General features: G+C 43.6%; 1 protein-coding gene across 1 annotated transcript; it reads right to left on the reverse strand.

Moving 5' to 3' along the window:
- Positions 1-114,932: 114,932 nt before the first annotated feature.
- Positions 114,933-874,180, reverse strand: LOC126195763 (uncharacterized). The gene is made up of 6 exons (XM_049934390.1): positions 874,149-874,180; positions 873,684-873,972; positions 568,364-568,496; positions 291,498-291,673; positions 220,755-220,938; positions 114,933-115,431 (listed from the first exon to the last, which is right to left on the reverse strand). Exons 1-6 carry the CDS (start codon positions 874,178-874,180, stop codon positions 115,322-115,324), a joined length of 924 nt encoding a protein of 307 aa, XP_049790347.1. The 3' UTR covers positions 114,933-115,321.
- Positions 874,181-1,153,433: the final 279,253 nt, after the last annotated feature.

A 1,153,433-nucleotide genomic window follows, 5' to 3' on the forward strand; every position in this document is an offset into this window, starting at 1 on the left:
TCTTTAAAATATTTCTTCCTTATCGTGTGCACATTGTAAATGTAACTCTGAAAATTTTTGTATTATCACGCGATCTCTTTCTTCCTGTTCTCTATCCTGTTCCTTTTGTCTAATTTCTATTGCAATTAATCTATTATTGTGAGCATTCAAAATCTGTTGTACTTCTTCTCTAATTTCTTTCTTTAATTCATCTTTCATGTTTTTGAAACATGTCCCTATTCGTGAGTCTAACCGTGTTTCCATTGTTTCCATATCAGTTTCTAACCGTGTTGCCAAAGTTCCCATCTCTGTTTTTAATTCAGATCCTAACTGTGATCCCAGTGAGTCTAATCGTGTTTCCATTGTTCCCATCTCAGTTTTAATTGTTCCTATTTGTGAGTCTAACCGTGATCCCAAATTAAATATTGCACTCATCAACTGCTCCATATTAACTTGTTCGAAATTCTTTTCGCCCCTAATATTTCCCGTAAAACTAACTTCCTTCGTCATAGCAGTAAAGCTATCTGTGTTCCAGAATCTTCTGTCGTTAATCTCGTACTCTGAAAATTTTTAATTGTGAAAAATTTTGAACTGGTTCCGGACTATTTTCCCGACTTATTAAATTGTTTTCAACTTCTTTATTCATCACACTGTTCTCCTGTGTTGGCGTGTTCACCATGTTAACAATTTCGTCATTCTCACTATTCATCATTTTTGCCTTTTTCATTGATCGCGTGATCATTTACAAAACATACAAAACTCGTCACTATACGAAAATTACACACAATATAACACTTTATCACCAACAATACCATTCACACGAAATGCTTTCCGACAAACACGCCTAACGAACAATTAAAATCTTCATAATTGCACAAAATTGTCAAACCCATATACAAGACATCAAAAATTAAATTCTGCAAGAATACCATTAGAAGAATGACAAGACAACTACAAATGATCAATTAACAAATCTACACATGCAATATAGACTACAATTACTACAACAATCCTACTGTCTGCTATTTTTACTATCAAAAGAATTCCAAGGGACGATCGTGGCAGGGTCGCCACGTGCATGGGGGCTTAATTATATAATGAAAATAAAATTTTAGTTTTAGTAGCTGTATGTCCGGTTACGAAATCTCGTAACTGATTGGCCGTGACTAGTATTACTCCACAATCTCACTGCATAGAATAACAACAAAGAATGAAAGGAAATTTGCGTTAACACAGTTAATTAATTAAGTCCCCACCGACTATAAAAGCTACGAAACAAAAAATACGAAACAACAAAGCACAAGTGTATCTGTTCTGTGTGTGGAAGTGTGATTCTACGTACACATAAGACAAGGTATTTTAAGCATCATTTACACTGAAGGAATAAAAAAAAACAGAAATACTATAATTGCACATAGAAACTAGAATTACACTCTAATACATGAACACAAGCCAGATGCTTTGTTGACTGAACGTGTGACCAAGAGACACTGTTAGTTAGGAGATTTGAAATAAAAAAAAGTTTTTTTTTTACCTTCATATATATTGACGAAAAATACACTCTGATCATTACAACATCCCCAATCGAACAGCATCGGCTGTCTAGCCCATCAGAGCAACTGCACACGACATGCTCACAACTAGTCACGGCAACTTCAGAACTACTACTGCCCACGGCAACGTCTCAACTACTACTGCCAGTGGAGGCGGCTGAATTTCTCTTTGGAGTGTATCTCTGGCGCTGTGACTCAGTGTAGCCACCTTTCAACTTATAATAAAACTGTAAGATAATCGTGTCTTCTAGTGAGTTTGAACGCGTTTCTCCAAAATTCTGACGAATTTTCTTGGGGTTTTCCCAGGAACATGACCATAGCTTGGAGCATAGTATACGTGTTACTTAATCGAAATCGGATAACTAAAAAAAAAGAGAAACACATTATAAAAACGTAAGTATCTCTGTATTTACGTATGTTATGTTCCACATCTCCTGCTCAGCCGCTGCACCGATTTCAGACAAACTTGGTAGACGTGTCACTCCTGTCTGGTGAGAATGGCTGTGGTGGCAAGAACCATTTACCTATCAAAGGAATGGGAGATGGAGTGAAAACACAGCGCAGCGTAAGACGCGCGAGTACCCTCACTTTAGTCCTCCAGTATCTGAGAATTAGAGCACTTAATGAGCTGCAACTAACTTCACTAATAATATCAAACCTATATGATACTTTTTCTCGCTGACAACCCCCACAAAATTATGAAGGAAATGTTTTATCACTTACTACATTTCTGCTGTTTGTTTAGTAAAAGTGTCGCTTCAGATATGACGTTTCAACGTATTACTTCTTTACTACTAAGTGTACTCCCAATACATTTTCAGACAACATTAACATATAACACTGAATGTACGAGCAAAATTATGAGCTCGAACGACACTTAGTTCAGCAGATGTGACGATATAGGCACTGAGATGCGTGAAAAACTACCCCATCATGCACGGCGCATAAATTTGTTACTTCCTTACTGCTAACTATATTCCAAACACATTTTACGCGCAGTATCTGTAGTGTCTAGGAAGCCTGTATACTCGGCCCGCTAGACAAACAATCAAACAGGTCACATTTATGAGTTTTATTATAATAAGAAAATTACAGATGCTTAACTTTCGCAATTACACAGGTTTGTCGCAAGCAAAGGGCGACGTACGAAATAATCAGTCTTCGCAGTGACTGTTCATCTCTGACAAAGGTCCGTTCTGGACTGCTGTTGCAGCGCCTAACGTTGACGCTGCTTTCCAAGTGGCTAATCTTGAAGGTACTAGTCAACTGGGCCGTCGCCAGTCGGTCGCGGCGCTTATGTCCTCTTCACGTAGGGACCGCTGCTGTCGCGTTGTCGTCCTGGAGGGAGGTCCGGTCAGCGTGCGATTGGTTGACTTGTTCTCACAGCGTTCACTCTTCTGTCGCTCCCGACTGGCGTGCCGGCGCTGACTGTACAGTATGCACAGGTAACTCTCATGTTACCTAAGAAATATATGTCATCCTACGAGACATAGTTCAGGAGATAAACATTGACCTGCTTGATGAGGGATCTGCAGGGCGAAATTTGCTAGAGATAGAAGTGAAATACTGTATGCGTACCGATATCTGTTTCAATGAAATTTGACATGGAGATGGCTTGAACACTAAGGGAGAACATAGGCTAAGAGACTCACTGATTTGAAGAATATTATGCGAATGAGAGAAAAATATTTACTCTTTGAAACACCAGTTTGTTCTTCGGCTCGCAGTTTGTTCTTCGGCTCCTGAACTTCACCGTGTTTTTGAAAATGGTTTTATTGGTTGGTAATAATGCATTACGTGATACGATTAAAAGTAATGAATACTTTGCTTATACTATTCTTCAATCTATTTAATCCATACTTCCACACTAGTTGTTGTATTGTATTGTATGTATTTTATGTTAACTGTGGACCTAGAAACGACGGAGAGGCTCAGTCTGCACTGCAGCCGCAGTGCTCCACGGCGACTACCGCAGTCCACTTCACCCCTCCGCCGCCCCACACCGAACCCAGGGTTATTGTGCGGTTCGGCCCCCGGTTGACCCCACTCAGGGTATGTCTCACACCAGACGAGTGTAACCCCTATGTTTGCGTGGTAGAGTAATGGTGGTGTACGCGTACGTGGAGAACTTGTTGGCGCAACAATCGCCGACATAGTGTAGCTGAGGCGGAATAAGGGGAACCAGGCCGCATTCGCTGAGGCAGATGGAAAACCGCCTAAAAACCATCCACAGACTGGCCGGCTCACCGGACCTCGACACAAGTCCGCGGATTCGTGCCGGGGACCAGGCGCTCCTTCCCACTCCGGAAAGCCGTAAGTTAGACAGCTCGGCTAACCGGGAAGGCACTTGTATAGTGTACAGCTGCTTCAACTAGCGCGATGCCTACATGTGACATCCTCTCCGCGCCCCTTTGTACGCACGGCTCGGCAGCGACGCTGCATTGGCCGAGGCATCGTGCACACTTCTCGGATCAAAGAAGATCACAAGATTGTTTACTCCAAAAGATCCGACGAAATGTCCGTGCGGCGAACACTTACATGATCTGCATGTCACAAGAAAAGAAGACCGAGCCCACATATGCAAGTCTGATACCGACCTCTACACAAAATCTTTTTCTGCGTAATAGAAAGTACTGCATAGCTGAATTAATATTCCGTCCCTCCTAGTTACAAAAAGACCGGAACTTCTGAGAATGTCGTTAGTGTAATGGGAACGGATGCTCTGATAGGAACCGTGGTCACCAAAGCCAGAAAGGTTAACAGGAATCTTAGCAGGGTACGCCTGTTTGGACGAACTGATAGAGTCATTATTAATTAATGTAAAAGAAGAAATGAAAAAAAGAACTTGGTTCTGAACTGGAAAGTGCGTGACTATTGTTTTTGATCCACAATCATGGTATGTGCGTTACAAGTAATGTATAAGTAATAAAAAATTCAGACAAAAAGTGCTTCAATGGTACTATCTGTAGAACGTTGAGAAAACAGAGACTACTAAGGTCTCGCTACAAAAGTGATACCGTTAGAAAAGTGTCAATAAAAATTCGGGAAGTTTTAAGAAGGACCATGCGTGAAACTTACAACAATTTTCACGAAATCCGTGAAAATCGATCATATAATTCAAGGAAAAAAACAAACTCAAGAGACTATTACAAAATATTTGGCAGACAATTACAAAGATATGATCCTCCAACATTAATGTTAAAAGATAAAGATAATAACCTAGCCCATAGCAATAGTAAAAATACAGAAATTCTAGCAGAAACATTTAACAAGTTACTAAATTGTGAAGATCCCCCAGAACTTCTTTAGATAAACACAGAAACCCCAATTAAAACACCAGCAGAAAATATAAATCCACCTACAATTAATGAGGTCTACAGAGCTTTGAAAGAACTCAAAAACTACAAAGCAAGTGGAGAAGATCAAACGTTTGCTGAACTTTGGAAATATGCAGCAGAACCAGTAAAGATAGCATTACACCAATGCATAGTAAAAATCTGGAATGAAGAGAAATTACCAGCAAATTGGACTACTGCTATAATACATCCATTACATAAGAAAGGAGAAAAATCAAATCCAGACAACTATAGAGGAATTTCCCTTTCGGACTGCACGTGTAAGATCATGTCAAGAATACTATACAACCGCTGTAAAGATCAACTAGAACTGGAACTGGGAGAATATCAAGGAGGATTTAGACCCTGGAGAAGCTGCCCAGAACAGATAATCACCTTGAAGTTAGTTATGGATGTCTACAAAAGAAGGCAAAAACAACTAGTCATAACCTTTGTAGATTTCAAAAAGGCGTATGATTGCATCCATAGATCTTCAATGATGAAAATATTAAGGAATTTTGAACTTCATCCTAAATTAATAAAAATGATACAGTTAACCTTAACAAACACCAAATCCAAAGTAAAATTTAGAGGAGAAATATCTGAACCATTTACGATTAAAACAGGGTTGAGACAGGGAGGTTGTTTATCACCATTGCTATTCAATTGTGCTCTTGGATATGTAATGAGAGAATGGTACAAGGAAAATCCTATGAATATTAAAATTGGAACTAAGAAAGATAAAATAACCCTAAATTGCTTGGGATTTGCTGATGACCTAGCATTACTAGCTAATAATATTCAGAAAGCCACGAAACAAATAACAAGCTTACAAAATATAGCACAAAAATTAAGACTCCAGATATCATTTGAAAAGACTGAAATAATGGTAACGGATCCACTTGTAATAGATCACATCACAGTGAACAATAGGGAAATTAAAATAGTGAAACAATTTAAATACCTGGGTGAAATTATAACACATAAATTGGACGAGAAACCTGCATGGCGAGCAAGAACTAATAAAATGATAAAAGCTCAAAAACTAACATGGTCTACGTACAATAAAAAATGTCTATCAATTAAAACAAAATTAAAACATTACAAGACGGTGGTTCAACCAGAGGTTACATACGGAAGTGAAACTCTTTTTAAAGTCACCCAGAAAAACAGAATTGACAAAATTTTAAAAGTAGAGAGAAGAATTGCTAGAACATGCATAAATAAGAAATATCAAAAAGCTGGGCAATGGCGGATAGTTCCAAATGAAGTGGTATACAGAGAACTGGAGCCCATCACTGATACTATACGAAAGAAAAGGATCTCTTTTTGTGGTCACATTCTGAGGACACCAGAAACCAGATTATCAAGGAAAATTATTGAGAAACTCTGGAATTTGAAACAACAAGGAGGATGGCTTAAGGATATAAGAGAGGATGTGGAAGAACTGGAAATAACTCTGGATGATTTGCAGAACAAAACGCCAAATTTAAAGAAGTTGAGGGACACAGAAATAAGATTTAAACCAAAAATTGACAAACGACATACAATGAAAAGGGTATTTACAGATAAGGAACGACGAAAAGCATCGGAACGAATGAAGAGATACTGGGCCACTCGGAAGGGGAAAATACCAAAGAAGAGGACCAGAAATGATTGACTGAAGTGGTCCAATGAGGCCGTAAAAGCAGAAGAAGAAGAAGAATCCAAGGAAGTTCTGGTCGTATATAAAGTCAATGAACGCATCCAAACCTTACATTCAATCTCTAGTGGATGCGTCTGGTGTTGAAGCTGAAGACACTAGACAGAGGTCAGAATATTTAATTCGTGCGTTTAAAAATGCATTAACCAAAGATAATACTACTCTTTGACTGCTGCAGAGACTCACAAATGACTGATATCAATGTTGACATCCCCAGCTTTGAAAGGCAATGAACACTTTTTACATCGAAGAACGTACTAGACCCTGACGTTATCTACACATAATTTTTATATCTCACGTTTGTCAAAAGTCACATCTGTCCCGGAAAAAATAGCCAGTGATTTATGTTTACCAAAAAGGTTAAAAACTCAGATGCATAGATATATTGGCCACAATCTGTGTCCCCGCCATCTCCCGTGTATGTTTATATTCCTGTCTTCTATTAGTCCACCTCCTTCTTCGTTCTCACTTGATCCATCTCCTGCTTCACCCTCTGTTTGTCTCCTCCCACACATCTCTCTGATCCTCTGCTCCTCCCTCATCTCTCTGTCCATATTCCCTTCCCCTCCTCTGTCCATGAGCTTCTCCCCTCTTCTATCCATCTCCTCCTCTCTTTGACCGTCTCCTCCAGCGCTTAGCTGCGTCCATAATCTGCTCTCCCCTCTCTCTTACACCCGCCTCTTCCAGTCGATCTGATCCTTTTTCCTTCCTTTGTCCATCTGCTCTTGTCACTCCTCTCTGTCCATTTCCCTCCCCCCTTTTCTCTTCCTGTCTCTTCCTGCCCCCTTCTCTTTCCACGTTATCACCTTCAGTCCAGTAAGACGCTGGAGGTTCTTAGCCCGCACAGAATTTCTTTCTAGATCGTAAACAGTATGTGTGCCAAATTTGGTTGAAATCGTTCGAGTAAGCTTTAGGATGAGCTTCTTACCGTGGCTTTGCCCACGTAGGAAAAAGTGAGACATATGTCATATCCATTTAACATATTTCACGCATTTTTGTACGGATGTTTCACCTGAAGCTCTAGAGAATTTAGCGTTGTTATTTCATTCTCACGCATCTGAATGTTTATGACATCGTACTTCCCCAACTATGTCTCATACAGTAATACATTTTTGCCCGTACATCCAGTGGTATATATGGGCACGGTATGCGAAATGTTTTGTGAATAGAGTTCGTAGGAAATGTAATAAATTTAAGCATCATGGTTTCTATGGCAGTTTTTCACGCTTCTCAGTGTTTGTAACATCTAATTAATCATATGTTGTACAACGATATAATTTTTCTGATGTTGTCAGTAGATTTAGTAGTTAAGAAATAATGAATGAAAACCTCATGAATAATGCCGCATTTTTGATGCATGAACTGCGAAAATGTATTATGAAGTAAGCTTGAATCCTTTATTTTTTGGGGGCTGTCAGCGTGAAAAATTTCGTACAGATTTGAAATTATATGTGAAGTTTGCTGCAAGTATCTAAGTGCTTTCATTCTCATGTAATGGACAACTAAAGAGAAGGTATTCCGCGTCGTGGTATGCGCTGCTTTTTCACTTCCACCCCTTTTATATTACGTATGGATTACCTCTGACGTCCAGTTGACACAGGATCCGAGAGCATATCCTAAACCCAAATATTACGACGTTCCAGAACGGAGAGGTTTCTGTCAAAAACAGAGCATAGCTTCAATGAAGTAGGCAAGTGAGTGAACAGTAGCTTGATTTCTTCATTCATGTCACGTTGCAAACCGCAGACGCAGGTGTACATGAATGTATATCACGTCCTCCTGAATTTTTCGGAAGGCCTTCGGTGCGATACCACATCCTCGATTGCCTACCAGGTCACAATAATACCTTCGCAGATATGTGTCTGACTCTAGGAACAGTTTCCTGATAGAACCCAAAACGTTACAGCAGACTCCGAATGTGAGGTGGAACTAACATCAAGTGAGCCCTAAGAAAGCTCAATAGAAAACCTAATGTTTTCATTTTACCTAAACGATTTATGAGCTAACGTCAGCAGCAGTTTATAATTGTTCGCTTGCGATCACTTCTTAACTGTAAAAAGTATCATCGATGAATGACCACAAGGAGCACCAGAAATCCTTGGAAAACACGTCCACTTGATTTAATGAATGACAGCTTTCATTAAATGTGAACAAATTTGAGATTATGTCGTTAATCGTGAGAAATAACTATATCGTACGTTATTACAAGATTAGTGGTCAACATCTTGACACATCAAATCGAATATATATTTAGGGGTAATACCAGAGAGTGACATGAAATTGGAAGATCACTTAAGATCAGTGTAAGAGAAAGCAGGTGGTTGGAAGAGAATACACACAGAGAACCCGTCAGGTTTACCGTGACGTACGCACGTTATCGACACCTCCTTGTACACACGTGACTCCTGGGTTAGAAGAGGGCAACTGTGTGGAAACCATTGTGTTCATGTAAGATGGGACAACACTTCATGTCAGTCGCCCAGTGAAAAATCTGCTTAATGTAACCTGCCAGGAACGTGTTACCTTCCAGAGACACGGCTTGCAGGTTCACCTGATTTGAAGCTATGGCACTTTTGGCTCTGGGAATGTCTAAAGAACGCGTTTACCAGCGACACGTTCGGTCACTGCCTGATTTTAAGGCCTGTATGCAGGAACACGTTGCTCAGATCACACCGGAGCTGCTGCGAGTAACCGTTGGTCACGTCTTTTTACGCATGTAGCACCTCGTCGATGTCTCCGGTGCTCATATTGAACAAATTGTGTGATCGGCGATTAATAATAAAATCAACGTTTTCCTTTCGCACTTGTCTGACGTTTTCTGTCCATATCTCGCACCGATCGAGGTGGCGCACACTGGACTCGCATTCGGGAAGACGACGCTTCAAACCCGCGTCCGGCCATCTTGTTTTAGGTTTCTCTATGATTTCCCTAACCCGCTTCAAGCAAACGCCGGTATGGTTCCTTTGAAAGGGCACGGCCGAAATCCTTCCCCATCAGACGGGACCGACGACCTCGCTGTTTGTTCCTCTCCCCCACATCCACCAACCACATCTCGTTCCTATTCCATTGCATATGGAAACATTTCTAAACGTGTTTCTTGCACTAACAGCTCCAGATTTTCACCTGGTGGCTACAATTGGAACCAACTTTGTGGGAATCGGCTCCACATTAATGCATTAGCATATTTACGAAGTTTGCTGCCATACAATAATTACAGTCCACACTGGGCCTCTGTGAGTATCTGCACTTCAATTACACACACACGGTATATAAGTGGAGCGTAGATGAATGCGAAATCATTCTAGAGACGATATGGGCTGCAAATAAGGTTATCCAGTGACGTAAGAGCCGTTGACAGAGGAAAGACTGTTATAGCTTAGAGCGTGTGAACCAGCACCTCGTAACCGGCGAAACTGGTCGGCTCCTCCCGTTCTGTTATCACGGGCCACTATGGAAAGTGGCTGAAGGACGAAGAAACCAAGAGTTATCAGCGGGCTGTCGGCTGCCCACGCCTCATCAAAGAGAGTGGAGTTCAGGGACTCTGCGGCTTCGTAAAATGGGTTAGTAGCCAATGTGCCAAATGCGACAACATATTACAATTCTGGGGCTGGGGTAAGTATTTCGGAGGATATCGTTCAACACATATATATGAATGTGAGGCTTCCACACAAGCCTCCGGCCTGTAATTTAAAAGAACTGCGTGACCTGTTGTAACGTGGCAAATTATTACGAGTTGTCACCTTGTACTGAAAGCGTAGCTTGCCGTAGAGCTGGGAGGAGAGCGAATGGTTCTCACGATCGCACAACTGACGTTGGCTACTGGCCGGAGCGAGCCGTGTGCTTGCTTGACGCTGCGTGCAATACGTTAAACATACCCTTTACGAATCTGAAGAAGTGCTATTAAATATTAATAGATCTTTTTCATACTTAGTATAACAAATTCTGTGGCTAACACAACCATACAGTACAAATTTCAAATCAATAACTTCAGTACTATCGGAGACATAAATTTTTACCTAAAACGCTTAGTAACCGGGCTAGCATTGTGAAACTGACTTAGGGACTGTAATGTGTTCATTTACAGTATCAACTGAAACTACAACCAAGGGATAGGTTCATATAACATAGTTTCATTAACACAGATTTCTGGCGTAATTAAAAGTTCTTCGGAAAATTATTTTATCATATTTTGGTTGTGTGAGTGTTTTGGAGAGATTGAGAGAGTGAATGGAGGACATACGTAAAGTGAGAATGTGAAATTTTGTTAAAACTGTGTAGACGTATGGGTGAGAAATTTCTGTGATAGGGGAATTTGCGACGTATGTCCGAGTGAGGTTGATTTTGTAAAAGGCAGCCAGAAGAGGCATGTGTATTACATTCATTAGTAATTTATTTTGTGGAAAGGAATTAAATTTAGTTTCGAAATTCCGGGTTCTCTAGTCTAATTTACTTGTGGTAACCTGACTGACGGACATTAGAAGTAGCACGAGTATATAAGTGCTCGCGCATTTGAGTAGGGATTTGTGCCTCAGATCTATGAGTCGACATAGTGGCTTGGGAGACGTCTTCTGGTAAACACTTATGTTAAAATGTGATGATAAAATTTGTACCAAAATGAAGAAATTCGCGCGTTTGATCAGTTCTCATTTCGTCGACTAAAAATGACTACAGTACTGAGTATTTTCGTGAAGTTTGAGCTTCATGAGAGGTTTATTTTTAGAGATATTTCATGTCGTACATAAACTCCGTGTGGAAGGTTTCGTGCAGATTGCGAGACATTATGGCATGCATTTCTGTAGAAGATGCCTACTGAACGACTGAATGTGTTAAATCGTAAGCAGTCGTGAGTCATAGACTGTTTTGGATGTTCAAAATATCGGGTCTGTCTAAATAGCTTCTTGCTGCTTTCAGGTGTGAACCTGTAATAGAGAGTCAGTAACACTGCATAATTAATATCGGGATATTACATACGAACTTGACAGCCATTTTCCGTGTCCTAAATACAATAAAGCAACTTAAAGGAAATGGACATCTTTTCAAATGAGTCATGCAAGAATCCTGAACATTCGATAGTTTAACTAACTTTCAGCTACTGTCCATGCACTGGACTTACGTGGCGTTTCCGTGTTAAGTATTTAGTCGGATTTTCATCAACGCTGTTTTTATCGGCTAATCCGATATCTACCATCGCAAATGAAGGAGCAGACAACCTAAAACCTATCCAGGTAGGTGGAATAATTCTTTAACAGAGAGTGAGACACCAACCCGCACCGCTGCACTGTGCGTAGACTTCTAGCACCATATACATGTATAAATCTCCGAAGAACTGAAGTCATTTTATACCAAATCGTTGCTACATTGCATTCCAGAGATTCATCAAATTGCTATTAAGCAAGTATTCGTAATATTGATGTTGATGTTTTGGTGTTCTGTCCGAGGACATATTTGTTGCAGCTCTGTATACTAGTTTGTACTGAGTCATGCCTATATCCATTTGAACCTGATAATTATTGTCATGTCTAAGTCTCCTAAAGTTTTTACACTCTACAAAACTGCATCGCCTGCCCCTACACATTTTTCCGCAACCTAAACTGGTATTCATCCAGAATGGCTTCTACCAATGTTTGCATTCCTCTGTGGATAAGTCGTATAAATATTTTGCAACTATGAAATTAAATTTATGCTTAGATGATCCATCTTTCAGCATTTGCTTTCCTTGGTATCGGGATTATTATAGTCTTCTCAAAGTAAGAGGGTATTTACTTATCGCCGGCTGGAGTGGCTGAGCGGTTCTAGGCGCTACAGTCAGGAACCGCGCGACCGCTGTGGTCGCAGGTTCGAATCCTGCCTCGGGCATGGATGTGTGTGATGTCCTTAGTTAGGTTTAAGTAGTTCTAAGTTCTAGGGGACTGATGACCTCAGAAGTTGAGTCCCATAGTGCTCAGAGTCATTTGAACCATTTTTTTTATTTACTTATCTCACATACGCTTCGCACCAGGTGCTTAGATCATTCAGTGCTTTGTCAAAACCTTCTCGCTTCATTGTATCACCGACCTCATATTCGTTAGCTTCTTCTTCCATTTCAATAATACTGGTTCCAAGTTTATTTCTTTAAATAGGCGTTCTCTGCAAGGTGAATCCGAGTCCTACCAACAGCATTTTCGATATGAATCAGGGACATTTCCTGAGTATTTTGATGTAAGGAGCCACGGTCTCCGGTGGTTATCCAGAATAAGTACGTTTAGTTTCATTTGTTATCCTTTATCTGTTTGTATGTGAGTAACACTGAAAAATATATGCATAACACTGGAAATGTCGACGCCCTGTGGTTTGATTTTTGTTTAATACTTTTTCCATTAACACACAGTGTTTGCTGGTGACAACAGTAATGGCATTATCACTGTTCATCCTCTTGCACGCATTCAGTCTTGAACGATTCTCTCTCGGGTTGGTTTCTCCGCCAGGGTTACCTGTACGTTAATAGTAATTCAACGTAATACGGGTAGGTTTACTACTACAGACTTAGCTGATATGCATGCTGTGTATGGTTGTACTGTGTGCAACTCTGTAAGTGACGGCCACAACATCACACTTATTTTGCATGTGAATGTTATTGCATTATTCTTGTGTTGCACGTTGCCGCGATTGCATGTTACAAGATGTTTCGCTATTTTCAGAGTATTTCCACAGAAACAAAGATAATTAGAACAAAAAAAATCAATAAATCATAATTAATTTATTACTCACAGACAAACCACCTGGGACCATGAAATATTCCTGAACCACCTCCCAAATTTCACGAGGTGTTTTTGGATTCACCTTTTACGTTTTTGTCATCCTTCCGGCGTCTCTTCTTCGTTTAATACTGATTGCCCATTCCATCGCTTGACGTTCATATGAACGCATCTCTTTTCTCGAAATGTTACTGAAACTATTCTGAATGTGGTGACTATATTCTCCACACCAAAGCATGCTTCTACTGCTTTGCACTTGTGCTCTACCCATTTATTGCTATGAAAGCTACCCAGTCCACTTGCGTCCTAAATTTTATAAAGTTTTGGCCAGTGTTGTCAATGTTCCATTGTAAACTCTGAATGTCTCCTGACGATTTTAATTCATCTAGGTCGCATGCAATTAAATACGCATTTTCTACATTTCCGGTTCTGTTGTCATCTGCATTGCACAACTGCTGTGCACCGTACATAGTTGCTCCTGGGACTGTTCTGCAGTTGAAAATATTTTCTAAACATCTGTCTCACTGTAACACAGGATGTCAAAGCGGGTATTGTGAGTATTCATGGATGTGACAGGAACGATCGTTCGAAGCGGAAAAAGTCACTAAATATTGGCTGTAAAGTGGATATCTTAAGCATAATGAGTATCACTTCAACTTCGATACTGTGAAACAGATCTCTTCTACTACAACCTCTTTGCTTTCCATATTTTGGGAGGATGTAGTATACAGCACAATCAGACAAAACTGATCAGTAAGCATTGGCTCTAAAATGCATACCTCGTGAGTTATGAGCCTTTGTTCGTCATAAGAGATCTCTTTCACAGCATCAAAGATGAAGAAGCGCTCAGAGCTCTTCAGATACGCTCTGTAGATGTCATGTTGACTGGACACTTTTTCTTGTTTTGGTTCATGTTTCTACCTCTCAAAAATATAGAAAACAAAGAGAGAGTACTCGAAGAGATTTGTTTCACAGTATCCTAGATGAGGAGATCGTAGCTCTTAAGATATGCTTCTTGGAACACATGTTGACTAGACGATTTTGATTGGAATTATAGGCCTCATATCCGTGACAGCTGACTATTTGTCCTGGGACACTCTTTGCATCTGAAACCTTTTGATGTCTCCCGATCTCTTGTGCACATTCAATCTTATTTCATGCTTCTTTAAGCAACTGATAGCCATTAAAAAATTGTAATCTGTGAAGAGCTGTTGCAATTGGCTTTCCCTTTCATTTCTCTATCGATATAATCTCCTACGTTCCCTTATCTTTCTCTTTGCTACTATCGAATTCCACAGTTAAATTTCCATCTCCCTTAACTGCTAAATAATTCTTTCATTTCATTTTACATACGTTTCACCATGTTTTTATTTGGTCATTTTCTTGTCTGTTTGTCCCTTGGGCATAGATTTTGCAGTTGATTTGAAACTACCTTCCTCATCAGCTAGCGACTTGGAACTTGAAACATAACTCAGAACTAGATAACAATGCAATAGTAACTCGCTTTCATGACTGTCAGTTGGGCATAGGTGGTGGTGATAACACTTGACATCTATACTCCATTCACCGAAACAAGAGACGTGCTGAAAACATGGCAAGGCGCGTGACCATAGCGCTGCCGTCGAGGGGGGTACAAGACAGGGGCGTCAGAAATTAAAAAATGAAAGTCCTGTTTTTTATAATTTGGCACCTGAACATGATAAAGTGATCCGAGAACTACCTTCCGACACCTTTTTTTACATTACGTTAAAATTTATTGTCACTGAAAAAGAGAAATATTTAAGCTTTTAGGAAAAGTTTTTTAGCGTTACTCTATATTTACCACGCCATATCTCCCACACTGTGTGTCGCACAGCAAAATAATTTAAAAATTGCCTTCAGTACTATATGTTGATGACGTCTGCAAATTTTCTGCCCAATAGGGTCAGAAATAGTGAAGTATTAAATTAAAATTTCACGTCTGAAGCAGAACTTTTACCAAATCATCATCCGAAATATAGTAAGCGACAAACTTTTCCCCTTTAAATTTTTTTGTGGGGGTGTAAGCGATAAAAGTTTCAGAAAGGTTTGAATTTAATTTAGTAGTTCGTTCGAATGCGATGGGTGCAACCGTTTCTCCTTTATGAGCGATGCATTGTGCGGTTCGCAGGCGCGGCGCTCAGACAGTGCAGGTGTGAGCTCGTCAGTGGGTGTTGTACAGCGGCGATTTCAGGATATGTTAAGTTCATCTGTAAAGACGCTTGAAAGACTAGTTATTGATTATTAGAGTAAGTATATGTGTTTGTAGTCACGCTGAGCACTCACTGTTCATGTGCGCATCCAATACCATGGCATGGTTTCTTATTTTATATATTCACTTATATCATTAGCATCACATACGGCTGTCCTCGTCCACGGATTCAGCGAGCGACGTCGACGTGTCAGTTCTGAGTCCATCAAAGAAGCGAGCAAAGAAGAAATCATTAAGTTCTTCTGAGAAGCACATGGTGCTTAATGTGTATAAAACGGAACTGTTACATCCAGAGCAGTCGATGAGTGACATTGTTTCGAAAACAGCTATCGCTACAGGTGTTGGACGTTCTTCAGTGTATCGTGTGATAAGTGAGTACAAGGCCACACACTCTTTGAAGTCTCCCAAGAAAGGAAAATTATGACAGAAACTTTCTGAAAGTGTTGATGTCTTCGATAGAAATGCGATACGAAGGAAAGTACACGATTTTTTTTTCGTAACGAATTGCCAACAATTGACAAAGTGCTTACAGTCGTGAACGAAGATGCAGATCTGGACAATTTTCGGAGAACTACATTTTATAAGTTATTGAGAGGAATGAATTTCAAATATGTCCGGCGTGGGCGTGATAGCATCCTAATAGACAGGGATGACATCATTTTATGGAGACGGCGTTATCTTCGAACCATTAAACGGTTGAGAGATGAAGACAGACCCATTTACTATTTGGACGAGACGTGGGTGAACGCAGGACATACCCGAAGTTACGTCTGGATAGATGACACTATAAATTCCTCAAAACAAGCGTTTCTGTCCGGATTATCCACTGCAAGCAAGGGCCCATCAGGTAAAGTGAAACATCTGATTATCGCACACATTGGCAGCAAAGCAGAGTTCGTCGAAGGATGTTTGTGGACTTTCGAAACCTTCGAGAAGAGGTTTCAACATGTTCTTCCTCGGCTGCAGGAAAATGCAGTTATTGTTCTTGATAACGCGCCGTACCATTCTCGGAGAAAAGAAAAAGTTCCCAATGCGAATTCCAATAAGCAGGAAATATCAGAGTGGCTAAAGTCTAAAAACATTGATTTCGAAGACGCTATGTTGAAGAAAGGACTTTTAGATATAGATAAAATCACAGAACAGCACACAACGAATACGCAATAGATGAAATGGCGAAGAATGCAAGGAAAACTATTCTCAGAATTCCTCCGTAATAACGGCTACATCGAGTTAGTGTGGGCCAGAATCAAAGGCTATGATGCAGCAAAAAAAAAAAAAAAAAAAAAAAAAAAAAAAAAAAAAAAAAAACACCTTACAAAATGCCGGAAGTTAACGTACTGCTAGAAGAAGCAGTAAGAACAGTGACTGCAGAGGATTGGAACAAGTGCGTCGTCCATGTCGTAGAAAAAGTGGAAACTCAAGTGTGGAAATTAGACTGCATTGTAGGGGAGAGAGAGGAGCAGTTTGTTATAAATCTCAATGAAAACAGTTCAAGTTCGACAGAGTGAACCTTGTTTCGTCCATTATCATTATTATTACTGGTATTGTTATTAAAATGAACAATTAATGGTGTTTAAATGGAGCGTTTTGTTAGCAACCTGAATGAAAATAAATCTGCTTCGACAGAATGAACTCAGTTTCACATTATTTTAACATTATTGTTAAATTTATTTCGTACATCGTTGCCCACGTTTCTCACGGTCCGCTGTGACAGCTCGGCAGCCAGCCGAACGCGGCCAGCTGCAAAGCGTGCGCCAAGGATTTTCCACAGCCCTACGTATCACGTGAACACCGAATGCTTTCTCTGGAAACGAGCTTAATCGCTCACGTGACACTGTTTATGTTTCGTCACAGCTCTCGGTGAATAGACTTTAGCTCCCTTGTACAACTGCCATGTTGAGTGGGTAGTGTCAGAATGAATTTCTGGCGTATGTGAGTTGAAGAACATGGCTGAGCATAGGGGGAGTGGAGAGGATATAGATATTGCTTTCTTGCTTCTCTGCCTGTCTGTTCGGTACAAATTTTGCAATTTACTTTTAGTTTACCGGTAATTCCCAAATGAGTTAGAGAGCTGAAACTTAAACATAGTTCAGAAGTATATGACTATTTAGTACTAACGCTCTTTCTTGTCAGTTGTGTGATGTGGAGCATTTTGTATACCACTGCCATTTCACCCTTTTCCTGTTTCAGTCATGAATGGGTTTCAGGAGAATGACTGCTGGTGTGAACTTGTATCTCTATAATTCTTATCCTCACAGTCTTTTCGTGAGATATATGTAGAAGAAAGCAATATATTGGTTGCATCATGTGAAGATAAACTGAAATAAACCTGAAATTTAACACATATCTCTGTTGTAATCTTATCAAAATGTTTGAAATCAATTGAAAAATGCAACACACACAAAACTAGGAACCAGAAAATAATTATTTAAAGTGAAATTAATTTTAAATGTACCTTATTTCTAAATCAGACTAAAAAGTATAAAATAATTTATCCTACTCCTTTATAGATTCTTAATCCCATATAATAGTCCTGAAATTTTGTTATTATGAATTTTAGATGGCTGTGAAAATACTTCTAAGAATTAATACGAAAACCGTGGACAGCAAGAAATACATAATTGATCATAAATTGTTTACATTTATACTATTGTATGTTTTAAGGGCCCCAAATTTTTCGTTTTAAATGATTCAAGAATTTTCATAGCTATTAAAATTTCACAGTCACACAATTTCTTCACTACCTCCATGGAGTTAGGAATCTGTATGGGGCTAAGAGTACTTTCTAGCACAAACTAAAAACGTAGGATGTTAAAAATTCACTAGTATTTAAATAATTATTTCAATGACGTCTTTATGTATGCAAGTATTGAGTGTGTATACTTGTATTACAGTGTGGAGACGTTGCCTTGTCACTTTCTTTGCTATGATGTAGCTTACCTGTATTTGTACTTCTTTTTCCATTGTGGGATGTATTCCTGCATTGCTCCACTTTAATTTTACGTTAGTAGTCTTAAACTCGCCTGACCAGAAATGCTTTTCATCTTGTTACTGTTTCACTAAATCCTACATATCCTCCATCACCCTATGCATTTCTGTTTTCGAGTTCCATAATGTACTTAACCGATTAAGCGATCTAACATTCAATATTTGACTTGTAGAGTGCCAAATCGATTTTTTTATGGTAACAGTCTCTCGAGCAGCCAGACCTAAAGATTCGAATTGGGGGCTACTTTATCTAAAGCATATTCTAACCTGGGGCTTGACTCATCATCAAGCCAGACAGTGGAAATACCGGCCCCCCGTGATATATATAACGTCATGGATTTTTCTTCCTTTCACAAGATCACATTACAAAGACGGAAAAGCGATCACTCAGACTGTCACCTCTGCAGAAATTGAATGAGCTGCCTCATCTCTTCAAGAGACGTATCTATGTCTGGTCTCTCTGCAATATCGTTGAGGGAACCAAGTAGCGAACCGCTCCTAACAAAAACACACCCGGACGCCTTGGGGAGTCAGGGTAGCTATTAAGTTACCCGAACGGAAACCAGTTTCAGACAAGCTGCGCCACAGTTCTGAATAAACCGACGGAAAGAGCTAAGCTGAGTCTGGATACATCTCTGGCGCTACCTCTCTCCCTTGGTTGCTTCCTGTTCTATGACGGCTAGTGTAGTGCTTTAGAAATTTTGAATCGTTTAGAACGTTAGCCATACTGTTAATAACTCGTTTCGGATGGCTCGATTATTCATGAATCTCATATACTTCCTTCCTTGACAGGACTTGGCAAATTAAAACTTTATGTGCAACTATTTGCCTATCTGCTTACGATTGTTCATCTCTTGTGTTGATGAGTCCAGAGACTGGTTTGACGTATAGCATACACGCTAGTCTATTTGGTGAAAACCATTTCTGCAACACTACTGAAACCTACATCCATTTGAACCACCTTGCTGTAGTGGAGCTTTGGTCTCCCTCTGAAATTCACTTATTAATCCTTCCGTTGCCCACAATTATCTATACTAATAATAAAACTGTAAGCCGTCGTGTCTGTACACTATGAGAATTAAAAGAATGACACACCACGAAGGAATTATCCGAATAAGACGGAAATCAGAGATTTATTTAGAATCGGGAGTCATCAGTGAAGACAAATATACTGTAGTGAAGGAGATTCAGCCGGCCCGCGTGGCCGCGCGGTTCTAGGCGCTGCAGTCTGGAACCGAGCGACCGCTACGGTCGCAGATTCGAATCCTGCCTCGGGCATGGATGTGTATGATGTCCTTAGGTTAGTTTAATTAGTTCTAAGTTCTAGTCGACTGATGACCTCAGAAGTTAAGTCGCATAGTGCTCAGAGCCATTTTTGAGATTCCAGGCCACGATGATTAATGAAGACGGCGGTGAGGTGCCAGGATGCAGACCTGCCTGTCGCCATACGACCCAACAACCAAGAATGATGGTCTGTGGTGTCATTTCTTTTCATAGCAGGACGCCTTTGGTTGCCATCCGTGGCACCCTTGCAGAACAGAGGTACATCGACGATGTTGTGCCCCTGATTTGTTGCCGTTTATGGCAGGCCATCCTAGGCTTACACTTCATAATACCCACCCATACACGGTTAGAGTTTCTACTGCCTGTCTTCGTGCTTGCCACTTCCTATTTGGCCAGCAAGACGCCGGTTCTGTCTCCAATTGAGAATGTTCGGAGCATTATGGGCAGGACCCTCGAACGAGATCAGGATTTTGACGACGTAATGCGCCAACTGGACAGAATTTGGCACGATATCCCTCAGGAGGATATTCAACAACTCTTACCAATCAACGCCATGCCAAACTGTTGCTTGTAGAAGGGCAGAGGTGAACCAACATTTTCGATTTGTGAAGCTCTCCCTCTTGAATAAATCATCCAATTTTTCTGAAACTGTAATCACATCTTTGTCTGTACATGGAGACACACCTACCCATTTTCCTGCCGCATTGCGACAATTTCATGATGCATCTTTTTTTTTTTTAGCGTATTTTCTAAAAACAGATTGTGGGTGATGTATGGAAAACAGAATACAGTAAGACTAGTGTTAAAAACACTGTTTGTTTTAACACATTTATCTCCAAAACGACTCATTTTCATGGGGTTGCTTTGAGCAACGTATATGCTTTAGTTCGTCGGAATCGCATACCGTAAAAAAAAATTTATTAAATGTTCTGTGAGTATGCTCACTATAGTTGTTAATTCCCCGAATCGGGAACTCCCGGCTCACAACGTTGTACGTGATTTCCACTATAGTTGTTCAAATGTTTACCTCACTGACACTGTCATCTCGTCGTAGTACACCAAAGAACCAATAGATGGTTGTGTTAATTTCGTAGTACACCAAAGAACCAATAGATGCAGCTTTTAGTTTTTTAACTCAGTGCCAGAAGTATTTTCTAACAAGGGAACCTCCCCATCGCACCCCCCTCGGATTATAACTAAATCCGCACAGTGGCACAGTGGATAGGCCTTGAAAAACTGAAAACAGATCAATCGAGACAACAGGAAGAAGTTGTGTGGAACTATGAAAAGATAAGCAAAATATACAAACTGAGTAGTCCATTTCTAAGATATGCAACATCAAGGATAATCCGCTCAGGAGCGCCGTGGTCCTGTGGTAAGCATAAGCAGCTGCGGAACGAGAGGTCCTTGGCTCAAGTCTTCCCTCTATAGAAAATTTTAATTTTTTGTTTTCAGTTTTATGTTTTCATCACTTTTTTGGGAGTGATTGTCACATCCACAAGAAAACCTAAATCGGGCAAGGTAGAAGAATCTTTTCACCCATTCGCCAAGTGTACAAGTTAGGTAGGTCGACAACATATTCCTGTCATGTGACGCACATGCTGCCACCAGTGTCGTACAGAATATATCAGACGTGTTTTCCTGTGTAGGAATCGGTTGACCTATGACCATGCGATCAAATGTTTTCGGTTCCCATTGGAGAGGCACGTCCTTTAGTCTACTATTCGCACGGTTTTGCGGTGCGATCGCAAAACGCAGACACTAAACTTATTACAGTGAACAGAGACGTCCATGAACGAACGGACAGATCATAACTTTGCGAAAATAAAGGAAGTAAATTTTTCACTCGAGGGAAGATTTGAACCAAGGACTTCTCGTTGCGCAGCTGTTCACGCTAACCACGGTACCACGGCGCTCCTATGGTTACACTCTCCTTGATATTGCTTATCTTGCTCATGGACTACTCAGTTTGCATATTTTGCTTATTTTTTCATAGTTCCACACAACTTCTTCCTGTTTTCTCTATTGATCTGTGTTCAGTTTTTCAAGGCCTATCCACTATGCCAACTTATTACTAAATCTGAGGGGGGTGCGATGGGGAGGTTCCCTTGTAAGTGTACATTAGTGACAGAATTAAGCTCTGCAATCTTATTCATACAAATACAGACTAACATTGGCTAAGATATGCGGATTTACTGATTTCACTTTGTGCATTAAAATATTAAGAAATTGCTTTGCTTCTCTCGATAGATTTGACTTCCTGGATAGAAAAAACGGGTTCATTGAGTTTGCTTTGTGACTTGGATGCCTAGTTATTGAAGTTGTGGTGTCACTGCCAGACACCACACTTGCTAGGTGGTAGCTTAAATCGGCCGCGGTCCATTAGTACATGTCGGACCCGCGTGTCGCCACTGTGTGCTCGCACACCGAGCGCCACCACACGGCAGGTCTCAAGAGACGTACGAGAACTCGCCCCAGTTGTACGACGACGTTGCTAGCGACTATACTGACGAAGCCTTTGCTCTCATTTGCCGAGAGACAGTTAGAATAGCCTTCAGCTAAGTTAATGGCTACGACTTAGCAAGGCGCCAATTGTCACAGTGCATGTATCTTACGAGTCTCATTTGTATAGTCAAGAGAGATGTATCACAAGGATTGATTAAAAGTTAAGTATATTCCAAAGCTACGTATTTTCTTTATAGCAGTCATAACGTATCCTGTTCCAGACTTGACGCCAGTCGGCGTGTGTGTACGCGTGCCTTTCGGCTTCCTTCTCAGTGTGGCGTAGCGAGCTTGTTACGCCACAACAGAAGTTTTATCTCGTCTTGTTTACCAGTAACAACGCCTATAAAACAGTTTTAGTGCACTAGAACGGCTAAAAGACTGAGGAGAATCCGATGAATATCTTGATGCGAAACTGGCTGCGGTTTTAGAACATGACGCTTTAACTCGCTCTTTGAAAACTCTTGTGGCGTAACTCTAATCGAAAGCACCAGATCTTCTGGCCGTAGATACCGGGGTGGATCAGTAGATTAAGAACAAAAAGTAAACTCCGTACACAGGAGGCACTCCAATTGCTCCTGGTCGCAGTCTGCATCTATTTGAAGCACAGTGTAGGCCTATAGTGATAGTATGTGACACCTCCTATGGACGTACAGGTGACGACTGTCCGTCTGTGGTAAGAGGCTTCATATACTTTCTACGTCGAACTCTATACCATGTGTTGGGGATGTCACAGAGAAAAGTTATTTTGTTAATTTTTCGTAAAGAATTACTGCTAACTAGCAACCCACCCCAGTTTCCCCAAGCTACGCTCGAGTTACCTGTGAAACCTCTTGAAAATTTGTCTAGTCGTTTTGAAGAGGAGCGTGTTCAAACAGAGGGGCAAACGGACAGACAAATGACTTTAATAACAGTCTTATTGTACTTTGTTACAGGCCGTACATCACCCGCAAATAGCTTTTTGGCAAGTGTTTTTACTGTACGGAGAGGACGGTTTTTACCGTTTTATTACTAGTATAAATTTTTACTGTGATTTTTAATCGTAGGATGGTAGTGATGGTACTTGGTACAGAAAACGGTAGCCAGTGAGCAGAATAAAACTGCTATCGCAAACTGAAGAAAATAAGTCAATCTAATTGCGTTGTCACTGTGTCAACCGACAGTATGTTGGGAATATCTAATATTTAAAAGAAAAGTATTAATTTTCAGCTAATTCAGTAATTGGTGTTAGTAACTATATTTACTCACTAACTACTTTATTACTACTAGTTAGTGTCTGTATCCATTCTTTACTGCATTCACTTCCAAAGGAAAGACGCCATGAGCTTTCAGGTCTCCGGCACTAGAAACATGTTTTTGAAGCCCAAAAGACCGTCACGAGACTGAACAGATCGGTATTTTGTGCAGTTCTTTAAAAGTTTGGAGCTATACACGTACCAGTTCGTGTCGCTTTCAGCTCTGTAAGTCCTGTGGGTGGCGTCTTTGATTAGTAATCAAGACGTCCTCGGTTCCGTGTTCTAAACCGCCACCGCTTAAATAATCAGGATCGGCGACCAAAGACTTCCGGCGTAAGAAGTCACCTTCATTCCGCCAACGGCCTTGTCAAAGAGGGCGGAGGGGCGGACAGAAGTTCAGGGCACTCTCTTGTCCTTGTGGTGGGAAACTGCCCCTAATGGCGGTACAATCAGCAATGAACAACGGAATGAGGATGCAGAAATCAAGGGAAACCACCCCATTAAACATTTATAACGTGTATCCACAGGACATGTGGCCTGTACTTGAAAAAGTGTCATAATGATCTCTCCATTTGCAAAAGATTCCGGATATCTGGGAGGGGACCGCCAAGGGGAATGTGACCATGAGAAAAAGATTACATATCGTCCTACGAGTCGGGGCGTTGAATCTCAGAAGCCTGAATGTGGTGGGAAAGATGGAAAATCTGAAAAGGAAAATGCAAAGGCTCAGACTAGATATGGTAGGGGTCAGTTAACCGAAATGGACAGAAGACAAGGATTTCTAGGCAGACGAATATAGGGTAAAATCAACAGCAGCAGAAAATGGTGTAGGCCTAACTAGAGTAGGCATCATTATAAATCGAAAGATAGGGAAAAAAAGAGTGTTACTGTGAACAGCTGAGTGATAGGATTGCTCTTGTCAGAATCGACAGCAAACGAACACAGACAACGATAGTTCCGGTAAACATGCCAACATCGCAAGCTGTAGATGAAGAGATAGGGAATCTGTATCAAGATACTGAAAGGGTAATACACTACATAAAGGGAGTTGAAAATCTTATAGTCATGGGGAATTGGAACGCACTTGTAGGAGAAGGAGCATAACTAAAAGCTTAATGAAAATATGGGCTTGGAACAAGGAATAAGGGAGCAGAAAGACTAATTGAGTTCTGTAATAAATTTCAGCTAGTAATAGCGAATACTCTCTTCAAGAATCACAAGAGGAGGAGGTATACTTGGAAAACACCGAATGATACTGGAAAATTTCAAATAGATTACATCACGGTCAGATAGAGATTCCGAAATCAGACACTGGATTGTAAGGAGTACACAGCAGCAGATATAGACTCAGATCACCATGTAGTAGTGATGAAAAGTACGCTGAAGTGTAGTAAGAAAACGGCTACTCACGTTGGTGTGTACCCTTTGAACAATTATGCAAGACTGTCCTTAAACTGACACACAATATTTTTAGCGCAACGCAGTCTGACTATCAAAGATCCCTGCAAAAGAATGGCCCTGAGTAACATTAAACTATAACTTTCACAAATCACTTACCTCACAAAAATCTTCATTACTCAAACTACTGCAATACAGCGAGCGCCACTACTGCCAGCTAAATAAAAGATTCAAACTACGGAAGGCACTAACTACTGATAGGGATAGTTAGCAAATGAAAGATATTAATAGAGAACAAACAATGTATTTATCTTAATAGTCATAATATATATAGCAGTTCATGACAAATTACAAAACTCCGCCATCTCTCTCCCCACATCCACCACTGCTGGCGGCTCACCTCCAACTGTGCAACGCTACGCGCTGTTCGCAGCCAGCTGCCGCTGCCCAACACTACAATGGCAGATAACAATGCAAAGCAGCCACAGGCTGCACACAGCACAGCCAGTGATTTTTATACAGAGGTGGCGTTACCAATGAAAAAACCTAAACAGCCTACTTACATAGCCCACATGCTCCCCACAAAAAGTTTTACAAATTGTTTTGGTCAGTGGCCAATAATGATTTGATAAAATTTTTTATAATTACAATAACAAAGATATCAAATGCACACACTTATTGATACATTGTTGGTCAAAATCTAAACTTTCTCACAGTCCATAAAGACAGTCCTAATCGTTCATCACAGTTTTTCTCAAAGTCTGAGCAGTAAAAGAAAATGCACACGGAAGTAGTGGATTTCCATGCAGTCTTGAAGAAGTAGTGTTGTCCTTCCAACGAAAAGACAGTGCTGACTCTTGACATGCAGACAGGTAATGGTCCACAACAGAGCAAACCCACAGCAGAGTCAGGCGAAATTTTGAACAGTATTGGTAGGTAGGTCATCACAGAGCAGACCCCCTGTAGTCCTGGTAGAGATTACGGTATTGGTGGGCCACCAGAGGTGCAGACCCACTATAGTCCTTGTAGAGATAATGGTATTGGTGGGCCACCAGAGGTGCAGACCCACTGTAGTCCTGGTAGAAATAATGGTATTGGTGGGTCATCAAAGATGCAGATCCACTGTAGTCCTTGTAGAGATTACGGTATTGGTGGGCCACCAGAGGTGCAGACCCACTGCAGTCCTTGTAGAAATGGCCAGCAGCCATCTGTTGTGACTGTTCAGGTGCACAATCACCATTGAAGAGTCTTGCGGATAATATAGCAAGTCCATAACCACCACTTGTGCACTCACAAAGTTTTTGGAATTGTCCTTAGAACCAGCAATGCTGTTATCCAGTCCCTTGCTGAATTATTAACACACGTGCAAACACTATCAGTCCCTACTTCTCACATATTGTCCATATACTATGACCAACAGAAACGTGTGCAGTGAAAGGGAACTTACATGTTACTTAATTTGATGAACTGGTGTCAATTACAATATTATAACATAAGAATACAATTACAAAGGTACAAAATACATCATTAAAGAACATAGCGATACAGATAACATTTGTGGTACAGGCTTTACAAAAGAATCAAACTAACATATACATCAGTGTTACAGGAATTATGACATAAGTAAATACATAAAAGATCAGAATAACTTTTGGAACATCAACTTTACACATGAGCATTAAAACAAAACTGAATAAATAACGTCTAAGCATATTTACAAGGTAAATAACATATTATCAATGCCAATTATATTTGAGGATAACAGTATTGCTCATCATAGTGAATGTAGCTTAGTATTAGAAGAAGAAAAAATTCTATGAAACTACACAGAGACAGGAAGAAAACAAATACACAATGGTACACAAACACATAGTGGGATAACACAAAAGGAAAGGACAGGGTTCGTTTTCAGTGTAACATTTGGTACTGCAGTCCAACCCAAAACTTCATTCCATAGATCTTTCGTCTTATTTCGATATTTGCTCCAGCCAAAAAAATCCTATCCAAGCATGCTTTCTGTATTTTTCTCGTATAACCTCTCAGTGCATTTCTTCAAATTCATCGCAACTCATTCTCTTATAGGCTACCCCCTCTTAAGCTAACTTAACTCTACTGAGCTCAGATGCTAAACTAAGGGACGAGGCAATGCAGCAGCACAAAACAATTAACACGAACAGCACTGACAAAAAAATTCAAATTGGCAAATTAAGCAACAATATTACAACTAATAGAAGGCAATGAGCAGCAAACAAGAAAAATAAATCAGTAGTAAACTGACTTAGCACAGTAACACAAAGTCAAATTCAGTAACACTATGCCTGGCAAACAGCAGCAGCAAATGCTATAACTAATACCTAAGCAAGGCAAAGTTAAAGCAGAAAAAATATTACACTAAAGACAACAATGAAGAAAAAGGGAAATGTCTATTCACATCTTAATATCTATGTCATTAAAGTGATGCACCACAAAAACTAATTCTACAAAAAATTACCAAGTACTTGAAAAGAAAATTATATATGCAGTTATTGTTATCAGTCCCTTCTTATTGTTCTTTCCATTCCATGAGTTCCTTTTTCGAAGAATGTGGATCATAAAATAGTTATTTAATAGATCTGTTGACAGAAAGTGTTCACATTAGCAAATGCATCTAAGTTTATTTTATAAAACTAATGCTGCAACACAGCTGGAAACCAGATATCAAATGAAATAAGCAACTATGTACAAAGTAAAGCATAAGAACATCATTCAGTAGTCATGAGGCATTTCATAAGTTAGTAGAAAAATCTCTCAACTAGAGAGACAGTAGTCATAATCAGGTGTATAGACATAAAAATATTTCTTGTCATTTCATTAGGCATTTCAGTAAATATCCTAAATTAAGAGCTCCTCAGTGTAATCATATGTTTTCAAGTTCGAGCGTGTCGTATTTGCGATGCTTTCTACAAAGGAATGTCAATAGCGAGGATAATGGCATCCTTTTTTTTTTTTTTTTTTTTTGCACCTAATGGCTTTCTTTTGTCAGACGTCTACCTCTCAGCTGGGCGCCCAAAACGCATTACGCCAAGGTCACTTACCTTTCTTACTGAAATATTTACGACAGCAGTTTCCGCTACAGTGGCAGTCTCATATAAAAATTTCACAGGTCGAAAATTTGCGTTACAAATGTGTACAAACAAAACCTTATGAATATAACAGTGTCCAAAAAATTTTCGCTGGCATTGTGATACATTGACGCATTTACACACATTTCATAACTCTTAAAGTATGATTCTTTGTTTCCAACATCCTTTTTCACAAGTCAGAGTCCCTAACTAGTATTCATTACTCCTTACATTATTACACATAAACATATTCGTCGACACGTCAATCTTGCGACGACACTTCAATATTTCATCATAATAAATGCATAGCATAATCAAATTCCTCATATAGCATCAGCTTATTGATCATAAACATAACAGCATAATACACATTGTCATCGTAATAATAACATCATAACACCTCAGTCAAATCTCAAAAACGTCGTAGCTTCCTCCAATAATTTGAAAACCTAAAAAAATTCTCTGTTCATGTCAAAAGTGTCATCTGCCTCAAATGCACTTCAAAAATCATGATCCCATACCAAATATATCATTCAAAGCTCTCATAGTATCACAATGGTTCCGAAAAAATATGAACAGTTCACAAAGTACAGACAGAATACAGTTTCATAAGTGTGAAGTTATACAACTGTGTAATTGCGTAAACATCTGTCACTGACGTAGTAAAAAGAATGTTTGTTTCTCTGTCAAATAATCAGATAGCTGTGTAATTCTGTGTTAGAGAAACATGGTACCGAAGTGTAAAGTTGTATAAGCAAATACCATATTAGCTAGGGCTCCTTGTGCTTGCCAAACACATGGTACACAAAGTAAGCATGTACCCCCCTGAGGATTAATGTAATTATACCCTCAGGTGTTACTGATTATTGCAATGGAATGAAATGTATCACGGAAAAACTTCATATCATTGTACTTCAAATATCTTTAAAAATAAATGTTTTAAGTACAAAATTAATAACTCAAATACGTGTCCTGTAGCGCTAAATGTGCGTCTTGCTGTAAGATAATTCTGTGGAAGTGTCGTAATTATCGTCCTCTGTAAGCTAAGTTCTGCAGAAGCCAATGTATTTACCTCATGATACACCAAATTTCAAGTAAACCAAAATGCATTAAAATCTCATTAGCAGTACTGGTAAATGTTCTAAGTATGTGAGCCTGATAGTTGTTATGTAATCGTGCAACTAACAAGCAAGAATGTACAAATACAACACTGTGTCGTCTGTTCACTATAACAATGTATTCGTAATTTCTGTTTAAAAATGGCCGGCCGAAGTGACCGTGCGGTTAAAGGCGCTGCAGTCTGGAACCGCGAGACCGCTACGGTCGCAGGTTCGAATCCTGCCTCGGGCATGGATGTTTGTGATGTCCTTAGGTTAGTTAGGTTTAACTAGTTCTAAGTTCTAGGGGACTAATGACCTCAGCAGTTGAGTCCCATAGTGCTCAGAGCCATTTGAACCATTTTTTTTGTTTAAAAATGTTCCCTAGGTTCTAGACTGGATATTTAACTTCAAACATTGTTGCATGTTAACAGTTTCTCAGTGTGATAAATTGTACTAATGCGTGAAGTGAAAGTTTTATGGCAAAGACTAAGTAAAAAAACAGATTATCTTTCAGTAAACGGTTTTACGTGAGAAATGTGGTGGAAACCTTTACTCTTCCTAGTACGCAAAGTTTCAACATCAACGCAATTATCGTGCAGTATATGTCGGTAAAGAATACTGGAATTTTTCTCAAGGTTAGCGTCTATGTTAGTTTTCTCTGAGCCAGCCGGCGCAGGTGGCTGCCTGCGGTGCGAGTCATTGTCTGTTCCTTTATTGGCGCGCGTCGTTATTGGGATTAGGAGACCTAGCTTCTACAAATTCACGTTGTCGAAAGTGCCCTGCCCTGTTTGAAGCTCGCCAGTTCTGATGCAATTCAGGTCTGTCGTTACGAATATATCGTCTGTCGTCATGTCGGTAGGTTCCGTAGTTTCTTCCTTGTCCGTCACGTGGTGGAGAATTTCTCCCTGAATCGTAACTGTGCGCCGAACTGTTGCGTCTGAAGTTATTCTGTCTCCCTTGATAATAATTGTTATGGTTCCCATATTGTCTGTTTCTATGGTAATCTCTGTCATATTCGTTACTACGGAAATGCGATCTTTCTCTGTAACTACTATTCTGCCAACGGTTGGCATACGGGTGGTGTCTGTTTTGGTCACGATTTACGTTGTAAGAATAGCCTTGTCGTGCCCAGTTATTATTTCTTTCATCGCGGAGTTGCGACGTATGTGAACTGTAATTGTTGTGTTCCTGTTTTCGCGTTCCGCGATTGTCAGTGTCAATTTCTAATTCTTGTAAGAGTCCCTGAAAAGCTTCAATGTCGTCTTTGCAACGTCCTGCCAAAATAATGTGTCGTAAATGTTCAGGTAATTTGATTAAGCAAATGCGGATGAGTTCTGAGGGGCTGTATGGGTTTGACAGGTACTGATTCTTGTGCAACATGTCTTCAAAATATTTCACAAGACTGGAGAATTCAGATTGTTCGAAATGTTTCATCATTATGATGCTATGTTTTACTCGGTCTTGTGTAGCTTGAGACCAATATGCTGAGAGGAAGGCATGATAAAATTCTCCTTCACTGTGACAATCGTGAATGACGGATCGCATTCTTACAGCTGGTTCATTCTCTAAGTACCCACACATAAATTCTAATCTGTGTTCTAACGACCAGTTGGGAGGAAAACAATGAGAGAAATGATGGAGCCATGTTTGTGGATGAATGTCGTTGTCAGAATTCTTAAATGTTTTAAATTTGCGTGTAGTAGTGAACAGCTTATAGTCAAAATCATCGTGTCTGCGAGTCGCATGTCGGTCATTGTTACGTCGTTTCTGCGGTTCCATTTCAAAATTCGGTGCACCTTGCCAATTTCTTTCATAATTTCCGAAATGCCCTGTGTTATTATTTTGTGGCTGTTCCGTATTTCTAAGTCCCTCTTCCCGTGTTGGAGCGCGAGTGTTCTCTGAAATACGTAATTCTTGTATTACCTGTGTCAGCTGATCTTGTACTTCCCGGATTTCTCTTTGGTATTGCGTATTAATTTGATTCAGATTTTGTTTCAGTTTCCTAATTTGTTCGCACTCTTCTGTGTCATTAAAGAGTACCGGTTTTGTGTCATTCGGATTATCATCTACCTTCGTAGATAAATTAGTGAACTGATCCGAAAGTTCGGCTACTTTCTCCGATAGTGTACTTATTTCCTCAGTGCGTTTTTCTGAACCAAGTTTCAGAGTATCTACTGTGTCCTTTAAGTTTTCCTGAGTTTTTGCAAGTTGCGTAACCGGATCGGTAGATGCAACTGAGTCAAATTTAGCTTGCAAGGTCTCATGATTTTCATGAACAATAGTTTGCAGTTCTTTTATGGCTGCTTCGTGATTCTGTAATGCATTTTCATGCCGCGAAAAAATAGGTTGAAAATGCTCACAAATTTGTGTTTTTACGTCATTACAGATTTTTTGACATTTCGATTCAATGTTATGTAACTCAGTAGTTAAATCTTCACGTGTTTGTTCAAGCGTATGTTCCACTGAGTCTAACTTTTGAAGCTTTTCTTCCATTGCGTCTAACTGTTGCTGTGTTTGTCTCTGGTGTTTTTCCATTGTGTCTAACTTTTGAAGATTTTGTTCCATTGTGTCTAACTGTTGCTGTGTTTGTCTCTGGTGTTGTTCCATTGTGTCTAACTTTTGAAGCTTTTGTCCCATTTGTCTCTGATTTTGTTCCATTTGTTGCATTAATTGCAATAATAATGTATTAGTGTCTGGAATCTGTTTCTCTATGCTTTTTTGGCAGTGCATTGTCATCGGCAACATTCACATTTTGACAAGCAGAAAATGTGTCTTGACTCATTTGAGAAAACGGTGAGGACCCAAAACCTAAGTCTACAGTATTTGCAATATTGTCTTCTGGCATTTCGGATTCCTGAGGCGAGCTGTTGCCGACCGATCGATCGATAATGCTTCCCTGTTCACTAATTGTTTCACTGTCTACACCATTGTTTGCAGCCCGCTCCATTTCCCTATGCACAATTACCAAATTACTACTTTGAACATCAGTTAATTCATTACTCGGTGGCGCTAACACACTGCTTTCGTTTTCATTGTCATTTCTCAGATTACTTTGGAGCCTAGTATTACGTTTTTCACACGCCATTATTGTCACAATATTTCACACGATAACACAGAAAAGCACAATTTGAAGAGTAAAATAAGAAACACATTAACATAAGACTGAAAATAATATCTAGTTAATTGCAGCTGCGAAATACTTGGTGAAAATCTACATGCATGCCACAACTGTTTTACTGTACAACAATAAAATACTGCAACTACAAAGGAGACTTCTCTACAATTACGCGCTAGCAATAAACAAAAGCTATACTAATTACACAAACTACAAGAAAAAATCAGAAGATTCCAGTGAGGTATCCTCGGCTAAGGGTCGACATATGAAACGTCCCCTTTGAACAATTATGCAAGACTGTCCTTAAACTGACACACAATATTTTTAGCGCAACGCAATCTGACTATCAAAGATCCCTGCAAAAGAATGGCCCTGAGTAACATTAAACTATACCTTTCACAAATCACTTACCTCACAAAAATCTTCATTACTCCAACTACTGCAATACAGCGAGCGCCATTACTGCCAGCTAAATAAAAGATTCAAACTACGGAAGGCACTAACTACTGATAGGGATAGTTAGCAAATGAAAGATATTAATAGAGAACAAACAATGTATTTATCTTAATAGTCATAATATATAGAGCAGTTCATTACAAATTACAAAACTCCGCCATCTCTCTCCCCTCATCCACCACTGCTGGGGGCTCACCTCCAACTGCGCAACGCTACGCGCTGTTCACAGCCAGCTGCCAAACACTACAATGGCAGACAACAATGCAAACTAGACACAGACTGCACACAGCACAGCCAGTGATTTTTATACGGAGGTGGCGTTACCAATAAAAGAACCTAAACAGCCTACTTACAAAAGCTTGTTGAAAATATGGGCTTGGAACAAGGAATAAGGGAGCAGAAAGACTGATTGAGTTCTGTAATAAATTTCAGCTAGTAATAGCGAATACTCTCTTCAAGAATCACAAGAGGAGGAGGTATACTTGGAAAAGACCGAATGATACTGGAAAATTTCAAATAGATTACATCACGGTCAGATAGAGATTCCGAAATCAGACACTGGATTGTAAGGAGTACACAGCAGCAGATATAGACTCAGATCACCATGTAGTAGTGATGAAAAGTACGCTGATGTGTAGTAAGAAAACGGCTACTCACGTTGGTATGTAGAATATACGAGTCTGGATACATACCAAATGACTTTCGGAAAAATTTCATCCACACAATTGCGAAGACGGCGGGACCTGACACGTGCGAGACTTACCGCACAAACAGCGTAACACCTCATGCACCCAAATGGCTGACAAGAATAATTTACAGAAGAATGGGAAAAAATTGAGGATGTGTTAGGTGACGACGAGTTTGGCTTTGGGAAAGGTAAAAGAATCCAGAGAGACAATTCTGAGTTGAAAATGGAAGCTACGCTAAAGAAGAATCGAGACTCGTTCATAGGATTTGTCGACCTGGAAAAAGCGTTCGACAATATCAAATGGTGCAAGATGTTCGAAATTCTGAGAAAAATAGGGCCAAGCTATAGGGAGAGACGGATAATATACATATACAAGAGCAAAGAGGGAATGAGAGTGGACAGTCAAGAACAAAGTGCTCGGATTTAAAAGGGTGCACACAGGGATGTAGTCTTTCGCCCCTACTATTCAATCTGTACATCGAAGAAGCAATGATGGAAATAAAAAAAAAGATTCAGGAGTGAAATTAAAATATAAGGTGAAATGACATCAATGATAAGATTCACAGATGTCATTGCTATTCAGAGTGAAAGTGAAGAAGAATTACATAATCTATTGAGTGGAATGAACAGCCTAATGAGTAGAGAATGTGGACTGAGAGTAAATCGAAGAAAGGCGAAAGTAATCAGAAGTAGCACACATGAGAACAACGACAAACGTAACATCACGATTGATGTCCAGGAAGTAGATGAAGTTAGGGAACTCTCCTACCTAGACAGTAAAATAACCAATGACTGACGGAGCAAGGAGGACATCAAAATCAGACTGTTATTGTTGTTGTGGTCTTCAGTCCTGAGACAGGTTTGTTGCAGCTCTCCATGCTACTCTGTCCTGTGCAAGCTTCTTCATTTCCCAGTATTTACTGCAATCTACATCCTTCTGAATCTGCTTAGTGTATTCATCTCATGGTCTCCCTCTACGATTTTTACCCTCCACGCTGCCCACCATACTAAATCTGTGATCACATGATGCCTTAGAACATGTCCTACCAACCGGTCCCTTCTTCTTGTCAAGTTGTGCCACTAACTCCTCTTCTCCCCAATTCTATTCAACACCTCCCCATTAGTGTGTGATCTACCCAACTAATCTTCAGCATTCTTCTGTAGCACCAAAAAAGGGCATTTGTGGCCAAGAGAAATCTGAAATTATCAAACATAGCTTTTAATTGGAGGAAGAATTTTCTGAGAAAGTACATCTGGAGCACAGCATTGTACGGTAGTGAAACATGGACTATGGGAAAACCGGAACGGAAGAGAATCGAAGCATTCGAGGTGTGGTGTCACAAACGAACGTTGAAAATTAGGTGGACTCATAATATAAGGAGAAAGAATGTGAAAAACGCTGAAAAGGAGAAGGAACAGGATGATAGTACTTCAACGAATAACTTCTTTGCTACTAGAGGGAGCTGTAGAGGGCAAAAGCCGTAGAGGAAGACAGAGACTGAAATACATTCAGCAAATAATTGAGGACGTAGGTTGCAAGTGCTACTCTGAGATGAAGAGGTTGGATATTTAACATCTTTTGATCTTTCAGAAAACCTTTTCAGTCTAGTCAAGCAAAAATAACGGCCAGTGTTATGCTCCCCCTGTTCGCATCACACCAATGGAAACATACAACGCCCGAGCACACTGCAGCCCCTTACGCTAGTCCATTGCGCATGTACCATAACAATCATGCTCTGCAGACAGAATAAAGCTTGTGTGCCTTCTTAGCAACAGGCGTAAGATTATGTTTCTGGGTTTTGACTGTATATTGCCCACATAAGAAACAAAACTTATTGGAACTTCCTGGCAGATTAAAGCTGTGTGCCCGACCGAGACTCGAACTCGGCACCTTTGCCTTTCGCGGGCAAGTGCTCTACCATCTGAGCTACCGAAGCAGGACTCACGCCCGGTACTCACAGCTTTACTTCTGCCAGTATCTCGTCTCCTGAAAACTTATTGGGTTTATTTACACATCGTTTTTTTTTGGCATCTTTGACGATACTATTTTTTTTAATTTTATTATTTCTGTGTCATTACTTGTGATTTAAAATTAAAGTAATTACAGAATACTACAAGTTTTCTCATTTTCTAAAAAATTTATTCCTAGAAGAATTTCTTTGTTTATAATGTGTAAAAGGTGGTGGTTAGGAATTGCTAACTCAGTCTGTATATCTCGTTTTTATTTCAGGGGGAAAAATAATAATTATTATATGGTGATGTTTGGACTACAGATACATATACAGAAAATTTGCAATATGAATGTAAAATGACTCGTTCCACACCATGACAACTTATTATGCAAAATGATCCATGGAACATGAAAGTAACTAACTAACTAACCTTCAAAATAAACCAGGTGTTCCATGCGATACCAGAATTCACAAAGTGATCAGTCACAGGAATAATTTGAGAACCTCTGGTCTAGACACTTCGTACAGAAGTTTGGAGAGAATACACTCGTAGATCACAAGCTACACGTAAGCAAAACGCACTGGTGTCCAAAATTAAAGCAACAAATCGCTGTTTCCCCGTCCTGTGTCTAAGTCACGAAATAATCATACAGTCTGTCAACAGACGATCGTGTTCTGCACGGAAGATGGCATTCCGGTCAACGGACGACCACGCGAACGATGATGTCAGGACACCCTTCAAACATGGTATTTGTCGGGTAGTGGTACATCCACAGTAGCTGTGTACCCCTGCAATCGGTGCAGTGTGGCACAGAGAAGACGCCTACCAATCTCTCTACAGGGGAGTGATTGGTTCTCCGATGTGGTGACAGTTTGTAGAGACCGAAACTGTACCCCAAAGATCAGACAGGGCGACCACGTGGGACATCAGAAAGAGAGGACCGTTATTTGCCTGTAAGGGATCGACCGTACCTCCTCAGTACTGCACGGCAACTGGCACATGACCGCGCAGCATCAAATGTTCCAATGTGTGTGAATTACTAAGGGACCAAACTGCTTAGGTCATCGGTCCCTAGGCATACGCACAAACTAACTTATGCGAAGAACAACAACACACACTCCCATGACCGAGCGAGGACTCGAAACTCCGGCGGGAGGGGCCGTGGAGTCCGTGCCATGATGCCTCAAACGCGCGGCAACTCCGCGCGGCCCTCGCAGCATGCACTACACGTGTTGTATCGAGGTAAACGATGTACAGAACGATTCGGCAGAGTGGCCGTTATTATCGGAGACTTGCTGTGCGTGTACCTCTTACGTCTGTACACAGAAGGGAACGTCTAGTGTGGAGTCGTCAACATGCCATCTGGACGATCGAACGGCGGGTCAAGGTTCCACTCAAAGATGGTCTGCAGAGTAATTCTCGACGGATTCGCCACTGGAGGGAACGTGGAACACGATTTAGGGACTCAAACATTGTGAAAAGAAACCGATATCGAGCGGATCCCTAATGGTAGGGGCAGGGATCATGGTGATCACTCCAACAGGTCTTTATGAAGTTGTATGGGTGGACTGACAGGGTTTAACTGCTGTCAGGTATCGTGACGAGATCTAGAGACCTCACGTGCGGTTGTTGCGACGCGCTGTCGGCCCAGACTTCGTACTGATGGACAATAATGCTCGACCTCATAGAGTATGGGTGGGCGATGTTTTCCTGGAAACGGAAGGTATTGCATGCACAGCGTGGCCTCCTCGCTCTTCCGATTTGTATCCCACAGAACATGTCTGGGATGTACTAGGGAGACGCGTTCCATCACATGAACATCCACCAACCACTCCCCAAGACTTGCGAGCAGCTCTGCAGGAAGAATGAGCGTTCTTGCCTCAACATGAGACTAATGACAGAATTCGCTGCAAGCCCCATTGTCGTCAGGCCTGTGTTGTTGCCAGAGGTGGTCACACCCCATACTGAACACATTAACCATTTGTAGGGATGTGTGTGCACATTCATTAAGTTGACAAGAAACGCAGGTTCGAATCCTGCCTAGGGCATGGATGTGTGTGAAGTCCTTAGGTTAGTTAGGTTTAAGTAGTTCTAAGTTCTACGGGACTGATGACCTCAGCTGTTAAGTCCCATAGTGCTCACAAGGGAACCTCCCCATCGCACTCCCCTCAGATTTAGTTATAAGTTGGCATAGGGATAGGCCTTGAAAAACTGAACACAGATCAATCGAGAAAACAGGAAGAAGTTGTGTGGAACTATGAAAAAAATAAGCAAAATATACAAACTGAGTAGTCCATGCGCAAGGTAGGCAACATCGAGGAGACTGTTAGCTTACGAGCGCCGTGGTCCCGTGGTTAGCGTGAGCAGCTGTGGAACGACAGGTCCTTGAATCAAATCTTCTCTCGGGTGAAAATTTTAATTTTTTATTTTCTGATAATTATCAAAGTTCAGGCACTCCAAAATTCCAGGACATGTTCAGATTTGCTTGGACATATACAGAATTTGACGATCTACGCACGGAAACATTTGAAAACGTAAAAAACATATGTTTCGACAGAGCACAGGGAAAACTGTGCGACTCTGAAACTGTTGCTTTCATTTGATGCAGTTTGTGACAAACTCTTATGTTTTCATCACTTTTTTTGGAGTGATTATCACATCCACAAGAAAACCTAAATCGGGCAAGGTAGAAGAATCTTTTTACCCATTCGCCAAGTGTGCAAGTTAGGTGGGTCGACAACATATTCCTATCATGTGACGCACATGCCGTCACCAGTGTCGTAAAGAATATATCAGACGTGTTTTCCTGTGGAGAAATCGGTTGACCTATGACCTTGCGATCAAATGTTTTCTGTTCCTATTGGAGAGGCACGTCCTTTCGTCTACTAATCGCACGGTTTTGCGGTGCGGTCGCAAAACACAGACAGTAAACTTATTACAGTGAACAGAGACGTCAATGAATGAACAGACAGATCGTAACTTTGCGAAAATAAAGAAAGTAAAATTTTCACTCGAGGGAGGACTCGAACCAAGTACCTTTCGTTCCATCAGTTGCTCACTCTAACCACGAGACCACGGCGCTCATCAGCTGTTATTGTCCTTTATGTTGCTTATCTTGCACATGGACTACTCAGTGTATATTTTGATTATTTTTTCATAGTTCCACACAACTTCTTCCTGTTTTCTCGATTGATCTGTGATCAGTTTTTCAAGGCCTATCCACTGTGTCAATTTATAACTAAATCTGAGGGGGGTGCGATGGGGAGGTTCCCTTGTCAGAGCCATTTGAACCATCTGATTGTGCATATCGCAGTTGTTTACGTTCTGTATTGTTTACATTGTGTCTATTTACTATCAACTCTTTATACTGTTCTATGGCAAAATAAACGCAATCCTGCAAAATTTCCGTCTGTTGCCTTAGTTTTGGACACCAGTGTAGTAACTACGGGGTGTTCAAAAAGTCTCTCCGCTGTGCCGCCTGATTTTTAGCCGCGCGTGCCGTATGCCGCAGTCAGTATACCGAAATGCAACTCAGTGAAATAGAAGTTATTAATTTATGAATATTCATTTCTACTTATAAATTGTCACATAATGGATTGTTGGCAGAATCCACTTGAAGGGAAGTAACCCAGGCAGGCGAACAATCACACGGCACGCGCGGCTAACAATCATACGGCACTGCGGAGAGACTTTTCGTACACCCCGTACTATTGCATTGTAGCACCAATACTCACCAGGTGGCATCACAAGGCAGAACTGTGACTTCTCTTTATGATAGCTGACACTAGATGGAGACAAACACAGAGATCGAAAGACGCACAGAGAAGAAAGCTTCCATGTTGCAGCTGAACTGAAATTGGTTTCATATTTCCGCATATTTCCGTAACAGAGAAAAAATTTGTATCGAGAAGAAACTGTACGTCGTGGATAAAAAATAAAAGCAAATCGGAATTCAACATACGAGAATTAGTCATAATCACCCATTTTAATGCAGAGTGCCAAAAGTGTGTTGCGTAGTGTTATTGTTATGGATATCTACGTGGTCCATTCCGTTAAATTGCTCTTCGACGCCCTTTGCTGTCTCTGACAGACTTACAATGTCATCAGCAAACCTCAAAGTTTTTATGTATATTCAAGGCTCACCGGCCATTTGACCATCTTCTTCTGTGCGGATGGACGAACAGTGCCCGAACACTAACGGGAATCGGCAGTAGAGCCGCATGTAATGAGTATAATTGGCAGGGGCACTATGAATATAGTGCGGGACAATAAGTTGCGAATGTGGTTCTCATGGGGTGGCGTGTCAGAGATACGTCCCTGCAGTCGCACTATCCTCGGTGTCCTCGGTGGCTCAGCTGGATAGAGCGTCTGCCATGTAAGCAGGAGATCATATGTTCAAGTCCCATTCGGGGCACACATTTGAAACTGCCCCCGTTGAATTATAGGAACGCCTGTATGCAGCTAAGAGTCTTCATTTCATCGTAATTTCACTCAAAGTTTTTATTTCTTCTCACTGAACTGTAATTCCAACTCCAAATTTTTCTTTTGTTTCTTTTGCTGCTTGCTCATTATACAGACTGAATAACATCGAGTACAGGCTACAACCCTGTCTCACCCCTTCTCAACCACTGCTTCCGTTTCGTGCTCCTCGACTCTTAACTACCATCTGATTTCTGTACAAATCATAAACAGCCTTCGCTCCATGTATTTTATCCTTCCCATCTCCCGAATTTGAAACAGAGTATTCCAGTCAGCACTGTCAAAATGAATTGCATGTCTCTAAGTCTACAAAAGGTATAAATGTAGCCTCGTCTTCCCTTAACCTCTCTTCTAGGTAAGTCGTCGGGTCAGTATTGCCTCGCGTGTTCCTACATTTCTACTGAACCCAAACTGATCTTCCCCGAGTTCGTCTACTAACAGCTTTTCCATTCTTATTAAAAATGAAACTCCTCCAGCTGTACTTAAGATTTCATATTTCTTTGGCTACTTGTTTCGACGTTGCGTCAACGCTATCTTCAGGCCCTATATAACACACCATACATAAAACAAACAATGTGAGACATCAGTAGTCTATGAGCTATTGTACAAATTAAGTGTATTATAAACATGTTACGTAAAGGATGACTGGATTAAAAGTAGTTACATTTCGTTCATATTAATTAAAATGCAATTTACCTTGACATTAGCAAATTTTTATGGTACAAACAAGTACAAATGAGGTTATATATACACGGTTCTTTCCATTACAGACAAATACCAGACATTTGAATAAAGTGGGGCATATATAAGTCTAGGTGACAAACCGTTACTCTTAGAGATAATAATATAGGCATGAAACAGTTCTAAAATTGTGATAAAAGATAATAATGAAAACCTAAACCCTTCTTTGTGTGTACAATTTAATTAACAGGAAGGAAAATAGGCGTTGCTAATCTGACATATGTAAGGTATGATTCCATTGTTTATAAATAGTCAAATGTGGAAAGGTTTTACGTGTGCATAACACTGTATCATCATCAATATAAAGTAACGAAGTGAAATAGGTTACTTAAACATCATTCATAACGATACGAAACACAAGTGGGGAGGAACTGGAAGAATGGTATGGAACCCAGTTAATATATTAAAAGGTAGTCAGTGGTGTAAAATAAATGCACATGAGTCAGTTCAAAAACTTACTCATTCCAGCGAGAGAAATGTAAGCTAAAATGCCACCAAAATACACCATTTCAATGTCGGGGCCTCATTTATGGCCGTAAGCCAGGTCTAAAATAATCTAATAGACGCGCATTAATAAAAGAACGATCAGTTACATAACAGTGTTCCAAACAGATGTAAACAGGGTTTTGACAGTCAGAACAGTTCTCCATAGATGTAAAATACTTGTAGTTCCTCTAATAACTAATTACTAAAGATGAGTACACAGTAAGATATACAAAGTGTAACTGCCGGCCGCGGTGGCCGTGCGGTTCTGGCGCTGCAGTCCGGAACCGCGGGAATGCTTACCCGTAGTGTTACATGCTTCTACATCATTACATTTGTCCTCTAGCTATTCCTACTTAGCCATTTTGCACTTCCTGTCGATCTCATTTTTGAGACGTTATTCTCTTTTTTCAGGTGCTTCATTTACTGCATTTTTGTACGTTTTCCTTTTATCAATTAAATCCAATATCTTTTGTGTTACGCAAGGATTTCTACTATCCTTCGTCTTTTTAGCTGTCTACCCGATAATTAAATAAAAGCTCTTTATTTTTCATAAAATTAAATCTAACATTTTCCTTCGCAAAACACTGCAGCAAGTTGTATAGAGATTCTAATTACTTTGACCCACAAAGCTCTTCACGGTAATTCTTGTACAGATTTCAAAGTGCCAGTATGCAGCGATTGCCAAGAGAATCAGAGGACTGCATACAGCGACCGCTCCATGTGAAAGGCGCCCGCGAATAACGCGGAATCCTTTTATCGCCAGTGGCATGGCGACAATGCGCTGCCCCCCACCGTGCACTGCCAGCGGTCGTTCGTGGGAAATCTATTCACGGGGTAACTGAATATTTCGGACGCGAAGTTTTTCCCGTCGCGCCTTGCGTGCGCCCGCGCGGCGGCACGTGTCCTCCCTTTTCGTTTTGTCGCCGCGTCTCTTTTATATTTTCGCGCCCACAGCGCATATTTCGCGCAGTTCCGGCCGCGCAGTGCCGCCCTAGCCCCGTGGCTGGCTGCACATAGCGCGGGCCGCGCACACCCATAAAAATGCATGGAAACTGTCAGCGCGCAGCCGCGCCTCCGACGGCGCCGCCGATCCATCTCTGCCGCAGAATTAATACTGCAGGCCACTGTACAATACCGGTCAGATGTATGGTCGAGCGAACGTGGCAACTTCACTGCGTCTCCTCCTCGCCTGGGCTCTTTCCGCCGACTTCGCCGAAAAATAACATGCGGGGAAATATCGTTCAGCTGCTGCTGTGAACAAATACAATTTTCTCAGGTCTGTCTTGCAACTACACATATAATCCTGCCAGGTGCATGCCAGAGAGTACTTAGCATGGTCAAAATCTACAGGACTACGAGGGTCGTTCAATAAGTTCAAAAATGGTTCTAATGGCTCTGAGCACTATGGGACTTAACTGCTGAGGTCATCAGTCCCCTAGAACTTAGAACTACTTAAACCTAAGTAACCTCAGGACGTCACACACAGCCATGCCCGAGGCAGGGTTCGAACCTGCGACCGTAGCGGTCGCGCGGTTCCAGACTGTAGCGCCTAGAACCGCTCGGCCAACCCGGCCAGCCGTTCAATAAGTAATGCCCCACATTTCTTTCTCAGAATATATATACTTTTAAGAGTCAGAATTTGATGACAATATACATCAGCATGTCTTCTCAATGTCCTATTTTTCTAGGTAATCACGTTCTATGCCCGTACGCCAACGTTGTGGAACAGCATGTATTCGTTGCTAGTACAAGCTATTGTCCTGTAGCGTAGCCATTTTTTCGACTGACCCTCTCGTGATCTTCGAAGTGCGTTCCCTGTAGAGATGGTACCAGGACTGGACTGTATGGTGGATGAGGCAATGACGTCCAACACAATTTGGCGATGTTTTCTCGGGTCCTCAGACTTGTGTGTGGGAGGGCATTATTGTGTCAGAGCAAGATTTCTGTTGGCTTCTTGTTCGATTGAACACGTCGGAAACCGTCCTTGAGTTTATTCAGAGTCTTCACGTATGCCTCTGAATTGATGATTGACCCTTTTGGCGCCACATCCGCGAGAATGATGCCATCACAATCCGAGAAGACTTTTCCGGTAGAGGGGGTTGTCTTGAATTTCTTCTTCTGTGCTGAATGAGGATGATGCAACTCTATGTGTTGTGGATTGGCAAGACAGCCAATCCACTAGGAGGAAGCTTAAAGGCACGTGTTTAAGCTCACGCAGGCTGGCGTGAGGTCTGGAACAGGACACGGAAGTGAGAATATCCAAACACGTACGTAGCTGCTGGAATACTTAACTTTAATCCATAATTGGTGAACATCGCTCTTGACGCTACATGTTTTACAGAATCAATAGTAACTAGTAATGGCGCCTTGCTAGGTCGTAGCAAATGACGTAGCTGAAGGCTATGCTAACTATCGTCTCGGCAAATGAGAGCGTAATTTGTCAGTGAACCATCGCTAGCAAAGTCGGCTGTACCACTGGGGCGAGTGCTAGGAAGTCTCTCTAGACCTGCCGTGTGGCGGCGCTCGGTCTGCAATCACTGATAGTGGCGACACGCGGGTCCGACGTATACTAACGGACCGCGGCCGATTTAAAGGCTACCACCTAGCAAGTGTGGTGTCTGGCGGTGACACCACACTATGGACTGCCTTTATGTTTCTGGCGCAAAGTGGTGCAACCAGCTTTCGTGCCCCGAACGATCCGTGACGGGAAGGTCTCAAAACGCTCCAACAATTCAGTTGAAACGGCCTTTCTTTCTATCTTGTGGTCCGCTGTGAGCATTCGTGGAACGCATCATGAACACCTTTTTGAACATTCGAGGGCTTCGATCATTGCAGACGCGCTTCCAATGTTGACCGACAACTGAAGAGCCAGTTGTCGAGTTGTGATGCGCCGGTCGGCACGAATAATGGCATGTGCACGATTCAGCATGTCTGGAGTAGTGGCTGTGACAGGACGTCCCGAGCGTGACTGATCATGGAGCTCTGTTTCTGCATTTCCTGAGACTGTAACTTTCTTTACCCATCGCCCGACTGTACTCGTATCAACTGCAGCATCGCCGTACACTGCATGCAAAACTTTATCGATGTTCACCACCGTATTTTTTCTACTACAATAATTCAATAACAGAATACTGCTTGCAACGTGAGTCATACGTAGACGCCATTGTGACGCTGTACTGCGGCTCTGCCATCTACCAGAACGATTCGAAACTTCACCGGCGCACAGAGCAAACATCAAATGTGAAGCTCCGACAAGGACCTTTGTCAATCTATATTAATGGCTTTTTTTAAAAAAAAAAAAGAATGTGGGGTATTTCTTATTGAACGACCCTCATACTTTGCACTTTACACCTAACCATTTGCCTGAGCATTCAGAGACTCATTTGAGGTTTCTTCTCGACCATTTCAGTCCCGATCAGCACGCGAGGAAGGACATTACCACAAGGCATGCTAGCTCCCGCCGTACAAAGCTGCCTGGAAGGAAACTTCTCTTTTACATGGAAGCGAAAGCAAACGATCATTTCTGGTGTTGAAAGCGGTCTTTCTCACCGAGAAGTTTCTCACTTTTGCTTTCCTATGACAATCTTGCAATGTTTGACCCCTGAGCTGTGCTGCGCCTCACGTTGGTGCTGTTTGTAGGTTTCGGCCCTCTGTTGGACGCCAGACGGTATCGTTCAGTTGCCGTGGTTGCGGTTGTTTGTCTTCTTCTCGTGTTGACTGGGGCCACTCGGTTTCGCAAGCGCTGCATGTCCGCTAATGGCAGCAGCGCCTGTTACCGATATGTAGTAACTGTTGCCCTATCTTTGGGATGGCGTCGTGGTTTTGCCGGGCAGTGTGAGTGTCGAGTTCGGATGGGGACCCAGGAGAAGCCAGGTCCACGCAGAGCCAGAACATGCTGTGACCAGTGGCGGCACGCATTTACTGCCGGATCCAAGGGCTCTGGTCACAAGGGTGCACGACTTCGTCGTAAACCGGATCCAGCAAGCTTTAAGGTGAGTGCATTTCAATCCAAGTAGAGAAACCTCCACCATTGTGATATCCCGCGATTCTCCAGTGACTTAGGTTCGTGTTGCTGCTCGTAGTATCATGTACGCGAAGAGCAGCGAGTGGAGTGCTTTGGGAAGGCGAATCTGGTTATCTTTCGTCGACTTCTTATTACCATTTACTGCGTTCAACTTGTTACAATTTTTTAAGTTCAACCAGCGGTAATCTTTTTGTTTCCCTGGTGGCCGCTAACGCCCCGGCTACCTGCCCTGGAGGTTACTGTATGTAACGGCAGTGTACATTTCCTCGCCTTGCCACTGCTGTCCAGTAAGGCGTGTAGTTTTGACAGCTTTCTTGATTGTAGGCCGGTAGGTGATTTCTCTACTCTGGTGGTAATGACTCCTTTCTCTTTCCAGGGGCTCAGAACACTGCATTCTGGACGTAGTGCAGACCGCCGGTTCCGGCTTGGGCGTATGGTTCCATCGTTGCATTTAGTTTATTGGACGTCAGGTAGCTTCAGCAAGATTATCATTATTCATCCGTTACACTGCCACTAGTCTGAGTTACCATATTGTGAAGTGAATGCAACTCTTGGCTGCCTATCTCATCGCTCGCGAAAGTGTTTTTTGACGGACCTTTTCAGAGGTAGATTCCTGGAGCACCATCTGGATCAGTTGCTTGTTTTTAATTAACTTTTGCTACTATATTTGCTGTTTCTTACAGAAGGTTTGAAAATTTTGTTATATTAATGCCGTTCCTGGCGTGTAAGGCCTTCAGCCCTGATTGAGGTCATTTGCCTTCAAATTCTAATTTGGTATTTGTATTTTAGCAGTAAGGCTTAAAGCCTTATTTACTGCCATTCCTGGCGTCTGATGCCGTCTGCTGTGTTTGTGGTGGCTTACCTTAATATTTCAATACCTGTAATTTGTAAGTTGCAGAGAGTTTTAAACAATTTTTAATTTATTGCAGTTCCTGACGTGCAAGGCCTTCTGCCCAGATGACAGTGGCTTGCTTTTAAAACATTATCTGTTGTATCTGTATTAAATGGTGATTAGCTAAATTGTAACTCACTGAAAACACTATTATTTAGACTGTGGTTTATTCCTTCATTAATAACGTGTGGTATTTTTTATTTATTGTTGAGTCTGGAATTACTGGTTTAAAATAAATTTTGTGTAATTGTAAAAGGCAACCAATAGTAATTGTTACGGCCCCGCCCACAATCGTAACCGAATCCTGCCTTCCCTTAACTACCACCAGGTTTCAACCCCCTCACCCCCAATTGTGTTAACCACTGCGCCATCCGGACACAGTGTTTATAGCAAATGTGCGGACTGCCTCAGCACATTCCCCGGCCGTCCCACATTTCCACCTAGCGCCCCCTATCCGCTGTTCCCTCCATATCCTCCATGCTCACTAATTTTAGATTCCTACTGGAGGTCGAATACATAATTGCATCGGCAGTTAAGGCTGTGGATTCATTGTCCACCGATGCGGATCAATTACATGAATGCATGTCGCATTCATGTAATTAATTTTGTGCCTATTTTCTTCTTCTTCTTTCTTCAAATGTTAGGCATTTTTTTATTACGTCCCCTTATTCAGTGCTTCTTTTTCCTGTGATTAGTTACTATTTTATCTCACCATCTCTTTCTTGATATACATTTTTATCTTTTCTCTGGTGGTCAGTAATTCAGTACTATTTTAGGCTTTCTGTCTACACTCATTCTCGTGACATCATGTCTCCATTTATTTCTATACTTACTTGTTCATTTACGTCCCAGTTTATTTCTTCTCGCTGTACTCCTTACCGTATCAGACACTGCGTAGCCAGCCACGTTCCTTAAAATTCTTGTTCTACAGCTTCCGTTCCTCATTCATTTTTATCCGTTTTTGTCCAAGTCTCACCACCATTTTTGTCGACCTGTGAGGGTTTTCTTTCCACATCTTTTGTTACAGCTTACTGTGTATGGTTTCATTTAATACTACAGACTTTTCCAATTTTTTCGGTATTTTTCTTTTCGTTCGTCAAGGACATAGTATTTCCCCAAGAACTTCACTTCATTTGATCTCTCTACTTTCTGTTCATCACAATTCTGCTTAGAACCCTGTCTTGACCTTTAAAAGCAGTATATATCTTAAATCGTACAATTTACGAAGTACACTTCTAGAATAGCGGAACACAGTATCCAAAGAACCACGGATGCAGCAACAGCACATGAATTATCTTTCTTTTATTTCTCATTTAAACCAGTTTTCAATTTCGTGTACTTTCACTTTCACGCCAGGGGACAGCTCCAACTTTGACCTTGTGGATACTGTTTCGCTTTCCTATGTATCCGTTCGTGATATACGTCATTGTTATTATTAGTATTATTAATTTCATGTTTTATCCTTCAAACAGAACGTCGAGTCATTAGTTTTCTTCGACTTCTCGTTCTTCCCTGTCCAAATCTTCTTCATTCTCAAGCTGCGCCACTGTAGCCTTTCGGTTTCAACGAATTTTTGAATTACAAAATACTCTCCGTCCGTTGCTTTGACGTGAATGTATGGGAATAGATCTTCCATCTGTACGTAGTCTGGGACATCACAAGAGGATCAACAACAACATCCGAGAAACCTTTTGGTGGTCGTCTATCCGTTGTAGCTTTTCGGCTGCAGTTTTTGTGGACTACGAATATTTTGTCAATTTCCTGGCGCTGGCCATCTTAAAACCGACATGGGATACGAAGCCATTTACGAAAATTAATAGCATATTTGTGGTCTATAACACCATATGATTAAATTTAAAGTTTTTTTGTTGATAGTGAACCGTCTATTCGTTCAACATGTCCTTAAGATTTTAGACCTTATTTTCCGTGCAATCTAACTAAATGATTCAATCCGCGTTTACGGTTATTATGGACTTTGCAGCGCAATAGAGTCTTGGATCTTGCGTCCGAATATATTACTCACTGTTTCTCGTTCCGTTTTCTCTTAGTAAATGTCGTTCCTGGTTAATAATGATATGTCAAATACGTCGGGGAATTTGGGAGACCTGACAGTACAGAAATTGGCTTAGATCGAAAGTAATTTCTCGATATTACAGGCTATTTTGTAGGTTCTACGCAGTTCTCTTCAGGCGTTTTCTTCATCACGTTATTACTATGAGGGCTCCTGAAGTGTTTCAGATGTGTGACAGCATGATATCTCGTCGGAAGGTACCCCAGACATCATAAAGTAATAAACACTCGAAGAGAGAACATGAATCAATAACTACAAAAACCGATAAAATATCGTCTTCCTGCCGTCTGTTATCTCATAAAAGCAAGATATTTTCAAATCTGTTCCTTCACAATTACATTTAAGAAGCCAAAATATATGTCGTAACAGATATATAGTGAAAGATGTTGGTATGTATACATAACAAGTAAATGAGGACGCTTGGTGTAGGTACTATTCTGACATGAAGTTCACAAACCTACTGTGCTTGAAAAGGACCTCTAAGGCTGAAATTGGGCATTGGTACAACACTTTTGGAAAAGAGCCAAGGTGGAAAACTTGAAAATGTCCTTTAAAAGAGAGTAATTTGTGGTGTGTCTCATCAAACAAGTCAGAAAATTCACGATATAAAAAGAAAAAAAAAAACACGAAACAATCCTCCTTGGTTCTCTTGCTCCAGATTCCGTGAGTCGTATTTCTCTTCCCTATAGTCGAGATTTTCGTCGTGGGTCGAAGGATGATTAGCAACTGTACTGGCATTTAAAACTATTCTCCAATTTTCATCCATTCTTCAGTCTCAGTCGCACATTTTCAATTACATGACATGTTTCGATCGCTCTGAATCATCTTCACATCAAAGCAGTGGCGTCAGCAGCCCATGTTGTCTGTTTACAACCTCGTAAAGAGTATACTTTATTACAAATACATAATTAATATAAATATAAGACTCGACATAGACAAAACGACTAGAAACAGTTTTGCAGATGTAGCGATCTCTGCACAAGCGAAAATTAAATTGGTTCTAATGGCTTTGAGCACTATGGGACTTAACATCTGAGGTCATCAGTCCCCTAGAACTTAGAACTACTTAAACCTAACTAACCTAAGGACGTTACACATATCCATGCCGAGACAGGATTCGAAACTGCGACCGTAGCGGTCCCATGGTTTTAGACTGAAGCGCCTAGAACCGCTCGGCCACAATGGTCGACCGAAAATTAAATGGAAATGATAGTTTAACTCCAGTATGGCATTTAGCATCTGTGTACTGTCGACTGATGTATTCACTGGAATGTGTCATCTCAATGCAACATGACACGCAAAGTTTATGTTGCAAATTAAATGTTCTTATGAAGGCTCAGAAATCGTACAATATTTCATAAAACTGAGTCATCAAATGTACGCATGATAATGAACACAATTTGTTAAGTCAAGCCGATCTACAGGGGTCAAAGTTTTGTTTCATTGCGCAGTCTTCAGATGAGATGCCTTTTGGATTCATTTCTCAACATTTTAGTACAACTCTAATCTACATTTTGCCCGAGGATCACTCTCAATCTACGTCTTCTACTTGCTTGTGTGACTGAGCTGTATTCAAAAAGCCTCGTAAATTTGTTAATTTCATGTGTTGAGTTAATCCGATTCGAGCGGCTATTTCGCTGTTGTGATGATAAACACGTCTGAAAAATATCTGTTCAGTTTTAACCATATCGGATATTTAGTTTGGTGTCAGGTGTCAAATAGAATGCATAGGTTCTTTGGTAGTATCGGCGATTATTTATTTTGTACAAAAATGGATAAGACAATCTGTATTGTATTTCGGTACAATAACGGAATGAAGTGCAGCAAAGGTTTGTAAATATTAAACATTGCTTTCATTAAGTCTACAATGAGAATAATAACGGCATAAACCTTTCAATAAAGTCGTTGAAGACGGACGTGACTAGGGTCCTGGACGCCATCAACAGACGAAATGAAGGAGAAATGAGAAAGAAGTGATCTGTAAATGATCATCGAGTCACAGTCAGCGAAGTCATTGATGACGTTGGAATTTACATTGGCTCATGTCGCGAAATTTTTCCAGGTAGTTTGGTATATGATACCTGTGACAGCATTTTTTTCAGGGCTGAAGAATTTCAAACAAAATACAGGGCTTTTCAAATCAAGGAACAGATTTCTAATATTTATTGCTTGCAAACTACAAAAGATAAAAACAGGTTTCCAACGTTTCTGGAAAGGAAAAGTTCAAATTTTTATGCGCTTAATGTGAGCACTATGTATTATGCAACAAATATGAAAACCGTTGCTCATTCCCTGCCACACACGAAGCAGTTGGTCTCTCGTTATCGAATTCGTAGCTTCAACAACGCGATGTCGCAGACTTTCAGGACTGTTAGGCATAGAGGGGATAAAAACGCGATCTTTCACGCAACCCCACAGATAAAAGTAACTTCATGTGAAGTTAGGGACATTGGATTGTTAGAGGAGGAGCAGAGGATGAGCTTCATCGCCGGTGGTCTCCAGCCCTCACACTCGACTGCAAGAGCATAGTGCGCAGCGACTATCGGTCAATCAGAAGTACTATGTAACAGTGTAAAGTCATTTTTATCAAGAAATCCGTAATAGACGGTGGAGTTGTGGCGAAACAGTTCATGGGTTTTTGGCAGCGAACACGTACTTGTTCCCACTTCGATGCTTGTTCGTAAATTTTCAGCAAAAAGTCTACGGCAATGACGCCCCAGCCTCCAAACCGTTACAGTCCCGTCGTCTTAAGTATGTATGACACTGAAAACGCTGCTCTGAGACATGTCGAACATGTCCTACTGATCGAGTTCCAGAAGTGTTTCAGCGATTGCAAAATGCGCTGCCATAAGTATATGTTTCCTTACGGGGACTTCTTGGAAAAAGATAAGCTTGTCGTAAGATATATTAAATTTTCTACAAAAAATAAATTCGTGTTATTTTTTAACAGACCTCGTATGCTGCTACTGTTCTTATTTTGGACCTTCCCGTTGATGTCATGTAGGTGTCGTTATGCTGGGACAGACTGCAGCGGAAGGGGAGCTTTACAAAACGCGTATAAAACAAAGATGTGTCCCTGAATATCTCACGGTAGATAAAGTTAAGGTATTCGAGTTGCATCGACGCATGCTAATAATCTGTGGTGGTGACTCAGGAAACATGAGTAATGTGAAACGGTGGGTATTGCGTTTCTGTACTGATGAAACGATATGAACGACAGGCCACATACTGGTCGACCCTGCTCAGCTGCCATACCTCAGAGTATGAAAGCAGTGACCAAATCATCCATAATGAATGGAGGATTACGATCACCGTCATTACTGGAGATGAGACATAATTTTACCACTAGGACACAAAACAAAAGTTAAAAAAATCCACGGAGTAGCAAAATGCGAATCCCACAAAATATAAGTGATGCGCACCGTCTTCCGGGATATGCTGTGTGGTTCTTTTGGATGTTTCGGAGATAAACTAATGTCAGTTCACTGTGCTCGAAGATGACAATAACTTTGCTAAAAGCTCAAAATTCCAGATGCGGATCAGAGAAGGTGTAACAGTTTTCGGTAATTGGCCAACTGTAATATGGTTAAATTCCTACCATTGCCTGGCCTATTCCGGCGTGAACACGTGCTAAGGAGTGGCTACCCATGTGAAGACTGTTTCTAACCTATAATTTGTGGGCCTCTTATGGTACTGTTGCCTTTCATAGGCAGGCTCTAATTGGCCGGAAGTAGGAGACAGAGAGTCCACTGAAGCTTGACGACAGGTTCGGTAGTCTGGGAAGTAGACCTGCACATTCCTGTAAGATTCACAGAGCCAAGTTACCAACAGAACCCCGACCGAGCGAGATCTTCTCCGTGGAACACCACTTTCTAAGATGAAAGCAGACAGAACTTTGGTGATTCGTCCTTTATGGTTAGATGTTCAACTGCAACTTCCACATGACCTTGTTAAATTGTTACAACTACCCATTTAGTTATGTTTCCATGATCTCTCCCAAATGTGCAAGGGATTGACCTCATTTATAAATATACCATCACACCAACAGATTGTACTCTTGTCAGCTTAAACTGTGTGTACATCAACTAATGGTGGAAATTATACATCCTTCTGCATATTTTAAAGCATTAACCAAAGTATTACCCCAACATTTAGGCAATTATTACATGTAACAGATATAATCTTAGGAATCCTCTGCTTTGGAAAGTTTGCTCTCATCCAATCACTCCTTCCACGCTCTCACTGTCTCTTTCTCTTCCTCTCCCCCTGCCTGTAGCCTTTCATTCCTATCTGTCAATCCCAACCAAAATCGTTATTTATGTATCATTTTACCGCTATAGCCTACATAGTTATTGTAATTAGAGTTCGCATTATGTCACCGGATTATATAAATGAATATGAAGTTTAAGCTATATTAACTTGAAGAAATCGGATTAATACACTCCTGGAAATTGAAATAAGAACACCGTGAATTCATTGTCCCAGGAAGGGGAAACTTTATTGACACATTCCTGGGGTCAGATACATCACATGATCACACTGACAGAACCACAGGCACATAGACACAGGCAACAGAGCATGCACAATGTGGGCACTAGTACAGTGTATATCCACCTTTCGCAGCAATGCAGGCTGCTATTCTCCCATGGAGACGATCGTAGAGATGCTGGATGTAGTCCTGTGGAACGGCTTGCCATGCCATTTCCACCTGGCGCCTCAGTTGGACCAGCGTTCGTGCTGGACGTGCAGACCGCGTGAGACGACGCTTCATCCAGTGCCAAACATGCTCAATGGGGGACAGATCCGGAGATCTTGCTGGCCAGGGTAGTTGACTTACACCTTCTAGAGCACGTTGGGTGGCACGGGATACATGCGGACGTGCATTGTCCTGTTGGAACGGCAAGTTAGCTTGCCGGTCTAGGAATGGTAGAACGATGGGTTCGATGACGGTTTGGATGTACCGTGCACTATTCAGTGTCCCCTCGACGATCACCAGTGGTGTACGGCCAGTGTAGGAGATCGCTCCCCACACCATGATGCCGGGTGTTGGCCCTGTGTGCCTCTGTCGTATGCAGTCCTGATTGTGGCGCTCACCTGCACGGCGCCAAACACGCATACGACCATCATTGGCACCAAGGCAGAAGCGACTCTCATCGCTGAAGACGACACATTCGTCCCTCCAGTCACGCCTGTCGCGACACCACTGGAGGCGGGCTGCACGATGTTTGGGCGTGAGCGGAAGACGGCCTAACGGTGTGCGGGACCGTAGCCCAGCTTCATGGAGACGGTTGCGAATGGTCCTCGCCGATACCCCAGGAGCAACAGTGTCCCTAATTTGCTGGGAAGTGGCGGTGCGGTCCCCTACGGCACTGCGTAGGATCCTACGGTCTTGGCGTGCATCCGTGCGTCGCTGCGGTCCGGTCCCAGGTCGACGGGCACGTGCACCTTCCGCCGACCACTGGCGACAACATCGATGTACTGTGGAGACCTCACGCCCCACGTGTTGAGCAATTCGGCGGTACGTCCACCCGGCCTCCCGCATGCCCACTATACGCCCTCGCTCAAAGTCCGTCAACTGCACATACGGTTCACGTCCACGCTGTCGCGGCATGCTACCAGTGTTAAAGGCTGCGATGGAGCTCCGTATGCCACGGCAAACTGGCTGACACTGACGGCGGCGGTGCACAAATGCTGCGCAGCTAGCGCTATTCGACGGCCAACACCGCGGTTCCTGGTGTGTCCGCTGTGCCGTGCGTGTGATCATTGCTTGTACAGCCCTCTCGCAGTGTCCGGAGCAAGTATGGTGGGTCTGACACACCGGTGTCAATGTGTTCTTTTTTCCATTTCCAGGAGTGTATAACACCCGAAATATTTATTTCGACGCATGTGTTCAACACCTCAAAACAAAGATCACCAAAATATTTTAAAACTTATTCTGTAGTAATGTTCTTACGATCGGTACTGTTTGTACTCTGTTATAATGTTTCTCTTCTGCTATAAGATCCTTGCAGCTAATAGTTTCCAGACGTCATATTTGTTTACATAATATGACAGTATACATGTGATGTGTTACGACAGTGAAAGGAATCTGTGACCACTGGAAGTACTCTATTTTACTTATTCTACCTTTACTGTTAGATATACATTCAGTTTTTTGGCAGATAAACCCAAAACCATTTTCTGAATTACTGTTTTGTTTCTGCACTAGACAGTGCCGTAAGCTCGTCCAAAAATCGTAACACAACACACACACGCATGCTATACTATCAAATGTAAATGCGCGTGTTGATGGAAGTTGAAACCTTTGAGACGCGTCTTGGAGATAAATAAACAGTGACTGGTACAATGGTTCACATGGCTCTGAGCACTATGGGACTTAACAAAATGGTTCAAATGGCTCTGAGCACTATGGGACTCAACTGCTGTGGTCATAAGTCCCCTAGAACTTAGAACTACTTAAACCTAACTAACCTAAGGACATCACACACATCCATGCCCGAGGCAGGATTCGAACCTGCGACCGTAGCAGGGACTTAACATCTGAGGTCATCAGTCCCCTAGAACTTAGAACTACTTAAACCTAACTAACCTAAGGACATCACACACATACATGCCCGAGGCAGGATTCGAACCGTAGCGGTCGCGCGGTTCCCGACTGAAGCGCCTAGAACCGCTCGGCCACACCGGCCGCCAGTGACTGGTAACAGTAAACTTGCTGTTTAATTTAATGTCAATGACTGTCACGGTAAAGGCTAACCGAAAATGCTCGCATTAAAAGTAAAACAACTACCCATATCGTCACGTCACTGAGATGTTGCAGTGATAACGAACGCTCTCCTAACACGATAACGTTACGGCCCACAACTGTTTTGCGACAATGGGAACCCGTTGCCACATTTGGCTGGAGTTGTGTCACCACATCAACAGCATAGTTCCGATGTAACACACAGAGCCCTCACCCTCTTTGGCCGTTTGAAAGATGGGCTACGTAGCCAAACGTTTGCCAGACGTAGATACTGTCATCTAAGCTGTAAGACACTGGCTAGCATAAAGTTATTCGGATTCTTACGAGCGCGGCATTTGGACTCCGGTTTCTTATCGACAAAAGTGCCTACTGCATGATAGTGTCTACGAGGAAGAAATATCAGTAATTCGCTGAAATCTGGATCTATTGAACTGTGCCATTGAATTTTCTACATCAGTTGTAATTTCCATCAAAATAAATGGATGATCCTTGTATTGTTGTAATAGCATTTCTTTTATTAACCCGAAGGCCCAGACTACTTGACTGAAACACGATGCAGTTTGCCGCAATTCGGTTGTTGGTGGAGGGTGCCGCGTGCTTCGGGACGGGCTGAACAACGGAGAGGCAGCATTCCGGCCCCGTCTCTTGTGCCGTTTGGCTCCCCTGTTGAGTAAACCAGCCTCGGCGCACCGCAAATACCCGCCGAGTTTGTTGACAGTGCAGAGCCGGCGGGTCGGGTGGCCAGGATGCGGCGCGCCACCGAACGCAGCACGCAGCGCGCAGCACGCACTCGTGCCGCTGTTTACCACGCACAGCGGTGGGTGTGGCGCCGGACCCGCCCACCTCGAGTGACACGCCATCGCGTCGGCCTTCCTGTTGACTCTGGTGACGCACAGTGCGCCGGCACGAACTCACAGCGCTGGAGGAAACCCCAGAGTCACGACCAACTATGTACGTTTGGCACGACACTGTTACCTCTCACAAAGCAGTAGGGAAGCGTCTAAGCTTAATGCACTTTCGTTTAACAATACATTGACAGTGTATGCCTCACACAAGTGAATGCTTTAAGAGGGATTCTACAGGGTACGATTGCAGTTAGCCGTGAAACTTGACGTGGATGTATGTATTCAATAATAGAAGTAAAGCCGGCCGCGGTGGTCTCGCGGTTCTAGGCGCGCAGTCCGGAACCGTGCGACTGCTACGGTCGCAGGTTCGAATCCTGCCTCGGGCATGGCTGTGTGTGATGTCCTTAGGTTAGTTAGGTTTAAGTAGTTCTAAGTTCTAGGGGACTGATAACCACAGCAGTTGAGTCCCATAGTGCTCAGAGCCATTTGAACCATTTGAATAGAAGCAAAGATATTTGCGAGACAATTGCGAATGCGTAGTTATGAGACAGCATTGTCTTCACGATAATATGTTGTACTCGTTAGTACAAATGCCTTTCAAATGTAAACTTTTCGGACCATTCCTCATCTGTCTGAGAAAAAATTTGGCCAGTGGCCTACCTTAACAATAAATACAACACTGCTTCATCGCCTTACATAATAGTATTCACTGTCCACTCGCGGAGCTGTTAAAGGAGCCGTTCCATGGGTCCTCTCCGCGTTTGGATGGATTACTGTAATCGTATCTGCATCTTACACATCTTGGCAAAATTGTAGAATTCGCTGCTCAATTTCTTCAACTTTATCACGAAACTGTTGCACGCCTAACGTTTGACATGAACACAAACAGGTAGAAATCAAAGCGTTAATGTCAAGTGATCTTGGACGCCACGGTACCGGCCCTCTCTGCCTCTGCATCTGCATCTTGGATCGTATTGCCACGTTAGACGTCTTCGTACTTCAGCAGAGATATATGTGTTAGTGCCCCATCACGTATTCATATTTCGAACAGTGTGTCACCGACTTCGATAGAGGCCGGCCGAAGTGGCCGTGCGGTTAAAGGCGCTGCAGCCTGGAACCGCAAGACCGCTACGGTCGCAGGTTCGAATCCTGCCTCGGGCATGGATGTTTGTGATGTCCTTAGGTTAGTTAGGTTTAACTAGTTCTAAATTCTAGGGGACTAATGACCTCAGCAGTTGAGTCCCATAGTGCTCAGAGCCATTTGAACCATTTGAACCACTTCGATAGAGCCTTAGATGAAAGTCACAATAGGCATTCCTGTATTTATTTGTCAGATTATACCATCTGTTCTAATGTACCCAGACACCACTGTGTAATACGAAATTCACCACTAGATTTCACGATAGTAAGAAGGGGGATGTGTTTTTGCTAAAGAAGCAGTAACAGCACAAAGGTTTGGTAAGGATAGCTCAGTGATTTCGAACGTGGACTAGTCAGTGGAAGTCACGTGGCCAACAATTCCATATAAACGTGTTAGTCCTAAAGCTGCCCAGGTCCAGTGTAGATGTTGTGACTGTGAAGTGGAAAGGCAAAAGAGCAAGCACAGCTAAAGCTGTAGCCAAAGCAGTGAGGGACAGCGACCGTGCTTCTGAATAAGTCCAAGAAATCACAGCAAGGAATCACGTGAGGGATCCATGGTGTTACTAGCCGTTCAGATAGGACAATAACTGTGCGCTTTTTTTTTTAAATTTTTTGCCATTTCTTTCCTGTGCCAACCCTTTCATCTCACAGTAAAACTTGCAACCTACACCCTCAGTTATATGCTGGATGTATTCCAATCTCTGTCTTCGTCTTCAGTTTTTATCCCTTACAGCTCCCTCCAGTGTCATGAAGGTTGTATCCTCCTGTCTTAACATATGTGCTATCATCCTGTGCTTTCTTCTTGCTGTGTTTTCCATATATTCGTTTTCTCGCCGATTCTGCGGAGAAGCATCTCTTTCCTTACCTGTTCAGTCCATCTAATTTTCAACATCCTTCTCTAGCATCACATCTCAAATGCTTCGACTCTCTTCTGTTCCGGTTCTTCTACAGACCATGTTTCACTACCATGCAATGCTGTGCTCAAAATGTACGTTCTCAGTAGCGAGTTAAAAGGAATGGGATGCAATGGTTGAACAGCTTTTCTGTGGACAGTGCTAAGCGGCGCTTGAGGTGCTGTAAATAGCGATACCACTGGTCACTGGATGGCTAGATACGAATGATTTAGAGTGACAAATCACGCTCTACCGAGTGGCAGTACTATATAAAGATTTAGGATGCTTGGAGAATGTTACCTGCCATCGTGTGTAGTGCCAACAGCGAAGTACTCGGGAGCTGGTGTCACAGTAAGAGGGGTCTCTTCCGCGGTTAGCGTGTGCTCCACTTTATGCGCACAGCAAAACGCTAAATGCGGTATGATAGGAACACACTTTACAGCAATGTGAACTACGCGTAGTACAGGAACAGTCTGGAAACAATGACTGTGTCAGCATGTATAAAGCTTAAAATATGAAACGGTATTGTATGATATTACTATATGCGAGTGTAGAGTTTCGTATAATTATGTATTTTCAATGATCAATCGACTGAGTAGCTCGAGGTCTAGGTTATGCTTCAATATCTGTTATCTGAGTCATGGTATTACTATGTAACAAAAAATATAAAAAAAACTATGAGTGCAGTACATAAAAATCAAAATTAGGCTTACAGTACCAGATATCAGACACCATTAATATCAATAAAGATACCAACTTCATAGAGTATGCCAAGTAATAAAAGTTACAAAAGGTGTTACCATTTAACGAAATTTACTATCCTTACCTCATATGGTGGTAGCAATAAAGTAAGACATCGAATACAGCATAGCTCGATGACTGGGTGTAACATGAGACTCCGCCTGTGTGAGTGTGAAGGCTCTACTGTAGATGTAAGCACAGTAACTACTAATGGCTTAACTTGCTCTATGGAGACAACATTAGTATTACTACATGATATCATGTTATATTGTAGTCAGCACAAAGGTTAACTTGAAGTTTCCGTAATCACAAATGTTCATTAACAAATCTTTCTTAGTGAAGGAATATATTTTAAGAACATATGAACAGTGAAACCTCTTATGCAGCATATTAGTATTAATGTAGTATACTAAGACAATACGATACGAACCCTCTGGCCTAGGTTGTACATAGTGGCATACTAGGGAATTGCGATATATACCCCAAGGTCTAGGTTCGGGTGGAATGCGTAAAGTGCGTATTTCTGTAAATAATTAATAGCTCGAGATCTAGATTTGAACATAATACTACAAAACTCTAGAGGGGTAAGCATCCAAGATCCACTGGGACTATGTGTGAGAATACACAATACACATAATTAACGACAACCGTCTAATGGCCCTATGATACATGGGGTTTCTGATTAACGCGTATCATATAATTACAACATTTATTTATGATAATTCAGTTTGATACGGCCATAAAAATATGCTACCTGACTGTCTGGAGTGAAATTCTAAAAGCTCTTAGGTCACATCAGATTTTTAATCTTATTCCATGATGCTTCGCCCAAGCACTAGGCTGTAGTTCACTTTTCTTGTCCCACCAGGTCGATTCTTGTCCAGACATGCTATGATGCTCGAAACAAGCTCTGCGCAGGCCAGTGGAAGCAGCATTATGCTATGGGGGACATTCACCTGGGTCTCCATGGGACCTGTGGTAGTAATCAAAGGTACCTTGGCAGTTGTGGACTTTGTGAGAATTAGTGGGGACCTCCTGCATCTATTCATTTGATGTCTTCCTCGACAGCAATGGCAGTTTCCTGGAGGATAACTGTCCGTGTTAGAAGTCCAGAAACGTGCTACAGTGGTTTGAGAAACATGATACTGAACTGTCTTTGATATCTTGTCTACCATTTTCGCCTGATATGAATACGATGCAACGTATCACGAACGCTATCAGGCACCAGCTCCACACCTACAAGCAACCAGTCAGTGATTTACGAGAAGTGTTTGACCTGTGTGCAGAGATCGCGTGCCACATACTTCCGGGCACCAACAGCACAAGTGTAAAACCAGACACGTAAAATCGCTCTGGACTGCGGTTAAAAGGCACGACAATACTATGTTAATAAGGTTGTCCAATTGATTCGGATCATTAGTACTCTTCGAGAGTTTAATACATGCAGAACTTATATCAGTCTAACTTGAATGTGCAACTGTGCTGTATGACTGACAACCTGCAAAAGAAATTCAGACCTAGAAAACGAAAGAAATAATCCGCACATATACCCACTCTAGTGCTAGTAGAATTCATGCAGTTGCATGGCTGACTATTATTACAGAACTTACAATACATTTTAATGGTGAATATACATATGATTTTGTTGTAGTAGTACAAGACAGATTTGAATAAGAGCAACTCTCGCAGCAGGCAGCGAAATATGGGCTGCAGATCAATGAAGGAAGGAAGGAAAGAACATTAGATTTTAGCGTCCCATCGACATTGAGGTCTTTAAGGACAGAGAACAAGCTCGGACGCTTCTACGGATGGGTAAGTAAATCGGTGGTGATCTCTCAGTGGAATTATCTTGGAGTTTGCATGGAGTAATTTAAGAAAATCACGGGAAACCTATATCAGGATGGCCAGATGCGGATTTGAACTGTCGTCCTACTGAATGAGAGTCCAGAGAGATAACCACTGCGCAACCTCACTCGGTGCATATCAAGAAAATTAATTCTAATCTCATTCTGAGATCACGAATGAAGCAGCCCAACATTGCACTATTGAGATAAAGTCCAGTTCAGTGAAGAAAACCTCGTAATTTGGAAAGTGTTTCGGTAAACTCAATCCGTCAAATTTCTGTTTTAGGGAGAATATGCAAACGACCTGTCAAACATACCCAGAGCAATGAAAGGTGTCTTTTTACAAAACACTCCCATTATCCTCACAGTATATCTTGTTTTCTATGGATTACGATAATTATATTTTGTATACTCTTTGCCAGTCTGCTTAAATGACTTTCGATGAACTTCAGCAGCAACTTGTTTGCTTGTTATCGGTGATAGTTTTAAATCTTTGGGAGTCCATTTTACTTTTGACCAGTGGGATTTGCCAATGGGTTTTGGACCTCGTGATCCTGCTCATTTGAATGGAATGCGCGGAATGAACGGAATGGGTGGCGAAGTTGAAGAGGTTGTGTGCTGTGTTCTAATGTTTGGACGAAGGCTGTGTTTGTAGACAGAGATCCGTGTTGTTATGCAGATACTTCAGAGTGTCAGGAAAAGGGTGAAAGCACAATTAATTTTCTGTGATGAAAGTCAGTTTTCGTGGTGAGGTTGGTGTGACACTGTCAAGATCATTCCACGTGTAGGTATCATGCACGTGATTGTGCATAATCGATTAGCAGCACATAAGTTGCTAATACGTAACTGTTGGTAGCTGGTTATCGTATATCTGATCCATTATTTTGCTACGTGATATTGTAAATTCAAAGGCGTTTAACTCTACTGAGTTATAGAGATTAGTTTTTTATTGGTTAGAAATTTGTGTCATGAGGAAGACATTTCTTGTAGTTCGAATTTAAATGATGGCTGAAATACCTGTACTGGATGGTAATATTATCTTATAGTATTTATTAGTAATACACTGCGTTTCAGTTAATGTCTCATGGTTACGTTTTACTGTGAACCTGTTATTACTCTTTGCATTCAGTCACTTGTGTGTCCCATGTTGCATGAGCATCACCACGATATTTGTATGAGCTACCTACACGCCTGGCATGCGCTCTATTGGAGTTGCAATCACCTATTGAGATGCCTCTTGGTTACAATTTGGTCCATATGCTATTAGGTTTCAGGTGCCGATGAAGCTATATCGACGTGTGCTGCACTGCTGGCCGCTGTTTATGAAATATTACGCAATATCGCTCCTTAAAAGAACTACCAGATAAGAAAGCGGCAGGTGTTGATGATATACCTTCTGAACTAATTAAGAAATCAGGAGACAAAATGAAAGCTACATTACTGCAACTCATACAGAAAATATACAAAACAGGTGAAGTTCCTGAAGACTATCAGAAATGCATCATATTCCCCATACCTAAGAAAGCATCTACTATGGACTGTGAAAACCATCGAACACTCAGTCTTCTTTCACACGCATCAAAAATTCTAATAAGAATAATTTTGAAAAGAGTTGAAAACCAATTGAATAGCACTCTAAGTGAAGACCAATTCGGTTTTAGAAGCGGTGTAGGGACGAGGGAAGCAATCTTATCTTTAAGACTAATAATTGAGAAACAAATTTCCAAAAACAAACAAGTATTTATAGCCTTCGTAGACCTCGAAAAGGCATTTGACAATGTTGTATGGCCAGAAATGTTTAGAATTCTGAAGAAGGCTGGTCTGAAATATAATGATAGAAGGATAATCTTTAAAATATACCAAAATGAAACAGCCTTAGTTAAGAAGGAAAACAAAGAAGAAACAGCAAGAATAAGGAAAGGAGTGAGACAGGGATGCCCACTATCTCCAGTAATTTTCAACGCATATATCCAAGAAGCAATAGATAAAATAAGAGAGAATATTGAAGTAGGAATAAAACTTAACGGAATGAAAATAGATATGTTGCGATATGCAGATGATATCGCCATAATTACAGAAAGGAAAGAAGATTTAGAAGCCGCACTCAATGAAATGGAAAACACCTTAAAAGAACAGTATGGAATGAAAATAAATAAGAAAAAGACTAAAGTGATGGTGAGTGGCGCCCTGAACTACAATGAACCCATACGAATAACAATAAAGGGAGAGAAACTAGGGCAGGTTACAGAATTTAACTACTTAGGTAGCAAAATAACAGCAGATGGAAGGAGCAAAAGTGACATTAAAAACAGAATACAACTTGCCAAAATAGCATTCAATGGAAAAAGAAACTTACTGACGAGTAGAAATGTTAGTTTAGACGTAAGAAAGAGAGTCATGAAAACCTATGTGTGGAGTACAGCCCTTTACGGATGTGAAACTTGGACTAGTGGAAAAGAAGAAAAGAGAAGACTAGAGGCATTCGAAATGTGGTGCTACCGGAGAATGGAAAAAATCAGCTGGCGAGACAAGGCTACAAACGAAGATGTCCTCAGAAGAGTGAAAGAAAACAGATCTCTTTGGCGAAATATACAGAAAAGAAGAATAACCTTCATAGGTCACATTTTACGGCATAACAATTTCATTAAGAGAATATTAGAAGGAATCATTGAAGGAAGAACTCGCCGAGGACGACCTAGATTAAGCTACATTCAACAAGTAATAAATGACATCGGGTGCCAGACCTATGCAGATATGAAGAAGAAAGTTGACAAAAGAACGGAATGGCGTGCTGCTGCCAACCAACCTGTGGGTTGATAACCGAAGAAGAAGAAGAAGATCGCTCCTTATTGTGATGTTGTGTAGGAAGGCGAGCAAGGACTAAAGGGCTTATTCTGATGATAAGCTATTTTTTTCGTATACCAAACCTCACTTTCGCAAATGAGGAGACAGCCTCGGTGCACAGATTAACAACATAAGCAGAAAACTAACAGATGTCCATTAGAATCTATTGCCTCTACAAGCTAATGTACTTGATGTGCAATATACAAGTATTTGATATGCAGAACCCATTTCACTTTGGTGCGCTGAATTTATGAATATATGGTGTGTTGTGCTCAATTCACAAGTGAGATTGCTGTACCAAGTTGTTTTCGGGGGATTAGAATTATAAATTCTGAATATCTTGGAAAATTGATCGGGTTTGAATATCACTACTTACGGTAGTGGTCTATGTTTTTCTATATACACACCTCTCAATTTTTGGTGATCGTATGGGGATTTTTCTTTCCTATTAGTTTCCTAGTAATTTATTAGTCACAGTTTCTTGCAGTTAATTCTCCGTGTGAGATCCGCCAAAATCTTCCAGTTTTGACTTACACTGGCACGAGACTCTAATCACTAAATACCTACAATACATTCCACCTATTGTTTTTCTGATCAGTGTTACCGAGCGAGGTGGCGCTGTGGTTAGCACAGTGGAGTCGCATTCGGGAGGACTATGGTTCCCACCGCGTCCGAGCATACAGATTTAGGTTTACCGTCGTTTCCCTCAATAGCTCCAGGTAAATGCCAGGATGGTTCCTTTGAAAGGACACAGCCGATGTCCTTCACCATGATTTACACCATTCGACTTTGTACTCCGTCTCTCATGACCTCGATGTCGACGGGACGATAAACACAATCTTCCTTCCTTTAGATCAGTATTGTCTATTAAATTTTTTTGTGTTTTTCTAGAGTTTCTCTTTCTTATGGGTTTATGATTACTTCTGTAAAGACAAATTATTTAATTCAGTTTCGATGGTAATCAGCCATTCCCCTAAATTTTATGTTCGTACTACAAATGATGGAAATACGCTACTAACATCCTAATGAGTATTTATATCCTCTTCAGTAGTTAGATTTGTGCATATAATGTGTTTAGCTATGATGTGCTGCTGAGGTCCAGTGAGATGAATTTGGTTTTCATGTGTGATTTCTAAAGAGAATGCAGGCTATATATGATCATTTATTGAAATTATGTCAAAGGTTGGAAAGAAACAGTTGTCTTCCTTTGCACGCTGTGTGGTTCTTTACGGGAAACAGAAGCTAGGAATGGAAGCTGCTCAATAATGGACAATTGAGATATTCATTTATTCTATACCTAATATCAAATAGTAAAAATAATACCTAACTTAGTTGCTGTAGTGATATATATATATATATATATATATATATATATATATATATATATATATATATATATATATATATATTGTGAGGCATATGCTTCGCCAGCGATGGGCGAGGCATGACAGAATCTCTGACCAGAGAGTAGTTTATTGTTAGTTGTTGCTTGTCGCGAGTCTGCGCTAGTCTGCGCGAGTCGACAGTAGTAGTCAGTCGGATACAGTAGTAGTCGGTCGGCTTTAGTAGCGAGTGGACAGTAGTTGTCTGCGCAAGTCGGCAGTAGTAGTCAGTCGAATACAGTAGTAGTCGGTCGGCTTTAGTAGCGAGTGGACAGTAGTAGTCTGCGCGAGTCGACAGTAGTAGTCGGTCGGCTTTAGTAGCGAGTGGACAGTAGTAGTCTGCGGGAGTCGGCATGCATCAGCTGTGTGCTCTGGTCGCGACTCTGGTCAGGACTCTGGAGGATAAGTATTGTTGTAGAAGGTAAAGAAGCAGCCTTGCGCATAATTAATAATGTACATTAATTGTAATTTAATTTGTTAAAAGAAATGCCCCAACAATAATTTTTATAATATAAAGTAACTCTTTTAAAGAAAAGCATTCATTTCAATTTCCAATGCATCATCATTGCTTCCAAGAATAATATATATATATATATATATATATATATATATATATATATATATATATATATACTCCAGCATTGCACGAAACTGTGTCGAAGAATGTATAATTAAGAGCAGATATAATTGCAGTTTTATTGAGGTAAGAATTTTTTTTGTTTTTATATTCAGAAGACAGGGCCGAAGGTCAGCGTTGCTGTCCTTATAAAATTTACCAGATATTATTATTTCTGTTGGGAGGTTACGCTTCGTTCATGGTTCATTATTTAGTTGATATTATTGTGTGGTTTATGGTCAATTATCATTCATTAATTTTTGTGTGAGGAGGTTACACTTGGCTCCATTTCAAATTTTCCTTTTATTAATTTTTGCGGGGAGGTTACACTTGGCGACCCTGCCAGGATCGTATTTCTTTGTGAATCTTCTGATAAGTAGTCATATATCTGCTCTTATTTACTTAAATGTAATTAGCATTTAGCGCAACGCATTTACTAATTTGTTACTCTTTCTTCCACAGATCATCGGCAATTTGTTGCTGTTGTATTTGTGTTTGTTGCATTTTGCATTGTGTTTGTTTCATTAGTGAATAATTTTGATTTGTGTAAAAATGCCGCGAAAAACTGTTAACAGTACATCGTGATGTATAATGAGTGAAATAGCCGACTTAAATAACTTGACCGATAGTACTTGCAACACACAGTGTAATGATGACAATCCTTCGATTACAGACAATCAGTTTGTACCGACCACTAATGTTGATTTTGATCCTAGTGATGAACATACAAATTCAATCGTGTCCTCTGTTAATTTAATGACAATTGATGACGCGGGACGTTCTGTTACAACGAACGCTGCCCAGCTTGAAACACCCGGTTTGCGAAATTTACGTAATGAACAGACAACTTTTTCTAACGAAAATGAACAGTGTAATCAGAGTACGACAAATTTATTTAATTCCGAGGTAGTGACTAACAGTGCACATCCGATTAGCAAACATTTTCAAGAATCACAGAATGTCCTAATGGATACACAAAACGTAACAATTGCAGATACACCATCACACAGCACAGAGAATAGAGTTGTTAATTTTAGATTGGATCAAATTATGGCAATATTGCTACAACAGAATGAAAATTCCAAACAACTTAATGAAAAACAAGACAACCTTAGTGAAAAATTAGACAACAATTCCAGACAGCTTAGTGAACAGATTGCAGCTGTTGCCGTGCAGTGTCATGATACTAAAGAACAGTTACGTGAGGATATTGAGGCTTGTGCTAGGAAAAGTAGTGAAGAAATTAGATCTGTTGCTCAAGAATTAAGGGATATGCAAACAGCTACAACAGGAACACTTAGAGACGAAATTAGTGCAGTCGGTAAACAATGCTCTGAAAAAGCAACACAGTTACGCGACGAGTTTAAATTAATGACAGCAGAACTTTCGCGCACGCTGGATGCAAAAGTAGACGCGAAATTCGACCAACAGAACAGTCAAATTGACGAACTTTTTAATCACCACCTACAAAACAGTGAAACGCGTTACCGTAAGTTCATACAGGAACAAAATAAACTAAAACGACAAGTCATGGAAACAATTACCGCACAGAGACAGGAAGATAAACGTAAATTGTTTACGAAAGCAAAAACATACGTAGACAACAATATTGCTACTGTATCAGACGAAATTAATACAATCAAACAGTTAAACACCGAATTGCGTGATGAAATTTCCGATTAGACACACACACAGTTGACTTTCAGACAGTGACAGACAGACTCGAACAATTAGAACTAACACAGGATTCCGATGTCATCAAAGCTGACGTTAAAAAATTGAATGAAACCACACGTAAAATACAAAAACAAATTAATTCTTCTGACACTAAAAACAATGATCAGGTAAAAATACTGACTGAAAAATATGATGAATTGGCCAGTCGTATTGATGTTATCGAATGTAATAATGACAGCAAAACAGACGATACTTCTCCGATTTCGTTTAATCAAACACCTGAATTCCAAAATCTACAACAGACAATCAGTGAGATAGATTCATCTAATAATACATTACGTAGAAAATTGTCAACTTTACAGCAAGAAGTGACAGAGATAAAAAATATTTCAGTTAATAACACGTCACAGCATACGCCACATTCCGAATATTTGTCACACTCACACAGCCAGTGTAACTTGGATAATTTACAGAGAGTACGCGACTTAAAATCCGAAAAGACACAGACAAACAGATTCTTATGTAATCGTGAACATGTTCACATATTCAGTGATGAGAACGTTGATTATAAGCAATTTGTATCTGTAATAAAATCTAAGGTATTTGAAAATGACAGAGCACAGGTACACGCATTGAACTGGATACGACAATTTGTTTTAGTGTTTTCCATAGCATTGCCCGTAATGCAGAAACTAGCATTGGACTGGATACAGCAATTCGCTTCTGAATTTTTACCGCCATTGGCTGTAACGCAAAAGCTAAAATTTATTTGCAGCGCGTAATAGACCCCAGGGGATTCATTACGCTTTAATGAATATGTGCCGTAGCGTGCACAGGGCCCCGAGCCGTAGTAATGCTGTGTCATCTTTACTTTTCTGCACTGCTGCCTTCTCTTCGACTATCCATTATATCTATCAAAACAGCTCTTTAACTATTGCTCTACCTAGTATTAAGAAAAGTGTAAAGAAAACCCGATATGACAAGTTTTTACCGAAAGTGACAATTTTTCATTAGACACTCCAGAAATGACAACCATGAGAACTTGAATACCAGACAAAAATTTAATCATCAGTATGTGTAAAATTTTCAGCAGTCGCTAACGCATTTTAGTAACAATACAGGTTTTTCTCTGCAACAGCATCAGAGCCAACCGGTCAGCATACCTAACCAACAATGCGGTCTACAAGGTCAACCAAGCTTTAATGTTTTGCCGCGTACACGTATAGAGTCAGCTCCAACAAATAGTTATGCACAGCAACAAGGGAATCAGTATGTACAGAAAACACACTATTTCAATTCCTATCGCAATGCACCGCATAGCAATGACTATCACGACAGAAGTAAAAGTAATGAGCACAATTTTTAGCGTACATTTAATAACAGTCGATTTTATCAGCAGCAAAATCATCCGCAACAACATATTATAGAATGAACCAGACAGTAGATATCATCCAGAACGTAAGATGTCAGGAAGAAATAACAGAACAGTACAAATAGTGGAACTGCCACAGCATCCTCCCGGAAATAATGACACGTCAGATAGAATTTGACTAGATGCAGTACAGGTTGCATATTCCAGTAACGCAAGCAATACTTTTGACACGCAGAATCTTGTTCACGAGAATGTTATTTGAAACATGCTTTGTTGAATGCACCACTTTTATCGCACCCAGATCTTACCAGAAATTTTTCCATTGTCACCGACAGTCTAACACCGCTTTAGACGTACATATTTTTCAGGAAACTGAAGAAGATGATTGTACAGTAATTAAAAACATCGCTTTTGCAAGTCGCATTCTGTCACCTGCTGAACGTAATTATTCTGTTACAGAGCTTGAAACATTATGTGTTGTATTGGCTTTTACCAGATTTAGGCATTATCTTTATGGAAGACACACTACAGTTTACACAGATCATAGAGCGATACAATTTTTACTTTCGGCTAAATTTACACACGACAGATTAAGTAGATGGAAACTTTATTTGCAGGAATTTAATTTTACAATTGTTCACATTCCCGGCACACAAAATATTGAAGCAGACGCAGTATCCCGTTCTCTCAGCAACAATCAGCAAGACATCGCAACCAACTTCTGCAAAGCCAATTTCAGCGTCATGTACATTCAACAAGTTGCATTTTAAAATTTCATTTCGTCGTCATTACAACACATAGCACAAGAGCAGAATAAAGACAACGTATGGAAAGAGATTAAACACCTTTGGCAAGATAGGAATAATGTTACCATTAGAAACCATTACACTGTACGCAATGATATTCTGTTTCGCCGCTCTCATCCTGACAGCAACAATTGGTTATTATGCATTCCTGACGAACTTGTTAACAAATTAATCTGGTATACTCATTCAAGTTATGCACATTACGGAGCTAGAAAATCTTTTCTTATACTGAGACAGAACTGTTATTTTACCAACATGGAGAAACGTATTCGACGAGTTTTAGCGTCATGTAAAATCTGCCAGAAAGCTAAATCAGATACGACTTCACATATTCCTCCATTACATCCCACTGTACCTGTTAAATTAAGACTCATGGCCGCTGTAGACATTTTTGGTCCGATTCCCAGAAGTAATAGAGGTTTTTGCTACATCTTTGTCGCTGTTGAACTCACTTCAAAATTTGCTACCTTCACTCCGTTACGCAAAGCTACTGCTAAAACTGTTTCGAAAGCATTTGTAAAACATTTTCTATTTCATGTAGGGCATGTGTTGAAAGTAATTTCCGACAATGGATCACAGTCGATCTGCTATATGGACACGTATGTTACGAGCTAGAAACATTTCTCCGGTCTATATATCCTGGTACCATGCTTCTTCGAACCCTTGTGAACGATTAATGAAAGAAATTGGTAAACTGTGTAGAATTTACTGCCATAAAAAAAACATATTGATTGGGACACACACATACTCTCATTCCAAGATGTAATTAATTCCATACCGAATGAATCTACTATGCTATCTCCGTCTGTTATACTGAAAAATGTTGAACCACCTAACAAAATTAAAGAATTAGTAACATTTCCTACATCTCGTCGACAACGACACCATGAAATAATTGACATTGCGCTGAACAACATCAAACGTGCCGCAGAGCGCCGGTTAAGACAGCAAAAACAGTTTTGTATACGCCGTGACTTTCACATTGGACAGAAGATATTAGTACGTACACACTATTTATCCAATAGTGGAAAAGGTAGGTGCCGTAAATTTGAACTTCTATACGCAGGTCCATATCGGATTCGCAGCATTCCTCACCCCAATGTAGTACACGTTGAAACTTTGAGAACCAGACAAAACCAAAGGGAACCACCACATATCCAACATCAAACCTTTTATTGAATGAAGATACTTTATGATTTATCACACTGTGATGCTATTTCCTAAATTTTTTTTTATGACGGCTTATGCAATTGTATTCACATGAACACCTACTGATGATTATCGTAATTTTTTTCTTGGCAAGTGCCCGGCAAGGTAAGGTTAGCAGGTCGCTTTTCTTGTCGTTACACATCAAACCGTGCATATTTTTCCAGATGAACTTAAACATTTTATGACCACTTATGCAATTGTATTTATGTGACTACTTACTGATAATTGTCGTATTTTTTCTTGGCAACTGCCCGGCAAGGTAAGGTTAGCAAGTCGCTTTTCTTGTCGTTACACATCAGACAGTGCACATTTTCCAGATAAAATTACGTATCTTACGAATAATTATGCAATTCTATCTAGTGATATATTAATTTTGTCAAATTTTCTCTCCATTAAAGTCGCCAATTCTCGCCTCTATTAACTACACAACATACAAGCTGTACACAAAGAAGATCACATTTCTTGTCGTTATACACCCTAGACCGAGCATATTTTCCATTTTTTTGTGTATATATGATTGTTTTCCTGTTTTGTTCGTATGCACTATGAAATATTGAAGATATAACAAACACCAGTTGACTTTAACATTTTGCCTTATGATAGCTAAACATCGTGACTACTTTACTTTTTTTGCTGCTACATTGTGATACTCTGTGTACATTTTTGCTTCTGAACACTGTCAATGTTTTTGACATATTACGTTTTCTGTCATGCTATGCTGTATGCTCAATTATGTTACTATAAACCAGTTTTTATCTAATGGGTATATGAATTAAATGAAAGACATTAATCTTTGTTCATCATTTTCAGAAAGAAATAACGTGTAAACGAAATAAATTAAACAGAAATGGGAATTTCACCTTTGGAATGAACGAAAAAGGATGCAATACCTCGTGATGAAGAGTAAATGGATCAGAATTAACAAGCATTAACAAGAATATACTATACACATCGTATGATAGCAGTCTTAACTAATTTTTTCTTTCAGAATACGAGGCGATTGATGCAGGTTGTCAGACAGAATTACACATCTTAGTTTTAGTGATGAAATATGCTAGAAATAAGGAATAGTTGTATAATGAATAAAGAAGTGACTTTTTGCAGATGATAATGAATGGTGATGAATAATGATGAAGAATATGCTAATATGGATAATGAAGTTTTTCTTTACAGGTGATGATAATAATGGAGTTATGATGATATGGATATGAAGTTTTTCTTTGCAGATGAGGATAATGTTGAAGTTTATGTATTTATGCTATGTAGTTATTTAAGTATTTGTTGCATTTGGTTTTCACAGTATGTCTTATATCGCATGGTATGATGACTGAAGGTTTTGAAAAGGACGGCTAGAGAACATATATATTTTTTATACACATTTCACTACCTGTTAATTCGAAGTTCACTACTTTTCAGCATAATATGCGTTTCTTCTTTCCGTTTCATAATCCATTTTTGTATATTTTGCAGGAGAAATTATTCATGAAATTAATGTGGTATAAATAGTTGTTTATTAAACCTATGTCGTTTATGAATGTGATCACATATACTCTACTTGTTTCATAACCTTGCTACAGCTGACTCATGACGAATGACGTTACACATCTTCATTTGCAGCAATAACTCAAAAGCAAACAAAGGAATTACCAGTCCCAAATAATGCAACTATTTTAAGAGAGTTCTGAGTAATACTGATCAGCTCTGAATAGTATGCCACTTCAATAATGACTTCTGAATAATACATACAAAAAAAAATGCTTTGTAACTGGCCAATGAATGCCACTGTTTATTGTAATAAGATGACCTATGATGCCAATGATTACTATAATTAGATTAATTATGTATAAATGCTATGCCAATAATTAACTCATTTTGAGTAATGACTTCTGAAGAATACAAAAAAAGTGCTTTGTAGCTGGCCAATGAATGCCACTGATTATTGTAATAAGATGACCTATGATGCCAATGATTACTATAATTAGGTTAATTATGTATAAATGCTATGCCAATAATTAAATCATTTTGAATAATGACTTCTGAAAAATGCAAAAAAAATGCTTTGTAGTTGGCCAATGAATGCCACTGATTACTGTAATAAGATGACCTATGATGCCAATGATTACTATAATTAAGTGAATTATGTTTATACTGAGCCATTCATTAGCTTCTGTTTTGAATGATGACTTCTGATGGTTTGTAACTGGGCAATGAGTGCCAATAATTACTATATTCAGATAATTTATGAACATTATTCTGTAATACTACATACATGGTACAGAAATGTTCAGTAACTGGGCGATGAGTGCCACCAATTACTCAAATCAGTTGTTAGACTAGTGTAGTTCTCAATGAAGACTACTATGTGTCTTAATGTCCTTCACCTTCTGACCTAATTACCAGAAATTACTGCAATATCCATTTGTCCTGTCTATCCTCATGATCATGGAGCACTATATTTGGTTTTTGCATTAATTCTACGTTGGTCTACTTTACAAGAACATGGTGTTGACACGACATGCTGTCCACCACCTTGAGCGATGGAGATGTCATTATGGTCCCACTGTTTGGTGTACCTAGTGTACTACCAAAATGATAGCATGGAATATTTTTACGACATTTCAGTGTCTTGGCTACACTGATTAATACTTCAAGGAAAAGAGCTTCAGATTGTCTCACTTGGTGTTGTGCTTCTGTAGAAAGATATGGACTTTCAGTGCAGCTGCGTGCAATCTAAAGTGCTACAACCATGACGCAATCCCTCCCATTCCTTTCCTAATTCTTGTAAAATGATAAAGACATATACAGTGCGTGTGCACTTCATTTCATTTGTTAACAAGATCATTTGTCCTAAAAATACTAAAGACTTCTATAGTGTGTGTGCACTTTATTTCACTCCTTGATATGTTTATTTGTTGTAAAAATATGAGACAGTTTTACAGTGCGTGTGCACTTTATGCCATTTGTTAATATGATTTGTACTCATTACGTATACATTTTGTGATTCCCAGATATGTTCTGTATTACAGTGCATGTGCACTTCCGTCATTTTGTTAACATGATTTGTATTCATTGCATATACATTTTGTGATTTGCTGATATATTCTGAACTACAGTGCGTGTGCACCTTATGTCATTTCATTTGTACGCATTGTGTATACATTTTGTCTTTGCTTGATATGTTCTGTACTCAGTGCGTGTGCACTATATTTTATTTCATGTTCTGCACCTATATATATGTATATATTCTGTGATTGTGAAGTTAGTTAATTAAGAAAAATTTGTTGCTCATGGCAAGTCCAATTGACTCACCATCGCTGCCAAATTTTTGCCCCTCCAGTGGAGGGTTATGTAAGGCGTATGCTTCGCCGGCGATGGCCGAGGCATGACAGAATCTCTGACCCGAGAGTAGTTTATTGTTAGTTGTTGCTTGTCGCGAGTCTGCGCTAGTCTGCACGAGTCGACAGTAGTAGTCAGTCGGATACAGTAGTAGTCGGTCGGCTTTAGTAGCGAGTGGACAGAAGTAGTCTGCGGGAGTCGGCATGCGTCAGCTGTGTGCTCTGGTCGCGACTCTGGTCAGGACTCTGGAGGATGAGAATTGTTGTAGAAGGTAAAGAAGCAGCCTTGCGAATAATTAATAATGTACGTTAATTGTAATTTAATTTGTTAAAAAAATGCCCCAATAATAATTTTTATAATATAAAGCAACTCTTTTAAAGAAAAGCATTCATTTCAATTTCCAATGCATTATCATTGCTTCCAAGAATAAATAAATAAATATATATATATATATATATATATATATATATATATATATATATATATATACGCCAGCATTGCACGAAACTGTGTCGAAGAATGTATAATTAAGAGCAGATATAATTGCAGTTTTATTGAGGTAAGAATTTTTTTTGTTTTTTTATTCAGAATACACGGCCGAAGGTCAGCGTTGCTGTCCTTATAAAATTTACCAGATATTATTATTTCTGTTGGGAGGTTGCACTTCGTTCATGGTTCATTATTTAGTTGATATTATTGTGTGGTTTATGGTCAATTATCATTCATTAATTTTTGTGTGAGGAGGTTACACTTGGCTCCATTTCAAATTTTCATTTATTAATTTTTGCGGGGAGGTTACAATATATATATATATATATATATATATATATATATATATATATATATATATATATATATATATGTGTGTGTGTGTGTGTGTGTGTGTGTGTGTGTGTGTGCGTATTTCTACATCCAAATCTACTGTCGGAGGTCATCAGTCCCCTAGAACTTAGAACTACTTAAACCTAACTAACGTAAGGACATCACACACATACATGCCCAAGGCAGGATTCGAACCTGCGACAGTAGCAGTCGCGCGGTTCCGGACTGAAGTGCCTAGAACCGCTCGGCCACCGCGGTTGGCGAGTAGGAGATCATTGTTTGGGAATTATAGAGTGAATTTTGCTTTTCCTAGTGAATTTCTCATCCTGACGTTAGAATAATTCTGTAGTCTGGAGAAACCTTGGACGTAGGCTTTCTTTTTGAAGATTCATGTTCCATTTCGTTCATGTATATGTGACTATGGAACACTTATTTGCTCAAATGCCTGTCGTTGCCTTATAATTGTGTGTTATTAAATGACAAAAGCCTGGGAATTGCTCTGTATTTCATTAAGTTTCCAGAACAGGTACGAGTGTTAGTAAACGGAAATATGTGTGGTAGTTAGTAGGTTTATTATAGAATTTAATAGAGTTGTGGGTCAGTTTGGAGAGTAATCTTTATTAAAAAGCCAATTTTTGTTATCTGAAGCATAGGTTTGAGAAATTCTATCCCCCCACCGCCCCTGTTCACATGGATTTGCTGAAGGAGGAATTAAATTACAGAGTTTGTTGTTGAGTTACTTATGGGTGGTTAAAGGATCTTAAGAAGGTTGAGCATAATAAAATTTATTTCATTCATTCATTTAGTAGCCTAACTAAAAGGAAGATGCTTGGGACATGGTAAATTTTTCTGCATTAATAGAATCTGAGATAATTTTGAGCATACTGGGAGTATTCTAGTATTTGTGGATACACGGACAGTGGCTTCATGAATAATTTTCAACGTTATTTTAAAAATTTCAATTCTACTGTGGTACTCTGTCCAATTTTAAATAGCTTTCCTGTCAGGTTTCTCATTTTGATGCCACTCTGTGGCGAGGAGAGCAATTTTTACTCTTGGACATCTTCTCATGTAAGATACAATCATTTTCGAGAATAGGCAATTAATTTAGAGAGAATTATGTGACTGTCATCTCAGTTTCGATCTATTTCTATCACTGATATGTAAAGAATAGAGTATTCTTTATTGTAATTAGCATGGAATTGTTTTTCCATAAAAGCTACAGATTGGTCAGTGGAGCCAACTGAACATTTTCCAATACCTCGCAAAGATAACCAAGAAAACTGATAGATTCTTAATTTAACTAGAAAACTATGTCTGAGTCGTCATGGAGTTCTTCCTACCAATCTCTTTGGCACAACATCGGTCAGTTAATATTATATGATAGTCAAACTCCAGTCGACCGCGATGCTTGTTTGCCTGATTAGAAAATAAAGAAAGAAAACAATCAAATAAATTCAGAATACAATTAGGACCTAAGATAACAGAATATTAGTGACATTTAGTACTCGTGGGTGCATCAGTGGTGGTGGTATGAACGTAAACATCAACAGTATTGGACATTACGTAACACCCTCGCTAGCTGAGTAAGGTAGTCTGTTTCTTATAGTAACTATACTGATAACACATTGATCTAATAGCTTTTTGAAGACGAATGAATATCACCTGGTACTATCTCCTGACATATTAACACTTATTTACATTATGGTCAAAATTACTACCTCCATATCTGACTGATTATTATTTATTAATGGACACCTGAAAAGTAATTTTAAAATTTTGTATTTATAACTTTGTTTTCACAAACACAAAGAGTCAGTCTTGTATTTTATTATTCACACTGTGCATAGAAAAGGGGGGAATATGCTAAGGTGATGGGACATTCTGATTCAGGTGTTTATGCAGTGCTGATACTCGTAAAGATGTGGTTTATCTGATGGCAACTGAGTCAATATCTGTTATCCAGTTAGAGTTTGTTGGGACTAATGATATTAGTGCTGTGAATCAAGTGGTTAATGATGTTGTCATAAATGAGGACTCAGTTGTTTCTGATGTCTCATCCTCTGCGGGCAGCTGGTAATTATGATTTACCAGCAGAACGTTCCACACCTTGTTCTGTTCAGGCCGAACAGCAGAGTGGAAGGTCATTTCCAATATTTATTGTTCATCAAGCCTTTTTCAGTGGACTGGTGACATCTATAAAGTAGGATAATGGCGTCAATGCAAAGGAAATTAGTGAGAAGTTATAGATGAAATGGGCGTCTTGAGGAACTGGAAGCTAGTAATGAAGAGTTAGGTGTGAAGTTAGGTTAAGGAATTAAGGACAGTGACGTTAAGTCGACTGAGGGACTTGAAACTGACACATAGTTCAGCACAGAAATTTGAATCCATATGTACAGATGCCAAAATGGAATATGATACATTACATTCAGATTGCAATTGGAGAATTTTTGCGGTGGGAAGTAAACTTGTCAAAGACTCAAGTACAAATTTCAAGTCACACTACATGACTACAAGGCTTAGAGACGAATTTTGGGGAGGTGAAGGTTAGTTAAGAGAACGATATCTCTGAGAATAGGGAAGAGATGCGGCAGACAATTCAGAAGGCCTTGGCACATCTGCTGTTCTGTTGGTTGTAAATGCTGAACAAAGATACAGTGGTACAGCACCTACTGGTGTTGATGAGTCTGAAAACCTGAGGTCATTGCCAATGTTTCAGGGAGGGCGATGGAAACTAACAGGAAACAAGGTCAATGATCAAATGAGAGAGTATCCAAGACTGAGGAAACGTTAGGTGAAAGTGTTGCTGAAGGTCGTTGTGACAGCAGAGGTGAGGTGACTTACGATCATATGTGTCCCGGTCATGAACCATGAGAAACCATTATACACATAGGTTGTGCACATAGTACTAGTTTTACACATAGTCCTGTCATAAGAGTGTAAATTGTGGGGTACGTTTAATTTTGACTGCAGTTATATCTTATCCATTCAAAAGCCTGAAGTGTTCAGAAATACATCGAATTATATTCGTCCTCCACCCCTTTTCCTGCTGGTCACAGTATTAAATTTTTGCTTCGGATATTTGAAAAGGTAAGTCTGCTGTTCTGTTGGTGAGGAACTGGTAATCTTATGATCAGTTTAGAGCGTTTAGGCTATTTTTGTCGTCTGCATGTTGATCTGAGGTAGCACAAGGCAAAGGAAATACTTTCTTCTGGTGAGCAAAACTGTAATTATTCTGGTTTTAGCCATCCTGCTCCTTTCTTTGAACATTTCTAGTTGACAACTGAATTTACATACAATGCCTACCGTACTGTTGACTTAATTCCGCTTTGTCTCATGAAACGTCTTTAATGCATACATCAGATTCTTCATGATGGTCATGTCAAAGATGATTTAGAGGCTATACACAAAGTTTATTACAAGAGTTTGAGTGTGAGAGAAGTGATGAGAGCGATAGTGATAGCAATTGTAATCAGTTTGTTTACCCTGATCTCAGGCCTTAGAGAAATAGGAACTACGACTGTGGGCGATTTGAGCACCTGGTGATAAGTAGCGAAGTAGCAGGTGGAGACACCGGGATGCAGGACCCAATTGTAATAACAGTTACAATTTTAGAAGGAATAGATATGGTCGGAACGATCAGCGCTTGCTGACAATAGAGATAGCAGGTAGCAGGGGAAGGAAGACGTGGTCACTGGAAAGGCACAGATACTGGTCCACACACTGTGGATGTGCAATCGGTTGATCTGTGGCATAATGTGCATCTGCAGAGCCCGCAACCAAGTGACTGACAACTGCTGTCAGCATTCCATTCGGGTTTTGTGAACATAATCAATAGCTACGAGCAGGGGAAATGTTGAATTCGAAAGATATAAGGAAACTCTTGCTTGATTTGAGATAGGAAGAAGTAAATTCTTTGATGAGTCTAGTGCTTCAGTTAGCTATTAATGGAGTTATTTTGTCTTGTGTTTTGTGTATGGAGAGTCAACTGTCTGTGTCGAGTGAACTGGTATTTCAGAGATGTGAAGATGTAGGCTTATGGCCCATTCTTGCTTTACAGCAATCTAAGATGTAAAGGGCGATTATTGAAAGAAGTTTATATCTGAAAAGACAACTAGGTATTGAATTTCTGTACGTAGGTAGTATATTTTCTGCGAGTTTCATAAATTTACCGTGGTTGGTGAATGATACGAATTTTAAAAATGTGTGTGAAATCTTATGGCACTTAACTGCTAAGGTCATCAGTCCCTAAGCGTACACACTACTTAACCTAAATTATCCTAAGGACAAACACACACACCCATGCAATTATACTGTTACATTCAAAAGTAGTTGTTTACACATTACAAGAAATATAGATGTGGGGTTATTGTGTTGAGGATGCAGATGAGGCAGTGAAAGAAGTCTGCTGTATTGTAACGTTATTCTTCAGTGTTTCCTGAACATCCTGACACAGTTAAATATTTTTAGTATTAGTTTGAGGTTAAGAAGTGGAATAGATCCTTTGTAGGTCATATGCTATACAACTAGTTTATAATGAAAAATTTAAGGCTGAGACCGAGAAAATGTTGCAGGAAGGCGTCATTAAACCTTGTCAGTTCCTACAATAATCCTTTGTTGGCACTTGAAAGAGGAAATGGTATTAGGTTGGTGCTGCATTTAAGTCATACTAACACAATTATTACACCAGCAATTGATTGACAACTGAGAGTATACGAACTTCTCAAAAATTTCCTGTCTTCAACTGAACTTCGAGATGGTATTAGGTTGGTGCTGGATTCCAGCCAGGTTAATATAATTATTGTTCCACAAAATTATTAACCATTGAGCTCACCTGAAATTTAGTAAAAAATTTTTGGTTTTATTATTCTGTCAAAACTGGCATATAAAATGGTATTAGGTTAGTATTGTAGTCCAGCCAGATTAATAGAATTATTGCAACCGAAAGTGATAGGCAATTGAGATTAGATGAAGATTCGCAAAAATTACTTGTTGTTTAAGTCGTGTCTTCAGTTGACTTATAATTAAGCTACTGGCAATCTGCGCTGCACCTTTAGTGTCAAAAATTCACAATACTCTTATGTTATGGATTTTGCTTTGAAATTCGCCAGTTACACTAAGGGCTGAATGACAGTTTGTCTTCATTTATCAGAGGGATTTTGTAGCCTTCTTCCAGAAGATTTGATAAGGGGGCTAACCATTTGTGTTGAAGTATTGACTGAAGAGGAAAGTTGAGAATGGCTTAATGAGGGTTTTGGATAGACTGTTGGATGATTTCAGAGATACTGGTAGTGTGAATCCACAAAAATTAGAATTTTGTTGACGTCAGATGAAATGTCTTGAACATGTTGTGACTGTATCAGCAATTCTGCCTGACCCAGAGCTTTGATTTAGCAGTCTGAGACTTTAATATTCGCAAAACAAGAACACAGATACAAGGTTTTTTTTTATATTAATCAACATTTATAAAAAAATTATAAATGTGAATATTTCGTTCTTTCTATGATTGTGGGCACTGTCAGGTAATAAAACATCTCGTGATCAGTATGTCCACGCACAGGAATAATTGGAGGGTGTGAAATACATTCTTCTGGAGGCTCCTCTCCTGCCTCATCCAGATTTTAGTATAGGTTAATTCTGTGATAGGTATTGGCCTGAACTCTTTCAAGGATTAGAGGTAGATGGATTCAAAACGATTCAAATGGCTCTGAGCACTATGGGACTTAACATCTGAGGTCATCAGTCCCCTAGAACTTAGAACTACTTAAACGTAACTAACCTAAGGACATCACACACATCCATGACTGGATTCGAACCTGCGACCGTAGCGGTCGCGCGGTGCCAGACTGAAGAGCCTAGAACCGCTCGGCCACACCGGCCGGCGAGGTAGATGGAACAATGAAGCATCATACTAAGGCTTTTACAAGCCAGTGCGAATCGAATTATCTACTTGTGATTTTAAGCGTAGTTTTTATGTGGGATATTGTGATGTTTAGATATGATATGTTTTGCTGGATGACCAAGTTCTATACAGATCATCGAGCATTAGAGTTTTACATGAGTGAAAAGTTTGTCCATGGTAGCTTAGAGCCACATGGGCGTTGTATCCACAAGAGTTCAACTACATTATTACGTATATTCCTGGTAAAGATAATTTTGTTGCTGAGCCTCTTTCAAGATGTCTGAAACTGAATTACAGCACTGATGATAATCTCAAAAATTTCAGTGTCATGTACTTACGGAACATAGATTTGATCATTTTAATACAAGTCCACTTGAGAACGTTACTAGAGAGCAACATAAAGACCCATCACGCAAGAAGTTAAAACTAAAGCGGAGAAATCAAAACGGCATATCAGTTAGATGTTTAAAGACGGTATTCTGTTCAAGAGGAGAAAGGAGGTCCTTCCCATTCCACGTGAATACTAAAAATATTGATTTGAAATACTCATTTGTGCTACGCACACTCTGGTGGAAGGAAATGCTTTCAGTTGCTCTGTGAGACTTGTGATTTCCTGAATAAGGAGAACCACAATTTCAACATCTTGGTTTCAATAAATCCGTGTCACAGGGGTAAATCACTTACTGTGCACCATCAGGCACATTTATTTACGTTATTGCATTGATATTAAGAGAACTGGTTGCTGTCAATCTTGTTTGTCCTCTTCCAAGAATGAAACTGGGTTATTCCTATGGACTTGCTGCAGTTAAGATGAGTTTGCAGTTTAAACCTCTCTCTCCATGGAGGAGAGCTACTGGTCGGTGTGTTGTATGAGCCTTTTGGAATCATTTTCAGCAAAACATGGGTTATGTTCACAAAGTATTATTGGCCAATGATTCACAGTTCAGGTCAGTGTTTTGCAAAAGTGCATAATAAAATTATTAAGATGATTTATATTTTGTTATGTCATCCCACATCTACCCTCTCTACACGTTTCATGAGTGAGATTGGCAAACTGTGTAAGCATCATTGTCAATGATGTCAGAGAACTTGGGAATCATACATAGATTTATTTGAAGTAGCTACAAATGAACTCTCCACCAATTCAACACTTTTACTGCCAGGTTTGTTATTCATTAATCATTTTCCATCACAACAGATAGAGGAAAATATACCTTTCCCAGCTTCTGTTACGCTCCGTCATAGCAATGTAGCAATACGTTCATTAAAAAGTTCAGGATTGCCAAGGAACAGCATCAGGTAATTGAATTGTGGAAGTGGTCAACAAAATCATTTGTAGTCAGGAAGAATGTACTGGTGAAAATAGATAAATTCTCCCAGAGGTGAAACATGTTGACATCGATCTCATTTCTGCTGATGTTGAACGATATGCAGTTTTAGAGTATAATGTGAATTTATATGTTATGTATGACTAAATATTGGATGCAAGGAAGTAAGAATTTCGTTTTGAATGCCTTTCTTGTCGATTTTTATGGAAGAATCAAGAGCTAGCAAGGAAGTAATCTAGGTTACGTACTGTCTGTTGCAACGTTTGTCTTATTTAGACCATACAGGATTGATTCACTTAATTTCAAAATGTGTTCAGTGGCCATTGTAAAAATTTGATTTTCCTAGAGAACTGTTTTTCAAAATCGTTAACAGTTCGCATGTTTTACATCACTACTTTTAAACAGTATTGAATTACAATTGTTACACAAGATTTTTGCTTCCTATTTAATTTCCAAACGTTTTTCCAAAAATATTCGCTGGAGTTTTAAAATATCACTCTTCACAGGCACTGGATGTGTTTTTGTTTGCATGACGTGAAGGTGTACTTACGCTTTGTAGACTTTGTACTGATGTTGCAAGATATGATAGTCTTTGTTTTGACATCTGTGGCCCTGGAAGGGTCTGCTATTCCTATGTAGGGGTTCACAGTCATGTAAATTTTTAAAGGAGATCATATTCACTGTTTACTGTAGAAATTACTTATTTCAGAATTGCAGCTTCGGCCTGTGGGCCATTTTCGAGTGGCGCTGCAAATGACTTCAGCACATGTCACACTTTAAAATAACCGAGACTTCTGTTTTCATACTGGTTGGCTGGCGGTTTTCATGTCAGGGGTGTTCTGCAAATGTGGTGCTATACTTCAGTGTTTTTTTATGTTTTCTTTATTCTATTTCAAGTATTCTGCTGGGCTGTTGTACGTACAGAGCATCATAGCTGGTAAATGCCACTTTCTTTTAAATAACTCATTGACATCCTCCCTCTTTCAAACTTCCTCTATTGAATTATTACTTTGGTTATCTCTTTTTATTCCTTTTGTCTTAAAGACAGTGTCAGTTATGTGTGTCGCCTTGTTTCCATGTATGGGTGTGTGCCACATTCACTTTTGAGCCTTAATGCTGTGTCCTTGTTGTCTAGTAGTTTTCTTGTTAGTGTATGTGTTTTATGTGTTTGTGGTGAGTGTTGTGGGTCTCTGAATTTGGTGCAGTTTACTTGTTTAGCTTGTTTTATTTTTGTGTCTTTCTGGACTTCAATTTTTTAATTGTAGATTCTTTGGATCCATTGTTTTTTCTGTTGGAGCTACTGTTTCTAGTTAAGTACTGTTGTTATATTTGTATAATTGCACTATGTTTAGTCTGCGGAAAATGTATCTGAAAGCTGCTTGTTTTTGAGACCGTGGGTGGTTTGATGATTGGTTTATCACTGTGTCTGGTGTGGTGTTTTCCCAGAAAGTACTGAACGAGTGTAGGTTATTTTTGTTTCAGAATTTTCTGAGGTGGTAATTCAGGTTTCATTTTATTCAAATGTTGTACAGCATGTACATTTAATTCATATTGAATATTTACATTATTTATTAAATCTCTTCTTGTGCAACCATTTACTCTTGTGAAGAATCTTATCCCATCAGCCTGAATTTTGCTGCAATACAGTGTTTGAACGAAATATTGGAAACAAGAATGTTCTTTAGAGCGCGCCATACAACCTGTAAGATATGCTAGTAGTTAAGTGATGATATTGTCATAGTTTTTCTAAAATGTAATGTCTCTATCTTTTCAGGTTTTACAGTGAAGTGTTATTATTATCATTCCACATGTTCATTGAAATTTGTGTAATTTTTCATCTACATCATTGTTATAGTTACAACATATGTCTGAACTCAAGAGAAATTTGTGGCACAACTCGACTAGAAGAAGGGATCGCTTGGTAGGACATATTCTGAGGCATCAAGGAATTACCAATTTAGTATTGGAGGGTAGCGTGGAGGGTAAAAATCGTAGAGGGACACCAAGAGATGAATACACGAAACAGATTCAGAAGGATGTAGGTTACAGTAGGTACTGGGAGATGAAGAAGATTGCACAGCATAGAGTAGCATGGAGAGGTGCATCAAACCAGTCTCTGGACTGAAGACCACAACAACAACAACAACAACAACATTCTATAAGTACAAGAGGTAGTGTGCAGGAACTGTCATTCATTATTACCAATAATTTATCTCCATCTACTTGTTCGAAAGCTTACTCCAAACCTGTAGAAGTGATGTGGGCTTCAGTAGAATATTCGCTTTGTTTGCTGGAGCAGTTCTACTGTCAAAGGATTTTCACTGCATTAACATCCATTGCAGCAGAGAAGTTTGATATTAATGCTTTAATTGATGCTAATGTTAGAGTGGATAAATGTCAACATCATATACAAACTAAGGTTAGTTTATGTAGATGTTATTAGTGATACAAATTATTCATAGGTAAATTAGTTATAATTATTAACCAAACTTTTAAATTCTTTCTATTGTGTTCGATACATGAGCACAACAAATGTTATGCCTATTGCGAATGCTGTTATAATTGTATAGAGAAGTTTAGAAATATTAGCTGCTAGACACTGTGCTGTACGCTTTGTAACTCGTATCAGCAAACTCGTGCTCTGAAATCACATCGCAGTCTTTCCAAGATATTCACCACTCGCAGTAGAGAGATGGTGAAACGAGCAATGAACTTTACCAACACCTTTTGATGTGTCTCAATGGATTCCGTTGATGTACGGATCAGTGATACACGGTCGTCCAGGGTGGTGGGGTAGTTCTGTCAGACAGGGTCTTTGAATTCACGTACAAAAAGTACTCACAAGAAGTAACATAGACTTAATGTAGGGTCACTTTGTTTCTGGGATAATCCAGCTCAATTACTGTACTCCAGAAGTATTCTAGAAGAAAATGGAGCACATGCTTTGTGTGAGGTGCCTGGCCGATCCTTCAACAACCGACTTGTGATGAAAAATTGTTCCAAAATTCCAACGTAACGTTCACTAGTTATCTATTCCTGCTAGAAAGTGGTTCGATGACGTCTCTGACGCATCCTGCAGCCCAAACAGAAATTTTTGCAAAAGGCAGTGGTTTCACTTCATATAAAAGGTGGTTTTCGGAACCACATGATCGCCAGGTTTGTTTGTTCAGGAGTCCATTAAGCCGGGAATCTGCTTCAACTGGGGAATAAATGCAGTAAATATGAAATCCTGCGCCATCAATCACTGGAAGTATCTGGCTACCAAAATCAGCTCTTGGCCGCTCAGCAGGTACACGTTTGACAAAGTGAGTGTTTCCCACTATTATATGTGTGCTGGACTGCTGAAAACCACTTTCTGTTGCAATTCTTCGAACATATTTCCTCCGATGTTGCTGAATAACTTCAGAAACTGTGGTGACATTTTCAGGAGTAGTTACAGTTGAGTTTTGGCATATGTTCTCCACTAGAACGTATGAACGTAAGCCATAGTCTTTACGTCCGGATTTTTGCATAGATCTTGCAAACGATTTTGGCATTCGGTCCTGTTGGAATATCAAATCATGCCTGAAAACTGCATCTTGTGTCCGTAATACATCGTTCTAACGTCAAATATTCCAGTACCAGAAACATGCTTTGTTCAATGGAACACATGATTTGAACCTCTCCCATCGGTTCGCGAACATCTTTTCACGTTTCTACGATGGCATTGATTGCTCTTGAGTAATGAGTATTGTATGAATCGTTTATTTCTGAAACTTCTCCACTCACATCTTGCAGGAAATGAAAAGAAAGAAAAGATAAAAGCATTATGTTAGTGATACTGTAGAGGAGAGAGCTATAGATTTTGCTTAGTAGACAAAATGTACTAAATCGGTTTTAATATTCTGTAATGAATATATAAACTTTAATTCTTACTACAGAAAAGTTTTAAATTGATGACAAACTACAGGACCCATCGTTATTTAAAAAAAATAAAAAATGAGAATGGTCTTAGTTATGTCTCGCGAATTCCGACTCGAAACATTTTGTTAGAAACAGAAGGAAAATTATGTTACGTTGTGTTGGTTATGTCATAGAGCTCCAAAATTATTAGAAGTTTTTTAAAGAATAAGGGCATAAAAAATAACATAGCTATGTATGGAGGTTGGTGAGCATAATTTCTCCTCAGCTGTTGTGGAGGGTGCAGCCAGTTGTTCATTATGAAACTCACGCTATCCTGTTGGTATGTATGGCTAAAATTTCATTACATCAGCTAGTTTCTTCTCACTTAGTTCCACATATCCTAGTGGAATTCATTCCCATGTACGATCCCTTTCATGTTCAAAGTCCACTAATTCACTTACATGGAATTCTGCTTTTTTACCATTTTGCGGTCTTCTTTCCATAGATTACACTCAAAGTACTGAGTTTCTGAAGTATTTTGACCATCAGTTGCGAAAATCAAACGTGTGTGCTGTTTGTACTGTTTTATGAGTAAATCTGTTGTTCTTGTTGGAAGTTAATGTTAATTCTACTTCTTCACGCAGTGAATAGATTCTGTCAGATTTGTTTATCTTCGTGACACCAAAACCAAGATTACATGGCATGAAAGCATGCCCCTGTGCGGGAGAATAGTGACCTGCATTTTGTAACCTTCCAGTATCCTTGGAGAAATCCGACAATGGTATCAATTCTGTTTGGATCAGGACACCCATTAGAAAATACGTGTTAATACTTAACAGAACTTGGCAACTCACTATTAATGTAGTCTAAGTCTAAAGAGGATACTTCAGCCGGACTTTTCGTCGCAGTCCCCCCCACTCATGATACAGTATATGTAAAATTATGCAGTATTGTCCCACATGTTGTGAATATTAAATACGTTAATGGTGAGTTATCGGCAGTAGAGCGTTTCCTGTGCTGGTATCTTCATTGTCTTCTTTACAGATGTTATTCAAAAATTCCATTTTACTTGTGAAATTTTGTGATCTCCTCTTATGGACTATATACTCTCCTTCTGCTACACGCTTTGCGCACTCATTCAACGATCAAGTTTTCATCTTTCTTCATAAATCGTGACATGCACGGCAAATATCGATTTGAGGCCTCCTGAATAACAGACTGAGGCACTCTTTAAGAATACTGTAGTACAACAAATATGAAACCAGTTGTTCAGGATACATCTCTATGGACATGTCATGTTTTATTTTTATACTACGTTTCTTACCCAAATTTTCTACATCTTTTGGTGTGTAATGTCCCTTTTTTGCAGCTTATGAGCGCATATACTCCTCAACTAATTTAAACACTTTTTGTGGAGTGGCGTTTGCTGACGTATTTGTACTCTTCATGTCCTTTGGAAACTTTCCAGACAGTTAAAATGATATCAAAGGAGAACGAAAGAATCTTTCACACGATGGATGTTTTGAAATGCTATACCACAAATATGACGTTTCAGGAACTCGATGTACCATAATAAGTAACATCGCTTGCGCGTTGTTTTTTTGCTCATTCTCCCTGTGGAAGTGTCCTACTTAGTTGTATCACTTCAACCGGTTCTTGTAAATAAGAATCTTGTTCGCCTTCAGTTTGTTTGTAATAAAAGTTTGTGAATGTCTCTTCACGATGCCCGTCTAACACACCTCCATTACAATCGATTTTCCACCTATAAGAAATAATGGAACTGTTAATGTCACACTGAATTATTGTTTCCAACAGCAAACTTTTTCCACAATCAAAACTGATTTTTAAAATGCACCATACTCATTTTCAGCCGACTCCAATTTTCTTCTTTTTGAATATTTAGAAGCATAAGTGATGCATTCCAGACCCTTTACTCTTGCTTTCGTCAGATGTTCTGTTTTGTACTCGACATTTTTAACTCCACTTTTACATTTTTCACTTCGAACAATACTCTTTCCTCATTGTCAGATACCATGCTACTGTCAAACATTCAAAGGACGGTCTTAGCGCTTCACGTATCGAACAGGCGAAATAGTTCTGACACATTTAGAGAGGAAACAGCATCTCTGCAGGAGAAGTATCGTTTCTGCACTAAACTGAAACTTTACATCCTGTCTGTAGGCCCGGGATATATGGTAGACATGTCCTTTATGTATAAAACTGTAGGTCTCGCCGCCATAATCACGAAAATATGAATCATTCATACCAGATGTGTTAGAAAGAAAGGAGAATGCTTTGAGGAGGACAAAAAAAGGAAGTCATATGAACAGCATCCAGATCTTAACACTTTCCAAGGAAACTTGAAACTAATGGGGAACAGGACAAATGCAGGTGATAGTAAAAGAAACATTGTGATATAATGTTTTGTTTTATAGTGTACATTTCCTCACAAAACTTGTTTAAAAAGTCGACCCTCAGCTGCGGTGCCGTTTCCATCCCTTGTAGACAACTGCTGTGTTGCTGATCTGAGCTTATTCGTATGGTCGTTTACATGAGCGGATGCATGTACAGTAAAATGCGATCGAGAAGTTCCTCCTTCGTGGTCACTCCGCACTTACAGGCTTTGCTCATAAGCCAAATCAAAACAGTAATGTAATGGTGTAAGGCCGATTGACCTCGAAGCCCAAGAAATGGTTCACGGCGACCTATCCAACTCCCCTACATCTACATCTGTATCCATAAACCGCAAGCCACCTGACGGTGTGTGGCGGAGGGTACCTTGAGTACTTATACCGGTTCTCCCTTCTATTCCAGTCTCGTATTGTTCGTGGAAAAAAGATTGTCAGTATGCCTCTGTGTGGGCTCTAACCTCTCTGATTTTATCCTCGTGGTCTCTTCGCGAGATATACGTAGGAGGGAGTAATACACTGCTGGACCCCTCGGTGAAGGTATATTCTCGAAACTTCAACAAAAGCCCGTACCGAGCTGCTGATGTCTCTCTTACAGTCTTCCACTGGAGTTTATCTACCATCTCCGTAACGCTTTCGCGATTACTAAATGATCCTGTAACGAAGCGCGCTGCTCTCCGTTGGATCTTCTCTACCTCTTCTATCAACCCCATCTGGCACGGATACCACACCGGTGAGCAGCATTCAAGCAGTGGGTGAAAAAGTGTACTGTAACCTACTTCCCGTGTTTTCGGACTGCATTTCCTTAGGATTCTTCCAATGAATCTCAGTCTGACATCTGCTTTACAGACGATTAATCTTATATGGTCATTTCTTTTTAAATCACTCCTACTAATGCCTACTCCCAGATAATTTGTGGCATTAACAGCTTCCAGTTGCTGACCTGCTATATTGTAGCTAAATGATAAAGGATCTTTCTTTCTATGTATTCGCAGCACATTACACTTGTCTACATTGAGATTCAATTGCCATTTCCCGCACCATGCGTCAATTCGTTGCAGATCCACCTGCATTTCAATACAACTTTCCATTGTTACAACCTCTCGATATACTACAGCATCTTTGGCAAAAAGCCTCAGTGAATTTTCGATGTCATCCACAAGGTTATTTATATATACAGTGAATAGCAACGGTTCTACGACACACCCCTGCGGCACACCTGAAATCACTCTTACTTCGGAAGTAAGAGAGAAGTGGAGAGAACACTGAGAATGACATACTGCGTTCTGCTATCCAGGAACTCCTCAATCCAATCACACAATTGATCTGATAGTCCATATGCTCTTACTTTGTTCATTAAACGACTGTGGGGAACTGTATCAAATGCCTTGCGGAGGTCAAGAAACACGGCATCTATCTGGGAACCCGTGTCTACAGCCCTCCGAATCTCGTGGAATATAGCGCGAGCTGGGTTTCACACGATCGTCTTTTTCGAAAACCATGCTGATTACTACAGAGCAGATTTCTAGTCTCCATGAAAGACAGTATACTCGAACATAATACGTGTTCCAAAATTCTACAACTGATCGACGTTAGAGATATACGTCGATCAGTTGTAGAGATTTGGAACACGTATTATGTTCGAATATAATAACACTCTTCGGTGAGGTACTGTGTCTTGGCCGTACAGAATGTGCAGGAGCTCCGTCGTACTGAAAGTACATACGACGCCGTGTTACCAGAGGAATATCGCCCAAGAAATCAAGATACCGTACTGGATTCAAAAAATGGTTCAAATGGCTCTGAGCACTATGGGACTCAACAGCTTAGGTCATAAGTCCCCTAGAACTTAGAACTACTTAAACCTAACTAACCTAAGGACATCACACACACCCATGCCCGAGGCAGGATTCGAACCTGCGACCGTAGCAGTCCCGCGGTTCCGGACTGCAGCGCCAGAACCGCTAGACCACCGCGGCCGGCCCGTACTGGATTAAGACGCTTATCTAGAAGAACTGGACCCCTAAGTTGATCGTCAATAATACCGCACCACAAGTGAACTGCGCATTGAAATGGTCAGTAAAGACAACAATACGTAGCCTAATGTGGTTTTGGTTGTATGTGAGTTGCGGTGAAGAAGGAACTGCGACTGACGCCCGTGGTTTTCTAACAGCTGTGTCAGATGCGGTTAAGAGAAGGGCATATCGTCCTTTGAAGTTTTTCGTTCAGAACCACCAACATTATCATCCTTCAAAGAAGGAGGGTCACTCCAAAAGAAATGCTCACAACTTTTTTTTTTAAATCCTTCTTTTATTCTACATGTTTGAAAGTTTTGCAGTGTGTAGATACATCCTTTAGAAACAATATTTTCACTTCTCCACATAATTTCCCTCCCTGTCAACTGCCTTACGCCATCTTGGAACCAGCGATTGTATACCCGCACGATAAAATTCCTGACCAACCTGTTGGAGCCACTATTTGGCAGCGTGCTCAAGGGAGTCATCATCTTGAAACCTTGTTCCACGAGGAGAGTCTTTCAGTTTCCCAAAGAGATGATATTCATATGGAGCCAGGTCAGGACTGTAAGGCAGGTGTTTCTGTATTGTCCACCCGAGTTTTGTGATCCCTTCCATGGTTTTTTGACTGACATGTGGCCGTGCATTGTCGCGCAACAGCAAAACATCTTGCTTTTGCCGATGCGGTCGAACAAGACTCAGTGGAGCTTGAAGTTTCTTCAGTGTCATCACATATGCATCAGAATATGGAGGTTCCACTTGGCATGATTTCCCCGAGCAAGAGACCTTCGGAATCGAAAAACACCGTAGCCATAACTTTTCCAGCAGAATGTGTGGTTTTGAATTTTTTTTTCTTGGGTGAATTTGCATGATGCCACTCCACTGATTGCCTCTTCATCTCTGGTGAAAAATGATGGAGCCATGTCTCATCACCTGTCACAATTCTTCCAAGAATTTCATCTCCACCATTCTCGTACTGTTCCAAAAGTTCGCTGCATACCGTTTTTCTTGTTTCTTTGTCAGCCACTGTCAACTTCCTGGGAACCCACCTGGCACAAACCTTTTTTAACGCCAACACTTTCAGTATTCTGCAAACACTTCCTTCCCCTATCTCAACGTAGCGTGACAATTCGTTAACTGTGATGCGTCTGTCAGCAGTTACCAATTCGTTAACTCTCTGCACATTGTCTGGATTGTGCGCAGTACGAGGCCTGCCGCTGCGAGTACAATCCTCAATATTTCCGTGCCATCTTTCATGTCGTAACCTGCTTGCCCACTGACTAACTGTACTGAGATCGATAGCACCATCTCCATAAACCTTTTTCAAACTCTTGTGGATGGTTCCCAAAGTCTCGTTTTCACACCACAGGAATTCTATGACAGCACGTTGTTTCTGACGAACATCAAGTGTAGCAGCCACCTTGAAGACAAGCTGTGACGTCGCCACTCACGGAAATGGGTTGAACTAAGTCTGAAAACAAGCGGGAAGGATGTATCTACACACTGTAAAACTTTCACACATGCAGAATTAAAACTGTATTTTTCTAAAAATAGTGTGCATTTGTTTTAGAGTGACCCTCCTCCTGATTCACTCTGTATAGTGTCAGAAAATGCAGAAGTGCTGTTTCTGTTATGAACTGTTCGTTTATAAACACCACAGATTGCGACTGCAGCGCCATCTGTTAGAAACTTTTGTAATTACCGCGTCATAAGTTCTGCGAATATGCAGGCAGATTTTTCAGTACAGTACCGTGTGTTCTATTTTTTTCTATCGATCTTTGTTGTCGTATTATTTAATTCTAAAACTAGGGAGTCCTTTGTTGAACAACCAGTGTATCTTTGCAGTTACTGAGTATTTGTGAAATTCGTGTGCTCGTTAGTTAAAACAGACCGCATGACGTGGTCTGTTGTGTGACGGGAGTAACAGCAAGTCACCACACCGGTTGAAAACTGCAGACGCAGCAGCGTAGATCGGTCGCCATCGACGCAGCTGTACACCGACGACCGGCCTCGTCCGCGGCCGCAGGGGCCCTGGGGCTTTGCCGCCGCCAGAAATTTATTAATTTGCGTGCGTTTGACGCGGACGGCGTACGCTGGACCGCTGGCTCGTTAGCGGTTTGCGCGCCGCGTGCTAACCGTATAACTCTGCGCTCCGGGCCGGTCGCCCCTGCGAAGCGACGCGACGCAGCGACCCACACAGTGCTTTGAATACTGCGGGCGGGTCCCCGAAACGAACTACTTGGTGGGCGTGCGTGCCTGAACACGGACCACCAGTGTTGCATTTATGTCAGCCTGCTTGTAATGGATCACGACTGCACATATGAGGCGATGGGTCTAACATCTTCACCTCAAATAACTTTCTACTGATTAAGGGGCGACGTCTATGAAACTGACCTAAAATGTCAACCCTCCGGTTATTTCTCATTTTTGGTAGAACCCATGGACAATAGGTTCCCAAAGTTTCAATGACGAAATCGCATCCGAACTGCCTGAGAAATAATTACACTAAACAGCCAAAGAAACTGGTGAACCTGCCTAATATCTTGTAGGGCCTCCGCTAGCAAACAGAAATGCCGCAACACAACGTGGCATGGGCTCGACCAATGTCTGGAGGTAGTGATGGAGGGGACTGACGCCATGAATCCTGCAGGGCTGTTCATAAATCCGTAAGAGTACGAGGGGCTGGAGATCTCTTCTGAACAGCACGTTGCAAGTCATCCAAGATAAGATATCCTCGATAATGTCCGTGTCTGGGGAGTTTGGTGACCAGCAGAAGCGTTTAAACTCATAGGAGTGTTCCTAGGGCCACTCTGTAGCAATTCTGGACGTGTGGAGTATTGCATTGTCCTGCTGGAATTGCCCATGTCCGTCGGAGTGCTCAATGGACATGAATGGATGCAGGTGATCAGATAGGATGCATACGTACTTGTCACCTGTCAGGATCGTATCTACATGTACCGAGGGTCCCATATCACTCCAACAGCACACGACCCACACCATTACGGAGCCTCCACCAGCTTGAACAGTCCCCTGACGAAATGTAATGTCCATGGATTCATGGTCTCCGTTCCTGTACATGTTCGTCTGCTCGATGCAATCTGAAGCGAGAAACGTCCGACCAGGCAACATGTTTGTAGTGATCAACAGTCCTATGTCGATGTTAACGGGCCCAGGCGAAGCGTAAATCTTATTGTCGTGCATTCACCAAGGGTGCACGTATGGGCCTTCGGCTCCGAAAGCCCATATCGATGGTTCATTGAATGCATGCAACGCTGACACTTGTTGATGGCTCAGCATTGACATAAGCAAGAATTTGCGGAAGGGTTGCACATCTGTCACGCTGAACGATTCTCTTCAGTCGTCGATGGTCCTGTTTTTGTACGTTATTTTTCCCGCCACAGCGATATCGGAGATGCGAAGCTTTACCGGAATCCTGATATTCACAGCACACTCGTGAAATGGTCGTACGGGAAGATCCACCTCGGGATGCTGTGCCCCATCGCTCGTGCGCCGACTATAAAACCACGTGCAAACTCATTAAATCTTGATAAGCTGCCGTTGTATCAGCAGTAACCGATGTAACAAATGCACTTGTTGTCTTTTATGGGTGTTACCGACCGTAGCGTCGTATTCTGCCTGTTAACATATCTCCGTATTTGAATACGCATGCCTACACCAATTTGTTTGACGCTTCAGTGTAAATGTGTGATGCTTTCTGCTACGCCCACCTTTTGAAGCAAGACTCCAATAATAGCTCGTTAACAACAATTATGTGGATTACTTTCAAGCAAACCTACATAGGGTACATGTAGAGGGCTGTCTTATACATCATTTGCTTTTATAGATGATCTGTGACCCCTTAGGAAAAACAACAAACCACCTGTTTGTTTATGAAGAAGCAATTCTTGTTCTGCCTTGTGCTGCTGACGGGGATTTACACACGTGTTCGATTATGATGCAGTTCTTTTTTATTAAGTATCGGCATTTGGAGAAAAATAGATGTACAGCGTCTCTCTGCAAGTGAGAAGTCAGTTGAAGACCTGGTAAGGCAAAGAAGGTAGAAAACAGGAAAGCTGAGGAGAGGCCTTGAAGAGAGGAGCCGGAGTACGAACCTTGGGTCTTCTGAAGAGGTGACATTGGAAAAAAGTTTGGGTTGAACTTTAAATTGCATTTCCAGAAAATTATATTTTTTAAAGTTTAAATACATCTTTCTCAAAATCTTAGGAGGCTAGAATTATAAAATTTTCTGCACTTATTTATAGAAACCCAATAAATGTTGGTGTCTCAAGAGTATATTTTGAAATTCTGAATGTATGCTGAGATATGGGGCAAAGTGCTTCGAATATTGCTTGAATTTTAGATTGTTCTTGCAAAATTACAATTAAAATCTTATTAAAATTCTGGTGCTCGATATATTCAAAAACGTAATGAGAGAAGCTTACTATATGCAAATAGATTAAACAAAGGAAATGTTGTAGAAATGTCTTTAATATTTTTGCGAGTAAAAGTTATATATGTATTTTTTTAAACAAAATTTTTAAATTCCATTATATATATATATATATATATATATATATATATATATATATATATATATATATATATATATATATATACCAAGGAACTTAATAGTAAACGTTTTAATTTTATGTTGAGCTTTGTATAGAATTTCATTGCCACATCTTCCAAATTGTGGCTTTACTGCATCTTTTAAATATTGTGTTTTTCATGAGAGTTCTCCCTTAAAGGTGCAGTGGAGAATTTGGGGTTCGGACAGAGGGTCGTGCATGTTGGACTGGCGTGGGCTTACTTACACAAACAGTTTTACTAAAAACTAAAATAAAATAGTAACATAGAGACTGATTTTAATTTGGAACCTTTGCATAACCACAACACAATAAAAGGACTGAAATTTCTTCGGCAAAGTCACGATATAATTTAAGTAAAACACCGCCCAGTAATCCTAAAATCCGAGGCAACAACATCACATCAGTTCACAATAGAGGGTATTGCAGGAGGAATGTTCCAAATTCAGAGATACTACAGGAACGACCGTTAGGAGCAATAAAGCTCATAGACATACGATTTGCGATATGTAGCACTTTAATATGTAATATACGGTGTTATTTACTTCCTTCATTATTCAGTATATTGTAAGGTTTATGTATGTACACATGCACAACAGTTACTATTCATTACATGGCTCTGTGCACTATGGGACTTAACATCAATGGTCATCAGTCCCCTAGAACTTAGAACTACTTAAACCTAACTAACCTAAGGACAGCACACAACACCCAATCGTCACGAGGCGGAGAAAATCCCTGTCCCCGACGGGAATCGAACCCGGGACCCCGGGCGTGGGAAGCGAGAACGCTACCGCGCGATCACGAGCTGCGGACACTATTCATTACAGCATCGTTTTACAGTCAAGCGAAAAATTATATGTTTAACACATTCACCTCTATAATTAGGGATTCAAAGTGTCGGAAAGTGTCGACATCATTCTTAGATAGCAGCAGAAGCACTACCATCACAGAAACCATAAACATACGCCATATCTGCATATTCTTCATTAATGTAGATGTGTGGTATTTTAGCCAGGAGCGTGTACAAACGCAGTTAACCTATGATTCCGTCTGATGAAATGTCAGTTAGTTGCAGTACTTCAGCCACAATACACCTTGGACAGCTGCACTTTCAACAGGTTCGTTGGCTGGAAGAAAGACATCCGGAGTAAGGAGGCTGATAAGAACGAGGTAGGTCGGGTTAGAATAAAACGTCAGAAAAGTTGGGTGGGTATGACACTTACTCGCGCGCTACTAGCCTGTAAACAAATCTACATTAAATGTCTTCCATCTCGGAAAACATCCGAAATAGTGTGTATGTCCATAAGAAGGTTTTTCTTTGAGATGAATGTTCCTGTTATATCCCCGAATGTTGACAGTTCCTCCAGGAACATCATGTATACTGCCTCTTGGCCAACAATACAGTAATCACAAATGAAAAGAAGGTTCACACAGAGCCTCAGAGCTGTCGTTGGAACTTTCCACAATTAAGATAGATAGTGCCTTCCAACCATCTGGGGCTTTTGGCGATCTAACGCCCAATTTGACAGAATTTGCCAGGATATGTTTCAGGACGACACGCAACAACTCTATCAACGTCAAGTAGAATAACGACTTACGTATGGCCCAGGGGTGGAACAATGCGTTATTGACTTTCTCAAATTGTGCAGCACTTTCTCTTGAATAAATCATGCAATTTTTCCAAAATTGTACTAACTTATTTGTCTGCAGACGTACAGAACCTCTACCGATTTCCGTCCCACTCGGATTATTCCTTGTGGTGAAATGTATATTTTCTTTTCCTTTCTCTCTCTCTCTCTTTTTTTTTTTTTTTTTTTTTTTGATTGTGCATTGTTGTTTGCGGTCGATGAGTGATAGCGAAATATAGGAAAGAACGCACTCGTTTTAAGCAAGGAGGCTCCTGGTTGTGATACGCATAAGACTTCTCATGTTAGATAACCAGTGGGTGCACGCCATTGGTAAGGATGCTAAGTTTTAAGGTGATCTCCAAATACGCCCGGTTCTGTTAGTTTTTTTTTCTCGAATCAGAAACATACAAATTTGCAGTAGCCATACACATCAATAAATATGTACATATATATATACAAATTGTATTTATATTACATGTGCCCAGTACTTTGCAACCTGCAAGGCGCTTGGAGTGGCTTACAGGAGATCAATCTCCGTGCAGGATGTAGGTCACAAAAGGCACTGGAGCATGTGGCTTGTGGTTTGTTCTTGTCCACAATCACAGGACGTATCTTCTTTTATGAAGCCCCATCTCTTCAGGTTGTCTCTGGATCGTCCAACTGCTGATCGTAATCTGTTTAAAGATTTCCACACCAATCAGCTCTCGTTGTGTCCAGGTGGCTTCTGGCGTCTGCAGGTGAGGCGTCGACTTCTTCCATAACTCCAGCCTTGCCTTCTCTGGTGAAATGGTGAGCTTCTCGGATGTCCTCAGGAAGCTCTTCCGCGATCTGAGCCGTTGCTGTGGTGGATTATGTCCGTGCAGTGGATGGGCACTGTCCTGTTCCACTTTCAGCCTCTCCTTGTTGGCAGCCACTGTTCTGCGTATCCATGGTGGCGCTATTCCAGCCAGGCAGTAGAGCTTATCAGTTGGGGTAGGTGTTAAGCAACCTGTGATCAACCTGCAGGTTTCGTTGAGAGCAACGTCTACTTGTCTGGCATGAGATGACCTGTATCAGACTGGAGAAGCATATTCAGCAGTAGAAAAGCACAGTGGCATTGCAGAACAGCGAATAGTTTGTGGAGGTGATCCCCACTGTGTCCCCGCTAGTTTGCGAATTAGGTTGTTTCGAGCGGATATTTTCATTTTGGTGTTCTTGCAGTGAGGTTTGAATGTTAGAGTTCTATCGAGAGTGATTCCCAAGTATTTAGGTGCGTGATGATGCTGGAGTTCTGTCAATGTTCATACTAGTATGGTTGGGCGCCCAGTCGTTTCTTTTCCCTTCTGTATGTTTTAGTGCTGATTTTAAAACACAATATGCATGTATAATCGATATCGAACCAGGTGGCAATCGTGATAACCCAGTTTTCCCTATGTGCAAATTCCGGTCCTGATTGTAACCGACCTGTAGCCGTTAAGCATAGTCGTATTTACGAGATTCATTAAACTGCTATAGTCGGTTATTTCAGAAAATTTAGGAAGTAGGACGTATGGAAAGCAATGCAGATTGCACCAATCTAAATAAAATTGAATTAGCTGGATAATACAGCAGTCCATGCCTAATATTTCGACCACATGTTCCCTGAGGCTGCTAGTCGAGTGTAATGGGTCCAATATCGTTCGCATGGTCGATTCTAGGCTCTCCGTATGCGGTCCGTTCAAAATAGTACCGTCCTGAGGCGTTCCGATCTAGCATTCTGTCCTCGGTACGATGTTCCTGGTGCTCTGTCTGTGGTCCTTCCCATATCGTTACATTCGCAGTTCTTCTTTGTATTCAATTCTCCTGTTGCAACTATTGAGTTTTTAGCAACTCCAGTGCAGGATACTAGCCTCCACTGAGTGCAACCTAGTGACATGAATCATGAGATTTTCTGTCACCTTCTCTATAGACTCTCTTATAACACTGTGTGTGTGTGTGTGTGTGTGTGTGTGTGTGTGTGTGTGTGTGTGTGTGTGTGTGTGGGTGGGTCTTTTGGGAGGGAGCGGGGGGGGGGGGGGGGGGGTGGCTATGTATCAGAACCCTCGTTTCATGATAGATCGTAGCATAATTACGTCCCGAAACGTGCTCGGCAATAGCTGATTTATTAGCCTGTTCTCAGCATTTCAAATACGCTGCCCTAGTTGTATGGCCAATGTACGACTTGTCAAATTGGCAAGGTATGTTACAAGTTACTCATTTTAGCAAAACCATGGTCTTCTTCCTAATTTTGGTAGACTGACATATGACGGGTATCGTGACCTTGATATTCTTTGACTAGTTGGTAGTGGTTAGTTGTCGTTAATGTATTCTCTTTCTGATCTCAGGGACTGGCAATTCTTAATTTTCTTTGCGAGGAGAGGCGACAAATTAATGTCTCTTAAATTCGTCGTAAAAAAGGGTTCGTAGAACTGGATATTTCGTAGTATCTTTCCCTCTCTCTAACTTCCATGGATTAATCAATGAACAGAGACGATAAACTTCAAGCAGGCCCTGTCCAAAGTAATTTTACTCTCCTGCAAGAAAGTTAAATTCATGTGAAAAGTTATTTTTGTGAGTTATTATGTAGTCACTGTTCATTTTACTTAAAAAATTGACGATCGTTGTGCTGGGCAGCGTAGTGTAGCGATCGAAAATAGTTTAAATTCTTACAGTTGAGGCTTTGAATTAATTTCTGTACGCTGAAACTCCCTACGTCACTTCCCTGAACTCACTTAAAAAATTAATTATCATTTCTTTGTACTAATAAAACATTTTTGCCTCACAAAGATAATTATTTTCAGATAAAATAAAAGGTACTTCTGAAATTAAACCTCTGACTACTTTCAAACTGTACATTTTCAGAATAAGCGCTCACACGAGCTAACACAATACAGGCAATGTGAGAAAATATGAAGTGAGATAAAATGAACGTATGAGATCGAGACATTGTCGTCTCGACTATTTATAGACTTAAAGAAATATAAGTTGACGTAACTATAACTTCTTACGTCTAGACGTTGTTAGTACACCACTTATTCTTTTCAAGTGGTTATTTTTAAATAATTCACAATTATACAAAAATAGTAATGAAATTATTTCAAATTATGACTTATTACCGTATAAGGGTGGCTTCAGACAGAACATACACTTGATGTAACGCGTCTTGGGAAACCTGTTGATCATGGCTGCGTAGGGCAGGAAAGCCACAGTCTTTGCGTCATCTTCCTCGTCTTCTCTACCGTCTGGATGAGTGACTGGTTGAATTGCCTTCTGAATCTGTTTGACCGCGTACTTGTTCTTCCAACGTATATGCCCTATGGACCAATGTCTTTGGAACTCCATTCTCCTGCGCTAGTTGATGAACCATCCTAGCTTACAGGCATAAATCAGTGAGTGTTGGTTTGCAATACACGTTATAGCTACGACACATCTGCTCTCTTTTTCACCATCACAACCAGGAATACCAGCTAACCATCCTTATCCAGTTCTATGGTGTGCATTATATTTAGGTAGCATGAGTTAAAATGTTCCAAAAACACAATGAGCCTCTCCCTACCATGATAACAGATCACAAGTGTATCGTCTACATACCTGAATAGGTTTATAACTAGCCATCTCTAACGCTTGCTCCTTAGCATTATGCATGACCAGACTGGCAATCCATGGAGTCTGGGGGGGGGGGGGGGGGAGATCCACAGTAACTGAGGTCATATACTTTCATCCGTGTCAGTTATCATGTATGACTGTGATACTCTCTCCCCGTTACCGAGATATTTTCATGTGTGTTATAATAAGGTGCTATTATTATCCAGATCAATTTATGAAAAAATTGAAATAGGGCAAAAAGTGAGTATGAAAGAAAAAGAGGAGGCCTTAATATTTTCCTACGTGTTTGGCAGGATATTGTATATAAAAGTATTATTAAAAACAGAAAAAAGAAAAAAAGTACGTGGGTAGTCTGTTTGTACTTCTCGCAAAATGTGTCGCTGACGTCTGTTCTTTCTGACAAATTGTGCGTCTGAATCCTCACTCAGTTAAAAACGCTATACAGTGCTGCCTCTTGATATTACTTTACTACCTTCGGTGATGAGGAACAAATATCTACAATACATCTGAGGTATATGGGAATGGAAGTTTTATATTCCGACAACACGTTATAACGAAACTGCAAGTTTCAATAAAATATCAAAATAGCCTTTCATTTGCCTGTCACGCTACGAAGATTCATACAGAAGTCGACAGCTTCCTTCGTCATAGCAGTGCATTTCAGTCACTTATCAGTTTTGATTCTTTTATTGAGAGCTAGAAACAACCTTCCCGAACAAAGATTTTGAGGACAAATTAAAATTTATAACGAAAGCATTAACGGTTTCGAAGCAGCCTTCCGCTACTCACTTACGAGGGCATGATTTTCTGTATTATTTGTGTAACTACTGCAGAACCCTTTGTAATTTTCGTTTGTGTAAAGAAACGTTTGCTGTTCTTGTGTCTTACAACAATTCCGACGACTGTATTACTTAGTTGCCGATAAATATATACATCATGTCCTACTGATTTATGAACAATAATTCGACACCAAATGGATAATGGCTTTATGCGGAGATATTGCCATTTCACGTGAGTTATTTGAAAACAGCTACAGACACATTGCCTTTATATGGAACCTATCTTTCTGTTTGACTGTGAAATTTTCACATAGTACTCGAAGCAACAGACAGTGAATGTGGAATACTGCAGATGCGTATCTAATTATATCCTTTACATAACAGTTGCTGCGACAGGTTTTTATGTAACCAAATCTCTAAGCCATGTATAATGGCTGATACCAGTAATCACAAATTTTCTTTATATCGAAGCCATATTTTTGTCAGATTGTGAAATTTCTCATACCCCCAGAATCAATTGGTAGTGTATGTGAAATATTCCAGATGAATGTTTTATGATGTCCTTTACCTAACCGTAGCTGCGACGACTTATAAAGCCTTCTTTAAGCACATATGTTCTTTATTGCTGTATCCAAACAAGTCTCTTCAATACCGTCCAATCATCTGTGGGTATTTATTTTTTGTCTACAAGTAATTTATATTTTAACGATACCTCCAAGATACACAAAGGGATATGAAAAATGATTCGAGAAATCTTACCTTCAATGCTGTGATACATTTTTTTCTTACCTTAATTACTGACTGAGTTTGACTATAATCACTGTGATACTGCACACTGGTTGGTCTATTTTGTACAGCAACACTATTATTTGAGAAGCCAGATGACGTTTATAGCTCTTCAGTGGGGGTTGTCCACCTCCCCCCCCCCCCCCCCTTCCGAAAAAAATTCATTCCGTGAAAATTTGATGCAAAGATTTATGGATGTTGTTTTAAAGTTAGCTCTCAAATATGCTAAACTCTGCATAGCACAAGGTTTATAAAATATATTTGTACGTACAAACTTGTTGTATCTGGGATTCAAAGACATAACAAATTTTTTGAAGGACATCATCTTTAAGCCAGTGACTGTTATATGTTAAAAAAAAACTTATAACAGTCACTGGCATAAAGATGATGTCCTTCAAAAAATATTTCTACGTAGTTACATACTTCGTATCTTGTACTGAGGAGTCACATATTTTGACTTTAAAATATGTTAAAAATGGTGTGTTATCGAAACTGTGGAAGGAGTGTTCCCAGATTTTCAGTTCATGTAATCACAGAGCATTTCATAATATCCTCAACCTCATTTACAAGACACAACGTAAAATTTGTCGTCTAGTACCACGTCAGTTAAAATAAAGTGGCCAGAAAAATCAAAGAAAATAGACTGCGACCTTTCAAGAATCGTCTTTGCAAAATGGTTCAAATGGCTCTGAGCACTATGGGACTTAACATCTATGGTCATCAGTCCCCTAGAACTTAAAACTACTTAAACCTAACTAACCTAAGGACTTCACACACATCCAAGCCCGAGGCAGGATTCGAACCTGCGACCGTAGCAGTCGCGCGGCTCCGGACTGAGCGCCTAGAACCGCTAGACCACCGCGGCCGACCTTTGCAAAACGAAAGTAATCGCAACCTTAGTTCCCCAAATGTTCAACATGATAATGTTGCAAGACGTTTTTGAGACTGAGTTATAACTACTTATTTAATTTTTGACAAAATCGCTACAACATTACAATTCGAGTGCTGATTTCAAGCATCCATTCACAGTGAAAGTTACTGTATTCGACAGACACGTACTTCATAATGAGTCATTAAATTTGCATCGAACTGATCAGATGATTAGTGAAATTTACGGACCAGTTATGTAAGTGTTATCATGTTTGGAACTGAAAACAGAGTAAGAACTGATCAAGTAGAGTGGAATAAGCGACCATGCGGTCTTTCTAAATGAATATATTTCACATCAATATGTAACAGACACTACTAGAGAAACCCATCTTCACGAACGTACTGCAGAAGAAACAGACACAAACTACTTGGCGCACACTGATATGTTGCTCCAAAGTTTAGTCTTGCGTATTTTAGAGTGTGGTATTAAATATTTTTATAAAATGTCATCTTCATTAATTTACATTAATTCCAAAATGGAAAATGTATATGGAAGTAGAAGCACTAAAATCGTACTTGAATTAAATCTGACATATTCCTATTAAACATATTTTCTGTTTATATTAATAACAGTAAATATTGCATAAATATCGCACTTACGTGCAGCAGGTTAATTAATCTCATTGTAACACGCCACACTTCATTTCATTATTTGTAAATAACAAAAAAGTTTATTATAGCTTTCTTACCTGTACTAGCTTACCCAACCAAACACCTTACAATCTTTAACAGGAAGACTGGTTAATGTGCACATTTTTGCATATCCAGTAGTAGATGAAGGTGCGACATCTATATCAGAAAACTTTCCTCATGAAGAAAATGTGTAAAATTAACTGCGCGTGGGGGTCAACAAACTCTTTATTATGACTTACATCTGACTTTCTTGAGCTCTTTACATTGATCGCAGGAAACACAAGGACTGAAGCTACTTGATATCGCATTAGAATCTTTTAAAGGTGTAATTTTGAATGAGTTGTGACGACTGTATTGTCAAGGTTCTGAAGCCATAAACCTTATTCCTTGGAGACATGTGGCGTTCAGTCCGACGGCGAGCTGAAGCATGTATACACTCCAACGGAAGTTATTTCGTACACTTTGAACATTTAATAATGAGTTTGATTTTTTATGCTGGTACGTACTGTCCTAATGTTCATGTAGAGTGACATTCTTGTATGGAAACAGAGATTCCGACCCTCACCCCTCTCCTACCCCGCGCACGTGTGTGTGTGTGTGTACGGTATAAATGCAGAAATCTTCTATCTTCTGTGAAACAGGTAGATAAAGTAGAATGTTTAATTTGATGTATTTATTCCAGGATCTGTACAGTTCATTTTGTGTCCAACGGCATCGCTTGCATCGTGTTGCTTGAATTGTGTTGATCTGAAGTGCTTGTGTACTTTGTTGTCTGAGGGATATCGTTCAAGTGTTGTAACGTTCTTTTGTTTTTAGGGTGTTTTTGTATACTGTGTGTTCCCTTGTCAGAAAGTGTGAAGGTTTTTAAATTTAGCTTTGGAGAAACTATGGCAGAAGAGAGAAATGCATTAGCACTGTGTAGCTATTAGGTTTTGTAGGTTTTGCGGTTTTTTTTCTTTGTTTGGTATCTTTATTTTGACGTTTTATACAGGTAATTCTGTATGCAGGTACAAATCAAAACAAATAAAGTGTATTCTCACAACTGTTCAAAAAGCAGTTCAATAAGAACGAAATTAGATGTGTGAGATGAGCCAGTGCCAGTACAAACGCTAGTGAGAACGTTTCTAACGTCGACTCAGAGGCGGTAGAGAACATGTCACATGCTGTGACGTAAATACAGGACAGGGCGCAGCTCATTCTCCTGTCATACCAGAAACGGTGTTCAGGAATCTGCAGGCCGAATTCACCGGTGCACATACACAACTTAGGCCGTTCTCAAACTGCTCAACTTGCTATTGATAAAACTTCAAGTAATATGGCTGGTCTTATGAATCTAAATGCCACCACTGTAGAGATTAAAATGCGTAAACAGGACTTGCTGATTCATGCGTATGATGGCCATGGGTCTCTAATGGTGAAACTAAGCATTCTCAATGGCAGTTTAAATCGGGAGTTGTAGGTTTTTTTTGTCATCAGTCTTCTGACTGGTTTGATGCGGCCCGCCACGAATTCCTCTCCTGTGCTTACCTCTTCATCTCAGAGTAGCACTTACACCCTACGTCCTCAATTATTTGCTGGATGTATTCTAATCTCTGTCTTCCTCTACAGTTTTTGGCCTATACCGCTCACTCTAGCTCCATGGAAGTAATTCCCAGAGGTCTTAACAGATGTCCTATCATCCTCTCAGTTCTCCTTGTCAGTGTTTTCCACATACTCCTTTCCTCTCCGATTCTGCGTAGAACCTCCTCATTCCTTACCTTAGCAGTCCACCTAATTTTGAACATTCGTCTGTAGCACCACATCTTAAATTCTTCGATTCTCTTCTGTTCCGCTTTTCCCACAGTCCATGATTCACTCCAGACGTACATTCTCAGAAATTTCTTCCTCAAATTAAGGGCGATATTTGATACACTTCTCTTGGCCATGAATGCCTTTTGCTGCCATAACTAGTCAGCTTTTGATGTCCTCTTTGCTCCGTCCGTCATTGGTTATTTTGCTGCCTAGGTAACAGAATTCATTAACTTCGTGACCATCAATCCTGATGTTAAATTTCTCGCTGTTCTCATTTCTACTACTTCTCATTACCTTCATCTTTCTTCTATTTACTCTCAGTCCACATTCTCTACTCATTAGGCTGTTCATTCCACTCAACAGACCACGTAATGCTTCTTCATTTTCACTCAGAATAGCAACGCCATCAGTGAACCTTATCATTGATATCCTTTCACCTTAAATTTTAATTCCATTCCTGAATCCTTTTTTTATTTTCATCCTTCCTTCTTCGATGTACAGATTGAATAGTAGGGGCGAAAGACTACATCCCTATGTACACCCTTTTTAATCCGAACACTTTCTTCTTGGTCGTCCACTCTCATTATTCCCTCTTGGCTGTTGCACATATTGTATAGACCCCTACCGTTTTTCAGAATTACGAACATCTTGAATCATTTTACTTTGTCGAACGCTTTTTCAAGATCGATAAATCCTACGAACGTGTCATCCTTTTTCTTTAGTCTTGCTTCCGTTATTAACCGCAACGTCAGAATTTCCTCTCCCGTGCCTTTACTTTTCCTGAAGCCAAACTGGTCGTAATCTAGCGCATCCTAAATTTTCTTTTTCATTCTCCTGCATATTATTCTTGTAAGCAACTTGGATGCATGATCTGTTAAGCTGATTGTGCGATAATTTTCACACTTGTCTGCTCTTGCGGTCTTCGGAATTGTGTGGATGATGCTTTTCCGAAAGTCAGATGGTATGTCGCCAGACTCACACATTCTACACACCAACGTGGGTAATCGTTTGTTGCTACTTTCCCCGATGATTTTAGAAGCTCTGATGAAATGTTTTCTATACCTTCTGCCTTATTTGACGTTAAGTCCTCCAAAGCTCTTTTAAATTCTGATTCTAATACTGGATCCTCTATCTCTTCTTAATCGACTCCTGTTTCTTCTTCTATCACATCAGACAAATTTTCCCCCTCATAGAGGCTTTCAATGCATTCTTTCCACCTATCCACTCTCTCCTCTGCATTTAATAGTGGAATTCCCGTTGCACTTTTAATGTTACTACCCTAGCTTTTAGTGTCACCGACGGGTGTTTTGACTTTCCTGTATGCTGAGTCTGTGCTTCCGACAGTAATTTCTTTTTTGATGTCTTCACATTTTTCCTGCAGCCACTTTGTCTTAGCTCCTTGCACTTCCTATTTATTTCATTCCTTAGCCACTTGTATTTCTTTATTCCTGAGTTTCCCGAAAAGTTTTTGTACTTCCTCCTTTCATCAGCCAACTGAAGTATTTCTTCTGTTACCCATGGATTCTTCATAGTTACCTTCATTGTAATTACGTTATCCTTCCCAACTGCTGTGATGGCCCTTTTTACAGATGTCCATTCCTCTTCAGCTCTACTGCCTACTGAGCTATTCCTTATTGCTGCAACTATAGCCTTAGAGAACTTTAAGCGTATCTCGTCATCTCGTAAGCATATCTTGTCCGCACCCCACTTCTTTGCGTATTGATTCTTCATGACTAATGTCTTAAACTTCAGGCTACTCTTCGTCACCACTATATTGCTATCTGAATCTATATCTGCTCCTGGGTACGCCTTACAATCCAATATCTGATTTCGGAATCTCTATTTGACCATGATGTAATCTAACTGAAATCTTCCTATATCACCCGGCCTTTTCCAAGTGTACCTCCTCCTCTTGTGATTCTTGAACATGGTATTCACTATTACTAGCTGAAACGTGTTACCGAAGTCAGTTAGTTTATCTCCTCTCTCATTCCTTGTCCCAAGTCTTTATTCTCCTGTAACCTTTTCTTCTGCTCCTTCCCATACAACTGCATTCCAGGCCCCCATGAGTATTAGATTTTCATCTCCCTTTACATACTGTATTACCCTTTCAATATCGTCATACACTTTCTCTGTGGCCCCCATGAGTATTAGATTTTCATCTCCCTTTACATACTGTATTACCCTTTCAATATCGTCATACACTTTCTCTGTGGCCCCCATGAGTATTAGATTTTCATCTCCCTTTACATACTGTATTACCCTTTCAATATCGTCATACACTTCCTCTGTCTCTTCATCTTCAGCTTTCGACGCCGGCAGGTATACGAGAACTATCGTTGTCGGTGTTGGTTTTCTGTCGATTCTGATAAGAACAATCCTGTCACTGAACTGTTCACAGTAACATACTATGTGCCCCATCTTCCTATTCATAACGAAACCTGCTCCTGTTATACCATTTTCTGCTGCTGTTGACATTACCCTGCACTCGTCTGACCACAAATTCTTGTCTTTATATTTATTTATTTATTGTTCCGTGGGACCAAATTAAGGAGAAGTCTCCATGGTCATGGAACGAGTCAATTCATGAAATTATAACACGATAGTAGAAACAGATAAAATGAAATATAAGAAAGGTATCCAGGCGATAATTCGTAAGTTAAAATAAAGAAAATCAACAATGTAACACTGGAATTAGCTTAATTTTTCAGCTCTTCCAGGAGCTCCTCGACAGAATAGAAGGAGTGAGCCATGAGGAAACTCTTCAGTTTCGACTTGAAATTGTTTGGGATACTGCTAAGATTTTTGAGTTCTTGTGGTAGCTTATTGAAAATGGATGCAGCAGAATAGTGCACTCGTTTCTGCACAGGAGTCAAGGAAGGGCATTCCACATGCAGATTTGATTTCTGCCTAGTATTAACTGAGTTAAAGCTGCTAACTCTTGGGAATAAGCCAATGTTGCTAACAACAAACGACATTAAAGAAAATATATAGTATGAGGGCAATGACAGAATTCCCAGACTATTGAATAGGGGTCGACAAGAGGTTCTCGAACTTACACCACATATAGCTCGAACAGCCCGTTTTTGAGCCAAAAATACCCTCTTTGAATCAGAAGAATTACCCCAAAAAATAATACCATACGACATAAGCGTATGAAAATATGTGGTGACTTCAATATTAATTGTATAAGTGATTGTGTAAGGAAAAGGATGCTGGTAGACCTCCTTAATTCATATAATCTTTGTAAACCGTATTCTTTCCAATGAGAGTGCAAGGGAACAGTAGAACAACCATAGACAACATTTTTGTTCATTCCTCATTACTAGAAGGGCATTCTGTTAGCAAAAAGGTGAATGGCCTTTCAGATCATGATGCACAAGTTTTAACTCTAACAGATTTTTGTGCTGCAACACATGTTAAATACAGTTATCAACCTTTTAAGAAAGCTAAGTTCACAGAGAGTACGAAGAAATGTACTGAGACGGCCAGTGGTGTAGATTGGAAAACTCAGTCACCAGTCGCAGATACTGATGAGGTTAGATCACTACTTAAATTCTAGGAAGATAAATTTCAAACGACACTGGGCAAATGCGTGCAAGATCTGTGAGTATGTGTCCCGATTCGACCAACACCTAGAATAACCGGAGAGTGATGGAGCTTGTGTGAATAAAGATGGACGTAGAAGGTACGATGAAAACGACTCGGGACATGAGGAGATATGGAATGACAGACCAAATTGTGATAATTCGAAATATGTCCAAAATAATGGTGGGAAACCTTCGGCTATAAGCAGTTCCTATCAGTGCAAAAATCTGAAATCTTTGAAAACTCTTGTAATGGGATCCATCAAAGGGCTTTGTTAGAACAGTTTCAGTATTCAGTACCACCCAAAAGGCCAAATAGCTACAGAATGGGAGTCAAGGGTATTTATTTGGAAGGCGAACCAGCCTTGAGAATTGGAGAATGTAGTCTCCAGCCACTGAAAGTGAGACACACAAACGGTTTTGCCGATCTGTTCTACCAGCGTATTGGTTGGAAGCTGTGCAAAGTAAAGGTAAAGCGTGGGGTTAATATGCTTCAAAACTACAACCAGTCTGGCTTCTCCTATACTGTTTTTTGAGCATATGACCCAGTAGAATGAATTCTTGTGTGACCCTTTGTTGGCAGAATTGATAAGCATACACGTGACTGCTAGTGCAGCTTCAACACGTCATATTTGCTGAACAGTGTGAAGGTGATGTCAAAGTATTTAAGACACTGCTTCAAGAGCCAGAACATGACACGGGCGAGAGTATATCGCATAAAGGTCCATGGGAACAGAACGAATATGTTCCACTTCTGTAAGAGAGAAGTTGTGGGAGGAGTCATTTTGGTAATGGCCATCACCAATGCCAGACGTACAAACGGGGTAACAGCAACCAATACGTATGAGATAGGTAGATATGAATATAAGGAGTGAACAGGTGTGGATGGGACTGACAAGAGTATCGGAATCATGTGCGGTTTAGTCAAGAATGAGGGAATAATGAAAGGGTTACGGTTCCGTCGGCGGTTGTGACTAGGTTAACTGGCTCGTGAAACAGCCAAAGCAGAGGCGATCTCCACCACACTAATAGGTGACCACAATGAAAGGAGTAGTAATTAGGGAATGTACAGTATCGCACAAAAGTATTTTGTAATTGAAGTACTAGGTTGGTATGCATTCGGGAGGACGACAATTCAATCCCGCGTCCAGCCATCCTGATTTAGGTTTTCCGTGATATCCCTAAATTCCTCCAGGAAATGCCGGGATGGTTCCTTTGAAAGGGCGCGGCCTACTTCCTTCCCCGTCCTTCCCTAATCCAATGAAACCGATGACTTCGCTGTCTGGTCTCCTCCCCCAAAACAGCCCAACCCAACCACCTAGGTTGGTAGGCATATTTATCTATGCGTCGCATCAAAACAAACCTGTTTTCAGACAGAAGACTCACCCCGGTTACGTATATTGATTGGTAAGTCCAGGTAACCGTAGACTTTAGCCTTAAACAGTGTTTCCAAGGGTCTCATAAGCATTTTGTGGAACGGAAAGACTGCAGCGAACTTAACTACACAAAGCAAATCTAACTGTAATATTTTTATTTACTTGCAGCAATGCCTAAACCTAAATAATGTTCAAAAGATTTCAGACAAGTTGTAGTAGTGGCACTGAGTCAAGGCCAAGCTCAGTCCTTCGTTACGAAGGCGTTTGGCATCCCAAAACACCTTGTAAGTGTCTGGGACCGGCTTCAGAAAAAAGGGGGACGACGGAGAACAATGGGCGAGGTAGACGGCCCCAAAAAGCTACCTAAAATGAAGACAGGATCATCCGAAGACATTCGATGGATGATCTCAGCAAATCAGCCCGGGCAATACGTGGTGACCTACAGCTAAAACAAGGGGTCAAGGTCCATCCCTCGACAGTTCAACGTCGCTTAGAAGGTATTGATCTGAATGGCGAGCGATCTTCTCGAAAACCTAAGATAAGTGCGAAAAATAAGGTCAGACTACAGTTTCCTAAGAAGTACCCATCATGAACTACTGAAGACTGATCGAAAATTCCGTGGAGTGGTGAAAGCAGCTTAATCTCGTCCTCCCAAACGGGAAATAATATGTTTTAGAGCTGAAAAACGAGTGAAATAAAAGTACCAAGCACCCGCATCAAGTATGGGGGAGAAATTACCACGGTGTGGGGCTGTTTATCACGAAATGGTGTAGGTTGTCTCGTCGAAATTCATGGGGTAATGGCTGGTCTGAAGTATGGTGAAATATTAACAAACCTAAACTTAAGCATATGATCTTATTTCCTGTGACAAGTGTCAATACAATGTCGGACCTATCAAAAGTGTATGCTAATGTACTCCCATGCGTGGGCTGCGTACGGCTTGCGATACAATTTCACTGCGTTAGCTACACTCTGAGTTGGTACAACAACTGCATAACAACATCTTCATAGCACATACAATGTGACAGTGCACACCACCCGCCACCTGGACTTACGAATGGTACTCAGTACGCCACCTAATCACTGGTGCTGTTTCCTTGAAATTAACTGTCAATAACGGTGAAGTCGGGCGCAGTGAATCTATGGGATGCGGCTGCCCGCTACTCATGTTGCTCTCATCCGTCTCATGCTGGACTCTTCACGATGCTCCGATGATCTGGTCGCTTGTCTGCAATAGATTTCCACGAGATACGTCGCATAGGTGTTGTGGAGAAACGCGAGAGAGCCAGAAAACGTCATCATTGTTGCAGATGAACAGTCGATCAGGATGGAGAACTGCGGAAACAACTTGCACAAGCTGCCCTCTAAGTTTATTCAAGAAGATAAAGTCCAAGTTTTGAAAACTTGCCTCCATTTTCATGTGTGTGAACTGTGTCGAGTAAAGTATTATGATATATAAGACTAAGTGATCGTATGCATCTCTCCCAGCAATTTAATAAAAACTGACAATTACTGTCTACCACTTATTTTGTTGTTTTGACCAATAAGATTCAGTAACTTTGATATCTCAGGACGACTGAAAGAGCACTTGAGCGCTTTCTTTTTGTGAATAATTTTTCGCCAGCCGATGTGGCCGAGCGGTTCTAGGCGCTTCAGTCTAGAACCGCGCGACCGCTACGCTCGCAGGTTCGAATCCTGCCTCGGGCCTTAGGTTCGTTAGGTTTAAGTAGTTCTAAGTTATAGGGGACTGATGACCTCAGATGTTAAGTCCCATAGTGCTCAGAGCCATTTGAACCATTTTGAATAGTTTTTATGGCGAGCTAGACATGCTTATATTTGTGCTAGGATTAGTATATTTTGTGTCTTTCTGTTGTGGTTTTCAACATTGTTTCTTTGAGTGTAGAACACACCTGATTGGAGATATACATGAAATATTATACTAAATTAAGTAACTCCTCTAATTAATTTAATGAACTGCACAAGATAAGTAACTGTGACTCATGAAGTATTTTCACCAGCTACCATTGTTTAATTAAGGGTTCGATTGTATTTTTAACCTTTTCCTGTTACTAGTGATTTTTGAAGTCGGTAGTCTGATGTGCTGTATTTGTATTATTGACGATGTTCTTTTTTGCCTTTGTAGTGTGATTAAAATTTTTGTCTGTATCTTGCATTAAATAAATCCATAATGAAGCTGTGAGTGGGAAGTCTGTGATGCTAAATGTTTGCATGCGTTGATGAATGAGTTAATGTTACCACACTGTGCTGTCAAGGAATGAATGAGTTTCTTTGTTACTTCCTGTAAGAAAGTTGTACATTGTCAGATAATTATTGTAACTACAGAAGTATAAAATGTATGAGCCCATGCTTGAATGAGGTTGTAAAAATACAATCGACGTATTACTGAGTTTCAGATTCGGAAACAACTCCTTCATGTTTATAATATGATTTCATTCATCAGAACATGGCATAATTGAGTGACTGTATGAAATTATGGTTAAGTGCTAAGAAATAGGTAATATTGAGTGGCGTCAGGGCTGCATTCGTTACCTTTTATTTCAAACAGATAACGTGGGAATTCAGCTCGACAATGCCTGCCCACATAAAGTAAATGTAGTAAAGTACTTGGGTCTACCTCACTATTGGAGATTTTAGTGACAAATCCAACTGCATATTTTTCTTTACAAACGGTGGCAGGGACAAAACGTTTCCGTCTATCTTCTGGCTGACTCGTAAGATGTAGATCAATCGTTAGCTCCGTTTGAAACAAATTATCGCTAACGGTTTCAGGGTACGAACAATGAGATAACACAGCAGAAGTAACTGTAGTCCAAAGAGCAGCAAGCGGCTTTATCCCACCGTTTCAGTACAGCCAGATGCCCCACTTAACATAGCAAGGAAAGAGCAACTCAGATTTTATTAAAGTGATAGTGTGTCCATCTCGTGTGATTTCCGCCGGGTCAGTTTTCACTTGTGTCTTCCGGGCCATTATTCATCACAGTCTATGGTAGGCACGTTCCACACAATAAATGTGATGATAGCGGGTAGCTTCATGGCACCGTTTTTCCACTTGGCTGTCATGTGACGAGTCCAACAAGGTCATTTCCATTAGAAAGAACCGAACCGAGCAGCTTTCCAATGGAAGAGCAGTGCCCACCTAATAACGTGGCGACATCTCGACGCCAGACACGCTTGCTGCAGGTTTAAAGCTTACTGTACGTTCTTCTGGTGTTCGTTTGGTCTGGGCGGATATTTCAGAATTCTCAGAAGAGAAAGGGAAGAGGGTGTGGGAAATCGGAAAGCGATATCCTCTCGTTTCATAGGCTAATAACGAACCAAGCGCTCTGACTGGTCACTGATGATTTTGTCACACAGTTTTCCGGATTCAACAGAAGGCAGGATGATACAAAACGAAAATTACCTATTTCCTTCTATGCTAACAAACAGCCATGGGTTGCGATTGGCCAACGCTAGACCCACTTTTTTTCTTAGGGCACCATGAAGTAATGGATGCTAGGTTTTTCGTCTCCCGTTTCCTGGAAGCTGGTCTAGCTTTTCTGTCTGACTTTAACAGTCACTGGAGAGAGTGTGGTGATGAGACCTTGTGTGATTTCCCTCAAGACAGTGTTCATGATTTTCGTATTTAGTTATTTCATTTCTTTTGCGATTCATGAGTGGATTCTTGTTACAGTGGCTCTCGCAATGACTGGAAGTTTTTCATCTATATGAATAAGCACTTCAGGTACAAGTGTTCTACTACTGCTCTTTACCATGTCAAGTGCATGTATTAGTTACTGTGCATGTCTGAAGATGAACGCTCTTTATATGTAGCTAAAGTGGTTATTCCTGCTACGTCAGTTAATGTTGGTTCGGTAACACCTCGGTAGTCCTATCTACAGTATCTTGTGACCCACTAGTGTGTATAATGTGTGATTTAGATTAATGTTTCTTTTGTCTTTTGTCACATTCAAAAGTTGATGTTTGCTTTGTATGGTTCCCCCCACCCCCACCCCCACCCCCCTGTGTAGATATCTACGTACAAATAAACTGCATAGTAACAGAGCGTCTTCGTAGCCGGACAGTACAACTGGCGGGAGAATCAGTTACATTGGCATTTGGATCCCCTCTCACACGAATGCATTTCTCTGTCATTAACAGACTGACTTCATTTGATCACCCTTTTTCTTCAAGATACTTTTTTTATCAAACGTTAATCTCCATGCATCTGCTGACCCTTTTCCTAACGATGCAGTAGTAGAACACTTGTACCTGAAGTGCTTATTCATTTAGATGAAAAGTTCCAGTCATTGCGAGACCCATTGTGGGCTCATTACTTCGTAGAAAGCTACAGCACTGTCAGTCACCAGACGTGCAGTCGTTACTCCCAGATGACGTCAGACCTTTCCCCGTGTTGAGACAATTAGAACTGAAACACAGTAAGAACGATGATCTCATTTCTGCCTATCAACTTTTTCGGAAAAGATTATTTCTCCACGGGCGGAAATCAAATTAATGGCCACAGTCATGTATGAGTCACTGAGGGAACACGGTTAGAGTACTCAATATAGTTGACACAGATTTCAGAATACATATGAGAGTGCATAGGCAACAACTGGTTAATTGGTCCGAACTTGTTCGATCCGCATTTGACTGCGCCAGTGTATGCTCACCAAGTCGCTCTTCAACCACTTGTGTGATTCAAAGTTGACTGGGCCGCTCCACACTCCGTGCTTCTTACCTGTAAGAACCCTTCAGCGTCCCGTGAGTAGATGGAAAAGAAAGAAAAAAAGGTAGTCCTGTTTCAAAGCTGGCTAGATCGAATGATGTGATCTCAGTTTAAAAAGACTGATGTAGGTTTCAGTTTCGACCGGTTCATTTCTGAATTATTGTTCCCAAATTAAAGTTAATAAATGTATCTTATGCCATTGATAATGTAAGATTTTTTAAAAATCATCCCAGAAACTGTCTATTCTTCTTTAATAATTCAGGTAAATACCGTGTTAACGTATATTTCAATGTGAAATCATTTGCACCTATATGTTGAGTTCTGTTTTGAACTACCGTTATCTTGGAGCGTTTCGTGCCTTATAGTTCTTAAATTTAGCTTTCAGATTGGTTTCTCTGTGACTGCGTAATGAATGTTTATCTTTACTTACAACTTTCTCGAGAAAGTTTTCGAAATGTGTATGTGACTGTTGGGTGTATTTCACCTCAAAACATTTTCTGAGTGTCAAATAGTTGCTCATTACCTTTAAAAGAATTCAGTTGCTGCTAACAAAAGTAATAGACCAAAAAAATAAATTAATCAATACTGGTGCTACCCCTTAATTTCAATATTCATTTACTTGTACAAACATCAGTTTAAGGTTACGTTATAACTGAAGCTATAATTGTTTTATATCATACATCTTATAAACTTGGCATCACATTTTCGAACATCAAACTCTAAAGGTAATAACGCATAGCGAATTGCTTGTGTAACAACTAATTTACACAATGCCTATATCATAGATTTAAGGACTTACTGGGATCTACATTTATCAATGTTCTACATACATAATGACCTCTAAAACTAAAATAATTTTAAAGCACAGTATACAAGTTTCTTTTTCATCATACACATCGCTGATTCCAGAAAAAATTGTCCGTTTCATTAGGTACAAATTACTCCCTCCAATCTTTTCACATTTCAGTATTCTTCTCTGTGGCTCACGTGAAGCCCGTGCGGCTTCACTGCCTGCTGGGCGCCGGTGCTGCCGCCGGTGGCTACCTGAAGAACCCGATGTAGACTGTGGCAGCCACCACGAGTAGGGAAGCTGTGACGTCGGCACGGGAAGATGTCGCAGCAGCAGTAGCGGTGCGGTTCGAAGCCGTAACTGAAAGAAGACAAAATGCAGTGTGAACGCGGAGGGAACGATTAAAATCTCAAGATATGTCTGATCTGGTTCAGGTAACAACGGTTGATAGATGTCTAAATTGATTCGTATCATTCGTAATCTGTATTTATCAGATTAATGGTTATACAGATGACTGTACTGATATTGTATTAATATCCTAGGGGCCTGATCAGGGAACCATCAGAGCTCCAAAATCGAGCGTAGCCAACCAATGTCATCAAACACAATTATTTTGAACTGATTTCAAAATAAAGACAATAAATAGTTATTCCGCACAACAATAATATCTGGAACCAGTTACAAACTTCAGCGAGGGCAGAAATGATATTCTGTGATATTCTGGATGAACTTGGACACGTAAAATTTGCCGGCCCCTATGGCCGAGCGATTCTAGGTGCTTTAGTCCGGAACCGCGCTGCTGCTACGGCCGCAGGTTTGAACCCCGCCTCGGGCATGGATGTGTGTGGTGTACTTAGGTTAGTTAGGTTTAAGTAGTTCTATGTTCTAGGGGACTGATGACCTCAGATGTTACGTCCCATAGTGCTTAGAGCCATTTGAACCAAGTAAAGTTTTGTTTCCTGATCATAGAACTGTTCTCCTCGCAGATTTGAATTGAGAACTTATAATAACCGAAGCCGATAAATCTCTGAAGGATGCCCTCAGCTGGTCAAAATACATTAAATTACGAACACAGGGAACCAATGTGCAAAGACTGAAATATATTTAGATGTGAATCCTGACTGTTGCTTGACACAGCCTGAAGACACAAATATTACCGACGTCGTCAGCAGGATTCATAGGTAGCTGTCATTGGCGTATAGGATTCCCTTAAAAAAATTGCTTTTGTGACAGAACCAGAAACTTTATCACTGTCCATAGATTTAGAGCCAGACCTCCACATTAGTGTGTGATTTATACTTAATTGCTCGAGAATATAAAACAGATACTTGGAAAGAAACCTTAAAAAACAATAAACACACACCTCCTAGATAATGGCTATTATACAGGATTACTTACATAGTACTTCGTTTGAATATGTAATACTGAATTGGAACATTATTTTATCATATTCGACTCCTCAGAATCTTACATAAAAAAAATCAGCGATTCAGTACAGTATCAGTCGTGTGGGATCTTTCAGCCTCATTCGTTATCGAGGTATGATTTATTTTTATCACCGACAAATGTGAAACTGTGAGGTAGACAAGTACAGTATTTTATTAATTACAGTATTGCCATCGTGCCAGTGCCAGCGGAAAATCTGTCTCCCTCTTTCTATCTACCTGTGTGTGTGTGTGTGAGTCGGGGGGGTAAGCGTATGTGAAAAAGAGGGAGAAGGGGGGAGGAGAAAGAATATATGTGTTTATGTTGTAACCCGAGAGTTCAGTAGGTCAACTGGGCGAAGTGGTTGATGGTAAAATAAAGGCGTTGAGAGTACTGTTTTCACCGGATTTCCGCGGACTTGCTTTTGAAAGTGCACTGGTCTCTCTCTCTCTCGACGAGACTTGGACCCTACATAGAACGAACTGCTACAATACCGCACAAAAGGTAACAAAGAAATACGCAATGAGGCGAAAAACTACAGGGTGGTGCACGAAATGTGTTACCATTTTGTTTTCGAATATAAACTTTATTGTCAATACAATCTGAATGGAACATGTACTACAATGAAGAGCCGCCCATGGAGATTTGTTCTAACTCAGCACATGCTCAATATGTCCACCATTTCGTTTCCTGACTTCCTTCAAACGAACACTGGTGTAAAAACTCCAACACAGTGTTTGCAGTATGTGGCTTTGCTCCATCTTGCATGAACCACTGCGTGTTGAAGGGCAAGGCAGTACCAAGAAGCTGTGGAGTGAAGCTATTGCGAAGCACGCTCAAATAACGCTCGCTGTTCACAGTTTCTTCAAAGAAAAAGCGTCCAATAAGTCCGTGACTGGAAATTGCTGCCCAAGCTGTAATCCTCGGAGCATAATGTTGTCGTTCATGAAGCACTTGTGGGTTTTCAGTGGCCCAAAATAGATTTTGTTTGTTAACCACACCGTCTAAATGAAAATGTGCCTCGTCTGAAAACCAAACGTTGTCGAGAGTTTCTTCCCTATCATCCGCCCACTGAGCAAACAGTAGTCTCTGCTGCTTGTGTTCTTCTGTGAGCTTCTGTGCACAGGTCACCTTGTATGGGTAGATATGGAGGTCACTTTTAAGAATGCGTTGAACGGAGCGTCTGGATATTCCCAGTTGCACTGCTGCCTTTCTACACGATTTCCCGATACTTCTCTGTACAGCAAGTCGTATCGCTTCAATATTCTCCGGCGAACAAACAGGCTTAGGCCGAGGTCACTTCGTTTCCAATGCTGTTCCTTGCTGTACAAATTTATCGTACAACCTGTGGATGGTCTTCTTGCAAGGAACCCATCGTGTTTTAAACTTTTGTCGAAAACACCTCTGAGACACAACAAGGCTTTTCGTTTCATGAAAAAGTAACACAACTGCCGATCGTTGCTGTGTCGTCTGTCTTCCATTGTCAGCCATTGCTGCAGTAAGTCTCCTAGCGGCAGTATCGTGAATTACACGTCATTTGGTAACTCATTTGTTTTTCCAAGCTCTGCTGGTACTGCTGTAGAGATCCCAGGGGGATATCTAATGTGCGTCGTAAATTGTCAAAGAAACAATTGGTAACACATTTCGTGCGCCACCCTGTATATTTTTAATCCCGGACAATAATTACTTTGCAGTCACGCTATTTATGATGGTCCCCAGGACATCATAAAAAGCAATGCATGTTCTGCCCCAAGCTCCCATGCTGGCCACAGTGTCTGTGAAGAGGTCGTTTCTTTCCTCCACCAGTAAGTTGGGATTTAAGTTGTCGGAATGGGCAGGTCAGTCCGTTATCCGAACATAATGTAGGCGCTGTTCGACGAGGTCGCCCGTTCTTCTCCACGAAAATGAAATCATTGCGGAATGTATCCCTGAAAAGACGCACATCGGGAGCACAGTCTCACAATAACGTTGACTGTTAAATGTATCGCGCTCAAGGATTTGGAGGTCCGCGTATCATAACACGTGAATCACAGAAAAAATCGCATTCGTCACTGTTCCTGGATGCTTCAAGTACCCTCGTGCTGCGAGAGATGGGGACGCGTAATGCTCGTAGGAAAACGGCCGAACACGATCGTTTTGGTGGTCGAATTGTAGTGGTTTGGGACAGCAATTTAACTATTTTTTCTTTACTTTAGGTCGTGTTTCGCAGTGATATCACACAACTGAAAACCATTTTGCAGTCAAAATGATAAGAGTCTCTAGATATGTCGAGAATGTTGGTTTCCCAGAGGCAAGGCATCTGACAAAGGCACACATAGGGATTTTCTTTATACTTACAGGATTTCACCGACAGTGTGCGGACATTAATTTCCTGAAAGAGTACAATGCAATGTCCAAAACACTCTTAAAAATTGACTTTCAAAATTAGACGACTTCGAGTCATGCAGAGTACAAAAACTTCCAATACAGTTATTAGAAGCGCCAATAGGTGAGCGTATAACGTTTTAATGCTATAATGAAGAGGTAGATGGTTCCATTCCCACTGCATGCATATTTGAGTTTTATTTGAGTTTAGTATTTATTATCACATTGAAATGTTATTTAACCGACTTTGACCTGCACCGTAACTTTTTAATCGAAATTATATTTTCATTTTTAATTGCCAATTTCATAAAAAAGAGGATATTTACAGTAAACTAAATATTTTTGGAAATATCGTTTGCTTTTAATATGCTTCTTCTTCTTCTTATTCTTCTAATACTACCACTACTACTACTACTACTACTACTTGTTCTGCCAATCCAGCTTCTCGATCTAGGTTTTTTTCGTAATCTACAGAAGTGAAAAAGTGTTTAATTTTCTGTTAGCTGTTTAAGATTTTTGTACCTAATTGTAATTCATTCTGAATACCCATTTTTAGGTAAAATTAGTTATTAAAGATGGAACGAGTATTTCGATAACAAATTTATTTTTGACATGAGTGTTCCTTTGTTAAAAATGACATTTTTGTAATAAATGTTGATTCCAATGAAAATTAAAATGAAGTGCCCATATCGGGAGTCGAAGCAGCGCCTTAGTAAATACGATATTGTAACGTTACTTCCTTAATTATGGCCGTTTCGGTGTACCAGAGCGACATTTTTTGTTCCAGTGCTTAAGCATCTGCAAAATTTCAAACATGATTTTTTCGAATGTTTTGAGAAATTCTTCGTATTGACTTCGAAAACCTTATGTGCACAGGTTGTCCTTCAACTACAATATTTATGGTCAAGATAGAAGAGGGCTAGTCTGTAAAGATCAGTTTGAGAACTACCGATTGGAAGTGCCATCTTATGATCTTGAAAAGCCTCCAAAACGCTTCATAAAGAATTTCTTGTGACTAGTTACGTTGTGTTACTTATATTCTAAAGAAAAATTCACAGAAACAGCCTACTAAGCACGTGTAAGGAATCATGAAATCAGAGGAATCTGTTTGAAACAAGCTACTGACAATACGGGTTTGGAAAAATAAAACGTGCACCGAGAGTGTTTCATGTACTATAGGCAAACCTACTTACATCATCTGTCCTGTGTAAAGATTCTGTGAACAGGGTGCATGTCGCAGGGTGAGTGGAAAACGAGGGTAATCCCAAAAGTAAGGTCTCCTATATTTTTATAAGTACAGAACTCTGTTTGTGTGGCAATTGGTCACCCTGTTATGAAGAGTGCTTCATGCGCTGTGTGTAAATATGCGCACGTCGCGCTGAGGCGCTAAGTCTTGCCAGCCGCTGAGAATTGAACTTCCATTGGGTGTTACCGCCAAGTGCGAATTGCGCGGAGTTATTCGATTTTTGAACGCAAATGGCACTGCGCCGATCGAAATCCATCGCCAATTGAAGGAAGTATATGGTGAGTCGTGCATGATGTCAAAAATGTTCGGAAAGTGGTGTAGGTGGTCGGACCGAAATTCACGATAAACAAAGAAGCGGGAGACCGTCAATTTCTGAGGAGACAGTGTTGAAGGTGGAGCAAAGCATGCGTGAAGATCGGCGGATCACCCTGGATGATCTCTGCACGTTGGTTCCTGAGGTTTCCCGAAGCACCGCTCACAGAATTTTAACGGAAACATTGAACTACCGGAAGGTGTGCGCAAGATGGGTGCCACGCAAGCTGATTGAGGACCACATGCGGCAATGAGTTGATGCTTCCCGCGCATTTCTTCACCGCCTTACAACCGAACAGGACCACTTTCTGGACTCAGTTGTCTCAGGTAAGGAAACCTGGGCATACCACTTTCCACCTGAGACCAAGCTACAATCACGTCAGCATGACGGCGAGCTGGTATGACATGGGGATACATAAAATGCATCGACGAAATGATTATGTAGAAAAATAGCTAAATGTTCAATCTGTAAAGTGATGTAAACCATTGCAGAAATAAACAGGTCTATGTACTTATAAAAAAATAGGAGACCTTACATTTGGGGTTACCCTCGTATCTTCCATGCCTGTTTCGTTTTCACTCCCTGAACTTTTGGTTTCCGTTAGTGTGACTGGGCAGGATTTGAGCACACATTCACACAGAGGTGATCCTGCACGCTTGGCACCTTCCTCTCCCCCTCCCCCCAACTCCCCCAACTACCACCGACACCCCTCTATGCCATCCCATGAGGAGATTTTCTATACATAGAAGTTTCCTGATTCTGTAGGAAGCAACATTAATATATAAAAAAAACACTCCGTCTTCAGGTCACGAGTGGCCTACCGGGACCATCCGACTGCCATGTCATCCTCAGAGGAGGATGCGGATAGGAGGGGCGTGTGGTCAGCACACCGCTCTCCCGGTCGTTATGATGGTATTCTTGACCGGCGCCGCTACTATTCGGTCGAGTAGCTCCTCAACTGGCATCACGAGGCTGAGTGCACACCGAAAACTGGCAACAGCGCATGACGGCTGGATGGTCATGTTCAATATGTTGCCCTCCGTTTCTGTCAAAAGTGTCTCAGGGATCACATTGAAAATGTTTTGCGCAGTGCGTTCTTTCAACTTCAGGTATGTTCTCAATTAGAGCGCTGAACGCAACATCTTTAATGTAACCCCACAGCTAGAAGTCACACGCATTAATATCACCTGATATGGACGGCCAGGCTGTAGCGAAATGGTGGCTGATCTTGCATAAAAGTGATCCTACCAACTCATCGACGTTGTTGGAGGGTTGGAATCACTTTGGTGCTCAATACACCCTCATAGCATTGACCACTGATGAGCAGGATCCGCACTACTAAAGCCCTCGAAAAAATAAAGCCCCACGGTAGCCAGACCGTCAACCCGCAACCACACAATCGCTTTGGTAGAATGAAGTGGTACCCGTTGAGTGGGTGCAGATTTTTCGTTGCCCATATCCTGCAGCTCTGTGTATTATCATGTCCATGGGAACGGGCTCCGGCTGTTTATAGAACGTTACATGGACCTTCATTATTTCCTTCCATGCCAACATGAAATTCCAGAGCAAACATCCGTCTAGCTCGCAGATCATCAGGAAGCAACTCGTGAACATGGGTGAATTTGAGTGGATAGCAATTCGCTGTGCACTGCATGTTTCCACAATTTCACTCGGCACTCCTGCAATACTGGGGCCACATCTTCGGCAAAAGTCGGGTCAACTACTATCACGCCTCTGCCACATTGCAATCTCGAATTTTGTAATCATTTTCTCCAGACTCTGAGCAGGCATCGTTTCAGTGCCTTTTTTCATAGCTTTCAGTTTCCGGAACTTCTGCATGGATACTGGCACACAGTCAGCGTCCTGTAAAAGAGCTTTACCAGCGATCCTTTATAGAGACAGACATGTTTGGCGTCTCGCACGCAAACTGAGGAACAGCCGCGTACCGCGCATCTGTTTGTGTGCGTATTCTGACGCTTACAGTAGTATCTATTGGTCAAATGTTCGTTTCGGTTTATGGGTTGCATGACGTTTCCCCCGCGTCAGCAATATGCTGTTCAAATTAGACATCGTTCGGAACAGTAGTTCTCTTTCTACAACGTTTCGAAACCAGATATTTAATCATAGAGGCCCTGTATTAAATACATGAAATTTATGAAAAATATTACAAGATTTTAAATATACCAGTCCAGTAAATAAATGACAAACTGCATAAAGTTTCTAAACAAAAAGGAAGTTTAACGAAAGCTTCTGTATATCTTATTCTGTAGGTGACCTACTATACATTGCTTTTGAATGATGTATAACAAAACAAATATATTTTATTTGCCCCTGAAAAACTATTAATATTGCATAAAATGTTAATTAGAATTAAAACCAAAAAGAGCTATTGCTTTGAGTGAAACAAACAAATTATTATGGTCCAAAATGGTTCAAATGGCTCTGAGCACTATGGGACTCAACTGCTGAGGTCATTAGTCCCCTAGAACTTAGAACTAGTTAAACCTAACTAACCTAAGGACATCACAAACATCCATGCCCGAGGCAGGATTCGAACCTGCGACCGTAGCGGTCTCGCGGTTCCAGACTGCAGCGCCTTTAACCGCACGGCCACTTCGGCCGGCCAAAATTATTATGTCGTTGAAGTGTGCGAAGCAAATTGGTTTACTTGTCTCATTGAAGTAAAGATCAGCAAATGTGTATTATTCGGCAGGCAAGCTCGTCTTAACTCGCAAAATGTCCTAACGGGAAGTCATATCAATGATTTTCTCCAACTGTTTCTCCTGGCACATGAAAGCAGCTATTTCGTTAAACAGCTCCACAATGTCGATATGTTACCTATATTTGTCAAATGGCTGCTCAGTTTTCAAGATAAGATATAAAGGTTTCAGTTGAGACGTTTCGTGAAAGAAAGTTGTAGTCGGATGAAGTGTTGTCGTATATGCGAGATCTATGTGCCATTCTCGTTATTTTCGGTTATTGCACAATTGTTCGTGTTTAACGGTCATCACAAATGGAAATTAATTACCTGGCGTAAAACAAAAAGTGTTTTAAAAAGTATCCTTTGTTTTTGGATGTGGTAGTATTGGTCAGAACTAGAAGCAATTTCCCTATAATGACATGTCTGACAATCAGTACCTATTCAGACATGGAGCACTCTGTCGTCTCATTGCTATGTGCGTGCTATGTGGAACTAGGAGGCCGTGGTTCATGTGGTTACTTCGCTTGCTAACAAATTCTGCAGCCCTCCTTCCCAGTGAACGACGCACCCATTCAAATACACCTGGTTTTATACGGGTTGCCTCATACGCAATGGTCACAAACACCTATATCTTCTGCTCATTTATGATAGGTTTGGCACACAGTAATGCCTCTAATGTGACAGAAGCCAAAAATCGAATGGAATCTGATTTTACAAACAAGGACCGTAGGAGGACTTACGGCTTATTCTCGTAAGCACTACTTACGAAAACGAGAGATAGGAGAACTCACGTCTGAACCGGTTTTTTTTTTTTGGTCAGTTCTTGCGTAACTTTCGTTTCTGGCCCCTCCTTACGGCTCCAGTTGTACAAGGTGCTTCAGAAAGTGTGTGGTATTGGTCAAAACAAGAAGAAAAGTTCCCCTAATGATACGTATACCTCGTGATATTGGCTAATGTATCCTCTCATTCCGAGCTGTCTTTTACATAGAAGACACTATAGACGGAGCTGCATGCTGTTATTACAGATCACGTCTGAGCCGCGCACAGCTCGCTTTTATCCCATTTATCGTTTGTCATCTTCTATTACGGTACTGCCACCTCGTTTTCTTATTCCGCTTACTGCCGTCACTAACTTCCTGCCTTACTTGCCCGTGAGCGGCAGCAGCAGCGCGTATCGATAAGCGCACTGTCGTACCATCTCTGGAGCGACCGATAGTATTTCCGGGTCATCGTGTGTCTGGTAGTCAGTTCAGGACGGACCAGCAGTGCAATCGGGACGCAGCAGAAGTGAAATCGGGGGACGGAGCGCCGGTGAGGCGCCGGCAGCCAGTGCTCGCAGACTGCTGGGGACACACATGAACTGTCCGACGGAGGGAGATTGGAATGGGACGACTGTTGATTGGTCGTTCGGTTGGTCGTCTCATCGGCTGACGTATACTTGGTCCTTGCACTGTTTCCGGGCCTGTGCAGTTGGACGGTTGGCGTGGAGCATCGAGGAAATCTCTGCGGCGAGTAGTTTTGTTGGGCCCGCTAGCGGCCTCGATGTGGTGTCGGAGTGTGTGGTGCTGTTCCCATTGCTACGAGGTTCGTGGCTCACCGGTCCTGGACATGAAAGTTGAGTTTTGACTTAATCTACCAGCAAGTCGCGACTGTTCACATCGTCTCGTTTGGAGTTCGTTGTCAGCTGCTGGGATATTCGTGCTAGCAACATCATGTGTTTTCGAGTTGGTAAATTTTAGCCACCCTCCGGTGGAGTTTAACTGGACTTGCTTATTTGAATTGAAGTGCACCAGCGTAATCTTCTGCCTTGTGGACGTTGACGTTCCAGTTACCTGCCCTGGCCGTTGCCGTAAGTTCAGGCAGTGTCTTTTCCTCATCGCATTGTCACCGTCCAGCATGGTGTGTAGCTTCACAGCTCAATGTACAGGGTGATTCAAAAAGAATACCACAACTTTAGGAATTTAAAACTCTGCAACGACAAAAGGCAGAGCTAAGCACTATCTGTCGGCGAATTAAGGGAGCTATAAAGTTTCATTTAGTTGTACATTTGTTCGCTTGAGGCGCTGTTGACGACTAGGCGTCAGCGTCAGTTGATGCTAAGATGGCGACCGCTCAACAGAAAGCTTTTTGTGTTATTGAGTACGGCAGAAGTGAATCGACGACAGTTGTTCAGCGTGCATTTCGAACGAAGTATGGTGTTAAACCTCCTGATAGGTGGTGTATTAAACGTTGGTATAAACAGTTTACAGAGAATGGGTGTTTGTGCAAAGGGAAAAGTTCAGGACGGCCGAGAACGAGTGATGAAAATGTAGCACGCATCCAGCAAGCATTTGTTCGCAGCCCAGGAAAATCGACTCGCAGAGCTAGCAGAGAGCTGCAAATTCCACAATCAACTGTATGGAGAGTCCTACGAAAAAGGTTAGTTATGAAACCTGAACGTCAACCACCCGAGGCGATGGATCGGCCGCCAGGCAGCCCGTGACAGAGCACTTCATCACTGGCCTCCAAGAAGCCCTGATCTTACCCCCTGCGATTTTTTCTTATGGGGGTATGTTAAGGATATGGTGTTTCGGCCACCCCTCCCAGCCACCATTCATGATTTGAAACGAGAAATAACAGCAGCTATCCAAACTGTTACGCCTGACATGCTACAGAGAGTGTGGAACGAGTTGGAGTATCGGGTTGATATTGCTCGTGTGTCTGGAGGGGGCCATATTGAACATCTCTGAACTTGTTTTTGAGTGAAAAAAAACTTTTTAAATACTCTTTGTAATGATGTATAACAGAAGGTTATATTATGTTTCTTTCATTAAATACACATTTTTAAAGTTGTGGTATTCTTTTTGAATCACCATGTATAATTGGTTGTGGACGCCAATAACTTCTACATTGTTCCATTGAACTCCCTGTTGTGTGCTGGTTTGGTGAAGTGGAGGTTAGCCTGTCGGTGGGTCTGTTGACTGCCTGTCGGTTGGGTTGTCAAATTCAAATGGCTCTGAGCACTATGGGACTTAACATCTATGGTCTATCAGTCCCCTAGAACTTAGAACTACTTAAACCTAACTAACCTAAGGACAACACACACAACACCCAGCCATCACGAGGCAGAGAAAATCCCTGACCCCGCCGGGAATCGAACCCGGGAACCCGGGCGTGGGAAGCGAGAACGCTACCGCACGACCACGAGATGCGGGCGGTTGGGTTGTCGTTACGCCGACTGCGAAGGTCATCCGACCTTCGGAACTTCTGAGCATCCTTGGGTGTACTGCTTTTTCTCGTTTGTCCTTGTTGTTTGTACTTCTATGGCTTCTAGCCGTTTTTTGATTAAGGTTGTTTTGCCCTTAAGGTGTCAGGTGGTTTAGGCCTTCAGCGTAATTTAAGAACTGTTTTACGTAAAGCTTTAGTCATTTTTAAAATTAATGTTATTGAGTCTTAAGTGTTGGGCCTTTAGCCGATTTGCTATTTAAGTTGTTTGCTCTTAAAGTGTCAGATTCTTTGGTCCCCCCGCCTAATAAAGGAACTGTTTTAAGATAAGGCTTTGCCTTTTAAATTTCTGATTTTGGTTGAGCTTTAAGTTATTGGCTTTCAGACATTTTTCAATTAAAGTGGTCTTTCCCTTAAGGCATGAGATCGGTGGTGGGCGCCAATACCTTGTACATTCTTCCATTGAACTCCCTGTTGTGTGCGGGTCTGGTAAAGTGCTTGATGAGGGTTCACCTTCAAGCCATTTCTCTACCATTCCACTCTCAAACAACGCATTCAGCCGCTAATTAAGTTCCAAAACTAAATCTGTGTTTTTCATTTTTAAAAAGTAATTTTTCTCGGCTCTTGTAATGTTTGATAAAATAAAAGGTTCCATGTTCGAGTGTAACTGACAGCCGCTCCTTTTGGCCCCTTTCCACAACTTAAACTACCAGCCTGTCCTGCAGTATTAGCAGGGCGTCTCAGTGACACATCCTGCAAACATCTTGCAGTGAATCACGCACTCTTTCGAATACAATTGTCTTCATTCGCATAACGTCACATACACTTTTCACGGGTTTCTGTAACGTCTGAGTATTTTCGATGGAAGCGTACACGAATTTCCCCATAGCCAAAACCCCAACGGACTCGGATCCGGCGAACAAAAGTGGCCATGAAACCGGACCTCGTCGACCAATTCATTGCTCATGAAACACTGGAGTGAGCCACTATCGCACGACCTACTCTATTTTTCTCTACAACTCACAATTAAGTTCGTGACAGAGGGTTCACCTTCAAGCCATTTCTCTACCATTCCACTCTCAAACAGCGCGTGGGAAAACCGAACACTTCAATCTCTCCGAGAGAGGTCAGATTTCTGTAATTTTTTCGCAGTGATAATTGCCCCTCTTATCGATGAGCGCCAACAAATTACTTACGTTTCTGAAGGAGAAATTTGGTGACTCGAATTTCGTGAATAGGTCCTGAGACAACGAAAAGAACCAATGATTTAGTGATAGCCACACCAACTCCTGTATCATATTCGTGAAACTCTTTCCCCTAATTCCCAGTCATACAAAACGAGCTGTTCTCCTGTGAACGTCATTCCATGTCTTCGTCAGTCCTATCTGATACGGATCCCATATCGCGCAGTATTACTCCAGAAGAGGACGGAGAAGCATAGAGTAGGCAGTCTTTTTAGTAGACCTGCTGTTTTTTCTAAGTGTTCTCCCAATAAAACGCAGACATGAATTCGATTTCCCCACAACACAAGCTATGTGATAGTTCTAGTTTATGTTATTCGTAACTGTTACACCTAAATCTTTAGTCTGTTGGTGTTATGTCACGTCGCGCATAGATCACAGACGTTGTCTTTCTGCAAAGGTAACATTCTTTGGCAGCACTGGTAATTCATTGTACAGAAATCGGTGACACATGGCACACGTTGATGTGTTTGGTAAAGAGAAAGGAAATATTATTGGTCTGGTTGGTTGGTTGGTTTGGGGAAGGAGACCAGACAGCGTGGTCATCGGTCTCATCGGAATAGGGAAGGATGGGGAAGGAAGTCGGCATTTGCCTGGAGTGATTTAGGGAAATCACGTTATTGGTCTGGTGTTTCGGCAGATATTTGCAATTTCGTTTTGCAGCGTGTAGCTTGAGTCAGCCCAAACAAATGCTACTCATCAAGTCTTTCATGAGACGACCAGTGTCAAAATCACTTTTTAAGAGGCATTTTGCCTACACATTCAATATAGTGCTCCAAAATTACTGTAGTACGATATTCGTTTTGTCGATGTATATTAACAGGGACAGTAAAACATGAAGGACATGGAGGAATCCGGCAGTGACTCAGCAGCGTTGCATCTTTGGCGGCAGCTTCAGCAAGGGCCAGGGCAGTGCCGTCGCTAATGGTTTCCTGATTCCTGTTAGAGTTTTACTGTCCGTTTTAATACCAAGCGATAAAACAAATATCGCACTAGACTAACATGGGACCGCTCTACCCAGTGCGCAGTGCGCACGTAAACAAACTGACGCTTTTCGTCGGCATGAGAGACATGATGAGCACTATTTGTTTGAGTTGATTCCTGATATATACTGCACAAACGAAACTGAAAGTATGTTTCAGAAAACATATAAAGAAATGCGCCTCTCGACTTTTGGGAGAGACACCCTGATTATACAGGGTGGTCCATTCATCGTGACCGGGCCAAATATCTCACGAAATAAGCGTCAAAAGAATGAAACTTGTCTAGCTTGAAGGGGGAACCAGATGGCGCTATGGTTGGCCGCTAGATGGCGCTGTCATAGGTCAAACGGATATGAACTGCGTTGTTTTAAACAGGAACCCCCATTTTTATTACATATTCGTGTAGTACGTAGAGAAATATGAATGTTTTAGTTGGACCACTTTTTTCGCTTTGCCATAGATGGCGTTATAATATTCACAAACGTATGGCTCACAATTTTAGACGAACAGTTGGTAACAGGTAGGTATATTAAATTAAAATACAGAACGTAGGTACGTTTGAATATTTTATTTCGGTTGTTCCAATGTGATACATGTACCTTTGTGAACTCATCGTTTCTGAGAACGCATGCTGTTACAGCGTGATTATCTGTAAATACCACATTAATGCAATAAATGTTCAAAATGATGTCCGGCAATCTGAATGCATTTGGCAATACGTGTAACGACTCTCAACAGCGAGTAGTTAGTCTTCCGTAATGTTCGCACATGCATTGACAATGCGCTGACGCATGTTGTCAGGGTTGTCGGTGGATCACGATAGCAAATATCCTTCAACTTTCCCCACAGAAAGAAATCCGGGGACGTCAGATACGGTGAACGTGCGGGCCATGGTATGCTGCTTCGACGACCAATCCACCTGTCATGAAATATGCTATTCAATACTGCTTCAATCGCACCAGAGCTATGTGACGGACATCCATCATGTTGGGAGTACATCGCCATTGTGTCATGCAGTGAAACATCTTGTAGTAACATCGGTAGAACATTACGTAGGAAATCAGCATACATTGCTCCATTCAGATTGCCATCGATAAAATGGGTGCCAATTATCCTTCCTCCCATAATGCTGCACCGTACATTAACCCGCCAAAGTCGCTGATGTTCCACTTGTCGCAGCCCTCGTGGATTTTTCGTTTCCCAATAGTGCATACTGTGCCGGTTTACGTTACCGTTGGTGAATGACGCTTCGTCGCTAAATAGAACGCGTGCAAAAAATGTCATCGTCCCACAATTTCTCTTGTGCCTAGTGGCAGAACTGTACACGACGTTCAAAGTCGTCGCCATGCAAATCCTAGTGCATAGAAATATGGTACGGGTGCAATTGATGTTGATGTAGCATTCGAAACACTGATATTTTTGAGATTCCCGATTCTCGCGCAATTTTTCTGCTACTGATGTGCGAATTAGCCGCGACAGCAGATAAAACACCCACTTGGGCATCATCATTTGTTGCAGGTCGTGGTTGACTTATCACATGTGGCTGAACACTTCCTGTTTCCTTAAACAACGTAACTATCCGGCGAACGGTCCGGACACTTGGATGATGTCGTCCAGGATACCAAGCAGCATACATAGCACACGCCCGTTGGGCATTTTGATCACAATAGCCAAACATCAACACGGCATCTTCCTTCTCCGCAATTGGTAAACGGTCCATTTTAACACGGGTAATGTATCACGAAGCAAATACCGTCCGCACTGGCGGAATGTTACGAGATACCACGTACTTATACGTTTGTGACTATTACAGCGCTATCTGTCACAAAGAAAAAAAAAGTGATTCCACTAAAATGTTCGTATTCCTTTACGTACTACACGAATATGTGATAAAAATGGGAGTTCCTTTTTAACGGCCAGCCGGTGTGGCCGAGTGGTTCTAGGCGCTTCAGTGTGGAACCGCGCGACCGCTATGGTTGCAGTTTCGAATCCTGCTTCGGGCATGAATCTGTGTGATGTCCTTAGGCTAGTTAGGTTTAAGTAGTTCTAAGTTCTAGGGGACTGATGACCTCAGATGTTAAGTCCCATAGTGCTCAGAGCCATTTGAACCAGCCAAATATTTACAAAAAACGCAGTTGATACACGTTTGGTCTATGGCAGCGCAATCTACCGGGCCAACCATAACGCCATCTCGTTTCCCCCTTCAAGCTAGACGAGTCTCGTTCTTTGTAGATTTTTCGTCTGATGCTTATTTCGTCACATATTTGGCCCAGTCACTATTAATGGACCACCCCGTATACACCGACAGAAAAACATAGCAACACCAAATAATAATTAATGTAGAGTAATAAAATTTCGGTAATACATTTGTCTAGGAACCATGTTTATCTGATTAGCATTGCATGATCAAAAATTAATGTAGGTGCGAGATACACCTTTGCAAATGGGAATTGTTGGTACATTAACAACCAGTGTAACCACAACAGTCTTCAATGCAAGCAAGAAAACGTGCATTTGTTGTGTTGTACAGGCGCCGGACGTCAGTTTGTGGGATGGAGCTGTATGCCTGTTGCAGTCGTCGGTCAATACAGGGACAGTCGAACGTCTTTGTGGATGATGCTGCAGTGTTATCCGACGGTGTTCCATTCGTGCTCGAATAGAGACGGATCTGGTGACGCAACAGGTCAAGACAGCATGTACACACTCTGTACACCATGTTGGGTTACAATACCGTTATTTTGTTGGAAAATACCCCTGCAATGCTGCTCTTGAATGACAGAAAAAAGGGCGAATCACCAGACTGACGTACAATTTTGCAGCCAAGAATAAATCACGAGAGCGCTCCAGCTGTCATACTAATTCCTACCCCAGACCATAGCTCCAGGTTAGCATAGCTCCTCTGGTTAGAATAACTCAATTTCGGTTAGACTGTAAGTGAGAGAGTACGTCGAGTTCCTGCTGCCAATAAGGCGAGTACACCATTTGTTTGTTATATATTTTAAGGAGTTTCAAACAGGAGCGACTTATTTTTGGGTATCTGTTTGGTTACTAGTTTATTTTTGTAATTTCTTGTATGTTTGACTGCTTAATAAGCACAACCTTCTATTGTAATAACTGTGCAGCTTACAGTACCACCGTTGTTATCGACGTTTGTATCGAGTCTCATATCATACAAGCTTTTGTTTGTTTTGGTTAGTGTAGCTCAGCGACTGTTAGACCCTCAGTGACACAGCACCTCGAGTTCTTGCTGCTAACAAGCAGAGTACTCCGTTCGTTTGTTACATATTTTTACGAGCTTCAAACAGTAGAGACCAGTAATGGATAGGAACTGTGATTGCTGTGTACAGATGCGAGCTGAGTTGGTGATCCTTCGCTCACAGCTCCAGGTGGTGTTGACATCTGTCACACAGCTTGGGGCTGCTGCCAACGGGAATCACTGTGTGTGTGTGTGTGTGTGTGTGTGTGTATTGGGGGGGGGGGGCGGTTCGGACGCTAGGATGTGGGAGACTTCGAGCACGTCCCACGTGTCCCCCGATCGGTCCACTGCCGTGTCTGCCATGGGTACTGCCTGACTTTGATCCTTCGCCTGGGGTCAAATGGGAGATTATTCCAAAGTCTGGCAGGCGGTGAAACACTTTCCGAGGGGCCAATCGAAGGGCCTCCGTGGTTCGTTTGACGAACAGGTTTCAGGCATTGTCTGTGGCTGACGAAGACTCTGAGCCGGGTGCAGTCGTCCACCCTGTTCCAGAGGAAGCTTCTCGGCCAACAAGGTCTGGGCATTCATAAAGGGTGGGCTTGCTTTTAGTTTGGAGCTCCAACGTTAGGTGCGGAACGGGGCACCTTAGGAACATGGCTGCCAAGGAGGGGAAGGAAGCCATGTGCACTCCATGTGCGTACTGGGAGGAGTCATTCCAGATGTGGGAAGGGTGCTTGAGGATGCCATGAAAAGTACAGGTTGCAGCCAACTGCTCGTTATGGCTCATGTCGATATCAATGACGTGTGTCACTTTGGAATGGAGGAGATTCTCTCTGGTTTCGGGCGGCTAGAGGAAATGGTAAAGACTGTCTGTCTTGCTTGTAGATTCCTTGACTTGCGCCATCGGGTGGTGGGTTCCCGGGCTCCGTTTAACAGGTCAGGAGTCCACTACACACAGAAAGCGGCTACACGAGTAGCGGCGCTGTGTGGAAGGGACTGGGCAGTTTTGTAGGTTATAGGGTCTCAGGAAACCACAGAAAGGGCATTCCTCTAAAAGGGGGCAGGTAAAACACAGTGAGGTAGTTGTAGGAACAATCGGTATTGTAGTTGTAAATTGTCGTAGCTGTGCTGAGAAAGAACTAGAGGTCCAAGCCCTAATAGAAAGCACTGAAACTCAAATAGTTATAGGTACGGAAAGCTGGCTAAAGCCGGAAATAAGTTCAGAAGAAATTTTTTCATACGACCTAACAGTGTTCAGAAAGTATAAATTTAATACACTTGGTGGTAGAGTATTTATTACTGCCAGCAGTAGTTTACCTTATAGTGAAATTCAAGTAGGTAGTTCGTGCGAAATAGTATTGGTGGAGGTTATACTTGACAATCGGACTAAACAATTAACTGGATTGTTTTACCGACCCCCCGACTCAGAAGACATAGTTGCTTAACGGTTCAAAGAAAACTTGAGTCTCATTTCAAATAGGAATCCCACTCATAGAACTGTAGTCGATGGTGACTTCAATCTACCCTCAATATCCTGGAAAAATTATACGTTTAAAGCCGGCGGCAGGTAAAAAACGTGATCAGAAATTTACTGAATGCTCTTTCAGAAAACAATGTAAGATGCTTTTAATAATTCCCACAACGAAACTCTGTCTCGGAATCTGTTAATACATAAATCACACCAGTGGCAAGACGCAATCAATACCTTCACTTCGCGATAACAACGGTGAAGTCACTGATGACAGTGCTACGAAAGCAGATATATTAACACGGTTTTCCAAAACTTCTTTACCAAATAAGACGAAGTAAATATTCCCGAATTCCAATCAAGGACAACTGCCAAGATGAGAAACAGAGAAGGCGGAATCCTCGGTGTAGTAAGGCACCTTAAATCACTTACTACATGCAAGGCCTCCAGTCCAGATTGTATACCAGACAGGTTCTTTTCAGAGTATGCTGATACAATAGCTTCATATTTAGCAGTTATATGCAACCGCTCGCTCATAGAAAGCTCCGCACCTAAAGACTGGAAAATTTCTCACGTCACACCAATACCAAAAAAGGTAAATAGGAGTAATCCGCTGAAGTACAGGCCCATATCACTAACGACGATTTGCAGTAGAGTTTTGGAACGTATACTGTATTCGAGCATTATGCATTACCTCGAAGAAAACGATTTATTGACACGTACTCAGCACGGATTCAGAAAATATCGTACTTGTGAAACACAATTAGCTCTTTATACTCATGAAGTAATGAATGCTATCGACAGGGGTTGTCAAATTGATTCCATACTTTTAGATTTCCAGAAGGCTTTTGACTCCCTTCCTCACAAGCGTCTTTTAACCAAACTGCATGCCAACAGAAGTAATATCGGGCTTTCCCCAAGCAAGTGTTGTAGGCCCTCTATTGTTCCTGATCTATATTAACGACATAGGAGACAATCCGAGTAACTGTCTTAGGTTGTTTGCAGATAATGCTCTCATCTACCGTCTTGTGATGTCATCAGATGACGAAAACGCGTTGCAAAATGACTTAGATAAGATCAGAAAGTGTAACAGGTCTACTAAAGACACTGCTTACACCACGCTTGTCCGCCCTATCCTGGAGTATTGCTGTGAGGTGTGGAATCCGCATAGGTGAAACGGACGGATGACATCGAAAAAGTTCAAAGTAGGGCAGATCGTTTTGTGTTATCGCGAGATGGAGATGGGAAATTTGTAGTAAGTTCCTATGAGTCCAAGCTGCTGAGGTCATCGGTCCCTAGGCTTACACACTACTTAATCTCTCTTAAACCAACTTACGCTAAGGACTACACACACACCCATTCCCGAGGGAGGACTCGAGCCTCCGATGGGGAGAGCCGGTCGAGCCGTTCAAGGCGTACTGCTACCCCGGGCGGCTATGGGAGATAGTGCCAGAAACGTGATACGTGAACTGGAGTGGCAATCATTAAAACAAAGGCGTGTTTCGTTGCGACGGGATCTGCTCATGAAATTGCAATCACCAGTTTTCTCCTCCGATTGTAAGAGCATTCTATTGTCACCCACCTACATAGGGAGTAATGATCATCACGATAAAACGAGAGAAACCAAGTCTCGCAGAGAAAAAATTAAGTGCTCGCTTTTCCCGCGCTCCGTTCGAGAGTGGAGCGGCAGAGGGACAGCTTGAAGGTGGTTCATTGAACCCTCTGCCAGGCAGTTTATTGTGAATAGCTGTAGACGTAGATGTAGGACCAGTCTGTCTAGGACGTAGACTGATTGGTTGAAGGCACTAAATTGGCCACCTCCTAACCAATACACGGCCACCACTGGCACCGAGGCAGAACCAGCTTTCATTAGAAAACAGAACAGACCTCCACACTTCCCTCCCGTGAGTTCTCGCTTCACATCACTGACATCGGAAATGGCTGTGGCTTGTGGTGGAACGCACGCTACAGGGCGCCTGGCTCGGAGCTGTCTGTAACAGTTTGTTGTGCCACTGTGGTGCGAACTGCTGCTCCCATCAGTCACGTACAGTGGCTACATTTCTGCCAAGCATTTCTGCTCCTCATAGCCCTATTGCACGACTTCTTTTAACTCAGTGAGGGGTTGATAATGGTGTCTTTGACGCCTTAAGGGCATTCTTGACCAACAGCCACCTTACCACGTTCATTCACAAACGTAACTAACACTCACCACCGTTACAGTGTATATTTAAAGCAAGCCTGATTTGCGACCTCATAGTGTCACTACTATTGCTGCTCTTATGCGACAGGTACGAAATTTGTGTTGACCTCATCCTTCAGATGCAGAAACCCGCCTACCAACTTTCGTTTATGTCGCAAAACTCCTTCTTGGTCAGTTACAAAGGAATGTGTGGAACTTTCTCCTTTGCTCAGCAAGTAGCAGGTGGCTTGACGTTGCGAACAGCACGCCGCAGTGCCCGGGCGGCGGTCATCGCAGTCGGTGTTTTGCACGGGTAGCCAGAGCGCCACGCCCTGCCGCTATCTCTCGCAATCGCTCTGCACGCGCACACGCAACGCCGGCCAGAGCGACGCACACGCATGTGGCGACCCCACGCAGCGACCGCAGCGCCACGCCGCCTGCAAATAATTAGCAATTTTACAGGTTGTCGCACCGCGATCATACGTGCGTGTCGGGAGCGGCATCAATCAGGCGTGCGCGCTCTCTGCCCTCTGGGGACCCACTGTCCTCCATGTCCCTCTGCAGCGTCCATAAATCACGCACAGTACACGGACAGCTCGATAGGACCCTTAACGTGTCAGCGATATGAAATGCATAAGCTTCTCTCTAGATGAAAAATTTTTAATCCTGTTACACGTTACCGTACTTTTCCCTTGCAGACATAGTTGGGCCCTCTGGTATTGGAATAAAATTTTAGATGTTAATACAAAGTCTGGCCAGAAAGTCTGTTTACACGTGAACTACTCGTATATGGGTGTCATATGCTAAAATGGTAAGATTCTGAAGATACGAATACCCCACCGTGATACCACTGCTATGCCAACAGTGTTCACTTACATACGAGTAGCAACATGTTTACCGCCGAACGAGGAGGCATAGTGGGTAGCACACGGGACTCGCATTCGGGAGGACGACGGTTCAAGTCCGCGTCCGGCCATCGTGATTTAGGTTTTCCGTGATATCCCTAAATCACCCCAGCCAAATACCGGGGTGGTTCCTTTGTCAGGGCACGCCCGATTTCCTTCCCCATCGTCCCCAAATACGATGGGACCGATGACCTAGCTGTTTGGTCCCCTCCCCAAAATCAACCAACATGCTTACCGCGTAACTGCCACGAGACTGGACATGGGGAAGAAAAAAGTGCTTATACAAACCAAATGACATAGTTTCAGAGACTTTACTGGTCTCGTACAGATATGATTTCATGTATATAGATTGAAGGCGCCAGTGAAAATTTGTATCCAGACTGGGAATCGAACCCGAATCCCTGCTTATTACGCAGGAGCGTTAGCTACAAAGTCACTTTGGCACAGCGGTTCACGCATCTGCACGGATTACTCTGGCACGCCTCCCTCCGCGATCTGGGTTCGATTCCAGAAGTTGGTAAAAATTTTCACTCGCCGCTTCGATTCCCGCCTTGGTAAAAATTTTCAATCGCCGCTTCAGGCTATGTAGTACGTAAAATCATACCTGTATGAGACCAGTGCAGTTTCTCAAACTGTGTTATTTCATTTGTATAAGTTCCCGCACCTGGGATTCATGCTAGATCCTCCATTTTATGCTGAGGTGCTGCTCCAGAACATGGAAAGTCTCAGTAGGTCGGTTCGTGTCTAAGGGGAACTTACTGTAGACTGGGGTGATAGTGAAGATTTGAATATAGGAGGGAGACGTGTCAGGTGAACCGTGCGGTTGTGCGAACCGTGGTGCCAATGTGTCCTGGCGGCTGAAGCACCTGCCTAGCAAGGATCCCCGTCCTTAGTATAAATTTTCACTCGCCGACTGAATATTTATATACATACGAGGGCAGTTCAATAAGTAATGCAACACATTTTTTTTCTCGGCCAATTTTGGTTGAAAAAACCGAAAATTTCTTGTGGAATATTTTCAAACATTCCCGCTTCGTCTCGTATAGTTTCATTGACTTCCGACAGGTGGCAGCGCTGTACGGAGCTGTTAAAATGGCGTCTGTAACGGATGTGCGTTGCAAACAACGGGCAGTGATCGAGTTTCTTTTGGCGGAAAACCAGGGCATCTCAGATATTCATAGGCGCTTGCAGAATGTCTACGGTGATCTGGCAGTGGACAAAAGCACGGTGAGTCGTTGGGCAAAGCGTGTGTCATCATCGCCGCAAGGTCAAGCAAGACTGTCTGATCTCCCGCGTGCGGGCCGGCCGTGCACAGCTGTGACTCCTGCAATGGCGGAGCGTGCGAACACACTCGTTCGAGATGATCGACGGATCACCATCAAACAACTCAGTGCTCAACTTGACATCTCTGTTGGTAGTGCTGTCACAATTGTTCACCAGTTGGGATATTCAAAGGTTTGTTCCCGCTGGGTCCCTCGTTGTCTAACCGAACACCATAAAGAGCAAAGTAGAACCATCTGTGCGGAATTGCTTGCTCGTCATGTGGCTGAGGGTGACAATTTCTTGTCAAAGATTGTTACAGGCGATGAAACATGGGTTCATCACTTCGAACCTGAAACAAAACGGCAATCAATGGAGTGGCGCCACACCCACTCCCCTACCAAGAAAAAGTTTAAAGCCATACCCTCAGCCGGTAAAGTCATGGTTACAGTCTTCTGGGACGATGAAGGGGTTATTCTGTTCGATGTCCTTCCCCATGGTCAAACGATCAACTCTGAAGTGTATTGTGCTACTCTTCAGAAATTGAAGAAACGACTTCAGCGTGTTCGTAGGCACAAAAATCAGAACGAACTTCTCCTTCTTCATGACAACGCAAGACCTCACTCAAGTCTTCGCACCCGAGAGGAGCTCACAAAACTTCAGTGGACTGTTCTTCCTCATGCACCCTACAGCCCCGATCTCGCACCGTCGGATTTCCATATGTTTGGCCCAATGAAGGACGCAATCCGTGGGAGGCACTACGCGGATGATGAAGAAGTTATTGATGCAGTACGACGTTGGCTCCGACATCGACCAGTGGAATGGTACCGTGCAGGCATACAGGCCCTCAGTTCAAGGTGGCGTAAGGCCGTAGCATTGAATGGAAATTACGATGAAAAATAGTGTTGTGTAGCTAAAAGATTGGGGAATAACCTGGTGTATTTCAATGCTGAATAAAACAACCCCTGTTTCAGAAAAAAAAAGTGGTGCATTACTTATTGAACTGCCCTCGTACATACATTTATATACGTTAAATGTCCATTCAATGAACAGTGCATTGTTCGGCTTTCCGTTTTTGGCAAATAGCAATGGTACCTACGAGCGACTTCACTTTGGAATAACGCTTAGTGACATGTGTGTGGGTCCATGGTTAGAAACACAACAACAAAACTCTGACACAGGTGTTGAACAATGGCGTGAACGTTTCGGTCACATATTCATCACGCGAGACAAGAAAGCTTTTCGCTTTGGCAGTATTTTGAATGCCTCCCTCCCACCGCACTCCTCCGGTTGGCCATCAACCTCATGGTAAACGTATGCTCAAGTTAGAGGATCCATTATGTGTGTCCACGATGCAAGTCGACGGACAAGCATGCTACAGAACTTCAATTGAAATCGCACACAATGCTGCTCCACATTAAATGCAAATTGCAACTGCTACGGCTGTTAAGTAGGACATTAGGCGTAGCAATCTCTGTAGGGATAGTTTTGGAGCACATAAGCACGTTTTGGAAAATTTACTGTGTTATTAAAGTTATAATTAAATAACTGCACGGGTAAAAGAACTTTCTGGCCATCCATAACACTGCTGGCTGTTGAAATTGCGTCGCCAAGTGGGATAACAAATAACGGAAGTTTAACGGTGCACTCCTGCCTGTTAAGCTAACATGTCGTTTCCATTTGACTCACATTTCGTCGACGGACCCAGTCATCTACTTCAAGAGCTGTTCTGCTGTTTCTTGTGTATACCCGCTACCTGTAGTCCAACGTACTGTGGACTACTGTGAACTACCGTTGTTCCTGCCTCGCTATTGATAGACGAGTTAGACACCCGACTCACACCACGCCTTTTGGTTCTATTTTGTACGTCATCTCTTCCTTTTCTCTTATCATTTTCCAGCTCAGGTGGATGTGATGGCCAGCGAGTTATTAATAAATCGAGTTCCGGACATCGCCTCTTGTTTAAAATCTGTGGACAACTTTACTAAAAGAAGGGATCGGTTGGTAGGACACGTTCTGAGGCATCAAGGGATTACGCGCTTAGTACTGGAGGGAAGCGTGGGGGTTAAAAATCGAAGAACAGGTTAATACAGTAGTCAGATTCAGAAGGACGTGGGTTGCAGCAGTTACTCGGAGATGAATAGCCTTGCACATGATAGAGCAGCATGGAGAGCTGCATCATACCAGTCTTTCGACTGAGGACCGCAGCAACAACAACAACGAAAACAACAGAACGAATAAACTACTACACTTGTAGATGACTTGGGACTAGGCAGCCTGCTAAGTGTAGTACACAGAGCTGGCAGCAACAGAGGATCTAGCCCGCCAGAACATGCCGTCGACTTGAGCTTGGATACATTAGACGCAGTGTCAGCTCTATGTCAGTTAATCAGTCGGAGTAGCTGGTGAATAGTGGCGTGACAGTCCGTCCACAAGACACGACCAGGTGTTTACAGTGGGTGAGAGCGATTCGACATCCGCAGAAATTCTCTAAGAGGGGGCAAAATTTGGAAAACAACCTATTTCTTGTATAACTGTTTCCTTTAATTAGAAATTCTGATGTGTCACAGAATCTAAAATTTCACAAGAAGTATATGAAACTTATTATAGCTGAAACGACTGATATGAGGGGCGATCAAATAGCTTCCTTTTGTGGGAGCGGCTGCAGTGTATGTGCAACGTAGTGTGACTCCGTTGTGGGTACACGAGTGTGAGTATCGACACGTAATCACGGGGTTAGTGCAGCATTCTTGTCTTGCCGACGTGCGTGCGGTAAATGAGGAAACATGGACCACGGCGACGTTATTACCAAATGCGTCCTATATGGAACCAACATGCTGTTATTACTCTCTTGGCTGTCGAAGGACAAACACCGGTAGATATCCATCGAAGAATGAAAGATGTGAATCAGTGCGTGCAACTAAGGCAAAGCACCCGAGATAATTGCGACAGGGGGTGCTGCTGCTACATGATAACAGACTTCCCAATATCGCAAATGTCGTAACGCAGAAGTTACACCAATCTAAGTGGGAGACACTCGAGCACTCACCCTACAGTCCTTATCCCTCCCCACGCGACTGTCACGCCTTGGGTCCCTTAAAAAAGTCTTCGAAGGGCCGACGATTCCTGTCGGACGGTAATGATGTTTCCTTTGCGGTGCGTTCACCTGCGCGGTCGTCAGCAGTCGTACAAAGTCCCAATTTTTACACAGTCGAATTTAGTCAGTGTCACGAATGATGAGGATGACGAAATGAGGACAACATAAACACCCAGCCCCAGGCAGAGAAAAATCCCCAACCCGGCCGGGAATTGAACCCGGGACCGCGTGATTCAGAGGTAGCAACGCTAGCCTCCAGACCACGAGCTGTGAAACTGTGTAACAGGCAGTTGCGGACTTCTTCACACAGAACGGGATCTTCAGGCTAGTCTATCGGAGGGATGACAGCTTCAACGCTGACGTCGATATTGCAAGACTGGCTTACCAACTGCGTACTGTGCGACCTTCGAACGGAATCTTTTCGATCTACCCTTATAGCTACCTAGTTAGTGTTTCTAAGAGAGATTACTTTGATAGCTTTAAAGGTAAGCATATTCACTTGTATACGCACAGTACATCTATTATGTTAAAAGATGTACAACTCTGCTTTCGCCTTGTGCCGATAGGTGGCGACAACAGTAATTAGCGGTCGAAAGAAGCAGGCAGTTAGCTTGGACCTCGGTCAATAAAACCTCATTCAAAGATTAGTCGATTTGTGTCTCCATCATAAAGTCGTTCTTGATTGAAAATGTCAGTTTACGAGCCTAATTCTCGTCATTTGCCGGAGGTGTTACTGTTTTGTTTCAATATGAATAAAACAGCGACTGAGTCTCATCGAACGCTCTCAGGTAAGTACGGTAAGGGCGCTATTAGTGAAAGAACGTGTCGTGAGTGGTTTAAACACATCAAGAACTGTGATGTTAACGTCGTAGACCGGCATAGTGGTGGAAGACAGAATGTTTTCGAAGATGTAGGTTTGGAGACATTGCTGAGTGAAGACTCATGTCAAACTGAAGAAGAATTGGCACGACTAGTAGGAGTGAGACAGCAAGCCATTTCAAAACGTCTCAAGGCTGAAAGAAGGAACTTGGTAAAGGAACTTGGGTCCCGTGTGAGCTGAAACCAAGAAACGTTTAATGGCGTTTGTGTGTTTGTGAACTGTTGCTTCAGAGGCAAAAAATGAAGGGATTTCTGCATCGCATTGTGACCGGGGACAAAAAATGGGTCCATTACGATAATCCTAAAAGCAAAAAATCATGGAGTTATCCCGGCCATGCTTCCACGTCGACGGCCAAACCGAATATTCACGGCTCCGAGATCATGCTCTGCATTTTTTGCGACTAGCTCGGCGCCGTGTACTATAAGGTACTAAAACCAAGTGAAACAATCAAAAATAATCCGTTTGAGCAGAGCATTAAAAGACAAACGGCAGCTATACAGCGAGAGGCACGATAAAGTGATTTTGCAGCACGACAATGCTCGACCCAACGTTGCAAAGGAGGTCAAAACGTTCCTGGAAATGTCAAAATAGGAAGTCCTACCCCACCAGCCGTATTCTCCAGACATTGCTCCCTCTGACTATCACCTGTTTAGATCAATGGCGCACGGCCTGGCTGACGAAGCCTTCTGATCTCATGAGGAAGTCACAAATTGGATCGCTTCGAAAGATGAACAATTATTTCGACGCGGGATTCATACACTGCCCGAAAGATTGGAGAAAGTAGTGGCCAGCGAAGGAAAATACTCTAAATGATACATGTGTAACCAATTTGTTTCATTAAAGCCTCAAATGTTGGGGAAAAAAGCGGCAGAAGTAAAGTTTTACACTTTGTATTAATACACTCCTGGAAATTGAAATAAGAACACCGTGAATTCATTGTCCCAGGAAGGGGAAACTTTATTGACACATTCCTGGGGTTAGATACATCACATGATCACACTGACAGAACCACAGGCACATAGACACAGGCAACAGAGCATGCACAATGTCGTCACTAGTACAGTGTATATCCACCTTTCGCAGCAATGCAGGCTGCTATTCTCCCATGGAGACCATCGTAGAGATGCTGGATGTAGTCCTGTGGAACGGCTTGCCATGCCATTTCCACCTGGCGCCTCAGTTGGACCAGCGTTCGTGCTGGACGTGCAGACCGCGTGAGACGACGCTTCATCCAGTCCCAAACATGCTCAATGGGGGACAGATCCGGAGATCTTGCTGGCCAGGGTAGTTGACTTACACCTTCTAGAGCACGTTGGGTGGCACGGGATACATGCGGACGTGCATTGTCCTGTTGGAACAGCAAGTTCCCTTGCCGGTCTAGGAATGGTAGAACGATGGGTTCGATGACGGTTTGGATGTACCGTGCACTATTCAGTGTCCCCTCGACGATCACCAGTGGTGTACGGCCAGTGTAGGAGATCGCTCCCCACACCATGATGCCGGGTGTTGGCCCTGTGTGCCTCGGTCGTATGCAGTCTTGATTGTGGCGCTCACCTGCACGGCGCCAAACACGCATACGACCATCATTGGCACCAAGGCAGAAGCGACTCTCATCGTTGAAGACGACACGTCTCCATTCGTCCCTCCATTCACGCCTGTCGCGACACCACTGGAGGCGGGCTGCACGATGTTGGGGCGTGAGCGGAAGACGGCCTAACGGTGTGCGGGACCGTAGCCCAGCTTCATGGAGACGGTTGCGAATGGTCCTCGCCGATACCCCAGGAGCAACAGTGTCCCTAATTTGCTGGGAAGTGGCGGTGCGGTCCCCTACGGCACTGCGTAGGATCCTACGGTCTTGGCGTGCATCCGTGCGTCGCTGCGGTCCGGTCCCAGGTCGACGGGCACGTGCACCTTCCGCCGACCACTGGCGACAACATCGATGTACTGTGGAGACCTCACGCCCCACGTGTTGAGCAATTCGGCGGTACGTCCACCCGGCCTCCCGCATGCCCACTATACGCCCTCGCTCAAAGTCCGTCAACTGCACATACGGTTCACGTCCACGCTGTCGCGGCATGCTACCAGTGTTATAGACTGCGATGGAGCTCCGTATGCCACGGCAAACTGGCTGACACTGACGGCGGCGGTGCACAAATGCTGCGCAGCTAGCGCCATTCGACGGCCAACACCGCGGTTCCTGGTGTGTCCGCTGTGCCGTGCGTGTGACCATTACTTGTACAGCCCTCTCGCAGTGTCCGGAGCAAGTATGGTGGGTCTGACACACCGGTGTCAATGTGTTCTTTTTTCCATTTCCAGGAGTGTATAAACCTTTCCGAAGCAATGATCTAAAATTTCGTCCTCATATGACTAAATCCATCGTACTCAACGAGTTATGAAATAAAGCTCGAAAATGCTTACAAAAATGTATTCATAGGCCTATAATGTTGTACGAAATGAAAATTAAAACTATGAAACAGAAAAATCTCAGAAAGATTGTATTTTTGTTGATATTCAGTACAATTGTGTCTTATCATGTAGTTCCTGGAAGTGGAGTAACAGTACTTCGAAAAATGGCTTACTGACGTCTCCTACAGCACTTCGTTTCCTTCGAGCACGCTTCTGATCACGTTAACAGCTTTATTTAAAATGTTTTATACTTTCTATTTTTTGATACTAAGAGACATAACTAAACTGAATAAATTGTGTTTTGAGGGCTACATTTTTTTGGCTGCTGATGCCAAATATAGTCTAGGTCATGTAACCTACTAGACGAATGTGAGAAATTCTCCAAAATCACCCTGGCATTGACCAATAAAATCTACTTTATAAATCTAGAACTGAATCAACGCAGTCCTCGGCTTTCCAGGTTGTCACTATATTGTGCAAAAGAACTAAACTGAAGAATTCGCGGCTCTGCGACGTAATTTGGCTCTGTGTTACACAACATAGAGTCGAGAAGGTTACTGTTTCTTAGGAGGATATGTTTTCGACGTGGAAAATGTACATCCTTCCTTCTGTTGTAGCAGATTAATGAGATTCCTTGTGTCGACTGAACCATTTGGACTAATACACTATGTGATCAAAAGTATCCGGACACCCCCAAAAACACACGTCACGGACTTCGAACATGGTCAGGTGATTGGGTGTCACTTGTGTCATACGTCTGTACGCGAGATTTTCACACTCTTAAACATTCAAGGGTCACTGTTTCCGGTGTGATAGTGAAGTGCTAAACATCCAAGGGTCACTGTTTCTGGTGTGATAGTGAAGTGGGAACGTGAAGGGACACGTACACTACAAAAGCGTACAGGCCGACCTCGTCTGTTGACTGACAGAGACCGCCGACAGTTGAAGAAGGTCGTAATGTGTAATAGGTAGACATCTATCCAGACCATCACACAGCAATTACAAACTGCATCAGGATCCACTGCAAGTACTATGACAGGCGGGAGGTGAGAAAACTTGGATTTCATGGTCGAGCGGCTGCTCATCAACCACACATCACATGACGCCTCGCTTGGTGTAAGGTGCGTAAACATTAGACGACAGAATAGAGGGAAAACGTTGTGTGGGGTGACGAATCATGTGGCACAATGTGACCATCCAATGGGTGGGTATGGCGAATGCACGGTGAACGTCATCTGCCAGCGTGTGTAGTACCAAGAGTAAAATTCGGAAGCGGTGGTGTTACGGTGTGGTCGTGTTTTTCATGGAGGGGGATTGCACCCCTTGCTTTGCGTGGCACTATCACAGCACATTCCTACATTGATGTTTTAAACACCTTCTTGCTTCCCACTGCTGAAGAGCAGTTCGGAGATGGTGACTGCATCGTTCAACACGATCGATCACCAATTCATAATCCCCGGCATGTGGCGGAGTGGTTCAAGACAATAACATTCCTGTAATGGACTGGCCTGCACAGTCCTGACCTGAACCCTATGAAGAGACAGAGAAACGATTGTCGATATCGTTTCAGCACTGTTCTATAAACGTTCGGATTTACCTTGAATGCAGAATGGCTCACAAGCTGCCTAAACGACAATTTCTAATGAACGGCGTGAAAACCTAAGAAATTACAGAACAGTTGTTAAAGTCACAGTATTTCCCTTTCGGCCAAGTAATGTCGATCTGAATTTTAGTACCGTCGCAGAAAATCATTGCTAGAAATTCGAGAGGACTCTGTAACAAAGACCCTACTAACCCCCTCCCCCCCCTTCTTGTGGACTTCTATGGTGGGAGCTCTAGAGAAGGTGCTAGTCATGGCAGCAATCGAATGCCCTGTGTATCAAGGCAGGTCACGACAGCAAGTGCAACAAGTTGTCTTGTATTATTTTGATGGAAGATAATGTCACGTAGGCATTGAAGATTCACCGTCCTTAACACGTCAGATTATCACTTATCAAAACCAGATGTGATCGTGCTGCATACCCAATGGTACCCCAGAACATCACGCCTGGTGCTGGATGAAGATATCGAGGACGAAGGCAGTCTGGGATCGTCCGGCCACTTCCAAAATTTCACATACCAGTAAGCCTACCGTTATGTTGTACACAGATACATGGCTCGCCTGTTAAGACGAAGTAGGCTACTTCTGTATCCAGTGTTACTGTTGAGTGCACCAACGTCGGTGTGTCTCTCTTGCTTACCATGGCAATGAAAGCCGCAATAGTGGTTGCCACACAGACAGTGAGTCTTCATCTAGACGTCGTCGCACTGTCCATGCTGATAGTTGTCTACTTGCAAACAAAAGCATTTCCTGACTCAAGCTATCTCAAGTGGCTGTACAATGCTGCACAGCTGAGAGAACAACGTGTGTGCCCTCTCGGGCGCTAGTCAAATTTGGCCGTTGACATCTTGCGTGGCGGTAAGTATAGCCCTCCTGAAGCCAACGACTCCATATTGGCACGAAAGCCGTGGATCCGTGGATTCTGACGAATGAGTGAAGCAATATCGCGGAACAATAAACTGCAGCCTCCCTACGTCGCAATGCTGCTGCTGTAAATCTTAAGACACGTGCTAGGACACACGGTAATCTCAGACACAACCAAAATTCAATTGCGTTATAGAGGGTGTAACGAGTATAGATGCAGATATTTCTATTGGCGGCTGCGGAAGGTGTACTGAATAATGTTACATCAGTATTTACTTCATTTGCGGATTAAGAATTACATGTGGTACGATAGTACCTCCAAGTACATGTGCCAAGAGCAGGCCATTAACGACTGGTCTGCGCCGAGCAGCACGTCAGATGTCGAAGTGTGGACGTGTTGACGCAAAACGGTTAGAATACCGAGTGGCGTATTCCACATAGCGGTGCAGTTACGACCATGCAAAATACATCAGCTCGTAAAGTTTGTTGCGTGTTTGTGGTAAGATTGTTCGAGGCAGAAAAAACGAACAACACACTGATGTCTGTACATTTTAAGGTACCCCCTATGAAAATATCGGCACTTACACCCGTTACATCCCCTACGTATGTGAAATCTTTCCTTACATAGGGTGATTCCGTGATAACATCACATAATTTCATTGATGATCGAGAATGATAAATGTATTAGTTTGGGGTAGAGGAACCTGCTCTGGAACCCGTCGAGTCGAAACTTATAACCGAAATGGTTCAGATATCTCTGACAGTGGAATATACGCTAACCAGCGACAAAATTATGACCATCGACCTATTACCGATGTTAGCCCGTCCACGCTTGGGGATGGAGAATGACTGCTAGTCAGACAAACGCACGGTGCATGTAGTACCAGAGAGCGTGCTGTCTGTGTGTAGAATTGGGAAGGCGGTAGATGTATCTGAGTTGGACTGAGGGTAGACTGCCATGGCTTGGAGGCTCGGAGCGAGCACTTCGGATACTGCACGATTGGTCGGGTGCTCGAGGAGTGGTGTGGTGAGTGTTTCAACAAGTGGCGAAAACAAAGTAAAACCACGTTCACACATCGTGGGGATGGGCGGCCACCCCTCATTACAGATATCGGACGTCGTAACCTGGACAGACTGTTGAAACATGACAGGTGGCGAACTGTGGCGGGACTAACATCAGACTTTAATGTTAGGCAGAGTACAAGTGAGTCTGAACACACAGAGCATCGATCACTCCTGATGACGGGCCTCCGCAGCCGCCGACACATGCAGGTGCCAATGTTAGCACCACGACATCGACAACTACGTCTGAAATGGGCACGTGAACATCGGCACTGGACGTTTGCGCAATGACAGAGCGTCGCGTTGTCTGATGAATTCCGACACCTTCTTCATCATGCGGGTGGCAGGGCGCGTATCCGCCGTCTTCAAGGGAACAGCTCCTTGACACCTGTACTGTGGAGGGGATACAAGCCGGCGGCGGCTCCACTATGCTCTGGGGAACATTCGAGATGGAATCCATGCGTCCAGTGGAGCTCGTGCAAGGCAACGTGACGGCCAAGGACCTCGAACAACCCTTCATGACGATCGTTTCACGCGGAAGTGGCATTTTTCGGCAAGCTAATGCCCCATATCACAAGGCCAGGAGTGTGATGGAGTGATTCGAGGAACACTGTGACGAGTTCTAGTTGGTGTGCTGGCCCCATAACTCTCCAGCTCTCAATTCGATCGAACACATCTGGGATGTGGCGTCATACCTCATCGCCCCCTTCCCGGAATTTATGGGAATTAGCTGGCTTGGGTGTGCAGATGTGGCACCAGCTACCTCCAGCAACTTACCACGGCCTCACTTCTTGCACGCTGTGACGCTTCGCCTCTTTTATCCGTGCCAGAGGTGAACATTCCGCCTATTAAGAATGTGGTCATAATATTCTGGATCATCAGTACATGTACCGATACTGTTGCTAAAATTATAGGTTAGCGAACTTTCAGGGATGACAGTATGTACCAAAAGAAGAAAAAAATATCTATTAAAAAAATGGCTTTAAAATGCGTAGCTTAAGAGATATGAGTAGTTGTTCATCAGCGATACAGTGAAACACATCTCTTCTACCCCAAGCTATACGGTTTCCAAATTTTTGGAGGAGATAGTAAGCTGCAAGACAAGAACACAATTTCCAGTAAATATCGGCTTTGAAAACCATATATTAGCAGCTATTGGTACTTGTTCAACATGGATACCCTTCAGCCCCTTCTCTGAAAGCTTGTACCATCACCATCGGACTCACCATGTGTACAGAATTAGCTGTAAGTGGCCTTACATGCTATAGCATGTCGCTTGGCAAGCACTGAGCGACAGGAAAAGTTATGTGTTGAAATGTACAAATGCGACTTACTATCAATTTTACACTTATACTGTGTGCGTCTAGCGCCTACAGAATAATCAGTGGACACGTTGAAACAATAGAATAATGAAAGTAACAATTGATAGTAGAGATAGCCCAAATATGTTTTGGTTAAACACAGAGTAACCATTCAGTCCCCGGCACGAATCCGCCCGGCGGATTAGTGTCAAGATCTGGTGTGCCGGCCAGTCTGTGGATGGTTTTTAGGCGTTTTTCCATCTGCCTCGGCGAATGCGGGCTGGTTCTCCTTATTCCACTTCAGTTAGACTATGTCGGCGATTCCTGCACAAACACAGTCTCCACTTACTCGTACACCATAATTACTCTACCACGCAAACATTTGGGGTTATACTAGTCTGGTATAGGAAGTTCCTGGGGATATGGGGGGGGGGGGGGTCCGATGGGGGCCGTACCGCACTATAACCCTGGGTTCGGTGTGGGGCGGCAGTGGGGTGGGTGGACTGCTGTGGCCTGTTGTGGGGTTGTGAACCACTGTGGGCTACTCTGCTTCGTTTCTGGGTCCCCGGTTTAAATACACGCAATAAACACACAATCATTCAGTTGCAGAAGATGGAATTTCTCTTATCTACAACGTAAATATAATCGACATACCCGAACGAGATTTTCACTCTGCAGCGGAGTGTGCGCTGATATAAAACTTCTTCGCAGATTAAAACTTTGTTCCGGCTCGAGACTTGAACTTTGGACCTTTGCTTTCGCGGACAAGTGCTCTATCATCTGAGCTACCCAAGTACGACTAACAACCCGTTCTCACAGAAAGATCACTTGCCCGAGAAAGGCAAAGGTCCCGAGTTCGAGTCTCGGTCAGGCGCACAGTTTTAATCTGCCAGCAAGTTTCATAATCGACATAAACTGAAATTATCTGCCGCTGTCCACACTACCACTTACTGGGCTGACTGTCCCAATGCATCGAGAAAGACTAACGTACCGTCTTGGGAGAGACATAACATGCATCTAACGTGTTGGGTTTTGAAATACGTTTATTATTCCTAGCGCATATCACTAAACCTGAGAGCACAAGCTCCGTATCAAACAGGGTTTTACGTGAAACTTCAGAGGTCTTCGGCGTACCTCCTTCGTGTGAGAGCGCGGAGATTTATTCTCGCGTGAAATCACGTGTTTGTTGCAGAAGTCGCGCCCTTATTCCGCGCCCGCGCCTTCTAGAACGAGCAGAAGAACTTTGCGCCGAGGCGCCGCGCGGCGCTCGCTGTTCAGCACATCGCAGCGACCCGGGTGCTCCTTCGCCGGCCGCCAGATTCCGCGCTCGGGAGCGCCGGCGCGCCGTATCTGTGCTATTTATCCAGCGTTCGCAGCAGCCTCGTTGGGACCGGGGTCCCATGCATCATTCATGAACCTCTGTATTCAATGCGGTCGTTTGTAATTGTTTGCCGCGGCCGAGAGGCTGAAATATCGGCCCGTCTCCTGCGGGAGCCCTTCGACGGAGCGGTGGAAATCTTTCCCCGAACGTCGGGAAATATGTGTGAGGGGGCGGCTCTTACATAAATCGTGTCGGAAAATTACTTCCAAGAGGCGGAGTCGGTCTCTGGCGGATCGGAGGTTCTCTCGGCGTGCTGAGTGGCGTTTTCATGCCAAATGGACTTCTTTGCTTTCACACGAGGCGCCATTTCTAGCTTAGATGTAGGTTCGCCGCCATGGCTCATTTCATGATATCATGTTTACGAATTAATTTAACACTGAATCGAGACAAGTCGATTGCAAATGAAGAAGAAAATTCGACTTTGTAACCCATCGGCATTCATGTCCAAAATAACATTGTATCGTTCTTTTTAACAACAAACACACTACAATATCTCATCTATATGCCCATACTAGGAGTCAACTTTCAATTAAAATGTCTTTTCCTACACAGTAATTACATAATGAGTGTACGAGGAAAGGTTGTGACGCAGAAACGATGTCGTGTGGAAGTTTGGGGGTGACCGGTATTCGAGCACCGCGTTAAGGGAGAAAACGGAATTCCAGTTTTGGTAAGGGGCAAATTTACACTGTCGTCATTCCCTTAAACAGCTGATGGTTGCTCGTAATCGCAGCTGCGAATACATTTCATGTACTTCATAACGGCTGGAGACGTCACAGTTCGTCTTAACAACACAGGCACTTCAGTTGTTGTTGTTGTTGTTGTTGTTGTGGTCTTCAGTCCTGAGACTGGTTTGATGCAGCTCTCCATGCTACTCTATCCTGTGCAAGCTTCTTCATCTCTCAGTACTTACTGCAACCTACATCCTTCTGAATCTGCTTGGTGTATTCATCTCTTGGTCTCCCTTTACGATTTTTACCCTCCATGTTGCCCTCCAATACTAAATGGGTGATCCCTTGATGCCTCAGAACATGTCCTACCAACCGATCCCTTCTTCTAGTCAAGTTGTGCTTTCAGACGAAGTGTAGTTTTATTATTAAAAAACTTAGGCCCCAACCTAATAGGATTAAAATTGTGTGCCGGACCGAGACTCGAAATCGGGACCTTTGATTTTCGCGGGCAAGTGCCCTACCAACTGAGCTACCCAAGCACGACACACGACCCATCCTAAAAGCTTTATTTCCGCCAGTAAAACATGAAAGCTTTTGTGAAGTTTTGAAGGTAGGAGACGAGGTACTGGCGGAAACGAAGCTGTGAGGTGTCGTGAGTCTTGCTTGGGTAGCTCAGCTGGTACAGCACTTGCCCGCGAAAGGCAAAGGTTCCGAGTGCGAGTCTCGGTCAGTCACACAATTTTAATCCGCTAGGAAGTTTCGTATCAGCGCACACTCTGCTACAGGGTGAAAATTTCATTCCCAACCTAATAGTTTCCGAGGAAATGACGAATTTGAAAATTCAATCCGATCTCTGAAGCAAACACAATGAATGAAATACATTTTCATGTACTCATACTATCCGCTTAAATGTGGATGAAACCACGTCTGCGTTACGTTCAGGAAGATACTTTCCTTCGCGGCTACTTTTATAGCAGGCATACGATGACATCGTGTGAGTTATTCGTGCAGCGACTGGTAGCTGACTCCTAACGTCAATATATGTAATATAATGCGAATAAATAGGTGAAGAAAGTTACCAACGTGCGATTACATTATTCGTGACAAGTCACAGTAAACTGTAACGAGTGTAACATTCGTAGAAGTAGTAATCCAAGGCGACATAACATGGAATGACTACATGAGACAAACTGTCGGGAGAACAAGCGTCTGGCGGAGATTATTGGAAGAATCTTAAGGAAAAATGATTAATTCGCAAAAGAAAGGGATTCAAACACACTTTTACGGTTGATTTTTCAGTATTACTTACTTGTCTAGGACGCTTGCTAAGTTGGATAAATAGAAGAGATTGAGAACATCCAACCAGTGCGCTACAAACCACAAGCACTTGCTCGACCGACTACTGAGTATTCTTTATCGCTCTGGGGCCATTACCACGTTTCATTAGCAGGAGAGCTAGAATAAATCCGAAGAACAACGGTACATTTCGTCACACGATTGTTTAGTCGACGCGGGCGTTACGGAGATGCTCAATAAACACCGCTGGCAAATGCTACAAGAGGAACGTTCTATATCGCAAAGATGGTGAAGTGCCATACTCCGTGACAGAGCGTAGGGGAACGTTGCGGGAGACCCGCACCACCGTACTAGACAAGGACATAGTAGAGGTGGTTCGCCATTGCCTTTATCCGACCGTAATGGGGATGAATGATGATGATGAAGACGACACAACAAAACCCAGTCATCTAGCGGCAGGGAAAATCCCTGACCCCGCCGGTAATCGAACCCTGGACTCCGTGTTCGGGAAGCGAGAATTCTAACGCGAGACCACGAGCTACGGACTATATCACAAAGTTGTTTTTGTGGTCTTCAGTCCTGAGACTGGCTTGATGCAGCTCTCCATGCAACTCTATCCTGTGCAAGCTTCTTCATCTCTCAGTACCTGCTGCAGCCTACATCCTTCTGCATCTGCTTAGTGTATTCATCTCCTGGTCTCCCTCTACGATTTTTACCCTCCACGCTGCCCTCCAATGCTAAATTTGTGATCCCTTGATGCCTACCAACCGGTCCCTTCTTCTTATCAAGTTGTGCCACAAACTCCTCTTCTCCCCTATTTTATTCTATACCTCCTCATTAGTTACGTGATCTACCCATATAATCTTCATCATTCTTCTGTAGCACCACATTTCGAAAGCTTCTATTCTCTTCTTGTCTAAACTATATATCGTCCATGTTCCACTTTCATACATGGCTACGCTCCATACAAATACTTTCAGAAACGTCTTCCTGACACTTAAATCTATACTTGATGATGACAAATTCCTCTTCTTCAGAAACGCTTTCCTTGCCATTGCCAGTCTACATTTTATATCCTCTCTACTTCGACCATCATCAGTTATTTTGCTCCCCAAATAGCAAAACTCCTTTACTACTTTAAGTGTCTCATTTCCTAATCTAATTCCCTCAGCATCACCCGACTTAATTCGACTTCATTCCATTATCCTCGTTTTGATTTTGTTGATGTTCATCTTATATCCTCCTTTCAAGACACCGTCCATTCGGTTCAACTGCTCTTCCAAGTCCTTTGCTGTCTCTGACAGAATTACAATGTCATCGGCGAACCTCAAAGTTTTTATTTCTTCTCCAACCTGCTCCGAATTTTTCTTTTGTTTCATTTACCGCTTGCTCAATATACAGACGCGCCCGGTTTCCCGGGTTCGATTCCCGGCGGGGTGAGGGATTTTCTCTGCCTCGTGATGACTGGGTGTTGTGTGATGTCCTTAGGTTAGTTAGGTTTAAGTAGCTCTAAGTTCTAGGGGACTGATGACCATGGATGTTAAGTCCCATAGTGCTCAGATCACTCTTTCTCAGCAGAGTTATCGATACTGCTTTGTATTACTGTCAATGAACGACTAACACTGTCGGAAAAGAATAGTAATGCGGACATACATTACTGTCGTCAACAGTTCAGATACCGTGAGTGAATAGAAAAAATTTGTTTCCACATAACAGGCGCAGTGCATACCATCGATATTCGAAATGTCTTTTAGTTGTATTTAGTGCAACACAGATAGAAAGATAAATCTAATTATTCTGTCCGCAGTATCGAAAAACGTGGAAAATATCGGTGTACAGTGATGAACATTTAGCCGATGAAGTTAGGTTTCACTCTGTCTCTAGAAAAATCTGGAATTAAAAGACACACGTTTGGTACGAATTCCAGCACTGAATACTAATGGTGCGTAGCACGGCACAAGAAAAATAGTGGTAACTAATCTGGTAATACAGATATCGGCAATGCACATTAAATACAAGAGTTGATGATAAGCTAATGTTACAGTCCTACCCACCATCTGTAATAAACAGGCCTGGAAATATCTGCGGAGTAAGAGAAACTCAAGACTACTTTAAACACAACAATATGGAAGTATTTGCGTTGTGTACTTAATACTTGCGATCTCTAACATCTTCCTCGGTAATATGATGAAATAATACACAATGCGAATAAGAATCATTTCGGTTGCCATTGAGTGGACTAGCAGCTGCATTAAGTTTACACCTGAGGAAAAGCAAAACCCAAAACCGCCTTCTACAGAACATACGTATACTCTCACAGAGGCTGGGGCAAGCGTGCGTCCGTTCACACGTCCAGAAAGCGAGTTTTGTCTCCTATTGGCTCTCATGTCACCAACTCCACAACTTTAATTTTCAGCTGTTTAACTGGGCACAGTTTCTCACGTGTGATCCCACTGACCCCGAAAGTGATGAACTCTCAGTGTGTTAAACCCTAAAGAAGAAACAGTCTAAGAGACGGCACACAAGAAAACTATAGACTAGGAGTGGCCAAGAACTCGGCTCGCATGTGATGTTCATGCGTGGGTGCCCATCTCTCTCGCCCAAGTGCACACGTCCCCATCCACTACGCCACGCTGTCAGAGCAAGAAGAGTGGGAATAGCGGGCGGGTGGGGGGGGGGGGGCGAAGTGGGGAGGCTGAGGGGAGATAGCGAAAGTGCTGCATGCAGCTTCGTTTTGCATCTCTTAACAACGCAGATCATAAACAAAGCAACTTTTTAGCAATGTCTAATGATTTTTCGCGCATTGAAATAATATGATTTACATCTCTCACGAATTGTCGGCATACAGACGGATGAAGACAGTTTCACAAACGTCCGTGACTTAGAATGGCACTTAATTGTAACTTCCTTATGTTCACAACCAAAAACAGCTGTTCACGCACATATGTTGATTGAAACATTAATATCACCTTTGCAACCTAATTTTGGAGACTTGGAAACCCTGAGAAAAACAATGTGGACTTTTTAATGTAAAAGATCTCGTCTTTTAAAACCGATTTACTATGCAGATCCACCTGTTCCACCAACAGATGCACAGATATCAAAAACACACATGAGATTGGCAGTGTTGTGATACACAAGTCAGAGTGGTAACAGGAGCTCAGGTGGGCATCCGGGGTGTTTTTCCTACAAGTAAAATGAGAAATGCCAGGATTCAGGGAACAATGGGTTTCATTCCCAAGAACTACCACTAAGGAGTACAATATTCATGAAAACTGGCTACGTCCGCGGAGTGAACTGCACTTGGTCCGGAAAGAGCATTTCTCCCTCAATAGCAAGGACTGATGGACACGCCCAGAGGGTTGGAGGCCTTTTGGTACCTCACGTGATGGCACTCGGTCCCCCCATTGGTGGGTTTGTGGCAGAAAGTTGGTGTCTCTCACTCAGCAATAGCGTGGTGGCGTCCCTAGCTCAGCTTGGTGAAGTGGCAGCCGACGACAAATACTGCGGAGCAGTTTACGTAACTGCTCACGACACTGCCTGAGGCTAAGTTAAAATGACGGAAGCAGAATACAATTTTTTTTTACCATGATTCTTTCAACGCCACAATGCACTGTTCAGAATTCGCATTTTCTTTAACACCAATCAACATATGGAAAGGAACATTGTTCTCTGTTACAAGCAGTTCTTACCACGATAATGTTTTCGCTTTTAAATGTTTCCACTTTCGCCATGAAACCAGAAATTAATTACTTCTCACCTTACAACTCTTCCTCTGTTGCAGTCAATTCTGTTTGAAGCGCAGGTTCTGCAATCCATTCTGGATCTTCTAATTTTCATTGTTGCTTTCCTTTCTCCTTCAGAAATTCAAAAACAGTGAGGCTTTAAACTAAAACTCGTTTCAGGCGTATCCTCTGACTTAACCAACGTACATTGCAGTAGTATATAAGATGTCCATATTCTTCCTTCAGTTCCATAAAAAACTGTTATAACTCGTGATGTAATAATGACTGCAACTAGACAAAATTTTGCTGTTGGCAGCAGAAATTGAATCACGTATTCCATTCCTGCGTATTTTACACAAAGTGCTTCTTGACCTACAGAACAATGAATACTACACAAATCGTTTGTCGATAGCTATAATTTCTAGCTATTTCATAATCAACGAAATCTTTAAATCTTTTCTGCAGGGTGTTGTAATCCTGTCTCACAGTAACCGTCGATTATGGGACTACATCATACTTACTGATAGTTCTCAATCATCTCCTCTATGATTCCTACTAGTTTGTAATGGACTGCGACTACAAATCGCTGGATTGCCTCGTTTTGTGCAAACCACACTGGAGCTCTGAACTCCTCTTATACCATGACTAATAGTAAAGTATAAAAAGCGCTAGCTCCACAACTGTGCTGGATTGAATAAAGTAGTGCCAATAAAAATAAGCCGCACCAGCTCCTGAAGTAAAGTGTCGCATCACATTGCTGACTGAAACGCCGCGCTGAACGGAGGGGAACCGCGCAAAACCGAGAAGTACCGAGTTCTACCGAGACAAGCCAAGCCTCCGGCCGCACACACGCAGCACACTGCCCATGCGTGACTTTTTGCACGCCTTGGCCGCCCCTGTCGTACACCATACATAGGCAACCCACGAGAATACCACGCTCTCGGACACAGCGTTATATTAAAAATGCTAGAGGACAAGAAGAAGATATGGGAGGGGCTGTTCGTAGTAGGTGGACATACTTCATTTATTCTGTAACTGAAACACAGGCCGATAATCTTCAAACATTCTCACCATCGTCGTTCATACGTAGATTTACAGATATCGAGAAACTTCAGATATCGCGAAACTTTACTTTATTTCAGTATTTATTCGTTAAGGCCTGAGACAGTTTCATCTCCTGTAAGCTATTAAAATTACCGATCAAACCTCCTTAAATAGTTTTACTAAACATAAAGTACACTTCGACTGCACCTGTTCCATCGTAGGAGATCGCTCAGTTTCGCAGCTTTCAGTCTTTAGTGCAACCATCAATACTACCTCCTGCATTGTTACCCCAAGGCCAAAGAGTATCCAGCGATTTCACCTTCCTTCGAAATCCATCAACTGGCTCGGCATTGCATCGCAACATGGTTGTTTTAAGTAGTTGAAAAAAAAACCAGCTTCTTTTAAAACTATCATATATTACAAACCTTCCTAAAAAGAGCTAGTGTATACTTTGTGGTGCCTAAATACAGTTTTTATTACACCTCCATTATGAGCAAAAATGTCGCGAAACACAACGTCCACTTTTAGTAAAAATGTCGCGAAACACAACGTCTACAGCGTAAAGAAATGTGGATAATTCCCATAGCTATGAAGATATACCCAACCGACAAAGCCAGAAACACCGTTTGCATATATCTAAGGTGGACACAAAAGAATAATACAGTTGAGCCAGCACAAGACTGCAAGGCATGTGCATAAATTATTACGAAGGTGGATGCCGACACGTACCGTGATAAATGGTCCGCTGTGCGAATGGAAGTGTAATCCCCCTCTAAGCCCGAATAAGGATGCCATTAATTCTGCCCCAACTTCTGCTGCATAGCCCGGGCATATATGTGATTTATCACCTCGAGGAAGATTTTTTCAGCTTTACCGTGTTTCAGTGAGCTTGTTGCGAACATTTAATTCATGTGGCAACGACACATAACAGACATAACATACGCTGTGTTAGGCGTTTCTACATAGACAAATATTTCATGTGACGTCCATTAAAGGTAAATCATTATTAAGGAAGTGCAGGACGGCTTGAACAGCGTTTTCACTTTGTGTATTAAATGAAACTTTCCTTGAACTGTGAAAACCACGCCAGATATTGGCCATAGAAAGCTTCTAGATAAATTGAAGTACAATTTTGTTTAAATAGTTCTCAAATTATAACGTGTTCACAAACAGTTGTTTCATACGGTGAGTTGAAATAGCAATGTCAAATTATAAATTCTTATCTCTTACACAGAAGGTGATAATTCAATTTTTACGTCAGAAATGTATCTATGATGAAACTTTTTGCTTATATCTAAATGTCACTCTATTAACGCTTCGAGATGTGTTTATCTTCTGTCTCTTTCATTGTTATATTTCTCCAGCACAAAGGAACTGTTGTCCTCCTGTCGACTGTTCCTAATGTTCATTTTAGTGCACTGTAGTTTCAACACCTCGTCACACGTAAAACACAAGCAAAGCTTTACCGTGATCCAGAATGAGATTTTCACTCTGCAGCTGAGAGTGCGATGTTACGAAACTTCCTGGCAGATTAAAGCTGTGTGCCGGACCGAGACTCGAACTCGGGACCTTTGCCTTTGGCGGGCAAGTGCTCTACCATGTGAGCTACCCAAGCACGACTAACGAGTCATCCCCACAGCTTCACTTCCGCCAGTATCTCTTCGCCTACCTTCCAAACTTCACAGAAGCTCATCTGCGAACCTTGCAGAACTAGTACTCCTGGAAGAAGGGATAATGTACGTGTGAGATTGAGTTATGCGGATTTCCGTTTTCAAAAACTCCTCTACAGCTTTGAATTATTGAGCTAGTTGTCTAGTACCTTCTGGTTATGCATATCTTTCAGCCCGATGTACATGAGAAACTGACCTCTTATATGATATATGGTAGTCATTGCATAACAGGGTACCTCAACAATCAATTAACGCTTAACATACCAAGCGAGGTCCTTTACGGACCCCAGATAGTGATTTTTGGTAATACTCCCGCAACTGTAAGAACCAATTTTTTCTTGAATTTATATGTATTCTGCATCTGTTTAAGAGATATACACGGAAGCGCCAAAGAAAATGGTATAGGCATGCTTATTCAAATAAAGATATATGTAAACAGGTAGAATGCGGCTCTGCGGTCGGCAACGGTTATATAAGACAAAAAGTGTCTGGCGCAGTTGTTAGATCGGTTACTGCTGCTGCAGCGGCAGGTTATCAAGATTCAAGTGAGTTTGAACGTGGTAATATAGTCGGCGCACGAGCGATCGGACGAAGCATCTCCGAGGTAGCGATTAAGTGGGGATTTTCCCGTACGACCATTTCAGGAGTGTACCGTGAATGTCAGGAATCAGGTAAAACATCAAATCTCCGACGTCGCTGCGGCCGGAAAAAGATCCTGCAAGAACTGGACCATCGACGATTGAAGAGAATCGTTCAGCTTGACATAAGTGAATCCCTTTCGCAAAGTGCTGCAGATTTCAGTGATGGGCCATCAAAAAGCGTCAGCGTGCGAACAATTCAACGAAATATGATGGAAATGGGCTTTCAGAGCTCAGGACCCACTCGTATACCCCTGATGACTGCACGACACCACGCTTTACGCCTCGCCTGGGCGCGTCAACGCCGACATTGGACAGTTTTTGACTGGAAACATGTTGCCTGGTCGGACGAGTCTCGTTTCAGTTTTATCGAACGGATGGACGGGTATGAAGACATCCTCATGGATCCACGGACGCTACATGTTAGCAGGGGACTGTTCAAGCTGGTGGAGGCTCTTTAATGGAGTGGAGTATGTGCAGTTGGAGTTATATGGGACCCCTAATACGTCTAGATACGACTCTAACAGGTGGCACATACGCAAGCATCCTGCCTGATCATCTGCATCCATTCATGTCCATTGTGCATTCCAGCAGGACGATGAGACAGTCCACACGTCCAGAGTTGGTACAGAGTGTCCCCAAGCCCGAGTAGTCTAAGGCGCTGCAGTCATGGACCGTGCTGCTGTTACGGCGGAGGTTCGAATCCTCCCTCGGGCATGGGTGTGTGTGTGTTTGTCCTTAGGATAATTTAGGTTAAGCAGTGTGTAAGCTTAGGGACTGATAACCTTAGCAATTAAGTCCCATAAGATTTCACACACATTTGATCATTTTTGTCCCCAGGGACACTCTTCTGAGTTTAAACACTTCCGCTGGCCACCAAACACCCCAGACATGAACACAATCGAGTATATCTGGGATGCCTTACAACGTGCTATTCACAAGGGCTTTCCACCCCCTCGTACTCTTACTCATTTATGGACAGCCCTGCAGGGTTAATGGTGTAAGTTCCCTCCAGCACTACTTCAGATATGAGTCGAATCCATGTCATGTCGCGTTGTGGCGCTTCTGCGTGCTCCCGGGGGCCCTACACGATATTAGACAGGTTTATCAGTTTTTTTGACTCTATTGTATTACATAACTAGATCCGCGAAGCACTCGTTAAAAATATAAACACACTTTGGATCCTCTCAAGACCCTGCTTGGTATACTACGTTACATATTTTGATGGATTTATTGTTTAGTAAGCAGTTCTTCAATCTCCTCTTTCATCCCACCGCATAGCAGCACTTTTTATGCGTATACCTTCAGTAGTATACTTTTTACTTTGAGCCTCTTATATATACCTTCCAGATCTTTGTAAAAAATATTGGTAGGAACCTTAATATAGTACTACCCATTGCAGGATCACTTTTCTGTTGACAAATTTTTCCTCAAAAGGAAGATACATTTTGCACCAACCCATTCAATGGCAGAAATAAAACAAAAAATGCACCTTTTAATGATCTCACAGGTTACCAAATGAATTATGTAATTAAAAAAAAAAAAAAGAACACGAAAAGAAAACATGAGAGGATGCGTTTATTATACATACACCTTCTTATTAGGTTGCTTTCTTACCTGTCTGTATATTGGGTACAAGTTTTGCAACTCTTAAGTTAACTTCCCGATGAGCTAGAGACTTGACATTTTAAACATAGCTGAAAACTGAATGACAAAGTAATGTTAACTCCCTTTCTGGTCGATTTTTTCGGTAGGTTTGGGGGTGTGGGTGAAAACGTTTCGTAACAGTGACATTCCAGCTGCCTTGACTGACTGGCGTGTTGCGCAGTTAGTATTAGAATGAGTTGCAGGTGCAGGGAAGATAGCTGAGCAATGAGAGGGGTGAAAAAAAGGAGATGGAGATATGTACAGACAGAGGGGAGGAGGAAATTTTTGCAATTTATATGAAAGAGCTAAAGCTGTATATTGATTAGATTCTATTTCTTATTATACACTCCTGGAAATTGAAATAAGAACACCGTGAATTCATTGTCCCAGGAAGGGGAAACTTTATTGACACATTCCTGGGGTCAGATACATCACATGATCACACTGACAGAACCACAGGCACATAGACACAGGCAACAGAGCATGCACAATGTCGGCACTAGTACAGTGTATATCCACCTTTCGCAGCAATGCAGGCTGCTATTCTCCCATGGAGACGATCGTAGAGATGCTGGATATAGTCCTGTGGAACGGCTTGCCATGCCATTTCCACCTGGCGCCTCAGTTGGACCAGCGTTCGTGCTGGACGTGCAGACCGCGTGAGACGACGCTTCATCCAGTCCCAACATGCTCAATGGGGGACAGATCCGGAGATCTTGCTGGCCAGGGTAGTTGACTTACACCTTCTAGAGCACGTTGGGTGGCACGGGATACATGCGGACGTGCATTGTCCTGTTGGAACAGCAAGTTCCCTTGCCGGTCTAGGAATGGTAGAACGATGGGTTCGATGACGGTTTGTATGTACCGTGCACTATTCAGTGTCCCCTCGACGATCACCAGTGGTGTACGGCCAGTGTAGGAGATCGCTCCCCACACCATGATGCCGGGTGTTGGCCCTGTGTGCCTCGGTCGTATGCAGTCCTGATTGTGGCGCTCACCTGCACGGCGCCAAACACGCATACGACCATCATTGGCACCATGGCAGAAGCGACTCTCATCGCTGAAGACGACACGTCTCCATTCGTCCCTCCATTCACGCCTGTCGCGACACCACTGGAAGTGAGCTGCACGATGTTGGGGCGTGAGCGGAAGACGGCCTAACGGTGTGCGGGACCGTAGCCCAGCTTCATGGAGACGGTTGCGAATGGTCCTCGCCGATACCCCAGGAGCAACAGTGTCCCTAATTTGCTGGGAAGTGGCGGTGCGGTCCCCTACGGCACTGCGTAGGATCCTACGGTCTTGGCGTGCATCCGTGCGTCGCTGCGGTCCGGTCCCAGGTCGACGGGCACGTGCACCTTCCGCCGACCACTGGCGACAACATCGATGTACTGTGGAGACCTCACGCCCCACGTGTTGAGCAATTCGGCGGTACGTCCACCCGGCCTCCCGCATGCCCACTATACGCCCTCGCTCAAAGTCCGTCAACTGCACATACGGTTCACGTCCACGCTGTCGCGGCATGCTACCAGTGTTAAAGACTGCGATGGAGCTCCGTATGCCACGGCAAACTGGCTGACACTGACGGCGGCGGTGCATAAATGCTGCGCAGCTAGCGCCATTCGACGGCCAACACCGCGGTTCCTGGTGTGTCCGCTGTGCCGTGCGTGTGATCATTGCTTGTACAGCCCTCTCGCAGTGTCCGGAGCAAGTATGGTGGGTCTGACACACCGGTGTCAATGTGTTCTTTTTTCCATTTCCAGGAGTGTATATAAAATAGCCCCATATATATTACGAAGCGCATATAGATCGTCCTGAAAAATAATTCTTGTGTATTTCTAATAGCTATGGCACTAATTGTAAGATTTATAATGGAAAACGTGGGGTGCACTATTCATGCAGTAATTGTGTATTGCATGAGCCCATGTCTGTCGTTGTAAATCGTACTCATATTGACATATCTATTTAAATTCACAAGCAGTTATATTCAGGACTGTTTGTGCGGCGTTAGGAATCTGTATGTGGCTGGGAGAAATTACTTTATACTTTTTGTGCGATTTAAATACACATTACATTAAAATTTATTTTTATTTACATAATTATTTTGTGCAATCTACTGAACCCATACCACTGACATTTTTTAATTCGGTGGTGTGAAGGTAGAGCTCACTGGAGGCAGCATCGAGGTCTGATGTGTTTTCTAATAAAAGCTGGTTCTGCCTCGGTGCCGGCGGTGGCCGTGTGTTGGTTAGGAGGAGGCCAGTGAGGGCCTGCAACCAACGTGTCTGCACGCTAGACACTGGACCTACACCTGGAGTTCCAGTGTGCTGGAGTGTGATCTCGTATGACAGCAGACGCACTTTCGTAGTTACTCCACGCACTCTGATTGCCAATTTGTACGTCAGTCTGCAGATTTGACCCACTGTGCTGCCATTCAAGAACTGATTCTGGGAAGTGTTTTCCATCGCTCACCCACATAGCGCTCTTGTAGCCCAACATACTCTACAAAAATTGCTTAATGTTGCCTCGGCTTGCTTGATCACCAGATCTTCCTCGCGCAACTAGCACAATGGGACATTATCCGACGACAACTCCAGCATCATCCCAACCGGCATTTTCAGTCTGGAACCGAGCGATCGCTACGGTCGCAGGTTCGAATCCTGCCTCGGGCATGGATGTGTGTGATGTCCTCAGGTTAGTTAGGTTTAATTACTTCTAGGTTCTAGGGGACTGATGACCTTAAATGTTAAGTTCCATAGTGCTGAGAGCCATTTGAACCATTTGAATAACCGGCATTAAACTTCCCTGTACTGACAGACCAAGTGCAACAGGCACGGAATTTCATCCCACAGACTGATATACGACACGTGTAAATTTGCATACACGTCTGCAACCTTGGAATGAAATTTCTGGGGATTACACCTGTTATTAATGTACCAGCTTCTCACAGTTTGTGCGCTAACATTAACGAAATTTCATTACTTTGCATCAATTATTTTTTCCGTGTATATTACAGAACACTTAAATTCGTATAAATGGAAATATTTACAAATGCTGCACAGAAAACAACCTCACATCCAGCAACAGAAAAAAAGTGCAGGGAATGCCGGAGACTCCTTATGGCGGTTTCTAGTGCGCATTACTTCGTGTACCTCTAAAATCGATCACTAGACTAAAGTTTATATCAAAAAGCGTTGTATGTTCCTAAGGTACAACACTCTCCTATACATGTCAACCATCACTACAGTCCTGCAGCCTTCTCATAAATTCGCCATTCCAATTAAACGTTTGCATTTTTTACGCTGGGAAAATGTGGACCAGAACAGGAACCCCTATCGTAACAGATGATGTTTGCGTCCTCTAGCCGGCCGGGGTGGCCGAGCGGTTCTAGGCGCTACAGTCTGGAGCCGGGCGACCGCTACGGCCGCAGGTTCGAATACTGCCTCGGTCATGGATGTATGTGCTGTCCTTAGGTTATTTAGGTTTATGTAGTTCTAAGTTCTAGGGCACTGATGACCTTAGAAGTTAAGTCCCATAGTGCTCAGAGCCATTTTTTGCTTCCTGTATGAATAACTACTAACACAGTGCCTCACGAGTGAAAAGGACTAGTAGAGTCAGAAGCGTCCATCCAGTATGGAGTAGCGACCTTTTTCATCGTGATGACGACTACGAAGCATGATGACATGACTGGACGAGGCACCGGATGTGTTAGGGAACCAATTCTGCCTCCTGCTTCAATTCGAGTCACCTCGGGAGCTATGCTCTGGTGGATTATCTTGCAGAATTTGCAGATCACTTTGCAGGTCGTGGTTCTGTACATCTACTCCTATATCTGCACATATACGCCTCAGGCCACTGAACAGAGCGTCGCCGATGATAGATCGTAGCAAAACTGCCGATCACCTATGATGTTGCCTTTGCGAAATGGGCGACGGAAAACTTACTGTCTACTGTACGATGCGTGTTTTTTAAGTAAGTACCGTTTTGAAATTAAAAAAAGACGTGCTAAGATGAAAGCCTGTGCCTTAATCTACTTTTCTACATAATTTCAGTCAATATTGAGGCACTTGTCATAACGTTGTACCAGTCTTTGAAAACCCTCCTCCTAGAAGTATGCCGCCTGACTTGTTAACCACTGCATGACCACTGTTTTGACTTCGTCATGGTCTTGAAGACGCTGACTGCCCAGGTGTTTCTTCAAGTGCAGGAACAGATGGCAGTCATTGGGCGCAATATCGGGGCTGTACGGAGGATGATCTAGAGTTTCCCATCTAAAAGATGTGATGAGATCTTTGGTCTGATTCGCTACATGCGGACGGGCATTGTCTTGCAGCAAAATGATGGCCTTGCTCAACTTCCATGGACTGTTGCTTTGATTCTGGTGAGACGTAGGTCACCCATGTTTCATCGCCCGTGACAATTTGGCTTAAGAAATCTTTACCGTCGTTGTGGTACCGCTCAAGGAAAGTCAATGCACTGTCTAAACGTTTGGTTTTGTGCACATCCGTCAACATTTTCGGTACCCAACCTGCACCCAATTTTCGGTATTTCAAGTGCTCGGTCACAATGCCATACAAAACACTACGAGAAACATTAGGAAAGTCATCGCGCAAGGAGGAAATCGTAAAGCGTTTGTTTTCTCTCACCTTATTGTCCAATTCCTGCACCAAACTTTCATTAACGACCGAAGGACGTCCACTCAGTTATTCATCATGCACATTTGTGCGGCCTCTTTAAATGCTCTCACCCACTTTCTTACCATTCCGTAACGTTTTCTCCGTTAACTGCACAGATCTCACGATGAATATCGATCGCTTTTAGGACTTAAGCACTAAGAAATATTATAAGAGCCCGTACTTCACATTCGGCGGGACTCACAATTATCGGAGGCACCTTAAACACTCAGTACACAACGTACACAAGGAAGAATCAGACTGTAATGGCGTCAGTGCGTAGATTAAGGTACAGGATTTGATCTAAAAACAAAATTATTGAGATATTTTAGAAGGTCTTTTTTTTTATTTCAAAACGGTACTTACTTAAAGAACACGCCTCGTATATACCTCTGTATGAGTTCTAATGTCCATTACCTTGGTCTCATGATCCTGTGCGAAGTATACGTTTATGACAGCCCAGTGGGCGTACTTACTTTTTAGTACATTTACCCAGAGGGGTTTAGCGGGAACAAATACTGAATTGTTGTGTCATCAACGATGATATGTGGACAAGTAACTTTGTACCACTGTCACACAGCGTTAATAGACTGGGGTGCCAAACTTACGACAGAAAGTAGCTACTGCACGACGCGTGACTACCAAGTAACACAGCTATTTGAAACTTTGACTATAGACAGAAGGAACTGCTACAATACAGCACAGTAGCCCTACAGTATAGAACGTAACGAAAGAAATACGAAGATATGATACTTTTATGGAAGGGCAATAAGTACACTGAATACACCGCGGTCTATGATGGTACGCTGGACATTACAAAATGCAGGTCATGGTTCTTAACATGCCGTGTAATCACCAACGACAGCAATGAGTGCTCTGCGCCGTTCTTCCACGCAGGCCACAAGGTTCACAAGGAATTCTCGTGGAAATGTATTCCATTCCTCTACTAGTGCGGTTAACCACTGCTGGATGGTCGTTGGCCCATATGGTTATACGTCTCCCCAACGCTGTCCACACGACTCGATGGGTTTAAGTTGGGCTAATGAAGAGATCAGTTGATCCGTCGATTATCCTCTCGTTCAAAGAACTCCTGAACGTGCACTTTCAAAGCGGTCGCTCAGTGTCATCCATCAAAATGAAGAATGCACGCCTGAGCACGTGGGGAAGGAGTACAGTGTCCTATGTTCAGAGATCTGGAGGTCAACGCCTGTGCACCGTTATGCCTGCATACACTGTAACATCTGGACCACAACAACCATCGTGTTCGACAATGTTCATGCGTGTATTTACGTGTTCCTATCTCGCGTATCACGGCACATCCAGAATCATTACCGTACCTGCTCTCCTCTGGAATGAGCAAGCGACCCTCGTTGCTCCAATCTCTTCGCACCACGGCAAATGGTCAACGTAACACCCTTGCCTGCTGCACAGTGGAGCTGTCTTCTGCTGCTGTAGTTCTACACCTACATGAGTACTCTGCAGATCACATTTAAGTACCTGGCAGAGGGTTCATCGAACCATCTTCACAAATCTCTCTTGTTCCAATCTCGTATAGCTCGTGGAAAGACCGAACACCTATATCTTCCCGTGTGAACTCTGATTTCACTTATTTTATCATGGTGATCGTTTCTCCCCATGTGGATCGGCGTCAATAAAACATTTTCGCATTCAGAGGAGCCGACCGAAGTGGCCGAGCGGTTCTAGGGGCTACAGTTTGGAACCGCGCGACCGCTACGGTCCCAGGTTCGAATCCTGCCTCGGGCATGGATGTGTGTGATGTCCTTAGGTTAGTTCGGTTTAATTAGTTCTACGTTCTAGGGGACTGATGACCTCAGAAGTTGTCCCATAGTGCTCAGAGCTATTTGAACCATTTTGAACCATTCAGATGGAAAGGTTGGTGATTGGAATTTCGTGAGAATATTCCTCGGAACGAAAATTCCTTCGTTTTAAGGATGTACATCCCAAATACTGTAACATTTCAGAGACACTCTCTCCCCTATTTGGGGATAATACAAAATGTGCTTCCCTTCTTTGAACCTTTTCGATGTATTGCATCAGTCCTACCCGGTAAGGATCCGACACTGCGCAGCAGACCGACGGACAAGCGTAGCACTGGCAGTTTTCTTAGTAGATCTGTTACGTGTTCTTAATGTTCTGCCAATAAAACGCATTGTTTGGCTAGCCTTTCCCACAACATTTTCTATGCGTTCCTTCTAATTTAAGTTCTTCGTAATTCTTAGGAACTTAGTTGAATTTACGGCGTATAGATTTCACTGATTTATAGTGCAACAGAAATTTAGCGGATTCCTTTTAGCACTCACGTGGATGACCTCACACTTTTCGTTATTTAGGGTCAAATGCCAGTTTTCGCATCATACAGATACCTTTTCTAATTTTTTTTTTTTTTTTGCAATTTGTTTTGATCTTCTGATGATTTTACAAGAAGGTAAATGACAGCACCAACTGCAAACATTGTAAGAGGGCTACTCAGATTGTCTTCCACCATGCCGTTAATACAGATTAGGACCAATAGGAGCCTATAACACTACCTTGGGGAACGCCAGAAATCACTGCTATTGTACTCGATGTTACTACGAACTGTGACTTCTCTGACAGGAAATCACCAATCCAGTTACATACCTGAGTCGATATTACATAAGCACGCAATTTCCCTACAAGCCGCTTGTGTGGTACGGTGTCATAAGACTTCCGCAAATTCTGAAACAGGGAATCAATTTGAAATCCATTGTCAATAGCACTCAACACTTCGTGCGAGTTAAGAGGTAGTTGTGTTTCACATGAACGGTCTTTCCTAAATCCGTGTTGTCTGTGTTATAATGGATCGATTTCTTCGAGGTAATTATAATGTTCGAACACAATATACAGGGTGTTACAAAAAGGTACGGCCAAACTATCAGGAAGCATTCCTCACACACAAATAAAGAGAAGATGTTAAGTGGACATGTGTCCGGAAACGCTTAATTTCCATGTTAGAGCTCATTTTAGTTTCGTCAGTTCGTACTGTACTTCCTCGATTCACCGCCATCATTTCATACGGGATACTCTACCTGTGCTGCTAGAACATGTGCCTTTATAAGTACAACACAACATGTGGTTCATGTACGATGGAGCTCCTGCACATTCCAGTCGAAGTGTTCGTACGCTTCTCAGCAACAGATTCAGTGACCGATGGATTGGTAGAGGCGGACCAATTCCATGGCCTCCACGCTCTCCTGACCTCAGCCCTCTTTACTTCCATTTGAAAGCTCTTGTCTACGCAACCCCGATACCAAATGTAGAGACTCTTCGTGCTCGTATCGTGGACGGCTGTGATACAATACGCCATTCTCCAGGGCTGCATCAGCGCATCTGGGATTCCATGCGACAGGGGGTGGATCCATGTATCCTCGCTAACGGTGGACATTTTGAACATTTCCTGTAACAAAGTGTTTGAAGTCACGCTGGTACGTTCTGTTGCTGTGTGTTTCCATTCCATGATTAATGTGATTTGAAGAGAAGTAATAAAATGAGCTCTAACATGGAAAGTAAGAGTTTCCGGACACATGTCCACATAACATATTTTCTTTCTTTGTTGTGAGGAATGTTTCCTGAAAGTTAGGCCGTACCTTTTTGAAACACCCTGTATATTCCAAAATCCTGCTGCATATCGACCTTAATGATATGTGCCTGTAACTTAGTGGTTCACTCCTACGTATCTTTCTTCAATACTGGTGTGACCTTTACAATTTTCCAGTCGTCGTGTACGGATCTTTCGTCGAGTGAACGGTTGCATACGATTGTTAAGTATGGAGCTGTAGCAACAGCATACTCTGAAAGGAAACTAATCGGTGTACCGTCTGGACCGGAAGACTTGCTTCTTTTTTAAGCGATTTAAGTAGCTTCACTACTCCGAGTATATCTACTTCTACGTTACTCATGTTGGCAGCTGTTCTTCATTCGAATTCAGAAATATTTACTTCGTCTTCTTTGGTGAAGGAATTTCGGTAGGCTGTGCTTAGTAACCCTGCTTTGGCACGGGAAACAGTGCTGTGATCAATACCAAACTTCTGAACTAGACTCTTCACACGTCATCCTTCTCCCAGTTTCCCGATGATTCTTCCCAGTCTGAAGCCATCCAGATGTCAAACATTACGGGCAGATTAAAGCTGTTTGCCCGCCTGGGAATCTAACACTGGACCTTTGCCTTTCGTGTGCAAGTGTTCTACTGAATTAGCTACCGCTGTACAACTTACGATTCGTCCTCACTGAGCCGTGCGTGGCTCGTATTGGTGCAATTTCTTATTTTACATCTTGTTTCTAAGGTACTGCAACCTCGTTAGGTTAATTTTCAGTTACTGGTGTCACTGAGTTGCTGCCTTGCCTGCCCGTCAGAGGCAGCAGCAGCGCTTATACACTCCTGGAAATTGAAATAAGAACACCGTGAATTCATTGTCCCAGGAAGGGGAAACTTTATTGACACATTCCTGGGGTCAGATACATCACATGATCACACTGACAGAACCACAGGCACATAGACACAGGCAACAGAGCATGCACAATGTCGGCACTAGTACAGTGTATATCCACCTTTCGCAGCAATACAGGCTGCTATTCTCCCATGGAGACGATCGTAGAGATGCTGGATGTAGTCCTGTGGAACGGCTTGCCATGCCATTTCCACCTGGCGCCTCAGTTGGACCAGTGTTCGTGCTGGACGTGCAGACCGCGTGAGACGACGCTTCATCCAGTCCCAAACATGCTCAATGGGGGACAGATCCGGAGATCTTGCTGGCCAGGGTAGTTGACTTACACCTTCTAGAGCACGTTGGGTGGCACGGGATACATGCGGACGTGCATTGTCCTGTTGGAACAGCAAGTTCCCTTGCCGGTCTAGGAATGGTAGAACGATGGGTTCGATGACGGTTTGGATGTACCGTGCACTATTCAGTGTCCCCTCGACGATCACCAGTGGTGTACGGCCAGTGTAGGAGATCGCTCCCCACACCATGATGCCGGGTGTTGGCCCTGTGTGCCTCGGTCGTATGCAGTCCTGATTGTGGCGCTCACCTGCACGGCGCCAAACACGCATACGACCATCATTGGCACCAAGGCAGAAGCGACTCTCATCGCTGAAGACGAGACGTCTCCATTCGTCCCTCCATTCACGCCTGTCGCGACACCACTGGAGGCGGGCTGCACGATGTTGGGGCGTGAGCGGAAGACGGCCTAACGGTGTGCGGGACCGTAGCCCAGCTTCATGGAGACGGTTGCGAATGGTCCTCGCCGATACCCCAGGAGCAACAGTGTCCCTAATTTGCTGGGAAGTGGCGGTGCGGTCCCCTACGGCACTGCGTAGGATCCTACGGTCTTGGCGTGCATCCGTGCGTCGCTGCGGTCCGGTCCCAGGTCGACGGGCACGTGCACCTTCCGCCGACCACTGGCGACAACATCGATGTACTGTGGAGACCTCACGCCCCACGTGTTGAGCAATTCGGCGGTACGTCCACCCGGCCTCCCGCATGCCCACTATACGCCCTCGCTCAAAGTCCGTCAACTGCACATACGGTTCACGTCCACGCTGTCGCGGCATGCTACCAGTGTTAAAGACTGCGATGGAGCTCCGTATGCCACGGCAAACTGGCTGACACTGACGGCGGCGGTGCACAAATGCTGCGCAGCTAGCGCCATTCGACGGCCAACACCGCGGTTCCTGGTGTGTCCGCTGTTCCGTGCGTGTGATCATTGCTTGTACAGCCCTCTCGCAGTGTCCGGAGCAAGTATGGTGGGTCTGACACACCGGTGTCAATGTGTTCTTTTTTCCATTTCCAGGAGTGTAGATATAGATCCTGCCGTATTATGCTTGCTGGACTGCTATTACTTCCAGGTCGTCGTGTGTTGTGAGTTAGTTCGGACCTGGCAGTGTTCGAGTTGGCACGCGGCACAAGTTCAGTAGGGGTGCGGCAGCAGTGAAGTCCGGACCGCCGTGACTCGGCCGACACTTGCCGACACACGCGACTGGAGTGGCGACGACTTTGGTTGGTCGTCGGTCGGTCGTCTTGCCGGACGACGTGTATTTGGCCGGCGATCGCTTATGGGTTGGCTGTGTGTGCCGACTCGTGATTCGTCCCTGTTTTTGTATAGTCACTGCCGGTAGCATTGTCTAGTTCTTAGGGCAAGTGTTCGTGAAACTGTCTGTAGCTTGTGTGATTTTGACTGACAAGTTATTCTTAAATGTTGTCGGCGTACTGGCTCTGAGGAGTCGGTCTTTTGGTGTGGATCAGCAAGAAAATCTCCACGCTGCGCAGTGGGCCGGGCACGCTGGGGGTCTCTACGCAGAGTCGGAGTGTGTGGGAGCTGTTCCTATCGCTACGAGGTTCGTGGCTCACCGACACAGGACATCAAATTTGAGTGATGATTTAATTACCGAAGCCAGTCTGTTCACATTGTGCCGTTGGTTTTCATCGTTGGCTCTTGCGGGTATTCCCGTGAGCAACAGCGAGTGTTCGAGTTGGCGAAAGTTTGACCACCATCCGGTGGAGTTTAAATATATTTTGGTTATTTGAAGTCCCAGTGCACCATCGGAATTTTCTGCCTTGTGGCCGTTAGCGTTCCGGCTACCTGCCCTGTCCGCTGACGTAAAATTCAGGCAGTGTCCTTTGCTCACCGTGTTGTCGCTGTCCAACACGAGTGTGTAGTTTTGACAGCTTATGCATACTTGGTTGTGTGCGGCTACGCCTTTTGCGTTTTGGCACTGTAGTTCCTTGTGTACTGGTCGGCTGGAAAGCAAGTCGTCTTGTCGGTGGGTCCGTTGACTGTCTCTTGGTTGCCGGCGGATCGGATATAGTTGGGCCGACTGCCTGTCCCCCCTAAGTGAACATTAATATTTGAAGTGCAGACCGACCCCCAGAAACTTCTCAGCGCCGCTGTCTGTACTGCCTTTTCTTATTGGTGTATGATTGCGTATTCTAATGGCTCATAGCCGATGGTTTGAATTTGTATGCTTTTAGTTGGTTTTTAAGTAATGAGCCTTCAGCCGTTTTAAAACAGAAAGTTCCTTACTTGTCAAGTCTTGCATTGTTTGGGACTTCAGCCTCATTTAAAATATTTTTCTGGATAAAGCTTTGGGCTTTCTGCCTTTAAAAATTTACTGTAGTTGTGTTTTTAAATCATGGGCCGTGAGCCGTTTTAAAATTAAAATTCCTTACTTGTCAAGTCTTAGATTGTGTGGGAATTCAGCCTCATTTGAAATATTGTTTAAGGATAAAACTTTGCCGTTTCCTGCCTTTTGAATATTTATTGTAGTTGTGTTTTAAATCATGGGCCTTCAGCCGTTTTAAAAATTAAAGAGGTTGTGCCCTTAAGTGATAAGATTGTTGAGATATTCAGTCGATAGTTGAGCTCGGAAATTTGCGCTGTAATGTTTGGGCAACTAAATAAAGTTATATGTGTTCGAGTCTAATTGGCAGCCGCTCATTTGCAGCCCCTTTCCACAATTCCAACTACCTGTTCTGTCCTGCGGATTTAACCAGGCGTTTCAAAAATGGTTCAAATGGCTCTGAGCACTATGGGCCTTAACCTAACTAACCTAAGTACATCACACACATCCATGTCCAAGGCACGATTCGAACCTGCGACCATAGCGGTCACGCGGTTCCAGACTGAAGCGCCTAGAACCGCACGGCCACACCGGCCGGCTAACCAAGCGTTTCACTCACAACTTTATTTCTGCCAGTGCCTTATCTACTACTTTTTAGATAAGGTCCTGACTTCGAGCCACGTTGTGGTACGCTGTTCTAATCTGCCAGGATGTCAGGAAGATTCATATCAGCAGACGCTCTGCTGCAGAGTGAAAAGTCATTCTGTAACCATCCCGATGTTGTCTCCGGACCATGTGGGAATTTAGAACACTGGCGTCGTGTACTGTAACCGCTCACTCATTGACACAATCTGTCTTTTCGCTCACGCTGACCTCAAGCCTTATGACATCCAGGTTTTCCACTGCACGACTGAGAGACCTGTGGCTACATGCTCCCGAACTTTTATTGATTTCAACCGAGTAGTTAACATGTAGTGTTACGTTATCTAACTCGTCCTTAAGTTTTGAGAAGCACTGTACCCGCGCGCTAAGCGTGCAGCACAGTGCGTTGTCGTTCGCCAGCATCCTATCCCACGTCGCAGCACTATTTTTAAATTCCATCCCGGCGCCACTTGGCACGCCCCCCGCCCCCGGCGCTGTATAAATCCAGAGGACCCTGGCGCCGTTCGCCCCCTCTGTCATCGCTCCTTTCTTCGGCCTCCATTTGTGTGCCTATGCGTGTGTGTCTATCTCCCTCTCTTTCCACATACGCATCCTCAGCGCTGTTGAGAGCATATGTGGACTGCGCGGCCGGCTCGGCGTTTATATTGAGCCGCTAACAGCCGCACCATAAAGCTTCCATTAAGTGGTGGGGGGCCGCGGGGGCAGGAGAGAGGTGTGAGCGACCTCGTGTGTTTATCGCTGTGCTGCTTTTAAAAGCGCCGCATATTTCTGGTCTCGCAGCTTCTCGTCATCCCCGCCATAAATGGGGTTTAAATGTCACACACGAACAAATATTCCCTCCCCTAATTTCACTGTTACCTCTCAACGAAATACCCATTTACTTCGAACAAGTTGTGGAACGTATAAGCAGATAACGAAATCCTTTGCTTTCGTAATAGGTTTTCTGTATGCCACACTTAGAACATTACCGAAGCCATTTCATGTTCTACAACCAGCTGGAAGGAGAAGAATAGATTTAAAAATGAAATGTTGCAGAGTTATAAACCAGCTAATATTTCCTACACAACATTCAGAATCAATTTTGAAACGATTCGGTATAGGTTAACAAATTTAATCATTGCCGCAGATAAAACGTAAATTAGTTTCAAACTAGGGCGTGTACATACATCATTCATCATGTTAACGTCACTAGAGGTGTTCGGATCTAGGTTATGACATCTTCAATATATCTGGCATCATTGGCAATGATGTGATTCAGACGAATAGCGAAATACTGCATGAGCCGCTGAAGTGTCGGAACATCGATGCTGTAGACGATTTCCTGAATGGCTGTTTTCAGCTCGGCAATGGTTTTGGGGTTATTGCTGTACACACCTTTTCTTTAATATCGCCCCACAAAAAGGAGTCGCACCTGCTTAGATCCGGAGATTATGGCGGTCAATCGAGGCCCATGCCTCTGGGTATCCCAGAGCCAGAATGTGGTCCCTAAAGTGCTCCTCCATGACATCAGACACTCTCCTGCTTCGATGGAGTCGAGCTTCGTCTTGCATAAATCACATCTCGTCGAAATCACGGTCATTTTGGATAATGGGAATGAAATCATTTTACAAAACCTTCACGTACCCTTCGGTATTCACCGTGACATCAAGGAAAATCGCATCGATTATTCCGTGACTGGACACTGCACACCACACAGTCATCCGTTGAGGGTAAAGAGACTTCTCGATCGCGAAATGCGCATTCTCAGTCCCCCAAATGCGACAAATTTGCTTATTGATGAACTCATCCAAATGAAAGTGCGCTTCGTCGCTAAACCAAAACATACACACGCATACTAATTTACATCACGTCTCGCGGCCAACCGTGCAGTTTGAATGTCCTAACACAAACCGTTCAGAAGTTATGACCATTTTATTTCATATGGTTCAATAACTGTCACAATGTAGATAATAGATTAATTTTATCTGAAGAAACTGACAATGGAATTTCCACCTTCCCCAGACAATGGATAACTTATCCAAAAATATCACATTTACAACAGGGCACGAACAACGCAACAAAATAAACTTTCTATGTATCAAAACTACGAAAACTGGACAACTGCGCTCCTTCAGAAGCTTCTTTCAGAAGCAACCACAGATTGCATAATGTAGAATAGCTCTCCCATTCTAAGAGGCACAAAAAACATGTTCATAGAGAGCGTAATAAAATATCCACTAGCAAAAGCAAGCATGACATCTGATTTGGAAACAGTATGAAAAATTAACAAAAGACAATGGTTACGATCCCGCTTTAGTGGACAAAATTTGTACTAAAACATAACATGTTACTGAAAATAAAGTAAGACACCATTACCCCAGCAAAGGGACGTGATAGTAAACTAGGGGAAAATTTAAGATGAAATAAAACTTTCTCTCCGGAAATACTAACCCTAATATTCTTCCTAAAAGCTAGATTAAAGAAAGGCTAACCTACGTTTATATCATTTGCAGATTTAGACACAGCTTTTGAAAGTGTTGAATGGTACACATCTTTAAAATTCTGAAGGTAGCATTGGTAAAATACAGGTTACGCACCAGTATAACTTGTAACGAAACCTGACTGCAGCTATAAGAGTCAGAAGACATGAAAGGAAAGCAGCAGAGAAGGATGTTACACAGGTTTGTAGCCAATCACGGATGTTATTCAATTTTACATTGAGCAAGCAGTAAGACTAATCACAGAAATATTTGGAATGGGTATGAGAGTGCAGCATAATAGTGATGCAGTGTTGTTGCACAGCACCGCCATACCTATATTCATTCTCGAATAATTATCTTGATTTCTTCGTTATATTCGTCTACATGAAATAATTCCTTGTATTTGTGTCCTGCTACTTTTAAGCCAACTTCAGTTTGAGACTTCATGTCATACGGTACATTCAAAGTACTGAGACGGTCGTTTCTTCTTCGTGTGCTGGCTGTCACTTTCTTCGCATCTAGACTGACCAGTACGCCGGTTGCCAGAGTAACCGCAGCGCAGATATTTGAAGCATGCTCTCATTGTGCTACCCACAGTTCTACAGACCATCTCATTCAGTTAGCATGGGCAAATTGCCGGAATGGGTCATACAACTATCAACAAACCAACAATCCAGTATGAAGTTTATGACTTGCTCTAACTTCTTCCTGCACGTTCTGCTTGGAAGACATGAGAAGGATTATAACTTTATATTCCCTTACGGTGGTATACATATATTTCTGGTCTTGTTTTCAAGTTTCAGAGTTCCTGATTATAGCTGACATTATGTGTGTGTTTGTGTGTGTGTGTGTGTGTGTGTGTGTGTGTGTGTGTGTGTGTGCGTGTGTGTGTGTGTGTGTGCCTGTGTGCGTATGTTTTAGTGTGTGTGTGTGTGTGTGTGTGTGTGTGTGTGTGTGTGTGTGAATACACGTTAACAAGTTATTTACCTTCAAACCATTCTGACTTAACAGAGCTACCTCTTCTACTTTAGCAATTTCTTTTCATTAGAATTCCTGCAAATGATAGAGCCACTCAAAGTAACAGAATTCAGATTTGACACCGTGCTCGTGCGAAGCCGAGACGTCGGATTCCATTCGGGAGGACAGCGTTTAAAAGCCCCTTCACATTATTTTTATGTAGGTTTCCAGCAGTTTATCATAATCGCTTAAAGCGAATACCCAGACTGTTCCATTAACAGTATTGAATTCCCTTACCACTCCAAAGTGTGCTCCATCTCTAATGACACTGTCGTCGACGTGACTTTAAACCCTGACTTCCCTTCCTTCTTCAGAATTGATACATTTGGGTCTTCAGTTGGGTGAAGTATTTCAACATATTTGTCGATGATTTAAACGTACACTAAATATCGACCCAAATCTGTTTTATTTATCTTTTGAAGTTTTTACTGTTTTCTGAAACTGAGGCATCTACCACTCCCTGATCTCTTACTTCTTAGCTGGAAGTTCCACTCGTCCCCTTTCCACAGGTTCGTACCAATTCTTCCATTCCATTTTATTTTCGGTATCATCCTCCATGGCATAGACACCTCTCCCGTTGAGCATTTATCCATATTATAATATTTCCTGCAGTGGCTACGACGAAGCTTTACACTAATTCGGATACCTCGACGATGTTTGTAGAAGGAAATGTAGCTTTCTGGTTACGCTGCTCTGCTCAAACAAGTTCATTAAGCATAATGTCTACCTAAAAGAAGAAAATTGGATAATAAATCTAAATATAAAATCTATTCGCTGCTTCACTGTCACTAATAATACAAGGCACACCGCAGTACCTTAAATCCCTCATCATGCGGGACAATGAAATATTGCGAATGCATAAGAAAAACCTGCTTACGCTAAAAAGGCTGGCACTGAACACAAATCTCTTATGAAAACCATGTAGTGCGATATTTCAGAAAGGTTTCTTCATGCGAAGATACTGAAATTAAACAGTTTTTAGTGCTGTATGTAAGCAAAACCTCATCTTCACATCACAATTACACAGCCCTTTCATTCAGACACGTAAAGGGTGTTTCATTCAGCTAATGAAATGCATTATACCCTATGAAGACAGTGTTGCTTGAGTCCACAGTGAAGTAGGTGGAGCCAATATCCGTCGAAATCAATGTTTCGTAAAGAACTGCCTGAGATAAAAAATCTTAGTGTATGTCATTTAGCGTTTTTCGTAATCAGCGCATTCTGATTTTAGGAAAAAGAAGTATTTTCATTACGAACTGTTGCTTGATGTAAGCGTGTGTTCTCTCTGAGCCCCTCAGTAATGGAACATCTTTATATAATTTTCTGAGCTAAAGTGTAATTAAAAATGCTGGTATTTATTTAAGAGAAAATTTTAATTGTCGAATGCAGATGATGTAGTAACGAGCTGTTTAGTAATATATTACGTCACTGTAGGCTACTGTTCTATCAGGAGATTTCATGTAGAACTGTAACATTATAGCATACTAATAATGTAAAGGATAATTTGTTTGGAACCCCACAGTGATATTTAATAGCGTCATTGGCGCAGCCTGAGTTTCTTAGGTAATCCGAGGGGCGTTATGGCTCTGGAAATTTACTGGAGGCGCTGGAGGTATTAATTGTTAGACGTGGTTTTGAAACGATAGATAATAGTACGACCGATTCAGAAAACGAGAGCTTTCTACACTCATAAAGAACATCCATACAATTATGTAGCACATTTCACCCTGAAAGACAGGTGCATTAACATTTCTTTTACAAAAATAAAAGTATTACATATCACTGGAATCAGTGAGGGTGTAATAGACGCACTTAGCAGCTTCAGCTCTGCTCTTAAAGAATATAATTTGTAAATGGTACATCTGTCATTAAAGGGTGCGAACTTCCAAATTCATATATGAACAAGTCATTCCTTCGTTATTTGGAACTGTAACTGCTGAGTATTTAAGCGTGGAGTGGTAAAAGAAGAGAAAAGGAAGGGGATGTCATAACACACTATTGGCCCAGAAACCTCAAGAGGTTCTTCAGTTCTTTACTGAGTCAGACAGATAAATGAAAAACAGCCGCTCCATTGCAGATAGGGTGTGAATAGATATAGCGGCCACTTTTTTGTTTCTCTAGAACAGGGGGGTGTTTCGGGCGTCCAGATGCTATTAAGGTTCTTATTTCCAACACATCGACGTTGTAAAAAAAGTCGATTTTTTAAATGTTGGGTGATGCATTCAATCAAGCTAATTTTAAGACAATATCAAAGTCGTATGCCGAAATTATTCTACATATCTGGCGTCGTCGTTTAGTCCAATGCGGGAAGGCTTGCTATATTCGCTACTGGTACGGGTGAATGTTATTGCAAGAGGTGGCTATTGAGAGGGCGTAAATAGATTCCCGGTTCGCTCCTTGCAAGTTTTCCTCGGACGGATGGTAGGCGTAGCGAATGAAGATTCAGAATTAATCATTTCCACAAAAATACAGGTAACGTCTTGACTCGTGGTTGGCATCGCCTGTCAATGCCCGCTGAGGAACGGCGTCTTAACATTTTACCGTCCGCCCGTCTGGTACAAATTTATTCGCTTGGCGCCTGCAGCGCTAGGTCGGATTACTTGGCTTGTCGCCGGCCGCTTGTCACCTTTCCGTTGATGCCAGGCTTCAAACACAATGACTTTTGCGCGCTTTAATTTTTCCGGAAATCCTCTAGTTTGCCGTATCGTTCCACAAACTCGAATTTTCTTTTCAAGTAACTTCTCTGCAAGTTCTACACTGTTATAATAATTATCCATGTAGAGGTGATCCCACTTTCCATAAGAAGGTGTCAATAGTTCCGTCACTGTTTTTGCTAAAGGTTGTCCAGCGCTGGAATATATCTTGAATGAGGAAATGTATCCCGTACACGAATCACACAGCATCGGAATTAGTATGCCATATTTCGTAATTTTCGACGGATTGTAAACTTCAAAATTTAACTGTCCACGCACGGTATCATTCCTTAATCAATTGAGATGTTTTGACTTAGATTGAACGTTTATTTGAACTTTTTGGAAAAATAATCAATTAATAATTGCATTTTGAAAAGCCGGTCGGCATTATCCGATTTATTGTTGCTGTCGGAAAAATGTAAAAATAATAATTGAGATGTTTTGACTTACATTGAACGTTTCTTTAAACTTTTTGGAAAAATAATCAATTAAGAATTGCATTTTGAAAATCCGGTCGGCATTATCCGATTTATTGTTGCTGTCGGAAAAATGTAAAAATAATAATATTTATCTGAATCGTTTGCGGGACATCGTTTTGCGAAATATCGGTGTGTCTCTCAACGGATTCAGTATCATTTTTTTTTTTTTTTTTTTTTTTTTTTTTTACAATTCCCATAAGTAGGAAGTCCAAACCATTTTATGAGTTCGGGTCCCGCAACGTCACAAATTTGGCATTTTTGTATCCAGTTTCCTTCTATTGCAATTTTGACTGTAATACTTGTTGGTTTCATTGCCTAAATATATTCAAATAGATTGTTCCCAATATATAAGTCTACGGTATCCATGACGCTCTGTGTATCTTTGAGAAATATGTGTGGACCCCGAGATCCTTTAAATTTATTATTGGTCCTTAGTAAATCATAGTTTGTCTTCTTCGTGTGATTCATCCGAATCAGATGGCAACGTATTGCACTATCTTCCGACGATTCTGCTTCACTTTCATTTTTTTTTTTATATCCAGCGTCTTCTTCCCAATCGGCCAAGCCGTCCGGAACGTCAGATAAGACGTCCGCGCATTCTTCGTAAATAATCGTATAGTCTCTTTCTTCTCCCATGATGAATGTGCACAAGTACTTATAAAAACAAAAAACTTGTTGACGTGTGTAACTTATTGTTACATAAACAAAATACCAACAGAATGAAAAAGATATTAAAGTGCTGTCGCCGGCCACTGCGCGATACTATGGTCACTACACCACTGTGGTGTCGCCGGCTACTGCGCGATACTATGCACACGACACCACTGTGGCGTCGCCGGCCGTTGACCGCTATTTCGCGCACGACACCACTGCGCTGTCACAGGACGGCAAAGTGTTAAGCTTCCTTTAGCCCGCTCAAGGCAGCTGACACCGGACACTTCGTTCCAGCTTGCTGCACTTGGGGTTCACCGCTTGCGGTGACCCAGGCAGGTACCGGCTGTACCGCGACGCCGCGGCAGTGAGCGACCGCGGCGCGTGTACAGAAGTTACAAACGCCGACTAGGGAGGTGCTCTGTCCCCTCCGCTCACCACCCTTCTTCGTCATCATCTGTCGTACCGCGATGACGGTAGCCATGTACCCGTGAGTTCGACGAAATTGGCCTCCCGTCCAGGTATGCCCTATTCAGTCGGAATGTCAGGAATGCTGGTGTCCTGATACCGGTGAGAAGGAGAATCTCCAGGTTCTCCCATCCGCGTCAGAGGCAGGCTATGCCCGCGAAAGACAAAGGTCTCGAGTTCAAGTCTCCCTCCAGCACACAGTTTTAATTTGCCAGGAAGTTTCATATCAGCGCGCACTCCGCTGCGGAGTGAAAATTTCATTCTGGAAACATCCGCTACAGTTTGGCTAAGCCAGATCTCCACAATATCCTTTCTTCCAGGAGTGCTAGTTCTGCAAGGGCTGCAGGAGAGCTTCTGCAGGAAGTTTGAAGGCAGGAGACGAGGTACTGGCGGAATTAAAGCTGTGAGGACGGGTCGTGAGTCGTGCTTGGATAGCTCAGATGGTCGAGTACTTCTCCGTGAATGGCAAAGGTCCCGAATTCGAGTCCCGGTCCGGCACACAGTTTTAATTTGCCAGGAAATTTCATATCAGCGCGCACTCCGCTGCAGAGTGAAAATTTCATTCTGCAGACTATGGCGTTACACGCTGTGACTGGTGATTATGGCGAGGTAGTCATCTCTCCCCGTACTGGCTGCTGTTGTCCGTAGCGTGCAGGAAATCTGCAACAGACTTGTACCAGACGTCACTTCGCTGCAATCAGGATATCGAGTGCGGACGTCACGTACACCATCTATCCTTCTGACTGACTGCCTTACGATCTAAACTGCTGGAGTATTTATGGAGCGAAGCAGTGGCTAATGTTTACCGAACGTCATTCCTCATGACTGCATAGGGCTTGCTGTTAAGAAGGTATCAGCGGTTTTCCTTCTGCCGTGCTTCTTAACTGGTACCGTATGCGGTATCCATCTTAGCCTTTCTTTCGTCTCGTAGTGAAGATCACGGACACTGTTTGACAGCTCTGGCCGACTACATTCTGCTGACGTCTGCTGCCTGGCTCCCCAGAAAGTCATATGTTGGACTTCGCACTGACCCAGTCTCGCTGACGAAATTCTTTCACTGCGGCCGCCTCATGTCGACAATGCCGATGAGTAGCGACATAGCTTCGCTCTGGGACTTCGAAAATTTTACCCATGTTGCTGCCGTATACAGTTTGGAAATTTGTGGTAAGTTCCCATGCGACCAAACTGCTGAGGTCATCGGTCCCTAGGCTTACACACTAGTTAATCTAACTTAAACTGACTTAGGCTAAGGACAACACGCATACCCATGCCCGAGGGAGGACTCGAACCTCCAACGGGGTGAGCACCGCGAGCCGTGGCGCCTAAGACCGCGCGGCTGCCCTATAGAAGGCTGGTATTCCACAGTCATATTCACATCCCACTTTCTGGAACAGTTCTGTTAGGATCTCGATTTTAGCCGTCACTGTGTTTCTGTATTGGAGATGGAAAAGTATGCAGAAACCGCTGAGGTTGTGTAATGTACCACATCCGAACAGGTATAAATCTACTAGAGTGACCTGCAGAGTGTGAGCAACCTATAGCAGACACTAAGAAGCGCGACTGGAGTTGGCGGTCGTTCCCGAGTACAGATCCTACTTTCAACATACAGTGTCGCATGGATAAGACTTGAGAATTTCCTTTTTACTACCTTTAAATTCTGAAGAAATGACACTGCTTGTGTGGTGTCACCGCCAGACACCACACTTGCTAAGTGGTAGCTTTAAATCAGCCGCGGTCCATTAGTACATGTCGGACCCGCGTGTCGCCACTGTCAGTGATCGCAGACCGAGCGCCACCACACGGCAGGTCTCGAGAGACGGACTAGCACTCGCCCCAGTTGTACGGACGACGTAGCTAGCGATGCACACTGACGAAGCCTCGCTCATTTGCAGAGCAGATAGTTAGAATAGCCTTCAGCCAAGTCAATGGCTACGACCTAGCAAGGCGCCATTAGCATTACATAGCTTGTATCTAAAGAGTCTCACTTGTATCGTCAAGAGCGATGTACCACAAGGATGGATTAAAGTTAAGTATTCCAGGAGCTACGTACTTTTCTTTATAGCATTCATTACGTATCCTGTTTCAGACCTATCTACTAGCCTGCGTGAGTTAACGCGTACCTTTCGGCTACTTCCGAGTGGCGTGGCTGTCTTGTTACGCCACAACAGCTTGTCAGTTTAGTATCCTCGCCAGCAGACATCGGGACTGAGGCAGATGAGCTGGCGAGATTATCGCAGCGCATTACTGTACACACGGATGGCACGTGCGAAGCGTGGCATGGGCAGATCCACTGACCGAGCTGTTTACCAGCCGGGGGCAATCGGCCTGACTGGGCTATTCTACAGCTAATTTCAGTGCCCGCGGAGAAAGGCTTCACCTGATCCGCTCTGGTAGCTGCATGGTCAGGGCGGGGCATTGGTAAGCAATGGGGCGCGTGTTCGATTCCCGGCCGTGTCTGAAATTCTATCCTCTTGGGGACTCGGCTACGTTTGTGTCGTCATAATGTGTATTACACTTTCGACATGACTGTATAGACACGTTCCAAAAGCCAGCTAAAAAAACAACAGAAAGAAAGTCTTCACCTCACTCAGTGCACGGTTTCGTCTGCTTGGATATCATGAGCTCGCTCTCGTCGTGTATCGTTTTTGTCCACCGTGCTCGATCTCTGCGCGATGTTTCGGATTATATGGCACCCCATAAACTGATTCATACGCAGAATTTCGTTCGCTCTTCAGGGGTTCAACTCCTGACTTGTTGTCGAACCAACGTTGGATCGTATAGTTTACTTTCGCGTCGACAATGACGAGTCGCAACTTTGTCACGTCTTCTACGGATACTAATACCAATAAAGCAGCACCTGAGCTGCTGTCCACTTGTGGTAGAAAAGGAAAATAGTTACTTCAAAGACCTCACCTTATATTTCGAAAAGAAAACTAAGAAAAAAATTCTTTGTCAGTTAAAGATGAGTAATGGAAAAATTCTCCAAGGCAGATCCTGTTGTATCCATATCAGAGCTCTAATGAAGTGAACGTTCTGATCCCTCAACAGAGCCTTACTAAGTGCTGTAATCGGAATGATGCTAATGATATGCAGATCGATTTCTGAACTGATAACGGTTCTTATTTTTCAGGAGCTCCCATCGCAGTCTACGTCCTCTAGCCTTAAATGCTAGAGTTTTGTTTCCGATCAACGTCGGAAACACTGCAAGAACTCAGCTGGAGAAGAGGGAGATAAAAGGTATGCTATGGTAGAGCGAGGGACTTTCCGAAAGTAAGTTTCGTTATTATTTTTGAAAGATAACATGGTACATCAGGTGACACAAACGATCACCATATGAATCTACACTCGTTGGTGGATCAACGGAGAAAGGGGGGGTCAGCGCAGGAGGAATAATGTTTGCGCAGAGCGGCGAAGAAGAGAGAGCAAGGCCCGATGTTGTTCAAGTACACATCACAATGGAAGATGGACGTGTACAGACAATGCAGTAGCCAATGAAATTGCTTGCTCTAGTCCTGCATGAATGGGCACGTGTGACTAGCGCATCCGTCATACACCAACGCCTACAGACCCTGTATGGTGAAGAGGTTATGTATCGTCAAATGGTTGGACGCTCTTGTTACAGGTTCAGAGAACGAAGGTCGAGAAGAAGAAGGTGGAAGTGGGCGCCCCATTGCTTCTATGCAGATCATGATGTTGGCGGACAGACGCCTAATGGCGTCAGACTAGGCGTCCACAGAGCTTACTGGCCGTGCTCGGGCCACATGCTCAGTAATGTGCTGCGTTACCGAAAAGTGTCTGCAGAATCGGTGCCGAGAACGTAAACTCGGGTCACAAGAGGGCAGGGATGGCAATCATCGTGGAACACTTGCTGTGGTAGGAGTACCCCCCCAGAATCATCAGAGGCGATGAGGCATTGGTGCACCACTTTATCACAGAATCCAAGGCCGCCACAGTGACGTCTAAGCATCCCAGTTCACCAGTAAGAGTATAATTAAAGGGAAAGGTTAACGACAAAGCGTTCTGGGATGCGAAAGGTGTGGTTCTCCTTCATTTCCGCCAGCGAGGGACCATGAATGCGGTACGCTACTGCGTCCTCACCAAATGCTGGCCCGCCATTCGAGTAAAGAGAACAGAGTTCTTGAGTGTACGTGTTGTGCTCTTGGACGACGACGCAAAGCCACACACAGCTGGGCACACACATGATCAGATACGTCGTTTCGGCTGGGTCTGGATCACCAGCCCTACAGCCCGCATCTTGCTCCATTGAATTTTCACTTGTTCCTTGCACTGAAAGCCGCACTCTTGTGGTGTCACTTCCAAACCAGTGCTGAAGTAAAGCATGCTCTGCTACAATTCCTTGCACCGCGGGACACCGACATTTACCAGACTAGTTTCTTCAAACTGACTGCACGCTGCGACAAATATTTCAACATTGGTGGCGACTATGTCGCAAAGTAGTGCAACGTGCATAGTTCATGATGCCATGGTGTATTTGTTTTCAAAATAAAATTTCCATTTGAAAAAGAATGACGGATCTTACTTTCGGAGATTCTGTAAAATGAAGAAACACCACAACAGTTCTGCGGTTTCTTCATTTCCCAAAATAGACTTACACAGTTCCGGCTGCCCCATGAGATGAACTCTTACTTTCCGAACTTACTGTTGTATTAAACGAAGAAGATGGAGTATGTTTTAATGTCTCGTCGACAAAAAAAGGCATTAAAGACGAAGCACATATTCAGATTAGGGCAAGTCTGGAAAAGGTAATCGTCTGTTTCTTTTAGAAAACAACCATCTCACAATTGTCTTAGTCTACTTAACGTAAGAATTTAAAATCTGAAACTGAAGTGTAATGAGGTATCTGAATCTACATCCCCCAAATGTGACCAGCCTGACATCGAGTGTACAGAAAACACAGCGGTGAGGAGCAGCACAGACGAAGTTAAGCAATTCTGTTGCCTTGGAAACAAAACAGCATGTGCCACACGTAGCAGGAGACTAGTTTCTGGCCAGAAGAAGTGTACTAGTATCAATTACAAGACGGAAATTCTGACAATTTATGTTTGCGGCTCAGAATTGCATGGTAGCGAAAATCAAGGACTGAGAGAAAACTGGAAAAGAAATGAAGCGTTTAGGATGTGGTGCAACAGAAGGATACTGAAAATTAGGTTGGCTTGTAAGATAAGAAATGGGGAATTTCTCCACAGAATTGGTAACAGGAGCATACGGAAAACTGTGACAAGAAGAAGGCCATGGCACATGTGATAAGACATCGAGAAACAACCTCTGTGGTACGAGAGGAAGATGCAGCAGAGAGTAAAAACTGTAGGGGAAAACATATTAGAATACATCAAACAAATAAAAGAGTATCAAGGAATTAACTGACTCAGCATCTTAAATTTTTTACACCGCCAGTGGACGAGACACCTTGAAAGATTCGTGTAAGCAAAATGTCACTACTCTGCTTTATCTAGGAACATTTCATAGAGTAATTTGACTTTTATTATAGAAGAATCCTAGAGAAACGCATTGTCTACAGTTTATGTCATGGAGAAATTTTATTTCGAAAAAATTATTCGTCACGGTATTTTTAATGTATCGTTTTACTGTAATTTATGGCTCTAGTGAGACATAATTTTCCATAGTACGAGTTTGTCAGTCAATTTGTGTAACGTATCGATTGCAAAGACGTTAACTTCCACTGATACATTTGTAATGCTTGGCTACATGAAAGGATCTACATGTACATCTTCATCTACATTGTCTTTGAGTACCAAGAAAATCATTGTTGAGTAAAAGAGCATACGGTAGACATAACAGCAACAACAGGGAGGAAGAGTCGCAGTCGAGTCTTGGGCGAGATGTGACGTAGCAGAGCAGCTCTGGACACAGAAAGTGTTTGCCTTTTGAAGATGAGAAATTTTGAGAAGTGGAGAATATCTAAGAACTGAATTAGTGAGGCAAACATTGGTGGAAGTTTATTTTGGCGCAAAAACGACTCAGCAACCAAAAGGTTTATGTCACATTGCTTAGTGTGCGTATAGCAATTATTGCAGTGTGTTAATTTTCATTCTTCAGTGTTTAGAAGTAAAACTGATAGCAGTTTAATATTTCAGTAATGCTTAGGGTCTGTGATAGGGTTAAAAAAATTAGTAACTTTTTTAAAAGGGGTTTAGAAGTTAGATTTGCAATTCTGAGAAAATTAAATATATTATGATTTCATTTCATTTATCATTTATAATCATCCTCTCCCTTTCCGTAAATTAGATGCAACTGGAATACATTTCGAATGCAATATGTAATAAAAGCATTGTCAGGAAATGAACAGAACGAGTGGATAAAGTGTTTGTTGTCTTTCTTGACAAGCGATAAATTACACTACGCAGCACAGCGCTTTTCCCTTTCAGGTTTTTATGTCGCAACAGCATGGTCGTTGGCTGCTACGCCGATACAGAGCAGAACCGAGCGTCCGTCGCATGTGAGACATTGTCAGGGCTTAACTGCGAAATTCATTTGGAAGGAGATCTAGTTGTGGTGCAGTGAAATAAATTAGACGTGAACACAATCTCGACACGTAATGTATAGCTACTGCGAGTGAGCATTTACGAGACAAGGTCAGTTTCATTTAATATTATAATAATTCCTTTCATTATAAATTCCCAAATTAAATAATTTTCATTTTCTTAGATACTTACCACACTGTTTCATCATTAAATTTTCTGTTAGATACTGTGAACATCAGTATTTAACTTAAATGTCAGTTTGATACCTCTACTTCTACCTGAGAAAACGAGGTCTCAACATACGAATAGACAGGTGGACAACAAAGTATGGGTAATCTGGTAGAAACTACCGGCTGATCAAACAGTCAGTATAAATTTGAAAACTGAATAAATCACGGAATAATGTAGATAGAGAGGTATAAATTGACACACATGCTTGGAATGACATGGTGTTTTATTAGAAAGAAAAAAAATACAAAAGTTCAAAAATGTCCGACAGATGGCGCTTCATCTGATCAGAATAGCAATAATTAGCATAATAAGGTAAGACAAAGCAAAGATGATGTTCTTTACAGGAAATGCTCAATATGTCCGCCACCATTCCTCAACGATAGCTGTAGTCGAGGAATATTGTTGTTAACAGCACAGTAAAGCATGTCCGGAGTTATGGTGAGGCATTGACGTCGGATGTTGTCTTTCAGCATCCCTAGAGATGTCGGTCGATCACGATACACTTGCGATTTCAGGTGACCCCAAAGCCAATAATCGCACTGAGGTCTGGGGACCTGGGAGGCCAAGCATTACGAAAGTGGCGGCTAAGCACACGATCATCACCAAACGACGCGCGGAAGAGATCTTTCACGCGTCTAGCAATATGGGCTGGAGCGCCATCCTGCATAAACGTCGTACGTTCCAGCAGGTGTTCATCAGACAGGCTGGAGATGATGCGATTCTGTAACATATCGGCGTACCTCTCACCCGTCACGGTAGCAGCTGCAAAACGTTTTGCTGCCCAGCGCCATCTGTTAGACATTTTGTGAACTTTGTTTTTTTTTTTTTTGCTCTAATAAAACCCCATGTCATTCCAAGCATGTGTGTCAATTTTTACCTCTATATCTACATTATTCAGTGCTTTATTAAGTTTTCAAATTTATACTGACTTTTTGATCACCCGGTATATTGTCTTAGGCTGTTTAACAACTCACAGAGCGGGTAGGATAGGACACTTCAGCGAGACACCCCCAAACGGGAGTGTGAAATCCTTCTAAGAGGCAAAATATTTTCGAGATACTGTTCCTCGAAAGCAGACCGACCAGAGAATAGTATTGTTTACTGTAAATGACAAAACATGCAGTGACGGAGTGAATCAATGGGAAGAGAATTGTAAGGAAGCATAAGGGGAGCTGTGTGTAAACGAAAGTCTTGCCTTGAACTTCGAGTCGATACCCGATAAATGGCGCTGCCAGTACAGCTGCTACCGTGTTGGCTCTGCAGGAAATTGGCACGTCGCCCTGGAGAATTCGCGCCGATTCCCCCGTAACGCGGCGCCATCCGTCAGGCGCGGCCGGTGGGACAGAATGTAGGCATCCACTTGCCCGGAATCCGCGGCCTTCCTGTCTCGCCCCGGGACCGCTTTGTCTCCGGCGAAGAGAAAACAGGCCGGGCAGAGGAAAGCTTGTGGCGGCGGTGGCGGCGACGGGGTTATTGGTTTCGGCAAATCATTTATCGCGCCGAGCTAAACGCTGCTGCCTGCAGGTGACTCAAAACACTCTGGCGAAGCGTGGGCGGCTCCGAGCCACATATATATAGGCGCCGGCTGGCGACAGCAGGCGGCCGTCGTATTATAGTCCTCGTGCCACAGTCTGCCCACCAGGGGCGGTCCGCGTGGGGGAGCGGTGGGGCTTGGGGTGGGGACGGGAGGGGGAGGGGAAGGGGGAACGTGGGGGAGATGACGGCAGAGTTTCGCCGAGAAGAGGAGGAAGCAGACCCGCCGAACTTGGCGCTACTTCGGCGTCTCAAACGAGGCGTCCTCTGAAGACCTCAGTGCCGATGAACTAGGGGCTTCCAAAGCAACTACATGTAACGCAATACGTCCGATTACTCTCGTCCATCTCCTTCGTAAACTGCTTCTAGGCCTTTCCCAAGGAGCTATTTACAATCTTCATTATTTGCCGTACGGCAGCACTATTACGTAGATTCTCCTTTCAGTCGAGGAAAGTCATCCAATATACAGTAGACTTCTCTGCCAGTTTCAGGAGAAAAAAATGCAGAATTTGTTGTGGGACATGGTGGAGTAGTCTCGCTTCAGCCCGTTTAATTTTATGAAGCTCCGGTGGGTGGCGTCTGTAATGGAGGTGAGTTGAAAGCAGAGAACTATCACTGAGTTTCTTTTGGCGGAAGATCACACGATCACAGATATTCGCAGGTGCTTGCAGAATGTCCATAGACAAGTGGCAGCGAACAAAAGCACGAGGAATCGTTGGGCGAGGCGTCAGTCATGATCGCAATAAGGCCACACAAACCTGCCCCACCTCCCGCGTGCCGGCCAGACGCACACGGCGGCGACGGCCACAACGTGCGAACGTGCGGACACTCTCATTCGAGGTGATCGATCGACCACAGTCAAACACCTTGCTGCACAACTGGACGTCTCCGTTGGTACTTCTGACACACTCGTCCGACAGTTTCGGTACTGAAAGGTGTGTGCCCGCTGGGTTCGTCGCCACGTAACGCAAGACCATAAAGAGCAACGAAGGACCATTTGCGCGGAATTACTTGCGCGTTACGAGACTGGTCATGCCAATTTATGTGTAACATCGTGTAAGGCGATGAAACATGGGTTCATCACTTCGAACGGGAACAAAACGGCAATCCATGGAATGGTGCCGTATCACCTCCGAAGAAAACGTTCAAAGCCGCACACACAGCCCTCAAAGTCATGGCGACCGTCTTCTAGAGCTCTGAATGGGTTATTCTGTTTGACGTCCTTCTTTACGGTGCAACTCGGAAACATATTGTGCTACCTACAGGAAACTGAAGCAATGACTTCAACGTGTTCGTTGTCACAAAAATGCAAACGAAATTGTCCATAACAACGCATTACTTGTATAGCAAGACATTGGCTCCCACATACACCAGTGTAGTGGTACTACGAGGACATACAGTTGCTCCTAGTAGGGCGGCGTAAGGTCCTCAACGGAGATTAAGTGGAAAAATAGAGTCTTTATGCCAGAAGTTTGGGGAATAATATAGTGTATTGGAATCCTGAATAAAACCAACAAGCTATCAGGAAAAAAACGTATTGCATTACTTATTGGATCGCCCACTTCACCATCTTTCCACATCACATTATACTACGGCAAATGGACTTCGTAGAATGAACAGCTTGGTCTGTGTCATAGCACTACGGAGATGCTTAACAGACTCCAGCGATGACTACAATGAGTAAAATCGTGGAATTAGAGCTAATTAGGAGGTATATTGACAACTCTTGCCACGCGATATTCCCGAATGAAACAGGGAAGGAGGCATCATTTAGTGGTAACATAAATACCCTCCACCAGACATCGTCAAGTTGCTTGCGGAGTGTAATTGTGAAGTGTTTACGAAATGGCTTTAATTATTAATTCGAATAGCGATAGGTCGAATTCATTGATAAGTCGAACTTCTTGTCAATTCCCCTGAAGAAACGTCGATAAATCGAGGATATGCTATGGAATTTGGGCAACTCTAAAAATCGAAGCCATTTTCATAACAGACCGAACCTCAAACACATTGTGATTCCAAGTGAGCGACCATGTAACATTTCGTAATCAGAATTGTTTCGTCATTTAAATACATATTTGTTTCATCATACGTCTCTTCCGCATCACACCTTGAATTTTGCATAATTTTCTGTACAATAGTAAATAAATCAGCTGTAAAAGTCAAAGAGGAACAAGATTTTTACTTCCACGTAAAGAAGGGGTTTTTGACTTCTCCGAAGTGAAAAAAGAGGAATGTAACGAAAGCCTTCGCAATTCCACCATCCACGTTGTCGATAACCCTGAAAAAGAAAGGAAAGACTGCCGAAAAGTATCATAAGCAGAGAGAAAGCAGACTCAGCAAACTGAGTGTCCGCACCTTTAAGGATGTTCATCCAAACAGTCTTGCCAATGTAGAAGACAAAGCATAGACTTTTATCAGCTCAAAGGAAGGGCTATGTCACTTGCTGTTGGTCTAGACCCTGAAAGATTCGGCACAAATGACGAATGGCTCACAAATTTAAAAAAAAATGACATAATTTCCTTTTATATCAGATCTATGTAGGAAATGCTAACGTTGTTGATATAGTTGGTGCAGCATGAAAAAGGACTGAAATTTGCATATGAAATCTTATGTAAGTGAATAATTTCAATTACTTTGGAAGTGTAATAATGGATGATACGTATTGCTCAACAGAAATTAGGGAAAGAATTGCAATGGCAAAAGAAGGATTCAAGAGGAAACAGAAATTACTTTGTGGACCACTAAAGAAAGATCTAAGGAAAATACTTGCCAAATATTACATCTGGAGCGTTGCAATATATGGTGCGGAGACCTGAACATTGAGGAAGGAAAATGAAAGATGATTGGAGGCACTAGAGATGTGGATATGGAGAAGAATGGAAAAAATGAAATGGGAAGACCGAGTAAGGAATGAAGAAGTATTAAGAAGAGTTGGAGAAGAAAGGAACATGCTGAAAGCCATCAGAAAGAGAAAACGGAACTGGATTGGACATTGTTTGAGGAGGGACTGTTCATTGAAGGAAGGAATAGAAGGAATGATGGAGAGAAAAAGGGGAAGAGGATAAGGAAGATATGAAATGCTGGACAATATCAAAGGAGGCAAATATTCAGAAATGAAAAGACTGGCTATGGACAGACAAAAGTGGAGGAGACTTAACCCATGACAAAACCTGCCGTAAGGCAGAATACTACACTACTACTACTATGTATTTGCAAAGTTTTGTGTACGTCCTTCATTTGAAATATTAAAATAAGAAAAAGTTATAGTGATTAACAGATCTATGAGTATGTAGTTTGCGCCTGCACTGTAAATTTTTCGTGAAGATATCAGGATAAAATTATGACAAGTGTTTCGTATTAACCCTCACAATATCAAGCCATTTTCAGTAACGTGCATTACCAAGGGGTGGGGAGGGGGGGGGGATACTTTCTGCCCTCCATAAAAAATTAAAAAAACAAATAAAATTCATTAATAGATCTTGAATTACATTAATAAAATACATTTGAAAGATCTATTTATGCATAATCAGGATTCACAACCTGAATACTTCTTTTAAAAGTATTTTCAAAAATGCATTTTATATCCTTCACTTACTTCGCCATTTGAGTTTAGTAAGTCTAATTATCTTGAGAAAAAGTAATAGTAAAAGTCGTTATAGTACCAGTGAAGTACAGTCACCACTTTCTTCAGGAATGTACTTCCCGCTTGGAACACACAACAATGTTTTTGCTGTGTTTACCACAGTTGTATTTCTTACAGCTATTGCAGATTATTGCTATTTTGTTCACTTTGTTGTACTTTTCTGCTTTTGAGCGGCTTTCACTAACACACAAATGACATCTACCTTTACCTCCATGACATTCCTTTGCACCGATGTTCTGCTTGATTTTCCACCCCAGCATACCCTCACAGACTTTGGCAGTAATGCAATATTTGTAACCTTTTGTTCAATGTATAATTTGGTGAGCTGTAGTCCCAGTTCTTGAAGAAAAAGTCGTTACTTATTAGGTTTTTCTTATTCCACTCCGGGAAGTTTGACAAAAATAGTTTATAGCTATTTACCCCTGCTATATCCACAAGAGTATAGAAAACAGATAACGGTCATCTTTTGTAGCCCTCTTAGTTGAATGTTTTTTCATCATTTGATCTATCGTATCAACGCCATCTTTATTCTCGTTGTAATACAAATCTATAACTGTTCTCTTCTTAGTGTTAGTAGGTGAACCAATTGTAGCGTCATAATGTTGAGATGGCAGAAACAGCAGATTTATTTTGGGTTTTTCATGGGAGATATAAGACACAATTGCGATTGGAATATTTCCAATACTAGTATCACTGAAAACAAATTTACAAGAATATAGTTCTCGTCTTGAGATATCTTTCAGTTCTTGAGGTATATGTTTCCTATTAGCTTGTAATGTTCCCCCGAGAGTTAGCTAGTGATTCCTCCATAGACCTTCGGCCAAATCACTTCATGAGTCTGTGGTGACATTTCGCCCTGAATTATGCATAGGAACCAACAGGCGTTTGACCACAGCTACAGCGGAATTTGATTGTTGTGTACCATGATTTATTTTCCCAGCATAACGCTCCATGATGATAACAAATCTGGTTTTAATGTCTGCGAGAATGCATGTAAGTATACCGTATTTACCATATTTTTCCTTCATGAAGACCGTGAAGGGACAACTGCCACGAAACATTTCATCTGTAACAGTGTGCATCCAAACAGAATAATATTTTGGCAGTAATTCATTTATTTTATCAGAAACTTCTCATACTGCAACAAATTTATAACGTTTCCTGCGATCTCTTCGCGACTCTCTGTCAACAAATCTTACTATTTTATTAAGCTGCTAGAATCTGGTGTGGCTCATGGTAGCAGTATAAACAAACCTTCCTGAAGTGTAGGACCATAAATCTGTAACAGGTGACTTACTGTCGTTTTCCTTCCCCATAATGATAAGTAGCCCTACATATGCCACGAATTCAAGTCTGTCTGTCTTTGGTATTTTCTGCCTCAATGCCTCTTCATTGGTACGCTTTATTATGAAGTTGACAATTTCTGAAGACAAAAACTTTTCAAATGATTCTCTTATTGTTCCTACTTACCTTCGTCTCTTAAGACTTCTATGTTTTGTGCTATTCGTCTTCTAGTTTGAGGAGATTTGGAGCTATAAATTTCTCCAGTGCTTGTAATATACTTGTCACTAACCTCGCAAGCTGCGTCGTCATCAGCTTGAGGTGCCCAGAGTTCATCTTCAGCGTCTGTAAGTATCTATCACTGTCCACGTCCTCGCACACAACAACTTCCTCTTCATATTCACTCACTACATCGTCAGTTTCATCAAATTCAATTTGAGAATCTACAGATTCTTCCAAAATCTGTGATATTTCTCTGTTAGTAAGTGATTGTCGATACATTTTCAATTACAGTTGTATTTAACACTGAACAGCAAACAATAAAGAACCGCATCTACATCTAGATCTACATGGTTACTCCGCAGTTCACACGAGTGCCTGGCAGAGGGTTTATCGAACCATTTTCATACTACTTCTCGACCATTCCACTCTCGAATTTCGCGTGGGAAAAAGGAACACCTAAATCTTTCCGTTCGAGCTCCGATTTCTCTTATTTTATTATGATGATCATTTCTCCCTATGTAGGGAGAGAAAGTTGGTGATTGAAATTTCGTTAATAGATCTCGCCGCAAAGAAACCCGCCTTTGTTTCAGTGACTGCCACCCCAACTCGCGTACCATATCAGTGACATTCTCACCCCTATTGCACGATAAGAAACGAGCTGCCCTTCTTTGCACTTTTTCAATGCTTCCCTCAATCCTACCTGGTAGGGATCCCATACCGCGCAGCAATATTCCAGCAGACGACGGAGAAGTGTAATGTAGGCTGTCTCTTTAGTGGGTTTGTCGCATATTCTAAGCGTTCTGCCAACAAAGCGCTGTCTTTGTTTCCTTTCCCACAATATTATCTATTTGGTCTTTCCAATTTAAGTTGCTCATAATTGTAATTCCTAGGTATGTAGTCGAATTGACAGCCCTCAGATTTGTGCGATTTACCGTATACCGAAAATTTGTCGGATTTGTTTTAGTACCCATGTGGATGACTTCGCACTTTACTTTGTTTAGTGCCAATTGCCACTTTTCACACCGTACAGAAATTCCCTATAGACGATTTTATAATTGGAATTAAACGTCTAGATTTTACCAGACGGTAAATTACAGCGTCATCTGCAAACAGTCTAAGGGGGCTTCTCAGATTATTACCTAGATCATTTCTGTAAATCAGGAACAGCAGAGGGCCTATGACACTACCTTGCGGAACTCCAGATATCACTTCTGTTCTACTCGATGATTTACCGTCTATCACTACGAACTGTTACCTGTCTGAGAGGAAATCACGAATCCAATCACACAACTGAGACGATACTCCATACGCACGCAATTTGATTAATAGTCGCTTGTGAGGAACGGTATCAAAAGCCTTCTAGAAATCTAGGAATATGGAATAGATCTGAGATCCCATGTCGACAGCACTCATTACTTCATGGGAATAAAGAGCTAGCTGCGTTGCACAAGAACGATATTTTCTGATTCCGTGTTGGTTATGTTTCAATAAGTCATTTTCTTCAAGGTGATTCATAATGTTCGAGTACAGTATATGCTCCAAACTCATACTGCGAATTGAGGTCATTGATATGGGTCTGTAATTCAATGGGTTACTCCTTTCTTGAATATTGTTGTGACCTGTGCTGCTTTCCAGTCTTTAGGAACCGACCTTTCGTCAAGTGAGCGGTTGTATATGATTGCTAAGAAAGGCGCTATTGTGTCTGCATACTCTGAAAGGAACTTGATTGGTATACCATCTGGACCGGAAGACTTGTCTTTCTTAAGTGATTTTAGTTGTGTGTGTCCAAAGGGAAATGAATCATTCTTGTGACCATTGTTGCTGGCATCCATAGAAGTATAATGTCCTTGTGCTCTAAGGTCACGTAACGCTTTTATTTGTGGAATAAGATGACCGTTGTGGGAAGTCGCAAGGGGGAGAGACTTCATGACCAACTCTCTTAAGCTTAAATGAAAATTGTAAAACAATCATAGAATCTGGAAGGAGACTTCATTAAAGACAAAAATATTTTTTACAAAATTTTAAAAAATGAAGTACCTGCGTAGATTTCAATATTTTCAAAAGGTGGGCATAAGGTACTTCCCTACTTCCCCCTCCCCCCCCCCATCCCTGGTATTTCGAGGGTTAATATGTAATTTAATCATCAGTCGCTTTAACACAATGGTTACACAAAGTAGTGCAACTTTATAGAATAGATAATTCACAGGTCTGGGATGTCGTTGGCCACTGTATGCCCAGTGAGCATTAATTGTATCACTTATTCACGATGGAATACGGTAGTTGTCTAAGTCACGCACCTGAATGCGTCTTAATCAGACTTGACAAAACATGATTTAGAGCAGTTGTGCTGTTTTTCAGTGCATTTGAATAGTGGATACTCATATAGTTTTATGCGCCAAATCTAAGACTTGTCATATGAAACAGAAAACGGTGTATTTCTCTTTGTACATAATTTACTTGTATTAAAAACAGAGAAGATGTTCTGATAACGCCGAACCATGTTGCAAACTTAGCCAATGCAAAAAGGATTGAAAGAAACTAGAAAAAATAATATATTAGAACGTTCTAAGGGCCAATACGAAAGTTTTTGTTTCATGTGTCATTAATAAAGAAACGCTACGGTTTGTTAGTGATAATACGCGTACACAAACACAGCGAAAATACTTTAACTAGTAGAGCTGTGGTCAACAAAATCATTTCTCGTGTCTTTTGAATTTATTGAAGGACAATAACAAAATTCAATTCAAGAAAAAATCTCTGAGTACTGACCTCTGTTTCGTGAATACCACTGTTCTTGTGATCATATGTAGCAAAGTTTGGGGGAAAGCAACAACATCGTCAACAGGTCTTTTTGTTTTGCAATTGATAAACACAGCTGATCTTTCAGATGAAATACGGTGTGGCATGTATGATACGTTTTCTTTCTTCTTCTGAATACACTGAAGAGTTTCCGTTCTTCTGTTTCCGAGGAAAAATTTTTAATAGCTGGATGGATGAATATAAGACGGAGTAGTAGGAGATATTCTGATCTCACTGCTTTTGAAGATTTCACATGGCTGCATTGATAATAATGCAGTAGCACAGTTAATGGCAGGTACGTCAGTTGTACGCATTGTAATTATATGGAATGACTCAACAGTCTTGAATAAATCTTGCGGAACAATGACACTGTCCCTCCCTCCTCGTTTCTCTATAACTGTAAAATCTCTCTCGCAGCTTGGGACTCCAGAGGCGAACACCGCTTCACATATAGCCCATGCAGCATCCACTAATGCCAGTTTCAAACACTTCACCATGATTTGGTACGTAGATTGAGTCTAGGGACATGCAGCAATGAATCGAGAACTCAGTACCTATGTAAACGCGTTTTTTGAAGAAATAGCAATCAGTTCTTTGCCTCAGACTGCCATGCTCGTGAAAGCCAATTACGTGCCTCCTACCATCTGGCGGAAATTATAGGGTGGCCAATTTACCCGCCAGTGCTGTAGAGTTATTAGTCGTTAGAGAACTGCCATCTATTAGATCGGAAAGCAGATCAGCAACGGTCGTACCTCTGTTAGTACGTAGACGTCATGAGCTGTATTATTTTATGCCGCTTGTTTCACAGGGTTGTAGTCTTCCAGTTTTTCAGCACGGCTGTGAAGTTAGTTTTTAGGAACCTCAGTGCTGTTGCTTTATCTCTCATCCAACGAAAAACGTGTTTTTTTTTTTTTAACATTTATTCTCCGTAAACAGCATACTGGGTACCGCATTAGGATGAGGCAAGAACGTGCGTTTTATCGAAACATAACATAAACGGAAAGGATGATCCGTATTACCCGTAGGAAGTTTCCAATATAGCCGATGTCCATCACATCGTTTTTACGTGTAAAAGATTCAGAAATAGCACGAAGACGTGCAAAAGGAACTTCGAGTTCGCAGTCACCATTACAGTATGTCTTTCATCACATGAAAACAACTGTCACCAGTCAAGGACCCTAGATACTATTTGTCTCAGGCAAACATTGTTTTACACATTATTAAATGACATGTCACCATTAAAAAAGTAGCCCATCTAAGAATAGATGGATAAGCACTCCACTGATTTTTATTGCTATCAAAAGCCCATTTTTCCACACATATCTCTATTATTATATTTTAGTTAGGTAATTGCACCTCCTCTCTTAATTTGTATGTTTACGGTATCATTAAAACTCTACGAGTGGCTGAGGCCAATGCAGAAGTAAATGATAAATGTGATGGTGGTTACAGGCAATAGTGGACAAAATAATGGTTCATAATCGTATGCCACGGCTGACGTAGTAAAGCGCAGTTGCGTGAATATAAATTACTTAATGGATAGCATACTCAGCATAGATAGCATACTCCGTAGAGACGTACTCACGCAGCACCCTGGTCACTCACAACAATATATCACGCTCTGGAATAGATGTTCCACATAATAATCGCCCTAGCTGTTTAACTTACGTTCAGCAATTTAACCAGAGTTAAGATACGAAATACTTCGCGGCCATTGCAGCGTGGGTAGGGTCAGGGCAGTAACACAATTTGAGTTCGGAGGAAATAACAGTTAGGTGTTACTGTGTTCGGTGGGGTAAGATTTGCCTCCATTTTCTCTCTGGTACAGATATTAAAGAAGATACTCGTTTGATACCTTCGTACATTGTTCTCTTGTTTGCGGTATCGACGTAACTAAGCCAGTTCAGTGCTTTGTTCCTCATCACAACACAATCCGTCTGGTAGATCTACACCACTCCTTCAGCCTAGTAGACAAGGCTCTGTTTCTATTATTAAGCTCGTGCATAAGTTCATAGCGGTTTGATTTTGCATGGTTTTTTTTATGGTAGATATGAACTAATTTATCGATGGTCACTTTTTAGTTCACAGTTGCTGTTTGAGTTTACGTATTGTCATTATGTCATTTCGAGATAGTGCGTGCAGCTGTGGACGCTAGAAAAGTGTGAAGTGGAGAAATCGGAACATTCCCGACATATTTTTCTGTTTGAGTTCTGTAGAAGGGTGAGAGCAGCGAAGACAACCAGCAAAAGTTATATCGTGTATGGCGATTATGCCTTTGGACAGAGCACAGCAAGAAAATGGTTTTCATGTATTAAAGAGGATAGTTTTAATATTAGTAACACTTCACCTTCAGGAAGACCTTTCGGGTTTGACGAAAGTGGTTTAAATTTGGTAATTCACAACGATCCACGTCAGTATGCTCGAGAACTGGCAAATGTGACGAACTGTTATTATTCCACTGTCGTGCAACATTTGTATACAATGGGGAAGTTTCAAAAATCGGTTGTATGGGTACCGCATGCTCCAAGCCAAATCAGAAATATCGGTGGGAGGCCATTCGTGCATCTCTGCTTGTTCGTCATCAGGTGGCTCGTGAACACCGACCGTTCCTGTCCTGCATCGTTACTGGTGACGATAAATGGTGTCTTCACGCTAACGTAAGGAAAATAAAACAGAGGTTGAGCCCAAACGAAGCAGCAGCTTCCTGTATAGAGATCTGCGCGCATTCTCGACGGTACGGTGTACTACCAATTGTTTCCCCGAGGTGTAGGCACCACTGCTGACATACATTGTCAACAACTGAGACGTACTGAAGACGCAGTCCAAGAACAACGAGCAGGAAGGCTGCGCGAAGCGATGCTGTTCCACATTAACTCCCACCTGCATTTTGCTAGACTGACATAAACGCTACACAGGAGTTGATCTTGCGCTCTCACATTTTCACCTTTTCTCCTCTCTGTCGAACATCCTTCAACGAACATCCTTTCCAGATGAAAATGAGATATTTTCACCTTTTCTGCTCTCTATTGAACATCCTGTGGTGTCACTGCCAGACACCACACTTGCTAGGTGGTAGCTTAAATCGGCCGCGGTCCATTAGTACATGTCGGACCCGCGTGTCGCCACTGTGTGATCGTAGACCGAGCGCCACCACACGGCAGGTCTCGAGAGACGTACGAGAACTCGCCCCAGTTGTACGGCGACGTTGCTAGCGACTATACTGACGAAGCCTTTGCTCTCATTTGCCGAGAGACAGTTAGAATAGCCTTCAGCTAAGTTAATGGCTACGACTTAGCAAGGCGCCAATTGTCACAGTGCATGTATCTTACGAGTCTCATTTGTATAGTCCAGAGAGATGTACCAAAGGAAGCATTAAAAGTTAAGTATATACCAAAGCTACGTATTTTCTTTATAGCAGTCATAACTTATCCTGTTCCAGACTTGACGCCAGTCGGCGTGTGTGTACGCGTGCCTTTCGGCTTCCTCCTCAGTGTGGCGTGACTAGCTTGTTACGCCACAACACATCCTTTGAGGAATTTCCTTTCCGGATGAAAATGAGATCCGAAAGTGGCTCGAGAGTTCTTGGGCTCAAAACCACGTGATTTCTAAAGTCTTGGAATCAAAAAGTTACCCCATCGTTGGTAGACGTGAAAAGTGAATGAGAGTATATTATTGATGACTATAGTCTCTATACTTATGCAAAAGGCCTACGAAGTTACGCACCAACCCAATACATCTCTTGGCCTTCACTGCCTGCAGGTCCAATTAGTGCTGCATAAAAGGACCCATTCCCACCTACAGCCCTAAAAAAGTGTATCTGAATGTCAAGTGGTTACGAGACGGCACTGCTTGTTTCCATGGAAGCTGTACTGCTTGCCATTAACATTGCAAAATCAGGATGGCGAGAAAATAGCTAAATTTTACTTGTTGTGCATATACACTGTATAAGGAGCAATACAGGATTAAATTTGATTGTGACTTGGTGGTACAGAGGAGGTCCATTGTAGCGGACAGAGCTGCCACATCCTGCACCCGCCATGGCACTAAAATGACTGGGCATCGGGAGCAGTTCAGCCTGTTTGACAGGTAAGATTTAGTCATTCAGTGGTGATTCAGCTCTATGCCAATGAACCATAGTGGCTGGCGAGTGGTGACATGCCATTGTCCTGGCTATCATCACCAGATGTTTTCAAGGGATCAGAGATTTTGAGAAAGACTTCGACAGAGCAGCAGTCGAGAAAGCTCATTGTATCAAAGTAGACCAGATTTCTTATCGAGCAATCATCTGCATAATATTTCCTCACTAGACAGATGGATTTACTGCCGTGTACGTTGTACGACTGAGCTGCAATTACAGCAGCAAAACTAGTGCAGGCTACCGCAGAGTGTTGTAAGTAGGCGCAGAGTTCGATAGTTTTTCGTGTATCTTTGGCCAATTAAGATCATAACAGCGTTACCTGTACGTTAGATGTCATAGATACCTGTCGGTCATTACCTCATTTCGATTCTTTTGTTTGCGTATGCGACCATGTCTTACTAAATTCCCCAATAAATCGGAAGCGGTGAACCGTCTAGAAACGGAGTGTCGATATATAAAGGGTCACGTAACCTACCGAACATTTTTGTCCTACGTAGTTATCTTCCTCGTTGTTACTTAAAAATAAACAACATTTATAGCAAAATTGAAACTGTGATTGTTTACTTCAGCTTTTATTCGAAAATTATTGATCATTAATGTGAAGCAGACGAGTGTTGTAGCATAAAAAATACAGATTTGTCATACAGCGCTAAAATTCAGTTTCCTCAAAAGAGGTTAAAAAAAAGAAATGCAAAACAAAAGCATATCAAACATCTCTTCAATACTTCATCGAGCTTATTTAAAACATGTTTCTATTGCTGCTAAACAACTTCCGCCCTTATCAATTATAACAAGAAATCCTTGCCTATGTTCATGATAAAGGACGTTCTATTGCTTACAAAATAACAACAATAATTACACTGATATTTTTGTGTTTGTGCGTGTAAACTGAACTTTCATCAAAAATAATTCTACTGGTTAGATAAAAGCGCAGAAGTTACGTGAGCAAATATTTTTTTTTTAAATTACAAAATGTAGGTTATATTATATAAGGACATAAAATACACTATGACTAACACTGAACGATGTGCGGTTGTAATTAAGTGCAAAACAAACAAAAAAAAAGAGAATTCATCGGCTCCCAGTTCCTCTCTCATGTAGTGGTTTAGGTTTCCTTTCCTACCAGTGCTACCAATATTACCTATAATCCTACCACTAACTACTTAATTTATGTATCGTACTAAATTACCGAACCATAGTTTCGGATTTGCGCAACTCTAATTGCAACAATAATCATTTCCATTCCGAGTCATGAAGCAAATCTCATGTAAATATTATGTGCGATATATTCCGCCCTCGTTGTGTAGCAGTTTCAGTGAACAGCAGTGCGTATACCACTCAGATTTGAATCCTTTTTCCGACAAAAGAAGTCTCACTCGTCGAAATTTTATTGATAGTCAGAATAAGCGAGAAAGGAAGTCAAAGATGAGAAACAAACAGTGGTAAATAGCAAGTTGTGGTGACAGAAGCAATTGCAGTGAACAACTGCTTTTCTGGCAGGTTTATGAAATAATATCTCGTGTGCTATGCCATAAAACTTAGGTCACCGGTATTCGCAGAAGATCTAGGACAATAAGCCAACTGCCAAAGTTAATAAAATCAGATAAACTGGAATTTCAGACCGTTTAAAAGTTCTTTCTATCGATTAGCCTGTCCTGTTTCATATCGGTGACTGCAATTCACTGACGGAGCTCTACTTGTAAAGAAATCCAGGGACACAGAGCATATCTATAGAGTAATAAATTTAGTACTTACGGAATAAAATAACTCGAATCACTCAATAAAGTGAAATCCATTCTATTCAGGCTAGTACTTGAAATTTCCGAGTTAAAACTCAGTAGCGGAGATACGGTGAAGTGCCTGCAACCTAATGAAAGTCTATAATCGAGGCGTCGACCTTATCAAAAGAACTGAAAGAAAACGTAAGACAGGGTAACATAAACAGGTGTAGAGCCGCAACGCAAATATTTTTCCATATTTCTCAGCGATAAACTAACATTGATTGTAACGTGCTTCTTATGGAGCACACGTTCTTTAAAAATTCCATGCTTACAATTTTACTTTGTTCACTATTGTAATCGCTGAGATCCTACAGCGCAAGAAGAATTGTAAAGGCATAAGACTAGCACGTCTTCCTGACGATGACTTTGAAATCCTGTCGTGCCCGAGCGCGTACGCTGTTGTACTGAAGACTTTCGATCGTTGCACGATCATTAGGTAGAGGTTTGAACCGCGAGGCAGGTTCGATGAATGGCGGGCTGTCCTGGTGTGCGTTTGATAGTTAACAGCATGTGAGTTTTTCGGAAGGCTAACACCCTTGGGTTGCAGTGGGCAGAGAAGGCAACTTTGATAGCCGCGCGGGATTAGCCGAATTCAGTCAGAGAGCTGGTTGGCCTCTGTAATAAAAAACTGAGTGGAAGGATAAAAAAAAACGAACTTGACTGGATGTCATGTGACGTCCGCAACGACCAAACACAACGATCAGCAACGAAAAAAAAAACCGGTCTAAGGCGCTACAGTCATGGACTGAGCGGCTGGTTCCACCGGAGGTTCCAGTCCTCCCTCGGGCATGGGTGTGTGTGTGTGTGTGTGTTTGTCCTTAGGATAATTTAGGTTAAGTCGTGTGTAAGCTTAGGGACTGATGACCTTAGCAGTTAAGTCCCATAAGATTTCACACAGATTTCAACATTTTTGAACAACTTTGATAACAATTTATGCCACTGCACACTGTCTGCCTGTTTAGCTGAGTGGTAAGATGTATGCCTACCATGCAGCAGGTTCGGAGATTTTCTCCGTCCGTGGACTGGGTGTTGTGTTGTCCTCAACATCATTATCATCATCATCATCACAGACGCAGAAGTCGCCCAATGTGGCGTCGCCTGAAATAAGTCTTGCGAGACGGCGGTAGAACATCCTCGGATAGTGCCTCCTGGCCAACAATGCCACATGATCATTCCATATTTCTCTGCACAAAAGAAACTCAGTGACAGTTGTCCGCTTGGAACGCACCTCCACGACAGACCACCTGTCGGAACTCCTTGAAACTCTAGAGGCTTATGTAGGAATATTCGACGATGTCTTACAACAGATTCCGCTTTTCTTCAGTCGAAACTGTCCAAGAAAAAAATATGTTGCATTACTTATTGAACGCACCTCGTAAATATGAAGACCAATACAGCGGACAGAGATTTAGCCATAATTCAGCCCCAGTTACACTACTGAGCACCACATTGTCTGTTGCGGGACTTCGATAAACGCTGGACAAAAATGTGGGGGATGCAGGAGGCCAGACAGCAGAATTACAGGTATGTGTGTACTATGCCGTGCGTGGGAAGCAACTTGAGGCATGAATATGAAGGTTGCAGAAAGAGCTGTCAACAACTGTAGCGTTGATTATATTTCTGGATATGAAAGCCCTTCTACTATTCTAACTCGCGGCAAAGTTTGAAACCAACTGTGGACGGCTACATGTGCTGTGCCTGTTGCCAGTGCAATCATCTATGCCTTTTATGAGTGCAATACAATCCACTCACTCCTGGTAAGAAGGAAGGCTCTGAGGATAAACGTGTAAGTCAGAACAAGAGAGTGCTGCTTATTTCACTAGGAAGGAAAAACTGTGAACTAATGACGGTGCACCAGCTTCGCCGTTGCCAGTGACCCAGAATACCGTGGGAGCATGCGAGATACAATTATTCGTAGAGCAGATAGGAACAGGAGGACGCCCACGGTAATTCCTGGCACCGCAACACTATTTTTAGAGAACACGTGTACAATGGATATACTCTTTATGAGGCCCAGTAGTGGTTAGCGAAAACTGTTATGAGCAGGGACCGGCTAAGGGTACGGAATGTTTGCAGCCGGCCGAAGTGGCCGTGCGGTTAAAGGCGCTGCAGTCTGGAACCGCAAGACCGCTACGGTCGCAGGTTCGAATCCTGCCTCGGGCATGGATGTTTGTGATGTCCTTAGGTTAGTTAGGTTTAACTAGTTCTAAGTCCTAGGGGACTAATAACCTCAGCAGTTGAGTCCCATAGTGCTCAGAGCCATTTTGAATGTTTGCAGTGGCGAGGCAGCAGCATACTAATGAACGGCTCGACTTGTGATATGTCGTCACCAAGTTTTCATCTTCATCTTCCAGCTACCACAATGGGATCTACAATATGAAACATAATACATTTGCCAGACGAACCTATAGATATACAACCTGCCCATAGCCTGACGTATCTCGACAGTACCTTATAATCCAGCATCCTTAACTCTCTCGACGAGACGGCAGCAGCACAGAAAGGGCGTTTAAATGCGGATCAAATCCGCGAGCAGGTGCTGTTGTGACCGACTTGCCACGGAGTTCGCCGCCGCTGCTTGTTGGCCCTCGTGCCTGGGCCTGACACGGCGCTGTATTCGCCCGGGTGCTGACAACGTTACTTCGTCAGCACTGACGCTTTCCTCGCATACTAACTGTTTGCGCTGACCAACTCCCAAGGCCCGCGTCCCTTAGTGCTGTCCGCAGCAGGACAATAATGCGAATACCATACTGTACGTAATGGATAAATAATGTTCTTTTCTATATAAGAATATACAGCCTACAGTTGCAGGTTAACTTTATCGTTTATCTAGGTTTCAACGTTAGTAATAACGTCTTCTTCAGAACCTTCAACAAGTTAATATTATAATGCGCTAGTAAATTATATTAGGTATGGTCATCCTATGTAATATAATTTACTAGTGCATTATAATATTAACTTGTTGCAGGTTCTGAAGATGACATTATTACTAACGTTGAAACCTATGTAAACGATAAAGTTAACCTGCAACTGTCGGCTGTATATTCTTAAATAAACAATATCAGTTGCTGTCGCTGCATAAAAATGTTAAAAATGTTCTTTTCACTGTATCTATGACTTAATGATGACCACTCACGCCGGCCGCGGTGGTCTAGCGGTTCTAGGCGCTCAGTTCGGAACCGCGCGACTGCTACGGTCACAGGTTCGAATCCTGCCTCGGGCATGGATGTGTGTGATGTCCTTAGGTTAGTTACGTTTAAGTAGTTCTAAGTTCTAGGGGACTGATGACCACAGATGTTTAGTCCCATAGTGCTCAGAGCCATTTGAACCATTTTTTTGACCACTCACCTAGCTCTTTTTACCTGCTGCACCACCCAATATACTGCATCGCTGTCGTGGCGTGCAACGAGGTTATCTGATACGCAGGTATGTGGGAAAAGTAATGAGACTGATTTTTATCCACCGAAGTTTTCACACTGAAATGTAGTCCCTTTCAAATCAGTTGCCCTCGGCAGCTGTGCACAAGCGGAGTTTTTGTTGCCAGACTTGGTAGCTGTGCTGAAGGGCTTCAACTGATAGAGCCTTTATGTCGCTCAAATTCTTTTGAATGTTCTCCAGAGACCCAAAATGACATCAACGCATTTTCGAATTTTGGGAAAAGTAAAAAGGCGCACGGAATCAAATCAAGTGAAAAAGGAGGTCAAAAATACTGTGCTGGAAGTAGCCGTGTGTCATGGGACGTTGTCATGCTGTAGCATGCAATTGTCGGCAATATCTGCTCTCGCGGGATTCACCCTTTTCCTTTTCCTAAGCCTGTCAATGACATCTTTGTAAAATCCTTCGTTGGCAGTTTGTCCTAGAGGAATAAATTCTCTATGCACAATACCAGTACCGTCAAAAAAGCAAATCAGTGTTCTTTTCATCTCTGATTTGCTCATTCACACTTTTTTCGGTCAAAGAGATGTCTCATGGTGCCACTCCTCACTTTGCTGCTTTGTCTCAGGATCGTACTCAAAAATCCAGCATTCAACACATGTGACCACAAGACTGAACCATTCATGGCCATTGGCAATCCGCTCAAGACGATCAACGCTAACATTTCTTCCAGCTGCCCTTCTGCTCGCTTATGAGGTTTTACAGCACCATTTTGTCACAAACCTTTCGCATATGCTAAACTTTGGTCAAAATTGACGTACAGTTAAAGTGTTTCACAGGTCAGCCATCGTCCTTATTATTCATCGTCGGTCTGCTCTCAACGGAACAGGCACACGTTCGTCGTTCTCGTCGGTTTTTCGAGTTGAAGGTCTCCCTGAGTGAGCTTCATCTTCAACGTATTCTCGGCCTTCCACAAATGATTTGTGGGAGCGAGAAGCGAAAAACTCGTGCTCCCGCTAAGGAATGTTCACCATTGCCCTGTTTCAGTTTTTCGAAGGTCACACACGCGGATTTCCCAAGGTTAACACAAAACTTGATGACACAACGTTATTCTAAATTCCGCTGTTCCGTTTTCGTAACACGCAACAAAAACACAACTTCACTCATGGCGCTCTCAAAACCGACGTGATGACTGTACGGAGCTAAAACTCGGATTGAGCGTCTGGTAGGGATGAACACACCAGTCTACGCAAACAGTACAACACAGAGTTGCCACGTCGCTCGCAGTGCTGTCAGTCTCATTACGTTCCTCACATACCTCGTAACTTTATCGTCCCCCTTATTTCTGCCGCTATTCACTATTCTCGTCCTTTTTCGTTTACTCTCAATACATAGTGGGTCCTCACTAACCTGTTCATTCCATTTAACGGGTACCCATTTTCATTTTCACTGTCCCAAGCCGTTCTTTACACAGTGAATAGTTGGTAGCTCGTCTTTTGTGAGGGAGCGTTGTGTTGGCACTACTGAGTGGCTATACGAAAAGTACCCTCCGTGCGGGACGGCACGTTGCTCTGCACCCTGCAGAAGGACCGTAAATGGCGAGTCCACGTTATTGGAGATTGCGCCCAGGTGTGCCGCGGCCATTCATGTCAGATGTCTCAAAAAGAACTAGCGGAAGAGGCAAGCGAAGGAAATCTGACGCCTTTGTTGTCTCGCTTTTGAGTTTTCGTAAGGTTTCTGCAGCAGGTGGTGCAATACTCATCTCTTTAAGTGGGAGGATAAATTTATGATACATTTTATGTGTATTTACTCTACGGTAGCTGGTTGGCGAGACGAGGAATTTGTATTAGAATGTATACTGCATTTTCTGGGAAATACGGGTGTCCCATTCGTCATCTTGGATTTTAAATGTTTACATAATGAGACTAGTTCAGAGAAAGGAAGCAGCAAGCACGATCGAGCTTGAATACTGGTAATAGTGTTTGTATTAATGCTATTAATGCCCCATAAGTGATACTAAAGATGCTCTCCAGTGGCTGCTGTGCACGTTGTCACGAATCCAATACCTAAACCTTAGAGATACAAGTAACTGGATTTCAGAATCATAGTGCAGAATAAAAAGTGTGAAAAACTGCCATCTCCATCCCCTTTGGTTGTGACGCCTGCTATTACTAAACGAGATGTACACAAACGCCATCAATTAAAAAAAAGCAAAGGTGGGAAAATTACATATTCAATAAACTGATAATCATATCAACACTGACATGCGGAAGTGCGACTTGAGGGATCAAAGAAATGAAGTAATGTAAAGCCAATTCCATACAACGTCAGTTGATGTAATAATAATGAATTACAGAGAAAAATTGTTGTTGCATGTCAAATGGTCAAAAACGTTCGTCTTTAAGTGTTGGGATACACATCAGCAGGAACATATGCTGGCAAAACCGACAACACGGCGTCTGTAGTTCGCGTAGAGCCTAATCCAATACTGTAGCTGCCATATAATGTGATAACAAGACTCAGTAGTGTATAAGGCATTGGATTCGTATTTAGGACGTCTCAAAGCCTCCACATTCAGATTTATGTGGTTGTACTGAACCACTCCAGGCCACTGACACATTCCTTCCCCAACACGATTGAGCCTCATTATTGAAAAAGCTTGAAAAAGAGAGGAGTTAGGAAAGTACAGTGTACATGCGATGTATGGAGATGGCAAGAAGCTGAACCAGTGGCGTCTTGCCAACATTGATATCTGTTCGTTATAGTTTTCTCCGAAGGCACTCTTAGGGAGAGACATATACCTCAGACCACTCGATTGGCAAACATAAGACTTTCGTAGAGCTTTGATCCATGAAACAGTCTTTCCATGGGTATGAATGTTAGTAGGAGAGAGTGTTATACCTCTCAATACTCTTCAAACTTTCACATGTAGCCAGGCCTGTAATATAAGTTTCATATATTTTCTTACTTCATTTTTAAATAATAGTATTCACTTTTTTTGTGATACAGTCTTCTTCTTAAATTGCAAAATTTACTCCAGAAAAGTAGGGATTTTTCAAATGTGAAAATAATAATAATAATGGCGTGTGACGAGGGCCTCCCGTCGGGTAGACCGTTCGCCTGGTACAAGTCTTTCGATTTGACGCCACTTCGGCGACTTGCGCGTCGATGGGGATGAAATGATGATGATTAGGACAACACAACACCCAGTCCCTGAGCGGAGAAAATCTCCGACCCAGCCGGGAATCGAAACCGGGCCCTTTGGATTGACAGTCCGTCGCGCTGACCACTCAGCTACCGGGGGAAATGTGAAAAAATGTTTTTTGGTACAACATGGTCCTGTACCTAGGAACAAATATTCTGTTGGAATTTAACAGCACTGCATTGGGGAAAGTCATATCATTGCCGTATTTAAGTGTTTATCTGCTACATTTTTACTCCACTGCACAACAACTATCAGGATTGGTAGCAAATTAAGACAAAATGTCTTCAAAAACGATTTTGAAATATAAGTTATTTTCATTTTCAAGACAGGTAAAACTGTTAAGATATTAAACAAACTCACATTGTATTATATGGGTTCCGCCTTTTTGCAAACACAGTTTTTTTTCTTTTTACCCAAACATGTCTCTGCATCTCTGTGTCATCATCATTGGGTTTTTGTTTCTTGAAGACTGTAAGATGTGAACATATTTTCGGTTAAAATCGATTCCTTGATTTTTAAAAACGTGATTTTGGGGTGTCAGTATGTTATTCGTATCATATTACTGTACTTTGTGGAGTTTAGTTTTTTATAAATGGCTTTTTACTTCGCAAAACAGGGTGACGAAACAGACTGTTTCTGAGGAAATAGGCCTTAACAGCTCAACAGACAGACGGACCACAAAGTGATCCTGTAAGGGTTTCGTTTTTACCGACTGAGATACGTAATTCTAAAAATGAAGTCAAGGCCAAATGAACGCTTGAAAAGTCCAGTTAACCGGTGGGTGTACAGCGTTCAAAGTTTTGGCGGTCGTTACGCCACTGTAGCATTATGCGTTCCCAGACCACAGTGCCTGGACCACCAAAACGATCCCGCTCGACAATGCTGGGCGTACAATAATAGGGCGAACATTGCCGTCCATGGTGATCATGTATCCTTTTAAGATCCATGTCCCGCCTTTCATAATGTCCAGGAGGTCATCATGAAGCCCGTTGACTTCAGCGTAATTACGTCTTAAAAATCTAGCAGTATGTCTTTAAAACAGTAGCATCATTTCTCAACCTGTCATTGAATATTTCTTATAGTTACCTTCTGTACTAGACTGTAGCAGTTCTTTCTGCGTATAGTCCTAGTCCCATCTATTCATTTTATTTAACAGTAACTCATCGTGCGAAAGCTATTTTCATCCCTAAGTTTTGTGCACTGATGCGTTTATTGATTTTATATAGAGAATACTGCAGTTGTATTTCATCTAGATTTATGAGAAAACAGGCACGTGATAAATGGCCGTTCATCTTTGGCGGTCCTCAGTGTTTTGTAGGAGAATTATTGTCTTAATTTTTCTTCAGATATTAGTCATGGGGCACTGGATGCGGTTGTAGGGAAAGGAGTAGAAGCAAATGTCACGGGAGAATATGGGCTTGATAGTAGGACGAGAGAGGAAAAGACTAATTGCATCCTGCAATTAATATCAGTAATTAACAGCGAATACTCTGTTAAAGAATCACAAGTGGATGAGGTATACTTGGAGAAGGCTGGGAGATATTGGAAGATTTCAGTTAGCTTACATCATCTTCAGGCAGAGATTCCGAAATAAGACATTAATTATAAAACGTACCAAAGAGCAAGTATAGGCTCAGATCACAATGTAGTAGTGACGAAGAGTAGGCTGGAGTTCAAGAGATTAGTCAGGAAGAATCAATACGCAAATAATTGGGATACGGAAGTACTAAGAAATGAAGAGATACGCTTGAAGTTCTCTGAGGCTATAGATATTGCGACAGTGAATACTAAGTCAGCAGTTCAGTTGAAGAGTAATGGACATCTCCAAAAAGGACATTCACAGGAGTTGGAAAGCAAACAGTAGATACAAGGAAGGCAACTGCGAAGAAGCCGTGGGTAACAGAAGAAATACTTCAGCTGTTCGACGAAAGAAAGAAGTGCAAAAATGTTCAGGGAAATTCAGGAATACAGAAAAACAAGTCACTTACGAATGAAATAAATAGGAAGCACAGGCAAGGTAGCATGAGGTGGCTGCCTGAAAAATGTGAAGAAATCAGAAAAGAAATGATCTTCGGAAGTACGGACTCAGCATTCAGAAAAGTCAAAACAACGTTCGCTATAATTAAATTCAAGGGCAAAAACATTAAGAGTGCAATGGAAATACCAGTGTTACTTGCAGAGGAGAGGGCTTATAGATGGAGAGAATACATTGAAGGCTTCTAAGGGAGGCAAAATTTGTCTGATGAATTGTCGGAAGAAGAAATAGGAGTCAACAGATAAGAGGTTTAGAAGAGCTTCGGGAGACTTAAGATTATATAAGGCGGATGGGATTGATAACATTCCATCGGAATTTCTAAATTTGTTAGGAGAATGGCAACAAAACGACTGTTCACGTTGGTGTGAACAATGATGCGACTGATGATTTACCATCAGACTTCCAGAGAAACATCATCCGCACAATTCAGAAGATAGCAAGTGTTAACTTGTGCGAGAATTATCGCACAATCAGCTTAACAGTTCATGTAAGCACGCTGCTCACAAGAATAATATAAAGAAGAAAGGAAAAGAAAATTGAGGATCAGTTTGGCTTTAGGAAAAGTAAAGGCAGCCAGAGAAGAAGCTCAGACGTTGCGGTTGATAACGGAAGCAAATCTGAAGAAAAATCGAGACATTCATTGCATTTGTTGACCTGGAAAAAGCGTCCCAAAATGTAAAATAGTGCAAGATGTTCGATGTGCTGAGAAAAATGGTGGTAACCTGCAGGGAAAGACGGGTTGTATACAATATGTACAAGAACTAATAGAGGACAAGAACGAAGTGCTCGGATTCAAAAGAATGTAAGGCAAGAATGTATTTTTTCGACCCTGCTATTCAATCTAAACATCGAAAAGCAATGAGATGTATAAATGGTTCAAATGGCTCTGAGCACTATGGGACTTAACATCTGAGGTCATCAGTCCCCTAGACTTAGAACTACTTAAACCTAACTAACCTAAGGACATCACACACATCCATGCCAGAGGCAGGATTCGAACCTAGGACCGTAGCGGTCACGCGGTTCCAAACTGAACCGCCTAGAACCGCTCTGGCCACAACGGCCGGCAATGAGGTGCATAAAACAGAGGTTCTAGGATAAAATCAAAATTCAAGATGAAAGGATTCATTCAAAGTGATGAAGGATTACAGGATCTGCTGAATGGAATGTGGGGTATTATGAGTACAGAATATGGACTGAGAGTAAATCGAAGAAAGACGAAAGTAATGAGAAGTAGCAGAGATGAGGACAGCGTGGAACTTAACGACAGAAATGTGGATGACAAAGGAGCCAATGTTGAGGAACTCTGCTACCTGGAAAATAAAATAACCCATTGGCATGACGGACCCAGCAAGGCGGACATAGAAAAGAAGACCTGCACTGGCAAAAAGGACATTCCTTCACAAAGGATGTCTGCTGGTATCAAAGACAGGCCTCAATCTGAGGTAAAAATTTCTGTGAATGTACGTTTGGAGCACAGAACTGAACTGTAGTGAGACTGTGGGAACAAGCAGAACAGAAGAGAATCGAGGCCTTCGAAGTGTGGTGCTACAGAAGAATGAGGAGGTTCTCTGCAGAATTGGTGGGGAAAGGAGCACATGGAAAGCACTGACAGGATGACAGTACACGTGTTATTAGATTAGGGAATAACTGGTAAAAGTGTAGAGGGAGACAGAGATTGGAACACAATCAACAAATAATCGAGGACTAGGTTTCAAACGCTACTCTGAGATGAAAAGACTAGCACGGGGGAGGAGAAAAAAAAAAAAAGGAAAGCCGAGCGAAACCTACTGTACTTCGACGTGAACCAGGCTGCAATTGAAATCAGTAATCTACGTTCCGGGAGAAAGTTTTCACACAAACGAAAGTTCGGAAATTTTGTCCTCAATTAATATATTCTGAAACTTAGGTGAACAAGTATCACTGCCATATCCGTGCTAATCTTAACACAGTCACTCATAATCCCTTTCAGTGACGTTTGCAAGTTTATGGTGTTGCATTTCCCGAAAACGTAATAGCTACAAAAATACTGATTGAGAGTGGTCGCTAAATATTAAGTATACCGGTACCTAATGCAGTCACAGTTTTTAGCCACCGACCTGCTCAATACGCCACGCGGAATATATGTCTTTTCTCGTCACAAAATTCACTTAAAAATTCCGAAATTTCTACACGCCCATCGGAATAATTATGCCGTCACTTTACCACACATTTGATGTGTATAACAGTGCTAGATCCGGCAACTTATCATTTCCATCGGAACTACTACTACACACGTCCCAACTGTTTCATGGCTAGGCTTCGACTCCTTCTCTAGTCTATTCTCAGTCTTCTCTACCAGCAGGGAATGGCGCGCGAAGAATATTGCTTTACCATTGGTCAGTTTACTCAACAGCTAATAGAAAAACAACATTCTCCGGCGTCAGTCCGCGCTTTACATCAGTAACCAATCGCAAAATAGTAGACCTAACGACTGCACTTTTTACCGACGTAATTATTTAATATGCTGAAGTTTTGCTTATGCATAAAGTCATTTACTACTGTTATTTATACCTGGATTAACTTTCTCTTTAGCATAAACTTACTTTAGAAATATATTCTACAAAAATCCCCTTTGTTCATATTCATACTTCTTTCAAATGTTCCCACACTAAATCCTACTACACAACTCGTTAACCAATTATCTTCATATTAACCTTAAACCACACTCACGCATCATTCATACTGCTAAAACACATTTATAACATTTTACCTACACAAAAAGACATAACAAGACTTTATGAAAATACTAGAACAGTTTATGAAAAACATTCTATTACTTTAGTGCACTCTAGTGGGCACAATCTAAATTAAAATCACAGTCCCCCTATCCAATATTGTCCTCTATCGGCTGATACATAAACTACGTGCGCGTCCAGTCTCGCGTCACCATCTGTCACTCTCCAGCTCTGAGACACATCTCCCACTTAACCGCCTCCAATGCAGGATCGTTATACGGCGCTACGCCTCATTGGGTGTTAAATCTGTTTAGCAAGCATATCGTTTTCACTTCTACGAAAAGAGATAAAACCATCTCCAAATATTCTATTAAGTGTTGTAATTATCTGTGCTGTACAGGAGGAGGTCTGTTGTGTTGGTACCTCATGACATCTCATGTCGAATGGGACGTTTGACACAATAACGTCGCTTACATATATAAGCTTAATGTTGTAAAGTGACAAAGGCGCGTACGAATGTTTGCAGGCAGAAGGAATGCTGTTCCGTCACACTGCGCAAAACAACTAATGGGTCACTTTTTTGGAACACCGTCATTTCCCTCCGTTGCGACGAAGAAGTATCAAATTTGCCTCAAAGGTGCCGTACATCCTGCCCTTGTAATGGTGTAAAAGCGTGGCACCCTGCGATGTCACCCTCGGGCTCCACGAACACTTCAAACAGCTAAATTTCGGCACATGGGAAAGGCTTATCGTTGGGTAGTATCTACGCGAAATTGATGCCAATACGACGTCTTTTACCCACGTTGCGCCTTGTATAAATATCTGAGCTCTGACTTTTCTCTCGCATGCGTCGACAACTTGCAGTTGCCCGGCAATGAAGTCGCAGGCGCGATGCTTTTGATTTATAAAGAGAAAGATGGTAGTCACCTTTGAGACGAATTTAAAACTTCAGTGCTTGACGATCTTTCACAAACGGATCCTTAATTTTTTTGCGTTATCTATTAATAGGCGAAATTTCTACGCAAGTGTAGCTCACCTATAAAGTATACTGCGTTCAGAACACTTAAGTACTAGTATCCACACCATGTTGGGTTACAGGAAGACATCGAAGCAATTTAGAGCCGTACTGCTACATTTGTGAGCGGTAGGTTCGACTAATAAGCGAGTATGAGAGAAATGCTACAGGAAATCGAATGGGAATCCCTGGAGAGAAGAAGATGTTCCTCCACGACAACCTACTGAGAAAGGTAATGAAATGGAACCTACGACACCTCGCACAATGATCCTACTGCCACTGACACACATTGTCCGGTGTATTAATGAGACCACTGCATATGTTACACGTCAACTTGCAACAACGATTCAAAGGCGACAGGTGGCAAAACTAGCAGTGGATTCCTAAAATACGTGATATAAGTAAAACAAAAGCAGTAGGAATGAGAGTTCTCATGGAGGTTAGAGATGTTGTTGGGGAAGGCTGCACAAGAAATAGGGATACTAGGTATCAACTAGAGACTTATAATGCTAACGAAAAGATCGTAGAAGAGAAATCATTGCGAAAACATTTAGCCGCGCCGGCTCGCATCGATCAAACGATTGCAAAATCGGTAGCGAGGCACGATCTTTGATGGTTCTCCACGCGAGGCGCTTTGACCAGCATGGAGGTGGAAATAGTTGTCGGACCGAAATGGAATGAGCACTTGCCGGTTTACTTCCGCTGTCTGGAGCTGATAGTAAACGGGTTTTGCAGAACATGCACCTCATCCCGCGGAGACTATGTTTTTGGTTGGCTATGGCGGCGATGTGACTCTGGAAGTTTGCCTGTGCCGAGCGTGTAGTGATTTTGAGTGCCATTTCGCTACCGATTTATCAAATATTTTGGTGAGATTCTTTCTGTGGCTCCTGTGCCTTGTTTTGGTAAAGTCGTAGCGCTGCGACAAGTATCTCCTTCCCGGAAGATCTACTGCGTTTGCTGTTTATGGCTGTTCGTTCCAAAAGAACTGAAGTTTACCTTAGTAGAAGCAACTTTGTTTCATTACAGACGTTAGTCTCAACTGTTTGTGAAATGTGTGGAAGTTATGTGGTCTGTGTTACAGAGCTAGTGGAGGTACTTTACTCAGAACTGCCTGTTTAAATTGGTCATGTTTCGATTGGCTTACCGTGGAGCATTTGAGGGCTGAACTGCGTCTTGTTCTTCCTTTCAAATAAAGGGAAGTCCGACTTAATCAAACTGCCTTCCGCTGTAATCAGTTTAGTTAAGAATTAGCAAGACGTTTTAGTGGAGTTAGTCTAATTTAATCAGAGCTCCTTTTTCATTGTAATCATTTCTCTTATGTATTTGTAAAATATTTCATTGGGATGACTCTGTTTTAATCAGAGTGTTTTTTCACTGTAATCATTTCAGGTACGTATTTGTAAAAATTTTGGTGGGATTGTTAGTTGACACGCGCTGAGATTTTCTATGGTAAATTCTGCTAGAATAAAAATCCACCGTTCCACTGTATTTGTTACGGATAGCCTGGTAAAAAAAAAGTCATACATCTGAGATTAAGCTGCTTAGCTATTTGAAACAGTGGAGTTCACGTTAGTAAGAGCTGTCCCATTCGTTATTTATGGCTAGCATTTAATTGCGAAACATATTAATAGTCAGCGAGTTTGGATTTTCTTCTGTTCCAAAATAGTGTGTAATGGCAGTTCATACTGCACAATTAACAGAAGTAACTAAAAAATGGTTCAAATGGCTCTGAGCATTATGGGACTCAACATCTGAGGTCATCAGTCCACTACAACTTAGAACTACTTAAACCTAACTAACCTAACGACATTACACACATCCATGCCCGAGGCAGGATTCGAACCTGCGACCGTAGCGGTCGCGCGGTTCCAGACTGAAGCACCTAGAACCGCTCGGCCACTCCAGCCGGCAACAGAAGTAGCTGTTTGCCCATTAATTTTGAGGGCACGCCAGTCTCATTGGTTTTCTCATTCGTCTAATCAGAGTGCTACCCAGCTGTTAAGTGCTTTGTTGCTTATCACCATTTTCACTGATTGGGTAGATGTTTATTTATTTATGTTTGGGCCTTAAATGGTAATGTGCCGCCCTTTCTAAATCAGTGCACTGTTACTAAAGTTTATTTTACAGTCTGATGTATTTTTTTATTTGTTATTTTTTTTATTTGGCCTTTGAGTGTGTACTCAATTTAGCCATCGGCAACACATAGTGACAATGTACACATAATTGAATAAACAAATACAGAAATGCATATTTACAAGAATAAAAAACATAACAGTTTTGTACATAATGTTTTAAAAATTGAATTGAATTGAATTGGAAAATAATTAAAAGTGTCTTGGCTTACAATTCACACAAATTCTGAAATATCTTCATCAGAAAGACATATTTATAATTTATGTACACCATTAAAACCTACAGATCGTAACCAGTACTCTTGATGAAGTTAACTATCACTTTATATAGACGAACGTCTTTAGTACACAAAAGAGGAGAAGCTGATTGAGGAAGATGGTAGCCCATACTCAGCAATGTCTTCAGAAAGACCAACCGTTCACGGTCAAATTTGGGGCACATAAATAAGATGTGGTTGACATCAGCTTCCGACTCAGGATCACACTCACCTGCTGATGAACTGTAAATGTTGATCCCATGTAGATGTTGTGGGAACGAGGCATGATTGAAGCGGAGTCTTATGATGGTAGAAATCGTGGATCGGTCCGGATGTGTCCTCATGAACCACGGCTGTGAAGGAATCCGAGGTTGTAGCACTGCGTAATAACCGCCTTTTATCTGTTGAGAAACGTTCAACATTTCCTGCCATTATTGTCTTGCGTGATCGTTGACTTCACGTAAGTAGTCCGTATAAGGAAGGTGCAGATCCAGGACGGTGCCTAAGGTTGCCGCTTGTTTGGCTAATGCATCAACTTCATCATTATAGAGGATACCAGAGTGGGAAGGTACCCACAGCAAATGGATCGTCCGGCCCGTGCGTGTGCTGCGAATATATTCAGATATCACATCCAAGCTATAACTGTTGGTTGTTTTGTTCCATCGACTGTACTGAATGTTTTTAAGAACGCTTTGCGAGTCAGATACTATCTATATCTTGGGAAAGGAAGTGCTAGAGACAAACTTAAGTGCTTCCAAAACTGCCACTGTCTCCGCCGTAAAAATAGAAGTGCTCATAGGGAGTTTGAAGGTTTTGCGAATCTGGATCTGAGGGCAGAAAAAAGCGCATCCTGTACACTCTTCTTGCGGAATTCTGGAGCCATCGGTATATACACAGAGAAAACCCGGCCATTGTGCTTGAACGAGACGATTGAAGCCAACGTTGACATTAGTACTGTCCAGCCAGGTCGTACTTAAATAATGGACTGGGATCTGGGAGCAGAGCGTTTGAAGATCATATTCAAAAACAGGTAGATGCGCTGAACGCCGTATAGAATGTATGACAGGTGACCAAGTGTCAAAGCTGGCACAAACGGCTGGCACTTTATTCCTTCTGTGGGTTGCAATCCACAGTCGATAAATGCAGTCTCTACTTTGATAGACGGAACTGTCCATAATGGCTATGCCTTGAATGTAGAATTTGTCCGATAACATTTGGCGCCTAATGCTCAAGGGCATCTCCCCTGCTTCTATTAAAAGGGCATTGGTGGGCGTCGATCGCATGGCTCCAAGACAGGTACGAATGGCTCTATATTGAAGAGTATTTAATTTGGAGAGATGAATCTTTGACGCAGTGTGGTCGAATTGACAGCCATAGTCTAATCGATATCGAATTATCCCTCGGTACATGGTGAGTAAAACACTCTGGTGCGCTCCCCCCCAGACACGAGTGAGTGATCTGATTACATTTAAACCTTCTTCACACTTGGTAACGGTGGATCGGATGTGGGGCGCCCAGCTTAACCGAGAGTCAAAAATCATCCCCAGAAATCGAGCGTGATATTTTATTGGGAAGGTGTACTTGCCACAGGTAATGTGATCTTCAGTGCGAGGTGTCGTCGACTTGGAAAACGGAACGACTGCTGATTCCTCAGCCGAGATCTCCAGCCCATTGATAGAGAGCCACTCATCGATGTGTGCGATGGTTGTGGTTAATGCCGTTTTGGCCTGAAGATATGAAGCAGCAGTAGAATAAACACATATATCATCAGCATACTGTAGGATTTTTGTGGGGGGAGTAAGTATGCGTTCTAGGTCGTGCGTATATATACAGGGGAGGACTTAAAATTGCACCTTGCGGCAAGCACTGGGAGACATAAAAAGGTCCGATCATGGTGCCTTTGAAACGGACGTAGATCGTTCTTTGAGTAATCAGGGTACTGATACCGTAGATCATCCGTGAAGGAATTCCGAATCCTGCCAGCTTGTCCAAGAGTATCGGTATTTGTACGTGATCATATGCACCCTTAACGTCAAGAAAAGCTGCCACTACTCGTTGTGCAGGACCTCTCGCATGCACCGGCACTCCTGCGGGTGGCGATATCACACCGCCAATCCTGGTAGTCGGGTTATCCTGTCTATCGCTGGGCTGAATAATATCTGCATAACTTCTCCTGGTTCTATGTCACTAACGGACGTGACACATTGCTTATGTCACTATTGTACTACTGTTGTTAACAAATATGCTGTAATCGTTTAAGATATATTTAAAAGTCAGTTTAAAATGTTTGTAAATGTTAAGATTTTGATTATTAATATGCATCCTGGCTGACTTCAGATACCTCTTCGTATTTGACAAGCTGCCTAGCTTCTTAATTGTGTAAAAGCTCTTCTGCTGACGTCAATTGCTGATCTCACTCCCTCATTAATATTCGACTAGTTGTTGAATTTCTTACTTGTTTTTAAAAGCTATCTTACTGACGTCTTAAGTTGTTGACTTTTATTTAAAACATTATGCATGCTATGAACTGTGAACTCTGCTTTCTTGCCTCCTGGCCCATCCCTACCACTCAACAGCGAATTAAGCTACTTTAGGGTATCTACGCCCGTTTCAGATATCATCTGCAAAATATAAATGTAGAAAGAATCCCTCGTCAGGTCACGATATACCGGCCAAGAGTAAGAATGCAGGTACGAAGATCCGGAACAAAATGGCATGAAATGTGATGACACAACAGGCACAAGTGCCTAAACCTTCAAGAGTAGCAGCAGCAGAAGAAGAAGGAGAAGAAGAAGAGGAGGAGGATGAAGAGGAGGTGGAGGAGGAAGGGAATTGCTGTGGAGTACTGACCGCGCTGTGGGACGGGCTCCGGCCGGCTGCCCAGCTGGAGCTCGGCAGCCTGGAAGTAGATGTCGGCCACCTCGGCGGCGCACTTGAGCGACAGCCGCCCCTCCGCGAAGTCGGACGGCAGCAGGCGCGCGCGCAGCGACGCACCGCTGGAGCGTTGCTGGAACGGCGACTGGCTCTCGTCCTCCTGCAAAGTACGGCATCCGGTCAGTAAATACAGTCATCTGCTGGAGCGTTGCTGGAACGGCGACTGACTCTTGTCCTCCTACAAAGTACGGCAACCGGTCAGAAAGTACAGCCATCCGCTGGAGCGCTGCTGGAACGAAGACTGGCTCTCGTCCTCCTGCAAAGTACAGCAACCCGTCGGCAAGTACAGCCATCCGCTGGAGTGTTGCTGGAACGGCGACTGGCTCTCGTCTTCTTGCGAAGCACAGCAATCAATCCATTAAGTAGCCCGCCGCTCAATGATTTCCAGTGTCAGCTAATCATTGCATTACACGTGACTAACAGATCATTCAGGGGCATTTTAAGACTTCTAAAGCCATCCAAATCTTCTGCTGGTGAAGTGATGGTGCAGAGGAAACCTGAAATAACGAGCACAGCTAAACTTGTACTCTCATTAACTGACAAAGAGGGATCGTCGTGCATTACGAAGGGTCATTACAAGAAAGGGTATTAAATCAGTAGAAGAAATGTGTCTTACACAGTGCTACTAGCAATCTACCGAGCACAATGACTGAGCAATGGGTGCTGAACAGAATGGGGTGAAATAGCCGACTAGTTGGTCATGAACAATATATACTTGTAGTTAACGCTAAGGCTCAATGCACATGAGCGATTTCTTATCTCGAGCTGTCAGCGTAATTTTCCCGCGCCTTTCAGGGTTCAGGTGAAACAATGGAGCCTAGCACACTAGGGCGGTGACGCTGCGATCTCGCGTTGAGGACAAGGCGAGAGAATTGGCTACTTTCCTATATTAAAAATATGGCTCGGGTTGCTCTTATTTGGAGTTATTACACAATTCAAATCGCATTTACGGTCGACTTTCTCCCTAAATATTTCTTATTTGTATGTAACTTAGGCTTAAAAATCATTAAATATCAATCTTTGGTCACGTGATCAAAAAGGCTCTGTTACTGGCTGATGCTCTGAAGACGTCACAGACCACGAGTAAGACGAAGCTATACGTGTGTTATAGGAGAATTAGCTGTAGTTGTTACGTTTTTACGTACTTTTTCTGCAAATAACTTAGCTGTTTAGTGATGGAAAACACAGTTACAACTAACTTTTAACTAATAATAGGAAGGAATTTACGAACGCTGATAGTGGAAACCTTACGAAAGTTAATGCGTTTACTTTCTACTCACTCAGAGAGGTGATATGTGCAAGGACGAACATGCTTTTCCCCCAGTGACATCATTAAACCAGTTCAAAACTAAGAAATTGTGGAAGTTTTTTAAATGGGTACGTATCGTATAACTAGATTGTGGACTATCAGTCATGAAATACCTACATCTACATCTACATGGATACTCTGCAAATCACACTTAAGGGCCTGGCAGAGGGTTCATCGAACCACCTTCACAATTCTCTATTATTCCAATCTCGTATAGCACGCGGAAGGAGCGAACACCTATATCGTTCAGTACGAGCTCTGTTTCCCTTATTTTATCGTGGTGATCCTTTCTCCCTACGTAGGTCGGTGTCAAGAAAATATTTTCGCATTCGGAGGAGAAAGTTGGTGATTGTAATTTCGTGAGAAGATTCCGTCGCAACGAAAAACGCCTTTCTTTTAATGATGTCCAGCCCAAATCCTGTATCATTTCTGTGACATTCTCTCCCATATTTCGCGATAATACAAAATGTGCTGCCCTTCTTTAACAATCAACCTTTCATTATTTTTGTTCAGGGGAAGTTTGACGGTTGCCCGTTGTTAACTTTGACAATGTGGCTATAAAATTACAGTCATCACTTCCTCAAGGTGTCGGAGGTCTTTCCAGAAAGTTTATATTGTGTATACGAATTTATCTGAATCCATACTCTACTGGATCGGACTACGTGGATAATTTTCTTAATATTTTCCTTTCTTGATATTTTGCAACTGCAATTATTAATCTACAAATTTTCTCGCACGTCCAGGTTGTGTCAGAAGCAATGGCACCTGCTTTGAGGGGTGATAGTGATTCTGAACAAGAAACTTCATCTGCACATACATCTTGATCCGAATAGTTTCGAGACACTTTTAATGTCACTTCCGAGCGTTTTTCTTGGGTAACTCGAATACCGCACCCTGCAGCGAAAACGTGTCGCTGTGCAAAATTAAACTACACTGAATGTCCTACAAAAAAGATCCTTTCCTTTTGTTCTCTAGGGCAAAGACAGCACGAGAATACTGAAAATCCCGCGCGACTCACATACGCTGTGTCTCAGGTAGTTTTTGTACGCCAATTTGAGGTAGTTTCCCGACTTGATACATCATAAGTGCCAAGGACCAAATTGTTCATCTCAACTTCTTCCTGTACACTACTGTGGCATATTGTGAACAATGACGATGTTTGAATAACACAGAAAGTAAATTAAGTTTGTTCTATCTCGTAAACTATTCGGAGTGGGGGTATTTCCATACGAAGATTCTTCTTGAGCATCACTATCAGCCCTCAAAACATATACCTTTTCTCGTGAGTTACCCTGCATAGTGCTTCGGTCGTAATTACCGACTCGTAGCGACTGAGGATATTGAATTTTTATTTTATTTTTTGCAGGGACGAAGTGGGTAGTTTTACCTTCTTATTGTTAAGTAATTACTTCTAACTTTCAATATCTTTACTGCAGGTATTACACGCGAAGAAGATGGTAAAAGCAGGATTGAAATCAATATCCCACAGATGCCAATGATTCTGGAAAGCTGAAACTGTTAGTGGACAAAGTAGGGAAGAAAAAGCTAAGGTGTTCTTTGCGAAGAAACTACACGAGCATTAACTTTGAACAAGTTGGAGAGACCATGGAAAACTGGGACTAGATTCCCGCTGTTTCTAACAGCTAGAACTGTGTGTTAACCACGGTGGTGCTCTATTTCTCACAGACCTCTGTAAATATAAATGGCCGTAAAATGTTACTTACTAGTTATGACTAATTTTGCTGAAATCCACAATCTGATGGAACTAAATTAAGATGGAAATTGTTATTTGTATTTAGAGGAGCAACAGTCACCATCTGCTTTTAACCTTATTTAGACTGATCGTTCTGAAGCTACTATTGGCCAACGAACGTTACAGTTGAAGTATACCTTGGCTGGATGTATTATTTGCCGATATAAACAAAAGTATTACACTGTCTTAGTAGTTCGCAACAGCCATAGCCCAAAATATATAAGCAATTTCGTTAAAACTAAGTGATTTATGGTTTCGACATCTCGCTGTTGCGTTATAGCATAGGACTGTATGATCAGAACCAATGGCGATTCTGTATTTGTAAATAGCTGAGTTATATAATAGCCGGAATAACACATTGTATTTCGCAATGAAAGAGGCAATGACGAGACGTGAACAATCACGATGCATTCTGTAGTCGGAGGAACTATGAGGAGATTGGAAGGAGTCTGCAACGATGGAGATACAAAAAGAGAAACAGATGATAACCTAGCTGTATGACAAACGAGGATGCCTCGCAAGGGACTTAAGCTTCTCCCTGGTAAAGCAAGAACTCAGAGATTTCCGATTCCTGCTTCTCTAATTCACAAGATGAAACATGAATCGACTGCAACAAATAGAAAGTGCAGAGAGATTGATGGGGTGAGGAGAGGAAAACTGGTTGAGGATCGTCTACGGAGACATGAAACGATTTTCGCCAAGAGAATAATGCCTCAAACATTCGTGAACATCAAGACTAGAATCTCATACAGGAGTCAAGTAACAAGCTGTAACAACAAGGACCAAAGCTTACTGACTTAAATACAGTGCCACTGAAAGGCATATTCAATGTCAATTTTTACATTTAACATCACTTTTCTAATTCAGTTGATATGAGCTGCATAATAGTGAGCTATTTAGGATGATAACCAACCGAACATGAAAAAAGCTAACTTATTAATACTTGGTAACAGGTACAACTCAGTATTGTTGAACGTAGGCGTGAAATGCATATAAAACTACACTGAAGGGCCAAAGAAATGGTTACACCTGCCTAATTTTGTGTAGTGCCGCCGCGACCATGCAGAAGTACCGCAACACTACGTGTCACGAATTCGACTAACGTCTGAAATAGCGGTGGAGGGAACTGACACCAATAATGTCGCAGAGCTGTCCATAAATCCCTATAAATACAACGGGGGTGGAGATCTCTTCTGAACAGCACGTTGCAACGCATGTCAAATATGCTCAATAGCGTTCACGTCTGGGGAATTTGGTGGCCAGCGGAAGTGTTTAAACTCAGAGGAGTGTTCCTGGAGCCACAATGTAGAAATTTTGGACGTGTGAGATGTCGCATTGTCCAGCTGTAATTGTCCAAGTCCGTCGGAACGCACTAAGGATATGGAAAAATGGAAATGAGCGTTTGACGTCATTGGCCGGGAGGCCCCTTACGGGGCAGGTCCAGCCGCCTTGGTGCAGGTCTTATTATATTCGACGCCACATTGAGCGACCTGCGCGCCGCATCGGGATGAACTGATGACGAAGACAACACAACACCCAGTCCCTGAGCGGAGAAAATCCCCGACCCAGCTGGGAATAGAACCCGGGCCTGTTGGGCGGCAATCGTCACGCTGACCACTGAGCTATCGGGACGGACACAATGGATATGAATGGATGCAGGTGATCAGACACGATGCTTAAGTATGTGTCACCTGTCAGAGTCGTATCTAGACGTAACAGGGGTCCCATATCACTCCAACTGCAAACGCCCCACACCATGAAAGAGCCTCTACCACCCTGTACAGTCCCCTGTTGACACGCAGGGTCCATGGACTCATGGGATTGTCTCCATACCAGTACACGTCCGCCCGCTCGATACAATTTGGAAAGAGACTAGTCCGACCAGGAAACATGTTTCCAGTCCACTGTCAGTGTTGACGGGCCCAGGCGGGGCGTAAATCTTTTGTGTCGTGCAGTCATCAAGGGTAAACCATTGGGCCTTCGGCTCCAAAAGCAGATATCGATGATGGCTCGTACTCTGACACTTCTCGATGGCCTAGCACTGAAATCTGCAGCAACTTGCGGAAGGGTTACACTTCTGTCACGTTGCACGTTTCTCCTCAGTCGTTGTTGGTCCCATTCTTGCAGAATCTTTTTCCCGCTGCAGTGATGTCGGAGATTTGATGTTTTACCTGATTTCTGATATTCATGGTGCACTCGTTAAATGGTCGTACGAGAAAATCCACACTTCATCGCTACCTCAGAGATGCTGTGTCCCACCGCTCGTGGGCCGACTATAACACCACGTTCAAACTTACTTAAATCTTGATAACCTGCCACTGCAGTAACAGTAACCGATCTAACAATTGCGCCAGACACTTGCTCTTTCTTATAGGCGTTGCCGACCGCAGCGTTGTATTCTGCCTGTTTACATATCTCAGTATTTGAATACGCATGCGTATACCAGTTTCTTTGGCGCTTCATTGTAGATGAAACATTGTACGAAACAAATGATTTTGAAATGAAAATAGAAACCAAAGCTGAGATATTTCCCTCAAAAGAAATATGGCAATGGGAATCGGTACAACAAAGTGTTGCCAATTTTCTCTAGTCCATCACTGTAACAATTATTATTAATTCTTGTATTTTCAGAATATTAGAAACATCAAACACTTGAGAACTACTTAGGAATCATGAAGCTGAGAAACAAGAAGCGACACATTTGTTAAATTTAGTTTGTACTTGAGTGTACATATACAACAACATCACATGTAGTGAACGAGTGTTGTGGTCGCACAGAAAAATACGTAATCGAAGAAGAGAGACAGTTAGCCAAGTTTATCAGTTTCAAATAAGATGAACATAGATACTATATATATATGTGCTTCACCTACATCTGCTCCACAAGATACAGTAACACTCGTGTCAGCTGACAATACGTGTTGTGTACTATTTCGTACACAACAGTAAGGAGTGGTTGGCTATAGAGTGGTGCAGCAGTTGGCATCGTAGAGAAGTTGGAGAGGAGCAGAAATAAGTTGCGAACACGTTCACACAGTAAGCAGAAGATTTACTTGTATTGCTCCAAATTTACGAAGACTCATTATAAATAATGCAGCAAGAATCAAAGTGCATCTGATACAACAGCAGTAGGGATGAGGCTCTCTGAGATAAAGTACCCACAATGGTGTCGGAGCTTCGATTAGGCAACGTGTGCAGAGTGTCACGAAGTGCATGTCGACAGTGACACTGCCGCCGACACTGTTGTAAAGCGGCGGGAAAGGGCACTAATGTTATGGAACTGCTGGAGGCGTGGCTCAATGGGCGAGCTCCATTGGTACCGTGAGATGCCGCGCGACCGCTTTCGGCGTCTCACCGAAACTTGCTACTTTTTCCCCAACTATGATATGCCAGCTGGGTGGTATCGACACGTGATACTACAGCACGTGTTATGGATTTTTCTCACATATACCATACATGTGTGGAGAACAGGAAATAAGACATATAGTAAACCTCCTCACAGTAACTCTGGGGTAACAGTAGCCTTACTAAAAAGTTTTCCTGAAATGTTTTGTGAATTTAACCGCCTTTCTTCTCGTGTCTGATAGTTTAAATTATACACAACAGTTAGGTGAACAAATAAGTAGCTTGTCGCAGTACCTCTCACATTGCAAGTTTCATGTGCACTCCTGCTGCATGTGGGACAAAAGTAAAGTTACGTAATTAACTTCTGCTTTTGTTTGCGTGTACAAGTCTTCAGTTATGATGACTTTTGAAACTCATGTGCCACAGTACAACAGCACGCCGCTAGAGGAAACACAATAAAAAGTTGCAGCCCGTTGGTCAAGCACAGTACCGTGACGTAATTCTTTTTCGGCATCAGCGGAAATAGAGCTCTGAAGAAAATCCAGAGGTCTTCCTCAGCCGTCAGTATTGCCCTGAGGCAGCTGCAACATTTGCGCTAGGCCTACTGCCGCCAGTAAATTACCACACGTTGTTTCATTTGGTGTGTCAACTAGTTTTGACGCCTATAGCGGCGGGATACGGTATAACAGCGAAGAGATATCAATGTGTATCAGTACTTGAGACAACCGGATCTTCAGTGGGACGAACATTTGTCACACATCATGGACTTTTTCGTAGCGGCAGGTTTCCTATGAAACAAAACAGTGTCTGACTTCCCCTAAATGAAAAGCACAATGAAGCCACAGAAAAATAACTGAATTTATCCCTGCGTTTCATCACAAAGAAACCGTGCAAATGCGAGTTTAACCGCCGGATTTCACATCAACCTATCAGGGGATGAACTTCACTAAATTCTTTCTAGTATCTTTCTCTCACCGCGTAAATGAGGTTAATGACCACGGGAGAGGGAATGGCCTGCAGTTATGCACATTGGGGAAACTTAAACAAATTATGTTGATTACAAATTGACATTTATCCACAGAACGGAGCACACTATTCGACTACACGAAACATTAAACACATCCAACACTATGGTTCCTTAAGGGGATGATCTGTTCTTCATTACATCAATCATCGATATTGAGGAAGGATTAGTTTAACGAAGGAACGCAGTATGGACTCTCATATGCGCACACAAAAGGGTCCAGTATTCTAAGAACAAGCAAAGACAAATCTCAAAAACGCACGCAAGAGATAGATGGCTACTTACCGTAACTTGCAGACAGGCACAATTAAAAAAGACACCTACGCGTATAGCTTTCGGCCACAGCCTTCGTCAGATAAATAAAACGAAACATGCACTCATAAATTCACGCAAGCAAGTACATCTCACGCACACATGACCGTCTTTTCCAGCAGCTCGGACCAGACTGACACTCTCGTCCGAGCTACCGCAGAAGGCGGTCATGTGTATGTGAGGTTCAGATGGTTCAAATGGCTCTGAGCTCTATGAGACTTAACTGCTAAGGTCATCAGTCCCCTAGAACTTAGAACTACTTAAACCTAACTAACCTAAGGACATCACACACAGCCATGCCCGAGGCAGGATTCGAACCTGCGACCGTAGCGGAGGCGCTGTTCCAAACTGTAGCGCTTAGAGCCGCTCGGCCACCACGGGTGGCTGTATGTGAGGTGTGCTTGTTTGTGTGAATGAAAGAGTATGTTTCTTTTTATTTTTTGGACGAAGGCTGTGGCCGAAAGCTTTATGTGTAAGTGAAATGATAATTAAATCAAGACCCTACGCTGTCGACTGGCGTTGATGTTCATCAAGGGGGACAGTTGAAAATGTGTGCCCTTACCGGGACTGGAACCCGGGATCTCTTGCTTACATGGGAGACGCTCTATCAATCTGAGCCACAGAGGGCACAGAGGATAGTGCGACTGCACGGACTTATCCCTTGCACACTCCCCGTGAGACCCACATTCCCGACTTAATGTCCACACACTACATTCGTAGTGCCCCTGCCCATTACACTCATTACTCGCGTCACCATCTTCATATAGTTAAGGCTAACCGGCCATTGACCTTCTTCTTCTGTGCGGATGCACATGCATTGCCCGAACTCTTACGGGACTCGGTAAGATTGTCTGCCGCGAATAATGAGTGTAGTACGCAGGGGTACTACGAATGTAGTGTGTGGATGTTAATTTGGGAATGTGAGTCTCACGGGGAGCGTGCAAGAGATAAGTCGGTGCAGTCGCACTATGCTCTGTGCCCTCGGTGGCTCAGATGGATAGAGCGTCTGCCATGTAAGCAGGAGATCCAGGATTCGAGCCACCGATGGTATCTGTCCGTCGGACATGTCCGAAAGAACAGATACCATCTTCATATATTACGTGTAAGTGTCTTTTAATTGTGCCTGTACGCAATTTAACGTGTCAGCTTCACGGCAAACCACCATCTATCTCTTCCGTACATTGTTGATATTACAAACTGGAGTTTCCATCGTTCAAAGTCAAATCTCAACCTTTTAGAGTAAAGGCTGAAACCTCAAAACTGACTTGTGCTTGTGTGTTAGGAGTTTGGTGGAGGGCAATAATTTCGTGAATGCTTCGACAATTTACTGATAAAATTTTGATAGTCGAAGTGTCTTTGCTCTGAACTCTGTCTGAAGTCGGTACCTGTGTATCGACTGGTAAGTGTTCATCAGAGTACCCGAAACTACTCCCTAGCCTAAAAAAAACCATGTGCACTCCGTAGGTACCCTTCTAACTGAGATGCCGTTTCCTTGGTGTAGTGCACACCTGATATACCAACAGGAGTCCTACAATTCTCCACTCAATAACGCATGTCTAGAAATCTGTAGCCAAGACCGTCATAGAGTCGGCGAATGATTGAGACCCTCCACTCGGCTGCGAACCAAAAGATCCAGATGAACTCTGAGAACAATGCTGCAAGTTGCAGTCTCTGACTACACCCCACGCATCACCATTACCAGCCACATACACTCCTGGAAATGGAAAAAAGAACACATTGACACCGGTGTGTCAGACCCACCATACTTGCTCCGGACACTGCGAGAGGGCTGTACAAGCAATGATCACACGCACGGCACAGCGGACACACCAGGAACCGCGGTGTTGGCCGTCGAATGGCGCTAGCTGCGCAGCATTTGTGCACCGCCGCCGTCAGTGTCAGCCAGTTTGCCGTGGCATACGGAGCTCCATCGCAGTCTTTAACACTGGTAGCATGCCGCGACAGCGTGGACGTGAACCGTATGTGCAGTTGACGGACTTTGAGCGAGGGCGTATAGTGGGCATGCGGGAGGCCGGGTGGACGTACCGCCGAATTGCTCAACACGTGGGGCGTGAGGTCTCCACAGTACATCGATGTTGTCGCCAGTGGTCGGCGGAAGGTGCACGTGCCCGTCGACCTGGGACCGGACCGCAGCGACGCACGGATGCACGCCAAGACCGTAGGATCCTACGCAGTGCCGTAGGGGACCGCACCGCCACTTCCCAGCAAATTAGGGACACTGTTGCTCCTGGGGTATCGGCGAGGACCATTCGCAACCGTCTCCATGAAGCTGGGCTACGGTCCCGCACACCGTTAGGCCGTCTTCCGCTCACGCCCCAACATCGTGCAGCCCGCCTCCAGTGGTGTCGCGACAGGCGTGAATGGAGGGACGAATGGAGACGTGTCGTGTTCAGCGATGAGAGTCGCTTCTGCCTTGGTGCCAATGATGGTCGTATGCGTGTTTGGCGCCGTGCAGTTGAGCGCCACAATCAGGACTGCATACGACCGAGGCACACAGGGCCAACACCCGGCATCATGGTGTGGGGAGCGATCTCCTACATTGGCCGTACACCACTGGTGATCGTCGAGGGGACACTGAATAGTGCACGGTACATCCAAACCGTCATCGAACCCATCGTTCTACCATTCCTAGACCGGCAAGGGAACTTGCTGTTCCAACAGGACAATGCACGTCCGCATGTATTCCGTGCCACCCAACGTGCTCTAGAAGGTGTAAGTCAACTACCTTGGCCAGCAAGATCTCCGGATCTGTCCCCCATTGAGCATGTTTGGGACTGGATGAAGCGTCGTCTCACGCGGTCTGCACGTCCAGCACGAACGCTGGTCCAACTGAGGCGCCAGGTGGAAATGGCATGGCAAGCCGTTCCACAGGACTACATCCAGCATCTCTACGATCGTCTCCATGGGAGAATAGCAGCCTGCATTGCTGCGAAAGGTGGATATACACTGTACTAGTGCCGACATTGTGCATGCTCTGTTGCCTGTGTCTATGTGCCTGTGGTTCTGTCAGTGTGATCATGTCATGTATCTGACCCCAGGAATGTGTCAATAAAGTTTCCCCTTCCTGGGACAATGAATTCACGGTGTTCTTATTTCCATTTCCAGGAGTGTCTATGAACTGAGGATTGCCTCATAACCCATGAGGCAGGCATCATTGCTGCCGACGTGCGCTACAACTTGCAGACGACTGCAACCTGCATGCTTGATGGCCGCAGGCAGTGCAGCCTCCACATCTTGGTTGAGGCCTCCCAGCTGACATAACGAATGCACATCCGCTTTGTTTCGATCCCTGAACGCTACCTTTGTAAGGGGCCTCCAGATGGAGCTCCCAAGCACTAGCAAGACCCTGCCCAGGTGTGACCACTCGGACAACCACCAGTTCACTCACATCGAATAGGCGAGGCCAGACGCCCAGCCTCCACATTGGCCCTCTGCCTCGAGCAACGCGAACACATTACGTTCTGCCACTCGCCCTGCTGCGTGGCGAACTCATCGTGTTGGCTACACTAAGACGTGCTACGGGAGCAGAGCTCATGGGCGAAACAACCTACACATGGTGTTTCCCATGCAACACACCATATTCTCCGCCATAATTCCAGCCCGAGGCAGCAGCATTAAAAGGCGACTGGTCACAGCCAAATCCACATGCAACTGTTTCGCGAACTGCTGCCAGTTCCTCCTGCGTCCATACACAGCACACACACATTCTGTTCGCCGTAACAAGACCAACGGAAGAAGTAAACTATAAAATATGAAAGATACCTAAATACGGAACTTGTTATCCTTCTGAAGCGTCAGCAATGGACACTGATACCTTAATGAACTGTATTCTAGAAGAAATGACAACTTAGCTACAGACTGCTTGAATATACACGCGAGATTAAACGTCTTAAAAACAAAAACAGGTACTAAATTTAAGCAATATACAAGGTCTTCGGAAACTCCCTTTACGAACTTCTAGGACTTGTGGAGGGGAATGAGTATATTATATTCTGAATAGGAACTCATGCGGAAATGTACCGTTTCCGTTCTACGACGGATTCAGTTCATATGTTTAACTCATCTACTTCTGCCTGAGGAATTGAATTCAGCTTACAGTAACACAATTACTTGGTATCAACAAGAAAAGAAACACAACGAAACCCATTTATCACTGAAGCCCACTTATTTGAGTGCAGTCCTAAAGCGTCGACTGCACACCCACCAGCGCAGCGCCGTGAAACGGCACTAAGAAGGCGGTGACACGCGCGGAAAGAGCGGGCAGCGCCACACCACCAGGAAGGCAGAGCTCAGCTCCCCCTGTCAACGCTCACTTAACCCGCAGACCATCGCTGGTCGGGCCAGTTCGGTCGCAGAGTTCGAGAGCGTCAGTACTGAGTAATAGGAAGACGATACTTAGCCTGCGTTCTTCGAGTGGTCTTAGATTATCAGTGCACTTGGATGCAGGAAGCAGAGGAAGCACAGGAACGTAATTGTTTCTTCCCTTAATAGAAATAAAGTTTTCTATTAATTAGAAAGGGTTTTGTATAGATGATTTTGGTTTCCTGCCACAGGCCATCGCAACGTCTCTAGTTCCTTGTTGGAGTCGGTGCTGATTACCTGAGCAGCCGACACAACGATATGTATCAACATTTAAACACTGCATGTTTATACTGTTCGGAAAGCAGAAAGGTGGAGGGCCTATACAAGGGCAATGTACTTGAGGACAATTTAATGGAAATGGAAGAGGATGTAGATGAAGATGAAATGCGAGATACGATACTGCGTGAAGAGTTTGACACAGCACTGAAAGACGTGAGTCGGAACAAGGCCCCGGGAGTAGACAACATTCCATTAGATCTACTGACAGCCTTGGGAGAGCCAGCCCTGACAAAACTCTACCATCTGGTGAGCTATATATGTGAGACAGGCGAAATACCCTCAGACTTCAACAAGAATATAATAATTCCGATCGCAAAGAAAGCAGGTGCTGACAGATGTGAAAATTACCGAACTATCAGTTTAATAAGACACGGATGCAAAATACTAACACGTATTATCTATAGACGAACGGAAAAACTGGTAGAAGCTGACCTCGGGGAAGATCAGTTTGGATTCCGTAGAAATATTGGAACACGTGAGGCAATACTGACCCTACGACTTATCTTAGAAGCTAGATTCAGGAAAGGCAAACCTACGTTTCTAGCATTTGTAGACCTAGAGAAAGCTTTCGTCAATCTTGACTGGAATACTCTCTTTCAAATTCTGAAGGTGGCAGGGGTAAAATACAGGGAGCGAAAGGCTATTTACAATTTGTACAGAAACCAGATGGCAGTTAGAAGAGTCGAGGGACATGAAAGGGAAGCAGTGGTTGGGAAGGGAGTGAGACAGGGTTGTAACCTCTCCCCAATGTTATTCAATCTGTCTATTGAGCAAGGAGTAAAGGAAACAAAAGAAAAATTCGGAGTAGGTATTAAAACCCATGGAGAAGAAATAAAAACTTTGACGTTAGCCGATGACATTGTAATTCTGTCAGTGACAGCAAAGGACTTGGAAGAGCAGTTGAACGGAATGGACAGTGTCTTGAAAAGAGGATATATAATGAACATCAACAAAAGCAAAACGAGGATAATGGAATGCAGTCGAATTAAGTCGGTTGATGCTGAGGAAATTAGATTAGAAAATGAGACACTTAAAGTAGTTAAGGAGTTTTGTTATTTGGGGAGCAAAATAACTGATGATGGTCAAAGCAGAGAAGATATAAAATGTAGACTGGCAATGGCAAGGAAAGCGTTTCTGAAGAAGAGAAATTTGTTAACATCGAGTATAGATTTAAGTGTCAGGAAGTCGTTTCTGAAAGTATTTGTATGGAGCGTAGCCATGTATGGAAGTGAAACATGGACGATAACTAGTTTGGACAAGAAGAGAATAGAAGCTTTCGAAATGTGGTGCTACTGAAGAATGCTGAAGATTAGATGGGTAGATCATATAACTAATGAGGAGGTATTGAATAGGATTGGGGAGAAGAGAAGTTTGTGGCACAACTTGACTAGAAGAAGGGAGCTGTTGGTAGGACATGTTCTGAGGCATCAAGGGATCACCAATTTAGTACTGGAGGGCAGCGTGGAGGGTAAAAATCGTAGAGGGAGACTAAGAGATGAATACTCTAAGCAGATTCAGAAGGATGTAGGTTGCTGTAGGTACTGGGAGATGAAGAAGCTTGCACAGGATAGAGTAGCATGGAGAGCTGCATCAAACCAGTCTCAGGACTGAAGACCACAACAACAACAACACTGTTCCAAAACAAAAAAGAACTTAGCATATTGCACGTACAGAGCAGTACTGATGCATTACAGCAGCAGCTCCATGTGGTGACGACCAACGTTGTTACAGACATTGTACCTACAAAGTATGTTATGGTGCACACGCTCCATCACACTTGGTGTCTTTTCAGTTTCTAGTGTAGCAACCACAACTCATGCTAGCTGATCTTCCTTTGTCTCTACAGGAATCTCGTAAATTTAACTTTGCATACGAACCTGTAAGAAGTAGTCCGTAGGAGCTAAACCGGTCTAGTCGACAGCGCAGGTGGACCAGCTCGGCCTGTTCACCTTCCACCATATCACCTGTTTAGATGTCTCTGACCCGCAAGTGAGACGTGAGGTGATGCACAATCACGCTCAAAGCACATTTCCTGACGGAATTTCAGTGGGACAGCTTTCAAGAACGGATCCAACACATTTTATAGGAAGATCAAGTAAGTACGACCAGTTAGACTGAGATGAATTGAAACCGTCTTAGAACAGAAATGGTACGTTTCCGGACATAGGGTCCTAATCAATATACTATGTACTCGCTCCCCTCTACAAGTCCTAGAAGTCTGTGAACGGAATTTCTGAACACCGTGTATACAACTAAGAACACACAGTAAGGTCTAAATAAGTAGCTTGCTACTCTGGAAATGTCTCACAGGCGACGGTTGAGCTGGCCTATGTGGCTAACTACACTGAACGTGAGGCTGCTTCGTTCTGCTTCTTGCCATTGCTCTGGCGGTAGTTAATGCAGAAGGTTCCCAACTTGAAACACAAAACCAATTGAAATTTAAGAGTGGAATTATCTTCCTAGGGTCGAAATATTAAATGTACAATCTCGATCTCGTTTAAATGTAATGATAATGAAGATTACTTCATTAATATGGAAAGAGAATATTACGAGAATTTAGCAGGATCACTCAGCCCCAAGTCGGAAAATGAGTGAACCATCACTTGGTGGCAAACAACGTCAGCAATATTGCCAAGTCCCAGATGCACTAGCAATGTGAAGACCTCCGTGGACAGATCATAATGTCGTCAATGCTATGCACAGCACGGTCCACGCAGTCATCAGTGGGTCTGCGGTTCCAGACGCCGATCTAAAGAACATCTTCAAACTGACATTACACTACATCGTTTGAAAGCACAAATGATTTGCGCACTTACCCAATTCAGCTTGAGGGGAAAACTTATTTTTGCAAAACTGGAAATATGTGCAAAATGACCTTCTCGAAAATGTCAATAAGCAGTATGATACTACGGGCTGCTGACGTCAGATGGACTGGACCTACGTCAAATCTAGTGCTGTAACAAGTAGAATATCAGGAATACCTGCAAAATGTGGAGACGGTATGGATAACAGAGTAATACACTGACGCCAGAAAGTGATAAATGAAATTGTGAATTGAAAGGAAAGAACTGAACATACGCTACTGAAGCAGAAACAACTGAGACAAATGTGCAGTTGCGCACTTCCATGCTTTTTCACCTACAGATATATCATAGCTAATACAGACTAACAAGACAGTTATTTCTTTCCGTGTTTTATCGCGTCTTGACTGTGTTATCATTTCCTTGCACGCTGGGTGGTTCTTTAGTGGATACAAGAACGAGGAACAGCTGCTGTTCAAAAATGGCTCTGAGCACTATGGGACTTAACAGCTATGTTCATCAGTCCCCTAGAACTTAGAACTACTTAAACCTAACTAACCTAAGGACATCACACAACACCCAGCCATCACGAGGCAGAGAAAATCCCTGACCCCGCCGGGAATCGAACCCGGGAACCCGGGCGTGGGAAGCGAGAACGCTACCGCACGACCACGAGATGCGGGCATACTGCTGTTCATGAACAGAAAATACAGATATTAATTTATTCTTCTTCCAATATCAAATAGCAAAAATAATATATAAATTTGTTGCGAAGTTACAGCGTCAGTTGTTAACGCTAGATTTGAATGTAGAATTATACAGAGATAGAAAAATTTATAAATCTGTCACTCGTCGATACAATGGCTATTCAGAACATGTGGAGCCCTGACCACAGTGAAAGCCTGTAAATGTTATTCAGATGGCAAACACACGAAATGGGCTCTGTGTCTTAATGTTCGAACTTAACTGCACCCACTGCTGGAACGCAGGAGAGGGGATGCTTGCTTCTCATTGGCAGCGGCGTAACCGATCGTGGCAGCGCCCTCATGTCGCGGTGGCTGCTGTAGGAAACGCGCCGGCGTAACTGGCGGCGCAAAGTGCGACCGACTCCATTACGGCCGATACCTCAGACTAATCGTGAGATGATGAACAAAATAAATATTCATGTTACTGGCACTTACTGAATCTGTTCAGACGTTTTCTCCCCCCCCCCCTCCCCACCCCCTTCCGCTGCAGACTATCATGGCTACTCCTGCGAGGCTGTCAGGACACAGATGACGAAGAGTGTTAAGATTCGTCAATTAACGAGTGAGTGACAGTTAGTAGCTCAATTAAAGTAGTGGCGAAAGGAAGTGATTGTACAAAAATGGTTCAAATGGCTCTGAACACTATGGGACTTAACTGCTGAGGACATCAGTCCCCTAGAACTTAGAACAACTTAAACCTATCTAACCTAAGGACATCACACACATCCATGCCCGAGACAGGATTCAAACCTGCGACCGCAGCGGTCTCGCGGTTCCGGATTATAGCGCCTAGAACCGCTCGGCCACCCTGGCCGGCAATAAGATACAGCCTCTGCAGAAAAACAAACAAATGCGACCGCAAACCATTTATTTCGATGGCAACCGGTTAGGGTTAGTAATTGACCATCATCAGACCTTCATACCATGATGGTAGGCGGTGACAGTGAATAGAGCAGATGTTGTGACTCCAAGAGTAACTGTGGTTCACGGCACCCCCTCCATTCACAGCCACCGCCTCCCATCTAGGTACAAGAGTCGGACGATGGTCAAATACTGACGCAAACCAGTTACCACGGAAAGAAATGTTTTTGCGGTCGGCATTGTTTGTAACCCATTTTTAAAGAACTTTCACCCAGACTGCTGTTTCCCCACGAGAAATGTTCTCAAAAGGTTACTTTTGTAGAAAAACTGGAATTGGTTTGGAAAGCAGCTAACTTTTTATAAGTGGAGCACTTTACGACTAGGCGGCCAAGCCGTTGCTGCAGCCAGTATTCTCTCTTTGCCATACTCGTGGTTGAGGTGTACATCTCGCAACGTGAAAGATTAGAGTAGGGGTAGCTTACACACGGAAGGACCATTTCTGAATCAAAAAAGCTTACTTTAAAAAATTCCATGTGATGTCTTAAGCGGAAATCATTTATAAGAGTTCATAGAGATGACACGGAATAACCAAGCGTATTTAGCAACATCAGTCCGTCCCACACCTGCAGAACACTGTCAACACAACAGAGTTGCCAAACAATGCGTAAGGCACTGTAAAGTTTCGACTACGCTAGTGGTAGTAAGAATGTGTTTTCGTAGCTGAAACCTTGCAAGATGAGATCCGGTCTTCCTGTCTATCATGGATACATGTTTGACCTTCCTCAGACCCACATAACATGATGGCAGACGCTGGCGGTGAGTGGAGCAGGTGTTGTGACTCCATGAACGTCATCTGCATGACGATGGAGGCTATCGTCGAAAGCTTGAGATTTTATGCCGAACTGACGCGACAAGAAAACCGAGAATGTCTTACATAGTGATTGTAACCGATTTTCACCGAAATAAATGTTTAGCGGTCGGGATTCTTTGCAATGCGCTCTAAAGTTTTCTGCAAAAGCTGTATCGCATCACCTCCTTTCGCTACTACTATAATTGAGCTACTAACCGTCACATGTTAAGCGACGAATGTTAACCTTCTGTGTCATATGTCTCCTGGAAACCTCCCACGAGTAGCTCAGAGTCTGCATCAGAAATACGGCCTTACTTCACAGAAAAAAAAGAAAGCCTCTAAAAAGGCAAGACTCAAGCGACAGTGACACGAATGTGTAGTTTATCCATCATCTCGGAACCAGTGTGAGGTATCGGCCATTACCCGTTCGGTCGCTCTTCGAAAAACGCCCGCCTACAGTTAGGCCGCCGTGCTTCCTACATCCGCCACCGAGGACAAAGGCGCTGCCACGAACGATTACGCCGCTGCCAATGAGGTGCAGGCATCCCCTCTCCGGAGTTCCAGCAGTGGGTGTTCTTAGGTTCGAACATTCGTGGACTGACCTCATTCTGAGTGTTTGCCCGTTGAATAACATTTACAGACATTCATAATGGCCAGGGCTCTACATGTTAAGAATATTGTATTGAAGAGTGACAGATTTATAAATCTCTTGTATCTGTAAACATTTTTACAATCAAATATACTGTGAGCAAATATATTATGTATTACTTTAACTATTTGATATTAGATGTAGATAAATTAATATCTGAATTCTTCTTTCATGTAAATGTCGTGTGAGTAGGGCCTCCCGTCGGGCAGACCATTCGCCGGGTGCAAGTCTTTCGATTTGACGCCACCTCGGCGACTTGCGCGTCGATGGGGATGAAATAATGATGATTAGGACAACACAACACAACACCCAGCCCCTGAGCGTAGAAAATCTCCGACCCAGCCGGGAATCGAACCCGGGCCCTTAGGATTGACATTCTATCGCGCTGACCATTCAGCTACCGGGGACGGACAATTCTCTTTTCATGAACGGCATCTGTTCCTCGCTCGTGTACACACTAAAGCACCACAAAGCGTGCTAGAAAGTCACAACACGAATAAGACGGGCTATAACATGCAAGCAAAGAGCTAGCTTGTTAGTATGCATTATCTATGATAGGTCTGTAGGTGAACATGTATGAAAGAGTACAGCTACATATTTGCCTCTTCTTTTTCTTCTTTAGCATCCTATCTTCAGTTTTTCCCTATGAATTCACAACAAGGTTTCTTACTCTGTGCCGTGCTGGATTAGCCGTGCGGTCTTAGGCGCTGCAGTCATGGACTGTGCGGCTGGTTCCAGCGGAGGTTCGAGTCCTCCCTCGGGCATCGGTGTGTGTGTTTGTCTTTAGATTGAGTAGTGTGTAAGGTTAGGGACTGATGACCTTAGCAGTTAAGTCCCATAAGATTTCACAGACATTACTCTGTGGCATTGATTATTAGTCTGCTATGCGTCCTATCTCCACATTTTGGTGAAAATCCTCATATTCTATTTGTGAACAGCATTAGACTGGATAAGGCCATTTGGCACACATTTCCAGTCTTGTTAAAATTGGATTCCGCCGCAAACGAGAGAGGGTGAGTGTGCAAGTCATTTGAATTTTTCAAAGGCGTAATTTACTGCCAGTCTGACGCTGTTCCTTAGATCAGCGTCTGGTTGCACAACTCCACTGATAGCTGCCTGGAGCATGCTGTGGATAGCAGCGAGGACACTGTGAGCTGTCCATGGAGTTCTTCATATTGCTACTGCAGCTGAGACGTGTCAATATTGCTGACGATTTTGCCAATTCGTGATGGTTCACTCATTTTCGGGAGTGATCCTGCTAAATTCTCGCAATATTTTCATTTGATACTAATGAAGTAATTTGATTTATCATTACATTCATATGAAATCGAGATCGTAAACTTGAGAGGGTGGCTGTAAAAATTCGCCTGTAATCAGAGCAAGCCATCTCTTGTGAGTTTCGAAGTACAGCCAGCATCCCGGACAGCAAAATGGCGGGCGTAAGGCACTAAAAATGATAAGATATGATGGTAAAGCGTCTCCTCATAAGCTACAAAATTCAGTTGTCATAAAATGAAAGTCCCACAGCCGTCCTTATAATGTCATTCATTGTGGGGCTACCAGTTTCGGAGCTTCAGTGCACAATCTTCAGGTCTTAGCTGATGCTGAAGGAGTTAACACCATCCGAACACACGACGCATCAGTGGCCAACATAACTGGTTTACGCCGACTACCTGTAATCGCGATGTTGTCTCTTCAACCATCAACTGTAAACTGACGGGAGAAACATTTTGAATGTTTCACCTGTCAGTTGACAGTTGATGGTGGTTAAACCCCTTCAGCATCAGCTAAGACCTGAAGATGGTGCAATGAAGCGTCGAAACTGGTAGCTATACAGTAAGCGGCCTCATAAGGAGGGCTATAGGCACGTTCAACATCGCAGCGCGTTAGCACTCGTTGGTTATTATCTTAAGAAACTAAAAACCCGCCTCGATTGCGAAAAAAGCACCTAGTGTTAAGTGTTAACCCAGGTTTCAGCGTAGATAACTACACCTACTTCAGAACAACAATAAAACCCACAAGTGCCTAAGAAGAGCTTTGTCAATGATTAAAAGAACACCATAGCTACATAGCACGGCAGTTTATGGCGGGTCATGGCCCATCGAACATAGGCCGGTGTGAGGTGGAGCGTACACCATTAAGTTAAGTAGTGTTTTTGACTTTGTACATATGTACTGTTTGTGTTTTCCTTCTCTTTTTTCGTTTATAAATGTATAGTTATGGTGTACTTTTAATCACTGACAAAGTTCTTCTTAGGCACTTGTGGGTTTTGTTGTTGTTCTGAAGGTGGTGTAGTTATCTACGCCCAAACCTCGGTTAACACTTAACACAAGGTGCTTTTTTCGCAATCGAGGAGGGTTTTTAGTTTTTTAATACAACTACAGGCGTTTCATTTTCTTACAACCGTGAACGGACGTAGTCCCCCAGACCTCCAGTCACAATGATGGACACCGAGCGAGGTGGCGCAGTGGTTAGCACACTGGACTCGCTTTCGGGAGGACGACGGTTCGATCCCGTCTCCGGCCATCCTGATTTAGGTTTTCCGTGATTTCCCTAAATCCTTTCAGGCAAATGCCGGGATGGTTCCTTTGAAAGGGCACGGCCGATTTCCTTCCCAATCCTTCCCTAACCCGAGCTTGCGCTCCGTCTCTAATGACCTCGTTGTCGACGGGACGTTAAACACTAACCACCACCACCACCACCACAATGATGGACATACGAAAACCAATTTCTGTGTCTGTGCCATGTGATTCTGGAAGTACTGTCAAGAGCGAAGCCACTGGACTGTGCATGACTGGAAGCTCGTGATACAGAGTGATGAATCACGCTTCACCCTGTGGCAATTCAATGGAAGTGTTTGGATTTGCCGAGTGCCAAGGGATCGTTACGTGCCATCGTGTGCAGTCCAAAGAATGAAGTACAAAGGAGGTAGAGTTACAGTACTGCAGTTGCCTTTTTTCGTTAGCATGTGATCCTCCTACTGTTTTTGAGAAATCATTAAAATTCGAAGGATATCCAAACATTTTACGGTGTTGTGCACTGAGAGCTGTAGAAGAACAGTTCTAAAATAGTTATTGTATCGGCATGACAGTACATGAAGCAACGTAAGGGACAGAGTGGTTCGTGGAGAGTAACATTCTTGAAATGGAGTCCTCTACCCAAATCCCCGGCTCAACGCAACCTCCCGAATGAGTTAAAATGTCAAACAAAGAAAAAAAAAAATGGTTCAAATGGCTCTGAGCAACTTGGGACACCTGAGGTCATTAGTCCCGTAGAACTACTGAAACCTAACTAACCTAAGGACATCACACACATCCATACGCGAGGCACGATTCGAACCTGCGACCATAGCGGTCGCGCAGTTCCAGAATGAAGCACCTAGAACCGCTCGGCCACTGCGGCCGGCTGTTAAAATGTCGACTTCGCTCCAGATCCGTGTTTCCAACATTCCTACCCACTCTGTTTTCTGCTCTTGAGGAAGAATGGAGTGTCTTTACTCAACAGATACATCATTTAAAGTGTCCCCGGCACAGTTCAGCCCGTCATAAATGCTAAGGGTAGACAACCCCATATTGTCCAGCTCCTTAATTGAGTGGTCAGCTCCTCCGACTACTATGCAAGAGGCCCATGTTCGATTCTCAGTCAGGTGGGAGACTTTCTCCACTTGCGGCTTGGTGCAGTGTTGGCCTCACCATCATTTCATCATCATAGACACGAAAGTCGCCCAATGTAGCGTCAACTGAAAAAGATTGCGACTCGGCGGCCGAATTTCCCCAGTTGCGGAATCTCGACCATCAGTGTCATTCAATAATTTGCTTTCATTCCAACCGATATTTATGTCCACTGTAGGTGTCCGGATACTTCTGATGAGCCGGCCGCCGTGGCCGAGCTGTTCAATGCGCTTCAGTCCGGAACCGCGTGACTACTACGGTCACAGGTTCGAATCCTGCCTCGGGCATGGATGTGTGTGATGTCTATAGGCCAGTTAGGTTTTTAAAGTTCTAAGTTCTAGGGGACCGATGACCTCAGATGTTAAGTCCCATAGTGTTCAGAGCCATTTGAACCATTTGATTCTTCTTAGGAGACAGTGTATGTTCAACTGTCGGGTTCAATGGAGCAGACGAACTCGGAAGACGATGAGAGGGAGCGCAAACATTGGAGTGCCTGCGTCCCTCGCTTTGGACGGTGGGAGTATCGGCGCCGCTCTGTCAGACGGACAGCGGCCGCACGCGCCGGCTCCCCTGCCCGGCCTGTAAATTGATTGTCCGGCGGGCAGCTAATGGCAGCCGGCGAGCCATCAAAGCGCCGCTCCGCGCCGCCCACGCCAGACACCGGCGCCAAACGACCACCCGGCCGTAATGCGCGGGGTGGAGGGGTCCCTCCGGCGGCGGGGCGGGGCCAGCGCCGATGATTCAGGACCGCCGCGCCGCGCCGGCAGACAGTCGGCGCGCCTGTTTTCGGGACAGACAGATCGCGGCCGATCGTTAGCGGAGCGCCGCCCGCCGCCCGCCGACTGTAACGCGCGCTTTACTGGCCCACTTGCGGGCTCCGCGTGCGCGCTATAAAAGTTTACTGCTCTCGGAATGCTCGCAGCAGCCTCTGCGAAGAATAGAAAGCCAGCCCGCTGGCGACTGCCGAATGCCCGCCCGACCATTCGTGCGGGCTGCGCTCCACCTCACGTGCCGCCGGGAACTATCAGCGACAACCTCTAATTTCCTGTTCCTACTGAATATTCTCGGTATGTCAAACAGGAAATCCTCGCCGACATTTCCTCGGCTGATTCTTCGAGCTTGCTCTGCGTTTCCGCTCCGTGCATCTCCATCCTTTGTTCTCGACATGCTGACCGCTACAATATTCTTCCCTTTCCTCGATGGCTGCTTCTCCCTTCTGACGACACCTTGAGCAGTTTCTCCATTTTTATACTTGGGGGCAATATTACGGAAATTGAAGGGGACGCAGATGAAGATGACAAGGCTGCGTAAAAGATCGGACAAAGCACTGGAAGACTTAAGTCGAAACAAGGCCCCGGGAGTAGACAACTTTCCATTAGAACTACTGATAGTTTTGGGAGAGCCAGCCACGACAAAACTCTACCATTTGGTGAGCAAGATGTATGGGACAGGCGAAATACCCTCAGACTTCAACAAGAATATAATAAATTCAATCCCAAAGAAAGCATTTGTCGACAGGTGTGAAAATTACCGAACTACCAGTTCGAAAAGTTCATATGGTTCATATGGCTCTGAGCACTATGGGACTCAACTGCTGTGGTCATAAGTCCCCTAGAACTTAGAACTACTTAAACCTAACTAACCTAAGGACAGCACACAACACCCAGCCATCACGAGGCAGAGAAAATCCCTGACCCCGCCGGGAATCGAACCCGGGAACCCGGGCGTGGGAAGCGAGAACGCTACCGCACGACCACGAGATGCGGGCAGTTCGAAAAGTCATGGCTGTAAAATACTAACAAGAATTCTTTACAGACAAATGGAAAAACTGGTAGAAGCTGACCTCGCAGAACATCAGTTTGGATTCAGTACAAAGGTTCGAAGACGCGAGACAGTACTGACCCTACGACATATCTTAGAAGATAGATCAAAGAAAGGCAAACCTACGTTTCTAGAATTTGTAGACTTTGAGAAAGATTTTCACAGTGTTGATTGGAATACTCTCTTTCAAATTGTGAAGGTGGCAGGGCTAAAATACAGGGAGCGAAAGGCTGTTATCATTTGCACAGAAACCAGAAGGCAGTTGTAAGACTCGAGGGGCATGAAAAGGAACCAATGACTGAGAACGGACTAAGACAGGGTTGTAGCTCATGCCAGATATTACTCAATCTGTATATTCAGCAAACAGTAAAGGAAACAAAAGAAAAATTTGGAGTAGGAATTAAAATACATGGAGAAGAAATAAAAACTTTGAGGTTTACCGATGACATTGTAATTCTGTCGAAGACAGCAAAGGAACTGGAAGAGCTGCTGAACGGAAAGGACAGTGTCTTGAAAGGAGGATATAAGATGAACATCAACAAAAGCAAGACGCGGATAGTGGAATATAGTCGAATTGAATCAGGTAAAGCTGAGGGAACTACATTAGGAAATGACACAGTTAAAGTAGTGGATGAGTTTTGCTATTTGGGCAGCAAAATAAGTGATGATGGTCGAAGTAGAGAGGATATAAAATGTAGACTGGTTATGGCAAGGAAAGCGTTTCTGAAAAAGAGAAATTTGTTGACATCGAGTATAGATTTAACTGTCAGGAAGTCTTTTCTGAAAGTATTTGTGTGAAGTGCAGCCACGAATGAAACGCAGACGATAGATAGTGTAGACGAGAAGAGAACAGAAGCTTTCGAAATGTTATGCTACAGAAGAATGCTGAAGATCAGATGGGTAGATCACGTAACTAATGAGGAGGTACTGAATACAAATGAGGAGATGAGTAATTTGTGGGACAACTTAAAAAGAAGGGATCAGTTGGTAGGAGACGTTCTGAGCCATCAGGAATCGCCAATTTAGTATTGGAGGGAAGCGTGGAAAGTAGTAGAGGGGGACCAAGAGATTAATACATTAAGCAAATTGAGAATGAAAGAAGACTGCAATAGTTATTGGCTTGGACAGAATAGAGTAACACGGAGAGCTGCATCAAACCAGTCTCTGAACTGAAAACCACAACAACAACATTTTATTTATGATTTCCTAAGCTAGATTTTTCCTGCAGAGACAACCATGCACATGACAATTAGTCGGCCACACCCCTTCTCCATTAGCAATGCACTCCACAAGTGGAGTTATTATTATTAGTAAACTACTGGCCATTAAAATTGCTACACCAAGAAGAAATGCAGATGATAAACGGGTATTCATTGGAAAAATATATTATTCTAGAACCGACATGTGATTACATTTTCACGCAATTTGGGTGCATAGATCCAGAGAAATCAGTACCCAGAACAACCACCTCTGGTCGTAATAACGGCCTTGATACGCCTGGGCATTGAGTCAAACAGAGCGTGGATAGCGTGTACAGGTACAGCTGCCCATGCAGCTTCAACACGGTACCACAGTTCATCAGGAATAGTGACTAGCGTAATGTGACGAGCCAGTTGCTCCGCCACCATTGACCAGACGTTTTCCGTTGGTGAGAGATGTAGAGAATGTGCTGGCCAGGGCAGCAGTAGAAAATTTTCTGTATGCAGAAAGGTTCGTACAGCACCTGCAACATGCGGTCGTGAATAATCGTGCTGAAATGTAGGGTTTCGCAGGGACCGAATGAAGGGTAGAGTTACGGGTCGTAACACATCTCAAATGTAATGTCCACTGTTCAAATTGCCGTCAGTGCGAACAAGAGGTGACCGAGACATGTAACCAATGGCACCCCATACCATCACGCCGGGTGATACGCCAGTCTGCGATGATGAATACACGCTTCCAATGTGCGTTCACCGCGATGTCGCCAAACACGGATGCGATCATCATGATGCTGTAAACAGAACCTGGATTCATCCGAAAAAATGACGTTTTGCCATTCGTGCAACCAGGTTCGTTGTTGAGTACACCATCGCAGGCGCTCCTGTCTGTGATGCAGCGTCAAGGGTAACAACAGCCATGGTCTCCGAGCTGATAGTCCATGCTGCTGCAAACGTCGTCGAACTGTTCGTGCAGATGGTTGTTTTCTTGCAAAGGTCCCCATCTGTTGATTCAGGGATCGAGACGTGGCTGCACGATCCGTTACAGCCATGCGGATATGATGCCTGTCATCTCGACCGCTAGTGATACGAGGCCGTTGGGATCCAGCATGGCGTTCCGTATTACCCTCCTGAACCACCCGATTCCATATTTTGCTAACAGTCATTGGATCTCGACCAACGCGAGCAGCAATGTCACGATACGATAAACCGCAATCGCGATGGGCTACAATCCGACCTTTATCAAAGTGGGAAACGTGATGGTACGCATTTCTCCTCCTTACACGAGGCATCACAACAACGTTTCACCAGGCAACGCCGGTCAACTGTTGTTTGTGTATGAGAAATCGGTTGGAAACTTTGCTCATGTCAGCACGTTGTAGGTGTCGCCACAGGTGCCAACCTTGAGTGAATGCTCTGAAAAGCAGATCATTTGCATATCACAGCATCTTCTTCCTGTCGGTTAAATTTCACGCCTGTAGCACGTCATCTTCGTGGTGTAGCAATTTTAATGGCCAGTAGTGTATTATTATTTATTATTTTATTATTATTTTCCCACCTCCATTTACTGGAAGTATTCCAGGAGAATGACAACAGTGCGGGCAGGAGGTGTCGTACCATATATTGATAAGACCCGTCACTGGATAGCACGTTTTTAACAGACCCAGACAGCGGTTGCTTGGGGCCTGGTGGATCAATGGTGCGTGCCCACTGAGCCATCTGTTCGGCAACGGGCGTCCTCTGCTGCTGCTATATGGAGTGGCCGGTGGCATCTACACGTCGAGTTTGTCTCAGTCGCAGTCTCTACAGTCTAGAACGTCAGTCAGCGTTCGACAGTTCGTTTATGCTTTAGTGGCGGCAACCTCACGCTGCAACCCGCTCCTTCATTTGTTTCTTGTAATACCTGGACTTTACTGCTGTTTGTTATTTTGTAAAGTTTCTTCGCAACACTTGGAGGAAGCTGCACGTTGAGTTAAACTTCCGTTTACTGTATTTACATGATCGTTGACAGTTTCTGCCCCTGTCCAGTCTCCCTGTTACTACAGCTGTTGCACCACTCTATAGTCCACCTCTCCTTACCGCTGTGTACAACAGAATGTACCTGAAGTTCTGGTAGAAGTAGGTGTCAGGACACCTTTGATAAGAGTGTGGTTGTGACCTATTTCTGAATTCACTTTCCATCGTGTGATGTATCTGGAAAAACAATCACGTCTACATCGACTCAATTACACCAAAGTATGCTTAATCCACTAAGAACCGCATCCATTTAATTTGGCTGATACACTCCACAATCCACTTGGGTTTCGTATGAGTTGTAAAATAAACAAATAAAAGCTTTCGCTGAACTTTACGTGATTCTGCCTCGAGTTACAGTGATACGGTAGAACACTGGTGCCTGTCAGCTATCTACGCATGGTCGTATATCATAAAGACGATATAGATTTCATTTGTTTCCCAGGTATCCGATGACCGAACCTGTGTTCTGAAACTGATCATCGATGTTGTGTGAATAACGCCGGCCGGAGTGGCCGAGCGGTTGTAGGCGCTACAGTCTGGAACCGCGCGACCGCTGCGGTCGCAGGTTGGAATCCTGCCTCGGGCATGGATGTGTGAGATGCCCTTAGGTTAGTTAGGTTTAAGTAAAGTTGTAGGGGACTGATGACCACAGCAGGTAAGTCCCATAGTGCTCAGAGCCGTTTGAACCATTCTGTGTGAATAACTAACATCAATAAATTTCAGCCTGAGGAAGTCTGCAATGTTTCGAGTAATGAAATACTATACGGATATGTGCCACCGAGATACGACTATCAACAACAATGGAGGGATTAAATGCGCGCGGAGTGGCCGTGCGGTTTGAGGCTTCATGTCACGGAATGCGCGACCCCTCCCGCCTGAGGTTCGAGTCCTCCCTCTGTCATGGGTGTGAGTGTTGTTCTTAGCATAGGTTAGTTTAATCAGTAAGTCTAGGGACCACTGACCTAAGCAGTTTGGTCCCTTAGGAATTCACACACACATGGAGGGATTAAAAATCCTTAGGATTCCTCCGGAATGTCAGAGCCTGACTTCAGCCGTCGCAAAGGCTCGATGTAGGCCGTTGATAACTCCAGACCTTTGCTATTCGATACTCTAAAGTAGCAACATTTTCCGCTTAGTGGAATGGTATCTCTTCTGTGGCTCTATTCACTATCATTGCAATTACGTTATTTATTTCTTCATGTGCCCACAGCATTCGTAGATGCTGTATAATTATTTAACGTATTTCCAGTCCGTCTCCGTAATCGTGCACGTTTATTTTACAACGTGCGTTTCGGTGAATAACTTTTAAAAAAATTCAGCGGTAGTAAATGTTTGTAATTTCCGTTTACACCTGGAACTGTCATTTGAATGAACACTATCCAACCATTACAGTATTTGACACTCACGTGTTTCGTCTACTTTCACTTTAGCTGGTAGAGCTAGACAGTTCTTGACCCAAAAGACGATAAAACATTAAATCACTAACACGAAAAAATCATTGCCATGCGAGAGACGTGAATCACTCAGAGAACATGGTCGGATGTCGAAGTGCGAGCTTTGTGCACGTACACACCATTGGCGGGAATGTAAATGAGTTGCAGTTCTCTGTGACCGGTAGAATGGGCACCACAGTGCTCTAGGGAGGAGGAGGAGATTAGTGTTTAACGTCCCGTCGACAACGAGGTCATTAGAGACGGAGCGCAAGCTCGGGTGAGGGAAGGATGGAGAAGGAAATCGGCCGTGCCCTTTCAAAGGAACCATCCCGGCATTTGCCTGAAGCGATTTAGGGAAATCACGGAAAACCTAAATCAGGATGGCCGGAGACGGGATTGAACCGTCGTCCTCCCGAATGCGAGTCCAGTGTGCTAACCACTGCGCCACCTCGCTCGGTAGTGCTCTAGGGCCCTTTGTGTTCAGTTTTGTTACTAGGCTGAGCAGGGTATTGAGATCAGGTATATTCATCGTCAAGGGTCCAGTTGACCACATCTGACCATGCACCAAGCACCTGATAACCCATTCGCATCTGTGCCTGCCACCGAGAACAAGTAAAGGTCACCCGGCAACATTCTGTGTTATTCTGCACCATCCATTTGAAACATGTGGCAGTCGGATTAGGGAATTACCGCCCCATTGGTCGGCTGACGTCAACACCACAACGTGAACGGCTCAGCTGTGTCTCGGCGGTGCTTAGTATTTTCTATATAATATGTTCCATGAAAATAAATGCTGTGGCGACGAAGATGAGCCCATAGGAACGTTTAGTTTCATCAATAAACACTTCCGGGCTAAGTTGCCGTGGTCGATCTGTAAAACTTCTTCTCCCTGACGTTTCGTTCTCAATTACGGAGAACATCTTCGGAGGTGAGTCAACGACTGGCTGCTAGGAGCTGGGGCCGCCGCTTATATGCTCCTAGCAGCCAGTTGTTGACTCACCTCCGAAGATGTTCTCCGTAGTTGAGAACGAAACGTCAGGGAGAAGAAGTTTTACAGATCGACCACGGCAACTTAGCCCGGAAGTGTTTATTGATGAAGACGCCGGCCGTGAAAGCCTACATGGAATGGAACGTTTAGTTTGTTCGTAGAATTTCACTTTATATTTACAGCAGTGGACATCATTCAGCCAAGTCATATATCGGGGGCAATCCAGTCTCCAATCAACTTTATTCTATCTTCTGCTGGGATGAGGGCAAATAATAACTCTTTATCGACAAAATGGTTCAAATGGCTCTGAGCATTGTGGGACTTAACTACTGAGGTCATCAGTCGCCTAGAACTTAGAACTAATTAAACCTAACTAACCTAAGGACATCACACACATCCACGCCCGAGGCAGGATTCGAACCTGCGACCGTAGCGGTCGCTCGGTTCCAGATTGAAGCGCCTAGAACCGCACGCTCACCCCGGCCGGCCCTTTATCGACACTCACCACAGTATCTATGTTCCATCCTAAGTCAAACAGCAAAGCATAAACCATGGAGTTTATTTTTAAGGTTTAGACGAGGAAGGCAGATCCATTTACTACTTTTGATGGTGCTTTATAGATTTTAAGCAGAAGCTGGTGAACACGTAACGTCAGTCACAGTCGGTCCAGACGGCTGTAACAAGGACACACCTCCACCTCCTAACCGCCTTTTAAAGCCTCCATGAAGCTGCTATCATCACTAACGCCGTCAGTTACTTCGCCACCGGAGCTTTGGCTAGGAGCGGAGATGTGGTCAACAGCTGGGCTACCGCTCCACTGGGACGATGGATCTCGCGGGTTACCGAGTTCACGTTAGTCGCCACTAACAAAACCACTTTCGGCTGTGGTATATGAGGGTGCTCCGGCTACTGAACCACTGGCGTCAGTAGGTCAATTGTTGAATCCAACAGTTCTGAGAATTTTCAGGACACAGGGATATCTACTTGGACTGGACACTTCCACCGTCCACGCAGCCGGTTCCACCAGCAGATGAGAGTATTCAACGACACTTTTCCCAGAGATGAAACAAGAACACATGCCGCAGATTAATTTTGTTCTGACAATGGACGTGCCTTCCGAGGAGCTGACACAGCCATTGACCCTACGCTGGAATCCTATATGTGGATGAATGATACCTAGCGTCGAACTTAGCGGCGGGACCTGGAAGAGAGCATCCCACCTTCCATCACTGGCGTTGAGGCAGGCGACTGAGGCAGGAAACGAACTAGAGATCTACCATACGCACAAGTGTTACATAACGGAGGTGACCAATCCCAAAGACAGAAGAATGTGAAGAAACTATACGATACTGTCAGAGGCAACGCACTCAAGAATACCACTGAGACGAAATTTATGCCTTGCTGATGGAACATTACATAGAAAAATGTCTCAACACGGATCCTATCACCAGAAACCCCACAGCATGCGGTGCAAGGCTATAAACGGGACGATGCCAACAAGTGGATAACTGCCAGGCATACACCTGATCCAGACAGACGCCTGTGTCATGTGCAGTGAACTAGATACTCTGGGTGCTCAATATTTCGTGTCGAAAGGTCGCAGCCATTTGGCAGACTGGTGAATAAACAGCCCGCCCATTTTCACGCAACAACAATCACGGCGCAATGAACACCGAGGCACAGCGAACCTCAAGCAAAGGAAATATTTATCATTGTGACCAGACGAAACTGCTTTGTTCCGGTCATAGCTGTGGCTTCTTTGTTCAGGGAGAAGTATCATCAAACTACAACACCAGAAATATTAGTTCACTTTATTGCATTAATGAATAAAATATGTACTTAACGTTGACACAAATCTTTGCCACAGTAGTACAGGATAATTTACAACTGTCATCGACTAACAAAGCTTCACTTGGTGCACTAACTAACAAACTGTTCTCTTGAGGTACAAAGTTCAACATTTTGTAAAGTACAAGTTCATTAGAAACTTTTAACTGGAACTGCCCTACATAATGATACTGACTGCTGTAGCTGAGGTCTCGAGCTGGACAGAGCTCTTGCATGCTCTACACTGTACTGACCTCACCGCGAGGGCGCATTTATCTATACTGAGAGGGAGGATGTATCTTCTCGAGTGCCTCCCATTGATTGTTGCGGTTTCCAGCGAGGCCTCCCTAATGTCTGCGGTATCGATTCGCGTTGCCGCACCACAGCCTTTGGACGATAACACATTTATTTCCTTGTGAATTACTAATTTATTTGTTTATACTTGATATCACCTCCCCATGAACCATGGACCTTGCCGTTGGTGGGGAGGCTTGCGTGCCTCAGCGATACAGATAGCCGTACCGTAGGTACAACCACAACGGAGGGGTATCTGTTGAGAGGCCAGACAAACGTCTGGTTCCTGAAGAGGGGCAGCAGCCTTTTCAGTAGTTGCAAGGGCAACAGTCTGGATGATTGACTGATCTGGCCTTGTAACAATAACCAAAACGGCCTTGCTGTGCTGGTACTGCGAACGGCTGAAAGCAAGGGGAAACTACGGCCGTAATTTTTCCCGAGGGCATGCAGCTTTACTGTATGATTAAATGATGATGGCGTCCTCTTGGGTAAAATATTCCGGAGGTAAAATAGTCCCCCATTCGGATCTCCGGGCGGGGACTACCTAAGAGGATGTCGTTATCAGGAGAAAGAAAACTGGCGTTCTACGGATCGGAGCGTGGAATGTCAGGTCCCTTAATCGGGCAGGTAGGTTAGAAAATTTGAAAAGGGAAATGGATAGGTTAAAGTTAGATATAGTGGGAATTACGAAGTTCGGTGGCAGGAGGAACAAGAGTTCTGGTCAGGTGACTACAGGGTTATAAACACAAAGTCAAATAGGGGTAATGCAGGAGTAGGTTTAATAATGAATAGGAAAATAGGAACGCGGGTAAGCTACTACAAACAGCTTAGTGAACGCATTATTGTGGCCAAGATAGATACGAAGCCCACACCTACTACAGTAGTACAAGTTTATATGCCAACTAGCTCTGCAGATGACGAAGAAATTGAAGAAATGTATGATGAAATAAAAGAAATTATTCAGATAGTGAAGGGAGACGAAAATTTAATAGTCATGGGTGACTGGAATTCGTCAGTAGGAAAAGGGAGAGAAGGAAACGTAGTAGGTGAATATGGATTGGGGCTAAGAAATGAAAGAGGAAGCCGCCTGGTAGAATTTTGCACAGAGCACAACTTAATCATAGCTAACACCTGGTTTAAGAATCATGATAGAAGGTTGTATACATGGAAGAACCCTGGAGATACTAAAAGGTATCAGATAGATTATATAATGGTAAGACAGAGATTTAGGAACCAGGTTTTAAATTGTAAGACATTTCCAGGGGCAGATGTGGACTCTGACCACAATCTATTGATTATGACCTGTAGATTAAAACTGAAGAAACTGCAAAAAGGTGGGAATTTAAGGAGATGGGACCTGGATAAACTGAAAGAACCAGAGGTTGTACAGAGTTTCAAGGAGAGCATAAGGGAACAATTGACAGGAATGGGGGAAAGATATACAGTAGAAGAAGAATGGGTAGCTTTGAGGGATGAAGTAGTGAAGGCAGCAGAGGATCAAGTAGGTAAAAAGATGAGGGCTAGTAGAAATCCTTGGGTAACAGAAGAAATATTGAATTTAATTGATGAAAGGAGAAAATATAAAAATGCAGTAAATGAAGCAGGCAAAAAGGAATACAAACGTCTCAAAAATGAGATCGACAGGAAGTGCAAAATGGCTAAGCAGGGATGGCTAGAGGACAAATGTAAGGATGTAGAGGCTTATCTGACTAGGGGTAAGATAGATACTGCCTACAGGAAAATTAAAGAGACCTTTGGAGATAAGAGAACCACTTGTACGAACATCAAGAGCTCAGATGGAAACACAGTTTTAAGCAAAGAAGGGAAAACAGAAAGGTGGAAGGAGTATATAGAGGGTCTATACAAGGGCGATGTACTTGAGGACAATATTATGTAAATGGAAGAGGATGTAGATGAAGATGAAATGGGAGATACGATACTGCGTGAAGAGTTTGACAGAGCACTGAAAGACCTGAGTCGAAACAAGGCCCCCGGGAGTAGACAACATTCCATTGGAACTACTGACGGCCTTGGGAGAGCCAGTCCTGACAAAACTCTACCATATGGTGAGCAAGATGTATGAAACAGGCGAAATACCCTCAGATTTCAAGAAGAATATAATAATTCCAATTCCAAAGAAAGCAGGTGTTGACAGATGTGAGAATTACCGAACAATCAGTTTAATAAGCCACAGCTGCAAAATACTAACACGAATTCTTTACAGGCGAATGGAAAAACTAGTAGATGCCGACCTCGGGGAAGATCAGTTTGGATTCCGTAGAAATACTGGAACACGTGAGGCAATACTGACCTTACGACTTATCTTAGAAGAAAGATTAAGGAAAGGCAAACCTACGTTTCTAGCATTTGTAGACTTAGAGAAAGCTTTTGACAATGTTAACTGGAATACTCTCTTTCAAATTCTAAAGGTGGCAGGGGTAAAATACAGGGAGCGAAAGGCTATTTACAATTTGTACAGAAACCAGATGGCAGTTATAAGAGTCGAGGGACATGAAAGGGAAGCAGTGGTTGGGGAGGGAGTAAGATAGGGCTGTAGCCTGTCCCCGATGTTATTCAATCTGTATATTGAGCAAGCAGTAAAGGAAAGAAAAGAAAAAATTGGAGTAGGTATGTAAATCCATGGAGAAGAAATAAAAACTTTGAGGTTCGCCGATGACATTGTAATTCTGTCAGAGACAGCAAAGGACTTGGAAGAACAGTTGAACGGAATGGATGGTGTCTTGAAGGGAGGATATAAGATGAACATCAACAATAGCAAAACGAGGATAATGGAATGTAGTCGAATTAAGTCGGGTGATGTTGAGGGTATTAGATTAGGAAATGAGACACTTAAAGTAGTAAAGGAGTTTTGCTATTTGGGGAGCAAAATAACTGATGATGGTCGATGTAGAGAGGATATAAAATGTAGACTGGCAATGGCAAGGAAAGCGTTTCTGAAGAAGAGAAATTTGTTAACATCGAGTATAGATTTAAGTGTCAGGAAGTCTTTTCTGAAAGTATTTGTATGGAGTGTAGCCATGTATGGAAGTGAAACATGGACGATAAATATTTTGGACAAGAAGAGAATAGAAGCTTTCGAAATGTGGTGCTACAGAAGAATGCTGAAGATTAGATGGGTAGATCACATAACTAATGAGGAGTTACTGAATAGGATTGGGGAGAAGAGGAGTTTGTGGCACAACTTGACCAGAAGAAGGAATCGGTTGGTAGGACATGTTCTGAGGCATCAAGGGATCACCAATTTAGTATTGGAGGGCAGCGTGGAGGGTAAAAATCGTAGGGGGAGACCAAGAGATGCATACACTAAGCAGATTCAGAAGGATGTAGGTTGCAGTAGGTACTGGGAGATGAAGAAGCTTGCACAGGATAGAGTAGCATGGAGAGCTGCATCAAACCAGTCTCAGGACTGAAGACAACAACAACAACAACACTTGATATCACTTTTTATCGCAATAAAAAAACAGCGTGAATCCGAAAGTGAACATCGTTTTCAACGTTACCTCCACTGACGGCAGGTTAAATATTTTCAAAAAGATGAAACTTAATGACACTTCTTGTAATACTATGTGGTCCTCGTACATTTCGAATTCAAAGATGTTTTACTGTTCTATGATCTATGATCTATAAGAAAAAAAAAAGAGACCGATGTGGTGCAGTTCATTCTGTTTAAAGATTATAGGTCCACTAGAATCCGCTTGCGCGTTCATTAATAATTGAAGTATTGCATAGTAATTTGACTTAGGCTAGTTCACTGGAGTCCAGGGATGGATACAGTCTGGAGTTGCTAGATTTTGGTGTAACTCACAACTAGCATAATCTGGTCTTCGATTACTAATTTCACCATAGTGCTCACAATACGATTTCTGTAGAAATAAAATGCAACACACTGACTCGTAAAAAACGGCCTATCAGAGGGGCGAAAACATCGAATTAGCGCTGAAAACATTTTTCTCCGTATACTACAGTATGCACGCTTCTTTCTTCCTCGAAGTACTTCTCTCCTGTTCGGACATGAACAACGTTTCGTCCAGTGTTGTACTATTTTCTAGAGTGGACCATTTGTGATGCTTCGAAGTTTACTAGTTGATTCATCCTCGACTTCACGCATGTCCTGGAAACAAGATACGCGCAGTGCATCATTGTGCCCATTGGTGGTTTTGCTAAAGAGAGAAGTGTGCCTGGATCAGTTGAGACAATGATATGTGTGGAAACGACTGTTGTGCTATGATTTTCAGACAACTGTGTATCAAAAACTTAAAAAGGTTGGCAACAGAATTGCTTTGATGAAACGTCTAAAATTGTAATATATGCCTTACACATGAATCTGCGCCCTAAATGAAATATTAGAATGGAAAAATTGTAGCCGCTGTTTATAAATTTTCTCATTTATATACTGGCGAGTGAAAACATTTTAATCACTGACTGGAAGATTGACGAAGAACGGCGAAACAAACCGTAGACGACTGTGTTGAAAGTGCTCGAATGGATTTCAGCATATCAACATGACGTAACGAGAAACATGCTGCGAGATTTGAACGGAAGCCGGCTGGGGCACTACTATGTTACGGTGGAGGCTCACCAGCACTTCCATGGGGCCTACGGCACTATTAGAAGGCAACTGTGTCCATTCATAATTAAAGTCTTATTCGACGTCGAGAGCATATTCCAAGAGTATGACAGTTAGCGGCACGAGTACAGAATGGTGCTACAGTGGTTTGAGGAGCAACGCAGTGTCAGTTTGATGCCTCAGCGGAGACTGACGGACAATTTCTTGGACGCTATCGGACGCCATCTCCGTGCCCACTAACCACCGTACTGTAATTTACTTTGAGTTGCATGACCCATGCGTGAACATCTGGTGCCACACCCTCCGAAAACCTACTCATGATGTGTCAAATCCATACCACCCCGAATCACTCCGGTACTGTGTTCCAAAGTTGGACCAACCCATTACAGTGCAAGTGGTAATAATGTTCGTATTATCATACTCTTCTTTGTTCGTCTTTTCACAATCCGACACAAATTGGGATAATCAGTGCCTTCCACTCGAGGAAACTTGAATTTGAAGCCGTTCTTATTTCCGCGAAGGTTGCATTCAAGAGTGCAATCATTTTGTTTGACATGGCAGTGACTGTCCTAATGTCGAATGAAACAATAACTGTTCTGTAATTTACAGAACATCTTTCGGAGTACAATAACTCCGTCAGTAGATGTATTTTGTTGACGTTAGTGTAACTTATTTTCCGAGCCCATGTACCCGATTTTATTGGCAATTTGCGAATTATATTTGCATAGACATAGGCAAAATTTTAGAATACTATGGGCTCCGTACATGGAACGTTATTAATACGACATTCACACAGTATCGTTTCCACGTCTAGGATGAGACACTTTATTCTAATCCTAACACTATTTTTCTCAAAGATTTTTGCCACTTTTGATACTAAAAAGCATTCTCTCACTAACGGGGACACTCATCCCGTCCGTTGGTAACCAATAAAAAGTCGATTTTTTTGGTATTCACGTGGAAATCGTCTTCGTAATCGGACATGGCTCCCTCTTTACAATTATTCAGTCTCCTGTAACGATGTTTGTGGCTCGTGCTGACCGATTTGTACGCTTATTCGAATAATTAAAATGTCCATCACCCGAAGGTTACAGCTAATTTAGCACAAATTTATTGCTCTTCACTGTAAAATTGGACGAACAGTTTTTGAACGAGCTCATTTAGAGAGCTATTGCTATAAATCAACGAATCGCAGCGGAATGTGGCAAATTGAGAACAGCAGTAAAACGCATTGTAGCTTTAGCACTAAAATGCATAATGGTAGTGCATAATAACTTTTATCATTTTTTTATTCACCACACCGTGAACCAGTTTAGACACTGTACAGTTTTTTGGAATATACGTATAAAATGCATTCTGTTTCCTCCCTCCTACAGGTCTCTAGCTTTCACGTCCTTCAATAGCGTTGAATATTGTAAAATTAATATATTTATTTGACTGAACTCCCCCCCCCCCCCCCCCCCTCGGCCACAATATGTTTGGGTTACGCTGAGTGTTGCTTTATTCCTTATTCTCACGCAAATGAATAGCAGCAGTAAAAGGGTTACAATTACTATGTGAGTGCCGGTTCTAGGCGCTTCAGTCTGGAACAGCGCGACCACTACGGTCGCAGGTTCGAATCCTGCCTAGGGCATGGATGTGTGTGATGTCCTTATGTTAGTCAGATTTAAGTAGTTCTAAGTTCTAGGGGACTGATGACCACAGATGGTAAGTCCCATAATGCTCAGAGCCATTTGAACCCATAACTGTGTGTTTATACGTGTTATCTAAGGTTGGCCATTGTTATATTGGCACCGTTTATGACCTGATTTGCGTTGTTCTTTTTTCTGACATGTTGTGACACGATCGCTATCGGCACATCGAGGTCGGCTAGAGGGTGGAAATTCTATTCCATCTCGGAGGCTGTAGAATCTGCTGGAGGTCCGGAGCTCCCGTTTCTAGCCTGTCAGACAGGTGCCTAAAACGGTTCATGTTCAGTGAATGGGGTGGCCCATTCAAACGGATGATACCAAACTGAATCATGTTTATCACTCATACACCTTGAGGAAGGTCAGCTATGTTGTCAACAAAAATGAATTCAGCAGCAAATTCTTCCATAAGTGGAGTAAGGAAAAAGCGTCGATCAATTTTGTTACGCTTGATAGTTAATGCCCATTTAATTGGAGACAAAGGTTTGCGACGGTACAAAATGGTTCAAATGGCTCTGAGCACTATGCGACTTAACTTCTGAGGTCATCAGTCGCCTAGAAGTTAGAACTAATTAAACCTAACTAACCTAAGAACATCACACACATCCATGCCCGAGGCAGGATTCGAACCTGCGACCGTAGCGGTCGCTCGGTTCCAGAATGTAGCGCCTAGAACCGCACGGCCACTACGGCCGGCTTTGCGACGGTCATGCATAAGTTGAAGCCGTAAAAAATCCATTACCCTCTCCAAATGCATGCACCTTTTGGACGTGTTGGTATCTCCCCCAGACGTCAGTTACACGACCACATTCTTTGTAGCCGTATATATCGACTAACAAAGTGGCCGCGACTACAGCCTTGACCGATTTCTTCCAGATTTCATACCGAGCCTGACCAGAAATGAAAGCCGCAGAAGTGGGAGCTCTAGATGGCCTAACGTTTACAGAAAGCAGCATTTTCGCCATTCGTGGGAGGAGCGATATGAGAGCCATTTATGTTACCGCTGTTTCCGGGCACCTGTTGGCTTAGCGGAAGGAACACTGATTGGTAATACCGGCGTAGCGCGGTCGAGTCACAGTGTGGATAATTTTTGTTTTAGTTTGTCTTCAATTTTATGGTTTCGTAAATTAGTCGGTAGAAGTGGAACCTTTACGGGGCAACTTTGTCGTCCGTCAGTCTGTCTGTCTGTATAAACGAACGGATCGACGTATCAAGTTGAAATTTGCGTCACATAATGAGATCTATGATCCCTTGGCGGTGTAAAATATTGAAGCTTCTACGTCAACGCAATCAAACGTTACGGCCTTCAAGTTACATATATTAACACTCGTAAACTTACTCAACGAAGCCTATAGGGTACTTCCTGTTGAACTAGAATCATGAAATTTGGCAAAATCGAATTTTTCACCGTATATCCAAAGCAAAACATACGAAAACTTGAAAGATATATCACAGGGTAAATTAATTCAAATTTTAGAAGAAAATTTTGTGTTGAACCAGAGATGGTCAAATGTAGTATCGATTGTGTACTACCGTCGCTGCTCAAGAGCGATAGCAGATTCAAGGTGTTATGGATAATGTGTTAACTTTAGATCGATAGACGTATGGAGGACTCAAATGTACAGACGTGTTGTATCTGATGTGTACTGTACTTACTCGCTACGGGCAGTAACAATTTTTTATTTGCAAGACACTATGGTGTTTGCTAATTGTAAAAAGGAATCTCAACAAAAATTGGAAATAATTAAGGTAAACAAAGTGGTTTTGTTACTAATGCAACGTGCGTATTCGTAAGTGATGACTGAGACAATGTATAGCACGCACATCCAATGATTTTGTACAGCTATTTGTTAATGTATAATCATTTTATTGAATATGTTACTTCTGAGCCTTATTAATTTTCAAAGAGTCAAAATACAAGTTTTAAAGATAGTGCCATAGTGTTACTTACCCGAAGTCAATTGTGGTTCCTATATCCAAGTCATTTTTGATTAAGTATTTTTCTCAATAATTTATCGTCTCCGTCATATTCGATTTAATTAAAATGTATGCTAAACAACAGCTTGCACAGCAGCTGTTTGCTAACTATACAGTTTAAAGTACTAACAGAGAGCAGTGCAAATAGTGTTACCATTGCGAAAAGGTAAGAATTTTTTTTATTTCATGGGTAGCATTCATTAAGTACAGGGACCATCATTTTCAAATTGTTCAAGTTTCGTTTTATTACCAGGGCCAATTTCAAATCAATAGTGTTGCATCAGATTCAGTTTTTGTGTTACGTAAATTCATGGAGGTTTGATTTGGTTTAATGTTATTGACAGTTTACACTCTCGTAGTCAGAAAAGTTCAGTACAGGACAAAGTGCATATGAACGAGATGAAATAAATGTTCACATGCAGTTCCCATTCTAAAAGTTGTGTTTTACATTACTGTCAGTTTCGTAATTTCAATCTATTATAAACATACATGTTTCACACTGTAAATCTGTAATTATATCACATGAATCTCTTTTGTGCTTCTCCTTGTCTGACTGACTGTTCGTCCTCCTGTTAAGACCCTTGTATCTTACGAACTGGTAGACGTATCAAGCTGAAATTCATGTCACTTACTAATATCTACAGGTTCTTTCATAAATATAAGATCGTAAGTCAATGCGACGAAAAAATACAGTCACGTAGGTCACATATTTTGATACACGAAAACTTACTCATCAGCGCCTGTAGGGTACTTCCTGTTGGACTACAATCACAGAATTTGGCAACAAGCAAGGTCTCACTGAACATACAAAGGAAAAAACCGAAAACTGTAAATTTGCAATTATACCAGACGAAAAAAATTGGCATGGAGCACATAGTGTGTAGTGGGGCGATCACTCTGTTGTAAAAATAATTCAAAAGCCAAGGTCGCGTAAGTACTGTTTACTGGATAACTGGTTTCAACACACTAAAGGTGTCATCATCTGATCTGTGAAGATATAACATGACAGGTTTGAAGGAGGGCTTACATGAGTTACACTATGTACATTACTACTACTACAGTACCACATATATGAATGTAGATTAACATTTATAAACCATTTGGATAAAACGATACATGAGGCAGATCAGCTGATATAAAATCATTGGCACAAAAAATAAAAAACAACTGCTCTCATGGTCATTCTTTTCCATAAGGTTTCGTAAAACCGAAGTTACAAAATAAAACTATTTGGTACATGACCGCTGCTCGACTAACAACGGTCGCCATCACACTGCCCTATTCCGCGCAGGTGTTCTTTGCAAGGGTATTTGATTAGCAGTAGTAGTAATGAGTGGTTATACCGTGGGACTGTGTGTGCACTGCTTAGACAGCGCTATCTGGTGGCCGGTTGGAAACCACTAGAATCGCAGCAAGTACACCAATTTCACGTGGGAATAGTCACTGAGGACACTTCTGGTCGAGTCAATGAGATTCCTGGGCGGATGTCCCCTTAACCACTACAAACAGGACTGTTGGTGGTAAACATAGGTCAATGGTAGGCGTCGCAAGGTGAGCCGTGAGCTCAGCCTCCTTTCCGTGAGCCGCCTACTAATGGTCGATTGCTCTGTCCTCATGTTCTGTCGTTTCTCTAGGTCCACTGCTTCCTTTCTGACGCTGTGTTCGGCCATCGTCAACCATTCCTGCCATCATCGTCGAATAGTGACATCACAGCTGTTCAAATGTCGAGAGATTCACCGATTACTCAACCGGCTTCTTCGAGCCCAACTCCATATGCTCTCTCAAATACTGACATCTGCGTATATTGTTGAAGCGTCTGTCTGCGAGCCGTAGTTACTATCCAATTGAGTACACAGTACACTCTATGCCCTGGTATCGACATGTCTCCTGTTTACTGTCCTAGGCACCTCCGTCGTGAAATTGCGCTGCTGCGTCACAAAGTCATCCATCTGCAGCGAAAGTTCGCAGCTCTTCATTATTTCTGGATACCTCAATGAACAACAGTTTGTGACCAATTTGCGTATCTCCCTGGTGGTCCGCCCACCCACCCCCCCTCTTTTTTTGTCTTAGAGTGTATTTCATGAATTCGTGTGAAGCAGTATACTTAGATGACATAGCTATTTGTATGGTTGCTGGGGGACTAACCATGATATGCAGGGCTAACCAAGAAGCAAAGAAGTGGTCTCTGTTCTTTTGATCTTGGAGACATTTTTGCATTGTTAGTATACGATGAGTAGAGCTGTGGAGTCAGAGTGGAAGAATCTTCTTCATGCTGCTCGGAGTTCTTTACACTGCGCAGTCTTTTAGGCTCGGTTGTAAGCGCGAATATCGTAGACGTACCTGCCTAAAATGTTGTCCAGTTTCAGGAGCCGATAAACTATCAGCAGACAGCAGTGAGCGAATAACTTGGTCCGGCAGACCATTTTCTGGTCTTGATGTGAGCCATGTGTGAAGATTATCACAGATCTAGGAAAGGCTAACATGGCTTGACACAAGGTGTGATTTGTATACGTTTCAGTTTATCCATTTGTTTCAGGTAGATGCGTTTCACTGGAGGGGCTGCATCAAGATGCCTAATAACAAAATTTTCAAACTGGCCTGTTTTCTTGGTGAGGAATGACACGTCGAAGTACAATCTTCTAAGAAGATACGCGTGAAGCTACCTAAAACTGGTAGTAATTACGAAAGTACCAACTTAGTTAAGGAGCTCTGAAGCAAGGAGGATGTAAAAAGCAGACTCGTTCATGCGAAGAAAGTTTTCCAGCTAAAGAGAAGTCTACTAATGTTCATCATTGGTCTTATTGTGAGGAAGAAACTCCTACGAATGTACTTCTGGAACACACTGCTGTACGGAAGTGGACGACAGTCTAAGGGGAAACTGGGAAAGTAAAGAATCTAAGAGTCTGGGAAGTGGTGCTGTTAAATTCTGGAATGATAAGAAATGAGGACTTCCGCAGAATCTTCGAGGAAATAAAAAGACTATATGTGAAACGCTGACAAGGAGAAGAGAGATGATAATAGAAGATGTATTAAGAGTATGCATTTTCCGGTATCGTCCCCCATTAGATCTCCAGGAGGGGACTGCACAGGGGAGGTGACCATGAGGAATATAATGAATAACTAATGAAAGGATAACATTCTACTAGCCTGGGCTTGGAATGTCAGAAGGTTTAACGTGATAAGGAAGCTAGAAAATCTGAAAAGGGAAATGCAGAGGCTCTATTTAGATATAATGGGGGTCAATGGAATGAAATGGAAAGAAGACAAGGATTTCTTATCAGATGAATACAGAGTACTATCAACAGCAACAGGAATTGTGTAACGGGATTAGGATTCGTTATGAACAGGAACGTAGGGCAGAAAGTGTGTTAATGTGAATGTTCAGTTCTAGCGTTCTTCTTATCAGAATCAACAGCAACCAACACCCACATACACTGAGGCGTCGCAAGCTGAAGATCAAGAGATAGAATAAGTATACGAGATACTGAAAATGTAATATAGTACGTAAAGGGAGGTGAAAATCTAATATTCATGGGGGACTGGAATGCAGTTGGAGCGGAAGGAGTAGAAAAAACGGCTGCAGGAGAATATGGGCTTGGGACAAGGGAGGAGAGGAGAAAGACTAATTGAGTTCTGTAATAAATTTCAGCTAGTAATAGCGAATATTTTGTTGAATAATGACAACAGGAGGAGGTATACTTGGAAAAGGCCAGGTGATACGGGAAGATTTCAGTTAGATTTCATCATGGTCAGACAGAGATTCGGAAATGAGTTACTGGATTGTAAGGCGTACCCAGGAGCAGATATAGACTCAGATCACAATATAGTAGTGATGAAGAGTAGGCTGAAGTTTAAGACGTTAGTCAGGAAGAATCAATACGCAGAGAACTGGGATACGGAAGTACTAAGGAATGACGACATACGCTTCAGGCTACAGATACAGCAATAAAGAATAGCTCAGTGGGCAATACAGTTGAAGAGGAATGGACATCTCTAAAACACGCCATCACAGAAGTTGGAAAGATAACCGTAGGAACAAAGAACGTAACTGCGGATAAACCATGGGTAACAGAAGAAATACTTCTGTCGTTCGATGAAAGAAGAAAGTACAAAAATTTTCAGGCAAATTCAGGAATACAGAAATACAAGTCGCTGAGGAACGAAATAAATAGGAACTGAAGGGAAGCTAAGACGAAATGGCTATCTGAAAAATGTGAAAAAAATCGAAAAGGAACTGATTGTCGGAAGAACTCACTCAGCATATAGTGAAGTCAAAACAATCTTCGATGAAATTAAAAGCAAGTGTGACATCATTAAGAGTGCAACGGGATCTCCACTGTTAAATGCAGAGGACAGAGCACTTAGGTGGAAAGAGTACATTGAAGGCCTGTATGAGGGGGAAGACTTGTCTGATTTGATAGAAAAAGAGACAGGAGTCGATTTAGAAATAAAAGGAGATCCCGCATTGGAATCATAATTTAAGAGAGCTTTGGAGGACTTGAGATCAAATAAGGCAGAAGGGATAAATAACATTCCATCAGAATGTTTAAAATCATTGGGGGGGGGGGGGGGGTAGGGGGTAGGGAGGAAAGCAACGAAACGACTGCTCACGTTCATTTGTACAATGTGTGACTCTGGTGACATACCGTGTGACTTTCGGGGAAATATCATCGACACAGTTCCAAAGACTGCAAGAGATAACCAGTGCGCGAATTATCACAGAATGAGGTTGACAGCCCACGCATCAAAGTTACTTACAAGAATATTATACAGAAGAATGGAAAAGAAAATTCAGGATGTGTTAGATGGCGATCAGTTTGGCTTTAGGAAAAGTAAAGGCACCAGAGAGGAATTTCTGAAGTTGCGGTTGATAATGAAAGCAAGACTAAAGAAAAATGAAGACGCGTACATAGGATTAGTCGACCTGAAAAAAGCGTTCGACAATTTAAAATGGTGCAAGATGTTCAAAATTCTGAGAAAAATATGGATGAGCCATAGGGAGAGACAGGTAATATGCAATATGTAAAAGAGCCAGGAGGGAATAATAAGAGTGGACGATCAAGAACGAAGTGCTCGGGTTAAGAAGGGTGTAAGACAGGGGTTGTAGTCTTTCGCCCTTAATGTTCAATCTGTACATGGAAGAAGTGATGGAAATAAAAGAAAGGTTCAGAAGTCGAATTGAAATTCAAGGCTGAAGCGATATCAGTGATGCGATTCACTGATGCCATTGCTGTTCTGGGTGAAAGAGAATTATACGATCTGCTGAATAAAATGAACAGCGTAATGAGTACATAATACCGATTGAGAGTGAATCGGAGAAATACGAACGTAATGAACGTAGCAGAAATGAGAACAGCCAGAAACTTAACATCAGGATTGTTGGTCGCGAAGTAGATTAAATTAAGGAACTCTGCGACCTAGGCAGCAAAATAATCAATGATGGACGGAGGACATGAAAGGCATGCTAGCACTGGCAAACAAGGGAATTCGTGGCAAAGATAAATATATTGGTATCAAACACAGGCCTTAATTTGAGGAGTACATTTCTGAGAATGTTCGTGTGGAGCGTAGCATTGTATGGTAGTGAAACATGGTTTGTGAGGAAACCGGAACAGAAGAGAATCTTAGCATTTGAGACGTGGTGCTACAGACGAATGTTGAAAAACATTAGGTGGACTGATAAGGCAAGGAATGGGAAGGTTCTGCGTATAACTGGAGGGGAAATAAATATGTGAAAAACACTGACAAGGAGAAGCGACAGGGTAATAGGACATCTGTTAAGACATCAAGGAATGACTTCCATGGTACTAGAGGGAGCTGTAGAGGACAGAAACTGTAGAGGAACACAGAGATTTGAATACATCCAGCAAGTGGTTGAACAGGTTGGTTGCAAGTGCTACTCCAAGATGAAGAGGTATAGGGATTTATTATTACTTTCCGCACAGTAGCTTACATTATGGATGTTTCATGTAGCGTGAATACCAGTGACGGTCAATGAGCCTAGAAAAAAAGTAGCAGTACACGATAATTCGTCGGACGTTCGCCATTGTTTGTATGTTGCAAGTACTCTACATTTCTGTTACTTTTCCTCTTCTTCTGGGTTTCCCTTCTAGTTGCGAATGTACATTTAAATATTTAGTTACGTCGTAGACAGTTTCATCACAAGAAATGTCAAACCAGTAGGACGCGCAATGCAACAGGAGAAAGTACAATTTAATACGACTGCACAAAGCAACTGACGGTTTCGTTTTCCCAACGTAATTGCAACTCGTATCTCCTCCTCTTGATAATAGCAGAACTAGTAATACCTCATCTGTTGGACTGCTAACCGATCTAAATGAAAGAGGAGGTACTTGTAATGAACAGGAATGGAGAATTTAGTCACACTTTCCCTCGACAATGAGGCAGAGCGCAAGCTGATAAAATTGTCTAGCTGCGGCGTGACGAAGCTCAAGAAAAAAGTTATGTTGATGCGTGGATACAAGTAACTCGTAATTTCATAAGGTTCGATCCCACATTCTCTGAACACATTAAGTGCAATAGCAACTAACTGCTTTGAAGTAAATAGTAATCACAAGACGAAGACGTCATTAACTTGCCACAGTCCAGTTTTCTCAGTCGACGATATTGAAAGTGATTTTTGGAGTAGAGTTAACATGAATAACACAAGCATACATGGTGATTGTGAGACACATATTATCTGTGGAGTAGTCTGTAATAAATAAGAACCAAGAGCTGATGTTGGATGCACTGAGAATTATAACACATCAAGTAACGTACAAGACAATTATCTGACACACAGTGAACCGATGGCAGCTTGTTCAGGGCGTGAGATTTTAGTGAATCACCGTTTGAAGAGTGTGTAGTATCTGCATAATGTTGCTACTTAGAAGTATTAACCTAAACTAAATGTTTACCCATCTTGTCCCGCTGGTTAATTTTCCCTGCAGGTTAGACGAATTTTTCTGAGAATCATATTGCACAATTTTACGCTGTCGAACGGCTTCCCACGTGGAGAAATCCTTTGAATCTATCTTGATTATTCTGAAGTCTTGTCTTCGATATCGAGCACAACATCACAACGGCCTTTTTCGTGCCTTCACCTTTCCTTAAGCTAAACTGAGACAAGATATCCTTAATTCTCTACTCCAAACTTCTGTATACTGCTGTGTTCCCCGTTGTGCTCGTCAAATGCAATTGGCGTAAACAAACAAATGTCTCGTGAAGAGAACCATCTAAGGCCGAAAGTAGTTGCTATTGAGTTGGCTTATTTGTATAAGACGACTATAGAGCCTCGTCACAGGGACAAATTGGGTTAGACTACACCTTTGGGAAAACAGACTTCAGTAAAGATTAGTAACAATTTACAAAGATGTGTTAATAGAAGTTTATATAACCCTTAAGTGAAGCCGGCCGGAGTGGCCGTGCGGTTCTGGGCGCTACAATCTAGAACCGAGCGACCGCTACGGTCGCAGGTTCGAATCCTGAGTCGGGCATGGATGTGTGTGATGTCCTTAGGTTAGTTAGGTTTAATTAGTTCTAAGTTCTAGGTGACTCATGACCTCAGGACTTCAGTCGCACAGTGCTCAGAGCCATTTGAACCATTTTGAGCCTTAAGTGAATTACACACACGGTGCGTTGCTTTATATTCAAGGTTCACTTGTACTGCTCTGTCTTTAAAACGGGTATGTTTGTAGATCAAGTGAACAACGACTTATATCACTAGTGTGATGACGTGTTTGCTGCTGTTATAAATGAGGTACTAATTTGAGTTGCTAACTGTCCAGCTATCTGCTGAATGGAGCCAAAGGATACGTAATAACGGGGCGGTACAAATTTCAGAGATGATGGAGGAGGGTAACTGTATCATTGTTTAAGGTAAGGGACCCTGACCCGGAAACGAACGACGTGCGTGTCTGTACTGTAGTAGGCTTCAGTCTATGTTTGCATGTTGAAATAGTAACGCCAGTTACTCCTAACCAAATGGAGACGTACCCGGTAACGGAACGTGAAGAGATGAGTTTCGTTTATGGGCAAGCAAATGGAAGCAGCTGAGAAGCTGACGGGTCCCACACAAACAAATATCCACATAGAAGTCATGCTGATCAAACGATTAAGTGAAACAGGACAATTGGTACCACAGTGCAACGACCGAGGACGACGAAATGCACGGACTCCCAACCACGAAGACTCAGTACTTTGCTGGAGTGGATGAGACGCCCTTAGTCAGAAATCGATCAGTTGGAAGCGAAACGAATGTTTCGCGGAGTGCCGTGTGGCGAGTATTATGGCAAATGCAGCTCATCCCTACCATCCACAGAAAGTGCGTGATTTGCCTCCTGCTGACTTTGGACTTCATATTTTGTTTAGCCAATGGATCGTGCAGCGCCTTGCAATGGATCATCACTTTCCAAATGGTTCAAATGGCTCTGAACACTATGGGACTTAACATCTGAGGTCATCAGTCTCATAGACATTGAACTACTTAAACCTAACCTAAGGACACCGCACACATCCATGCCCGAGGCAGGATTCGAACCTGTGACCGTAGCTGCAGCACAGTTCCGGACTAAAGCCCGTAGAACCGCTCGGCCAAAAGAGCCTGCTCATCACTTTCCCACTTACGTACTTTTCATGGATGAAGTCTATATTTCCAGAGACGGAATACTAAAGAGCTGCAGTACTCATGGTTGTACCGACGAGAATCCCCATATTACAGTTGTGAAGAGTCAGCGGCACGGATTATCAGACAACGCGTGAGCAAGCATAGTCTGTGATTACGTAGTATGCCCTCTTCTCCTTCCCCTGAACTTGCGAGCAGTCGCAGAAATGGTGTTCCAGAAGTACTATGACAAACTCAGAGTGCTTCTAGAGAGTGTCTTGAGGAAATAAATCGAAGAATTGACGACAGGAACCCGTGTCCGAAAACGTCATCTAACGACGTTACACAGCGTCGAAGTTGCAGGCGCCCAAACAGGGCTTTGCATAATGACAGACCGTAAACGGAACGCCTCGCAATATTGTTTGTTCCACAGTGATCGTGACTGACTGCCACGATCGCCAGCGGAGAGGGTGGAGGTATCTGCTGAGTAAGACAGGGCTTGTCCCCTATGAATACGATGCTCCGTTGCCTCGATGGATGACAGTTTGGCACACAGATTTCCATCCGCTTTATTTTCCTCCCGGAGCCCTCTAAAACGTACAGTGTTTTTGATACGCAGGAGAAAAAGAAGTACAGATGGAAATCAGTGTCCGAAACCGTCATCCACCGATACAGCAGAGCATCGAATTCATAGAACACAAGGCCTATCTTCTCATCAGAGAGCTCCACCTTCTTCGCTGGCGATCGTGGCAATCAGTGGTGATCACTGGATATTAACAAATATTGCACGACGTTCGGCCTACAATCCGTCAGCGTAGAAATTCACGTTTGCTACCGAAGAGGTGACGTTCACCTGTTCTCAACACGCTGGATTTATTCTTGCAGGGCCATGTGGAAAGTACTGTGTGCGTGACGCCTCGCAAGAGTGAAGGGGATCTCCTGGAAAGAGCACTTCCTGTCTGGGTCGATGTTCTAAAGAGACCAGAATGGGCACGACAGAACTTTGCACGACGTTTTGAGCAGCTCTTGTACATGTAGCAGCTTGGAAAACTTTTGCAGGTAATGTAATTCATTATTACCTTAAATATATATATATATATATATATATATATATATATATATATATATATATATATATATATGGTCTTCGGTCTCTCTGATACCAAGTTGTATGCACTGTTACTAGTCCATCAACAGGTGAAATATCTGGGAGCATGATCAGGACTCGGAAGATGAGGCCCTTAGTTTGAGCGCTGCACGAGGATGAGGTGGTACATGCGTGGATTTTCACTTACACCTGAAGCTGTAAAACTACTGTTGGCTACTTTAGACCACCAGAAGTAAGCGGAGACTACGACAGTTTTGTCAGTAGCTTTGGTCAATTAAGGTCGTACCTGTATTACTTACATGTTGAGTGTGTTGCATACTTATCGAGCGCTACCTCATAACTATGGCTTTCTTTACGTATACGACCAGTGCCTTGAACTAGACTCTGGTAAAAACTGGAGGCAGTGAACCATCTGGATACTGAGTGAGATTATATAAAGAGCTGGGTAGCCTACAGACCATTTTTGTGCTACGAAGTTATCCTCCTATCAGTTACGTGAGAATAAACAGTATTTATAGCAAAACTAAAACTATCAATCTTTAATTTAGGATTCATTCGAAAATTGTTGCCGTGCAAGATGAACCAGAGGGATGTTGTAGTAAAAATAAAGAAAGTTATACAGATTTGTCATATAGTGCTCGAAAACGCAATTTCCACAACGAAAAGTTAAAAAGAACGCAAAACAAAAATATATCAATTATCGCTTCAGTACTTTGTCGAACTTACGTGAAACATGTTTCTTTTACTCATGAACTACTTCCGCATTTAACAGTAATAACAGGAAACACTTACCTGTGATCATGATGAAGATCATTCTATTTAGTACAAAACAACAGTAATTATATACTTTACTTATGTTTGTGCATGTAAACTGCACTCGCATCAAAAGTAATCGCTTTGGTTACATAAAAGCAGAGATGTTACGCTGTCTGCTAATTTTTGTTATGTAGAAAATGCATTTGTGTTCTGCAAGGATATAAAATACACACAATGGACTAACACTGAATGATACGTGGCTATAATTATGTGCAAAACAAACAAACAACCAAACAAACAAAAAACAACGACAAGTCGTCTGCTCCCTTTTTCTCTCTTACACATTCATTTATTTTTGTTTCCCTACCAATCCTATCGATGCTACTGGCAATCATACCATTTACTGCGACATTTACATAATGTACCAAAACGACCGAACCGTAGTTGTCGTAGAGCGTAACACTATACCTTTTGAGCCCGTTGTTGGTAGACTAGGGCCCCTTCATTCACAGTGATTCATTTACTGTTCCCAATCATTCCTGGAAGTTTGTAACATCATCAGAGAATCATCCTGTAGTTCGTACGGTGTACATATCTCTGGAGTGTAACATTAACTACGTTGCGCCTGAGTTTTAGTCTGGTTGGCGTTCTTCTTTGTGTCCCTAGTCTTGTGGAGGATACAGTATTCACTTTAATGGTTTTAATACAGTACTCACTTTAATGGTTTTAGAGTGAGCACGAAAGTGAATCCGAAAGGTGCGTCCCGGGACTCTAACTCTGGACCTCATCGACTGTGCAATTTCTCTCGCCCCAGACGTAGGCGAGCTTTTGGTGGAATCTACGTCTGCCCAGCGGTGCCAACCTCGCAACCAGCCGTCGGTTACAGCAAACAGGCGCGGAGCTACACCGCGGCTGCGAGTCCGGTCCCTCGGCCGTGATCCGCAAAGAGCAATTTACTGTGCGCGCGCGGAACATGGATTATGCACCGCGTTTATTGCCCCGCTGACAACTGCGCTCTTTGCCGGCCCTAATTGGCAATCCGCTTCACAGTGTCCGGCGGGCCGCTGTACTTCGTCCGCCCTCCCGTGGCACTAATTACGTCACAGCGAGAAAAGCAGTGTGCCACGCCCCTCGAGGCCACGGCGGGTTCCCCTAGCCGTCACACTTCGACCAGTATCCAAACCCTAACCCCCCCCCCCAACCCACCCCTCTCCACAAAATCCTCACTACCGTCCGACAGCCCCGCAGCGCAACTACACCGGCGGGCGGTGGGGCAGCTACAGCAGGACCAGGTAAGCACGGCCGGGGTGTTTCAGCAACGCCAGGAAAAAATAACAAATGAAAAAAACAGCAATGCAAAACACATGCGTATAGCGCGAAATCGTAAAACTTCTGGCTCAATTTATCTGGTTCCAATCCTGAGGGTGGCATAGTGTTTGCAGCGTCCAACGAAGTTGAAGTGTCGGCTTATTGAGAAAAGTATTTTTTTAAAAAATCGGGGTTCTGCGGAGTTTTCAGCATTTGCAGCAAAACTGAATATTGTCCCTTTTTTTTCTCGACCCCTAAACTCCTCGCGTGAATATGAGAAAAGCTCTTCCACAACCATTGGTATTTGTGTTCGTTAGTCCACGTGGAATCTGTTTCCTACGTCTGAGCTAAAAATGGTTACAAATTACCGTTCGGGAATACAGGACTATGAATTATCTCGTTACAAGAAAGAAAAACAGTCAGGTTTAGAGTCTCACAGATAATGAGGTTACTCCTGACGGAACACAATCTCGGACTGAACAAGGAACCACTCGGGAATTTCGTTTAATCACTTTAGAGAAGTCATTAAAATCCGACCTGTCGGATTGGGAATTAAGATAAACGTTGTCAAATACAGTTCTATTTTGTAATATAAGTTTTAGAATTTGGGAATGGAGAGCGCTCGAATCGGGACATGGAAGCTCCACGTGTACATAGATTACTGACGTCTGCGTCACCCACTATGTTGTCGCGATGCAAAATTTTCGGTCCGTATATACATGATAAATGAGTAAATGCGATGTCTTTTGATTGTGATGACGATACGACTTTTTATAAGCACTTGGTCTTTTGTTCTCTTAGATGGTAAATAACTGCTCACATCTGCTTTATCTGTATGTAGTTTTTGCAAACTGTTTGAATAACTGAATGGTAACTGTTTTCGCTTATCTAAATTATTTCTTTCACGCATTCATGGCGTCAATATGTAATTTCATATTTCACTTTATGGCTGAATTTGTATTTATTAGTTTGGACTCTCGCGTTTAGGATCACCACGTTTGCCTGTAACAGTTGCGATGTCCTACAGTCGATATAACATAGTCGATATGCACTAAGGAGCCAAAGGAACTGGTACACCTGCCTAAATCGTGCAGGGCCTCCGCGAGCACGCAGGAGTGTCGCAGCACGACTTGTCATTGGACTCGACTGATGTCTGGAGTAGTGCTGGAGAGAATTGACTCCACAAATCCTTCAAGACTGTCCATAAATCCGTAAGAGTACGAGGCTGTGGAGATCTCTTCTGAACAGCACGTTGCAAGGCATCCCATATATGCTCAATATGTTCAGTGTGAGGAGTTCGGTGGCCAGCAGAAGTGTTTAAACTCAGAAGAGTGCTCCTGGAGCCATTCTGTAGCAATTCTGGACGTGCGGAATGTCGCATTGCCCTGCTGGAATTGCCCAAGTCCGTCGGAATGCACAATGGAAATTGGAAATTTGTTGCAAAGACTATGGCACCAAACTGTTGAGGTCATCGGTCCCTAGGCTTACGCACTGCTTGATCTAGCTTAAATTGATTAGGCTAAGAACAACACACACACCTTTGCCCGAGGGAGGACTCGAACCTCCGACGGGAGGAGCCGAGCGAACCGTGACAATACGCCTATGACAGCACAGCTACCCCGAGTGGGAATGTACAATGGACATCAATGGATGGAGGTGATCAGACAGGAGGCTTACGTACGTGTCACTTGTCAAAGGCGTATCTAGACATATCAGGGGTCCCATATCACTCCAACTGCAGATGCCTCACACCATTACAGAGCCTCCACCAGCTTGAAGAGTCTCCTGCTGACATCCAGGGTCCATGGATCCATGAGGTTGTCTCCATTCCTGTACACGTCCGTCTGCTCGATAAAATTTGAAATGAAAATCGTCCGGCCAGGCAACATGTTTCCAGTTATTAACAGTCCAATGTCGGTGTTGATGAGCCCAGGCGCGGCTTAAAGTTTTGTATCTTTCAGTCATCAAGGGTAAACGAGTGGGCCTTCGGCTTCGAAAGCCTGTATTGATGATGTTTACTTGAACGTTTCGCACGCTGACACTTGTAGGTGGCTTACCATTGAAATCTACAGCAATTTGCGGATCGTTTCGCTTCAGTCACGTTGAGCGGGTCTCTTCAGTCATTGTTGGTCCCCTTCTTCCAGGAACTTTTTCCGGCCGCGTCTTGGAGCGTCTAAAGCATCACTGTACGTTGTTCCGTACCAAATCCGCACCGCGGGCTTAGCTTATACGAGGTAGTTAACTGCATCAGCGTTGCACGAGGTGGTCGTACAGTAAAGAGCGTTCCTGGCAGCTGAGAAGGGACGGATGGAAAGGGGAACTTTTCAGCACGGCTTCAACCTAATCTTCGGCTATCAACGATGTGAGGAGTGGTCTTCGTACTACATGTTACGCTGTAGGTCCCAGTTTCACGCTTGGATAGGTAGGGTAGGTTACGGACACAAAATTCTCAGAAGTGGCTTCCAACTGAAAGACTTACTGTCGGCCGCTAGCTAGCTCAAAACTAGTCTTCTTACTCGTCTTCTTCATCTTCTTTTCGGTTGGACCTACTTACGACCACGGTGCTCGTTTTGACTCTTCATGTGGGTCTTCTGTTTCTTCTTAGGCCAGAAAGCTTTCATTTTCTGGCTGTGGGGAATCTTCCTCTCCTATGCCTACTTTGGTTTGCTAGTTCCTTTGCTCTTTTTGCTGATAACAGACGCTGTGAATTGCCCTTGTGGGGTGAACTGTCCGAATTTGGACAGGACGTGTTTGGTTTGTACTGGAATTTCTGGTTTCTTCAAGTCTGGTTACACTGTGGTGATCCATTTGTTCTTGGAGGCTTTTGCTCTACCTGTTGTGTGCTGAAGACGCTGTTCATGAGCCTATGGGTCTTCTTGGAGATGTAAAGCTCACTGTTGTGTCTGATGCTGTAGGTGGCATCGCTTCTCTTATTATTCCTGATATACTCCTTAGGATTCTCTTTCCTTGAGCTCTAACTTCCTGAACATATACTTCCTTTCCATTAAGATGCATTCGGAGGCGTATAATGTGGAGTTCCTTACTACCGAGTTGTAATGTTCTAGTTTAAGTTTCTTGGGAAGGGACTTGGAGATGTAAATGTGCTTGCGATAGTCGTAGATCCTCTCCAACTTCGAGCATCTAGTACCTGTTACCAAGTTATCATTCTCATCTACTGAGATCCACCCTCCTAAATACTTGACTGTAGGGACATTACGAATGGTGATGCCTTCTAATTGAATACAGATGTGGCGTCCTTAATGTTAGTTATGGACTCAGATTTTTTTTTACTGGCCCTCAGCCTGGCCTTACGTACTATGATGCAAAGGTTCTGCAGCTGTTGCCTTCTCTATAATGTTGACTAATAAGACAAGATCATCTTCAAAGACTGTACATCGAGGTTACCTTTCTTGTATCCAATCTTCATTAAAAATGCCACTAGTAGTTCAAGTCTATTCATTGATAATCTTCTCCAGTATGCAATTAAAGAGGTCATTATCATGTTTATCTCCCGTTTGAGTGGAGAAACTCTCAGAAAATTCACCTTTAAATTTGATTTTACGTTCCACAGAGTGGTCTGAACTTGTCTGGTGGTCTTTTCATCTAGACCTAGATCTCGTAGAGTGCATATCAGAATCTGTCTACTGAATCATATACTTTTTGAAAGTGTGCTACGGTGACTATCCAGAGATGTACGCCGCAACTCCAGTATGTAAGGAATGGACTCGAGGATTTTTGTTTGCTCCGTGAGGGATCTATTAGCTCGAAATTCAGCCCGATATTCACCTACTTGGGAGTCAAGTTTGGTTGGTGACTCTGGGTAGCAGCGCTCTAGAGAAAATCTTGCAGATGACGGATGTCAGTGATAAGCTTCTTTAATTGTTCAAATCGGTCTACTTATCTTTGTTGTGGAGAGGATGGGTCATATGTGGGGTTCATCTTTCTGGTAAGGTATCTTCGTCCCAAAATTGCTTGAGAACGTAGATCCCTCATGACTGAAGGGATCAAAACGGTATCCAAGAAGTTGCTCCGAACTCATTAGGTCAAGGCCAGCCCCCTGTCACAGTATTATGTCAGCAACTCTGTACAGATTGTCGATCTGCACATTTCCACGTGTCTGCTGTTATTCCTTCTTCGTCTGAGGCCTTGTTGTTCTTGAAGTTCTTCATAATCTCCTCTATTTCTTCCCTGGTTGGTGTTACTGAGTCTGGATTCAATGAGTGGGTTTCATTGATGGTAAGTCTCTCTTTATGTTCCTGTGCACAAAGGAGCCTTAGCGAGTATCCTGCAAGGGGAGTGGTGCAGATACACAGGGAACTATTATTATTAACGCAGTCAATCATTAGAGTACTCCAAAATGTACCTTTAACATTTTACCTGGCAGTTAAGCATTTTAAATCATGCCACCGGCGCAGTTCTGCCACTTGGTGCTACCTACGAAGCCTGGTGCTCAATATTCGCTGTGACAGTTACATGTCATATACTATCTGCATATTTGAGCAGATTTTAACCTAATGGGTGTCGTATTGAACTGCAAGTTCAAATGGTTCAAATAGCGCTAAGCACTTTGGGACTTAACATCTGAGGTCATTAGTCCCCTAGAACGTAGAACTGCTTAAACCTAACTAACCTAAGGATATCACACACATCCCTACCCGAGACAGGATTCGAACCTGCGACCGTAGCAGCAGTGCGGTTCTGGACTGAAGCATCTAGAACCGCTCGGCCACAGTGGCCGGTGAACTGCGGGTCACCTGAGGATGTTCATATGGAATGAAATCGGTTGTGGCTTAAGAAATGCACGCAACATAACAGTTGCGGTTGTCTTATTGACGTTCTTATTGATTAATTCACTAGAATTTTGTAATCTGCTGTGTCATATCTGAAAAAAACATTATGAAGGTGTCTTTTTTGCTTCCGTCAACATACTGTACATATTACATGTGCTTAAAGATTTGCTAATATACGCAAACGGGCTAAATAATTTGGCGCCCGTAAGACACTTTTGACTGATAGCATGTGACACCGCATCTAGTCTTGATAATGGTCTCCATACGAGGAATGGTTCAAATGGTTCTGAGCACTATGGGACATAACTTCTGAGGTCATCAGTCCCCTATAACGTAGAACTACTTAAACCTAACTAACCTAAGGACATCACACACATCCATGTCTGAGGCAGGATTCGAACGTGCGACCGTAGAGGTCGCGCGGTTCCAGACTGTAGCGCCTAGAACCGTTCGGCCACTCCGGCACAAGAAGTTACACCCAAGTAATTGTATGATATGGTCATGGGCACACTGAAGGGCGATATCTCCCTTTTGTCATTACGTCACGTCTCTGGGTCGGCACGTATTTCTGCGCTGATAACTTGCAACAGGCAGTCAAACACTCTGCTCAGCGCTCCGAAAGAGTCTAGGGTTCTCTTATAAAGTGATAACTAAGATTGTAGAATGAAGGCTTTCACGACCGGGTGACATGGCTGTTGATATACTTTCCTGGATGTGAGGTCGTAGTCCAAGAACTTTTCTGCTCCTTACGTTTCGTCCAGAACTGCGCTGGACTTCCTCAAAGGCGCTGCTCCGCTGAGTCTTGCCGACAGTCGGCAAGACTCAGCGGAGCAGCGCAGTTCTGGACGAAACGTAAGGAGCAGAAAAGTTCTTGGACCACGACCTCACATCCCGGAAAGTATATCAACAGCCATAATAACTAAGACATTGACACCAAATTAATTGATGTCTACTGCTTTTTTAAAAACATATAAATATCATAAAGGCAAACACGCCGGCCGAAGTGGCCGTGCGGTTAAAGGCGCTGCAGTCTGGAACCGCAAGACCGCTACGGTCGCAGGTTCGAATCCTGCCTGGGGCATGGATGTTTGTGATGTCCTTAGGTTAGTTAGGTTTAACTAGTTCTAAGTTCTAGGGGACTAATGACCTCAGCAGTTGAGTCCCATAGTGCTCAGAGCCATTTTATCATAAAGGCAAACAACACGAAGGATATGCATCCAAACGGATGAAATCTGCTTCATTGCAGGTTCTGCTACGGGATTCCCTTTGTTCATTTGACAACTTTCGCGGCAGCGTTTTTTTATTTTCTATTTATATATTTTTCATTATTTTCTAGCTCATCAAGCACAAACACTTGAGGAGATTGATATTTTTCTACTTTAACAAATTACAAATAAAATTTGTTAAATGTACAAACGATTATCTGCCTTCCTGCGAGCACAGCGGTGCAAAGAGTCCAGACACGCACACAGGCACTGTCAGAACGACGTAATGACGACACACGCCGACCATTCACAAGCCATATTCGGGCTATAATTGGGCACTACGACAGTATCCGCGGCAACTCTTCTTACCGTAGACGCTGGGATACGTTCGCCGAAAGTTAGAAATTTTACCAGAATTTGACGTATTAAGCAAAGGTTAACATCGATGTCGTCTTAATGCTTTCTTTGTGTTTGTTAGTGAGTCTACACCTCAATACTTCCTTAGGAAAATATGTATAAACTGAGTTCCCCTCACTTACTTTTTGCTTCTAGTATGAACACACTAAATCTAAAGAAAGTTTTGAAAAAAATCAAATATTTGTGAAGCTTATAGCTCGTTTTTACTGAGTGCCATACGAGTTTTTGCAAAAGAATGTCATACGAAGACTACAGAAACGCGCTTTATCGCTCATTGTTATGAATGCCTATAGGTTGATTTAAAAGTTTATTGTTACAGATCAAAAACTTTTGAGCTATCAGTTACTACTTTTGTGCCTACCAACAGTGTGTCTTAGTAGGTTCACCAGGTTGCAATATGGACGTGTGGAGAAAACACCCGATATGCAGAGAGATTCATCTGCCCCTACCTATGGATATTATGCAACGTGAGACACCTACAAAAACTATGTCCGTGATTGCCATATTCTCTCATTCTCTATGTGCATGTGATTAGTCCTACAGAGAAAAATAAAAAGATTTTGTATGGCGACACTTTTTCAAAAGAGGCCACATTTTTCGAGCTATTCATCAAAAACGGGATTGAAGGTCACATTTTTCCGTTTTTTTGAATAGCTCGAAAACTACGGACTATAGCGAAAATGCATCGCCGTACAAATCTTAGCTACACAAAATTTATTAGAAAAGGTCCCGTTCTTTTTTTTCTGTAGGCGTGATAGCTTGCGCACAGCCATTGAAAGAATATGAAAATTTTGCATGTGGTATTTGAATGTGTTACAGTTTGCATTAAACACATACGTAGGTACAGCTGACCACACTGTGTATCTCATGACGACCGGCATTGGGATACTAGAAACATACCGAAAGGTTTATTTGTAGTGGAGAAATTAATCAAAATTAATATCGGCGTTTACTGAGTCCGCCAACGAGCAATTAAGTACTCTGGAAGCTTATTTAGTGTAAGTTTGTTTATAGTAAGTTGTAAATATCTCACTTAAATAACTTATAAATATTTCTGTCATTCAATTACAAATGTGCTTCTATCCCTGTAAGATTAATTTTATTCCATTTTGTTATCTCTTGCAGTGCAGTTGACTTCATTTGACCAGGTTCCAAAGTCCAGAAAAAAAGCTGCCTACAGTTTCATTACCTACTGAAAAAAAAAATTCGACATGGAGTATAGTCACTAACGTAAAGCTTACAATGTCAAGCGAACCCGGGAGAGTGTCGGCTGAATTCTCCATCCAGACACCCACTTTTCAGTTTCCCTTAATCTCCTATTGCAAACGCCTCTTTTGAAATGGTTACACCCCATTACTCCCCCTTCCTTGTCACAGTCCGAGTTTGTGTGCTATCGGCCGGCCGGTGTGGCCGAGCGGTTCTAGTCACTTCAGTCTGGGACCGCTAGACCGCTACGGGCGCAGGTTCGAATCCTGCCTCGGGCATGGATGTCTGTGATGCCCTTAGGTTAGCTAGGTTTCATTAGTTGTACGTTCTAGAGGACTAATGACCTCCGATGTTATTCCCATAGTGCTTAGAGCCATTCGAACCATTTTTTGTGTGCTGTCACTGTTGACCTCGTTGTCGACGGCGCGTCAGCCACCACTCTTCTTTCGCTTTTCGTTTTGAAAGTTAGCAAACCACAGACTGATTAACATATTCCGGCAATCTGGGGTCTCAACAGGCGTGTGATAGATCCGCGGTAAAAAGCGTAAACGTTCTTACCATCTCTAATCTCAGTGGACAGTTTCAATTGTCTGTGACTGACATCCCATAATATGTATTCATTTTTAATGTACACGTTTGTAATCTCAATGAGGCTTTCGATTGATGATATTCGTGTCACGAAATGAAAGCTGTGTGTGGGACTCATAAATATTGTGAGTAGACGAAAAAAATGGGCGAAAGAATATCATTACGTGGATCACACATATGCAGACGACATTACATTCCTGTTTAATAGCAAACGATATGGATGATCTTGCTAATAAGATACAAACAGAGGATACTTCATCGTTTAATAATCAGTACACAGAAGCGACAAAGAAACTGGTATAGGCATGCGTATTCAAATACAGACATATGTAAACAGGCAGAATTCGGGGCTGATCGGCAGCGTCTATATAAGCAACAAGTGTCTGGTTCATTTCTGAGACCGGTTACTGTTGCTACAATGGCAGGTTACCAAGATTTAACTGAGTTTGAACGTGGTTTTCTAGTCGGCGCACGACCGATGGGACACAGCATCTCCGAGATAGCGATGAAGGGGAGATTTTCCCGTACGACCATTTCACGAGTGTACTATGAATATCAGAGATCCGGTGAAATATTAAATCTTCGAGACCGCTGCTGCCGGAAAAAGATTCTACAAGAACTGGACCAACGACGACTAAAGAGAATCGATCGATGGGACAGAAGTGCAATCCTTCCACAAGTTGCTGCAGATTTCAATGCTAGACCAACAAAAAGTATCAACGTGCGAACCATTCAACGAAACATCATCGATATGGGCTTTCGGAGCCGAAGGCCCACTCGTGTACCCTTGATAACTCCACGACACAAAACTTTACGGCTCGCCTGGGGACGACAACACCTACAGTGGACTGTTGATGACTGAAAACATGATACCTGGTCGGACGAGACTCGTTTCAAATTGTATCGAGTAGATGGACGTGTACGGGTATGGAGACAGCCTAATGAATCCATGGACCCTGCATATCAGCAGGGGACTGTACAAGCTGGTGGAGGCTCTGTAATGATGTGGGGCGTGTGCAGTCGGAGTGATATGGGACCCCTGATACGTCTTGATACGCTCTGACAGGTGACAATTACGTAAGCATCCTGTCTGATCACCTGCATCCATTCGCGTCCATTGTGCGTTCCGGCGGACTTGGGGAGTTCCAGCAGGACAGTGCGACACCCCACACCTCCAGAATTGCTACAGAGTGGCTCCAGGAACACTATAGGGAGTTTGAACTCTTCCGCTGGCCATCAAACTCCACCGACATGCACATTATTGAGCATATCTGTGATGCACTGCAACGTACTGTTGAGAAGAGATTTTCGCCCCCTCGTACTCTTGCGGATTTATGGACGGGCGTGCAAGATTCATTGTGTCTGTTTCCTCCAGCACTGCTTCAGACATTAGTCGAGTCCACGCCAGGTCGTGCTGCGATACTTCTCCGTGCTCGCTGGGGCCGTACATGATATTAGGCAGGTGTACCACTTTCTTTGGCTCTTCAGTGTTCTTTTTAAAGTGGGCTCCTCATTTTATAATCCCGAATCACTCATCTTCAAACTTTCTTACTTTTGGAGGAAATTATTTCTCTTCACAGCTTAATTTTTCTTTACTTTTTTGTTTACTTGCGTGTTGGAAATTCCAACAATAAATTTGATGGTAAGACCAAAGCAATTTAACCAAGTCTGTGTTACTTAATCGTGAGAAATATCATAGATTTGTAACTGGTATTTGCGTACAGAAAGTAGGTACTTTTCTGCAAAATTATGAGGTGTAAATTGCTTCCTGTTACAAAGACAAAGGAAATGAAATAGTAAATATACAGATCAAAACAAAATTTCTGAAATTGTGTAAGACATTCCAGTACAGGACGCTAATAATCATAAACAAAGCCCTGACTGCTCAACGTCTTCTCCCAAATTAGATTGCAGCAATATTTGGCCGTGGTTTCCTTTTAACGTAATGACGTCTAAAATAGATTTTGTCGGAGCATTGAGAGCTCTTTAATGTAAAGAGTAGGGAGATTTAAATCCCTGTTCCGTTTGAGATGCTGTTGACCAAACACTTGCCCTCTTATTTACTTACCATAAAGAGGTGCAACTTTGTGACAGACTTTGCAACGGAACTTACAAAAATTTGTACTGCGATACTTATTTCAGCAAATATAAAATTTTATAACGTTTATTCTTTAATTCTGAAAGAAAGAAATTCTTTTGTGCAACGAGTATTGGGAACGTGAATTATTAATATCCACAAAGCTATCCCACCAGCTCAGGTGAACATAGTGACATAAAGTCTAAGACAGGGAAAGTACAGTCAAATTCATCTGTCTGAACGATGGGCTGACCGGTCAATTATACAACACGGTAGTAATTGTTGAGATTTATTTTTCTAATTTTCTTAAAATCCAAATAATTACAGGCCCATCCTCACTGAAATTAAGTAAGAGTGAAATAAAGTAGGTTACACAAAGCAAGGTAATAAAGAAAAACTTTTTCATACTTATTTACGCATCTATTCAGTGGAACCGTATGAGAAAAAAACAGGTCACAACACTTACAAAATTCTCTGTTACGTAACTTATTGTTAGTATTAGACACAAACCTACAGTTTAGAGCTATGAAAAAAGGTACTTTCAGTACACTGTTCTCAGTACGTGTTTGTTATATTTAGAGACAAAGTTTTATTAAGAAATAAAACTTAGACATTTTTACTAAATTATTGACAAATTTTCCTAATTTCATTAATGAGACTTGTTTTCTGCTTTTGAACTGCTATGCTTCTTTCTGAAGTTATGTGTCCTGGCACAAGGCCACCTCTATAATATACAGAAATAAGGTTTTTATAAAATTTGAGTGATCTGCACATACATCTTATTTAAATCAACTTACCGTTCGTTGGCCACAACTTCTGAGTTATAGGCAGTAGTAGGAAGTTTCCAAGAAGTGTACAACCACGTTTTTCCACATTACAATAATATGACTTTCTGACGGGCTTAGATGTAGTGCAGATACTTGTAGATTCCATTACTAATGGCAGTGGCATGCAAGAACAGACTAGAAAAGAGCAATACTTTGAATGTTGGCCCAAATTTACAGCATTTACCAACAAAATGATGGAATACACTGTTTCTGCGAAATACCTCAGTCACAAATTTGCTCCATTTTATTTGTTAATTTATTTTTTGTTGTAACACTACATACTTCTCACTTTACTTGGCTGGAAAATAAGAGTAAATGGAGATGTTTGATTAGTGATGTTTGTTGAAGTCTGCCTCCAAGTGCATGATACATATTTATTATTTATTATAGGCTATTGTGGGTTTTAATACATAACAAAGCCATACGACCACTACATGGCTCAGACAGGTCGAAAATTTGTTCATAAAATAAAAGGAGTTTCCAGAAGGGCTGCCTCAGCATATAGACATACAGGAACTCAGTTATTTGCAGTCCTTAGCCCTGGACTCTTGGCTAAGTAGCACAACATGCATGCCAGGTACGTTGGACGTAATTTTACAACAGAACTGGAAGTCATTAAATTCCACATGAAAGATGTGTCAGCGCGAGAGCGTACACATCAAATCATCATAAGAGCAGAAGAAAAGTATGTTTTTCAAAAACAATGAAACACATAGTAGCTCGATGGATGGTATCAGTAATATGGTCTGCAAATAAAACGGTATAACAATAACTATTCGCAGGGGAAATGTAATCTAGAACTCAAACAGACCCACGTTTTTCCAGAGAGACGAAGCGAAAGGCAAATGGTCCCCTCCACGAAGTATCCTCAGATACATCCCTGTGATGCCGAGCAATATTAAGAAAGAAAGTCAGACAAAATATGTGTTATTAATTGAGCAATGTAATACGAGACCAAGAATCTGATTAAATTTGGAAGTTCCGGCCGCTGTGGCCGAGTGGTTCTAGGCGCTTCAGTCCGGAACCGCGCTGCTGCTGCGGTTCTAGGTTCGAATCCTGCCTCGGGCATGCATGTGTGTGATGTCCTTAGGTTAATTAGGTTTAAGTAGTTACGAGTCTAGTGCTTAGAGCCATTTGAACCATTTGGAAGTAACATGAGGCACTAGAATTTTTAGATACACAGGTAACACTTTTCTTGCCGATACGTGTCAACTTGTGACGCAACAAAGACTCTTTCAGTTGACAGATGCAGTCCCGTACAGGGAACACAGCTGAATGTTGCTCGACCGCTTCAGCCTCACTCACCCACTGCCAATCGGCTATAGATCTGCTTTCGGCCATCAAAGATGTCAATAGCGATTTTTCACTATGTATCTCAGACTGAGAGAACAAACTTGTCATATTCATAACCAGATTGTGGAAGCAGTACAGGGCTGGTAGAAATAGGCAGGCTGTTTTCAAACCATCATAAAATTTCTCCCCAGAGCAGTCGATGTGAATGTGAAAATGGTTCATTTGATTAGACCATCATTGTGATTGGATTGAATATATTACCTGAAACAGGACTTATCACGTTTTTTTTTTTAGCGAAAGGAACGTGAAAGTAACTTTGAACGTACCCCAAGGGTAGCGTCTTTTAGTTTCATTTTTGCACACTAACGGTCTTCGTGTCACCCACTTCGCAGTATCCAGTATGTCTTTAATACTTTTATCTGTTTTATTAATTTTTGTTAGGACCTACTTATTTTTGCACATTGTAATGACTTTCCTTAAAAAGTCGCAATATATTTTTTGTAGAATACAGTCAATGTCGGAGCTTGAGAGATTGTGGCCTACGTGTAAATTTCCCGTTTTCTCGTACATGAACTTTAAATCCCTTTAGATATCCACTTTGACCTGATTATGGATGTGCTGGTGAATGATGTGAAGAAGGAATCACCGTGGAATATAATGTTTGCGAATGATGTGGTTCTTTGCGAGCAGGGCAGCGACAGACTTTAGGAAAAGCTGGAGGATTGGAGAAAGGGACTAGAAGAAAGAGGGATGAAAATTAGCAGGACAAAGTCAGAATATTTAGCACCGAAGGATGTGCAGATGAGGTCTTGCAAGATCCAGGATGATGAGCTGAAATCGGTGTGCGAATTTAAATACCTGGGGTCGTACATACAGAAGGATGGAGGACTGGAAAGCGAGATACAACACCGAATAAATTGCGGTTTGGAACAACTGGAGGAAAATGGGTGGAGTGTTGTGTGACAAGAAGATGAGCATTGGGTTGAAACGGAAAGTGTACAAGTCGGTGGTAAGGTCTGCTATGATATACGGGGCAGAGACATGGCCAATCACAGCAGCCCAGGAAAGGAAGATGGAAGTGGCAGAAATGAGGATGCTGAGGTGGATGTGTGGGGTAACAAGGATGGACGGGATTAGAAATGAATTTGTTGGAGGAGCTGTGAAAGTGGGACCCATGGGGAAAAAGATACAAGAGAGAAGACTAAGGTGGTACGGACACTTACAGAGAAAAGGGGAAGAGTATATCGGAAACAGAGTTGAAGATATAAAGATTGAAGGAGCGAGAAGGAGAGCAAGACCGAAGATGAGGTGGAAGGATAAGATATTCGGGGACCTAAGGGAGAAAGGATGGAAGAAGGAAGAGGCAATGGATAGAGAAGTATGGAGGAGAAGGATCCAGAAGAGCAACGCCGACCCTACGTGATGTGGGACAAGACGACGATAAAGAAGAAGAAGAAGAAGATATCCTCGGCTTACTTCATTTTTTATAAACATTAGAGGAAGTTACTTTTAAATATTGGCACAAAATTACTAAGTAATGTACTGAATTTCACATTAGCATCCCTTTCACTCGTATATATAGGGCCAGTCACGTAAAACGTAACACCCCTTTTATTTTGTGAATGGTTACACATATCGAAACGCTGTTTTGGCAAATGTTAGTGCGCCAAGGGGTACGTATGGTTTTGTGTGATTAATATTTTTAGCGCTAGTATCGACTGAGATATTGATGTAAATATGTTCTTTTAAATTGAACCGTATACATTTTACAACTGCATTCGGTAGCTCTTGAGAAGACAATTACAATGAAATAGCGTTGTTAATCTTGACGTTTAAACCTGTCGCAAAAACTTCGAGAAATATTCTAGAGATCACGGTGGTCACAAACGGCATTTGCGGTGCAAACACAGTCAATAAGGCATCTCGGACCACGTTGCGTAGTTATGTACCGTAAGGTAGGCCTGTGCTACGAGAATAAAGCTTTTTTTCCCTTGAACCAACTTTCGACCTAGACGCAGGTTATCCTACGAATGTTGTATATGGATATACGACATAGGCTAGAATCCAGCGTATCACAAAAGGCTTAGGGAAACTATTTCACATTTGTGTATCCTCCCAGGTTTACGTGAGGTGAAACAGGGAAATCACAGTTCTTTCCTCAAAAACAATGAGGTCTGATGCGCTGCGAAAAGCAATTACTGTATTAAGTGTGTAAGTGTTACAAGGAAGGTTTGACCGCGCTTTTCCTGTACGTGGCTGTGTGCTTGCCAGAGGTGAAATACATGTTGTCGGACAATTATATCTGTCTACACTGCTCTAAATTATATCATGTGGGATGCACTCGTTGAACTAAACACTTTAATAAAAATACTTTAGTGATCACGTGTACACCGCAAAATAAATACTCTCAACGAAACGTCGTTCCTTGCTGAATGTAAGCGCTTAATGACAGTGTTACCAGCTACTTGCAATAGACGCATTCGACATATGTGACACTGTAATGCACTTTCGTACACACATAAATGAAACAAACAATTCACTAACAACGATTTGGTAACGGTTCGGAAGAACAATGAACAGATGTAGTTACAGTAGATGATGTGGTAGAGCATATATTGGCGATTCGACGACACATATCGTCTGGCGTGGTTGGAGCTTCGTCGTAGACTGCATCTTGCAGCGTTCCCCAAATAAAGAAATCGAGAAGAGCCAAATCAGGGGACCTCGTGGCCAATTTGACAACAGAATTTCGTACTCCTCAATGTCCAGCAAAGTTCACGTTCAGCATTTGCCTTGCAACACAGGACGAGTGAACTGGACAACCGCCGCCTTGCAGCCTTCGGACACTGTCGAATATCCCGTGATATCTGTTCTAGAAGAATCGGTAGATCATTCGTCAGAAAATGTGCGTACGAATGTCCATATACACTGAAGAGCGAAAGAAACTGGTACACCTGCCTAATACCGTGTAGGGCGCCCGCGAATGCGCAGAAGTGATGCAACACAAAGTGGCATGGACGCGACAAATGTCTGAAGTAGAGCTGGAGAGAATTAGAACCATGAACCCTGCATGGCTGTAAGTGTAAGTGTAAGAGGAGGTGGATATCTCTTCTGAACAGCACGTTGCAAGGCATCTCAGATATGCTCAATAATGTTCATGTCTGGGAAATCTGGTGGCCAGCGGAAGTGTTTAAACTCAGAAGAGTGGTCCTCCTGCCACTCTGTAGCAATTATGGACGAGTGGGGTGTCGCATTGTCCTGTTGTGACTGCACAAGTCCATCGGAATGTACAAAGGACGTGAATGGAGACAGGTGATCAGACAGGATGCTTCTGTACGTGTCACCCGTCAGAGGCATATCTAGACGTATCAGGTTACCCATTTCCCAACAACGCCCCACATCGTTACAGAGCCTCCACCAGCTTGAAAAGTCCCTTGCTGACATGCAGGATCCATGGATTCATGAAGTTATCTCCATACCTGTAAACGTCCATCTGCTCGATACAATTTCAAACGAGCCTCGTCAGACTAGGCAACATATTTCAAGTCATCAACAGTCCAACGTCGGTGTTGACGGGCTCAGATGAGGCGTAAAGCTTCGTGTCGTGCAGTCATCAATGGCACACGAGTGGGCCTTCGGCTCCAAAAGCGCATATTGATGATTTTTTGTTGAATGATTCGCTCGCTGACAGTTGTTGATGGCCCAGCACTGAAATCTGCAGCAGCTTGCGAAAGGGATCCGCTTCTGTCTAGCTGAACGATTCTCTTCCGTCGTTGTTCGTCCCGTTCTTGCAGGATCTTTTTCCAGCCTAGACGATGTCGGAAATTTGACGTTTTGCTGGATTCCTGACATTCACGATTCAATCGTGAAATGGTCGTACGAGAAAATCCCCACTTCATCGCTACCTCGGACGTGCTGTGTCGACGACAATACCACTTTCCAACTCCGCTAAATCTTGATAACCTGCCATTGTAGGTACAGTAACTGATCTAACAAGTCTGTCAGACACTTGTTGTCATCTATAGGAGTTGCCGACCGCAGCGCTTTATTCTTCCTGTTGACATATCTCTGTATTTGAATACGCATGCCTATACCAGTTGCTTTGGCGCTTCGGTGTAGAACTCCTCAGACGAAGTAAGGTTCCCCGATGAAATTTCCTATGATGCCGCACCATACGTTTGCGCTCCACGGCCGTTGATGTTGCACCTGACGAAGCCAGTGCGGATTTTCGGCTACCCAGCTGTGCAAATTATGCAAATTTACATTGGCGGCGTTAGTAAACACAGCTTCATCGTAAAGAGCACACACTGGAAAACGCAGGATCGTCTCTGTGTTGCTGTAGGAAAAACCGACAATAATATGTACGACGCTCTAAATCTCGGTCGTCGAGTGCCTGATGCAATAACAGGTGAGAGGGATGGAAATTTCGCTGCAGATGCGAATGACACTAGTCTGGCTGATTCCACATTCCTTTGCAGTATTCCCCATAGCATTGCGCGGATTCATTAGCGTCGTAGCCAGAACAGCTTTTTCGTGTTGTCTGTCAGTTGCTGTCTTCTTTCATGTCCTCTTTTTGACGAACAAGCAGCGTGTCAGCACAAGCGTTTTAATAATTGGTGCAACTGCATGGCGCGTCGGACTTTGGCGATGCGGATGGATAGCCCTACACCGCTGTGCTGTTTTTACGGCGTTTCTTTTACATTCACCATTTAAAAGATGTATATATAACTTGTCCTCATTGGTGTACATGTCTGCACTCAACGAATGTTGAAGCAGAAATTAGCTTCCTGCAAAGCAGAGAAATAAACAGGCAAATATGTTGACATTCTGACACAGCGTAGCATGAGAGCTCTGCTTGGCGATGTTTACCCCTTGTTCTCATATTCTGGGACATCTCTCGAATTATTTACAAGTTGAAAACGTCAACATTAACAAACGCTGTATCACTGTAACTGTCTTCTCAACAGCTATCGATTGCAGTTATGAAAAATACATGGTTCCATTTTAAATAATGTGCGTGCTTCAGTATCTACGTGGATACCAGCGCTGAAAACATTCACAAAACAAGAAATTACGTGCCCCTCGACGTTCTAACATTTGCCGAAAACCGCGTTTTCGATATCCGTAACAGTTCACGAAATGAAGGATGTGTTAGGTCTTAGGGGCTCACCGTGTATACCTCATCCCATACTACCCCTTTACTTTATTGTTAGAACAGTATACCCCATTCTCATTAATAAGCCTCACTGCATTGTATTAACTTGCTCAGAGTTTTAAGTCACAAAAAATTATATTTCTGTACAAGTTGGATGTAAGGGATCGAGCTTGATGTCGAGATTGGCAGTCAACCTCAATAGACACCAGCATGACGCATTGCGCGTGTATCAGTGGAAAGATCATTTGTTGTTTGATTTCACGAGTGCCGAACAGTCGCTATAAACAGTCACATCCATGAAATATCTGAGAGATAATTAACGAGGAATGACCACACGAACATAATCAGTGTAGAGGCAAATACCGAACTGAAATTCACTTCAAGAATCCTCAGTAAATGCAGCCCATGAGAGGAGGAAGTATATCTTACAAAACTCTCAAATGGCTCAAATGGCTCTGAGGACTATGGGACTTAACATCTGTGGTCATGAGTCCCCTAGAACTTAGAACTACTTAAACCTAACTAACCTAAGGACATCACACACATCCATGCCCGAGGCAGGATTCGAACCTGCGACCGGAGCAGTCGCGCAGTTCCGGACTGAGCCCCTAGAACCGCGAGACCACCGCGGCCGGCACAAAACTCTCGTTCGATCGACATCTCAGTACTGCTGAGACTGCCACCCACCTCAGGTAGGACGGACACATGTTGTAAACACATGTTGTAAACAAATACCTCAATGTTCAAATGATTCAAATGGCTCTGAGCCCTAATGGACTTAACATCTGAGGTCATCAGTCCCCTAGAACTTAAAACTGCTTAAACCTAACCAACCTAAGAACATCACACAGAGCCATGCCCGAGGCAGGATTCGAACCTGCGATCGTAGCGGTCGCGCGGTTCCAGACTGAAGCGCCTAGAACCTGCTCGTCCACAGCGGCCGGCCCCATCTCAGTGTCCTTTTGCCTATATACATGTTGGAACATATGGTGACATGAACTGCCTCACGTCTGTTGAATTATAACGAAACTGCTCTGAAGATGTCTATTTTTAGCCGTAATATAGGTTTACAATCATACTAAAAACTAATGGGATTGCGAGTGATTGTGGTGTGCTTCTCCTTCCTCTCTGGCTCAACCACATAATGGTTCAACGATATTTGTTACAGCGTGCAGTGTTACAAGAATATATGCGATGAATATTGTACATCAGTGTAAAACTACAATAATGTTCCAGTACATTTTATTGTCAATACACCGTTAATAGGGTAAATGATGATTGTCTTTGTAAATGACTGTGAATAAATAAATGGTTGCAATGCGAATGAATTTAGTAGGCAGTACGCACTCAGATGTTGCAAAGAGGATACCAGATACTAAGCTGTGAAAGTAAACCACAATAATCGTACGTAACAAATACGCGAGAAAGCCAAGTTCGTAAATGAGGTGCTTATACAAACACGATCGCATTGCTTAAAGTGAGACCAATGTGGCGCGTGTGGAGGGAACACACTTACCGGCAGCTCCTTGATGCTGAGGTCGGGCCTTCGACTGCCGACGGGCTCGTCGTTGATGTAGAAGGAGAGCTGCGCCGCCGGCCTGGATGGGGGCGCCGTGCAGTTGGCCCTCAGCAGGTCCCCCGGGTAGTAGCGCTCGCGCTCCGCCACCAGCGTGGGCGGGCCCTCGGGCAGCGCTGCAACACGGGCAGCCAGCGTGCGTCACAACACTGTGTTGTACCTCCTAACAGTGCGTGGATGAGTAGTGTCGCAGACCAAAGGCACCGCCTGACAAAGTGTGGTAGCACCAGAAACCTCTGTACTTTGCTAAGAAGCGTCCCACAGGGCTTCATTCTGGGTCCTCTCACTTTTTATGCCACCTTAATTACTTGGTAATGTATGATCGTGTAAATTGTTAAACGAAATTTGTGCCAGAATTAGGTTCAGCACTGGAATTAAGCTTCAAGGGGAAAGGAGATCAATGATGCGGTTCGCGCATGACACTGCTATCCTCAGCGAACGTGAACAAGAATTACCTGATCCGATGGATAGAATGAACACTCTAATGAGTACAGAATATGGATTCAGAGTAAATCGAAGAAAGATAAAAGTAATGAGAAGTTTCAGATATGAGAACAGCGAGAAACGTAACATCAGGTTTGATGGTCACAAAGTAGTTAAGGAATTTTTATACCTAGGCAGCAAAGTAACCAATGACGAATGGAGCAAGGAGAACATCAAGAGCAGACTAGAACTCGCAAAAAGGGCATTCCTGGCCTAGAGAAGTCTACTAGTATCAAACATAGGCCTTAATATGACGAAGAAATTTCTGAGACTGTTCGTTTGGAGTACAGCATTGTATGGTAGTGAAACATGGGCTGTGGGTGTGGGTAAACCGGAACGGGAGAGAATCGAAGCATTTGAGATGTGGTGCTGAAGACGAATGTTGAAAATTAGATGTACTGAAAAGGTAAGCAATGAGGAGGTTCTGCCCAGAATCGGCGACGAAAGGAATATGTGGAAAACGCTGTCAGGGAGAAGGGAGAGGATGATAGGACATCTGTTAAGACCTCATGGAATGACTTCCACGGAACTAGAGTGAGCGGTATAGGCCAAAAACTGTAGAGATTGGAATACATCCAGCAAATAATTGAGGACGTAGGTTGCAAGTGCTACTCTGAGATGAAGAGGTCGGCACAGAAGAGAAATTCATGGCGAGCCGCATCAAACCTGTCAGAAGTCTTATGACCAATGAAAAAGAGATTTCAAGGTAGGGAAGATGCCGAGGATGGGCAGAGATCAAGCAACGTTCATATTCATGTTATATGTATTATCAGTAATCTCCGACTATTGTCAGATGCTGCAGTTCTTTGTAAAAAAGTACTGTCTGAGAACAACTGGGCAAATATTTCTTTCTGTCTTGATAAATTTTCGAAGAGTATTAAATACTGACAACTTGCTATAAATGGTCACGAATGTAATGTAAAAATGTGTGCTTCATCTCTTGTTAATACCTGGGTGCTGAAATTTGTGGAGACAGGAAACTGAACGAACGTATAGGCTTAATCGTAAGTAAAATAAGTGATAAACGTCCGCTCATTTATAGAATACTGAATAATATAAGCAGTGTGTATAGAAGGTATACAAAGATGGCTACTGCAAATGTGTTTGCCTCCGGAGTGCGTCGCGGAAGTGCTGAAAAATGTGTAGATACACGTCAGGTGTACGACTTAAGCCTAATTACAGTGTTTAAAGAACCAACATTAATTGAGAATTTAGGAACATTCTACAGACTTCAGTGTATATTTCCCGTACGAACAGTGAAGACAACATTAGAATAATTATAACGGGCACAGAGAGAATTAAGCAATAATTCTTTCCGTGATCGAAAGGCGAATGGAAACTGGAAGGAATCTTATTCTGTTGTGCAAAGGCAAGTAGCGTCCGCCATATAATTGACAGTAGTTTGCAGAGTATAGATGTAGATGTTCTCGTATTCCATGGATTGCTGGGAGAGATGTTTCTGACAGGTGAGAAGAACTCAAAGATGTTCAGAGCGACTTAAAGCTTATATTGTAACAGTACAGTGCAGTTATGAATAACAGTGTAAAATATATCATTTTTCAGAGTCCCCCTTTGAACGAAGTCGAATTACTCTTAAGCTGTCCGCCCCTGGCAGCTGAGTGGTCAGAGCGACGGAATGACATACCTAACGGCCCGGGTTCGCTTGCAATCTAGGCCGGAGATTTTCTCCGCTCAAGGACTGGGTGTTGTGTTGTCCTATTCATCATCATTTCATCCCCATCGACATGCAAGTCGCCGAATTTCGTCAACTCGAAAGACTTGCACCAGGCGACCGGTCTACCTGACGGGAGTCCCTAGCCACACGGCATTTACATTTTACTCTTAAGCTTACCTGCATTACGCACTACACGCTTACTGTATTCTGGGAGGCTGTCGTTTATGTAAAATCCATGCCTCAGGGTCAACACGAAGACTGTGAAGTATGGACAAAATCTTCTTCTCTGTGATACTATACATCTTCCTTCCTGTTTTGTTCCGGTCTGAAAATTCTTAGACTCGATTACAGTTCTGAGGCGAATATGTTAGTGTCATTCATTTGCTGCCTCCAAAAATCAACAAAGAGAAATCACAAACACAAAGGAATTAAAGACATTAGTTGCCAGCGGGAACTGATTTATTAATTTTTCCCTAGTTCAAGCTTGTGACCTAGGTAGATATACGAGGTGTGGCTAGAAAGAAACCGGACTAGTACTGGTGAAACAATAAAACGAATGCAATAAGGCTGAAAGTCGCGTGGCCTGTCACGTGACTCTCGCTCCGCCTACTGCTCGAGTTTCATCTGCCTCCTGCACTCAGTCTGCCCGTGGCGTCTGTTTTAAGTAGTTGACGTTTTGTCTGTGCGTCGGAAAATGTTGAGTGTACAGAAAGAACAGCGTGTTAACATCAAATTTTGTTACAAACTAGGAAAATCTGCAAGTGAAACGTTTGTAATGTTACAACAAGTGTACGGCGATGATTGTATACTTGAAACTGTGGACACATGTTCGAAACATGAGTACCAACATAAAAAGGATGGATAACCGAATGTACGTTTCCCCACGTAATTTGAAAAGTCACCTTACTTTTTGAACAGCCCTCGCATGGTTCCAAAAATACCAACGTTCAAGCAAAAATCAAGTAAGGTGAAGTGAAACAAGAAAATGTCGCGTTCAAATTAAGTGGAAATATTTTTCTGAAATGCAACATAGCATAAAATTTGACTGACGCTCAGCCTAAATAAGTGTCTCGACCATCACGTACGTGAAACCGTGTGGCGTAGATGGAGCCAACTGAAAGGGTTTCCGTGCGCTCGAGAATGGGCAGGACTGTTCGCAAGGCTCACAAAGGTCTGGCGACGAATAGGTGGAGGTGCGTGTTTTTTTTTCTGTATGGTAGCCGCGCGCGGCTGGTGTTTCTTTGACTGCATTCCCGTCGGAAGCACTCATTTCCTCGGCGGCAGCGATTAATCCGGCGCTCGGTTAAAAGCGCTCCGGCGCCCGTCGCTGGAGCTCAAACGCGGTTACCCTCCCAAAAGAACAATTGTTTTCTTTTGTTCCTGGGCAGTCCGTTTGCAGGAGTCGCCCGCCCCCCGTCCTGCCACTAACTCTGTGTTACTCTTGTCGGGGGACTCTCTCTTTCTCCCTGCAAGGCTTAAACGCTTCAGCCTGCATACGCTCCAGCTTGCTTTACAGTGTAAACTACATAAAATACTAGCTCGTGCCTTTGCTATGTTGGGTCCTTTCAGCTACATTTATTAATTTCACAACGACATTCATGAGTAAATGCTTCACTGGATTCTTGCCCCGTGAGATATACGAGTATACAATCCTAAACATTCGGCGGCTTCCACAGCCGTCATCGTCACGTGATTTCAATACGCCCTGTGGTACTGTCGCATTTAGTTTGCCGAATTATGTCATAGGTACTTTACGAAGCCACGTAACTTCCATGTGATACCAGAGATGTTGGATGCCTCAGTTTATTACTCTGCTGCCTTTCGGCATTAAACTTTTACGCACCACCAAAAGTGTATCTACGGTCCAGCTAAAGTTATTGCTACAAATTCTGATCCCAGCAGCTTCTTTGATCACAGAAACCTAGTAGATAGATACGTGGGATAATACTTCCATTTCAGCAGACGTACTCGTATGTCTTTGGATGAGAGTACGAAATTTTGTTTACCAGTAGCCAACACATACTGATGTGTGTCTTGGTGCACAAGGCCTACATACATTGGATAAGAAAGCAGTTTTATGCATGCCGGTACATAGAGCTTAAGATATTTATGGCAAGGGGCTCATGGATTTCGAGATCGGATACCGAAAAATATATTCCATAAGAACAGCTATAGCGATCGAGTTATTGAGTTAGTCATGGATATGAAACAAAGATACAATCATCACACGGTTATCAGCCTATAGAATACTTTTCATTCTTTTTTTTTCCTTTATTGAGTTTCGATTCCCCCCAAAGGGGGCGGGCTGGCAGCAGCTTAGTATGCCGCTCTTCAGCCTACAGGTTTTGTTTTAAAAAGAGGAAGATAATAAAGAATAAAAACAGGCGATAAAATCGGAGACTTAAATGGTAACATGGCGAAAAAGTAGTGGAACTTAAAACATAGAAAAAAGGGATGATGATGCTAATAAAATACATATGAAGCAGGTAAAATAATAAGCAGACAATTAAAGAAACACGGCGACAGTCTGGTTTCTTTTCGCAAAAGAGATAAAATTCACACCCAGCGACAGCATGGTTTCTGTTCGCAACACTTTGGAAAAACGAATAACACTGAACATTCACTTGAACACTGCACTAAAAAGTTGGCAAATATGACATACCACAGCCGAGAGCAGGTGGGGGGAAACTGGACAGATGATGGGAAAATAAAAATGGGGGACGGAGAGGAAAAACGAAGGGGGAGGGGGGAAAGGAGCCGATGGAGGATGAGGACCCATAAGAGGGGTGGGGGGTGTTGGACAGACGCGACAGGAGGTGGGAAGGCAGAGGAGGGGAATACAAAAGGACTCGGGGGGTGGGGGGTGGGGGGGGAGGCAGAAGGGAGGTTGGGAGAGGTCAGGTGGGGAGAAAACAGGATGGAAGGGGGGGGAAGAGGGAGCCCAAGGAAAGGATAGAGGAAAGGAGAGGGGGTGAGGATCAGAGTTGATAGGAGGGATAAATGGAGAGAGAGAGGGCACCATCCGGGAGGGGGAGTTGATGGAAGCCACCTTGGGAAAGGTGACGAAGGGTGTAGAGATGGAGGGTAGGGGGGACACAACGGTGAAGACGTGGTAGGGGGGTGGGATGGGAGAGCAGAGGAGTAACCAGGGGGTGAGGGGGATCAAGGCGGCGGGAGGTGTAGAGTATGCGGATATGTTCGAGGAAAAGGAGCAGATGGGGGAAAGGAATGAGATCATAGAGGATCTGTGCGTGTGACAGGAGGCGTATACGGAAGGCGAGGCGGAGTGCATGATGCTCAAGGATCTGGAGGAACTTAAAGAATTTGGGGGGGGGGGGGGCAGATATCCAGGCGGGACTGGCATAACAGAGGATGGGACAAATTAAGGATTTGTAGGTGTGGAGGATGGTAGAGGGGTGCAACGCGCATGTCCAGCCAGAGAGGAGTTTGAGGAGTAGCTACTACAAATAAAACAGGGAGAAGGTTGTGTAGGAACGGTATTCGGTCCATCTTCCGACCACCCAACAAACTTAAAGAGATTGTATGCTTAGTAAAAGACAGTTCTGGTAATGAACTTCCTGGAATTTATACGAGGAGCGTTCAATAAATAGTGTAACACTTTTTTTCTCGGCCAGTTTCTGTTGAATAAGTTGAGAACTTGTTGTGGGACATCGTGGAATATTCACGCTTCAACTCTTATAGTTTCACGACAGGTGGCAGCGCTATACGTAGGCTTCAAACTGGTGTGTTCCAAGCAGACGGCTGTCATTGAGTTTCTTTTCGCGGAAAATCGGAGCATCCCAGACCTTCGAAGACGCTGAACAAAGGCACGGTGTGTCGCGGCGTCCGTCATAATCGCACCAATGTCCCACAAACTTGTACGATCTCCCGCATACCGGTTGGCTGCAAACAGTTGTGATTCCTGCAATGTTGAAATTGAAGAAACGACTTCATTGTGTGCGTTGTCACAAAAATGCAAACAAACATCTTCTCGAAGACAACGCAAGGCCTCAGACAAGTCTGCGCACCCTAGAGGAGCTCACAGAAGTCTACTTCATTGTTCTTCCTCATCCGCCCTACAGCCCGGATCTCGTATCTTCCGACTTCGATCTATTTGGCCCAATGAAGGACGCACTGCACGGGAAGCAGCACGTGGATGACGGGGAGGTAGCCGATGCAGCAAGACGTTGGAACCGGCATCGACCAGTTAAGTGGTAAAATGTAAGTGTCGTGTGACTAGGGCCTCCTGTCGGGTAGACCGTTCGCTGGGTGCACGTCTTTCGATCTGACGCCACTTCGGCGACTCGCGCGTTGATGGGGAAGAAATGATGATGATTAGGACAACGCAACACCCAGTCCCTGAGCGGAGAAAATCTCCGACCCAGCCGGGAATCGAACCTGGGCCCTTAGGATTGACATTCTGTCACGCTGACCACTTTTTTCATTTTTTAAATATATATATTACAAAGAATAATTGTTGTACAAGGTCAGACATTTTGTACACTACCGCATAAATAATGTCTACAATGTCCAAATGTTGACAAACAGTGACTAATTAGAAAATTAATTAACCTGATCACCAACCGACGTTCGATAGAGCGATAGAGCCATCTATCGACACGTTCTCCAGATGCTGACGTAAGACAAGGTCGTCTTCTCGAAAATAGACCACTAAGCTATCGGGGACGGACATTTAAGTGGTGCCATGCGAGTATACGACCACGCAGTAAAGTGTCGTAAGGCTGTCGAGTTGAATGCAGATCATGCTGAAGAATGCGGTTTTGTAGCCAAAAGAGTGACAAATAATACGACGTATTGGAACCCTGGATGAAACCAGCTTTCTTTCAGAAAAAATGTGTTGCACTACATGTTGAACGCTCCTTGAAGAATAACTTCTGAACGCGGTAACAATTACATCGGTCAGTCAATACAAACGATACGAGAACGGTCCACAGAGCACCGATTCCAATTTAAGTACGGCGATGTCCACAAATCTGATATTGCGTAACGCAGTCTCATGCCCAGACATACAATTATGTGCAAAGGTATCGTCACTATTAATGGGTATCTTTACAACTGAATAAGGGGGATAAAGTGTGGCCTCAGTACAACTGTTGTGCGAACGGAATGCAGTAGGATGTGCCGTGCATTAGAGCTGGATGAAGCATGGAGTCAAATTTTAGCAGTGAGAGCGTAAACAAAAATTCTGGCAAAACAACAAATATTATACCGCTAAATTTTGTCACACACATGAACGTATATATAGTGAGTAACATGATGGTTGCTGTTGCGTGCAATTTATTACGTCACATACACTCTTGGAAATTGAAATAAGAACACCGTGAATTCATTGTCCCAGGAAGGGGAAACTTTATTGACACATTCCTGGGGTCAGGTACATCACATGATCACACTGACAGAACCACAGGCACATAGACACAGGCAACAGAGCATGCACAATGTCGGCACTAGTACAGTGTATATCCACCTTTCGCAGCAATGCAGGCTGCTATTCTCCCATGGAGACGATCGTAGAGATGCTGGATGTAGTCCTGTGGAACGGCTTGCCATGCCATTTCCACCTGGCGCCTCAGTTGGGCCAGCGTTCGTGCTGGACGTGCAGACCGCGTGAGACGACGCTTCATCCAGTCCCAAACATGCTCAATGGGGGACAGATCCGGAGATCTTGCTGGCCAGGGTAGTTGACTTACACCTTCTAGAGCACGTTGGGTGGCACGGGATACATGCGGACGTGCATTGTCCTGTTGGAACAGCAAGTTCCCTTGCCGGTCTAGGAATGGTAGAACGATGGGTTCGATGACCGTTTGGATGTACCGTGCACTATTCAGTGTCCCCTCGACGATCACCAGTGGTGTACGGCCAGTGTAGGAGATCGCTCCCCACACCATTGATGCCGGGTGTTGGCCCTGTGTGCCTCGGTCGTATGCAGTCCTGATTGTGGCGCTCACCTGCACGGCGCCAAACACGCATATGACCATCATTGGCACCAAGGCAGAAGCGACTCTCATCGCTGAAGACGACACGTCTCCATTCGTCCCTCCATTCACGCCTGTCGCGACACCACTGGAGGCGGGCTGCACGATGTTGGGGCGTGAGCGGAAGACGGCCTAACGGTGTGCGGGACCGAAGCCCAGCTTCATGGAGACGGTTGCGAATGGTCCTCGCCGATACCCCAGGAGCAACAGTGTCCCTAATTTGCTGGGAAGTGGCGGTGCGGTCCCCTACGGCACTGCGTAGGATCCTACGGTCTTGGCGTGCATCCGTGCGTCGCTGCGGTCCGGTCCCAGGTCGACGGGCACGTGCACCTTCCGCCGACCACTGGCGACAACATCGATGTACTGTGGAGACCTCACGCCCCACGTGTTGAGCAATTCGGCGGTACGTCCACCCGGCCTCCCGCATGCCCGCTATACGCCCTCGCTCAAAGTCCGTCAACTGCACATACGGTTCACGTCCACGCTGTCGCGGCATGCTACCAGTGTTAAAGACTGCGATGGAGCTCCGTATGCCACGGCAAACTGGCTGACACTGACGGCGGCGGTGCACAAATGCTGCGCAGCTAGCGCCATTCGACGGCCAACACCGCGGTTCCTGGTGTGTCCGCTGTGCCGTGCGTGTGATCATTGCTTGTACAGCCCTCTCGCAGTGTCCGTAGCAAGTATGGTGGGTCTGACACACCGGTGTCAATGTGTTCTTTTTTCCATTTCCAGGAGTGTATTAATTAACCCTAGAACTTTACTCCGGAGTCCCCTGCAAGGTCTATGATCTACGGAAGAGGAATGACCAAAGGATGGTTTAATCACGCACACTGACATTCACACGCACTTTAGAGACTAAGAAGAAGGAAAAGAACTAAAAACCACCACCTCAACACACGGGCGTAGCAAGATGGGCTGTTCCCTTGGTTTTAACATGCGGGATAAATGAATAAAATTTCTATTAAAGTAAATTGCTATAAAAGTGAAGAATAATTGAGAATCACAATTGACCAAATATTCTGCAGCGCAAGATCACTGTGACCTTGGCACTGTAGACTTTCTCATTAGATCACGACCACGCGTTCCTCACAAACAAAAGAGTGCACAAAGACAGTTATCAAACGAGACGAACTGCTAAAAATTCGGTCATAAAATCACGGAAATCATACGCCATATACATGCTCTCGTGAAAGGGATACTAAACAAAATGAACTGAATCATAAGAAACTCAACACAGCTCCACGTGTTTGATTAACAGTTTAAGTGAACAATAGCCTACACCGTCCCTGGATTTCAACGCGTTTAACACTCGCGAATTAGGAAGTAAAATTTGTCACATACCATAATAAACAATGAACGATGAAAGGAATCATTTACTATGACTAGCTTTGAAAAACTTACATTAAACACAACATTAAGTTCTCATCGAACAGACACACCTACCGCCAGTAGGTCTGACCCGTCTCGCGTCCCACGGAACACTTGGCAAGCATTCGCTCTCCAACCAAAACCGCCTCCGTACCTACGGAAGTGGCCAGAGGAACCCCTATTATGGTACCAATAGCCAGAGGAACCCCAATTGTGGTACCAACCTATACAAAAGGATCGTCCAAGGCAAACAGAAACCTCTCTGCTGCCTGGTACATGTTGATCTTCCGCTGGCTGGAAGCCAACAAGAGAAATCAGCTGAACCATCCGCTATCTAACGAAATCAGCATCGTTACTGATGTTCTTCATTCACAGACATTGACATGATCTCCGGCAGGATACGGAATTTCCGTGACTTTTTGATGTCTTGAGGACATAATTCGACCAATTACGTACGAAACGTACATAACGACCTACTGAAACCTCCTGACGATGGCGGCGGAGGAAGTAGCGAAAACTGGAGACCGCTTACAAGCCGGCCGCTGTGGCCGAGCGGTTCTAGGCGCTTCAGTCCGGAACTGCACTGCTGCTACGGTCGCAGGTTCGAATCCTGCCTCGGGCATGGATGTGTGTGATGTCGTTAGGTTTAAGTAGTTCTAAGTCTAGGGGACTGATGACCTCAGATGATACGTCCCATAGTGCTTGGAGCCATTTGAACTGCCTACAAATCTGACACGACAGGAACTCCGTAAAGCACTTATTCACATTAATTAATTGTTACACGAAGTAGCTAAGAATGTCACTACGAAAAGAGGCGGAGAGGGGATCCGAGAAACCTAATTACCATTCAATGGTCGTTACTTTAGGAGAAAGAAGAATTATTTTTAAATCTGCGGGCTTTCGTGGTCGATTTCACTGAAGATATATTCTCCGTTGTTGATCCGCGTCACTTTCCTCTACAAACTCCTTCGCTGATCGACGTTTCCATCCCTTTGCGGGAACCTCTTTAGGATTTCACTGGTGTTCCTGGATAGTTGACAACTGAAGTGAATGGCGCTGCAGTCTGGAACCGCACGACCGCTACGGTCGCAGGTTCGAATCCTGCCCCGGGCATGGGTGTTTGTGATGTCCTTAGGTTAGTTAGGTTTAACTAGTTCTAAGTTCTAGGGGACTAATGACCTCAGCAGTTGAGTCCCATAGTGCTCAGAGCCATTTGAACCATTTGAACTGAAGTGAATGACGTGATACAAAATTGTCAAGGCTTTCGTGGCCACTTGTTGACAAAGTGCCTGTTGGCTTCTGACTCGGGTTCTTCGGCCGACTTTCGTCTGATGCTCTTCGTCAGCCAGAGGTTACAATTTTGATTTTATTTCCAATTTTTCATATATATGACTACGTGCTATTACATTATATTGAATACTCCTAGTTTTCACAGTCCTTTTTAGTGAAAATAACAAAACTATATAATGGGAAATTCTTACAATATACATTACTCTAAAAAATCCAAAAGAAAGTAAGAAAACATTTAAGGCTAATATGAATGGATAAGGTAATTTTAATTATACTTAAAATTTGCTAATGAATGGTGTTGTGGTTAATGACTTGTAACTTACAACTAATCTTATAGGATCTCCTTCCCTGTTGCGTCAGTACTTGGAGCTGCTTGCTACAATGGTTATTAGATGTCTTATATCTAATTTTACATATTCTCCTTTCCTTTTATATCAGTACTTGGAACTGATTTCTACAATGTTTCCTTCACATCTATGATTGCCTTAATAATATTACGTTCAGTGTTTTGTTGTGAAGTGTGTTGCGTTTTGTGGGATGGACGCGAGGGGCCGTCGTGGCGCAATGGAACGTTCGTTCACGCGTTACCGTCTTTCGCCTACGTGGGGAGGGGTACTTTCTTCTAGTGTGTTGTGTCATCGTAGTGCAAGGTCGGGGAACTCGTCCGATGTGTTTTGCGCTACTGTATGTGCTGGGTGTATGTATTTGGCTTTCGAACGCCTCTTTGTGCGGCTTGGTCATCAGTATGTACTCCATTTGGGATCGTTTGTGTAAGATGTGTGAGCCATATCTTGCACTTAGCTTGACTAGTCTGCCGGCCGGAGTGGACGAGCGGTTCTAGGAGCTTCAGTCTGGAACCGCGCGACCGCTACGGTCGCAGGTTTCAATCCTGCCTCTGGCATGGATGTGTGTTTTGTCCTTAGGTTAGTTAGGTTTAAGTAGTTCTAAGTTCTAGGGGACTGATGAGCTCAGTCCCATAGTGCTCAGAGCCATTTGAACCATTGACTAGTCTGTAGTGGGGTTATGCCTGGTGGAGAAGCCATACGTTCGTCCTTGTACTTGTCGGATTAACTGCTGTCATTTCCTTGTTGTGTTGAGTAGGTATTGTTGGTGGGTTTGATACTTCACGTGTTTGTCGACGTGAACGCCAAGGTATCTCGCGGTGTCAGTCAGTCATCGGGGCTCTTTCCATAGTCGGAGTGTTATGTCCTCGTGTTTTCGCCGTCGTTTTCTGGTTAGGTTGCGGTGTTGGAACAGTATTGGTTGTGTTTTGGTCGTGTTGCGTCGTATCCTCCATTTCGTCATCCAGGTCTCTGGTTTGGTCAGGTATTTTGCGACACTTTTTTTTTTTGTATGACGTCGGTTCTGATCCCCGTGCACCAGTAGGCGGTGTCGTCAGTACGCAGAGCTATTTTTTCGTGTTGGTTTGTCTGCGAGGGTATGTCGTTGTGTGTATATCGCGTACAGTAGCGGGAATGATATCGCACCTTGCCGGACCCCCGCCTCAGGGGTCAGTGATTCTGAGGTAACGTCTTGGATGTGTACTTTACTGTGTCAGGCGTAAAAATTTTGGTGCTAGGCCTAGTTAGAGAATATAAGTCCATTACGCTGTAGCCAGTCGAAGGCGCGTTGGGTATCTAAGAATACGGCCAGCGTACAGTGCGATTTGTTGAAGTCTTTGGTTATGTCACATGTGTGTGAGTAGCGGGCCTGTGGTGGACAGATTGCAGCGGAAGCCGTCTTGGAGCAGGGGAAGTAACTGTTTGCTGTCGACGTATTTTCGTAATTTGTCGATGAGTATGCGTTCGTAGGTTTTGCTATGACGTCTAGTAGTGAGAATGGTCGGTATAAGAGTGGGTCGATCCATGGTTTGGGGATCATTGTGATTTTGCTTGTCTTCCACACACTATCGGTATTGTTTCTGTCGTTAGGCAGTAACTGAATATCAAGGATAGGATTGGTGTTATGGTGGGATGGAGGGCGTTCTGTAGGTGTATACTTTTTATGTTGTTCTGAGCCGAGCTCGCGGCCGCAGGCTATACGTACCTGGCACGCCAACCTCCAAGGGCTTATCCGCGGTCATTTCCGGTGCGGTTCTTCCATGGTACCTGCAATGATCATTCTCTGCAATGCTTGAAGCCAGGATCCGTTTGCCTTGAGAATTTCTTCTTTCTTGCTGAAGCTATTCTCGTGTTTGTGAACTTGTATAGCTCCTCTAAAGCCAGAGCTTCTGTATCGGCGCCGGCCGTGGTGGTCTAGTGGTTCTAGGCGCTCAGTCCGGAACCGCGCGACTGCTACGGTCGCAGGTTCGAATCCAGCCTCGGGGCATGGATGTGTGTGATGTCCTTAGGTTAGTTAGGTTAAAGTAGTTCTAAGTTCTAGGGGACTGATGACCACTGACGTTAAGTCCCATAGTGCTCAGAGCCATTTGAACCATTTTCTGTATCGGCGAAATTTACTATGTAGTCGATCTGACACAGTGCATGTTCTGCCATGGACGATTTCTCCACCTGCCACAACCTGCAGTGGTGCTTATGTTCCGTCATCCTGGTCTTGATTGATCGTCCAGTCATTGTAACATTAACTTTCTGCACGTGCACGGAATGTGGCATATTCCTCACATTGCAAGTGGTTCCTTTTTCTCCTTTACCGATCTGAGACACACTTTGATCTTCTTTATCGGTTTGTAAATAGTCTTTACGCCGTGTATGCGCAATATACGGCCGATTCTATCCGTCACTCTGGGAATGTATGGCAGAAATGCCGTACCCGACATTTCTTTTTCTGATTTGTCATTTCGCCGAGTGTTTGGCGCTGTTACACTTCTAATATAACTTGTGGAGTACCCACTGCTCCTTAGAACACTTTCCAGGTGTTGTATTTCGCGTCTGAGATGCTGAGGCTCACATATTCGTCCTGCTCGCTTTACGAGCGTATTAATCATGTCTCTTTTCTGGCTCGGGTGATGATTTGACAGTCTGTGTGTGTCGGTTTTCGATACACGTTGTGTCCCAAGTTTTCACCATCCCTTGTTACAAGAACATGTAGAAATGGTAGTTTTTTGTCCTTTTCTACTTCCATGGTAAATGTTATGTTGACATCGAGACTCCAGGTATCTTAGAAAGTCACCGAACTGTTCCTCACCATTGCTCCACACAACGAAGGTACCATCGACGTGCCTGTACCATACCTTGGTTTACAAGGTGCCAAGTCCAGTGACTGTGCTTCGAAATGTTCCATGACGAAGTTGGCCACAACTGGACTAAGAGGACTACCCATGGCAACACCTTCCAGCTTTTCGTAGAAGTAGCCATTCCACGTGAAATAGCTCATGGTCAGACATGCACGGAAGAGCTATGTGCTGTCTTGCGGGAAAATGGAACCGGTGTGCTCCAGAGTGGCACTTTCGAAAACAAAGAAGCAACATCAAAGCTGACCGGGATGTCGTTTGGCGCAAGTTTTTAGTTTCTGCTCCTACAACGTGGCCTAACGACTCAGACGATATCATCATCAAAACAATTGTACTTATGATTTTCAAGCGTTTCCAATGTGTAAATTTTTTGTCCTACGTTGGCAAAGATATGTGCAACTTCAAAAAGAAGAAGAAGCAGGAAGTGCGGTTTCAACGGAGCTCTTATTCGAACAAGGCGACGCTCTGGTATTGTAGCGCCCGGCAGGAGGTAAAACTGATGAGATGCAAGAACAACCGAGGAATGAGTTTGGAACTCAAGTCACCGACATGTCCACCAAATGTGTACACACGGGCTAAAATTGAAGCTAGCGGCAGTGCATAAGGAAAGTACGGGACATCACAAATATTGACATATCCAGCCGCCACTGCTACAGAGTAGCAACATTTTAAACAATCAAAGAAAAAGAGACACGCCGGCCGCGGTGGCCGTGCGGTTCTGGCGCTGCAGTCCGGAACCGTGGGACTGCTACGGTCGCAGGTTCGAATCCTGCCTCGGGCATGGGTGTGTGTGATGTCCTTAGGTTAGTTAGGTTTAAGTAGTTCTAAGTTCTAGGGGACTTATGACCTAAGATGTTGAGTCCCATAGTGCTCAGAGCCATTTTTTGAAAAAGAGACAGGAAGAGACACGTGCTATTGTTGCCTAGGAGAACCCGACGTGCAGGTCCAGCACTTGAATTAGAAAAGGTCTGCTTCCACCGCGCGCCATGAACGTAGTGTTTCAAATGTGTTTGTTGAGTGTGAGTGCTTGTAATAACTTTGTGTATGACGCCGCGCCATGTCTGTGCGGTATGATGACGGAAAGAAGGAAGATGGTGCGGACACACGGCTTACTGCCGTCGCTGACACCCAAACCTCCAGATGTCAGACATTTACATCTTGTATGTACATAGAGAATGTACCAACATACCGAATTAGTTTATGCTGTGTGCTGTCGTCTAGTAGAACATGTGCGAACGGTAATTAAGGTATCAGCAGAGCTACGGTGCACAGTAAAAGCGGATCTGTGAGGTATTGTTTATCTCGCGTGGGTTAGAAGGTAGAGCGTTCGATCGCCGAACCAAGGGTCGGCGTGCAAGCCCCCTTGATGACAATTTTTTAACCGTTTACTAGTGAAACTGTTACATGGGAGAACATTTTCCTGACATAAAAAGACTTTTCGTGGTTTGTAGCCATATTCTTTTGGCACTCTGCTTTCGATCAGTTAGTTGAACGTTATGTATTTATTATTGAACTTCTTGTTTGTTTATTAATAATTATTAGTGTGGTGTCACCGCCAGGCACCACACTTGCTAGGTGGTAGCCTTTAAATCGGCCGCGGTCCGTTAGTATACGTCGGACCCGCGTGTCGCCACTGTCAGTGATTGCAGACCGAGCGCCGCCACACGGCAGGTCTAGAGAGACTTTCTAGCACTCGCCCCAGTTGTACAGCCGACGTTGCTAGGAATGGTTCACTGACAATTACGCTCTCATTTGCCGAGACGATAGTTAGCATAGCCTTCAGCTACGTCATTTGCTACGACCTAGCAAGGCGCCATTACCAGTTAACATTGAAATTATAAAACATGTACCGTCAAGATCGATGTACACCAATTATGGATTAAAGTTAAGTATTCCAAGAACTACGTTCTTTTCTTATTAGACTCAACTCCTTTAATTGTTCCAGACCTCACGCCAGTCTGCGTGAGCTTAAACGCGTGTATTTCGGCCTCCTCTAGCAACAATGTGTTGGCTCTTCTGCCAACACTACAATTAGTATTCCTATTACTTCCTCACGTTTGATGCAAGTGTTTCTTTATTTTTCTGTTCTGATTGTATATTCTGTAAAACTACAAACGGACTGTATAGGTTTATTACTTATAAAGAAATGAAGCGAAAGCAGATTACGAAGAGAACATTGCTGTACCCCAAGCTCCAAACAGCACTTTTACGTATTGTCCCATATAACACTTTCACGCGTAGTACAGTAAAAAAATTTGTCATTGGGATTTGGACCCGGGGCCCTTGATACGAGCATCCTCGCTCTAGCAAGTAACCCCTGAACAAACTTGCGTTAGTTGCTCACAGTTACGCTTTTGATGTGCTCCGTAATTCTGGTGTTACTATTAATTAACGCCTACGCCATTTCTGCTGGGCGACAGCATAGAATACGAAATAAATCGGAGGTTTGGTTGATACCCTATCGACATACAACGTTTGGTACCGAACTGAGTGACTTCTGGAGGTTAGAGTATGAGCACAAAGGCTACTTCCGATCTCAATGTCAGCATCCGACTGATGGATCATCATCAACAGAATCAAATGCCCTCTCTCCACGAGACGTTATGAACAGGAGTACAATTTAATCCAAAACAACAGCGCACTGTCTCTCCTCGATTTTCCGCCACCAGGATTCATCGCAGCCTTCAGACTCCCCGTAAGCTCGTCTCTTGTGCGTCACTAACTCATCAACGATGAGGCATACAACAGTAGCCGGCCTCAAGACATCTGCCTAGCGAGACTACGAGTTTCAACTGCACCTGCACTAGACTCATTGGCACTCGACTGCTGTGTGTCGTTGTGCCATGACGACGAAGAACGGCCTTCTGCTAAGTAACAAAACGTTAATTTATCAGTGTACCCATACCTTCCAATTCCACTCGAAATTGATGCAAGTTTGTGCGAGGGATTCGTCATGAGGTAGGTACTCATTAGTGAAACGGCATATTACAATGTACTATGATGTCGCATAGGATGATGTCGTAACTCTTACTTACAAATAACGTATTACAGTATTGGAACACGGAAAAATAATATTTTATGTAGCATTCAAGCTATTTGATGCGGTTAATAACGTGAACAGAAAGGGTTCTCCAAATAAATTTCTCTATAGTGTAGAAGAAATTGGTCGGTTTAAATATTTTTATCTCGTCTGTCATTTTGCTTTCTTAAATTGGCAATCTAGCAACAGTGTAGTCACATGTACGGTACCTACCTCTGGCAGCAGACAGAGCAGTTGGTGCAATGGATAGAGTTTTCGGTTAGCGTGCAGGAGGTCCAGGATTCGATTCTGAATCGAGGCTTATTTGCTTTTATTTACTGCGTGGTACGGTATCCGGCATCTTAATGCTCATATACCAATTAGTGTGGGTCTTCTAAAAAAAAGACATAGCAGTTAAGTGCTACGACAACGCAAATGGAATTACAATCGTTTCATTTATCTCATTTTAAAGAAGTCTTTTGCTCGTCGTAGACGCGAATTGTTTCGGGCCATCTCATCTACTGAATTACAAACCTGTTTTCTGTGTATCCGAATGGTCCCAACGACATTATTTGTAAATCGCAAAGGACGTTGCTAGTCCTGCTGGTGACGTAAGGCCATAACGAAACGTAATGGACCTGAGTGTTGTAAGGGTAATAGTTGGTATTAATCAATGGGTCCATCGGGGGAGGGTACAAGCAAAAGACGTGGTGGGATACAATTCGTGTTCACGACGCGCAACGGTTTTCTTTAAAAGCTGACCAATGAAAACGATTGTATTTCCATTTCTGTGTTCACAGTACATAATTACAATTTTTTTGTTGAAGACCCGCTGTAATTTTCGTATCACGATTAAGACGCCAGATACTGTACCATCGGACTACTTTTAGCAAAAAAAAAGGAAGCCTCGACCTCCTGCATGCTAACCCAAAACGCCACCAGCTGCACAGCACTGCCCGATTTGTTAACAGATGTACATGCGATTACAGTGTTGCCAGATTGCCAATCATTAATGTCTATTTACTGTCAGAAATATGCGCACGATGAAATTTTGTGACAGACATTTTTGTATTGCTGGTGTGTGAGGAGTCGAGCTTCGATGCCCAAGTAAACGAATTTTTCTTCACCCTGTATATTAAAAGCGATCTACGCTATTTGTCAGAAGAAAAACTTCTGTTTAAGATGGATTTTTTTATATTACACAGCGACGAACTATATCTCATAACACAACATCGTGAACAACTTGACAGAGATATATTTATGCCATTTTTATACAGAAGGATATCGTACGTTGACATTAAATAAAACTGACGTAGTGTCAAATGTGTAACATTGTGAACGTCATACAGGAGGCATGCGTTAGTCAATAAGTTGTTTATTGCAACCATTAATTGGTATAGTAGAATGTAAACGTAAGACTGATATAAATCACAAAACAAAATTACCACAAACTAAAACTTTAGATGAGTATGACCAAATGTAGTCATTACATTAGTCAAACATATAATAAATGACACACAACAGAACCATGTACGTAAGCCTACATGGGCGGCAGCAACTTGAAATAAAGTAGGAGGTAACATTACAATTAATATTTACAAAAAAATGTAAAAGCGTAATAGTATATAATATTGGATCCTTGTAATAACCTAGTTTGAAGTAGATAAGTTAGGACACCAGAACACATCCACACACATCATGGTTGAGGATTCGTAGTCTCACAAACCTGACCAGTCGCAGCGCACTTGCTGACGCGTCAACATGAACTTGGACGAAAAGAGCAGGGCATTATTGGTGAAGCCCTGTTATCAAAACAACAGTAATTCTGCAGCTGCACTTCTAGAATATCGCCAGTTGAAAGGATAGCGCAAGCGTCCTCTTTCTCCAGCAGCTGTGCGGAGCATGATGAAGAAGTTCGAATCAAGTGGAGAACTGGGCGTCGCTCCGAGAAGAAGCCGACGACTGGTTGCACCACAGGTGGTTGATGAAATCGCTGTTGCTACGGCAGACAACGTCACGCGCAATTCCCGATCGTCAGGCCGTGCGCGTTCTGTGCCATGACAGTTGAACATCCCGTGATCCACTACACGAAGTTGCTTCGAACCATTCTCAAATGGTATCCGTACAAGATCCGTATCGTACAGCAGCTTGCACCACAGGACGCACAGCGACGTGATGACTTCGCTCTCCAATTTATCGCAAGGATTGAAGTTGGCAAGGGCTGGCCCTGGACCATCCTATGGAGAGACGAAGCTCATTTTTCCGTGACACGTGAGGATAACACACAGAATTGCCGAGTACGGGAATCTTCACCTCTAGACACTGCGCTTGAAGTTTCTCTGTATGATAAACATGTCACTGTTTGGTGTGGCTTCACGGCTACCTTCATCATTGGCCCGTTTTTTTCTTGAACTGGTTGGTGCTCAAGGATTAAAAATGTGCAGTGTGACTGGCCAGCGTTACTGCGATATGCTTCGCCAGTATGTCATACCTGATGTACAGGAGAGAGGGGCATTGAACTCAACAGCTTTCACACAAGATGGAGCCCCACCCCACATCACTCGTGAAGTTCACCTGTTTCTCCGAAACACATTTGCAAACGATCGAATTATCAGCCGGCCGTTTCCAAATGCTTGGCCGGCACGATCACCTGATCTCACTCCCTGTGATTTCTGGTTGTGGGGCTCCCTGATGGACAGGGTTTACCAGGGGAACATTCAGACATGTGCTGACCCGAAGCGCATCACATTAAGAGAGGTAGCAAGCATACCTCTGAACATGCTTCGTTCTGCTGCGCAGAATGCAATCCTGCACTTTCAGACTGTTCTGGACACTGATTGGCATCATATTGAGCCCTTTTTGCAGCAGTAATGGCACCGGTGTGGTACAGTATGATGCACCAAAGCAGCACATTAAAAGTGTTTCAGTTGAATTGAGTCTGCATTATATCTCTTCCCCATGTCCTTGACATCAATGCCACCAAATTTGGTCCTCTTACGGTAATCAGTTCCCGTGTTATAACGTGTTAAATATGGAAAGTTTAATTATAACTATCTGGTATATTTGCCATCGTTAATTTCCCTGTACACTTATCTCACAGTTTCTGTACGATATGAAGTTCTGAAACGCTTAATAAAGAACTGTGCAATCAAGAGTTGTCCATGTCTGCAAGTTGTGGCACATTATGCATCCACGTCAGAACATGAACTTTAGACTTCATGAAGCAATTCTGTAGCCCACAAGATACGCGCGAACTTACTGTCCTCTTGCTGGCTTGTTACACAACTTAGGAAATCCGATATTAGTACTAAATCGCGCGATCCCGCGTCTTTCACTTTTGACCAGTTCACAACTTAATAGTTTTTATGAACAATTTATCAAAGGGACAAATTTATAAAATCCACAAATATCAAAATAACTCCCTCTTAAAATATCAAAATTTCATAAAATGTATGTTGGTTTTTCAGTCCCATAAACTGGCAGTTGCACTTTACAATTTCCCCTGAGGATGATACACTCTCTCAGTACACTGTTCTGACGGTAACGTTTACTCACATAATGGGCATAACAATATTCATTCATTTAATACCTTCCATTAACACCATAATTCAAACTAACAGACAAATGTAATTAGCAATAGTTAACGATAGTTGTAACAGTCACAATAGGTCAGTTTTGTTTCCAAAATATGTTTCAACTACGTATTCCTTCGTAGTTCGTAATATGCTGACACCTTTCGGCCAAAGTCGTAACTAATTGCAGCCAGCTACTGGATAAGAATGCATCTGTCATGCGATAACCATGACTTATTGCATCCGTCTTCTGGCTTCCGGCTTCCGTCGTTAATTACCTACGCGCATTGGAAGACACTACGCCTCACTGAGTGATACTGACCCAGAATTAAGTTACAAATAGTCCCCTTACCACAGTTCTGAAAAGCGATGTCTGAGGATTTCCCTTCGTCGCAGCTAGAACACTGGAACTTATTCGCGCTTCACATTAAACTGGGACACCCTCTGTTATGCAGTACCTGTTCCTTGTATATACACTGACTTTGCCATAGCTCAGAATTAGAACAAACCATTGAATATAGAGAATGAAAAAATAAAAAAAATTATGCGAGAAGCAGTGACAAGTTTCAGCTGTATGTCTGTATCCTCTTATTTAAATGCAACCTTCGGTGGTTCCTTAAAACGTAATGAGGCCATTTATTGGCAAACAGTAGTCCTACAGCCAACTGGAGACATTGCCACAAAAGGGAATAAAAATCGGCTTCCACAAACTGCTAAAGCATGGTGTGACCAATACAGTCCATGAATTCGTTACTGGTAGAAAATACCCAGAAAGTACTTTGTACTAGTAATTTGTTGTGAAGTTGTACTCGCCACATCCCGCATGAGCAGGTCTGCAGCCGCTGGTTTTTATTTCCTTTTACGGAAATGTCTCCATTTGGCTGTAGGAGCACTATTTGCCAATAATAATGCAGTGGCCTGACTAAGGTGGAGAGAACGACATTTAAATAAACAGATACAGGCCTACCAGACACACAGCTGACGATGTTACTTCTCATATATTCATCAGGTGTTGTCCGGGTATCCGTCTGAGACTGAAGATTATTGTACGAAAATAAAAATACCCTTCTTCTTTCTCCGGAGATTGATCACAGTCTTCGCGACCGGACGCACTCTACACGATGTCTTCACCACATTCGGTAAACAGCGATGGTTCTCAGAGGGCGCCGCACACTATACAGTCAGAGTGTGGTCGCAGAGGTGGTACAGTTAGTCGCCTCCTGGATGGCGCACAAATCAGAAACCACTTCACGCTTCCCCTACAAAACACTCAAATAGTACATTCATTTGCCAATGGTTACGTCTGCCACCACGAAGAGCGCTGGAATCCCGGCCTATTTTTCTGCATTCGCCAAATAGACCGCAGTGGCACATTAATTCGTCAAACACCACATTCAAGCGGCCGCAGTTCCGTTTGCCTCCAGTTCCCTGCGGTGATAGGACAATTCTCATCTGCAGTCATTAGCCGCCGAACGGTTCCAGTCGTCGGACGGTTGACTGTGTATAAAAGATTAGTCAAGGTGTTTATCTATTAACAGAATCAACTTATGAACTCTCAAACGTCTGTCGAAACAGAACTGCAGTTAGATTGGTTAACAACCACTAAACCAAGGATTATTTGAAGAATCGAATTCCCACGTGTAAAACACTTCCAAACTTCTTATTACGTTACAAATGAGTTGTTGTGCTTTGCAATTGAAATGAAGCATGCAACCGGAAAAAATTTTGGAAGTTTTTGGTTTTATTTTTACAGTTTGTTGTAAGACGCTACGTATTCCCTCATCAAACACTTGATGAGCATATCTGCGTATTTTTCTGTCCGTTTTATGCGAAGCCTAGATTTTCACGCATCTCAATGTTTATGAACTCATATCTTTTGAACTATGTAAGTTGTACAACGACACAATTTTGCAGGTGCATTCAGTGATATATATACATGCTGTATCAAACGTACTTTGAGAATAGAATCAGTAGTAGTAGTAGTAGTAGTAGTAGTATTGGTATGGTATTCTGCCTTACGGCAGATCTTGTCATGCATTTAAGCCTCTTCCACTTTTGTCTATCCGTAGACAGTCTCTTCATATCTGAATAGTTGTCTCCTTTGACATTGTCCAGCTTTTGATATTTTCTTTTCCCTCTTCCCCTTTTTCCCTCCACCATTCCTTCTATTCCTTTCTTCAATAAACAGTCCCTCCTCAAACAATGTCCAATCCAGTTCCGTTTTCTCTTTCTGATGACTTTCGACAGGTTTCTTTCTTCTCCAACTCTTCTTAATACTTCTCCATTCCTTACTCGGTCTTCCCATTTCTCTTTTTCCATTTTTCTCCATATCCACATTTCTAGTGCCTCCAGTCTTCTTTCGTCTTCCTTCCTCAATATACAGGTCTCCGCACCATATAGTGCAACGCTCCAGATGTAACACTTGGTAAGTCTTATCCTCAGATCTTTGTTTAGTGGTCCACAAAGTAATTTCTGTTTCCTCTTGAATCCTTCTTTTGACATTGCAATTCTTTTCTTAATTTCTGTTGAGCAATACATATCATGCGTTATCACACTTCCCAAGTAATTGAAGTTATTCACTTGCTCTATTTCGTCTCCCCCTATTTTCATACTGCATTTTCTCCCCTTTCATCCAATTACCATGCTTTCGTTTTCTTCTTGTTAATCTTCATTTCATATTCTTCTAATTTTGTGTTTAGATCATCTAACGTTTGTTCTATCCCTCTTGCACTCTCTGCCATCACAACCATGCCGTCTGCAAATCTTATACAATCCCCTAGACAAACTCCTCTCCTTCCATAAAAATTTTCACTAATAATTTCCTCCAGATATATATTTAAGAGTGTTGGTGATAAACAACTACCTTGTCTTACACCTCTCCCCAGTTCAATTTCTTCACTCATCACACCTCCTAATCTTGGTTCAAATATAAATTTCTAATTAGCCGTCTATCCCCCCAGTCAACTCCAGGATTTCCATCAGTTTGTCCCATCTGACACAGTCAAAAGCCTTCTCAAGTTCAATGAACACAACATACACTTTCCTTTTCTTCTCCATGTACCTCTGCCCCATCACTCTCAGTACCCCAATGGCATCTCTAGTTCCCACTCCCCGCCTGAAACCGAATTGTCAGTAGTAAGGGAGTAATAAATAATAAGGGGCAATCAAATGAAAATGAGACAGATGGGAAAAAATAAGTAAACCATTAACTGCAAAAGTAATCACCATAACCATTAACACATTTAACCTACTCTGAAACTTCATGGGAAAAAATGTCGAATCAAAACACACTCAGCTGTCTAAATATCCAGTTTTCATTTTATTTGAGAGACCAGTTTCAGCGGTACATTACGCTGTCTCTGTACTCCTGACCGACCTGGATGAAGAATCCCATCTGAGGTTCAGTCAAAATACGAGTCAACATTCAGCAATATATCCGTAGTTTTTTGACACAGTGATCCCTCAGATCATAACTTGCCAGTCGAAGAGATCGCTGTGTCAAAAAACAGTGGATACCAGTCACTGAATGCTGGCCTCTGTTCTGACTGGACCAGAGGCGGGATTCTTCCTACACGTCGGTCACATGGCGTAATGTGGAGCTAAAATGGTTGCTCAAATAAAATAACTCGAATATTGATGGTGTTGAGACAGCAACCAGCCACAAATTTATTTTCAGTTCCTTTGCTGTCTCAATACCATCAACATTTGTCTTCAAATAACAGCCACGGCCTCCAACCATGTCATCATATGACAAAATTGCAAAAAATAATTGGAAACTTAGACGACTGAAGGTGTCTTGATTCGACATTTTGTACTAAAAAGCCGATGTTCCGCTACAATCTGTGTAAAGATGGACTTAAGGATACTCCATGGAAAATCGTTTGTGGATGTCGACGGATCCATCATTGTACGCCGGCGTGCACCTCTTCACCGAAGAAATTCGACACTAATGGGTGTCTTCGCTAAAAAACATGGAAATCACATGGGCAGAGAACGGTACCGTATGGAGGATGTTTAAGGTCTTCCCAGCCAAATTTCTGCACCGTAGTCGAAACAACCTTGGCAATATGTGGGCGGCCCATAGTGTATCGATCTCTTCCCATACGATTGTCATATTTTTGGACCCCTGGAGAAAAACAGTCATGGTTATCGGTTTGCTTCGAACAAGGAGGTGCAGGCCTGGATACAACAACTATACCACAGGCAACAGCAAACATTTTCCGCGAAAGCATTGACCGGATTTTCTAACAGTGGAAATTGGAAATTGGAAGTTTGTGGTAAGTTCCTGTGGGACCGAACTGCTAAGTTCATTGGTCCCTAGGCTTACACACTAATTAATCCAACTTAAACTAACTTACGCTAAGGACAACACACACACCCATGTCCGAGGGAGGACTCGAACCTCCGACGGGGGGAGCCGCGCGAACCATGGCAAGGCGCCGTAGAGCGCGCGGCTACCCCGTGCGGCAGGTGGGATAAATACATCAACAATTATGGCGATTACGTTGAAATTATAGACAGTTTCCTCACTTTTCCACATCCTCTCGTTCTCATTTGACTGCCTCTTGGAAAACGTCATGCATGATGCGGCAGTTTTACTGCATGAACAGCGAAAATGTAGTAAGCAATAAACTTGTTTCCTTTCATCGTTTTGTGTGGGATGTAAGCGAGAAAAGGTTCCGAAAATGTTTGGAATTACGAGTAAATTTAGTTGGAAGTCGCCAAGTGATCTGATTCTCGAGTAATGGGTAAATAAATGCCGGTTAACTTGCGCGCGCTGCGTTACGCTGCCTTCACACTGATGGTGTTAATCTTTAACATATGATGATAACTGTTAGTGTGTAGATAATGGCATCATTTTAATCTTTTAAATTCCGTCAGATACTGCATGAAATATTGAAAACATCATTGCTTCTTGCCCCTGGGATCCATCAGTTAGACAACCAGCAACTGAATATAGGTTTTCGTACCTCCGATTAGTAATACAGACCGTCTACTGTGTTAGGACAGATTAAGTCCGGAACTTTAGCCTCAGTGCCACGCTTCCTCAAATGGTTCAAATGGCTCTGACCACTATGGGACTCAACTTCTGAGATCATTAGTCCCCTATAACTTTTTTTTTAAAAAAATTTCTTTATTGACAAACAATAATAATTATACATGTGAGGCACACCTCCTTACATGATTAGTGGGCCATTAATTGTTACATAAGACTAAGTTTTTTGCAGCTTAGATTACAATTTTTGTTAGTGAGCTACTATTTAAGTTCCTAAGGTAGTGTTAGATTCCTACAACAACAATGGGCAGTTTAGTTTTTACCTACTTCTAACCTAGAAATGACTACTAACTGCAGCGTCACAGGTGTGCCAGTAAATACAAACCTACTTGGAGTGGCCAGGCTCCTCGAGCTAACCCCGGGGAGCATGCCCCTGGCACTGGGCCGGCCAAGGTTAGTAATCGCTGCAGTTTCCTATGTTAGTATTCTAAACTACGTCCTACTACTACTAGCTTAACCTACGTCATAGTTGGTGCTTGTCGTGATCGGTGTGATTGATCCCACTCCCCTAATCCCATACGTGGCGGTTTCCAACTGATGGAAGTCGGCCATTCCACGCACAGGCGGTATGGGATTGGGATCAGGTCGTAATCAGTTGGTTAAAGAGTTCGGTGTCTATTCTTGATCCCTCAAGTATTCTATTAAGACCTTTCGCGATACCTCTTCTGCCAGAGCATTCAGGGTATGGAAAGTGTCTTCTTGTCTTAGGAGATTGTATGTCTCGTTGTTTGGAAGTCTGTCTCTGAGTTTTGTCGCCACGTCGTTGAAGAGAGGGCACTCGAAAACCACATGATCAGGAGTTCCTTCCGCCGCGCCACAGTCACACTCGGGGGTTGCCCTTTTCCCAAACCGACATAAGTATGTCGGATAGGGTCCATGACCAGTGAGAAAGTGGATGAGTCCTCGTGTAGGTTCAAAATATTTCATGGTCCCGCGTTCTTTAACATCAGGTAAAAACTGGAATGTTCTTCTCCCCGTTTCATCTTCCTCCCAATTCCTCTGCCACAGTTCCTCCCCTCTGTTTCTTATTTCCCTCTTATCCTCCACTCTCACACCCATGATATCTGTTATTTTTTCCCCATTCCTTTTTTTTGCCCAATACCATGCCGCTTGTTCACGTATTTTGATGTCTAACGGACAGAGCCCCATTATGACTAACAGAGTTCCCCCTGTTGATGTCCTGTAGGCCCCCACTGATCTTAGAATCATATTTCTTTGGACTCTTCTCACTATCATGGCGGGCACGACCCGCGTGAGCCTGTGCAGCCAGACTCCCGAGCCGTAACCCACTACTGAGGTCAAGATGCTATTGTGATAGAGTTTGATGAGATGAGGGGGGAGATGAAATCGTTTATGTCCAATGGAAATGAGATTATTTAGTAACTGGAGGGCTCTCTGAGTTACGGTTTCTATGTGTTTTCCAAAGTTTCATCTCTCGTCAATTATGACTCCCAGGTATCGCGCCTCTCGTCGCCGAAGAACTGGTGAGTCATCAATTATGACAGTGGGATTCCTGATAATCTGACCTTTTAGCAGTAAATATGTGGATTTAGTAGGAGACATTTTCATCTTCGTGTTAAGGCACCATTGGTGCAGTTTTTCGATGGCCCTTTCGATCTTTGGCTCGATGTCCTCTCGGCTACGACCGCCGACCAGCAGGAGGAGGTCATCTGCGTAGGCTATCACCTCTAGCACCTCCTCACTTTGTTGCAGTTCGTCTAGTAATGGTTCCATGTGGATATCCCAGAACAGGGGCCCCAGAACAGAGCCTTGGGGACACCCCTTTGTGATTACTTTTCCAATTCTCCCGCTAGGGGATGATAGCCAAACCTCCCTGTCTTTACAATAGCTCCTCAGACACCCATAAAGCGGCCCTGGACACTCCTTCTCCCGTAAACAGGAGAAGAGCGAAGGCCACCACAGGTTGTCAAAGGCGCCACTGATATCCACCATGATGCCGACGACGTACTTATGCGGGGTCGAGCCACAGACCTCAGCCGCCAGAGCGATGGCATCAGATGCCGACCGACCCGGCGTGAAGCCGAACTGCCTGCTGCTCATCCCCCGCAGTACCCGGTGAGCCGTCAATCTGTCAGCCAGCAGTTTCTCTAGGAGCTTCCCGAATAGGTCCAATAGGCAGATTGGCCTGTAAGATTTAACTTCGGTTGGATCTTTCTCCGATCCTTTTTTAATTATTATCACGTTCGCGGTTTTCCACCTCTTGGGAAACCTTCTTTGTCTAAGACATTCGTTGAATAGGTGGGTCAGCAGCGCGACTAACTGGGATGCCAGAAATTGCACCACCTCAGCAACAATGCCGTCTGGTCCTGGAGCTTTCCCTCTTTTTAGGGATCTTATTTGTGCAGCCACCTCCTCTTCCGAGAATGGGTAGACTGCCGTGTTGTTGTTATAATCCACTAGATATGCGTCACGCAGTTGCTTCTGGATTTCAGTTTCTCCATCCGCATTGTCGTCAGGCAGCAGGGACTGGAGAAGGTCCTCAGCAGTTTCCTGCCAAGACTCAAGTCATCCCATCCCCTCGCCTGACTGTTGATAACTCCATGGGAGAGCGGATTTTTTCCCTTACTAATTTATAAGGGAGACCCCACGGATCTAAGGCCAACTCTTTCAGCACGTAGCTTTCCCAGCTACGCATTCTCACTTCGCGTAACTCCTTCTGGAATCTCTGCTTGGCCTCCCTGTATTGCAACTGCCATCTTTGTCTTTCCAGCCAGACGACACTGCGCTGGTAGTTTCTCCTTAGCCTTCTGACAGATTGACGTAAATCCTCTAATTCTGGCGACCATGGTGACGGCGAGGCCGCCACGGCCTTCCTCCTGGTTGGTACAGCGGCCCTCACCGCTCTATGTACTGCACCCACCAGTTCCTCAGCTCTTTCGTCTACGTCTAGGTCTTGATGTGCGTCACCCTCTGGTAAGGCAGGAATGTCGCACTCCCTTGCTAAAAGCTCCCAATTTGCTTTGTTGTAGTTAAATTGCACCTCCCACCCCATGGTCCAGCGGCACTCTCTTTCACTTAGAGTAAAGGTTATTAAGTTGTGGTCACTCGTGGTGGCATTGCTTACGACTATCCAATTCTTTATTAGGTTAGCTGCATTGTGTGATGTAAGGGTCACATCTATATTCGTGCCTTGTCCTCCACCTGCTGTGTATGTAGGAGGATTGCCCGGCCTGTTGGCCACCACGAGCTGCGAAGCCATAAGAAAATCTTCCACTTTATCACCGTTTGCGTCTCTGGTGCCGCTGTACCACAGGGGGGGGGGGGGGGATTTTGCATTGATGTCAGCTGTTATGATTATCTTTCGTCCCCGCAACGCCGCGGTAACTCTTGCCAGATGTTCTAGGTGTTGTTCTATCTCGTCTCCGTATTGAAAATACATATTTATGAGAATAATTACTCCCATCGGGTACTGAAAGCTCCCCTACAACTTAGAACTAGTTAAACCTAATTAACCTAAGGACAGCACACACATCCATGCCCGAGGCAGGATTCGAACCTGCGACCGTAGCGGTCTCGCGGTTCCAGATTGCAGCGCCTAGAACCGCACGGCCACTTCGGCCGGCCACGCTTCCTCACAAAGTAAATCCTGACTATATCTTTTGGTGTAGATTATTTTAATAAAGGATTATTCTTGTTTCTCGTCTGTTGCCGCAGTTATTTTGTGCCCAGTAACAGAACCACGGGAAGCGAACAACTACGCCACATTCTTAAAGCCACAGAACTCTGTAGCTGGTAATTAACTTCCTGCTACCTTTATATTAGGCACCTAACTTATTGCTGTCTACAACATAATTACTACAGCATGGCACTTGTAGAATCGGATAATTAGCAGAAGGACGGAAGCGACGTCTCTAATCCACAGAGTAGTCAGCGTGGCACTGGTTGAGTAATGAGTGTGCTTTCTCAGACGTTATAAAGCCTTTAGTCCTCACGAACCTCTCCGCCTAATTAGAAAAGTAGATGCTTCCTCGTCAGTTTCCAGGAGAAATGTACCGCGATAACGTGTGGTATCTTTGTCCACTACGCGACTCAGTTGGGTCCCAATGGCGAGCATACATATTTTTTATCGCCTTCTAAGAAAATTTAATTCCGGTGAAGAGGTTCTGATGTCAGTTTCCCCTCTAATGTGATTAGCGTTCACTAAATTAAAAGGCTACTCAAAGAAGCTGAAATCTGTCACTTTTTTACTTGCAGTGCCCAAACAAAGGACCTGTTACCTCTTTGCTCCGTTAAGCGATCTTGGAAGAGGGATTACAAAGATTTAAACTGAACCAAAACAAATGAAACTGAATGCCATTAGCCAGTGCTTTTCACCTCGAGGCGTCCTTTCTTCACGGAACGTCAAAATTTTTCACTATCCCCCCTGTATTATCGTGCAGATTTAATGATCGTCAGTCGGGGATAAGAAGCTCGTGTTCACCTCATGAAGTTGTTGACAGAATATAATGTCACACATACTAACGAGTAACCTTATGTTAATTCTCTTAAACCTGTGCTAAGACATTCCCGATGTAGTAACTGCTTCATTGGTTCACGGGCGTCGCGTCGGATAATCTTGTGGAAGCTACACAATGTTTCGACGAGACAGCTGCTCGTCATCTTCAGGCGCTGACTGACGTGTTGATGTTGTTTTCTATTCTTCATTGTAATTTCATGCCTCTGCCCCATATGGGCAGGAGAGGGCTGGCAGCAGCACAGCTCACCACCCTTTAACCAACTTCAGCCAAATGCATTTGCAAAATTACATGAAAGGGGAACTCTTGCATAAAAAGGGGGGATAAAACGGGGACAAAAAAAACACAGTAAATGGAGACGATGGGAGTTAAAATATAGACTAATAGAGGGACATGCAATGGGGGATAGTTAAAAAGTTGACATAAAGTTAAAAGAACACAGCTGGCAATTCGTTGCGCACCTAAAATCACTTGAGTCAAATACATGTTAAAAGTCGACCACAATATAAAAATCACACAAAGCGATGTGTTGCTGCAATGGCTCGCCGATATATACGATGATTCGCTAGAAAAACGCCGGCTCCAAGTGTTGAGGCTGTAACGTCATCGCAGGCAAATCATAGAGGGGCGGCGAAATTTCAGTGCCCCCTGCCGTACGAACGGCCCACGGGCTTCTCATTCGCGACGCGGGAAAAGCGCAGCCGCAAATAGCGGCCCAACGAGCGTTTGAGCAGAGTCTCTCAAATCTTTTCACTAAAGGATTATCTTTCTCTCTCTCTCTCTCTCTCTCTCTCTCTCTCTCTCCCCCCCCCCCCCTCTCTCTCTCTCTCTCTCTCTCTCTATCTCTCGTATTCTCTACATATATATTTCTCTGAGATACTAATTTTATTTAACGTAGGTTGAACATTTCTCATCTTTGTATTTTCATTTAATTGTGGCATTGATTTTCATTATGAACATCAAACGGCTGTTAACAGCGACTGAAATGGGATTAAGAATTGTAATTACGTTTTCTGAGTCTTGGACAAAACTAGGTTTAAACCTTCATTTGCTGTGGCATTTCAAAACATTCATGAGACATATATTGGGATTAAAATTTGCTTGATATCCCGAAAATGTTCGGTAACACCGTGTAAAATTTATGATACTAGTCATGCAGTTGAAATAGCCCGAGAGGAGAATACAAAAGAAACTGAAGTTTCAAAACAGGTACTTGTGAAACTACTCGACAACCTCTTGTCTTGTAATTTCTTCTGTCTGAATGCATTTACTGTGTGGCAGTGAACAAATGCCTAACGTCACTTTATTCAAAGTTTTCCCAGTTGTAGCATATGCAAATTCAGTTTTAACTTCCCAGAGTCGTGGCATAATTAATGCTTCTTGTACTCCTCAGCGGTACAATCCTAGATGAAGCAGTTGTCAGAAATATTACACCTACATTACGGCAAATGCTGTTCAGCATGAAATATAATTGTTACTCCTTCTGTCTCTGTGGATGTAGTAGTTTATAATGTACACAAAACACTCATTCATTTAAACATTCGTAGTCCTGAAAAACTATCTCACATTATGACAGGATTCCAATCTTATTTATGGGAGGTAAGCCGCTCGCTCTACCAAAACACGACATCATTCCGGCTAAGACGTAATAATTAGTCGGGATGTCTACAGTTATGCTCAGTGTAGTATCAATGTTGAACGCTATCCGTCAAACATTTATTTTTATCGACCTGTTGATATAATCAGTAATTATGAAGTCATTTTAAAGGTTGTTACAAAAGATACCAATGTCTTTGGACAGGAAGTGGAGGGTATCTTACTAAAGAAACTAAAGGTAGGATAGCACATTCGTAAACGTTATTCACCGACTATACAGACCGTCAAAGTTGCAGAGGTCAGCAGCAGCAGGTGGCACTGTGCAACCTCTCCAACAAGGAACATGGCTTTGCACGCTGACGGATAGCGAGCGGCTATTCCCGTAAACGATCTGACAGTATATACGACGTTTAGGTGTCGTCGAATGAGTCCACGCTTGCCACGATAACGGTGTAGATATCTTTAAGCGTAGTGGTTTCAGAGGGTATTAACTGAAAAGCGCGTGGTGTAACGGTAGGCATTAGCTCGCACTACATCAGAGCACTATAACGTCATTGAATGTCTCACCCGAAGAGGGATCTCATCCTCATTTTGACCCTCAAAACGGCCTTTACCACTCTATGAGGTCTTTCGGTAATATGTTGTTACACATAAGCATTCCGGACAAGAAGTTGGTCACCTGTGGGAGACGGCACATTAATACAGCTTAGCAACACCTCTAGTCTTCGCAGGTAATATTCACGATGAATAGACTGTGTAGAGTAACCAGATGTCTTTTCTACGTCTCATCTGCTGTTCCAAGATGTCTCAAATACTTCCTGTGCTATTAAGATAGGAAAATTTTATATTCAGTCGAGATGTGACACTGTGCCTGAGTATTTGTCGTTCATACTCAACGATCATGCACAACCGCTCGCGCGACGGAAGATCCTGAACCAAAGACTGGAAAGTTGCATAGATCAGGCCAATATTCAAGAAAGACAATAGAAGTAATCCATTAAATTACAGGCCTGTGTCGTTAACGTCGATGTGGAACATGATTTTGGAACATATGTTGTATTCGAACATTATGAATTACCTCGAAGAGAACAGTCCATTGATACACAGTCAACATGGATTTAGAAAACATCATTCTTGCTAAACAGAATTAGCTCTTCAGTCACACGAAGTGTTGAGTGCTATTGGCAAGGGATTTCGACTTGATTCGTATTCATAGATTTCTGGAAAACTTTTGACACTGTACCTCACAAGCGACTTGTAATCAGATTGCATGATTATGGAATATCGTCTCCGTTATATGACTGGATACGTGATTTCCTATCAAAGAGGTCACACTTCGTACTAACTGACGGAAAGTCATCAAGTAAAACAGAAGTGATTTCCGGCGTTCCCCATAGTACTGTTATAGGCCCTCTGCTGTTCCTTAGCAATATAAACGATATAGAAGACAATTTGAGCTGCCGTCTTAAGTTGTTTGCAGATGACGCTGTCGTTTATCGTCCAGTAAAGTCCTCAGAAGACAAAACGAAATTGCAAAAAGATTCAGAAAAGATATCTATATGGTGCGAAAATTAGCAATTGGCTCTAAATAATGAAACGTGTGAGGCCATCCTTATGAGTGCTAAGATCAGTCCGTTAGACTTCCTTTACACGATAAATCAATCAGATCCGAAGGCTGTTAATTCTACTAAATACCTAGGAATTACAAATACGAACAACTTAAAATGGAAACAAAAATGTTCAAATGTGTGTGAAATCTTATGGAAGTTAACTGCTAAGATCATCAGTCCCTAAGCTGACACACTACTTAACCTAAATTATCCTAAGGACAAACACACACACCCATGCTCGAGGGAGAACTCGAACCTCCGCCGGGACCGGCCGCACAGTCCATGACTGCAGCGCCCTAAACCGCTCGGTTAATCCCACGCGTCAAAATGGAAACAACACACATAAAATGATGTGGGGAAGGCGAACAAAGTCTACGATTCATTGGCAAAACGCTTAGTACATGCAACAGACTGCCTACACTATGCTTGTCCGTCCTCTTTAGGACTACTAGGGCGCGGTGTGGGATCCTTACCAGATAGGACTAATGGAGTACGTCGAGAAATTCAAAGAAGAGCAGCACATTTTGTATTATCATGAAATAAGGGGAGAGAATGTGACGGACGTGGCACAGGATTCGGGTTGGACATAATTAAACAAAGACATTTCTCGTTGCGGCGGGTCTTCTCAGGTAATTTCAATCACCAACTTTCTCCTTCGAATGCGAAAATATTTTGTTGACGTCGACCTACATACGTAGAAACAATCATCGTAATAAAATAAGGGAAATCAGAGCTGGCTCAAGAAGAAGAGGTTGCGATGAACCCTCTGTCAGGGGCTTAGGTGCCATTTAGGTGCCATTTGCAGAGTATCCAAGTGCATGTAAATGTAGATGTAGATGTAGAACTGAATGAGCGCAGCCGTGTGAACACCGGGCTGTTGTCTTGTGGGAAGAAAGGAATGCTCAGAAAATGTTCATCATAAAGATGTAGATGAAAGGGCAACGAGTGGCCAACTAAAATGTTGAATTACACATCCTGTTCCAAGGTCATGGCAACCTAGATGAGTGGGCGCTGGTCATGGTCCCAGTAACACCGTCCACACACAGTGGATTCATGATTACATTGGAAAGTCGGTGCAGTGAACTTGTCGCAACCACATTACGTACGCCTCCAGTTAGCTATTGCTCAGTTTCTGTTCAGTTTGGCCCATCGAAGACGGGTAGCTGTTGGCCTTAATGTCAGTGATCACTGTCGATTCTTCCTTCTTTTCCTGCCAGTTTTCCACCCAGTAGACAGCAGGTTGGCCTAAGCCCTGTATTCGCTCCGCACCAGGCTTTGAAAAGGTCGTTGGGAATGTGACTGCTTCATTTTGCAAAATATCGTCACATAATTCTAGTTCTTTTTTACTGTTTTCCCTTTTTTTTGTTTTTGAAGTAATAATGACATTCCTATACAGGGTGAACATTAATAATACCAACAAATGGCATGGACGGATTGCTAACTCTAAATAGAGGAAAAAAGCTCCTATGAACATGTGTCCGGAAATGCATCGTTGCCACGGTAGAGGGCGCTGACGAATTCCTCTGACCATGTGCCGTGTGTTCCTTGTGCGTTACAGGTTGTGTGAGTAACGCAGCGTACTGCAAGCACCAGAATGACCCGGGAACAGGCCGAGACAACGTTTGTGTATGGTCAAGCAGATCGGTCGAGAGGCAGTACGGCTAAACCAAACCACTCACAAACACCGACAACATCACACAACAATTGAAGCTCATTGTGGACGTTTGTGAGACGTTGAGTTCTCTCAGACTTACGGAGCTGCAGGGAGGCGGTGCACTATGCGTATGCCGATGTAGAGGATCGGGTTCTACAGGATGTTGAGTCGAACACTAACACAAGCTCCAGGCAAGTTGCCCGCCAACATGGTGTAAGCCAGAGTACGATTATGTGTATCGTGGATGACAACCGCTACTAACACCTGCAACGAGTCCAAGCGTTATCAACAGCGGATTTCCCTCTACGGAAGGATTTTGTCGGTGGTTCTTGCACCAGACTATCATAATTATGGGATGCTGTTATGAGTCCACTTTACCGATTTGTGCACTCGTACATTGCATGCCATGGAGGCCACTTTGAACCTCCACTGTGACGTGGATGTGATGCACCTCTGTATGTGTTCCGGGACGATTTGTTGTCGTTGCTCGCACGCCTTCCATTTCCGGACACATGTTCATAGGACCTATCTTCCTGTATTTCCAGTCAGGGATCCGTCCCAGCAATTTTTCGGTTTTTTTAATGTTCACTCTATGTTCTATCGCGTACTCACCCAACGTTTTTGTGACTCTTCTGACCTAAAGTGCCAGTACTATCTTGTATGCATACATACATTGTTGGTAACAATTTTCCGAAAAGTATTGTAGGTTCAATTGGCTCTAAGCACTGTGGGATTCAAACAGCTGAGGTCATCAGTCCCCTAAACTTAGAACTACTTAAACCTAACTAATCTAAGGACATCACACATATCCATGCCCGAGGCAGAATTCGAACCTGCGACCGTAGCAGCCGAGTGGTTGCGGACTGAAGCGCCTAGAACCGCTCGGCCACCGCGGCCAGCCTTTACAGTTTAGTATTAAAGATATTAACTACGTTGCGCTCCGAAAAATTTCGGCACTCGTATTGAAGATTTTTGAAGTTTAATTCCAAACCATCACAGGGAGTAGTGGCCCTCTCGTCAGTATTATTCACTTTATGCCACAACATTCCAGCCAGATGAGATTTGCTACACCAGTCAAGGCCGATTCGGGTAGAAGCGCGTAACCTAGACAAACCATGAGTGAAGTAATACTTTTTAGTTCAGAGCGCTTGTGTACTACTGAGAAAATCACACTCTTCAAAATTAACCGTGCCTAGCAAACCATTCTCGGTGCAGAAGGAGCTAGGATAAGCCTACAAGTAATATGGCAAACCGACTCATCCTCCTCGCCCTCCCCCCTGCCCCTCACGAGTAGGACTACGTCAGAAGCGTAGCTGTAGGGGTATAAATAATCAAGCTTACAGGCTCAAAGCATTCGGTCGTGCCGCCATTGTGTGCGTCTTCAACCAGATAGAGTTTCAGAGAAACCACTGCTATCACTGGGTGATAAAGATTGTCTGGCTGCATTCCCGCTGATTAACCTAACGAGGCGTACCACACCTGTGTGGCTTTTGCGGTATTTGGGAAAAATACTGGGTGAGTCACCTAACATTACCGCTGGATATATTTCGTGAACCACATCGAATACTGACGAATCGATTCCACAGACCGAACGTGAGGAGAGGGGCTAGCGTAATTGGTTAATACAAACCATAAAAAAATGCACGGAAGTATATTTTTCAACACAAACATACGTTTTTTTAAGTGGAACCACGTTAGTTTTGTTGGCACATCTGAACATATAAACAAATACGTAATCAGTGCCGTTTGTTGCATTGTAAAATGTTAATTACATCCGGAGATATTGTAACCTAAAGTTGACGCTTGAGTACCACTCCTCCGCTGTTCGATCGTGTGTATCGGAGAGCACCGAATTACGTAGGGATCCAAAGGGAACGGTGATGGACCTTAGGTACAGAAGAGACTGGAACAGCACATTACGTCCACATGTTAACACCTTTTTATTGGTCTTTTTCACTGACGAACATGTACATTACCATGAGGGGTGAGGTACACGTACACACGTGGTTTCCGTTTTCAATTACGGAGTGGAATAGAGTGTGTCCCGATATGTCACGCCAATAGATGTTCAATGTGGTGGCCAGCATTTGCTGCACACAATTGTAATCTCTGGCGTAATGAATGTCGTACACGCCGCAGTAGATCTGGTGTAATGTCGCCGCAGGCTGCCACAATACGTTGTTTCATATCCTCTGGGGTTGTAGGCACATCACTGTACACATTCTCCTTTAACGTACCCCACAGAAAGAAGTCCAGATGTGTAAGATCAGGAGAACGGGCTGGTCAATTTATGCGTTTCATAGGACGAGGAGGACGCATAAATTGGCCAGCCCGTTCTCCTGAGCTTACACCTCTGGACTTCTTTCTGTGGGGTACGTTAATGGATAATGTGTACCGTGATGTGCCTACAACCCCAGAATATGAAACAACGCATAGTGGCAGCCTGCGGCGACATTACACCAGATCTACTGCGGCGTGTACGACATTCATTACGCCAGAGATTGCAATTGTGTGCAGCAAATGATGGCCACCACATTGAACATCTATTGGCCTGACATGTCGGTACACGCTCTATTCCACTCCGTAATTGGAAACGGAAACCACGTGTGTACGTGTACCTCACCCCTCATGGTAATGTACATGTGCGTCAGTGAAAAAGACCAATAAAAAGGTGTTAGCATGTGGACGTAATGTGCTGTTCCAGGCTCTTCTGTACCTAAGGTCCATCACCGTTCCCTTTGGATCCCTATGTAATTTGGTGCTCTCCGATACACACGATCGAAAAGCGGAGGAGTGGTACTCCAGCGTCAACTTTAGGTTACAATATCTCCGGATGTAATTAACATTTTGCAATGCAACAAACGGCACTGATTACGTATTTGTTTATATGTTCAGATGTGCTAACAAAACTAACGTGGTTCCATTTTAAAAAATCGTAGGTTTGTGTTAAAAAACATATTTCCGTGCATTTTTGTATGGTTTGTATTAAACAATTACACTAGTCCCTCTCCTAACGTTCGGTCTGTGGAATCGGTTCGTCAGTATTTGATGTGGTTTACGAAATATATCCAGCGGTAACGTTAGGTGACTCACCCTGTATACCGACGCGGGGAGCTGGTATTTGACCAGCGTCCACCCTACGAGTAACTTAGGCCGACTGAATGAAATCTCTCTTCGATCCGGCTGGGAGAAGCGGCCTTCGCGGCGTTCTATCCACCTAGGCGCCATTGGCCACTGTCTTAGTCTGCCCGTGGCGGAGTTGACTGGGACAGTGCTTCTCGCCATCAGGACATCTGGTGTTTGCCACCACACCCAAGCTGTCGCGCGCGACCTAAGATGGTGAACATCAGTGGTGTGATCAGGGCGGCAGCGCATTCCACATTCAGATACGTTTGCATACACACAGTGTGGACCTGAGACCGCCTGGTGTGCTGTGCAAGGCTACTTCATTTAACACCTGTCAGTGCTAATACTGTTTAACTGCACCACCCTGCTTGAATCTGACTCTAACTCACCATTTCTCTTGGCTATCCTGACGCGTAGTGACCAGGGATAGATTTGGTCGGTGTAGTTCTGTGTTAGTTCTGCTACCCTTTGTAGATGGCTACGTTCTGTGCTTTCGTCCAACAACTAGGGAATCTTTTTTATGGAGGCATGTACTGCGTATTGAAGCCACTCTTCCGTAATTTAATAATTGAAATTTTTTTGTTTTTTTGTGTTATTTAGGTCGTTATTATGACAAATTTTGTTTGAAATTTATGAGTTTAATAATATAATAAAATAAATTAGATTTTTCAACGAAGCTAAAGGCTTCAGAATAACAAGTAAGTGTTAGATTGTTCAATGTTTTGTTTTTGGTAGTACAAATATATGTTTTAGACCGTAGCGATATCTTCTGTTAGCTCTCTCTCAGTTAGAATCTGGTTACAATTATGTTTGTTCCTGAAAAGTGTTATTTGTGAAAGTTTCGTTTCGTACGAGGTACGAATAAAACAGAATCAAAACTAATTTCCGGTTCAGCTTCGTGATTTATATGGATTTTAATATGTGCAATTATTGAAGTATTCTACATCTGAGGCTGATTGGTTTAAAAATACTACAATGCACTTACTATAATTTTGAATCCAGGTTCAATTCTACATCTACATCTACATTTATACTCCGCAAGCCACCCAACGGTATGTGGTGGAGGGCACTTTACGTGCCACTGTCATTACCTCCCTTTTCTGTTCCAGTCGCGTATGGTTCGCGGGAAGAACGACTGTCTGAAAGCCTCCGTGCGCGCTCGAATCTCTCTAATTTTACATTCGTGATCTCCTCGGGAGGTATAAGTAGGGGGAAGAAATATATTCGTTACCTCATCCAGAAACGCACCCTCTCGAAACCTGGCGAGCAAGCTACACCGCGATGCAGAGCGCATCTCTTGCAGAGTCTGCCACTTGAGTTTGCTAAACATCTCCGTAACGCTATCACGGTTACCAAATAACCCTGTAACGAAACGCGCCGCCCTTCTTTGGATCTTCTCTATCTCTTCCGTCAACCCGATCTGGTACGGATCCCACACTGATGAGCAATACTCAAGTATAGGTCGAACGAGTATTTTGTAAGCCACCTCCTTTGTTGATGGACTACATTTTCTAAGGACTCTCCCAATGAATCTCAACCTGGTATCCGCCTTACCAACAATTAATTTTATATGATCATTCCACTTCCACTTCAAACTTCCGTACGCATACTCCCAGGTATTTTACAGAAGTAACTGCTACCAGTGTTTGTTCCGCTATCATGTAATCATACAATAAAGGACCCTTCTTTCTATGTATTCGCAATACATTACATTTGTCTATGTTAAGGGTCAGTTGCCACTCCCTGCACCAAGTGCCTATCCGCTGCAGATCTTCCTGCATTTCGCTACAATTTTCTAATGCTGCAACTTCTCTGTATAGTACAGCATCATCCGCGAAAAGCCGCATGGAACTTCCGACACTATCTACTAGGTCATTTATATATATTGTGAAAATCAATGGTCCCATAACACTCCCCTGTGGCACGCCAGAGGTTACTTTAACGTCTGTAGATATCTCTCCATTGATAACAACATGCTGTGTTCTGTTTGCTAAAAACTCTTCAATCCAGCCACACAGCCGCTCTGATATTCCGTAGGCTCTTACTTTGTTTATCAGGCGACAGTGCGGAACAGTATCAAGAGAAGTTAAACAATTTTTCATGAAAAAGTTACCTTCCGACCGCAGCACGGAACGATCGGCTGACTGTAATTTATTTGAAGAATTTCACCGACTACACTGGAGCAACGTCTCTGACTTTCAGCGAGTAATCTGACGTGAAAACTTAATTACGGCGAATATAAGATGTCAAGACATTTATTTTCAGTTCTGAGTAAAAACAGATAGTGTTTGTTCACAGAATTAAACCGAACGTGTTTAATAACAGGGTTCATGAATATATTTACGACGACGTCAAGCTACGTTACGTCCACTATTACTGTTTCAAGAGATTTTAATGAAGTCTGTGAGTCGTCCTCGCAGTTTTAAATAAAAATAAACTGAACACGACCCTGGAGACCGTAGACATAGCCATTTTCACGACTTAATGAAACGAAATTTAGCACCCACCAAAGACTACAAAAAGGAGGAGGAGCAACAGTATCTTGGTTAGAAGGAAATCCTGTATAGAATCGGAGAGGGATCAGATTGTGGCCGGGACATTAATTGAATTTTGGTGATTTAGGTCTTACTTAACGCCAGTGACTCTGCATGCCTCACCTTTATAGTGGTTCAAAATAGTTCAAATGGCTCTGAGCACTATGGGACTTAACATCTGAGGTCATCAGTCCCCCAGAACTTAGAACTGCTTAAACGTAACTAACCTAAGGACATCACACACATCCATGCCCGAGGCAGGATTCGAACCTGCGACCGTAGGGGTCTCGCGGTTCCAGACTGCAGTGCCTACAACCGCTCGGCCACCCCGGCCGGCTTCATAGTGGTGTGCGAGTTAATCTGCTTCGGTATTCCTGAATTTTGCTTTAGAAATGAATATTTCAAAACAGAGTTCAGCATTTCTGCTTTTGCTTAGACAGCATCACGTACATGTAGCACCACCACTTGTTCATTGACCGCTATTATGATAATATTTATTATCGCTATTGGAGACTTCAACAGGAAACTGAACGACGCACGTTTGATGAACGGGCAACCTAGTGAACGAACAGAAAATACAGTTTAGGAATCCGAGACAGACGCGTCTCTTCTGAGACTGCACGAACCAGCCATTAGTTTATTATGCGGGGATCTGTTAATAAATAATAGGCCGAGGGACTGCTGGCAGTTCATTAAAGGTCTGACTGCCGGCGGTGCGGGGCACAGTGGCTGCAGACGCAAAGACGAGTAGCCGGCTGGCGGCTCGTGAGATGAGGCGGTGCGGCGAGCCGCGGCTCAGAGCACAGGCCGAGCCGAGCCGAGACGAGACGGCGGGCCCGCAGCGCTCGCCGGATGATTGCTAATTACCCCACAGCACAAGTAGGCGGCGCCCCGGAGCCCCCGTGGCCGCCGACGTCGTTAAACATAATTTACTGCAACATGGCGAATCCCGCAAACGACTCGCTACTCTCCTGCCCTAAACCGCCCTACCGTATCATCTCTCTCTCTCTCTCTCTCTCTACCTTTCTCTGCCTTCCCCTTTCTCTTTCCTCTGCTCGTGTCTGTCTGTTGCAGGAATGTGCTTCACAGCTACGAATTTTTCATTTAATGCACACGAGTCGAAAGCGTTTCCTAAATTGTGGCTCGTTTCGGCTAAAAACTTCCGCGTACAGACTCCTTCATTACCTCACTTTCTCACTGTATGAGTGAGAAAGGAGTGTCTTACAGCACGTATTGCGTCCAGACTTGTCGTCAAATGTGGGGTGTCTAGGTATCATTCGTACTCGGTTTGCTAGAAAAAATTCAAGCAAATCGCATTATTGTGTTTTACTACAAAAAGTAAATGACAAAAAAATGGTTCAAATGGCTCTGAGCACTATGGGACTTAACATCTATGGTCATCAGTCCCCTAGAAGTTAGAACTACTTAAACCTAACTAACCTAAGGACGTCACACACACCCATGCCCGAGGCAGGATTCGAACCTGCGACCGTAGCAGTCGCGCGGTGCCGGACTGAGCGCCTAGAACCGCGAGACCACCGCGGCCGGCAGCAAATGACAATACTTAACTTTGACAAATACTCGGATATGCCGCTAGCAAAGGGCGATTAGGTCTTCTTCAGTATAAACAGTTCCAAGTCTCAGCTACGTAGAGGGTACAAGCGAAGTAACGAACGTTGACGCTTCTAGCCAAATTGCTGCTATTCAACTGGGGCGTCCCCAGTCGGTTGCGGCGCTTATCTCCTCTTCGCATAGGGGCCGCTGCTGTCGCGTTGTCGTCCTGGAGAGCGGTCGGTCAGCGTGCGATTGGCTGATTTCACCGGTCGTTCTGACCGAGCGGTTCTAGGCGCTTCAGTCCGGAACCGCGCTGCTGCTACATTCGCAGGTTCGAATCCCGCCTCGGGCATGGATGCGTGTGCTGTCCTTAGGTTGGTTAGGTTTAAGTAGTTCTAAGTCTAGTGGACGGATGACCTCAGATGTTAAGTCCCACAGTGCTCAGAGACATTTGTCTGACGTCTTGTCCCAGCCATCTCTTCTCTATCGTTATCAACTGTAGTACCGGCGCTTGACTTTACGCCCTAATAGCACGACCGCTGTTAGATATTTTGCCGCCCTAGGCGAGAATTGAAAGATGACGGCTACCGTCGGTTTCCCATACATCCCGCGTTTCGTCCACCGCCACCAACATCCAGCTGCAACACAATGCAAATGGTTCAAATGCATCTAGGCCCTATGGGACTGAACCTCTGAGGTCACCAGTCCCCTACACTTAGTACTACTTAAACCTAACTAACCTCACACACATCCATGCCCGAGGCAGGATTCCAGACTGCGACCGCAGCAGCAGCGCGCTTCCGAACTGAAGCGCCTAGAACCGCTCGGCCACAATGGCCGGTCCAAAAGAATGCAAATCTCCTATTATACTTTTAATCATTAAACTAAGTTGACCAGACGTCGTCATCTTATGGACAAAATCCCCAATTTTCACGCTTTGTCCTCAATTCCTTTAAAATGTCCTTCGTTTCTTATTTTGTCTTCTGAATTTTTGAAATTTCCCAAAAGAACTTAAACAGGAAGATGTGGTGAACATTTTAAACTAGTACTCAAGTGAATATAGCAGTGGTATCAGGTTTCTTTGAGAAACGACAGTGTCGTACTTTTCTCATGCTGCGAGTCTCACACTCAGAGGCCAACAGCAGGACACTAACTCATTTTCATGTATGGGTACGATGAACTGCCGTTAGCTACTACTAATTTTATAAATTCGAAAAAGAAGTGCAAAACCTAGCTCCGGGATACTTGATCGATTACCCACAGGAAATAATAATACGTTAGAACTAAAAATATCAACAGAATCAGCCGGTGTAACTGACGCCTGAAAATTAATTTGCGGATTCAGAAAGAAAAAGAGGGACCGGCATCGGGACGATGCATGTGCCTCACTCCAGACCTCAACAGAGATGAATCGAGGTCGTTCTTGTTTCCGTTTGGCACTCAGTAGTGGCTGCTGTAGTTTCAAGTAGATAGAGTTAATGCGTTTACGTTCGTCAAAGTAAGTAAAGACTAATTAACTGCTCCGTACGCTTAACTTGTCATCTTTTTTTCATTTTTTTCTCCTGGTTTGCTCAATTTTTTAGCTTTTTGATTCGAAAAAATTTGTTCTGCCTATTGCTGCCCCTAAAGTTTTCCCGCCCTGGGCGGCCGCCAAGTCTTGCCTAATGGTAGAAACGGCCCTGCCTTACTGTCCACCAAGACCATGACACAATGTGCAATGGGAAGAGTGCGGATTCACCGTGGACTTAAATGGTGACGACGTACCGTGGCAGCGTCTGCCACAGGATGACCGTTATTGAACTATATAAGAAAAAAGACCTAAAGTAGTTACGAACTACTGCGTGCACACACTTGATGCATCATGTAAACGTCACCACAGATATTCAGATTTAGGTTATAATATGCTCGATATATTTTCCATCATTGGCGACGATGTGGCGCAGGCGAATAGCGAAATTCTGCACGACCCGCTGAAGTGTCGGAACATCGATGCTGTCGATGACCTCCCGAATGGCTGTTTTCAGCTCAGCAATGGTTTTGGGGCTTTTGCTGCACACCTGGTCTGTAATACAGCCGCACAAAATCAGTCACACGTGTCCAGATCCGGAAAATACGGCGCCCAATCGAGGCCCATGCCATTGGTCTCTGGGTACCTCAGAGACAGAATGTGGTACCCAGAGTGATCCTCCAGGACATCACACACTCTCCTACTTCGATGCGGTGGAGCTCCGTCTTACATGGACCACATCTTGTCGCATTCGGGGTCACTTTGGATAATGGAGATGAAATCATCTTCCAAAATCTTTCGGTAGTAACCGTGTCATCAAGTAATATCTTACAGATTATTTTGACTGGACATTGTAACCACGCAGCCACCCGTTGAGGTTAAAGGGACTTCTCGATCGTGAAATGCGGATTCACAGTCCCCCAAATGCGCCAATTTTGGTTATTGACGAACCCACCCAAATAAAGGGGGTTTCTTCGCTAAACCAAACCATACTAGAATGAGATTTTCACTCTGCAGCGGAGTGTACGCTGATATGAAACTGCCAGGAAGTTTCAAACCATACCGATTCCCATCATGCCCCGCGGTCAACCGTCAGTTTAACGTCCTAACGCAAACCGTTCAAACGTTATGACTATTTTATTTCATATAGTTCAATAGCTGTATTTAACTTGACTCTTTCTCAAGGCTGAGGTTCTGGTTTCGATTTCTGAGAACGAGCTAATTTTATTTCCTTTAATTTCGAGTAAAACCTAGTGCCGTTAAATTAGATGATTGAGCAACTAAGCATTGGAATGGAGTGTAGTCATAAACCTTCATCTCGTAAGGCTCTACGCGATATTATTTTTAATATTTTTACTAGTGTTTACGTAACACCTTCTCTTCCACGAATATTTATCTGATCAAATACTTAGTAATTATATTAACGGAATCTTCCGTGGGTTCTTGGTAGAACAACATTATAATAAATGAAAAGCACCAGTTTGCTTTTGTTCTACAATATTTCTTTTATTGCTAACCGGTTTTCGGCTTACAGGGCCATCTTCAGTAAATGTCTGAAGATGGCCTTGTAAGCCGAAAACCGGTTAGCAATAAAAGTAATATTGTAGAACAAAAGCAAACTGGTGCTTTTCATTTATTACTTAGTAATTAGTTATGCACTCTCCTATTTTGTATTCACTTCTTTCTGAGTCCCCTTAGACCATCATTCCTGCTTCTATTACTTCAGTCACATTTGCCGTGCCATGTCTTCTTACGTTATTCTCGCCCCTATCCTATCTTCCGTGCTCAGCGCCTCTTCCTTCACCTCCCGTCATCCTCTAGCGCCTGCTTTGTTGTTCATCGTATGATATATATAGGCTGATTGAGCAGTTCCTACATATGGGTATTATGCAATCCGTAACCACACTCAAACATCACCCGCGTGTTTTTGCAACCTGGAAACTAATAGTCGTACAGAAAAAATGAACAGAATCTTTTTGTAGGAAATTTAGTGTAGTTAAATTTCATACTGGGATACGTTTTCGTTCGAGATCAGTTAGTCAAGAGCAACGCGTTTCACCGTCGCTTTTGTGCGATTTTCTTGAACTATTCCAGAATTAATGCATCTAACGTAAACGTATCCCAGTACATACGGTGTCCGCAACACTGCCAAATTAGCGCGCCGCATTAACGCTGTACTATCTAAAAACCTCGGCTGTGTGAGCCTCTAACAGTAACGTGTAAGGTACCCATTATATGCAGATAAGAGCGGATTTTACTTTATTTCCAGTTTTGTTATTTCACGTACGTGAAGCGAATGTACCAGTGTTGCAGCACTTACGGATCAAGAGGCGAGAGGTAAGTTCCCACGCTGGCTAGCAGAGGCAGTTGCCCATCTGGCGCTTTCAAGGCCAGTGGGATGAGGTACCAAAGCAGAAATCGCTCTTGACGTTAGCAAAGAGATACGCAGGGAAAGTACATTTATTTCGTTGCGAATCAAGTAATTGTTATTAGTAAATATTTGCCAAGAAAAGTTGCCTTCTACTGTTCTGACGTTATGAGGAGTCTGTGGGTCATCATAACTAGGTTTCAGTAATTTTACAGTGCCAGGAAACAATTAAATAAATGAATAAATTAGGCATAACCGGAGATGTACGATCTTACACGAACCATATCGATTGTATTCTCATGTTACCGACTATGTGCTGTGGTGTGCAGTTGTCGATCGTTTCGATGTAGTCATGCGGTAGACCATGCTCTCGTACCATCAATAGATGGCTTATAATAAATGTGAAAAGGTTCACATTACGGTATTTCTTAAATAAACGCTTGATAAAGGCAACCATTGTATAAATTATTAGCACAAAAACCTTGTTCCAGATTCATTACGTAAAACATAGACAGTAATTGAGCCGTGGTAAAGTTTGCTGTTGTGAAGAGCGCGCCGCAGCGCGTAGTGCAAAGCAGCTGCCTTCCGTTTCTGGCGGTGGCGCCGCTGTGGGAATTCGCAGCTTTGGTGTCTCCCTCTGGTGGGAAAGAGAAAGTTTGCCTGTTCACGTGCATTTAAGGGGCGCTATCAGCTAGGCAGGACTCCTCCCCTCTTGGCAGGTCCCCGGACTCGCCCACGCTCTGTGAACATTCGCGCGCCGGAGATCATCGCCGTCAGTGTCTGTGTGTGTGCCTTCGTCTGCGGTTGGTGTTCTTTCGTCGTCACGACTCCACTGTTCACGTGTGCCGTCGCTGTTGTCCGTATTCTGTGCTCCGTGTCAACAAGTCTTAGTGTTTTTTTCGTCCAGCGTGAACGGCTTCATGTTTATTGTTTTTGTATCTACATTGTTTGCCCGCCGTTTTTATTGTATTGTATGTGTCACCTATGTGTCATATTATTGTACCCCTTAAGGCTGAAGAGCGGCGTAATATGTTGCTGACAGCCCGCCTTGTATGAGGTGCTTAAAATTACAATAAAGAAAAAAAAACTAGGCAGGAGTCAGTCAGAGTCGGTCAGTCTGTGAGTCTCGGCGAGTCTGGTCAGTTGGTCAGCCGGGTCAGTGTGGGGCGGTCAGTGTCTGTCTGTCGTCCGGAGTGCTAGTATGTGTTAGGCCGCCAGTCTGCTCCAGTTTGCTCAGGCAATGGTCTTTGGCGGTTGGATTGATCGGTTGGTCGGTCGCGCACTGGTACACAAGATGACTTGTCCGCCTTGAGCGTCGGCGCATGTGAGGTCGCCACGTCAGTCCAATGGCCCGCGCCGTATAGCGAGGGGTAGTGGCTTCGCGGCCTACACGAGAGCAACAGGAGTCAACCCACGACATCAGTCCAGCCGGCGCGAGCTGCGACGCCGTGAGACGGGAGATCGGCGCGCCTTCCTGCGTCCGTTGAAGCGAAAGGCAGGGACGGTTCGGAAGAGCGTTTTTTGCGTGCTGCGCCAGGTCTTCGCCAGACATCGCAGTTCATTAAAAGTTAAGTGATTCGTGATATGTTGTTTAATTTACTTGTTAAATTCTACTTGTGTTCTTGGTCAGTCTCTCGTCCCCAGCTTGCTCGTCTGTCTCCCGTCCACATTTGTTAGGCAGTTAGTGTATGTCTGTCTGCCTCTCAATCTGCCATACGTTAATAGCTGCCTCTGCCATGTTTGTCGGATTAGGTGTTAACGAATTTATTGTTTAAGGTGTAAAGGCCGAATTCCTGAAATATATTTATATCTTGTCTATCATTTTGAGAGGTGGTATGTGTGTAATGTAGAGCATGTGGGTACATTTTATGTAAAACCGCATTTCACGGATTTTATTTAAATGATCATTTTAGTATATAAAGTTCCCACCCTTCCACCGTAAGAGTTCTTTTAAAAACAAGTTGCACATTCGGTGGCAAATAATTTTAATGTGAGTGTTTTGTACCATTTCCAATCCTCTTACTGGTTGCATAGTTTATGCGTTTGTGTCAGTTGTTAAAATTTTTAGTTTAAAGTAATGTGGCGTGTTGCAGATTTGCACCAGTGTAGTCTTTCAGAGGTTGTTGTGAGCGGTCGTCACTACGGCCGAAAAAAAAATTCTGTCTCTGAATAAATTGTGATTATAATTTTAAATCTGTTTAAAACAAAAGGCTTTTAGGAATAAAATTTCCATTTATTAAAAAACAAAATTTTTATTTGCTTCTTCAGTTACCATTGGCAACTACTTCCACGCTCACATACTGTGATTAAATGTGTTAATGTTCTTGATGAATCGCTACTAAATAAAGTAAATTCTTAAAAAAAGGTTTTAAAAGTAAATTCACGGTTCAGTAATGTTGCACTTTCAGAATCCGACGGCCCTGCTGCAGCTCCGTAGGGGATAGTAAATGGCGAGAGCACGTCCACGTGATAGATAGCAAGAATTCCTATGCGACGGCGCTCTACGTCAGTTCAAGGGCGGAGTGGCTTAATTATCGCAAAACACGGGTGGAACGGGGCGGCCAGTTATACTGTAGGCGCCTTATAGCACCATCACTGGCTAAACTGAGGTATTTCTGGAGGTTTAGTACGAATGGAGGGTTCTTGCAAACTCTGTCCGCCGATACAGCGTCAGAATATTAAGTGAAGAATAAAATGCACTTGAATAACTGTACTAACTGGATGGAATAATACTTAAACATGTTTCCACGTTCATGGAGGAATAGAGTTTAATGATTGAATAAAAGACGTTGCACATGCCCACTGCTGATTTGTCTGCAGCTTTCCCACACGTCCCTGAATATGGACCATACCACATGCACAAGAATACACGAATCCATCCTGACAAGCAACAACTACTCAGGTTTGACTCAGATCTTCACCACAGCTACGGGACCGATGACCCTGTAGTTAGGTCCCTTCTCCCCTTTTTTAAACAAGCCAGCCAACCACCACAGCTACACCTCGTTCACTACAGTTCCAATTCTCTGGGAAAAGTGGTAAGCCCAACAAATTGCATTGTTCAAGTTTAGAGTTGTTACAATGCTTAGTGGGGTATATACTGGGCGAGAACTGTGAAAGGCATGGAGCTGCGCACGTGTGTGAGGCAGTACAATCAGCACCCGACATAGGTAAAATGAGCCTTGTTGTGACTGACAATTCGCAATTTTTCACAAACACAACTTTTATTTATGTACGTTTACAAGGTTGATGACTGAACAACAAAAGAATGGTATCAATAACGATGCCAGTAAAAGTCTCCTAATTGAGGCAAATAAAAAGTTCACTTCCAAATTTTCCACAGTGGTTCGTAGTAACACACACACACACACACACTAGTAAAAGTCCAATTCAGAGACGAAGACGTAATCTTCAGCAGTCGAAGTCCACGACGTCGGCATCTGGAGTGAACTGAACTTCGGGGCTGGTTCTAGCCCCTAAATAGCTGTCTCCAGCCAGTCAGGTTTTGGCGTAGTGATACTTCCTGCAGGCCGTGGCTCGAGCTCCCCCTGCAGGATGTAGTGCGCGAAATGTCTGTTTCCATGATCTTGTATGTAGGTAGCCGGTGTTTACCATGGTGCTTTTGGTACGCCTTGAACATAGACAACCCTGTCCTCTGTGATGTAATATGGGTTGCCGGCCTCAGGGGGCTACCTTGGCTCTGGCATAACAAGCCCAGTTGTGGACTTCCACTCGGTTGGGCGCTTAAATCGTGCTATATCCAGATTTCCAGGTGTAACCCCTCGTTACATATCTCGTCTTTTTCGAAACTAAAATTTAATCGAACTGGCAATGAACGATTCCTATATTTCATACAAAATCACGAATTCTCGTTTTAAAGTAGAGAAAGTTAAATAAAAGGCTAATAAGAGCCAATAGAATAGAGTGTTATTCGCAAAGTAGCAAGGTGCATCATCCAAAGACTTTCTAACGAACTTCCCTTTCGTTTCACAATGCACGTATTGTTAACGTCTTTAGGGTCTGGGAGCCTGTAGGGCCTGGGAGTCATTATCATCCGTGAGTCTTTGTGTTCGAGATTTTAGTGTCCGAGCTTTCAGCGCCAGAGTCCGGAGTATTCGCGTCTCTCAAGTTCGTGCGCCACTGCGTGAAATAGTGAGCTTCATTGGAAGCAGCACTGGTTAAAATTAAATTTCTGCTCGTAGAATTTGTCAAAATAATGAGACTTGACAGAACTGAAATAACGCTAACATCCAGCGAACATCCAAGTCGATAAAAGAGCGATATCATTCATTCTAAAACATCGCTTCACAACTTGACTATCGATTATCGACGCTCTTTTGGTATTTTTTATCGGGCCAAAGTTTGACCGATTATAGTAGTGAATCATATCAAAGAAACTGTGTTAATAAAAACCGAATTAAGGAAAAGATGTAGAGTTCTACGATTGCGAACAGATTATTACAAGTGAACTGTATACTGGTCATTCTGTGGATAAAGATGATGATAATAATAATAATAATAGTAATAATAATAATAATAGTTTATTGCACATTAATATTAAATGGAAGAATTTTCAAAGGACAAAAAATCGTGCTATGTTAAATGATCCCTGTGACTTTTGAAATAATTAATTTGGCGTACATGTGCTCGCAAATCAAAGATATCAACTCATTTTGAAACGTTCTAGTTTTACTAGACGCCGGCCGAGCTAAATCCCCCACTCCAGGCGCGTGACGTCAGCGATAAGGGCGCCTGAGCGCCTGTGGCTCCGTGGAGGGGGAAGCGATAAGCGCGTCACTTCCGGTCTGCCGGGAGTCAGCTGATCCGCAGCACGGTGCGTCATTCGCTCTGCGAACGTCGAGGAGTGCGGAAGCTTAGCTCTGGGCGTTCACTGGGTGTTGGCTTTCTACGTTCACTGTGTGTCAACGTGCCTCTGCGATGCCTTTGCGACGTGGATATTGTCGCCGTTGGAATTCAATAAGCAACAGCAAATTTTTGGCGGCAATTTGAATGTAAACTTATTAACGAAAGAGTCTGACTAAAATTAGATCGATCAGCAAATATTGACTGTAGCAACAGGTAGTGTTGTGTCGTCTCGCTTTCACATATCTCGGCGAGGTGAAGAATACTGGCTGGGGATAGGAAAAGGACATTACACCTTCGCTGATCGTAATGGGAGGCATCACACGTGTTATCCGGAGGTGACAGTGGGTGCATGGATATGTGAAGGCAGCCATACTCACTCTGATGATTCCGGTCGATCACTGACAACCACAAAGTAGGAGCGCCGTACTGAGCACCAATCACATCGTAACGTAGCACCTCCACATCTGCGCCTGCCACAATAATGGGCCGCCTGAAGCTGTCGGTGTCATCTCACACACATACTCGGAGTGTAGCAGCTGCCCAACTGGGGAATTATCGTTCCGTGCATAGACCGGCATTAACACCACGTCGCCAACGACCGCGACTGGATTGGTGCTGTGGTCGGGAAACATGGACTGCTGATGAACTGCGGTGCACTGTATTCGTCGATGAACCGTGGTTCTGCCTACAGCGGATGTCCATTTCTGTCGGTGAGTGTGATGGCGATCTGGGGAGAGGCCCGATTGTTCCAGTGTTTCGGAGCGGCACAGCAATGGCACACCTATCACCTTGGTAAAAGGAGTACGACTTCAAGGCAAAGTTGGTAATGACTCTTGTGGCATGGCAGCACAAGACATACAGATATAAAAGCAAACAAGCAGCTTCCGGACAGGCCTCGATGTACCAACGGTACCGAACGACCCCCAAGTCAGTCTAAGCCCTTAGGCGCTACTTGATGCAGTTACAGAAGGGCATGTGGTCAGCACACCAATCTCCCAGCCACTGTCAATTTTTGTGGCCGATGCTACCACTTATCAAGCAAGTAGACTTGACAACAGCACTCAGCAGACCCGGACGGTGACCCAGCCAAGTGCTAGCGAAGCCTGACAGCGCTTAACTTACATGACTGGACGGGAACCAGCCTTAATACTGAGGCAAGGCCGTTCGCTCTTACATATATACTGCTTCCTCATACATTACAACTCTTGAGACAGCGTCCTGTTGCCAGGTTTCAACAGGACACTGTTCATCCATACGTATCACGTGAGTTTATGAACAATCTGCGTGATATATACTCCTTTTGTGCGGCTGGTCCCGGCGCAGGTTCAAGTCCTCCGTCGGGCATTGGTGTGTGTGTTCGTCCTTAGGATAATTTAGGTTAAGCAGTGTGTAAGCTTATGGACTGATGACCTTAGCAGTTAATTCCCATAAGATTTCACACTTATACTCCCTTGCCAGCATGACCCCTCATATCGGTGCCTTTTAAAAAATGTACAGAACTAACTCATCTGTCAATACCATTCCAGGATCAGGGATATCATGCAGCAATTTCCATCTTGCATCAGGAAGGGGCACAAAGGCTATGCCAGACAGCTCCCAACCGAATTTGTGAATATAATCAGACCAGAGGGCGTTCACCCTTTTATTGATAAGTGGCATCAAACTGCCAAGTTCTTCGTACATTTGACTTGATTTAGCAGTAACTGAAATAACATTGTGAGGTTCCGGGGCTAGCAGTGTAACACTAAATTTTTCTAGAATCTTCGTATGGAAATGATGGTCTAAGCACCCCCTTTTCTAACTCCGACTTTTGCTGTTGCACATGGATTATGAAGAAACGCACCTGCAATAATTTAATTTGATAGAAATTAATTTTGATATAGGAAAGTTTCATTAACGTAGTGAGAAATGAAAGGGTTGGTTTACCGATCCGCAGAATGAAAGTTCTGTCCAAAATAACAATTTGATTTATTACGACTAAACTCAAAATAATAAACAGAACACATGAAACATTTACAATACGTCAAATTGGATACTCAAATAAATGCTGTGAAGATGAAGTTTTCCATAAACTAGATTGTGATATTTATGACCAAGTGGTATGTGGAGCCAGTTGCTTGCAACTCAAATCTTAGGAGAAACACCCAGGCAACCCAACATTAATTGCTGCTACAGTAGTGAGAACTCAGACAATGAACACCCAAGACAGAACCATGTTAGAAAAGACGAGAACAGACGCGCTCTGCTGAGCTCTGATTGTCACATAGCAAAATTCCCTGGTTTGCCGGTGCTGCAGACATACATTACCAAGCTGTCTTCTTAACTGGAAGGACACGATCTGGCGTACCGGAGGCGATGGCTGGTTGCTTCGACGTCCCATTGTGGTGATGATAATGTCGCGAGTATAGCCCGAAACAAATTATGCTGGTCTGGTTGTTCCAGACTAAAGACTTCCTAGAAACGCAAATGTGCCTCTGAGGGAGACGGAGAAGGCTCGCTATACAATCACTGATGGTACACTGATTGATTTTAACAAGCGAAGTCACACAGTAACTCTGATACAGTCAACTTTAGCCAAAACTGCTCAAGACAGACAACAGAGTCCGCTTGTACGCAGAACGCTCAATTGCCAACTGTACTCGCAAAGTTACGTTGAAGTCAAAACTTCAGCAACTTCGTCAAACAGTTATAATTAAATGAAAGTATATTAGACAGCCAACGGCAGGCAGGCTGTCCAGAGCAGTGAGAGCTCAGTTGTGTAACCTACTCCGTCCGAAAGGCGAGAGCAGACTCACTCAAAAGCACCTGTACAAGCCGAACTCAGAAAATTCCCGCCCCACGACAGTGGCCGTGGTTAAACGTTCCAATCAGCAACTCGAAAACTGGCGGAAAATTCCACTCTTTTACCGAAGCACTACTATTCCACCAATAGAGATACTTGGCGCCAATTCCTGCGCCGATTTTGCTACATCACGGAGCTATCCCCTGAGCAAGCCAATCACAGTTATGATTTTGCAGAAAACGCGGGAATTTGCCCGCCAAGACTGCCTGGGAACCCAAGTCATACCCACGCCTCGCTGGTAGCCCGTCAGAAAGTGTTTTCACTAAGTTTCTGCGAAGTAACGGAATCTCTAGCCCCAGCTGCTCCTTCAGAACCCTGTGGGCGTGTCGCCCCCGCTCTTATGACAATTTCGGCGTCTGGACAGCATCCCTCACACCCATCGGCATAACCCTTTTAAGATCAGCCGAACCTGGCTGTCACTGAACCACCTGGGTGACGAGAGACGCTGCGTGGGAAGTCCGTGTGTGAAGGAATAGCAACTTCTCACTGCATGCAATGAGAGAGGAAAATATTCATATCATATGAGTTCTCAATACTTGCCTAGCAATGACCATACTCGGCTATACTTCCTCAAATCGAATAGCTCAGAGTAAGATAGAAATATGAGAGGGGGCTCATGCCACCTCTCAACATGATACACCCTCTCAAACAGCGAAGTTTCGTTCCGTGTCTCCGCCACTTCTTCTACTTTCACCTTTCGTCGGGCTGTGTATAATGACTCAGGTTCTTGTTGTATAATTCTCCAGGTGTATATTACTTTCGTTGTATACCAATGTCGCAGGTAAATATGGTTCATATATTATAACTTATACATATTTTAATCTTTTCTGACATACGTAAGCACTGTATTCGTTAAATTTTTGAGCTATGTGGTACACGTACTTAGGCTCATTTACGAAGGTTGTGCTAATTCAAACCCTCTGTTCTAATAAATAAAACATATCAGAACCATTTAAAACATCTACTTACAATAGAAAATATGAACACCAATTTGCCTGTGTTCCAGAGTCAAGCAGGAGAAGCTTGGGCTAAGGAATATATTCAACGAGAGAAGGCACTAGTGTTATGAGCGAGAATCTCGCGGAAATTAAAGACTAAGACACATACTAGCGAAAACGAACAAAATGTTGTAGGAAATCGTAACCTTCTGTCGTCATGAATAAAAAACATAGCAGAATCATTTGAACCACATATACACATCGAAAACCGCGAACAACAATCATCAAAAATACGTCAAATCCAAACAAGACAGGAATGGAGCACCTCACCAGCATCAACAAACAAGAAAACTAGCTTCTAATCAGCCAGACTATATTACGATGGAGCAATAAGTGGTTTGAAACTATCCGAAAATTTCTAATTCCTCGAACAAGTCCAGTATGTAAACTTTACTCACTTAGTGTAGCAATTCTGCGTCATCCAGTTTGTGTGGCGTATGCTGTAAGAGCAATAGATGTTCAACAAACCTCGAATTGTAAACGTTTTCCCCATTTTTACCTAGCAAGTGTTCTTTACATCTTACTTGAATGGGTCTAGCTATATGTCCAACGTAATAGTTGGGGCAGTCAATGCAAGTAATTTTGTAAACTCCGACATATTCTTGTCATCCACAAACTCACAAAATTGCCTTCTTTCACTCTGCAGTTCATCGTGCCGTGAACACAGCTTTAAAACAGGATTTTTTAGAAAAAGAAATATCTTAAGTAGAATCCATAGTTATTAACAATGGATATGACTTATGTTAATTGACCAAATTGTCAGGAAAAAACAGCTGTAAAATGTTCAACCTTAGGAGATAATAAGGCGATAAAGAGTGAAGCTAATAACTCCATATCTATTCCATTTTTGGGGAACGTATCATACAAGATAAGGAGACTTCTACAGAAGCAATACGGTTACAGAGTTGCCTTTTCCTTAAACAATAGCTTAAAACAAAGAGTGATTCATACTATTGGGGCGTGGGAAGAACTTGGCATTAAATCCGGAGCTTACAATATTACTTGTAATGGTTGCCCAAACTATTACGTTGGACAGACAGGTAGACCCAATAAAGTAAGATATAAAGAACATATGCTAGGGAAAAATGGGGAAAACATGCACAACTCCACGTTTTCTGAACATCTATTGCTCTTACGGCACATGAAGTGAGTAAACTGGACTTCTACGAGGAATTAGAAATTTTCAAACATCTATCTCAAAAAGATGGATTTATTCTTAACGAACAGGTGAAGCTTAGAATCAAAAATTGAACAGTTCAAAGAAAACTTGAGTCTCTTTTCAAATAGATACCCCGCTCATACAATTATAGTCGGTGGCAACTTCAATCGGCCCTCGATATGCTGAAAAAAATTACACGTTTACAGTCAGCGGCAGGCATAAAACGTCATCCGAAATTGTACTGAATGCTTTCTCAGAAAATTATTTTGTGCAATTAGTTCATGAGCCTACTCGAAGCGTAAATGGTTGCGAAAGCATACTTGACCTCTTAGCAACAAATAATCCGAGGCAAATAGTGAGTGTCATGACAAATACAGAGAATAGCGACCATAAGGCAGTTGCTACTAGGCTGAATACCGTATCACCCACAACCATCAAAAAGAAACGCAAAGTACATCTATTTAGGAAAGCTGATAAATATGTTCTTAACTCCATTTTAAGAGGCAGTCACCACTCCTTCCGATCTGATCACGTAAGCGTATAAAAGGTGTGGAATGATTTCAAACAGATCGTATCGACGGCAATTGATATACAGGGTGGTCCACTGACAGTGACCGGGCCAAGTATCTCACGAAGTAAGCACCAAACGAAGAAACTACAAAGCACGAAACTCGTCTAGCTTGAAAGTGGAAACCAGATGGCGCTATGGTTGGCCCGCTAGAAGGCGCTGCCATAGCTCAAACGGATATCAACAGCTGTTTTTAAAAATAGGAACCCCCATTTTATTACATATTCGTGTAGTACGTAAAGAAATATGAATGTTTTAGTTGGACCACTTTTTCCACTTTGCCATAGATGGCGCTGTAATAGTTGCAAACGGATAAGTACGTGGTATCACGCAACATTCCGCTAGTGCGGACGGTCTTTGCTTCGTGATACATTACCCGTGTTAAAATGGACCGTTTACCAATTGCGTAAAAGGTCGATATCGTGTTTATGTATAGCTATTGTGATCAAAATGCCCAACGGGCGTGTGCTATATATGCTGCTCGGTATCCTGGACGGCATCATCCAAGTGTCCGGACCGTTCGCCGAATAGTTACGTTATTTAAGGAAACAGGAAGTGTTCAGCCACGTGTGAAACGTCAACCACGACCTGCAACAAATGATTATGAACAAGTAGGTGTTTTAGCTGCTGTCGCAGCTAATCCGCACATCAGTAGCAGACAAATACCGCGAGAATCTGGAATCTCAAAAACGTCGGTGTTGAGAATGCTACATCGACATCGATTACACCCGTACCATATTTCTATGCACCAGAAATTGCATAGCGACGACTTTGAACGTCGTGTACAGTTCTGCCACTGGGCACAAGAGAAATTACGGCACGATGACAAGATTTTTTTCACGCGTTCTATTTAGCGACGAAGCGCCATTCGCCAACAGCGGTAACGTAAACCGGCATAATATGCACGACTGGGCAACGGAAATTCCACTATGGCTGCGACAAGTGGGCGGGTTAATGTATGGTGCGGCATTATGGGAGGAAGTATAATTGGCCCCAATTTTATCGATGGCAATCTAAATGGTGTAATGTATGCTGATTTCCTACGTAATGTTCTACCGATGTTAGTACAAGATGTTTCACTGCGTGACAGAATTGCGATGTACTTCAATCATGATGGATGCCCGGCAGATAGCTCGCGTGCGTTTGAAGCAGTATTCAATATCATATTTCGTGACAGGTGGATTGGTAGTCGAAGCACCATACCATCGCCCGCAAGTTCACCGTATCTGACGTCCCCACTGTTCGTCTAAAATTGTGAGCCATATGTTTGTGACTTTTACAGCGCTATCTATCACAAAGCGAAGAAAGTGGTCCAACTAAAACATTCATATTTCCTTACATACTGCACGAATATGTAATAAAAGTTGGGGGTTCCTATTTTAAAAAACGCAGTTGATATCCGTTTGACCTATCGCAGCGCCATCTAGCGAGCCAACTATAGCGCCATCTGGTTTCCCCCTTCAAGCTAGACAAGTTTCGTTCTTTGTAGTTTTTTCGTTTTACCCTTATTTCGTGAGATATTTGGCCCGGTCACGATCAATGGTCCACCCTGTATACGACGTAAATTAATAAGTGATGATTCTGATACCCCATGGTACACAAAACGGGTCAGATCGCTGTTGCAGAAGCAACGGAAGAAGCGTGCCAAATTTAAAAGAACGCAATATCCGGAAGATTGGCAAAGTTTTGCAGAAGTTCGAAATATAGCGCGTGCTTCAATGCGAGATGCTTTTAATATTTTCCTCAACGAAACTCTGTCTCGGAATCGGGCAGAAAACCCAAAGAGATTTTGGTTGCACACCAGGGGATGACGCAATCAATACCTTCAAAGCAGAGTCATTAAACACGGTTTTCCGAAAGTCCTTCACCAAAGAAGATGAAGTAGATTTTCCCGAAGTCCAGTCAAGAACAACTGCGAAGATGAGAAACATAGAAGTAGACATCCTCGATGTAGCAAAGCAGCTTAAATCACTTAATAAAGGCAAGGCTTCCGGTCCAGGTGGTATATCAGTTAGGTTCCCTTTAGAGTATGTTGATACGATAGTTCCATATTTAGCAATTATATACAACCGCTCGCTCACAGAAAGTCCCGTACCTAAAGACTGCAAAGTTGCTCAAGTCACACCAATACCCAAAAAGGGAAATAGGAGTAATCCGCTGAATTACAGGCCCACATCACTAACGTCGATTTGCAGTAGGGTTTTGGAACATATACTATAGAAGGCTTTCGACATCGTTCCTCACAAGCGTCTTCTAACCAAACTGTGTGCCTATGGAATATCGCCTCAATTGTGCGACTGGATTCGTTATTTCCTATCAGAAAGGTCACAGTTCGTAGTAACAGACGGAAAGTCATCGAGTGAAACAGTAGTAATATCCGGCGTTCCCCACGGATGTGTTATACGCCCTCTATTGTTCCTGATCTGTATTAACGACATAGGAGACAGTCTGAGTAGCCGTCTTAAATTGTTTGCAGATGATTCTATCATTTAGTGTATTGTAATCAGATAGCAAAAATGAATTACAAAACAATTTAGATAAGTTATCTGCATGGAGCGAAAAGTGGCAATTGACCATGAATATACGATAGTGTGAAGTTATTCATATGAGTACTAAGAGAAATCCGCTAAATTTCGATTGCGCTATAAGTCATACAAATCTGAAGGCTGTAAATTCAACTAAATACTTAGGGATTACAATTACAAATAATCTAAATTGGAACGATCACATAGATAATGTTGTGGGTAGATCAAACCAAAGACTGCCATTCATTGGCAGAACACTTAGAAGGTGCCACAGATCTACTAAAGAGACTGCTTATACTACACTTTTCCGCCCTATTCTGGAGTACTTCTGTGCGGTGTGGGATCAGTATCAGGTGGGACTGACGGATAATACTGAGAAAGTTCAAAGAAGGGCGGCTCATATTGTATTGTCGCGAAATAGGGGAAATAGTGACACACACATGATAGGTGAATTGGAGAGGCAATCATTAAAACAAAGGCGGTTTTTAGAATGAAATTTTCACTCTACAGCGGAGTGTGCGCTGATATTAACTTCCTGGCAGATTAAAACCGTGTGTGTACCGAGACTCGAACTCGGGACCTTTGCCTTAGCAGGCAAGTGCTCTACCTTCTGAGCTACCCAATCACGACTCACGCCCCGTCCTCACAGCTTTAATTCCGCCTGTACCTCGTCTCATACCTTCCAGACTTTACAGAAGCTATCCTGCGAACCTTGCAGAACTAGCACTCCTGGAAGAAAGGATATTTCGGACTCATGGCTTAGCCACAGCCTGAGGGCTGTTTCTAGAATGAGGTACCGACGGAATGAAAGCTGTGAGGACAGGGCGTGAGTCGTGCTTGGGTAGCTCAGTCGGTAGAGCAATTGCCCGCGAAAGGCAAAGATCCCGAGTTCGAGTCTCGGTCCGGCATACAGTTTTAATCTGCCAGGAAGTTTCAAAGGCGGTTTTCGTTGCTAAGGGATCTTCTCATGAAATTTCAATCAACAGTTTTCTTCTTCGATTGCGAAAAAATTCTTTTGGCACCCACCTACTTAGGGAGGAATGTTCATCACGATAAAATAAGAGAAATCAGGGCGCGCACAGAAAAATTTAAGTGCTCGTTTTCCCCGTGCGCCGTTCTAGAGTGGAACGGTAGAGAGACAGCTTGAAGGTGGTTCATTGAACCCTCTGCCAGGCACTTTATTGTGAACAGCAGAGTAATCACGTAGATGTAGATGTAGATGTAACCACGATGTACCACGTAGGCCCTCCGCCGCTGACGTTAGTTAATCCCGGACACCATAGACACCGAAAGGTTTGCTCAAGCTAAACAGTGACGGTCAGTCCACACGAACAGAGAGGAGACTCTACTAAACGTAAGTCCAGCGCTTTAAAACAAACACTTTACAGTGAAAACAGGTCCTATAGCTCGTCGCTAGAAAATTTATTTGCTGTAGGAGGGGCACCGGGTTCGATTCCTAGACTTGAGAAAGGTGTCTGTGTAGAAGAATGATTTTCCCTGACAAAAGCGATATACACAAGGGGCAGAGCATATTAATTATCTGTTTAAAGGCATATAAACACATGACAGCTAATTTATCAACAACACATAATACACTAATTGGTGCTTCAGCACTGACAGTTTCACATAAATGTTATCACATCATTGAATATAATGAATATCATAAATGATGTTCCTTTAAACCTATGTTATAGACTGATACATGTTTATAATCATTATCGATGAGACAAATGTTCAAATTCATTTCCGCCTTGTTGGATCAGTGATGTAAAAGCCTCTCGGTATTAGCATGAACATTTCTTAACATTTCTGCAGATACTTGAAGCGCAAGCAAGACATAATCCTTCTTTTAACACATCTGAATTTCTCGGTACCGTTTCGTAAACCCTGCGTTTTATATGACCCCATACGAAAAAATTCAGTGGCGTTAAATCAGGAGATCTCGCTGGCCATCCATTGCAACCACCACGGCCTATCCTCCGTTCAGAGTACGCTTTGTTGAGATACTCAGTAACGCCCCTACAATAAAGGGGTGTTGCACCAACGTGCTGAAACCAGTGTCTCCCATCTAAATGAAGTGTAATATCTTCTAGGAGATGCCCAAGATTCAGCTCATTTTGTAGGAACTGCAAATACAGCCGACCAGTCAGTCTGGGAGCCACATAAGCTGGTCCAGTGACGTGGTGTACTATTATGTAGCACCATACGTTAAAACACGAGTGCGCTCGCACGCGATGTGGTCGTGACCAGTGAGGATTTGCAGGAGCCCAGTAACGTATACTGTCTATTGGCAGTGGCATCATTGGTGAAATAGTGTTCATCTCCCCATAAAATCTTCCTGACGAAACCCGGATTTATGGCTACTCTATTTACGAGAAGTCTGCAGAACAATACCAGATTTATGGAAATCGTTTCGATGAACCTGTTGGTGTAGTTGCAGCTTACAGGAATGTCATTTTAGTTCCTCCAGGATCCTCTGTACCGAAGACCTCGATATCCCCAACTCCGCTGCATTTCTTGTTTGTACTAATTACGATAAGCAATAGTTATTAATAGTCGAGACCTGATAAATTTCACAATATTAATAATAATGACCAGATTATTATTATTATTACTATTATTATTATTATTATTATTGTGAGAACAAGTAACACTGCAACCTAAATGCAACAGCACAATAACACATTCACTTATACTACATTCTACATAAGCATTATTTTCATTTAAGCTACGCGTAAAATGCGTGCGATGTGCTCCAAAATACAGAATGAAGTTCTCGGTAATAATGGGTGGTCTTTCCACGACACGACACACCTGTAAAACCCTCTCGGTTCTTAAAGGGATCTTTGTACGTCTGAAAACACGCGCAGAATGTAGATTTTGTGTTGGAGAACGTTGTGTATACAGCCTTCGGTGCATCGTGGTGCGTCTCCGCATAGATCAGTATCATACCGGTGTAGTCTTCCCTGGAGCACGTTGCAGCTGTTATCTGTGCGACTGCAAGACCTGACTCGAACTACGCGACCTTATCAAAGCGGCAGCAGGAGAAAAATGCCTGCAGATGGCAGCACAGTTCGGTGGAGGTTCGCTTTTACGTGCACTTCCCATTTGGACAGCAGTGGTGAGGCAACCCTTCTGGCACTAACGTATGTGGGAAACATAAGAGGACGGTTTGAGTGGGCCACCTGGTGTATCTTTCTTCATTACAATACTCGCCAGCACACTGCATGGGCAATGAAGACGCTCGTGCGCCGTTTTCAGAGGGGTACAGCCCAGACTAATCTCACTCTTTCAACCATTGTCACATGAACCGTTGGCTATGAATAAAACATTTTAGCTCAGACAACGAGCTGCGGACCAGTGTGGAGAATTAGTGAAAAGCACAGGCGGCTGCCTTCCATGACGAGGGTATCAGGAAGTTGGTACAACGCTCAAAAAATGGTTCAAATGCCTCTGAGCACTATGGGACTTACCATAGGAGGTCATCAGTCCCCTAGACTTAAACCTAACTAACCTAAGGAGAATACACACATCCATGCCCAAGGCAGGAATCGAACCTGCGACCGTAGCGGCAGCGCCGTTCCGGACTGAAGCGCCTAGAACCGCTCGGCCACGACGGCCGGCTGATACAACGCAATGACACACGTCTAAGTCAGAGCGGCGACAATGCAGAGCAGTAATGGAAGCTGTAACTCACTGTTGCAAATAAAAAAAATACATTTTTCTTTGCGGTTTCTGTTTGGCGACCGATCGGCCGTTAATAAACAAATAGCGCTCGTATTATGTAATTCATATACACTGAATCACTGAAGAACACCAGGAGGAGGTAATGGCATTCACGAGTAGGGAGGGGAGAGGGTGTTGATACTATTTCACAAAATACAAAAAGGAGTCAAATTTACAAAGAACTTGACAGTAAGAGCGGACATTACATCCCCTCCTGCCTGGATGCATTCACTGATTCGGTCGAGAAGGGTTATATTTCCTCTTGAGGAACTTGTTGTAATTCATCGCTGACCGGAGTGGCCGTGCGCTTCTAGGCGTTACCGTCTGCAACCGAGCGACCGCTACGGTCTCAGGTTCGAATCCTGCCTCGGGCATGGATGTGTGTGATGTCCTTAGGTTAGTTAGGTTTAAGTAGATCTAAGTTCTAGGCGACTAATGACCTCAGAAGTTAAGTCGCATAGTGCTTAGAGTTATTTGAACCATCTTTTGTAATTCATCGTTGATATTCTGTAATCTGCAACTGCAATGGAGTTGACGTCCTATCTGGTACGACACAAGTGCTATCAGGGACAGATCTGGCGCTCTTGCTGATCGTGAGAGTACGTCAGTAGCATGCAGACAGTTCAGAAAAAACATGTGCCATGTGAGGACGAGCATTGGCCAATTGAAAACTGGGACCATGATACCACTTCATGAGAGGTAACAGATGTCTATGAATACCATTGTGCCAGCAGAGTTTCTTAAGTCATTACAGGTCATGACCTGAAATGATACCACATGGATCCCCACACGACGACCATAAGAGCAGCGTGTCTCTCTGCCTTTCCGAAGAATTGGAACAATGAGTCCTGTAATACTCACCAATAATACTCATCTGGATTAGAGCAGAACCGCGATTCATCGCTGAACACAATGCAACGCCATTTATCAGCATTTCGTACCTACCGGTTACGCTCTACTCCAGCCGCAGGCGTTGTCGTGTTTACAATGAAATGAATACCCCTAGCTGCATACAGGCGTTGATATAAGTCAACGGAGACACTTGAAAATGTGTGCCGCGACCGAGATTCGAACCCGGGATCTCCTGCTTACATGGCAGACACTCTATCCGTGTGAGTCCCCGAGGGCACAGAGGATAGTGCGACTGCAGGGACTTACATCTGGCACGCCTCCCGTGAGACCCACATTCCCAACTTACTGTCCCGCACAATATTCATAGTGCCGCTGCCCATTATACTCATTTTTCGGACGTATCCGAAAGAACAGATACCATCTTCATATATATAAGGCTCACCGTCCATTTGACCGTCTTCGCCGGCCGTTGTGGCCGAGCGGTTCTAGGTGCTTCAGTCTGGAACCGCGCGACCGCTAATGTCGCAGGTTCGAATCCTGCTTCGGGCATGGATGTGTACGATGTCCTTAGGTTAGTTAGGTTTAAGCAGTTCTAAATGCTAGGGGACTGATGACCTCAGATATTAATTTCCATAGTGCTCAGAGCCATTTTTTTGACAATCTTCTTCTGTGCGGATGCACAAACACTGCCCGGACTCTTACGGAACTCGGCACAGAGCCGCGAGTAATGAGTATAATGGGCAGGGGCACTATGAACATAGTTTCGTACATTAAGTTGGGAATGTGGGTCTCACGGGAGGCGTGCCAGAGATAAGTCCCTGCAGTCGCACTATCCTCTGTGTCCTCCGTGGTTCAGACGGATAGAGCGTCTGCCATGTGAGCAGGAGTTCCCGGGTTCGAGTCCCGGTCGCGGCACACATTTTCAACTGTCCCAGTTGACTTACATCAACGGCTGTATGCAGCTACGGGTATTCATTTCATTGTAATTTCATTCTAACGAGTTACATGGTCACCGATATATATATATATATATATATATATATATATATATATATATATATATATATGCTGTGGTGTTTGTTGTGTGAATGGTAGGCCACCAGTGCGACGGTAATTCGCTAGCGTGGCTGAGATCTGAAAGGGTTGCGAATGCTTGGAGCACAGTACGGTGACCCTTCCATGTGGTGGTCCGAGGTGGTCCACGAGAACCTTGACGACGAATGTTCCCACCCTCAAATTCCCACGCAGCCTACTATGGGCCACTTCATATCCGAATACTCCACAAATCTGGATACTGCATGATCCTAGCGCGACAGCCAAATACAGCCCCCCCCCCCCCCCCCCCGCCCAATGAAGCACCATTCAAATTGTGTCAGGTGCTGATAACTCTGTCTCAGATGTAAATATATGGACTTTTGTGTATTATCTAATAGGTTGCACCCAATGACATGTAAGGAAAGGGCGAGATATTTTTTTAAACATAGGTAAGGAAAACGTAACCGCATGACCAGACCCTAAAAGAACACGCGATAGTCGACCTACCGCCGTGTCAACTTCAGGTCATTCATCAACGGATGTAGCGTAAGGGCATGGAGTCGGCGCAACACACTCCCGGCCGCTATCTCTCAATCAGGCAGCTGCCATTTGGCAGCAACAGACACAGTGCACTCCGCTCTAGGCCTCCAACTAAGGAAAAATTTCCGGTCCCCAGCATAAAGATCTGTCGCTTTGACCACTCGGCAACGTTGGCAAACTTCCACAGAGCTAACGTCAAATTTACGAAATTCAAGAACGATTAAAACTGTACATTTACTAAGGATACTGCCTTAGGGAGAAACCGTGACTGTCTTGTAAAATACAACTTTGTTTCCGCAACTAGGCCTTTTTAGAAAGGTTTTATGATTTCATGTACCCTCTTCCAGTCTTTTCCCTTTCCGTTTGCTGTGGTTCCTACTTTCGCCTGCCCGTACTTCTCTAAGAGTACTTTCATTTAACTAACAGTTTTGTGACCACATATACCGAAAGAATAACAGACTAACCAAGCAGATCTTCAACTTACTAAACAACTACAGGTCTAAACCACAAAGTTCAAATGGCTCTTAGCACTATGAGACTTAACTTCTGAGGTCATCAGTCCCCTAGAACTTAGAACTGCTTAAACCTAACTAGCCTAAGGACATCACACACATCCATGCCCGAGGTAGGATTCGAACCCGCGACCGTAGCGGTCGCGTTGTTCCAGACTGTAGCGCCTAGAACCGCACTGCCACCCCGGCCTGCTGAACCACAAGGATCCCCGATATTGATAAAGATATTAAAATCACAGGATATAGAATAGACGCAACAGATAACAGAATACTTTTTGGAGAAACAACATCAAATGGCGGGATATCAAGATAGGGAAAGGTCTGCAAAGGGAAGAGAAGACACTCTCGAAGGATGAAGTAAGTCTAGGAGCTACGAGAATTAGACACAAAGAAACAAACCCAAAGTTGATTTGTAAATATTTCAATTTCCGAACTAAGGAGGAAAGAAAACGTGGAAGCATTACTAAAGCCTGGGAAAGAGCTGACGGAGCCAAAATATATCCGTCCTATTTCCTTGACCAGCAACCTACATAAGCTATTTAAAAGAATAACTGTCAAGTGTCTAACCAAAATCATTGCAAAAATTATTTTTGTACAAGCTAGTTACAGACTAGCAAAATCACTTTGGAGTCAAATACTAAACCTCAGTAGGTGGAAAACGTTTTAGAAAGGAAATTAATAGCTGCCCCTCTCTTTGTTGACCTGTCTGCTGCGTACTATATAATAAACCACCAACGACGCCTCACGAAAGTGTACAAAAAAGAATATTCGACTGACTTACATAGTCAGAAAAATGCTGCAGAAATGAAATTTTACGTTATCCTACAACGGAAAAAAACTAGCTTGAGAAACAAAGTGGAAGGGTTACCATACGGAAGCGTTCTTTTCCCTGTTGTGTAAAATATGTGTGTAAATGACCAGCCGAGCAGACGGAAATGAAGAGGTTCATATACGTAGACGACACTGCCATTACTGGTCCAGGAAGAACATTCGAAGAGGTCGGAAGTGAGAGAAGCTTTCTAATCCGTGCAGAAATGCTAACAGGAAAATCATCTGCGCCATAAAATAATCACCTGCGCCCTAAAATTCGAGGACACAGAAGCCACGAGACAGCTGCCAATAGAATGTGGATGGGTTAGTCTAGACCACTGCAACGACCCAAAATACTTGGGAGTCAGCCTGGACCGTACACCTTCATTTAAGAAACTCTGCACTGACCTGAAAGGAGAAATGCGTGCTACAAACAATATTATTCGTAACGACTCGCAACGGACGACCGATGCTTACACTTTCCCAAAATGTACTTGTGGAAGTAGCACCACGTGAAATCAGAAGCAAAGTACCCTCTACAATACAGATAGCAGTTTATTATCACAACATCGCTCCAGCTCGTCTTGAGCCAAGGACGAAGATTGTCCTATGTATAGTATCGCCGGAAGGCAAGCCTGAATATTCGAAGCAAGCTGCCGTTCATCACAACTAGTAGAAGTTCCATCTCAGTCATCCTGTATCCTCCTGCAGTAACCCAACGATTACTCTACAGCGCCCTCGGCTAACAGTCGCATATTTCTGGCCATAGCAACCGTCAGATCTTTTAAGTACACGGAGGACAAGAACGGTCCTATCATATTTCCGTGGAGCACTGCTGATGATATCTTCGTCTATGCTGAATGTTCGCCGTCCATGAGGACGTGCTGGGTTATTTACGTAGGAGGTCTTCGAGCCGTTTACATATCTGAGAGCCAATTCCAAATGTTCGGACCTTCGTACATAGTGTGCAGCGTGCCGTTAGGTCAAACGCTTTAAAGAAATCTGGAGGAAGGCGGTTATAACTCGCGTCCTGTCCTTCAGATATAGGTTTTCCGTGACCCGTGACCCGTACCCGATAGGCTTAACAACGGACATTGGACGTATACAGATAAGGGAGCTAAGGACAGCATGAATAGTCACAGGTTTGTTTAATCGGTGGGACAGTGTCACAGAGATACCGAAGGAATTGAACAAGAAGTTCTTGAAGACAGGCGTAAACTGTCCCGAGAAGGTCAATTAACAAAATTTCAAGAACCACTTTAAATGATTACTCTAGGAATATACTACAAGCTCCTACGATAAGATTAGAATAATTACTGCGCGCACAGAGGCATTGGACAATCATACTTCCAGCGCTCCATTTATGAATGTAGCCGGACGGAACCCTAACAGCTGGTGCAATTGGACGTAACCTCTGCCGTGCATGTCACGGTGGTTTTCAGAGTAACTGGTACAATGGGACGTAACCTGTGCCATGCACCTCACGGTGGCCTGCAGAGTATAGACGTAGATGTAGCTTTCCCTAAATTGTTCCGGGCAAATTCTGAGATGGCTCCTTTGAAAGGGAACGGCCGATTTCCTTCCTCATCTTTGATGCAATCCTAGTTTCTGCTCCGTCTCTAACTACCTCGATGGGACAATAAACCCTATCTTCCACCCTTCCGGAAATCTGCATGTTGCTTTTCATCCATGGCTCGCTGTCCTGAAGTTTCCAAAATGAAAGTTTCACTCTGGGCGGAGTATGCGCTGATATGAAACTTCCTGGCAGATTAAAACTGTCTGCCGGACCGAGACTCGGATTCAAGTACTCTGCCGACTGAGATACCCAAGGACGACTCACAAGTCGCCCTGACAACTTCACTTCCGCTAGCCAGTGCCTCGTCTCCTATCTTCCTAACTTCATAGAAGCTCCCCTGCAAACCTTGCAGGACTAGCACTCCTGCACGAAAGGGTATTGCTGAGACATGGCTTATCCACAGCAAGCCTTGGAAATGTTTCCAGAATAAAATTTTCCCTCTGCAGCGGAGTGTGCGCTGATATGAAACTTCCTGGCAGATTAAAACTGTATGCAGGAAGCTTTTGTGAAGTTTGGATGGTAGGAGACGAGATACTGGGGGAAGTGAAGCTATGAGGGTAGGTCGTCAGTCGTGCTTGGGTAGCTCAGTTGGTTGAGCACTTGGCCGCGAAAGGCAAAAGACCCGAGTTCGAGTTTTAGTCTGGTACACAGTTTTAATCTGCCAGGATGTTTAAGTCTGACTTTACAAGGTGGGCACTTTTCAAATCTATGTTGATGTGTAGAGAGAAGCTTTTCTCCCTCAAGGGAATTTAGTATATTCGAATCTAAAACTTTCTCAAGAACTGTGCAGTAAACCGACGTTAAAGATAATAGTACCCAACTTGTTATATACGGAAGAAACTAGCGTTTTGTCCCACCCTGCTTTAGACTTTGGAGTTCTAAACTGCTTATGATACAACCAGAGTGACCTGGAGGTGGAGCAGATAATTTTAGAAACTTACAGCTTTACTGGCGACTTGATGAGAGTGTTACGTGACAGTGAAGGGCAGGATGGTAGAGATGGTGGACGTGTTCCAGGCAGACAGACACGGGGCTGCTTCTCGGAATGGAAGCGTAGCGGTCGCATAAAGGGGTGCGTCACACACATGGCTACGCAGGGGTGTCCGCGCCCAAACGCACGTGCGTCCGCCCGCACTCGCAAAGTGCGTGCGGAGAAGAGTGCGTTCCTGGGGCGGAGTGGAGTTGCGGGAGGCCGTTACGCGGTTTGCAGCAGGGTCGGTGGAGGCGGGTGGGGGTGGAGTGGGGGCGGCGTGTGGCTTCCCAGCCAGGGGGTGGCTCCGGACAGAGTCCTCCGCCGCTCCGCAGTCCGCTCGGCTGGAAACAATTTGTGCGGCGCGGGCTTCGCAGGCGCGGCTGGCGACGCACGCAACACCGGCTAGCCACAAGCAGGATACAGGGTACAGGACACAGGGTACAGGATACAGGACGGCGACTACAGGACACAGGGCGGCCTTGTTGGCTGGACACAGGCTGCGGTCTGTGGCGATACTTCCGCGCTGTACACTGGGCTGGAACGTAAGGCAACTCTGGCGAATGTTTCCTTTCCTGTACCTGCAGTTTGCGACTGTACTGGTTCCATGAGGCTTCTCGCGGATGATGCTGTTGTGTACAGAGAGGTCGCAAATGTAGGAAGACCTCCGAGGGCTCGACGCTTAGTGCAGGGTTCGGGAACTGAACCTCAACGCAAAAAACAATGTAACATGTTGCACACAAAAAGTAAGAATAAGCTGTTATAGGCTGACTAGCATAGGCTTTGTGGTTCCCCAGGTATGTACACTCCTGGCCATTAAAATTGCTACACCAAGAAGAAATGCAGATGATAAACGGGTATTTATTGGACAAATATATTATACTAGAACTGACATGTGATTACATTTTCACGCAATTTGGGTGCATAGCTCCTGAGAAATCAGTACCCAGAACAGCCACCTGTGGCCGTAGTAACGGCCTTGATACGTCTGGGCATTGAGTCAAACAGAGCTTGGATGGCATCTACGGGTACAACTGCCCATGGAGCTTCAACACCATACCACAGTTCATCAAGAGTAGTGATTGGACTATTGTAAGGAGCCAGTTGCTCGGCCACCATTGACCAGACGTTTTCAATTGGTGAGAGATCTGGAGAATGTGCTGGCCAGGGCAGCAGTAGAACATTTTCTTTATCTAGAAAGGCCCGAAGAGGACCTGCAACATGCGGTCGTGCATTATCCTGCTGAAATGTAGGGTTTCGCAGGGATCGAATGAAGGGTAGAGCCACGGGTCGTAACATATCTGAAATGTAACGTCCACTAATCAAAGTGCCATCAGTGCTAACAATAGGTGACAGAGACGTGTAACCAATGGGACCCCATACCATTACGCCGGGTGATACGCCAGTATGGCGATGACGAATGCACGCTTCCAATGTGCGTTCACCGCGATGTCGCCGAACACGGATGCGACCATCATGATGCTGTACACAGAACCTGGATACATCCGAAAAAATGACGTTTGGCCATTCGTCGTTGAGTACACCATCGCAGGTGCTCCTGCCTGTGATGCAGCGTCAAGGGTAACCGCAGCCATGGTCTTCTAGCTGATAGTCCATGCTGCTGCAAACGTCGTCGAACTGTTCGTGCAGATGTTTGTTGTCTTGCAAACGTCCCCATCTGTTGACTCAGGGATCGAGACGTGGCTGCATGATCCGTTACAGCCATGTGGATAAGATGCCTGTCATCTCGAATGCTAGTGATACGAGGCTGTTGGGATCCAGCACGGCGTTCCGTATTACCCTCCTCAACCCACCGATTCCATATTCTGCTAACAGTCATTGGATCTCGACCAACGCGAGCACCAATGCCACGATACGATATACCGCAATCGCGATAGGCTACAATCGGACCTTCATCAAAGTCGGAAACGTGATGGTACGCATTTCTCCTCCTTACACGAGGCATCACAACAACGTTTCACCAGGGAAAGCCGGTCAACTGTTGTTTGTGTATGAGAAATCGGTTGGAAACTTTCCTCACGTCAGCACGTTGTAGGTGTCGCCACCGGTGCCAACCTTGTGTGAATGCTCTGAAAAGCTAATAATTTGCATATCACAGCATCTTCTTCCTGTCGGTTAAATTTCGCGTCTGTAGCACGTCATCTTCGTGGTGTAGCAATTTTAATGGCCAGTAGTGTATTCATTGTAATCCTCTATCAGACCATCTCCTCCTATTCTGTCCCTCTTTCCTCTATCCATCTCCTCCGCCCCTTCTCTCTGCCTTCCTCTTCTTCATCTCCGTTCATTCCTTCCTTCCCCTATGTCTTTCCATCGTATACTTAATCTCTCCCCCTATTCATCTCCTGCAGCTCTCTCTCACTGTCCACTGTCTCCCCTCCTATTCTGTCCATCTCCTCCCTCCCACTTCTCTGTCCATTTGCTACTCCCCTTATCCATCTCCTCCTGCACCCTCTATCTCCTCCTGCCCGATCTATCACCTTCTCTTACCTCTCTCTCACCATCTCCTCTTCCCCCTCATTCTGCCCTCTCCTCCTCGCCACCTATCAGTGTCCAGCTCCTCATTCCCCCTCTCTGTCCCTCCATCTCTTCATCCCCACCCCCCTTCTCTGTCTATCACATCCACCACAACAGGAGGTTCGTGACTCTTATCCCTAGAGTATTCCTTTCCAGCTGATAGGGTACATGTGTATTAAGTTTGGATGAAATCAATAGAATGGTTTATGAGGAGCTTATTACCCACAGCTTCAACTGTGTATGTACATGTCACATATATTTCACACATATTTAACATATTTTACGCATATTTCACCTGAACCTCTTGCACACTACTCACTGCAATTTCGTTTTCACGCAACTCAATGTTTATGACATCGTACCTTCTGAGCAATGAGCCGTACCATGATATACTTTTGTCGTTACAAACGGCAGCCAACGGCCTTGTCAAAGAGGGCGGAGGGGTGGACGGACGTTCAGGGAAGTGTCTCGCCCTTTGGATAGGAGACTGCCCCAATAGGCGGCAGAATCAACAGTGATCAACGGCATGACAACGTTGTAACAATGGAAACCACCGCATTGAAGACACATAATGTGTATACACAGGACATGGGGCCTGTAATTGGAAAGTGTCATGATAATCTCTCCATTCACAAAATATTCAGGAGTAGCCCACAATTCGGATTTCCAGGGGCTGCCAAGGGGTGGTGGCTATTAGAAAAAGATTGAATAACCAACGAAACGATAACATTCTACGAGTATGGTTGTGGAATGTCATAAGTTTGGACGTGGTAGAGAAGCTGGAACATCTGAAAAGGGAAATGTTAATGCTCAGTTTAGATATAGGGGGGGGGGGGTTAAGTAAATGAGATGGAAAGGATTTCTGGACAGTATTGGTTAAAAACTGTCTTGGTTGCAAATTTTAGTTTTTTTTATTTTTATCAGGCCAACATCGCCTTCGTTAAACTCAGTCAGGCCCCCGCGGAATCGCCCGATGCGGCTGAAGCGGCCGGGGGGGGGGGGGGGGGGGGGATGCGTGCGGGGGCTTCGAGTCCCCGCGTCCGTCTCTGTCTGCTCCGTCCGCGGCCCTTGGTGGAACGGAACGTTCTTCTCTGATTTTCCTTATTGCAGGCTCCCAGGCTGTGCTGAGATGGTTGCCACTGTCGCGGTTGTTTTGTTATTCGATCAAATGTGGCCAATTTTCTTTCCAGTTCCATATGAGCTTCGCCACCATGATTCTAGAACTATGTGTTAAGGGCAAACATACTCTGATCTCTCTCATTCCTGATGTCGTCTTGTTTGGACCACTCGCATTTCGCTTTATGTAAAGCATCTTCGGTGGTCCCTGGAGAAAATGTGGCTACGTTTATAAGTAGGTTTAACCAAAATTATAAACAGTTCTCACGTTTAAAATATTTTTTTTTTACTTAAGTTTTTAGGCTTCGACATTATTTACATCCATTTCCCACAAACGGGCGTTCACTTTTTAACATGCTGCACTGTACTTACACAAGAGTTTCACTGTATGTGTGTATGTGTGCATGCGGGTGTGTTTGTGAGTGTGTGCGTGCGTGTGTGTGTATGTATGTGTGTCTCTCTGTGTGTGTGTATGTGTGTGCGCGCGCGCGTGTGTGTGGGCGTGTGTCTACTCGGGTGCGTGCGTGTTTGCGTGTGTATACAGGTGTCGTTTCTATTTTTCGATTCGGAAATGGTGGAACAGGGCGATATGTGCTAACTCTTGTGTGAAATTGAGTGTGTCTAATTTTCTTTTTCTTTTTCATGCACGCTCGTTTGCACTCACAAATTAACATGTATTACTCCGCTTGCCCCCTTTAAAATCCAAAACAGAATTACACACACACACACACACACACACACACACACACACACACACAACACACACACACAGTCCGTTAGCTAGAAAGACATAGCGAAATAGCAGATGTATCCATAAAAACGAAACAAAAGAGAGCAGATTCCGCGTGATCGACACAAACAAAGTACATGAGAGGAGTAGCAATATATGAAAACATGCAGACGAGAAAATATTGTACCAGTGCAGCTCAGCGTGTTGCAAATCAAGGGCCTGTGCATAGAAGAAAGCATGGATATAATGTAGGAGCCAAGGAACGTGAGTAAAGCACAACTAATTTTGAAGCCGAGATCTGTTCATGATCTCTTTAAACTGAGTTATAAAGAAAATCACGATTGAAACTTGCTAGCAGATTAAAACTGTGTGCCGAACTGGGCACGAACGCGGCGCTTTTGCCTTTCACGGGTAAGTGCTCAGTCAACTGAGCCACACTAGAACGACTCACAAGTATTACTTACGCCAGTATCCCACTGTGGAAAAACCCAGTTGCAACAGCGATTGCTGAAGATATTACACACTAACGTATCTGGTCTACTTAAGCCTTTCTTATAGTCTCAAAAGGCGGCACACCCGTATTCCCTGTAAATTTGCGATTGCGGTAGAGATGCCTCAAAAAACAAACCGAGCGAGGTGGCGCTGTGCTTAGCACACTTGACTTGCATTCGGGAGGACGTCGCTTCAAACCCACGTTCGGTCATCACCAATATTTATGCTTCACTAATCCGATGACCTCGCTGTTTGGTCCCCTCCTCTCGTATCACCCAACCCCTCCCCCCAACCCCCACAAAAGAACTACAACGTGCTGCTTCATACGAATCTTTATACGTACAGTATAATTCTTGTGAGAGCAGTTGGGATTATACAATGTTTGTCGTTTACGAAGGCACAAGTGTGAAGGCTATTGGGACGTCCAATGCACTGAAGCCAGGGTACTGGCTCCATAAAATTGCTCAAGAATCAAGAGCTTGCTGAGACACGCAGACAGCGCTAATCCAAAGAAGATGTGCTGACAGCTGCACTGTTTCCTCCTGAGTGTTTCTATATCATTGATTGTCCTCATTAGCACCTCAAATTGTCGGATGTACGTAAGGGTCCCCCCCCCCCCCTTAACCAGAATCTACGAAAATCACCTATTGCAGTCGCACATTATACTTGCGTCTTTGCTTGACGCAGCTATCCTTCTCCCAAATTTTGACTGTGCTTATGATGGCATTTATCTTCTCTGAGACTTCCCTGAAGTCATGGTATCGCGTAAGGCTTCATACTAGCTAGCACTTGCACGTCACTGCTTCTGGCACCCACTTACCCACTTCCATTCTCTTACCGCCTTTTAATTTCCATTGTCTTCGGACTCCCCAATACTTAAAAAGTTAATGTGGAATATAGATTACACTTTGTGTTTCTCGTTGTATCTGAGCCCCAAGTACAGAATCGTACTGACTATCACACATATGGTTCGTTCGATATTCAGCACAGAAGAAGGCAAGTGGAACTAATTGACATGGTGACTATACAACGCTACACCAAATATATCTTTTATGAACTTGCTGAACAAGTTTGCTTAGTTTCGCTGCGCAATAAAACATTGAGTTTTAAAATATTCAATGGAATGCTGTTGAAACTCACCTTTCGTAATGCACTGTCATATAGTGCACATGCTGCAAGGAGTCCTTTCTAAAACTAACAGCAAATTATCTTTACATATACGCCTTTTTTGAAAATTTTAATTAAGTTATATTATTACACGTTCCACGAGTTAGATGTAAAATACTCCATAATTATATTACGAGTCGTGTAAATATTTTTGTTTATATGAATACATCAATTTGAACATCAATTACAAATTCGTTTATTTACAGCAAACGTGTATTGTTTTACGTCATTCCCGTTACATAAACCACACGTTTCGAAATAGAAATTCATCCATAGAAACAAGATGCTCCTAAATGGCAATTTTGGTTTTAATTTTTGTATGTCAACCTTCATCAGACTAAAGCATTCGTGGCACTATTATTTATCTATTTCTGAGCTATAGTAATTTAAATTCCGAGTAATCTTTTGACAGTAGAACTGTGAGTACCGTCACTCACTGTTACTAAGAACATTTTTGGAAGATGACTACTAACAGTAATTAAGTAAAATATAAAATGCATGGTTGACTATTAGCTGCTCTGGTGACGCGTGTTATTACTATTTTCGCCTTTGAAAGCCTGTGTGGTATACTGGAATTCATGGCACGCTCTACATTTGAGACGTGACCATTATTTTAGTAATGATAGATGTGATATTGTGGCCTGAACTGTTTTATCCATGATCCGTGAAGATAGTCTGTGACTAAACCCGGTCGATATTTGGGATTTCAATAAAAAAAGCAGTCGATCGTCAACCATGCATTTTACACATTTTTATTAAGGTTTTACAATAAATTTCATAGAGAACAGTTTCCATAACATTAACCTGCTGTTAAAACGAGTGAACGCAAAATATTAACTTTACTTCATGTTTGTATATGATGAAAATTTCTGGCGTTAGAGGTCAGGAATTTTTCCTCGGTGGCAGGAGTTTTCTCGCCAACGTCACTCGACGGTTACCTAGTAGTAAAGAGCGTTTTTGGAAACCGAGAGCCCGTGATTTCTAACCCCAGTCGGACCAGGGAAAGTTTCAGTTTCTCTTTAGTCTAACTTTCATCTGTCAACGGTATGAGGAGTCAGCAGGAACGACATGTGGATCGGATTTCATGTTAAACTGTAAGTCATCTTTCCCTGGTTAGATAACTGGGGTGGGTTAGGGACACACAAGTCGTCAAAGTGGCTTCAATTGGAAGACTCGCAGTCGGTCAATGAGCTACATACATTCTCTTTATGACTGAACCCTTGTCTTATCATCCTGTGCCTTCTTGCAGTGTTTTCCACATATTGTCTTATTTATTGTATCTACAGAATATCTCCACATTTCTTATGAATCCACTTAATTTTCCTGGTCCATCTGTAATATTACATCTCAAACGTATCAATTTTCTAATTTTCCAGTTTTCCAATTCTCACGTCCTCACTAATGCATTATTCAATTTAAACAAGCAAACTACATTAACATACATATTTATTGCTCTTGGCGACGTTAGATTTGTTGGTATACGAAATTAGCCGGAAAGAGTTGTACCAAACTCAATGTACCTATTAAGCAATTTACTTTTCATGTCATTATGCGCAGAATATGACAGTATGTCATTACGTATTAGTTACAATAATGCACGTAACCTATTGTTTTGGATCATTACAGAAGTAAACACATGTCGATTTTTTTTTTTTTTTATATGATGAAGAGTACTCTGTATGCAAGAGAACTGTTAATAACTGCTACAAGCAGCAGTTGCAATGAACACACAGCAATAGAAAATATTCCAAATAACTTTTTAGGGGATTTATTGACTGATCCTGTGCAAATGAGATCTGTCTTAATTTTAAGAATCGTAGCATATTCCATTTTGAACATAAACAATACAACATCAGCTGTCAATTTGAAGCGTGGGCAGAAGTTAGTTACGAAGGCAGAATCTTCCAAATATTTGGCTGTTCATATTAAAGAGAACTGAAATGGGAAAAAACGCATCTTGAAGCCAATCAAACAATCCAGTTTCTGATATTCTTTACCGACTCCGTTTCAGAGCTTCTCAAACAAATTCACGTTAACGCTTTGTGTTATTGGAGACTTAGAGACGAGATAGTAAGATAACATACTTTTATAATTATTATACAGTAATATCATATTGAATTGCATTTAATGGTAACTCATATTTATGGAAGAAAAGTTTTCAGTGCAGAAAACCATTCCACAAGACTAATATGTGGTGCTCATCCTTGACCATTATCTAAACAACTATTTAAGGACGTAGATATTTGAACCATAGCTTTATAGTGCATATATTCTCTAGTGGGATTTGTTGTAAATAATCAATTGAGGTTCGTAAATAGTAAAAACATCCATAATTACAAAGTGGCTGAAAAAAATCTCCATTTTCTTCTTCTTCTTCTCCTATGTCCCTTCCCGTTGCTTATGGTTTCGGCAGTTTCATATGGCTCATGCTACAGTTATTGGTAGGGAGTGACCGGATGCACTTGCCGAAGCCAAAAGAAACAACCGGGACTGTATTCGTGTACCCCAGCTATCTGATTCTAGCGTTATTCGAGGTGGTAGTCTCAAAAGTTTCCCAAATGTTTGCGTATCGCTTGTTTGAGGGGGATGTGGATACCAGCCCAGCGTTCACCTAGCTGGATGTGAGAAAACTCCTAAACGCACATCTAGCGTGGCCGGCCCATCTGCCCTGACGTTAAACCTCTGGATTACGATAATATGGAAACATATAATTAATTTTTTTCAGAGGAGTAACGTTTATTATCATAGTAAGCAATGAACCTAAGAGAAATTGGCAAAAAGTAAACAATAGTTTTTTAAGGAGATGGCTTTACTTTTGAGCCACCAAGAGCTACAGTTTCAATGATCCATCATTTCATGTGTTACGTTCGAAAGCATATTCGCAATTCTCCTAGACACGGTGCCACATCCAGAAACTTCCATGAACTGATAATGCCTGAAACACATTACAGTAGTAAGTTACAATCCAAAATGTTAAAAAATTTAACAGATTTTTAATCACACTCACGTAATACAATTTCCTGTCCGACTGTTACACTGAACGCTGTGACTGCTACAAGGCGCTACATTCCTAGAAGCACCTCTGTGTCCCACTAGATGTCTCCGTCTTGCTGCAGCATAAGTGGTTTCATGCTAAAGACATTCCTATTTCAAAACAAAAGTAATGAAATGGTGGTTGCAGGCAAAAACTACCAGCACTCGGAGGGTTAAGCGGTGAGGCCGACTGATCCATCGCCGTCTCCACTCCCTGGATCACGGAAGCAGCTCGTTAATGTTCTCGGCTAACAGTGCGAGTAGAGAGTAGCCGCCATTATTCTTAATGAAAATGGACTGTAGCTCAGAACGTTGTTTATAATGCTTCTGCCGAAATCTTTCGTCACTTAGCCAATGGTAAGTGCTTGCCAGCGAAGCAAAATATTTGAAGTTAGCTGAAAAAATTCATTCTGGGCCACTTCTATTCGAAAACTGTTTATTTAGTAGTGTTCTCTTCTGCAAAACACTTGACATACTTATTTGTGCTAATTAAACAATTTTTCTTGCATATGAAATCATATACAAATGTTTAGAGTTACGCACAGTTAAATACCAATTAAGTTAATATTCTGTGATTCGTAGCCCGCCAGTGCAAAATGTGGTGCAAAGTGTCCCACAAAACATGTAACTAACAAAATTTTTATCTCAAACCTACACAGCCCTTATAAAATCGTTATTCCTACTCAATGACTCTTTTCCATACATTTTCCTACGGCTGTAGCAGAAGCAGAAGCGGTGCGGATATTATGTATGTATGTATGGACGTGTGCTAGCTGCCTCGCCTAGGCGCCAGAAACCTCTGCAGGCGCGCGTCTGACACCTGCGAACTCTCGGCGGTAATGTCTCCATTTGGAGACCCACATTTAATTACTGTACCCGCGTAACGAGCTCCCCCAACAGTCCTTGGATTCCAGTAATGAAGTCAGACGGAGACCGTAATATACCAAGTTTAAATTACGCGCTGGAGATTCATATCTCGCCCCGTGACTGAGATATGACTGGAGTAATTTCAGAAGCAATCAGGGAGGGCTTGCGATGCTGCGGTGGCCCTCCCTTAGTCTGGCTCCTCCTTACACCTATTGTCTGTTGCATGTCGCTCTCCGTCAACCTTTTGACAGCATATGGCCGCTGTTCCACGTATCATGAATTGACTTACGTCGCTAAGGAGGGTTGTTACTTCCTCCAACGTCCGTATCTTTCGTCTCATTATTTTTAAAATAGTTTACTCTTAGTGAACTGAATCTATTTTTTAACGTCGTTCTCACAAAGCACACGTTAAACATAAAATCAATACATTACAGCGCAAAATACATTCCTATAAGTAGATGTAAGTATAAAGCACCTAAAAGTAAATTATTCAAGATGCCAGAAACTATTTAGTGACATATAAGTGCCTTTAGCTTACCTAGTAATTATTCATTACATGTACCTGGATTGCTGAACCAGATTTTAAACTGCAAAACATTTCCACGAGTAGATGTAGTCCGAAACCAAATTTCGGTACTTATGAAATGAAGTTGATGAAATTGGAAAAATATCGAAGAGTAGGGAAATGGGACATGCATAATCTGCAATAACTAAGAATTGTTCAGAGTTTCAATGAGAGAATTAGGAACGACTGTCTGAAATAGGCTACAGAAATACAATACAAGAAAAGTGGATAGTTATGAGGGATGAAAAGGTCAGTGTAGCAACAACACAACTGTGGAAAAAGTCAAGACCTTGTACCACTCCTTGGTTTACACACGAGAAATGGCAATCTGTTAGATGAAAGGAGAAAAATAAAAGAAAGGACAAGTGGAGCAGAGAAGGGAAATACACACGTCTAAATACTGCCATTAATAGAAGGTGAAACGTGCCTCATGATCAATGGTTAAATGTGAAATTGAAAGTTACAGAAGCATGCATCAGTGAAGGAAAAATAGCTGAAAAATATGGGAAACAGAAAAAAGATTTATCGGGGAAAAGGAAGTAGCTGTAAAAGACTCTATAGTTCATACAGCAAAGACACGAAGGCTAGGAGGTGGAGTAAATACATCGAAGCGGTATATAAAGGGGAAGAATCTTGAAGACACTATAATGAAATGTTAAGAGGAAGCGATTGTTGACGAGACGTTGAATATGATAGTACGAGAAGATTTTGACAGAATAATACTGAAAGGCCTAAGTCAAAACTAGAATCCTTGAATAAATGCCACTGTCAGAATTATAAAAGGCCTTAGTAGAATCAAATATGGCAAAACAATTGCAGCTGGTTTGTGAGTGATATGAGAACGGTGAAATATCCACAAACTTTAAGAAATGTCTAATATTCTCAGTGTCAATGAAGACAGGAGCTGACAGGTAAGAGCATCATTGAACCATTAGTATCATATGTAAATCATGACTGCACAGTGCTAACGTGTGCAGCAATATGGAACCACTCGTTTTCGCAGAAGTGGATAGATTTGGTTTCCGGGAAAACGCAGCAACACCCGAGGAAAGTCTTTGACACTGACGACTTCACTATTTTACTTGCCAAATGTAGTAGGCGAAATTTCTTGCAAAGTGCAATACTCGTACCATGGTTTCGCTCATACCTGACGTCTCACCAGCAAAGCCTTCTGTCCGGTAGCATGAAGTTAAAGAGGAGGCAGGCTGTATAAGGAGTCCCCCAGGGTCCTATACACTTTTCAGTGTATGTCAATGATGTGTCAGCTGTTTTGTCCTATTGCAAATACCACGTTGACGATGATGTACTCCAGTAATATCTTTTCGCTGTATGTCAGTGATGTGTCATCGGTTTTGTCCTACTGAAAATACCACATGTGTGGTGCTGAACTCCAATTCTATCTTATGCCAAAACCTGCCGGCAGCTATAGAGAACCCCAATAGTGACCCTTGCGCACCATCAAAATGAATACAGAATGTAAGGCTGAATCTCAGCCCATCCAAAACCCAAACGGTACTAGTTGGACATCTAGGCTCGCTGGCCCGAAATATCGGGAATCGCTGCCACATTGAAATTGAGACAAGTATCAACTCCCCCTCAGTAATGATTCTACAAGTAGTAACAGTTGAAAATATAAATTGGACTTAACAAATAAAAACAAGGTGCAAGAAGGCAACAGCTTTTCTTCATGGCCTAGTAAAACAGAGAAAACGCTTCCTTCTTGACGCTAAAAGAAAAATAAGTTAGAGTAACACTTATACTTCCAATGATTGACTAAAACGATTGTTGTTCTGAAATATCTTTCTTAGGAAAGTTAACATTGGCAGTACTTCTACCACTGTTCCGGCTGCACTAATAATTATAGTAATAATAAAAATAATAGATCTACAAGAATAATAAATCGACAAGAATATAGAGAAAATATCTGAAGTAGTGGCCAAACGAAGATTAACCTTTCTCGGACATCTCTACCGAATGGATAGAAATAGACTAACAAAAGAAATACTCCTATACTTGTGGAAGAAGAAATCTACAGTAGCATGGATTACAGAAGTAAGAAAAGATCTAGAGAAAAACAACATCAAAGAATCAGAAATAGCAGAAAGAATTTGGAAGGCTTTCAAAGCTGAAGAAATAAAAAGTCGGAATCAACATGGACAGAAGAAAGGAAGAGACTTCATGGGAGAAAATGAGGGAATACTGGGAAAATAAGAAACAACAACAAAGGAAGAAGAGGGACTGACGTTGTTAACGTAATCCTAGTTGATAATACAATTGTAAAAAAAATAATGACAGTAATATCAACGGTAATACTGGCAGTTATAGAAAAATTTTATGGGTGCAAACAATGGATGTTGTGTGATGTATCGAGTTCTAGGGAGAAAACTCAAGAACTGCAGCTAAGATGTCTGGGCCCCTGGAACTGGTTATTAGTGACGTTCGACTCGTTGACCGTGGTTCACCATCACGTGCACAGTTATTCCGCAGCATGCAGACAAGCACAGAGTTTTCGAGACCCTCTGGTCTTCTCTACTGTCTTCCCAAGCACACTGTTCCTCACACACCTCCTCGATCTTAACGCTCTTGTCTGAACAGTATGGCAGAAACACTTGTTCCGATCAGAGTAAAATCACTTCTGTCCCCCTCCATCGTTCAAACACTTCCTCGAAGGCCTTCCTAGTATCGGGAACTGGACTAAGAAATAACCTCCTGCATTGTATTAGAGAACTAAGTAATATCTCCAGCTTCAGAAATAAGTTAATGACATACCTACTGAAGCGACAATAATGACTACCAGTGTCCCTGTATGCACTCGTTACCCGTGTACGTCCTTCTTTCCAACCAGATGTTCCTCGTTTCCCAGTAATCGCAGCTCAATTTCTCGAATTTTTTCCCTAGAACGCGCAAAACAACTATTTTGTGCACTTATAAACATTCTCGTTATTACTTTTATTGTTGTTTTATTGTTATTATTATCATTATTAATGCAGCAGGACCAGCGGTAGAAATACTGCCATTGTTAACTTCATTACTTCATAGCCAGTATTATTTACTCAAACTGCCTCTCTCAAACCATTTTAACACAATATTCATATTAAAATCGTTATTTCATTGGTAACTATGGTCTAAAAATGTAATGTGTTAAACCCTTGTCTGATGTACGAGAGGGCCTGATGGCTTTTGTATGATCATATTAAATAAATAAATATCGTCCCTATGAGTTATCTTGGAAATAAAGTCAGCTCACACATATTTAACACAATAAATATTTATTGGCTTTGTACATTTAGTAAACAATTACTCTCGAGATGAGTTGGGGGAATTAATAATGTCTTGAATAGATATTAAAGACGAACGTAAAAAATGAAAAATAAAAGAAAAAATAAAACTGAAATGATGAACTGGGACAGTATTAAATCAGGCGACGACGGATGAGTTAGATTAGGAAATGAGACACTAGAAGTAGCATGCTGGTAACAGCAATGGATTTGCTTCTAATAAATAGAATTTGTTAACATCAAATATAGTATAACCGTTAGAAAGTCTTCTCTAAAAGTATTTGTCTCAACTGTAGCCCCATTAGGAAATGAAACGTGGGAGACAAACATTAAAGGGGAGATGTGAGTAGAAACTTATACATGGGGTGCTAAAGAAAAATTATAAACATCAGATGGACTAGTAGAGAAACTACTGAAGAATTACTACGCCGAATTAGGCAAGCATCAACTTTACGCCCCAAAATAAAGGACAGGATGACTAGGGATTTCCTGAGGCTTCAACTAATTATCGTTCATTTGGTAACAGCTGGAAGTGTCTGGGCAAAAATTGTAGTGGGTAGTACTACCGTACTGTGAGCGGGATAAAGCAGGTAAAGAGTATTATAGTTATGCAATGGTTAAGGGGTTCTGAATTGGCAGGCTACGAAGGAGAGTTGCATCAAATAAGTCAACAGGATAAAGACAATATCAATAACAATTTCATAATCTTCTCCAGTGCTGATTATTTTCTAGGCAAATAAGTTTAAGAATCTTCGAAAAGTGATTACCAAATGGGACAACAGTATAATGCATGCAGATGGATGAAACTAACTGCATACCCTGAGAATTTCTTTGAGAAAGAAAATTACGGCAAGAATCTAACTAAGGGTCCCGGAATATAGTCAAGTCATAACCACAAAACAGAAGCATAGCAAATAACATTTTTATCTCCGTAAAGACCAACTAGGGCTAAATAACAACTTCAATTCCTATTCTTCATTTCCTGTTTCCTGTTTTTTCTATAACCATTCACCTTCTTCCAACGTGATCTTTTCATTTATTCTGTCCATGTTGTTGTAGATTTCTTATATCTTCTACCTTGAAAGCCTTCTAAATTTAGTGTTTTATTCTCAAATGGCGTCCGTCTTGTAATTCATCGGTATGCATTCATATACATATAAAAATTGTGGTGTTATCACTCTGGTATAGTATTTTAGTTTCGTTTTTCTAGATATGCATCTCTTATTGCAGATATTTTTGTCAAATAATTTGATACTTCCATTTTATTAACTCTTAGATCTATTAAAAAATTTTCTAGTCTATTCTGCTGTATACTTTCTCCACATCTAAATTTCCTTACTCAGTCTAATACACCTGTCCGCAGTTCGTGGTCGTGCGGTAGCGTTCTCGCTTCCCGTTCCCGGGTTCGATTCCCGGGGGGGGTCAGGGATTTTCTTTGCCTCGTGATGACTGGGTGTTGTGTGATGTCCTTAGGTTAGTTAGGTTTAAGTAGTTCTAAGTTCTAGGGGACTGATGACCATAGATGTTAAGTCCCATAGTGCTCAGAGCCATTTGAACAGCTACTTACGTGTCTATGTACTTTTGTAAATTTTTATTTTTGTTATGAGTATGTACTGTTGTTAATAACTATGAACGAAATCAAATATATAGCAAGCAGAGGATTATTCTGAAACCCAGATGTATAGTGGTGAAAGTAATTTCGTATCAAGTACTATCAACAGTAACTCTATGATATTATTTCTATTCGACCAAAACACGTTATGCAGACTTTCCTAACGTAAATTATTCTATAGGATCGTAAACTTTTGAAACCTATGTCCGTATGGAAATTACTGTAAAATACGTGGCTGGCCATATTCTTCATTTCACTACACAATGAGAGATGCTCTCGTTCCGTTAACGTGAGTAGCGTGGAAGGAATTTCCCTTGTTCACCTGTGTACCAGCTGCTACTGTCCCATAGGTTATCAGACTCCATGGAAGCTGTACACGGGGAGGGTGTGGGGCGGCAGCCCGAACTCTGTCGACAAACTTTACTTTAGGAAGTGATTTTGGGATATTCTCTGAGAAACTTGATATAAGTGACGCCTTCTGTCCTCTGTCTTGTTCAGTTTGTTATCTGGATTTAATTTATATAGTACTGAAAACATCTTTATGCAAATGTCGACGGCATGTCCGTTGTCTCTTGTCTATCAACAAACTTGTTCAATGCCCTCACGGCATTACTTATTTGGGTTTCGTTAACTAACGCCCACTGAGACAGGTAAACGGTAAATAGTTGGTATACAATACGAAACTTAAACGGATGGCATTGTATGATTGCAAACTAATACATGTTTAACAACAGACTTTAGAAGCCTGGTGTTGATTGACGTGCGGGTAAAATATAGAACAGCAGGTTTTGGTAATTCATAGGAAAAGCTGGAAGGACAATGTATCAACATTAACAATTAACGGTCTCATGACAAAAATATAGAAAAATACACATGTACATGTTTAACAATAGTGTTCGCCATACTGTGTAAAATTTCACAGGGTAATTTAACACTTTGGAGATCGTTCTCTTAGAAGAATATCGGGCCTAGAAAAAGGGCCATTTGTGCTGATATTTATAGCGCTGCTAGGAAATATGTAACTGATGTATTTTTAGTAATAAAACATATTAAAAGAGGACCAAGCTTCAAAAGTTTGTTTTTCTTGTTTACTTTTATTCTTTGATGGAGAGCAAATTTTAAAATAATGTTGACAAGAAGTATAAATATCCTGCCAAGTAGAAAGAGCAAGGTCAGTTACTGAGCAATTTCTTCCTCTTGAACTTCGAAAATATCTTACTCATTCATCAAAAGGGACTTATTTGAAGCAAATTTAAAGCAGCAGCTGTTGGGTTCGCAGCACCAGTCAAGCGACAGATAGCGACACGTCGCCACATTGTTTTCATGCGAAATGAGTGTGGTTTCCTAGCGATAGGTGGCTCACGTAGGTCCAACCTACACTTAGTTACGGGCTTTTTGACTTGAAGTTGTGGCCGGAGCTACAAGTAATGTGCAAAACGCCTGTACTTATTGCGGAAGGGTTTATTAATAAGTGATTGGACCCCCATTTGCCCGTAATACAGCAGCGATTCTTCTTGGAATACTGGCATATAATGATTGTATAGTCTCCAGTGGAATGTTATGCCACTCTTCGATCAGAACCTATTCTAACTCCTGTAGTGACTAGGGAGGCAGAAATCTGTTTCGGTGTCTGCGATCCAATACCGCCCACAATAGTTCGATAATGTTCAAGTCCGGGGACTGCGCTGGCCAGGGAAGTCGCTGCAGTTCAGTTGCATGCTCCTCATACAACAATTGCGCTGTCCTGGTTGTGTGAATAGGTGCGTTATTGTCCTGAAATACGACATCGTTGTTTGAGAATAACATTTGAATCATAGGGTGCACCTGATCACCTAAAGTGTTCACATAATCGTCTGCTGTAACACCGCTTTTGAGAGTAATGATGGGACGAACAGAATACCATGACATGGCTGCCCACACCATCACACTTCCACCTCCATGCTTAGCAGTTGGAATCAAGAAATCAGGGTTGTAGGCTTCTTTTGGCATTCTTCAGACCTAAGCCCGGCCCGATGTTGGAAATAACGAAAATGTTGCCTCCTTGGACTCTATGACGTGTTTCCACTGATCAGCCGTCCAGGATTCATGCTCCTGACACCATGGTTTATGCCTCTTTGCGTTGGTTGTCGTCACTAATGATTTCGGTATTACAGCTTGTCCATGAATATTCACTCTATGGATTTCTAGGCGGACAGTGTCGATGGATACGGGGTCTCGGAGATGGGTACTGAAATCAGAAGTCACTTTAGCATCCGCAGTCTTGTGTTGTTTTCACACATTTCGTGTTAGCGTGCGACGATCTCTGTTATTTATTTTTGATTTGCGCCCACTATAACGTTTACATGAAGATGGCTTTCCATGTTTTGTGTAGCCTGTCATGACTGCTTAAACAGTTGCTCTTGAAACATTCAATAAGTTGGCTGTCTTGGTTACTGATGCTACAGCTAATCGGGCCCCCACAATCTGCCTCTTTGGAACTCTGTTAGGCCATTCACTGCATGCTAAGCTCGGCTGCTGAATGCAATATGAAGTGTGCACTACTCACAAAAAACCTGCACTGATGCTTAGTCTGTACTGAACACGCACAGTCCAGCGCAACACCTCCCTTATCTGGGTTGTTGGCCTTCAAACACAACCATCCCATTACTACCACTGCTCACATTATTTCGCCTATCCCCTGTGTAGTCGGGCGTGGTCTCCAGTTAATTGCACAGACACCACAAACTTATGAAATAAAAAGAAAACAATAGATACGGAGATTTCGCCGGCTCGTCGAATCGAGCAATATCCAGATTTCTGGGGCATTCGGATGTGACAGTGTCCTCACACTGGGCTGCGTGGGTACGTGAGGGCAGGCGTACCTGTTGTCGAGGTCCCGGACGACCACGTATAACCACCACGAGGGAGGTACTCCGCAACAAGCACATGGAAAATCCTTCATACCTGCGCCTGCCATCAGGGAACAAGTGAAAGGCTTATTTCAAGTCCATTTTTGTTCATTCTGAGATACAGAGTCCTGAAGTTAAGTGAGCGCTGAAAAATCTGCAGTTGAGATACCAGAAATATTGAAGTATATATACTTGAATATTTCTGGTATCTCAACTGCACATTTTTCAGCGCTCACATAATTTCAGGACTCTGTATCTCAGAACGAACAAAAATGGACTTGTACCACAATTGAAATAAGCCCTTCAAGTAACGGACTGCCTGCAATATTTCGTGTCGCGCTGCATCGTTGGACAGAGTCCAGCAGTAGCCGGGCTACGCAATTGCCGTCCCAACGTCGGTAGCCGTTAAACTGAAACACAGAAGGCTGTGTTTAGAATGGTATCATGATCGGGAAGGACGGACTGCTGTTTAATGGCGTCACGCAACTTCGATTGATCACAGTTGCAGAATATGGCGGCGACCTAGGTAGAGCTCGAATTCTTCTTGTGGTGTCACCGCCAGACACCACACTTGCTAGGTGGTAGACTTTAAATCGGCCGCGGTCCGGTAGTATACGTCGGACCCGCGTGTCTCCACTATCAGTGATTGCAGACCGAGCGCCGCCACACGGCAGGTCTAGAGAGACTTCCTAGCACTCGCCCCAGTTGTACAGCCGGCTTTGCTAGCGATGGTTCACTGACAAATTGCGCTCTCATTTGCCGAGACGACACTTAGCATAGCCTTCAGCTACGTCATTTGCTACGACCTAGCAAGGCGCCAGTATCATTTGCTATTTATCTTGTGATGCATTTACCGTCAGACCGATGTTCACCTATTGCAGAAGCTACGTACCTTTTTTGCTAGTCTCAAGACCTTGTCCTGTTCCAGACCTCACGCCAGCCTGCGTGAGCTTAAACGCGTGCCTATCGGCTTCCTGTCATAGTGGATTGGCTGTCTTGTCAGTCCACAACACTTCTAGTGTTTTGAAGATGTACGGCGGTATTAGTCGTGATGTCGTGGCGTGGCATGCCATCACGTATGAGCTGAGATCACGGCTGATAGTGTTTGAGAGAACTCGTGACGACACAAAATAGTGTCAGCCACATTTTAAGTATCCGTGTATTACCCTTCACGCGACAGTGCTATTTTTCGACAGAACAATGCTATTTCACACGTGGCACGTGTCTCTGTGAATCATCTGCGTGATGGCGAGGCACTCCCGTGGCCTCAGATGTCTCCAAACAGGCAGGTGTTTGACCTACTCGGCCGTGAACTTCGTCCCAGCGTCAGTATCCTGGATATCTAGGACCATCTGCAACAGTTGTGGGTCAGCTTGCCTCAGGAAAGAAAACAACGACTATGCCACACTTCCCAACCGGATCACTGTATTAGTGTAGGCCAGGCAGGGTGGAACGTTATACTGATAAATAGACTCATACTGCCAAATTGTTTGTAAGTATGCGTCGGTTTAGTAATCTCTGCCATAACATTGCATACCCTCATAACGTGGACTGTGGGAAAACCGGAACAGAAGAGAATCGAAGTTTTTGAGATGTGGTGCTACAGACGGTTGTTGAAAGTTAGGTGGACCGGTAAGATGAGGAAAGAGGAGGTTTTGTGGAGAATCGGAGTAGAAAGGAATATGTGGAAAACACTGACTAGGAGAAGGGGCAGGATGATAGGACATCTGTTAAGACGTCAGGGAATGACTTCCACGGTATTAGAGGAAGCCGTAGAGGGCAAAAAATAGAGGAAATAAGAGATTGTAATACATCCACCAAGCGATTGAGAACGCAGGTAGCAAGTGCTACAAAAAGCAACCTCAGAACCTCACACTTTTTGTCAGGCTGAGTATATGCATATACAGAGGTTGCTAAACTGATGGTTTACATATCAGCAACCTACGGTCAGAAATGAATATTTCAGGTGGTACGGAATAGCGCATTGTCGGTGCTTATGTGGGACGTCTGTGGAATGTGTTTATTTTACATGCCTTCAGCATCGGCGCCAACGATTCCGCCTTGAAAACCCAACACCATCGTCTGTGTTGCGTTTTACTGTTGATACGTAGTTCACAAAGATTTAAGGGGATGAAACAGTAATCTGGAAAATAGGACTACTGATATTTTTAAAAACATCGGTAATCCGACCTATCAATATTAAAAAAAATATAAGTATCGGAGCTCGTTGTATCGAGAAGAGAGCGACTGAAAAAATATCGACGTACCTGCCTACAAAAATATCGGCTGAACAATGTAAATACACTATCGGTTTTAGACCTTTAAGTACTGATTTATTATTAGATATTCGGAAACATCAACAAGTGAATAGCCTGCCTATCCCCCTTACAGCGAGAATTGAAAGGAAAACGATGTATGTTCGCGCTTGGCGATAACCACTTTGCTAAAACACCGATCTTGTCATTTAGATGTTTGTCATTTCGAGCAATTGTTTCTCAAGACGTCGATGGGAAGAAAGAGCATACTATTAGCGCTACGCAACAAGTGTGCTCTAAGAAGGGCAATCAGGAAAGTTGGAAAGAAAAACATAGGTATGTAGAAGACAACTGCGAAGAAACTGAGTTCTGTAACAAGTTTCAGCTAGAATAGCGAATATCCCGTTCAATATTCACAAGAGGAGGAGGTATATTTGCAAAAGGCCGAGTGATATGGGAAGATTTCAGTTAGATTACGTCATGCCCAGGCAGAGGTTCCGAAATCAGATACTGGATTGCAATGCGTACCCAGGAGCAGATATAGACTCAGATCACAATATAGTAGTGATGAAGAGTAGGCTGCAATTGAAGATATTAGTCAGGAAGAATCAATACGCAAAGAAGTGGGATACACAAGTATTAAGGAATGACGATATACACTTGAAGTTCTCTAAGGCTATAGATACAGCAGTAACGAATAGCTCAGCAGGCAGTACAGTTGAAGAGGTATGGACATCTCTAAAACGGGCCATCACAGAAGTTGGGAAGGAACACAGGTACAAAGAAGGTAACTGCGAAGAAATCATGGGTAACAGAAGATTTGATTGATGAAAGGAGGAAGTACAAAAATGTTCCGTGAAACTCAGGAATACATAAATACAAGTCGCTGAGGAATGAAATAAATAGGAAGTGCAGGGAAGGTAAGACGAAATGGCTACAGAAAAAATGTGAAAAAATCTAAAAGAAATTATTGTCAGAAGAACTGACTCAGCAACAACCTTCGGTGACATTAAAAGCAAGGATGGTAACATTAAGAGTGCAACGGGAATTCCACTGTTAAATACAAAGGAGATAGGGTACAGGCGGAGAGAATACACTGAAAGCCTCTATGAGGGGAAGAAGATTTGTCTGATGTGATAGAAGAAAAAACAGTATTCGATTTTGAAGGGATAGGGGATCGAGTATTAGAATTTAAGAGAGCTTCGGGGGACCTAATATCAAATGAGGCGGAAGGGACAACAACATTCCATCAGAATTTTTAAAATCATTGGGAGAAGTGGCAACAAAACGACTGTTCAATTTGGTGTGTAGAATGTTCGAGTCTGGAGACATAACGTACGACTTTCGGAAAAGAAGTACCCACAATTCCGAAGACAATAAGAGTGACGAGTGCGAGAATTATCGCACAGTCAGCTTAACAGCCCATGCATCCAAGTTGCTGACAAGAATAATATACAGAAGAATGGAGAAGGAGGTGTTAGATGACGATCACTTTAGCGTTAGAAAAGGAAAAGGCGGCAGAGAAGCAATTCTGACGTTGCGATTGATAACGTAAGCAAGACTAAAGAAAAATCAAGACACGTTCATAGGATTTGTCTTCCTGGAAAATGCGTTCGACAATGTAAAATGGTGCAAGATGTTCGAAACTCTGAGTAAAGTAGGTGTACGCTATAGGGAGAGATGGTTCATATACAATACGTACAAGAGCGAAGAGGGAATAATAAGAGTGGACGACCAATAACGGGGGAAATGTCGCAGATGTATATGGATGGTTAGTGAAAAAATATTGATATATCGATATTTTATCAACAGTGCTACTAGAAACTATATTTCTGTCGAAAGAAGACTACACGATCACATTCTTCTTTAGAGAAATAAACTGTTTCGGTCTACATCGGCCCTCCTCAGATCATAAAATAGTGGCAGTGGTTCAGTCCAACCATTCCAGAAAATCACATCCCAACTCTATTTCAAGATGTGAGCATGGATGATGTTGGTAGGAACCGGTTATTTCGTTAGAAATAATTGTGAATGTTTTGGATAATTAAATTATTGGAGGAACAGTTTTTGCTAAAACAATTTACAAAAATGCATTTAATTTACGTCGCAGCAGAAAGAAGTCTTCGGTAAGCCGAACGGGTACACTAAGAAATGTTTCACAGCCCCGCTTCATCCTGACTGGGCGTAATTTATCGCCCTGGATGCCAAGTTACAAGAAACCAGGTCTTCCGAGAAACAGAGATGGCCGGTGTTCCTGAGAAAGAGTGGTTTGCACTGGTGCATTTGAGGAAATGGTGCTGAATTCACGGGGGTGATGATACAGCTTGAGTACACAACGCCTTAGAAGTCGGCCTCTTTTTTTTTTTTTCAACTTGTGAGTTAATAATAGATTATGACTATCTTTTATGCCCTGAAATGTTATTCATCTGTATTATATGTGCACCATACGTGAATAAATGCAATCTGAATTTATTTAACTTTTACTGTGGCAGAGACTTTTGCAATGCACAACGCAGTAATAAAAAAAGGGAGGTTTGCTGCAGTACATCAAGATGAGACTCTAATTAGAATTCTCCACCGGCCGTGTGGCCGAGCGGCTCTAGACGCTTCAGTCTAGAACCGCGCGACCGCTGCGGTCGCAGGTTCGAATCCTGCCTCGGGCATGGATGTGTGTGACGTTCTTAGGTTAGTTAGGTTTAAGTAGTTCTAAGTTCTAGGGAACTGATGACCTCAGATGTTAAGTCCCATAGTGCTCAGAGCCATTTCAACCATTTAGAATTCTCACAGTATACCTCATGTAGTCGCTAATTACGGAAGTGAAGCAATTAAATCTCACAGGTACATTTGGCGCAATGCAAATGTTGTTTCTAAAATATCCGCCCTATGTCACCTAATAATCTGAAAACCCTGAGCTAGTGTGTTAGCACAAATTTTCGCGATACTTCCATTTCTCGAAGTTCAGCAGCGGCACAAACTTACCTGCATAGCTGCAAAGTATACTTAATGAAACTGCAGTCTCTACTTATGACAGGATATTACCGCACACTTTTAAATACAATTAAAATGAACGTGTTACTTTTCGATAACATGGTTCAGAAACTAACACATCGCTAAGTATGGAATACGTGGAAGGTTAGCTTCCAGAAAAAGAAGGGAAAGTGTTAATAAAATCGTAAAAATCCCGGTTATTGTGACGAAACAAGCGCTGCATCGTTGAGAGAGATACAGGGGCGAACGAGTGTGACGGGACTCGCCCCGGTTCACTACTACTAGCACCGCGTCATCATAACGCACCTGCGCTTAGCATGCAAAGTATTGCACCATAATCTAAGAATGAAATTAAAAATTAAAGTAGCTGTTCCAAATTTTGTAACATATGCTTCAATGTATTAATGTTATTAATGTTAAAATCATCAAATCTCAGGGTAATCAGAAGAATATGTTTCCCTAAGTACACTCCTGGAAATTGAAATAAGAACACCGTGAATTCATCGTCCCAGGAAGGGGAAACTTTATTGACACATTCCTGGGGTCAGATACATCACATGATCACACTGACAGAACCACAGGCACATAGACACAGGCAACAGAGCATGCACAATGTCGGCACTAGTACAGTGTATATCCACCTTTCGCAGCAATGCAGGCTGCTATTCTCCCATGGAGACGATCGTAGAGATGCTGGATGTAGTCCTGTGGAACGGCTTGCCATGCCATTTCCACCTGGCGCCTCAGTTGGACCAGCGTTCGTGCTGGACGTGCAGACCGCGTGAGACGACGCTTCATCCAGTCCCAAACATGCTCAAAGGGGGACAGATCCGGAGACCTTGCTGGCCAGGGTAGTTGACTTACACCTTCTAGAGCACGTTGGGTGGCACGGGATACATGCGGACGTGCATTGTCCTGTTGGAACAGAAAGTTCCCTTGCCGGTCTAGGAATGGTAGAACGATGGGTTCGGTGACGGTTTGGATGTACCGTGCACTATTCAGTGTCCCCTCGACGATCACCAGTGGTGTACGGCCAGTGTAGGAGATCGCTCCCCACACCATGATGCCGGGTGTTGGCCCTGTGTGCCTCGGTCGTATGCAGTCCTGATTGTGGCGCTCAACTGCACGGCGCCAAACACGCATACGACCATCATTGGCACCAAGGCAGAAGCGACTCTCATCGCTGAAGACCACACGTCTCCATTCGTCCCTCCATTCACGCCTGTCGCGACACCACTGGAGGCGGGCTGCACGATGTTGGGGAGTGAGCGGAAGACGGCCTAACGGTGTGCGGGACCGTAGCCTAGCTTCATGGAGACGGTTGCGAATGGTCCTCGTCGATACCCCAGGAGCAACAGTGTCCCTAATTTGCTGGGAAGTGGCGGTGCGGTCCCCTACGGCACTGCGTAGGATCCTACGGTCTTGGCGTGCATCCGTGCGTCGCTGCGGTCCGGTCCCAGGTCGACGGGCACGTGCACCTTCCGCCGACCACTGGCGACAACATCGATGTACTGTGGAGACCTCACGCCCCACGTGTTGAGCAATTCGGCGGTACGTCCACCCGGCCTCCCGCATGCCCACTATACGCCCTCGCTCAAAGTCCGTCAACTGCACATACGGTTCACGTCCACGCTGTCGCGGCATGCTACCAGTGTTAAAGACTGCGATGGAGCTCCGTATGCCACGGCAAACTGGCTGACACTGACGGCGCGGTGCACAAATGCTGCGCAGCTAGCGCCATTCGACGGCCAACACCGCGTTTCCTGGTGTGTCCGCTGTGCCGTGCGTGTGATCATTGCTTGTACAGCCCTCTCGCAGTGTCCGGAGCAAGTATGGTGGGTCTGACACACCGGTGTCAATGTGTTCTTTTTTCCATTTCCAGGAGTGTACATCGTTTTAAATAAAAACAAGTTGCGCTAAATATTAATGCTAGAAAGCCAGAAATTGTTTAAAATGTGCACATGTATGTCGCAGTTAACTGTTACAAGTTTTAACTTGATTGGAGCAATATTTTGGTCAAAATCCGGCGTTTTTACGAAAAATTGACGCTCAAGAAGTTGATAATTGGTATGAAGCTTCAGATTGATACAAATACATTATTAGGTTAGCTTCCATTAGGAACGTGGGTGCACGCAGCGACTGTGATATGATTTACAAATGATAGAGCACAGCAATCAGTCGTCCTTCTTTGCAGGTCCTTCATTATACAGTAGTCTTGAAAGAACTGTGCCAGACACCCAAACAACAGGGAACTGACATGCATTGATGTTATGAAATAGTGCATTGATAAAGGCTAGGCACTAGGCGAAATCGAGATTTTCCAAATAAAACAAAAAAAAAGGACGACTGATTACTGTGATCTACCATTTGTAAAACAAAAACATTAACTATGTGACCCCGTTAACCTGCCTCCAACAGTTTTTGAGTAATTTACGAAAAACTAAATTTGAAACAAACACGCCCTTATTTTTAAAAGATTAAGTATCATTTATATTAATGAAGGTTCAAAAATGGTTCAAATGGCTCTGAGCAATATGGGACTTAACATCTATGGTCATCAGTCCCCTAGCACTTAGAACTACTTAAACCTAACTAACCTAAGGACATCACACAACACACAGTCATCACGAGGCAGAGAAAATCCCTGACCCTGCCGGGAATCGAACCCGGGAATCGAGAACGCTACCGCACGATATTAATGAAGGAAAGTTCTGGTTATAGCATTTGATTACATGCGTTAAGTAATAAAGCTATTACAAATTTCAAGACTTTGAAGTACATACCAATCAATACAAGTCTCTTAAATTTGTAGTTCAGAGCTCATGGTCTACTGTCAGATCCGTTCGATAAAATGGTTCAAATGGCTCTGAGCACTATGGGACACAACTGCTGTGGTCATCAGTCCCCTAGAACTTAGAACTACTTAAACCTAACTAACCTAAGGACATCACACACATTCATGCCCGAGGCAGGATTCGAACTTGCGACCGTAGCAGTCGCATGGTTCCGGACTGCGCGCCTAGACCCGCGAGACAACCGCGGCCGGCCCGTTCTATAAATTCTAGCCTGCAAAGTTTAAATGCAGCTGAACTAAAACTTTTTCTGTAATTAAAGCCAACTCAACCCCATTCACATAAAAATTACGAAGATGGTAAATTGATTCATGACCGTATTACAAAATGGTATGCGTCCGAGAAAGCGGCCATTTAGATTCTGTTAACAGGGGGTACGGCCGTTCGCTACGCCCATATTTAAATACGACCTGAGGCAGTGATACACACACTTCGCAACGAGCAATCAATTTGTCCGCCTGAGTCAAACACCGACTTAGGCGCTGCTTGGGATGACGTCACAGCCAATCTGAGGTTAATCACACGTTTTCGGTACAAATAGTAAGTGAACTCGCAAGGAATGGTACACCGTCCTGAATCGCTTAGATTTAAGGAAAGTGACAGTGTGTGTGCCTCCCATAATGTTAACAAAACTGCGTGGAAAGTGGTGAGATTTTCTTGCACTTTTCTGGCGCGTAATTAACTTTGATAAAACACTGTTTGATTGGAAATTAAAGTAGGAGTCGCCTGTGAGCTGCTCATTGTGCTGTTCTGTTTATGATAAATATATTATTATTGTCATCACGAATAATACTAAGTTTGTGCCTGTGTAATTTTACTGAATATATTAATCAGTTACAATTCAAAACTTTCGTTTATAATCATAGTTCCTGGTCCCGATGAGTAAATAGACAGTAGAAACATTTCTTACAGCGAGCACAAGAAGAACGTCGACTTACAGATAGGAAACTATGACCAGTATTTTCTGCATCAGTTTCTGGCTGACCGCAAAAATAGATTTTTGGTTCTAGTAAAAGGTGGCGAACAAATACAGTAGAGAAATTATTAACCCGCTGTCCCACAGTATGGTTAATGACCAGTAATTCAGTAAAGGTAACGTATTTCACGTGAAAATACAGCTCAGTGGATCACGTAACTTTGCATTGCCATCAGACGCAATAGACGAAAGGAAATGACCACATATTGGTACTAATGCCTGTACCATTATTTTACGAGTGTAAGAATTGTGGGAAAAGTCACTTGAAACCTTGGTTAATTGACGAGAAAGGTGGGTATTGATCACCACTTATTCTTAAAAAAAATTAAAGCGCATACAAAGACATATCCTTTCCTACGTTAAGTACGACTGCAAAAAGTATAGGTGAAAAAAAAACTCACACAAATTCTGAAAAGCCACGTAAATCACAAACGCATCGAAAATGTATAAAGCCAGCAACAAACTTTTCATAAACCGGAACGATGTCGCATCTATGTGCCCATTTCACTGTAGCAAGACAAAGTACCAAAAGTCGTGTTGTCACGGAAGCCAGAAGAACAGAGCGCTTTTGTGTGCTGGCCATGACGCCTCGTGAAAACGAATTCTGACGCCTAGCTTCGTGCTTGGTTGACTTGTGTCAAAGCTCGCACGACCCGTCGAGGCAGAACTTAGCGGTTTCCACCCCAAGACGTACTACCACAGCAGGTAGAAAGGTGACTACCGGTCACAAACAGATATCAAAGGTTACACAAAATGCAGCATGGAGTGTATTTCCCCTAAGTGCTGACGCCTTTCAACTTACGTCACAAAATGCACTTTCCGATACATACAGTGAGTGGAGTAGTGAGAGAGCAACGACTGAAAGCTATTGTGGTACAGGGATTGTAATGTGCATCTACACTCATGCTCATACATTAAGGATAACTGCAGAATGTGGAGCCACACAACGTGGCACTACACAAAACTGGTGCTAACAGCGTAAGTACATAGGGAACACTCACGACACAGACCTGTAAATCCATGGTATTGGTGATAAGTTGAGAAAACCGTCCCGAAACACATGTGCTTCAAAACACCACTGTTTCCTGCGCATGTACCCCGACATCGATATGGGATACGATCATCATGCACACGTACACAGGCCGCACAACAAGTTGGCATACTCTGGATCAGATGGCCGAGAAGATGCTGGGGTATGGCCTCCCATTCTTGCAGCAGTGCCTGTCGGAGCTCCTGAAGTGTCGTTGGGGTTTGAAGAGATGCAGCGATACGTTGACCGAGAGCATCCCAGACGTGCTCGATGGGGCTTAGGTCTGGAGAACAGGCAGGCCTCTCCATTCGCCTGATATCTTCTGTTTCAAGGCACTCCTCCACGATGGCAGCTGGGTGAGGCCGTGCGTTATCATCCATGAGGAGTAAGGTGGGACTCACTGCAACCCTGAGAAGGCAGACATACTGGTGCAAAATGACGTCCCGATACACCTGACCTGTTACAGCTCCTCTCTCAAAGATATGCAAGGGTGAACGTGCACAAATCATAATCCCACCCGACACCATCAAACCCCGACCTCCGTACTGGTCCCTTTCAAGAACAATAAGGGATTGGTATCTGGTTCCTGGTTCACGCCAGATGAAAACCTGGCGAGAATCACTGTACAGGTAGGCGTACCTGCAAAGAAAAATTAATTACGTAAACAAATTTGTTTCGAGGTGATAATTTTGAGCGTATAATTATAGTCAGCGTCGTATTACCCAACAACGGAAAAGCGACTCATTATTTACATGGTCTCCTCAAGCACTGACACTGCGCAACAAAATTAGAAGATCACTTTTTCGGAACCTCGTGACTGCCTCCTACTGCGACTTAAAACTTTGAAATTTCCTCTGTAATGGTGGACAATCGGGGCTCCCTGTGACATCGCCCCGGACAGAGGCGATGCTTCGAACTGCAAGGTGTCGACATACGCAAGAGAAAAGCTACATCTCGGAAGTTAATGTGAGCAGTACGGTGAATTAATGATGTCACATTGACACTAAATCCCACCAAAATTCTGCCCAACGCCACCGATAACGTGTCACACGATGGGAAGGCCATCACAGTCTTACGCACGTTTCACCCTTTCCGTTCCCGGCTCTGCGGTGTAGGTCAGAACCGCGACATCCAGTGTTGAAATCACGCAGTTGTCTTACAGGTGAATGAAATTTTCACTCTATAGCGAAGCGTGAGCTAATATGGAACATCATGGCAGACCAAAACTATGTGCCTGACCGAGACTGGAATTCAGAACATTTGCCTTCCACGGGCAAGTGCTCTACCTACTGATATACCGAAGGACGACTCGTCACAGTTTTACTTCCGCCGGTACCTTGTCAACTTCCAAACTTCACAGACGCTGGTCTGCGAAACTTGGAATATTAGCACTCCAACAATAAAGGATATAGCGGCGGCATGGCTTCGGCACAGCTTGGAGGACGTTTTTAGACTGAAATTTTCTCTCTGCATTGAGGTGTGCGATGATGTCAGATTTAATGGCAAATTAAAACTGTGTGCCGGACCGAGACTCGAATTCGGAACCTCTGCCTTTTGCAGGCAAGTGCTCCACCTACTTAGCTACTCAAGCACGACTCACGACCCGTCCTCACAGTTTTACTTCTACCAGAACCTTGTCTGCCACTTTCCAAACGTCACAGCTCTCCTGGGAATCTTCAGGACTAGCACTCATGGAACAACGGGTATCGCGGAGACATGGCTTAGGCACAGCCTGGGGGACTTATTAAAATAAACTTTCTACCCCCATTCTGTTTCGAACGCCACACCTGCCTGAAACAACAGTCGTAGTCCTCACTAAACACTCAGACTGTCAGCCTGGGGGACTATTTAAAGTAAACTTTCTACCTCGCATTCTGTTTCGAACGCCACACCTGCCTGAAGCAATAGTCGTAGTCCTCACTAAACACTCCGACTGTCAGACTGTTTGGTTCTGTTCATACCTCATAGATTCTATATCGGACGGGGAGCGACAGTTTACATCTACAGTACCGTAAGACAGGGGCTATCAAACTCCAGTACTTTGGCACGGCCTCTGACATGCTCATCGCAAAAGATATGCGGTTCTTCAATCGAATCAGTAAAATAACACAAGATTGACCACAAGAAAGCATTTTATTGTGGTCTTGAGTCGGAAGATCGGTTTGCCGCAGGTCTCCATGCTAGCCGATCCCTTCCATTAATCAAGTTGTGGTATGCATTTATTTTCTCCCCAGTTCGACGCAGTACGTCCTCAATAGTTACTCGATCTGCCCATCTAATCTACAGCAGTATTCTGCAGCCTTTCTGAAGCTTATATTCTCTTCTTATCTGAAGACATATAAATTATCAAGACATCCAGTGGAATAATATATATACTGAGAAAGCTCAGAAATGGAAATGCATTTGTTCAGTTTCACTTCACTTCATTCCGTGTTCAATTAGAAAATACATTTAATAAAGCTTTTGTTACGCTCACGAACGCCATCCCAGCACTGGAAACGTATTTAAGTGGTAGTGCGCCGGTCTTCGGTCTGCTGTCCAAAAATCAGTGTGTGTGCTGTTATGAAACTTCCTGACAGGTTATGGGTGTCCGCGGAAATCATTTCAGCCGCACAATGTCCTACGATAAGGGTTGAAACGCATGAGGGTGTGCCGCGCGGGGTAGCCGCGTTGTCTCAGGCGTCATGTCACGGTTCGCACTACTCCCCCAGCGGGGCTTTGAGTCCTCCCTTGGACGTGGGTGTGTGTATTGTCCTTAGCGTGAGTCTAAGTTAAATTAAGTAGTGTGTAAATCTAGGAACCGACGACCACAAAGGTTTAGTCCGATAGGAACTTACCACAAATTTCCTAATTTCTTCCTGAAGTGTCAGCAGTGTCAAAAGCTGTCAAGATCTTCCTATTGTTCATCGCACTGTGAACTGTCGTTTTCAAAACCGAAATTCGTGGGAATCAACGTCCCAGAGAAAGGGGTCGTTTCAATGACGCTCTTTATGCCACCCTCTGAGACGCTTAGCGGCCTGATTGGATAATGATGATGATGAGGTCCCATCCTCCGAGGAGCGTAGGGGACGATGCGGGAGACCCGCACCACCGTACTAGGCACGGTCCTCCAACCGTAATGGGGATAAATGATGATGATGATGATGAAAACGACACAACAACACCCAGTCATCTCGAGGCAGGAAAAATCGCTGACACCACCTGGAATCGAACCCGGGACCCCGTGCGCGGAAAACGAGAATACTACAGCAAGACCAAGAGCTGCGGACTTGATTGGATAAGGTTAGGGCTAATTGACTCGGAAAAGCACAACGTATCGAATGTTTTTCGTAACAATTATTTCACAGCTCCACTTACCCTGCAACACCTTTACAAACTTTTCAGACTGTTTGTGACAACCGTGTGTATATCTTGAGTTTGCGTAGCTCCCGGCGCGCAAAAATCTAGATTATATTCAGCCTGAGAGCACTAAGTGACTTGCAAAAGATTTGCAGGTAATTTCAGAACTTTACGGAACTTTTTTCTGTCTGAAACACCCACAAAATAATGAAAGGGAAAAATTAATCGCTTACTGCATTTTCACTCTTCATGCAGTACAACTGTTGCTTTATGCATGACGTTTTAATTTGTTACTCAACTTTTCATTTCTTTACCACTAATTCTGTTAGTAACAGCTTTTGTAGACTGTATCCACATTACCAGTGAATGTGCCTGCAAAATTGTATCATTGTAGGACACGTATTTTAGGAGACAGGACTTCATAAACACTGAAATACTTGAAAAACTACATTTGGCCTATAACGGAGCAAAATTATTGTCACTAGACGAAAATACTTTCGTGTGGCTGTAACTGTGGGTTCTCTGATTGCTCTGGAAGAAGGCTGATCAAACTGGAATACATGAAATATTAGTTCACTTTCTTACACGAATGAAAAAAGATTTACTTAACTTTGACACAGTTCATTGCGGCAGGATCGCTGGATACTTTACAACTGTCCCTGACTGTGGAAGTATCACTCTGCGCACTTATTAACAAACATTTGTCCTAAGGTAAAATGTTCATAGAAAACTTTAACAGCTGTCACTGTCCTGAATGATGAAGTATCTGACGTTACGAACTGGACTGAACTCTTGCATTCTCGACACTATATTGACGTCAGCGTGATGGCGCTGCTATGCTGAGAGGTATGTGTGGCCTTCTGGAGTGACTCCCATTCGATTTTGGGGTTTGCAGCAAGATCTTGGTAATGTCTGTGTTATCGATTGCCGATTTTGATGTGGCACCGCGATCTGTGGACGACGCCACATAAATTATCCAGCTTACATGATTACTGTCAAGTATTTATGTAATTAACTGCTTTGCAAAGTAGCCACGAGCATGAAGTAATGTCATAAATGGCAGTTCGATTATTTACAGAATCGGGATTTGCTACTTTCTCAATAAAGGAGGAAACTGTGTTGAAGGACTGCTATAAAATTTCAGCTATCGCAACTTACAATTATGATGAATAGATTTCTGCCGTGACTTAAGCATCTTGCATTTTAAACACGTTAGCATACTGAAGCGCCAAAGAACGCGGTGTTATAGTCGGCGCATGACCGATGGGGCACAGCTTCTACGAGTTAGCGATGAAGTGGTGGCTTTCCCGTACGGCCATTTCACGAGTGTACCGTGAATATCAGGAATCCGATAAAGCATCAAATTTCCGAAGTCGCTGAGGCCAGAAAAAACATTCTGCAGGAACGATACCAATGGCGACTGAAGACAATAATTCAACGTGACAGAAGTGCAACTCTTTTCGAAATTGGGACTGATTGCAATGCTAGGTCATCAGCTAGTGACAGCATGCGAACCATCCAATGAAACATCATCGATATTGGCTTTCAGAGCCGAAGGCCCACTCGTGTACCCTTGATCAATGCACGACACAAAGCTTTACTCCTCGCCTGGGACCGTCAACACTAATATGGGACTAGTGATGACTGGAAACATGTTGACTAGTTGGAGGAGTCTCGTTTCAAATTGTATCGAGCGGATGGACGTTTACGGTTATGGAGCCAACCTCATGAATCCATGGGCACTGCTTGTCAGCAGGGAAATGTTCAAGCTGGTGGAGGCTCTATAATGGTGTGGGTCCTGTGCAGATGGAGTAATGTGGGGCCCCTGATCCATCTAGATACGACACTGACTGGTGACGCGCACCTAAGCATCCTGTCTGACCCCCTGCATCCATTCATCTGCATTGGGCAATTCCAGTAGGTTAATGCGACACCCCACACAGCCAGAATTGCTACATAGTGTCTCCAGAACACTCTTCTGAGTTTAAACGCTTCCGCTGGCCACCAAACTCTCCAAACACGAACATAATTGAGCATATCTGAGATTACTTACAACGTGCTGTTCAGAAGAGATCTGCACCACATCTTATTCTTACGGATTTATGGACATCCCTGCGGGATTCATGGTGTCAGTTCCCTCCAGCCCTACTTCAGATATCAGTCGTGTTCATGTGTCGTGCTGCGGCACTTTTGCGTGCTCACGCGGGCCGTACAGGATATTAGGCAGCCGTTCCAGTTTCTTTGGCTCTTCAGTGTGTATCCGTGAATAACGTTGATCATTTTATAGGCTGTAGGAGTGTGTAACAATGGACATGCAATAGAAAGAGAAGAAATCAGTGCGGTTTCACAGCTGTGTTCCTTGCTTAAATATAGGGCGAGATGAATTCATTGACACGTAATGGTAGAGCTAATGTCAGTAAAGTGGCCGTGGGACATACAAGGCAGTCCTGCTCCGTTAGTGGCGCTGAGAGGAGGCAGAACAGAGGGGCGAGCAAGCTGCGAGCAGAGACTCAGGACTCGGCGGGGCGGCCCGTTTGAATTTCGCGCTACATTAGCCAGCCGGCAAGTAGCTGGCGCGTGATATCTGCCACGACGGGAGGAGCCAGCGGTGCGCTGCAGGTAGCAGAGACACTCCAGACACTCCAGCTGGGCGAGAGGTAGGCGGGGAATGGAGCAACACGGCAGGGAAGAGGAGACGAAGCAGATGAGGAGGCGAAGGAGCAGATAGCTGCTTTACAAGGTTCGCGATCCACGGACTGCGCGAAGACAAGACTATGAGAATGAGAGGCACACACAAAGAATCGGCCAGCAACATAGTAAGTATTTTATAAAAATGTATATATCTTTGATTTTCCACTCTCAGTTTGCGCTTTTTTTTTACTTAATGACTAGTTTCGATCTCTTTCGATCATCCTCATGTCCATGTTGTTATGTAAGCAACCTGAAGTGTCTGTCAGATTGTAAGGTTGCGGGGATTTGTTGTTTTTTCCTTATTCTTGAATTGAGAACACTGTGTGAGGTGATATGACAAGTTTAATGTCGCAACAATTCTCACCACATTACAGCTTTTCACACAGTTTTCAACTCGCCAACATAAAAACAGTGCAATGGATAACTCATCTAACCAGCATCACGAAGTGAAATACGTTTATACACAACAATGTTAAATATTAACTCTCTGAAACAACATTAATCTTAAGCACAATATTACGAAAGTTTAATTGGAAGTTTCTTTATACTAATCCTAAGCAGAATAATATGAAAGTTTATTTGGACGTTTCTTTACAAAATTGCTCCTACACATACGTTATGATGGTCAGTACTACGAAAATCGTCCGATTCCGGTTCAAAGTTCTTTACTATTTAGGGTGACAATCAAGTCTACGGTCGATGGTTAGTCAAGTGACAAATTTTGGCGCAAGATTACCCAAGGCCCCTCGAGTTTGCAGTGTACGCAAGCTGGTGAACCAACAAAGTTTACACTTTACGTAATATTTACCTTAAGCTGCGACGTGCTGATGTCTGCAAGGCCGCTCTCATCCACTGAAATTCCTACTAAACTAATCTGGCCTTTACTGAACTTTCCAGCAGAAACTTTCCCTATGTTTCTCGTTATGCGAGAGCCCTAGTCTTATTATGTGCCGATATACACGGGCATGGTTGGAGCAGCGTCCATATTATAGTGCCCTCTCAGTTCTCAAAAATGACTGTGAGCACTATGGGACTTAACTTCTGAGGTCATCAGTCCCATAGAGCTTAGAACTACTTACACCTGACTAACCTAAGGACATTACACACATCCATGCCCGAGGCAGGATTCGAACCTGCGACCGTAGCGGTCGCGCGGTTCCAGACTGTAGCAGCTAGAACCGCTCGTCTCAGTTCTCGCAAGAACAAGTAACTAATGTGGCTGGTTCGTTTCTCCACAGTTGGAGCTCAACGTTGCTACAGCTAATTTTAGCTGGAGTGCAGCCGCTGTGAACGCAGTGGCCACACCAATTTCTTCTCTGCATCGTACGGAGCGTTAAGCGCTCCATTCTGCACTTGACGCCAGTTCAGAGAAGAATCCATTTCCAAAATTTCCCTCGTGCCCTCTCATGGCAGACCTGCCTCCCTCCACTTGGGTTCCTTTTTCATGTCACGGCTTTTTTCGACCAATAGGACCGTTCCTCTCATTTTGTAGAAACACCCTCTACCAATTGCAATGTCCCCTCTATCAAACTGCGTCGAAACTTCAGTAGTTTTCTCCTTCCTAGTGGGTTTCCGCCAATCGGACGTTTTGTGCCCGTTACAGACGTCTAAAGTACATAGACCTTCCCATGTGTCGCACTCGCTGGACGAAAATACGACACTTGCTTTTGTTCGTATCCCATTGGAATTTCGAAATGTAGTTTTCTAAAGCTGCTTCTCTGCCCTTGTACCAATGCCCTCGCTACTGGCGGCCTTCCAGCTTGAATCACCTGGCACGGGGTCGCTGTCCTCTTTCCTGCCACCCATTTAAGAGGTCGCTGGCATAACTCCCACAGCGCGGTTTCGCTACGCCGTTGTGGAGCTGTCTTTTCAAAACTAAAAGCGACTCGACTCATGTTCCCTGTTCTACCTTCCGCTCAAAGACTTGCATTTTATAGGAACGATGTGTTAATTACCATTACTGACTGCCATCCCTTTTTGCATTACATATTGACAGGCAAATGTTCTCATAACTGTCGATTTACGTTAGGTGTCATATTCAATTTCTAATTGTGATTTGTAAAGGGCTCATGTAAGGTGGAAATCTGACCATTTATTCTGCCATCTTACAAGATCCACACATCACAATACTATATTCTGAATGAGAATGATCACCTTATTAAAATACGATGGGCGTACAATTAGTAATGCAACACACTTTTTCTCAGGTATTTTCGGTTAAACAAATGCTAAATTTGCTGTAGCACATTGTGTAATATTCCTGCTTCGGCTCTTATAGTTCCATGAAGTACTGATAGATGGCGGCGCTAAATGTAGCCTGCAAAGTAGCGCCTGTAACAGAGGTTTGTTCGTCACAGTAGCTGTCATGGAGAGTCTTTTGTCGGAAAACCAGAGTATCGACGACATTCAGAGGTGCTTGCACAATGTCTACTGAGACCTGGCAGTCAACAATAGCAAGCTGAGTCGTCGGGCGAGGCGTCTGTCATCGTAGCGCAAACCTGTCTGATCTCTAATTTGGAACGTGCAGACACTCTCATTGGAGATGATCGACGAATCACTATCAAACACCTTGCTGCTCAACTGGACGTCTCTGTTGGTGGTGCTGATAAGAGTTTGAATATTCCAGCGTGTGTGCCCCCTGGGTTCTTCGCGTCCTAACAGAAAGCCATAACCACCAATGAAGGACCATCTGTGCGAAATTTCTTGAGCGTTACAAGGCTGATCGTGACAACTTTTTGTTGGACGTCGTCACAGGCGATGAAACACGGGTACAGCGCTTCGAATCAGAATCCTAACAGCAATCCATGGAATGGCACCATACCACGTCTCCTCTGAAGAAGTAGTTCAAAGTCGCAACCTGGGCTGGTAAAGTCATGGCGACAGCCTTGTGGGACTCTTAAGTTGCTATTCAGGTTGATGTCCTCTCTCATGGTGGTGTGCTACGCTCAGAAAACTGAAAAAAACGACTTCAGCGTGTCTGCCGTCAAAAGACTATAAATGAACTTCTCCTTCTCCATGCCAACGCAAAGCATCTCACAAATCTGTGCATGCGAGACGAGCTCACAAAACTCCATTGAACTCTAGCTCCTCATCCATCCTACAACCCGGATCTCACATCTTCGGACTTTCACCTGTCTGGCCCAGTGAAGAATGCACTGCGAGGGAAGCAGTACGTGGGGTGATGAGGAGGTTACTGATGCAACAAGTTGGCTTCGACTCTGACCAGTAGAGTATACTGGCCCTACCAGTAAGGTGGCTAAGGCCGTTGAGTTGAATGGATGTTATGTGGAAAAATAGTTTGGTTCCAAAAGAATGAGAAATAGCTTGGTGTACTGGAATTATGAATAAAGCCAAACTGCTTTCAGAAAAAAAGAGTTGCATTACTTATTGAGCACTTATCACATATGTGAAATGATCACAATACTTCTTCTTCTGTTCTGTGTGAAGTGCAGTGTCACGTCTCTCAGATATAATTTTTTGCCTTATTGGATAGTACTGTCATAAGTATTGTTGGTCAAGGCAGGGAGTCTCATAGTAAAGGTGTCTTCTCATGTCTGGAAATATATCTAGCGAGTTCTGTAGCATGCACTCATACTTACATTTCCGTTAAAGGGCCACTTCTATGAAACCCCGTAATAGTCTCCCAATGCGACACAGAACTTTGAAATTTGGCTTTAAGGTTCTTATAAACTTCCTTTGTAATGGTGCAAAAGTGTGGCTCTCTGCAATGTCACCCTCAGGCACAGTAACGCTTACAGACATAAAGGTGTCGACACTTGTGGAAGAAAGGCCAGCGCTCATACTTCACGTGAGGTGAAAGTTGGATTAATGATGACACATTGGCATCAAACTTCACTACCTCCTTAGGTAAGTGGTCACCGCGTCTGACTGCCATGCAACACCACAGGTTCGATTCCCGGCCGGGTTGAAGATTTTCTCCGCTCGGTACTGGGTGATATTTTGTCCACATCAACAGAAACATGGAAGTCGCCAAATGTGGCATCAACTAAAAAAACTTTCAACTCGGCGACCGAACCTCCCCAGGTGGGGTCTGATGCCATTAGCGCCATACGATGATATCATTCTCATTTTTTTCCACCACATTTGGGCACCACCTCCCATGGACGTGCCAAGGTGGAAGTTCGTCACAGTGTCTGTTATCCACATTTCATCCCTTCTTTTGACGCCTCTGCGATGGAGACCAGCAAGGCGATGCTCAGCTTTTAAATCACGAGTTTGTGTGTGTGTGTGTGTGTGTGTGTGGGTGGGTAGCGAAGGGAAACATTTCGGACACAACGCAGCTCCGTATCGACACGAAAAGGCATTACGCGATGGCTTGGAGGACGTCACTGAAAACGCCCTTCCCTTGGGTCGTTGACACCTACACATTTCGTATTGCAAAAGGAAAGATGGCAGTGTAATGAGCAAAAAGATGACGTTGTTGCCAAGCTTTGACATGCTAACAAGGCCCAGACAATTCAGTCCTTCGCTAAGGACGTCGTAGGCATGCAAGACCACTGAACGTCATTGCACCCTTTTCGAGTGTAGCACGAGTGCAATTTTTGCTTTGGTATAACGGATGGAACCAGCAGGGACCACTCAAAACCATTCGACAAAATTTGAACGCAAACACAAACAGCAAAGAGTTTTTACACTTTTACAGCCACACTGTTTCATACCCTACTGCGTCGTTGCACTAGGGATTTTGACACTGCTGCATGTGTCAATAAGGTAGCAGAAAAAAATGGCTCTGAACACTATGGGACTTAACTTCTAAGGTCATGAGTCCCCTAGAACTTAGAACTACTAAAACCTAACTAACCTAAGGACATCACACACATCCATGTCCGAGGCAGGATTCGAAACTGCGACCGTAGTGGTCGCGCGGTTCCAAACTGTAGCGCCTGGAACCGCTCGGCCACCACGGCCGGCTAAGGTAGCAGAGGGCTCCTCTAAGATCCCCCAGTTCATCTACACTCTCGGCGCCACCAACGCACCCCTAAGCCCTTTAATAATGTACCGTTATAATAATGTGCCATTCACTCATTCCTAGACGTCCGCTTGACAGGCATCGCTTTCGTCACTCCTTAGATTTCAAATGCAGCCAGCTGGCTCTCGTCCGGCATCATGGCCCCGCTCAGGTTGCAGATGTCGAACTGGCTGCCTCTCACACAGGCGCCTAGTAATCACTGACAGGTTGGCTCCGTACAGGTACATTTCTAAAGTGCTCAACAAACGTGCGTGGGTGGCATCGAGGGCGTTATCAAACTAGAGGATCTCAGAGGGACCCTTTGCCATTTTATTCACGCATGTGTCAATGTCGCACCCCTTGGTGTCACGCCATTGGAGGGTGCAACACAGGACGTTTAAGAAGCCTAAACACTCTTTGCTGTTTCGGGTCACATTCAAATTTTGTTGAAAGATTTTGAACGGCCCCTAGCGGCTCTACCATGTGGAACAGAGGAAAAATGCAGTTGCTCTACACCCCACGACGTGATTGCATTCTCGCAATGTCCTTACAGAAGGATTCAATCGTTCAGGGGTGTCAGTAGTGTCTTTATCTGTCATAAACGTCGTCCTTTTGTTCATCAGTATGCGATGTATCGTTTTCGACAGCGACATTTGTGGCAATCAACGCCACGAGGGAATTCCTTTGTGCCACCCTCTCGGAGCTTCCCACCGTGTGACAAGAGTTCAGTGGCGTTGCGCGATATAGTGGCGAAATTTGATGCCAATGCGGCGTCATTCACCGACCTTTCACCTCACGTGAACTAAGTTGCAGCCTTGTTTTCTGCATGTACCAACACCTTCCTGTTTGAAGCGTCACATCATAGGGCGCCATACTTTTCTAACATTACAGAGAAGGTTTGTAGATACCTTTGAGTCAAATGTCAAACTTCTGCATCGCAGTGGGAGACAGTTAGCGGGTTTAGAAAATGTCACCCTTTAATGTACGCTGAATGCTTTAATTGGACAACTAGTGTATGTGTATAGAAATCAGTTTTAGTTACTTCATAATGCTTGATTTTTCTAAATTGCGACAACCTGTAAGATAGTTTCACTGGAGAAAAAAGGATCAAAAAACTTCACGTGGGCACATTATTTCTCCTTGAAGGTGGAGAAGAAAAGGTTTTAAGAGTTTAGGTTTAAATGATTGAAAGTACACATGAAAATACACGAGAAAAATGGGTTACTTTGAGTGTACTAGTGTTTTAGTTCGACACTCAGGAGGCTGTGAGGACCATTATGTAGTAGCCATATTACCCTTTATACCGCCATAGACACGTCGTCAATAAGGGAGACAAGCTCACCTGCATGAAGTACAGATATGCCCTGCCTATGAAGTGTTGCAGAAGGATGACTGGTCCAGAGGGGCAGTCGCCAATAAACCCTGCCCGCACAACGAGGCTAAGCCGGTGCTGATAATTCCACGGGTATTCTTCGCAGCCCAGAGGTGAGGGTTGTGAAGGCTGACAACACAGCCCTCCGGATAGTGAGCCTCATGTGTGAATAAGATAGATGGCAGAAATTCCAGAAACTTGATGTTCTGAGCGACGAACGAGGGACAGAACCGTCGCAGCGGAAGCCGCAGATAGTAGGCCCACCATGTGTTGTAAGTGGTATTATGGGTAATGGCAGGTGACTGTATGAAACAGTCGACTGGATTGTCCCACGCTGGTGAACCATCTGCGTGGTGCTGATACTGGGGTCGCTGTAATGGGTACCTTATCTCCACCATGAACTGGATCTGCCCTCCTTGGAACGGATTTCCATCCATGTATCCATATCAACTTGTTTGCTTGACAGTTTCCCATTTTCCTTGACGACAGAGGTCGACAGGAGGGGTGGTGGTTTAAAGCACCATACCAGCATTATTTGCACCGACAACCTGGATGAATTTCCAAACCTCTCCGCTGTGTCTCATGAAGCGAGGTCGCTACTGATGGTTATTCCTGTGTCAGATGGGGACTTTGAGCTCGGTGGCCCCTTTGGGGCTCTTCGACATAAGAAAGTTGTTGTCCAAAACAGGATTTCGCCCTCTCCCTTCTTTCAGCACCTCGAACACGGACACTACATTACAGACGTACCCCTTAGACACACTTACCAAAAACAAAAATGGTTGAAATGGCTCTGAGCACTACAGGACTTAACTTCTAAGGTCGTCAGTCCCATAGAACTTAGAACTACTTAAACCTAACTAACCTAAGGACATCACACACATCCATCCCCGAAGCAGCAGACACACCTACACTTGACAGGTAAACTTGTGCACACAGCTCTTGCACTTAGCAAAAGGAAAGTGCCTGCTGCTGTCTCCTATCGATTCATGCCATACGACTTCACTTTATTTTAGATACCACTGATTCTAGACGAAATAAATACTTCTGAATTGCTGCTCACGGTGGACAACATGTCCTTTATCAAATACGTGCAAGTTACGAAGCACCCAGCATATAAGATTTACGCACAATATTGATATTAACATAAGAACTGACATTGTATTTTTCAACATATTTTTCATGAGATAGATAAGTGATTCAGAAGTTAATGATTGCAACCTTATTAGGCTTCATTATATTATTCGAAAAGATGCAATTGTATAGAGGCAGTGTTGCTCAACAAGACTTTCGTATAACAAATATCAGATTTGGAACGTGTCTAGGTCTGTTAAAATCTGTTATGCTATTTGGTGACGATGCAGTTTCGTACAATGAACAAGCATCGTTAGGAAACTGATTCAAGAATTAGTTGTTAACTGTCAATGTAACCAGGCGTTACACGCCTAAAAAGGACAGAGAGATACATGACGTTTTGTGAATGTGAGATCCAGTTAGTCATATCAATTAAATATTTAATGGACCTGTATGGAACGATTGATGCTGGATCGATCTTGTAAATGTGATGATGGTAGATTCCAGGTTCCTAGAGAAGTGCAGTTAAAGCACCAGAGAGATCACTTGAGAAGCCTCATTCCACCAATGTACTGTTCACTGTTCTGAAGAACTTACCAAGCAGGACTAAAGAAAGAGACTGAAAAGACTCAAAGGACGTTGTTTACAAGTGTTTGGATGAGCACTGCCACGTCTTAGAGTTGTCTATCAGTCTCCACAGGAAGGCGCTGCAACAAACACTTTACACATTGCATCCTTAATGTACAAATTCCGAGTCACCAAACTGCAAAGGTAGGTAAGGACCATAATGCTTCCCTCAAAATGCATCCTACGTGATGGTAACAAATACAGACAGAAGTCGGGAAACTTTCTTCTTGAGCATTATACATGAATCGAGCGTTCAGGTTGGATAGTGATTATGATTCACTGCGTGTCCGTAGCCAATCAATAAGCGATGCCTCGCGGTCAACAAATATAGATGGTGTGGTGTCACCGCCAGACACCACATTTGCTAGGTGGTAGCCTTTAAATCGGCCGCGGTCCGTTATTATACGTCGGACCCGCGTCTCCCCACTATCAGTGATTGCAGACCGAGCGCCGCCAGACGGCTGGTCTAGTCTAGAGAGACTCCCTAGCACTCGCCCCAGTTGTACAGCTGACTTTGCTAGCGATGGTTCACTGACTACATACGCTCTCATTTGCAGAGACGACAGTTTAGCATAGCCTTCAGCTACGTCTGCTACGACCTAGCAAGGCACCATATTCGGTCACTATTCTGAACAGAAAATATTGTGAATCATGTACCGTCAAGGGCGACGTTCATCATTAATGGATTAAAGTTAAGTATCAAACCAATTACGCCCGCTTTTTGAATTGTAATTTCTTGTCATGTTCCACGTCAGTAGAGTCCTTCCCTCCTCACGCCAGCCTGCGTGAGCTAAAACGCGTGCATTTCGGCCTGCTCTAGTAACACGGTGTTGGCTCTTCTGCCAAAACAACAGATGGAGATGTAGAAAGGCAGGTCCTGGGATAGGATTTACTCTTCTCTTGTACACTCATTTGAAAATTAGTATGTTAATTAGGAAAATGCCAACGACCTTGCCGTAGTGGTAATAATGGTTCCCGTCTGACCACCAAAGTTAAGCGCTGTCGGGCTTGGCTACCACTCGGATGGGTCTGCCGAGCGTTGTTGGTAAGCGGCGTGCAATCAGCCCTTAGTAAATTACGGAGCTACTTGATTAAGAAGTAACTCCTCCGGTCACGAAAACCGACAACGGCCGACAGAGCGGTATGCTGACCGCACACCTCTCCATATCCGCATCCAGTGACGCCTGTGGGCTGTGGACAACACGGACGGAGTTTATTTAGGAAAATATCCTGAAAAGTTTTTTCTCGAGCTAAGTGAAGTGAAACTGACACCCTATAAAATACAATTTGGTGTTACAAAAGTTGTATAGTCAATTAGAGTGCGTAATGAACATTTGCTAGGGAGACCCTTCTTCACAGAAGAAAAAAGTGGTGAATGGGAAAAGTGTAAAATCATCCTGCGAAAGAAGTGGAAAAAATAGTAAAGGAGAAAACTTCCAAGCGCTCTCAAAGACTGCATGATTTACAGGACTCTTGTACATTTGTACGCTTTTAAGACTTTTTTCGTTTTTAGACAATTCCGTTCAATTTTAATATGCTGCAGATTTTACAAACGTTACTCCGTCAAATTAAGGTGTTTTAATATGTGAAAACATGTTCAGAGGTATAACATGGCCCTCTATTTCGGATCAAATATTTGATTGAAATTTAAAAGCGATGCAATTGAGAAAATCGTGTCATTACTGTATTTAATAGTCTGTGTGTAACAGTATTATTCCACCAGACACCAATAATCAGCAAGTGAAATCAGATTAAGCAGAAGTATTATAAAAACGAGTTACTAGTTAATTACATTTTGAAATATAAGCTATTGGCAGACAACTGAAATTTACATTTTGAAGACAAGTAAAATCGTTAAGACATAAAAGAAACTCAGTTCATTTGCAGGCATCACATGTGGCATGGTAAAAGACCTTCTTCTGTTTGAAGGAACAAGATGGAGCTAGACTGACGAAGTGTGGCTTAAATGTCCACAAATTATGCAGATAGTATTAAAAGAATGTAGCAATTTGCCCAGCATAAAATTTTATACCTGCAGAATTAAAAATATACTCCAAATAGCTTTAATACGTGGTGCGACAATAAAGTAGTGAGACTGATGTGAAAAAATAATGTTGGTTACCGTGTTAGTCAAGTTTAGTGTTATCTCCTTCAAAGTAGTTCCCTTCTAATTGCACACACATTTTCCAGCGCATCTGCCATCTATGGTAACATTTATGGATCTCATCTTCTGTAATATCCTCCAAGAACTTCGTCACAGCTTTTTGGACATCTTTTGTTGTTTGAATATGGTGTCCCTAGATTGCTGTTTTGACTCTTGAAATACAAAAAAGTCGCACGGATCGATATCTGGTGAATAAGGTGGCTTTGGTAGTAATGAAATTCGTTTTGAGGTTAAAAATTGCTGTACCGACAGAGCAGTATGGGATGGCGCATTATCGTGATGCAGAATCCAATATTCAGCAATGTTGGCACGGACACGAAGAACTATTTTACGAAGTCTTTCTAAAAAATTTTCTGTAGTGATATTGGTTAACTGTTTGTCCAGGGGACACCCATTCTTTATGAGCAATTACCTTTGAATCAACGAAGCATTTCACTTTTGACTTGCAAGCTTTTTTTGGTCTGGGTGATCCCTCTGAGCACAATTGCGAACTTTGGCGGTTTGCCTTTGGATCGCAATGAAAAAACCACCTTCCATCACCAGTGATAACACGGCTCAACAATTCTGGATTGATGTCCGTTTGCTCTAACAGATCGGCTGCCACATTTTTCCGTGTTTCTCGCTGCTGTGGTGTGAGATTTTTGGGGACCATTTTTGCAAAAATCTTTCTCATACCATGATCTTCAGTTATTATCAGACGAACCATTTCTCGATTGATGTTCAGTTCTTCTGCAATCATTTTCACGGATAATCTTCGATCAGATCGTACGAGTACACGGACCCTGGCCAAGTTAGCATCCGTCCGTGAGGTTGATAGTCGTCCACTGCGGTCTTCAACATTCGTTCTGCCTTCACTAAACATTTTTTGCCAACGAAAAACTTGAGCTCTTGACATAACCTCCTTTCTAAAAGCCATCTGAAGCTTACCGTAAGTTGTCATCTCGTTTTCACCCAATTTAACACAAAAAGAAATGGCATACCGTTGCGCAATATTATGCCGTTCCATTTCCGTGACGAGAGACCAAAACACATGTTAACTAGCCTCACGACTGAGTAGTTGCATCGATGTGCCGCTTGGAATAGGAGCAGCTTATAGACCAAGGTCAAAGATTTTGTGCCTACACAAGCCTCGAGAGTTGCCACATCTTGCAAAGAAAATCAGCCTCATTACTTTATTGTCACACCTCGTATATCGTACAACACTGGAATGTGTATAGAGCGAAATAGTTACAAATACTGCTCAAAACAGTCTCACTTCCAACAGTACAAACTGTATAAAATGTCGTAAACTCTTTACGGTGGTCACTAGTTAACCTTTTTCACGTGATACTAAACTCAGTGCCTAGACTCAAGTACAGACCAAAAATCATCATTTGTTCCTTGGTACACCTTCCTCTAGGTACAACACTCTTCTTTGTAGCTTGCTATTGAACATGTGATAGGTAATATCTGTGAAAATTTAGAAGATTCGCGGAAAAAAGCGTGAGATGCAAGACTATACTGAAACTAATAGACAGACAGGTGAATCATAATTTCTATTTACAGAGTTAGTAATCATGGTAACGTTGACAAGAAAATCGTGACTACTATAGCAATGTAAACTTGCTTTGTCAACTCAAATAAGAGAGTCAGACAGCCACTCTTACATTAATTACTGAAAATTTTTTGAGGCAGATTTTAATATAAAGATAAATTAGTGAAGGTCACCAACAGATATTCCAATTTTATCTATCCATATTTGTGACATTTACAGAGTACGGTTTACATTATCCGTGGCGAATTCACGTTTTCGTTTCAAAAATGTTGAACGTCAGCTCTTTTTCCCAGTCTTTTCTCAAATTAGTATTAGGGGTTTATTTTTCCCGACTCAGTCAGTTTCCTGGTTTAGTTGCTTTCATGTCACCGCCAGGCGAGGAACTTTAAGGGGACTGGGAGCAAATAGGTATTAACTCTGCAGTGGCTCGTAATTAACTCGGGTCCGTGCGTAACGACCTTACTGCCGCAGAGGTCGCACTCTCTTCTATTTTCGTACAGAAATGGTCGCGGGCTGTCAGCATTAGGTTTATAAAAGCTGAATAGCAAAGGTCGTTGAACTTGAAAGAGATAAATGTGTCACAGAAAAGCAGTGAAATAAGGTATTTCTAGAAAGCGCAAAACCGCCGATTTTCATTGGTAATCAGTTCCGAACGTAATTCTGGGTGGTTCTTTTATGGATATTGTTATGTTGTCAAAAACTGAAATATAAATTGTATTTTCCTGTTGAATGTCAGTGAAGTACGATCTGGTAATGATATGTCCGTTATTCGAGGAAACGGAAATTTAATGTAGGTACTCGTACGTCCCTCCGACAGCTACCATTCATTTAAAGATAGTAATGTAAACGCTTAATGTTGTGGCTGGTCGGATATCCTCGAAGATGGAGTCGCCCATTATTCCTCCACATGCACGCTTTGTATCAACCCAAAACATGTTTGAGATGATGTAGTTAATTTGTTACAAATAACGCGAATAGGACGGTTGTTGATGGGATGCAGGAGAGCTGCCTGTTTAACCGTAGTACAGTTCTTCTTAACCAGTTTGTAATGTTACCACTTATTTATTACCGAAGGATATATACTCACTCTTGTACCCTAATTTTGATACAGCAACAGAAGGAGATTTTAGACGCCGCCACTCTCAACTATTTATAGTTCGCTGAGGGAAACGAGCAGATGGAAACACCTTTAATAAGTAGTGACAAGTACACACACATTTCTTGACAAATACTCAACTTTGTACAAATTGGCTCTGGCAGCAGATCCGGAAGTACAACTACTGTTCCAGAAGCTAGGCTGGTAGAGAATACACTACTGGCCATTAAAAGTGCTACACCAAGAAGAAATGAGGATGATAAACGGGTATTCAATGGACAAATTTATTATACTAGAACTGACATGTGATTACATTTTCACGCAATTTGAGTGCATAGATCCTGAGAAATTAGAAGCCAGAACAACCAACTCTGACCGTAATAACGGCCTTGATACGCTTGGGCACTGAGTCAAACAGAGTTTGGATAACGTGTACAGGTACAGCTGCCCATGCAGCTTCAACACAATACTACAGTTCATCAAGAGTAGTGACTGGCGTATTGTGACGAGTCAGTTGCTCGGCCACCATTAACCAGACGTTTTCAATTGGTGAGAGATCTGGAGAATGTGCTGGCCAGGGCAGCAGTCGAACACATTCTGCATCCAGAAAGGCCCGTACAGGACCTGCAACAAGCAGTCGTGCATTATCCTGCTGCAGGGATCGAATGACGCGTAGAGCCACGGGTCGTAACACATCTGAAAGGTAACGTCTACTGTTCAAAGTTCCGTCAATGCGAACAAGAGGTGACCGAGACGTGTAACCAATGGCACCCCATACCATCACGAAGGGTGATACGCCAGTATGGCGATGACGAATACACGCTTCCAGTGTGCGTTCACCGCTACGTCACCAAACACGGATACGACCATCATGATACTGTAAACAGAACCTGGATACATCCGAAAAAATGACTTTTTGCCATTCGTGCACCCAGGATCGTCCTTGAGTACACCATCGCAGGCGCTCCTGTCTGTGATGCAGCGTCAAGAGTAACCGCAGCCATGGTCTCCGACCTGATAGTCCATGCTGCTGCAAACGTCGTCGAACTGTTCGTGCAGATGGTTGTTGTCTTGCAAACGTCCCCATCTGTTGTCGCAGGGATCGAGATGTGGCTGCACGATCCGTTACAGCCATGTGGATAAGATGCCCGTCATCTCGAATGCTAGTGATACGAGGCCGTTGGGATCCAGCACGGCGTTCCGTATTGCCCTCCTGAACACACCGATTCCATATTTGGTTATCAGTCATTGTATCTCGACCAACGCGAGCAGCAATGTCACGATACGATAAACCGAAATCGCGATGGGTTACAATCCGACCTTCATCAAAGTCGGAAACGTGATGGTACGCATTTCTCCTCCTTAAACGAGGCATCACAACAACGTTTCACCGGGCAACGCCGGTCAACTGCTGTTTGTGTATGAGAAATCGGTTTGGAACTTTCCTCATGTCAGCACGTTGTAGGTGTCTCCACCGACGCCAGCCTTGTGTGAATGCTCTGAAAAGCTAATCATTTGTATATCACAGCATCTTCTTCCTGTCGGTTAAATTTCGCGTCTGTAGCACGTCATCTTCCTGTTGTAGTAATTTTAATGGCCACTAGAACGTTCACTGAAGTCGGGCTGGTGTGGACTTTCTAGAACCAGAGAACGCGGTGCGAAGTGCAAAAGCAGAGGGCGGTCTTCTCGGGTGTCGAGCTGACTTGCAACTGGCCGCGCCAGTGGGTGTAACTTCGCCAGCGGCGACACAACTGCGAATGCTTGGTGCGGCAACCGCTGGCCTGTAGGCCGTCTGCTAGAGAGGCTTGCACACTTGTCGATGCCTTTGGTGCTGACTGGTGGTGCGTGCTGTGCTTACGACGCCACACTCACAACATAATTTCTGGGGAAAATAGGGAATAATATCTCGGTAATGTGGTTTACTTTGTCAGGTAATGTTGGAACTTGCTGACGATCATTATTTATTAACTATTCAAACCCGGAAACGAAACCGTGTCGTAATCGATTTTTTTATGTCATTTGAAATTAAGAATTCCTGGGAGATTAAAAGTGATGGGAGATCGAACTTGGCACCTTTGCCTTTCGGGGGCAAGTGCTCTACTTACCGAGCTATCCAAGCACGACCTACCCCCCTTCCCCTTGCGATGTAACTTTCGTTCTGATTATTTCATTCCGCAAACTTTCACTTGACGCCTCCTTGCATAGGGAAAACATGTCCGTTCTCTCTACTACCGCGGAAGTTAGAAAAAGTACACAAACTTGTTTCGAAGCGGTTCCCCACAAATGTTAAAGCTTAGATTTAGTCGCACCTGACTACTGTTTAGCATCTCACACCAAAAATGCGTTAAATATAGGGATATTTCGGCAAATAAACAAGGTAGCGCTACTGTAAACCTGCCTTCGAAAACAAATACGTATGTTGTCTGGTGGTGAAAAGTCATTCTGCATTAAAACATTAAACCCAGTAATGTTGATCTATAAACTTATTTTCGAATAGACGTTATTCCCTATAATATTAGTAAAATTATCGAACAACACTTAGATTATTTTGAAGCGTCTGGTAACCGATGAAGAAGGCATGTCAGTTTCGTTTTTTAAGATCTGGTAGGTAGAGAGCGTACTAGGCAACAAAATTCTCAACATACCAGAGTACATCAACAGTTGAAAATTCGTTGGTCACACAGTCTGTTCTGAATTGCATGTGATACTGATAACCTCCTATACATAACCAAGCATCACAACAATGAATGTAACATAACAATATCCTTTGTATAAGATGTACAGTAAGATTGTAACTGGACCCTAAAGGGCAGGCTTACATGTGAGGCAGCTTTACATTGAGCTCATAAGTCCATGTGATCAAAGAGCCCTGGTGCCGAGCACTGGGGAGAAGTCAGCATGGCTTCTGAGGCGCGCTTTCCTCTCACCCGTCACCCCTCGAAAGCAAGTATTTTCAAACAGATACACATAACCTTGCGAACAGTCTCTGGTGAGAAAATCGCGAGTTGGTAACTGAACAACATAATTTACTAAATAACAAGTAATAGGAGCAAATAGAGAAGCTTAATCCAGGGTGACGTATGTCTCATGTAATAGGTAACAGAACTGATACGTTTTCCGTAAAGGTCAAAGAAGTCTGGCTGGAAACTGTGTGCCGGACGGAGACTCGAACTGGGGACCTTTGCGTTTCGCAGGCAAGTGCTCTACGATCTGATCTACCCAAGCACGACGTACTGGCAGAATTGAAGTTGTGGGGACGGATCGTGAGTCGTGCTTGGGTAGCTCAGATGGTAGAGCACTTACCCGCGAAAGGCAAAGGTCCCGATTTCGAGTATCTGTCCAGCACAGAGATTTAATCTGCCAGGAAGTTTCATATCAGCGTACACTCCGCTGCAGAGTGAAAATCTCATTCTGGAAACATCCACCAGGATGTAGCTAAACCATGTCTCCGCAATATCCTTTCTTCCAGGAGTGCTAGTTCTGCAAGGTTCGCAGAAGAGTTTCTGTGAAGTTTATAAGGTAGGAGACGAGGTACTGGCAGAATTGAAGCTATGGAGAGTGGTCGTGGGTCGTGCTTGGGTAGCTCAGTTGGTAGAGCATTTGCCCGCGAAAGGCAAATGTCCCGATTTCGAGTCTCTGTCCGGCACACAGTTTTAATCTGCAAGGAAGTTTCATATCAGCGCATATTCCGCTGCAGGGTGAAATTCTCATTCCAGATCTGGCTTGTTGTGAATGATTTGGCGGTCGCCTAATGACTTATTTCGAAACAGACCAGAATGAGGCAGTAGGAATTCTAGCCTGCTAATAGCCACGAGCCTCGAGTTCAGTGCCAGAGGAATCTTCAGAGCCGTCGGACGTGCCAAAGGAGAGGCACTAATAGTACACTAACTCCGTCGACGTTGGTTGCATCTACCGGCGCATAAGTAGGGTTTTCTTATAACAGAGTCAAATGTTTTGGCACATTCATAAATAGTGAGGCAGTGTGTGAGGAAAGTTACAGAGTTTACAGAAAGCTTGTTAATAATAAACGTAAGGCAACTCAGAGCCATAAGCTACGCTTCAATGGTGATTGGGTTATGAGACAGCGAATTTAAGGAAAGTGAACTATAATTTATACGTGAGAAAGATAACAGTGCAGCATGTCATATTCCTTTCGTTTTGACAATCTCAGTTCACATTAGAAATCCAGTTGTTCTGATGACAAATCAGTAATATGCTGTGTGAAGATAAGTTACAGGATGAAGGTGTCCGCTACATTTTTCCATGCTCATCATTTACCAGCTGCACGCAGTTAATCACACCGGACAGAAAGATCGTCAAACCCAAGGAGGCATCACGCCTATATCGGGTAACACCGTCTCTAGCCTAATCTGGATAATGACTTCTTTTCCTCCAGACAGAGAGTTTACAAGCTCCTACATGTGTGCCATATACAGATTAAGCCAGTAATTCATGATTAGGTCCCATTTTCTTATGTTTTTACTTTTTTCGGCCGCAGTGTTCTGACTGGTTTGATGCGACCCGCAAAGAATTCCTCTCCTGCGCCAACCATTTCTTCTCATAGTACCACCTGTAAGATTTATTTATTATGTTTTCCAATCTCATCCTTCCTCTACAGTTTTTACCCTTGAAACACGTATGTTGTGCGGCAGCGATGCTGAGACATTGTAGAATCTCTGACCAGAGCAGTTGCGCTCGACTCGCAGTAGCGAGCAGTCAGTCAGTCTGCAGTAGTAGTCAGTCTGCAGTAGTCAGTCCTCAGTAGTGCTTGGAGTCGGTTGCTAGCAGTAGCGGAGAGCAGTCGGCGGGCGTCGGCATCGCAATGGTCGAGATTCAGGACGAGGTATAATTTATTTAAATAAATAATCATGCAGCTTTGCGCTCATCAGATAATGTAACGAACACTGATTGTAATTTAACTTTCAAAAATCGCCCCCAATAATAATTTTGATTTAAAAGCAATTTTAGAGACAATCATTCAAATTTCCTTCCATTTCCTTTTAACAAAGATTTTCAAAAGGTACTTCCAATGCTTTTCGTGCAAGCGCCAGAGAACAATAAGAGCAGAATTTTGACATGCAGTTTCACTAAGGTAAGAAATTTATTCTCGTTTCGCACAGGGCAAACACCGACTTTTCGGTTGAATTGAGTTTAGGTTATCATTACAGTTTCATTATCATGGGATTAGCGTTCATTATTTAATGGGAACTTGTACTTGAGTCAGATAGCGAGCTTTCATTTAATTGTCTTTGCCATTAATATTCTGTGGGGAGTTTACACTTAGCTGTGGCTCCATTACTAATAAATATAGTCTTTTTAAAATTTCTGTGGGGAGGTTACACTTGGCGACACCCAGTCCAGGATCGTATTTCGTTGTGAATCTTTTGAAAAACAGTCAGATATCTGCTCTTATTTGCTTAAATATAGTTGTAATTTGGCGCAACGCTTTTACTAATTTGTGACTTTCTTTCCTCAGATCATCGGCAATTCGTTGCTCTGTTGTATTTCTGTGTTGATTTTGCATTGTGCTTACTTTATTTTTTTAATAATTGTGACTATTGTGAAAATGCCGCGAAAGACTGTGAATAGTGCATCGCGAGGTATTTTGAATGAGATTTCCGACTTAAACATGACCGATAGCAATTGTGACGCGCAGAGTAGTGATGACAATGCTGCGTTCACTAACAGTCAATGCGTTCCAACCACTAATGATGACTTTTGTCTTAATGATGAACAAACGAACTCGGTTATGTCCTCTGTTGATTTGACGACAATCAATGACGCGGGGCGCTCTATTGTAATGAGCGCTGCCCAGCCTAACACAACCGGTTTACTAAACTCACGTGACGAACAGACAAATTTGTCTAACGAAAATGAGCAGAATACACAAAGTACGACGGATTTATTTAATTCCGAAATAGTGTCTGACAGTGTACATCCGACTGATGACCCTTTTTGTAAATTACAGAATGACCAAATGGTCACACAAAACGTGACAGTTGCATGTTCTCCATCACAGAGCACTGAGAATGCAACAGCTACTTTGGGTTTGGATCAATTTATGGCAATAATGCTACAGTTTAAGAACGACCTTACTGTAAATTCCAAACAACAGAATGAAAATCTCAGACAACAGTTAAATGAAAAATTAGACAATCAGAGTAAGGATTTCAAACAACTTAGTGAACAGAATAGACAGTTAAATGAAAAATTAGATAACAATTCCAGACAGTTAAATGAAAAATTGGATAACAATTCCAGACAGCTTAGCGAACAAATTAGAGCCGTTGCCGCGCAGTGTCATGACACTAAGGAACAGTTACGCGAAGAAATTGAGGCTGTTGCTCAGAAATTAAGGGAATTGCAAACAGCTGCAACAGAAACACTGAGAGACGAAATTAGCGGAGTCGCTAAACAATGCTCTGAAAAGGCTACACAATTACGCGACGAGTTTAAAGTTATGACAGCAGAACTTTCGCGCACAATGGATGAAAAGATTGATGCGAAATTCGACCAACAGAACACACAGATTAACGAACGTCTTAGTCTTCACATACAAAACAGTGATACGCGTTTCCGCAAATTTATTGATGATCAAAATAAAGTAAAACGTCAAGTAATGGAAACAATCACTGCTCAGAGACAGGAAGACAAACGTAAAATGTTTGCGAAGGCAAAAACGTATATAGACAACAATATTGCTACAGTGTCCGACGAAATTAATACCGTCAAACAGTTGAACGGGGAATTAGGTGATGAGATTTCTGACCTTAAATCGAAAACAGATACACACACAGCAGATATTCAATCAGTGACCGACAGACTCGAACAATTAGAACTAACACAGGATTCCGATGTCGTCAAAGCTGACGTTAGAAAACTGAACGAAACTACACGTAAATTGCAAAACCAGATTAATGCCAATGACACTAAAACCGATGATCAGGTAAAAATACTGACTGAAAAATGTGATGAATTGGCCAGTCGTATTGACGTCATCGAAACTACTAATGACAATAAATCAGACGATACTTCACCGGTTGCATTTAATCAAACACCGGAATTTCAAAATTTACAGCAGACAATTAATGAGATTGATTCATCTAATAACACTTTACGTAGAAAATTGTCTAGTTTACAACAGGAAGTAACAGAAATGAAAAGTATTTCAGTTAATAACGCATCACAGCAGACACCACTTTTCGAACATTTGCCAGACTCACGCAGCGCGTGTAATTTGGGTAATCAACAGAGAGTGCGGGACTTAGATTCAGAAATGACACAGAGAAACAGATTCTCACACAAACCTGAACGTATTCTTAAAATCAGTGACGAGAACGTACATTACGAGCAATTTGCATTTGTAAAAAAATCTAAGGAACATAATAATGACAGAGTACAGATACACGATTTGAACTGTATACGACAATTTATTTTTGTACTTTCACCAGCTTGGTCTGTAACAGTGAAACAAACTTTGAACCTGTTACGACAATTTGCTATTGTACCTTCATCAGTATTGCGTACAATGCAGAAATTAGAATTAGCAAGAATACAACAATTTGTTTTTGGAATTTTACCGCCATTGCCTGTGACGCAAAAGTTAAATTTTATTTGCAGTGCGTAATTGACCTCAGGGGATTCATTACGCTTTAATGAATATGTGCCGTAGCGAGCATAGGGCCCCGAGCTGTAGTAGTGCTGTTTTCATCTTTAGTTTTCTGCACTGCTGCCTTCTCTTCTACTATCCTTTATATCTATCAAAACAGCTCTTTAACTTTTGCTCTACCTAGAATTAAGAATATGTACTGAACACCGGATATGACAATTTTACCGAATGTGACAATTTTCAGTAGGCACTCCCGTAATGACAACTAACAACGTAATTTTAATAACAGATAAAATAGTAATCATCAGTATATGTAAAATTAGCAGTAACAGCAACCACATTTTGGTAACAATAGATGTTTTCCACCACAACAGCATGAAAGTCAGCCGCTTAGCGTACGTAACCAACAATGTAATGCACAAGGTCAACCCAACTACAATGTTTCGCCGCGTGCACGTATAGTCCCAGCTACAACAAATTGTAACTCACGGCAGCAAAGAAACAACTACGTATAAAAACACACTATTTCAATTCCTATCGCAAATGCACCGTATAGAAGTGACTATCATGACAAACGTAAAAATAATGAGCTCAATTTTCAGCGTACATTTAATAACAGTCGATCTTTTCAGCAGCAAGAATGTCAGCAACAACATATTATAACGAATGAAACAGACAATAGGTGTCATCCATAGCGTAAGACGTCAGGAAGAAATAATAGTACAGTTCAAATGGTCAAAATACCACAGCATCGTCCCGTAAATAACAGCACGTATGACAGAATTTGACGAGACACAGTACAGGTAGTCTATTCCAGTAACGTAAGCAATACTTATTGACACGCAGAATTTTGTTCACGAGAATGTTATTTGAAATATGCTTTGTTGAATGCTCCACTTTTATCGCACCCAGACCTTACTAGAAATTTTTCTATTGCCACCGACAGTTCCAACACAGCTTTAGGCGTACACATTTTTCAGGAAATTGAAGAACATGGCTCAATAGTAATTAAAAACATCGCATTTGCAAGCCGCATTTTGTCACCTGCTGAACGAAATTATTCCGTTACTGAACTAGAAACATTATGTGTTGTATGGGCTTTTACGAGATTTCGGCACTTTCTTTATGGCAGACATACCACCGTTTACACAGATCACAGAGCTATACAATTTTTACTTTCAGCTAAATTTACTCACGACAGATTAAGCAGATGGAAACTGTATTTACAAGAATTTAATTTTACGATTGTTCACATTCCCGGCACACAAAATGTTATAGCAGACGCACTTTCTCGTTCTCTCAGCAACAATCAGCAAGACGTAGCAACCAACTTCTGCAGAGCAAATTTCAGCGTCATGTACATTCAACAAGTTGCATTTGAAAATTTTATTTCATCGTCATTACAGGACATAGCAAAAGAGCAAAGTAAAGACAATGTGTGGAAAGAAATTAAACACCTTTGGCAAGATAAGAATAATGTTACGATTAGAAACCACTACACTGTACGCAATGACATTCTGTTTCGCCGCTCTCATCCAGACAGTAACAATTGGTTATTATGCATTCCTGACGAACTGGTTAACAAATTAATTTGGTACACGCATTTAAGCTACGCACATTATGGAGCAAGAAAATGTTTTCTTATATTGAGACAGAACTGTTATTTTTCAAACATGGAAAAACGTATACGACGAGTTTTAGCGTCATGTAAAATTTGCCAGAAAGCTAAATCAGACACCACTTCACACATTCCTCCATTATATCCCATTGTACCTGTTAAATTAAGACATATGGCCGCAGTAGACATTTTTGGTCCAATTCCGAGAACTAATAGAGGTTTTTGCTACATCTTTGTCGCTGTTGAACTCACTTCAAAATTTGTTACCTTCACTCCGTTACGCAAAGCTACTGCTAAAACTGTTTCGAAAGCATTTGTAAAGCATTTCTTATTTCATGTAGGGCATGTGATGAAAGTAATTTTTGACAATGGATCACAATTTCGTTCTGTCATATGGACACGCATGTTACGAGCTAGAAACATTTCTCCGATTTATATATCTAAGTACCACGCTTCTTCGAACCCTTGTGAACGACTAATGAAAGAAATTGGTAAACTGTGTAGAATATACTGCCACAAAAGACATGTTAATTGGGACACACACGTACACTCATTTCAAGATGTAATTAATTCCATTCCAAATGAATCCACTATGCTACCTCCGTCTGTTATACTGAAAAACGTTGAACCACCCAACAAAATCAAAGAGTTAGTAAATTTTCCTACATCTCGTCGATTACGACACCACGAAATAATTGACATTGCGCTGAACAACATCAAACGTGCCGCAGAGCGCCGGAGAAGACAGCAAAAACAGGTTTGTAGACACCGAGATTTTCACGTTGGACAGAAGATATTAGTACGTACACACTATTTATCCAGCAAATTAAAAGGTAAGTGCAGTAAATTTGAACTTCTATACGCAGGTCCATATCGGATTCGCAGCATTCCTCACCCCAATGTTGTACACGTCGAAACTCTGAGAACCAGAAAATCGAAAGGCAACCATCATGTGTCAAACATTAAACCCTTTATCGAATGAAACCACTTTACGATGTAACATGCTATGAGGCCGTTTACACATTTTATGACCACTTATGCAATTATATTGACATTACTAATTACTGATGATTATCGTATTTTTTCTTGGCAAGTGCCCGGCAAGGTAAGGTTAGCAGGTCGCTTTTCTTGTCGTTACACATCAGACCGTGCATATTTTCCAGATGAACTTACACATTTTGTGACCACTTATGCAATTACATTTATGTGACTACCTATTGATGATTATCGTATTTTTTCTTGGCAAGTGCCCGGCAAGGTAAGGTTAGCAGGTCGCTCTTCTTGTCGTTACACACTAGACCGTGCATTTTTTTTCAGATGAACTTACGCATTTTATGAATAATTATGCAATTCTCTATAATGACGCATTAATTTTATCAAATTCTCTCTCCATTGAAGTCTTTAATTATCGCATCTATTAACTACACTACATATAAGCTGAACACAACGAATGTCACATTTTGTCTTTCTTATGTATGTACGATTGTTTTCATGTTTTGTTTGTATGCACTGTGAACTAGTTAAGGTATAACACACACCATTTGACTTTGACATTTTGCCTTGTGATATCTCAACATCGTGACTGTTTTACATTTTCCTTTTTTGCTGCTGCATTACGATATTCTCTGTACACTTTTTGCCTTTGAATACTGTCTATGCTTTTGACATATTACGTTTTCTGTCATGTTATGTTGTATGCTTAATTGAGTCACCATTAACCAGTCACTATTTAATGGGTATATGATTTAAATGCAAGACATTAATCTTTGTTCATCAATTTCAGAAATAAATGATGCGTACAGGAAATGAATTAAACAGAAGTGGGAATTTCACCTATGGAATAAACGAAAGAAGATGCAATAAGCTAATGAGGACGAGTAAATGGATCAGAATTAACAAGCATTAACCAGAATATATTATACACATCGCAGAATAGCAGTCTTAACTAATTTTTTCTTTCAGAATACAAAGCGATTGATGCAAGCTGTCAGACAGAACTACACATTTTAGTTTTAAGTGATGAAATATGCTAGGGATTAGGAATAGTTGTGTGATGAATAATGAAATGATTTTTGCAGATGATAATGAATGCTGATAATGAACAATGATGAAGAATATGGTACTATGAATAATGAAGTTTTTGTTTACAGGTGATGATAATGATGGAGTTATGATGATATGAATAATGAAGTTTTTCTTTACAGATGAGGATAATGTTGAAGTTATGTATTTATGCTATGTAGTTATTTAAGTATTTGTTGCAGTTTACTTTGACAGCAGGTGTTATATTGCGTAGTAGGATGACTGAAGGTTTTGGAAAGGACAGCTATGGAACACATTTTTTATACACATTTCACTACCTGTTAATTCGAAGTTCACTACTTTTCAGCATAGTCTGCATTTCTTCTTTCAGCTCAATAATCCATTTTGTATTTTTCTTTCAGGAGAAGCTTTTTATGATACTTACTAAACTTGTTACTTATTATACCTGTTCTAGTACTTGCATTTTTCTTACCCACTTGTGTCTATCATTTATAAATGTGATAACCTTGCTACAGCTGACTCATGACGAATGACGTTACACAATCTTTTCATTTATAGGAACAACCTAGAAGCAATTTTTTCTCTTATTTCTTCTTGCTTTCCCTTATAATTACCCAAAGCAATGCATTGCTAGCAGAAAAAACAAAATGTATTAACAGTCCCAGATAATGTCACTAGTTTATGATAATTCTGAATAACACTGATCAGCTCTGAGTAGTATGTCACTTGAATAATGACTTCTTAATGATACCAAAACATAATTGCCACTATCTATTGTAATGAGAGTACTTATTATGCCCATGCTTGTTAATGCTACTAATGTTTTATACTATTCAATACTTGCTGGCCACTGAGTGCCCATAATTAATGTAATTACTTATTATGCCCATGATTATTAAGGCTATGACTGTAATTAACTGATTTTTAATAATGATTTCTTAATGATATGAAGAACACTGAATGATGAATAATGTTTTATACTATTCAATACTTGCTGGCCACTGAGTGCCAATAATTAATGTAACTTAACGTTTTGTTAGTGTTTTCAATGATGACTTCCCATATTAATACTGAATGATGATAAATATTTTGTACTAATCGAAAGTTGCTAGGCCACTGAATGTTAATAGTTACTTGTAAATATGTTATTTGAATGAGGAAAAATGTTTTGTAATACTCAATACTTGATGGCGATTGATTACCACTCTTGTCTTTAAATTAATTAATGAACATTTTTCTGTAATACTACATTCATGGTACAGAAATGTTCAATGACTAGAGTATGGATACCGCAAACTACTTATGTAATCACTAATCAAGACTTGTGTGTTAGTTAATGTCCTTCACCTTCTGACCTAACTACCTGAAATTATTGTAACATCCATTTGTCTTGTCCATCCTCATTATCATGGAGCACTATATTTGGTTTTTGCACTAATTCTACGTTGGTGTGCCGCCTCTTAAAAGCGTGGTGTTGACACGACATGCTGTCCACCACTGTAGGCGAAGAAACTACTTATGTAATCACTAATCAAGACTTTGTTATGGAGCACTGTGTGCCGCCTCTTAAGAGCGTGGTGTTGACACGACATGCTGTCCACACCGTAACCGATGAAGACGTTATTCTGGTCCCACTGTTTGGTGTACCTGGTATACTGCCAAATGATAGTATGGAATACTACTACGACGTTTCAATGTCTTGATAAGCTGATAAATACTTCTGGGAACGGAACTGCAGATTGTATCACTTAGTTGTGATTCTGTGGAAAGATATGGACTTTCAGTGCAGCTATGTGCAGACTAAAGTGCTACAACCATGATGCAATCCTTCCTTTCCTATCCTAATAGTGAAAATCATTTTTTACTAACACCATTTATGTTCATGGCATATACATTTTTTCTCGATTTGTTGAACTCTAGTGCGAGTACACTTGTGTCACTTGTCGACATGATTTTTGCCATTTGTTGTCAAAATACTAAAGACATTTTCGATTTGTTTTGAAGTGCAGTATGTGTGCACTCTTGTCATCTATATTGTATATACTTTTTGTGATTTGATGATTTTTTCTACTCTTGCGTTTATTTGTTATAAAAATGTTCAAAAGTTTTCAGTGCATGTGCACTTATGTGAATATGTTTTCAACTGAACTACAGTGCCTGTGCACTCTTCTCAATTTTCGATATGATTTGTGTTCATTCTGTATACCTTTTATGATTTATGTCATTTGTTACTCTTGTATATACATTTCGTCTTTTACTGATATGTTCTCCACTGCAATGCATGTGTACTCATGACACTTGTCAACATGATTTTTTTTTTTTTTTTTTTTTGCCTGTTATGAAACTGCTAAAGAATTTTTTAGTGTGTGTACACTTTGTTATCGGTCAAATAATTTGTATATACATCTTTCCTGATTTGTTTTGTACTTATATTTTGTCTTGTCTGTAATGTTTTGTAATCGGTGCATGCGCACAACATTTAATTCATGTGATACATCTAAATATTTTGTAAATGTTAATTAATTAAAAGAAAAATTTGTTACGATGGCAAGTCCAAATGACTCACCATCGCTGCCAAATTTTTGCCCCCCCAGTGGAGGGTTATGAAACACGTATGTTGTGCGGCAGCGATGCTGAGACATTGTAGAATCTCTGACCAGAGCAGTTGCGCTCGACTCGCAGTAGCGAGCAGTCAGTCAGTCTGCAGTAGTAGTCAGTCTGCAGTAGTCAGTCCTCAGTAGTGCTTGGAGTCGGTTGCTAGCAGTAGCGGAGAGCAGTCGGCGGGCGTCGGCATCGCAATGGTCGAGATTCAGGACGAGGTATAATTTATTTAAATAAATAATCATGCAGCTTTGCGCTCATCAGATAATGTAACGAACACTGATTGTAATTTAACTTTCAAAAATCGCCCCCAATAATAATTTTGATTTAAAAGCAATTTTAGAGACAATCATTCAAATTTCCTTCCATTTCCTTTTAACAAAGATTTTCAAAAGGTACTTCCAATGCTTTTCGTGCAAGCGCCAGAGAACAATAAGAGCAGAATTTTGACATGCAGTTTCACTAAGGTAAGAAATTTATTCTCGTTTCGCACAGGGCAAACACCGACTTTTCGGTTGAATTGAGTTTAGGTTATCATTACAGTTTCATTATCATGGGATTAGCGTTCATTATTTAATGGGAACTTGTACTTGAGTCAGATAGCGAGCTTTCATTTAATTGTCTTTGCCATTAATATTCTGTGGGGAGTTTACACTTAGCTGTGGCTCCATTACTAATAAATATAGTCTTTTTAAAATTTCTGTGGGGAGGTTACACCCTCCAGAGGTCCCTCTAGTACGATGTAAGTTATTACTCAACAAACATCTCCACAGATGTCCTCTCATTCTGTCCCTTCTACTAGTCAGTGTTTCCCATATATTTCTTTCTTCGACGGTTCTTTGGAAAACCTCCTCATTTCTTACCGCATCAGTCCACGTAATTTTCTATATTCTTCTGTAGTAGCGTGCCTTAAAGACTTCTATTCTCTTTTGTTCCGGTTTTCACACAGTCCATGTTTCAGTACCATACAACCCTGTGCTCCAAACGAACATCTTCAGAAATTTCTTCCTCAAACTAAGGAGTATGTTTGGTACTATCAGGCTTCTCTTTGCCAGGAATACTCTCTTCGTCAGTGCTAGTCTGTTTATCATGCCCTCCTTTCTCCGTCCATCAGGAGTTATTTTCCCGCTTGGGTGGCAGAATTTCTTACCTACGTCTTCATCGTGATCCCCAATTCTGAGGTTAAGTTTCTTCCTATTTTCATTTCTGCTACTTCTCCTTACTTTCGTCTTTTTTCGATTTATTCTCAGTCAATATACTGAACTCATTAGACCATTCCATTTACAACATCCTGTAATTCTTCTTCACTTGCACTGAGGACCGTAACGGCATGAGCGATTCTTTTCCGTCATATCGTTTCAGTTTGAATTTTAATCGCACTCCTGAAGGTTCCTTTTATTTCCGTCATTGCTTCTTCGATATATAGACTGAACAGTAGAGGCGAATGAGAGAGTCCCTATCTGAAAGGCTTTTTGATCTGAGCAATTCGTTTCTTGGTCGTCCACTCCTATTACTTCCCTGTTGGTTCGTGTATATATTGCATGTTGCCCGTCTTTTCCTATTGCTTGTCCTTATGTTTCACGGAATTTCGAGCATCGTGCAACATTTTACATTGTCGAACGATCTTTCCCGGTCGACAAGTGATATAAGCGTGCCTTGATTTCCCTTCAGCCTTGCTTCCGTTATCAACCACATCTTCAGAACAGACTCTCTGGTGCCTTTACCTTTCCTTAAGCCGAACTGATCGTCACCTGGCAGAACCTCAATTTTCTTCTTCGTTCTTCTGTATATTAATCTTGTCAGTAACTTGGATGCATCACTTGTGAATCTGATTGTGCATTAATACTCGCACTGGTCGGCTCTTACTCTCTTCGGAACTACGTGGACGATGTTTTTCCGAAAGTCTGATGGTGTTTCACCAGTCTCATACATTCTATATACATAACTGGATAGTCCTTTTGTTGCCACTTCCCCCAATAATTTTAGAAATGCCTATGGAATATAATCTGTCTCTACCGGATTTTTTTTTCATTAAGTCAACCAAACATCTCTTAAATTCTGACTCTAATACTGGATCCCCTATCTCTTCCCTGTTTTTTTCTTTCATGCTATTATCAGTTAAGTTGTCCCAATCACAGAGGCCTTCAGTGTAGGTGCCGTAGGGCTACAAAATTTCTTGGACGTTGATTGTTATGTTTCTCCTTGTCGTGTCAAACAGCGCAAGAAATTCTCTTCATCTTCTCCTTCTTCTTTCTGCATGGATTAGGCACTTGTGTGTTATGCCCTGACTGGTTCAAATTGTTGGGCTTACGACCTTTCTCTCAGTGCTCCTAAAGATCTACGCAATAATTCACCATTAATTTGATTATGCTGCCATCTATCATTCTTCTGACATGGTCCATCCACTTTTTTCTGTATTTATTATTCTGCTCATATAAGCTTTTCCCTCTCAGTGCTTCTCTGATGACAGCATTTCTCCTACGACAGTATTATTAGGAGCCCAGTCTACGTTTGATAAAGACCTTTAGCGTTTGTCAGACAGTAGAAGTATGCATATGTACGTTTCTGCGGACGCGGCTGTTACCACTTTGGAAGACCGGAAAATGCATGGTATATTCATATGGAGACGTGGAAGAAGGGTCGAAACATGGACACAGAGAATGCTGAGATAAAGATTTTTATTTTCCTTCCAACCTGAATGAGTGGGCCCACGTCATGGTACGAAGAAGCCTCACATAACCACCTTTGGCACGAAAAACATCCTTAACACACTGCGAATTAAACATTGTCGATGCATTCGATGCCTTGCACCATTCAAAATAAGGAAAAAAAGGCGACTCGTTGGACTATAATATACGCCTCCAGTGGGCTGCAATGCAGATTCTTTGTTTTGACACAATGAGGACGTCCAGATTTGAGTGCAGCAATGAGCAATGAGCTTTAGCGTGGTTCTCGGCTCCAAATGTCCACTGCATGCAGTTTCCTTTTCAACGTTCGCTTGTGAATTGGTTGGGATGAGCCTGCATTCACCGAGAAAGGCACCCCTATCGGTTTGGAGACCAATTGTTGTTGAGAAGGTGTTACGTGGCTACGATGGTACACAGTTCTTTTAACACATACTGCACCGTCCGTGTTGATGCACCACGAAATTTGGCAGCTTCATTCAGTGTGTGCTTATAGGCAGGTGCAAGCACGACCACTACGTTGTGCCGTTCTGGCACGTCTCCTTCTCGGCCCATCCCACCGCGGTTGTTCCATATAACCGGCTTGCACGTTTACACCACTTCTTCACAATAACTAAGGTCAGCAAGGGTGGCCCACATCGCCACCTGGCACAAGTTCTGCACCATTTATAGAAGTCCAATGTGAATGGTTCAAATGGTTCAAATGGCTCTGAGCACTATGGGACTTAACATCAGCCGGCCGCGGTGGTCTCGTGGTTCTAGGCGCGCAGTCCGGAACCGTGGGACTGCTACGGTCGTAGGTTCGAATCCAGCCTCGGGCATGGATGTGTGTGATGTCCTTAGGTTAGTTAGGTTTAAGTAGTTCTAAGTTCTAGGGGACATAACCACAGCAGTTGAGTCCCATAGTGCTCAGAGCCATTTGAACCATTTTTTTGGACTTAACATCTATGGTCATCAGTCCCCTAGACCTTAGAACTATTTAAACCTAACTAACCTAAGGACATCACACAACACCCAGTCATCACGAGGCAGAGAAAATCCCTGACCCCGCCGGGAATCGAACCCGGGAACCCGGGCGCGGGAAGCGAGAACGCTACCGCACGACCACGAGCTGCAGTCCAACGTGACCAGTGTGCTCTTTTAAAGACGTGATTAATATTCTAACCGGTGATTTTATTATGCTCTAACAGGCCTCCTAATTTCGTGTGCCCACCCTCCATTAAGTATTTTTTTTTAACTCTAGGGATCGATCGAAGAACTTCCATGAGCAACATACTGCTCATTCACCTAGTTACATGGCGACCCCAGCTCTGCTAAACTTTAGTTACTGTCATAATTACTTTTGTTCCATCGTGTTCCCAGATAAATAATATCTTTTTCCTGTCTCTATTAGTAATGTACAACATGCATGCATCTATAGTTCACTGAGAAACACTAACTTTTAAAAGATTTTTTTCTTATGATGCAAAGTGAATGTCTCACTACTACAACCGAAATCTGGGACTATTCATTCCCTGTGAGCTGTTTTTCTTCTGACACATATCATTGCTTTGAAAATCGAATTCTGGACTTCTTTTCCTATCCATCCAGTTAGTGTGTTCATACGATTTAAATTTGGAAACTCATTAACTGCTATCTTTGCACTTGTGTTAATTTGTATATTCTTATATTCCGTGAACATTACGGCACACATGTTACAATTGATTCCAGGTCATTGTACTGTTGCAATAGTTTCATCCAGAAAATCTTTATTTTACTGCAATAACAGCTAACCTGAGGATCACGGCCCTAACATTTTGTAATATTTAGTTTTTCTGCATGTGGCCTTCTCAAAATTCTCCAGTTCACTGAAATAACTCAGTCACTGGCTAGTTCGACCTACTCGTGCAACGTTAATTTGTTATGTATAGAGTGTGATTTTTTTCACCCTATGTAAACTCTAGGGATTGATCATTCACAGGATACAGAACAAAAAGGGATAATGAACACATGTTCGGAAATGCATGGTTTCCATACTAGAGACCATTTATTCAATCATACATCGTTACCGAGACTGCAGTCTAATGCGCGCTGTACCATGGAGCCACAGTTACAGTATGTGCTGAACCTGGTTTCCATGTACCTTAATGCATGCATTTACGCGCCGTAGCATGTTCTGTCTCACACGTGGACATCGGCCAGGCTGCATCCGAACAGTGTCAAAGGCACTGCTGCTCTATTGTCTCCACATGTGGAATGACCTCTGCATACACGTTATTTTTGAGATGGACTCATAACCAGAAATTGCACGGACTGAGATCCGGTGAAAGGGCAGACCATGCAACTGAACCAGCTTGTTCGATCCATTGACCAGGGAAGACTTGACCAGGGAAGACACGAATGAGATGTGTCCGGACGTTAGCCGGCCGCGGTGGTCTCGCGGTTCTAGGCGCGCAGTCCGGAACAGTGGGACTGCTACGGTCGCAGTTTCGAATCCTGCCTCGGGCATGGATGTGTGTGATGTCCTTAGGTTAGTTAGGTTTAAGTAGTTCTAAGTTCTAGGGGACTGATAACCACAGCAGTTGAGTCCCATAGTGCTCAGAGCCATTTTGTCCGGACGTCAACGGTGAAGTAGGCTACAGCACCATCGTGTAGAGCCACATAACCCTTCGAATCATCAACTGCACTTCTTCCAGCAGGGGAGGCAAAGTCACCCGGAAGAAACGCCGATAGTTCTGGGCTGTTAGGCAATGAAGTAAGACTGGTGGCAAACTAAGATCGCCAATTATACCGACCCACACATTCCGACTGCACCGATGCTGGTGATTCGCTGCCACCATACCATGGAGGTTCTGTATACTGTCCCACAGATGAATGTCACGAAAGTTGAAGATATCACTCTGCGTAAAGGTTGCCGCACCTGTGAATAGAATGGATGCCACATATCCCGTTGTTGTGGTTGCCTGGTGAAGGAACCAGTGACAGAATTGCTCCCGCTAGTAAGCCCTGCACACGTGTTAAGTGATAAGGGTAGCAACAAGTATCATGTAAAATGTTCCTCACGGTCGCCTGGCTTACTTTGTACTGGCGGGCCAACTGCCTGGTACTGACACGGCGCTCCCCTTCCACAGTGTTAATCACATTTGCCTCCGAGTCTGTATCCGAACATTTCTTGTACGTCTTTCTTGATTTCCTGCTTCCACAGACGAGGCTTTCACAGAAAAACGGCGAAATAATGTTGCAAATATTGAATGCTGTGGTTTTTGTCGGCGAGGATAGCTCTTCTGCTACAGCCTTGCTGCCCGCCGCCAGTTGGCATTTGCCGATCCGTAAGTAAACACTAAGTCGGCAAGCCATCTATTCAAATACGGAACCATTATGTACAACACTGTATCACATTCACTACAAGGTGAGTCAGGAAGAGAAGTGAATTGGACACAACATTACCAATTACTATGGCAGGAGAGGGCGCTAGGGCATGAACGTATGAGGAACAGACCGTTCTCTAGGAGGAAACCATACATGCATGGCTGCACGGTATAGCACGTATTAGACCGCAGTATCTGTAAGAAACATGATAGAATAAATGGTCTCTAGTATGGAAATCATGCATTTGCGGATATAAGTTTATTAGACCAATTTTTGTACCGTATCCTCTCATCGATCAATCCCTGGAGTTTGTACTCGGTGGAAAAAAATCACCCTACATACACTGAGAGGCCAGAACACTATGACCCCGACCACCGTGACTTAGCATGCTGCCTGACCGCGTCGCGGGCACGTGACGCGGTAGGAAAAGTACGTAAGCGGAGTAGACACGAATGGGGAATAAACCTGGCGAATATACGTGCTGCAAATGCGGAAATCCATTGAGAAAAGCGACGCTGACAAAAGGAAGATCATTATTACGCAGAGCCTGTGAACGAGTATCTCGAAAACGGAGAATCTGGTCGAATGTTCATGTAATACTGTCATGAGCATCTGTGGAAAGAAGTAGAAGGACAGCGAATGTACCATTAGGGCCTAAATGGTTGGACGACTATTTACAAAAAGAGTGGTTTGTTGTCTGCTCTGTAAAGTAGGATAGATGGTGATATGTGGCATCTCTGCCGAAACAGCACAGTGCTGGTGTACGCACAAGTGTTTCTGAGCACACCGTTAATCGTACACTATGGAATATGGAGCTCCTCCGCAGACCACCCTTTGGTGTTCATTGGTTGCCGCAACGACATCGTCACTTACGACTGCAGCGGGCACGAGATTATCGGAATTTAACCATCGATCAAAGGACTTGTGTCGGCTCTTCCGGTGAATCACATTTTTGCTGCACTTTGTGAACGGTCGTCTCCACGAACGCCGCCATCGAAGTGGACAGCGGCTCGAGACGTGCAGTGCGCCGAGGACGCAAGCTGCTGAGAGCAGTATTATGCTAACAAGGGAACCTCCGCATCGCACCCCCCTCAGATTTAGTTATAAGTTGCACAGTGGATAGGCCTTGAAAAACTGAACACAGATCAATCGAGAAAACAGGAAGAAGTTGTGTGGAACTATGAAAAAATAAGCATAATATGCAAACTGAGTAGTCCATGCGCTAGATAGGCAACATCAAGGGCAGACTTAACTCTGGAGCGCCGTGGTCCCGTGGTTAGCGTGAGCAGCTGCGGAACGAGAGGTCCTTGGTTCAAGTCTTTCTTCGAGCAAAAAGTTTAATTTTTATTTTCAGTCAATTATCAAATTTCAGGCACTCACACATAATCAACTTCGCTCTCCAAAATTCCAGGACATGTTCAGATTTGCTTGGACATATGGAAAAATTTGAAAACGTTAGAAACATATGTTTTGACAGAGCACAGGGAAAAGTGTGCGACTGTGAAACTGTTGGATTCATTTGTTGCAGTTTATGTGACAAACTCTTATGTTTTCATCTCTTTTTTGGGAGTAATTATCACATCCACAAGAAAACCTAAATTGGGCAAGGTAGAAGAATCTTTTTACCCATTCGCCAAGTGTACAAGTTAAGTGGGTCGACAACATATTCCTGTCATGTGACGCACATGCCGTCACCAGTGTCGTATAGAATATATCAGACGTGTTTTCCTGTGGAGGAATCGGTTGACCTATGACCTTGCGATCAAATGTTTTCGGTTCCCATTGGAGAGGCACGTCCTTTCGTCTACTAATCGCACGGTTTTGCGGTGCGGTCGCAAAACGCAGACACTAAACTTATTACAGTGAACAGAGACGTCAATGAACGAATGGACAGATCATAACTTTGCGAAAATAAAGAATTTTCACACGGGGGAGGACTTGAACCAAAGACCTCTCGCTCCGCAGCTGCTCACGCTAACCACGGGACCACGACGCTCCTGAGCTCAGAATACCCATGATGTTGCCTATCTTACGCATGGACTACTCAGTTTGCATATTTTGCTTATTTTTTCATAGTTCCACTCAACTTCTTCCTGTTTTCTCGATTGATCTGTGTTCAGTTTTTCAAGGCCTATCCACTGTGCCAACTTATAACTAAATCTGAGGGGGGTGCGATGGGGAGGTTCCCTTGTAAGGAGGTATTTTCCTGCGCTTGCATGGGACCTATGGTAATAATCGAAGACACGCTAGCAGCTGCAAACCACCTGCACCTCTTCATGCTTGAAGTCTTCCCCGACGGCGACGTCATCTTTGAGCAGCACAACTATCAGTTCGTAGGAGCCAGAACCGCCGTATAGTGATTTGAGGAGAAATGTAAAGAACTTGTTCCGGCGTAACAACAAGCGCCGGCACGAAGATCAAGAACGTAACCGCAGAATAGGCCAATAGCACGGTGACTAGGACCGCAACAAAACAGGTGCGGCCTGTATCCAAAGAGAATATAATAGCCGCTCCTGCCAGACTCGGGGAGAGTAGAAGACGTACATTAGTAGATCCGGACTAGAAGAGAGCACTAGAAGAGAAAAGTCGCACTAGCAGAGCGGTGACTTCTGATCCTTAGGAACTTGTGTGAATTACTTTTATGGACATTGTATATAGCAAAGGACAGTGATTATTTGCATGTCGCCAATCGCTTGCGGCCCAAAGTTAAGTATTTTAATAAAAACCATTAATGTGATTTACTTGAATTGTTGGTTGGTTGTTGGTTGGTTGGTTTGGGGAAGGAGGCCAGACAGCGTGGTCATCGGTCTCATCGGAGTAGGGAAGGATGGGGAAGGAAGTCGGCCGTGCCCTTTCAGAGGAACCATCCCGGCATTTGCCTGGAGTGATTTAGGGAAATCACGGAAAACCTAAATCAGGATGGCCGGACGCGGGATTGAACCGTCGACCTCCTCAATGCGAGTCCAGTGTCTTACCACTGCGCCACCTCGCTCGGTTTGAATTGTTGTATAGCTAGACGAGAAAGCAGCATACCTTAGGCACCCTATAAGACACGAGTGGTCATCACACCACAGAACTCATGTTGAATGTCTCGGCCACCAATTTAGTCTGAGGCAAATCCTATGGAACCCATCTGGGTCGCTATCGGGCGCCATCATCGCATACGCAAATCAGCTGCCCGTTACTTACGCGAATTATTTGACCTGTGCATAGACATCTAAAGTCACACACCTCCAAAAACCTAGCAACAAATTGTTGGATCACTGATACGCAGACTCAGTAATATATTTCGTTCCAAAGACGGGCAGAGAGGCTATTAAGCAGGTGGTCATAATGTTTTGGTTTATCGGTGTATACTCTTTGTACATAAGAGAAATATTTTTACCCCATCAAGACCTACTGCATCAGGTTTCACTTGTGAAGCGGGTAAAGACTACATACGATCAATAATCGTAAGAGTAAGCTCATCAGCAGAGTTACGTAGAACTTGGATACACCTTGGGAAATTTATATTTTTCTTCGCACGATTCTAACTCGTTCCACTGTCGTCAACTAAACTGTTAATGGATGTTTCAGGTAATGCACCAGTACCCCGTCTCTTTATATTCCCAAGTTATTACGTAGACCTCTTTTGTTGCAACTTCCTGATCATCATCATCATCATCATCATCATCATTTAAGAATGATTATGCCTTTCAGCGTTCAGTCTGGAGCATAGACCCCTTATAAAATTCCTCCATGATCACCTATTCAGTGCTAACATTGGTGCCTCTTCTGATGTTAAACATATTACTTCAAAATCATTCTTAACCGAATCCAGGTACCTTCTCCTTGGTCTGCCCCGACTCCTCCTACCCTCTACTGCTGAACCCATGAGTCTCTTGGGTAACCTTGCTTCTCCCATGCGTGTAACATGACCCCACACTCTAAGACTGTTCGCCCTGACTGCCACATCTATAGAGTTCATTCCCCAGTTTTTCTTTGATTTCCTCATTGTGGACACCCTCCTGCCATTGTTCCCATCTACTAGTACCTGCAGTCATCCTAGCTACTTTCATATCCGTAACCTCAACCTTGTTGATGAGGTAACCTGAATCCACCCAGCTTTCGCTCCCATACAACAAAGTTGGTCGAAAGATTGAACGGTGCACAGATAACTTAGTCTTGGTACTGACTTCCTTCTTGCAGAAGAGAGTAGATCGTAGCTGAGCGCTCACTGCATTAGCTTTGCTACACCTCGCTTACAGTTCTTTCACTAAGTTGCCATCCAGTGAGAATATGCATCCTAAGTACTTGAAACCGTCCACCCGTTCTAACTTTGTTCCTCCTATTTGGCACTCAATCCGTTTATATTTCTTTCCCACTGACATTACTTTCGTTTTGGAGATGCCAATCTTCATACCATAGTCCTTACATTTCTCATCTAGCTCTGAAATATTACTTTGCAAACTTTCAATCGAATCTGCCATCACAACTAAGTCACCCGGATATGCAAGACTGCTTATTTTGTGTTCACATATCTTAATCTCACCCAGCCAGTCTATTGTTTTCAACATATGATCCATAAGTAATATGAACAACAGTGGAGACAGGTTGCAGCCTTGTCTTGCCCCTGAAACTACTCTGAACCATGAACTCAATTTACCGTCAACTCTAACTGCTGCCTGACTATCCATGTAAAGACCTTTAATTGCTTGCAAAAGTATGCCTCCTATTCCATAATCTCGTAGAACAGACAATAACTTCCTCCTAGGAACCCGGTCATATGCCTTTTCTAGATCTATAAAGCATAGATACAATTCCCTGTTCCACTCATAACACTTCTCCAGTATTTGCAGTAAGCTAAAGATCTGGTCCTGACAACCTCTAAGAGTCCTAAACCCACACTGATTTTCATCCAATTTGTCCTGATTCATGGTGTGGGTTCCTGTAGTCATGTCCTAGTTCATGAACCACTGGCAACGTATGAGTGGCCAAGTAAGTGGTCCCGACAGTCAGTATACCAGCTACTTTGGAATAAGGCTGGGCATCTCGGACATATTCTGAGTCGTGGTCACCTTTGTACTCATACGGCAAAGACTACCAAATCCACCGGTTAGTCCCTCAACCGTTAGGGGTAAAACTCAATGGGACTCGGGGCAAGTAAGGCTAGCAACCTGCTTCCCTGGTACTTAAATATGATGCTGGCAACAATCAGAGCAAAATGCCTCGGGCCTTTGGAGGTGACGGAGTCCCACCTCTAACTGACAAACCAGGGACTCCTAAGAAACGACTTGGCAAACAAATGGTAATGAGATGGGGAGCTATTAATATCAATGGGAAGAAGCTAGAGCTGGCTATTAATATCAATGGGAAGAAGTTAGAGCTGGCAGAGGCTGCAAGTAAGATGGGGCTGGACGTTTTAGCTGTTAGTGACATTCGGGTTAGGGGTCAGAAAGAAGAGGAAGTGGGAGAATACAAGGTCTACCTGTCAAGAGTCAAAGCAGGAATAGCACAATGGGGTGTAGGGCTTTACATCAGGAAAGAAATAGAACCCAGCGTAGTCGCAGTAAGGTATGTAAACGAAAGACTGATGTGGATAGATTTGACAGTGTCTAGCAAGAAAATTAGGATTGTGTCAGTATATTCTCATTGTGAAGGGACAGATCAAGATAAGATGGATAGTTTTTATGAGGCACTCAGCGATGTAGTTGTTAGAGTAAAGGACAGGGACAGTTTTCTGCTCGTGGGTGATTTTAATGCCAGGATAGGAAATCGAACAGAAGGGTATGAAAGGGTTATGGGTAAATTTGGAGAGGATATGGAGGCCAACAGTAACGAGAAACAACTCTTGGATTTCTGTGCCAGTATGGGCTTAGTAATCACAAACTCTTTTTTAAACATAAGAACATTCACCGGTATACTTGGGAAGGCAGGGGGACCAAATCTGTCATTGACTATATAACAACAGATCAGGAATTCAGGAAGGCTGTGAGGGATACACGTGTATTCAGGGGATTCTTTGATGACACTGATCATTATTTAATCTGTAGTGAAATTGGGATTGTGAGGCCGAAAGTGCAGGAGGTCAGGTCCATATGTAGGAGGATAAGAGTGGAGGAACTTCAGGATAAGGAAATCAGGCACAAGTACATAACAGCGATCTCAGAAAGGTACCAGTTAGTTGAATGTAGTCAAACACAGTCTTTGGAAAAGGAATGGACAAGGCACAGGGACACAGTACTAGAAGTGGCTAAAGAATGTCTTGGAACAGTAGTGTGTAAAAGTAGGATGAAGCAAACAGCTTGGTGGAATGACATAGTCAAGGCAACCTGTAAAAGGAAAAAGAAGGCGTATCAAAAATGGCTACACACTAGAACTCAGGTAGACAGAAAAAGTTATGTTGAAGAAAGAAACAAAGCCAAACAGATAATTGCAGCATCCAAGAAGAAATCTTGGGAAGACTTTGGAAACAGGTTGTAGAAGATGGGTCAAGCTGCTGGAAAATCATTCTGGAGTGTAATTAGTAGTATTCGAAAGGGAGGTAAGAAGGAAATGACAAGTATTTTGGACAGGTCAGGAAAACTGCTGGTGAATCCTGTGAATGCCTTGGGCAGATGGAGGGAATATTTTGAAGAGTTGCTCAATGTAGGTGAAAATACGATCAGCAATGTTTCAGATTTCAAGGTAAAATGGGATAGGAATGATGATGGAAATAGGATCACATTTGAGGAAGTGGAAAAAATGGTCAATAGATCGCAGTGTAATAAAGCAACTGGGGTGGGTGAAATTAAGTCGGAACTCATCAAATACAGTGGAATGTCAGGTCTTAAATGGCTACACAGGATAATTGAAATGGCCTGGGAGTCGGGACAGGTTCCATCAGACTGGACAAAAGCAGTAATCACACCAATCTTTAAACATGGAAACAGAAAAGATTGTAACAACTACAGAGGTATCTCTTTAATCAGCGTTGTGGGTAAAATCTTCAGGTATTGTTGAAAGGAAAGTGCAACTTCCTGATACCAGCTATTTATTGCGTACTTTAAACTTCAAACTGAATTAAAAGGTACATCTCTAGCGCAATGTTTGAAATGCACTCGGTTAGTTCTAGTTCGATTTTAGCAAGGTCCACGTTTCACTGTCAAGGACTACTGTTTTCCAAATGATCTCTTTGGGTAAAATGTTCCCCCTGTTCACACTGACATTTTCTGTCAGCAGAGTTTTTCACGTAAGCGAACTCGCCACGAACGCCTCTATTTCATCGAAAAGGTTGTGTATTCTTGCTCACTACAAAGTCCTCTCACTTTGTCTGTGGTATCCTCCTAAAATGTTAGTGTCTAGTTTGTAACTGTTCCCCTTCTCATTACTTTTCGTGACTTTTGTATTCGTTTTGTTTATTGAGAACCCAATGTTTGCTTTAAGTTTACTGTAAAATGAACTTACTCCCTCTCATAAAACGGCCATATTTCAACTCAGGAAGAATATGCTATCTTCGAATTTTCTTATTTGTCGTCAGTTCATGACTGGTTTGATGCGACCAACGACTTCACCTCAGCGTAGCTCTTACATCCAAACTCGTCTATTATTTCTTGTATTTATTCCTATACAGCCTTTCTCTCTACAGTTGTCTCTGATATTAGCGAAGTTACTGTTTTCTGTCAACAAATGTCCCACTGTTCCGTTACTTCTTCACAAAATTAGTGAGGCTCGTGTTCTTAAATACCTGCTCCTAAACAGTCATTCATTTCGTTTACTACAAAAAAATAAAAAAATAAAAGAAAAACAAAGCGTGATGATTACCGGCATAATCTCTCTTAATAGGATAATGTCTCTCCTTCTTTAGGAGTTAGGTATCATTCACTGTATATGAGTAAAAGAAAAATGAGGAAAAAAACCACGAATTTGATGAAAAAAGGACAAGGTGAAAAAGGCTGTGAAAGACGAGAAAATAAAAGAATTGTCTGAAGGTGTAAAGGAGAACTGATGACGAGAGATAAAAACAGGAGTTGCTATAGGCATGCTAACCTACAGTTAATTTATGGTCACCTCAAAAGATTATGGTTATCGACTGAATAGTCTTAAGAGAGGAACAAATTTGTGCCTTGTTTGCCGTTGCGACGGTGCAAGCCAATAATCCTCTTAGCGTGTGATTACGGAGCTGCTCCATACAATGTAAAATCGCTTAGTGTCACTGTGGAGAACCAAGCGTGTATTTGAGCGTGGCAGTTCGGCCTAAATTAGCTCGTTTCCTTTGCCGACGGCAACCTTCCGGGACACCGGAAATATGTTTCAGGAAACAGCTGAAAATTTGCATGATCAGTTACACTAAATAATTTCCGAACCTAGCACCGACTACGGCGTTTCATTAAGGGAAAAAACGGGTGGGGAGGAGGTGAAAAAACAATAACGGGCAACTGTAGTTGTAAGAGTTGCTAAGGTAATGGCGTTTTATTTTTGGGGACGGCGTTCAAACTCCTTCGGCCCAGCCATATCTAGATTTTCCATCGTATCCATAAACTGCTTATGGCAAGTGCCGGAATGTTACCTTTGAACAGTACACGGTCAATTTGCTTCTCCAATACGAAGGAAGTTATATATTAATGTTCTTCCCTTTGTGTAAAAGTTGATTCAGTCCGTAATCTACTCCCCTGTTCCGTAAATAAATTCTCTCACCCTTATAAGTAGCGTTGTCATCAACCCGATGGCTGTTTTTAACGCCACAGTGCACTACTAGGCAGTGTCCAACACTTGCCTTTCTCCCTCCTCTGACTGACTTATCCAGCGAGTTGTAGAGAGGTCTGCACTATAAAGTACGCAGCAAGGAGAAACAGATATGTTAAAAGAAGGGAAATTGCTCGCTCTTCTACAGCAGGAAAAGTAGCAGTCATTTGCGAGGTATAACGGAGTTTGGCATCTGAGGAAATGAACAGACTGCCAATGCAGCCAATGTGGCCTTCAAGAGCAAAATATGACACAATATTGCGCTGGCCTGCAGCCTTTTAATTAGTTTGTTAGTTAATGTTGCATGAACAAGTTGTACTATTAATTGAAATTATTTTTGCATTCACATTACACATTCCTAAATAAATATGGCCACGTGCTCATTATTTACTAGTTTTTAAGTACTGGTATGCGTTAATAATTCTTACCCATCATCTTTTACATATTATTATATTAGAACTTCTACGGGATATGAGTTTTCACGGAGAAAATTTTCCAGTTGGTTTTCTAATTTCACTCAGCTATCCGTCAGACGATTTATCGTACTGAGTGGTGGCAGAATGAACGTAATTTCTTCGTCTGTTATTGTGGTTTTGTACATCATTGTTCCTTCTGAAACGCAGTGGATCATTTACAACCTACTTTGTGAGGGAATAAATATAATGTGATGCAATAGTTGAAAAGGCGAACTCCATAAGTAGATATTATTCTTGTAGCTCCTTTTTGAACAATGAAGACACTCTTTCTTAAAATTCTCTTTCTTAAAATTGTGTCACCCCAGAACATTATTCCACATGACATTACCGAATGAAAATACCCAATACACGTCAACTTACGGATTTGTCTCTTCCAAAGATATGAAATGATTTTGGGTAAATGCCAATTTGGATGAAGTAAATTGTTTGAAGAGTTTCGAATTGGAATTTCTGCTGTGTAAATTCCCACAAATAGGGACCAAAAACTTTGACGTTTCAATGCTTCTTACAGTCCTTACCAAGTGTTACACCCATCATTCGTGTATTGACTATAGATGTGCAGAACTGAATATGTTTTGTCCTTTCGAAATTAAGAGTGAGACGGTTCACGGAAACCGATCCAATAATATTTTTGAGAACATTATTTACCATTTCTTCTGTTGCTGTTCATATGTTTGGAGTTATTACAATACTAGTGGAACGAGTATTATCTGTCATTTAGCTGTTGGTTCAAATGGCTCTGAGCACTATGGGACTTAACTTCTGAGGTCATCAGTCCCCTAGAACTTAGAACTACTTAAACCTAACTAAGGACATCACACACATCCATGCCAGAGGCAGGGTTCGAGCCTGCGACCGTAGTGGTCACGCGGTTCCATACTGTAGCGCCTAGAACCGCTCGGCCACTTCGGCCGGCATTTGGCTGTTGACTCAGAGAGCCATCCACTGTGGGTGGAGGTTTAGCTAGCAGTGAGCGACAATTAAGATCCGGTCCGTCATGCTCCTCGTTCTGGTCATTCCGACGGGAAGAGGTGAACACTGTCGCTCCTGAGAAGAGGACACTCCCTCCCACCACCTGCCTTCGTACTCCGGCGAGAGGAGTGCACAGCATGTGATGCCTCTGACGTGCAAATCACTGTACGGCATATCTTAACAGACTATATTTTAAACATTTACGAAAGAGAAGACATACAATGATCTACAAAATTCTAACGTCCGTTCAGGAATCCAGAATTACTTCTCATTTTAGAACGAAATTAACAGGAAGTGCAGGGAAACCAAAGCGAAATGTTTCCTCGAAAAATGTGAAGAAATCTGAACGTAGATGGTCTTCGGAAAGACTGATCCGGTATACAGAAGAGTGAACACATCCTTCGATGGAATTAAAAGCAAAGGCCTCGTCATGAAGAGCGCAATAGGAACTCCTCTATTAAAAGCACGGCAGAGGACGGATAGATGCCAAGAGTGTAGTGGTGGTATCTACTTGGAGGGGGAGAGGAGCGAGAGGGAACTTGCTTGAGTATGTTGCTGAGTAAGACATGGAAGATGATATAGAAGGCATAGGCGGTCTAGTATTTGAATCAGACTTCCGTAGAGCTTTGGAAGACGTGTCCAAAGAAGGCAGGATAGACTACAGTCCCAGTGGGTAAGAAAAATCATTGAAAGAAGTGGCAATCAAACGACTACTCAAGTTGGTGTCTAGAGTCTGCAATTCTGGAGAGATAATATAGCACTTTTGGAAAAGAATCATCCACATATTACCCAAAATAGCAAGGGCGGATTAGTGTGAGAACTATCGCACAATCTGCTTAACAGTTCATGCCTACAAGCTGCATACAACACTATTACAGACATAAATCTAAAGCAGAATTGAGGATCTGCTACATGACGATCAGTTTGGCTATAGGAATGGTAACAGCAGCCGAGAGGCTATTCTGACGTTGCGATTGATAACAGAAGTAAGGCGTAAGAAGCATCAAACTACGTTCATAGCATTTGTCGACGTAGAAAAATCGCTTGACAATGTAAAATGGTAGAAGACGATCGATATTCTAACAAAAATAGGAATTATTCACATGGAAATGCGGGTAATATGTCATACGCAGAAGAACTAAATGTGAACAGTAAGACTGGAAGAACACGACAGAGGTGCTCTGATTAAAAAGGATGTAAGACAAGGCTGTTGTCTTCTACCACTCTGTTCAATCAACAGATCAAAGGAACGGTGAGGAAAAGAAAAGGAAGGTTCAAGAGCGGACTGAAATTCGGGGTGAAAAGCTATCAGTGATGAGAGTCACGGGTAACATCGCTATCCTCAGCGACAGGAAAGAAGGTCTGAAGGGCCTTTCACAAGGAATGAACAGTCTGAAGACGAAAGTAAGGAAGACTAGCAGAAATGAGGTTAGCGATAAATTTAATATAAAAACTGAGGACCACGAAGTACTCAAAGTTTAGGAATTTTGCTACCTTGCAAACAAAGTAAACCATGACGGACGAAGCAAGGAGAAATAAAATGCAGACCATCACAGGCAGAGAGGGTACTCCTGGCGAAAAGAAGTCGACTGGTAGCAAACACAAGCCTTAATTTGAGGACGAATTTTCTGAGGATGTGGGCTGGGATCATAGCAGTGTATGCTAGTGAATCATTGGCAGTGGGAAAACCGGAAGAGAAGAGAATCGAAGCGTCTGAGATGTGATGACACAGAAGAAGGTTGAAAATTAGGTGTAGTGATAAGATGGAAAAATTTACAAGAACAAGGGGCAGAATCATACGACAGTTGTTAAGACGTCAGGGAATAACTTTCATGGTACTATAGGGAGCTGTAGAGAGTAAAATCTGTAGCGGAAGACAGAGAGTGGAACGCATCCAACTGGTTATTTATTTAGCCTATGGCTAATACAGACATATCACAAAATTAAAATACATATACATACGTATATATTTACACACCAGAAACTTAAGTCTGGCTTTCCAACAGAATATCCAGTCCTTCAGTCCAGCGCACTGCATCTAGAGTTGTTAGCAGGAAGTCCTCTTCGGCACCGTGATGGGCTCGAATCCCGCATTCACTGTGGTGAACAGTCTCGTACTGAGCCCCACAGTCACAGGCTGGATTAGGCAGCTTCTTCCACTTAAAGAGATCTTCTGGCAATGACGTATCAACTAAATGGCAGAATCCAACTGGTAATTGAGGACATACGGTGCAAGTGCTACTCTGAGGTGAAGATTTTGGTGCAAGCGAGGAAGTCGCGGCAGGCCGCATCACAGTAGTCAAAAGACTGATGACTCGGGAAAAAAGAATTCTTTTACATTGTGATGAAAGAGCAGAAGCCAATTTAGGACGTTATCTATCTTAGCTGATGACGAGTGTGATAAGGATTTTAAAACTGTGGCGAGTCCTAAGCTTCTCGACTGTAGATACTGGTGTGTTGCGGAGTCGCCTGCTCACCGTTTTTATCATCCAGCCAAAGATATGTATAATGCTCTTTTAAATCCTTCTACTGGTTTTTATCATCCAGCCATAGATATGTGCAATGCTATTTGAAATCCTTCTACTGGACTCTCCTTTTCTGTAGCGTAAGGTTTAGATCTCACAACGTACGTGATTTTTGTATTTCTGCTTGAATGAGTGTATGTGTGTGTGTGTGTGTGTACATATACATCTACATGGTTACTCTGCAATTCACACTTAAGTGCCTGGCAGAGGGTTCATGGAACCATTTTCATACTACCTCTCTACCATTCCATTCTCGAATGGCGCGTGGGAAAAAGGAACACCTAAATCTTTCCGTTCGAGCTCTGATTTCTCTTATTTTTGGTTAAAAACAGTCTTGCTTGCAACAAAGACTGTTTTTAACCAATACTGTTAAGCACTGGTTTGCTGTATGCCACATATGGATTGGAAGAAATTCTCTTATTTTATTATGATGATCATTTCTCCGTACGCCGGTGAGCGTCAACAAAATATTTTCGCATTCGGAAGAGAAAGTTGGTGATTGAAATTTCGTAAATAGATCTCGCCGCAAAGAAAACCGCCTTTGTTTCAGTGACTGCCTCCCCAACTCGCGTATCATATCAGTGACACTCTCACCATACTACACGATAACGCTAAAGGAGCTGCCCTTCTTGCACTTTTTCGATGTCCTCCGTCAGTCCTACCCGGTAAGGATCCCACACCGCCCAGCAATATTCCAGCGGAAGACGGACAGGTGTGGTGTAGGCTGTCTCTTTAGTGGGTTTGTCGCATATTTTAATTGTTCTGCCAACAAAGCGAAGTCTTTGTTTCGCCTTCCCCACAATATAATCAATGTGGTCTTTCCAATTTAAGTTGCTCGTAGTTGTAATTCCTAGGTATTTGATCGAATTGACAGCCCTTAGATTTGTGCGATTTATCGTATACCCAAAATTTAACGGATTTCATTTACTGCCCATATGGATGACCTAGCACTTCTCTTTCTTTAGTGGCAATTGCCACTTTTCGCACCATATAGAAATTCTCTCTAGATCATTTTATAATTGGAATTGATCGTCTGATGATTTTACTAGACGGTAAATTACAGCGTCATCAGCAAAGAATCTAAGGGGGCTGCTCAGATTATCACCTAGATCATTTATGTAACAGAAACAGCAGAGGGCGTATGACACTACCTTGCGGAACCCCAGATAGCAGTTCTGTTCTACTCGATGATTTACCGTCTATCACTATTAACTGTGACCTCTCTGAGGGGAAATCACGAATCCAGTCACACAACTGAGACGGTACTCCATATGCACGCAACTTGATTAATAGTCGCTTGTGAGGAACGAAATCAAAATCCTTCTGGAAAAGTAGAAATATGGAACTGATCTGAGATCCCTTGTCGACAGCACTCATTACTTCATGGGAATAAAGAACTAGCTGTGTTGAGCAAGAACGATATTTTCTGAATCCGTGTTGGTTATGTATCAATAAGTCATTTTCTTGGTTCATAATGTTCGAGTACAGTGTGTGTGTGTACACCATTCTAAGGCGATTTACATTTCTCATATTTGTAACAGTAGTTGAAATATCAATATTCTACAACATTTATCTACACCCATATCATAAAATTTTAATACAGATGCTAAGGTATTGTTGTCGTGCACCCACGTGAAGACATTATCACAGCTGAATGTGATCTAAGAAACACGGTAAGTTTCAGCTCCTCTCCGATTAACAAAACCTGCAGACATCAAAGAAGCATCGGGAGACAGTGTGTATTTCGATGCTCTACATTTTTCCTAGATTCCTCCACCCCCTCCCACTGCTATGATGTCATCGATGATGTCACGCTTTGTTGCCTCTCTGCAAAAGGCTGATTGTCCTGTGTATAAAACGGCGTGAAATTCAAAAATTGGCACATAACTAAAAAATGACGAGAAACTGGAAACAGTCACTGTTTTTTCCCACTCCTACGACGTCAATGCGGAAGCAGGACTGTTTCTCTGAGTATAATTCAAAACTCTAGGATGCTACTTCAGAATCCAAGATGGTGACCTGGACTATTAGAACAACCTCTATGAGTTCAGAATGTAATATGCTGATCCAAGGTGTCGACTTTGGAACATTAGGACAAAGGTCGTTGTCTCCCAAGAACAGTCCGTATGTATGGCGATCGAAGATGGTTATCCCTGACATCACCAATGGTGTCAGAATCCAAGACAGCGATCCAAGTTGGTGGTCCACCACTGGCCGAGCTTGCATGCCTGTCAGGTTTTCCTAGCCCTGTGATGTCATAATCTAAGATGGCAGATTCGTGGGTACTGGTGTCATAGTCACTTGTGAGTCTGTAATCCGATGGTGGCGGAACTCTCAACCAACCCAGCCTAGTGTGAAATTAATTCCCGCGCCCGGGTTCCCCGGTTCGACTCCCGGCGGGGTCAGGGATTTTTCTCTGCCTCGTGATGACTGGGTGCTGTGTGATGTCCTTAGGTTAGTTAGGTTTAAGTAGTTCTAAGTTCTAGGGGACTGATGACCATAGATGTTAAGTCCCATAATGCCCAGAGCGATTTGAACCATTTTTTTGTGAAATTCAGAAATGACCAACAGCTCACTCCTAGGTCGTACAACACTGTGTTATTTGAAATTCTATTCATTTTCAATTCAGTTTAATTTAGTTAATTTAAATTGAAATTTAATCAACTGCTGCCCTCAAGTCTAAACAAATTATTCTCATTCCTCTGGCACCATATTTTAAACAGATTCCCCCAACTCCAAAACGTTAATGTATAAAACCAAAGTGCTTACTTCTCTTAAGTGAAAAAGACGTGAAAATTCACTAGCCCTACGTTTAAACTGGGACTCAGTTTACCCTAAGTTGAAAATGGTGCGAAACTCTCTGGTTGCCATAACTAAACCACTTGTGCTGACATTGAAACCGTCTAACTGACTGCTGCAGCATACGAGTATATGGTTGTCGAACACTGGTCACTGTATGTGCAGCACTTTTGATTGAAACGAGATTTATGATATTTTGCGATTATTTAACAGGGGAAGTACTTGCTGGAGCTGGGCAGGAATTCCAGGATCTGGTCTGGAACAAATCTTTCGCCCTGCACTTTCAAACTGAAACTTGCCTTTTGAAGCAACATTTACTGTACAAAATTTGGATTTAATTACGTTAATGACTGTATAATTTCTAATAACGTGTTTCCCTGATACTTGCATTAAAAATGTAAATGTCGTGTGACTAGGGCCTCCCGTCGGGCAGACCGTTCGCCGGGTGCAAGTCTTTCGATTTGACGCCACTTCTGCGACTTCCATGGGGATGAAATGATGATGATTAGGACAACACAACACCTAGTCCTTGAGAAGAGAAAAATCCCCGACCCAGCCGGGAATCGAACCTGGGCCCTTAGGACAGACATTCTGTCGCGCTGACCACTGAGCTACCAGGGGCGAACGATATTTGCATATTTGTATTATTTTGCATACATAGCGGTGTTGTCCAGTGCTCTTGCAGGTTTCATTTTACATAGTCGAACGACCGCATCGAAAAGAGCAAGTTACATTAAGTGAAAGGAGTTCGTGTCGTTCGGATAATTTTTAGCATAACAGTACATTCATTTATTTCACATACGAATTTCGTGTACAACAACTGACCTCCAGAGTGACTGAAACCATCTTACATTAAAAATGAAACTGCTATCACTGCTGCTACTGTTGATCATTATTATCTTTGATATGCTTTGCACAATAGTAATTGATATGCTTTGCACAATAGTAATTGATATGCTTTGCACAATAGTAATTGATATGCTTTGCATGATAGTAATAGATATGCTTTGCACTTTTGACACCGTAGCCAGCACTGCTGCTGCACATATGGATGAGCAAAAGCAAGCCGCCTCACCAGAATGACTGAATTTCCGGCGCTTCACACACGCCGCACCGCAGTGGCGAACGTCTGCCATGAACTACGTGGCGCGAAAGACAGATGCAGAAGAGCAAAGTAACTCCTGGCCGCCGGAACTCGACGGCGCCGCTCCTGTGAAACTCCAAACCCGATTTCCTCGCACGGCCCCAGGACTCACTCAAAATCCCGCAGGAGCGCCTGTAAGAATTCTGTGGAGTGTCTTTCATGTTCAGAACGCGTTCTTATATCTCACCCAAACGTGCTGCGGACCTTTATATTCCTTCTTCACATCTTGTAGCGCACACTGTTGCCACCTACAAGTTCTTTCTGTGAATAAATGCTGATACCTTCGGCGAAAGATCCATCAGTGTGTTAACTCGTAAAAATTATGACGGCGCTAAAGGTGCAATGAGATTTCGTGGTAGTTCGGCTTTGTTATGTACTAGGTAGGCATGATGAATTTCAAAATACCTTTCCTTCAGGTGCTTCCTGTAGTCTATCCTACTGTCCACAGACGAGAAGAATGTGCGTCACGGGAATGCGTCAAGAGGTCTCGTGCCTAAGGTGTGACTTGCTCTGGACACAATAGTAAGCCATATTCTAACAAGGGATGAGTAAAGGGGAAGGGGGACGGCGGAGGGGGGGATCGCCACCCGCCCCCCACCCCCAAAGCGGGAACAAAATTTAAATCAAATGGTAATCTATTTACACTCCTGGAAATGGAAAAAAGAACACATTGACACCGGTGTGTCAGACCCACCATACTTGCTCCGGACACTGCGAGAGGGCTGTACAAGCAATGATCACACGCACGGCACAGCGGACACACCAGGAACCGCGGTGTTGGCCGTCGAATGGCGCTAGCTGCGCAGCATTTGTGCACCGCCGCCGTCAGTGTCAGACAGTTTGCCGTGGCATACGGAGCTCCATCGCAGTCTTTAACACTGGTAGCATGCCGCGACAGCGTGGACGTGAACCGTATGTGCAGTTGACGGACTTTGAGCGAGGGCGTATAGTGGGCATGCGGGAGGCCGGGTCGACGTACCGCCGAATTGCTCAACACGTGGGGCGTGAGGTCTCCACAGTAGATCGATGTTGTCGCCAGTGGTCGGCGGAAGGTGCACGTGCCCGTCGACCTGGGACCGGACCGCAGCGACGCACGGATGCACGCCAAGACCGTAGGATCCTACGCTGTGCCGTAGGGGACCGCACCGCCACTTCCCAGCAAATTAGGGACACTGTTGCTCCTGGGGTATCGGCGAGGACCATTCGCAACCGTCTCCATGAAGCTGGGCTACGGTCCCGCACACCGTTAGGCCGTCTTCCGCTCACGCCCCAACATCGTGCAGCCCGCCTCCAGTGGTGCCGCGACAGGCGTGAATGGAGGGACGAATGGAGACGTGTCGTCTTCAGCGATGAGAGTCGCTTCTGCCTTGGTGCCAATGATGGTCGTATGCGTGTTTGGCGCCGTGCAGGTGAGCGCCACAATCAGGACTGCATACGACCGAGGCACACAGGGCCAACACCCGGCATCATGGTGTGGGGAGCGATCTCCTACACTGGCCGTACACCACTGGTGATCGTCGAGGGGACACTGAATAGTGCACGGTACATCCAAACCGTCATCGAACCCATCGTTCTACCATTCCTAGACCGGCAAGGGAACTTGCTGTTCCAACAGGACAATGCACGTCCGCATGTATCCCGTGCCACCCAACGTGCTCTAGAAGGTGTAAGTCAACTACCCTGGCCAGCAAGATCTCCGGATCTGTCCCCCATTGAGCATGTTTGGGACTGGATGAAGCGTCGTCTCACGCGGTCTGCACGTCCAGCACGAACGCTGGTCCAACTGAGGCGCCAGGTGGAAATGGCATGGCAAGCCGTTCCACAGGACTACATCCAGCATCTCTACGATCGTCTCCATGGGAGAATAGCAGCCTGCATTGCTGCGAAAGGTGGATATACACTGTACTAGTGCCGACATTGTGCATTCTCTGTTGCCTTTGTCTCTGTGCCTGTGGTTCTGTCAGTGTGATCATGTGATGTATCTGACCCCAGGAATGTGTCAATAAAGTTTCGCCTTCCTGTGACAATGAATTCACGGTGTTCTTATTTCAATTTCCAGGAGTGTATTTGCGCCAAAGTTAAGCACGCGAATTTAGTCATTTAATTCACTATTCCCGAAGCCACCTTACTTTGTGTGCCAGAGAGAATGAACTACCTGTTCCAGTAACTTGTGCTCCCCGATCTTCCACACTATCTGCTTTGTCCCCATTGCTGCCATCGCTACTGCTGTTAGACTGCTTGACCAGAATTCGACGAACGAGAGCCGTGGCCGTGGGCTGTTCTTAGATGAGAGTAGACTCAGTGTGAGTAGTGATTCTAGAGAGGTAGGTGCAAGTAATGTAGCCAGGAACAATGTTGAACGTGATCGGTTTGGTGGTCCAGGTCTTATAGAATGGGGACGCATAATGTTGCATGGCTGTTGCAGATCTCCAGATCTTTGACCACAGCACACTCACCAGTCAACCTTGCTCTAACACCGTACTCCTCCTCCATCTACGTCTTTTCGTAGGTTCATTCGGCCGGACTTCAGTACTGTAGACGACAATCCGCAACCATATCGAACCGTGTAGGTGAGAGAACTCTTGGAACTAGAGGGTATTTGCTGAATTGGCTGGCCTGCCCGTTGCCCCGACTTAAGTCCCATCGAGAACGAGTGAGACGTGGTGGGACGACGTACTGCGGCACGCCCACATGCACCAACGACCGTCCAGCAGTTGTCAACCCCACTGGAATGCCCTACCACCAGAATTTAACTAAACATGGCCAGAAAGTTACAGATCACTGTCGTCTCCGGCGAACACACATCCGAGGAGAAACCATGTCCCACATCTTCCAGTGTCCAGGGGACCGTCAAGGATCGCGGTGAATTCAGAATGTCTGTCATTTCTGACATAACTGCGTACGATTCGGCGGCCGGGTGTCATGATGATCAGAATTCTTCTGGGTGTTGTACCATGTCATTGTATAAAATAGTTTCATTATAGATTTAAAAGCTAGTACTTTATACAATGACGCGGTTCAACGCCCGGAAGTATTTTAGTCAACAGAGTTATTTCTGTTCGCCTCCTTGAGTATTTCTTTCAGTTACCCTCTGTGTTGTACTATAATGTACTGTAAAAGAACTTTCTGTGTATGGTCCAACTTTCATCGAGCTAAGTTATTTGGTAGTTCTGGAAAGCTATTATCTTTATTAATAAAATCGCAAGTAAGCTGACAATGAAGCCCGCTGGTGAAACTGTTTCTACGGGTCGGTAGCACAGACTCTGATCAGCCGCCAGTCTCAATTCAATACTCGAATTTCATATTTTGAATTACATTTCGCTCGTATAGATACACTAGTGGCCATTAAAATTATTACACCACGAAGTTGACGTGCTACAGACGCGAAATTTAACCGACAGAACGAAGATGCTGTGATATGCAAATGATCAGCTTTTCAGAGCATTCACATAAGGTTGTCACCGGTGGCGACACCTACAACGTGCTGACGTGAGGAAAGTTTCCAACCGATTTCTCATACACAAACAGCAGTTGACCGGCGTTGCCCGGTGAAACGTTGTTGTGATGCCTCGTGTAAGGAGGAGAAATGCGTACCATCACGTTTCCGACGTTGAGAAAGGTCGGACTGTAGCCTATCGCGACTGCGGTTAATCGTATCGCGACATTGCTGCTCGCGATGGTAGAGATCCAACGACTGTTTGCAGAATATGGAATCGCTGGGTTCAGGAGGGTAGTACGGAACGTCGTGCTGGAACCCAACGGCCTCGTATCACTAGCAGTCGAGATGACAGGCATGTTATCCGCATGGGTGTAACGGATCGTGCAGCCACGTCTCGATCACTGAGTCAACAGATGGAGACGTTTGCAAGACAACAACCATTTGCACGAACAGTTCGACGACGTTTGCAGCAGCATGGACTATCAGCTCGGAGACCATGGCTGCGGTTACCCTTGATGCTGCATCACAGACAGGAGCGCTTGCGATGGTGTACTCAACGATGAACCTGGGAGCACGAATGGCAAAACTTCATTTCTTCGGATGAATCGAGGTTCTGTTTACAGCATCGTGATGGTCGCATCCGTGTTTGGCGACATCGCGGTGAAAGCATATTGGAAGCGTGCATTCGTCATCGCCATACTGGCGTATCACCCGGCGTGATGGTATGGGGTGCCATTGGTTAGACGTCTCGGTTACCTCTTGTTCGCATTGACGGCACTTTGAACAGTGGACGTTACATTTCACATGTGTTACGACCCGTGGCGCTACCCTGCGAAACCCTACATTTCAGCAGGATAATGCACGACCGCATGTTGCAGGTCCTGTTCGGGCCTTTCTAGATACAGAAAATGTTCGACTGCTGCCCTGGCCACCACATTCTCCAAATCTCTCACCAATTGAAAATGTCTGGTCAATGGTGGCCGAGCAACTGACTCGTCACAATACGCCAGTCACTACTCTTGGTGAACTTTGGTGTGGTGTTGAAGCTGCGTGGGCAGCTGTACTTGTACACGCCACCCAAGCTCTGTTTTAGTCAATGCCCAGACGTATCAAGGCCGTTATTACGGCCAGAGTTGGTTGTTCTGGGTACTGATTTCTGAGGATCTATGCACCTAAATTGCGTGAAAATGTAATCACACGTCAGTTCTAGTATAATGCATTTGTCCAATGAATACCCGTTTATCATCTGCATTTCTTCTTGGTGTAGAAATTTTAATGGCCACTAGTGTATTAGGATACAGGGGCATTCATAGAAGCGATATAATAAAATTGTTACGTTAATTTTGCTGGAATGTACACAAAGGGCAAGTTAAAACTGGTAACTGTGTTTCACCTGAAGACGTCGGTTCTTGGGTCGAATAATTATTTTCGATAGGAGATTTTAGGCCCCTACTACGTGATCTATAGGACATAAGCTACAGCTTTTCCCTGTGCGATGACTCAGCTGCTTAGTAACGGACCTCCATTCGTTTCTTGAGTGGTTCAGTGGTTGACATGTAAAAGTAAGGGCAGGCATTTTTCTGCTGCTATAGGATCTTTTCGACAAAGGTAGCTGTTCACCCGCAAAATTTTAGAGTTACAAACGTGACTTTGGCATCAGATTTTATTTACGCTTCTGTGGATGATTTCTGTGGGTGTTAATTGATGTAAGGCGTTCAACAGAGAGGATATAAAAACCCACGCCAAACTAGTCCAGGACGAATGTAGTTAAGACAGGTTTAAAAAATACAAACGTAATATCACAAAAAACTGCAAGCACTCTATCGAGTTGTCACTTACATTCACCTTGCCATTCTTTCCTTCTCTTAAAGAACGTGAAAAGTTTTCTCTTCATTTTTTAAAAACTTATTCTTAAAATCTTAACACAACTATAAAGTAAAAGTTAAAAGAAGAACTGACTACAGTATAGCTGGCTGACAGTTTACGAAATAAGTAGATTTAACGGTGTATATCCTTCTGTCTAATAGGTTAGGTGATTTAGTGATAGTGCTTCCTTGATCATCCCACAACTATTTCGTAAAGAAAAATAGTGTACGTAAGTTAGCGCGACAAACCTGTACTATTATTAAGAATGAACTCATTCGTTAAACTGAAATTATTTACTACGGGGGTGTCCAGAACAGCCTCTTAATGCACTAACTTTTATTCATAGCATTTTCTTAACATATCGATCGTACATAAAAAGAAAGAAAATTGTAAGGGATCGCACATAATCACAACTAACACAAAATTTTGCACAAAAATATAGTCAGTGCCTGGATATTAAGACAGTACACATCTTCATTGTCACAAAGTGTATTTCACTACAGTGTTACTCAAATAGGGAACTGGTAACGTTTTTTTGAGGAGACTCTATTCCATACTATGCGAGCAGTATGGCATTCAGGACAAACCAGGAAACATTGTGTATTGAGGCCAGATGTTAATGGAGGGACGGGTCTGTTACCCAGATCAGCTCTGTTCAGCACATTCAGTATATGGTTTAAGCACAGCCACACAAAGTAGAGAGTAAGCAGAAACTCTTGTATTGCACATATGTCTCGGATCGTGAAGAATTTCTGAGGTGTGAAAATCACAAAAGCGTAGACTAATTCATCAACATTATTAGCAATGCGGCTTGGCAAGCAGAATTTTGTAAGATTTTATGATGCGAGTAATCTATAAAATCAGTGAACTCGAGCTCAGTCAGCTTTTGAGTTTTTCTTTTAACTTTTACGTTATAATTGTGGTTGGATTTTAAAAACAAGTTTTACAATCGATGAAGACAAAAAATTTCACGTTCTTCAAGAGAAGGTAAGGATAGGTAGGTGAATGTGAATGACAACTAGAGAGAGTGATTGTAATTCTTTGTGATATTATATTTTTAGTTCTTAAAACTTTTTTAACATCACTCGTCCCGGACTATTCTGTCATGGGCGTTCATAACCTCGCCGTTGAGCGCCTTAAATCAACAACATCCACATAAATCATTCACAGAGGGTCAAAAACGATCTGATGCGAAAGCTACCTTGACATCACACAGAATGTCGTAACAGGTTTAAAATGTATATATATATATACTGGGGACGAGCAGCTACCCTTCAGGAAAAAATACTATAGCTGCAGAGAAAATTCCTGCCCTTACTTTTCAGTGTGAACCACTGAACGACGCAAGAGACCAACGGAGGCCTGTTATCAAGCAGCTGCTTCATCCCACAGGGAAAATCTGTAGCTTATGTCCTACAGATCACGTAGTAGAGGCCTAAAATCTCCTCCATTTTTACTAAAGTAATTTCTCTGCCCAAGAACTGACGAATTCAGGTGAAACACTGTTAAATTTTTAATTTTTCAAGTGTACGCAGCACGGCAAAATGAACTTAGCTTTTATAGAAACACATGTAAATCAGCTGGAATTTTGATTTTGTTAGTAATGTGAGATTACTAGGTCTCTTTTTAGGAATATTGTCTACCACAGTCTATGACAGTCAAACATTCCACGACACAAAAAATAAGTTTGTACCAACGGAAATTGCTTTCTAGATATTGTGTGGTTCTTGTAACAGTGTAGCTGATTCTGGTGATTTAATTCCACAAAGCAAAATGTCCTGTTCTTGGCTGGATATAAGTTAATGGCTAACGGAAATTCACCACCATCACGTATTGGCTCGCATGGTGTGCCATAAGAAACAGCACTGTATATTTCACTCTCACTTAACCACCAAACTCGCATTTGTTCATAAATGGTTTCCAGAAGTGAAATGGGTTAGGGAATTCTTGCCGAACTATGACGCATGTGTACTGTATAGCCAAAGAAACTGGTACACCTGCCGAATATCGTGTATCGCCGACGCGATCATGCAGAATTGCGAAATTCGACGTGGCATGGACTCCACTAATGTGTAAACTAGTGCTGGAGGGAACTGACGCCATGAAACCTGCAGAGATATCCATAAATCCGTAAGAGTACGAAGGGGTCGAGATCTCTTCTGAACAGCACGTTACAAGATATCCAGGACATGCTCAATAATGTACCTGTCTGGGGAGTTTGGTGTTCAGAGGGATGTTTGAACTCAGAGGTGTGTTCATGGAGCCACTCTGTAGCAATTCTGAACGTGTGTAGTGTCGCACTGTCCTGCTGGAATTGTCCAAGTCGGTCAGAATGCACAATGGACATGATAGTATACTGGTGTCACACAGGATTCTTACGTACGTGTCACCTGTCAGAGTCGTATCAGGGGCTCCATATCGCTCCAACGAAACGCGCCCGATACCATCATGGAGTCACTACCTTGAACAGTCCCCTGCTGACCTGCATGTCCATAGACTCATTAGGTTGCCTCCAAACTCGTACACGTCCATCCGCTTGATACAGTCTCAAAACGAGAATCGTCCGACCAGGCAACATGCTTCCAGTGGTCAACAGTGGAATGTCAGTGTTGACGCGCCCAGGCGAGGAGTAAAACTTCGTGTCGCGCAGACATCAAGGGTACACAAAAGTGGGCCGCCGCCTCCGAAAGCGCCTATTGGTGATGTTTCGTTGAATGATTCGCATGCTGACACTTGTTGATGGCCCAGCACTGAAATCTGCAGCAATATGCGGAAGGGTTTCACTTGTGTCATGTGAACAATCCTCTTCAGTCGTCGTTGGTCCACCTGTTGCAGGATCTTTTTCCTGCCACCGCGATGTCGGAGATTTGATGTTTTACCGGATTCCTGATATTCGAGGTGCACTCGTGAAATGGTCGTACGGAAAAATACCCACTTCATCGCTACCTCGGAGATGCTGTATCCCATCGCTCGTGCGCCGACTATAACACCACGTTCAAACTCACTTAAGTCTTGATAACTTGCCATTGTAGCAGCAGTAACTGATGTAATAACTGTGCCAGACACTTGTAGTGTATAATGGTAGCCAACCGCCTGTTTACGTATCTCTGTATTTGAATACTCATGCCTATACCAGTGTCTTTGGCGCTTCGGTGTAAACAAATCTGAAGGATAGGAGCACGGAAGTTTTGCCACTGATCCTTCCAACGAACAATCTCATCTCATTGAAAAACTTTAACCAAGGGTGAAAATAATATGTGACCATTCGTGGTGCTCTTATTTGTGTACGTCCAATATCCCATTTCCTTTGTAAGCTTCTCACACAATTGACCAGTATTCTAGAATGTGTGTCACAACTGTTTCTTACGCAATCTCCTTCATATAGGGATTTAAGACATACCTTACCTATGACAGATTCAACGTAACAGCGTCATTTCATGTCCCTAGCAATTGTTATACTCAAGTATTTATACGAGATTACAGACTCCAAGTTTGACTCATCGATGTAGTAGTCAAATGACATTATATTTCTTGTATCCTGCTGTGCGAAGTGCACAGTGTCTGACATGTAAAGCATTTACCTATCTCTGCGTCTCTTTGAAATCCTGTAGGGGTCTCGCTGATTACTTGTACAGATTTTGTCAGATTGTACCTTACTGCAGACAACTGCATCGTCTGCGAAAAGTTAGAGGTTACTGTTAATATTGTTTACAAGGTCGTTAAAACACAAAGTAACAGGGAAAGTCCAAAAACACTTCTCTGGGGCACACCTGAACCACTTCTACATCTGTCGACGATTTTCTGTTCAAAGTAACGCTTTGCGCCCAACCCACACCCTCCCCAATCGGTACCAAGAATTTAGTAGCATCATACTCTCAATAATTACTTTTGTGTGATTAATCTCAAGTACGACAGAGGTGTGAGCAATACTTTGAAGTGAGAACAACAAAGCAGTATTTCATTTAGAATTAACAGATATTCTATCATTCTCAGAGTGTAGATAACAATCCGAAATTCTTGCTGAGCTGACGTATATATTCATTAAAGAGAAAGTTTTATGCTTCAGAGTTTCATCGCATACAACATTTAAAATATTGTATTAATTGTGATTTTTCTTTGAGTTTTGCCATTAAGGGCTTTTTAGTTGAAATATAAGCGTTTGAAACAGTGCACTAAATAACTGTTCTTGCAGGGCTGCAATTGCAAACATTCTGATTGCGGTAAGTCGATATAATGTCCTGTTGATTCGTAGGTAGACTGCACCGAGTCACGTATGTAAACTAAGCTGTCACCGAGAGGGTTTGCTCGCATACACTGCGCAAAGGCCACGAGACACTCCGGTGACCTGAGGACGCGGCAGTCTGCTCACGTAATCTCCCGGCGTGTAAATTAATACGGCGTCCGCACCGCGGCTGCAGACAATACGCACGCCAGCGGCCATTGTAGTCGCCCACGGCAGCGGCTGAGGCAATAGCGCCGCTGCGAACTGGGTGCTCCTCCCAGAGTAGCATCTCTCTCTCGCACATTTTCTCCGCACCTGCATAAGAAAAACTGAGAAAACACCGCCACTAAATGCCTCACTTGTTAACTACGTATTCAACGCCTAACTTCCAGCTTTCGTAGCGAAAACTTGTCATTGTGAACTTTGAGAGTGTTAACCGGTGAGAAACAGCATTCTAATGAGTCCATGAACCTGCAGGTCAGCACGGGACTGTTCAAGGTGCTGACTCCATAATGGTTTGGGGCGCGCGTAGTTGGAGCGATTTGGGACCCCCTCATACGTAAAGATACGACTCTGACAGGTGACAAGTAGGTAAGCATCCTGTCTGGTCACCTGCATCCGTTCATGCCTACTGTTCATTCCGACGGACTTGCGGAATTCCAGCAGGACAATGCGACACTCCATACGTCCTTAACTGCTACAGAGTAGCTCCAGGAACACTCTTCTGAGTTTAAACACTTCCGCTGGCCACCAAATTCCCCAGACATTAACATTATTGAACCTGGATGCCTTGTAACGTGCTGTTCAGAAGAGATCTCCACCCATACTTACTCTTACGGATTTATGGACAGTCCTGCAGGATTCATGCTGACAATTGCCTCCAGAACTGCTTCAGACATTAGTCGAGTTTTTGCCACGTCGTGTTGCGGCATTTCTGTCTGCTAGCGGAAGTCCTACACGATATTAAGCAGGTGTAGCAGTTTCTTTGGCTCTGCTGTGTAGAAGGGCAGACATATACTAGGAGGCCAAAATCATCAAGTTCAACTATTTCCAGACTCTTGAAAGAACAATTTGCACAAGTTATTCTGTGTGCCAATGTGAGCATTCATATTGGTGAGTCCTAAAATTATTACTACGTATTTGCCAAATAGACTCTTGGTTCATATTTGGAAAGGAATGCAGAAACGATTAAGAATTCGCAGCTGAAACATCGCTTGGTAGATTTATATAGGTATGTGATCCCTGACGTTTACGCACAGGCCATCCAATTTACGTGAGTTACTCTCCAGTGATTCGTGAGTGGTGAGTGGCACCTCATCGCATGGCGGATCAGTTCCACTGGGTTCAGACCAGACCAGTGTGGTCATCCGCACACCAACGTGTTCATTATCATGCTCGTCAAACCTCGGTATCACGAATCTGGTATTGTTATCCGAATAGTAATCGTGATGGAAGATGCTATCGCTGTCGGAGAAGGAATCAAGCATTGAGGGATATACGTGGTCCACCACAGCACAACAATGGCCCCACCGGCCATCATCTGCGGAGTGGCGCGTGTATCGAGTGTCCATTCAGCTGGATGAATGCGCATCCGGACACGAGCGTCGACGTGGAGTAACGAGAAACTGGATTCTTCCGAACACACACTACGTTCCCATTGATTCGCGGTCTACCTTCGATGATTTAGTGCAGTCGTAACTGACGATGCCGCTGGATCAATATGGGAACACGCAGATGGCGTCTGCAGCGGAGTATCTTTCCAACGATGTGCGCTGACCGGTGTGCTCCGGAACACTTGTTCCTGTACCAGCTTTGTACTCCGTCGCTAGATCTGCCACAGATCGACGTCTTTTCTGCTATACAGAGCGGGCAATGTTTCGCATTCAAGTTTGTGATGAGCAGCGTGTCGCCTACTCGTGGTTCACACCGTCTTTGAAGTGCTTTCGATAGAAGCTCACGACCTTCGCACGTTTCCGAGCCGATGTTTCCCAGACCCAGGCCGTAACAGTCTTCCCTTTGTCAAAGTGTATTGTATCAGTGGATTTGTGACAGATTCGACGCTAGGAAAAGTCATCATTCATCTTATAACTGGACAATGTTAGATCACATTTCTCGTAAGGTTTGATAAATATGTGATTTGATTGTTCTAAAAATATTTAATAACGCTCGTATATTGGGTTGTAATCAACACGTTGTAAAACTACACTCCTGGAAATGGAAAAAAGAACACATTGACACCGGTGTGTCAGACCCACCATACTTGCTCCGGACACTGCGAGAGGGCTGTACAAGCAATGATCACACGCACGGCACAGCGGACACACCAGGAACCGCAGTGTTGGCCGTCGAATGGCGCTAGCTGCGCAGCATTTGTGCACCGCCGCCGTCAGTGTCAGCCAGTTTGCCGTTGCATACGGAGCTCCATCGCAGTCTTTAACACTGGTAGCATGCCGCGACAGCGTGGACGTGAACCGTATGTGCAGTTGACGGACTTTGAGCGAGGGCGTATAGTGGGCATGCGGGAGGCCGGGTGGACGTACCGCCGAATTGCTCAACACGTGGGGCGTGAGGTCTCCACAGTACATCGATGTTGTCGCCAGTGGTCGGCGGAAGGTGCACGTGCCCGTCGACCTGGGACCGGACCGCAGCGACGCACAGATGCACGCCAAGACCGTAGGATCCTACGCAGTGCCGTAGGGGACCGCACCGCCACTTCCCAGCAAATTAGGGACACTGTTGCTCCTGGGGTATCGGCGAGGACCATTCGCAACCGTCTCCATGAAGCTGGGCTACGGTCCCGCACACCGTTAGGCCGTCTTCCGCTCACGCCCCAACATCGTGCTGCCCGCCTCCAGTGGTGTCGCGACAGGCGTGAATGGAGGGACGAATGGAGACGTGTCGTCTTCAGCGATGAGAGTCGCTTCTGCCTTGGTGCCAATGATGGTCGTATGCGTGTTTGGCGCCGTGCAGGTGAGCGCCACAATCAGGACTGCATACGACCGAGGCACACAGGGCCAACACCCGGCATCATGGTGTGGGGAGCGATCTCCTACACTGGCCGTACACCACTGGTGATCGTCGAGGGGACACTGAATAGTGCACGGTACATCCAAACCGTCATCGAACCCATCGTTCTACCATTCCTAGACCGGCAAGGGAACTTGCTGTTCCAACAGGACAATGCTCGTCCGTATGTATCCCGTGCCACCCAACGTGCTCTAGAAGGTGTAAGTCAACTACCCTGGCCAGCAAGATCTCCGGATCTGTCCCCCATTGAGCATGTTTGGGACTGGATGAAGCGTCGTCTCACGCGGTCTGCGCGTCCAGCACGAACGCTGGTCCAACTGAGGCGCCAGGTGGAAATGGCATGGCAAGCCGTTCCACAGGACTACATCCAGCATCTCTACGATCGTCTCCATGGGAGAATAGCAGCCTGCATTGCTGCGAAAGGTGGATATACACTGTACTAGTGCCGACATTGTGCATGCTCTGTTGCCTGTGTCTATGTGCCTGTGGTTCTGTCAGTGTGATCATGTGATGTATCTGACCCCAGGAATGTGTCAATAAAGTTTCCCCTTCCTGGGACAATGAATTCACGGTGTTCTTATTTCAATTTCCAGGAGTGTATAAAATGATGTTACATTGACTATTTATCTTTTGTTCTGGCATCAAATACATAAATGAACACGATATGTAAACTCCATGTGATCATCCTAAGGGTATTATAAATCATTATCACGCAGTACACAGTATTCTTCAAAAGAACTGTAGCACCTATTAGGCCTGAGAATGGACATGCCTTTATCCCGTCGTTCTATTTTATGAACACCTAACCTACAAGTGGAAACGCGCAGGAAGCTGACCCGGTGCACAGCCTCGAGGTGGGGTGACAGTTGTGTACGGTCGTTTCACGTTTGGGAAACGCCTTTTCTCTAGTAAGAGGCAGGCAGACCGGACTGTAGGGAGTAGCCTGCCATGCTGGCAGTGAATGTTGGATGTCGCGTTGTGGCGCGTTCTGTTAGACAATGGATATTTGTGCCAACATTTGGAACAGCTCATTCCAGTGGGTAATAACTAGCACTTTTGCAAATGAGAGCGGTCCCTATAATATAGCTGCCATTATGAGGTGCTGCAAATACACACATCAAAAAAAGTTTTGCATCACCTTGGTTCTGAGAGTTCCGGAACCTGTACAGATAATAGGAATAGAGATCAACATAAACATCATTTCCGCCCTTTTTATTACTCATGAAAACCATACATTGCATGTTGTACTACATGTAGCGAGACCTTCAGAGGTGGTCCAATAATACAATACCAATCGCCGTTATTTAGGTTTTATATTTAGGTTACCAGTTTCGACAATACATTATGTCTTCTTCAGGCCTGCTTAAATCGAGTAACCTTCGTGTTACAAAATGTAGCAACACTTTTAACTCGTCTCGTGAAGATTATTTCACACGGGCATGCGTGCTCCTTGGACAGCTGTCAGCAACTCAGCTGACCAAGGAGCACACTCCAGACAGCAGATGGAGTTACATTCATTCAGAGGTGGTGATCCAGATTGCTGTACACACCGGTACTTCTAATACCCATTAGCGCGTCCTCTTGCACTGATGCATGCCTGTATTCGTCGTCGCATACTATCCATAAGTTCATCAAGGCACTGTTAGTCCAGATTGTCCCACTCCTCAACGGCGATTCGGCGTAGATCCCTCTAAGTGGTTGGTGGGTCACGTCCATAAACAGCCCTTTTCAATCTATCCCAGGCATCTTCGATAGGGTTCATGTCTGGAGAACGCACTGGCCACTCTAGTCGAACGCTGACGTTATCCTGAAGGAAGACATTCACAAGATGTGCACGATGGGGGCGCGAATTGTCGTCCATGAAGACGAATGTCTCGCCAATATGCTGCCGATATTGTAACACTATTGGTCGGAGGATGGCATTCGCGTATCCTGCAGCCGTTATAGCGCCTTCAATGACCACCAGCGGCGTACGTCGGTCCCACACAATGCCATCCCAAAACAGCAAGTAACATCCATCTTGCTGCACTCGCTAGACAGTGTGTCTAAGGCGTTCAGCCTGACCGGGTTGCCTCCAAACACGTCTGACTGAAGGCACATGCGACACTCATCAGCGAAGAGATCGTGCTGCCAATTCTGAGCGGTCCATTCGGCTTGGTGTTGGGTCCATCTGTACCGCGCTGCATGTGTCATGGTAGCAAAGATGGACCTCGCCATGGACGTCGGGAGTAAAGTCGCGCATCATGCAGCCTATTGCGCACAGTTTGAGCCGTAACACGACGTCCTGTGGCTGCACGAAAAGCATTATTCAATATGGTGGCGTTGCTTTCAGGGTTTCTCCGAGCCATAATCCGTAGGTAGCGGTCGTCCACTGCAGTAGTAGGCCTTGGGTGGCCTGAGCGAGGCATGTCATCGACATTACCTGTCTCTCTCTGTGTCTCCTCCACGTCTGAACAACGTCGGTTTGGTTCACTCCGAGACGCCTGGACGCTTCCCTTGTTGAGAGCCCTTCCTGTCACAAAGTAACAATGCGGACGTTAACGAATCCCGGTATTGACCGTCTAGGCATAGTTGAACTACAGACAATACGAGCGGTGTACCTCCTGTCTGGTGGAATGAGTGGAACTGATCAGCTGTAAAATCCCCTCCATCTAATAGGCGTTGCTCCTGCATGGTTGTTTATATAATTGGGCTGGTTTTGTGACATCTCTGAACCGTCAAATGGACTGTGTCTGTGATACAGTATCCACACCAACGTCTACCTTCAGGAGTTCTGGGAACCGGGATGATGCAAAACTTTTTTTGATGTGTGTACAACACCACATCACTTAAAATATGCTGCTCAATGGTGGACATTATGGTACTTCCGTCTATCCAGCTTATTAGCGGAGTTTTTTATAGGAGTAACTCAGCACCACATCCTCATCTTCATCCGGTTCCCTTTGCACAGCATTCGGTCGCGCTGACCATTCAGCTATCGAGGCTGAGAATTGCCAGTAGTAAACTGTGTTTCAAGAGGACTTTACGCAAGCTACGTCGGCAATGTTCCTGCCCTATTGTTATATACTGTCACTGCGCTTAAGTGGAAAAAATCATCTATCAAAACAATAGATGAAGGTAAGAAGTGCTGTGGATAACTTTACTTCACAAAGAGCCCTTACTTTGTTTACTAAACGCTTCGGACGAAGTGAGATTTCTTAGTTAATTTTCAAAAAGATACAAACGTATTCAGAGCGTGCATGTAACGAAAGAGTAATGTTCAAAGTGTTTATATTGTTGGTTTATCTGCAAGCCGAAATTCTAGCCAATTTGGTGGTAAGGACATGCTGCTTTGCAGGTGCGATCAAAAACTCGTAACTTAATACGATAGTAGGACGCTATATTTTGCTAATATGGAATACAGTGATATGGTCTTTACAGTCTACGCTCCGCTTACTTTCTTTGTGCGTAACGCGCCAGTAGCACCACAAGGCGTTGCTCGTTCACTCCATGGGCAGTTGTCATAGTGAAGGTGAAATCTTGTTAGTGTGATGACTGCCTCCGTGAGGAAGATTGATGCTGACTGTTAAAATAGCAGCAATGAGTGTGTTTTGGGCATATTTTTGTGACTGACAACAGTAACGAATTCATGAATTTGATTGTCTGACGCCTCAGATTTAATTACCTAGTATGACGTAAATGTTTTTATGAACCTGGTGATGGTCTGTGTTTTATAGTAAGTCACTATTGGCGGTGAGTAATAACGTTTCTCTAATATTTACGAACTATGGGGCGCCATCATCTTAAAAAATAATGTTCTGGGTTGTCAGGCGGCGTCATGTTCCTCTTCAGTTTCTTCTTACACAATCAATCAATGCTTGGGATCTCCCTGGAACACTAGAATTCATGAAGATCTCTTCTGCAGGTTCGTCTGCTGTTTCCGAAAAATTTCAACAGTCGTTACGAACCATCGATTATTTAAGAAGAAGTTAAAGAGCAAAATGAGGCGACCTGGCAACCTAGAAGATTTCATCTTGTAACGTTCTTTTTATTGTACCGAAATACTTAAATGAATGCCAGAACTGGGAATGCATACAAAACTGGAGTTATCGTGTAGCGTGTTGTAACTGCAAGATGTGTGCTGACTCTGTGTTACTGTTAGCAAAATCTTTATACTAACTGACTGGGCAATGCAACTCCCAACATCGATAAAGAAATACAGTCACTGCAAAATACAGTCAGCCCCGTAGGTACTGAACCCTCTGGCCCTGTTCAAAACTGATAACTTTGGTCCCTGTGCACATAACAAACAAAATTGTTTTACCTCTAAAGCAGCAACGGTGGATCGCGTTATATTCTGCTCTCTCATGAGAAGAATAAAATACACTAGCTACCGAATGAGCGATGTGCAATGCTGGCCGTAATACTTCCAAATATATATGAAATTCTTTTGGCTGATAAATGAAAAAATTTACGAAAAATTTCATGTCTTTAAAAAACATACGACCTGGACAGGGAGGCGGTAGTGATTTGGGTGAATTTTTAACAGCGACTTTTTGATTAGTGAAGTTTTATTCGAAGTTAAGTTTGGATTTACAAAACATCTGACAGCTGAAATTACATTACTCAGAGAAATTACATCCTCTTTACTAAATGAAAACCTTCCTTTACTGACTTAGTCACAAGCAATGAGATTTGTGCAGCAAGTATTATCTAACATCACTAAAAAGCATAAAGATAAAATCTTGAAATTACGTATACCTGTGTTAACAAATCTTATAAACATTACAAAAGGGAAATACCTGCTGCTGCTGTGGTCTTCAGTCCTGAGACTGGTTTGATGCAGCTCTCCATGCTACTCTATCCAGTGCAAGCTTCTTCATCTCCCAGTACTTACTGCAACCTACATCCTTCTGAATCTGCTTAGTGTATTCATCTCTTGGTCTCCCTCTACGATTTTTACCCTCCACGCTGCCCTCCAATGCTAAATTTGTGATCCCTTGATGCCTCAAAACATGTCCTACCAACCGATCCCTTCTTCTAGTCAAGTTGTGCCACAAACTTCTCTTCTCCCCAATCCTATTCAATACCTCCTCATTAGTTACGTGATCTACCCACCTTATCTTCAGCATTCTTCTGTAGCACCACATTTCGAAAGCTTCTATTCTCTTCTTGTCCATACTAGTTATCGTCCATGTTTCACTTCCATACATGGCTACACTCCATACACATACTTTCAGAAACGACTTCCTGACACTTAAATCTATACTCGATGTTAACAAATTTCTCTTCTTCAGAAACGCTTTCCTTGCCATTGCCAGTCTACATTTTATATCATCTCTACTTCGACCATCATCACTTATTTTACTCCCTAAATAGCAAAACCCCTTTACTACTTTAAGTGTCTCATTTCCTAATCTAATCCCCTCAGCATCACCCGATTTAATTTGACTACATTCCATTATCCTCGTTTTGCTTTTGTTGATGTTCATCTTATATCCTCCTTTCAAGACACTGTCCATTCCGTTCAACTGCTCTTACAAGTCCTTTGCTGTCTCTGACAGAATTACGATGTCATCGGCGAACCTCAAAGTTTTTACTTCTTCTCCATGAATTTTAATACCTACTCCGAATTTTTCTTTTGTTTCCTTTACTGCTTGCTCAATATACAGATTGAATAACATCGGGGAGAGGATACAACCCTGTCTCACTCCTTTCCCAACCACTGCTTCCCTTTCATGCCCCACGACTCTTATAACTGCCATCTGGTTTCTGTACAAATTGTAAATAGCCTTTCGCTCCCGGTATTTTACTCTTGCCACCTTTGAATGTGGAAGAGAGTATTCCATTCAACATTGTCAAAAGCTTTCTCTAAGTCTACAAATGCTAGAAACGTAGGTTTGCCTTTTCTTAATCTTTCTTCTAAGATAAGTCGTAAGGTTAGTATTGCCTCACGTGTTCCAACATTTCTACGGAATCCAAACTGCTCTTCCCCGAGGTCCGCTTCTACCAGTTTTTCCATTCGTCTGTAAAGAATTCGCGTTAGTATTTTGCAGCTCTGACTTATTAAACTGATAGTTCGAAAATTTTCACATCTGTCATCACCTGCTTTCTTTGGGATTGTAATTACTATATTCTTCTCGAAGTCTGAGTATTTCACCTGTCTCATACATCTTGCTCACCAGATGGTAGAGTTTTTTCATGACTGGCTCTCCCAAGGCCATCAGTAGTTCTAATGGAATGTTGTCTACTCCCGGGGCCTTGTTTGGACTCAGGTCTTTCAGTGCTCTGTCAAACTCTTCACGCAGTATCGTATCTCCCATTTCATCTCCATCTACATCCTCTTCCATTTCCATAATATTGTCCTCAAGTACATCGCTCTTGTATAAACCCTCTATATACTCCTTCCACCTTTCTGCCTTCCCTTCTTTGCTTAGAACTGGGTAGCCATCTGAGCTCTTGATATTCATACAAGTGGTTCTCTGTTCTCCAAAGGTCTCTTTAATTTTCCTGTAGGCAGTATCTATCTTACCCCTAGTGCGACAAGCCTCTACATCCTCACATTTGTCCTCTAGCCATCCCTGCTTAGCCATTTTGCACTTCCTGTCGATCTCATTTTTGAGACGTTTGTATTCCTTTTTGCCTGCTTCATTTACTGCATTTTTATATTTTCTCCTTTCATCAATTAAATTCAATATTTCTTCTGTTACCCAAGAATTTCTATTAGCCCTCGTCTTTTTACCTACTTGATCGTCTGCTGCTTTCACTACTTCATCCCTCAGAGCTACCCATTCTTCTTCTACTGTATTTCTTTCCCCCATTCCTGTCAATTGTTCCCTTATGCTCTCCCTGAAACTCTCTACAACCTCTGGTTCTTTTAGTTTATCCAGGTCCCATCTCCTTGAATTACCACCTTTTTGCAGTTTCTTCAGTCTCAATCTGCAGTTCATAACCAAGAGATTGTGGTCAGAATCCATATCTGCCCCTGGAAATGTCTTACAATTTAAAACCTGGTTCCTAAATCTCTGTCTTACCATTATATGATCTATCTGATACCTTTTAGTATCTCCAGGATTCTTCCAGGTATACAACCTTCTTTTATGATTCTTGAACCAAGTGTTAGCTATGATTAAGTTATGCTCTGTGAAAAATTCTACAAGGCGGCTTCCTCTATCATTTCTTCCCCCCAATACATATTCACCTACTATGTTTCCTTCTCTCCCTTTTCCTACTGACGAATTCCAGTCACCCATGGCTATTAAATTTTCGTCTCCCGGGAAATACCTAACTAGCCTATATATCAGATCTGTTTACGTACGTTCTGGGGTTACTCAACGTAGAACTCACCGTTACCAGTTATCAGCCAACGCATGTTGACGCAAAAGGAAAGAAATAAAAAATTAACTTCCTTATCTTAACTTTACTGTATGATTAAATGATGATGGCGTCCTCTTGGGTAAAATATTCCGGAGGTAAAATAGTCCCCCATTCGGATCTCCGGGCGGGGACTACTCAAGAGGACGTCGTTATCAGGAGAAAGAAAACTGGCATTCTACGGATCGGAGCTTGGAATGTCAGATCCCTTAATTGGGCAGGTAGGTTAGAAAATTTAAAAAGGGAAATGGATAGGTTAAAGTTAGATATAGTGGGAATTAGTGAAGATCGGTGGCAGGAGGAACAAGACTTTTAGTCAGGTGATTACAGGGTTATAAATACAAAATCAGATAGGGGTAATGCAGGAGTAGGTTTAATAATGAATAAAAAAATAGGAGTGCGGGTTAGCTACTACAAACAGCATAGTGAACGCATTATTGTGGCCAAGATAGACACAAAGCCCATGCCTACTACAGTAGTACAAGTTTATATGCCAACTAGCTCTGCAGGTGATGAAGAAATTGATGAAATGTATGACGAGATAAAAGTAATTATTCAGGTAGTGAAGGGAGACGAAAATTTAATAGTCATGGGTGACTGGAATTCGTCAGTAGGAAAAGGGAGAGAAGGAAACATAGTAGGTGAATATGGATTGAGGGGAAGAAATGAAAGAGGAAGCCGCCTTGTAGAATTTTGCACAGAGCATAACTTAATCATAGCTAACACTTGGTTCAAGAATCATAAAAGAAGGTTGTATACCTGGAAGAATCCTGGAGATACTAATAGGTATCAGATAGATTATATAATGGTAAGACAGAGATTTAGGAACCAGGTTTTAAATTGTAAGACATTTCCAGGGGCAGATGTGCATTCTGACCACCATCTTTTGGTTATGAACTGCAGATTGAAACTGAAGAAACTGCAAAAAGGTGGGAATTTAGGGAGATGGGACCTGGATAAACCGAAAGAACCAGAGGTTGTAGAGAGTTTCAGGGAGAGCATAAGGGAACAATTGACAGGAATGGGGGAAAGAAATACAGTAGAAGAAGAATGGGTAGCTCTGAGGGATGAAGTAGTGAAGGCAGCAGAGGATCAAGTAGGTAAAAAGACGAGGGCTAATAGAAATTCTTGGGTAACAGAAGAAATATTGAATTTAATTGATGAAAGGAGAAAATATAAAAATGCAGTAAATGAAGCAAGCAAAAGGGAATACAAACGTCTCAAAAATGCGATCGACAGAAAGTGCAAAATGGCTACGCAGGGATGGCTAGAGGACAAATGGAAGGATGTAGAGGCTTGTCTCACTAGGGGTAAGATAGATACTGCCTACAGGAAAATTAAAGAGACCTTTGGAGAACAGAGAACCACTTGTATGAATATCAAGAGCTCAGATGGCAACCCAGTTCTAAGCAAAGAAGGGAAGGCAGAAAGGTGGAAGGAGTATATAGAGGGTTTATACAAGGGCGATGTACTTGAGGACAATATTATGGAAATGGAAGAGGATGTAGATGAAGATGAAATGGGAGATATGATACTGCGTGAAGAGTTTGACAGAGTTCTGAAAGACCTGAGTCCAAACAAGGCCCCGGGAGTAGACAACATTCCATTAGAACTACTGATGGCCTTGGGAGAGCCAGTCATGACAAAACTCTACCATCTGGTGAGCAAGATGTATGAGACAGGCGAAATACCCTCAGACTTCAAGAAGAATATAATAATTCCAATACCAAAGAAAGCAGGTGTTGACAGATGTGAAAATTACCGAACTATCAGTTTAATAAGTCACAGCTGCAAAATACTAACGCGAATTCTTTACAGACGAATGGAAAAACTGGTAGAAGTGGACCTCGGGGAAGAGCAGTTTGGATTCCGTAGAAATGATGGAACACGTGAGGCAATACTGACCTTACGACTTATCTTAGAAGAAAGATTAGGAAAAGGCAAACCTACGTTTCTAGCATTTGTAGACTTAGAGAAAGCTTTTGACAACGTTAACTGGAATACTATCTTTCAAATTCTGAAGGTGGCAGGGGTAAAATACAGGGAGCGAAAGGCTATTTACAATTTGTACAGAAACCAGATGGCAGTTATAAGAGTCGAGGGGCATGAAAGGGAAGCAGTGGTTGGGAAAGGAGTGAGACAGGGTTGTAGCCTCTCCCCGATGTTATTCAATCTGTATATTGAGCAAGCAGTAAAGGAAACAAAAGAAAAATTCGGAGTAGGTATTAAAATTCATGGAGAAGAAGTAAAAACTTTGAGGTTCGCCGATGACATTGTAATTCTGTCAGAGACAGCAAAGGACTTGTAAGAGCAGTTGAACGGAATGGACAGTGTCTTGAAAGGAGGATATAAGATGAACATCAACAAAAGCAAAACGAGGATAATGGAATGTAGTCAAATTAAATCGGGTGATGCTGAGGGGATTAGATTAGGAAATGAGACACTTAAAGTAGTAAAGGGGTTTTGCTATTTAGGGAGTAAAATAAGTGATGATGGTCGAAGTAGAGATGATATAAAATGTAGACTGGCAATGGCAAGGAAAGCGTTTCTGAAGAAGAGAAATTTGTTAACATCGAGTATAGATTTAAGTGTCAGGAAGTCGTTTCTGAAAGTATGTGTATGGAGTGTAGCCATGTATGGAAGTGAAACATGGACGATAACTAGTATGGACAAGAAGAGAATAGAAGCTTTCGAAATGTGGTGCTACAGAAGAATGCTGAAGATAAGGTGGGTAGATCACGTAACTAATGAGGAGGTATTGAATAGGATTGGGGAGAAGAGAAGTTTGTGGCACAACTTGACTAGAAGAAGGGATCGGTTGGTAGGACATGTTTTGAGGCATCAAGGGATCACAAATTTAGCATTGGAGGGCAGCGTGGAGGGTAAAAATCGTAGAGGGAGACCAAGAGATGAATACACTAAGCAGATTCAGAAGGATGTAGGTTGCAGTAGGTACTGGGAGATGAAGAAGCTTGCACAGGATAGAGTAGCATGGAGAGCTGCATCAAACCAGTCTCAGGACTGAAGACCACAACAACAACAACATCTTAACTGCGATAACACTTCTGCTGACACATTTATATTTCCAATAATACACATACTCGTTAAGCTTCTTTGTAATATCAATCCTGTAATCCTTGTTTGTCACAATTAAATTTACATTTTATCGTTTCACTTTACATTCCATTATAAAATCACCTATCACTTTTAATTTTACGTGCAGTGTAACACGAAATATTTATATAAGAAAATTCCTACATTTCACTCTGACACTTGGTGGCTTCACAGAGCGCACCACAAAATCTGCTTACTGCGTCCTCTTTCGCTCTCAGACTGATACACACTCACTGTTGTGCGCCAAGCGCTCTCTAATTCCAACACTACAATCTCAGACCAGAAGCAGTATGCGGTTGTGCAAAGTCGGCGATCCGCTTTATAGAGCCCGTCAGAGAGTATAATAGTTCCATTTTAGTTTACAATGGCTGGGTGTTGTGTGATGTCCTTAGGTTAGTTAGGTTTAAGTAGTTCTAAGTTCTAGGGGACTGATGACCATAGCTGTTTAGTCCCATAGTGCTCAGAGCCATTTTTTTTTAGTTTACATTAGTATCATTAGAATATTTTTGCTGCACATATAAATGCATCCCAATAGACTTCTTTCAACCTTCACTACGACAAAGGCCACGAAAGCATGCAGATGTGCATAGTCGTTATAATGTTTTAACTCAGCAATGCGATTGCGGTAAATGCCCGTAAAGTAATTTTTTTCCGAGTTATTGAAACGACTGAGGAATTTTAAATGAATGTACATTAAAAGTAACCTCTCGGCTATTATGTCATTAACAACGTATCGGAATTCCTTATTTGTACTTTTGACATGCTTTCTCCCTGGCATTTCAGGTAGATGATTCAGTCTAGGAACTGTGCGATCATCACGTGATATGCTACTGAGCTGCGCGTCGAAATCTTTATGGCAATCCGTAGTGCCTGCCGTTTCACGAGGAAGTTACGAAACAGTGGACGAAATTCTGATAACTAACTGCACTTTTGGGATTGTTACTGCTGAGGAACTGAGAAGCGAGCGGCGTCAAGTATTTGAGTCATCCGTGTATCGACGATATCATGAGTGCTACTATTATAGATATATGTATATACTATCCTGGATGGCTTTGGTGTGGTGTCCTCCGAAGAATGAGGTACCATGGCAGTGTTCTTACCCCATCATGGCACCACAAGTAACCACAGTCGCTGTCAGACACAGTGCCGAATGGGAGACGTCGGTGTGGTACACACGAAAATGTTTCCATACGTCACCGCTACTGAAGACTTTCTTACGTCAGAGTGGACTGGCGATCAGCCCACTGGGCAATCATCAGCAAAGACGACAGCATCTCACCCTACAGAGCCATCAGCGCGAGAGTTGTCTCAGACAGCACTGTGTAGCAAAAGCTGTAGTCAGTTGTACATAGCGTGAAGAGAATTGTTCTGTACTGTATCAAGTGATTCGTTAGTTTTGAGCGCAGTAACGCACGCACACACACACACCCACCCACCCACCCACCCCCCCACCCACCCACCCACCCACACACACACACACACACACACACACACACACACATATATATATATATATATATATATATATATATATATATATATATATATATATATATATATATATATTGTGTACATGGGCTGTTTCAGAGCATTTCACCTTGGTCAACTTACAGGATGATTCTTTCCACCATGTACAAACTCTAGGGATTGATCAATGAGAGGGTAAGGAATTTATCTCCGTAAATGCATGTTTTCCATGTTAGAGACCATTTATTCAATCATACTTCGTTACAGAGACTGCAGTCTAATACGCGCTGTACCATGCAGCTTCAATTACAGTATGCATGGTTTCCTCCTAGAGGGTGGAACTGTTCCTGACATGTCTTGCCCTCTCCTGCCATGGTGATTGGTAATGTTATGTGCGATTCACTTCTCTTGCTGACCCACTTTGTAGTTGGTGTGATACAGCGTTGTGCACAATAGTTCCGTGTTAGAATTGAGAGCTGGCCGACATAGTGTTTACTAACGGAAAGGCAAATGGCGACGGGCGGCGATCAGCGATGGTGTATTAGGAGACCTATCCCCGCCAACAACAACCACAGCATTCAATGTTTTCAACGGTGTTTCGCCGTTTGTCTGAGACAGGGTCGTTTCAGGAAACAGGAAATCTTGAAGAGGTACCCGAAATGTTCCGACACCAGAGGTGACCGCCGCGTCGGTACCAATCAGTTGGTCCGCCAGTACAGTGTAAGCTGGACGACCGTGTGGAACATTCTCATGACAACTCTTATTACCCTTATCAGTCACAGCGTGTATAGGGCTTAAGAGCGACAGACTTTCGCCATCGGGAGCAGCTTTGTCGCTGGTTTCTTCACCATGCAACCACGATTTCGGGATTTGTGTCGTCTATCCTATTCACAGATGAAGCCATCTTTACGTGGAATGGTATCTCCACAATTCATAATAGAGTCACTTATGGGATAGTATGTAGAGCCCCCATGGAGCGGTCTAAGTGAATCATCAGTATCGGCGCAGACGGAATGTGTGGGCCAGGATAATTGGCGATCGTATTTTGTGAGCAGTCTTCCTTCCATGTCGCTTAACAGGCCGGAAGTATAGGCGCTTCTGTGCCTCCCCTGCTACAAGAAGTTCCACTGATGATTCGAAGCAGTCCGCTGTGGCCGAGCGGTCCTAGGCGGCTCAGTCCGGAACCGTGCTGTTGCTACGGTGGCAGGTTCGGATCCTGCCTCGGGCATGGATGTGTGTGATGTCCTTAGTTTAGTTAGGTTTAAGTAGTTCTAAGTCTAGGGCACTGATGACCTCAGATGTTTAGTCCTTAGAGCCATTTGAACCATTTGATGATTCGAAGAGTTACGTGGCTGCTAAATGATGGTGCTCCAGTACACTTCGTCGATATCGTTAGGACGCATTTCCTCTGTGTCTTCCCTGGCCGCTGAATCGGACGAGGGGGGTCCAGTTACCTGGCTTGCTCGTTCACCACATCTCAACCCGTGCGATTTTTGGTTATGAGGCCATCTCAGAAGTATCGTGTATGCAGAGCCCATTCCAGATGTGGAGACACTGGAGCAGCCTGGCCGACGTGAACGTGTTAGACAAAACATGCTATGGTGCGTACACGCAAGCGTTGAGGCACAAGGAAGCCATTTTCAGCACATGCTGTAACTGTGGCTACATGGTACAGAGCGCGGTCTCTGTAACAATGTGTGACTGAATAAATGGTCCCTAGCGTCCATTTCCGGACGTAAGTTCATTTGACCTTTCTTGTTCCGTATCATCTCATCGATCAATCACTAGGGTTTATACACGGTGGAAAAAAATCGCACATTGTAACAAAGTGATGTAATAACTTGTGTGTTGTGGTACTCACTCGGCCTCCTCCAGAAGTAAATCTAAGAACCCACCGCAGTGCTGACGTATGCTTTTGCGTCCAGCACAACTACGGGCAGCTCCGAGAGACCATTCGCAGGCGATGCTATTGTCTAGAGGTCGACTATTTACAGAGATACTGACGGCTGTCACACAACGGAAGTGAATGTACCGTACTGCACACAAACAGATGGTGGGATCCAATTCTGTTCAATTACACCACTGCAGATAAGGCATTGGAGACACCAGTAACTTTAAACTAGCTAACATTAACCCTAACTGAGAGAAAGGAAGTGGTATGATCACATAAAACTACTTGTACGAAAAACAGATAAGGCTGGAGATAATTAGAAGACTCATAGGGAGGTCTAACTAACACACGGAAAAACGCTTACGGAACATCCGATAGATTTTCCAATAATTTTGGCAGTTTTAGATTCTTACCAGGTCGGATTAATAGAAGAGATAGAGATAATCAAACGAAGAGCGGGGAGCAGTGTCACGGGTCGTTTAGGTGGCGCGAAAGCGTTACGATGCTCAGTAAAGTCCAATGGCAGACACTGTAAGATACGCGTTGTGTGTTACGGAGAGGTTTATAGTTTAAATTCCACTGTGAGACGGCAAGGTACTGCTTGTTCCCTGATATGTATTGCACATCGACATCGACATGGCTAGAGAACGTACGGATGCCTACTGACAGACCATTTTTTCATGCACTACTCGTGAACGGAGACTGGCATGGGGAAAATATTAGTGGCATTAAAAGTAGCCTCAACCACACATTGTAAAGCGGCCTGGCGACTACCAACGTAGATGCAGAAGTTAAAAACTCAAGCAAAATATAAACTAATGAGTTCAAGAATTCGCTATAGCACGAACGAACGAAATAAATTCTTTGCCTACTTTGCTATTGTTGAACTACGGTCACTAATATTGATCCGACTGCAACGCCTCGTTCATCTTCACCCATTGCAACTGAGGCCTCCTAACGTCATCGGTATCGTGACAAAAGAAGCTTCTAGAGGAGCAAGTATAGCCAAAGGAGATCCTTGCTCATGATGGGGGCCAGTATCACAAACATCTATCGCTGATTCTCACTGTCCGGTAACCAAAGAACTTTATGTAATAAAGTCGATAGTGTTAGGCAGTGTAAGCACAGTTACGGGTTCAGGAAGCAGTTGTAGTCTCAAAGCAGTTCACCAGTGCGTCACAGTAGGAAAATTAATAATCACGTTGCAACCATGCAGAAAGTGGCAGCATGTAAGAGCACAATTCGGAAAAGTAAAGTCCGATTGGTCGCGAAGTGGAAACCACTATGAAAATCCGAAGACGTTATTCACAGATGTGGAGTGCAGTGTCTCCAGTACGCCCGTCGATCGCATGAAGTCGTTCTTCTCAGTTCTGAGTGCACAGTGAGCACGTAAAGGTGCCTAGAACGTCTCTCCCGCCATGTATCGGAACCTGGTGAGAAATTTCGCCTAAAGCTATGCAGCCCACATAACACAACTGCCATGCATTTCCATCTTCGTGACAGTTCTCTGCCGCACTCTGCAGGGTCAATGAAGACTCCCTTCCAGCGTTTCTGGAGGAAAGTGTTCGATCACCTACAACACAGCTTGTAACTGGCTCCCCATGACTTTCATCTCTATTCATATGACCTGCTGGCTATGAAGACATCTGTTTGACCAGATGAAGCGCTGCAAAACAGCGTAGAGAAATGGAGGAAAACACAGGTGGCTGCCTTCTGTGACGGGGGAATTGGAATGTTGGTACGACGCTATGTCAGATGTCTGCATCGGAACCGCAATTATGTAGTGAAGTAGCTGGAAGATATAGCTAACTGTTGAAAATAAAACTTTCTTTTTTTTTACTTTTACAGTGGTTTCTATGTCGTGACTGATCGAACCTTACTTTCCGAACAGCCCTCGTATATAGGTCGCGATATTCGTATTGTTGCTAAGCGTTCTTCTATCACAAGTGGGACATTAAACAAAATTTTGAATAACACAGCCCTCAGTCGCGAACACAATTAATTTGTGACCTATGTTTCGGTGTCACAAGGGACACCTTCTTCAGACCAAATTAAAACTAAATGTTACAGCATAGTCTGGAACCACGCGACTGCTACGGTCGCAGGTTCGAATCCTGCCTCGGGGATGGATGCGTGTGATGTCCTTAGGTTAGTTAGGTTTAAGTAGTTCTAAGTTCTAGGGGACTGATGACCTCAGACGTTAGATCCCATAGTTCTCACAGCCATTTGAACCATTTTGTTACAGCATAACGTACCTCTGTTTGCATTTTATTTTAATTCTGACTATCTGACGCTGTCAGTTATGACCGCATCTTTCGTATTTTCTGGTACGTTATGCTGTAACATTTAGTTTTAATTTTGTCCGAAGAAGGTGTCCATTGTGACACCGAAACCTAGGTCACAAATTAATTGTGTTCGCGAATGAGGGCTGTATTTTTCAAAATTTTGTATTATACAACAGTCGCTGATTGACAGCCATGTTAAAAACCTTGAGACATTAAACAACTGGAGCTTCATAAGTCGGCCAAGGCTAAAGAGTGCTTCGAGAACTGGCGAAAAATACAAATTGAACGAGAAGAGTTGGATCTCCGCACATCCGTATTCCGTTATGAAGAATACGCCCCGGATTAGAGTAAATCGAAACAGGTTCAGCCGGCACAATGCATAGACGCTTGGTACGCCGTGGAGGGTGACTTTGGTTATCGAACGAAAGCAAAGGCGTACACCTGAAGAGTCCAGAGAGGCGTGAGCGTGAGTTTAAGCCGTGGCGCGGTCTCCGCGCGCCAGCTGACATCACTCAGTCCAGCGGAGGGCCTGGGCTGCCACGAGCTGTCCAGCTCGCCTTCCCGCCTATGCACCACTGTGGCCGTCTAACAGGGGAAACTTCCCATCGCAATCCCCTCAGATTTGGTGGTAAGATGGCACAGTGGGTAGCGTGTCAAAAGCTGAACACAGATCAAGACTGAAAAGAGGAAGAAGTTGCACTGAACTGTGAAAACAGAAACAAAATAGAGACAATGAACGGTCCAAGTTCAAGATAGGCAATAACTAATTAATCTGAGTAACAATGTCCTCGTGGTTATGTGCACAAGGTGTTGGATAGCGAAAGTGGAGCTCTGGGTTCTTTCTCCACAAAATTATGAACTGTCCATCCGGTCATTGACGTGTCTGTTCGCTGTATGCAAATTTGTGTCTGTGTCGTGGTGTAACGTCCGTCTGCAACAGCGAGGTATAGGGAATGGACTTCCAGGTGCGCGTATCTCCTATTTGTTCTACACAAGTATCACATGTTATGAGTCTTGCGTTTGGCTTTGGAAGTTTTGACTCATGAATTCCTTCGTTGTAACATAACTGACACCCTTTTGTTTCTTGTTTTTATTTCTGTAACAGGTATATGCGGCATCTCGCGTGCTCTCACTTTTCATCACATTTACTTGCGATGGTAATATATTGTTACCACATGACTCATATTCTATCTGGTATGTATAGTACAACTGCCAAGACTACGAAAGGAGAACATACACGTCAATGTCCGGAAGGACAGTTTATAAGTTTGTGAAAAAAAAATTGTACAGGAGGGAGATCTGAAGACGGGTCTCTTGCTTGGCAGAAACACACAGTGACCACACAGCCACAATGTGCTCGCTCTAGCATTTCGCTCGATGTTAAATGTCTTGAGCTCGGACCGTTCACTGTTTCTATTTTGCTTCTTTTTCAAAGTTCATTACACTTTCTTCCTGTTTTCATGCTTGATCTGTGTTCAATTTTCGAAGGGCTATCCAGTCGGACATTTACCACTACATCTGAGGGGTGTGCGATGGAGAGTTTCCCTAGTAAGGAAGGCTCCAGACGCTGCTGTCGCACCTGTTTAAGCGGAACACCGTGCCAGAGCCGGCCGTAAGTGGATTTTTACTCCTGATCACGACGGCTAGCACATATTCCGAAAAGCCCAAGTATTTTATTCGAGGTGACGTGGTCTGAAAACCGAAAGGGTTTTATGCAGATTTCTTGGACTACAAAAAGGTATAAAAATTCGTACAGTAGGCAGGAATGGCGTCGAACCCTCGGTGGTGCGCTGTCGGATACAGTGGCTCGGAGCGGAGTAGTTGATGCTGACTGGGGCACTGAACGCGTGCACCCGACCAGCGTGTGGTGTGCGCTGTGCAAGAGTGTGGGCGAATATACTTCGCACCGATCGGTTGAAGTTGCCGAATAATATGCCGGCGCTTAAATGCGGACAAATTTCAGTTTGAACTTCCCACCGTACTGTAGTTCTGCCGGAGGTCGCCACTGAAATTCTTCAAAGCCATAGGTATCTACACTCATGCTCATAAATTACGGATAATGATGATACATGGAGAAACAACGCTCTGGTGGGCGGTTTTTCAGGTTTAAATCTCCTTGAAGTATGACGAATGCGGTGCATTTCACCTGCGGTCGTTGCACGGTGGCGCTGGCAGCTGTCCACATACGCAGAGGTGTGTTGGTGCAAGTCAGAGTATTGTGCAGCGAGTAAGTGTGCAGATGTTTTCAGATGTGCTGATGGTAACTGTGTGTTGAAAATGGCTCAAAGAACACAAATTGATGACGTTATGAGGGGTAGAATACTAGGGCGACTGGAGGCTGGTCAAACACAGCAGGTTGTAGCACGGGACCTCTGTGTGCCACAATGTGTGATCTCAAGATTATGGCAACGATTCCAGCAGACGGGAAACCTGTCCAGGCACTACAGTACGGGACGTCCACAGTGTACAACAGCACAAGAAGACCGACATCTCAGCATGGCCACAGACGGCCACGTAATACTGCAGGTAGCCTTGCTCAGGACCTTACCGCAGCCACTGAAACAGCTGTCTCCAGACACATAACCTACAGACGATTGAACGGACATGGTTTATTCACACGGAGATCTGCAAGGTGCATTCCACTGACCCCTGGTCACAGGAGAGCCCTTAAAGCCTGGTGTCAAGAACACAATACATGGTCCCAGGTTATGTTCACGGACGAGTGCGTGTATAGTCTGAACAGTGATTCTCGCCGTGTTTTCATCTGGCGTGAACCAGGAACCAGATACCAACCCTTAATGTCCTTGAAAGGGACTTGCATGGAGGTCGTGTTTTGATGGTGTGGGGTGGGATTATGATTGGTGCACGTACACCCTTGCATGTCTTTGACAGAGGAACTGTAACAGGTCAGATGTATCAGGTCGTCATTTTGCACCAGTACGTCCGCCTTTTCAGGGGTGCAGCGAGTCCCACCTTCCTCCTAATGGGTGATAACGCAAGGCCCCACCGAGCTGCCATTGTGGAGGAGTACCTTGAAACAGAAAATATCAGGCGAATGGAGTGCCCTGCCTGTTCTCCAGACCTAAACCCCATAGAGCACGTCTGGCATGCTCTCGATCGATGTATCGCTTCACGTTTTCAAACCGCCACGACACTTCAGGAGCTCCGACAGGCACTGGTGCAAGAATGGGAGCCTATACCCTAGCAGCTGCTAGGCCACCTGATCCAGAGCATGCCAGCCCGTTGTGCGGCCTTTATACGTGTGCAAGGTGATCATATCCCATATTGATGTCGGGATACATACGCAGGATGCAGTGGCGTTTTGTAGCACATGTGTTTCGGGACGGTTTTCTCAACTTATCACCAATTCCGTGGACTTAACAGATCTGTGTCGTGTGTGTCCCCTAAGTGCCTATGCTGTTAGTGTCAGTTTTGTGTAGTGCCACCTTGTGTGGCACCACATTCTGCAATTATCCTTAATTTATGAGCGTGAGTGTAGTAACCAGTCAGAGCTTCATAAAGGCCAAGATGTTACGGACAAATGCAGAGTACAACCAAAGAGCTGCAAATATTGAAAGTCTCAGCGGTGGCTGTTGATATACTTTCCGGGATGTGAGGTCGAGGTCCAACTTTTCTGCTCCTTACGTTTCGTTCCGAACTGCGCTGGACGTCCTCAGAGGCGCTGCTCCGCTGAGTGTTGCCGACTGACTCAGTCGGCAAGACTCAGCGGAGCAGCGCCTCTGAGGAAGTCCAGCGCAGTTCGGGACGAAACGTAAGGAGCAGAAAAGTTCTTGGACCACGACCTCACATCCCGGAAAGTATATCAACAGCCATGTCACCCGGTCGTGAACGCCTTCATTCTACTCTCAGCGGTGGGCTTTTGCCCACTGAAAGAGTTCCATTTTTCGGGTGCCCGAGATCAACTGCTTACGATATTGTGGTCAAGTATAAAGCTTTGGAGAAGTCTGGGGAAAGGATCAGCTAACCCGGCGAAGAAACTGCATTCGAGAAAACGCGTGCCACGAACTGCGGCCGTCATCGAAAAGGCTCAGGCTCTAACTTCGGAGGATCCGGAAACTGGTGTTAGCTGAGGAAAGTGGTGTCAACATTGAGTGTCAGAGAGCGAACAATGCGTCGAATGGCAGACGAGGTCCTCATACGAGCTCATTAGTCCAAAACTGTTCTGGTCAAAGGAGTTCTGGCCCCCGGATTTGAGACCGCTCGACTACCATGTCTGGAGCGTAGTCGAAAGCGTTACCAATACGACGAGGTACCATAATTCGTACCTCTACGCACCGCTATTCTTGAATATGGACAGCGCTGTTTTAAAGACTGCACGCGATCGCTTCAGGACAAGATTGGAGGCGGTCATTGCGGCTTAAGAGGATCATATCGAGTAACGTTACTTTTGAAAGATACTACTAATTGTATATAAAATAATTTTCATTTTCATTTGTGTTTTGTTTTTAATAAATTTTCTTTTTTAAAAAAGTTTCATTTTTTGACTGAAGTTCAGTCTTGATCACATCATGTCTGTTTTAATGATATAGGTAACCGGTTTCGGTTCTTTCTACAAAACCATCATCAGACCTGTGGATAAATTTTAAGAAATACTAGATACCAATCTTTAAATAAAATGAAAGGGTCTAATGATGTCAAAATTTAACAAGATAAAATAAGATTAATTATACCCATGGCTCCCTTAGGATGGTAGGCGGAGCTCTCCTCGCTGCTACGCAGTCAACTGATGGTTATGAGTGCTGAGCACGAGCTTAAATATGCAGAGGCTCCGCCTACTTCCTGTATAATCGATATATACCACAACGCCAAGGACTTGATGTAACTGGCACTGTAATAGTATTAAGGTTGCCCATAGAGGACACAACTATTACACATCGTAATTCACTGTTTTTATCCAAAATATAAATAAGCTGTAGACATACTATCTGTTAATCAGATATTTAAATGAATCAATTTTATGTTGTTAGTGTATTTCCTACTTTTGTACTTTGACGATGGCGTCATATTATGAACGCTGATTGGCAGTTGTGAAGTAGTGTGACAGGAAGTAGGCGGAGCCTCTGCATATTTAAGCTCGTGCTCAGCACTCATAACCATCAGTTGACTGCGTAGCAGCGAGGAGAGCTCCGCCTACCATTCTAAGGGAGCCATGGGTATAATTAATCTTATTTTATCTTGTTAAATTTTGACATCATTAGACTCTTTCATTTTATTTAAAGATTGGTATCTAGTATTTCTTAAAATTTATCCACAGGTCTGATGATGGTTTTGTAGAAAGAACCGAAACCGGTTACCTATATCATTAAAATAGACATGATGTGATCAAGACTGAACTTTAGTCAAAATATAACAATTAATTGATCACTGCATTCCAAAAATGTTTACCAAAATTGTGCAAAGTTTCATTTGCCCGGATGTAAGCGCCGCACCCTGTACTTGTGCGGTTTGCATAGGCACGCAGAGCGCACGGGGCGCATAGAGATCGTGAAGTTTCAGTGAGTGCACGCTCTGCGGTCTGCCTATTTACCTCGCACTCCGCTATGGTATACCTGACGGGCATCTTTCACAAGAGGGCACACAGCGGAAGGCTACACCCGGCGAGAGATCGCCCGCTGAAAGAGAGACAGACCGAACTGTGTGGATAACGAGCGATAGGACAGAGCGCCTCTTACTTGACAGCCGGCCGCTGTGGCCGAGAGGTTCTAGGCACTTCAGTCTGGAACCGCGCACCGCTACGGTCGCAGGTTCGAATCCTGCCTCCTGCATGGATGTGTGTGATGTCCTTAGGTTGGTTAGGTTTAAGTAGTTCTAAGTTCTAGGGGACTGATGACCTCAGATGTTAAGTCCCATAGTGCTCAGAGCCATTTTGAGCCTCTAGGTAACGTCTTGCAGCAAAGGCTGTGTCATCTAAGGAGGGAACTCTGGCCTCCAACGTGTGGATGACAGTGTGTGGCACCGAGCGAGGTGGCGCAGTGGTTAGCACTCTGGACTCGCATTCGGGAAGACGACGGTTCAAACCCGCGTCTGGCCATCCTGACTTAGGTTTTCCGTGATTTCCCTAAACCGCTTCAGGCAAATGCCGGGATTGTTCCTGCGAAAGGGCACGGCCGTTTCCTTACCCATCCTTCCCCAATCCGAGCTTGTGCTCCGACTCTAATGAGCTCGTTGTCGACGAGACGTTAAACACCAATCTCCTCGTCGCATTGCCTAATAATGTCCCAGTTTGATTCTCGGGTCCGTCAGATCTAGGTGCTACACCATATGGCAAACGTTTCCTTTTCGGATGTATGGTTCAAATGGCTCTGAGCACTATGGGACTTAACACATGAGGTCATTAGTCCCCTAGAACTTAGAACTACCGAAACCTAACTAAACTAAAGACATCACAAACATCCATACCCGAGGCAGGATTCGAACCTGCGACCGCATTGGTCGCGCTGTTCCAGACTGTAGCGCCTAGAACCGCTCGGTCTCACTGGCCGACTTTCGGATGTAGAGGGAGACAAGAGCGGTCAGTATATATGAACTAATGATAACACAGTAAAGAAAATTCTTCTGGATTTGGGATCGCATTCTCAACTATAAAATGCCGACGTTTTGGCGACTACTGCAAAACGCCTTTCTCAGGGTATATTACTAACCGCTGAGCGAGCGCTAGTTTAATTACTTATATACAATGGAGGAGTGCTGTCATTGGATATGAGGGTGACGAGGAATGGTATTAGGTGTTCTTGTATTGGTCTTTGCATTGCATTCGTCTTTGAATTTTCGCAGCGAAAAGAAAATAAAAGACGTTCTCTGCGCAACGAAAGATACAGTTGGCGACTTTAATTCCGCCTGAGTTTATGAAATCGTGTGCGAATGCGGACCGGTGTATGTAGGTGAGACTGGGCGTCCAATAAGCACAAGGTTATTTGAAAACGAGAGATATATCCGTCTCAAACAATGCAACAAGTCAACGGTGCAGAACCCCAGGAACAGTGCAGGATGAAGATCGAGTTTCGAGAGGCCCGCATGCTGGCGAAACAGCCGTTTAGCTTGAGGAGGAAGATAAGAGAGGCTACAGAAATAGCCAAGCGACCCGACAACATGGATAGAGACGACAAGTACCGACTCCCAGTGCCTTGGCTGCCAGCAATTTTGCGGAAGGACAGCTCTCACAAAGCAATAGGCGTGCGGTAGGCCACAGCAGCGGTGGGTACACAGAATGCTGACGCGCCGTAGTAGATACTAGGCTGTCAGTAAACAGCGCTACGCTCCAGTTGCCGCTCAGTTTCCTACTCGACGATTTCCATCTTAGGCAAGCAGTAAGGGAAACTCAATAGAGAACGCCTATTTCCGCCAATGACTACACGCAATGCAAAGATCAATAAAATAACACCTAATACCCTTCCCTCTCACCCACTCTTCCTTGGCAGACTTGCCAACACTACGCACACTAATTGAAAGAGGCGGCCAAGATGCACGCGCTAACTCACGAAGGATGGAGTGAGGTCTGAAACAGGATACGTAATGAATGCTATAAAGAAAAGTACGTAGCTTCTTGAATACTTAACTTTTAATCCATCCTTTGTATACATCGTTCTTGATGAGACATCTGGAGATTGTGGCGATACAAGTGAGACTCTTTAGATACAAGCTATCTAAGGCTAATGGCGCCTTGCTGGGTCGTAGACATGGACTTAGCTGAAGGCTATTCTAACTGTCTCTCGGCAAATGAGAGAAAATAAAATATGGCGTTTCAGTCTTCGATCGCTATTCTTTATTCTCAATAACCGGTTTCGGGCTAGCTGCCCATCTTCAGATCATATGTTGTAGTTACAGAGTAACTTGTCCGTACAGAACACACAGTTTACTTATGACAGTGAACTGTGTGTTCTGTACGGACACGTTACTCTGTAACTACAACATATGATCTGAAGATGGGCAGCTAGCCCGAAACCGGTTATTGAGAATAAAGAATAGCGATCGAAGACTGAAACGCCATATTTTACTTAATGAACGATCGCGGACCTCCCAGTGAGACAACCATGTCTTGTTTTGATAAATGAGAGAAAGGCTTCGTCAGTGTAGTCGCTAGCAACGTCGTCGTACAACTGGGGCGAGTGCTAGTAAGTCTCTCGAGACCTGCCGTGTGGTGGCGCTCGGTCTGCGATCACTGCAGTGGCGACACGCGGGTCCGACATGTACTAATGGACCGCGGCCGATTTAAGCTACCACCTAGCAAGTGTGGTGTCTAGCGGTGACACCACAGTATATAAGTAATCAAACTAGCGCCCATTCAGCTGTTAGGGATACACCCTGAGGAAGGCATCCTGCTATAGTCGCCGAAACGTCGGAATTTTATAGCTGACAACGCAGAAGAATTTTATGGACTGCGACAACGGCCGCGGCAGCCTGTGTTTACATTTAATGGTAACACCTCCAGCCGTGCGTTTAAATCTAGTTATTCAAACGCAGATGGTTTCAGTGGCACACTGTACCGTCATCAGGTCTGTCTATTGGCTAAAACTGGACCTATAACCAACTTTCCATACAGCCCTAACAGTAGGTAACAATCCAAATAGCAGTACACAGACCTGCACATACATGCACTTTACCAGTAAAGTTCTGTTTCTGTTTTTACTAGTCGTTCTCTAAAGTGTGGGCTGTCCGAGCGGTTCAGACGCTACAGTCTGAAACTGCGCGACCGCTACGGTAGCAGGTTCGAATCCTGCCTCGGGCATGGATGTGTGTGATGCCCTTAGGTTAGTTAGGTTTAAGTAGTTCTAAGTTCTAGGGAACTGATGACCTCAGAAGTTAAGTCCCAAAATGCTTAGAGCCATTTGAATCATCTAAAGTGTGTAGCGGGCACTTTGCGCATGAGCAGGTCTACGGACGCGCAATCCGTTTTTCATCCCCTGTTATGGCGACGTGGAAAGTTGGTTTTAGGTCCAGTTTTAGCCAGTAGAGAACCTGATGACGGTTCACTGTGCCGCCAAACTGGTAGCATTTGAATCAAGAGATTCAAAAACACGGCAGAATGTGTTTATAATAGTTCTTATATGGGAAGGGTTCTGACTGAATGATATTGAATGTCGCTGTTGGCTGCACCAGCAGGTGGTGATCGAGCGAAATTCTTCTCTGAACCACATAGTGGTAGTCTGTTGTACAGCGGTCGCTAACACGATCCATTTTTCCGGCCGGACGTGCGCTGTTTATATGCACCTTGACCCGGCGTGTTGTCACGTAGATACTTGAGGTGTCATGAAGCCACTCTGCTTTTGTCACAGAGGCGATGACGTTGAACGGCCTGAGCTACTATGGCTGCACTTTTGAACGACATGAATCGTTCAGATGGTAGCTACGGTCGCCCAACGTCATCGCTGTGGCAAAAGGAAACTTTTAGAAGGGAAAAAGGTGTCATTGGTCCTTTTCGACAACTTACCGGAAATCAGCTAAATGACATCTTCCATAGCCACCGATACTTCGACAGGTACACACCGTCATCTCCAAGGCACAAAGGAAGGAAGAGAGCTCCATGCATGGAAATTTAAAACCTTTGTATGCAGAGCACACACACACACACACACACACACACACACACACACACACACACACAGCTTAAGCACTAGTTGCAACACACAACGAAAAACGAAAAATGTCGGACATTGTAGACAGTAATATTAATTACCGTCGGGTACCGTAGCATTAACTCCGTCCTTTTGTTCTGCGACCAGGGAGAAAGCGGGACTCCACGCAAAATTTAAACAAATTCCTCCATCTCTACTTGCAAAGTAACATGCAAACTTCAACTCAACTGCTCCCTGGAACACACTAACCCAGCAGCTGGAAGTGCATGCTAGCATCTACGAGTTGTTATATTCCATAGAATCGCCACTGTTCTACAACAGCAGATATGCTCAGATGTTGCGAGCGTGTTTCACGATGATGCTCAGTACACCAGTCCACAGTCTTGATGGCTTGATCAATGTATGACATCCCACAGTGACAAGCGGTACGGTAGACACTAGTTTTAAGGAAACTGTGATTATTCGTCACATACCCCAAAAGAGCCCTAATCTTACAAGTAAATCGAAAAACACATTTCATATCATGGTTACAGCAAAATATGACCACCCCTTTTGGAAGTCTTGTCTGTGTAAGGCATAAAAGGCGAAAGACCTCGGTATTACCTCGTTATTTTCACCATTGACCTAACTGACAGTTGGTCGATAGGGCAACGTGCATCTGAACCATCTTTCAAATAATTCAAATGAAGCTAGATTTTTGAAAGCCAGTTTTCAATTTTATTGCAAGATTGTATTTTTTATTTATTTAATTCACTTTTAACCTTTTGCGCACGTTCAATTCACATACGGACGAATTTTACGTGCTAAATTTAGATTGACTTTAAAACCACCGTAATTCGACAAGGGATACAAATGGTGCCATTATTTGAGCGTTACTTTCAGCCCAATTAAAATATTTTATAAAAAAGTGGTCGATTCGCGCAGTTTTCCTGCGCTGCATTGGCTGTTCGATACTCAGACCTCGCTTAGTGTGCTGTAACGTAGCTATGGTAAGGAAAATGTTCGACTAGCTATACAAATGGCCTCTGGTTCCGACTAAAGCAAAAATGTTTACCTCGTGTGCCTAGCTAGACTAGGGACGGAGCACCACGACCTGCCCCCCGTCCCCAACACGCGATTCCCCTCGCGGCCTTTCCACACAAATTTATTGAAGGTTGCCTCTAGTGGATGATTGTACTTTGAGTCACGGAAATGCTTCATAATAAGAACTGGAGGATGGTTAAATAAGGGAGCAAATTATCCCGCTCCTACTTTGAAGTTCCAAGAACCAGATTAAATGTCAAATCTAGGAATATACTATAGGAACTCCCTACGTGTTGCTCCGACGGTATCAAGAAAAGAAATTACACTAATTACAGTTTGCGCAAAGGCAATTAAGCAGTCACTCTTCCCCGACCACACCAGCGAATGGAAATGGAAATAACTCTGATATGTGACACAACAGGAAATTCCCTCTGCTACAAATTTCACAACTCTTTGCTGAGAGCGGTTGTATATGTAAATGTGACCTATTACTTCAGTGCTGACTTGCATACCGATACCGTGCCTTTCACCAATGCTTCCCATAATGCTTCACCCAAAAGTTTATTCTCCGATCTCTTTCACACGAACAGAAGTCGCGTTAGAAATAACTGAACACCCTGTCTGGAAATACGTCTTGTTCGCAATATACCCCTTTTCTTCAGCTCTGGGAGGCGTATCTATCGCATAACGTACTTCCTGATTAGCTCATACTCTACTAATTAACTCGCCAAATATGTAAAAAAAAAACACAAACTGGTCATACTAACGAGTCTAAATCAACTCAAACGAAAATACTCAGTGTTTACCTCCTAATACTGTACTACCCTGCCAGCTCGGAAATGTGTTATTTTGTGCTTCAGTGCGGCATTTGTGGCGTTATTCTAGGGAAACCCTCATCCACCACTTGGAGCACTTTCAACACTCTAATTCCCAGAAAGACGTTTGGGCCGAATGAGAACTGAGATCACGAGTCAACAGCGCGGGCTATTTGCGCACATAACCGGATGTGCGCGCCACGGTACAGCATTTTTCTTCCTCAGTAACTCCTTTTCGCTGATATCCGATAAACTGAAAGCGGAATCTGTTTTCTACGAATGATCGCGCTTGCTACTTCGCAGAATTCGCCTTGCAGTGTGACACGCTCTAATTCACATCCGAAAAGTCCTATCGAAATCGGATCGTGACTTGGCAGAGGAAAATTCTATGGATCCACATATATTTATTGTACCATGATATATCATCTCTCCTCTGTCCTTTATGAAGGGAAATTTATGACGCTGAGTCATATTCTGTATTGAATACGCAGAAGGACTATTTCCTCTTCAATTTACAATTCATCGTAGTTCTTGCATGGTCGACAAAACGCTGAAAGCTATTTTTACATTCTGTAACTGAAAACAAAAAACAAATTTGTGAGTTTAAGTACATTCTCATATTAATGTACACTGTCTTCTAACAAATCAGTGTCGTACAGTATTCTTCAGAGAAAAAGACTAATAAAAATGTTAGCTTGTGGACGTAACGTGCTGTTCATGTGTCTTTTGTGCCTACGTTACACCACTCCTCTTTTTGTATCCCTAATTAATACGGTTCTCTTCGATACACATGATTGAGAAGTAATTAACATTGTACATTGTAAGAAACGGCACTGATTAAGAGTTTCTTTCTATTTTCAGTTATGCTAAAAATAGTAACAGGTTTCCATTTAGAAAAACATAAGTATGTGTTGAAAATCATTCTTCTGCGGATTTCTCAATGGTTTGTATTAACCAATTACACCAGCCCCCTCCTCACTTTCAGAGTGCAGAATTAGTTATTCAATGTTTGTTGTGGTTTAGGAGGTGTTTCCAGTGGTAATGTTAGGTAACTCACCCTATATCCATTAGAAGGAATAAAATTCTTGTTGTCATGCTGATGTGTATCAGCATGCTCTTAGGAAAACGTAGTGAAATATGGCTATTACAGAAAAACAGCATGCACATCAACGTCGTTTCGATGACTTTAATAAAGAGTTCCCAAAATAAATGACGTTAACAGCTCACTTGATTTAAGTAACAAAAGGTGACGTGATCTATGTTTATGACTGCAGTTATCTCTCTTTAATTTATATGTGACGAGAAATGCTTTCGGTTTAGTTGCTCAGTCAAGTTAGATCTCTAATTTCCATTGCTCTTCCTAGGAGTAGGTAGTTGCAGTTAACTACCGAGTTACGACTAATCCCTATCACCCGTAGCGGAAGAGAAGTGGCATGATTGTAATAGCGCTTAGCATGCAAATGGAGTCCCGGGACGCTCATAATAACCTCTTAAAGTGCTAACTTGACGGTAAATATAAGTTTTTAAAGCGAGCAGGGAGACTAATGAGCTATTATAATTGCAGCTTAAAGTAACAAAGAGTCTTGTTTCCTGTTTCTTAGGAGAAAAGACTATGTAAATTCTACATTTTTTAGTTCCAGCGCATATGTTATTCAAAATTTTTTGCAAATTATTTGCTAATAAAGACGGAAACATAAACGAAAGTTTTTTTTTTTTTTTTTTTTTTTTTTTTGTAAATTCTGAAATCAGTGTTATGTACGAGTACTTCTTTTCTTCTTCTGCCAGTCCAGCACCTGGGCTTCCAGCACCCCTTGTTCCAATAGGGTTGTTTCCACTACTTCTTGAGTGATACTCAGAGATGACATACGCAGTACATGCTCTTTCCAGTCCTTCCTTTGTTGGATTAGTTTTTCTGTTATTGGCTCTGCTTCCATTCTTCCCTTGTTTCTTATTCTGAGTTCTCTTGTGCATCTTTTCACAAATCTAAGGAACTTCGTTACCGATGTTTCAAGTTGTCTTAGGTGTTTTGATCTTAATCTTCAATTTTCTGCTCCATGTACTGTCATGAATTTATAAAATACGTTTGGGCTTCTCTTCTCGTTTTAACTTTCAACGTTCTTCGTATCGTGGCACATATGTGTCGATAGGTGTTAATTTTCTTATTTTTGTCTTTCTCTTTCTCAAACGTTACGTCACATCGTAGATGCTGGAAATAGGACACCTGTTCTAGTACTGCACTGCCGATTATCTTAGTCTTTATATGGTATTTTCCTGAAAAGGCCACTGATTTAGTTTTTGCTGTAGATATGTAAATTATCATTTCGGCTTATATTGTTTGCTCTATGCAACGCTACTTACAACTTGTCTTTGCTGACCTACATGATTACCTGGAAGTATTCTGCCCTTCATCCATTCCCTGAGCGGGTCGCGGATGTAAGTGTTGAACAGTGTTGGCGACGTCCGTCAGCCTTGCCTTACTTCCTGAATGGTTTTTTTTTTTTTGTCAGTTTTCAGTTGTCAGTTGAAGCATATATTCAAGTTCTTCTCTTGTACTGTTGTATAGCTGAATATACATCCAGTAATACGCTATACATGCGGTTAACATACTTTAATTCTCTTCAAAAGATGTGTGACATGCATTTTTGTCTGGATGCTTGATCCCTTTTTGTCAATGTCGTCTTTTTCCTGCTTTTTGTCTAAAAGAAAATAGTTACAAGAGAATGGTATACCTACGCTTGAGCTATTCCAGTGCACTCCTACAAAAGACTCTACAAAAATAAAACATAACAGACTTGCTTATGTTATCTCCATAAACATCCCTCCCTGGATTGCCTGAAAAGCAGTGTTTTGTTTTCCTTTTCATTCTCATCTTCGCTTTTATTCGAGAATTCCTACAGGCCTTTGTTGAATCGATGTACCAAAGTCTGTCACAAATCTGCGCAAAATGTGCCGAGAGTTTCGTCTACAGTCTATCATATCTTCCACTGAATTACTTTTGCATCGTTTTATTTTTAAAAAATCAGTGATAATGCTTCTCAGACCACCCATCTCGTACGTATTTAACAATTTTCGGAAACAGAAATGTTAACTAATTTGGTTCATACGACTATAATATTAACTACGTCGCATCCACAAATCCATCACATTATAATTTATTTCAGTGCATTACATCTTGAATTGTTTCTGACACTATGTCTCAACTGAGCATTTGAGGTGTAAATATTATTCTAGATTAATGAAGACCGAGTATGAATTTTCCAACGGCCTAGCCGCAGTTGTAACACCGGTTCCAGTCAGTTCACCGAAGTTATGCGCTGTCGGGCTGGGCTACCACTTGGATGGGTGAACATCCGATCTGTTGAGCGCTGTGGGCAAGGGGGGTGGTCTTAGGCAAAGTGAGGAGCTACTTGATTATGTAGCGGCTCCGGTCTCGGAAACTGACATACGGCCGGGAGAGCGGTTTTCTGACCACACGCCCCCCCCCCCCTCCCCATATCCGCATCCAGTGACGATGCGTATGAGCTGAGGATGATACGGCGGCCGGTCAGTCCCCTTGGGCCTTCATGGCCAATTCAGCGTGGAGTTTAGTTTTTAGTTTCAGTCAGTATGAATTTAGCCAACTTCAGCTGCAATTTTCACAGCTGTCGCATAATTTAAACTGAGATTTTTATTAATAGCTGAAGATCGTACATTCTCCTACGACCTACGCAGACCCTCACAACGCGCTTCACGTTTGCGAGAATAGAAATACACTGGTGCGCAAAATTTAAGCACGAAAGTAACTTTCGCATGATGTGTTACTAACACAGCTCGATGAAACAACAGCTACAATATAGCACACAAGGTAACAGAACGCAATGAGACGAACGCAAATGTCACTTTTATACAAAGACGGTAATTACAATGAAAGCGCTATTCATGATAGTCCATTACAAAAGGCGGCTCAGTGTTCTCAGTAGGATGCGTGCTCATCACGGACGGCAATGCGTGCTCTAAAGTGCGCTTCTATGCTGGCCACATGGTCGGTGAAGAGTTCATGCGGCAGAGCTTTCCTCTCCTTCACCAGCGCGCTTAGCAATTGCTGCATGGTCGTTGATGCATGTGGACGGGCTGCAATATGACTCCTCCACGCGCCTCATACGTGCTCTAGGCGATTATATCGGGGGTCCGAGCGAGGTGACACAGTGGACTCGCATTCGGCATGACGACTGTTGAAACCCGCGTCCAGCCATCCCGATTTAGGTTTTATGTGATTGCCCTAAATCGCTTCAGGCGAATGCTGGGATGTTCATTTGAAAGGACACAGCCGACTTCCTTTCCCATCCTTCCCTAATCCGACGGGACCGACGACCTCGCTGTTTGGTCCCTTCCCCCAAATCAACCAACCACCCAAGCAATGTCGAAGGAAAGACCAGGGCAATCAACCCGCTTAACGTCCTCTCATTCCAACAGCCCCTCCTCTTCGCTGTTAGATGGGGTCGCGCATTGTCACTCCTGAAAGAGAAGTCAGACCTGAATGCATACCGGAGCAGACTCACACTCAGAGGAGTACGGTGTCACAACAGCGCTGACCAGCGAGCGTACAGTGTTCAAATATTTGGAGGTCAGTACGCCTATGGAACATCAGGAACCCGCACCACAACCCTTGGGTCAATGTTCGACAACGTTCCTGGGTGCATTACGTAGTCCCATCCCTGTCCATCAGCGCTGATGAGCATGTTGGTTTGGTGGTCCTTGGTTTTTACTACCCTTATCCCTTACAGATTGTTCAGGGCTTAATAGCGACAGACTTTCCACTGTTTTCTTCACCAGGCAACCACGATTCCGGGATTTCTGTAATCCGTCCTGCTCACAGATGAGGTCTCTTTTACAATGTGTGCTATCTTCATCTCTTATAACAGTCATCTGTGGGATAGTGTGCAGAACCCGCATGGTATGGTGACAGCATATCATCAGCATCGGTGCAGCCGGAATGCTTGGGCTGTGATAACTGGCGACCGTATTGTGGGACCAGGCTTCCTTCCACGTCGCTGAACAGTCCGGAACTATAGGCGTTTCTTGCGGATTACTTTGCCTCCCCTGCTGGAAGAAGTGCCATTGATGTTTCGAAGGGTCAAGAGACTACTAAATGATGGTGTTCGAGCCCACTTCGCTGTTAAGATCCGGACGCACCTCAACGAAATTGTTGAAATGGATCTGACAAGGTAACCTCCCCATCTCACCCCCCCCCCCTCAGATTTAGATATAAGTTGGCACAGTGGATAGGCCTTGAAACACTGAACATAGATCAATCGAGAAAACAGGAGGAAGTTGTGTGGAACTATGAAAAAATAACCAAAATATACAAACTGAGTAATCCATGCGCAGGATATGCAACATCAAGGATAATGAGAGCGTAACAGCGTCGTGGTCCCGTGGTTAGCGTGAGCAGCTGCGGAACGAGAGGTCCTTGGTTCAAGTCTTCCCTCGAGTGAAAAGTTCAATTTTTTATTTTCAGACAATTATGAAAGTTCAGGCACTTACACATAATCAACTTCGCTCTCCCAAATTCCAGGACATGCTCAGATTTGCTTGGACATATGCAGGATTGGACGGTCTACACACGGAAAAATTTGAAAACGTTAAAAACATATGTTTTGACAGAACATTTGACTGTTGCATTCATTTGTTGCAGTTTATGTGACAAACTCTTATGTTTTCATCACTTTCTTGGGAGTGATTATCACATCCACAAGAAAACCTAAATCGGGCAAGGTAGAAGAATCATTTTACCCTGTGGAGGAATCGGTTGACGTATGACCTTGCGATCAAATGTTTTCGGTTCCCATTGGAGAGGCACGTCCTTTCGTCTACTAATCGCACGGTTTTGCGGTGCGGTCGCAAAACACAGACACTAAACTTATTTCAGTGAACAGAGACGTCAATGAACGAACGGACAGATCATAACTTTGCGAAAATAAGAAATTAAACTTTTCACTCCAGGGAAGACTTGAACCATGGACCTCTCGTTCCGCTGCTGCTCACGCTGACCACGGGACCACGGCGCTCCTGAGCTCACATTATCCTTGATGTTGTCTATCTTACACATGGACTACTCAGTTTGTATAGTTTACTTATTTTTTTCATAGTTCCACACAACTTCTTCCTGTTTTCTCGATTGATCTGTGTTCAGAGTTTCTAGGCCTATCCACTGTGCCAACTTATAACTAAATCTGAGAGGGGTGCGATGGGGAGGTTTCCTTGTGAGTACTATGGGACTTAACATCTGAGGTCATCAGTCCCCTAGAACTTAGAACCACTTAAACCGAACCATCCCAAGGACATCACACACATCCATGCCCGAGGCAGGATTCGAACCTGTGACCGTAGCAGTCGCGCGGTTCCGGACTGAGCACCTAGAACCGCTCAGCCACTACGGTCGGCGCACCTCAATCCTGTCTTCCTTGATCAATGGATCGAACGATGTAGTCCAATTGCATGGCCTGCCAGGTCACCTGATCTCAACCTGTGCGTATTCTGGTTATAGGGCCGTCTCAAAAGTATTCCAGACATGGAGACAATACAGCAGCGTATCTATGCTGTCTTTAACCCTCTTAGGATGCAGCCTGGCTGGTGTCAACGTGTGAGACAGGAGATGCGACGGCGCGTAAGCGCATGCGTTGAGGCACATGGAAACGATTTTCAAGACAGGCTGTAACTGTGGTTCCATGGTACAGTGCATATTAACCCGCAGTCTCTGTAACAATTAATGATTAAATAAGTGGTCTCTGACATGGAAACCATGCATTTCCGGACATTAGTTCATTATAAATTTTTTGTTTCGTATCCTCTCACTGATCAGTCCATGGAATTTGTACACTGTGGAAAAAATCACCCTGTGTATCTATAAGATTTCACGAATGAGTTTTCGAGTATCAAAATATTTTAAATGGGCGTCTCTTCGATTACATTGACTTACAAGCTTAAATTGTTTACACCGGCAAGAGACGATAGACCTCAGAATTTGACGTAAGTTTAACGTGATACCTCTGCCTGTTTGTGAGAAGAAGGGGTCTTAACAGACAGACATACCGACGAGCAACAATGGCAAAAAAATATTTTTTCATGTGATACAATTACTGCTTAACAATTTAAGGCTATTTTTTTACTTCCACTGCTAAATCTTTCTCCTTGACAATTTTCATGATTCAATGAGAAGTAGCCTATACCTTTCGATGAGTGACGTAAATGACTGTATCTTTTGCTCGAATGACTTTGAACCTTAAATTTTTTCCAATGCCAAGGAACCATAGGCCTTTTGACATATACGCCACCCGTTCCTGAGGAAAAGTACTCTAAGCAGACGAACAGACAGACGAAAAGAAAGTAAACCTTTTTTACCGACTGAGGTACGAAAGCGTAAAAAGGGAAAGTCTGTTAAAGTGTATACAGAGGAGAGTCGATAATATACTTGCCGTGCTAAAAGAAGCTGTTTTACCCAGTAACAAAACTCGACAGCGTGGAAAATGTGTCACGCCTAGCTAAAAGCTGCGTGGTCACTGGGAGGCCAGTAACATCATACGCATATGTCGTTCCTCGCACTTCAGTAAATGGTTGCGCAGTTGCATGTAGCAGTTTTGATGTACATACAGAGCGCCGACGCATGTTTGTCCGTGTATATGTGCGGTAGGAGCGGGGGGGAATGAGAAGTGAGGAAATTCTAAACTGGCCACCATTTAATTTGACGTGCGAAATTTAATCACCAAACATCCCAAGGGATTACCAGTATTAAAACGGCTTGCATTACCAATTCATAATTATAGAGAACAGGCAGCGAAATCGAGTTGGAATATCAAATCGCGCCGGTGACGCGTGATGGCACACAGCGTTTTGCGTTTAATTACCCGATCACTCGCAAATACAGGTGTTTATTCCTGCGGTATTCTGTAAAATTCTGTGCCCGCCGCCCACGTCGCGAAACTGGAAGCCGTGAAAGGGCACAGCTGGGCGTTTCCCATGCTTCACACGTCAGCCATCGCACTACATGATGCGACTCTTTTAATTACCATACATCAATGTGCTGTTGATCACATCATGATCAACAAAAGGAACAATAATTACAAAATGCTCTACGTGAATTTTAACGGATTGTGGTTCGTCACCAGAAGAATCATCTTACCTTCTTGCAGAGTCTATAATTCTTGGTGAACGATATGATGGAAGAAAGAAGGTAAGGGATACAAATCCTTGAATTGCACCGTGTATGGTGGAGAGTATTTCGTACCTGTATTATTGATTTTCCATTCTTTTCGATTCGGGAGTTGAAAGAAGGAAACTTGAGTGTCTCTATGCCACTGTATGCTGCCTAGCCTCATTGTTCTAGCCATCCCCGCGTGAGATATACTACGGTGACAAAAGGAATGTCGCGCAGTCTCCTTCCTATATGCCTAGAGAGGTGGCGCGGTGGTTACCACACTGGACTCGCATTTGGAAGGATATCGGTTCAACTCCGCGTCCGCCCATCCAGATTTAAGTTGCCTATGATTTCCCTAAACAGCTCTAGACAAATGCCGGGGTAATTCCTTTGAAAATATGACGACCGATTTCCTTTACCATGCTTGAACAATCCCGAGCTCGTGCTCTGTCTCTTATGACCACCGTGTCGACGGGACGCTAAGCCGTAACCTTAATTCCTTCTTCCAGTAGAGGTTCTCCACAATTACCGAACTCCGTTTGGCGATGGCAACATTCACTATCCTTCAACGTTTCAAATTTAAGCCTTCTAGTACCACTGATGTCAGTAGACCCCAGAAGCACATTGGAAACATGTATCTTCCTTGTTTTCGAAACTATTAATTTCAAAATATTTAAATTTGCCCCCTGAGTCATTTGTATCCAGCGATGTTCCGTTCACTTTTATATTTACAGCACGTTAAAAGTTTTGTTTGTTTCTTGAACGTAACATTTACCACAATAGAATGATGAATGTTATTTTGAGCAGCTGTTATATGGAGTTCGCCGGCTGCGGTGGTCTACCGGTTCTAGGCGCGCAGTCCGGAACCGCGCGACTGCTACGGTCGCAGGTTCGAATCCTGCCTCGGGCATGGATGTGTGTGATGTCCTTAGGTTAGTTAGGTTTAAGTAGTTCTAAGTTCTAGGGGGACTGATGACCTCAGAAGTTAAGTCCCATAGTGCTCAGAGCCATTTTTGTTATATGGAGTTCCTGCAGCAATGACAGTATTATTTTTGTACCCATTGTTAGGATTTCTCACAACAACTGTTCTTCCCAGTACCAGCACTAACCGATAAGCGCACTGGAGAACTATATCGCCCTTGTTTTCAAAGCTATTTTTTAAAATAAATGACCTTATCTCTCTGAGTCAGTTGTATCTAATGACGTTTAGTTCACTTTTATACTTGCAACACATTAAGATTTATTCATAATTATTTTGACTGAGTACCTCTGGTGTCAATATAACACCAATCAAAATTTCTTTTTGTTTCGTGAACGTAATATTTATGAAAACAAAATCATTACTCTTACACTCAATAACTGTAATGTATGTTTTTCTGTTAGTTCACTAAAACACTGCCAATATGAAGTGGAAATTACTTGGGGTCTATATGAGTCCAGTGGTACTCCATGAGACAAAAAATTGTGGTAATAGGGGGGTTAAGTACCCTTTGTATCTCTGTTGCATTTCGTATGGCTATTAGAATCTTAATAATTTTACCATTTTATAATAAAACACCATTCCGGTTTGTTGAGATTAATAATTTTTGCGGTAAGATGGCTGATCCTCAATGCCCATTGTCACGCCTGCATCTGCAAACGCTGCAGCAGTACTCTACAATTTGTCACACTGGTGAATTCCTTTCCAGGACTTTTCCAGCAATAACTGTCTCTTCCATCCCTAATACTTATTTTAGGCGATTGTCTCATTCTATATCGTTTCTTAGTATACCCCTTAAATAATTGTAGGATGTATCTCGCACAACATTTTCTCTTCTAATCTTTTAATCGTATGTTTTCCGCTTCTTTTCCTCATTTTCAAACAAACTACCTTTTTACTTATCCATTTTTAAACAGAACAGTCGTTCTCTACACCATTCCAATATTTTGTCGAAGTCTTTCTGGACTTCCCACCCATGCTTTCATGCAGACACCAGCATCCGTCGTCAGTGAAGTGTCTCATATTACTGCTGAACCTATTTCATGCAGACACCAGCATGCGTCGTCAGTGAAGTGTCTCATATTACTGCTGAACCTATTTGATAAATTCTTAATGAAAACTGAGAACACTAGAGGTCCTGTTATTCCTCTTTGTTGCACACCTGACGTTCCTTTCGTTACGTCAAAAAACCATATTTATGTGTATTTTTATATATCCCAGTAGCGTCTTTGGGTTTGACCAATCTTCAGTTGGCGTAATATATACTTAATATACAGTTAATATATCGTTAAAATCATAGACAGCAGTTTGGATGCTGAAACTGCCCCGTGCACATTAACAGTGTGTTTAACTAATGCACTTCGCGAGTTGTGTGTTTTGGGTATATTAATAGATGTACTTATTTCCTGTTTTGCTTGTTGTGGCTCCGGTTTTTCGGGTATACCGTCGTGGCACAAACACTTTGTCTTTGCGTATTGTGTGAAAACAGCGCATTATCGGCAATATAGCCGGCTAATATGTTTGTTTACATCAGAAAATTATTTCTATGGTCACAACTGCATTCTGTTTAAAGCTTCTGTATGAACAAAAAGTGGAATTTGCTTAATATGAATGTACTGAGCACATTGCACTGTTATCTACTAATTGCAGAAGTGAATGGTTATACACTGCATATTGCAAAAGAATAGTTCATTTGTGCAAATTAATATTACATATTTGACATTTTAGCTTGACATTTATGATTAACTGTTTTACCTTTATTTATCATATTAATAACATTGTTGTTAGGCCAACCCTTAGGCACCAAAGATGATTTTTTTCGGTGACGTACGGCAGGTGGAACGTCTTGCAATGTACCTCACAGTAATCTGGACTTCAGATGATGTCGAACGCCTCCAAGCTTGCCACAGCAAGTTCACAGTCTAACACAGCAGACGCGACACTTCGTCTGAGTTTTGTTATCCACTGGGATAGCAGAGCACCAAGCGGCCAGCGAGTAACACTTCTGAGTATGATGTCAGATGAATGCGAATGCTATCGTTTGTACTGAATTGGTACACAGCTTTTATAATAGAGAGCGTATGAGGTGCCTTAAAAATCGACAATAACTGAAAAGTGATACTGCATTTGTCATTCTATAGTTTCCTAAGCACCCTGAGAGTTATGAAGCTGTACATTGCAGGACTATTTGTTTATGATTCTCTCGTAAAGCACGGATACTTACTGAAGAATATCATTCTCCTTCAACAACTAGGAACTGCCAGAAAACACCGGAAGACACGACCTTTTACAGAGAGACGTCATAAATCTACCAAAAAATGCGAAGTTTTGTTCGCTACACTTCCCGCCAAATCTGTGAATGTGAAAAGTAGTAAACCGGCATGGGAGGAAATACCGACGTCATTTAATGTACAAAATAAGCCACCACACATGTAGCTAAAGGGAAAACCGCACGGACGTCATAATAAAACGTCATAGACCAATAAAACTGTTTCTCAGCAGGGAAGAAACCAATTCCACAATTGTTACTACATCTGAGCCACATACAGCAAGTACGTAGAACTTATTCGCGTTTGAAGCAAAAGTAATTACATTTTCAAAAATATTCGTGTACCAGTAAGTCGAATGAAGTGTAAGATTGGGCGAATCATTAGCTTCCTTAAAAAAATTTTGCGTCTCAAGGAAAGCACCTAACACAATAAGAACAGACAGCAGCAGAAATATATTCTTCTTGCTCATTAAATGTGCCTTTATATGCTCTTGTTGGTAGCGAAGTAAGCTGCAAATATTCACAAATTGTAAGGTATTTCTTCATGAACAAGATGAAGCTTACTTCATTAAATCAGTGAAATTCGGATGTGTTTACATCACATTTCATATCCTTTGTTAATGCACGAAATGCAAAAAGACTACAAATGTTTTGTTACTTAATGGGAAAAATAAATGAAAAACAATTTTTTATTTATTTTTCTGATTAAGTAACAAAATAATCGTTATATACAGGGTGTCAGTTATTGAAATATATTAAATCGTCATAACGTCTAAATGGTTTGCGTTACAACGTTCAAACTACACGATGCACGCGGGGCATTATGGGAATTAGTATGCGCATGTCCACCGGAGTTGTTGTTGTCTGCCATTTGCGAGTGAAAATGTCGTCAATAAATAAAACTGGCGCATTTGAGGCACTGAGAATCCGCTTTTCGCAATCGAGAAGTCTCTTCACCCTCAACGGGTGATTGGTTCAACGTCCAGTCACGGAATAATCGTGTGCGACATTCCTTCGTGGTCCGGTGACTACCGAACGGTGCATGAAAGTTTTGGAACATGATTTAATCCCCATTATCCAAAGTGACCCTGACTTCGACAAGATGTGGTTCATGCAAAACAGAGTTCGACCCCATAGAACCAGGAGAGTGATGTCCTGGAGGAGCACTTTCAGGACCGCATTCTGGCTATGAGGTACCCAGAGGCCACTGGCATGGGCCTCGATTGGCCGCCACATTCTTCGGATCTGAACAAACGCGACTCCTATTTTGGGGGCTATATTAAAGGCACGGTATACAGCAATAATCCCGAAACCATTGCTGAGTTGAAAACAGCCATTCAGGAGGTTGTCGACAGCATCAATGTTCCGACACTTCAGCACTTTATGCGCAATTTCGCTATGCTTCTGCGCCGTATCATCGCCAATGACGGCAGGGATATCTATCATATCATGACGTAAATTCGAATATCTGCAGTGACGTTTACAGGTTGAATAAAGTGTGTGCACGTCGTAGTTTGTAACTAATTTACGTTGTTTTTCTTATAGTTCAATAATTGCCACGCCGCACATAACAAATAAAATACACATTAACTCCGCTATCACCGGACCCAAGCCCAGGGCCAAGTCTATACAGTGACGGTGAAGGAGAAGGGGAAGGGGATGGAGTAACAACTTCGTTACAAATCCTGGGTCCATCTGGCTCCGGATGGCAGTACCCTGTAAGGGTCCCTGCGTAGGGTTACATGTGAAACCCGGCCAACGCTCTTGGAATCGGAAGAGGAAGTCTGATTTAATTCTTAACGGTGGAGAGAACGGAAGAGCGTAGTGGAGTGAACCACGAACAAAACATCTATTTTTGGACAAGCAATCTGATCTTATCTTGGAATTCAATTCCTTACTTAGAATGTAATACAATTTCAATTGCAGTATGGAAAGCCCGCAAAATGAAAGCACTATCCCAGGTGGTAACTCGAGAGAGAAATCCACCACTGCGTCATGCAGTGCATTAGGACCAAGGGTTCTGGCCAGTCCCAACAACTACAATCACGTTGAATCTGAGTAACCGTGGAATCCTTCTAAAAAAAATTAAAAAGAAAGTCTCTCTGGGCACTTTAAATACAAATTCTCTGATCAGGACTGGTAAACAAAAGGAACTAGAAATACATTTATAGAAAAGAGTACAAATTTTAGCAGTTCAAGAATCAAGGCTCCTACATGAAAATGTAGTAGATACTTGCACCTACAGAATCTTCAAAGGCAAAGCAGATACGGAAATTATGAATCAGATGCCATTACTAGGTATAGTTTTCTGTGTTCGTAAAAAAATCACGGGAAATGTTATAGGATTTAAATCCACCTCGGAGAGAAGCAATGGAACTTATCACTGTGAATGTAACTGTATCAAAAATTTCCTCTCAGGGGCAAATATCTAGACCACAAAAGTGAAAATTGTGACACGTTAACCTTACGACATGTGAATGTTATATTACTTTCGAACTATGAAGTAGATAACACGACCAATTGTTTGTGGATTCACAGGAGTATAAAATGCGTTTTAGTGTTCTAGGAACTTCAAGAAGGCACCAATGTGTCAAGGAAAGGTACAACACATGACAAGATCAATTGTCTGTTCACATTTCTCGTACTGAAAAGACCCGAAATGCTGGCTTTATTTTTATTAATTTTTTTTTTTTTGGTAAATCTGTATGAGTCACACCGGCGTCGCGGCTATCGATATTTGTCCAGAGACGCTGACATTTCGGCACTGATGAGTCGGTCGCGAGGTGCCGTGGCGGTGAAGGGATCGAAGGGCTAGCGGGAGTGAGTTGTTGTTTGGTGGAAAGAAGGCGGTGCGTTTGCCAGGGGTAACCCGGTAGGTTAAGAGGTGTTTTGAAAAGGACTGTACAGGCGACAGTTATAACGGCTGTGTCTTGAGTTGGTCTGCGCAGCCAAGCAGTTGGTGGCCGTTAACCGATTACATTTTATTGGGAAATTGTAGTGGTGACCTACTTCTCTGACGTTGCTGGACGATTATTTCGGTGGCCAGATAAGGTGGCATCATGCTATTTACGTCTTTCGCTGGCCATGCACTTTATGCCTTCCGTATTGCAAGTTTACCTCACCTGGTACAAAGTATTAGCGAGTGCTCAGTTATAAAAATCTGTTAGTAATCCATGTTGTGGTCGGACGTTACGCAATTTGTTGCACCATTTTGATCGAACTGTTGTTGCTTGGTGTCTAGTAGCGTCGGCATTTTGCCTTACCACCCAAGCCGTGCGGCTTATTGTGTGTAATGTTTTTGTGGTGTCACCGCCAGACACCACACTTGCTAGGTGGTAGCTTAAATCGGCCGCGGTCCATTAGTACATGTCGGACCCGCGTGTCGCCACTGTCAGGATCGCAGACCGAGCGCCACCACAAGGCAGGTCTCGAGAGACGTACTAGCACTCGCCCCAGTTGTACGACGACGTTGCTAGCGACTACACTGACGAAGCCTTTCTCTCATTTGCCGAGAGACAGTTAGAACAGCCTTCAGCTAAGTTAATGGCTACGACCTAGCAAGGCGCCATTTGTACCATTGCATGTATCTCAAGATAGTCTCACTTGTATCATCAAGAATGCTGTATACCAAAGGACGATATAAAAGTTAAGTGTTCTAGTAGCTACGTTCTTTTCTTTATCACATTCATTACGAATCCTGTTCCAGACTTCGCGCCAGTCGGCGTGTGTGTACGTGTGCCCTCTCGGCTACCCGTCACTGTGGACTGGCTGCCTTGTCAGTCCACTACAGTTTTAAAACTGAATGTTTAGTTTGTTCTAGACAATCTGGTGGATCTTGAACTGTATGACGTACCAAAGTACGCTAACTCCGTGAGACACTTGTGTAGAGGTTTGAGTGTCGACATCCACCAAGGGCTCGATTATCGTAAGGATAAAATATCATTTGGTGTTTTTTTGGGGCATCACGTGTGGAAGTGAACTCAGTCGGTTACTTAAAATATCTCAACCCTGAGTTCAATTATTTCTTGTAAGCTAAATTTAGCAGTCGCAATTTGTTTTAACTTTTGCGATGCTGCTGCTATGCCTTTTTATTTAAAGTTGTTTTAAGTGATTGATTTTGGTTTTATTAACATAGCACTGTTTGAGACAATTGTTTGTAGCGTTTTGCTGCTGCGTCAGCATACGCCATTTGTTGGACTATAATTGTTGAAAATTGGTTCTACATCTGTGCCTAGGTGGTGTGTCTGGGCTACACCTTCGGGTTCTCGCTTGTTCTTGAATCTGACGGAACTGAACGTTCCGTTAAGACCGAGGTGCACCCTATAACAGCCCTCTGAATTAACCGTTTGGGGGGAGGAGCACCCGGGAAGTGAAGTCGGACGCAACTACTGTACTCCGCGCCCTCGGTCGGGCCGATAAAGCGGGCCCCAGCGGCACAACCAGGTGTGGTCCGTGTTGGTTGCTCCACAGGACGTTCATGTGCGCACTTGGCCGATGCCGTGAGCTGGGAACTATTTGTAAGACAAGTGTCCGATGTAGATTATTGCCTGCCTAGTTGGGAGTTGGTATGTAAGGTTACCGGTACTCCTTCTTTCAAATGAATATATTTGGGCAAGGTTTTAAAACTTACACAGCCCTTAGGGCGTGCAGTGTTTTCTATTTTCTATAAAAAGGTATTACCTATCTCATTTGAAAAGTTGTTACAAATTCGTTAGTAACTAAAGCCAAATGACAGGCTTCATGTATAAATGTTCTCTGACTGAGAGTTTGTAATAATAAATGTTATTTCGTCACTATTTCTTAATACAAAATACAGTTATTCACACTTCATGTATAAAGTTACCCTTTTTTTAAAAAAAAAACGAATATATTAGGCAAGATTTTAAAGCTATCTCTAAGTGAACTTACTGTAGCCCTTTGGCGTTCAGTTTATTCTATTTTAAATAAAAAGGTATTGTCTTTCTCATTTGAAAAGTTGTTTACTTGCTTTGGTATCGAATGCCAGCTGACGGGCTTCATGCACAAATGTTCTCTCACTTGGACTTTATGACGATCGTTATTTCTGTTGATTGACTTCAATGAATAATGTGAACAATAAAAGGTGAATGCTCCCCTGCCGTAAAGTCCAGTCCTTCCGGTTAGTCCTTTAGGGGTTTTATGATACGCCGAGGTAATACCGGTTTCACTTTACATCCACTCTTCAGTGAGAGAACGTGAAGTATGTGCGTACTGAAATACGTACAAGGAAGTAGAGTTCATGTATTTTTAAGGGTAATAAACCAGTCTTCTTGCTTATTTATCCAATGACTCTCTCTTTGCCCGGACTGGACCACGGTACTAGGCGGGTTCTGTAAAATGGAGCTACCAAGAGGAATGAGTGAGGGAAGGGGATTACTTTCGCAGTTATAATCTTTACTTTTTATTAGTTTTATTAGCAGTGCGAGATTTTGTCTTCTTGGGCATCAGTTATCAGTCAAATGGTTCAAATGGCTCTGAGCACTATGGGACTCAACTGCTGTGGTCATCAGTCCCCTAGAACTTAGAACTACTTAAACCTAACTAACCTAAGGACATCACACACATCCATGCCCGAGGCAGGATTCGAACCTGCGACCGTAGCAGTCGCACGGTTCCGGACTGCGCGCCTAGAACCGCGAGACCACCGTGGCCGGCAGTTATCAGTCATTTTATTTGATGTCGCAAGGTAGTAATCGATCATTTCAATCGTATTCTAACGAGTTTCGAATTTTTTTTTTGCTATATGAAATTATAATGTTCCAAATAATTACTTTTTTCATTAATGTACATGTGATCACATAGTAATATGACACGGAAGTATAATTCGTAAATAAATTACTTAACGATTGACATTTATATTTGTGAATACCTGTGAATAATTTTCTAGGAGGTCTTATATCATGCAGACGACAAGGTTCAGGTGTTGAATTCTGCTAAGAATACTGTTGTAAACGAATCGAAATAGTGTTTACCTGACGTAATGGGATGAAAAGAAACAAAATATAACTAAAGGGGAACGAATTCAAGTTTTTAACGAAAGACGAAGAAGTTGCTTCACAAAACATAACCACGGTCAGCAGTTCTTGTCCCAGCATACAAAAACTGAAATGATACCAATAATACAAGAAATTTTCGTTGAGAACGACGACATAAAATGTAAGCAAAAATGTGTTGTGCTTCTCGTTCTCAAAAATATCTTAAAACGTTACAAAACTCCCGTTGTTTTGATGTGAAATGCAATGAGGCATTGAGTTCTGAATGAGAAATCCAAAAAGGTGGAAGAATCTTTACTAGTACCTGTATTTTGTTTTGCTAGGAGAGAGGGGGCTACGATCTTATAGGAAAGTTTCGAAGTGGATGTGTGCAGTACACGAGGAATCGATCAGTATCGGCAATCTCTATTTATTATCGTTAAATATCACGAAAATGAAGTACGGTGCGTCTGCTGTTAATGTTGTTAGTTAGCGAAAACTGCGTATTAGTTGGACCACTGAAAATTTTTTCTCTTAATGTAAAGAGTAATTGAAAAGAACAGGTAGATGTACCTTAGTAGGTAAATAAGAACATTTAAGAATACGTTTCCCCTGTTTTGAACTTGAATCGACTGTTACTGCAGCTTGAGATGATACCTTCAATGAGTTAATAAATTTATACGTGACTGATGAGAATCAGAAACCTAAATGTTTCAATGTCAACTACTGACTTTAACCGATGTACTGAGGCTACAGATGTCATGGGATAGTCATAAACGGCCGCACGGAAATCAAACGACTTTGAACGAGGAAAACTAGATGGAACTAGAGACATGGAACTTTATATCTCTGAAGTCGTTGGGGTAATTCAGTATTCCGAGATCCACAGTGGCAAGAGTGTACCGAGAATACCAAATTTCAGCAATACCTCTCATTACGGAGATCGTAGTGGCCGACGGCCTTCACTTAACGACCGAGAGCAGTGGCGTTTGTGTAGAGTTGTCAGTGATAACATCCCATAGTGCTCAGAGCCAAGTCAGTGATAACAGACAAGCAACACTACGTGAAATAAGCGTAGAAATCAACGTGGGGCGCACGACGAACGTATCCGTTAGGACAGGGCGGAGAAATGTGGCGTTAATGGGCCATCGCAGCAGACTACCGACTGGGTGTTTTGCTAACAGCACGACGTCGCCTGATGAACCTCTCCTGGCTCGTGTCATGTTAGTTGGACGCTAGACGACTGACAATTTGTGGCCAGGTCAGATGAGCCCCGATTTCACTTGGTAAGAGATGACGGAAGCGTCTGAGTGTGGCGCAGACCTCACGAAGTCATGGACCAAGTTATCCACAAGACACTGTGCAAGTTGGTGGTGGCTCCATAATGGTATGGGCTGTGTTTACATGGAATGGGCTGGGTCTCTGCTCCAACTGAACCGATCGCTGGCGGGAAATGGCTACGTTCTGCTACCTAGAGACCATTTGCAACCACTCACGGACTACATGCTCTCAAACAACGACTTCATGTCTCCTACCCACAACCGTTCGCGACTGGGTTGAAGATCGTTCTGATCAACTCGTTGAATCCTACCGAATATTTATTGGACTTAATCGTGAGGTCAGTTAGAGCACAACATCCTGCATCGACAAAACTTTCGCAATTATGGACGACTATAGCAGCATGGTCAGTATTTCAGCAGGGGACTTCTAACGACTTACTGTATCCATGCCGCGTCCAGTTGCTGCTCTAGGCCGGGCAGGAGTAGTTTCGAGACGGCATTGGAAGGGATCCCATGACTTTTGTCATTTCACTGTATAACTGAGCAGCTACTGTCGACTGTAAGTCTAAGAAGCCATGGCGCACCAAGGGACAAATAAGGCGTTTGTTTAAGTTTTAATTAATAATTCTTAGTGTCTTATTTTTTTTTATTTTCACTGCATATTAAGAGAATCAGCATAACACGTATGCACAGCAACACTTCCGAAAAACACTTGCTACTTGTTTAAGTCCGAAATCAGCCAGAACAGGCCAGATGCAGTGTTCGCTGTTCCGATTACAATTTAGACACAGTCACCGCTACGGTTTCGCGCCGATATACTTCGCGCGTCACAGTAATCCCGCCGGTACGTGGAAGGGCTGATGCGTTGCGCATGCGCTGCTCTGCGTCGAACGCCCTCCTACTGTGGTAGTCCACTATAATTGCAGCCTAATTAGACTGCACAGGTTCGGTTGCAGGGGCAGCTGTAACGGTGGTGCAGCTGACATCCACTGTGTCACCGAGACCATTACGACGAAATTGCTTCTAAGGTGACGCTGCTGGGGACTTTATGTCGCTCAGTTAATATTAAAACTGGATTCAAGTTTCATCATCATTCACGAAAGTGGCGAGATTGGACTGAGCAATGTTTGGGACTTTGTACGGGCGCTGATAACCGCGCAGTTCAGCGGCCTACTAACCAAACATCATCATCATCATCATCACCATCATCATCAACAGTCGGCGGTCTCTGTCAGTCAACACACGAGGTGGACCTGTACGCTTTTGTGTTGTATGTGTGTACCTTCACGTTCCCACTTCACTATGACTGCTTTGGTCCATACTGCCACACCTGAAAGTTCGTCAGTCATTAGACATCGGGAGACTTGTGCCATACGTCTGTAAGCGAGATATGGCGTACTTGGGAGTAAGTGGCAACACAATGCACCTAATATGAAAAACGTGTGTTTTTGGGTTGTCCGGATACTTTTGATCACATAGTGTATACCAAGATAATATAGTACAGACAGTGACAAGAAAAAAGTACAGTTACCGGTATACATACGCGGTACACTGATGGCGCCATGTCTCTAATTACGCAGAGAGCTTTGGTATAATTCTCTTTCCATACTTTTCAGTTACTTTTCTAGCGCTATTACAGTAGGTATTTTCCTAGAAAGGCTGTTAACCTCTTTCACAATGGACTGACTTCAGTCGCTGTGAATATGCTATTGTCCGAAGTTCTTTCTCAAGACTCACTGGCATGACTTCATCGCAGACTTGAAATTTATTAGATTTTAACTTATAACGCCTTGTATATCACGCGTACTGTCAAAGCATTATGTACATAACACGTAGAACTGTTTGCGCATTCTTTGTCCAGCTTCTACGTCAAAGGCTCGAAATACGGTTTTTATGTTGCCTGATGATGTGATAGATAAAAACAACCGTTAACGTAACCAGTGTTCTGAACATAGTTGTCTCATTGAAGACATCGACAAAGGAAACGATTTACCATCTTTATTCAGGGAAATGATCTGCGACTTTCCGGATAAGTGATGCACAATCAAGATGTTCTGTGATGGAAGTACGTCAACGTTAGACTCGTAATTCTGCTGTAAACAGAAGTGGAAACTCACATACTATTGAGGACTACGACGAAAGTTAATGGACTGATGAGGTAGGCTACTGTAAATACTAGTGTAAATGGCTGTAAAACTTCACGCATTATAGAGGACTGAGGCGAAAGATAATGACCCGTAGGGGCATGCTTATTGGCAACGTGATGTACGATAGATGTTAATAAAGTTCAACTGATGATTTCTTGCCGTCACAGTTATGAGAATTCGTAAATGAAGACTACCGGTTTCTACCGTTATAACTGCTCCGACGCACGTGGAAAAGAGCAAATAGAACCCGCACGAAGCATGGAATCTACACAGACTCTTTTTTTTTTAAGTGGTATAATGTACCCGACGGATTTTGGGGTTGCGGCGAGACATCAGAGACCTTCCCACACATCATGCAGGAGTGTACCTTAGCATCATATACCGATAATGCAATGGCCCTCTTGAAACTGTCCATTGAAACTGTTGACAGGATTTAGAAACTAAATTCAATGTTATCATCTGTTATACCATTATGTAAGATATTTCCACTCTGTGTTTTCTGTATTTTTCATTATTACCATCGTTTTATATCTGTATAACAATATCGTGTTTTGCCACATGCTAAGTAATTAATCTTTCTGATGCCAGCTCTTCACGCTTATCTGTTTTATGCAAGTCTCTTCATCTCTCCAAAACTCCAGCAACCTACATCTATTTGGTCCTCTTTAGTACAGTCAGGCCATGGCTCCCTCTTCAGTACCTTCCCCTTACACTTCCTGCTCTTACAAAATGCACGATTCCTCGACGCCTCATGGCGTGTTCTATTAAGTCCTTCTTTTAGTCAAACTGTGCCATAAATCTGTTTTCTCCCTGATTCGATTCAGTACCTTCTTACTAGTTATTTCATCCACTCACCTAATTGTCAGTATTATTTTCTTTTCTGGTCTGTAACGTTTATTGTCCACGTTCCACACTCGTACAAGTCCACACTCTGCACACGTAGCTCCACAAAAGATTTATTGACACTTAAATCTCTGCAGGGTAAAGCAGAACTCCACCGGCAGAGCTTCAGAGGTGGTAGTGCGGACTGAAACAAGAAAAGAAGTCAGGTAAACATCGGCTCTGAAATGCATACTTCAAGAGCCAAGAACACTTCATCTTAGTAACTGTGAAACAATTGTCTTCTAATGAAAATGTGCTTGTAGCTCTTGAAAGTATGAATTTTAGATTCAATATCTACTGGAAACTTTTTTCCATATACGGTCTCCACTCAAAATACTGAGAACAAAGAGCTTTCAATGTTTCCCATCAGCGAAGATAAAGAAGTGCACATAAAATGTAAGGTATGCGTTTTAGAGCCCTGGTTTACTAGAAATTGTTTTCTTGCTTTGGTCGATACTACCACACCTAAAAGTTCGTCAGTGGACTTTTGGTTCACTCTGAATTCGATGTAAAAAATTTTCTCTTCCAGAATTGTTTTCCTTGTTATCGTCGGCCTACATTTTCTATCGTCTCTGCTTCGGCCTTCGTCAGTTGTTTGTCTTCCCAGACTGCGAAACTCGCGGGTACTTTTAATGTCTCATTTCCTTTTTTTAAAAAGCCATCAGTCTTCTGACTAGTTTGATGCGGCCCGTCACTAATTCCTCTTCTGTGCCAATGTCTTCATCTACGTCCTTGTAATCTACGTCCTTAATTAGTTGCTGAATGTATTCCAATCTGTGCCTTCCTCTACAGTTTTTGCCCTCTACGGCTCCCTCTAGTACCACGGAAGTCCGTTCCTGATGTCTTAACAGATGTTCTATCATCCTGTCCCTTCTGCTTGTCACTGTTTTCCACGTATTCATTTACTCTCCGATTCTGCGCAGAACCTCCTCATTCCTTACCTTGTTAGTCCGCCTAATTTTCAACATTCGTCTGTAGCACCACATCCCATGTTCTTCGAATCACCTCTGTTCTGGTTTTCCCACAGTGCATGTTTCACTACCATACAATGCTCTGTGTTGGGTTGGGTTGTTGTGAGGGAGGAGACCAGACAGCGAGGTCATCGGTCTCATCGGTTTAGGGAACGACGGGGAAGAAAGTCGGCCGTGCCCTTTCAAAGGAACCATCCCGGTATCTGCCTGGAGCGATTTAGGGAAATCACGGGAAACCTAAATCAGGATGGCCGGACGCGGGATTGAACCGTCGTCGTCCCGAATGAGAGTCTAGTGTGCAAACCACTGCGCCACCTCGCTCGGTTACAATGCTCTGGTCCAAACGTATATTCCGAAACCTGATTGGTAGGTAGCCAGAGAGCGCACAGGATAAGGTTAAGGTTGTGGATGGGGCCGTAAACAGTTATTTTGAGTTGCACAATGAAACACAAAACTTTATTTTTTTTGAGAACCACTTATTAACACATTGGCTTAAAAGATCACAATTAAACAATACGGCTGAAGGCCTAGTTAAAGAAAACTTGTGATGCTTTCTGGGCTGAAGGCCCAAAACCATACAGCAAACACAAGAACGGCTGGATGCCTGGCTTAAAAATTAAAATCAATCAAAAACAGAAGGTAGAAAAGAAAACTTTTCTTAAAAAAAAAACCTTTTTTAAAAAAAACATGCAATGAAAACAATTAACGGTTGAAGGCGTACACTACACGTCTGGAGGACAATTACAATTAAGGCGCAATATTAAACATTTCTTTTTAAGCAAGAAAATATCTTTTTGAACTTACAAAAGAACTGCCGAAACCTGATTAACATATTGGACGGCTGAAGGCCACAAACAAATATGCTGCAACGGCTGAAGGCCTGAACAACAAGTCAGATAAATAATTTAGAATAAACCCCTTGCTTCTTATAAAAAAAATTACTTTAGAGAATACGCACGGCTGAAGGCCTTATTAAGGGGTTCACGCAAATCCTCGGCTGAAGGTCACACATAACACATGTAACAACTAACGGCTTAGGGCCTGGATTACAAACAATTTCAGATAGAACAATTTCTAAGAATAAATTTTTTTTATAAACATCACTGCTCTAAATTTTAATTTAACACGGCTAAAGGCCTTTACATAAAATTTAAAAAAACTAAATTAAGACACGGCCAAATCCTCACATAGTACTAAAAACGAAAATCACAATTTAAAACAAACAAGAACAAGTGGTGCTCAGAAGTGTTCCAAGGGTCGGCCTGGGAAGGTAGCTCAAACGTAAGATGAGATGAGACAGGCAGCCAAGAGTTGAATCGATGGCAACCCAAACTAGGGATGGCCCAAGGACTGACCAACGATTTAACGAATTCCCTTCCGTCCGACCAACGGCACAGCGATGGAAAACATCGGCCGAGGACGACAATACGAACAGAACTATGCCTCCAGAAATTGGCGTCTAAAACAGCCAGGGGAACAATAACCACTCCAAGCAAATATGAACCAAACAACTTAAAAGCTTGTCGAACCACACGCCGTGCTGGACAGCAACAAGACGACGAGGAAAAGGCACACTGCCTACAAACTATGCTAATGACCACGGCAGGTAACTGGAGCGTTAACGGCTACATGGCAGAGGATACCGCTGGTGCTCTTCACTGATAAGTAACAGTCAATTTAATAATTAGTCACAACGTAGGAAGACGGCTGCAAGCTTTCGCCGACTCCCAACACATCATACGATGCTGCTTGCCAGAACAGCCAAGGAGGCAACAACCCGCAAATGAACGAAGAGATGTCACAGTAGTTGAGGTCTCGTAACAGATTAACTGATCACTCAACTTCAGCGTCCAGGTTCGGTGGGCAACGAACTTGTTGCTCTCGCAGCTATAGTTCAATTCTTTTATCTTGGCGGTTCGCGCATGCCCGCCCAGACGCGGGAGATTGCTGCGTTGCCAGTTGTCCGCGCCAAGAGAAGCAGCACCATAGTATAATTCGCAAACTTAAGTTTAGGGGGGAGCGTGCAGTTTATGAAGTAAAGCCACCACGGCCGCATTAACCCTTTCGCTGCTACAGAGAAGTGCTTCCCGCATTCCGCGATGTGCGCGATTTTGTCATCATTGCACCGCTCGCCTGTGCAGACACACGGTGTTTCAACTGCTTTGACACACTTTATCATTCGATTTCACAAAAACTATTTGGCCCAAAAATTTGATTTTTACACATCTTCTTGACTGATACCTTCCCCCCAAAAATGACTTAATTTTGTTTCAATGTTCAACGCATTTATTGTGCAGCATTAGATGTAGTAAACCATTGCACGAAATTTTGAAGAGTTTGCAGAGGTAAAAGTCCATAGCGTATTACTTTCCGTGTGGTCGATTTTAGTTGCCACTAGAAATTTCAAAAAATAACATTCAAACGAATAAAATTCATGAAGTAAGACACTTCAATATTGTTTTTAAATAAAGAAAATATTAAGCACCTATCTAGGTTTGAACTCAGAACCTTTGACTTAGAAGCCATACACTTTAACCATTACACTAACGCAGCTCGTCATTTAATAGATCTCCCGGAGGACTTTAAAATGTCATGCAAAATACCGACAAACACTGTTGGTATGACTATGAATTACTCACGTTTCGTCGAAGTACAACAGGAAATAAACAAATTATCGCTGTTCTTCATTGCGAAAAAGCGGTTAGTGAGAATGATACAAACACCTATCCTTGCTATCGCCTAAATTAGAAGGCATATTGCTTGTTTGGTTTAATTAATTAATACAATATGAAGCAACTGGTATAAAGAATGCTTTTTCCAAACTTTCTATAAAAGAAAGTCTGCTATCAAGACATTGCTTTTGTTCAATTACTTTATTTATTACTGAACGTTTCTAAAACTGAATATACTCGTCCGTGCTCTGCACTGCAGTCGAGCTCTGGCAACGCCGTTCTCTGTTCATTGGTTGACTGCGTTTTGTGACGTCAGATGCGCAGAACGAACCTAAACTCGGCCGCCGTCATAAATGACGCGCACTTTAGCGCCTCACGATCCGACAGCGCGTGCGCACTGCCTGCGGCCCCGGCCTTGCCTCTCGCCGTGAGACTTGCTCGCTGCTCCGTCCCACCCGACCAACTAGCACACACACCACCCGGAAATACTAGCGGCCACACCAAGGATAGTACGACAGTACTAGTATCGATAAGGGCTGCTGCTGCCACACAAGGAGGCAAGCCAGCAACTTGGTTACGCCAGTAAGTGAGGAAGAAACAAGGCGCCACTCGATGTAAAAATGCCAAAGAACCAACAGCATGAACGCGAGCCGTACACAGCACTTATTCTCAGAAATTTCTTCCTCAAATTAAGGCTTACGTTTGACAGTAGTAAACGTCTCTTGGCCAAGAAAGGCCCTTCTCGCCAGAACTAGTGTGATTCTGATGTCCTGCTTGCTCCATCCGTCACTGGTTATTTTCCTGCATAGGTAACAGAATTCCTTAACTTCGTCTACTACGTGATCATCAATCGCGATATTAAGTTTCTCGCTCTATTCTGCTGATACTCATTACTTTCGTCTTTCTTTGATTTACTGACAATTCATATTCTGTATCCATTAGACTTTTCATTACATTCAGCATATCATGAAATTCTCCTTCACTTTCATTCACAATAGCAGTGTCATCAGCGAATCTTATCATTGATATCCTTTAACCTAGAATTTTAATTCCACTCCTGAACGTTTCTTTCATTTCCATCACTACTTCTTCAATGTACAGACTGAACAGTAGGGATGAAAGACTACATCACTGTCTTACACCCTTTTGAATTCGAGCATTTCCCCCTTGGTTCTTGTACATGTACATTATCCGTCTCTCCCTACTATACTCATTTCCTCATACATTAAAATTCTCTCAGCATCGTCGGATTTAATTTACCACATTTCATTATCCATGCTTTACTTTCTTGATGTTAATCTTATCAGCTATTTTTTAAGATGCTCTAACGGTACAAACTCGTCACCACGCAGGTGGCAAGATGAAATTTCCTGCGGCTGGTCGCTGTGTTTGAAGAGTGCGCGATTGTATCCTAACGCCTGTGCGCCCGTTAACTGCTGGTGGCGCTGTGGCGAGAGGTGCAGCAGCGTCGGTTGTGCAGCGACTAGATCCACGTCATCAGCAGTTGTGGGGGGCGTTTTAATATACCTCATGGGTCAGCTCTATGTTTGAAGAAGCGTTAAGACTTCTCATGAAGTCGACCGGGACTATCTAATAAAGAGCTGGGGTCTGTGGGAAGACAGGCAACGCCTACTGTCAAATTAAAACCCATGTGCGGCGGTCGTATGTCGTTCATATGTGACAGCCGTAGTCTCCGTTTCGTTCCTTCGAGTAACAGTAACTGGGTATGAATCCGAAACAGAGATCGTATTTGGATTGAAAATGTGAATCGGATCGTAGTAACCGAAGTTTCGCTGCGAAGACCAGTACGCACCATATGCCTAGAATCAAGTGGTTGTGACTGAAGCTGCAGTTCGACCAGCAGTTGTGTTTCGGAAAATTGGCAATTGCCTTGGTAACTGAATTCTTACGTCAACTATTTTGAGTAGGCACCTGCGGTGTCGATTTGAGGTTAATTGAAGCTGGGTGTTGAGCATCATTTTTTTAAATTAAATGTGGTACTTTTCTGTTCCCAGAATGAGATTTTCACTCTGCAGCGGAGTGTGCGCTGATATGAAACTTCCTGGCAGATTAAAACGGTGTGCCCGACCGAGAAAAAAAATGGTTCAAATGGCTCTGAGCACTATGGGACTTAACTTCTGTGGTCATCAGTCCCCTAGAACTTAGAACTACTTAAACCTAACTAACCTAAGGACATCACACACATCCATGCCCGAGGCAGGATTCGAACCTGCGACCGTAACAGTCGCGCGGTTCCGGACTGAGCGCCTTAACCGCGAGACCACCGCGGCCGGCCGCCCGACCGAGAATCGAACTCGGGACCTTTGCCTTTCGCGGGCAAGTGCTCTAACATCTGAGCTACCGAATCACGACTCACGCCCGGTACTCACACCTTTACTTCTGCCAGTACCTCGTCTCCTACCATCCAAACTTTACAGAAGCTCTCCTGCGAACCTTGCAGAACTAGCACTCCTGAAAGAAAGAATACTGCGGAGACATGGCTTAGCCACAGCCTGGGGGATGGTTTCCAGAATGAGATTTTCACTCTGCAGCGGAGTGTGCGCTGATATGAAACTTCTTGGCAGATTAAAACTGTGGGCCCGACCGGGACTCGAACTCGAAACCTTTGCCTTTCGCGGGCAAGTGCTCTACCATCTGAGCTACCGAAGCACGACTCACGCCCGGTACTCACAGCTTTACTTCTGCCGGTACCTCGTCTCCTACCTTCCAAACCTTATGTAAGGTAGGCTTCGGTAACTCAGATGGAACAGTCAGCCTTCGGCGGCGCAGCGGTTCGGACGGTGTTTACGTCCCTGCCGCACGTCTGCGCGAGAGGTGTTTACGTTAAGTGTGTAGCGGTGTGTCGCGGTATACATAGAACGAATCATGGCCTTGTCGTTCCGCAAATCGACACTGAAATTTAGTTTTGTTAACGAATATGCTCGACCGAAGGCTTACGAGATCGAACGTTATTTACGGGACGAGGTGAAAATCGAACCTGACGTTCTAGTTGGAATACACTTATCTATAGTCAGCAGCGTGGTTTACGTCAAGCTTGTAAATGAAGCGGCATGTGACGAACTACTACTTCGACACCGACAAGGACTTCGTTTCTGTCATTCGGACGGGAATGTTGGAGCGGTAACAGTTGAACACGCCGGCATGGGCCTCCGAACGATCCGCGTCTTTGAGCTTCCATTTGAAGTGCCAGAAGAAAAGGTGACAGACGCCCTGCGTCCTTACGGAACGGTCCTATCCCACGTGGCTGAAAAATGGGCGAGTTTCAAGACGTATCCTGTCCTCAATGGCGTCAGACAAATACGGATCGAACTCCGAAAACACGTCCTGTCATACTTGTACATCGCCGGTTGTAGGGCGATTGTCATTTACGACGGACAACCAAGGACGTGCTCTGGATGTGGGAAAGAGGGACACATACGTTCTGAGTGTGCTCAACGAAGGTTATTACAGCTGCCACGGGATGATCCACCCCTCACGCCGCATCCGACTGTGCTCCCCATGACTTACGTCGCCGCATTACGCGATGACGTGGGCCGCGAGACAGACGCGTACCAGAACACACAGACAGCGGCGGATCGTGGCGAGCCACAGAAAGACGACGTTGCGCTGGACCGCCTGCAGCAGTCACAGGACGCCCTCTCTTCGGTTCCGTTTGCCGCCCCTTCAGATAAGGCACTTGGAGACGTCGATAATACGACGGCGCACGATTCCGACGTCCCGGTGTAAGACCGGCAGAGTGCACGGAATAACGGCAGACCATATGAGGGGACGGCGGGTAACGTTAGTCCGACAGCAGCCTATGTACGGCAAAATTAGCGACCGTACGGTACCCTATCTACGTTGACCGCCATGCAACAAGCTTATCGGATAGGGTCGGTTAACATCAATAGCATTGGGACGCCGATAAAAATCAAGATGCTCAGTGACATGATAAAGGCTGCGGATTTAGACATCGCACTATTACAAGAAGTTCGGGTACTTCCCCCCTCGGACTTTTACGGTTACGACATTTACTGTTCCCCGTGTGACGAGTGAGGCGTTGGCACAGCTATATTATTAAAGGAAGGGATACGTGCAGACGAAGTAGAGTATTTGCCTTCAGCCCGTGGTACGGCCGTGACCATAGGAGGAATACGTTTGATCAACATATACGCACCGTCAGGCTCGGATAAGAGAAGGGACAGAGCAGATTTTTACGCCCATGGGGTTGCACCGTTGTTCCAGGAACGATACGATGGTTGCATACTCAGCGGAGATTGTAATTGTGTGCTCGACAGAAAGGACCAACAACCTAACTATACTACTATCCAAGAACTTAGGGGGCTGGTCAAAGAGATGGAATTAGTCGATACATGGGACCTGAAGTATCGCAACCAACCAGGATATACATTTTTTACTAGCCACTCCGCGGGCCGTTTGGACCGAATCTACGTTTCAAGGGCGTTAGCAATGTCGACGGTGGACGCAGAAATATGGCCGACAGCGTTTACAGACCACGAGGCATATAATTGTACTGTTTGTTGTGGCGTAACAAGACAGCCACGCCACTCGGAAGTAGCCGAAAGGCACGCGTTAACTCACGCAGGCTAGTAGATAGGTCTGAAACAGGATACGTAATGAATGCTATAAAGAAAAGTACGTAGCTCCTGGAATACTTAACTTTAATCCATCCTTGTGGTACATCGCTCTTGACGATACAAGTGAGACTCTTTAGATACAAGCTATGTAATGCTAATGGCGCCTTGCTAGGTCGTAGCCATTGACTTAGCTGAAGGCTATTCTAACGATCTGCTCTGCAAATGAGCGAGGCTTCGTCAGTGTGCATCGCTAGCTACGTCGTCCGTACAACTGGGGCGAGTGCTAGTAAGTCTCTCGAGACCTGCCGTGTGGTGGCGCTCGGTCTGCGATCACTGACAGTGGCGACCCGCGGGTCCGACATGTACTAATGGACCGCGGCCGATTTAAAGCTACCACCTAGCAAGTGTGGTGTCTGGCAAATCGGCGAACGGTCGTGTTACAAGGCTTCCGCCCGCCGTGGAGAGGACCCCATGTCGACGTATGCGATGAGGTGGGGAGCCTAACAACAGGCGAGGCTGTGCCACCCGCACCCTGCCATTCGGTTCGAGGGGAGCTAGGAAACGCCTGAAAACCTAGTCCAGGGTGCACGTCAACATGCGGTGTATGCGCCCTTAGACATACAGGAGGGGCCGAAGGGTCGACCTCCATGTGGTCGGGGCACACGACGGGCGAAGACGACATCTGGTCCAGAGCGGGCAAGAGTTCCATGGCGGAGGACATCTGGTCACGGGAAGCGATCGGCGGCGCGTGACCCAGGGAGGCGCCAGGCGGTTGCAGTGACGCGTCCACTGCGGGCGGCGCCAGCGGGAGAACAGGCGGCGGCGCGTCGCCATGAGGCAAAATGGAAGGCAGCGTCGGTAACACCTAGGGATGAGGCGAGCCAGTAGATGGGTCCCCAGGGCGCTGACCGGACGGCACCGTCGCTGAAAGCAGACGGGGAGCGGCAGAACCCAGGCGACGACCGAGGCGCAGCTGATTGAGATGCCGACGCACCTCACCAGAGGCCCCCAAAACCAAATACATCGCGCGGCCGAGGCAGCGAAGAATGCGCCCTGCGAGCCAAAGCTGTGAACCGCGATAGTTGCGATAGAATACAACGTCGCCTGGAGCAAAAGCAGGAGTCTGCCGCTGCACAGGAACCTGATGCAGCGGATGCAGCAAAGACATCAAGGTTCGATGAGGACGACCGTGGAGCAACTCAGCCGGCGAGCGACCATCTCGGGGCTGAGAGCGATACGAACACAAAAAGAGCAATAACGCTTCCTCCCGAGAATGCGACTCTTTCAACTTCAACATCTGTGACTTGAAAGTCCGGACCAATCGTTCAGCGGCACCATTCGACTGAGGCGAAAACGGCGCGGATGTCAGATGTTGAAATACCATTGGCCGTGCAGAATGACTGAAATTCCGCGGACATGCATTGAGGGCCATTGTCGGAAACAATAGTCTGTGGAAGACCTTCAATGCAAAATATAGCGGATAACGCTTGGATGGTGGCAGATGACGTCGTGGAAGACATCCGGACAACAAAAGGAAAATTACTGAAAGAATCGACCACAACCAACCATCGAGCATTCCAGAACGGACCAACAAAATCGATGTGCAAGCGTTGCCAAGGGGAAGTGGCTTTCGGCCATGCAAAGAATTTTCGCGGCGGTGCGGATTGTTGTTCGGCACACGCCATGCAAGAAGAGCACATATTCGTAATCGCAGCATCGATTCCGAACCAAGTACAGTGCTGACGAGCAAGTTGTTTCGTTCGCACTATACCCCAATGTCCTTGGTGAAGAAGCCGTAAGACAGAGGACTGTAACGAACGTGGGACCACGACTATGGACTGAATCGGAAACGATTCGACCACGTCATCGGTTTCCGCATCAATGAACATGCAAGCAAGTTCGGAAGAATCGAATGCTTTATCCTCAGCAACAGGCAAACGGGACAACGCATCGGCGTTTCCGTGCTTAGCAGTGGATCGATACAAGATATTGTAGTGGTACTGCGAGAGGAAAATAGACCAGCGAATAAATTTCTGCGCTGTACGTGGAGGTACAGGCTTGTTCGGATGAAAAAGCGATGTCAAAGGTTTGTGGTTGGTGATGATGGTAAAGTGACGACCATACGAGAAATCATGGAACTGAGTAACACCAAATACGAGAGCCAAAGCTTCTTTCTCGATCTGTGAATAATTTCTTTGCGCAGACGAGAGCAATTTCGACGCAAAGGCAATAGGGCGATCAAGCGAGCCATCTTTGTGCGCAAGCACAGCACCGATCCCGAAATCCGATGCATCTACCATCAGCAAAAGGGGTATCTGGGGATCGAATGGCGTAAGGCAAGTATTAGAAAGCAACGCCGATTTCAACTGGCGAAAGACACGTTCGCAGTCCGGCGTCCATACGAACGGAACACCTTTACGGCGTAAGCGATGAAGCGGAGCTGAAATGGAAGAGGCATTGCGCAGAAAGCGATGATAATAGTTGAGTTTTCCCAGGACACTCTGTAGCTGCTTCAAATTCTGTGGTGAAGGCAAGTCTTGTATGGCACGGAGGTGCTCGGGACTCGGATGTATGCCTTGGGCATTGATTACATGTCCCAAATAGGGTAAGTCACGAGCAAAAAACACATTTGTCCTTCCGCAAGCGAAGACCATTTTGTCGCAATACCTGAAATAATGTTCGTAGATTTGCTAAATGTTCGTCTGCCGTCTTTCCGGAGATCACAATATCGTCCAGATAGTTTGCAGCAGTAGGGACCGACGCACAAACAGTTTGCAGGTATTGCTGAAACAATGCAGGGGCGGACGCACACCCGAATGGCAGTCTTTCGAAGCGATACAAACCCAGATGCGTGTTAACCACCAATACGCGCTGGGATTCTTCGTCCACCGGTATTTGCAAGTACGCATCTGCTAGGTCCAACTTAGAAAAATATGTACCCGGGCACAGTTTGTCAAAAAGATCTTCCCGGCGGGGTAAAGGAAAAGTTGCAATCACTAGTTGTGGATTCGCTGTAGCTTTGAAGTCCACACAAAGTCTCAATTTTCCGGAAGGTTTTGGCAAAATTACTAAGGGTGATGCCCAGAGAGAAGCCTGCACACGTTCAATTACACCTTGTGATTCTAAATCATGTAATGTTCTTGCGACCTCAGCACGCAATGCGTGGGGAACATTGCGCGCTCTGAAAAATTTCGGTTGCGCGTTTACTTTAAGTTCCAAATGTGCTGTATAGTTCTTAGCGCAACCAAGGCCCGGTGCAAAAATGTCTGCAAATTCGTCAAGTAGACTAGAAACACTGGCTGAAGGCACAGTCTGGTTCACTGATAGGACCTGATTGACTATTGACAAGTTAAACAACTGAAATAAATCTAAACGAAACAAGTTCACTGCAGTAGAAGAACGAAGAACGTAAAATGGCACAGGTTTTGTTTGTCCCTTGTATGTTGCAAGAAGAGTGCACTGTCCTAACACAGGGAGATGCTGTCCTGAATAACTAGTGAGCTGAACATTTGCGGCACGCAATGGAGGTTTGCCCAGTTGTTTGTACGTGTCGTGATTGATCAAGGAAACTGCAGCTCCGGTATCGAGCTGGAATGGTATCACTTTTCCTTCAAGGTCCAAGTCTACAAAAAGTTTATTATCCTGGTGACGACAAGAGCGACTGTCTCGTGCAATTTGAACTGATACAGGTACAGAAGCACTTGCGACCTGACGAGATTTCCGGCGACGTCGACGCACACTTTTTGTGGGACGAACACAGTCACTGTTAGAGAAAGTGGCACTGGACGGAGTGGAACTGACTACATGAATGTCCATGGGCGAAGGTTCACGAGCCTGAGTATTCTTGGTTCGATTCCGGCGCAAAGCAAAGGGCCTGGAATGGTTGAGATTGTCTGATCTGAGCTTTTTCTGGCAAACACTTTGAACATGTCCTTTCTTATGACAGTAAAAGCAAATAGCTTGGCGTGACGGGCAATTGTCACGCGAATGTCTAGTTGCACACCGTGGGCATGATTTAAAACTGCATTGGCTTGCTTACGCGGCACACGTGGAGAGCCAGGCGGCAGCGGCGCGGACGAGCGCGAGGGCTGTTTATCGTTCCGTGCAGCGCGCCCGGCGGGCCGGTTAATGTAACACACGGCTGGCGAAGTTTCAAATGATTCCTGACCAAGTCAAGTGTGTCTTGCCTATCTAATAGGTCTATGACTTGTTGAAGGGAGGGATTAACTAGTTTCAAAATCTGTTCCCGTATACGAACATCAGAAACGTTCTGTGCAATTGCATCACGTACCATTGTATCTGAATAAGGGAGTCCACATTCACACTCAAAAGCACAATCCCTAGTAAGTCCTTGCAATGTTGCAACCCACTCCCTATTAGTCTGACCGGCCGTACGTTTTGTACGAAAGAACGTATACCTTTTTGCAACGACATTTACTGTTTCTTTGAAATAGGCATCTAAGGCCGACAAAATTTCTTCGGAGGACAGAGTCGCTACGCCGCGTTGGGGAAACAATTTCACTATCACTCGGTAGGTGGACACACCTACACAGGCCAATAAAAAAGGCTGCCACTCGTTACCTTGAATTCTGTAGGCGGCGAGATGGAATCCAAATTGGCGTGACCACTCCGTCCAGGATTCCATAGCCGGGTCAAATGGCCAGAACGGGGGTGCAACAGCATGTTGTGGCTGCGGTAGCGGTGAAGCGGCGGCTGCCGCATCGTTTTGCAGTGCACGTTGACCCTGAACGAGCTGTCCAAGGGCATCCAATAACGCCTGCATCTGCGGATTCTGCAAGCGATAAAACTCGGACAGTACACCTGGAGATTGTGGCGAAGCCATGACACAAGCAAATGTAAGCAAAGCAAGTATAAAGAAGAAGACCGCTTTTAATCCCATCCTCGTCGCCAACTGTTGTGGCGTAACAAGACAGCCACGCCACTCGGAAGTAGCCGAAAGGCACGCGTTAACTCACGCAGGCTAGTAGATAGGTCTGAAACAGGATACGTAATGAATGCTATAAAGAAAAGTACGTAGCTCCTGGAATACTTAACTTTAATCCATCCTTGTGGTACATCGCTCTTGACGATACAAGTGAGACTCTTTAGATACAAGCTATGTAATGCTAATGGCGCCTTGCTAGGTCGTAGCCATTGACTTAGCTGAAGGCTATTCTAACGATCTGCTCTGCAAATGAGCGAGGCTTCGTCAGTGTGCATCGCTAGCTACGTCGTCCGTACAACTGGGGCGAGTGCTAGTAAGTCTCTCGAGACCTGCCGTGTGGTGGCGCTCGGTCTGCGATCACTGACAGTGGCGACACGCGGGTCCGACATGTACTAATGGACCGCGGCCGATTTAAAGCTACCACCTAGCAAGTGTGGTGTCTGGCGGTGACACTACACTGTTAACTTTGATAGACAGCAGGTATGGAGACGGAGGGGTAATTGGAAGATGAACGTCTCCCACCTGCGAGATGAAGAATGCCGACGCATGGTGGAGGACTCGTGGCATGGCTGCCTCCGTCGACGAAATTCTTTCGGTTCTGTCATGCAGTGGTGGATCGAGTGCGCGAAGCCAGCTTTACGGAGGACGTTAATAGGTTACGGGAAGGAGGTTTCTCAATGGCAGCGCACGACCACTGAGTTTTACTTTACGGCTCTCCGGGAACTGTTAGCTCAACCACCTACACCAGAACGCCAGACGGCCGTCCACCGAGTTAAGGCGAAGCTGGTACAACTTGCGACGCAGAGGATGGCAGGTACGATGATACGCGCCAGGTCGCAGGATTTCCTGCCCAACGAGGTTCCCTCGATGCATTACGTGATAAAGGAAAGACGAAGAAGACGCAGGAATTTAGTACATGAGATCGATCTCGGCGATGGCCGTCGTTTTAGAACACAAAGGGGCTTCGCACAGGCGTTCACGGATCATTTTAGCAGATTCTATGCGAGCAACGGGGAGGGTCAGAGGGAGCTGGGGAACGTCCTGGAAGAGATCCTAGACGCGACGAGTGTGAACGGGGAAGCAGACGGGTTATCTGAAATTACATGTGAAGAGCTGGAGGAAACGATTACACGAGGTGCTTGCAACAAGTCCCCAGGTCCAGATGGATTCCCGTTGGAATTTTACCGTGCGTTTGTGACCATTATGACACCGATGTGGCTATGTATGTTTAATGAACTTCTGCGGCAAGAAGTACCGATTCACATTCAATTCACGGAAGGGCTCATGATACCGATACCGAAGCCCCGTGGTGGCAAACGGCCTTGTGATTATCGCCCCTTGACCCTCCTTAATAGTGACTACAAGATCTTCATGCGCATCCTGGGAACTCGTATCAAAAAGTCGCTGGAGAATCGAATACATGCCGATCAGACTTGTCTTGGCGGCATCAGTAATATCCACACCGCCTTGGGAGACTATCGTGACGTCGTCGCCCTCGCGGCTGCATGCCGCCTCCGGGGTGCGATGGTTGCAGTAGATTTCGATCCTGCTTTTGATCGCGTGGATCATGTGTAGCTCGCGGCGGTGATGAACAGGATGGGTGTCTCGCCATTATTGACCACTGCTGTGATGCGGCTGTTGCACGGCGCCAGATCAGCGATGGTGGTCAACGGAGGGAGAACTGAGTATTTTAAGATCAGTGAGACAGGATTGCTCCTTGTTGATCCTCCTTTATGCGATCGCCTTACAACCGTGCCTCGCAGGCCTTCGCCGCCGTCTTACCGGGATCTCCCTACGGCATTTATCATTAAAATGCAGAGCATACGCGGATGATATTGTGGTCCTCGTACGGAATGAGAGGGAGACCCAAACAGCACTGGATTGGCTACAGACGTATGGGATGGCAGCTGGAAGTGTGGTCAACTACCGAAAATCACAATTCATGCATGTGGGGCGTGGAGTAGAACCAGGAACGGAAGGACCCTTACCGGCGGTGGACACCCTCCGCTGTTTGGGTATCACCTTTCATAAAGAGACAGCGAGAACGGCTGCGGACAACTACCGAAGACTGTTACTCAGAGTCCGCACGGCAGTACGACTAAACACCCTACGGTCGATGGATATGCTGCAGCGAGTGTTACTCGTCAACCTTTATCTCGCGCCCATGATGTGCCACCTGACACACCTTCTCCCCTTGACGCGCACGATTGCTATGAGGATTCAGGTGGCTTTTGGGTACTATGTGTGCCTGGGACATCTCTTTAAGGTACAGTACAACACGCTTACCCTCCCAGCGCGAGAGGGGGGCGTTGGTTTAGTGAACGTGCACGAGAAGGCGCGTGGCATGTATATTAATACTATGCTCAAACGGTGGCGCAACAGGAATCACTCGCTTACGGGGACGATCATCGAAGAACTCGTTCCAACATCGCATCTTCCTCCAGTCAGTGTCGGCCATATATCGCCCCCCTTAACGTATGTGCGCACGTTCATCGTGGAACACAGTTACGTTCGAGAGCGTTTACCGACGACCCGACAGTCGACATCGAAGGACGTGTACCATCTGCTTCTTCGACAGATCGCCCGGAATAGGGTGGAACGGAAACATCTAGCTGTTAATTGGCACGTGGTGTGGCGCGCGGTCCACCACTCCCACCTACCTACATCGGTCAGATCAACATGGTGCATTATCGTCAACCGAAAACCCTACAAATGATAAAAAGTACATACATTTGGCGGATTCGCCCTTGTGTCAGCAATGCGGCGTGCTGGATACGGACGGACATCGGCTGGTCTGCGGCGAGGCATTGGCTGTCTGGACTCTCGCAAGAAAGATAATAGCGTTCATGCAGCGCACTATCTATACAGCAGTCTGTTCTGACATAGTATTTTTTCCAGAGGAAACGTATTTTCTGCGTCATAAGACGAACGCAGTGGCGTGGATCACAGGTATGACGGTCCATTACATCTATAGAGGCACACGTCAGAACGTACTGAACGTCCTGGATTACTGGCAATATTTGCAAGATGGACACACAACACTATTACGGCTACAAAAGTACAAGGATTGGTATGCCAATTTCCTAGTAACGGTTTTTGCGGACCCGCCATATATTTGGGGTGTGCCGGGTGCGCAAAGATGAGCGGCGGTGCTTTCGTTGTGTAACCGACCAAGTAAAGTGATCGACTAAGAACACTATGCGAGTATGCGACCTACAAAAAACTCACGCTTGAACAGTTAGCAAATGGATGTACTTCAATTTTGTTTTCATATCCAAAATACTTTTCTTTAGGGTGCCGGAGGTGGCCACACTTTGATTTTGTTGTTATTTCATGCTGCATGGTAGGACGGCAGCGGGGTTCCTTCCAGAACAGTTTTCATGTGTCAGGACGTACTATGTTTATTTTTTGAATAATAAAGGTTTCTGTTTCTCCTACCTTCCTTCATATAAAATAAATAAATAAAAACCCTCATTCAAAAAAAAATGGATAGAGCATCTGCCATGTAAGCAGCAGATAAAAAAAAAGAGATGGTAGAGCACTTGCCCGCGAAAGCAAAGGTCCCGAGTTCGAGTCTCGGTCGGGCACACAGTTTTAATCTGCCAGGAAGTTTCATATCAGCGCACACTCCGCCGCAGAGTGAAAATCTCATTCTGGAAACAATCCCCCAGGCTGTAGCTAAGCCATGTCTCCGCAGTATCCTTTCTTTCAGGAGCGCTAGTTTTGCAAAGTTCGCAGGAGAGCTTCTGTAAAGTTTGCAAGGTAGGAGACGAGGTACTGGCAGAAGTAAAGCTGTGAGTACCGGGCGTGAGTCGTGCTTCGGTAGCTCAGATGGTAGAGCACTTGCCCGCGAAAGGCAAAGGTTTCGAGTTCGAGTCTTGGTCGGGCACACACTTTTCTGTTGTTAGATAACTCAAACCTTACACGGTAAGTTTTCGGTAAGCACCTTCAGTGCCGTTTCATGTTAACTGAGGCTGGAGGTTGCTGTTTTAGACCGACTTGTATCTGTGCACGGAAGTTTTCTTGTTGCTACTGATTGTACAAGAAGGTGAATATACTGTGCGTATTTGTGAGTGGGGTTGGGTCTTTCTCTCTCTCTCTGGAAGTGGATTTTTTTCTTTTAATTCCTTTTGGAAAGAAAAGACTTTTTTTGAAAATGTATGCGCATCTCTCAACTCGGCACCATCTCTCCCGTAAGACTAGTTCCAGTCCAAATCGTCCATCCGTTTAATTGATCGTCCAACTAATGTCTTTGACAGAACTGGAATGTCACTGGGAAGTCTTAGGGCCTTCAATACCGCTCCCCAATTTCAATCCCCCATCCAAGATCCTGTTTAAGATAGGCAGCTAGTACGAAAAGTTTACGCAACAGACAAACAAATATGCTGATTTTGTGTGCAGAATCGGCAGTGGTGTTCATTGGGTAACTGCCGCCCTGCGCGAAACCACAGAACGACCGCTTTATAAAGTTACCACCAAATTACGAATCGTCCCCGGTATACGCCCCGCAGCTGCACAAGTTGCCTAATGTAAATGCCGTGGCCTGCTCAGGGCACAATGTCTGGCCATCACGCGACTCTCCCTCCTGGCAAGGCGGTGTGTTTTATAATTTACGGCCTCGAGGTAGCGGGCCAAGTGGATAAGTCAACTCTTTGCGGCAGAAGGAAAGGAAACGACTGGAGAAACGGCGGGCGCGCTTTTTCGGCGGAGTGTTTACTCTGTGAATAACTCGGGGCTGCGGGCTTAAGCAGCAGTGGCAGCGGCAGCGCCGGCAGCCAGCAGGCAGGCAGCGAGCCCTTTGTGAGCCGCCGGCGTCCCCCTCCGCCCGCGACGTAAAAGTGGACCGCCGCGCCACCGAGGCTGCGAGCCTGCTATTTTCTGCCACACGGGCGCGTCGCAGTGTGAAACTCACTTTCACCCTTTTTTTTCCCGAACACCGATGTCGGGACTCGCACACAGGGCAGAATTCCGTCGAAGTGGGAATCATACGCTTCCGATCAACGAGGAAGCTAAAACAGAAACAAAATGTAGGACTGTGTTCACAGCTACAGCTTGGATTTTAATGCGACGTATACACATCAATGCCATAGTGTATGGATTATTGGGACATTGTATCTGAAATTCGTTGAAATTTGGCATTTTCTGTTTTCTATTCCATAATGTACTTTGGACTTTCCTGAACATTTTGGTATATAATACGAGGCCTGTTATTTCAAAAAAGTATATTTATTTTCAGATAGTACATACTTCTCTCTATTTTTCGACATAGTTGCCAAGTTTGTTGAAACACGTATCATACCTCTCAACCAATTTTAAAGTACCCTCTTCATAAAAACTTGCCGCCTGCTCCGATACCCAAAAGTTCACTGCCGGCTTCACGTCGTCGTCATCATTGTAACGGTTGCCACAGAGGTGTTGTTTGAGGTGGTGGGACAGATACGTAGTAATCGCTCGGCGCAAGATCAGGACTGTAGGGTGGCTGGTCTAGGACTTCCCAGCCAAAACTGTCCAGTAAGTCGCTGGTCTGACCTAAGTGTGAGGTCTTGCATTTTCATGGAGAAGGACAATTCCCTTTGTCAGCATGTCGCATCTTTCGTTTTGAACCGCTCTGCGTAGCTCTCTCAGGGTTTGGCAGTATGCTTCTCCATTGATAGTGGTTCCTAGTTGTATCAAGTCGACCAACAAGACACCATGCCTATTCCAAAACACCTACGCCATAATTTTGCTCTGAGACAGTGTCTGTTTGGCCTTCATCTTTATAGGCGGGTGTGTGTGTCTCCATTCCATGCTCTGTTGCTTGGATTCGGGCGTGATATGCGAAACCCATCTTTCGTTTCCAGTTACGATCAAAAAAGTCGTCACCTTCTTCGTGATAACGAGTCAAGAACTTCGTTGCACACTCAAATCTTTGGTTTTTGTGGTCCTCTGCTAGGAGTTTCGGGACCCAACAGGAGCACAGTTTCCTAAAATTTAGGTGTTCAGAAACAATGTTGTAAAGCACTGATGTCGACACGTCAGGAAATTCGTTTGAGAGACCTGTTATTGTGAAGCGCCTGTTCTCACGAATCCTCGCTTCAACTGGAGCCACCAAATTCTCTGTAATGAAAGAAGGGCGACCTAAGCGGTCCTCATCATGGACGTTGTCACGGCTATCTTTGAATTGTAGTACCCACTTTGCTTAGTATCAACGTACACTTCGCGAATCTATCGAGGAACTTCCGCAGCAGACAGGTTCCTTGCTGACAAAAACCGTATCACCGAGCGAAACTCGCACGCGGCGGGCAAGCTGATAGACTTAAACATTTTGAAAGCACAGAACAGAACCGACAGGTTAGCTACAGAGCTGAAACTGAGCACAGTTGTTCCCAAGGCATGCCGGTACACGACGCACGCGCTCGTCGAAGTATGCGCGCTAACTACTAGTGTCTGCAACAAAACGGACCTTACTTAAAAACACGCCTCGTATATCAAAATCAGACAATTGTGAGACCTTGAAATAACATTTTGCATGTTGACGTGTGATTCAGATTTCACGTCTATGCATATACCGCCACAACTGAGCAGTCGTATCTTGAGAACTACACAGTCTAGAAGGCTGTGAACTGCATTGTTTTATGCCTACTGCTACGTCTCAGAAGTTGGCATTATGAAGAAACAAATCAGTCCTTTGCTTCTGATACTAGTTTTCGTTGAAACCTAAAAACCAAGCTGGCTAACACAAAACTATACACATAGTTGAGGCTCACCGGCCATTTAACCATCTTCTTCTGTACGGATGCACAAACAGTGCCCGAAATCTTACGGGAATCGGCAAAAAGCCGCGAGTAATGAGCATAATGGGCAGGGGCACTATGAATATAGTGGGGACAATAAGTTGCGGATGTGGGTCTCATGGGAGGCGTGCCAGAGGTAAGTCCCAGCAGTCGCACTATCCTGTGTGCCGTCGGTGGCTCAGATGGATGGAGCGTCTGCCATGTAAGCAGGAGATCCCAGGTTCGGGTCCCGGTCGGGGCACACATTTTTAACTGTCCCCGTTGACTTATATCAACGCCTGTATGCAGCCAGGGGTATTCATCTCATTGTAATAACACAAAACTGTCTGATGGCAGGACAATAAAATGTGCTGGAAGACTAACGAACAAAGTAATTGATGAATTACAGGGATATTATGGGAAGGCCATTAGAGAAAACTGTAAAAATTTAGAGAAGATGAAAAGAGCTGTGTGGAGCGATTTCTTGCATCGCATATCAACCGATGAAAAGCCGTGTCATGCTTTGTGTCCACCTCCACCAAACACTTGGTGTAAATATAGGCAAGCTGAATTTGCTGGCACCCTGTATGAATTTACACATAAACATTCTCTTCCTCTGGCCGTAATGGAGGCAATCAGACCAATTTACAGAGATTTGGTAAATTCTGAACTACTAAAGAAGTGTTTACATGGGAAAACCCAGAATGTGAATGAGTCCTTCAATAATGTTGTGTGGTGCCATGTGCCTAAAATGTATTTGTTGGCCTTATGACTCTAAACATAGCAGTGTCTGATGCAGTAATAACTCTTAACGGTGGGAACTATGAAAGACTTAAGGTTCTGGAGAAGTTAGGGGTATGATCTGGAAAGAACACAGCTAAAGGACTACGGAAACTGGATGAGCTTCGTGTACGTGAAGCAGAGTTAGCTGCTTAGCAAATGACAAAAGAAGCAAGAAAGATAAGGAGGGGGCAAGCACTGGGCTGTTGTGACACTGAAGAAGACACAGTCTGTGGACCAGGGCAGTTCTAGTGCATAAAAAATGGCTCAAATGGCTCTGAGCACTATGGGACTCAGCTGCTGTGGTCATCAGTCCCCTAGAACTTAGAACTACTTAAACCTAACTAACCTAAGGACATCACACACATCCATGCCCGAGGCAGGATTCGAACCTGCGACCGTAGCAGTCGCGCGGTTCCGGACTGCGCGCCTAGAACCGCTAGACCACCGCGGCCGGCTAGTGCATAAAAGTCGCAGAAATGTAAGTCTGTATAAGAATTTGTAATGAAGAAAGTTTTAAACTTCAATAACTCTGAACTATATTTTTTGCAATAAATGACCCGTTTTCTAAAAAAGTACAGATGGTAGAGACATGAAATTTTCACAGAATACCAAGTGTGGGATTGAACACATATGGAACTAGAATAATTAAAATATCCTGAGTTTTTTTTATTTTCATGTTCATTTATTTACAAAATTCGTCTAAAAATTTAGTGTTTGAAAAAAAAGATAACATGCCCCACAACACAATTTTAGTAATAATTCTAGTTCAGTGTCTCTAAAAAGGTGCATTCAGTAATTACGGAAAATTGTAAGTCGGTGTCTTAAAAAGATTCCAAGGCAATGGGTCACAAAATTCGATAATTTAGCATTGGCGGCATAGGACATACGATGTCCCCTTAAAGAGGCTACCATTTTTCATTTGGTTTCTCTTTTTCTTAAGATTTACACCGACTGACAAGAAAGCCAGAAAAGGAGGAAAATACAGGTTAATAGGATACGTGGTGTTATTTCTCTGATTACAAGCTGGCTAACAAGTGTTGTAACTGGTCCTTCATATCCTGGATACAACCACTGGGGATGAACAGACGTCCGAGCTGCTTCCGCACATGTTCTGTTGCGGACAGATATGGGAATGTTGCTGGTCACTGGAGCATATCAACGTCACACGAAGAGGAGAGACACTAGCCACGAGTGGGCGAGCGTTGTCCTGTTGAAAAACTGCACCACGCTACTCTCGCATTAGATGTAGTACGTGGCGACAAGGGATTTCCATGACGTATCGCTATATCGTGGGAGTTCCCTCAGTCACTACCAGCTGTGACTGGAAGTCATACCCGATGGTGCGTTAAGAGCAAAACAATGGAAGAAAGGGACATCTCCCGAGGTCACCATCATACTCGCTGACATTGGTCTTTCAGAACGCAAAACTGCGATTCATCGTTGAACACAATGTGACGTCATTCATTAACAGTCCGTGCTGCCCGGTCGTAGTAGCCCACAAAGAGTAGCCATTCGTACTTTGATGTTAAGGACAGTCTACGCGTGGAACGGTGTTTCCCCTTGTCCGGCTGCTGCTTCAGAGACACACACAATATTGCAGGCAGCCTGTTGATTGTACTCAGATGGCAGGTTTGGATGTGAACGGGCTACAATGCGCTTGCCGTGCAGTGCTGCGATCCTCTCTTCTAATCTTATAATTCTAGTGGCACGTGGTACCTTCACGACCATTGTGGCCCCTCTTGCGCTCCCATGCAGACCAATATCGGTGTACTGTCACATCTGCGTGTCACACAAAGATAGATGTAGCACGATTCGACAAGCTCGCCAAATCGAGACGCCACAGTGAGGACACTGTCAATTTCTGTCACGTTTTGAAAATTCTGTCTGACACGAGTGTGCGGCAGCTACGTGTTCTTCACAATGTTCTCTTAAAGTTTGACGCTGTTCGCGCCGCTTGTATGTTCTACAAAGCCTGGTAACTACGCTTAACACGAAAAGCACTAATGGAAATGAAATGAAGCGCCATGCTTCTTGACAGAGCGTAGGGGAACGAAGCGGGAGACACGCACCGCCATACCATACTAGGCCAGGTCCTAATGGAGGTGGTTTGCCGTTGCCTTCCTCCGACCATAATGGAGATGAATGGTGATGATGAAGACGACACAAGAACACCCGGTCATCTCGGGGCAGGTGAAAATCACTGACGGCGCGGGGAATCGAACGCGGGACCCGTGCTCGGGAAGCGAGAACGCTACCGCGAGACCACAAGCGGCGGACAACAACACTAATACACTTTGAAATTATAATGAAATCCAGACCATTAGCTGCTTAGAGGCATTGATAAATATCAACGGGGACAGTTGAAAATGTGTGCCCCCACTGGGACTTTTTTTTTAAATTCTTTGTTGATCTCGTTCTATATTGTTCGTTGTGTATGTTCAGACGGACCCGTTCAGGCTGTTCGTTGATGCGTTCACTCAGTTTTTATTATTATTATTATTACAGAGGGTAGCTAAGCCTCTGACCCAACACGCTGAGATACCGTGCCGGCGACTCGAACCCGGGATTCCTGCTTACATGGCAGAAGTTCTATCCGACTGAGCCATCGAGGACACAGAGGGTAGTGCGACTGCAGAGACTTATCTCTGGAGCGCTCTCCGTGAGACCCACATTTCCAATTTACTGTCCACACACTATGTTTGTAGTGCCCCTGCCCACTATACGCATTACTCGCGGCAGTCTATCTACCGATTCCGTAAGAGTTTGAGCAATATGAGTGCATCCTCACTGAAGAAGATCATAGGCCGGTAAGCCTTATCTATATGAAGATGGTATCTGTTCTTTCAGACATGTTCGAAAGAACAGATACTATTGGTGATCTCGCAGCTCTCGAAGAATCGAATTACAATGAAAACCAGACCATTAGATGCTTACAGGCGTTGATAAATATCAACGGGGACAGTTGAAAATGTGTGCCCCGATCGGTACTCGAACCCTGGACCTCCTGCTTACATGGCATTCTTCGAGAACTGCAAGATCACCAATGGTATCTTCATATACTAATACACTTGTTGACCATCCTACCTGTCAAACAAAATTCTAGTCATTTCCATATCCGTCCATGCCCTGTATGTGTACGAAGTTACACGCATCCGACCATGTCCTCTGACTGCTTCACTATTATGGTCAGGCCGCCTTTTTTTTAATATCCTGAATATTACATAGATAATTTAAAATTTTAGAAAATTTTCGATGGAATTACTGTGCTCTGTAATGCTCATGTGAAGTCCATTAAGTTTGTCAGTCACAATGCTTGCCACTGTGATACCTGCAGCCCCTTCCCAGGTCTTGAAGCAATGCAGAGCTCGTTCTTTATGTTTGTAATCCACTTGAGAGACGACAAATGTGCTGATTTCGAGGTAGATTATGTATATCACTTCCGTCGACACCGTTTTAAGGCACAGACCATACTTCAACGAACTTCGTGCTACACCCTCTTGGGAATTAAAGTATTTGCGGCAGTGAAAGAAAGGAGAATAAATATCTTCGTAGATGATGACACTGGATTAATAATTGTTTTTACTGTGGCTTGAGATACTGGAATAGAGAGACGTGTTGCCGGAGCAGATCTGACTATACTGTTGCACGGCAGCTATTACGGATTTATTTACAGAATTAATTTTATTTAAACGCTGGTGCTTAACATCTTGTGAATGTAAATACGTACGTAAGTGGTTGTTCAGGTAAAGAGAACTATCGTACAAATACACATTTATCCAAAGGTGAGAAATTTCACCCTTTTAACAAATTTGGAAATTTGTGCTTCATTTTACGAATAAGCACGATTAGTCATTCGTCTCTGCGGTATTAGTTCGAGCTGCGCTCGGTCTGGTTCCGTCGCAGTAACCACCTGGAAGTGAAATTTACTAATATTTTCTCCCCAAAAAACTGAAACTACTACATTCATACATCCCAGAGTATGTTAACAGTGTAGGTAGCCACGCATTCAGGTAGCATTCATTCCAACTTTAACATTTCATGGAAGTAAATATCTCTCCCTTTTTTTTCTTCATATAAAAGGGTGGCGATTATGACAGGACTCGAACCTGCGATCTTCAGATCTATTATCATTTATAAATTACATTTTCGATTTTGAAGGTTCGGAGGGATAACAATGTCACAAGTGTGGACTAATCCGTTTCCTTTTCAGGAACTGACTCACTGATTTTGTCTAACACATGTCAGTTGGTTTCATGTAGCCCACCCCACAAAATTCCGAGGTTAGCCCAGCTCCTGTTCCGTCCCACCTGCTTCTCCACCAAGAACGACTTCCCTTCTTCCGTCCCCCAAGACCCTCGTGGTCTTCACCTTCTCTTCCCAACCGCCGTGCATTTTCGCCGACGACGCTATCAAGTCCCACCGATGAGTTCAAGAAGCGCATTTCTAACATTCTTAATTACACCCAAATCTCACAATATATGTGAATAGACACTAACGAACCTATAAAATTATTTGATTACGCAAAAGACAATTACTGTAATGTAATAACCGATATGTTTGTAACTGTGATTTCGAAGTTAACTACTTTTGCAATTTAAAATCCGCATGGGTTATCAATCACTTAAATTTATCAACTGTCGCATGTTGGCGAATGAGGGTGTAATATTTATGTGGTCCATGGGCGCTGCCGATATCTCCGGTTTGTGTTTGTCGCTGGGTAATGATGGAGGAAGGGGGGGGGGGGAGGGAAGGAGGATGTGGTGTAACTGTGCTGCCCTCTTTAGACGCTAACCGTCATTGTTTCTTCCACTGCTTATGCCCTGTGCTATCACGTTTTCCTACACTGGGACCCTGAGTAATAGTTTTCCTGTCCTCGACATGATCTAGGCATCAGCTTTTAATTGCTATACTATCATGCATAGTTAACCGACATACTTTTGTTTAATCACAATTAAGAAAGAAATATAGGGCAAATGGAGAACACATCTGAAGTACAGTATGAGTCGTATTCAAATCCAAATAAACAGATATACTGAAATGTCCCATTACATGTAACAGTGCAACGAAACTACCTGAGTGAGGAAAGTAACCACGCGAAACAGGTAGCAAAGAGTGCTGAACAAGTTCAGCGTGAAGACTGAATAAATCAAGCGGACATTGCTTGATTAAAGCCAGGGTAAAAGTCTAAATAAGCAAAGAAACGCATTACATGACGATTCGAAAGAGAGAGATATCGTAATATAATGATACAACGTTAGAGCAACATTTATTTTTACCTAAGTGGTGGCGTGGAGGACATTGTGGCTCCGTCATGACCGGATTTTCGAGATGTCACATTTTTGCTGAACAGGTTGTGGCGACCAATAATTCTGATGTGTCAGCACTTAGGTCAACATGTGGCCAGAAAACTGCACGCAATATTTTCGTTGCTTCTGCGCTTACGTCAACAGCTGACCAGAAAACTGCACGAAATAATTCCGTTGCTTCAGCTGTCCCGATAACTGCTTAGCTATGTAGTAAAGGCTGACTGTATCGATTACAAGCTGCAGTCTCTGGGGACCCGGTAATAAATGAAAGGCGGAAGATTAATCTCCAACTGGGACCAATTCGTTGCTACCTAACTACCAGAGGGCGACTGAACGACCTTAAATTATCTTATGATTCATCTGTTCAAGAGCCACGCAATGTTTCTCTGAGCCCTTCTAGAGGTATCGATCTGTTATGAGACATATTAATATGCATACACAAAGAGCTTACTTAAATAAATACATTAATAAATGGATTTAAAATATTAAAGGAAGATCCATTATGAGTTGAGACCGTAGGATAATAATGTGGGCTATCACGGAAGGCTTAAACTTGACTGTTAATTTATTCATATCAACATACTTTTATTTCGAGAGATGGCCTTACACAGGTTGATATTAAAAATGATACAGGAAAAGAAATGAAATGGCTTTGCAGAGCAAGTAGAGCATTCACAGTAACGAATGAAAACGAAATGAATGGCATCGTGCATCAAATCGCTTAAACTGCATCAGAATCAAGAAGTTCATCAAATACACACAAGTCTTTTTACAATAATAAAATTCGCCTGACTGAAAAGCTGATTCACCGATAGCTCTATTATTAGTGTATACCCACCCTATTCAGAGTTCCAAAGTATTTCTAGGTCCCAAACTGGTACACACCAAAATATTTCGTTGAAGTCCCGAGGTGGGGGCACATAGAAATATTTCTGCCTCAAATTGGTACACATCAAAATATTTCGAAGCCACAAGAAACGCTTAAGCCAAATGGCTCTCTGGAAATGTTAATTTGCATAAAATCCATTAGTGGGCAACTGAAAATCTATGTTGACAGCGGCAAGCTGCACACCAAAAACTGTGGTCGGTGAATGTATGATGTGGGATTCTGGTGGACAGAATTATAGGCTCCTATTTCATCGAAGGAAATCTTAATGGTTGGAAGTACAGCACATTCCTGAAAGAAACATTAGGTCTGTTATTGGAAGAAATGTCTTTAGGAACAAGGAACAGAATGTGGTATCAACACGATGGATGTCCGGCACAATTTCGCCGATGGCTATAAATGATTTGCAGAGACAATTTCCAAATCGTTGGACTGGACGCGGAGGAGATCTGTCGTGGCCGGATCGTTGTGCAGACTTGACACTTCTCGATTTTTTCTTGTGGGGATTCGTAAAAGACATTGTTCATAAAAACGTTCCAACTACACCTGAAGATAAGCGAGAGAGAATTGTCAGAGCATGTGCTTGGCTAAGTGCCGAAGTGATAAGGAATACCACTCAATCCGTAGTAAGAAGATTGCAGCACTGCATTGATACCAAAGGTCTTCACTTCAAACACCTTCTGTAGATGGACGTTCATGCCACCTTTCTGACCTTCGTTGACCTGCAAATGCCGTGTGGCTAGGGCCTCACGTCGGATAGACAGTTCGCCTGGTGCAAATCTTTCGAGTTGACGCCACTTCGGCGACTTAGGTGTCGATGGGGATGAGACGACGATGATAAGGACAACACAACACCCAGTCCCTGAGCGGAGAAAATCTACGACCCAGCCGGGAATCGAACCCGGACCGTTAGGTTAGACATTCCGTCACGCTCACCACTCAGCTACCAGGGGCGAATTTCGTTACCTCCAGACACCTTACTATTATACATAATTGGATTCGTCTCGATAGCCGCTATCAGAAAATAAGTACCAAACCATAGCATCCCATTAAAAAAAATAGAGGTTGACCTTCATATCTTTGACGCGACCCCATCTAGTAACAAAAAACCAACGTCATATTTTGGCCCCCGTTATCCCATGCAACTTTTGTCCCACAAACTTTTCAGCTACTATCATACTTCCGGAGTAATTCTAGGTGGCAGTAGTTAGTGCATATTTAAAAGCTAGGTCATATGACCAAAAGCTTTACTCAATATGGCAACTTGAAACTTCATCACAATTCGTAAGACTGTGTATATTATAATGACTATCGATTTCAAATATATGTGACATATAATTTTAATTGATCTGCCGTCTGCCATTGTATTGGACAATTTTATTCACAGCTAAATGACTGGATTTGCTTAAATATTATGCACTACAAACGCAACAGCAGTAGACTAGCGAAATGAATAATTTTCTTTGGCATGGCGCTCATTCCAAAACTGTTCACATAACAGTCTCACAAACATTATCTGACAAAAAATACTTACTAAATAACACGAGGATAATGGAATAATGGGACAAATTACCCAAGCTGACGCTAGTAATAATGTGTGGAATATTTTGGTGTTATGCTATGAATTATTCAATAAACTGTTCATAATAATTTGTGTATCCGTTTAACATCAATTGAAACAAGGTCATTCTCGAGCTGACATCAGTCCCTATCAAATTGTGTGTTACAAATCTGTATTGTGTGTTTGTATCGTTTCATTTCTGGTTTTATAAACAATTTGTAATACGAATGATAAGAACGTGGTTAATAATTACGTTATACACTTGACAATAATCTGAATGAGCTCGTCTCACTAACGCGACTTCAGCACTCTCTTTACAGCTTTCATTGCATGGGTCTAGAAGTAGCTTTCGTGTTTACAGTGAATATTCCGTTTTAACATGGTCGGCTTCTGCCCATCTGCTCCAGTTCCTTCCGCATCTGCACCCTTTCACCTTGCGGTTCTCCACGTCGCTAGGACGCTGCGGCTGGACGTGCGGCTACCCCACCTCCACACACACCTCTCTTTTGTTAACTGTGATTCGCTCTCAGCGCCTGCGCACCTACCCGGCCCGGCCACCACACGGCAATTCGCCGGCCACATGTTGCTCAGCTAAATACCCTGGACTCGCCAGTCATAATATCACAAACTGCGAATGTTGTTCTTCGAAGATAAGCTAGAATGTCAGTAAGATTGCACTTGTTGGGGCTTCCTTATGGTCAACCTCTTACAGGAACCACTCTGGTAAATTTCTTGCCAAATCCTAGCGACGTTTTATCTCCAACTACGGCTTGCGGAATGATGTCATAGGGTGGTGCCAAGTCGATGTGTATCTTGGGACTTCGCTCACTCACCACAGTGAATTTTCTTGCAATTCTCCTGCCCTGAAGGAGTCTGTCAGGTATTTCAAACTGAAGAGGACAGGCTGTAGTAAAAATTTCAGTTGGGCGCACAAAACTATCTGTTTCCTGTTGCTAGAGGACCCTTTGCGTCAGGTGTTCAAAATGGCTCTGAGCACTATGGGACTCAACATCTTAGGTCATAAGTCCCCTAGAACTTAGAACTACTTAAACCTAACTAACCTAAGGACATCACACACACCCATGCCCGAGGCAGGATTCGAACCTGCGACCGTAGCAGTCCCGCGGTTCCGGACTGCAGCGCCAGAACCGCTAGACCACCGCGGCCGGCGCGTCAGGTGTGAATGAGGCTACTAAATGAAACAAATTCTTGTTTAAAATATCTGTGCTGTATTCTTATTTTAACGATACATGTGCAGCTGCAAATGATCGCTTAGCACACAGTTTTTTTTTTTTTTTTTTTGTTATCAGTTTTGCACGCTGACTCGGGTACTATAAAGTTTGCCACTCTTCAGTAATACGAAATTTCAGAACTACGACTGCGTAGCATGCCACTAAGAATTTCTTAGCCAATTGGAAGAATATCACAAGACTGTTAAAATCTGAAAGCTACTGAAAACGTTGTTTATCGCTGATCTCATCATTTTCTGAAGCACTCAGTTTCTCCGTGAAAGCTAATCACATCTTTAGACAATAAACGGAACAACGCAACATAGGGTTCAGTCCAGTAAGGCTGAGTTACGAGCCCTCGAAACGAGGGCTACCGAAAGTGCTTCCACATCAGCCTGAGAGACCGTTTTCCGTACTGATCCACACAGTCTCAACAATAAACGAGCACATATCTAAGCGAAATCGCCTTGAAACACCAGAGGAAAGGATCACCGGCATTCGGGACCTGTTAACCGCACAGTGCAAGACACGAATGGCTCCTTGAGGGGTCCTCGATAAGGAGCACGCTGCAGAACGCGCTGTCACGTCAGTGCACTCGAGACACAGTCTTTGCGGGCCCCGGAACAAAACCGGCCGGCCTCTTCTCCAAGCGTTCAGGACTTCCGTCGTCTGGCACCACCGCACTCGGTTCATCGCCAGGCTGCTCCCCTGCTGCCCGTCAGACTGACCTGCAGACACCACGGCCAGCAGCCTGTTGAGTACGGCTGGTGTTGGCGCAGGCACTGCTCTTGGTACCAGTGCCCTGCCGGTAAAGAAACTGCAAAGGAAACAGACATATGTGTAAATCAAAGCGGAAGGCTACATGTAGAGTGGTGCTGAATGAAACGCTTTTGACAGTAAAGAGAGCAATGCGCGATGCCCTCAGTGACTACCGTGGCAGAATATTGTCACGTGATTTTTTCACAGAACCCAAAGAATTTCTGGTGCCGTGTATAGTTTCGCCAAAGTTAGTGTCCAGTCCCCAGCGAATGAGACATGAACTGAAATTGACGCTAGCAAAGCAAATGTTGAAATGCTTAACTTCTGAAATGGCCTGCTTAACCCGCAAGACAGGAGAGATACAATGAATTGTGGAAAGGGGCCAAAATAAGGGGCTGTCAGTTACACTCAAACACACAACTTAATTATTTGATCAAACATTACTAGAGCTCACAAAAGTTTTTTAAACACACAGCTTTAATCTTTGCGACTTAATTACCGGCTGAAAACCACTCTAATTTAAAAACGGCTGAAGGCCAATAATTTAAAACGCAAGCATAATCAGAAATTTAAAAGGCAAGCCTTATCTTACAACATTTCTTTAGTTAGGCTGAAGAAAACAAGTTAAATTCAAATCTGCTGAAAGCCGAACCCTTAAAACTCCATAACATTAATTTTTTTAATACCAAAGTCCTTACGTGAAACAGTTCTTTAATTTAGGTTGAAGGCCTTAAGAACAAACAACTCAATGTCAAACCGGCTGAAGGCCGAAGACTTAAAAATTGAATTTTTTTTAATGCCAAAGGGCTCGCGTGAAACACTTTAAGCTAGTCTGAAGGCCTTAAGAGTAAAACAACTCTAATTTAAAACACAAAACCGGCTAGGAGCCACACAAGTACCAACAACAAGAAGAAATTAAAAAAAGAAATAAGGAAGTCCATAGAAGGGTGCGCAGATGTTGGAGGGTCGGCCTGGAATTCAGACACTAACGCTCGTTTAGGTGAGACAGGCAGTCGAATGGTTCAAATGGCTCTGAGCACTATGGGACTCAACTGCTGAGGTCATTAGTCCCCTAGAACTTAGAACTAGTTAAACCTAACTAACCTAAGGACATCACAAATATCCATGCCCGAGGCAGGATTCGAACCTGCGACCGTAGCGGTCTTGCGGATCCAGACTGCAGCGCCTTTAACCGCACGGCCACTTCGGCCGGCAGACAGGCAGTCGGGCCAACGATTCACGATCCGAGGACAACCCAACCGACCGACAGTCAGCGGACCCCTCGATAAGATAACTTCCACATCACCCGACCAGGGCACAACAGGGAGTTCAACGGAACAACGTAGAAATATTGGCGCCCACGACCAATCATACACGGAGCTGTCAAATTACACACGGTGCTGGACAGCAACAACACGATGCGGAAACTACACTGCCTTAAATTTCCGTCAACGCCCAGGGCAGGTAACCGGAACGTTAACCGCCACAAGGCAGAAGATTCCGCTGGTGCATTTCAATTCAAATTACCAAATACAGTGAAACTCCACCGGTGGAGGCCTAGAATGTTTCCAACTTGAAAACCACGTTGTTGCTCGTAGCAATATCACAACAGCCGACAACGAACTCCAAACTACACAACGTGAACAGTGTTGACTTGCTGGTACGTTAAACCAAACCTTAACTTTCGTGTCCAGGGTCGGTGAGCCACCGACCTGGCAGCCATGGGAACAGCGCACACACTCCGACACCGCGTAGAGACCGCCAGCGGGCCCCGGCCGAACTACGTCCCGCGAAGAACTCCTCACTGCTCCACGCCAACCGACCGACTCCTCAGAACCAGTACGCCGACAACATTTAAAATAACTCGTCAGTCAAAATCAAACAAACTACACACAGTTTCACGAACACTTGCACGAAGAACTAGACAGTGCTAACGGCAGTGACTGAGCAATATCTAGGACGAATCACGAATCGGCACACACAGCCAACCCATAAGCGATCGCCGGCCAAATACGCGTCGTCCGGCAAGACGACCGACCGACGACCAACCAAAGTCGTCCCCACTCCAATCATGTGTGTCGGCAACCGATGGGCGAGTCATGGCAGTCCGGACCTCACTGGTGCCACGCCCCGACTGAACTTGTGCCGCGTGCCAACTCAAAGACAGCCAGGTCCGAACTAACACAATACACGACGACAGGGAAGTAATAGGAGTCCAACAAAGATAATACGGCAGGTCCCATATCGATAAGCGCTGCTGCTGCCGATCACGGGTAGGCAAGGCAGCACTTCGGTGAGACCAGTAATTGAAATTTAACGTATCGAGGTGGTAGTACGGCAAAAATAAGATGTAAAATAAGAAATGGCACGAACCCGAGCCACTCACGGCTCAGCTCCGTTTTCAAACGTTCTTTTACAAAGGAAAACCAACAGCACTGCCCCAAATTACAACTCGTACCACTGAAAAGATGAATGAATAAGTATTAGTTTCAGTGAATGTTGTAAACAGCTGAAATCGACAAAATTGAACAATACTCCACGCTCCGATGGAATCCCTGTCAGATTCTCTACTGAATTTGCGGCTAATCTATCGTATATCCCTAGAACAAAAAACCGCGCCCAGTTAATGGAAAAAGGCCCAGATCAAACCAATCTGAAAGAAGGCTAGTAGAAGTAATTCACAAAACTACCGTCCAATACCCGTGACATCGATCTGTTGCAGTACCTTAGAACAGAATGACCTTCTCAATGCCAACCAGCATGGATTTCGAAAATATCGATCATGTGAAACCCAACTCGCACTTTTCTCTCTCGACATGCTGAAAGCTTTGCATCTAGGCAATCAGGTACATGCAGTATTTCTTGATTTCCGAAAAGCATTTGACTCAGTACCGCACCTACGCTTGTTGTCAAAAGTACGATCAAGTGAAATTTGTTACTGGATTGACGACTGTTTGGTAGGGAGGATGCAGCATGTTATCTTGGATGGAGAGTCATGGTCAGATGTAAAAGTAACTTCGAGTGTGCCCCAGGGAAGCGTGTTGGGACCCTTGATGTTCATATTGTTTATAATGAGATTTCAGACAATATCAATAATAGAATCCGGCTTTCAACAGATGATACAGTTATGTATAATGAAGTACTACCTGAAAGAAGCTGCATAAATATTCATTCAGATCATGATAAGAATTCAACGTGGTGCAAAGATTGGCAACTTTCTCTAAATGTTCAGAAATGTAAAATTTTGCACTTCACAAAACAAAACAGAAAACGTATGACTATAATATCAACGAGTAACTGTTGGAATCGGCCATCTCATACTAGTACCTAGGTGTAACACTTTGTAGGGAGATGTAATGGAATGATCACATACCTTCAGTCGTGGTTATAGCAGGTGGCAGATTTCGGTTTATTGGCAGAATACTGGAGAAGTGCAATTAGTCTACAAAGGAGATTGCTTACAAATCACAGATAGGAATGACAGGGGATATTGAACGTATACAGAAAAGGGCAGCACGAATAGCCACAGGTTTGTTTAACCCATGGGCGAATGTCGCAGAGATACTGAAGAAACTCAACTGAGAGACTCTTGAAGACAATCGTAAACTATCCCGAGAAAGTTTATTAAGAAAGTTTGAGGAACCGGCTTTAAATAATTACTCTAAAAATATATTCTTACTATAACCCCCTACGTATCGCTGATGTTCGGATCTTGAGGATAAGATTAGAATACTTACTGCACGTACTGAGGCATTCAAAGAATCATTTTCCCCGGATTCCACACGCGAATGGAACAGGAAGAAACCCTGATTGTTCGAGGAGGCAAGTTATCGTGCTGTCAGCGAAAAGCTATGAAGGCGATTTTCTACAATATGTTGCAACCAATGAGAACTGAGAATGACGCCGCATTCTGGATTCGGGAGAAATGGAGAAATCTGTTCTAGGCGCTACAGTCTGGAGCCGAGCTGCCGCTACGGTCGCAGGTTCAAATCCTGCCTCGGGCATGGATGTGTGTGATGTCTTTAGGTTAGTAACGTTTAATTAGTTCTAAAAAGGGAACCTCCCCATCGCACACCCCTCAGATTTAGTTATAAGTTGGCACAGTGGATAGGCCTTGAAAAACTGAACACAGATAAATTGAGAAAACAGGAAGAAGTTGTGTGGAACTGTGAAAAAATAAGCAAAATATACAAAATGAGTAGTGTGGTGTCACAGCCAGACACCACACTTGCTAGGTGGTAGCTTAAATCGGCCGCGGTCCATTAGTACATGTCGGACCCGCGTGTCGCCACTGGCAGTGATCGCAGACCGAGCACCACCACACGGCAGGTCTCGAGAGACGTAGTAGCACTCGCCCCAGTTGTACGGACGACATTGCTAGCGACTACACGTACGAAGCCTTTCTCTCATTTGCCGAGAGACAGTTAGAATAGCCTTCCGCTAAGTTAATGGCTACAACCTAGCAAGGCGCCATTTGTAACATTGCATGTATCTCAAGATAGTCTCACTTGTATCATCAAGAATGCTGTATACCAAAGGAGGAAGTAAAAGTAAAGTGTTCTAGTAGCTACGTTCTTTTCTTTATCGCATTCATTACGAATCCTGTTCCAGACTTAACGCCAGACGGCGTGAGTTGACGCGTGCCCTTTCGGCTACTTCACTGTGGACTGGCTGCCTTAACAGTCCACAACAAGTAGTTCGTGGCAAGATAGGCAATATCAAGGAAACTAGGACCGCAGGAGCGCCGTGGTCTTGTGGTAACGTGAGCAGCTGCGGAACGAAAGGTCCTTGGTTCAAATCTTCCATCGAGTGAAAACTTTAATTTTTTATTTTCAGTTTATGTGACAAAACTCTTATGTTTCCATCACTTTTTTGGGAGTGATTATCACATCCACAAGAAAACCTAAATCGGGCAAGGTAGAAGAATCCTTTTACCCATTCGCCAAGTGCCAAGTTAGGTGGGTCGACAACATATTCCTGTCATGTGACGCACATACCGTCACCAGTGTCGCATAGAATATATCAGATGTGTTTTCCTGTGGAGGAATAGGTTGACCTATGACCTTGCGATCAAATGTTTTCGGTTCCGATTGGAGAGGCACGTCCTTTCGCCTACTAATCGCACGGTTTTGCGATGCGGTCGCAAAACACAGACACTAAACTTATTACAGTGAACAGAGACGTCAATGAACGAACGTACAGATAATAACCATGCAAAAATAAAGTAAAATTTTCACTCGTGGGAAGACTTCAACCAAGGACCTCTCCTTCTGCAGCTGCTCACGCTACCACGGGACCACGGCGCTACTGAGCTCACGTTTTCCTTGATGTTGCGTATGTGGCCCATGGACTACTCAGTTTGTATATTTTGCTTATTTTTTCACAGTTCCACACAATTTCTTCCTGTTTTCTCAACTGATCTGTGTTCAGTTTATCAAGGCCTATCCACTGTGCCAAGTTATAACTAAATCTGAGGGGGGTGCGAAGGGGAGGTTCCCTTGTAAGTTCTAGGCGACTGATGACCTCAGAAGTTAAGTCGCATAGTGCTCAGAGCCATTTGAACCATTTGTTATTACTTCCCGCTCGTTATCTGTTTTAAGGGAGTAGGTCGCAGTCCGTATCGGGAGTTCGGATTGCGAGTTCGGGTCTGCCAGTTGGTTAGAACGCGTCTGGAGAGCAGTCAGGACCTGCCAGTCGGAGAGTTGCAATGCGGCACCAGTGCAGTCGGGTTGGAGCAGCAGTGAGCTCTGCATTGACATGGCTCGCCCGACCATTGCCGCCACGCATCATCTGAGGCGGGCCACGGTCTTGGTGGATCGTCGGTCGGTCGTCCTACTGGACGACGCGTTTGGGTTCGCCGATCGTTCGTGTGTCGGCTGTGTGTGTGTGTGTGTGTGTGTGTGTGTGTGTGTGTGTGTGTGTGTGTAACGCCTCCCGATTTGTCTTCGTGTGTGCTTAGTTACTGTTGGGTATCGTTCTGGTCGTCGTGCAAGTGTTTGTCAGGTTGTGTGTAGTTGCTGAGTTTTCCTTTGACAAGTTATTTAAATGTTGTCGGCATACCGGCTCTGGGAGGTCGTTCGTCTGATCGGGTGATGTGTAATTGGTTCTCTGAGCATTTCTGCCGCCTTCAATTATCATCTTGTGGAACTTGGGTCGGTCCTTTCCTGGTGCAGCGACGTCGTTTAGCCAATGGGCGTATTTCCTCTGCATGGTTAGGTCCAAGCCAGTATTTCCGCCGTCGTGTGTGTCTGCAAGTGACTCGGAGGCGCAAAGCAGTGCAGTCGCGACGGAGCAGCAGTCGCGGACGGACCAGCGGGCAGTCGGTCGGTTGGTGCGGACCAGCGAAGACATCTCCGTGCGGTGCACTCGCCTCGGTCCGCTGCCGGGCCACGCACAGTGTCGCAGCGCGTGTGGAGCTGTCCGATCGCTACGAGCTTCGTGGTTCTCCGACCCAGGACGTCAAGTTTGAGTAGTAGTTTCAACTACCCAAGCCACGTCCATTCATGTTGTGGTGGTTGGTTTCAGTGGCTCGCTGTTGGGGAGATTGGTGTTTGAATTCTCATGTACCGATTGCTGGCAAGCAAGTCGTGTCGTCGGTCCGTGGCTGTCTCACGGTTGGGTTCCGACGGGTCAAGTATAGTTGAGCTCACCACCTGTCTCGCCAAAGTAAGACCGACCTCCCTGGAGGCTTTCTGAGTGCCACCGGTGTTTTTTCATCTGTAGTCAGCTACTTTAAATTTCAGGCTTATGGGTATTTGTTTTGTTTTCTTAAAATTTTGCAAAATTAATTTTTAAATGTATCTTTCAAGCTTAAACCTTGCGGCCTTCTGCCTTTAAAAGATTATGGTAATATATTTTAAAATTTTGAAGTTTAATTGTGGCCCTCAGCCATTTGTATTGCTCTTTGTATATGTTTATTTGAATTATTTTATTGGTACCTCAATTGGGTTTTTATCTTGTAAAGATTTCTTGTTGGAAGCCTTTAGCCGTGAAAGAGTTGCATTCGGTAATTATAAAGGTTATTAAATTAAAATAAATGACAATTAGAAGCAGAAACTGACCTCAACCCCTCTCCCCTTTCCACAATCCTATTACCTGTTCTGCCCAGCGGGACTAGCGGGCGTTTCAGGCACTGCTGAAACATCGTTTCTTAAATTGCCAAGTTTCTGAGCTGCGCATTACATTACATTACCTTTCCTGATTATTGTTCAGTTGTGTCAATTTCTGGTTATGAGCTTACTACCTGGTGTTATTATGTTATGTTAGCTGACACGTGTGTGTGTGTGTGTGTGTGTGTGTGTGTGTGTGTGTGTGTGTGTGTGTGAAAAAAAGCAGGTTTTTCAGTTCTTGTAACAAATTGTCTGAAAGCAGGATGGCATGTGTGCCTTGTTTTTGCATCCTGCGTTTATTTTCGGTAATTTAAATTTTAATTATGATTCTATCTTTTTTGTCTAACAAGGGGACCCTCCATACTGTAATCTATATCTCCGAAAATATTCAATCTAGAAGGCTGTGGTTTTCAGCTACTTATTCCTTTATCTCATGTCAAAGTTCGAGTTAAGAGGCTGGACCCAGTGTGTAAACAAATAGCGGTATTGCACATTTTGTGGAGACTTTTTAGGAATGAAAACTCTATTCTCGGATATTTGTGACATTTTGATAACGTTTAGGAGCAGCTTGATACCACTCCAGGAGCCAACACAGTGCAAGCCCTCCTGCGAAGATTTACAGACTAAAACATTGATGAACTGCAGCACTACTATGGAATGGCAATAAGAAACAAGACACATGACTTACAAGGGATCAGAAGAGCAGTGTCGCTACATTCCTCCACAAATTATCCACTGATGATAACCCTACACGTGGCCTTTTCCCACCTGGTGCTGATCCATGGTGCAATTACCGCAAAGCTCAGGCAGGGTGCCCAGACGAACAATTTAGGCACGAAAATAGCATACCATCTGCAGCGATGGAAGCTATTAATCCAATATATAGAGAGTTAGCTCAGCCTAACCTTCTTTCCCTATGTCTCCCTGATCGAACACAAAACCGGAATGAATCTTTCAATAATGTCATTCGCACCCCAATACCGAAAAATGTCTTTGTAGGAATGAAAAATCTATGCTTGCATGTTTGTGACATTGTGATAACGTTTAATGATGGTAGTAAGGGAAGAATTAGGGTAGGAGAGCAGCTTGATATCACTCCACGACCCAACACAGTGCAAGCCCTCCTGCGAATGGATCGACTTAGGGTCAAGAAACCCAGCTTGTAGCAGAGGAAATGACTGAAGAAGCAAGAGGCAAGAAAAGAAAGAAGTTTTTAAGTCTGCAGGATGATCAAGAACAGGACCCGGGCCTGGCTGTTTGTTGGAGCTGGCACGCCTCCATGTGTGTGTTAATATCAAGTGAAACATTTAAACTTGATTTCCTGAAAATGTCCTTTTTTTAATATTTGACGCATTGCCTCAGGAGCTATTACAGATACGTGTATCTAATTCTACAATATGTTACCTGTTAACATACTGCTAATGATGAACCACCAAAACATTTCTACCTTTAATGATTTTTTACTTACAGAAGCAAAAGTAGGCTTAAAAATTGAACACAAATTTTAAGAAATCACAACTAACTGACTATTTGTCTGTATATTATTATTCCGTTTCAGTTATACTTCAAAAAAATTTCAGACCTCTATCAGTCAAAGGTTCTGAGATAATGGGTCATCAGTATTGCAGATTTAACCTTGTAAGTACAGGAAGTACGTACTCCGCTTAATAGTGACATGAGGAGACACAGTAAGTCGGCAGTCGTGTGTCATGAGTAGCAGTACGGTATAGGCCAAGTGGTACAGTTGTGGTTATGGTCTGAGGAAGGGGAAAATGTTGATTTACTAATTAATTGTTTGAGATGAGGAAAGAGATTGAAGCATTTTGAGAAGAATATTTTACTATGATTATTTTGATGAGCAATAGAAGAGAATTTAATGAAAGGCAGTTGATTTCAGATTTTGTACTTTATTGCGGCAGCTTGTTGTTACGAATTCTTCGTTCAGGCATCGAGAGACTTCAGTATAGGGACATATAAACAGCCGTGCATAATTTTCAGTTTGAATTTGGAGATAGGAATAACTTGAATATATAATGTAATTTTTACGAGTTGCGTTTTTGAAAATATCTCATTTGATGTTAAAGACTGCTTATGCTTGTCCACTCAAGAACTGTAATTTATTTTGTTTATTAATGTTTGTGATCAAAGAAAAAGAATTTTTCAATACAGAAATCTTTAATCAGAAAACTAATTACATTTTTTGTTGTAATTTATCCCAAAGTCATTGCCCGCATTGAAAGTCGGTGATAGAATATGAGTTATCATTTTTGCTTATTCAGATCTGTTATGAACCAAATATGCTCTACCTTTTTTTAAAAGAGAGCGCACTGCAGCAGACGCATATCAGTAAGTTAGTTGTACCATAGCAAATGCGACGCGCTTTAAAGACAACAGCAGTTTTACGGTGTCTCCATTCTATTGTGCAACGGGTAAGCCAAAATTAAATTATAGAAAAAAGGAACACTGACTTTTTCCATCGCCAGTTTATCAATTTAAAAGTTGAATGATTCACAGTGTTGAATTCAGTGTTCTTGCCATTACGAATCTTTAAACGGAGAGGTAACCAAATTGGCACTTTCAAGTTACTTTCTCGCAGTCAAATTTTACAACATATTCTCGCAGTTTAATTCCTATGTTCAGAGATTATGAATACCTATGGTACACAACGTTGTGTTGGTTGAGATTTTAACGTCGAATGAAATAATCTTTTGTATCGTGATGCACGGCATATCGATGTACGTAAGGCAACTTTCTATATAATGCTAGCAATGTTTCTGTATTGTCACGCTTTGGATTGACAAGGTATGGTCGTTTATGGTCAGAGTTTAACAATTCCTATGTTAGAAGTTTACGAAATGCATTGAAACCAGTTATTAACGGCAAAGAAATGGTTAAATAATTAAAATTATGTTGAGTGTTCTATGTGCTTAAGTATCTTTTAAAATGCCTGTAATATATAATCGTTCATAGCGTGATGTTGCTATAAATAGAAACCATTAGCAATAACAAAATATGATCAAATATTTGTATCGTCATGCACGGCAAAAAAATGTAAATAAGAGAGCAATGTGCCACTAAAATTAGTTTCTCTGTAACGCTAGCATATGATTCTGTATTGTCACGCTGTGGACTGGCAAGGCATGGTCGTTTGTAGGCCACAGTGTCGCCACGTTCGCGGCTGGGCGGCAGGTTGTGGTTCTGTCAGCACGGCATCTCGCACTGTTTGTGAATTGTCGCTTCCCGCGGCGGTCCCGAACGGAGTGGAGCGTGCCGCCAACCCCCGCCTCGCCGCGCCGTCCACACGGTCTCGCGGGAATGCGTGCGTGCGGCCAGCGCGGTATTGTTACACGCACAGCTAGATACGAGGTCTGTGTGTGTGTGTACGCAAGCGAGCCGGCGCGGCGAGAGGTGGAGGCGAGCGAAGCAAACGAGAACGGGGCCGCAGCGGCCGGCCTCCCGGGGTTGTTTGCACCCGTGCGTTCCAATTACACAAACCCGAGTCCCGTAATTGCAGTGACGTGCCGAGGGGGAAGCGACTGTGGGGCGGTAGTGGGAGAAGAGCGAGGTATCCGGCAGCCGGTTAGATAGCGCCGGCCGAATTTTACTGCGCAAATCCGGCGCTGAACCATCGCCGCGGCGTCGGCGTCCGCACGCCGTTGTGTGGCGCTAAATCATAGCGGCGGCAGTAAAGCAGCTCGCGTTTTAATTGGTCGGCCGGTGCTTACGTCTAAGCCGGCAGCGGCGCCCGCACTGCGGCTTACGGCTCTGGAAATGATGGAGCGGCACCGTACCGCGACGCGTACCCTCTCTCCTCCTGGCCGGTAAAAGGCCCTGGCCTGGCGTGTCTTCCGCCACGACGGATACACACGTCTGCAACTCGAGAAAGCGTAGGGAGGCGTAATGTTGCATAGGCGCACTGACCGTGAAATCTTTGGACAGGGTAGATTCACAGGTTAACGTTGTTGTGAGACTGTAGTCCTTTCTGTTATGCGTCTTTTCAGGGGTGAATTCCGCCCTGACTCAGTTTTTACGGATGACAATGCGCGACTGCACCTCAGGTCTCTTGGAATGAGGGAACTTTCAGCAAATGGTCAAACCTGCCTGTTCTCGCGACGTAAAATCCATCGAGAACGTGAGGAAGAGTGACGTATGGCACCACTTCCACTCGAACGAACGACTATCCCGCAGTTATTAACCGCACTGGTGCAGGAATGCAATGTTATTCCACGAGAACTCGTTAACGACATTGTGGCTATGATGGGAACACAATTCACAGCATGAATAACTGTAGGTGGTGACCATTGTAATATTTCTGGCTTGGTCAGCCATCATATTAGGCTCCAACAAGCTGTTCCCAGAGGAGCTGCAAGAAGTATATAGATGACGAAATGTGGTGTGAGGTACCTGTGACAGATGTTAGATTCGATACCATTCCCGTGAGAAAGACCGCCTCCATAATAGTACTGCTCTGTGATTGGCTGCTGTGTTCGGAGCAAGGGTGCCAAAACGTTAAAGTACAGTTATTATTATTAGTTAAACTACTCATTGGATTGACTTCACTTTTTAATATAAATATCTCTCAACAGCTATCAGTCAGCCATTTTAGAATTATTAAAAACAATAAATCAAAAACAAAAGACTGAAGAAATTGCAGACGAAGCACTTCGGAAGCGTTGGGGTCACGCCTTTTCTGGTATGACGCGCGAAGTGTTTCGGGCTGTTCGTCACTCTGGATTAGGCAGTCGAGATGTACAGTCATGTTGTCTGTGGCAGGATGTGTTTTCCAGTATTCAGTATTAAACGATTCACTCCGGTAGTCATGAGGCACAGACACGTGCCACAAATAGTGTAAAGATACATTTTCGTAAACATTGTGTTTGATCATGTACTTTGCTGTATCAGAAAGTGTTGTGTTAAGATCATGTAGTCTTCTCGTGTGGCTACATTAAAATACGCAAGTGGCATCCCAAAGAAGTGATACATTATTTCAGAACAGAACCTCGCTAAAAGTCAGTTTCAGCCTCAAGATACAGAACCTACGACCTGCATGCTGTTTTCTGCGCTGGGGACATCAACTTGAAGACAGCAGGTTAGTGAACTATAACAGAACCTTCGTATTCCACACAGTGCAGTGGAAACAACTAGGCGTCTGACGTGTGCTGCATGCACAGAACAAATGTCCTCAGTGACACGTCATCTGCAGTAATGCAGAGGAGGTAAACGAGGATGACCGTTATTAACACCAACAATCTATTCATTCTTCCTTTCTTGCCGTACTATACACCTGATTAAGAACTAAGTCTCGCTGTTTTTAATATCCAGAGATCATCATGAATAGCAGTGAGTTCTTTGTAATTTCATTGAAGAAAGTGGCGCTCCCCTTCGTCTCATTGCGCATTATTTCCGTTACTGTCTCTACTGTGCTGTAGCAGTTCTTTCTATGTATGGTCCAAGTTTCAACGAGCTGTGTTTACTTGGCGGAGGAGCACGATCCGTAACTTGCTTTCGTTCTTAAGTTTTGCGCAACAGTGTATTGAAACTGAGCACAGTAACTATAAAAAAAAACCGTACGCGTTATGATCGGGCCAGGCGGTTCATTCAAGACGAGCCGATTTCGAAACCTCCAGCTGACGACACATATGCCAAATCTTCAGAGTCGTTCCGTAAATAATGCCCCAATTCTTTTGTTACAGCCGTTAATCCACAATGGTCGGCACGAAAAACGTAACTTGTGATACAAGGAGTTAGCGATACAGGTACAGATATTGTGATCATTGGTTCATTAATATGTATCCACTTCAATGTCTTACTTGTTTTTCTCCGTGTCTAACAAATAGGCCACATAATTCATTACCTGATGCTTTCCACACGTTCGTAACTGCACCACGAAGTATACTATTCCAGGCAATGCAGATTTTCCGTTTTGCGTCCAGGCGTCCAACACTTCAATACCTGACCACCTGGTGAGGGGAAAACAAACATTAATAGCTTGCGCCTTGCGTATTTGGAGGTATTATCGATCCAAAAACGTACTACTCGTAGTAACTATAATTATTACTCTACAGATGTCATGATGTTCTGTACACTGTCATCAGTATTCACTAAAAAATCTGCACTTACACCTCAACCATTCTCTGTGTGATGCGTAATTCTCTCTTCAACGTGTACCAATTCGTTCTGTGTCTTTAGAGAGGATATGTTATGGGAGTGTTATTGACGTTTCTTTTCGAGCAAACAATTACTCGACGATTGTTTATAGCACTAGCTTTGTTGCCTCTCGCACATCAATGGATGTCAGATAGCGCTGATGTAGCGCTCTCGTAACACGTAAGTCCTGAAAGAGCTGCAGCAGCTGTTGCTTGGGTGGAAGATGGTCGCAGTATGTATTATACTGCAGAAATGTTGGGAAGTACATGTTTCTCGCTTTCCGCAACCGTAAGTAGGAACAGGGGTCTGGAAACTATGCAATGAAACCAGAAGGTCAGCACGAGCAACAGGTGATTACTTTTTTACGACTTCACACTAGCACCGTTGATGCACGAAATCGATTCCACCAGGCTCAAGAGATTAGTGCCAGTGAGAGAACAATACGCGAAGAAGAGAGCGAGAAGCCAATACTGAGCCAGACAGCCCGCTACGGGCCCAGAACTCACTAGAGAGAAACTTATAGACGAATACCGCAGCTGGAGAGTACAACAGTGGGAGCCAGAGCTGTTGACCGATGAGTCGATGTTTGGTCGTCGATCGCCTGGCAGTAGACACAGGGTATGAAGAAGTCCTCGGAAAAGGTATTCCCCGTACACTTTCTCATCCAGGACGTCTTTACATGTTCCTTAATGATGCGGGCAGGAAACAGATACTTAAAGGACGGTTATGGTTTGCGCGGAATATGTGAGCATTACAGCGCATGAGTATGTGGAGGAAATTTGTCTGGAGCATGTTCGCGTTTCGCTCCATCTGTTGACGTTCGTTTTACACTAATGCACTACACCGTAAGCTCATATCTCCCAGTGTTGGATGCAGCGGATATTCATACTATGGGTGGCCTGCTTGAACCGCTGATTTGAATCCCATTGAAACGTTTCGAACCAGAGAAAGCACCATCAGCTCTATTCGGAGACCCTCAAGGACCTATGGGAGGTCCTCATGACGGAATGTGAAATGTTTCCTCAAGAGGACATTGTTGCATTAGTAATGAGCATGCCTGAAAGTTGCATGCCGTTATTGGTACCAGATGAGGTAAATACACGCTTATGAAGATGAGATGTATATGAACTGAAGTCTGAAGTGTTGGAAACCAAAACAGAGCTTCATTACCATCATGAGATTTCTCAAAATTTGTTGGAAATGTGAATCCATTTGTATTATTTCAACGTATCTGGATTAATTTGTTTATACTCGTCTATTTTTAACCTTCATGCGCTCGCGCTAGAAATAGTCACGTGAGCGCTCGCGCGGGCGGTCGGCCGACCGCCCGAGAGTTTTCATCAATCTCTTGAGGTTTTCCGTTTTTAAAGGTCATATTTCCGTAAAATATCGACATAGGATATCTCACACAATATTGCAAACACATTTGTGATCAAAACTTTTATTTAAGAATAAAATATACAATGGAATACAAAAAGGGAACGAAATACCCAAATGAAATATAAGAACATTTTTTTAATTGCAATGTTTTGGGGCTCTATAATGTAATAATTAATACTAGAATTATTCACTGTCTTAACTCATCACAAGAAAAGCTAATTTTGCTTTGAAAAAAGAATTTTTGATTGAAAACCTGACATACATTTCTGTCAGATGAAAAATGCTGATCAGTCTGTCTGCATTTCATTTTCGTTTTGAGGCTGACAACAATTATTACACGTAACTGTCGTGGTTGAATGTCATAGACAGACGTTTCTTCCACGTTCACCGCATTCTCGCTTTGTTTTTATATTCTTTTTCGAGCCACACAAATAACATATTCCTCTCCTTGTAGGGTCTGATACAGCTGGATAAACTGTCACTCTCTCTGTAATTTTCCAAAAATACTAACAAATCTTTTGGTAAATACTTCAATTTAGCTCTTTCTTTCAGGTTTTCGCTCATCAGTTCCAAAGATAACGCATGTAAGAATTGTCTTCTCGTTTTTTCTTTCATATTACTTGTGTTGAATTGAAAAATGCATAACGAATTTATTCCTGCCAAGTCAAGTAAGCGGAAAAATATACATGCAGGCCACCTTTGTGTTCTTCTTGATGTTGAAATTCTGGAGTACATGCACATTCGCTAGAGAATTGGAAGAGTCTATAAAATTGAGGAATTACAGGGGAATTACAAAAAGAAATACTAACATTCCGAAGTAGACGAGTAGAACAAAGTCTCGTAAGCGCTCTCAAGGCGGTAAACTGACCGCCGAACATGTTCAGACCTATTTGAACTTGTCCTGAGACGCAGAGAGGTGCGACTTGGACGAACTTTGAACATCTGTCGGAAAAAGGTGCGACTAGAGAATACATGTCTCTCCCGCCGCCTCGTTACCTTTGTGGAGTAAGTACTGCGCGAAATTGCAAAAAGGCGGTCACCTCACCGAACGCGCGAGCGCGTGAAGGTTAATTGTTAGGCTAAATGTATGGGACTGTACCGAAATATTTAATGATCAAAATAGCATATTAGAGTCATAAGCTGCTGAAATTTAACTTAAAAAATGGAAATAAAATTTGAGAACTCGAAATGTTGCGTATTTTGAGTCGATCGATGTTCACAATAAAACATCATTTTAAATGACAAAATCTTCTCGGGTTGACTGCCGAGTCAGTGAGTTGTTCTCCGGCAACGTTTCAGCAAGTTTCTCACTTGCCATCTTCAGGCGAAGTGTCGGGTTCACATCTCGTCGGGTGTTCGTAGCCGCTGGACCACGGGCTTCTCTGCATCCTTGGCGCCGTACGGGCCAATTTGGAGCGAGAGGATCGGCGCGTTGGGCGTGGAGCGGGGGGGGGGGGGGGGAGGGGGTAGCCGTGTGCCCGGGTCCTGGCGTCTCGTGTCGGTGCGGCCTCTTTATTCCATCCGCCGCCATCGACCTGCCTCCATCGGTGCGCTCTCGTCTCATTCTTGATAATGTAGTGTTCCACGCTGTGCTGAGTTGGACGCCACTATCCCGGTTGACCAGGTTATCACTGACCCGTATCTCCACTGCTTCTTTGATAATAAGAGTCCCAGAAACCATTCGCTCTACACAGGTTCTTGGTTTCTTCAAACTGAAACGTGACTGTGCTCCGCTACCGTTTCCGAGGCGAACGCTTCTCACTAGTTCAAAGACGCATTCCGTGATGGAACGTAAATCCGTGCTCACTACCCTTGTCCGCAGAACACACAACATACGCACGGACTATCTTCGGACACTTCTCGGCCGATCCAAACTTCCACTAAGCGCCACGTATCAGCAGCTCCTGTCCATTTCCTCCATGCTCGCTACTCTGAGATTCCCGTAGGAGGTCGGGAGTACTTAAGCATCCGCATTGCCCATCAAGCGAATCAATTAACATGAATGCCTGTTGTCTGTTGTTTCGGACATGCCCAAATGAACAGACACCACGCAGTCATTTAATTCGTATTTTATTTTATTTATGTTAACTTTGGTGTCATAAATTCTGGGTTCTGTATTATAAACTGCTTTCCGTGATTGTGCTGCATGTCCTAGGAATTACCGCAAGAACAGAAGTGCTCCAGTTTCTCTTATTGCCTTCCTGGATCATCATCCAGTTGAAATCAGGCATTTTTCCGCGTTTTGTGTAGTGCTTTCTGCTGCAGCTGCGTCTCTAGGAGTCGCCCTTGAACTGTCTTATTTTACACACCAGTGTTAAAGGCGCTATAAAATGTTGTATCAAAATGAAGGAAATCTTGCATTTTGTCGGTTCTTGTTTCGTAAATATAAAGCGACTTCAATTTTGAACGATTGGTGAAAGTTTGGACATACTGAGTGAAGTAGTTAGTTAGTTATTTGCGTGTGAGCTTTCTTGTCGTACTTGAAACTCCGCATGACGTGATTCGTGAACATCACGAGGCATTATGACGAGCACTTGTTTTCAAGAAGCCCACTGAATGACTTGGTCAAGTAAATCGCGAATAGCAGTGGCTCAGTAACTGTTTGGAACGTTAAAGTCATTGGGATCGGATTAGTGTACTTCTGGCTGCTTTCGTATTAGTGTACTTCTGGATACTTGAAGTAATTCAGTCATTAACTTGCATCATTATTAGCTGGACAGTAAATACAGCCTTGATAGCCTTTTACAATATGTTCTGGACGCGATAAAACCTAATTAGATAAAATTTAAGAGAGTTTCAAGCACGTTCTTTAGAATCCAGTTCAACCGAAATTTTACAAACTTACAGGTGCTGTCCCCAAATTTGAGTTATGCGGCGTTTGTTTATTAGGTATTTAGTCGATTTTTCTTGAACGCTCGTTCTGTCGACTGAGCCTATCAAGGCAGACTGAAGGGGTAGACAACAAGACTTATGTCGGTGCACTAATTCTTTTAGGGGCGAGAAGCTACACTATGCCATCAAAAGTATCCGGACACCCCCAGAAACATACGTTTTTCATGTTAGGTGCATTGTGATGCCCTCTACTGCGAGGTACTCCATATTAGTGACCTCACTAGTCATTAGACATCGTTAGAGAGCAGAATGTGGTGCTCCACGGAACTCATGGACTTCGAACGTGGTCAGGTGATTGGGTATCACTTGTGTCGTACGTCTGTATGCGAGATTTCCGCACTCCTAAACATCGCTAGGTCCACTGTGATAGTGAAGTGTAAACGTGAAGAGATACGTACAGCAAAAAACGTACAGACCGACCTCATCTGTTGACTGACAGAAACCGCCGACAGTTGAAGAATGTCGTAAAGTGTAACAAGCACATCATCACACAGGATTTCCAAACTGCATCAGGATCCACTGCAAGTACTACGACAGTTATACGGGAGGTGAGAAAAATTGGATTTCATGGTCGAGCGGCTGCTCTTAAGCCACACCACACGCCTGTAAATGCCAAACAACGCCTTGCTTGGTGTGAGGAGCGTAAACATTGGACGGCTGAACAGTGGGAAAAGGTTGTGTGGAGAGACGAGTCACGGTACACAACGTGGCGATCCGATGGCAGGGTGTGGGTATGGCGAATGGCCGGTGAACTTCTGCCAGCGTGTGTAGCGCCAACAGTAAAAATGGTTCAAATGGCTCTGAGCACTATGGGACTTCACTTCTGAGGTCATCAGTCCCCTACAACGTAGAACTAATTAAACCTAACTAACCTAAGGACATCACACACATCCATGCCCGAGGCAGGATTCGGACCTGCGACCGTAGCGATCGCGCGGTTCCAGACTGTAGCGCCTAGAACCACTTGGCCACTGCGGCCGGCGCCAACAGTAAAATTCGGAGGCGGTGCTGTTTTGGTGTGGTGTTTTTCATGGAGGGGGCTTGCATCCCTTTTTGTTTTGCGAGGCACTGTTCAAAAAAATGTGCGTGAAATCTTATGGGACTTAAGTACTAAGGTCATTAGTTCCTAAACTTACACACTACTTAACCTAAATTATCCTAAGGACAGACACGGACACCCATCACCGAGGGAGGACTCGAACTTCCGCCGGGACCCGCCTTTGCGAGGGGCTATCACAGCACAGGCCTACATTGAAGTTTTAAGCACTTTCTTGCTTTCCACTGTTGAAGAACAATTCGGGGATGGCGATTCCAGCTTTCATTACGATCGATGACCTGTTCATAATGCACGGCCTGTGGCGGAGTGGTTACACTACAGTAACATCCCTGCAATGGACTGGCTTGCGCTGAGTCCTGACCTGAATCGTATAGAACACCTTTGGGATGTTTTGGAACGCCGACTTCGTTCCAGGCCTTCCCGACCGACATCGATACCTCTCTGCAGTGCAGCACTCGTTGAAGAATGGGCTGCCATCCCCCAAGAAACCTTCCTGCACCTTATTGATCGCATGCCTTTCATCAAGGCTAAGGGTGGGCCAACACAATATTGAATTTCAACAGTACCGATGTAGGGTGCAACGAGCTTGTAAGTAATTTTCACCCAGGTGTCCGGATACTTTTGATCACATAGTGTACAACAAGCCCCTTACAAATATACTTGAAAAAAGAGACAGCATTGGTCGTATATTTTTACTATTGCAGAATCGATTTTCTGTCACTGAGTGACCATCTTCAGTGCATCTGGCGTGGGAAGTCAAAAGTACAACGTTCGTAATTTAATTACGAACGTTGTACTTTTGACTTCCCACGCCAGATGCACTGAAGATGGTCACTCAGTGACAGAAAATCGATTCTGCAATAGTAAAAATATACGACCAATGCTGTCTCTTTTTTCAAGTATACCTGTTATCTGGTCGTTGTGCACAAGACAACATGGAGTCGCCCCTTACAAATGTTTCTGAAATGAGTGATTTGCATTTTGAACATACTTTCGCCTGATTGATAGCGTTAGAAGTTACACATTTCTCTTGTAAGAGCTCTTATACACTCCTGGAAATGGAAAAAAGAACACATTGACACCGGTGTGTCAGACCCACCATACTTGCTCCGGACACTGCGAGAGGGCTGTACAAGCAATGATCACACGCACGGCACAGCGGACACACCAGGAACCGCGGTGTTGGCCGTCGAATGGCGCTAGCTGCGCAGCATTTGTGCACCGTCACCGTCAGTGTCAGCCAGTTTGCCGTGGCATACGGAGCTCCATCGCAGTCTTTAACACTGGTAGCATGCCGCGACAGCGTGGACGTGAACCGTCTGTCCAGTTGACGGACTTTGAGCGAGGGCGTATAGTGGGCATGCGGGAGGCCAGGTGGACGTACCGCCGAATTGCTCAACACGTGGGGCGTGAGGTCTCCACAGTACATCGATGTTGTCGCCAGTGGTCGGCGGAAGGTGCACGTGCCCGTCGACCTGGGACCGGACCGCAGTGACGCACGGATGCACGCCAAGACCGTAGGATCCTACGCAGTGCCGTAGGGGACCGCACCGCCACTTCCCAGCAAATTAGGGACACTGTTGCTCCTGGGGTATCGGCGAGGACCATTCGCAACCGTCTGCATGAAGCTGGGCTACGGTCCCGCACACCGTTAGGCCGTCTTCCGCTCACGCCCCAACATCGTGCAGCCCGCCTCCAGTGGTGTCGCGACAGGCGTGAATGGAGGGACGAATGGAGACGTGTCGTCCTCAGCGATGAGAGTCGCTTCTGCCTTGGTGCCAATGATGGTCGTATGCGTGTTTGGCGCCGTGCAGGTGAGCGCCACAATCAGGACTGCATACGACCGAGGCACACAGGGCCAACACCCGGCATCATGGTGTGGGGAGCGATCTCCTACACTGGCCGTACACCACTGGTGATCGTCGAGGGGACACTGAATAGTGCACGGTACATCCAAACCGTCATAGAACCTATCGTTCTACCATTCCTAGACCGGCAAGGGAACTTGCTGTTCCAACAGGACAATGCACGTCCGCATGTATCCCGTGCCACCCAACGTGCTCTAGAACGTGTAAGTCAACTACCCTGGCCGGCAAGATCTCCGGATCTGTCCCCCTTTGAGCATGTTTGGGAGTGGATGAAGCGTCGTCTCACGCGGTCTGCACGTCCAGCACGAACGCTGGTCCAACTGAGGCGCCAGGTGGAAATGGCATGGCAAGCCGTTCCACAGGACTACATCCAGCATCTCTACGATCGTCTCCATGGGAGAATAGCAGCCTGCATTGCTGCGAAAGGTTGATATACACTGTACTAGTGCCGACATTGTGCATGCTCTGTTGCCTGTGTCTATGTGCCTGTGGTTCTGTCAGTGTGATCATGTGATGTATCTGACCCCAGGAATGTGTCAATAAAGTTTCCCCTTCCTGGGACAATGAATTCACGGTGTTCTTATTTCAATTTCCAGGAGTGTATAATTTTGGACGATCGGTCATATTCAATTGAGACCCTGTTGTGAGTGACAATAAGTAATCTTTAACAACTCTGTTTGAACTCGATTAACACAACGATGTCCTTCCGGATCGCTCTAGTAGTAGTAGTAGTAGTTACGTGAGAACAGTCCCGCAGTTCAGTTCAGTGTGTACACTCAGCTGGGTAGCCTACTAAGGCAGGAGCTGTCAGAGTGCGGCCTGCATAGACAGAGCGCCTCTCAGTCCTCCACAGCTGAGGAGAGCAGGAAGCGGTCTGGGGTTCAGACACGACCCGTGCCGAGGGCCAGACGGTGCGGGACGGAGCTCGTTACGTGCCACCAACAAATCTCACAGTCCCTAAAAAACAGAAGCAGAAAGAAAAAAAATCCGGCCACGCCTGATTAACAGCCCGAATAAATTCTCGGGATTGTGGGCCGCGGCGGCGGCGCCTGGCGCACTGCAGTGGCTGCCCTCTGTCTGCACTGTGCTGGTGCCATCCGGGGAGCCTGGGTAGCTGGCTAGGCGCAGCGAGTAGGCAACCAGGGGAGGCGAGGCGCACAGCAGCTGTGGTCGCTGCCGGTGGACTATCCAGCGCTGCACGTGGCGGTCTTCAACTGCGCGTTTCAACACTATGAGCCAGTAAAATAAAACATAAAAAATGCACTTTGTCTTCCGACTACCAGTTTCGGGACCAGTTCTATCTTTAGGCCAAGCTGCAATCAAAAAGGTCCCAAAACAGTTGAAATTTTCTTATGAACCATTTACGCTTGCGACGGGGCGGTTAATAATAGAGTTAAGTGCGGTTGCAGAGAGTTCACACGAGAATGTGCATATACAAATGTTGGTTAAAAATGTTATTGCAAATTTTGACTCTCACGTAAGTCTCAGGGGATGAGTTCCACACTTGGTGCATAAGTACACTTCCCCACCCGCGCATTTGTTACAGTTTTTTGAATTAATTATTCACTCAGACATAAGTACAGTTTATGCTAGGTAACAAGAATTAGGCGATTATTATACTAAAATCAGTTTTCACGACACAGTTCAATCACTATTTATTGGCGTTGTCCTTTCCTTTCACACAATGAAATTAGCACTCGAGACACAGTTCACAGTTTCACTTTAAAAATAATTTGACGCCGAGCCCCCAATAGCAGTAATGTAGGCTGCTATAAACGAAATTGATTCAAATAATACGAACAGAACCACAAGTCCCGCTGTCCTCTTTGTTCTAGCAATTTTGGCGCGAAATCACAGTTCGCCACATGTTCACTTACGACGATGTATACCTCTTAAATGGTACTCACACAAATAATCGTAGCACTTCCAGTTCACCAATTATATGCTTGCACACTTGCACTATTATACAATACTCTTCGTCGAAATAAATCGGCGCGAACAAGAATTCTCAAACGACCACATGGGCCACCCTCAAGTGGGGCTTGCTCGCCACCCACCCTCCAAAACGACTGACCGACGACTGACGCCTGGCCAAGATGGCCGCTCGCTTATATAGGCTCGGACGTCAACCCCCTGGTTATGCAAGTACCAGTCTCACCAGTTAAGGTTACAAACTTTTATACATACATCCCTCGACGGAAATAAGTATACCATCGGGACCACGCTAAAAATTACATCTTATTTACTACGTTACATCAATTTCTAGGATTATTCTATAGCCCGTAAATCAAATTTTAGTTTTTGCAAAGTTTCGCTACTTAGCACAGATTTGTTTGTTGACATCTGTGCTTCAAAGTATTAACAAAGAACTGCAGATAGCACCGTTTTTACACGTAATCTATACCGATCTACACATTGCGCTGCTCAAAATCTTCATATCTACAATAATTAATTAATTATGGGCGATAAATGTTAATAATAATTTGCAAACAATGAACATTTTTGCAAGTTAAATGTATAATATTAACTTAAACAATTTAAAATACGTGTGACGCCACCGAAAATATTATATAGTGCCGTTTTACGTCATCAATTTTCTATTGAATTTTATAAACAGTTTTCCATCAAACTTTGTTTATTGCTCTTTATGGGCTTAATTATTTATGAATCTTAACAGATGACTACGACACTCGATCCGCAATGACGTAACGTTTTTAATGAGTGCTCGCTCATCCCTGTAAGTTGTTATTTACTATTTTTATTTGTCTTTCAGTTTTCGTGATATTAACCGATTTTGAGAGTACTATAACTTTTGTGTCTCGTGACGAAATTAAGATCGATCTGTCAGAAGATGCACAATCCACTGCCGCATCGCTCTTCACCGTGAGTTACATGGTTTTCGCGTAATGCGCCAAAAACCAAACAATGCCCCAAGCTCCAGGCCACGTGGTCTCCGGAGACCACCCCTCCGACAGTTGCAAATCTCGCGCGGCCGCGCCACGCGCTTCCGCTAATCGCACGAGCAATCCTTGCACACTAGAAATATTCATCTAGTAACAGGGGTTTGTACCGTCACACGCTAACGGTCTTTCGCATCACTGAAGTAAAGCGCTGTCGGGCTTGGCTACCACTTGGATGGGTGATCGCTCGGATCTGCCCTGTTGGCAAGTGGGGTGCACTTGTGAGATCAGTTCAGGGGTGAGGAGCTATTTGACTGAGAGATAGCGGCCTCGATCATGAAATCTGAGAATGGTCGTTTTAGCGGTGTGCTGACTACATTCCCTTCCAGATCTGTATTCAATGACTCCTACCGGTTAAGGATGACACGCCGATCGCTCAGTACCGCTGGGCATTTCGAGGGCGTATGAACCATTTATAAAACAGTTTTCTCTAACCAACAATGGAATCTCACGGCTGGAAGATCAACAATGTAGTAAAAATAGATTGCTACTTACATGGTTCAAATGGTTCAAATGGCTCTGAGCACTATGGGACTCAACTGCTGAGGTCATTAGTCCCCTAGAACGTAGAACTAGTTAAACCTAACTAACCTAAGGACATCACAAACATCCATGCCCGAGGCAGGATTCGAACCTGCGACCGTAGCGGTCTTGCGGTTCCAGACTGCAGCGCCTTTAACCGCACGGCCACTTCGGCCGGCTGCTACTTACATGACGTGAACGCTACAGACAGGCAAAACTGAAAGACACTTAAAGATTAGCGATCAGTCACAGCCTTCGTCAGAAAAAAGAGGCAGGCACACACACACACACACACAAACACACACACACACACACACACACACACACACACACACACACACACAATATTTGTTCACACAAGCAAGTACATCTCATGCAGACATGACTGCCAACTCCGGCAGTACGGACCAGAACGGCATTCTGGTCCGTGCTGAACATTAACAGCTAACACCTCTTGTGCCCCATAAGCATCCTTAATTGCACTTGTGATTCACAAGATGTGTTAGCTGTCGTAGAGAAAATGTGGTAAGAATCTTAGACTTTTATTCTTGAGTCAAAAATCTCAACCACATGAAGATGCAGCAAGAGATGTTGCACAAAGATTCAAAATACAAGCTAGCTGTGTGTCTCAAGAGCATTTCTACGTCACTGAGTGTAGATTAGTCACGAAAATTGCTAAATCAGATGTAGAATGTGATGATTTCACAGACTAAACATCTAAGGTCATCAGTCTCTTACTCACCCCCTAAGACGGAATCAATGTACGCCATCTGTTTGCATCTAGAGTGTATCACGTGTGAGGGTATGACAAAGTTTTGCGTACCGCCTATCTGAGGCGCGAGTGGGGAACCAGCCCCTTATTTACCCAGTGGGAAATGGAAAAACGCCTGAAAACTGCATCCATGCCACCTGACTCTCCAGCTCCCTGAGCAAATCGGTGGGGTGGATTCTAACCGGGTCAGACTCGCTTCCCTGTGTCACGAAACAGCAGCGTTAAACTGGATAAATTAGAACAATACGAAACAATCTTCGTACATCCATATTTAAATTGGACGAAGGTGGACACAGCGGGTATAATTTTTTATTACAAATGTAATTCCTCCAGTTGTACTTAAGATTTTATATTGATTTGGCTACTAATTTCGACGTTGCGTCAACTTCTTCAGGCCCATACACTCTGATGAAATCAATTGTGTGTGGCTCAGTACCAGAAGTCCGCGATGAGAGCAACACGTGCTCCACATGGATAGCGGGCAGTAACTGCGCGCCGTCCATGTGGAGCACGTGTCCAAACAGAAAAATATTTGCACGCAAAAACAACCAAGTGCCACAATAGAAACAAACAAATTAGGTGGACTGACACAGAAATTAAGGCAAGATTAACATTGTTGTTGTTGTGGTCTTCAGTCCTGAGACTGGTTTGATGCAGCTCTCCATGCTACTCTATCCTGTGCAAGCTTCTTCATCTCCCAATACCTACTGCAACCTACATCCTTCTGAATCTGCTTAGTGTACTCATCTCTTGGTCTCCCTCTACGATTTTTACCCTCCACGCTGCCCTCCAGTGCTAAATTGGTGATCTCTTGATGCCTCAGAACATGTCCTACCAACCGATCCCTTCTTCTAGTCAAGTTGTGCCACAAACTCCTCCCCAATTCTATTCACTACCCCCTCATTAGTTATGTGATCTACCCATCTAATCTTCAGCATTCTTCTGTAGCACACATTTCGAAAGCTTCTATTCTCTTCTTGTCTAAACTATTTATCGTCCATGTTTCACTTCCATACATGGGTACACTCCATACAAATACTTCCAGAAACGACTTCCTGACACTTAAATCAATACTCGGTGTTAACAAATTTCCCTTCGATAGAAACGCTTTCCTTGCCATTGCCAGTCTACATTTTATATCCTCTCTACTTCGACTATCATCAGTTATTTTGCTCCCCAAATAGCAAAACTCCTTTACTACTTTAAGTGTCTCATTTCCTAACGTAATTCCCTCAGCATCACCCGACTTAATTCGACAGCATTCCATTATCCTCGTTTTGCTTTTGTTGATGTTCATCTTATACCCTCCTTTCAAGACACTGTCCATTCCGTTCAACTGCTCTTCCAAGTCTTTTGCTGTCTCTGACAGAATTACAATGTCATCGCCGAACCTCAAAGTTTTTATTTCTTCTCCATGGATTTTAATACCTACTCTGTTTTTACTAGACTATTGGTGCTTCGAATAATCGTTCCTGTCGTAGCCATGAACTCTGAGAATTCCGTCTGGGACATCCCATATGCAGAACCTAAATGGTGTTACATCTACCGAGATTAGCTGCGAAGTGCTTTGGCTCCTCTCACAATTGGGAAAACAGCAAATCAATATCTTGAATCGAGTATGGAGCCAGTGCGTCGTTAATCCATTTATGAAATTAGTAAGAGTAGCGAAAATTAAGAAACAAGTCAAGGACAGAAATAAGGTATAATCTTATAGACCTATGACACTGTTAACACGCACGCCCAAAACATTGGAATCGATAATTAGTATGGTTTGGAGCGGTGGCCGGAAAAGACAGCTTCCTGTTACCATAACAATTTCGGTTTCAATGTGGAGCAGGCACAAACGAGGTGGAAATAAATACTTACCGGCAAATTTAACGGAGTTAACAATGGACTGAGATCTGCCCAAACAAGTTGCTCAAAATCTACAACAGGTGTTGTCACATCATCAAATCATCATCACAAATGGGCTACAAACAGCTAGACCGCGGATGAGAATTTCTGGCTTAGGATCTATTTTGTCCCCATTGCTTTTCAATAACTCTAGTATGGATATGCATGATCTAGTGTGTGATAACACTTGTCTGCTAAATACGGTAACATACTAGAAATATCGTCTAGGAAGATCTCGATCAGCGTGTGCACTAGACATTGATGTGCAGGCTTCAGTCGAATAATTCCACGCTCATGCAAATTTGCAGGCAGGAAAACTTCACAGTATTTAGGGTTGTAAGTAGTCCACGTACTGTTGCGCAAGGTCACATGCTAGAAGAGTAACACAAAAATCCGAAACAGTGATAAATATCCTACGAGAAAGAGCAGACCCCAATGTGCCTCGAAGCATTTAAAAATAATTTATCAGTCCCTAGCTTAATTATATATGCACATTTAAACTGGACAAGGTATAGTGTAACTGAGTCAGCGTAATGAAATCGACACCAAAAAATTTAGAAGGAGCTCTACATCCCCAACGGTGTTACCCCGCATCATGCTGAAACATAGCCAGTAAAGTAAATGGTTTTAAGTAGAAGGTCGGGAAGGTGGCCATCGACAAGTTCACGGACACTGCTGGATCGATACATAGTCTCCGACATATGGATGACATTCAAATAGAAGGTCTCCAGCATGAATGGAAAAACAAAATTTCCGATGTGAAGAAATAGTATACCTGCTGTGTTAAAAAACAATTTTTATCGCAGCTGGTGTGCAATTTTTTCCCATCAGCATTCTTCAAAAACAGTTGTTGAAAATGATGAACAAAAATCTAAATGACAAGACTTGCCTTTGCCGTGAGCGGGGATATGTGAGGCGAAATGCTGACGTAATCGGCGCTCGGCGCTGCCAACAGACTCGCAATTTTGACACTACAACTCTTAGGTCACTGGCGTTGGCAGAAATGGAAAAACAGGGAAGTGGACGTGAAGTGTTCCGGACAAATCCGATATGTGGCGAAAATGGACGACGGCCCAACGGACACCTTTTATTGTGTCACCTGCGTGCAGGTGCCATTTTTAGCAAAGTGATTATCGCCAAGCTGGAACGAGCACCGTTTTCCTTTAGATTCTTGCTCTAACGAGGATAAGCAGGCTGTTAATCTGGTGACGTACAGAACATCTAACAATAAATCAAAACTCACATATACAGGCATGAAATGGGCAGTATATTTACAACGTGAGGCCCATATTTGTGTGAGCCGTTACGTATATACTTTTACTGTTGATATATGCACATATTGATACTTTTTCTCGATATATCAATAGGCGATAATGCACATCTTTACAACTTTTTATGGTAATTCATCGAAGAATGAGCGAGACCTGTTTCTTCAAGGGCTAATAGATTGACACCAATCAAGCAGAAGCGTTAAAAAATATGAACTACCTATGGTAGTACATTCTTTTAGCATCACTTATCACAAGAAGAGGTGTGTGTCAAAACTTTCCACGCAGTGTTTGACATCAGTGAAAATTGATTTCGAAGAATAAGGCAACTATAGCTTGCTGCTAAAACCCCAGAAGACAAGAGGGGTACAGGAGTTAGTCATAGTCGTCCCTCCTCTGTCCATGGTCAAGTGAGGGAAGGTATTCAGTCCCTGTCATTGCAGGAATCTTACTACTGTTCTAAAAAGGTGTTTAAACTTGTGCAGGTTCATATGTCAAAATGAAGTATAAGTTGTTCTTGGAGAGGTTTACTGATACAAAATATGTTTCTATTTCTACTGGAGTTATCTCAAGGAGAATTTCAACTACTGATTTGGGCGGTCTACTGTAGATGTGAAGAGTAGAAATTGAAGCTTAGATCACCACATTTCAATGATACAGCAAACCGCGCAGCTCCTGCCGAGCTTGCGATACACCGGCTACAAATTAAAAGAAACAAATTTATTCTGATATGAAACGTCCTGGCAGATTAAAACTGTGTTCCCGACCGAGGCTCGAACTCGGGACCTTTGCCTTTCATATCAGCGCACACTCCGCTGCAGAGTGAAAATCTCATTCTGCAAACATCCCCCAGGCTGTGGCTAAGCCATGTCTCCGCAGTATCCTTTCTTTCAGGAGTGCTAGTTCTGCAAGGTTCGCAGGAGAGCTTCTGTAAAGTTTGGAAGGTAGAAGACGAGATACTGGCAGAAGTAAAGCTGTGAGGACCGGGCGTGAGTCGTGCTTCGGTAGCTCAGATGGTAGAGCACTTGCTCGCGAAAGGCAAAGGTCCCGAGTTCGAGTCTCGGTTGGGCACACAGTTTTAATCTGCCAGGAAGTTTCATATCAGCGCACACTCCGCTGCAGAGTGAAAATCTCATTCTGGAAAATTATTCTGTTCTCACCTATGAAAATTCAGATGAAGCCAATAGAGAGCAGCATCTATTATCCCTCGCATTTGATTATATGGAAAATGTTAGCCGGCCAAAAGTACCAGTACAGGATGTACTTCATCTCACGAAAATCTCAGTCAGGGCTCTGCATTCAGGACATACAGAAGGGGTTAAGCACTTTGTATGTTTATTATGAAGGAACCGGTGGAAAGGGAGTCTTACTATCACTGACAGATTCTGAACGTTTCAGACTTATTCAACAGTGAGAGGATACAGCTTTTTTATCATTCGATCGAGACTCTGGTATCATTTCAAAGAAGCTTCGACGGAACGGTAGGACATCCACTGTTCATCAAACAACACTGCACATTCTACAATGTAGTACAAACCCTGGAAAATTTATGGTTAAGTAAGTTGACACATGTGATATTCTGGACTTTAAAGGCTGGTACACAAAATATTACAAGAAGACGACAGTTTCTGAGGAAACACGGAGCAAGCCAAAATGTGACAATAACTTCGCAATCAGCAGTTTCTTTCACTTTGTGCACTGGAGTGCCAGAGATGGGTTCATTAAAAGTTCGACATGTATCAACGGGTTAGTGAGTCACACATTCACTCCGTGTACCCAGCAGGACGGGTGGCAATTAAAGTGCAGAGAATTTAAGAGTTAGAAAAGGTGCAGCAGTACATTCCAAGTGAGCATATGCAGTTCTACGAGGAACTGTTGAGCTGACAGCTGTCTACTGACAGCACAACAGCATATGACGATGACTGAGAAAAAGTTCATTACAAGTGAAAAGACGTGGGTTCTGTGTACCATTCCCAAAACTGCTACATGTTTCTATTGCAAGTTTAAAACCATTATATTCATTTTCTGTGGCTTACAGTGGTTTTTGTAACATTTAATTCACTAATGCGATCAATCATCAACATTTTATTATGTGTCTTCTTCCTATGAGACCAAAATTTTTTTAAAGGGCGGATGTTTTCACATTTTAAACGTTCATAAAATTGTATGTATTTGTAGTCATCTAATAATTAAAAGTATACTACTAATTAATATGAGGAGGCATTCTTATTTCCTGGTATTTTAGTACTAAAACAGTTTTTTAATTCCCCGAAGTTGTTTTTCTTGACTGATACCCATTTAAAAAAGACCAATTCAAATGAAATACATGTAGCACATATGCAAGGAACAAATTAAGTTGTGTGTTCATACATATGGTGCATAAACAGAAGGAGAAATCACAAGTAGACTGGCAGGTACGCAAATCTACCGAATCCCTGTCATTTCTTTTGGGTTGCACCTAATATGCGATATTTTCCTGTAGTCGAAAAATCCAGACTGAAATAAGGCATTCATTTAGTTCCACTGAACTTATTTGTTACGATGAAAATACTCACAGCGTAACGACACAGGTCCAGACCGGAAAACGATCACCTACAATGAGCCACATAAAAAATTCCCCCTGCTCAATGCAGATAAACCTCTGAGTTCAAATTTTCTTTCTTTTCGTGTAGGTCAGTTGTTCTAATGTTGTGGTGTCAGTCTTCTCTCCATATAATTCTTACCAGAAAACAATCTTATCTGATATATATGTATCGCACCCAGTAAGTGGCTTCACATAATCTGTCTTTGCTTGCGCAGACGTCTCCCCAGTAGTACTATTTCTAGGACCACTATAAATACATTTTTCGATCTCATATTCCGGTATTCCAGATAAATAAATAAACACATAAACAAAGCAGCATACAAGTCGTATTCAAATTGTTCTGAGGTTGTCTGCCTCAGACTTCTGGACCTAATCAGATGGATCGAAACTTTAAAACTTAAGATGCATTATCAATTTTCTGATAGGATAATAGTGGTTATAAATTCTGTGCACACAAAGGGTGTTTTTACGTCAAAGTCTGTATTTAAACAGGAACGGTCGGTTCATCGCTGTATTTTCGTGCACCAGGAAGAAACCACGAGAGATGAAGAGAAACGCAAGTACTTGTCTTCGAAGTATCAAACTTCGTAACTTTTTCAGGCAGAGTATGTTATTACCATTAGACACGAAGGCACGAAATCCTCTTCAACAGAGCCATTGTACAAAAATAAGGTTAACGTTATCTACAATATTAAATGTGAATGCTCAGTTTGTTTCGAGCTAGCAAAATTTACACCATCCCATGTGGAAATCTTAAGTTTCGTTTTGAGATTTTTATTTGACCTTCTCGCCAAAGAATGTGTATTACAGTAAAATAATCGTTTAGTTTTCTTCCTCCAGGTCTTCTGTTTCACACACACACACACACACACACACACACACACACACAAAGCAACAGTTAATTTCAAAAATCTGCACATTTAAGCAACAGAGAGACTAATGCGTCTCAAAATCTATGTTTAAAAAAACATTTATGCAGCCACCCATTACTGGCCAACTACTGACACTCATCACAAATATTCGCGAATGTGGAGCTATGAGAGGGGTAGTTTTATTAGTGTGTCATAATATTTAACGGCGTTACACTATTCTGAAGCACCTGTTATAAAATTGCGCCCTGCTGTGTGACTGCGCCAAGTAGTAATGATGGTTTTGCACAACACTCCGCCGTTGTGCATATATTTTGCTTGGATCCTTCCGCTTTAATATAACTGGCGGGTAATTTTCTGAAAGCAGAGGGGATGGCTACTCACCAACCACGTGCATGGTGGCGGACACCGTCTTGGTGAGGAAGGAGGCGTCGGCTGTCACCTCGCAGCTGAAGTTGCCAGACAGGCTCAGCCCCACAGACTTCAGCACGACCTGCGTCGCGTTAGACGAGGACAGCTGAAACACAAAAGCCATTCCTTGCATTTAGTTACATGATAAGCAGCAATAAACCGTTTATATATATTCCAAATGATAAATTCATTATACTGTGTGGACGAAATAAAACTGGTCGACAACATATTTTTTTCAACTTCAGATAGCTAACCCACCTTACATTAGCTGCACTGATTGTCTATCTTAAGGTGCATGGAATACACTCTAACACACGCACAAAAAATGGTGTATCACGAAGGATACGAACGTCGTTAGATGTGATGCGCATGTATACACAAACAAATGATTACAGTTGCAGGAAAATTGGGATTTTTCTCTTTTTTTTTTTCAAAAGAAAGAGCTTCACAAATTGGGCAAGTCATTAATTTGTTGGGCCAGTTGTGTCAGTTATGCAAGCACTTGGTCGGGTAGGCGTTGACTGAAAGAGCTGTTGAATGTCGTCCTGAGTCATATCGTGCCAAATTCTGCCCAATTGGCGTTTTTGAAGCGCGAACAGGCTTCAGGCCTCTGTCCGAAATGCTCCAAACGTTCTCAGTTGATCCGGAGACCTTACTGGCCAAGGTAAGGTTTGGCAAGCTGCAGAAACTCTCGCCATGTGTGCTCAGGCATTATCTTGCTGAAATGTAAGATCACGATGGCTTGCCATGAAGGGCAACAGGACGAAGTGTACAAAACCATCATCATACAGCTCTGCTGTAACGGTGCTGCGGGTGACAACCAAATGGGCAAAGAAATGGTATACCAGGCCATCAGTCTTGGTTGTTGTGCTGTCTGGGGCATTCCAGACACGTCTTCGCTGGTAAATGGGGCTCAGTTGCAGCGAGACATATCACAGGAGGCAAGTCTACTCCGGTGTGTGAAATTTCTGGACGAAGACGTGTCTGGAGGCTCCCCGATCAGGGGAGGGATAACCAATGTGAGTGTCGCCCGCCATACTGCCCGACAACCAGGAGTGATGGTCTGGGATGCCAGTCACCCCCTGCTAGCCTTAAAGCACGTTGGTGCGTCGACGATATTCTACGCCGAATTTTGTTACCCTTGATGGCAAGCGATCCTGAATTACATTTCAGGAAGACAGTGGCCGCCCACACACGGCGATTTTGTACGGGATGTCTTCGTGCTCGGTAAACCATACGTTGGCTGGCAAGACCGCCGGATCTCTCCCCAGTTGAGAACGTTTGGAGTATTAGGGGCAGCGCCATGCAACCAGCTCGTGATTTTGACGATCTAATGCACCAACTAGATAGAATTTGACATTATCTTCTTCAGAAGGTCGACCATAAAATCTAACAATGACAGGCAGAATAGCTGCTTCCACATGGGCCAGAGGTGGACCAAGGCATTATTCACTTAATTCGTAAACCTACACTCCTGGAAATTGAAATAAGAACACCGTGAATTCATTGTCCCAGGAAGGGGAAACTTTATTGACACATTCCTGGGGTCAGATACATCACATGATCACACTGACAGAACCACAGGCACATATACACAGGCAACAGAGCATGCACAATGTCGGCACTAGTACAGTGTATATCCACCTTTCGCAGCAATGCAGGCTGCTATTCTCCCATGGAGACCATCGTAGAGATGCTGGATGTAGTCCTGTGGAACGGCTTGCCATGCCATTTCCACCTGGCGCCTCAGTTGGACCAGCGTTCGTGCTGCACGTGCAGACCGCGTGAGTCGACGCTTCATCCAGTCCCAAACATGCTCAATGGGGGACAGATCCGGAGATCTTGCTGGCCAGGGTAGTTGACTTACACATTCTAGAGCACGTTGGGTGGCACGGGATACATGCGGACGTGCATTGTCCTGTTGGAACAGCAAATTCCCTTGCCGGTCTAGGAATGGTAGAACGATGGGTTCGATGACGGTTTGGATGTACCGTGCACTATTCAGTGTCCCCTCGACGATCACCAGTGGTGTACGGCCAGTGTAGGAGATCGCTCCCCACACCATGATGCCGGGTGTTGGCCCTGTGTGCCTCGGTCGTATGCAGTCCTGATTGTGGCGCTCACCTGCACGGCGCCAAACACGCATACGACCATCATTGGCACCAAGGCAGAAGCGACTCTCATCGCTGAAGACGACACGTCTCCATTCGTCCCTCCATTCACGCCTGTCGCGACACCACTGGAGGCGGGCTGCACGATGTTGGGGCGTGAGCGGAAGACGGCCTAACGGTGTGCGGGACCGTAGCGCAGCTTCATGGAGACGGTTGCGAATGGTCCTCGCCGATACCCCAGGAGCAACAGTGTCCCTAATTTGCTGGGAAGTGGCGGTGCGGTCCCCTACGGCACTGCGTAGGATCCTACGGTCTTGGCGTGCATCCGTGCGTCGCTGCGGTCCGGTCCCAGGTCGACGGGCACGTGCACCTTCCGCCGACCACTGGCGACAACATCGATGTACTGTGGGGACCTCACGCCCCACGTGTTGAGCAATTCGGCGGTACGTCCACCCGGCCTCCCGCATGCCCACTATACGCCCTCGCTCAAAGTCCGTCAACTGCACATACGGTTCACGTCCACGCTGTCGCGGCATGCTACCAGTGTTAAAGACTGCGATGGAGCTCCGTATGCCACGGCAAACTGGCTGACACTGACGGCGGCGGTGCACAAATGCTGCGCAGCTAGCGCCATTCGACGGCCAACACCGCGGTTCCTGGTGTGTCCGCTGTGCCGTGCGTGTGATCATTGCTTGTACAGCCCTCTCGCAGTGTCCGGAGCAAGTATGGTGGGTCTGACACACCGGTGTCAATGTGTTCTTTTTTCCATTTCCAGGAGTGTATTTCCCTCGAATAAATTATTGAGTTTTTATAAAATCGTAATCATTTGTTTGATGGACATGGACCTCAAATCTACCCATTTCGTCCCATTTGAATGGTTCGTTCGTGGGGCGTCATTATTTTATGTTTTAGAGTGTATTATCTGGGGGAATCTTATTTCCCATGCACTATATTACCGCGTACTCGAAGATACTCCACCAGCATCTGCCAAGATCGTGTACAGCAAGGATACAGGTTCCATTCGATTGATTACACGAAGAAAAGTTAAGAAATGGGGGTGAGTGCTTCTGTGAAAGTAACTCATCTCACCTACATTATGCGGCCTAGGAAGAGGCCTTCAAATCATTATAAAGTATCAAGAAGTAAACGTATAACTAGATGTTATCTGAACAGCTTCCGATGAGCAGATGACATATTCTTGTTTGTTTCGGAACGAGAATCCTTGTGGAAAAAATGGAGTGACTCGAAAAAGGAGCCAGTGTAAGCCTGTAGACTAATATTACGATAACACCAAAATATATTCAGTCTGTTTGCCTACGGGAAAATAGCAAAAATTAACCATAAAGTTATATAAGAATATAGTGAATTTTACTTTGCGTTATTTTAAACGCAAACGTATGGATTCATTATTAAATAGACAAGAGAGCACAAACGTCTTTGTATTTCGGGAAACTGAATTCAGTATTCAGATGCAAAATCACAACATGCCTCAAACAGAAGCCCTATAAACTGTTCACACTGCCCGCACTTACTTACAAAAATGAAACATGTTAGTTAGGTACGCAAATACTCCTTAAGATGTTAACAGTGGAAACATGTATGAAATACGTAACACATAGTGACAAATAACAAACTGATTAGAGAAAATAAAGAAAGGATGACGTATCAGTGACCGTTAAGAAAATAATATAGAAATGAGTTAAGCATATATCAAGACGAAATGGCTATGGACTGGTTATGGAAATTGTGTTTTCGATTCCTCGTAATAAAAACAACATGTAATGAACAGACTAATGAAATGTGAGTTCACGATATAAAGAAACAAGAAAATGGATGCCGTAACTATTGGATCGTAAGGTGTAGAAGGGCTGGAGAGGGTTATATACAGCAATGCTTGAAAAGTGGCTAACGATGAAGAAAAACTCAATGAGTACAAAAATCCTAGCAGAAGAAATACGTACAGTGCTCTACCCGTCATAGAACGTGGAGGCGTTACAGCACACTAGTTTCCATTCTCCATTAGTACAAACGCCGTTGGTGCACTTCTGTCGGTATTTCGGCGTCAGTAAAATTCTGACGACATACTCAATTGTTTCATAATCAGTGAATCTCATTTCTCTCGGTTCTTTTTCATGGTCTTTTTCTAAAGTGTTTCGTCATTCTCTTTTGATAGTCTCTATATCGTTGGGATCGTAATGTAACGTCCGCGATTAATTTAGAAAAAGAAGATGAACTGCAAAATACTAGAAGTTATTTACGTCACATATATCTCTCGTCCTTTCCAGAATACACTGAAGTGCCTAAGAAACTAGTATAGGCGTGCGTATTCAAATACGGAGATACGTAAACAGCCAGAATACAACGCCGCGGTCGGTAACGCCTATATAAGTCAACAAGCGTCTGGCGCAGTTGTTAGATCGGTTACTGCTACTACAATGGCAGGTTATCAAGATTTGAGAGAGTTTTAACGTTGTGTTATAGTCGGCGCACGAGCGATGGGACACAGCATCACCGAGGTAATGATGAAGTGCGTGTTTTCCCCTACGACCATTTCACGAGCGTACCGTGAATATGAGGTATCCAGTGAAACATCAAATCTGCGACATCTCTGCGACAGGAAAAAGATCCTCTAAGAACTGGACAAAAGACGACTGACGGGAATCATTCAACGTGACAGAAGTGCAACACTTCCGCAAATTGCTGCAGATTTCAGTCCTGCGCCATCAACAAGTGTCAGCGTGCGAACCATTCAACGAAACGTCATCGATACTGTTCTGGCGTAACGTCAAGCGCCGGAACGAAGATGAAGAACGCAAGAGCAGAGTAGGCGGTGACACGACTTCTGCCAATGGTGCGCTGATTAGGACCGCACCACGACAGGCACGCCCTCCAGCCGAAGACAATATAACCGCCGCTCCCGCCAGCCTCGGCGGCGCAGTACCAAACCGGGACTCACAGACCACGACAGTTGTAGACCGACACTACGATAGCAGTTATTAGTGATCCAACTCCAGTGGTTACATCGACATAGTATATAGCAAAGCACTTTGATTATTTGCAAGTCGCCCATCGCTTGCAACACCGCTAGAAATTCAAAGTATTGTCAATCTTCTTTATTGTAATAAAAAGTATTAATGTTATTTGCTTGAATTGTTGTACAGAATTTCGAGAACGCAGCATCCTTTAAGCACCCTATAAGCGACGACTAGGCAGGACCCCACATATATGGGCTTTTGGAGCCTAAGATCCACTCGTATATTCTTTATGAGGCGCGACACAAAGCTTTATAACTAGCCTGGGTCCGTGAACTCCGATATTCGACTGTTGAAGACTGGAAACATGTTACCTAGTCGGACGAGTCTCGTTTTAAAGCGTCTCGAGCGGATGGACGTGTGGGGATATGGAGACATCGTCATGAATCCATAGACCCAGAATGTCAGCAGGGGACTGTTGAAGCTGGTGGTGGCTCTGTAATGGTGTGGGGCGTGTGCAGTTGGAGTGATACGGGACCGCTGATACGTCTACATACGACTCTGACAGGTGACACGTACGTAAGCATCCTGTCTGACCACCTGCATCCATTGATGTCAATTTAAAACCTCCCACTGGTCACCCAACTCCTCAGACATGATCTTGGATGCCTTGCAACGTGCTGCTCAGAAGAGATCTCCACTCCCTCGTATTCTTACGGATTTATGGACAGCCCTGCAGGATTCATGGTGTCAGTTCCCTTCAGCACTACTTTAGACATTACTCGAGTCCATGCCACGTCGTGTTGCGGCGCTTCTGTGTGCTCGCGGTGGCTCTACGCGATATTAGGCAAGTGTTCGAGTTTCTCTGGCTCTTCAGTGTATAAAGGATACTAACGCAAAAATGAGAGTACAATTGTTTTTGTTATTACACTTCTTAAAGACGTGAATTCGCTTTTAAACTTTACTCCGTTACCTTCCACGCTGTCCATTTTCGGCATTGCTTCCGTTTCCTTGTTTTATAGTAACTACGCCAAAGCGAGGAAAAAATTCGCCGCTCTTACTGAGTACAGTATGTTAGTTTGACATGCCCACATTGAAAAATTTTGTAGTTAGCTTTGTCCTACGACAGGTGATATACAGGGTGAAACTTCTTGGCAGATTAAAACTGTGTGCCGGACCGAGACTCGAACTCGGGACTCTCAGTCTGGCACACAGTTTTAATCTGGCAGGAAGTTTCATATCAGCGCACACTGCGCTGTAGAGTGAAAATTTCATTCTAGAAACATCCCCCAGGCTGTGACTAAGCTATGTCTCTGTAAAATCCATTCTTCCAGGAGTGCTAGTTCTGCTAGGTTCGCAGGAGAGCTTCTGTGAAGTTTGGAAGGTGGGAGACGAGGTACTGGCGGAATTATAGCTGTGAGGACGGGACGTGAGGCGTGCTTGGGTAGCTGAGTTGGTAGAGCATATTCACGCGAAAGGCAATGGTCCCGAGTTCGAGTCTCGGTCCGGCATACAGTTTTAATCTGCCAGGAAGTTTCATGCTCAATCATGTTCATATCTGAGGAGTATGGTGGCCAGCGGAGGTGTTTAAACTCAGACGAGTGTTCTGGGACCACCCTGTAGCTATTCTGGACGTGTGGGGTGTCGCATTTCCCTGCTGCAATTACCCGTGCCGTCGGAATGTACAATGGACATGAATGGATGCAGTTGATCAGACAGGATGCTTACATACGTGTCACCTGTCACAGACGTATCAGCCGTCCCGTATCACTCCTACTGCACACGCCCCACAGCGTTACAGAGCCTCCACCAGCTTAAACAGTCCACTGCTGACATGCAGGGTCCATGGATTCGTGAGGTTGTCTCCACACCCGTACACGTCCGTCTGCTAAAGACAATTTGAAACGAGACTCATCAGGCCAGGCAACACGTTTCCAGTCATCAACAGTCCAATGCCGGTGTTGACGGGCCCAGGCGAGGCCTAAAGCTTTTTGTCGTGCATTCATCAAGGGTACTCGAATGGACCTTCAACTCCAAAAGCCCATATCGATGATGTTTCGTTGAATGGTTCGCATGTTGACACATGTTGATGGCCCAACCCTGAAATCTGCAGCAGTCTGCCGAAGGCTTGCACTTCTCTAACGTTGAACGATTCTCTTCAGTCGTCGTTGCTCCCGTTGTTTCTGGAGCTTTTTCCGGCCGGACCGATGTCGAAGATTTGATGTTTTACAGGATTTCTGATGTTTACGATACAGTCGTGAAAGGGCCGTACGGGAAAATCCCTACTTGATCTCTGTCTCGGAGATTCTGTGACCCATCGTTGGTGTGCCAAATATAACACCATGTTCAATCTCACTTAAATCTTCATAACCTGCCAGTGGACCAGCAGTAACAAATCTAACAATTGCGCCAGATACTTGTTGTCTTACATAGGCGTTGCCGACTGCAGCGCCGTATTCCGCCTATCTACATGTCTCTGTATTTGAATACGAATGCCTATACCAGTTTATTTCGCGCTTCAGTGTATTTGTGACACGCTGATGTTCCACACCACGTTCTATTTTGCCCAACGTCAGTATGTGACTTTCAGTACTGTAAGGAACATGTACCACTTATTACGTTATAAGATCCGACGGTGACTGCCTAGATCTGTCAAATCCGGTGATAGTAATAAAAAGAATTGTTACTAATCTTGACTACCTTCATTCTCCAAGAATAATGTAAATCTAGGAATACTAAGTTCCTTTTCGCTTTTTATGTGTGTTACTTTAGATTTTAAGGTTGTGGGTTAATTACGGGCCCCTGTAGCAATCGTCGAACCCCTACAAACTCCCCTGCGTGGGGGAGAGAATTAGTATCAACGGTAAAGGTTACAGCTATCTACCGTACCCACCCGTTCATTTAAATGCATCGTAAGCACTGACATGAAAATGATGTGCATACGTGGACCACACGTTTTTTGCTCTGCAGGATGTTTCCAACTTTTCATTTTAAAAGAAAATGTATTGGAAGAAATTTTTTTCACACCAGAAACAGTGGATAAACAAGTAACTTGTAATTCCTGAACAGAATTATATGCAGAAGAGCGTGTAAATAACAGCTCAGAGTGTGGCCGTTCGGTTCTAGGCGCTTCAGTCTGGAACCGCGTGACCGCTACGGTCGCAGGTTCGTATCCTGCCTCGGGCATGGATGTGTGTGATGTCCTTACGTTAGTTAGGTTTAAGTAGTTCTACGTTCTAGGGGACTGTTGACCACAGATGTTAAGTCCCATAGTGCTCAGAGCCATTTGAACAACTCAGACAATCGCGTATGCAGACTATTCGCTGGTACATATTTTCCTATCTGCATTCAGTATACTGTCTACAGCACAGTGTGCGTTGTGCACCACCTCCTTATCGTTAGCGGTGACCATCAGACAACTGTTTGTGAAAAGCTTGGCGCCGTCTACAGGGCAGCTGAAATTAACAAGACACTGGGATTTAAGGTAATTTCCTCATTAGTATGCATCTGCTTCGTACACATCTGCAAGTGATCGTTGATTAACTAGATGGAAAAAGTTTATAACTGAAACAAAAAAAAAACAGGTTACAGATTAAGAATTTGCTATATTCCGATGACACAGTGATACAAAAATTAGGCGAGAGTAGCCTTCAGTGACATTACATCAACGGAGCAACTCAGAGAAAAATGACACCAAATTATTTAAACTAAGCCTTCACTTGTACTAGGAGTGGTAAATTAGACATGAACCGATTCTGTCTTTGTGGGGAGAGAGTACTGAGCCCATGAAATCGTGATACGGGTGAGACAGGGGGTTGCTGCAATGATTTCTTACCATATGGTTGGCGCTGGCCGTGTACAGTCATGACGTCACGCAGTCGCGCACACTGAGTAAAGATGGTGCTGCCTGTACTCGAATGGTGTTATGATGTCCTGCTGAAACAAGCGAGCAGCCGAACTGTGACTAGCTGCAAGGTGCCACGAGTGCCAAGAGCAAAGCACGTTCTCGCGTTTGACATCTGGCGGAATCCGTCAGTTCGGATTCCAGCTAGTAGAATAAGGAATGACCAGACGAGGCTGGTGGCGTCTGAGTTCCGTGTTTGTCTGGCCTCAGAACTGGTCCACTTGATTGAGTTTACGACACTAAAAAACTGGACCGTTGCCAACAGGGGAAGGAACAGACACCGAGGACTCCGTAGACGAGTCGTCAACGCGGCTGGTTGCCATTAGAAAACCTGGTCTCCACTGCCGGTTCTGCCTCCTCGGTGGGAGGGTTGGAAAGGAGTGCGCTCAGCCCCGTGATGCCAGCTGAGGAGCTACTGACCAAGCAGTAGCTGCTGAAGTTAACAAAACAATTGACAACGACCGGGAGAGCGATGTGCTGACCCCACGTCCCCCGATATTGCACTGGCAGAGGGCGACACGGCGGTAGGTCGGCGCCGCTGGACGCACCGGAGCCTGTGGATGGAGTTTATGGGAGGCCAGGGACTCTACCTATCCTGCCTACTGTGCCCCAGGAAACTGCCTTGTTATTAGTTGACAGAGGTCTTACATTCTGCCGTAGAAAGATAGTTCAAATGGCTCTAAGTACTATGGGATTTAACATCTCAGGTCATCAGTCCCCTAGAACGAGAACTACTTAAATCTAACTAACTTAAGGACATCACACACATCCATGCCCGTGGCAGGATTCGAACCTGCGACCGTAGCGGTCGCGCGGTTGCGGACTGAAGCGCCTAAAACCGCTCGGCTATATCCGCCGGCAAAGATAGTCTTACATCTATTGGTGAAATCGCATGGGGAGGAGAAGAAGCCGTTTGAAACTTTACGTAATTTTCAACCACAGTCGCCGTTTTGAGTAAGCTTTCAACTTTTCTCTGAATGACCGCTGAAGCGAATCTCTGTCTTGTGAAACTGGCGCCCGACTTTCAAGATATATATATATATATATATATATATATATATATATATATATATATATATATATATATATATATATATATATATATATATATATATGTGTGTGTGTGTGTGTGTGTGTGTGTGTGTGTGCTATATTTATAGAGTTTCCAATACAAAAAAAATTGTAAAAATACTTGCCTATTTCAGAGAAAGAAAATATGATCGCCGTTCTGAAAATTTTCTCACCACTTCTACAGAAAACCTTAATATTTCCTTGTGCAGATAATAGTTTAAGGGGTAACTTCAACAGTGAGAAACCCACTCTCATTACCTAAAAAAAAATTCGTAAAGGATGTGATCACAGTCTGTATAGCACCCTAAGAGTTCTACTGGTACTGGTCGGTTAAACCATTCCTCGAACTGGGAAAACTTTGTCCTTTAGTAACAGGAAGGTCCCAATGCCAACTGATCACCCATTTGCGCAAGACTACATAGCGTTTCGTTGTTCAATTCTATTTACCGATTTGCTGTACTGTAAAATAGATGTAGATTTTGCAACGTTCTTAATAATCGTGGTAACGTACATTTAATCTGCAGTGCGAAGCGTTCTGAAATTTGATGTACTTTGAAAATGCTGTATTAAGAATTCACGGTGGTCTTTTAAATTATTTACTGGACGCAGCGGAAACGTGTTTCAACGCTCGGCAGATCATCATAACCGCACACCATCTCCAGAATATTAATCAAACAGAAGAATATCATGTAATTATTTTTAAAAAAGACGAATATTTGGATGACAACAAAAAACGCTTTAATTAAGAAGGATGTAACGACTCTACGTGACGACAATACTCACGCTCCTTTGAACAATATGGCTATGCTCGTTCAATCTGTGCTCTTTTGCAGTTGTCCCTCTGGTGTCACTGATATCTATGAACCGTAACACCTATAAAAAAGCACAGTCTAGCAAAAAGTTGCGTCTTCTTTACATGGAAGAATTTAAAGTGATGGATACAGAGGCTTTACCTTCGATTAGTATCATCCTGCTTTCCTAACACTGTAGGATCCTATGGACGATACCGGACCGTAAATGTTATAGAAACATTTTTATACAACAGACGAATAATATCATCATGATCTTCTTACCTTAGCTACATCATGCTGGAATGTTTCCTTTAAGAAAAAGCAACGACAGCAAAGATGTTGGGGATCTATTCAGAATTGTTATCATATATTTTTTCGCGAAATTCCGAAGAGCTTTTCAAATGTTGTAAATATATTTCTAGAACTATAGCATATGTTACAGGAACTCTGAATATATGTATACATCTTTGAAGTTGGGTGTCAGCTTCACATGACTGCCGATCTCGAGTGTGTTGTTCTGTTATTTTACTGGTGAGTTGTTGCGGACGCCAGGGGGACCCATTTACGCACTTCAACGCAGATTTGCTGCATTTCTTTTATTGTCCTGTATTGTCTGGTCCGCGCTAAGATAACCTGTAAAACCAAATACTAACATATAGCAGCACTAGCGCTTCATCAGCAGCCTCTGTCTAGAAATACCAAACATTAAGAAGGTTGTATTAGTTGCTGTTATAAGTAGTGAAATGCTTACTTGTAACCAGTAGTATACTGTGCCGACCCAAGTGGCTGTTAATACACAATTCAACAAGAAAACAACAAAATAAATGACATATCTAAGCTTAGGAAATATTACTGAACTAGTTGTACGCATGCATATGGTCATCTACAGTTATTAAACTTCCCTGAACACACAAACCACATACTTTATACCTGTGTGAAGTTACATCTGCCTCCCAGCACGGTCTCCCACGAAGTGGTCTGTTTTCGGACGGTAAACACGGTCCTCTGACCCTGGGACAACGTGAAAATTCTCTGGACGATGTCTAACCTAGCTCCCCAGTGATCGTTGAAACTTATAAAATGCAGAATTCTGCTTCAGACGGAATTTTGCACACTTTGAGCGTTCGAGCGTCAAGCAGGGCCGAGTCCCGTTATGTTTGGTTAGGCTACCTCCTACTTTCTTTCGGACTGCTCTTGGAATGATAGGAGTACTACGCGCCAAATCAAGGGTGTTTCCTCTGTAGTGTAGTAAAAACTGAGAAAATTTCCGGGAAAAAGCTCTCCGGCCTCCAATAGCTCACTGAGAAAATTTCCGGAAAAAAGCTCTCCGGCCTCCAATAGCTCACTAGCCCTTTATGTGTACCTTCCTCGTCTCACAACCTGTTCGCGTGCCCTCTGCACGCATTACGTAGTCCTACGTTCAGTTAAACGGCATGTTCTCTCTCACAGCAACCAAACCCGAAGTCTGTATTTCAGGTCCTCAGTACTTCAGGAATCAGTTTCTTTTGATCTCCTTTCTTCTTACACTTTTACTAAAGAACTAATATGCAGATAAAACACGAGGAAGCTAGAAACTAAATTAATAACTCTGAAACGAATCCACCCGTTGGTTCGTAATAAAGAAACGTCCCACAATATATTTTATTATTTGTTATCTCATCTACATCTACGTCAAACTCCGTAAGCCCCCTGACGGTGTGTGGCGGAGGTACTTTTGGTACCATTAACTGATCCCCCGTTCCCTGTTCCACTTACGAATGGCGCATGAGAAGATGATTGTCAGTAAGCCGTATTAGCTCTAATTTCTCGAAATTTCTCTCATGGTCATTTCGTGAGATGTCTCTGGGAGGAATCACTACACACACATCAAAAAAAGTTTTGCATCATCTCGGTTCCGGGAGTTCAGGAACCTGTACAGAAAATTGGAATAGAGATCAACATTAACATCATTTCTCCCCTTTCTATTGCTCATGAAATCCGCTCATTGCATGTTGAACAACCCTACACCGAGACCTTCAGAAGTGGTGCTCCTGACTGCTATACACACCGCTTCTTGTAATACTCAGTAGTACGTCCTCTTGCATTGATGCATGCCTGTATTCGCTGTGGCGAGCTATCCACAAGTTCATCAAGGCACTGTTGGTCCAGACTGTCCCACTCCTCAACAGCGATCCGGCTTAGATCCCTCAGAGTGGTTGGTGGGTCACGTCGTCCATAAAAAGCCATTTTCAATCCATCCCAGGCATGTTCGTTAGGGTTCATGTCTGGAGACCATGCTGGCCACTCTAGTCGAGCGATGTCGTTATCCTGAAGGAAGTCATTCACAAGATGTGCACGATGGGGGCGCGAATTGTCGTCCATGAAGACGAATGTCTCGCTAATATGGTGCTGATATAGTTGCACTATTGGTCGGAGGATGGCATTCACACATCTTTCAGCCGTTATGGCGCCTTCCATGAAAACCAGCGGCGTACGTCGGCCCTACATTATGCCTCCCCAAAACAGTAGGGAACCTCCACCTTGCTGCACTCGCTGTACAGTGTGTCTAAGGCGTTCAGCCTGACTGGGTTGCCCCCAAACACGACGATTGTCTGGTTAAATGCATATGCGACACTCATCGGTGAAGAGTACTTGATGTCAATCCTGAGCGGTCCATTCGGCATGTCGTTGGGCCCATCTGTACCGCGCTGCATGGTGTTCTTGTTGCAAAAATGGACCTTGCCATGGACGTCGGGAGTGAAGTGGCGCATAATGCAGCCTATTGCGCACAGTTTGAGCCGTAACACGATGTGCAGTGGTTGCACGGAAAGCATTATTCAAAATGGTGGCGTTGCTGTTAGGGTTTCGCCGAGACACAATCTATAGGTAGCTGTCATCCACTGCAGTAGTAGCCCTTCGGCGGCCTAGCGAGGCACGTCATCGACAGATCCATAAGACGGTCCATAAGTAAAAATTATTAATATACCGTAATATGACACGCAACTGAGGAAGACAGGACTATAAAAGCTGAAGATGTCGACAGTTCCTGTCTCGCTGTATCTCCTCCATGTCCGAACAACATCGGTTTGGTTCACTCCGAGACGCGTGGACATTTCCCTTGTTGAGAGCCCTTCCTGGCGTAAAGTGACAATGCGGACGTGATCGGACTGCGGTATTGACCGTGTAGACGTGGTTGAACTACGAGACGCGTACCTCCTTCCTGGTGGAATGACTGGAACTGTTCGGCTGTCGGACTGCCTCCGTCTAATAGGCGCTGCTCATGCATGGTTGTTTAGATTTTTGGGCGGGTTTAGTGACATGTCTGAACAGTCAAGAGGACTGTGTCTGTGATACAATATACACAAAAAAAATGGTTCAAATGGCTCTGAGCACTATGGGACTTAACATCTATGGTCATCAGTCCCCTAGAACTTAGAACTACTTAAACCTAACTAACCTAAGGACATCACACAACACCCAGCCATCACGAGGCAGAGAAAATCCCTGACCCCGCCGGGAATCGAACCCGGGAACCCCCGGCGTGGGAAGCGAGAACGCTACCGCACGACCACGAGATGCGGGCCAATATCCACAGTCAACGTCTATCTTCAGGATTTCTGCGAACCGGGGTGATACAAAACTTTTTTTTTTTTGATCTGCGTATTTTCCGACTCCTCCCGGAAAGTCATCTCTCGTAATTTCGATAGTAGAGCTCTCTGTGATGGACAACGCGTCTCTTGCAACGTCTGCCCATGTAATTTGTTGAACATCTCTGTAACGCTCTCGCGCCGACTAAACAATCTCATGGCGAAAGGTGCAGCTCTTCGTTGGACCTTCACTAGCTCTCCTACCAGTAAGGATCCCAAACTGACGAACAAGCGCCTTGTAATCCACCTTTTCTGTGGATGAGTTACATTTCCTTAACGTTATTCCCAAAGATTTCAGTCTGGCATCTGATTTCCCTACTACTTGTTTTACGTGCTCATTCCACTTCCGATTTCAAATGCTTCCCTAAGTCAAGGAATACGGCATCAACCTGAGCGCCATTCCTTACAGCGCTATGGATACCATGAAGGAACAGTGCGACCTGAGATTTGCAAGATCTCTGCCTGCGGGAACCAAGTTGATTTTTTATAGAGGGCATATTCTTTCCCCAACACGTCATAATTCTTGAGCATAATACATATTCCACTATTCTACAGCATACTGATGTCCACAATATGGGCCTATAATTATGTGCATCTGTCTTACGACTTTTCTTGTAGACGGAAATGACCTGCGCTTTCTTCCAGTCGCTAGGTACCCTTCGTTACTCCAGCTGTTTCCGATAAACTGCTGCTAGAAAGGGAGCAAGTTCTTTCTCATTATCTTTGTAAAATCTGATTGGTATCTCATCTGGTACTGATGCACTTCCACTGCCAAGCGATTGTAGTTGCTTTTGCATTCCGCTATCGGTTATCTCGATGTATGACTTTTCGACATTCATGCGGCCTTTGTTGGCCGTAAATATATATTTTGTTAAGTAAGAGCATGGTCGGCATTACGCACATTTGGTAACAGCTATCGCCTTCGTTCTTTCAGCGCCTATTGGGCCGCAATCTCTGTAAGAACGTGTGATTGAATAAATAGTCTCTAGCAAGAATACCATGCATTTCCGGACATAAATTCGTAAGACGTTTTGTTCTGTATCCTCTCATCAATCAGTCCCTAGAGTTTGCACACGGAGGAAAAAATCACCCTGTCTGTGAGAGAGTAATTCGATCCACTATATTATCGACCCTCTGTCCTATCAAATATCAAACACATAGGCTGAAATATCACGTACGAATATGACTGAGACATCGAGACAAGACCTATAGTTTCTCACGAATACACTGTGCAACAAGAAAGACACTTTGTCTGTAACAGTATTCTGTGTTGCTGATCACGTCGGCTAATACTTTATGGAAACCAGCTCTGATCGCGAAAGTCTACAGATTTACAGGAAAAGGCTGTACAAAACCTGCTACACAGAGACCCAGATGAAATTCCACAAGGGGATGGCAGTTCCACCTCCGCTACAGGGCAGAAAAATACGGTCAAGCAAATGAAATGGGAGTACTCAAAGGTTAAAGCTGAATTCATCACATCAGCAATGGAGGCATCGGAGGGAATTTGAAGATGTTCTCTGGGTTTTCAAAGAAATTGTAGAAGGCAGTGAATAGAGGCTCAAGCAGGTCACTGGAAGGGGTAATGGTTCAAATGGCTCGAGCACTATGGGACTTAACTTCTGAGGTCATCAGTCCCCTATAACGTAGAACTACTTAAACCTAACTAACCTAAGGACACCACACACATCCATGCCCGAGGCAAGATTCGAATCTGCGACCGCAGCGGTCGCGCGGTTCCAGACTGTAGCGCGTAGAGCAGGTGGGCCACTCCGACCGGCAAGGGGAAATGAGCACTTATCAAATCAAGATACTGAACTGTGACCCACAGATAAAACAATGTGACACGAAGAGAAAATCACTCAGATAAAAAGGTCGTAAGGCAAGGGAACAGTCTTCCTTTCAACTTATGCATCAATAACGATGACTAGGGAAAGATTGAAGAGTGTAGTTAACATTCAGCGTGAAAAGGTATCTGTAGTAAGATACGCTAATTACGTGTTGACACTGCTATCCTCAATGGAAGTAAGGTGGAATTAAACAGCTTTTTGAATGCAGCGTTCAGTCTAATCAATGCCTAGTAAACAAAAAAGAAAAAAAAGAAAGAAAGAAAGAAACGGAAGCATTCAGCAGTAGCAGACATGAGATTAGAGATTAATGTCACTTTAAAATAGTGAACCATGCAGTAAGCGAGGTGAATGAAATTTGCTCTCCTGGAAGCAAAGTAATGAGTAACGAACGGAACAAGGAGGATATAAGAAGCCGACTAGTGCAGTAAATGAGGGTGCTAGTATGAAATTTTGAGAAAAGTATTTCTGGAAATGGTACGTCTGGTGCACAGGATTGTCAGGAAGTGCTTCGTTAACTATGGGAAAACCGTTAAAGGTGGCAACAGAAGATCTTTAAAATTTACGTATCCTTCGCAAAATCGTTAAGGAAATGTATTATGTGGAAAACACAGATAATAAGGACAGAATGTTTCAGCCTGTATTGCTAGATCATGACGTAATTAAAGAAACAATAAACGAAATTTTTAGTTATACTGGAAATTTTGCTCGCTGTATAATTAGTATTTTTTTATAATAGAAATTTTAAAACAATCTTTATTAATACAATACAATGATACTTATACAAATAACCCACCACCTAAAGTAATTAGTGGGCCTTAATTAATACAGTATCAAATGCAGCTTCTACTTAATTTGTTTCTGGCACCATTTCTGTGGACAAGTTTAATTAAATCTAATGACCTCGAATGCTAGTCTATTCTGCAGCATTGTAGGTGTGCCAATTGTACTACAAACGTACTCTTTGTGGCCTGCCCACCGAGCTAACCCCTGTGAGCGTGCCCATAGCACTGGGCTTGGCCAATTACTTAAAATCGCTGCAGTCCCTAATCTTGTTAGTATTGTTAGCTTATATCTACATTATAACTTATACTTCTAATACCTAGTATCTTATTGGAAGTGCTGTTACTGTTGGTGAGATTTGATACACCTGCCTGCCTGATCCTGGAGTGCGGCGGATCTCGGTGTACCGGCGACAGGCCATTCCGCGCCCGGCGGTATTGGGCGGGTGCACCTCAGTCTTTGTCGGTTTTTTGTTTATTGACCATTTTGGTCTCTAATAAATTCCATCATGACCTTACGTGATACCTCGTTTGCCAAACTATTTAGGATATGATAGGTGTCAGCACGTCGTATTAGGGAATAGGTGTCTCTGTTCGGTAGTTGATGTCTCAAACCATTCGCCACGTCGTCATTTATTGGACAGTCATAGATGTTGTGTTCTGGTGTGCCGTCCTGAGCGCCACGCCCGTTTACCAAATCGACATAAGTATGTCGGATATGGCCGATGCCCTGTAAGAAAGTGCAGTAGACCCCTACTTGGCTCTAAGTAACCCATTTCTAACCTTTCCTTAATACTAGGAAGCAGTTGAAATACTCTTCTCCCCGTATCTTCATTTTCCCATGATTCCTGCGATATCTCCTCCCATCTTCTTCTAATAGCATACTTGTCACCTACCTGTACCCTCATGATTTCTCCCTTTGGTTATCCAGGAACATGCTGCCTGCTCCCGCACCTTAATGTCTAATGGCCCCATTAACATTAACACCAACAATGCTCATCCCCCCCCCCCCCAGGAGTAGTTCGATTTGCCCCAACAGAGCGTAACAGCATATTCCGCTGTACTCTCCTCACAGTCGTGGCAGGCAGCACCCTCGTGAGCCTGTGTGCCCACACCCCACACCCGTATTCTACTATTGACGTTAAAATATTATTGTGATAGAGTTTAATGAGATTGGGTGGCAAATGGAATCATTTATGACCTATGTTGATGAGATTGTTTAAAACGTCTAGGGCTCGTTGAGAAATGGTGTCTATATGTGATGTGTAATTCCACTTTTCATCAATTATAACCCCTAGATATATGGCCTCGCGGCGCCGAAGAACTGGTGTTCCCTTGATTCTTACGGTTGGAATTCTAATCAGGGTACCTTTCAGATATAGATACGTGGATTTGTCTAGAGCAACCTTCATTTTCGCTTCGTGGCACCATTCAACAAGTGATGTTATTGTTTGTTCCACTTTGGGTTCTAGATCCTCACAGCTACGGCCGCCAACCAACAGGAGGAGGTCGTCTGCGTAGGCTATCACGTATAGCATGTCCTCGCTGAGTTGTAATTTTTCTAGTAGCGCTTCTATATTTACATCCCAAAAGAGTGGCCAGAGGACAGATCCCTGGGGGCACCCTTCGTATTGGTTTTACTTATTTTTCCACTAGGCGATGATAACCAGACCTCCCTGGCCTCACAATAGCTCCTCAGACAGCCACAGAGGGGCCGTTGGCACTCCTTCTCACGCAAGCGGGAGAAGAGTGAGGGCCACCACAGGTTGTCAGAGGCGCCACTGATATCCACCATGATGCCTACCACATACTTGTGTGGAGCTGAGCTGCAGACCTCGGCCGCCAAGGCAGTCGAATCAGACGCCGATCACCCCATCCGAAAGCCTAACTGCCTGTCGCTCATCCCGCGCAGTATCCTGTGTGCTGTCAGTCTGTCAGCCAATAGCTTCTCCAGTAAAGATATCTAGGGGATATATCGGCCTGTAGGACTTGGCTTCCATAGGGTCCTTGTCTTTCCCTTTCTTTATAATTACAACATTTGCCCTTTTCCAGATCTCGGAAATTTACCAAGCCTTAGGCACTTATCGAAGAACCCCGTGAGAGGTGCTATTAGCTGAGGGGCGAGGAACTGTACAGTCTCCGTCTGGCTCTGGAGCCTTCCCCCTTTTGAGAGATTTGATATGTACCGCCACGTCTTCCTGCGAAAAGGGGTACATTACCGTGACGTTGGTGCACTCTTCATGATCTTCTCTAAGGATCTGGCGTTGGATTTCGTTGTCCTCATTCTCCTCATCATCTGGTAACAGAGTCCGAAGGAGGACATCGGCGGTCTCTTGCCAGGACTCTGTCATTCGACCGCCGTCTCTGATCGTCGAAAGAAGCGCAGGAGATTTCATTTTTTCTATGACCAACTTATAGGGCACTCCCCATGGGTGGACAGTTGGTGCAGCACATATCTTACCCAGCTTTTAACCCTAACCTCCTTCAGTTCTTTTTTGGAAGACGTCTTTGGCTTCTCGGCATCGCTGCAGCCGGAATTGTTTTTCTTGCCAGACGACACTTCGCTGGTAATACTTCCTCGCCCGTCTCACAGACTGGCGCATATGTTCAAGGTCGGCAGTCCATGGTGATGGGGGGCCGCAGCGGCTCTCCTCCTGGTTAGTACATCAGCTTTCATAGTTCTAACTACTGACCCCACCAGTTCTTCAGCGTACCCATCCACGTCTACGTCACCCTCAGGCAAACGAGGAACGTCACAATCCCGACCTAGGCATTTCTAATCCGTCTTATTGAAGTTGTATTGGATCTTCCATCTCTGGTCCCAGCGGCACTCCTCGTCACTAAGGCTGTAAACAATCAGATTATGGTCACTTGTTGTGACTTGATCTAGGACTCACCAGTGCTTGATGTTGCTGATGGCATTGGGTGGTGACAGGCTGACATCTATGTTTGTTCCTAATGCGCCTCCATCTCTATAGATGGGGGGATTCCCTGGTCTATTTGCCACAACTAGTTGGGGGGCCATGATTAGCTCTTCAGCGTTCTCATCTCTAGTGCCACTGTACCATAGGGGGGATTTGGCATCCATATCAGCGATTATGATAACCTTTCGTCCTCGCAACGCCGTGGTGACTCGAGTGAGATGACCCGAGAAATCTTTGAAATTATCTCCATATTGGAAGTACGTGTTGATGATGTAAACGCGTCGTACAGGTGATAGTAATTCCACGACGTTGCAGTGGCAATTTGATAATTGTGTAATGGTGGTGACTCGTAAGGCCTTCTTTTGCTACAATTAGAGAGGCTGTTGGCTCCTATCCAGTATAAATTACCTGCCAAGTGGCAGCCATAAAGGAAATTTGCCCAGCTTGTGAGTATGGCTCCTTCAGGCAGATTATATCCAGTTTCCACTCCTCCACTACCCTAAGCCCACTGCCACTGGTCGCTCAACATACCTTTCCGCTTGGTGCCCCGGATGAGGGAGGAGGAGACACCCAGAGGAGCCACAAGCTCAGTCTGAATACATACATCAATCACAGTTTTTCTTCGTTCTGATAAAGACTTCAGAAAGTCTTTGAATTTGCATGCCCTCTTACTCAGGGATTTTCTTTTCTATTCTTGTCTCAGCGACAGAACCAGCCATAGTCTCTTCGAGATATTAGACGCTGTTCCAACATTTTATATCTTGGGCAATTTTGCAGTTGCACCGCAGGTCTGTTTTGCCTCTGCGTGTGCATGGTATACAGACGCCTGGTTTATTACAGGTTTCCGTTAAGTGGTCCTCAGCTCCACACTTGGAGCATGCCGGCTTCCTGCTGCAGTATTTGTGCATATGATCTGTGTCCTCGCAGTTGTGGCAACGAGGTACCACAAGGTAGTCTTTAACGTTTATGGCATGCAACCCTATGTAGACCATGCCCATAGCTGTCAGTTTCTTCCACAGGGCTCCCGAGACCGCCGCGACATGATGCACTACATCTCGGTCCCTAGGTCCTGTCCTGAACCTTAGCTTAAAATCTTTATGTCCATATCATCTAAATTTTTGGTCGGCCGTTGTGGCAGAGTGGTTCTAGGCCCTTCAGCCTGGAAGCACGCGACCGCTACGGTCGCAGGTTCGAATCCTGCCTCAGACATGGATGTGTTAGGTTAAGTTTAAGTAGTTCTAAGTTCTAGGGGACTGATGACGTCTGATGTTAAGTCCCACAGTGCTCAGAGCCATTTGAACCATCTACATTTTGTTGGTGCAGGGATTCAAATAAATCTTCATTCGTTAGTGTTGTAGGAGAGCCACCCTTTCGAGGGTGGCTCTCATTTAACTGCCTTGCACAATTTTTGATTAGCTGATAACTTATTTTTATCATCCTCCCTGGCAACATCAACTATGACAACGTTTTTAGTTGCCTTAACTCTATTAATTTAAATTTTTTCTCTGTCTGGGTTTGCTGCAGTGGCGAATATCTCCTGAACGTTCTTGACGTCTTGGCTGGCTATGGGTCTTAAGAAGGCCGCAGTATCCGGCCGTTTGGAGAAGTTGGCTATAGTATCCTTCGTTGACTGGGCCTTTGCTGCTGCTTGTTCAGCCACGCCAGCCCATGTTTTGACAGGTTGTTTTCTTAGCCTTTCATTTTCCTTCTCTAGACCCTCACCTCTACCTTCTAACTTGGCATTGGCAATTGCCCATGCCGCCATGGCCTGGACTGCACCCTGACTAATTTTCCCATTTTTAATACTTTGGTCAAGGAACTGAGTTATCCTCGTAAGCCTGTTCACGACGCTATCCTCTGTCGCCTGACCAAGGCCATCTTGTGGCGAGGTATCGGCTAGCATTTAAGCCCTTATGGGCGCACCAGAATCGCTTGTCTCTTCTGTAGGCATCATTTATTGACAAGTGGATAAATATTGGGAGCCATTTCTCTTACCCTAGACTGGGTCATCTGGCATGGGGGCGGGGGGGGGGGGGGACTAACTGCAGCTCGCCCACCGGCCTCGCCCCTAGACCAAGGACCCCTCAGAGCTGCCGGGTTCAACGCGCCATTACTAGCGCACTGGTCCCCATCAGTACTTGGTCACCGCCGATTTCACTCGTCGCAAATCGGTAATTGTACCCCGCACTCTGGTGGATGCACCCCTCGCCCTTCGCCCCCTACTAGCCCGAGCTTCCACCTTGTGGCCAAGGACCCACTACTACTCAGGTGGTGGGCTGGTCTCCCACTCGTTTGGGGCGTCTGGACCAATGTAACCTAACCTGGGCTGTGTTACCACCTCCTGGGCGTGGCGGAACACGCCTCGGAAGATCAAGAGGCGTGGCGAGGCACACTTGCCGCCTTGGAACAAGATCTCACGACGGCAAACCAGGCCACCGGCAGCAGAGACACAAATGATGGCGTGTCCCTCCGTTCTGGGGAGCAGCAGCGCCACTGGGCAGGTGCAGCACGTCGCAGCCGAGGCCAGCAACGTCCCCCACCCTCCCCCCTGCACCACCGCTCAAACCCAGAAAAGACAGATGTTGTGTCCCTTTTGCGCAGCTCCCCTACGCCACGCACCCTTTGCTTTCGCCTTGGGTTGGGGGCGTTTAACGTCGTACCGTAACGGGAGTTTTACGTCCTTCCTTGACACGACAACCCTCACAGTTCCACGCAGCCGGAGATACGAATGTTGACCAGGGTCTTAAGTTGTGGAGTTTGATATCAACGAAACGGTGCGGGACTCAAACCCTAGTTACGTTTCCCGGAGGGCCTCCACACGTACCGGGGGATCACGACCGACCATTTCTCACCCACCGCTTTTGATAATTCACGTTGGGCCAGTGCGGACCAGTGAGGATTGCACCCAGTTAAGGGCTAGCCTTTTAACGTCATCCATGGACGGCCCTTCCCGTGTTAGTTTCACCTCATCCAAGGGGGATACTGAGACCGAGGAACAATTCAAGGCCACGGGACACGACGTTGCAGTCGCCGCCCAACTCAGGATCCTCTGAGCCACAAGAGCACTTCGGCACAAATCCGAAGATTTCCGGGAATCAGAGGGTCTCCTGGTGAAGTGAGTTACGGAAGGCAACACACCTCGCCCCGGTGGCGCCACGCAGACAGCTTTCCCGTGATTACTACACTCCTGGAAATTGAAATACGAACACCGTGAATTCATTGTCCCAGGAAGGGGAAACTTTATTGACACATTCCTGGGGTCAGATACATCACATGATCACACTGACAGAACCACAGGCACATAGACACAGGCAACAGAGCATGCACAATGTCGGCACTAGTACAGTGTATATCCACCTTTCGCAGCAATGCAGGCTGCTATTCTCCCATGGAGACCATCGTAGAGATGCTGGATGTAGTCCTGTGGAACGGCTTGCCATGCCATTTCCACCTGGCGCCTCAGTTGGACCAGCGTTCGTGCTGGACGTGCAGACCGCGTGAGACAACGCTTCATCCAGTCGCAAACATGCTCAATGGGGGACAGATCCGGAGATCTTGCTGGCCAGGGTAGTTGACTTACACCTTCTAGAGCACGTTGGGTGGCACGGGATACATGCGGACGTGCATTGTCCTGTTGGAACAGCAAGTTCCCTTGCCGGTCTAGGAATGGTAGAACGATGGGTTCGATGACGGTTTGGATGTACCGTGCACTATTCAGTGTCCCCTCGACGATCACCAGTGGTGTACGGCCAGTGTCGGAGATCGCTCCCCACACCATGATGCCGGGTGTTGGCCCTGTGTGCCTCGGTCGTATGCAGTCCTGATTGTGGCGCTCACCTGCACGGCGCCAAACACGCATACGACCATCATTGGCATCAAGGCAGAAGCGACTCTCATCGCTGAAGACGACACGTCTCCATTCGTCCCTCCATTCACGCCTGTCACGACACCACTGGAGGCGGGCTGCACGATGTTGGGGCGTGAGCGGAAGACGGCCTAACGGTGTGCGGGACCGTAGCCCAGCTTCATGGAGACGGTTGCGAATGGTCCTCGCCGATACCCCAGGAGCAACAGTGTCCCTAATTTTCTGGGAAGTGGCGGTGCGGTCCCCTACGGCACTGCGTAGGATCCTACGGTCTTGGCGTGCATCCGTGCGTCGCTGCGGTCCGGTCCCAGGTCGACGGGCACGTGCACCTTCCGCCGACCACTGGCGACAACATCGATGTACTGTGGAGACCTCACGCCCCACGTGTTGAGCAATTCGGCGGTACGTCCACCCGGCCTCCCGCGATTTTTTGTAAAAAATGTAATTACTTACGATTTGCTGTTTTGCGTTTCCTCACACAGATGGTATAAACAACATAAACAGAAGTTCGTAACGAACATATAGTTCGTTAGGTTGGCGACACATAGGTAAACATACCAAAGACGATGATACACGTAATGGAGTCGCAATATTTACGCTGTGAAGAGAAGTGTACGACGAAATAGTTGTATCGAGTGACAGAAGAACGGTAGTCCACCAAAAAAAAGAGTGAAAACATGCTGAACAGTGTGTGCATGGCGAAAACACGAAGAGGTGAATATAGAACAGTGATAACAGTGGTAGTGCGACCTCCAGACCAGATGTGAGCAAACGCAAATCAGCAAATCGTAAGCAATTACATTTTTTACAAAAAATTGCGAAGTGAACTGTTTGATAGTCTATAACTAACAAAACTGTATCATTATAGATCCTTAAAACAGTAGAAGACGAAACGCGTTTGGATTAAATAAAATAAATAGCAGCAGGAAAAGGCAGTTTGATATGCAAAACAAGTATTTATATGCTTGCTGCGGAAGATGGCCACACAAACAAACGTGTTATCAACTAACAAATCTGTACAGTACTGAACGGATTACAAGTAGAGGAAGCACCTAATAGGTAACTGAATTCACTAAAACAATCAAAGCTCTTTTTTGTCTTTATTCAGAAGGATTAATGGTGCAAATTGTGATCCGGTGATCAAGCTTCTTAGCTCTCTGGGTTGGGTCTTTAATCGCACCCCATATTGTCTGTAGGAAATAGGAAGGTAAGTAAGGTAAAAGAATCGATATATTTGAGTTGTGGTATTAGAGAAGGATGTTAAAAACGAAGTCAACTGATGAGATAAGAAATATTCTCCGCAGAATCGACGTGGAGTAAAGTATGTGAAGACACTAGCTAGGTACGGGGCAGAATGATAGAGAACTTCTTAAAGCATTAGAGGTTCGACCGATGTTTCTGTTCCCTTCATTTGAGAAAAATCACTGGCTGCAAGTTCAGGAGAGTTTGAAAGTTCGGTGCACAACCTAAACGTCTGATTGGCTGCACTTAGCGAAGAAGGAACACTTTGAAATACTGCAAGTCTGTAAAAAAGAACCCTAATCCTCTATGAGAAATCCAGTCACAGTGAAAGATTAAGCACAGGCCAAGCTCGCAGCGTAGGCATTCAGCAAGAGAACAGTCGGTTTGCATGATGTGTGCGTATAGAGTCAATGCGACACTGGCTCGTTTTCGGGGAGTGGGCAGCTCTGTCACGCCGCAGAGAGCACGGGATCGCTTCATGTGACGTGGAATTCTGGATACGTCTCCGGCCCGTTTGCGATGTGCTGTCTGCCTACTGCAGTTACGTGTCGCCGCGTGTTACGGGAAACGCCGTCGATGGCAACATCGCCAGGGTAGGAGGTAGAATGGAACATTTCGAACGAGTAGTCAAGGATGTCGTGTGTATGTGCTCCTCTGTGATAAAGAGATTGTGACAACAGTGAAAATTGTAGCGGGCTGCATCAAGCCAGTCAGAAGACTGAGGGAAAAAGATAACAAATAAAATAATATGCAAAAGATGTCTGAGAAGACCATCGCAGAAGTAGATTGATGGACTGTAACACGTCCGTAATCCTAACCCGTGAAGTAAATCGTGACGAAAATGATGCTATTAGTTACGCGGCACGTTGAACCCAGGTACACTGTGCGGTAAGAGCATTAGCCGCGGAAGACTTCTTACAAATTTCCCTCAGTGTTAACACGTCGTAAGTCACGCACGCGCCCTCTGGATTATTTCCCAGCCGCTTTGCAAAGTCACGCATTTTTTCCTGTCCGACCCTTCACGTCCCACGGTCCCCGCCGCCGCCTCCTCCGCCCCCAGCCTCCGCGGCATCCGGCGCCGCCTCCAGCGCCGGCGCCTCTGCGTTTTCAATTACCGGACGCCGCCGACAATGCCCGCGGACCGCCTCGCAAACCCACCGCCAAGGGCTTTCAGCGCGCGCTCACCGTTTATTTCCGGAGCACGGCAGGAAGGGCCGTTTTTTGTGGCACGTTCCAGTGTATTCATCATCCTGCCGGCGTGCAAAAATAATGACTGCCGAGTTAGAGGGCCGCCTAGGACCGACTCGGTGCTCATCTTCCGCGCTCATTGTGCCCTCCGGCGGCGGAAGGCCCCTACCAATCTCCAGGAGGCAGCCCGGTGGGCGAGACACCGCAAACGCCGTTCAGGTGCCTGTGTTCCACGGAGACGGAAAATACTTGCCCAATTCTCCGTGGCCCGCTGTTCTCTTTCCTCTGGCGCTGACACCGCCCCCCGCTTTGTCCCGTGACGCATCTGGGTCCTGTAATCTTCCTCCCTTCCACCGCAACCTTCGCCTTTTCCGCGCCAGTTGCAAAGGAAATGCCGCGAAAGGCACACAGGCGGCGGCAATTCTGAACCCCGTGGGCGTCCGCGCCTTTTGTTCTGCTGGGAAGGACTCGCGTTGCCGCGGGAGAATACCGCACTGGCCCAATCCATTGTCAGCCTCGCGCCTTGTCATGACATAGGCACTGTCTAAATTTCCACATGACAAATCTCTACTATCTGGTGAGCAAGATATATGAGACAGGCGAAATACCCCCAGACTTCAAGAAGAATATAATAATTCCAATCCCAATGAAAGCAGGTGTTGACAGATGCGAAAATTACCGAACTATCAGTTTCGTAAGTCACGGCTGCAAAATACTAAGGCGGATTCTTTACAGACGAATGGAAAAACTGGTAGAAGCCGACCTCGGGGAAGATCAGTTTGGATTCCGTACAAATATTGGAACACGTGAGGTAATACTGACCCCTACGACTTATCTTAGAAGCTAGATTAAGGAAAGGCAAACATACATTTCTAGCATTTGTAGACTTAGAGAAAGCTTTGACAATGTTGACTGGAAGACTCTCTTTCAAATTCTGAAGGTGGCAGGGGTAAAATACACGGAGCGAAAGGCTATTTACAATTTGTACAGAAACCAGATGGCAGTTATAAGAGTCGAGGGGCATGAAAGGGAAGCAGTGGTTATGAAGGGAGTGAGATAGGGTTGTAGCCTCTCCCCGATGTTATTCAATCTGTATATTGAGTAAGCAGTGAAGGAAACAAAAGAAAAATTTTGAGTAGGTATTAAAATCCATGGATAGGAAATAAAAACTGAATTATTCAGTACTCCTTCTTTGTAAGGGCTGGACGAAACTAAAGAGTTCTCCATGTGTGTGGGAAACAACTAAGAAGAGGCTCTGATTTAGAAACAGAGTTTACCAGACTTGGCAAGTGCTAGTGAGCATTAGGCCTCCGTTACGCAATTATCAAATCGGTCCTATTATCATTTCAAGTAGCTACGCACACCACGATACCAGGAATTTCAGAGGTATGCTGATCAATAATTGCTGCCTCCTGTCACCTACCCGTTACGGACGCATTGGCATCGATCTCACCACCACAAACAGTACTGAACGCCATTTAATCCCCAGTCGGTTCCGGCTGGACACGATGCAAGTTTCGATTCTCTTCAATATACTGTCGGAGGTAAACAACGCATAACAACCGCCGATCTCAAGCCACCTTTCAAAAACGTCTTCCAGACGACTCATAAAGACGATCTACCTGTAACCTTCGCATGAGTGTAGCTGTTCTCATCTGTCTATACGTCAGAGGTAATCGAACCCTCCTACGATTTTGTCAGTGTATAGTTCGTCTCGTCACAACAATTTTTGCACTCACTGCTCTACAACCAACTTTCGGCGCGACACGTCGGTATAATGCTCACATGTCCCCCATGCCAAAGATTTATCCTTCCTCAAAGTCCAAAAGGTAAGCACCACGTACAGGTCGTGGTAGCAGGACTGGAATGTTCCATTAATGTTAGATATACCCAGTAACCAATCGCCATCGGTAACAAGGACATTTCTTGGGACTGAAAATATGCTTGAATAAAGATGAAACTTTATCGCACGTATCTTTTAGGCGTGCAAATACTGTGGTATCAGTTTGATAGCGTTCGATAAAGGGCACCAGAATTGATGCCGCGTTCCTTGATTTCCGAAAGGAATTCGACGCAGTTCCACAGCGTCGTTTCGTGAACAAAATAAGAGCTTACCGAGCATCAGACGAGATCTGTAGAATTCAGGACTTCCTAGCAGCCTGAGCAGCAACTAACAGCTCTTTGCGAAATCAACATGTGTGAACGGTATTTCAATGAGCACACATAAGTAGTACAGGGCTGTTTATGTTAACAATATACATAAATGATCTAGAGGAAGACACCGGGCACTGTGTCTAATCGTATAGATAGGCGTAGAGAAACACAAACGTTCGGTTAAAATGTAGCCAAAAATCCCTGGAAAAGACACTGCCGTAAAATACCTAGGACATACTCACCAAACTCCAGCGGCAGACGAAATGGACGAGTCGTGTTTCACGGAAAAGTTTTCTTTTGTGCATCTTCGTGTTTTCGCAGAGCAGTAACTGCCCCATTAAATTTCGGGTGTGCAGCCCCATAAACGCTAACCATTCTAATATTTCGGCACCATACCTTTCGGTCATCTTCAGCGTGAGCCAATAGCCTGAAGCTACAGCACTCGCTCATTCTTTTAAACATGCGGAACCCGCAATTGCGCATGCGGCCACAGGTATGAGTGTACTTTAGACCAATGGTCGTCAAACTGAGGCCCTAATCAAGTATTCGTTTGGCCAGCGGTTCTCGGCCGTATTTTATAGTGATTTACATCTAGCAATTAAAAGTGGTATACGAAGACGTCAACTAACGTTAAGAGCTTCTTAAGACTATAGTTTTCATGCTCACATGTACAGAAAGAAACAAAAGTAGTTACAGGGACAACAATATTTTAAGATGAACTTAATTTTAATTGACGTTGTATAATTCGGCCATCAGCTGAGTAAGTTTATCCCCTTACTTCAGGGGCAGATGTTAAGTACCACTGCAACCTTTTTTTGTTATTTTCTTTCCTTTATTTCAAGTCACCACCCTTCTAACTGGTTTGATGCGGCACGCCACAAATTCCTCTCCTGTGCCAACGTCTTCATCTCAGAATAGTACCTGCAACCTACGTCCTCCGTTATCTGGTGGATGTTTTCTAATCTCTGTCATCCTCTATAGTTTCTACCCTCTACAGTTTTCTCTAGTACCATGGAAATTATACCCTGATGTCATAACAGATGTCCCATCATCCTATGCTTTTATCTTGTCACTGTGTCACATATACTCCTTTCTACCCGATTCTGCGAAGAACCTCCTCCTTCCTTACCTTATCGGTCTGTAGCACCACATCTCAAATGCTTCGATTCTCGTCTGTTCCCGTTTTCCCAGTACGGTAACACTACCATACAAACTTTCTGTCAAGGTTCTTCCTCAAGGCCTATGTTTCATACTAGTAGACTTCTCTTGGCCAGGAATGCCCATTATGACAGTGCTGATGTCCTCTTTGCTCCTTCTGTCATGGGGTATATTGCTGTATAGATAGCAGAATTCCTTAACTTCATCCGATTCGTGGTCATCAATCATGATGTTATATTTCTCTGTAATCTAATTTCTGCTACTTCTCATTACTTCGCCTTTCTTCTATTTACACTTTATCCATATTCTTTACTCATCAGAATGTTCATTCCCTTCATCTCATCGTGTAATTCTTCTTCATATCCACTGAGAATAGCATTGTTATCAGCGAATCACTGGTATCCTTTCACCTTGAATTTTAATTTCACTGCTGAAGCTTTCTTTTATGTCCACTATTGCTTCTTCTATGGACAGATTGAACAGCAGGGGCGAGAGACTACTTCCCTGTCTTGCACTTTTTTTAACCGGAGCATTTCTTTCTTCGTCTTCTACTTATTGTACTCTCTTAGCTCTTGTACCTATCGTATGTCACCCATCTTTCTCCATAGCTTACCCCTACTCTTCACAGAATTTCGAAAATCTTGCTGCATTTAACTCTGTCGAACGCTTTTTCCAGGTCGACAAATCCAATGAAACTGTCTTGATTTTTCTTCAGTCTTGCTATCATTTTCAACTCCAACGTCAGAATTGCATCTCTGATGCCTTTCAAATCTTCTGGATGTGAAAGGGGGGGGGGTTGTTTTATTGTTTGCGTTACTTGGGGGTGCGCGAAAGTACCAAGCAGATGCTGGGAAAGAAATTTTGACACAGAAGTAACACGGATTCGTGAATGCCTATTATAGAGACATCCTCTTAAAACGAATAACATACTCCTAGCAAGGAATGTGAAATTGTATTAAGACTGTTGTAAGACAATGCATTGAATTAGGAAACATTTGTTATCCTGTCTCTTATTGCCTAATGAATTTAAATATGGCCATTACAATTGCTGCACCAAGATGATATGCAGATGATAAACGGGTATATTATGGTAAAACTGACATGTGATTACATTTTCACACAATTTGGGTACATAGATCATGAGATATCAGTACCCAGAACAACCATCTCCGGCCGTAATAACGGCCTGATTACGCCTGGGAATTGAGTCAAACAGAGTTTGAATGGCTTGTACAGGTACAGCTGCCCATGCAGCTTCAACACGATACCACAGTTCCCCAAGAGTAGTGACTGGCGTATTGTGACGAGCCAGTTGCTCGGCCACCATTGACCAGACGTTTCCAATTGGTGAGAGATCTGGAGAATGTGCTGGCCAGGCCAGCAGTCGAACATTTTCTTTACCCAGAAAGGCGCGTACAGGACCTGCAACATGCGGTCGTGCATTATCCTGCTGAAATGTAGGGTTTCACAGGGATCGAACGAAGGGTAGACCCACGGGTCGTAACACATCTGAAATATAACGTCCACTGTTCAAAGTGCCGTCAATGCGAACAAGAGGTGACCGAGACGTGTAACCAATGGCACTCCATACCGTCACGCCTGGTGATACGCCAGTATGGTGATGACGAATAAACGCTTCCAATGTGAGATCACCGTGATGTCGCCAAACATGGATACTACCATCATGATGCTGTAAACAGAACCTAGATTCATCCGAAAAATGACGTTTTGCCATTCGTGCACCCAGGTTCGTCGTTGAGTACACCACCGCAGGCGCTCCTGTCTGTGATGCAGCGTCAAGTGTAACCACAGCCATGGTCTCCGAGCAGATAGTCCATGCTGCTGGAAATGTCGTGAAACTGTTCGTGCAGATGGTTGTTGTCTTGGAAACGTCCCCATCTGTTGACTCAGGGATGTAGACGTGTCTCCACGATCCGTTACAGCCATACGGATAAGATGCCTGTCATCTCGACTGCTAGTGATACGAGGCCGTTGGGATCCAGCGCAGCGTTCCGTATTACCCTCCTGAAGCCATCGATTCCATATTCTGGTAACAGTCATTGGATCTAGACCAACGAGGGCAGCAATGTCGCGATCCGACAAACTCCAATCGCGATAGGCTACAATCCGACTTTATCAAAGTTGGAAACGTGATGGTACGCATTTCTCATCCTCACACGAGGCGTCACAACAACGTTTCACCAGGCAACGCCGCTAAACTGCTGTTTGTGTATGAGAAATCGGTTGGAAACTTTCCTCATGTCAGCACGTTGTAGTTGTCGCCACCGGCGCCAATCTTGTGTGAATGTTCTGAAAACCTAATCATTTGCATATCACAGCATCTTCTTCCTGTCGGTTAAATTTCGCGTCTGTAGCACGTCATCTTCGTGGTATAGCAATTTTAATGGCCAGTAGTGTAGCTAATCATCTGCACCCACGCCAGCACAACAACTATTCGTCAGTCGATTACAGTGTCACTGCTTTGGGATCGCTAAGAGCTGCAGCAGTCTGCATGAGAAAACAGTCGACACAAAGTGTTCCGAATGGTGCCGACTTTCAGCGATCACTACTTGTAGGTCAGCCGTGAGCTTATTTCGCCCTTACTGCAGCTAGTCTATTCGTTGCTTGTTGCACACCAGTTAATAAGAAGTTGGGGTACATATGCGTTCCAAGGTGCCGACCCACATTGTCAGTATTGACTCTTGAGGAAAACATATGACGACGACTGCTCTATGCAGTTTGAAAATGCCTAAATTCTTGCGTGGGACTCAGTAGTTAAAGAATAAGCTGAAATTCGTTTGGCGAAGAATTTAACTAATATAGGTAACAGTTTCAGCTTGGAAAAATCGTAGACTCCAGCGCTTTCTTCGAAAGACTTACGAAGACGCCGCTATAGTGCAGCTCGTAATGATTCTCCAATATCCCAGCATTGGTCGATCGCGTAATCACAGATGCAATTTATACAAAGTTCGTTGCCACTGATTAACGTCTGCTGCATTTTTGTATCTTTGGCTGCACGCGCAGTGTTGCGGTCCGATGCTTTAGAAGAATGGGACTGTTCTGTTGTCGCATTCTGAGGATTGACAAGTATTAGTACAAGAAACAGGATTTACGCGGAAGCATACCAGAAATTTTATGGACAAGTTTCTGTTGACATTCCGCAACGGTTTGCTCCTAGAAGAAAACGCAATACCCTCAAGGTCAAGGTAACATTATTGACGGGGACATGAAAGACAGTTCATCATTGTAGGAGTATATGACAACAAAGTTAGACCAAATCTAAGACACATGTTACAGTATAAAGTGCCGAAACGGTTGCACTAATACGCAGTTCATCCCCTATGGCGGTTACGCAGGCGTCTTTTCTCGCATGCAAACGATCATAAAGGTGCCGAATAACATCCTACAATAGACTTGCCAATTTTTTTTGCTACTCGACAATTGTTTTCACAGCACCTGGAGAACGAGTAATTTCCGACTTCATCACGTTACATTCGTGTTTAATTGGCGAGAGTTCTAGTGATCTCGGTGAGCAGGACAGTCTTACACCACGAGGAGGTCCCTGCGTCGCAGCAGCTGTGGATGAACGTGCATTGTCCTGCTGGAATATCACATCATCTACCTGTCGAAGAAATGGTAGCAGCACGGGGAAAACAGCCTATGCTATTTAGCGGGACAGTCTTACACCACGAGGAGGACCCTGCGTCGCAGCAGCTGTGGATGAACGTGCATTGTCCTGCTGGAATATCGCATCACCTACCTGTCGAAGAAATGGTAGCAGCACGGGGAAAAGAGCCTATGCTACTTAGCGGGCACTGGTTAGTTTACCGTACAGAAACACCAAATGTGACCGTGAGATCTAACGGATGGCTCTCCAACCCATGAGGCCGGCTACGGGACCTGTGTGTCGTGGGCGAATGTGCTCTGGAATAGGCAGCTCACCAGGTCTACACCATCATCATTGGCATACGGACAGATGTTACTCTCATCGTCGAGTACGACAGAGTGCCATTCTACCCTTCATTCGACGCTTTCATGACACCAGAGTAGCCACTCACGGCAGTGTTATGGCGTGAGTGGTAGCCTATCCAGACGTACACGTTAGGTCAATCCTGCTGCAAGCAGGCGGTTTCCAATGGTTCCTGATGACACAGCAGGTGGAATATATACCCGGATTTAGCCCCTGTATGATATCTGGTCGATCAACGGCTTTCTCACAGTGCGTCGATCTTAACTTACATTGGTACTACGAGGACGTGCAGAACCTGCTATACATGTGTGGCAACGTTCCACAGACCACTGTTGTAAGCAGCGAAAAACTACCGATAAACTGTGTCCATCAAGTTCAGCAGTCCGTCGATACGTAAATCCAGCTACTTGCAGGCCTACAATGCGACCCTGTTCAAGTAGCTGAAGCTGTTCTGCAGGAGTACGTACTCGTCGGTGGGGTGTCGTTCAAGTCTAGTACGAATGTTGCGATCATTGTTTACCCCTAAGCTCGGCACAGCTACCGCCTGCAGCTTCAAAACTGAGGGCCTACAGCCAGGCCTCCTGACTGCCATCTGATCGCTGATGACAGTGGCAAATGAATGACTAACACTTCAGCTCGTGAGTATGCACATATATTACACTGGAGCGACTGAACGCAGTCCTCTAGGGCACCACATTTTCTTCGATAGTTTATAACTTCTTCCCACCGAAGTCTTGCGAAATGGCCACGATGAAAAAACCAGGGATACTGCAACTCACACGGAAGCATTCAGACGACACTTCTTCCCATTGGCGAATGGCACAGGGTTGAGATGAAATGATAATGGTACCGGAAGCACCATCAATCGCATAGTTTAAGGTGGCTTGCAGAGTAGATGATCCATATCAAGACACTACCTATTCACTATTTCCGTACATCTCTTATTCTGCATTGTACCTCTCCCCAATGTTCTCTTGGATGTGTAATATGCTGCTTTAATGGTCGTTGCGATCATGGGTCCGGAGACTGGTTTGATACAGCTCTCTACCTTGGTCTACAATTTGGAAGCCTCTTCGTCTCAACATAACTACTGCTATCTACGTCCTCCTGACCTTGATGGCTGTGTTCATTTTACTTTTGTTGATGCTGATTTTATGACCTTCTTTGAAGAGACATCCCTTCCCACTTCACTGCCCCTCTCAGAGAATTAAAATGTCATCGAACAACGTCAATGTTTCTGTCTCTTCTCCCTGAACATTGACTGTCTTTCCAATTGTCTCCTAGATTTCCTTTAATGCTTGCTCAGTGCACAGATAGAATAATATCGGGGACACGTACATTCCTGTCTCAGTCCTTTCTCAACAGCAGCTCTGCACAGATTGAATAACACTTTGGATAGGCTACATCCATATATCACTCTCTTCTCAACCACTGCTTCTCTTTTATGTCTTTTGGCAATTGTAAACGCAGATTGCTCTCTCTAAAGCTTGTAGAGAACGTTTCGCTACCTGTATTTTATCCCTGATACCTTCATGATTTCGAAGAGCGTACCACACTCAAAACTGCCAAAATCTTTCTCCACCTTCTTTACAGCATTTGTAGATTTTACAGAAAGCTTTTTCAATGTTTAGTGACAAACACTCCCTTTCAAAATCTTTCTCCACCTATTTTTACAGGATTTGTACATTTTACAGAAAGCTTTTGTTAATGTTTAGTGACAAACACTCCATAAATTTCTGGAGGTAGCTGGGATAAAATACAGGAAGCGAGAGGTTATATAGAAAATGTAAATAAAAAAACTAGACTGTATTTATGAGAGTAGAAGGGCATGAAAAGGGGGCAATCGTTGAGATGAGAGACTTGTTGTGTAGCGTATCCCCATGTTATTCAATCTGTACATCGAGCAAGCAATCAAGAAAAGTAAAATTGGAATACCTTTGCCTGTGACATTTAATTCTTCAGTGACAGAAAAGGAATTGGAACAACTGACCGGACCGTATAGTGTCACAAAAAGAGGATATAAGTAGTAGGTCTCAAAAGTAAAACAAGGTACTGATATATGCATGCATTACATCAGGTAATGCGGACAGAATTAGACTAGAAGACACTCACAGTGCTGTTACTTGCGTGGCAAGGTAACTGACGCTGGAGGACGTAGAGAAGATTTAAAATGCATACTTGTAATATCAAGAAAAGAGTTTCTGAAGAAGAGAAATATTTCAACTGGTATAAATTTAAGCTTTAGGGGACCTTTCGTAAAAGCGTATTTGTGGATACTAAGCAGTCCAGACAAGAATGGAGTTTAAGCTTTTGAGTTGAGGTGCTACAGAAGATTGCTGAAGATTAGATGATTAGACGGGACAACTAATGAAGAATCGTTGAATCGTCTTACGGCGTTACGAGTCAAATAACAGTGTGACAACAGCTCCGGATAGCACATGTGGCTGTAGAACTCTGAATTCCTCTCCGGAACGCATCTGTTAGAAAGCCAAACGCAAGAATGAGCCGTCCTTAACACAAAAACTGCGCCTGTCTGCGACGGACCGGCCGGCGACAGAAAAATATTTATTCAGTAACCGGAGCCGGCCGGCGTCCTGGAAGCGCGCGGCGGTTGTCGTAGGTGGAGGACACACATGTTCCAGAGGCCGCTGTTTGTGCGCCGATGAGACGGAACACACGGTCTGCTGACGTCAGCCGGGTGCCGGGCAAGAAAAACACCGCCGGCCGCCCCTTTGTTATGGAGGAGGGAAGACTCCTCACCCACACACCGGAATGTACTCCGACCAGAGCTCGCGACCACACGACCAAAAGTAGCATAAAACTCTTAAGCTCTGTCGTGCCGCAAAGCACGAGACCAAAAGTAAGGAAAAGGACCAAATCCAATCGTGCTGAACTGACATGTTCAACAAGGGTCCGATATTTCCAGTACTGCTGTCTCGTGCAAAAAATACCTGCTACTTGTTGCATCCTACTCTGCGACACGCACACATACACGAAGGTGATAGATAAGTTACTTATATAATTCCAAACTGAAATAAAATCAAACAACAACTTTGTCGTTTTTGAAACTTTTCCCAGCAAGAATACGAAAGTTCGTTCCTAAATCCAAACATTCTTGTTTGATTTATTACATACATTTTTTGACTAACTACATAATGAAACGTTTATTACAGGCCACTGAAAAGGTTTCACAAATAAAAAGAAGTGAAACGTGTTCGAAAAAAACAGCCTTTCATTTGATTGCGTAGAATGAAGAATATAGAAGTAATAAAGGGACGACGGAGTACGTACAAAAGACAGGTTTTTCTGCAATTTGATACTGATTTTATAAAACTAACCATTTCATTAAATTTTAAAGTGACGTCAAGTTTTAGTACGGTTATCTCCAGCGCTTCTTTGAATTTTTGTGATAAGAATGTAGTCAATAACTTGAACGGAGAACATATTCACAAGAAGGAAAAGCACTGCTTATCTTAATATGGAAAGAGAATTAACAGCGACAAAAAATTGATAGGCAACCGGTATGGATGCAGTCATTGCAGAGTTAATTAGTGTGGGTACGACATCCTTTTTTGTGCTGGAAGCAAATAAAAATACTTTAACAATGGAAGAGCGTGAAGGTAATATCATCGTACAAGCACGGTGACGAAACATTTTGCAATAGCTGCAGAAGAAAAGGGCTACTTGTTACAGTTTAGAAACTGCACGTCAGGACTGTAGACAACAGACTAAAGCGATAGCTACACTCCTGGAAATGGAAAAAAGAACACATTGACACCGGTGTGTCAGACCCACCATACTTGCTCCGGACACTGCGAGAGGGCTGTACAAGCAATGATCACACGCACGGCACAGCGGACACACCAGGAACCGCGGTGTTGGCCGTCGAATGGCGCTAGCTGCGCAGCATTTGTGCACCACCGCCGTCAGTGTCAGCCAGTTTGCCGTGGCATACGGAGCTCCATCGCAGTCTTTAACACTGGTAGCATGCCGCGACAGCGTGGACGTGAACCGTATGTGCAGTTGACGGACTTTGAGCGAGGGCGTATAGTGGGCATGCGGGAGGCCGGGTGGACGTACCGCCGAATTGCTCAACACGTGGGGCGTGAGGTCTCCACAGTACATCGATGTTGTCGCCAGTGGTCGGCGGAAGGTGCACGTGCCCGTCGACCTGGGACCGGACCGCAGCGACGCACGGATGCACGCCAAGACCGTAGGATCCTACGCAGTGCCGTAGGGGACCGCACCGCCACTTCCCAACAAATTAGGGACACTGTTGCTCCTGGGGTATCGGCGAGGACCATTCGCAACCGTCTCCATGAAGCTGGGCTACGGTCCCGCACACCGTTAGGCCGTCTTCCGCTCACGCCCCAACATCGTGCAGCCCGCCTCCAGTGGTGTCGCGACAGGCGTGAATGGAGGGACGAATGGAGACGTGTCGTCTTCAGCGATGAGAGTCGCTTCTGCCTTGGTGCCAATGATGGTCGTATGCGTGTTTGGCGCCGTGCAGGTGAGCGCCACAATCAGGACTGCATACGACCGAGGCACACAGGGCCAACACCCGGCATCATGGTGTGGGGAGCGATCTCCTACACTGGCCGTACACCACTGGTGATCGTCGAGAGGACACTGAATAGTGCACGGTACATCCAAACCGTCATCGAACCCATCGTTCTACCATTCCTAGACCGGCAAGGGAACGTGCTGTTCCAACAGGACAATGCACGTCCGCATGTATCCCGTGCCACCCAACGTGCTCTAGAAGGTGTAAGTCAACTACCCTGGCCAGCAAGATCTCCGGATCTGTCCCCCATTGAGCATGTTTGGGACTGGATGAAGCGTCGTCTCACGCGGTCTGCACGTCCAGCACGAACGCTGGTCCAACTGAGGCGCCAGGTGGAAATGGCATGGCAAGCCGTTCCACAGGACTACATCCAGCATCTCTACGATCGTCTCCATGGGAGAATAGCAGCCTGCATTGCTGCGAAAGGTGGATATACACTGTACTAGTGCCGACATTGTGCATGCTCTGTTGCCTGTGTCTATGTGCCTGTGGTTCTGTCAGTGTGATCATGTGATGTATCTGACCCCAGGAATGTGTCAATAAAGTTTCCCCTTCCTGGGACAATGAATTCACGGTGTTCTTATTTCAATTTCCAGGAGTGTAGATACTTGCTTACTGAAGAAAAAAGGATTATAGAAATGAATGTTCAGCTACTCATGCCATTTTTCTTTTAGAGCAATATTTTGATAAATGAGACTTCAAATAATAAACGCACTTCATAATTACTGATTTTTCAGATGGAATTCAGAGGGAACCCTTTATATCGCTGTCGGCTATCTAAAGCATTCGCGAAAATAATTGTGTTGGAGCTAACTCGAAAACCAACTGATCTAGTCCCAACAGACAAATATGTAAAACACTGATATCATTTATCTTCTATCCTATTTAATAACTACATCGAAGGCATTATTCGCAGGTCGAGTTTTGAATTGAAAATGGCGTTCAGTTTAATGAAGTGGCAGTGTTAAAAGCACTTTTTCAAGCTGACGAAGTGACACAGGTTTCATGGAAAGAAAATTATCTGCATGTAATTGTTCTTGATTTGAACAGTTATCACCTGCAAGTCGGCATGTGATGATTGAAGTGATCGCAGTGTCGAAAATCTACGGATGCCAGTCACTGAATGCTGGCCCCTATTTCGACTCAACCAGAGGTGGGAATCTTTCTACGCGTCTGTCAGGTGGCCTGAAGGTAGCGTAATATATCGCCAAAACTGGTTGCTCAATGGAATAAAAATTTGGAAATTTACACGGCTGCGAGTGTTTTGATTTAACTTTCTGCACTGAGCAGCCGAGGTCCCGCAACCATCTGCATAAAGATGGACGTAGATTGTATCCTCTTGGGGTGGTTTTCATTTATTCATTCGCATCAGTCGCAAACAATGATAAAGATACAAACTGCAGTACATAATGACACCGAATGACAAAACATAATAAAAGTATTCAGTAATGCCAGACTGCTATTTTTTGAAATGCCGTCTAGCTCTCCACTGAACCTCTCAAATGTCAGTTACTGCAATTCATGCAGCCGACTGTTGTTTAACCTTCACCACATTCAGAAAACCTAGTGAGCTACGGAACTCCCACTTCAACGAACTCAATCTGCATCTGCCGACGTCAGTAAAGTTTAACAATTTCCAGAGCCAAATTTTTCTAATGTCATGGGTTGGATGGAGCGGAGTGAAGGGGGACAGGAGGTAGGGGGGGGGGGGCGAATATTAGATTTGTAGCATCAAACCAGCAACTTAAATGTTTCTCGTCCTCCGTAATCTTAATTTAGCACTCTGAAGATATTTTCCTTAGTGTGGAAGAAACTCTACCAAGTGTTCAGTTGGTTGAGGGCAGGGGGTAGGCCCTACGCATGTGACGCAAGTGCTTTACATCTCTCGTTCATGGACGCAGCTACTCTTCTAACATCTGGTTGAGCGATCCCCAACAAACAGTCTCAAGCGACTTGTGATGAGTCGATATCTTTCATTCCGAGAAGCGTCGATTCGTTTACCATGACTCCTCTGGTGGAGACGCAGTAATGCTAAACTCTGTGGCAGGATAGCACAGAGTCTCCAGAGGATCGTCTGGAGAAGGGACTGACACACACTGTTCTTCAGTGATGGGAGCAGATTATACCTGCTTCATGGTGACTGTCGTTTGCGTGTATGATGTAAATATCGTAAACGCTGATTCGAAGTCTGCATGATTTCTGCCAAGGTGCACAATGCTCTGAAGCCTAACTTGTTGTGTGATGTGTTCTTTTTATATTTTATGATCACCTTTAATGAAGACTGCAATTAATATTTCGTCATCAATTTTTTGACGTGGTAGCTATAACATCGTTGGCTGCTACCGGAATGAATATTGATTCCCTAAATAGCTGTTTGTCAATATGCTTTGTGGAGCAGACAGTTGTAACACCTATCACATTTCTTATCCTATGACGATTGTTTTCTCTGATACTAGCCATCAGGGCACCAGATAGTTTGGCGTACAATTAATGTCCAGCTCACGGTGCCCACTGAAATCACACTGTACAAGGGGACCATTGACGCCCGAGAATACATAGGAATTGCGCTGCGTCGTTTTTAAAAAGGCCAAAAATAAATATATCAAATGAAGATGCTGGAAAAGAGTCAGCGACATATTGGGGAGGGGTGGGTTGGGGTGCTGAGAAGGCAAAATCATGGGGATGTGAAGTGAGAAGCTTGAAAAAAGGGTAACAGACTCAACTGTTGGTGAAATAGCATATTCTTCAAGACCAATGGCAGCAAATCGAAGTAATTTTTTTTTTTAATGTGGATCCCTGTCAGACACTTTTTTCTCGAGTACTTTTTTCAGAGTCATATAAATTTGGTCGCTGTTCGTTTACCATCAAACGTCCAACACCCAGAAATCTTTAATTGGCTGGAGATGTAATAATAGTTTTTTTTTTCTTTTTTGTGGTTATAGTGACCTGCCACAGTTGTGACTTTTTGTTTACAAGTCATGCCATAAAAACGATTAGTCTAATATTCTGTCGTGAGAGAAAAACTTACTGTTAGCAAAAATTGACCAGTCTTCTCATATACATACAAGGTGGTCAGAAAGTCTGATAAATTTGTAAGAGTGTTGCAGTGTACGTTGTGATGAGAAATAATTCTTAAGGGAAAAATACTATACGTTGCGCCGTATCCGAGTTAATTATCACTGAAGTTGACGAAATCAGGCAGTTGCACGAGCAAATTCAAGCAGTTGTTCTCATAGCGCAAATGATAACTCACGAGACTGCTGGGCCTTTAGCTCATGTTCCATCCTTACTACCCTCACAATTTAAGTATCGCCCTATTGCTCGCTTTTAGGAACACAGACGGAGAACACGTTTGACGACAGCATCTATGGTGCGCCACTTCAATTTGCTTGTGCAACTGCCTGATGCCTAACTTCAACGCTAATTAACTCGAAAACGGCTCAACTTATAGAATTTTTTCTTAACAATTATTTCTACGATCTACGCTGCACACTCTTACAAAATTTTTCAGACTGATTGGCCGGCCGAAGTGGCCGTGCGGTTAAAGGCGCTGCAGTCTGGAACCGCAAGACCGCTACGGTCGCAGGTTCGAATCCTGCCTCGGGCATGGATGTTTGTGATGTCCTTAGGTTAGTTAGGTTTAACTAGTTCTAAGTTCTAGGGGACTAATGACCTCAGCAGTTGAGTCCCATAGTGCTCAGAGCCATTTGAACCATTTTTCAGACTGATTCTGACCACTTTTCAGTGTGTAATATAGTTCGTTAACATAGGGGAATGAATGAATTACAGCTATAACTGCGAATACGATTTTGTTCATGGAAAGCGTGGCAGTTATTCAAAAAATGTTCAAATGTGTGTGAAGTCTTATGAAGTCTTAACTGCTAAGGTCATCAGTCCCTAAGCTTACACACTATTTAACCTAAACTATCCTAAGAACAAACACACACACCCATGCCCGAGGGAGGACTCGAACCTCCGCCGGGATCAGCCGATCAGGCAGCTATCGTAGAGGTCACTGGTCCATAGCGTACATTGGCCTCAGGCGCTTCAGAGCTGGTCTATCGATCGCCACCGGGTTTTCCCCATCAGCCACACTAATTACGACGATCACAGGGAGGCAGGGGTACGAGAACGACGAAGCGGCACATTTACACTAATAAGCAATGGTTATCATCTCGGAAAATGCGAGTGAACAGGAGATACGTATACAGTAACCAACTGGGAAGAGACGCGCCGCTACGACTCCTACAAACGATGCTCAACATTTCTCTACGAGTGCAGCTGGATTATCCACCAAAAGGAAACAAGCAAAGACAAGAACATCACCACAACCATCCGCTAAAGAAACGACCAACCAGTATCATTCAAAAATGTATACATGTAGCTGTCAGACACGCCGAACAACCACAACAACAACAACAACAACAGTAGCAGTACCAGCAAGAGAAGCAGATGATCCCTCACCTATGGTAGTACAGTGCTCTGATAGCTACAAGAAATTACGCGACGGGCAGAAACAAAACCACTAAACTCCATTTACAGCAAAGTAAGGTGATTTTAGTACTTTAAACTTACTCTAGTCTGTACAAAACACTGTTTGAAGGTGACAAACAAGGTCAACAGCAAGAGCATACCATGCTACAACTTAGCGGAAGTGGAACATAAACTTTCGAAAGCCTTCATTCGGGGAATTCTAAAGTTCGTGAACTATGAAGCGTTCTTTGTCCCACGAGGGACAGTGGCTGCACGCCGCAAAGGAATGACATTTGGGTTGCCTGCGCTGCAGGCGTTAAGCGAGGACAGAACTTACGGTTAAGCCGGCTTGGCTTATAGGCTTATACCGAGAGTGATATCTTTGACGCCCCACTTAGCTATCCCTGTCACGTGGACGGTAAAAGTGTGCTGCTCGGTATCATTCTCACCGCCGTGAATTTATGTGGACTGCAAGGCCTGACAAGGAAAATCGACTGGAGAGTCAACTGAAACTTCCAGGCAGATTAAAACTGTGTGCCGGACCGGGACTCGAACTCGGGACCTTTGCCTTTCTCGGGCAAAGTAAAGGTGTGAGGACGGGGCGTGAGTCGTGCTTGGGTAGCTCAGTTGGTAGAGCACTTGCCCGCGAAAGGCCAAGGTCCCGAGTTCGAGTCACGGTCCGGCACACAGTTTTAATCTGCCAGGAAGTTTCATATCTGCGCACACTCCGCTGCAGAGTGAAAATCTCATTCTGGAGAGTCAACTGTCGGGTCTACGTCCCGAGTCGACGCCCAGCCTTTTATAAGCGGCGCATAATATGAAACCAGTTGCAAGCTGTAAAATGAAAACCACTTAAAGGATCTTAATGCCGTTGTCTACAGAGGACAGTGTGGACACTTTAAGAGCCCCTAGGTCCCAAATTCTCTGCTAGAGGGACAAGGGTGCGCACCGACGTGCGGGCAGTGCGAACACGTTCACCCTTCAAACGGTCCACTGCAATGAGAATGCTGGAAACATAGGGATGGGGACCTCGAAAGACGATTAAAGTTGTGCAGTGCGTTTCGTTAAGGCGGCATTATTGTGAAGAACCGAAATTCATCCATGAACAGCACAAGTATACGGAGAGCACTACATTTCCGTTACAAGGATCAAGGCGTGGCACAAGGTACTCAAGGAATGCATGGCTGAATGTGTTCAGAATTGTTGCCCGCTAAACAACGTGTTGATCTACGCCGTAGTGGTGTTTGAATAGTTACTCCTGCTAGAACGGAATGCAAAGGCCAAATAGATTCGTGTCCAGAATTAATGCAACAAGCGGAAACCTTCCAAGTTTGAGTTTATTTTGCCACAAAACAGTATAAACAGGTGATAGTAAGGTGACAGTAAGGAAGAAACAATATAAAGAATGTAGAACTAATCAACTGATACATAACGGTAGACACAAATGTTCATTTTTTTCCAGCTAGACGGATTTACACGCACATTCTGACAATTGATTAATGTGCTCAGTATGGGGTATGAGCGTCTCTGCTACCAATTAGGCCTGACAACGACTGGAAGTGCTGTGAATGGTGTCATCAATCTCATGCTGAGGCAATAACGCCCACTCTTCCTGTAGAGCTTCTCTGAAGTCTTGGAGAGTAGTTGGTGGATGCTAACGTGATGCAGTTCGTCTCCCTAGTGCATCCCAAACGTGCTCTATGGGATCAAAATCACGGAGAGCGAGCAGGCCACACCGTGTGCACAATATATTCTGTTTCCAAAGAAACATCGACAACCTGTGCTCTATGAGGTCGAACAGTATCGTCTACCAATACGAAGTCTGGGCCCACAGCACCTTGCAACAAACGTGCATAACATCCCAAGATATCCTCACGGTACCCAACAGCAGTTAAATCTTGCTGTTTTCATGAAGAGGTGCTCGAGTTGTCAACATAATCCCTGCCCACACCATTAGGCATCCTCCTCGATATCGGTCTCTTTCCACAATGGTTAGGCCCCGAAATCGTGTTCCACGTGCGCTCTAGATGCGAACCCGTGGAGAATCACTGTCCATACCAAATCGGAGCTCGTCTGCGAACATTGGGCCGCAGTTCGACCTTCCATGTGGGATGCTGACGGCTCCTATCTAGACGTTCCCTTGTGTGAAGACATGCCAGAGGTAAACAGACAGCAGGTCTCCGACGGAGAAAGCCGTTCTGCTGAAGCCTTCTGTACACCGCCTGCTTCCACCCAACACTTCCACTGGATGCTGCGAGGACTGAGGCCGGCTGTCGTGGAGTACTAAGGCGGTACCGTCGTGCCCTTACAGCCAAATAACGGTCCTGTCTTTCTGATGTCACCTGTAGTCGCCCTTTCCTAGTCTCCGGGATACAGTTTCGGTCACTATAAACTGTCGCCTCATCCGAGAAATAACTGAACGATTCACAGAAAGCCGTTGGGCCACATCATTTTTCGTCTCTCCTACTTTCTTTCTTCCTATGGTCCTCCGGAGCAGAGGGTCTGTAGGCTTCTTCTCTGTGCTATACTGCACTGTATGTGTCTTTGTGCACAGCGATTGTAAATTTAGTACTACCATGTAAACACTATCCCGCTTCATAGGTGCCCAGACGTCCGATGATTGCAATGCTACCTTCCGTGCAGAACACGATCGTAACGACATCTGTTGACAGTTTGTAAGATTGTATCGTGATTTAGACACAGGACAGGAAAATAGCAGTTTATTGCTTTAATTTTGGACACCAGCGTAACTGCAGCCACAGACACAGCAGAATGTCACACAGAATCTCCAGTATATCTACTCAAATCGTTGTTAGTCGTTCACAGCATTAATAAAACAGAGTATGAGAATCAGACGCCTGGTAATACACGAAGTTAGCAGGATGAGCCAGCTACCATAAATCACATTAGAACATGTGTCTTATTAAATTGAGCACGAATCCTGACACCACATGAAACGTCAAAATTTTTGTTGTCATTGAGCCGTCATCGCCTGAAACTGGAGGGCACATCCCTCGGAAGACCGTAGTTTGCCCTCCTATTGTCAAGCAGAACAAAGGACGTAACAATATAGTACACCTTGAGTATGATGCAGCGAACACTGCATTTCGGTCAGAGGCAAGCATGCCTCAATGGCGGTGTCCGATCCGGTAGTGAGTGCGGATAGAATGTGCAGCGGAACCATCTCCGCTTACGAAAATACTTGCTGGAAGTTTGTGGAAGGGCTTATTGCACTCTATCATCGTCAGGGTCTACCGCTATACATCAGTAATGAAACACTCCAACACAAGAGGACAATCACAGTCCTATACAACACAACCAACAACCACAGAACATGATATGACAACAGACCTGGAACAAATCACGAAGACCCTGGAAGAAGTAAAAGACGTCATCAAGAGTGTTCCAGAGATCATTGTCAAGACAGCCCTCACGCAAGTAGCACAAACCTGAGAATAAGTAAAGAGCGTCTATGGACGCAAGGAAGGCTTGAAGTGTCAGTCGTATTTGCCCTCACCTGTTTCAGTTCTGGCAATTCCTGCACAAAGAAAATATTGACATCTGTGTGGTGAGGGAGACCCTCCTGAAGCCTCCTCTCTGAACAAATATAGCAAATTTCGTCCGCTGCAGGTGCTAAAGACTGACTGCTGCACGCGGCACTGCAATTTTCATCCGATGGTCAATATCCTAGACGATGTACCTGCGCCACCCCTCAGCTCGATGGAAAAAAACAGATACTGCAATCGAAACCAGCCGAGGGATCACGGCTTTCATAGAAATGAATCGACCATCAACGGAACATCTTCACTCAAAAGACACACGCTGCCAGGGGAAGCTGTTTGCCGGGGGTGACTACGTAGCCAAGGAAAAGGCCTGGAACTCCCAAGCAGCTAGAAAGCATCATTCACAAATTTATGTTCCTGAAGAACACACATTATATCCGCACAACAGAGGCAGGACATATGATCTCGACATTGCCATTTGCAGTGGCTTCTACAACTTCTTTTGCCCGAAATTCGTCCATGCACTTCTGTTAGACCATCTTCCAGTAACATTCTGTCTTGCAGAGGAACCAGTGCAAATGATACAACGCCTCGACACGTAGAAGGCTGACTAGAACAACTTTCACAGAGTTCTTACAAGTCGCATAGCGTAAATGTGGAAGGCGCTACCGAGAGGCTTAACACCATTATGGGCAGCGCTGTCGCCTCGACACCTACTAAAAGAAACCATGATCTCCCTGTCACATCGCTGCCACGGGAAATCTTAGCAATGATCACATAGAGAAACGCATTCAACGAAGACTAGAGGCTGAAGAGGGAGACTCAACGTTCTACGAAGGCAGATAAAGGCTGTGCTCGTCGAACACCGCAAGGGATGGCAAGATGAGATTGATGAACTGCAGCCAGCACCGACGACGTGGTGTTTAGGGCGACATTTCGTGAGATCACGTTCATGCCTAACACCGCAACAGAGCCACATGCAGTAACCAAACCACACAGAACAGTGCGAACGGTTTAGCTGACATTTTTCCGGCTAACTTCCTGCCAATGGAAGAACCTCAGGACGTCCAGAATAGAGAGTGGTGAAGACCTCGCGCTACAGACGAAGAAGAAAATGACCCACAGCAGGAGCGGTGACACACCAGGAAGTCCGCGCAGTCATCAAAGGACTGCTCAATGAAATTCCGAACAAAATGCTCAAGGAGCTGCCTCGAGGTTTACAACGCCATAACAGACATTTTCAACTCCATCATCCACAACAGCCAATACCTAAAAACATGGAGGAAAGCAGTTATAGTGATTGTGTCAGTACCGGGGAAGAACCATGTAGACCCCGGCAGCTACAGAAACAGAAAGCCTCCTCCAAACCTAGGAAAAGTTTTCAACTTACTTATACGACTCGGAGACGATAACATCACTCCTGATGAATAGTTTTATTTTCGGGGCGGCCACTCTACAACGAAACAACCTCTGCGCATTGTAGAAGAAGAAACCGTGGCCATAAGTAATATAGGATACTGTGGCGCAATCTTCTTCGTATGTCACCTGCCTTCCATAGCGTATGGCACGAACGGCTCCTATATAAAGTCTTCGTGTTGGGCTTCTTCACTTCATATGTTCAGTAATTCAAAACCTTCCTCGAAGAGTGGACTTCCGTCGTTCGAGACGGCAACGTTGCCTCAATACGGCGAGCGATTAAGGCTGGAATGCGGCAGGGACCAGTCCATGGTGCCGTAATGTACTTCGTGTACACCTCTGTCTTACCCCACACGCCACGCGTGATGCAAGCAGTGTACGCCGATGCCTCGGTGATTATTACAAGAAGCTTCAAGGCACCTGCCACGCGCTGGAAGCCTGAGCTAAACAACGGGGCACTGGCTTCCAACAAAACCACTCCATCATTCTCACTAAACGACACAACCAGCCATCCCAGACTTTCAGCTTCTCGGAGAACCAATACATCGGACTGACACAGTGAAATAATTGGGAGTCATCTTTGAAACGCCACGTATCTAAGAAGTTAGAAGCAGGACATATCATCTGCTTGGGGCCCTGTACGCAGCCCTTAACTCAAGCAATGAGCTTTGAACCATCTGCGAATTCACTATGGACAAGACGTTCCTTCGGACCGTTGTGGACAGCGCCAGCATTGTTTGGTGCATCGACGGTAGCGCTCACACAATGAGACTCCAGATCCGGCAAAACTGGGCGCTGCAGAGCATACTCCACGAGCCGGCCAACTTCGCAGAAAGAGCTGTAGGCGCTAGAGAGACTGAAGACGTGAAATTCTTCAAAGGAACAAGATGGTCAACGAATAGTCCTGTATGGCAGCTACACTGCTATCGTCATCCATAGTAGCACATTTCTTAATTGGTCGGTCACATTCTCCGTCCCCCTTACATTGAGGTGACAAAGTCATGGGGTAGCGATATGCACATATTCAGGTGACGGTATTATCACGTACACGAGTTATGAAAGGGCAGTGCATTGGCGGAACTGTCATTTGTACACAGGTGATTCATGTGAAAAGGTGTCTGAAGTCACTGGTGGCTGCAGAATGGTAATGGGAGCAATATGCACAGGACATTCCACTTCGGAAATCGTTAGGGCATTCAGTACTCCGTGATGCATAGTGTCAAGAGTATGCTAACAACACCAGATTTCAGGCATTACTTCTCACCGTGGACAACGCAGTGGCCGGCAGACTTCTCTTAACGGCCGAGAGCTGTGACGTTTGCTCAGAGTTGTCAGTGCTAACAGACAAGCAACACAGCGTGAAACAACCACAGAAGTCAAAGTGGGACGCGTCGCGAACGTATATGTTAGGGCAGTCCTGCGAATTTGGCGTTAAAAGGCTATGACAGCAGACGAACGAGGCGATTGCCTTTCCTCCATTAAGTTTTGATTTGGAGGTCTAGGTGCCATGCTTCCCCACAGCCCTATTCTTCAGGGAGAAGATGATGATGCAATTGCTTCTGTTGATCTCAGGAAAACTCTCTTGACTTCTGACAGGAGTTATGCCTCGCTTTGTCACATGGGACGTCTGGGGTTACTTTCCCGCTTTTATTCTCAACTTGTAAGGGCACAGATATCGAGATCGCCGTGGTGTATCGAATATTATCCACACCAGTCCCTGCTGGACCTAAGAACACAGGTGTCACAGGGATGTCCTCTCGGCTAGTGAGTGGGGTGAGTTTCTAGGGCCGGCATGATGAGGCGAATATGCATCTAGAGTGCGAGATCGGCTCATGGGTTGAACATATACGAGTCGGGGCAAGGACTCCAATGGCACGAATAAAGAAGCTAAGCACAGATTACATTCTTAATACTGAGAAATACAAATAAATATATTTTTCTTTACGGCTACTGCGTGGAATACTAAAGGGCAATGGCTAATGCCACTTAAAATGTGAATAGTGTCACTGTTCATTTAATCTGAGCAGACTTTAAAATTACTTATGGAAACTTGTTTACGAATTCAAGATGTGATAGATTCATTGATACGCAGAAAATGCATCACAAGATCCCTTTCTGAACACAGTATGTCGTTTGAGTTACCTATATTGGACAATGGACGTACTAGATTGAGAGGAGACGTGGCATACGGACATGGAACGTGTTACAGTGACACGTGTATCTTGCGAGTAAGTTTTTTCTTGAATACTGTCAAGAAACAGTCCGATGCTGCTTCAGATTGACAACAAAAAACAGGACAGGCAAATGTACAGTATGTAAATTTCGTCACAGAGACCGGACAATTGACAAACTTCCGCCGTTTTCCGGCTAACACCAGGGGATACAAAGTCGGACGTTCAAAATGGTTCAAATGGCTCTGAGCACTATGGGACTTAACATCTGAGGTCATCAGTCCCCTAGAACTTAGAACTACTTAAACCTAACCAACCTAAGGACATCACACACATCCATGCCCGAGGCAGGATTCGAACCTGCGACCGTAGTAGTCGCGCGGTTCCGAACTGAAGCGCCTAGAACCGCTCGGCCAACGCGGCCGGCCTAAGTCGGACGTAGGCACACTGTTACAGTGCTTGTCTCGAGTACAAGAGAAATGTATCCTACGACGTCGTCCGACTGACAACATGGTATCACAGACGTTCGGACGTCTCTTCATCTGTAACACAGTCAGCGACGTTGTGCAAAATGTCTCGCGTGCTCAGTGTGGTGCACGCGTGCAGAGTGGGGCTCTGCCTCTCTCGACACTACTAGGTAGGTCTAGACTTTACTCCGCCCTTCTCTGAATTACCGGAGCGACATTTCATTTGACAGTGGGATGCGACACTGTTCCTTCTGGTACTTGGTGCGATATTATTAGGTAGAAACGACTTTTGTCCGATCGTAGTATCAGCGGTGCTTAACCTTCGCTATTTGTTCGTGGAATAAACAAATATTGTAAAGCCTGTGGCTTTTTCAATCGTCACAAGTCTTTAAAAGTGAATATCAGTCACCATTTTCAAAGAGAAGGATGAGAATTCTCATTATCTACATTGCAGTCGCATAATCGACAGGTACCTCTAATTTTCGGCAGAAATACATGATAGCACAGAGACCAAAAGTTTAAAGTGTTAGTTGATGTTAAAAGAGCAAAAAATTAACATTTGCATGAGTTCCATTGTTTTGTACATCAAGAGTTATTTTATCCTAAGTTTGTAAGTATGAAGCGCGTGATGAAATTTTTGTACTAATATCTTAAGCCACACCGTCAATTCGAGCAACCGAAGGAATAATATACTACTGTGAAATACGTTGGTTAAGTAAAAGGCTATCCATGGAACTACTTTTCAGTTCAAGGCCCACTATTGCTGAAATTCCGGAACAAAAAGGAGAACAGGAACGAAAATTAGAACATCCAGAATGGGTAGGAAACCTTGCTTTTCAAGGGTACTGACTACACACGGTAATAAGTAAGGCGTTGCAAGTTGAGAAGCAACGAGTTTCTCATTTTATGGGGAAGAGGATGCATTTGAAAAGGAAATCGTCTTATGGAAGTGAAAATTTATGACACAGAACACCGGCCATCTATGTAAGCTTACTGCCGTCAAAGAACACACATATTATGAAGAATTCATTGTGGCGTTGGAGGAATGACGGGAATAGTTTTCCAAGCATTTTTAGAGCACTGAAGGCCTCACATCTGTTTTGGAGACCGTTGGCCATTAAAAATGAGTGCGTCCCTGCGCTTGCGCAGATGGTACTGATAGTACCGCAGCGCAAGTCCCGTTTTAAAGACAAATTTCTTTACATTAAGGCTATACATATGTTTCAGGACGTTTTCCTTACAATTAGTTTGCCATCTCCATAACGAAGTTGCAAACGTCATATCAATATTTTTTTTATTTTTTTATGGAACTTAACATGTAAGGCCATCAGTCCCCTAGACTTAGAACTACCTAAACCTAACTGACCTGAGGACATCACACACATCCATGCCCGAGGCTGGATTCGAACCTGCGACCGTAGTGGCAGCGCATTTCCGGACTGAAACGCCTAGAACTGCTCGACCACTTCGATATCAAGTTTCGATCAACATACGTGTGTTTGTGATTACGGGGCAACCTGTCCGCATGCGACCATGTGCTGACAGTTTATGCGAGATGCGAATCTTATTCTGATGAATTGAAACAGAAATTCTGACATCGGCCGCAATCATACACTGAAATAAATTCAGTGAAAATTTTTTGGTAGATCGGGTCTTTAACGCGTATTTCCCGCTTTGCGCGAAGAGTCACCTTCGTCGGTATGGTCGCTTCGACCATACCGGCACGCATCCCATCCAACCCGAATTCCCAGCCTGCCGCACCCTACTCACACAGCGCCCCTTTCACCGTACTGAATGCTCGCAGCCTCACGCTGATCCCCGCGAAAGTTCTGGAGAGAGAGAGAGAGAGCGCATGCGCTCAAGTCTCATTATGTCTTTAGCGATCCAGAAGTAATTAAATAATACTGATAATTGGTTTTGTGTGCTATCTATGACACTGAGAAGAAAAGAATATGAAACCAAACCACATGCAAATGGTTCTTTGTTCCTTGCATGACTGCACTCCCAACTAATGAGGCACATTCGCATTTTCCCAGTCTTTCCGCTCAGACAGCGTGGCTTGGTAGTTGCGGAAGTGTGCACCCAGCCAAGAGAGATGCAGACGCATGCAGAATTCTTGGCCGTCCCTGATCTAAACAGGAGTTCAACGATATGTTTGTTAAATATAAACGTAAGCTTCCCAGGCCACTGTCACAGTCAATAAAATTTTCCTGAGTTTGTGACCGCATTGTCAATATCTAAAACTACCGACGTTTCGGTCAATGTTGCAAGTGACCTTCTTCAGAGTGTTCTTGTATACTGATGAATGAGAGAACTTTGTTTCCTGTATACTTGCACTCGTGGCTGTTATCTAATTCTGATAGCCTGTTAAGGATGAAGGAGAGGGATGTTAGAAGTTCTTTATATTATTTCTTTTCATTGGTGGAAACCCGAGTTTTGATTGGTGTTTGTATTATTGCTTGTCACTGGTGGAAATCGGTGAATGGATAACCACGCGGCAGTTGTGACGTGGCGTTGTTTTCCTGCTTTCTAGAGCCGGCTGAGGCGCTCCGGTACTCTGTGTGCCTGCGGCCGCTGCGGTCTCCCACGCTTCACGTGAGCTGTCGTCCAGTAACGCTGTTATTGCTCGCAGCCAAGACGTCGGAAGTCGGTACCCGCGTTGTCTGTTCACGTTGGCAGGTCGCTTGGCTATTTCTATTGCCTCTCTAATATTCCTCCTGAAAGCAAGAGGCTGTTTCGCCAGTACGCGAGGTTCTCCATAATCAATCTGTTTGCCGGTGTTCTGTCTCCACTGACTTGAAACCCTGAAGAAGGTCACTCGCAACTGTGACCGGAGCGTCGGTAGTTTTACATACTGAAACTGCGGTCACAAACCTAAAAAAAATATTAACTCTGGATATGATTGTTATTTATTTAACCTATGGCTAATATAAATACATTTTACAAGTGCTTTCAGTTAGGTTGATAAAAGTAAAGATAAAATTGTATCGATCAGCACAAGCAGGCACAACTATAAAAAGGGTGACTTTTTTCCACCGTGGCCGGCCGCTGTGGCCGACCGGCACCGCGCTGGTGCTACGGTCGCAGGTTCGAATCCAGCCTCGGGCATGGATGTGTGTGATGTCTTGGCTCTGAGCACTATGGGACTCAACTGCTGTGGCCATAAGTCCCCTAGAACTTAGAACTACTTAAACCTAACTAACCTAAGAACAGCACACAACACCCAGCCATCACGAGGCAGAGAAAATCCCTGGCCCCGCCGGGAATCGAACCCGAGAACCCGGGCGTGGGAAGCGAAAACGCTCCCGCACGACCACGAGATGCGGGCTTGTGTGATGTCCTTAGGTTAGTTAGGTTTAAGTAGTTCTAAGTTCTAGGGGACTGATGACCACAGCAGTTGAGTCCCATAGTGCTCAGAGCCATTTGAACCATTTGATCACACGCACGGCACAGCGGACACACCAGGAACCGCGGTGTTGGCCGTCGAATGCCGCTAGCTGCGCACCATTTGTGCACCGCCGCCGTCAGTGTCAGCCAGTTTGCCGTGGCATACGCAGCTCCATCGCAGTCTTTAACACTGGTACCATGCCGCGACAGCGTCGACGTGAACCGTATGTGCACTTGATGGACTTTGAGCGAGGGCGTATAGTGGGCATGCGGGAGGCCGGGTGGACGTACCGCCGAATTGCTCAACACGTGGGGCGTGAGGTCTCCACAGTACATCGATGTTGTCGCCAGTGGTCGGCGGAAGGTGCACGTGCCCGTCGACCTGGGACCGGACCGCAGCGACGCACGGATGCACGCCAAGACCGTAGGATCCTACGCAGTGCCGTAGGGGACCGCACCGCCACTTCCCAGCAAATTAGGGACACTGTTGCTCCTGGGGTATCGGCGAGGACCATTCGCAACCGTCTCCATGAAGCTGGGCTACGGTCCCGCACACCGTTAGGCCGTCTTCCGCTCACGCCCCAACATCGTGCAGCCCGCCTCCAGTGGTGTCGCGACAGGCGTGAATGGAGGGACGAATGGAGACGTGTCGTCTTCAGCGATGAGAGTCGCTTCTGCCTTGGTGCCAATGATGGTCGTATGCGTGTTTGGCGCCGTGCAGGTGAGCGCCACAATCAGGACTGCATACGACCGAGGCACACAGGGCCAACACCCGGCATCATGGTGTGGGGAGCGATCTCCTACACTGGCCGTACACCACTGGTGATCGTCGAGGGGACACTGAATAGTGCACGGTACATCCAAACCGTCATCGAACCCATCGTTCTACCATTCCTAGACCGGCAAGGGAACTTGCTGTTCCAACAGGTCAATGCACGTCCGCATGTATCCCGTGCCACCCAACGTGCTCTAGAAGGTGTAAGTCAACTACCCTGGCCAGCAAGATCTCCGGATCTGTCCCCCATTGAGCATGTTTGGAACTGGATGAAGCGTCGTCTCACGCGGTCTGCACGTCCAGCACGAACGCTGGTCCAACTGAAGCGCCAGGTGGAAATGGCATGGCAAGCCGTTCCACAGGACTACATCCAGCATCTCTACGATCGTCTCCATGGGAGAATAGCAGCCTGCATTGCTGCGAAAGGTGGATATACACTGTACTAGTGCCGACATTGTGCATGCTCTGTTGCCTGTGTCTATGTGTCTGTGGTTCTGTCAGTGTGATCATGTGATGTATCTGACCCCAGGAATGTGTCAATAAAGTTTCCCCTTCCTGGGACAATGAATTCACGGTGTTCTTATTTCAATTTCCAGGAGTGTAGTTCTTAGAGCCATTTGAGCCATTTTTTTTCATCGTGTACAAACCCTAGGGATTGATGAGAATACGGAACAAAATAGCTATAATGAACTTATATTCGGAAATGCTTGGTTTCGATGCTAGAAACCATTTATTCAATGATACTTTGTTACAGAGACGGCAGTCTAATACGCGCTGTATCATGGAGCCACTGTTACAGTATGCATATGTTCCGCCTATAGGGTGGTACTCTTTTCTTCATACGTCATATCATAGCGCCCTATCCTGCCTCTGTCAGTGGTAATGTTGTGTCCGATTCACTTCTCTTGCTGGCTCACCATGTAGTGGATGTGACACAGCGTTGTACACAACGTTTCGTATTCAAATCGAGAGCTTGCCGAAATGGCGTTTACTTATTGAAAGGCAAATGACAACGGGTGGCGGGCAGCAAAGTTGTATCAGGAGACCTATCCCCACCGACAACAACGACAGTGTTTCGCCGTTTGTCTGAGACATGCTCGTTTCAGGAAGCAGGAAATAATGAAGGACATGCCCGAACTGTTCAGACGCCAGACTTGGAGGAAAATGTGATAACGCTGTAGAAGGCGACCGCCATGTTATTACCAGGCATCTGGCCCGCCAGTAAGGGGTAAGCCAGACGGCCGTGTGGGACATTCTCCATGACAGTTGTTACCACCCGTATCACTTACAACGTGTGCAGGGCTTAGTAGAGACAGACTTTCCACGTCGAGAGCAGTTTTGTCCCTGGTTTCTTGATGATACAATCCTATTCACAGATGAGTCCACTTTTACGCCGAGTGGTATCTTCAGCTTTCGTAACAGTCATATGTGGGGTAGTATACAAAACCCCCATGGTATGGTGACAGCGAATCATCAGCATCGATGCAGCCGGAATGTGTGGTCCGGGATAATTGGCGACCGTATTTTAGGACCAGTCTTCTTTCCACGTCGCCTAACAGGCTGGAACTATCGGCGTTTCTTGCGGGTGACATTGCCTTCCCTGCTGTAAGAAGTGTGATTGATGATTCGAAGGGTTATGTGGCTGCTACGTGATGGTGCGCCAGCCCACTTTGCTGTTAAGGTCAGGACGCATCTCAATCGTGTCTTCCCTGATCAATGGATCGGACGAGGGGTGTTGTTGCATGGGCCACCCATTCACTGCCTCTGAACTTGTGCGATATCTGGTTATGGGGCCATCTCAGAAGTATCGTGTATGCAGAGCCCACTCAAGACGTGGAGATAATGGAGCAGCGCATTGATGCTGCAATTGACACTGTTCGGGTGCAGCCTGGCCGATGTGAACGTGTGAGGCAGAAAATGTTACAGAGCGTACCAGCAAGCGTTGAGGCTCATCGGAACCATTTTCAGCACATTCTGTAATTGTGGCGGCATGCTGCAGCGCGTATTAGATCGTAGTCTCCACAACAATGTATGATTGAACAAATACTCTCTAGCATGGAGACCATGCATTTCCAGACATAAGTTCATTAGATCATTTGTTCCTTATCCCCTCATCGGTCAATCCCTAGAGTTTGTAGACATTGGAAGAAAATAGGCTTGTTTGTGTGTTTAGGTAATAATGAAGACTGGAGAACCGGCAGTTGCTGAAAGAAGATGAGATACCCATTTTCCAACACAGTTCGATATTGAAAGACTCCGTCTAGGAAGTTGTTTCAGGCACTCATTAATTTTACTTTAGGGTAGTCGTGAAATTTTGCTCCAGTGTTTGTTCTGCAGTTCAGTTGGTCATCATCGGCAGTTCCCCATGGCGTGGGCAGTTCTGATACGGTTCAGGGAGCTCTGTATTGCTCTTGTTCGGTTACCTCGCGGGAGTTGGATGGTCGCAGGTAATGAACTTCTTATCGACATGAAAGGATGTCCGCTGATATCTTCAGTCATGTCTTACATTATGGTGTTTTGGGTCGGGTTGATCAATGTTTAGCCAGGTTGATTCTCTAGATTTTAGTTCGGCGCTTGGGAAGTTGTTGAATGTTCAATGAGCTGTTAAGCCTCTGGATCTTGAGTTTCATCCTTTCACGTGTTACAGCTTGTTGTCGTCGGAGATTCTGAGGGGAAATACTGGAGAGCACTTACAACCACGGTGTTAGTGTGGGTTCAAGAGTTGCTGTGACGAACCTCATCGCGTCATTTAGATGTGTATCTATTTTGTTGTCATGTCTACTTCTACTGCAAACAGAGCAGTACTTAGCGGTAAGATCCATAGGGGTTTGTGCTATATCTCTTAAGATGATTGCTTTACATCCTCAGCTACACCAGTCAGGTTCTTAAATACGCTATTTCTTAATTCTAGCTTCCTTCCTGCTACACCCAAATATTTGGGCTGTCGACAGTGAAGTAATTTCTTGTTTGGAAGATTACATTCAATTGTGTGTATGCTACTCTGTTGATTAGGTGGTGTGAGCTGACTTCTCTTGTATTAGGCTTCGGGCGAAGGCTCCACTTCTTGTAATACTGACGGAACATTTCTCATCCGCTATTAAATGTTTGTTCACCTTTATCAGATCTGTTGCGTTAAGTAGCTATCGCCAGATCGTTGGCGTTGCTAAACTTTAGAGAATAAGTGGTGGCAAAGTCGCTAGTGTGCAAGTTAAATGAAAGTGGTCCCTGAACCGTACCATGTGCGAGACCGTTCTCAAATGCTGAATTAAAAAGAGGAGCTTAAGCATGTTTTTCATTAGAGGATGTTAAGTTAAACACCTTTCAGCCGTCAAGTTATTTGGCAACCAGTTTCAGCGTTTTACTACGCCATCTTCAGGTGCCTGATCGATGTGTAGAAAGGATCTGCCTCGGTTGTGATCAAAAAAGGGGCCAGCAGTACTGGTATTAGTAGATATTGGATACAGTGATCACTTCAACCATCACCTGTCGACTGTCGAACGGTCCCGCAACGATCTATAAAAAGACGGACATACAGTGTCTTTCATTAGTCTTATAATCTTCGATTTTGGAAGTGTTTGATTTGACTTACACATTAATCCATCCAGCCTCACGGTGTCATACGCTGATTTCAAATCAATAAATGCCGCTGAGGCATTCCTTTTTCTTTTGGAAACCTGCATCTACAAATGATGTATGATCGAGAACTTGTTCGCAGCAGCTTCGACTCGCACTATACTTTGATTTCGACCCTGTACGTATCGTGTCCCAATAATGAGAGCGCTGGAGGGTGAGCAGCGTCAGGCAGGAAGTGCGCACCCGCGACACGCCCGGTTAGCGCTTGTCGGGAGCTCCTCTTCGCTGAATGAGCACGTCACGTGACGTCAGCCCGGCGGACACACGGCGAAGAGACCTGCCTGCCCGCCTGCCCGCCTAACGACCGCACGTCGGCGTCGCACGTCGCGCGTCCGCGGCCGGCGCCCCTGCCGGCTGCTCGTCGCGCGGTAACGGGCGGCGCCGCGACTAATGAGACAGCTGAGCGGCGCCGCCCCCGCCTCCCCCACTCCAGCGCGCCACTACTGTGCCCCGCGCGGCTCCTTGTGTGCCGCGTCACGCCCACGCCCGCGCCCGCCCTGCACTGCCACTTGGCCGGGCCGACCTGCCCCTGTGCTCAGGCTGACAATGGCAGAGCGCGGGACCGCTCTGTGGGACGTCTGCGTCAGCAGTGCAGTGCCTGGTAGCTTTGAGACTTGCTTAACACTGTGCGTTCACATTCAGCACTCTACACGAGAGGCCCTAACAACAACAACAACACGTTTATTTATTTTATCTAAGCATTTATTTTACCTGGCAAGATTAGGGCCTGCAGGCCCACTCTTATACCTAACCAGGCGTATTCAGATTGAACGAATCTCAGTTTGTACAGAACATTATACACTTACCACGTGTTATACAGTATTAATGTTAAAGAGAAAAATAGAGATTTTAACAGTAGTACAAGGATAATTATAACAATGAAAAAAATAATTATAACAGTCAAGAATAATAATTGCTCGAACAGTCCACGGGTATACTGCCGGTTCGTAGTGTCCAACGGGCACAATATTTCGGCGATCAGACATGTCGGCATCGTCAGCTGCGCTGACGAACTGAGTTCCTCAGGGCAGGCGGCCGATTTAAATACCCTCCCCCCCCCCCCCCCAACTCTCTTCGCCGTCCGCACCCGCGCGCCGGCGGTCGCGAAGACGTGGGCGTCGGAATTTGTCGTAGCGTCGATGTGCTTGCTGCGTCCGCCCTGGTCGCCAGTTCGAACTTCTTGCTGAGTGTCTTCTTAATTACATTCAATGCCGGGTCCCAAGCCTTGCTGAGATTGCAGCCGCAATCTCGGTTGATAAGATCTTCCCTTATGCGAATTTCGATAGCCTCCCTTACAACGCTGTCCCAATATTTAGAGGTCTGAGCCAGTATCTGCGTACGCTCATAATCCTTCTCGTGTTTCTCTGCTACCGCCGACTTATTTGGATATTTCAGTCCAGTCTGCCCTTGATGTTCTCGGCAACGTTCCTCGATGGTGCGTACTGTCTGTCCGATGTAAGTCTTCCCACACTCACAGGGAATCTGGTATATGCCGGCCTTCTTCAAACCGAGATCATCTTTCACTCTTCCCACTGATGCCCGTGTTTTATTGGGCGGGCAAAAGACGATTTTAACTCGGTGTTTCTTTAATATACGGCCGATTTTCCACGATAGTGCGCCATTGTACTAAATAAAGGCAGTGGCTATCTCTTCTTGCGTGACTTCATCCGTCTCCACAGGTTGTGCTGCGGTGGTGGGGGAGAGCGCGTCTAACCTGCCATTCCGAGTGCCCGTTTTTTCGGAACACGGTCTTGAGGTGTTCCAATTCCTGGGGCAGATTCTCTGCGACGGCATCAGATGCGAAATGCTCGACCTCCGCTATCGGGTGCAGAATTGCAGGGTTCCCCTTAATAGGTCAGGCGTGCACTACACGAAGGAAGCGGCTACTAGAATAGCGGAGGACGTGCGGTGTGCGCATGCGGCTTTTTTAGGTTAGGGAACCCCTCCCTTGGGATCAAAAAAGATTTGTCTGTTAAATCAGGCACAGCGACCTCAGAGAATCTTGGTCCTCGCAGACCAGAGACAGAAAAGGTTAATATTATTTTAGTAAACTGCAGGAGCATCCAAGGAAAGGTCCCAGAATTATTATCGCTTGTTGTTGTGGTCTTCAGTCCTGAGACTGGTTTGATGCAGCTCTCCATGCTACTCTATCCTATGCAAGCTTCTTCATCTCCCAGTACCTACTGCAACCTACATCCTTCTGAATCTGCTTAGTGTATTGATCTCTTGGTCTCCCTCTACGATTTTTACCCTCCACGCTGCCCTCCAATGCTAAATTTGTGATCCCTTGATGCCTCAAAACATGTCCTACCAACCGATCCCTTCTTCTAGTCAAGTTGTGCCACAAACTTCTCTTCTCCCCAATCCTATTCAATACCTCCTCATTAGTTACGTCATCTACCAACCTTATCTTCAGCATTCTTCTGTAGCACCACATTTCGAAAGCTTCTATTCTCTTCTTGTCCAAACTGGTTATCGTCCATGTTTCACTTCCATACATGGCTACACTCCATACAAATACTTTCAGAAACGACTTCCTGACACTTAAATCTATACTCGATGTTAACAAATTTCTCATCTTCAGAAACGATTTCCTTGTCATTGCCAGTCTACATTTTATATCCTCTCTACTTCGATCATCATCAGTTATTTTACTCCCTAAATAGCAAAACTCCTTTACTACTTTAAGTGTCTCATTTCCTAATCTAATCCCCTCAGCATCACCCGATTTAATTTGACTACATTCCATTATCCTCGTTTTGCTTTTGTTGATGTTCATCTTATATCCTCCTTTGAAGACACTGTCCATTCCGTTCAACTGCTCTTCCAAGTCCTTTGCTGTCTCTGACAGAATTACAATGTCATCGGCGAACCTCAAAGTTTTTACTTCTTCTCCATGAATTTTAATACCTACTCCGAATTTTTCTTTTGTTTCTTTTACTGCTTGCTCAATATACAGATTGAATAACATCGGGGAGAGGCTACAACCCTGTCTCACTCCTTTCCCAACCACTGCTTCCCTTTCATGCCCCTCGACTCTGGTTTCTGTACAAATTGTAAATAGCCTTTCGATCCCTGTATTTTACCCCTGCCACCTTCAGAATTTGAAAGAGAGTATTCCAGTTAACATTGTCAAAAGCTTTCTCTAAGTCTACAAATGCTAGAAACGTAGGTTTGCCTTTTCTTAATCTTTCTTATAAGATAAGTCGTAAGGTTATTATTGCCTCACGTGTTCCAACATTTCTACGGAATCCAAACTGATCTTCCCCGAGGTCCGCTTCTACCAGTTTTTCCATTCGTCTGTAAAGAATTCGCGTTAGTATTTTGCAGCTGTGACTTATTAAACTGATAGTTCGGTAATTTTCACATCTGTCAACACCTGCTTTCTTAGGTATTGGAATTATTATATTCTTCTTGAAGTCTGTGGGTATTTCGCCTGTCTCATACATCTTGCTCACCAGATGGTAGAGTTTTGTCATGACTGGCTCTCCCAAGGCCATCAGTAGTTCTAATGGAATGTCGTCTACTCCCGGGGCCTTGTTTCGACTCAGGTCTTTCAGTGCTCTGTCAAACTCTTTACGCAGTATCTTACCTCCCATTTCATCTTCATCTACATCCTCTTCCATTTACTGAAGATTATAATGCACAGTTAGTATTTGGGAACAGAAATCTGGTGGCAACCAGACGTCAATGACAACGAAATCGTAAGTTCAGATTGGAATGTTTATCGTAAGGATAGGTTAGTCGCCAATGGTGGCGGCGTGTTTACTGCAGTAAAAAATTCGATAAAATCTAGCGAACTCATTACGGATTCCGAATGTGAATTAATCTGTGTGAAACTCAGTACTAAGAAACGTCCAAAAATGGTGATCGGATGGTTTTATAGACGACCTGGGTCAGGATCTGTAGTGTTATAGCGCTTCAGACAGAACTTGCAGAATATCATTAGTAATTTTCCTGATCATGCAGTTGTAATAGGGAGTTACTCCAACTTGCCAGGTATAGACTGGGGGTGTTACGCCATCTAAACTTGTGCCAGAGACAAGGATTCGTGTGGCATTAGTCTGGAAGTCTTGTCCGAAAATTACCTTGAGCACATAGAGAAGCAACTCTTGAGGGTAACGTCTTATACCTCCTGGCAACAAACAGACCTGAACTTATCGAATCAGCTAACTTAGAGGAAGGTATCAGTGATCATAAGTCTGTGACAGCATTTATGACGACGGGTCCTACAAGGAATGCTAAGAAAGGTAGGAAGATATATATTTTCTCAGCAAGACTGACAGGATACAAATTTCAGAACACCTCAGCAGTCAGCATCAATAAAAATTGAAAAAAATCGAAGGCATTGTTCAATATGCCCTACACAAGTATGTTCCGAGTAAGGTTTTAAGGGATGGGAAAAATCCACCATGGTTTAATAGCCGTGTTAGAAAAGCGCTACGTAAACAAAGAGCACTTCCTCTCAGATTCAAGAGAAGTAAAAACCTAGCCGAAAACAAAAGCTGAAGGAAGCGAAAATGATCGTAAGGAGAGCAATAAGAGAAGCGTTCAATTATTTTGAAAGTAAAACGTTGTGAACCAACCTGCGTAAAAACCCTAAGAAATTTTGGCCGTATGTAAAATCAGTAAATGGGTCAAAACCATCTATTCATTCTTTTAGCGACCATACCGGCAACGAAACGGAAGATAACAGAGAGAAGGCAGAAATACTGAATTCCGTCTTCCGAAGTTGTTTCACCGTGGAAGATGGTAGCACTGTCCCTCCTCTCAATCATCGTACGGACGTCGTAATGGCAGATATTGAGATAACCGATCGCGGAACTGAAAAGCAGCTTCAATCGCTTAGTAGTGGAAAGGCGTCAGGACCAGGTGAAATAGCTATAAGATTCTATATAGATTATGCGAAAGAACTTGCTCCCCTTCTAACAGCAATTTATCGTAAATTGCTTGAGCGCCGAAAAGTACCTAACGACTGGAAAAAGGGCGCAGATCATTCCTGTTTTTAAGAAAGTCCGTAAGACAGAGCCACACAATTATACACTTATTTCGTTGACGTCAATCTCTTGTAGAATTATGGAACACGTTTTAAGCTAAAGATTTATGACGTTTTCAGAAAATTAAAATCTCCTCTATAAAAATCAACATGGATTCCGCAAACAGATATCCTGCGAAACTCAGCTCGCTCTGTTCCTCCATTAGGTCCACAGCACAGTGGACAACGGCGCCCAGGTTTATGCCGCGTTCCTTGATTTCAGTAAGGCATTTGACACCGTCCCGCATTGCCGTTTAATGAAAAAAATACGAGCTTACGGAGCATCGGAGCAGAATTGCGATTGGATTCAAGACTTTCTTGCAGACAGAACTCAACTCGTCGCTCTTAAAGGAACTAAATCGACAGATGTGAAGGTAATATCCGGAGTACCACAGGGGAGTGTAGCAGCACCACTACTGTTTACAATATTGATAAGTGATCACTAGAAAGCGTGGAATGCTATTTAAGGCTATTCGCAGATGATGCAATTCTCTATACCAAAGTATCTACGCCAGAAGACAGTAAGAATTTGCAGAACGACCGGCAGTGAATTGAAGAGTGGTGCAGGCTCTGGCAGTTGACAATGAACATAAATAAATATTACATAGTGCGCATACATAGGAAAAGAAATCCACCACTGTAGAGCTACTGATGACAAACAGGTGGAGACAGCGTCCGCCGTAAAACATCCACGCTTAACTGTCCAGAGCTAGCTTAAGTGGAATGACCACATAAAATAGATAATGGGAAAAGCAGATAGCAGACTGAGATTGATCGGAAGAATCTTAACACAGTGGAACTCATCCACGAAGTAAGTGGCTTATAAGGCGCTTTTTCGCCCCATTCTTGAGTTTGTTCATCTGTCTGGAATCCCTGTCATGTAGGACTGATAGAGGAGATAGAGGAGATCCAACGAAGACCGGCGCGTTTCATCACGCGAGCGTTTAGCGGGCGAGAGTGTGTTAGGGAAATGCCAAACAAATTCCACTGGCAGACGTTACAAGAGAGACATTGTGAATCACGGAGATATTTACTATTGAAGTTTCGGGAAAGCACTTTTCAGGATGAGACGGACAACATATTACTTCCATCCACATACATCTCGCATGTTGACTACGAAGAGAGCCGGCCGGCCGAGCGGTTCTAGGCGCTTCAGTCCGTAACCGCGCTGCTGCTACGGTCGCAGGTTCGAATCCTGCCTCGGGCATGGATGTGTGTGATGCCGTTAGGTTAGTTAGGTTTAAGTAGTTCTAAGTCTAGGGGACTGATGGCCTCAGATGTTAAGTCCCATAGTGCTCAGGACCATTTGAACTACGAAGAGAAAATTAGAGAAATTAGAGCCAATAGAGATGCTTGCCGACAATCAATCTTTCCACCCACTGATCCCTAGTGGAATAGGGTTGGAGAGATCAGCTAGTGGTACCGAAAGTACCCTCCGCCACACATCATTAGGTGGCTTTCGGGGTGTGATGTAAACGTAGATGTAGTAAATTGTATTCACAGCTGTTCGTTGCACCTGGCAGCTGGGTAGTACATCGTACATTAGTGCACTTTCGGTAGAATTGGTGGAGTCGAGGTTGACCACTGGTGGTACACGCCGGCGTGAGAGCGTTAAATGCCGTCAGTTCACTGTCTATTATCGGGTTCCATGCTGAGCTGCGGAATGCGGAATGCGGAGGCGATTTCAGAGACACAAAAGAATTCTTCAGTTTAGTTGACGCCACAGTAAGAGCCTCACTATACGGAATTACGCAAATAATTTTACGTTACCTAATGATATATAGATTGTTCGAATGCGGTAGTAAACAAACGTTTATTTCATTAGCAGGTCTCTGTGGTTCTTACATATGACTTTGTTAATGTGTTAAGAAAATCCGGATGAAAATGATTAGTACACAGTCCAGTCACATTAATGTAGCCACTGCCTATGTTCGACGTCAACATGGTGGTTAGGAAGATACACAGTGCACGGGAAACTGGCGCCGAGGCCAATGTGGGGCAACACGGGCCTTAGACGACAGTGGTGAACGACGGCTGCGGACATGGGTGCGGGCGAAAAGGCGTGCAACGGTTCAGCATTGAGCACCCAGGTGAATGTTGCTTTGTATCGACCCCCTCCAGGGTCCACTGGACCATGCACCAGTGCTGACTGCTGTTGATGGACGGCGAATTAGCACGCCATTACCGCAACGTGGGCACAACCTTGTCCTTGGAAATTGCCCCTAAAGGTGGAAGAATCAGCAATGCTCAACGGCATGAGCATGTAGAAAGCAATGGAAACCATTGCATTAACGACACATATCGTGTATCCACAGGACATGTGGCCTGTAATTGAAAAACTGTAATGATGAACTCTGCACCGGCAAAAGATTCCGGAATAGTCCCCCATTCGGATCTTCGGGAGGGAACTGCCACCATGGAGATGACGATCAGAAAAAGATTGAATAACCAACGGAAGGGTAACGTTATACGAGTCGGGGAGTGGAATTTCAGAAACTTGAACGTGGTGGGGAAGCTAGAAAATCTGAAAAGAGAAATACAAAGGCTCAGTTTAGATATAGCAGGGGTCAGTGAGGTACAACAGGGAGAAGAAAAGGATATCTGGTCAGATGAGTATAGGTTAATATCAGCAGCAGCAGAAAATGGTATAATGGGAATAGGATTTGTTATGAATAGGAAGGTACGGCAGTTCTCTAATATTCTTAGGGAACTGTAATGCAGTTGTAGGGGAGAGGGTAGAAGAAAATGTTACAGTGGAACATAGGCTTGAGGGAAGGAATGAGAGACGAGAAAGACTACTTCAGTTCTAAATTTCGGTTAGTAATATCAAATACTCTAATCAAGAATCACAAGTGGAGGAGGTATACTTGGAAAAGGCCCTGTGAAACGGGAAGATTTCAGGTAGATTACATCACCATCAGACAGAGATTCCGAAATCAGATACTGGATTGTAACGCGTACCTAGTAGCAGATATAGATTCAGGTCAGAATGTCGTACCAATGAAAGGTAGGCTGAAGTTTAAGAGGTTAGTCAGGAAGAATCGATAGGCCAAAACGTGGGATACGGGAGTACAAAGCAATGACGATATACACTTGAAGTTCTGTAAGACAATAGATACAGCAATAAGCAATAGCTCAGTAGATGGTACAGTTGAAGAGGAATGGACATCTCAAAAAAAAATGGCAATCAGAGAAGTTGAAAATAAAAAACATAGGTACAAAGAATGTAACTGAGAAGAAACCCTGGGTAACAGAAGAAACACTTCAGTCGATCGAAGAAAGAAGGACGTGCAGAAATGTACAGGGAAATTCATGAATACAGAAATACAAGTCGCTGAAGAACGAAATAAATAGGAAGTGCGGGGAAGCTAAGATGGAATGACTGTGTGAAAAATGTGAAAAAATCGAGAAAGAAATAATTGCCGGAAGGACTGACCTAGCATACAGAAATGTCAGAACAACCTTCGGTGAAATTAAAAGCAAGGGTGGTAACATTGGGAATGCAACGAGAATTCCACTGTTAGATTCAGAGGATAGAGCGGATAGGTGGAAAGAATACATTGAAGGCCTCTGTGACGGGGAAGATTTGTCTCATTACATAGAAGAAGAAACAAGTCGATTTAGAGGACATAGCATACCCAGTATTATAATTAGCATTTAGGAGAGAGTTGGCGGACTTAAGAACAAATAAGGCAGAAGGGCTAGATAACATTCCATCAGAATTATCAGAATTTCTAAAGTCACTGGGGGAAGTGGCAACAAAACGGCTATTCATGTTGATCTGTAGAATGTATGAGTCTGGTGACATACCATTTGACTTTCGGAAAAATATCATCCGCATAATTCCGAAGACTGCAAGAGCTGACAAGTGCGAGAATTACCGCTCAGTCATCCAAGTTTCTGACAAGGATAATACAATGAAGAATGAAGAAGAACATTGAGGATGTATTAGATGAGGATCGGTTTGGCTATAGGAAGGTTTTTTTTATTAAATATGATGTGCTCTCACTCTTATTTACTAGCTTGAGAGGTGGCATGAGCCCCCTCTCATATTTCTATCTTACGATTTTCCTCTCTAATTGCATGCGGTGAAAAGATGCTATTCCTTCACACGCGGACTTCCCACGCAGCATCTATCGTCACCCGGGTGGTCCGGTGACAGGCGGGTTCTGCTGATCTTGAAAGGGTAAGCTGACGGGTGTGAGGGAGTCGAGTGAATGCTTTCCAGACGTCGACATTGTAGAATAGCGGCGGAGACACGCTCGCAGCGGCCTGAAGTAGCGGCTGGGCTAGAGGTTCCGTTACTTCGCAGAAACTTAGCGAAAACACTTTCTGGCGGGCTACCAGCGAGGCGTGGGAATGACTTGTGTACCCAGGCAGTTGTGGCGGGCAAATTCCCGCGCTTTCTGTAAAATCGTAACTGTGATTGGCTTGCTTAGGGCATAGCTCCGTGACGTAGCAAAATCAGCGCAGAAATTGGCGCCAAGAATCTCCATTGGTGGAATGGTAGTTCTCCGGCAATAGAGTGAAATTTTCCGCCAGTTTTCGAGTTGCTGATTGGAATGGTTAACCACGGCCACTGTCGTGGGGGCGGAAATGTTCTGTGTTCGGTTTGTACAGGTGCTCTTGTGGGGTAGTCGGCTCTCGCCTTTCAGTTGGAGTAGGTTACAACACTGAGCTCTCGCTGCTCTGGACAGCCTGCCTTCCGTCGGCTGTCTAATATACTTTTATTTGATTGTAACTGTTTAACCAAGTTGCTGAAGTTTCGACTTCAACGTAACTTTCCGAGTACAGTTGGCAATTGAGCGTTCTGCGTACAAGCGGCCTATGTTGTCAGTCTTGGGCAGTTTTGGCTAAAGTTGACTGTATCAGAGTTACTGGGTGACTTCGCTTGTGAAAATCAATCACTGTACTGTCAGTGATTGTGTGGGGAGCCTTCTTCGTCTCCCTCAGAGGCGCATTTGTATTGATAGGAAGTCTTTAGTCTGGAACAGCCAGACCAGGACAATTTGTTTCAGGCTATACTCGCGACATTATGATCACCACGACGGGACGTCGAAGCAACCAGCCATCGTTTCCAGTACGCCAGATCGTGTCCTTGCAGCTATGAAGACAGCTTGGTAATGTACGTCTGCAGCACCGGCAAAGTAGGCATTTTTGCTAGGCGATAATCAGAGCTCAGCAGAGCGCGCCTGTTCGTCATTTCTAACTTTGTTCTATCTTGGGTGTTCATTGCCTGAGTTGTCACTAATGTAGCAGCAATTAATGTTGGGTTAGCTGTGTGTCTCTCTTAAGATTTGAGTTGCAAGGAACTGGCTCCACATAGCACTTCGTCATAAACGTCACAATCTAGTTTAGGGACAACTTCACCTTCACAGCATTTATTAGAGTATCCAATTTGATGTACTGTAAATGTTTCATGTGTTTTTGTTTATTATTTTGTGTTTAGTCTTAATAAATCATATTGTTATTTTGGACAGAACTTTCATTCTGTTAATCAGCAGAGCAATCCTATCATTTCTCACTACGTTAATGAAACCTTCCTTTATTTAACTTATTTATCAAATTAAATTATTGCAGGTGCCAAACTCTTTTTCTACTCCACTTGCAGGGTTTGTTACAGTCAATTCGCGTATCCTTTTAATCCATGTGCAACAGCAAAATTCGGAGTTAGAATAGGAGGGGGGGCTTAGAGCATCATTTACATATGTAGATTCTAGAAGAATTTAGTGTTAAATACACTGCTAGCCCCGGCCCCTCGCATAAAATGGCGACCCTTAGCCTCGGATCTTTCCTGTGAATCACTGATAAGCTGACAGTGTTCTTAGTAGGAACATTCAAATTTTTTTTCTCTACTTTTTTTAAATCAGTACCCAAGTTCTTTTTCTTGTAGTTCAGCGATTAGTTTTTATTAGCGGCGCATGATTACAGTTTTTCTATCAGTATATATATTTTTTGTGTGTTCATTGTTTTTTGTGTTTCTTTGATGTGGTGTCTGTACCACATCACACTTTGTCGGGTTTGTGTGCAGTTTCTGTACCACAACGAATCGTGCTTGTAGTTACAGCGTTGGAACGGCGTTGTTGAAATTTTATGTCTATGTGGAAAAATATTGGGAGTAGATGATTTTTATTGTGAATTTTCGATAAATTTGTTTTTTCATGAATGATCACGAGAAGTAAGGCACAACTATTATCGAGCGAAACTAAAACAAAAGAGGATAGCATAATGGATAAGAGGCAGGTTACTGACGAGGATAGGTTCGGAGATGAGATGGGCACATTTTTAGCAACACAGGACGACAGGGTCATTGTGAGGAAGGTGATTTGGACGCGATCCTGGAGCAACGTCGCGACCGTGATTATGATAGTGAAGTGGAGGATGGAACACAGACAGGCACACAGGTCGAGACGGTAGCAGAAGTTTATAGTCAAACGAACGAGTGCAGACAGAGACCAGCTCGGTCACGTCAGAGCTCTAGCGCCCAGGTGTCCAGAGTTACATCGCATATGTGTTACGAGGATCAAAAAGATGACATAGACCCAATACTGAGCTTCCTACGATCAATGAAAGAAGAAGCTGACGAACAACGTAAGAAGGAGAAAGAAGAAATGAGAAACAACGTAAGAAGGAGAAGGAAGAATATGAGAAACAACGTAAGAAGGAGAAGGAAGAAGCTGAAGAACAGCGTAAGAAGGACACTCAGGCAATAATTTCGCATATAGGGAAAATTCGTGGAGAATTACTAACAATAAAGAAAGAATGTGGAGAAGCAAAACAAATGTCATTGGTAGCACAAAAAGTAGCAGGCCTAGCCAAAACGGCAGCAACAGGGGCAATGAAAATCGCAAAAGTAACTTCTCAACTCGCAGGTCGCTTGCGACGTGCGACACAAGCCCACTCAAAATCCCTAGCGTTCTTAAAAACTCAAGGTAATATCGCGGTTACGAACATCACGAAACGAATGAAAGAAGTACAGAGTCGAACAGCAAATCTAGAGCGAAACGGGTACACGAGCACTGCGCATTCGGATACCAATGATGGAGTAAACAGAATTGTCTCTCCGAGGAAAAGCTCGCCGTGCTCTAGCCCAGTGACAGAGTGCGGAACTAACAGTGCATACGCAGAAACAGCGAGTAATAGCTCCAATAATTGTAGCCCACTTAGAAGAGTGAATGCTGAATGCCACTCCCACTGCGATACAGAGATAGCACATCACAGTTATCAGCAAGATAGATCAGGACACTCAGCAGGCGTCCAGCTATCGGAAACGAGTGACAACACCAGTGCGAGGATCGGACAGGATTTTGATTGCAATCACTTCCCGTCGATACTAAAATTCCAAAAGTTCAGAGATAATGGAGGGTCGATGCATCCCAAGAGCTGGGTGATGCAGTTTACAAATTCATTACCGTTATCATGGCCAACCCTGGCAAAATTAGAATTAATGTGTGGACACATCGAAGGCCAAGCCGTGGAAAAGATGCGGGGTGTGGCAGCGACGTGTCAGACTTATCAGGAATTTGTTGATGCGTTCCTGGGGATCTAATGGTCAAAGGAAACGCAAGACAGGATTAAAGAGGAAATAATATTTTGTTCTGAACTGGAAGTGTCCGGCCAAAGGAGCGCAACCAAATTTTTTGATGATTTACTCAAGAAAAATCAATTTTTAGATAGTCCATATAGCAAGGGAGAAATCATCAAATTTTGTTTTTCCAAATTGCCAGTGAGTTACCAACAGATACTTGGCGGGAAGTGTGGATCTGACATAGAAGCATTCAAGAGTCTATTGCGTGAACTCGAAGTTGTCTTCGACAAACAAGACGCAAAGGACAGGAAGAAGGGGCAGAGTAACAAATACCAACGGCCAGCAAGGGAGGACGACAACAGATGGCATAATCGCACTGGTCATTTAGGAAACCAGGGTTACGGAAATCAAGATTACGCTAACCAAGGTTTTGGAAACCAGCGACACGGAAACCAGAACGTCAGGGAATAGGGTCATGCTAGACAAGGAAGCGGGGACAGGAGGAATAACGAACGGCAAAGCGACCGTAATTGGAGAGAGCGATATCAAGGACAACAGGAGAACCAGGAGACTGAAATTAGACCTGCAAATCGTAATGCACGTCAGAGGACGGGGAGTCTAACAAGGGATTGGCGCTAGTCCATAGGACTCCACCACATCTCTCACACAAAGAAGTTCATGGAATAATAGTAGTTTAAGTAATGTACATAGTAGTATATGTTCGCGACTTCCAATGTCGATGGAGTAGGAGGCACTACCATTCCATGAGCAATGTTTTTGTCCTTTCCTGTCTGGTGTCCATGTTGAGGGATAATGATGAGTGAGGAGATGTCGCACAAACGGGCGCATACAAGAAAGTGCTCCTAGAAGGGTTCTGGGATGTCGTGATACGCTCCATAGCGGCCACAACCAGTTCGTGAGACGTTCATACCAATACTTGCTGGCACACGTCGGTGCACTGCAAGATTGTGGTATATTGCGTTATTTCGAGGATGAATATGGGCAGTATAGTTTTTACAGTGACGCGCCAGCGTCGTTGTCTTGTAAGTCGGGGAGAACCTGTGAGCGTTTGACTCCAATGGTGCCCTACACGGTAGAAATGCAGGCATAAAGCCTACCATGCCAATGTGCTGGTTGGGGATTTAGCGTGCTGCTTGTGACTGTCACAAATGAATAACCAAGGAATTATACTTGGAGATTGGTGACATACTGTGTAGCTGGTGTGTCGTGGGCGACGGAATCCTCAACAGGAACCAGTCCTGGCTTGGTCATATTACATTGCTTCTGGAAAGGGGTGCTTTGATCGCGAAACCCGCATCACATAGAAAAAGAAGTTGCAACTATAAATTTATTGTCTTGTATAGCCATGGCTAGCACAGTCTCCGGAGTTTCAGTGAGGCGTAATGAAAACTCGGTGGTCATGTCGTACAGCGCGCACATCACCGTCGTCAATAGCGGCGAGCAGCGAGACATCTCAACGTAACAGGAATTATGTAAGAGTATTGTATAAAGTAAAAAATAAATAAATACATAAATTAAATAAATAAAAAAAGGAGAGTACTATATACTAGGATAAGTTAAACTTTAGGATTTAACAATAACTAGATCCTTAATATTGTGGGGGTTTTCTACCGTAAGTATTTGGTGCGCGCCTGTTGGGATGCTATTTTTCAGGTCACCAAACCACAGACCCCGAGTGGAGGGACGACGGGCGAGCGAATGTAGAATAGCTGCATGTTCTTTATAACTCAGTAAAACTTCCACCTGCATAATACCATAATTTATTCAAAAGACATAGAATGTAGATCGTTGGCAAATGGTAGTTAACTCTTGAGCATGTCTACTGTCGCTCTATATAAGTAATAGCAATATTAGTGCGGGCCCGCACATTTTGTTGTTCATCCAATACATAGCATCAGTTGTCACACATCATGTACAGTATGGAGATCGTGCTTTACACAAATATACAGATAAATTATTTCCATGTCTAGATTAGATACACCAAGATTTTGTTATAATGATAGCCATATATTAATAACTATAAAATTAAAATAAGACTGTCTCAAATGACACACCATCAATGTGTCATTATGTAAGTTTATTATAACATAGAAGGTCATGGGAAAAAGTTAGGCATAAGATTTTTGTCAAAACTGTGCAGATGACGGGAATCGTGGCAATGCAGAGGCCGGCCGGAGCAAAAAAAAAAAAAAAAAAAACAAGAGGTCATCGGCTATCTGCAAGAAGGGGAGCGTCAGCGCGCCACCTGGCGAGAAGGGTGCAGCAGCGTGCGGTCCTACAAGCTGACAGTCACCGGGCTGTATACCTGAGGGATTAGGCGGCAGACAGCCCTCGCCGGGCCACAAGCGAAAGTGTGGCTGACCGTTGACACTGACACGCGACCAGCACGCAACAGCCAGCTAGCTCTCCGGACGCGGCAGCCGTTTGGAGGGATTCCCTGCGGCTGACCACGTTGTCGTGAGTACACGAAGATCACATAAGGTGTCAGAACCTGCGCCTCATGTGCCTCAGGACAGAAAGGGACGCTATATAATCACCTATTTGAGTGTTTACAACTCATTAGCATTGGCCGATCTGCATACACAAATCAGTATTGTGCCACAAACTCTAACAAATGAATTGTCTCATTTCTAACTTCTCCTCTCACTTTGAGAGCAGTTGTAGCAATCGTCGCTCCTAGTTCGATCCTGTCTGGATCACCTCACACACTTGTGGAGTCACTCCACGTGCCCTCATCCCTCGTCGAACTGCAATATTGGGAAACGTTAAGTACTGTCCAGGGAGAGAAGAGACCTGGACTAGTGATGCATCCCAACCAGTAGACCTCAGAGACATTTAATCGACATGAGGAGAGCCTATGTCTTCCTACCGTACTGCCGTGATCATATGCGTGGGTCTTGCTGCAATCTCAACAGCGTACTGCAGATGCTCCAGCACACCCTATTGCTGTTGCAACAACGTAGCAACAACACCCGACATTTAGCCCTATGTGATGTCGGTACTGTGGCCCCATCCCAAAAGCCCCCCTCCGATGCTCAAGACATGGAACCACGTGCATCAATGCATATGACTCAACATACCAACGCCCTCAGAGAAACTAACGAATTTGTGAAGTGCTTCGAATATTTCTAACAATGTGATTTAGTGCCTCATTCTCAGCACAGTCGTGAACATTGTGCAATGTGCAAGCACAACTTGATGCCCCATGAACATTGTTTTTTTTTTCTTAAATTTCTTTTTCTAATGTTGTTTTTGTAATGTATGTTACACCTTGTATGTGTTTGTGTTTTACACTGTAATTCTTATGTAAGTGGTAGAGTACGGCGCACAAATTACAAATTACTGTATTGTTCTCCACACCATGTTTTTTTTTTTTGGTATTTTGTATTTATTGTTGTGTGTATCAAACGGTGTGCCTGAAGTCCCCATAAACTGAAGCAGATACCACCACTGTCATTGTGAATGGATCATCAGTTCAGGGAACATTCTGTAAAGGTTATTCTTGCTGCAGGGAGACAGAATGAATCGGAGGTTCTAATTAGATTCTGAAAGCTCACATAGAGATTGTTAACTTAAACAGTATCATGTGTGAGTGAGTTCAGGTTAGTTTAATGATTCAAACTGTTGTAACATCTTGGCATTTAATTGTGGAGCACTCCAACTCTGATTGTAAAAAATAAACTGCTCCATATTTGGCTGACATGCCCGGGCCATTTTTAGAGCGTGAATGTCTGGGTGAATCGGTGTTTGGAAGGGGCTCCCTGGGTATGGATGTGTGATATGAGTGTTAGAGTTCCACATTAAGAAGGTGAAGTTGGCTACATCATAAATAATCCTCCCTCTATGAGCTGCATTTTTCAGTTGCAGTGATTTTTTTTATAGAGTGCGGTATGTTGAGCCAGTTTACAAGGTTGTTCTTGGGCGATTGACTCACTACCTTGCTCCTAAGTGAGCCAACCGCTCACCACTCACAATCTAAAATGGCGTAGGGGCTAAGAGAGGTGGCATGAGCCCCCTCTCATATTTCTATCTTACGATTTTCCTCTCTAATTGCATGCGGTGAAAAGATGCTATTCCTTCACACGCGGACTTCCCACGCAGCGTCTCTCGTCACCCGGGTGGTCTGGTGACAGGCGGGCACTGCTGATCTTGAAAGGGTAAGCTGACGGGTGTGAGGGAGTCGAGTGAATGCTTTCCAGACACCGACATTGTAGAATAGCGGCGGAGACACGCTCGCAGCGGCCTCAAGTAGCGGCTGGGCTAGAGGTTCCGTTACTTCGCAGAAACTTAGCGAAAACACTTTTTGGCGGGCTTCCAGCGAGGCGCGGGAATGACTTGTGTACCCAGGCAGTTGTGGCGGGCAAATTCCCGCGCTTTCTGCAAAATCGTAACTGTGATTGGCTTGCTCAGGGCATAGCTCCGTGACGCAACAAAATTAGCGCAGAAATTGACACCAACAATCTCCATTGGTGGAATGGTAGTGCTCCGGCAATAGAGTGAAATTTTCCGCCGGTTTTCGAGTTGCTGATTGGAACGGTTAACCACGGCCACTGTCGTGGGAGCGGGAATGTTCTGTGTTCGGCTTGTACAGGTGCTCTTGTGGGGTAGTCGGCTCTCGCCTTTCAGTTGGAGTAGGTTACAACACTGAGCTCTCGCTGCTCTGGACAGCCTGCCTTCCGTCGGCTGTCTAATATACTTTTATTTGATTGTAACTGTTTAACAAAGTTGCTGAAGTTTCGACTTCAACATAACTTTCCGAGTACAGTTGGCAATTGAGCGTTCTGCGTACAAGCGGCCTATGTTGTCTGTCTTGGGCAGTTTTGGCTAAAGTTGACTGTATCGGAGTTACTGGGTGACTTCGCTTGTGAATATCAATCGCTGTACCGTCAGTGATTGTGTGGGGAGCCTTCTTCGTCTCCCTCAGAGGCGCATTTGTATTAATAGGAAGTCTTTAGTCTGGAACAACCAGACCAGGACAATTTGTTTCGGGCTATACTCGCGACATTATCATCACCACGACGGGACGTCGAAGCAACCAGCCATCGCTTCCAGTATGCCAGATCGTGTCCTTGCGGCTAAGAAGACAGCTTGGTAATGTACGTCCGCAGCACCGGCAAAGCAGGCATTTTTGCTAGGCGATAATCAGAGCTCAGCAGAGCGCGCCTGTTCGTCTTTTCTAACTTTGTTCTACCTTGGGTGTTCATTGTCTGAGTTCTCACTAATGTAGCAGCAATTAATGTTGGGTTAGCTGTGTGTCTCTCTTAAGATTTGAGTTGCAAGGAATTGGCTCCACATAGCACTTCATCAGAAACGTCACAATCTAGTTTAGGGACAACTTCACCTTCACAGCATTTATTAGAGTATCCAATTTGATGTACTGTAAATGTTTCATGTGTTTTTGTTTATTATTTTGTGTTTAGTCTTAATAAATCATATTGTTATTTTGGACAGAACTTTCATTCTGTTAATCAGCAGAGCAATCCTATCATTTCTCACTACGTTAATGAAACCTTCCTTTATTTAACTTATTTATCAAATTAAATTATTGCAGGTGCCAAACTCTTTTTCTACTCCACTTGCAGGGTTTGTTACAGTCAATTCGCGTATCCTTTTAATCCATGTGCAACAGCAAAATTCGGAGTTAGAATAGGAGGGGGGGCTTAGAGCATCATTTACATATGTAGATTCTAGAAGAATTTAGTGTTAAATACACTGCTAGCCCCGGCCTCTCCCAAGCTTCTTACAAGACGATGATGGTACATTTTCTTAATTTATAGCCAATTTTGAGCCTGATGTCCTGCAATATATATTAGTGACATAAATGTTGTGGGAAACATGTTGTAGTACTAAAAGACATGCAGAGCTTCTGTACCCGTAAGGTCTGGTCTGATGTGTAAAATTAGTTTTGCATTATTTCGTTTCCGAATAAGTAAACCATCAAAATTTTACCAACCCATTAAGTTATTTTATATGGGTGATGTGTCTGTTTGTAGCTGGGAAACGTAGGGAACGAGCTGAAAAATACTCTTTTCGGTATTGAAAAGATTGCGAATAGGTTCCTGTTTATTTAAAAGACACTGACTGGAAAGTGGGTTATCAGTTGCCTCATTTTATCTTCCTCAGCAACTTCTAAGGTTTCCCAAAATAAATATTAACTCTTTTTTCAACACGGAACTCACATCTCACGCCCACAACCCGATCACACACACTAGTGCATTGCTGTAAGCTTCTCCTGCTCATCCACTTCCGCTTGCCCATTCTCACTCATTCAACCCAGCTCATTGCCTGTTTCTGTATCTCTGTCATTGTCTCCTGTGTTGCCACCACAGTCCTGTCCATTCTGTCCCCTTACTACAGTCTCCTCTCAGTGTCGCTGTCTCCGTCTTGCTCTCTCTTACTGCTACTATCTAATTCATTCCCTCCTACAACAGCTGTCTCTTTGTGCTACCACTGTGTCTTTCTTCCTCGTTGTCACTGCCATAGACTCTGTCTCGCATTATTATTCGCTCTCACCCACTTTTACTTTCTCCTTCTCTATATTCTCTCACACATGCTCAGTGCGCTTCACTCTTTTCGTAGCACTGTTCTGTTTAACTGCCACTGTGTCCCTCTCTTTCTCTCACACTGCCATTGTCTCCATTCTTTCTATACCACAACTACTGTCGACTATGTTATAATATTTATTACTTTCCCGTCTCTGTCCCACTACTACTTTCTCTTCCTCTCTGGACATAAAAAGATGGGTATGTTCGCATGCCAAAATTATGGGAAAATTTTAAAGGTGCTGAGGAAGGTAGAATGTGACAGCTTGTATTCCACTTTTGAGCACTTTTTGGCTGGTTGTACATTATTACCTTTTTCAGAGAACTTCAAGCATGTTTCACCACTTTACATTGCTGAACGCCTTTTCTAGTATGATAACTCGTATGACGGTGTCAGTTTTCTCCCCACTCGGATCGTGCCTCTATTATCGAGGGCAACGCCGCTAATGTGATACAGTAAAACTTGAGGCAGCGGGGACGGGAGGTGCTGTGAGAGAAGCAGAGTTAGCAGACAGTGGTCGCTCTCAGCGGGCTACAGCCACACAGCAGGAAGCTCGTTAGGCCGCTGCTCCGCCTTGTAGTGTAGTGTAGTGTAGTGTAGTGCAGTGTAGCCTAGTGCAGAGCAGGGAGACGGCCGCCCTCTGGGGCTGACACTGACGGAAGGAAGGAGCACCGCCCGGGGCGGTGGGCCGTTGCAGCCTAACGACCCACCTTGTCACGGCTCCGCCTCCGTGCCCAGCGTCAGCGGGGGTGGCCCACACTGGGCGACATTCGCTGCCGGATCCGACTGCGCCAGCGAAATATGCCGAGCGAGCTCGTGAGCGATGGGACAGGACCATCGCAGCACACTGGCAGTGTCAGAAAGTAACTACGGATGCAAATGAAGCTTCATTTACATCTGTACTCCGTAGTTCGTGACACTGTCCCTCCTTTCAATCGTTGTACGATTAGAAAATTGCAGCGAAATGCAAGAAGATCTGCAGCGGATAGGCACTTCGTCCAGGGAGTGGCAACTGACCCTTACCATACACAAATAAAATGTATTGCAAATACATAAAAAGAAGGATCCTTTATTGTATGATTATATGATAGCGGAACAAACAATGGTAGCAGTTACTTGTGTAAAATATGTGCGAGTGTGCGTACGGAATGATTTGAAGTTGAATGATAATATAAAATTAATTGTTGGTAAGGCGGGTAGCAGGTTGAGATTCATTGAGAGAGTCCTTAGAAAATGTAGTCCATCAACAAAGGAGGTGGCTTGCAAAACACTCGTTCGGCCTGTACTTGAGTATTGCTCATTAGTGTGGGATCCGTACCAGGTCGGGTTGACAGAGAAGTTAGAGAAGATCCAAAGAAGAGCTGCGCGTTTCGTCACAGGGTTATTTACTAAGTGTGATAGCGTTACGGAGATGTTTAGCAAACTCAAATGGCAGACTCTGCAAGGGAGGCGCACTGCATCGCGGTGTAGCTTGCTGTTCAGGTTTCGAGAGGGTGTGTTTCTGGATGAGGTATCGAATAAATTGCTTCCACCTACTTATACCTCCCGAGGAGATCACGAATGTAAAATTAGAGACATTCGACCGCGCACAGAGACTTTCCGGCAGTCGTTCTTCCCGCGAACCATACGCTAGTGGAACAGGAAAGGTAGGTAATGACAGTGGCACGTAAAGTGCCCTCCGCCACACAGCGTCGGGTGGTTTCCGAAGTATAAATGTAAATGTAGATGTAGATGTAGACGAAATGGCAGGTATTGAGATAACCGATCGCGGAACTGAAAAGCAGCTACAATCTCTTGATAGTGGAATGGTGTCAGGACAAGATGACATAGCTACAATATTCTATTAATATTATGCGAAAGAACTTGCTCCCCTTCTAGCAGTAATTTATCGTAGATTGCTTGAGCACCGAAACGTACCTAACGACTGGAGAAAAGCGCAGGTCATTCCCGATTTTAAGAAAAGCCGTAAGACATATCCACACAATTATAAGACCTATTTCGTTGACGTCAATCTGTTCTATAATTATGGAACATGTTTTGTGCTGAAGGATTATGACGTTTTTCAAACAATGGCTCTGAGTACTTTGGGATTTAACATCTGAGATCATCTATCCCCTAGAACTTAGAACTATTTAAACCTAACTGACCTAAGGACATAACACACATCCATGCCCGAGGCAGGATTCGAACCTGCGACCGTAGCGGTCGCTCGGTTCCACACTGAGGCGCCTAGAACCGCTCGCCCACAGCGGCCGGCCGACGTTTGTAGAAAAAAGAACACCTCCTCTATAAAATTCAACATGGATCCGCAAACAGAGATCCTGCGAAACTCAGCTCCCTCAGTTCCTCCATGAGATCCACAGCGCAGTCGACAACAGCTCACAGGATTATGCCGTGTACCTTGATTTCAGTAAGGCTTTTGACACCGTCCCCCACTGCCGTTTAATGAAAAAATACGAGCTCACGGAGTATCGTTGCAATTGTATCCAAGACTTTCGTGCAGATAGAACTCAACTCGTCGCTCTTAACGGAACTAAATCGACAAATGTAGAGGTAATATCCGGAGTACCACAGGGAACTGTGATAGGTCCGTTGCTGTTTACAAAATATATATATATATATATATATATATATATATATATATATATATATATATATATATATATATATATATATATATATTACAAAGCATCGGATGCTCTTTAAGGCTATTAGCCGATGATGCAGTTATCGACACCTAAGTAGCAACGCCACAAGATGATAAGAATTTTCAGAACGACCTGCAGAGAATTGATGAATCGATCAGGCTCTGCCAGTTGACCCTAAATGTAGATAAATTTAACATGTTGGTCATACATAGGACAAGAAATCCACTACTGTACAGCTACACTATTGATGACAAACAGCTGGAGACAGCGTCTGTCGTAAAATATCTAGGCGTAACTATACAGAGCGATCTCAAGTTGAATGACCACATAAAACAGATAGTGGAAAAAGCAGATACCAGACTCAGATTCATCGGAAGGATCTTAAGGAAATATTACTCATCCACCGAAGAAATGGCTTATAGGGCGCTTGTTAGCCCGATTCTTGAGTACTGTTCATAGATATTGGATCCCTATTAGGTAATACTGATAGAGGAGATAGGGAATATCCAACGAAGAGCGGCGCGTTTCCTCACGGGCTCGTTTAGCTGGCGAGAGAGCGTTACGGAGATGCTAAACGAACTTAACTGGCAGACTAACATGAGAGGCGTTGTGTATCACGGAGATATTTGATAATGAAATTTGGAAGCAGCACTTTTAAGGAGGAGTCGGAAAACATATTACTTCCCCCCACATATATCTCGAGCACTGACCACGAGGAGAAAATTCGAGAAATTAGATCCAATACCGAGTCTTGCCGACAATCATTCGCGGTCGTAACAGGGTTGGAGGGATCAGATAGTGGTACAGAACGTACCGTGTGTCACACACCATTACGTAGCTTGCGGAGCGTGATGTAGATGGAGTTACCTTACAGTACGTGGCCGGAGGTATGTTGCGTAGAACTGTCACATCTTACTTTTCGTCTTCCACTGCCGAGAGGTTCGCGGGTAGAACGATTCTGTTAAGCCTCCATGTGGATTGGATCTCTTATTTTACATTCCTACCGTTCTTGATTTTTCAATTTCAGGCCACATGTAATGTGGATACGCTTTGTATGTTTAATCCAGTGGTAGCCATTGCCTTCTGTATCCTCATGCCGTTGATCATTGCTGATTCTTCTATCTTTATGGACAGTTTCCCACCCCAGTGACAAGAGAGTGCCCCGAAACTCCGTTCGCTCCTCCACCCGCTTTGGCAAGACATTTGGGAGAATGAGAGTGACTTACTATGCCGGAAGTCTTCGTCCTCCAATGCTGATGACTGACCAAAATTTAAGCAGTGGCAGGTTTCGACCCAGGACCGAGGACGTTTTGATTACTAACCATTGGTTTTAAATCTAATTTTGTTATTGTTCACTGCATTTGTTATGGGCGGACGTCCCATGGTACCCTCTCAGTTTCCTGTTATAGGAGGTGGCTTATTCTCTGACCGAACACATTGAGCTACCGTGCCGGAACCTCGTGGACTACGGGTGTATTGTACAGAAAAATGTTGAAAATTAGGTGGACCCAAAAGGTAAGGAATGAGGAAATTCTGCGTAGAGGAAAGGAATATTTGGAAAACACTGGTAAGGAGAAGGAAGATGATGATAGGTCATCTGTTAAGACATCAGCCAATGATTTCCATGCTACTAGAGGGATCTGTCGAGGGCAAAACCTACAGAGGAAGACAGAGATTGGAATACATCCAGCAAATAACTCAGGCCGTAGGTTGCAACTGCTACTGTAAGATAAAGAGGTTGGCACAAGTGAGGAATTCGTGGCGGGCCGTATCAAACCAGCCAGATGACTCGTGACCCCAAAAAGAATACATTTTTTCGAGATATATGTAAGAGGGAGCTTACGCTCTCGGAATTTCAAGAGTAAAGCGGACGTGAAGCAAAAGGCCTCTCGTGCAGCATCTGTCAGTTGAGGTCGCTGAGCACCTCCGTGAAGCATTCGCGTTTATTAAATGAACGCGCTGCTCTTCTTTCGATCTCCTTCATATCTGATGTTAATTCTATCTTGTAACTATACCAGTGACGAACAGTACGTCATAATATCCGAGCACAAAACATGTTGCCAAATTCCACAAAAGACCGATCTCAGGGATAAACGCTTTTTATTTTGTTGAACGGAACACTTATCTCTTGAAGTCGGCTAAGGAACATTTCTGCTAGAAGAGGAGCAAGTAGTTTTTGCATACTCTGTGTAGGATCATGCTGGTATCTCGTCAGCTCGTGTGGCCTTCCCTTTGTCAATCGATTTCGGTTACTCTTCTGTCTCATGGTCACTCATTTCGATATCTATCGTTTTGTAGTTCCTGAAACGATTTAGAGATGGAACCACATTGTGACAGCTTAACGAAGCCAAAATAACGCAGGAAAGAGCATACTGAGAGCAGCGTTCAGTGTATTGGAAAGTACCTATCTGACTGCAAATCGTTAGAATTTATTGTCTTACCAAAAAATTCAGTATACCGATGGAAATTATTTATTATACCTCTCAGTGGCGATTATGGCACAGAAATAGAAAATAACAGATAGAAGATCGAAATACTGAATTCAATGTTCCGACATTGTTATAGTGTGGATCATCGTGATGCAGTTCCTCTAGTCTATCGGAGCACGAATACTGAAACGTTAGGTATTGATATAAATGATACTGGAACAGATAACAAGGAAAATCGCTGGACAGTGGAATGGCACCTGGACCAGATATACTTACTCTACAGAGAATATGCGAAACAACTTGATTCGCTTCTATCATTGGCTTATCGTAGGTCGCTGGAACAAGGAAGGGCAAAGATCAGTTGAAAAAGTCGTTGCCGATTTAAAGAAGGGGCGTCAAAAATATGCACATGGAAAATGTTCCACGATCACGCATTAGAACGCTTGCGGAGAACGAAAATCTCCTCCGTACAAGCAAACATGGATTCCGCAAACACAGATCAAACAGCATTCTATGTGGTTTTGTTTTGTATATTCACAGGTCAAACTAAAGAGTATACAGAACATACTTTTCGTTACTATCGAATACGTCCATCCAGAACGCAGTAGCGCAAGAATCAAAGAATTGTACTATTCAGTAAGCATGGCTACACACTGTCCAACGAAAAGTGTCCACTGCACTGTTCAGTAAGCATGCATACACACTGTCTAATTAATAAAAGTATCTGGACGCCTGTTAGTGGGCACAAGTGTGAGGTGTGTCCTCCGTTGGCCTAAATGACTGCTGCCGCGCTGAGTAGCTGCGCGGTCTATGGGCGTCTTGTCACGGTTCGCGCAGCTCTCCCCGTCGGAGTTTCGACTCCTCCCTCGGGCATGGGTGTATGTGTTGTCATTAGCGTAAGTTAGTTAGATTAAGTTGTGTGTAAGCTTAGGGACCGATGACCTCTGCAGTTTGGTCCCATATGATCTTACCAAAAAATTCCAAATTTTCCTAAATGACGGCTTTAACTGGCAAACATTCAGTGAGATATCTGAATGTCTACCTTAGGATTCGAAACCAGAGAACACAGTGGCGTCGGACGTTAGGGTGTGGAGTGAAGTCGACGTTCTAACTCATCCCAAAGACATTCCGTTGCGTACAGGTAGGGACTCGGGGCAGGCCAGTCAATTTGAGGAATGTTACTGACCACAAGCCGTTACCTCACATATGCTGCTTTATGACAGAGTGAACTGTCATGCTGGTACGAACATCTAAGTGGTTAAGGCACTGGATTCGCATTCTGGAGGACGACGATCCGAACCCTCGCTGGCCAACCAGATTTAGGTTCCCTGTGATTTCCCTAAATCGCTCCAGGCAAATGCCTCGACGGCTCCTTTCAGAGTGCACAGTCTATTTCCTTCACGATCGTTGACCCAATCCGAGCTTGTGTCTCTAATGAACTCCATATCCACGGGATGTTAAACCCAATCTTCCCTCCTTTCTATACCAACATCGTCTGTGAACTGTTCCTCCCCAGTACGCAGTACAAAACCCTATTAAATACGTTCACATCTTTCCGGATTTAGTGTTATCTTAAGAGCATTAAGGGGACCACAAAACCACGGAATACACCTTCAAACCGAATACCACCTCCTCCGTAGTTCCTTGTTGGCAGTGCGCATGATGGCAGATTACGTCGGACTGCTACGGCGTATAGTGTGAATCATCACACCAAATTACTCGTTTCTTGTCATTCAACGTCCAACGGCGGTGCTCTACCCTCTACGTCAGGGTTCGTTCCCAACGTATACCGAAATGGGTGGCTTAGAAGTAGCTGCTGGACTATTGTACCCAATTCTTATTAACTCCCTGGGGGACACGAGAGAAGCCTCCGCGAAAGATGTGTCATTAATAACACATTCGGGCGTCCGCGGGGCAACGGTTCTAAGCCGGCAGATTCTCTCACACCACAAGCATCACTGTAGAGCGACATAATGTCTCGAGGAAAACCGGACAGGTTCTTATCAGAACCGGCTTTGACGATCATCTCTGTGAACGTAGAAGGTCTTTCGTCTTGCAAAGAACAAGTGATGAGCGAGCTTTGTCAAAAAACCAAATGTGACGTACTCTGCGTGCAAGAAACGCATAGGGACATCCAACACCGACGCCCCAAGGTTCCTGGGATGAAACTAGTAGCAGAAAGACCGCACGCACAGTATGGGAGTGCCGTGTTCACCAAACCGGACCTCCAAGTGAGGATGGCGGATCACACTTAGGAGAGAGATATCGGGATTATCACGGTGGAATTTGGCGAATACACGGTGACCTCACTGTATAAGCCCCCAAATGTAGACTTCCACTTTGAACCCCCAGTAATAATCGGTAAACAGAAAACGGCTTTCATCATCGGCGATTTCAACAGCCATAGTCACGTATGGGGATATGCACAAGAAGACAAAGACGGTGAAGCCTTTCTGGCGTGGGCCGAGTCAAACCACCTGGCACTTATCCACGACAGCAAACTTCCCACATCTTTCAACAGCGGTAGGTGGCGTCGCGGATACAACCCGGATCTCCTATTCGTCGGCGAATAAATAGCACAACAGTGGTTTAAGTCCATCTGCGCCCCAATCCCAAAGACACAACAGCGCCCAATACAATGTTGCCAATAGTCATGAAACGGAGACTAAAGTTCAGAAGGAGATATAATTTCAGGAATACAGACTGGCCCAAATTCACAAGAATACTAGAAGAGAGAGTCCAGACATACAGCCCATTTCCAGAGAACTATGACAGCTTCGTGGACACCGTCAAAACCTGCTCCAGAGCGTCTATTCCAAGGGGACGCAGAACAAGTTACACACCAGGACTCACCCAGGAAACAGTAGCCGTACTGGAAGAGTATCAAATGCTCTTCAAAAGAAACACCTTCAGAGAAGAATCCCTCACCAAAGGGTTATTACCTCCCGGATATCAGAATTGAGAAAGGAGCAATGGACCAAACTGATAGAGGAAACTAATTTTGGCAGAGATAGTCAAAAGGACTGGAAAATCATAATACGCCTAGCCAATGACCCCACCAAACCAAATCTACACGCGAACGTCACAGCAGACCAAATTGCACACCAGCTTCTCACAAATGGGAAACCACCAAGATACGACAAACTAAAGACAAAAAAGAGTGGCATAGAACGAAACCCCCTTCAGGAGACTGAAGAACTATCCAAGCCATTTACCTTGGCGGAACTGGAGAAGGCGATCAGTAAGTGCAAAATGCGGAGAGCAGCCGGCCTCGATGATATATGCATCAAGTAAATAAAGCATTTTGGACCTGTAAAAAGGAAATGGCTAGTCGATATGATGAACAACTGCATGGCATCCTGCAAAATTCCAAAAATCTGGAGAAAACCGCGAGTCATTACCATCCTAAAACCAGGGAAAGAACGTGACAATCCCAAAAACTACAGGCCGATCTGTCTCCTATGCCATATGTACAAGGTTTTGGAAAGGATGATACTCCACAGAATCACGGGCGCCATCGAGCCCCTCCTGATCCCACAACAAGTAGGCTTCGGACAGGGCAAACGCTGCACGTCACAGATGCTAAAATTAACGCAACGCATAGAGAATGGGTTAGAGAACAGGATGAACACCGGGGCTGTCTTCCTAGACCTATCAGCAGCCTACGACACAGTCAACCACCGACTGCTCTTGCGGAAAAAGACACGCAGTGAGTAGGGACTACAGACTAACCTTACTGATTGGAAACCTACAACAGAATCGAAGATTCTTCGTGGATTTTCAGGGACAGAGAAGCCGGTGGAGGATACAGAAAAATGACCTCCCCCAAGGAAGCGTACTGGCTCCAACACTTTTTAATATACACTCCTGGAAATTGAAATATGAACACCGTGAATTCATTGTCCCAGGAAGGGGAAACTTTATTGACACATTCCTGGGGTCAGATACATCACATGATCACACTGACAGAACCACAGGCACATAGACACAGGCAACAGAGCATGCACAATGTCGGCACTGGTACAGTGTATATCCACCTTTCGCAGCAATGCAGGCTGCTATTCTCCCATGGAGACGGTCATAGAGATGCTGGATGTAGTCCTGTGGAACGGCTTGCCATGCCATTTCCACCTGGCGCCTCAGTTGGACCAGCGTTCGTGCTGGACGTGCAGACCGCGTGAGACGACGCTTCATCCAGTCCCAAACATGCTCAATGGGGGACAGATCCGGAGATCTTGCTGGCCAGGGTAGTTGACTTACACCTTCTAGAGCACGTTGGGTGGCACGGGATACATGCGGACGTGCATTGTCCTGTTGGAACAGCAAGTTCCCTTGCCGGTCTAGGAATGGTAGAACGATGGGTTCGATGACGGTTTGGATGTACCGTGCACTATTCAGTGTCCCCTCGACGATCACCAGTGGTGTACGGCCAGTGTAGGAGATCGCTCCCCACACCATGATGCCGGGTGTTGGCCCTGTGTGCCTCGGTCGTATGCAGTCCTGATTGTGGCGCTCACCTGCACGGCGCCAAACACGCATACGACCATCATTGGCACCAAGGCAGAAGCGACTCTCATCGCTGAAGACGACACGTCTCCATTCGTCCCTCCATTCACGCCTGTCGCGACACCACTGGAGGCGGGCTGCACGATGTTGGGGCGTGAGCGGAAGACGGCCAAACGGTGTGCGGGACCGTAGCCCAGCTTCATGGAGACGGTTGCGAATGGTCCTCGCCGATACCCCAGGAGCAACAGTGTCCCTAATTTGCTGGGAAGTGGCGGTGCAGTCCCCTACGGCACTGCGTAGGATCATACGGTCTTGGCGTGCATCCGTGCGTCGCTGCGGTCCGGTCCCAGGTCGACGGGCACGTGCACCTTCCGCCGACCACTGGCGACAACATCGATGTACTGTGGAGACCTCACGCCCCACGTGTTGAGCAATTCGGCGGTACGTCCACCCGGCCTCCCGCATGCCCACTATACGCCCTCGCTCAAAGTCCGTCAACTGCACATACGGTTCACGTCCACGCTGTCGCGGCATGCTACCAGTGTTAAAGACTGCGATGGAGCTCCGTATGCCACGGCAAACTGGCTGACACTGACGGCGGCGGTGCACAAATGCTGCGCAGCTAGCGCCATTCGATGGCCAACACCGCGGTTCCTGGTGTGTCCGCTGTGCCGTGCGTGTGATCATTGCTTGTACAGCCCTCTCGCAGTGTCCGGAGCAAGTATGGTGGGTCTGACACACCGGTGTCAATGTGTTGTTTTTTCCATTTCCAGGAGTGTATATACTAATGACCATCCCCTCCTCCAAGGCACCGAAAGCTTCATATATGCAGATGATTGCGCCATTACCGCTCAAGCAGGCAGCTTTGAAACTGTCGAACAGAGTGTGTCAGAAGCCCTCGAACAGCTTGCCACCTACTATAAGGGGAACCATCTCAAACCCAACCCAGGGAAAACCCAAACCTGCGCCTTCCACCTAAAGAACAGACAATCTGCAAGAAGGCTGCAAGTTAACTGGGAAGGAGTGCCCCTGGAACATTGCGAAACACCAAAATACTTAGGCGTCGAATTGGATAGAGCACTCACCTATAAAAAGCACTGCATGAACACTAAACACAAAGTAGCCGCGAGAAACAACATTGTGCGCAAACTAACGGGCACTACATGGGGTGCACAGCCTGGAATAGTGAGAACGACAGCTCTTGCTTTGTGCTATTCAACAGCGGAGTACGCGTTGCCAGTGTGGTACAATTCTAGCCACGCCAAGCAAGTGGACATACCGCTTAATGAATCCTGCCGCATCATCACAGGCTGTCTGAGACCAACCCCGATTGATAAATTGTACTGCCTGGCAGGCGTGGCCCCACCAGATATTAGAAGGAAAGTAGCGGTCAGGAAGGAAAAGACAAAAGCTTTGACCTCACCAGCCCACCCGCTGTACAAACACCAGCCAGCCCGCCGTCGACAAAAATCTAGGAAAAGCTTCCTGCACACGGCAGAAAACATCGTCGGGACACCGCAGCAAGCGAGGCTGGCAATGTGGCGAGAAGGAAACGCGCACCTTGGGGAATGGTTAGTCCCAAACGAAGAACTCCCTCCCGGCCACACGGAAGGATGGATGACATGGAAATCTCTTAATAGGATGCTCTCTGGTGTCACACGATCCAGAGAGAATAGGCGCAAATGAGGCCTGTCAAATGAACCGGCGCTGTGTGACTGTGGACACACTCAAACCACCACCCACCTCACGCAGTGTGTGCTGTGCCCAAGCACCTGCACCATGAAAAAATTTGATGAATGCCACCCCGGAAGCGCTGGACGTGGCCAGGTTCTGGTCCAAGACTTAGTAAAATAAAAAACTACTTGATCCTGCTTATATATCTGTATACTTTTATACTCTTTTTGTATTTGTTGTATACTTGATATGTATGTGTTAATCATTCTGATTTTATGTACGATGCTTCTGACACGATTAAATAAATTAACTCCCTGCAAATAGCCATAGTGCAACCTGGACTGCTAGTAGATCTTTGGAACTCACGAGTCATTCCTTGTGCTGATATCATGGGACTCTTTACAACAACCATCCACAATGGTCGAAGGTTCCAGTCCGTCACTATGTGAGGTTTGTCGAGCCTTGGTTTAGCTATGGTCCTTCCTTTGTGTGTCCACTTCACGATCGCATCACCAGTAGTGGGCAGCCTTAGAAGAATGGAAATGCCCCTAATGGATTTGTTACTCAGGTGACCTCCAGTGACTAGTCCACATTCGAAGTCACTGAGCTCTATTCAACGAACCACTTGCTGTCACTCTTTCTCTGCTGAAAACACGGTACTCCACGCCTCCTTTTATGCTGCCGGCTCCTCCTCTCGTGGCCTTTAGTGGTAAATTCCGCTGTACATAGGGGTGTCGAGGTACTTTTGGCCAGACAGCGTAAGTACATTGTGAAAGGCGGAGAAAGCTTTCTTCAATAAAAGGGCTTTTTGGATAAGGCATATCTTTATAGAACTGAAGAAGTAGTTCCTGATTCTAAGGGTCTGGGTCACAGGGATGTACGGAAGTGATACGTGGAAAGTAGGACACGAGGAGAAAAAGGAACTGGCACCATTTGAATATGTTGTTGTGGAAGATAGAGGACAGGTATAGAACTAAATTAAGAAGTATTACAAGGAGTACGAAGAGATAGGTTTATGGCAGACACTCACCAGAAGAAGGGAGAATTAATCGTGCTTTTACTAAGACAGTCGGAAACAATGAACCTGGCGCTTCAAAGAGCAACAGAGCGGGACGTAAAAGAGGCAGACTGAAACTAAAGTATGAAAAAGAGACTACTGAGAACGTTTTGCGTAGCAATTACGAGGAGGTGAACAAATGACGATAAAATAGAAGAAACTGCAGCACCAGTACAGTACAAAGCCTTATAACATTTTTAAGTGACTGAAATGAATAGCTGTCTAAGCTTTTCCATGGGCTCACTTATCGTCACTCACATACCGGTGCTGCGCTCACTTGTTTATGCACATGACAGCGAGATTTCTACCATACTAGCAACAGGAAAGTTCCTATAAAGAAATTTTCTCCTGCGCCCTTTATGGGTGTAAAATGTACGTCAAATATCGGCAACTGGGCAATATTGGAAACACATGACACAGATAGAGGCAGATGACATGGAGAACGTTCCACACAGTTGTCTGGTTTACCCTACGTGGCCAGGCCACCTGCCTGGTGCTGACACGGGGGTCACTGCCTTACATTTTTATCTCCACTTTCAAGTGGGTGCTCTTTCTTCGGAACGCATCTCCAGTCACTGTCCATTTGACCTTCTTTGCTGCTTCTCCTCTCAGGGCACATTTCCTGCAGTTTTTCCCTTTTGGCAATATCAGCCTGTATCTCCATTAACGGCCCTCTGCTGCTACTCAGCATACATATTTCTTTGTCCAAATATCCTCCGTCAATTGTCTTTCATTGAAAGTGACCTCTGACGGTCGTGTATTCCAATCCGTCCTTGGTCTGCCTACCTTTCGCCTTCATAGAACTATTTGTGTCCACACTTTCTGAGCCATCCACACGTCAGATGTTGCGACACAGTTCTACTTTCTGCCATTCCATCAACTGTAGCAATTTTTAATCAATTTTCATCGTTCTTTTGGTATCTTCATTCATTACCGAGTCCACTGTACCGTGGCGTTCAGTGAGTAATGGAACACAGTTTTTATTTGAAAGCAGGTTGGTTCCAATACACTACATTATTCCCCAATCTTATGGTTCGAAAACACGAGCCTTGAACATAATCTTAGTTCACTGCGAAGATCTTACACCACCTTACTGGTGCGGTACCAGTGGGCCGCACTTTCAAATAGTCGCGCCGCCTGTTACGTCGCCGTATTTCCTACAGCCGTCACCGTGGCACGGAGGCGCTGCCAAAACTGACTGCACCGCTGCCAATCATAGGCAAGCTTCCCCTACCCGAAGCTCCAGCGGCGTGTGTACTGAAGGTTCGAACGTTCGTGCACAGAGCCACATTTTGGGTGTTTGCCAGCTGAAAAAATTTGTACAGAAGAGTGACATATTTATAAATATTTTGTATGCGTGCATATTTCTCCATTCGAATCTACTGTTAGCAACTGTCGCTGCAAATTGAACAAGAAAGTTATGTACTATTTTTCTTATTTGACATTAGATGTCGAATAGATAATATCTGAATTCTGTGTTGATGAACGACATCTGTTCATCGCTCCTGTGTCCAATAAAAAACCAATCAGCGTGGAAGCAAGTCATAACAACTGGTAGGGCTATTATGCCCGCATGCTACAACTCTATTGGTCGACGTTGGAGCCATCATCTTGCTGCATCAATAACTCCCATACAATCCACTTTCTCTCTCTCTCTCTCTCTCTCTCTCTCTCTCTCTCTCTCCCGTTTCTATTTTTTGTTTCTATGTGTTTTTAATATAAAAACGTACATGATACTTACAGATGAAAAACTCGTAGGTTTCCTAAGAACTAGAGGTTGTAGGTTTTTTATATTTAAAAAACGTAGAAATCATAATTAAAAAGGTAGAAAGTTTAGAAAAACAAAATGAAAAATTAGGCAGCTTTAACGTTGTTTCAACGTACGGGGGTCCTGCGGACGTTGGCGAGAAGAGCTTATGACATTTGAGACGGAGAAAGCTTGACACAGGAAGTGGACCATCTCCAGGTTGTGTTCAAGCAGAATGGCTATACAGATAAACAGATCCGTCGTGCTTTCCAGTTTGGACCTTCGCCTGAACCACCAGAAGATACCTGCAAATCGATGGCATTTCTACCTTTTACTGGGAGCATTTCCTCGAAAATAGGAAGAATTCTAAAAAGATATCATATCAAAAGTATTTTTCGTCCGCCAGCCAAGATTAGAGCGCTACTTGGCTCAGTTAAGGATGACTTGGGTTTGAGGAAGCCCGGTGTGTACAAGATCGCTTGCCACTGTGGGAAGGCTTATATTGGTCAGACAATCCGGTCCATTCAGGACCGATGTCTTGAGCACACGCGGCGCACACGGGTGCTTCAGCCTGAGAAATGTGCAGTAGCGGAGCACTGTCTCACCGAGGGACATAGAATGCTGTATGACGAGACACGAATGGTTGCCCCTGCATCTCGCTATTGGGACTGTGTTTTAAAAGAATCCATAGAGATTCGATTATCCGATAATCTTATTAATAGAGACAAGGGGTACCGTTTAAGTAAGGCTTGGGACCCGGTGTTATCAGACACTAAAAAACAACGCTCTGTGTTTCGATCGTCGGAATAATTTTTAATTTTTTGACAGCGATATCTCGATTTCGCCTGTTTTCACCACTGGGCCACTGTATGTTTACTTGCACTAGGGAGCAGTTACAGCAAGCACCTTCTCGCACACGTGTTGTGGGCCTTCTGCGGCCTATACAGGGGCCGCCGCCTGCGCTGAGAAGTCAGTTCCGGCGAGATCGGGTACCAGCACTCTCACCTAAAGACGGAGGCCAGATGGACAGCTGAAATATTGTGTCAAGATGACGTTATGATCCGGCTACACATCCGAGAAGAATATTATCTAGACAACTGTGATGTCACCGCCAGACACCACACTTGCCAGGTGGTAGCCTTTAAATCGGCCGCGGTCCGTTAGTATAAGTCGGACCCGCGTGTCGCCACTATCAGTGATTGCAGACCGAGCGCCGCCACACGACAGGTCTAGAGAGACTCCCTAGCACTCGCCGCAGTTGTACAGCCGACTTTGCTAGCGATGTTACACTGTCTACATACGCTCTCATTTGCCGAGACGACAGTTTAGCATAGCCTTCAGCTACGACATTTGCTACGACCAAGCAAGGCGCCATATTCAGTTACTAGAATGTATTCTGAACAGATAATATTGTGAATCATGTACCGTCAAGAGCGACGTTCATAATTAATGGATTAAAGTTAAGTATCAAACTAATTCCGTCCGCTTTCTGAATTCTAATTCCTTGTCATGTTCCAGACCTCACGTCAGTATAGTTCTTCCCTCCTCACGCCAGCCTGCGTGAGCTAAAACGCGTGCATTTCGGCCTCCTCTAGTAACATGGTGTTGGCACTTCTGCCAACACTACAACAACCTTTATTCTTTTGTGCTTCTGATTTTACATCGTTTATTTCTGGTTCTTCGCAATATTTGGTATGTTCTGTTAGAAATTTGCGATGTCAAAATAGTTTCACTGCTAACTAGTATGTGTACATATTCTGTTTTGTTGTGCTGTATGTCCACAGCTACTTCTCTTAACGCTGCAAATAGCATTTTGTAGGTTTTAAGGACTTTTATTGTTACTCATTACATTCTGTTAAGTTATCTGAGGTGTACCTTGATATACACTGCATGTGTACTCGTTTTTAATATGCAGGGGCCTGAAGATGGCATTATGGAGATGCCGAAACTGGTTGTCTAAATAAAATAGCCTCTCAGAGCATATGGCTGTTTTGCGATTTTCCTTGGTAGATTCAGTGTCGAATCCATGCAACGTAGAGTCGCTGCTATATTGCGTTCAAAAGGTGAACCAATACTGTGTTAAGCCAGTGTCATAAAAATGTGTCACATCAGTGTTTCAAATAATACCCTTCCCGGGTGTTAATTCATACATTTTCCCTTTAGTCAGCATACGTTGCGTTTTCGCAGACTGGCATGTATAGAGCTGCCACGACTCTTATTCCACCACTAACTCAACGTGTAACTTAGGTTTTCTTCATACTCTGCTAGAATCACACGGTGGTCCGCATGTAGTTGACTGTAGGAGTACATACTGCCATTTCCTATCCGCAAACGCACGCTGAGACATTTCCTACTCCGTTTTGAGCAATGCACACAAAAATCTTATCGCAATCTCTTTTTAACTTTGAATCCTACCGACCAGTGTTCACGTATTTCGAATGCAGTTTCATTTTCCTTATAAAGCTGTTTCACCGATATACACTCCTGGAAATTGAAATAAGAACACCGTGAATTCATTGTCCCAGGAAGGGGAAACTTTATTGACACATTCCTGGGGTCAGATACATCACATGATCACACTGACAGAACCACAGGCACATAGACACAGGCAACAGAGCATGCACAATGTCGGCACTAGTACAGTGTATATCCACCTTTCGCAGCAATGCAGGCTGCTATTCTCCCATGGAGACGATCGTAGAGATGCTGGATGTAGTCCTGTGGAACGGCTTGCCATGCCATTTCCACCTGGCGCCTCAGTTGGACCAGCATTCGTGCTGGACGTGCAGACCGCGTGAGACGACGCTTCATCCAGTCCCAAACATGCTCAATGGGGGACAGATCCGGAGATCTTGCTTGCCAGGGTAGTTGACTTACACCTTCTAGAGCACGTTGGGTGGCACGGGATACATGCGGACGTGCATTGTCCTGTTGGAACAGCAAGTTCCCTTGCCGGTCTAGGAATGGTAGAACGATGGGTTCGATGACGGTTTGGATGTACCGTGCACTATTCAGTGTCCCCTCGACGATCACCAGTGGTGTACGGCCAGTGTAGGAGATCGCTCCCCACACCATGATGCCGGGTGTTGGCCCTGTGTGCCTCGGTCGTATGCAGTCCTGATTGTGGCGCTCACCTGCACGGCGCCAAACACGCATACGACCATCATTGGCACCAAGGCAGAAGCGACTCTCATCGCTGAAGACGACACGTCTCCATTCGTCGCTCCATTCACGCCTGTCGCGACACCACTGGAGGCGGGCTGCACGATGTTGGGGCGTGAGCGGAAGACGGCCTAACGGTGTGCGGGACCGTAGCCCAGCTTCATGGAGACAGTTGCGAATGGTCCTCGCCGATGCCCCAGGAGCAACAGTGTCCCTAATTTGCTGGGAAGTGGCGGTGCGATCCCCTACGGCACTGCGTAGGATCCTACGGTCTTGGCGTGCATCCGTGCGTCGCCGCGAACCGGTCCCAGGTCGACGGGCACGTGCACCTTCCGCCGACCACTGGCGACAACATCGATGTACTGTGGAGACCTCACGCCCCACGTGTTGAGCAATTCGGCGGTCCGTCCACCCGGCCTCCCGCATGCCCACTATACGCCCTCGCTCAAAGTCCGTCAACTGCACATACGGTTCACGTCCACGCTGTCGCGGCATGCTACCAGTGTTAAAGACTGCGATGGAGCTCCGTATGCCACGGCAAACTGGCTGACACTGACGGCGGCGGTGCACAAATGCTGCGCAGCTAGCGCCATTCGACGGCCAACACCGCGGTTCCTGGTGTGTCCGCTGTGCCGTGCGTGTGATCATTGCTTGTACAGCCCTCTCGCAGTCTCCGGAGCAAGTATGGTGGGTCTGACACACCGGTGTCAATGTGTTGTTTTTTCCATTTCCAGGAGTGTAGTTTGAATTTCATCTTTAATTTGCACACTGTCATGCGCCTTACAGAAATCAGTAAATATTTCACACATATTCCTTCCATTTGCATCCACTTTTTCACTACGTGTTATATCAGGGCTTCACAACATTGTGCTCGCGGAGCAAGCTGTGAGTAGTAAGGCGCGAGCACGGAGCAGCGCGAGCACGCTACCCCCACTACCGGGCCAGAGCGGAGAGTGGGGAGAGTCACGTTTGGCACACAACAGCTGCCGCCAGTCGACGTAAATCCGCGGCCACCTGCAGGGATATCAGTCACGAATTATTACTGCGACAAACGAAACAAATAAAGGAGAATGTACACATGCCACATAATTTTATTAGCTTAGTGTATGCCTCTACATTCGCATTAATTTGTGAACTGTTACACAATAAAAGGTGTCACTGAAGTGTGGGATTCTCGGTTATCTTGTACTTTTTGCCCTTTACAGTTGCGTCTATGTTCGGAGTAATTGTTCTTGTGCATTTTAGGCGCAGCGTGCAGTTTAAATTTCGATCAGACAATTCGTTTCTCAAGCGCGTCTTGTTACATTTCATTGCAGAGAACAGTTGTTCACAATCATACGTGGAACCACACATTGATATTATTGTAGCCGCCAGTTTGTGCAAACGAGGAAATCTATCCTGAGGGAAGTGTCTGTAGAATTCCAAAATGTTTATCTTGTTCTGAAAGTTGTCTCTGTATTCTCTGTCACACTGCAGGTCAATAATTTCTTGCTGCAGCTCAGGACGAATCTTTTAAATATTCGCTGAATATAGAGAGAACAGATCAAAATCACTGTCTAGTGCTGTCAGATCTCGAAAGCGCTGATCAACTAGACTATGTGAATAACGTTCACAGTCTTTGTGAACATCTTGCATGGATGATAATTTAGGAAAATGAGCTAGGTTTCCTGTTTCCAGCTGACTCACCCAAAGTGTCAATTTCATTTTAAAAGCTCGTATTCGATCTATGAAATGAGTAATTAGCAGATTTTTACCTTGTAGTAAAATGTTCAAAGCATTCAGATGGCTAGTTAAATCTGCTAAGAACGCGAGATCATATTCAAACGTGCGCGCGCATTTCCCCTCCCTCCCCTCCCTCCCCTCCCTCCCTACTCCGCGACCTTGCACCTGCTCGCGAGCACATGCCTGAGCAGACGCGAGTACTCGCGCTCAAAACCGGCCAGTTGTTAAGCCCTGTGTTAGATGGATAATACGCTGTCTAAGTACATAAAATTTTCTATTGCCATTATATATTCATTACTCCATTCATAAGGCCATCGTATTTACTGATTTACCTGCTAGAAAACCCATCAGACAAATATTCACAACTATTTTGGTTGCAGCTGGTCCCATAGCTACCAAATAACGGGTAAATGGAGAGATGTTTCTGCAGAGACTGTAACGTCTCTCAGTTTACATAAAGCTGCAGTTGCCGGCCGCTGTGGCCGAGTGGTTCTGGGCGGTTCAGTCCGGAACCTCGATGCTGCTACCGTCGGAGGTTCGAATCCTGCCTCGGACATGGACGTGTGTGATGTCCTTAGGTTAGTTAGGTTTAAGTAGTTCTAAATCTAGCGGACTGATGACCTCACATGTTAAGTCCCATACTGATTAGAGCCATTTGAAATGTAAAGCTGCAGCTTCATTGCAAACATGTCTTCATTTCAGCAATATCCACTGTTTGTAATGGTCAACAGATTTACTTTTCTAGGCATATTGTTGATGACATCTCCAACAGTATCAAATCGCAGTGCAGTACTGCTATATTTTGTAAATTTTTCCGCGACACTTTCCGTGTCCTCCTGCTACTAATCTCCCAAGCAGCACGACTTTCGTGCTGCACTGTTCCTTCTGTGGCGCGGTTGTCTCGGAAAAAAAAATAAGGTGGCGCTGCACTCGTGGGTAGACTTATTCCGCCGGCGGTATGAAAAGTTTTGCGCGACAGCCAGCAACTAACTCCGCAGACATTAAACGGAAGATTAATGGAGGGCTTTATTCGCCGAGAAAAATATTTGCGCGCCTCTTCTCACGACTAAGCCTCTCCCAAGAATTGTCCTCTTCTCTCATTTAATTTCAGGGGGTTATGCGCTTATTCAGAACGCTGTCGCTTTTGCCGATAATCTTGTTTTGTGTGGCACCGCCCGTTTCCTTCGCCTCTGGTCTCGGCGCGATGAGAAGCACACGCTCCGGAAAAACCCTTTTCCCTCACGTTGCTATTTATTTAATTTCGCTCTCGTCGTCGGAGTAATCTCTCACACGTGCCAGACTGACTCTGGCACGAAATACCATATGGCGCGTGGTGTTCCCTTTATTGCTAAGAGCAAAGAGAAACTTTCTTTGTCTGGCTCACAGATGGCACTGGTGGCTACGAAAGTTTGATTTTGTTTTGTTCATACATACTGCGCAATAACGCAAGCAAAGTTTGAGCTTAGGTCATGCCGTTATTTTAGGTAGTTTTACTGTGTGCATTTTCTGGACACGAATAACGTGGATTGCCGTACTGTCAAAAGATTTTTGTTGTTGGCGCTTTCAACCAGTGGAAATTTATAAACAATTGATGAACGTTTAAAACAGCGTCGTCTTCTTCCATACATGCTAAGTGTAACTGTACTCGAAGATGATCCACCTTAAGGAGTTTTTTACAATTTTTCCACTGCATACACGGCTGATACTGTTCTCTTAGTGTGAAGTACAGGCAGTTTTACGTACGGTGCAATAGCTTTTCCACTGTTGGGTGGAAATCGTACTGATACAAACGCTCCGTTCCGTTCCTACGACAATGGCAAATGATATACCGGTTAATAGATTGTGAACGGCCTTGGAAAGAAGCTTCGTTGTTAATTCTCTGATTAACGATAACAGTATATTGTTCACATACTTTAGAAGAAACAGTAACTCTGACAGACATAGATAGGGCGCTACATTCAAAAAAAAAAAAAAAAAAAAAATCCGGAGATTCTAGCGGAAAAGAAGTAACTAAGGGGAAAGCTTTCCTCCCATTCGCAAGAACAGTCACAGATTGCATTAGGAGAATACTGAGGTGAGACGGTATTGACCCAGTATTTAAATCAACAAGAAGGTTGTGTGGATTTTGAACACTTCAAAGGATCTACGCCCGCCGGTTGCTACAAAAGCAGTATATCAAATCCCTTGCAGGATCAGGTGTATACTGAGTGAACCAGAGCTTCGTCGACAAACTTTTGGAGATACAATTAATCATTGGATCTAAAATTCATACCTCAATGGCTATGAGCACTTGTTCAGTCGAAGAGATGTATTTCCCAGTACCGAAGGTGAAAAAATGGTCATAGCTCTTTCGCTTTAGAGGCAATGTTCCATACTAGCATCTCCCAAAATTCGGAAAGCAAAGAGCTTTTATTACAAGAGATATGTCTCATAGTAGAAAAGATGAACCAGTGTTCATAACTCTTAAGGTATGCATTTTAGAGCCCATGTTTACTAGACTTATTTTTTATTTTGGTCCATACTACCGCCTCTGAAAATTTGTCAGTGGGGGCGTGGTTCAATTTGTATAAGTACTGTAACAAGAAGCATAAATACTCGGAGTGAGGAAAACAATAGTAATTGTCGTCTTGGAAACACGGATAAATCAGCATTATTAGATTAATTAGCGGGGAGCAGAGAATCACGAAATTGGTTTCTCCGATTCTATGGTTTAACCAAGATCCAATTATTGTTATGCTAGGATGTCAGAGTGACCATAGAGATTCAGAACCACAAAAGCTACTTTAACAGAAAAGGGAAGGATTTACATTACTAATGTTGTGTGTTTGTTTAAATGGTTTCGTGATGTCTTTAGCTGACATTCTTTTTACTTGATGTACGATTGCACAATTTCGGTCTTAGGAGACTTTCAAGTGTCTATAACGATAGCATCACACAATGGAGCATTGGTATCACATTGGAACAAATCATATCCTTAGACACTATGGACGATTCGTTAATGATATATTACGTCATGTACGTCTTTGTTTCTACGACTACATGTAACGGACTTAAATTAGAAATAGGCTTCTGTCGCTTTAGGAGCACGTTATTTTTGAGAAATTGTTGTAAAGCTCTTATACACAAGGCCGATCTTTTCAACGTACTTACACTACTATGTATGTCTTCGTTCTCTATTATATTTGATTAGCGCTCATCATTGGTGTAAATATGACTGTATGTAAATTCCTTAAAATTACTTGTAAGTATTTGTTCTTTTATTGCGGGAACACGTCATTTTTGAACAGCTGGTACAATGGTGTGATATATAAAGTCGATCACAGTACTATAATGAAACAGCACTAGAAACCATGAAAATCCAGTAAAATATTTCATGGCCCTTTTTATGATTGTATCATTTTTCGCATTACAGTCTTATTTACTAATGAGCGTAGCGATAATTATAGGTTCTGTGTCTCTATAATGCTTCGTCGTAGATGTTGAAAAATTTTTATAGCAATTTTCCATGCCATAGGTCTTTTTGTTCACATAAAACTCTATCTGACTGATGTTTTACATGGATATAAATTTCATTTTCTTTCATCACATTTATGACATTTCTGTATCTCATGTAATATTTGCAGTTATTTATTAATAGCAGGCATGTTACTGGTTGGTGCCTTTCAAGTGCGCAGCAAAGGAGGTTCGGCTATTGTCACTTAATGTAGTGTATTCTATACATCGTTTCCTAACTTTCTTTCCTGTGTCTCCAGTATAAAATTTTGTCCATTCTTTCCAATTAATGTTGTGGAGTACTGATTGCGAAAAAGGTTCTGATTTCCGTGTAATATATATCAATAATAGTTGTTAATTGTTGGTGCTCTGTAGCTAGTGTATAATTTTGTGTTCTTCCATTATCGAGTAATTTTGTCGGAAACAATACCATTAGAATGTGTCTGATTGCATTTCTTTTTGAATAATGTGTCCACTAAGTTTTTAGGATAACCGTTGTTTATAGCCGCGTTTCGGAGAAGATGAAGTTCTTTTATAGTTCTTTTTCCAGAGGTACGTTGATCAGTATGTGTATCATGGAATGAAAATATGCGTGTTTTTGTGCTGTCTGGTGGCATGATTGTTTGTGGATATTTACATGTCATGTCGTTAATTTACGAAAACTATCGAATTTGTGTTCGGGTTTCTGGTCAGAAATTTTTAAATCCAAAATGTTGATATTCTTATTTTTCTCTTTGCATACTTAATTTAATTTTTCGATGTTGAATTACGAATGCATGACGTTGCTCCCTTAAATTGTGTCGTCGAATAGGATTAAAACGTCTTCAAAATATCTATAGTAATAAAGCATGTTTGTGGCTATTTAAGAGGTCATGTATAAAAATTTTGCTTCTAAAATATTAACGAAAATATCAGCTAATGTACCAGGCATAAACCTATTGCTACGCCCTCTTCTTGGAGATAAATTTTGTTCTGGAAAGGAAGTAAATGTAGGCAATGATTAATTGTAGAAGTTCTACTACACTCCTGGAAATGGAAAAAAGAACACATTGACACCGGTGTGTCAGACCCACCATACTTGCTCCGGACACTGCGAGAGGGCTGTACAAGCAATGATCACACGCACGGCACAGCGGACACACCAGGAACCGCGGTGTTGGCCGTCGAATGGCGCTAGCTGCGCAGCATTTGTGCACCGCCGCCGACAGTGTCAGCCAGTTTGCCGTGGCATACGCAGCTCCATCGCAGTCTTTAACACTGGTAGCATGCCGCGACAGCGTGGACGTGAACCGTATGTGCAGTTGACGGACTTTGAGCGAGGGCGTATAGTGGGCATGCGGGAGGCCGGGTGGACGTACCGCCGAATTGCTCAACACGTGGGGCGTGAGGTCTCCACAGTACATCGATGTTGTCGCCAGTGGTCGGCGGAAGGTGCACGTGCCCGTCGACCTGGGACCGGACCGCAGCGACGCACGGATGCACGCCAAGACCGTAAGATCCTACGCAGTGCCGTAGGGGACCGCACCGCCACTTCCCAGCAAATTAGGGACACTGTTGCTCCTGGGGTATCGGCGAGGACCATTCGCAACCGTCTCCATGAAGCTGGGCTACGGTCCCGCACACCGTTAGGCCGTCTTCCGCTCACGCCCCAACATCGTGCAGCCCGCCTCCAGTGGTGTCGCGACAGGCGTGAATGGAGCGACGAATGGAGACGTGTCGTCTTCAGCGATGAGAGTCGCTTCTGCCTTGGTGCCAATGATGGTCGTATGCGTGTTTGGCGCCGTGCAGGTGAGCGCCACAATCAGGACTGCATACGACCGAGGCACACAGGGCCAACACCCGGCATCATGGTGTGGGGAGCGATCTCCTACACTGGCCGTACACCACTGGTGATCGTCGAGGGGACACTGAATAGTGCACGGTACATCCAAACCGTCATCGAACCCATCGTTCTACCATTCCTAGACCGGCAAGGGAACTTGCTGTTCCAACAGGACAATGCACGTCCGCATGTATCCCGTGCCACCCAACGTGCTCTAGAAGGTGTAAGTCAACTACCCTGGCCAGCAAGATCTCCGGATCTGTCCCCCATTGAGCATGTTTGGGACTGGATGAAGCGTCGTCTCACGCGGTCTGCACGTCCAGGACGAACGCTGGTCCAACTGAGGCGCCAGGTGGAAATGGCATGGCAAGCCGTTCCACAGGACTACATCCAGCATCTCTACGATCGTCTCCATGGGAGAATAGCAGCCTGCATTGCTGCGAAAGGTGGATATACACTGTACTAGTGCCGACATTGTGCATGCTCTGTTGCCTGTGTCTATGTGCCTGTGGTTCTGTCAGTGTGATCATGTGATGTATCTGACCCCAGGAATGTGTCAATAAAGTTTCCCCTTCCTGGGACAATGAATTCACGGTGTTCTTATTTCAATTTCCAGGAGTGTATTTCGTAAATTTGAACTTGAGTTACTTTCTTATATTTCTAACGCATGGATTTAATGATTTCTGTAATCTCTGTTATTGGAACATTTATACACATGTCAGAAATATTGAGTGATAAGAATGTTCAAGTCACTAGTCGTTTTATATTTTTCATTTTACGGACGATATCATAACTACATTTTGTACCATATTCTTTCTTATATATTTAATATTCCGTTTGTACTAACAGCATTTGCTGAGCTATTAAACTTATTAATATCTGAGCAGTCGATGGTGTTATTAGATTCAGTATCATGGATAACAGTATGTCTTTTTCTGTGAATATGAAGTTATATCCTTTAAGTGTTTTTTAACTGAGCCTAAAATTGTTTGAGTGGGTCCCGTTTGGTACTTTTAGTATTATTACGTTCGAGAAATTCCAGTATCTTTCTACTGTAAACTTCTTCTGACATAATCGCAGTGTACTTCAGTTACCTGATTTTAAACTGATTCCATAATGTTCCTCAAGCTTGTTAGTAATATAATGTATGATTTGGTATTGCATTATCCACACATTTTGTTGTTTAACTTGTGTTTGTATCAGTTTTGGTACTTTGCATGTAGTGTTTTGCTCATGAGGTCGCAACTGGGACATATCGATGGCTACTGTATTGTTTACAAAAAATGGCTCTGAGTACTATGGGACTTAACTTCTGAGGTCGTCAGTCCCCTAGAACTTAGAACTGCTTAAACCCGACTAAGGATATCACACACATCCATGCGCGAGGCAGGATTCGAACCTGCGACCGTAGCGGTCGCGCGGTTTCAGACTGAAGCGCCTAGAACCGCTCGGCCGCTTCGGCCGGCTGTATTGTTTACAATACTTTTAATCATACTGTTTCATAAGAGTGGTTGGATGTTAAATATGAGACCTTTATTTAATTTGTTCGAGTCTGTGGGAGTGAATATAATATTGGTGAGATTTTCTATTCTGGCAATATATGTAACTTCTTTTTCTGGCTTACCTGAACGTTTGGACACATACAACCCGTAAATTAATGTTCCTCACTACAACTTTTCACAATAAACGTCATCGCGACTCTTCGATCTAAGGAAGTAGTGTGATCAGGTAACGAAAGGACCGCGGCATGCATAAATACATACATACAATCTATGTGAAAAAATTACAATTTGAGAAAAAATTTATCATTTACTCCAGAGAAAGAGATTCACAAATTGAGCAAGTCAATAACGCGTTGATCCATGTATGGCCCATATGCTTGGAATCGAGCGACACAGTTGTTCGTTATCCTACTGACGTTTGTCGTTCCACATTCTGTCCAATTGGCGTGTTAGTTCGCCAAAATCCCGAGCCGGTTGGAGGCCTTTGCTCATGATGGTCCAAACGTCCTGAACTGGGGAAAAATTCAACGCCCTTACTGGCCAAGGTAGGGTTTGACAAGCGCGAAGAGAAGCAGTAGAAATTCTCATCGTGAGCGGGCGGGTATTATCTTGCTGAAATGTAAGCCCTTGACGGCTTGTCACGAAGGGCAACCTAACGGGGCATATAATATCGTCGACGTACCGCTGTGCTCTAAAGGTGTCCTGCTATGAAATGAAACGTACCCCCAAATCATTAGACCTGCCTGTCGGCTGCAGTCGGGTTGTTATCCGACAGCTGTGTGGGGCGTCTCCAGACACGTTTTGCTGGTCATCGGGCCTTAGTTCGAATTTAGACTTATCTCTAAAGAAAATTCTATTCCAGTCAGTTAGGCTCCAGGCCGAAGATAATTCTAGAGATGCGCTGGACATCGGTGGGGCACCAACTTGCCTGTCGTCCGCAATATGGCCCAACAACCAGGTGTGATGGTCTGAGGTGCCATTTTATTTCGTAGCAGCACCCCTCAGAACCAAGAAGCCATTGCTTTACGATAGAAAAATTTACTTATACTCATGTGCTGCAGTGTGTGACAGTATCGTTGAGAACACCATCTCCTTCATCGTGATAGAGCTGGAGAAAGGTTAGAGAGACGCCCATTCGCTGTAAGCACGTCTCGCACAGTGTTGCTCGTACTAGTCTCTCACTCTCGTGATCTAGTCTGAGTTTGAAATTTCTGGAAACGAGCCGCTAGACACAGAAATTACGAAATGATTATTCTCTTGAACCGCTTGATCTACTCGCTGAACAAGTTAATCGGTTGAGACTCTCTTCCTTCCCTGACCTCCTGCTTCAAAGTTCCTGCACCACTGCTGCATTTAGATGCCGCTCATGAAAGTTTGTCACGGTAAACGTTACTCAATCGAAAGTGAATTTCGGCCGCATTACACCCCTCTGCAAGAAAAAATTGAATTACAGCACGCGCTTCCGACTCGTTCCAGGTTTACATGCTCACTGCATGCTCAGAAATGACGACGGGGTGCTATCGACGGTTATGTTAGAAACACTGCGCAACTCAGTTGCACCAAGCTCCATCTGATTTTCAGTGTAGTTTTACACTGAAGCGCCAAAGAAACTTGTATAGGCATGCGGATTCAAATACAGAGATATCTAAAGAGCGGAATACGGATCTGCGGTCGGCCACGCCTATATAAGACAACAAGTGTCTGGCGCAGTTGTTAGATCAGTTACTGCTGGTACAACGCCAGGTTACCAAGATTTAAGTGAGTTCGACGTGGTGTTACAGTCGGCCTACAAGCGATGGGTCTCCGAGATACCGATGAAGTGGGGATTTTCCCGTCCGACCATTTCACGAGTGTACCATGAATATGAGGAATCAGCTGAAACATCAAATCTCCGACATCGCTGCGCGAGGAAAAAGATCCTGAAAGAACGGACCAACGACGACTGAAGACAATCGTTCAGCGCGACAGAAGTGCGACCCTTCCACAAACTGCCGTAGATTTCAATGCTGGGGCGTCAACAAATGTCAGCATGCCAACCATTCAACGAAACATCATCTATGTGGGCTTTCGGAATCGAGGGCCCACTCGTGTGCCCTTGATGACTGCACGATACAAAGCTTTATGTCTCGTCTAAACCTGTCAGCACCGACATTGGACTGTTGATAACTGGAAACCGTTGTCAGATCCGACGAGTCTCATTTCAAATTGTATCGAGGGGGATGGACGTGTACGGGTATAGAGATAACCTCATGAATGCATGGACCTTGCATATCAGCAGGGGACTGTACAAGCTGGCAGAGGCTCTGTAACGGTGTGGGACGTGTGCAGCTGGAGTGATATGGGACCCCTGATACGTCTAGATATAACTCTGGCGCGTGACATGTACGTAATCATCCTGTCTGATCACCTGCATCCATTCATGTCCATAGTGCATTCCGACGGACTTGGGCAATTCCTGCAGGACAATGTGACACCCCACACGTCCAACATTGCTACAGAGTGGCTCCAGGAACACTCTTCTGAGTTTAAACATTTCCGCTGGCCACGAAACTCCCCAGACATGAACACTATTGAGCATATCTGGGATGCCTTGCAATCTGCTGTTCAGAAGAGATCTCCACCCTCTCGTACTGTTACGGATTTATGGACAGCCCTGCATAGTATCAATTCCCTCCAGTGGCACAACTGCGTGCTCGCGGGAACCCTACACGATATTACCCGTGTGTACCAGTTTCTTAGGCTCTTCAGTGTAATTTCGCGACCGATCGGACAAAATAGTCACCGTCGATTAGGGGACGGATCTTAGAAACACATCGCACGTGACGCCAGACCAGTTCATCGCGTAATAAATGTCGCCGCGCCCACACTGCAACGCAGAGACCTACCGGCGGGTTTTGATTTCGCATGGCGCAGGCGTTGGCCCGCACGTGCACAGCTCGGAGCCGCGCTGTAGGCGAGGTGAGGGGAGATTAGCCGAGGTGCCGCGGCCGCCGTTATCGGGACCGGCCTGCCTTTACCGCCCCCTCGAGCTCCGCCATAACAGTTTAGATGGCCACCGGCGATGCTCCCGCCGCGTAAGAGATCGCCCACGCCTCACAAAGCTGGCGAGTCGGGCTCTGCGCCTGCACCGCCCGCAACCCGCGCAGCAGCAGCGTCGTATCTCCGCTCTCAAAACACCTAACGGCTATCGGCGGCGCTCTCGACAACTCACCGTTACGACAGCAAAAGTGCTGCAGAGCGTGCGTGCTACCCTAACGTATCACACAAAGACAGGGTTATGCATACAGGATGCTTCTGTGGACACCCCAACAACCGCTGATCTCCTCCGTAAGTGACAAGGTCCTGTAAACATATTTCCTTCGTACTTAAACGATCTGAAAGTCAGAGGTTCATCCTCAAGAGAACTGTAATGTGGATTATATATATATATATATATATATATATATATATATATATATATATATACCTGAAATGAGTATTCACTTTCAAATGTGAATACTGTTTAATAAATAGCGCACCACATTTTATGAAAATGATTTCTATTTAAATTTATTAGATAATCACATAAAAATATGAATTTACAAACGTTTATAATCGCAATAAAAATTGTTAAAGTATGATAGGAATATGCGAAATACCTTCTTGTTAAGTGAAGAAATATAACAGTAACATCGTAAATTAAAACAGTGAAGTAAATAGAATTGTATTCTATTTTTCTTTCATATTCTGCATTTTTCTGTCAGATTCTTATTGTGAATACTTGCATTCTTTTCATTGATAATTAATGTTAAAACATGTTACTTTAGGAAAATTATGATTAATTATTTTTTAGTTAACATTCCGATCAGATAATAAATATAGAAGTTAAGAAACAGAAAAATCCATCTCGCAAGAATCAAACCAGGTATTTCACTATTACGAGACTGTAACGTCATGCACTTTTTGATGGTGGCCTCCCTCTCCGCCTCTCCTCCCCCCTCCCCCCCCCCCACTCGATCCATTGCTGCCATCCACCTGATGTGTCCTCGCTATCGCTCTTTGTTTGTGGTTACAGCTATCAGTCTGACTGCAGTACGTCTTGAAGTAATACCGCATTTTTTGTCGTCTTGTGTAGTAAACATAGTTTACTTCTTTGTCTTATCTGAATTTTATGCAATATCTCTCCTACTATAATCACCTTATTGGGGCGAAGGTTTCAATCCAAACTACACTTCTTCATCAGCTATTGGACCAATTTCAACCAAACTTGGTACACATGTCATTTACTATCTGGAGAGAATCGCTGTGATGGTAAGAACAGGTACCTATTAAAAAGGTTGGGATACATGTGAAAAAGACGCATAGTCCACGACAATCGAAATCCCTTAATTTATTCATCAAGAGTTGGAGAATGAGATCACTTATTGTTCTGCAAGAAACTTTACACATAATTTTAAACTTCTTCGAAACTTTTTCTCGTTGACAATCTTCACAACACGATGAAAGGAAAAACGTTTATCGCTTACTACATTTTCGGTGTTCACACAGTAAACTGGCGCATCCTGCAAGACGTTTTAATTTATAACTTCTTTTCTGCAAATCGTGTACGTGACACACTTGTCACGCAGTATTCACATATACCACTGAATGTACATACAGAATTACATCATTTTACGACAAATAGTTCAGGCTTTATGACGTCAATGACGTCATAAAGCCTTAGTTGCATGAAAAACTACCGCTTCATGCACGACGTTTAAATTACCTATTTCCTTCCTACTATCTCTATACATATTTCGCAGACAGAATTCAAATTTGCAGTTGAAAGTACCTACAAAATTATATTATTTTACGATGCCTGGTTCATGGGAGTGAATTGTGTGAAAACGATACTGCAGGCCGAAATTCGCTAGAAACACAGGTGAAATATATATACAAAAATGGGTCAAATATGTTAAATATATCTGAAATATATGTGATACGTGTGGTTTTGGGCAAAGCCGTGTATAACAAATTCCTCTTAAATATGTAGATCGATATGAATCACACTTGATACACATACTGCTTATTATTTGGAAGAGAAATGTTATGGACAAAATGGTTCAAATCGCTCTGAGCACTATAGGACTTAACATCTATGGTCATCAGTCCCCTAGAACTTAGAACTACTTAAACCTAACTAACCTAAGGACAGCACACAACACCCAGCCATCACGAGGCAGAGAAAATCCCTGACCCCGCCGGGAATCGAACCCGGGAACCCGGGCGTGGGAAGCGAGAACGCTACCGCACGACCACGAGATGCGGGCTGTTATGGACAGAAGAACGAACAACCTCCTATTGGGTTAGGGTGATAACGTGGACAGATAACGAAGGGGAGGAAGAGACAGGCAGACAGAGAAGGGAAGTAGGAGATGAACACAGATATGAGGGAGGAGGGGATGGACAGAGAAAAGCGGAGGGGAAGTTGTAATGGTACTTGAATTACGTAACCATTATGGTACCTCACCTGTACCTCTCGATACCAGTAATATTCTACAGTATTTCTGTTAACTACTTAACATATTTCTGAGACAACATTCAGATTTGATTTCACTTTTGATACATCGATATGTTTATATTGCAATGATATTATTCTTATGTGTATTCTTTCTTTTGTCACTATGATCTTTGACGTACTTGTAACTCTGATTTTTGGGCGCGTAAGCGATTATTAGTTAGTTATTAACTTGTTAGAGACGCTTAACGTAGTCCACTTATAATATGTGAACTTTAATAGTGACTGTGAGGAAGATGTTTTCAAGTATGTTTTGTATTGTGAAGTGATGTTTTGTGTTTACGTGATATTCCAATAAAAGCAATTACAAGGAAGTGTAACTTAATTTCGGAGTGCTGATTATTTTTTTACATCACCATTGTACAGCAAAAGTGTAATCTTTAAGAATGTTTTGTGAAGCGCATCTACAAAACTTTTGAATATAGCCGGATAAAACCTAGGCCTCTTTGCATCCGAGCTTGGAATCATAACCACCTAGACTGTCAACGATTGAGCCATGATTTTACGACGAGACCAGCGTGGGAAACACAAAAAGATGAATGCCTAGTTTTTTGATTATTACATGGAATGACTTTATTAACTGTGCTCTAATGACACCTGCCACATAATATGACTGTTGTTGCCCGAAAATGCAGTATTTAGCAGCGTGAGCAACACCACAACCTTTGTTCTGGTAGGGTTGTTAGAAAGTGGACAAATAGAGGGGGGGGGGGAAGAAGATAGGCAGAGAGGGGGGCGGGAGTGGCGGAAGCGGACGGAGAGAGGGGCATGGATGAGATAGTCCAATACAATCAGAATGAATACACACTGGGAAAAGGCTAATATTCAGCTAGACCGCGAAGTTCGGCATTAATGTGGTCGACATACCTTGTTGACAGATCTTTTGTGCACTCAGCTACCGGAGATTTTGTTAAGAGAATCTAAGTATGTTGTACTTAACAGTGCTTCAAAATCTTCAAAGTTCCGAGTCTCAAAATTTCGTAACACTGCTTTAGGAAATTATCAAACAATCTTCAAATTCTAATTATGAAGGATATCGAAGAGGATCATTCAGTAAGGTCGCCTTGACAGAAAAATAAAAACGCATTTGAAGCTGTGGATCGTTAGGCGTGATTTTCTTCCAGTCTACATTTACATCTACATCTATGCTATGCAAGCCACCTTACGGTCTGTGGATGAGGGTACTTCTAGTAATTATTTACTTGGCTGCCTACACAAACCGCAGTCGGTCTATGGCCTCGCCATTCACCCTCCTTTATCTTCTTCGGTCCACGTATTATTTCCATCTAGATCCACCGTATAATATATATTACGCTGACAAATTCATGGGTTTATCAATCTGAAGACAATGTTTATACTCTCCTAAGCTTTCAAGATCCTTATGATGGTCTATCGAATGAATCTGGCTGTTTAAATAAAGAGTTCAACAGCTCAACCTGGTAATCATCATTTTGTCAAAGATCTTCTATTAATGTAACTTCATGAGGGTCAAAGCCTAATGAGCAGTACTGGAGAATTCGAGATTCAGACTTTTTTTTAAGACTTATTTCGTGGATGAATTACGTATCCATATTCATCTCGTGAATCTCAAACTGGTATTCGTTTTTCTTATATTTAGTTAATCTCTTTTTATCATTTCACTTTATCCGGCTGCAGAGGGTTATTTCTACGTTTTTTACGGTTCTTAATGATTCACCTCCAAATGCGTAATCGAACGGTATTGTATCTGTATGCCTATTTACGCACAGTACGTTACACTTATCAACATTCAGAGTCAACTACCTGTCATCGAACCTCCACGGGTCTTGCTCCATTTCTTCTTGTGTTGCAGCACAGTCTGTGAACATTATCTCGCAGCTTCCGGCTTTATGTACTGTATCATTTATGTATAATGACTGCCGTGTAAAACCCCTAAAGACACATATGTTTCATCCCGTTAGGAACTACGTGTTCAGGTCTGTCTGCTGTCAAGTCTTGAATGCACTCACAAATCTGACATGATACTCGGTAAGGTCACATTGTGTTCCCTAAAGTACTACACGGAACTGCTTCCAGTACCTTTCAGAAGTAAAGGAACACCGCATCATCCTGGACGGATTCGATTGTGGCACTCAGGATTTCATGGACCGATATTCACATTCCTTAAATCCTTCTCTATACAATACCTTTCGAAACTGTTAAATGCAGAAGCACCTTTCTGTATGCCACAGAGCTCCAGTATTTTTACAGGTTCTCCTGCGGATCTACTTTCTGTTATATTTCAATGGCTCTGAGCACTATGGGACTTAACATCTGTGGTCATCAGTCCGCTAGAACTTAGAACTACTTAAACCTAACTAACCATCGGACATCACACACACCCATGCCCGAGGCAGGATTCGAACCTGCGACCGTAGCAGTCTCGTGGTTCCGGACTGAAGCTCCTAGAACCGCACGGCCACCGCGGCCGGCTTATATTTCTATGTTTTTATTATTTGCGGAAGAGCAGTCTCGCTAAGTGAAGTACTTTGGCCCTCTGTGAAAATCGATGGGTTACCTTACTGTTTACAGCCTACGCATCCAGAGACCCCTAATATTTCGGAAGGGTATGTATTCGATTTACGCTATTAATATGTAAATACAGCATTAAATGTCAACTTACGAAAAGATGAAAAGAAAAATGTGTAAAAGAATAATGAGATACAGAGTTACAACGAAACTAACAATCAGCACGCTTCACAATGTGATGAATTCGGCCATTTCCCGAATATTACCAAAGAACGATTCGGCAATGCCTCGTTTCTCAAGGGGTTGGAGCACGGATTTTGCTTACTAAGATGTGTTTTCATGTTCCCGCAATGCGCTCTGGCATCTGCCCACTTCCGCATCTTCACATGGAGCCCTTTGTCTGCTTCCGCTTTGGTTAAGCTGTATACTTTTTCCTGACCAGTATCCGCAGGATCCATACACCGTAAGCACTACGTCGGAAGCTCTTTCGAGATAACAAATTCAGAATTATACAGTGTCGCTACTTCTCACAACAAGTGATTGTCCGTAGGTTTTCTAGTAGTGAATCGTATAACGTTTTTAACTTTTGTTTTTTTAATGACTGAAAATTGTAATGCTCGATGCGAATTCTCTGTGAAACGTGATAAAGGGAATTTTTTTTTCTTCTAACTAGTGATGCATAAGTTGAGCTGATAATCTTGCGTCTAGAAATGTACATCGACTTTCATGGAAATGAAGAGCGCTGAGAAATATTTGATGCCGTAGCTGAACTTGATGACACCAGTATTTTAATTTATATTCAGTCTCATTATCATATAGATAACTTGGCCGCAGATGAAGCATCGTGTTATCAACAGCTGTAGCCACGAAACCCTTTGAAATATTGGTTTTGGTCTGCAGCAGCGAGCGGAAAGTCTCACTGGCAAAGCCTTCAGTATTTGTGGTGGTTGGTTCTAGTTAAAAGTTACACGTTACACAAAGACTCCCACATTAACTTTCTCGAATGGCCTATACACACACACACACACACACACACACACACACACACACACTACAGAAAGTAAAATACTAATGTGTCAGCCTTAGACGAACACGGCCAATGAAGAAGTAGGATACAAAAACGAGAGTTTAGTGACGAGTCCGTAATAAACGTAAACGAGATAAACTAGATTTTTAAGGTCAGTCCTCTGTATTTCATAATGAGGCACAGAGAATATCCAACAATAAAACGCCTAAATGAATACCTCACTATCAAACAGAAGGATACTAGAATGTGGAGCCGACAGAGGTACTTTGGAAACCACGAGGGTTCTTAAATTTTACCGCTTAAGCTAAGGAGAGAGTTCCACAGAAACATAAGGTGACCTACGTAAACCTTAAAAGTCATGACATTTAAAGCAATTAAATATTTAACAAATGACATTATTAGAACGATAGTAAACTATTGTTTAAAACAAGACAAGGAGAAGACAAACATGCACAATGCACGACTAGTACCTTCCTCAGATTTTTGGGAGCGCAATTTACGTGTAGACCTTCGCCGAGCACATTCACGAAACCATACCTTGCCTAATGTTCGTCTTCACCATTACAGAAAATTCTGTATGGAATAACTGAACCCTCTTCTCTTTACGATGCGTCGCTCACTACTATAGCACTTAACGTAGTCTCACGTGACATTTGCTTTGAAAGTTTTATGGTGAATGCTCAATTAGTCCGAATGGCGAAATATTAGGACTCATCCCTTCTAACAGAGTAAGGTCGTCCTGATTGGCTATTCTGCACATTGCAGACTCTTCAGTGGACTGCAAATTTGTCTCATAGACGTGTTGTTGTGGACTTCAGAGGAGGACAAGTAATATGCCCACATCCCCACTGCGTCCAAAAAATAGCAACATTCTGAATCTTCCGAGACCAACTTCTCAACGTTAGTCACCAAGTGGGTCAACCCAACACCTGGATTCACGCTTCCGCTTGCATATGGTGAAGATAAGCACTTTTACTCAGTTGCTTCCTATCAGAAAATTAAGCTTTTAGGTAGATTATTTAATTTTCTGTTAGCGGCCAAAGTGCGTATAGGCCTACTGGGTGAATTCGAACACCACCGACAAAATTTCGGAGGTCGTTCGGGGGTCATTTCCAAGTATGTCGGTATAACCGATACGTGGTCTCCGGTAGCTTGTTAGGGAGTAGTTGAATTTCATTTATTATGCTCAGTTGTCTTTGTGTTTGTATTGCATGGAAATATCTACACAAAAGTGCAAATGTTGACACAGTGCGCTATTTGTCCTGTTTGGAAACAAACTTGTTATGTTCACTCACGATGCTTGATAATGACAAAAGAAATGCACAGTTAACTGTTCACTCTCAAGCTTGCATTCAGTACTGTTCTGTTCTGTCTCGGGTTTGATTTTCCGGTGATGTTACACAGCGGTACACAATATTTTGGAGAGGTTTGCAGGTGACGTGTTGGCCGATATGCACATCCCCGTATTGACAGCAACCACATCACAGTACTTTTGCATCAGACGTCTGCCGTATTAGCCTTTGTTTTGTGTTGCACGTTTTGTGACTGTATATTACACGCTTTTTCATTGTTTTCAAGGTATTTTCAGAGTAGCCGCGATAACAGGGGTAACAAACCGAATTAATCATGGATACGACGACTATTGTTTTTACAGGTCCTATCGGTCACAAAATGAAAACCGCTGTGGAACTGCGATGTATTGCTCAGCATCTCAAGTACTTCCGACGGTTGCATGACATCGCAATTTTCAGTTCTGAGCACACAGTAAGCACAAAAGGATGCCTAGAATAAAAGAGTCACCTTCCATATCTGAAGGGCGTGCTGTCATTTGATTTCTTCATGCTGAGTGTCTCGTCCTGCTTCGTTGCAGCCGACATAAAGTAACTGTCATGTGTGGTAGCAAAGTACGGCAGTGATGCAGGAACTGTGGAAAAAATACGTACAGACATTCATGAAGGAAGCTGTCAGGGATGGAAGAGAGTGTCAACTGACGATCTTGTTCAGAAAGAGGATCAGACGATTCTTGATGACTGTGCTCTGCCGCAACTGCAGCAGTAACAAAAGCGTTCCCGTATCGTTTTCGATGCGGATATGGTTCTCTCTGACTTTGTCTCTTTAGTCAAATGAAACACTGGCTATGAGGGCTGCAGTCCAGCTTGGAGAATTAGCAGAAAGCACAGTTGGCTACCTTCTACGCTGAGGGTATTGGAAGACGGGTATGGCATCTCGACAAATGAGTAACTCGTTGGGGTTATGAGGTACAAAAGTAGGGAAAGTGTAGCTCAATAGTGCAAATAAAACGTATTTGATTTTCTTGGTGGCTTCCATTTCACGACGATTGGATGTTGAAAGTGTTCGGACAAAGCAGATACGGACCAACTTTCCATTGTTGCCGATGTAGCCATGATGGCGGCGATGACGTCATCCAAGATGGCGGCATGGAGACTTGGCAACAGTGCATGCCGTTATCCAAGATGGTGGCTAAGACATCATTCAAGATGGCGGCTTTTAGTGGAAAATTTGAATTTTGGCAGGAAGAAGGTCAATTGGGCTATATCCACTAACCTAACCCCTCCTCCCGTCCCCTCCCTCGGAAAATGGCGGGAAGTTCAAATTCCAACAGGATAATGCATCACACCACAGTTATCTCTACTAAGCTACGAAAATTGCAGGAAGATAGGCCACTTGGGCTACCCACACTAACCTAAGTCACCCAACCGCTACCTCTTCCAAGAAACTGCTGCCAAGTTTGAATTTTGGCAGTAAAGAAAGGTCACCTGGGGTTTCGCTACCAACCTAAGAAAATTGTAGGAAACAAAGCTCACCACCACTAACCTAAGTCACCCAGCTGCCACCTCTTCCAAGGGTTTGGTGGGAAAAGGACACAGCTTGCACTGGGCTGGTGGAGAAAGGAAGGAGTGTACTATATTTATTTTGTAGCAATTTATTTACACTTATCACAGTGATACAGAACACACGCTCTGACATGTCCCACAACATATAGACCTCCAAACTACTCCTACATAACTCACACTTCCTAACTGTAAACTGTCAAAAATAACGCATTGCACAGCCTACAGACATACAAAATACTTGTAAATAATGCAATACATTTACGCCCAGAGATCCCAACAAGTCGTAAATTGTCAAAATAATAATCCATCTAAAAGACTCTGCCACCATGTTTGCTAATCATCAACTGTCAAAATCATGCACCAGTCTCCATTTCAACAATTAGAGGCAGCCCAACCACCCAGTGTGTTCGCCATGAGGCCCACACTCCAACTGGTCTAGTACACAGCGCCACCATAGGGCGCTTTCTTCCAAGATGGCGGCCATGACATCAGGTGGAGACTCAAGTACTGTTATCCGAGATGGCGTCAAACAGTGTGTTCACCACAAGGTGTGGACCAAGTACTAAGTACCATTACCAGAGAGCGATATCATCTGTTTTGTGACATAACCCAAGATGGTGGGAAAACGATTCTGCCTGGGCTGTACATGAGTCTTTATTTTGCAGGCAGTCTCTCCACCACAAGAGCCAGAGTCCAACTGACCTAGTACACAGTACTGCCAACAGTTGCTGCTGTCATCCCTCCTGTGACCTAATCCAAGATACATGATCTGTAGGGCGAAACTGGCGCAAAAATAACTCAGCCAGCGCTGGGCTGCTGGGGAGAGTAAGTAAGGAGTTAACTCTATTTATTTTAGAACACTTTATTTAGGGAAGGAGTATATTTATCACACTGACACAAAACACTAGCCCTGATGTGCTTGGGGAGACAATACACAGTCTGCGGACATGCAAACAATTCCTAATTTACCGAAATAATTTCAGTACAGACCTGCAAATTGCTCCTAAATGATCCAGTACACAATGTGCAGACACGAAATCAACTCATAAATAAATAATGCATAGCACTGCCTACAGGCCCACTCACGAAATAATGCAAGAGACACGCAATCAACACACTTAAGCACCATCCCGATACCGTGTTTACTAGACCGCACAGGAGGTTAACGGCAACCCCCGCAAACTGACGTGGCCATCAGCTGTCTAACCACACACAGACACACGTTAAGGTCCCGTATGCATGAGGCAGTGGTGCCCCTTTCATACTTGATACCCGAGAAATTCCTTTCGCGTATGCACAGTCACTGCCACAGGCCACCACTGGATGCAGGTGAAAGTTTGTTTTAGAGTATACTGTCACTGTTATACCGACGTCACAGAACTCAAAGGCACACTCATATTTGTCTCATATGGGAGACACCTCTGGGCAGCACTTGTCTTTTCCACTGATGTCGGAATAGCACAGGCTGCTTTCCCCATAACATAACATACGAGCTGTGTCCAGCCATGCGTACCCGCCCCAGCATCACTGGCACCGCGCCGCAAAATGCCTGTGGGGCGACCTGCCATCTAAAACGTTCTCAATGTCTTTGTTATGTCACATGGCTTTGTAAAAGATAACAGTAAAGTTGGCCTCTCAGGAATAGTATAGTGTTCCGGAAATACACTCCTGGAAATTGAAATAAGAACACCGTGAATTCATTGTCCCAGGAAGGGGAAACTTTATTGACACATTCCTGGGGTCAGATACATCACATGATCACACTGACAGAACCACAGGCACATAGACACAGGCAACAGAGCATGCACAATGTCGGCACTAGTACAGTGTATATCCACCTTTCGCAGCAATGCAGGCTGCTATTCTCCCATGGAGACGATCGTAGAGATGCTGGATGTAGTCCTGTGGAACGGCTTGCCATGCCATTTCCACCTGGCGCCTCAGTTGGACCAGCGTTCGTGCTGGACGTGCAGACCGCGTGAGACGACGCTTCATCCAGTCCCAAACATGCTCAATGGGGGACAGATCCGGAGATCTTGCTGGCCAGGGTAGTTGACTTACACCTTCTAGAGCACGTTGGGTGGCACGGGATACATGCGGACGTGCATTGTCCTGTTGGAACAGCAAGTTCCCTTGCCGGTCTAGGAATGGTAGAACGATGGGTTCGATGACGGTTTGGATGTACCGTGCACTATTCAGTGTCCCATCGACGATCACCAGTGGTGTACGGCCAGTGTAGGAGATCGCTCCCCACACCATGATGCCGGGTGTTGGCCCTGTGTGCCTCGGTCGTATGCAGTCCTGATTGTGGAGCTCACCTGCACGGCGCCAAACACGCATATGACCATCATTGGCACCAAGGCAGAAGCGACTCTCATCGCTGAAGACGACACGTCTCCATTCGTCCCTCCATTCACGCCTGTCGCGACACCACTGGAGGCGGGCTGCACGATGTTGGGGCGTGAGCGGAAGACGGCCTAACGGTGTGCGGGACCGTAGCCCAGCTTCATGGAGACGGTTGCGAATGGTCCTCGCCGATACCGCAGGAGCAACAGTGTCCCTAATTTGCTGGGAAGTGGCGGTGCGGTCCCCTACGGCACTGCGTAGGATCCTACGGTCTTGGCGTGCATCCGTGCGTCGCTGCGGTCCGGTCCCAGGTCGACGGGCACATGCACCTTCCGCCGACCACTGGCGACAACATCGATGTACTGTGGAGACCTCACGCCCCACGTGTTGAGCAATTCGGCGGTACGTCCACCCGGCCTCCCGCATGCCCACTATACGCCCTCGCTCAAAGTCCGTCAACTGCACATACGGTTCACGTCCACGCTGTCGCGGCATGCTACCAGTGTTATAGACTGCGATGGAGCCCCGTATGCCACGGCAAACTGGCTGATACTGACGGCGGCGGTGCACAAATGCTGCGCGGCTAGCGCCATTCGACGGCCAACACCGCGGTTCCTGGTGTGTCCACTGTGCCGTGCGTGTGATCATTGCTTGTACAGCCCTCTCGCAGTGTCCGGAGCAAGTATGGTGGGTCTGACACACCGGTGTCAATGTGTTCTTTTTTCCATTTCCAGGAGTGTAGTTAATGCTCGATTTCATGATGTCTCAGCTTCTATGCATGGAAATTCTTGCCCTATCAGAACCTGTTTACGAAAATAACATCGAATGCAATCCTTCCCAAGCGTATACACAGACGCACAGAAAACAGAGCAAACACTCTCCAAATGTGGAGGTGACTGGATAGAGTCGAGTACAGTGCGATCTTACACCTCCCGATCAGTGCATTTGGGCTAGGTGTTGGCAGCTGTGCTGCATTTACAAGCAATTTTAGAACACAGAACAAGAGGTTATACCATGATTGCATGGATAGATCTGACATAAAATTGATACAATTGCGAAAAATGATGAGGGAATAGATGTAAATTGCAGCTGCGAAATAAAAACTTTTTCGACTGTATAAAGCCATTGCTTGATCTTCCCAGATTTCTTCATGCAGTTTACCGAAATGTTGTTTTCCTGTTACATCTTTGCCGTTTTCCTGTATGTCATAACTGACGTTTTTTTACGTTACAAAATGTATCTCTGTTTAAAGCAGATAAATATGTAACTTCATCCTATTATTATTAGTGCTTACGTTATGCCTGAATCAGCTGCATCACAATTTCATGTATCTAATTTTGAATGTATAGTAGCCTAGTTGTTTCTGCGGCTACTAGATGGCGCTCGTAGCAACACCATGTTAACTTGCCCACACTTTCTAACGTGGGCACCTTAGTCTTGTTGCAACCCTTGTTCACTCAAGTACAAGCAGCCCTTAGCGGCTCGCCATCTTATTTACAACTATTTATGACGTCGCCTTTCCGGCTTAGATTTTTTAAAATGTGACTTGTAAATACTGCATCTCTTTCCGGTCAGTACAAACTTTAATTTTATTAACGTATTATATACCTAACAGAACAGTTAGTTTAATTCTGAAGACGACGCTCAAAGTAGCGTCGAAACCTGGTCAAATTTTGACTTAATATTTGTGACCGAAGGCTTATTTGTTCTAATATAATAAAAAAGATACTTCTTAATGCAACTAATGACAGAGCTACAACCAATTACTTTAATTATAAAAAGAGTTGCGGACCTATTTTCACGTTTACCATGCAGAAAGTTCGTTATAAAGTTTGAACTGTTAACCATTCAAGTTATTAATATCGGCTGCAGACATTTTGTGCCCAGACTGAATAACGAAGCGAAGGTAACTGTTGTGGCTGTGCCCTCGTTTGATGTTTTGTGGTTCCTGGCTTGATGAGGAGACTACAAAAAATGTACACGTGGATAAAATACACTTTATTACAGGAAGCAATTGAGTTCTTAACTTCAGTGACAACCATTCTGAAAATGCTGTGGTTAACAGCAACCAAACATGCACCAATTCTTGAATATTATCCGTGTCCATATCATCTACTATATACGAAGGAAAACGTTCCGTCAGAGCTAGCTAAGTTGTGAGGCGACGGCTATCTGTGGAAGACTGGAGCACAGTGCGACGTATTGAGCTGCAACGCGAACTGAGTCCCCATCCGGAGTACTGAAGTACTGAGACCGAGACTGAGGCAGTTCGGTGGGCGGCGGCGGTTTATATGCACGCTGCCCAGGGCCCATTATCGGCGCGTACCCAGGGGGCGTGTCTTGGTCTTCTCTTGTCACTGGCGTGCGTAGTTCAGCGCCTGCTATACAATGTTTCCTATTGCCGACAGGTGAGCTGGCGAAGGCGTACGTCAGCGCAGTAACAAAGGAATATTGACACAAGTGCACCAACTAATGTGTGAAATTTGAAGAGTTTATTGATGAAGCATGTTAGAGGACATACGTTTTCATGCCTAAATTCTGTTTGAATATTTCAGTTCATAACAATGTCATTAGTGATCAGCATGGATATAAATGTTACCCTTTAATATGCTAACTTTGATACTTAGTTGTGACATTGGAGTCAGCTACGATATCGTAGGGAAATTCACACTGCAAGCTAAGCAGTGTCGGATAACTACTGCGGAAGAGGAAGCTCCATTCTTGAATATTATCCGTGTCCATATCATCTACTATATACGAAGGAAAACGTTCCGTCAGAGCTAGCTAAGTTGTGAGGCGACGGCTATCTGTGGAAGACTGGAGCACAGTGCGACGTATTGAGCTGCAACGCGAACTGAGTCCCCATCCGGAGTACTGAAGTACTGAGACCGAGACTGAGGCAGTTCGGTGGGCGGCGGCGGTTTATATGCACGCTGCCCAGGGCCCATTATCGGCGCGTACCCAGGGGGCGTGTCTTGGTCTTCTCTTGTCACTGGCGTGCGTAGTTCAGCGCCTGCTATACAATGTTTCCTATTGCCGACAGGTGAGCTGGCGAAGGCGTACGTCAGCGCAGTAACAAAGGAATATTGACACAAGTGCACCAACTAATGTGTGAAATTTGAAGAGTTTATTGATGAAGCATGTTAGAGGACATACGTTTTCATGCCTAAATTCTGTTTGAATATTTCAGTTCATAACAAAGTCATTAGTGATCAGCATGGATATAAATGTTACCCTTTAATATGCTAACTTTGATACTTAGTTGTGACATTGGAGTCAGCTACGATATCGCAAGGAAATTCACACTGCAAGCTAAGCAGTGTCGGATAACTACTGCGGAAGAGGAAGCTCCATTTCCCATTTCGCTTTCTTTGTCGCTGGCTATATTGTTATTCCTGCCTAGGTCTTCCTCCACATTTTACACATAACTTCCTTCTCAATTATTAAAGCCGTGAAACCGGATTATGTAAAATATTCAGATCACCTTGTGTGCGGCAGGCGCGCCCCCTTCCACAAGATAGTTTGAAGAGGATAGCTCAGCGAAGGAATGCAGGTCCCTTCTGAGTTAGCGCCTGAGCTCTCAAAGGAGCCGAGGTAACATTACTAATATCGCCGGCAGCCCGGGGTAGGTCCCGGGGCCGTTTCACTTATACAGTCGCGTCTCCTTTCCGACTCGGTTAATTTCCTAATTTAGAGGAAGAGACGGTGGGCAACCTTATTCCGAGTTTATTGAGACAGCCCAGCGCAGCCGAGCCCGCCGTCGGTGGCCGAGGGCCCTTTGGGAATGAAGATTTGGGCTTCGAGGACGGGCGGCTCTGCGAACAAGGGAAGGAAAGAGGGTGGGTGGAGGGGGGATAGTCGAAATAAGGCTGAAAGGGGGGGGGGAGACTGAAGGCGTGGGGGTGGAAAGAGGGGAGAGGAGTGAGGGGTGGACGGAAGCCAACGGGGCGGTCCGTTTAGCCAAGTGGAAGGAAACGCGGCCCAAAGTTTAAACTCGGCGGTCGCCGGCTTCCATTTAGTAAAATTAAATGCGGTCGGTTAACTGCAAGCAAATTCTGGTGCAGCCGTCGGGACGGGGGACCGGCAAGTACCACCAGCCGAAGTGGGGAGCCCGCCTGGCGACCCTGAAGGGTCACACACAGCTGTAGCGGCCGGCGCCGCTGTTTGCTCTGCCTCGAGTCGCGAGGGGACGAGGAATGCAAGGCGCCGTCGCGAACCCGCGCCGCCGGCACTTATAAATTAGGAGCGAGGAATGCCGCGATGCACTCTGCGTGTACAGCGGGTAGCAGAGGCTGAAGGTGCCGAGAGAATCGCGGAGGAGGCGGACGCTTTCTGAGCTGCGGGAATTCCAGCGCCTTCTCACACATTCCGCTCCAGACTGCAGTAAACTTCTCTGTCCAGAGCTGCTGCGTAATCTTACTGCCCGCTGAGACAGAGTACCTAGCATTTAAGTTAGCACTAACACAAATCGACCTGATGTTTAAGAGGAGACCTTCATGAAATTGACGGAAAGTGTCAGTCTTCAATTCATTTATAGTTTATTAGTAGAACTGAAAGGCCTAAGTCGAAACAAGACCCCAGGACTCGATGACATTCCGCCACAATTACTGCTGTCTTGGGAGAGCCAACCGTGAGAATACTCTCCTCATCTGGTGCAAGATATATGAGACAGGCGAAATACCCTCAGAGTACAAGAAGAATGTGACAATTCCAGTTTACTGAAAGCAGTTGCTGACAGATGTGAAAATTAGAGAATGATCAGTTTCGTGAGTCATGGTTGCGAAATACTAACACGAAATATTTACAGAAGAATGGAAATACTGGTCGAAGCGACCTCAGATGATGATGATGATTGGTGTGTGGGGCGCTCAACTGCTCGGTTATCAGAGCCCGTACAATTTCGCAACCTTTGCTCAGTCCAGTCTCGCCACATACATGAATGATGATGAACACAACAACAACACCCAGTCATCTCGAGGCAGGTGAAAATCCCTGACCCCGCCGGGAATCGAACCCGGGACTCCGTGCTCAGTAAGCGAGAACGCGACCGGGAGACCACGAGCTGCAGACGAAACCGACCTTGAGGAGACCGGGTTGGATTTCGGAGAAATGTAGGAACACGCGACACAAAAAGGGCCCTATGATTTATCTTAGAAGATAGGTTAACGAAAGGCAAACCAGCGTTAATAGCATTTGTAGACTTAAACAATGCTTTTCTTGATGCTGACTGGAAGTCTCCCTAGCAATATTCTGAAGGTAGCGGGGGTAAAGAACGGGGAGCGAAAGGCTATTAACAACTTGTACAGAAATCAGGCAGCAGTTAAAAGAGATGAGTGGTATGAAGGGGAAACAGTGGTTGAGAAGTGACTTAGACAGGGTTGTAACGTTCCACCGACGTCACTCAGTTTTTACTTTAAAGAAAACCAATGAAAAATTTTGAGAAGGAAATAAAGTTTAAGGAGAAGAAATAAAAAAAATGAGGTTTCCCGATGACATTGTAATTCTGTCAGCGACAGCAAAGTGCTTGGATGAACGGAATAGACACTGTCTTGAAAGGAAGATATAAGATCAATATTAACAAAAGCAAAACAAAGATAATGGAATGCAGTTGAATTACATCAGGTGATGCTGAGGGAATTAATTAGGAAAGGAAAAACTTAAAGTAGTAGATGACTTTTGTTATATGGGAACGAAAACAATTGAGATGAAGTAGATAGAATGTACAATGTAGACTAGCAATGGCAGGCTCGAAAAAGAGAAATTTTTTAATCTCGAATACAGACTTAAGTGTTAGGAATTCTTCCCTGAAGGCATTTTTATGGAGTGTAGCGATGAATGGAAATGAAACATGGACGATAAACAGCTTAGACAAGAAGAGAACAGAAGCATTTGAAATATGGAGCTGCAGCAGAATGGTGAAAATTAGATGGGTGGAGGTACTGAACAGTATTGCGAAGAACAGAAATTTGTTACACAACTTGACTAAAAGACGTGATCGGTTGATAGGACCCATTCTGAGACTTCAAGGGGTCACCAATTTAGTATTGCAGGGAAGTGTGGAGGGTAAAAATCAAATAGCGAGAAAAAGAGATTAAAACAGTAAGCAGATTCAGAAGGATTCAGGTTGCAGTGGCTATTCGGGGATGAGGAGGCACGGACAGGATACAGTAGCAGAAAACAAGAAACCAGAGTAAAGCCTTGAAGGGGAGGAGGAGCCTGATTACAGATCTGAGGCCTTCTGAGGAGGTGACACTTGAAAAAATGTTAGGTTGGAATTTAAGTTGCACTACCTTAAAAATTATATTATTATGTTTTCCTGTACGGTTTTCTTAGAATCTAAGAAGGCTAGTATTATGAAATATAGTACCCTTATTTCTATAAATAAAATAAATTTTTCAAGAGGAAATTTTGAAATTCTGAATGTAAGCTGAGATATTCAGTAAAGTGCTTGGAATTTTTACCAAATTTTTTATTACATTTAAGAACTGTAAATAAAAAGTTATTGAACTTCTCCTAATCGCTATATTCAAGAAACCTCATGTGAGAAGCTTGCTATATGCAAAGAGATTGAGCAGACAAAATTTTGTAGAAATATCCTGAATAGTTTCTGATAAAAAGGTATGTACATTATTATAAATGTTAAACATATGTAATCCAAATAACTGAACAGTACAGGTACTTATTTCATGTAAAGCATGATACAAAATTTTACTGCTGTTTGTTCAAAATTGTGGGTGTGGTGCACGTTGATGTTTTTCATGGAGACACCCCCTCCTACCCTTAAAGGAGCAGACGGCGCCTTCAAGAAATCAGTCCCAGCAATCCATCCTGCGCAAACGTTTGGGCCATATTTGTGACAGTACGTAGATGCGACCTCCTGAAAGTATATCTTTTAAACTTCCACGCATAGCGGAAGTGTATGACTCGCTCCGCTCCACTGCAATCGCCCAACGACCAAGCGTGTAGTACAGTTCAGTGGAGTGAGCAAGAGCTTTCTGAAATACTTTCTGGTACTGGTGACATGCTTTAGTTATTACGTCGAAGTACCAGTGGTTTTAACCTGTAGCTAGTGGCAGAGATATCTTTGCTTTAAACCTTTTTATGTTGTGATTCACAAGTGCAGGTTAAATGAATGGAACGAATTAGTGAGTCTTGCATTTTAAAGGGGACGCTCTTAAGGTGAAGTACATTTGCAGTTATGTACTATCCTTCATCGTAATTGCCATAATTAAATTTTAAAATGAGATTCATTAACTTCATTTCGTAATAGTTCTTCAGTCGCTTAGATTTATTCATTTTCGTGTAACTCTGATATACAGGGTGGTCCACTGATCGAGACCGATCCAAATATCTCACGAAATAAGCGTCAAACGAAAAAACTACAAAGAACGAAACATGTCTAGCTTGAAGGGAGAAACCAGATGGCGCTATGGTTGGCCCGCTAGATGGCGCTGCCTGTGGTGTCACCGCCAGACACCACACTTGCTAGGTGGTAGCTTTAAATCGGCCGCGGTCCATTAGTACATGTCGGACCCGCGTGTCGCCACTGTCAGTGATCGCAGACCGAGCGCCACCACACGGCAGGTCTCGGGAGACGGACTAGCACTCGCCCCAGTTGTACGGACGGCTTAGCTAGCGATGCACACTGACGAAGCCTCGCTCATTTGCAGAGCAGATAGAATAGCCTTCAGCTAAGTCAATGGCTACGACCTAGCAAGGCGCCATTAGCATTACATTGCATGTATCTACAGAGTCTCACTTGTATCGTCAAGAGCGATGTACAACAATGATGGATTAAAGTTAAGTATTCCAGCAGCTACGTACTTTTCTTTATAGCATTCATTACGTATCCTGTTTCAGACCTATCTCTAGCCTGCGTGAGTTAACGCGTGCATTCGGCCTCCTCAACCAAGTAGTGTGCGTAGTGTTGGCTAACTGCTAACACTACACTGCCTATTTTTTAAAATAGGAACCCCCATTTCTAATACATATTCGTGTAGCATTTAAAGAAATATGAATGTTTTAGCTGGACTACTGTTTTCGCTTTGTGACAGAAGGCGCTGTAATAGTCACAAACATTATGTATGAAGTTTTCTGCAAGTCACTAAGAGCCCACATTCTCAAACACTGGATGGATAAATTATTTTGGCATTCACGCGTCGCAATTTACACTGCATTTTCACCCCACTCTCACGCTTTTGATTGGTAGGTGGTCCTTACCTCTACAGCTGTTGTTTACAGATACTTGTACCAGGTTAGGTGAAGTCGGTCTATTAGTTTAAGAGCTAAAGGACACGAGTACACATACATACATATGCGGATACATGCTTACCTAGATTCTTTTCTTAAATATGTAAGAATTATTTCCGGACAAGGTCTAGCTTAAAGCCGCTACTGTCACCATATACTCGTGTGTTTGGTTTTTAGCGGTGCAGCAAGGTGGACGATAGCACGTATGTCGCTGGGTGTCGCATACACCCCTCTGGAGGCCAAAAGATAGTGGTGCGGCCTCACGCTGGCCGCCGAAAGACAGCGAGCCTGGGGTGCAACGACCCCTAATGATTGTTGGAATGGCCGTCCTTATAGTGGCCCACTTGGGCATTGTGGATTCACAGCGGCTACGGGAGTACGTCAGAAGTAAAGGCGGCTGCAGAACGTGGCAAGGCGTGTGCATCTAAACTCTCTGTTACTCCAACAAGCTGCAGCTGTCACAGGTGCGGGCTCCCGCCTGGCAGCGTGCCCCGGCGTCGACCCACGGCGCCCTTTTCCCAAGGGTGAGGTGAGGCGTCGAAGGCGCGGTCCACGGTGTCCAGAAGTGGCGTCACGAAGCTGGCGGTACATGCTGCCCTAGTAGTGCTAGGACCTTGCACGGTTCACATACCTCGGCAGTGCTGTGATAGATTCGGCCCTCGTATTTTGTTCTCACATTGCTGGTGGGGCGGCTGAGTCCTGCCGTACTGAGACGAGTGTAGGGTGGTGGCGGGCGCACAGCGTCTCGGTGACTGAGAGGGCGTAACTTCGACCCTCATTCCCATAAAGTTACGCACACTTATAACAGCAACGTCTTGCCAGTCATACCATCCAGCAACATCACTTCCCTCCTTCCACTCTCAAGAACCCCCACCCACCGATTCAGCTGATGGCGCGGCATACGGTACAGAGCCTGACATGGCCGCCGGAGCATATCCGTGTTGGAAGTTCGTAGCTTGCGAAAATGTAGCAGAGACGTCCTAGTCACGGAGAACCGTGGAATACGCCGAAGACGTACCTTGGTTCTTCCAGCTTGCCAAAAGGGTACCGTTTCGTCTCTAGGAGCAAATATTAGCGAATATGTGATTATGTGATGGTTCAGAGAGACAGAGATCGAATAAAGAATTGGGAATGAAAACCAAAGCTACGTACACTGCGTGTCGTTTCTGTCCTAAATCGGGCACGGACATTGTACCTGAAACCAAGTTTAGCCCAAATACTCGCAAATCTCGGCTAAGCCTCCTGCGTCACTGAACTCGCTACTGGCAACCTCACAAACATATTCTTCTGATATTTTCTCGGAACAACTACTGAGAGCTAAGTGTTTCCATGTGAAGAAGAAAAGTTGCCACTAATGGAACAAAAGTCGCTGAATATTTAAGTCTGAATTCTGTAACTGATTTTTGTTCTTGCTCCTTCTCTCTCTGAAGAACATTTAACTTGTACCGGAAAGCTTTTTTCTAATGCTGACATCCCTTTCTACATCTAAATAGCGGTGTGTGGCGGAGGGCACATTTCGCGCCAAAGTCATATTCCCCCCCCCCCCCCCTCCCTCTGTTCCACTTATGGATTGCGCGAGGGAAAAACGACTGTCTGAACGCCTCACTTGCCGCTCTTCTTGCAAAATTCTCTGCTTTCTCAGCAACTTCTTAATATGTTTGTTGTACTGAGGTGGATCCTTTCCCTCCACTATACCTTTGCTAGGCACATACTTCTCTAGCACATGGTGGACAATACCTTTAAATTCCGACCAAAGATGCTCAGTATCTTTGTGTCCCGCGGTGAATGCTTGGAACTGACTACGAAGATATTCATTAATGACACTTTTATTTCCTTTCGCAAACAAGAAAACTCTACGATGTTTCTTTGGTTTTTTTGCCACTTCCACTGACATAGAAGCCACAACGACATTATGGTCGCTAATGCCTTCTTCTAGATTAACTTCCTCAAAAAGATCAGGTCTGTTTGTTGCCAAGATATCCAATATGTTCCCATCTCGAGTTGGTTTTCTAACTAATTGAGAGCGCTCCTAGAATAACTTCACACGAATCTTTGCTTCTACCCCCCGTGATAAACGTGTAATTTTCCTAGTCATTGGATGATAGATTAAAGTCTCCACCAATAACTAATGGATAATTTGGATATTTACTTCCTGTGTACTCAAGACTTTCCGCGACGTTTGTTGCGAATGCTGGTGGCCTATAAAAACATCCTAATATAATGGTCAATCCCTGTCTGATTGACAGCTTTATCCAGAGAATTTCACAGTCCGACCAAGTATCGATCTCAACTGCGTTCAAACAACTTTTAACTGCAATACACACCACCTCCCATAGCATCAATCCTATCCTTCCTAAACATTGTCCGAGTTCAAAATTTCACTGCTTTTTATGTCTCGTTTCAACCAGCTTTCGGTACCTAATACAGTACTGGCATTGCTACTGTTTATTTCGGAGATTAACTCGTGGATCTTGCTACAGACACTTCGACAATTTACTAACGTGAGATCAAGTATATTTAAATCCTTTCTAATTACTTGTTTAGGCGAACTAACAATTTTTGAAGTTGGTACACCCATATCAGTGTCATTAATGGGAATTTTTCATGCCAGCGGTTTGTTTCCCCGTGGGGAGGAACCTGATCTTAAAAAAACCCCACGTGCACGCCACAAATACTGTGCTACCCATGTAGCTGCTTGCTGTGTGTAGTGCACCCCTGATCTATCGAGAGGCGTCCTACAACCTTACACCCCATAGCGTAGGTCGAGTAATCTACAACCATTTTCGTCACAGAGTCGACGTAGCCTCTGGTTTAGATTCCACTCGCCTACAAACCAGAAGACCCCAGTCCACCCTGGGTACGATGCTCCAGATCGTCAGCTTGGCTTCCCTTTGAATATGATGGTACGCATTGTAACTTTACATCCGACAGAATTAGATGTGTCTGAGTTTTGTGTAACTTGTAGGAAGTATCACGGTTGAGTGGTGTTTGAATTGATGAACAAATGACATTCGTGCAATCTTTTTTGAATTGAATTTGTTGCAGCAATAGATTTTATCTGATGCATATGTCTCTGATAGACAATTCTTTCTCAAAAAGAGCAAGAAAGTGAAACTAAAATTGCAACGCTAATTTATGGCCAAAAGTACCGAGTAAACTGAAGAGACATTGAATGGCATTTCCAAATAAAATAAGCGAAGAAACAACGGAGGAGGGTACATGATTTCCTAAACATCGAATCCATCCATGCGAAAGTGGAAAGGCTTATCTACAAATACGAATGTACAATTGCCATTTCTCCAAATGAGGGTGGCCTCATTTGTAAACGCACAGCACTCGTGCCATTTTTCATTTGAAAATTCTGAACAGTACATTCCGGGTGAGATGAACTGAAGTCCAGTGTGTATATTTCAGAAAAAAAGCCGACTTACAAAATTGGTTTAGATAGAAAAGAGTATATTAAGAAAAGAAGTTCACTGTTAGGATATGAAACGTAGACGGTCTGGAAACTGGAGGGGTGGTATTGGAAGCATTTTCAATTGTGTTTTCAACAGGAGAAGGCTTAAATTTAATCAGGAAGGCGAAGTACTAGAAGTAATATGCTTACCAGAATGATTGGTTGGGGAGTCGGGGAGTCGTTTAATATGAAAATGGTTCTGAGCACTATGGGACTTAACATCTGTGGTCATCAGTCCCCTAGAACTTAGAACTACTTAAACCTAACTAACCTAAGGACATCACACACATCCATGCCCGAGGCAGGATTCGAACCTGCGACCGTAGCAGTCACGCGGTTCCGGACTGAGCGCCTGAACCGCTAGACCACCGCGGCCGGCCGTTTAATATGACATCCAGGGTTCAATAAAGAGAAAAGAACAACTTTCCAGACACTAAATTATTCGAAAATGTAGGAAGTGATAATAGTGCATGGCCTCATGCTATAGGGACTGATGACAAAATAATTAATTTGCCAAATCTTGCTTTAGGGGTGCATTTGGCAACAGTTGGTGATAATGGTTATCATGACTATTGTTAAAAGTCTTATAACCATTTTCATTGTAGGTTCAGTAGGTACCGTACTCTTCTCACGTACGCTCAGAAGCAGTCGTCAAAGTGAACAGAGCAGGTGTTCGACGTGCCCCCTTACAGAAACGTGAATCTGTCTCGCAAGAGGATACCCCCAAAGGAAGGCTTCGCATTGGGTGTTTGTCGTGGAGCGGTTACAGCTGAACCGCGACTTGGTGACAGACACTCTTGGCATCAAAAATAATAATAAGGAAGCGGGAGCAAAGAACTCGACGCCTGAGGCGCGTGTAACTGTCACCGGGGAGATAAACCCCATCTCCACATCGCCTGGAAGCAGATCGTCTCCCGTCCGCGTGCGCTGCGTCGCTCAAAGGAAACGCATCGATTTCCTGTGTGGCCCGTGTTCCACATATAACGTGAGCCCCGGCTTCTTTCGGAATATGAGATTATTTCCTTGTTGAGTCCCACGTGTAACTCGAGTGACTGCTACATGTCACGTGTGGCAGAAATCCCAACTCAATCTGAGAGTTTGCACGGGAGGAGAATCGATTCGCTCGTGTAAGGAACTTCGTGAGTGAGAAATGCTGAAATCTAAAATGTCATATTTCGGCTAATGCATAAATTGCAACGTAGTATGCTGCAACGCATTTCTGGGTTAGCTTTCGAAATAAATTAGTACGGCCAGGGAATCAGAGATTCAATACGGAAGTGTTACGATCAGCAGGGCAAATGACAGAACCTGTAACAACCGTTGTCTTCCATAACCGGTAAAAAATTCCAAAATGGTAGTGTTATCGACAAATTATGGGAGTTAAGCGGGCCGCATGGTCAATACTGACCACATTTTATCCTTTACCAGATAATGGAACACGGTTTGCATTCGAAATGTACGTTTTCTTCCATTTAAGTCTGGCAGCACAGAATATAGTTACATGGATGCCGTGCCATCTATTGGCAGCTTAAGAAGACACAGAAGTCAACGTTTTGATTTTGTAGCCATTTTACAGTGAGTGAAAGCTAACAGCAATGAATTAGAAAGTACTTGCTTCCGCCAGTTGCTAAAAGCTTGCTGTAATTCGATACTATGGACAAATTGATCTGCAGCTAATGGCAATCAGGAGTTGTGCCAAGTTCGTGGGACTACATCAGTAAGTGATGCAAACATCGCATAATGGTGTCGACACTTCAGAAGAGCAAAATTGCTTATGTAGAGCTGATTATAAGGCCCAGCACGCAAACCGATGAAATCATGCTAGAATCGTACCAAAAACTTCTATCTGCAGTCTTATTTCTTCGAAGTACAAGCTAGACTTCTTAATAAATGAATTACCAATTTTCAGTATTATTATATACAGGACAATCAAACCTTGGACGACATATTACTAGGATTTGTAAAAGGCTAATTTCGTGGTTTTCCTGGAAAAAAATATAACTTAAGCATCTGAGAGTTCGTGTTAACAAAAGAGAAACACATCCGTTTAAGTGAAGATTATGATAAATAGACAGTAGATTGTAGAGAAGAAATTGTTTATTCACAACTTTATACACCTTCTTCCTGTAAGATATGACTGTACTCTCACATACCACTTGTATCTGACAGTCATTTAAAAAGAATGCGCAATGGTTAGAACTCTTTTACATTTAACACGTCAATCGAGGAGCCAGAACAGGACGTCCAAATTCATTACTGAGGTTTTCAGCTCACACTTCCACAGACGCACTGGGAAAGGTGGATGGAATTCCAATAAAGAAATCGTGAATTACTTTTCAATATGTGGTCCGAATAGTTTATTAAATAATTTGATGTGGCGCGGATCAACTGCAGACAAAACTACAGTATTCTCAAAATAACAGCTTGGTGAGGTCCGGTACTTTAAATAAATATTCAGTGAAATACATCAGTGCACGAAATAGCAGCAATGCCTTGGGTTGGTTAGGATAATCAAGGGGAACACGAATTCAGAAACCGAATCTAGCCCTAGTACACTCGCTCAGACTACAACACACCGAAATAAAGACCGCGTTATTACTGCTAAAACTACGACAAAACCCAATGGCTAGTCAGAAGATAACGTCCGCTGAAAATCACGTGGTCGCAGAATACATATAAAGAAAAATTGATCCCGGCGGAGGTTCGAGTCCTCCCTCGGGCATGGGTGTGTGTGTTTGTCCTTAGGATAATTTCGGTTAAGTAGTGTGTAAGCTTAGGGACTGATGACCTTAGCAGTTACGTCCCATAGGATTTCACACACATATGAACATTTTCGAAAAAAGAAAACCTTCGGTTATGGTGTTGACAAAATTTGCAGAACTACAGTAGACAGTAAAATGATCCACAAAATCTTGAACACGTAGCAGTTGTTGGAAAATTAATGGAAGGATGAACTGAACGTGATCAGAACCCACAAATCGCGCAAGTGCTCTAGCTGGTCAGTTCTTGAATCACAAATATAATTTGGCTAAGCAAATACATATTCCACATCACAGATTCAGGTCACTCTACCGACTGGTTGTAAAGACACAGTTCACTTTACCCTGCTCACAGAAATTGTCACAGTGAAACTCATGGATTTACATAAAAAATTTTCACTAGAAATTTTAAATGCGTTTCGTACAATACTCACACACTGAAGGTGCACACATTTACTGTATGTTAACAAAGAATGTGGTTACACTGATCAGCCAGAAAATTATGATCTCCGATCTACTGTCGATATAAAACCTTCCAGATGATAGGAGCGTCACCTGGTGAGGAATGACTGCTAGTCAGACACACGCACGGTGCGTGAAATGTCAGTGCGCGTGCTGTCCTTGAGTACAATGGGGAAGGCGCGGCATCTATCAGCGTTTGACCGAAAGCAGGCCGTAATGGCCCAGTGGCTCGACACTAGTATTTCGGAAACTACACGACTTGTCGGCTGTTTGAGGTGTGTTGTGGTGAGTTTCTTCAACAAGTGGCGAAACCAAGGTGAAATTACGTCCAGAGGTCGGGAGGTTGGGCAGGCACCCCTCATTACAGATGTCGGACATTGTAGGATGGGCAGGCTGGTAAAACAGGACAGGTGGCGTGCTGTGCCGGAACTAACATCACACTTTAATACTGGGCAGTGTGTCTCTGAACACACAGTGCACCGAAGACTCCTAAAGATGGGCCTCCACAGCCGACGACCCATGCATGTGCCAAAGTTAACATTACGTCGGCAACTACGACTGAAATTAGCACATGACCATCGGCACTGGACGCTGGCGCAATAGCAGAGCGTTGCACGGTCTGATGAATCACAATACCTTACCCATCGTACCGATAGGAGGTGGCAAATCCATTTTCTGCCAGGGGAGCAACTAGTTGAAATCTGTACTGCGGAACGAAGACAAGCAGGCGGCAGCTCCATTATGCTCCGGAGAAAATTAGCTTAGGCATCCGTGGGTGCAGTGGAGCCCGTGCAAGGCACCATAACGGCCAGGGAATGTCGTACACTGGTTGCAGACCACGTACGTCCCTTCATGACGAGCCGGCCGGTGTGGCCGTGAGGTTCTAGGCGCTTCAGTCTGGAACCGCGTGACCGCTACGGTCGCAGGTTCGAATCCTGCCTCGGGCTTGGATGTGTGTGATGTCCTTAGGTTAGTTAGGTTTAAGTAGTTCTAAGTTCTAGGGAACTGATGACCTCAGAAGTTGAGTCCCATAGTGCTCAGAGCCATTTGAACCATTTGAACCTTCATGACGATCATGTTTCCCGACGCCATTGCCACTTTGCAACAAGACAATGCGCCATGTCACATGGTCAGGAGTGTAATAGAGTGGTTCGAGTTCCAATTGATGTGCTGGCCACCCAACTCGCCAGATCTGAACCCGATCCAACACATCAGGGATGTGACTGAAGGTGGCGTCCGAGCTCATCGCCGTCCCCCCCCCCCCCCACCTCTTTCCTTGCAGGAATATATGGGAATTATGTAACTTTTGTGCAGATTTAGTGCCGACTCCCTCCAACGACCTACCAAGGCCTCATTGCTTTCATGCCACGACGTCTCGCCGCTGTTATCCGTGCCAAAGGTAGACATACCGGCTGTTAGATAGATGGCGATAATGTTCCGGCCGATCAGTGTAGACTCTACCACTCACCACGTGAGAGTGGGTGCACAAAGCCACCGACTTTCAAATTCCAAAAACCCCATGAACGTTCAAAAATTCAATCTCACGCCTGTCTAATGTCGTTTAATAAATGTATCCTATACTCTGAGAATGAATCCACTACATTACCAAACTGCGAAGCCAAAGATCTTTTGTTGTATCACGTGGAGCCTAGCTCACTCATGCACAAAGTATTCTTACTAAAAAAAACTCAATGGTGATAGTAAATTTCCAGTCTAATTCGTTCACACGATAATGAGTATGATCACTGCTGAGTACCAAACGAGCTGAAATAAAAAAGAGATTAAAATTCACACACAAAATAATTTAAAAAACACAGTCCTAGGACTGCCCACTGCACAGTTCGTACTCACCAAGCTACGCCAGAACAGTAACCCTTTCCGCACCAAAGACTGACTGCTTCCGCTCCTCCATGTTTAGGAAGCCACCAAAGGCGAGAACTTAATTCTTTTAGATGCTATTGCTCCAGCTCTGATAGCCTAGCCAGACCTTTCTGACTTCCTGATCCCACAGCAGCTAATGGCCAAACTGCAGTAGCAGACGAACTTGGAGCAGCCGACATAGAGCTATTGGATACGCTCACGAAAACTGACATACAGTCGCTTCAGTCACACACAACAGGTTGAATGGTGGAACAAGGATATGAGAATGATTCAGACGCCCAGTGACAATTTAATTAAGAAAAGAAACGACACACGTCCTTCAGACCAGTGTCACAGAAAGACAACAAATATACACAGGAAGATTTCTAATATATTTGTGAAACGGATCTGTGTGATCTCTCTCACAGAATGCTAAAAATTAAGTGAACTATGCTCAGCATATTAAGGTCGTTCCTCGTTCCTTTCACCGTTTCTGCCTGTGACGCTATTTCCTTGAAATATGCCACTGAATCCCGCAGAGCCAGTGGTTCATAAAGTTTAAAGCAGTGGAGAAGTTCCTTCTTCTCGGCTGAGCCATTAATTCTTTCTCCAAAGAGTATCATTTTTTTCCTCATCTCTTCTTTATGCAATATGGAAGAACCAGACTATACAGCTGAGCTCTAAGAATGCCACTGTGAAGGACAAATGAAAGGAAAGGAAAACAAAGGGCAGTAGAAATTGTGCCCATTCCCAGGTTGGAGCCTTTCAGATCCTTTACCGTCCTCATGCAGAAAACAGGACTCAGTCGCCGCACGCTGTTGTTTTCTTCCCGCGCACAGAGTTTCGCACCCGGAGCTAATCTAGCAAATGGCACTATCAATCCTTAACACGGGTGCTAACAGAGAGTCATTAGGAAAAGTTGTCGTCTCCCGGTTCTTCGTCCTCGTTGCCAGCGCTCTCCTGCTGATGTTGTTTGCGCAGCGTAGCCTGGCTGTTAGGGCAATAGCGACAGCGTCGTGAGGCGGCGTTCAGACGGAAATACGGGCGTAACGCCGCTAACTGGCTGGCACTGATGCTTCCTCCGCATTTAAAGGAGGGAGAAAGAAAACACGAACTGACGCTATTACGAGGCAGGTACACCAACGAGCAGGTCCCTGACATTAATTGGCACACATACAGGGTGTTTCGGTAAGAGCGTGCAAAACTCTAACAGAACGTAGACGATGCTCCACAGAACAATTTGAGGTAGGGAACCTTTAGTCGGAGAAGCCAGTTTAAGGAGATGATAGGAATACACCAGTGACATTACTGTGTACTTTTTTATTTACATTAGTTACAGTTAACTGCAAATAACATCATCGACACAATGAACGTAACATTTGTACTGTATCTATTAAAATGTCCTGAAACTGACGGCCATCTGTCTCAATGCAACATGACATTGGTGACCACATTTCTGACGCACCTTGACAAATATTCCTGCGTGTGTTTCGAATCACATCACAGGCAGCTACAATTCTGGCAACTAATTCCATCTACGTATCCACTGGGGTCTCATACGTATGTGACTTTAGATATCCCCATAGGAAACAGTCAAGAAAGTTCAGGTCAGGTGACCTCGCAGCCCATAGAATAAGACCTTCCCTTCCAATCCAGCGACCAGAAAATACATTGTCGAGATGGCTGCGGACATCCACACTGAAGCGAGGCGAACAACCCAGGTATAACTCTTTCCACGATCCTCAAGTACAAGTGGCCATCCAGACGGCCAGATAGAAGACATGGCCCAATGAGATTGACACATTGCAATAAATAAAGAATGTACATGTAAGTAAGTAAACAGTAAGTGCAAAAAAAATGGCTCTGAGCACTATGGGACGCAACATCTTAGGTCATAAGTCCCCTAGAACTTAGAACTACTTAAACCTAACTAACCTAAGGACATCACACACACCCATGCCCGAGGCAGGTTTCGAACCTGCGACCGTAGCAGTCCCGCGGTTCCGGACTGCAGCGCCAGAACCGCTAGACCACCGCGGCCGGCAAACAGTAAGTGCAACTTGTACGCATGTTGGTTATAAATACGCTGGAAAACAATAATGCTGGACAAAGTGGTAGACAAATTTACTTCCATATTTCCTTAAGCTGTCTTCCTCTCCGACCCTCCGAACCTCAAATTGTTCAGTGGAGCATTCTCTACGTCCTGTTACATTTTTGCACGCTCTTTCGGGAACTCCCTGTATAAAACAATGCACCTTCACATACACTGTTCTATTGTTCAGTCCCAACAATGGATTGATACAGCGCTGTAGTCTATCCAGTGTAAGCCTCTCCGTCTCTCCGTAACCGCTACAACTTGCACCCTTTTAAATGTGCTTTCAGTATTTGAACCGTGCTCTTCCTCGGAAATTCTTACCCACCGCATTTTCCTCCATTGTGAAATTGACAGTCCCTTGATATCTCACGTTCTGTCCTATGGCCCGGTCCCTTCCTTCTGCTAAGGAACTACTTTTCTCTCAAACACTGGCCAGTACCTCCTCAGTTTTTTTCAATCTAGCATTTTCCTATATCATCACACTTCAAAAAGTTCGATTTGTTTGTGGTCAAAACTATTTGTAGACGGTGCCTCAGCTCCATACAAAACCGCAGTCTTCACAAACACTTCAGAAAAGAATTTCTAACATCTAACGTATATTCAATCCTAGCACGTTTCTCACTATTCAAAATGGTTCAAATGGCTCTGAGCACTATGGGACTCAACATCTGAGGTCATAAGTCCCATAGAACATAGAACTACTTAAACCTAACTAACCTAAGGACATCACTGACATCCATGCCCGAGGCAGGATTCCAACCTGCGACCGTAGCAGCAGCGCGATTCCAAACTGAAGCGCCTAGAACCGCTCGGCCACACCGGCCGTCTTTCTCACTGTCATATACAGTTTTCTTACAACTGCCGAAACAGTAAAACTCATAATTTTAGGCCCTGATTTCCTTGTATAGATAGCAACGCCTGATTTAATTCCATTACATTAGGTTACCGTTGTTTTATAGGGACATTAAATGTTTATAAGGCCAATACACTGCTATACTTAAAGACTTTACTACTGTGTATTCATTTGTTTATTTTTTATGCTAAAAGGTTATTTCGGTTGTACAGTCATTGTAAAGCTATCTGCAAACACATGGAGCTGATAATCCATTAGGTGTGTCTGTTTGTAACTAATAACGATATCGCATATATCTGTCGTGGTACTTACATCCATAACACACCGTTAAAGCTGTGGCTGTCTAATACTTTGTATTGTTCGGTATCGTAGGTGTACTGCAGACGAAATTGTAGATACGTGTTGTCTCAGCAGTGCAATTTGTTGGCGAGCAATATTCGTTAAGATGAATTTCATATTTTTCGTAAGTTTAACAGCTTCATTTAACAACTAAATCAATGATGTTATTATGTTACATAATTAGCTTTTTTGATCCATGTAATCATATAACGTCTTGGACACAGTTGTCAAATGAAGCTACCAAACTTTCGAAAAATATTAAATACGTCTTCACCAATATTGCACAGCAACAGATTCCATTGCCAAGAAATTACGTACCTGCAATGTCGTCTACGCTACATCTACAAGGTGATAGACAGCGGCAGCGTTAGCGATATACTATGGAAGCTAGTACCACGACATCTATATACAAAATTGTTACTAGTTACAAATGGACACATACATATGCACCAAATACTCCATATGTTTGCAGATAGCTTGATAATTGCCATGAAGCTGAAATAAACTGATATTACAAAAAAAAAACATCGTAAAAGAAGTCTCTAAAAATAGCAGCGTTTTGCTCTACCAAGCATTACAAGGTATTTATAATGCTGCAGGCCCAGAAGAATTCAAAAGGGTTTTTCTAATTTTGTTACAATTCAGTTGGAAACCTCTTTTCAAAACACTAACTATTCCCATCAATTGGTCTTCCAAACTCTCTTCATTTCTGATAGAATTACAGTGATATCGGTCTCCAAGTGTTTACTTCCTCTATCTGAATAGTTCACATAGCAATTTCGCAGGGGTTTCCTTTACTACTATCTCTATCGATACAACATAGTATGAAACAGGGACTATGTCGCCAAACATCATTTTCGTTTGTTTTTCCGAACAGGAGAGAGATATAAAAATTGGACATGGGACGGCAGCAAAGACCGAACTCGGGTCAAAAGCATAGCAGTTTAGAGCGCTATGATCTACGCTATGAGAACAACTGACACCATTTGTATCTATTGTAAGAAAATGAAACGCCTACACCCGTCCTTATAATCTTATTTATTGTGTAGATACGAGTTTCGGCGCTTCAGTGCACCATCTTCAGGCCTTAGTTGATACTGAAGGGGTAATAACGATCCATGCATACGCTGCAACATAACTAGTTTAAGCAGATTATCTGCAACTGTGACTGCAAGTGATGACGTCATAGCTGCAGATAGTCTGCGTAAACTAGTTATGTTGAACACTGATGCAGCGAACATGGGGATCATAATAACCCTCTCAGCATTGAAGCGCCGAAACTCTTAGCTACAGAGTAAATAAGATCATAAGGACGGCTGTAGGCGTTTCATTTCCTTGCAATAGTAAACGGTCGTGCTTCCCAAGACCTCGAGTCGAAACGATAGATTTGTATCTGGAGGGCCACTTCAATTTGTGCGTGCAACGGTCGGATTGGATAACTTGAGTGCTAATTAACTCAGAAACAGCGCAACAAATAGAATTTCTCTCTTAATTGTTATTTCTCAGCACAACCTACCCGGCAACACCCTTGCAAAGTTTTGAGACTGTTTCTCACCACTCTATATAATGAATAACGTTAGGGACACACTACATTCCTTCTCACTCCCTTCTCAACTACTGCTTTCCTTTCATGTCCTTCGACCTTCATAACTGCAGTGCCGGGTTCCCGGGTTCGATTCCCGGCGGGGTCAGGGATTTTCTCTGCTTCTTGATGACTGGGAGTTGTGTGATGTCTTTAGGTTAGTTAGGTTTAAGTAGTTCTAAGTTCTAGGGGACTATGACCATAGATGTTAGGTCCCATTGTGCTCAGAGCCATTTGAACCATTTGAACCATAACTGCAGTGTGATTTATTTACAGCTTGTGTGTAACCTTACATACCCTGCTACTTTCAGAATTTCAAAGAATCTCTTCACTCAACATTTTAAAAAGCTTTCTCTGATTCTGCACTGCCAGAAACTAAATTGTGAAGCACCCAGAAAGGAAGGAGGAAACGAAATGACAATTCATGGGCTGAAAGGGTGTGTGGTGTTGTTTCACTGATTACAAAATCGTGTCAAATTTGCGAAAAACTCGGCAGTACGAGCGTAAGCATAAGTAACATATTGAACCCCTCTGGTCTGGATGTATGGACTCATTCAGTCGGGAAGGGTGCAATAAAACCGTTACATACTCTCATGAGGGAGGCTGCCTAAGAACTTTCGTTACTGGTTCTCGGTATCCTAAAATTGGCACTGCGGCGGAATTTACGTCCGAAATGGTACTACACAAGTTCCATCGTGGAGAGATGCGGGGATCTTGTTGGCCGCACGAGTACCTCAAAATCATGCAGAGAATCCATAGAGAGACGTAGCATCTGAGGGTGAGTCGTGCCCTGTTGAAAAATGGCAACACTGTACTGTCGCATAAGAGTTAATCCATGAGGACGCAAGATGTCCTTGAAGAACAGTTGTACCGTCAAGAATCCATCAGTCACTACAAGCTCTGAGCTGACGGCCTGCCCAATGACGCCCCAAACCATGAGACCCCTAGTAAAACCGCTGTGCCTTCCCAAAATGTTGGAGGAATGCGACCTCTCCCAAACTCTACATTTAGATCTATATGTGGGAGGGTACCACTACCAGTTACTTTCTTTCCTGTTTAAAGTGCCAATATAGCGTGGGTAGTGTGTCTACCTTCCTCCATGCGAGCCTTATATTCTTTTGCCTCATGTTCGCGGTTGTTACTCGAAATGTACGCTGGCGGCAGGAGAATCAGTCTGTAGTCAGCTTCAAATGCCGACTCTCTGAATTTTCTCAAATAGCGTATCGTCTTCCTTCCCATCAGAGTTCGCGAAGCGTCTCCTTGACACTCCTGTGTTGGTCGAACCCACAGGCAACACATCTAGCAGCCCGCCTCTTAACTGCTTCGATGCCTTATTTTAGTCCGACGTTTAGCCGATCCAAAACACTCGAACATTGCTCAGGAATGGGTCGCACTACTGTTTTATAAGCGGTCTCCCTTATAGCTGAGCTAAACGTTCGTAAAATGCTCCCAATAAAACGAAGTGGACCATTCCCCTTCCCTACTACCGGCCTTACGTTCTTTTTCGATTACAAATCGCTTTGAAACGTTACGCCTAAGCATTTAAACGATGAACGATGTGACTGTGGCAAGCAGCATATGACTAATGCTGTTTTTGAGCTATACGGAAATGTCTTTTTTTTGCTAATGGTATGCGTTAACTTCCATTTTTCCACGTTTAGAGCAACCTGCCGTTCATCACAGAAAGTAGGCATTTAGTCTATCTCGTCTCCATCAACGACGACACGTTTCCATAGATCACAGTGCCGTCAGCAAACAGCTGGTGACTGCTGCCCACCCTACCGTCAGATCATTTATGTATACAGTAAGTAAGGGCTGTCCTATCACACATCATCGGGACGCTCGTAACAACACCGTGGTCTCCTGACAACACTTGCCATCAAGGACAACCAACTGGTTATTACATAAGAAATCTTCGAACCACTCACATACTTAGGCCCCTTTCCCGTATGGCCGTAAATTCGATTATAGTCTGTAGTGGAGCACCAAGTCAAAAGCTGTCCGGAAATGTAGGAATAATGAATGTGAATGTTGCCCTTCACCCATAGCTCGTAAGATATCTTGCGAGAAAAAACGCCACCGTTCTCACCAACGATGGTGATCAGATGTAGTGCAGAACCGCGATTCACAACTGAACACTGTGCAACACTTTTCGCCGCCAGTTCTGCTTGGAAGGAAGACGTGCTCGACCGAAAACTTGTCCAACATAGGGCCCTTCACATCCGAATGATGCAGACTTGCCAGATTCGACCAGCCGACCAACTGGGTACCTTCAGTTAGGTCGCTTCCAGCTCAGTCAGGTTATGATAACAGTGTCTCACACGAATACGTGGCATTTCCGTATCCCTTCACAGTGATCACTCAACGTCTGATGTTGCTGATGCCCCTACGTATCATATAAGGCCTGGTAACGATGCTAATACGAACAAAGCAAATGCACTCTTGTGACCATTCTAAATCTCACAGAGAATTGCAACTCTAATCCTTTACATATCCGCCGCTGGCGTCTATCAAGTTACATTGACATCCGAGCACATCTTCTGGGTGCTACACCTTTTTAGTCTGCTGGTGTATAAACGCTACGAATGGAGGTTTGCCTTCTATAATGTATCGTAAGTCTTACAGTCAGTATTACCTCGCAAGAAACATACATATTTCTGACATTCCATCGATAATCCTACTTATACGACAACAGAAAATGGGTAGTCCAAAACTATTGATTTAGTTGTAAAATTGAGTCAAAATGTCGAACTTAAAATGTAATACCAATATTGTAATCGCTGCTACTGTTTCATCGGAAGATGCGCCACTATTTAGTAACGTAAGTAAATAAATATGGTAACGGCTTTACCTCCTTCTCACATGGTTGTGGTTGCGATTTGCAGCATGCTCAGGACCGAATAGATTTATACAAACAGATTCGTTTGTAGATGGTGACGAAGTGCTCTCTAATTATAACTGGTTTCTCTTTTTAAGCCACTTTCTCATTATTAAAGTATATTGTTTTCTTTTTATTTGTTAACTATCTAGCTACAACTGAATGAAACAAAACTTTCGTGCCATACGTGTTGTAGTTAGACGGTCAACAAGAAAATAATAACAATATACCGTAATATTACACGCAAATGAGGAAGACAGGAGTACAAATGTTGAAGATGACTTTGGCATTAACCTACAGTATTTTAAGAGACGGTAGTGAAAGGTGAACTCGAAGGAAACCACCAATGAAAAGAAATGGAATAAACGAAGATGAGGATGAGAGGAAGACCCAAAAAAAAAAAGAAAACATCCGAGCCTTATACAACATGAATTTAAAGAGAAATATATAGAGACGAACATGAGTCAGAGAAGAAAAACTAAAATAATTGGACACCTAATGCTATGTGACAGCTTCATAAAAAATACCTTGTAAGGAAAAATCCTGGAAAAATATCAAGAGGCAGGCTGAAAACTACCTATTTACAAAATATTATCAGCGGAACTAGTTGCGCAACTACAACCAAATATTCAAATAACGTACGCGACCGCAAGCGGGTGACGCCTTCGAAAACCACCGATATTTCGTCAGGTGCATAACTAATTTTCAGGGCAGAAATACAACGGGACGGCGCTGTGCAAGAGCGTTTAAAACCTTGTTCAACGTCGGAAGTTATCGATAGTTAATATCCAACGGGTGTGAGAACATTAACTCTCTCTCTGTTGATTGACCAGGGAGAGAGCAGGATTCCGCGTGTAATTTGACCAAATAATTCCTGTTTCATTGCTCATTTGATCTCAACTGTTCCCTTAATAACACTACCCCAATATCTGGAAGTGAATGCCAGAAACTCCCATATGATTACTGGTGTCAAGCAATTATTCTGCAACACCCAATTCCCTCGGCTGTTGTAAGTCTGTGTGACACTTACGCTGAGCACGCCTTTCCTCCACGGTCCTGACTGTCTGCTTAACATACGACACGCCACATCTACAAGGAATACGACAGACATCCACCTTACGCAAATCTAGATTATCCTTTTTGGATCCTAATAGCGCTTTAATCTCAGGGGTAACAGCGCTGTAAGAATTAAGCCTCTTGATAGTCTTCTGCGAGACGGAACCTTTCCTCGGGAGGCTGTTAGTCTTCCTCTCAACACTTTTTCTGCTGTCAGCATCTATACTGTGGCATGCTGAATCAGATGATGAAACTGCATCTTTTGAACGTAATCGTGCTCGTCCAAAGCAGCTGTCGCAATGCTCTTGTTCGCAAGTAAAATAACAATATGTTGGTCAACTGTAAGTAACGCTTGGGTGTCATTGCAACATTTAAACCTACACGTAGCGCAGAAAAAGCTACGTCGTCAGAGCCATAAAACCTTCAAATTCCGCCAAATGGCAAGCTGTTACGGACTGAAATTCCCAGTCAGACTTCGACCACGACACAGCGTTTGGCCTAGGCTAAGAAAAAGCCGAAATTATGGAAGAAATCATTACATGAAGTCGAAAAAAAACCTTGGAAACTGAATCCAGCTTTCGACGAGTGTAATGGGTCCTTTCACGATCAATAACTAGGCCAGCACATTGCTTCATCCGACTAGCTGCAGGAGAAATGATAGGATGCACAACTTTGAGAAACGGTGAAACAATGCTTTGATCACGACATCTCAACAAGTACGACAACGCAAATTACAGTTTTACTCCACTGCTGCGGAAATAATCCAGCCTCCACAAACAAAGTTACTTTTCTACTGTGCTCAGGTAAACAATGGGTGATATCAATTCCTCCCGGGTGATGTCGACAAAAGCCGATATTTCTACAGGTACACACCCTGTCACTTTCAAGGCAAAAATGCAGCATGTAAGCGCTGTGCGAATGAATTTGGAACGCCGGTTTGCAGAGAAATGTCAGAAAGATAACACACACGAACTCTGTGAACATTCAATCGAATACGACCGACGTCAGAAGTTATCGATAGTCAAAATTAATAATCAATATTTGTTGCATCATTAATTCTTTTCCTCCTTTTTGACAAAGGTGAGAGCAGGATACTATGCAGTATTTAAGCAAAAACCTCTATTTGTAAGATTACTTACTAATTTAATTTCAACTGCTTTCTTACTAACACAATCCCAACAGCGGGAAGTATATGCCAGAATCTCCGTGTTGTTATATTCTATAGCTAACTGCGGCGAAACAGTGTTCTGCAATAGCAGATTTGTTCGGCTGTTGCAAGTGTATATGACGCTTACGCACAGTTCACCGGTCGTCCACAGTACTGACTATCTAACCAATATAAAGCGTGGTTCAGCTGCCCCTACCGATGTCTTTTTATGCAACCCGCAATGTTATATGTTGTCTTTAAAAATCATGCCCGAGATTATAATTTTATCTCTAGCTAAGTGCAAATTAATAGTTCTACAGGTAAAATGAACAGGAACTTAAGAAATTTAATTTAGTTAAATTTTATACAGGGATACTTTTTCGCTGGAGGGCACGGTTTCCGAGTTATTCAAGAAAAAGAAACAATAGTGACCTCCAATCGCACCCCAACTCCCACATTCAGCCCTCACATGTCAGGATTTGTATTATATTGTTCACGGCACTCCCCCCTAACACTATAAAAAAACTGGTGACTGCGAACGAAATATATCCGACATTGCACTTGTTTCGTCTTCATTGACTGGCATTTTTACGCCACCGGCATAGTGCAGCACTTACAAATTGCAGAATTGCCCATTGTCTACATTTTACCTAACAGTTTTATGAATTTTAACAGCCTAAAATAAACAGTTACCTCATTGTACTCCTCATGCCTTCTGATTACGAAACTACTATGATTGTAAGGGTTAAGTTTGCAATGTACAACGACGCAACTATTATTAGTGTAGCGTTTTCTTTGATTACCCTCAGGGGCACGTTGAAACTAATAATGTTAGCTAATTAGCCGACTACGCTAGTGGCGTGGCAGTTCATTCAATAAAGATAAAATAGTTGGAACATAGGATACATTTCGTGTAGTCAGAAATTTTTTTAGTGTGGTAGGCAGGAGTACCACGAACCACGTACTAGTAATCCTGACTGGTGGAGAAAGATCTTGGGGCTGGAGGTGTGTTGGTAGGTCACTTTGTGCCTTTTTATTGAATCAATCGAAAATCGTGGCCTCCAGCGAAGAAGACGTATCAAAAATCGTTCAAATGTTTCTGAGCACTATGGGACTTCACTTCTGAGGTCATCAGTGCCCTAGCACTTAGAACTACTTAAAGCTAACTAACCGAAGGACATCACACACATCCATGCCCGAGGCAGGATACGAACCTGCGAGCGTAGTGGTCGCGCGTTTCCAGAGTGTAGCGCCTAGAACCGCTCGGCCACTTCGGCCGGCGAAGAGGTATCCCCTTACAAAATTTAACTACATTAAATTTCCTACAAAAGTTCCTGTTTATTTTTTCTGTGAGGCAAGTAATTTGCACTTTGCGAGCGACAGGATATGAAAATCTCGGGTGTGGTTTTTGAAAGCCCTGTACAAATTGCGAATTACATAAAACGACTTCAGTAGGGACAGGTAAATCACCCTCCTGTGAAACGTGAGAAAATTACAAGGCATCTGGTAGACACTAGCCTTTCGCAAACCAACATCATCCTTTACGGAACCTAAAAGCACTCTAATCTTAGATGGTGGGTGAAAAACACATTTCACATCTATTCCCGCAAGAATTAGGTCTCTTATTAGTCTCTTACGACAAGGAACTTCTCTTCAGGACCAAGGAAATGGTACGGACAGCGAGGTAGAGACAAAGATAGACAACTAGGCGTTGTTTTATTTGGGGAAAGGGACCAAATAGGGAGGTCATCGATCGCATCGGATTAAGGAAGGGTGGGGTGGAAAGTCGGCCGTGCCCTTTCAAAGGAAGCATCACGGCATTCACCTGAAGCAATTTCAGGGAAATCACGGAAAACCTAAATCAGGATGGCCGGATGCGGGTTTGCATTTAGCGTCTGATGATCACAAAAACGTCGACGACGACGATTATGATGATAAGAAATCTGATCGAAAATTATAGCAAATGTATATCAACTTTTATATCCATGTACATACATTCGACCTCGCATAATACATTGCATGGAGTTATATTACCATTTGTAAACTCGTGTGTTGTGTTTGTGCGCATCGAAAGTGAATAATGCGCTATAGCGAAGCAGTTGTTACTGGTTGCGGGAGCAGTGGGAAATGCCCCATTAGTAAGAGGGAGCTATTCTCTCTGAGAGCGAAGGACGGCATTCGCTGTAGCGTCCAAGTTGCCCGGCGCTAACTTAGGGCCGCTTCCGGCCACTGTAATCACTTAGGGGCAATTAATAAAATGGCTGCGCCGCGCCGTGGCGCATGGAAGTGCGGCTGGCCACGGAGGCGGCGCAACTTAGGGAGGGTCGGCGACCCTCCTCGATGGAGGGCCCTCTCTCCTCTGGAGTCTACTCGGAGCGTGCCCCCCAGTACGCCGAAGTCGGATGACAAGCGCTCCGGGAATTTACCCACCTGAAGCGGCAAATATTATACGCAGCTTCGACGCTAGAATGATTTCTTTTTGTTTTTGTGGGTTGTCACCTGTAACCTGGCGCATCTCATACGGCCGTCACGACTACCTATGAAGTCTAGGGAGTGATGAGCTATGTAGTTTGGTCCCTTAGGAATTCACAAACATTTGAACGTTTTTGACTACCTATGACAATTCTTCTTGCACCAAACTTCCTCAATTAGTTGTTGTATGTATTCGAATGCCAGTCATCTTCTCCAGCTTTCACCCTCTACTGTGTCCTTTAAAGGCAATCCCCTGATGTCTTAACACTTGTCCTATCATCCTGTGCCTTCTTCATGTCAATATTTCCCGCATATAATGCAGCCCCACCGATTTTTCAGAGAACGTCCTCGTGCCCTATCTTGTCAGTCCCGCAAATTTCACCATTATTTTACAGTGCCACGATATAAACGGCTCTCTTCTTTGCATCTTCCCCCACTGACCATAAATCAATTCTGAGCACTGCTCCCCTCTAGATGCACATTCTCAGATACTTGTCTCACAAATTAAGACCAACAGTTAAAATCAAATGGCTCGGAGCAATATAGGACTTAACATCTGAGGTCATCAGTCCCCTAGACTCAGAACTACTTAAACCTAACTAACCTAAGGACAGTACACACATGCATGCACGATGCAGGATTCGAGCTTGCGACCGTAGCAGCAGCGCGGTTCCAGACTAAAGCGCCTAGAACCGCTCGGCCACAGCGGCCGGCTATCATCAGTTAATACTAGTAGTACTAGTAGACTTCTATAGGCTAGGTATGTTCTCTGTCCTTATTAGTCTCCTTTTTACAGGCTGACAATTACAGAACTACATGAAAAAAAAACGTAAATTAGTTAGAAACTACGTCGTGCGCACACTTTCTTCAACATGTAAACGTCACTGCAGATGTTCAGATTTAAGTTATGACCCGGCCGGTTCTAGGCGCTTCAGTCCGGAACCGCGCTGCTGCTATGGTCGCAGGTTCGAATCCTGCATCGGGCATGGATTTGTGTGATGTCCTTAGGTTGGTTAAGTTTAAGTAGTTCTAAGTTCTAGGGGACTGATGACCTCAGATGTTAAGTCCCATAGTGCTCAGAGCCATTTGAACCATTTAGGTTATGACATTTAGATATGCCTGCCGTCATTGGCGATGATGTGGCGCTAACCAACAGCGCCTTCTGCATGACCCGCTCAAGTTTCGGATCATCGATGCTGTCGATGAGCTCCTGAATTCCTGTTTCCAGCTCAGCAATGGTTTTGGGGTCATTGCTGTACACCTTGTCAGTAATACAGCCCCACAAAAAGGAGTCGCTTGTGTTCCGGAGAATACAGCGGCCTATCGAGATCCATGCCAGTGGTCCCTGCGTACCCCAGAGCCAGAATGCGGTCCCCAAAGTTCTCCTCCAGGACATTAAACGCTATCCTGCTTCGATGGGGCCGAGGTCCGTCTTACATGAACCACTTCTTGTCGAAATCAGGGCACTTTTGATAGTGGGGATGAAATCATCTTCCAAAAGCTTCACGTACCGTTCGGTCGTCACCGTGCCATCAAGGAATGCATTGATTATTCCGTCACTGGACACTGCACGCCACACAGTCAGCCGCTGAGTGTGAAGAGATATTTCCATCGCGAAATGCGGATTCTCAGTTCCCCAAATGCACCAGTTTTCCTCATTCACGATCCCATCCAATTGAAAGTGGGCTTCATCGCCAAACCACACGGTACAAACTCCATACTAACTCTCGTCATGCCCCGCAGCCAACCGTGCAGTTCAATATTTGTCACCCTGCATGTCCTCCTTTGCTTCATCCATCACGAGTTGCTTTGTTTCCAAGTCAGCAGAGCTCGTTCACTTCATCTACTCCTAGGTAACCACTTTTGATGTTAATTTTGTCACTGGTCTAATTTCTGCAGTTTCTAAGCAGTTTCGTTTTCGTACGTCTACTCTCAATCAAAATTAAATACTTAATGGACGTTTCATTCACTTATTCCGTCCTGCAACTCATTCTCGCTTCCACTGAGGTTTGCAATCTCATCATCAAATCTTATCATCAAATCTTATCATTGATATTTTTTACCCTGAATTTTATTCCCACTCCTGAACCTATTTTATTTTGCTCATTTCTTCCTCGCTGTACGGAGTGAAATATAGGGGACAACCTGTACTACAACCTCTATACTCTGGGTACTTAATTCTTGGTCTTCCATTGTAACGTTTTTGATTCTTATACATAGTGTATATTTCCCGTCTTTACCTTTAGTTTGCACCTACTTTTCTGAGGATTTCGAACGTTTTGCATAATTTTTCCAGTTCAGTGTAATCCTATGAAGCTATTTTGATTTTTCCTAAGTCCTGCTGCTTGTTCCACCCCTCTGTACATTATTCTGGTCAGCAACCCTTATGCGTGAGCTGTTAAACTTATTGTATGGAAGTTTTCACTGTTATCCGCCCTAGCTATCTTCGGGACTGTGTGGATGATATTTTTTTCGAAAGTGAGATAGTAAGTCTCTAGTATCATGGATTTATACATCGAGTTAAACAACAGTCATTTTATTTCAGTCCCACAATAATTTCATTAATTCCGAAAGTTTGTTGTCTATGTTTCCACTTTATTTTATCGCAAGTCATCTAAATCTCTGCTAATACTGACAGTAATATTCGATCACGTACGTCAGTCATATCGACTCTTACTTCTTATTCTTTGATTTCATCCGACAATGCCTACCCCTTGTACAGACCTTCAGTGTAGGCTACTCTTTCCACTTACCCGCTCTTTTCTCTGCGTTTAACGGTGCACTGCGTCATGCAATTTTAGTGTTGACTCTTTTGCTTTCAATTTCACCGAAGATTATTTTGACATTTCTGTATGCTGAACTTTTCCTTCTGACAATCATTCCTCAATTTCTTCGTGTTTTTCCTCCAGCCATTTCGCCTTAGATTCTCTGCACTTCGTATTTATTTCATTGCTTTCTGACTTTATTGGGGTTTTCCTGAATATATTTATACTTCATCCACCCTTCGTCAATTACATGAAGTATTTGTTCTGTTACAGAAGTTTTCTTCGTAGTTGCGTACCTCGCCCCTTATTTATGTAGCCAACTAGGGTGATTCCCATTTCTCGAGATAGTCACTACTCTTCAACACAACTGCTTATTCCATTGTTCATCGTCGCAATATCTAAAGCATTACAGAATTTCCAACACACATAATCATTTCTCTTTGCCTCAGTGTCCCACGCTTTCCCATATTCTCTTAAACGGCGCCCTACTCCTCATCATTACCAAATTGTGGTCTGAGTCTGTATGTGCACCTGGATCGCCTTACCATCCAATATACGACTTCTGCATATCTTTCTCTGACCATGATGCAATGCAGCTGCTATTTTCGTGTGTCTCCATGCCATTTACAAGTGTACCTCCTCCTCCTCCTCTGATGTCTGAACAGTGTATTCGCTATGACGAGTACAGCTTTCAGGTTTTTTTTTGTGTAGTTCAAGATTCTTTTTGTCACTATCTTAGAAATTACTGTATTTTTAGTTTTAATATCATGTATTTAAACCACCTAATATCGGTAGTGCAATAATTGGTTCTATTGGAAGCTGGTGCCATCAAGTAATCCATCAATGCCGGATATGACAGCACTGCTCATTTTAATTTTGAGACTATTTTATTCAAAAGCCTTTTGAGGCAACTGATGCATTTCAGTAGAAGCAAGTGATGAACGAAACTCGATTCTGATAACAAGTTCTGCTTGAATGACGATGTTTTAATTTCTGTCAATTCATTAAAACATAGATAAAAAATCGATATCTCTTGAATACTTTGTCTAGCCAAAAGTGTATAGCTGTTTCGACACCCTCTTGTCAAATGGAATTGTTTGATCTTCTGCACTATAAAATTCTGTTTTGTATTTATTTTGGTGTTTTTATAGTGATTTTAGTAACTGTTTGCTTTTAATTCATGCACCAACCTTTCATCCCCACTCAAGAAGTACATTATAAACACAATATGCATGCGAAAAGGTGTGGCAATTTGTGAGGGACTAGAAATGTCCTTTAGAATAGTGGACTGTCTGTCAAATTGGTCAACAGTAAGGCTATAAATTCCATGAAACTTAATTTGGCTCATAAGACACATCGTTATTCAGACGTAGATCTTGTTTCCCTCCACAGGAGTAATATTACAAGACACTTCAGTCTTTATTTATCGATACATATTATAAAAGTTGATGTATTTACGTATATTCCACATCTGCTTCGAAAACCACTGGAACGATTTTAACCACACATGATGCACATTCCACTTTGTACCTGGGAAAAGCCAGAGTGGGTGTAATAATCGCCATAACTACTACTTCTACAGAAGAAATGAACAGGGAAGTTGAGTGTTGTTTCACTGTCTACTTGGAAACATTGTTTTTCGAGTTAGTCTAGAAAAAAATATATACATATACTTATTATGTAAATCGCCCCCCACTCTCTCCAACTCCACACGCACACCCCACCAGTGTGAATGTTTAGCACCTTGTCTTAGCTTTCCCTCCCACTATTGTACAAAAATTTGAGGGTACAGGATTCTATAACACCTTCAATCTTTTTATCTTGTTTGACTGGGTTATGCCTGCAGCTAGGCCAATAGCTCTGTCATGAGCTAGCGCCGCCGATTTCTAGCATGATATGAGTAGATGTCAACCGTTTCATACTTAAAGACAGTTTCACACATGGAAGACAGGCGTTAATTCTAGAAAGTATTGAATAAAGAATTTAGTAATATTGAAAGAGACATTGCTAGTAGCTGTGGTTAATGTGAAATTATTATCGTTTTGACCTTACAAATACATTCATACTATAAAAGTAGATGTATGTATCTCTGTATATACATATGAACTACATCTGCTCCTAGGTCTCCGGACAGACTTCAACCAAACTTGGTACAGATATCATTTACTGTCTGGAAAGAACCACTGTGGGAGTAAGAACCACTAGCCTCCTGAAAGGGTTGGGATGGGGGCGGAAAGTGGCGTAGTTCACCCCGCGCAAACAGTCAGACTATATCCATACAGTATCTGAGAATGAGCTCTCTTCGAGATGTTCAACAACCTTTACACATAATTAAAAGTGTTTACGAAAGATTTTTTCGCCAACCCCCCCCCTCCCCTCCCCCAATAAAATGATGAAAGGAAAGATGATTAACGCTTAAAACTTTTTTGCTGTACATGCAGTAAAGCTGCTTCGCCAGGAATAACCTTTTAATTTATTACTTCCTTAGTATTAACTCTATTCGCGTGACATTTCACGGACGGTATCCTCGCATACCAATGGGGATACCTGCAACATTATATCACTGTACAAAATATACACTCCTGGAAATTGAAATAAGAACACCGTGAATTCATTGTCCCAGGAAGGGGAAACTTTATTGACACATTCCTGGGGTCAGATACATGATCACACTGACAGAACCACAGGCACATAGACACAGGCAACAGAGCATGCACAATGTCGGCACTAGTACAGTGTATATCCACCTTTCGCAGCAATGCAGGCTGCTATTCTCCCATGGAGACGATCGTAGAGATGCTGGATGTAGTCCTGTGGAACGACTTGCCATGCCATTTCCACCTGGCGCCTCAGTTGGACCAGCGTTCGTGCTGGACGTGCAGACCGCGTGAGACGACGCTTCATCCAGTCCCAAACATGCTCAATGGGGGACAGATCCGGAGATCTTGCTGGCCAGGGTAGTTGACTTACACCTTCTAGAGCACGTTGGGTGGCACGGGATACATGCGGACGTGCATTGTCCTGTTGGAACAGCAAGTTCCCTTGCCGGTCTAGGAATGGTAGAACGATGGGTTCGATGACGGTTTGGATGTACCGTGCACTATTCAGTGTCCCCTCGACGATCACCAGTGGTGTACGGCCAGTGTAGGAGATCGCTCCCCACACCATGATACCGGGTGTTGGCCCTGTGTGCCTCGGTCGTATGCAGTCCTGATTGTGGCGCTCACCTGCACGGCGCCAAACACGCATACGACCATCATTGGCACCAAGGCGCGACTCTCATCGCTGAAGACGACACGTCTCCATTCGTCCCTCCATTCACGCCTGTCGCGACACCACTGGAGGCGGGCTGCACGATGTTGGGGCGTGAGCGGAAGACGGCCTAACGGTGTGCGGGACCGTAGCCCAGCTTCATGGAGACGGTTGCGAATGGTCCTCGCCGATACCCCAGGAGCAACAGTGTCCCTAATTTGCTGGGAAGTGGCGTTGCGGTCCCCTACGGCACTGCGTAGGATCCTACGGTCTTGGCGTGCATCCGTGCGTCGCTGCGGTCCGGTCCCAGGTCGACGGGCACGTGCACCTTCCGCCGACCACTGGCGACAACATCGATGTACTGTGGAGACCTCACGCCCCACGTGTTGAGCAATTCGGCGGTACGTCCACCCGGCCTCCCGCATGCCCACTATACGCCCTCGCTCAAAGTCCGTCAGCTGCACATACGGTTCACGTCCACGCTGTCGCGGCATGCTGCCAGTGTTAAAGACTGCGATGGAGCTCCGTATGCCACGGCAAACTGGCTGACACTGACGGCGGCGGTGCACAAATGCTGCGCAGCTAGCGCCATTCGACGGCCAACACCGCGGTTCCTGGTGTGTCCGCTGTGCCGTGCGTGTGATCATTGCTTGTACAGCCCTCTCGCAGTGTCCGGAGCAAGTATGGTGGGTCTGACACACCGGTGTCAATGTGTTCTTTTTTCCATTTCCAGGAGTGTACTTCACGAGACGTGACGTCATAAATATTGATCTGTATGAAAACGAAATTACAGGCCGAAGTTTGTTACGTGCAGTATGTGTACACGTATCCGCGCAATATGTTAGACATTTGTGAAATATATATAACATGTGACTATGCGGGCAAAACTGTATGTAAAAAGCTCCTAAACCCTGAATCGATTTCAACCAAACTCGGTACATGCGTTACTTAGTATCTGTGAAGAAACACCGTGCGGGTGATAACGTGAAGAGAGAGGGAGGTGCGAAGAGGTGGACAGAAAGAGTGAGGGAAGGAGGAAATGAACCCTGATAGGGTGGAGGAGGAGGTCGACAGTGAGATGGGAAGAGGAAGGTTGACAGGAAAAGGGGAAGACAGAGAGACGGAGTAAGAGGACAAGGACAGAGAAGGAAAGGGAGATGGAGAGAGATAGAGAAGGGAGGAGGAGATGGGCAAAGGGAGTGGCAGGAGGAGATGGACAGAGAAAGGAAAGAGGAGGCGGCAGACAGAGAGAGGGAGAGGAGATGGACTAATGGAGAGGGGAGGAGGACATGGACAGAGGGAACCTAGATGAGGAGATGAAAAGAGAGAAGCTGGAGGAGGCAATGGGCAGTGAGAGTGTATGGAGTAGGAGATGACACAGAGGTGAGCAGCAGTTGATGGACAGACAGTGCGGTATGGACGAGGTGGATAGAGAGAGAGGAAAGGAGGAGGCAAAGAGAATTGGAGTAAATACACTATGTGATCAAATGTATCCGGAGACCCCCAAAAACATTCGTTTTTCACATTAGGTGCATTGTGCTGCCACCTACTGCCATGTATTACATATCAGTGACCTCAGTAGTCATTAGACATCGTGAGAGAGCAGAATGTGGCGCTCCGCGGAAGTGAAAGACTTCGAACGTGCCGGCCGTTGTGGCCGAGCGGTTCCAGGGGCAGGTTCCAATCCTGCCTCGTGCATTGATGTGTGTCATGTCCTTAGGTTAGTTAGGTTTAAGTAGTTCTAAGTTCTAGGGGACTGATGACCTCAGATGGTAAGTCACATAGTGCTCAGAGCCATTAGAACCATCTGAACTTCGAACGTGGTCAGGTGATTGGGTGACACTTGTGTCATACGCCTGTACGCGAGATCACTCCTAAACATCCCTAGATCCACTGTTTTCGATGTGATAGTGAAGTGGAAACGTGAAGGGACACGTACAGGGCGACCTCGTCTGTTGACTGACAGAGACCGCCGACAGCTGAAGAGGGTCGTAATGTGTAATCGGTTGACATCTATCCAGACCATCACGCAGGACTTCCAAACTGCATCAGAATCCACTACAAGTACTATGACAGTTAGGTGGGAGGTAAGAAAACTTAGATTTCATAGTTGAGCGGCTGCTTGTAAGCTACACATAACGGTGGTAAATGCCAAACGACGCCTCGCATGGTGTAAGGAGCGTAAACGTTGGACGACTGAACAGTCGAAAAAGGTTGTGTGGAGTACTAGTCACGGTACACAATGCGGCGATCCAATGGCAGGGTGTGGGTACGGCGAATGCCCGGTGAACGTCATCTGCCAGTGTGTGTAGTGCCAACGGTGAAATTCGGAGGCGGTGGTGTTACGGTGTCCCATTTTTCATGGAGGGGGCTTGCACCCCTTGCTATTTTGGGTAGCAATATCACAGCACAGGTGTACATTGAAGTTTTAAGCACCTTCTTGCTTCCCACTGTTGAAGAGCAATTCGGAGATGGCGACTGGATCTTTCAACACGATCGAGCACCTGTTTATAATGCACGGCCTATGGCGGAGTGGTTATACGACAATAACATCCCTGTAATGGAGTGACCTGCACAGAGTCCTGACCTGAATCCTATAGAACACTTTTGGGATGTTTTGGTACGCCGACTTCATGTCAGGTCTCACCGACCGACATCGATACCTCTCTTCAGTGCAACACTCCGTGAAGAATTGGCTGCAGTTCCCCAAGAAACCTTCCAGCACATGATTGAACGGATGCTTGCAAGACTTGAAGCTGTCATCAAGGCTAAGGGTGGGCCAACACCATATTGAATTCCAGCATTGACGATGGAGGAGACGCGAACTTGTATGTCATTTTCAGCCAGCAGTCCGGATACTTTTGATCACATAGTGTATATAAGCAGGCAACGCCAGGTACTCAGCTACTTATTTATACAGTAGTAATGACATCAGATATACACTATCTGATGAAAAGTATCCGGACATACCTACTTCATTCGGAATTGACCAACAGGTGTCACTTGTGGCCGAGTCATGCCTTTAAAGGGATGATGCGTGTATTTTGTTGTCAGCAGAGAACGTCAGTGTGGGCTGCTCAGGAGAGGTCAGTGACTATGTTGCTTGACTATTAGTGATGTGATTTTGAAACGGAAACGCGAAGGAAAAACTACAGTCAAACCAAGACGAGGGTGACTACTGGCAGACAAGTGCCATCTAGCACTTCGTAGAGTAGTTGCAAAAATTCGCACGAAGTTACCGTAAGGAATCATTAGTGAGTTCACAGTAGTAGCAGAAGTCAAGCAACCACAGTGACTGTGTGTGGTGTCACCGCCAGACACCACACTTGCTAGGTGGTTGCCTTTAAATCGGCCGCTGTCCGTTAGTCTACGTCGGACCCGCGTGTCGCCACTGTAAGTGATTGCAGACCGAGCGCCGCCACACGGCAGGTCTAGAGAGACTTCCTAGCACTCGCCCCAGTTTTACAACCGACTTTACTAGCGATGGTTCACTGACAAAATACGCTCTCATTTGCCGAGACGATAGTTTAGCATAGCCTTCAGCTACGTCATTTGCTACGACCTAGCAAGGCGCCATTACCAGTTATTATTGATATTGATTCATGTACCGTCAAGACCGACGTCCTTCATTAATGAATTAAAGTTAAGTATTCCACCAGCTACGTCCGTTTTTCTAAATTCTAATTTCCTTGTCCTGTTCCAGACCTCACGCCAGCCTGAGTGAGCTAAAACGCGTGCCTTGCGACCTCCTCTAGTAACCCGGTGTTGGCTCTCCTGCCAACCAAAACACTGTGCGTAGGTAGTTAGAAACAATGGGTGCTGTGGGGGAGCGTCTCCACATAACCACACGTTTCTGCAGCCACTGCTAAGCGACGTTCCAAGTGGCACAAAGAGCGACACGGCTGGACAGTGGATGGCTGCAGACGAATGGTTTGGAATGCTGAATCGCGCTATACCCTGGGGCGCCCCAACGAGAGGATTTTAGTTAGGCGAATGCCTGGAGAATATTACGTGTGATCGTGTGTAACGCCAATAGTAAAGTACTGAGTAACAGACGTTAGAGCATGGGAATGTGTTTCGTGTTTTTGGTGTAGCCCACTTAGTACTCTTAAGTAAAACACTAAACGCGGAATTGAGCACACTTTACAACGTTGTGTACTGTTTACAGGAGAGCAACAGTTCGGAGCACAGCAATTCACTCTGACATAAATCGCCATCTCTGAGGCAATAGTTTGCTGAAAATAGCGTTCCTCAAGTGAACTGGCCTGACCAGAGTCCCAACCTGAATCCAGTGGAGCGCCATTTGAATGAGTTAGAACGTCGACTGCGCTACATCCAACATCAGTACCTATTCTGGTTTCGACTCTTGAGGAAGAATGGGAAGCCTTTTCTCTGCAGACCTTCACACGCATTAATGAATGTTTCCTCAGCAGAATTAAAGCCATTATAAAGGAGAAAGTTGGATACGCCAGTAATACGGTGCGTGTGTTTTTGATGAGATGGTCTGATAAAACCATGGAACTGCAGTCCCGAACAACTAACGGCCATGCGATAACTGCAGCCACAGGACTTGAGTATTTGACACTTAGCTGATTGTGGGGCTTGCATTTTGTAAACTGAAGTAAAAAATAAATTACAAGTACAGCTCAGTGTAGCAACCACTGTAAACTTAATCCCGACAGGGCCTCTTGTACGGACTTCAGAGTTATCACGTTAGGCAGGTAGTCCTAGCTGGAGTCCTGATCTGGTATAAATTGCCTACTGCCAATGCACCTTCATAACACCGTGATTGTCGTCTGATAATGGATCCGTCAGGAAAACCTCATGTTTTCCTTGTACTGGGTAGCACGGCCAGGCGGTTGACATCGGACAGTAGGGAGTGGCCCGTCAGAGTGTGGGGAGTTAAACTGCTCAATTGTCGTGGAACTGGAGCGTCGAAAGTTCGTTCTCCGGCGACTTTTTGTAAACAATGTGCCTGTGCCGCAGACACAACGTGACTTTCATAACTGTGTTGGTAGTACACTCCACCCGCCAGTTCCAGACCGCAACAATTTTTGAGGTGGGTTGAAAACATTAGGCCGTCCGCTGTGGCCGAGCGATTCTAGGCGCTTTAGTCGGGAACCGCGCGACCACTACGGTCGCAGGTTCGAAACCTGCCTCGAGCATGGATGTGTGTGATGTCCTTAGGTTAGTTAGGTTTAAGTAGTTCTAAGTTCTAGGGGATTTATGACCTCAGAAGTTAAGTCCCATAGCGCTCAGAGCCACTTGAAAACATTAGAGCTTGTTTAATGATGAAGTAGTAACCACCAGGCCCTGTCAACACAACCCGAATATTCGGAAACATCAAGCGAGGTAGGTCGTCGGCAATACAGAGCGCTACACGGCCGATTCGATTGCATTCTGCGAGCTTAGGAATTATGACTCAACACTGCGAAGGATTCCCCCCACTGAAAATTCAGGTATGCCACAAGGTAGTGAAGATGATTAAGAACAGCGTTATTTGTTTTATGAAAACATAATTGATAGCATGTTGACTAATCAAGCGTATTTTCATTTACGCGCGGTCCTTAACAACCAACTGCTATAATGAGAGTCTCAGGTGTTACACGAGTCCCGCCAACACAGCCCGAAAGTGACATTGTGCGGTGCTGTTGAGGAGAAAGACGTTATTGGCCTGTACTTTTTGGGAAAAACAATATTACTTTCGCTGTCAAATCAGAGCATTCATTACGATGATCCAAACCTTCATCTTGCCAGAACTTCGACGTTCCAGATGGACAATAAGGGAAGTAAAGCAGAACAAGATGGTTCAGTTGGACGCACAACTCGTAGTTCGATGGCTGTCTTACGGTATAAGTTTCCAGGCCTACTTATTTCCAGATACGGTGATCTTCGCTGGCCTCCTCAGACCCCTGAACTAATTATATATGACTTCTTTTCGTGGGGATATCAATTTGCACGTTAACAAGCTACACTGGTTTGAATATCAGAAAACAGCAGCCCAGCAGTAAATATCGCGTTGGGTTATTTGAGTCTTTCGTTCAAAAAATGGTTCAAATGGCTCTAAGCACTATGGGACTTAACATTTGAGGTCATCAACTCCCTTGACTTAGAACTACTTAAACCTAACTAACCTAAGAACAGCACACACATCCATGCCCGAGGCAGGATTCGAACCTGCGACCGTAGCAGCAGCGCAGTTCCGGACTGAAGAGGCTAGAACCGCTCGGCCACAACGGCCGGCTATTTGAGACTTTACCCGATGTAATAAATGCTTCATTCGTTCACAGGGATCGCGTCGGCCAATGTTGTGGAAGCTGGAGAATATTTCAACGAGACAGCTTCTTGTTTCCTCAGGTACTTACAGACGGATTGCTGCAGTGGCTCGCCAATATACAGAGGGGTGCAAAAAGATGTATCCACCGTTTAAAAGTCTATAACTTGCAAACTAACTGACGGAGTTGTCTCATTTTTGGTGAAAGTGTAGCTTAAAGTCGAACTTAAAGATATCACTGTAGGTGTTCGAAATGGTCACCATTAATATCCACACACAAACGATGCCGCCGAACTACAGCACGAACTACTGACTGAATCGTGTTCAGTTGGATATTTGCACACGAATGTACGATGGATTCTCGAAGTTCATCCAGTGTGCGTGGCTTTTGTGATAAACAATGTCCTTTAGTGTTCCCCACAGGTAAAAGTCCAGAGGAGTTAGGTCTGGGGAACGTGGTGGATACTCCACAGCACCCCTACGGCCTATCCATGTTCCTGGTAGATTTTCGTCGAGATACGCCCTAACACGATTTTGGTAGTGGGCTGGGGCACCGTCTTGTTGAAAGTAAACTCTTCCGTCTCCTTACAAGTCTCGGATGGCTGGTAAAATAGATGTCCGAAGCTTCTGAAGGTACAACTCACCGGTAACTGTGTCGTCAAAGAAGAATGGCCTAATCAAGCCCCGTTAAAACAACCCACACCACACATTTACTCCTGGCAAATTCATGGCTTTGTCTACATGGACGTTCGGATTTTCAGCGGTCCAGTAGATGCAATTGTGGCGATTTACTGTACCACTGAGTTATAACTGTGCCTCATCAGACCACACAATCATTTCGGCAAACTCTTCATCGTTGCGCACCATGTTAGTAAACCACTCGCAGTACTCCATTCTACGATCTGGGTCATCCTCGTTCAATGCGTGTAGCAGACGTGAGATGTAGCACTTCCACTATGCTGTCTTCGAAATTCGCCGAACACTTGAGCGGCTCACTCCAGTTTCACGGGCACACTGTCTCACAGACTTCTGTGGTGAGCGAGTGAATTGTTTGTTGTAACACACGACGAGAGTTAGCTGGACTTGTTACTGTTACAGGTCGTCCAGATCGTTGTTTGTGTACATCTTTAACACAGCCTTCGGCTTCAAATTTGTCTCGAATGCGACGAATCGTTAAACGTGTCGGTGACTCTGTTTGATACTAAATTCGCCATTGCCGTTGAACCTCACTAATGTTTTCGTACTTAACATACCACTTCAAAACTGACTTCCTTTCATCGAATGTAAGCCTTGCGCCAGCCATGTTTACTCGTGTAAGTAGGTGCAACTAAGAACAAAGCACTGACAAAATGGCGACTGTCATCTGACAAAACGAAACAACGCAATATAAAGTTTGTGTGGCGATTGCCGGAACTACCAAGTATTACGCTACCAAAGATGAGACACCTGCTTCAATTAGTTTACCAGTTATGGACTTTTAAACAGTGGATGCATTTTTTTTTTTTTGGATCCTCTGTATACGTTAGCTCGGTAGAAAAGCTCAGCCGCCAAGGGGTGCGGCCATAACGCAATCGCAGACGAATTGTGGAGTACGGCGACAGCCAGTGCCCCTGCCGGAGAAACGGGCAACGGTCTTTGTCTGAGAAACAGGGGAAAAGAGCGGCCTAGCCAGCAGACGACCAGTGTCCGGCCCCTGGTTGCCCGCCTGTGTTTACTCTCGTTCGTTCGTCTGCGGCTTATGATGCCTTAGTAGGGCCATTGCTGGTTCCCATGCCTTGCTGAGTTGAAATCCCGTGTCTCTATTAATCAGGTCATTACTTATAGGTATTTCGACGGCTTCTTTAGTGGTGGAGTTCCACTACTCTGAAGCAGTCTAAAGGATATTTGTCTCTCAGTGGCTCAGGCTACGTCCCGTGTCAAGACAGTGTTCAGCAACAGCAAACTTTACTGGCTGAGCTAATCTGGTGTGACATCTACAGGGTGTTTCAAAAATGACCGGTATATTTGAAACGGCAATTAAAACTAAACGAGCAGCGATAGAAATACACCGTTTGTTGCAATATGCTTGGGACAACAGTACATTTTCAGGCGGACAAACTTTCGAAATTACAGTAGTTACAATTTTCAACAACAGATGGCGCTGCAAGTGATGTGAAAGATATAGTAGACAACGCAGTCTGTGGGTGCGCCATTCCGTACGTCGTCTTTCTGCTGTAAGCGTGTGCTGTTCACAACGTGCAAGTATGCTGTAGACAACATGGTTTATTCCTTAGAACAGAGGATTTTTCTGGTGTTGGAATTCCACCGCCTAGAACACAGTGTTGTTGCAACAAGACGAAGTTTTCAACGGAGGTTTAATGTAACCAAAGGACCGAAAAGCGATACAATAAAGGATCTGTTTGAAAAATTTCAACGGACTGGGAACGTGACGGATGAACGTGCTGCAAAGGTAGGGCGACCGCGTACGGCAACCACAGAGGGCAACGAGCAGCTAGTGCAGCAGGTGATCCAACAGCGGCCTCGGGTTTCCGTTCGCCGTGTTGCAGCTGCGGTCCAAATGACGCCAACGTCCACGTATCGTCTCATGCGCCAGAGTTTACACCTCTATCCATACAAAATTCAAACGCGGCAACCCCTCAGCGCCGCTACCATTGCTGCACGAGAGACATTCGCTAACGATATAGTGCACAGGATTGATGACGGCGATATGCATGTGGGCAGCATTTGGTTTACTGACGAAGCTTATTTTTACCTGGACGACTTCGTCAATAAACAGAACTGGCGCATATGGGGAACCGAAAAGCCCCATGTTGCAGTCCCATCGTCCCTGCATCCTCAAAAAGTACTGGTCTGGGCCGCCATTTCTTCCAAAGGAATCATTGGCCCATTTTTCAGATCCGAAACGATTACTGCATCACGCTATCTGGACATTCTTCGTGAATTTGTGGCGGTACAAACTGCCTTAGATGACACTGCGAACACCTCGTGGTTTATGCAAGATGGTGCCCGGCCACATCGCACGGCCGACGTCTTTAATTTCCTGAATGAATATTTCGATGATCGTGTGATTGCTTTGGGCTATCCGAAACATACAGGAGGCGGCGTGGATTGGCCTCCCTATTCGCCAGACATGAACCCTTGTGACTTCTTTCTGTGGGGACACTTGAAAGACCAGGTGTACCGCCAGAATCCAGAAACAATTGAACAGCTGAAGCAGTACATCTCATCTGCATGTGAAGCCATTCCGCCAGACACGTTGTCAAAGGTTTCGGGTAATTTCATTCAGAGACTACGCCATATTATTGCTACGCATGGTGGATATGTGGAAAATATCGTACTATAGAGTTTCCCAGACCGCAGCGCCATCTGTTGTTGAAAATTGTAACTACTGTAATTTCGAAAGTTTGTGTGCCTGAAAATGTACTGTTGTCCCAAGCATATTGCAACAAACGGTGTATTTCTATCGCTGCTCGTTTAGTTTTTATTGCCGTTTCAAATATACCGGTCATTTTTGAAACACCCTGTATATTTAGCGCATCCATTTTTAGCAGTAAGATACCTCTGGCCATTGTTCGATTTCCCAAATCGGAGTCCGGACACTTCTACTGCATTCCGACATTCTGCCCGCGCGCTTTCTGGGCTGCGTTTTGCCGACGCGCCTGTTATCCCCTTGAGCATGCGAAGACCGTGTCCGTTTCTCTCGCTACGCTTGCGTTATAGCTCCACCCCTGGGTGCTTACACTTTTCTGACTAGTCAGCGCACACAGGGTGTTCCCGTATAAGCCTGCAAAAATGTAACAGGATATAGAGAATGCTCTACTGAACAATGTGAGATACAGAACCTGGGGTCAGAGAAGCCATGTTAACGAGATATAGAAGTAAACATATCTACCGCATTGTCTAGCATTACTATTTTTCAGCTTATTTACAACTAACATGCGTACAAGTTTACATGTACATTCTATATTTCCTGGAAGGAAACAAGAAGGAAGAGCCTGATAACCAGGAAGTCATGATGCAGGGATTGTTTACATTACTTGTCCAATGATTGTTTTCAGTGCAGATGCACTCAAATTGTCCGAGCTCTTACGAGAATTGGCTCTACAAATGCAGTGTGTGGGCATAAAGTTGGAAAGTGTGGGTCTTACGGGGAGCGCGACAGAGATATGTCCGTGCAGGCCACTATCGTCTGTGTACTCGGTGGCTCAGTTGAATAGAGCGTCTGCCACGTAAGCAGGTCTCGGGTTCGGGTCCCGATCCGGGCACACATTTTTCAGCTTGACATCAGATTCCCTCTGGGAGCGTAGGTTCGAGTCCTGCCGACTGCGAAAATTTTGCCGGCACGGTAGCTCAGCGTGTTCGGTCAGAGGGTTAGCTGCTCTCTGTAATGAAAAAACTGAGTTAATCGATCCACAACGAACTTGAAAAACGGATGTCTTACGACGTCCGCCCCGAACAGATACAATGAACGAAAGCTAACAAAATGAGATTGAACCAAAAAAAAAAAAAAAAAAAAAAAGATAGAACGTCTGCCACGTAAGCAGGAGGTCTCGGGTTCGGGTCCCGATCCGGGCACACATTTTTCAGCTGTCCCCGCTTGTAATCAGCTAAAGGTCTAGATTTCATTCTTGGAGACCTGCAAGATCGCCAATGATATCTGTACAGATACCAGCTTCGTATTTACATGGTCCCATGACAAAACGTGCTATGAATCAACGACAGAACCGTTCCTTACTCAGTGCCATTCGGAGACGTACAGAACAACACGATGGAGCAGTATCGGTAGAGTATTCCCTGGTCGCTGTATCTGAAGGGGAGGTCCTATTCCATGGCCTGCGGGGTCACTCGATCTGAATCCCCTTGATTATTTTCCATGGGGATATCCCCAATGAACACGGAGATGGAATTAGTTGCCAGAATTGTAATTACCTGCGGTGTCATTCGAAACACACCAGGGATTTTGTCAGGATGCGTCAGAATCTTGCTCGCCGATGTCATAATTGCACTAAGCCTGATGGCCGTCAGTTACAGCACAGTTTGTGCGACACACTACAAATGGTACTTTCATTGTGTCCATGATGGTATTTGCAGTTAACTGTAACTATTGTAAATAAAAAAGTACAGAGTAATGTGATTACTGTATTCCTGTTATATCCGTAAACTGGTTTCTCCGACCCCAGGTTCCCTACCTGAAATTGTTCACTGGAGCATCCTTTATGTCCTGTTAAATTTCTGCACGCTCTCACGGAAACGCCCTGTATATTGACGAGCCACTGCAGCGACACGTCAGTAAGCACCTGAAGATGACGAGCAGATGTCTCGTTGAAGTATTGTGCAGTTTCCACAGAGCTATTCGACGCGACACCCGCGAACCAATGAAGCATCTTTCGTGTTGAACGTCAGAAGTTAACTGAGGCTTCTCGGAGATTTCGGGACCGGCTATGGTCATGCATAAACACAAATGACCAACTTCTAAGGACGTGATCTTCGAAACACAAATGAAAGAATGAAGTTACCAAAATCCACTCTGTGTTGTCATAAATGAAATAACAACTGACAATGCTATATTCTCTTTTCTCTTGGGGGTACTGGATGAATTAAACAAAAGGTTTCGAATGTAGCATATTTTTTTTCATTTAACTAAGGAGTTTGAGTGTGTTGATCACAATATATTGTTTCAGAAGTTGGACTATTACGTAATACGGGGAGTAGCTCAGAATTTCTTTACCTCTTACTTTAACAACAGACAGCAAAAGGTCATTATTATATTGAGAATGGCTGTGATGTGGGGTCTAAGTGAGGTACGGTCAAATGGGAAAAGGGGGGGGGGGAGGGAGTGCCCCAAGAGGCCACTCCAGTTCCTTATTCTTTTTTTTTTTATAAATGATATGCTATCTAGTATTAAGGGTAATTCTAAAATATTTATGTTTGCTGACGACACCAGCTTGGTTGTAAAGGATGCTGTGTGCACATTGGCTCTGTTTCAAATAGCGTAGTTCATAACGTAAGTTCATGGCTTGTAGAAAATAAACTAACGATGAAGCACACTAAGACTCAGTTTTTACAGTTTCTAACATAATTCAACAAAACCCGACTTTTTAATTTACAGAATGGGTGTATAACTAGTGTAACTGAACAGTTCAAATTTGTAAGTGTTCAGATAGATAGGAAACAGTGGTGGAAAGCCTACGTTCAGGTCCTTGTTCAAAGACTTAATGCTGCCATTTTCATTATTCGAACGGTATCTGAAATAAGTGATCGTTCGACACGAAAGTTAGTCTACTTTGCTTATTTTCATTCGTTTATGTCTTATGGTATTATGTTTCCCCTTTCTAAAAGAATTTTTTGGCTCAGTAACTGGCAGTTCAGGCAACAAGTGGTGTAAGTTCGCGAATCTCCTGTCGACCTCTGTCCGCTAGTCTGGATTTTTGACACTGCCCATATATATATTCTTTACTGTCGTTTCTTGTTAACAAAATCAACATATTCCCAAGCAGCTTTCATTCAATTAATACTAGGCATAAATCTAATAAGCATTTGGATCGCAGTTCCTTAACTCTTGCGCAGAAAGGTGTGCAGAATACTGCTGCATCCATTTTCAACAAGCTACCACAAGAATTAAAAAATCGTAGCAGTAGTCCACGCTTTCAAATCAGAACTGAAGAGTTTCCTCATTTTATTCTGTTGAGGAGTTCCTTGAAGAATTAAGCTGATTCATATGTTATATTGTTGATTGCTTTTACTTAAACTTATGGCTTGACGTGTTGTCTTTAAAAGGAAACGTTTCCCGTGACGGACCCTGAACCTGACATTTGATACTAGATCTAAAGTTATTATTTCCTGAAAATACATTCACCCTCACACCTGCGAATAGCCCACCCCCTTTCTCTCCCCACACCAGCTCCACCTCCACAGGAAGCCCTATAATCCGCCGAGTAACGGAACAAAGGAGACTGCGTAGGAGCGCCATAAATTTCACTGTGCGAGATGAAGTGCTCCTCGAGTGCGAGGTGCAGCAGCCACGCGAGGACTCCGATACGCCCCGCTCCGCTCCTCGTCCAGAACCGTTCCGGAACAGACTGTTGCAGCAGCGGCAAGTGCTGCACAGGTTGCGCGGCGGGGGGGAGGGGGGAAGGCGGGGGCGGTGGGAGCCTCGTTTGCGAACCCGTCTCGCTATTATGGTAAGGGCCGAGCTGGGAGGCTGGGGGCGGGAATGTGATGCGCACAATGGGGCGCCGATAAGGTGGCCGGGCTGGGGGCGGCGGGGGCTGCGCGTCAGCTACCGCTGGCGCCGCCCCGCTGCCAGGTTTTACGAGGCCCAGACTGATGGCGCCTCTCAGCGGCAGCAGGGCCAGTGACCGGGCTACGACGGCACCTCACCTCCTTCATCTGTTTCACGATTCATGAAAGCGCACGATGCGTTTACGGCTCGAACGGCTACGATGCGAATCAGCTACTGACGTACGTCATACAGTCACTCTTTACTGTCCACTTTATAACATACTCCTTACTCCACTGCATCGAAGTATGATTATTTTAAGAAAGTTATTTTAGTTCCCAAAATTCACTGGTCTAATGGAGTGAAGAGCCAAAGAAACACCCGTCTAATGTCGTGTAGCGCGCCAACGAGCACGCGTAAGTTCCGCAACACGACGTGCCATGTCTGCAGTACTGCTGGAGGTGACTGACACCGAGAATCTTGCAGGGCCGTCCATAAATCCGTAAGAGTACGAAGGGACGGTGATGTCTTTTGAACAGCACGGTGCTTGGCATCCCAGAACTGCTCATTAATGTCCATGTCTGGGCTATTTGGTGGCCAGTGGAGGTGTTCAAATTCAGAAAAGTGTTCCTGGAGCCATTCTGAAGCAATTCTGGACGTGTTGAGTGTCGCATTGTCCTGCTGGATTTGTTCAAGTCCGCCGGAATGCACAATAAATAGGAATGGTGGAAGGTGATCAGGCAGGATGCTTGCGTACGTGTCACACCTCAGAGACATATCTAGACGTATCAGGGGTCCCATATCACTCCAACTACACACGCCCCACACCATTACACAGCCTCCACCAGCTTGAACAGTCCGCTGCTCACATGCATGGACTATGCGTTCATGAGCTTTATCTTCATACCCGTACACGTCCATCCGCTCGATACAATTTGAAACGAGATTCACCCGACCAGGTAACATGTTTCCAGTCTTCAACAGTCCACTGTCGTTGTTGACTGGCCCAGGCGATGTGTAGAGCTTTTTGCCGTGCAGTCATCAAAGGTATACGAGTTGTCCACCAGCTCCAAAAGCCCATATCGATGATGTGTCGTTGAATGGTTCGCACGCTGACACTCGTTGCTGGCCCAGCACTGAAATCTGGGGCAATTTGCGGAGGGGCTGTACTTCTGTCACACTGAACGATTGTCTTCAGTCGTCGTTGATCCCTGTCTTGTAGCATCTTCATCCGATCACAGCGACGTCCGAGATTTGAAGTTTTATTGGATTCCTGATATTCACGGTACACTCGTGAAATGAGCGAATGGGAAAATCCCCATTTCATTGCTACCTCGCACATGCTGTGTCCCATTGCTCGTATGCCGACTGTAACACCACGTTCAAACTCACTGAAATCTTGATGATCTGCCATTGTAGCAGCAGTAATCGATCTAACAACTGCAAAAGATTATTATTGTTGTCTTATATATCTCTGTGTTAGATTACACATGCCTATACCAGTTTCTTTGGCGCTTCAATGTACAAAGTCGTGTCCACCTCGGTTGTTGGGAAAAAAGGTGCAAGCGATCTGCCAACGCTGTGTTTTTCTACTTGTGTATACCGGAGTCTCCATCCGTTCCAGGTAGTCAGTCCGAGTTTCATCTCTCACGTTATTTTTAGAGTGGCACCAGGAAGTAATGTTTCTGTTACGTGTTCCGAAAATGGAACAGTGGAATTTAGAGCAATGTTGTGCGGTAAAGTTTTGTTTCAGACTTGGGGAATCCGCGAGTGTGACCTTTGAAAAGTTGAAAGAGGCCAGTGGTGAACATCCCTTATCCAGAGCACAAGCTTTTCGTGGCGAAAATCATTTTTTGAAGACCGATAACACGATGCAGTTGGAACTCATTCAGGGAGACCTGCAGTTAAAAAAAAAAAATTCGAAACTCTGCGAGCTCTTTTGATATCTGACCGACGTTTAACAATAACGATGATGGGCGACCCGTCAAACGCTTTGGGAGTACATCAAATTTTGATCGAAGTGTTACACGTGAGAAAAGTTTGTGCCAAAATGGTGTCGAAAAACTTCACAAATGAGCAGAACGACTATCGAAGGGACTTTTGCGCTGGTCATCGTGAGAGGATTGCCAATGACCACGAATGGTCCAGTCATGTGATCGCAGGTGATGAATACTGGATTTTTGAGTACGGTGCTCAGACAAAGTTTTGTGACGGCCTTCGTAGCGACAACACTTCGCTGTAGAAACGGCCTACGAAGTCACCGCCACACTTTTAATAGCGGGCCGACCGGTCCGCTGGAACAGTGAACAGAAAGATGAAAACCCAAACACTCGGATTAAATGAAAGTCGGTACTTATCTTTATTAACGACGATACAGAACACAGTGGTGAACATGGTCTACAGAAATCTGTCTAGTTAGAGTCGGTGCGGCTAGGTCAGCGTCGGCTGACGACAAACAACAACTCTGCTGCGGTGAACACACAACTGACTAGCAGGTACACAATTCGGTGGCGAGTATACAACTGAGCGGCGAATCCAGAACTGTCCTAGCGCTCGCGACTCCAGCGCTTAAGAAGCCAGAAGCCAGCGGTGGCGCGCGCAGACTTGCGGCGATTTCTTGTCTCGCTGGCGCTGCTTATGCGGACGGCGTCCGGACTTTGATGCTGCCAACCTTTTGGCAGCGGGCTCGGGTGGCATTACTGGCTAGGATATAACACAAAGCTGCAAAGTGAGGAGTGGCACACTGAGACATCTCCTCGACCGAAAGAAGCTCTAATGGGCATATCAAAGATCAGAACACTGCTGATTTGTTTTTTTGACAGTAGGGGTATAGAGCATATAGAATTTGTTCCCTTAGGAACCTAGTGTTTTGCAAAGATGTTCTTGGAAGGTGAACTGAGAGACCCGACATTGCAACTGGATGTTGCATCATGACAGCACCAACAGTCACACGGCCACTTCCATCGGCCTCTTTTATCAGGGAAATGTTCTCAAGAGGCATTCCCACAGCCTCCATATTTACCTGATATGAGTCCTTGTGACTTTTTTCCCGAAACGGAAAAACGTCTTAACAGCACGTCATTTTGGGACTCCGGAAAACATTCAACAGAATGTGACCAACATGCTAAAGGTTCTACCAGTTGGAGCGTTTGAGCGCTGCTACCAAGACTGGGAACAACGACTCCGTTCGTGTACAGCTGCCAAAATGAACTATTTTTAATCATAAAACATTGTTCTCTGGAAAAAAGAAGAACTTTGATGTATACAAGATTAGTCTCGTTACTTTTCCTGCCGCACCTCGTATATTGTGAAATTGTACGATTACTGGACGGCGGACTTAGCAGACCCAAAGCGGGCGCATAACAAGTAAGCGTCAAAATTGAAACCAGAATGTTTATCGAGTACACTAATCGTCACCATAGAAATTAAAGTCACGTTATGGGTCACGGCGTGTGCTCCGTTTTGTTTCTGAACACCGTAACTTCTATCCACGCGGGAAATCAACACAGCAAGTTACGTCAAATAATATCAGTGTGTCCATAGATCGATAAGTGAGTCAGAGAAGTTACGTACTACGCCAGTGAGCACGGTGCAGCATGCGCTACTTAATGTTTTCCAAAACGCCGCGCACAATAACGGGATTTTTCGAGTGCTCACACCTCGGCTTCTATTAGTGATAGGAAGATAGTCAAGTGCTTTGATAGCCCTTGGGCTAAGGACCATTTGTAAACCGAACATGCACATTGTGCTATTCTAATTATCCTACGATAAGAGATCAAAGTTTGAATATTACACATCTCCCCCTTCTTAGGCAAATGGAGCAAATCAGTTGGTTCTTTTTGCAGTAGATGCGGTCTTTAAGGGGCTTATGGAGGCACCATTTAGTTTATGGGAGGTCATTGAGAAAAAGCGAAAAATTTGGTTTTTGAATATCAAAAACGAGTCATGCATTCCAAAACGGCTATGCACCACAAATCGCTGTAAGTTTTACCATGTGTTCCTAAGATCCCGAACCCTAACATCGTTGAAATTTTTCTTGACATCTTCATCCGTTTCACAGATACAGATGTTCAAAGTTACCTTAACAACACACGTAAAATATGTGCGTAAAATCCGTTATAAGACGAATTCTAAATAATACATAAACAACGTAATTTGGCCAAATTTTGAAGGTCTATTCTCTAGACATTTATCTAGAGGTGACATTTTCCCCATTTCCAAAAATCTTTGTGTGTAACCGATAAATACCCAAAAGACGTGGTTTTCGGATATCCAAACTGTGGGGAGGATTTCGAGAGAGCTATGCACAGGAAATGGCAATCTTGAAAATATCTTGATATCTTTATCCGTTCCGAGATACGCAGGTTCCAAGTTACCTACAATTTACATGAAAAATACACACGTAAAAACCGATATGAGGAGAAAACGTAGTTTATAAATTGACGTAGCACGGATATATATGCTGTAAAATATTTTCTTGTAAATAAAAACCGTCTTTTCTTGGGGGGGGGGGGGGGGGGGGGTATACCATTGATGACTGCTCGACACAAAGCTTTACGCCTTGCCTCGGTCCGTCAACACCGACATTGGACTGTTGATGATTGGAAACATGTTGCCTCGTCGGACAAGTCTCGTTTAATTTTGTATTTGTTGATGGACGTGTACGGTTATGAAGACAACCTCATGAATCCATGGGCCCTGCATGTCAGCAGGGGACTGTTCAAGCTGGTAGAGGCTCTGTAATGGTGTGGGGCGTGTGCAGTTGAAGCGATATGGGACCTCTGATACGTCTAGATACGACTCTGGGCCGGCCGCGGTGGTCTAGCGGTTCTGGCGCTGCAGTCCGGAACCGCGGGACTGCTACGGTCGCAGGTTCGAATCCTGCCTCGGGCATGGGTGTGTGTGATGTCCTTAGGTTAGTTAGGTTTAAGTAGTTCTAAGTTCTAGGGGACTTATGACCTAAGATGTTGAGTCCCATAGTGCTCAGAGCCATTTGAACCATACGACTCTGAGAGGTGACACGTACACAAGCATCCTGTCTGATCAACTGCATCAATTCCTATCTATTGAACAGTTCCAGCAGGACAATGCGACACCCAACACGTCCAGAATTGCTAAAGAGTGGCAGCAGGAATGCTTTTCTGAGTTTAAACACTTACACTGGCACCCAAACTCCCTAGAGATTAACATTATTGAGCATCTCTGGGATGCCTTGCAAAGTGATGTTCATAGATCTCCACCGCTTCGTACTCTTACGGATTTATGGACAGCCCTGCTGGATTGTCGGTGTCAGTTCCCTCCAGCACTACTGCAGACATGCCACTTAGTGTTGTGGAACTTGTGCGTGCTCGTTGACGCTTCGTACTCTTACGGATTTATTGAGAGCTCTGCAGGATTCATGGTGTCAATTTCGTCCAGCACTATTTCAGATATTATTCGAGTCCACGCCACGTCGTGTTGCGGCACTTCTGCGTACTCGCGGGGGCCCTACATGGTATTAGGCAGGTGTAACAGTTTCTTTGGCTCTTTAGTGTATTTTCTTTCAGTCTCGTCCAGCTGTAATCGATTCCTCGCACGTGTTTCAGCATTTCGCTACAACCTTTTTCCGGTGCAAAATTCCTACAGCCAACATCTTCGTCCGCGAATAGGCAGATGAAGCCTCAAACTTTATGCATTGTAAACTTTATATATTATGAACAGTGGCTGTGCTGTGACGCTCCATTGCGGTACTCCAGAAAATACCTGTACAACAGTCGGTTTAGGTGCTTTAAGATGGGCGTGTTGACTTCTTTCTGCTTGGAACTCCTCAGTCCAGTCACAAATCTGGTCTGGTTCTCGGTAAACTTGTATTCTGCTCACCAAATGACGATCTGCAGCTTTATCTACTGCCTTCCGGAAATCACAGAACATTCCATCAACATGAGTACACGTGTAAGTAGCTCTGGATTTCATAATCGAACGAGGGAGCTGTCTTACGAAAGATCTCTTTTTACGGTATCCAGGTCGACTTTTATAGAGGGATTTTTCGTTGTGCGAAAAGGTAATGATGCGTGAACGTAAAACGCATTCCATAATTCTTTCACTGATTACCATTAACGATATAAACTAATTACTAGGCACATCTTTTCGACGATCGTTGTAGAAAACGGGAATGATCTGTCCCTTTTTTCAAATCAGTGGACTCCCTTCCGTTCTGCAGTGGCTTAGAATATACTACTGCCATAAAGGGAGGCAGTATTTTTACATTAACTCCGTCGATCCTCAGTGGTATCTTGGTATCTATACAGCCACATTAATGTGACCACCGACCATGCTCGACTTCAAAGTGCACTAACCAATCGCAGACGGCAGTTGGAAGCACTAACAACAGAGAGTATATAAAACATGTCCGGTCGGCGCGGAAAACGGTACAATTGTCCTCGTAATGTGGAAACGGAGCCATTTAACTGACGTGCAAATGCCCATGATCATTGCCTTTCAGACCGAGGATAAAAGCATTTCCAAAAAGACAAAGATTGTAAACAGTTCGCGTATCGCCATGGGTAAAGTATACCGTGCATGGCAAAACGACGCTATCTAAAACCGGCGCCTAGATGTCTGGCGCGCAATGGGCCACATGTGACAGTTGTAAACAACGACTGCGGAAGTGTGTACTGGCTAATATACACTCCTCGAAATTGAAATAAGAACACCGTGAATTCATTGTCCCAGGAAGGGGACACTTTATTGACACATTCCTGGGGTCAGATACATCACATGATCACACTGACAGAACCACAGGCACATAGACACAGGCAACAGAGCATGCACAATGTCGGCACTAGTACAGTGTATATCCACCTTTCGCAGCAATGCAGGCTGCTATTCTCCCATGGAGACGATCGTAGAGATGCAGGATGTAGTCCTGTGGAACGGCTTGCCATGCCATTTCCACCTGGCGCCTCAGTTGGACCAGCGTTCGTGCTGGACGTGCAGACCGCGTGAGACGACGCTTCATCCAGTCCCAAACATGCTCAATGGGGGACAGATCCGGAGATCTTGCTGGCCAGGGTAGTTGACTTACACCTTCTAGAGCACGTTGGGTGGCACGGGATACATGCGGACGAGCATTGTCCTGTTGGAACAGCAAGTTCCCTTGCCGGTCTAGGAATGGTAGAACGATGGGTTCGATGACGGTTTGGATGTACCGTGCACTATTCAGTGTCCCCTCGACGATCACCAGTGGTGTACGGCCAGTGTAGGAGATCGCTCCCCACACCATGATGCCGGGTATTGGCCCTGTGTGCCTCGGTCGTATGCAGTCCTGATTGTGGCGCTCACCTGCACGGCGCCAAACACGCATACGACCATCATTGGCACCAAGGCAGAAGCGACTCTCATCGCTGAAGACGACACGTCTCCATTCGTCCCTCCATTCACGCCTGTCGCGACACCACTGGAGGCGGGCTGCACGATGTTGGGGCGTGAGCGGAAGACGGCCTAACGGTGTGCGGGACCGTAGCCCAGCTTCATGGAGACGGTTGCGAATGGTCCTCGCCGATACCCCAGGAGCAACAGTGTCCCTAATTTGCTGGGAAGTGGCGGTGCGGTCCCCTACGGCACTGCGTAGGATCCTACGGTCTTGGCGTGCATCCGTGCGTCGCTGCGGTCCGGTCCCAGGTCGACGGGCACGTGCACCTTCCGCCGACCACTGGCGACAACATCGATGTACTGTGGAGACCTCACGCCCCACGTGTTGAGCAATTCGGCGGTACGTCCACCCGGTCTCCCGCATGTCCACTATACGCCCTCGCTCAAAGTCCGTCAACTGCACATACGGTTCACGTCCATGCTGTCGCGGCATGCTACCAGTGTTAAAGACTGCGATGGAGCTCCGTATGCCACGGCAAACTGGCTGACACTGACGGCGGCGGTGCACAAATGCTGCGCAGCTAGCGCCATTCGACGGCCAACACCGCGGTTCCTGGTGTGTCCGCTGTGCCGTGCGTGTGATCATTGCTTGTACAGCCCTCTCGCAGTGTCCGGAGCAAGTATGGTGGGTCTGACACACCGGTGTCAATGTGTTCTTTTTTCCATTTCCAGGAGTGTACGTGCAACATCTGAGCAGCTGACCGCGTAGGTAAACCAAGGGACTCAGCAGTGTCTCTTCATCGAGACAGCTCAACGAATGTTGCTGCTATGCCCCTCCACAGCAGGCGCCTGGTCCTTACACCAAAGACGACTGCCTTTTATCGGCGACGGTGAATGGATTTAGCACCCAAATTACGCAACTGACGTCCATAAAGTGGCGACAGGTGGACTTTCCACGTTTTGTGCTCCATCAGCGTGAAATGTCTGAAAGCAAAGCCCCTACAACAATCGTCGGAAGGGACCAAGTCGGTGGAGGGAGCTTCATGGTCTGGAGAATGGCCTTACGGCATTCTTGGGTGATCTCGTCATTCTGGAATGCACAATGGACCTACAAAAGTATGAATCTCTCCTCGGGGAGGATTAGCCGAGCGGTCTGTCGGCGCTACAGTCATGGACTGTGCGGCTAGTCCCGGCGAGGTTTCGAGTCGTCCATCGGGCATGGGTGTGTGTGTTTGTCCTTAGGATAAGCTTAGGGACTGATGACCTTAGCAGTTAAGTCCCATAAGTTTTCCACACACATTTGAACATTTTTGTCCTCGGGGACCAAGTCCACCCCTATGGGTAGTTTGCTTCTCCTCGACACGATGGCATCCACCATCAGGACAGTACAACGTGTCACACAGCTGTCAGCGTACATGCGTGGTTCGAAGAACACCAGCATGAGTTTACTGTACTCTCCTGGCCTCCAAAATCAACAGATTTAAACCCCATAGACTATTTGTGGGCGACCTCGATTGGACTGGTCGTGCCATGGATCCTCACCCAAATAAACTAAGCGTAGCTGTCCAAGCCACTGGCGTCGGCATTGCTCCTCATCCGTGTCTGTATCTTCCAGAACCTCAGTGACTCTTTTCTTGCACGCATGCGCTGTTATTCAACCTTTTGACATGTGGTCACAAGTTGAGGCTGAACAATGCAGGAGTGGTAGAGGACAGAGAAGATGCAAAAACGAGCGGCGCGTTCTCTTATAGGTTTATTTAGTAAGCACTAAAGCGTCACAGAGATGACCGACTAACTCGAGTGGGAGGCGCTGGATAAGAGGGGTTCTGCATTACTGTGTGGCTTACTGTTCAACTTGCGAGAGCGTAAAGGAGTCATCAAAATATTCCTTACACGGATACGTCAAGAAAAGACCACAAATATAAAAATTGAGAACTCACACGGAAGCTTACCACGAAACTTTCGCAACTGGAACTTGAAAGGGCGGAAGTAACGGTGGCACACGAAGTGGCCTCTACCATACACCGAAAGGTGGCGTACGAGGTATAAATGTCAACGTAGATTAGATATTCTGTGAGGTGACAAAAAATCACGGGGTAGCGATAAGCACATACACAGATCGCAGTAGAACCGCGTATACATGGTGTAAAAGGCCGGTGCACTGGTAGTGTTGTCATTTGTTCACAGGTGATTCGTGTGAAAAGGGGTCCGACGTGATCATTGCCCCACGACCGGAATTAACACACTGTGAACGCGGTATGGTAATTGTAGCTAGACGCATGGAACCTTGTTTCGGAAACCGTTGCGGGATTCAATATTTCGAGAGCTACAGTGTGCCGAGAATACCAAATTTCAGGCATTACCTCTCACCACGGACAACGCAGTGGCCGACGTCAGTCACGTAACGCACGAGAGCAGCGGCGTTTGCGTAGAGTTGTCAGTCCTAATAGACAATGAACGCTGCATGAAATAACCACAGAAAGTCCAAGTGCGTCGAAATTTGGCGTTAATGGGCTATGGCAGCAGACGACAGACTTGATCGCCTTTGCTAACAGCTCGACATCTCGCGCAACGCCTCTCGTGCGCTCGTGGCCTTATCGTCTGGGTCTTAGATGACTGGAAAACCGTGGCCTTGTCAGACGAGTCTGATCTTAGTTGGTAAGAGCTGATGGTAGGTTTCGAGTGTGGAGCAGACCCCATGCATCCATGGAACCAAGTAGTCAACAAGTCACTGGTGGTGACTCTATAATGGTGTGGGATGTGTTCATATGAGATGGATTGGGTCTTGTATGTTGTGTACAAGTAGAGGTGGGCTACAGAGTGGCATGACAACTGTTGTCATAGGAGAGCTGGACAGAAGCAGAAATGATTAGCGAACAAGGTAACACAAAAGGTTTACTTGTATTTCTCGAAGCACAGAATGACTCATTACAAATAATGCAGCTTGAAACAGAGTCTGGATATCACAATGCCAAGAAGGATGACACTCCGTAAATCAAACACTAACGGTGGCTCCAGGCATGAATGGGCTCGTGGCTTCCACCATTTCTCCAATGTTGCGGCAGCAGGCGGCGCTCATAGTCCACACTTGCTGGGGGCGTGGCTCAGTGGGCGAGCACCATTGGATCCGCCACATCCCTAGCGACCGCTATCGGCGTCCGACAGACACTTGCAATTCCACTGCAAAGTGTGGCGCCTGGAGCGTGGTACTGATGCGAGATACCGTACTCTGGTTCAACTGAACCAGTCATTGACGCAAAATGGTTATGCTCAGGAAGATTGAGACCATTTGCAGCCATTCATGTTCTCAAACAACGATGGAATTTTTATAGATGACAATGTGGCATGTCAGAACATTCTGGATAATGCTAGTGAATGATCTGACCATCCAATTCGCCCAACACGGATCCTATCGAACATTGATGGGACATAATCGTGAGACCAGTTAGAGCACGAAATACTGGCAACACTTTCGCTGTTATGGACGGCTATAGATCCAACACGGCCCAGTGTTTCTGCTGATGACTTCCAACGACTTGGTGAGTCCATGCCACTTCGAATTGCGGCACTACACTGGACAAACGGATACCCGATGCGATGTTAAGAGTTAACCCATGACTTTTGTCACGTCGGTGTATTTCATCCTATCCTACTGCCTTAGAACTGATAAGCAGTTTTAGTTCATTTTCTTTCCAATTTCATCTTAGCTCATTACTTCTACTTTAGCGATCGTAGTTTGGAAGGAGGATGGGAATTCCATTCTTCCACTGTGAAACAATTTTCGAAGACCAAGTACCATATATCGATTTTTATCTTTTCTTTTGCTGATGATAGGGCCACACAACGGTTGAACAGGTGATTTAGATCGACCACCTGACTTCTTACGATTGTAAGTTGGAACGTTTATCTAAACTGTACCTTGAAATTCACTTCATGGTTTTCGAATCTCTCTCATTACTCTCAATTTGCCTCCATTCAGCGTAAAGCTACCAGACCCTGACTTTGTTTATTAAAGGATACAACAGCTTATGGTGTAACAAAATGTCATTTTTAAAGTTTTTCTGCCTCTGGATTCCTGGGTCCCGGGTTCGCTTACCGGCTGTGTTGGGGATTTACTCTGCCCGGGGACTGGGTGTTTGTGTTGTCCTCATCATTTCATCATCGTCATTACCCTTCCTGGCAGGGGCTGGATTGGATTGTGTAAAAATTGGGAGTGTGTAAAAATTGGGAATTCGTACAGGCGCTGATGACCACGGAGTTGAGCGCCCCACAAAAGAAACATCATTTAAAGTTTTTCACCGACGAAGAGACGTTTAACTGCGTGCTGTTTATGAAAAGAGGGGAAAGATATTCTCGGAACTGAGGAAGGAGGTATAAAAGCATACTCAGCATTAACATAAAAAGTCTGAGCTCTATGAGAACAGTGCAGAAATGTCTTTCAGTTCTTTGACATTCGCTGAAGTGGCGTAAACCGTAAACCCGTAAGGATTATTCCCCCCCCCCCTCCCCCTCAGTGTTCTTTTCACTGCCTGCGTGATACTTCCCCCGTGCGGCTTTTCCTTGTTTATTGTGCGAAATGATAAAAGCGCCTCCAACAGCGGGCAGCCGGCGCGGTTCGCCGCCCACGCGTTTACTGTGCGGAGGCGCCGAGGCGGCCAGAGAGTTCGTTACGCGCAGGCGACGACGCCGGCCGGGGGGAACGCCCGCAGCGCCGTCCCGACGCCTCGCGGACGGCGTCGTAATCTCCCGCGTCAGCGTTCGTCCTCACAACAAAGGCCTCTCGGACGGCTGCGTCCTTCCTCGTAAACTGCCGGCCCTGGCAGAAGGGACGAGGAAGGGACGCCTAGGCGTACTTTAGCCCACCCCTCTCCGGCCCTTCGTGTCATGTCGCCGTGTCCTTGGACTGTCCGGAATGCGGCTTATGAATTCTGCAGCCGCGCTTTTGTTTCTCACTAAAGGCCGACATTTAGCTGGCACCAGGAGGCCGCTCCTATATTCGCAGTGGCTACTTTTCATTATGCGACGCTTATTCAGAATCTTTTTTTTTTTTTCCGCTGTGAAAGTTACGTGGCATATGTCTCGGCTGTTTCTTCATCTACACCTACATCTGTACTGTCTGGCAGAGCACCAGTTTTCGTGTATGGTATATTAAGACTTCATTCCACCCTTCCATACGTGTAAGAAAACGATTTATTGTACACGTCTGTCGATCTGTCATTGGGGCGTCGTTGGAGGCCGAAGAGTTTCCAACGTGATAAGCACTTCCTAGAATTTTCTGAGAAAAAACAGTGTCATACAGTATTCTTGTTTCTCGGAGCCTGAAGGGGTTAGGTTCAGACGTGTAATAGAAAACATTATTAATAAAGAGAACAAATTTCCTGAATGAGGCTGCAATAATGGTGGACTTGGGTGAATACAGTCGTCCGCACTGCTTAATATAGTACTCCATTTATAATGGTGATCCGGCTGCTACTATCATTAGATTAAAACTTAGAGCTTGTAAAACAGTATTGTGTGAGCGTCAATAAACAAGTAACAAAGCCACAGACAGTAGTTTTCTACTTCGAATCATGCAAGCGTTTTGTAAACTACCTCTTTTGTACGACAGTTGCAGTTCCTCTCTAACCTATCAGTAGACCAAAGATTGTAACGGCATTTGCGAATAACTGTGTTGAACTACACATCTGTACTCTCTCCAGATTACGTGATTGACCTCTGCTGTGAAACATGAGACACCTTTTCAAACTACTACCTATTACCGGATCTCTATAGGAAGATATAGGTACTAGAACATTCAGCAGACGACATTTTTGTAGTATTATCACATATTGCTGTAATAAACAGTTCTTCGATCTGTGTCACCTACGAAACGTTTGATAACAACAGTCATGAATGAGATTTTCACTCTGCAGCGGAGTGTGCGCTGATATGAAACTTCCTGGCAGATTAAAACTGTGTACCCGACCGAGACTCGAACTCGGGAAGGTGGGAAACGAGGTACTGGCAGAAGTAAAGCTGTGAGTACCGGGCGTGAGTCGTGCTTCGGTAGCTCAGTTGGTAGAGCACTTGCCCGCGAAAGGCAAAGGTCCCGAGTTCGAGTCTCGGTCGGGCTCACAGTTTTAATCTGCCAGGAAGTTTTTAACAACAGTCATATTTTGCACCTGAGTGCTTCCCAATGTAGCCATTACTTCAAACAATATACAGTACACATTGACCAGAAACTGACCATCGTTTTGGGCAACCTCGAAATGTCGCTCCCACAAACATCACTTTGATATGGCCATACAAATTACCATTGCAGAAACAGTGAGATATTTTACAGTTTTACCCCTGACTGTTTCAGAGTTGTTCTTGAATCTAGTAATGCGACTCCTTCGATCCCAGTTAATGAAGAAGCATATCTCGGTGACACAGATTCTGTGATGTGTACATTTGGAGAAAGTGGGCGATAAAATGCGAAGGAAATAAGTGTGATTGTTGTTACTGGAAAGAAGGAGAAGTATCATTTGGAAATTCGTGTAACTCTCAACACTAAACTGCTTCACAAGAAAGAGTCTACTTAATCATTTGCGTGTTTTACTTCTGGTAATCTGATTAAAGTACATATGAACTAATGTTCCCGCATGTGATGTTTGATGAAAGGAGAGTTGAATTTCTTCTATGCTGTACTGACAGTAAATGATTTACAATCTGGAATCAGAAACAATATTCAAATTATTTCAGGTGTACCTTAATTTTTAAGAATGGAAAATGTGTTTTTAAATAATATATGTACTGTACGAGAGAAGTTCCTGCGGGTAATCCGGAGATATAATTATGACTAGATTTTGTACATACCATTCCTATACACAAATTGCTCTGTCTTTCCCTTACAGAAGTCATTTTGTATCTACAAGATTATGTCACAGTTCTCGGGGATTTTAATTATTTTGGGTATACGGATAACTATTAGTCTTCCGATGGTGGAGACATCAGCAGAGCCTTTGGAGGCTCTCGAGAACTAAGGGGTGAAATGTTACGCGGAGAAACATGCGTTCACCAAGACCTAATGCACACTACTAGAATTGTGGTGTCGTCCCGAAGAGCGAGGCGTCAAAGTAAGGTTGGCACCTCACACAAGAAAACATCGTCGCTGCAAGCCGTATCGATGAAAGAGTGACGTGACACGGACGAGAAACATGCAATTCGTCTGTATCAAGCGATAAGTTGATGTTCAGAGACATTTGTAAATACTCACCTCATCTCTGTGGAAATGGATTCTGCAGATTTAAACAGTCCTTGTTATCTATCTTGTAATAAAGTGAACCAATATTTCATGTGCACTCGGTCCCGTCCCGGGGCAAGCCAAAGAACCCACCAGTGTACGTGGAGTGTATTTTTGACAGGTACAACAACTGGTACCGAGGCTGGTCGTTATGTACACATGCGTCGCCTGCTTGCAGAAGGTTGATGTGTGAAATTTCCTCTTTCTTAGCCACCTGGCGTTTGCCTTGTCTCTACTTTTACTGTGTACTAGGTCACCGCCCGCTGCTTCGCTCGTGTGGACTGCAGAGATTTTTTCGTTTTTATTTAATCGAATGTTTGTGTTGTTCACAAACTGCAAGACCTGCTAAGCTTTTCACGCTAATTAAGACCATATAAGCCTGCTCTTTTCCTATGCTCTGGCCAAAAAGCGATTCTGGTCTCTGAAGACCAAAATTTTTGTTAATCATGCTCTCTGCGTTTTTGCGCAGATATTTCCATAGCAACATCCACAACGTGACAAATATTCCTTTATCTCCAACCGAAAAGTGAAATACGATTTCCATTAATTGAACTTTATAATTTTTTTAATGGAGAGAAATATTTTATTAAAAATTTTCATCAAACATTGCACTGCCTTAGAGGTTGGATTTATAGAAACTTTGAAACATGTATTTTTTTTTAATTTCTGACCGGGAAGTCAAGTACCAGTTGTCGTAGATGTAGCCTTAACAATCCTTCAGTGATTCTGTAGTAATTATTTATTTCCAGGGAAACTTTCACCCACTACTTTACTTCCTTAGTGGTTGAATTTCCAAAAATTCTGAAACAGATATTTTTTTTATTTTCTAAGAAACCAAATACCAGTTTTAGTAGTTCTATAAGCGGCGTTCTAAAAGAAACGAGACGGAGTCTGGAAAGCGCAAACCTGTGACAGGAGGGTAATATCGTGGAGTGTGTAACGAGGTGTGGCTCCGACCAGAGCATGGAAGTTCACAGCCCGTCGCTAGAGGCCACAAGTGCACGTCACGTGACTATGCAGAACTAGCAGCAGCATCCATCAATCGTCCAACGCTGTCAGTCACATTGCAAACAGTGACATGGAGTCGTCGAAAGAAGAGCAGAGAGATGGTAGGAGGAACGGACATTCGTCACAAGTGTACGGCGAACGCTGCATGTCCCTTACAAGAGTCAAGGCGTGGCACAAACGCTTCAGGAAAGAACGGGTGTCGTTAGCCGATGATGCACGGTCCGGAGCACCGCACTGCATTACCGATGACATCGTCCAGCTGGTGGATGCACTCATTACCCAGGACCGCCGAGTCACAGTGAAAGCCATAGCCGCGGAGGTCGGATTGAGCGTCGGAAGTGTTCACACCGTCATGCGCAAAGTGTCTGCGCAATGGGTGTCCCACAGTCTTCAACCACACCTGGAAACATGTCGAATGGCCCACTGTCTTGCTCATCTGTAGCGCTATGCTCGAGAAGGGAATGCGTTCCTGGCACAAGTGGCGGCTAGAGGTGAGTCATGGTGTCATCACTTCGAACCAGAATCAAAACGACAATATCTCCGGTGGAAGCATCCAGGGTCTCCATTACCGACAAAAGCCAAGGCCATCCACAGGAGTGCAGGAAAGCTTATGCTGACGTTCTTCTTTGACCAAGATTGTCCCCTTTTGATTCACTTCCTGCGGCAAGGGACAACAGTGAATGCCCAGCGTTACTCGCAAACCTTGACCACTCTCTTCGCCAAGCGATCAAATCGACCAGGCAATCTCACCCATGGGGTCATTGTGCTCCACGACAATGCAAAGCCTCATACGGCCAACAGAGTCGCGGCACTCCTGCAGAAATTCAAATGGTAGGTTCTCGGCCACCCTCCATACAGTCCGGACCTCTCTCCCTGTGATTACGCCATTTTTTTGTCCCCTTAAAAAGGCTCTGAGGGGCAAACGATTCACCTCGGACGACACCTTGTGTCACAGTGGAACAAGTGTCTCAAAAACCAGGGTCAATACTTCTAACACACAGGAAATGGATACTATAATTATGCCTCCGGCTCGTTTCTTTTTGAATGCCCCTTATAGCTTCAAAATTCCCTTAATAGTTACATACTTCCAAAAAGCATTTCATCCCCTATTTCACCTCCTTAGGAGTGAAATTTTGGACAATCCCTTCTTAAAAAAACTTCAAGTTTCTATCCTTTGTAGTTTGGGCTGGGCGATGATGAGTCAATGAATCAGTCTGACCCTATTTCACCCGCTTAGGGGCAGAATTCCCAAGAACAGCAAGGTTTAAATTTTTTCGACCTAAACGGCAAGCCTGCAGAGTCTTTGACACAGTGGACTGCTGAAGACATTGTAGGTTTACGTGCTCTTCTGGATTCATTTGTAAGTGATGCCATGTTACGTGATACAAACATGCAGAATGAGTCACAGGCACATATTCGCGTTGCTATTCTAAAATTTCCAGTTACCAATCTGAAAACAGTTCTGTCTATCGTGGATTCGCCAACTCTTATGGACACAACTGAGGTTGATTTTGATGCTCCTCGTATATATCTTGTTGACAGTGTCTATGGCAGTCAGTCTAAAGATAATGCTAGTGTTGAAGTGAGCAAAAATAAAGTTCAGACAAACAGTAAACGCCGAGATAAAAAATTTTCGTTTCACTACAGAAAACTATCATGAAGTCTTGGCCTCAGTGATTTTCGAACCATAAGGGGAAAGCTTTACCTTGTCGAGGTGCAAAATGTTTTCTGTGAGAAAAGCAACGTGATATTCATAGAGTGTGCTTACAAGGCAACCATGTCTCAGACAACATTTGACGCGGTGCAGGCGCACAGACGCAGCATAGTTATCAACAAGTGCATTCTGTAAAGACAAGACCCTTAAAGACAACGCAAGCAACAGCTCACACTTTCGACTGGCAAATCTCTTCTGCTGAAATAAGCAGACAGGAGAACAAACTTCTTGTTCAGTTATGAGTGGCTCAAAGGACAATTAAATAGCAGTTAGACACTGGTGCATACGTTTCATGACAGATCGATAGCCCACAGCTACAGCTGTCTACATCTATTATGTCTACAAGGTGAGTCATAAATGAGGAAAAATACACTCCTGGAAATGGAAAAAAGAACACATTGACACCGGTGTGTCAGACCCACCATACTTGCTTCGGACACTGCGAGAGCGCTGTACAAGCAATGATCACACGCACGGCACAGCGGACACACCAGGAACCGCGGTGTTGGCCGTCGAATGGCGCTAGCTGCGCAGCATTTGTGCACCGCCGCCGTCAGTGTCAGCCAGTTTGCCGTGCCATACGGTGCTCCATCGCAGTCTTTAACACTGGTTGCATGCCGCGACAGCGTGGACGTGAACCGTATGTGCAGTTGACGGACTTTGAGCGAGGGCGTATAGTGGGCATGCGGGAGGCCGGGTGGACGTACCGCCGAATTGCTCAACACGTGGGGCGTGAGGTCTCCACAGTACATCGATGTTGTCGCCAGTGGTCGGCGGAAGGTGCACGTGCCCGTCGACCTGGGACCGGACCGCAGCGACGCACGGATGCACGCCAAGACCGTAGGATCCTACGCAGTGCCGTAGGGGACCGCACCGCCACTTCCCAGCAAATTAGGGACACTGTTGCTCCTGGGGTATCGGCGAGGACCATTCGCAACCGTCTCCATGAAGCTGGGCTACGGTCCCGCACACCGTTAGGCCGTCTTCCGCTCACGCCCCAACATCGTGCAGCCCGCCTCCAGTGGTGTCGCGACAGGCGTGAATGGAGGGACGAATGGAGACGTGTCGTCTTCAGCGATGAGAGTCGCTTCTGCCTTGGTGCCAATGATGGTCGTATGCGTGTTTGGCGCCGTGCAGGTGAGCGCCACAATCAGGACTGCATACGACCGAGGCACACAGGGCCAACACCCGGCATCATGGTGTGGGGAGCGATCTCCTACACTGGCCGTACACCACTGGTGATCGTCGAGGGGACACTGAATAGTGCACGGTACATCCAAACCGTCATCGAACCCATCGTTCTACCATTCCTAGACCGGCAAGGGAACTTGCTGTTCCAACAGGACAATGCACGTCCGCATGTATCCCGTGCCACCCAACGTGCTCTAGAAGGTGTAAGTCAACTACCCTGGCCAGCAAGATCTCCGGATCTGTCCCCCATTGAGCATGTTTGGGACTGGATGAAGCGTCGTCTCACGCGGTCTGCACGTCCGGACGAACGCTGGTCCAACTGAGGCGCCAGGTGGAAATGGCATGGCAAGCCGTTCCACAGGACTACATCCAGCATCTCTACGATCGTCTCCATGGGAGAATAGCAGCCTGCATTGCTGCGAAAGATGGATATACACTGTACTAGTGCCGACATTGTGCATGCACTGTTGCCTGTGTCTATGTGCCTGTGGTTCTTTCAGTGTGATCATGTGATGTATCTGACCCCAGGAATGTGTCAATAACGTTTCCCCTTCCTGGGACAATGAATTCACGGTGTTCTTATTTCAATTTCCAGGAGTGTATGTCGAGGACCCCACGCTGCTATGCGTCACACGTGAGCCACCGTTGTTAATTTCGTTCTCCTCGGTGTACGTAAACCAAACACACCTGTTAACCATTGAACGAGATACCAACGAGCCTCACGATCACGACATGTCATTCACCCGTAGATACATCACATGACATACCCATGAGCTGATGTGTATCTGCCAACGTTTGAAAGATACGAGAAAGAACAAATCCCATCGCAATGTATGTGAAATTGTATGAGAATTAGTGAATCACACGTTGCCGGCGGTAACGGACTGTACAGTCCCATGTTAGGGAATGTGTGTCCTGTAAGCGGAAAGAGTGGTCAACGGCGGAAGTAAAACCGCGGCGAGCATGACGTGTTTACAACACCTCTGCGCCGCTCACTCTGCCCGATACTCGCCGTGTCGACAGCTGCGGACGGCCGCGTCGCAGTGTCACTACAGTACCGTGGCGAGTTTCACAAACGAGGGATACGCCGACATCCACCTCACCTACGGGCTTGCAGATGGAAGAGCTGACGTGGCAAGGCAACTGTATCAAGAGAGCTAGCCGGCGCCTTCCATTCGCAGAAACGCTTTACTCTGTGGACAGGCGCTTGAGGGAGTATGGTGCATGTGTAGCACCTCCAGGATTTAGTGGTCGTGGCCGACCGTCGATGTACAGTGCGGATGACGAAGATAAAGTGTTACAAACTGTTGCGGAGGACCGAACAATAAGTACCAGGTCTCTCGCCACTGCGGTCGGAATGTCACAAACTACTGTTATGCGTGTACTCCATAGAAACCATTACCATCCCTTTCGCATGCAGAAGGTACAGGTTTTATTGCCGGAAGACTACCAGAGGAGGCTGAACTTCTGCAATTTTATCCTACGGCGTCAGACCAACGACCGGCATTTTTCACGAACAATACTGTTCACCGACGAAGCCTATTTCACGTGGAGGGTATAGTGAAATCGCATAACTGCCACGAGTGGGCGGAAAAACATACCCCCCCCCCCCAGTACAGTGATACGAGGGTACCAACAAAGATTCGGTGTCAATATCTGGTGTGGTATTATTGATCACCATCTCATAGGCCCACATGTGCTACCACAGAGGCTTACAGGAGAGCGGTATCTGCGTTTCCTGGATGCTACATTACCGGAATTGTTGGAAGACGTTAGTTTGGCCTCTCGTATGAACGTGTGGTACATGCATGATGGTGCCCACGCTCACTTCAGCGGCACAGTGCGACGCCACCTGGACAATGCCTTCCCTTCGAAAGGGATCGGTCGTGGAGGCGCTTTAGCATGGCCAGCAAGATCGCAAGACTTGAATCCACTGGATTTCTTTTTGGGGGGCTATCTGAAATCTGTGATTTATGAAGGAGAGGTTGTTGATGTCAACACCCTTCAACGCAGAATACAACATGCCTGTGATATTATGTAAAGAGGTACAGATATGTTGGATCGTGTTCAGCATTTCTTCCTGTGAAAAGTTCAACTTTGCCACACACATTGTGGCCGTCATTTCGAACAGTACTTATAAACCGCCACTGCAGCTTCTGGTCAGGTGTTTCTATGTTAGTTTCGATTTGTACAGCTGTATTGTATTCGTTTGTATTAACTGCCACATACCTGTATAGTTGTAGCCTATTTTGTATTCTGCATCTATGTACTCGTTTCTTAAAACTAAGTCTGGGACACAAAAACCAAATTATAAAACATGCATGTATAGTAGTTCCTTTCCCAATGCCAACTAGTCACGACACATAATACCTTCGAGCGTAACCGGTACGAGATAGATGTGGGCTCTGTCATTGCTCGCAGTGTCACGCGGACACCTCACCTTCTCGTGAGCTGCTAGACTACCTGCAACACTCGCATGTCGTGCCCGGTTGCCGATCTGTCCCATTGGCCAATGTCGGCGCACAGTAACACCCAAAAGTCCACTTCATACAGTATTTTTTGATTTTTACCCTTCAATTGCATTGTCATTTATTGACATAGGATCATGCGGAAAACACATTTATGTTTGTAGCTCAGTCTGTGACACTTTGCACGACATATTATTCCTCATGTATGACTCACCCTGTACATACAACGGATACGAAATTCCAGCAGTTTGGCAGTAGCTATTCGTGGAGTTAAGAAATGTGTATTGTTTCATGTACTCAATTCTAGAAGCAGTGCAAACATTTTTGGTTCAGACTTGTTTGATTTCTTCGACCTGTGGATAAAAGACAATGCGTTTAAAATCGGCGTTTCAGTAACACACACTAATGTTTCTGACTTCTGTAGTAAGTACAATGAACTGTTTGAACCATAGTAAGAGCTAATGATTTTGGGGCACACAGTACTGTTAAAGACAATGCGCAACCGGTATTTTCGTCCACGGCTGTCCCCCATGCAATATGTGAACACGTTGCCCGGGAGATGCAAAGGTGGAAAGACTACTGGATTATCCAACCAATTTCTATAAGTCAATGGGCACCGCAATTTCTCACAAAGCCATGAGGAAGTCTACATCTGTATGTGGATGCTTTTCCTCTGCCACAAAGTGGAATTAATGGATAGACTGCGTCAGACAAGATTCTTTTACTAGCTTGAGTTATGTGAGAGGTACTTACAGTTATCACTGCACGAGCAGCCCAAATAATATTTTGTGATAAACGCTCATCTAGATTTTTTTTTCACTTTGAAAGACTATCATTCAGAATTACCTCAGCTCCCACTATTTTTCAGTGGTTCCTGGACAATTAATAACAAAAGTCTCTTCTTCTATAAACTATTTGGTTGATATTGCGGTCACGGTTCTTACAGCTGCTGAAAATGTGGCAAATTTAGACAGCTTGTTTCAAGTTCTTTCTACGTCCAGCTTAAAGTGCAACAAGGAGAAGTGTTCCTTCTTGCAAGAAGAACTCCATTAATTAGGATACATAATAAATGCACAGAGAATTCACTTTGCTACTACACACTTGTCTGGGGTGAAAGATCTGCCGGTGCCCCCTAACGCTAAGGAGGTCCGGGCTGTCAGGTGGCTTACGTATTATATCAAATTTATTAAAAACGCTGGGCAAATTGCTGCTCTGCTGTATGTTCCTACTGTGAGGACCCAAAAATGTCAGGAGGAGTTTCAGCAATTAAAGGACACTTTATGAAGTCGTCGTTGTTCGAATAATTTTGAACAAGCTAAGCCTGTTGTGTCATCTTATTGTGAGATTCGAGATGTACTCTCCCACGGAATTGGTTCTGATAGAACCAGTGCGTAGGCCTTGAAAACTGTCAACAGAGTGCAGTTTTGGAAAAGAGGTTACACCGTTATCTATCGGTCTTGTTCAATCTTCCCAACCCCGACTCATTATGGAAAGCACAAAAACTGAAACACTGGGCTCACATATTGCCCAATAATCGGTATGAGTCGTTGCAGATGCGCACTGCCCAACTTTCGAACACTGAATTATTGTCTCGGTTACTAGTCGGCACTGACACAGCATTTGATTCGTCTGACGATCATGTTTTCAAAGTTTAAATACAGAAAAAACAGTCTTGGTTGCACAGACTTCTGTAACTAAAGATCTATTACGGTTGCTGTACCAGTGCCACTGTCGTAGTTATGGAGTGGAGTGATTTTAAATAACTGATAACACGGGATTTCGAAAGTCTTCAAAATTTCCTCTCAGTTTTCGGCTTATTGCTGCAGCAAATGCTTCTGACCCAACTCTACAGATTGTTCTGCAATACGTGGGGCATTGTGGAGCCTCACAGGTCGCAAAAAATTTCCACCCAGTGCCACATCACTATTTTTCGTAGTGTCATACACTGTCTGTGCACTCAGATGTTCTGCTGTTGCGTGGAAAGAATGACAATGAGTGATTCCTCATTTCCTGCAGTAGGAAGTTTTTCCTTTATTACATGAAGGTCATTGGGGAATAATTTGCATGAACAAGTGGTAGGGTCTACATTGGAACTACAAAGAGAAGTGTGAATACACGTTTGAAGGAACATAGTAGTCTTTGCCGACTAGGGAAAACAAACAAGTCAGCCGTGGCGGAACATGTTCGTCAGTCAGGTTATCACGTAGTGAAATTTTTCGGAAACTGAAGTTTTGTGTACTAAGAGGAACTATTATTCACGGTTATATAGAGAAGCCATCGAAATATATAAACATGGAGATAATTTTAACAGAAAAGAAGAAGTTATGAAACTCAGTGATATATGAACTGTGGCGCTACAGAATCGATGAGAAGTTTTTATCTTTTACGTACTATAATAGGTTGTTATATTTTATCCTTGACAAGATTTATCACTGATATCACGTGGAATCATGACCACGCACACTTTCCACGGTATTTAGGCCGTTCTTCGACGTCCGACTCGTCAGTCGGCAAGTCTCAGCACAACGAGGAGCACCTCCGAATACGTCCAACGTAGCTTTGGACGAAACGTCAGGGATAGAAGAGCTCCATGGACCACGGCCATATAACCTGGAAGAATTTGTCTTGATGGTTTCCGTGAGGTCATTGTCTTGGACAATGGACCGAAATACACGGTGGTCGGTTTTCAACAGTTTTGTGCCACTAATAGCATCCACCACGTGACTACTACAGTTCGTCAGCGTGAGTCTAAGAATTACGTTGAACTACACGTTCGAACATTCAAAAGTCTTCTTCTTCTTCTTCCACGTGATCAAGCACAGTGGACCGCACGCTGCTACAAGTTTCCTCCTCCACTGTATTCTGTCCATTGCTGTTGTCCGCCACTCATCCACATCTATTGATGCTTTGTTTAAATCTTCATGGGGGCCATCCCTCCAACGCTATTTGGGTCTCCCTGGGGGTCTCTTTCCTGCAGGTGTGAAATCCAGGAGTTTCCGAGGCCATCTGTAATCTTCCATCCGGGCCACGTGGCCGGACCACTGCATTTGTTTGGCTTTGACGGTTCCTGCTATATTGGGCTGCTGGTATAGTTCCTCAAGGTCTTGGTGGTCTGCTCCTCCATTCCTCTGTGTCTGCATCCAGAACTGGACCGAAGATCTTCCGAAGCACTTTCCTCTAAAAAACGAGGAGCTTATAGGAGTCCTGTTTCCGGATACTCCATGTCTCACAGCCATATAGAACAACAGGCTCGATCAGAGTTTTGTATAGTCGGTTGTTGAACTGTCTGGAGAGATATCTGGACCGAAGCAGTTGTGGTAGTCCATGGTAAGATCGGTTTCCTGCTTGTATTCTGGCTTTGATCTCTGCTTCACATGACGAGTTCTCAGTGAAAAGTGTCCCTAGGTATTTGAATTCATGTACTCTCTTGTAGGACTGGTCTCCCACCTGCAATGGTTGCAGATGTCCAGCAGTCTGACTGACCACGCGTCATAACGAGCTACTCGGCCTTCGTTTATTTTTAGTTCAAATTTGCTGGCAGCCTCCTTTAGTGCTCTGGTCATTTGCTCCAACTCCTCTTCAGACCTATAGAGTAAACAGATGTCGTCTGTCGATTTCAGTCCCTTCGTTCTCTTGGTACGTCTCGTGTACGAAATCTCGAGGGCAAAGTTGAACATTCAAAAGTCACGTGGAGAAACTCCGTTCCTCCCACACATGGGAGCATGCTTTAAAGATTTTTCTATCACTCTAGGGCTCCTTACTAAAAAGACAGGTAGTTACCATCAGAATTAATAGATGCTCGTAAGCACAATACACTGTTCTATCTTCAGCAGCTGCCTAAGAACCGTTTCGTTCTGCCTGGTCAGAGAAAGTGTCCGCCAAAGGTCGATGTCTTCATTACAGTGTTAGGCAAGAAATGGCGCTGGAAGCAGGGTGTCATTATAAAAGTCTTTGGACTTTCTTCTCACTTCCTACAAAGTTCTTTCGGGCTGCATTGGCATCAGCAGAGAGAGCTGCGGCGCGAATCCGTCTGTATGTCAGTGATTCTGCTGAAGAATTTCAGCCGACAGACCGAGCAAGCCACCGTATCCACACCATCACTCGCCTCCACCTTCCAGCCAGTGGCGACCGGCACGATCCACAGTGGTGCCCGCCGCTACCACTGCCGATGTCACCCTGGAAGACCCACTTGCTGTTCACCCAGACACTGTGTCTTCTTTTCTGGAAGCGGGAGTGCGCTCTGTGACCAGTTTCTCAGCTGGCGTTCTCCGTCACTCGCAAGATGTAGTAGGGGTGTGGCAGGGACCAACCGTCGGCTACAGCTACACTCCGCGTCTCTTCATCTGCGTCCGCCTTCAGTGCTCCGCCGCACCACTGTCACATGCCACCACCTTACACGACAACGGTGCAAAGTTTTTGGAGGGAGGAATGAGGTGTCGTCCGAAGAGCGAGGTCCCAGCCAAGGGTGGTACCTCGTAACGACACCACAACAAAAGATACTCGCTGCAAACAACATCAACAAATGTGCGACACCGGCGTAGTCACAAGCAAAGTCAAGCCAAAAAGGATTCTCTGCATCGTTGCATCGGGTCTTATATTTACGGCCGTAAAAAGTACCGCTCAGCTCACAGCGACTATCGAGTAAGACAACAGCACTTTCAACGCTGGGCCATCAAAAATGTAAGCGTGCGAACCAGTCAACGAAACATCCTCGTTATCGGCTTTTGGAGCGAATGACCCACTCGTGTACCCTTGATGAGTGCCTGACACAATGCTTTACGCCTCGCCTGGGCCCGTCAACACCGACATTGGACTGTTGATGAGTGGAAACATGTTGCCTGGTCAGACGAGTCTCATTTCAAATTGTATCGAGCAGATGGACGTGTACGGGTATGGAGACAACCTCATGAATCCACGGACACTGCATGTCAGAAGGGGAGTGTTCAAGCTGATGGAGGCGCCGTAATGGTGTTGGGTGCGTGCAGGTGGAGTGATATGAGACCCCTGATACCTCTAGTTACGACTCTCACAGATGACACGTACGTAAGCATCCTGTCTGACGAACTGCATCCAGTCATGTCCACTGTGCATCCCGACGGACTTTAACAATTCCAGCAGGACAATGCCACACCCCACACGTATAGAGCTGCTACACAGTGGCTCTAGTAACACTTGTCTGAGTTTAAACACTACCGGCGGCCTCCCAACTCCCCAGACATGAACATTATTCAGCATATCTCTGATACACAGCAACGTGCTGTTCAGAAGAGATCTCCACCCCCTTGTACTCTTAGGGATTTATGGACATCCCTGCAGGATTCTAGATGTCAGTTCCCTCCACCATTACTTCAGACATTAGTCGAGTCCATGCCACGTCGTGTTGCGGTATTTCTGCGTGTTCGCGGGGGCTCTACATGATATTAGACAGGTGTACCAGTGTCTTTGGTTCTTCAGTGTAGAATCTACTCACAGGAAACCCTTTGAGTGCGAGGTCGCTAAAAGCCAACGATGCCTTCGGTATTTGACGCCCCAAATGTTGTCCACCATGCAACGACAATATTGGCTGCTAACGGCAATAGGGGGGCGGGACTGGAGGTACCAAATGGTGAGTATAGCATTAGATTACGGAGCACAGTTGAACAGGTTAGGAGCGTAGTTGAACTGGTTAGTCGACGATTAACTCACTGCAGTGCTATAATTCAAGTGCTGTTGACACAAAGTAGAGCAACGGCAACTATAAACAAAGCAAACACTACGTTACATATTCAACAACAGTTGCAGAAGTTGACATTTTATCAGAAATAATCACAAGGAATTTCGCAGAGTAAGAAAGAAGTGACATATGGGTTATTAGCGTTATTGCAATATGAATGAATTTTGAATGTGTGACATCGTATATGATCGACTGTGCGGACAATGTACATGAGTACATGAAGAGTACAGGGACGATGATACGTGATTAACAAGCGAAAGTGATATTGAAACAGTTGTCGAGCCATGTAGTTCATCATCCTTTTCCGACAGGCAACATCACTGGTTCGTGCTGTCCATACAGAGTTTATTTGAACAGTTAGTTGTGGAGGCAGATGCTTCATGATTATTCGGTCACTGCGCACTATGAGGGTCACTCATCTCGTGGCCAATGTTTGATATTGGTGGACGCACATTTCGCCGATTTTGGGAAAATGTAAGCGTCACAGCTGCAGTTGCGTGATCCAAATTCTGAGTAGTTTGTTACTTGCCTGGTGCGCGCCGCAACTTGTTTTGCATAGTTTGGTTACAATTTGTGTCATCCAGTTGTATCATTAACATTGAATTTACAAGCTGCCCAGAGGAGCAGACTTTGCTGCGCTATCTCCATACAATCTCCCACACTTTTTTGGTGACTCACTACGGCGTTAGCGTCGCTTTGTAATCTTTATTCTCTGTTGATTTTTATTGTGATTTTTTTCTGCCATTAGAGCAAATAGATATCTGTTGATCTCAGTCCTGACTTAAATTCCAAGATCCTTTTCACTGTCTTACAACTTTCCACGGTTAGGCGATCCACTAATAATGTATAGAACATGCTGAACGCGTCATCTTGTTACTAAAAACGAAATTCCTCTAGCTGTACATAATATTTTTTATTTACTTCGCTAATAGTTTCGGCGTCGCGTCAACGTCATCTTCAGGCCCGTACACTTTGATGAAATCAGTTGTGTGTGGCTCAGTCTAGAAGTCCGGGGTGAGATCAACACGTGATGAACATGGAGCTCCAAATGGAGCACGTGTTGATCTCACCGCGGCCTTCTAGACTGAGCCACACACAACTGATTTCATCAAACTGTAAGTGCCTGAAGACGACGTTGACGCAACGCCGAAACTAGTAGCGAAGTAAATAAAAAATGTTATGCACAGCTGGAGGAATTTCATTTTTAATAAAAGTTATATCAGCTGTGTCCCACCTTCATCCAGTTTAAATATGGATGTACGTAGGCGTCAGCTTGTTGTTGTGCACAGTGGCCAAACTCAACGATTAGTTATAATGTCTCTAAGCACTATTGGACTTAACATCTGAGGTCATCAGTCCCCTAGACTTAGAACTACAGAAACCTAACTAACCCAATCGCATCATACACATCCGTGCCCAAGGCAGGATTCAAACCTGCGACCGTAGCACCAACGCGGTTCCGGACTGAAGGGCCTAGAACCGCTCGGACACAGCGGCCGTCGATTAGTTATATTGTCAATTCAGAGAAAAGAACGAGTATTACGCTCAATCGTCATGTATGATCAAAGATTTGTTTTATAAACAAGCATTGCACTAACGTTCCTTGACTCGATACAGAACTGAGACACAACTTTGAGTAATAATATTAAAAGGCTAGTATGTATAACTGGAGCATGTCTGATTTCCTCTGTCATCATTTCCTAGCGAGTAATAAAATGTTCGTACACAGCTCTTACAAAGACGTTAGACACAATTACGCGCTACACAACATTGCCTTGTCATCGCATTTCAACTCCTCGGTGCAGCCTGAAAGCTCGACCTAAATGGCCGTGTTATGAATGCAGATCCACCGCAGTAAATCACAGCCGGGAGTCTTACTTGGCCTTGTTAATGTTTCACGCCGGGGTGGAGGAAGAGGAGGCGGCAACGAACGAGGCGTCTTCGCAGCCGTAATCGAGATTTCACACTTCCATACATCGCGCAGTCCAGAACCCCTGGCAGCCGCTGCAGAAAGAAATATGTATAGGGCAACAGCCACAGCACGCGGTGGACACTGCCAATAAACCAAGTGTAAAGAATCGCGGCCGTAGCTGGCTGCCAAATGCTAAATCGCGCAGACAATCCTCCACTGTGTGGTTGCAGACTCAAGACGCCGTTGTCGACGTGGCTGGCGCTTTCATCATTTACTGTTTAACATCTAGGAGGTAACACCTTCTTATGCCACCGAGGTTCTTTTAAGTTCAAAATCATAATTTTGTGTTAATTTATCGATTTACTTGCGCTGTTTTAAGTTTACCTTAGTTATGGACACAAGGCACTGAAAGTAATGGGTGGTGTATATCAGAGATAGGGTTTGTAATATGCTTTGCTGTGTAAGCTTTTAACTGTGCACTGTGGTGGAAGGTTGGGTTCCTATCTTTGATACAGAGCACAGTTAATTATTTTGTTTTCCCAATAGAAAAACTTCCGCTTTTATTGGTTACACACTGAGACTGCAAAAGTCATTCGACACTTCCTACAATCGTGTCGGACCTCCTTTTGCCCAGCGTAGTGCACCACCTCGTCGTGACATGGACTCAAAAAGTCGTTGGAAATCATCTGTAAAAAATACACTACTGGCCATTAAAATTGCTACACCAAGAAGAAATGCAAATGATAAACGGGTATTCATTGGACAAATATATTATACTACAACTGACGAGATTACATTTTCACGCAATTTGGGTGCATAGATCCTGAGAAATCAGTACCCAGAACAACCACCTCTGGCCGTAATAACGGCCTTCCTACGCCTGGGCATTGAGTCAGACAGAGCTTGGATGGCATGTACAGATACAGCTTCCCATGCAGCTTCAACACGATACCACAATTCATCAAGAGTAGTGACTGGCGTATTCTGACGAGCCAGTTGCTCGGCCACCATTGACCAGACGTTTTCAGTTGGTGAGAGATCTCGAGAATGTGCTGGCCAGAGTAGCAGTCGAACATTTTCTGTATCCACAAAGGCCCGTACAGGACGTGCAATATGCAGTCGTGCATTATCCTGCTGAAATGTAGGGTTTCGCAGGGATCGAATGAAGGGTAGAGCCAAAGGTCCTAACACATCTGAAATGTAACGTCCACTGTTCAAAGTGCCGTCAGTGCGAACAAGAGGTGACCGAGACGTGTAACCAATGGCACCCCATACCATCACGCCGGGTGATACACCAGTATGGCGATGACGAATACACGCTTCCAATGTGTGGTCACCGCGATGTCGCCAAACACGGATGCGACCATCGTGATGCTGTAAACAGAACCTCGATTCATCCGAAAAAATGACGTTTTGCCATTCTTGCACCCAGGTTCGTCGTTGAGTACACCATTGCAGGCGCTCCTGTCTGTGATGCAGCGTCAAAGGTAACCGCAGACATGGTCTCCGAGCTGATAGTCCATGCTGCTGCAAACGTCGTCGAACTGTTCGTGCAGATGGTTGTTGTCTTGCAAACGTCCACATCTGTTGACTCAGGGATCGAGACGTGGCTGCACGATCCGTTAGAGCCATGCGGATAAGATGCCTGTCATCTCGACTGTTAGTGACACGAGGCCGTTGGGATCCAGCACGGCGTTCCGTATTACCCTCCTCAACCCAACGATTCCATATTCTGCTAACAGTCATTGGATCTCGACCAACGCGAGCAACAATGTCGCGATACTATAAACAGCAATGGCGATAGGCTATTATCCGACCTTTATCAAAGTCGGAAAGATGATGGTACGCATTTCTCCTTCTTACACTCTTTCCGTTCCGTCTAAATACAGCCCACGCCGTTATGGAACCTTCACCAGCTTGCACAGTGCATTGTTGCCAGTTAAGCTTGAAGTATGCGCCACGCGCGAACACTTGCCCTTACCAACTGAAATTGGCACTCATTTGACCAGGCCACGGTTTTCCACCGTTCTAGGGTCCAACCGATATGGTCATGAGCCCAGGAAAGGTTCTGGAGGCGATGTCGTGTTGTTAGCTAAGGCACTCGCTTTGGTCGTCAGATGCCATAGCCCACTTATATCAAACTTCACCGCACTGTCCTAACCGATACATTTATCGTACGTCCCACATTGATTTGTCCGCAGCTCATGGTCTCGCAGTCTTCCCGAGCACTGGGTCCCGGGTTCGATTTCCGGTGGGGTCAGGGATTTTCACCTGCCACGAGACGACTGGATGTTGTTGTGTCGTCTTCATCAACATCATTCATCCCCATCACGGTCGGAGGAAGGCAATGGCAAACCACCTCTACTAGGACCTTGCCTAGTACAGCGGTGCGGGTCTCCCGCATCGTTCCCCTATCCTCTGTCAAGGAGTAAGGGACTTCATCATCATCACATTGATTTTTGCAGTTATTTCACACAGTGTTGCTTGTCAGTTAGCACTAACAACTCTGTACAAACGATGCGCCTCGGTCGTTAAGGGGCTCCGGAACGACCTATACTTGCAATGTTAAAATAACGCTTATAAATTACATCTTTCCTCACAAAGTATTTGAGGTAGGAAGTTGAACTTTTTACAGATTATTTATTGGAATATGGGCTACAAGTTAACACAGGGATTTTACAAAATTTTAGTTCAGTAATTAAAGATGATTTTTTTTCAATTGTAATGAAAATTCACAACATTTTTTTGCAATTTTTTATTTATATATTCAAAAATATACAGTTTTTTGGAAAAAGGCTGTGTTAAATTATGAAGAAGGTACTGTGTAACATTTACTGAAAGTTTGAAACAAATATGTTTGGAAGATCCTTAGAAAACATGTAATTAGTATGAGAAAATAAAAGTTTTGGGAATCGAGCGACAAAGATTGGATTAACTTTATAGTGCATTCCAGGTCCATAGGATGGATTATCTTCATCCTCTGCAAACTCCTCCTCAAGCTTCCTCTTGTTCCTCCTCCTGTTTACTCTTGCTTGTATTTCTAGACTCTTAACAGCCCTGTCTGCAGCCCGAAGGCGTTCCTTGTCTAAAGCAAGCATCGCTCGTACCATGTTAGAACCTATCTTCATTCCCATATTTCTAAATACCTTGCACCTTACAATGTTGCCATCATTGAAAGTCGCAACAGCATCATACACACCAAAGTGAAGTGTTTCTATTCCAACAAATACAGTCTTGGGGATTCTCGACCATATAACACTATTTACACTTTCATTGGGGTTTTGAGTTTTTCCGTGAATACACTTTTTCAACAGTTCCGGTGCTGCCAAGTCTCTGAAAATAGGTTTTATCACCTCCATTATTGCATGAGGCAGACTATGCTTATGAGTGTACACTTCACCAGTTAGCAATCCTTTGTTATATTTACACCAACTGTCTTCTTCTTTGGGACACAAGCTATGTTGGGGATTTTCATCGTCTTTATTGTTTACAGTAATAACACATACCTTTGGCTTTCCAACATTTCTCCTTTTCTTAAAAGCCTTCAGAGGATTTCTAATAACTTTACTTTTACTCATTATTATACTTCAACAAAACAGAGACTCAAGAAACAGAATTAATTACGAATATTTTCGAGATAACGACAGAGTAAATAAACATGGAACAATCGACAATCACACCAGCGATATATATTGAACCATCACAGGTTAGCCACAACACATACTTTATCTCACATCACTAAAATGTACCTGATGAACACGGACGTTAATAATAACACCATTTGACAGCAGTTTAACAGCGCCACAGTGGGTCACGCCCATGTAGAACACATTTTAAAAAAAATTTAAAAATAGTTGTAGTCTTCGGAATTGAATAAATTATATATCTATTAAAATGTAATAGGCTGCAGATTCAGAAAACGCAAAAAAGTAAAAATTGAATTTTTCATGATTTTGAGCCTTTTCGGAGCCCCTTAAGTTAAGGCCGTCATCTTGTCCCTAGTGAGAAGTTATGCCTGAAATTTGCTATCCTCACATACTGTTGAAACTGTAAATAACGGGATATTGAATTCCATAAAGATTTCCAAAACGGAATGTCTATGCTTCTTGCTCCAACAACCATCCCGCTGTTGGTTCTCTTCGTAGGGCTATAATTACGTCGGAAACATTTTCACGTTAATCGCCTGTGTACAAAGGACAGCTCCGGCGAAGCACCGCCATTTTGTAACTTACTAATCGACAATGCTGCTACCTTTATACGTCCATATCTCTATCTCATGACTTCCTTCACCTCAGTGTATTTACATTTGTATATAATTTCCAGGTCACTATTGATAAATTTTTATTTCATGTAACTTTTTTTCACTACGCTACTAACATACGTACTCTCTATTTCAGACATATGGGTTGTTCTTAGCACATGTCCCATTTTTCTAAGATCATTACTTGTAACTTTAATCCTTCGACTCCCAAGATTGACATGTAATTTTTTACAGATTTCTGCTTGATTTTGTAGCAGACCTGCGTCTCCATGGTTAACGTCATATTACCTAGAATGGACACAAAATAAACTTAGATTTAATATGTAGTTGGCTGATTTCCACGCATCTACCACCTCCAGGTATCTACGACGTAATATTTATTTTCGTAATTCTTCATATTTGCATGGTATGACTAACAGGTACACATAAGCAACTAATAATGACAGATAAAATGCATAAAAGAAGAGTTTCTGTCCGTATTTCATCTTGCCTTTCTGCACATGATGTAAAAGAGGTACAGTTCAAGGAATTAATCAGCTCAGGGAAGATTATCACAACAGGCAACAGTAAAATTAACACATGTGTTTCAACCAAACGGAATCCGAGGACGTAATCGACTCAGTCGTAGAAAAACGTGAGATAAATTGTGTTGACCTAAAAGGGTGCTACGTTGAAAAAGAAGTTCATTTTGGACCGTATCGAGCTACCTGTCAGCTGGGTGTCGTATTTCGTCCTTCCGCTGGACAGCCCCATTTGCCTGGGCAACGTCCAAACAACAGTAACAGCAGGTACGTTTATCCGCATGTCAACACGGCCCCTGCACACCTGACCACGCACACACACACACACACACACACACACACACACACACACACACGGCAATAACGCGGCCACAGCGTGGCCAATGAACGCGCGCTGAATAGCTAATGAGATGCGTGTCGCCGCTCTCCACAGCCGTGTGCGTGTAACACGTTCACACTAGCGCGGCGCGTTTGTTCGGAGCCTTGCTAACCGCAGGTGGCGTCTGTTTTTGCTTTTGTTTTTAATTTCGCTTAGGGTAGCGCGTGAAAGCGCGCTTACACAACACCACAACGCAACAACGATCAGCACAGGTCAATAGCATGTTCTTGTTTAACAGTGGCATCAACGCAAGTTACATCTGGACGTTTTTCATTTGCGGACGACAAGTCTGTACTCAGAAAATTGCTCTTACAATATTCCGATGCTTATTTTATCACTAGTTGATTTATATCTAGTGACACTTTCATATGGAACTGGTGGTCATAGAATTAAACAAAAACGAATGTATTTTCGTCGTAGTATATTTATTAAACTTTGTCTCTGTTTTTCTGTTTAAGAGGTTTAATCTCGCGTTTTTTTAACTGTGATTTCATTCAATCTGTAGCGCAGTAATTGCTCACTGAACAGCCAGCTACATAGCTCATTAACGCGTCGGTGTCCATTGGTGACACATCAGGAGCGTAGCAAGTTGTGTATCTGGGATTATGTCTGCTTTTATAGTTTACTTCTTCAGTTACTCGTGCTAGGATGGCTAGGATGTGTGAATTGTGTGTGCGGCCGCTGGAGGAGCTGGCCGCAGTTCACAAACAGCTGAATGTGCTGCGGGCTACCGTCAATCACCTCCAGGCTGCTGCCTCGGGGTGTAACTGCAGTGGAGATGCTGGTGTGCTGCACGAGACACTTTAGGCGTCGCTTGTTTTGCCAGCATGGCTCTGCTTCCGAGGCACAACCTAGTGTACGCGACACGGTGGATCCGCCCTCACAGCAGGGGGTGTGGCGGATGGTAATGCGTTTGCATCGCCCGAGGCGGAGGCCAATGTGGAGACTGGCCACCTGGTCTCGTCCATTCACTCTGTGACTGGACAGGTGGCCGTTCCTGCAGCAGGGTCTGAGCAGGCACACGGGGGCAGGGGTTTACTAGTTATTGGGAGCTCCAATGTTAGTCGCGTCATGGCCCTTAGGCAGATAGCGCTCGGGGCTGGGAAGAAACCCAATGTGCACTCCGTATGTCTACTGTGTGGGCCTCATCCGTGATGTGGAGGTGGCCTTGCCTGCGGCTATCATCTGCAAGTCGTGGCTCATGTTGACACCAACGGTGCCTGTTGCATGGGTTCTGGGGCCATCCTCAGTTCATACAGGTGGCTGGCAGAAGTGGTGCATGCAGTGCTCACAATTTGCAGCATCGTTCCCAGAGTTGATCAGGATTCTTTGGTCTGGAGCTGAATGAAGGGTCTCAGTCAAAGACTCTATGCTGGTCTTGGCGTGCAGATTTCTAGTAGACCTACGTTAACTTTTGGGGATTTATAACTCCTCCTGATAGGTCATGGGTGCACTACATAAAGGAAACAACTATTTGGGTGCAGAGTACTTGTGGAGTGCACATGAGGGTCCCTTAGACTAGACAATAGTTTAAGGTGCCCTGATGAACAATCACCAGTCAACAAACAGCAAGAGAAGGCGGACGGCGTTCAGAGTAAAGATACTTTGACTGTAATTTTATTAGCAAACTGTCAAAGTATTCTTAGTAATGTTACCAAATTTACTGCCCTCCAGGAAGGTTTTCGCACCAAATTATTCTTGAGACCGAGAGCTTTTTGAAACCCAAAGTGGAGAGGTCGGAGATATTTAGTGAGTTGGGAACAAATACCGGCAAGACATGTTAGAGGCCATGGGTGGGTGTGTTCATTGCAATTGAGAAAAGTACTGTCTCTATTCTGGTTGAATTTGAGTGCGTCATTGAAGTGGGTCTCGTATAACTGGTTTAGATGAAACCAATTTAATTGTTGGATGTTTTTACCTGACGCGTGAGTCCATTGTGACAGTTCTAGAGTTATTCAAAGAAAGTCTATGGCCACTAGCGTTAAAAATACCCAGCTCGTGCAATACTAATTGGAGGCAACGTTTACGTACTGAGTATAGACTGGGATGTGTATATACAGACAGCAATGCGAAATACTTTTGAACACGTTACCTGAAAACTGTCTTGAGCAGCTCACACACAATGCAAACATCTTAGGTCTCGTAGTTAGAGATCGGCCAAACCATGTCGACGATATCAGTATATAAATGAAGATTAGCGATCATAATCTCATGGCTATGACTATAAAAGTCAATAAATCAGTAAAGAAGGCTAGGAGAGTTTTTGTGCTAGATAGAGCAGATAAGCAGCTGTTAGCATATCACTTAGACAGGGATTATGGCAGAGTTTAAAACAGACTGTAAATCGGGGTCTGGAGGGATACATGCCTAGAAAGTGGATAAAGGGTATGAAAGATCGACTATGGTTTAACAACGGAATTCGGAAGATGCTGTTTGCAGAGGCTGCCGCACTTCAAAAGAGAACGCACAAATGAAGACAAGCAAAGGTTAGTAGAGATTCGTGCGTCTGTGGAAAGATCTATGCGCGAAGCATACAACTAACCCTGTCACTCGTTACTAAAAGACCTGACAGAGACCCCCAAGAAAATTCTGGTCGTATGTAAAATCGCTAAGCGTGTCTACGGATTTCATTCAGTCCCTTGTTCATCACTCTGGTATGGCCGTTGAAAATAGCAAAACGAAAGCCCAAGTTTTAAATGTCACGTTCAAAAAACCTTCACGCAGGAAATCTTACAAATATACCGTCGTTTGACGATCGGACAGACTTCCTTATGGACGACACAGCAAGAAGCATCCCTGACGTAGAGAAAAGGCTGAAAGATTTGAAAGCAAATAAATCACCAGGTTCGAATAAAATCTCAATACGGTTATACAAAGAGTCCGCTATGGCGTTGGCCCCTTACCTATCTTTGTACTTGTCGTGAATCTCTTCCCCAACACAAAGACCCAAGCTCCTGGAAAAAAGGGGCAGCTGACTCCAGTATATAAGAAGGATAAAAGAAGGGACCCTCAGAGCAATATCCCTAACTTCAGTTTACTGCAGAAACCTTGAACATATTCTCAGTTCTAATACAACAAATTTTCTTGAGACTGACAAGCTTATGTCCACGAATCAGCATGGTTTTAGAAAGCATTGTTCGTGCGAAATTCAGGTTGCCCTTTTCTCATATGATATACTGCGAAGTAAGGATGAAGGAGAATAGGCAGATTCCATATTGCTAGATCCCCGGAAAACATTTTGACCCGGTGCCCCTTGAAGGTTGTTGACGAAGGTAATAGCATATGAAATAAATTCACAGAAATGTGAGTCGCTCGAAGACTTCTTAAGAAATAGAACCCAATCTTTCTCGACGGCGAATGTGCATCAGAGGCAAAGGTATCTTCAGGTGCGCACTAGTGAAGTGTGATAGGACCACTATTGTTTTCTATACACATAACTGACTTGACGGACGGGGAGGGCAGCAATATGCGGTTGTTTGTTGTTGATACTGTGGTGTACGGTAAGGTATCGAAGTTGAGTGACTGTGGGAAGATACAAGACAGATAAAATTTCTAGTTGGTGTGATGAACGGCAGCTAGCTCTAATTGTGGAAGAATGTAAGTTAATGTGGATGAGTAGGAAGAGCAAACCTGCAATGTTCGGTTACAGTATTACTAGTGTCCTAACTGACACGGTCAATGTCTGGGCGTAACGTTGTAAAGCTACGTGAAATGGAACGAGCATGTGAGAAATGTGGTGAGGCAGGCGAATGGTCGAATTCAGTTTTTTGGTAGAATTTTTGGAGATAATTATTCGCCTTCAAAGGAGACCACATCTAGGACGCTAGTGCGACCTATTCTGAAGTATTGCTCTAGTGTTTGGGATTCATACCAGGTCGGACTGAAGGAAATCGAAACAATTCAGATGCAGGTTGCTAGATTTGTTACCAGTAGGTTCAAACAACTCGTACGTATTACGGAAATTTTCAGGAACTAAAATGGGAATCCCTGGAGGGAATACTACGTTCTTTTCGAGAGACATTCTATTGCCGCCAACATACATTGCGCGTAAGGACCACGAGAATAAATTTCGTGAAATTAGGGCTCACGCGGACGCTTACTGACAGTCGTTTTCCCTCGCTCTGTTTGTGAGTGGAACAGGAATGGAAATGACTAGTAGTGGTACAGGGAACCCTCTAACGCACCGTACGATGTTTTGCGGAGTATCTACGTAGCTGTAGATGCTAAATATGAACCTCAGTTTACAAACCTAAAAATAATTTTCTAATGGTTGTCAGTGGAAAGCCCGGATTTTAGTTTGGAAACCATGAAATTCAATACTTCTACTCTTTCTCTCCCTGACGTACATAATCTGACGATGAACACAATGGAGATAAGGTCGAAGTACGGGGTGTTCAATAGGTCTCTCCGCAGTGTCGTATGATTGTTCGCCTTCCTGGGTTTTTCAACGAAACAATAAACGCACACGATACTGCAGTGATATTCTGTACCCATTTATAGGAGAACTTTTGTTAAGTGAAATACTGAACGGTTATCTTCAACAACATGTAGCAACCGCTCATACAGCTCGCGTTTAAATGTCACTGCTTCCTGATGGTTTGGTGACCGCATAATTTTACAGGGACTTCGACCTCAACGATCGCCTGACCTAACACCATCTGACTTCTTCCTTTTGGGTGCAGCGAAAGAAACTGCCTATAAAAACCGTTCAAAATCCATCGATGAATTGAAAACTGCAGTATCCACTTTCACTGCTGCTGTTACAGAAGAAGTGTTACAGCTTGTGTTTGAAACGTGATTAGAGAAATTGAATTGTGTATTCAACAACAGAGGGCCATTTTCAACATTTAATGTGAAAATTTGCAAGTTACAATGAATATTTAATAAATTAATAACTTGTATTTCACTGAGTTTCATTTCGGTATATTCACTGCGGCATACGGCACGCGCGGCTAACAATCATACGGCACTGCGGAGAGACTTTTTGAACACCCCGTACTACTTATAGAACTTCCAAATACAGGGTGTTTCAAAAATGACCGGTATATTTGAAACGGAAATAAAAACTAAACGAGCAGCGATAGAAATACACCGTTTGTTGCAATATGCTTGGGACAACAGTACATTTTCAGGCAGACAAACTTTCGAAATTACAGTAGTTACAATTTTCAACAACAGATGGCGCTGCGGTCTGGGAAACTCTATAGTACGATCTTTTCCACATATCCACCATGCGTAGCAATAATATGGCGTAGTCTCTGAATGAAATTACCCGAAACCTTTGACAACGTGTCTGGCGAAATGGCTTCACATGCAGATGAGATGTACTGCTTCAACTGTTCAATTGTTTCTGGATTCTGGCGGTACACCTGGTCTTTCAAGTGTCCCCACAGAAAGAAGTCACAGGGGTTCATGTCTGGCGAATAGGGAGGCCAATCCACTCCGCCTCCTGTATGTTTCGGATAGCCCAAAGCAATCACACGATCATCGAAATATTCATTCAGGAAATTAAAGACGTAGGCCGTGCGATGTGGCCGGGCACCATCTTGCATAAACCAAGAGGTGTTCGCAGTGTCGTCTAAGGCAGTTAGTACCGCCACAAATTCACGAAGAATGTCCAGATAGCGTGATGCAATACTCGTTTCGGATCTGAAAAATGGGCCAATGATTCCTTTGCAAGAAATGGCGGCCCAGACCAGTACTTTTTGAGGATGCAGGGACGATGGGACTGCAACATGGGGCTTTTCGGTTCCCCATATGCGCCAGTTCTGTTTATTGACGAAGCCGTCCAGGTAAAAATAAGCTTCGTCAGTAAACCAAATGCTGCCCACATGCATATCGCCGTCATCAATCCTGTGCACTATATCGTTAGCGAATGTCTCTCGTGCAGCAATGGTAGCGGCGCTGAGGGGTTGCCGCGTTTGAATTTTGTATGGATAGAGGTGTAAACTCTGGCGCATGAGACGATACGTGGACGTTGGCGTCATTTGGACCGCAGCTGCAACACGGCGAACGGAAACCCGAGGCCGCTGTTGGATCACCTGCTGCACTAGCTGCGCGTTGCCCTCTGTGGTTGCCGTACGCGGTCATCCTACCTTTCCAGCACGTTCATCCGTCACGTTCCCAGTCCGTTGAAATTTTTCAAACAGATCCTTTATTGTATCGCTTTTCGGTCCTTTGGTTACATTAAACCTCCGTTGAAAACTTTGTCTTGTTGCAACAACACTGTGTTCTAGGCGGTGGAATTCCAACACCAGAAAAATCCTCTGTTCTAAGGAATAAACCATGTTGTCTACAGCACACGTGCACGTTGTGAACAGCACACGCTTACAGCAGAAAGACGACGTACAGAATGGCGCACCCACAGACTGCGTTGTCTTCTATATCTTTCACATCACTTGCAGCGCCATCTGTTGTTGAAAATTGTAACTACTGTAATTTCGAAAGTTTGTCCGCCTGAAAATGTACTGTTGTCCCAAGCATATTGCAACAAACAGTGTATTTCTATCGCTGCTCGTTTAGGTTTTATTGCCGTTTCAAATATACCGGTCATTTTTGAAACACCCTGTAATATCAGTATTAAAAAATCATGCCTGAAATCAGAAACGCTACAGCAACATCGCAGTACAGACTCACAACAAACGGAACCCCTAAAATGTCAACTGCTGGTCGATTTATTTGTGTGCACTACAAAATTTATTCTTGCTAAGCGCTCCGAAAAAAAAAAAAAAAACTAGCGCTATCAGGGAACTAGTCTTAGTAGTCTGTATGTCGTTTCGGAACATCTATAAGATGGAACAAGGAATACTAGTATTTGATATGATGAGTTCGAACAAATTTTCCATAGTTTCGACAGAAAGGTAACAGAACCTGCGTAAACGGGGAATCAGGAGATATTCATCAGTTTATTTCCAACTATCTTCCCTAAAGGTATACTGCGAATTAAATAATGACATTAGAAAATTTGATTTATTCAAAATAAGCCGATTTCATCAATATCTACTGATTTTTATAGAAAAGTTTAATCAAAATGAATAAAAAAAATATATATCAATAAATCAGACACTAAGTTTATTTATTTTTCTGGAGAAAATATTTTGTTTCCCACCGCTGAAAAACTGCAGCTCAGTATATGACAATTCCGTGCTTATCCAGGGCTCTGGAAAAAAAACCTTGAATATTAATAGTTCTGTCAATGTTGTGGTCCATTAATTTGTGTAGACTACATGTGGTTGCTCACTGAAGACATTAAAGTCGAGAATAAGCTTCTAAACCGTGATTTCAAAGGCAACTTTCTAACGTGAACTTTTTTGGCAGACTGAAACATTCTGTCGGGCCACGATTCGAACCTGGGACCCTTGCATTTCGTGGAGAACTAGATTAAGGACTGAGCTATTCGGACACGACTCACGATTGCCCATTAAAGCTTTATTACCAGCAGTACTTCTCCTCTACTTCCAAACTTCACAGGAGTTCTCCTGCGCACCTTACTTCCAGGAGTACAAATCCCTCAAGGTATTCTGAAGAACTTTTGCGTCTCTTTGGAAAGTAGATGAGATGTCCTGGTGGCGCTTCGTGAGTCGGGAGAGTACTTGGCCGCGAATGACAAAGGTATCAATTCCTAGTTCCAATACAGCACGCGATTTTGACCTCCAAGGAAATTTCAAATCAGTGGAAGGTGATAACTCAATTTTGAAATTTGTTAACATATTAATACAGCTACAGTAAATGCGTAAGGGGAGTTCTAAATTATACACGTGAGTGGTAGGAATCAAATATGAAAAAAATATTTAAAATGGAAATATGCATGTTGAGAATCTGGTTTAAAGTAGCACGCAGTACGACATGCTGGAATTCAGTGTGTGATAGTGACTTTTGTAAGAAGTATATTTGTGATACATGTAACTGGACGAGCAGACGGAAGTTCTTCCCTGTATAACGTATTCCGATAAGACCTTACGTACATGTCAACATGTCTCAACCGAGGTAGACGACGACAGCTGGGAACGCATTTCGATACGCAAAATACGAGGTGTGTGGCAAAAATAATGAGACTGATTTTTTAATCTTCCAAAGTTTTTGTTTTATTTCTTTTTTCAAATGACAATGCTGTGCCCTTGAAAGTGGTTCCCTTCGGCAACTATACACGCAGTCGTTTTTTCCTGCCTTGGTTGCTGCGCTGAAAGATTTAACATGGTCACATTCTTTTGAATGTTCTCCAGAGTTCCCCAATGACGTCCTTTTCAAACATGTTTCAGTTTAGGGAAAAGAAAATAAGTCATAACTATTCATATCAGGTGAACAGGGGGCTGTGAAACAACAGAAACCACGATGGAAGTGGCCGTGAGGTATGGGTCGTTGTCGTGATGCAACATACACTTTATGCAATGTCCAGTGTCACCCGTTTCACCTTTTATCTGAGTCTGTCAAAGACATATTTGTGAAACACTTGGTTGACAGTGTGTCTTGGACGAACCAAACCTTAATGTACCATACCCTACCGTCAAAAAAGCAAATCAGCATCTTCCATTATCTTTGATTTGATTATGCGAGGAGATGTCCCAGTGTGCCACTGCTCACTTTGCCATTATATCTTGGGATCGTACTTGAAAGTCCAGTTTTCGATACCTGTGATCACACGACTGGACTATCCGTGACCATTGGCAGTCCTCTCAAGAACATCGACTCACACGTTTCTTCGATTGCCTTTCCGGTTAGTTGTGAGGTTTATCGGCACCAATTTTAGGTAAATATTTCGCGCGTGGAAAACTTCAGTCAATATTCGATGTTTGCCGAAAGTGTTTAAATTTAGCAGGTCACCCATCGTCATTATTGTTGAACGTCCGATGTTTTCGTCGCTTTTTGAAGTTGAAGTGCCGGCCGTGGTGGCCGAGCGGTTCTAGGCACTTGAGTCCAGAACCACGCGGCTGCTGCGGTCGCAGCCTCGGGCATGGATGTGTGTGATGTCCTTAGGTTAGTTAGGTTTAAGTAGTTCTAAGTCTATGGGACTGATGGCCTCAGATGTTGAGTCCCATAGTGCTCAGAGCCATTTGAACTATTTGAAGTTGAAGGTCTCCCAGAGCGGGGTCACCATTAACGTTTTCTCGGCATTCGAAAAGTGATTTGTGCCAGCGAAAAGCTTTTGCTCTTGCTAAGGATGTTCCCCATGAGACTCAATTCTTCAAAGGTCACACTCGCGGATTCCCCTCGTTTAACACCAAACTAGGCGGCATAACGTTTCTCTAAATACCGCTGTTCCATTTTAGTAACATACAACAAAATCACATCTTCACCGACGCCGCTCTCAAAAATCACGTGATAGCTGTACGGAGCTGAAACTCGGACTGAGCATCTTCAAGGGATGAACACACCGGTCTGCACAAGTACAACAGCACAAAGTTGCCAGATCGCTCGCAGGGTTGTCAGTATCATTACTTTTCTCACACACCTCGTATTGCCGCACTATTCATTAATAAGTGACGTTTTGTTGTTGAACATAAAGATACAACAACGACAATATGTAAACGTGCAAAAATCCGAAAGCTGAAAGTGACTGAAAGAATGAAAATGTGGAAGAACATTAGCATAGCTGAAAGATAAATATAAAAGAAAAAGTAATTATCAAAAATATATGGATTAGAAAATCGAACTGATAATATCAAAATGCCGTTAAACGATATGATATGTCACTGAGTAGAGTAAACGACAAAGAAGTGACACAAGAAGCAAAATGGGCAAGATTTATTGCTAATTTGAAAGACGTTGTAACTGACTAACACACAATTTTATAACTTGTTAACTGTTTCAGTAATAATTGCGAGGCTGTGTAAATGATCATTACAAATTTTGAGGCGACTGAAAAAAAAGCAAAGTCATTTGCTTCAATCTGCATCGCACCTTTACATTGTGTAATGAGTACCGGTGTTGGTATAAAGTACCGTCATCAGGCCAGGCAACGATCAAAATATCACAGTACGTAGTTAAAATTTTCCTTACGAAACATTTAGACAATACTTTTCCCTATGGCAAGTAACGCGTAACGTTAAAATATAGTTAGCCCGTTACACTTGATGCGCAGTCACCAAAGCTCGCTTACCCAACGTGGTGTGTCATACACTGAAAGTAAAGGCAGCTACAATTTGAATTTCGAAGTGCTACGCAACGATGTTTCTCATATACCAAAAGTAGTGACAGGTAAAAATTGCAGCTGGAAGTGATAATGATGTATTTTATATCTGTTTATATGGAGCACCTGTGACACCCATTTTCCTTTCCTTTTCTTTACTTTCCTTTACTGTATGTTTTACCAACGTTCTATCTTTTCTAGAACATAGTCAGTGCTATACAGTCTATTGCTGTCTAACCAAAGAGAACCGTTTACTGCTTTGGACCGCATGAAAGAGCCATGTGAGAAGGCGCGAGAATGCTAGACTCTTATTCGATGGGAGGCATATTAAAATCAACATGTGTATATCTTTATGTAGATTTTCTGTGGTTTTTCTCACATAAGCCGATTCCTGTCCTATTCACAGTATAATGCTATAGCTGGCTCTTTCATATCCTCATTCTGTATTAGTACAGGAACTTCAACAAAGCCTAGGGTGCTAAATTCTGCTTTTTCGTATTTTCCTTTGGAGAGTGATTTGACAAACATACCTTTCAAATGAATTTGTACATAACTCGTAGCATGACTGGGAAGTATATATAGGTACTTACGTAGCACCAGTTACGGGGTCGCTGCACGCAAGACACAAGTTCGAATCATACAGGACTTCAGTTATGAAAGGCGGTAGATAAAATTACAATCGGTCCGTTCTAATTAATATTTCTTTGTGGTTTCGATGTCATTTTTAGACGAATTAGGGCTGTGGATAAAGTATCGTTACAGTATATATCGACATTACATCCAAAAGTTATCGATATATATAAGCGATATCTTCTTCCAAGATATATCAGTATATCGACAAGAAATGGCAGCGTCAGGTGCCGATATTTTCACATATATATATTTGCAATTTTCGATAAATATTTGAAGCTGTTCTTTTTAAATTGTAGCAGAACATACAGTAATCTTACTTTCACTGTGTGAACGAGTCTTGCTACTGTTTGACCTTTCATCACGTCCGGTCTTACTCTTTGACTGTCAACCAAGTATAGATGGCACATAGAAGAATTCCGATTACTCTGATGGGTGGCGGTGTGAATGGAATAACAAGATTTCCGATGTGAAGAAATAGCACACCAGTTATGTTAAAAAACAATTTTTAACTCGCCCAATGTGCTATTTCTTCACATCGGCAATCTTTAAAAACAGTTTCTGAAAGTGATGAACAAAACTCTAAATGACAACATTGGTCTTTGAGGTGGCGGAGGCGTATGAGGGGAAAAACTGACGTAATATTTTGCCACTACGACTGCTAGGTCGCTGGCGTTTGCACAGATGAAAAAACCGGGAAGTCGACATTAAGTGTTCAGAACGACGGACCATTCGGACACCTTTTATGGTGCCACTTACATGCAGTTACCATTGTTAGCAAACTGGTTATAATCGTCAAGCGTGTACATGCATCGTTTTCCTTTCAATTCTTGCTCGAAGGGGCTGATAGCTTATTGATATACAGAATATCTAACAATAAATCACTACTTATTTAAGCTTATTTAAGTGCACAGCTCTAAAACTGGCAGTATATTTACAATGTTCAGCGATTTTTTTGGGCTAGTACGTCGATATTTCTTCTGCCAATACGTCGATACATCGACAATTATCTTCGATATATAGAGAGGTGTCAGTGATATTTTAAGTATCGATATATCGGATTCCCTATAGTTTTAAAATATCAACAGACATAAGACGAATACTGGAATGAATGGAAATGAAACATTACTGAGGCGGTATTGCATGCGTTAGTGAAACAGCTAATTTTAGCGATATTCCGTGACCTTTCTCCACGTTTTACTCACACCATCAGGATTGCAATAAAATGACACAAATCTGGTGGCAGAGAGAACCTGATGATCTCATGACAGTATCTCGTTACCTGCGAAACACAAAGGCTGCCGGCTGGGTTTTACCTGGTCACCTGGAATGCGTTTTTTGCTGCCCGAGCAAAGGCTGCCACATCACGCAGCACGCTAATCCCGTTCACCGGCGCCCAACCCACGTCACTTCCGCAGTGGAAATTTTAAAATTCCCTTCGCTATCCATTTACAGATTATGGTTTACGTTTTCGGCGCCACTAATGCCTCTTCTCATGGCTGAAACGCGAGGTAACTTCTCTGCATTAATGAGACATTGATAATCGCAGAGAAGCTTTTAAATTTTTGTATCATGAAGTCCTGACCCGACACAATAAAAGCTCTTTAAGTCGCTCGTATTTCAACACAATGCTATATATATTGGCCACGACATCTTGGTAGATGATTGTTGCAGTGTCTGTGTGTTTATGGGTTGCATTTTTTCATATGACTTGTCAAGCCGATGGCAGCACGGCATCTCTTGCTGCAATTGTCACAAGTGTATCTGGCTGCTGAGGCAGGAGCACTGGTAGCATTGCGAAGCTTTTTCTGCCTTAATCTGTCTAACAAGCCTTCATCGTGCTTCGACATTGCAGATGATATATCATCACGCCACTCTGGTCTCATGCTAGCCCGTGCCTCCCATCTGTTTGTGTCGATTCCAAAGCTCTACATATCTAGTTTACAGGAGTCCTTGATTCTCAATACAGGACGTCCTAAAGGTCTTTTGGCTATAGAGATCTCTCCAAGCATCACCTCACGTGGTAATCTGTCAGGATCCATACGGTGGACGTGTCCTATGCTAAACTATGAATTGAACGTAACGGTAACAGCAATCATACAATATTGATTCGTGTATGCTACATCAGTCAACAAAATTCTCCTGGATAGTTGTTGGAAAAACATGAAGAGCTAGTGTACTAATTTTAATGTTATTTCTGGTCACAGTAACTAAACTACTAACAGTTAAACAACACTATATGGTACTGAATCTAAAGATAAACATTCAAAGCATTTATAACTGAACGTGTTCAAAAATAGGTAGATTTGCAGTTATTGTTGCTCTGAGTGAAGGCTTTCCTGTGTATTTTTTAATGCTATAATTTATGTTTGAGTCACAGAAGGATGACAGTAAGTGCCAATGAAATCTGATGTACACTCCTGGAAATTGAAATAAGAACACCGTGAATTCATTGTCCCAGGAAGGGGAAACTTTATTGACACATTCCTGGGGTCAGATACATCACATGATCACACTGACAGAAACACAGGCACATAGACACAGGCAACAGAGCATGCACAATGTCGGCACTAGTACAGTCTATATCCACCTTTCGCAGCAATGCAGGCTGCTATTCTCCCATGGAGACGATCGTAGAGATGCTGGATGTAGTCCTGTGGAACGGCTTGCCATGCCATTTCCACCTGGCGCCTCAGTTGGACCAGCGTTCGTGCTGGACGTGCAGACCGAGTGAGACGACGCTTCATCCAGTCCCAAACATGCTCAATGGGGGACAGATCCGGAGATATTGCTGGCCAGGGTAGTTGACTTACACCTTCTAGAGCACGTTGGGTGGCACGGGATACATGCGGACGTGCATTGTCCTGTTGGAACAACAAGTTCCCTTGCCGGTCTAGGAACGGTAGAACGATGGGTTCGATGACGGTTTGGATGTACCGTGCACTATTCAGTGTCCCCTCGACGATCACCAGTGGTGTACGGCCAGTGTAGGAGATTGCTCCCCACACCATGATGCCGGGTGTTGGCCCTGTGTGCCCCGGTCGTATGCAGTCCTGATTGTGGCGCTCACCTGCACGGCGCCAAACACGCATACGACCATCATTGGCACCAAGGCAGAAGCGACTCTCATCGCCGAAGACGACACGTCTCCATTCGTCCCTCCATTCACGCCTGTCGCGACACCACTGGAGGCAGGCTGCACGATGTTGGGGCGTGAGCGGAAGACGGCCTAACGGTGTGCGGGACCGTAGCCCAGCTTCATGGAGACGGTTGCGAATGGTCCTCGCCGATACCCCAGGGGCAACAGTGTCCCTAATTTGCTGGGAAGTGGCGGTGCGGTCCGCTACGGCACTGCGTAGGATCCTACGGTCTTGGCGTGCATCCGTGCGTCGCTGCGGTCCGGTCCCAGGTCGACGGGCACGTGCACCTTCCGCCGACCACTGGCGACAACATCGATGTACTGTGGAGACCTCACGCCCCACGTGTTGAGCAATTCGTCGGTACGTCCACCCGGCCTCCCGCATGCCCACTATACGCCCTCGCTCAAAGTCCGTCAACTGCACATACGGTTCACGTCCACGCTGTCGCGGCATGCTACCAGTGTTAAAGACTGCGATGGAGCTCCGTATGCCACGGCAAACTGGCTGACACTGACGGCGGCGGTGCACAAATGCTGCGCAGCTAGCGCCATTCGACGGCCAACACCGCGGTTCCTGGTGTGTCCGCTGTGCCGTGCGTGTGATCATTGCTTGTACAGCCCTCTCGCAGTGTCCGGAGCAAGTATGGTGGGTCTGACACACCGGTGTCAATGTGTTCTTTTTTCCATTTCCAGGAGTGTATTATGAACTATTATAGCTCTATTCTAAATATGTAGCTATTTCGCTCCCATATATTTCGCACATTCCACTTTCTACCTCACCTGATTCAGAACTGATCTCTCAAAAGTATTTTGCATTTTTTATGCGCATAAAACGGTATTTGCTTGTTATTGTAAAGCAGACCGCGTCTTGGGGTAGAAGCTGTCGCAAAGATAGTGTAATCATAGTTCATGGATAACTACAGTCCTATTTGGAATTATAAATGTATCTTAGTCGTAGACAATTCAATGTTCATAATTAGATTGTGAATTAACAGCTATGGAGGTACAGTCGCTTAATCTGAGACAGTTCAATCAACACAACCGCAGTCCTTCATGTCACACAGTGATTGCTTAGACACTTTTTTGTACTGTTCTTTCACTAATAGATTTCATTTCCATCCTACTTAAATAGCGTCAAGTCCACCTTAGACGCAAAGATGACTTGTTTTCTGCCTCCTTCGCAATGTCGCGAGTAGCGAGGGGAGTGGAAGCCTTCCACTTAGAACAGGTAAATGGACCAGGGAAAATTTGTTTCGTACAAGGAAATATTATGGACTTCAAATGTATTCTTTAAAAAGTTCAACAATTTATTTCACATATGTGCCTTACTGAGAGAGGTGTCTTACGCAAATTTTTTACTTATTGCTCTATGGTCTAAGTTCTTCAAGAGACATTTGCATTATAGCAAGCTCTTTCACTTACCGTACCAATACTGACTTCCTCCCATCAGAGACGAGAACTGTTCCATGACTCATTCTGCTTATAATGGATACGCATATTTCACTTAGTTACTCAGATTTGTCAAAGAGGTGTAGTGTGTCACGGCTTGTCCTAACTCTTTGTTGAAACACATAGACCAGCTCACTGTCAGGGATAAGTTGAGGCTGTTATTGTTCATTTGTTATTTGACTCACTGGCAACGTCATCCAGTTTCGTCGGTATAGAGTGAAACACAGATTGACCTATGTTCCACGATATTTCATTTATCTGCGAACGAGCTTTCCGCTTCCCTTATTCCTGTTGGAGAAATTAAGACACTTGCAACTGAAGTCGATATAAAACGAGAGAAAATCCATTGGAGACGTCAGTTACAAGATTAGCAAATGACTCTTGCTTAAAGAAGATTTATTAACGTCCAAATTCAGAAGACTTCATAGCGTCCCTTATATGTGCTATAAATGGCGTTTCCTCACAACTCCTTATTAACTGGAATATTTAGGGGCAATTATAAACAAACCGCTTTAGATAAAGAGAATCTAAGTTCTAGAATACAGCAATGCTGTATCACTGGGCAATTAATTTAATTTATAGACTGAAGCAGCGAGTGAAAATTTGTACCAAGACCGGGAATCGAACTCAGTATCCCGCTTAATGGACAGATGCGTTAACAAATAAGGCACCTTGGCACGCGGTTCACACAACAGGATGGATTTCCCTGGCATGCCTCGCTCCTCAATCAAAATTGTCACTGTCGCCCAACTCTAGTTTAAGCTACCCCTTGGTACAAATTTTCACTGTCTGCTTCAGTCTATATGCATCAAATGATATCTATATGAGATCAGTAAAGTCCACGAAATTGTGTCATTTCATTTGTATGGGTGCCTGCTCCTTAAGTACAGGCTCTATCCTCCACTTACTTTCGATGCTGAGGTGCTGAGGTGCTACTCCAGAACATGGAGAGCCTCAGCAGTTTTGTTCGTGTATAAGGAGGAATTTGAAGTAGACTAGAGCTCCAGTGAGGATTTTGATTAAGGAGGGATCCACACCAAGGTAATCCGTGCAGCTATCTGAACTGCTGTGCCAAGGTAGCTTAGTGGCTAACGCACGTTCATAGCAAGCGGGGAAAAATGCGTTCGATTCCCGGCCTTGGCACAAATTTTTACTCGTTGCTTCACTCTATATACGAAAATCGTATCTGGATGAGACCAGTAAAATCTCTGAAATTGTGTCACTTCAATTAAATTATTGCCGGCCGAAGTGGCCGTGCGGTTAAAGGCGCTGCAGTCTGGAACCGCGAGACCGCTACGGTCGCAGGTTCGAATCCTGCCTCGGGCATGGATGTTTGTGATGTCCTTAGGTTAGTTAGGTTTAACTAGTTCTAAGTTCTAGGGGACTAATGACCTCAGCAGTTGAGTCCCATAGTGCTCAGAGCCATTTTTTGAATTAAATTATTGTTTCCAAAATTTAAATTCATGAAGTCATGTTTACAATGGAGTTGGGAAGATTAGTTAAATAGTACTTCACTTACGCTGGATAGGTTATTCAATAAAATGTCATCAGTTGATGAACAAATGTTTTTAATATAACGCATTTTGGATGTAGCAACCATCACATATTCAAATGCATCACATAGTTCAAATGAGCTGAATGGTCCGCCACTGCAGCTGAGTCGACAGCGCGCCAGCTTGCCATGCCAGGGCCCCGAGTTCAATTCCCGGTTGGGTTGGAGATTTTCTCCGCTCATGGACTGTGTGTTTGTGCCGTCTACATCATCATTTCATCCTCATCGACGTGCAAGCCGCCTACGTGGCGTGACCTCAAAATACTTGCACCAGGTGATCAGGACTATCCGCCCGGAGGCCCTCGCCACGCGACATTTCATTTCAATGAGCTGAAAGTAGATGTTGAGTCGTTAACTGTCAGACACTGTTGGGAGAACATGCTATGAATTTCTTAGGCCTTACCATTGACATTAACAAGCAAAAACATTTATTTAAGATGTACAGGAAAGTAACTTCTAAAGACACAGTAGTACCTGCCAGTTCCCATGGAACAAACAAACACGCAGGCTTCCTCACTATGGTGCACCACCTACTATTTATACCAAATACCGAATCATACTGTGAAAATGAGTTAAAGTAAGCATAGAGTAATGATTATAGTCCTACTCTAGTTGATAACATATTTCGTCAAAACAGGAGAGAAAAACAGCCCTTCTGTGTCTTCTTTAGATGGCACTAGATCACAATGACAACAAATGGTCTTCTACAATACATGTGGGTCAGCCTTCACAGGTGCTTGCCAGCGAATTAAAATCCAGGAAGTAAACACCAGATTTCTGTAGTAGGAATACCGTTGTCGACATTATATGCAACAGTAAAGTCAAGATTCTACCTCTAGAACAGAGTGGAATTTGTAGCACTTTTTACAGGTTTTTTGGCAAATAATATGTTTGTCAGTCAGGTAGGTCTGTAGCTACTAGACTGACTGACAGGAATTGTGATATTCTCAAGAGATCAAATAAAGGCAGAAAACTAACATTTCTGAAAATCCCAGTTGTCAATAAACAGTAATCACAAAATCCTGATCTAATCCTTAATGATATAATAGAGTCCCATCTTCCATCTTTGCTGAAATAGTGGCAGTCAGTTTATGTCATTTGCTTGTTTTAAATAGTATACCTGTTCTTCACCCATATACTATTAACTCCTTCCAAACCTCTGTTTCCCCTTCTGGCCTCTTCATCAGTGTTTTGTCCACATAACACAGTGCTCTGTATTAGTACTCACTCCAGTACTGTTATAACTTGCCATTTTCATACTATTGAATATAAGGTAGTGTAAAGTACAAGCCTGTTTGTGTATTTCAATATGAATGTCCTCTTGTTAGATATGTCGTGGTAAAAATGGTCACCTATCTTTGGAAAGCAAACTTTGTAGGGACGTAATTTCTCGCAGACTTTTACGGACAATCTGTTGTAGAATGACAGCCTAGAAAACCTGTAGACTGTTCCCAATGAGACATAAAATAATTATTATTGTGGAACAGCAATATTGTGTATTTCAGTTTTTTAATATACTATGATTAACATAATGTAAAGTGCTAGTGAGATGACCAATGCTGGAATTTCTTTTTTCTGTCCAACCTTCTGATAGAATGTTATTTATTACATAGCTACCTGTGTCGATAATTCGGTACATCTCTAGGCCTTAACTGATGCTGACGTTAACTTCAGTCGTTTACACGATCTCATCAGAGGACAACGTCTATGAACTGCTTTCTTTACGGTTTAACAACGATGCTGTGTCTCCAACTATCAACTACCAACTAGATTTGTGCCTTAGTTTCCTTTATTGGAACCGAATTCCTTACTACGGGTTTGGTACAGGTTAGGAGTTAGGTACACAACATGAACTTCTGGCTGGCTGTAGTATATCAAAGTATAAACGCTGTAAAATTTCCAGACACAGACAAACACCAATTATAGTCCAAATGTTCAACGTAGGTCGTCAACAAGGGAGTAGCAATTACTTTGTTGTAAGCGTGCAGAGTGAATACGACACTGGCTTGTGGTCGATGTGCGGGCAGCCTTATGCTGCTTCGGAGAGCACGGGACGATGCCACGTGTCGTGACGTGACGGAGGAGTGCGTTTCTCCAGTTCGCTTCCTGCTGCACATATGTGGCGCCGCCGGTTGCGGGAGGGAATAAAGTGTGGTGCGCACTGGAGAAACCAGTTTCGTGATATCTGTTTCATGAAATATGAAAGTGGAGTGGCTTGCAACAGACAAATAACACAGGGCCGTGCACACTATATTCCAAAAAACAATGGTTTCATCGCTTTCGTGAAACCGAGCTGGTTGAAACTTGAAAATACCTGTGGCTTCAGTACCATGATCCTAGTGGTCAATTCTACATCGTTTTCATTAGTTTACCCGTGCTGCGTTTCCAGTTTAAAATTACAGCCACTTCATTCCGACTAAAGTCGACAGAAGCTATCGAAAAACATCCGTGTTCATAAGATTTCCACCTCAAGCAGTCCAGAAACAGGGAAAACGTTCAAAGGGAAAAGAAAGCAGCGGCACAAAAATTGGAGTGTTCAAGTTCGATTCAAGTATTTATGCATTTAGCAGATTGCAGCAACTGGTAATAGCATATCAACCCTCCGAATACCATTGGGGTCAATATGGCCACGTACGCACATCGGGAATGTCTATCTCCCTCGTTTTCAAAACTGTTATTTTGAACTTACTTGACCATCTCCTACTGCCTCAGTTGTATTCTATGATGTTTCTTTCAGTTTTATATTTACTACACATTAACATTTATTCACGGTTATTGTGCTGAATACCAATTGCTTAATATGACCCCAACTTATATTATTTGTTTGTTTCTTGAATGTAACATTTACAAAATATAATGATGAATGTTATATTGCACAGTTGTTACACAAGACACCTACAATGATGAAAATATTTTTCCCGCTTATTTTAGTACCCATTGTTATGGTTTCTTGCATCAGCTGTTATAACTTTCCTACTAGCACTGGGGTCAATATGACCCCATAAGCAGACTGGAAAATCGTATCTCTCTTATTACCAAAGCTATTTCTAAAAGTTGATGACTCTCTCTCTGTGAGTCAACTGTATTCGATGATATTCATGTTAAGTTTTCTATTTACAACATACTTAAATTTATTCGTAGTTTTTGCAGTGAGTAAAACTGGGGTCAATACGACTCCAGTCTGAATTTCTTTTTGTTTCTTGAACGTAAAATTTATGAAAACAGAATCATTACTGTTATATTGAAAAAAATTAATGTTTATTTTTATGTCAGCGCCCATATATACGGTACGAACCCAGTGGTAGTGACACAAAAAAATCTGATAGTAGGATGATTAAGCAGTCATGAAATTTAACTATTTAGCACATAAACGAAGCAGGTGAACATGGTATCAATCATAAAATATGTAAGTATATAAAAAGTGGACTTAGGTACAATATTAATTCTAGGTACATAATAATTTACTACCTGACTATCATGTTATTGTTTCCAACGTCCAAGTGAGTCGCATTAAAATAACAAAAAGTGTGAAACGATACATCAAAATAAACTAGAGTATCTGACTACCTGGTCCCTGTTTTTATTAATCTTCTCCCATTGTGAAAGAACTGCTATGCCACGAATGAAAAAACAGTTTGTTACATATTCCGTGACAGCCATTACTGAACTTAAATTTGCGCCCACATAAATCTGTGAATCTTGGCTATCATGACTGTCTTCAATGGCGAAATGAAGTACTTTAGCTGTATATGAGATACCTTCTGGCTTCCGGATGTAACTGTGCAACACCCAGGCACCTTCAGTTATTGATTTAACTCTTTTTTTCTAAATAAACAACAGGGACATCAAACCCAAGGTATTTTGAGCTGAGCATTCCAAATGGGCATTCCACTGCTACGTAATGTAGCTGTCACAATAGCTCTCGGGTATTGCAGTATGAGGCATGTTTTCGAATGGAATACTTCGTCGCTAACGAAGAAAAGGGGAACGTAGATCTCCTGGCAGCAAACAGACCTGAACTTATCATATCAGTTAACGTAGAGGAGGGTGTCACTGATCATATGGCTGAGACAGCATCTATGACGACGGGTCCTAGAAGGAATGTTAAGAAATGTAGGCAGATAAATTTGCTCATCAAGGGTGACAGGGTACGAATTTCAGAATATCTCAGCAGTCAGCATCAAATATTCGGTGATGAGGATGAAGATGTGAATAAAAAATGGAAAAAAATTCAAAGCCATCGTTCAATATGCCCTACACAAGTATGTTCCGAGTAAGGTTTTAAGGGATGGGAAAGATCCACCATGGTTTAATAGCCCTGTTAGAAAAGTGCTACGTCAGCAAAGAGCACTTCATCTCAGATTCAAGAGAAGTAAAAACCTAGCTGACAAACAAAAGGTGAACGAAGCAAAAGTGGGCGTAAGGAGAGCAATGAGAGAAGCGTTTAATGATTTTGAAAGAAGGCGTTGTCAACCGACCTGGGTAAAAACCATAAGATTTTTTGGTCGAATCAGCAAGTGGGTCAAAATCATCTATTCATTTTCTCAGCGACCGAAATACTGAATTCTCTTTTCCGACGTTGTTACACCGCGGAAGATCGTAACACTGTCCCTCGTTTCAATCAAAAATGGTTCAAATGGCTCTGAGCACTATGGGACTCAACTGCTGAGGTCATAAGTCCCCTAGAACTTAGAACTACGTAAACCTAACTAACCTAAAGACAACACACACATCCATGCCCGAGGCAGGATTCGAACCTGCGACCGTAGGGGTCGCGCGGTTCCAGACTGTAGCGCCAGAACCGCTCGTCCACCAGCGGCCGGCTCCTTTCAATCGTCGTATGAACATGGAAATGGCAGATATTGAGATAACCGATCGCAGAAGCAGCTACAACCCCTTAGTAGCGGAAAGTCTTCAAGACCAGATGAGATTCCTGTAAGATTCTATAAAGATTATGTGAAAGAACTTGCTCCCGTTCTAGCAGTAATTTATCGAAGATCGCTTGAGCAGCGAAAGGTACCTAACGACTGGAAAAATGCACAGGTCATTTCCGTTTTTAAGAAAGGCCATAAGACAGATCCGCACAATTGTAGACCTACATCGTTGGCGTCAATCTGTTGTAGAATTATGGAACACGTTTTATGCTCAAGAATTATGATGTTTTCAGAAAATGAACATCTCCTCTATAAAAATCAACATGCATTCCGCAAACAGAGGTGCTATGAAACTCTGCTCGCTCTGTTCCTCCATGAGATCCACAGCGCAGTGGACAACGACGCTCAGGTTGATGCCGTGTTCCTTGGTTTCAGTAAGGCATTTGACACCGTCCCGCATTGCCGTTTAAAGAAAAAAATACGAGCTTACGGAGTATCGGAGCAGACCTGCGATTGGATTGAAGACTTTCTTACAGATAGAACTCAACACGTCGCTCTTAACGGAACAAAATCGACAGATGTTAAGGTAATATCCGGAGTACCACAGGAATGTGTGATAGGACCGTTGCTGTTTACGATATATATAAATGATCTAGCAGAAAGCGTCGGATGCTCTTTAAGGCTATTCGCAGATGATGCAGTTGTCTATATCAAAGTAGCAACGCCAGAAGATAGTACGAATTTGCAGAATGTCCTCCAGAGAACTGATGAATAGTGCAGGCTCTGGCAGTCGTCCCTGAACGTAAATAAATGTAACATATTGCGCATACAGAGGAAATGAAATTCACTACTATACAGCTACAGTGTTGACAAACAGCTGGAGACAGCGTCTGCCGTAAAGTATCTACGCGTAACTATGCAGAGCGACCTTAAGTGGAATGACCATGTAAGACAGATAGTGGTAACACCAGACACCAGACTCAGATTCATCGGAAGAATCTAAAAGAAATGTAGCTGATCCTCGTAAGAAGTGGCTTATAAGGCGTTTGTTCGCACGATTCTTGAGTACTGTTCAGTTATCTGGAATCCATAACGTATAGGACTAATAGAGGAGATGGAGAAGATCCAACGAAGAGCGGCGAGTTTCGTCACGGGATCACTTAGCTAGCGAGAGAGCGTTACGGATATGTTAAACAAACTCCACTGGCAGACGTTACAAGACAGACGTTGTGCATCACGGAGAGATTTACTATTGAAATTTCGGGACAGAACTTTTCAGGGGGAGTCGGACAACATATTACCTCCCCCCCCCCCCTCTCTCGTTCCCCACACACACATACATACATCTCGCGCATTGACCGTTAGGAGAAAATTCGAGAAATTAGAGCAAATATAGAGGCTTACCGACAGTCATTGTTCCCACGCGCTGTTCGCGAGTGGAACACGTTTGGAAGGACCAGAGAGTAGTACCGAAAGTACCCTCCGGCACATACCATTAGGTGGCTTGAGGAGTATGATGTAGATATAGATGTAGAACAGGAACCTGACGTGATTTGTGTCTAGTGGTGGCAGTTGGTAAATTCAAACACCCCTCGGTTCAGTTAGCATCTAAACGTGATGAGTGGAACAACCCCCCCCCCCCCCTTCCAGTCGATAAGAAATTGTGGCGTGCTTGCCGTCGATTGAACCGATGCAGTGGAACTTCTCATAAGGAACTGCCTCATACAATGGCTGCACTGCCATGTACAATGGCTGCAAACAGATTCATTTTACATCCCTTGTTCCAGCTGCAACCAAAGCAATAGTCCGTTCCCCATAATTAAATACTGAGTCAACGATATGAAAGAACTGCCAGTCGATATCTGAAAACTAACAAATTTAATAAAAAAAAGCAAAACGAAATGAATAAAGTTGGTAATACTTTCTCAGTGAGTGAAATAAGTAGCCAGTTTTTAAGTAAGTATACTAGGTGTTTCAATGAAAGAGTGATAAGAGAATAGGACGAACATGAGATTCGTGTATACGTGGAACATCAAAAAAACATCATCTGCTTTCAAGGTTAAAAAGTAGTAATGGGCTCCTCTGCAAATCATGATGTTCGTGAAATCTGATGTGACCGCCAAAGAAAACGATATACCTTGGCATCTTCCATTTCTACCCTCTCTATCATTAGAGGCTGATGACTCATCAGTTGTCAGTCGGACACAGGGAGAAGAGCAACATGATGGGGCCTTAAATGAAACAATAAACCTGCATACAGAGGAAGATGGTGCTTTGAGAAGAGTTCAGAAGAACCCCCCCCCCCCCCCCTCATACGAAAAATAAGGAAAAGGAGATTATGCTGATGAAATAGTTTGTGAGTTACACCTGATCAGAAACCATGGCCTCAAATGACAATCTTATTAAGTATCTTTTGTTGAGTTTGCTTCTATATCTCGAAGATATGACTACAACCAGAATCGTGAATTTTAGGAACAGGTTGTTCACCTGATTGATCGGATTGTTGCTCCAGCATGATCTCTAGCAGCTGACAACTCCCAGATGGGGCATCAACAGCAGCCACCTGTCAGCCCATTCGCTACACACTTATGGTAGGGGGAGTCTTGATCATCAACATCGTCATCTGCTGTCAGTCAGGTTCCACTCCATGAAGGCTTCAATATGCCATAGCATCGTCCACTCTGTACTGAACTGCCACACTTTCTCGCAGAGAATCCTTAAGATCATAATTTTCCATTACTTTAACACAAGTAGGTACGTTTTTTATTCAGCTTTTCTTGTGTCAGACTCAGATTCTTTCATATTATTTGTAGAAATTAAAAACGTTAGGAAGTAATAAAATGGTTTTCACTGCTTCAGCGTTATTGTTAGTTTTTCCTCAGCAATCTAAGCTTATTTCCATTTGGTGCCCTTCACTGTTGTTTTTGAACCAAGTAATTCTACTAAACGGTCCAAAAGGCGCTTTAACACATTGGAAAAAAAATTAATTTTGACAGGGTCACTGGTGAGTTCACTTTCTACAATGTAAGTGCTGCGTTCCAGATCCCTAATTAAAGATAAACCCAACACTACGCATTTTTCTTATTCCGCCGTTTCCATGAAATGAGTTTCTCCATCGTGCAGCATACCTAAATTATCTCACAATATGAGCCACTGGCTGTAGCAAACACAAATTGTGAGACGGAATTTGAGTGAGAAGTGGATGGCAATAAGGATCTAAGAAGAAGTTAGTTTAGGGCGAGTGGCTGGGGAATTACTTTTGTTTCTTCATCTTAGAAGAAAATTTAAATATGTTAAAAGTTTAAAGGGTAACTTGTGTATGAAAAATATCAACAGTAAGATGAGATAGCAATATATTAATACAGCTGTACAAGGGAATGGTAGCAGGGCATTGAGGAAGACAGTATCAGCTATAGATTAAATGGGAGAACTGGACAGTTCCATGAAACCGTCGGTTTCACTTTGCGCAAACAATGAAGGAACATGTGATGTAAGGTCATTTGACGAGCTGCTCATTCCATACTGCTGAACTGTACGTGATTAAGATATATGATCTGAAGAATTATCCGAGCAGCTATTTTGATTTCAGGTCTAGCAAAGGCTAGACGAACGAAAAACCCTGGAATCATGACTTAATTTGTCCTAAGAGGGGTCCTTTGAAGTAATGAGGTAATTAGTATTAATTCCACCATTCTGCGACTCGGTTAAATGCGCTTTAGAATCGCCTCACATTACGTCACTATACATAACTGCACAGGCAAAACTCGGCTTATCTAACCACCGAATGTTCAGTAAAACACAACGTTAGCAGTTATTAACAATCTTGTCTTAGCATCTATATATAGCCTGGAAGTTAAATGTCACTAAACGATTTCCGCAATAACTAAAATATTTTCACGTCGGTGCCACTGCAGTTTCTACGAAACTGGGTTTTGTGGCTACAGAAGTTGCAGCACTGATTACTTTCTGGTATTTTAGACTCGTGAATGAACTTCCAGGAAGGAGTTACACTAAACATTTTCACAGGTATCCGCACGACAGATACTGTCGTCAAGAACCGAAACCGCGTTCCACCTTAAATCGCGAAACATAAAAATTACAAAATTTGATCCCTACGTAATAGGTGGAAAAATTATTTATGCTACCAAATGAACAGCAAAACTCCAAACAGATGTACTATATTGAACCGCATCACATATAATCTCATGGTAAACTGAACTTGAATAAACAGATTTATTCACACACAGGTTTCACTGTGTTAAAGCAGCACCCTTTGGTGAGACAACATAGCAAGCTTCCTCGTAATCTACATAATTAAAAAATTAATTAATGTTCTAATGGTTTTAATTTTTTAACCGTACAGATTACAAGGATTTTTTTTCTCTCTGTGTAGCAGCACCTGACAGTGCTGCTTCAATGCACGAAATAGGTCGTGTGAATAAATGATCAGTTGCAGCTGTTTGAGATTTTCTTCAGCGTCAGTTTCCCATGGGTTTCAACGGATGCAGGGGCACACGTTATAATTTTGTACACTCAGCCTCGTTACCTCGTGTTCCTGGATGAATGTAACTCTTACTAACAAAAAGTTCATCAAATGAAAAATGTAGTTTTTTGCAGGCACGAAAGGTAACTGAGACGACGTACTTACTACCAATATTAATGAAAGGAGTCTACTGTTACACTTGAATATGACAATGTATGTCTCTGACAGGCTCGAATCGCTGACCGCAGAGCAGAAGATACTGCTTTGTTACAGTAAGAGAGCGCTTGGCACGCAGTTGTAAGTAGCTGTCTGTCTGTGAGGGAAAGACAATGGAGTAGGCAGATTTTGGGGTTAGATTAATTTAGGTATGTCAATATTGTTGAACTTGCAAGCAGAACTCTTCAAGTAAGCAAGGTCAAGATGTTAAATAATTATGGTTTCTGTTTTTGCCGGCGCGTTAGTATAGATGTTGTTGAAAAGTGTGTGAAATCTTATGGTACTTAACTGCTAAGGTCATCAGTTTCTAAGCTTACACACTACTTAACCTAAATTATCCTAAGGACAAACACACACATCCATGCCCGAAGGAGGACTCGAACCTCCGCCGGGATCAGCCGCACAGGCCATGGCTCCAGCGCCTGAGACCGCTCGGCTAATCCCACACGGCTAGTATACATGAGTTGGCTGATAATTTGTAATTGTTGAGTAACCCCAGAATGTACGTAAACCGTTTTGATAAAAGGTTAAATATTTCACTTTGTAATTTTTCTAAGATTTGTTAACAGGGCTATGTTTAATTTGATGATTTGCAGTTATGTTGTTTTAACGAGGTTAGATAATGCTTGCTGTTTAAGTCTCATTGTTTGTGAATAAATTGTGAGTAATGTAACTTCAATTATCAGAAGTTTTTGAAAAGCCAAACTTAACTTGCAATATAATTTTTGCTAAAAGAACTCAGTGTTACTAATCAGCATAGTCAGTACTGCCTCCCAGTCCAGGTCATATATTTTTTAAAGAAGTTGGATTTTCTTAAATGTTCTCGTTTATCAGCCAAAAGAATTTCATTTGCATTTCAAAGTATTATGGCTAGCACTGCACACCGCTAAGCCTGTAGCTAGCATATTTATATTTTTTGTGAGAGGCCAGAATATATCGTGTTCCACCGTTGGTGCTCTAGAGGTAAGACAATTTATTTGCTATGTGCACAGGGGCCAAAATTATTAGTTTTGAACAGGGCCTTAGGATTCAGTGCTTAAGGGAGTGAATGTATTTTGTAGTGACCTTATTTCTTTATTGGTATTGGGAGCTGCATTGCCCAATCGATTCGCAGAAAAATTTGCTGACAATAACGCAGTGTAATAATTACACCACTTGCCGTTACAACACGCAACACGACAATTAGAGTTCAGTGCTCATTCCATAGGTCATTCATTCAACACAATCGTAAAGTTATTTTTTTAAGAACTTTACACTAAGAATATAAAATTGTGTATTTAGAAAGCGGAACACTGTTCAATTTACAAACGATTCTAATGGTAAAAGTCGTGACACTGAGTACGCTTCGCATAGCATATATGTTATAACTGAGTTCATTTTCCTGTGGATTGTCATCAGTAGTGCCACATCTGTATACAGTATTGTTTCATTTTCACCTTATAGAAGCTGTTATTTAACCAAAAGTTGATAGACAATTTCAGTTTATAATTAGGTTTATAGTATTATTCTATTCCCATCATCCTTGAAAAATATAAGACATCTGTTCAAAATGGTTCAAATGACTCTGAGCACTATGGGACTTAACATCTGTGGTCATCAGTCCCCTAGAACTTAGAACTACTTAAAGCTAGCTAACCTAAGGACATCACACACATCCATGCCCGAGGCAGGATTCGAACCTGTGACCGTAGCGGTCACGGGGTTCCAGACTGAAGCGCCTAGAACAGCACGGCCACACTGGCCGGCAAGACATCTGTATTTGTTGTCAGTTACAATGAAAGTTTGTTATGCTCTGTTATCGCTTAGTATGTGCTTTGTATGTCAATGCACAGATTTAGTCATCACACGTACCGACCACGCAATAAGACGCTTACATCATGGAATGTACATCAAACGCCATTAAAATAACGTGTAAAGAATACACCACAATAATATTCAAATTTGACGAATAAAAATGCATCAGAGTGATAACTATCCTACGATATTCATAGCTTTCAGCGGTCCTCTTTATATTCACGATCTATTTCGAGCACAGCAACATCGATATATATATAAAATGGTTCAAATGGCTCTGAGCACTATGCGACTTAACTTCTGTGGTCATCAGTCGCCTAGAACTTAGAACTAATTAAACCTAACTAACCTAAGGACATCACACACATCCATGCCCGAGGCAGGATTCGAACCTGCGACCGTAGCAGTCCCGCGGTTCCGGACTGAGCGCCTAGAACCGCTAGACCACCGCGGCCGGCGATATATATATATATATATATATATATATATATATATATATATATATATATATATATATCGATGTTGCTGTGCTCGAAATAGATCGTGAATATAAAGAGGACCGCTGAAAGCTATGAACATCGTATAATATATATATATATACCTGAAATGAAGTTCATAACGTAAGTTAGCTAGACAAATTCGTACGATTATTGAATTATATGTAACTTCTCATGGTAACAATGTGGAACCTCACGTATTTAGGTCGAAGCCTCTGATGTTCGTGCCATGAAATCAGATCCTCCATCTACGGGACTTGTAAGTGCATTCACAAAGCGCAACACACGGTTGGAAGAGATGTATTCGTGCAATCATAGCTAATTATTGTGAGACGTGGCCGATTGGTTACGTACGAGGTGAAAGAGATGCAGCAACACCGGTCGTCATAGACTGATCGTTAAACATCCTTTACCAAACGTCCTGATGAAATATGCCATGTGGAGTGACCTATAGGTCTACGTTTCGTACTCAAATCCTGCTTGATGTCGACTTACATTTTTACGTAACGGAATCCAGTACTTTGATTAGGGTGTCGTCTGGAGTGTCCCAGAAAAGTGTAGCAGGACTGCTCTTTTTCTCTGTAAGTATGAGCCATCTAATACAGGGTGATTCAAAAAGAATACCACAACTTTAAAAATGTGTATTTAATGAAAGAAACATAATGTAACCTTCTGTTATACATCATTACAAAGAGTATTTAAAAAGGTTTTTTTTCACTCAAAAACGAGTTCAGAGATGTTCAATATGGCCACCTCCAGACACACGAGCAATATCAACCCGATACTCCAACTCGTTCCACACTCTCTGTAGCATATCAGGCGTAACAGTTTGGATAGCTGCTGTTATTTCTCGTTTCAAATCATCAATGGTGGCTGGGAGAGGTGGCCGAAACACCATATCCTTGACATACCCCCATAAGAAAAAATCGCAGGGGGTAAGATCAGGGCTTCTTGGAGGCCAGTGATAAAGTGCTCTGTCACGGGCTGCGTGGCGGCCGATCCATCGCCTCGGGTAGTTGACGTTCAGGTAGTTACGGACAGATAAGTGCCAATGTGGTGGCGCTCCATCCTGCTGAAATATGAATTGTTGTGCTTCTTGTTCGAGCTGAGGGAACAGCCAATTCTCTAACATCTCCAGATACTGTAGTCCAGTTACAGTAGCACCTTCGAAGAAAAAGGGACCAAAAACTTTATTGGCTGAAATGGCACAGAAAACGTTCACCTTAGGCGAGTCACGTTCATACTGAGTTGTTTCCCGCGGATTCTCAGTACCCCATATACAGACATTGTGACGGTTGACTTTCCCGTTAGTGTGGAAAGTTGCTTCATCACTAAACACAATCTTTGAAACGAAAGATTCATCTGTTTCCATTTGAGCAAGGATAAAATCACAGAAATCGATTCTTTTAATCTTATCAGCTGCAGACAGTGCTTGAACCAATTTCAGACGATAAGGTTTCATAACTAACCTTTTTCGTAGGACTCTCCATACAGTTGATTGTGGAATTTGCAGCTCTCTGCTAGCTCTGCGAGTCGATTTTCCTGGGCTGCGAACAAATGCTTTCTGGATGCGTGCTACATTTTCATCACTCGTTCTCGGCCGTCCAGAACTTTTCCCTTTGCACAAACACCCATTCTCTGTAAAGTGTTTATACCAACGTTTAATACACCACCTATCAGGAGGTTTAACACCATACTTCGTTCGAAATGCACGCTGAACAACTGTCGTCGATTCACTTCTGCCGTACTCAATAACACAAAAAGCTTTCTGTTGAGCGGTCGCCATCTTAGCATCAACTGACGCTGACGCCTAGTCAACAGCGCCTCAAGCGAACAAATGTACAACTAAATGAAACTTTATAGCTCCCTTAATTCGCCGACAGATAGTGCTTAGCTCTGCCTTTTGTCGTTGCAGCGTTTTAAATTCCTAAAGTTGTGGTATTCTTTTGAATCACCCTGTAGATTAGGTGAGCAGCGATCTGAGACTGTTTGTTGATGACTCTGCACTGTTCGGGAAAATGTCGTCGATGTGTGACTGAAGGAGTATATAGGATGACTTAAACAGTACTTCTATTCGGTGTGACGAACGATATCTTACTCTAATTGTGCACAAAAAATGAGCGTTTGGCGTCATTGGCAGGGAGGCCACTTATGGGGCAGGTCCGGCCGCCCTGGTGCAGGTCTTATTACATTCGACGCCACATTGGGCGACCTTCGCGCCGGATGGGGATGAAATGATGATGAAAACAGCACATCACCCAGTCCCTGAGCGGAGAAAATCCCTGACCCAGCCGTGAATCGAACCCGGGCCGTAGGACGGCAATCCGTCATGCTGACCACTCAGCTATTGTGGCGGACAATTGTGTACAGATGTATGTTAATGCAGATGAGTGGGGAACAAGAATTTTAAACTTTTGAATAAAATATTAGTGGTTGCGCTGCTTGACAAATGACGTGGATTAAATTTTTGGGGGTTGGTGCTTCAGTGCGGCATAAACAAATAAATAAAAAAATAAAAAACATGTAACCAACACGTGACATCGACTGTAGGGACGGAGAATGATGGATGTAGTGGGAAAATTTTGGGAAGGTGTAACTCATCTACAAAGGACACTGGGTACAGAAAACATGCAACTCATTCTTGAGTAGTGATCGTGTGTTTGGGACCTCCCCACCAAGTCGGATTAAAGAAAGACATCGAAGCAAGTGCTGCTACGTTCGTTACCGTCAGCATCGACCAGCATGCGAGTATTACGAAAATGCTTCGTGAACTCAAATGGGAATCCCTGGAGGGGAGAAGACGTTCGTCAAAAACAATTGAGAAACTTTAGGGAACCGACAACTGCTACATGTGCAGAACGACCATATTGCAACCAACAAAAGTCTTGTTTCAGGACTGCGGAAACAAGATAAGAGAAATCAGAGTCGTACGGAAGCAAATGGTCAGCCGTTTTCCCTATGCTCCGTCTCTGAGTGGAATAGGAAACGGAATGATTAGCAATCCAAGGTATAGTGGCTTGTGGACTATTTCAGTTATAGCAGAGACAGATGGAGTGGTTCAAATGGTTCAAATGACTCTGAGCACTATGGGACTTAACTTCTGAGGTCTTAAGTCCCCTAGAACTTAGAACTACTTAAAACTAACTAACCTAATGATATCACACACATCCATGCCCGAGGCGGATTCGAACCTGCGACCGTAGCAACAGCGCGGTTCTGGACTAAAGTGCCTAAAACCGCTCGACCACAACGGCCGGCCAGATGGAGTGGCTGCTATCCACGCCTCAATAAGCAAGACCCGAAATCGCATATTGTATCCAACGGCACCGTAATCCATCAGAGTGACGTAATACGAAAGTGTTCTAGACATAGCACTGCATCATGTTGTAAAATAGACATACGGTTACAGTGGACTTCGTGCGCATCTGTTGGTGTGTTGTGTTGTTGCGGGTCCACGTACATTCCACTATGACTCACTACTGAGCTTCATATACCTCACAATTTTAAAAACAGTACCATTGGTTTGCTGTGTTGTAACGAGTGGGATTGCCTTCCCGTGGTTAAAGGCCTTCAATTGTTCGCTTTTCCTGATTCTTTACAATCAATAACTCAATTCTCTAACATGGAAATTTTCAGCAGTTTCTTTCTCACATTAAGGCCTATATTTTATACTAGTAGTGACATCTACAAAAAACGGAATTACTTCGGTTTGTGTCTCAAACGAATAAATAACCTTAGGAAAATTTCTCCGTTCCGTAAAGCTACTGACAGGAGCGTTTGATACGATCGTAGTGTTACTAATTTCCACATTTTCATTTCAGACCCACTGGAATTCTTGATATTTAATTCGTCGACAAAATGAAAATGCCAATTCCCTCTAACCTCTCTCCAAGCGGGAACGCCGCCTTCGAAAACTTTGTTACGATTTACATTCCAACTTTATTTTACCCCCTTCCGTGCATAAATAAGCTGCAGAAACATTCGATTACCTCTCTCTGTAGACTTAAGTAGGCTTGTTTCGCGAATAAATTCCTCTGGCACAAAATTTGACGTGAATATTCTGAACATGTTTGCTGCAACCACAGAGGTAAACAATCATGTCAGTTATACCAGAGGCACGAAGGAGAGCGAAAGCAATAAAAGAAGCTACAGAAAATAGAGAAAAAACAGAAGCGAAGAAAATATGCGCTTGAATAAAGCTGTCATAAATAACTGGATAAGGTTTAGCCGCCTGCGAAGGGAGCTGGACGAGAAAGAAGGAGAATGTGCCAAGAGTGGGTTCACTAAACTGCTGTCTTCTGGTCTCCCCGACATATCCGACATCTGCTCAACCCTATCCACACACAAACACAGAAACTCAAGGCGCGGGAAGTGTCACGTGTTTGCTTCTGCGTAGAAATGTGTGATGTGGTGCTCCTTTCGAATGTAAGTCTTAAACTGTTCGAATAATGTCATCTTCATTCACGACAATGTAATGGTTGTCTCTGTAATAGATCTGTTAAGCGAAAAGAAAAATTCTGTATGGAATAAATATGCCGAGTAGCTGCAAAGAATTAATTTATATACACACATCAAAAAAAGTTTTGCATCACCTCGGTTCCGAGAGTTCCGAAACCTGTACAGAAAACTGGAATAGAGATCAATAGAAACATCATTTCCGCCTTTTTTATTGCTCATGAAAACCACACATCGCTTGTTGTACCACCAAACAGTGAAACCTTCAGAGCTAGTGGTCCAGTTTGCTGTACACACTGGTACCTCTAATACCCATTGGCATATCTTGTATTGATGCATGCCTGTATTGGTTGTGGCATACTATCCACAAGTTCATCAAGGCATTGTCGGTCCAGATTGCGCCACTGCTCAACGGCGATTCGGCGTAGATCCCTTTTAGTGGTTGATGGGTCACGTTGTCCATAAACAGCCCTTTTCTATCTGTCCCAGGCATGTTGGATAGGATTCATGTCTGGAGAACATTCTGGCCACTCTAGTCGAGCGATGTCATTATCCTGAAGGAATTCATTGACAAGATGTGCAAGATAGGGGAGCGAATTGTCGTCCATGAAGACGAAAGCCTCGCCAATATGCTGTCGATATGGTTGCACTGTCGGTCGGAGGATGGCATTCACGTATCGTATAGTCGTTACGGCGCCTTCCATGACCACCAGCGGCGTGCGTCGGCGCCACATAATGCCACCCCAAAACAGCAGGAAACCTACACCGTGCTGCACTCGCTGGACAGTGTGTCTAAGGCGTTCAGCCTGACGGGGTTACCTCCAAACACGTCTGGTTGAAGGCATATGCGACACTCATCTGTGAAGAGAACGTGCTATCAATCCCGAGCGGTCCATTCGGCTTGTTGTTGGGCCCATCTGTACCGCGCTGCATAGTGTCGTGGTTGCAAAGATGGACCTCGCCATGGACGTCGGCAGTGAAGTTGCGCATCATGCAGCCTATTGCGCACAATTCTAGTCGTATGACGACGTCCTGTGGCTGCTTGAAAAGCATTATTCAACATGGTGGCATTGCTGTAAGGGCTCCTCCGAGCCATAATAGATAAGTAGCGGAAATCCACCGCGGTAGTAACCCTTGGGCGGCCTGAGCGAGGTATGTCATCGACAGTTTTTGTCTCCCTCTATCTCATGTCCGAACAACATCGTTTTGCTTCACTCCGAGACGCCTGAACACTTCCCTTGTTGATAGCCTTTCCTGGCACAATGTAACAATGCGAACGCGATCGAACCGCGGTATTGACCGTCTAGGCATGGTTGAACTACAGACAACAGGAGCCGTGTACCTCCGTCCTGGTTGAATGAGTGGAACTGATCGGCTCTCCGACCCCCTCCGTCTAATAGGCGCTGCTCATGCATGGCTGTTTACATCTTTGGGCGGGTTTAGTGACATCTTTGAACAGTCAAAGGAACTGTGTCTGTGATACAATATCCAATGTCAACGTCTATCTTCAGGAGTTCTGGGAACCGGGGTGATGCAAGACTTTTTTTTATGTGTGCGCATATGATAGGCGTAAGAGATAACATCTCAGATAATTTTTATTTCTAAAACCATAGACAAAATCTTTCAATTATTATTATTCTTCTGTTCTCTCTGTTACAGTTTTGAGAGGAACATCTTAGTGTAATCTATCACACACCGTTCAATTATTTAGTTTGTAAAGTACGTCATGGAAAGTATCACCGTTTTATTTAAAACGACAATATACCGAACCTAACTGTTTGTGTCGTAAACAATCTGTATTTGTGAATTAATATTTCGCAGCAATTAATGCGAAGAAAGTTGACGAAGGATAATGGCAATTAACTGACATTTTATTAGCACTCTTGTATTATATATGTGTGCTTTCATACCATCAACCTGCATCTTTTAAATATCAAAGTCTGATATTTCCTTGTCCGGCGACCGTAAGTTACAAAATAACATTTCAATTGTTTTAATTACGAGAGACATTATACCTTCGAGGCTTTGCAAAAATCACCAAATAGAAGGTCACCATAAAAGTCAAGCAAAGTTACATTAATGTTAAAACTGAAATCCTGTTTGAGAGACCGCAGCTCAAACCTTTAATACGAATATGTGTCTCATTTCGCAAATAAGCCAGCTTTTACCTCACAATGTGTGTTCACCTAAGCGGAGACGCCGCTAGACCCCTTAGGAAGATCGCAGAAGAAGTGTCGAAATATCGAGTTTTGAAGAAACGGCCTGAATTGGACTACTACGCGATCTAGTTGTTCAAAATGGTTCAAATAGCTCTGAGCACTATGGGACTCAACTGCTGTGGTCATCAGTCCCCTAGAACTTAGAACTACTTAAACCTAACTAACCTAAGGACATCACACACATCCATGCCCGAGGCAGGATTCGAACCTGCGACCGTAGCAGTCGCACGGTTCCGGACTGCGCGCCTAGAACCGCGAGACCACCGCGGCCGGCCAGTTGTCCAAATGGTTTTAACTTCAATGGCAGCGGGTAGGAAAGCCTGTAGACTCATATAAAGCAATTATTGTCGAGAAAACGCGTTTCTGTTTCATTAAAGAAAGAATCGTCATATCTTCTGAAATACATATACATCGCCGATTAATGAATTGTCGTCAACATCATCATCATCAGCAGCAGCAGCATCTTAATTGCTGTCGTCCACTGCTTTCCCTCTTCACCTTGGAGTGCACCCCCTGCAGAAATTCCGAGGCTAATCCTTGTAGTCCGATTACGGTAAATGTTTATAGTATGTCTGTCCCTTTGTATATGTCTCTCCATATGTCTCCCTTTACTTACATATACAAATACCTTTCTTCCCTATCCTTCGGATTATCTCTTTTTACCACGAAACAACGTGACCAGATAAAGTTTGCCTTGCTCCAACAAAATGGCTACGTCACCAAGCAAATGCTATTCGTCTGTAAATGTTTACACAGTATCAAAATATACGGGATTTGAGAAACAAAAATGGAGAATGCGGAAGGCAGAGGAGATATTACCTGTTTACTGTGAGGTGAAGCTACAGTTCAGATTGTAGCATGTAGCTACTCGAAATATATATATATATATATATATATATATATATATATATATATATATATATATATATATAATGTAAAAAAACTAGGTGTGCAAAATTTTAGGGTATTTATAGCAAACAAAATGAAAAAAAGTGTTTTATGTGATAAAAACTTGTGACAGCTGCATCTAAATGAGTCCATGAAGAGGTCCTCGGAATGTGTAGTGCTAGTGATGATCACGGATTATGTTCAAACAGCCGTTTTAGAAATTTTTGTTGACATACTATGGATTGCTAATATTTGTTTTACGGATACTCGGTCATGGTCAGAGTCATTATTCTCTGGCTGACGTTTCGTCTTCCTATGCTACAGGCTTCATCAGAGGCTGTAACGACTCAGAAAGAGACTTCAAACTCAAACAAGCTCAGTTATGTATTCACATAACTATTGGTTACTGACGTTATCAGGTGGCTACCTAAGATCGCGGAGTCGCGCCGACTTATGCTATGGGACTTGTAGAGAGTGGGAATTGATTTATTTAGCACCAAGCCCGCATCTTGCCTTTTCTGTTGAAACTGGTTTTGTGCTTTTGAATTTTTGTGGGTTCTATGGCTTTCTAGTGCAATAATTATTACAGACTGTTAAAACCTCAAATTTCGCGGATGTGCATGATCTGCTGCTGCTCATTTGTCCGTCTTGCCAAGGCGATAACTGCGCTTACGTTGCCTAAGGCGAGTGTTACTGCCTCCTTTTTGCAGTTCGTATGTACACTTGGCCCCTAGTGCAAGGGACATCGCATTCTCCTCCAGTGGCAAGCGGCGGACGTAGGTTCTTTGTAGTGTTCAAATATTCGTTCACCTTTCTTGTTTTTTTAACAACTGCGAAGAACCTACTCCAGCCGCTTGCAAGAACGGGAATGTATAAACTTCCTGGCACTTGCCTCCAAGTGTCCGTAGGGACTACAAAAATAAGTACTAACATCCCCGTAAGGAACACAACGGCAGTTGTCGCCTGTGAAAGACAGATAAATAATCAGCAGTAGCAGATCACGTCCTGGGGTCAGGAAACCACCAAATTCGTTTCTCTGACGCTATGCTAATAACTACTGCTCTAGGATGTATAGAGAAGCCATACAAAACAAAAAGCACAGAAACAATTTCAACACAAAAGAAGAAGAACTGAAAGTACATAACATGTGGGCGTTGGTGCAAAATAAAACAAACAGCGCCCCTATCGACTCCGCGATTTTAGGTAGCGGTATGAGGACGTCATGACCCGATCGTTGGCAGGAAACATAATCAGTTCGGCTTGCTGAGCATATTCGAGTCTACAACTGATTTCTGAGTCGTGTCAGCTTTGATGACGTCTCCAGCAAACGATACGTTATGAAGACAATTATGCCTTTGATTTCCCCCATACGCGCATCAAAATAAAACAAATACGAGCAATTACGCAAATACTTGCTGTTAAAATCTGCATCTCCCCACCGCCCACTTATTTTCAGTCATCAGTCTTCTGATTGGTTTGATGCATCCCACCACGAATTCCTCTCCTGTGCCTATCAGAGTAGCACTTGCAACCTACTTCCTCAATTATTTGCTGGATGTATTCCAATCTCATTCTTCCTCTGTAGTTTCTTCCCTCTACAGCTTCCTCAAGTACCATGTAAGTCATTTCCTAATGTCTTGATGTCCTGTCATTATCTCCCTTTCCCTTGTCAGTGTTTATCACATATTCTTTTCCTATCGGATTCTATGCAGAACCTCCTCATTCCTCACCTTGTCAGTCCATCTAATTTTCAACATTCGTCTGTAGCACCACGTCTCAAATACTTCGATTCTCTTCTGTTCCGGATTTCCTACAGTCCATGTTTCGCTACCATACAACTCTGTCCACCAAACGTACATTCTCAGAAATTTTTCCTATGTTTGATACAAGTAGACTTCTCTGGCCCTTCTTGCCATTGCTACTATCCTTTTGATGTACTCCTTGTGCCGTCCGCCATTATTTTGCTGCCTAGGTAGCAGAATTCCTTAACTGCATCTGCTTCGTGACCATCAATTCTGATGTTAACTTCCTCGCTGTTCCCAATTCTGCTACTTCTCATTACTTTCGTCTTCATCCAGTTTACTCTCACTCCATATTCTATAATTAGACTTTTCATTCCATTGAGCAGATCATGTAATTATTGTTCACTTTCACTCAGGATAGAAATTTCATCAGCGAATCATATCATTACTATAATTTCACCTTGAATTTTGATCCCACTCCTGAATCTTATTTTATTTCCATCATTGCTAATTCGATGTACATGTTGAACAGTAAGGTATAAAGGCTACATCCCTGTCTTACACCCTTTTTAATCCGAGCACTTCGTCCTTGGTCGCCCGCTTTTATTATTCCGTATTGGCTCTTGCACATACTATATATTAGTCGTCCCTCCCTAGCTCTTACACTTATTTTTCTCAGAATTTCGAACAAGTTGCACAATTTTACACTGGCGAACGCTTTTTCCACGTTGAGAAATCCTATGAACGTTTCTTAATATTCATTTAGTGTTGTTCCAATATCAAGCGCAGCGTCCCTGGTGCCTTTACCTTTCCTAAAGCCAAACTGATCGTCACCTAAGCCATCATCTGCTTTCTTTTCCATTCTTCTGCATATAATTCTTGTCTTCTTTATGTGGGTGGCGACGAAGCAGGCACCGGCAGACAATCCAGAAGAGATGATTGCCTGTTTTACTGAAGCTGTAGCCATTATTCGTTAAGTAGCTGGTTGTTTGGAAAGTACTAGACAACAATTAGCACGCATTCGGGAGTTGACCATTGATGTGAACGGGCGACATTGACAGGAACATCTGCAAAACAGTATTCATCATACGGCAGTTTGATCACAGTTAGTCTTCCCCTTTCCTTTGCAACATATTTGGTTTATCAGGGAGCTGTGGTCTGTGCGGTGCAGGTAGGCAACCTTAGCCTACTTCAACTCTATGTTTCTGAGAAGAGTGCGGTCCGCACTAACTCACACGACTGGATCAAGCTGCACTTGCCTGTACCTTCAACTAATTCTTCTGCCACCTGCTCACGGGTTCTGTACGTGCGCTTTTTCCTGTTCATGGTCGACCTCTTTACTAACCTCTCTAGTAAAAAAAATGGTTCAAATGGCTCTGAGCACTATGGGACTCAACAGCTGTGGTCATCAGTCCCCTAGAACGTAGAACTACTTAAACCTAACTAACCTAAGGACATCACACACATCCATGCCCGAGGCAGGATTCGAACCTGCGACCGTAGCAGTCGCACGGTTCCTGACTGCGCGCCTAGAACCGCGAGACCACCGCGGCCGGCTAACCTTTCTAGTATCTCCACATTGTTAGTGGTCTATGTTTAGCATATCTTTATATTGTGACATTTTCTAAAATGGTTCTGATTTTTCTTCTTCGCGGATTTTCTCATTGTCTCGTATGAAGCGCTTTGGTCCTTTTCCACATGTGGAGTTGCATGAACCTTACATTTCGACATTTGATTTCAGGGACAATTTCGTAGCACTATCTCTTCTTCGTGTTATCTTCCTTGGTTTGGAATTCATAAAAAATCGCGTTTTCTACAGGAGAATTCTATAACATCTTTTGTTCAGTTCATTTACGTGTGTTTACTAACCTCACAGGGTCGATAACGTGGTTTACTTCTTCCAGGATCTGTATGCCTTTCTAAATGAAATGAAATGAGCGTATGGCATCGTTGGCCGGGGGGCCCCATCCGGGGAAGTTCGGCCGCCAAGTGCAAGTCTTACTTCAGTCGACGCCACATTGAGCGACCTGCGCTCCGGTGATGAGCATGAAATGACGATGAGGACAGCACAACACGCAGTCCCCGAGCGGAGAAAATCTACAACCAGGCCGCGAATCGAACCCGGGCCTGCTGCATGGGATGCAAGCACGTTACCACCCAGCTAAGCAGGCGAACTATGCCTTTCTAATTCCCCATTAAATACTCTATCATTGTTTGATCAATGTTCCAATACAACGTCCGTTAGTGTGTCAAATGTTTTACAGAAATTTTTCCTCATCTTTTCTTTCTATAATATTTTCGTTACAAGGTTTATGGGCTCAATTCATTTTTAAGATTCAGATCTAACACAAGTGTTATATTCCTTCGGTTCTTTTTTCAAACTTTGTGCTAAGCCATTTTTGAGACGCAATACCAGTATAATAATGTGATCTTTATCATTCCTTGATTATTCTCATAATTGCAGCAAAAGGTTCTTTTGTTGAAGAATCACTATTTCATTTGAGGCAATTTTTGTCTTCCGTTTTTGGAAGAGACATCATTCTGTCTACTGAAACAGATGATTGATGTACATATACTGCTTTCAGTTTTAAACTCAGTTCCATTTTAGTATGATAACAGTCTTTACTAATTTCGCAAATATCTTCGCCATATTCAATTCCACAAATTGAAAATAGGAAAAGTACCATTACCTTTAAGTGTGTGTGTTTTCACTGATCCTCTATTTTTAGTTACTGTAAAGTAAAAGTAGAAATACATGTACTTTTTGCATAGTTCTATTTTTAGTTAATGTTAAATAGTAATAAAAATTTGTGAGGTTTTAGTGTAGTTCTGTTTTTAATTAATGTAAATTAAAAAGTAAAATAGATGTGGTTTTTGCCTATATATCACAGGTGAAGTATGGTGAACAGAGCCCCTTAAGCATTGTAAGATCAACCTCACGGAACCAGTGAATTAATATAATATTTGTATAAAAGGTTCCAAATGACTTAAATTTAAATTTCTGTAACATTTAGATTCTATTTCACTGCTATTGCATTTATACCTGATATTTTATGTCCATGATATATATATATATATATATATATATATATATATATATATATATATATATATATATATATATAAAAAATTGTGTGTGGCTTGGTAACTCAATGATTAAGTCCTGGACAATGGATCCAAAGGTTTTAAACTCAAGTAGCCTACATTTTCGTCTAGGTTCAGCAACATATTAATGGGGTAAAATGTTATTTCTCGCCCTGGTATCCTATTCTGCATTTACTCATTTTTTTTAACTACGCCTTTTTTATTACTAAAATTATTCGTTCACGCGATCGTTCTTTGTGTACATTGTTTCTTTCGATAACGGGATATATTTTTTCGATGAACTGTTCCCCTGTCTTTACTATATTGCACAACCCATCGGTTAAGACGATTTTGCTGTAGTTTGGAGCAATGCGACGTGTGCCTTTTCCTCATTCCACAACATTGGAGAATATTTTACAACATTGGAAAACATTTGTTCACATTTCAGACACTCATATCTCCAAAACAACGATAACTGCCACGTACAACCAATACAGTGTGCAACGGGAGGTCCAAGTGAGGGGTGGTGGTTTGTTTTGGAGATATCATCATCTTCACCACAGCATACAGAATGTTCAGAAACAGTATGGAACGCTTGTAAGGGTGTTGCATGGTAGGTTGTGCTGAGATCTGATTTTTAAGAAAAAGTTCCCTGCTTAACGCCATTTCCGTGGGAATTAGCGTTGAAGTTAACCAATCATGCCATTACGCGCGACATACAATTTGGCGATCCGATGACAAGGCGTTGGTATGGCGAATGCTTGGTGAACGTCATCTCCCAGCGTCTTTAGTGCCAACAGTAAAATTCGGAGGCGGATGTGTCATGGTGTGGTCATGTTTTTCATGGAGGGGGCTTGCACCCCATGTTGTTTTGCGTGGCACTATCACAGCACAGGCCTACATTGATATTTTAAGCACCTTCTTGCTACCCACTAATGAAGAGCAATTCGGGGAAGGCGATTACATCTTTCAACACGATCGAGCACCTGTTCATAATGCACGGCCTGTTGCGGAGTGATTACACGACAATAACATCCCAGTAATGGAGTGGCCTGCACCGAGTCCTGACTTGTATCCTATTCAACAAAAAAATGGCTCTGAGCACTATGGGACTTAACTTCTGAGGTCATCAGTCCCCCAGAACAGAACTACTTAAACCTAACTAACCTAAGGACATCACACACATCCTAGCCTGAGGCAGGATTCGAACCTACGACCGTAGCCGTCGCGCGGTTCCAGACTGTAGTGCCTATAACCGCTCAACCACCCCGGCCGGCCCTATTGAACACCTTTGGGATGTTTTGGATCACCGACATCGTGCCAGGCCTGTCATTAAGGCTAAGGGTGGGCCAACACCATATTGAATTCCAGCATTACCGATGGAAGGCCTCACGAACTTGTAAGTCATTTTCAGCCAGGTGTCCTGATACTTTTGATCACATAGTGTAAGTTAAACCTGTTTGGTGGGGCCATGGAGCGGAAGAAATCTGGTTGCGACAATGTGGAGCAACACAACTCTCTGAATTCTCTATTAACTTTGAGAGAGGAAACATCGTCTGCTCTCCCGCGGTCAAGAGATTTATCACGGTGTGCGGTGTGATATTTTTTTCTTTGGGGAGACTGAAATGCTCAAGTGTACAAACATCGACGCGCAATCCTGTAAGTACGTAAGAAGGCACACGGTCTCGTAGCGGCTGTCACTCCATCAGAAATGACACAACGACTGTGGACTAATTCGGGGAAGGGCTTCGTAAATGTGTCAATAAAATGGAGGGCGCCATTTATCGGACATGATGTTTAATACCGACAAGTTTACAGTGGTATGGTAATTGTTGTTCAGAAATAAAATTATTTTCTCCGAATCTTTCTTTGTTTGAAACTACCTTTTGCAATATGAGAAGTCTTTTTTACCACAGTATGATTTTTGTCTTTGGGGTGAGTTAAAAGCTCAAGTCCACAAACACTGACGCTCAAAACTGTAACACGTAAGGATGCAAACACCCAGAAGTGGTTGTCATTCCACCATAAACGACACAAAGATGTATGGACAACTTCGAAGAAGGGCTTCGTAAATGCAACAACAAAATGGTGAGCACCATTTACCGTACATAATTTGTAATAGCAACTAGTTTAGAATGGAACAGTGTTTGTTGCTCACCAATAAAGCTACTTTTCTTGCGTCTTCCTCTGTTTGAAACTACCTTTTGTTGTACGGGAAATCTTTTTGCCGGACCCTGTACTTTTCTTACCACACCTTGGGCCGTCAACGACACAAAGGGGCATTAAATATCGAGAAAGGCGGTGGTTTTTCTAATCAGTGTATCAGAGCATTATGTCATGATAATTTGCGCAAGAGACACGTAATTCTAGCGTAATTTACGAGCTGTTTTCTTTTCTGATGACATTAAAAATTTGCAGAATATAAGAATGTTGCATGATTTAGTTTCTTGTTACAAGCGTGGTGAACCAGACTAGAGAAAAACACTCTTTTTATAAAGATCCCTGGAAAGCTCATCGAGATTCCCACCGTGATATTTGTTCAGCGAATTAATGTCCTGGGCAGTGTCGATATGAACACGAAAGACACGGCTTTCTTAACAAGTGGAATACTTCGCCAGAGATGCTCGACCTTTTTTTTTTGTTCACCTACATCGTCAACAACACTGTGCTACGCTCCTTGTGAAGTTTTCCACCTCTGAGCAAAAATAAAGGGGAAGAAAAAAGTGTGGTACATATTCTCGCATGTCTGTTGCCTCTCTGCTTCTGGAGAACAAACTTTGACCGGCTGTACGGCGTTACCGCGGCGGACAAGAAAAATATAAAAGTGAAACAAACTCGCGAGGAACCAGCGGAGGACGAGTGGGGGATGGCGTTGTAAGGGAAAGGGGGGAAGCGCAGCATTTGTTTGTTGTTGCGAGCCCCGGGCCGTATGTAAACGGAGCGGCGGCCGTTGAGGGTGGTGTGGTGTGCTGTGGTGTGGCGTGGTGGGTTATCAAATCAGCTGTTTGCGCAGGCGCAGCCGCTTTAACGATGTGCACACCGGCGAGCCGAGCGCCGCGGGCCGGGCTTGGCCGTCTTGGCGTCGCGGCGCCCGGCGTCCCCTCCTGACGGCTTCCTCTCGGTCTGCCAACTCGATGTCCGTGTGTGTTCGCTTCACACGAGGCGCAGTGCGCGATTCCAGTGCGAGATTCCGCAGCCCGCTGCGGTCGTCGTCAACCACGATAATGAGTTCGAGGATTTGCGTCATAAAAACATTTTAAAAAACGGTTGTGTTGCTCTCAGTAAGAAATTTAAAAAAATATATTACTTCATTTCTACACCTTCGTATGTCAACTGGTGAAAACAGGAACTCCATAGGATCACTTTGCCGTTCGTCTGTGCTGCGCCGCAGTTGTAACACCGGTACCCGTCAGATTACCGAAGTTGAGCGCTGCCGGGCTAGGCTAACACTTGGATGGTTTACCGTCCGGTCTGCCGACCACTATTGGCCAGAGGGTGCACTCAGCCTTTCTGAGTCAAATTGAGGAGCTACTTCACCGAGGCGTCTCCGGTCACGAAAATTGACAACGGCCGGGAGAGCACTGTGCTGACCACACGCCGCTCCGCATTCGCATCCACAACGCCTTTAAGCTGAGGGTGACGCGGCGGTCGGTCAGTGCCGTTAGGGTCTTCCGCGACCAGTTTTGACGATGTTTAGAGGGTTTTAGTCAGTCTAAGACACTTTTTTCTCAGGAACGGGTAAAGGTATAAAGTTCACATTCTAAGGCCTGTGAACCCGTAGTAGTGTAAGCAATGTATGCTTCGAAGCCAATGAAGTAAATAGATATGGCCACATATCCCACGTACTTTGACAATCGCAAACTCAGTCAAAAGATATGGCCACATATTCCACGTAATTAGATATTCGCAAACTCGCTCGTTAAAATGTATAAATGAGCTACCTCCATACATTAAATGAATTCGCAGTTGCGAATACGGACAACCATCAGCTGCAGAATGGAACGACGACAGTGAAAACTTGTGCCGGCCCGGGACCCGAACACGGATTTCCCGCTTATCGCGTGCGGTGGCCTTTCATTTTTTTTTCTTTTTTTGCATTGTTTCTTTATTGTTCGTTGTGTTCTGTGGTAGCGGACGTCTCATGACACCCGTTGAAGTTCGTTGTTGATCCCTTAACTCAGTTCTTTTTTATTATTTTATTACAGAGAGCAGCCAGTTCTCTGACGGAACACGCTGAGCTACCGTGCCGGCACCATTCGGCTATCCGTGCACGACTCACTGCCAGACCCAAACTTCCGTATGTCGCCAACTATGCTTCTACGACCTGTACTCTTACATCCATTATGTACATTCCCGTACAGGTCAGACGTTGTACTTGAAAGTTGTTTGCCCGGTATCGGCAGATAAATACGACATTGGAGTGCCTGTGTTATTCTGATAATGATGCAAAGTTCCTTTGGAAATGCATACATCCTAATCAGAATGATACGGGCATTGCAATATCGTATACGTGTAAACATGTCCCTTCTGGTCGCTCATCGCTAAAGAGCGTGCGTCGAAACGGAGAGGTCGCGAAATTGATTCTGTGTCGGACCACAGATTGCTCAGTCTTCGTTATATCCCGGTTTTTAACCTCTTAACGATACTTGGCGTCGCCAGAAGCAACATGTCTTTCGGATTTCACCTTAAATTGCAGGTCCCCTTTCTCATGTTGGGTAACTGCGGTAGGTTAGGGACACATAAGTCGTCGGAATGGCGTCCAGTTGAAAGACTTGCACCAGGTGGTTAGACCACACAGTTTCAGAGGTTCCATGCCCTCTTTTACATGTCATCTCTCATTTTCAGCAATTTTATTAACGTTCTATGTCATTGCACGGTGGTAACAGACCGAATTATGACATTGCAATGAGAGTATTTGTACTGAGAGCTCAAAAATGCTTTTCATTTGTTCCTATGCATGTTGGGTTACTTCCCTGTGTGGCCTGTGCGAGGCAAGCATCGGAGGACGCGGCACACTGCATTTCCGGTTGGGGGCTACACTTCCCCGAATTCTGAGGGGTCCGTACAATGGGCGGCGGAACCACTGACGTCAGTCGAGTTTCGCCTGTTGTATGCATGGCGAAACGACCTGTGAGACGTCTGAGTGTCGCCGCAGTTTGTGTGTTTACTGTTCCGGTGCGTCCGGAACGAAGACGCCTGGCACAGAATGACTGCATTGTCCTCTTTATTCTGAGAGTACCTGTGGACCGTGCCCTGCTGCGTGCTACTGTGTGGCGCCGGATGGCCGGTGGTCTAGGCAGGTTGTTTTTGTAGCTGGTAAAAAAGCAAGTTCAGTGCCCTCAGCTGAATAGCAGAGGCATGATTGGTCAACTTAAACTGAGGTTAGTTGACGTCATAAAGCCTGCTCGAAATTGGAGGGAACGGTCGCTATTGACGCGAATGATCTTCTTAGACAGTGTGGGGGAATTTTGCAATCAGCACTGAATACTGATTCACAGTTTCCGAGGAGAGAAGGGAGTTGAGCAATGTTGGCTTCGCTCTTGCATCGCATCACAGAAGGGATTTGGGATTTGTTCTTCGTCTGAGTCAGACGGTCCTGAGACATAGTCGCACTTTTTTCGGACAGCCTTCGAAGCCTTGGGTTGAAACAGAGTTGCTGCACACCAGAAGTCGACGCCTACATCATCAGAAAGCTGCCTACCGACGACCTGCTACAAATTTCAGGATTGGTAAAGTATTTTGCGGCTCCGACATTGTAGGACCTATCAGTTTTATACTGAAGTCCTCAGCAGCACGCGCACTCGCTTTGCCACATGTCCACCTTGCTTGTTTCCCCATGTGATCCCATGTGAACTCTTACTACTAATCGCGATACTGCAATATAGTCGAGAGAGTAATATTTGATTGATTGGGACCTCCAGTCATTATCGTCAAGCTATTACATCTCAGTGAGTAGCATCCCTTGTTCTCGAGCCAACACTTATTCGCATAATAGTTCAGAACACCCTATCCTTTAACCTACTGTTTGTGTCGACAATCATGTGCCTTTATGTTCTGATGAATAATAAATCTCATTGTAATATTTAAGCCGCATAACATTTCGTAGATATATGCAGAATCCCATTTACTGTTGTTTATTATGATAATCTTTTTTCTTCTCTGAGTAGATTACGATTTCTATTAAATTATTTTGAGTGTATACTCCTTATTTTACCAACTAGCAGGGTCCACCATCATTTCCCTTCGTTACCGTTGTGCGCATAATTAATTAGGTGGTAGGTAAGGAGGGGGTCGAGTGCATGTCTCGTTCTGATGCAAAATTCGCCAGAATTAAAGAGGTGCAAACTCTTCTCCACCCCGGCACCTCGCAAGTTTTACTATTATTATTATCTACACACAGAATTAAGTTTGTACGGATCCCTCAGGGTTCGAGTTCTACTCGCACTAGTTTGTTTTTGTTTTCAGCCTGAGGTCACACAAGTTCAAACTCTTTACATAATTGTTGTCAGGAAAAGCATACTACTATTATTACAAAGTCTGATCAGGTAAAATCAATATTTTGCATAGTAACTCGTCAACTCAAGAGCCCCAAAGAGCATCTCTCCAGACCTCTTCCGCTGATAATGTATTGAGGAACTACCACGTAAGGTATTGATTTCACCTGATAAGACGTTATACGTCGACAGTGGTAATTCCACTCCTTGTGTGGCCTTAGATTCACGTATAGAGGGTGATTCTTGTTAACATCTGAAAACGTCCGAAGCGATGAAGTTTCATATAAGACATATGTGGCCACGAATACAAATAATCCAAAATTGGTAACAAACGTTTATCATGTGACGTCACTAAACGATGTACCTCGCCGCAAGTGCAGCTGATTCCCTTCTCGATCCTACACTGACCGGTAGTCTTGCATTGTCCTATGTGATACGGTAGTGATCGCGGTAGTGGTAATACAAGACTACGATGAATCGGTCTACATTCACGAAAACAGTGGCCTAGCCATGTGTAGCACTGCACCTTACCGGCGAGGGTAAGATGCTAGTGGTGTGACGTACGTCATCTACCGACGTCGCACCTTCAACATTTGGGGCACTTCCTGACATTTGCGGCCCCATGTGTCTTATATTAAATTACATGTGTAAGCGTCAGATACGTCGATAAGGGGCTTTTTAAACGTTAGTAAGAATACCCTGCCTTTGTTTCACCGTTTTCAAATACACTGCTCTGAAAATGTTCTAGCCACGCGGAGTGGCCGCGCAGTTAGAGGCGCCATGTTACTAAGCGTGCGGTCCCTCCCACCGGAGGTTCGAGTCCTCCCTCGGGTTTGGGTGTGAGTGTTGTCCTTAGCGTTCAGTTAGTTTTAAGTAATGTATAAGTCTAGGGTCCGATGACCTCAGAAGTTTGGTCCCTTAGGAATTCACACACGCAAAAAGTTCTAGCTAGATAAGAAGAAAAAAAAAAAAACATATTTATTACTAGGTGAAAATGAATGAAAGTTCAAGAGCTCTCCCAGTCGTCCATAAGAAGTTGGATATCACATGGCGTCAACGACACTATAGCACCTAATGGGGATGGCTGTTTGTGTGTGTGGAAGGGGGGACGAGGTGGTTACGGTATACTGTCGCGGTTTTTCCTTCACTACGTCATGGCCTGGAGACAACATCTAGTTGACTTCAGACGGGGAAGGAGCATCGGAAAACTGGAAGGAGGACGAACTGTGACGACTGTAGCCCAGGAGTTTCATGTGCTCTGGGAGCCTTCCGACCCACAAACAGTGCTGCCTGATGGACAGGAAGTGGTCGACCAACGGTCAACTTCAGCAGCAGATGACCGCTTCGTGGTGTAACAGGCAACAACGGACCTACATCAAACAGTGGGAGCAGTTGTAATCACATTCAAAAGTACTGCAAGAGACGCAGTGTCTGGCTCCACAGCGCCAGGTCGGCACCGTGGGGTTTGGTCTCTTTGTCCACCGACCAGTACGTTGTGTTCCTTTGCCAAGATCACAGGGACTGGACCAACAAGGAGTGGGTCGTGTGTTTCGACTAAGAGGGCATTCACTCAGAGTAGTGATTCTGGACGCAGCGTTATGTGGCGACAGGTGGGAACACGTATGCGCCCAGCAACATTCTCGAACAAGACGGTTGTGGTGGTCCAGGAGTCATGGCGTGCGACGCATAATCTTGCAGTGGCGCACTGACACGGTACACCCACCATTCAAAATTATTTTGATACTGTACTCCCTCCTCATATGCGTCTTTTCAGGTGAACACTCGGGCTTGACTTCATTTTTATTAATGAAAGTGCGCTACTGCATGGAACAGCGCAGGTAGCAGGTAGAGGAGCTCGTGAAAGGAGGTGACACCCGGCGAATGGACATGCCTGACCTTCCTCTCGGCTTAAATCCCACCTTGCACGTGTGGGATGCATTGGGGAACGTACTGCAGCACGTTCGCATGCACCATCGACCACGCAGCTGTTATCAACCACGCTTTTGGAGAAACGGAACGCCCTACCTACCACAGGAACTCCTTACCAGCTTTGTGGCCAATAGGGAAGCACAGTGTAGACCTTGCAGTAAGGTCCGTGGCGATCACACACCCAATTACGAACCGTTTTTCGTGTTTTGTAATGCTCAGGCAGTATTAATTAGTATTGGTAATTTCAGTGTAATTACTGTCTTTGAATAAGAGTATCGTTTCGGTTCGTTTCATTGCGTATTTCTTTCAGTTACCTTCTGTACAATACTGTAGCAGATACTTCTGTGTGCGGTCCATTATTCGTCGAGCTGCATTACTTGGCAGTGACACATCATACCGAAGCTACTTTCGTCTTTACATTTTGCTCGCCGGTATAGTACTGTCCGCAAATGGTTTGGTTTAGAGTTTAGTATTTGGTCGAGCACAAGTTGTTTATCTGCGTGGATGTGTTACCATTCCTTGCCGTTTGGCACTCATATGTCTTTTACTGTCAGATTCAAGCTAGAATACTTTCGCTGAATGAGGAATTACAGCTTTCGATATTTAAGTAAAGGGATACAATTTTTCCGTAAAAGACATGTTATTAGACATTTTATTCCCAAGCAATAGCCGGCCTGAGTGGCCGAGCGTTTCTAGGCGCTACAATTTGGAACCGCGTGACCGCTACGATCGCAGGTTCGAATCCTGCATCGGGCGTGGATGTGTGTGATGTCCTTAGGTTAGTTAGGTTTAAGTAGTTCTAAGTTGTAGGGGACTGATGACCTCAGAAGTTACGTCCCATAGTGCTCAGAGCCATTTGAACCATTTTGAACCAAGGCAACATCGAGGGTGGGTGGAGCATATTTTGTTACACATTTAAATGCCAAACGATATAAAAATTATGTTCGTTAATCCCTCAAACATGTTAACGATATAAGTATGTAAGAGATAAATCTGTACTTATTTCAATTAAAGTCCCTCGCCGCTTTTTTCTCTCTGTGATTGAAGGCTAATTTCAGGGCATGCAGTAGGAATTTTGATACGGTTTTCACTAACAGACTGATTCCATTAGAATCTTAGTGTGTATAATATTTTACCTAGAATGTACCTTACTGAAAACGAGTAATTTCCACGAGTTTTGTACATATTACGAGTATTCTGCAATCAATTTTCTTTTGTTACCAACTTTCAAATAGATGCGGTTAACTGCCGTATTCCTATGCCGCAACAACAGACATAACACTGAGAAAAGAATCCATAAGACGCCGCGTCGCAGGAAAACAAGATAGCAAAATCTTCAAAGTGTTCATTACATCCCATCGCTAAAATTACGGACTATAAGTATCGAACCATCATGTCAGCAATATTATTTACGTCGTTCAAGTTAGTTCTCCACCCACTGCCCTCCTTAACTTCCGAGGTAAATGTTCCAAAGCGCAGTTATAATCTAATTAAAGCGAAAAAATATTCAGAGACAGGCGACAGACCTTACACACTTTTTGTAGAGAGTTTTAATTATAACATTGACAGACTTCATCCTACGACCCTTGCCAAGTACCTCTAATGTGAAACTGTTTTCGTGAAGAAATAATCACTGTAAGTAAAGCAAGAAGAAATAAAGCTAGGGAGGTAATATGTTCAGAGACTGCTGCAAGTAATTCAGGGATTTATATTTTTCACTGAAAATCACTTGGAGGCTTATATCCCGCATCTCATGACTGCTGTGCAAGGATTCATTTGCAATATGGATATCTCACTAACAACTCACCGAATATGTCTTTTTATACGGATTCCGATGCCGAGTGGATCATACGCTGCCTCTCAGATTAAGTGCTTTAACTGTTTGTAACTTAATCGTAGGTGTTCACAATGTTTTGGCTAGTCCAAACGCTTTAGGTGTTCAGGCCAGAGTCTGTACATTTAATGCAATTTATGGAACGAATCGTGTTGGCCTCTTTGTGAAGGAAAGCACTAGTCAACAGACATAAAATGCCCCGACTTCAACGTATTGCTGCACTCAGGAGGGAGCGTGTTCACCAGGATTTTGTCCTTCCCGTGAAATAGTAGGCCTACGTTAGACCGCTCATAACCTGGCGTGGTGTCGGCCTCTACGTTGGCAGCGGAACTTCGCCGTAGAATCCACCTCTTAGACGTGTACCTTTTCTTATCACCTATCAAAGGGAAGATAAGAACGGCCATGCTATAGCTAAACATCAAGTATGAGTGTAGAACGGCCAAAGAAATAGTGTAATCGGACGTAGACGTGACAATGCAATATTCATAGCGTGCAGAAATGTCTGCCAAGAGCCAACTCAGTCTGTTTCTTCCAGTCTTCACCGCTCCAGATCGTGTGCCAATGGCCAGACACCCAGCTTATCTCTTACAACAGGCAATCCATAGTTATTGGTGACACCAACAAGTCCACAACCTATGTCTAGTATACTACAAGGAGTTGACGCCTTGAGTAACAGTAATCATTCAAATCAGGACCCCAGTTATCGAGAAACTTCTAAATACCGCCATAGGAATTACAAAAGAAACGAAAGTAGCAGCACCAGTCAGCCCGTGAGGTATCAGGCATGTGCTAGGAAACGTAATGAAGCGTGGCATTGGACACTAGAATCATTCACAAGTCGCTGGACTAGTCATTCGATGTTTGTAAATAGCGAAACAGAGGGGGTAACTTTTTTCAAGGAATACAGTGACTATTTCTGGTCTGTAGCGGACTGCTCGTTCTGTTCTAGTTAATAGAGAAGCTGGTTAAGAGAGAAGTTCCCCCAAAAAAGTTGTTTTGCAGTTGCTTCGAATTCGCTAAGACGCAACGTCATATGTACTTCTGAGGTTACGAGCTAGTAGGCGATCGACAAGACGACAAAGGTAATGTCACTCTTTCAATGATTTATGAGATTCCTCTCCTCTGGTTACCTGTGCCTTCGCTGGACATTCAGGCAGTAGCGGTTAGGTAAAAGTCCTCCTACTGAACTCTCTATCTCCTTGGTGTACAAGCCTTACAGGTATACAGACCATAGCAATTTATAGTTGAGACGGCTTATTTAAACAATTACCCCTGTGAAGACTTTAACGCTAACCATTAAGTTTCAAGATTTGGCACTGCGAACATGAATGGAATAGATTTGTTGAACGCCACAGAAGAACATAGGCCGTCTGCAGTGGTTTCAGCACTACATCGAACCAGAACAGCTGTTGACATCACACATTGTTCTGGTGACTTCAGGTTTTCCGACAAATGTACTTCAAAACCGACGCTCTAGGATCAGATCACATCCCATCTGAGATAATATGACTCACGTACATTGAAATCGCGTACTTGTCCACTCTACTCCATGGAACACTGGAGAGGCGTCCTAGCCGCGTTACGCGTATATCTATGAAATTTTTTTTTGGCACACATGTGACTATTATCGTAAATTCAGCCCTTGGGTGAAAGATTTTTGAAAATAAATAATTACTAAAGAACTACTGAAGGATTTTAAGGCTACACCTATGACAAATGGTAAATGACTTATCATTTAGGAATTAAAAGAAAATAAAAAAAACGTGTGTCAGTGTTTCTGGAAATTCAACCCCTGAAAGAGTACAGCAGGAGATGAAGATTTTTAAGAAAATATTTCATTACAGCAAAAACATTTTGAAGCTAAATTTGTGATAACTGGTCCTTCATTTTTCGGTTGGATATAGAGAAATGTTTGTTAGAGAATGAAAGTTGCTATGGAAATATCTCCACTTTTTGGTCACAAGTACATTCGGAAAAGACCATGCTTGCGTGGTCTTAATTGGAGTGAAAAACTTATAAGGGCTTTCAGTTAGTGAATACCATAAAAATTCGATTAAATAAAAACAGAATAATCTCTGCAGGCCACACAGTCTACGCGATCAAAGCAGTGGGCGCTTAGTTAGTACCCGATAATTCTCCCGAGTTTGCTGAAGCTCTCATCAAACCAACGCCTTGACGTTGTCCACAGCCTTAATTTGAACTGGACTTGATGAGGGTAGAGTGGTGTTCCATAATGGAAAAAAGATATCCTAGGGAAAGTAGCTGTGGAAAGTACCCCTACGAATTTCTTCTTAATTGGAGCCCATGAAATGCCCCCACATGTTGTACGGCAGCGGCTAGTGGACAAATTTCTACTTAACAGGATATCGTTTCCAGTCTCACGATTTAATCTACTGAAATTCTCTTTACAGTGCTTCCGCCGCCTCCTCCCCCTCCTCGCGTTACCTGTTTGTTAGCCGTAAAACATAGTGTCACGGACGACCAAAAATTCTTACTCCAAGTTCGCTCGATATCTATAAGCACTATTACTCTGTGCTCTCCCATGAAGTGGATACACATCTAAACGGCACATCACTGACAGAAAATTCAGTTATCTATCGCTGTGTAATGAGGAAGTATACCAGAAACGATCGGTCTTTTTGCAAGTACATACCGACAGCCCTAAATAGTCACAGGAAGAAAATGTGTGTTATGGCTTTCACTGTCCACAAGTCCAAATCTCACAGATGTATCAACTGTGGAAAGAAAGTTTTCTGCAGAGGCCGTAGCTATATTAGAAGCCTTAAAATATGTAAGACTTCTTCAGATTTGCCAGATCCTCAGTCTATCCAGTTCTATGTCAGTTTTAAAATCTCTAAGGAATAAGAAGAGAACTTCCAGTACCAGCAGCAATGATTTGGTTGGGTATCCAGTGTGATATCCAGAGTCAATCGACAGAATTCCTGTGGATTAAATCTCACCTCGGCATCATTCATAATTTATAAGTTGATATTCTCGCTAAAGAAGCAATAAAATCCGGGACTTTAAAAGACCTTAAACTTACGGTTTATCTATTCTACATTTTGGCCACACCGAATGAATTGTAAAAATCGTAGGAGAATTGGATCGTGTGTCAGTTCTTCGTCATAGAATATTACGAGCCTTTTTGCGAGTGTTCAGACTGTTATCCTGCATAGAGCTTTGTTTCACGATGTTCACCTAACTATATTGTTGATATCCACTGTCTGTCATGTGAGATTCAACCATAGAACTATAAAGTCAGTACCGCCATTAGACTGTTTTTTATTTGCAGTGTTACATTTACACGATCATGATTTCGGCTTTACAGCGCCGTTATCGAGTGTTTTAATGTTATACAGTGCCTAAGATGGCATACTGTCATATTTAAAATACACTATTAGACACATTGTCTAAGGCCAATATTTATAACACTGTGTTTTAAATATGACAGTATGGCATCTTAGGCACTGTATAACATTAAAACACTTGATAATGACGCTGTAAAGTCTAATGGCGGTACTGAGATTAAAGAAATATATTATGACTGTGGCCCCACATTATGAAAAAATTATCAACCATAGAAATTTCCCGATGCACCAGGAATTAAGCCAACTGCGTTGTGTGACTTTAGCCGGCCGCTGTGGCCGAGTGCTTCTAGGCGCTTGAATCCGGAACCGCGCTGCTGCTACGGTCGCAGGTTCGAGCCCTGTCTCGGGCATGGATATGGGTGATGTCCTTAGGTTAGTTGTGTTTAAGTAGTTCTAAGTCTAGAGGACTGATGACCTCATATGTTAAGTCCCATCGTGCTTAGAACAATTTGCTCCATCTGTTCTGTAACTTTACTAACACTACGTAAGGTGACACTAATCACATCCTTTTTCAGAGTAGAAAATAGTAGATGCACTGGCAATCGTTTTAGCAGCAGTTAAGTCATCTGACAGTTAGTTTGTCACGAGTGTCACCGTTCTACTTTCTTTGTATGATCTCGTATACAATACAGAGGTTCTTTAAATTTTTAAAAGCTGCCACGATACTTCCATAGAAATAACTTAGCACCGTCAGCTACGTTAAGAGCAGTTTCTTGTTCTACAGGGTGCTTCCGTAAGGTGGTTCAAATGGCTTTAAGCACTATGGGACATAAAATCTTAGGTCATCAGTCCCCTAGAACTTAGACCTACTTAAACCTAACCAACCTAAGGTCATCACACGCATCCATGCCCGAGGCAGGATTCGACCTTGCGAACGTAGCGGTCGCGTGGTTCCAGACTGAAGCACCTAGAACCGCTCCGCCATACAGGCCAGACTTTACGTAAGAACGAGCAAAAATTTAACAGGACGTAGAGGATGCCCCACTGAACAATTTGAGGTAGGAAACCTGGGGTTGGAGAAGTCAGCTTAAGGAGATAATAGGGATAAAATCACATTACTGTGTTCCTTTTTATTTACATTAGTTACACTTAAGTGTAAATACCATAATTGACAGAGTGGTCGAGAGAAATAAACATTCGTCGCGACGGATGATGCCTGTTAGGAAATCATTCCCTGTACTGCCTCTCAGCAGCGAGAGTATTACTAAGTACTCCCCCATGCACAAGGTGCATGTCAGTGAGTTCTGCGAAACTGTGCCGGTACTGCTCCGTCGTATTGAACTGTGCGACTTTGAATAGCACTGTATAAAGAATGGGTCTGTCGTTGACTCAGAGCACGTTCTGTCATGGGACAATGTAAATACGACACAACAGCGTCGCCTTAAGGACAAGTAAAGTAAACGAAACTTGCATCATGACTTCCTGGTAATCAGGCTCCTCCTCCTTCTTTCCTCGCAGGAAATACAGGATGTACATGTAAATAAACAATACAGTACTTATAAACTTGTACTCATGTTAATAAGCTGAAAAACATGTAAATAAGCTGGAAAACAGTAATGTTACACAAAGCGGTACAAAAGTTTAATTCCGTATCTCCTTAAGCTGAGCATTCTCTACATCCTGGTACATTTTTGCATGCTCTTACGAAAACACCCTGTTTGTGTTTTATATATATAGTTATTTCAGCTTAGTCAATGGACATTTGTATGTCATTGTTCTCTTTATTTTCGTTTTATTTCTTAATTTGTCGGTGCCAGAACAATTAAATCCATTAACCCTGTAAAATTTTACATAACCTGTCAGACCTATGCAAAACATCTATTTGTATATTTGTATTTGTGCTGCAAAATCGTCTTTAATCATCAAAATTTTTATATTGTTCCTCCATCGTTTCCTACAAACTGACAAAACCTGTTGTTCAATATTTTACATGCTTATGAATCAAAAGCACGTGTATAACGTCGTTTGTTAAATTTGTGTCTGTGTTCTCTCACGTTTTAGCTAACTGAAGTGCTGTTAGCCCCCCCCCCCCCCCACCCCATGAACCATGAACCTTGCCGTTGGTGGGGAGGCTTGCGTGCCTCAGTGATACATATGGCCGTACCGTAGAGGTGCAACCACAACGGAGGGGTATCTGTTGAGAGGCCAGACAAACATGTGGTTCCTGAAGAGGAGCAGCAGCCTTTTCAGTAGTTGCAGGGGCAACAGTCTGGATGATTGACTGATCTGGCCTTGTAACATTAACCAAAACGGCCTTGCTGTGCTGGTACTGCGAACGGCTGAAAGCAAGGGGAAACTACAGCCGTATTTTTTCCCGAGGACATGCAGCTTTACTGTATTATTAAATGATGATGGCGTCCTCTTGGGTAAAATATTCCGGAGGTAAAATAGTCCCCCATTCGGATCTCCGGGCGGGGACTACTCAGGAGGACATCGTTATCAGGAGAAAGAAAACTGGCGTTCTACGGATCGGAGCGTGGAATGTCAGATCCCTTAATCGGGCAGGTAGGTTAGAAAATTTAAAAAGGGAAATGGGTAGGTTAAAGTTAGATATAGTGGGAATTAGTGAAGTTCGGTGGCAGGAGGAACAAGACTTTTGCCGGCCCAAGTGGCCGTGCGGTTAAAGGCGCTGCAGTCTGGAACCGCAAGACCGCTACGGTCGCAGGTTCGAATCCTGCCTCGGGCATGGATGTTTGTGATGTCCTTAGGTTAGTTAGGTTTAACTAGTTCTAAGTTCTAGGGGACTAATGACCTCAGCAGTTGAGTCCCATAGTGCTCAGAGCCATTTGAACCATTTTTGAACAAGACTTTTGGTCTCGTGATTACAGGGTTATAAATACAAAATCAAATAGGGGTAATACAGGAGTAGGTTTAATAATGAATAAAAAAATAGGAGTCCGGGTTAACTACTACAAACAGCATAGTGAACGCATTATTGCGGCCAAGATAGACACGAAGCCCACGCCCACTACAGTAGTACAAGTTTATATGCCAACTAGCTCTGCAGATGATGAAAAAATAGATGAAATGTATGACGAGATAAAAGAAATTATTCAGGTAGTGAAGGGAGACGAAAATTTAATAGTCATGGGTGACTGGAATTCGTCAGTAGGAAAAGGGAGAGAAGGAAACATAGTAGGTGAATATGGATTGGGGGGAAGAAATGAAAGAGGAAGCCGCCTTGTAGAATTTTGCACAGAGCATAACTTAATCATAGCTAACACTTGATTCAAGAATCATAAAAGAAGGTTGTATACCTGGAAGAATCCTGGAGATACCAAAAGGTACCAGATACATTATATAATGCTAAGACAGAGATTTAGGAACCAGGTTTTAAATTGTAAGACATTTCCAGGGGCAGATGTGGATTCTGACCACAATCTATTGGTTATGAACTGCAGATTGAAACTGATGAAACTGCAAAAAGGTGTGAATTTAAGGAGATGGGACCTGGATAAACTGAAAGAACCAGAGGTTGTGGAGAGTTTCAGGGAGAGCATAAGAAACAATTGACAGCAATGGGGGAAAGAAATACAGTAGAAGAAGAATGAGTAGCTCAGAGGGATGAAGTAGTGAAGGCAGCAGACGATAAGTAGGTAAAAAGACGAGGGCTAATAGAATTCCTTGGGTAACAGAAGAAATATTGAATTTAATTGATGAAAGGAGAAAATATAAAAATGCAGTAAATGAAGCAGGCAAAAAGGAATTCAAACGTCTCAAAAATGAGATCGACATGAAGTGCAAAATGGCTAAGCAGGGATGGCTAGAGGACAAATGTAAGGATGTAGAGGCTTGTCTCACTAGGGGTAAGGTAGATACTGCCTACAGGAAAATTAAAGAGACCTTTGGAGAGAAGAGAACCACTTGTATGAATATCAAGTGCTCAGATGGCAACCCAGTTCTAAGCAAAGAAGGGAAGGCAGAAAGGTGGAATGAGTATATAGAGGGTTTATATAAGGGCAATGTACTTGAGGACAATATTATGGAAATGGAAGAGGATGTAGATGAAGACGAAATGGGAGATAAGATACTGCGTGAAGAGTTTGACAGAGCACTGAAAGATCTGAGTCGAAACAAGGCCCCGGGAGTAGACAACATTCCATTAGAACTACTGATGGCCTTGAGAGAGCCAGTCATACCAAAACTCTACCATCTGGTGAGCAAGATGTATGAGACAGGCGAAATACCCTCAGACTTCAAGAAGAATATAATAATTCCAATCCCAAAGAAAGCAGGTGTTGACAGATGTGAAAATTACCGAACTATCAGTTTAATAAGTCACAGCTGCAAAATACTAACGCGAATTCTTTACAGACGAATGGAAAAACTGGTAGAAGCGGACCTCGGGGAAGATCAGTTTGGATTCCGTAGAAATGTTGGAACACGTGAGGCAATACTAACCTTACGACTTATCTTAGAAGAAAGATTAAGAAAAGGCAAACCTACGTTTCTAGCATTTGTAGACTTAGAGAAAGCTTTTGACAATGTTAACTGGAATACTCTCTTTCAAATTCTGAAGGTGGCAGGGGTAAAATACAGGGAGCGAAAGGCTATTTACAATTTGTACAGGAACCAGATGGCAGTTATAAGAGTCGAGGGGCATTAAATGGAAGAAGTGGTTGGGAAAGGAGTGAGACTGGGTTTTAGCCTCTCCCCGATGTTATTCAATCTGTATATTGAGCAAGCAGTAAAGGAAACAAAAGAAAAATTCGGAGTAGGTATTAAAATTCATGGAGAAGAAGTAAAAACTTTGAGGTTCGCCGATGACATTGTAATTCTGTCAGAGACAGCAAAGAACTTGTAAGAGCTGTTGAACGGAATGGACAGTGTCTTGAAAGGAGGATATAAGATGAACATCAACAAAAGCAAAACGAGGATAATGGAATGTAGTCAAATTAAATCGGGTGATGCTGAGGGGATTAGATTAGGAAATGAGACACTTAAAGTAGTAAAGGAGTTTTGCTTTTAAGGGATTAAAATAACTGATGATAGTCGAAGTAGAGAGGATATAAAATGGATACTGGCAATGGCAAGGGTATCGTTTCTGAAGAAGAAAAATTTGTTAACATCGAGTATAGATTTAAGTGTCAGGAAGTCGTTTCTGAAAGTATTTGTATGGAGTGTAGCCATGTATGGAAGTGAAACATGGACGATAAATAGTTCGGACAGGAGGAGAATAGAAGCTTTCGAAATGTGGTGCTAAAGAAGAATGCTGAAGATTAGATGGGTAGATCACATAACTAATGAGGAGGTATTGAATAGAATTGGGGAGAAGAGGAGTTTGTGGCACAACTTGACGAGAAGATGGGACCGGTTAGTAGGACATGTTCTGATGCTTCAAAATGGCTAATGGTTCAAATGGCTCTGAGCACTATGGGACTCAACTTCTGAGGTCATTAGTCCCCTAGAACTTAGAACTAGTTAAACCTAACTAACCTAAGGACATCACAAACATCCATGCCCGAGGCAGGATTCGAACCTGCGACCGTAGTGGTCTTGCGGTTCCAGACTGCAGCGCCTTTAACCGCACGGCCACTTCGGCCGGCTCTGATGCATCAAGGGATCACAAATTTAGCATTGGAGGGCAGCGTGGAGGGTAAAAATCGTAGAGTGAGACCAAGAGATGAATACACTACGCAGGTTCAGAAGGATGTAGGTTGCAGTAAGTACTGGGAGATGAAGAAGCTTGCACAGGATAGAGTAGCGTGGAGAGCTGCATCAAACCAGTCTCAGGACTGAAGACCACAACAACAACAACAACAGTGCTGCTAGATGCCGAAAGGAAAATAAATAAATAATGAAAATATAGTAAGGAATGATCAATGGACTGCTACAGGAAGATAGCCAACACCAAAGTGTATTGACAGCTCTCGACACCAGTGAAATCGAATATAGTCTAACAAGTATTTGTTTATGGACCCATTTTCGTTGTAATTTTGTCTAATTCTTACAATTGCTACCGTCTGTAAGAACGAGAGTCCTTTTTCAAACGGCATATATTTTGGTTTTCCAACGCTGTATATTCTCGTTAGGGATGAATGGTACGGTAGAAGCTTAATGCCAATGTTTTTCAGCTTTTAATACCTGAAAACAATGGAAAAAGTGAAAGACATTGAGGAGTAGGAATGGAAGGGCAAAGGTACCAAATCTGAGACTTTTCAAGCACATAGCCCTTCTGGAAAATCGGTTTGTGCTACGCAGAACACACGTAGTAGGATGCAGAGAGAATATACAGGCAAGAAGAATAATGAATCGTAAGAAACGACAACATTGCAAAAAGCGATAAGTTGTGGGCAGTAGAAAAGCTTAGGTTCAGAAAGCTGGTTTTGGTAAATGAACACTAATAAAACTGAGGAATAGGTCCTCAAATATGAACCCACCTGGCATAGCAATATTTGGATTTGGTCTTGGGACAATCAGATAAGTAGAAATCGGAAGCATCTGGAATATGGCTACCTAGAAAGATGTTAGAAATGCAGTAGTTAGAGAAGTGTGGCGTGAAGAGTTTCGAGAAATAAACGCCGATCACCGAAGTCTATGGAACACCATTAGGTGAGGAAGGGACAAGTTAGTGTGGCAAGTGCTAGGATTTGTAACAATGCATACGATGGCATTTGAAGGAGTAGAAGAGATGATAATTCAAGTGGAAGACGAAGATCAGGATACGAAATTGATCAGCATGTAACGATAATTAGTTAGCTTGTCACCCCAGCTGCATAGATATGAGTGACTGAATTTAGACATTTATAGAGAAATGTCAGCAGAAGTTATAAAGCTCGGTCATAGTGTGCATGTAAAGATACATCTACTAAAGTTGGACGCATCATTCAGTGACCTGTGCCAGATCTGTAGCTACGATGGAGAGTACTGAGGAGCAGTTACGTCAGCAACTTGATGGTAAAAGCCTTTTCATGAGACGCATGCAATCGTGAATGTAATGGTGACTTTTGGCGTTTCTGTAAACGTCAAACAGACAATTTCAGTCCGATGTGTGAGGATATGATCCTTCTCCAAAAATAATAATCGACTCGAATATACGTATCTCTGGCAAGCTACTGACTGATCATTCCGACAGCGTTTTCGAGAAACAGAGCACGATTTTGGCACTCCACCGTGAAACAAAACCTTTTCAGTTTCCTAAGTGACCTCTAATGCTGAGGACCTTTTCATCTCGTGTTTTGCTTCCGGGCTACTTGAGGAATTAAACCTCGGTGCGCTTGAGCTCATTCCTGAGGCAACAAATTACAGAAGTTCTTTTGCGGAAATTTTTGAACACAGAGATCTTCCGTGACTCTTCAGTTCTGTAGCTAAGTTTCCATCTGACTTCACGGCGAAAACTTCTCAAGGCGTGTCTGCTTTCGCAGCAGGGTGCACTAATTATGTTCTCGGAGCCCTCTGGTTTTGTTTCAACATCGTACAAGAGAAGATATTTTGTAGCTCTCGTAGCACTTACCACGTAAAAAGAAGAGAAAAATAATGTTTGCAATAATTATTGTCTGTATTTTTCTACTACCAGTCAAATTTATTTGTTTTATGTTTAATTTAACTTACTGTAACGCATTTCAAGTACGTTTTGCACCTCATCGGATGTTTATACGCACTGAAAAAGCGCGCCAAAGGTGAGAATAAAGTGACAAGAGTGTTTTGGCTTAGGTGCCGACACTGAGAGAGAATGACGGTCAGTTCTCGCTTCCCACGCCCGGGTTCCCGGGTTCGATTCCCGGCGGGGTCAGGGATTTTCTCTGCCTCGTGATGGCTGGGTGTTGTGTGCTGTCCTTAGGTTAGTTAGGTTTAAGTAGTTCTAAGTTCTAGGGGACTTGTGACCACAGCAGTTGAGTCCCATAGTGCTCAGAGCCATTTGAACCATTTAGAATGACGGTCAAACTTTCGACGCGTCTTGGTCGGTGCACTAGCGCATGGTAATAGCAAGTGTATTGGTTGCATAGTGGCTAACAGCATGGTCTAGAAACGTCCAGACTCGTGTTCAGATCCACCATTGTCTTTCGTTTTTCTTTTGTTGTCGAAGAAGCACAGGGTGATTCAAAAAGAATACCACAACTTTAAAAATGTGTATTTAATGAAAGAAACATAATATAACCTTCTGTTATACATCATTACAAAGAGAATTTAAAAAGGTTTTTTTCACTCAAAACAAGTTCAGAGATGTTCAATATGGCCCCCTCCAGACACACGAGCAATATCAACCCGATACTCCAACTTGTTCCACACTCTCTGTAGTATATCAGGTGAAACAGTTTGGATAGCTGCTGTTATTTCTCGTTTCAAATCATCAATGGTGGCTGGGAGAGGTGGCCGAAACACCATATCCTTAACATACCCCCATAAGAAAAATCGCAGGGGGTAAGATCAGGGCTTCTTGGAGGCCAGTGATGAAGTGCTCTGTCACGGGCTGCCTGGCGGCCGATCCATCGCCACGGGTAGTTGACGTTGAGGTTTCATAACTAACCTTTTTCGTAGGACTCTCCATACAGTTGATTGTGGAATTTGCAGCTCTCTGCTAGCTCTGCGAGTCGATTTTCCTGGGCTGCGAACATATGCTTCCTGGATGCGTGCTACATTTTCATCACTCGTTCTCGGCCGTCCAGAACTTTTCCCTTTGCACAAACACCCATTCTCTGTAAACTGTTTATACCAACGTTTAATACACCACCTATCAGGAGGTTTAACACCATACTTCGTTCGAAATGCACGCTGAACAACTGTCGTCGATTCACTTCTGCCGTACTCAATAACACAAAAAGCTTTGTGTTGAGCGGTCGCCATCTTAGCATCAACTGACGCTGACGCCTAGTCAACAGCGCCTCAAGCGAACAAATGTACAACTAAATGAAACTTTATAGCTCCCTTAATTCGCCGACAGATAGTGCTTAGCTCTGCCTTTTGTCGTTGCAGAGTTTTAAATTCCTAAAGTTGTGGTATTCTTTTTGAATCACCCTGTATATCACATCAACATTTTTGCAACATCGTAGAAGAACAGTGCAGCTATTCAGAAAAGAATTAAGCATTTAAAATCTTATTACAAATATACTGAATCATCACAAATCTTATGAAATCTTATACAATTAACAGTAATTGAAAATGAAAAACATAACAAATCTAGAATTTCAGTATATATTGCGATTTTTACTTTTATGCTTAAAGACATTCCGTTCATTCATACAGGGCTTTCAAAGCATTATAATTGGGATCACCACGTGCGTGCGAGGTGAAATATATCATAGTCACACCTTTTTTTCGTGAAAATTATCAGGAAAACGATCTCGCGATCTGGTGACAATTTCCCGTTAAACCATGCATAACGAAGCATTTCCTCGAAAGCTGAAGTTTTCAACTGACTGTTGATCAAGAAGTGTATTTTAACTGCATCGCTTCTAGTTGTGATTCCTCTTTACTGTGTGATGAAAGTAGGACACTTCTGTAATTGGCGATTGTAATTCTTCACCTGTCAGTAAAAGTATACGTCGCAAGCTTATATAACGGCATACACGTTGGCAGAATTACATTTGATGAACTTGTCACTAATTCGATTTTATCGACAAACAGCCCATCGCATAAGCAGGAATAGTTCTGCTCACCAAGAGTTCATAATGTACAGTACTGGCTCTATTTTTACGTAATGTTGCAAAACTTTGTCCCAAACCTGATGACAGGCATGTGTCGTGATCTTTCTATATTTTGTGCCTGTTGCGTGCATACTCTGATATCGTTTCCTTAATTAGTTTGCGTCTTGATGGACCGGTGGACCAAGTGCGTCAGTAATGTTTTGGAGAGAAACGAAAACTGTTGATATCAATTTTCTAAAATGTGTTAATGAGTGTCAGTTTTAATGATACAGTCTCATGTTAATAAGATTTGAAACTGTATGCCCTTAACTCCGCTTTATATCACGAAGTCATGTAAATAAATACTGATGTCAGATGAAAAAAAAAAGCTGGATTTTAACACGGGGAGTAGAAATTTGAAACTGTGCTTAATTTTAGATACTGCGCTACCAACTCAGCCGGTTTCACGTTGCGAGAGCAGCCTCGTGATATACAGGTAGCGTCCAAGCCTTTCACCTACAACATTCTACAAAGAATAATTCAAGGATAAAATATAAATAAAAGACTGTTTTTATGAAGAATTTAAAAAGGTGACATGATAGAAGAGAGATTTTTTTAGTGCCATCACCGATTGCGACTGGCGGTGAATACCTCGCAATCGTTTCTTCGAGCTGTTGACTACCAGTCACAACAAAAAAGGTTGGTTAGTAGTAGAGAAATATTATTGCTAATCCTACGTATTGATAATCCTATGGATTAACATTAAGCGCTCATCCGTGTAAAGCATTTGGTGCTCTCTTGACTAGATCGCCAACCCCTTATGCTTATTTACTTGTACAGCACGTCTTCCTCCTCCTGTCCCTCTTCAGTGTCACTGTCTTCGTTGTCACTTTGAGTGTCGCTGTGCACCATCTGGAGATTGTTGTTACGTTGCATGCATACATGTCTGGTATGTTGCGTCCGCAGGTACTCCTCATCTCTTGTTTTCAAAATACTCTTTGTCAGTGCGTTTAGTTGTGCCCATTGCTTTTCGTCTTTTATAGTTGTGTATCTATGTATGTCTGTTTGTGTGTCGCGTATGTCTATTGTCCGCGTACTGCCTGCAGAAGAAGACAGTGTGTTCTGTGGAACCTTCTTCTCCTCATGTGCATGTAGGTGTCTGTCTCAGACTCATGCGGTTTGAGTGCGTGGCATAAGGTCGGTGTCCCGTTAAGAACTGTACCTTACTGCTGCTGGGATCGATATATTTCATTCTCAAGCGCTCTCTTATGTTAGGCACTTACATCCGACTCCACTTGCCATATATCCAAACGTCAGTTTTTAAGGTGACATGTCTTGTGTGTATCTTATCTGGTCTCCCGATCTTTACCTTGCAGCCCTGTATTTGATCGTGATATGTATGGGGCTTATTCCGAACACCACATGAGTGTATCCACTGAGGTGGTGCCAGAGGCTCCAGATAACCTAAGTGGAACACGTCTCTGACCTTGCCTGACTGATGCTTTTTTGGTGACCAGGTTCAGTCTGTGTGTCCAGGCGCTAGCTGCGAAGCTGAGTACTGATTAGAAGAGCACACAGTGGTATGTCCGTATGACTCTTTACTGTTTTCAGTATAACTACACAGGTCTATGTAGTATTTTTCCTGCTTTCTCTGTTGTTAACCTTTCGTGTTCGTGGAAATACAATTTCTCATCTATTTGCACCCCAAAATAGCGCGGAACATGTGTTCGTTTGACTTTTGTGTCCCCTATCTTAATTTAAGGGTTCCTTTAGACTAATCCTTTCAGTAATGTGTAGGCCTAGGTTCTTTTGTTTTCAGCTAGCCTGTGTTTGTTGTTACGACACCATTGTGTACTTGTTTGTAGTATTCCTCTGTCTTTCTCTTCTAGCTGGGGCCTATTGTTTGCACTGGCTTCAACTAATAGGTCATCTGCGTAGGCGAAAATTCCGTCTGACCTGTCATCCTCATCTTCATGTTGTAGGAGGGGTTCGATTGTTATGTCCCAGAAGATGGGCCCAAAGGAGCGTTGCATCGTACTTTTTAATAACACATCCACTTCGTGTTTATCTGTCCATAAAGCGCCTGCGACTTACAAATAAAATGTCTCCCCTGTACTGGAATAACATCAACGGTATTTACGACGACATGTATGACTCGTGAACGACCACATATCGAACTTGAGGTTAGGCCGCGAGTCGTGCTCGGATAGCCGAAGCGGTTAAGTCGACAACTCGCGTAAAGCGGAATATCCTGGTTGAGTCCCCTGTACTGGAATAACATCAACGGTTTTTACGACGACATGTATGACACGTGAACGACCACATATCGAACTTTAGGTTAGGCCGCGAGTCGTGCTCGGATAGCCGAAGCGATTAAGTCGACAACTCGCGTAAAGCGGAATATCCTGGTTGAGTCAATGTCCGGCGCAAAATTTCATTGGCGTGAGTTCACTGCGATGTCCTGCGCGCACTATGAGTGATCGGCCGTTCTACGAAGAGGCATCAATGCGAAGTGACGTCGTACCCCTGTTCCTTGCGCACTGGCCGCTGTGCAAGCGTAGCAGCACCTCAGTCTGCAGACACGTGCAACAGCTGTGCGTCTGTCCCCAGTTCTCTCCGTCTGGTGCTCTAATTTAACAGCTATCACTGTCGGACGACTCAATTTCTTGTGCGCTTTCAAATCTGCTCTGCGATAGAGCGCTTTGGTTGGGTGATCTAACAAATATCACATGTAATTTGGAGCGTGTTATCATGTGTTTCTTGGTTTTTGATGGTTAATTCCGAGAACTATAAAAGACAGACTGAATGGAAATGATGTCCTACATCCCCTCGCAAACAAGTACAACATGGAAACGGTAAAGTTATGCTTGAACAAAAGAAAATGTCATCTTTCGTAACTCCAACGAATACATGTTGAAAAAGTGATTCAGGTCCTTCGATGTGACTAAGCCATCCCGGTTCCTTTACGAGGCACCTTGATTCATAAACACACCGCATCGAATAGAGCAATTACAGGATAAATCAAATCGTGGTGTGGCTACTGTTGATTCATATTTTTGCCGTTGAAAGACAACAAACAGTACGGGAAGTCCCACCTCATTTCAAAATCTCTAGTTTGAACGTTGAAGTTGAACAAAAGTAGAAACTAAAAAATCCAAGTAAACGCTTTTGACAAAATAGACGTTAGCTCACTCCTTGGCACACACATTTACACACATATACACACATATACACACGCTCGCACGCACACCAATGATGGTGGAATTTCACTGATATAAATGTAAAAAAGGAAAACTGTTATCCTCTCAGCTCTTCGTTTCCATATACCTCTAAATTATTGCATGTTCAAAAATAAACATATACTCATATTTTGTGAACTACTCACTGTAAATGTTGTCCGCCCCAGATAGCTGAGTGGTCGGCGCGACAGAATTTCAATCCTACGGGCCCGGGTTCGTCTCCTGGCTGGGTCGGAGATTTTCTCCGCAAGTCGCCGAAGTGGCGTCAAATCGAAAGACTTGCACCCGGCGAACGGTCTACCCGACGGGAGGCCCTAGTCATACGACATTTACAATTTATTGTAAATGTTAAAAAAGAAAAAACTGATTCGTTTTCCAGGGAAAGAAATGTTAGTTGGCCATCGACTTGGTTCAACGTAGTTTTCCAGGGAATTTAACACAACCCTGGAAACTTGTGGGATGATGTTACATTTTGATCTAGTACATATCTTGAACTGGAGTTTCCAACTGGGGTGCTTTTCCCTGGTAGCGAGAATTCTAAGTGTAAGAGCTAACATTGTTGCCACTGGCATGGCGTCCCTGTAATTTCTTCCGCTATCGTGACATATAGGATGAGGTACCGCTTCTGCACAATATTTCTTGCCATCCTATCTCTTTCATCAAGCCCACAGATGCATTACGCGAAAGAATGTTAATTAGCTCAGTACCTGTGCTTTATTCTAGGATTTCTTCTTCATCTCAAAACGTACCGGCTGCGGCAACAGTTGCTACAGCAAAGCGGTCACCTTGATCACTGGAATAGCGTAGATAGTTGACAGCAGACACTTCTGTTATCTCCGTTTCTTGTTTGTGTCCTCAAGTACCTTATACAGCGTGTTCTCTAAATACAGAGAAAAGCGAAAGGGTGAGCATGACATTCGCCGTGAATTATTTCTAGATTTCTCAAATCGTGAATGCCGACAAATAACTACTAAAAGGAAATTCGATACCTCGCTGCGTTTCCGAGTTATTTATTTAGCACAGCAGTTAGCCAGTCAGGTCGCTGCGCGCGTGAATTCAAGCAGCCAGCCATAGACTGTTGCCAAATTTGTTATTCGTTTCGTTTCATTATACTGAAAGCTTTTGGTCACATAGCTGAAATTTATCACTTCCGAAAAAGGCAAATTTTAACAGGAATTCGAACAAGTAGTAACGCACAGATTCACAGATGTCTGTGCATTACCGCAGTTTAGCAAGAGCAGGCGCTTGAATTTGTGAGCAAAACGATCTACTTGGCTAATTTCAACGCCAAATAATTCAAAAATGGCGTAACACTTTGAATTTTTTCTTAAGAGTTATTTCTCAGCGCAGCCTCGCCGGCAACAACCTTACAAGCTTTTCAGACAGTTTCTAACCTTCCTGTATATCAGTCACATATAAAGGTACAGTTACTGAAAATGACAAATTAACGAAACTGTACGTGCGAACGAAAATCCTTCTGACAGTTTACATTCTGGCTTATGTAACAACTCAGATTTTGCTGTCCGATCGAGGTAATTTACAAGTATCACTTACAAAAAAGTTAGCCATTGTACAGTCTTAGATATAAAAACTGGCCGCCAGCCGGATGCCACAGAGACTAAGTTCGAGTCGTTCACTTCAGGTGGCCAATAAAACTGACCGCCCCTGACAACTCTAAGTCCGGCTATCTGCACAATCTGGCAACGCTGTAAGATTCGGAAGTGTTAGGAGGAAGTGTTGTCTACTTCCGAGACGTTCTCGTGAGTGGTGGCTTGAGCCCCCTCTCATATTTCTATCTTACGACTCTCCTCTCTATTTGCATGCGGTGGAGGGCTGCTATTCCTTCACACGCGGACTTCCCACGCAGCGTCTCTCGTCACCCGGGTGGTCCGGTGACAGGCGGGTTAAGCCGACGTGTGTGAGGCAGTCGAGTGAATGCTTTGCAGACGCCGACATTGTCAAGAGACACGCCCGCTGGGGTGTGAAGTAGCGGCTGGGCTAGAGGTTCCGTTACTTCGGAGAAACTTAGCGAAAACACTTTCTGGCGGGCTACCAGCGAGGCGTGGGAATGACTTGTGTACCCTGGCAGTTGTGGCGGGAAAATTCCCGCACTTTCTGCAAAATAGTAACGGTGATTGGTTTGCTCAGGGCATAGCGCCGTGACGTAGCAAAATCAGCACAGAAATTGGCGCCAAGAATCTCCATTGGTGGAATGGTAGTGCTCCGGCAATGGAGTGGAATTTCCGCCGGTTTTCGAGTTGCTGATTGGAACGTTTAACCTCGGCCACTGTCGTGGGGGCGGAAATGTTCTGTGTTCGGCCTGTACGGGTGCTCTTGTGGGGAGTCGGCTAGTCGCCTTTCGGTCGAGGACGTCGAAGCAACCAGCCCTCGCCTGCGGTACGCCAGATCGTGTTCTGGCAGCCAAGAAGACAGTTTTGGTAATGTATGTCCGCAGCACCGGCAGATAGGGATTTTCCTAGGTGATAATCAGAGCTCAGCAGAGCGCGCCTGTTCGTTTTTTTTCTGTGTTCTGTCTTGAGTAGCAGCAATTATTGTTAGGTTAGCTGTCTGTCTCCCTTCAGATTTGAGTGGCAAGGAATTTGGCTCCACATACCACTTCATCTTAAACCTCACAATCTAGTTCAGGGACAACTTCACCTCTACAGTGTTTGTATGAGTATCAAATTTGAGCCAATTTGATTTATTGTAAATGTTTGTGTTTTTGTTTATTATTTTGTGATTAGTCTTAATAAATCCTATTGTTATTTTGGACAGAACTTTCATTCTGTTAATCGATAGAGCAACCCTATCATTCCTCACTATGCTAATGAAACCTTTGTTTATTTAACTTATTTATCAAATTAAATTATTGCAGGTGCCAAACTCTCTTCTACTCCACTGGCAGGGTTGATTAGAGTCAGTTCGCGTATTTTTTTTTATCCTTGTGCAACAGCAAAAGTCGGAGTTAGAATAGGGGGGGCTTAGAGCATGATTTACATATGTGGATTCTAGTAGAATTTAGTGATAAATACACTGCTAGCCCCGGCACCTCGCATAATATGGCGACCCTTAGCCTCGGATCTTTCCTGAGAATCACTGATTAACAAACAGTATTCTTAGTACGAACATTCAAATTTTTTTTCTCTAATTTTTTTATTGATTAATACCCAAGTTTTTTTTCTGGTAGTTCCGCGTTTAGTTTTAAGTAGCGGCGCATGATTACAGTTTTTGTTTTCAGTGTATATATTTTTTTTGTTCATTGTTTTTTGTGTTTCGTTGATGTGGTGTCCGTACCACATCGCACTTTGTCGGATTTGTGTGCGGTTTCTGTACCACATCAAATTGTGTTTGTGATTACAGCGTTGGAACAGCGTTGTTGAAATTTTATGTCTATGTGTAAAAATATATGGAGTAGATTAATTTAATTGTGCATTCTAGATAAATTTGTTTTTCATGAATGATAACGAGAAGTAAGGCACGACTATTATCGATCGAAGCTAAAACAAAAGAGGATAGAATAATGGATAAGGGGCAGTTTACTGACGGGAATAGGTTCGGAGATGAGATGGGCACATTTTTAGCAGGACAGGACGCCAGGGTCATTGATGAGGAAGGTGATTTGGACGCGATCTTAGAGCAGCGTTGCGGCCGTGATTATGATAGTGAATTGGAGGATGGAACAGAGACAGGCACACAGGTCGAGACGGTAGCAGAAGTTTATAGTCAAACGAACGAGTGCAGACAGAGGCCAGCTCGGTCACGTCAGAGCTCTAGCGCCCAGGTGTCCAGAGTTACATCGCCCATGTTTGAAGAGGATCAAGAAGATGACGTAAACCCAATACTGAGCTTCCTACGATCAATGAAAGAAGAAGCTGATGAACAACGTAAGAAGGAGAAGGAAGAAGATGAGAAACAACGTAAGAAGGAGAAGGAAGAAGATGAGAAACAACGTAAGAAGGAGAAGGAAGAAGATGAGAAACAACGTAAGAAGGAGAAGGAAGAAGCTGAGAAACAACGTAAGAAGGAGAAAAAAGAAGCTGACGAACAGCGTAAGAAGGACACGGAGGCAATAATTTCGCATATAGGGGAAATTCGTGGGGAATTATTAACAATAAAGAAAGAATGTGGAGAAGCAAAACAAATGTCAATGGTAGCACAAGAAGTAGCAGGCCTAGCCAAAACTGCAGCAACAGGGGCAATGAAAATCGCAAGAGTAACTTCTCAACTCGAAGAGCGCTTGCGACGTGCGACACAAGTCCACTCAAAATCCCTAGCGGCCTTAAAGACTCAAGGTAATATTGCGGTTACGAACATCACGAAACGAATGAAAGAAGTAGAGAGTCGGATAGCGAAACTAGAGCGAAACGGGGACACGAGCACTGCGCGTTCGGATACCAATGATGGAGTACACAGGATTGTGTCTCCGAGGAAAAGCCCGCCGTGCTCTAGCCCAGTGACAGCGTGCGGAACGAACAATGCACACGCAGAAACACCTAGTAATAGCTCCAATAATTGTAGCCCACTTAGGAAAGTGAATTCTGAGTGCCACTGCCACTGTGATACGGAGGTAGCACATCACAGTTATCAGCAAGATAGATCAGGACACTCAGCAGACGTGCAAGTATCGGAAACGAGTGACAACACCAGTGCGAGGATTGGACAGGATTTTGATCACAATCACTTCCTGTCGATACTAAAATTCCAAAAGTTCAGAGATAATGGAGGGTCGATGCATCCCAAGAGCTGGGTGATGCAGTTTTCAAATTCATTACCGTCATCATGGCCAACCCTGGCAAAATTAGAATTCATGTGTGGACACATCGAAGGCCACGCCGCGGAAAAGATGCGGGGTGTGGCAGCGACGTGTCAGACTTATCAGGAATTTGTTGATGCGTTCCTGGGGATCTACTGGTCAAAGGAAACGCAAGACAGGATTAAAGACGAAATAATATTTTGTCCTGAACTGGAAGTGTCCGGGCATAAGAGCGCAACCAAATTTTTTGATGATTTACTCAAGAAGAATCAGTTTTTAGATAGTCCATATAGGAAGGGAGAAATCATCAAATTTTGTTTTTCCAAATTGCCTGTTAGGTATCAACAGACACTTGTCGGCAAGTGTGGATCTGACATCGAAGCATTCAAGAGTCTATTGCACGAACTCGAAGTAGTCTTCGATAAACAAGACGCAAAGGACAGGAAGAAGGCGCAAAATAACAAATACCACGGGCCAGCAAGGGCAGACGACAACAGATCGCATAATCGCGCTCGTCAGTTAGGAAACCAGGGTTACGGAAATCAAGGTTACGCAATTCAAGATTATGGAAACCAGAGACACGGAAACCAGAACGTCAGGGAACAGGGTCAATCTAGACAAGGAATCTGGGACAGGAGGAATAACGAACGGCGAAGCGACCGTAACTGGAGAGAGCGAAATCAAGGACCACAGGAGAACCAGGAGATTGAAATTAGACCTGCAAATCCTAAGGCACGTCAGAGGAGGGGGAGTCTGACAAGGGATTGGCGCTAGTCCATAGGACTCCACCACATCTCTCACACAAAGAAGTTCGTAGAATAATAATAGTTTAAGTGGTGTACATAGTAGAATAGGCAAATATATGAACCTTTCTTCGGGGAACAATAATCGTTGCATTAATAGATTAAGATTGTTAAAGTATTAACACGCTGCGTTTTCTCGCATAAGAATTTTCTGCTGTTAATTTTTTTTGTCTATGTTCGGGATCTCCTCTGTCGTTGCGATAAGAGACACTACCTTTCCATGAGCAATGTTTTTGTCCTTTCCTACCTGGTGTCCATGTTAAGGGACAAAGATGAGTGACGAGATGTCGCACAAACGGGCGCATACAAGAACGTGCTCTTAGAAGCGTTCTGAGAAGTCGTGATACGCTCCATAGCGGCCACAACCAGTTCGTGAGTCGTTCATACCAATGCTTGCAGGCACGCGTCAGTGCACTGCAAGATTGTGGTATATTGCGTGATTTCGAGGATGAATATGGGCAGTATAGTTTTTTTTTTTTTTGCAGAGCTGCGCCAGCATCGTTGTCTTGCAAGTCGGGGTGATCCTGTGAGCGTTTGACTCCAATGGTGCCCTAGACGAGAGAAATGCGAGCATAAAGCCTACCATGCCAATGTGCTGGTTGGGGATTTAGCGTGCTGCTCGTGACTGTCACAGATGAATAACCAAGGAATTATACTTGGAGATTCGTGATATACTCTGTAGCTGGCGTGTGTTGGGCGACTGAATCCGCAACAGGAACCAGTCCTGGCTTGGTCATATTACATTGCCTCTGGAAAGGTGTGCTTTGATCGCGAAGACTGCATAACATAAAAAAAAAGAAGTTGCAACTATAAATTTATTGTCGTGTATAGCCATGGCTAACCCAGTCTCTGGAGTTTCAGTGAGGCGTAGTGAGAACTCGGAGGCCATGTCGTACGGCGCGCACATCACTGTCGTCAATAGCGGCGAGCAGCGAGACATCTCAACGTAACAGGAATTATGTGAGAGTATTGTTTAAAAAAAAAAAAAAAAAAAAAAAGGTAATAATAATAATAATAGAGTACCATATTCTAGGATAAATTAAACTTTAGGATTTTTACAATAACTAGATTAATATTGTGGGGGTTTTCTACCACAAGTGTTGTGTTTGGCGCGCGCCTGTTGGGATGCTATTTTTCAGATCATGAAACCACAGACCCGAGATGGAGGGACGACCGGCGAGCGAACGTACAATAGTTGCATGTTCGAACGTACAATAGTTGCATGTTCTTTATAGCTCAGTAAAACTTCAGCCTGCATAATAACATAATTTATTCAGAAGACATAGAATGTAGATCGTTGACATATGGTAGTTAATTCTTGAGCATGTCTACTGTCGATCTATATAATTAATAGTAATATTAGTGCGGGCCCGCACATTTAGTTCTTCATTCAATATAGCGTCACACACCATGTACAATAGTGAGATCGGTCTCTACACATATATCAAAATAAATTATTTCCATGTCTAGATTAGATGTTATAATGATTGCCATAGATTAATAACTATAAAAGTAAAATAAGAGTGTCTGAAATGACAGACCATCAATGTTTCATTATGTAAATTTATTATAACATAGAAGGTCATGGGAAAAGTTAGGCATAAGATTTTTGTAAGAATTGTGCAGATGACGAGGATCGTGGCAATGCGGAGGCCGGCCGGAGCGGGAACAAGAGGTCTACGGCTACCTGCAAGAAAAGAGCGTCAGCACCCCACCTGACGTGAAGGGCGAGAACATCCGGTCCACAGGCTGACGGTCACCCGGCCGCATACCTGAGGGATTACGCGGGACCCTCGCCAGGCCACAAGCGAAAGTGAGTCTGGCCGTTGACACTGACACGCGACCCACACGCGACAGCCTGCTAGCTCTCCGGACGCGGCAGCCGTTTGGAGGGATTCCCTGCGGCAGACCACGTTGTCGTGAGTACACGAAGAAGATCACATATCGTGTCAGAATCTGCGCCTCATGTGCCTCAGGACAGAAAGGGACGCTATATACTCACCTGTTTGGGTTTTTACAACTCACTAGCATTGGCCGATCTGCATACACAAAGCAGTATCGTGCCACACTAACAAATGTATGGTCTCATTTCTAACTTCTCCTCTCTTTTAGAGAGCAGTTTTAGCAATCGTCACTCCTAGTTCGATCCTGTATGGATGACCTCACACACTTGTGGAGTCACTCCACGTGCCATCATCCCTTGTCGAACTGCAATATTGGGAAACGTAAAGTACTGTCCAGCGAGAGAAGAGACCTAGACTAGTGATGTATCCCAACAAATAGACCTCAGAGACAATTAATCGACGTGAGGAGAGCCTATCACTGTGTCTTCCTACCGTACTGCCGTGATCATATGCGTGGGTCTGACTACAATCTCAACAGCGTACTGCAGACACTCCAGAACTCCCTATTGCTGTTGCCACAACGTAGCAACAACACCCGACGTTTAGCCTTATGTGATGTCAGTACTGTGTAATTAGTGAAGTGCTACGGATATTTCTAACAATGTGATTTAGTGCCTCATTCTCAGCACAGTCGTGAACTTTGTGCAATGTGCATGCACAATTTGATGCCCCATGAACCTTTTTTTTTTTTTCTTAAATTTGTTTCTCTAGTGTTGGTTTTGTAATGTATGTTATACCTTGTATGTGTTTGTGTTTTACACTGTAATTCTTATTACAAATTACTGTATTGTTCTCCACACCATGTTTTTTTTGTATTTTGTATTTATTGTTGTGTGTATGCGAACAGTGTGCATAAAGTCCCCATAAACTGAAGCAGATACCACCACTGTCATTGTGAATGGACCATCAGTTCAGGGAACATTTTGTAAAGGTGATTCTTGCTGCAGGGAGACAGAATGAATCGGAGGTTGTAATTAGATTCTGAAAGCTCACAAAGAGATTGTTAACTTAAATAGTATCATGTGTGAGTGAGTTCAGGTTAGTTTAATGATTAAAATTGTTGTAACATCTTGGGCATTTAATTGCGGAGCACTCCAACTCTGATTGTAAAGAATAAACTGCTCCATATTTGGCTCAGATGCCCGGGCCATATTTAGAGCGTGAATGTCTGCGTGAATCGGTGTTTGGAAGGGGCTCCCTGGGTATGGATGTGTGATGTGAGTGTTAGTGTTCCATATTAAGAAGGTGAAGTTGGCTACATCATAAATAATCCTCCCTCTATGAGCTGCATTTTTCAGTTGCAGTGATTTTCTTTATAGAGTGCGGCATGTGGAGCCAGTTGCGAGATTGTTGTTGGGCGATTGACTCACTACCTTGCTCCTAAGTGAGCCAACCGCTCACCAATTACAATCTAAAATGGCGTAGGGGCTATGAGAGGTGGCATGAGCCCCCTCTCATATTTCTATCTTACGACTCTCCTCTCTATTTGCATGCGGTGGAGGGCTGCTATTCCTTCACACGCGGACTTCCCACGCAGCGTCTCTCGTCACCCGGGTGGTCCGGTGACAGGCGGGTTAAGCCGACGTGTGTGAGGCAGTCGAGTGAATGCTTTGCAGACGCCGACATTGTCAAGAGACACGCCCGCTGGGGTGTGAAGTAGCGGCTGGGCTAGAGGTTCCGTTACTTCGGAGAAACTTAGCGAAAACACTTTCTGGCGGGCTACCAGCGAGGCGTGGGAATGACTTGTGTACCCTGGCAGTTGTGGCGGGAAAATTCCCGCACTTTCTGCAAAATAGTAACGGTGATTGGTTTGCTCAGGGCATAGCGCCGTGACGTAGCAAAATCAGCACAGAAATTGGCGCCAAGAATCTCCATTGGTGGAATGGTAGTGCTCCGGCAATGGAGTGGAATTTCCGCCGGTTTTCGAGTTGCTGATTGGAACGTTTAACCTCGGCCACTGTCGTGGGGGCGGAAATGTTCTGTGTTCGGCCTGTACGGGTGCTCTTGTGGGGAGTCGGCTAGTCGCCTTTCGGTCGAGGACGTCGAAGCAACCAGCCCTCGCCTGCGGTACGCCAGATCGTGTTCTGGCAGCCAAGAAGACAGTTTTGGTAATGTATGTCCGCAGCACCGGCAGATAGGGATTTTCCTAGGTGATAATCAGAGCTCAGCAGAGCGCGCCTGTTCGTTTTTTTTCTGTGTTCTGTCTTGAGTAGCAGCAATTATTGTTAGGTTAGCTGTCTGTCTCCCTTCAGATTTGAGTGGCAAGGAATTTGGCTCCACATACCACTTCATCTTAAACCTCACAATCTAGTTCAGGGACAACTTCACCTCTACAGTGTTTGTATGAGTATCAAATTTGAGCCAATTTGATTTATTGTAAATGTTTGTGTTTTTGTTTATTATTTTGTGATTAGTCTTAATAAATCCTATTGTTATTTTGGACAGAACTTTCATTCTGTTAATCGATAGAGCAACCCTATCATTCCTCACTATGCTAATGAAACCTTTGTTTATTTAACTTATTTATCAAATTAAATTATTGCAGGTGCCAAACTCTCTTCTACTCCACTGGCAGGGTTGATTAGAGTCAGTTCGCGTATTTTTTTTTTATCCTTGTGCAACAGCAAAAGTCGGAGTTAGAATAGGGGGGGCTTAGAGCATGATTTACATATGTGGATTCTAGTAGAATTTAGTGATAAATACACTGCTAGCCCCGGCACCTCGCACTCGAACTGAGCCCGTGGTCTAGTCTGAAATCCGGCGCCGCCTGGTTGAACGCGGCGCGACGCTGTCGGTTTATATATCAACTGACATTTTCGAATTTGAAGTTATAATTATCATCTTGCAGTTAAGCATTGGATTTTGTATACTTGAAAATCATGAACTACAGTTAAGCATTGTAAAATTGAGTCGCAAGTGGAAAAAGGTGTAACATCTGCAACACAACGTTTGCTTTTGGTATAACACAGGGGTGAACGCAGAGGAGGCAGCTAGAAAGATTTGAACTGTGTTTGGAGCGAGTGCTTTTGAGAAAAATACGCCAAAGACGATCTGGCATGAATGATTTTCGACATTAGGGAAGTCTCGATTACTGATATATGTGATAATTTACCATTTTACCATCATGCGACACTTGTATTCAACAGGCAAAGTTCAGAAGCCTGGTGTAGGAGTAAAGCATGCTCTAATTCTAAACAACAAAAATCAATGGAGTGACTATTATTGAACGTCATCAGGTCGCTCATTGAGCATTCATTCCTATGCAGTACTGTTACTGGTGAGGTGTTATGATGCCTTGATCGTTAACTTCCTAAGAAGAAATGAATGGCTGAGCCGCACCAAAAGACGCAAACTCGAGCAAAGGGTAGTGTGAACATAATATTTTACATCTGATAGCTCCAAAAGTGTGTTTTTGGCTACAAATTCTGCCCCAAGGGGTGTGTGTAACACAGGTGGAACTTGTTGGCATCAACTGAGACAGCTTTCGGTCGCAGTGTAAGAAAATCGAGCAACAAAACTACATCACCTGTGCTACTGCACGATAACGCACTCCGTTGATTTGAGAAACAAAACTATCCAGGAGATTGATAGGAAAGTCATCTCTCAGACACTTGTATTGATAAGGAAGTCCTCTTTCAAGCACTTGTCCCTCTCGTTATATATTAGTTAAATTTTACCTTTCCTGCTCCTGATTGATCAACTGTCAAGGCAATTCATTTCTAGTCGTAATACTCTTAAAACTACTCTGGTTTAATGACATCGTTAGAACCAGTGGAATTCTACGGGCGTAGAATTGGTAAACAACTTTAGTTAGGTTAGGTTAGGTTAGTGTTTAACGTCCCGTCGACAACGAGGTTATTAGAGACGGAGCGCAAGCTCGGGCTAGGGAAGGATTGGGAAGGAAATCGGCCGTGCCCTTTCAAAGGAACCATCCCGGCATTTGCCTGAAACGATTTAGGGAAATCACGGAAAACCTAAATCAGGATAAACAACTTTAGTATTGTCAGATTCTTTTAGATATCGTGAAAGAAAATTCTGCTGCTAATTAATTTCTCTTTGATGATTACTGTTACGTTTAGTAAACTAATGGAAAATGCAATTAAAATATTGACTGTACTAATACAAATTAAAATCAGCTTACTACAGAAACATCACGACAGCAGTCTATCTTAACAAAGCGTTAAGTGTCTGTAAGATGATTGAGCATATTTTAACGGGAATTAGTAGGATATTACGGACTTTTGACTTGTATTTACTTCATTTCCTTTATCATTTGCAGGTATTATGAAAATGTAGCATTTCATAGATAATTTATGTATTCACAACAACAAAAAATATGTAGGCATAAAACGAAAGTGACATAATGAATTTGGCAGTAGCGTACGGTTTTCGCTCAGACACTAAGGGTTACTGAAAGTAACAAGATGAATTTTGCTCGAGCGTTTTCTTATGATTCCCTTATTGAGTTTGTATCTGCCTGCTTGTAGCTCTGCTATAAAATAATTAAAAATCTGGCCATCAGCAAGTCCAGGCGAATGAAAGCAGCTTGCACCTGGCAGCCAAGCATGTTACCTGGGAACTGGTTTTTTCCTAAAGTGGGAAGACATCCTTTTGTGGTTGAATTGTTGGCAGATGCCAGTCAGACGTGTGCCGTTGGTCTAAGCGTTTCGGCGTGTTGAATTTGTACCAATTATTTTTCTAGAGGTTTTTTCTGTCCCAAATAGAAAGTTGAAGTCTCCCACTAGTATTTTCACGTCATCTTGGTGAATTTTGCCCATAGTATTTTCGAGTGTGTTCCAGAATTTTTCGACATTTTCGGTGTTTTTCTTATTTTCGATGTTGGAATGTGGCATGTGCATTGATGAGTGTATATTTTTTACTGGGACTCTGAATGAGCATAGTCATAAGTCGATTGTTGATGGGTGTGATTTCTGTTACAGAGTTGATGATAGATCTGTGTTCGAGAAATGCAATGCCGAAGATTTGCACGCTTTTCGCTACCTTTTGTTGTATTTTGCTTTGAAGATACAATGGTTTCCGTAATGCAAGGTTTCATTGTCAGTTAGTCGTGGTTCTTGAAGAGCAATAATGAGAATCTTTCGTCGGTTGATTTCTTATGTGGGATTATTTTGTTTTCGTATTTGGATCAATGTATCGATGTTTAGTTTTTAAATTCAAGTTTTCTCCTTGTAGGGAAATTCACCAGAGGTCTTCGATATTCTCTGCCGTGCTAACTTGGACTCCCCAGAATCCGAAAATCCGACTGCCGCCTGTCGACAGCCGGGTTGTGTACCACTATGGGTAAAGTTTACTTGCACAGTTCATGTCTGTTTGTGTTTTATTGATTTGCCTGGGTGATTCCTGGAACGGACCGGACCAGAGGGTGTTGAAGCTTTGGAAGCAAATATTTTCGAAAAATGGTTCAGATGGCTCTGAGCACTATGCGACTTAACTTCTGAGGTCATCGGTCTCCAAGAACTTAGAACTAATTAAACCTAACTAACCTAAGGACATCACACACACCCATGCCCGAGGCGGGATTATCAGCAAATCCGATATGGTGTATCTTCCCACCACTAAAATAGATGTGTATTTTTCGATTCAGTATTTCCATAGCATACATATGGGTTATAATTACGTTACATTGCTGCTAGTAGACATATTTCTCACTTTTTCTTAGACAGTTGCTACCTGTTACTCCATCATAGGAATTTATGGGCGCAGCATTGTTGCGATACAGACGTTTAAATTATCCGATTTCTGTAAATTCATTATGATACTAGATCGTTCTAATCGGATGTGTGTGTGTGTGTGTGTGTGTTTTCGTGCTCACGCACAATCTGAATCAATACTATTAACATTGGAGAGACAACCAACAATAAATATTGCATCAAATATGACTAAACTATTTTAATGCGATGGGAAGTTACAAACCAAATTTTTACCCAACCCCCGTCCTGCATATTACGTTAAGTAAGATGTATTAACTCCATAGTATCGTTGGCAGAGACAGTGCGCTCTTGTTGTCGAGGCTCGAGACAAGCGCAGCGATCAGCAGTGGCCAATGCCGCCGCGATTTGTTTATGTTGGCTGAGCGTGGACACTGCAGCAGACGCTTCGCCATAAACAGAAAGAAATAACCTTGGCTCTGACTGCAGTGAGCGGATATCACTGCCTGCGTGTTCTTATAGTAACCAACGTGAGACTCTACTCACGGGTGCCATGGAGCAATTGCAACGAGTATCATGGCATTAGTCATCGGAATATTAACCAGTGATGAAATGTCCACTTTATTTGAATCCCAAGAAAATAGGAACCTTCTCACAAAGGAATGTGAGGTGATATCAAGATTTATCCAACATACAAAAATTAACTGCAGGACTTTCATGTATGCAGTAGTAGCACACAAGGAAATATTATGTCTTGGAAGCATATATTTCATTTCCTCTTCTCATATTAACGCCCTTGTTTTAGTATGAAGTGAGAAAATAAACACGAAAAACTAAAGTTCCTGAGAAGCATATAAGTCATTTCCTCTTCTCATATCATCACTTTTGTTTTTGTATGAAGTAAAAAAATAAACAGTTTAGGGTTGTGAAGCATAATATGACACCAGATTCTTATCGTAAGCGCTATCGGAAACGCATAAAGCAGGGAGCTCTCCATTCTTTTGTCCAACAGTCTGTTTCTTTTCATGCATTACTTCCGCTAGGAGACTTATTTAAGGACTTGTGGGCATCAAATTCTTCAGCAGAATAATTCCTGTGTTATTGTGCTAATTACGGTATGGAGAAAAAGCATCAAACCCTAGTTCCCCTAGAGCAGCGAGGATATTTGCACATGTCTGTATTCAGCAATGACTGCCAGCTGCCAGAATACTTAACAGAATCCATGCGGCAGGCAACACAACTGTGCGTGCACTTCATACTCCATTCAGTAAGACGCTAGGTGATGGATGGAAACGCCAAATTAACGTAGTTTTCCTAGTCCTATTCAATCCATAATGAGGTGTTATAAAGGCAGTTGAGCGTTCTAGCAATTACACTTTTATAATTCCCATATGAGTATTTCGATAGCCAAAAGAACCCGTTAGTGTGAAACCATCGGGAACTGCATTAATATCAAACTGCAATAACTTGAGACAATACGTGGACTCTTCTCTTCGCTGGGTGACCTATTAATGTTATTTAGGATTCTCTCCGTCCTAGTCGTAATGCAAATGGAACTTCAGAGGCGCTTTCCGCTACTCTTGACAAACGTCAGCAACTTATTATCACAGCGAGTCACAACTGCGTGATGATAATGGTTCAGGTTGTCAGTAGTTGTGGTGGTGTTATGCTGTCAAACTGCGTTCAGTAACGTTAATGGTGGCGCACATAATTTAGCACTACCTACTTAAGTAAAGATAGTGTTGTGGCGTCGTCGCTTCTCTTTATTTGGCCTCAGCTTGAATAATCCGATTTAACGAACATAGTACTCCATTCGCGGGCTACTAATGATACAGTATGACGACAGAGATCATCGTGGGGGTATTACATTAATTCTGCAATGAATTGCTTTTCAAATATTTCCCTCAGATATGCAGCCGGAATGACTCATTACACAGGTACTCTATGTTGCACTTGGTTAAGTGATCAGTTCGCTGCAATGCTACTTCTACTGTTCATAAATACTTGTATACTTCAAAAATGGTTCAAATGGCTCTGAGCACTATGAGACTTAACTGCTGAGGTCATAAGTCCGCTACAACTTAGAAGTACTCAAACCTAGCCGCGCGGGATTAGCCGAGCAGTCTGGGCGCTGCAGCCTTGGACTATGCGACTGGTCCCGGCGGAGCTTCGAGTCCTCCCTCGGGCATGGGTGTGTGTGTTTGTCCTTAGGATTATTTAGGTTAAGTAGTGTGTAAGCTTAGGGACTGATGACCTTAGCCGTTAAGTCCCATAAGATTTCACACACATTTTTTTTTAACTTAAACCTTAGGACATCAGACACATCCGTGCCAGAGCTAGGATTCGAAATTGCGATCTAGTGGGTGCGCGGTTCCAGTCCGTAGATCCTAGAACCGTTCGGCCACAACGGCCGGCATACTTGTATACTGACCATTCTTTATTTGACTAAATATGAACTACAATCTGATTCGCATATATATGACATGAGCTAGCGATGGCAGAATGCAATGACTGAGGGTTGGATGCCGTTGAAGTCCTGTTACATTGATGGCAAGACAAAAGTTCGTAAATCACCTCTATTGCCTCAAAAAACAATTGCATCTATAATATCGAAGGACCGACGTCCACACTGTCACAGCGTGTTGAAATACAGCAACGACGGCAGATGGAAATTTGTGACCGACTGGGCTTCGATCCTGGACCTCCTGCTTACTAGACACAAGTGCGTATCACTGCACTATTGTTTTTCTTTTTTTTGTTTTAAGTTTGGAAGACATTCAGCACCTGGTAGGCGGAGGCAGAGAGGGGAGGGGTCGAAGATCCGAGGAATAGCCACAATGCCTCCCCCATACCTATCACTGAGCAGCTGCATTATTCCTATGGATTCCATGTTTGCACCCATATATTACTTTAAATTGTAGAACAAAATTGATGTAGTTATTAAGGTAAAATAAATTACATATTTCAGCCTCCCATGGCGTGCGTTCCTTGTGGAATATAACTTATAACAGTGAAAAGGGTGACGGAAAAATACATAACAAACATTAATTCAGAAACATATTCACAATTTAAGTTATTATGCACTGGATGCATATGAGGTGTGTAAGGAAGCCATTTATTTTTCAACAAATGAAAGAAATTTCGGAGTCGCAGGAGTTTTGCCAAATTAGAACAGTTCTAATTTTAGAATAAACGTAAAAGAATATTCCAGGAATAAAAAAGTGCATGAATAGTATTCTGCTTTTAACCAATAAAACTGCCCACCTCTTTGTAGCCCACATAAAGCAATAGATAAAATATTTGATACCATTCCTTATATTTGTTATCCTTCTTCAGCTTAAAATGTTCTTCTGTAATATAAAACATGTACTCTTCTAAGTTCTAAGTTTTGTTTGATACGACGTAAAACAGAAACTGTCCCAGAAGCCACGAATAACTGTTATTCTTAGCGGATGGGTAACATTTCCATTCTGGTTGTAAAGCTTCGGTTATCGGTATATGACTTTCTGCGGTTCTGTTGGTAGTGCTAATTTCTTCCTAGTCCAGTTCCAAATTCTGATTCTATTTTCACATAAGAAGATGTGCGCTACAGTTTCTACAAGCTGACGTTTGTCGCAGTATGGAGATGGTCTCAATTTGATTTTCCATAATCGTTCCGCTGTGTATAGGATTTCGGTCACAACGTCGCACCATACGGCACTGACTCCAGTTGGTAGAATTTTATTGTTGATATTTGTCCAGACGTTCCTCCAATTTTTTTGTAGGTTAATTTACCGGAATTGGTTTGTGAAGACGATTTCTGGTAATATAATTATAGACGGTTCTAGTGTTGGTTTGTGCTGGTGGAAGTCTTACACAGCTCCAGTCGCCATAGTACTTTCGCACGTAAACTAGGCTGGCATGCTACATTAACAGGAGCGTTCCTATCCCCAGGATTTAACGAGTGGAACAGAAGTTTCGTGATGCCTGTATTAGTGGCACGTATTAGTTTACAAGTACGTCTTTAATTCCAAATCCTTCGTTTTGCCTCTGTAAATTCGCCGTGTGGAAGGATACTTTGAAGATATTTTGTTCACACACATACCAAGAGGCTACAGCTAATATTTTATGTGGAGTGGCCTGCGGTATCGGTAAGAATGCTGCGAGATGATATATTTTGCTAAGTATGTATGTATTTATAAACTGAGATTTCTGCAGTCGGTCTAACGATCGCATGTCATGGTCCTTCAACAAGGTTCCGATGACATTAAGTTTATGCTCCCAATTGTTCGTGGCCATGCGCTTGGGGTTCGCCCTTGACCACTATCCTAGTTGGAGTTTCTCATCAGTTACATCTAACCAGTGCGTACCTATTGGACTATTGTAAGAACCGAGATGCAGTATTTTGGATTTAAAATTTTGTAAATTTGTAGTAAGAACCTATGAGACCAATCTGCTTAGGTCATCGGTCCCTAAGCTTAGACACTGCTTAATCTAACTGAAACTGACTTAAGCTGTGGACAACACACACAGAGGGAGGGAGGACTCGAACCTCCGATGGTGGGCACTGTCGGGAAACAGCAGCCAAACTCTCTGCAGCAACTATCTACACACTCTCCTCGTCAGACGCGAATTCCCATCTTTGCCGCATACGCAGTACCCCCCACCCCCGCCACCCCCCTCCCCCCTTCGCCCCTCCCCTCCATCACCGACCATTATTCCACTCGCTCTCGGCCACACTGTTTTCCCGCGAGGGTTCGCACGATGTCGTACGTCTAGCACTGAAAACTTTCGATGACCCGTGGAGACCCAAATAATTATACCGGATGTTTCAGGAGGAATAGTAAATATTGTAGGAGGTGGTAGTATAGACAAATTGGAGAAAAAAATGCCATATAACATCCTCTATATGGATATATGTGTGGTGTCTGTTGTTTCGGAAATGTCCAAACTGATTAACAAGGCTGTCTATTTCGATTCGTAGTGTCTGTTCTTTCGGAAATGTCCGAAAGAACAGACACACACACACACACACACACACACACACACACATTTTTATCTTAAGTGCTATTCGGAAAATGTTTGGCAACTTAGTGATAGTGCCGGACTGGAGCTGCATCAACCTACTCATTTCACTAGATATAGTTGTAATTTTCTGAACAATTCCTGTTTAATAAGTGACAGTGACATTGTCTCTCACCGTTTACTTTGTCGGAAACCTGCTTCTTTCTGCCCTATCCTATACTATAGCAATGAGTGATTGCTCACGATACCTCACTGGACGTGCTACTGCAACTGTAGCCAAAGATTCAAATCCTGCTGGAAAAGTATGTTTCAAGTCAGATGGTTATGCTGCTATCCCACTGTCATTGAAAACGATCACAACGAAATTAAGTGTAGGTATCCTATGAAACCCTTGAGTTCATACTGAGGTGCTGTGAAGATGAAAAAAGTACTCGTAGTTTTTCACAATTGTCAGATGACACATGGAATTTGTCAGATTCCACTAATTATGATTTCATTATTAACTGTTGGTTCACAGACGCTTTTCTGCCGCTTATTGAACCTGTTATTTGAATGTTAGAGATGGAAGAATAGAAACATCAAATTTTCGCCACATGTAATGTTCGAATTCACCTTAAGTCTTCACGTATCGAGCAAAGGCAGAATATCCGTCAGGAAAGCTGACAACAATAAGCCAGGCCATGCCTGTCGTCTGTCGGATGTGCCAATGACAGCGATCTCAATAGCAATATTGTACAGCAAAGGTACATTGCCAACTCAACCACTGTAGAAGCTACAAAATTGTGAATCGCGTCTGGTGAATACGCTTTCAAGGTTTCGGTCCGATTAAGACAGTAAAACACAAATAATTGTCGCAGTTATTAATTAATGACATTTAGTTTGCATTCACTGCATCGATGTATTACAAGTAATTGCACTCTAGCCCCTAAACCTAGTTACAGAAATGCGAATATTGTTCATTGACATATAATGAGGATCTTGCGGCCCTTGCCACCCGCAACTTTGAGATGTAGCTATAGTCACTTCCGAGGTCACTCACGGAACACATCAGCTGGTATGCTTCCTGGCAGTATAACTGAAACTTGGCAACAGCGCAGAATATGTTTGGCAACTCTGTGACCGACGAGTTACTTCCTTGATGGCACAGAACTATCCTGCTAAATTCACTTGATATTATTGTCATTTCAATTGAATACTGTGAGTGATTTTCTCTTGAGATGTGACCTAAGGATATGAGTTGATGCTTTTGAGTCAACGAAAGTGGTTCCACACGGGAAATACAACTACTCTCGTCTCTTATGTTGCGATTTAGTTGCCATAGCGACCACTGAGCCAATAGTACGTCAAAGACCCGCACATGTTCGCTAGCTCCTGGGTAACGTGCTTGCCTGTCAGGTGCACGCTGCCTTTGTTCGCCTTTCGAGACTCGCTGAAAACCAGATTCTTAATTCTTTTGTAGCAGAACTATAAGCAGGCAGATACGAATTCAATGAGCGAATCGTAAGACAACGCTCTAGCAAAATTCGTCATGCTCCTTTTAGTAACCCATAGTGTCAAAGCGAAAACCTTACGGTACTGCCAAACTCATAATGCCACTTTTGTTTTCTGTCGTCAAATTTTTGTTGTTGTGAATTCGTAATTTTATCTATGAACTGCCACATTTTCATAATACTTGCGAAGCAAATCATGTGAAGTAACACAGCACTACCCTTTCTGGACGCTATCTGTATCTTCCTGGATGTCGAGGGTTTTCTTAGTAATACGACCTTCGAATAAATGGTTAGATATGAAGAACCTGGTGGTGAATGAACTCATAGATGAGCTGAATGCGAGAGACAACTCTTGAAAAGAATAAGTAGACGATTTATTCACAGTAAGAAAATTTGCTAGTACTGTTAAACCTATGTCCACTGAACATTGTGAAAAAGTATTTAAAGACGAGCCCCACGAAAACTGGTGTAGTAATATTTATGGGGAAGCATATCCAGCACACATACTGAAAAATTATGTTTCTCGATGAAACTTTAGAGAAGGTTGTAGTGTATCTAGAGGTAGCCCTGGATGGAAAACTATTATGAACACCTCACATAAAGAATATGTTCCACTGCGAAAGATAATCTTACAAGCACTGGAAGCTTCTGTGGGGTAAACTGGGGTTCGAACCCAGTACATACAGGATATACACCTCTGCAAAAAGGCCAATGATAATTTATTTGGCTATAATATGAACAAAGTCGAACAGAAGGAGTGAGTCTGGCAAAGTGCAGAGAATGGCCTGCTTTCACAAACAGAGGGAATTAGCAGGACATCTACTCTCGGAATGGATATTATGCTAGACATGCCCGCCTTACACCTGTGGCTTAAAATGGAGTCAGCGGCAGGGACATAAAGGCTAAAAATTGGAAATAAGTGGATATAGTTAGAATATACAGAAGCCCAAATCAGTATGGCGATGGCTGGGGAAATGCCGACTAACTGTACAATAACTTATAGCTGTTACAATAAACCTTGCCATGTAACAGTTGGAAGCAGGGAGCAGTAGAAGAACTAACCACTAAACAGTGCAGGACACATAGTATAATGGTTTACTGACAGGTCGAAAACAAATGAAGGTACTGGGTCTGGTGTAGTGCCTAGAATCTCTTTAGGGAAGATGGCCAGAGTATTGCACGGTATCTTCTATCACCCTGTGTACGGAGGAGAATTAGAGTAGACTCTACAAAAATCGTAGCATTTACTTTTATTCAGACAGCCAAGCAGCTCTGAAATCTCTATCAGCCCCTGCAACTAGATCGAAGGTCGTTGCAGACTGCCATGAAGCATTTTCTTTCGGACATATCAGAAAGAACAGACACCACACATATATCCATATACAGGGAGTTTCAGGACGAAAAGTATATATTTTAGCAGGTGGTAGTACAGACGAATTACATAAAAAAAATTCCATATAAATGCGTCTACTTTTTATTGAGTACAGAGATACAGCTGTTTGTACGTAAACCTAACAAACTCAAAGAAAGGCAAATGAGGGCATTCAAAGTTGATTTTCAAAAATTCCACCACAGACGTTAATGCACATTTGACGTCTCTTGATAAAACCACGTGTAGCTCTTCTGAGGTCGTCTTTGCGTTCTTTTATGAGGACTGCACTATTCATAATCCGAACGATCAAATCGACTCTTGGGTTTACTTCTTCTTTGTAGACTTCGCCTTTAACCATCCCCGCAGGCAAAAATCCAAAGAGATAAGGATCGGGGACCTTAAAGGCCAAGAAAATTGCCCATATCTAATGATCTATGTGCCGGGAAATGTTAGGGTTGGATAATGTGCCACCTGACGACTAGAATGTGCAGAAGCACTGTCATGCTGGAAGAACATACGTATTCATGTAGCCAAACAACCTGCATTTCGGTTCTTACAATAGTGCAATAGGTGCGCACTGGTTAGATGTAACTGATGAGAGACACCAACTCGGATAGTGGTTAAGGGCCAATCCCAAGCGCATGGCAACGAACAATTGGGAGCGGAAACTTAATGTCATCGGAACCTTGAAGGACCATGACATGCGATCGTTAGACCGACTGCAGAAATCTCAGTTTATAAATACATACATTCTTAGCAAAATATATCCCGTCGCAGCAGTCTTACCGATCCCATAGGCCACTCCACATAAAATATTAGCTATAGCCTCTTGGTATGTGTGGAAACAAAATATCTTCAAAGTATCCTTCCACACGGCGACTTTACAGAGGCAAAACGGAGGACTGGGAATTAAAGACGTACTTTTAAACTTATACGTGCCACTAATACAGGCATCACGAAACTTCTGTTCCACTCGTTAAATCCTGGGGATAGGAACGCTCCTGTTAATGTAGCATGCCAGCCTAGATTACGTCCGAAAGTACTATGGCGACTGGAGCTGTATAAGACTTCCACCAACACAAACCAACACTAGAACCGTCTATTATTATATTTCCAGAAATCGTCTTCACAAACCAATTCCGGTAAATTAACCTACAAAAAAATTGGAGGAACGTCTGGACAAATATCAACAATAAAATTCTACCAACTAGAGTCAGTGCCGTATAGTGCGACGTTGTGACCGAAATCTTACCCACAGAGGAACGATTATGGAAAATCAAATTGAGACCATCTCTATACTGCGACAAACGTCAGCTTGTAGAAACTGTAGCGCACATCTTCTTATGTGAAAATAGAGAGTCAGAATTTGGAACTGGACTAGGAAGAAATTAGCACTATCAACAGAACCGCAGAAAGTCATATACCGATAACCGAAGCTTTACAACCAGAATGGAAATGTTACCCATCCGCTAAGAATAACAGTTATTCGTGGCTTCTGGGACAGTTTCTGTTTTACGTCGTATAAAACAAAACTTAGAACTTAGAAGAGTACATGTTTTATATTACAGAAGAACAATTTAAGCTGAAGAAGAATAACAAATATAAGGAATGGTTTCAAATTTTTTATCTATTGCTTTATGTGGGCTACAAAGAGGTGGGCAGTTTTATTGGTTAGAAGCAGAATACTATTCTTTCACTTTTTATTCGTGGAATATTCTTTTCCGTTGGTTTTAAAATCAGAACTGTTCTAATTTGGCAAAACCCATGCGGCTCCGAAATTTTTCCATTTGTTGAAAAATAAATGGCTTCACTACAGACCTCATATGCACCCAGTGCATAATAACTTAAACTGTGAATATATTTCTGAATGAATGTTTGTAATGTACTTTTCCGTCACCCTTTTCACTGTTATAAGTTATGTTCTACAAGGAACGCACGCCATTGGAGGGTGCAATCTGTAATTTATTTTACCTTAATAACTACATCAATTTTGTTCTACAATTTAAAGTAAGACATAAGTGCAAACATGGAATACATGCGAATAATGCAGCTGCTCAGTGACAGGTATGGGGGAGGCATTGTGGCCAGGCCTCGGAACTTCGACCCCTCCATTCTTTGCCTCCGCCTACCTGGTTCTGAAATGGGGAAAAAATAGCCCATATGGGTGGTACCGAGGAAATGAAATACTGCCGGCCGAGATGGTCGAGCGGCTCTAGGAGCAACAGTCAGGTTCGAATCCAGTCTCGGGCATGGATGTGTCTGATAGCCTTAGCTTAGTTATGTTTAAGTAGTTCTAAGTTCTAGCGGACCGATGACCTCAGAAGTTAAGTCCAATAGTGCTCAGAGCTATTTGAACCATTTTTGAAGTATTTATGAACAGTAGAAGTAGCATTGCAGCGAACTGATCACTTAACCAAGTGCAACATAGAGTACATGTGTAATGAGTCATTGTAGCTGCATATCTGAGGGAAATATTTGAAAAGCAATTCATTGCATAATTAATGTAATACCCGCACGATGATCTCTGTCGTCATACAGTATCATTAGCAGCCCGCGAATGGAGTACTATGTTCGTTAAATCGGATTATTCAAGCTGAGGCCAAATAAAGAGAAGCGACGACGCCACAACACTATCTTTTCTTAAGTAGGCAGTGCTAAATTATGTGCGCCACCATTAACGTTACTGAACGCAGTTTGACAGCATAATACCACCACAACTACTGACAACCTGAACCATTATCATCACGCAGTTGTGACTCGCAGTGATAACAAGTTGCTGACGTTTGTCAAGAGTAGCGGAAAGCGCCTCTGAAGTTCCATTTGCATTACGACTAGGATGGAGAGAATCCTAAATAACAGTAATAGGTCACCCAGCGAAGAGAAGAGTCCACGTATTGTCTCAAGTTATTGCAGTTTGATATTAATGCAGTTCCCGATGGTTTCACACTAACGGGTTCTTTTGGCTATCGAAATACTCATATGGGAATTATAAAAGTGTAATTGCTAGAACGCTCAACTGCCTTTATAACACCTCATTATGGATTGAATACGACTAGGAAAACGACGTAAATTTGGCGTTTCCATCCATCACCTGGCGTCTTACTGAATGAAGTATGAAGTGCACGCACTGTTGTGTTGCCTACCGCATGGATTCTGTTAAGTATGGTGGCAGCTGGCAGTTATTGCTGAATACAGACATGTGCAAATATCCTCGCTGCTCTAGGGAACTAGGGTTTGATGCATTTTCTCCATACCGTAATTAGCACAATAACACAGGGGTTATTCTGCTGAAGAATTTGATGCCCACAAGTCCTTAAATAAGAATCTCCTAGCGGGAGTGATGCATGAAAAGAAACAGACTGTTGGACAAAAGAATGGAGAGCTCCCTGCTTTATGCGTTTCCGATAGCGCTTACGATAAGAATCTGGTGTCATATTATGCTTCACAACCCTAAACTGTTTATTTTTTTACTTCATACAAAAACAAAAGTGATGATATGAGAAGAGGAAATGACTCATATGCTTCTCAGGAACTTTAGTTTTTCGTGTTTATTTTCTCACTTCATACTAAAACAAGGGCGTTAATATTAGAAGAGGAAATGAAATATACGCTTCCAAGACATAATATATCCTTGTGTGGTACTACTGCATACATGAAAACCCTGCAGTTAATTTTTTTATGTTGGATAAATCTTGATATCACCTCACATTCCTTTGTGAGAAGGTTCCTATTTTCTTGGGATTCAAATAAAGTGGACATTTCATCACTGGTTAATATTCCGATGACTAATGCCATGATACTCGTAGCAATTGCTCCACGGCAACTGTGAGTAGAGTCTCACGTTGGTTACTATAAGAACACGCAGGCAGTGATATCCGCTCACTGCAGTCAGAGCCAAGGTTATTTATTTCTGTTTATGGCGAAGCGTCTGCTGCAGTGTCCACGCTCAGCCAACATAAACAAATCGCGGCGGCATTGGCCACTGCTGATCGCTGCGATTGTCTCGAGCCTCGACAACAAGAGCGCACTGTCTCTGCCAACGATACTATGGAGTTAATACATCTTACTTAACGTAATATGCAGGACTTGGGTTGGGTAAAAATTCGGTTTGTAACTTCCTATCGCATTAAAATACTTTACAGTCATATTTGATGCAATATTAATTGTTGGTTGTCTCTCCAATGTTAATAGTATTGATTCAGATTGTGCGTGAGCACGAAAACACACACACACACACACACACACACACACACACACACACACACACACACACAAACAGTCATTGATTCCAGTGAGGGTGACAACTACTGTGTGTTGAACAACACATGCACCAATCAGTTACTCATCTGGCGTTGATTGGATTAGATTTTTCAATTACCTTGCATTGCAAAAATTGTGAGGAGGAGACAGAGTAAATGGACTTGTATGCTAAAGAGCTGCGACAAAGCCAAGCTTGATCGATTATCAGATAATTCTCCACATGGGTTTTGTTTACGAGTATACTTTTAGTAACCACCCCACCTACGATCATTACGTAAGATTTCTCGAAGGCGTAGGGCCATTGATTTCATTAAGTCGTCGACAGTGTAGCGTGATGGTTTACTTCCCACAATACATTTTCTATATTCGTCCAAAGGTCGCTTGCATTTGTAGGTCCACATGGCAATGACCTTTTTACCTCTGCCCACATGTTATGTATCTGGTTGATGTTCGGTGGTCGTGGAACAAACGGCAACAGCTTTATCCTCTCTTGGCCGTGAAACCAATCTCGCACTGCTCTCCTATGATGGATGCGGCTCTGCTCCTGTAAATAAACTGTTATCTCGTTAGTTCATATATTTATATTTAAATAACGTGTTTGTAATAAGCATATACGATTATTATTTTCCACAGTGTTTAAGAATTCAGGCCCTGTCACAGATAAGTGATCTAGATTAAACAGTCCGATTAAGAATGTGGTTTACCCAGCCTATGATATGATGAGAGTCGTAGCCGGATATCCACATAAAGACTGACTGGCTGAATCCGATTAGAACGATCTAGTATCATAATGAATTTACAGAAATCGGATAATTAAAACGTCTGTATCGCAACAATGCTGCGCCCATAAATTCCTATGATGGAGTAACAGGTAGCAACTGTCTAAGAAAAAGTGTGAAATATGTCTACTAGCAGCAATGTAACGTAATTATAACCCATATGTATGCTATAGAAATACTGAATCGAATAATACACATCTATTTTAGTGGTGGGAAGATACACCATATCGGATTTGCTGATGACATAATAATAATAATAATAATAATAATAATAATAGCAACAATAATAAAAATAATAATCCCGTTTGGGGATAGGAGAAACTCTCCCCCAGATGGGCTGTACCGAGGAAATCAAATACTGCCGGCTGGGGTCTCCGAGCGGTTCTAGGCGCTAAGTCTGGAACCGCGCGACCAGTACGGTCGCAGGTTCTAATCCTGCCTCGGGCATGGATGCGTGTGATGTCCTTAGGTTAGTTAGGTTTAATTAGTTCTATGTTCTTGGAGACCGATGACCTCAGAAGTTAAGTCGCATAGTGCTCAGAGCCATCTGAATCATTTTTCGAAAATATTTGCTTCCAAAGCTTCAACACCCTCTGGTCCTGTCCGTTCCAGGAATCACCCAGGCAAATCAATAAAACACAAACAGACATGAACTGTGCAAGTAAACTTTACCCTTAGTGGTACACAACCCGGCAGTCGACAGGCGGCAGTTGGATTTTCGGATTCTGGGGAGTCCAAGTTAGCACGGCAGAGAATATCGAAGACCTCTGGTGAATTTCCCTACAAGGAGAAAACTTGAATTTAAAAACTAAACATCGATACATTGATCCAAATACGAAAACAAAATAATCTCACATAAGAAATCAACCGACAAAAGATTCTCATTATTGCTCTTCAAGAACCACGACTAACTGACAATGAAACCTTGCATTACGGAAACCATTGTATCTTCAAGAGCAAAATACAACAAAAGGTTGCGAAAAGCGTGCCAATCTTCGGCATTGCATTTCTCGAACACAGATCTATCATCAACTCTGTAACAGAAATCACACCCATCAACAATCGACCTACGACTATGCTCATTCAGAGCCCCAGTAAAAAATATACACTCATCAATGCACATGCCACATTCCAACATCGAAAATAAGAAAAACACCGAAAATGTCGAAAAATTCTGGAACACACTCGAAAATACTGTGGTGTCACCGCGAGACTCCACACTTGCTAGGTGGTAGCTTTTAAATCGGCCGCGGTCCATTAGTATACGTCGGACCCGCGTGTCGCCACTGTCAGTGATTGCAGACCGAGTGCCGCCACACATCAGGCCTAGAGAGACTTACTAGCACTCGCCCCAGTTGTACAGCCGACTTTGCTAGCGAAGCTACACTGACCAATACGCTCTCATTTGCCGAGACGATAGCTTAGCCTTCAGCTATGTCATTTGATACGACCTAGCAAGGCGCCATTACCAGTTTATATTCAGTGTAATAATGTCTAAACAAGAGCAATGTTCTCCAATTGTGGATTAAAGTTAAGTATTCCAAGAACTACGTTCTTTTCTTTATAGGATAATTACTTTACCTTGTTCCAGGCCTCACGCCAATCTGCGTGTAATTAAACGCGTCCATTTCGGCCTCCTCTAGCAACACGGTGTTGGCTCTTCTGCCAACACTACATTGGCGAAGAGGATTTTGTGTTTGTTGATAGACTGATTTCATTGTGTCATGGCTTCGCCACAATCTCCCGATGTACTGTCCGAATTTTATCGCTTGCAGACGCAGCAGACGCAGGCATTATTGGATGCCCTTGGACAGCTCGTCCAGGGTCAACGTGCAATGCAAAACGATGCGGCCGCCGCCGCTCCACCGCTGCCGCAGCCACAACATGCAGTTGCACCACCTTTTCGTCCTTGTGATGGGGCACTGGAAAGCTGGACCGAGTGGTCACGCCAATTTGGATTCCATCTCGCCGCCTACAGAATTCAAGGTAACGAGCAGCAGCCTTTTTTGTTAGCATCCGTCGGGGTGCACACCTACCGAATGATAGTGAAATTATTTCCCCGACGCGACGTAGCAACTCTGTCCTACGACGAAATTTTGTCTGCATTAGATGCATATTTCAAAGAATCAGTCAATGTAGTTGCCAAACGGTATACGTTCTTTCGTACCAAACGTACGGCCAGTCAAACTAATCGGGAGTGGGTTGCAACTTTTCAAGGCCTTACTATGGATTGTGCTTTTGATTGTGAATGTGGACTCCCTTATTCAGATACTATGGTGCGTGATGCAATTGCACAGAACGTTTCTGATGTTCGTATAAGGGAACAGATTTTGAAACTAGTCAATCCCTCCCTTCAACAAGTGATGGACATATTGGATCGGCAAGACACACTTGACTTTGCTCAGGAATCATTTGAAACTTCGCCAGCTGTGTGTCACATTAACCGGCCCGCTGGACGAGCTGCACGGAACAGTAAACAGCCCTTGCGCTCGTCCGCACAGCTGCCGCCAAGCTCTCCGCTACGTTTGCCGCGCCCGCAAGCAAATGCAGTGCTAAAGTCATGCCCGCGGTGTGCTACTAGACATTCGCATGAGAATTGCCCGTCACGCCAAGCAATTTGCTTTTTCTGTAATAAAAAAGGACATGTTCAGAGTATTTGCCAGAAAAAGCTCAGATCGGGCACTAACGCCCATTCCAGGACCTTTCCTTCGCGCCGGAATCGGAATCGAACCAAGAATACTCGGGCTCGTGAACCTTCGCCCATGGAAATTCATGTAGTTCATTCCACTCCGCCCAGTGCCACTCTCTCTAAAAGTGACTGTGTTCGTCCCACTAATAGTGTGCGTCGTCAACGACGGAAATCACGTCAAGTCGCAGGTGCTTCTGTACCAGTGTCAGTTCACGTTGCACGAGACAGTCGCTCTTGTCGTCAGAAGGACAATAAACTTTTTGTGGACTTGGACATTCGTGGCCACGTGATACCATTCCAGCTCGATACTGGAGCTGCGGTTTCACTAATCAATAACGACACGTACAAACAACTGGGCACACCTCCGTTGCGTGCCGCAAATGTTCAGTTAAATAGTTATTCCGGTCAGAATATCCCTGTGTTAGGACAGTGCAGCCTTCTTGCAACATACAAGGGACACACAAAACTTGTGTCATTTTACGTCCTTCATTCTTCTTCTGCCGTGACCTTGTTTGGTTTAGATTTATTTCAGTTGTTTAACTTGTCTATAGTAAATCAGGTCCTATCAGTGAACCAGACTGTGCCTTCAGACAGTTTTTCTCGTCTATGTGAAGAATTTCCTGACATTTCTGCACCGGTCCTTGGTTGCGCTCAGAACTGTAAAGCACATTTGGAACTGAAAGTCAAAGCGCAACCGAAATTTTTCAGAGCGCGCAATGTTCCCCACGCATTGCGTGATGAGGTCGCACGAACGTTACACGATTTGGAATCACAAGGTGTACTGGAACGTGTGCAGGCTTCTCTCTGGGCATCACCCTTAGTAATTTTGCCAAAACCTTCCGGAAAATTGAGACTTTGTGTGGACTTCAAGGCAACGGCGAATCCACAACTAGTGATTGCAACTTATCCTTTACCCCACCCAGAAGATCTTTTTGACAAACTGTGCCCAGTAAATATTTTTCGAAGTTGGACCTAGCAGATGCGTACTTGCAAACACCAGTGGACGACGAATCCCAGCGCGTCTTGGTGGTTAACACGCATCTTGGTTTGTATCGATTCGAAAGACTGCCATTCGGATGTGCTTCCGCCCCTGCATTGTTTCAGCAATATCTGCAAACTGTTTGTGCGTCGGTCCCTACTGCAGAAAACTATCTGTACGATATTGTGATCTCCGGAAAGACGGAAGAAGAACATTTAGCCAATCTCAGAACATTATTTCAGGTCTTGCGACAAAATGGTCTTCGCTTGCGGAAGGACGAATGTGTGTTTTTTGCTCGTGACTTACCCTATCTGGGACATGTAATAAATGCCCAAGGCATCCATCCGAGTCCAGAGCACCTCCGTGCCATACAGGACTTGCCTTCGCCACAGAATGTGAGGCAGCTACAGAGTGTACTGGGTAAAATAAATTATTATCATCGCTCTCTGCGCAATGCCTCTTCCCTTTCAGCTCCGCTTCATCGCTTACGCCGTAAAGGTGTTCCGTTCGTCTGGACGACGGAATGCGAACGCGCCTTTCGCCATTTGAAATCGGCGTTGCTTTCAAATACTTGCCTTACGCCATTCGATCCCCAGAAACCCCTTTTGTTGATGGTAGATGCATCGGATTTTGGGATCGGTGCTGTGCTTGCGCACAAAGATGGTTCGCATGATCGCCCTATTGCCTTTGCGTCCAAATTGCTCTCGTCAGCGCAACAGAATTATTCACAAATAGAGAAAGAAGCTTTGGCTCTCGTGTTTGGTGTTACGAAGTTTCACGATTTCTTGTATGGTTGTCACTTTACCATCATCACAGACCACAAATCTTTGACATCCCTTTTTCATCCACACAAGCCTGTACCTCCACGTACAGCGCAGAAATTCATTCGCTGGTCTATTTTCCTCTCGCAGTACCGCTACGATATCTTGTATCGGTCCACTGCTAAGCACGGAAACGCTGATGCGTTGTCCCGTTTGCCTGTTGCTGCGGATAAAGCATTCGATTCTTCCGAACTTGCTTGCATGTTCATTGATGCGGAAACCGATGATGTGGTCGAATCGTATCCGATTGATTTTCGTCGTGTAGCTACAGCCACAACTGCTGACCCTGTCCTTGCTACCGTTCTGTGTTTTGTTGCTACGCAATGGTCCTCGTCGAAAGCACGGATCGAGGATCCGTTGGTTCGCCGATTTTTTGCTCATAAGGAGAGACTTTTTGTTCGACGTGGTGTTTTGCTGTTGCGTTCTGATAATGATCAATCCAGGGTCGTGGTCCCACGTTCGTTACAGTCATTACGAATATGTGCTCTTCTTGTATGGCGTGTGCCGAACAACAATCCGCACCACCGCGGAAATTCTACGCATGGCCGAAAGCCACTTCCCCTTGGCAACGCTTGCACATCGATTTTGCTGCTCCATTCTGGAATGCTCGATGGTTGGTTGTGGTCGATTCCTTCAGTAATTTTCCTTTTGTTGTACGCATGTCTCCCACGACGTCGTCTGCCACCATCCAAGCGTTATCCGCTATCTTTTGCATTGAAGGTCTTCCACAGGCTATTGCTTCCGACAATGGCCCACAATTCATGTCCGCAGAATGTCAGTCATTCTGCAAGGCCAATGGTATTCAACATCTGACGTCCGCGCCGTTTTTGCCGCAGTCCAACGGTGCCGCTGAACGATTGGTTCGGACTTTAAAGTCACAGAAGTTGAAAGAGTCGCATTCTCGGGAGGACGCGTTATTTCTCTTTTTGAGCTCGTATCGCTCTGAGCCCCGAGATAGTCGCTCGCCGGCTGAGTTGCTCCACGGTCGTCCTCATCGAACCTTGATGTCTTTGCTACATCCGCCGCATCAGGTTCCTGTGCAGCGGCAGCCACCTGCTTTTCCTCCGGGCGACGTTGTATACTATCGCAACTATCGAGGTTCACAGCGTTGGCTCGCAGGGCGCATTCTTCTCTGCCTCGGCCGCGCTATGTATCTGGTTTTGGGGGCCTCTGGTGAGGTGCGTCGGCATCTCAATCAGCTGCGCCTCTGTCGTCGCACGGGTTCTGCCGTTCTCCGTCTGCTTTCAGCGACGGTGCCGTCCGGTCAGCGCCCTGGGGACCCATCTACTGGCTCGCCTCATCATGAGGTGTTACCGACGATGCCTTCCATTTTGCCCCATGGCGACGCGCCGCCGCCGTCGCCGGTCCTCCCGCCGGCGCCGCCCGCAGTGGACGCATCGCTGCAGCCGCTGGGCGCCTCCCTGGGTCACGCGCCGCCGATCGCTTCCCGTGACCAGCTGTCCTCCGACATGGAAATCTTGCTCGCTCCGGACCAGATGTCGTCTTCGCCCGTCGGGTGCACCGCCCAGATGGAGGTCGACTCTTCGGCCCCTCCTATCTCTCTACGGGCGCATACATCGCACGTTGGCGTGCACCCTGGACTAGGTTTTCAGGCGTTTCCTAGCTCCCCTCGGACCGAATGGCCGGGTGCGGGTGGCACAGCCTCGCCTGTTGTTATGCTCCCCACCTCGTCGTATACGTCAACATGGGGTCCTCCCCACGGCGGGCGGAAGCCTTATAACACAACCGTACGCCGATTTGTGGGGGAGGAATGTGGTGTCACCGCCAGACACCACACTTGTTAGGTGGTAGCTTTTAAATCGGCCGCGGTCCATTAGTATACGTCGGACCCGCGTGTCGCCACTGTCAGTGATTGCAGACGGAGCGCTGCCACACGGCAGGCCTAGAGAGACTTACTAGCACTCGCCCCAGTTGTACAGCCGACTTTGCTAGCGAAGCTACACAGACCAATACACTCTCATTTGCCGAGACGATAGTTAGCTTAGCCTTCAGCTACATCATTTGCTACGACCTAGCAAGGCGCCATTACCAGTTTATATTCAGTGTAATAATGTCTAAACAAGAGCGATGTTCTCCAATTGTGGATTAAAGTTAAGTATTACAAGAACTACGTTCTTTCCTTTATAGGATAATTACTTTACCTTGTTCCAGGCCTCACGCCAATCTGCGTGTAATTAAACGCGTGCATTTCGGCCTCCTTTAGCAACACGGTGTTGGCTCTTCTGCCAACACTACAAATACTATGAGCAAAATTCACCAAGATGATGTGAAAATACTAATGGGAGACTTGAACATTCTATTTGGGACAGAAAAAACCTATAGAAAAATGACTGGTACAAATTCAACACGCAGAAACGCTTAGACCAACGGCACACGTCTGACTGGCATCTGCCAACAATTCAACCACAAAAGGATGTCTTCCCACTTTAGGAAAAAACCAGTTCCCAGGTAACATGCTTCTCTGCCAGGTGCAAGCTGCTTTCATTCGCCTGGACTTGCTGATGGCCAGATTTTTAATTCTTTTATAGCAGAGCTACAAGCAGGCAGATACAAACTCAATAAGGGAATCATAAGAAAACGCTCGAGCAAAATTCATCTTGTTACTTTCAGTAACCCTTAGTGTCTGAGCGAAAACCGTACGCTACTGCCAAATTCATAATGTCGCTTTTGTTTTCTGCCTACATATTTTTTGTTGTTGTGAATACATAAATTATCTATGAAATGCCACATTTTCATAATACTTGCAAATGATACAGGAAATGAAGTAAATACAAGTCAAAAGTCCGTAATATCCTACTAATTCCTGTTAAAATATGCTCAATCATCTTACAGACACTTAACGCTTTGTTAAGATAGACTGCTGTCGTGATGTTTCTGTAGTAAGCTGATTTTAACTTGCATTAGTACAGTCAATATTTTAATTGCATTTTCCATTAGTTTACTAAACGTAACAGTAATCATCAAAGAGAAATTAATTAGCAGCAGAATCTTCTTTCACGATATCTAAAAGAATCTGACAATACTAAAGTTGTTTATCCTGATTTAGGTTTTCCGTGATTTCCCTAAATCGTTTCAGGCAAATGCCGGGATGGTTCCTTTGAAAGGGCACGGCCGATTTCCTTCCCAATCCTTCCCTATCCCGAGCTTGCGCTCCGTCTCTAATAACCTCGTTGTCGACGGGACGTTAAACACTAACCTAACCTAACCTAACTAAAGTTGTTTACAAATTCTACGCCCGTAGAATTCCACTGGTTCTAACGATGTCAGTAAACCAGAGTAGTTTTAAAGAGTATTACGACTAGAAATGAATTGCCTTGACGGTTGATCGATCAGGAGCAGGAAAGGTAAAATTTTACTAATATATAACGAGAGGGACAAGTGCTTGATAGAGAACTTCCTTATCAATACAAGTGTCTGAGAGATGACTTCCCTATCAATCACCTGGCTAGTTTTGTTTTGTTCGCAGCTCGTGGTCGTGCGGTAGCGTTCTCGCCTCCCACGCCCGGTTTCCCGGGTTCGATTCCCGGCGGGGTCAGGGATTTTCTCTGCCTCGTGACGACTGGGTGTTGTGTGCTGTCCTTAGGTTAGTTAGGTTTAAGTAGTTCTTAGTTCTAGGGGACTGATGACCATAGATGTTAAGTCCCATAGTGCTCAGAGCCATTTGAACCATAGTTTTGTTTCCCAAATCAACGGAGTGCGTTATCGTGCAGTAGCACAGGTGATGTTGTTTTGTTGCTCGATTTTCTTACACTGCGACCGAAAGGTGTCTCAGTTGATGCCAACAAATTCCAGCTGTGTTGCACACACCCCTTGGGGCAGAATTCGTAGCCCAAAACACACATTTAGAGCTATCAGATGTAAAATATTACGTTCACACTACTCTTTGCTCGAGTTTACGTCTTTTGGTTCGGCTCAGCCTTTCATTTCTTCTTAGGAAGTTAACGATAAAGGCATCGTAACACGTCAACAGTAACAGTACTAGCCGGCCGAAGTGGCCGTGCGGTTAAAGGCGCTGCAGTGTGGAACCGCAAGACCGCTACGGTCGCAGGTTCGCATCCTGCCTCGGCCATGGATGTTTGTGATGTCCTTAGGTTGGTTAGGTTTAACTAGTTCTAAGTTCTAGGGGACTAATGACCTCAGCAGTTGAGTCCCATGGTGCTCAGAGCCATTTGAACCATTTTTTGAGTAACAGTACTGCATAGGAATTAATGCTCAATGAGCGACCTGATGTTGTTCAATAATAGTCACTCCATTGATTTTTGTTGTTTAGAATTAGAGCATGCAGTACTCCTACACCAGACTTCTGAACTTTGCCTGTTGAATGCAAATGTCGCATGACGGTAAAATGGTAAATTATCACATATATCAGTAGTCGAGACTTCCTTAATGTGGAAAATCATTCATGCCAGATCGTCTTTGGCGTATTTTTCCCCAAAGCACTCGCTCCAAACACAGTTCATATCTTTCTAGCTGCCTCCTCTGCGTTCACCCCTCTGTTATACCAAAAGTAAACGTTGTGTTGCAGATGTTACATCTTTTTCCACTTGCGACTCAATTTTACAATGCTTAACTGTAGTTCATGATTTTCAAGTATACAAAATCCAATGCTTAACTGCAAGATGATAATTAGAACTTCAAATTCGAAAATGTCAGTTGATATATAAACCGACAGCGTCGCGCCGCGTTCACCTAGGCGGCGCCGTATTTCAGACTAGACCACGGGCTCAAACAGTTCGAGAACGACTCGGAAGTAGACAACACTTCCTCCTAACACTTCCGCATCTTACAGCGTTGCCAGATTGTGCAGATAGCCGGACTTAGAGTTGTCAGGGGCGGTCAGTTTTATTGGCCACCTTAAGTGAACGACTAAGACTTAGTCTGTGGCGGCCGGGCGGCGGCCACTTTTTATGTCTAAGACTGTACCATGTTTATATTTGGTGATAGATTTCCTCTTACATCACTCACGGTAAATATGTCTCAAGCTGGTGGCCAATTGTCTCACCCACTTATAATTACGCAGTACAAAGCATACAGTATATACCTTAATTGCCACTGGATAAGCTATTATATATTTCTGGTTTTAAAATGAAAATAATTCTTAATAAAATATAAAATTCAGATACTGACTGCAACCGACCTTATGAATCACATAGGAAAGAGAAATACAAGCACAGCTCCACATAGCACGGCGCCATAGCTTTAGGTGTGATGTGTTGGAGCCCATAGCGGCCAGCCACCAGTTAATATTGTTGTGGCGTAACAAGACAGCCACGCCACTCGGAAGTAGCCGAAAGGCACGCGTTAACTCACGCAGGCTAGTAGATAGGTCTGAAACAGGATACGTAATGAATGCTATAAAGAAAAGTACGTAGCTCCTGGATACTTAACTTTAATCCATCCTTGTGGTACATCCTTCTTGACGATACAAGTGAGACTCTTTAGATACAAGCTATGTAGTGCTAATGGCGCCTTGCTAGGTCGTAGCCATTGACTTAGCTGAAGGCTATTCTAACTATCGGCTCTGCAAATGAGCGAGGCTTCGTCAGTGTGTATCGCTAGCTACGTCGTCCGTACAACTGGGGCGAGTGCTAGTAAGTCTCTCGAGACCTGCCGTGTGGTGGCGTTCGGTCTGCGATCACTGTCAGTGGCGACACGCGGGTCCGACATGTACTAATGGACCGCGGCCGATTTAAAGCTACCACCTAGCAAGTGTGGTGTCTGGCGGTGACACCACAAATATCACCTATGTGCTTCAAAAAACAAACCGAGCGGCGTATTGCAGTGGTTAGCACACTGTACTCGACTCACATTCTGGAGGACGACGGTTGCAACCTGGTGTTTGGTCATCCTGATTGAGTTTTTAGTGATGTCCCTAAACCCTGTTTAAGGCAAATGCCGGGATGGCTCCTTCGAACGGGCATGGCTACTTTCTTTCTTCATCTTGTCCTAGTCCGTCCTTGGGCCCCGTTTCTAATGACCTCGTTGTTGACAGGAAGTAGGAGTCTAAACTCTTCCTCATCCTCCACAGACAAGAGTTGTATGTTAGCCATCTTTCATATGCAGCAATGTATAACCTAAAATGCATAAAATGTAAACTCCCACGAAATATCTGCTGTGAGTCAGTACATTTCGAAGTATAAAGATATTTGATTATAACGTCGAGATAGCAATAACATTTGTTTATTATTACCGGTTTCGGCTTATGTTAATGCCATCCTGAGATTTTTTGGGCCCCCAACGGGTGGTGCCATACGGGATGAACATCAACAAAAGCAAAACGCGGATAATGGAATGTAGTCGAACTAAATCAGGTGAAGCTGAGTGATTTAGATTAGGAAATGAGACACTTAAAGTAGTAAATGAGTTTTACTATTTGTGGAGCAAAATAACTGATGATGGTCGAAGTAGAGAGGATATAAAATGTAGACTGGCTATGGCAAGGAAAGCGTTTTTGTAGAAGAGAAATTTGTTATCATCGAGTATAGATTTAGGTGTTAGGAAGACAATTCTGAAAGTATTTGTATGGGGCGTAGCTATGTATGGAAGTGAAATATGGACGATAGATAGTTTGGACAAGAAGATAATAGAAGCTTTCGAAATGAGGTGCTACAGAAGAATGCTGAAGATTAAATGGATACGTAACTAATGAGGAGGTACTGAATACCATTGGGGAGAAGAGGAATTTGTGGCACAACTGGACTAGAAGAAGGGATCGATTGGTAGGACATGTTCTGAGGCGTCAAGGGATCACCAGTTTAGTATGGGAGGGAAGCGTGGAGGGTAAAAGTCGTAGAAGGAGACCAACAGATGAATACACTAAGCAAATTCAGGAGGGTGTAGCTTGCAGTAGCTATTCGGAGATGTAGGGGCTTGCACAGGATAGAGTAGCTTGGAGAACTGCATCGTACCAGTCTCGGAATGAAGACCACAACAACAACAACAACAACAACAACAACACGGCTGGCGCTGGCTGCTCCTCGGTTCTTCACATGATACTACGATCGTGCACAGTGTACGATCGTGGCATCAGGTGAAGAATCGAGGAGCTGCTAGCGCCAGGCATAGGGGGGCTAAAAATCTCAGGATGGCTCTAACATAAGCCGAAACAGGTAACAATGAACAAATGTTATTGTGATCACGACTGTTGTTTTAATCAAGCCCTAGATGGCTGTGTTCCACAGACAATGTTGTCTACATTTATGAATAATAATATTTATCAGGAATACCGAAAAAGGAATCCGTCCATTATAGAGCTGCAGTGTGAGCCTACAAGATGCAGAATAGTAATTTGTTTATCGAATAATTCCGCAAAATCAGATGAGATAGCAGCGGAACACGTGCCTTCCGTTGCGGAAAGAAATCGTTCGCCTGGCCGCTGGCTTACTGTGTCTCAACTGTGCACTGCTTCAGCTAGGCTCTGGCTTTCAACCTGTTGCGCCGCAGCGGAATTCGGCAGTCGCTCGGGCCCCTGGCGCACCTGCAGGGGATTCGAGAGGGGTCAGACAGCAGACAGAGCGAGCTGAAGCGAGCGCGTACTTACGTCGACTGAGATGCCCGGGAAGGGGAAGATCTTGTAGACGGGCCGCTCGCTCGGCGAGTAGCGGAAGAACTCGAGCCGGCCGCGGTACCACTTGACGGCGTACAGAGGCGCGCCTTCCAAGTCGTACTCGCAGAGCAGGGAAGCGGGTCGGCCGCGCTCCACCACCGCCGGCTGCACGCGGAAGCGCACGTCCTTGAGGCACTGCCCACCTGCCAACACCACAGGCGAACGTGTACGACAAACAGGCGGACTTGCTGCTGTGGGATAGTCAATAGATGACGAGGGGGTGCTGTAAAATAAGGCCTCCGCACTTTTTAACTCATACCGCGTTTTTAAATAAAACAAACGTTATGAACATTTTACACCTGTATTCTTCACGTCTACATATTTGCAACCCTCTTCCGCTAAAGGCCACCGAATTGTATGAGGGGCGTTCAGTGAGTAAGGCAACACATTTTTCCTTGCTTTAGCCCCTTATGGTTCCATGAAGCCCCCATACGTGGCCTACAAATTGGGGTCAGTACCGGAGGTGCACTCCAGGCAAGATGCTGTTACTGATCTTCTTTTGGATCAAAACCAGAGCATTGTAGATATTCAGAGATGCTTCTGCAGAATGTCTACAGAGATCTCGCAGTGAACAAAAGCAGGGTCAGTCGTTGGGCGAGGCATCTGCCATCATCGCAAGAAACTGACACAGATCTGATCTCCTGCGTGCCGGCTGGCCCTCACACAGCTATGACTCCTGCAGTGTTGGAACGTGGGTACACTCTCATTCGAGGTGACCGATGGATCAAAATCTTCCGCAGCTCGTGGTCGTGCGGTAGCGTTCTCGCTTCCCACGCCCGGGATTCCGTGTTCGATTCCCGGCGGGGTCTGGGATTTTCTCTGCCTCGTGATGACTGGATGTTGTGTGCTGTCCTTAGATTAGTTAGGTTTAAGTAGTTCTAAGTTCTAGGGGACCGTTGACCATAGATGTTAAGTCCCTTAGTGCTCAGAGCCATTTTTTCGGATCAAAATCAAACATCCCGCTGCACAACTGGACATCTCTTTTGGTAGTGTCGACACCCGCACAGCAATCAGAGTACTCCAATGTGTGTGCCCACTGAATTCCTCACCGCCTAACAGAGCACTATAAAGAGCAACGAATGATTATTTGTGCGGAATGTATTGCGTCGTTCGGGTCCAATCGTAACAGTTTTTGTCGAACATCGTCACAGGAACCTATGGAGTGGCGTCACAGCACCACTCCTCCAAAGAAAAAAAAAATCAAGGTTGTATCCTGAACCGGGAAAATCATTGCGACGGTATTCTGTGACTCTGAAGGGTTATTCTGTTTGACGTCGTTCCTCGTGTTACAGTCATCGACTATGAAGTGTATTGTGCTACTCTAAGGAAGCTGAAGAAATGATATGCGAGAAATGCAAACGAATTTTACCTTCTCTGAGACAAAACAAGGCCTCACACAAGTCTGCGCACCCGACAGGAACTCACAAGGCTTCATAGTTTTTCGTCATCCTCCTTACAACCCGGATCATGCACCTTCCCATTTTCATATGTTTGGCCTAGTGAAGGACGCACTCCACGGGAAGCAGAACGTACTAGATAAAACTTCGTGATAGATTAAAACTGTGTGCCTGACCGAGACTCGAACTCTGGACCTTTGCCTTTCGCGCGCAAGTGCTCTAGCCATTTCTCATTCTGGAAACACCCCCCAGGCTGTGGGTTAGCAATGTCTCCGCAATATCCTTTCTTCTAGGAGTGCTAGCTGTGCAAGGTTCGCAGAAGAGGTTCTGTAAAGTTTGGAAGGTGGGAGACGTGGTACTGGCAGAACTGAAGCTGTGAGGACGGGTCGTAAGTCGTGCTTCGGTAACTCAGTCGGTTAGAGCACTTTCCCTCGAAAGGCAAAGGCCCCGAGTTCGAGTCTCGGTCAGGCACACAGTTTTAACCTGTCAGAAAGTTTGGTATCAGCGCACACTACACTGCAGTGTGAAAGCCTCATTCTAAGAACGTGGATGATCGGATGTTTATGGCGGTAGTAGTATCGCTTAACCGGCCGAAGTGGCCGTGCGGTTAAAGGCGCTGCAGTCTGGAACCGCAAGACCGCTACGGTCGCAGGTTCGAATCCTGCCTCGGGCATGGATGTTTGTGATGTCCTTAGGTTAGTTAGGTTTAACTAGTTCTAGGGGACTAATGACCTCAGCAGTTGAGTTCCATAGTGCTCAGAGCCATTTTGAAGTAGTATCGCTTCTGCTTCTGCACGACAGTGCCAGACCACATACGAGCTCTGTGACATGTCCAACACTCCGCTGCCTTGGGTTCACTATCGTAGATCATCCACACTGTCCCAATTTGGCCCCATCCGATTTTCATCTGTTTCCCACGTTTAAAGAACGCCTTGGAGGGGTGTCCCTTGATACTGACGAAGCGGTGCAAGCACAGGTGAGGTTGTGTCTCTGCCAACCAAGTCAAACATTCTACAGTACGATATCAACGAACTACATGGGAGAAATATGTTCGTCGCCGAGATGACTATGTTGAGAAATAAATATGTAGACATGAAGGGTAAAGATGTAGAATGTTAACAAAGTTTGTTTTATTTAAAAAGCTTTAAGCGTTTTTACACAAAAAGTTCGGAGGCATCGCATTTTAGCACGCCCTCGTAACATGATCCTTATCGCATTAAGTGCATTACTGGCCACTGAAATTGCAGCACTAAGAAAGCAACTTGAAACAAACGTCAAATTGTTTTGGAATACACAATATGCTCACGGCGCCGAGGCTGATACCTGTTCCGTGCTCCTTGACTTCTGGAAGACATTCGATACAATTCGACAGTGCCGTTTAGGGAATATAATGCAACCTTACCAAGATCGGACCAGATTTACGACAAGATCCATACCTTTCTACGAGACAGAACTAAATACGTTATCGTCAGATGGAAAGTTAATTTCTAGAGCACCAGGGGAGCGTGATAGGGCCATTGGCGTAGACAGCGTTTATAAATGATTTCTCGGATAACATGGGAAGGTACGTGAGGCTTTTTGCGGACGATGCTGTTGGCTGTGTGACGGTTGTATAGCTAACTGACTGTAACAAAATGCAAAAAGACCTGCGGAGGTTCGAAGACAGGTGCAAGGATTGCCAGCTGATCCTGAACGCGACTAAAAGTAACATCTCAAGAGTAGCGAGCCGAACAAATCTATTCCTGTTCTGTTAAGCTATTAATATAAAATCAGTGTAAACAGCAATAAGCGTAAAATATTGAAAATATGTTGTATTAATAATTATGCATAAGACGTAAACTGCTTTTCTATGGTATTTTCCATCATCAATATAGAGTGTTCTCCTAGGATCGGCCGTATCTCACATGCACTACATTTTAACGTACGCCGAAGATTTCCTTTCACAGTAATCATTTAATAATATGGTTGTGTAGTACATTCTTGAATACATTCTACGACAAAAAAAAAAAAAAAAAAAAAAAAAAAAAAAAAAAAAACACGCACCACTAAGGAATTATCCAAATGGGACGGATATCGATGGCTGTGCTGTAAGTGCTCAGACAAACGATTACAATTTTAAGAAACTACATCAATCATTTCCGTGAAAGAGCTTCACAAATCGAGGAAGTCAATAACGCGTTAGCCCATCTCTGGCGATTATGCAAGCAGCTACTCGACTTGGCGCTGACTGACAGAGTTGCTGAATGTTCTCCTGGCGGATATCGTGCGAAATTCTGTCCAACTGGTGCGCTAGATGGTCAAAATCCCGAGGGCGTCAGAGGGATCAACCTGTTTTGCTATAAAACGTTTTCAGTTGGGGAGAGGTCCGGCAACATTTCTGGCCAAGGCTGGGTTTAGCAAACACGAAGACAGGGAGAAGAACCTCTCGCAGAGTGCGGGAGGGCTCTATCTTGCTAAAATGTAAAACCAGGATGCCTTGCCATGAAAGTAAACTAAAGGGTGCGTAGAGTATGGACAAAGTATCAGTGCGCTGTAACAGTGTCGCAGATGACAAAACCAAGGAGGCCCTTCTATCACCACCAGTCTTGCCTGTCGGCTGTATGGCGGGTGACGGTCAGGTTGGTACCCCAGCGCTGTTCAGGGCGTCTACGGATACGTCTCCGCTGGTCGTCAGGGCTAAGGTGGAAGCAGGACTCACCATTAAAGACAATTCTACTTCCTGCACTGAGATTCCAGTCAGAAGACTTGTCGGCAGACCTACTGCTTGCCTTCGTGCCTGCCTAACTCCAGCTTTGCCAACAAGGTCGCAAGATCTCTACCCGGTTCAGAACGTTCGGAGCATTATGCGAGGGACTCACCAACCACTTGGAAATTTTGACGATCTAAGCCGCCAGTTGCACAGAATTTGGCAAGACATCCCTGAGGAGGACATGCTACAACTCCAGCAGTTAACGCCAAGCTGGAGATGTGCTTCCTTAAGGGCCAGATGTGCATCGAAGCGTTATCGACTTCCTCAGTTTGTCAAACTCTTTCCCTTGAACAAATGATCCAGTTTTTCTTAAACTGGTATCATGTCTATGTCTGTGCATCACATCTGCCGATTTTCGTCGCATTCGGATAATATTTTCCTCTTAGGCTATATAAATGCGGTTTCTAAACAATCCTGCACAGGTTGCGCTGATGTATTAATATGTTGTGATCGGCCCCTTTGCAATGTCATCAATACGTTGCACGTATCGGCCGTGGTCAGAACGATGTTCTGTGTAGAGTGCGTTATGTCGGAGATAAGTGAATTCGAACGGGAAAGCATGGTCGAAAGCTTGCACTGAGCCACCGTGACATTCCGACACTGAATAGGAGCGTGACATAAAATAGGAGGACGACAGCTACAAAAATCACTGCAGAACTGGATGTTGCAATCGCGAATCCTGTCGTCGCCGAAACATCACAAAAGGAGATCCACAAAGGAGGAACTGTAGGGTGGGATGGAATTTCAAAACCAGTCTTCAGTGATGCAAATGCCCGTATCAGCAATTCGTAGTGTCGAAGCAACAAAACCTGGACTATGGAGCAATGACAGATATTCATTTGGTCGGATGAGTCTTCGTTTACACTTAACATCTCGCCGAGTTTATATCTTAAGAGTGAAACATGGCGAAGGTATGGACATGATTCGGGCAGATATATCGTGGGAATCAACGGACTCCACGCGTACTCTACTAGGTCGCATTATTGTCAAGGTTTCAGTTATTTTTTGGCTGATCAGGATCATCCTACGACGCACTGTCTGTTCCCCAACGGTTCACTTCCCTGTTCACTCAGCTCGAATCGTCCAAGGCTGGTTTCCTGGGCGCGAAAAAGAACCGTCGTATCCCATCCAGCCACCATAGCCGCAGAGTTACTGAAGCTTTGTGGTCCATTTTGGACAGAGGTGTGCGTTATCGCTATCCACTTCAATCATCATTGTCTCAGATCAGCACTATATTGAATTATGAATCGTATCAGAGTCCATTTAAAACCATGCACGACCTATACTTCTCCATCCTGAGACAGCTGAATGCTGTTCTGAATGTCAACGGCTTCCCTGAACTGTGCAGGGCTTGGTAATGTGTTTTTGTTCACCCCTGTGCATGCAATCAACGTACGAAATTTTTACGAGATTGTTAGCGGGAACTGCTGTGCATGCATTTACATTGTAAGATGGTCATGCCATTTTGATTTCTGTGCGTTATCGGTGTGTATGTCAGAGAGAGAGCAAGTTACGTTACTGTTAAACAGCCTTTGATCTTGCCGTGGCACAATCTTTGCCTCTGCGCAAACTGATACGTTCTTAGTTGAAGTGTGGTACGTGATGGACGTATTCAGTACTGCTGTGTGGGCTTGTGATTGTATCTGTTACGTGAAGAAAGATTTATTGTGAAGGACAGCAAGGATATATATGATTTAGACAATATGAAGTGAAACGAGGTAAGACTGCAGCACTTCACACCTAATTTGTAGAAATGATTATTTTGGAGCTAGGTAACTTAATTCACTTGCTCAGAGATGAGCAAAGAGTACTCCAATTCTCTGAGCCATGCATTAACATATTAATTGATTACGATGTTTGTTTTTAATAGACATTCTCTGTTAATATAGTACCCTCTTCAAATCATTGTTCCCTTCGTTAAGCCTAATACCGTTCTGACCTGTATGTTATGTGTGAAGATCAAGTGAAGTGATCATTTTAAAATCGTTGTCTTGGAATATCATTTCATAGGAATAGTTACTCTCCCCACACCACTGTTTATCATTTCGCATTACCACATGTGGCATACAACAGTTTGAATATTTATTTAGAAATAGAACTCTAGCTTAGCCGCTGCCTGCTTGCTGTTTACTGTTGTACTTCTGAGAAATCTGCAACAATGTTGTTAAGACGTGAGGTAAGTGGAAATTTTGATGAGGACTAGATAACTGTTTTATTTCAGTTGCGCATTAAATACACAGACAAGTTGCATTCAGATGAGTTACAGCTCAGTTCAAATTAGGTTCTGTTTAGTCAAAGGTTAGCATACGAGATTAACTTGGATGACAGTTTGTGCGTACATAGTTTTTGTAATACGGAGACTTTTATGGAGTGGTAGGCAAAGTTGGGCTAAATTTCATACGGAAATGAATACAGTGGTAGGTTACAACATGGAAGAGACGTGCAGTTTGTTGAGCATTTCCATAACGCTCTCGCACAGACTATACGATATCGTGGTACTTCTCGTAAGATGTTCCCCAACCTATCACTCCTACCTGATTAGTAACCCAGACTTATCAAGAACAATGAAGAATACTTTTGATAAGGCATATATTTCGTAAATGAATTATATTTCCATACGATTCTCTGACTGAACTCAGCACTTCTCCTGTAATCTGTTTTATGTTGACGTTCCACTTCCGGCAGCTCCATATGGCGGCTCCTAAGTCATGAAAATCATACATAACTTTCTCCTGTTTTTCAATGACTTACAAGTAGGGAGAGATTATTTGTTTCTCTCGCATGTTTCTTCTGCTTGTTTTTTTACGCGTAATTTCTCAACATGTTAACTGATTTTTAATAACTGTGTATGTGTTTGATAGACACTGCATCCAGAATTGGTCCCGATACTGTCGTGGGCCGGTGCAAACGGAATACATGCGTCTACCAGTGGATTCAGCGGCGTCTGCAGGCGGAGCCGCGATACACAATGGCCTTCTCTTCCTACAGTAGTAGCGCACATTCAGCGGCATAACCAACATGGCGAACGACTGACGATTTCATCCACGACGGTGTAGTTTTTTCTGAAATTACAATGAAATGAACAACCTTACTGTTTACAGGCGTTGACATACGTCAACGGGGGCAGATGAAAATGTGTGCCCCGACCGCGACTCGAACCCGGGATCTCCTGCTTGCATGGCAGACGCTCTATCCATCTGAGCCACCGAGGACAGAGAGGATAGCGCGACTGCAGGGATTTATCTCTGGCACGCCTCCCGTGAAACCCACATTCTCAACGTATTGTCCCGCATTTCATTGTAATTTCAAACTAACGAGTTGCTTGGTCATCGATGGTATCTGTTCTTTCGGTCATGTCCGGAAGAACAGACACCATCTTAGTAAATATACGTAGTTATTTCTTGTTCTAGTTTTGATGATTTGTGATCTTGTATACGCTGCGGTCCCAAGATGGACGTATGTAATTTTATTAGTTTTTTATTTAATTGTCTTGATTGAGAAATTTCATTAGCAGAACTACTGGTTTCCGCTATAAAGTTGCCGCCTTCAGAACCTGCGATAGAAGTAAAGGAAAAAAAAACATTATTATCTACTAAGAGGTTAAAAAACCACAGAAGAATTATAGTACAAACGCAATATACCTCTTATTCTACTATACTGCAACAGGTGCTCACGATGTAAAAATAGCACGAGTCAAAGCTGCCATGCACGTTCAGAGGGTCACATACGGAATGCACATCCTGTGTTGAAGATCACTGATGCATGCATGCATAACTCAACGATAATTATAGAAAATGACTAAAAGAAGTTTTATTGAGAAGTACAATTCTTTAAATTATTCTTAGCTGCTTGTAAGTAAGCAAAATTTGTACGTGTATTTAACCATATTAAAAATTTATTTATCTTCTGACAGTTTATAACTGATCAAACCGCAGCACAATGTTCAGAGACTGAAAGTTGGTTACCGAAGTTATTGTAAAACTGAATACATGATGATGGCTGTAGAATTATTATTATCAAGGAAGAAGGTGGAGTGAGCTCTGAGAACAAATGTATTGTATCGTTTCGCATATTACAGCATATAATTATCTGTAAGTTATGCGTGCCTTAACGACTTGTAGCACAGCATGTGAATCCTATACAGGATGAATTACCTAAAACTTGCACCGCAAATATTGTGGAAATGGAAAGTGCGGTTGATGTACCGTTTCCACAGAGTGGATTAGTAGTCAGGGGCTAGTATTGTTAGCCAATCAACAGACTGTAGTAATACATAGAAAGTTAATTTCTTGTGTAAACATACACTTTTTAATGGAAAAATGCCTATTGTCAATAAAAAGCTAAAAGTAGGTTAAAAATTAGAATGTCAGTGGTATTTGTTTCAGAGTTATAGTAAGAGTCGTTTTCGAGATGTCGTACTTTGTAAAGTTTCCGCACTGCCACCTCTTTGTGCCATTCGACCCGCGTATTAGCTAGATACTCTGTTTTTATGCTTGCTTTCAGTGCGCTTGTGTATTGTATGTGGACGATGGGATTTATGAATGCAGAAAAAGCCGACATGCTCATGGTGTGTGGAGACCTTGGAAAAATGCAGTTAGCCTCGGGCATGGATGTGTGTGATGTCCTTAGGTTAGGTTTAAGTAGTTCTAAGTTCTAGGGGACTGATGACCTCAGATGTTAAGTCCCATAGTGCTCAGAGCCATTTGAACCATTTGAAGAATGCAGTTAGTTCTTGTACGGTACACGCGGAGTTGTAAACATGTTGGCAGTTGTGTATCACGCTCTCTTGAACCAGTAACGTATAAGTGGTAGTGTAACACCTAGACAACGTAACAGGAGGAAGCAAGGGAGGAATTAATTATCTACCTGATGCTGCAGCGGTTCCACCCATCAGATCTCGCGCAGTCGCGCATGGAAGTTATATGAGTCAGGCAAGTGTTGCATCGTCATAGGTTCCACCCTTGTCACATCTCTCTCCAGCAAGAGCTGCATGCAAACGATTATGAGAAACATGTTAACTTGTGTACATGAGCCTTAACACGAGATACCCCCTATCTATAATGTTTACAGATGAAGCCACATTTATAAATCATGGCCAGGTGAACTGCGAAACATGGATTATTGGTCTGTTGACAATCCCCATTCGCTTCGTCAGTTGGAGTGTAAACGTGTAGTTGGGAATCATGAAGTATCAGCTCATAGACCCGTTTTTCACGGGACACTGAATGCGCACAAGTGTCGCATCCTCCTAACAGACCATCTTCCACGGATGCTAGAAAGCGTTCCTCTGCATACTAGGAGGAACCTGTGGTGCCAACACATAGTTGTCCAGCCAATAATGTACAAAGTACTACTGCCTGTCCTCACCAATTCCTCCCACATCGTTGGATTGAACGCAGAGGACCTGTTCCTTTGCCGTCCCGTTCCCCGGATTGGACGCCTGTAGAATTTTTTCTGTGAGGGAAACTGAAGACAAGGGCACACCAGCTACACCAGATGACATGCAACGACGTATTACTGTAGCCTCCTCGGACATCTCCTCTGAGATGCTAGCAGCTGTGTAGCACTTGTTCCATATCATACTGGAATCGTGTGTTGCCGCTGCACGTTGTCATTTTCGATACAACCTGTGATTTTCAATAGTCTATTGCTGGTCTGAATGCACATATGTCGTGTTGGCTCCTGTATTTTCTTTAGTGTGTGCTACGACACGCGTTGTGCAGGTATCGGTGTAGGAACTCCTCAAAATACTGTATCTCGTAAACGACTTGCACTAAAATCCTGCAACAAACGCCACTCACATTTTAATTCGCCCCATTACCCTAGAGTCAACAGGCTTTGATCCATTTAAAAGTGTATGTTTGCACAAAAAATATTCTTTCTAGGTCGCATTACGAGTTGTCGATTGACTAACAATGCGAGACCCTGAATACCAATCCATTCTGTAAAAACCACACATCAATAGCACTTCCCATTTCCGCGATATCTGCGGTGCAAGTTCCTTGTGATTCACCTTGTATACAAGGTTCTATAAAATATCCCTTACAAATTTCTAGGACTTGTAGAGGATGCTGAGTAGATAATGTTTTGAACTGGAATTCATGTCTGGAAGCGTACCGTTTCTGTGCTACGACCATTTAAAGACGTGTTGGTAACGCGTTCATTTTTACAAGTAATTTATTAGGCCAGGCCCAGTACATCATTTGTTTTACAATTCCGGTCATTAATAACCAGAGAAATTCCTCGTGTACTCTTTGATGGGTTCTCTCCAACGTGATGCAACACTGCATCCTCAATTCGAGTGTGCATCGTCTCCTTGGAGCACCACAGCCACCTTTCTCGAAGCCGCTGTGTAACTATGGTGAAAATGGTACGCGACGGAGTCGTTGTGAATGAAGATTTTGATAAAGACGACGAGCAACTCTTCCATTACCGTGAGCGTCGCCGTTCAGAATGATCATTTCGGTGTATTCCGAAAACGTGTAGACTACTCAACCAAGTGGGTCTAACACTCACAGACACTTGAATGGCGTGTAGACTACTCAACCAAGTGGGTCTAACACTCACAGACACTTGAATGGAATTCCAACCTGGTCGGAGAGGTAGGACAGACGTGAGATGACATCAGCTGCTCCGCCTTAAGCACCTCTCGCCATGACTACAATGTTGCATACATAGCTAGGAAGTATGTTTTAAACGGCTGTAGCACGGGAACGGTACGTTCCTGGACATAGGTTCCAATTCAAAATATTTTCTAGTCAGTATCCTCTACAGGTCTTAGAAGTTTGAAAGGAGAATTCGAGAGCAACCTGTATAAACAGCTGAAACATGCACGCCAACTATGACTCATGTTATTTTTACATGGTTATGACTTGTCGCAGTGCAGCAGAATGAGAGGGCAACGGTGGTTATATTATAAATCTTCATTGGATTTTCAGTTTCTTAGTAGATACAGTAGTAACGTTTCTTCTTTTACTTCTGTGATACATAACCGAAACCAGTAATTCTGTTGAAAAAAATTTTGCGATCCGGACAACTGAATAAAAAATTATGTACCTTATATTGCCTCTATCCAAATTACCGTTTTATGTCAGGTTCTACGTAATTCTTAAGGTACGTTTACACTGGGATACATGTATCGCGACATGTATGAGCGACATGTCAATTTGACATGTCGCGATACGTCACCTCATACAAAAATTCACGGAACTTGTATGCGGACCCTCGAGCTCATACATGTCGCGTATACATTTTGTATATCGCTTTTTGGCCATATACGCGATATGTATGAGCGACATTTGAACTCGCGCATGCGCAGTACTATCATTTCCTGTCGCCTTGTCGACTGCCGCTTATTTCGACGATTAGCGCATGCGTAGTACCAGGCTCTTTGGCGGCTGTTTGAGTTTTGAAGGTGCCGACTGTCGTTTCGACGTTAATGTATCTGCATAGAATATCAAAAAGTGCCATATGCAACATTATTCTTCGTGTTTGCGAGGCCATTGTGCAAGTTTTATCCCAAGAAGTGAAGGTAAAAGTTTTATATATATATATATCAGAGTATGTAATACATTATATAATTTTTTCATGCATCTGGCACGTATATCAATGTTTTGCTATTATTCCGGCGGCCTCGCGTGATAATGTTGACAATGGATGCCGACAATCGTGTGTGAGACGTTGGCATTAGCAATCGCGCGACAATGCAAATGTTTTGTCATGAAATCTTCGTTTTACGAGGAATCCCCAGTGGCTAAAAAACGGAGTGTTACTGCCAACTGATCCTCTGGTGGAATCGCTTCCCGAAAGTTTGTGTTGGTTTTGGTCACAAGAGGAGCCACAAGTGATAACAAACCGCGGAAATCCTCCATACTCATCCTAACATAATTTCTAAAATATGCGCCATCCTCTAGCGTTAATTCGCGAGAAACTCTCTGTGCCACCATCTACGCTTCCTCCGCCTTTTCTTCCTATCATCTTCCAAAAGAGCAAGTGTATCAGCACACAAAAATGTCAAATCTTCCAAATCGTCGTCGGAAGCTATCGCACAGTGATACATATCAACCAGTGTAAACGCACGCTCATACATGTATGAGTTTGATACTTCTCAACTCATACAAGTCGCGATACATGTCGCAAAGTCGCATATACACGTATCTCATACATGTGCCGATACAAATCGCAGTGTAAACGCACCTTTACACACATCTAAACGTTTATTTCTTGAATAATAATCAAAAGTGTCTTGGAGTTCTCTTCCATCGCTTTTCATCCCAAAGACTCTGATAATTTGTCACGTTTCCAGTGTCGGCTGCTATGTGTCTCCTTCGCTGAATTCTTTCGGGTTGGTTGGTTGATTTGGGGGAGGGCACCAAACAGAGAGGTCATCGGTCCCATCGGATTAGGGAAGGAGGTCGGCTGGGCCCTTTCAAAGAAACCATGCACGAATTTGCTGAAGCGATTAAGGGAAATCACGGCAAACCTAAAACAGGATGACCACATGCGGGTTTGAACACTTTACGCTTTATCCATTTTTTTTTAAATTGGCAGTTTACAACTCATAATTAAAATGCAAAATAAGAGGGAGTGTTCAGCGGCTTTCACCGATGTTGGAGCTGCCATCTCATATAGGACTGGCAACGCAACACGTAAGAGAACCACTTTTTTTGTTTTTTTTTGTTATTGTTTTTTGTTATTTTATTTATTTATGTTTTTATTTTTTTTCCAATGTCAGGCTTACCACCTTTGCTGACATATATTTTGTTGTACTACCGCATAAATAGTGTCTACAATGTCCATATGTTGCATGTTGTTGTTGTTGTTGTTGTGGTCTTCAGTCCCGAGACTGGTATGATGCAGCTCTCCATGCTACTCTATCCTGTGCAAGCTTCTTCATCTCCCAGTACCTACTGCAACCTACATCCTTCTGAATCTGCTTAGTGTATTCATCTTTTGGTCTCCCCCTACGATTTTTACCCTCCACGCTGCCTTCCAATACTAAATTGGTGATCCCTTGATGCCTCAGAACATGTCCTACCAACCGATCCCTTCTTCTAGTCAAGTTGTGCCACAATCGTCTCTTCTCCCCAATCCTATTCAATACTTCCTCATTAGCTATGTGATCTACCCATCTAATCTTCAGCATTCTTCTGTAGCACCACATTTCGAAAGCTTCTATTCTCTTCTTGTCCAAACTATTAACCGTCCATGTTTCACTTCCATACATGGCTACACTCCATACAAATACTTTCAGAAATGACTTCCTGACACTTAAATCTATACTCGATGCTAACAAATTTCTCTTCTTCAAAAACGCTTTCCTTGCCATAGCCAGTCTACATTTTATATCCTCTCTACTTCGACCATCATCAGTTGTTTTGCTCCCCAAATAGCAAAACTCCTTTACTACTTTGTGTCTCATTTCCTAATCTAATACCCTCAACATCACCAGACTTAATTCGACTACATTCCATTGTCCTCGTTTTGCTTTTGTTGATGTTCATCTTATATCCGCCCTCCAAGACACCATCCATTCCGTTCAACTACTCTTCCAAGTCCTTTGCTGTCTCTGACAGAATTACAATGTCATCGGCGAACCTGAAAGTTTTTATTTCTTCTCCACGGATTTTAATACCTACTCCGAATTATTCTTTTGTTTCCTTTACCCCTTGCTCAATTTACAGATTGAATAACATCGGGGAGAGGCTACAACCCTGTCTTACTCCCTTCCCAACCACTGCTTCCCTTTCATGTCCCTCGACTCTTATAACTGCCATCTGGTTCCTGTACAAATTGTAAATAGCCTTTCGCTCCCTGTATTTTACCCCTGCCACCTTTAGAATTTGAAAGAGAGTATTCCAGTCAACATTGTCAAAAGCTTTCTCTAAGTCTACAAATGCTAGAAACGTAGGTTTGCCTTTCCTTGATCTTTCTTCTAAGATAAGTCGTAAGGTCAGTATTGCCTCACGTATTCCAGTACTTCTACGGAATCCAAACTGATCGTCCCCGAGGTCGGCTTCTACTAGTTTTTCCATTCGTCTGTAAAGAATTCGTGTTAGTATTTTGCAGCTGTGGCTTATTAAACTGATTGTTCGGTAATTTTCACATCTGTCAACACCTGCTTTCTTTGGGATTGGAATTATTATATTCTTCTTGAAGTCTGAGGGTATTTCGCCTGTTTCATACATCTTGCTCACCGGATGGTAGAGTTTTGTCGGACTGGCTCTCCCAAGGCCGTCAGTAGTTCCAATGGAATGTTGTCTACTCCGGGGCCTTGTTTCGACTCAGGTCTTTCCGTGCTCTGTCAAACTCTTCACGCAGTATCGTATCTCCCATTTCATCTTCATCTACATCCTCTTCCATTTCCATAATATTGTCCTCAAGTACATCGCACTTGTATAGACCCTCTATATACTCCTTCCACCTTTCTGCTTTCCCTTTTTTGCTTAGAACTGGGTTTCCATCTGAGCTCTTGATGTCTATACATGTGTTTCTCTTATCTCCAAAGGTCTCTTTAATTTTCCTGTAGGCAGTATCTATCTTACCCTAGTGAGATAAGCCTCTACATCCTTACATTTGTCCTCTAGCCATCCCTGCTTAGCCATTTTGCACTTCCTGTTGATCTCGTTTTTGAGACGTTTGTATTCCTTTTTGCCTGCTTCATTTACTGTATTTTTATATTTTCTCCTTTCATCAATTAAATTCAATATTTCTTCTGTTACCCAAGGACTTCTACTAGCCCTCGTCTTTTTACCTACTTGATCCTCTGCTGCCTTCACTACTTCATCCCTCAAAGCTACCCATTTTTCTTCTACTGTATTTCTTTCCCCCATTTCTGTCAATTGTTCTCTTATGCTCTCCATGATACTCTGTACAACCTCTGGTTCTTTCAGTTTATCCAGGTCCCATCTCCTTAAATTCCCACCTTTTTGCAGTTTCTTAGGTTTTAATCTACAGGTCATAACCAATAGATTGTGGTCAGAGTCCACATCTGCCCCTGGAAATGACTTACAATTTAAAACCTGGTTCCTAAATCTCTGTCTTACCATTATATAATCTATCTGATACCTTTTAGTATCTCCAGGGTTCTTCCATGTATACAACCTTCTATCATGATTCTTAAACCAAGTGTTAGCTTTGATTAAGTTATGCTCTGTGCAAAATTATACCAGGCGGCTTCCTCTTTCATTTCTTAGCCCCAATCCATATTCACCTACTACGTTTCCTTCTCTCCCTTTTCCTACACTCTAATTCCAGTCACCCATGACTATTAAATTTTCGTCTCCCTTCACTATCTGAATAATTTCTTTTATTTCATCATACATTTCTTCAATTTCTTCGTCATCTGCAGAGCTAGTTGGCATATAAACTTGTACAACTGTAGTAGGTGTGGGCTTCGTATCTATCTTGGCCACAATAATGCGTTCACTATGCTGTTTGTAGTAGCTTACCCGCATTCCTATTTTCCTATTCATTATTAAACCTACTCCTGCATTACCCCTATTTGACTTTGTGTTTATAACCCTGTAGTCACCTGAGCAGAAGTCTTGTTCCTCCTGCCACCGAACTTCACTAATTCCCACTATATCTAACTTTAACCTATCCATTTCCCTTTTTAAATTTTCTAATCTACCTGCCCGATTAAGGGATCTGACATTCCACGCTCCGATCCATAGAACGCCAGTTTTCTTTCTCCTGATAACGACATCCTCTTGAGTAGTCCCTGCCCGGAAATCCGAATGGGGGACTATTTTACCTCCGGAATATTTTACCCCAGAGGACGCCATCATCATTTAATCATACAGTAAAACTGCATGCCCTCGTGAAAAATTACGACCGTAGTTTCCCCTTGCTTTCAGCCGTTCGCAGTACCATCACAGCAAGCCCGTTTTGGTTCTTGTTACAAGGCCAGATCAGTCAATCATCCAGACTCTTGCCCTTGCAACTACTGAAAAGGCTGCTGCCCCCCTTCAGGAACCACACGTTTGTCTGGCCTCTCAACAGATACCCCTCCGTTGTGGTTGTACCTACGGTACGGCTATCTGTATCGCTGAGGCACGCAAGACTCCCCGCCAACGGCAAGGTCCATGGTTCATGGGGGGACATGTTGACATATAGCGGTTAATTAGAAAATTAATTAATTAAGGAAATGAATAATACTGAAAATGCCCAAATGAAAGACATGAAGACATTGCGGATAGTACAAATACAGAAGAAACATGCTCCTGTAGCAATGAAATGACATTCGTGCCGGGGCGACACCTGCTCACGACCTGACGTTCGATAGAGCAAGAGAGCCATCTATCGACTCCTTCCCCAGACGTTGGTGTAAGACTGGGTCGTCTTCTCGAAATTAACTAAGGGTCCGTAAGTGTGATCGATGTCTATCTCGGCTTCTTCGTCTATATCTCTCACCCGTCACACCCCATCTGGCCGGCGGGTCGGTAAATGTAAGTCGCAAGTAATTAGCGAAGTCTTGCCCATATTTCTTATGCTGTTGCAGCTTCGTGTGTCCATCCAGGAGAAAATGCCAAAAATCAATTTTGTCCTTTTCCGATTCGTTATACACGTAGCCCACCACCATTCTCCGTACCCGTGTCACTGCATTGGTTTTTTGGACCGGAAAATAAGATTCTTGGGGGAAAAAAAACGTGAAATTGTGTGAGGGGCGGAGCGTAACAGGAACGCCAATATCTGTTGTGCCAAGTGCCACACTGGAGCCGTTCCACTATAAGCTAAATGATGTTCACCAGTGTCCACTGTTGCGCAGCCTAAACATAGTGGAGAGTCTGCCAAATGAGTCGCGTGCCGCCGTTGATTCGTTGCTAACTTCCTATTTACCACCACATACCATGTTGAGCGTACCGACGTTGGGAGGTAAACGTTCGGTATAACGCGCCATATCTGTCGCCAGTTCTTGTCTGAGTACATCTTTTCCAGGGTATTCCTGGGGCACCGGTGCAGTAAGAGTTGGTATACATCTCGCGTCGTCGGTAGTCGTGTTGTTGGGAAGGAATCTCTGACATAGCTAAGCTCCAAAACAAAGACTTGAAATGTGATAGCTTCGGTGAAACATGGCCCACATTGACTGGGGGCAGCATGGAAGTGGGCGCTAGTACATCGGCCAACGCACCCGAGATATTCCGAAATTGACCGCGCCACTGTCGGAAAATCGTACTGACGAATAACGCCCGTGCCTTTTCATATACACTCCTGGAAATTGAAATAAGAACACCGTGAATTCATTGTCCCAGGAAGGGGAAACTTTATTGACACATTCCTGGGGTCAGATACATCACATGATCACACTGACAGAACCACAGGCACATAGACACAGGCAACAGAGCATGCACAATGTCGGCACTAGTACAGTGTATATCCACCTTTCGCAGCAATGCAGGCTGCTATTCTCCCATGGAGACGATCGTAGAGATGCTGGATGTAGTCCTTTTTTTTTTTTTTTTTTTTTTTGTGGTTTTCGGGCGCACAACTTCAATGGTCATTAGCGCCCTGACTACTCTAAGAATGCACCGCGAGGCACAAGTTGACAACAACAACTAAAAGGGAAAACACAATAAAAGACAGACTGACAGGCATAGGATTAAAAAACATCATCAAATGTCCTTAGCGAGGTTTGTCAAATTGATAAAACAAAGAACACGAGCAACTGCTCGTGGGTCATCCGCTAAAATGGCATCTAAAGTAGTAGGCAGGTTAAGATCGAGGCGCAGTGTTTTAAGATCGGGACAGGACATTAAAATGTGACGAACTGTCAGCAAGTGCCCACATGGGCAGAACGGCGCCGGCGCAGCCGTCAGCAGATGGCGATGGCTGAACCGGCAGTGTCCAATTCTTAACCTTGCTAAAACGACCTCCTCCCGCCGAGAAAGGCGTGAGGAGGACGTCCAAGCCACGGGAAGAGGTTTTAAGGCCCGAAGCTTGTTGTCGGTAAGTGCAGCCCAATCGGCATGCCACAGCGACACAACGCGCCGACAAATGACCCTGCTAAAATCGGACGAAGGGACACAACAAGAAGCTGTCCGAGGCTGGAGGACCGCAGCCTTGGCCGCGGCATCTGCAGCTTCGTTCCCAGGGATACCGACATGGCCAGGAACCCACATAAAGCTAACCGGCGTACCGACGTCCACCAGCTGCTGAAGAGAGCGTTGGATCCGGTGTACGAAAGGGTGAACCGGGTACGGATCACTGAGGCTCTGGATGGCGCTCAGGGAATCTGAGCAGATGACATAAGCAGAATGTCGGTGGCGGCAGATGTACAGAACAGCCTGGTAGAGGGCAAAGAGCTCAGCTGTGAAGACCGAACAATGGCCATGGAGCCGGTATTGGAAACTTTGTGCCCCGACAATAAAGGAACACCCGACCCCGTCATTGGTCTTAGAGCCATCTGTATAAATGAAAGTCATGTTGTTGAACTTCGAACGAAGTTCCAAAAAACGGGAGTGGTAGACCGAACCGGGGGTGACCTCTTTTGGGAGCGAGCTGAGGTCGAGGTGAACGCGGACCTGAGCCTGGAGCCAAGGTGGCGTGCGGCTCTCGCCCACTCGAAAGGTTGCAGGGAGTGAAAAATGAAGGTGTTGAAGGAGGCGACGAAAGCGAACTCCAGGGGGTAGCAAGGCAGAGACATACAACCCGTATTGAAGGTCAAGAGAGTCGTCAAAAAAGGAACGATAAGAAGGATGGTCGGGCATTGACAGTAGCCGACAGGCATACCGACAAAGCAGTATATCGCGCCGGTAGGTGAGTGGCAATTCGCCAGCGTCAGCATGAAGACTCTCTACGGGACTGGTATAAAATGCTCCGATCGCAAGTCGTAAACCCCGATGTTGTATGGAGTTGAGGCGGCGTAAGATGGATGGCCGTGCAGAGGAGTATACGAAGCTCCCATAATCCAGCTTGGAGCGGACGATCGACCGATATAGACGAAGTAGGACGGTTCGATCCGCTCCCCACGACATACCACTGAGAACACGGAGGACATTTAAAGAACGGGTACAACGGGCGGCCAAATATGACACATGTGGAGACCAGCTAAGTTTCCTGTCAAAGGTAAGGCCTAAAAATTTGATTGTCTCCACGAGTGGGAGAGCAACGGGACCGAGTCGTAAGGACGGTGGGAGAAACTCTTTGTAGCGCCAGAAGTTAATACAGACCGTCTTCTCGGCAGAAAAACGGAAGCCATTGGCGACACTCCAGGAGTAAAGACGGTCAAGAGAACGCTGAAGACAGCGCTCCAAGACACGTGGACACTGCGCGCTGCAATAGATGGTAAAATCGTCCACGAAAAGGGAGCCTGATACATCAGCTGGGAGGCAATCCATTATTGGATTGATCGCGATGGCGAAGAGAGCGACGCTCAAAACTGAGCCCTGTGGCACCCCATTCTCCTGGCGAAAGGTGTCGGACACGACAGAACCCACACGTACCCGAAACTGTCGATCCATTAAAAAGGAACGAATAAAAAGAGGGAGGCGACCGCGAAAGCCCCACGTATGCATGGTGCGGAGAATGCCCGCCCTCCAACAGGTGTCGTAAGCCTTCTCCAAATCAAAGAACACAGCCGCGGTCGGGCGCTTCCGCAAGAAGTTATTCATGATGAAGGTCGACAAGGTAACCAGATGGTCGACAGCAGAGCGGCGCCTTCGAAATCCACATTGTACATTGGTAAGTAGGCGTCGAGACTCGAGCAGCCAAACCAATCGAGAGTTAACCATTCGCTCCATCACTTTACAGACACAGCTGGTAAGCGAGATAGGTCGATAACTGGAAGGCAAGTGCCTGTCCTTCCCCGGCTTAGGAATCGGGACAACAATAGACTCGCGCCAGCATGCGGGAACATGTCCCTCAATCCAGATGCGATTGTATGTACGAAGAAGAAAACCTTTACCCGCAGGAGAAAGGTTCTTCAGCATCTGAATATGAATAGAATCAGGCCCTGGAGCGGAGGACCGTGATCGGCCAAGTGCGGTTTCGAGTTCCCGCATGGTGAATGGGGCATTATAACTTTCACAATTCGAGGAGCGGAAGTCACGTGGCCTAGCCTCCTCGGCCTGTTTGCGGGGGAGGAAGGCAGGGTGTTAATGAGCGGAGCTCGAAACCTCGGCGAAAAAGCGGCCGAAGGCATTGGAGACAGCCTCAGGGGCCACAAGGACTTCATTCGCGACCTTCAAGCCAGAAATTGGGGAGTGGACCTTAGTGCCAGATAGCCGGCGCAGGCTACCCCAGACAACAGAAGAAGGAGTAGAACTGTTGAAGGTGCTGGTGAAAGCAGCCCAGCTGGCTTTCTTGCTTTCTTTAATAATACGACGACACTGAGCACGTAATCGTTTATAATTAATACAATTCGCCACTGTAGGGTGGCGTTGAAAGGTGCGTAAAGCACGTCGACGAGCACGTATAGCGTCCCTACATGCTGCGGTCCACCAGGGGACCGGTACGCGACGTGGAGAAGAGGTAGGGTGAGGGATGGAATATTCAGCAGCAGCGAGAATGACTTCCGTGAGGTGTGCGACCTGACGATCGCAGCTTGTGAAGGTTTGATCCTGAAAGGTCGCCCTGGAAGAGAAGAGCCCCCAGTCTGCCTTGGAGATGGTCCAACGAGAGGAGCACGGAGAGGGAGTATGCTGCAAGAGATGGATAATACACGGGAAGTGGTCGCTCGAATATGTATCAGCAAGGGCATGCCACTCAAACCGGCGTGCAAGTTGGGGAGTACATATAGAGAGGTCTAAATGGGAATAGGTATGAGATGTGTCCGAAAGAAAAGTAGGGGCGCCAGTATTGAGGCAGACAAGATTGAGGTGGTTGAAAAGGTCTGCTAACAAGGAGCCCCTCGGGCAGGATGCTGGAGAGCCCCAAAGAGGATGGTGGGCATTGAAGTCTCCAGTTAACAAAAATGGTGCAGGGAGCTGAGCAACAAGTTGCGTCATGTCTGCCCTGGTAACGGTAGATGACGATGGAGCGTAAACGGTACAAATGGAAAACGTAAAAGTGGGGAGAGTAATGCGGATGGCAACTGCCTGCAGGCCGGTGTGCAACGTGATGGGATCGTAGTAAATATCATCCCGGACCAGCAACATAACCCCTCCATGAGCTGGGATACCTACCACAGGGGGTAGGTCAAAACGCACAGAGGTGTAGTGTGCCAAGGCAATTTGATCGCATGGGCGTAGCTTCGTTTCCTGGAGGGCTACGACGAGCGGACGATGCGAGCGGAGCAGCAACTTCAAGTCCTCTCGGTTGGAGCGAACGCTGCGAATATTCCAGTTAATAAGTGCCATCGGAAGAAAAGGAAGATGAGAGAAGGGGTCACCTCGAAGGCCGCTGAAGGCCTGGCTTCGAGCGAGCACTGCCGCCGCTATCAGTAGGCGGACAGTCATCGTCCATTGGTTCTATAGGTTCATCGGCCATCTTGGGAAGATGGCCGGGAGGGGGAGCTTCCTCCGCCGGTGAACGGCCAGATGTTCGGCTACCAGCGGTGCGGCCAGGCGAAAGGGATGACGGCCTGGGGCGGCAACCGCTGGGTGGCGCAGGAGAAGAAATGCGCCGTGGCGGAGAAGGAGAACTGTGCTTCCTATTAGCCTTCTTGGATGGTCGTTTGGTGGAAGTACCGGACGAAGGCTGGGAGGTCGAGGTACGTAGGAAGTCTGCACGGGACGGTTCCTTCTTGAAGGCCCGTGCATCTGACTTCTGGGTCTTCGTCTTAGCAGAAGCTGATGAAGGGGCTGGTGTCTGTGGGGTGATGGGACGAAGAGGAGACGTCGACCGCGCGATCTTAGCACTGGCCGAACGGACGACCGTGGTGCTGAAGGTCAGATCGCATGTCTGGGTTGCGACCTCCCGGGTAGTCCGAGGAGAGGCGAGGACAGTGCTGTATTTCCCCGCTGGGAGCAGCGTGGGCTTCCTACTAGCCAATAGCTTGCGAGCAGCCGAGGTGGACACTTTCTCTTTGACTCTAATTTCCTGGATACAGCGTTCTTCCTTATAGACAGGACAGTCGCGGGAGGATGCGGCATGGTCACCCTGACAGTTCACACAACGAGGAGACGGAGGTGGACAGTCACCCTCATGGGCATCCCTGCCACAAGTGACACATTTAGCCGCATTGGAACAAGACTGTCGAGTGTGATTGAAACGCTGACACTGGTAGCAGCGCGTAGGTGTCGGGACATAGGGGCGAACAGAAATAACCTCGTAGCCCGCCTTGATGCGCGATGGCAGCTTAACACTATCGAAGGTTAAGAAAAGTGTCCGGGTCGGTACAAGGTCATTGTTGACCTTTTTCATGACCCGATGGACAGCCGTCACGCCCTGCTCAGCGAGGAAAGATTGAATCTCCTCGTCAGTCAAACCGTCGAGGGATCTAGTGTAGACCACACCACGAGACGAATTCAAAGTTCGGTGAGCCTCCACCCGGACAGGGAATGTGTACAGGAGTGTGGCCCGAAGCAGTTTTTGTGCCTGAAAGGCGCTCTCAGTTTCTAGTAATAAGGTACCGTTACGCAACCTGGTACAAGATTTGACAGATCCGGCTATGGCATCTACGCCCTTCTGGATAACGAAAGGGGTGACAGAGGAAAAATCCTTTCCGTCCTCAGATCGAGAAACTACGAGGAACTGTGGGGCAGGCGGTAGTATTTTTGTCACTGTTGGCTGGTCACGTTTCCGTTTATGGGTCGAAGTCGAAAGCGATGGAGTAGAATCCATTGCGGAGGAATCCCCCATGATTGCCAGCGTCTCCGATGGCGCGCTCCTTCCTTGTGGGGACCCTCTCAGAGGGCACTCCCGCCTTAGGTGAATGTTTACACCTCAGGTCACACCTCCCGAGAAACAGACGGAGGGACCAATCGGCATGGTCAGAAGGTATCAGCTCAGGCAATCACCCCTCCCCGGGCCTGGCCTTTACCAGGGGGTACGCGCGTGCCTTACATGTCTACCCAGGGCGGGGACTTACGCGTTACCCCGTCACCGGCTACGCGTGCGAACGCGTGGGTCGGCCTTCAGACACGCACAGGGAGGAAGGAAGAAGAGGAAAAAGAAGAGAGAGGGAGAAAGAGGACAGACTGTCTCAAACGCCGAGGCGGAGACCAGAGAAGGCAAGGAGAAGAAAGCAATGAGAAAGCAAGGAGAAGGAGGCAAGGAGAAGGCAAGGAGAAGAAGGCAATGAGAAGGCAAGGAGAAAAAGGCAATGAGAAGGCAAGGAGGAGTCAAGGGAAAGAGTAAGGAAGACAGTGAAGTGGAGAAGAGCAAAGAAAGGAACCAACAAAAGGAAGGAAGAAACGAGAAGTGAAAAACCAAAAAGACCACGATTATAGGTCGTGAAACCGTCCGTCTCCGGACGCAGGCGCTAACTACCCCCGTGAGGGGGATGGACTCCTTTTAGTCGCCTCTTACGACAGGCAGGAATACCTCGGGCCTATTCTAATCCCCGGACCCGCAGGGGGATGGATGGATGTAGTCCTGTGGAACGGCTTGCCATGCCATTTCCACCCGGCGCCTCAGTTGGACCAGCGTTCGTGCTGGACGTGCAGACCGCGTGAGACGACGCTTCATCCAGTCCCAAACATGCTCAATGGGGGACAGATCCGGAGATCTTGCTGGCCAGGGTAGTTGACTTACACCTTCTAGAGCACGTTGGGTGGCACGGGATACATGCGGACGTGCATTGTCCTGTTGGAACAGCAAGTTCCCTTGCCGGTCTAGGAATGGTAGAACGATGGGTTCGATGACGGTTTGGATGTACCGTGCACTATTCAGTGTCCCCTCGACGATCACCAGTGGTGTACGGCCAGTGTAGGAGATCGCTCCCCACACCATGATGCCGGGTGTTGGCCCTGTGTGCCTCGGTCGTATGCAGTCCTGATTGTGGCGCTCACCTGCACGGCGCCAAACACGCATACGACCATCATTGGCACCAAGGCAGAAGCGACTCTCATCGCTGAAGACGACACGTCTCCATTCGTCCCTCCATTCACGCCTGTCGCGACACCACTGGAGGCGGGCTGCACGATGTTGGGGCGTGAGCGGAAGACGGCCTAACGGTGTGCGGGACCGTAGCCCAGCTTCAGGAGACGGTTGCGAATGGTCCTCGCCGATACCCCAGGAGCAACAGTGTCCCTAATTTGCTGGGAAGTGGCGGTGCGGTCCCCTACGGCACTGCGTAGGATCCTACGGTCTTGGCGTGCATCCGTGCGTCGCTACGGTCCGGTCCCAGGTCGACGGGCACGTGCACCTTCCGCCGACCACTGGCGACAACATCGATGTACTGTGCAGACCGCACGCCCCACGTGTTGAGCAATTCGGCGGTACGTCCTCCCGCATGCCCACTATACGCCCTCGCTCAAAGTCCGTCAACTGCACATACGGTTCACGTCCACGCTGTCGCGGCATGCTACCAGTGTTAAAGACTGCGATGGAGCTCCGTATGCCACGGCAAACTGGCTGACACTGACGGCGGCGGTGCACAAATGCTGCGCAGCTAGCGCCATTCGACGGCCAACACCGCGGTTCCTGGTGTGTCCGCTGTGCCGTGCGTGTGATCATTGCTTGTACAGCCCTCTCGCAGTGTCCGGAGCAAGTATGGTGGGTCTGACACACCGGTGTCAATGTGTTCTTTTTTCCATTTCCAGGAGTGTACGTTCACTAGACCAAGTCCACCCTCTCCAGGTGGTAGCGTAAGTGTTGTGTATCGGATCTTAAACAGGTGTCCCACACTCACGTAGGTTCCGAAAGTTGCTTGTATCCGTGATGCCATTGTGCTCGTTAAAGGCAGGGCATGCGCTATGTGAGTGAGTCTCGGTGCTAGGTATACGTTAACATAGGTCACCCTCTGATTCATATCCAACGCTCTTAATTTCTGTAACAGCACCATTGTCCGCATCAGCTTCAATATGCGTCGGTAGTTATACGCTGCTGTTCGCTGCACATCCGTGTGGAACGTAATACCTAGACATTTTATGGTCTTAACTAACACGAGCGGGCCTTCCTCCCCCGGTTGTAATCCTCGACCGACATTCATGCAGAGTGATTTCTGTAGATTAAGCACGCTTCCTGCCGCCATCCCGTATCGCTGTATCCATGCCAACGCCGTACGTACTTCTTCGCCTGTCCGTGCCACCAGCATCGTCAGCATAAGCGCGGCAATGAAAGGTCAGTTGTGGTACCGGCACTCCCTCCAACCGTCTTCGGAGACCATATAGACAGGGTTCCAAAGCCATTGCATACAAAAATATCGAAAGGGGGCCACTTTGACGAACTGACCTTGAAATAACAATGTAGTCAGTGCCCCGCCCATTCACCGAGACCTTTGATCGCACGCCGTGTAACAGACGCATGATCACTAGAATGAAGGCCTGTGGCACTCCCGATCTGCCCATCACCGCATGCAAAAAGGTATGACCCACTCTGTCGAACGCATGATCGAAGACAATAGTGACGAGTGCCCCACGCACTCGGCATGCCGCTGCTAATGCGATGATATCTCGGTAGTCACCGAGCGCCGTATGTACGTTACTCTTACCTCCGAGGCAAGTTTGATCTATGAGGAGTCTATCAGAAATTGAAGACCGCAGACGAGCCCCAAGGATGCGCGCGAAAATCTTATAGTCGCAGTTCAAGAGAGTGAGTGGTCTATAATTTCCTGGCCTTCTGCCACCTCGAGGTTTGGGTATTGGGATGATGATACCCTCCGTGAATTCGGCAGATATCTCAGTCAGCGGTAACAGGAGTTCGTTGTACATCTGCATCCAGGTCCGTCGCATGAGGTATGCAAAGGCGCGGTAAAATTCAGTTGCGAAGCCGTCCTGTCCTGGGGACTTGTTCGGAACCCCCCCGGCAATTTCATCTGTTAGCTCGTCCTCTGTTAACGCTGTGATGAAAGTCTCTGCATCCAGTGGTGGTCCTCTATCTGGCATTTCCGAGATGACATTATGCAGTGTCTCGTGGTTCACTTGTACAGGTCCATATAACTGGCGGAAATAGTCAGTAAACACATGCGCAATATCACGCTGGTTCACAACTTGCTGGCCAGTTTCAGAGATTAGTTCCCTGATCAATGTCCTGCGTCGTCGTTGGCGTTCACGTACTACGTGGTGCATGGAGGGGGTTTCGGCAGCAACTGTGTCCGCCAATCTCGCCCGGACCATTATACCATCCATTCTTAGTCTCGTCAGCTGCAATAACTTGGCTTTTATCCTGCGCATGGCCGTGTGCCTTTACGGCGATGGGTGTTGGGTCATCAGCTCCCTCAGGGCTGTAAAATAAAAATCAGCCGTCGTGCGGTTCCACTGCGATTTGTCCTGCCCGTAACGTATCAACGTTCTCCGTAACGTTGGTTTTGCTCATTTGATCCACCACTGGAGAACCTAGGTGTATGCTCGTTGGCGGCGAACGCTGGTCTCCCAGGCCGCCTCTATCGACCGGCGACATTCAGTGCCACGAAAAAGTGCACAATTCATTTTCCAGTGATCCTTACTCAGCCATATCGTCTGACGCGTTAGTGAAATCGTACAGACGTACGACATATGATCCGTGAAAGCCGCTGGCCAGATTTCGGCATTCAGTATCGCCGTCCGTAGAGCTCGTGTCACATACACTCTATCAAGTCTACTCGCCGAGTGTCCCGTTACAAACGTATAACCCGGTCTGTCGCCATGCTGCCGTTCCCAGGTATCCAGAAGCGCCATTTCGGTAATCAATGCACGCAGTTCCATGCATAGCATGGCATAGTACTTGGTCCTTTTTGTCGACGACACAATTAAAGTCGCCGCCCACTATATAGTTATCATAGCGTCCAGCGAACAACGGTGCTATCTCTTCGGTGTAAAAGGTCGCCCTTTCTCTTCGTTTTGTGGAGCCAGATGGCGCGTATAAATTGTTGAAACGAACGCCGTCGACAGTGATCGCTATGCCACGTGCCGAAGGGAGAGACATGACGTCCTCCAGTCCTATTCCTTCCCTGGTGAGAATCGCCACACCGCATCCACTTTCATCGTGCACTGAATAATGTGCCTCGTATCCGTAGAACTCTGGCGGCGATGTGAAACGTACTTCTTGTAGGAGTACAATATCCACGTCCGCAGCGCGTAACATATCTTTCAGCATTTGAATTTTAAGCGGTGTCCGAATGCCATTAATGTTTATCGTTGCAATGCGGTACGCCTGGCGTGTGTTCATCACTTATAGGGCGGTGTCATTAAGCGTCTATCTGCACCCCCGGCGCTCCCCACCACACTAAGTTGTTCAACATTTCCCGACCCCTCCCGGCCTCTGGCCAGGACTATCCTCAATCGTCGCGTTCGTATTTTCATTCTGTTGCTGTTGGTCCATTTCTTGCGCCCAGTCCCCCAGCATATTTCCGGAACTGGTCGAAGGATGGGAGGCAACGTTGTCACCGCTCTGATGTTGGACAGTTGTCATCTCCACTTCTGCCCTCCGGTCACCAGAAGGAGAGTTCAAGTCATCGTCGCTGTGTGATTCCTGCATCGTCATCTCGGTATCTGTTGTATCCATTGGTCTCAGGTCGATACTGTCGTTGTCGTCCACAGTCCCCTCGGGACTATGGCTATCGTCAGCAGAAGTAGGTCGACGCTTCTTTCTTCTCTTCAGCGAAAGCTGTTTCCGTTGCCTTGCTTCTGCATCGGCTGTTTGGGTTGCGTATCCTCCGTCTTGGGCCTGGCCTGTCACGCTCTCGGTGGAAGCACTGGCAGCCACCACGGATGAGCCTGGAGCGGCCGTCAGCTGCATCTCTTCTGTGGTGTCCTGTGTCTGCTGTGGTGGAACCGGTGGTCGGAGTTCCAGTCCGTTGGTGTCCATGTTCTCTATAGGGGGCAGCTGCTGGTGCCCATCGGAAATCTCCCTCACGTCGCCTATCAGGGCTTCCACAAAGGTCAACGGTAAGACAGTCATCTGTTGTGGCGCCTCAACGTCATCCCGTGAAGTTTGCACTAAACGTCGCTGGAGGCACTCCGAGCGGACGTGACCTTCTTTCCCGCACCCCGAGCAAGTGCGAGGTTGTCCATCATAGATTATAATCGCTCGACAACCTCCTATGTACAAATAAGAGGGGACGTGCTTTCGCAGTTCTATCCGTATTTGCCTCACCCCATTTAAAACGGGGTACGTGGTAAAACTCGTCCATTTTTCGGCCACATGGGATAGGACTGTACCGTATGGTCGAAAGGCGTCGATAACAAGTTCAGACGGGACCTCAAACGGAAGTTCGAAGACTCGTATAGTGCGGATCCCCATTCCCACGTGATCGACCGTAACCGCACCAACATTCCCGTCGGCATGGCAGAAACGATACCCGTTCGGTGATCGTTGTAGAAGTCTTTCGCAAGCAGCCTCGTCAACCAGCTTGACGTAGACTACGCTTGAAACGATCGATAAATTGTTTCCCACGATTTCCCGTGGATCGATTTTTACCCTTTCTCTTAAGAAACGTTCAATCTCGAGTGCCTTTGGTCGTGTATAGTGGATCGCAAAACTGAACTTCAAAGTCGTTTTTCTGTACGAGTGTGCCATCTCGTTCTAGACTCACAACACCGCACACGCGAAGCTGCTCCGGCGTAAACAAACAGGCGCGCGCACCAGAGCGCGGCCGGCAGGCAACACTGTCCGCACTGTGTCACTGCCGAAGGCAGACTGGAACACTCGTTCTCCCGAATGCGAGTCCGGCGTGCTAACCACTGCGCCGCCTCGCTCGGTAATAAATTCCGTCTTCATTGCAATCATTATTCTGTTACACTTCCATTTGCGTAAAACATATTTATTTCTTTGGTTGCATGATGCAGCAAGTTGAAAGGAAGTCTGAGCAGCTGAGAAATTCAAGACTCGGGGTGGGCCTGAATATGTTCGGAAGGATATTGTAGTAAATGCTTCTGGTAAGTTGGTAGTAGGCTATACAGTGCACTCTATCTATAAGACAGTATGCAATATACTTTCAGGCTGTGATAACAGATTTGGGTGTACTGGTCGTAAATAAGCACTACTCAAATAGGTGTTCGGACACCCTTGTACTTATAGCTGCGCGACGAAAATCCTTACTACTACCGAAAACCCCCTAACTTGAACTCACATCGTGTTATTATTCATTCGTGGGGCACAATTTTCTACTCCAAGGGAAGTATTTTTGGGCAGTTAACACAGAGACCATACCAGTTATGTACTCAGATTAAAAGTTATAGTGGGAAACTAAATGAGGCGTTCCACAAGTTTCTCTAGTAAGCCATGCAGCTATAAAACCCTAACGGCGCTTGTCATATCATAGTCCATAGCGACTTCCAATGCATGACTGTTGAATTTTTTTATCATTTCCCTGGCAATTGCTAATACTCGTAATTCAAAAGTACAAAACAAGGCAGTCGCTGCTACCGCTTTTCAATTGCAACCAATCGTTAATATCAACAGGAAGAACAAATTTCGAAACATTGAAATGGAACACTAGAGAGCGCCGCCACATACCATCAAATGAGCTTTTCAAACACGCCGTATCTATAATACTTAATGGCTAAAACTGCAACCCATCCCAGTTAAACATTGGCTATAACACAGTTTTCAGGGACACCAAAATTTCAGTTTTCACTGGTCCACGTAAATACTGAACGAATTTAAAATTTTTCTGTCATGATCTGTTTAAGAGATATATTCTTCAGTTAATGGTCGAAAGCAATACGTGGGGCATTAAAATCAGGAAGTATATATACCAGTTTTCACTGGTCCACGTAAATACTGACCGAATTTAAAATTTTTCTGTCATGATCTGTTTAAGAGATATATTCTTCAGTTAATGGTCGAAAGCAATACGTGGGGCATTAAAATCAGGAAGTATATATACGAGGGCTATTCGAAAAGTAAGGACCGATAGGTAGCGAAATGGAAACCACAGTGAAAATCAAAACTGTTTTATTTGCAACGGTCAGCTACACATTCCATCTACTTCCTTACACAGTCGCTGCTCGGACCACATCTGTGGTAGCGTTGTACCAACTCTTCAATTCCCTCGTTATAGAAGACAGCCGCCAGTGATTTTCCAAAATTTTCTACTCTGGACTGCAGCTCGTTGTCAGTGCCAAAATATTGTCTTCATAGCCAGCGGTTCGTTTGAGCAGAGATGAACCTCAGGGGTAGCCAATTATGGGCCGTATTGTGGGTGATCAAACACTTCCCATTGAAAACGCTGCAGGAGCATCTTCATTGCCCCTGCAAAGTGCGGCCGAGAATTGTCGTGTAGAACGAATCGCATGATAGTTATGTTATGTGGATTGCATAGCTTCAGGCGAAATGTTTCTCCATTTCACCATTTCTAGCCATCATTACGTTCTCACTGTGAGCTCGGAACTGAAAAGAACGACATGATGCGATCGACAGGCGTCTTAGACACACCCAACGCGTCTGTGCAAAGCTTTATCCGATTTTCACTGTACTTTCCATTTCGCGACCGATCGTTCCTTACTTTGCGAATAACCATTGTATCTTGAGGCAGCGTAATACATGGCGCGCGAATTACACACATTATATTCATCCAGTATTTGAGAATGAGAGCACTTAGGAACTTCCAACTTTCTTTACACATAATTTCAAACATTTTCGAAAGTTTTCTCGTTGACATGCCCCACAAAATAACAAAAGGAATAAAGTTTATCACATACTGTATTTCTTCTGCTCGTGTAGTAGAACTCCAGCATCTGCCCTGACGTTTTGAATTATTTCTTCATTACTATTAACTATATTCACAACACTTTTTTTGCAGACAGTGTCCACATACATCACGTTCTAGATCACTGTACGACACATACTTGAGGACACATACTTGAGGGGATATTACGTCATAAACATTTAAATGTTTGAGAAACTAGTTTTCTTTAAAAAGTAGCGGAAATTATCTGGACTATAGTCACCCACTGCTTGACTGTGAGTTCACTTAGCAACTTCTAATAAATTATGAACATAATTTCGAACTGCTTATAAACTTTCTCTGACTTAAAACATTAGAAAGTAACGAAAAGCATAGCGGGGTTGATTTTGACAGTTTCGTTAGTCTACAGGTTACCAATGCGAAACTTAACTTTTAATATTTAACAGATTAATATATTTGTAAAGTAATCTCATGTTTGAAACGGTTTTATATGTGGAAGTTCGATTGTTTCAGGAATCGGGAGTCGGGTGGTTACTTCTTTTAAATATGCCTTCCAGGCAGGTCTCACGTAACACAGCAGCGTTTTGTTCAAAGTCAAAGCCGAGACGGCACGTTTCTGTTGCCCAGTGTTTCAAATACCCATTACGAATAAAATATTCGTGCAGCTGTTTCCCGTTTTTTCCGTATATATGTATTCTCCCTCTCTGTGCAGTCATGATATCACTTCTCGGTACAGCTTCTGTACTTTTGTACTGAGTGGTGATTGAATTATTTTGCAAGTAATTAAAATACATTTACGAAGGAAGTAGATTTCTTGTATGACTCCGCGATCCTTGAGAATATTCTGTGAATAAAACTATCTGGATCGCTTGATAGGCGTCTTCATTTATAGCGTCATTCCGGTTACTCCATCAGATCAAAACTTAGAACTTGCAGAACATAGTTCTATGTTTTCAGTACCGGTAAAACCTAACAGCTGATGTCGTGATTAGAAAAGTTCCGTTGGTACTCACACTGAACCTTGTTGTACAAGTTGTAACTTTTGATCTAATAATGGCAGTACCCGAAATGACGCTATAGATCATCATCATCATCATCATCATGATTTTCAATCCAAATTTTAGGCTTTTTGATCTCTTTCCTTAAGAAGTTCTCCTGCTGTCTTTTCATTGGTCAACTTAGCGATGTGACACCGTTGTTATGGCAGTGTAGCAGGGATTTTATAATCCTCTTTGATCTCATTCGTTCTAGACGCTTTCTCTAGTTGTTTTGGTAGCTATGAATGTAATGTGTAATGGGGCCGCTCGTCTCAAGAATTTCATTTTACAAGCTGTAACTCTTTTCGTATCTTTTGCCTGTATTGTCCAGACTTCGCTGCCTCGAAAGAGCAAAGGTCTTGCTAAGGTCTCTGTGGTGTGTTTCCGGACAAACGAAGATTTCAAAACGTTATTAGTGACTCCCATGGTTTCTGTAGATCTATTTTTCTTTTTTTTCTTTTTTTAAGCTTCCTTTCAGAAAGGACTGATTATAGTCTAAACGTGTGAATGAGTTCACTGCATCGAGAATTTTATTTTTCAAACAGATCTTGCTTTGTACTGCGTATTTTCCCCCAGAAGCCCATAGCTTCTGTTTTTCGATGTTGAAGCCCATGTTGCCTTTTTCGAATGTAATCCGCAAATCGTGTACAGAAGGCTGCAGGCCCCACTCTGAAGTTGCTGGAAGAGCTAAACCATCTGCAAAAAGTAAAGCATCTGGATTTGTATTCCTTTTGTTTTGAAAGAAGCCGTGGGGCTTTTGTCTCCACTCTTGGACGATTTTATTGATATAAATAGTAAATAAGGGTCGTGAAAGGCCCCATCCCCGTCGTACTTCTGATGGTTTTTTGCCCCTCCCCCCCTCCCACCCCACCCCACCGAAAATTTGACCTCCTTCTTGAAACAGATTAAACTTTTTTCTGTAACTCCTGTGTACACGTTGGTGGGGAACAAACATGACACCAAGAAGGAGCTGTGCGACATAAATTTGTAGGCGTTTTTATACATCTGGGAGATGATGTCTATTCAAATTTCAAGCCAGTTTCATAAGAAAGGGCATAATAGTGCCACAATTAGGATGCACATCGACTTTGCTTTGAATACAAGCTGTAACGGTCATTGGCGTTAGTTACCTTTGAGAGTGGACATGGTAAGTTGATGTTAATCAAGAAGGCAACACTTTCCCATGAAGGCACTATCTTGTCTCAGAGTGTATGTATTAACAGTTATGTCGGTTACTTTTTAAATAGTGAACAGTTTACTTACTTTATTTTTATCTGTCTCGTTTCAGTTTGAGTGCCTCTAATACAAATGTGTACGGTCCCTAGGCGGTATAAAAATTGAAGCTACTAAGTCAGTGCGAACGAAAGATACGGTCATTTATGTCGCATTTTGATACCCACAACCACTGACATCAAAAACTACAGGTGAACTGCCTAAACTCATAATGTAGTTTGTGCGAAACGCTCAGGTCGCGATTGCTTCTCACATTTGTCTGGCTTGTACTCCTCTATCACTCACTATTTATCTAGCGCTATTTACAGGGTGTTTCAAAAATGACCGGTATATTTGAAACGGTAATAAAAACTAAACGAGCAGCGATAGAAATACACCGTTTGTTGCAATATGCTTGGGACAACAGTACATTTTTAGGCAGACAAACTTTCGAAATTACAGTAGTTACAATTTTCAACAACAGATGGCTCTGCGGTCTGGGAAACTCTATAGTACGATATTTTCCACATATCCACCATGCGTAGCAATAATATGGCGTAGTCTCTGAATGAAATTACCCGAAACCTTTGACAACGTGTCTGGCGGAATGGCTTCACATGCAGATGAGATGTACTGCTTCAGCTGTTCAATTGTTTCTGGATTCTGGCGGTACACTTGGTCTTTCAAGTGTCCCCACAGAAAGAAGTCACAGGGGTTCATGTCTGGCGAATATGGAGGCCAATCCACGCCGCCTCCTGTATGTTTCGGATAGCCCAAAGCAATCACACGATCATCGAAATATTCATTCAGGAAATTAAAGACGTCGGCCGTGCGATGTGGCCGGGCACCATCTTGCATAAACTACGAGGTGTTCGCAGTGTCGTCTAAGGCAGTTTGTACCGCCACAAATTCACGAAGAATGTCCAGATAGCGTGATGCAGTAATCGTTTCGGATATGAAAAATGGGCCAATGATTCCTTTGGAAGAAATGGCGGCCCAGACCAGTACTTTTTGAGGATGCAGGGACGATGGGACTGCAACATGGGGCTTTTCGGTTCCCCATATGCGCCAGTTCTGTTTATTGACGAAGCCTTCCAGGTAAAAATAAGCTTCGTCAGTAAACCAAATGCTGCCCACATGCATATCGCCGTCATCAATCCTGTGCACTATATCGTTAGCGAATGTCTCTCGTGCAGCAATGGTAGCGGCGCTGAGGGGTTGCCGCGTTTAAATTTTGTATGGATAGAGGTGTAAACTCTGGCGCATGAGACGATACGTGGACGTTGGCATCATTTGGACCGCAGCTGCAACACGGCGAACGGAAACCCGAGGCCGCTGTTGGATCACCTGCTGCACTAGCTGCGCGTTGCCCTCTGTGGTTGCCGTACGCGGTCGCCCTACCTTTCCAGCACGTTCATCCGTCACGTTCCCAGTCCGTTGAAATTTTTCAAACAGATCCTTTATTGTATCGCTTTTCGGTCCTTTGGTTACATTAAACCTCCGTTGAAAACTTCGTCTTGTTGCAACAACACTGTGTTCTAGGCGGTGGAATTCCAACACCAGAAAAGTCCTCTGTTCTAAGGAATAAACCATGTTGTCCACAGCACACTTGCACGTTGTGAACAGCACACGCTTACAGCAGAAATACGACGTACAGAATGGCGCACCCACAGACTGCGTTGTCTTCTATATCTTTCACAGCACTTGCAGCGCCATCTGTTGTTGAAAATTGTAACTACTGTAATTTCGAAAGTTTGCCCACCTGAAAATGTACTGTTGTCCCAAGCATATTGCAACAAACGGTGTATTTCTATCGCTGCTCGTTTAGTTTTTATTGCCGTTTCAAATATACCGGTCATTTTTGAAACACCCTGTAAATACACAAGCGTTTACAGACAGATGCCCAAACTTGTTAAGTACGATATGGCCAGGAGATGGTATACGTCAGAGCTGGACTACATCGATTGTCATTTCTATCTTCAAAACAGAAGACCTGAAAAAGTGTGGTAATGCACATGGTTATTGAAATCGGCATATAAAATTTTTGTCAACATCTTCAAAAATAAATTGCCCGAACAGTATGTACCCATCATACGTGTGGAGTGAAATAACTCCATAAAAGGAAGATCAAGCTGTAATGTCTATTTGTCATTGATATCGATAATGCAAGCAACATACATAATTCAATCCAGAAACACATATTGTCTCCATTGACTTCAAAACAACTCTTGACAAAGTCAACAGAAACAAACTATTATGCATTATGGCAGATGATCATGTTCCCAAGCAATTGACCAATTATAAACTAACGTAAAATAATCGCAACACCAAAAAAGATTAACAAGAGGAATGAAGTTTCGGCAATACATTTGTCTCCGTAACGTACTTAAGTGATTAATATAAGAACGACATAAGCCATGGTAAATGGGAAATGCTGGTATATTAACAACTGCTGTAAGCGCCAGAATGCAAGTGCGTAAACGTGCGTGCATTGTGTTGTTTATGTGTCGGAAGTCAGTTGTAGGATGGAGTTCCATGCCTGCTGCACTTGGGCGCTCAATACAGGAACGTATAATGCTCTTTTTGTGAATGACGCTGGAGTTGTCGTCCGATGATGTCCCATATGTGCTCTATTGGAGACAGATCTGATGGTCGAGCAGGCCACGGCAACATGTCGACACTCTGTTAACCGTGTTTGGTTGCAACACCGATATGTGCACGATCGTTATCCTGTTGGAAAACACACCATGGAACGCTGTTCATGAATGGCAGCACAACAGGTCGAATCATCGGACTGACCTACAAATCTGCAGTCAGTATGTGAGGAATAACCACGAGAGCGCTCCCGCTGTCATACAAAATCGCGCCCTAGATCGTAACTCTAGCTGTGGGTCCAGTGAGTCTAGCACGCAGACTGATTGGTTGCAGATCCTCAACTGCGCTCTTTCTACCAAAAACACGGCTTATCACTGGAATCGTAGCACAACCAGTTTTCATCAGAAAACACAACAGACCTCCACCCTGCCCTCAAATGAGCCCTCGCTTCACACTACTGAAGTCGCAAATGGCAAACGATTACTATGGGTTCAGTGACTACAGGCCCTGTGGCTCGGAGTTGTCCACGGAGTAACCGATTTCTAACAGTTTTTTGTGTCACTCTGGTGCGAGAAGCCGTCAGATTGCTGCTGCAGGTGAATTACGATGCGCCAGAGCCTTCCGCCGGACACGATGGTCCTCGCTTTCGGTAGTACCATGATTGTACCCAAGCGTGCAGCTCTTCGTCGGAATCAAGTCGACGGTCAGGAATATCCTTCTCCAACTCGCTCCAAACACCTGGTTATCTTAAGGGGAGGGATTGGGACTGTATGGAGAATGTACGAGGGCTTCCCAGCGGAAATTACCAACACAGTCGAAATGACCTTGTCAGCACATGGGACAGCATTTTGTTGGTATTGACCGTCTAGTCTCACAGTGGGGTAAATGTGTTGAGTGTTATGGCGAGTTTGACGTAACAAGCAGTTACTTACTATTCTTCCTCTCTCTCGTTTTTGTTTGACTATCCCTTATACTTATCAATATAAACTTTATAACTCTGCCCCTTCCTGAGAAAAAGGGCTGTTAACAGACGGACAAACAGACGGACAGCAAAGTGATCACATGAGGGTCCTGTTTTTACTGACTGAGGTACGGAATACTAAAAACCATCGTGCAGCTAGCCCGGCTCGTATTATGTCTTGCACCGAAGCGCCAGAGAAACTGGTGTAGGCATACGTATTCATATGGAAACTTATGTAAACAGTCGAAATACGGTGTTGCGCTCGGCAACGCCTATATAAAACAACAGGTGTCTGGTGCGGTTGTTAGATTGGTTAATGCTGCTACAATGGCAGGTTATCAAGATTTAAGCCAGTTCGAACATTGTGTTATAGTCGGCGCACGACCGATGGGACACAGAATCCCCGAAGTAGCTATGAAGTGGGGATTTTCCCGTACGACCATTTCACGAGTGTATCGTGAATATCACAAATCCGGTAAAACATCAAATTCCACGTGACAGAAGTGCAACCCTTCTGCAAATTGCTGCAGATTTCAATGCTGGGCCATCAACAGGTGTCAGCGTGCTAACCTTTCAACGAAACATAATCGATATGGGCTTTCGGAGCCGTAGGCCCACTCGTGTACCCTTGATGACTGCACGACACAATGCTTTACACATCGCGTGGGCCCGTCAACGACAACATCGGACTGTTTATGGCTGGTTACATGTTGCCTGGTCGGACGACTCTCGTTTCAAATTATATCGAGTGGATGGACGTGTACGAGTATGGAGACAACCTCATGAAAGCATGGACCCTGCAGGTCAGCAGGGGACTATTCATGCTGGTGCAGGTTTTCTAATGGTGTGGGGCGTGTGCAGTGGGACCCCTGCTACGTCTACATACGACTGTGTCAGGTGACACGTACGTAAGTATCGTGTCTGATCACCTGCATGCATTCCGACGCACTTAGACAATTCCAGCAGCACAATGCAACACCCTAGAGTCCAGAATTGCTACAGAGTGACTCCAGGAACACTGTTTTGAATTTAAACGCTTCCTCTGTCCACCAAACTCCCCAGACGTGAACATTATTGAGCATATGTGGGATGTCTTGCAACGTGCTGTTCAGAAGAGATCTCCACCCCTGGGGACCCTAAATTACATCAGGCATGTGTACCAGTTTCTTTGGTCCTTCAGTGTAACATTCCCCTCCCAGACTTGTAGCTGAATTCAGTCAAAGGCTTTGAAAGCGGAAGAGGACCCTGGCACCCAAGGGTAGATTAAGGGGGAACGATAGTGTGACGGACGAAAATATTGTTCAAATTCAGGATTTTTTTCTCCGTACTGGAATTTAGTAGACAAGTGGAGTTTCCTGAAGTGAATGAAGCACACATCCACGTTTTTATTGATATTTTTATTGCAAAATATTAATGTCTTCACTGTGTAATTTGGATTTTCCCGAGGCAGCTCTGAAAGGAGGTAGATCGACGGTTATCGCTTTGACTCCGGTTGTGGATATCTGAAATACGAAATTAACATGTCACCCTGATCATTACGTCTGTAAATTTAGATCATAGTATGGATTGGCTAAATTTTTTTTCACGAAATCATAGACATTTGAAAAAAATAGTCACTGTTTGGAGCCCTGTGTTTTGGCAGAAAAAAAACTAAGTATCAAGATAAAAAAAAATCGGCTAGGATGAAGAAAATTCAATTTGTTTCAAGGGAGGCGAGAAATCAGTCAGATTGGACGAAAATTGCAGCGTGGGAGACGACAACCATGCCGAAAAACATAGTTCTGAGAAAAACACGTTTAAAGTTTGACAAGAAAGCTTGAAACTTACGGGCATCATGGATGCCTGGGCCGTAAGAACTATCGCCCCTGCTCGTGGACGGCCGCTTTCTGCTGCCTTTGCCTCATAAGCCCTCATGTTCTTCCTCAAAGCCCTTTTCGGCGTCTATCTTCACAGAGTCGGCGCATTTCATTTCGTATTTAAACTTGAAGGGTATATGCCACGTGCATTAGTGCAGAATGGTCTACATTGAATAGACATACGTCCAAATTTGAAACAATGTTTACAATTTGGCTTCGCCTGCATTTTATTTTTGGACGGTATCTCCAAAGAGACTGTTCAAGCTTTCGTTCACATTCTGAGTAAAGTCCCCCAAACAAAGCTCCAGCAAATGAGGTTCATTCGAATTCTAAATAGGGGCGATGGCATCGATAACGACTTGTGTCAACCGCTTCTCTAATGCCGAGGCTTGCTGTTGCACGCTCGGCTTCAAACTCTTTTACTTTTACATTCTGCAGTGTCCGCCCCTGATAGCTGAGTGGTCACCGGCACCGTAGCTCAGCGTGTTCGGCCAGAAAGCCGGTTTGCCTCTGTAATAAAAAACTGAGTGTAAGGATGAACGAACAAATTTGAACGGAACTCATGTGACGTCCGCAACGACCAAACAATGATCAACAACCAACAAAATGAAAAAAAAAAGTGGTCAGTGGGACAGAATGCGAATCCTAAGGACCCGGTTCGACTCCCGGCTGGGTCGGAGATTTTCTCCACCCAGGGCCTGCGTCTTGTGTTGTCCTAACCATCATCATTTCATCCCCATCCACGCACCAGTCGCCGAAGTGGCGTCAAATCGAAAGACTTGCACCCGGCGAACGGTCTACCCGATGGGAGGCACTAGTCACACGACATTTACATTTTATTTACTTTCTGGAGTTCGCGCACAACATTTTGGAGAATAATTCTTCAATGTATATATCTATATTAATTCCTTAATTAGAAAAATAAAGTTTTTTTCGACGGTCACCTTGTCGTTCCCACTTAAGCGGAGGTACTCTCTCAGTTCTGCAAGGTAGCGTCTGTTACAACAGCGTCGGTTCCCTATGTTAAGGCAGGCAGAAATAATCCCCAAAGCTGGTCCAAAAGCTATGTAAGGTGTCAGTTCCATTACTGGACTGGCTCCCCATCGGCAAGCAACCGACTGGAAGCACAGAACTTCTTGCTTTCGAGATTCAACCGGGAAATAATCTTTTGCCCAACACGTTGACGCTATAAATGGATGCAAATATTAAGCGATCTAAGCGGTTTTTTCCGCAAAGTGATTGAAAAATTCCATCATCTGCTTCTCTATAGCTTTTGCAGGCGGGGTCTAAAGGCAGCCGTGCGTGGTGTGTGGGAGAAGGGTCCGGTGACAGGGCGATCCATCCGGTCGGCGCTCGCAGATTAGGGCCGTAAGGCCGGGGAGTTATGGGCGCGGCAGCAGCGCTGCAGAAGGGCCCACACAGGCTGTGGCCGTTCCATTTACGGCCCCCAGAGCAGGCCACGATGAACTGACGGGCCGCAACCGACGGACTGCCGGTCGCGTGTGGTGGGTAAGCGGCCAAGTCGCGCCTGCCAATCGACACGCAGCGCTCCGAACTCTGCCCTAATCAGGGAATTCCAGTAAACTGACTATCTTAGTTGCCGTAGTATGTTTTGTGTGTGACGTACTGACGCACAGCACATTATACGCAGTAAACAGAAGAGTTAATACTGAAGCTTATTGAGGGTAACCGAAGGTCACTGAGTTTCTTTAAGTTTCAGTTTATAATTTAATTTTTTTAGCTACGTACATTGGTGTGCAAAATTAAAGCAACAATCGGAAATCTTGCAAGGTTGCGTTATTTTGCCTTAATATATAGCTGTGTTAGTAAAGTAGAAACAGTGTAAAGAATACAGAATGTAAACAACTGCAACGCTAATAACGGCATACAAAAAAAAAAAAAAAATGGCTCTGAGCACTATGGGACTTAGCTGCTGAGGTCATCAGTCCCCTAGAACTTAGAACTACTTAAACATAACTAAACTAAGGACATCACCCATATCCATGCCCGAGGCAGGGTTGGAACCTGCGACCGTAGCAGTCGCACGGTTCCAGAGTGTAGCGCATAGAACCGCTCGGCAACTCCGGCAGGCCTATACAAAAAGTTCTTCGTTTTCCTCCAAATTAACGGATTTGTACATCAAGTCCGACAACTGGTTAATGTGCTCAATATGGGTTGTGAACAGCTCTGGGAGCAGAACAGGTTTGACGACGACCGGCACACCGTCAATCACGTCACCAGTCTCATGTCGAGGCCGGCCGCTGGTGGCCGAGCGGTTCTGGCGCTACAGTCTGGAACCGCGCGACCGCTACGGTCTCAGGTTCGAATCCTGCCTCGGGCATGGGTGTGTGTGTTGTCTTTAGGTTAGTTAGGTTTAAGTAGTTCTAACTTCTAGGGGACTTATGACCTCAGCAGTTGAGTTCCATAGTGCTCAGAGCCATTTGAACCAATCTCATATCGAGGCAATAACGGCCATCCTTCCTGCAGCACTGCTCGCGAGTCTTAGAGAATGGTAGGTGAATGATGACGTCCCTAGTGCGTCCCACACATGCTCTAGGGGATTCAAATCGGGAGAGCAAGTATGTCACGCCATGCGTGCCGCATCAAAGCATCAACCACCCACGCCCCATGAGGTCGATCATCATCGTCCATCAGTACGAAATCTGGTCTCATAGCACCTCGTGACAACCGTACATGAGATCCGAAGATCTCCTCACATTACCTGACAGCAATTAAACTATTTCGCCCGTACTATTTCACGAAGAGGTGTTCGAGCTGTCAACATAATCCCTGCCCACACCATTAGCGATCCTCTTCGATATCTGTCTCTTTCCACTGCGTGTGTGTCCCGAAATCATGTATCTTCAGATGTGAATCTGTCAAGAATCACTGTCCGGACGAAATTGGGACTCATCTCTGAAAGCAACATTGCTTCACTGTTCGACTGTTCGTAAAAACACTATAGACGTTCCCTTCTGCGAAGACACGCAAGCAGGTCTCCAACAGCAAAGCCGAAGCCTTCTGTACACTCTTTGCCTCGATACAATACGTCCAGCCGCGCGGGGTAGCCGTGCGGTCTCGGGCGTCTTGCACGGTTCGCGCGACTACCCCCGTCGGAGGTTCGAGTCCTCCCTCGGGCATGTGTGTGTGTGTGTGTGTGTGTGTTGTCCTGAGTGTAAGTTAGTTTACGTTAGATTAAGTAGAGCATAAGCAGCAGTTTGGTCCCATAGTCCTTACTACAAGTTTCCAATTTTCTAACACGTCCAGTGGATGCTGCCAGGTATCATGTCAGTTGCTTCGCAGCACTAAGGTGAAACAACGACCCTATTTCTGACAGTTCACGTAGTCGGCCCTGACCTGGTCTTCGGGTACAATTTCGGTCTCTATAAAATGTCACCACATCCTAGAAACAACCGAACGATTCACATTAAGCCATCGGGGCACATCAGTTTGCCACTGTCATGCTTGCTTCCTTTCTATGGCCTTCCACCGCAGGCTCTGGTGGTAGGCATCGTCTCTGTGCGATACTGCACCGTATGTGACTGCGTATTGTGGATGTTGGGCTACCTGGCAAACACTACTGGTGCCTGCAGGGTCGCTGAGACGAAGAGTAACGAGTGGAATGTTTGGAGTTTCTGGTCAATAAGCGCTTCAGCTGTGAATGCAATTTGTCTAAACTATTTGTAATTAGATATTGTCTTAACAATCAAATTTGGTAATTGTTCCTTATTGTCAACGCTATGTGCAACTGGTTCCAAATAAAGCGTACGTGAATTTTTTTAAAAAAGGAAAAAACTGAGCAACCAGCGGTAACTGAGTAAGGCCCCATCCACACCGAAATCTGCCTTTCCCAAAGTAGCACGTCTAAACTACCCTGATCGATAGGTGTCCTGACGTCATCGTTGGCATGGTGGTCCGTTGACCGGAATGCCATCTTCTGAAGAACACGATCGTATAAGGTTTGCTGACAATGTATGGTTATACGGTGAATTAGACACAGGACGGGGTACTAGCGGTTAGCTGCATTTATTTTGGACTCCAGTGCATTATATTGCATAATGTATATATAAACCTATACAGATGATTCTGTAAATAGTGTTCTCTGCCAAATATGCCCTAGACTGAACCCAGCTGGCATTATTTGTGGCACGGCGTACCAGCTGTGCGTTATGAACACTAATTAGACATATCGGAAAAGTAGACTTGCGTGCCTGTATGATACATACAGGGTGTCTCGGAAGAAATGGCCAACATTCAGGGATGCGTCAGGAACGATGATTTGAACGAAAGCGCTTCACCTGGACACACAGCCTGTTTCGAATGAACGGAACCGCAGTTGAACCCTGTAGGACTATTTTTGTAATTTCTTCCCGCTTTAATTAAATGGCCACCAAGATCGCTAGGCGTTACGCCATTAGAGCTCTGTTTATAGGGTTGGATGAGGACTGTGCACGTACACGACGTGCACTGTTTAATCGCTTCATGAATGCTGCTCCCCTCGTTAGGGAAAGTGCAGAGGCACTCAGAGAAGGAACAAAACAAGTTTCCCCAATGCACTGAAGTGAACAGTACTACATCTGTAACGTGACGTGTACAATAACGCTTTGAGGTGAAAGTATGAAAAATATGCATTTTTCAAATGGTGCACTGTAAAAAGCATCTGGTGATGTTTACTAATTGTTCTGCATGTGTATATTTGTAAACCTGATAGTGTACTGAATAATACAGAAAATAAATATCAAGGTGTTAAATGGAGCCGGCCAAAGGGGCCGTGCGGTTAAAGGCGCTGCAGTCTGGAACCGCAAGACCGCTACGGTCGCAGGTTCGAATCCTGCCTCGGGCATGGATGTTTGTGATGTCCTTAGGTTAGTTAGGTTTAACTAGTTCTAAGTTCTAGGGGACTAATGACCTCAGAAGTTGAGTCCCATAGTGCTCAGAGCCATTTGAACCATTTTTTTGTTAAATGGAAATCATTTGGGGTAGTGCATATTTCTATTCGTTACTATCATATCCCTGAATACTGACCATTCTTCCTGGGACATCCTGCATGGCCGTACTGTAGGTGTCATCTCGTCTGAGGAATATCTCTGGATAGACCAGACTCTAACCTGTAGTTCTTGAGGAGGACACCGGCCTTTTCAATAGTCACCATTACGATCACTTACAGGGATTGGTCTAATAGGCTGTTCCGTCCTCCACGGTCATAGTTGAGTCCATTACATTTCGGGCCTACCAGGGTTTATTCTTCTCTCATACCGTATCCCAGCAGTTGCTTGGTCAGTCTTTCCTCAGATATTCCCCTGTCGTGGTCTTTCCACCTGTTTTTCATCGTGTTGTTTACCCGTTCAACATTCATTTCTTTTCTGATCGGGTCTTGGCATGCTCATTTCAGCAGCACATATTTTAGTTTTATCGCTCTTAGTGACAACCTAAGTTTCACTCCCCTTCAGGAGACGGTGATTTTGTAAACTTGCTTTTTTTCCTACCTAACGCTGGTTTTTAAGGTTACTGAAACTAGTGAAGCTTGTTGTCTATATCTCCATTGATGGTACCATACTTGGGTTCCAAAGTTATTAAAACTACTAACTTACGCAGTTATTCAGTTATCATAACAATTTTTGTCAGTGTGGCTCAGATCCTTCAAATGCCACTACCTTTATTTTACTAACTGAGATTTCCGTGCTGTGCTCTTTGCCCTGCTGTTAACAGTTTATGTATGGTCTACGTTCTTAATCCTGAGAAAAATAGGGTATAGCTATGGGGAGAGACAGGTAACATGAAATATGTGTAAGAGCCAAGAGGGAATAGTAAGAGTGCGCAACCAAGAACGAAATACTCGAATTAAAAAGGGTGTAAGGCAGGGATGTAGCCTTCACACCTACTGTTCAATCCGTACATCGAAGAAGCAATGGTGGAAAGAAAAGAAAGATTCAGGGACGGGATTGAAACTGAAGGTGAAAGGATATGAATCATACGATTCGTTGATGACATTGCTATCCCGAATAAAAGTGAAGAACAATTGCATGACCTTCTCAATGGAATGAACAGTCTAATGAGTAGACAATATGTATCGAGAGAAAATAGAAGTAAGACGAAAGTAATGAGAAGTAGCAGAAATGAGAGCAGCGAGAAACTTAACGTAGGGATTGATGGGCACGAAGTAGATGAAGTAAGGGAATTCAACTACCTAAGCAGCAAAATAACCAATCACAGACGGAGCAAGGAGGACGTCAAAAGCAGATCAGCACTGGCAAAAAGGGCATTCCTGACCAAGAGAAGTCTACTAATATCACACATAGGCATTAATTTGAGGAAGAAATTACTGAGAATGTACATGAGATGCCCGCTAAACCCGCTGGACAGAACAGGTAATAGGATTGTGGAAAGGGCCGAGGGTTGAGGTCAGTTTCTGCTTCTAATTGTCATTTGTTGTAATTTAATAACCGCTACAACCAAAGCGACACACAGCCGAATCTTTATCGAATGCAACTCTTTCACGGCTGAAGGCCTCCAACAAGAAATCTTAACAAGATAAAAATCCAATTAAGATAGCAATAAAATAATTCAAAAAACAACATACGCAAGGTGCAATACAAATTGCTGAGGGCCACAATGAAATTCCAAAATTTTAGAATGTTACCATAGACCTTCAAAAGCAGAAGGCCGACAAGAACTCTTAAAAAATCGAAATTTCAATTAAGACAGCAATAAAATAATTTAAAACCCAAAAAAGCAACATATGCAAGGTGCAATACCAATGGCAGAGGGCCACAATTAAACTTCAAAATTTCAAAATATATTACCATCATCTTTAAAGGCAGAAGGCCGAAGTGTTTAGACTTGAAAGATGAATTTAAAAATTAATTTTGCAAAATTTTAAGAAAACAAAACAAATAACCATAAGCCTAAAATTTAAAATAGCTGACAGCAGATAATGAAACACTGGTGGCACTCAGAAAGCCTCCAGGGAGGTCGGTCTGCCCTCGTTCTCTTAGGAACTATACTTGATCCGTCGGAAGCCAACCAGGGGATAGCCATGGACCGACCGACAAACGACTTGCTTGACGTCAATCAGTACACGAGAACTCAAACCGGGAACGTTACAAATGTGATAATCAACAATGGAGTATGAATTAGCTGTCAAAATTACACACCATGTTGGACAGGGATAACAGGTGAGGAGAGGACGCTGCCTGAAATTACGTTATAGTGGCAAGGGCAGGTAACCAGAACACTAACGGCCACAAGACAGAAAATTCCACGGGTGCACTCAAATCGTAGTCGACCAAAATACACTCCTGGAAATGGAAAAAAGAACACATTGACACCGGTGTGTCAGACCCACCATACTTGCTCCGGACACTGCGAGAGGGCTGTACAAGCAATGATCACACGCACGGCACAGCGGACACACCAGGAACCGCGGTGTTGGCCGTCGAATGGCGCTAGCTGCGCAGCATTTGTGCACCGCCGCCGTCAGTGTCAGCCAGTTTGCCGTGGCATACGGAGCTCCATCGCAGTCTTTAACACTGGTAGCATGCCGCGACAGCGTGGACGTGAACCGTATGTGCAGTTGGCGGACTTTGAGCGAGGGCGTATAGTGGGCATGCGGGAGGCAGGGTGGACGTACCGCCGAATTGCTCAACACGTGGGGCGTGAGGTCTCCACAGTACATCGATGTTGTCGGCGGAAGGTGCACGTGCCCGTCGACCTGGAACCGGACCGCAGCGACGCACGGATGCACGCCAAGACCGTAGGATCCTACGCAGAGGGACGAGTGGAGACGTGTCGTCTTCAGCGATGAGAGTCGCTTCTGCCTTGGTGCCAATGATGGTCGTATGCGTGTTTGGCGCCGTGCAGGTGAGCGCCACAATCAGGACTGCATACGACCGAGGCACACAGGGCCAACACCCGGCATCATGGTGTGGGGAGCGATCTCCTACACTGGCCGTACACCACTGGTGATCGTCGAGGGGACACTGAATAGTGCACGGTACATCCAAACCGTCATCGAACCCATCGTTCTACCATTCCTAGACCGGCAAGGGAACTTGCTGTTCCAACAGGACAATGCACGTCCGCATGTATCCCGTGCCACCCAACGTGCTCTAGAAGGTGTAAGTCAACTACCCTGGCCAGCAAGATCTCCGGATCTGTCCCCCATTGAGCATGTTTGGGACTGGATGAAGCGTCGTCTCACGCAGTCTGCACGTCCAGCACGAACGCTGGTCCAACTGAGGCGCCAGGTGGAAATGGCATGGCAAGCCGTTCCACAGGACTACATCCAGCATCTCTACGATCGTCTCCATGGGAGAACAGCAGCCTGCATTGCTGCGAAAGGTGGATATACACTGTACTAGTGCCGATATTGTGCATGCTCTGTTGCCTGTGTCTATGTGCCTGTGGTTCTGTCAGTGTGATCATGTGATGTATCTGACCCCAGGAATGTGTCAATAAAGTTTCCCCTTCCTGGGACAATGAATTCACGGTGTTCTTATTTCAATTTCCAGGAGTGTAGTTAACTGCACCGCAGGGCAGCTAAATCTCAGCAGTAGAACCACTCGGTGTTGCTCACCGGGAAACCTCCCCAACAGCAAATCACCGGAGCGAAGAATGGGCGTGGCTTGGGTAGCTGAAACCACTACTCAACTTTGAGGTCCTGGGTCGGTGAACCACGAAGCTCGTAGCGATCGGATAGCTCCACACACACACTCCAACACCGCCCAGGGACTGCCAGCGGCCCCAGCCGACTGCACCGCGCGGAGATAACTTCCCTCGTCCTTAACAACCGACCGACTGACTCCAGACCCTTTGCCGGAAACTATATGCACCAAACCAAAGATAGTACACGGCGCAAATATCGATACACATCACTGATGCCACATTCAGAAGGAAGAAGAATCACGACGCAACCGCGTCAAGGGCGGGAAACCAAACACAGATAGACAGCGAAGTTCACGAAAACGCACAGTTGGGAGACAGCTCGGCGCAGAACGTTTGGAGCACAGCATTGTATAGTAGCGAAAATCGAAACAAAAGAGAATCGAAATATTTGAGAGGTGGTGCTACAGACGAATGTTCAGAATAAGGTGGACTGATAAAGTAGGGAACGAGGAGGTTCTGCGCAGAATCGGAGAGGAAAATTGATGTGTGGAAAACACTGACAAGGAGAAGGCACAGGATGATAGGATATGTCTTAAGACATCAGGGAACGAGTTTCATGGTATAAGACGGAGCTGTAGAGGGCGAAAATTGTAGAGGACGACACAGATTGGAATACATTTAACAAATAATTGAGGTGTAGGTTGCAAGCGCTACTCTGAGATGAAGAGGAATTCGTGAAGGACCGCAACAAACCAGTCTGATGACACAAAAAACAACAACAAAAAATGATCAACCTAACTTCTTTTCGACGTCATACGCAGTAAACAAGTTGGTCTGATTTTACATTCCCTCTTATCTCTCTGACTGATGTGCATTTTCAGAGAATGCTCGTTTCCGTCGCGGAAGGTGACGTGAACGGAGCTGCCTCGACGGATTTAGCACCTCGTGTTCTCGGACCCGGCCTGCGCCCGGCCTAGCCAGCAGAGCTGCTAGCGAGTGATTGCAGTGCAGCGGCCGGCAATTTCTTAGCCTCACCCTTCGGTGTTCCTCACCGCCCCTGCTCAGCCGGGGCTCGCCTTGCTCTTCAACCCCTGGACCCGCCTCTCCCCGCCGCCCCCCCCCCCCTGCCATGACGAAAGAGGATCTTCCTCTGCATCGCACTTGTGTGGAAGGCCCAGAGGAAAGGTCCCGAGCCAATTCTCTTAAACGGTGGAGAATGACGTAATTTAATTCTCTGTACAAACTAAGGAATCGTTCCTGCCGTCCTTTATTCTCGGTCCACTGCAGCGCTCTAAATCATTACCGTTCCTCCCTCTGGCTCTTCTTCCCATTCGTCGGACGTCTCCCTTTTCTTTGCTTTCACGTTAATTGAAAGGACTGTCTAGTTCCTCCTCGCAAGAGGTGTACATTCAATGGATTGCCTCCTCCCTGTCTCTGAGAAACGGCTTCCTTGTGTATGAGATCATTACAGAATTCCCGTTCTGTCGTTAATTTATTGTGTTTGCTTAAATGAGGTCCTTCTACACGCTTCCGCGCCTTGTTGTTGTGCGCATTACATTTCATTATTATTGCGGACAGCACCTGGTTATTCTCTTCTCGTAACTTTACGACGGTACTTTCGATTCAAAATTAATTCCACGCGAGGAAGGAAAACAACGTGTCCAGCAGCTTATAAACGTGAAACTCATTAAAAATGATGAGCGAGGCACACAGCTTTGACTTCAGATTAAGGTTCATCGTACCGCGATAACCTTTCATACTAAGACGCAGCTTTCAATTGCAAAAACAAAAAGGAATTACGTTGCGTTAATGAGCAGTGGTCTCAAAGCCTTGAACGTAAAAACAACTTCCTGTTTTTTTTTAAATTGCATTTTCTTCTGTGCAGTAACATCTCTCATTTACTCTGTTTTTGTTAATACTTATCTAGAGCGTAGTATATATTCTTATGAAGCACAATGTTTCGCCCCTTAAATTCGCGAAAAGTCATGAACTTCTACAAATTGACCGTTACAAATTCTACACATCCACCTCTGAACTAAAATTTCTTATTTTCATCGAACAACAAATAAGTCAAATCTGCAGCAACATCATATCTTTTTTCTTGTCTATAGCTTACAGCTTTTAGGAATCAAATTCCTGTCGCTGCGTTTGTGTACTTTGCGCTTCACTTTGCAACTGTAAAACTTCACACTAATTTTCTTCATATGAGCTATAGCTCAAGGTGAAAGTGCATCGAATTTTTTTAGATTTTAATCTCTGCTAGCAGTGTGAGGAAAACGTGTGGGTGTCCAAAGAATGCCAATTAGAGCAATGAATGCCATACATAAATGGTAAACGTCACTGGTAAGTAAAAACGGTTTTTAATCTATCAGTATCCATCTTTTGATCTGCAGCTCTTGTGTTTCTTCCGAGTTTGCAGTTAAAATTATTGGATATAGTTTGTGCCTTTTATGCAGAACTCTGTTTTCTCTTGTTATCCAAACATATTTCAACACCTCTTTGCCATCGTCAGTGCTTTTGCTGTCCGATAAACAAAACCCGCTCATGATGGCACAGAGGTGTTGAAATATGTTTGGATAACAAGAGAAAACAGTGTTTTGCATAAAAGGCGGAACCTGTAATCCAACAACAGTATCAAAATGTAGAAACGTATTATTTTGTATTTATGGAGAATCAAAACTACAATCAACAACAAGAACACGATCTTAACTCGATAAAAATGAGAACTGAAATCGATAAAAAGGTTTCTCAATGCCAATATTGGGAGGCTTCAATGTTAAGGCTGCCGAACCTGGACTCTGTGGACCGATTAAGAGAAGAAACAAAATTGTTTTGAGAAAAGAAGCGGACATCGCAAAGACGCTAACAGTGGAGACCCATTGACAACTCAACTACTGCCAACCAGTCCGCGGATTGGTCACTGCAGAAAGACTCCAGACATCGACTTGGGTTTCATGGAACATATGCAGTCATCGGTGAGACTAGCCAAATATTCTGGACGGCTGATTTTCACCGTGTCCTCCCACTAGTGAACTGCAAATATCACAGTTCCCTGCAGCCTTGGAAATTTCTCCGCTTGCCGGACCATAAAATTTTAAAATTCGGCTCGCACGTAGCCAGTCCACATAGAGGAATAAATCGTGGACCAGACACTGTCGTGTCACGTTCGCTTTGTTTCCAAATAGAATTAATCTCGTATCCTCAAACGGCTGTAAAAGCGACCTATTATACTCACGAAATGTATTTGAATTCCAAGATATAAAAGTAGTAGCAAAAGATCTCTACCACCTGAGTAGTTGATATGATTTGGCTTGCTTGCACGCAGAAGAAATTTATGGCAAAAATTTATGGCAACACTTTACAACAGTTTATTGAAAGAACTTTTACATAATTAACTGGAGTATGTAGACTGCGTGTCAATGTAAATCAGTATTGAATTGCACTGATCTGTCTTTAAACAATGGTATGATTCTAGGTCCAGTAAACGACGTTTAGTAACAGTAGGGTAGGACTCTTGTTGAGTTCATCTGTAAATCAGTTCTGACATTCGCTGCGACATTGTCCTGGTACCGCCTTGGCGTGCTGCCTCTAAGATAGTCTCCTAACATAATACTGCTGAGCAAAGCCGTCAGACCGCTTACATCCACTTTTCGCGGATTTACGTCCGCTGGAAAACTCCTTGTGTGACATAAGGCGGAAGCTTAAAATAATCCTTGTCAAGTGCGTCCTCTTTTGGAGTTCAACCTTGATAAGTTGCGACTGAGTCACAGGCAGCTCGGTGATTTTCTAAGTCGGCTTTGTCCCATATCTTCTGGAGTGCCCAGCATCAACAAAAATATCAAATAAAGAGGAATAAAGATAATATCTGTATCCTTAGAATATATGGATGGAAGATTGCTGTTTCAGTTCCCGATGTCGACGAGGCCTTTACAGACACAACAAAATCTACGTATGGGGAAGGCAGTGAAAGAAAATCGGCCGTGCACTTTCAAAGCAAACTTCCCAGCATTAATTTGTTAGTTATACGTTCCGTAGATCATTTGCACGATTTTTTTTATCGAAATGTTGTAACTAGACAGTCTACAGTGTATGCAGTGTACATGAATAGTGTTAATTAAACAACACATTATTAATTTTGGTCCTATTCGTGGAATAGTGACTTTATTTTTTACTGACTACCAGCTTTCACATAGACATTAGTCAATGAAAAAGAAGGACTTGTCCAGGAGATAGTATTTTGAATTAGATCTATATCTTGCTTCGTAATCTGTCAAGTTTTTATGTAGCTGGGCAAATGACCAAAAAAAAGTTTTTACTGCCTATTATTCTCCTTTCAGAGCCACTCACAGCTTTCACGATGGGTAATGGTCATTTTTCGACCTAGTGTTTTACGTATGAACCTCATTGTTCTTCTCAAATTGTGATGGATTATTTATGGCGAATTTCATTAGTAAATATATGTATTGTGACGGCGCAGTTAAAATGCTTCACTCCTTGAAGAGGTACAGGTGAACACCACATATTATTGTTACTGGTCGCTTCTGTGGAATCGACACTATCTGTCTAATTGATGAGTTACCCCACAAATTATTCCGTAAAGCATTACTGAGTTGAAGCAATGTAAAATACATTAGCATGTCGATATATTTGTTTGCAAGAGTAGCAATTATACGAAGAGGAAAGGTAGGTGAAAAGCTTCTTCATCCAGTATAAGATTTCATCGGTACCTACACCTAAAAGTTTCCAGCGCTGTAACGTATTAACTGACTCCGGCTGCCGGCCGGGGTGCCCGAGTGGTTCTAGGCGCTACAGTCTGGAACCGCGCGACCGCTGAGGTCGCAGGTTCGAATCCTGCCTCGGGCATGGATGTGTGTGATGTCCTTAGTTAGGTTTAAGTAGTTCTAAGTTCTAGGGGACTGATGACCTCAGCAGTTAAGTTTCATAGTGCTCAGAGCCATTTGACCCATTTTTGACTCCTGCTAATGTGCTGATCAGTTGTTTGTGCGAATCTATATTTTGTACACAATTGTGTGTAGTGTTTTTCCTTTTTTTTCAAATTTAAGGAGAGTCAATTTTCAGAAAACAACTTAATAATTATTTATAAATATCATTTACGAACTCTTCTATCACTTTCTCTGTAATGGACTCGTATAGTCTGCAAAAAAGTACCAGTTTTGGTTCTTGGATGTTAAGGGGAACTTCGTTCACATATACAAGGAATAGGAGTGCAGCCAAAATTGAACCCAGTGGGACTCCGCTTGTGGTTTCTTTTTCCCCAAGCCACTAAGATAGATTCTCTACCTTTCCGACGTTGCGTGAATTATTCAGCACAAACCTTTGCGTGCTCTTCGTTAAGTATGACTCAACACACTGAATGTGAAGCAATCAATTCCATAAAACTTGGTTTTCCTAACACGGTAACATAATCCACACAAACAAATGCCTTACAAAAATCACAAAAGTGCTTGGCTACATATTATCATTTAAGGCTTTACTATTTGACGTGTGAATGTATAAATAGCATTCTCAATCGAGGAAGCCATCTGGAATACACTTGCACGATTTTGAAAAATCATGAAAGTTCGATACAAGGTTTCCGGACGTAGATTTTTACCAACCTCCACCCGAGTAAGAGATCGCCATCTCACTCTACCCTTACTTTTACAACTCCTTAAATATCTTTGAGAAAACGACTTCTCCCCTCCCATTATTGAACTGAATACTGCCTTTTTATATCGCCTGCTAGATATTTTTATCGACGTCTCTGCCTGAGTTTAGCTTCTTGTGTACATATACAAAAATTGGACAAAAAATATATCAACACCCTAAAATTATTGCTTCAACAGAAATGCAAATGCTAGTCGAGCCTGCAGGTTAGGCTCTCGTATTTGATCTCGAACGACAGTTTTGCAATGTCGTCAATGTGTTGCAACTATTAGTCGTGGTCAGAAGAGTGTTTTGTGTACTTGTGAGTGCTTTATGTCGGAGCTAAGTGAATTCGAACTTGGACACACTGTTGGTTCTCGGTGGGTGCTTCCGTAAGCAGAGGAGGCGAAGTGTTTGGTCTTTCAAGAGGCACCGTATCGAAGATTTGCACTGCATACATGGAAAATGGGAAAATAACATCAGCTAAGTCACAAAGCAGGCGAAAGTCTACGTTGATTGATCGTGGTATAAGGTCTTTGTGGAGGTTTGTGAGAAAAAAACAAGAGGGTGACAGGTACAAACGTCACTGCAGACCTGAATGTCGTACTCACACGCCCTGTCAGCACTAAAACAACGCGAAGGGAGCCTCATAAGCAGCATATTGGAGGGCGAGTTGAAATTCCAAAATCACTCGTCATTGATGCAAATTTTTGAGTAACAGGAAAAGGTGGAGCGCAAGCCACAAAACCTGGAGCTCGGAGCAATGGAAGAAAGTCATTTGGTATGATGAGTCTTGTTTGACACTGCTTCTAACTTCTCGCCAAGTTTACGATCCAGAAATGAGACGTGGTGGGTGTTCGTTGATGATGTGAGCAACCGTGTCTTGGTGTTGCAAGGGCCGACGGGTACTACGCATTATCGCACTATTCCCTAGATTTATGTGATAATTTTGTCTGATCAGGTACATCCTATAGTAGGACGTTCGTTGCCCAATGGAAAAGCTCTGTTCCAGGAAGACAGGGCCGCTGTTCACAAAGCTCTCATTGTCCATTTCTGATTTTGTGGGCAAGAGCATGATTTGTCGCATCTCCCCTGGCCACCACAGTCAACAAATCCCAATGACAATGAGCATTTGTGATCTACTTTGGAAAGAAAGTTGGGTGATAGCTATGCAACTCCATCACTAATGCCGACTTGCCACTGTTTTGCAGCAGGAATGGTATGAGTTGTCCTTGAAACCGTACGCAAGATGTACTTCCACATTCGAGATGACTAGAAGCCATTTTGAATGTCAACACGTTTACTACGCCATAATACGCATGGTTTTCGGTGGTGTTGAGAGGCACCCATATGCCTTGCTCATAATGTGGCATCAATCAGTCGGGCCTGCAAGATGAGTGGTCTGCCAAGCGAGTGGATTTATTGTTGTTTCTTGAGTAACATCAATGACTGATTATGAGCTCTAGTACCCACAATTACGCTACAAATTATTCTCCTGTTTGAATATTACGCAACGGAAACGGATACCGCACATCTGACTATTAGGAATTTACACAACTCAGATTGTTCACTACACTCTGGCAATACCACAATTTCTTTCTTACCCAACGGCTTTGATCAACACGTGGCCATCTCACTGAATATGAATGGCGCACACATTATAAATTCTGGATATCATGACTACACACTATTCGAAGAACAAGGCCACCAATCTTTTTCTTTTCACTATCTTTTTTATTCCCACAAATTCTATTATGATTCAAAGATAACCTAAACACACCATTACATTTTATACAACAGTTACACATGAGAAACTCCGCCCAGTGGGCATGGCTTTACATTGGTGATTCTCTACCTTATGGTCTCGTAATTATCTAACGCTACAGCGCACTTTCTGGATAGGATGGTGGATCTTTTGCTGTCTCTCACACTTCGACTCTCACACCCATCATCACGAAAATTTACTCCAGACCGAACGGTACAACATGCATAACCATTCCCTCCACTCTTTTGGCTTTACGGAGCACACCTAAGACAGGTCTTACCAACACAAGATCCAGCACCAGAGTGCTGAAACATGGCCGTACTTCAGGTCATCTCGCACCTCCGCCGAGAAGGGGGAGAACCATGCTACCGTATTGGTCAGCCACATTTCAGGCGCTCAAAGCTTAGGTAATTTCATCTCTTTGGTTCCACCAAAGGTGACCAAAGGACCGTCTCAAAGATGATCATATATTGCACAATCACTGTCTACGGTTAGCAGACGACCACACATTCATTCATTTCACAGATCTCACAAAATTTGATGTAGGGATTTATTTTGTGAGAGTGCACATATGATCAATTAAATAAATAAATTGTCCTTCTTTCCTGCACTGGTATCCGGCTTCTTTGTATTAAGTTAAATTATTATAACAAAAAATATGTTGTTCTGACAAGAATAACGAAGAATGTTGTACTTATTTTCAATGTTGGGAGGAACTGTACCCTTTCAGTGTATTCATATTTTTTTCCTTCCCCTATATGTAATAGAACTTAGGCGTTGATCAGTTCATCGACAGAGATAGTACGTATCTGAATGATTCTTCTCACTTTTCAGTCAGTGTGAATATATCCTGTTTGGTAATAGAAGAGGGAGTCACAATTCTAATTCTGTCCTAATTCTAACTGTGAGCGAGTACGAGACGGTGCTGGGAGCAGGTAGGAAGCTAACCCTACAAAAGTCATCCATGGGTTACTACACTGTAAGTTGTGTCCTGCGATATCTCTCTTTACATTCCTTTAAAGGAGTGATAAAAAATTTTGGAAAAGAGAAACTGATTATTTAGTCCAGTACACTGCGCTTCATCAAAACATTTGATAAATCTGTACGAAATGGTGGGAAATTCCGAAAATACGGATGATTATCACGTAACTACAATTTTTAAATAGTTTTACTGAAACTGTAATACACATGAAAGCACTGATTTCAATTGTCGTTACTTGCAAAAATCGATCTCATAAAGAAGAAAAGCAATGTGGGACCATATCTGTTTCAAGACCTCGTTGCATCGCAGTTACGAACTGTGTGCTCTGTGCTACTTCTCACAAGGGAAGTACGCACTCTCAATAGGTGAAATGCCGAATTAAAGTTTTCTAAAGCAAGAAGTTGTGTCATCTACCATTCATTTAGACTATTTATACGTGCGCAATCAATTTTTGAGGGGCAACCGATTTAAAGCCTACACGAGCACATCTCCATAAAGAAACAATATGATGACATGAGAAGATAATTACAGTCCGAAAAGGATTTTTTCCCTTTTTCCTGGGATTTTTTTTTATTTTCTGATTTATTTCCTTGGTGCATTGTATGATTTATTTTAGGGTGAGTTTTTTTAACTTCGTTTCTTTGTGCAACTTCGTTTCGGTTTACATAATGGAGTTGCTATTAACGGAATAGTTACGAGGGCTATTCCGAAAGTAAGGTCCGATCGATCACGAAATGGAAACGACTATGAAAATCCGATAAAGCTTTGCACAGATGTGTTGGGTAGTGTCTCTAGTATAACCCCAGTTAGCATCACGTCGCTCTTCTCATTTCTGAGCTCGCAGTGAGTGCGTAAAGATGTCTAGAAAATAGTGTCTGCCGCCAAGTACGGGGGCCTGGTGAGAAATTTCCCCTGAAGCTATGCAGCTAACATTACATAACTGTCGTGCTGTTTCGTCTTCAAGACAATTCTCAGCCGCATTCTGCAGGGGCAATGAAGATGCTCCTGCATCGTTTTCAAATGGAAATGTGAGAGTACCCACAATACAGCCCGTAATTGTCTCCCTCTGAGTTTCAGCTCTGGTCACATGAACCGCTGGTTATGAAGACAACATGTCGGCACAAGACAACGAGCCGTAGGCCAGCGTAGAGAATTGGCGGAGAGCACTGGCGGCTGCCTTCTATAGAGAGGGTATGGGAAAGTTGGTACAACGCTACGATACACGTCTAAGTCGGGTCGGCGACTATGGAGATAAGTAGCTGCAAGGTGTATCTAACTGTTGCAAATAAAACATTTTTGATTTTTACCGTGGTTTCCATTTCGCGACCTATCGGACCTTACTTTCGGAATAGCCCTCGTATTTCAATTATCTTATGTGTATCTGCACGTGTGTCAACATGGTATTCAGATTAACCTGGAGACTAACTGAGAAAAATGATTAAAAAGCTCACCCCTGTGAACTATTAGTTCATCTAATGTTGTAAAGAATTTTTGTCGAAGCATTGTTAGCTTTTTCCTACTAAATATCACATTGAACTGTATTTTCCCGTAACATACAGAATTGTAATTAAAATACTTTGCTTCATTAAACTACATTTGCTATACACGTTATAATTTTGCAAACCCATTAACATCCAAAAGTATACTCATTAATGGAAATAACTGTTGTTGTTATTCGGTCTTTATTTTACATTTTCTTTTACTCGCATATGCATATTTATTTGTGTTGTTTTCGAGTGTTACTTTCTGTATAAGCAAGTTTCCATGTTTTAGTGCCGATTTTCGTGATAATTATTCTCATGTGTTGAGGAAATACGTGCAGCCTGTAATGTCTGCCGCTACGTTAGTAGATAGCAGCCGTCCCCCAATAAACCAGCATGTTTTGTGAAGTGCTTTGGCGGACGGAAACTTTTTCTTTTGGCAGATATGTCAATAGCTGTCGTGTTATCGACATCTAAAAGTTGGTTGTATATGTGAGCTTAATATCCAGTTAAACCTACGAGAAGTTAAATATTTATTGACTTATTTATCGTATGGCGGAACCAGCAACTATTAAGAAATACGTATAGTTTGCAATATTATACGTTTAAGCTCAAAGTTAAAATGTTTAAATTCTGAAAATTACTATATGAATAATACTAGAAGGAGAACACTTAAACTGTAAAATTAGGGCTACAACTGAAACACATATATTTAATCAGAGTTCAACAACTAGTGGAATAAGCCAACTGATAGCAGAGGGAGCAGCATTAATAAAATCATTGAACGGTCCTGGACCCTTTCCCAGAGGGCAGCCCCTGATATTGTGCTGAACAGTTTGTTCTTGGGCCCCACAATCGCAGGCTGGAGAGTTTCGGAGTCCCCACTTGTGGATCATAGTATTGTACCTGGCTTGACCAGTTCTTATCCTGTTCATTCTTGGCCACTCACTTCTCTTCAGATCATATCCTGGAGGACTGAGAGATGGATCTTGAACACTTTGCTGTTTTATTGTTGCAGCATTTCGTCTCTTGCACCAATGTCAAAGTACTTCTTGTTTCTCCCCTTACTCCACAGCGTCATGGAGGACGGTCACTTAAGACTGTACGAATTGTTAGGTCTTCGTAGTAGTTGGCGTGATGCAGCTTCCTACACTATCGATTGTTCGTTTCTTGGCGCCGCAATTCAGTGGTGGAATTTCACTGATGGTGTGGCGCAGCCAAGCTTTGTGATGATATTTCGGGACTTTAGATTTCTGCCAGTGTTTCCCAGATGTCTTTTATATGTTACAGACCGATCGAATGTGATGCCAAGGTATTTATGCTGCAGTTTGTGACTGATCCTCTTCTGACTGAAGTTAACATTGAGCTGTTGGTCTGCAATTCTGTTGTTTCAGTGCAATGCGAAAACCTATGTCTTGGCAGCGTTTGGTTGCAGTCTCCGTGCATCGTAATGTGTTGAGACTTTTTAAGCCTCTAGACAGTGTGCTCGTTTGTATGGCTACGGTAAGGTCATCGGCATAGCAAGACTTGTTGCTAGTGGTGTTTGACATGTCACTGGCGTAATAGTTGAAGGGCAAAGGTGCTTGGATGGATCCCTGTGGCAGGCCATTTTTTATGGTAAATTGCACACTCTGCTTTTCTCCACCGCTGACTTTGAAGTAATGGTTGCTTCACACTTTTCTAACAAGTGTCGTCATTTTCGTATGTGGGATAGTCTTTTTAGCTTCAACATAAGTCCATCGAGCCACATGCTGCTGACATATCAACAAAGGCCACCGATGTCTGTGGTTTCTTCTGGTATCCAGCCTCAATGCAGGCTGTTAAGCCTAGAAATTGTTCACAGCAACTGCACTGGCTTCTGAATCCAGCCAGATATGTTGGAGTTATTTATGATTTCTTGAATTCTGTTAACGATGAGTCGTGCAAGTAGTCTGAAATACTCATTCAGCAGCGCAGTTTGGATGGCAACTGGAGAGGTCATCCGCTTGCTTCCCGGATTTGAGGATTACTAGAATATGCGCAATCTTAAAAGAAAGAGGTACTTTCCCAGTCTCGAGTATACCGTCGCAGAGTCTCTACAGCTAGGTTCTTCATGTTCCCCAATACGTTTTATAAATTCACAGAATACATCATCAGTCTTGCTGCTTTTCTCATTTTCAATGTTTTATAACCTTATTTCTATCTGTTTTTATTAAGCAAGTTTGATAAGGTGCTATTATCTTGAAGATACCTGTTTATTTGACTCAGTTCATCCTCTACTTTTTCTTTAGTGGTTGAGTCAACAGGGGCCTTCTCAGCTCTTCATTTTGTGTGTAGTGCCAGATCTGATGGCGTTATCTTCGGTCGTTGATTGCAAACATTGATTGCACTGCCAGTTTCCCTAATAAAGTACATGCTTTTGTGCTTGAATGAGTGAAATTTAAACTGGAAGTCAAGTTCATTTCAGTTCTCTCGCTTTGTTTAGCTTTTACCAGTATCATGGTTTTCAGTCTATTGGTATTCTGTATACACGTTTTCTGTTGCTTCATCCCAGCAACAGACGTTATGTTTCGTGAGTCCTCTAGTATAGTACATTTGGCTGTTCCAGTGATGACTCCCACACATCTCCTGTAATTTTATAAGGTGCTGTCAACCTCCTGAGTATACTGATCCCAGTTAGTTTTCCTTAAATTCCACCTTGGCTTGTTAATCGGCTTTATGATAGTTATCTCAAAACCTCTATTGATTATTGTGGTGCGGTGCTCTCTTCTTGGGAGGCTTTCAGGACTTTTCTAGTACGGTTCAAAGGAAGTATGTTTCCGTTAGTGGAGAGAAAGCACAGGTCAGGATTGGTATCAGGGTGCCGTCTAGCAGTGTGAAAGGTTTTCATTTCTTTGGCATTATAACTAAGAAAGAGTTTTTCTCCTTCTGCCCAGTTGACTAGTGTCTCTCCAGTTTCATCAATGTTTTTATTACTCCGGGTTACGTGGTGGCTGTTGAAATTGCAGCTGAGGTACAGATGGTATGACTAGAATAGGCCACTGGACGTTCGGTGGTTTGTAGACTGAAATTCAGTTATATAGTGATCAGTTCTATGCCACTGATCTCTTGGCCACTCACTCCCTTAACATCACAGAAGCCATTTCTTACATATATGACAGAACCATGTTCTGGTGGCGGCAGTTATCCTACCATTTCGTATGCTGCCACCTCACGCTTTGTTATATTCACTCAGATGGGATACTTAGAGAGCTGTGATATCGGTGTTATGATCAACTGCCAGTTGGGTCAGATAGTCACATTTGCGTTTCGATAGTTCTTCTACGTTCCTCTGTAAATTAAGGATACTTGGTCCAAAATTCTCGTCATCTTTGTTCTGCTCTGTGAAGATCCTCGTGGCAGTTCTTTTTCTTATGCTGTTTTCTTGTACAGCCAGGAGAAATCCTTGATAAAAAGTTAAACGCTCTTGGTTTTAGTTGTCACCAAACTTGCGTATGGGAGATGTCAGGAGGGATGTATCAGGGTTCCACCACTTTTGTTAAATGTGCACCGTCATTTCCACTTAGATTAACATTCGACGGCGTACTGTTTCTCACAATCAGACATATTATGACCCAAATATTCCCGAAAATGATAAATAAGATACTATTCAGCAAAAAGCTAAAAAAGTGTTGTTTGCAGAATATGTCTTAAAATTTCCAGAGCATACAGACATATTTTCCGAAACAGATCTTGCATTCGTACCTTTATCGCTGATTCGTCATTCAAGTGCAAATGCGGAGTTTCAGTAAAATAATGAAAACACGTCGGAATCGTACCGCTCGTGGCACAGACCTGGGTAATGTGATCACTGGGGCCTTTGATGTCGGACTGCTGCAGTGCATACACATCGAAAATGACGCAACATATCCACTTGTTATTAGCGTATGCGTGTAGCTTAAGCGTGGTTAAGCTCCGTGGTTGTAAATTGAATTACCTGAAGTAATGGCACAACCGATCACTTCTTAGTATAACTTTGCTTTGTGCGAGTTGCATAATACATTTAGATCTCCATCACTATAACATAAATATATTACACGAGTTAGCAGACGCTCGAATCACGCCCTTGCATTTCTTCAAGTAAAGTCCACATGTCGCCTGTATCTAGTAGCAAACTGTTCCGTTCCTCTGCGTTTCCACCACGTCTATGGAAATCCACACAGCTCTTCGATGACTAATAAGAGAAAACGTCTGACAACATAGTAACTTCTATTTTGGTAAATATCACTCTGTAATTTCTGCATGTGATGTCCTTAGGTTAGTTAGGTTTAAGTAGTTCTAAGTTCTAGGGGACTGATGACCACAGCAGTTGAGTCCCATAGTGCTCAGAGCCATTTGAACCATTTTGAACTCTATGTAAACTATCTGACAATAAAGTGAAACCCCGAAGAATGTAACAGTAAACGACATACATTCCACTTGCTGAAGGGGTATGCGATGTTATTTCAGTGATCACAAATCCGCATCAAACTTGACGATGGCAGTATGAATGGAGCTATTAGCATGACGCTGCAGCCCCACTGGTCTGGAGACATGAACTAGTGTGTTTGGGAAGAGTGTCAAAAAGCCTTTGTAAGCTGGGCCGCGGTTGTTGTAATTCATCCTAGATATCCTGCTTACTGGGACTTGGATGTGCATTCTGATTAGACACATCTCCTACTGGGGACAGATTTGAGGATCTTCTGACCACTGGAGTACCTCAGCATCACACAGCCAGTCTGTATGGACATATGCCATATGAAGAACTGCCCTGTAGAAAAACAGATCCACGATACTCTCGCATGAGAGGTAGTCAATCACTTGATGCCATGACCTGGAGCCATACCCGGTGGCTCCCAGCAGCACGACGTGAAGTTATACCACTGTGCCTCTCCAAAACAATGGAAAAACGTGATCTTCTCCAAGTCGCCATGATACTCTGCGATGACGGCCATAGGGGGTAGTGCAGGTGATTCATCGCTTAATACAATGTAACGCCATTCATCAGCAGTCAGTATTTCCCAGACACGACACCACTCCACAGTCGTTTGTATTGTAATGTCAACGGCAGCCACGCGTTCAAGTTTGATTCTGGTTTGTAATCACTGAAATATCATCACATACCCTCTCAGCAAGTGGAATGGTATTACCATAGTGTGGCTACTGCAGGCCTCCGACCAATGTGGTGAGACGACATAGAACGTAGCAAGGGGGCTTGTACTTGGATGGCAGGCGCAGATGTGAAGAGGTTATTGTGTGCTTGGTGCACAATACTGTGACACTCCCCTGTAGTGGCCAGGCACAGTCGACCAGGACCTAGGTTAATTAGTATGCATGTCCTCACGTTCCCAAGCAAGCCCACCACCCATACCACTTTTACGTTCGAATGCCACACACATCTGAATGTTGCACGATTGACGCAGCTGACCGAATGGAGTCCCACAATGAGACCACTTTCAAATTCTGTTGTGTGCTAATAACGGTGTCTCATATGAGTACGACGCATCTTCATATCCTTCTCAGTGATACACAAAATCTGACGCCTTTCACGACCCTTATCTTCCTACCAGGCCTGGTGACAACGCTAATGGGCTCTGGTGGCTGTTCTACCTGCCACAGACAATTGGAACTACTTGTTTCCATATATGCTGATTATGTCTATGTGCACAAAGCTACACTGGAATCCGACCATGTCTTCTGGATACTTTACTTTTTTGTTGGGTAATGTAGTTTCGAGCAAATACTTTTCTTTGAATAATATTTCATTTACAACTCTTGCCAGTTTTCTTGTTGCAATTATCTCTTGCATGATATTGTTTGTTGAGCAACCTGTGGTTCTATAATGTTTAGGTTTGTTAGTGACAAAACATACACCACAAATGTGGTGGTTTGTAGATTAGCTAGCCTTTTCCCACACCTTCACCTGCATATGCATTCGACTCCTCCTCTCTTTGTTCAACTCTTCCTCCCCTCTCTGTCTGCCTCATACTCCCACAGCTATCTGTCTATATCGTCCTCCCACCTCTGCCTTTTAACTCCACCCCATCTCTCAGACGATACATATCCCTCTGTTCCCTCTGTCTAAATCCTATTCACCCTCTCGCTTTCCATCTACATCTCCTCCTCTTCTACTTGTGCACTAGCTGCCTACCCTTCCCTCTTGTCTCATACTTCTCCCTGTCCTGCCGTTTCTCTGTCCATTTCCTCTTCACCTCACTGTCCAACCGCTCCTCTATCGATCTCAATGTGTCCCCAGCAACACTCATCAGCCCCTGCAAAGTAGTTCACTGACACAGGCCAATGCTACTCCCACAACACAACTGTTATGCAGGACAGGCTAAACACCAGCGGCAAAAAATCATTTATTTGTACCTGACTTACTGGCTGCCGTGCAAAGCTGATCTATAAAGCATGTCGATAATACTTCAAAACAATACACCTGTCATGCAGGACAGCCTACCTTATGGGACCTAGAAAAACCGTTTCTTGCCCCTGATATGTAGGATGCCCTTCACAGTAGGATGATTTGGCATACTATACAACGTGTTTGTCATGCAGGCAGCCTGTACACCAGGGACTGATAAGGGGCACGCTTTTTGCCTGATCTCCGCTCCTATTGGAGCTAGGAGGTTATAAACTTGTGGTCATAGTCATGATGCCTACTGTTTCTGTGCCATATTTGGTTGAAATATATCCATGGGTTTGGGAGGAGATCCCCTATATACAAACATACACTCTGCCTTATACAGATGACCAATGGACATGATAGTAGCACAACACACACATCACCAGCTTCTGCTCTTTGATCTCATGTACTTAACTTGTCAGGCCATTTATAGTGGCACTGTCATTTTGGTACACTTTATACGCTGGAAATAAATTCCTTCAGATACACTTCATTATACCATGATGAACACTGTCGCATTTGGTGTGTTACATTAAGAAGATTGTTAACATTTCACATGAATTTAACAAAGAATAATAGCCAAACATCAGTGTGGTTTCAGAATATATTTTATTTAGACGACCTGTTCCAGTATCTCATTAAAGCGATCTTCAGGCCCCTATGCGTTACATGTATAGACAGATATATAGATAATTGCATAACTGGAGCCATCAATATCTGGATTCCGTGAATTAATTTTTATTCTGTTTACTTCACAACAGCTGTTGCTGAGGAAAGATGTTTCCAAAAGGTGTCTGGAAGAGTTTATTCCAAAGTGCTCTTTGCACAGTCATTTGCCTGAAGACAATACACGATCCACCACTACATCCATGAGATAAAACTGGATTCAGAATCGTGTGTTGGAGACGGCAAAATAGAAGCAAGCAACCGAAAGTGTGAAATAAATGGAACATAGCTTGTGAGCGCAGAAGGTGATGAAAGTTTTTTGTGGTCGCAGGGTAAAATCTGTATTATCTGTTTGTAAATGGGTGGTACAATGTCTGCCTAATATTACGGAAAGTCATTGTACTGTTCTTATTGTGAGTTGAAGCAAAAGAGACGAAGATTAACGTCTTAAATGTTTTCTACTTTTTTGTACTACGCATTGTGACCCCAGAAGGCATCTATGTTACGTAGGAAAAAGAAATTCCTCCATCCAGCTACTAAATGTATTTATTTCGTATTGTGTTTTCCAAGGATTATAGCTTTATTGTAAATGTAAAAATTCGTTTGTTGTTATGCACTGACTTCACGTATTCAGTGTCAGAGTAATGCCCAATACACGATAGCTGAAATAGAAAAGGAGCTCTTTGTAGTTATCAAAAAGTGAAATGTCGTGGCGCAACTTATAAGTCGCTTATGTTCTCACAGTAAACTTACTTTTTCTTTCAGATTGACTGTTCAGTCAATATGAGATTTGTCTGCCGAAAGCAAGGTTCTCAGTTCGAATTCTGGGGGGGGGGGGGGGTTATGCAGGAAAAGTACTCTCTCCACTTCAGAATGGAAGAAACTTTCTTCTCCCAGAGGTGTGGCATACGAATGAACTTCCTTGTTCATAGCGCATGACTTAGCGAGGTGGCGCAGCTGTTAGCACACTGGACTCATATTCGGGAGGACGACGGTTTAAACCAGCGTCCGGCCATCCAGATTTTCCTTAGTTTCCCTAAGTCTCTCCAGGCAGATGCTGGTATTGTTCCTTTGAAAGGGCACGGCCTATTTCCTTCGCCATCCTTGCCACAATCCAAGCTTGTGCTCCGTCTCTAATGACCTCAATGTCGAAGGGACGTTAAACACAATCTCCCTTCCTTCCTACCTTCGGGGTGTATGCCCTTCAACGACACACTATTTTAATCTGACATGAAGTGATTTGCTTTAACTTCTTGTTGCCTGAAAACATTATCCTCTATTGACAAAATGTTTCATTCTGCATAGGACTGTGCGAGATGCAACTGTGGCCAGAGTGGGACCCGGGCCCAAAACCTTGTCTCATCTCGAACCCAGTACCATGTTTAACAGCACACACTGCGCTGCGGAGTGAAACATTCATTTTGTCTGGAATCCCACATAGTGTGGCTCAGTCACTTCTTCGCAATAATCTTTCCTTTCAGGAGTGTCAGCATTACAAAGTAGAAGCAGAACGTCTCTGGAATTTCCTAATTTGGAGAATAGGGCCGCCGGAAGTAAGGCTGTGGCGACTGCTAATGAGTCGTAGCTGAATAGTGCAGCCCCTTCTTCAGGGAGGGTTTCGCTTGGACATCCCACAAAAGTATCGTATGGCCTGGTGTTCGACAGGAACACTACATTTTTCTTAACAGCACCAAAGGCGGCCTAACAGGTAACTGGTTCAGTACGTGTCGCCCTCTAGATGCTAGCACGATGACCGATCAGTTCCTAGCTGTGTAAAACAATATTAATTGGAAATGAGTTTCAATGATCGCTCAACGAAAGAAACAACGTTCTGAAGAAGAATATTCCTTTTTTAGCAAATGGCGACGAAGATTTGCTACAATCCTTATAAATAACCTACAAGAGACAGCTATATAAAGCTGGCCTTGGTAGCCTTTCGAAAAACGAAAGTAAATGTCGACCGAAGGAGACGCCGAAATTCATGGCAAGTGGTTATGGAGGAATAAAAGGGGTTACAGAATTTACGTATCTAGATGAAATAATGCAGCCGAATGCTTTGGGCAAAGTAACTTAGCAAGGAAAGGAAAAGAGAAGTGGCTTTTCAGTTAACAATAAGCTTGTGTAACTAGAAGTCTTTATCCATAAATGAGAAACTCTGGCAGTAAAGAAATGCCATTAGAGCAGAATTCTTTTATATTTCATAATTTCTATCGTTAAATATAACCAAACAACTAGTTGTAGTACAAAGGCAGTAAAATGAAATAGTCATAAAAATTTTGATATTGGGAAATGGAAATTAAAAGTAGTAAAGTAGTTTATAAAGAACAGAATATTAGATACAATGCCGCGCAGGGTAGCCGCGCAGTCTGAGTCGCCTTGTCACGGTCCGTGCGGCTCCCTCCGTCGGAAGTTCGAGTCCTCCCTCGGGCATGGTGTGTGTGTCGTCCTTAGCGTAAGTTACCTTATGTTAATTAAATAGTGCATAAGCTTAGGGACCGATGACCTCAGCAGTTTGGTCCCATAAGACCTTACCACAAATTTCTAAAAAAAATTAGATACAATGGAGAAGAGTTTTATTCTAAGTACATCTAAAAAGGATAGATGAGAATAGAATCACACAAAGAATCTTTAAGAAATTTGATACAAGCCCACAGCCATCAGTGACGTGGATCAATGAAGTCAAAGGGCTCGCCGGGAAAAGAGAAATAACAGACGAAGAAATAAGCAAGAGAGAAAGTTTCAGAATAAAATATTAAAACGCCGAAAGGCTTCCAGGAGAAAACAAACAAAATTATAGATGTGATACGGACAGAAGGAACAAAAGATCAATATTCGCAACGAAAGGAAAGCACGGGAAAGAAAGAACGAAAGTAAAAAGTAAAGAAAAAAATGTTTCATGCGGTTCTCAGGAGGGCCAAACAATGGCTTAATTTCTGCTGGAACATTCCAGAACGCCGTACGTGCAACTTCCACGGATACCTGTGTTTTCAATTGTAAATTGTATTTTAAATCGCCACGTGACTATAATATGCCGATGCTCCTGCACCAGTGAATTTAAGAGTGGGTGGCGAACGTCTGTGGGGCGCGGTACTGTGTGTGTGTGTGTGTGTGTGTGTGTACAGTACACCCAAGGTAAATTGAGCTTCGTTCCACAGTTCTGATCCAGTCGATCGTACATATGGTGAATTATTCCAGGCCTACCTGATCTGTTCACGTAGTTCTATAAGAGTTACTGGTTGACGAGTTGCAGAGCCATTTCTTGCTCCATCATATCCCGCATGTGCTAGACTGGAGACACATCCAATGATCGTGCTGATCAGGGACGTTGCTGCACGTCTTGCAGAGTACACTGAGTTTTACGGGCAGTGTGTTGGCGAGGATTGTCCTGTTGGAACAACTCGTTACCTTCTTGTTGCAAGAACGACAAAAGAACGTATCTAACAACATTCTGCACTTACCGGGCGCTGGTTAGCGTCCCCTCCAGAAACACTGCAGGTGAGCGAGAGTTGTAGCTTATCGCACTCGATACCGTAAGGCCTGGAGCAGTGGGGGAGTGTAAGACGACTGCACTCTACGAGACAGCCCCCACTGGGTCTACTCGGAAACGACCATCACTGGCGTGCAGGCAGAGTCTGCTTTCGTCGCTGAAGACCACGGCGCGCCATCCCATCTTCCGAGTGATCCTCTGACGGCATCAGTCAAGATGTACACGTCGATGCTGAGGCGTGAGTGGAAGACAGGCTAGAGGTGTGCCGTTCCCGTGGTCCCTCTGCTAACAACCGGTTCCCAACACTAAGTCCTGACACGTCTAGGCACACAAGTCCTATTATCTGTGCTGTCGTATGTGTATGATCTGCCACTGCTGCCCTTACAATACGACCATCCTGGCGGGCGCGTGTGGTGCTTGGACGTCAAGAACATCGTCTAAGGGTGTGAGACTGTTCACGAGACTAGCATCGTTCTACAACTGACGCAGCATATCCAACTTGTGTGGCAGTTCTGTGGAAGGTTGATCCCGCCTTTCGGAAGGCCGCAATTTGACACCTTTCAAACTGGCTCACTTGACTATAGGAAGCACGAGTGTGTCTCCCTGGTGTGGTTGCCTTCTTTCTTCATACGTTTGCAACAAATGGTTCAAATGACCCTGAGCACTATGGGACTTAACTTCTGAGGTCATCAGTCCCCTAAAACATAGAACTACTTAAACCTAACTAACCTAATGACATCACACACATCCATTCCCGAGGCAGGATTCGAACCTGCGACCGTAGCGGTCGCGCGGTTCCAGACTGTAGCGCCTAGAACCGCTCGACCACTCTGGTCGGCGTTTGCAACATACCGAAGCTGCTGGGTGTGAGCGTTGCCTGTTAAATGGACAGATGGCGCTGTGGCAGCTATGCCACTATGCTGTCTACTGACGGACAATGTTGATACCATTATCAGTACATCTCCTATTCCCCAGATGGCATATGCCATCACAGGATGAAAATCGACGTCATTTTTCTAGGTGTACCAGGTTTCTCCGGCATTTGATTGTAATAAATTATGTTTTAAAAATCTGATTTTCGCAATTGTATTTTTAAAAGAACGTTTTTTCATTGTAAGTTCTATCACAAACTTGAAAAATCGAAACCTGTTATTTTTATAGCTGGGGGGGGGGGAGGTGAGGCCTGGGGGTGGAGGGGGGGGGGAGTGTTCTATGGTCGAAGACGTGTGTCCCAACACCTTAAATTACAGCAGTGGACCAAACCAGCAAATTAAAAAAGAAAGAAAAAAAGAAAAAAGAACCATCATTGCATGAGAAAAGAAATGTTCCTGGCTCGAGTACCGGTCCAGCACACAGTTTTTCCTATCAGAAAACTTCATCACTTCATCCGCCCCTGCGGGTCACAGACTGCTCAGTCTCGTGATATTAAAGCGTTAGGCGGCTTCGTCGCCCGGTGACGAGTCGAGTCGGCCAGAGAAAGTCCGTCCACTCACATGAGGCAGGCGGGACACGTGCCGGCACAATACCGCGCCAGCTGTTGAGTCGAGCGGCCGGGCTACGTGACGCGGCAGTCGGGTAGCCGGGTGGCAGTTCTGCGCCGTTTTTCTGCGACTCACCGCCGCCGCCTCCTTCTCCTCCTAACCCCCACCCCCGTCCCCTCGCCTCCGGCCGATGAAAGTTTCCTGATTAATTTATCGTGGCGAAGCGAAGCGAGCAGTCCGCGACCAAGTTGCTGTCCTGGCGAGGGGAGGCTGAGCTCTGGGGGTGGGAGCTTCTGTCGTGAGCAGAGGGCGCAGTCCCACGCAGCCAGTGCGGTGGAGCTGGGAACGAACGTCACGTGGGCTTCGTTTGCACCACTGTACTCTGATTGTAGTACCCTGCGCGAGACACCGCTTAATCCTTGTTCACACTTGTGTGCGTAGACTGTCTTGTTCACAGTACAAACCAGGAAGTAATTACAACCTCATGGGTAATATGTATTTTCTGAGGGGTAAAGGGTACAGAAGTGTTTCGGTCAGGATACTAGATTATGTTTAAAAGATTACTTCGGTTATCACGATTTCATAAAGCTGTAATACTGATTGCCGAAATTACCAATAATTACTTTTTTTCAAATACTGTAACCTCCTCCCCAACTTTACCTCCCACTCTCGTATTACTGTAAACGATGTTCCCATACACTGCTATCTAACTTAAACTTGTACGCTAAACTTTGGCTAACAGTTCCTGAATTGAGCTGAATTGTAACTGATCTGAAAACAGTTTGTAACAGCGTAACTGAAATATCTGGCCCTACCCAAAATTTTGACTTACCTCGCATCTTGACAACATTGTTACGGATTTCTCGAAAGCACAACAGCAAATAGCAAGCAGGAAGCGGCTAAGCTAGATTTCTGTTTCTAAACACATGTTCGAAATGTTGCATATGGTAATGCGTAGTGATAAACAGTGGGGTGGACAGAGTAACGACTTCTATGAAATGTTATTCCAAGGCAACGGTTTTGGAACGAAGTATATGTTCAAAAAGACAGACAAAAACTTCACGTGATCTTCACATGTAATATTTGTCTGAACAATACTACGCTTAAGAAAGTGAATAATGATTTAAAAATGGTACAGTATTAACAGAGACTTTCTATAAATATCAAACAACTTAATCAATTAATATGTTAATGCATGACTCAGGAATGTGGGGTGGTCTTTCTCTCAGCTCTGAGCAAGTTAACCATCTGACAATTATCAATCCTACGAATTAGGTGCAATGTGCTGCAGTGTTACATCAAACTTATTCTCTTCAAAAACAATTACATTATTAAAAATGTTCTAAGGTATATATCATATTCATGATCGTTGTCCTTCAACATATTCTTTATCTAACAGATACAAACACAAGTCAACACAGCACTTCTAAATACGTCCATCACCTAAAACACTTTAACTATCAACATATCAGGCCGCGCAGAGGCAAAGACTGTGCCACGACAAGACCAAAGGTTGTTTAACAGTAACGTAACTTGCTCTCTCTCTCTCTCTGACATACACATCGATGACATACCAAAATGACATGACCACCTTACAATATTAGCATCAACGCATATCACGATGTACTGGAAGTCACAGCTTGTGACGTGAATGGGTGAAGAACATTTTCCTCACATAGGCCACCCACCACACAGATACTTTGTACATTTTATGAAGCATATATGACAGTACAATTGAGATATATACAAACACAACGTATCTTTAAATACACAGTGCCTAAAAAAACGTTTATACTGCTTATACTGCTCGATTGCTCTTAAGTTCGAAATGAACTGACGTAATCGTCTCATTTTCGGTGACAGTGCTTATTGAAGAAGTCACCTTTGACATCGATACATAGGCGATGCCCCTGTACTTCCGCATGAACTACCGCCTCCAGCGTGCATATTTGCACTGAAATCTTCGATGCATTCTCTAAATTCAACCAATGTGTGTGTTTGTGGTCCATATGTGTCGTCCGTAAGTGTTCGCAGTAGGTAAAAGTCCAGAGGCGTTAAGAGTGAAGAGCGTGATGGATACTCGACAGCACCAACTCGGCATATACATCGTGCTGGTCACATCGTTATAGCAGTGGTACGGGTTACCATCACGTCCCAAACTCATGGATGGCAGGTAGAGTGGGTGTTTCAGCCTTCTCCAGGCAGGCCTCACTGGTAATTGTGTCGTCAAAGAACAAGGGCCCTATCTAGCCACAACAGGTATTCACTCCTGTTAAATGTACGGCTTTCTGCACACTGATGTGGCGAACCAGTAGACGCAACGGCGACGGTTTGCTGTACTACTGAGTTTAAATTCCGCCTCATCAGACCAAGTAACCATTTCTGCAAATGCTTAGTTGTTACACATCGTGCTATTAAGTCACTCGCAGTATTCAATTCTACGATCTCCGTCGGTCTCGTTCACTGAACGAAGCACTTTTCGAATGTAGCACTTAAACTCCCACTCAAAAGTGCTTAACACTTGAATGACTGGACCCGGTTTCGTGGGCACACAGTCTCACAGGCTTCTGTGGAGAACGACTGCGTTATTGTAACACAGCACATGGGTTTGCTCAAACCGTTGTTGTAACTGGTACTGTAGGTCGAAGCAATTTTCGAATGTAGCACTTAAACTCCCACTCAAAAGTGCTTAACACTTGAATGACTGGACCCGGTTTCGTGGGTACACAGTCTCACAGGCTTCTGTGGAGAACGACTGCGTTGTTGTAACACAGCACATGAGTTTGCTCAAACCGTTGTTGTAACTGGTACTGTAGGTCGAAGCACTTTTCGAATGTAGCACTTAAACTCCCACTCAAAAGTGCTTAACACTTGAATGACTGGACCTGGTTTCGTGGGCACACAGTCTCACAGGCTTCTGTGGAGAACGACTGCGTTATTGTAACACAGCACATGGGTTTGCTCAAACCGTTGTTGTAACTGGTACTGTAGGTCGAAGCAATTTTCGAATGTAGCACTTAAACTCCCACTCAAAAGTGCTTAACACTTGAATGACTGGACCCGGTTTCGTGGGCACACAGTCTCACAGGCTTCTGTGGAGAACGACTGCTTTATTGTAACACAGCAAATGGGTTTGCTCAAACCGTTGTTGTAACTGGTACTGTAGGTCGAAGCACTTTTCGAATGTAGCACATAAACTCCCACTCAAAAGTGCTTAACACTTGAATGACTGGACCTGGTTTCGTGGGCACACAGTCTCACAGGCTTCTGTGGAGAACGACTGCGTTGTTGTAACACAGCACATGAGTTTGCTCAAACCGTTGTTGTAACTGGTACTGTAGGTCGAAGCAATTTTCGAATGTAGCACTTAAACTCCCACTCAAAAGTGCTTAACACTTGAATGACTGGACCCGGTTTCGTGGGCACACAGTCTCACAGGCTTCTGTGGAGAACGACTGCGTTATTGTAACACAGCACATGGGTTTGCTCAAACCGTTGTTGTAACTGGTACTGTAGGTCGAAGCAATTTTCGAATGTAGCACTTAAACTCCCACTCAAAAGTGCTTAACACTTGAATGACTGGACCCGGTTTCGTGGGCACACAGTCTCACAGGCTTCTGTGGAGAACGACTGCGTTATTGTAACACAGCACATGGGTTTGCTCAAACCGTTGTTGTAACTGGTACTGTAGGTCGAAGCAATTTTCGAATGTAGCACTTAAACTCCCACTCAAAAGTGCTTAACACTTGAATGACTGGACCCGGTTTCGTGGGCACACAGTCTCACAGGCTTCTGTGGAGAACGACTGCGTTGTTGTAACACAGCACATGAGTTTGCTCAAACCGTTGTTGTAACTGGTACTGTAGGTCGAAGCAATTTTCGAATGTAGCACTTAAACTCCCACTGAAAAGTGCTTAACACTTGAATGACTGGACCCGGTTTCGTGGGCACACAGTCTCACAGGCTTCTGTGGAGAACGACTGCGTTATTGTAACACAGCACATGAGTTTGCTCAAACCGTTGTTGTGACTGGTACTGTAGGTCGAAGCAATTTTCGAATGTAGCACTTAAACTCCCACTCAAAAGTGCTTAACACTTGAATGACTGGACCCGGTTTCGTGGGCACACAGTCTCACAGGCTTCTGTGGAGAACGACTGCTTTATTGTAACACAGCAAATGGGTTTGCTCAAACCGTTGTTGTAACTGGTACTGTAGGTCGAAGCAATTTTCGAATGTAGCACTTAAACTCCCACTCAAAAGTGCTTAACACTTGAATGACTGGACCCGGTTTCGTGGGCACACAGTCTCACAGGCTTCTGTGGAGAACGACTGCGTTGTTGTAACACAGCACATGAGTTTGCTCAAACCGTTGTTGTAACTGGTACTGTAGGTCGAAGCAATTTTCGAATGTAGCACTTAAACTCCCACTCAAAAGTGCTTAACACTTGAATGACTGGACCCGGTTTCGTGGGCACACAGTCTCACAGGCTTCTGTGGAGAACGACTGCGTTATTGTAACACAGCACATGGGTTTGCTCAAACCGTTGTTGTAACTGGTACTGTAGGTCGAAGCAATTTTCGAATGTAGCACTTAAACTCCCACTCAAAAGTGCTTAACACTTGAATGACTGGACCCGGTTTCGTGGGCACACAGTCTCACAGGCTTCTGTGGAGAATGACTGCGTTATTGTAACACAGCACATGGGTTTGCTCAAACCGTTGTTGTAACTGGTACTGTAGGTCGAAGCAATTTTCGAATGTAGCACTTAAACTCCCACTCAAAAGTGCTTAACACTTGAATGACTGGACCCGGTTTCGTGGGCACACAGTCTCACAGGCTTCTGTGGAGAACGACTGCGTTATTGTAACACAGCACATGGGTTTGCTCAAACCGTTGTTGTAACTGGTACTGTAGGTCGAAGCAATTTTCGAATGTAGCACTTAAACTCCCACTCAAAAGTGCTTAACACTTGAATGACTGGACCCGGTTTCGTGGGCACACAGTCTCACAGGCTTCTGTGGAGAACGACTGCGTTGTTGTAACACAGCACATGAGTTTGCTCAAACCGTTGTTGTAACTGGTACTGTAGGTCGAAGCAATTTTCGAATGTAGCACTTAAACTCCCACTGAAAAGTGCTTAACACTTGAATGACTGGACCCGGTTTCGTGGGCACACAGTCTCACAGGCTTCTGTGGAGAACGACTGCGTTATTGTAACACAGCACATGAGTTTGCTCAAACCGTTGTTGTGACTGGTACTGTAGGTCGAAGCAATTTTCGAATGTAGCACTTAAACTCCCACTCAAAAGTGCTTAACACTTGAATGACTGGACCCGGTTTCGTGGGCACACAGTCTCACAGGCTTCTGTGGAGAACGACTGCGTTATTGTAACACAGCACATGGGTTTGCTCAAACCGTTGTTGTAACTGCTACTGTAGGTCGAAGCAATTTTCGAATGTAGCACTTAAACTCCCACTCAAAAGTGCTTAACACTTGAATGACTGGACCCGGTTTCGTGGGCACACAGTCTCACAGGCTTCTGTGGAGAACGACTGCGTTATTGTAACACAGCACATGGGTTTGCTCAAACCGTTGTTGTAACTGGTACTGTAGGTCGAAGCAATTTTCGAATGTAGCACTTAAACTCCCACTCAAAAGTGCTTAACACTTGAATGACTGGACCTGGTTTCGTGGGCACACAGTCTCACAGGCTTCTGAGGAGAACGACTGCGTTGTTGTAACACAGCACATGAGTTTGCTCAAACCGTTGTTGTAACTGGTACTGTAGGTCGAAGCAATTTTCGAATGTAGCACTTAAACTCCCACTCAAAAGTGCTTAACACTTGAATGACTGGACCTGGTTTCGTGGGCACACAGTCTCACAGGCTTCTGTGGAGAACGACAGCGTTGTTGTAACACAGCACATGAGTTTGCTCAAACCGTTGTTGTAACTGGTACTGTAGATCGAAGCAATTTTCGAATGTAGCACTTAAACTCCCACTCAAAAGTGCTTAACACTTGAATGACTGGACCCGGTTTCGTGGGCACACAGTCTCACAGGCTTCTGTGGAGAACGACTGCGCTGTTGTAACACAGCACATGAGTTTGCTAAACCGCTGTTGTAACTGGTACTGTAGATCGAAGCAATTTTCGAATGTAGCACTTAAACTCCCACTCAAAAGTGCTTAACACTTGAATGACTGGACCCGGTTTCGTGGGCACACAGTCTCACAGGCTTCTGTGGAGAACGACTGCGTTGTTGTAACACAGCACATGGGTTTGCTCAAACCGTTGTTGTAACTGGTACTGTACATCGAAGCAATTTTCGAATGTAGCACTTAAACTCCCACTCAAAAGTGCTTAACACTTGAATGACTGGACCCGGTTTCGTGGGCACACAGTCTCGCAGGCTTCTGTGGAGAACGACTGCGTTATTGTAACACAGCACATGGGTTCGCTCAAACCGTTGTTGTAACTGGAACTGTAGGACGAAGCAATTTTCGAATGTAGCACTTAAACTCCCACTCAAAAGTGCTTAACACTTGAATGACTGGACCCGGTTTCGTGGGCACACAGTCACACAGGCTTCTGTGGAGAACGACTGCGTTATTGTAACACAGCACATGGGTTTGCTCAAACCGTTGTTGTAACTGCTACTGTAGGTCGAAGCAATTTCCGAATGTAGCACTTAAACTCCCACTCAAAAGTGCTTAACACTTGAATGACTGGACCTGGTTTCGTGGGCACACAGTCTCACAGGCTTCTGTGGAGAACGACTGCGTTGTTGTAACACAGCACATGAGTTTGCTCAAACCGTTGTTGTAACTGGTACTGTAGGTCGAAGCACTTTTCGAATGTAGCACTTAAACTCCCACTCAAAAGCGCTTAACACTTGAATGACTGGACCCGGTTTCGTGGGCACACAGTCTCGCAGGCTTCTGTGCAGAACGACTGCGTTATTGTAACACAGCACATGGGTTTGCTCAAACCGTTGTTGTAACTGGTACTGTAGGTCGAAGCAATTTTCGAATGTAGCACTTAAACTCCCACTCAAAAGTGCTTAACACTTGAATGACTGGACCCGGTTTCGTGGGCACACAGTCTCACAGGCTTCTGTGGAGAACGACTGCGTTGTTGTAACACAGCACATGGGTTTGCTCAAACCGTTGTTGTAACTGGTACTGTAGGTCGAAGCAATTTTCGAATGTAGCACTTAAACTCCCACTCAAAAGTGCTTAACACTTGAATGACTGGACCTGGTTTCGTGGGCACACAGTCTCGCAGGCTTCTGTGGAGAACGACTGCGTTGTTGTAACACAGCACATGAGTTTGCTCAAACCGTTGTTGTAACTGGTACTGTAGATCGAAGCAATTTTCGAATGTAGCACTTAAACTCCCACTCAAAAGTGCTTAACACTTGAATGACTGGACCCGGTTTCGTGGGCACACAGTCTCGCAGGCTTCTGTGGAGAACGACTGCGTTATTGTAACACAGCACATGGGTTTGCTCAAACCGTTGTTGTAACTGGTGCTGTACGTCGAAGCAATTTTCGAATGTAGCACTTAAACTCCCACTCAAAAGCGCTTAACACTTGAATGACTGGACCCGGTTTCGTGGGCACACAGTCTCACAGGCTTCTGTGGAGAACGACTGCGTTGTTGTAACACAGCACATGAGTTTGCTCAAACCGTTGTTGTAACTGGTACTGTAGATCGAAGCAATTTTCGAATGTAGCACTTAAACTCCCACTCAAAAGTGCTTAACACTTGAATGACTGGACCCGGTTTCGTGGGCACACAGTCTCACAGGCTTCTGTGGAGAACGACTGCGTTATTGTAACACAGCACATGAGTTTGCTCAAACCGTTGTTGTAACTGGTACTGTAGGTCGAAGCAATTTTCGAATGTAGCACTTAAACTCCCACTCAAAAGTGCTTAACACTTGAATGACTTGATCTGGTTTCGTGGGCACACAGTCTCACAGGCTTCTGTGGAGAACGACTGCGTTATTGTAACACAGCACATGAGTTTGCTCAAACCGTTGTTGTAACTGGTACTGTAGGTCGAAGCAATTTTCGAATGTAGCACTTAAACTCCCACTCAAAAGTGCTTAACACTTGAATGACTGGACCTGGTTTCGTGGGCACACAGTCTCACAGGCTTCTGTGGAGAACGACTGCGTTATTGAAACACAGCACATGAGTTTGCTCAAACCGTTGTTGTAACTGGTACTGTAGGTCGAAGCAATTTTCGAATGTAGCACTTAAACTCCCACTCAAAAGTGCTTAACACTTGAATGACTGGACCTGGTTTCGTGGGCACACAGTCTCACAGGCTTCTGTGGAGAACGACTGCGTTGTTGTAACACAGCACATGAGTGTGCTCAAACCGTTGTTGTAACTGGTACTGTAGGTCGAAGCAATTTTCGAATGTAGCACTTAAACTCCCACTCAAAAGTGCTTAACACTTGAATGACTTGATCTGGTTTCGTGGGCACACAGTCTCACAGGCTTCTGTGGAGAACGACTGCGTTATTGTAACACAGCACATGAGTTTGCTCAAACCGTTGTTGTAACTGGTACTGTAGATCGAAGCAATTTTCGAATGTAGCACTTAAACTCCCACTCAAAAGTGCTTAACACTTGAATGACTGGACCCGGTTTCGTGGGCACACAGTCTCACAGGCTTCTGTGGAGAACGACTGCGTTATTGTAACACAGCACATGAGTTTGCTCAAACCGTTCTTGTAACTGGTACTGTAGATCGTTGCCTGTAGATATGTAGCACTGCCTTCGACTTCGGATTTCTCTCGAATGAGCTCGAATGTTGCAGGCATCAGTGGCTCCGTTTGAAATGCATTTCGCAATAGCGTTAAATCTCATTATGTTTTCACACTTAATGTATCACTTGGAAACTACATTCCTTTCACTGAACGTCAGCCTTGCAGCAGCCATGTTTACTAACGTAACTGAAAACAAAACAGAACAAAACAACCCTTATGTGGCATTATAGCGTAACAAAACGAAACAAGAACTGTGCGGCAACTATTGTTTAACAAAAAAGAACAACGCCTACGTAGCGACTCCCAGAATACTAAACTATTAAACTAACAAAAATGAGAATTGATTTGGATGTTATATACAATAAATTTCATATTAATTTTTTGATCCATCCTGTGTGTCAAGAAAATACCCTCTCCGAATCGCAGATTGTTCTCGCAGTGGAAAGAAATTATTTCATTACTCACTTCGCAGAAATAAACTAACGAACAGTACAAAATAAACTGTCTGTCAGTACGATACAACAGAAACTATATATTGGTCACTACTATTCGTAGAGCCTACGCTGCATTATTCTGATTCTTATTTTTGTTGTTATTATCATCATCATCAGTGACAGTGGTCAGATACATAGCAGTGGCTGCCAGAAGTCTTCCAAATTCTGCCATTTCAGAAGTACAAAGCCCAGTAATCAAGCGATTTACAAATAGTACGACGAAATGTAGTGCACATATACTAATTTAGTTTATTTGAAATGGAAGTGCAAGGTGTGGGTGAAGTAAGTGTCGCTAGGGGGAGGAGTGGTGCAGAGAAAACACGTTTTCTAACATTCGTCTACCGTCAACGTGGACAGGGAGCTCTGTTTCTAATAATGACTTTTAGGTAGCATTTGTGATAAACTGATAATTGCTTCCTTATTCCACCAAAACGTTGTTAATAAAAGCTGTACCAACTGTTTCATTGACTCGTTATTTCGAGGTAGAACGAACACCTACAAAAACTAAATGTCTTCTATGTTTTCTCATTTCAAAAATAAAAGAGTTCGAATAAATTTCTTTTTCATTCTAAAGTTTAATTAGGTGCTAATGTTAATCATGCTGGAGGAAGGTGGGTACTAGCTAATAAATGATGGCACCCTCGGAAAGGTTGGGAGCCACTATTGCATGTGGACTGGCTTTTGGCACATAGCATTTGTTACTCTGTGTTTACATTAATGTGTACGGACTGGTTTTCAGCATACGACGACTGTTTAGTATCGGAAAAGAGCGGTTTCTAATCACTAGCTGCAGTGACAGGACCTGTCGCTCCACAGCAGTGTGAACTACAGTGGAACAAGGTCACTAACTTGCTTCTGAATCAAAACAACTGTGCGTTTCGCATTGGCAACATCACGTCCTGGCGAGTTTTTTGTGCGCGATCTTAAATCTCGAGTGTTGTGTCTCGTCTGCAAGTAAGCAATGTTAAAGATACAGCTGAGGTTATTCCTTACATTGAAGGGTGCTGCAATGTCCAGCACAAGTAATAGCAATATTAATATTCAATCACCACAATGGTACGGCCGGATTATACAGAAAAAAAGCAATTACGGATTGTACAGGACAAATCGGGTACCATAAAATATGTCTTTTTACGATTACTTATTTAGCAAGGAAAGCTGGAGAGTGCAGGACGTGAATGAGAAGAAAATAACATGAAGGAAGTTGTAGGAAATGTCAGACTTCTCGAGACGGCATTCAAGGAAGCATGTGAGAAATATTCATTTCCAAGAAGTACGTTAGGTAATAAACTTACAGCTAAACAAGGAGGGCACCTTGAAACCCTGTTTTTAAAATAACAGATTTTTCCTAGAGCATTCGGTCATGCTAAATCATTAGACAGCCTTTGAATATAGCTGTGTTCTTAAATCTAGTGTACAAATATGTATAGCGGCTGAAAATAAGAATGAAAGAGAAGAAAGAGTTTTACTATTATATAATGAAAGTAGGTGACGGCTAATGGTTGAGGGCAACTGAATCCACCAGTTTGGAACGAGCAGCAGGTTGCAGGAAGTAACAAGTCGATAGATTCTTTAACGTCCTAGGTGATCCCATGGACGAGTTCATGTTCATGATGATTTACGATCCAAATAAAACTTGCAACATGAATGACGTTTCTCAAAAATTATAAATTCGTGTCTGATACAACCCTCCAGAAATGCAAAGGGTGAAAAACATGTTTAAAAGTTAACAAACGTGTTTTATTATGACATCTAGTTTTATAATTAAGAAATTTACTGAAGTATTGTTTAGCGTGAAGAATGTCTCAACACAACCTTCAGAAAGTATTATAACTTCGAAAAAGCTTACATATCTGATACTTCCCAACCTTCCCCTACCACTGCTTAAATTTTGTTTACAAAATATTATTTAGTGTCTGTTGGCGCACAGCATAACTTATACGTTTTTTATATGATTGTGTATGAAAGAACTGTATGCATACCACATTATGTAAGCGTTGTTTACTGTACTATGACCGACTGGTATTCTGCATGCAGCACTGCTTAAATTTGGTTTCCAGTAGTATGCGTTGGCTACCTTCCTGCACATCATATTGCTTTAGCTCTGTTATCACTGTTCGGGTACTGCATTTTCCACTCAGCAGTGATCACACTTTGTTTACACTACTGCATATGACCTATTTTCTGCACGTAAGATTGCTTAGATTTTGTTTAAACTTTGTATTCTGCTCACGGTATTGCTTCGACTTTTTTTAAATTTGCGTAGAGTGGCTTTCAGAGCACAGCATTAGTTAAGTTTTGTTTACACTACTGTACATGAATCAGGTTTGTGGATATAGCTCTGCTCAATTTTCCTCAGTTTTTTTTTTTTTTTTTTTTTTTTTTTTTTTTTACTGTGCATTGAGTAACTTTCTGTACATAACATTTTGTAAACTTTGCTAGCACTATTGTGCACGAACTGGGTTTCTGCACAGAGTACTCCATCAGTTTTGTTTACACAGGGTTTCAGGACTAGCTTATTTGCATGTTGAATTGCTTAAATTTTGTTTACACTGCTGTGCATGAAATGGTTTTCTGCACATAGCGCTCTTTGAAATACGTCTATACTAATATCGATGGACTGCATTCCCCCTTGGAGCATTGATACGCTCTGTTTACAGTATTGTGCATGGACGGGGTTTCTGCACACAGCAGTTCACTTTGTTTACACGACTGTGCGTGGACTGGTTATCTGTACGTGTTATTTTGTTGTCTCCAGTCTGAAGACGTTATTGACGCGGGTCTCCTACCTAGCCCGGTGCTAGCCTCTTCATCTCACACAACTATTGCTACCTGTATGTATCTGAAGCTGCTTACTACATTTAAATCTTAGTATGTACTATCGCTCTACATTGTTTACTTCCTCACACGCTTGCCTTCTTTAAAAATATACGATACTTTGGTACCTTTGCTCTATCAATTGCCCCCATCTTTTGGTCAAGTTTTACCACATTTTTGCTCCATATCGATTACATAACTTCTAATTTCTTTCTCTACACAGTTGATGTTCGACATTCCTCTGTATCACCATATTTAAAAATCTCTTGTACCCTTATCGCCTATACTGTCTATAGTGTTCGTTTAACTTCTCTATCAGTTAACATTACAGGTAAATACTTTCTGACATTGAAATTTAAATTTCATGTTGAGAAATGATTTTCTTGCTGTTGCCAATTAGCGTTTTATATTCTCTCTACTTCGACCATCTTACGTTATTTTGATGCTAAACTAGAATACTTATGTACCGCTTTTCGTGTCTCAGATTTAAATCTGATTCTATAAGTATCATGCAGTTTAATTCTACCGCATTCCATTAACCCGTTTTTACGTTTGTTAATTTTCATTTCTTTTCATGACCATATCCTATCACTGCTTGAATTTTGTTCACATTTCTTCTCATAAAACGGCGTTCTGTATATGGAATTCCTTAAACTTTTTTTACTGTACTGGAGAAGGTCTGGTATTTTGCAAGCAACACTGCCTAAATTTTCTTTATGGAGCAGGTTTCTGTTCACAACATTGCTTATACGCAGTTCACGATACTGTTCGTGGAATGAGCTTCTGTTTGAATATCAGTCACTGATACGACACTTGTAGCACATAGCTCCAGGGATCTTACGCACGCTTCCAAAGCCATGTTAAATGTGGATAATTGTGTGTTTATTCAGAAATTGGTATTATTTTACAAGTGTTGTGTACTCTGAATAAATTGAACGTAAAATACGGATATACTCGTATTCAACCGTAGAGTGTTTCTAGTCGATATGATGATGTTCACCAAATGGTTGCAGGCTCTACCCAGCTCATGTTGAATGATTATTGCAAATGGTAGCGAATAATGCCAACTAGCTCTGCAAATGACGAAGAAATCGAAGAAATGTATGATGAGATAAAAGAAATTATTCAGGTAGTGAAGGGAGACGAAAATTTAATAGTCATGGATGACTGGAATTCGACAGTAGGAAAAGGGAGAGAAGGAAACATAGTAGGTGAATATGGATTGGGGCTAAGAAATGAAAGAGGAAGCCGTCTGGTAGAATTTTGCACAGAGCATAACTTAATCATAGCTAACACTTGGTTTAAGAATCATAAAAGAAGGTTGTATACATGGAAGAATACTGGAGATACTAAAAGGAATCAGACAGATTATATAATGGTAAGACAGAGATTTAGGAACCAGGTTTTAAATTGTAAGACATTTCCAGGGGCAGATGTGGACTCTGACCACAATCTATTGGTTATGAACTGTAGATTAAAACTGAAGAAATTGCAAAAAGGTGGGAATTTAAGGAGTTGGGACTTGGATAAACTGACTAAATCAGAGCTTGTACAGAGTTTCAGGGACAGCATAAGGGAACAATTGACAGGAATGTGGGAAAGAAATACAGTAGAAGACGAATGGGTAGCTTTGAGGGATGAAGTAGTGAAGGCAGCAGAGGATCAAGTAGGTAAAAAGACGAGGGCTAGTAGAAATCCTTGGGTGACAGAAGAAATACTGAATTTAATTGATGAAAGGAGAAAATATAAAAATACAGTAAATGAAGCAGGCAAAAAGGAATACAAACGTCTCAAAAATGAGATCGACAGGAAGTGGAAAATGGCTAAGCAGGCATGGCTAGAGGACAAATGTAAGGATGTAGAGGCTTAGCTCACTAGGGGTAAGATAGATACAGCATACAGGGATATTAAAGAGACCTTTGGAGAAAGAGAACCACTTGCATGAATATCAAGATCTCAGATGGAAACCTAGTTCTAAACAAAGAGGGGAAAGCAGAAAGGTGGAAGGAGTATATAGAGGGTCTATACAAGGGTGATGTACTTCAGGACAATATTATGGAAATGGAAGAGGATGTAGATGAAGATCAAATGGGAGATACGATACTGCGTGAAGAGTTTGACAGAGCACTGAAAGACCTGAGTCGAAACAAGGCCCCGGGTGTAGACAACATTCCATTAGAACTACTGACGGCCTAGTAGAGTCAGTCCTGACGAAACTCTACCATCTGGTGAGCAAGATGTACGAGACAGGCGAAATACCCTCAGACTTCAAGAAGAAGTGTGTAGACAGATGTGAAAATTACCGAACTATCAGTTTAATAATACACAGCTGCAAAATACTAATGCGAGTTATTTACAGACGAATGGAAAAACTGGTAGAAGCCGACCTCGGGGAAGATCAGTTCGGATTCCGTATAAATGGTGGAACACGTGAGGCAATACTGACCTTACGACTTATCTTAGAAGAAAGATTAAAGAAAGGCAAACCTACGTTTCTAGCATTTGTATACTTAGAGAAAGCTTTTGACAATGTTGACTGGAATACTCTCATTCAAATTCTAAAGGTGGCAGGGGTAAAATACAGGGAGCGAAAGGCTATTTACAATTTGTACAGAAACCAGATGGCAGCTATAAGAGTCGAGGGGCATGAAAGGGAAGTAGTGGTTGGGAAGGGAGTGAGACAGGGTTGTAGCCTCTCCCCGATGTTATTCAATCTGTATATTGAGCAAGCAGTAAAGGAAACAAAAGAAAAATTCGGAGTAGGTATTAAAATCCATGGAGAAGAAATAAAAACTTTGAGGTTCGCCGATGACATTGTAATTCTGTCAGAGACAGCAAAGGACTTGGAAGAGCAGTTGAACGGAATGGATGGTGTCTTGAAGGGAGGATATAAGATGAACATCAACAAAAGCAAAACGAGGACAATGGAATGTAGTCGAATTAAGTCTGGTGATGTTGAGGGTATTAGATTAGGAAATGAGACACTTAAAGTAGTAAAGGAGTTTTGCTATTTGGGGAGCAAAATAACTGATGATGGTCGAAGTAGAGAGGATATAAAATGTAGACTGGCAATGGCAAGGAAAGCGTTTCTGAAGAAGAAAAATTTGTTAACATCGAGTATAGATTTAAGTGTCAGGAAGTCATTTCTGAAAGTATTTGCATGGAGTGTAGCCATGTATGGAAGTAAAACATGGACGGTTAATAGTTTGGACAAGAAGAGAATAGAAGCTTTCGAAATGTGGTGCTACAGAAGAATGCTGAAGATTAGATGTGTAGATCACATAACTAATGAGGAAGTATTGAATAGGATTGGGTAGAAGAGACGTTTGTGGCACAACTTGACTAGAAGAAGGGATCGGTTGGCAGGACATGTCCTGAGGCATCAAGGGATCACAAATTTAGCATTGGAGGGCAGCGTGGAGGGTAAAAATCGTAGAGGGAGACCAAGAGATGAATAAACTAAGCATATTCAGAAGGATGTAGGTTGCAGTAGGTATTGGAAGATGAAGGAGCTTGCACAGGATGGAGTAGCATGGAGAGCTGCATCAAACCAGTCTCGGGACTGAAGACCACAACAACAACAACAGCGAATATTAAGGCTTAATCTTAACTACATTTGGGATGATAGTTTACATGTACTTTGAATGCTTGTGCTCAGCTGTATTTTAATTGTAGTGATCTCTGATGAGAAAATATTGACAAAACTGTTAAAATAAGAGCTACGTAAAGAGAAAACCACTTTTGATCCCCATCAAGTGTCTCCGCAGCAGACGGAATGAGGGCATTATAGAATGTTGCTACATTGATTTTTAAGGCACATCTAAAAACTCCCTACTTAAATAATTATTAAGTAAGGAGGAAACAGAATTGCGCGCTTTCACATTCTAAAAGATGAGAAAACCGAGATAAAGCTTTATAAAATCTTTATGGTATACCTCTTTTTATACAAACGTACTTGTAACAGTGCTAGGAACAAAGTCGTCGCTAATTGTATTGTCCTTATTTTCAGTATTACGTTGTAAACCAATGTGCAAAACGTAAGAACGAAAGTGTTATGTGTTCAAATGGCTCTGAGCACTATGGGACTTAACATCTTAGGGCATCATTCCCCTAGAACTTACTTAAACCTAACTAACCTAAGGACATCACATACATCCATGCCCGAGGCAAGATTCGAACCTGCGACCGTAGCGATCGCGCGGTTCCAGACTGAAGCGCCTAGAACCGCTTGGCCACTCCAGCCGACTGTGATGTGTCATAGCCAAGTAAAACAGCTTGGACCACACACTGAAATAGTTCCAGCAATAAAATACAGAAGGTAATTGAACGTATCTCCAGTACCCAATACCCTATAACCAAAGACAATAACTATATTGATGGCGGCGCCGATTCATGGTGGTCTCTTGAGCATTGCAAAAGACAAGTTCTTGACCCATGGTCCTTAACAGAGTGTGTGATACTACGGACGGCAGAGCATGCAACCGGTTCTCGTACGTTCGTAAGTCCTTGTAGCAGGACGTTCCATACCTCCACCTGGGCGGTTGACAACTGCTGGAGAGCCCTCGGTGCCTGCGGACGTGGTGCCGTTCGCCTCCGCATCGCACCTCACACGTGTCGATGGGATTTAAGATGGAGGAGTGGGCAGACCCGTCCATCGTCGAATATCCTCGCGTTCCTTCACCCGGGCTGATCGATGCGCTCGCGCATTGTCATCCAAGAAATCGAAGTCTGGGCCTAATGCATCCATGAAAGTACGCACATGGGAAATGAGTACAATGTCACAATAGCGCTGGCGAGCGAGCGCCCGCGTTCAAAAATTTGGAGGCCGTTATGCCCATGGAACATTATGCCCCCGCACACCGTAACACTTGGAGCACCAAAACTATCGACAAAGAACTTTGATTCATTACGCTCTCCCACCTCTCGCCATATGAGGGAACGTCCAGCGGCCACCTTTCTTCGTCAGCCGTATGTAATTTGCTTCCAAGGTAGAATAATTCATTTACTTCTCTATTTCGCGGTTTTTTCAACTACTGGTCATCCTTCCCATCGTTTTTCGCCTATTCCCAATCCGTTCTGTAGCCATTAAATTCTTCATTCCCTTCAACACATAGTGGCACTGAAAATAGCAATGTAATCAGCGAATCGTGTAATTGATATCCTTTGACTTTGAATTTTAAAATCCACTCTTGAACCTCTTTTTTATTTCCGTCATTGCTTCTTGAATGAATAGTAAGGGCGAAGGCTTCGTCTCTGTCATAAAGCTTCTTAAGCTCAGTACTTGCTCTTCTATTCTTATCGTTAACCATTCGTTCTTGTGCATATTGCATATTACCCGTCATTTCTATTTTGCATTATTAAATGGGTTTTGCGAGTCTTTATTTTTCTCACTTTTGCTTCCATTACCAGTCACAAAGAGAGAACTGACTCTCTTGCGGCCTAATCTACGGAAAAACTAAACTAATAGTCATCTAACACCTCGTGAATTGTTTCATTCATTACATAAACTGGCTATAATGGTGCAGCGAGTCACAAATCCATTGTAAAAGACACGACCACGCGTTGTAAGTGCCATCTTACTGGTATATAGCCTCGTGTTCAATCGTCTTGTGTTCATTTCTCGCCATTAGCTACCTTGGTCGACATGATTGATTTCGGATCAACGAGACGTAGTCATCCTGTGAGGCTAATGGTCCTCCATCAGGCTGTGGCTGTTTTTTTTTTTTTTTTGTTTTAGGGCGCACAACTACAGTGGTCATTAGCGCCCAGACTAAATTGTGAATGCACTGCGAGGCACAATGTTAAAACAGCAACTAAAAATGACAACAATATAAAAGGCACATTAACAGGCAAGGGATTAAAAGAAAACAGCATAATCAAATGTCCTTAGACAGGTTTGTGAAGTGGATAAAACGAAGAACGCGAGCAGCTGCTCCTGGGTCATCCGCTAAAATTTCATCCAGAGTACATGGCAGGCCAAGATCAATGTGCAGTGTATTAAAATTCGGACAGGACGTTAAAATGTGGCGTACCGCCAGCAATTGCCCATATGGGCAGAACGGCGGCGGCGCAGCCGTCAACAGATGGCAGTGGCTGAACCGGCAGTGTCCAATCCGTAACCGGGCCAAAACTACCTCCTCCCGCCGAGAAGGGCGTGAAGAGGTCGTCCAAGCAGTGGCGAGAGGTTTCAAGGCCCGAAGCTTGTTTTCAGTAAGTGCAGACCAATAGGCTGCGGCTGAGGGCATATGACTGGCACCCTCCCTCTTGACACTCCCTCGTGCTGTCTGGTGAGCTGTACACGTGTCCAGCCACCACGTGTCTGTTCCACCTTTATGAAACGTTCCGTGTGCAGTAGTTGACGCTACGCAGTCGTGTCACTGAGGGCAGTCTGTCACTGAGGGCACACCACAGCTAAGCCCCGTTAAGACGGTTCCACTTGGCTGGCACTTGTGAATGCGCGGCAGCACTTCCACTACAACGGGCTCCATGCACTACCGCGCGACTCACTTCACACCATGCCAGTAGTTGGGTCGTCTCCCAAATCTGCTCACACAATAGAGTAGCTAAGGCGTGGGAATAGAATGACGCATTCAAGTTTGTCGAACTACGAAGAAATCGATAGGTTATGAAAATATTTCACGGGGCTAAAAAACTATATTTTCGGCGAAGTAGAGTTTAAGAACAAGAAAACACAGAAATATTAGCGTTAATTGAAACTATTAGAAGTACCTAATTCGAGGAAGTGCAAAAAACCTAACTTATCACCAAAAAATAGTGCAAATTAAGATTTAGGTGATAGAATCAAGTTTTTATATGTGTACGGCGTTTAAGACGACGATTGGATAGACATGAAATGAACAGAAGTGTGAAATGTCCTGAGTGTTTCCAATGAACTAAATAAGACATACAAAGTTAATCTTCCGACGTCTCTGAAAGGGAGAGTGTATATTTTGTGAACATTATAAGACCTCACTAAAAGAATCGAACGTGATGCTTTAATGCGAAAATCATTCAGAAGTGAGGGTTATTCAGAAGCGAAGATGAGCATTTTGCTAATTACAAGAAGAAATGAAATACTGCATTAGCGAGCAAATTGAAGTGGAAGATACGACTGCTATTGAAACGTAATGACGGTGATCGGCCCATGCAAATGGATGATACAGACAGCAGAAGAATAAGAAAAGCTGATCTACTAGGAAAGGGGTAGATAACATGGAAAATAACACAGTAGCATCCTAGATGTGTGTGGTTAAACGACGAAGGGCATCAAAAAGTCTAGAAGTGAACTTTATTCGATGGGTCTCAATTGAAACCCTGAAGAAATATCAAAGTAATTCTTGATGTAGCTGTAAATGGTTCATCGCTGAAAATATAATTTTTTTAAAGATGCTCTTTGTTTGAAACCTAGATATAGTAAACTGTATGGATAACTTACAGTGTATGGATAAACGTTAGTGATGGGAATAAGTGTGAAGTCCAGTGTTTTTCCTCAAACAACTGTTTCCAAACGGATTTATATCGATTTAATTAACAGCAACTCTCTGCTTTACGGGGGGGGATGACATTTGTAAAGAAATTCTTCTAGCAGAGAATTACAAACCATTTTGATGTGACATTTCAGTAACACAAAGTGTCAACCTAGATACTTTGGTATACATATAAAAACAAAGATTTTTTCCTTGGATTGTGTGCTCAAAATCTTTTGAGTGTTTATCAGCTTCTGATATTTAAATGACAAATTTCAAGGATTAACATTCCTTAGCTATACAGTCACATACAACACGCAAAACATAATGTTGTCTCTACAGATGGTATAAGTTCACATAGTTTGAGGACCCTTAACCGACTTTTATAATGAAAAAATATCACACCTGTAAAACAGCAAGTGAATAAAGCAACAAAAATTATTTTTTTGATATTATCGTTATGGCAATTCTTGTATTTCACGTCGGTAGTGAATTCTGGATATCCTGTGACAAGGAAATAAGATTCAACATTCTGAAATGAACTTCCAGCGAGACAGGAGACGATATAAGAAATAGGTTCAATAAAAATCAAGTTATTAGAGAAGAATTAAATTCTGAACAAATTAACGATATCATAACTCTTTCCGCGAACCGCTGGCGATTCGAACAAAGGGAGAAGTGACACTGGTACACAAGTTAGCCTCCGCCACACATCGTAAGATGACCTACGGAGAATACATGTAGTTGCAGATGTAACAGAAAAATGTACAGATAGATGTAAGTACCACGTGGAAACAACATCAGAATGACAATTAACACAACAAACCATGAAATATGCAAAACATTAAAAAAATGGCACGAATAAGACTGGGCCACAGAGACCGATCGGGCAACACTCCTAATCGCTGTACCTGAAAATGATTATGATGAACCTTGTGTCCTATCGACAAAGAAAGTGTGCGTGTACACTGATTACGAAACATTACTATGGTAATAGCAACTCTGCAATACAGTGAGGCTGGTTCTTACCACTTGAAAGTGGACATCAAGATTAATGCTATTTTTGATCGAGTTTAATAATGTGAGTAATTACACAAATGACATTCTTCAAAACCCAAGTTTCATCCAGTCGAGATGCCGCTAAAAAAGTATGTGTGGATAGGATATTTGCCAGTTTGCGTTTTTCAAAGCAGTTACCAACGGAGAATTTAAACGTCTATTTGCATACTCGCTGCAAACGTCTCTCATAGGAAGACAACACAATGTGTGACCAGTAACCGTACATCATCAAGAAAAAATTGTGAATTACTAACATATTGTAAAATGAAAATGAAATGTAAGTAAGGGAGTTCATAAACCAAATTCTGTCTGCGTGTGACCTAAACACCAATATATAACTATCCCATTTCCCCTATTTCATTTTGAAACTTTTATTTGAAGGCGACATGCTCTGCCTCTAGTGTCAAGAGTTTATTCGCGCATTTCAGTCAGGTACCGCAGACTCGATACTTCACTGACCCATCTAAAAGATGACGACGTATTCTGTTTCTCTATGTCAGTCTAATAAATACTTCAGTATTAATAACTGTCTCCAAGTTTAAATTATGGTACACTCATGCTATGAAAATTACTTTACCTGGGCCACAGTGCAATCTAATTTCTATTGTTTTCTTTCCCTCTAAATATTAATTATAACATGGAACTAGTTCTTTAAAATTTAATTACAATATTGTTTGACATACTCCAGACGCAACGAACGCTTTTTGTATCTCTCGTTATAACACTCGAAAAATATTTTGTTTCTACCGGCGTAAAATATAAGAAAAGTAGTTTATAAACATCATAACTTTGTCACTGGCACAACAGCTACAAACTGCCAATCAAAACCAGTGACTTTAAAACCACCCTCACTAACCTCGTGCAAAGTAGCACATTTGTTTTCAGATATCCTGATTGCAACTCAGCGAAATTCATTGATACACCGTAGATTTTGTCACGCGGCACACCGCTCACACTTCGCGCTAAAACTTTGTTATGCTGAAGTCAACTTGGAATGAAAACTCAGGCTTCGAAGTGCACCCCTCTCTGACACGCTGCGTATTACATTTTTTTAGAGTGGCGGATTGTTTCGTGATATTTCTTTCTTTCATCGTCCAGCGGTCAAGAGAAGAGATTCCTACTCTTTCTTTAATTTTTTTATGTTATTATTTGACATTACTAGCATTTAGTAATACATAGAATTTTTATTATTTACATCCAATAATACGTAGAAATTTACTTAATTTTGCATTACTTCTGTTTTGTACTCTTAAATGTAGACGAAGTGGCTTGGGATGACATGCAAAGTTAAATGATTGGTGTTCCTAAGTCTGGCGAAAGTTTCGAGAAGTTTCCTTTTGGTCATTACGTCAATATCGCAACTGGAAGTTCCATCTAAAGCACCGCCAGTTGAAGTTCCCTCTGACATTCTGGCAGCCTGCTGGGACGTTTGGTTGAAAAGGACAAATTTCTGCAACTGTCCGACCTGCTTTCTTAAGTTCGAAATTAAATATTAAGAAAAAAGAAAGGAATTTCTATAACTGGTTGCACATCTGGTACAGAAATAATTAATATATCTGTCATATTATACCAAGCAAAACAACGCAAAATACTTTTACATAAGGCAATCAGTCCCATCTGAGGCATTTCTTTGGCAAGTACAAGATCATCATCCTACCTTCCACCAGCGTCCAGACCATATAACAATTCAAGATTAAGTAATTATTTCAATAAAACTTTTTTTAATATACCACGTTTTTAGATCGGGCTACAAAGTATAACACAATGCCACCTAGCGACATACAGATTCCTATCCTGAAACAGATATCCCCGAAAATTAGTGACTGTGAATTTCTAATAGCTAGTACAACACTTGTAAGACTTACACCGAAAAATGTGGGACAAATGTAATAGGCATTAACAAGAAGATGAACAATTAATGTATCAGTTACGTATTGCATGCATTCCATGGTTTTAGTTTTAAATTTTGCAAGTATTTTCACAGCTATTAAAATTTTACAGTCACTTTTTTTTGGACTATATGTATGGGGGTAAGGCAACTGAATTATTGGGGTCGGCTAAACTACTTTTACTTTTTAGTCCGATTTGAAACCGTGGTATACTGAACATTTATTTTCATGTAAATAGTTAACGACTGATTTTAATCTTTAGTATCTGAAATTTTTAAGGCTTCCAAACATATTGATCAGATTACAAGAGAGACATTTGTCAAATTTCAGGTTTATTTCAGTAGCTTTTCAGCTGATAACATCTGAAATAGAATAGTGATACACCTACCCATTAATATCAGTTTCTTTAGTTGCTATTTTCCAAAAATATACAGTAAAGAAGCAAGTAAAATTAATTCAATGCGATTTCTACAAGTGTTTTATATCAATACTGTTGTTATACCTGTGACTTTGCACTTGTACCTTTACGTCTCACATACTGAACACATCTCCTCATCCCTCCTTTCTCTAACCAACTCTCCCTCCTCCTCTCTCTGACTATGTCCTCTTCCTCCACTGTTATATCCACCTTCTCTGTCACTCACTCTGTCTATCATCTTCTGCCCCCACTCTGTGTTCATCTCCTCCTCACCCTGTCCCTTTCCATTTCATCCTGTTCATCTAACTATCCATTTCCCTTCCCCCCGCCCCCTCTTTCTCTCTCCCTCTCTCTCTCTCTGTTTCTCTCTGTCTCTCTCTGTCTCTCTGCTCAGCTGTGCCCATCTAAGCGTTTACACCCTGAAACATACCACAAAAATATCCACACAACAAGATGGTCCTCCAGGGCAGCCTAGGTCTCACGTGTTATTAAGCTGTTTGCCCCAATTCAAAGCTGAAACCTACAGAACATACATATGGAAACATGTTAATATTGCATTTTCATGAATTTATGAGTTATTATGAAAATCTGAAGCCCCTTGCTCATCGGAAAGTTAGTCGAAAATCAACTGATATGTTTGTGCCAAACAGATTGATAGGAAACGACCTAATAAATATATGGTATAAGAAACAATGCCAGAGCAGCGTGGCTGAATATTGCACCATCTCACCAAGGCCCACCATCTTCCAGAGACATGGAGTGAAATATGAAAAAAAAAAACACACAAACAAATTTCTCATATGTACCAGACTTAAATTAATAGTCCTTATCACCTAGTTCCGGCCAATGTTTTAGGAAGATTTCCTTTGATTTTAAGCCAAATACCAGAACTGGAAATCCCTTACCAAACATTCCCAATTAGCCAGGCATTTGGTCGAAAAGGCACTATGCCTCCAGTGGGTCTTTACTGGAACGGCCCCCTTTACCTTGTGGCAGAGAATGAAGATTACTGTGAGTGAATGTAGATAAATTCTGGACTATTTTACCTAACTAAAGATACAAACGTGGTTTAGTGAGGGTTACAGAAAAGGTCACTTTATTTGCAATTAAGCTCCATAATCAGTTATGTGGTGCATCTTCGCGCAGTGCAAATCCTGATATGAGAAGCCTGCAGTGTAGAAATTACGACGATAAAAAAAGAGGACTGCAGTCGGAACATGAAGTGAAAACAAGGGTAAACTGGAGTATTCAGCTTCAAATCGAAGATCGTGGAATACCAGCATCGTAAGCGGTTGTCATCATGTATTACTGGAACAGAACTATATGGAGAACACAATCCACACAGAGTCTTTTGTGCTAGACCGTTATGAAAAACAACCTCCCAGTTTTCTTAAGTCTGTATTAATTACGCTCATTTAAAGAAGAAGGGGTTTCCTTTTACAATAAACCAGAGCTATTTTATCTGAACATCGTTGGTTTTAAAACTAAGAAAATGCTTCTCACCCCACTTTTATGAGTTGAATTCTGGTGCTAATGAAAGTTATCTAACTCATCAGTGAGTCATGGAGTACAATGATTTACAGTATCAGTTAGGCTTCAAAATCATCTTCTGTTGGTAATCTGAAATTGACCAACGTAGTACTTCTAGTAGTATTAATTTTTAAATACTTGAAATTAATGCCAGATTTCAAATAGTCGCTAAACTGCTACTCTAATTTGGGGTCACTGTTATTAACTTCACTATTATTACACACTACAGCTACAAATACCGTTATAAAATTAATTACATCTCTTGCGCATTTATTGCTGTTGATAATTTATTATTGGTACACTCACCGATTAAAATTGCAATAATTAATTGTAAATGTGAAGTGAGTAAGCGTCCTGTACGACTTTATACGGTGTGTATGATTTGTGATTTATCCTCTTTGGCTACCAGCGCAGAATTCAAACTTTCCTGCTGGTGGACGAGTGTTATGTTGTTTTGTTTCTGTTGTAACGTGACTTTTTTAGGATTACATAGTGTTTTTTCGTAAAGCAGTGCTCTTGAGGGTGCATAAAACCATACTTTCAACCAGTACCTTTGCTATATGTGAACAGATAACTAAACTAAATACCAGTAAAAAATAATATCATAATTTTTGGTATCTGTTTTCATGGGTGGCGACCATATTGGCCTTTTGAATAAGTGCATATGGCCAGTATATGTTTCATCTATATCTACATCTACATCTACATGACTACTCTGCAATTCACATTTAAGTGCTTGGCAGAGGGTTCATCGAACCAGAATCTCTGTATCATTCCACTCCCGAACAGCGCGCGGGAAAAACGAACACGTAAACCTTTCTGTTCGAGCTCTTATTTCTCTTATTTTATTTTGATGATCATTTAGGTTCGGCTCAACAAAATATTTTCGCATTCGGAAGAGAAAGTTGATGACTGAAATTTCGTAATGTAATGTTTAATGCAGTGTTATATTAGTTTTGAGAAACATATTCAGTTAACGTGATTTTAGATAGAACTGACATAGGTCACCAATTGCATACACGGTCAACTATGCTATGAAAACTAGGTTAGCTTTCGCTTACACCGCATCTCTCCAGTAAGCCAGTTGTGTAAGGATTAACTTCGTGAAGAGAGCTTGCGCCACAAAAGGATACTAACTGCGAAGAATTAGGTAGCAATCGGGGTACTGCAGATTAAAAAAATGAAAGCTCGGTCCGTTCAAAGACTTTTTTTAACGTCGGTTATGGCTTCTTTCACTCCCTGGTACTGATTGCTTGGTGGGAAAGAAGTTGCACTGTTGATCGGAGTCGACGTTAAAATGTAGGTCTCCAAAGAGTGTGCAACGAAACAATACCGACAAACATCTATGGGCTGTAGAGGAAATTTTGAGGAAGAAATTGAGTACAGCAACGCATTGTCGGAAACGTTTCCTAATTGAACAAGAGAGCGTCGAATTTGCAGCAGCCAACACCATACGTAGACCCTTCGGCAGAAATCATTGGTTTGTGCGGTCTGGAGTGTCGGTGTGACAAACAAGCAAACGGTCGAGTTCATCGAACTTGTTGAATGGAGTCAAGCGTATTGCGACAAGTTCCGCTTGGCGTCCATCACAATAAAAGTCTCGCATTTGCTGCGAAAGGAGCTGCCTAGAAGAAAGCGCTACGCCCTACAAAATCCTATGCTATCTTGTTTAATAAAAAAAAAAAAATTCTGAACATAAGTTTCAAGCAGAAATTTTATGCTCGTGACACTCTTCACAACCATTTGAAGTGTGTCGGTGATCTTTGGTTCTAATTATAAGTCAGTTCAGACGTCCAATATCAGCATGCACAGTGGAGGTATGTTGTGTTCAAAACAAATTTTGGTGACCTGCTATGAAGACAATAAAAAGCAGTTTCTCACATCGTAACTCTGAAAATTTCTATAATTATATGATGCGAGTACTCGTGATATTGTCTCGCTTTGTACCTCGCTAAAATATAGTTACATAATTAGTCTTTTCTTTATTACAAGGTTCTTGTCTGCAGCCCTAGTCCATCGTTATCAGTGGGCTTCAACATTCTTAGGCCCCTCTGGTGTCATACTGAGAAGGTGTGGTGCGGTAATTCTAATGCGCAACATGAGCTTAAGATTAATAACATAATTTTATTTTTTCGAAGTGACAATCAAAACTTTGTCTTTCCTGTACGTCCTGCTCTGTTCACTAAGTGATTTGTGAACTAACACTGAAAGTGACGAAATAAATCTCGGATGAATAACTTGGTGTGAGTGTACAAAGGATACAATATGTCGGCAGTCGACCTTGTTGCCATCATCAGGTGTGCTGATGTAGTGCTAAGAGATGGCAGGCGTCAGGTATATATCAGATTCCCCCTCCCACGGGCCCTCCCCCCGTCGTCCGCGCCGCAGGCGCTCTCTCGGCCGTCCGCGCCGGGGTTCGACGCCCGATTTGTGGCCCAGTGTCTGTATGTTCCCTCGTAGGTCCACGCCCAGGGACGTTTACCGGCGGCGTTTCGGAGGTTCCTCCCCCTGCCCTCTAAGTCAGTACGTTCTGGGATATTTCTATCTTCTCTTTAATCCGGGAAATGGCTGGTTCCCAAGCTTGGTTAAGGGCACTGCCGCTGTCACGATTCAGTTCAGATTTTCTTACTCTGATCTCTACAGCTCCTTTGATGATACAGTCCAAATATTCGAAGTGTGTGTTAGGACTTTGGTCTTGTCATAATCTATGCCGTGAAGTTCTGACAGTCAATGCTCTGCGATTGCTGCAATCCCGTGTGCCGTTGGTGTTCACGGCATCGGTATTCAATGGTGCGAAGTGTATGGCCTATGCATTCCTTACCGCATTGGCACGGTATTTTGTAAGCCCCTGATTTACGTAAACCTGGAGAACTTGAAGAATCACGACACTGAAAGTTTTGCTCTGCCAGTGGTGTCAATATATTTCCATCCACATCGACCTGCACCGTCTACAAATGACTGTATTAAATCCGTGTCAGAGGGTGCGTCCCATTTTACCTAGGGATTCTTTCCATTTCATTCATGGATAGTGTGCCAGAAGTCCTTTAAACATCTCTGTGCGAGACGCAGTTAGTCTAATTTTGTCCTCGCTATTCCTAATGGAACGATATCTAGGCCCTAGATTGATCCCTTAAAACTGGTCCTTGAAACTGTAAATAGGCTCTTCGAATACTTTGCGCCTATCCTCAGGCGTGTGGCAGTTCATTTTCTTCATCGTCTTTGTGACACGCGTAGGCCAAGAGACCTGAGAACAGTCGTGCTGCTTCCCTCTGTATAAGTTCAATAACCCTTGTTACTCCTATTTCATAAGTGTGCCACACACCCGACCAGTATCGTAGATATATTCACGACTACTTCTTAACCAATCCTCTTCGTAAACAGTTTGTATTCCTCAAGTATTTTACACGAACTGTAGTCTGTCAACTACTTCACCTTCGACTGATCCACAATTTTATACCTCTACAAATTACGTTACCTCGTTATTTGTATGAGCTGACCGATGCCGTGAGTCGTTAACGTTGCAGTCATAGAATACTACGTTACTTCTTCATTTTCAGAGTAAAAAAGTTTACATACTTGAACATTTAAAGCAAGTTCTCTATATTTTCACCAATTTAAAAGTTATCAAAGTGTGACCGAAAATATGCGCAGCTTTCTTCAATAACAGGATTTTCTTTGAAATAACTGAGGTTACTATTGATTTTGTCTGCAAGGTTATTAATATACAACACGAACAAACAGGACCTCACTTCACGTCCTTGGGGCACAATTGGTCTTATTTCTACTGCTGTCGTTGCCTTTCCATCCAAGATAACTATCTGCATCCTTCCTATGAAGAAATTCTCAATTCAGTTACAAATTTCGCTTGACACAATATAGGATCGTACTTTCTGTAATAAACGTAGGTGAAATATTTAAGCCCACCCCCTACGAAAATCAATAAACATTGCATCTACCAGACCGCCTCGTAGCTTACAGGATATCGTATGAAAGAAATGTGGGTTTGGTTCCGTGTAACAGATGTTTTCATAAACCATGCGGGTTTTCTTGGAGAAGGTTGTTGTGTTCAGGATGCCCCATTACGTTTGAGCTCGTAATATGTTCTAAGATTCTACAACAAATGGATGTCGAGGATACAGAATGGTAGTTTTGTGAATCTCTTGTGCTATTCTTCGTGTTGGCGAGTTCTTTTTCTTGCAGTCGCTAGGGGCGGTCTTTTTGTTCTAGAGATCTACGATAGATTCAGAAGAGGATCTGACACTGTTTCTATCAGGCGCTGAGGTTTTGTTCAGTTTTAGCAATTTTATTTGTTTCTCAGCACCTTTACATGTCGGCGGAGATGGGCCATGGAGGAGCAAGTGAACGGTGGTAAGCAGTGCTGCATCCACAGGGCACTGAGGCTTCCCGCGGTACAGTAGAGTCAGTGCGGTTGCCTATAGAGCAGGCGTTGACAGTGCGGCGACACCCTAGTTTCCGTCTGGCATACAGGGGGCTGAAAAAAAGTTATATAAAGTATAAAGACAGAATACTAGTACAGAGACTGTGTAGGAAAGAGATGGTGTGATAAAATGTGGAATATACCAAGAAAAAGCTGCTATTAGGCAGGATGTACGACATGCCTGCTTTTCTCTCTTCTTCAGTAGAGGCACTCAGAAGGTAATAGATGAAGTTAATGAGTACAGGAGGAATTAAGATTCTTGATAATGAAGTATAGCATATTGAATGATATCGCAGTGTTAAGGGAAGATGTATAATTTGAAGCAGTGGTGGTCCAGAGGGAAATCACACTAAGCTCTTCTTACATGGAATTTAGTAAAGATAAAACAGAAAAAAAGGCTTAGTAGTGAGTAAACAAAACGCTGTTGTCAAATGCTCACTTAACAATAAACGACTGGAGACCGTCGTATCCTTTGCCAGCTGTGCAGTGAAATTACATTACACGGAAGATGAAGGAAGGATATAGCAAGCCAAATCCACCAGGCAAAAGCTTTTAACACCAGAAGAAACCTTTGCACATCCACCTACACAGCAAAATATCTCAGGAAAGGCCTCATAAAGAGGTTTATTAGGAGTATGGTGCTGAGCGGAGCGGAGCAGAAAAACACAATAGCCTTGGAGCTGTGGTGATATTCCAGAATGCTCAAGACTTTCTGGGTATACAAGATATCAAACGAAGAGATGCCCCATAGAGTGCAGGGAGGGAAGCCAAGTCTCTTGAAGCTTATCAGACTCTTAAGAGACACATGGGTCGGCCATCTGTTGAGGCATAATGTATCATTAAAAGCGTAATTGAAGGTGGAACAGAAGAGACAAACTTAAGAGGCAGACCGGTATTAGAAAACATCAGCGAGATCGTGGGGGGATCACTGATATCGTTCTGAAGAGGATAGTCGAAGATGGAAAAGCATTTCGAGCTGCTGTTAACCAGCATGATGTTGCAGACCTAAGTGAGAGTACAGAGGGCATCGTCCTTGCACTATTTTGCTCTGCCAGTCTCATGGGCGGATGTGGAGCTTTTCTCTTCGACGGATGCAGCTTGCTCACCGAATTCATCACTTCGCGAATGGACTTAGACATTCTTCGTAGTATAGCTTAACCCGATCAGGACTTCTATGCAAAGCACTTTTCTGTCAAAAACATTCAAAAGCCAAAATCGCATAAATATTTCTTTATTTAAAACAACCGGTCCCCCGTTTCGGCAGACTTTGCTATCATCTACAAGTCTTAAAAAGTCTTATTGTTACGAAACGTGTTCATTTGATGTTGGGCCTAACACCAAGTTCTCACAAGGATGAAAAACAGCACATTATAAAAGATTTTTCATAACAAAAATATTTAAAAACATAAAGCACGTTGTGCAAATCCTTGTATTCATTTGTATATCGCCCACATATGATCTTCATGTCACAGGAACACAGTCCAGATTATATAAATAGATGTTCTTCTGTGTTCTGTGTTTTTCTGACGTAATAATCGTATATGTGAACACAGCCATCTGCACAAGGTGCTTTATGATTTTTAATATTTTAGTTATGACAAGCCTTTTATAATGTACTGTTTTTTATCCACATGAAAGATTTGAGTTACGTCCAACTTAAAATGAACATTTTTTTCATAACAAAGTTATTTCCTTAAAACTTGAAAATGGCAGCAAAGTCTATCGAAACCGGCTGTTTTAAATAAAGAAATATTTTTGGGATTTTAGCTTTTGAATGTTTTTAACAGTTAAACCATATCGCTAATTCTGTCTTCTCAGAATGAAAAAACTCAGTTAATATTTTTATTATTTTGACTTATTTATTCATTAATTTTTTTGAGTCATCAGTTTTCCAACTGATTTTGATGTGGCCCGCCACTAATTGCTCTCCAGTGTCAATCTCTTAACCCAGAGTCGCAGCTGCAACCCACGTCCTCAGTTATTTGTCGTACATATTTCACTCTCCGTCTTCCCCTACAGTCAGTAACATTAACAAAATATGCTGCAAATGGCTCTGAGCACTATGGGACTTAACATCTGAGGTCATCAGTCCTCTAGAACTTAGAACTACTTAAACCTAACTAACCTAAGGACATCACACACACCCATGCCCGAGGCAGGATTCGAACCTGCGACCGTAGCGGTCGCGCGGTTCCAGACTGTAGCGCCTAGAACAGCTTGGCCACCCCGGTCGGCGGTAACATTAACAGCTCTCTCTGGCAACATTGGAACTTTTTCCCTGATGTCTTAATACGTGTCCTATCTTTCTGTCCCTTCTTTTCTGCGTATTCCGTACGTTCCTTTATTCGTCGATTCTGCGGAGAATTTCTTAATTCCTTGCTTCATCAGTCCACATAATTTTCAACGTTCAACGTAGTACGGCATCTGAAATGGTATGATTATCTACTGTTCCTGTTTTCCCATAGTCCATGATCCACTACCATACAATTCTGTGGTCCGACCATACATTTTTACAAATTTCTTCCTCTAATTATGGCCTATGTTTGATACTAGTAGATCTCTCTTGAACACGAATGATTTCTTTGTCTGTACATTAGTGCATTGTCTGTTTTTAGAGTGTCTGTAAAGCTCGATGCAGTGTTACTTGGTACATCAACTCAGAATGAACATTGGATCGAACTTTACAGACACTAAAATACAGACACTGCACTAATGCATTTAGTGGCAAAGCCAATGAAACCTGACGATAAAACTACATAAATCTCTCCCTGTCCGAGAATCACATAATTTGTGAGCAGCACACACTGGAACATATGAATGTTTGTGTGAAGCGTGGTCAGATAGCAGAAATTGTTAAGGCGGTCACCGGCGTAATGCGGGAAAAGTGTGTTAGATTGCCGATCCTGCACAAATTTTGATTTATTTGTCGTAAATTGTGTAGCTATGGAGGTACCGTGCCGCAGTTTGCGAATACGTTTCATGAATATTTGCCCGTAACAGTCTGCTTGTTGTGTTCCCCTTGCTTCTTTCATTATGAGCTATTTTGCTTCCAAGGTAGCAGAATTCCACAACTTCATGCACTTCGTGACCACCAATCCTGTTGTTAAGTTTGAATTCTTCTTCACCTTCACTGAAGATTGCAACGTCATCAACGAATACTTTCACTGTGACTTTTAATCCCGTTCTCGAACGAACGTTTATTTATTTATTTATTTTTATATTGTTCATTCGATTTATATACTGAATAGTGGGAGCGAAAAGTGCGTTCCTACTTACACCCATTTTAATCCGAGCACTTCGTTCTTGATTATCCAGCATTATTATTATGTAAATATTGTATATAATCCGTCTTTAACTATAGCCTGTTCATGTATTTCTCAGTATCGAACATCTTGCACCAACCTATATTGTCGAACGTATTTTGCAGGTCGACTAATCTTACGAACATGTCTTGATTTTCCTTCAGTCTTCCTTCATTATCGAGCGCAACGTGAGGATTGCCTATCTGGTAGCTTTAAATTTCCTAAAGACAGACTGATAGTCATGTAACGAAGCATCAGTTTTCTTTTCTGTTCTTATCAGTAATTTGAACCCATCTGTTACGAGCTACTTTGTGAGATAGTTGTCACACTTGCCAGCACCGCTATCTTCGGAAGTGTATAGATAATGTTTTTCCGAAAGTCTGATGGTATGTGCCTTGAGTAGGCGTTGGGTTGCCGCTCAACCCCCACCCCCACCCCCTCCAACGTTATTAGAAATTCCGATGAAATCTTATCAATCCCATCTGCCTTATTTGATCTTAAGTATTCCAAAGCTCTTTCAAACTCCTGAGCACTACTCAAGTACTATATATAACACAGATCTCGTTGCAGTTTGCCTGCCGCTATCTCGCCGCAAACATTAAAGCACCTCAGCTTGCCGTAAAGGAAACACGAGAGTACGTGTTTGCTGAAGCACAGTGGTTAAAGCAGGCCAGCTTGGGTTTCCTGAAGCCTCGAAAGCTTCACGCAACCGGTTCATCCTGCTGCACCTGAAAAAAAGATTGCGTTATCAATCCAAAGTGACTATACAAAACCCAGGTATATGACCACGTAGGTAGTTTTAGCGCAGCTCACGTATATATACACATCAAAAAACGTTTTGCAGCACCTCGGTTCCGAGAGTTCAGGAACCTGTACAGAAAACTGGAATAGAGATCAACAGAAACATGATTTCAGCCCTTTTTATTGCTCATGAAAATCACAAATAGCATGTTGTGCCACCATACAGCGAGACCTTCAGATGTGGTCGTCCCGATTGCTGTACACACCGGTACCTCTAATAATGAGTAGCACGTCCTCTTGCATTTATGCATGCCTGTATTCGTCGTGGCATACTATCCACAAGTTCATCAAGGCACTGTTGGCCCAGATTGCCCCACTCATCAACGGTGATTCGGCGTCGATCCCTCAGAGTGGTTGGTGGGTCACGCCGTAGCCCTTTTCAATCTATCTCTGGCATGTCAGATAGGGTTCATGTCTGGAGAACATGCTGGACACTCTAGTCGAGCGATGTCGTTATCCTGAAGGAAGTCATTTACAAGATGTGCACGATTCGAGTGCGAATTGTCGTCCATGAAGACGAATACCTAGCCAGCATGCTGCCTATATGGTTGCACCGTGGGTCGGAGGATGGCATTCACGTAGAGTGCAGCCGTTACGGCGCCTTGCGTGACCACCAGCGGCGTACGTCGGCCCCACATAACGCCACCCCAAAACAGCAGGGAACCTTCACCTTGCTGCACTCGCTGGAAAGGGTGTCTAAGGCGTTCAGCCTGACCGTGTTGCCTCCAAACAAGTCTCCGACGATTTTCTGTTTGAAGGCATACGCGACACTCATCGATGAAGACAACCTGATACGCTCCTTTTGGCATGTTTTTGGGCCTATCTGTACCGCGCTGCATGGTGTCGTGGTTGCAAATACGGACCTCGCCATGTACGTCGGCAGTGAAGTTGCGCATCATGCAGCCTATTTTGCACAGTTTGTGTCGTAACACGACGTCCTGTAACTGCACGAAAAGCAATATTCAACATGGTGGCGTTGCTGTCAGTGTTCCTCCGAGCCATAATCCGTAGATAGCGGTCATCCACTGTAGTAGTAGACCTTGGGTGGCCTGAGCGATGCATGTCATCGACAGTTCCTGTCTCTCTGCATCTACTCTAAGAGCGAACTGCATCTCCTTTGTTCACTCCGAGACGTCTGGACACTTCCCTTGTTGAGAGCCCTTCCTGACATGAAGTGACAATGCGGACGCGTGGAGCCGCGGTGTTGATCGTCTAGGCATGGTTGAACTACAGACAACACGAGCCGTGTACCTCCTTCCTGGTGGACCCCATCATATGAATACCTTTTATTTTTTTTCCATTACCAGACTAGCTACTAACGGAAATGTTGTACTGTTACCGGTAACACGAATCACTTTCAATTCAAGTCCACTGGCACCGTAGATTGCAATGACGCATCATAGGCTAGACAGTGTTCTGTGTTTGTGGTGGTAGGGCGGGAACGAGACTGTGTTAGCAAGCTCGTTAATCCCCGACGTTCATGTTCGTCTTATCGGCACACTGCTGCTGCAGTTGAATCCAGTGTTGCAAGACAGAGATAGGTTTTCGCGGCATCAAACTAATAGCCACTTTTATGACTGGCGGAAATTCTAAATTTAACACTGGACATTATATAAGTTTCGAATATTAAGACGCATCTGCATTTTGAAGGCAATTTTTCGAAGGGAAAAAGTGCCTCTTATAGTACACAGAATACCGTAAACTGCTACGTGGTGTAGTACCGAGGGAAGACGACTGGGCAAGAAAGATTCCTTTAGCATGCTACGGTTGGGCATAGCATGGCTTCGATTGGAGTAGACCACCCTGCCCGTTCGGCTGGTAACGCGCGGCAGCTTGCGTGCCTGGCTAACAGGTAACTACGGGTAGATTTGGAGCGAAATGTGTACGCATCTGGTCTAGTGCCGGTGTTCTTCATAACTGAATTGGGTAGTATTTACAAGCTGGTCATTAGCAAATACTGTGTAGAATTGGCCACAACTGGCATAATGTTTTGTGCATGTTCAGCGCAGCACTCTCCCTACACTTGCAGTAGGAGCTGTTAGGTGTAGGCAGAACGTCATGCGGGGGTGTGTGTGGCAGTGCCCGACTGCTAGGACTGCCGCCTTCCGCTGCCGCAGTCGGTTGGGTTGACTCCGCTACAGTCCCGCTCGCTGGAGGAGCGACGAGAGGAATGTTCCCTTTGATGTGCGGCCAGCCATCCGTGCTTCCCGGAACGGAACGGTGCAACTGCTCCGAACGAAAACAATGCCTATTGATAAAGGCACGTCACCGGGACAGAGGAGGAGAGAGACTCCGAGAGCAACAGGGCTGAAATAATAAAAAAAGGGCAAGATGGAGAGCGGGAGACGGGCGGCCAGAACGAGGTCACAGTTTCCGTTTCAGGAAAGGAAGCGTGGACCGAAGCGAGCCGGGACCCCGCTGGTCCACTGGTTCGGGACTCACCGCGTCCTGTCGCATCCGCCAAATTTTTTGATGGCAGCGCAAAATTAAGTGCGTAGTCAGAAAGAAAGAAAATAAAATGCCGTAACTCAAATGGAGAAGCCCATTATCGATGACGTTGGGGCGATCTCCTATATTCAAATATATCTTCTTATCTCATTTTTTGTTTTTGAAATCATAAACTCTACGGATGAAACAGTAGAAGGGGAAATTGTACGTATTAAAATAAGGGCAGCAAGAATGGTCACAGTTTTCTTTGATTCACTGTATGAACGTAATGTTGAAAAACCGGTATTGGTTTGATCTTGGATTCCCATTATCAAGTCAAAACTCATTAACAGTGTTCTTTGGGGCAGGAATCAAATTAAGATGGAATCAAATTAAGATTCTTGACGTATACGAGAGTTCCTAGTTCAGTGAGGGCTACTACTTATTTACAAATTACGCAAGATGTTTCAAAGTTCTACTGTCGTTCAAAATTAGCCACAAGTATTGTGTATAGCCCGCTACCAGCGATGTGGAAGTCGAAGTGCCCATTGTTTTGATAGTTCGAGTGGAGAAAGTTACTGGGGAACGAATCTCTATAACAGTTCTGAAGCAAGATAGGAGTATGGAAATAGCTATTGTGGACGCTATGACAACAGTAAAATAGCGGAAGTTATTTTTAAGACCACACTTTTTAATGACTCGTGTAGAAAATATCACCATCAGATTCAATTAAGGGAATGTACTGAGTCAACTTAAGTGCGCCATATTATTCCCTTTTTTGAATCTGATGATATTTTCGAAACGCGTCTTAAAGAAGAGTGGTCACAAAAATACCTGTGGCTATTTGCTATTACCATTACGTCCATAATAGCTATTTCAATACTCTTATCTAGTATCAATATTGCATACTTCATTCGCGATTTTACATCGCAAATGCAGTTCTCAAGCAAATGCCCGCGAAGTGCTTCCTTCATGTCACCTATCAAGTTGAAGTCATAATAGCTTCAGTCTGGGGAATGTCGTGGGTAGTGTAGCGCTTCACAGCCCCAGCGATCGAACAAATTTGCCACAACTTGCGCTTTATGCGCCTGCGCATTGGCCACAGAAATGACGGGCGGATCCTGCGGAATGTGTCCCAACTTCTTTCTATAAACTGACTGCAGCTTGTGTTCCAGAAATGAACAGCTTAGAGAAAGAATCGGCGATACTTTATGCAGGATCCGCCTATCATTTTGAAGGACAATGCTCAACTGCCTAAGGCGGAAGTTGTGACTGATTGTCCGATCCACGGGGCTGGCAAGAGCTGTACAACCAACAACAATCGCCGGACAAAGGCTCTTGCGACTTCAGCTTGTTTATAAGACGAAGGCAGCACTTAATGGCGTTCGCTTCAGAACTGTTAGAGATTCGTTGGACAACAGACCGCTCCTCTCGGACCGGCACCACAACTGGCCCTGCTAAGGGTGTCCTTCGACAACCACATTGCTGCAGCGTGTTGTACGTAATGCTGGTGGCTAGTTTGAAGGACAGTAAAACTTTCAATCATGTATCTATTTTTTATAACTTATTAGTAAGTGGTTCCAACTATTAACGTTGCAACCCTAGTGCTTTAGCTCCATACGTTTCACATCCGTAGAGACCAAAAAGAATAGATTAGGCTCGCACAGAGGCATTTGAAAAGTCGTCCTTTCCGCGCTTCATACGTGATTTCTATATGAAAAATCCTTAACATGCACTTCACAGTGTACGTGCAGTGTTCTCGATATGATACCGGACACAGCTTACGCAGAATGTGGCTGAGTAGCCTAACACTTTGGGGCAACATAGTTTTGGCAAGACTTCAGAGCGACAGCACACGACAAAGACTATGTCATACATCCGACATGCGCTACACGAACAGGTTCCGACCAAGTGGACATCTGCTAGACATCAACATAAGAAGACGCATTGCTTCACGCAGCAGATAGCAACTCAAGACAATCGTGAGGCATCCGGCACAAGGTATTAGCGAATGTCTCAGGCCGCATCTTCAGTAGCCGCCAACAAGAGCCAACTAGACATTGTAAGGGTAACGGCAGCCATCGTCTACTGGACTTTGGACTTTACCAGTAATTAAGTACAGATAGCTGGAAGTCAACGCTGATCTATATTACTAGGCATAATCTTCGTACTCCACATTCCGTGCATCAATAAATCATTGTGAATTGATACCACTCTGTCTCGCCGTCTGTGTGTGACACACCTGTTGCCTAACCCTGTTTGGCCCTGTGGCATAGTTGTGTAGTTGCTGCATGCAGGAATCAGCTCATAACAGGAATTACTTCAGTGGTATGGTTTCCTCTTTCTGTTACACTTTTATGTTTGAGAGCAAGTGCATTTGCTGAAGACAGTAGTATGTAGATATAGGTGTAGATTTTTTAGTGGAACATAAGTGGCTTAGAGGCCAGGTTGACGATAACTGTAAAAATAACAGGGGTTACAATAGCTTCGTGATAAAGGAGCGGCAGAGACGGTTTGCGGAATTTCAGTTCACTGCTCAAACCCGTGGGATACTTAAATGAAACTTCCTTGAATTTTGCTCGGTAAGAGAGCAGAAGGATTTCGTCAGCGCTTCGCTGAAGAACGATTCAGGAGCAAATGGTCCAGAGATAGGTGGGAGGTAAACTTGTCTGTAAAACAAAAGGGGGTTCATGTATACTAAATGTAACAAAACAATATCAACATATTGCAGCCGGCTGTAAATGTAATGCACACGAAGAAATCGAAAACAGGAAATTATCAGTAGAAATGTCAAAGAACAACGCTACAATTCCAGCGACTTCCTTTAGGCAAAAAACGTGCCCTTCCACTAGGCATGTCCGTAAAGTAAGAGAACTGAGCCCTTGACGCTTAAAAGGATTAGTTTTTTCGACAAAGTTTGAAGCGTTGCGTTCAAAGACAAGGCGTTTGCGGGCAGAGTGCATTGAGAGTCAAGCCAACTACGTCGAAATATAGTGTCTGGTGTACATGTGTAAATTCGTAATTTTTTTTCAAAGAGTATGGCTTTCTTGATTATTAAACAATTGAATACTAATTTGCAACATGTCATTGACGCTGATGGACGGCACGCGAAACTCCTGCCTGTGAGCCAAAGGGAACTGGACAATTATTCGGAGAATGTCTGCTAATGAATTAATTCCTGTAACTCGCAAAACACTGTAACTGCTAACTTTTACAACAAAGACGTCACATAACAAAAAATATTGTAAACGCGTTAACCTTGTCAAATTTTCCCCAGCGAGAATGTATAGATAATTTTTAATGAGGAAAGAAAAGACGCTGGCTTTGATTGGCTTTGCTACTGGATAAACTACAAGTGACTCTGAAAACTGTTGAGGTAGTTATCGAATGGAACAGCAAGTGTGAATTATCTCTACGCCTGAGATTCACAGATCGTGAACAGTGTTCTACTCAGACGTATCAACCACGAACTCTTGGTGTCAACAGCGGCTCCTCTCGTTACTTGGAACCTAAAGACGGATATAATGACTGAAACCAATTGTCTGCCTTAGATACAAAAGAAATTTATTAAGTACGACAACTTATTTCCTTCAAGATATCAAAACTTCACTGCTCTAACTGACCATGCAATCGTCGTGCGACCCGCTGTCTCCGTTCATTGCGTCAAATTGAGGTTCGAGAAAGTACCTTGCTGTTTCCCAAAATCAGGACGACGAGCATATTCAACGTATTTGGACCATATATTGTTGCTTTAGTTAGGTCCGAAGGTGAACGCAATTTCTGAAGTGGAAAATATTTGCTAATATCACATTTTATGAAATTAATTAATTTTTGTCACATTTACTACTAATAAGAAGATGTCACATGTTTTCAGCATTTTAAATTAGTAATAACGATACTGAACTCCACGTAGCGTCTCCCACAATTCTGTTTGGTAAATAGCCCGTGTATTCCTTGGGTTGTTTACGAGTTCCTTAAGAAAAACATACTTACTTTATCTTCACGTTCAAACTCAGAATAATCCTCGGTGAAAATACAAACTGTTTACATGGAAAACAGACAACATACGTTTACTGTACTTTCTGTATTCGTGTCAGAGTTCAGTTACAAGTCGAAGGCGCTTGCCGAGGTAAATTTGTTATTTCCATTTCGCCTGCAGTGTTGAGTTTGCTTGTGTCGAATTCGGATAGTACAAAAACCGACGATGGACGAAGTAGAATGAGTGTAAAATGTTGAGAGACAATAGCAGAATGCGTTTCTAAGAAAGGGAAATTTGCAAACATCGGATATAAACTTATGGGAAATCTGGGATTAAACGGGAATGCAGAAGATTAGATAAATCGACCGGAAAAATAACTGTTCTTCCTCTCACAATGTGACACTTCTCCCTATATTTGAAGTACAGATAATCTATGTCATTACTTGTTACACATTGAATTCGATACTTTAGGCTGAATGTCGAAGTTGTACGTTTCTACAGCAACGTCGATGTACTGAAGAAAAAAAAAGGACTCCGTCTTCTGACCACAAGTGGCCCATCAGGACCATCCGACCGCCTTGTCATCCTCAGTTGAGGATGCGAATAGGAGGGGCGTGTGGTCAGCACACCGCTCTCCCGGTCGTTATGATGGTATTCTTGACCGAAGCCGCTACTAATCGGTCGAGTAGCACCTCAGTTGGCATCACGAGGCTGAGTGCACCCCGAAAAATGGCAACAGCGCATGGCAGCCTGGATGGTCACCCATCCAAGTGCCGACCACGCCAGACAGCGCTTAACTTCGGTGATCTCACGGTAAGGTCGTTGCCACGACGTACTGAATCTAATCAAAAAACAAAGGCATTTATGGCGCAACATGACTAAATGCAGGAATCGATTGATGGGACTCATTCTGAAAGCACTGTCAGTTTGATAAGCTAGTGGGATGGGGTGAGAGTGACGGCGGTGCGGGGGTGGGGGAAGTCGTGCAGGCAGACCACGGTTTGCCCGCAGTGAGCCGGATGTGGGTTGTAGCAGCTACGGGGTGACAGTTATTGAACTATATGAAAGAAACGTAAATTAGTTAGAAACTGCGGTGTGTACACACTTTATTCATCATGTAAACGATATTCGGAATTAGGTTATGACATGTTCAATATGCCTGGCATCATTGGCGATGATGTAGCGCAGACGAATAGCGAAATTCTGCATGACCAGCTGAAGTGTCGGAACATGGATAATGTCGATGAACACCTGAATGGTTGTTTTCATTTCAGCAACGGTTTTGAGGTTATTGCTGTACACTTTGTCTTTAATATAGCCCCACAAAAAGGAATCGGATGTGTTCAGATCCGGAGAGTATGGCAGCCAATCGAGGCCAATTCCAGTGGCCTCTGGGTACCCCAGAGCCAGAATACGGTTCCCAAATTGCTCCTCCAGGACATCAGACACTCTCCTGCTTCGATGGGTCGAGTGTTTTGTATGAACCACATCTTATCGAAATCAGAGTAGCGTTGGATAATGGGGATGAAATCATCTTCCAAAATCACCGTGCGATCAAGGAATATCGCACCGATTATTCCGTGATTGGATATTGAACACCACTCAGTCACCCGTTGAGGGTGAAGAAGCTTCTCGAAGGCGAAATGCGGATTCTCAGAACCCCAAATGCGCCAATTTTGCTTGCTGACGAACCCATGCAAATGCAAATGGACCTCGTTGCTAAACCAAACCATATTTACATACTAATTCGCATTCTAATTCCCAACATGTTCCATGGTGAACCATGCAATTTGAATGTCTCAAGGAAAACCGTTAAAATCTTATGACGAGTTTATTGTTATTATGTGCGTATGGACCCTGCCGATCACGCATTACATTTATGATTCACCTTTCTTATACCCCATATAGCTTTCATTCTTTGGCTATGTGCTTTCTTCCTTTCTTCTGTCCACTTGGTCCCCGATCTTTCACGGACTTCATTCTCTGGCTTTACTACCCATCTACTTATCTTCTGACGGTAGCGTTTCCTGTCTAATATGTCCGATGTTCCTATCTGTGGCTTTTCCAAGTCATATCTGACTTATTATGCCCATGGAATGTTCTTCAGTTTTGCAGTGTATGTCAAAATCTTGTGAGCTAGCCTTGAAGATGTGAGTCTATGAATGTGTTCATGGAATTTCAGCCTTCGTTTCCTGATATCTGCGGCAAGGTTGGACAGTTCTTATGTTGCTTTGTGCGATTTGAGTCTATACCGCTCTTCTGTTTCATCTGGTCCCAGCATTTTCCTCACGATCTTTCTTTCCTCCTTCAAGATGTTCTCCAGGTCACCTTTTCTATTAAGTACCAATGTTAAGCTCGCGTACAGCACTTCACATTTAATCACTGTATTATAATGTTTGACCTTTGTACGAGTGGACATACATTTCTTGTTGTAGATTTCACGCGTTCTCCCATATGGTCGTTTGAGATTTTATAACCGAACTTTCTGTGCTTCCTTTCCGAGTTTATTTCATATAGTTCACTAATTATCATCCTGTATGAAGAGATGAAGAGACAAGGAACAGACTAACATGGAGAGGGCTGTGAAATCAGACGTTGGATAGGAGACCACTTAAACTGCAATAATGTTCATTCAATACCTAAAATATACAATAATGCGAGGAATGCGATGTTGTGTTGTTAGTGAGATACAACAAGTTCAAAGCACTGATTTTCAAATTGTCATATTGTAAAATAGATATGAATGGCCCAGATTTTTATCAAATGCCAATATGATACCATAATGTACAAAACAACTGGAAAAATTACATACAATAAGACGACGATCACAAAGTAACGGCAAATTTCAAAATAACTAAGATTTTTTTAAGAAAATATGTACCACTTGGCCACCTCACCCATTTATCAGAGTTAAATGACGCAGAGACGCAAGGGATATATCGCCAGCAGGTAAAACACTTTAAAAACACAGAGGATATCGCATTAAAAGAGTATTCAATAATCTTAACATATTGTTATTGTTCTGCTTCTTGCAGGTAAGTTTTGTAGAGACAGTTATACAAAAAGTTGTTCCTCATTAGCTAAGCCCAAATTGAAACCTGGACCCATTGCAGTTTTTCAATCACAACCGGTTTCTGTTTTCCGATCTAGCGCTTTCCTTGGAATTTTAAACTCTATATAACCTTTTCTGACTGGATAACTATCATATTTTACTTCATTAACAGCAATTTGACGTTCTTCTTCTCTGCATATGCCTTTAGTAGAACCAACCTTCTGAATGTATTTAGTTGGCACGTGTGTAAAAAATTAATTCCTTCAAAACAAAAAATTAACCAACTTTCACGGGGTGCCTAAATATCCCAAAACTGGTACGGCTATCTCTCCCAACCCGAAGGTAGAGATGGCCGTATCGAGTCACAAAAACGCGGTGGACGAGAACGCAAAGCGAAACTACATGATAGCACGCTGGTACAGCTGTAGGGGCCTGAAATGTAACTTTCCGTAACTACTCTAACTTACGGAAAAATACAAAAGTGTTGAGATTCTACAAACTATTAAGATGCTTTAAAACTAAAATCATGAAAAGTATTTACTTTTTGTTGAAATAATGAGTCAAGGGAAGCATCAACATGTCAGTCGCGATAAAGAGACACTATGAACCGACTGGCAGCGCTGTAAAGTGGGCAGCCGGAGATCCAAAGCCGTTGGCCATCTCCCTCGTATGGCTGTCTACTCCTCATTTACCTCAGTCAATCTAATGTGTTTCAGTGGTTGAGTAGGGTTTGGTCAAAAATTTTCTGTTTGGGGCGCTGCTGCAACTTATTTGCAACTTAGTATGGCTCCGATGGGGGTATACAAGCATCAACATGTAGGCACAGGGTCAGAGTGCTTCTCGACGGAAAATTTTTCATCACTCGTAATACATGTCGTACACCAATAACAGTTGTAGTGGTAATTATAGTCCTGTCTTCATACGAAAAATTTATTTTGGTGGTCCATATACACACGATGCTATTATTTCAACTTTTCCGTCCCAAAAAGTTTTTGATGTATTCCATCATATCCAGTCCACGTGTCATTTTTTTCGGAAATATTTTGTAGGAAGCGCGAATAAACGCAAAAGTCGTCGGAAAGGTATTCTGAAAAGTCTGATGCTCAAACGGCTGCCGTGAATACTTTGTAGAACAGAAGGAAAAATTGAAGACGTAAAGAAGAACGATTAGTTTGTTTCCAGGAAGCGGTAAGGCGAATGAGATGTGTTGTATTTGACAAGCGCACTTGTGTCAAACATAAATATGTGGCCGGAAGAGAACGTCCAGCCACCAAAAGTAGTTTCTGTTATGAGGTAGCTGGCTTGCACACAATACAAGTTGCCGTCGTGTTAAATGTTATTTCTAAATTTAAATACGTGCCCTATTGTATCAGAATTAGGAGGACGGCACCTATGTTTATTCAATATGTTCATCTGTTTTCATCGATCTGAGAAAGGATGGGAATACTATTTCTAGTTCCTCAGTAAAGCAGTGGGAATGAAATTAATCTCATATTTATTATTCAGAAAAATGGGACGCATACTAATCTTGTTAGTAAGATTACAATTCCTTGCCTTCCTATTTTTACTCTACAATGAAATCACTGCTCTGACTACCACTTACGTCCGGGGCAAGAGATTACCGCAGAATAGTTGCATGGCACTATCGTTCGTCGAATTTTGGAAGAAATAACTGCCTTGACGGCAATGCGTGGATAAAGGTAACGTGCAGGAGAAATTATGATACGCTTCAGGTAATCGAGCCGTTAGCGGCTTGCATACATCACCACGTGATTGGCCGCACGTGAGGAACACCACGTGAAAAGCATCGATTTCAATGTCAACCGTCTGGCTATTATCTGGCAGTACAATCGCATTAAAACTAAGAAGTAAAGTGAACAACGTAAGGCACTATCCATCCACCACGCAACATGAAACGGACTACCCCACCCCAGGTGAGATGGCTAAGAAATAACCAACAACTATAAAGGGAAAGGAATTAGATCGTTGTTTGAATCAATCTGATTAATCAGAGGATACCGTAACTGACACGATACAGTGTCTGATGCCACGCATTGGTAATCGCAAAGAGGAATCAGTAAATTATGAAAAATTACGTACGCGATCCATTGGAAACGCAAAAGAACTTAATTGGAATCATCAGTATGAAACAGGAAACACGTTGGTTTAGATTAAAACCAGGAGACACAAGAAACGCTGACTGGGACGTCCTGGAAACAATCGACAAATAAATGTTGATTAAAAATGTGAAAGTCAAGATAGTAAACTATGGTAAATGTTACGCAAACATTAACCAAGGAATATACTGAAAGGAAAAGACCAGAGAAGTATACCTAACCACAGCAGTAGCAATCACAAATAGAGAAATGAAAAAAATGAACTTCATATCACTGTTTGTTCTCTTCACTCAGAGAAAACTAGGAATTCGTTAACTGCATCTGCGTAGCTCTACATCCGAACATCCTAAATCCACAGCGCTGCTGGAACTTGTACCGGACCTCCTTGGAGAGAACCTGTGGCTTTTTTTAATGTGTCGAGCAGCCCCGCTTCCACAGCACGCCAAAAGAACTGTCATTCTGAATTACGAGATCCCCTACCAACCTCTGCTGTTCAACTGCAAATGTTTGCTCTCTCTGGCCAATGATATCTCTGCCTACCCAAAGATCTCCTGTTACTAAGACTGCGCAAAATGGCAGAATACTCATATAAACGGCTACACCCTTAAAAACAGTCTGAGAGATAATGTTTCAACTAATGTGCCTTTGTAGGCACCTCTGCGCCATATTATCATTGGCTGTGTTCCGATCACGGCCTCAGCAGACAAATTGAATAGCGGCCATTTTAGTGCTAAACTTATGCGCAAAATCTCCTCTTTCTTGAACTCCAGACTCTTTACAGTTCTACGGTTAAAATAAACTATGATAGACACTACTGTTTACAAAAATAATTTACATTCTGCTTTATATCGTTCGGAAAACGAAAAGTTTATACACTTCATGAGAAAACAATTCCTCCGAAATGTTCCGAACTTAGGAAATGGTTTGTGTCGGTCATAAACCTTGCCTCCTCTCACCATTTAACCATGCTTCTAAAAGCTGTGATTTTGAAATAGGAAACTTGTAATTAAATGCACGTTAATTTTACTATCACGTTGTAGACACATTTATCAGGCAAGATTATTAATCGTAAAATGTCCACGTATCTACGAAAGGTATTATTGGTTCCTTTCTTGAATTTATTCCTTCAACTAAATGCTGCGCAACTCTTCACTAGTATTCTTCACGTGAACTGGAATGTGTAGACAATACAATTCCTACTAGCAAATACTGTATATACCCCGATAAATATATGATATTCGATCTGAGTCCTTAAAAAACCGCAATATACTTCTGCTCAATAGACTGTTCCCAGCACAATGGTGAGCAGCGGATGGTTCAAACTATCCTGCGACTGAAGCACACTCGGGGAGTCAAGTTATGTTTGTCGAAAGTCCTAAAGGACAGCATTCCAAAGCTTGTTGACTTAGAGAAAGGCTGAGTAACAAGTAATGAGACGATTATTCTCATTAGAAGTTTGGAGGTCAGTTACAATTAACTCAAGTGGAAACGATATAAGTTGAAGTCTAAGATAGACAAGTTCTTATCACGAATCAAGTTAATGTTGCAGCTTAACATCGCTATTGCTTTATTGGGAAGTCGAAGAAACAACAAGCAGAATAAAGAAAGTTTCCGAAGAGCACTAAAAGTTCAAGGACAACGCATAATTGTGCTAAGGTTCGCAGATGACACAGCCACCACGGTAGTCATGTGTGACGATGACGTGGACGCCCTAGAGAACAACATGGTTGGCACACGATCAGGCAGTGGCGCAAAGAAAAGACGTGTGTAGTAGAGAGTAGAAGAAATGGGAAGAAATAGGTATTAACGACAAAACTGGGAACTGCTCAACAATGGAAAAGTGGAAGAATCTTGGGAGTAAGATTACTCAAGGTGGTGGAAGAAATGTTGATAGCAGAGGAATTTTTCACAAGCGTAGAAGAATATCTTCAATAAAGGATCTGTAACGGTGGTAAATATCAATGTGGGAATGAGAAGGAAACTATTGAAGTTGTACGACTGTGTACAGCACTGCACGGATTAGAAACGTTAGCCATTCTCAGTAGGAGGAATAAGATGGAGGCAACTGAAAAGAAATTAAGTAACCAGGTAAAGAACGAAATTAATAATCAATAGATAGAAGACCTCAAAATAGACACTTATTACAAGAAGTGGCAGGTTAAACGGACATCAGCTGCGGCATCCATGAAAAGCTAAATTGCGCTACAAGGAGCAGTAGCGGGCTGGATAGTATGACCGCTACATCAGAATTAGGTTTCTTCCAGAATAAAAAGCAATTATACTCCTACATTAAATAATTAATTTTGACAACAGGTTCATTTTTTTATTTTATGTGTGTTGCTATGGTGGACAAAAAATACCAAACAGTAGTGGTGTTCCGTTATAGAAGTAGAAGTATTATCCATAATTTTTACTGGTCATAATATAGATTACTAAAAGATTAAATTAGTGCAAAATATCAGTTGCAGGCTGCCTACCTGACGACTTTCAGTTGCAAAAAATCTGAATTTCAGTGTTTCACACAGTTACTGACCTAGTTTTAAAATATAAAATGCTCTCTTAATTTACTCATTACAGGGTACAACCTTACGATAGATGTTCAACAGAGCAAGAAAATCATTGCTAATAGAAACTGTGTATATGTCGTCAGCCAGCATAGCTCACAGCGCGCAAATTACTAAATTGTATTCGTCCAGTATTTGAGAATGAGAACACTTAGCGACTTCCTACAAACTTTACTCGTTATTTCATATTTATAGAAAAGCTATTCTCGCTGAGACTCCCTACCAAACGATGAAAAAAAATACTTATCGCTTACTATATTAACAATATTCGTACAGCAAAATTTCTACATTAGGCATATCTCCATCAGGCATCGGGCATATCTCTTTACTGTTAACTAAATTCACCACACATTTTGTAGACAGTATCCAAACGTACAACTAAAAATTCCTGCAAATTTATGTTATTATGCTATATATGCCTTACCTCACACAACAAGTGATGTTTCTAAAAGACATAGTCTGATGTCAACGTTGTCTCGTACTAGCACACATCATCGGCCACGCTTGTTATCTGTGTTTTACGTTCTGTTTTATCTTATTGTTCTGAGTATTTTCTTGACACCCGTCTCAATTTGTTACTGAGCGGGCGCTGAAGACCTTGCCGTCGTCTGCCCATCCATCCGTCGGCGTGTACGTGTGACAGAATAGCCACCATATGGCATTAGTGTTGTTTGTGTTTAGTGTTGCTACCAGACCTGGCAGCGTACGTGAGGGTGGTGGACAGCGTCAGGTGTTAGGTGATCACAATCAGACAAACGGAAATGAAGCGTAATCTACAGCGTAATACCACTTGGCAGAGCTGGACACAAGGCTCATTGTAGATCTTCATTTAGCCGGCTGGACGAAATGTGCGACATCGAGATTTTGAGGCATTCTGGTGTGACAGTTGTTTGATGTTGGAATCCATGAGACAGTGAACGTAAACATACTCGTCATTAAGGTTCCCGTCGCTCACGTCTGACCACCACAACAGATAATTACGCTGTTATGCACCAAGCAGGTCTTAACCTCATGACGTCTGCGCCTGCCGTCCGAGAACAGAGAATGGACTCATTGCAGTATTCTGTGTCTTCTCGTACCATTGATCGGAGACTAGAAGCAGACACACTATGCAGTTACCGTCCCGTGCACAGTCTGCCGTTAGCAGCACAACACAAACGGTTCCGTCCCGTGCACAGTCTGCCGTTAGCACCACAACACAAACGGTTGCGTCTGGAGGAATACTGAAATCAGTGAGCATTGACTGCCGATCAATGGCATCACATAGTGCTTACCGATGAATTACGGTTTTGCGATACTTCGGACGCAGTCGTCGTCGTCGTCGTCGTCGTGTGTGGCGGTGATCACGAGACAAGTCTCATCCTTCCGGTGCTTTGGAGAGGCACAGCAGATTACTCCTGGTGGCGTTGTGACGTGGGGAACTATCGGGTGTGACTGCAGGTCACGGTTGATAGTGACCGAAGGAACTGTGGCAGCTCAACGGTCCGTGTGGAACATGCAGTACCCTCGTGTGTTACCTTTAATGCGACAGTATGGTGGTCTCGTTTTTCAAGAGGATAATGCTCGTTCACAGATGGTACTTGTCTATGAACTGTGTGCATGATGTTGAGGAACTCTTGCGCGCAGCAAGATCCGTAGATCCGCTCCCGATAGAACACGTGTCGGACCAGCTCGAATGGCCATTTCGTCCCGGACTCAATTCATCAAGATATCCACGACCAGTTACACTAGCATGCCTCATTAGATGACACACGGTATTATGACACACTTTGCCATGAATCATGCATCCAACCCAGAGAAGGTGCAACATCATTATCTGCCGATCACGGGCAAGCGACTTTCAAGTACAACGTGTGACCTGTACGGGACTAAACATAATGGATGTACGAGTACAGCTCGTAGACGCATGGATGACGACTTGTAGAAGTTTGGGTCTGCCTGTCAGTCGTGCACGGATAGCAACATGGTAAGGCGACCGCTCGAGTTAAGCGGGAAATCCGCGTTCGAGTCATCTCCGGCACAAATTTTCATTGTCGTCACTCCACTCTTCAGGTGATGGTTGTCCTTATTCGTAATTGCGAATACATTTCATACATTCAGCGCTGTGGTCGGCGCAGTGCCTGTTCCTTTGGTCATACATGCATGTCCAAAGAAACTTTGCATCCTAATCAAAATAACAAAGGCACTGCAATATCGTAAATTAAAAATTAAGACTGGTGGAAAAACCGTGCGTTAGATGGTTACACTGTAAAGTCGTTCAACGACTTGTTGATTGCTAGAGCAGTGTCCTACAGGGTATTAAGTTTACCTGGCTGTGTTTTATTACCTTGATATAATCTTGTAGACAGCTTGCTTGCTGGACGCATGTTGAGCGTGCTTGGTTGTGTCGCCGGCGCATGTCCCTTCGTATTTATCTTGAGAGTTACCATCGCGATTTTAATATTACTTTTCTGTTGATCATCATGTGGCTTTAGGATTGCCATTGTGTGGCGTAAAAGCGTATCTTCCTACTGATCGGGAGACACTGGCTCAAATCCCAACCTTTGTACAAGTTTTTATTAGTCTGTTCAGTCTGTTTACACACACCATAGATGTTTGAAACGTGAAAACAAAGTCTCTGGAACCTGACAGATTCATTTTACATTGATGAGATGTATGCGTGCACACATTATAACAGTGATATGTAAATGAGTCCCCTTCACAATTTAAATTATTTAATCCGTGATGAATTAGAATCTACAGAACGTGGCAAATGTAAATGGGAGCATGTAAGAGCAGCATTTCACACATGAACGGAAAAATTCTAGCGAGAGATGTGAGTCAAACGATATACTTCGACGTTAGTACAGTTGCAGCAATTCGTGACAATACCGTCCGTGTAAAACAATATTAAGTGTGGAAAAGCACATGTCAACAATTTTTGCTGTTGGGAGCCTGATATTATTTAGAAGTCATTTCAAAAACTCTTGATATTAGCTGCACTTTACCTAGTTGGAGGTTTGCAAGCTAGTGTGGCGAGGATGACGCGAGATACTGATATTTTACGATTCTCTGTTGAAAATAGTGTCTCCGTGTCCGGTATATGTCTTTATATAATATGCATGATATCAAATTTTATATGCATAGATAACGCTTTACTAGCGACCTAGCAGGATGTGTCCTTCGCACATGTGAAAACTCTCTTAGTTTAACCAGGAATGAAAGTAAAGTTCACGGCTCCACGTTAACTCAGTAAGAAAAGTTGTCATTCTGTTGTTCACATTGATAAGCTTTACATCTCAGATAACCGTTTTATCTGTGTTCTTACACATGAAAGTCAACCCACTAGCCCCGCTGTCACGTCAAGAAAAATCACCTCGTTCTATAATCGATCCACACCCCTCGATCGTTCATTTTCAATAGTCGAAACGTGCTCGCTCAGTGCAAATATAGGTAAATAAACATGGAGACGTTCGTGTTGAGGTGGATATATTTGTAAGATTTCACTGTAATATTATTTTGTTACTAAATATGATGAATGACTCTCAGGTTTGATTTTATGGGAAAGCAGTTGGGCCGAGCGATTGGGTTGATTTCGGTTCCTAAAGGGTACAGCAATCAGTCGCAGATATAGTCTATGTCGATATCGGTCACTGTATGGCCATCTTAATTGCAGTTAATGTAAGTAAAAAATTTTAAAACACTTGTACATGGACGTAGTCTCAACTGGAACATTCATGTCAGAGGTTGACTTCGTACTCAACCTCTGACATGAATAGTCGAGTTGGGACTATGTGTACATTTAAGTGGTTTTAATATTCCGACCTACACTGTTGATGCCACTTGCTGATGTGAACTCAGTCTCTGACATGTACAGTTCAAGTGAGACTGTGTGCATATGCAAATGGTTTTAATGTTTTCACTTACACTTGCTGCACCGAAGATGGCCACAAGGTGACCGACGTCTGCATATGTAATACACTACTGGACATAAAACTTGCTGCACCAAGAAGAAATGCAGATGATAAACGGGTATTCATTCGACAAATATATTGTACTAGAACTGATACGTGATTACATTTTCACGCAATTTCGGTGCATAGATCCTGAGAAATCAGTACCCAGAACAACCACCTCTGGTCGTAATAACGGCCTTGATACGTCTGGGATTTGAGTCAAACAGAGCTTGGATGGCATGTACAGCTACAGCTGCCCATGCAGCTTCAACACGATATCACAGTTCATCAAGATTAGTGACTGGCGTATTGTGACGATCCAGTTGCTCGGCCACCATTGACCAGACGTTTTCAATTGGTGAGAGATCTGGAGAATATGCAGGCCAGGGCAGCAGTCTAACATTTTCTGTATCCAGAAACGCCCGTACAGAACCTTCAACACGCCGTCGTGCATTATCGTGGTGAAATGTAGCGTTTCGCATAGAGCGAATGAAGGATAGAGCCACGGGTCGTAACACATCTGAAATGTAACGTCCACTGTTTAAACTGCCGTCAATGCGAACAAGAGGTGACCGAGACGTGTAACCAATGGCACCCTATACCATCACGCCGGGTGATACGCCAGCATGATGATGACAAATAAACGCTTCCAATGCGCATTCGCCGCGATGTCGCCAAACAAGGAAGCGACCATCATGAATCTGTAAAGAGAACCTGGATTCATCCGAAGAAATGACGTTTTGCCATTCGTGCACCCAGGTTCGTCGTTGAGTACACCATCGCAGGCGCTCCTGTCAGTGATGCAGCGTCTAGGGTAACCCCAGCCATGGTCTCCGAGCTGACAGTCCATGCTGCAGCAAACGTCGTTGTGGTGTCACCGCTAGACACCACACTTACTAGGTGGTAACTTAAATCGGCCGCGGTCCTGTAGTACATGTCGGACCCGCGTGTCGCCACTGTGGGATCGCAAACCTAGCGCCACCACAAGGCAGGTCTCGAGAGACTGAGGAGACCTCGTCCCCAGTTGTACGGACAACATAGCTAGCGATTGGACGTGCTAAGCCTTGCTCTCATTTGCCGAGAGATAGACAGTAGAATAGCCCTCTGCTAAGTTAAATGGCGACCACCTAGCAAGGCGCCATTTGTATCAGTGCCTATAGCTTACTAATATTCAAGAGAGATGTATTCCAAGGACTAATTAAAAGTTAAGTAACAAGCATCTACGTACTTTTCTTCTTATTCATTTATAAGTTCTCATGTTCCAGACTTCACGCCCGTCTGCGTTAGCCTTGCGTGCCCTATCGGCTACAGCATTGTGTCTAGGCTGTATGGTCTAGACACAACAGTCGTCGAACTGTTCGTGCAGATGGTTGTTGTCCTGCAAACGTCCCCACGTGTTGACTCAGGGATCGAGACGTGGCTGCACGATCCGTTACAGCCATGCGGATAAGATGCCTGTCATCTCGACTGCTAGTGACACGAGGCCGTTGTGATCCAGCACGGCGTTCCGTATTACCCTCCTGAACCCACCGATTCCATATTCTGCTAACAGTCATTGGATCTCGACCAACGCGAACAGCGATGTCGCGATACGATAAACCACAATCGCGATAGGCTACAATCCGACATTTATCAAAGTCGGAAACGTGATGGTACGCATTTCTCCTCCTTACACGAGGGATCACAACAACGTTTCACCAGGCAACGCCGGTCAATTGCTGTTTGTGTATGAGAAATCGGTCGGAACTTTTCTCATGACAGCACGTTGTAGGTGTCGCGACCGGTTCCAACCTTGTGTGGACGCTCTGAAAAGTTAATAATTTGCATATCACTGCATCTTCTTCCTATCGTTTAAATGTCGCGTCTGTAGCACGTCATCTTCGTGGTGTAGCAATTTTAATGTTGTTGCACTCTTTGACACTTGAAACGCATGAAATTTATAAGGAGAGAAAAAATATTTAAATTGGAGCTGGATCCAAGATGGAGACGTTTCGTTCATTGGCGTCAATAAGACTGAGGTCATGTGATCTCTGAGGAGCTAGGAAGATGAGGAAGATGAGGTGCGTCATACAGGTTGTGGTTCGTTTCTCGAAATATTCTGCGACGGTGCATTGTCATGCTGGAAGCGTAGGTTGCGCGGAAGGAGCTGCAGACAAAGCAACGCATGCACATCATACCGCAGGAGGTCCCTGTGCTGTTTAGATATCAACCACGTTGTCAGACGTTACATGGGCTGAGTATCCCATATAAATATACCACAACGGGCTCTATGTTGACTTCATCATACTGCTGAGCAGTCCCCTCCTCGGATTTCTGAGAAACAGAATGTGTGCCAGGAATGTTTCTTCTTGATTTCCATTAAAATTCAGTGATAATGTTTAAATGACATGATTTTGTATTTACAGTTAGTGTATGTGTGTTTCCACGCCTATGTGTCGGCAGATACGGGTTCTTCATCCTCTGTTCGTAGAGTTAATCCTGTTCCCATAAGCTTGACAAAGTTCATGTAGTGTGACCGATGTGTACACACTATGGTGTGACAGGTTCCTTTGTAACAATCTGGTTGGTTGTATTATTTTATTATTTATACGCTTTTTTTCAATATATAATGCGTCTTTTAGAGTACTAATGATTATTTGTTAGTACAAACTGGTTGACCTTGTCACGACATTTGTGTAGTTAGGACATATGTTAATAAAAGCATATATGAATAAGATATATCTTGTGCTCCAAAGTTAATTGTAAAGTTCGTGAACTAATCCAGTCGTCACAAGGTACTCAATAAACGACGTCTTGTGTACTTGGAAAGTTTTCTCTCGCGAAGTGTTCTTTTGCAAAAGCACCGTCGGTTACTGCATTGTTGAAAATGCGCAAACTAGCCGTCCGAAATGAGTCTGCAGTTCCGAAAACGCAGTTTGCGACAGCTAAGAAAACTGTTTTATCGGATCCTCAAACAGTAATGTTAATTTGTTCCTGTACCTCCAGGTATCTGTAGAATATTTATGAGACTATTAACACGGTGGACGTAATTCCTCGAGTCAAAGAGAACGCAAATGTTTGCCTTCCCCCCACGATGACCTCGCCGTATAGGCGGCTGGCGTTTGCACTCGGTATAATGTACGAATTATCGCCGACCTCGAGGACATTTCGGCGGCCATTAATAAAGCAAGGGAGCCGGCCTTGAATGTGCGATGTTGTGTGCTCTGTGGCGATGCGGCACTCATATGCTTCCAGAATGCGTCAACACAGGTCCACAGAGATGGGAAAATAATGGCCCTAAGTGCAGGGCGAACACGTGCACAAGATGCAAGGAACTGCTTTTTGCAGACTTGAGAGCGGTATTCAGGCAGGAAAGCAGCACACACTCTGTTAGCAGTGTGAAAATTCTAAGAGCAGTAGTGTTGCCTTTAATACTCTGCAACAGCATACCTTCTGTACGATTATCTACGATAACAGTATGTTAATGTGTGTGAGATGCTTTAGTTCCACCATTGTTGTATATCCGTTAACTGCTCAGACTGTTCAATGTCTACCCCACATCGCTGACATCCGGTTTGACCTTTTTCCTTTATCGATCCTCCATTGAACCCGTATAATCCGTCCTTGCACGCCATTGCTGTCTTCACTGACATGGCTTCTTCGCCTTTATGTTCTTCCGTTTACAAAAAAGTTATTATCTTCTTTAACAAAACTTCCGCTTCGAAGAAAAGTTGTAATCTTCCTTAACAAAACTATTATTTTTCTTGTTAAGAAGTAAAACACAATTCTCATGCCGATCTTAAATCCCGTTTGTTCTTAAGAACAACTTACAGGTTAAGAAAAAACGAACTTGAAATCTCTCCTATTCAAAAGAACGTAAATCCTTGTCGCACTTGTGTTTTAAAATTTGTGCACTTTGAAAAGAAGTGTGATACGTTTTTCCATATCTAAACTTCTTGCTTGGTAAAACTAACATTGTTTTATGGTGTCCTCTTCTGAAGGAGGGCTCAATATTTCTTCTTCATGTAAAATTAAAACCATTATATCAAACATTCCTATTCTGAAACACGAAGTTTCTTCCGCTGGAAATGAGAAGATAAAAGGAGAAACGCCTTGAACGCCGATGTCTCTTTGACAGAAGACAGAAGTACAAATCAACGTTTCTACTTTAAAGTGTCTCGAAGAACACACAAAAAATACGTCAAATGAATTCGCAATTGCGAATAAGGACTACCCTGACCAGTAGAATGGAATAATGACAATGGAAATTTGTGCCGGACCGGGACTCGAACCCGGATTTCCCGCTTGTGGGGAGTGGTCGCCTTACCATTTTGTTTTTATTATCAGAGTGCCTCGGTACTATCATGAAACTCCAGTAGGCCATAGTCAAATCATCATGTAATACAAGCTGCAAATGGGAGAAAAAAATAGTTATAGTAACAAAACAGTAATAAAAGGAGAAATGAAATACATATAAAGCAGAATGACAACGAGATCAGATTATATTGGAAATAGCAAACTAAGATATATTCTAAGCAGATTTCAAGTGTTGTATACGCTCATGTGTATACATACTTCACCTACATACATTTTACAATAGAACTGAAGCGATACTGAGTCAAAACATAAAACAAAACGACCAAGTAAACTAGGAGGGAACAAGCCTTAGCAAACCACATGGGAAACATACAAAACAAAGAAAACGTCTACCATCAGAAAAAATGAAATTAACCAACACCTTGCCGACGGGAAACGAGATTCATCATGCTGGCGAAGAGCTCTCGATATCGAGGCATTCGCAATCATGTCCGATAGGCTGTGATCATGTACCGCATGAAGTTTATGTGATCTGCGCGCTCGCCTTCTACAACACTATGAACGAGGTGTCCCAGCGACCACACAATGGTATGCGTTTTCGACCGTGGAAAGGGGGAAGAATCTGGGCTCAATATGTTGTCTGTAGTGTATAAAGCTTCAGAAGATCGTGTAAGGAAGGCTAATTGCGTCCTAATCCAAAACCGATTTGGCATATGACCTCCACAAGTAAAGCGATGTCGTATCGTATCTGTAGACGTACAACGACTACATGAATCCATGTCGCTAAGCCCAATACGGAAAAGTCGCTCGTTCGTTGGAATCAAGCTATTTACTACGTTATACCAAGAGGACGCTACCCGCATCTACAAAATCGGGAGGCTGATAGTGCACTAAACTGTAGTCCAGTTTGTTTGCGGCGTTCGTCTTTCAACGATGTTAGGGCAAGGGACTGCTTTCCAACGAGACTGTAGGAATTTTATGGTGAGGACGGGTCCCCATAAAATATCAGCTCCAAAATAGCTCACTGCAAAATAGAAGTCACGAATGTGTTTGACTTATAATTTATGCGACGAACATCAATAGTGGGTTCAAGACTAGGAGGACAGTACGTCGCACATATAGCACCTGATTCTTCCTTCGTATGTCACCCGTGCCCAACCCCCCCTCCCCCCCCCCCAGAAACGGCTTCGTGACCACCTCATACCGTAAGCGAAAGACACGTATTTTCCATAAGGAACGACCAGACAATTACTATAGTATCTTTGCCATCATCGAGGAAATCGGCTAAACTTGGGATACGTATAGTCTGCATAAGACATATGTCCGTACCGGACTTCCAGTTGAGCGTCGCCATTTTGAGTGGACAACGATCAGTGATGATACTGAGAGAGATATGCCGATCCACTGAAGTGGCGAATGGAACAACGTCGTCATCAAAACTTCGCAAAGTAAGAAGCCTGCATTTACCTTCATTAAGTGGTGCACCCGAACTCCAACTATAGTCATCGATTACATCTTTCAGTCGAGGTACGTCTGCGGCATAGCAGAGTAGAACCATCGCGTCATCGTTTCTTTTTTTTGCCTTTTAAATTTTTCTTTGTGGGTTTATTTTTTTAAGAAAATACAACTTCATAGAGATGAATTCCACAATTCCGGGACTCAAAAGGAAACGAATGTTTTTCTAGGAAGAACGCAATGAGGGGAGGCTGCGGACTAAGAGAAAACAGAAAAACAGAAAAAACAAACAAAAAAGCTACCCAGTACCTTCACGATTAAAGACAAGGTACAACATTTTGCAAATAAAACAATGTAACGTGGAAGCCTGCTACTTCCAATGGGCGCAAAAACACGGGGCTGGGGATCGTTGTCACACCCGACTACATACTGGGCGTCGGGTCGAGAAGCCACATGATCGAATTAGTCTTGGTCCGAGAGAAAATTCAAATGTCCGGACACCGAAGAAGTTCAACACAGAAAGCAGCTTCGGATGACCGGATAAGGAAAGCCACTTGCCGGGGAATCCACTGCCTGTGTTTTTGTCCGCAAGAGACAAAAGCCTGTGTGTTAATGTGTGAGGTTGATGACTGTGTCGCGAAGAGCAGTCGGTCTAACACCAATTCGATGGAGGCGTTCATTGGTTGTGGTCAGATTGTGAATGAACTTATACCACCATTAGCCGACTTTCATTGGGAGGACAGGAAGACTAACTTTAAACCAAACTGTTTTCCATCATATCGATGACGTGGACATTTCAACTGAGTGGAGGGATGATTTTACTCCCCAATAAGATAGCAAAGATCTGGTGGTAACATGTGTCACTGATAAAATGTCGGCTCCCAGAAAACTTATTATAACGTAGAATTCACATACTTGACGCAATTTAGAATTGGTCTGGCTAACATCAACACGGGTAGTCCGTTTGTTAGGCCGAACACGTAAATAAGCGAGATGTATTAGAATGAGTAGCTAGAGTACATGTCACAACGTTACGCCCTATAAAAATATTCCAGACTTCACTTTGATATTGGGACGTCCCAAACCCCCAAGTGGACGTGGCCTCACTAGCGCTTGTACCGGAGTTGAAAAATATGATTTTCCCAAACGAAATGACGGAAAAACGGCATCAATTTGTGAGCCATCGTTACGGGGAGCGGGAATATTTGGGCTACATAGTACACCTGAAAAAGTAGGAATCTAAGATCCGCACTTTTCAAGGAGGCTAAGAGAGCGGTGTTCGTCTTCACGAATGGCTCCTTGAATCCTTTCCGCCGCACGGAATTAGCCGAGCGGTCTAAGGCGCTGCAGTCATGGACTGTGCGGCTGGTTCCGGCGGATGTTCGAGTCCTCCCTCGGGCATGGGTGTGTGTGTTTGTCCGTAGGATAATTTAGGTTAAGTAGTGTGTAAGCTTAGGGACTTATGACCTTAGCAGTTAAGTCCCATAAAATTTCACACACATTGGAAAATAGGAATCCTTTCCGTCACCTTCAAAAATGGTTCAAATGGCTCTGAGCACTATGCGACTTAACTTCTGAGGTCATTAGTCGCCTAGAACTTTGAACTAATTAAACCTAACTAACCTAAGGACATCACACACATCCATGCCCGAGGCAGGATTCGAAGCTGCGACCGTAACGGTCGCTCGGCTCCAGACTGTAGCGCCTAGAACCGCACGGCCATTCCGGCCGGCCCGTCACCTTCCACCAATTGAGTACAGCAGTTTTCATTCGGCAGCGATCCTCAAAGATTTGTGGCGAAAATCCCCGCAACGGTAACAGGGTCTATTTCTGTTCATTAAGAAGAGCCACAGCGCGAGAACAGGAATCCAATATGTCCTAAAGCAAGGATGTAACATTGACTTGTCGTAACATCCAGGTACGCTCGTGCAGAGAAGGTTTTGCCCAATATCCGCCACCGACATAACTGATTAGCAATACGGCGAAGCAAGGGTTCTAGGGACAAGACAAGAAGCGACATGGAGAGGCGGCTCCCATAGGATAAGGTCCGTTGGATGGTGATCAATGGGGTAAGTTACCCATTCACTGCACAGATGCTTGAATACGCGTCAAAAGATTGGATAATATCTCACAAGCAGTGTGATTGAGGCCGGTCGCCTGAGCTCCCACATCAAGAAAGGGTTGCAGACCCAGCCAAATGTGTTGTTAAAATCAATAAAGAGTAAGGCTTCAGAAAGAGAAGTCACCGCAGCGAGCGAGCCGATACTCCTGTATTCGAGTACACAAGTCGTGCACCCAGGCACACAGTTTTGGTGAACAGGAGAAATTTTCTCTAACAGTATCGGGGGGCTAATAGCCAGCTATTAACCCTCCGGCCGACAGTTTCGTAATCGAAATTAAGTAGTCTGTTCAGTCGGAATTTACCAATATCTGGAGGTCCGGTTGTCTTCGGAATTAGAACGATTTTACACACAAGTCACCTCAGTGACATAGTGTTATCACCTATGAGAGGCCAAAAATGTATGTAACATTCCTTAGGTATATCGAGTCCTGGTGCTGGTGCGCCAACAACAAGACGATACATATCGAGTGACGTCACTCAGAAATTCATCATTCAATGCAGGAGTAACCACGCGCTCGAGGAGAGGAGTAAATGCATCAGGGACAATCGCATCACTAGCAAGGACGTTCTAAAGGTCGGTCAAGTAATTATAGATTGCTCTGGAAATGTCAGATCGGAACGATGTACGTGACTATCGATGCGAGTGAGGGACGTGATACATGCTCTTTTTCGACGTGCCAGCTGCCAGATAAAAAGCCAAAAGGAGGTCAGTTCATCCTGTAGGAATGTGCTGAATTTTGGTCGCACCTGAATACTTCCATTTGTTGTCTCTCTAACTGAAGAAGCTTCGCCTTAACACGGAGGGCATTCGTAATCCGTAATGGACCTTGTGTGGCACCTGTATAAAGTTGTTGCAAGACGGAATAATGAAATTCCTGGATCTGCCGGAAATCCCTCGCCCCCTCATCCTCTCAGCATTAACGCTCTGCGGAGCAATGGTTTTGCATGCCCTGACCACTATTCTTTAAGAGAAACATAACGGTCCTGCAAACGTACGCTACGGTCCCGGACAATAATCTCGAGGGATGGGCCCTTAAAGGGAGATGTGTTCAAGATACAGGGAAGGCGATACAGTCTTACTGGTTGCAGCACGTGATTTAAGGTCAAAGCTACGGCACAGTGGTCAGTGAAACCAGTGGGTATCAGGCCTATAGTTAACTGTTGTCCACATAAAGAATCATACGGATAAAAACGATCGAAATTCCTCTGGAAGTAGCTGTAAAATCCGTATACCTGACGAGAGTCGTGATAGTGACAGATCCACGTATCGCGTATTCGCGAAGAGCGCATCGAATCGTCAAGTTTCTAACTGAAATTAAAATTGGGCGTCTTATCCACAGTACGCAAAACACAATTACAATCTCCGCCTAACAGACGTTTCTATGGAGTTTTATGAAATAAACAGACTGTATCCACTTCGTAAAAAACATGCTCGATCTGTGGAATAGGCTGAAAGGACATGAAGAGTTAAACTAAGGTCACAAAACAAGCAGCCTACCCCTCGGCCATTATCAAGAACCCCCTCTCTGTAAAATAATGCAGTGCCAGTAGATAGTTCACGAGCTACATTAAACAAAGCAGAAAAACCGGGAATTGAAAAGTGACCAAATAACATTTCTTGCAAAAATATCACGTCTGCACTTGAATCGTAAATAAACTGTGGTAGAATCGCAAATCTAGGATTGGGAGTTGCAAGTGACATTTAAACTTGTGTATAACATTCCATGGAGTAGCCAACGGATGAATTTAAAGAGGCGGATCCTTCTCTTCCACCCTCTTCCTGTTTTTTTCCTTTTTCGCGATGCCGCACGTTCAGGTTGAAGATAATTGTGTGTTTCGGATTTCCGGGAAGGCGACTGCAACATGGGATCGCGGCGGGGTGGGGTTAGGGGTTTGGCCCTGCGGAAATTCAGTATCAACTGCAGAGGACACATCACGTTCTTCCACAGGTGGGCGGTGCGGCTCCTGACAATCAACGGAAATGAAAACTGACGGCTTATCTCTTACGGTCACCACGCGTCCCACTGGTCCACTTTTGCCGATCTGGATCTGATCAGAAGCGGCCTGTGACATGTTTTCCTCATCCGGGAGCGCAGAAGAATGGTGGGAATAAGTTATACTCAGGGATGCCTGGCAAGTCCATCGATATAGTATGGAGCTCTGCAACAGGCCTGTCGTCATGCGATCCCGAAGAGGTGGTCTTGGTCTAGGGATGTATGTAGGAGCGGGGCCGCAGGACACATTCGAATCTGGTACAGCGGCTGACATGTTATCATGCCATCAGAGCACGTGGAGCAGGAAATGTTTTCGGTAGAGCGGAGAAAGGAAGAGGAATCGTCTGATTAATCAGAATCTAGCGTCCGTCTACGCTTGTTTTGAAGCAGAGCTGGTGGCGACGCGGAAGCTAGTGGCGAAGTCCCTACCCGACGTTAGATGCGGAAATGCACTTCGGGCATCAAACAATGGCTCGCGTTGCCGCTCAGGAACTTGGTTAGGCACAATCACTGTGACGTGTCGAACGAGGTCCATTAAAGTTAGCCTTTAACGATGTTCACAAGTGGATTTTAAGACCGTGATACGTCGCGTGCAATTTATGTTCAGATGTCCACATTCATTACACATAAAACAGACCCCTTCTTGTCCTGTGTAAATTATATGTAAAAGATACCCACAGACATTTAAATAAGAGGGAGGGGATATTCCGTTTTACCACCATTTCCACGGATGCAGCACCACCATAAACTTGTAAACGATGTTTAGCGGGCCAATGTCCCAACCGAATTCATTTATGTCCCCAAACGGAAGCAGGACGGTCTTGAGCAAACTTCTATCAAATTCGGGAGCAAGGTTAAATACCCCGTCATTCGTATATTCCACCTCCGCGTTCGCCAGAATAACCATACTATTAGAACCACCGCTGTGAGCGAAAGGGACTTCTTGTCTTTGCCGGAAAAGGAGCCTGTCAACCTGAGGCGAGTCTAGAAACTTGATGCAAAACAGATGCAGGGTGAGATTTTCAATCTGCAGCGGAGTGTGCGCTGATATGAAACTTCCTGGCAGATTAAAACTATGTGCCGGACCGAGACTCTAAGTCGGACCTTTGGCTTTCTCGGGCAAGTGCTCTACCAACTATTTTTTTTTTATGAAAACATTTATTAAAAAAACAATGTTACACTCCAAATACATACTAAGTTATACATACATGAAGTTATTTAAACAAAACGGTTTGATCATTTCAATTACGCTGACGTTAAGGAAAGACAACAGAAGATTGTGTTACTGACTAATTACCAGAAAGAATTAAGTAATACATCAAGAAAATTTTTTTTTAAATACATTCAAACTTCAGCCTGAAGAAGTAAAATCTGCACTTTGAATTACATGAGCTGCAATCTTTACAGAAGCATAATTTCTTTATGATGGATATCAGCTAGTTGGTGGGATAATTTTAAATATAAAACAATTTCATAATAATATTAGACAATTTCTGAAATACTTGAGAATGGTGGATACATAATAAAGTTGACTAGCCTTCCAACTACACTTTCTGGACATCAATTTAATCTTAAGTATCTGAAGTGATCAGATCTATATAATCAGTCTTTCACTGGATCAGATCTATACAGTCAGTCTTTCACTGAGAAACTGACTTACACATCACAGTGCAAAAATGAACAGGGCAATGTGCCAGCCATTGAATATTACATTTATCAGATAGAATCTTATGGTTTTAACCAATCGATAAAGACATTTCTATAAAAACTATTTCCAAATTTCTAGTATAAGCCAATAATGCACCTTTAATGTTTTGTGTTTTGACACTATTAGACACACAATCTCAATGTCACATAAGTTCTGTACATTAGCTTATAAATTGCAAAAACTACTCTCTGAAGTAGAAAATGCACACATCATAAATAAACTGTAAAATCTTAATTAGTATCCTTCAGGTAACTACAATACATCACTGTCAACACAGTCTTCTTTTTTATATTAACCAATGCCTATTCTTTCAAATACAATTTTTAACATATTACCGAACTTTTCCTTGTGATTCGAATAGCTTCTAATTTTGTGGAACTCACACAGTATGTGTACCTTGACCTCTATGATGCTATCGGATCCTAATTTGTTAAGGACGTAGTTAACAAAATTTCCCAGCAACCAGTACACAGCGTTATTTTGTGCTTCTGGAAAATAGCGTGCTTCAGGCCTGTGTATCAATGACAGCGATATATAGACAGGGGATGTTCTTGTAATCAGAGCTATTTGCTCCAGGATCCACTTCCAACTATTCATGTGACCACTGCAAGTATATCTATGAATTACTGTGTCAACTAGATGGCATTGTTGACATAAATTTGTTTCACAGAGTCCGATTGCGTGCAGTCTTTCATTGGTGCTAACTATGTTGTTAACTGTCTCGTAACATGACGTTTTTATATTAGACTTGAGCACATTAGAATTAATGTTTTTTCCAAATCTCAGTCCACTCAATGTTAGGAAACTGTCGTTCTATTTTGTTTCTTCCTTCGTTTTTCTTTCGTTCCCACATTATGGCTCTCGATGTTAAGTGTCGGAGTGCCTGAGTTCGACACTGACATAACTGAACTCAACATAGAAAATCCTCACGTGCTGTAAGCGACTGTTGATATTCTGCACGTCAATCGGTGGAAGCAGGCTTGGAGATTTAATGATCTCGAAAAGTTGGCTGGTTATGCTTTCTCGCGAGTCTCTTATTAAATTAACTTGCCTTTTGATAAAAAGAGCAGAGGCTTTATCAGTTATATCAGTTAATCCTAGTCCACCATTTTTAGGATCTAAAGTGGCTACTTTAGCAGGTACTCTGAACACTTCACCTCTCCACAAAAAGTTGGTGATTTTGGACATTATTCTCCTCGCTATCATTCTCGGTATTGGAAACAGCTGGGCAGTATAATAAGCCTTAGCAAGGATGCATGAGTTGATATACTGTGATCTTTGAACTTGGTTCATATATCGAGTTAAATTCTCTACAATGGCTCCTTGCACTTTATCTGCTGCAACTTTCCAATTTAAAGCCGTCATTTTCATAGGGCATGCTGTCAGGGTGATCCCAAGTGTTTTATGTTGGCGGACTAATTTTGCCCACTCGACGTTGATATTATCAAAACCTCTGAGATTTAACATCTTACTTTTTTTCGTTTGCATTGGCTCCAGATGCTCTACAGTACGAAGCTTTCACCGTTGCTAGCGTGGTTACCTCCTCATTATTCCTTATAATGACCCCTATATAGCCAGCATAGGCTCTTATAACTGTTTTATTTTCTGATAATGTTAAGCCTTTTAATCTAGCATGGACATGTCGGAGGAAAGGTTCCAGCGAAATGGCTTACTTGAGGAACACGTCGCTGTATTTGCATCGGCCTCGATTGTTGACAATTCACCGCTATTTTAGCATTTATTCCAGTTGCTATGTTCTTAATCAACTGTATGACCCTATCGTTGAAACCTATTTTCTTCAATGTCAGTAGAAGATATTCATGATTTACTACATCGAACGCTTTATAAAAATCTAAAAACAATAAAGCACACTTTATGTTTGTTACAGAAGTTATTGCAATGATATCCCTGAATTCCGCTAGATTTTGAAAAATGGTTCTGCCTTGCGCACAGTTCTGATGTTGACTAATAATTTTATCTGTAAGGCATGAAATTCTCTTGTTTATTATTCTAGCTATTAATTTATAATCAGAATTCAGCAGTGAAATTGGACGAAAATTATTTAAATCTTTGTTTCCATTATTTTTTGGCACCAGAACAATTTTACTCTCCTTAAACTCAGCCAGAATCATTTTACCCTGAATAACCTCATTTACAATGTCCGTGATTTTTGCACCTACTATTGGCCAGTAACGGATGTAAAACTCTGCTGGCAGACCATACGGCCCTCGGGATTTTTTTGGTGGTGAGTCTCACAGAGTCTCATACACGTCTTCTTCACTGAAAACCTCGAGAAAATTTTCGTTGTCATCTTCTGTCAGCTGTGGGGCTAGGATGTCAAGGAATTCTTCCAAGGAAGCATCTCTACTTTGATGTACAGAATATAGCTCGCAATAATAGCGATAAATCTCGTCCATGATATCCTGCTGGGTTCTGAGAATCGTAGCGTGTTTTGTTCGAATTTCATCAATAAAAGTCCTCCTCCCGTTTTTCGTATGCTTCACTAAATGATATAGGGAAGTAGTTTCATCTTATGACACCGAATTTGCCTTCGATTTTATTTTCAACCCTTCCATTTGACTTCTCTTGATATTAAGTAACTTGGGTTTGACTTTTTTGATGTCTGTTATCTGAAGTGAGGAACCTGCTGAGACTTGATCATATAGATCTCTCAAAACGGAATAGTAATACTCTATAGTGCATATCATTTCCCTTGCGCTCTGGGCACTGTATTGAATAAGAACTTTCTTCAACTTTGGCTTTGCCATTTTAACCCACCAGTCAATAGCAGTGGCATATCTACTACGGGCTCGCAGGCATATTGCCCATGTTCCTTTAATCAGATCTTCTAAATCATGATTTACTAACAAGGAAGTGTTCAAATTCCACTGATTCTTGAATCGGCGAACCGGCTGTCTTGTTAGATTTATGCAAGCTAAGACACTTGAATGGTCTTGAAAGAACGTAGGAATGGTTTCTACTTTTGTCACGGAAGTTTCAAGATTTTTAGAAATATGTAGTCTATCAATCCTGCTACGTGATGTTGTCGTGACATAAGTGAACTCAACAGTGGAGGGGTATTTGATTTCCCATATATCCTTTAATTCTAAACCAGTAACTAGTTGTTTTAGTTCCCTTGATAAATTAAAATTAGGTAACTGATCTTTTCGATTTAAAACACAATTAAAATCACGTGCCCTGTCAGCTCGATGAGAACGTCCTGAAGGGGCGTACAAGTTGATGATAGTCACATCAGAGACATATAGTCCTATTCCCCTTCCGGATTCCAGTCGTTCCACCTCGCTTACTGTAATCCCTTCCCTCACCAAAATATCTATTCCAACACTTGTTTCGGGAGACACATTTATGTAACTGACAAAACCGGGAATTACCAAATCCGAGCCGGCCGCGGTGGTCTCGCGGTTCTAGGCGCGCAGTCCGGAAACGCGCGACTGCTACGGTCGCAGGTTCGAATCCTGCCTCGGGCATGGATGTGTGTGATGTCCTTAGGTTAGTTAGGTTTAACTAGTTCTAAGTTCTAGGGGACTGATGACCTAAGATGTTAAGTTCCATATTGCTCAGAGCCATTTGAACCAAATCCGAAATTAGACCTTCTTTTAACAGGGCAATATCAGTCTCGGATTCGTACAAAAATTCCTTAAGGCCAATAATTTCAAACCGGTCGTGATTTTATTTATGTTTATAGTGGTGACAGAATAAGATTGCGTCATTGTGCTGTCACTATGTAGTTGTTTTGATGAACTAATTTAGTTTCCTGTGTTTCAGAGTTCAGTTAAGCTGTAACAGTTTTCTGGGAAGGCTGAACATGGAATAACACTTCAATCAGTTTATTAGTTACTGACCCGTTTTTTTTCTACTTCTGATGTTTTCTCTTGTAACGCAAACAGACTGATTTCCTGGTAAACTTTCTGATTTTTCCTCCAGTGATTCGTGTACGACAGTTTCGGACTGAACATTCTTTGGGCTTGGGTCGCCCCTACCGGATTTTCCCTTCCCTTGGTTACGAGCTACATTCTCATTTGATTGCGTCGGTATTTTTCTTCGCGGCTTATCTGGAGCAGCAGCAGACGCTTTCGCAATTTCGGTTGCCGGCGCCTGCCCTGAGGTGTTGACCGTGATTTCAGTTTGGCCACCGCTTCCTCGTTCTTTATTAATTTCACTCACTTTCTGATCGAGGGAAACAAATGGAGACTGCAGTTTTGCAACCTCTCCCTGAATTTGTTTATTAACAGATAGATTCTGATCTTTGCAATCGGCTACTGCACCTGTTGTTTCTTGCAAATTAATGCTGCTTACACCCCCTTCATTTTCTGGTACCGTATGTGTATTATCTTTCTGTTCATTAGTTTCCATTCGCATTTTGCCTTCAGGTTCCTCTGCCTCCTCATCGCACTGTTTTTGCTTGCGAAGTGAGGGAGTGGGACAAGACAGCTCGTCCTCTGAACCACTATCAGTTATCTCCAGAGGTCGTTTTTTCGGTTGCGTTTCAGTTTCACGAGTAGTGGCAACAGGGTTTCCTTTTGTTGTTAACGGGGGAAATTGACTGTTATCGTGAAGGGAGACATCAGCTTGGCCCGCTGCGTTAACATCCTCAACCAGTTGTTTCGGGCTATTCTTTGGTAACAGATCATTTAAGGTAAGCTTCTGACGCTGTATCAAATTACTTTTAAGAACAACAGTTTGCCGCGGACATTCCTGTCTGAAGTAGCCGGTTTCGTTACATATATGACATGTAGCTTCCTGACCTGTATAAACAATTTGTGCCTTACACCCACAAACAGTTATGTGAGACGGAATATTCGTCTTAACGTCCATCTCCACACAGCGGACCCCGTTAAAACACTGCAGTTTAAAGCGAGGCGACCATCTTTCATTTGCAATTGATTTAACGTCTCCGTAGTTTGAAAGACCTTCCTTAATCTTATCGTTTTCAATTTCAATGGGAAGATACAAGACACCAACGGTTTTGTAATGAATGTCCGCTCTTTAGGTGGAAACCTTACTTATATAACCATTTCTATGCACAAAATCTACTTCATAGCCCCACTTTCGTAACACTTTATCAACAGTCGAAGCACTGATTAACTTGACAAAAACACAGTATTTTTCCTGATCCAGTTGCCAGGTATGAACGGTTTCAGAATTTAGACCAACAACCTGTGTAATCCAGTCATCTATTTCCAGGGATGTCGGCTGAACAGGACGGGATTCCTTGTCAAAAGCAAATACCAGAGTATTCTTCCTGAGGTTTGTAGCCATGGTTAATCCAGAGAAGCAATTTCGGTTAAACAACCGAAATTCCAAGTAGCAGCAGCAAGACCAGAAAGAGCGATCAGATCACAAGGAACAGGAACGTGCACGGAGATTAACGGACGGACGGCACTCGGGGGAGCACAAGTACAGCGGTGTAAACACTGAAGTGCAGCGCGGCTGAAACGGAACTGTACGACTCACGCCCCGTCCTCACAGCCTTACTTCTGCCAGTACCTCGTCTCCTACCTTGCCCGCCTAAGGCAAAGGTCCCGAGCTCGAGTCTCGGTCCGGCACACAGTTTTAATCTGCCAGGAATTTTCAGATACAGGGTGTTTCCGTAAGAGCGTGCAAAAATTCAACAGGACATAGAGGATGCACCACTGAGAAGAAAGTCACGTTACAGTATACTTTTTATTTACATTAGTTGACTGCAAATACCATCATTGGCACAATGAACGTACCATTTGTACTGTATCTTACAAAATGTGCTGAAACTGGCTGCCATAAACCTCAACGCAAGCATGACTTCGCCGAACAGAATTCTTGCGCACCCTGACAAATGTCCCAGGCGTCTTACACATCACATCACAATCATTACATATAAAACAGGCCTCCGTCTTGTCCTGTGTAAATTATATGTAACAGGTGCCCAGACACATTTAAATGAGAGGGAGGGGACATTCCGTTGTACCACCATTTCCACGGATGCTGCACCACCAAAAACTTGTAAACGATGTTGAGCGGACCAATGTCCCAATTCTGGCAAATAATTCCATCTCCGTATCCACTGGGGTCTTATACACAAGTGACTCTGGATATCCCTATGGAAACACTCAAGGTGATTCAGATCAGGTGACCTCGCAGGAGGCAAGCAATAGAACAGGACTCCCCATCCAATCCAGCGACCAGGAGATACTGTACCGGTACAGCTCCATCATATTGTACTGACGTCTCTGAATAGCGCTAATGAATCGGTCTGTCGTTCATTAATAGCATGTTCTGTCATGGGACAATGTAAATACGATACAACAAAGCGAACTTATGAATAAGTAAACAAACATGCATCATGACTTCCTGGTAATCAGGCTCGTTCTACTTGTTTCTTTGCAGGAAATATAGAATGTACACGTAGACTACTGGCCATTAAAATTGCCACACCAACAAGAAATGCAGATGATAAACGGGTATTCATTGGACAAACATGTTATACTAGAACTGACATGTGATTACGTTTTCACGCAGTTTGGGTGCATAGATCCTGAGAAATCAGTACCCAGAACAACCACCTCTGGCCGTAATAACGGCCTTGATACGCCTGGGCATTGAGTCAAACAGAGCTTGGATGGCGTGTACAGGTACAGCTGCCATTGCAGCTTCAACACGATACCACAGTTCATCAAAAGTAGTGACTGGCGTATTGTGACGAGCCAGTTGCTCCGCCAGCATTGACCATACGTTTTCAATTGGTGAGAGATCTGGAGAATGTGCTGACCAGGGCAGCAGTCGAACATTTTCTGTGCCCAGAAAGGCCCCTGCAGGACCTTCAACAGCCGTCGTGCATTATCCTGCTGAAATGTAGGGTTTCGCAGGGATCGACCGAAGGTTAGAGCCACGGGTCGTTTTTTTTTTTTTTTTTTTTTTTAGCACTTGCAACCTACGTCCTCAATTATTTGCTTGGCGTATTCCAATCTCTGTCTTCGTCTGCAGTTTTTGCCCTCTACAGCTCCCTCTAGTACCATGGAAGTCATTTCCTCATGTCTTAGCAGATGTCCTATCATCCTGTCCCTTCTTCTTATCAGTGTTTTCCACATATTCCTTTCCTCTCCGATTCTGCATAGAACCTCCTCATTCCTTACCTTATCAGTCCACCTAAATTTCAACATTCGTCTATAGCACCATATCTCAAATGCTTCGATTCTCTTCTGTTACGGTTTTCCCACAGTCCATGTTTCACTACCATACAATGCTGTACTCCAGACGTACATCCTCAGAAATTTCTTCCTCAAATTAAGGCCGGTATTTGATATTAGTAGACTTCTCTTGGCCAGAAATGCCTTTTTTGCCATAGCGAGTCTGCTTTTGATGTCCTCCTTTCTCCGTCCGTCATTGGTTATTTTACTGCCTAGGTAGCAGAATTCCTTAACTTCATTGACTTCGTGACCATCAATTCTGATGTTAAGTTTCTCGCTGTTCTCATTTCTACTACTTCTCATTACCTTCGTCTTTCTTCGATTTACTCTCAAACCATACTGTGTACTCATTAGACTTTTCATTCCGTTCAGCAGATCATTTAATTCTTTTTCACTTTCACTCAGGATAGCGATGTCATCAGCGAATCGTATCATTGATATCCTTTCACCTTGTATTTTAATTCCACTCCTGAACCTTTCTTTTATTTCCATCATTGCTTCCTCGATGTACAGATTGAAGAGTAGGGCGAAAGGCTACAGCCTGGTCTTACACCCTTCTTAATACGAGCACTTCGTTCTTGTTCGTCCACTCTTATTATTCCCTCTTGGTTGTTGTACATATTGTATATGACACGTCTCTTCCTATAGCTTACCCCTACTTTTTTCAGAATCTCGAACAGCTTGCACCATTTTATATTGTCGAAAGCTTTTTCCAGGTCGACAAATCTTATGAGAGTGTCTTGACTTTTCTTTAGCCTTGCTTCCATTATTAGCCGTAACGTCAGAATTGCCTCTCTCGTCCCTTTACTTTTCCTAACTGATCGTCACTTAGCGCATTCTCAATTTTCTTTTCCATTCTTCTGTATATTATTCTTGTAAGCAGCTTCGATGCATGAGCTGTTAAGCTGATTGTGCGATAATTCTCGCACTTGTCAGCTCTTGCCGTCTTCGGAATTGTGTGGATGATGCTGTTCCGAAAGATGGTATGTCGTCAGACTCATATATTCTACACACCAACGTGTATAATCGTTTTGTTGCCACTTCCCCCAATGATTTAGAAATTCTGATGGAATGTTATCTATCCCTTCTGCCTTATTTGACTGTAAGTCCTCCACAGCTATTTTAAATACCGATTCTAATACTGGATCCCCTATCTCTTCTAAATCGACTCCCGTTTCTTCTTCTATCACATCAGACAAATCTTCACCCTCATAGAGGCTTTCAATGTATTCTTTCCACCTATCTGCTCTCTCCTCTGCATTTAACAGTGGAATTCCCGTTGCACTCTTAATGTTACCACTGTTGCTTTTAATGTAACCAAAGGCTGTTTTGACTTTCCTGTATGCTGAGTCTGTCCTTCCGACAGTCAGATCTTTTTCGATGTCTTCACATTTTTCCTGCATCCATTTCGTCTTAGCTTTCCTGCACTTCCTATTTATTTCATTCCTCAGCGACTTGTATTTCTGTATTCCTGATTTTCCCGGAACATGTTTGTACTTCCTCCTTTCATCAATGAACAGAAGTATTTCTTCTGTTTCCCATGGTTTCTTCGCAGCTACCTTCTTTGTACCTATGTTTTCCTTCCCAACTTCTGTGATGGTCCTTTTTAGAGATGTCCATTCCTTTTCAACTGTACTGCCTACTGCGCTATTCCTTATTGCTGTATCTATAGCGTTAGAGAACTTCAAACGTATCTCGTCATTCCTTAGTATTTCCGTATCCCACTTCTTTGCGTATTGATTCTTCCTGACTAATGTCTTCAGCCTACTCTTCATCACTACTCTATTGTGATCTGAGTCTATATCTGCTCCTGGGTACGCCTTACAGTCCAGTATCTGATTTCGGAATCTCTGTCTGACCATGATGTAATCTAATTGAAATCTTCCCGTATCTCCCGGCCTTTTCCAAGTATACCTCCTCCTCTTGTGCTTCTTGAACAGGGTATTCGCTATTACTAGCTGAAACGTGTCACAGAACTCAATTAGTCTTTCTCCTCTTTCATTCCTTGTCCCAAGCCCATATTCTCCTGTAACATTTCTTCTACTCTTTCCCCTACAACTGCATTCCAGTCGCCCATGACTATTAGATTTTCGTCCCCCTTTACATACTGCATTACCCTATCAATATCCTCATACACTTTCTCTATCTGTTCATCTTCAGCTTACGACGCCGGCATGTATACCTGAACTATCGTTGTCGGTGTTGGTCTGCAGTCGATTCTGATTAGAACAACCCGGTCACCGAACTGTTCATAGTAACACACCCCCTGACCTACCTTCGTATTCATAACGAACCAGCCGGCCGCGGTGGTCTACCGGTTCTAGGCGCGCAGTCCGGAACCGCGCGACTGCTACGGTCGCAGGTTCGAATCCTGCCTCGGGTATGGATGCGTGTGATGTCCTTAGGTTAGTTAGGTTTAAGTAGTTCTAAGTTCTAGGGGACTGATGACCACAGATGTTAAGTCCCATAGTGCTCAGAGCCATTTGAACCATAACGAATCCTACACCTGTTATACCATTTTCTGCTGCTGTTGATATTACCCGATACTCATCTGACCAGAAATCCTTGTCTTCCTTCCACTTCACTTCACTGACCCCTACTATATCTAGATTGAGCCTTTGCATTTCCCTTTTCAGATATTCTAGTTTCCCTACCACTTTCATGCTCCTGACATTCCACGCCCCGACTCGTAGAACGTTATCCTTTCGTTGATTATTCAATCTTTTTCTCATGGCAGTCCCCTCCCGGAGATCCGAAGAGGTGACCGAGACGTGTAACCATTGACAACCCATACCATCACGCCGGGTGATACGCCAGTGTGGCGATGACGAATACACGATTCCAATGTGCGTTCACCGCGATGTCGCCAAACACGGATGTGACCATCATGATGCTGTAAGCAGAACCTGGATTCATCCGAAAAAATGATGTTTTGCCATTCGTGCACCCAGGTTCGTCTTTGAGTACACCATGGCAGGCGCTCCTGTCTGTGATGCAGCGTCAAGGGTAACCGCAGCCATGGTCTCCGAGCTGATAGTCCATGGTGCTGCAAACATCGTCGAACTGTTCGTGCAGATGGTTCTTGTCTTGCATACGTCCCCATCTGTTGACTTAGGGATCGAGACGTGGCTGCACGATCCGTTACAGCCATGCGGACAAGATGCCTTTCATCTCGACTGCTAGTGATACGAGGCCGTTGGGATCCAGGACGGCGTTCCGTATTACCCTCCTGAACCCACCGATTCCATATTCTGCTGACAGTCATTGGATCTCGACGAACATGAGCAGGAATGTCGCGATACGATAAACCGCAATCGCAATAGGCTAGAATCCGACATTTATCAAAGTCGGAAACGTGTTGGTACGCATTTCTCCTCGTTACACGAGTAACAACGTCTCATCAGGCAACGCCGGTCAACTGGTGTTTGTGTATGAGAAATCGGTTGGAAACTTCCCTCATGTCAGCACTTTGTACGTGTCGCCAACGGCGCCAACCTTGGAAGAATGCTCTGAAAAGCTAATCATTTGCATTTCACAGAATCTTCTTCCTGTCGGTTAAATGTCGCGTCTGTAGCACGTCATCTTCGTGGTGTAGCAATTTTAATGCCCAGTAGTGTAAATAGGCAGCACAGTAGGTGTACACTTGTAAGTATGTTGGTTGTAAATGAACTGAAAAACAGTAATGCTAGACAAAGCGGTAGACAAGTTTACTTGCATATCTCCTTGAGCTGTCTTCTACGACCCCTGGTTTCCTACCTCAAATTGTTCAGTACAGCATTCTCTATGTGCTGTTACATTTTTGCACGCTCTTACGGAAACATCCTGTATGTTCAGAATCGAAGTAAGCGGTGTGAACCTCTTCTGAAATTACCCCGATCGTGTCTGCAAGCCAATCCGGAATTTCTGACAAACTCGTCTGCATAAACCGTGGGGACTCGCCAAACTCAAACTGACGGTAGCTGTACGTGGATTGTTCCTGGAAGGCATGGAAGACATCACGGCGCAAGACAACGGAGCGTCAAAATTGAGTAACGAGCACGAGACGACGAGAGACACTGAGGATAGACAAAGAAGCTCTCGCTGCGCTACGATAGAGGTGGGAACAGGCAGAACCTACACGCCTGACGCGCGGATTCTTCGGGTGAACCACGGAAGACTGACAAAAACTTGCTCTGTTTCGCAGTACATAGCGCTGTGCGAGTATACCGAGCACGTGTGAAAATAAAGTTCACAGATGGACCATAATTCTCGGCGACAGCACCCTCGCTGGTGGAACATCGGAATTCAGCTGCGCTCTGCATTACCGCTCGCCGCGGTGCTGTAACGGGCGCAACGATTTTTTTACTTATGCCACTCTCTTCATCTGAGAGTAACTTCTACAGCCACAGTTCTCAGTTACTTCTTCTATATGCCCCATACTCTATTTCGCAATACAGTTTTTTCTCCTTACTACTCCCTCTAGTAACATAGAATTTGTTTGCTGATATTTTAACACACGTCCAATCATTCTATCTTCTCTTCTGGTTGCTTTCTTTTCATACATGACTTCCCTCACCCATTCTATGGAGAACCTCCTCATTCGTAACAATCAACCAACTTTACAAAAAACTACTGCAACACCTCATCTAAGACGCTTCAACAAACGCTTTTGTTATCCTCATACTCCATGGTCCACTTCGACAAAGAAACAGATTTCTTTAACTATTGTTAAATAATACAGACAGTAATATGAGGTACAGGTTACAATCCTGTTTCACTCTTATCAACTACTATCACGGTCTCTCGATATGCGGCATTAATAATAACTACAATCTTCTTTGTGTGTAACCTTGACATAACTTTCAGTTTCTTGTATTTTGTCGTGGTAGCTTCAGAATTCCAAAGAGAGAATTTCAGTGAAAATTTTCAAACATTATTTTATAAATCACACCATGTAAGATAATCATACGTTATACATTTAAACACAGAAGAAACTGGTATAGGTATGCGTATTCAAATACAGATATATGTAAACAGGGGGATTACGGCGCTGCGATCGGCAACGCCTATACTGTATATGACAACAAGTGTCTGGCGCAGTTGTTAGTTCGGTTACTGCTGCTACGACGGCTGGTTATCAAGATTTAAGTGAGTTTGAAAGCGGTGTTATAGTCGGCGCACGAGCGATGGGACACATTATCTCCGAGGGAGCGATGAAGTGGGAAGTTTCCCGTACGACCATTTCACGAGCGTACCGTGAATACCCGCTAAAACATCAAATCTCCGACATCGCTACAGCCGGAAAAAGATCTTGCAACAACGGAACCAACGACGACTGAAGAGAATCGTTCAAATGGCAGAAGTGCAACCCTTCCGCAAACTGGTGCCGATTTCAATGCTGCGCTTCCAACAAGTGTCAGCGTACGAACCGTTCAAGGAAACATCATCGATATGGGCTTTCGGAGCCGAAGACCCACTCGTGTACCCATGATAACTGCATGACTCAAAGCTTTACGACTCGCCTGGGCCCGTCAACAACGACATAGGACTGTTGGTGACTGGAAACATCTTGCCCGGTCGGACGAGCCTCGTTTCAAATTGTGTCGAGTGGATGGACGTGTACGGGTATAGAGACAACCTCACGAACCCATGGACCCTGCACGTCATCAGGGGACTGTTCAAGCTGGTGGAAGCTCTGTAATGCTGTGGGGCGTGTGCAGTTGGAGCGATATGGGACCCCTGATACGTCTAGATACCACGTACCTAAGCATCCGGTCTGATCACCTACATCCATTCATGTCCATTGTGAATTCCAACGGACTTGTGCAATTCCAGCAATACAATGCGACACCCCACACGTCCACGACGTCAATTGGTACAGAGTGTCTCCAAGAACAGTCTTCTGAGTTCAGACACTTTCGCTGGCTACCAAACTCCCCAGACGTGAACATTATTGAGCATATGAGGATGCTTTCTAACGTACTTTGTAGAAGAGTTCTCCACCCCCTCGTATTCACCCGGATTTATGGATAACGCTGCAGGATTCATGGAGTCAGTTCCCTCCAGCCCTACTTCAGACATTAGTCGTGTCCATGCCAAGTCGTATTGCGGCACTTCTGCGTGCTCTTTGGGACCCTAAACGATGTTAGGCAGTTGTACGAGTTTGCTTGGCTCTTGAGCTTTCAATTTTGGCTCTTCGCGTTTTCCTGCATTTCTCTGGGAGACAAAATAACATTCTAGATCGCATACTGTATTTCTAGAGATAATTCATCCGATCGTAATTCATTAAAGCCATCATATAGGTTGAAAGCTGTAGCTCATAGCTACAGCAGGAGAGTATACGGTACAGCGGCAACGTGTAGAATGTGTCTGGTGCTCCCCGGCTTTGCCAGTACATCGCTGTCAGCCGCTCCCTCGAAACACTATTCTTACGTCTTTATGCAGATGCGGTCGTGCCTCTGCTAACGAGGAGTTGGTTCGAGCAGTTATGAACGGTCGATAGGATGGTATCAACGCAAGTAATCGACGACATTAGCATTCATTACAAGAAAACTATGTTAAAGACGGTTGGGAGGGTAGGATACTGAACCATCACTGTCAACTTTTACTATACAGGCACAAACAACCTACTTGTTGTTGTTGTTGCTGTTGTTGTTGTCTTCATCTATCAGAAGTCTGGTTTGATACGGCTCAATACTTTAATCTCTCAAGTGCAAGCACTGCAGCCAACTGTTTACTGTAGGCAAGCTTTTCAGCGCATTTATTCCTTCATTGGAGTTTGTGTTATTACAAAATTCACTACATTTCTATACTTGGCCGGTGTATTGGTAAGTGAAAACAGTTGAAACCACAAGAAGATTTTTATTCGTGTTTTTTTTTCCTCCAATTTTTGTGGCGAATTAAAGAATGCGATGGGTTTAGAAGGAAACACAGCGTAATTCGACGGTTGCAAAAATTTGGAAGGAGGCATACAAATGATTTGTCCGGTCAGGACATCAGTCACCAGTGAGTGTGTGATCATGTGAACAACAATATGCTCAGCACCAATGTAATTCGTCGAAGCTGCCACAGGAAAAGTATCGGAAAGTATTCTACGGTTTCAATACCACAGTGTGTGTCCCAGTTGATTATTCACAGATCCACTGAAATTTAGCGACTTCCATGATGGAATGACCACAGAAGCAGCCCTTTTGTTGACTGTGACTGCTCATTCACGTCGTGTTAAATAATTGGCCAAAAGGAAAAGCAGTCAGTTTTATTGAGATGATGGCACTTGTGTAGAACTCGAATAATGCACACCAGAGTACTGTGGATGTGGGATATAGAAGACAAGTACAAGTGGAGTGGCCAATGGCATTATGAAATGAAGCAGAAGATTTGTGTTTCAGGAAAGAAAAGTTTGGTCTAACGTACGATCATACACTCAAACGGTACCTTTCTCCTCATCCATTGCTCACCTGTGACACAGTCTATTGTGCTAGAAAGAACTTAAAGAGTTTTAAGATTTATCATAACCCAGTAATCGTTAGCAATAATTTATTCTTTCTTGTGTCTTTATCGCATGTGTTAACTGCAGTTAGGCCCACTATCACACGCAGGGTGTAACAGAGCCTTGGAACACTTGAGATGACGTAAGGCGAAAGGTATACGTAACATTCTTTCCGAATTTCTTAAAGCGTTGTCGATAGTGGCAACCAAACAATTATTCGAATTGGTTTGTGCAATCTATGGTCCGGGAGGCATACCACCGGGCCTTTGGAAAACATAAGACACACAACTCCGAAGATGGGAATGACAGGTAAGCACTATATTATAGCGTAACGAACTTCACAGGTCATGCATCCAAGTTGCTAACGAGAATAATATAAACAGGGTGGTCCATTGATCCTAACCGGGCCAAATATCTCACGAAATAAGCGTCAAACGAAAAAACTACACAGAACGAAACTTGTCTAGCTTGAAGGGGGAAACCAGATGGCGCTATGGTTGGCCCGCTACATGACGCTGCTGCCATAGGTCAAACGGATATCAACAGCATTTTTTTTTAATAGGAACCCCCATTTTTATTACATATTCGTGTATTACGTAAAGAAATATGAATGTTTTAGTTGGGCAACTTTTCTTGCTTACTCATAGATGGCGCTGTAATAATGACAAACATATGGCTCACGATTTTAGACGAACAGTTGGTAACAGGTAGGTCTTTTAAATTAAAATACAGAACGTAGGTACGTTTGAACATTTAATTTCGGTTGTTAGAATGTAATACATGTACCTTTGTGAACTTAACATTTTTGAGAACACATGCTGCTACAGCGTGATTACCACTAAATACCACATTAATGCGACAGATGCTCAAAATGATATTCGTCAACCTCATTGCATTTGGCAATACGTGTAACGACATTCCTCTCAACAGCGAGTAGTTCGCCTTCCGTAATGTTCTCACATGCACTGACAATGCGCTGACGCATGTTGTCAGGCGTTGTCGGCGGTTCACGATAGTAAATATCCTTCAACTTTCCCCACATAAATAAATCCGGGGGCGTCCGATCCGGTGAACGTGCGGGCCATGATATGGTGCTTCGACGACCAATCCACCTGTCATGAAATATGCTATTCAATACCGCTTCAAACGCAAGCGAACTACGTGCCGGACATCCATCATGTTGGAAGTAGATCGCCATTCTGTCATGCAGTGAAACATCTTGTAGTAACATCGGTAGAATATTACGTAGGAAATCAGCATACACTGCACCATTTAGATTGTCATCGATAAAATGGGGGCCAATTATACTTCCTCCCATAATGCCGCACCATACATTAACCCGCCAAGGTCGCTGATGTTCCACTTGTCGCAGCCATCGTGGATTTTCCGTTGCCCAATAGTGCATATTATGCTGGTTTACGTTACCGCTGTTGGTGTATGACGCTTCGTCGCTGAACAGAACGCGTGAAAAAAATCTGTCATCGTCCCGTAATTTCTCTTGTGCCCAGTGGCAGAACTGCACACGACGTTCAAAGTCGTCGCCATGCAATTCCTGGTACACAGAAATATGGTACGGGTGCAATCGATGTTGTTGTAGCATTCTCAACACCGACGTTTTTGAGATTCCAGATTCTCGCGCAATTTGTTGCTACTGATTTGCTGATTAGCCGCGACAGCAGCTAAAACACCTACTTGGGCAGCATCATTTGTTGCAGGTCGTTTTTCACGTTTCACATGTGGCTCAACACTTCCTGTTTCCTTAATTAACGTAACTATCCGGCGAACAGTCCGGACAGTTGCATGATGTCTTCCAGAATTCCGAGCAGCATACATAGCACACACCCTTTGGGCATTTTGATCACAATAGCCATACATCAACACGATTTTCCGCAATTTGTAAACAGTCCATTTTAACAAGGGTAATGTATCGAGAAGCAAATACCATCCGCACTGGCTAAATGTTACGTAATACCACGTACTTATATGTTTGTGGATATTACAGCGCCATCTATCACAAAGCGAAAAAAGTGGTCCAACTAAAACATTCATATTTCTTTACGTACTACATAATATGTAATACAAATGGGGGTTTCTATTAAAAAACACGCAATTGATATACGTTTGACCTATGGCAGCGCCATCTAGCGGGCCTACCATAGCGCCATCAGGTTTCCCCCATCAAGTTAGACGAGTTTCGTTTGATGCTTATTTCGTGAGATATTTGGCCCGGTCACCAGCAATGGACCACGCTGTAGAAGAATAGTAAAGATAACAAAGGATGACGATTAGTTAGTCTTTAGAAAAAGTAGACGGATCAGAATGACACGTATGACGTTGAGTTTGACAATGGAAGCATGGCCTACAAACAGTCTAGACAATTTCCTAGGATTTGTCAATTTAGAACAGGGTTTCGATAGTGCAAAACGCTGCAAGAGGAAATTTGGGGTAAGCTGTACGGAAAGACGAGTAAATATATTATTATGTGCAAGAAACAAGCAATAAAAGCAAGACTGGTGGACACATAACAAGGTTCTAGCAATCAAAAGGGTTTCAGACAGAGAACTAATCCCCTACTGTTCATTCTATACATTGAAGAAGCAATAATAGTAAAATAAGTTGAAGAAAGGAATTAAGATTCAGGGTGGAACGACATCAGTCAGAAGATTCACTGAGGAGATTGCTGTCCTCAGTGAATGTGAGGAGAAGGACCACAGAACCTGTTTAATGGAATGAGCAAGCTAATGACCACACACTATGGTTTGAGAGTAAACCGAAGAAACAGGAAAGTAATGAGGAGTAGCAGACGCCAGACGAACTAAAAGAACTCTATGACCTTGGAAGTAAAATAATACATGATTACTGAAGACATAAAACGCCGACTATCAAAGGCAAAGAGAGCATTCCTGGGCAGAAAAAATCTGCTAGTGTCACACTTAGGCCTTAATTTGAGGAAGAAATTGACGAGAATCTAAGTTTCGAGCACAGCATTGTGTGGTAGTGAATGAGAGGCTAGGTGAAAACCGGAAAGATGAGAAGAGATGCGCTGGTGTTATTATGCTATGGAAGGACATTAGAAAATCTGGTGGACAGACAGGGGATATGGAGGTCCTCCGCAGAACCGGTAAGTAGAGGTACATATGGAAATCACTGACAAGATGTAGAGAGAGGACGATAGGAAACGTGTCAAGGAATTAAGGAATGAGTTATACTGTAGAGGGTAAAACCCGCAGCGCAAGACAGAGATTGGAATACAACCTACATAACTGTTTTTTGAAACTCTCAAACATTAGGTGGTACCTATCAACGCCAAGTAAATGGAAATACAATGAAGGTAGTTTCATCCGCCACTGGCGCACGTGTGGAGTGCCGTTCTGCCAAGGTTCGTGCGCTGTTACGCGGTTGCAGGAGCCGCCCCCCCCCCCCCCCCTGAAGGTAGTTTCATCCGCCACTGTCGCACGTGTGCAGTGCCGTTCTGCCAAGGTTCGTGCGCTGTTACGCGGTTGCAGGAGCCGCCCCCCCCCCCTCCCCTCCCCCCCCCCCCGGCCATGCTGCAAGTGGCGCGTTGCTGTGTGTGGTCAGCTGTCAGCAACACGTCTCTGGCAGCCTGGGGCCCTGCCCTACGTACCACAGCTCTCTATCTGCAACACGCATGTTCATGGCCAGAATCTGTAGAATCACACCAGGACCTCACTTTAATATACCGACACACACATTACAAACATATTCTTCCACTATTTTCCTCACACTTACGAATTAAATACATAAACGGTGTAATTCTGCAATACCCTGTGCATCCACTGCCTACTTTCGCTGACGGTAGCTGCAAATGGAATAACCGCTCTAGAGCCATCATAATAAGACACAGATAACGGAACTGATCACCACTCCATTATTTGGACGCCTTGTTTCGTGAACAAAAAAGCAAAATTTCACATGATAACCAAAGCATTCTTCTCCGTAAATGTTCGATATACGAGGTGTCAGTGGAAAGCTTGAAGAATGGGCTGGTCATTGTACAATGGTGGTACTTACATGCTACTGTGATGCATCTCCTTCAGAATAGTCCCTTCTGAGTGAACAAAAAAATGGTTCAAATGGCTCTAAGCACTATGGGACTTAACATCTTAGGTCATCAGTCCCCTAGAACTTAGAACTACCTAAACTTAACTAACCTAAGGACATCACACACATCCATTCCCGAGGCAGGATTCGAACCTGCGACCGTAGCAGTCCCGCGGTTCCGGACTGCAGCGCCTAGAACCACACGGCCACAGCGGCCGGCCTCTGGGTGAACATATCGACTCCAACGGTGTTTCTACTTTTGGAGACATTCTTGGAATTTTTTTCCTGAACTGTGCTAAGGAAGCTCTCCGTATTTGCCTGGATGTCTTCAATCGAGTCAAATCGCTCCCCTTTCAGTGAAAATTTTAGTTTAGGAAACAGTAGAAGTCCACAGAGGCCAAATCGGGTGAACATGGCAGTTTTGGAATTCTGAATTTGGTCAAAAATTCAACGATGGAGAAGGCACGATGAGCCCGAGCATTGTCATGGCGTAGCTCCTCAAAGCAGGCCTTTTCTTCCCCACCTTTTCGCGCAAACGCTCGAGGACATATTTGTAGTATTCCTGGTTAATAGTCTGTCCTCCAGGGGTAAATTCATGATGCACAATACCGGTAGAATAAAAAAAAATCACCACCATTGTGTTCACCTTCGACCGACGTTGCCGTGCTTGTTTTGTTCGTGGTGAACCTGCAGTCTGCCAGTGCGAAGACTGCACTTTGGTTTCAGGATCATATCCATATACCCACGATTCGCCACCTGTAATTACCCTATTTAACAAATCTTGGTCATTTTTAGTCCGATTAATCAGTTATGGCGCACTTCAAGTCGGTATTGTCCCTGGTCACTTTACAAATCTTTTGGAATGAATTTTGCGGACACTGACGCATGTTCCGATCCTCAGTTGAAATTGAACGAACTGCATAGAAACTTTAATTAAGTTCCTATATGGTATAGAAGAAAACATTAAGAAAAAATGTATTTAATCTCAATTTGAACACTGGCATTTACCAGAGACTTTATTTCCATGCGAACGTGGTCAAAGAGTTTTATAGCTGCATAATTCACCCCTTCCTGTGCCCGAGCTAGACTCATTAAAGGGTGATGCAATCATGTTTCAATATAGGATTGTACTATGAATATCTCCGTTACTCAGGACCTTAGGGGTATTGTTGATAAGAAATTTCATAAGTGAATATATGTGTTGCGAGGCTGTGGTTAATATTCCCAGCTTCTTAAATATATACCTGCAATGTATACGTTTGTAAACTCCACACACAGTTCAATTTACGTTCTTTTGTGCAGTGATTACGTTTTGCCTAAGCCAGGAGTTACCACAGAATATTAACTTACAAGAAATCAATGAATGAAAACATGGAAAATATGTTACCTTAGTTACATCTATATCCCGGAAGGTTTGCAATTATTCTTACGGCAAAATAGCCGAAGCTAAATGTTTTGGAAGATCTACTATACGTTTCTTCCATTTTCAGTTTTCATCAGAATTGTTGACTACTTTTTGTTGGCGTACTAAGTTAACACAAAGTGGGGCACTTTTTCGCAGTAAAAATGTTGGGTGAATTACTTTTTTTCATGAGTTTCAAAGTTAGTCCATTTGCGCAAAATCTTTCAGTAACTTTCACAAAAACCTCATTTACTATTTTCTCTGTTGATGATTCTTTGATTCACTTAACAGAAACGCTTGCAACGTCTGCAAACGGGCCTAACTGTACCCCCTGATCAGATAATACGGCAGAAAACCAACATAACACAAGAACTTTAGCAGGCCAATGGTCGCGCCCTGTGGTGCACGTGTTGTAATTTCTCCCAGCGCAGTTGATATGTTATGTCTTTATTTTGCGAAAGTATCTGTCCGCATTCTCTTTCTTAAATGAGAACTAAACCAGTCGATTTCTAGCAACGAATTCGATAGAACTTTAATTTCTCTAACAGAACATTATGAGTGCAGCAATCAAATGCCTTTGAAAAGTCAAAGAAGATACCAGTTGGTGATACTTTATCATTTATACATTTTATTATCGGCTTAGTAAATGTAATAAATAGCTGACTCGTATTCGCCTTTATAGGGATTCCCTCAAAATGACATACAGATTTCTTCCGGTAACCATAAAAGAGTTATAAAGTAGCTATGTCCATATTCTTTTCAGTTATTATGTAGAGGATCAGTTAGTGTGGTTTTTCCAGTTGTACGAGCACTCCTTTAACATGTATTAGCCTTTTGTGATAATAAATTTAGCCTTTAGCACATCTTTCCAGAAAACAGTAAGGTCGGCGAGTCGCCCACTATTAACCGCGCAGGAAATTTTCTCTCAGAAACATATTGTACATCTGGTAAGTAAAGCGGGAAGGAAGCAGATACGGACCTCTCAGTCATGTCCTTCCACTGTTCAGCTACAAATTTTAGTTGTTCATTGTTCAAATACAGTACACATACTTTCGGCTCGTAAATATTCTGTGCACGAAGAACATATCTGATCTTTCCGTAAACACGTAAACAGATAAAATTCCGTTGAATTAGGGATTATTGACAGTACAGTATTCTCCTAGAAGCTTCGTCTATGTTCCTTGTCCTGCAGCATGTTTCTGTTATTCTAATCTATAACCACAAAAAAATTTCGTCCCCAGACTATTGATGTTGATTGCACAATGAACATTTGTGGAACGTAATAGGACTCTTTCATCCTGAACATAAATGTAATAAGTACCTTAGGCCTGTGTATATAGGGCTGTAAAAGATATATCCTCGTGAATTCGGCGGTTATATCGACACATAAAACTTTGTGAGCTTATGTTTAAGTTAAAACACTACCCAAGTTTCTGTTATTAATCATGTGGATAATATATTCTTGTGGAACTGTTTGACTCTTTCGAAAGACATTGTACAGCTACGCTTGCGACGACCACGACCGCAGAGAGCGAAGAACAAAATGTTTAGATACACAAGAAGAAATTTGCGTGTGCTACATGCGTGCAAGCATCGGCAGGCCTTGAGCTGCATATTACAACACTAAGGGCAGCAAGACTCAAGGCTTCTTCCAAAACTTGTGACGTTGAGAGCAGTATAGCTGCAAATTGTTCTGACAAGCAGTATCTTACGGATGGGTCCTGAAAGTGTTAAACCTTTCGCTTTGGATGTTATCGGAAGGCCGTCTGACTAAGCAAAATTACGAGGGGGTAATGAAATTCTGTCACTGCCTTTTCTCTTCGCAGACGCAGGGGTGAAGCCGACGATACGGGAAGTACAGACGAAGGCTGAGTACCAGATTGAGTACCGCTTTCATTTTAGGATCCACTTTCACAGCATTGTTTCCCTGTTTATCGTTGTATCGAGCGGCGACTCCAAAGAAATTCCTTTAGAATGAGTCTGTTTAACAGAATCGGTGTCTTTCCAAAGCGTAAGTGTCATGGAAATAAGATGCCGCCTTTTAAATGAGTGTAAAGTACAGCAGCTGTAGACGGATGTTCGATTATACGAGGGTGAGTCAAATGAAAACCTTATATTTGAAGTAACAAATCGAAATTTTGCGCCGTTATCCTGTAAGTTGGCAAACGTTCTACCAACAGCCTGCAGAATGGTCTGTCTGTGGCAGCATAGTGCAGATGCACACATACCGTCGCAGTATCAGTATAGAGATGGCCGCCCCACTTGCGACTTGCACCAGGGAAGAACAGCGTTCTGTTATTCGGTTTTTGCGTAGTGAAGGTGTGAAACGTATTGAAATTCATCGGCCGGCCGCGGTGGCCGTGTGGTTCTGGCGCTGCAGTCCGGAACCGCGGGACTGCTACGGTCGCAGGTTCGAATCCTGCCTCGGGCATGGGTGTGTGTGATGTCCTTAGGTTAGTTAGGTTTAAGTAGTTCTAAGTTCTAGGGGACTTATGACCTAAGATGTTGAGTCCCATAGTGCTCAGAGCCATTTGAACCATTTTTGAAATTCATCGACGAATGAGGGTTCAGTACGGTGATGCATGTTTGTCACAGCAGCAAGTCTACGAATGGAGTAGGAAGTACGCAAATGGTGTGTCTTCAGTGAAAGTTGCTCCTCGTCCAGGTCAGGCACAACGAGGTGTGACTGCACAGAACATTGCAGCAGTTAAAGTCATAGCGAAGGAAAACCGCCGAGTGACACTGAATGACAGTGCAGCATGTTTACAGATTAGTCATTGATCAGCACACCACATTGTGTGTGCATGATGTGCTTCAGTTTTACGAAGTGCCTGGAAGATGGGTGCCACGGCAGCTGACTCCGAAATGAGAAAACCCTCTTTCCGTACCCATTAAGCCGAATATAATGGAGCTGTGTTCACCTACAGTAGACAAGGAAAAAGAAGAAAAATTATCAGGACGCTGGAAAGAGCTGAGCAGTTTAATTCGATTATTTAGAAAACTAAGTGAGAAATCGACTCATATGGACTATGGTTTCTCTGAAAGCATCCAAAATCCCCCTTTCACATTGACTAAAATTATTCGCACAGTGGACCGAGCGAAGTGGCGCAGTGGTTATGACACTGCACTCGCATTCGGGTGCACGATGGTTCAATCCCGCTTCCAGCGATCCTGATCTAGGTTTTTCGTGATTTCCCTAAATCGCTTGAGGCAAAAGCCAGGATGGTTCCTTCGAAAGGCCAAGGCCGACGTCCTTCCCCATGCTTCCCTAAGCTTCCCTAATCCAATGAGACCGATGACCTGGCATTTTGGTCTCCTCCCACAAATCAACCTAGTCTCTTCGCACAGTCGACCAATTTCAAAAATGACATCTTTCAGGAAGCGCCATATGGCGCTGTGGTTGCGTAGGCGCAACCATCCAGAACAGCGTAATGTTACCTGAACAGTGTAGACTCTTCCACAACCATGTTATACATATAGGTGTGAGAAAAGAAAACTTACCTGTTCAATCCAACATACAATCGATCGTCGGCTGGAAACTAATTCATATCTATCGTAATGTCATGTAATAAATGGATGTGTTCGCAGCTGAAAGAAGAAAATACTTCTGCAGGTTTCGCGGATAAACGAAGAACAGTAATTCTAATGTAGCGCTGTCCTGGAACTAACTAGGTCGCTTCAACAGAAGTCATACAGCCGGTGAAAATGACTTTATTACTCGAACTGCTCACTTGACGCGTTTCTAATTTATTTCCGTCGTCAGAGAGTCACAGGGTACGAGCGTTACTAGTTCAAATGGCTCTAAGCACTGTCGGACTCAACATCGGAGGTCATCAGTCCCCTACACTTACAACTAATTAAACCTAACTAACCCAAGGACATCACACACATCAATACCCGAGGAAGGATTCAAACCTGCGACCGTAGCAGCAGCGCGGTTCCGGACTGAAGCGCCTAGAACCGCTCGGCCACAACGGCCGGCAGCGTTACTACACTCATGCCCATAAATTAAGGATAATGCTCATACATAGTGAAACAACGCTCTGGTGGGAGGTTTGCGTGTTTAAATCACCTCGGGGTATGACCATGCGGTGATGATGACCTGCGGTCGTCACACGGTGGCGCTGGCAGCAGTCCACATACGCAGAGGTGTGTAGGTGCATGTCAGAGTACGGTGCAGCGAGTAAGTGTGCAGACGTTTTCAGGCGTGCTAATCGTGACTGTGTGTTGAAAATGGCTCAAAGAAAACATACTGATGACGTTATGAGAGGTTGAATGCTAGGGCGACTGGAGACTGGTCAAACACAGCAGGTCGAAGCACGGGCCCTCCGTGTGCCACAAACAGACAGGAAACAGACAGGAAAGGTGTCCAGGCGCTACAGTACGGGACGTCCACAGTGTAAAACACCACAAGAAGACCGATATCTCACCATCAGTGCCCACAAACTGCCACTGAGTATTGCAGGTAGCCTTGCTCGGGAACTTACCGCAGCCACTGGAACAGTTGTCTCCAGAGACACAGTCTACAGGCGACTGAACAGACATGGTTTATTCCCCCGGAGACCTGCAAGATGCATTCCACTGAACCCTAGTCACAGGAGATCCTGTAAAGCCTGGTGTCAAGAACAAAGTACATGGTCATTGGAACAGTAGTCCCAGGTTATGTTCACGGACGAGTCCAGATATAGTCCGAACAGTGATTCTCGCCGGGTTTTCATCTGGCGTGAACCGGGAACCAGATACCAACCCCTTAATTTCCTTGAAAGGGACCTCTATGGAGGTTGTGGTTTGATGGTGTGGGGTGGAATTATGATTGGTGCACGTGCACCCCTGCATGTCTCTGACAGAGGAACTGTAACAGGTCAGGTGCCTCGGGACCTCATTTTGCACCAGAATGTCCGCCTTTTGAGGGGTGCAGCGGTCCCACCTTCCTCCTGATGAATGATAACGCACGGCCCCACCAAGCAGCCATTGTGGAGGTGTACCTTGAAACTGAAGATATCAGGCGAATGGAGTGGCCTGCCTGTTCTCCAGACCTAAACCCCATCGACTACGTCTGGGATGCTCTCGGTCGACGTATCGCTGCGTGTCTTCAAATCCCTAGGACACTTCAGGAGGTCCGACAGGCACTGGTGCAATAATGGGTGGCTATACCCAGCAGCTGCTCGACCACCTGATCCAGAGTGTGCCAACCCGTTGTGCGACCTGTGTACGCGTGCATGGTGATCATATCTCATATTGATGTCGGACTACATACGGAGGAAACAGTGGCGTTTTGTAGCACATGGGTTTCGGGACGGTTTTTTCAACTTATCACTAATATTGCGGACTTAAAGATATGTGTCGTGTGAGTTCCCAATGTGCCTATGCTATTAGTGCCAGTTTTGTGTAGTGCCACGTTGTGTAGCACCACATTCTGCAATTATGCTTAATTTATGAGCATGTATGTAACAGAACATGACAGACTACAGCGCGAGTGTAGCAAGATGTCTGAGGAAAGAGAGTTTCGTGTATACTTATCGACGTAGAAAAAAAAGTTATCACTGGTGAATCGCAATTAAATTACCAAGTTTTACATATTTCAGTGGAAATTATTATTACGTTTAAATCGAAGTACGACGCATGGATGTAGAATGGAACCACTCTCCACCAAAGAAACAGGCAGGGAAGAGCTCTTCCAATGGGGCAATGAACCAGCCGTCGTTTGTTTAGGCTCCAGCGCCACCGATATGTTCATCAACATCATCAGTTATCTGCTATATTAGCAGGTCCTTTGCCTCCCCATTTTCTGCGATCCATTGCTTCCTTCTTAAGGCTGCTGTATGTTGTACCGTCCATCATGTCATCCAGTATCTGGAATCTCTTCCTTCCTCGCTTCCTTTTCCCTTCTACATAACCTTCTAAAACTGTTTTCATCAGTCCGTCATTCTTTCTTAATATATGCCCAATCCAATTTCTTTTTCTTCTCTTTATTACATCTAGTATCTGTCTTTTCTCTCCCACTCTTCTCAGTACCTCTTCATTTTTTACTCTGTCCATCCAACCTATTCTTTCCATCTTCCGCCATGTCCAGATCTCAAAAGCCTCCAGCCTTTCTCTGTCTTTTTTCCTCATAGTCCATGTTTCAGCGCCATATAGAAGAACACTCCATTCAAGACATTTTATGAGTCTCTTTCTGAGTTCTCTGTCCAAACCGCTGCAGAAGATTCTCCTTTTCTTATAAAACGCCTCTTTTGCCATTGCTATCCTTGTTTTAATTTCTGTGGTGCACTTCCAGTCGGTGTCTATCCTGCTTCCAAGATACTTAAAATTTTGCACCTGTTGTAGTGTTTTTCCATTCAGCACAATTTTTATTTCCTTATTTCCTCCTATTGCCAATACTTTTGTTTTATTTGTGTTAATTTTCATTCCATATTTTTTCCGTTAGTTGCAATGGTGTCCACCAAATCCTGTAATTCTTTTTCCCCTGTGGCTAGAAGGACCATGTCATCAGCAAATCTCAAGCACCCTACTCTTCTTCCGCCAATTTCTACTCCTTCGTCATCTAATGAGCATTGGTCAATCATATTTTCCAAGTACAGGTTGAAAAGATTGGTGATAAACAGCATCCTTGTCTTACTCCTTTCCCTAGTCTGATCCCGTTTGTACTTTCTCCTCGCACTTTAACTGAAACTTTTTGATTAAGGTATAATGAGTTTATAAGTCTTCTGGTTTTCCAGTCCACTCTCTTTTCCCTCATAATAGTCGCCAGCTTGTCCCAAACCACATTGTCAAATGCCTTTTCTAAATCGATGAAGCACATGTATAGGTCTCTTCCTTTTTCAATAAACCATTCTCCCAAGATTCGTAGGAGCCCTATTGCATCTCTGGTGCCCGTATTCCGTCTAAAGCCAAACTGCTCCTCACCGAGATTCTCCTCTATTACTTTTTCAAGTCTTTTATTAATTATTCTTAATATCACTTTGGCTGCATGTGAAATGAGGCTGATTGTCCTGTGCACGCTGCATTTCTTGGTTCCTTGTTTTTTCGGTAATGGAATCATTACTGTTGTCAAAAAGTCCTCAGGCCATTCACCACTGTCATATATTTTATTACATAACCTCAATATTTCTCTTATTCCATTGTGGTTCAAGCATTTTAGTATTTCTCCCGGTATTGTATCTGTACCTACTGCTTTGCCATTTTTCATTGCAGCAATGGCAGACTTTACTTCTTCCATTATGGTGGTCGGTCCTTTCTCTTCATCACTTAGACTGTTGTGTGATTCAAGTTCCAGAGTTTCTGGTTTGCTATTTGTGTCATATAGCTCTTTTATATATTCTTCCCATCTCTGGAGGACATCGTCACGATCTTTGTACACTACCTCTTCGTCTTTCCTCAAAATTTCCATAGTAGCACTTCCTGCTCTGTCTTGTTCCCATGTCATAGTCTTTACTCTGTTGTATAGTAAGTCGTATCTTCCCTTCCTGTCCAGTTCTTCAATTTCATCACATTCCTCTTTTAGCCATTTTTTTCCTAGCCTGCTCTGTTTCTCTTCGCAGTTCGTTATTTAACCTTCGGTATATCTTTCTTGCATCTTCAGTGTTCTTGGTTTTCAATTTTCTTCTCTCCTCCATCTTGGAAATCATTTCTTGTGTGACCCATGGTTTTTTTGACCTTTTCCTTTTACATATCCTATATTTTGCTGTCCTGCTTTAATGATTCCTTCTTTCAGCATATTCCAATACTCGCTGGCATTATCAGGTGCTTCTTTGTCTCGTAATGTGTTTAGAAAGTCCCGAGACAGCATTTCTGTAATTTCTTCTTTGTTGAACCTTATCTTCTCTAAATCCCACTTCCTCACCATTGTCGCCTTTTTCAGTTTTTTCATTCTTATTTCTATTTCTGCCATAAGTAAGTTGTGGTCACTATTAATATCTGCACCTGGTAATGTGTGCACCTTCTTGATTCCATTCCTGTATCTTTTTTCTACCAGTATAAAATCAGTATAAAACCACTATGTTACTCTTCTGAAAATGTGGCTCACTCCAAGAACAAACAATTAATGCTTTAAAATGAGACCAATTTTGCGACGTACTTAATGCAAGGTGGTGGCTTATGAATACTTTTTAGGGCATAACCAAATTTACAGAATGGATCAGTTTTACTAATTCGAGGCGAAAGTCCGAAATTTACACTAGTTTAATCGTCGTAGATAAAAATGTTGATGATCGCGCCGTGATCATGTGCCTGGTTTGTAACAGGAAATCGTTTTAAGCCTGCAAAGGGAATTTCATTCGCGCTACCATTTGGGTAGTAGGTCTAAAACAGCATTAGAATGGAGATAACGACGTAGTGTATGGGTAGGCGTAACTGCACCTGGTGATCATTACCGCAAATTTGACGCCACAGCTATTACCATCAATTAACATGAAGGTAGACCTGACACCGCGACCTGAATTACTGAGGATTCGAGAAATACGTCGTTCCTACGACAGTGTGCAGTATAATCAAGCATTTGGAGAGTGCGAGGACAATTGCCACTTTAACATCCAACAAAGCGAACCTCTTCCACGAAAGAGTACACAAAATAGTATACTGTGTGGACTTTTAAAAACACCGAACTGCGTTGAGAGGCGTTCGGCCGAATCATATCTTACGAAATTCTCAGCTGTTCCACCATTACATCCTGAGTATCATGGCTAACGGCCAAAGAGTGGTTTCTGCATGTGAGGCTACTCTACCAAAATATGCATTTTTTATGCCCTCACACGATGCTGCAGCCACGCCGGCGTTTTCGCACGAGTGCTCATGCTACTAATTATTATCCACAACAATACCGCCACATGAGCTCTTTTATTTATTTTTAAATCCTGCCGAATTTTACTGTGTAACATCGGCCTACAAAGCCTACGTTACTAAATAAGGTATATCGGGAAGTCTCTAGAGATGAACGTACCGAAGACCATTGAAATTGATCATTTCGCAGACGTTGTCTTAATCGCTTGCTGCACACAGTTTATAACTGATGCTCCAAACATCTCATTCATTTTCAAGCTTATCAGTTTTCCCCCTGTGCCTCAAATACGCTACGACTGCCAACAATAGAGCCAATCATAAAACTTAACTCCACAGACTAAAACTTAGATCCAAAACATACACAACCTGACGAAAAATGTGAAACACCCACAAGACATCGTCGGGAGTCAGCGTAAATGTGCTCACCTTCGGCGTGTATGTAGGTGAGTAGTGTTGCAATTCTCTGTGACACGTGTAACGGCCAGCAGGATGCATTATTATCGCTCGTGTTCAGTGTTGTTACCAGACTGGTACGGTATACAAGGGGCGACAACAGCATTAAACGCTCGCACTGGACATGAAGGTTCCTCGTACCAGTGCGACACGGCGTTGTGTGCACCCGACAGAGTTTTAAATCGGCCTCATTGTGGTCCTCCATTTGGGCAGCTGGTTGAATCGTGCAATACCTAGGTTTGTGTGGCATTCTGACGTGACAGTGGCACGATTTAGAACCTCATGGGAACGTGTGGGCAGGCATACTAATCTTCAGTGTTCTGGTCGACCACATGTAACGATCTCCATGGAGAGTCACCGTATTGTGCACCAAGCAAATCGTAACCCATTATCATATTTCCCTGTCATCCAAGAACAAGTAACAGACTCCCTGCTACATCCTGTGTCATCGCACACCATTGGTCGGACATGTGAATTACCGTCCCATGAGTAGATTGGCGTTTACACCAAAACACAAAAAGCTGCGGTTGGAATTGTGGCATGACCAAGAAGCTTAGACTGCTGATAAATGGCCTCGAATTCTGTTCATCGTTAAATCGTGGTTCTGCACTACCCCGGATGATCATCTTCCGTTTTGGATACGCCTAGCGGTTCTATTGCTTGAGTCACGCTCTAGGGACCTAACGGACATGACGTCCGCGCAGGGCTGATAGTGTCTGAAGCAATTCTGACGGCAGAATGGCACTAGACGTGAATCATGTGTCGTCATGTGTCAACTCTCATGTGACAGTACCAACGTGCTATTTTTCGACAGCATAATACTTGCCCTCACATGGGAAGTATCGCGGTGAACTGCCTGCATGGTGCTGAGCTACTTCAGTGGCCAGCAAGAACCTCTGATCCGCCCAGAATAGAACATGTGTCAGACGAGGGATATCAAGGACCAGTTACAACACTTGTGGGCTTATTTGCCTCAGTGGAGGATGCAACTGATATATGACGCAGTTTCTAAAAGAAATCTGTGCGTCCTTCACGACAGAGGTGATGCAGTGTCATACATTCCCAACAGTTCGTAATTACGAACATGAAACACAGTTAAAAACCGTTAAAATGGGTACTAAACTTTTGGGATGTTCCATTATATTAGCAATGTTTTGTGACAGCCTTGCACAGTATTACACATAGATAATGATTAATGGAAGATCATACCGTCTGCATCAACTGCTCATCAGTACCACCTGCAAATAAGGATCAAATCTCACACTATCAAGCACAAAGACGACGGAAAGTTCGTAAATTACTTTCTATAGAAAATAGGACTTTCAGTACAAGGTGATTTTTTTTACTAAAACATGACTCACAACATTTGTGGAGCTCCGAATGTACGTGCGCCTTCCCGAAACTGTTTTTTTTACTTCCATTTTGCTAATATTGTTTGGGATTTTGCCCTTCGTTGTATGCAGTATGATATCATTTACTAATAATTACAGATACGTGGTGTTTTGTGCAGATAGCCAAAAACACAAAAGTCCTAGCTAATATAATGAAAAGTGATAATAAATATTCAGTTAGACTTTTATTATTGGTGTTAATGTTTGTAATTACGAAATGTAGAATGTCGTTATTTATCGACGTTTCTGTGTACAGTCATATCTGAAGATTAAATTTGAATATGATTGTGTAAACAGGTAACCAAGATCTAATTTTGTCTGTGTACTTCAGTTTCATCTCATGAGACATAAGAAGTCGTGTAACCAAATAGTGACTTTAGAATTATGTGGCCGTAATCAAAATTTCACCTTACTTCGCGTCTTTACATCATTGTTGGAGATTTCTCGAAAGCACAACAGCAAAGAGCAATCAGGCAGTGGCTAAGCTAGATTTCTGTTTATAGATAAAATTTCCAAACATTATTCTAACAGTTGCGTACCACGTGGTGCAATGTGGTTATGCTTAATGATAAACGGTCTTGAAACCGTGGAAGAATAACAATTCCTATGAAATGATATTCCAAGACCACGATTTCAGAATGAAGTATGTACTCAAAATGACAGAGAAAAACTTCGCGTGATCTTCACACATAACATTAGTCTGAACGTTACTATGCTTAACAAAGTAGAAAATGATTTACAAATTTTTCTTTAAGAAAATTACTCAAAATATATATCTATATAAATGGCTCTGAGCACTATGGGACTTAACATCTGTGGTCATCAGTCCCCTATATATATATATATATATCCTTGCTGTCCTTTACAATAAATCTTTCTTTATCTAACAGATACAATCCCAAGTCACCACAGCACTACTGAATACGTCCATCACCTACCACACTTCAACTAAGAGTGTATCAGACTGTACAGAGGCAAAGACTGTACCACAACAAAACCAAAGATTGTTTAACAGTAACGTAACTTGCTGTCTCTCTACCATGCACATTGATAACTTACAAAAATCAAAAATGACGTGCCCACTTTATAACATTCTCATAGGATCGTGTCTCTCTCAGCCGACCTTGGAGCAAACAATGACGTCTTTGGGGAGCCGTGCCGACCAGTTCCCTCACAACTTTGGTTTCAGTCTTTTGGAACGCTACAGTGGCAATGTGTTTATGTTGTTTTCGTGTGTGAAGTACAGTAACTCGTCTACAAATTATTGGCCATTTTGTTGCTATTCGTTTTGTCTTTCATTGCTTTGCAATGGGCAAAAAAAGTGTGTGTTTAATGTTAACCTGCTACAGGAATAAAAGTTTTTCAAATTTATTTAATGACCGTAGCAATGAAAGTGTTTATTGGACACTATGTGCTGGAGAACTTTGTGTTGTACATAAAGGAAAAGCATGATATTAAAGAGCACAGCTAAACATACGGCTGTTATTAATGCTTCTGTTTCACAAATGGTAAGTTATTTTGCTAGGGAATTGTGATTTGAAACGTGCTGCTAAAGAAGCTACATGTTCGTATCACATTGCTAGATAACGAACTCGGTTTCAAAACATCAGACTGCACGTCTTGACTGGTAAAAATGTTATATGCCCAAAAATCTTCATTTACTGGAACCTAAACTGAGGCAATTAGTGTTAAAGTTATTTCGCAATTCAAAATGGATGATGTGATGCGTTGTTTGATAAAATTAATAGTGTAACAGCAGCGATGGATATCTGCAACAGAAACGAAGTAAATTTTTTCCCGACTGTTGTAAGATATTCCGGTCTCTAGGAGGGAATTCAACTTTAAAATTTCGATCAAGCATCAAATGAAGATGCTCAGATTTTGAGAAAGTTTCGCAGTTTGTGAAAAAGTAGAGATTTGAAGAAAAGTGGTTTGTTTTACTGCTGATTTGAAACATAGACTATAAACAGTTTAGATAAGAAGAGAGCAAAAGCTTTCGCAAAGTGGCGCTACAGAAAAATGCTGAATATTAGCTGGGTCAGTGACGTAACTAATGAGGAGGTACTCAACAGAGTTGGGAAGAGAAGGAACTTGTGGCACAACTTGAACAAAAGAAGGGATCGGTTGATATGACACATTCTGGGATATCAAGGGATCACCAGTTTAGTATTGGAGGGAAGCGTGGTTGGTAAAAATCGTAGAGGGAAAGACTTTGTATTATTATTATTGTCATAGTTATAATTCAATAAGAATAAATATGAAACCGTCGTTTAAAAAATGTATAGTCTGTACAGTAAACAGATTCAGAAAGATGTAGGCTGCAGCAGTTAATCTGAGATGAAGAGGGTCGCACAAGATAGAGCAGCATGATGAGCTGCATCAAACCAGTCTTAGGAGAGAAGACGACAACAAAAACAACAACAACAAACACTACTAGTAGTATTGTTAGTGCGAACAGAAATGGGAAAGAAAATGTGTTCAGAAACGTTCAAAGCGACTTAGATAGGTACATTTCAGGGACCAGTTGTTCAAGATCAATTGTACACAAACTACTTCTGAAAAAGTCATGGTTAATGAAAAATACAACTGAATAAATAAAGTTTAATGTGTCAGTAAAGTGTTAAGATGTTTCAGTAGTTTCAAAAATATGTCCTGGGTTGAACTCAAAAAGGTATGGTAATCATAGCAACACCGCGAGGCTCCAGTTCGGTCCATAAAGCCTGTCTTAACGAAATAATTTGTATCACACTGGGGATGACCTCGCTGTTTCGTCCCCTCCTTCGAATCAACCAACCAACCAGCACATTGTCTGCAAAGACAGGGATCTCGGCTTGAATCCTGGACCAGGATACAGGCAAGTACGTCCAATAAAACGTCCGTTTACCTAGAAAACACGGATTTGGGACGTGGAGTTAATTCCTCTAGCAATGGTTGCTTCATTCTGCTCTTCATTCTGTTCGAACAGTGATTGTATGAAATGCTTGTAAATAGGACCACTAGAGGACAACGCTTAGCTAAACACAGTACTCATTCAGCCACTTGCATTCACACCACGTAACCTGCTAAATATGCACACACACACACAAACAGAGAGAGAGAGAGAGAGAGAATGAGAAACAGACAGCTATACGGCGAAGAAGCGGCTCGGCGTTCGTAATTTTAGCCCTCTCCTGTTACAAAACCCTAAAGCCAGGTGGGACATCTGTCCGACACAAAGAAGCGAAGGAGACAGAAAATAAGAAGTGAAAAATAGCGCGCCGCTGAAGTGTGGCGTCGAGGCGGTGTGCTTGCCAGCACAAGAATGACCGGCAGACCGGCCTCGCGCAGCTGAATGGGCAGGCGCAGCGCGCAGACGTATGCGGCCGACTGCGTGCGTTCTATTCCAGGCCGGCGCGACACTATAAAAAGGAAGCCCGATTCCTGCTTTGTGACAGCCTGCCTGCCTCCCTCCCTCCGTCCCTCCCTCCCTCCCTCCCTCTCTCTCTCTGTCTCTCTCTCTCTCTCTCTCTCTCTCTCTCTCTCTCTCTCATGTCTTCTCCCCTCCTTAACAACCTGCTCCCACCTCACCTGCTGCGATCTGAGCGCGCTTACTGGCAATAAGCATCGCTCCGGCCGTGGAAGCTCTCTCTATTCTGGGAGTTTTACTCCCATCACGAGTGCCTCCGATTGTCAACGTTCGGGAGAAGGGGGGACCGGGGAGGAAGGAAGGCCCTGGGAAGCCGGTGGGGATGGGAGGGGGGGGGGGGAACTGCCCGTGGCTGTTGTTGCCAGGGAGCTGGATATTTCCGCGATGCACCTGGTTCCAATTTTAGGGGCACATAACAGGAGCCAGGCGTCCACACCAGTTGCGTCCCTCTTTTTTATTAGCGGTCCGTGACGAGGCGAATTAACCATCTGCGCCGGAGGTTTATTTTTCTCAGGCACAGAGCTCCCTTTTACACGTTCCGTGTTACTCCTAACTGCCAGGGTATGGATTTCGAAAGTTCCTCTTGAATTCTTCTACTTAGTTTATAAGTACTGCCAGGAGGCAAATGTGAACTTAGGCATTCATGGTTTCTGTGGTCTCATTATCTAACGGCACTACGTACCGAAAACCGGCCAAATGCGAGTAGGGCCCGCGCACTAAGGGTTTCGTACAAACTTAACTACGTATATATGTAGTTCATCCATCCTGGAAATTGAGAATCTCAGCGACTTTTGCCTGTTATCTGATCGATACTGGCGAGATATTGGTCCCGCGAATTCCAAGACGGTATAAAAACCTCCACATTAGTTCCTCAGACTAACCGGACATAAAAAAAGAAGCGAGCATGGGACTTCAGTTTATATATGTCTAGACATCTGCTGAATGAAATGAGTAGGCTGATGATTACACAATATGGACTGAGAGTAAATCGAAGAAACAAGAAAGTAACGAGAAGCAGCAGAAATGAGAACAGCTAGAAAGCTTCAGGTTTGATGGTCACGAAGTAGGTGAAGTTAAGAAATTCTGTTACCTAGGTTGCAAAATAACCAATCACGGACGGAGCAAGAAGGACATCAAAAGTAGACTAGCACTAGCAAAAAGAGCATTCCTGGCCAACAGAAGTCTGCTAGTATCAAACATAGGCATGATTTGAGGAAGAAATTTCTGAGAACTCTGGCACAGCATTCTATAGTAGTGAAACATGCAGTGTGGGAAAACTAGGAAAGAAGGGAATCGAAGAATTTGAGATGTGGTGTTACAGAGGAATTGAAAATTGGGTGGACTGATAACGTGTGGATTGAGGAGGCTCCCCGGAGAATCAGCAAGAAAAGGGATATGTGGAAAAAACTGACAAGAAGAAAGCACAGGTCGGCAGGATATCTGTTAAGACATCAGGGAATAACTTCCATGTTACTGGAGGGAGCTGTAGAGGGCAAAAACTGTAGAGGAAGACAGAGATTGGACTACACGCAGCAAAGGTTGCAAGAGCTGCTCTGAGATGAAGAGGTTGGCACAGTAGTGGAAGAAGTGGCGGGCTGCATCAGAATAGTCAGAAGGCTGATGAAAAAATATTAGAGAACAGTCTCGATAACACACTTTTTTATTTACGTACTAAAACGTGACTACAACTTACATTTTCAGTAATATTCGTCTCCTATGCTTTGATGGATGATGAATGCGATGTATGTTTAAATGCAAGTAATATTTTTTATGTGATGTTATTACAGTTCAACAAGTTGCAGAGCTGTACCGTGCAACCTTGATTCTTGTCGAATTTCATGCTTCTAGGTCAATAGAAACCGACCTATGACTTTCGATGTGTGAGTTTCCGAGTACGAAAAAATGTGACACAATGGCCACAACTTTTGATTGCACTGACTTCTAAGCTTACAACTTTCACATCACCAACGGACCTTAGACCCTGTTTTGTGACATTACTTTGAACGTGATATACCAAACTGATCCGGAGAAAAAGGGTCTTAACGAACGGACAGAGAAACAGACAGACGGATGAAAAATGAAAAAAAAATATATTTTCGTGTTTTATAACTACAAATTAACAATTTTCGGAATTTTTCCTTTACTTGTGAAACATAGCTTCTTGTAAAATTTCCTGGTTCTAGGTCAACGGCAGCACCCTATGGAAGTTGATGAGTGAATTCGCGAGTGCCAAAATATGTGATATAAATGACAATTTCTTTTAACTGAAGCGACTTAGAAGCTTAAAAATTTTTACACCTCCACGGGACCGTAAACCTTAATATGTGACGTAGATGTGAACTTGGTACGTCTACTCGTTTCCGAGAAAAAGGGTTCTTAACAGCCGGACAGTCAGACAAGCAGAAATAAAGACAGAGGACGGATAATAAAGTGACCGTGTACGAGTTCCGTTTTTACAGACTCAGGCTCGGAACACCAAAAAAGAAATAAGTATCAAATTTTATTGATATAAAATAGGCATTATGCATCACAATCTTCCACTTTTAGGAAATAATTGCCATATCAGAGAAAGCCATGACTGATGCACAAAGGGCATCAAGAAAGATTACAACACTTTTCAAAATTAGAAAAATAAATATATTTTGATGAAACTTACATGATATTATTTTTCCACATAACCGCCGTTGACATTAATGCAATTCTGAAGCCTGGACACAAGCTTCTCCGTAGCCTCATCTTATACACACCGCTCCACCTCCCGTAGCACTTTGTCACAGACTCCATGACTTCCTTATCCTTAGAAAAGCTACGTCCACACAAGAACACCTTCAAGTTAGTCAAAAGGTGGTAATCAGAGGGCACCACATCAGAGGCGTAGGGTAAACGAGTCACAGTGTCCCATCTAAATAGATCGATCAGGCCATGAGTAAATCGAGAACTATGGGGTCTGGCGTTCTCATAAAGGAGTGATGCACCACAGGTCAGCATACTCTGAATTTTGTCTTTTCTCAACTTTTCTAGGTTCTTACAGTATACAGGATTGATCGTGGCCCATTTGGGCATAAAATCAACCAACATGAGCCCTTTTCGGTCCCAAAACACAGACGTCGTGATTTTTCTCACTGAAGACTGAACTTTATATTTTTTGGTGGATACAGAATGGGTATGCCGCCACGTCAGAGATTGTCTTTCTTACTGAGTAGTACAGTGACACATCCACGTTTCGACGACACATCCGCCTATCGTCCCCAGTCACAAATGGGTCGAAAAGGATTCACACTCGGTTTGAAAACGTTTAAGAAATTCGCGGGAATCGACACACGGTGTTCGCGGTGTTCCAGAGTAAATGTATTTGGCAACCACCAGGCGCTGAAGTTCTTAAACCCAGGTCTTTCTGAAACGGACGGTTTCATCCAAGAAACTTCGTGAAACGTGTGGAAAACTTTCTGTAAGGCAGTCTAGTGTCACACGAAGATCATCATGGGCTTTTTTTTTTCAACCTGCCGCACAAGCTCTTCTAAAATAATAGACGGTCTACCACTTCTTTCTTCGCCGTGAGTGTCGGTACGGTCTTGGTTAAACAATCTAACCCACTTGTTAACACTCTAAGATTCATTCACTCGGATCTGTAGGTGTCCACAAGTTGTCGATGGGTAACGGCCGCTGATTCGTTATACAAAATGAGGAACTTAATGAATGGGTCAACGAATCTCACTGCTGCTATAGGTGGAGGTCACAATGGATGGCTTGATTTGACCTTTAAAAAGCCCTCTACACTTCACGGGCGCCTAATAAAAATATTAAATTAAATAAAATTAAAAATGTAGATGACAGAGGGATTGAGAGAGAGACAGAGAGAGAGAGAGAAAGAGAGAGAGAGAGAGAGAAAATTATGCCTTACTCAGCCCTTATTTCCTTACTTACGTACATCGCAACAGTAGTTATTTGTAATTATTTGCATCTTCATAATTACACTGCAATTCTCACTGAGATTTCCGGCAGGGGGCTGTAGAACGACTGTCCCTCGACCGTTACAGTTTCGTATAGCACGCAGGAAAAAATAAAAGCAAATCATTCAGTACAAGCACAGATTGGTCTTATTTCATTACGACGATCAGTTCAGTATTTTGCCATTCGAACGAGAGCGTTGCTGATTGAAATTCCGTGGATAGATCTCGCCACGACTATAAACGCCTTTGTTTAAACAACTGCCCGGCGAACTCGCTTATTGTATCCGCGAAGAACTCTCTCCTATTTCTTGGAACTACAAAAGGAGCTGTTATTCTTCGAACATTTTCTACGTCATCCGTCAGTTCTCTGTCGTAGCGACCCCATACGGCGCAGCGATGCTCGAGAGGAGGAATAGTGAGCGTAGTGTAGGCAGTCTCTTCACTAGATTTGTGCCATCCTTAACGGGTTCTGCCAATAAAACGCAGTCGTTTCTTCGCCTTCCGCACAATATGCAGTGGTTCCAGTTTAAATGTTTCGTAACTGTAATCCGTAGATATTAAGTTTAATCGACAGCCTGAAAGTATATTTGATTTATCGCGAAACCGCAGGTTTAACGGAATTTGTTTAGCATTCGTATGGAAGACCTGACACTTTTATTGCTCTCCGTCAATTTCCACATTCTGCACTGTGCAGGTAACTTCTCTGAACTATTTTGTAATTCGTTTCGATTTTCTGATGAATTTACTAGGCGTTAAACGAAGTCACAAACCGCAAAATCCTATGACAGCTGCTCGTATTGTCTTCTAAATCCGTGATACAAATTAAGAAAATCACTCTGATTTTCTTAATTCTTCCTTGGCGAACCCCAAACGTAATTTCGGGTTTAATAAAACGACTTTCCGTCAAATACTACGAACTGCGACCTTTCTGACAGGAAATCACGAATCCAGTAGCACCAACGGGACGCTCGTCGATAGGTTTGCTCTGTAATTAGTAGCCGCTTATGAGGGAAGGTGTCAAACGCGTTCTGGAAATCTAGAAATACAAAATAAACTTGAGATCCCCTGTTCGTTAGTGTAGTACACCGTATGAATAAAGTATCAGGTCTGTTCGATAATAACGATGTTTTCTGAATCTGTGCTGGCTATGTATCAATAAATGGCTGTCTTCGATGTGTTTCATATTGGTGGAACACAGTAGCAGTTTCAAACTTCTAGTACAAGTTGATATAAGTCAGCGGGTGAATATAACTCAGAGGATGTGTATGACTGCTAAAAACGCAGCTACTTCTTCAGAATATTCTGAAAGGAACCACACGCCACGCTTCAGTGGCGCTGTCCTCGTTAGCATTGCAATTGATATCGCACAGAGTAAGTATACTTTACGTACGTCTAGAATCTCTTTGAATTTTCTGACAGGTTTAGAGACTGAGTTTCGTTGTGAAAACTATTAAAAGCATCTCACGTTGAAGTCCGGTACAGTTTCGACAATCTGAAAACCGTGCCCAAACTTTTATTATACACTTCGTGGATTTCTTTTCGTCATCTGTCTTTCGACTGGCTTAATGTTGTGCTTCATGTTTTCGTACTTGACGCTAATTTTCCATGTGTATGTGGCTACTACGTGCAACATCTTCTACCATATTTTATTCTTGATATTCTGCTGCTACTTTTCTACTCCTATTGCTCCTTCTAGCGTCAGAGAAACTAACCACCGATGATTCAGTTGATGTCCACTAACACGTTACTTTTGTTTCGATAGATTTATTTCTTCAACTCTTCTTTCCGCTATTTCTTTATTTCACAGTTTCGCCTGACGACTTAACTTTTTTCATTCTTAGATTAAAAAGATTGTCAGCCTTGCTGTACGAGCTTGCATCAAAGAAGGAATGACGTAAATAAAAGCAAGTCTATTGATTACAGAATATGGATTGAGCATAAGCCGCAGAAAGATTAAAGTAATAAGAATGACCACAAGTGGGACTGGTGTGGAGCACTAAGTAGACTAAGAGAAGGATTTCTGCTAACTTGGAATGAAAACAACACGTGACGGACGAAGCAAGGAGGGCATAAAATAGCAGACTAGTACAGGCTAAGAGCTCACCCCTGTGCAAAAGAACTCTCCTACAATCAAACACAGGCCTCAGTACGAGGAATAAATTTCTGAGAATGTATGTCTGGAGCACAGTATTGTATGGTAGTGAAACATGGACTATGAGGAAACTGAAACAGAAGAAAATCGAATCGTTTCAGATGAGGTGCTGCACAAGGGTGCCGAAAATTGAGTAGACTGTTAAGATAAGAAGTTAAGGAGCTTCTCCGTAGAATCAGCGAGGAGAGGATTGTATGGAGAACACTGGCAGGAGTTAAGAAAAAACACTATGACTAGATATTCACTGCTTGACTATAGCTAAGGAACAACTGACATTTGGTGAAGAGCAATTGCAAATTACCACGGAACAACCGACAGGTGCTACGGAATACAAGACCAAAGATATTAAAGGGAAATGTAGAGAGTGGGACGTGATAACTGCAGCAAAGCCGGTACACGAACGTTCTGTGTGCATTCGACAGTTCATGCGGTACGGTATTTGATGGAGGCGTTTGTGGAGCCAGTTAGTGCGTCAGCCTATGTCTTAGTGAAACATGTCTGCAAGACATTATTTGAGTGTTTATGATCGTGGATCAACAGTTCGACGGCTGCCAACAGTTGGACGGCTCGAAACGGGTCAAAGCGTCACTATTGTGGCATGAGTAATGGGTGTGTCCAAAAGTGCCACCTCGCGATTAAAAAGCACCGCAGAAAGTGCAAATGCTATGAGAAAGCATGCTAGTGATCGTTTAGAGGCCGCCACACCGCAAGAGATCGATACCTGTACATAGCTCTTGTGGCGAAAAGGAACAGATATTAATTCATTCCAACGCCGACCGCTTCGGACTTTGCATCTGCTGTGCGTACACGTTTCTCTGCCAGAAATCAGGCTCGTCTGTATGCTAGTAACTCTTCAACCACGCCGTCATCGAGAAAGAGTTCGTTGGTGCAGGCAGCATATTGTTGGGGTCACAGTGATCCACAGTGATGTTCTCCGACGAATCGTGCTTCCCTGTGGCAAATGGTTCTTGCCACTAGTTAGTGTGAAGATAGAGGGAAACGCCCTACACACAACGTCATCATTACGGCCTAGGCCAGGAATTCCCAAACATTTCCTCTGACGGAACAGTTTGAGAATCCTGGTACTTTCATGGAACACCTTGTTTATTTTGAAGGTTAATAAATGTTAATTAAAATTTTAAAAACGGCTAAAGCTTCTTTTATTCCATTTCAAATCATAACTTGTGCAGTGCTACGTGGATTTCTGCTTAATTACAGGCTTACTATTTTATCAGTTGATTTGTTTTCACCACGTAACGTCAGCTGTTTACGTCCTTCTTCATTGCTGAGCGACGTATCACTGTTCGTTCTGACGCCGCAACTCTTCCTTTCCTATATCTTTACTACTTTTTATCTATATTAATGATAAACTATTGGTTTTGCCGTTTAACAACTTTTTAATAACTGTGGAAGTATTACAGGCATCGGGTCCCACCTAATGTGTCACCCGCGTATACGTTTTACATGAACGTTTCAAGACTCGATCGAACTGTTTACAAAGAGAAAGCAGAATAGCTCTTCTTTTGACGTTGTCCAACAACGACCTAGGAAGCTCGACGCCCTCGAGGCCCAGGCTCGCGGTAGTTTGCAGCATTCGTTTTATTCCTTGCCCACTTGCCGCTACGTCTAACTTTCGTGGTGATCGTTGGGCAACGTCTTCCACGTTATCTGCAACATAAATAAACTTTCTTCCCACAGTATTTCTGAAAACCCAAAAACAAACTTAAAGAACATAAAGTCTTTGTCGATTTAATGAGGGGTGGGACAGGCCTAAGCCTTGTCACACCACACTAGTAATACAAAAATCATAATGAAATTTAAAAACAAAATGTGAAAAGTGTCGAAAAAACTCATTTTATTAACAGTTTTCGCGGAATACTTATTCACATCGGAACGTATTTCGAAATCCTGACGTAGGCCCTGTGATGTGGGTAGGCATTATGCACAATGGCCCAACAATGTTGCATATCTTTGCGCCAGGTACCGTTACGATACAGCGGTATTGTTTAGAGATTGCCGGCCGGAGTGGACGAGCGGTTCTAGGCGCTACAGTCTGGAACCGCGCTACCGCTACGGTCGCAGGTTCGAATCCTGTATCGGGCATGGATGTGTGTGATGTCCTTAGGTTAGTTAGGTTTAAGTAGTTCTAAGTTCTAGGGGACTGATGATCAAAGAAGTTAAGTCCCATAGTGCTCAGAGCCATTTGAACCATTTTTTGTATGGAGATTACTGTGGATAATGTCCGTACTTGTAGGGCTGGTAGCAGGTGCCGACCTTGTGTTAACGAAAAACAATCTCGCCCACTCAGTACTGTTCAGGTGCCGGACACACTGGAATGTGACAGTACTGAATGTATGGAATGGCCTGCTTACTCCCCGTACCTAAACATTGTAGAACACGCCTGAGATTCTCTTGTCAGACACGTTTCTGAACGGTCACCCCCTCCACGAACCGTGCAAGAATTTAAAACCGCGCTGAGAGAGGCTTGGGTCAATATCCTCCAATGACACCTCAAACAGTTTGGTAAAATGGAAATGATTGTATGGCATTGTTGGCCGGGAGACCCCACTCGGGGGGTTCGGGTTTGGAATCCAGCATCAATAACAGGTGCAAAACGTGCATTGGTGCCCGAGGAGGAGATATTACGTACTGAGAATCCGATATCGACCTTTAAGTTACGAGTTGACCTGTATCAAATGTGAACGTTATTTACATTTGTCATACTACTGTGCAATGTGATGAAATCTGTACCATTTTTCGTTATAAATATACTATTTCACCTCTATTACGTATGCAGTGTATTTCATGTCGTCCAACATTGCCTCTGATTATTTCTGTCCCTTAACGTCTCTACTACTTAGCACTGCACAAGGAGTGTCTGTTAACATATCAGAGAATAACTTCCGTGATTCTAGATTTACTAAATGCTGTAGAAAATTAAATGGCCTGAGGATGATATTCGAGGGCCGTTCAGAAAGTAACCTCCGGTTGATTTAAAAAAATACACCAATAAAAATATTTTAATATATACATCTTACAACTACATCTTTGCACTATTTTTCTACATAGTCTCCATAGCGATTGAGGAACTTATCGTATCTCTTCACAAGCTTTGAAATTCCTTCTGCATAAAAATCACCCGCTTGTGCCTGGAGCCAGCCTGTGACCGCATCTTTGAGCTCTTCGTCGTCATCAAACCGCTGTGACCCGAGCCATTTCTTCAAATGCATGAAGAGGTGATAATCACTTGGCGCCAGGTCTGGGCTGTAAGGTGGATGGTTGATAACGTCCCACTTGAAGGACTCAAGAAGGGCCGTTGTTCTGCGAGCAGAGTGAGGACGGGCGTTATCGTGCAAAAAAGCGATACCGGAAGTCAGCATACCACGGCGTTTGTTCTGTATAGCTCGTCGTAACTTTTTTATTGTTTCACAGTACACGTCTTGAGTAATGGTCGTACCACGTTCCATGAATTCAACCAACAACACCCCTTTGGCATCCCAAAACACCGTTGCCATCAGTTTTCTGGCAGAAAAATCTTGCGAGGCATTTCTTGGTTTGGTAGGCGAATTTGAATGTGCCCACATCTTTGATTGTTCTTTTGTCTCAGGGTTCACGTACTTAATCCAGGTTTCCTCACCGGTCACGATTCTGTTTAACAATGATTCTCCTTCTTCCTCATAACGTGACAGAAAGTCTAATGCAGAGGCCATTCTTTGAGTTTTGTGGTGGTCGGTAAGAATTTTGGGCACCCATCGTGCACAGAACTTACGGTAACCCAATCTTGCTGTCACTATCTCGTACAAGAGAGTCTTAGAAATCTGTGGAAAACCAGTAGACAACTCCGACATTGAGGAACATCGATTTTCACGAACTTTTGCATCAACTGTCTGAACGAGTTCGTCAGTCACCAATGATGGTCTACCACTCCTCTCTTCATCATGAACGTTTTCTCGTCCACTTTTAAATAAACGTACCCATTCACGGACAACTCCTTCACTCATAACTCTTGGTTCGTACACGGCACAAAGCTCACGATGAATAGCTGCTGCAGAATATCATTAGGCTGTAAAAACCCTTATGACAGCACGCACTTCACATTTGGCGGGGTTTTCTATTGCAGCACACATTCCAAACTGCCACAAAAACTAAACTAGCGCAGGTACGACGTTCACTCGACCACGGCTTGATGCCGACTGACCTGTTGAGTGCGTGAACGCACAGATGGCGTCGCTACTCCCCCCACAACCCGCACTGTGACCAATCGGAGGTTACTTTCTGAACCGCCCTCGTAAAATAGATGGTCTTCTGCAGATCAGCAACGAAAGGACTGACTGAAACACACTGACAAAAAAAAAAAATAGGACAGAGTATGTTTTAAGACGCCACAGACTAACAACCGCTGTAATAGAGACAGTAGTAGAAGGCGAAATCTATAGGTGAAGACGCAGAGTGAAATAAATCAATGGGGCTTATAATCTTATGTGCAGCGGCTGACACAGTCGTGGCGGGCAGTATAAAACCACCCTGAAAACTGATGGCCCAAGGAAATTCCGTTTGATACGCGCCACATTCACTTTTCTTTTCCCTTGTCATCATGTTGTAACTGTATTCCTGTTTTTACTGCTAGCACATGCGTAGGGACTTAAGAAGGTAAGGTACACACGTCGTCCCACACGCCGACAATTCCGCAACAAGACCGGCGCTTTTGTAGAAGAGATTAGAAGTTGCGAGCATTATGTTGACAAAGTTCCGCTTCGGTACGGTTAACAGGTGCTCACAGTGTGCGGTTCAAATGGCGCGGCAACTGTAAACGTACTCAGAAGTTGAACTACTGGAGACAGTAAGATTATTGTGAGTGAGGCAATGAAATTGCATAAAGGTGTAGGGAGAAAATGCAATGTGAAGCCCAGCTGTAGCGAAACGGTGCCAACAATTTGACCGAAGGCCCCGAAATGCGGGTGACGCTGACCGAGAAGTACAGGACTTGCACCATACCGTTTCCATCTTTTGAGCAAGCTGGAAGGTCAGCTGGGGTGAATGAGATTTCTCGACGATGAGGTCACCCAAACAACGTTTCTCGAATGGTTCCGTAATCAAGAAGAGGTTCTTTATTCTCCAGGAACAGATTCACTGCTAAAACGTTCCGACCATTGTTTACGGGGAGTTGGCGACTACGTTGAAAGACAGAGTCATGTATTTATGTCACTCTGAAGTGTAATGCAACATTCAATTAAAACATGACATGGGATATTAATGTCTAGCTTACTTCTTGAAGTCCTCCCCCGTATCTGTTGAGCGAGGTGGCGCAGTGGTTAGACACTGGACTCGCATTCGGGAGGACGACGGTTCAATCCCGCGTCCGGCCATCCTGATTTAGGTTTTCCGTGATTTCCCTAAATCATTCCAGGCAAATGTCGCGATGGTTCCTCTGAAAGGGCACGGCCGACTTCCTTCCCCATCCTTCCCTAATCCGATGAGACCGATGACCACGCTGTCTGGTCTCCTTCCCCAAACAACCAACCAACAACCCGTATCTGTTGTGTATATCAACAACGATGCGATATGTGGAGCATTTTTTTAATTTTGTTTCGTACAGGGTGGAGCAAATATAATGGCCAGGACGAGTGAATACCATTTGTGACAGCATTAACTGGGGAGGAAAACACCTATAGTTTCTTCCAACAGGATGGAGCAACTACCCATAGAGCCAGCCGAACCTCGGAACACAAGTATACAATCTTCACGCCTGTCGGCCATGTTAGCAGAGGTCAGTCTTGTCGCGGCCGTAGCTGGCCACCCAGGTCGCCTGATCTGTCAGTGTGTGGTTATTCGTATGGCGAGCCTTCTCAAAGGCACATGACGACAGGTAACTTCTATGAATAAGACAAAACAGCAATAAATATAAAGTTTCTACCTTCTCTTCCCCTGTATCAAGCACAAAACATCGCAAAGGCTAAAATCCTCAATCAATAGGCACCAATAAAGTGCTCATGGATCTCGTAGCCAATCCCAACCGTGAGTGTAAAGTAGCTACTTTTGTTGAATGCTGCCTAGTTGTCGAATATGGGGTGTCTAGGAATCCTACTTTCTCGGATAGCTAGACAACGATTCAAGCAAATTGTATTAATGAGTTTTATTACGAAAAGTAAATGACAGTACTTAACTTCGTATTGTATACGAGACTGGAATAGAAGGGAGAACCGATAGAGGTACTCAAAGTACCCTCCGCCACACACAGTCAGGTGGCTTGCGGAGTATGGATATAGATGTAGATGTAGATCGTAAGCAAAGGGCGACAGACAAAATAAGAACTCTCTTCTGTACAACAATTCCAAGTTTGCGCTACATATAACGTGCAAGGAAAGTCATGAGCTTTGACGCTTCTATCTAGTTACTAGCCTTCAAGCTGCCGTAAAACTGGGCCGCGGCCAGTCGGCCGCGGCGCTGCTTCGCATAGAGGCCGCTGCTGTCGCGTTGCCATCCTGTAGAGGGGTCGGTCAGCGTGCTGCTGGCTGACGTCTGCTTCACAGCGCCCTCTGCTCTCTCGTTTCCGACTGGCGTGCCAGCTCTTGGCTTTACGCCGTAACAACTTTCATTATTCCGAGGGGAAATTTTGAGTAAATATTAAAAAAGCCTGGAAAATAAGAAAACATACAGTGTATACTGCTCCAGTGATTCGGCCTCTGTGCATGCTGCCGCCATGTGGTTGCCTCTATTGATACCCGAAGGCGTCACAACAAAAACCAAAACAGTGGAACAAATTACATCACGCTGCAGTAAAACTCCATCGGATTTTCTGAAAATTACACGTGTCGAAATAGATGTAGATGTACTTCATTTTTGCTGAAAGTATCCCTAGAGTAATGAACAAAAGAGAACATATAACCTGGAAACCGAATACAGCTCACGATGGAATGATATGAAATACGTACTCTGCTCCTGTGTCGTATGTTTCTAGCGCTACGCGATGCTAATGAATGTGTTATCGTCGTTGGTACCTTTTTTCATTGCTACGGAAAGGTAAGTATGCCCATCTACATTCAGCATCCACTTACAACAAACAACTATGAAGTAGATGGTGAAGCGTGCATCCAACTGTACCACTACTATGGCTTTTTATAGTGCCATTCATATATGGAGCGCAGAAATTACGATTACTTACCCCAGTAATAGCTGTAATTACCCACCTCTAATGACATAGTTGTCGACGGGATGTTAAGCACTATTTCATCCTCCACCTCTAATTAGTCTATTCGTGTCTGCGCGCTCCATACAGGAGAGATACGCAGGTTTTTGTTGTACATTCCAAAATTCATCGCTCAAAGTTGGTTTTAGAGACTTACTGCGTATGTTTCGACGCAATGTTTGGTGTCAGTCTTCAGGCATTCTTTCAGCGTCAATGGGTCAAACAAACCTTGACCGCTCGCTCTGTCGTTTCTTGCCAATCTTCAGTAACCCCTGTTAGTCCTATTTGGTACGGCTACAACGCACTTGACCAATATTTCAGAATTAGTCGTATTTCGCGGTAGGTCTACCTTGTAGACTGATTCCATATTGCTTGCATTCTGCCACCAGCTTTATGTACAACTGAGCCAATGTGATAGCTCCACCTCATACCCCTACCGAAATTCTACAGACAAGTATTATATATCCGAAACGTTCTTGACTGATATACTTCAAATTTCTATACATTACTCTAATAAATATTCGAACAGATATAGGCAAGATGTTTTTCAGTACATAAATGTATATATAGATGTATAATACACAATTAATACAATAAACCAAATAAAACACAACGGAGCCCCAGGAGAACAGGGCACTATCTCCGAGATCTACAAACTCAGAGCCCAAAATTTCAGTATGGAAATTCATGAAATTCTCAAAGAAATATGGAATACAAAGAAAATTCGCCAGGAAAGGAGATATGCATTGATTCTTCCACTCCACAAAAGGGCGTCAAGACAGACACAGATAATGTCAGAGGTCTCTCATTATTACCAGTCACCCACCAAATTCTCTCCAAGCGATTGCTCAGCAGACTAGAACCACAAGCTGATACAAAGACGGTGAAATTTACCTTCAGTAAAGGAAAGTCCTGTATTGAACAGATTTGGAACCTGAGAACGCTCCTGAAGGTCAGACAGACGGGCTACACTGTCACGCCACCACTCCTGGAACACAAGCTTTGGCGTGAAGGGGGCGTGTCTCGTTCGCTGCGAGCGCCGTGGAAGCCGTTTTCCGTGGAGAGGCAGTCTGTGAAGCAGCACGCACAGAGCAGGTCTGCGTGGCAACGGGCCGGCTGTTTGTTCTAAACGCGGGTGAGTTCCAGTCTCGTCTGGTTGAGCATCTTCCAGACACGAGGAACGAGCACCGGAAACGGGAGAGGACACATTCCTTTGGTCGACCAGGTCTGGAGGCAGGCGGTGGGCCGTCGACAGCCACGCATCTCCTGGCAGCTCCAAATTTCTCCATTGTTTGTCACCGCACTGCCGCTTTATAGCTCGGTAAGATACTTTCGGTTCATTGCTTCGGTGAGCAGACCACGTGGCATACGTAAGGACTCATCTTCCTCCCCGCTGTGACCGAGATAATTGTGACTGGTTCGCTTCCTACCCGTGTTTGCGGCATGTGGCCTGTGTGTCTGGCCAGGCCCTTTGAGGAGCATGTCGCTAGTATCAAAACATAACAGCTTCCATTCGGTAGTCGTCAGAGCTGCAATTTGGTTGTGTTGCTTAAATTACTGAGGTTTTATAAATTTCTTTTATATTCTATGTCATTAATCATCACCTTCTTTAGTAGTTTGGAGCCTGCAAGATTAGCACCTCTCCGGGGCAAAACTTGATGCATATACTCGTATTTCGGCGCGCTATACTTTTAAGCCAAGCTTGTGTTTACGTAGGTGAGGTTCACCTGCCAGCCGTTCGCATCTTCCTTCCGCCTGTTTTGTGTCCCGCGCGACGTTTAGGTATTTATCGTTTCCGTCTTGTGGCATGATTGTAAGCTGTTCTCGGTTGCTCGCAGAACTTCTTTACTATGAAGGTTAAATGCGAGTAGTTGCCTTGGCCATTTATATTGTTATCTTCTATCGAATTCTCATACTGTTTTGCCTACCCTGCCAGATGGTATTCTGATGACGTTAGGTTCAACTCGTTTTACTTAAATATTACTTCTCTGTTCATTAGGCTATATTTGTATGTTTGTATGTTGTGCTTCCGCTGGCCACGTACAAGAGGAGTGTTGTGAGCAGCGTATCAGGCCTGCACTAAGTAATTTCGGGTCCGTTCGTCCGGACTACATTGTCCGACGCGTTGTAGTTTCACATCAAGCATCTTTAATTGTTCATATTTCCTTGTAATGTACTCCTTTTTAGGTAAACCTGAATTACTTGTATTTTAGTAACACATTCTGAAGATGTTTGTGGCCACCTATTGGAAGACAGCTACCTCAGAACGTTTGAAGATATCGTTAAGTAACTTTAGTTGATGAAGTATTATCTTGCTTCTTTTATTGATATTTGCTGTAAATATTTCAAAAATAGGAACCAGTGGCAAGAGTGTTATATTTTGAAAGAGAATAAAGTTACTTATAAATCTAAACTTTCATACTTCATGTTACCATGAATAACTTCTGGAAAGTTGAGAGCAAGTATTTGAATTAATACTATGATATTTTGTTATTTGATCTCACTGAAATATTTGATAACACTGTTGATCGATTATCAGTACCTGTTTTAGAATTATTTTTTCTAATACAACAGTTTTGTCTTGATATCTCAAGATCTTGTTGACCTAACTGGTAAAATTATTTGTCCTGAGAACTACTAATAAAAGTCTTGATATGAATGATGTTCAACCCGAACTTGGTCCGGTCCTTCTACTCCCCGGCAGCCTTACGCCAGTGGTGTGTACCGGTCAGTTTCGTGGGCTTCAAGAAGACTTACAACTCTATGCATAGGTAGACTTACAACTCTATGCATAGGTAGACTTTCTTTGACACATTAGCAGAATAAGGAGTAGACATAAAAACTCATACAACAGACACCACATTCCGAAAAATCTCAGACCCATTCGAGATACATACAGGTGTTAGACAACATGGTTTTGGACAAAATTATCAAACAATGGGAAGAAAAAGTAAAAGTCATTCGCTAGAAAGTACATGTGCAAACCAGACGATCATAAAATTCTTGGTATTTGGAGATGACTTCTCAATGCTCAGCGACAATAGGCAACGATCACAAAGTTTTGGAACACTATGAAATAACTGGTATACAGCTATCCTATGAGAAAAGACACTATATGGAAAGAAAGAATAACAACACGCAAGCCTTGTGCATAAAATACAGGGAGGTTAACAGAGTGCAGATATTCAAATCCTTGGGGAATACATACAAAGAGGAAGGTGAAGCAAGGCATCCAACATAGAGGAAAATAAAAAGTTCAGGAAGCGTACAAACTGACATGGACGAACTACAATAAAAGAAAGACTTCAAGACATGCCAGACTCAGGCACTAAACTACAGCCGTGCTACCAGAGGTACACTACGCATCAGATTCGACGGCATTCGGAGCATCTGGCACCACAGAGATAGAAACAACACAAGATCCTCAGATGTGGTAGTTAGATGGAGAGAGAGACCAAATGACTATACGAACACACAGACACATTCATTGACATGGTCAGAAAACGTCGAAGATCATTCTGTGGGCGACTCAGTAGGGAAATGATAGATAAAAAAGACGAATTTAGAAACAAAATTACGAACTCGCTATTTACAGAAAAAGAAGGAAGACATCAAGGACAGTATGGACAGAGCGAAGAAGACAGCCAAAAAAATGAAGTTTTGGGAGGGTAAAAAGAAGACGAAAATAGGAAAAAATGAATAATCTTGAAACAATCAAGTTAATCACAAAGCAGATGGACATACGCTATAAATTTTTTAAACAATAATGCAGACGTTTCCACTTAAAATCGATAGCGAGAAAGAAATACTGTACTATGCTGTTTATCTGTGTGCTTTCATTTTCTTTCTCGCAGTTAGTTTTGACTATGATAACATGACATATACACCATTAGCTCACAGTGGGATTTAAATGGAAGTTTCATGGCTATCACTTATGATTGGGCTACTACTACACGATCTGAATCGTTCAGAACTTGATAACTGTACCTGTTTCCATATTCAAACTGTGCGCCAAATATTGTGATTGTAGGCAATATTCTCTCAGATCCAGCAGTTAAGAGAGGGCTTGTTCGTACGCAGTATGCCAATGATCGCAAATAGTTTACTGACTCATTTTAAGCGACTTTAGTTTCCAACCAAGGTTTCGTTTGTAATAACGGTAAACAAGGCACAGGGTTAGAGACAGGGGGATGAGTAAATGGACAATGGGGGGTGGAACAGGAAATGGACGTAGAGAGAGATGGATAAAGATGGGAAGGAGGAAGAGATGGAGAGGACGAAGAGCTGGATAGAGAGAGCGTCTAAGAGGAGGCGATGGACGAAGAGACATTGGGGGAGTTGGAGACGGACAAAGAAGGAGAGTAGGATATTTATCCAATTCCCATAGGTAATTAGCAATTGCAAAGTATTGGTGCGTTCGGTAGTAAACAACGTAAACACGAAGAGTCCCAACACCTGAAGATACTTCTACATTTGTCTATGACTCACCATCCAAGATAATATGTGTGTCGTCCCAACCATGAAATAGTCAGTCCAGAATAAATTTCGTTTGCTGCACCGTACGATCAGCAATTGATTTATGTGTCAGAGCAACATCCGCAGAATATGTTTAGCGTGCTTAGTAGTATGTGGTCTGGTGCTTGTTCGTAACTATCCTTTTACGTAATCTGCGTATTTGCGGTTCTATCACAAACGTATTTGCACACTGTGAACCGTCATTTTGCTGCGATTCGAGCTCACTCAAAGGCAGTATTTCTTCACAAAAACAACAGAAAATAAGGGAAATTGCTGTGGAATCCGAAGTGCCATCTGCCACTCACGGTATGTGTAACCGAGCGAGGTGGCGCAGTGGTTAGCACACTGGACTCGCATTCGGGAGGACGACGGTTCAATCCCGTCTCCGGCCATCCTGATTTAGGTTTTCCGTGATTTCCCTAAATCGTTTCAGGCAAATGCCGGGATGGTTCCTTTGAAAGGGCACGGCCGATTTCCTTCCCAATCCTTCCCTAACCCGAACTTGCGCTCCGTCTCCAATGACCTCGTTGTCGACGGGACGTTAAACACTAACAACCACCACCGGTATGTGTAGCTGTAGATAATGTGAGCTCTGGGAAGGTGCTACGTGTCGCTTCCTGCAGCTTTCATACTCAACGCTTACTTCTTACTTGGCCCAGATATCATTTACCGAAGTATGGATCCTACATTTTCAAGACACTCTTACTGCGTCTAAGTTGTTTCGTATTGCGTCAGCAGCTGTACAGAACCGATGATTTCCTGTGGTTGCATAGAGAACAACTATAAATAGCTTGCAAGGGTGTCTTGGATCCGGTCTGTCGAGCAATCAACACGATCTCACTTGAGTCGAGAACAGAGCCAACGATTTTAATATTAACTAAAACTAATAGAACCATTACGGCCAATTTGACTCCTTAAGCACATCTGAAATATGTATCTCCCAAGTTTTCAAAAATATTATTTTCAAAATATACGAGTTTCTCCTACTGAGACAATAGTACCCAATGATGTTTCTGTCATTTTTATATTTACAACAGATTAAAATTTATTCATGGCTTTCGCACTGAGTAGTACGGGGGTCAGTATGAAACCAATTTAAATTACTTGTTTGTTTCTCGAAAGTGGCATTTAAGAAAACAGAATGAAGAATGTTATATTTTACAACTCTTAATACAAAACACTTCCGGCGGGGCCAGGGATTTTCTCTGCCTCGTGATGACTGGGTGTTGTGTGATGTCCTTAGGTTAGTTAGGTTTAAGTAGTTCTAAGTTCTAGGGGACTGATGACCTTAGATGTTAAGTCCCATAGTGCTCAGAGCCATTTGAACCATCTTCAGCCCGCACCTCGTGGTCGTGCGGTAGCGTTCTCGCTTCCCACGCCCGGGTTCCCGGGTTCGATTCCCGGCGGGGTCAGGGATTTTCTCTGCCTCGTGATGGCTGGGTGTTGTGTGCTGTCCTAAGGTTAGTTAGGTTTAAGTAGTTCTAAGTTCTAGGAGACTTATGACCACAGCAGTTGAGTCCCATAGTGCTCAGAGCCATTTGAACCATCTTCAGCCCGCACCTCGTGGTCGTGCGGTAGCGTTCTCGCTTCCCACGCCCGGGTTCCCTGGTTCGATTCCCGGCGGGGTCAGGGATTTTCTCTGCCTCGTGATGGCTGGGTGTTGTGTGCTGTCCTAAGGTTAGTTAGGTTTAAGTAGTTCTAAGTTCTAGGAGACTTATGACCACAGCAGTTGAGTCCCATAGTGCTCAGAGCCATTTGAACCATTTTGAACGAAACACTTGCCACAGTGAAAATATTATTTCCCGCTTATTTATGTACCCATTATTGGGGTACCTTGCAACAACTCTTATATGACTCTGTCTGAGTCAACCGCATCCTGTGCTGTTTTGTTCAAGCACACTAAAATTTGTTCGTATTTCCTTGCACTGCGTACCACTGCGGTCAATATGATCCCAACCTAAATTTCGTTTTGTTTCTTGAGCGTAATATTTATGTAAATAGGAACACTGTAATATAGGGTTTTTATGTTTGGTCATTAAAATACTTTCAATACATCCGATATAAAGTACTTGGGATGTATATGACCTCAGGGGCACTAAGTGAGACAAATGGCTCGGAGCACTATGGGACCTAACATCTGAGGTCATCAGTCCCCTAGAACTTAGAACTACTTAAACTTAACAAAGCTAAGGACATCACACACATCCATGCCCGAGGCAGGATTCGAACCAGCGACCGTAGCGGTCGTGCGGTTCCAGACTGAAGCTCCTAGAACCGCTCGGTCACACCGGCCGACCATAAGTGAGACAAAAAAAATCCTGGTAGTAGGAGAGTAAATTTATATGTTATTTGTCTTGTCAAGATTAGGTCAATAAGCCCGCCTCTTCAGTTTAATAAAACGTTCTTTCCGTGTTTTTCCTTACATTGATCATGTGACTTGCCTTACAACACACACACAAATACACACACACACACACACACACACACACACACACACACACACACCATGCGTGGGTATGTAACTGACTAGAGGTGCTATTCTCTATGGCAAGTGCAACGGCCACCTGACTGCATTAGGTTTTTTGGTGTTTAGTGGTTTTACCAGGCTTGGTAGGGTACGTAAGGAACTCGAAGAGCCTTAGATGTTAAGTGATCGCTCTGAAGGACACAGACGTACCATGTACGCGTGTGAGACATCGTTATTAGCGCCTGACTCAATTGGAAAGGGGCCTCATTGCGAGTCTCCGTTTGGCTGGCTGGTCGAATAGTGCTGTATCCAGATCTGTGGGGCATTCGGATGTTACTCGATGTTGGACTGAATTTGAATGTGAGGACAGGCGTACTTGTCGTCAAGGCTGCGACTGACCACATCTCACTACACACTGCAACCCTCTCTGATCTGCGTCTGCCAGCCGAGTACAAGGAATAGCCTATATGCAACTTTGCGTGTCGTCCCACTTCATTGGTCGGAGACTAGTAGCCGCTAGACTAGGGAATTAATGCCCCATGCATAGGTTACGTTTAACATCACAACGGTTTCACTTGGAGCGTTGCCGTGACCAGGAAGAAGGGACTGTGAATGAATGGCGTCGCACGGTATTCACCCATGAATTGCAGTTCTGCAATATGCTGGATAGCCATCAGAGGCGAATGTGCGGTCTACCTGAGGAAAGGTCCCATTCTTTCAATGATTCGGAGAGGAAAAGCGGTGTTATGTCTTGTTTCATGGTGCGGGGAGCCAAAAGGCATCAATTCCGCTGATGCCCGGTTGTGACTGCGGGAATTCTCACGCCACAACACTACGTCATAGACATCCTGCGTTCCCATGTGTTACCTGCCAGATGGCAGTATCGTGGTGCCTCATGGCAACAGCACGGTGCTCATCCAAACATGGCTCACGTTTCTGGGAGCTGTCTGATTGATGCTGAGGTACTCCCATGGAGAAAAGGATCCCTATATCCGATAGAACAAGCCTAGTACGACACGGACATCAACTCCGTCCCAGTAGCAGTTACTAAACTTTTGGCATCTGTCATTATAAAAGAAATGAGTGGTATGTTTTAGGATAGTCTTACTCCATATAACTTATGCAAAATGGTTAGTAAAAGACAATACCATCTGCACCAACAGTACTCAAGCACTGCATAGAAGTGAGGACCAAATACCACATTAACAGTTACAAAGACGAAAGGAAAATTTTCGTAAATTAGGTTATACGCAAACTAGGATTTCCAACGCAAGGATATTTTTTGATCAAAGTACAACTCATCGTTTGTGAAGTCCCGACCGTATTTGCTCCTTTCTATTGCTAGTGTGGGTTTTGATCCTTAGTTGTATAAAGTGTGCTAGCGATGTTGGTGCATATGGTACTGCCACTTATTAACCATTATAAATATGTGGTATTTTGTAATATTAGCCAAAACATACCACTGCATGCAAATATAATGAAAACTGAAAACAGCAAGTCGCTATTTACTGACGTTACTTACGAACTGGCACATTACAAGATGAAATAAGTTTGTTTCCAAATTGGTTATGTAAATACGAAACCATGATCCAATTTCGCCAGTCGATTTCATTTTCATCTCATAAGACATTCAACCATGTGTCTCCAAATAAGGGTTCATTAACTAATGATGAAGAGGATAAAGGAGATAATAACTTTCCGTGGCAAATATTAAGAAGTAAAGTGTATATACATGGCTTGAAGTAGAGCAGGCATTCTACAATTCCTGAATCATGGAGTGGAAAGAGATCGGACGTGACATCGGGTCACTGTTGATAGTGACTTATGAATTTCTGATGGCAGAACGGTAGATCATGCACATAGGGCGTCCTCTTTCGTTAACCCACCCCCCCAACCGCCCCTCCCCCTCATCAGCTTGCAAGCATGTCATGGAGCTATTTTTCAACAGGACACTGATCATACACACATAGCATGTGTCTCTATGATGTATCTGCACGATGTTGAAGGAATCCAGTGGCTGCCAAATTCTCCCCAACAGTACCTGTATGGAACCAGCACGGACGGCAACTCCTCCGTCCCGGTGCTAATACTCGGATATCCACGAGCACATACAGCAGTTGTACAGCAGTGTGCCTCAGGAGAAGATACAACGGCTTTATGAAACTCCTCCCAACCGAGTCAGTGCATGATGGTGTGCAACGTCAGACTGATAAGTGTAATTAAACCGTCAAATCTAAGCAATCAACCTCGACCTTTTAGTCACTGAAAAACACTTACATACCCTGTCGAACAGTGAAGTTTCGTTTCCATCACCATTTATGGTTGCTTTATTTTACTACTATCAAATCTAGTAAAAATATGAACCTCGTAAACAGTAAATGATGATTGGTTTCCAAGAGTGGAACATAAAGATTGTTTAAATTCAGAATGTTTAGATTGTGAGCAGAGTCAGCAAATAATGTGAGCGAAATCTCGCTTAGGAAAGTAACATAGACAAAACACGAGAAGAAGTAGGACGACGTGATCTTTCAGGTCTTCTCGAAAAGATTAATTAATGGTACGCTCTCTGCTATTCAGTCTTCAGCTGTGTTCTTCATGTGCTGGAAACTGTCTTATTATGCGTGCTGGCTTCCTAGAATGCGAAGCATTGTCGAGACGGTATTTGTAGGCGAGTCTCACTGCGCCTTCCGATAGTAATTACTTTTTCAGAGCCCGCGTCATCATTCCATGAAACGCACATTCTTTCAAGGTTCATTGTTTTTACCTCGATAGACTCTTCAATGAAGTTGTTCCGAAAACTTTGCTTTTGTACTGCAGTGCTGGTCTTTTTGTAAGTGATTGAAAAACTATAAGAGAAACAAGCGTACCAGGAAAAAATAGCGAGCGTGTTCTTCGAAGTTTGGAAGAGCGAAATAGAGATGCATGTTAATTTTCCTTGGTAGATCATGCACATAGGGCGTCCTCTTTCGTTACCGCTCCCCCCCCCCCCCCCCCCAACCTCCCCTCCCCCTCCTTTTTCTTAAATGCAACACAATAATGAATTCTTCGTAGAGTGGAGGCTAGCTTATTCCAAGCTATATGAGAGATGGAGTTGGGAGTCATGAAGTGCTATTACTTTTTTTAAGTTGTTTTTCCACTGTTTGATGCTGTCTTCCGTTTTTCCTATCTAGAGCATTGTTTTGGTTTCTATATAGCTATTGACAAATTTCGCGTATTTTCATTCAATAATGTCATATGAAGTAATGGTCTGGGGTAACTCATCTTTGAGAAAGGAAATCTTCATTGCGCAAAAACGTGCTGAGGGAATCATGTGTGGCGCTGATACACGACCATCTTGTAGATATCTGTTTAAAGAATTGAGCATTCTGACTACTGTTTTACAGTATATTTATTCCATCGTAAAGTTCGTTATAGGTAATACACTACAGTTAAAGAGGAACAATGAGGTACATAATTACAATACCAGAAGAAAAAATGACTTTCACTACTCAACGCTAAGGCACGAAAAGGAGTTCTCAACGCTGCAACAAAAATTTTTGATTTAACCAGTCATAATAAATGTCTGACAGCAAAGAAATATTTTATTACAAACTGAGAAAGTTTCTCCTTGACAATTTCTTAATTTCCGTAGATGATTTCTGTTACTGTAATGTGTAAAAGATGGTGGGAAGGAAATACTAACTCACATGTGTATATCTTTTTTTCTCTTTGTAAGAAAAAATGAAAATGTTAGAAATGTTCAGCGCGTAACTGCATGTACAAATTAATTTGCCATGTGAATGTATAATGACTCATTCCACATCATTAGACATATCGTACAAAACGATGCATGGAATATGTTACTAACTAACTAACTAGTGTAGTCAACATTTTCTACAGGGAATGCCGAATAAAAGTGGTCCAGAATAAACGTATTTTATGCGCCTTGAAACAGGAAATCCGTCTTACCTCATCCACACCTAGGTCAGATGATTTTATTTTGGTTCCCTACCTTAAGGTGTCATAGCGGCAAATTTTAACAAGAAGACCTCCAATTTCACACAACACTATCAACTGCTTAATTTCCAAATTCCGAGAAACTGGGACTGTGGCTCACAAGACAAGGAGTGGCTGTCCAAAAAGTGCTACTGACGAGACAATCTCAACATTAGTTTGGTGTTCTTCGTGAAGAGCCCACACCGCAGCACACGACGTTTGTCAACAGAACATGGAACGAACCAGTCATCGATCGCACAAAATCCTCATGCTTATCAATGGCACCCATTCAAGATTTAGCTGCTCCAACATCTATCAAACGACGACCCTGACGAACGTATGCAGTTTTGCATGTAGGCTCTAGAGCAAGTTTAACAAGATCCCTGTTTTGCACAAGGTATCTTACTCAGTGATGAGGCAACCTTTTTTGTCAGTGGTGAAGCCAGCCGTCACAATCACAGGTACTGGAGAGACCAGAATCCACGATGGATGGAATCTTCCAAGGTAGTTGGTGTCGTAAAGGTTATAGTGTGGTGTGGAATATGGGTTAACTGTGTAATTGGACTCAATTTAATTGACCAGAACCTAAAGGCTCAACGCTATCTGGAAATGTTGCAAGAAACGGTGTTTCCCTTAGTTCTGAATGAAGATGATAGCTTTCTCTCTTGCTTCCAACAGAATGGGGCTCAACCACACTATGGAGCAGTTGTTAGTCAGTGGTTAGATGGTCAATTTCCTGGTCGCAGGATTGGCCGACATTGTTCTATGGAGTGGCCATCCAGACCACCTGATCTCACACCACAACACTTTTATCTGCAGGCTCATTTAAAGCAAGTCGTATATGCAGAGAAAATCAGACAGACACCATCTGAAGCAACTCACTGAAGAAGCGTGTGCCAACATTTCTGCGGAAATCCATCTGCAAGTGTATGACGATTCGATTTAGCGCCTTCCAAAGTGCGTTGACCACGCTGAACACATTAAATGGCTGCCTTTTATGGAGAACAGTCAAGCCTGTAATTCCAACCAAAATGTGTTATGCCTTTTGAACCGTAACTGCTACTTCGAATCAGTTTACAGGAAGGAAAGAACTTGCGAGAATAATGTTAATGTTATCTGATACATCATACGACCCCCTTTCTACTTAAAAAATTCACTTAGATTCAAGACGGCCGATTTCAAGGTTGCGCCCATGTTACATACCGTAAAAGATAGACCATCCCCTCCCGTACTTTACTGGAATATTGAGGTTTCTGCATTCCTGCACGGTTACTGACATGATAGGATGTACTGCGACTTTTGACTCAACATGTACATCTATTGCGTTGTTGAACAATGGAAAGTACGATTATCGCATGGAAGTTCCGGACATTCCAGTGAAATTTGTCCGCGCCTCTCATATGCTTCCCATATTCTTCTATATCCTTGGCTATTGAACTTGTAATTCTTGATTATTAGCTTTCCTCCCTCTCTCTACTTGGCTTACTAGATGCACTGTCACGTGGTTTGACAAGAGCTTTACACAATTGTTCTCTTTCCACATTGCTGTCATTATCTCCGTGATTTTTTCCCCAACTCTGTAGTCGTATTTCCTCTCTATTTATTTTTCGTGCTGTTCTCATTTTCTGTGAGACAGTTATTCATTCGGTTCATTAGGACTGTTGCAATCGCTATTTCTGAGAGTTCTTCATCAAAAGGAAACCTGTGAAACAGTTGTCAACACAGATTTTGTGAAGCTCCAGAACAGAAGTTGCATTCAGTGCAACTGACCTGTCAAGTGCCAGAACTGTAATATTTTTTGACTTCTTCGATTTTCCTTCGTAGACACATGCGATAACAGTGAGCGCTTTGGGAACAGCACATGGCCCGTTGTTTCAATCCGAATTTCTCTGGTTTAGGGCGAATGAATTCTTTTAGATGACAGTCTCAATAATATTGAACCACGTACTGATCAGTGCTTGAGTTCTCAGAAAAACCTTGAAATTTCATGAAATTACTATCAAAAAATTCATCACGGGGTGATTTTGGGAAGTTTATCAATTTCGCCAGTTGGGGTTCTGCTCAGACGTGTGTTATCATTGTATTCAAGGTGGTACTTGATTTCCAGACATCTGTTGCGCCGCATGAACTGTCGTACGCGCCTTATGTCAAAGTCCTCATCTTCATTCCAATATAACTGTTCCTGTGGGAAAGCATGGCCTACACAGTTATGAGCAGTATACGTAAGAACTTTTTTATGCATTCGTTTGATAACTCAAAGCTGTGATTATTCTTCTGTGTAGCGCATTAGACCCTTTCAGTGGCATCCATTTTCAGTGACTGTTCATAAAAAAATTCTTACTTTTCTTTTAGTGCTGTTACCAACCTGGATTTGTGCTCTTCAGTTTCTGCAAGATCGGGGTAGGTTTTACCGTAGGTTGCATCTTCTGTTGTCCAATTAGATATGATATTAGCTTTCATTTCCTTCTTTTAATGGCCTGGCCTTTCCTCGCCTTCTCTGCCTTCATTAGTACGAACCTCCAAGGTTCCTGGCACATCAAATGGAAGAGTAGCTTCTAATACGTTTCCATCGACATCATCACATTCACACATCTCACCTGCACGATCTGGAGAAAGCTGGACAATGTCAGTGGACTCATTCACTTTACCCTCATCATCAGGAGAAAGCATGAAACTGGAGTCATTTACATTTTCTTCAGTTCCTGTTATTGAAAATGGTTTATAGCGATTAACTCTGCCTCAGGAGAAAAGAAAAACAAAACGTAGTTTTAGGCAGAACTTCCCATGAGCCCCGAATGGTGATTGAATTTCAGAGAGCCCTAATGTGAAAGTAAAATAAGTCGTGGAAACAAATAATCGATAAGCATCTTCTAAATCATTACAGAACACGCCCGTATACAGATGCTAGAAGTTATTTGCATAACTGCGTAACTCATGCTGTTATGAAAGTGTTCAGCTCTTGTAACTCTGATAAACGTAACTTCTTCACATAAATAATCCCGTAGAGCTCACTCGTTTAACAACAACTGACAAACAATCACTGCACAAGCTTGACTAAGATCTAGACAACAATGCAAAATAGTAACAACTGCTGCCAACAAAATTACTAACACAAAATTGGTGTTGCGAAGGAGGTTAATGTAATGGCGAGATGAGCCATTGCAAATTTCAAATGCTGGTACATTAACAACCGATGTAAACGCCAGAATATTGAATGCAAGAATGCAAACATGCATGCAGTGTGTTGTACATGTGCCGGATGTCAATTTGTGGGATAGAGTTACATGTTTGTTGCACTCGGTCGATCTATACAGGTTAATGCTGTGTGTTGTCGTCCGATGTTGTCTCATATATGCTCCACTGGACACAGACCTGGTGATCTTGCAGAGCAAGGTAACGTGTTGACGATCTGTAGAGCCTGGTGGGTAACAACAGCAGTATGTGATCGAGCGTTATCCGGTTGGAAAACACCTTCTCGAATGCTAATCATGAATGGCAGCAGAAGAGATCGAATCACGAGACTGATGTACAATTCTCAGTCAGGGTGCGTGGAATAACCACGAGAGTGCTCCTGCTGTCATACGAAATCCCATCCCAGGTGTAGGTCCAGTGCGTCAAGCTCGAGATACTTGGAAGCAGGCCCTCAACTGGCTCCTTCTTACCAACACATGGCGATCAATGACACCGAAGTCGATCCATCTTTCATCACAAAACACAAGCAGATTCCACCGTGCTTTGTAATGAACTCTCGCTTGACACCATTGAAGTCGCAAATGGCAGTGGTTTAGGGCCAGTGGAAAGCACGCTACAGGGCGTCTGGCTCCAAGCTGTTTTTCTTGTAACCGATTTAACAATTCGTTGTGTCACTGTGGTGTAAACTCCTGCTCAAATTGCTGCTGCGGTCCTTCGTCTCAGTAGAGCCACGAGGCCATCCGGAGCCCCGTTTTGTTGTGACCGCCGGCCGGAGTGGCCGTACGGTTCTAGGCGCTACAGTCTGGAGCAGAGCGACCGCTACGGGCATGGATGTGTGTGATGTCCTTAGGTTAGTTAGGTTTAATTAGTTCTAAGTTCTAGGCGACTGATGACCTCAGAAGTTAAGTCGCATAGTGCTCAGAGCCGTTTGAACCATTTTTTTGTTGTGACCGTATATTCTCGTGACTATCACTGCCAGCAATCATGTACATACAGTGGCTACATTCTTTCTGTAATAATGGAGACTGGACATACAGCTTCTCCTAGCCCTATTACACGACCTCATTCAAACTCAGTGAGGCACTGTGTCTTTGTCGCCTTACAGGCAGTTTGACTAACATGAACTTACCACGCTTAATTATAAAGGTAACTAAACGCTCAAAACAGTTGTAGCGTATGTTTAAAGTAAATCTGATTTGCATCCTCATAGAGGCGCTACTAGTGCCACTCTTACGCGACTGAACGAATTCTGAATAGACGTCACCAATCAGATGTAGAAACACTCCTACCGAGTTACGTTTGTGTTTCACAACTTCTTCTTGGTGTCACATTTTTCTTTCGCTTCAGTTTATTTTCCGTGCCACATCCATTCTGGCCACCGTTTATGAAGAGTTTTCTGTATTTTAGTGACTGTCTGCCCGCAGTATCTTTCTCTCTGCTTCTCTTTCCAATGTCAAGTTATTTATAATGGACGACTTAGTAAATGTGTACTATAGTGTCATTTCTACTGCGAACAGTCTTTCGTAGACTCCCTCCGGCACTTATTTTCTATATTGCTTCTTAATTTCGTTCGTCATCTCTCCATTGAACTTTTAATATCCTTCTATAGTGAACCGTGGTACTTCCCAATTCTGCAGAAAATCAACATTACAATCTCACCACAGTTATTTGAGGAAATAGGAAGCCCGGGATCACTACTGATGGACAATCTTGTGATTGTTTTACAATTTTAATTTGACTCAAAACAGACTTTATTATAAACTTCAGTGCGGACATTTGCCCTCTTACTGATGCAATATACAAATCTTCACTTTGATTGAATTACATAAACACGAATAAGAATCATATTATTTTGCGTCCGCAACCAAAATCATTCATAGTAGGCACGGTGAATAATCAATCACAAACAATCGTTCTTTTTTAACCATGTCTCAAGAGACTGATAACACTATACACTTCCAACCAAAGCTACACAGCCACATAATACCACAACTTCGTAAAGAACAAAGAGATCTTTAAGCTAAATAAAACTGAACTGCCCACATAAAGGTCCACAGTGAAACACGCTTATACTAAATATACCAATTTGGCCAACCAAGGTCGCAAAACTTACTCACAGGAATAATAAAAAGTTGCACGTTCATTAATGATACACAAGTGATGAACGTAAGTGTTTAATAGGAAGGTCTAGTAATACTCAACCAATAAAATGACTTACAGAAACGCCAATATTTACAAGGTGGCCCCACGTAAATAACGGACATAATGAGTCAGAATGATTCCCACCTTGCACTTAAGAGAACAGCGTTATGGCGCATAGCAGTGTTTGGACGCAATAACGCAACGGCCGGAAGGCAGTACGAGCTTTCACTCCCCATGGCTTGTGCACAGGGTCACATAGCATACGGTATATATTTAAAGTTAATCCGACCGACCCCACAATGAGCGGTCTTGACAAGAATCCACAACCGCGCCGACGCCGGGGAACGAGCAGTCTTAACAAACTGCCTGCAGCACAAATAGATTGCAATGAAAACAAGGTCAAATCACAGCCACACTGGAATATATAATAAGCACGCTCACAAATTCTTAAGGAGCAATACTCTAACTTTGGGGGCGCGAATAGTCGTCCATTAAGACAAATACCTCGCCAATATGCTGCCGATATGATAGCACTATCGGTCGGAGGATGGCATTCACGTATCCTACAGTCGTTACGGCGTCTTCCATGACCACCAGCGGCGTAGGATGGCCCCACATCGCTAGACAGTTTGTATAAGGCGTTCAGCCTGACCTGGTTGCCACCAAACACGTTTCCGACGATTGTCTCGTTGAAGGCATATGCGAAACTCATCTGCGAAGAGAACGTGATGGCAGTCCTGAGCGGTCCATTCTGCATGTTGTTGGACCCATCTGTATCGCGCTGCATGGTGTCGTGGTTACATCGCCATGGATGTGAGGAGTGAAGTTGGCATCATGCAGCCTATTGCGCACAGTTTGGGACGTAACACGACATCCTGTGGCTGCACGAAAAGCATTATTCAACATTGTGGCGTTGGTGTCAGGGTTCTTCCGAGCCATAAGCCGTAGGTAGCGGTCTTTCACTGCAGTAGTAGCCATTGGGCGCCCTGAGCGAGGCATGCCATCGACCCTGTCTCTCTGTATCTCCTCCAAGTTTGAACAACATCGCTTTGGTTCACTCCGAAACTTCTTGACACTTCCCTTGTTGAGAGCCCTTCCTGGCACAAAGTAACAATGCGGAAGCGATCGAACAGCGGTCTTGACCGTCTAGGCATGATTGAACTACAGACAACACGAGCTGGCCGGCCAAGGTGGCCGTGCGGTTCTAGGCGCTGCAGTCTGGAACCGCGAGACCGCTACGGTCGCAGGTTCGAATCCTGCCTCGGGCATGGATGTGTGTGATGTCCTTAGGTTAGTTAGGTTTAACTTGTTCTAAGTTCTAGGGGACTAATGACCTCAGAAGTTGAGTCCCATAGTGCTCAGAACCAAGCCAACACGAGCTGTGTACCTCCTTCCTCGTGATCAACTGTCGGACCCACTCCGTCTAATAGGCGCTGCTCATACAAGGTTGTTTAGATCTTTGAGCAGTTTTAGTTTGAACAGTCAAAGGACTGTGTCTGTGATACATTACCCACAGTCAACGTCTATCATCAGGAGTTCCGGGAACCGGAGTGTTGCACACTTTTTTTGATGTGTGTATCTTGTTCTGTAAGTTCTTTGCTATTACAAACAACGTAGAGACTGTGGTAAACAAAGGAAAACACATTCTGTTACCGTGAAACACGAGAGTTTGTAACGTAATCTACTTGCTATTACATACGACCTGCGGTTTTCACACATGTTTAAAGGAGGTGTCGATTATGGTGTCAATTCACTGTAAGGTATACTTTACCGACGCCTTAGAGAACCAGGCACTCTCTGAAGTCCTCTATTGTCACGGACGCGCTGGCTGGCAGGCAAGACGGCTTCCTGTAGTGCTTGTACGTCATTGATGGGCCTTTCACACACCAAAGATTTGAAATGTCCCTACAACCAAAAATTCGAGGCACAAAAGTCGAAGGAACGAGCTGACCAACTTACTGGACGTCACCGATCTATTACAGGTCTGTGTGTGTAGTTCTCGGAAATTTCGGAGTAAATGGGCTGGTATTGCATCGTGTATGAACCACACCTGCATGATGCACATCCGCAGTCGTTGTTGGAACGTATGCTTACTGCATGCTGGTTCTATGGACGAAAACAGAGGAATGTGTCCTCAGTTGTTTCCTCTCAAATACGGTTGCCTTCAGCTGGACGTTAGACTAATCTTCCTTCCTTCCCCATTTGCTTACTGCAATCTGTAGGTCGTTCATAATAGCAAAAAGCTCGCAGGAGAAGGAATATTTTTCACAACAGCGAAGATTTACAGTTACTCATAGCTCGTAAGGTATACATTTTGGAGCCTGTGTTTACTGGTCATTTTTGTCTTGTTTTGGACCATACTACCGCAGTATGGAAGACTTTTTTTTATCACCCTGTATGGTGCCGAAATTTTGGTTGCATGCATTGTAGTGTGGCGATTAGTGTCTATGGTCTGATGCGGTTTCGTAGTTCCAATCCAACTACCGACAATTATTTTCACTTAGTAATTGATCAATTCTGGAATGTTCTCCGTAATTCAGACGTTTTTAATGTTTCTATATTTTGGAATATTCGATGTCTGTATGACCACCAGTGCTCTCCCTCCAGTTTCTGACTGTACGCTCGTCTTCTTAATAAATGTACTTTCACTACGACGTATTGTACGTCACTGACGAACCTCCTTTTAGATTTGCATTTGAGTCTGGTAACGACGGGACAATGTTAATGATCTACTGGATAACGTCGCAGATGTCATGAAGCAGTTCGCAGATGATGCGCTCGTCTATAAGAAGGTAGCAATACCATGGAAGGCCTTCAGAACATTGGTGGTTGATGCAGCGAGCGGCAATTAACTCCGAACGCAAATAAATGGAACGTACTGAGTATAAACAGGCGAAGAAATCTAATATTATGCAAGGACAGTACTGGAGACAAATCGCTGGAAACTACCGTAAAATTGTTATGAGTAACCACACCGAGCGATCTACATTAGAATGATCACATAAAACAAATGGTAGGAAAAGCAGATATCAGGCTGGGATTGATTCGAATAACCTTCAGGAAATGTATAACGGGCGTTAAAAAGGAAACGAGCCAGGGGCATAATTACAGAAACCAGTTCCTGTATGATAGTATTGCCCCTGCCTGTTGAGACTCTTGTCCCACTGTGACACAAGGCGGTGAATGTCTGTCTGATAAAATTCCCGGAGCTGCGATGTTTACCAGTTCCGCACTTACACCTGGATGCCGTCGTCCGAGATGCATCGTTTGCCCCTCAGAGCCTTTTAAGGGGACCAAAAATGTAATCACAGGCAGAGAGGCCCAGTCTGTACGGAAGGTGGACGAGAACCTTCCATTTGAATTTCTGCAGGAGTGCCGCGACTGTGTTGGCCGTATGAGGCTACGCATTGTCGTGGAGCAGAATGACCACACTGATGAGACTGCCTGGTTGTTTTGATTTGATCGCTTGTCGAAGGGTGGTCAAGGTTTGCGAGTAACGATGGGCATTCACTGTTGTCCCGTGCTGCAGGAAGTGAATGAGAAGGGGGTCATTTTGGTCAAAGATGAACGTCAACATAACCTTTCCTGCGCTCGTGTGTATGGCCTTTGCTATTCTTGGTGATGGTGACCCTGGATGGTTCCACTGGAGACTTTGTCGTTTTGATTCTGGTTCGAAGTGATGACACCTTGACTCATCTCGAGACACCACTCGTGCCAAGAACGCATTCCCTTCCCGAACAAATGCAGATGAGTAAGATGAGTAAGACAATGGGCCATTCGACATGCTTCCTGGTATGGTTGAAGACTGTGGAGCACCCACTGGGCGTACACTTTGCGCATGTGAAGTCGATCCTTCGTGATGGTGTGAACACTTCCGACGCTCAATCCGATCACGGCGGCTATGGCTTTAACTGTCACTTGGCGGTTCTGGGTTATGAGTGCATCCACCAACTGGATGATGTCACCAGTAATGCAATGTGGTGCTCCAGAACTTGCATCATTGGGTAACGACACCCGTCCTTCCCTGAAGCGCTTGTGCCACGCTGTTACCTTTGCAAGGGACATACGGTGTTCGCCGCACACTTGTGACATTCATCGATGAATATCCGTTTCTCCTGCTCCTTCCGCTGTCATAAAACGAACAACACCTCTTTGCTCTCCTTTTGACTCCTCCATGTCACTGTCTGCAATGTGACTGGCAGCGTTGGACCATTGATGCATACTGCTGGTAGCTCTGTATAGTCACATGACGTGCAAGCGTGCCCCCTAGCGACGGGCTGTGAACTTCCACGCTCTGGTCTGAACCACACCTCTTTACACACGCCACGATATCACCCTCCTGCCACAGGTTTGCGTTTTGCAGACTCCGGCGCGTTCCTCTCTGAACGCCCCTTGTATTTCATCCACGAGAGAAGTTCGACCGATTCTTGAGTGCTGGTCATCTGGTCACCAGACTGGATTGATAGAAGACGTAGAGAAGATCGAAAGAGGATCCAATGTTCCGCCACGGGATCATTTAGTCGGCGCAAGAGTATTACGGTGATGTTTAACAAACTCCAGTGGCAGAAGCTACAGGGGAGGTACACTACTGAAATACCAAGAGAATACGTTCCGGAAAGAGTAGAGCAACACATTACCTCCTTCCATTTACGTCTCGCGAAACGACTACAGCAAAAAAATAAATAAGTAAATAGAAATCGAGAAATTAGTGCTTTTACGTGGTTTATCGACAATCATTCTTCCCAAACGCTATTCGCGAATGGAAAATGGGAGGGATGAACAGAGAGTGGTACCGCACAGTGCAAGGTGACTTGCAGATTATTTGTAGATACAGATGGAGTTGTAATTATATGTGACGAGCACACTGAGAAGTAAACGTAGCACACAGTAGCCACGTAATACGTCTGTTCGCGGCTATCATACTCGGTATTTGTGGCACTGACGTGTCAGAATACCCGAATATGGTTTATATAACGCACACAAAGATCAACAGATACTGTATTCGGCGAGAATTTTGACAGCTCATACCGTGACTGATTGTAACCGAGTACTGAAGCTTCAGCAGAACATGGTACACACTAAGTTTCCGTTTAATTTCTTTTGGGTAGTGCGCCGAAACTCTTGGATAACGTGGAAAGAAGCGGAAGTGTTCGTGGACGAGACAGTAGTGTTATGAGGCCCATTCAAGTACCCATTCACAGCTACACCCATGTTCAGACTAATAACAGAAGAATTTAACGAAATACAGCACACGATCTCTATCGAGAGCACGGTATACGAGAGAGAAAATAAAAATGCTTGCAATAGAAAAAAATCTGATAGCAAAACGTAGCAGCGGGGAACAAGTGGTTTCGTTTTCAGGTGGCCGTATTCTTGCTACGAGCGCCTTTGTGAAGAGCTCGGACGGCACGCTTAGAGCAGAGGAAGCTGTCAATCAACACGTGCTGCCGTGCGGGCTTTGTTCTTTGTCGCGGACGGACAGGCAGCTCTCCAGACACATTACTACCTTTTCTTTTTATTATTCCCGCCCTGTGTTTCGACGTTCTGGCAGGCGCGACTGTCTGCCCACGAAGAGCCTATACGAGCACATTTGAGTGAGGAGAACTCCACGTGCCGGCAACCTTCTGCTCGCATTGAGTCTCTGATTTATGAAACTGAGGCCGTATTTTCGAATCGTGACTAGTATTTCGGGTGGAATTCAGAAAAGACAATGCTGCATATATGCTGTACATCCAGCTGAGTTTTTAATACAATAACGTACACTAAATCATCTCTTATGTTATGAGAGATACCGCTTGACAGTGGAAGCAAGACTTACGAAAACACAGACACGTTCATAGTTCGATAATGTAAAACAGTTCAAATGGTTCAAATGGCTCTAAGCACTATGGGACTAAATTTATGAGGTCATCAGTCCCCTAGAACTTTGAACTAGTTAAACGTAACTAACCTAAGAACATCACACACAGCCGTACCCGAGGCAGGATTCGAACCTGCTACCGTAGCGGTCGCACCGTTCCAAACTGCAGCGCCTCGAACCGCTCGGGCACTCCGGCCGGCTTGTAAAACAGTGCAAGATTTACTAGTGCTTAGGAAAACAGGTAGGATGGACAATATACCATTTCTGTAAGAAACAAGTGGGAAAAACAAGTGTGGGAAGTAAAGAACCAAGTGCAGGGCGATTGAAAGGTGTAATACAGGAATACAAACTCCGTCTTACAGTACAATATCTAAGCGCCGATGACGGAAATAAAAGAAATGTTTACGAGCGTGATTAAGATTTATGTTGGAAGAATGTGCATAAATAGTCAGCAAGCCACCGTACGGTGCATGGCGGAGGGTAGCACGTACCACTACTAGCCATTCTTTTCCCCGTTGCATTCCCAAATACAACGAAGGGAAAACGACTCTCTATAAGCTTCCGTAGGAGACCTAATTTCTGTCGTGTTACTCGTACCTTACTGCTCCTTCACGGAAAAATGTACATTGGCGGCAGTACAATCGACCTGCAGTCGACTACAAAAGCCGATCTCAAAATTTCCGGAATAGTGCCTCGCGGAAAGGCTGTCGTCTTCCCTTCAGGGATTCCCATATGAGTTCACAAAAGTTCACGCAGTATCTCCGTAATACCTGCGTGCTCATCGAACCAACCGTTAGCTAAACTAGTAGCACGCCTCTGAATTTCTTCGATGTACTTCATCCGACCTGGTGCGGATCCCCAACACTTGAACAGTACTCAAGAATGGGTCTCACTAACGTTCTACACGGCGTCTCCTTTATAGAAGAGCTACTCATTCCCACAATTCTCCCGATAAAACGAAGTCGAGCATTCACCTTCCCTATTACCATCCTCATACGTTCATTCCATTTCATTCTGATTTGCAAAGATACGCCCAGATATTTAATCGACTTGACTGAGTCCAGCATCAGACCACTAACGCTGTATTCGAACGGTACAGGACTTTTTGCCTACTCGTCAGCATTATCTTATATTTTTCTACATTTACAGCAAGGGTACATTCATCACACCATTTAGAAATTCTAATTCCTCCTACAGTCACTTAATGGCGACACCTTCCCATACACCACAGCGTCATCAGCAAACAGCCATAAATTTGATATTCTCCCTGTCCATCGGATCATTAATACATACGGATAATAGGAGCAGTCATGTCACGATTCCCTGGAGCACTTCTTACGATAGGCTTGTCTCTGATGAGTACTCGCCGACGAGGAGAACGTGCTGCATACTGTTACTTAGAAAGTTATTCACATACCTGGGAGCCTAATCCGTGCGCTCGAACCTTCTGCAACAATCTGCAGTGCTGTAACGTGTCAAACGCTTTTCGGAAATCTAGAAATATGGAATCTGCTGTTGGCTGCCATTCAGAGTTTGTTGGGTATCATGTGGGGCAAGGACAAGCAGAGATTCCCACGACAGATGGTCTCTAATTCCGTGCTCGTTTGCGGACAGACGCTTCTCTGTCTGAAGCACTGCCCACAAGAAATTATATTCCAGCTCGTAATGTGCGCAGCATTTCTACAGGATACCAATGTCACGGATGTTGGTCTGCAATTATTGGGTCCCTTGCTTTTCATTACTTATGTACAGAAGCTCCTTGGTTTTTGGCTTGGTTCAAATGGCTCTGAGCACTATGGGACTCAACTGCTGAGGTCATAAGTCCCCTAGAACTTAGAACTACTTAAACCTAACTAACCTAAGGACAACACACACATCCATGCCCGAGGCAGGATTCGAACCTGCGACCGTAGCGGTCGCGCGGTTCCAGACTGTAGCGCCAGAACCGCTCGGCCACCAGCGGCCGGCTCCTTGGTTTTTCTTCCAGTTGCTTGGGACTTTGGGTTGGGAGAGAGAGTCTCGATAAATGCAAACTAAGTAACGGGTGTAAGCCGCAGAGTTCTCTCTGTAAAACCGACTGGGATTCCATCAGGACGTGGACTCTTATTTTTTCAATTCTTTCGGAAACTTCTCTACAGCAAAGATGCCAATGTCTACACTACCGTTTGTGGAAATTGCAGCACCAGGAAGGAAACGCATGAATTCAGTTTATTTAATACCACACGTTAGGTACGTGACAAGTAAGAAATGATAACCTTTTCAAATCTATACATGTCCTCTGAGGCCTACTGTTCAGTATGTCGCGTGGCCACCAGGCGCTGCAATTAGACCTGCTATACGCCGTGGCATTGACTCAATAAGGTTCCGAATACGTTCCAGAGGGATTTCCCTCCACGCAGTTTGCATCCAAGCCCCCAAATCCGTGACACACCAGGTGAAGACTAACCATATTCCAGACGTGTTCGATGGGCGACATGTCTGGCGAACGTACAGGCCAGGGAAGCAATGGTACCCGTCGCTCTTCGAAGAAGGTCTGTACACTCCTTGCAATATGTGGCCAGGCTTTGTATCGCTGAAATGTGGCGTGTGGAGATGCCTGAAGCAAGGGGGAGTACCTCAGGCTTCACAATCTCCGTTAGGTCCCAGTTGCTGTTCAAAGTGCGTGCAATACGTACGAGGCGAGATCGGTTGTTGTAACCAATGGCACCTCAAACCATCACATCTGGTGTTTGTCTGCTATGCCGCTCCACAATGCAGCCCTCCAGGTTGCGCTCACCTCGGTACATCCGGACACGTATGCGGCCATCATTGTAGGACACGTTGAAGCGGGACTCATCCGAGAAGATTACATGTAGCCACTCAGCAGCTTAGTGACGGTGTTCACGTGCCCATTGCAGTCGGAGGAGCTTGTCGTTTCTGGACAATGGAAGCCGACGTAATGGCATGCGTGCAACCAGTCCAACCTGCAGCAGACGGCGACGAACCGTTGGTACAGACAGGTTAACACCTGCTGCAGTGCTCCAGCGACGAGCCAACACTGTGGATGACGCTTAACGGTCCGCAATGGTCATGCGGACAAGATGACGGTCATCCCGTGCTGTGGTCATGTTCCGTGGTCCAGTTCCCTCTCGTCGCTGCGTACGACCTTCCTCTATCCACTGCATCCACACACCCTTCAATCTCATGGCGACATGCCCTGTGCGAGCCTAAATGTCACGGTATGACAACCCCGTTTCCCGGAGACCGATCATTCTGCCCCGTTCGAACTCGTTCACATGCAGATATGGCTCCTTTTGACATACTGGCATTCGTGGTATTCTTTCCACCCTGTGTGACGTCCGTCCCCGGTAGCTGAATGTTCAGTGAGACAGAATGTCAATCCTAAGGGCCCGGGTTCGATGCCCGGCTGGGTCGGAGATTTTCTCCGCTCAGGGACTGGGTGTCGTGTTGTCCTAATCATCATCGTTTCGTTCCCATCGACGCGCAATTTGCCGAAGTGACGTCAAATCGAAAGACTTTTACCCGGCGGACGGTCTACCCTTCGGGAGGCCCTAGCCATACAACCTTGTGTGACAGCTCTGCACCAACTAGACTAGTCCGACCCAGTCGGACCGACACGAGACGGTTCTGCTCGGCCTACGCGTACCCCATCTCGCCGTAAAACGTATCACGTATTGCTTGACCACACGTCGCCACTTCCACCAAGTGTAGCGCTATTCGGGTAATTCCTTCTCGGTGTTCCACTTTTCACAAACGGTAGTGTATGTCCTCCGTGAAGGAGTCTGTGTGACAGTCAAACGACGATTTGTTTTTACGATTTTCCTGCGCGATTGTCTTCTTAAAAGCGGAATTTAAAACTCCAGCTTTCCTTTAGGTGTCCTTTGTTGCCATCGCAGACCAGTCGCCGAGTGAACAGACAGTAGTCTTCCAACCGCTTAGTGGTTTTAAGTATGACCAAAATTTTCTTGGGTTCTCGGAAAGATATTTCACTTCGGTACGTCGGTGGAGGTCGTCGTATGCTTCGCGCGATGAGCTTCTTACGGGAGCGCGAATCTTTTGCCTGTCGACATTTGTGCGTTCATTTTTTAATCGACAATGCAACAATCTCTGCTTCCTCAGCACCTTCCGAATTGGATTATTAAATCACGGTGGGGCTTTTCCGCCGTTTATCAACTTACTTGGCACATACGTCTCCTGAGCGCTATTTGCCATTGGTTTAAACTTTGCCAGCAATCCCTCTGCATCAGTCACATTGGAACTAAGTGGAATCCATTCATTGTCTAAGTGGAATGCTGACAACCGTTTATCCCCTTTTTCTACCGTTATACTCTCATAGCCTTCTTGATGGATTTATTGACTTAAGTAACCATCGTCGTTATGATAACGTCATGTCCCTGTCTCTATACTCACTCTGTCGATAAGGTTGGACCTATTAATAGCCACAAGATCTATAATACTGCCATTGCATTCGGGTTGTCTAATTAGTTTTTCAAGTACGTTTGTCATGATTCTTAATTTTATAATTCCAGTTCATTCACTATTCAGGACTCAACTTTGGTTGTAGTAAAGCTTGCGTTGCCATAACTTGCTCTTTAATTTGCCCAGTGTACGTATTAATTTTCTTGCACGCCTAACCTTTTCTTAATACGATGAGTACTGCTCTTATTTCTGCCACATCAACCAAGGTCGATTAAGTCGCGATCTCTGGATCCCGTTTACATTCTGTTTCTCAGTACCTTGCGGACACACCATACGCGCGTTAATTGTAACTGACAAAGGAACTGTGCAGTCCGGCATGTATAAACTTGTTCTGAAATTTATTTACAGAGGGAGAAACAAACAAAATGTCAAAATTTTACCAGAGAAAACTCACTGCAAGTATTTTTAAAAATATGCTGAAAATTGTCGAAGTCGTAGCTCGTAAGGTGGCTGAAGGAATGTACGTCCCTGCCATAGCATGCGCAAATTGACAGGTACATGTCATTGTTTAACGGCAAATCAGGAAACAGACGACACGGCGAAACGCGATTGTAATTTGTAGAAGTGAATTTCTGTTTCCGTTGATAGTGTTTCTGACACAGTTGTTCGTTACTATTCGCTGGAATTTCCAAATCAATTAATATCCATAATAGTTAGCAATTGCCTTTACGGTATCGCTAAGTGTGAACAATAGAAATAAAACTGAATTAACTTTCTTTGTGTTTTCTTCGCATATGCTAGCTAATGGCATTTGTCATTGCGCAGTTTCTGGATTTTCACGGATATGTGGCATTCAAATAATGTTTCAACCTACGCAAAAATGAAATTTGATGGAAAAGCAGTCGAAATCATTTACTTCTCCTGGAGAGGTACATGTGTTTTACTTATTAGTGAATTTCTTGGACATTTGTTCGAATTATGTCGACATTTCGTTTGAAGTTGTGGAAACATTAGGGAAACATTAAATAACTGAAGACTCCATGAATTTTGGTTCGAACAATGATTGTTGTGTTAATTTAAGTCCAGGGCAAAAGCACAGTACCTTTGTAGCCCACAGAATGCATGTACAGTAATATGGTTAAAGGAAAGACAGAGAAAACACTTAAGCAGAGGGCAAAGCCAGTCTGATTTCGTAAAATCTGAACGTGAACTGTGTACATGGAACAAAGATTTACGCAAAGTACGAAATACATGCCAAAATGGAACTCGAAAAATTGTGAAAGAAAAACTATTCGAATCTTTAGAACTGATCGTGTGAGTCAATACAGCGTTACTGACAGATTTACGAGATCTGGCCCTTTGAATTGCAAGTGAAATCAACGCTACTGATTTCCACGTTTCTTCTGCCAGGTAAAGTACGTTCAGTAAATTATATCGAAAAGCAAGTCCAAAAATTACGAAGTTCACTCCCAATAACAATGTACAGGAGATGCGACCGGTAGAAAATTCTATAGAGAAATTCGTACCTGACGGAAAGATGAAGCTTCTTGCTATGCTATTTTTAAAGCCAATTAGTAAGGTACTGTGTAAGAAGTGCATGGAAACAGCACTTTATCATTTCGACCGAAGAAACACCAAGTCACCTGTACAGTCTATGAATGGTGTGACACATTATCATACAACAATACCAGTGATAAATAACTGTTGATTACTGTTTTCTGCAGGTTTGTACCTGTTTTAAGGAGCCTCGAAGCAAATTAGGACCGAAAATTTAAAAACAGTTACTGTTTTGTTGTAAAAATCAGATAACCGAGGTAGAAAAATCTGGAAAAATGGAAGAAAATTTCTAATATTACATCCGCAAGGTCTGTTTACTGGTTGCAGCAAATAATACATCGCTTTTTCTTTTGGTCTCTTGGCCTGAACTTAATATCACATCCGTGTTGAGGAGGACGATGAAAAGGTTCAGTCTCTCAATAAAGAAATTTGTCAACATCAAAAGGCATTTTTCAGAGAACTGTTGAACATCATAATTTCTGAAAGTCTTTGTCATTTCAGATCTTTACTAGCGGAATAGTATTGTTAAACTTCAGTAATTTGTGCAATGCCAGTTTGCATCAACAGGTTTCACAAATTCTATCAAGTGTGCCCGGTACTCAGCACAATATGCAGAATAATGGCCACGACTATTTATTACTCCATTCCAATTCTGGTTAATTACTGTGACGTGCCTAAATGCACCAATTTTCCTTGTATCTGGTGGATCTGGTGTAAACAAAATATTTATTTTCGTCATCCAACAGACATTTCACATTTTTGTGACGACTTCTGTAAATAATCAAGGAACTGTTTTATTGTTAGTAAAATAGGCATTATTCAAAAGTTATCGTAATAACTTCGCCACAGAAATAGCTATAAAATACTACGGTATATTGATAATTTTCACTTATGGACCGTCTGACAGCAACTGAATAAAACACAATTTTAGTGCCATACGCGTTTCGCCTTTATTTTCTGCAAGGCATCATCAGTGGCCTGGAATATGTACATATATTAGCTATTTTATTTACATTTTTGTCACTGTGCCTATAGGTTATAAACAGTTCTGTGTGGTTGGTATTTCCTATTGAGTAGTAATGTTTTGAAGTGTACTTACAGGTTGCGTAGACAGTTTCTTACATATTACGCTCCTGTTGCATTTTTGATGTTGTTCTTCTTCCTATGAGCTCCAATTTGCTATTTTTTCCGCATTCCACAGCACTATGCACTGAGCGCTTGTTTTAATGCAATGTTTTGGTTTCTGTTGCCGACTGTCAAATGTTTTTGCCAAAGATCGAATATTACTGCCAAACTTATGAGTGTAACTATTGAAGTATCTGTGGTCTGTTCGTGTATGCATTTGTGTGTGTGTGTGTGTGTGTGTGTGTGTGTGTGTGTGTGTGTTTTTTGGTGTCGTATTAATTTAATTTAATTTTATTTTATTGTATTTATTTATTTATTTTTGTTTTTGTCCTATGTATGTGTGTGTGCGTGTTTTGGTGTAATATATATTTTTTTGTGCTGTGTGTGTGTCTGTCTGTATTTTGGTGTTATGTAATTTTTTTTTTTTGAGGGGGCTGTATGTGTGTGTGTGTACTTTGGTGTTATATATATATATATATATATATATATATATATATATATATATATATAATGTTATCATTTCCTTTATTAAGTGTAGTATGGAGCCTGTGTTGATGTGCGTTTGTTCATTTATCACATGTTTGTTTTCTGCTATGGCTTTCTGGATGTGGAAGTTTTCTTGCATTTGTATAAGATGTTTGTCATGGTTGCTTATTCTCATTATTTTCATTTCTTGTTCCATGTTTGTAGGATGATGGTTGTAGTGTTTTAAATGCTCTGCAAATGTGGAATGGTTTGTTTCATACTTCCAACATCTGATATGTTCTTTGTATCTTGTTTCAAAATTCCTGCATGTCATGCCTATGTATACTGCATCACAACTTTGACATTCAAGTTTATATATTCCTGATTGTTGGAATTTGTCCCTCTTGGTAGTTGGCTGGCTTAGGTGTGATTGAAGGGTTTGCCCAGGCTTATATGCTATTTTGAAGCCCTGTCTCTTCAGGATGTTTGCAACTCTGTGTATTTCAAGTGAACATATTGAAGTCCCGATTAATGGAAGTCGTCTGTAATGTAACATCATATAATGCCCTCATTTTCTTTCCTCTTCTAGTCACATGTGTAACAATACATAATGTGTTGACTTCTGCTTAGTTTTTGATCACTGGTCAGTTCGAAAAACGCAGATATGGTGTTGCGATACGAAATCCTTTGTCAAGTATTATTGCTAGTCTGTTTGAGTCCTGCGCCACAAATATTTGCCTCCAGCCGTCCTTGTCTATCTCGCCTCGCCTTCTTCTCTCTTTGGAGCAGACCATTGTACGGTAGTGAAACATGGACTGCGGGAAAACGGGCATAGAAGAGAATTGAACCACTTGAGATGTGGTGCTACAGACGAATGCTGAAAATTTGGTGGACTGATAAGGTAAGGTATGAGGAATTTCTGCGCAGAATCGGAGAGGAAAACACTGAAAAGGATAAGGGACAGGGTGATAGTAGATCTGTTAAGCCATCAGGGAATGACTTCCATGGTGCTAGAGCGATTTGTAGAGGGGAAAAAACTGTACAGAAAGATAGAGATAGGAATTCATGCAGCAAATAATTGAGTGCGTGTGTTGCAAGTGCTACTGTGAGATGAAGAGGTTGGCACAGGAGAGGGATTCGTGGCGGGCCACATCAACCAGTCAAAAGACGACTGATGACTAAAAAAAAGTATAAATTTAACTTCCATGAAGAGAAAAAGCACGGATAACTAGAAACTCTGTTTTAAACTTGTAAGTGATATACCTTCAGTTCTTTTGTATACCCTTAGGTGCTTGTGGTAATCGCTTTATGTTACGAGAATTTGATACATACTTGTTTCCCACTGTTCAAAATTTAGCAAATTCAGCCTAAACCATAGGAAGTGGCAGCTCGCATGACGACGAATAAGATGACCAACTTGTTGTTTACTTCATTTACACTCTTTAGAGTTGCCTCAATTGTAATTATGTTATTCTGATCATTAACTACTTTCTATGTGTTCCAAGCTTGAGTCTTTATATTATCTTTAAGCATTATGACTGGGCTTCGAGAATCAGACATTTGTTTCAGGCTGTATAAATTATGGCAAGCTGCTATCAAAGTACGTTACTAAGTACTAAGCCAAATGTAAAAACTGGGATTTGGTATAGTTCTTGTATTATTACTAGTTCAGGCTTTTATAAAAAGTTGCAAAATCTAGAAATTTTACGCGACTTCAGTTACAGTTAACTGAGTTTGGATATATAGAAGCATATTTTAGTTTTAAGTGAATTTCAGGTTGTGTTTAGGGTTCATTAGTTTTCCATGCTGTGGCCTTAAATTCTTTCTGTGGCTGAGCCAATAAATAGATTTTTTAAATTTACTGTCTCAGAATTTAGCTTACTTCAGAATAGAGTGTCAAAGGTTTTACTTTATTAAGAAAATAGCTTGAATGTTCAAGTCAATGCTCTTGAATAGCGTTTGGTCATTTTATGTAAACGTTTAAGGGAATCACACCCTGCCTATCTGACCCATGTTACTTTAGGCAAGTATTTGATCAATTTCTGAAACAACTATTTGATACAGCACCTTAATAGTTTTACTGTATGTTACATGATGCTTGTAGAGTCCACTGTACTAAAATCGTCTTTATCCATTTTCTAGTTTTTAAGAAATAATTTTTTAAATTTATTAACAAAAAATATTAAGTTTTTCTGTAGAAAATATTTTTTTTGTGAACTTCCTAATGGGGGAATATTAATGAATGTAGTACCAGAGGTGACTTTTTATGTTACGCAGAGTGTCTGAACATTTCATTCATTTATCTATGATAGTTTCTGATATAACGGGCCATATGTACTGAAAAATTTTAGTTTGCGGGAAATTAACTTTAAAGAAAAAACTTTTGAAATTTTTTACTTACAGTTAATTAAAACTGTCCTGCTACATATCATGGCCCTTTTTTGACCTCTGGCAGGTGTTCCAGCTTCTTTTTCACCTTCCTGGACATATTAGATGCAGACCTGTCTCCATCGGCTATCCTCATTTTATCGCAATGTTGCAGCCCAGTGATCATATTTTCACAACGATTAATTCCCAGGTTTTTCAGCACCCAACACTTTCCAATATTACCACAACTGCATGTAATAACAGCATCATGAACTCCTAGTTTCACTGTATGCATGCCTACAAATACAGTTTTAGGAAGGCGGTTCCAAATTATGCTGTTGAAACATTCATTTGGGTTCGGTGTCTGCCCATGCAGATATTTCCTTAGAAGGTCAGGATGAGCCAAACCTCTGAAAATAGATTTAATTGCTGTAATAACAGCAGCAGGAAGAGAATGCTGGTGAGAATAAGATTCTCCAGTTACCTGAGCCCTATTGTATTTGAACCACGAATTTTTTCGTGATGGACGCAATCCATGACATGGCTTATCATCAGTAGAGGACTTATGGAAGAATGTGGCCTACAACCTGCAAGTTTTGTATTCCAGTTTTAGTTAACCGACCCTGTCCGGTCAAAAATTTTCCATCTTATTTTTTTTCCCTCTCATATCAACAGTTAGTTTCCTCAGCCTTGTTCCCAAACGTTTTTGAACATGGCCTACACATTCTATTTAGCTAATAATGGCATCTCCTGGGTTGACAGTGGGTTGGTTGACAGTGGGTGACAGAAAAGTGGGCGTGGCACATAAACACACTTGGTAGGAAAATGCTCTTTAAATGCTCGAAAAAAAATTTTTTTCCGCAAAATCTTTTTCAGAGTACTTAAATAAAATCTCAATATATCGAAATATGATGAAAACCTAAATTCGGTTTTTTTCGACCTGAACCACGGTGAGGTCCCCTTAAAGCTATCATCTTACTAGATGCCACCATTTCTTCATTGCGTTTTGAAACTGAGTGTAACAAATATTTTGCAAAACTGAATTATTTAATTTCGTTTCAGCACCTTACCGCTCCGAGACAGCTCCCTACCACACTACATTTATGGAATATTTCAAGAAACGTGTTCTTGAATCTACAACATCAAAAACTGACGATGTAGTATGCGACTCATGGAATTGTGAATTTGACTTAGTCCGGCCTACGAGGTTTCTTTGAACACTGAGAGAAAGGACTAGTGCAATTAACATGATTAAACCGCAGCGCGCAGCATCATTAATGGATGACCTTTTCGAAACACAGTAATTGCCTCCCATTACGATGTAGAAGCTTGAAATTTGGCTCAACGGCGCCTACAAACTCTCTCTATAAAGATGCCAAAGCACGGCGCCCTTCGCCGTTATTCTCGGGCTCGGCGGCGCTTCAAACAGCAACGTGTCGACACGTGAGGAAAGAGGAGCAGAGCACAGGAGTTCATGTGAGGCGTAAGACGAGTTAATGACACACACTGGCTATCGTATTTCACAGTAATTCTGCCCAACGCCACCGCCGACGTGTCACACGATGGGATCATCGTCACCCGGTGTTACCCACATTTCACCTCTTCGTTTGACGCCTCTGCGATGGAGAGCAGAGCAGAAACGCACATCATCGAAATCACGCCGGTTTCTTGTGGGCTGCCAAGTGAAACATTTCAGACACACCACCACTCAGCCGGCCGCTGTGGCCGAGCGGTTCTAAGCCCTTCATTCCGGAACCGCGCTGCTTCTACGGTGGCAGGTTCGAATCCTGCCTCGGGCATGGATGTGTGTCATGTCCTTAGATTAGTAAGGTTTAAGTAGTTCTAAGTCTAGGGGACTGATGACCTCAGAAATTAAGTCCCGTAGTGCTCAGAGCCACCAACACTCAGAATCGACACGAAGAGGTTTTATGAAGAGAAATACAGGGCGTTAATGAAACTATCCCTTTCCTTAGGGCGTTGATTCCCACCCACACCCACACCCACATACACACACGCGCGCGCATACACACACACACACACACACACACTACAGGAGTAAGTGGAATACCCAGATAAGAGGAATGCAGGATCTCTCCACACTACAGATTCTCCCAAAGACACCACTTTCAACGGTCACTTCTTGGAATAAAGCATGCTGTACGAGGAGCCTTCAGCCATATCAATTTACACCAATAATGCCCAATAATCTCTACTCACGAATAATACGCGTCTTCACGATGAACTATCTGAAATAATTGAAATACCAAGTCGAGATAATATTACAGAATACTTTGCTCGCGACTGAAACGTGGGACTTAGAGACAGCAGGAAAAGTTGTGGACGGGGCCTAATCAGTTACCGTTGGTTGCACAGTAGATAAGTACACTTTGTTTAAGGAAATAATTTCTTAAAAACAATCATTTAAAAAAATTGACTGTAACACAAGCTACACTGACGGGTGAAGGCCCTATTAACAACAATTCAAATTATTTGTCGGCTGAAGGCCACAAGCAATAGGAATAATTAAAACAAATATTATTTTTAAGTAATTGACACAATCAGACCAAATAAAAAAGGGAGTGATCCACAGACAATGCTCCAAGGATCTACCTGAGAAAAGTCCCTACAGCTGCGTAAGCGGTGAGGCAGGCAGCCAAGAGTTACGTTCACCTAAGAGGATGGTAACTCAAACTAGGGACATTTTAAACGCCAATCAATCCTCTCACCAAATCCACCTTACGTGTGATAACCAGTACAATGATGGAATAATTCAAGCGACGGCGAAGTGACAGTCAGTACTGCATCTTCAAAATCCAGTGTTTAAAACATAGAATGGCAGAAGGAACCACTACAACCAAGGTAGACAAAAGAAACCACAATCCACACCGCAATCAAGGAGGCTGTCGAACTACACATCATGCCGGACAGCATCGGCAAGACGAGGAAATGTACACTGCCGCAAAAATATGCTAACCCCCACGGCAGGTAACTAGGGCTTTAGCGGCCACTAGGCAGTAAAATACTGCTGGTTGCACTTCACCAAATAATAACACAAAATTCAAAAACTAATAAAAGGCAGTGGAAGACGGCTAATACATTCTGCCAACTCGACACACCCCACTTGATGCTCTTCGTCTCATGGCGACCCTTGAGCAGCAGTGCACGAACAAATGACGTGAACACAAAAATGGAGGTTTCACTACTGGGTTAATGTTCACACAACTCAACGAGCTGGGTCCGGTGGATAACGAGGTTGTGGCCCTCGCAACTACAGCCCCTCGATCCGGCAGTGCCTGGGTGCCGCCAGCATATACACGTGCTGAGATAGTATGGGTACTAGATATCGATAAGCGCTGCTGCTGCCACTCGCGGACATACAACGCTAGCAAATGTAGTGGCGCCACTAAATAGAAGGAGGAAACGAGATGCCACTATTCCTATTACACGTTGCCACCTACCAACGGCACCAACGCGAGCCACACACGGCTCAGCGAACTAAGAGCAGAGCAAGCCAGACACGGGCATTACTCACGAACCTTGCGCGGACAGTGAGCCTAAAGCTTTGTCTCTAGTGCGCCTATACCCCAGGCAGCTGATGCAAGAAGGAAGAGGCTCCTCCTGTTGCTAATACCGGCACCTTGCGCCTTGGCGGTGTACTCACTGCCTGTGTCTCTTGTTCCAGCGCAAGCAGTTGGAAAGCTACGTTGGCACTACGGCACAATCTGACTACTGAGGGGTGTGCTTCAAAATATTCGTGTCCTCTGAGTTACATAGCAAAAAAATGGTTCAAATGGCTCTGAGCACTATGGGACTCAACTGCTGAGGTCATAAGTCCCCTAGAACTTAGAACTACTTAAACCTAACCTAACCTAAGGACAACACACACACCCATGCCCGAGGCAGGATTCGAACCTGCGACCGTAGCGGTCGCGCGGTTCCAGACTGTAGCGCCAGAACCGCTCGGCCACCAGCGGCCGGCAGTTACATAGCAGCACACATAGGTAGGAAAAGAGGAGGGCACGAACTGTATCAAGGAAAAAATAAACTGGACAAGTAAAGTTGCCGCAAAAGAGACAAAAGGGAAAAAATGAGAGTAGCAAATTGCTGAGAAGATGTGGTACAAGTTGCACACAGCTCTAGATACTGTCCGCTTTCTTGTGGAAAAGACTGGCTGCACTGTCTGGCCTGATCTGTCAGTCAGGAGAAAGGATGATGATGCCTTGACACATGCCGTTCATAGGATGCCGACTGTAATTGATTTTCGTCTTCAGGTTGATAGCTGTCAGTATTAGAATCAGAATTTAAGAGGGATTTGGAGGATGTAAAAGGAAATAAGGCAGAAGGGATAGACAATATTCCATCAGAATTTCTAAAATCATTGGGGGAAGTGGCAACAAAGCAACAATGCGCGTTGGTGTTTACAATTCACGAAAATGACGACATGCCATCTGACTTCCGGTAAAACATCATCGACACTATTCCGTGGACTGCAAGGGCTGACTAGTGGAGAATTATCGCACAATCAGCTTAACAGCTCATGCATCCAAGTTGCTGACAAGAATAATAAATAGAAGAATGGAAAAGAATATAGATGATTAATTCGCTTGCCGGCCGGTGTGCCCAAGCGGTTCTAGGCGCTACAGTCTGGAACCGCGCGACCGCTACGGTCGCAGGTTCGAATCCTGCCTCGGGCATGGATGTGTGTGATGTCCTATGTTAAAGAGGTTTAAGCAGTTTTAAGTTCTAGGGGACTTTTGACGTCAGATGTTAAGTCCCTTAGCGCTCAGAGCCATTTGAACCATTTTTTTCAATTCTCCTTAGGAAAGGAAAAGGCACCTGAGAGGCAATTCTGACTTTGCGAAGGTAATGGAAGCAACAGTAACGAAAACTCAAGACAGGTACACAGGATTTGTCAACCTGGAAAAAGCGTTCGACAATGTAAATGATAGAAGATGTTCCAAGTTCTGAGGAAAATAGGGGTAAGCTATGGGGAGATACTGGTAATACACAATATGTGAAAGAGCCAACAGTTAATAATAAAAGTGGACGACCAAGAACGAAGTGCTCAGATCAAGAAGGATGTAAGACAGGAATGTAGTCTTTCGCCCCTACCGTTCAATATGTACATCGAAGAAGCAATGGTGGAAATCAAAGAAGTGGAATAAAAATTCTAGTTGAAAGAAAATCAATGATACGATTCGCTGATCCTGAGTGAATGTGAAGAATAATTTCATGAACAGTATAATGAGTACAGAATGTGGACTGAGAATAAATCGAAGAAAGACGAAAGTAATGAGAAGTATCAGAAATGAGAACAGCGAGAAATTTAACGTCAAGTTACATTGTCACGAAATAGATGAAGTTAAGGAATTCATCTATCTGGCAGCAAAGTAGTCAATGACGGGCTGAATAAGGAAGACATCAAAAGCAGACAAGCACTGTAAAAAGGGCATTCTTGGCCAAGGGAAGTCTACTAGAATCAAACATAGGCGTTAATTTGAGGAATATTTCTGAGAACGTACGTTTGGAGAATAGCATTGTATGGTGGTGAAACATGGAATGAGGGAAAATCCGGACAGAAGAGAATCGAAACATTTTAGATGTGGTGCTACAGACGAATGTTGAAAATTAAGTGGACTGGTAAGGAGTTTCTGCGCAGGATCAGAGAGGAAAGCAATATGTGGAAAACACTAACAAGGAGAGGGGACAGGGTGGTAGTAAATCTGTTAACACATCAGAGAAAGACTTCCATGGTGCTAGATAGAGCGTTAGAGGGCAAAAACTGTAGAGGAAGACAAAGTCTGGAATACATCCAGCAAGTAATTGAGGACATGGGTTGCGAGTGCTACTCTGAGATCAACAGGTTGGCACAGGAGAGGAATTCGTGTCGGCCGGCATCAAACCGACTCAAAAAAAGGTTTTCACTATCGGCTTAGCGTTAGGGTGTACTTTGTACCTTGGCCATGGGACCCATGTCACATTAGCCCGCCTCGAAGTCATCCTTCGCCAGAACGGTTGTAGTGGAATACAGGTCGACGAACAGTAAGTCGGGTGAACGATGAAATTAGCAAGTGGTACCTAATTGTACGGCCTTTTTGCCTTTTTGTGGTATCATTTCAAACAGAATTGCTAGGATACTGTGGAAACAGAGTGTGATGCGTGTTTTTCGACCAGTATCTACTATCAGGGAGCTTTTAGGGTCCTTAAACAAAGATTTTGGTTTGTGTAAGGCACCTTGTGTATCTTATCTCTTGCATGTCATACGTCGGTCAAACCACTACGACCGCGGTGAACTGCATATGGAGCATAAATGCTACATACGCTTATAACAGTGGAGCAAATCTGCTACTGCAGGATACTGCCATGGTACTAGTGATCCCATGGAGTATAGTAATGCAGAGCTTCTGATGTGGATTTCCAGATATTCAGGTAGTGCTCTAAAGGACGTTTGAGATTATTTTACCAAGTGAGCTGATAAATGGAAAGGGAGATTTTTGCTTCGTTTCAGCTTGGAATTCTGCTCACTCACTGACCAAGAACAGAGGGACAGAATTAATACTACTTGCTCACCCGTTGGTAAGTAATAAGTACCGATGACTTCTACCGTTGGTGATCTTTTGTTGTATAACACCAGTTGTTTACGGTTGTATGTGTTGTCTTTCTTCATATGGCGTGTTATAGTATGGTTGTGTCAACAAATTAAGTACAATCAGTTGTGTCTTATCAATTACACAGTAGGTTCCTCTGAATGGAATGAGACGTCACCAGTTATGGAATTTGAGATCCTTAACAAAATGTACCCAGGAAAATTGAATTAATATTTCTTCTCTATACACATCAAATGAAGCTGCTTCTTTGCGTCCGTCGGTATATGCAGATTAACCTCAAGAACTACAGTACAGTTTTTGATCCGGTTTGGACTAATAGACATACTGAGTCACGAGACAAGTTTTGTGTATAATTTACAAATATTTCCTACAGTTTGACTCGGTTAAGATGGATTAAAGTGAAGTTATGAAATCGATTCCATTGCTACCTAATGAGCAACTCCACAGTTAGAGACAGCAGCAATGACCGTTGAACATAGCAAGCAGGACAAAATTGACCTCAGTTGAGGTGGTCCAGCACCAAGTGAGCAGGTAGTCGTCTGCTTACCCTCTCCGCTGCAGCTCCGCAAGTGTTGGGGAGTTAGTCAACAAAGTATGTCTCTGTATGTGTGACGTCGTCGTTAACTCGTGTCGTCCTTCGTTGGGTGTGTGCCTGACAACGGCCTACTTCGCTGATGTTTGTTTCTCATGGCGTCCAAGAGTGTTCCAAGTAAAGGTACGGTGAGATATTCACTTGATAAGTCGACATACATAACGTGCAGTCCAGATTTTTAGAATCCATGACTGGTCAGTTGATACTTTTCAAGTTACTTCGGACCAAGTCCACACCGCCTGTTTTGACACTGATATTTGTGTGTTCTTTGTGAAATTCGTAGATCCCTTTCAAGCAGAACAGCTCCTATTACAGCATGTTAATCAGATCCCCTTCCAAGTCAGTAATGTGCTCAGTAATGTGTCGCTTGCGAATGCGAAAACTGAATATATTAATTCCCAAATATTCAGTCTTCCTCCAGAGCTAGGGGATATTTATCTTAAGGACGTTCTGGCGCAATACGCTGACATGAGAGGTGTTCTCCGTGTAGGTTAGTCAAATCAGCACGGGCTACAATGTTATAGCGGCATACGTTCGGTGGAAATGCAAATCGAAAAGAACATTCCCTCTTATAAGCAAATTTGTGGCTATCATGTTCATGTTACGTACGGCAGACAAGTGTGGTCGTGTTTTCTGTGCAATGAAAGTGGGCATCTTCGAACCAACTTCCCGCGGAGAGCTTTTTTGTTACGATCTTCCTTGTAAGAACACCGTAAGTTAACGGTTGCTGGCCTTGTACCCCTGGTAGCGAAGTTGTAGCTGCATCTTCCCTCGTTTCTGGTGGTCATCACTGCGGATTATTTTCCGACGTTGCAAGCAAACCCTGACGCCGTTCCTGCTACAATTTGAACGGCGGCGAGCGCGATTCATAATATCCGGGGGAGCACTCAGGATGGTGGTGAATTACTTGTGCGTTCCCCTATTCCGCCTTCCCCTGAACCATGTTTGTCTGTCACTCCTGCCTGTACTATGGTACCACATGGCCCTGGTGAGGGGATTATCGGGAAGGCAGTACCTGCTATTCCTGCTGCTGCAGGGGTGCCCCCTATGGCGCCGCCCCGGAGCGAGTGTCCGTCGACTCCTTCACAGCTTCCACCACTAGTCCAGTCGGTAATACAGAGATGCCCGCCTGTTCCCCAGTCTGTTCTCGACGATGAGGATCGTGATTAGCCGCCTATTGTTATTACCGATGACGAGCTGTTGCCCTTAGAGTTGTCTAAAGAAATGGTTCAAATGGCTCTGAGCACTGTGGGACTTAACTTCTACCGAGCGAGGTGGCGCAGTGGTTAGCACACTGGACTCGCATTCGGGAGGACGACGGTTCAATCCCGTCTCCGGCCATCCTGATTTAGGTTTTCCGTGATTTCCCTAAATCGTTTCAGGCAAATGCCGGGATGGTTCCTTTGAAAGGGCACGGCCGATTTCCTTCCCAATCCTTCCCTAACCCGAGCTTGCGCTCCGTCTCTAATGACCTCGTTGTCGACGGGACGTTAAACACTAACCACCACCACCACTTAACTTCTGAGGTCATCAGTCCCCTAGAACTTAGAACTACTTAAACCTAACTAACCTAAGGACATCACACACATCCATGCCCGAGGGAGGATTCGAACCTGCGACCGTAGCGGTCACGCGGTTCCAGACTGTAGCGCCTAGACCGCTCGGCCACCCCGGCCGGCTAGTGTTGTCTCCCGCTGTCTGTGAGATTCACTCTCATGGGCACTTCCGTTAGAGAGCTGGCATGCTTTGCATGGTGACCCTCCTGTGGGGCAGCCCTCTGACTCCGGTAAGTCAGAATAACGGGAAGGGGAAAGGAATTGTGCCTCTCAACTCAAGGTGGGGAAAATTATGTTGATACTTAAAAAACCTGGTCCAGATACTGTTGATGATTATCGTCCCCTCACACTACTGATGTTTCTTTGTAAGACCGTGACGAGAGCGAAAAATCGCAGGTTGTCTGCCTTGTTGGCTGCTATAGTCAACGAGTATCAGAGTTGTCTATTCTAACCCCTGTGGCCGAATACCGTGATATGGTTTCTGTTGCTGCCGTCACATCTGTCCATTATGCCTTTGCCTTTTCAGATTTCAATAAGGCTTTCGATCGTGTAAATCATAAATTATCGCTCCAGGTTTCGGAGATGATCGGGTTTACCGTTGAAGCCTGAAGTGCGTTATGAAACTTGTTCACAGCAATTGCAGTTTCTGTTGTTGTCAATGGGTAACAGACGCCCGCAGTTACCATCCATCCATCGTGGAGTGCCACAGAGGAGCTCGCTCAGGGTGATGATAGAACATCTGCTGCGGAAGGTTGCGTTGCAGCTTTGTAGTTAGATGCTTTCTGGAAGGACCGTCTCTGTTCACGCACACGCTGGTGATGTAATAGTTTTACTCCCTCGACGTGCAGACGTACTCTTGCTGAAGTTTAGGTATGTACATCCTTTTGAGTGGAAGTCTTGGGGACCACGGCCGTCCACAATGGTAAGAAAATGAATCGACTACAGCCGTCCTTATGATGTTATTTATTGTGTAGCTACCAGTTTCCGGCGTTCCAGTCCTCCGTCTTCAGGCCGTAGTTGATGTTGTAGGGGTTACCACCATCCACATATACCTGCATCAGTGCGTAACATAACAGGTTTACGCAGACTATCTGTAACTTTGGTGCCAGCACTCCAATTATCAACAGCCAACCAGTTGATGGTTGGAGTATTGACACCAAAGTTACAGATAGTCAGCATAAACCAGTTACTTGGCCACTGATGCTGGTGTATGTGGATCGTCATAACTCCTTCAGCAACAACTACGGCCTGAAGATAGTGCACTGAAGCGCCGAAACTGGTAGCTACACAATAAATAAGATCATAAGGACGGCTGCAGACGTATCATTTGCCTACAGCCGCTGCTGTAGGTAATCATCGGTGATTATTGTCGTGTCAGGGGAGCGCAAGTTGAAGAGTGCAAAAGTAAACTTCTTAATTTACGGGGTTTCGATGGAGCAGTAATCACGTGGGCCACTGACGTGGATCGACGTACGTAAATGGGAGCTGCTATTGATCGTTGTCCACTGCAAACGGCGATTCTCACTCGGAAATCGGTTACTGATAAGATCCAGAAAGCAACATGAACTACGATCTCTTACCCTTCTTCATAAGGTACGAATTTTGGATATGTATGTGTTGTGCAAGACATATTATACTGTACAACTTCTCCCGCTTACCAACATGATGTCTAAGAAACTGAAGTGGTCCGATTGCTTTTTTAAAGCGTCATACCTTCAGGTTACGACACGAGATTGAGCCTTTTCTAAAATTAGGAGGGAGGCGTTGTCTTATATGCTGGGCGCACCATTTGAACGATCACTCAGGACCTATATACCTTTACATCTTGGCGAACGGTCTTAGTGCGTTCAGCGATTCTTGATCCCCCAGTTGAGTCGGTCGTCTGAATTTTAAGCTGAGATACATTCGAGAGTTGTACCTAGCTACGAACTGTTTGGAGACTGACATATTGCAGTGGCCGGTGCTCACGACCAAGTGTTTGTTTACATGCTGGGAACGGATTTTCTGCCTCAGCCCCGTTGAACAATTATCACCAAAAACATCGTGGAAAGTTGTGTGGACCAACATCAACCTCCCGGTTCTACCGATGGCAGCGACCTCCTCCTGGTACAGGGCGGTCGACAGTTCCACCGACGAACGTTTATATCGTATTGGGATTAGTGACGCAAATAAAAACATTATGTGTGCGTTGCTACATACGCTGCAGCACTGGTTTACGTATGGTCACCTAGAGAACTGGTCCTGGCTCAAGAAGCAATTGGCTTTCCATACTCGGTCTATTGAAGCTGCATATTCCACTGATAATAATTCTATGGATGGCTACGTCGTTTTCTTTTCCGACGACAAAAATCTAGTACGGTCACTGGGGTGATTGGTCACCTGATACTTTTTGTGGGTGCTGGTGAGGGTGATGATGACTGAGGGCTTTTCGCCATTTTATGTCCACGACTTACTTGTCCTGCTTGTGAACTGTCCACATTTCGACTCTTTGCGTTGTATAGTTCCGACAACAGCTGCTACCTTCACTGTCCTTGTGTTTTCTTATTTCTGTTTTTTTTCTGTATTTCTTCCTTTTGCACTGTTGGTACTGTTTTTGGAAAAAACTTCAGAAGCCATGTGAGACAGCAGCTCAGTGACAGGGGGGTCCGCCCCTGGTAGCTGAGTGGTCAGCGCGACAGACTGTCAATCCTAAGGGCCCGGGTTCGATTCCCGGCTGGGTCGGAAATTTTCTCCGCCCAGGGACTGGGTGTTGTGTTGTCCTAAACATGATCATTTCATCCCCATCGACGCGCAGGTCGCCGAAGTGGCGTCAAATCGAAAGACCTGCACCAGGCGAACGGTCTACCCGACGGGAGGCCCTAGCCACACGACATTTCCAGTGACAGGGGGGGTTGGTTCAAATGGCTCTGAGCACTATGGGACTTAACGTCGGAGGTCATCAGTCCCCTAGAACTTAGAACTACTTAAACCTAACTAACCTAAGGACATCACACACATCCATGCCCGAGGCAGGATTCGAACCTGTGACCGTAGCAGTCGCGTGGTTCAGGACTGAAGCATCTAGAACCGCTCGGCCACCGCAGCCGGCTTCAAGGGGGATGCTTTGTGTCTAGGACCTGGGATTCGACCCATGTCCACCTTCCAGTCTGAGGCTGATTAGTCATTACTGATTGCCTTTCGTAAAATGTATTTTCTGTTTGCACGAATATCCTGATACTTCTGTAGTGCTTCTTGTAATTAATTTTTTTCATATATGTAATCGTGTCATACTCATAGTTCCTATCTTTATTTCAGTGTAAGTTAAATGTAGACGTAGATTAATGAACAAATTACTGGTATGGGAACAAAAAATAAATAAAAAAAGGCAAAGTTTCCGAGTTCTAGTCTCGGTCCGGCACAAAGTTTCAATCATCTGCCGACAAGTTGTAGGATCGAATCTTGGCTGTGCCACTTTTTTGACTCTGCCTTTAACTTAGGATTCATCTATTAAAGATCTGGAAATAAACGATTCGAAACAACACGACAACTTATGGCTATCAATTTCAGCTGTCCTCAGATTACCAGTCGCAATTCGCACTCTTCGTTCGCTGCACGGTAATTCGAACAGTGGGCAGCGAGCTACTCAGCTTTGCAGTAACTTAATAAATATGTTCAGTAACGAAGAAATAAACACCTCTTATCAGGTTATGATGAGAGACTTACAGTCTCACGTAATCACATATTTTTAATCAACAGTTTCGTTGCAGTTGTTCGAGAACTACAGCATAGCGGAGAAAAATGCGAATCCTAAATATGTGTTGTTTTATATATATTTTTTGCTACAAGTAAAACATTTTCCGATAAATACCGTAGCAAATCTCCTTCGTTCACACACTTTACGTTCTCCCAACAGGGCAACAGATGACTGAACTTTCAGCTTCACCTCAACCAGCCTCCGACGCATGTCGAATCACACATACGCATACGTTCATAGCTTGCATACATTGGTTGTAAACCACTTACTAACATCAGGACGAGCTCCTATAATTGCCATGAGACGTCACTCCAACGCCCGTTCGATGTGGAAAACGTAACATTCATGGCACCAGACAAATTTCCCTCCGTGCGCAGCTTACGTCGTATAAGCTACGTGAAAGTGATGATATTCAGTTACTTAACGTTGTTTTCTCAAACTTACTCGTAACCCTCTGCAGTGGCCGGTAAACAAAATACACCACTCCGCACAAGCAGTCTGGCCGGCAGACAGTCTGCTACCCGTGTGAAGACGGACCGAGACGCTCGTTTGAAATAACTAAGTGTCTAATCCCATTTTGTTATTTAAATTTCCCCACTGAAATTGCCCAGTCGCAGCCAACGTCTGTAATTCCTTTTAAGCGTAATTCGTAGTGCCTGATGGATCAAAAATGGTATCTCTTCTTCCAGACATGTCCGGCATATAATTATGTAATTGTTGCATTGTACTGCTACTACCCTATAGAAACAGCGACGAAATTATACCTAAGTTATTTGGTTGACACCGCAGTGAATAGCGTCTAACAGTGTGATTACGATATAAGATCTACAACAAGTGTGAGGAATTCCACATTAGAAGTAAAAAAAAATGGTAAATTTCGGTTACACCGTAAGTCACACAAACTTAGAGATTGTTGTTTGAAGTAAATAGCTAATGATTTACGATCAATTTAGCTTGGAGCCCTCACATGTTCAACTTTGTTGAAAGATGAACCAAATGGGCATTATACTTACAATTTCGACTAAAGAGACTGTGTATGTTTTGTTTGTCCATCATATTCTGGAGTACTGCTACAGGTGCATAGTGTCCTCACCAGGTAGGACTGACGTAAACATAGGAAAATTTCAAAGAAGCGCAACGCGTTTTGTGTTGATACGAAATAATGGAGAGGTTCTCAAGGGTATTATAACCGATTTAAGTGGCAATCATTAAAACAAAAGTCTTTTTCGTTGCGATAAGATCTATTCATGAATTATAATCGCTAAATTGCTTCTGCGAATGACAAAATATATTGTTAACACACACCTACATAGAGCGAAATGATTATCTGGATAAATCAAGAGAAATCAGAGCTCGCAAGGAGGGTTTATGTTGTGGCGTAACAAGACAGCCACGCCACTCGGAAGTAGCCGAAAGGCACGCGTTAACTCACGCAGGCTAGTAGATAGGTCTGAAACAGGATACGTAATGAATGCTATAAAGAAAAGGACGTAGCTCCTGGAATACTTAACTTTAATCCATCCTTGTGGTACATCGCTCTTGACGATACAAGTGAGACTCTTTAGATACAAGCTATGTAATGCTAATGGCGCCTTGCTAGGTCGTAGCCATTGACTTAGCTGAAGGCTATTCTAACTATCGGCTCTGCAAATGAGCGAGGCTTCGTCAGTGTGCATCGCTAGCTACGTCGTCCGTACAACTGGGGCGAGTGCTAGTCCGTCTCTCGAGACCTGCCGTGTGGTGGCGCTCGGTCTGCGATCACTGACAGTGGCGACACGCGGGTCCGACATGTACTAATGGACCGCGGCCGATTGAAAGCTACCACTTAGCAAGTGTGGTGTCTGACGGTGACACCACAGTTTTGTGTTCATTTTTTTCACGTGTTATTCGTGGGTGAAACTGTAGGGAAATAGTCTGAAAATAGTTCTATGAAACGTCTGCCAAATATTTAACTATGAATAACACAGTAATGGGTGATATATCTAGATGTAGGACTATAATTTAACGTTCCGTCAATTATGTGCTCATCAGCGAAACTAACGTGTTTGAAAAATTATAGGGATAGCAATTTTTGGTGGAATTACCGAGAGAAAAAAGGCATGTTTAATCTGAAACAATTTAGGCTCCTGGGAAACCTGTGTGATGGTAGCTGAAAGGGGATTTAACTCGGGCCTTAGAGAGTATAAGGACCGTTACTCGCCCTGCAGTATGCGTCACCTGTCTGGTCGCTGGCTCTCGTTGTGAGACGCGCCCCCTTAAGAGCTTTCTTTAGTGCCTCCCGGGATGCGGCCTCTGTCTCTGCCTGTACTGGCTTCCACACAAAAATATTCCTCTCGCTGCTTGTTTCACCTTCTGCTCACTGACATGCATTATCTAGGAGTGGTTTGCTAATACCATCCACTGAGTGTCATCCCCTTTGCATTACATACTTATAGGCAAATCTGCTCATTACCGCCGAAGTAAGTTACAATGTAAAAATCTCTTATGTAAGGTGCGAAACTGACCTTCATTTACTCTGCCACCTTCCACAGTCACTCTGAATTACATCAAGTCAATACTTTTCTTAATTTTGATAGACGTCAGTTATTGGTCTTGTATGTTTTGATAACAACAGATTGCTGTTTCAGTGTTTCTGGATCATATTTTCATAGAAGTAGAAAACTGCATGTGTTTTCCAAAAAAATGGTTCAAATAGCTCTGAGCACTAGGGGACTTAACAGCTGAGATCATCAGTCCCCTAGAACTTAGAACTACTTAAACCTAACTAACCTAAGAAGATCACACACATCCATGCCCGAGGAAGGATTCGAACCTGCGACCGTAGCAGTCGCGCAGTTCCAGACTGAAGCGCCTAGAACCGCTCAGCCACTCCGGCCGGCCATGCGTTTTCATTCCACACTCGTCCACATTTTTCGAGGTACGCATTAAAAGCATACCAGGGTTAACAGTATCACTGAATATATGTCTCATACCATTGAAACCTTCCCGTCTCCTCTATATCTCCTTTGTTACTCAACCTTCCCTTCTACAATATCCCATGAAACCTCCCCTTAGGATTTCTACCTCTTGCTTAATAATAAAAAATGAAATCTTCCTTTTGAAATTAATTCTCTTTCTCAATCTTCGCATACAAATTTAAATGCTGCTTATTGAAAGTGGTTTGCTGATTATTTCGACGAAACATAGATTGTGTCGTCGTCGTGGCCCTCAGTCGTTATCTGCAATAACCCAAAACTGTTCCTTACCTTTTTTACTGTTACTGGATCGCCATCTGACTGCTACATCAAACTGCGACATGAATATACTTACTCTGTTTTACTTTACTCTATTAGATGCTGGTGGGCTGTCATAGTAAGTGGCTGTATTTATTACCAAAACTGACGTTATTCTTTAATAGCAAAGCTGACGTTACTCTTTAATTAATTTGACTGAAGTTACGTAATTCATAGCTAAACTTTTTCTTGACAACAGTAAAATTTTGCGAAGTTTTACGTTGATGGTTTTTGAGATGGATTATAATCAGTAATGCAATATTGCTGGCAAAAATTAATTATATTCTAAATGAAATGATTTTACAAACGTTCAAATGGAACTTACTTTTTACAATAATCTTACAACTAGCATTGCGCCAACATTCCTTCAGCAGTCTTGAGTTTCTCAAAAAAAAAAAATAATTCAATAATATTAGTTCCTCTTACGATAATAGTTAGCTGATGTCTTTGTACATCTGTTTATAATCTCTTGTAAATCATAGCTGGTGGCTGGCAGGGACACCGCTCCTCTCAACCTCTCGCTTCAGACCTGCTACCGACTCGCTTCACATCTCGCTTACTACTGACTTCCTACGAACGCTACAGTGCGGTCTCTCCTGCCAACAATGCTTTCTGGTGCAGACAATCCCTGCTACCATTAAAAAATGTGTCAATGCGCGGTCTTTTCCCGCTCTTTTCTTAAAATGTATCCATACGCGGTCTCTCCCGCCCTTTTTAAAATTATATCAATGTGCGGTCTCTCTTGCCAACAATACTTTGGTGCAGACATTCCTTGCTACCACAATTATTTCCAGCATGACAAATATTAATTATTCCTACGTAATCCTATTAATAAAATATAAACATCTTTCATAAATTGTGGTTTGACAATAGACAATAGAAATATACACGTCTTACACCACGTTCAAACTTCAGAATGAAATTCTTAGTCTGCAATAGAGACTGCACTGATCTGGTACTTCCTGGTAGATTAAAACTGTGTGCTAGACTGGTACTCGACCTGAGACTTTCGCTTTCCGTGGGCAAGTTCCCTACCGATTGAGCTATCCAGGAACAACTCCCAATACATGCTCCATACTTCTACCAGTGCCTCATCTCCTAGCTCCCAACTTCACAACAGTTCCTTGTTCGTCTTGTTTGAAGGAACAGTGATATATATATAAAAGTTTTTTACACCAGAATGATGATGCTGTCGGCGCAGGAACAGTACATCATAGTGGCATTGCGCCTTCCTTCCTACGAATCCAGGCAACGCATGAGTATCGATCAACTCTTCTTCACTAATCCTATCCTTCTCTCGGAGTATCACTGTTAATGTACAACAAACACAGCTCGAAAGACAAATCAGACTTGAAGGAGATCAATACAGTATGTATGTTTGTATTTCAACAACCAGATGCATAGTGCATACCCTCGTCATCTGCAGATATTTTCAGTGTAATACCGATAAAAACAAAATGAATCGAGCTAACAGAAATCACGAATCCCTTGTACTAAAATATAACATACCAGAAATTTGTTTCGTATTTATGAGATTTGAAGAAATTGCAGTAACTACAGGAAAATTTGTAGACGCACGAGGGAAAAACGTATGGTCTTCAAACAATGAAACAGACGTTTCACTGTAAGCACTTCTTCATTTCATTATTAAATATTTTCGTGAACTGTTTTGAAATAAAAAAATTGTGCGATATTCCAGGGCAGCCACTGAAGTCATATTGAAATATAAAATGCGTCTGGGTGAATACATATAACAAAACACATGCAAAAGTAGTTTCCTTATAAACTGCTGTAATTTACAAAATATTTTTTTTGACATTTAATTGCAGATCAGTTCCTCTGAGATACCCGACTGACTGCGATATGAGAGCACTGAATCAGCGAAGATGGTCACCCTGTGCTATGTATCACTTATTTTGCCAGATTTTAACAGTCTCCAAATTTCTGAAGCGCCTAGAACCGCTTGGCCACTGCATCCGGCGAAATTTAAGTAGTGTAATGTCGGTAGTTTGTGCGAAAAGATACATAAAGCTGCGAAAATGTAAGTTTTGGGAAACAAAGATTTGACAGTGTTTGTATTGTACCTTACATTATGTGGGTGAACTAGAGCAAACCACATGCATTCTTCTGTTCATCCCCAAATATACTTTCCTTTTCTTGTCCTCTTAGGTTAATCTGATTTTGCAACTAGGTAACAATAATGTCAGCTGCATCAGTTCTCCTGTTGTCGACTTCCTTCGATATCAACAGTAAGCTTCCGGATCAAATTCTAGCATCTGCACAGTCCGAGGTCTGGGGTTGTCTTGGGGTATGGTTTTCCTATCAGATATTTGTAAGTTTCATTAGGATTTTCAGTTTTTCCGTACACACACTTTTGCAAAAGCTCTGGATCTGCTAAATACCGAAATATTCCCCACAACAGGGCTTCATAGAACTAGAAGAAGACACCGCAGGAATTACAGAACAACAAAGGAGCGTTGCCCCGTGCAAGCTTTGTTTGATTATTATTATTTTTATCACACTTAGGAATGTAACTGGACTGTAGCATTCAGGATCGGACATTTCAGTACAATGTAGGATATCAAGATCCATTAAAAAGTTTTTTACTCTTTTGATCGCTTTTGAATGCGCCCCCTCTTAAACATTGAGCAATTTTGCGTGCATTAGTTTTTTAATCTCTGTAAATGGCTTTAAAGTTTTGATTTGAAGTTACTACCATTTAAGTTACACGAAACCGAATGCACTCAGCGCCAGACGCCTTGAAGGCGACGAGAACCGCCGTGGGCAGCAAGTAAATGAGCCAGCAAACAGTCAGTGGCATGCGATACCAACCAGTTATCAGATCTCACAAGACTTGCTTATCACCTGCTGTGTCGCACGCAACTAGTCTCAGTTATTTTCATTGCAAAATTATACACTCCTGGAAATTGAAATAAGAACACCGTGAATTCATTGTCCCAGAAAGGGGAAACTTTATTGACACATTCCTGGGGTCAGATACATCACATGATCACACTGACAGAACCACAGGCACATAGACACAGGCAACAGAGCATGCACAATGTCGGCACTAGTACAGTGTATATCCACCTTTCGCAGCAATGCAGGCTGCTATTCTCCCATGGAGACGATCGTAGAGATGCTCGATGTAGTCCTGTGGAACGGCTTGCCATGCCATTTCCACCTGGCGCCTCAGTTGGACCAGCGTTCGTGCCGGACGTGCAGACCGCGTGAGACGACGCTTCATCCAGTCCCAAACATGCTCAATGGGGGACAGATCCGGAGATCTTGCTGGCCAGGGTAGTTGACTTACACCTTCTAGAGCACGTTGGGTGGCACGGGATACATGCGGACGTGCATTGTCCTGTTGGAACAGCAAGTTCCCTTGCCGGTCTAGGAATGGTAGAACGATGGGTTCGATGACGGTTTGGATGTACCGTGCACTATTCAGTGTCCCCTCGACGATCACCAGTGGTGTACGGCCAGTGTAGGAGATCGCTCCCCACACCATGATGCCGGGTGTTGGCCCTGTGTGCCTCGGTCGTATGCAGTCCTGATTGTGGCGCTCACCTGCACGGCGCCAAACACGCATACGACCATCATTGGCACCAAGGCAGAAGCGACTCTCATCGCTGAAGACGACACGTCTCCATTCGTCCCTCCATTCACGCCTGTCGCGACACCACTGGAGGCGGGCTGCACGATGTTGGGGCGTGAGCGGAAGACGGCCTAACGGTGTGCGGGACCGTAGCCCAGCTTCATGGAGACGGTTGCGAATGGTCCTCGCCGATACCCCAGGAGCAACAGTGTCCCTAATTTGCTGGGAAGTGGCGGTGCGGTCCCCTACGGCACTGCGTAGGATCTTACGGTCTTGGCGTGCATCCGTGCGTCGCTGCGGTCCGGTCCCAGGTTGACGGGCACGTGCACCTTCCGCCGACCACTGGCGACAACATCGATGTACTGTGGAGACCTCACGCCCCACGTGTCGAGCAATTCGGCGGTACGTCCACCCGGCCTCCCGCATGCCCACTATACGCCCTCGCTCAAAGTCCGTCAACTGCACATACGGTTCACGTCCACGCTGTCGCGGCATGCTACCAGTGTTAAAGACTGCGATGGAGCTCCGTATGCCACGGCAAACTGGCTGACACTGACGGCGGCGGTGCACAAATGCTGCGCAGCTAGCGCCATTCGACGGCCAACACCGCGGTTCCTGGTGTGTCCGCTGTGCCGTGCCTGGGATCATTGCTTGTACAGCCCTCTCGCAGTGTCCGGAGCAAGTATGGTGGGTCTGACACACCGGGTGTCAATGTGTTCTTTTTTCCATTTCCAGGAGTGTAGTTACTGCCATAAAAAAGTCAGTATAAAAATGCAGTTTGAGGTGAGCAGGTGACACCTGCATTTGACGTTGCATTAGCGGTTTGTTGAATGTTATGGGAGGATATCTTCGTTAGAAATTATGTTTCCTGCTCTCTGCAGTGTGGAAGAACATGTGTATTCAGGTCCACTGAACGAAATGTGATGATTCATCGGTAACAGATGTCGACAAGATAATCATTGTTAAACTTGCTGACTATTCGCTTATGCTTGTTGGAACAAGTTTGAACAAGTTACAACAACTCAGAACTAGTCAGAACTAGTTGGAACCATTCGGAAACAGTAGGCAGGAACGGATCATAAAAGTGTGGTTTCTGCTTGGACTTATATGTTATCGCTGCTGGACTGTCAGATCTATCATCGTAGTTCAACATTTTCTTCGGACACGAGTAGAAAAAAAAAAGTTTTACTTAAATGTTGCTTCTAACAACCTGACGTGTTCTTCTTCTTTCTGAAAGTTTTATGCTCATGTATGCCGTTCACATATCCTTTCGCAATCTTCTCTTTTTCTCGCAGCTTGTTGTTCAGCATTTCCTTCCACTGCAGTCCTCTTTGATTCACAACATACTTCTCCTGGACTCTTCATTTTGTTTCAATTAGTCTTCTTCCAGATTAATCCATTCCAGACTTCTTCTTGGTAGTCTCTCTCTTCCCATTCTTTTATATAGGCTAATCATTTCAGTTTGTTTCTCTCCAGAGTTTCATTTAAGTGCTGATCTGAAGTGGGTTTCAAATTGTTTCATTTCTTGTCCTGCTCCTTCCATTCTGATTCTATTGCATCACAATTCAGGCATTTGCTATCCTTTCTTCTTATTCCTAGTTTCATCACTTTTGACTGATCCAGTCTATTCTCGTTGCTACACCTCTTCCCTTCCCACAGTGGCGTAAGCCTTCTTTTTATATCTATGAATACAACTATGCTGTCTTTCCCAAACTCACCTAATGTTGACGCATGTGACTCAACGATGCTATTTATTCAATGCTGCAGAATCGTTAAGCTGTTGGGAGCAAGGAGAGGGAGCAGTAGCCAATGGACTACAGCAGCCATAATTTAAAACTCGATCTGAGCAGCGGTCATAGACCAAACACCCATGGACGAGGCTCAGTTGGCTGAACATTGTGGACGTTGTCAACTTTGAGACTAATAGTTTTACTATAATAGTATTAGTGAATTTGCATTAGGGAAGTGTCAAGCTGACAATAATAGATGAACCATCTGGAAAGCAGATGGTTGTACATAGATGCCTTACTTATTCTCATTGTTGATTGTAGTATGTGAATGTTGTCTGTCCCATTTTCATTCCAAACAAAAATTAGATGCAGATTGTTTAACTGTACACACTTTAACAAAGTCAACAGTAAAATGCTCAGTGCCAGAAAAAAATATGTAAATTTTGTACTGGCTTTAGAACAAATTGATGCTGTCTTTTGTAATTTATGCTGATACAGAATGCATGTTAGATTTATTGTCTACTTCTAGTCGTAGCTGTGCCTCAGGTTCGTACACCATTCAGTATATTTCCATTCACTTTTCAGCATAGCCTGTTGCATACACAGTACCTACGATGACAAATATTCTGAGATTAAATTCTAAAGGAGCAGCGATTGTATAAAATGTTTCACTGAACTGCTGAGAGTGTGAATGAGTTTAGTGCAAAATAAAAACATGAATTTAAGTTCCGATGGAAAATTATCATTTGTATCAGCAGATGTCTGTCATGTTTGCCGAGAAACGTTGGCGAAAATGATGTTCAGTTCAGAGACTACTGCCACTTCAGTGCTGCATGTCGAGATTCTGCACATGCCAGTTACACTGAACTAAAATTCTGAATGAGCAAAACTTATTTACATTGAACACCCATCTTTTATTGTATGATAAGCTTTAGCAGGTCTCGCACATCCCGATTTTCTGATTCTGTCTTTTGTTCATGGCACTGCACCACCCACGTCTTGCTCGTGGGTGCTTGTTCTTTCTTGTCCGTGTTTTCAGGGAATCGTTGTGGTTGTGACTCTGCTTCGTACGTTGGTACGTTGCTTTCAGTTTATTTCATTATTTAATATTTATGTCGTAGACATCTGACAAAGCTGCGATTCATAAATTTTACTAATGTTTTACAGTGGATTCACTTTTACGCTCTTGCTCTATTTTCATCTCCCGTTTAACTCTTTGTTTTGTGTTAGCAGAAGAGTCAACACCGTGTTACGAGTGGAGGCCGAAATGCACGCGTTTTAGCTCGCGCAGGCTGGCGTGAGGAGGGAAGAACTATACTGACGTGAGGTATAAAACATGACAAGGAATCAGAATTCAGAAAGTGGACGTAATTAGTTTGATACTTAAGTTTAATCCATTAATGATGAACGTCGCTCTTGACGGTACATGAGTCACAATATTATCTGTTCAGAATACATTCTTGAAGTAATTATAGTAACTGAATACGGCGCCTTGCTAGATCGTGGCAAATGACGTAGCTGAAGGCTATGCTAAACTGTCGTCTCTACAATGAGAGCGTATGTAGACAGTGAACCATCGCTAGCAAAGTCGGCTGTACAACTGGGGCGAGTGTTAGGGAGTCTCTCTAGACTAGACCTGCCATGTGGTGGCGCTCGGTCTGCAATCACTGATAGTGGAGACACACGGGTCCGACGTATACTAACGGACCGCGGCCGATTTAAAGGCTACCACCTAGCAAGTGTGGTGTCTGGCGGTGACACCACACTTTGTATTATCTTATCTTTAGCTTATCTAGAGTTTTAAACGTGCCTTCTGTGGCTTTGTAACAAGCCATTGTAAATTCTGCTTACTGTTAGGGACACGCCAGCGACGCCCCATCAAATGTTTTTACTGCATCGGTAAGCAGATTGTGCTAACGAAGATCCTGCATCACAGGCCATGAATGTTCATCACAGTTTTGTCATTTTTTTTGTATTACGTAACGATGCCGACCAACATTATAAATTTTATTTGCTTATTTTACTAAAACTAATAAAACGGGTACGTTACTTTTGAGATACTTCTCGGGCAATGTGAATTAATGCTACCAATTATACTGTTGCAACTAATCATGATGCACCTACACATAAATTTTCGCTTCCTGTTTTAATCAATCTGGTTACGGTTAACGATCGAAACCAGTACGGAACTGCACTAAACAGATTTCCTATCAAAGACTGTTTCGGTTTCCATGTGTTCAGCAGTCAGTTTGCTCATGGAGTTAAGCGTAGGGGCTCAAAATTGTAGAGGGAGAATACGATACGGAGCTTGAACTGGGTGCATGTTGCACTAGTTATTTAGAGCGAAGAGGCTCACTCAGGATAAGCTAGAGTACACAGCTGTGTCAAATCAGTCTTGGGATTGATACAGCAGTAACAATAGCAACAGTCTAAGTACCATACTTCTCTTTTCCACTAATTTATGTGTAATAATTACCAAATATGTTAAGTCTACTCACCATCACGTTGAGCATCTTTGTGTCTTATTGCATTTCGCTACAATTTTCTAGGGTTACAAATTCCTTAAAGTAAACAGCATCACTCGCTAACAGCCTGTCGAAACATCCAAAGTTGTACTCCAAATCATTTCTGTCGCAATATCTGAAACTGGTTTAGTGCCTTAATCATCCACGAAGTGAAGTAAAATTTGTAATCTAAAGATGAATTCATTGTTAAATTAAGCAATGATTGTTTATTACCATTAGTGATGTAGCAGCCATTTTAAGGTAAGGTTGTGGAGAAGAAACATCTTTTACGAAAAACAGTTTTTCAAAAACTGAAAATTATCTTGATTTCGTGTTCCAAAACGTGTCTTTTAAAGTAGATGTTCCATATCTATGGCCATTACGAAGAAACTAAGAAATACCGCATCCATATAAATCCACCCTACATAATCCTTTTAAGACTCTTAGTATAAAATAAAAAACAGTTAGTTCGTTTTAGCAATACCTGGAAATATATATACCTCTCCATACTCATATTTCATTATCGGTTTAGCGGATACAACTGGTATATGAGTTGAAATTAGTGAAAACATTGCAGTAAACGTGTCTTACTTTTTCCATGTGCATAAGAAAGTAATAATACGAAGACTTTAATCTGTGTAGAAAAACAAATTTTGGTGGAATTTATTAAATAATCTACGTACATGCATATAATGACGTAACCAATGCAATTTCCGATTATATGTACGAAAGATAACAAAACAGCCAGATGTACTACATATCTGAATTAAACTAAGACATCCACACTACAAACAGACGTATTCTTTTTTTTGTGATAATTAAAAAAAGAACTGTCGAGCCAAACTCGTTGTAACGACGAACATGTAGGACAAAATGAACCAAGACACAGATTAAGAGTGTATTTGTTGTTGTTGTAGGCTAGCTGGTTGTCTGTCCCGTGCTCATGTCTTTCTGTAAAAAAAAAAAAAAAATTCAGTAGCCGAGAAGTCAGTTCATCTCGCTTACTGTATTCAAAGCCTGGCCTCTCTCTCTCTGCAGTTTTTTTTATCATTCAGACATTCCTCCATTACGGAGTAAACCAACCCACATGCTTGAGAACGTGTCCTATAAATCCACTCTTTCCTTTAGTCACCTTATGACATAAAGCCTCTTTCCTCCCCAATTCGATTGACCGACTCTTCCCAGAAACGCTTTTTTTCTTCTTGTCTGTCGGCCCGTACATTATTTATTTCTACCTTAGTGCACATTGCTGAATTAAAGGAAGCAGTGCATCCACTCCTTTGGAAGTGAAATTCCATACTTTGCAAAAGTGAAGGCATTTCATGTCCACTTGTAGGTTACTAGACAACGCAGAGAAATTTCTCACATCGCTGCTATCCATTGTTGTAGAGGATAAATATATTTTTGGTTAGCAACATTATTCGTCAATGGATCTGTATCAATAGATCAGTGTACTTCGCTCTTTCTGAATTTAAGATTCAAGGACCAATCAAAAAATTAAAGTAAGTGACTGCAAAAGAAACTAATCCGGACTGCCTCACGCCTGATGTGACTAAAACTTTTTCAAAATCTCAAAACTAGCCTCCTACCTTGGTACCAGAGAGCAGGAATGTGTTTTTGCCTGCGGCACAATCGACATACCTGAAAACATCACAAATGAATCAAATTACAGTCATTTGGAGAAGATACAAGTTAAATATTTACCAGTATTTAGATTTTGTCTACATAACGCAAGAGCAGAGTGAAAAACTGCAGTAAAATATTGAAAGGTGTAAATAGAATGACCATTAACTACAATAATAAACTAATGTCATCTTTATGTTTAACTAATAACTGTGATTAGTGCATATGTTCCGCAGAATATGAATATGAGAGAATGAAGGAAGCGAGTTTACGTTTAAATCACAATATCTGACAACTCTTACATACACATTAAATACAAATTTCTTTGTTACCACTAATTTCAAATAAACATCGTGAACTAACAAGCATAATTAAAATTACATGCTCATGACTAAAACTATGTGTCTTCGATGGAAGGTGCCATGACTGTAGCCACAAGTAAACTTCCAAGCATTATATTAAACAAAACTCACTAGATATACATTCTTTTCTGAGAACTCGTGCCAAATAGCTACTCGTATATAAAACAGAGAGAAAGCAGCACTAACAATGGTACCTCACATCTTTCAATAACCGATCGCACTTACTCAAATGTTCAAATATGTGTGAAATCTTATGGGACTTAACTGCTAAGGTCATCAGTCCCTAAGCTTACACACTACTTAACCTAAATTATCCTAAGGACAAACTCACACACTCCGCCGGGAGCAGGCGCACAGTCTAAGACCGCTCGGCTAATCCTGCGCGGCGCGCACTTACTATGGAGACAGAAGTTAAATGTGTCATCACATAGGACAGTGTGCTTGGTTGAAGAGTTGTAGCTGTATGTGCACAAGTATATTATTCAGCGTCTAACTTTGAATAATTCTTTGTGTGTATCGTGACGTTTCCATCAGAAACAACAAATTCCTTTCTGATCGTTTGTGTTGCAATTTACTGCAGGGGATCAAGGCGCCTTCAGAGCAAGTGCAGCGGTATATAGCAGCTGTTGGAGAGGTAACAGATGTCCCGTTTGGGTGGGTAAGTGGAGAAACGCACCGTATTCAGTAGCCTCAACCTCCGAACTGCTAATTATAGGAATGTAATCATATTTAAAGACATTCACAATTTAAAAATAAAAATGAGGGAAAATGTCAGTAAACATAAAAAAGGTATTACAATGGTATAGAAATTGATTATAATTACGCATTAGTAATAATAAGTAGAGATCGTACTGTGAAACTGTTCGCCAACGATAATTTACGAATATGCAAGGAGTTCAGTTCAAAGTTGTAAGAATATCAGTGTCAGTGCAGAGGAGTGGTGAACTCCTGTGATGTTGGAGTAGAGTAGCGGAGGCCTCCACAGGCATTTTAGGTCGATCGTAATGCAGTCGAAATGGGACTTACAAGTAACAAAAGTATTAACTGAATTTTTCAGTTTTAGAAAGTTTGGTCTGCAATATACGTACACGTGAAGATTATTACATTTCATTTTGGTAATTAAACGATGCTGAAACTGTGTCCCTTGTGATTTTTCATCGGCGCTGAACGCAGGAGAATATAAACATGTGATATATGAAAAATATTCTGTATTAAGTAGGACGAGGAGATACGCTTTCGACACAGGTGCAATTCCGATCTAGGTTTCGCACCATTTTTCAGTTTCATAGTGTTGGTATCACTCATCTTTGTGTGGCCTTGTGTTGCAGAAAGTCTCTGCAGCTGCTCCTGTCTTCTCTCTGAATACAACAGTTTGTGCTACAGTGATATAAATTTTTTTCTTGTCGAGAGCTAAGTGGTGTTACTTACTTTTACGCGCTCTTATAAATCGACTATTCTCCATGTCCTTGTAAAAATCATATTAGGGACTTTAGGGGCATGTTTTCTTTTCTCACGTGTTCTGAAGCCTCTATAGAGACATGTACTCTCATTTCTTAGCGCAGTTCAATACTATTTACTCGTGATTTCACTCTTGCCAACAGTACATTTTCGATCAGAAGAATAATACGATTTCGATAACCTAGCACAATTTCGATCAATGCAGTTCTTAAGTTTAGTCCGTCAAAACTGGTTACTGTCATACGCAATTACTACAAATAAGTTCTGCATGTTTAAACAAATTTTATCTCGCGAGTATTTAAAGAAAATCCTTATTCGTTTCCTCTTAGAAGCCCCCAAAACGACCAGAAAAGAAAAAATTTACAGCAAATGGAGCCCAACTTCATTACATGAGGCAACAAAGAGTGTAGTGGATAGATATTTGAGCCTTCGAGCTACATCAGAATTATACGAAATCCTTTCAGCACTCTGCATGGTAATTTTACCTACTGGTTCCATTACGGCGATGAGTGACACGGGGCACGTTGAGGAAGAACTGTTTATGATCAGGCTTCGACACTTCAAGAAATACAAAAGAGTGGATAGTATTACAGTTCTCATTGTTGACAAGCATGGCAGCCAAACCAACTTGGATGCTGTAGAGTCTCTAAAGGCTCAGAGATGCAACTGATTGAATTCATCGTAACTCCGATGAAAGCATACAAAACAAATATTCTCTGCAATTTTCTGTGCTGCCTGCATTTGTTTCTGCTATGACTGCATATTTTGGGTGTGAAATCAACAGGTTCCAGTGCATAGGAATAATGCGCTTCTAAAAAGACAAAGTTCCCGAGGACCTGGAACGTTATTCGAGGCTCTTGCTCTTTCAACCCCCACCAATCAAGCTACCACCAGCATTCTGGGTGAAGAGCGCTTATCTTTAAAAGATGTAAGTGAAGAGCACGGCAAATACGTAACACCAGCATCCAGTACCATTTCTCAGCACGGTGCTGTGAACGCCATTTTTCCCACTCCAGAGAAAACAGTATAGTCTCGGAAAAAGAAAATCACTGACATCAATTCGACTCACTTCGGCTCAGTTGCCTCCTAAGTGTTTCAGTGTAGGTTGTGCTCATAAATAATTGTTGAGAAAAAAATCGATACGATGCACTGTTAACTATTTAATTAGCATTGAAGTTACCTGGTCAGGTCGTTGCGCACGCAAATTCAAGCAGCCTCCAAGAGATAGTGTTCAAACTATTTGGACGATATTGTCGTAGCAGGTCGTACACATGAAGAACACATTGCAAATTTGCCTGCTTTGTTTCGTGCGTTATCTGAAGCAGGACTGAACTGCAGACTGGACAAGTGTGATTTTTTTTTAAACCTTAGTTACAGTGTCTCGGTCGTGTCATAAACAATGAAGGTGTACATCCTCTTCAGTCACATTTGTTAGCCATACGTGATCTGCCAGTTCCTCGCAATGTCACAGAATTGCATTCAGTTTTAGGGAAGATGAACTGCTATATTGCATTGCTTGCGTCGCAAGAACGTCCCCTTTGCTTCGATACAGGAGTGCCAAGAAGCTTTTCAAAAACTTAAAGATGCATTGCTCGGTGATGGATGTTCCGTTCACTTTGATCCTAACCATCCAGTTGTGTTGCAAGTAGACGCATCCTCCTACGGAATCGGTACAGTGCTTTTGCACAGAATTGGTGACAAAGACAGGCCTATTGCTTTCGAGCCAAAAGTGTTGTCAAAAGCCTCAGTGGAACTATTTATAAATAGAGAAAGAGGCACTGGCTATTGTAGATGGTGTCACCAAATTCCACCACTATTTCTGAGGCAGAAAATTCTACTTAATAACGGATGACAAGGTACTGAAGTCCCTGTGTCATCCGACGAAGCCGGTTTCTGTACGTAATGCACAAAAATTTCAAAGGTGGGCATCGTTATTGTCTCAATGCCAGCACGAGATTTCGTACCGTCCGACAGCTCAACAAAGCAATGCGGAGGCACTTTCACGTCTTCCGATTGGCCCTGATGCAAACTTTGACGCTTCTGCTGCATCTTGTTGTCACATCGATGCTCAGGATTCTGAATTGCTTCAATCTTTTCCACTGAACTATCGGAAAATGGCAGACGCCACGGAAGCTGATTCAGATTTGAACATTTTGCTAAAATTCATTTACATATCTTGGCTTTGCTCATTGCATTGCACAAAGAACTCGGTCATGCGCCGATACTTTGCACGTCGCCATAGCATCTCTATACAGCAACATGTGATTCTAGTTCACAATGACAGTGGACAGTCACGTGTGTTGAGCGCTAAAGCTTTGCAATAAGAAGTGTTGCAGTTACTTCACCAAGGACACAGGGGACTGTTCGTACGAAACAGTTAGTGCGTCGACACTGCACTTGGCAGGGTATGGACACCCAAATAGAACAGATAACGTCACAGTGTCACGCATGTGCGGAAAATCCGCCAAAATATTCTTTACTTGGCCTAAGTCTCAATCACCATGGCAACGTGTGCACATGGAATTTGCGGGATTTCTTTGGAACACTCGTTGGTTGATTGTAGTAGACTCGTACTGCAAGATTTCGTTTGCTGTAGCAATGAATTCGGCAACGTCACGTAGCACACAATGCGGGTGTTGTCCTCTATGTTTTGCCTTGAAGGTTTGTTTGAAGTCACAGAGTTGGACAACGGCTCTCAGTTCTCGTCAAATGAATTTGAAACGCTCTGTGAACCCAATGGCATACAGCATCCACCTAGTGCACCATTACATCCACAGTTTTATCTGGACCTTCAAACAGCAGATGGCCAAACTTCGTTCCGCACATACCAGGGAACAAGCATTGCAACTGTTTCTTGCCTCCTATCGTTCGCATCCACGAGATGGACTATCGCCGGAGGTATTGCTTCATGGCCGCCGCCATCGGACACTGCTCCAGCCTCCTCAGGATCCGACGCCCAAGGAGGACCACAAGTATCGCTTCGCGCCGCATGGTATTGTGTTTTTCAGGGTTTCTAGCGGCAGCAAACGGTGGGAAACAGGCGAGATCCTTCATCGACTTGGCGCATGTATGTATCTCATTTCAGCCCCAGAAGGATTGCAGCGCCGGCATCACAAGCAAATTCGCCACTGCCATGTGCACGGTGATCCTTCTGTGTCTCTTCCCCCAGATTCACAGATCCCGAGTACAGCGGGGCCTCAGCAGCCTCCAGAGGATGTCATCACGACACCGTGGGACGACCCCACGGAGACGGAGCCTTCGCCACCTCTCCTGCTACTGATGCAGTTGGATCCGTACTTGTCGCAGCGGACGCCCTTTACATCTTATGGGCCTCAGGAAGTGGACGCGTACCCTCCTGGTCGTTTTCCGGCAGACATTTCCGCCAGAGCGAAGGCCGGATGGCGAGTTATGACCAGAAGCCTGACGTCCCATGCAGCCACAGCTTCTGGTCCAGTGCAGCTTCCACGGTCCTGCCGTGCTCCTTATACGACGACGTTCCGTCGCTCTGGATGGAGGAATGATCGGGCCTGAAGTCAAGCGCCGGCACGCCAGGCAGGAACGTTAGAGCACAGAGGGCTCTGAGACGATGTGAGCCAATTGCACGCCGTCCGATCCCTCTTCAGGGCGACAGCAGCGGCCTGGTCGCAACCCAGTTGAACACTAGCCACTTTTACAGAAGAGTCAAGACCAGCGAGCTGGTTGGAAGTATCCAATGTACTACTTCACTTGCACTTGAATCGTCATACTGAAGGACATTAAGTATATTGCATGTCGCCCTGTGCTTGCGACTCATCTGTATTTGTCAAATTTAAGTATTGTCATTGATTAATTTCGTAATAAAACCCTTTAATTCCATTTTCTTGAATTGGTGTCTAGAAATCGGAGAAAGCAGGTTTCCTAGAAACCCTATCTTTGACAACTAAGCAGGATACAACAGATGGTATCCTCAACCCTGTTCTTCGTTGGTTACTGCAAACCGAACAAACACAGCTTTTGCTCACCTAAGTTAATTTTTCACTTCCGAAAAATGTACGTTTTAACTGCTCATGAGTATTTCAACAGTGGTAACCCACGGACCCACAAGTTCGTCATTCGTGTGTGCCACGTATCAATTATCGTTTGAAATAACATACAGAAACAGTATTAATTCCGGCAATTTTGAAAAAACAGAATTAAATAATTGTTCACCACAAAATACCAATAGAAATTACGCTTGTGGAAGCTACATACAATACAAAGTTCATTCCGCTCACGTAAATCACACTTGTAAACAACTTGTTGCAAAGAATGTGAATTTTGTTCTTTAGCAGTAAGTCTTGGTTGCTGAATTCGAAAATGAACTCACTTTTTGGCAATCGAAATCAGTTTTCTGGTGACCTCTACCCTATACCGCTTAAGAAATGCCAAGTATTTAATCAATAGTAAGGGAAGTAGTCTGCATATAGCGCTGGTAAGATTTTGAGTCACTTGTTATACAATACAATTCGTATTGTTTTTGTGATAGATGTCCAGAAATGAATCCTGGAGATCCTCAGATACGAGACACATCTCCACTCCGTTACCAAATTGTTTAGAAAACACAAAGGATGGTGCACAACGCAACAGCAACAGTGCGTCTCCATGCTTTACGATAAGTGATAATCTATATCAACTTGTTTAAGAAGATAGCCATCATTAACTGAACACAAGACAAAGGACCGAAGAGTATGTTGCGAGTACTTTCTGCACCACTGCTCAGAATACAGTTAACCCCTGTTATTCGTGCATTCCCAATAGGCTTTTATATGAGTTGAACGGCGCATGTTTCCAAACCTGTGTCGCAGATTTTACGTCTGGAAAATACCTTCCTTTCCCAGCAGAAATATTTTCCATAGGGATAATGGTCTTACGGGAATGTAATACACTAAACTGAATTTGATACTATACAGCACTATTCCCACAAGAGTGTTAAAGAGTCCGCTTGCCGGTGTTGCTGTAGTTGTAATAATAAAATGCAGAGAATATACGAGAGGGTGTTCGTGTAAGGCAGACTAAATACTCTTTGTCTGGGTCAGTTAATTAATCGACATGTTCGTACTCACAGCCAGTAGTGCAACGACAAGTGTGTACAACCAGATGTATGTTGCAGTATTTCGAGGATGACATGTCATTTACACATGTTAGCCATTTTGTTTTCTTTCACCTTTAAACTTGATGATTGCTATAAAGCTAAAATCACGATGTTGTGAAACGAAAAATTAAAAAACGTGCAGTCAAATGGCAGAAATTGCACGGGTCAGATTTTTCGAATCATTAAATGTGAATGCCGCCTTGTTTAATAGAAATAGATCATTTCTTCCTCGTTATTAGTGTTTTTAAAATGACGAAATTATTTTATAGCGCATATTTACTACTGATGGAAATTTGAAATACTGTAAGTTTATTATGAGTATTCTTAATTGATTTTCAGTTTTCGAAAGCTAGGGACCACGACCCATTTTCAGTTATTTCTCATTTGCCATTTGCTTTTACTCAAAATTTCTTTTACCTTCTCACCCTGTCTGTTTTATCTTCTCCCATACCACTTCAAACATGTTCTGTTACCATTTATACCGTGCAATCTTTCCACTATTAATTTACTTTTGAAAACGTTGCTTGCTACTTCTTGATCATGTTTTACATTTTTTAATTTTTAACAATTTGTTGTATATGATGTGTTAATTTCTATCCCCAGAGACACTAAGTTCTTGCGCCATTGGAGTTTTGTTTATGGTGTCGAATGGAGTCTGAGGTGTGCAAACTAAATGCAAATAGACGAGATGAACTGCTTGGTCACATCATGTACGCTGCTACCCTCACCAGTGAACATGCAGAGGCAGTCAGAGAAGTAATACAAGATGTTCTCTCAAGAGTGCACAAATGCAATTATGCTGACGGTGGGGTATTCGAATAGTTTCTTTTCTTTCTTTTTCGGAACTGTAGAACAGCTGTAATGTTACGTGAAGGATAGTTCTTTGAGGTGAATGTGTTAAAAAAACAGGTATTATTCAATAGAAACTTTGTAAAATGCAAGTTGTAATATTTACTAACTGTTGTACATGTGTAAACCTGAGAATATATTCAATAACAAAGAAAACAAATAACAGTGCATGTGAAATGTGTTCTATCTTGGAAACTATTCGGAGTAATGTCAATGTATAGGGTTTACTTCAAATTATCGTTCCTGTCATATTCCTGAGTACTGACAATTCTTCCTGGGACACCCAGTATAGAAAAACAGTAAACGGTTTAACATAACTCTCCTGCCGTTCTGACAGTTCATACTCTTTTCTGTGTTAACGTATTTGTAGCCTTCTATGTATGCATAACTGTGAAGAGTTTATACATGAAATTTGGTTTTAAATGTAAGAAATTTTTGTGACATTTGACAAATATTAATCTTTTTCATAACGACGTTGTTTTACCGAAACCGGTTGTAATAGTAGGGGAGTATCAATACGACTCTGTATCACAGATCTCACAAAATGCGTTACTACTGCTGGAACTGACTTGCAAAATAATTTTCAGTTTACTTTTCGTTGGTTTTATGTTGCATCATTACTTCTGAAATTTAGGGCTCTTGTTTTTCTTACTGGACATTTCATTTTGTTAATAATAATAGAAATAATAACAATAACAATGATATGCCGAAATAATAATGTAGCTGTTGTTTTGGTTGTAAAATTTCATGCCACTCTCAGTACTATGAATATTTTGTAAGTTCTTGTCATTGTACGACGTCTTTCACAAACTTGAGTCAATTACACAGAGGTCCATGAAGCTGGAACATAAAAAGTGTTTTGACTGAGTGCGTTTAATGGACAGCCCAGTATTGTGCAGTACTTGGTTAATATTCACTGTACTTGATTGTTAAATCGAGGCTATGCTGCCTAATAATACTAATGCACTAAGAAGAAATTTTAAGGCATGGTGTCTTAGATACTGTTACACCCTATCCGATGGACAGGTTTACTGCAATGTGGTTATAACTTCATTTTTTTTATCGCATGCCGTCTTCTGATTTAGTCAGTTACTTAGTTCAAATATAAAACATTCATACAGTAAGAATTGTACAGCAGTGGAAAAAAAGACGTATCATAAATAAGTGATGTAATATGTTTAATGCTGACTGCAATATATAGACAGTAATTCAAATTTAGTTTCTATGTAGCATTTCATTTTTCACTGCGTATCTGTTCATTGTGATGTACACCGAATTTAACCATTCATTTCTCCAATTGTTGCTGCTAAAAGATCGTCCCCTGACCTTGGATTTAACGTGAAGACAGCAATTGCAGGTGCTCACAAACACTAATACAACACATGAGTTCTAGAGAGCGACAATAAATAGAAAATCTGCAATCGGCTGTCAAAATTAGGGTACTTTGCGATCACCAGGCTACGCTGCAGCGGTCTAGATTTACTCTTTCCATTCCATCGTCGACTGGGGCTTGACATTGCAAACTTGGTTTTCCGCTCCGATGTATAGCGTGCAGTACAGAATTGGATGAACCGTGCGCTAGCATTATGCCACACACAGAAACCAATCACTCAAGTATGAAAATAGATATCGCTTTACGGTAAACTCTGAATTAAACTTTGATATGTTAGCTACATTTCAGAGCTAATAATGTATGACCGCTAGCAGGACAGAGCGGATGAGGTTATATTTGTGGACAGGGGCCAAAATAAGTTACTGTCAGTTGCACTTAACATATAAACTTTATTTCTTAAAACACACAATCACACAAGCAAGAATGAAAACTCTCAAGGTTTTAACGAATGACATCCTTTAATTTAGATAAAAAAATCCAAGGCACAAGCCCTAAGCAAGGAATTGACGTACAGGAGTTCTTCTGGAGGTTCCACTTCTTTAGAAAAGAAATTTCTTATCTCCAATATCCATAGGCTGAACGCCTTAGCTTAAATTTTTTCCCATGGAACTCGGCTGAAGGCCTCACATTAATCAAGAACAGTGTTATGGCTTAAGGCCGAGACTAAGATTTTCAAAGTTTAATCTAAATAGGCTGAAAACTCATATCAACAAAAGAATTTAACGGCTTAAGGCCTAGGAAGAAGAGCCTTCAATTTGAAAAGGCTGAAGGTCTTATCTTAAAATGTTTCTTGTAAAACTCGGCTGCAGGCCTCATACTAAAGAATAACAATCTTATGACTTAGGGGCAAGACCAGCATTTTGAATTTTTAATTTAAGAGAGATTAAAACTCGGCTGAAGGCCGCACACCATGCAGAAGACAATTTTATGGCTTAAGGCCTAAAGTGAACACCTTCTAAAAAAAAAAAAAAAGCTCCGTCTTTAGGCCACAAGTGGCCCTTCCGGGACCGTCCGGCCGCCGTGTCATCTTCCGAGGAAGATGCGGATAAGGAGGGGCGTGTGGTCAGCGCACCGCACTCCCGAGCGTTAGGACGGTATTCTTTGACCGAAGCCGCTACTAATCGGTCGAGTAGCTCCTCAATTGGCATCACGAGGCTGAGTGCACCCCGAAAAATGGCAACAGCACATGGCGGCGGGATGGTGACCCATCCAAGCGCCGGCCACGCCCGACAGCGCTTAACTTCGGTGATCTCACGGGAACCGGTGTAGCCACTGCGGCAAGGCCGTTGCCGAACACCTTCTAAATTTCAACTAAAATAGGCTAAAGGCTTTATCCTAAAATGCTTGACACAAAACTCGGCTGAAGGCCACATATGAAACCTAAACAATCTCACGGCTTAAAGCCCAGACAAAGAAATTTCCAATTTTTAATTTAAGCTGGAAAACTCGGCTGAAGGCCACTTAAAAACTAGAAAATACCGGGTGATCAAAAATTAAGTATAAATTTGAAAACTTAATAAACCACGGAATAATGTAGATAGAGAGGTAAAAATTGACACACGTGCTTGGAATGACATGGGGTTTTATAAGAACAAAAAAAAAAACAAAGTTCACAAAATGTCCGACAGATGGCGCTGGACAGCAAAACGTCAGTGACTGCTCGTGACAATCGTGCATAAAAGGAGCTGTAATGAGTGAGAGAATCAGATACGCTAGCAGTCGCAGCATGTTGACGTTACCTGAAAAGGCGCTCTTAGTGAAGCTGTATTATCAGAATGGGGAAAGTGCTAGTTCAGCGTTACGATCTTATCGCCATAGGAAGGGGATTCGAACGGGTAAAGGTCCGTTGACAAATGCAGCTGTGGCGAGAATGATTTCGAAGTCCGACGCCACGGGTTGACGGGTTGTTTAGACGATAGACCCCGTAGTGGCCGACCGAGCACAAGGCGTAATACTGCTGGGACAGTTCAGGAAGAAATGGAGACTGTAGCGGGTTCGTCTATGCACGGGGAAGTCAGCGCTCGTGCAGTGCCACGTCGCACCGGCATTCCATACACTACTGTTTGGCTGGCACTGAGGCGTACCCTCCGATGTCATCCGTACAAAATCATCGGCATCATGAACTGTTACCTGGCGATTTAGTGAAGCAGAGGGCAATTGCGGTGTGGGTGTTTCAAAAGATGGCGGAAGATGACGATTGGTTGAGTAACGTGTTTTGGACCGACGAAGCTCATTTCACGCTCCGAGGATCTGTCAACGCCCACAACTTCAGAATTTGGGCTACCGAAAATGCTATAACTGTCGTGGAAACTCCATTTCACGACGAGAAAGTCACGGTATGGGTTGGATTTACCACATCTACCGTTATCGGACCTTTTCTCGTCGAGGAAATGCGTGATTCTGGTTTTGTAACTGGGGACGTGTGAGAGGTACGCCGATATGTTACAGAATCGCATCATCCCCAGCCTGGCTGATAAGCGCCTGCTACGATGTTTATGCAGTATGGCCCTCCACCCCATATTGCTAGGCGCGTGAAAGATCTCTTGCGTGTCGTTTGGTGATGATAGTGTGCTCAGCCGCCACTTTCGTCATGCTTGGCCCCCCAGATCCCCAGACCTCAGTCCGTGCGATCATTGGCTTTGGGGTTACCTGAAGCCGTAAGTTTATCGTGATCGACCGACATATCTAGGGATGCTGAAAGACAACATCCGACGCCAGTGCCTCACCATAACTGCGGACATGCTTTACAGTGCTGTTCACAACATTATTCCTCGACTACAGCTATTGTTGAGGAATGATGGTGGACATATTGAGCATTTCCTGTAAAGAACATCATCTTTGATTTGGCTTACTTTGTTATGATAATTATTGCTATTCTGATCAGATGAAGCGCCATCTGTCGGAAAATTTTTTTGAACTTTTGTATTTTTTTGGTTCTAATAAAACCCCATGTCATTCCAAGTATGTGTGTCAATTTGTACCTCTCTATCTACATTATTCCGTGATTTATTCAGTTTTCAAATTTATACTGACTTTTTGATCACCCAGTATTTCTTAAGGCTTAAGGCCTATACAAAAATTTTCAACTTTTGATCTGAAAAGTCTGAAAACTTGGCTGAAGGCCGTATACCAACTTGAAACCAATTTATGGCTTAAGGCCTAGGCACAAGGAATTTTCAATTTTAATTCTGAAAGGCTGAAACTTGTCTGAAGGCCACATACAAAAATGTTCAAATGTGTGTGAAATCTTATGGGACTTAACTGCTAAGGTCATCAGTCCCTAAGCTTACACACTACTTAACCTAAATTATCCTAAGGACAAACACACACACACCCATACCCGAGGGAGGACTCGAACCTCCGCCGGGATCAGCCGCACAGTTCATGACTGCAGCACCTTACAGTGCTAAGCTAATCCCGCGCGACAAGGCCACATAACAACAAGAAACAATTTTTTTTGGCTTAAGGCCTAAGAAGAAAATCATTGCAATTTTAATAAGCTAAAACTCGGCTGAAGGCCACACAGAGCAGTTAAGAATAAAAAGGAAATCACTATGTGAAACACAAGAAGCGGCGCTCAGAAGGTTCCAAGGATCGGCCAGGGAAGGCAACACTAGCGGGCGTTTAGGTGAGACAGGCAGGCAGACCGACAACCTCTTAATCGGAAGGCATCCCAACAGAAAGCCAGCCGACGAACCAACCAACAAGATCAGTTCTGTTTCGCCAGAACAGCAAAACGACAACGAGATGTCAATAGCACAACGTTCTGGATACTGGTGCCCACTCCAGCAAAGTCAGAGTAAACGCCCAAAACTACCAACAACACCTCAGCTGTTAACTACACGCCGTGCTGGACAGCATCAACACGACGAGGAAAATACGCTGCCGAAAACGTCAACGACCAGGAAGGTCACCGGAACGTCAACAGCCACAAGGCAGAAGTTAGCGCTGGTACACTTCATTAATGAAGGAATGAATTAAATTAAGTTGAACACCACACAGGAAGACGCGGGAATCTCACAGAAAGCGACAACCAGGATCAAAAAAAGAGATTTTATACCAATTGAGGCTTGATAGTGGTTTAAGTGGGCACTCAGCTTTAGTGTCCAAGATCGGTGGACGACGAACGTCGTAACCTTCGCAAGAAGCGCCTCACAGCTCCAACTGCGCATGCATGCCGCCAGCGGCTCCGGCCTAACTACACGCCACAGAGACTTCCTTGCTGCTCTGCTCCAATTGACCGACTGCCTAAGCTCGGAAACGGTCAGAGGACAAAATACACGTCGGCCGATGGGACGACCGACCGAACGACCAAGCAACGGTCGTTCCCGCTTCAGTCTCCTTCCGTCGGACAGTTCACGTGTGTCGGCAGCGGTCGGCGAGCACTGGCTGTCGGCGCCTCACCGGCGCTCCGTCCCCGACTTCACTGCTGCTGTGTCCCGACTGAACTCCAGACACATGACGACCCAGAAATACTATCGGTCGCTCTGGGTCAGGGCTCAACAACTGGCCGGAATTGAGCGCGAGTACTCGCGTGTGCTCAGGCACGTGCTCGCGAGTAGGTGCATGGTCGCGGAGTGGGGAGGGAGGGGAAATGCGCGCGCATCTTTGAATAGGGCCGCAGCGTGCCTATTGACTTTGCGCCAACTGTGTAACGTTTAAAGTACTACGATCAGCTCTAACAGTCACTTCGCTGCTTAAGAATCGTGTCAAGTTGCCGTTGTGTAACCCCAACCATGATTTCGCAGTTCAACCCCCATTGGGAGGAATTGTATCTGTTTACAGAAAAAGATGGTGTTGCAAAATGTTTAGTATGTAACAAAACGTTGAATTCTTTTAGGAAATTTAATTTGCAGTGACATTATATGTCGTACCACGCGAAAGACTACGGAAGTGGAAAATGTGATGGACCAGATCGTGCACAGGAAGTTATTAAACTTAAAAGGAAGCTATCCGAAGAAGATCTGGACGACGAAGAAAAATCAACTGAGGCAGCTCTCAGAGTGAGTTACAAAATTGCTTTGCTTTTAGCAAAATCCCTGCGTCCCTTCACTGATGGCGATTTAATAAAAGAATGTTTGGTAGTTGCAGCGGAACATTTGTGTCCATCTCAAGTTGAACAGTTTCGGATTGAGCCATTATCTAACATGACCATTATGCCTCGCATACAGGACATGGCAGACGACGTCCAGAGCCAGTCCAGCTTGCATATATCTGTAAAGATTTTATGGCGTATTCTCTAGCTCTGGACGAAAGTGCTGATATCACTGGATTAGCGCAGCTTGCCATATTTATTAGAGGTGTTAATAGAGATCTTCAGGTGAGGGAGAAGCTCCTCGATATAGTAGCCATGAAGAACACTACAACCGGAGGTGATATTTTAAGTAGTGTTGAAGAAAGTGTTGAAAATATAGCATTGTCGTGGAATTCTTTAGTTTCAGTGTCTACAGACGGTGCACCAGCGATGACAGGGAAAAAATCAGGTTTCGTTGCTCTGTTGAAAGAGAAAATGCAAAAACTGACCGTGCCGGATGAAATAAGGGACGTTCACTGTGTGATCCACCAGGAAAACTTATGTGCAAAGGGTATCACTCTAAAAATGTGATGAGTGTTATTGATCGTACAACCAATTATATAAGGAAGCATGGGCTACAACACAGGTAATTTAAAAGCTTTCTTGAGGATGTAGAAAGCCAGTATGGTAGCCTGCCTTATTACAGCGAGGTCCGCTGGCTTAGTCGTGGCGAATTATTAAATAGATTTTTTGGCCTATTAGATGAGATAAATATGTTGATGGAAATAAATAACATGTGTGTTCCTGAATTGAAAGAGCCTTCATGGAAATGTGACCTCGCGTTCTTAGCAGATTTAACTAGCCATCTGAATGCTTTGAACATTTCACTACAAGGTAAAGTTCTGCTAATTACTCATTTCATAGATCGAATACGAGCTTTTAAAATGACATTGACACTTTGGGTGAGTCAGCTGGAAACAGGAAATCTAGCTCATTTTCCTAAATTATCATCCACGCAAGATGTTCACAAAGACTGTGAACGTTATTCACACAGTTTAGTTGCCCTTAAGGAAGAATTTGATCAACGCTTTCAAGTTCTGACAGCGCTAGACAGTGATTTTGATCTGTTCTCCTCTCCATATTCAGCGAATATTGAAGAGATTCGTCCTGAGCTGCAACTAGAAATTATTGACCTGCAGTGTGACAGAGAATACAGAGACAAATTTCAGAACAAGAAAAACATTTTGGAATTCTAAAGACACTTCCCTCAGGATAGATTTCCTGGTTTGCACAAACTGGCGGCTACAATAATATCAATATTCGGTTCCACGTATGTTTGTGAACAACTGTTCTCTGCAATGAAATGTAACAAGACGCGCCTGAGAAACGCTTTGTCTGATCGAAATTTAAACTGCACGCTGCGCCTACAATGCACAAGAACAATTACTCCGAACATAGACGCAATTGTAAAGGGCAAAAAGTACAAGATAACCGAGAATCCCACACTTCAGTGACACCTTTTATTGTGTAACAGTTCACAAATTAATACGAATGTAGAGGCATACACTAAGCTAATAAAATTATGTGGCACGTGTACATTCTCCTTTATTAGTTTCATTTGTCGCAGTAATAATTCGTGAGTGATATCCCTGCAGGTGGCAGCGGATTTACATTCACTGGCGGCAGCTGTTGTGTGCCCCACGTGACTCCCCCCACTCTCCGCTCTGGTCCGGTAGTGGGGGTAGCGTGCTCGCGCTGCTCCGTGCTCGCGCCTTGCTGCTCACAGCTTGCTCCGCGAGCACGTATGCTGTGAAGCCCTGCTCCAGGTGGTACGACAGTGTACTTATCGATAAGCACTGCTGCTGCCACTCAACGCACGTGAGGCAGGAAGTTAGTGACGCCAGTAAATGGAAGAAGAAAACGAGGTGGCAGTACCGTACCGTGGCTCACCAAAGTTAACCAAAAGTAAACTAGTAGCAACACGAAAAATTCACTGTAAGCACATCGAAAGGCTTACTTTATTTCAAAGGTGAACAACAAACGTAACGAATTACGGAAAAATGGTCAGTTCATTATCAGACTAATGTATTCGACTATGAGTTGTTTAAACTTTCAATTTTTTATATTCAATAGTTTCCTTAAAATCGGAAGGAAGATGGAAGTGGCGGAAATGAGGATGCTGAGGTGGATGTGTAGGGTAACAAAGAAGGACAGGATTAGAAAATGGTTCAAATGGCTCTGAGCACTATGGGACTTAACTACTGTGGTCATCAGCCCCTTAGAACTACGTAAACCTAACTAACCTAAGGACATCGCACACATCCATGCCCGAGGCAGGATTCGAACCTGCGACCGTAGCGGTCTCGCGGTTCCAGACTGCAGCGCCTAGAACCGCTTGGCCACTCCGGCCGGCGACAGGATTAGAAATGAATTTGTTAGAGGAGCTGTTAAAGTGGGACCCATGGGGAGAAAGATACCAGAGAGCAGTCTAAGGTGGTACGGACACTTGCAGAGAAAAGGGGAAGAGTATATCGGAAACAGAGTTGAAGACATAAAGACCGAAGATGAGATGGATGGATAACATATCCGGGACCTAAGGGACAAAGGATGGAAGAAGGGAGAGGTAATGGATAGAGTACGATGGAGGAGAAAGATCCAGAAGAGCAACGCCGACCCTACGTGACGTGGGACAAGGCGACGAGAACGAAAGAAAGAAAGAAAGAAAGTTTCCTTAAAATCGGATGAGAAGTATTTCTGAGAGGCCGTCACTTTTGCGCTAGCTAAGGTCCTTCTGTAAAAATATCACACGATAAAAAGTTGTCACTGCAATGCCTCTGTAAATATATTTGAATGTAACAGCATTTTTAAGATATACCCTAATTGTTGGCCAGTAGCCTCATTGTTTCCACAAAGAGATCCACGCAATTCTGTGTAGCACGTAGCACGCTGCCGCCCAGGCAGCGGCGATTTAAACTAGAGCGTGCGATGCCGCACTGTGTCTCCTTTACGCTGTGCAAAGGGTTAAGTACCGTATTCTTCTCATGAAGATAGCACACCCCACTCAGTTAGTGGGTAGTGCTCCATTGGATTAAGCTTGCCGCCCCCTTGGTGCTATTCGAAACGAGTAAACTATATGACGGCAACGAGTTATATTTATTAGTTTCTCACTGTTGGTCGTAAACAGCTCAAGCACGAATTAACAATCTGAGCTTTCACTCAGGGGGATATTTGGCCGGAATGAGCTTGACCAGTGGCTGAAGCCTGGCTCCAACGCAGCACAAGTGCAGATGCCGAAACGCAATACCTGCGGCAGACGCACTTCATTCCGTGCATCGGGAAAGTTCCATTTCCGCCACAGCTCTGAGAGACCGATAGTTTTCTTTTTTTTTTTTTACGCTGGGTGAACTGACCCCCGCTTGCGCAGTTCCGCCGGCGTGGCATTCCTTGCGCTCACAAAGAGATGGAAACAAGCGCGCATCGCTCCGGAAAGCGAGTGCAGTCCGACCTTAATAAACCCGCGGGTCAGCACGCGGGCTGTTCATTTAACGTGGACCCCGCCACAGCAACAGCAACAGCAGCAGCAGCAACAGCGGCAGCAACAGCAGGAGCGTCGCTAATGAACGCTACGGCGCCCGCGGGGAACCGCGCCGGACATGACAAAAAACACTGTCCGAGGTACTGCCCGTACTTAGTGCAGCCGTCGCTTTATTGCAGCCGCTGCGTCCAGTGGCGTAGGCGCGTTTTCGGAAACCGTGGCCACCACGCGGCGCTAATTAAAACAGCCAATGGAAACTCTCAACGTGGCCGCCGGACCGCTAAATTGGCTCGGCGGGGTCGAATCTGGAACGTCCAGATTACGTCCGGAGTGTAAAAAGGAGAGTGGTGCGTTGTATTCACTCGGCGTCACAAGTTTTTTATACGTTGGATGTTTCGAGACAATGAGCGAATTACTCGGGAGACAACCTTGTGGAACGTTGCGGCTAATAAACTGCGTGAACATCAACACCAAACTCATTATAAAGTTGGACCAAATACTTTGTTTGACCATCGTTTATTTTTTGTGTATGTATTGGTGTGTAGATTCGTTGTAGCGTCAGTACGGTGTCTTTTACGTCTGTGTGTACTCAACAATAGGTGTGAATACATTTGTGGTGCCGACCAGAGTGGCCGAGCGGTTCTAGGCGCTACAGTGTGGAACCGCGCGACCTCTACGGTCGCAGGTTCGAATCCTGCCTCGGGCATGGATGTGTGTGATGTCCTTAGGATAGTTAGGTTTAAGTAGTTCTAAGTTCTAGGGTACTGATGACCTCAGCAGTTAAGTCCCATAGTACTCAGAGCCATTTGAACCATTTTACATTTGTGCTATCAATAACGCATCGTAATATGACGTGATGCTACGTACAGCATATCCAGTAAAACATAATTCTACGGGCAAGTAATTTTATCTTTGATATTGTTATGGCTCTCTGTATTCAGATGTCCAATAAATGAATCACTATGGAGTGTCTGTATAGACGTAAAATAAATTACCAACAGATCGGTAAAAGCACCTTAATCGTTTACTTTTAGAAATACTTCAGGGTTGCAATGCAATGTCTTTTAGCATGAATAATAATTTATACTTCTGGAGGCTCGCATGATGAAACACCTTTTGCACGGTACAATTGCCATTAATTCAAAGCTGAACATTTTCTTGACTGTGACAAATCTTGTCGCTTGAACTAAAGATATCCGTGAAGCGGCAACCACAAGAATCTTTTTTGATATCGGTACTACTCTTTGTAGAATGAATGAAATTAACTTGACTTTAGTCTGTTTATTCAAGAAATTGATTGTAAAGCATCTCCTTTAGACTTTACGGCATGTAATACTGGAGTAATTTAGAAAGAATCTGCCGTCTTGCAAATGGTTACCAACAATACTAATTGCAACTGTCCGCAGCTCGTGGTCGTGCGGTAGCGTTCTCGCTTCCCACGGCCGGGTTCCCGGGTTCGATTCCCGGCGGGGTCAGAGATTTTCTCTGCCTCGTGATGACTGGGTGTTGTGTGATTTCCTTAGGTTAGTTAGGTTTAAGTAATTCTAAGTTCTAGGGGACTGATGACCATAGATGTTAAGTCCCATAGTGCTCAGAGCCATTTGAACCATTTTTTAATTGCAACTCGCGCTTTATCGCGCGTTATTAATCACAATTAATTTTTAATATTTATGGGGATGCTAATGCTACTGAAAGGGGTGGTTTGTTTATGAATAACAGTATATATTTTTCGGAAATACGTTACAAGATACATACGTCTCCATTCACGTCTTTCTCTTAGGAAGATTCAGACTAGTATAAAAAGATTATATATTTCTGTTGTCTTCATTGTCCTCAATATCTTTACCGCAAAACATAGATTCGTTATCATGAAATATCGATATTGCTTTTGATATACATCACAGTGAGATAATTAATATTACTACGTCTTCAGTTAAAACTTCCGGGCTGAGAGGCCGTGGTCGATGTAAAAAAATTTCCACCTGACGTTTCGTCTCCATCTGCGGGAGACATCTTCTGAGGTCGTCCGGCTACTGCCACTGAGGCTCCAGGTACTCTCGCATTTATAGAGCGCATAGAGGGCACCACCATTCGTCACGTGATGCCGACGGTATGCTTGTCTTTGGAAGATGTCATCATTCTCGGTTAAGAGTAATCGATTGTCATTCTGCTGGCGCAACGTCGACATCCATATTTTGTCGAACTTTGAAACTTCCTCTTTTCTATTAAAATTGTTATGGTGTTTGTGAATCTCTATTGCTTCTCTATACATGCGCGCATGATAATCGGATGTTCGTGCTAGAACGCTTGTCTCATTAAGTTTATTTTCGTGATTCCTATTTCGAAAAACATGCTCAGCTACGGCTGATTTTTCGATGTGTCCTAAGCGACAGTTTCTTTTATGTTCGGCTAAGCGGGTGTTTACACTTCTTTTCGTTGTTCCATTATATACTTGTCCACAACTGCATGGAATTTTGTATACCCCAGGTGTTGCTAGGGGGTGTCGGGCGTCTTTTACAGTTCTTAAATATTCCTTAATCTTCTTGGTGGGCCTGAAGATTGTTTCGATCCCATACTTGGCCAGAACCTTTCCGATACGGTCCGTGACTTTACTAATGAACGGTAGGAAAGCTTTTGCAGTAGGTGCCCGTTGTTGCTCTTGACTTATGGCTTCTTTGATGGAGGGCTCGATCAATTTCCTTACTGGTATATCCGTTTTTCATGAAGGCTGACTGTAAGTGATTTAGTTCATCTTGTAAGTAAGTCGGCTCGCAGATTTTGTTGGCTCTGTCCACCTAGGTTTTCATGACACCTCTTTTTTGCCTTGGATGATGGTTAGATTCCTTGTGGAGGTATCGATCCGTATGAGTGTTCTTTCTATGTACCTTGTGGCCCAGCGTCCCATCCACCCGTTTAATTACCGTTACATCCAGGAAATTGATATGACCGTTGCTCTCTTTCTCCAGCGTAAACTGTATCTTGAGGTTAATACTGTTCAGATGCACCAAGAACACATCCAACTCTTCTTCGCCATGAGTCCACACTACAGATGTGCCATCAACACAGCGGTGCCATTTAGCAGCCTTTTTACTGCCAGTCTGCAGCGGTCGCTGTTCGAAGATCTGCATAAATAAATTGGCAACAGCTGGGCGGAGAGGGCTTCCCATCGCCACTCCGTCGATCTGTTCGTAAAACTCGTTGTTATACTGGAAATAAGTTGTCGTCAGGCAGTGTTTAAATAAAGCCATTATGTCAGTCGTAAAAATATGTGCTATATATGATATAGCTTCGTTTACAGGCACCATGGTAAACAATGACACTACATCGAAGCTCACAAGAATATCACTTGGGCTGACGTTAATCTCCCTCAGTGTTTCAATAAAATGCGCCGAGTTTTTAATGTGACTGCCCGTTCTGCCAATGTGTGGTTACAGCAACCATGCGAGATATCTGGCCACCTCTTGTGTTGGAGATCCTATGGCACTCACAATCGGTCTCAACGGGACCCGTGGTTTATGTACCTTTGGCAGTCCATGAAGTCTGGGTGGATAAGCTTCCGTTTTGCAGAGTTGTTTATTATCATCCGAAGAAAAAGAAGATTGGTATCCATCAAAGAAGAAAAGAAGCCAGAAGTCCAGAGCAACAACGGTCACCTACTGCAAAAGTTTTCCTACCGTTCATTAATAAAGTCGCGGACCGTATCGGGAAAGTTCTGGCCAAGTATGGATCGAAACAATCTTCAGGCCCACCAAAAAGATTAAGGAATATTTAAGAACTGTAAAAGACGCCCGACACCACCTAGCAACAACTGGGATATACAAAATTCCATGCAGTTGTGGACAAGTATATATTGGAACAACGAAAAGAAGTGTAAATACCCGTTTAGCCGAACATGAAAGAAACTGTCGCTTAGGACACATCGAAAAATCGGCCGTAGCTGAGCATGTTTTTCGAGATGGGAATCACGAAATTAAATTTCATGACACAATCGTTCTAGCACGAACATCCCATTATCATGCGCGCATGTATAGAGAAGCAATAGAGATTCACAAACACCATAACAATTTTAATAGAAAAGAGGAAGTTTTAAAGTTAGACAAGATATGGATGTCGACGTTGCGCCGGCAGAATGACAATCGTTTACTCTTAATCGAGATTGATGACGCCTTACAAAGATAGGCATACCGTCGGCATCACGTGACGAAAGGTGGTGCCCTCTATGCTCTCTATAAATGCTATAGTACCTGGAGCCTCAGTGGCAATTTCCGGACGACCTCAGAAGATGTCTCCCGCAGTTGGAGACGAAACGTCAGGTAGAAATTTTATACATCGACCACGGCCTCTCAGCCCGGAAGTTTTAACAGAAGTCAACACCGGCTGTGAAAGCCTACATTGTATGTATGTTACCACGTATTCTTTTGTACACAGAAGGTCCGGCACAAATTTTCATTGTCGTCATTCCATTCTACATCTGATGGTATTCCCTATTTGCAATTGCGAACTAATTTCATGAATAACAGTGTGTTTTGGTACGTAAATATTACATGTCAACCATAAACAAATGTTTCTCTTTCCCAGAAGAACAGTAAATCTTCTCTACGAGCACGTCTGATGGGAATTGATAAAGGTGTGATTTATATTTCAAAATCAACTTACATAATTCATCTAACGCGGGCCCTCATATTTTTTGCGCAATAATGATTATTGCACAGTAACACTGACCGTCTGAGAGCGGTATTGACAGTTTGCTGAATGTATTGAAGGGGACTGAAGCGATTTACAAATATTGACGCTTGGCCAATATATTGTACCGTGTGTGATGTTGTGTAACAGAGTGCAGTTCCTGACGAGCCTTCACGACTGCAGACATGAAAACAACTGACACAACGACGCCGTGTGACCGTGAACACATCAGAGTAGACAGATGAATGGAAGCATGTGTTGAAGTGCGTTCAGGGCAGCGTGGTATCGGCCAGTATCCGATGAGCCGCACTTTCAAATCCACGCGCCGCCAATAACGCCGACGTGTTTCCCTCAGCCGCCACCGCGGCACGACGGCGCTGCCACGTACAATTACGCCGCTGCCAGTGAGATGCGAGCACACCCTGTCAAGAGCTCCAGCTGCGGATGTGCTTAATTTCGAATACTGATGCAATGACCCCTTTTTGCCAGCTGACTAACACTTACAGACTTCCATAGCGGCCAAAGCTCGTCATTCACTGAATAGCCGTTGTATTGAAGACTGTCTGAAACGTTAATCATCTGTATCGACATACACTGAAGCACCAGAGAAACTGGTAGAGGCATGCATATTCAAATACACAGAGGCAGAATACTGGGCTGCGGTCGACAACGCCTATATAAGACAACAAGTGTCTGGCGCAGTTGTTAGATCGGTTGCTGCTGCTACAGTGGCAGATTATCAAGAGTTAAGTGAGTATAAAAGTGGTGTTATAGTCGGCACACGAGCGATGGGGCATAGCATATAAGAGATAGTGATGAAGTGTGGACGTTCCCGTACGATCATTTCACGAGTGTACCGTGTATATCAGGAATATGGTAAAACGTCAAATCTCCGACATCGCTGCGGCCAGAAGTAGATCCTGCAAGAACGGAAGCAACGACGACTGAAGAGAATTGTTCAAGGTGAAAAAAGCTGAGAACAGAGAGGTATGGAGGGAGATTGTTGAGGAGGCCAAGGCCCATAAACGGCTGTAGTGCCGAAGAAGAAGAAGAAGAAGAAGACAGAAGTGCATCCTTTCCGCAATTTTGCTGCAGATTTCAATGCTGGGACGTCAACAACTGTCAGCGTGCGAACAAGGCAACGAAACATAATCGATATGGACTTCCGGAACCAAATATGTACTCATGTACCCTTGATGACTGCACGACACAGACCTTGTAAATGTGTCAACATTCAAATCTGCTGTCAGCACCGACATTGCACTGCTGCCAAGTTGTATCAAGCAGATGGACCTGTACGGGTATGGAGACAACCTCATGAATCCGTGGACCCTGCATGTCAGCAGGTGGCTGTTGGAACTGGTGGCTGGTGGAGGCTCTGTAATGATATGGAGGGTGTGCAGTGTGAGTGATATGGGACCCTTGATAGTCTAGATACGACTCTGACAGGTGAGACGTACGTAAGTATCCTGTCTGATCACCTGCATCCATTCTTGTCCATTGTCCATTCCGACGGAATTGGACAGTTTCAGCAGGATAGTGCTGTACCCCACACGTCCCGAATTGCTACAGAGTGGCTCCAGGAACACACTTCAGAGTTTAAACACCACCGCTGGTTACCAAACTCCCCAGAGGAACATTATTGAGCGTATCTGGGATGCATTACAATGCGCTGGTTATAACAGATTTCCACCACCACCCCTCCAGCACTACTTCATACACTCCTGGAAATTGAAATAAGAACACCGTGAATTCATTGTCCCAGGAAGGGGAAACTTTATTGACACATTCCTGGGGTCAGATACATCACATGATCACACTGATAGAACCACAGGCACATAGACACAGGCAACAGAGCATGCACAATGTCGGCACTAGTACAGTGTATATCCACCTTTCGCACCAATGCAGGCTGCTATTCTCCCATGGAGACGATCGTAGAGATGCTGGATGTAGTCCTGTGGAACGGCTTGCCATGCCATTTCCACCTGGCACCTCAGTTGGACCAGCGTTCGTGCTGGACGTGCAGACCGCGTGAGACGACGCTTCATCCAGTCCCAAACATGCTCAATGGGGGACAGATCCGGAGATCTTGCTGGCCAGGATAGTTGACTTACACCTTCTAGAGCACGTTGGGTGGCACGGGATACATGCGGACGTGCATTGTCCTGTTGGAACAGCAAGTTCCCTTGCCGGTCTAGGAATGGTAGAACGATGGGTTCGATGACGGTTTGGATGTACCGTGCACTATTCAGTGTCCCCTCGACGATCACCAGTGGTGTACGGCCAGTGTAGGAGATCGCTCCCCACACCATGATGCCGGGTGTTGGCCCTGTGTGCCTCGGTCGTATGCAGTCCTGATTGTGGCGCTCACCTGCACGGCGCCAAACACGCATACGACCATCATTGGCACCAAGGCAGAAGCGACTCTCATCGCTGAAGACGACACGTCTCCATTCGTCCCTCCATTCACGCCTGTCGCGACACCACTGGAGGCGGGCTGCACGATGTTGGGGCGTGAGCGGAAGACGGCCTAACGGTGTGCGGGACCGTAGCCCAGCTTCATGGAGACGGTTGCGAATGGTCCTCGCCGATACCCCAGGAGCAACAGTGTCCCTAATTTGCTGGGAAGTGGCGGTGCGGTCCCCTACGGCACTGCGTAGGATCCTACGGTCTTGGCGTGCATCCGTGCGTCGCTGCGGTCCGGTCCCAGGTCGACGGGCACGTGCACCTTCCGCCGACCACTGGCGACAACATCGATGTACTGTGGAGACCTCACGCCCCACGTGTTGAGCAATTCGGCGGTACGTCCACCCGGCCTCCCGCATGCCCACTATACGCCCTCGCTCAAAGTCCGTCAACTGCACATACGGTTCACGTCCACGCTGTCGCGGCATGCTACCAGTGTTAAAGACTGCGATGGAGCTCCGTATGCCACGGCAAACTGGCTGACACTGACGGCGGCGGTGCACAAATGCTGCGCAGCTAGCGCCATTCGACGGCCAACACCGCGGTTCCTGGTGTGTCCGCTGTGCCGTGCGTGTGATCATTGCTTGTACAGCCCTCTCGCAGTGTCCGGAGCAAGTATGGTGGGTCTGACACACCGGTGTCAATGTGTTCTTTTTTCCATTTCCAGGAGTGTACATTAGTGGAGTCCTTGCGCCGTCGAGTTGCGGCACTTCTGCGCGCTCGCGCGGGCCCTACACGATGTTAGGCAGGTGTGCCAGTTTCTTTCGCTATTCAGTGTAAATATGTCAACAATCAAATCTACTGTTGTCAACTGACGCTACAACTCCACCAAAAAAGTTATCTATTTTTTTCTTACTGTTTGATATTAGATGTAGGATAAATTAATATCGGAATTCTCTGTTCATCAACAGCATCTGTTCCTCGCTCCTGTATCCACTAAAGGACTACAATGCACGATAGGGATATGTTCCAAAACGCAGCGCGCGAAACGCGATTTTGCCGGGGGTCATCTCTCGTATTCTATTGATGGTAGAAATACACATTCAAGTGTTTCGGATAGTCCTTGGTCTAATGACCATTTGTATCCCTATCGGTAAAATACACATTATGTAGCTACAACACTTGTTCGAAATTGAAAGAGTACACAGTGCCTCCAGCCCAGGCAAGTTGTGCAGATCGGTTGGTTCTTTTGTATGTTAGTAGTCTGTTTACGTGTTTGTATATTGGTACCGCGATAGACTGCATTAATAGCTCTGTCAGCGCTGTGCGCCCTCTGTAAGAGACTCTGTGGCTGGTCGACTCACAGTCTGAAGTTAACAGTCAGCAGTAATGGAAGTTAGTGGTGTATAGCCAGCAGTGACGGAAGTTGGAGGTGAATAGCCAGCAGTGATGGAGGTTGGAAGTTTGTAGGTAGCGGAGATGGAGGTTAGAGGTCAGAAGTGTTAGCGCGAGCCGACGGTCTGGACGTGTCCGTCATAGAGATTTAAAATTATTGACGATTATGTAATTATTTGGAACTGGCTGTCACGGACGATTATATAATTTTTTGAACTGGATGTCACATTATTAAGGTAAAATTTGCTAAATACATTGTTTGCTCTGCAACAAAATCTTTCCCTTGCTAACCACATGCCTGTTTGTAGTTAGAGCCTATAGTAGTTAGAATCTTTTATTTACCTGGTTTTATTGGTGTTTGTTACATTGCTGTAATTTGTGTAATGAAGATTTTTTGTGAGGTAAGTGTTTTATGAAATGTATAGGTTACTGTTAGGATTTCTTCTAATTCAGGGCCATTCTTTTGCGTTAATTATTTGAGCAGTCAGATTGGTTGTATTTGTCAGGAATAATTATGTATGTCAGAAATAAAACAATAAAGACAAGCAAAGAGACAGTACGTTCAGTTTCATTCAGCTGTTTAAGCAGGTGCACTTGCATTCAGTTTCACTCAGCAGTTTCAGAATTAAATCAAGAAGTTTCATCTTCCCAGTTATTCCAGTTTAAGTAAAAACAAATGCAGAAGTTTCACCTTCTCAGTTATTTCAGTCCAAGTAAAAATATAGTTAAGTAGTTTCATGTATTTGCTGTAGCCTAGGGTGGACCTTAGCTTATAAAAGCACAATTTGTTCACGGGCGACTGCTGAGAATAAGTACCAGTGATGGGGATGGCCAATTCTACAATTTATACTCATGGCAGATAGACGAAAATTGGTCTGACGTTATTAGGATGAGATTCTCGTGAACTTCGAAATGGTTTCCGGTATCATAACACGTTACCGAGGTCCACAAGTTCAAAGTGATAATTCTTACGCGCCTAAAATATTCAGGTAATATCCAGTTTCAAGCATTAATGTAGTTTTAACTGACGTGGTGAACACATGGCAAGGGTTCTATGGTCATCGCAAGGATTCAGATGCCGCAAAAATAAGCTTTTAGTCAACATTTTTTCATCACTAAAACATAAGGACGTGCTGTTTCTTTGTAATGTCAACTTCACAGCTGTATAAATGTGACCAAAGGGGTACGGCAGTGAGAAGAATGGGCTAAAAAGGATTTTAATATGCCTGAAAATAACTTAAAATAATTGCCAAACTTTACATAAAACTAGAAAAATTTCTAATTAAAAAAATGCTATGTTTCAGCACAAAAAAGCGCGAATGCCAAAATTTTTGGTGAGCAAGGCGGAATGTAGCGGCTTCTCACTTTTCTGGTAGTATCTTTTAAAAAGAAGTATATTCGCCTCTTTGTGCTCCGACAGGAGTACTTTTCAGCTGCTTGAATATTTATTCGGTAAGTAGAAACTATCGGCAAAACTGATTAGGTGCATGGAAATAACGCTGAAAGTGCTTATTTGTTCATTTGAGAAGCTTGAATTACTTATTGGAGAAATACATAACAGTACTGTCTACAGCTCCTATGATGATGATGATAAGGTCCCATACTCCGAGGAGCGTAGGGGACGACGCGGGAGACCAGCACCGCTGTACTAGGTAAGGTCGTAGTGGAGGTGGATTGCCATTGCCTTCCTCCGACCGAAATGGGGATGAATGATGATGATGAAGACGACACAACACCCAGTCATCTCGAGGCAGGAAAAAACCCCTGGCTCCGCCGGGAATCGAACCCGGGACCCCGAGCGCAGGAAGCGAGAACGCTACCGCAAGACCACGAACTGCGGGCACTAAAATGGTAAGGCCGAGGATCTTTTCAGGAAAAATCACATACCTGAACTGGCCTGCGATGTCCATGTATTTAATGCCTGTTGAAAATATTTGCCGGTAAGACATCAAAAGTTTTTGGTATTCTGATCAAATGAAGCAGTAGAGTCAACAACTTTTGTGTGCAAGCTACCAAATCACATCAGTTCAGAACATTTGAAGAAAATTTCCTCACTCCAGCTGAAACCCCTACGATGATATTCTTATCGTATAAAATACACATGTATCTTATTTTTGAAATAGCTGCCTAGAAGAAGTTAAACACCTACCAGTGAAGCTACGAATTTCTACTGACTGTTCCACAGTATGACAAGTAGGACTTAAAATCTTGGAGTAGTAGGAAAACTCCAATTATTTTCTCGTTCCTGCAAGATGTGACAGCTCCTATATGATTATGTATATCACTGTGTTCATTAGTGCAGATCGTTTCCAGCGTTGTAGACAGTGAAATCAGTCGAATATATGAATTGTATTTTTTGTGTGTACATGAGGTGTAATGAAGTTCACCAGTTCATTTAAAGATTCCTCGTTTATCCTTAAAAAGTTCCTGTACTCACCTGGTTCTACTACGAGTCCTCTTGGCATCCTAGTACGGCCGTGTGTAGAATGCCTTCCAAGTCAAGTTTTCGCCCATCGCCGCTTCACCTTCTTTTCTTGCTGCAGAACGTAGTAATTGGAATAACAATACGTGCGAGTTCTACATCATCGAGTGCCGGCGTGTGCACCACGGAGGCAGAACATTAACTGACGCGCCCCAGGCATAAATATTGCGAGATAATACTGTGCTGTTGTTGGCCTCGAACTTTCGTGCAGTGTACTGACACAGTATTGCTGCGCAGTAAATAGTGAGCGGATGAGGACCCCTTTATGTGTGTATGCAGTCCTTGTACGAGAATCATTCAGAAAGCAGTGCTTCCAATTTTTAAAAATATTTATTTTGCAAGGAAAGAAAATGCGATATAGACAGGGTAAGAGGTATAATATTAGCTATTAAGCTTTAAGTCCCTTATTTATAGGCACGATCGGTTTCGCAGGATTTTAGCTTCACCATGACTTGCAATAAAATGAAAATTATGTTCCGTTCGAGAAAAGGTAATCGGAACCACTTGATTTTATTGCAGTTGACGCAAAGCGCTGCTAAACCGGTTGAGCCTATAAATAAAGTACTTACAGCTAAAGTGGCCTTATCTTTCCAAAAAATGCAACTATAACCAGGCTTTGGCTCTCCTGACTACAAACTCTGCTGTGATTCGCGATTAATTTGTCACTTTTCAGCATAAACACAATCTTTGTCCAGAGTTTTATTCATCCTTGAGACAAGAGCAGCGGAACTATGCAGTAAGTATCATGGTGCTGCTTCCTCTGCTACGGGACGCGTAGAGTTTTTTAAAGTCTCCACATATTCGGAGTGATAATCCAGACGAGCCAATGGACCGAACAGATAGAAGTTTGACGGTGCAGCAGGCTGGATGCAGTTTTTTTTTTTCCTGGTTACTTTACGCAGCTCGATTGAGTGTTTCGGCACTGAGCGTACACACATCTTAGAGTAGACCATTTGTAGACGTAATTCATCTGTTGATAAAGTGCAGTTGTCGCCGACGATCTGATCGTGACTCTGGTTGCTGCATGGCGTCACTGCCATTGCTGGCCGACCGCTCTGCTCCGCGTTGCATTCAACCCACTGTGTTCGCCCTCCAGCTTCTCTGCACCTACCATCCTACCATTCGCTAAAGCCTCGTTCACAGTGGCTCCGAACAACGATCGCTAGACGCCTTTGCCAAAAGTTGCTCGCCATCATCGGCCTACAGCTTTGTCACAGTGCGTGCTATTTCCGTGAGTTCTTGGCAGCATCAAGGAGATTAAGTGAGACCAGGTCAGAATTTATACTGTGAAGGGTTTTGACCTCCTTGTACAGGATTTGTGATTGTTGTAAAGAATGGCAGCTAACTCTAAGTATACATAATGCAGATGAATAGGAAAAAGAATCCCGTAATGTTTGAATATTTGGGCGCAACATTGCAGAGCGATATGAAGTGGGACAAGCATGTAATAGCAGTTGTGGGGAAGGCGGATAGTCGTCTTCGCTTCATTGATAGAATTTTGGGAAGATGTGGTTCATCTGTAAGGGAGTTGTTGTTGTTGTGGTCTTCAGTCCTGAGACTGGTTTGATGCAGCTCTCCATGTTACTCTATCCTGTGCAAGCTTCTTCATCTCCCAGTACCTACTGCAACCTACATCCTTCTGAATCTGCTTAGTGTATTCATCTCTTGGTCTCCCTCTACGATTTTTACCCTCCACGCTGCCCTCCAATGCTAAATTTGTCATCCTTTGATGCCTCAAAACATGTCCTACCAACCGATCCCTTCTTCTAGTCAAGTTGTGCCACAAACTTCTCTTCTCCCCAATCCTATTCAATACCTCCTCATTAGTTACGTGATCTACCCACCTTATCTTCAGCATTCTTCTGTAGCACCACATTTCGAAAGCTTCTATTCTCTTCTTGTCCAAACTAGTTATCGTCCATGTTTCACTTCCATACATGGCTACACTCCATACAAATACTTTCAGAAGCGACTTCCTGACACTTAAATCTATACTCGATGTTAACAAATTTCTCTTCTTCAGAAACGATTTCCTTGCCATTGCCAGTCTACATTTTATATCCTCTCTACTTCGACCATCATCAGTTATTTTACTCCCTAAATAGCAAAACTCCTTTACTACTTTGTCTCATTTCCTAATCTAATTCCCTCAGCATCACCCGATTTAATTTGACTACATTCCATTATCCTCGTTTTGCTTTTGTTGATGTTCATCTTATATCCTCCTTTCAAGACACTGTCCATTCCGTTCAACTGCTCTTCCAAGTCCTTTGCTGTCTCTGACAGAATTACAATGTCATCGGCGAACCTCAAAGTTTTTACTTCTTCTCCATAAATTTTAATACCTACTCCAAATTTTTCTTTTGTTTCCTTTACTGCTTGCTCAATATACAGATTGAATAACATCGGGGAGAGGCTACAACCCTGTCTTACTCCTTTCCCAACCACTGCTTCCTTTTCATGCCCCTCGACTCTTATAACTGCCACCTGGTTTCTGTACAAATTGTAAATAGCCTTTCGCTCCCTGTATTTTACGCCTGCCACCTTCAGAATTTGAAAGAGAGTATTCCAGTTAACGTTGTCAAAAGCTTCCTCTAAGTCTACAAATGCTAGAAACGTAGGTTTGCCTTTTCTTAATCTTTCTTCTAAGATAAGTCGTAAGGTTAGTATTGCCTCACGTGTTCCAATATTTCTACGGAATCCAAACTGATCTTCCCCGAGGTCCGCTTCTACCAGTTTTTCCATTCATCTGTAAAGAATTCGCGTTAGTATTTTGCAGCCATGACTTATTAAACTGATAGTTCGGTAATTTTCACATCTGTCAACACCTGTTTTGTTTGGGATTGGAATTACTATATTCTTCTTGAAGTCTGAGGGTATTTCGCCTGTCTCATACATCTTGCTCACCAGATGGTAGAGTTTTGTCATGACTGGCTCTCCCAATGCCATCAGTAGTTCTAATGGAATGTTGTATACTCCCGGGGCCTTGTTTCGACTCAGGTCTTTCAGTGCTCTGTCAAACTCTTCACGCAGTATCTTATCTCCCATTTCGTCTTCATCTACATCCTCTTCCCTTTCCATAATATTGTCCTCAAGTACATCGCCCTTGTATAAACCCTCCACCTTTCTGCCTTCCCTTCTTTGCTTAGAGCTGGGTTGCCATCTGAGCTCTTGATATTCGTACAAGTGGTTCTCTTCTCTCCAAAGGTCTCTTTAATTTTCCTGTAGGCAGTATCTATCTTACCCCTAGTGAGAGAAGCCTCTACATCCTTACATTTGTCCTGTAGCCATCCCTGCTTAGCCATTTTGCACTTCCTGTCAATCTCATTTTTGAGACGTTTGTATTCCTTTTTGCCTGCTTCATTTACTGCATTTTTATATTTTCTCCTTTCATCAATTAAATTCAATATTTCTTCTGTTACCCAAGGATTTCTATTAGCCCTCGTCTTTTTACCTACTTGATCGTCTGCTGCCTTCACTACTTCATCCCTCAGAGCTACCCATTCTTCTTCTACTGTATTTCTTTCCCCCATTCCTGTCAATTGTTCCCTTATGCTCTCCCTGAAACTGTCTACAACCTCTGGTTCTTTCAGTTTATCCAGGTCCCATCTCCTTAAATTCCCAGCTTTTTGCAATTTCTTCAGTTTCAATCTGCAGTTCATAACCAATAGATTGTGGTCAGAGTCCACATCTGCCCCTGGAAATGTCTTACAATTTAAAACCTGGTTCCTAAATCTCTGTCTTACCATTATATAATCTATCTGATACCTTTTAGTATCTCCAGGATTCTTCCAGGTATACAACCTTCTTTTATGATTCTGTAAGGGAGACCGCTTATAAAACACTAATACGACCTATTCTTGAGTACTGCTCGAGCGTTTGGGATCCCTATCAGGTCGGATTGAGGGAAGACATAGAAGCAATTCAGAGGCGGGCTGCTAGATTTGTTACTGGTAGTTTTGATCATCACGCGTTACGGAAATACTTCAGGAACTCGGGTGGGAGTCTCTGGACGAAAGGAGGCGTTCTTTTCGTGAATCGCTACTGATGAAATTTAGAGAACCAGCGTTTGAGGCTGACTGCAGCACAATTTTAGTGCCGCCAACTTATATTTCGCGGAAAGACAACAAAGATATGATAAGAGAGATTAGGGCTCGTACAGAGGCATATAGGCAGTCATTTTTCCCTCGTTCTGTTTGGGAGTGGAACAGGGAGAGAAGGTGCTAGTTGTGGTACGAGGTACCCTCCGCCACGCACCGTATGGTGGATTGCGGAGTATATATGTAGATGTAGATGTAGATATGGATGTCATGATCCTCTGCGCTTGGACACGAATGCTGTATTGTAGCTTTTGCTACTAAAATGACGCCCAGTGCATGTCAGTGAGCTATATTTGTCTCGAAAAGAACGTGGCGAGTACCAAATAATCTTTCCTCAGTTACTGGACTCATCAGTTTCACTAATACGTGAGATGACCCAAGAAAATATCATTGCGTACTCGAGAAGATTCGTGATAACGTCGAAAAGCAAGATTACAAACACTCTTTACGACTTCAAAAACGTAGATTCAGCAAAACGTAAATATAACCTTCAATGTCTGTCATTCATTTATAGGGGGGAAGACAAAAATAGATTTTAGAGAAAGATATCCTGAATACCAGGAAATCTGAAAAATAGAAACACATACAGCACACTTGCAAATCGCCACATTAATAGCATAAAAACTCAAGTAAACAGTAATAATAATTTGTAGACGAAAGATATCGATTAAAGTAACTATAAGCTTACGATACGCCACCATTCTCACTTGAAGAAATTATTTTTTTAAGTTGTAATTCACGCTTAAAATTTTCGATAAAGGTTCTACATACTTATGGTTTGCAGTAAAGCTGCGATTTCTATCTGTAGATATCGAGCTGTATCCCGAACATGATAGCTTTCATCCTCGGTATCCCATACATCACTCCTTTCTTCGACTTTCTCGAAGGCCGTTTGTCGTGTGTGAGAACGTCGGCCGATTCGAGCAATAAAAAAGACGATCTGAATTTCACAATTTGGCATCGGAAGTCTGTACGTTCGGGCGAAGAGATCGGCTGCGTTGTGGTCGTTGGCAAAACGCACCGGTGTCGATGGCATTGTGATGGCAAGCTTACGATGCTGAAGTCCACTGTACCATCTACATACACCTTCTTCAACCTTGCATGAATGGGAATGAGTATTGTACCTTCTGCAGTAAGGAATTCAATTACAGGACGCTGTCTTACACGTATAACAATGTCGGCTAATGCAGTGGTGGCATCTGTTGATGTAGGACGCTGTTACCGGAGTGGGCTGCTGAAGAATGTTTGCAGAAGGGTGCCAAACTCATGATTAATACAGTGGTAACTTAAAGAAGGGGACAAAACAAGTGGAGGGATTACTTTCTGAATGTCCTTCTCTACGCAGGTGGGACACATTAAAATCGCCACCCTGTCGTCCCGCAGTGTGGCCCATCTCCTCCACTCTGTAAACAGGCTGAATCGTTTCATTTTTGGTCCTCTTTGGTGTATTGTGTTACTGTGACGCTGCGATTGAAGTGTATACCAGAACACTACAAATACCAAATTTTACTGACGAACTTCCAGCATGCTGGAATAATTGCAGGTCAGCAACTTCTGTTACTCAGTGCAACAGAAAACCAGCCAAAGTTGCAAATTTAACTTTTTTGTTTGCGTGGTGACTAGTTTCTGTCCGGGACCAATTTTCAAAGGATCCAGATAGTCAAAATCGTATGTCCAAAAATACAGGAACCATTGCCAAAAATATATTCGTGTTATGAAATTCAAATGGATTGTTATCTATATACACTGCAACTGTTCATTTGCACTTCTCAATACGTACTCGTATATGTTTGTGATGTGGTTCTTGTATTTTTTGGAAATACTGGTATGACTATCAGGATGATTTGAAAATGGACCCTGGCCCGAAATTAGTCATCAAGTAAATAAAAAAGTGAAATTTGCTACTTTGGCTAGTTTTCCGTTGCACTAAAGTTTTATTAAATTTTATTAAAAGGCTATAAACATCAGCAGATCCTGCTACGAGCAGAAGCAGCTGTACGGTGTTGGCAAAGTATTCTTGCGCACAGGTGTCAAAGAACAACAGATGGCGATGAATAAGACGCACCTGGTTTTAGGACACCAGAAGTGATGTTTCTAGACAGCCAGAGATTGAGGGATCCACATTTTTAACAATGAATTCGCAGATAATTTATTTCAGTTACATATTTTCAATCGATGCTGTTAAGGTGCATCGGAACAGTGCACGATCTAGATTCTATACTGGAGACAGTATTTTTCTAATTACAGAACTACATTTTCGGGTAAAGTTGAATTTGTGAATCTTGCTTGCGATGTGTGTCTGATGTTCAGAGCTTCTGCCTCTGGATCTCAGGAACTTGCCCTCCTGTGTCCAGAGCATTTCGGTCTAGCTTCCATGTGTGAGCATTCACAGATACTTCATATACAGTTAATACCGGTGAGTAAATGTGAGCAAAATAATGTTAGAAACACTAAATGATTAAGTTATAAAAATTAAAGGAATTAGACGAAAGAAAAGGTAGTAGCCCTGCTACTACAAAATGACTGCAGCCTCTCCATGCGTCAGTGTAAAAGGCCAGTACAAGTCCAGCACATGCGAAGTGAAATCAGGTAGACAGCCGTGTGCAGATGGGCACATGCGTTTCTGCTAGGCCGGTGTGGCCGAGCGGTTCTAGGCGCTTCAGTCTGGAACCGCGCGACCGCTACGGTCGCAGGTTCGAATCCTGCTTCGGGAATGGCTGTGTGTGATGTATTTAGGTCAGTTAGGTTTAAGTAGTTCTAAGTTCTAGGGGACTGATGACCTGAGCTATTAAGTCCCATAGTGCTCAGAGCCATTTGAACCATTTTCGTTTCTGCTATGGTAAGTTATTCATACTCCGCTAGTGGAAGAGGCGACACAAAACCAGTGATAAATGTTGCGAGAACATTACTTATTTCAAATATAAAACGGTGTTCCACCTCTGCTAAATAAAGGGTGACAGTTATTGAACTACATGTAAAAAAAAAAAAACCTAAATTAGTTACAAACTACGGCGTGCGCACACTTTGTTCAGCATGTAGACGTCATTATGGATATTCGGATTGGGTTATGACATGTTCGATACGCTTGCCATCATTGGTGGTGATGTCGCTCAGACGAATAGCGAAATTCCGTTTGGCCCGCTGAAGTATTGGAACATCGACGCTGTCAATGACCTCCTGAATAGCTATTTTCAGCTCAGCAATGGTTTTTGGGTCATTGCCTTACATCTTGTCTTTAATACAGCCCCACATAAATTTCGTTGCACCGAAAGTTTCTAGCCATCCCGAAAGGGAAAGGCCTGCCATATCCCTGTACATCGCACCTTGCTACTGGAAGTCAAATTTTCCATCATGGTACATTCAAACTATTATGTTCCCGTTTCCTGTTGGTAGGATCATGTGCCTTTTTATAGGTCCATCATCGCGCGAAGTTGCCTAACAAGTACAGCAGCAACTGACAATAACCGTTAGTCATGGAATTTGACGTCCATATTGACATTAGAGTATGTAGGTACAGCCATCAGTGCGTTTACAGAATTAATTTTTCGGCGTTATAACAAGACAGGCAGTTAAATGTTAACTTGTGATTTCCAAAGTACTTATTGATTCTACAGCTAAACACTTGAAAATAATTACCTAAGCCGAAACTACTTGAGTACACCCAGTGATCAGTCTTACATCTATAAATATTACAAATATTACTGTCTGAGTGAATAAATTCCAGCGTCATTCTTCACTGTGATGAGGAGCTGCAATGAAGTGCCAAAGAAACTGGTAGAGGCATGCATATTCAAATACACAGACATGTAAAGAGGCAGAATACGCTACGTTTAGCAACGCCTACGTAAGACAAGTGTCTCGAGCAGTTGCTAGATCGGTTACTGCTGCTAAAATGTACAATGGCAGGTTAACAAGATTTAAGTGAGTTTGAACGTGGTGTTATAGTCGGCGCACTAGTAACACAGCATGTCCGAGATAGCGATGAAGTGGGGATTTTTCTAACGATCATTTCACGAGTGTGCCGTGAATATCAAGAATCCGATAAAACATCAGATCTCCAACTTCGCTGCGACCGGAAAAAAATCCTGCAAGAACGGGACCATCGACAATTGAAGAGAATCTTTCAATGTGACAGAAGTGCAACACTTCCGCAAATTGCTGCAGATTTCAGTTGTGGGCCGTCAACGAGGGTCAGCGTGCGAACCATTCAACGAAACATGATCGATATGGGCTCTCGGAGCCGAAGGCCCATCGTGTATCCTTGATCACTGCGCGACACAAAGCTTTACGTCTCGCCTGAGCCCGTCAACACTGACATTGCAGTGTTGATGACTAGAAGCATGTTGCCCGGTCAGACGAGTCTCGTTTCTAATCGTATCGAGCGGATGGACGTGTACGAGAATGGAGACAACCTCATGAGTCCATGGACTCTGCACGCAAGCAGAGGACTGTTTAAGCTGGTGGAGCCTCTGTAATGGCGTAGGGTGTGTGAATTGAGAATGATATGGGACCCCTGATACGTCTAGATACGACTCTGACAGGTGACACGTACTTAAGCATCCTCTCTGATCACCTGCATCCACTCACGTCCATTGTGCATTGCGACGTACTTGGGAAATTCCAGCAGGACAATACGATCCTCTACAGGTCCAGATTTGCTACAGCGTGGCTCCAGAAACACCCTTCTGAGATTAAACACTCCCGCTGGCCACAAAAATCCCTATATAGGAACATTATTGAGCATATCAGGGGTACCTTGCAACGTGCTGTTCAGAAGAGATCTCACCCCCTCATACTCTAATGGATTTATGGACAACCGTGGAGATTTAATGGTGTCAGTTCCCTACAGCTCTACTTCAGACATTAGTCGAGATCATGGCACGTCATGCTGCGGGACTTCTGCGTGCTCGCGTTGAAATTACGCGATATTAGGCAGATGTACCAGCTTCTTTGGCTCTTCAGTGTACATTTGTGTGCTATAATGTGCTGACGAAACGTTTGCTTCTTAGAGGCCAGACACGATCAATGTGAGGTGGGCTGCGAATTGAATTTGACCTGTATATAAATATCTACATCAACACTCTGAAAGCCGTCTTTCAATGTGTGTCGCGGACGGTAGTTTGGTGTGTGCGTCTGTAGTTCCGGCGTTTCGTGTTTTCGGAGGATTTCAGGCTGAAAGTCGAGGTCGGCCAACGGCTACAATCTGGGACCAAGATCTAAATCTTATGTAAGTGGCCGAAGACGTACGACCAGTGTAATACATGCGCTGGCTAGAGAGCTCGAAGAAGGGATGGAGATTTAGAGTTTAACGCCCCATCGCTCGACTACGAGGCCATTTAGAAACGGAGTGCAAGCTCGGGTTAGATGACTATGAGGAAGGAAATCGGCAGTGTCCTTTACACAAGAACCATCCCGGCATTTTCTTGGAGTAATTTAGCGAAATGAAAGAAAACCTAAATCTGGATGTCCGCACATTGATTTGAACCATCATCCCCCCGAATGAGAGATCAGTGTACTAACAACAGAGCTGTCTTGCTCTAAATACCTAGATGTGGTTCACGACTCGCACATTTCCAGAGAGACTTTGCATCTTCCAGGAAATGTACTGTATGATAGGACAGAGTTTATCTAAAGTAAACTGACAGACTATTTAGTTACATTCCGTACACGAAACAAAATAAAAACACATGGATACACACTGAAGAGCCAAAGAAACACATCTGCCTAATATCGTGTAGGGCCCCCGCAAGCACGCAGAAGTGCCGCATCAGGACGTGGCACGGACTCGACTAATGTCTGAAGTAGTGCTGGAACGAACTGACACCATGAATCCTTCAGGGCTGTGGAGATCTCTTCTGAACAGCACGTTGCTAGGTATCACAGATATGTTCAATAATGTTCATGTCTGGGGAGTTTGGTGGCCAGCGGAAATGTTTAAATTTGGAGGAGTGTTTTTGGAACAAGTCTGTAGCAATTCTGCATGTGTGGGGTTTCGCATTGTCCTGCTGGAATTGTCCAAGTCCGTCGGAATGCACAATGGACATGAATGGATGCAGGTGATCAGAGAGTATGTTTACGTACGTGTCATCTGTCACAGTCGTATCTAGACGTATCAGGGGTCCCATGTCATCCCAAATGCACACGCCCTACACCATTACAGAAGCTCCACCAGCTTGAACAGTGTCCTGCTGACATGCAGGGTCCATGGATGCACGAGATTGTCTCCATACCTGTACACGTCCATCCACTCGATAGAATTTGACACGAGACTCACCCGACCAGGCAGCGTATTTCCAGTCATCAACACGCCAATTTTGGTGTTGACGGATCCAGGCCAGACGTAAAGCTTTCTGTCGTGTAGTTACGAAGGGTGTACAAGTGGGCCTTTAGCTACGAAAGCCCATATCGATGATGTTTCGTTGAATGGTTCGCATGCTGAGACTTGTTGATGACCCAGCAATGAAATCTGCAGCAATTTGCGGAAGGGTTCCAGTTCTGTCACGCTGAACGATTCTCTTCAGTCGTCGTTGGTTCCTTTCTTGGAGCATCTCTTTACGGCCGCAGCGATGTCGGAGCACATTCCTGATATTTAAGGTACACTCGTGAGATGGTCGTGCGGGAAAATCCCCACTTCATCGCTACCTCGGAGATGCTGTGTCCCATCACTCATATGCCAAATGTAACATCACACTGCAAGTCATTTAGGTCTTGATAACCTGGCTTTTTTGCAGCAGTGACAACTTCGCCAGACATTTGTCTTATTTACGCGTTCTGGACCACAGCGGCGTATGCCGGCCATAGTGGCCGTGCGGTTCTAGGCGCTGCAGTCTGGAACCGAGCGACAGCTCCGGTCGCAGGTTCGAATCCTGCGTCTGGCATGGATGTGTGTGATGTCCTTAGGTTAGTTAGGTTTAATTAGTTCTAAGTTCTAGGCGACTGATGACCTCAGAAGTTAAGTCGCATAGTGCTCAGAGCCATTTGAACCAAACACAGCGGCGTATTCTGTCTGTTTACAATCTCTGTATTTGAATACGCATGCCTATACCAGTTTGTAGGCGCTTCAGTGTATTTTTGTACCGTTCATCGGAAGAAATAATTCTGAAGCCAAGGAAATAAAATTTACAACGACATGATCTTGCAACTAAAACGAATGAACTCGTTGCATCATGGGTCTGGAGCTCGCCTATGTCGAATGGTTTCGTAAACTTTCATGACATCTGCTTGAAACGTCCCCTCAGAAAAATTAATGAATTACTGTGCTGGTAAACCCCTTACGTTATTTGATTTTCAAACAGCTGAGCAAACCTGAACGTACTCAGACATTTCTCTCTTTACTTATTGTGATCATCACTAAACTGACACACAATATTTTTAGCGCAACGCAATGTGACTTTCAATAATCCATACAAAAGAATGGCCCTGACCAACAATAACGTATTCCTTTCATGAATCACTTACCTCACAAAAATCTTCGTTACTCGAACTACTGCAATACAGCAAGCGCCAATGCTGCCAGCTAAATGAAAGATTCTAACTACTGAAGGCACTAACCACTGATAGGCATAGTTAGCAAATGAAATATTTTGATAGAGAACAAACAATATATTTACCTTAATAGTTTTCAAAAGTCATTATATATATATATATATATATATATATATATATATATATATATATATATATATATGTATGTATGTATGTATATATATTCTTAGAAATTTACTCTCTCTGATGGACACACGTCCAGATCATCCGCTCTCAAAACTCCGCCATCTCACTCCCCACATCCACCACTGCTGGCGGCTCACCTCCAACTGCGCGCAATGCTACGCGCTGTTCGCATTCAACTGCCCAACACTACAATAGAGAATATTGCAACAATGCCAACCAGCCACAGACTGCACACAGCATGTCAGTGATTTTCATACAGAGCGCTACGTGGCGTTACCAACATAAAAACCGGAACAGCCTACTTACATGCTGCGAGGAAGAAATGACGCCTCTGACAGTCACCTATAACTCGAGCCCACAGAGTAATCTGACAGGGTTGTTGGTGTCGAGCTTAAATTTTCAGGAGCACACAGGTGTGTGTGTGTGTGTGTGTGTGTGTGTGTGTGGGCACAGAAGCAATCGGAAACATTTTTAACATTTTCCACGACATCCTTTGTAAACTGTGTAGAACTGATTTGTAAACTATGTAGAACTTGCGTTAATTATCATCTGTAAAGTTAACAGTATTCCATTTCCAGGGAATTTCGTTCTTCTGTTGGTTTGTAGAATATCCCCTCTAAAGCTTTTTAAAATATATTAATGGTACATATTGTTTTTCTAGGGAACCGTTCTCCCTGTTCCAAACTGTATCCTGCTATGGAATATGCATCATGTAGCGTAGTGCATGTCGAAATAGATTTCAGCTGATTGATCACAATGGCCGGACATGTGGTTACGGAATATCGGAATAGACACGGGGCTGAAGTGAAAGGTTCCTAGCAGATGCGACTTAGCCAATTGTTATTTAGTCAAGATAGTGTACTCAGTAATGAAACAAAGCAGTAGGCACTGCCAGATATATCGAGTCTTAGACAATGTGTAGTAGTGTATTTTAATATTTTAATAGTATGCCATCTTAGGCAATTTGTAACACTTAAAACTCTTGATAATGGCGCTTTGAAGCCGAAATTATGTTTGTGTAAGTGTAAATGTAACACTGTAAATAAACAACAGTCTAATGGCGGTACTGACTTCAAAGAAATATATTATGACTGTGGCCCCACATTATGAAAAAGTTATTAGATGCGACCTAGTTCGTGTAGTTATAAAGCTGTCATGGAAATGAGACAAACTTTGATGGGGAATTTGCCGAAGTTAGACTGCTGTCCCTCGACACGAAGATAAGGCGGTGCCCGATATCGTTCGGTGACACTATGGGCAGTACATACGAATATCTAACGCGAGTAAGTGAAAATTGGAACGATCACATAAACACGGCCATGGCAAAGGAAGAAGCAACATCGATATATTCTATGGCAGTGTAGTGCATTATGAACAAAATTGTTCGTGACGAGCAGAGATAATCCTTGTCAGAGATAAAAACTATCGATTGTCGATTATGTAGAGAAGCTATTGAAATTTATAACCATCATAATAATTTTAGTAGGAAAGATGAGGCAGTGAAACTCAGCGACATTTGGAAAGTAGCCCTGCAAGATCGCTAGACAGTTTTATCTTTGACAAGACGACAATCGACAGTTAAGTTTTATCACTGACAAGGATTATCTCTGCTCATCACGTGTTACTTTGACCACGCCCCCCTTTCCTACAGTATTTATGTCACTTTTGGACGTCCGACCGGTCAGTCGGCAAGACTCAGCGGAGGAGCTCCTCTGAGGATGTCCAACGCAGTCCTGGACGAAACGTCAAAAACAGGAGAGTTTCTTGGACCACGACCTCACATCCAGAATGGCTTACCAGCAGCTATGTCATCCGGAAGTGAAAGCCTTCGTTCTATGAAAACTGTACGTGTCCTTTTCAGGGGATCTATTACAGTTTTCGCCTAAAATGAAGCCGGGGTTTAAGAATATTGATATTGCCAGACGTGGATTTGAAGAGTACCTCATTGCGTCAACCACTGCACAAACACGATCAGACGTAGCTGTTGTGCTGGGATTGCATTCACCCTTTCCCTTTCTTTCATTCCCGTAATAATCCGTAAAAGCAGAAATACTTCCACTCTCCACAGTAATTTGTAGTAATGACGGCAAAACCTCAACCAGGGTGTGACCAGATGATGATGTTCACATACCGTCGATAGACAGTTGATCAACTGTCACAGATAAGTTGGTTATCTTGGAGCTTAATTCAGCGAATTTTAGTGAAGATTTGGGAATGAAAACGGAAGCTGCCAAGTTTGTTCCTCGAGTTCTGACTGACAATCAAAAGGAACATCAAGATGAAACATGTCGCGCTTTGGAACAACAGCTTGATACTGATCAACACACATTTTTCTCAAAGGCCGTCACTGGTGATGAGTCATGGTGCTATGGTTACGACCCAGAGACAAAGCTACAGTCAAGCCAATGGAAGACGTCATCGTCACCCGACGAAAAAAATGTCGTCAAGTCAATTCAAACCTCAAAAAAATGCTGAATTGCTTTTTTGACGCCAAGGGCGCAGTTCACTCACAGTTTGTTCCCGCAGGTCAAACCGTCAATGAAACCTTTTATTTGGATATTTTAAGAAGACTGCGCGGCAGTGTTTGTCTAAAAAGACCTTATTTGTGGCAGAGAGAATACTGGTTCTTTCACCGCGACAACGCACCTGTACATACAGACATCCCTGTTAGACAGTTTTCGAGTGAACAATGGCATAGTTCCGGATCTTACTCGCCTGACCTAGCTCCGCGCAACATTTTCTTACTGCCACGCATGAAAAGGGGCATGAAAGGATTCCGATATGAGCACACCAAAGAAGTCAAGAAAAAACAAGGGCGGAGCTGTCACCCATTTCTAAGGATGACTACAAAAACTTTTTCGATCACTG

The sequence above is a fragment of the Schistocerca nitens genome, chromosome 7 (assembly GCF_023898315.1).
Source record: "Schistocerca nitens isolate TAMUIC-IGC-003100 chromosome 7, iqSchNite1.1, whole genome shotgun sequence".
NCBI lineage: Eukaryota > Metazoa > Arthropoda > Insecta > Orthoptera > Acrididae > Schistocerca > Schistocerca nitens.

What these genes read in the sequence shown, in the direction of transcription:
- LOC126195763 (XM_049934390.1), bottom strand. Translation starts at nt 874,180, where the DNA reads ATGGGGGCTTCATGGAACCATAAGGGGCTAAA. An exon ending in TGGAACCATAAGGGGCTAAA is followed by an intron (nt 873,973 to 874,148) that starts GCAAGGAAAAAT and finishes CTTATTTTACAG; the next exon opens with CACCCCCTCGTCATCTATTG. An exon ending in TCAGCATCAAGGAGCTGCCG is followed by an intron (nt 220,939 to 291,497) that starts GTAAGTGTGTTC and finishes CGTACTTTGCAG; the next exon opens with GAGGACGAGAGCCAGTCGCC.